The sequence below is a fragment of the Gorilla gorilla genome, chromosome 5, assembly GCF_029281585.2.
Source record: "Gorilla gorilla gorilla isolate KB3781 chromosome 5, NHGRI_mGorGor1-v2.1_pri, whole genome shotgun sequence".
NCBI classification, from domain to species: Eukaryota; Metazoa; Chordata; class Mammalia; order Primates; family Hominidae; genus Gorilla; species Gorilla gorilla.
The window spans coordinates 167,117,360-168,270,792 of record NC_073229.2 but is presented as its reverse complement, the minus strand read 5'-3'; the positions used below and the strand labels follow the sequence as shown (position 1 = coordinate 168,270,792).

Here is a 1,153,433-nt window from a genome sequence, read left to right as displayed (position 1 = left end):
TCTTGGGAGCTCTAAGAACAAGAACCCCCAGTAACTTTTTGGTGACCAGGAAGGGACCTCCAAAGCGATGGGAAACTTTCCCCCCAAGGCAAAAATGCCCCTAAGATGTGTTCTGGAGAATTGGGACCAATTTGACCCTCAGACGCTAAGAAAGAAAAAACTTATATTCTTCTGCAGTACTGCCTGGCCAAGATATTCTCTTCAAGGGGGAGAAATCTTGCCTCCTGAGGAAAGTACAAATTATAACACCATCTTACAGCTAGACCTCTTTTGTAGAAAAGAAGGCAAATGGAGTGAAGTGCCATATGTACAAACTTTCTTTTCGTTAAGAGACAACTCACAATTATGTAAAAAGTGTGATTTATGCCCTACAGGAAGCCTTCAGAGTCTACCTCCCTACCCTGGCGTCCCCCTGACTCCTTTCCCAACAAATAAGGACCCCCCTTCAACCCAAACGGTCCAAAAGAAGATAGACAAAGGGGTAAACAATGAACCAAAAAGTGCCAATATTCCCCAATTATGCCCCCTCCAAGCGGTGGGAGGAAGAGAATTCGGCCCAGCCAGAGTGCATGTACCTTTTTCTCTCTCAGATTTGAAGCAAATTAAAATAGACCTAGGTAAATTATCAGATAACCCTGATGGTTGTATTGATGTTTTACAAAGGTACGGCACTCCTTTGATCTGACATGGAGAGATATAATGTTACTGCTGGATCAGACACTAATCACAAATGAGAGAAGTGCCACCATAACTGCAGCCCGAGAGTTTGGTGATCTCTGATATCTCAGTCAGGTCAATGATAGGATGACAACAGAGGAAAGAACAATTCCCCACAGGCCAGCAGGCACTTCTCAGTGTAGACCCTGACTGGGACACAGAATCAGAACATGGAGATTGGTGCCACAGACATTTGCTAACTTGCATACTAGAAGGACTAAGGAAAACTAGGAAAAAGCCTATAAATTATTCAATAATGTCCACTATAACACAGGGAGAGGAAGAAAATCCTACCGCCTTTCTGGAGAAACTAAGGGAGGCATTGAGGAAGCATACCTCTCTGTCATCTGACTCTATTGAAGGCCAACTTATCTTAAAGGATAAGTTTATCACTCAGTCAGCTGCAAACATTAGGAAAAAACTTCAAAAGTCCACCTTAGGCCCAGAGCAAAACTTAGAAACCCTATTGAACTTGGCCACCTTGGTTTTTTATAATAGAGATCAGGAGGAGCAGGCAGAATGGGACAAACGGGATTTAAAAAAAGGCCACCGCTTTAGTCATGGCCCTCAGGCAAAAGGACTTTGGAGGCTCTAGAAAAGGGAAAAGCTGGGCAAATCAAATGCCTAATAGGGCTTGCTTCCAGTGTGGTCTACAAGGATGCTTTAAAAAAGATTGTCCAAATAAAAATAAGCCGCCCCCTCGTCCATGCCCCTTATGTCAAGGGAATCACTGGAAGGCCCACTGCCCCAGGGGACGAAGGTCCTCTGAGTCAGAAGCCACTAACCAGATGATCCAGCAGCATGACTAAGGGTGGCCGGGGCAAGCGCCAGCCCATGCCATCACCGTCACAGATCCCCAGGTATGCTTGACCATTGAGGGCCAGGAGGTTAACTGCCTCCTGGACACTGGCATGGACTTCTCAGTCTTATTCTCTTGTCCCAGACAACTGTCCTCCAGATCTGTCACCATCCGAGGTGTCCTAGGACAGCCAGTCACTAGATACTTCTCCCAGCCACTAAGTTGTGACTGGGGAACTTTACTCTTTTCACATGCTTTTCTAATTATGCCTGAAAGTCCCACTCCCTTGTTAGGGAGAGACATTCTAGCAAAAGCAGGGGCCAATATACACCTGAACATAGGAGAAGGAACACCCGTTTGTTGTCCCCTGCTTGAGGAAGGAATTAATCCTGAAGTCTGGGCAACAGAAGGACAATATGGACGAGCAAAGAACGCCCGTCCTGTTCAAGTTAAACTAAAGGATTCCACCTCCTTTCCCTACAAAAGGCAGTACCCCCTTAGACCCAAGGCCCAGCAAGGACTCCAAAAGATTGTTAAGGACCTAAAAGCCCAAGGCCTAGTAAAACCATGCAATAGCCCCTGCAATACTCCAATTTTAGGAGTACAGAAACCCAACAGACAGTGGAGGTTAGTGCAAGATCTCAGGATCATCAGTGAGGCTGTTGTCCCTCTATACCAAGCTGTACTTAACCCTTATACTCTGCTTTCCCAAATACCAGAGGAAACAGGGTGGTTTACAGTCCTGGACCTTAAGGATGCCCTTTTCTGCATCGCTGTACATCCTGACTCTCAATTCTTGCTTTGCCTTTGAGGATCCTTTGAACCCAACGTCTCAACGCACCTGGACTGTTTTACCCCAAGGGTTCAGGGATAGTCCCCATCTATTTGGCCAGGCATTAGCCCAAGACTTGAGCCAGTTCTCGTACCTGGACACTCTTGTCCTTCGGTACGTGGATGATTTACTTTTAGCCTCCCCTTCAGAAACCTTTTGCCATCAAGCCACCCAAACACTCTTAAATTTCCTCGCCATCTGTGGCTACAAGGTTTCCAAACTAAAGGCTCAGCTCTGCTCACAGCAGGTTAAATACTTGGGGCTAAAACTATCCAAAGGCACCAGGGCCCTCAGTGAGGAACGTATCCAGCCTATATTGGCTTATCCTCATCCTAAAACCCGAAAACAACTAAGAGGGCTCCTTGGCATCACAGGCTTCTGCAAAATATGGATTCCCAGGTACAGCGAAATAGCCAGGCCATTACATACACTAATTAAGAAAACTCAGAAAGCCAATACCCATTTAGTAAGATGGACACGTGAAGCAGAAGCAGCTTTTCAGGTCCTAAAGAAGGCCCTAACCCAAGCCCCAGTGTTAAGCTTGCCAACGGGGCAAGACTTTTTCCTTATATGTCACAGAAAAAACAGGAATAGCTCTAGGAGTCCTTACACAGGTCTGAGGGACCAGCTTGCAACCCGTGGCATACCTGAGAAAGGAAAGTGATGTGGTGGCAAAGGGTTGGCCTCATTGTTTACAGGTAGTGGCAGCAGTAGCAGTCTTAGTATCTGAAGCAGTTAAAATAATACAGGGAAGAGATCGTACTGTGTGGACATCTCATGATGTAAAATCACATACTCACTGCTAAAGGGGACTTGTGGCTGTCAGACAACAATTTGCTTAAATATCAGGCTCTATTACTTGAAGGGCCAGTGCTGTGACTGCACACTTGTGCAACTCTTAACCCAGCCACATTTCTTCCAGACAATGAAGAAGAGATAGAACATAACTGTCAACAGGTGATTGCTCAAACCTATGCCACTCGAGGGGACCATCTAGAGGTTCCTTGACTGATCCTGCCCTCAACTTGTATATTGATGGAAGTTCCTCTGTAGAAAAAGGACTTTGAAAAGTGGGGTATGCAGTGGTCAGTGATAATGGAATACTTGAAAGTAATCCCCTCACTCCAGGAACTAGCGCTCAGCTGGCAGAACTAATAGCCCTTATTTGGGCACTAGAATTAGGAGAAGGAAAAAGGGTAAATATATAAACAGACTGTAAGTATGCTTACCTAGTCCTTCATGCCCACACAGCACTATGGAGAGAAAAGGAATTCCTAACTTCCGAGGGAATACCTATCAAACATCAGGAAGCCATTAGGAGATTATTATTGGCTGTACAGAAACCTAAAGAGGTAGCAGTCTTACACTGCCAGGGTCATCAGAAAGGAAAGGAAAGGGAAATAGAAGGGAACCGCCAAGTGGATATTGAAGCCGAAAAAGCTGCAACGCAGGACCCTCCATTAGAACTGCTTATAGAAGGACCCCTAGTATGGGATAATCCCCTCTGGGAAACCAAACCCCAGTATGCAACAGGAGAAATAGAATGGGGAACCCCACGAGGACATAGTTTTCTCCCCTCAGGATGGCTAGCCACCAAAGAAGGAAAAATACTTTTGCCGTCAGCTAACCAATGGAAATTACTTAAAACCCCTCACCAAACCTTCCACTTAGGCATTGATAGCACCCATCAGATGGCCAAATTATTATTTACTAGACCAGGCCTTTTCAAAACTATCAAGCAGATAGTCAGGGCCTGTGAAGTGTGCCAAAGAAATAATCCCCTGCACTGCAGGCCATACATTTCTATCCCTGTGTCTTTAACCTCCTTGTTAAGTTTGTGTCTTCCAGAATCGAAGCTGTAAGACTACAAATCGTTCTTCAAATGGAGCCCCAGATGCAGTCCATGACTAAGATCTACCACGGACCCCTGGACTGGCCTGCTAGACCGTGCTCCGATGTTAATGACATGGAAGGCACCCCTCCTGAGGAAATCTCAACTGCACGACCCCTACTATGCCTCAATTCAGCAGGAAGCAGTTAAGAGCGGTCGTCGGCCAATCTCCCTAATAGCACTTGGGTTTTCCTGTTGAGAAGGGGGACTGAGAGACAGGACTAGCTGGATTTCCTAGGCTGACTAAGAATCCCTAAGCCTAGCTGGGAAGGTGACCACATCCACCTTTAAACACGGGGCTTGCAACTTAGCTCACACCTGACAAATCAGGTAGTAAAGAGAACTCACTAAAATGCTAATTAGGGTAAAACAGGAGGTAAAGAAATAACAAATCATCTATCACCTGAGAGCACAGGGGGAGGGACAATGATTGGGATATAAACCCAGACATTCGAGCAGGGAGCAGCAACCCCCTTTGGGTCCCCTCCCTTTGTATGAGAGCTCTGTTTTCACTCTATTAAATCTTGCAACTGCAAAAAAAAAAAAAAAAAAAAAAAAGATGAAAGATAAGTGTTGGTGAGGATATGAAAAAAAGGGAACCCTTTTACATTGTTTGTGGGAATGTAAATTAGTATAGCCATTATGAAAAACAGTAGAGAGGTTTCTCAAAAAATTAAAAATAGAGCTACCATATGATCCAGCAATCTCGCTACTGGGAATATATCCAAAGGCAATGAAATCAGTATGTCGAAGAGCTAATCTGCACTCCCATGTTGATTGTGGCACTAATAACAATAACCAAGATATGCAATCAAGCTAAGTGTCCACCAACTGATGAATAGATAAAGAAAATGTGGTGTATGCTTATGCACAGTGGAATACTATTCTGCCATAAAAAAAAATCCTGTCATTTGGGACAACATGGAAAAACCCAGAGGATTATGTTAGGTGAAATAAGCCAGGGACAGAGACAAATACTGCCTGACCTCACTCATGTAAAATCTAAAAAAGTTGATCTCATTGAAGTTGAATAATGGTTCCCAGAGGCCAGGAGGGTAGTGAGGAGGAGTGGGGATGGGGAATGTTGGTCAACAGGTATAATGTTACAGCTAGATAGGAGGAATAAGTTCTGGTGTTCTACTGCACAACAGAGTGACTATAGTTAACAATAATGTATTGTATATTTCAAAATAGCTAGAAGAGAGGATTGTGAATGTTCTCACAACAAAAAAAGATAGATATGTAAGGTGATGGATATGCTACTTACCCTGATTTGAACATTTCACAATGTATACATGTATCAAAACATATTATTGTACTCCATAAATAATACGTATAATTACATGTCAATTGAAAATGAAATAAAACTTTAAAAAGGAAAATATGGTATGTATACACCTGCACACACACATATGCACACAGACACACAAACTGGAATATTATTCAGCCTTGAAAAAGAAAGAAATCTGCCACAACATGGATCAACCTGGAAGACATTATGTTAAGTGATATAAGCCAGAAAGAAAGAAACACAAATATCACACGAAACACTTGTATGTGGAATTTTTAAAAGTTGAACTCACAGAAGCAAAGAGTAGAATGGTGATTATCAGGAACTAGCATGGAGAGGGCTGAGGATTGTGGAGATGTTGGGCAAAGAATATAAAATTTCAGCCAGTCAGGAAGAACAAGTTCAAGATATCTATTGTACAATAAGATAACTATAGTTAATAACAATGTATGATATATTTGAAAATTGCTAACAGAGTAGATGTTAAGTGTTCTCACCGCAAATAAATGGTATGTGAGGCAATGCATTTATTAATTAGCTTGATTTAGCCATTTTACAACCCATTCATATTTCAAAACATCATATTGTACACCATAAATATATGTAATTTTAATTTGCCAATTTAAAAATAAAAAAGAAGAAAGCTCATTTTGATCACCCCCAAAGGATGCCTTATGCCCCAGTAAGTCCCCAGCCACAGAGGCAATCATTGTTCTGATTTATTTTACCAATAATTAGTTTTGCCTAATCTAAAAATTCATATAAATTGAATAGCTCATTTTAAAAAATAGAATAAAATGTTCTAAGGGATAAGATAGATGTGTAGCCATCAAGGATATTGCTCAATATATATAAAATCGAAAGAAAAACCAAGAGTAGATGAGCGGAAGACTGTGGTCAGCTTCTCCAACAGAAAGTCAGGATTCCTTGCCCAGTTTCCAAACCTCAGGTAGTTTTCAAACCCACTACAGAACATTCCCCTTGACTGAAAGAGAGGCCAGGTCCACATGAAGAAGGACACTGCAACACCAGGACAAATGTATACAGTAGTGATTCCTCTAGCTATTCCCCAAAAGGTCTTTGGCTATACACTCGGGTATCATGCTCTGGAAATGGGAATACATAGCTTTTATGAGGACTGTTAGATATAGGGTCTGAATTGATGCAGATACCTAGAGAACAAAAGCATCTTCATGGACTTCTTGGTAGAGCAGAAGTATATGAGGGTCAAGTAATTAATGGAGTCCTAGCTGGACACATGTGTCCTCTGGTCTACAGATTCACACAGAGATCATTTTCCCAGTTTCTGAATGTATAATTGGAACAGACATATTAGGATTTTACAGAACCTTCATATTATTTCATTGACTTACAGAGTAAGAGCTATTGTAGTAGGAATGGCAAGTAGAAGCCCCTAAAACTACATTCTCACCCCATTGCCAAGACTATAAATCAAAGGCAACATTGCATCCCAGGAGTGACATGGCAGAGTTTAGCATCACCCTCAGAAATTTAAAGGATATAGGGGTGCTGGATTTCATTATAAACCCATATAATTCACCATTCGGCCCCCTAGAAAATCAGGTGAATCAGAGCGTATGACCTTGAACTACTACAAACTTCTCCAAGTAGTAACTTCAACAACATCTTCTGTATTCAATGTGACATCTTTACTATAGCAGATTAACACTACTGCTTGTGTGGTTAGTGGCTATTGATCTGCTTCCATTTTGCTCTCTATCATTCAGAAGGACAAGAAACACACACGGGATGGCTAACAGTTATACACTCATGGTCTTGTCCAAGCACTATGTCAATTCTCTAGATCTCTGCCGTGATAGTGCAAAGGGTTCTGGGCCATCTGAACATTCCACAGAACTTCACTTGGGGTCACTAAGTGGGTGACATCATGTTATTTGGACCTTAGGAGCAAGACATGGCAATTATTCTGGACGTCTTATTAAGACATGTAATCTAAACGGAGGGAGAAAAACACTACAAAGATTCAGCAGCCATACACTTCAATAAAGTTTTTAGGCATCAACCTGCTGGAATATGCTGAGACATCCCTTCCAAGGTAAAGGACAAGTTTCTATACATCACACCTTCCTTTACAGGCCATTTTGGAGGCAAAATATATAAAACACTTGGGAATACTCTTCAACAAACTGTTGGAATAATCTGGAAAACTGTTAATTTTGACTTGGGCCAAGAACGAAAAAGACTCTGAAGCAGGTTCCTGCTGTGTTCCAAGCAACCCTGAAGCTTGGGTCCAACAATATAAACTCTGTCTCACCATGGCTGATCTACCTACTGTTGCTGCTAGATGTCTAAACTTTTAGCAACAAAGATCACTCCCGAGTACTTGATATGGTACCATTCCTTCTTTTTCCCTTCACCCTTATAGAGGTATACCTGACACATAAAAATTTTATGTATCTAAGGTGTGCATGTGGAGATCTGATGGACATACACACTGTGTAATGATGATCACAACCAAGCTAATTAATACACCTATCATCTCTACCTTTTCATGGTAGAAAAACGCTTAAGTAGATCTTAGCAATCTTGAAAGCAAATTTCAAGTATAAAATACAGTATCAATTATAGTCACCATGCTGTATATCAGATCCCTAGAACTTACTTTTCTTATTGGTATTCTTCCTTCAGATGACCAACTAGTCACTCGGCGGCCTATTGTTTATATCAGTTCCATTCAACTCCGGAAAAAAAAATTTATCTTGAATGGGATTGACACATATTCCAGATATGTTTTTACTTTTCCTGCCTGTAGTGCCTCAGCTATCTCCATTGTGTGCAAGCTCATAAAGTGTATGACCTACTGACCTGGGATGGCGCCTAACATTGTCTTTGAACCACGAGACTGTCTTCATAGCAACTGAGGTATGGCATTGGGCATGTGGTTGTGGATCGTGCACCATCTAGAAACTGCCATCATGAAAGAGTAGTGAAATTGCCTCTTGAAGTTACAGCTAAAGTGCTGGCTGGGAGATGACACCCTGCAAAAGATAGGGCACTATCCTCAGGTTACAGAACAGACCTTCAAGCATCTGCCACTGTATATGGGCTATATTCCCAGTATATAGAATACATGGAGCTGGGAATGAAGTGAAAGTTGGAATGGTTCCACCATCACTCCCAGTGACCTATTTGGGGAATTATTTGTAAAGATCCTGATTCCCAGAGGGGTGATGCTTCCTCCAAGCAACACAGTAAAATAATCCCAAATTGTTTTCCAAAGTGACTGTACAGGTCAGGTGCGGTGGCTGTGTCTGTAATCCCAGCACTTTGGGAGGCCGAGGCTGGCAGATTGCTTGAGTCCAGGAATTCAAGACCAGCCTGGCCAACATGGTGAAACCCCATCCCTATTAAAAATACAAAAATTAGCCAGGCATGGTGGCATGCTCCTGTAGTCCCAGCTACTCGGGAGGCTGAGATGGGAGAATCGCTTGAACCTGAGAGGCAGAGATTAAAGTGAGCTGAGATTGTGCCACTGCACTCCAGCCTGGGTGACAGAGTGAGACCCTGTCTCAAAAAACAAAACAAAACAACAAAAAGAAACTGGCTGTACAAGTTACAGTACATTCCCACCAAAAATTAGAACTCTTCATCAACACTTGATATTATGAAACTTTAAAAAGTTTGCTAATACAGTAGGTATTCAGTGACATCTTATTTTAATTAGCATTTCTCTGTTTATTAATTATGTGAAGAACACTTTTCCATGTTTAGTAACCATTTGGATTTTCTCTATTGTGAAATGCATAATCAAGTCATTTGCCTAGTTTTAGTTAGGGTTTCTGCCTTTTTTCTTACCAAATTACCAAAAGAGGTCTTTATATGATTGGAAACAAGTTTTGTTGTTGATAGTTGGTTACCTAAGTTGCAAATATCTCCTGCCAGTCTATGGCTTGTATTTTTATTCTTTTAATGGTATTTTTGTGGAACAGAAGTGTTTTGTTTTCATGTAATTTATTGTACTAATCTATACTTTTATGGTTAGTGTTTTTGTGTCTCATTTAAGAAAACTTTCGCCACCCTCCCAGGTCACGAAGATATTCTTCTGTATTAATCATTGGATAACTTAACAATTTGTAACATATTAGATCTCATATTCACCTGGAATTGACTTTTGTGTGAATTAGGAGTTCAATTTCTTCTCTTTCCAGCATGGTATGCAATTGTCCTAGCGCCACTTATTGGAAAGACTTTTTTCTCCCGCTGCCCTGCAGTGCACCTTTGTTGTACATCAAGCATTCATTTATGTGTGGACCATTTTATTTTCTTGTTGTTGGAATATAGAAGAAGCATTACTTTCTAATATTGACTTTGTATACAGCAAACCCCCCTAAATATTTTAAACTGCATTAATGGGCTTAATATATTTGATTTATTTTCAGCATTTCAAATGCCTGAAAAAGCAAACCCCTGATCTTGTTTTTAAAACCTTCCACAGCACTTCAAAGGCTCTCGTAAATCTCAATTTAAGTAATAAATTTGATAAATCCATTTCTCTTAAATATTATGCCACTTACACTTTTGCTCATATTCTTTTTAAAATTTGAAATTATGTAAATTACATGTTTTAAATAAATGGAATCACAAGACATCTGTAAGGTAGTCTAACACGGCAAATTCTTTTAAATATTATGAACACTTCAAAGAAAATAATAAAAAGATTATTCCTAAGCCTAACATGAAAGTATTCATACTGGTGGCATGATATAATTTACCAGCTTTGCATTTAATTATAAATCTTCGATTTGAAAAGTCACTCGCTTAGTAAAGGAAGCAGCTTTAACATCACAAGTTAAAGAAGCTTTAATATCACAAGATCAGATGTTCTATTTCAAAAGAACTGAGGTTACCACCTGGAGCAAGTCATTGTTAATAAATATACAATTTATGACCATAAGGTTACTTACCAGTATGACATTTGAGACTGGAATGGCAACATGGGAGACATTTAGGTACAAGATCATCTTTTCTGAACCAAAGATGGACACCTGAGTCCTTTAAAAAATCATCTCTAGGTTACGAGGGAGCTCTAAGCCCAAACTCTTCAGATGGAATTTCTCAACCTGCCTCTCCGAGTTCACGAGTCGAACACCCCAGCCAAGAGCCATTCCCTAGGCACACTGCAGGCCCAGTGCTATGCACCTGAGCAGCAAAGTGAGCCTTTGGGAGGGCCGATGCAGGAAAGAAACCTGCGCAAAGCCCTGGATGTGGGCTTGGGACTATTCATACTTGGAATTTGTGTTTCAAAATTTAATCTGTGTGAGTCCAAGCCAGGGATTGAGGGAGTGGGGAGCATGGGGGTGTGGACCTAGGTGGGAATGTCCCCTTGACCCGTGGACTCTGCAGCTCATGGGAGGGTGAAGCTCACAGAGGAGTCCAAACAGGTCCCTCTAAAGTGAGGGGCGCGGGGAAAGCCCCACTCTTGCCTTGGTCTTAGGGCAGAACTGCACTAAAACTAGGACAAAATTCCATGTGTTTTCTTACTTTTTTAAGTAAAGTGATTAAGCAAATAGAAAGACCGTCTAGCAAATCAAGAGATCCAAAAATAGAGATGAAGGGTATGATGCCAAAGCAGAATTTCTCTATCTTGAGGACCCTGAAGACGGGGCTTTGACTGAAAGTATTTTTATGTTTCTGACAGAATAAATATTTTCCTCAGACAACTAAAGCAACTAACTCACTGAAGCTCACTATTTAGGCGGTCCTCAGCAGCCTGCTGGAATGTCTTTATGAGAGGGATTTAGAAGCAAACATCCACTTAGAAGGAGGGAGACTTGAAACTGCTTTGCATAGTGGCTTACATAAGCTGAAGAAAATGTCAAAAGAATGGGTGGGGAAATAGCACCATGGACACTGATAAAGATTTTTTTTTTTTTTTCTGAGACGGAGTTTCGCTCTTGTTGCCCAGGCTGGAGTGCAGTGTCATGATCTCAGCTCACTGCAACCTCTACCTCCCAGGTTCAAGCGATTCTCCTGCTTCAGCCTCCCGAGTGGCTGGGATTACAGGCACGTGCCACCATGCCAGGCTAATTTTGTATTTTTAGTAGAGATGGGGTTTCTCCATGTTGGCCAGGCTGGTCTCGAACTCCTGACCCAAGTGCCGGGATTACAGGCTTGAGCCACCATGCCTGGTTGACAAAGATTCTTTAATCAGGTTTCTGAACTTTCTCCTGGGCCCATCTGTGCACTTCCTTGTAAAATCCAGCTTTAGCAAAAGAACTCTGCTAAGTCAATTTCACCAGAACCCCCATCCTCAATAATCTGATCATCCTTGATATCTGATCAGGTTCCTCGTCTCCATCCTCCCCCAGGTGATGTCTGATCATCCTGGCCTGTCTTCAGCAAGAATCCTGTTGGGTTGATTTAGCCAGAATCCCCTTTACCCCTGATATTTCCTCCTAGTAATTTTCCATTCACTGACCCCCAGCCTGCTCCTTGGTTATAAATTCCCACTTGTCCAGGCTGTATTGGAAGTTAAGCCCAATCTCTCTCCCCTACTGCAACACACTGTTGCAGTCATCCCTGTACCTACCTTGATGGTTCTGAATAAATTCTTCCTTACTATGCTTCAACAAGTATCACTGAATAATTTTTTCTTTAATAGTAGTTAGCTGGCCAGGCGCAGTGGCTGATGCCTGCAATCCCAGCACTTTGGGAGGCAAAGGAGGGCAGATCAAGAGGTCAGGAGTTCGAGACCAGCCTGGCCAATATGGTGAAACCCTGTCTCTACTAAAAATACAAAAATTAGCCAGGCGTGGTGGCATGTACCTGTAGTCCCAGCTACTTGGGAGGCTGAGGCAGGAGAATTGCTTGAACCCAGGAGGCAGAGGTTGCAGTGAGCCGAGATTATGCCATTGTACTCCAGCCTGGGGGACAGAGAGCAAGACTCCGTCTCAAAAAAAAAAAAAAAAAAAAGTAGTTAGCTATGGCTGTGAGTGTCAATCTGCTCCACCCCCAAATTCTTTTTTGGTCTTAAGCTACCACAAACAAATGAACAGCAAAAAAAAAAAAAAAAAAAAAAAAAAAAAAAGTTAGGCTTGCTTCTGCGTCATGGTCTTTTTGGGTCACTGAAGACAATATATTAAACACAGATCCTTAGGGGCTTCTAAGTTAGGAAACACTCATAGGTGAATGTGAAGAAAATATGATAGAAATAAATAACATTGCAAAAATTTACATGGAGATTTTAAAATGTGGTTCTGTTTTATGAAAGTAAGTGCAATTTGTGAAAAATGAAAGAAACCATAGATTAATAAGGATGCACCTGTCATCACTTCTATACACATACCTGTTCTAAAAAGTGAAAATGTAACAACTACCCCATGTCGTTTGAGAAGTGGCATTAAACTTTCCCTAGGGACCAGACAATTCTTACACTTGCTCAAATTCGGATAAAAAGAAAAGTGTAAGCTCAGCTCCTTTCTTATGGGTTCACCTGCAACTTTTCCCCTGGGTAGACTGTAATGAATGACATCTTTAGTTAGAAACCTGAAGTGTTGAATATTTGCACAGAAGGTCAGTCCCATCCATTTCACCTCTTATTTTTAGACTCCAGATTCTAATTTGTAATTATTGCTGTTCAAGGACCTTAGCTGAACTGACTCAGCTAGGAAAGACTGTTCCATGTAATCCTCTTAGATAAGTCACTGAAGCAACTCAAAAACAATAAAAAATTAGTATATTCATAATTTTGTAAAGCCTTGTCATGGGTCTTTTTCTCTGATGTTAATTCTATAGAATAAAATTTCCCCCCAGATCCACATCTCTTAGGCTTAAGATAAAGGATGGTCGAGATGTTGAGGTGACTAGTTTTAATTCCTGGGGATCCTTTGAGATTTTGGTTATCTCCTGCCTACCCCATTATGAGAGCAATATTCTAATACTGTCAATATTTTACATTTTAATCCATGCTGGTAGGTTTGGAGTAGAATCACATTTTGGTTTTAAATAATGTTTGTTTGTTCTATTTTTCTCTTTTTATGTCAAAGGTAATGCATGATTCAAACCAAATCCCCCTTAATCACCCATCTCATTCCCCCAAGGCAAATGGTTAATATTTCCTTCAATACTTTTCCTATGCTGATACAAATGTGTGTGTGTGTGCACGCGTGTGTGGTGTGTGTTTGAAAGACAGGATCATATAACTTCTATAACTTCCTTTTCCCATTTAATATAAAATGGATGTCTTTTTATGCCTATTTATATCTACTAGGTATGGGCCTCTTAAAAGCTACATATTATGATTATACCATAATTGATGTAATTATTCCTTGTTAGCACTCAATTTGTTTCCAGTCCTTTGCTATCACTCAAAAGGCCATCATGAACATTTCTTCCTTCATTTATTCCATCAACATTAATTTAGTACTTAATCACTGAACTTCATGCTGGGGACAGAGCCATGAACCAAACACAAAAGTCCTTGTCTTCACGGAGCTTATATTCTATGTAAGGAGACAGACAATAAGCATGATAAATAAAACATTATTTATGTGTTTACATGTAGTTAAACATGTATGCTAGCAATAAGTGGTAAGGGGAAAAATAAAGGAAATAGGGGTAGGAAACATTGGTAATGGAGGGACAGGTTTACAATTTTAGATAATTTGGCCAGAAAAGGACTCATTTAAAAAGTGACATTGTGAGCAAAGGCCTAAAAGAACCAAGGTCCTTTGCCACATGGACATCTGGAGACAGTGCATTTCAGGCAGAGGAAATAAAAAGGAAAAATTCCTCTGAGATAGAAACATGCCTGGCCAGTGTGTTTGGAGCAATGGCGAGGCAAGAGATGGTTGAAGTGACAGGGCAGTCTTGTACATGCATCTTTACACAGATTGTGATTGTGGCTGTATTTAGCTCACTCTCTTCTTCCCTCCCAAAGCCCCCGTTCTGCACATGAGGGTTTCATAGTGCTCCCCTGGCTTCAAACTTTTTTTTGCTTCCCAATAGACTAAAAATTCAAACAAGACTGTAAATTACTTGGCCACTGCTTCCATGTCCAGCTTCATCTAATGTAACTATTTCTCTGTCACTAGGCTCCAACCATCTAGTGGTTCCTAGAGTCCTTCAACCTTCTCCCCACTTCAGGGCCTTTGTTCTATGCCTGGAATGCTCTTCCAGAGTTCTTGGCATAGCTGGCTTGTTGTCATTCCTCAGGACGCATGCAAGTGTTACCTCTCTAGAGTGGCCTCCCCTCAATCACCTTCTCCTCAGTGCCCCCCTCCTTCTTCCCCATTATTCTTTACCATAGCACCCTGTTTATTCCTTTTACTGAAGTTAGAAAAAATCTTCAGTTAAATCTTTTTTTTAGACCTCAAACCTCTTCTCACCATATATTTAAAGATGACTTCCCTCTCTTAGGTAAACTGTGAAAATGACAAATTGTGACTCTTAACTATTTCCTGTGGTTTAAATGCTTGTGTCTCCCCAAAATTCATTTGTTGACATTTCAACTCCAAGGTGGTGGTTTTAGAAGGTGCGGCCTTTGGGAGGTTAGCTCATGAAAGGAGAGCTGTCGTGAATGGGATTAGTGCCTTCATAAAAGAGGCCCAAGAGAGCTCCCATGCCCCTTCAGGCACATGAGGACACAGAGAAGGGACGTCTGTCTATTAACCAGGAAGCAGACCCTCACCAGACACCAAATCTTCTGGAACCTTAATCTTGGACTTCCCAGCCTCTAGAACTCTGATGAATAAATTTCTGTTAAGTTACCCAATTTATGGCATTTGTTATAGCAGCCTGAACTAAGACACTTGTTCTCATAAAAATACTATTATAAGAGTAAATTTCATATTACTGTAACAAATGGAACATGCATACAGTGCTTCAATGTTTCTTTGTAAAATTTCTCCAATGAGAAATTGTTTAAAAATTGCACTGGCCTGTGATTTAATGTTATCACTAAGGAACAGAAAGGAACCAGCCTATTAAATCTTATGAGTTGTAGAATGGAGGCCCATGGCAATCGTATCTGTCCCAAGAGAAGTTATATGAAAAGTACATAAAATTTAACCCTTGTAGTATATCCCCAATTAGGGGCAAAACCCTTAAAAAATGGAGAGTTCTAGATCTGCCCAGGTATATGAAACCCACAATGGCTGGAAAAAGAAAAGTAGAAGATAAAGACATTTTCAATCACAGAAAAATAAGATTATAACTAGCAAATTTACTTAAAAAATTCTCTAAATTCCATATCACCTAAATTACACATCACCACTTATTGTGTAATGCCCCCAAAGTATAAGGGAATGGTTGCTTCCTTTTCTCCTAAATTATCAAAGTCTTAGTTGCCTTTAAAAATACAGCACACCAAAGTATTATTTTTAGCATCTCATTCACAAGGCACCATTCCTGCTTACTGTGATTGAGAAGCTCAAGGGTGCCTCATTATGAAAATGTTCTCAACAGTTGTTCCATTTGTTGGCCTTAAATACTGTTCTGGCGACCCCTAGTGTGAAACATTATTTCAACATCTGGACATATTGAAAGTCCTCTTAATACTTGCTTACAGACAGAAATGATATCTAAAATAATTTTTCACCAAGGGAAATGCGACTTTAGTTAATTTCTACTTAAAGTTCATGTCTTTCTTAGATCATAATAAAATTTGAATATAATTTCTGGTGATCCAAGACATTTGAAAATCACTGAAAAGCACTATGGTTAGAAATTCATGATTGCGTTAAGTGTGTGCACAACAGTAGTTTCATTGTCTTAAATAATGCTCTAATTCCACTACTAGGAATTCACCTTATGAATATACTTGTACATGTGCAATATAACATATGTACAGTATTAGTCATTGCAGCAAGGTTATTCATTGCAGCAGTGGAAACAACATAAAGGGTAATCAATAAAAGGGTGGTTACTGGGAGTATGATACACTTATACAATGGAATATTATGTGGCAATAATACAAGGAAAAAAGAATGAGGAAACTCTTTATGTATTAATATGCGATGATCTCTATGATGTATCAAAGAACATAGAACAGAATTAAACAACCAACACAAAAAACCAAGGTAGAGAATTATGGTGAGTATTTTGCTGCCATATGAATTTTAAAAGGGGGTAAAATACTATGTATATTTGTGTTTGCTTATACGTCCATGAATGTAATCTCCCAAAGGATACACAAGAAACTAATACAGTGTGGTTACTCATTAAAGTTGGGGGTGACAAATGGTAGAAGTTAGATACTGCGTTCCTTGTTATAGTTCTGTATGTGTGGATTATGCCTTTACTAGTCAAAATGTTAAATGGCTTCTTAAAAAATTTAAAGCCTGCAGCACAAGGCCAAGAAAGACAAGGAAGACTTTGCTTGAAAAACAGATCCGACAAAATATAATTTTCTGTCTTAAAACATATGTAATTTTTCTTTATACATTTTAAATTCTATACACTTTTCCAATGGAATCTTTTATTGCATATTTTTCCTTACTCAAATGCTGAACTGTAAGACAGCATTTGTAAAATTTTATTTTTAAGATTTCTGTTTACTTTTTTTCCTTCCCCAAAGTCACCTAGTAAAGACAACATTTGAAAGTTACATAAAGTAACCTAACAGGTGAGATTGACTTGAGGTAATATCTTCGGTTAGGAAATGCTCACAGCTCTCCTGGCATGTCTTGCCAATAAGATCGCTGGTTCCAGACCAAAATTCTTTATTGTCAACAAGTGTAAGAAATTGTAATATTCCTTATTAGGTCATAATTTAAAATTCATGTGTAATCTAAGTATACATGGCAGATACCCAGGAATAAACTTAACAGAATATGGTAAAGATATGAATGGAGAAAATTATACCAGCTTTATTTTACATTAAGAAAAGTAGACTTAGGCAGGTTGCGGTGGCTGACGCCTGTAATCCCTGCACTTTGGGAGGCCGAGGTGGCCTTGAGGCCAGGAGTTCAAGACCGGCCTGGCCAATATGGTGACCCCTGTCTCTACTAAAAACACAAAAAAATTAGCCAGGCATGGGGGCACATGCCTGTAATCCCAGCCACTCGGGAGGCTGAGGCATGAGAAATTGCTTGAATCTGGGAGGTGGAGGTTGCAGCGAGCCGAGATCACACCACTACACTCCAGCCTGAGCAACAGAGCAAGACTCTGTCAGAGGAAAGGAAAGGAGAGGAGAGGAGAGGAGAGGAGAGGAGAGGAGAGGAGAGGAGAGGAGAGGAGAGGAGAGGAAAGGAAAGGAAAGGGAAGGAAAGGAAGAGAGGAAGACAAAGAAAGAAGTAAATAAATGAAAAAATATACTATGTGCATCAATGAGAAAATTCAAGATAGTTAAGATGACAACTCTCTCCAAGTTAAAAATTAAATATAATTACAATTAAAAATTGCAGCACGGTTTTCATGCTATTTGAAAGCTGACTTCATTAAATGTGAGGCTTTGTAGTGCCTTTAAGGATCATCTGGGGGAATGTAGAAAGTACTATTCAGGCATTTATTTAGGTTTTAAAAGCTGATGCTCAATCTGCTAAACTTATAAATTGAAAAACTACCTGTTCCCTTAAGCTTTTAACTTCAGCTAAAAATCCTAATCTATTTCTAAGTTTAGCAAATTTTAGCGATCGTTTTAAAGGGGACTTTGAATAAAATTTAGTTCTACTCCAAAGTTTAACTATTTTAAACACTTTAAATCATAGCTAATTTTTTTCCCCTTTTTTTTGAGACAGGGTCTCACTGTCACCCAGGCTGGAGGGCAGTGGTAAGATCTCAGCTCACCGCAGCCTCAACCTCCCAGGCTCAAGCAATCCTCCCATCTCAGCCTCCCGAGTAGCTTGGACTACAGGCACGTGCCACCAGCCCCGGCTAATTTTTGTATTTGTAGTAGAGACGGGGTTTCACCATGTTGCCCAGGCTTGTCTCCAACTCCTGGACTCAAGAGATCCTCCTGCCTTGGCCTCCCAAAGTGCTGGGATTACAGGCGTGAGCTGTCACGCCAGGCCTAAACCATAGTTATTAATATATTTTATGTTCCTTGTAAGTATTGCAATTATCTGATTTAATAAATAAAACCTTTTCAAGTATTTCAATTATTTTCATAAATCTAATTAAATTCACAAATATGTAAAAAGCAAGTTATTTTATGTATTTCATGTCACTGTATATAACTATTATGGCTGAATTGTGTCCCTCTAAAATTCACAGGTTAAAATCCTACAGCCTGGCCAACATAGTGAAACCCCAAGTCTACTAAAAATACAAAAATTAACCGGGCATGGTGGTGCATGTCTGTAATCCAGCTACTTGGGAGGCTGAGGCAGGAGAATTGCTTGAACCTAGGAGGTGGAGGTTGCAGTGAGCTGAGATCACGCCACTGCACTCCTGTCTGGGTGACAGAGCAAGACTCCGTCTCAAAAAAAAAAAAAAAAAAAAAAAAAAATCCTAACCCCCAGCACCTTGGAATGGGACTGTATTTGGAGACAGTACCTTTAAGAGGTAATTAAGTTAAAATGAGGTTATATGAGTGAGTCCTAATCCAATATGACTGGTGTCTTTATAAGAGATTAGAACTCAAACAGGCACGGAAGGAAAGCTTTGTGAAGACACAGAGAGCCAAGGAGAGATACCTCAGAATGAAACCAGCCACGCCAACACCTTGCTCTTGGATGTCTAGCTCTAGAACTGTGAGAAAATAAATTTCTGTTGTTTAAACGACCAGTGGTACTTCTGTTACGGCAGCATTAGCAAACTAATATATCTTGACTCTTAATTAATACACATAAGGGCATTTTCCATTTACCTCTAAAGGCTTTTGAATTTGAGGAATTCTCTCATATCTTAGAATCATTCCTAATGATATAGAAATAGTATTAAATTAATTTTCACGGCTTTGTTCTACTCTATCACAATTGCCATAAGGATTCTGCCAATTCTAAATTCATGTGGAAAAGCAAAAGATCAAGAATAGTCAATAAATTTATGAAAGAAAAAAATTGTACAGGCTTTCATCCAATCAGATATCAAGACCTATTATAAGGGTTCAGTAATTAAGACCCTGTGCTACTGTTGAAGGTATAGACAGATAGACTAAAGGAATAGAATGCCCAGCTCTATAAATAAGTAATAGAAGCACTAAATGAGTAGAAAAAAGAGGCACTATTTAATAAATGATTGGTTATCACTGGTAACTAGAAAGCCAAATAGGAAAATACTAAAAATTAGATCCATAAATCAAAACAAAATGAAACGAAAACTTCCAGGTGGATTAAAGTTGTAAATATGAAAAACAAAAATTCTAAAACTTTTAGAAGACAATAAAGGAAACTCTTTTTGTGGCCCTTTGGCAGGAAAGGGCTTTGATTGATTTCATTTTCTAAACCAAATACAAAAAGCACAAACCATAAAGAAGGGCTGATAAATCTGACTATTTTAAACTTAACTTCTCTACAACAAAAGATATCCTAAAGAAAGGGTAAAGAAAAGCTATAGACTGGGAAAAGATACTTTCATTGCTTATAACCGCAAGCCTAGTATCCTGAATATGTAAAGAGCTCCTAGGCCAGGCACAGTGGCTCACGCCTGTAATCCCAACACTTTGGGAGGCCGAGGTGGGTGGATCACTTGAGGCCAGGAGTTTGAGACCAGCCTGGTCCACATGGCAAAATCCGGTCTCTACTAAAAATACAAAAATTAGCCAAGAGTGGTGGTGGGTGCATGTAATCCCGGTTACTTGGGAGGCCAAGGCAGGAGAATTGCTTGAGAGATAGAAGTTGCAGTGAGCTGAGATCATGCCACGGCACGCCAGCCTGGATGACAGAGCTAGACTCTGTCTCAAAAAAGAGCTCCTGAAGATTAGTAAGAAAAATACAAACATCCAGTATGAAATGGGCAAAGTATATGAATATGCAATTCACAGCAGAAATATAATAGATCAATAAACAAAAAGATCTCCAGCCTCCCTAGTTAATCAGCGATATGCAAATTAAAGCCAAATTGAAATTCCATTCCATCCAACAGGTTTGAAAAATTAAAAAATATCTGACAGCGCCAAGTATTGAAAAGTATGTGGAGCCAAAGGAATTCTCATTCTGCTGGTGGAAGAACCAATTGGTACAATCACTTTGGAAAGCAATTTGGCAACATTTAGCAAAGCTGGAAGACACTCATCCCTAAGTCTCAACAATTTTATTCCTATGTATATGCCCTAGAGCAGGGGCCCACAACCCCTGGAACTGGGCCAAACAGCAGGAGGTGAGCAGTGAGCAAGCAAGCAAAGCTTCATCTGTATTTACAGACACTCCCCATCACTGGCACTACTGCCCGAGCTTCGCCTCCCGTCAGATCAGCAGTGGCATTAGATTCTCATAGGAGCTTGAACCCTATTGTGAACTATGAATGTGAGGGATCTAGGTGGTGCACTCCTTATAAGAATCTAATGCCTGATGATCTGAGGTGGAGCTGAGGTGTTTATTGCAGCTTGCACTGGGAAGCAGCTGCAAATATAGATTAACGTTAGCAGAGGTTTGACTGCACAGAGACCATAATAAATCAATTGCTTGCAGACTCATATCAAAACCCTGTCAGTGAGTGGTAAGTGGCAATTAAGCTGCATCTGGTGGCAGGCTTTATAGTGGCAAATGAATTGATGTACTTCAGTTATACAGCTGCATCTGGTGGCAGGCTTTAAGTCACAATTCAACACTTACTTTAGTCTGTGGATGGCCCACCCATTGTTTACCACTTCCATCCATGCTTCTTTCCAGCACTTGTCTCAGTCACAGTTTTGGTAAGCACACAAGCTAGCCCCAGCCAAAATAAGTAAAAAACAAACATCCCTAGAGAGCTTCTTTGAAAAAGGAGAAAGACCCAATGATGAAATAGAAGACTCTAAGACTGACAGTGAAAAGAAAGCTGCATTTAAAAGAAAACACCGAGGGTCCTACTTAAATTACTCTTTGCAACAAGTAATTCACATTCTCCAAGCTCATTTTGTAGAATACTTGGTAACTCTCTATCCACCGAAACTATGAAAGCTTCAAAACCACTTTACCACATGGAGACCAAGCAACTTGCATTAAAAGACGAGGTTTTGGAGTTTTTCAAAAGAAAAAAACATGAACACAAACAGAAGCAATTATTGAAGGCCACTACCACAACAAGTGTGTCTGTACTGAGAGCATCAGTCAATGGCTAACCACATTGCTAAAGCTAAGAAGCCCTTTACTGTTGGTGAAGAGTTGATCCTCCCTGCTGCTAAGGACATCTGTTGTGAACTTTTAGGAGAGGCTGCAGTTCAAAAGGAGGCACACATTCCTCTTTGGCTAGCACCACAACTAGACAAATTGATGTAATAGCAGAGGATATTGAGGCATAATTGTTAGAGAGGATTAATAAGTCACCATGGTACACAATCCAGGTTGACAAGTCTACCAATCTTGACAACAAGGCAACAACGCTTGTTTTTGTGAATATATTTTCAGGAGGATGTGCAAGAGGCTATGTTACGTGTACTTTTGTTGCCAGCCAACACCACAGCTGCAGAACTATTCAAGTCTTTAAATGATTACACATCAAGAAAACTGAACTGGCCATTTTGTGTTGGTATAAGCATGGATGGAGCAACTGCCATGACTGGACAGCTTTCTGGTTTCACTACTTGGGTCAAAGAGGTTGCTTCTGAATGTGTCTGTGCACTGTGTCGTCCATGGGGAAATGCTGGCTAGCTGAAAAATGTCACCTGAACTTCACAACGTTTTGCAGGATGTGATTAAAATTATCAGCTATATTGAAGTACATGCCCTTAACTCACGTCTGTTTGCACAGCTCTGTGAGGAGATGAACACAGAGCGCACTCATCTTCCTTATACACAGAGGTGAGATGGCTTTCTAAAGGTAGATCACTGGCCAGAGTTTTTGAGTTAGGAGAGCTGCTACAGAGATTTCTTTTAGAAAAATAGTCACCACTGGAAGCACATTTCAGTGACACAGGATAGGTGGCAAAACTTGCTTACTTGTGTGACATATTCAACCTGCTCAGCGAATTCAATCTGTCACTTTAGAGGAGAACAACTGTGTTCAAGTTGGCAGATAAAGTGGCTGCATTCAAATCCAACTGGAATTATGGGGGTGACAAGTCAACACCGGGATTTTTGACGTTTCAAACATTAGTAGAGATTTTGAAAGAGACTGAGCCAGGGCCTTCTTTCTCCCAGCCGGTGCATGATCACCTGTCTTACATTCAATAGAGTTTGGGCATTACTTCCCAATTACAAAAGACCTCTGAACTGGGAAGGAATGGATCTATGACGCATTTGTGAAAAAACCAGGTGAATCAACTTTGCCCGTGCTAGAAGATCAACTGCTTGAGACTGCAAATAATGGTGGCTTTAAAAGTATGTTTGAGACAACTTCAAATCTCCATATGTTCTGGATTAGAGTCAAGGTGGAATATCCTCAGATTGGCACCAAAGCACAGAAAAGTCTGCTTCCATTTCCAACATCCTATCTATGTGAATGAGGGTTTTCTGCAGTGACAGCAACCAAAACGAGATTACAGAGTAGACTGGACATAAGCAACATACTTTTGGTGTCACTATCCCCCATCACCCCCAGATGGGACTGTCTAGTTGCAAGAAAATAAGCTCAGGGCTCCCAATGATTCTACATTATGGTGAGTTGTACAATTATTTCATTATATGTTACAATGTAATAATAATAGAAATAAAGTGCACAATAAATGTAATGCACTTGAATCATCCCAAAACCATTGCCACCCCTAACCCCTGTCCGTGGAAAAATTGTCTTCCACGAAACCAGTCCCTGGTGCCAAAAAGGTTGAGGACCACTGCCCTGGAGAAACACCTTCACATGTATAAGAATATTTATTTCGGCATTGTTTCTAATAACAAAAATACGAAAATAAATGCCCATCATTGAGAGAGTGGACATGTTATGGTATACTAATTAAGTGACATACTATATAGCAGTAAACAATGAACTAAAGTTACATAACATGTAACATGAATACTGACAAGGGCAAAAAGCAACTTTTATAACAATATAGACGGAGCGTTATTTATATAGAGCTTTAAAACTTGCATAACAAAAACAACTATTGTGCATGGATACACACTTTCAGCAATCAAAAAAACAGGCTCCATAGAAAAATGGCAAAATGTTAAGGTTTGATACATCTCCCACAAGTATGCCTGACAAAATTCTTTACATTTTAGGAGTGAAACATTTGTTATAACGAAGTTTAAACAGCAGAATAAAATTATTTTCAAGTTATCTCCTTCCCAGTAAAGTTTTCCTTCTCTTCGGTTGTAATAGAGTTATTTATCCATTTATCAAATTTTTGTTTTGGACTTTTTTTTTAAAAAAAGGATCTTTTTTTCAAGTAGCTTCTACCCATGTAAGGAAGTTATTAAGCCAAACAGTAGGACATAAAGCAATAATAAGGAAGAGATGTATAACTTGCAAAGAGGAAGGAGAGTTTACATCTGTCTGGAGCAGCCAGTGAAAACTCTAAGGAGATGCATTTGAGCTGCCTTTAAAGGGAGATGCGTTCACCAAGGGAACAGACATTCCACGTAGATGGAATAGCTTGTACAAGGAAATGGGGATGGACACAACAGGTAACATGGAGAAATACAGTTGTCCCTCAGTATTCGTGAGTGATTTGTTCCAGGACCCCCATGGATACCAAAACTAGAGGATGCTCAAGTCCCTGATATAAAATGGCTTGTATTTGCATATACGCACATCCTCCTGTATAGTTTGTCTCTAGATTATTTAACATACCTAATACAATGTAAATGCTATGTAAATAGTTGTTATACTGTATTGTTTAGGGAATAATAACCTTAAAAAGTCTACATTTCCTCCCTCTCCCTCTCTTTCCACGGTCTCCCTCTCCCTCTCTTTCCACGGTCTCCCTCTCATGCCGAGCCGAAGCTGGACTCTACTACTGCCATCTCAGCTCACTGCAACCTCCCTGCCTGATTCTCCTGCCTCAGCCTGCCCAGTGCCTGCGATTGCAGGCACGCGCCGCCACGCCTGACTGGTTTTGGTGGAGACGGGGTTTCGCTGTGTTGGCCAGGCCGGTCTCCAGCCCCTAACCGCGAGTGATCCGCCAGCCTCAGCCTCCCGAGGTGCCAGGATTGCAGACGGAGTTTCGTTCACTCAGTGCTCAATGGTGCCCAGACTGGAGTGCAGTGGCGTGATCTCGGCTCGCTACAACCTCCACCTCCCAGCCGCCTGCCTTGGCCTCCCAAAGTGCCGAGATTGCAGCCTCTGCCCGGCCGCCACCCCGTCTGGGAAGTGAGGAGCGTCTCTGCCTGGCCGCCCATCGTCTGGGATGTGAGGAGCCCCTCTGCCTGGCTGCCCAGTCTGGAAAGTGAGGAGCGTCTCCGCCCGGCCGCCACCCCATCTAGGAAGTGAGGAGCACCTCTTCCCGGCCGCCATTACATCTAGGAAGTGAGGAGCGTCTCTGCCTGGGCGCCCATCGTCTGAGATGTGGGGAGCGCCTCTGCCCCGCCGCCCCGTCTGGGATGTGAGGAGCACCTCTGCCCGGCCGAGACCCCGTCTGGGAGGTGAGGAGCGTCTCTGCCCGGCCGCCCCGTCTGAGAAGTGAGGAGACCCTCTGCCCGACAACCGCCCCGTCTGAGAAGTGAGGAGCCTCTCCGCCCGGCAGCCGCCCGGTCTGAGAAGTGAGGAGCCTCTCCGCCCGGCAGCCACCCCGTCTGGGAAGTGAGGAGCCTCTCCGCCCGGCAGCCACCCTGTCCGGGAGGGAGGTGGGGGGGTCAGCCCCCCGCCAGGCCAGCCACCCCGTCCCGGAGGTGAGGGGCGCCTCTGCCCGGCCGCCCCTACTGGGAAGTGAGGAGCCCCTCTGCCCGGCCACCACCCCGTCTGGGAGGTGTGCCCAACAGCTCATTGAGAACGGGCCAGGATGACAATGGCGGCTTTGTGGAATAGAAAGGCGGGAAAGGTGGGGAAAGATTGAGAAATCGGATGGTTGCCGTGTCTGTGTAGAAAGAAGTAGACATGGGAGACTTTTCATTTTGTTCTGTACTAAGAAAACTTCTTCTGCCTTGGGATACTGTTGATCTGTGACCTTGCCCCCAACCCTGTGCTCTCTGAAACATGTGCTGTGTCCACTCAGGGTTAAATGGATTAAGGGCGGTGCAAGATGTGCTTTGTTAAACAGATGCTTGAAGGCAGCATGCTCGTTAAGAGTCATCACCACTCCCTAATCTCAAGTACCCAGGGACACAAACACTGCGGAAGGCCGCGGGGTCCTCTGCCTAGGAAAACCAGAGACCTTTGTTCACTTGTTTATCTGCTGACCTTCCCTCCACTATTGTCCTATGACCCAGCCAAATCCCCCTCTGTGAGAAACACCCAAGAATTATCAATAAAAAATAAATAAATAAATAAAAAGAAAAAGAAAAAAATAGCCAATCCAAAAAAAAAAAAGTCTACATTTCGGTACAGACTGATATTTTCCCCCAATATTTTCAATCAGGTTGGTTGAATCCACAAAACCCACTGAATGGAAGAGCCAAGTAGGGTGAGGTGAGGCCTTGGAGGGAGGATATCAAAATAAGTGGCTAGAGAGGAAGGAGGAGCTTGAGGTGGAAGCCGGAATGTGTGGGAACTGGTGCTGTACTTGCTCACCAAGCACCCTGGTTAGAGCTGAAATAACTCTTTTACGCCACAAACTCCTAAGAGACATAGTTGGGACCAGAACTGGCGCCTGCTGACTTCTGGGTAATCCATCCCCGGTTGTGAAGGGACGGCCGTGCCGCCACGACGGCTCCGAAATACACCAAGAGTTTATTTTCGGGGCTGCTCGTAGTCCAGTCATTCTTGGGTTTCCCATTTCCTATCAGCCCCAAGCCACCCACGGATGCTCCCCACCTCCAGACATCACCCTCCACTAGGTCCCCAGATCAATTTAAAACGCGACCAGGGGCCGGGGCGCGGTGGCTCACTCCTGTAATCCCAGCAGTTTGGGAGTCCGAGGCGGGCGGATCACGAGGTCAGGAGTTCGAGACCAGTGAAACCCCGTCTTTACTAAAAATACAAAAAAACTTGCCGGGCGTGGTGGTGTGCAACTGTCATCCCAGCTACTCGGGAGGCTGAAACAGGAGAATCGCGTGAACCCGGGAGGCGGAGGTTGCAGTGAGCCGAGATCGCGCCATTGCACTGCAGCCCGGGCAACAGTGCAAGACTCCGTCTTAAACAAACAACAGAACGCGACCAGGAGTCCCTGAAGCCTGCATGCACGAACTCCCAAGACCACAAGTCCCAGCATGCAACGCTCCCCGTTGGAAAATGGCCTCCCTTAGCCACTAAGTGGACCATCATGCAACATTCTCTGATGGGGCGGGGATCTCCATGGAGGGGGGAGGCACACTTGTTGCGTCGCCTCAGCAACTCCAATTGCGTGACAGAATGTGCTTCCGCTTCCGCCTCTGAGCCCTATGAGCGAGAGTTACGCTACTTAGTCGTTGTGACGCCATTCTTCTGCGACGGCGCGGACCTGGAGCTTCTGTGCGGTGGCTTCACTCTCCTGTAAAACGCTAGAGCGGCGGCTTGTTCCCTGCGTCCTCTGACCTGAGAGCGAAGGGGAAAGCGGCGAGATGACTGACCGCTACACCATCCATAGCCAGCTGGAGCACCTACAGTCCAAGTACATCGGCACGGGCCACGCCGACACCACCAAGTGGGAGTGGCTGGTGAACCAACACCGCGACTCGTACTGCTCCTACATGGGCCACTTCGACCTTCTCAACTACTTCGCCATTGCGGAGAATGAGAGCAAAGCGCGAGTCCGCTTCAACTTGATGGAAAAGATGCTTCAGCCTTGTGGACCGCCAGCCGACAAGCCCGAGGAGAACTGAGACTCTGCCTTACCACCGCAGTGCGGGGCACCTCTCCCAGCGTTTCTCCGGTTTGCCAATCCTCTTGAGTATTCATGTCTCCAAAGTACCGGCTCTCCATGGCTCCTGCGCCTCGTGCTTTCCGCGTACAGAAGTGCTTGCCCGGGGAGTCCCGCCTGACCTGCCTTCATGTGGACCCTTAGAACAGCATTGGGAGACCAGCAGGACTCCTGAGAACTGTGCTGGTGGAGAGGTCCTAGAGCCGGCGAGCGTTTGAGAAGAGGGCATGACGCTGGAGTGAGATGGGATTTGGCGTCTCGTTTTTGGCTAATTGATTGTCATTGGCTTTTTCCATAAAGTTTAGAAATCGTTCAGTCTCTTGGTGTGAACTTTCTGTGTTAGGGTGGAAGGCTCCGGAAAGAGCCGAGCGGGAAGTGGGTTTGGGTGAGGGAGCGCATGCCAGTGTCCATGGCCAGGCACTTAGATCCGCCGTGTCTACCTTTATAATTAATTCCCCGACTGCCACTTCTCCCAAGAGCGTTATTTTCAGGCCCACAATGCCTTCAGTATTGAAATTTGTGGCTATTGTATCCCATCTTCTTTTTCTCCTGTTTTAAAACTCTTTGCAGTCTTTGCTGTCATTGTCCTCCCTAGCCTCTTTAAAATGCATCCTTTCTTTTTCTTGGGAATTTGTGGCCATGTCTCCAGAAATGACAAGCTGGCAAGCGAGTTCATCCATTCTACATTCAACAAATATTTGTTGAGCTCTATGTGACAGGCATTTTCCCATGTTCTTGGGGCTTACATTATGCTGGTGGTGGAGAAAGGAGGTCAAACACTAGACGTAATAAGCAAATGTTAGAAGATGCTGCGAGGAGGGGAGAACAATGTATGTGGTGCGGGTGGGAGTAGCTGGTAGGGCTGTAATCTTAAATATGATGCACAAGTTATTGAGATGGTGACATTTGAGCAAAGACTTCAGGAAAATGAGGGAAATGGCCATGCGGAAAACTGGAGAAATTGCTTTCCATGAAGAGGGAACTGCCAGTGCAATGGTACTAACGCTGGGAGTATGTATGGTTTATTGGAGGAACTTCAAAGAGGCAAGCATGGCTGGAGGGAGTGAGCAAGGGGAAAAGTAGAGGGACAGGTAATGGAGGGGGAAACAGAGTAGAGTCTTGTAGGACAATATATGAACCTCTGAGGAGCCATTGGAAGGTTGTGGTTTTTTTTAATTTTAGTTTTTAAAAATACGAGATGGATCTTGATATGTTGGCCAGGTTGGTCTTGAACTCTTGGCCTCAAGCAGTCCTCCCACTTCAGCTTCCCAAAGTGCTACGATTACAGGTGTGAGCCACCACTCCAGAACATTGGAAGGTTTTTACGCAGAGAAGTCACGTGACCTGGCATAGCTTAGCTCAGTGGTGGCTTTGGAACTCCAGGCTGGAGTGCAGTGGCACGATCATGGCCCACTGCAGCCTCAACTTCCAGGGCTCAAGCAATCCTCCCACCTCAGCCTCCCAAGTAGTTGGTACTACAGGTACGTGCCACCATGCCCGGCTAATTTTTGCATTTCTTAGTTTTTTTGTAGAGATGGGGGTCTCATGTTTCCCGGGCTGCTCTTGAACTCCTGGCTCAAGCAATCCACCCACCTCAGCCTCCCAAAGTCCTGGGATTACAGGGGTGAGTCATTGCTCCTAACTTTTCATTACACTAGAAAATTGTAGAAGACACCAAAGAGCCTCTGTTTATATGGATTGTGGCTATTGATATTCACCACCATAGAAATGAAAACAAAAGTTTTAATTCATTGAAAAATAATGAAAATTCTCAGAAAGGTCAATGGTAAAAATAATGATAATAAAACCATTTCATGTTAACAAAAACTTTTTTTGTTTTATGAAAAATGGCAATTTACCAAGACATAATTTAGTGAGAAGAATGGCTTTTAAGAAAAACCGGTTTTTCAGAGGTCTTCTGTGTTTGGCTTAATAGAGGACAGCTTGATTCCCATATTTGCTTTTGCATTCAAACTGTTGGGATATGAAATTTTTGTCGAAGTATGAAAAAATCCACTTCTCATAAATATTTAGTATGGGAGGAATATTTAACTTTTTCAAATAGATGTACATATACTTCTTTGATATTCTACTAAAACCCAACAAGTGGTAGTTTCTTAAAGGTTAGTTACAACATGGAATCTGAAACTGGTTTAATGAACTTTTTATTCTGTTCCATTAAAATTCATTCATGTATCTTGAGCTTTGAATGGATCTTTTACCCATACCTGATTTGGAACATCATGCATCAGTCATCTGAAAAGTAATGGGTTACTGAGTTATACAGACCTTCCAAATGTTGTTACATTCATTATACATATCAAAAATCACATTGAGTAATATCATCCCTGTCTCAGGAAGGTTTTATAGTATTTGGAAACTGAAAAACCTACTGTGAAGGTATAAGTTTTCCACAAGTTTAAGTTTTTACTTGATAGCTTGAACTTGATCAAGCTATCAAGCATGAAGTTGATAGCAAATATTATTGTTTTCCTTTAAGTGAAAGGCCCACTTGATTCATTTTCAAGAAAATGTCTGCCAAATACATACCCAATACACACCCAAGTCTGAGTAACAAGATACAGTTTGTCATTTTTTCTTGTAAAAATGTGCCTTGAAAAAAAAAAGGCAGCCAATTCAGTTTGCAACTCAAATAATAAAAAGTGTTTTTCCTTGAGAAAATTATTGTCCTTTGGTAGGCAGCAGAAATGCTTTATGCATATTACCAATTTCATCACACAGAATATTAAAAGACATCTTAAGGGCTAAGATTTCATAAAGTTAGCAATTTTTACTGCTTCATCAAGCACATTCGTAAGTGAAACTGAGTTTTTTTGTTTTTGTTTTTACTGAGGGTGCATGGCAATGAAGTATACAATGACTAGCAATACATTTTTGTGCCCCTCCATTGATTCATGCTAAGTGCTGGTAGTTTTATCACTATTGCTTTTGCACCATCTGTGCAAATGTTAATGGTAAGAAAGGCAAGTAAAATCTTACTTTTATGAAAATAGTTTTAGCTTCAGTTTCCCTGGGATTTCTTTCTTACCATTTTTACTGGAAAGAATGACTATAGGAGATTAAACTATGGTTGTTTACACTTGGGTATTTGGCAGATATTTTATCAAAAATGGATGAAATTGCCGGGCGTGGTGGCTTACGCCTGTAATCCCAGCACTTTGGGAGGCCGAGGCGGGTAGATCACAAGGTCAGGATATTGAGACCATCCTGGCTAACACAGTGAAACCCCATCTCTACTAAAAATACAAAAATTACCTGGGTGTAGCGGCGTGCACCTGTAGCCCCAGCTGCTGGGGAGGCTAAGGCAGGAGAATGGTGTCAACCCGGGAGGCGGAGCTTGCAGTGAGCCGAGATCGTGCCACCGCATTCCAGCCTGGGCGACAGAACGAGACTCCATCTCAAAAAAAACAAAAACAAAAACAAAAGATGAAATGGGCCATCGCTTCAAGAAAAACAGTTGAACTGTGGTTTCAGATGATCCCTCTGGCTGCTGTGTTGAGAATAGACTGGGGTAATGTAAAAGAAAATAGATTGTAATAATTGGCAATTAAATAAAAATGTCAACACTAATTTTTTTTCCTCTTTAAAGAGTAGCAGAGTCAAACTAAGTCACCATCCTTACAAAACTTGATAAAGGTATACAAAGTGTCATTAGAGTGAGCTCCTGTCCCCAATTCAAGGCTGTAGCAGTAGAACAAGAGAGATGAGAGCCTGCATTGGAGATAGAGAGGAAAGGACTGGGTATATGGTATGGGATAGCATATGTAAAGAAATGAGTAACATGTACAGTAAGAATTTAGAAGGAAGTCAGTAACTTAAAGACCTCCATGAAGAGTGAGGTTTCACAAAGGCAAGGATTTTGGTCTTTTTTACAAACCAATATATCCTAAGTATCTAGAATGATGTCTAACACATCCCAGGTGTCCAATAAATCTTGAGTGTTGAATATCAAAGGACAGGGCTTAATCCAGGTGATATATTGGGCCCATGCTAATTCATGTTCTTAGGCAGTCTTTAACTTTACCATAATAGGTAATACCAAAGAAGAGCCATTTGAAAACATGTTTCCTATAGTATTAATAACAGCTAACATATTGAGCATTTTTATGGTGTGCTAAGTGTTTTGTGTGATCTTTGGGAGGAACTGTCTTCATTTTACAAATGAAACAGGTTCAGAAGAGTAATTTGCACAAGATCGCACAACTAGTAACCAGGTTTTTCTAGTTTCGAAGTACAAAGTCTTGTACTGTTGCCCAAGTAGGTCTAGTATACAAAAATAGTATTAGAATAATTTGAAATAAGTTGTCTCAGATTTTTTAAATGGAAATACTAAAAGTTTAGTAGATTATATTGAAAGAATATCAGACCAATATGAAAGATCTCATATAACCCTAAGTAAAAAATGTAATTTGAAATATATTGAATAAAGATTGAATAAAAATAATCTTAGTAGGGAGCACAATTGTTTTGTGTGGAAACACATTTCAAGTATCTGAAAGTAAAAGTGCAGTCCAAATAAATTTAATTGAGCCATTCTGTTTTTGTTGTTCTCATATGAGAGAATATTTGTGTCAAACACAGGAGGGCAGCAGATGATACTCAGATGGAAATTACTTTCAGAAAAAGATCTAAACTTGTAGATTCCTGATAACTTCGGAGAAAAATAAGCGGTTCCTATATTTATTTAGAGTGATGTAATTAGAAAGCCACTTTGTAAACTATAAAGAATTGGGCACGTTTTTCATTTGACAAATTTTAGTGATCATTTTACAGGTGACTGTATTATGCTTAAAAGTATGGGACAAGATGTGGGCATGCTTTGAAAGCATGCTAGTTGGAGAAATAAATATAGCAGCACATAAATAACTTTAATATGTAGTAGCAAGTGATAAATGCTAAAAAAAAATTTAGAAAAAAAAGGCTACGGGAGTGTACAGGAAGAAATTATTGCAAACCGCCAGTGAGGTACTATGTGAGGGCATTGAGAAAGGCATTTGGGCAGGGCCTTGACTAATGAAACTTACACTTTTTTTTTTTTTTTTTTTTTTGAGATTGAGTCTTGCACTGTTGCCCAGGCTGGAGTGCAGTGGCGCGATCTCGGCTCACTGCAATCTCCGCCTCCCAGGTTCAAGTGATTCTCCTTGCCTCAGCCTCCCAAGTAGCTGGGATTACAGGCACCCGCCACCCGGCCCGGCTAATTTTTTTGTATTTTTAGTAGAGACGGGGTTTCACTATGTTGGCCAAGCTGGTCTTGAACTCCTGACCTCATGACCCGCCTACCTCGGCCTCCCCAAGAGCTGGGATTACAGGTGTGAGCCACCACACCCAGCCAAAACTTATACATTTAAGACAAGGGCAAGGTTTCTTAGCTGCCCTTGAAGGGAAGGATAATTCAAATCCCTTTTCTCTATTAAAACCTTTTCCAGGCTGGGCATGGTGGTTCATGCCTGTAATCCCAGCACTTTGGGAGGCCGAGGCAGGTGGATCACGAGGTCAGGAGTTTGAGACCAGCCTGACCAACATGGTGAAACCCCGTCTCTACTAAAAATACAAAAATTAGCTGGGCGTGGTAGTGTGTGCCTGTAATCCCAGCTACTCATGAGGCTGAGGCAGGGGAATTGCTTGAACCAGGGAGGCGGAGGTTGCAGTGAGCTGGGATTACACCACTGTACTGAAGCCCGGGCAACAGAGTGAGACTCCGTCTCAAAAAAAAACCAAAAAAAACCCCACAAAAAGCAAAACCATCTCCATTACTTCCATTAACTTCTTATGGCTTACAAGACCTCCCACCCTTTGGCCCCTGCTTCCCTGCTTTCATAAAGCTGGAAAACCAGGATCTACATCCTAGGTTGATAACAATAACATTAACAATTACTGTTTACTATGTGCGCACCATGTGCCAAAGACTAACATCAACATCTCAGTTTTCATGACAAACTTGAGAAAGTTATTATCCCATTATACTAATAAGCAAAAATATTAGGAAAATTTAAGGGTTTTGCCCAATATCACTCAGCAAGTAAGAGCTAGAGCAGGGACTTAAACTAGCATCCAGTCTCTTCGTGGAGTCGATGAGGGTTTCCAGAAATGTGTTTTACAGAATTCTGATTTTCCTTGAAAAATTATCAATGGTTTTTTGGGGTTTTTTGGTTTTGTTTTGGTTTTGGTTTTTAGGGATAAGGTGGGGGGACTATCTTGGTGAAATAAGTTTCAGAAATGCCATATACCTTGGAGATTCATGCTTCAGATTATTTAAAGTTTTATAGTAAGAAATTTTGCTTGACCATCATTTCCTACATTTATTTAATCCTGGAATTTATTTTCTCAAGAAATACAAAGATAATTCTGAGAAAAATATTTGAGGGATACTGCTTTTGGTAATGAAAACAGTTTAGAATACAGAAGTGATGTATTCAACCCTGAACTCAAGGAAGATGAATTTGGCAGCAGTGTGTAGGTTGGAACTCATAGCCACGATAACCTTCCTTTCCTTGGGTTGTAATTCCATCGCTGAAAGCGAATACCTTTGTGAATGGAAATTCTTTGTTCTCAGCTCCGATTCTTTCCACCTCTCTTAGACTAGCAAATTAAAGATATTACAAAGAAAGGAGACATTAATTATATTGCACAAATTAATTATGAAGCTATGTACAGCTCATTCTTTTTCAGGACAAGAGCAAGAAGAAAACCAATACGTTTTGTTCCTTAATTTTATTAACGTCTGGAAGATGTGTACTGATGAGGCATCAGTACTGAATGATCTGGCAGCCAACAGTTGATCTGCTTTGGAGAGATGACAATTTGTTCTTAACTGGCTTTTCATTTCACGTCGCACATTTCTTCCAGCTCTCTCTGTCCTGCATCTTCTTTATGTGTGATACACACATGCGCTCCATCACGCCTGCCCACTCAACCCTGAAATACCGAAACCTGGAGCGGGGGAAGTGCTGGTAGGAAACCAAGACATTGAAGAGTCCATCTCATCTCTCACACTACACAAAGGGTCTGGTACAAATGGCTCTTTGAAGCGCTATCTGTGATCTGCGTTAGCTCAGAATCCTTCCTCGTCTCCACTTCCTTCATTTCCTAGCCACTGTTCTCAGTTGTTATCTTGTCCTCTAGGCGTCCCTCTTATCACTCTGTCCTCCTACTTCAGTGAACCTTATCCTTGCTTCCTCCATGTCTCCTCTAAAAACAGTGGCCTTTAAAGCAGAAGTGTCTTCGTAACATCACAAATGAAGGGAAAATACAGTAGGTGATTTGAGGCCCTGTGGTACAGCATCAAAGCGTTTAGGGTGTTCACCACCTCAGCCTCCCTCTCCTCACCTCCAAGCCCTGGACCAGCAGACTAGGGCACTCATCTCTGGTTCTGGCCCACTGCTGTCTGTTTCAGAATTCTGCCTTTAAAACGATATCATTGGTATTAATACTATCTCATTCATCAGTTTTGATATGAGAATTGAATGATGTGTACCTTGTAGAAAAGTTTTTCTCTTTCTAATTAAACAAAAAAAAGTACACAGAATAATATAACATGGAGATACTTCTACCTCAAATTTTGTCCAATTTCCTTCCCTTTTTTCTATTTTTAAAACAATTGGCAAATTATGTATCTATGCCCCTTTTTAAAACTGAAAGGAAGCGTTGCAGGTAAAACTATTGTCTCCTTTGACCATTTGTAGCCCAGTCTCTCCTGTGTCCTCATGTCCAACCCTACCCCCACCACCAAAGTAATCACTTCTATGAGTAAGTTCTTCCCTTATAGCCATTAGATCTTATAAACATATATTCGTATCCAGGAACCATATGTAGAAGTGTTATTGTGTTTTTAAAAATCTATGTGTATATGCATACATACACATACGTATAGATACATATATGTGCATATGTGTATATACATATGTATATGTATGCATACGTACATATGTATATGTATGCATACGTACATGTGTATATGTATGCATACGTACATGTGTATATGTATGCATACGTACATGTGTATATGTATGCATACGTACATGTGTATATGTATGCATACGTACATGTGTATATGTATGCATACGTACATGTGTATATACATATGTATATGTATGCATATGTACATATGTATATGTATGCATATGTGCATATGTATATGTATGCATATGTGCATATGTATATGTATGCATATGTGCATATGTATATACATATGTATATACACGCATATGTACATATGTATATACACGCATATGTATGCATATGTACATATGTATATACATATGTATATACACGCATATGTACATATGTATATACATATGTATATACACGCATATGTACATATGTATATACACGCATATGTATGCATATGCGTGTATATACATCTATATACACGCACACAAATGAAACTATCTGGCAGTTTCTCAAAAAGCTAGACATAGAATTATCATATGATTCAACAATTCCATTTCTAGGTATATAACCAAAGGGATTGAAAGCAAGGACTGGAATAGATATTTGTATGCCAGTGTCCAATGCAGCATTATCTACAATAGCCAAAAGGTGGAAGAAATCCACAGGTCCACTAACAGATGAATGGATAAACAAAATGTGGCATATACCCACAATGCAATATTATTCTGCCATAAAAAAGGAATGAAGTTCTGATACCTGCTATATAGATGAACTTGAAGATATTATGCTAAATGAAATAAGCAAAACACAAAAAGACAAATGTGGTATAATATCGTTTATATGATGTACCTAGAATAGCCAAATTCATCAGGACTGAAAGTAATAGAGGTTGTTAGAAGTTTGGGGTAGAAGCAATGACATATTATTGCTTAATGGTTACAGAATTTTTGTTTAGGGGTAATGGAAAATTGTTTCCAAAATAATCACAACATAATAGTGATGGTTGTACAATACTGTGAATTAATACAACTGAATTAATTGTACACTTAAATAATTAAAATGGCAAATTATATGTTATGTATTTTTACTGCAATTTTAAAAATTAATAATACATTTACCAAAACCTATTGAATTGTTCATTTTATTTTTAAATTTATTTCATTTTATTTTCCTAGAGACAGAGTTTTGCTATGTCGCCTAGGCCAGAATGCAGTGACTATTCACGGGCGCCGTCATGGCACACTGCAGCCTTGAACTTCTGGGATCAAGCAATCCTTCTGCTTCAGCCTCTGGAGTAGCTGGGACTACAGGTGTGTGCCACTGTGCCCGGCTGAACTGTTCACTTTAAATGGATGAATTGTACAGGATGTAAATTATATCTCAATAAAGCTGTTTAAAGTAGATATATATGGTATTATATACATCTGGGTTATATACGTATTATACATATACATATACGGTATTATGCATATAGTTAATATTATAATATACCAATGTATTATACATATAATTGTATTACAGTATATACAGATATGGTATTATACATATAATTGAATTATATATGATATTATATGTTTTGGTATTATATAGTATGGTATTGCACACATAATTTAATTAAATATATATAGTTTTTTGTTTTTTGTTTTAAGACAGGGTCTCACTCTGTCACCCAGGCTGGAGTGCAGTGGTGCGATCACAGCTCACTGCAGAGTCAGCCTCCTGGGTTCAAGCAATCCTCCTGACTTAGCCTCTCACTTAGCTGGGACCGCAGATGCATGCCACCACACCTGGCTAATTCTTTTTATTACTGGTAGAGCCAGGATCTCCACATGTCACGCAGGCTGATTCCAAACTCCTGGGCTCAGGCGATTCTCCCACCTTAGCCTCCCAAAGTGCTGGGATTACAGGCGTGAGCTACTGTGCCTGGCCCACATGTTATATTTTTGAGATCTATCCAAGTTGAGAGCTATAGTTATGTAGTTCATTCCTTTTTAACGCTATGTCATAGGCATATACTACACAATTTATACGTGCATTCTCTAATTAAGGGCACTTAGAATGCTTCCAGCATTTTATTATTTCAGACAGTGCTGCAACAAACATTCTCATATACATCTCCTCAGATGCGGGCAAAATGTCCTCAGTATATAGGTGTGTGTCATGTGTTTTCAAAGATTTAATGTATTATATGAATGTAGGCTTCTTATTTTTAGAACCTTTACTCTTAGCCATTTATTTAACACACATTTATTGAACCTGCACTGGGGCAAACGGGGTCACGGCCTCTGTGGATCTCACAGTCTGCAGCAAAGGAGGCATGTAATCAATTGGTTAGTATAAGAGGTGATGGACTCTTGAACACTTCAATCTCTACAAAGCAGCTCCTTCCACTCTGTTTTTCATCTGGACCCACCTCAGCTTCTCCCTCTTCCTTTCCTCTGCTTGACCCCTTTTCCTCCCACCATTTCCAGTTGTTATCTAAACTCCTCAACCAGTCTTCTAATTTTCTCAGCCTCTCTTTCAAGAGAGGTTCTTTAATCTTACTTCGTCCATCTCACCTTGCAAAAAAGTGTATCAGCCTTAGAATAAATTTTTCTAAAAATCAGTTTAAAAGAAAGAGCAAAATGTGTATTTTCCTATGCAATTTAGGAGCTGAACATCTCTCATTTCTTGTGTTTTTCTGCTAGGTTAACTTGGACTTTGTATCAACAGTCCCCAACCTTTTTGGCCCCAGGGACCAGTTTCATGGAAGACAATTTTTCCATGAACCAGGGTTGGGGAATTGGAGGATTGGAGGGTTGAGGGGGTGGGTGTGGGAGGTTCGGGATGAAACTATTCCGCCTCAGAGTCTCATAAGGAGCGTGCAACCTAGATCCCTCACATGTGCAGTTCACAATAGGGTTCAAGCTCCTATGAGAATCTAATGCTATCGCTGACCTGACAGGAGGCGGAGCTGAGGCAGTAATGCTCACTCACCCACCGCTCACCTCCTGCTGTGCTGCCCAGTTCCTAACAGGCCACAGACCAGTACGGGTCTGCAGCAAGGGTTAGGGACTCCTGCTTTAAATGATAAAATCTCATGAAGTAAGAACAACAATTTTAGCTGATGCTATTCATCATGTAGCTTAGCATTTAATGCACTATAGACACTTTAAAAATATTTGAAAAATATTTGTTGACTGACAATACTAGTCAGACCATGTAATTAATGCACAGTCCTAAGCACTAAAGAGTGATACAAAGATTATGAAAACAAGGTCCTGCACTCACAATTAATAAAGAAAATGAGGCTGGGCATGGTGGCTCCCACCTGTAATGCCAGCAGTATGGGAGGTCGAGGCAAGCAAATTGCTTCAGCTCTGGAGCTCAAGACCAGCCTGGGCAATATGTCGAAATGCCATCTCTACAAGAAAAAAAAAAAAATACAAAAATTAGCTGGGTGTGGTGGTGCGCACCTGTGGTCTCAGCTACTGAGGAGGCTGAGGTGGGAGGATCACTTGAGTCCAGGAAGTCAAGGCTGCAGTGAGCCATGATTGTGCCACCACTGCACTTTAGCCTGGGTGACAGAATGAGACCCTTCCTCAAACAAACAAAAAAAGTAGTAGGCCAAGCAGGGTGGCTCATACCTGTAATCCTGGCACTTTGGGAGGCGGACATGGGCAGATCATTTCAGGTCAGGAGTTCAAGACCAGCCTGGCCAACATGGTGAGACCCCATCTCTACTAAAAATAAAAAATTAGCCAGGCGTGATGGCGTGCACCTGTATTCCCAGCTACTCGGGAGGCTGAGGTGGGAGGACCACTTGAACTTGGGAGGTGGAGGTTGCACCCAGCTGAGAACATGCCACTGCACTCCAGCCTGGGCAACAGAGGGAGACTCTGTCTCAAAAAAAAAAAAAAATGTAGTGCACCAATGCATCTCCAGATTCTAGAGTGGTGCATGACACAGAGTGGACACAATAACTGTTTGTTGAATGATGAGTAAGTGAATAAATAAACGAACAAACAAATTCGTGAGGAACAATGAGGACTGGATACAGTTGAGATGGGACACAGAAAAATGCTAAACATAGATTGATTATGAATCTTTCTACCCTTTACGTTCAACGTGGAACTCTGATGTTTTCTGATGTGTTAACAACCTTACCTCAGTGATTTTAGTTTCATCAAGTCTGACAAGCACCATAGGTTTTGGGGTTTTTTCCTAACCTCAACATCTTTCAAAGAAATACACACTTGTTTCTATCATCAGCATACAAATAAGCATGTGTGAAAAATATCAAATGTTCAAATAACTTGATAATTTCACATAATAAAATGAAAGTCTCAAGCCAAGTACATCTCAAAATACATATTTGATTGAATAAAAAGTGACACAATACCCATTTTTATAGGATCACATGAAAATTCTTTTAGTTTCTTGAAGAAACAATATATTGCTAAAACCAAAATGTTTCCCATATGCAGAGGAAAACAATTATTGATTTATGGAAGGTGAAATCTGAGGTAAATACATGTCAGTAAGGACTTTGGAGGTGATGACTATAACATGGGAGCACAGGACTAAATATGCACGTTGTCTTTCAGTTCATTTAAATAGACTTAAAATTTGTAGAAGGCAAATTGTGGAAAGCCAGCATGTTCACACTCATGGGGATGAAAGCTGATTAGACATTCATTTTTTTCCTCTAGCCCTTCAGCATGTTCTCTGGCTTTTGTTCTATCTCCCTTCCCACTTATCTCTTTCTTTTTTTTTTCTTTTATTATTATACTTTAAGTTTTAGGGTACATGTGCACATTGTGCAGGTTAGCTACATATGTATACATGTGCCATGCTGGTGCGCTGCACCCACTAACTCATCATCTAGCATTAGGTATATCTCCCAATGCTATCCCTCCCCACCCCCCCACACCCACTTATCTCTTTCTTGCTGTTCTATGATAAGAAACAACACATGATTAGTACAGTGAAGCCAATACATCTTTAACCCTTTTCTCTCAGCCCTAGAACTTCTTTAAAATTCATATACTAAGACATGCAGTACTAATTACATTTCCCACACTCCAAAGATTGTGTCATGCAGATAGGAATTTTTAAGATGGTAAATAAGGCATATGTGCATGAAGGAGTTCTTCGTTTGATAACACAAGTTTATTTTGATAAAATGTACATTACTAATGGGAAACTGAATGCTAAATAATATGTATATACTGTTACGGGTACAGTAGAAAAAGATTGTAGAGGTTATTCGTTTGTCGTAGGAGCACCTGAGAATGCTTAATGTATGAACTGCATTTGAGCTGGTTATTCAGGCTTCTGTATCAAAAATCTGAAAAAAAAGTTTAAAGGTGGTGAATTTATTTAATGAAAAGTATTTTTAAGGCCAGGAGCGGTGGCTCATGCCTATAATCCCAGCATTTTGGGAGGCTGAGGAGGGCGGATCACCTAACGTCAGGAATTCGAGAGCAGCCTGACTAACATGGTGAAACCCTGTCGCTACTAAAACCATGAAAATTAGCTGGGCGTGGTGGCGCATGCCTGTAATCCCAGCTACTCTGGAGACTGAGGCAGGAGAATCACTTGAACCTGGGAGAGGGACCTTGTGGTGAGCCGAGATCGCACCACTGCACTCCAGCATGGGCAATAAGAGCAGAAACTCTGTCAAAAAAAAAAAAAGAGAGAGAGAGAGAGAGAGGTATTAAAAAAAAAAACCCAAAACCGAGACCATATTTGTGGGTTTATTCACTCTTTAAGCCAGCAACTTTTATCACTCCAAATTCTATTTTTTTTTTTTTTTTTAGACAGAGTCTTGTTCTGTTGCCCAGGCTGGAGTACAGTGGCATGATCTTGGCTCACTGCAACTCCACCTTCCAGGTTCAGGTGATTCTCCTGTCTCAGCCTCCTGAGTACCTGGAATTACAGGCACATGCCACCATGCCTGGCAATTTTTTTGTATTTTTAGTAGAAATGGGGTTTCGCCATGTTGGCTACACTGGCCTTGAGCTCCTGACCTCAAGTGATCTGCCCACCTCAGCCTCCCAAAGTGCTGGGATTACCTGTGTGAGCCACTGCGCCCGGCCTGCTCACTACAAATTCTATAATAAGATTCAAACAATATCCCTATCCAGGCCAGGACTCTTAGAATGTTTCTAGTGGGAAGTCAGATGGAACTCTCAGGATGCTATTCACAGAGAGCCAGTCAAAGGGCATGTCTTTCGGAGATGGAGTCTTGCTCTGTCTCCAAAAGAGTATAATGGCACAATCTCCACTCACTGCAACCTCCACCTCCAGGGTTCAAGTGATTCACTTGCTTCAGCTTCCTAAGTAGCTGATCACAGGCAAGCGCCACCACACCTGACTAAGTTTTGTATTTCTAGTAGAGACGGGGTTTCACCATGTTGGCCAGTCTGGTCTTGAACTCCTGGCCTTGAGCGATCTGCCTGCCTCAGCCTTCCAAAGTGTTGGGATTACAGGCATGAGCCACTGCACCCGACTGGGCACGTCTTTCTGTTAGCATTATGGGCACTGTAAGGCCAAAGTGACCTCCTAACAGTCATTCTGTACATAGTCAAAATTTGAGCGGTGATGCATGTCACTGTTGTATTTCTGGAAAAGCTCTTTCCGTTTTTCAAAAAAGAGCCAATAATATATGCATAGTTATCACCATACAGAAAGTTTCTTTGATAGTCAAAGCCTGTAAAATTGCCTCACATTTGTTCTTTGTGAGATTATGGCTACCTCCCGCCTTCATGAAAGCTATATTCGGATCTATTCAATTTAGCCCTCCTCTACAAATGAAGAGTTTTCCCTGCACCGACATGGTCTTTAAGTCTCTCTCAAGTCTAGTATATCATTTCTAATTTGTATAAGAGCCGGTTTTTGCCTCAGACACAAGGTCCTAGACAATTCGCATAATATAAATTGGCTTTCATATGCGCATATTTATTAGGTTTCAAATATTCAAATATATTACACATATATAAGACTCCTACTAAAATCCTGTGTTCCCACTTAGCATTTGATTTTTTAAATTCCCATTCATATTGATATTAACTAACTCATTTTTTCAAATATGCACTTGAGGATACTAATTTTTATGAGTTTTAAGTAGTATAATTTCTTCCAACCAGCTCTAAATTACTGAAATCTTTCAATGTCAGGCTGTTTATAGGAATGCGAAAATGCAATTTCAAATGCTCAGCATGTTAATAAGCAACATCATTTGGCTTATCTCTGCTATGTTAAGCAATGCAAGGAATATGGCATTTATTTGTACAGCAGGCATTATTTCCCAAGTGACACATCGTTTCTTATTCTTCAGCCTAAACTGCTGAATATTTTCTATTTTACCAAGTAACTAAAACTTGAATATTGGTAGTGCATGGTACATAGACCTAAAAAAGATTTAATTCTAACTACCTTCTACTGTCTCTGTGGATATCTTCAGTAACAACTTTCTTGGAACAGTGGTGCTTATTTTAAAAGATAATGTTAGGCTGGGTGAGGTAGCTCACGCCCGTAATCTCAGCACTTTGGGAGTCTGTGCATACCTTCAGTAACAGTTTCCTTGAAACAGCACTGCTTATTTTAAAAGATAGTATTAGGCCGGGCGAGCTGGCTCACATCTGTAATCCCAGCACTTTGGGAGGCTGAGGCGGGCAGATTGCTTGTGTCCAGAAGTTCAAGACCAGCCTGGGCAACATGGCAAAACCCTCGTCTCTACAAAAAATACAAAAATCGGGCCAGGCGCGGTGGCTCATGCCTGTAATCCCAGCACTTTGGGAGGCCAAGGTGGGTGGATCACAAGGTCAGGAGATGGAGACCATCCTGGCTAACACGGTGAAACCCCATCTCTACTAAAAATACAAAAAATTAGCCGGGCGTGGTGGTGGGCGCCTGTAGCCCCAGCTACTCAGGAGGCTGAGGCAGGAGAATGCCGTGAACCTGGGAGGCGGAGCTTGCAGTGAGCTGAGATCGCTCCACTGCACTCCAGCCTGGGTGACAGAGTGAGACTGTCTCAAAAAAAAAAAAAAAAAATTAGCTGGATGTGGTGATGTGTGCCTATAGTCCCAGCTACATTAGAGGCTGAGGTGGGAGGATCACTTGAGCCCAGGAGGTTGAGGCTGCAGTGAGCCATGATCACACCACTGCACATGATAAATTGGTATCATGTCTTAATTTTTTTGTTAAAAAAAAATTATGGCTATGGAAAAGATGGAGTTTCTCACAAATATGTGGTTAAGAAAAGTCCAAATTTTATCTGTTATATTGCAGACTTGTGGAAATTCCTCCTAATGAAGCCACTAATACAAAATTAGTATTTATCATTTTCAGGGAGTGCAAAAGAGTTCAAGGAAAATGCCAGACTAACCTGGTCAAGGCTGGTGGAAAGATTTTTCTCTTCCAACCTAGGAAGCGCTTCAATGGAGAGACTATTTTATTCATTTTTATAGCCCAGGATGTAACACAGTGCCAGTATGCAGTAGACAGGCAATAAATATTTCTTGAATGTGTTTCTCTGCCTAGCGATTCATCTTCCCTCTTCTGATTCAAGATAATTTAAGTTGCAAAAGAAGGACATTGAAATCCACAGGCTGAAGCAAAAAGAGCTTAAGGCTCATGTCACCACTGAGTCCAGGAGCTTCAGTCTTGGTGCTTTAAGATCCACGATTTGAATATGTGACTAGAACTTTGTTGCTCTCTGTTAATTTCTCATTTCTGATTCCTCAGTACTGTTTCCATTTCCTGAAGCTGACAGTAGCTCCAAGAGCTATATACTTCAGGTTCAAATCCCAGATGATCCCTGGACCAATCATTCTGGCCGGGGACATCAACATGATTAATTTAGCCATGGGCATATGTTCCACCCCTGGATCACAGGTGAAGTCAATGCCTGCAGAAGTACTCAAGCCCACAGTAGTAAGGGGTTGGACCCATTGATAGAAAGATGGGGACAGTTATCAGGAGAAGACTGAATGGATGCTGAACAAAACTAAGCCAGAGTTGTCCCCTAAAGATACTTAGAGTATTTGTTAAGCATTCAGTCAGTCAGCTACATGCTACATACTGCATTTGCTGTATTTTAAGATGTACATGTTTTTTCTTCACATCTTTATATCTCCAAAATCAGGCAGCATCATATAATCACTGTTGGCCCAATGGCAGTCATGACATGGCTTGACTGTGCTTACCCAAATATTAAAAACTCCAAAATCAAGACCTGTCCAAAGGGGTGTCAGCAGCTTGAGAAAAAATCTGGAGACAAATGTGGGATCATTTTCTTAGCTCTCAGAACCCAAATTGTAATGGGAAGAGGGGTAGGGACAAGTAGTGAATCTGATATGTTTAGCAACATTTCTGAAGCAAGGGTCAAAAAGCTCTTGCTCTATACTTGCACAGTCAGCTCAACAGCTCAGCACCAATGGCTTTTAGTTCTTTTATGAAGTCTTTTAAGAAATGCTGTGTCATCAACACTCTTGATATCACAAAGAATATAAGAAAGCATCGTGCCTTCAGTTAAGCAGTCACATTTTTTCCTCCTACTGGTATATAAAATAATGGTGCATCCTACATCTGATAGCATTTTAGACTTGATGAAATAAAGTACCAGTTTTTGTCAGGATGGTAAGGATACAAAAATAAAAAAGAACATAGAAGTAAATGACATAAACCTTGCCTTTAAGGAATTTATACTCTAATTGAAAAGTGAAGGCATCTGTATTAGTCTGTTTTCACACTGCTGATAAAGACATACCTGCGACTGGATAATTTATAAAGAAAAAGAGGTTTAATGAACTCACAGTTCCACATGGCTGGGGAGACCTCACAATCATGGTGGAAGGTGGAAGGTGAAAGGCGCATCTTACATGGCAGCAAGCAAGAGAGAAAGAGAGCCAAGCAAAAGGGGAAACCCCTTATAAAATCAACAGATCTCATGAGACTTATTCACTACCATGAAAACAGTATCGGGGAAACCGCTCATGTGATTTAATTATTTCCCACTGGATCCCTTCCACAAGATGTGAGAATTATGGGAGCTACAATTTAGGATGAGATTTGGGTGGGAGACACAGCCAAACCATATCAGCATCTATTTACTGTGTCTTATATACAGCATTTACTACAAGAGAGTAGATAAAAGAAGGCAAGTGAATGGTTCAAGGTTTCTGAAGAGGTAGTGATAACTGGCAGAGAGCAGACCCCTAGAAATGAATAGGGACTCTCTTCTGAAAGAAGTAGTTCTTGAACTTGGCATTTAAGTAAGGATATGGCTCAGGTCAACAAAGATAAATGAGAGAGCGTATTCTAGAAAAAAGAGAATAGAAGGTAAGAAAAAGTGGAAGTATAAATATGTATCTTAGAAGAAAGCCAGTCAAGAGCAGAGCATTCTTAAGGGAAGCTCTGTTGGAGGCCAGATTGTAAAAGAGCCCAAAATGCCAACCCAAGAAGCCGAGACTCAATTCTGGGGGCAATGGGAATTTTTGTGCAGAGATTTACTTGTTCAAAGTTGTGCCGCTACAAGTTTAACCCAGAATCAATGTGCAGAAAGAATTGGACAGACAGGAAAGGGCAAGGGCGGTGGAGGGGACAGGGGACAGAATGGAGGAGAAAATTCTGTCATTGAAAAATAAAAACACAGCCAATAATCTAAGAAATAAATAGAAATAAAAATAATAGAAGGAAATAGAAGAACAAAACATTAATTTCAACAACAAAAAATAGTGTTATGGGTTGAATTGTGCCCCCACCCCTAAAAATAGTGTGAAGTCCTAACCCAGAGTACCTCACTTGGAATGTGACCCTATTTGGAAATAGGGTCTTTGCATTAATCCATTTTCTGTTGCTAATAAGAGAATATCTCAAACTGGGTAACTTACAAAGAAAGAAATATTTCTTATAGTTATGGAGGCTGAGAAGTTCAAAGCCAAGGGGCTACATTTGGTAAGAACCTTCTTGCTTGTGGGGACTCTCTGCAGAGTCCTGAGGTGGTACAGGGCATCACATGATGAGGGGGCTGACTGTGCTACCTCAGGTCTCTCTTCCTCTTCTTATAAAGCCATCAGTTCTACTCTCATGATAACCCGTTAATCCATTAATCTATGAATGGATTAATCCGCTAACCTATGAATTGATTAATCCATTCATGAGAGCATGGCCCTTATGACCCAATCACCTCTTATAGGCCCCACTTCTCAATACAGTCACAATGGGGATTAAGTTTCAACATGAGTTTTGGAGGGGACAAATACTCTAAACATAATAGTCTTTAAGAAGCAATAAAGTTAAAATTGAGGTCATTAAGATGAATCTTAATACAATATGACTGATGCCTTTATAAAGAGGAAATATTTGGCCACAGAAACAGATGTGAGCATGAAGATAGAGATTAGGTGATGCGTCTACCAGCCAACGGACACCAAAGATTGCCAGCAAACCATCAGAAGCTAACAGGCAGCTGTGGAACAGATTCTTCCTCCCAGGCCTCAGACAGAACCAACCCTGGCAACACCTTTATCCCAGGCTTCTAGCCTCCAGAGCTGTGAGACAATAAGTGTTGGTTAATGTAAGCCACCAGGACTCTGTTCCGGCAGCCCTAGCAAACTAATACAAATAATCTCAGCAACAGTTTTCTGGGTGGTGTCGAGAGGTTTCAGATACAGAGAGGTGTTTTTGCAACAAAACAAAACCCAACCTATCCAATTGCAACTTTAATACAATGTCTTCTTAATCTAGAAGAGCTTTCTTTACAGAAGTCTTTGAAGATCTAAAATGAAATATTCAGCATGAAGGACAAAAAGGCCAAGTGTAACAAGCAACTTTTCACCTAAGTCATTTCACTCTAAGCTGATCTTCAAAATGCAAACTCCGCTCTCCTTAGTGTTTTTGAAAGGCATGGTGGACCAAGATAATGTGGCTAAGCTTACACAGAGCTGGTCTAGATTCCTCCAAGGGCACTTATACCCATTATTTTGTGACCTGCTGCAGTTGCTATAAACTAATGGACTAGTTCCATCTGAAGAGACAAAAGAGGAAAATGCTAGACTCTTTCAAATCTCTCGATGGCAGGGGATTTCCACCATTCTTCAACAGCTTTCTCAGGTCTATCCCACACTGCCCTATTTGGACGGGGATTCCCTAAAGCCCCTCTGTAACTGGAGAAGTTTCCTGGGGTCACTCTGGAAGTGGGCACTGGCCTACACAGGCTGAGACCTGATAAGTTGCTTCCGCCCACCTCCCCACTTAGCCTACTTTAATGCAAACTTTGCACAGCATGGAAATTAAGGGCAAAGACCAAGAGGGCTAAGCTACCTAGATTCAAATCCTGGACCTGAAAGCCCTTGGAAAAGGGACCTAACTGATTTTTGCCTCTGCTTCCTTATTAAACGAGAATAATTCTAAAGCCTATTTCATAGGATTTTTGTAAAGTCTAAAAGGCTTATTACATATAAAGAGTGTAAACATATAAATGGCATATTGTAGGTACTCAATAAATGTAATTATAATATCCTTTATGAAATTTTCATATTATTGAGTGTAGAGAAAATATTTAGAAACTGTATCTGTATGAAAAAGTTATATATATTTATGATAAAAATATGACTATAATATCTATATATACTTGGGAAATAAATCACCTTGTTGAGCTTCAGTTTAAAACACAAGATTGCCCACATACACTATTAAGTATAACATGTCTGCACAGACATAAGTTAAATCCCTCCAGTCACTCAAAAATAAGTGCTTCTTTACTTTTTTTTTTTTTTTTTTGAGACAGAGCCTTGGCCTGTCGCCCAGGCTGGAGTGCAGTGGCATGATCTTGGCTCACTGCAACCTCCACCTCCCAGGTTCAAGTGATTCTCTTGCCTCAGCCTCCTGAGTAGCTGGGATTATAGGCACCCGCTACCACACCCAGCTAATGTTTGTATTTTCAGTAGGGACAGGGGTTTCACCATGTTGCCCAGGCTGGTCTCGAACTCATGACCTTAGGTGATCCACCCGCCTCAGCCTTTCAAAGTGCTGGGATTACAGGCATGAGTCACTGTGCCCGGCCTAGTGCTTCTTTACTTCTATAAACTTCAAAACCCAGCTCTCATTATCAAAAATGATAATTGATATGTGAAGGTATTTTATTTATTTTAAATGAGTAAATTTTGAAAAAGAGAATGTAGTAGAGAAAACTCTCTCTAACCACATTTTTCCTCTGCTCTTACACAACAGTCAACACAGAAGACTCTGTGATCAAATGTGTGGGTTTTTTTTTTTTTTCCCACACACCAAGTAATAGACACAAGCTGGGTGTCCTCCAATCCAGTTCTGACACCATTTACCCTAAGACAGTGTCAGATCCCACAGGCTGAGGGCTAAGTCCCAAGATTGCCTCCCCTTACACACACATCAGTCCCAAGTTCCATGACCCTTTCTTTGGGTTCAATTAATTTGCTGGAGCCACTCACAGAACTCAGGAAAACACTTATTTACACTTACCAGTTTATTATAAAGGATACTGCAAAGAATATAGATGAAGAGGCATGTAGGGTGACGTATGGGGAAGGGACGTGGAGCTTCCATGCCCTCCCTGGAGGCCAACCTGCAGGCACCTCCATGTGTTCAGCTACCTGGAAGCTCTCTGAACCCGTCCTCTTGGGTTTTTTATGAAAGCTTCAAAATATCAGCTTTCCTTACCCCAGGGTGTAGGGTGAGACCCTCTCCTGGGAGCGTTTTAAGACCCACCCACTATCAGACAGGCGGGGAAACAGGAGAGTGAAAGGAAGGCAGGAGAAAGGCAGAGGCCTATCCCTGAGGCCAAATACACCCAACATTATAACAAAGACTGTAGCAAGGGCTTATGGGAGGTATGAACCAGGAACAGTGGACAAAAACCAATATATATATTTATATATATCTCATAATACCACAGAGAATGTTCTTACAGTACCGCATACTGAATCAAAGAACTTAGCTATATAAAACAATTATCATTTCCTGAATTTTTCTAAAATAATTTTCTTTTATTCAACTCATGTTTATGTGTTGTCAGATCCCTCATTAATGCATCAAGCTATTCTTAGGGAAATCATTAGAATATGACTAATTCATCATAATTGGTATCTATTGAAAGATTAAAACCCAACTGAGATGAATCCAGGAAAAAAGGCATCACTGAAAGATGTACTTTTTTGAGTGACTCACACGCAGTGGGAAAAATATACAAAATGCCAAAAACAAAACAGTGGCATCGGTTTACAGAAACTATGAGAATAGAGGAACAAGTTGTTAAACTATACCACAAGGAAGTAAACAGACAAATGCAGAATGTGGGACGTTTGAATATTATGGATCTGGTTTCTTCCACAAGTTAATGGCATGGAAAATAAAAAGACTAAAAAGGAATTATGAGCAATAACAACAAAATGCATTGGGTAGAACTTGTGTGGTCCCTGATTAAAATAAAACAAAACGATACCCCTCCCTCCCCCAAAAAAAACAGTTGTAAGAACACATTTTTGAGACAATAGAGAAAATTTGAATACAGTATGGGTTTTATACAACACCAAGCTATGACCATCAATTTTGCTAGTGTTATGATCACATTATAACACTATTATATGCTTTATGTGCTAGTATGGATATGCTTATATGCTTCTATTATATAACACTATTATAATAGCATAAGAAAGTAAACAGGAATGAAATAAGCTGATGTCTGGGTTTTGCTTTAAATACTTTAACAAAAGAAAAGAAAAAATATATTATGCACACATGGCAAAATATTGGTATTTATTGAATTGAGCAATGGTCATATGAGAGTTCATTTTACTACTTTCTGTTCTTTGTATGCTTAAACTTTTCACATGAAAATAAAATTACTTGGACAAATGACAGATATATAGTTTAAAAATGTTACTATTTTCTTCTAGTAGGCAAAAAGATAACTGCATGTAATTTTAGCCTGTAAAAATTAAATTATTAGAAGTAGAAGTTGCATTTTACATCTCATACTTGTCAAGAGGTTGTACAAAAGTACTTTTTTGTAGAATGAATAATATCATTGATACTAACTTAAGTATCTAAATACTACTATTTAAATTTCATTTCTTTTTATGGATTTTCCTTAAAACGGTCACATCTGTATAATTCCCAACAGAATAAGATAGGTATCATAAGAATATACATGCCAAGCTTACTGTAAGTGCACTTTTGATAGATTTGGGACGTACAATACGGGGAGGGAAGGACAGAGAAGAAACAGAGGCACAAAGTTAGTTTTCAAATGTAGGCATCTGGGAGAATGGCAGTGCTGCTAGAACTATGAAAATTGAAATAAGAAACTAGTTATAGTGATAAGATGCTGAGTTCAGTTTGGAATGTTGAGTGAGAAAGTCTGGTGGGCACTGCAGGGCAAGATGTTCAGCAGGCAGTAAAAAAAAAAAAAAAAAACAGGTATCTTATGACTGGGGATCTTTCAGGGCTAGCGATTTGGAATCTGTATGCCTAGAAGTGATTTATTATGTGCTTCCCAAGAACATAAGTGGAAAGGAGAATGAGCGAAGATAAAGGGAAATGTTTCAAGCTAAAATATTGGAAGACCACCACATTTAAGAAAAGAAAAGAGGAAAGAATGACGATAAAGAAATATTTTGAGTGTTAGGAGAGCCAGGAGATACAGAATCACTGAAGCAAACGGAGGAATTACTTTCTGCTAGGGCTGGCATAATTTCCTCAATGCAGAGATAACAGCTTTGAATGGACAGATAATTTCATGTAGGATTTCCTTTAATTTCTTGATAATTGCTTTGCCTCTGCTTAGGGTTATTAGCTATTTCCTTGGGGCTACTTAGAACCCTGTCCTCCTTCCCCAAGCAAATGTATAGACAGAAAAGATTGAGAGAATATATAAAATGTGTCTTACTCAGTTCAGGCTGCTGTAACAAAAATGCCATAGATGGCGTAGCTTATAGACAACGGAAATTTATTTCCCATAGTTTTGGAGGCTGGAATTCCAAAACCAGGGTGCCAGCATGAGTGGGTTCTGGTGAGGGCCCTCTTCCAGGTCCCAGACTGCAGGATTCTCATTGTATCCTCACATGGAGGAAAGAGAGCAAGAGAGATCTCTGAAGTCGCTTCTAGAAGGGCACTAAGCCCATTCATGAAGGTGGCATCCTCATGATCTAATTACCTCCCAAAGGACCCCACTTCCTAATACCATCACTTTGGGGATTAAGATTCAACATATAAATTTTTGGGGGATGCAAACATTCAGCCTGCAACGATTCTACCTAATTTTGGATTATTGATGTATGACGTGAGATGCTCAGGTGTCTGGCTTGTTTTGAAGTGTTCAAACTGGTAGACCGTCAAAGGAACTAAGACCACTAAATAAAAGTAATAACAGTAATTTAAATCACATAGCTAATTTTAAAATCCCCTGTTTCCTTTTTTAAAAAAGAGCCTTTGGGAAGAGAATGTGAAGGGAGAGGCACAGATCAACCTGGTAAATGGTTCAGAACCATTTTTATGGTAAATCATTTGGAAAAGTTAAGATGCTAAAGACTGAGCCCAGTGGCTTGGCAGTTAGAAGATGTCACTGTTGATTGCAAAGAACGGGTAAAGCAGAGTGGTGAGGAAGCCAGATTGCAAGGTGTGGATACTAAGGGGTTCCACAGTGAGTAGGGACAAGAACCAATGGTAATGGGCAGAGACATGCATTGACAAAGTTCAGTGGTGTATTAGTCAGGGTTCTCTAGAGTGACAGAACTAATAGGATAGATGTATATATAAAGAGGAATTTATTAAGGAGTGTTGACTCTCACAATCACAAGGTGAGATCCCACAACAGGCTGTCGGCAAGCTGAGGAGCAAGGAAGCCAGTCTGAGCCCCAAAGCTAAAGAACTCGGAGTCTAATATTCAAGTGCAGGAAGCATCCAGCACAGGAGAAAGATGTAGGCCAGAAGATTAAACCAGTCTAGTCTTTCCACGTTCTTCTGCCTGCTTTTATTCTGGCGGCACTGGCAGCTGATTAGATGGTACCCACCCAGATTGAGGGTGGGTCTGCCTCTCCCAGTCCATGGAATAAAATGTTAACCTCCTTTGGCAATGCCCTCACAGATACATCCAGAAACGATACTTTGCATCCTTCAATCCAATCAAGTTGACACTCAATATTAAACTTCAGAGGTAGTAAGGGAGCACTGAACTACAAGTCAATAGTTTCAGGAAGTGGCAAAGCTGCTGGAAAATTTTATATTAATATTAATGATTATTATTTAAAGAATAATGAAGACATAAGCTTGAAAGCAGAGGCCCAAGAGTCAATAAAGTGGAGGACTCTGAAAATGCAAGTAAAATGTGACAACCAATAGTCTAATCCTGGAGAAGTTTGGGGTTTTGAGCTGAAGTCACAGGGATTAGCTTTTGCAAGGAGAACCATTTTCTCAGAGAAGAAAGAAGAAAAATAAATAATGGAAAGATGCAAAAATATTTGTGAAAGCTCCAGTGGGAAGTATTTCTACTTGAAGAAGAAGGCAACTCACTCTGTTGAGAATGAGGAGGAGGAAAAGTTGAGATCTTGGATGCAAAAGGTTTAGAATTGCAGAGGTAGAAAATGTAATAAAGAGATGATATGGTTTGCTGTGTCCCACCCAAATTTCATCTTGAATTGTAGCTCCCATACTCCCCATGTGTCATGGGAGGGACCCAGTGGGAGGTAATTGAATCTTAGGGGCAGGTTTTTCCCAGCTGTTCTCATGATAGTGAATAAGTCTCACAAGATCAGATGGCTTTATAAAGGGCAGTTTCCCTGCACACTTTCTCTTGTCTGCCACCATGTAAGACATGACTTTTCTCCTCCTTTGCCTCCCACCATGATTGTGAGGCCTTTCCAGCCATGTGGAGCTGTGAGTCCATTAAACTTCTTTTTCTTTTTCTTTCTTTGTTTTTTTTTTTGAGACAGAGTCTCGCTTGGTCACCCAGGCTGGAGTGCAATGGCACAATCTTGGCTCACTGCAACCTCCATCTCCTGAGTTCAAGCAATCCTCCTACCTCAGCCTCCCGAGTGGCTGGGATTACAGGCACCCGCCACCACACCCAATTAATTTTTGTACTTTTAGTAGAGACGGGGTTTCACCATGTTGGCCAGGCTGGTCTCGAACCCCTGGCCTCAGGTGATCTGACGGCCTTGGCCTCCCAAAGTGCTGGGATTACAGGCGTGAGCCACCGCACCTGGCCTAAACCTCTGTTTCTTTAGTAATTACCCAGTCTTGGGTATTTCTGCATAGCAGTATGAAAATGGACTAACACAAGAGATGATGAAAAAGATGCTAAAAAGCTGTATGTGCTCTTCTGAAATTATATTCACAGTAGATCCAATCAACATACTCTTTTGATGTCCCAGTAGCATGTAACAATTTGAGAAAGTAACAAAACAAGTGAATGAGGGGAGATTTCTGACTGGAAATGGAGGGAAGTCAAGGAAATGAAGAGTCATGCTTATGGCGGTAAGGAAATAAGTGCACACACGTACACACAAAACCACAGCAACAAAAACTGACCTATAGTGAGTGGAGAGGTAAGGGAAGTCAGAATGGAGGTAATGAACTAAGAAAGTAGGAAGAGGTTCTAGGGATTAAAGGTCACAAAGACATTTTTTAAAATAGGAAACAAGACAAGGTGGGCAGAATAAGAGGCTGTGACAACAAAAGGGAATTCTATATCCTTGGAGTAATTTATTCATTAAGGTGGTCCCTTACATTGGTAACTAATGAGTTCCTGGAAATGTGTTTAAAGGCAAAAAACAAAACAAAAAAAAATAGAAAAAGAAAAAAACAACAAAACTCGTAGATGTTAGAAATGATTCTCATTACTAGAAAAAAATTTTGATTGGAAAATTTCTCATGATGGTCTCTGTAGGCCCTGGCTCCCTCAGGCTTGAGCGGCCAGGGGTGCCAGTGAGAGTTCTAGCCTGTCAGCCCTCACTCTGGAACCCAAGGCAGGGAGATGGCTGCTGGAGTCAGGCCACCCATGTCCCAGGCACCTGGGTCGATTAAACCTAACTACCAACATCATGCCGTTGTTTAGTTGGAACAGGGTAGGGGGTGAGGATCTTCATCTTCTGCACCTACAGAGGATTTGATTGTATTATTTCACCAAAGAATTGAGGCTGTGTCTGCTGGAACTAACCCCATTCCCCAACCCAGGAGAGCAGGTTCTAGGCACTGGGACATGACCCCTGAGCCTCCTTCATGAGTGCCGTCTGTGTGGAGGCAGAGGTCCAAGAACATGGTTCTTTGGCATGGGGTGGTGGGCGCTGGGACCACAAGACCCCGGCGTCTGTGCTTCTTTTGATGAGTGGCTAACAGCAACACCCATCACTCAATGGTTGGTGTCATCTCTCAGATGATGACCCAAAATGGAATTTGGTGTATGAAAGGTAGTTGCAGGTTATGGGGCAGGGGGTGCGGTGTGTATTAATAAACAGTGCACAGCTGTACTGATGGTATATAACCAAAGATCCTGTACTTGAAAGTTAAGGACTGCTGGATGTGCTAGTGACATCTGCAAATGAGGGATGTTGTGACTAGGTATACAACTAAGGAAGGCTGTACTCTCAGTCTGGGATTGGGGAATGACTGCTTTAATCTTCAAGCTCAAGGGCCTCACATCTTCTGTAGGTCTTTTAAGAAAGCACCCGGAGACCAAACGTGGTGGCTCACGCCTGTAATCCAAGCACTTTAGGTGGCTGAGGCGGGCAGATCACCTGAGGTTAGGTGTTCAAGACCAGCCTGGCCAACATGGTGAAACCCCGTCTCTACTAAAAATACAAAAATTAGCTGGGCATGGTGGCATGTGCCTGTAATCCCAGCTACTCAGGAGGCTGAGGCAGGAGAATCGCTTGAACCCAAGAGACAGAGGTTGCAGTGAGCTGAGATTGTGCCACCAAACTCCAGCCTGAGTGATGGAGCGAGACTCTGTCTCACAAAAAAAAAAAAAAAAAAAAAAAATTGTCGGGTGTGGTGTCAGGTGCCTGTAATCCCAGCTACTCAGGAGGCTGAGGCAGGAGAATCACTTGAACCTGGGAGGTGGAGGTTGCAGTGAGTCGAGATGGCACCATCGCACTCCAGCCTGGGTAACAAGAGTGAAACTCTTAAAAAAAGAAAAAAAAGTAATCTGAGTCCCTCCTCCCTCCTCGCTCTTACTTTCTGTTCTCTAGCCTGCCATTTCTAGATCAGTTGGTCTAAACCTGTTCTGCTGTGAAGTGCCCAATAGCATGGGCAAAAGAACATGGGCTCTGGGGTCAGCTTGCCTGAATAAGGACTAGAATGGTAGCTGTTATTCCTTTCATTAGAGCCATTATTTCCTTCCCTCCTCTAAACTTCGGAAAAACCATCTATTCCTTGAAAGTTGTATGTATCCTCCCTCTCTCACTTCCTTTATTGAATTTGTTTTTGAAAGTCTTCGAAAGTTCAATTCCTGCATGAAAGTTCACTACCTACCTGAAGGAGAGGTAGTGAACTTGCCTTCTTTATCTAAATGTGCAATCTCCCATCTGCCTACCCCATCCGAGCCACAGCTGGACTCACATGTTGTGGGGTGGGAGTGCGCATGGGTGCAAGGTTTATTTTCTGTCTTAACAAAATATTGTTGCTTTTACAATAATACAATAACAATCAAACTATTCCACAATTTAGTTAGAAAATTTAATGCACTTTTGTAGTTTTATTCATGTTTCTGACAGATATAAAATCTTTCTCTCTGAAGAGGCAACGGAAAGGATGTGTCTCATTCTCCTTCTCCTTATTCCTATGATCCTTTTATTCTTCTCTGTCCTTTCCTGCTTCCACTCTCCTTTTGCTCCCCCTAAAAATTTGATTTGTCCCTTTTATTACCCAAGAGGGAGAACAAAAGTAGAGGGGGGAAAATCTCTTCACGATACTGGCATTTTATAAGAACTACATATTGAAAGGCTGTGACTTAAGAGGCACTACCAACGAGCCAAAAGAATTTCACTAATTCTTTTATGAATTCATTGATTCATGCAACAAATGTCCTATTATGTGCCTGGCACTGTAGCAGGCACTCTGCCTTCCTCACCCTAAATAACTAAGTTGTGGATCTGAGCTTTCTGTTTAGTTCTCCTGCAATAGAAACTTAAAATAATGACTTGCATTTGATATACTCTTTTCTTCCACTTTGCAAAACATAAATGACTTCATGTATTTTATTTTATTTATTTTTTGTGAGATGGAGTCTCACTCTTGTTGCCCAGGCTGGAGTGCAATGGCCCTATCTCGGCTCATTGCAACCTCTGCCTCCCAGGTTCAAGCAATTCTCCTGCTTCAGCCTCCCGAGTAGCTGGAATTAGAGGTGCCCACCAGCATGCCCAGCTCATTTTTTTGTATTTTTAGTACAGAAGGGGTTTAACCATATTGGCCAGGCTGGTCTCAAACTTGCCAGCCTCAGCCTCCCAAAGTACTGGGATTACAGGCGTGAGCTACCGCGCCCAGCCTGACTTCATGTATTTAAAATAGTTTCTTCTCTTCTCCCCCAAAGTGTAGAAAAAAGAGCTAAGGTTTAGAATCCAGGCAAATCAGGTGGGTTCAAATCCTGACTATCTGTGTGAACTTAGACAACTTAATCTACTTTTGAGTTTTCATTAGTTAATTGAGGGTATTACAACTACAGCATAGAGATGTTGAAATTCAATGAGAAAAAGAATGAAGTGCCTTGAAAGGAAAGTTCCTTTCCTTATGTTGTTGTCTTCGTTTATACGCCCTTTGGGGACAGATTATAAACTCATTCATCTGAAGTGCAGTAGTATTAATAACCAATATAAAAACTAAACACATAGTGCTAACAGAGCAAGCAAATGTGTAACCTGAACACATTTCAGTAAATTTGTTGATTTTCCAGGTATTTCATATGCAGGGCAAGTCTTCTTTGCTGTTGCATGAGCTGGGGAAATTTTGCACTGAAAATTCATTAACAATTCACTCATGGGGGAATTTCTTCTTCTCTTGCCCAAACAACAAGTTATGGTAACATAGTTACATATTCATATTTGTGAGATGGAACTGTGGAAAAAGCGGGTCTTTGCAACGTGGCAGAATTGGGTTTTCGGTGAAACCATGAGCAAGTTACGTGACTCCCTGAGCCTCGGTGTTCTGAGCTATAAAACTGGCATATTGCTTACGCACGCGTTGGCATATGAATTGAGTTTAACACGTATTCTAACACCTGGCACATAACTGACAATCAGCATTATTTCCTCCTCTCCCAGGTCCACCTGGCCAGTTACAGGGAAATGATCCCTATAAACAACACCTGCTGAGTGCGCCCCGCACTATGCTAGGCCCCGTTCGCGGCTCACCTCATTTAATTCTCGCACTTAATTAATCTCATGAAGAACATTGCAGAGGCAGTTTGAGACGTGAAGCTAATGAAGCTTAAGCTTCGGGCACCCTCACGCGCACAGATGCTTGCTAATCCCAGAATCTCATTTTATACTTCCCTTGAAGATTTGCCACCTCTACTCACAGTTGTTTCAGTTTCAAGCCCCACAACACGTGGATTCGCCCCTGGATAGGAATTATTATTATTATTATTATTAATTTCCCTCCTTTTGCAGAGGGGTAGAGTAGGTTACCTCAGATCACACCCTCCTAAGTGGAGGAGCAAGATCTGAACTGAGGCAGCCCGACCCGGAGCCCCAACTCTTAACCGCGGGCGGCGATGACAAGAGTCTCGCGGAAGAGAGGCAAAGTCCCCAACGCGGGGGCGAATAATCATAGCGCAAAAGTTCCCAAGGCGGCTACCGCGGGCAGGCTGGGGTCGGAGGGGGATCGCCCCGCCGAGGCTCCCGCCCCTTCCTCCCCTTCCCCTTTTCCGCGCCGCCGAGTCGGAGCCGCGCCGCACGCCCAGCGGCCGCCCGGACCCGCCGGCCGGAGCTGACCCAGTGGGCCACGGGCTCCGGACTCCAGAACTTTCCAAGCGGGGGAAACTTGGCGGCGGGTAGGTAGGAAAGGCAGGTGAGGCAGGGGCGAGCGAGAGAACTGGCTGGCAGCGGGGCGGGGAGCCGGGGGCGCGGCGTTAAGGTGGGCGCGTGGGGCGGGGGCTCCAACCCGTGCCGCAGGTGCCCACGTGCCGCGCGGAGTCCGCGGGCCAGGCGAGGTAGCCTGGCCGAGGCTCCTGCCTGCGTCCTGCCGGGGATGGCGGTCGGTGCTTGGGACACCGGCGGCCACCTTTGTGCGCCTTGGGGCGCGCTTCCCTTTTCTCCGTCGCCTGCAGCTCTTCGCTTCTGCGCTGGGTGGAGGGCGGGCCGGGTGACGTGGGAGCTGAACAGCCGCCACCTAGCGCCCGCCCCGCCGGCCACTGTCCCCGCGCGGAGGCAGGTCGCCGCCTCCCGGGTCCTGTGCTCTCCGAGGCTGGGGGCGGGGCTGTCTGCGCAGACGGCGGGGTGATCATTGCTGAACCACCCCAACGGGAGAATCTCAAGTGCCAGCTTAGCCCGTCCCCCAGAGACTGAGTTAATGGGAAGAAAGTGACCGAGTTGCGGCGGGGAGGTCCCCGCAGACTCCGGGAGAAAAGAGACCTGGGCCGTGGCGTCACCCCAGATTACCGGCGGCGCGCGGGATAATTTCGAGAGCAGGACTCCCCTGATGGGGGCGGGCAGGACACGCCCCGCCACGGTGGGCGTGGGGACTTTGGCGGGTGCACAGCCGTGTTGGGTTTGTAGGGCCCCTGCTGTGTCGAGGACAGAGATACCCCTGGGGCTTCCCGAGTGTTCATGGGTCTGGGAGCGCGGGACCTGTTCATTTTATTGAAAAAGCCAAGTGAAGTGACAACTATGGCAGTTATTCAAGGGTCGTGACATTGAGCATCTGTGTGGCCACTGAAAGAACATAACTCCGATGTATTCAGGGAATAAATAATGATATGACAGGGTTTATGTTTTGTGCGTCGCTGCCTAACCCGAGGCGCCTCCCAGAAGCACCAGGAGAGCTTTTCAGAACACACCTATTGGGCCCACCCCAGAGGTCCTGAATCACGTGAGGGGATAAAGCCCTGGCGTGAGCCTTTTGGTAAAAGCTGCCCCGGGGATATGGCTGGGGACGCCTAGTTAGGCATCAGGAAGGAGAAGAACTGGGTTCCACTCATGTGACCTTAAACACATTTTCAGCCCAGTTTTATCATCTGTAAAGTGGCCCCAGAGAACTTGTAATAGAGGTGAAATAGGGTGTATGAAAGTGTGTGGAAAGGGGAGAAATTGGAATACTACAAAGTTCCGGTGCAGGTTGCAACAAATAAATTCATTCTTTGGTTCTGCAAGTGATCTTTGGGCTGAGTGAGAGGAGTGTGGCAGGATACCGTTGCCACGGGAAGGAAAGGAGGGCTGGTTTTCAGGTGATCAACTCTGTGACAGTGTTGGTGTAAACTGTAACTCACAAAATTGTCAGCAGGATGAAAAGTGAGCCAGCTCCAGCCTGTGGAGGATGGTTTGAAAAATGCACCATTTCTGCTTCCTCTTCTCAAGAACCAAAGGCTTTAGATTATTTTCCTGTAAGCAAGTTGAGAGCCAGTAATCGCCAATGTGTCCTGCCCTATGGTAACCCCGGTCTGTCTGAAGGCTGCATGTTTTTCTGCTAAATGTGAATTTCTGTTCCATCATTCAACAGACATGTGTTGGGGATCTTCATGTACCGGGCATTCTTGGAATATAAAGATGAATAAATGCTGTTTTTTGCCCTAGCCCTCTCTGTTAAGTTGGAGAGACTAATGTGAAAACAGGCTGCAATATAACCCGGCTACGATGATAACTAAGGTAGAAAATGAACAAAGTGCTGCGTGGCCCAGAGAGAGGAGCAGCTCTCTAGGTTTGGGGGGAAAAGCATCCAAGGGAGGCAAAAACAGGGATGGGTAAACAGTGGCCTTCTGTACTAGCCACACATATAATTGAGGATTCACTGTGTAGTCAAATCTGTGTTTTGTTTTTTTTTTTTTTTGGTCTGATAACATTCTAGTGTAATTATGTGCTGATAATCTAAAAATGGAAATGACTTTGTTTCATGATGTCTCTCTCTTTTTTTTTTTTTCTTTTTTGTTTGAGACGGAGTCTCACTCTGTCACCCAGGCTGGAGTGCAGTGGCGTGATCTTGGTTCACTGCAACCTCTGCCTCCTGGGTTCAAGTGATTCTCCTGCCTCAGCCTCCCAAGTAGCTGGGACTACAGGCGCGTGCCTCCTCACCTGGCTAAGTTTTTGTATTTTTAGTAGAGACAGGGTTTCACCGTGTTAGCCAGGATGGTCTCCATCTCATGACCTCGTGATCTGCCCGCCTTCATCTCCCATAGTTCTGGGATTATAGGCATGAGCCACCGTGCCCGGCCCATGATGTCTCTTTTTTAAGTTTGCTAAGCATTCTGTCATTTCATCTTCATAAAAGTCTCAGCTATGTCTAAAGTTAACCTAATAAAGGGGTGGTTAAAAAACAAAACAAACAAAAAAGAAAAAGCTCAAAATGTGTCCTACATTCATGGTAGATATAATTGATACATTGTTTTAATTGCATGCACTTTAAAGTTGTAGGGGTTTGTTCTCATTATGTTAATTACAGAAGGTTGGAATGACAACAGAGGACAGGTGCACAAAAGGAAAATCGTAAGAGGAATTAAAAAGAATAACTAGAAGAGGGAGATTGGGAGGAGGAAGGAACTTGATAAAATTGATGGTGGGAGGTGGGGAGTAGAAAAGGAATAAGTGAATCAAATCTGGCTGCCAACTTCTTCCTCAGGGACTTATTTTTTCATATACGTTTTAATAAAACTGTATAGATTTGTAGTTTTAAAGTTATTTCAAAATATAGAGGGAGGCAGTATAATGTGGAAGTTAAACATGGGCTAAACAAGTTTGAATAACTTACTGGCTGGTGACCTTGAACAAGGTCCTCAATTAGCTGTGTCTGCTCATTGTACAATGGGGATATAATAATATGATCTACAGGAGACTCATGAGGATTAACAGCTACGATGTTTCAGAGGCACCTGGCTGTGAAAAGGCCACATTCAGGAGTGGCTGCTCTCTTGTTCTTACCTCACTTTGTTTGATCCTGGTGGAACTTGGTAGGCTGCACAGATAGACTGTCCTTTTGAGTTGTAGAAAGAAATTGGAATTGGAAGAGACTGAATTGCTAACATCATATGGCTGATGGGTAACTGAACTGAAATGAGAGGCTGCCTTTTGGAATTTAGTCCTGCGTGTTTCTTCTGCTCCATGCTATGGTTGGCTCTCTTCTGGCTGTTGTGACTCTCCCTGGAGTGAAAAGGAGCAAAGGCTGTAATCATGCATGTCTGTTACAACTCTTCTACTCACACTGTCACCCAGTACCTTTCCACTTCCAATTGTAAATTTCTTTGAAAATTACATTTTTCTTTCTGAGGCTTATAAGTGGAGGTCTCGTTTTGGGGGCAGGGGAGAGAAATGGTGGAAAAGCTATAAGGAAGTCATATATGGGAGAGTTTTAGAAGGGGGAACCCCTCTAACTTCCAATAACATACTAAAATATCACTAGAAAAATAGCTTTATTGTTTAGTAACTTAACTGCTTTTTTTCTGCAGCTGGTAGTTCTGGTGTCAGAAATATTTTCTTGCATATCCTTTCACATAGGTCTGATCTCTGAAGAGGTCGGGGAGGGGACCATGGATCTATATGGAGATGAGGGATGTGGGTCAGATTTTAATTAGAATGGTAATGGGTAATTTGGAATGGAAAAGTGTGAATAAGAATCTCTTCGTTGAAAAATAAGGACACAGGAAAGTGTAAAGAATGCTTTTGAGAATACTTCCCAGTGTTGGTTCATTTTTTTCTTGGGAAGAGGCAGATTTAATCTCCATAGATCACCTCTCTAGTTTTAGATGCACATGGCCCCTACTTTCATGTCTTTCAATTCAGCATTTTAAACCTTCTCAATCAAGTAATCAAAAAATGTATAACATACCAGCCCTGTGTCTAGGATAATATTGGGTGCTATAGGTAATACATGAAGGTGGAAAGTCAACATTTAACCTGGGGAGCAATGAGGAAACCAACTAGGTGAAATAAATATAAATGCTAAATGCTGTGACACAGGCTGGCCCAGTGGCTCATGCCTGTAATCCCAGCACTTTGGGAGGCCAAGGTGGATAGATTGCTTGAGCCCAAGAGTTTGAGACCAGCCTTGGCAACATGGTGAAACCCCACCTCTATTAAAAAATACAAAACCTAGCTGGGCGTGGTGGACTACGCCTGTAGTCCCAGCTACTTGAGAGGCTGAGGTGGGAGTATTGCTTGAGTCTGGGAGGTCGAGGCTGCAGTGAGCTGTGATCACACCACTGCACTTCAGCCTGGGCAACAGAGTAAGACCCTATTTCAAAAAAAAATGGTGTGGCACAATTTCCTGAAAGGAAGGGATCAGAGGGTTCTCATAAAATTTGAGAAAGCTTCGTGGAGGAGTAAAGAGGACTTGCTCTTGCTAGAGGGGGGGAAATGACCTTTCAGACCCTTGGCCACCTGGGGACAGTGAAGTGGCATTAGGGATAGAGAAATAAACAGTAAAGGTACTAATAACCTTGAGGTTATCTCCCAAAATGGACCTCAAGGCTGATCTCTCAAAAAGGCCCTAGGTACCCCAAAAGACTAAGCAGGTTTACTTGCAGGGCAGCCTCAGGGATGGAAAATATTACTAATGGCAAGACAAAGCTTAATGCAGCCAGTGACAAGACTCCCTTAAATTCACAATAGGTGATTTAGTGAGTGGCTATGATGGGTGGTAGCTATTTGCTAAATAGTTTTGCTGAATACATTTCCTAAATATATTTAAAATATCTGGGAAAGTTACAATTAGGGTTAGGGCTGTGAGTAGTATTTATCAAAATATATGTGATTCTTCCCTATTATTGAGAAGGGAGGTTACAGAGCAGGAGGTCACAGGGTCCCCAGGAAAGGGAATTGAGAGGAGGTATCTGGAGAGGACTTTGAGGCTTTGTTAACAGACACAAAGGCCCCTGAATCCTGCCCAGTTGGTGGAGGAACCTTAGCAAGACCTGTAGGTCTGAGTCACATTGTAGGTCCAGAAGCCTAGGAGGAAAGAATGGCTTAAAGGGCCAGGCCTAGGGCCCTGATGCCCTGCACCACCCTGGGAAGCTGCTCCTCACATTCCACTGCTCCAGTTCCAGTCTTGGTTCAAAGGGTCCCCAGGTAGAGCTCCGGCTGTGGCTTTGGGGAGTGCAAGGTGCCATAAGCCTTAGCAGCTTCCTGTGGGTGCATGGAATGCAGGAATGAAGGAGGCTTGGCAGCTTCCACCTATATTTCCAATGACATATCAGAAAGCCTGAGTGTACAGGCAGAAGCCTGCTGTAGGGGTGGAGCCCCTGAAGAGAAACTCTAGTAGGGCAATGTGGAGGGAAAATGCGGGGCTGGAGCCACCACACAGAGTACCCCCAGGGCACTGCCTAGTGGAGTTGTGGGAAGGGGGCCACCACCCTCCAGACCCCAGAATGGTAGATCCACCAGCAGCTTGCACTCTTGCCTAGAAAAGATGCAGACACTCAACTCCAGCCTGTGAGAGCAGCTGCAGGGGCTGTACCATGCAAAGCCACAGGGGCAGAGCTTCCTAAGGCCTTGGGGGTCCACTCCTTGTACCCATGTGTCCTGGATGCAGGACATGGAGTCAAAAAAGATTATTTCAGAGCTTTAAGATTTAATAACTGCCCTGCTGGGTTTCAGACTTGCATGAAAATTACCCCTTTCTTTTGGCCAATATATCCCTTTAGAAATGGGAATGTTTACCCAGTGTCTGTACCACCATTGTATTTTGGAAGTAAATAATTTGTTTTGCTTTCATAGGCCCAAAAATGGAAGGTCATGAGTCTCAGATGAGACTTAGGGCTTTGGACTTGATGTTGGAATGAGTTAAGAATTTAATGGACTGTTGAGAAGAGATGATTGCACTTTGTAATGTGAGAAGGACATGAGATTTGGGGGGCTGGGGCAGAATGATGTGGTTTGAAAATTCGTCCCTCCAAATCTCATGTTGAAATGTCATCCTCAGTGTTGGATGTGGGGCCTGGTGAGAGATGATTGGATCATGGGGACGGATCCCTCAGGAATGCTTAGTGCCATCTTCCTGGCGATGAGTGAGCTCACCCAAGATCTGGTTGTTTAAAAAGTGTGTGATGCTGTGGCACCTCCCTCACCTTGCTCTTACTCTCATCATGTGACATGCTGGGTCCCTGTCACCTTCTGCCATGAATAAGAGCTCCTTGAGCCCTCACCAGAAGCTGAGCATATGTCAGCACCATGCTTCTTGTACAGCCTACAGAAACGTAAGCCAATTAAACCTCTTTTCTTTGTAAATTAACCAGTCTCAGTTATTCCTGTATAGTGATGCAAAGATGGCCTAGCACAAATGATATTTTGGAAATGACACCAATTTTAGCTTTAGTATAGGTGTATAAATTTGGAGTCAATCTTATTAGAGATGGTCAAGTATTCATTGGCTCAGCCTAATCTTGGTTTGAGATCTGGCTAAAGTTAAAACTGCAGTAGTAATAATAAGTTCCTTCAGACATTAATTTGCATGAGTCCATGAACCTGAGGGCTTTGGGCTGAAACAAGAGAGAGGAAGCATGTAGAGGTAAAAAAAAAAAAAAAAAAAAATGGTGAGGAGTGGTGGTGTGGAAGGCATGGGATGGCATTTGCCACTTTCTCCAACAACCTTTTCTCTTCGGGCACAGCTACTTAGACTGGGCTTTTGGGGAGAGGAGCTAGAGACATGAGCTGATGAAGCTAATGGGCGTGGCATTTTCAGAGAAAGATTGAAGGGAATGTAACATCTTTTATCAGCTTGTGGGTTTGGAATCTTTCAAGTACATTGGGAAATGGTACCGGTGCAGGGAAGGGTACGATTCTCTGGAGCACTGTATGCAGTATGCAGCATGCCACAGTGGCACGGGTGCTGGCACATGCTTCCTCCTGCCACTGATGGGCCAGCCCTTGGCCAGGTATACATGTAGGGTGCCTCTGGTCAGAAGAAAGGTGATTTTTAATATATTATTCAATACAGAGCAACATATTTATAAACAACTTGTTTAGGAGAAGTAAAAGCATTACATTTCTATCAAGCAAGGATAAATAGAATACTCCTGGTTATTAACGATTTGCAATGTGCAAAGTACCATGTGCCTTGTCTTTATATAGGTCTTCTCTTTAGTAAAAGTGAATGTGTCTTTGCAAGGAACTTTGGCAGTTTTTTATAAAACTATACATACTCTTACCATATAATCCAGTGATTGCACTACTTGGTATTTACCCAAAGGGGTTGAAAACTGAAGTCCACACAAAGACAAGTATGAGGATGTTAACAGCAGCTTTATTCATAATTTCCATAACTTGAAAGCAACCAATATATCCTTCAGTAGGTGAATGGATTAATAAACTGTGGTTCATCCAGCCAGTGGGACATTATTTAGCACTAAAAAGAAATGAGAGTCAGGCATAGTGGCTCAGCACTTTGGGAGGCTGAGGCAGGAGGATTGCTTGAGCCTGGGAGGTTGAGAGCAGCCTGGGCAACACCTGGGCAGCATAAATAAAATTTAAAAAAATCAGCTTAGCATGGTGGCACACACCTGTAATCCCACCTACTTGAGAGGCTAATGTGGGAGGATTACTTGAGCCCAAGAGTTCATGGCTACAGTGAGTAGTGATTGTGCCACTGCACTCTGGCCTGGGCAGCAGCGATACCCTGTCTAAATTTAAAAAAAAAAAAACAAAAACAAAAACAAAGAGCTATCAAGCCATGAAAGGACATGGAGGAACCTTAAATGCATATTACTAAGTGAAAGAAGCCAACCTGAAAGGGCTACCTACTGTATGACATTCTAGAGAAGGCAGAACTATGGAGGCAATAAAAAGATCAGTGGCTGTCAAGGGTTAGGGGTGAAAGAGGGTTAAATAGACGGAGCACAGAGGAGTTTTGTTTAGAGCAGTGACACTACTCTGTATGGCACTATATTAGTAGATATATGCTGTTATAAATTTGTCCAAACACATAGAATGTATAACGTCAAGGTGAGCCCTAATGTGAACCATGGACTCTGGGTGATAATGGTGTGTCAGTGTGGATTCAACAGTTGGAACAAATGCGCCATCCTGGTGGGGATGCTGGTAATACGGGAGGCTGTGCATGTGTGGGGGATGGGACATGTAAGAAGTCTCTTTCCTCCTCAATTTTGCTGTGAACATAAAACAGCTTTGAAAAATAGGCTTTTTTAAAACAGCGAATGTGTTAAAAGATATAAAGCAGCGGTTCTCAAACTGATCCCTTGGAGCTCTAGATTTCTTCAGAGGTGGGGGTGGGTTGGAGAAAGGGATGAGGGGAAAGAAAAGTGAGTAATCTTTCACCATGTTTAACTTGTCTGTGGTACTTCTGTCTTATATGTTGAACTTCTGATATATCATTATGAAAAGGGTGTATCTGCTTTTGAAAGTAAGAGCACTACTATTTTATGAGCTTTTGAAGGTTAAATTTTAGCCCAAATCACAGGGCTGTCATGTAGGTGGAACATGAATCTCTCTGTGTGTGTGAATGTAGTACCCAAAGAAAGACAGTGGCTGTGTATCGTTCATGGGGATGAGGTTCTTTCTTCCAGGACTTGTTATCGTTAATAATGTAAATGTAGCTTTCACTTTCCTAAAGGCACCTGTAGTTATGATTTATATCTCTGACAACTGTGGCTCCAGATCTGGAGATGAGCACATACATGTTTCCCTTTATTAAGCCCCAAAACTTTGCTAAGGATGAAAGTGAAGGTCAGGGTTGGGGCAGAGCAGAGATGGACCAGCACAAGGGCCATCAATGGAAGAGACTGTTGAGATGAGACTGGAGGGAGAAGAAAGAATCACAGGCTTGAGGGCAGTTGGGGGTCCTACGATAGAGGCACCCAGGGCACCAAGAAGCTAGATTTGGGGACAAAAGCAATTTAGTACAGATAAGAACCTCCATTTAAACCATAAGCCTCATCTGTATAATAAAATTCATCATGTTAAAGAATACCAGTGTGGTTTTGTATAACAAGCACAGCAAGTCATGGTGGGTTGTGGTTCTGGTGCTGCTTCTGTTCTTGGCTTTGTGACCTTTGAGTCTGCTTCCTTATATGTAAAATGAAAGTGTTGAACTAAGCACTCAGTAAGCTTTCTTCTCTGTCGAACACACTGTGTTTCTGGGTAAGTGTGTTTTCATGAATATCTGTGGATATGAATATCTGTGGATGTGCCTCTCCGTGCTCATTAGACGTTTCTTTTTCAAAATATATGGCACTACTATATGTAAAGGGTGTTTTTCAATAGAAAGTTCTATTTTTTTGAGCTTCAATAACACTTGGATGGAATCCTTTATTATGACAATTCATGTTGAAAAGGTGCTGGGTTAATGCATTTTCCTCGTGTTTTAATTTGTACATGTCCAAACACCGACCTGTGTTAAGTACAGAATAAAATGGCATTAAATTTCTATTATTTACATGTTGCATTTCTTTTACAAATTTAAAGTTTAGGAAAGAAATAATTTTGCTAGAAATACTTTTCTAAGGAAAATAGCTCTAGTACACCTTACACATGAACACACACACACAAACACACACACACACACACACACTCTCTTTTTTAGTTTTTCTTTTTCTTTTTCTTTTATGCTCCGGGATACATGGGTACAACGTGCAGGTTTGTTACGTAGGTATATGTGTGCCGTGGTTTGCTGCACCTATCAACCTGTCATCTAGGTTTTAAGCCCTGCATGCATTAGGTATTTGTCTTAATGCTCTCCCTCCCCTCGCCTCTGACCCCTGACAGGTCACAGTGTGTGTTGTTGCCGTCTCTCTGTCCATGTGTTCTTATTGTTCAGCTCCCACTTATGAGTGAGAACATGCAGTTTTTGGTTTTCTGTTCCTGTGTTAGTTTGCTGAGGATAATGGCTTCCAGCTTCATCCATGCCCCTGCAAGGGACATGATATCATTCCTTTTTATGGTTGCACAGTATTCTATGGTATATATGTACCACATTTTCTTTATCCAGTCCATCATTAATGGTCATTTGGGTTGGTTCTATGTCTTTGCTATTGTAAATTGTGCTGCAATAAACATATGACACACACATTGTTTTTCTTGCATAAGTAAAAAGTAAGTTTGGAAAGACGTATACTAAACTTAATCTTGGCTAACTCTGAAGAATGGACTGTTGTAGGGGCTGGTAAACTTTCAGTTTTTACTTTATATACTTTTGTATTGTTTGTTAAAGTGAGCATATATTTTATAATTTCATGCATGTGGTATGTTATAGAATGAGACTTTATAAAGCACTTTATTGGATTTATAGGTACAATTGTTATTTGACATAAGTAAGTTAAGACCTAGAGTTAAATAGTGTCATTTGTTAGACCATATAGAGAAATGAATATCCCTTTCCTGATGGATTCTGAAGTTGATGGTGTTCTTCTTGGTATGTACTTTGACAGGATTCATGTGATAATTAATATAATCAAAGACTTTCCTGCAGCTTCTTAAAGAGGCTGAGCCCAGAGATGACAAATAAGTTTCATCATATTTTATTGTAGCTGCCTAGAAGGATGTGCTGATAAGGATCTCGAGGTTATAACTATGTTCACTGGGCAAGAATACCGTGATCAGTAACTGGCCTGACATAGTTACTAGAGGATGAGGAAAACAGCTGATCATTTTCCATGTATTTGCCATCCCCGAAGCCTAAACTTTTAGGTGGTAAGTTTCTTTATGAAGGTAGTATTTTCCTTTTTATCCAAATAAGTCCCGTAGGGACTTATTGTCTGTACTGTCTATCATATTTAATCAAATAGTATTTTGCACAGTTATTGAATAGTTTCATGATAAATCATGTTAAGATGGCAAGCACTGGGACCTTTTGTATCCCTCATAGGTGGTAGCAAGATGTTATACTTAAATGAACTACTCAAGAATTAATGACTAATTAGGCCGGGTGTGGTGGCTCACGCCTGTAATACCAGCAATTTGGGAGGCCATCGTGGCTGATCGCCTGAGGTCAGGAGTTTCAGACCAGCCTGGCTAACATGGTGAAACCCTGTCTCCACTAAAAATACAAAAATTAGCTCGGCTTGATGGTGCATGCCTGTAATCCCAGCTACTCAGGAGACTGAGGCAGGAGAATTGCTTGAACCCAGGAGGCAGAGGTTGCAGTAATCCAAAATTGCACCACTGCACTCCAGCCTGGGCGACAGAGTGAGACCATTTCAAAAAAAACGATTGATTGATTGATTTTGGCAATGTGTGGTTGTAGCTGATAAGGATGACCCAATATGGTTGAGCATCAGTTAAAATAAATAGTTTCATCCTTGTTTATCAAAACATTTACAAGTATTGGTGCTAACCTGAAAAAATATAGTATTGTGATTATAATTTTTTTCTGTGACCCCCTTCAGTCTTCTCAGTTCATGATACCAAGAAAGAATTAAATGGCTTAAATGTTGAAACAAGGAGTAGTTCAATTTTTTACATTTTTGTTCTAAGAGGGCACCAATGTTGCATGTATCCTGGATGTGGAGAATTTAAACACATTGTTGATAGAATTTCTTTTCATAAGAACTAGTTGTTGGAAAAGGAAAAATACAGAAAATCAGTCCCTCCACAACCCCCTCCCCCACATTTTTTTTTTCTGTTTTTGGTTTAGTAGTTGTGGAAAGAGAAAAGTGCTTAATCAGCATAGTGTGAAGCTGCCAGCATATTGAGTCCCCAATTATTTCAGACTGAATTTTTAAAAATCAAGCATTTGTTTGACATCCTGTTTGCAACCATATGAACAAGATATATATTCATCCATTCATTTGTTTAACAACATCTATTAGATGTCAAGCACTGTTTAGGCTCTGGGAGTAGAGTGCTAGACAGGAGATAGAGTCCCTGCCCCATGTTCATTATGGATGAGAAAAATTAGATCTCTACAAAATGTCTTGCCCAAAGTGTAGAACTGGGGCTTGAACTAAGTATCCACATTTTAAATTCAGTGCTCTATTCTTTGTATCACACTGCCTCACATAATTCTAAAGGACCCTTATTGAATATCAGCAAAAATGTTCTATCTGCCTTGGTTGATTGATTGATTGATTGATTGATTGACTGATTGCTCCTTCTTTGGTGGTAGTCTTTTCCTTGCCATGTGCTCTTTTCCTTGCCATATTGAATGAAGGATATATATACTATCTGTCAGGATCACTTACATTCTTTTCTGATCTTAGGACAAATATTTATTTTTCTGAATAGCAACCTAGGATCATGTCATTAAAAATAGTACCTGAGTAAAGTAATTGGAGCAGTATTTTTCAAACTCTTAAGTTTTAATTTGGTAAAATGAAACCAGTAAAAATAAAAATAAATCTCACAGTGCATCATGAGTAGTAAGGTAAATATTGTTAGATTAAACTGTAATTCATGAATATATGTGATATGGTTTGGCTGTGTCCCCACCCAAATTTCATCTTGAATTGTAACTCCCACAATTCCCACATGTCGTGGGAGTAACCCAGTGGGAGGTGATTAAATTATGGGGGAGGGTCTTTCCTGCACTATTCTCATGATAGTGAATGAGTCTCATGAGATCTGTTGGTTTTAAAAATGAGAGATCCCCTGCACAAGCTCTCTCTTGCCTGCCGCCATTCATGTAAGACATGACTTGCTCCTCCTCACTTTCTACCATGATTGTGAGGCCTCTCCAGCAATGTGGAACTGTAAGTCCATTAAACCTCTCTTTCTTCCCAGTCTTATCTATCATAGTTATGATATGTCTTTATCAGCAGCATGAAAGAGGACTAATACAATATGTTTGAACTTGGTTGCAACTTGAAATGTTTTTCTTAGTGTTGGTTTGGTAAAAACATTTGAAACATATTGGTTTAAAGGGCATCCAATAAGATATCATTTGTGAAAAAAACAGGAGTAAATGATTGTCCTTAGTTATTATTTGATTATGTGTGTGTGCCTCATGCATGGTGGGTGTTGTTTACCAAAAGGATTCAAAGCAGTAAAGTAGAATTAGTGTGAGGAAAGTACTAGGAGAAGCTGTTTGGCATCTGAATATATGCCTGAATGGATCTTTTTTCATTAAGCACATACATGTTGCAGTTATTGGCTTCCCTGTGTCCTGCACTTTTGCTTATTGTGGTTTCCTGTATTGAGTGGATTCATTGTTTTCTGAAATTTATTGTAATTTAATTGTGTGATATATAGAAAACTTAGAGAAAGTACGTAATTGAGGTGATTTCCTAGACATTATCTGATAGTCTGTAGGTGTCTAGATTTTAAGTTGTTACATATTACAAACTGTTAAAGCTGATTTAGAGTTGTTACATATCATATACTGACTTATTTTAAAGCTGATTTAAGATTTTATTTTTACATTTAATTTATAAATGTTTGTCAGCAGATTTTGCCTGAAGATATTATTGGTAATAAAAGAGTAACAGATACAGTTCCCTAAGGTTTTTGGCTTTGTTTTGTTTTTGAGACAGGGTCTTGCTTTGTCACCTAGGTTGGAGTGTGGTGGCACAATTGTAGTTTACTACAGCCTGAAACTCACAGACTCAAGTGATCCTGCCATCTCAGCCTCTTGAGTAGCTGGGACAACAGGCATGTGCCACCACACCTGATTTACTTAAAAAAAAATTCTTTTTGTAAGAATTTTACAAAAACATAGTGAGGTTTTCCCAGGTTGGTCTCAAACTCCTGGCCTCAAGTGATCCTCCTGCCTTGGCCTCCCGAAGTGCTGAGATTATAGACATGAGCCACTGCACCTGACACAGAGATGTGTATAAATATCATGTGGTTATTCTTTGCAAGGCAGGAATAAGATATTTATTCCCTAGAATAAGCCTATAATGTAATAATAGAGACATAAACATAGAGAAGAGACAGCCTTAAAAGAGTGTAGAAGAATCTTTCTCTCCTCAGACAGAAGAAAAGAGAATAACATGTGAGAGATAGAAATGCCCTGAAAAGGGATTTGGGCAGGAAAGCCGAGCAAGCCCTGGTTGCTGGTATCAAAGACCTTCTGGCAGCATTGTGTTATGGACATATTTCACTTAGTTGAGTTCAGCAGTCGATTTCAAGGGGAAATAAAAGAACAATAATTAGCACAGGAGGTTGCCCCCAGCATGTCACACAGTGGGTGTATTGTCCTGGAATGAGTATGTTCTGGGCAATGTGAATCTCTTGTTCCCTTAGGTGGTCTCAATTTCCCTCAAAACTCACCAGACACATAAATATTTTGAGTTAAACTCAGCCGGCACCCTTACTTGCTTTCATGAAAAATACCTACTCTCCTACTTCATTCAAAAAGCCGAGGCTCTAAATTGTGAATGGCTTCCCTCCCATTCACCCTTTCCCCCTTCTGACATTTTTCGCATCTGCACCTTTCCTCCCCTCCACTTCTCCAGCTTCAAAGGATCTTAGTCCAGACATGTCTTGTGCCCTGTTGGACCCTGCTTACTCAATTTATCCTCTCCCTCATGATCAGAAGCTACGCAGCATGAAGGATAAAAACTTTGGCTTTGGAGCCACCTTCTAAGTATGTCACACAGTTATCAAACCTCCATGTGTCAGTTTTTTATTTGAAAAATGGGACTAGTAATAGAGTGACATAATTAGGCTTTGTGTTCCCACCCAAATCTCATCTTGAAATTGTAATCCCCATTATCCCTACATGTCTAGGGAGAGACCTGGTGGGAGGCAATTAGATCATGGGGCCAGTTTTCCCCATGCTGTTCTCATGATAGTGAGTGAGTTCTCACAAGATCTGATGGTTTTATAAGAGGCTCTTTCCCCTTCACTCCTCACTCTTCTCCTGCTTCCATGTGAGAAGGTCCAAGCTTGCTTCCTCTTTGCTTTCCACCATGATTGTAAGTTTCCTGATGCCTCCCTAGCCGTGCAGAACTGTGAGTCAATTAAAATCTCTTTCCTTTATAAATTACCCATCAGAGGTATTTCTTTATAGCAAAGTGAAAACTGACTAACACAGTTAATTGATACCAAGGTAGTGGGGTACTGCTATAAAGATACTTAAAAATGAGGAAGCAACTTTGGAACCGGGTAACAGGCAGAGGTTGGAACAGATTGGAGGGCCCAGAAGAGGACAGGAAGTTGTGGGAAAGTTTGGAACTTTCTAGAGACTTGTTGAATGGTTTTGACCAAAATGCAGATAATGATGTGGACAATGAAGTACAGGCTGAGGTGGTCTCAGATGAAGATAAGGAAAGTCTTGGGAACTGGAGCAAAGGTCACATTTGCTATGCTTTAGCAAAGAGACTGGTGGCATTTTGCCCCTGCCCTAGAGATCTGTGCAACTTTGAACTTGAGAGAGATTATTTAGGGTAACTGGCAAAAGAAATTTCTAAGCAGCAAAGCACTCAAGAGGTGACCTGGTTGATTTTGAAAGCATTCAATCTTATGCATTCACAAAGAGATGGTTTGAAATTGGAATTTGGATTTAAAAGGGAAGCAGAGCATAAAAGTTTGGAAAATATGTATCCCGAACTTGTAGTAGAAAAGAAAAACCTATTTTCTTGAGGAATTCAAGCCAGCTGCAGAAATTTGCATGAGTAATGAGGAGCCACATATTAATAGCCAAGATGATGGGGAAAACATTTCAGGGCATGTTAGAGACCTTCTTGGCAGCCCCTCCCATAACAGACCTGGAGGCCTAGTAGGAGAAAATGGTTTCATGGGCCTGGCTTACAGCCCTGATGCTGCTCTGTGTAGCCTCAGGACTTGGCACCCTGTGTCCCAGCCATAGCTAAAAGGGGCCAACATACAGCTCAAGCCATTGCTTCAGAGACTGCAAGCTGTAAGCCTTGGAGGCTTCCATATAGTGTTGGGTCTGAGGGTGCAGAGAAGTCAAGAATCAAGGTTTGGGAACCTCTGCCTAGATTTCAAAGCATGTATGGAAATGCCTGAATGTCCAGGCAGAAGTCTCCTGCAGGGGTGGAGCTCTCATGGAGAACCTCTGCTAGCATAGTACAGGAGGAAAATGTGGGGTTGGAGCCCCCACACAGAGTCCCCACTGGGGCACTGCCTAATGGAACTGTGAGAAGAGGGCCACTGTCCTCCAGATCCCAGAATGCTAGATCCACTGACAGCTTGCCCTGTGCACCTGGAAAAGCCACCAACACTCAATGCCAGCCCATGAAAGCAGCCAAGAGGGAGGCTGTACCCTGCAAAGCCGCAGGGGCAGAGCTGCCCAAGACCATAGGAGCCCACTTCTTGCATCAGCATACCCTGATGTGAGACATGGAATAAAAGGAGATTATGTTGGAGCTTTAAGATTTAATGACTGTCCCCTTGGATTTTGGACTTGCATGGAGCCTGTAGCCCTTTTGTTTTGACCAATTTCTCCCATTTGGAATGGGAGCATTTATCTAATGCTTGTACCCTCATTGTATCTGGGAAGTAGCTAACTTGGTTTTGATTTTACAGGCTCTTAGTAGCAAGGGAGTTGCCTGGTCTCAGAAGAGACTTTGGACTTGGACTTTTGAGTTAATGCTGAAATGAGAAGGCTTTGGGGAACTTTTGGGAAGGGCTGATTGGTTTTGAAGTGTGAGGACATGAGATCTGGGGGTGTCAGGGGCAGAATGATATGGTTAGACTTTGTGTTCCCACCCAAATCTCATCTTGAATTGTAATCTCCATAATCCTCACAATCCCCATGTGTTGAGGGAGAGACCTGGTGTGGGGTGATTGGATCATGGGGGTGGTTTTCCCCATGCTGTTCTTGTGATAGTGAGTGAGTTCCCACGATATCTGATGGTTTTATAAGGGAATTTTCCCTGCTCTTGCTCTCATTTTCTCATGCCACATAAGCCATGCCTCTTCCCCTTCTGCCATGATTGTAAGTTTCCTGAGGCCTCCCAGTCATGCGGAACTGTGAGTCAGTTAAACATCTTTACTTTAAAAATTACCCCATCTTGGGCAGATTTTTATAGCAATGTGAGAATGCACTAATAGATAGAGCTTACCTTATAATGTTGAGAGGATGCCATGAGTTAAGGTAGGTAAAGAGTTGGAATAATGGTCCGTTCCAAGATGGCCAAATAGGAACAGCTGCAGTCTGCAGCTCCCAGTGTGATCGATGCAGAAGACAGGTGATTTCTGCATTTCCAACCGAGGTACCTGGTTCATCTCATTGGGACTGGTTGGACAGTGGGTGCAGCCCATGGAGGGCAAGCTGAAGCAGGGCGGGGTGTTGCCTCACCCGGGAAGTGCAAGGGGTTGGGGGATTTGCCTTTCCTAGCCAAGGGAAGCTGTGGCAGACTGTACCTGGAAAATCGGGACATTGCCACCCAAATACTGTGCTTTTCCAATGGTCTTAGCAAACGGCACACCAGGAGATTATATCCTGCTCATGGCTCAGCGGGTCCCACGCCCACAGAGCCTTGCTCACTGCTAGTGCAGCAGTCTGAGATCGAACTGTGAGGTGGCAGCCTGGCTGGGGGAGGGGTGTCCGCTATTGCTGAGGCTTGAGTAGGTAAACAAAGTGTCCAGGAAGCTCCAACTGGGTGGAGCCCACCTGCAGCTCAATGAGGCCTGCCTGCCTGCCTCTGTAGACTCCACCTTTGGGGGCAGGGCATAGCTGAACAAAAGGCAGCAGAAACATCTGCAGACTTAAATGTCCCTGTCTGACAGCTCTGAAGAGAGCAGTGGTTCTCCCAGCACAGTGTTTGAGCTTCGAGAACAGACACACTGCCTCCTCAAGTGGGTCCCTGACCCCCCGTGTAGCCTAACTGGGAGACACCTCCCAGTAGGGGCCAACTAACACCTCATTTAGCCAGATGCCCCTCTGAGACGAAGCTTCCAGAGGAAGGATCAGCCAGCAATATTTGCTCTTCTGCAGCCTCTGCTGGTGACACCCAGGCAAACAGGGTCTGGAGTAGACCTCCAGCAAACTCCAGCAGACCTGCAGCTGAGAGACCTGACTGTTAGAAGGAAAACTAACAAACAGAAAGGAATAGCATCAACATTAACAAAAAGAACATCCACACCAAAACCCCATCTGTAGGTCACCATCATCAAAGGCCAAAGGTAGATAAAACCACAAAGATGGGGAGAAACCAGAGCAGAAAAGCTGAAAATTCTAAAAACTGGAGCACCTTTTCTCCTCCAAAGGATCACAGCTCCTTGCCAGCAACAGAACAAAGCTGGATGGAGAATGACTTTGACGAGCTGACAGAAGTAGGCTTCAGAAGATCGGCAATATCAAACTTCTCCGAGCTAAAGGAGGATGTTCGAACCCATTGCAAGAAGCCAGAAACCTTGAAAAAAGATGAGATGAATGGCTCACTAGAACAAACAGTGTACAGAAGAACTTAAATGACCTGATGGAGCTGAAAACCATGGCACAAGAACTATGTGACGCATGCACAAGCTTCAGTAGCCAATTCAATCAAGTGGAAGAAAGGGTATCAGTGATTGAAGATCAAATGAATGAAGTGAGAAGAGAAGTTTAGAGAAAAAAGAGTAAAAAGAAATGAACAAAGCCTCCAAGAAATATGGGACTATGTGAAAAGACCAAATCTACGTTTGATTGGTGTACCTGAAAGTGATGGGGAGAATGGAACCAAGCTGGAAAACACTCTTCAGGATATTATCCAAGAGAACTTCCCCAACCTAGCAAGGCAGGCCAACATTCAAATTCAGGAAATACAGAGAACACCACAAAGATACTCCTTGAGAAGAGCAACCCCAAGACACATAACTGTCAGATTCATCAAGGTTGAAATGAAGGAAAAAATGTTAAGGGCAGCCAGAGAGAAAGGTCGGGTTACCCACAAAGGGAAGCCCATCAGACAAACAGTGGGTCTCTCGCCAGAAACTACAAGCCAGAAGAGAGCGGGGGCCAATATTCAACATTCTCAAAGAAAAGAATTTTCAACCAAGAATTTCGTATCCAGCTAAATTAAGCTTCTTCATAAGTGAAGGAGAAATAAAATCCTTTACAGACAAGCAAATGCTGAGAGATTTTTGTCACCACCAGGCCTGCCTTACAGGAGCTCCTGAAGGAAGCACTAAACATGGAAAGGAACAACCAGTACCAGCCACTGCAAAAACATGCCCAATTGTAAAGACCATCGATACTAGGAAGAAGCTGCATCAATTAACAGGCAAAACAACCAGCTAACATCATAATGACAGGATCAAATTCACACATAAAAATATTAACCTTAAATGTAAATGGGCTAAATTCCCCAATTAAAGGACACAGACTGGCAAATTGGATAAAGAGTCAAGACCCATCAGAGTGCTGTATTCAGGAGACCCATCTCACATGCAGAGACACACATAGGCTCAAAATAAAGGAATGGAGGAAGATCTACCAAGCAAAAGGAAAGCAAAAAAAAAAAAAAAAAAAAAAAAAAAGCAGGGGTTGCAATCCTAGTCTCTGATAAAACACACTTTAAACCAAAAAAGATCAAAAGAGACAAAGAAGGCCATTACATAATGGTAAAGGGATCAATTCAACAAGAAGAGCTAACTGTCCTAAATATAGATATGAATCCAATACAGGAGCACCCAGATTCATAAAACAATCCTTAGAGACCTAAAAAGAGACTTAGACTCCCACACAATAATGATGGGAGACTTTAACACCCCACTGTCAATATTAGACAGATCAAGACAGAAGGTTAACAAAGATATCCAGGACTTGGACTCAGCTCTGCACCAAGCGGACCTAATAGACATCTACAGAACTCTCCACCACAAATCAACAGAATATACATTCTTCTCAGCACCACATTGCATTTATTCCAAAGTTGACCACATAGTTGGAAGTAAAACACTCCTCAGCAAATGTAAAAGGACAGAAATCACAACAAACTGTCTCTCAGACCACAGTGCAATCAAATTAGAACTCAGGGTTAAGAAACTCACTCAAAACCACACAACTACATGGAAACTGAACAGCCTGCTCCTGAATGACTACTGGGTGAATAACGAAATGGAAGCAGAAATAAAGATGTTCTTTGAAACCAATGAGAACAAAGACACAATGTACCAGCATCTCTGGGACACATTTAAAGCAGTGTGTAGAGGGAAATTTATAGGACTAAATGCCCACAAGACAAAGCAGGAAAGATCTAAAATTGACACCCTAACATCACACTTAAAAGAACTAGAGAAGCAAGAGCCAACAAATTCAATAGCTAGCAGAAAGCAAGAAATAACTAAGATCAGAGCAGAACTGAAGGAGATAGAGACACAAAAAACCCTTCAAAAAATCAGTGAATCCAGGAGCTGGTTTTTGAAAAGATCGACAAAATTGATAGACCACTAGCAAGGCTAATAAAGAAGAAAAGAGAGAAGAATCAAATAGACACAATAAAAAATGATAAAGGGGATATCACCACCGATCCCACAGAAATACAAACTTCTATGAGAGAATACTATAACCACCTCTACGCAAATAAACTAGAAAACCTAGAAGAAATGGATAAATTCCTGGACACATACACCCTGCCAAGGCTAAACCAGGAAGAAGTTGAATCCCTGAATAGATCAATAACAGGCCCTGAAATTGAGGCAATAATTAATAGCCTACCAACCAAAAAAAGTCCAGGACCAGACGGATTCACAGCCAAATTCTACCAGAGGTACAAAGAGGAGCTGGTACCATTCCTTCTGAAACAATTCCAATCAATAGAAAAAGAGGGAATCCTCCCTAACTCATTTTATGAGGCCAGCATCATCCTGATACCAAAGCCTAGCAGAGACACAACAAAAAAGAGAGAATTTTAGACCAATATCCCTGATGAACATCGATGCGAAAATTCTCAATAAAATACTGGCAAACCAAATCCAGCAGCACATCAAAAAGCTTATCCACCAAGATCAAATTGGTTTCATCCCTGGGATGCAAGGCTGATTCAACATATGCAAATCGATAAACGTAATCCATCACATAAGCAGAACCAAAGACAAAAACCACGTGATTATCTCAATAGATGCAGAAAAGGCCTTTGACAAAATTCAACAGCCCTTCATGCTAAAAACTCTCAGTAAACTAGGTATTGATGGGACATATCTCAAAATAGTAAGAGCTATTTATGACAAACCCACAGCCAATATCATACTGAATGGGCAAAAACTGGAAGCATCCCCTTTGAATACTGGCACAAGACAGGGATGCCCTCTCTCACCACTTCAATTCAACATAGTGTTGGAAGTTCTGGCCAGGGCAATCAGGCAAGAGAAAGAAATAAAGGGTATTCAATTAGGAAGAGAGGAAGTCAAATTGTCCCTGTTCGCAGATGATATGATTGTATATTTAGAAAACCCCATTGTCTCAGCCCCAAATCTCCTTCAGCTGATAAGCAACTTCAGCAAAGTCTTAGGATACAAAATCAATGTGGAAAAATCACAAGCATTCCTATACACCAATAACAGACAAACAGAGAGCCAAATCATGAGTGAACTCCCATTCACAATTGCTACAAAAAGAATAAAATACCTGGGAATCCGACTTACAAGGGATGTGAAGGACCTCTTCAAGGAGAACTATAAACCACTGCTCAACAAAATAAAAGAGAACACAAACAAATGGAAGAACATTCATTCCATGCTCATGGGTAGGAAGAATCAATATCATGAAAATGGCCCTACTGCCCAAGGTAATTTATAGATTCAATGCCATCCACATCAAGCTACCAATGACTTTCTTCACAGAATTGGAAAAAACCACTTTAAAGTTCATATGGAACCAAAAAAGAGCTTGCATTGCCAAGACAATCCTAAGCAAAAAGAACAAAGCTGGAGGCATCACACTACCTGACTTCAAACTATACTACAAGGCTACAGTAACCAAAACAGCATAGTACTGGTACCAAAACAGATATATAAACCAGTGGAACAGAACAGAGGCCTCAGAAATAACAGCACACATCTACAACCATCTGGTCTTTGACAAACCTGACAAAAACAAGAAATGGGGAAAGGATTCCCTATTTAATAAATGGTGCTGGGAAAACTGGCTAGCCATATGGAGAAAGCTGAAACTGGATCCCTTCCTTTCACCTTATGCAAAAATTAATTCAAGATGGATTAAAGACTTAAATGTTAGACCTAAAACCATAAAAACCCTAGAAGAAAACCCAGGCAGTACCATTCAGGACATAAGATGGGCAAGGACTTCATGACTAAAACACCAAAAGCAATGGCAACAAAAGCCAAAATAGACAAATGGGATCTAATTAAACGAAAGAGGTTCTGCACAGCAAAAGAAACTACCATCAGAGTGAACAGGCAACCTACAGAATGGGAGAAAAATTTTGCAATCTACCCATCTGACAAAGGGCTAACATCCAGAATCTACAAAGAACTCAAATTTACAAGAAAAAAACAACCCCATCAAAAAGTGGGCAAAGGATATGAACAGACACTTCTCAAAAGAAGACATTTATGCAGCCAACAGACACATGAAAAAATGCTCATCATCACTGGTCATCAGAGAAATGCAAATCAAAACCACAATGAGATACCATCTCACACCAGTTAGAATGGCGATCATTAAAAAGTCAGGAACAGGTGCTGGAGAGGATGTGGAGAAATAGGAATGCTTTTATGCCATTGTTGGGAGTGTAAACTCGTTCAACCATTGTGGAAGACAGTGTGGCAATTCCTCAAGGATCTAGAACTAGAAATACCATTTGACCCAGTGATCCCATTACTGGGTATATACCCAAAGGATTATAAATCATGCACTATGAAGACACATGCAGATGTATGTTTATTGCAGCACTATTCACAATAGCAAAGACTTGGAACCAACCCAAATGTCCAACAATGATAGACTGGATTAAGAAAATGTGGCACATATACACCATGGAATACTATGCAGCCATAAAAAAGGATGAGTTCATGTCCTTTTTAGGGACATGGGTGAAGCTGGAAGCCATCATTCTGAGCAAATTATCACAGGGACAAAAAACCAAACATCGCATGTTCTCACTCATAGGTGGGAATTGAACAATGAGAACACTTGGACACAGGGTGGGGAACATCATACACCGGGGCCTGGTGTGGGGTGGGGGCATGGGGGAGGGATAGCCTTAGGAGAAATACCTAATGTAAATGATGAGTTAATAGGTGCAGCAAACCAACATGGCACATGTATACATATGTAACAAACCTGCATGTTGTGCACATGTACCCTAGAACTTAAAGTATATATATATATATAAAGTTGGAATAGTATCTGCCACAAGCTCTCAATAAATATTAGCTTTTACTATTCCTATTACTAAGGCTACTACTACTGTTAACTTGCTACTCTCCATTGGTCTTCACCCCTCAGCTCATATGTCTGCAAAACATTTCCTGTTCTGGAAAAGAATAAAGCCAAACTGTCTCTTGACCACAGATCCCTTTCTGACTACTATATTCTCTCTTTTTCCCACCTAAGGGTTTTAAAGATTATTCAAAGTTGGCTATCTTTACTTCTTCATCTCCTATTAGTTTGTTTTTTTGTTTTGTTTTGTTTTGTTTTTGTTTTTGTTTTTGAGACAGAGTCTCAGTCTGTCACCTGAGCTGGAATGCAGTGGTCTGATCTCAGCTCACTGCAACCTCCACCTCCCAGGTTCAAGCAATTCTCCTGTCTCAGCCTCCCAAGTAGCTGGGATTACAGGCATGTGCCACCACACAAATTTTTTTGTATTTTTTAGTGGAGACAGGTTTTGCCATGTTGGCCAGACTGGTCTCGAACTCCTGGCCTCAAGTGATCTGACTGCCTTGGCCTCCCAAAGTGCTGGGATTACAGGTGTGAGCCACTGTGCCTGGCTACCTCCTAGTAGCTTTTATTATTTTTTAGATATTGTTTTCTTTATTTTTGTATTTATTTATTTTTTGAGACTGACTCTCCCTCTGTCACCCAGGCTAGAGTGTAGTGGTGTGATCTTGGCTCACCACAACCTCTGCCTCTCAGGTTCAAATGATTTGCCTGCCTCAGCCTCCTGAGTAGCTGGGATTACAAGCATGTGCCACCATGCCCAGCTAATTTTTGTTTTTTTAATAGAGCCAGGATTTCACTATGTTGCCCAGGCTAGTCTTGAACTCCCAGGTTTAAGCAATCCACCCGCCTCAGCCTCCCAAAGTGCTGGGATTACAGGTGTGAGCCACCATGCCTGGCCTAGACCTTGTTTTAAGTAAGATATTAACTAGCTGAAACATTACTAAAATATTTTCTATTTTGAGTACTTTGGTTATGTATTTAGTACTTACCATGAACTTCAGAGTTCCCTGTAGGTCCCTGCCTAAGCCCCTCCTTCTTTTTTTCTCATTAAATGTTATCACTGTGCAGTATTTTTATATTAATCATTTTCTAACCTTGTTCATCATTTTCCCTGACATTTGTATATGTTTAGTTTTGCTTGTTGTTGAATGTTGTACATGGAATTATATGATATAAATTATCTGGAGGCTTGCCTTTTGAACCTAACTATAATTTCATCCATTTTTATTGGCATAAGGATGCCATTATGTGCCACAATTTATTAATTTTCTTGTTGATAGACCTTTTGGCCTTTTGCTACTACAAAGAGATTTGCTGTGAACATTCTTGCACATATATCTTGGTGTACATATGCATAAATGTGTCTAGGATTTATACCCAGGAATGGAATTTCTGTAGCATTTAATCTATACCCCTTTGTATTCACTTATTACAAATTATTGATCAATGTGGTTGTGCTATTTAATACCCCTATCAGAAGTGTAAATCTCTCCTTGTCAACCTTTTCATTTTTGGGGTGTAAAACGGCATGTGATATTTTATTTGATTTTATTTTTGAGACACAGTCTCACTCTGTCACCCAGGCTGGAGTGAAGTGGCACAATCTTGGCTCACTGCAACCTCCACCTCCCAGGTTCAAGCAATTCTCGTGTCTCAGCCTCTTGAGTAGCTGGGATTACAAGTGTGTGCCAACATGCCCAGCTAATTTTTGTATTTTTTGGTAGAGATGGGGTTTTGCCATGTTGGCCAGACTGGTTTCAAACTTTGGGCCCTAATGATCCACCCACTTCTGCCTCCCAAAGTGTTAAGATTACAGGTGTGAGCCACTGCATCTGGCCAGCATGTGATATTTTAAAATTTCATTATCTGATGACTAATGAAGTCAACCATCTTTTCATTTGTTTCTGAGCCATTTCTGTTTATTCTTCAGTAAAACACCGGTTTATATGCCTTGCCCATTTTTCTTTTGGATTGTCTCTTCCTTATTTATTTGTAATCACTTTTTATAATTCTGGAATAGCAAACCTATCTCCCAAATTTGTGGCTTGTGTTTTTACTTTATGTCTTTCCCCTATCCCTGAGCTACTTCTGATATTTATTTTCTATATCACTGGCTCTCAGCAATTTTTATGATGTGTCTTGGCGTGGTTTTCTTTTCTTTTTGTGAAAAACAACTTACTGAGATATAGTTCACTTATCATACAATTCACCCATTTAAAATGGCTTTTAATATATTCACAGAGTTGTGCATTTTCCACCATAATCAAGTTTATGACTTTTTCATTTAGTCATCATCCCCACTCCTTTCATCACTTTTAGCCCTAGGCAGTCACTAATCTACTTTCTGTCTATCTAGATTTGGCTACTCTGGGCATTTCATATAAATGGGATCATATAATATGTGGTTCTTTGTGATTGATTTCTTCACACAGTATAATGTTTTCAAAGGCCACCCATGTTGTAGCATGTATCAGTACTTCATTTATTTTTATTTCCAAATATATTTCTTTGTATGGATGTGTCATTTTATTTATCCACTCACTGAAAAAAAACTATTCTTTCCCCATTGAATTGTCTTGGCATCCTTGTCAGAAATCTACTGGGTACAGACATACGGGTTTATTTATGGGTGCTTGATTCTATTCATTGATCTATAGCTAGCCTTAATGCCAGTACCTCATTGTCTTGATTACTGTAGCTTTGTAGTAAGTTTTGAAATTAGGGAGGGTGGCCCCTTAACTTTGTTCTACTCTTTCAAGATTTTTTGGTAATTCTGGTTCCCTTGAATTTTCATATGAATTTTAGGAACAGCTTGTCAGTTTCTACAATGAAATTAACCAAAATCTTGATAGGGCAACCTTATGTAGTGAAGAAGCCTCACAAGTTCAAACAAACAAACAATAAGTAGATAAGTTTCAGTCGTATTACCGTCTTAACACATGTAGCTTTCTTTTTTGTGCTTTGGGGTTTATTAAGATTCATAGATCTGCGGGCTTATCACTTTCATCAGATGTGTAGCATTTTCAGCCATTATTTTGTCAAATGCTATTACTATCCTCCATCTGAGACTCCAACTACTATCTGTTAGACAACTTGATATTGTTCCCACAGATCTCAGAGACTTTGCTCATTTTTTTCAATTATTTTTCTCTTTGCATAGGTGGGAGTTAGTTCATTTTAGTATTACCATTTATTGGCGACAAGCACTAACTTTTCTTACATTCTAAGGGGGGAAATTGTAGCCTGAACAATGAATCAAAGCAGTGCTAAGTCTCAAGAGTACTGTGCTTTTCATTGCAGAACCTTACTGTGTACATTTCTATGTACAATAGCACAACATCAAAAGCAGTAATTTGGGTTTGGGTTTTTTTGTGAAAGTGACTATTTTATAAACAAAGACAGTAAATATCTAAGAAAATATAGAAATAAAAAACATTACAGTTCATAATGTTGATATGCATTGTATTCCTTGAAAGAAATGAAACTGTCACCATCATGATCATTTTTCTTTAAAATATCTTCTAAAACTGCTTTGTTTTTGTTTTTTTTAGAAATGGAGTCTTGCTCTGTCACCCAGGCTCGAGTGCAGTGGCACAATCATATGATAGCTCACTGCAGTCTCGAACTTCTGGGCAAAAGCGATCCTCCCATCTCAGCCTCCTAAGTAGCTGGGACTACAGGTGCACACTGCCACACCCAGCTAATTTTTTTTTAATTTTTTTATTTTTTTGGTAGAGATGGGGCTTCGCCGTGTTGCCCAGGCTGGTCTGGAATTCCTGGGCTCAAGTTATTGTCCCATCTTGGCCTCCCAAAATGTTGGGATTACAGATGTGAGCCACTGTGCCTGGCCTAAAACTGCATTCTGATATGACTTGTCACATGGCTTCTCATCTTTTTAAAACTTCTCTTTTAGGTAGTGATTAGCTCTGTTTTAGAGAGTTGTCTGTCATGGTGTCTTTCTGTTTAAATGGTTCAGTGGTCCTCTGGTCACAGCATAAAGTTCAGTCTCAAAAATCAGTGTTGTATCAGGTGGAATCTTGCCTTTACATGTATCCTGAATTAAAGAACTAGAATATCACATGCTTTTAAAGACATGCAGGCGTGCTCTGTGACAAGAGGCAAGCAGACTGTGCAAAGGAAAGATTTAAGATACTACCTTTAGTTTTCCTTTCCATGTGCAAATGAAGGTGGTATAATCACTTTCTGCCTCTCTCCAGGGCATATAATTCATCACAGCAATGTCTGGTCCTTTTATGATTTGCCCAACACCAAGAACAAACCATTAGGGGATGGCCTTCATTTTATGCCAGAGTATTTCAAACCTGTTTAGTCAAATAGTGTCATAATGGGCATTTAGCAGGTCTCCCTTCTTGCTTGTCTTAGAGCAGTTTTCTGGAAGTTGCACAACTTCTGTTCTGTAGTTTCACTTTTTCCATTCTTTCCTCTTTCTTTTGTCCCTGAGTAGTGAAGAAGCCTCACAAGTTAAAACAAACAAACAAAACAAAAAGCTATTCTGAATAAGAAACACATGTTCCTAGAGTTGGCCCCTAGATGTCTACCACGCTCTTTCCAGCATGTCACTTGCACCCGGTAGCAGCTCCAGGACTGGAGTCCTGTCACGCGGCAGGAATTGTCCTATGTCACAAAGTGCTGAGGGTGTGGAGTTGTGTAGCGGGTCCCCTTGTCTGGGCAGGCTCGGCTGTGGAATTTTTGCCCATTTGGTGTGGAGCATGTGCCCCTTTGGTACTGGGCATGTGGGCTGGCTGTCCTCAGTCACTAAGACTGAAGCATTGCACACTTGTACCACTTCTCCGCACAAAGTCTGTGTATTTCACAGCTGATTTCCTCAGGATTTTGTTATAAGGCTTGTGTTTCCTAAAATGAAACTGGCAAAGATGAAATAGCCTAAATGGACTGTTCTTAGAGTCAGAGGAAGTGGTTGTCATTTCTGGGCATAAAAGACTTCTCCTCAGGCCCCTAAGCATTAGTGAGCATTGGAAGGAGTCATTCTGGAGGCAGAGCATAAAAGTCGGCTTGTAGCTGCCCTCTGGGTCCACCTGGGGTGTCCTTGAAGCACTTTCTTGGGGTTGGAGTTCTGCATTGAGGGTTTCCAGGCTAAGCCACATGTAATCAGATGGCCATCCAGGCACAATAAAACCCAGAAGTGCCCCTGCTCCTCCACCTCCTTAAAGAAGTTTCTCACCAGCCCACTCCAGTGATCCCTGAACTGCATTTCTTTGCCCCACCAGGTGGCTACCCTTGATTTGAGGGCCTCTAGTAGTGCCAGAAATGTTCTTGACATTGTCATTTTTCTCATCAACCATATGAGATCAGTAATGATCTACATTACACATATTAAAAAATGAGGTATCATATCTAGAGGCAAAAAGAAAAAACAAGAAAATGAGGTAATTTGAGTATTGGGCATTTTGTTCTAGTCTCACCACTCATAGCAACAGGGATTTGACACAAAGCCTCTTGCCCCCTGTGATGGTTAATATTGAATGTCAACTTGATTAGATTGAAGGATGCAAAGCATTGTTCCTGGGCATCTCTGTCAGAGTGTTGCCAAAGACGATTAACATTTGAGTCAGTGGACTGGGAGAGGAGACCCACCCTCAGTCTGGTTGGGCACCATCTAATCAGCTGCCAGCACGGCTAGAATAAAGCAGGCAGGAGAAGATGGGAGAGCAGATTTGCTGAGTCTTCCGGCCTTCATCTTTCTCCCGTGCTAGATGCTTGCTGCCCTTCAACATTAGACTCCAAGTACTTCAGCTTTTGGACTCTTGGACTTACACCAGTGGTTTTCCATGGGCTCTCGGGCCTTTGGCCATAGACTGAAGGCTGCACTGTGAGCTTCCCTATCTTTGAGTTTTTGGTGCTTGGATTGATCTACCACGGGCTTCCTTGCTCCTCAGCTTGCAGGAGGCCTATTGTATGACTTTACCTTGTGATTGTGTGAGTCAATTCTCCTTAATAAACTCCCTCTCATATATACATCTATCCTATTAGTTATGTGTCTCTAAATAACCCTAATATACCCCCAACCCCCTGAAACATTTTAGTATGAAAAACTTTGAAATGTACAGGAAAGTTGAATTTTACAGTGAATGCCCTTATACCCACCACTAGATTCTATCATTAACATTTAACTGTTCTCAATGTATTACATACCCATCCATCAATTTACCTTATTTCCAAGTTAATACTCAAAGATTTTTGTCCAAACCTGAAAGCCTTCAGCTGTAGTCCTAGATCAGGCTCTGGGAGGAGTATTAGTCTACTCGGTGATGTTAAACAAAGCTGATGCATTGGGCCTGGTTCATCTACTTTGCTTAAAGCTTGCAAAACTCCACAAATCTGAAAATTACTGTCAGCTATGTAAGATGACAGTCCCCTCCAAGGAGGATTTTTTTTCAATCTTAAAAGCTAGGGGGAAAACCTGATTTTTAGAATAAAATAAACTCCAAAGTTAAGTTCCATGTTTGATATTGTAGATGAAATTTTGGCTGTCCAAGGTTCATTATTGCATAATGACAATTCCTCGGGGCCTCCCACTTTTCTTTGCTGGAGGACTGAATTAGCTGCACACTTCCTTTCTGGCAGATAATTTATTGAACCCCCTGAATGAGAGGAGGATACAAAGGAAACAAATAAGTGTTTTATTTTCTCGAAGAGAAACAAACACTAAAAGGACTTGAGGCTTACTTAGTTAACAGGAAAACTGGAGAGGCTTAAGTCACTGCCCTTGGGATGAGTGTGCAGTGAGCCCCGTCTTCCGGTCAGCCTGGGGGCTGTGTGCCCAGCAGCCTGAGTCAGCAATCTGGGGCCTAGAGGCTTCAGTCCAGAGGGTGTGGTGTGGTTGGGAGGTTGTCAGCCTGGGCCTTGGCTGCTAGAGAAAGATGGAAGAGCCCTGGAATGAGGCACCCCAGGAGGGAGGCTGGGGTTCACTAAGCTGGGGCACCCCCTCCTCCAACAACATGGTTTTACATGTAAGCACAGGTCATTCTTTTCAGCCCTGCATGGAGATGTAATTAACCGTATAAAAGACTCCAGGAAAATTGAAGTCTGCAGTTTTATATGTACTACATGGAGACCATGTCTGTAGTGTAGTAAAAGCATCCATGTGTTTTTGATTTTGGATAGTGTGTCTTTCATCTCTAGCAATTCTATTTGGGTTCTTCTACATTCTTGAGTGTTTGGAGCATATTTATAATAGCTGCTTTTATGTTCAAGTCTCATTACCTCAGACTTAGAAATGACCATTTCTTTTGACAGATTTTTTTATCTAGTTATGGGTCACATCTTCCTGCTTTTTTGCATGCCTGATAATTTTTTGATGTGAAGGTAGACCTTGTGATTTTACATTGTTTTATGCTGGATTTTGTTTTATTCCTTTAAATAGTGTTGGACTTTGTTCTGGCATGCAGTTAGGTTACCTGATCAGTTCTAAACTTGGACATCTCTTTAGCTAAATATCCCAGTCCACCGTTTACACTTCTGGCTTTCCACATAACTACAGGACACATTTCACTAAGCTTTCTACTAGTATATAATGAAGATCATCCTTACTGCAGTTTCTAGTAATGTGTTCCTCATTTCCTTCTGAACTCTCACTGGTACCACCTTTCCTGTCTGTATTTCAGTCTGCTGAAGACAATCTAGGTTTTTCCATCATGTTTCTCAGAATTCTTCCAGCTTCTACCCACTCCCCAATTCCAAGGCTTTCCACATTTTTAGATATTTGTTACAACAGCACACCACTTCCAGGCAGCAAAGTTCATATTAGTTTTCTATTGCTACCCTGACAAATTACCACAAACTTAGTGGCTTAAACCTGGTATTTATTATGCCCTAGGTCTGTAGGTAAAAAGTCCAAGCTGACCCTGCAATAGCTCTGACATCGTCTCTCACCATTCTTTGTATATTCCAGGCTTTAGCAATTACAGGCAGTAGTCCTCATGTCACTCACATATCTGCACACTTCTTGTGGTATGACCTTTACCTAGCATGCTCTTCCCATTTTGTTTATTTGCTGATGTCCTGTTTTCTAAAATTCATCTAATGAATAATTTCTTCTAGAAACTTGGGCTCTACTACTGAGTTCAGCTAAGTGACCTAAATCTGTGTGTCCATAATAGCATGTGGTCCTTCATCGTCAGTTATCATGCCATATAGAATTATCTATCACATGTCTATTGCCCCGATATAGTGTCCCTCTGAATCTCTTACCTCTCAGGGTTTACTTAGTAATTGCCTGGAACATAGTAGCAACCAAAGAATGCTTAGAATTGAACTAGGTAGGCTGGGCATGGTGGTTCATGCCTGTAATCCCAGCACACTGGATCACTTCAGGTCAGGAGTTTCACCAGCCTGGCCAACATGGTGAAACCCTGTCTCTACTAAAAATACAAAAATTAGCCAGGCATGTTGGCATACGCCTGTAATCCCAGCTACTTGGAAGGCTGAAGCAGGAGAATTGCTAGAGCCCAGGAGGCGGAGGTTGCAGTGAGCCGAGACTGTGCCATTTGACTCCAGCCTGAGTGACAAACCAAGACTCCGTCCCAAAAAACAAACAAACAAAACCCCAAAAACACAACCAAAACTGAACTAGGGGGTAGAAGAAATTATGACACTATTTTACCACTTAGAACTTAAAACTTCTGCCAAGAAGCTAAAAATTAGAAGGCAGATAAAAACTGGCTTAAAAATTGCAATAAGTAGCTGGGCATGGTGGTTCACACCTGAAATCCCAGCACTTTGTGGGGCTGAGGTGGGAGGATCACTTGAGCCCAGGACTTTGAGACCAGCCTGGGCAACATAGTGAAACCTCATCTCCACCAAAAAAAAAAAAAAAAAAAAAGCCAGGTGTGGTGGCACATGCCTGGAGTCTCAGCTACTCAGGAGGCTGGGGCAGGAGGATCGCTTGAGCCCAGGAAGTTGAGGCTGCAGTGAGCTGTGATTGTGTCACTGCACTCCAGCCTGGGCAACAGAGAGATAGATACTCTGTCTCAAAAAAAAAAAAATGCAATAAGTTATAGGGAGAAGCTTGATGTACCATATATTTTATAAAAACCATTGTGCCCAATAGGTAAAGGGGAAAAGGTCATCATGACTATGAAAGAAATCATAGATGACACAAAGAAATGGAAACACATCCCATGCTCATGCATAGGTAGAATTAATATTGTGAAATTGATCATACTACCAAAAGCAGTCTACAAATTCAATGTAATTCCTGTCAAAATACCACCATCATTCTTCACAGAACTAGAAAAAACAATCCTAAAATTCATATGGAACCAAAAAAGAGCCTGCATAGCCAAAGCAAGACTAAGCAAAAAGAACAAATCTGGAGACATCACATTACCCAACGTCAAACTGTACTCTAAGGCCATAGTCACCAAAACAGCATGGTACTGGTATAAAAATAGGTACATAGACCAATGGAAAAGACTAGAGGACCCAGAAATAAAGCCAAATACTTACAGTCAACTGATCATTGACAAAGCAAACAAAAACATAAAGTGGGGAAAGGACACCCTATTCAACAAATGGTGCTGGGATAATTTGCAAGCCACACGTATGAGAATGAAATTGGATCCTCATCTCTCTTCTTATATAAAGATCAACTCAAGATGGATCAAAGACTTAAATCTAAGACCTGAAACTGTAAAAGTTCTAGAAGATAACATCAGAAAAATCCTTCTAGACCTTGGCTTAGACAAAGACTTCATGACCAAGAATCCAAGAGCAAAAGCAACAAAAACAAATATAAATAGATGGGACTTAATTAAACTAAAAAGCTTCTGCACAGCAAAAGAAACAATTAGCAGAGTTAACAGACAACCCACAGAGTGGGAGAAAATTTTCACAATCTATATATCTGACAAAAAAAATCCAGAATCTACAAAGAACTCAAACAAATCAGCAAGAATAAAACAAACAATTCCATCAAAAAGCGGGCTAAGGATATCCATAGACAATTCTCAAAAGAAGATATACAAATGGCCAACAAGCATATGGAAAAATGCTCAACATCACTATCAGGGAAATGCAAATCAAAACCACAATGCGATATCACCTCATTTCTGCAAGAATGGCCATAATAAAAAAAAAATACAGATGTTGGTGTGGATGCGGTGGAAAGGGAACACATATATTGTTGGCGGGAATGTAAACTAGTGCAACCACTTTGGAAAACACTGTGGAGATTCCTTAAAGAACTAAAAGTAGATCTACCATTTGAACTAAAAGTAGATCTACCATTTGATCCGCAATTCCACTACTGGGTATCTACCCAGAGGAAAAGAAGTCATCATACGATAAAGATACTTGCACACTCATGTTTATAGCAGCACAATTGCAAAAATATGGAACCAGCCCAAATGCCCATCAGTCAACAAGTGGATAAAGCAAATGTGGTGTATGTATACCATGGACTGCTACTCAGCCATAAAAAGGAATGAAGTAATGGCATTCACAGCAACCTGGATGGAATTGGAGACTATGATTCTAAGTGAAGTAACTCAGGAATGGAAAACCAAACATCGTATGTTCTCACTTATATGTGGAAGCTAAGCTATGAGGACAGAAAGGCTTAAGAATGATACATTGGACTTTCGGGACTTGGGGGAAAAGGTTGGGAGGTGGTGAGGGATAAAAGACTACACATTGGGTAAAGTGTACACTGCTCAGGTGATGGATGCACCAAAATCTCAGAAATCACCACTAAAGAATTTATTCATGCAACCAAACACCACCTGCTCCCCAAAAACCTATTGAAATAAAAAAATTTTTAAAAGCTGTACCTTATTCCATTATATGAACTTATATCCATTGTATTAAAATTTACGTCTTCTTCTTTTTTTCTTTTTCTTTGAGACGGAGTCTCGCTCTGTTGCCCAGGCTGGAGTGCAGTGGCGCAATCTCGGCTTACTGCAAGCTCCGCCTCCCAGGTTCCCGCCATTCTCCTGCCTCAGCCTGCCAAATAGCTGGGACTACAGGCGCCTGCCACCACGCCCGGCTAATTTTTTTGTATTTTTTAGTGGAGACAGGGTTTCACCATGTTAACCAGGATGGTCTCGATCTCCGGACCTCGTGATCCTCCCGCCTCAGCCTCCCAAAGTGCTGGGATTACAGGCGTGAGCCACTGCGCCCAGTCAAAATTTATGTCTTCTATTATTGAACTTTTGCTATTAGAAATATAGCTTTATTGCCTAACCTTGTTCTTCCATCATATTGAACATGTTAGTTTATCTACAGGACATATTCTTAAAAGTGGAAATGTGAGATCAAACAGTGCACGTGTTTATACTTTTTATAGATTTTACCTGGTTGCCTTCCATAAGGCTGTACCAGTTTCTACTCCCATCAGCAATATGTGAGAGATGAGAGTGCCTTTCTCCAAATGCTTGACAGCATAGTATGTGTTAAGATTTTTGAATCATTGCCAATCTGAGAAGTGGAAAATCTCAGCATAGTTTTAATTTGCATTTCTCTTATGATGAGGAGTATCTTTTAATAGACTTAAGAGCTAACTCTCTTATTCTTCACGAAATGAGCTGTGTCTTTTCCTATTCTTTGTTCATTATTCTATTGAGTTAATCTTTTCCTTACTTATCTGTAGAAGCTTTCTCTATATTAAGGAAATTAGCCCTTTATTGTGAATCACAGTTACCCCCGCTCCCACCCCATCAGGTTGTTGTTGTCTTTTGACTTTGTTTATGGTACGTCTTATCATACAGAGAATCTGATTTTGTTACATGGTTGAATTTATTAATTTTTTTGTGGCTGTTGGGGTTTGTGCAAACTTGGAAATGCCTTCCTTACCACAGGAGATAATTTTAAATATGTTGAAAGATTTATATGTAAAGATGTTCATTCCATTCTTTATAAATTAAAAACGATAATATAGAAGTTCAACAACTGAAGAATGGTGCTTTACTTGTGATATAGCTACATAATAGATTATTATGCAACTCGTATAAATAATATCTACAGGAAGTTCCTCAAAACATATAGTAATAAAATGTTTACAAATGAAGGTCATGGGATTATGTTTGTTCAAGTTGAGACCAGAATCAATACTGTAATTATTCCAGATCATCTGAATTACATAAAAAATGAGAAAAAATGGAAGGCAGATTAATTACTGTAATTTGGAAGTGATATTATTTTATTTAAAATGTTTCTATGGTCTCTGAAAACTTCTAAAACAAGCATGTATTTTTATAATAAGAAAAAAATACAGCATCATGGATGATATTGTAGTCCCAGCACGTAGATAACAAGCATTTGCTTTGGATCCACTTGCTTTGAGTATTTGACATTCTCTACACCCTCAGCAGCCAAAAGTAGAGCAAAGAAAACTGATCATTGTTTTGTCCTGAATAGAGCTAGTTTATCCAGATTTTCTTCTTTTATAGTTGGATATCAGGATTGCAGGGAATGTACTCTTTTACGTATTTCACTGGGAGAAGGTGCAGCTCACTTTACAGCCATACCCTAAAATTAGCACTTAACAGTAAATCTTTATTTCTCCCTTTAAAATTCTTAGTGATTTGACTTTCTTTTAAAATCAGGCCCCTTTCCCTGCTCCCCTCCCACCACATCTTCATCACACTTGACAGAGTCTTTTTTCCTCATCAGCTTTACTGAGTTACAGTTTACACACAGTAAAATGCAACCAGTCTCAATGCACAGCTTGAATTTTGACAAATGTGTTTACCCTTGGAGCTGTGACTGCAATTAAGATAGAACATTTTCATAGGAGACTACAGAGAACTGACTTAAAATATATAATTTAAAAGATATAATGTGTTTTATACTAATATACTTTGGAACACTTACAAGAGTAATAGTTAATTTTAGACAGAGTATTCTAAAGGAATAAATGTTTGAAAAGTTAATGGCTTATATAATAACTGCATACAGTTAAATAATTAACCTCACAAAGGAAGCCTTCTTTGGTTATAGCATAGAATTATAATAAGAGTGATAAAGAACCATATGAGCCATTATTTAAATTGTTTGAGGTGCTGAGACTTCAAAGAGACAATCCTGTGCATTTTTGGAGTTTTGAATTCTTTATATTTCCTTGTTCTCTCTCTTTTCAAAAACAAATGGTGCCAGGCATCTGTTTATTCTCATATCAAAATGAAAGACACTCTGAGAAAATTGGGGAGCATCAGCAAAATCCTTTCTTTAGGACCTTATATGTGAGTCTGTGCACATATTTGCAAGACTGGAGAAATGGAGATTATTAGAATGGATATATAATAGTAAGTTTAGCAAATATGATTAACATTTCCCTGACAGAGCAAAGTGTTTCCCAGTAAAGAGACTTTTAAATATATAACCTCATTTCAAAAAAAGAACACTTAAAGGAGCTTTCATCTGTTGGAGCAAGAGGTTATATTTGTGTAAATCAAAGCACTGTACAGTCTTAGAATTTGACTGTGGTGCTTTTAAGGTTCTTTTCCGTGGGTGCAGTTGGTGCTGGAGGATGGTGGGAGGTGGAGGTTAGTGTTGTTATATTGGCTGTTTTTGTTCTACTCCCTCACTCTTGAGTGGTATCTGCATTCTCCTATCTCTCCTATTAACTACTTCTCTATTTCTTCCTACTAGTTTGTCCTGTTTTCTCTTCTTCCCTAGCTGTTTCTCATGGGATTGTAGAAGAAACAAAAAGATCCTCACCTGCAATTTTGCTTCTTATTCTGAATACTTACAGATTTCACTTCTTAAAGACATTATACTTCAGATCAAATAAGTTTTTTTCTTTCTTTCTTTTTCTTTCTTTCTTTCTTTCTTTCTTTCTTTCTTTCTTTCTTTCTTTCTTTCTTCTTTCTTTCTCTTTCTTTCATTCTTTGAGTTGGGGTCTTTCTCTGTCACCCAAGCTGGAGTGCAGTGGCATGATCATGGCTCTCCACAGCCTCAAACTCGTGGGCTCAGGTGATCCTCCCACCTCAGCCTCCTGAGTAGCTGGGATCACAGATGCATGCCACCGCGGCTGACTAATTTTTTTAATTTTGTTTTTGTAGAGTCGGGGGGCGGGGTCTTACTTTTTTGCCCACACTGGTCTTGAACTCCTGGACTCAAGTGATCCTCCTGCCTCGGCCTCCCAAAGTGCTGTGATTACAGGTGTGAGCCACTGCACCTGGCCAAAATAATGCTAATACTAGATTTTATTGATGAGCTTAATTTGCACTGAGAAGTCTAAGCAAATTGACCCAACCTGAAATTGAAAAGCTACCATTTTTTGTCTTTAGAAAGAAATGTTCCTATCTGCTTTGCCAGTAGTTACAGTGGTTTGCAGGGCATCCAAAGGATTAAGCACTAACTGATCTTGAGCAGTACTGTGTTCTTGTGAATGTAATCTAGAGATTGAAAATACATATTTATTCTAACTTGAAACAATAAGCAAAGAAATTTGGACAAGTCGGGCTTGGGTATAGATGAATTATTGGAAAACATGGGTTTCTATAAGAATTTACCATCAGAAATTTTTTAGGCTATTTGTATAGAAGATTTATGTGGCAGTTGAACCCCAGGTCTCTAAATTTCATAGCCAGGGATGACTATCTTAACTAGACAGCTGCTATAAATTCTTTCTGGAGATATGGTGGAATAAATTATAAATGAATAAGTGTAAATATGCCATGATACTTCTTAGGCTAAGATTTTGTGAGTTGGTTAATGCAGTACTATTTTTTAGTATAAACCATAGAAAACAGTTCTATTTTGCTATTGTTAAAGCAAAATCTTTTCTCTAAGATTTACTCACCTTTTTTCCTCTGCTAAACAGAAGCTCCTTGAGGCCAGGGACATAATTTATTATGGTAGATTTCAAACTCTTTTGGCTTTAAATCTGTATTAAGAATTGCGTTTTATATCATAATCCAGGACACACACACATACACAAAACAACCCAGTAAATCTGTATTAAGAATTGCGTTTTATATCATAATCCAGCACACACACACACACACAAAACAACCCAGTCTTTTATTATATAAGTTGGATTCTAATACTTTTTATTCTTTCATTTCAGTAGGAATAAATGCTTATTGAATATATGAATGAATGGGTTGGGAAAGTAATAAGGAGCTGGGATAAACTGGAGAAATTCTTTAGAGGTAGATTTTGTCCATTATTAGTTGTTACTCAGTATTCGTGTTATATATGTGGCACTGTTCCCAGACTGACTGAATCCAAATCTCTTCAGGTAGAACTTGGGCAAGTAGGTGTTATTTATTCATGTATTTATTTGAGATGGAGTCTTGCTCTGTCACCCAGGCTGGAGTGCAATGGTATGATCTCGGCCCATTGCAACCTCCACCTCCCAGGTTCAAGCGATTGTCCTGCCTCAGCCTCCTGAGTAGCTGGGATTACAGGCGCGTGCCACCACACCCAGCTAATTTTTTTTGTATTTTTAGTAGAGACAAGGTTTCACCATATTGGCCAGGCTGGTCTCTAACTCCTGACTTCAAGTTATCTACCTGCCTCAGCCTCCCAAAGTGCTAGGATTACAGGTGTGAGCCACTGTGCCCGTCCAGTAGGTGTTTTTTAAAAATATACTTTTTACTTTAGAATAGTTTCAGATTTACAAAAAAGTTGCAAAGGCAGTACAGAGAGTTTCTAGATACCTAGCACCCAGTTTCCCCGAGCATTAACATCTTACATTTCTATGGTACATTTGTCACAATTAATGAACCAATAGTGATACATATTATTATTAAGTAAACCTCATACTTTGGATGGATTCCAGTCATTTTCCCCTAAGTCCTTTTTCTATTCCAGGATTCCTCATTACATTTAGTCACAGAGTCTCCTTAGGGACTTCTTGGCTGAGACAGTCTCTCACATTTTCCTTTTTTCTTTTGATGACCCTTATAGTTTTCAAGAGTGGTGATCAAATATTTTGTAGAAAGTCCCTCAATTTGGGTGTGTTTAATGTTTTTTCTTATGGTTAGACTGGGGTTTGAGGGAAGACTACAAAAGTAAAGGAAAAGGGTACAGCTGTGACTATGACTTGTCGCTGTTGACGTTGACCTTGATCACCTGGCTGAGGTGATGTTTGTCTGGTGTCTCCATGGCAAAGTCACCCCTCCCCCCTCTATAATGTACACTTTGGAAGGAGGGCTGTACATGCAGCCTATGCTTAAGGAATGGGGAGTTATGCCTCATCTCCTGGAGAGCGGAGTGTCTACATAAATTTGAAATTCCCCTGCACAGGATTTGTCTCTTCCCCCTCATTTATTTACTTATTCGTTCAATTATTTGTATCAGTATGGGATCATACTGATATACATGGATATTTATTTTATACTTTGGGCTATAATTCAATACTACATGAATTATTTGGTTGCTCAGATGGTTTCAGTTTTGGTCACTAGGAACTCTTTCAGGTTGGCTCGTGTCCCTTTGACATACCACCATTATTGTTTTTATTTTTGAGCACTTCCTTACTTTCTGGTATTCAGGATGCTCAAGTGTATTAGTCTGTTCTCATGCTGCTAATAAAGACATACCTAAGACTACTTAATTTATAAAGGAAAGAGATTTAATTGACTCACAGTTCCACATGGCTAAGGAGGCCTCACAATAATGGCAGAAGTGCATGGAACGTCTTACATAGCGGCAGGCAAGAGACCTTGTACAGAGAACTCCCATTTATAAAACCATCAGATCGCATGAGATTTATTCACTACCACAAGAACAGTATAGGGGAAACTGCCCCCATGACTCAATGATCTCCACCTGTCCCTGCTCTTGACACATGGGGATTATTACAATTCAAGGTGAGATTTGGGTGGGGACACAGCCAAACCATATCATCAAGGTACATCTTGTATATTCCCTGCCCACCCCTCACATGAATGCTTTCTCCAAGGGGCATGGTTCCTTTTATTGGAGAATAATATTAGACGTGAAAATCTGACCAGGTGTGTTCACCATCAGCAGAGTGTCACTGCATGTAGGCCTTCTCAGTAGACAGAGCTAGGAAATATATAGGTGGATGCTAACCTGTGCATACACACATAGCTACAATTATTTATATATCCCCATGTATCTTTCTAAAGCTGGTCAGGTGCAGTGGCTGAGGCCTGTAATCTCAGCACTTTGGGAGGGTGAGGCGGGCCGATTGCTTGAGGCCAGGGGTTCAAGACCAGTCTGGTCAACATGGTGAAACCCTGTGTCTACTAAAAATACAAAAATTAGCCAGGCGTGGTTGTGTGTGCCTGTAATCCCAGCTACTCTGGAGGCTGAGGCACAACAATCACTTGAGCCTGGGAGGCGGAGGTTGCAGTAAGCCAAAATTGCACCACTGCACTCCAGTCTGGGCAACAGAGCAAGACTCTGTCTCAAAAAAAAAAAAAAAAAAAAAAAAAGCTAAATATGAGTTCATAATGATGTCCAACTCTAATCCAGTCCTACATGGCTTATTCTAGCTTTCCCCTCTTGCTTATCTGTAATTTCCCTAACAGAGAAACCTAGCTTCCACCACCTACCATCTAATTACTTACTTGGCCATTCCCATTGTGCATGGACTGTGGTTTTGGAATTGTTAATTTGTACCCCCACGGGAAACAACTTTATCAATTAGAGTGTGGTGCTTATTTTTCGTGCAGTTCCTTTTTGTCTTTATTCATTTCCAAAGTTACTTAGATCAGCACCTTTTTTTCTCCAGCCCCCCTTCAATGAGTTTATGCCGTACATTAGTATTACAGTGAGATTCTTTTGTCGCTGTCTGCATTCCATCCTGGGATTTGCATATGGTAAGGTTTACCCTTTGTGCTATAAAATTCTGTAGGTTTTGTCAAATGCATACTGTTATGTATCCACCACTATGTTATCATACACAATAGCTTCACTATCCTAAAAAAAAATCCCCAAATCCTCTGTGTTCACCCAGTCAATCTACTTCCTTCCACAAACTCCTGGTGAGTTTGATTTGTTTTTCATGTTTATAGTGTTCTCTTTTTCAAAATATTATGTGAATGGAATCATACAGTATGTAGTCTTTTCAAACTTGCTCCTTTTTCTTAGCAGTATGCATTAAGTTTCTTCCATGGTGTTGCATGAATTAATAGCTCATTCCTTTAGATTGCTGAATAATATTCCACATTATGGATATATCATAGTTTGTCCATTCATCTATTGAGGGACATTGCGGTTGCTCCCAGTTTTTGGCAATTATGAGTAAAGCTGCTATAAATATTCATGTGCAGGTTTTTATGGACATGTTTTCAAATCAATTGGGTAAATACCAAGGAGTGTGATTGCTGGGTAGTATGGGAAGTCTGTGTGTATTAGTCTGTTCTCATGCTGCAATAAAGACATACCTGAGACTGTGTAATTTATAAAGGAAAGAGGTTTAATTGACTCACAGTTCCACATGGCTGGGGAGGCCTCACAATCATGGTGGAAGAGCAAGAGACATCTTACATGGTGGCAGGCAGGAGAGCTTGTGCAAGGGAACTCCCCTTCATAAAACCATCAGATCTGGTGAAACTTATTCACTATTGTGAGAACAGCATGGGAAAGACCTGTCCCCATGATTCAATTACCAGCACCAGATCCCTCCCACAACACATGGGAATTATGGGAGCTACAATTCAAGATGAGATTTGGGTAGGGACATAGCCAAACCATATCACTATGTTTAGCTTTGTAATAAATTGCCAAACTGTCTTCCAAAGTGGCTGTACCATTTTGCATTCGCATCACCAATGATGGATTGTTGCTCTGCATCCTTGTTAACAATTTTGTATTGTCAACTTTTAAAAACAAATTTAGCCATTCTAGTAAGTATGTACTAGTATCTTGTTTTAATTTGGATTTTCCTAAAGACAAATGATGCTGAACATCTTTTCATATGCTTACATGCCATCTACATATCTCCTCTGGTGAGCTGTCTGTTCAGATCTTTGCCCGTGTTTTAATTAGGTTGATTGTTTTTATTGGTTAGTTTTAAGTGTTCTTTGTATATTTAATATAAATTATTTCTCAGATATGTGATTTGCAAATAATTCTACCAATCTGTGGTTTGTCTTTGGAATGTTGGTTTTTAAAAAATTCTTTTGGTGATTCTCAGCCTCTGGTTCAAAGCCCTGCAACTGCCTGAGGTAGGAGAGTTGGATCACCTCTTTTGAAGCTATCTTCTCCTCTCCTTTTTTATTTCTTTCTAGTCAGCCTTTCTGGGTTGCCTCATCTATAAAATAGGAATATTAAGTTACTTCCCAGAGAGCCAGTATCTTTCAGTTTTCAATTCTATGATTCCATGACTACCTGACCATTTGAAACCTTTCTGGAATGCTACCAATATATAGTTAGACCTCCTTACCTTTCTAATTGCTTTCACAAAGGAAAAGAACTGTATGGTCCAGACAATGACAGTCTTTAATTTCTTTGTGAAATTTCATTACTCCCACTGCCTAAAAGCTCAACTGTAATGATGGCCTTCCAGAATGAAATAAATCTGTCAGTGACTTTAAAATCAAATGGATATCAGAAATGACCTCAATGTTTACCATGTGTTACAAACTTTTGCACATTTGTAGGTAGGTGAGGAAACTATTTGGCATGTAGAATTTCTCTATATCCTTCCTCCAAGTAGTTATTCCATCATTAAAAAGCAGGTCTCATTTCTATAAAAGTTGTTTTTCTCTGTGCAAAAATGTCCCCTAAAGGGCAGAACAGGAAAGCTGCCACATAATATTAGAAAGGTTCACAAAGTGTACAATACCTTAAAGATTATCTACAGATGGAATAATTTTGAAAAAGATGTTAATGTTAGCCCAATAACACAAAAATACAGTAATAATTGCTAAAATTTCCTGATGAAATAGGACTTGTAGAGACTCTTATCCTATTCTACAATGTTATCAAATAAATCCAGCATGTGAAGTCCTTTTTCAACTTCAGCGAGTATAATGTGTTATGAACTTGCTCAAACCGCATAGGTCTGACCTCTTACCCGTTTAGTTCTGTTTCTGTGCTCTACATTATGCCCAGTTGTCATGTCTCAATGATTTTGTGGGAGGAGCACAGTACAGGCTATGGAATCATAAAGAGAGTTTTAACTTTATTATCTACTAGCTGGAAGATTTTTGGCAAATTCCTTAACCTCCCTAAACACTGTGTCTTCATGTGTACCATGTATGTCTTAGCCAGCTCATATATACATATATTTGTTATATATATGTATTTTATATCTACAGTTTTATATTAAATATATTTATATTATAAATTATATTATGAAATTATATAAATTATATTATACTATATATTTTATATTACAGTAATTATATATAATATATTTTATATATTTATATTATATTATATATATAAATATATATAGTTATATGTTTGTTTTATATATATAAAACAAATATATTTATAAAACAAATATATTTATATATATTTATATATATAAAACAAATATATTTATATATATTTATATATATATAAAACAAATATATTTATATATATTTATATATATATAAAACAAATATATTTATATATATTTATATATATATAAAACAAATATATTTATATATATTTATATATATATAAAACAAATATACAGAGTGGGTGGTGGCCGGGTGCAGTGGCTCATACCTGTAATCCCAGCACCTCAGGAGGCTTAGGCAGGAGGATCACTTGAACTCAGGAGTTTGAATTCAGCCTGGGCAACATAGTAAGGCCTTGTCTCTAAAATAAATAAATGAATAAAATTAACATTAAAAACAAACAAGGGGCCGGGCATGGTGGCTCATGCCTGTAATCCCAGCACTTTGGAAGGCTGAGGTGGGTGGATACAAGGTCAGGAGTTCGAGACCAGCCTGGTCAACATGGTGAAACTCCATCTCTACTAAAGATACAAAAAATTAACTGGTTGTGGTGACCCGCACCTGTAATCCCAGCTACTCGGGAGGCTGAGGCAGGAGACTTGCTTGAACCTGAGAGGTGGAGGTTGCAGTGAGCCGAGATTGCACCATTGCACTGCAGCCTGGGTAACAGGGCGAGACTCCATCTAAACAAACAAACAAACAAGGAAGTGTCCATAGAGTAGGTGGCTAAAACAACATGAATTTATTTCCCACAGTCTGGGAGCTGGGAAGTGCAAGATTAGAGTGCTGTCAGATTCAGTGTGTGGTGAGGGCTCTCTTTCTAGTTCGTGGACAGCGGTCTTCTTGCTTCCTCACAGAGTGGAGAGAGGGAGAGAAGGAGGAAGTGAGCTCTCTGGTGTAAGGGTACTAATCCCATCATGAGGGCTCTATCTTCATGACCTAATTACCTCCCAAAGACCCCATCTTCAAATACAATCACATTGGGGATTATGATTTCAATATACTAATTTGCAGGGGGACACAAATATTCAGCTGGATTTCTGGTCAATATTAGGCATACCTTGGTTGGGAGCTATGCATTTCTACATTTGTGGGAGTTGTTCCAGCAGTTCCTACCAGCTTGAATAAAGGAACATCATAATCAGATGGCTGAATCTGAGCTGGAGGGTTTTCCTTTTTTTTTTTTTAAGTAACTTTTTTGTGGTTTTGAAATTTTTCAAAACAAAAAGCTGGAAGAACAGTACAATGTGCTCCCCTACCCCCCCCCACTTAGATTCAGTAATATAGAATGCCTACTTATTTTGCTGAACCGATTGAGGTTAAACTAGATTTATGATTGTTTAACTACATCAGCATTTGTCTCCTAGGAACAATGACATTCTCCTACATAACCACAGGACTATTACTACACTCAGGAAATTTAACATTAGCACAATATTATTATTCAATGTTGAGCCCGTGTTCAAGTTTATCCAATTGTTCAGTGTCTTTATAGCATTTTTTTTCCCTCAAGACAGAGTCTCCCTCTCTCACCCAGGCTGGAGTGCAGTGGCGCCATATCGGCTTATTGCAACCTCCGCCTCCCAGGTTTGAGCAACTCTCCTGCCTCAGCCTCCTGGGTAGCTGGGATTACAGGCGCCCACCACCATGCCTGGCCAATTTTTGTATTTTTAGTAGAGACGGTGTTTCACCATGTTGGCCAGGCTGATCTTGAACTCCTGACCTTGTGATCCACCCACTTGGCCTCCCAAAGTGCTGGGATTACAGGCATGAGCCACAGTGCCAGGCCTTTATAGCATTTTTTTAAAATCCAGGGATCATTTTAGAATGAAGTATTGCATTCAGTTTAGTGGTTGTAATCTCATTTAATCTGGAATCTCAGCCTTTGTCTTTATAACATTGATGTTTTTGCAACATAGTCTAGTTTGTTGTTGTTGTTGTTTTAAATATAGGGTCTTTCTCTGTACCCCAGGCTGGAGTGTAGTGGTGTGGTCATAACTCAGTGCAGCCTTGATCTCCTGGGCTCAAGTGATCCTCCCACCTTAGCTTCCCGAGTTGCTGGCATTACAGGCATGAGCCACTATGCCTGGCTCTTTATTAATGTCCCTCGACTTTGGTTCATCTAATTATTCCATCATTAAGATTTAATTTGTGCATCTTTGGCAGGAATACTACATATGTGATGTGTCTTGATCAGTATATCACATTAGGAGGTACATGTCAATTTGTGGCATTATTGGTGATATTAACTTTTTTTAAAGTTCTTGCAGAGAGAATTTAGATGTTAGAGTGAACATCACTTTTAAAAAAATTATTTTTCTTTAAATTGATGAATAAAAATGGTATATTTTATGGTGTCTAACATGTTTTTATATCTGTATGCCTTGCCAAATGGCTAGATCAAGCTAATTAACAAATCCCTGATGTCACATACTTATTTTTTGTGGTAAGAATACTTACTAAAATCTGCAATTTTCAAGTATACAATAAATTATATTAACTATAGTCACCATAGTGTACACTGGAAATCTTGAACTTATTCCTCCTTACTGAAACTTTGTGTCCTTTGACCAATACCCGCTACCCCATCCTCTCACCCCGGCCAGCCCCTGGTAACCAGCATTCTACTCTCTGTCTACTTCTATGAGTTTCACTTTTTTATACTCTACAGGTAAGAAAGATCATGCTGTATTTGTCTTTGTGTCTGACTTATTTCACTTAACATAATGTCCTCCAGGCTCATGCATGTTGTTGTAAATGATAGGATTTCTTTCTTTAACTTTTTTGAGACTATATAGACTATGTAAATATCCTATTCCTCTTCAATGTTCCCCGAAGTAGTTTTAGCATCCATTGATAATTCATGTATTCATTATTACTATGATGGCTACAAAATGTAACTTTTCTAAATTATTCCTTCTGTGCTCATTCATTAGTGGGGCTGGAGCTTTGGAGTTCGGTTTTGTGCAAGGACAGGATGTCAAGATCTGGACAGTGGTGAGAAAATGATTACAATCTTGAACCTTGTGGTGTAGGCTGGCTAGGGAAGGAGTGGAAACAAGGAGGGAATCCAGTGAAGGAGACTGGAGAGTCTTAACTGCATTCAGAGTAAACATCCTGTGAGTGAGAGAGTGAGAAACCAGGAAGAGCAGGAAGTTATGATCAGAGGTGGGAATTTTGGAGTTGAAGATTTCCAGGGGAGAGCAGATCCTGGTTGTTGAAGTCTAGGGGTTTGCCATGGATTCAGGGAACTGTTTGAATGGAGAGGAGGTTTTCCATTAGGAGGAAGTGAAGGAATTCTAAGACTAGGCTATTGAATAAATCACCCACATGGTTGTCTAATTGGCCCAGGATGATGGGGCAACTAGCAGAGGCATTTAACCACCCAGGTGCCAAAGTCCTCCCTTGAGCAGGCTCGATAATGAGTACATGGAAAAACTTTATCACGTAAAGTAGGACATTTTAGTAGAGGCGCCAAACTTCACCTTGTGAGTCTTCTATGTTGACTAAATGTCAGTCAGTTGAAGATAGAAATGGACATTAGTCAGTTTTGCTTGGGGAAAACTTTAAAGATGTTCTCATGGGAGCCCTTGTTGGGGAAGTGATACCTAGATGGAGAAGTCATTGCAAATAGTGGCAAGAGGAGGGAAGGGGGCAGGAATCCTCTGAGCCAAGATTACAGTTTCAAAAAAAGGAGAAGAGACTTGAAGTTTGAGGATGGCCAGCAATAAGACCAGCAAGAGGTAGTTTGGCCAGAAGCGATGCGCTTTAAAAAAAACTACATATGTATACAGGTTTTTAAGGGTTATTTATATTGTGATTAGAGAAAATTAAATCTAAGCATTTGTTGAATATCTGTTGAGTTGAACACACTAAAAGATTTTTTCAAGTTTTTATGGTGCACAATCTGTTTGAAAGACTGTAAATGCCATAATGAGGCTGTTCTCTGTGGCTGCTTACTATTATAAAAGAACACTGGATTAGGAGTCCAAGAGAAGGTTGTAGGTCAGGTTTCACCTCTGCCACTGACACCCTCACAGTTTAGAAAACAGACTGATAATGCACAAGACAGTGCTAATGAAAAAGCTCACAACAAAAAAAATAGCAGAAGGTCAATTCTAATTCAAATTGCTGGTAATAGAGATAAAACCAATCTCATGTGATTTCTCCTCATCCTATCCAAATAAGAAAGGAAATAATTTAATGACACTACTGAAGTATGATTTGCATGTATGGATGTATTTTAGGTGTATGATTCAGTGCAGTATGACAAATACATAGCCCCAATGCAATCTTCTTACTAACCAAGAGGTGTAGAACGTTTCTATCACCTTGTAAAATTCTCCAACACCTCCCCTCCTTCCACTGTAGAAAACTATTGATCTGCTTTAGAAAGACTATAATTTTGTGTTTCTAAAATTTCCTGTGAATGGGACCATGTGTCGTTTACATATTATGATGGTTAATACTGACTGTCAACTTGATTGGATTGAAAGATACAAAGTATTGATCCTAGGTGTGTCTGTGAGAGTGTTGCCAAAAGAGATTAATATTTGAGTCAGTGGTCTGGGGAAGGCAGATCCACCCTTAATCTGGTGGGCATAATCTAGTCAGCTGCCAGCGAATGTAAGGCAGGCAGAAAAATGTGAAAAGGAGAGACTGGCCTAGCCTCCCAGGCTACATCTTTCTCCCATGCTGGATGCTTCCTGCCCTCTAACATCAGACTCCAAGTTCTTCAGTTTTGGGACTCGGACTGGCTCTCCTTGCTCCTTAGCTTGCAGACAGCCTATTGTGGGACCTTGTGATCATGTAAGTTAATACTTAATAAACTCATATGTATATGTGTGTGTATATATATATACACACATATGTATATCTCTTATTAGTTCTGTCCCTCTAGAGAACCCTGACTAATACAATATGATTTCTTTGACTCCGCACAGTGTTGTTGTTTTTTTGATTCATCTGTGTTGACAGTATCAGCAGTTTGCCCGTTTTATTACTGATATTTGAGTTGTTTTCAGTTTGGAGAGAATAGGAATATTTGCGTTTAAGTCTTTCCACAGACATGTTACCATTTCTCTTGGATAAAATACCTAAGACTGAGATTGCTGGGTCATATAATAAGAGTATGTTTAACTTTATAAGAAACTTTCAAACTGTTTTCCAAAGTGGCTGTATCATTTTATATTTCTTCTAGCAATGTGCGAGAGTTCCAGTTTTTCCACATTGTCACCAACCCTTGGTATTGTCAGTCTTTTCAACTTTAGCCTTTCCAGTGGGTATGTAGCGGTATTTCACTGTAGTTTTGATTTGCATTAATCATTGGGGAAATGATGTTTAATGTCATTCTTGGGCTTCTTGGCCCTTCACATGTCTTATTTAGTGAAGTGTATTGTTTATTATATTATTGAGTTCTTCAAATATTTTAGTGCAAGTCCTATGTCAGATATATGCATTGTGAAGTCTTTTTCCCATGTGGCTTAGATTTTTTTCCTTAATGGTCTCTTTTAAAGATCAGGTTTTATTTTAGTAAAATCCAATTGCCAGTTTATTCTTTTAGGGTCATTGCTTCTTGTGTCCTGTCCAGCCAGTCTCTGCCTATCCCTAGGTTTTCTTCTAAAACAGTGTTGTCAAACAGAAATATCATGTAAGCTAGATAGGTAATTTAAAATGTTCCAGTAGCCACATTTTAAAAATAGTTTAAGTTACTTCGAATTATATCCAATATATCTAAAATATTATTTCAACATGTAATCAATATAAAAATTAATGGGATATTTTACATTTTTAAACAATCCCAAGTCTTTGAAAGCCAGAGTATATTTTACACTCGTAGCACATTTCAGTTTGAACTAGCTACGTAATAGCCATACATGGCTTATGGGTACTGTATTGAACAAGGTGAAGGTGATTCTAGAAGTTTTATAGTTCCTGCTTTTTATTTAGGTCTGAGATTTCACTTGATTCATTTTTTTGTGAATGGCGTGAAATGCATGTAGAAGTTTATTTTTTTCTCTATATAGATAACCAGTTCCCACACCATTTATCTCTTTCCAATGGAATTATGTTATACTTCTGTCAAAATACCAATAGATCTAGGCTGGGGACAGTGGCTCACACCTGTAATCTCAGCACCTTGGGAGGCCGAGGTGCTCAGATCACTTGAGTCTAGGAGTTTGAGACCAGCCTGGGCAACGTGGCAAAACCCTGTCTCTACTAAAAATACAAAAATTAGCTGGGTGCCGTGGCATCTCTCTGTAGTCCGAGCTATTCTGGAGGCTGAGGCAGTAGAATCGCTTGAAACTGGGAGGTGGAGGCTGCAGTGAGCCGAGATCATGTCACGGTACTCCAGCCTGGGCGACAGAGCCAGACTGTGTCTCCAAACAAACAAACAAACAAAACCCAATAGATCTTATGTGTGGGTCTATTTCTGGACTCAATACACCATTGTTTTTTCTTATGTCAGTACCCTGCTGTCTTTTCTCAGTACCCTACTGTCGGTACCCTTATGTCAGTACCCTACTGTCTTTTTTTTATTTTTATTTTTTTGAGACAGAGTCTTGCTCTGTCGCCTAGGCTGGAGTGCAGTGGTGCAATCTTGGCTCACTGCAACCTCCACCTTAAGGTTAAAGCAATTCTCCTGCCTTAGCCTCCTGAGTAGCTGGGATTACAGGTGTGCACCACTATGCCTGGCAAATTTTGCATTTTTAGTATTGATGGGGTTTTGCCATGTTGGCCAAGCTGGTCTTGAACTCCTGACCTCAAATGATCTGCCCGCCTCGGCCTCCCAAATTGCTGGGATACAGGCGTGAGCCACCACGCCCAGCCAGTACCCTATTGTATTGATTAGTCTAGCCTTATAGTAGGCATAAAAATCAGATAGCATAAGCCTTCCAACTTTGTTTTTCTTTTTAAGATTATTTTTTCTCTTCTAGGTTCTTTTCATTTCCATATAAAGTTTAGAATCAGCTTGTCAATTTCTATAGCAAAGCTGACATGGATTTTGCCCATGTCAACTTTGACATGAGGACTGACTGATGACCCTCGAAAATATTTGTGTCCTAATCTCTGGAATCTCAGAATGTAACCTGAGTTGAATAAAAGGGTCTTTGCAGATGTGACTTAAGTTACGGATCTTGAAATGAGGAGACCACCTTCAGTTATTTCAGTGAGTCCTAAGTACAGTGACATCTACCCCCATAAGAGAGATACACACAGGAGAAAGCACATGGCACGCACAGAGAAGGCGTTGTGAAGATGGAGGCAGAGATTGGCATGCTGTGGCCGCAAGCCAAGGAAGCCGAGGAAGCCAGGGAATGCCAGTGGTCACCAAAAGCTGGAAGACATGAGGAAGGAATCTCCACTAGAGCCACTAGATGGCGCCAGCGGCCTTTGCTGATATCTTGATTTCAGACTTCTGGCCTCTCGGACTCAGAAAATAAATTTCATGTTTTATGCCACCAGTTTGTGGTAATTTGTTATGGCAGCTATAGGATAAAATATAGCCACTATCTGGCTAAGGAAGTTCCATTCCATTCCTAGTTGTCGTTTTTTTCAGAATGGGGTGTAGTTGTCAAATGCTCTTTTTGCATCAATTGAAAATAACATTTTCCCCCTCCATTATTTTGTTAATGTGGGCATAATCTGTATGATTGTCTGCCCATGTGGTATTAATTTTAGCCCCATCATAGCTGTTACCCCTGGTAACACCTGTTCCTGAAAGTGTTGGGTCCTGACACATTGTATCAACCTATAGATGTGTCAGCATGAATTTTCTTGTTCTGCATTTGCTGAAGAAATGTTAAGAAGTCATTCAATAGTCTGCAGAATAAAATGGAATCTCCAAATACTTAGAGAAAAAGTGTGATTATGGAATTTGTCCCGAGGGGTTCTCTCTACAACAGTGATCACGCTGGCAACCCTTGGGTCCAGTTTGACCTGGAGAAATACTTCATGTGGCCTCTGCAGTGTTTCCAAAATTAGAAGATTTTATATTAAAATGTTAGATAGCATACTTCCCTTGAAAATTATGCAGATGTGGCAACCCTGCCCTGAGTTCAAACTGGCAGCCATTGGCCTGAGCTGAGCATCTGCCCCTTACACAAAGAATGTCCTTTTCACTTTACCACAGTCCCGTTGTTCCTCACTGTTTTAAACTTTGTAGAGATTTGAGTTTGCAACCCCTGCTCCAGAAGCTTTGCTAGGGCATGCTGTAATGCCAAAGCATGTGTCATTGAGGGAAAGCTCAGGGGAAAAAGAGTGTGTCACAGCTACCAGGTCAACATAGTCATGTTCAAAGAGACCACTGTGGAAATAACCTAAAGATAAAAAAGGATTTCATATAGTTCATTACCAGTGAGAAAGAAAGACTGCTTGACTGACTTCTGGATAAAGATGGCACAAGGAAGCACTAAAAAAATCAAAATTAAAACACTCAATCAGCCAGGCATGGTGGCTCACATCTGTAATCCCAGCACTCGGGGAGACTGAGACAGGCGGATCACCTGAGGTCAGGAGTTTGAGACCAGCCTGGCTAACATGGCGAACTTCCCCCCAACCCAGCACCCCCATACCAGCCTCTACTAAAAATACAAAAATTAGCCAGTTGTGATGGTGCACGCCTATAATCCCAGCTACTCAGGAGGCTGAGACAGGAGAATTGCTTGAACCCGGGAGGCAGGTTGCGGTGAGCCAAGATCATGCCACTGTACTCCAGCTTGGGTGACAGAGCGAGACTCTGTCTCAAAAACAAAACAAAACACTAAATCACCCAAAGGAAAGAAAGCAACAAAAAACTTACATGCTGCAACCAAAGAAGAAAAAAGTACAACCTTATAATGTAAAATTTGAGAATTGATAGCAAAAACAAAGAGAACAGAAGATTCTATGGAGGCGTGCTTTGTCTCCAGATGAACCTATGTCTGCCCAGCACTCCACCCACCGCTGCAAGACATGTTGAGGAAAAAGACGATCAGACCAAATCCTAAGAATTCTCACAAATGTCCCCCAATGTGGAAAGGCAGGGCACACCTGTGAGATGTTGAGGAACCTTTGCATACCACTGTTGGATCTTGCCAGAGGCAGGAAAGTTTCCCACTTTCTGGGATACTGTGCTGAACTGAGCAAATGAACTGAAACTCTGAGGCATGGGATATTCCCTTGGCTAGCTTGAAGTCCAGCTGCCAGAGGACTTAAAGGAATCTCAGATGTGAAGGTTGAGTTCCTCCAGCAAGCTTTATACTCTGTCTGAGCTGAATTCCACACATCCCCTTTTCCCCCACCTCTCCTTGTCCGAAAAACCTTGGATCACAGAACAAGTAGATAGAAACAACATTCAGCCCTGAAAAAGCAGCTTATTCAGATATATAATATACATGGGACATTAGAAAAGAACATAATCTATAAATTGGAAGATCATACTGTATGCTGGGGGGAAAAATTGATCTAGAATAACTGACACAGAGGCATAGCCCAGATAAGAATACTAAAGGGTATATTAATGTTAAAGAATTCTTCAGGTATCCAAGCAGAAAAATCAAGCCACCTCCAAGGGGAAAATTACATGGGATTAAGATCTTTCCACAGAAATCTTCTGTGTCAAAAATCAGTGAAGCATTTCTCTAATGACCAGTAATGATGAGCTTTTTTCATGTGTTTGTTGGACACATAAATGTCTTCTTTTGAGAAGTGTCTGTTCATATCCTTTGCCCACTTTTTGATGGAGTTGTTTTTTTCTTATAAATTTGTTTAAGTGCTTTGTAGATTCTGGATATTAGCCCTTTGTCAGATGGATAATTGCAAAATTTTTCTCCCATTCTGTAGGTTGCCTGTTCACTCTGATGATAGTTTCTTTTGGTGTGCAGAAGCTCTTTAGTTTAATTAGATCCCAATTGTCAATTTTGGCTTTTGTTGCCATTGTGTTTGGTGTTTTAGTTATGAACTCTTTGCCCATGCCTGTGTCCTGAATGGTATTGCCTAGGTTTTCTTCTAGGCTTTTTATGGTTTTAGGTCTGATGTTTAAGTCTTTAATCCATCTTGAGTTAATTTTTGTATAAGGTGTAACGAAGCGGTCCAGTTTCAGTTTTCTGCATATGGCTAACCAGTTTTTCCCAACACCATTTATTAACTAGGGAATCTTTTACCTATTGCTTGTTTTTGTCAGGTTTGTCAAACATCAGATGGTTGTAGATGTGTGGTGTTATTTCTGAGGACTCTGTTCTGTTCCATTGGTCTATATATCTGTTTTGGTACCAATACCATGCAGTTTTGGTTACTGTAGCCTTGTAGTGTAGTTTGAAGTCAGGTAGTGTAATGCCTCCAGCTTTCTTCTTTTTGCTTAGGATTGTCTTGGCTATATGGGCTCTTTTTTGGTTCCATATGAAATTTAAAGTAGTTTCTTCTAATTCTGTGAAGAAAGTCAATGGTAGCTTGATGGGGATAGCATTGAATCTATAAATTACTTTGGGCAGTATGGCCATTTTCATGATAATTGATTCTTCCTATCCATGAGCATGGAATGTTTTTCCATTTGTTTGTGTCCTCTCTGATTTCCTTGAGCAGTGGTTTGTAGTTCTCCTTGAAGAGGTCCTTCACATCACTTGTAAGTTGTATTCCTAGGTATTTTATTCTCTTTGTTGCCATTGTGAATCAGAGTTCACTCATGTGTTGGCTCTCTTATTTGTCTATTATTGGTGTATAGGAATGCTTGTGATTTTTGCACATTGATTTTGTATCCTGAGACTTTGCTGAAGTTGCTTATCAGGTAACATCTCATGCCAGTTAGAATGATAATCATTAAAAAGTCAGGAAACAACAGATGCTGGAGAGGATGTGGAGAAATAGGAACGCTTTTACGCTGTTGGTGGGAATGTAAATTAGTTCAACCATCGTGGAAGACAGTGTGGCAATTCCTCAAGGATCTAGAACCAGAAATACCATTTGACCCAGCAATCTCATTACTGGGTATATACCCAAAGAATTATAAATCATTCTACTGTAAAGACACATGCACACATATGTTTATCGCAGCACTATTCACAATAGCAAAGACTTGGAATCAACCCAAATGGCCATTGGAGATAGACTGGATTAAGAAAATGTGGCACATATACACCATGGAATACAATGCAGCCATAAAAAGGGATGAGTTCATGTCCTTTGTAGGGACATGGATGAAGCTGGAAACCATCATTCTCAGCAAACTAACACAGGAACAGAAAACACCGCATGTTCTCATTCATAAGTGGGAGTTGAACAATGAGAACACATGGACTCAGGGAGGGGAACATCACACACTGGGGCCTGTTGGGGGGTTGGGGGCTAGTGGGGTAGGGATAGCATTAGGAGAAATGCCTAATGTAGATATGACAGGTTGATGAGTGCAGCAAACCACCATGGCATGTGTATACCTATGTAACAAACCTGCCCGTTCTGCACATGTATCCCAAAACTTAAAGTATAATAAAAATAAATAAATAAAGCAATTGCCATCTTGTTCTGTTAGGTTTTGAAGGAAGGTGTGAATTGAAAATATTTACCCAACTCACTTTTTATTTATGTATAGAGAAAAACACCAGATCTTCTCAAACATGGCAGCACTCTATAAACCCTCCTTAGGAATATGACTTGAAAATGAAGGAAGTCCATCAAGAACTAAATAAAAATAAAAATTCAGGGATAGATAAGTTACAGTGAATATCAAATTCATTTAAAGATAGAATTAAGACAACATCTGGAAAAATAAAGTTGCAGAGCAATTGCAAATGTTCTCATTGCTAGGAAGCCGAAAGTAACAGAACTAATGGAAATTGAGAGGCAGGGTTACCCCCTAAAGGTAGGTGGAGGTGTATGATGCTAATTAACCTCATCTGTCAGAGCTATGAGACTTTCTAAACCCGAACATGTAGTGAGCTCCTTACACCTCTCTTAATCTTTTTACGTAATGCTTATAGGCCTTTTAAAAAGCACGTCTTTTAGGGAAGAAAGCAATAGAGATTCCCTTCAGTTTATTTTTCTTAAATTCCAGTAACATGAAAAATTTGAAATTATATGAAGCAGACATAGTGTGATACCGTAACTAGAAAATTACTTCTGTCTACCCTTTCTGCGTCTTCGTTTCTTCAGCTGTGAGACGGGTATTTCTCCCAGTGTTGCTGTGAGGATTACACGTATTTACCTGCAAAGTGCTTAGGACAGTGCCTGGCTCACGGTCAGTGCTCACGTTTGGGCAGCTGCACTTGGGCGCTGCTGGCACAGGAGGTAAGTTAGTTTGGCCTATTGCAGCGTCCCAGCATCTGTCGCGTTTCTCATGTGTGATTGGGCTCTGGCGGCCCATCCTGGTGGAGACTTCGGCTAGCAGGCCCCGCTGCAGACCCCAGGCTGGCTCGGGTCTACCTGCGCCAGCGCTGTACCTGGGCGACCTTGTCTTTGCCCCCACCGGTGACCCGGCCCGCAGGACGTATGGGTGCCGCTTAGCTCCCCCCGCCTCGGCCGCCGACCCCCAGCTCCCCGGCGGGGCCTCCTCTTGCCACGTGACGCCCCCGCCAGGGGCCCCAGCGCCCTCCTCGCGGCCGCGCCGTTCCGGCTCCCGAGCCCCGCCTGCGCGCGGCCTCCTCGGCGCAGCCATCCTCTTGGCTGCCGCGGGCGGCAAAGCCCACGGCATCTGCCATTTGTCATTCAGCCCGTCGGTACCGCCCCGAGCCTTGATTTAGACACGGCTGGGGCGTGCTCTGGCCTCACTCTCCGGGCGGGTGCTGGACGGACGGACGGGGCAGCCGTGCTCACAGCTCAGCAGCGCGGGGCCTTGGCGCGCGGGGCGCTTCCCCGGGTCGCCGTCATGGCCGCGGAGGTGGCACGCCCGAGCGGCCTCGCCTGAGCTCCGGGGGTCGTCGCCCCGCAGGGTAGGTGTTTGGGTGCTCGCGGCTGCGGCGGGCGGGCTGGGGGCAGCGGTGGCCGTGCATTGCCGCGCTGCGAGGACGGCGCTGGGTTCGCGGCCGCGAGGAGGGTGTGCCTTTGCCGCGCCGCCTACGTGCGGGTCCGGGCTCCGCTGGGCCGGGTGTGGGACCCCGCAGATCGTCACCCGCAACCCAGGCAGCCCCACCGCGAGTGCCGCCGGACCCCCTGGACGCCGCTGCCAGAGGCGTTCGCGCTTATCTGGTATGCGGTCCACAGACCCGATTCTTACAACCTGGCGCTCTAACCTCGCCAACGGGCCAGGAAAAAAACAGAACAAGGAAAAGAAGAAAAAGTCTGTTCCAAGTAATAATGGGACTAGACAGTAACTGCACTTTCGTCTCTTATGAAAAATATGATTATTTTGTTGCTTTAGTATTACAGACTGTATCAGACATACTCTTAAAAGTATTTAAAAACGTGGGGTCCTAAAAATTTCCTAGATCGGGACAGCTGATAATGCGACTTCTGTTAGTCTCCACATCCAACTTTCAGGGCGGAATGGGGATTTCTACCTTTTACTGAATATACTCCTGTAATTTTGAATATTTTTCCTCATCAAATGTGTTACTTTCATGTTTTAGGAAACCAATAAAAATCAAAAATAGAAACACCCAGCTTAGGTCCTCCTTCTTCCAGGAATCCTCCTCTAACCCCTCCCTCCCAGGCAGGATCGGAGGCCCCTCCCGGGTGCTTTCTGGGGCCTCACTGAGGTCCTGGTCCCCTGAGTCCTCCCCCGCAGCCCCTCCGCGTATTAACCCACCGGTCTCGCTGGGCCCAGAGATTGCTTACTTAGCACATGGTAAGTGATTAATACTGTTTAATGACCGAGGGAAAAGATAAAATGTTCTCTGATGTTTCACGCTTTTCGCTCTGAAGTTAAATAGTGGTAAATTTATATGCGCTTAGATAAGAACATTTAACAGTTAAGGATCTGGAAAAGTTGACGACGTCCGATGTCCGTGTTTCCTGATCCAGCAGTTGCACGCCTGGGTATTCATCCTTAAGAACAATGTTTTTCAGAATTTGAAGTCCATTTTAGTGGGTCGTAAAGTCATTTAAGTGGATGATCAGAATTTGTAAAACACAGACGGAGAATAGAACATCAGTGTCTCTCAGGTCATAGGGGTGTTCGCTTTATGAATCTCTCTCCCTCTCCTCAGTTTCATACATACACAAATGTGTGTCATGATGTAAAACGTCATTCCTTAGTATGAGTCATGGACAAAAAAGTTTGAAAGCCACTGCCCTAGATAAATTTTAATACATGTCCACAAGCAGACGTGTACAAGAAGGTTGACTGTAATAGCAGAAAACTGGATGCCGCCTTCATGCCCACCTGAAGGAGAAAGATAAATTATACACCACTCATAAAAAGGGCACACTGTACAGTGGCCAATGAAGTATTTTTGTGTTTCAACACAAATGCCTTTCAGTGTTGAACCAAAAAAAAAAAGTTGCCGGAGAATGCTGTGTGATATCTTCTATGTAAAATTCAGAACCTGGTGGAGCAAAGCTGTTGTTTAGGGATGCATATATAGGCATTAAAAGTAGTAAAGAAAAAAAGTCAAGCTAATGGTCATCTCCTAGTGGGTAGGAAAGGGTCAGGGGCTCAGAGATGCTGGAAATGCTTCATCGCCTGACCTGTGCAATGGTTACATGGGTGTTTGCTTTGTAACTCTTTGTTAAATGATACACACTGGGTTTGAATGTTACATTTCCCCCCAAATATGTTAAAATATGGGTGTTGCAAACTGAAGAAGCCTGAGTCTAGGGCTCTCCGTCTGTTTTTCTTATTTCCTGCCTTCTTTTTAGAAAAAAAAAATCTTGCTCAGGGAGGAGTACCTAGGGAATTTATCAGTAATGTTTTATTTCATAAATTCCATGGTGGACATACCAGTATTCATTAAATTATTCTTTATGTGTTCTTATAACTTAATTTATAATATTTCAAAAAGCATTTAGGAGAAAACATCATTTGGTGTGTTTGCTTTCCCAAAAGTCACATTTACATGTTTTGTACACAACTGGAATATTTTATATAGTAATTTTAGCTAAAATCAAATTTTGTTATGAAAAACGAAATACTAAAAAGTATATAAAAATCACAGAACTTTACAGACTTTCAGCGTTTTAAAATGCTAACATATTGTATTTACCTCAATAATTTCTGTTCCTCAGTTCTTTCAGGCCACATTTTTAGTGCTCAATAGCCACATATGACTTTTAAATTTTATTATATTTTATTATGTTATATATTTTACATTATAATACATTATAGAACAGAATATTTCCATCATTGCAGAAATTTATATTGGAAAACATTATGGATACAAATATTTGTTATATACTTGCAGATATTAAACTGTAGACATTAATCCTTATGCTTTTTGTCTTAAGATACTCTACTATTAATGAAATGTATTCTGAATATTTTTCTAAGAATTTTTAAGTTTATGTTTTGTCCACATTTTGTTCTTTAATTTACCTGAGACATGTATATGTTGAGATGTATATATTTTATGTTATGAGATCAAGCTTAATTCATTTTCAGATTCCCACATGAAAAGGTAATTGTCCCAATATCAGTGATTAGCAGTGCCACTTCTGTCACATACAGTACCCAGATATGTTTGGGCTTATTTCCAGGCTGTTAATCCTGGTTTATTTGTCATCTGAAAATACCGCAGATTTTCATTTACTGCTGCTTTCTATGTAGTATATTGTTCAGTTCTAAGAATTTAAGATTTTTTCATTGTGATATTTTTTCTTCCCCTAAGAGATTTGTAGAAAGTAGTCTAGTTCCAATGTGGAAGGTTTTGTGAGTTATCCTTTTGTTACTGATTTCTAATTTGCACTGTAGTTAGCATACGTGTCAAGGCCACCAATTCTTTGAAATTCGAGAATTGCTTTATGGTTTTAACTGCTCCTTGTATCATCAAGAATAATTTGTACTCACAGACTTTTGAGGCAAGGTATGTAGGTGTGTGTATATATATAATATATACACATACACTTTATATATAGATTATATATAATCTCACTGTAGAGTTTATATAAAAATTAAATATATTTATATAAATGTATATATATGAATAAAATCTCCTGTCTCTAAGGTTTATGTTTCATTAATTCAGGAAAGTTTTGTCTTTTATCTCTTTATTTTCACACATTTTTGTCCTATTCTTTAGGAGCTATGATTAGACTTCTGTTAGACTTCCTCACTCTATCACCCACATCTTTTAAGGTAGATTTAATGTATTTAATATATTTTTTATCCATGTTGAATTCTACATATGTTTTTTAGTTCTATAATTTATGTACAACAAAAAAAGTGTGTAGCTTGATGAAATTTACATATGTGTATACCTTTGTGATTACTACTCAGATAAACATATAAAACATTTTCATTCCTTCTGCCCCTTCCTATCAATGGAGCCACTCGCTTCCCCCAGTCAACTACTGTCCTGATTTCTATGACCACGTATTATTTTCAAATGTTTTTAAACTTCATATAAATGGAGTCATACAGTTTATTCTTTTGTTCACATTGTATTCATCCATGTTGCATGTATAAGAATTTTTGTTTGTTTTTTATTTTTGCTTTGTATCAAGGGTTGGCAAACTATGGCCTGTGGGCCAATTCCAACCCACTGCATGTTTCTGTTTATAAAATTTTATTGGGCTGTGTTCCATGGCTCCTGTCTATAATTCCAGCCAGTCAAGAGGCTGAGGCAGCAGAATCTCTTGAGCTCAGGAGTTTGAGCTTACAATGAACTATGATCATGCCACTGCACTGCAGCCTGGGTGACAGTGAGATGACCCCATCTTAAAAAAAAAAAAAATTACTGGAACATAGTTATCCCCATTTGGCAGAGTTGAGTAGTTGTTATAGAGGCCATATGGCCCACAAAGCCTAAACTATTTACCATGCGGCCGTTTACAGAAAAAAAATTATTGACCCCTCTTCTACGGTATTACATTATTTGGATATATGATATGAGCAATTTACTTATTCATTTTCTTGTCGATTAACATTTGAGTTGTTTTCATTGTTGGGCCATTAAGAATTGAATTGTGAAGAATGTTCTTCCAACTTCCGTTGGTAGACATGTATCTCTCAGCTATATACCAAGGAGTTGAATTGATGGTTTTTGGTAGGTTGGTTGCATTTCCATAAACACTAATAATGTCGAACATCTTAAAATATCTTAATCAGCTATTTAGATTTCCTTTATCACCTGCCTATTGAAATATTTTGCCCATTTTTTAAAAATTAGGTTACCTTTTTGTTCATGATTTTTAGTTCCTAATATAATCTGGATAGGGAATCTTTGTTGGGTATATGTTTGCAAGAATTTTCTACCCTGAAGTTTGCCTATTTATTCTCTTTTTTTTTTTTTTTTGAGATGGAGTCTCACTTTGTCACCCAGGCTGGAGTGCAGTGGCATGACCTCGGCTCACTGCAAGCTCCGCCTCCCAGGTTCATGCCATTCTCCTGCCTCAGCCTCCCAAGTAGCTGGGACTACAGGCACCCACCACTATGCCTGGCTAATTTTTTGTATTTTTAGTACAGACGGGGTTTCACCATGTTGGCCAGGATGGTCTTGATCTCCTGACCTCGTGATCCACCCGCCTTGGCCTCCCAAAGTGCTGGGATTACAGGTGTGAGCCACCGCGCCCAGCCCACTCTCAAGATTTTGAAGACTTTTGCCTTTGTTTTCCTCCAGAAACTTTATAGTTTTAGCTATTGGATCTGTGATTATCACCAGTTGATTTTTGTGTATGGTGTGAGGGGGGGATCAAGATTTATTTTGTATATGGACATCCATCTACTCTACACATTTATTGAAAAAAACAACACCTTTCTTTTCCCATTGAATTGCATGGGGACTTTGTTAATAAATGAATGGTCATATATTTGGGTCTGTTTCTGAGCTCTGTTCTTTCCACTTGGACTAATTATCCATTCTTGCATCAGTACCATACTTTTTTAATTACTGTAGATTATGGTAAGTCTTGACGTGGTATTGTAAACCCTCCAGTTTTGTTCTTTTAAACAAATGTTTTGACTATTTAAGTGCTTTACATTTCCATATAAATTTTCAAATGTGCTTGTCAATGTCCATTAAAAAAAAAAAAAAAGTCTACCAGACTTTTGATTGGGATTGCATTGACTCTACAGAGCAACTTTGGGAAAGTGAACATTTTAACAGAATTGAGTCTTTCCCTTCATTGCATAAGTTCTTCTACAGTTACTTTCAACATTGTTTTGTATATTCAGTGTAGAGGACTTACACATTGTTCAATTTATTTCTAGACATTTAATGTTTTTTTGATGCTGTTGTAAGTGGTGGAGTTTTTTTTCCCCCCAGTTTTATTTTCCAAACATCTTGCCTAGTGTATGGAAACAAAATTTATTTTTATATATTGATCTTGTATTTTGTGCCCTTGCTAAATTCACTTATAGTTTTGGCAGTATGCAGATTTGTTTTTGTTTTTGTTTTTAATGTGCTGTCATGCCATCTGGAAAAAAAATGGTTTAAATATGCCTTTACAATTCTATTCTCTTTTTCGCCTTTTCTTGACTTATTGCACTGGCTGGGACCTCTAGAACAATATTTAACAGAAGTATTAACAAAGGATATCCTTGCCTTTTCCTCATCTTAAGGGGAGAATACCTCAATATTTCACTATTAAGGGTGATGTTTACTGTACTTTTTTTGTAGATGTTCTTTACCAGATTGAGGAAATTTTCTTCTGTTTCTAGTTCACTGAGAATTGCTTTCACAAATGAGTATTGAATTCTCAAATTCATTTTATTCTGAAATAATTTTAAATTTACAAGAATTGCAAAGATAGTGCAGTGTTTTTGTATACCCTTCACCCAGCTTCCTCTCATGTTAACATCTTACATAACCCTTGTAAAGTACCAAAGTTAAGAAATTAACATTGGCACAATAGTATTAATGAAACTATACACTTTATTCAGATTACCACAGTTTTCCCTCTAATGTTCTTTTTTTTTAATTTCAGGATCCACCCCATATACCACATGGTGTTTAGTTTTCATGCCTCCCTCGTTTACTCCAATCTGTGACAGTTTCTCAGTCTTTCATATCTTGTCACTTTTGAAGAGTACTGGTTATGTGTTTTGTAAAATGCATCTCAATTTGGATTTATCTGATGTTTTCTCACAATTAGACTGAGATTATGGATTTTGAGAGAAGAATATCGCAGAGCTGTTGTGCCCTTCTCATTGTATCACATATGGCAGCATATGATAGCCACATCAACTGATGATAACTTTGATCACATGGCAAGATGGTGTCTGGCAAGGTTTCTTATTGTAATGTTACTTTTTCCCCCTTTCCATAGTCTATTTGTTAGGAGAAAGTCCACAGTCAAGGGAAGGGAAGGATATCAAATAATTTGTGGTCATATGTTAAAACCACCACAGTGATTAATAAATATTTTTGAGGTAGTACAAATATTCTATTTCTCTTTAAAGTTTTGTCCAATAATTTTAGGGTTCAATGGATCTTGCCTGCAGCAATTATTATTGTGGTATTCTAATGGTGATTTTCCATTTCCTTCCTTCTTTCTACATTTATTAATAGAAATTCTTCTCTAAGAAAGATTGGTCCCTTTTTTCCCATTGATTTATTATTGAGTCGGTTATTTATATCCGTGTATATTGATGGATATTTATTTAGTCTTTGAGCTATTATCTAATACCATTTTTATATTGCTTAAATTGTTCCAGCTTTGGCAATGGGATTTTTTCAGGTTGGTACTTTTGTCCTTTTGAAATGTCCCCATTAAAAATTTTTAATTTTTTTTATCATTTCCTTACTGTCTGGCACTATGAGATGCTCCAGGCTCATTTAGTATTTTCCCTTCCCCAACCTTAGAATCAGCCATTTCTCCAAAATGTCTTGATTCCTTTTATTGGAGGATGGTATTAGAAACCAAAATCTGTGTGCTAGATGTCCTTGCTTCTACTGAGATGATACTGTTTCTTGGCCCTCTGTGGACAGAGCTAGGAGTTATATGTACGTATACTCGATTTTTAATTTTGTCAAATGCTTTTTCTGCATCTATTGAGATTATGACTTTTCTTAGTTTGATGACATGAAGAATTACAAATATCTGACATTTTAAAGGATGTTTTTCCAGTATTTCTTAGAACTTTGCAAGTATTAAAAGGTTTGTTTTAGAATGTCTAGCTCTCCATATTTCCTGAACAAATCTTCCTAAGATAACTCTAATGATTTTGATATGTCATAGAGCAGAAGCCTTCTTTTGTTTTTCTGCTGAATTGTTTGGCAATTTTAGACCTTTCCCATTCCATATGAGTTTTAGTACCTGTTTATGAAGTTTCTTGAAAAGTCCTGTTGGGATTTTTATAGAAATGGCTTTGAATTTATAGATCAATATGAGAAGAATGGGTATATTTGCAATACTCAATTTTTTCATTTATCTCACATGTCCTTTTTGTGTCCTTCAATGATATGATATAAATAAAGGACTTGTACATATTTTGTTACATTTATTTCTAGATCCTGATGATTTTTGTTGCTACTGTGAATAGTTTCTCTTAGTTTCTTATTTTCTAACCAGCTAGTTATTACTTCATAAATAATATTATATTTCCATTTACATAAATACATAATTTGCAAGAAATGATTTTTTTCTTTTCTTTCTGATCTTCATATCTCTTATTATTTTGTTTATGTCTAATTTCACTGACTAGGACAACCAGTACAATGAAGAATAGTGGTACTGATCATGGGCATTCTTATTTTGTTTCTGACTTACATAAGAATGCTTTTGTAGCACTGAAGCTTAGTGTGATGTTGTTGCGGGATATTTAAAGTTCTTCTAGTTCTCTAAGAGTTTTTTATCATGAATTGTATTGGATTTTATTAAGTATTTTTTCTGAATCTATTGGACTGTGAAGCCAGATTGCTTGCATTCAATTCCTAGTTCTGCTCCTCTGCTGCCATGTAGTATAATCTTGGGCAGTTACTTCTCTGTATCTCAATTTTCTCATCTTTAAATTTAGGTACCACTGTCTACCATATTAGGTTGTTGAGAGGATTAAATGAGTTAATACATAAAAAGGGGTAAGAATTGTGCTTAGCCCTAGGAAGTACTCGTTTTTTTCTTCATTACTTAGTGTTAGGTTATTTTAATTTAAATTATCATAATAAGTAAATTAATTACTAAATCATCTTGCACTCTTAAGTAACCTTACACATATTTATTTACATGATTTGGATTTAATTTACTGTTTTAATTTTTTCATGTAATATTCATGAGTCATAAAGTGACTGTTCTTTTGCTATAGCAAAGAATGATGGATTCCTAGAACAACATTACACAAGAGCTTAGCAACTGAGGTGGCAACATTCCCAACTTTCTGGAGCAATTTATATCTGAGTCTTTTGATAAGCTGGAGATAGAGATAGCTCTTGCATGAGCAAATTCAGAACTTGGCATATTGTGGAAAATGGTCACTAAACAAAAAGGAAAAGTGATTTTAGCTTTTCTGCGTGTTTTACATTGCATCATTAATACATTGTATTATTTGTGTATGGAGATTTCCATATTTGGAATATTTGGAAAGATTCATTCACCAATGATGTACTGAGCACTTTCTATGTGCCAGGCAATGTGTTTTGTTGGCTTGGGGGCTTATCTTTGCTCTCGAGGAACTTAGGGGTCAATTAGGATCAATCCTGAAGTTGAAGGCAGGCCTATTTATATCATTCAGGGAAACTCAATGATCATTTTTTTTAAATTAATAAAATTGAACTTTCTCTTCCATTTGCATTCTGAAATACAGGAAAAAAATTTGAACTTTCTAATATCTTTCCTTCCTGCTTCTTTCACTCCCCTCAGCACCTTGGTTTAGGCCCTTGTCACCCTATGCTATTTTTCCCTGTATTGACTTTTCTTCCCTTCCTATCATGTGTAATGACCACTGGGGTCAGTTCCCTGAAAAAGTCCTTTAGTGGCATCCCAATACTTACAAGATTCTTGGCTTCTTAGCATGACAATGGTCCTTTTTTGTCTGGTCCTAACTTACTTTACTGGCCTTCTTCTCTGATTTCTCAAAACTAATCCAGTGGCACAAGTGGTCCTAACCACGCATCAGCCCCTAAAGGTTTCACTCTCCTGCTTTTGCAGCTGTGTTCTTATTTGTGCCGTTTCCCCTGCCTTAAATGTTTTCTCCCCAACTAATTTTCAACCATTTTTTTTCAAGCTCTGTTCAGAGAATACTCACTCTACAACCCTACTAGCTACATAGAAACCCTATAGTTTATAATCTATAGCCCTTGTTAAATTCTTACCTTTCATCACCAATCTTTATATCTAAATGTCTTTTCCAGATGGTCAGGTTCTTAGATAGGGTTCAAGTGGCTGACATGATACTTTGCATACAAAGAGCTATTGCCAAATAGCTACCACTACTAAGTACCTACTATAATTGTGCTACAATTTTGCAAAGTAAGTATTATTATCTCTTTTAAATTGTGAAGAAACTTAGTATCAAAGAGATTAGGAAACTTTCCTAACACCATATAGTTAGTAAGTGGCAAAACTGGTTTGTCTGAATCAAAGCTCTTGCTCTTTCTTCTATGCCATACTGCCCTTGTGCTAAAAATGAAGAAATAATTAAATAAAATCATGAACAGAAGCATTTATGGTAAAACACACACTGAAAATGACATACACAATGAAAGCTTTGCTTTCATTGCCAATATACTATAGAATCTTCACTTTGGTGACCATGATAGTTGCTATGGATTAACTGGTGTACTCCTATTTTCTTTGGACTTTCCTTCCAAGTTTTTGTTGATACTAATGAATAAGGTTTGAATATTCTAATTTTGGCTTATTTGGGGGTAAGAAAAACTGTAAAGTTTAGCCACACTTTGCTTGGTGTTTGTTTTATTTTAAGTAGAAAATTTTACATTTGCCTAATAACCTTTGCTGGGCAATGGATAAGATAAAAAGAGTCTAATTATCTTTCATAAAGTACTTTTTCTCTGCTTCTGTTGAGGCAGAGTTTTTCTTCTGGGGAAGAAAAACATATGAAGTCTGCCATTCTTAAGTATATAGCTTGATGAGTTTATACACACACACACATACACACACCTGTGTAACCACATTCAAGAGCAAGCTAGACAATATTACATCCATCGAGGATAAAATTCTCTCATTTACCTCCTGGTCAACACCTCCCCTATGGATCACACTCTTCTGATGTCCATCACTGTAGATTAGTTTTATCTATTCCTTCCCCCCACAGCCCCCTCCGCCCCAAGATGGTATCTCACTCTGCCACCCAGGCTGGACTGTGATTGCATGATGACAGGATGACAGTTCACAGCAGCCTCAACCTCCCAGGCTCAAGCGATCCTCCCACCTGAGCCTCCCTGTTTTGTCTATTCTTGAATTTTAAGTATAACCAAACAGGATGTACTCTTTTGTGTCTGGCTTTTATTCAGCGTAAATTTTTTAGAGTCATCTGTGTTGATGCATCTATCAATAGGTAGTTCTTTTTGTATTTTTTCTGAGTAGGACTCCATTACCACAATTTGTTTATCCATTCTGTTAATAGCTATGTGGGTGTGTTCTAGTTTGGGTTCTTACAAATAGACCTGCTGTGAATACTCATTCACAAGTCTTTTGGTGGACATTTGCAGTATTTCACCAAGGAACAAATCTGAGTCTAGAATTGTTAGGCCATAGGGGAGCCAAACAGTTTACAAAACAATGCATATGTGTACACTTTTGCTAGCAATAGAGTTGTAGTTGGAGTGCACATTTTCATCAGCACTTGATATTGTTAGTCTTTTTCACTTTAAGCCCTCTGGTGGGTTTGAGGTGATATCTCATGGCTTCATGGTCTCATGGTTTTCATGTGCATTTCCTTGATGATTTCATGACTTTTCTATGTATCTTTTAATGCTGTCTTTTGGTGTCTTAATGAAATCCAGTTTATCGGGTTTTTAATGGTTTGTCTTTTGTCCTGTTTAAGAAATCTTTGTCTATCCCTCAATCATGAAGACATCAATTTTTTTTTTTACATTTAGATCTGTGACCCATTCCATCATCTATCTCAAATTAATTTCTGTATGATGTGAGATAAGGGTCAAGGTTAATTTTTTTCAGGATCGGGATTTAATTGCTCTAGAATCTTTTGAGGAATTTTTCTTTCCCTCCATTGAATTGCATGGTGCCCTTGTTGAAAATCAAGTGCCTGAGTATGTGTGTCTGTTTTTGAACTCTAAGTTCTGTATCCTTGTTCTGTTCGTCTACCTCATGATCGAAGATGGCTAGCCAAGTTCTAGCTATGATGTCTGTATTTCAGTCAGAAAAAAAAAAAAATGGGAATAAATAAGACTCTGCTCCTGCTTCAAGGACAATTCACAGAATTTGCACATGACATTTCTGCCTACATCTTGTCAGTAACGTGACAACCTTTATCTTCAAGGGACATTGGAAAATGTTTTTATTCTGGGGAGTCATGTGCCCATTTAAAATTCAGAGATTATATTACAAAGAAAGAAGGGAAGAATGAATATCAGAGAAAATTGGCAGTCTTTGCCATACTTTCTGTTTACGAGCGCTTTGTAGGTGCTTAATAAACGTTCATTTGATTCAATTTCATCTACTTCTCATTGAAGCCTTCTTGGTCAACTTTTGCTTGTAATCATACATGCAGACATCGCAGCTCTGTGATAAGACTCTCCCAGATGCACCTAATAAGAAGCATGCCCTGTAGTAATGAGGTCAGCTACTTCCTAGTGAGAGAAATGTCCAGACCTTGTTAAAGTTCTCTCAAATCACCCCGTGTTTCTTCTTTATGTGACACCATTGTGATCATAACAGTTCGGAGAAAATGAGACCCTAAATCAAGAAAATTTAAAGGACGATGTGGCTCAGCAGGTCTCAAAATAGAGTGGACGATGGTGGGAGGCTGACCAGGTTAAACAGTTTTTGGTTTTGGTTGAGCTCCTGACCATCCTTTATCCTTGATATTTTTGGAAAAAAGATTAGAGGTCTAGATTTCAGTTCTTCTCTTTGCTTTAATTTTATGGCTGGCCACCATTAATATAGCCAGTAATGTAGGTATTTTATGGAAATACTTATTATTACTGGGCTTTGAAACAAAAACCTCTGTTTTATAATTAAGATTTGAGCCCATCAAGTGTTAAATTTTCTCTTTCATCCCTGGAAAATATATTATGAAACATGTAGAAAGGGTGATCTTTCTTCCTTTAGTCTTCAGGAAAAAAAAATCCTTATATTTCAGATTTGAAACATTTTATATAAGCATATGTATCATAATAGTGTTTGAATTTTAAGTGGTATGAGTATCTTATGACAGTATAGCTTTTAAAGCTATTTAACTTGGAAAACATTCATAAATTTATTCAACAAATATTTATAGGAGGTAAACATAATTTCAAACTTTGACTAAAATGGTTCGCACCTAAATACAAAGTATAGAAATCTGTTTAAATTATGTAGTTTAGAATCATGTTTCCTTGGCTTAACTTATTCCTCAAATTAGTTTAACATTTATCCCCTTTCCAAAGCAAAGCAAAAAAAACCCCAAAAAACCATGACAACAAAACAACAAAAGCCAAAAATTATGCATCATTTATTGAATGATATGAAAAGGGTAGCTTGATACGTGCATACAAATAATCTGCATAATACTGAAGTTTAAGTTTTTTATTAATTAACTTTAAGGATAAATTGAAAGGGACCTTGCTTTATTGTGAATATTTTCTGTGTTGACCACTTGCTGTGAATCATTTTATTTAATTGTTCCAACAACCTGAGAATAGATAGTTTTATCTCCTTTGTACAAATAAGAAAATTTTGGCTGAGAAAGAATGAAGCCTTTCCCAATATCAGACAGTTAATAAGTAATACAGCAAGCATTTGACCTCTGATTACTTGGATTCTGAGCACAGGGTGCCTGCTCTTTGTGATGGTTCTATCTTATTGTCTCTTAATTGTTCCCATTAGATGATGACAAGATAGAGGCATCACTGAGAGATGTGACATAGTCCAATTACCTCCATGAGTTCAGAAAATCTGAAATTAATGCAAATTTGCTATGAGCAAACACATCAGAAACTGACATGTATTATAATGAGAATTTATAATGAGAATTTTAATTGGATTAGAGCCCCACTCTTAAGACATCATTTAACCTTAATTACCTCCCTGATGGCCCTATCTCCAAATACAGTCACATTAGGGTTTGGGTTTTCAACATTTGAATTTTGAGGACACATTTGAATCTGTAACAGTGGATTTTCCAGAAATGCAAGCAGGAATAAAATGTTGGGACCGAATATGAGCTGCTCCAGTGGTCACACTGCTGTCTCTCATCATCTTCCATACATTTTTTTGTGAATAATAGTAGTAGTTATAATGCCATTAGTTTCATTTCATTCCTACTTGAGATTTCAAGAGCTACTGTGAAGTAGGGCTGCCTTGTTAAATCTGTCTGCACTTCTGCAGAGTGTAAAATCAGTGTCATACGCTTTAATGGTAATACCTTGTCACATTCAGAGATGTTTAAAATGGCAATCTAGAAAATTGCTTTTAAACAGCAGAGGAAAGATGTTCATATTCTCAGATGACACAGTGCAGAACATGTGGACATCCCATGCACTGTGAAGTCTTAAAATTTACAATATATAGGAAAATTCCTCATTTTTCTGACACCTTTCTGAGATTATTAAAATAATACAGATCCAAACCTAGTCTTTCCCACATTGTAAGTTATAAATTTCACCAGTATACTTTAGGGAGTCCCTGGTCCATAACAATTTTGAAATCCTTCAAAACCTGGAGAGTAAAATGATTCTTGATTAGGCCCTGATTCTACCTTCTTGTTCATCATTTTCAGAAGCACTGGCCTTGCCCCTAGGGAGTTCTTTTCTTTTTTTTTTTTTTCCTTAGCCATATATGAAGTGAACATTTGAGAATTTGCCCTAGTTGGGAACTGAGCAAACCTTTCTATCCTGCATATAGAGTACTGGGGGCCAAAGGATCGTTTTAAGACTTCAGCTGATAGTCTTATTCTTTTTGGCAGCACAGTGCTCTCCAAAATTTGGAAGCTTTCTTATCTGTTTGTCTCCAGTCAATTCTGTGTGCTAGTAAACACAGCCCTAGAATTTTCTTTTGTCATGCATGAGTCCTGGTTTTCAGATTTGCTACATTGATTTGCATTCTCACTCCCATAGCTGTCTTTCTGGTCCTAAAGGAAGTTATCTTGGGACTGGCTGGCTTCTATTGGAAAGCTTTACTTTTAATCTGATCTATTCTCTCAGTCATTTTATCCACATGAAAAGATTTAATGAATATATTATCTATCCTTGTCCTGAGACAATTTAGTTTTTTTTAAGAAAAGTTTTCCTCGGCTAATGATCTTCAAAGTCTTACCTTTAACTGTTAGTGTAGGGGTGGAGAAGAAGTTAGTTTTTGTAGTTGCAAAATCTGAAATGTCTGCCGTCTCCTCATTCCCTTTCACTTCCTGGAAACTGGATAGTTCTTTTCTAAGCTCAGCTCTTTCTTGAAATACTTTGTCAAATGAAGCCAATAATAACCAATACGCATGTCAATTGTGTGTGTGTGTGTGTGTGTGTGTGTGTGTGTGTGTGTGTGTTTTGTTTTGTTCTTTGTTTTTTTGTTTTGAGACAGAGTCTAGCTCTGTCACCTAGGCTGGAGTGCAGTGGCGCGATCTTGGCTCACTGCAAACTCTGCCTATCTGGTCCAAGCAATTCTCCTGCCCCAGCCTCCTGAGTAGCTGGGATTACAGGCACCCATGACACCCAGCTAATTTTTCTATTTTTAGTAGAGATAGGGTTTCACTGTCTTGGCCAGGCTGGTCTCGAACTCCTGACCTCATGATCCTCCCGCTTTGGCCTCCCAAAGTGCTGGGATTACAAGCGTGAGCCACTGCACCCGGCCGTTTTCTGTTTTTTTCTGTGTGTGTGTTTGTTTATTTGTTTTTTTGAGACGGAGTCTCACTCACTCTGTCACCCAGGCTGGAGTGCGGTGGCAGGATCTCGGCTCACTGCAACCTCCACCTCCCAGGTTCAAGTGATTCTTCTGCCTCAGCTTCCCGAGTAGCTGGGATTACAGGTGCGCACCACCACACCCAGCTAATTTTTGTGTTTTTAGTAGAGATGAGGTTTCACCATGTTGGCCAGGCTGGTCTTGAACTCCTGACCTCAAGTGATCCACCTGCCTTGGCCTCCCAAGGTGCTGTGAGCCACCTTGCCCAACCATATTTCAATTGTTTTTTCTTACCTCTTCTCCTAGAGCTACAAGTAAATTTGACAGGAGATCTGCCTCCTGAACTAGCAGACGCAAATGTTTTACCAGATATGTTGCCACTGTATAAAACACATCACTATCTTTCTGGCCCTTAAGATCACTTTCCTCACTACTTGCTGACCACTAAACCAAGGTCATATATTTTAGGTTTTTGCTAAAACATCCTACTTCTGGTGCCAATTTCTGTGTAGTCAGGATGGGCTAACATTATGTTGTGCTAACAAGCCATCCCCAAACCTCAGTGGCTTCATTCAAAAACAGTTTATTTTTTGCTTACAATAAACATCCACTGTGGACTTGCAGAAGACTATGCTTCACACAGAAAGACTCAAGCCTGTGATTGTACCACCTTTGTCATTGTACACTTTCTGGAACACTTGGCCTTCTCAGCCACTGTGGTTCAAAAAGAGAATATTCAGTGGTTTTTCCTCAGTAATCAACTTTTTATTAAAGTCTAGAACTAATCTCATGCCCCTCCTAACTATACGGGGGTAGAGTTCAAGCCAGGATATAAATAGAAACACTTTTACCATACATCTAAATATTTATAAGTTATAAGTTATGCAGACCAACTAAGTTCAAAGCTAACCAACGAAGTCCAAAATATATCTTTCCTTGACCACTTTACCTCATATTTCCTGGAAAACCATGTTTGAATGTGGACTTCTTGGAGCCTGTACATCTAGAACATGGCACTGGAGAGCGAGCTGGCTACTAGGCCCTGGCCTGTCTTCCCTTCTCTTAATGTTCTGGGATCACTCTGCCCCCTATGTCCACATCTCCTGCAAACAGACACCCCTTGGCCACCCCTTGGGTCTAGGGACTGCATATAACAGGGCACAGTCTGCCCTTAAAAACACAGATCTAGGAAAGAGCCTGTGCAGTTCCTGGTTAGGAGGCTTGAAGCTCTTTGGACAAGGAATGCCATGGTTCTGGGAACCAGGAGCATAGCCTAGGAGAGGGAGTGTAGGCCTGGGTGGGCACCTTCCCCTTAGGCCTTTGGACTCCTCATGATAAAGGAAATGGTGCAGCTAGAGAAAGGCCAGAATGGAACATGGATCCTAAGGCAGAGCTCCACTCACCTGGGTTAAGGGCAGTGCTGAGCGAGTGCAATGTCTGAATACCTAGAAAACCAGACAGGTTATGGGATAAGCACATAACTCTGTTCCACACCTCATGCTCACCAATTTGGCTTCCATGGTAGAACTAGGGAGGGAAGATGCCCTAACCACCAAAATTCAGTATCACGGCCCCCCAGTGCCATGTTCTAGAGGTACAGACTCCAAGAAGTCCACATTCAAACATGGTTTTCCAGGAAATATGAGGTAAATTGGTCAAGGAAAGATATATTTTGGACTTGGTTGGTTAGCTTTGAACTTAGTTGGTCTGCATAATTTATAACTTATAAATATTTAGATGCATGGTAAATTAAAATCCTCATCATAAAGTTCCATTATGATATATAAGTCAGTTTCTGAGGTGTTTCTTCATAGCAAATTTGCATCAGTTCTAGGTTTTCCAACCTTGTGGACATAATGGGACAATGTCACATCTGTCAGAGTGATGCCCCTATCTTGCCATCATCTAATGGAAACAACTAAGAAACAATGAAATGCTTATTATCTGTCTGATGTTGGGAAAGGTTTTATTCTTTCTCAGCCACAATTTTCTTATTTGTACAAAGGGGCCAAAGCCACCTATTCTCATGTGGTTGGAACAATTAAATAATTGACACCAAGTGGTCAACACAGAAAACATTCATAGGCAAAGCAAGGTCCTTTTTCTCAATTAAAAATAATGAAAAACAATGAGATATTCTAAGGAATGTGTCTGATATATAATGCAGCGGCATGACACAAGGGAGGAAAGAGGGGTTGGGTCCCGGGAAGATGAAGTCTTTAATATCCTGAAAAGAGTGCCTTGGGGCAGCTCTGGGCTCTTGCATATCTTGAAGGGAAGGTACATTTTTGCTATCTCAAACTAGTAATCTCTCTTGAGCCTCAGTGTCCTGGTTTTTAAAATGAGGATAATAAGAATTGCTTTGATGACCTTGATAAAGATCTTTTGATAGAGTGGTAGAGATAAGAGCCTGGGGAATGGGTTGGAAAGTGAGTGGGAGGTAAGGAAATGGGGATTATCTAAGTTTTCTGTTCTTTTCAGAAGTTTGTCTGAGAAAGGGTGGGAGTATAGTGGGACCTGGAGGTCAGTGAAGGTTTTGTTCTTTAAAAATTGAGGAATATCAGCCGGGCACGATGGCTCACACCTGTAATCCCCGCACTTTGGGAGGCCAAGGCGGGCGGATCCCGAGGTCAGGGGATGGAGACCATCCTGGCCAACATGTTGAAACCCCATCTCTAATAAAAATACAAAAATTAGCTGGGCATGATGGCACATGCCTGTAATCCCAGCTACTTGGGAAGCTGAAGCAAGAGAATCGCTTGAACCCGGTAGGCGGAGGTTGCAGTGAACTGAGATCATGCCACTGCACTCCAGTCTGGCAACAGAGCGAGACTCTATCTCAAAAAAAAAAAAAATGGGGAATATCAGAGCATAGTATGTGTCGATGACAAGTATCTTTAGTAAAAAGGGAGAAGATAATGTATAAGAAATTTTGAATAGAGAGATGGAGTTGGCCTCTGGTTCTAGGGAGGGTGCATCCTCCTGTGGATATGGGGAAGTTTCTGAGTTTAGAGATAGAAAGCAGAGATGCCCTATCCAACAGCTTTTGTTTTCTCACAGAAGCATGAAGTAGGGATGTTAACAGAGAGATGTTATGTGTTAAGTATTAGGAGTGGGGAAGGCAATTGGAAGATAGGAGAGAAGGTGTGAAATGAAATGACCAGAGATTAGGGAAATGTTGCATAATTGTTGGGCAGTCTCTAGAACCCAAGTGAATTTGAGTTGGCAGAGTTAGAGTGTATGTATGTTTACCCATGGATACATATATGGAGAGAGAAAGAGAGATTGATTACAAAGAATTGACCCTGATGATTATGAAGGCTGAGAAATCCCACAGTCAACTGTCTGCAAGCTGGAGGCTCGGGAAAGCTGGTGGTGTGATTCTGGTCCAAGGCTGAACGCCTGAGAAGCAGAGGAGCCAGGGGTATAAATCCCAGTCCAAGGACAGGAGGAGACTGATGTCCCAGCTCAGGCAGGCAGGAAGAAAAGGGGGTGAATTCCTCCTCCTTCCACCTTTTTGTTCTATTCGGGCCCTCAGTGGATTGGATGATGCCAGCCCATATTTGGGAGGGTGGTATCCTCCGAACTCCACCAACACAAGTGCTGATTTCATCCAGAAATACCTGCATGGACATAGCCAGAAATGATGTTTAACCTGGCACTTGTGGCACAGTCACGTTGACACAATTCACTGTCATATCACACTCTCCAGGGATGAGAACTCATCTCTGAGTCCTCCCTGCATTTCTACTGTAGTAGCCTTTCCACTCTATTGTTTCTGTGTGTTTTTAATGTCCCCTGGGGCACCCCCAGACACACTGAGCTGCCTATCTGGGCTTTCCAAGTTATCCCTGAGGTATGCATTATTATTTGGTTAGCGCTGTGATTACAAAAGTGCATAGGTTTTGAGTGGTCTACTCTGAATTTTTCTCCCTCTGTTATTTTTGGTGTGAGATTTTGCAGACCATGAGTTATTTCAAACATACGTGACCTGTCTTCATGTCTATGTAAGGGCATTGCAATGAACTGAATGTGTGTCCCCCCAAAAGCCATGTGTTGAAACCCTAATCCTAATGAAATGGTATTTGAAGGTGGGGCCTTAGGGAAGAAATTGGGCCATAAGGGTGGAGCCCTCAGGAATGGGATTAGTGCCTTTATAAGAAAAGGACAGAGAACTAGCTGGCTTTTCTTCCTACCTTGTGAGGATAGGAGAGCCAGCGGTAGACAGTTGGAGGAGGTTCCTCACCAAAACCTGCCCAAGCTGGCACCATGATCTCAGACTTCTCCCCTCCAGAACTGTGAAAAATAAATGTGTCAGCCATCCAGTCTATGGCACTTTGTTATTACAACCTGAACTGACCAAGGCAGGCATGGTCAGTTTTTAGAATTTTCAAATGCTTTCATGTAAAACAATAAAGGATATCATCTTCCTGGCAGATAAATGCAATTCAAAGGAAAGTGCCCACAGTAGCCCCTGATGCCAGGTCTTGCCTTTCAGGGAAGATCTTGGTTTCCTCCTCCAGAACCTCTGATGAAGTGGGGCCAACCTGCCATTAACTCTGCTGTGATTGTACTCATCACTGCGAAGGGCATTTATGGGATGTTCGTGCATGGCTATTATTTGTAAACTAAGTTATACAGATATAGTCTTTATCCTCTAAGAATTTAACAACTTAAAAACAGTGACATAAACATAAATGTTACAGCTGAGGTGATACACAAACTTGAAAAATTTAGTTAATCTTGTAGGATGTTCTAGAATGGTGAACCACTGAGGAACCATACAGGTCATACCGTACACCACCAGATGACTGTGTTTAGCCGCAGAGGAAGAGTGATGTTAGTTTAGGCATAATCGTTATTACTTACCAAGACTTACTGGACAAACATCACTGGGAATGGAAAAGTGTCTCTCAGTTTTTATCTTATATGTGTGGGAAAAGCTTGGCAGACAAGATAGAAAGGTTATTCTAAATAAACAATATGCTTTTAGAAAGATATGAGAAACAAGTCATGTTAAACTTCAAGGAGGCTTTGTATATGTGTTTCCCTGGGAGAAGAATTGGAGATAAATGAGGAATTCTGATTTTTCTTCATTCTTAGAACATTGACATCTATTTTGTCCCATGTTTTAGACAGAGTTTTCAGAGAAAATTAAGGTTACCATCTGCCTTGTATTTACTCAAGAAGACCAGGACACAGTGTTTTCTTGAAATAATAATGCTTATAAAAGTCTTAACTCTAGGAGCCATTGAAAAGAGAGCTGTATCCAATGTCCCCTGAGTCTGTCACGCTGGCCCAGCCACGGACAGCTGGCTTCTTGGTGAAGAAGGGCAAACAGGCATCGTAGGGTGGTGTCTGAAAAGGAGAGGGTTTCCTTCACCCTGATCTTTTGCTTACCCACCTTTAAGAAAATGTGAATTTTTACTTTGGGAGGCCAAGGTGGGAGAATCTCTTGGGCCCAGGAATTCAAGACTAGCCTGGGCAATATAGTGACACCTTGTCTCTACCAAAAAAAAAAAAAGCCGGTGTGGTGGCACATGCCAGGTCTTGCCTTTCAGGGAAGATCTTGGTTTCCTCCTCCAGAACCTCTGATGAAGTGGAGCCAACCTGCCATTAACTCCGCTGTGTTGGGAGGCTGAGGTGGGAGGATCAATTAAGCCCCCGAGATCAAGGTTGCAGTGAACCTTGATCACGTCAGCACACTTCAGTCTGGGTGACAGAGACCCTGTCTCTAAATAAATAAATAAATAAATAAATAAATAAATAAATAAAAGCCTCGAGTAACTGGGGGAGATTATAAAGCTAGTTAAAATCAATTAATAGTGATTTCTAGAAATCTCGTAAGATGTAAGCATTTTAATTTAAAGGTTTCTTTTTAGCTACCTTTTAACTGAAATTGTTTTTAATATATTTCAGCGTTAACGAAGTAATGAATTAACTTCCCTCCCAGAAAGTCAAGAATAATAGCATGTATCTTCCTGTGGAAGATGAACTTCAGAGCTCCATTTCCCTAGTTCCTATGTATAACTCGGTTATACGCACACCAAACCATGCTAATAATGCATTCTCCTCCCCTGGCTGCCTCTTGAACTTAGATCATCCAGGAGACGTCTGTAAAATTAGCACTGTAAAGAAAGCCTCGCCAGGGTATTTGGGGCAGCATATCAATGGCTTATTGAGCAGGCGCCTTTTAAGCACTGTTGAATGATAGGCAAAACTGTCACAGCTATGCATAAATGTGCTGTGTGGTTTCACAGAAGAGAATGTTAGTCCTCAGTAATAATGCTATATTATTAAGCTAATAAACCTACAGAAAGTTTGTCACAATAGGTGTCTGTCAAATTACTATAATCTGAACATTATCTTTGGAGTTTTAGATGTCTCTATTGGCTGAAGAGCCTAATTTTGAAGCTTTTATCTGTTCAAAAATTTCAGTTCTCCCATCATCATCTCTGCTCAATTGAATATGTCTTTTTCAAGAGTAATCTTGACTATGTATAAACTGCTGCCTGTCAATCCCCAACGAATGTTAAGACTATCTTTTTAGGGCTGGTGAACAGTTTGTTGCTATAATATAAAATCTTTTCTGCATGTCCCAACCTTTGTTTTTGGCAATTTCCTATGATTTCATGCTTGAATAAAATACTCCTTCCATTTTACACATCATTGCTTTGGACATTTTCCTTGTTGAATTCTGGTATGTTAAAATGAAGCTTACCAATAATTAGGTGATTTATTTGTCATAGCAATGAATGATGACATCAAAACATCTTGACTTTATCATGGGTTTCCTTGAGGGATGGTAGAGTCTGGGTGCCTAGAGTCTGGTCCCAGGTTCCAGGATTTGCCACTTGCTAGTTGTTTGACTTTAGGCAACTTGTAAACCTCTTGGTGCCTCAATTTTCTCCTGGGCCAAACAGGGTCAATGTGCATACATCAAAGGTTTGGTAAAAGGATTAAATGATATATATATATATATAATTTTATATATATATGTGTATATATATCTTTTATATATATGTGTGTGTATATACACACACACACACACACATAATAATATATAATATGTAGCTTGGCCCATGGTAAGCACTCAGAGGTTTCTTGTTAGTAATATATTGAAAATATGGAATCTGTGAGTGCAGACAACATTTCTGACTCCCTTACTTTTTGCATTTTGATTTTTGAAATGAGTGATCTATGCCATGCTAACAATGAGAAAAACTTCTCCCTGGAGAAGGTATTCCTTAAACTAAACCTTTAATGCAGAAAACTAAAAGTATTCATTCAAGATTTGACATATAACTAGGAAGCAGTAGTAGTAGTAGTAGTAGACATAGAACTATGGACAAGGAATGAAATACTTTTTGTAAATGGCTGTTATTATTTTAGTGTTAAAAATAGATGTGCAGTGGGTCAGGGGCAGAAAGAGATTGTGGCAAAGGAGGTGGTGTGTGTTTGTAAAAGGGCAACATGATGGATCCTTGTGATGGAACTGTTCAATATTTTGACTAGTGGTAGATATGTGAGCCTACACGTGATAAAACTGTATAAAACACACTAATACAATGAAATGGGAAATCGCGATAGACTAGTAGATGGTATTAATATAAACATATCGGTTGTGATATTGTTCTGTTGTTTTGTGAAATGTTACTATTGTGGGAGACTGAGTAAAGGCTCTTTTAAAATTGCATATGAACCTACAGTGATCTCAAAATTATAATTAACAAATGCATGTGCAAATATTATATAAAACTAGTAATTTTTATTTTTGTTTGCAGATTGTTCCTGCCTGATTCATAAGCATCGTGATTGGCTTTTGTAAGCTGATATTTCAGTTTCTTTTATCCTCTTCCCCCTATACCTTGTCTTCTCTAATAACTTGATAATGGTTTTTTAGAGCTCCTAGAGCAAAAATTGGAGCAAAACTTTTTGTTATTTGGTTCTTAAATTATTTTAAAGTCTGTCTCACTTTTTCTGGTACTCTTAGATAATAGTTATTTTGATAATGATTTTTGAAGTACATGTCTTGGCCTAGGGACATTTGTTTCCTTATAGTGACTTCTTATCAGAGTTATGGTTAGTGGGAGCAAAGGGCAGAGCTGAGGTTGTATATAGATGCAGACATCCTGATGGGCATTAGTCTTCCTCCAAAACATATTTATGTATCTTTGTTTTTAAATAGTCTACGAAGTGTCATTTTTACGGAGGAGAATTGAAATATACTAAACCAATTTTAAATACATCTTTGAGAAGTTATTTTCTGAGATGGTTTTGTTTTTCATCATGTTAGCAGGAGAGGAGAATATTGTTACAAAGTAACTTAACAAGGATTTGCATTCTCTGACAGATTCTAAGTCTGTATCTTGAATCTTGTTCTAGCAGGTTCTGTTTCACCTCTTTTGAAGCCACCAAGAAGACACGCACCTCTAGTACAGTCTTCCCGATAGCACCTAGCTTGGCATACTCATTCCTTAGGATGTTAACTGATATTATATGGAAAATGAGCATATGGTCATTTAAATTTGGGAAAAAAGCTGAGTTAAAATCAAATTAGACTTGTTTATTTCCAACAAGTGATTATCGATGGCCTTTAGTCTGTGGTGTTTCTCCAGCATATTTCACCATACAACCCCTACCTCACCAAATATACCATTGAACTGGTGCTCCACAGAAAAGTTTGAGAAATTTTGCTTTAGAATTTAGGAAACTGATATAAATGACAGAATTAATTGTACATTTTTCAGAATGATAGTGAAAGAGAAGAAGGACATTTGAGCAGAACGCAAGTTGGACCATAAAAGGACAGTTGGATTAGCTTAAAACAGCTGACTTGGAGTTAGGCCTACATCATTATTATAAATATAGTTATAAGACAACATAAAAATTTAAAATCTGGAAAGTAAAAATACATCATTGTTCCTTATTCCTTGAAGATTCAGGATCTGTCCTTCCCTGTAAGACTAATGTGTCCTAATTCTTGGTGATTTTCAGGCTTCGTAGAGTCTTAACAGCCTGGCTTCTCGGTTTCTTGATTTCCTCTCCTTCAATGACCTTGTCTTCCAAACCACATTAGCAACTTTCTCCCATAGTCATACTGTGGGCCTAGTCATTAATAAGAACTGCTCTCACTCCATGATCTTGAGTCCCAGCACCCCGTTCTCCATCTGTCCTCCCACTCCAACACATTTTTAACTCCACCTAGACATACAACTTTTACACTGCAGCACACTTCCTTCATATCTCACATCCTCCCTTACTCAACGTCAATAGCCTACCCTCTCATTAAAATCACTCATCCACTCATCTTCTCTGTCCCTCCCCTTTGCTTTGTTGTACTTAGCCATCTATATCCCAGTGCCTTGGTTTGCTGATTCCATGCCTGCAGCAGTGCAGCTGAACATAGCTGGAGAAAGATACCCAGCCATGCTCAATTTAAAGCTTACCCTTGTACTTATATTCTTAGTCCCATCTCCTCTCACCTGCTCAAGGATATAGCTACAGTAGTTGTCCCTTCTCTCTCCTGCATCATGCATTCCCACCTCCCTGCTTTACTTAAAAAAATTATTTAACTCCCATTCCTCTCTAATTACTACCCCATTTAATGTCCCTGCTTCCTTTTACACAATTTCTCAGTTCTGTCTAGGCATTCCACCAAAGTTCTCAAGTGTCACCAGCGACCTTCATATTGCAAACCCAACCATTAATTCTCAGTCCGTATCTTCCTTGACCTGTCAGAAGCACTGACCCCACTGATCATGCTGCTCTGTGAAGTATGTTCTTCCCTTGTCTTCTGAGTCTCCACACTTTCCCAACTGCCTTCCTATTGCATGTGACTATTCTTATCTTTCTTGCAGTTACATCTTCATTGTCCTGACCTCCAAACATTGGCTGTCCCTGGGCACAGTCTCTGTACTTGTCCTCTGTCGATTCTCACTCCCTAGCTGCTCCCATTCATTTTCATGGCTTTAAATACATATATGCTGGCAGCTACTAAATTGTCTCCAGCGTGAACCTCTTCTCTAAACTCCAGATTCAAATATCCAATTGCTGGATGTCTAATAGGCATATCAAACCTAACATGTCTGCACCTGAGCTCCTGAGTTCTTCTCTGTTCCCAACCAAACATCCTTCATCCTAAGTAGCCATTTACTGAGATGAGGAAGACTCTTCTTCCAGTTGCACAGGCCAGGTGCCTTTGCAGCATCCTCATTTCGTCTCTCTCACCCTCTACACATTCAGCTGTCAGGAGATACTGTCAGCCCCACCTTCCATAAATCCAGAAGGTGACCACTTCTCCCCAGCTCTTCTGCTACTGCACTGGTGCACGCCTTCATCATCTCTTTATAAGAGTAGCCTTCTAACTCGTCTCCCTGGTTTCATACTTTCTCCCCTAGAATTCACTCTCCACACAACAGCCCGATAAATTATTTAAAACTGTTAAGTCTGATCGTGTTACTTTTCTGCTCCAGTGTCTCCAGTCCTTCCCATCTTGCTTACGGAGGCTTATCAGCTCCTGTGTGCTATGGGTCCCATTACTTCTGGCCTAATCTTTTACCACTTCCCTTCACCGACTGCTTTAGCCATACCAGTTTTCTTGTTTCTGCATCGAGTTTTGCAATTATTGTACCCAGAAACAGCCACATGACTTACATCCTTACCTCCTTCAGATCCTCCCTAAATTGTCATCCTCTCACCCATGCCTTTTTCCCTGACCAGCCTGTTTTAAATTGACACTGTTTTCACTGCTAAATCTCTTAGCACTTCCTGTCTCTTCATTACTTTTATTTTTTTAAATCACCATCTGATACATATTTTACTTGAGCTTTGTTATGGGATACAGTTAAGCTACTAGAAACAATTAATTCAAAGATAAGCTTAATTCATTGGTGTGCTTCACAAGGGTAGGAATTTTTGCGTGTTTTGTTCACAGTGGTGAATCCCCAGCACCTAGAACAATGCCAGGAAAAACAACCACTCAATAAATGCTGGTTTAATGAAAAAGAAAAATCTTAAAAACCAAGTCCACCATATATATCCCAGAAAGATAGGAAAGTAGGATTGGGGAAAGGGATGCTATAGTAGTTTGACTTTGCTTATTACACCGTTCTCTAGTTGCTGACTGATCATAGAATTGGGTAAATGGCTTGAGCTGGGACAATTTATTGCAAATATAAAGCACTAAGGCAAATATAAAGGATTGGAACTTCGTACTGAGAGGACTTCTACTTCCAGCCATCTTGTAATAACAGGAACTGGAGTTATTCTCTCGCCTAAAATAGCCTAACAAACCGACACACACAAAAAGCCCATAAAACATATGAAACAAAGGCATTCCGACATTGGACAAGTGGCACGAGACAGTGAACCCTGAGAGAAGGAAAAAACAAATGATTTGCCCCAGGCTGCAGTGCAGGAAGGCAGAACCCAAACACAGCTTATCCTAGGTTGAGATGATGGAGTTAGGAATTCTGGGAGGCTGAGGCAGCTAGAATTTGAAGGACAGAGTACCAGAGAAGAGAGAGTTAGTTACACAGAGAGTGAGCTCCAGAGATCTTCAAAGGGCTCTCCTGGAGGCTTCAGCCGAGTGCTGATTAGTGCATATGCATAAGAGAACTACCCATGGATGAGGAAAGAGGCACTGGGAAGAAAAAAGTAGCTCATATAAGGCAGTGAAGAGTGTGTCCCCCCCACCCCACCCCCACCATTCAGAGTGGAAAAACCTTGTATATAAGTGGGATTAGATGGTGTACTCAGAAGACTAATGCTTCAGCGATGAGGCAAAATTAGCCCTAGACTAGTCTAATCTCATCCTGCCTAAAAAATCTTAAAAGTAAGCCATTCAAGACAGGTCATAAAACTGTTTTGTAAAGGGCCAGATGGAAAATATTTTAGGATATGTGGGCCATGTGGTCTCTGTTTTAACTACTCACTTCTGCCCTTCTAGTGTTAAAACAGCCATAAACAATTTGTAAGCAAATGTATTTACATGTATCAGAATGTATTCCAATAAAATTTTATTTATAGAAATAGGCAGTGGTCCAGATTTGGCCTGTGGGCCTAGTTTGCAGACACTTGGTTTGAAGGATCAAATTGTTTCAAGTAGCTTAACTGTATCCCAGAACAAAGCTCAAGGATATTTAAGGAAATACAAAATATCCAGCACCCATTAATAAAGTATGCAATATGTAGCATTCAATCAGAATTTACCAGATGTGCAGAGAAGCAGGAAAATTCAACAGTGAAGAGAAAACTCAATCAATAGAAATAGACCCAGAAGTGACACACATCTAATAAGTGGAGATACTAAAATAAATTAAATAGATTTAATAAGGACATTCAAATAGTTATTGTTACTATGTTCCATATACTCAAGATGGTAGTGGAAAGCATAAGGTGGTTAAGAAAAGATGGAAGCTATAAAAAAGACCTAAATTGAACTTCTAGACCTCTAGACATTTTATAAACACCTGAGTTGAAAAATACACTGGATAGGATTAAAATCCCAAAATACACTGGATAGCAATTATACAAAATGAGATACTGAATGGAAAAAAAAAACTAGAAAAAAGTGAATAGCACATCAGTGAGCTGTGGGACAACTTGAAATGACCAAATATGTATGTAATTGGAGTCCCCAAAGGAGGGAGAGGACAGAAAATAAAGATATAATGGCTGAAGACTTGCCAAATTTGATGAAAACAATAAATCCACAAATCTAAGTTAAATAAATATCAAGCAAGCACAAAAACATGAAGAAAACTACACCAAGGGACACCGTAATCAAATAGTTTAAAACCAGTAGTAAAGACAGATTTTAAAGCAGAGAAGAAAAAACTATACATTCAGAGGAACAAACATGACAGAAGGCTTCCTGTCAGAAGGAATGTAATCCAGAAGACAGTGGAAAGACACCTTCCAAGTAGTGAAAGCTAAAACTGTCAATCTAGAAATCTATAGTTGTGACAATATCTTTCAAAAAAGGTGAAACATGCAAGCACTTTCTTTGGTAGGAAAATAACAGGTGAAATAAAGACTTTTTCAGATGTGCTAAAGCTGAAAGAATTAATCACCAGTAGACCCACAGTGAAAGAAATACTAAAGGAAATCTTTTTTTTAAAACTCTCACATTTATTGTCAGTTGATTTAATAAAGAAGGAAAATAATGCCAGATAGCAGTAAAGAGCACCAGAAATGGCAACCACCTAGGTAAATAAATGCATACGATGATGATGATTATTAATATTTTTTAAAAGATGGTTTAAACAAAAATAGTAGCAAATGGGGTGTATAACATATAAAAGCAAAAGGTACAACAATAATTGCACAAAGGTCAGGTGAGGAAAAATATAACTATAAAGTTTTTATACTCTACATGAACTGGCATAATATCCCTTGGAAGTACACCATGGTAAGTTAAAGATATAACTATAAACTCTACAGCAACCACGAAGATATCAAAACATAGTTATAAGCCAAAGGAGATAAAACTAGAGAAAAATAATCAAAAGAAGAAAGAAAAGGAACAAAGAATAATTGAGGCAATTAGACAACAAATAACAAGATCATACATTTCAGCCTAATCATGTCAGTAAGCATGTTAAGCATAAATGGTCTAACTGTCATAATTAAAAGGCAAAGAATGTCAGGTTTAATACACATATTGGCCAGTCTGAGGGTAATGAGTTACCTCAATTGATTGTTCACAGTCAGATTTAATACATACAAAACGCTTTGAGAACTAACTATATGCTGCCTACAAATAATGCACTTCATGTGTAAAGACACAAATAGATTATAAGCTAACGGATGAAAAAAATATCATTTTTAGCACTGATTTTTTAAAACTGTGGTGACTGTATTCATATTAGACAAAGTAGAAATTAGAGCAAAGAATATTACCAGGGATAAATAGAGTTGTTTCATGATGATAAAGTGGTGAATTCATCAAGAATAAATGATCTTAAATGTTTATGCACCTAGTAAAATAATTTCAGTATACATGGGAAGAAATAGACAAATTCACAATTGTGGTCAGATTTCAGCACCCTTCCTTCAATAGATAATAGATCAAGTAGTTGGAAAACCAATAAGGCTATAGAAGACTTGAACAGTGCTATCAACCACATTGACTTAATTGGCGTTTATAGAACGCTACTCAACAGCAAACTGCACACTTTTTCCAAGCATAGCCAGAACATTTTTCAAGATAGACCATATTCTGGGTGGAAAAATAAGTCAATTAATTCTAAAGGATTTAAATCATACAAAGAGTGTTCACTGATCATAATGGAATTTAATTAGAAAGGAATCTGGAAAAATATCTTGTAACTGAACATCACACTTCCAAATAACCCAGGGGCACATCCTGAGACATTAAAAACATCTTAACAAATTTAAAAGAATAGAAACCATACAAAATACTTTCTGAGACTACAGAATTAAACTAAAAGTTAATACTGGAAAAAGTGCTGGAAATTTTCCAAATATTTGGAAATTAAACAGTATGCTTCTAAATAACCCATGGATCAAAGAAAAATCTCAAGAAAAATGTTTAAATATTTTTAATTTTAATGAAAATACAGTTTATGAAACCATGTGGGATACAGCTGAAACAGTGCTTCAAAATTTGTAGCATTAAATGATGTATTAGAAAAGAAAAAGAACCTAAAATCAATAACCTCAGTTTCCACCTGTGGAAACTAGAAAAAGAAGAACAAATTAAACCTGCAGTGAGCAGAAGAAAGTAAATACTGAAAATTAGAGCGGAAATCAACAAAGTTGAAAACAGGAAAACAATGGAGAAAATCAACAAAATAAAAAGCTGGTTCTTTGAAAAGATCAGTAAAATGATAAATCTCTAGCCAGGCAACCAAGGAAAAAAAGAGTACACCAATTACCAATATTAGGAATGAAAGAGGTGTTATTCTGCTAATCCCATGGATAAAATACAGGATTAGTAAGAGAATAGTATAAATAAGCTCTCACTCACATATTTGATAAATTAGATAAAATAGACTAGTTCCTTGAAATACACATATAAACTTAAAACAGCTTCTAGACAGCAGACCCAGATGGTTGTACTGGTGAATTCTACCAGCCAGCCAGTGTGACACAAACGAAATCAATCAGCACCAAAAAGAAATGAGCTGGCAGGGTGCAGTGGCTCACACCTATAACCCCAGCACGTCTGGAGGCCGAGATGGGTGGATCACTGAAAGTTGGGAGTTCGAGACCAGCCTGGCCAACATGGTGAAACTGTGTCTCTACTAAAAATACAAAAATTAGCCTGGCATGATGGTGGGCGCCTGTAATCTCAGATATACATACTATACCTGTAGTCCCAGCTACTCGGGAGGCTGAGGTGGAGAATTGCTTGAACCTGGGAGGTGGAGGTTACAGTGAGCCGAGATTGCCCCACTGCACCCCAGTCTGGGCGATTGAGCCAGACTCCGTCTCAAAAAAAAAAAAGAAGAAGAAAAGAAAAAAAAAAGAAGTGAGCTGTCAAGCCATGAAAAGGCATGGAAGAAAATTAAATGTGTATTACTAAAGTAAAAGAAGCCAATCTCAAAATGCTGCATACTATATAATTTCAACTATATGACATTTTAGAAAACTAGACAGTAAAAAGGTCAGCAAAACTTCTCTGTATGATGTTATAATGATGGAGAACTGTCATAAATTTTTTCAAACCCATAGAATGTACAACACCAAGAGTGAACTCTAAACCATGGATTCTGGGTGATAATGATGTGTCAATGGAGGTTTATCAGTTGTAACAAATGTACCACTCTAGTGGGGGATGTCGATAATGGAGAAGGCTAAGTGTGTTGGGGGGAAGGGAGTATATGGGAAATTCCTGTAACAGGCTCAATTTTGCTGTGAACATAAACTTCTCTAAAAAGTAGCCTATTTTAAAAAAATCGAAAAGGAAATTAGAAAATATTTTGAACTGAATGAAAATGAAACCATATTTTCAAGTGACTAAGATGCAACTTACAGCAATGCTTAGACAGGAATTTGTAGCACTACATGTCTATGTTAGAAGAGAAGAATGGTCTCAAATTAATAACTCATCAGAGATTGTCATAATCATCTTCAAAATGTCTGAACATCTTTCATTAAAAAATGTGTTTCTTTCATGTTGTGAGAGAAGATAGAATTAGGGGTGGTTACTTACAAAAAGGAACCCGGCTCTTAGGACAGAAACAATTGTCATACTTCACCAGCTCTAGGCTGAGTTTCTTTAGCAAGACATATTCCTTTAGATATTCATAAGAGTTCTTTTAAACTGTTTCTGATATAAATGGTAATGAAGAAAATATTTTAAAATATTAACAGGAAGTAAATTGCACATTTCAAGTGATGTGTTGTATAGTAGGTAATGCAATATAAGAATAAGCAGTAATTTTAAAAGTCACAGAACTGTAGAATGAGAAGGTGCCTTAGGTATTGATATTATTAAGTCAAACAAGAGTGGCTTCAGCTCCTGCCTCTTTAATATCAAGGCCTTGGATGGAATTTTTAAAAGGAGATGAGGACATCCATTTAGGTTTTCAAATGAACAAAAAGCAGTATAAGGAGAACTAAATCACTGAGTGAGATATTCAGAATTCACCAAAAAAAAAAAAAAAAAAAAAAAAAAAAGGAAATCTCAGGCTCAAGGGCGACCAGGAATATTCCAGAAGTACGTTTGTACTAGATAAAAGGTTGGATAAATGTCACTTTCTCTGCAAAGCCTTTTCTGGTTCTCTCAGTCTTAGTGGCCTCTGTCTTCCCACAGTATTCTGTACACTCTGTACTGTGGCATCTCTATGCCACCGCCCAGTAATAGGGTGTCATGAAAAAATGAGACAAGGAATAAAAAATAAGGTTTGCTGTTTACCACTGGCAGTCTTCTCTTGTCCTACATAATTAATCTGTTTTCTCTTAGTAATGTGAGGGTCAACGAAGTAAGATATGTGTTAGTTCTTTGAAAACATGAAAGCGCTATCTACAGACAACAAATATCCCTGTGTGTATTTTTCTCTTCAAGTGGTAACAGTCTGTGAATTTCTTCTTTTACCAATACATTTCTACTTGAAATGGCTAAGTGGCAAGAAGTAAAGCTGAATTGTGCAGAAAAACCACACTGCTGCTTTATAGTAGCAAGGATTTGCCTCAATTAGCCTTTTAAAACGACACTTCAATTAGTGTTTCTGTTTTGTAAAGTAGCTTCTTTCTCTTTTATAATAGTTTGATCTTGGTTCATTAGTTGTCCCCCATAAAATCCTAGATTTGAAGGCTAAACTTTTAATGCAAGGAATCATGCAATCTAGAGACTGAATGTTAAATTTTATGTCTTTTTCTTTAAAAGAAATTTTTCCTTTTAACAAGTTTACACTGTTTTGATTTTCAGCATTGATAATAGCTATAATTATTGATCTTTCGCTGTATGCCAACACTGTTTTAGGAGCTTTATATTAGTTATCTAATTTGATCCTCCACAAACCCTGTGAGGTTATTATTCCTCTTTTACAAATAGGGAAACTAAGGTTCCAAAAATATTGTTAATTGCTTAATTTATAAAATTATTACAAAGTGACACTAAAATTTAAATACAGATCTGACTCCAGAGTCCATACTCTTAAGCAACTACCTCATTGAATGGAAGTGGTACAATACATTGGCCTCAAAAACTAGGATGACTTATTTTAATACAACCTTGGTGAGAGAACTTCAGTGAATGATTATATCCCCAGTACATGGTAGCTGGTGTAATGGAAACAGCATGAGACTCAAAGATAGAATACTTGAATTTAAAGTTTTAACTGCTGATTATTAGTTCTATGACTTTGGCAAGTCAATTTACCTCTCTTGAGCCTATTATCTCCTCATTCAAAAATAGATTAATAAAACCATCTCTCTCAGGTGGTTGTGGCAGAGATCCAATGGATAATGTTTCTCAGTGTTTTGTAAATGCTTTTGAAAGATACATAAATGGATTGATAAGTGTTTTTGGTCATTTGCCAAAGACTTTCTTTCAGTAGTATTTTTCCTGAGTGCTTTTAAAAAACAATTTGATTTATAGAAATGTAGCAAGTTTCCAGAGAACCTCTACTGAGTTACAGGGTGATCATTATCTAAGGAAGTTCTACTCATAAGCCTAGGTTTCTTTGATGAGATACATAGTTTTTGAGGAATGGTTATTTCATAGTACTGCGTCAAGGAATTCTTCACAGATATTTCTGTCATGATTTTGGAAGAGTGGGAAGACAGAGGGGTTAAATGTGTCCCCTAGGCCCAAAGCAAGTCAATGCCAGAGTTAGCTTTAAGATTCCTAATTAATTGTCACACCATTTTTGTCACAAGCTACCTTTCCTGTGCAGTTGAGAGTTCTGTATATGCAAAGTCCATTTCTGTCCTAATTTGAATATAAGGGAATGTCTTTTCTCCTTGAGGGCTGTTCAGCTCTCTATACAAAATAGCATCTTTGACAGTCCAAGGTGAGTAATTGGTGAATAGATGGCCCTGGAGGTCACTGGTGACCTCCCCCCCAACCCCACCACCGAGGTCAGTACTGACGCCTGTGGGCACGTGGGAAGGTTGTGTTCCGCCTCACCGAGTGGGTTCATACCTTTCGTTCCAATATTATTTATTTTCTTTTTGGTTTCACAATTTTGAAACTTAACCCATCGATTCCCATGTGTACTCAGGATTAGTGACAAATGGAATGGAGCACAATGAAATGAAGGCATTTTGTTATAGGGTTCCATGAAGGTGTGAAATAAGCAATTCAGAATTCAATGGTGAATTTGGAAACCTCTTAGTTATATTTGTTCCGTGTAGGTAACCAGTCAGAGTAATTCATTTTCTTTCATAGTCCCTCTTGCTCTCTCCTCTCTCCTTGACTAACCGTCCTCATCCCAACAAACACACAACTCATTTATACACAGGAGCTTGGATTACCCAGTTTGGGTGATCACCTGGATCCAAAAAACCTGTTATATCTCTGTTCACACTTTTGTTGTACAAACAGAATTTATGCAAACTAACTCCATCTTTAAGTTGCGTTGCTTTCTCTGGAGATCACCCCTTAGGGTAACCCTAGAAACTGCAGCTCTGGAGATCACCCCTTACTAAGGTAACCCTAGAAACTGCAGCTCTGAATTCATCACGTTGTAGTAGCTTATTGGGTGTAGCCGACTGGCTTTAGCACAGCAGTGAACTAATAGAGGCTGCGTGTATAGCCATCTTCCTCTGGCTATTAGAACGAACTATTCGATTGAGAATAAAGTTTCCATATAGTTTGGGTACGGTGACATGAAAGAAGTTGCAGATTGTTCAGTGAGACCATCGCTTGTAGGGTTGTAGGATGGAGGAAGAAAGGGAGAGTGAGAGGGAGAAGTTTATTTATGGAATGTCAGGGGGCCATTGAAGCTCAGCAGGCCCTAGAAGCAGAGGACTTCCCCCCGTGCTTGTTTTCTCCCTCTGACCTTGGATGAACTAGCGAGCAGTATATTATGCTGGGTGATTGTGCTGGTTTGTCATGGTTAGCATTCTGAACTGTCACTGGAATGTAGGAAACGGATGAATTTGAATTGAACCATGAGGTGGTCTGCTGAGCCCTCTCCTTGTCTCAAGGAAACCTGTCGCTGTTTGTCTGGGCTGGGCCTAATGAAAGCAATGGAGGGAAAGAGAGGTGGGCCTTTGATCTCTTTGTTGCAGCTGCTCCCTGGGAACTCGCTGAAATCAATGCCCTGTTTTCCTGAAGGAATGAATGGCTCTGCCTAACTAGCTTTGTGAAGCCGTGGGGAATTCACTGCCTCTGTTTATTGACAGCTGAAAAGGAGCACATGGGGTGGAATGGACCTTCTTGTGAAAACCAGGCACAGGGAAAATTAGACCTCAATTTAACACAGAGGAATTGGGAAATTCACCCCAAAGGAGACGCGAGTTTCTCATGCTTACATTAGAATTACTCAAGTTTGGGGCTAGTGTGTAATGAACAATGGAGGTTTTGTCACAACTATGTTATAAGTAGGAATATGGTCTGCATAATAAATGATGTTAAGTAGAAGTTGATTCTCCACCCGCCCTCTTTTTTTAAACACAGAAGTAGAGAAAAACAAATATTAACCATGATACAATCAGGTGATTCTTTTATTTTTGCCTTGAGAGGAAAGAAAACAGTGATACAGTAAGCATTATTGATATTATATGGAAACTCTCTAAAATCCATCTTTCATTCATTATATTTTAAAACATCTTTGAACTTGGAAGCTATGTTCCATTCAAGCCAGCGATTCATGACATTCTGGATTGTGTGCATTGCATGGGAATATTACAATAATATATTTATTTTAAAATATTTATATTCTTGGGATATTGTAACTGGAAGTGTGTGTCAAACAGAAACTGGCTAGCAGACCAAGATTAGCGCCTGACATTATAATAGTTGATAAATCTTAAAATTACCACCTTTTTAGAACACACTAAAGAAAAAGTCTTGAGTTTATCACAAGGAAACATCTCTGAGATACCTTCTTTCACATCTCCCCTCACTTGCTTGATTTCCCAGGAAGAATTTATGGCTTCTTCCTTTGGCCCCCAGCCCTTTGTGTACACCTCTATTATGGCACTTAACACATGGCCCTGTAGCTCTTTATTTAGGTGTATTCTTTTAGCTGGAAGTAAAGCAGCTGTGTTGTATTCATTTTTATATCTCAAGCCTAGCAGAGCTCTTGGCTCAGTAAATGCGAGCTGAATGAATGGGGATTGATGGCTCTGTCTACATTCCTTTGAAAGTAATTACTTATCACAGTTTCAACTGCAAATACTAAATTTTGGGAGAACCTGATTGGTCTGCTGTTAACCTGATTGTTGCTATTGCTTTTTAAAATTCTTCCTCTACAGAGAACTATTATGCCCTTTTTTGCTTTAGCAAGTTTGTCAGGCAGTCCACAGTCTCTAGAAGGAAGCATCACCAGTGTGTGGCATTTTTCTTTTCAGATCCAAGCTCTCTTCTCTGTTATTCTTTCCTAAAAATAAACCACAACGTAATGTTTAGATATTTCCATTAAGCAGATGAAAAAGCTTTTCATTTAGAATTTTGTAGACTTTTACTTGACCGAATTTAGTGATTGAGATGGAAAAGGCTGCCATTTTACATGATTTAATTCTATGATGTAATGTTAAATAATAGCAAAACTCAAAACCTCCCTTGACAATTTCTTTAACCAGATTTACTACCATTGCATGTTTTGAATTCCTTATCAGAAAAGGCAAACAAACAGCTTTGCTTCTTAGTGAAAAGTCTAAGGGAAATTTTGATTCTGAAGCACTGACTAGTCTGATTTCACAGAACACTGGGACAAACCCAATTTCTTAGCTATTCTCAACTTATAACCTATTTCTTTTTAAAGCCAGAGCTGGAAGTGGGAAATTGTTGTCAACATTTATTGGGAAAATAACATCTTAAAATCATAATGGAAATATTTAGAAAGTGTTGTAGGAGGGAGTAAGTAAGCAGACAAGTACAGGAACGGGCTAATACTTTACTCTCCATGTTATTTTTGTTTTATGTTCACTACCAAGATTATTTTTAAAGAAACTTATTTGCACCTCTGTTTTGATTAATGGTAGAGGTAAAATTTAAAATAGAGGTTTACACATTTGTGAATTGCAGGAGGAATCTCGTAGAGGAAGGGGCATTTGTATGGGTTGTACAAATAACGTTGGGTCAGCGGGTTGTGATTCTGAGATTTTAGATTTCTCATGAAATAGAAAAATTACCATGACTTTGATCATTGGTAGACTCTCACCCTCATAAGTATTAACTTGAAGATAAAAAAAAAAGCATTAAGCATAGCACTTAGATTTCATAACTTGGCTGCTCAACCCTCCCAGTTTCTGGAAGTAATTTTGTGTGACATAATACCAAAGTAGGGAGAGGCAGAGAGTGGAGGGAAATGTAGGAAATCAAACTGCACTTTTCCATTTGATGTTTCAGCTTTCAGCAGTGAGGCATATCTTTGTCTACATTAATAAAAAAGAACTACAGAGAGGCCAGGGAAGTAACTGCAGTTAAAAATTGTGTTCTTGCTATGCTTATAGAATCAGATAACTTCAACTATGTGATTCTTCAGAAAAGAGCCTTTTTCTTCAGACTGAAGACTGCTGTAATATCCAAGAAGAATAATTTCAAGTAACTTAAGAGTCAAACCCTCAAAATAGGTTTGGGGATGGACATATGTTATGTCTCTGTGTTTACATGTGTGTTAATCTACGTAAGCTAACTTCCTAGTAGAAAAATACCAGATATTTCCCTCTTAGACAGTTTCCCGTCCACCCAGACTGACCAAATAAAGCAGCCCTAATAAACGTTTATCTAGCCGTTGAAAACAAGACATCCTCCTTACCCACTAGATTTAGTTGCAAGAAAGCTATTCTGAAATACAGAACTATCTAAAATTAAATAATGTGTCAGTTGTATAAGATCAGATATGACTATTATAAAGATCATCTGTAATAATTAGATACCTAATCATTTGTAGTTAATCATTTGTATATTAATGAGGTTGTTAAAATACTTAGTATATTTTCAGTAGTTTAAATGTTTACTTTGCAACATTACATATTGTCTTCTTTAGTGAGACATTTTTCTGCAAGGAAAAACCTCAATTCAGGAGGAAAAACCCAAACTCAGCTTATACCTAAAAGTTTATGCCTTTTGCATTAGTAAGATTCAAATTAATATGGTTTCGTTATTTTAAAAACACATACAACAGCAGCCTTTTTGGTCAAGGCACAAATGCGGGCTACTCAGAGAAGGAGGTTACTTAGGGTTGGTGCTCAAGTATTCATCCAATTGGATTGCACTGCTAATCAGTAATGAATTTGTATCTGTGGAGGTGAGGGTTGATGGGTTTAAGTTATTGATCTATTTCCTGTCTTCATTATTTTCACTGAAAGCTATATTTCCATCTCTTTTCAGTCTGTAAACATTTCGCTGCTGCCCTCTCATCATTTGCTGTCCAGTTTCTGTCCTTTTCCTTATCTCAAGGTGAATGATTGGGTCTGCACAGCAAATTCTTTTCTCCAGGCCTCTGCTGATAATAGTGGTCTTGCCTTTAAAAAAAAAATTGAAGTTAAGCCAAAGTGGGGTGTTTTTTCCCCCCATATTTTGCCTTTTAGTGGCCTTTTCTTCCTTCCCCCTCTTCACCCTCATCCCTGCTGAGGTTCTTATTTCCCTTACCCAAAGGAATAGTGTTCTTCTTAGTTGACACTCTTAAAAAGGTTAGTTGACACTCTTAAAAAGGTTCTGACTTAAAAATTTTTTTTGTTGTTATTGGTAGAGATTGAGTCCTGTTATGTTGCCCAGGCTGGTCTCGAACTCCTGCCCTCAAGCATTCCTCTTGCCTTGGCCTCTCAAAATGCTGGGATTACAAGTGTGAGCCACTGTGCCCAGCCATGATTATCTTGTAATTTCTGCTTGAGGCTGTATTTTTACTTGGGGTCTCTGAAAAATAAATACAAATACATGAATACTCCCTGCTTACCAGACAGTGTCACGCATTTATCTCAAATTAGCTTATTTAATTCTCAAAAGGGTCTTGTGATGTGGATGTAATCGTTATCTCCATTTTACAGGAGAGGAAGCTGAGGTAGAGAGAGAAAACCAATTGCATGAGGTCTCTAAGTGGCTCCAGGTGGCACCAAGATTAGAATCTAAGCTTTCTGGCACCATACTGTGGTCTTAACCACATCACTGTATAGCCTCTCTAAAACTAAAGATCCCTTAAGGACTCAAATGTGTGCCTCTGGAATGCTGGGATATGGCATTATAGCATAGCATGTTGATGGAGAGAGATTTTTGACCCCTGGTATCCTTGAACTCATATTCTGATTAGGTAAATGTCAGCATTCATAGTACCAATGTGTTTTTTCTTGATGCTTTTTTTTTTTAAACTTTTGATATTGTTTTTCCTTTAGGATTGCTGTCACGTCTAATGTGGCTGCTGCCTCGTATCACATCTGAAACTCATCTGTACCTCACTTAGAAAGGTAAATACGTCTATGCAGAACCCTCCAACTCCTGCCCCCCAGCGCTCCTGCCATCAGTCATGGCCCTGTATTCTTATTCTCTCCTCGCATTACAGCACAAACCAGAGCCTTCGCCTCCTCCACAGTAGAGGGGCTTATGTCCCAGAAAAGACTTTGTGAGAGAATTTACATTTGAGGAACTTCAGGCCTTGAGGGGGAAAATAAGGTTGGGGGATTAAGATGTGGACTTAATGAAAGCCTGTTTTTCACTCTAAAAATTCAAGAGGACACGCTAAGAACGATCATTGCTATTTATCTGTCTTAAATTAGAAATCATGGGCATTGTACAGTTGATTTTTACTTATCATGACTTGCTCACTAGAAACTTCGTGATCTCTTTCTGTTATATTTTAAAAAGATGTTTTTAAATGGTTTTATCTTAAAGAAATATTAGGAAAAAAAAAACTGAGGTAGGGTCCACCATTTAGAATCAGATATCCAGAATGTAACATGTGTTACAATTCAGAGTCTCTAAACCACTCTCCTAAAATCATAATATGAGATGATTCTCAGCTTGCCAAATTTTCTAGAGTTGTGAAATAGGTTATGTCACTCAACCAGTGTTTATTTGAGGGAATTCATGGTTAGCAGGGTCCCCATTATACATCAGAAGTTTTTATTTCTTATTTTCTACCACTCATGTAAAGATTAGGATTTGTTTGAACTGCCTATTTCAAGATAATGATTCCAAATCCCAGCCTTAAATTTCATATCTAACATGTTTGTTGTTTTTCCCTGTCCCATACATTAATTCTAGGTTCAAGGCCATGTCACCCTAAAGCAGCCCTCGCTTGTTTTGCAGCTGCAGTGCTGTTGCTTAACCATAACTCTTGGCCTCTCTCCAGACTGTTTTTTTTTTTTTTTTTTTTTTTTTTTTTTTTTTTTCAAAATGTCCTTGATGGTCATAATGGTGTATTTTTTAAAAATTCCAGTTGTTTTTGTAAGTTTTCTTATATCCCATCTTACATTCAATTCCCCCTGCAAACCTCCCACTAGATAAACCACTTCCCGCTCTATTCTTTATCTTGAGTCTGACTTCTAGGAAGGCTGTCCACAGCTGCCTCAGGCGGAAGGTTAACTAGGAGAATATTAGGTCGTGTGCTTGGATTCCTGTTCTCCAAACGATTCTAATTAAAACTAGTCCACTACCCCCACCAACACGTTCAGAAGGAAAAAAATGTAGCAGAATCCCCAAATGCCCTCATCACTTCATTATACCATTTGGGTAACTTTATGGCACCTGTAGGACTAGTTCATGCTAGGCCCATTTGTAACTGTTTTCTCTAGTTAAACATGATATTGCCATTAACAGCACATTAAATAGGATTACACTGCTTAAGAATCTAGGAATTTCTCAAATATATGAGAAAATGTGAAAGCACAGGGATAATAGAAATTTATTTTATAAACACATGCTAGGAGATGGAATTGTGTCATGATGATCCACATTAAAGAAACATGATTGAAGTGAATCCATTATTTATACTCTGACTTTCCATTATATATATATATATTACTCCAAAAGAAGTTATTCATGTTTCCTAATTGTGAGCTTACCCATCGTGTAAAATCGGCCCTAACACTTATTCACAGGCCACATCTACTTCGTACATGTACTTTGCCTCTATATGTACACGTGTAACGCATAACCGTATATCAGCTCTGCAAGATACATAGATATCCCCATTTTATGGTGACGGAGACTGAGGCTTTAGAGAAGTTATGCAACTTACCTAAAGTTACACACCTTCCAAGCAGCAGAGCCAGCATTCGAACTTAGACCCATCTGACTCCAAAGCCAGTGCCCTGTACACTAGACCACACTGTCTTTCTTAGGTTGGATCTAAAAAAATACTACCAGCTGGGTGGTTTTTTAACTAACTGTAGGAACACAACCTAGTATTAAGTAGAGTATGCATGCTGCATAGTGGACTGAGGTAGAGTAAAACCCATTATTGTACCACTTTTAGGTAAGAAAATGTATTATCTAAGGAATATCATTAAAATTTCCTTACTTCCCTCCATGAACAAACAAACAAAAAATTAAAATGGAAGCAGTGGGGGATGAAGGGAGTCGGGGATCATAACATAGGAGTGTTAAATATTAAAATTAGAAAAGAAAATACATTTCTCTATCAATGTTTAAAATGCTAGAAATTATGCATGCTTATACTATAACAAAGAATACTTTATTTGGGGAATAACTTAATTGATCCATGATGTGGCATTTACCAAGGTAATTTTTCCCTTTTTGTTCCAGCAGTAGGAATTAGAGATGGTTCATAAAACACACAATCACCATGTACATTGAAACCGCATTAAGATCATAGTCATCTTATGTTGTTTCCCTAAAATGGTTCTCATTTGCCCCACATATTCAAATCAGAGTGCAGGAAGATGCCGTTCTGAGTCAGGGAAGTTTTAGAATGCTCTGTGAACAGTTTTATACTGAACTTCAGAGTTCAGTTATTGTACTTATTTTTTGGTGTGTGTGTGTGCACATTTGGGTTTTTTGTTTGTTTTGCTATTTGAATTACTGTTTGGCCATTTTAATGTATATAACTGATAAATCCAGGAGGATAATCTGTATGTCTGCTCTCTCAGTTTCTTTCTATAACACAAGCCTGAATATATTGCTCTCCTGATTAAAAACTTTCAGTGGTTCTGATTAGACAAGACTTTTCGTTGCAGTCGACAGAAACCTAATGGGACCATTGAAGAATTCCAAACAGGCAAGTGACAGGAACATATTTTCATGTTAGAAGAATCAGCCTGGCAGCAGCATTGTGATTAGAATGAAGGGGAACCGTCCAAAAACAGACTGGGGAACCAATATGGATCTGCCTCTAGCATGCGGAAATATCTCTCTACACTGACCTAACTGACTCACTAAGCTTGTGGTTTGTTTAAAGGAAGCCACATGAAAATTGAGTTTGGGCCAATAGAGTGAACTTGTTCTCCATTCTCTAGCATCCCTCCCCATGCAACCCCCCTATCCCTGCCAAGTTTCTGGGCACCACAGATTGGAAAGTAGCCTCCTGTAGGTATTTGCCCATGTTAAGTGGTGGGGTCTCTTTCTGTCTTCCCTTCTTGGTCTCACCTGTCTGGTGTGACAAGGGAAGCATGTGCCAACCAAGGCTAGACCCTTGTGAGACCAGAGCAGCCCCACTTTCGGTAAAGCAAGCAACCTCTGCTTACTTGCCCAACACACCCTAGCTTCCATGTTCCTTGCCTTGTGAGTTATCTTCTTGGGTACAATTTAACACAGCATTCCCACCTCCTTATAACTAAAATAGATAGAGGGGGCTTTGTGCCTCAAACCCAAGGAGACCATCTTGGCAATCTCTGCCTCTGCAACAGGGCACTTGCTCCCCAGGCAACTCCTTTCCCAGGTCATCTTCCCCCTTGACATGCCCATCAGATTTAATAGTGTGCCTATTTGGCAAAAAAATGGGGTCCCTTGGTTGCTGATTCTTAGGAATGTGAGGTTCTCCCAGCCAGAGCTCTTAGCACTAAAAGTTCTAGTCTCTGCGTAATGGCCGGCATATCTTTGGCGTATCTAAAATCCTCTTCAGTTTCCAGCAGGGTCTTTATAAGCTTCTTCTGAAGGTCTCAGACATTCAGCCACGGAACTCAAGTGGAATTTGTTTGGATAACATGACTGATTTCAAAGCCCGGACCCCTTAGACGTGCCCATTTGGTGCTGCAAGTACTGACCATTACTACAACATCTTACAGTCAACAAATTTGACACATTAAAGATTTATATCCTTTCTTTTGGGTTAGGAATCTTCTCTCCTCTAAAGCATCTCAGTTTCCAGCATGCAATCATTTCCATCTTATGGAAATCAGCCATCCCGCTCCGTGCCAGCATGCTACCCTGGGAGGCACATCCAGGCTTGGGAAACGGGGGTGTCCTGGATCTCATGACTCCAGCAGCACCAGCTGCTCTCTTTCCTCTTCCAAGTAGACTTCCGTTCCCCCCCTACTTGGGTGTTTTTGTTTGTTTTAGCAATTCAGAGCTCAAGATAAAGACCTTAAAGATAACTTTGTGTGTCTCTCCCTTTCTAGGTATTTGCATAGGAATCAGAGGAGTTAATCTTGTGAGTATACTCTAACATCTGCCCTTGTTTCCTTCCTTCCTTCTCTATCTGCCTCAGGGGTTTAAAGCATAAGCCTGCTGCCCTCCCCGCCACCCTGCCCCTCCACCCTAGGTCACCAGAGCATATGCAGAGTCCGTGGTCCTCTCTCTAACGAAGCGGTGGCCTTTTTTGAAAACTAGATTGGCTCCAGTTCCAGCAGTTGTAGCTGGTCTATAGCACAGATGTGCACTGTTCTAAGATTCTGCACTTTATTGAGGTGCCCCACAAGTCCGCATTTCACCTCAGAGTGTCAACTATGCAAGAAGCATTACTGTTTTCATTCCCCATAATGAAAACGGACTCCAGTCCCCATTCTGCCAACCTAGAGGAAAATTCATGTCAGTAAGATTTAGGTGCTTCGCCTTCCCCCATGGAGTGTGTCCTAGGACCTGGAGATTTTCATGGCCTCTGGAAGATGAGGAACCCACCTCTGACCTTCAGTTTATCAAAGTAGTGATTTATTGAATCCTTGTAGCTGTCTGCCCCAGGGCCGCCAGTGAGGGCTGGAAACCTCCTGCCTCAGGTCTGGCCTCCCGAGGCACACTCTTCACGTAGCTGTCTTCTCAAGGATTCTACTCATTGCCTTAGGGAACAGAGGGGTGCCAGGGCCTCTCTTGCTGGGGACTGACATATCTCCTTATCAGGCCCTGGTTTGGGGGGTTGGCCATGGGGGGATGGAAGGGAGAGTGTCATTTTGGCAGCTTCTCCTCTGCTTCTCCTTCTCGCCTCCCAGAAGTCCAGCAGAATTTCTTCTCTGGGTTTAGATATTGTTAACAAAGACAGACTTCTTCAGAATGCTTCTGTCTTCAGCTGGATGAAAATACAAGGGATTACAAAGCCTGCCACCTGTTTTAAATGAGCTAGAAAGGAGAATCATTGGGAATTCAAACAAAGTAAAATTCTGGAGTTGTTGTGCTATGCTGATTTGGAGGCCCTAATAAAGGCAAAACATCACCCAAACAGCAGGTAGCTATGGGAATTAAGAGAAGGAAATAGATTTGAGAGACAATAAAGTTGTAAAGCTTAATCTCTGAGAACAATCTAGACTGCAGAGCTTCTAAGTTTGGAGAGGCTGGGAAGTGACATGGGAAGAGGTTGACTTTTGACACGCACCCTGGATTCTACAGCAAGCTTAACTGCTTGCTGGCTGTAGGATCATGGGCAAATCAGCATAACTTCTAAGCCTCACTTTCCCCATTAATCAAATAGGGTTAATGCTACCTACTCATGCGGTTGTTGAAGGTATTAGGTAAAGTTCTTAAAACAGTAGCCATCACCTGGTGAGGATCTGGGAGCTCTGATGGCTATTGCATAGCGGTGCCATTAGCTAGCACAGGCAGTGCTGGAGGAGGAGCAAGTCTGTGGGTTAACGTTTGAAGCCCCACCATGTGACCTTGAAGGGGCACTGCAAGGTATCCCGAGAGCTGCGGGAGGGAGGTAGATGTATTAGTCTGGAATTTGAAAGAAAGTTCAGGATTGAAGATAGAGATTTGGGAGGCTTCTGACTTCAAGGAGTAATTGTAACCTTGGATTGTGCATGGGGTCCCCCAGGGAGATCATGTATAATGTGAGAAGGTAGAAGACCAGCTGCCAGGCCCACAAATCTATTCCAACTTCCAGCAACCCCTTCATACCATGCCCCCCGGTGTCACCTTTAAAATGACATCATTGCCTGGAGGTGAATCTGAATATCCCACTCAGGCTTCATTTCAAAGAAATAATCTCATTGTTCACCATGATCCATCTTGCTGAAATAAGATTTAGTTGTCTGTAATCTACCAAATCAGGTGGGCTCCTTTCCATCTGGAAAATTAAATAAAACATATTCGAGAGGCTTTTCAAAAACAAACCTTGTACATCTTCAGCCTAGAGGATTCTTTCACTGAAAACCAGGGCAGACTTCCCAGTGTTTGAGGGCTGCCCAATTCTTTCCCACTCAAATCATTAGAAATAAAAAAGTCAGTTTGGAGAATTTGCTTAAGTAAAACCAGGAGTCGCTAGAAGTGAATGAGCTGAAACTGGAAGGAAATCCCTTTGTTCAATGTGGGTTTCAGTGAATGCCCAGCAGGCGGCTAAACCAGTTCATTAAGAGAGAAAAAGACGGGTTCTTAAATGCGTTCTCAGAAGCAAATGCCTAGAAAAACATATTGTGACAGCAAAAACACATCCTGGAACTCATACACTCTATGAAACTTTGGTTTTTGTCATCAACGAATAAACAAACTTTCCAAAAAATATTTCCCCCTTCATTTAAAACAATTAACTAATCTGTTTACCATCTGCCAGTCTTCACTCCCACAAAAATGTGATTCTTCTTGTTACTCTGGAACTCGGAAACATTTATCTTTAGGATTGTTTAATTTTATAGGGTCATTTTTAACCACATACTTAAAAAAGAATAATTGACGTATGAAAACCCTTTTTTCCCTCTGCTTTAGAAATCTAAATTCTGACCTGAAAAGCAATCTGCAAGTAGCATCCTGTCAAACTGAGATGTGTTATTTTTCCTGTCTCTTCTCTGCTTTATTAAATCGTCATATACTGCACATGATTTTCCCCCCAGACCAGGCCTGCCTTGGGCTCTCTGTTGCATTGTTAACTATTTAAGCATTAGACTGGCGCAGAGATGGCAGGTGGGAAAAGCTGAGGGATTTGATCTCCTCCCTGCCAGAGTTCTCCTCTTTCACGAGTGCTGCTTACATTGAACAGCTTAAGAATAAGCTCCTGTGTGAGCCCTTGGAGGCCAAGGAGTATTGTTGAATTCAGAAAGGAATCGCTTTCTTTTTGTGATAATTTGAATATTTTGACAATGAAGCTAAGCTACTTCACTGCCTGGTTTGCGTACCTCACGTTATGTGCACCCTTTCCTGGGAAGCAGAAGAACCCCTGCCTCTTTGAATACATAAATTGGTATTGTCCGTTTGTGAGATGGGTAGGTGCAAAGGAAGAATCATCCGGAAGAATTTTACCCTTTTGCTTTAGTGTCTTTTTAAAGCTCTTTCAAAAAAATTTTTATACAAGCCCTTGGAGACCACCCAATTAAACCAGCACAATAAATGTTGAGCATTTTGAGGAAAGAGATGGACCATAAAGATGATTTGTAAAGTGTTTATACAAGCAAAACAAGGAATATGTTGGAAACAATTTCCCTAAATGACTCAGACAAATAACCTGCTCACCTCCAGTATTTTCCTGTATTGTGATGCATTATCGTTAAAAACAGTTGTCCAAAAACGGCCTTGGTTTTTCCATTTTTAACTTAAAAGGATGTTCTCATACAAAATAAGTGTACATAGCCTTTTTGATCAAATTCACAGAAGAAAATAGGCAAGTGAATAAATCACTTAGGCGAGATATTAATTGGCTTTGTTCCATAGCAGATTTGCCTTTGTACTAGTTAAGAAAATCCTGAAAAGCTTTCCCTGTAAGAGGATCAGTTGGTTGGAATAGCCTTGGTAGGAAGAAGCCAAGTTTGATAATTACTTGGTGAACGGAAATGCTGGTTTCCAAATGCTCATCAGGGTTCAGTGGCACAAAGCTGGCTGTAGACTTGGCTTCTGTAGATTTGGTAAAAATGTAAATTCCTGGGGTCCCAGTGATGCTGTTTTAGTCTGTAGTGATTTGCCCTGTGGCCACCCAGGAATCTGTATTTTTAAAAGTTTTCCATGCTGATTCTAATGCATAGCCAGGTTTAGTAACCATTTAATTCAGTATTCAACTTGGAGACTTCAACCTTCTTGCACTGCAAATTTGATAAATCTTTGTTTATATGAATCTCCTTTGTTGAGTGCCAACTGGTTATTTGCTGACTTTCTTTCAATTCAGAATTTGTTTTAGGTTCTGTTATTGCATAGATTTGCATACCTGTTTTATGGTATTTTAATACTGTTGGTTTTAAAAAATACCATTTCCTCTGAGTGCTGTTTTGAATATATTATGTAAGCAATTTCATGTGTTCTTTTTTTTCCACTTGCATAAAGCAGGGGAAAAGTTGAGAGTTTTTCTTAATCCAGTTGCAAGTAGGACAAAGGATATGAGTGCTTAAAGATCATCTATTGAAATGCATGAAAAAACACTAGAAAATCTCCTGTGCACATCGCCAGTCGTGTGTGCGCTCTAGAAGTGAAGTTCAGGGGGTAACATAATGGAGGAATGTCTTCCTAGCTTCATTCCCTGACGATGTACAAGGTCTCTTCTCACAGGTTTGAATCTTCAGACAAACTTCTGGGAGGACTCGGTCCCTGCCTCGCAGCAGATGTTCCCTGTCACTCAGTAGGTGCGCATGTTTTAAGATTATTTCTAGTTGGGCATGTTTATTAACGATTGCTTGGAAACACATCATAGGCAAGAACATGCTGGAGGTTCAGGGTACTTCAAAAAGGTTCTAGTGGAAAATAAACACATTTCCTCCACAAACTGCAGAATACCCGAGAACAGGGTTCTTTTAGCCCTTTCATTTTTTAAAGCTCAGTGCACATGTGTTTCAGGGAATTGGATGATGCAGTTAGCAACTTTTCATGACCTCTGCTGTCCCACATCCACAGCCTAGTAATACACATAGATCTGTGGAATTTTCTGCTGACAACCCTGTCAGTTCAAAAGAAGAAAGCTGCCCCTGCCAACACTCCTAACTTGTGTACATAAGATGTGTAAGAGGTTGTCTTGTCTTTGTGGCAGATGTCGACTGAAAGATAAGCCTGGGAAAGATGCTGGTCGCATCCCAGCCACATGAGGCAATCCAGCCATACTTCCTGAGGCTTTATTTGAAAACACTGTTGTAAAGCAGTTGCTGAACTTCACTGCTCATGTAGACAGTGTGGCTAGAAGGGATGGCAGAGCGTAAGTTGAAAGAGCACTTGGCTTAGTTCAGAACACCTGGGAGCAACCTCTGTTCATCATCATTATCATCATCACCAATAATGATATTAATAGAAGCTAATGCCTTTGGGGCACTCACTCTGTGCTAGGCGTTTTGCTTAGGACAGTGTATTACTTGCAGTATGTCATTAGTCCATGCTGATGGGCAGTAAACTTAAATCCTCTGAGCCTCAGTTTCCTCATTTGTCAAATGGGGACAATGATGCCCTTCTACCTATCTCTTAGGGCTATAAGATGGAAATTATTGGAATAGCATGAGAGAGCTTTATGAGCTCAACTGAAATAGTTTATTAAATAGTATTCTGACTCCTACTGAAATACAGTATTGTCACTAAATATTTTGATTTATTGACCAAGAAATTGAAATTAATCCCAACGGGGCCAACATATCTACTAGGACGTGAGAGAGGCACTAGCAGTTCTAGTTAGGGCTGGGAGTTGGGGTGGGGTGGGGGAGCGTCTTGCCTGTATCTTCTGTTTACAGTGCGCCTGACATTAGAAGACTAGGAGTGCTAGCCAGGAAGATCCTGGAATGTGTCTGCCCAAGTATTCAGTGGCGAGTCCATGGGCTGCGAACAGGTGGGGGGTGGCTAACACAGCAGGCCTTGTCTGTCTCAGGAGCTGAAGGGGGCCAGCCAAAGCAGGGTTGACAGTATGATTGCAAGGCAAGCAGGGGAGGAAGAGCCACTTGAGACATTGCTCTCAGCTGCTGGGGAGGAGCTGCGAGCAGGCAGCGGTGGGAAATTGAGGCTTATTGTGAGCAAGGTGCCGGCCTCCGGGGCGACGGGGAGCGCAGAGCAGCACATGAAAGCTGCCTGCGGATGAGCTGGGGGATGGACCACACATGTGGATTGCAAGGACAGCTACTCAGAGAGTTCACATTCCTCCCCCATTGAACTGGGTATGATTGTAATGGTTTGTTAAATAAACAAAGGACCTAAAGCTGTGAATGGGAGAGAAAAAAGACTTAAGGTGAAAAGGAGAAGAGGCCCTGCTTGCTAGTGTTCCACTCTTTTTAAGCTTTCTCCCCCATTTCCTTAACATTCCTTTCCCCTTTCAGAAAAGCCAGTGTTGTCGCTTGGAAAACTTGCCTTGTCTCTTCAGTGCCATTTTCTTTTAAAATGGAAACCTGATGAAATGTTAATCAGTTTAAAAAGAAAAAATCAAGAATCAGGATAATCTTAAAGGACCAGTGATAAATATTTTTATTTCTCAAATTAACTATTCCTGGATGAACAATTTGCTTTGCATCCTTTGAATTTATTGGACATGACATGGGAAGGCAAAGAGAAAATTCTCAAGCTTCTTGAAATAATTGTGTCTAATAAAATACGGCCTGTGTCCCGAGAGGCAGACAGGCATGCTTCTGGAGGAAGTGGAGTGAGCTTGGGAACAGGTGCAGCAGCTTCACTTTTCTCACATAACCATGCATGTACACAGTTTACTGTAAGTTCTGGATATTTCTACATCGAGCTTGAAAAAAATACTGCACGTTACTTTAAAACTGCCCATCAAATTTGTGTCTAGGGTAATCCGATTTGGTCTTGGGTTCATCTCATGTAAAAAGAACCAGTTAGCATTTCAGAACGGTACCTTTCAATCTGCTGTTCTCTCCAGGTAACTGAGTTACCCATGGAGGAGGGATAAGTGATTATATGTAACTTTTTCCTCTCTGCAATTCATCTGTAGATGGGACATCCTCACTTTCACTGGCTCCCAGTGCCCTGTAGGATAAACCCAGTGTCCCCTGCCAGGTGCGCTATCCCTGTTATTGGTTTTCTGACACAGGCCCCTCTCCTGCCCATCCCAGCCAGGCTGCACCACGTGTTCCACAATGCCCTATGCTGCTTCATGACTCCGTGCTCTTCTCTGTTCTCCCCTCTGCCTCTGCAATATGCCTCCTCCATTTGTCAACCGGGTATACTCCTAGACTCAGCCTAAGTAGTCATTATCAAACTTTAGAAAGTGCAGATATTCAAAAAATAAACAATGAGGTCATCTATAAATCCAGTGTCAAGATACCCTGCTCCCATGTAGTTATCTGTACTTCAAGGCCTTTTTCTGTTTATTTAGTGACATGTTATTTTAGGATCAAACAGTCCACCCAAGTCTTGAGCATCCTTTCTAGATCTCAGATCCTTCAAGGTCATTCCGGTGATTTTCACTCACAAACCAGGCATCCCATGGTCAATGTAACTAATATGCTTTTCACATTTCTCTTCTCAATATGAGCCTGTATCCTCACACACTTCCTGAGAAAGAAACAGGCTTTTCTTTCCCTTGAATGTTAACCTTATTGGAAAAATAATAGGTCCTGCTGCTAATTAGAGTTCTGGTTCCTCCATGTCCTACACTTAAGAGTCCCAGGAGAAGAGATCACTGCCATCAGCTATAGAAGCAGACCCTAAAAGGGCCTAAAGGCGAGACTCAAGGGTTTCTAGGGAGTGAGGAGGGGGATGTATTTTCAGCTATCATAAAGGAATGATCCCCATTCGTGACTGTAACAATTAGAAAATCTTCCCCTAATACCAAAGGCTCTTGTCTGGATTTTGGGAGTTGCTCTCCACCCCTCACCCCCCACCAGACTCCTGAGAGTCTTCATTCATAAATAGTCCTCTTCAAACAAGGCAGTCCCATCTCAGCTTGAGAACCAGGCCTGGACTTAACCCTTGCCTTTCTCAATGCACACATCTATTTTACTTGTAGACATTTGTCTATTTTTTTGTGACTGTTTCTATTTAAAAATACAATGCGTATGGTGGGGAGAGGTGAGGAGGCGTGTCAAAGATCCAAGAGTCTGCAACAATATTTCTTTTCCTCCGTTCCCCCTGGTGGGTACTATACTGGATGACCCATCTGGAAGAAGGCCTTTGGCCCTTTCATGGGGATCCTGGCTGTCCCAGCCCCTTGCTTCCGTGCTGTATGGATGAGGAAGGCCAGTGGTGGAAGGGGCCCCAGACCTGTGAGAGATGAAGCACTTCTGTGGTGACAGATCCCAGCTCCCTGCTCATCAGAGTCATCCCTTCCCCCTTGGTAGTTCAGCATCTCTCAGTCCTCTGTGGCTCTCCAAGGCTCACATTCATTGGCTTTTGCCTTTTCCATAGCTTCTCTGGACTTCTTCCTGTTTCAGTTGAGAACGTTTTATTGGCATCCTCTACCTCTACCACCTCACTCCATCTCCATGTAGACGCAGTCAGGAGCTAGGCTTGACTCAATAGGTTAGATATCTTCAATCTGCTAAATATAGCAAAGAAAAGCTCCCATCTATAAAAAGCCTACCTTCTTCTAGTAGAAGAGATAACCAACAGATTTTTGTTTTGGGTTTGTTTGTTTGTTTGTTTATTAGGATCTTGTTTGTACTATCACCATCTAGAAGTTATTTACCAACATCTTATCAAGTTTTTGAACTCAGACTTAATTCTCATTTTGCTCATTTTTATCACCATAGGCCTGTCAGTAGACCATCTTATCCAAGAGGAGCTGGGGGGATTTTGAGGCAGAAGGCTGCTTCTGTCTTTGGAGCTCTGAGAATTCCATGCCCCCACAAGCCTGCTTCCATCCGGGCTACAGTGCAGAGTAGATGACCTAAGGGAGTCTCAGTCTAGCTGCAGCCTGCCATAAAGAAAACAAATTCCTCCTTACCCCCAGGGCTAGCCCACTTGACCAAACCACTCTAGGAGGAAAACATTGGTGATCAAGGTTGAACACGTGAGTCACTGACAGGATATCTGAGGCCACCCATGGAAAGCTCAGAGTAACTTATAAAATCGCCTGTATAAGTTAGGTTCAGAAAGGCATCCGCTTCCCTAGACTAGAAGAGCTCCTGAGCCACTCCACGCTTCACGTCTCCTTGCTGGCCCAAATGCCCATTAGGCACCATTAAGCTCAGCATGTCTAAAAATGAACTCCTAACACTTATTTTTTGCTGAGTTTTTCTTCTGGGATGCAGAAGAAAACCTCTCTCTGCCACCACCATTCCCTCTTTCCCCTAACCTCAGTCCTAATCCGGTTATTCTGTTTACAGAGTGTCACTGGAACCTGCCCTCTCTCCTTGTGCAGGCCTGTGTTCTCTCTTCTGAGATCTGGCAGAAGCCTAAATGATCTCATTATCCAGCCCACCACCCTCCAGCATGTCTTATACGTCCCTGCCAGAGTTACCATCAAAAAGTGAAATCTGGTGGCAAGTCCACTGCTTCTGATGGGTCCCCATTGCCCAGCTCCCTGGTGGTGAGCGCCTGGGTCGTCCTTTCCCCTTGGTAGTTTGATTTTGTCAGTTTTCTGTGGCCCTTTGAGGCTCACATTCACAGGCTGAGGCTTTCCCCACTGCCTCTTCCCATTCCTCACAGCATTTTATTGGCATTCTCTACCTATTTCTACCTCTTCTCTTCCCACCCTCCTCACTGCATCTCCACATAAATTCAAGAGTTTGTGGCTGGACTTGACTAAATAGATCAATCTGCTAAAAACAATTTATGACAAAAAAGCCCACCTTCCCCTTGTAGAATGGACCCTTCACGATTCTCCATCTCTCTAGCCTGTTTTCTCCTTTGCCCACATCTGCACCTGTATTCCAGTCTTACTGAACCACTTATTCTCCAAGTGGTTGGATTCATTCTCTTGGCCTGAAATAGACCACCTCCCTCTTGAACACGTTGTAAACTTCTACGCTAGCTCCAACTTTTACTTCTCTGTGACACCTTTCTTGATCTCCCAAGCAAGAGATGGTCACTGCCTAGACAACCACCACCTCAAGTTTTAGTAATGATTTTCACTTCTATTTATCTGTTCTCATGCATATGTCATTATAGAGCAATGTAATTGTATTCTGTCCATTCATTCCTGAGGAAACACATCTTTGAATATATCCTGTCCATGATTCCAGTCTTGCATATTGTCTCTTTCCCTTTGGCTGGGCAGTAGTTACCTGTCTTTATTTTCTGGCTAATATGATGGTATTTAAACTATATTTCTGTTTGTGGATATTTAGAAATGCAGCTGTTTGTGTAGTTTGATTTTTATAACCAAACACCTTGCCAGGCTTTCTAATCTTGTGTGTGGATTCTTTGGGATTTTCTATATCGACATTCCTCTGCAATAAAGAAATAATTATTCCATTCCAATTTTATGCCTTTCATTAGTTTATTGTCTTACTGTATCGTATTATCCATGACTTCTAATACATGAATGTTTCATGCAAGCAATGATAATAGGTAACTTTGTCATGTGATGAAGATAGTATACTCTGTTTTGTTAGTTTAAAAATCATCTCCTCTCCTTTCATGTTTCTTGGTGAAATGATACATATTTTAACCATTTAGTCAATGAATGTTAGTCTCTGGATTATATTAGCTGAGTTATAAGAGGTTGCCTCATGGTGTTGACTCTCAGATGCTCTCTGGGTTCTCAAGTGTTCCCCTTGCAAGTTTGACTCAAATGCCTGTCCCAGCCCCTGGGGTCTTGCACCGCCACTGCCTTTTTGTTGGTGTTGTCCTCTTTAAAAAATAATATCCTGCTCTTCTTTTAAGGACCTCTGTTCTCTCTAGGATATTAATGATTATTATTTTTGAAGTTTCCTTCCCCCCGTAGTCTTTTTTTCCCCATTAGTTTTTGTGTCAGTTTTCCCTATTAAGTGCCTTCCTCTGATTTCTGGTGATCCTTGGCCTACTAATTTGTGAGTCAAGCCAGTAAAGAGCTGATGGGAGCTTAGGTGGGGCTTGTCAGCTGGGGCCTTGTATAGGGTAAGGTGGCGACCCCTGGAGGAAACCCCCTTTGTCCTTATGGTTTGCTCTTTTCTCTTGGGCTGGTCAGCTTCCCAGGGAAGACTCCTCCATCCTCCTGCCCTGAGAGAGAGGACATTCACCCTGTGTCAGGCTACTCCCCCACTTTCATACAGTCTCCATAGTGAGCACTTGTGCTAGGGGAAGGAAGGGCAGGCACCCCACTGCAGGCATCAGGAGAGGTCAGGAGGGCTCAGTGCTTCACTAACAGACTTTCACCTGCTGCTTTCATACCTGTTTCCATCCTCACTTCCAGAATACCTACTGTACCAAATTGCAGAGACATATGGTAGATGCTTCAGGGTATAGCAGGTTGTTTTGTTGCCTCTTAATGCTGGCTTAAACTTTAGCTTTCTTAGGATGGCCAAGTTGATCACTGCTTGTTTACCTGCTTTTCAGCTTCCAAAATTTGTTGTTTTCTCCCTTTTATATTAGGCTGTGTTTTAGAAAAATCCCACTATGACTGTTTTAGTAGAATTTTCAGAGAGACTGGAGCTACATGCTTTTATTCAGTTGGCCATCTTTAACCAGATATTACACTATTTGTAAACAGAACACACCCTGTCCCTTTTCAGATGTTCTGGTTAGGATGTGGATTTGATGTTCCAAAGCTGTAGCATAATCATCTGGACAGCTTTCTCAATTTTCTCCCTGAATATTAGAGAAATAATTCACTTTGTCTTTCTTGTTTGTCTTAAGCCTCATTTCTTAGAAAGTAAGAGCTTAGTCACTGGGTTAACAAAATTCAGTCTTTCAAGGTGACAGCTGAAAAGAATCTATAGGCAACAAACCTGATGGCTCAGCAGGTGGCTGTCTCAGAGCAGAATAGAAGGGCAGGTAGTGCTTCCTACAATGAGGATAAACTAGAGTGAAAGCTCTTCAAACATATTAAGGTGGAGATCTCTACTGGGCCATTGAGTAAACACCTCACCGTGTGGAGGAGGAACTCGTGCCTCTGCCTGGGAGTGACAGAGAAAAGTAGAAGTTTGCCAGGTAGACAAGGGTTCCCAGGACATTTCAGGAGGGAGAAAGCCAGAAGCGTGAGAGAAAGTAGCACTTTAAGGAAACAGCAAGTGGAGTGATCCTTGGCCTTGCCTTCCGGCCATGATGGGAGTGAGGTCTGCAGTCACGGCAGCCATGACTACCTGGAGGTTCTGGATATCATCTTTCTCCTGATGACATTTCTAAATAGCTTTTTTAAATTTGATAGAGACTGCTACCAAAGTCCTTCAAAGAACTGATATTGAGAAAAACACCCGTGTTGGAAGACCAAAAGTGGAAATTCAGTTTCCTCTCAGAAATGGGCCTTGCATTGATTGTGTCACTGAGGACAATGGAAATAGATGCCAGAAGTCACAGTTTTTTAAGAATGTTGTAAAGCAGTTGTGCCCCATTAGATGATGTGTTACGTAGCATTGGAGAAGTCCTGGAACTACAGTTGTGTTCTGACTCCCCCCTCCACCCTCGTATACCCCTGTCCCCTGGGAACACAGTCTTTCCTGGCTGTTACCATATATATATGTTCTTCTTCCCGTCTGATCCTCTCTCATCCCCAAAATAATCAACATGAGCAGAACGAAGCAGATGGCACAAGCCTTCTTTGGCATACTGGCAGATCTGTATCACTCACTCAGTATTTTTAGAATCAAGGGGACTGAAAATTATGTCCTGAGATGTTTTGGGGTAAGACTTACTATCTTTCTAGGGTGACAGGTGTTGAGATAGCACCGTATTTAAGACTCAAATGCAATTTCTATGTCAAGTCACAGAACAGAATGACTCTCATCAGGACCATTGCTCTGTAAGTTCTGTTAGGATCGTTGGTGGCCTGCCAGATAATAGAAAGTTGTCATAAATTGTTTTAAGGATGTGGCCAGAAAGTGCATTGGGTTTCAGCCAAAGATTGGACTCATCAGTAAACAGCCTTTGAACTGATCAAGTGCATGGTGATGAGAGATGTTGTATATATCCACAGTTGTTGTTGTTGTTGTTGTGTTTTAATAGCTAAGCTTTGACCCTCAGCCACAAAGCATTTATAGTCTGTTGGGGTAGACAGTCTTGTTTTTACAGACGCTTATTATTATATCATGAAAACAAATATTTGTATTCTAAGGCCCATATTGAAGAAATACATAGTTACGGTGATTAAAAATTATGAATTTGAGTTCATTAAGGACTCTCTGAAGAAATTAAAGAATGTTCACTATTATATAACTAACTTAGTTCTGAGGACCAACTTTGCAATTAGTATTAGGCTAGGTATATTAAACACACAGACCTGGAACTCAAAGCCTTGGGAAAAGATATTCATGAAATAAGCATAAAAATGAGAGACTTTGTGTTTTAGTCTTTGAGGGAAACTTGAAGTTGGAGGAGGTGTGCCTCACCTTTAAACCATGGCCATGTCTAATGCTCGGATTGTCCCATTCATCTTTGAGGGCTCAGGGGAAGTGTAGGCATGGGTGATGTCCATGACTGCTGGCCTTTTGAATCTTGGGAAGAAGTGGCTGGAAAGAGATCTGGAAAACCTCATTCAGTGCCAAAGGGCAAGTTTTTCAATTGAATAAGCTTTATTTTTTTCTTTGTACTCCTAGTGTGTTTGGTAAGCAATGAGTCAAGGTTTACATCTGCTGAGAAAGAATGCAGGCGTTTTACTTGCCACCTCTTGTGTCCTTTCTACACGTGTGTTGTCCACACTGCCACTTCTTTCCAGTATAATTGATATGGTGTAGTATCCATAGGGAGAGAATATGTCTCTTTCCCGTTACATCCATAGCTAAATGGTTAGAACATGAGCTGTACATTGACACACGGTTCTATAGTACTTTTAATTCCAGTGTTTCATAAATACTGCCTATTTGTAGGGTGTTTATTTAGATTACAGTGTGCTTTCAGATCCATTTTGTCTCAGTCGATTGTCCCAGCAGCCTGTTTACATACATCAGGTAACTATCACAAATGAGGAAACTGAAACTCAGGACACAGATAACATGGGTAAGCTGGAATTTGAACTGGGGAATCTTTCCACTGGATTCACAGAACAAGTGGCTGGATTTATAGCTTCAGGGTAAACACCTGAGGCTGAATCAGTAGCACAGTTGTGTCCAAGGAAAGCACAGCCTTGCCTTCCTCTCCTTTGATGGGAATACCAAGAGTCTGCCTGTGCCGTCCAGTACAGCAGCCACTGGCACTATGTGGCAATTTAAATTAAAGTTAAATAAAGTAAAAGTTTCAGTTTCTCAGAGGCACATTTTGAGTGCTCAGTAGCCATCACATCTGTAACATTTCCATCATTGCAGAAAGTTCTGTTGGACATGCCAGTCATCTCATAAAGCAAGAATTGGGGAGAATCAACTTACTGAGATAAGTTGAGAAAAGTGTATATGCAGGGTGTTAAGTAGGTGAGAGAAATGCAAAACCTTCCCCAACAAAGCAGCTCCTTCTCTGAAGGGGCGAGTGGGACAAGTGCTATTTTGAGTTCAGCTATAAAGGGAATGAGAAAAAGATGCATTTTCAAACTTCATACTCTGTGTGTGTTAGTCTTTTTTAATAAAGCTAGAAAGAACACAGAGCAATTCTAAGTGAATGAGTGTGTTTTATAGCTGGGCCGGTATTATGGCCAAACTTAGGCTGGGTGAGAAGTAGAACAGATCATGATACCTAGCAGAGCAAACTCGGCAGGCGGAATAGAATTCCTAGAAGGAGTTATTTTGTTTGTGACCAGGGCTGTTGAGGATTCCTCAAGATAGGGCCTCAGGCATGAACTAGAATACTGGAAGGGAACCAGGGGTTGGGGGAAAGGGGTTTGGGCAGAGCCAGGACAGGTAATCAGTTAAAGTCACACATAATTGCAGAGGTTGTGTGTGCTGCTAGAATCACAGCCGTCAGAAAGAAGGTGTGGTGCCAAGGTGCTGGCCGAGGACTCCTGTGTGTCCCCTGGTTTGGATTAGTGCTGACCAAAAGTGCCTGAGTCAGCTTTCAAGTTTCCAAGTGGGTGAGGCAGGATGGTGAGGGGTATTTGCTTGGTACTGGGAACTCTGTCCAGACACTGAAAACATCTACAACAGAAGATGAGGAACTCTACAAGTTTCCTGGAATTTTTGCTGGTTAGAAAAGGAATATGTGTTTGGTTATGTCTGTGTGCTACATAATGCTGTATTTAAACATGTTTAAACTGTTATTACAATAAAGTTTCATCTAGTTAGACTCATACTTTCTGATCTGAAAGTAACCAAAAAGGTAAGTAAAAATTAACTTTTAACAATAAAGAGCAACTCTAGAGACATGGCAATAAATGACTGCAAGGAGCAGGGAGGGCTTTAAAGACTCACTGCAATTGGTCAGTTTGCCGTGAAGTGCCCTGCTTACTGGCAAAGTTCAGCAAATGCTGGCCTGTGGACAAAAGCTACTCAAGTGTACTTCACCTAAGCATACAGTACTCTTAATTTTTTTAAGTATTGGCACTTGAAAGGTGAGCATTTACCCACCTGAGAATCTCTCTCTAGAATAGCACAGGGTGGTAGTGATCCAGGGCTTTACCCTGGCAGGTAGTGGCAGGTAGAGGCTGATTTGAAACCTGCTGTCAGAGTCCAGGGATGAAATGTGGGGGGCTGGTCCAGGTCCTGAGAGTGAAGCTAGGAGGAGACATCTCCAAGTGTAAATTTTTGGAACACAGTTTCTCAGCTTGGGTGGAAAGCCACCCTAGTAAGTGGAGTATTGTTCATGATGCAGCCTCAGACACTTCAGGTTCCTCCAATGATGGCCAATTGGTAGAAAAAGAAGAACCTGGTTTTTGGTGACTCTGGCTGAGTCAGAAGGGTGATAATGATTTGGGTTTGAGACAAGTTGGGTTTGAGGAGGCAGTAGGTCCATCTCCTGGAAGTGGCCTACCAGCAGGTAGCTGGATGGGCCCTCCAGAGTAGGGCCAGGGAATGAAGAAAGGTCCATAAACAAAAAAGGAAGAGATTAGTAGAACTTACTAGAGGATGGTGCCTACAAATCTGAACGTGGCCTGGGCTGGTTCCTGAGCTATCAGCTTTGTGCCACCACATCAGTGCAACTAGACTAGACTAGCTTTACGCACATTCTGCTTATATCAGCCCTTCTGCAGAGTAATCTTACAAACAAATTGGCTTAGGTGTATACAAATTATTTCTTATCCTCTGGAAGTTTAAACAGGTGTGATAAGCAATTAATGTTATGCCAACAATGAGTGATGAGGAAGAGCCCATGGTTTCAATAAGTGTGGGTGATTTTTGTTTATGGACCAGTAAAAACAACACTTGAACACACTGAGGGAGGTTTTTGTTGTTGTTGTTGTTGTTGTTGTTGTTGTTTTTCTCTTTGGTCAACTGAGCTTCACACTGACCTGAAATAGATAATACTGGATCTGTGGAAAGAACTCTCCTTACCAGAGGGAAAGTGTGCTCCACTGGCCATCAGTGCTTGACTCCTCACCCTCTGAGAAGCCAAAAGTGTAGATTTATATGCAGATGGCCCTCTCACATGGAGAATTGTGTTCCATGAGCACCATTTAAAGGAACGTGTCGATTGTGGGTAGTTGATTCTGAAGCGGTCAGGGAGGAAAAGCATTGTTTTCAAATGGCTAATGCAAGAAAACTGTTCCTCTTCTCTCCACAGCAAATCCGGGGGACCCAGGACATGCCCCAGCTATAGTGATGCAGATTACCTTTCTGCTCCTGAATCGCACCTGTGCCTCAGACTTTCTCCCCTCAGCTTGAGACTGCATGTAAACTGGGATGTGTGAAAGCAGGAAGCAAAGCTAGTGACAGCTGAGAGGTCCATGTCTGGGTAGAACCAGGCCCACGATGCTGCCTCTCCCGTGGTCTGGAGTTCAGCTGCAGGGACTCTGCTGATGTGCCCAGCACCATCGTTCTGTTTGTGCTTAAATGGCACAGCATTTGGTCAGCACATCTGAAAAGGAAGGTGTGAGAAGCAAAGCCCATGGCCACGTTCCCCTGCCAGTTATGTGGCAAGACGTTCCTCACCCTGGAGAAGTTCACGATTCACAATTATTCCCACTCCAGGGAGCGGCCGTACAAGTGTGTGCAGCCTGACTGTGGCAAAGCCTTTGTTTCCAGATATAAATTGATGAGGTGAGAGGCTTTGGCAAAGGTATGCACTTTTAGAAGTACGTTTAAATGGCTTTTCTAGCCCTCAGACCACATGATGCAAGGGGAAAGGGACACAGGATATGGATGCCTTTGAGGGATTCTTTAAATCTGCATCCAGTGATTCCTGTGGTTTTATGTGACAGTCTTGTTGTGCAGTGTCAGTTCATTCTTTCAATAGAGATTTTTTATGCACCTACAATATACCAGGCCTCTCCCCATGGCTGGAGAAATAGGAAAAGACAATTAAAATGCAACCTCACTGCTTTGACAGAGCTATACAGGTGGTAGAAGTTGTTCTTCACTGCCTGATGAAACCTGGGATGGCTTCTCAGATGGGGACAATCTTTAAGCTGTGACACAATGAAAGAGGAGGAGGCAGAGAGGAGGTTCTGGGAAAGCCATAAGTCTTAGCCTTAAACCACCCATGTACAGAGGGTACTATCCGAGGAGGAGCAGATGAGGCTAAAAGTGCAGGCAGGAAGGAAGCCACGTATAGCAGGTCTCACCTCTGTCTGAGAGGGTTTGTCTCGTTCAGGTGTATAAGTAGTGAAGAAATGTGATTCGTTTAGTATCCTAGAAAGAGGACTCAGATAATAATTTGAAGAAGTGGCAGGAAGGCTGATTTGAAACCTGCTCTCAGAGTCCAGGGATGAAATGTGGGGGCTGGTCCAGGTCCTGAGAGTAAAGCTAGGAGGAGACATCTCCAAGTTTAAATGTTTGGAACACAGTTTCTCAACTTGGGTGGAAAGCCACCCTAGTAAGTGGAGTTCAGGTGGGTATGCAGATGAGGAGCATGTGCATTTGATCAGTTTTAAAGGCACCCATGACACACCAAAGGATAGAAACCACTGTTTTAGCAGATGAGTCTTTTTAAAAAATTACATTTAGTCTAAGTTATTTATTGAGTGCCTGTTAGGTACCTACTTCCATGAGGGAAATGAATACATTAGATATCGTTTCTGCCGCCAGTGGATCTTTTTAATATCACGGGAAAGACTCCATGTACATGCAGTGGCTGTGCTGCACAGTACTGGGACTGGTAATGAGCATGGTGTGTGTTGTGTCTGTGCACACTCAGAGCCACACACATAGCGCGTCCACTCACACGTGCTGCTTTTGATACTTGGTTAAGGGAAATGCACCATTTGCCCTTAATTTCATGAAATAAACTTTGAAGTTTCAACTTTGACTGTTCACATACAAACGCCTGGAGAGAGCCAGGCTTTAGCAAATGAGATTTTCCATCTGACTGGTATTACCATAGACCACATTATGAAATCTTGGAGTGACCCTGGAGGAAGGCACTTGAAAGAATTGAAAAGATGGAAATTATGCTCCTGGCCCTTAAGAATACCACTGTTATACATAATGTAATGTAATAAGTTGGTTTTAAAAATTAGCCTGCAAATGCTTACATATTTTAAAATTCAAGTGTCTTCTATACATGGGCCTCCCTCTAGCTGTCACGAGTAGAAGTATTGAATGCTGATCACGTGCATGAGTTTGTTGCAGAGGCTCCCTATTTTGCATGAAGCTTCTTGCGTGTGCGTAGGGTAAGCGTCCTTACCCAAACATGAGAGCAGCGCTGGCTGCAGCTGAGTCACAGTGAGGACACTAAAACTGTGGATAAAGACTGAGACACATAGAAGAGATCAATGTTTAGAAAAGAAGAATTAGTGGAGTAGAACTATTGGGATTACAGTTGACCCTTGAACAACATGAGTTTGAGCTGCGCGGGTCCGCTTATACACAAATATTTTTCAACCAAATGCAGATTGAAAGTACAGTATTTGCAGGGTGTGAAACCTGTGTATACTGAAGGCTGACTTTTCATACACACGTGGTCCACAGGGTGGACCGCAGGACCTGAGTATATGTATATTTGGGTATGACAGGGGTAGAATCAGTACCCGGCATGTTCCGAGAAATAATTTACTATGGTAAACTGCGCTGAAAAAGAAGTCTTAAGTCATGTTTAGAAGGTAGTTGTTCTTAGCAAGGAAAATGGCTTGTTCAGTTAAGGGTGTAAAGAGAGGCAAAAAGGGAAGCTGTCAGTGTACTTTATGCAAGAACCGCCTTCCCTGCTTCAGCCCCCAGCATTTCTTGCCTCTCGCCTCTCTTGCCTGAAGCAGTGATATAGTAAAGGACTGGAAGAGTGTGAGATGGCAGGATGCTTTCGGTTTTGCTTTTTAAAAAAAAGATGATGCCTGTAATCCCAGCACTTTGGGAGGCCGAGGTGGGTGGATCGCTTGAACCCGGGAGGCAGAGGTTGCAGTGAGCTGACATCGAGCCACTGCACTTCAGCCTGGTGACAGGGTGGGACTGCATCTCAAAAAAAGAATGATGAGGCAACAGAGGTTGAAGGAAAAAATAACTGACTTGCTTAACCAGAAAACAGAATGTGGGTCCCAGTACAGCATATAATGAAACCAGTTAGAGACAACAACAGGCAAGAAAAGATGATTTGGCAAGGTTGGAGGTCCTAATGTGAGCAATCAACCTCTAAATAATTCTAAAATCACTGACATGATCCAGATGATACCCAAAGACGGTGGCATTGGGTACTGACTCTAGGACATACTAAAGCTGTTTTCATGGGTTATAAGGTAAGATGAAAAACTGAGGGAAAGAAACAAGTCGTTGAAGTAATTTCAACTATAGGATGAGAATGTTCTAGATCAGGATTGTTGAGTAAGTAAGGGATAAATTAAAAGGGAAAGAAGTAGATGCCAGGCAAGGGAAAGAGTCAAGAAATTCAGAAGTGTGGGAGCTAGTGAAGTCTGGAAGGCAGTGGTCTTGCTCAAGTACTACTGGGGTGTCAGACTGTGCCCCACTTACAGGTAGTACAGGTGTAGGACAGGAAAGAGTGGGTAGGAAATAACCAGGTGCAGTCGTTAACCTGGTATTGATCTATCCATGGGTGATAAATGAAATCAAATCAGATGAAAGTCCTCTATAATGAAAGAAAAGAGAGAGGCACAAACTGACCCAAGAGCTATGGGATCCTGTTCACCAGTACTGGGCCAGGAAAAAAAAAAAAAAAGATTTAAATACTGAGTGTGTAAGCCAGCTCCCCCCTTCATATGTATTCCTGCGATATATACATATGGATGTCCTGCAGAACAACATGTCTATTTGCCCTCTAACATGCTCTAAAAACCCTTTCTCCAACCTGTGCATTTATTTAGCTAGACCTAGAATGTGGAAACACCAGCACAATCTGGTTTCTCAGATGCCCATCGTATTGGTTCCTGTCCCTGCCTTACGGTACCCACCATGTTATCATTTATGTGCAAACAAGCTGTGGTGTACTGGAGGGAAGGGAAGGGATGCACACAGCAGGCCTTTTTTGTGTTTGTTTGTTTGTTTTGTGACAGAGGAAGGAGGTATGAGGTTGTACTTTATTTTTAAGAAAATGACAGTTCGATTCAGATTAACTTTATATTTTTTGAACTGGCTTCCAGTTGGCCTCTAGGTGGGGGCCTCCACTCAACAGCTGCTATTGTAGACCCCTCACCAATTCTGGCTCCACAAAAGGGGCAGGAATAAACAGTATAGGGCAGATGTTGGCTGAAAGGTGTAATTAAGTACACTTTTGACTTAAACATACTGTCTTAAAGAGATCCTATCTCTTTTATGGAATGAGTTGTTAGAAAATCTTCTGTATCTAACGTGAAAGCTCACAGGGTACAACTGCACTTAAATTGTCAGTTAGGACAAGCTTTAACCTCTCATGACAAAACCCCTAAAGGAGGTATCTGCCCTGAGGGATATGAAGCTACAAGTTGTAATGAAGGATTCTGTTTCATAGGACATGCTAACATGTAATGCTCTGCATTTTAGTTATTAAAATGAACCTTTTTAAAGCTTAAGGATGACAAACTCAGGGTTTCCTTATACCACTGAGTTTTTAAAAGCCAGTGTTGAGTTTAGATGTTAGCAATTCAGTGGAACTATGAAAAAGATGGAATTGTGATGGCTTTCCATAACTAATTTCTGCTTCACAAATATAAAATAGCTATTTTGAAATTCCAAATTGACTAGACAGACTACGGCTTGTCCCTGAAGCCATTGCTGAAGACAAACTTACAACTCTTATTAGAAGTAGCAGCTTCATATTTAAAGAAGAAAGTCTTTTTGAATTTTGCCAATTAAATTACCAGTGACTTTTAAGAAGTAAGTAAGTCAAAGGTGTCTTAGAGGGAAAATTTGAAGTAACAGAGACAGGCAGCAGCATCAGAGATAAGAGCTGATGGGCAAGCATTGAATGAAGGAAATCAAGACAGTGGTGAGATCTCACGCCAGGCAGAAGCTGAGGCTGAAAGCAAGGCAGTAGGCTGATGTTCAGGGTCCTATTAGACACTTTTCTGAGGTTAAGGATGGACTTTTTAAGAAGCTCCTAAGAGTCACACGTCCATGGCTTGAACTTTTTGTCTCAAACAACAGAAACATAGGAACTAGGAACAATAACCTGAAACTGGGGCTTTATGTGGTTCTGGGTAGCAGACAAATTGAGTCACTTGAATTTCCAGAGTACAAAAGACCCCTTTAACCCCTTCCTGAAAAAGATTTGTCATGGTCAGGTATTTTTAAATACTTGCATGCTTTGTTCAGAAATCTGTATACATTAAAAAAACATGTTCTCTTTAAGAATATTCTGGCCAGGCATGGTGACTCTTGTCTGTAATCCCAACACTTTTGGAGGCCAAGGCGGGAGGATCACTTGAGCCCAGGAGTTTGAGACCAGCATGGGTATAGTGAGACCTTGTCTCTACAAAAAAAAAAAAAAAAAAAAAAAAAAAAAAAAAAAATTAGCCAGGCCTGGTGGTGTGTGCCTGTAGTTCAGCTATTTGAGAGGCTAAGGTGGGAAGATTGCTTGAGCCCAGGACGTTGAGGCTGCAGTGAGCCATGATCGTGCCACTGCACTCCAGCCTGGGCAAAAGAGTCAGATCCTGTCTCAAAAAACGTTTTATAGGTGTGAAAAATGTATTACGGCTTTAGTATTGCTTGCTTTTTTTAATTATAAAAGTTTATATATTTGGAAAATATATGAAAGAATTTTGAAAATTATACCAAGACCCAGAGAAAACTATTAACATTTTGATATAATATTGTTTCTACACCTTTCTTCAGCTCTTAAAACAAACAACTCCCTATTGTGAAATTTCTCCTTCTGCTCCTAGGCATATGGCTACCCATTCTCCCCAGAAATCTCACCAGTGTGCTCACTGTGAGAAGACGTTCAACCGGAAAGACCACCTGAAAAACCACCTCCAGACCCACGACCCCAACAAAATGGCCTTTGGGTGTGAGGAGTGTGGGAAGAAGTACAACACCATGCTGGGCTATAAGAGGCACTTGGCCCTCCATGCGGCCAGCAGTGGGGACCTCACCTGTGGGGTCTGTGCCCTGGAGCTAGGGAGCACCGAGGTGCTACTGGACCACCTCAAAGCCCATGCGGAAGAGAAGCCCCCTAGCGGAACCAAGGAAAAGAAGCACCAGTGCGACCACTGTGAAAGATGCTTCTACACCCGGAAGGATGTGCGACGCCACCTGGTGGTCCACACAGGATGCAAGGACTTCCTGTGCCAGTTCTGTGCCCAGAGATTTGGGCGCAAGGATCACCTCACCCGGCATACCAAGAAGACCCACTCACAGGAGCTGATGAAAGAGAGCTTGCAGACCGGAGACCTTCTGAGCACCTTCCACACCATCTCGCCTTCATTCCAACTGAAGGCTGCTGCCTTGCCTCCTTTCCCTTTAGGAGCTTCTGCCCAGAACGGGCTTGCAAGTAGCTTGCCAGCTGAGGTCCATAGCCTCACCCTCAGTCCCCCAGAACAAGCCGCCCAGCCTATGCAGCCGCTGCCAGAGTCCCTGGCCTCCCTCCACCCCTCGGTATCCCCTGGCTCTCCTCCGCCACCCCTTCCCAATCACAAGTACAACACCACTTCTACCTCATACTCCCCACTTGCAAGCCTGCCCCTCAAAGCAGATACTAAAGGTTTTTGCAATATCAGTTTGTTTGAGGACTTGCCTCTGCAAGAGCCTCAGTCACCTCAAAAGCTCAACCCAGGTTTTGATCTGGCTAAGGGAAATGCTGGTAAAGTAAACCTGCCCAAGGAGCTGCCTGCAGATGCTGTGAACCTAACAATACCTGCCTCTCTGGACCTGTCCCCCCTGTTGGGCTTCTGGCAGCTGCCCCCTCCTGCTACCCAAAATACCTTTGGGAATAGCACTCTTGCCCTGGGGCCTGGGGAATCTCTGCCCCACAGGTTAAGCTGTCTGGGGCAGCAGCAGCAAGAACCCCCACTTGCCATGGGCACTGTGAGCCTGGGCCAGCTCCCCCTGCCCCCCATCCCTCATGTGTTCTCAGCTGGCACTGGCTCTGCCATCCTGCCTCATTTCCATCATGCATTCAGATAATTGATTTTTAAAGTGTATTTTTCATATTCTGGAAGATGTTTTAAGAAGCATTTTAAATGTCAGTTACAATATGAGAAAGATTTGGAAAACGAGACTGGGACTATGGCTTATTCAGTGATGACTGGCTTGAGATAAGAGAATTCTCGAACTGCATGTATTGTGCCAATCTGTCCTGAGTGTTCATGCTTTGTACCAAATTTAATGAACGCGTGTTCTGTAATCAAACTGCAAATATTGTCATAACCAACATCCAAAATGACGGCTGCTATATATAAGTGTTTGTCATATGGAATTTAATCGTAAGCCATGATCATAATGTTAACTAAATAACTTTATGTGGCACTGCCTAGTAAGGGAACTATGGAAAGGTTTGGATTTCTCCAAATCTGGGAGAATTTTCAAAATAAGAAAATAACCTTTATATGATATATTATGACTAGGCTGTGTATTTCTTTTCAGGGATTTTTCTACCTTCAGGGTTGGATGTAGTTTAGTTACTATTACCATAGCCAACCTGTAGTTTTACATACACATTTTCTTGTGGAGCAATAGAGTTCTCCATTTTACAGAAGCATTTTAAATGTAGTTTGAATATTTTCCACAAGATGCTGCAATGTGAGTTATCACTTCATTTATCTTAAAGACTAAACTGGTTGTCAGTTACATCTGACAGAAAAAAAAAATCAATCACTGTGTAACCAGGTTAAGTGGTAAAATAATCCAGGCGTCAGTCAAAGGCATTTTGCTGACTTTAATATTGATTATATTTTTAACAGGAATTTAAGAAAATATTACTGGAATTAAAAATATATATATATATTAAACAAGAATTTTCTTTGCTCTGTCTAGCTTAAACTACTACTCAAGCTGCTTAAGTTCTTAAGTATTGTTTGTAATCACCAATAAATAAGTGCATTTGTAACTCATCAGTCATTATTAGCTTTTAATAAAAGAAGATTACGTCTTACAATGTAACTATAATCTCTTGAATTTGGTATCTTATTAATGAGTTTTAAAGATGTAAAACCTAACCTTTTTTAAAGCTCCATTGTCTTATGTTTTTAGAGGCTTTTCCGTAAACATATATCTTACATATAATAAACTTTTCAAATCTTGCAATTTGGCTTGATTAATTTTTCATACAGCTCCACCTGTGTCAACATGAACTAAATACACTCAGATCAAGACAGAAAACACTTCCGGCTCCACCTGGCTCCCTCATGCCCCCTCCTGGTCATTACTTCCCCCACAGAAACCACTGTTTTGACCTCTACTGAGCATCTATTTATTAGAAACTTCACTTTTTTTGAGTAAAATAATTATGACTTAAGATGGAAGCTTGTATGCTTCCATTAAATTCACAGCACTAAGATCTTATTATTTCTAAAAATGCAATATTTAAATCATTCTCTAATGTGACATAATTTATTTCTAATGTATAGATCAGAATACTATCCACCAGAGTTTAGTCTAACCTGGGCTACCATGATCCACGTTTACAATGGTGTTTACCATTAATTTCTAGCCAAATTAGAAATGTACTTATTTATTGGGATTTTCTCAACGTGTTATGCCCCTTAAATCTGACAGGCCTATTTCTGTTTGTTTTACTGCTAAATAGGGTGGGGGTAGGTAGAGAAAGGGAAGACGAGTTTGTCTGTCTATCCAAGAAGCCTATTGGTCAAATGTGAGAAAACCTGACCCACTCACAGTCCTTAACAATGATGCTGATGACCACTTAAGGGGCAAACAGCTACCCAGGATTGGAACTGAGAATGAAATTTAATCTATGAGACCCTGCTGCCAGACAGACCTGGGTCTTTAAACTACAATGAAACCCGTGGGGAGGAAATGAGACAAAGTGATGTAAGTTATTCCGTTACTAGGAGTCCACTGCCTGGGGACGTTTAAGTCAGTTCCCATATCCCCTCTTTGTTCTCAGAGGGAAAGCAATCTCCCAGAGCAAAAGGGGGAAGAGGAGTAACTCATCTCAGCTAAAACCTCCTGACATCCATTTATAGAAGCTTCCACAGATACTTTTACATGGCTTACTACTGTCTCCTGTGAGTTCCACAACACATACTTGATTTTCCTGAACACAGAACATAACATTTGGAGTTTAGTCCCCAAAATACAGATCATAAGAATTTCAGATATTCCACATTACAAGTCGGGGTAGGCTGGGATTCTCCTACTTAAATTTGGACAGAAAGAAATGGTTTAATTGTTCTAATTAAAATTTTACGAGGTTAAGAAAAAGTTCTTGGATTTAAAATTATGAATTAAGTATAACTGACTCTACAAAAAGAGGTCTATTGACCCTTAAGATTGCAAAGAGGCTGGGCACAGTGGCTCATGCCAGTAATCCCAGCACTTTGGGAGGCCAAGGCAGGCAGGTGGCTTGAGCTCAAGAGTTCAAGACTAGCCTGGCCAATAGTGAAACCCCATCGCCACAAAAAATATAAAAAATTAGCCGGTTGTGGTGGCGCAAGCCTGTGGTCCCAGCTACCCGGGAGGCTGAGGTGGGAGGTACCGCTTGAGCCAAGATCACACCACTGCAGCCTGGGTGACAGAGTGAGATCTTGTGTCCAAAAAAAAAAAAAAAAAAAAAAGACTGCAAAGAGAAGAGAGAGTCACTTCTCAACAGAGCTCTGTATAAATCAGTGCTAAAGAAATGATTAGATAGCTTCTGATTTGGCCATGATAAATAAATGGCTTGAGGCCACTGAGAACATTCTTCCCACAGGATGGAAGATTTTGGTAATCTTTTCTCTTCCACTTCAGTGTTTCCTCCCAGATATGGTCTGTGTGACTGGTATGTGTAAGACACTTCTACACAGTATATACATAAACATTTAAAATAAATATAATAGCTATAATTTAATACTTACTAGATACCAATATCAAAACTGAGATTTCACAGCTAGTATATAAAATGAAGCCAGTTAAAGAAAGATTTTCCTAGTAAGTAAATAATGTTAGTATTCCAATTACTAGTCTACTAAAAAGGTTCTAATATCAAAGCAACATTGTCTTTAAAAACCCATCAAACGTCCAATTAAACTTCAAGTGAATTTGAATCATGCATTATACAGGTTGATGTGTTTAATGCTTTCATTTTGAAAACTTCAAAGGGAGTAAATAAAAATTTGAAGCAAGTTTTACTTGTTCTAAGTGATGCTTCAAGAAGAATCAAGGGTGTAAAAACAGACATCACATCTACCGTTCCTTCCCCTTAGGTGGCATTCTCCGGTACGCAACCATCCAGGCTGATGGGTTTCAGGGAGGCAGTCTGAAAGCAGAAAGAAGAGGCATTTACTTTAGAATGTCATTGTTTCCACATCGAGAATGCTAAATAACATAGGCCTCTTCAGACTTTTAATTATTTTACAAACAATTCACACCCTCAGGGAACTATTCTTTGTGAGGGTAAGGTGCTTAGAAAAAGGGAAAAGGCAGTAACCTTTCAGGTCAAAAGTGAGGGATCATTCCCCTTTCCTATTAAGTCATGAATCAAAAACTGAATATCCTCTTTAAACTGTACGTTTAACAGCAGAGTCAGTTTCAAGAGCATACATTTTGTTAACCCAACTTGGAGTTTGTCCAGATGTCTCTTCAGTTTGCCTACTATGCATCCATTCTCTTAAAAGTCATTAACTGGTCAGCAACAGCTGGATTAGAGGTGATTTTTTTTTCTTACCTGGCTTCTAGGAGTTAATCTTTTTTAGAAGATTTACTAAATCCTTGTCTGAGTTTTGCTCCAGAAGCAGGGTCCATAGCTAATCCTTTGCAAACATAAACAGATTTGTTATTATGTCAAAGCAGAACATTACCAAGAAAAAAAGACATGATTGTGAAATCCCCACATGGGTTCAAAAATTTCTATTCTTCCTTTTTTTTTTGGTGGGAGGTGGGGGAGTGTTGTGGGGAGGGCAATGAGGGTGGGGTAGCTATAGACAAATAACCAAATAAGGAAAACAGGGGCTACCTCAGGTGCCTTCTTTCCTCTGCCCCTAACCTCTGTTTATTCATGGACTTTGGACTGCACCTCAGGTGACCCACCCTTTATACACTAGGACTTTCGACATCCCCTCCGCTATTGCCCCAGCTTTCAAAATGGACCCTGATATTTTGGATCTTCAAATTCTTTGCTAGCTCTCACATGAGAAGACTTTGCTAAGCCTTACGGAAGCATAAGCTGCCTTCCCTGCTTGGGGTTATCTACGTGACAATGGATTCATTCCACAAACAGTATTCTTTTCCCTTGAGCCCAGCAGCGTTGTTAGGGATGGAGATACACAAGTTTATGGATATAGCCACACCACACCATGGCTTAGTTTTGACCACATCGTAGGGGACAGGATTCTCAGAGGTTCTTTTTTTTGTTAAAAAATAAAAAAGGAACAAGTCCCCTCTGTCCTAAGAAGCCTCCTTTCTACTCAGTGTTTTATGAAGAAGCAATAACAAGGAAATTGTGAATCAAACTCTCAAAGGAAATAGGAATAGAAAGAGCTTTCAGTGTTAGTTTTACTGAAACATAAACTGGTTTTACTTCTGCCAAAGAATCCACAACTGACACTTTGATACTCAACAGGTTTGCTACACAACTAAATTAGGTAAAGAATGGAATGCTAGTGCAGGTAAAATGCTTAACTTGATAAAAATCCACTGGTTCCAGAAGTAAAGTAGAGCCCACACCAGCAAAGCTGTACAAATGCAATCCACTACTAAATATACAAAGCAATGCAGGTCTAGATCCCAGAACTACACGCTCATAGTGACATTAGTCTCTGTACGAAGATCTCAGAGAAGCAGCTTCTTGGCAGTACCTTCCAGTATATCCATCATTCATATAACAAAAGCCTCCAGAAAACAGCCACCAGTACATATTTGCTGACTAGGCTATACACTCATTCCCCATATGAACATTAGAATCTTTTAGGAATGCGAGAAGAGCCACTTCTTTTTCTAAAATAATTTCCAAATATGTATCAATAGCCTTAATATTTATATTTTTGGACCCATTTTTCCCAAAACGTACAAAGCTCTGCTCCTTCCTATTAAATAGCTTGCCCATGTTGCTTAACCTCTCTGTGCTTTCCTCATCTGTAAAATAGAGATATGAATAGTACATCAACCTCCTCACGCTATTGTGAGAATTAAATGAGTTCATACGCCAGTTGCTTAACTGGCATGGTAATTTCACTTAATACCAGGTGCTCTTTTTGTATTAGAAGTTTTCCTGTGCATGCTATGTCTTCTCATAAGACTCTGGGATCAATAAGGCTGTTGACTTGTACACACACGTATCTCCTCTGGTATGAATTTTAAAACTGTTATATGTGGGAGGTACAAGGTACTAAATGCTTATTTTACTCAAGAGAGTTGAAGGATGAAAGCTCGAGTTTTAGGAGGCTAACTGCTATCTAAATGAAAGACAACAACTAGATTTATAATATATGATACCATAAGTAGATATTATTTAAAAAAGAAGACAGGGGCAGTGGCTCACACCTGTAATGCCAATACTTTGAGAGGCCAAGGCAGGAGGATTGCTTGAGCCTAGGAGTTCAAGACCAGTCTGGGAAACATAATACTTCACCTCTACAAATAAAAAAAATTATCTGGGTATGGTGGTACATGCCTGTCATCCCATATACTCAGGAGGCTGAGGTGAGAGGGTCACTTGTACCCAGGAAGTCAAGGCTGAAGTCAAGGCTGAAGTCAAGGCACTACAGCCTGGGTGACAGAGAGATCCTGTCTCCAAAAAAAAAAAAAAAGAGTGATACCAAGTAGCCTAAACTACTGATTGTCAATCTGAATATATTAATAGCAATAACAAAAAAACCAACAACAACAATTTTTAAAGACCTTTATTTTTATATAGCATTGTATAATGAAAAGAAAAAAAAAAAGACCCTTATGAGCTGCCCTGACCCCTGCCACCAAAACCCATGCAAACCCTCATTGGGCCTGAGGACAGGGCCACCCACCCTGCTGGCACCAACAGACACTGACTGGGAGCCTGGAGATTGAGCAGCCCTGACCATCACAGCCTGTGCTTGTGCCCACCATTGGGAAGCTGATGACAGGCTTGACCCATGTGGTGTCATGCCCACCAGTGCTTCTGTGCATTGTTGGGGCCTGGGGATCAACTCACCCTGCCTGTGGTCAGCTCACCCTGCCTGTGGTCAGCTTCTACCCACTCCTACCAGATGCCTGAGGTGAGTCTGCTCAGCCTATTGGTACCTGCATACATCATCCGCGGACTTGGAGATTGACCCACCCTGCCCACCACCACCAGCATCTGCAGCGTCCACATACTCCTCCTAGGGGACTAAGGATGGGGCCGCTCAGCTCACTACTGCCACCACTAGTACCCTATGGATGCTGCCTAGGAGCCAGAGGGTTGGTCTACCACCATCAATGTTATTGGCAACCCCATGCATGCCACCCAGGAATCTGAAGAGCCACCCACCATCGCCACTGCTGGCACCTGAGCAAGCCATCTGGAGGTCCAAAGATTGGTCTGCCTGGACCTGCTAACACCAGTGCCCATGTATGCTACCTGGGGGCCCAAGGACAGGCAGGCTCAGTCTACTGCTGCCACCACTGAGGCCTGAAGACCAGCCCACCTTGTGTCCCCATCCCCAGCAAAGCCTCACCACAGCTTCCAATAACAACTGCAGTTTAAGTCACTAAGGAATTCACAGACACCACTGATAGTAATTACAGCCAAAAAATCATGGACACGCAATTACTGTATGCTCCAGTATCAAAGCTAAAGTGCCCTACCCAACTATCACTATAGATACATATATAGGAAGAAGTCTTTCCTATGAAGGCCAATTCAAAAATTGGAAGAAGTGACTGTTACACCAGATGCAGAGATATTGGCATAAGAACACAAGAAACATAAAAATGCAAGAAAATGTGACACCTCCAAAGGAACACAATTCTCCAGCAACAGATTGCAACAAAAAAATTGATGAAATGCCAGAAAAGGAATTCAAAATCATAATATTAAAAAAGCATATTGAAAGAGAGGGAAGATGGCAGATAGGGGACAGGGCTGATATGTAGCTCCCACTTGGATGGACAGAACAGCGCGTGGACACTCACTCTGTGGTCGTTTGCTCCAGGAACAACTGCAGGAGCATACCAGGAAAAACAAAAGAAATCACAGATCCTTTGAAAGAAGTAGCAGGCTATTGCAAATTCTGCAAGACAGGTGAAAATTCGTAAGTTCCCAAAGTCTGAGAGGGGAAACATCTGCTTCCAAGCACACGTCCCCACTGAGGAACCTGAAAAATCCAGATTACGGGAGAAGAATTTAGCCTTACCTAGAGCTGAAATTGATTTGCTGTGAAATGTAAAAGTAGAAGCAGCAGTGGGACAAGCCTTGTAGGCAGTCCCATTCTCCAGCTCAAGCCCGGGGAAGCCATCCCTGACTCTATCTCACAAGGGCCCTCGGGGAAGGCAACTGGCAGAATTTGAGAGGGGTGACAGGGTGAAAGAAACTTCCAACTGAACTTTGTAATAATTTTGACTGGCTGCAAACCCTCTTGAGAAGAATCTGGGGGCAAACAGGAACTGTTGCAGAAAGCACAGTGGAGATGCAGCTGACAGTGTGGCAGATTGGCAAAGGTGTGGCCTGAAAGCAGTGCTTGCTTCCTCAGTGGGGAAACTTAGAGCCTGGGACTAGATCTGAGTCCCAGGCTGCAGGTTGCCTAGAGATAAACTTGGCACTGTTAGCAGGGCACGGTGGGAGTGAGACTGGCCTTGCCAACTGTGTGGGAGCTGGGTGAGGCCTGTTGCTACCAGCTTTCCCCCACTTCCCTGGTGACAGAGGCAGCCATAATTCCCTCTGGAACATAACTCCATTGGCCCAAGAACCATCCCCTGATCTCCCCACAGTGGCCACAGCAACCCCCACCCAAGGAGAGTCTGAGCTCAAACCTACCTAATCCTGCCTGCACCTGATAGTATTTCTCTACCCAGTCCAACAGTGAATCACAAAAGACATAAACTCTTGGGAGCTTTATGATCCCATCCATCACCTGAGAAGCCTGAATACTTGTCCTGGCCAAATTAGAGCAAGCTTATATCCCCCTCTACTATTGCAGCTGGCACGCTCTCAAAAGCACCACCTCCTGGCTCAAGGTTAACCAACTCAGAACATTACAGCAACTCATAACAGAACAACCCTGCTCTAATGAAGGAAAAAACAACAGCTAATTCCACTGCCTGCAACATCCTGGCTAACCAGTGGTCCCGAGTCTGTCCACATGACAACTTCAGTGCTAGCATAACCAGCATTCAAGAAAGACAACACAGTAAACATATTTACAACCAAGGACTCTCACAGAGTCAACCTGACTCCCCTGCCACCTCCATCAGAACAGGTGCTGGTATCCACGGCTGGTAGACCCGAAGACAAATTGCATCACAGGACTCGGCAGACATTCCCCAGAACCAGCCAATAGCCTGGTAGCCCTGCTGGGTGGCTAGACCTAGAATAGCAAGAACAATCACCACAATCTGGCTCCTAGGGAAAGGGGGAGGGTACCACATCAAGGGTTCACCCTGTGGGACAAAAGAATCTGAACAGCTGCCCTTGAGTTCCAGATTTTTCCACTGAAATAGTGTATCCAAATGAGAAAAAAATCAGAAAAGCAATTCTGGCAATATGACAAAACAAGGTTCCATAACACCCCCAAAAGACCACACCAGCTCCCCAGCAATGGATCCAAACCAAGAAGAAATCTCTAAACTGCCAGATAAAGAATTCAGAAGGCTGATTATTAAGCTACTCAAGGAGGTACCAGAGAAAGGTAAAAGCCAACTTAAATAAATTTCAAAGACAATACAGGACATGGAGGAAAAATGCTTCAGAGAAACAGATATCATAAAGAAAAAACAATCACAACTTCTGGAAATGAAAGACACACTTAGAGAAATACAAAATGCACTGGAAAGTTTCCACAATAGAATCAAACAAGTAGAAGAAAGAACTTTACAGCTTAAAGAAAAGGCTTTCAAAGTAACCCAATGAGACAAAGACAAAGAAAAAACATTTCTTTTAAATGATCAAAGCCTCCAAGAAGTTTGAGATTATGTTAAACAGCCAAACCTAAAATAATTGGTGTTCCTGGTGAAGAAGAGAAATCTTCTTGGAAGACATATTTGTGATGATAATTGAGGAAAACTTCCCTGAGCTCACTAGAGATCTAGACATCTAAATATAAGAAGTTGAAAGAGGCTAGGTGCAGTAGCTCACATCTGTAATCCCAGCACTTTGGGAGGCCAAGGTGTGAGGATCACCTGAGGTCAGGAGTTCGAGACCAGCCTGGCTAACATGGTGAAACCCTGTTTCTACTAAAAATACTAAAAATTAGCTTGGTGTGGTGGTGCACACCTGTAGTGCCTGTAATCCTAGCTACTTGGGAGGCTGAAGCAGGAGAATCGCTTGAACCCGGGAGGTGGAGGTTGCAGTGAGCTGAGATCACGCCATTGCACTCCAGCCTTGGGCAACAAAAGTGAAACTCCGCTTAAAAAAAAAAAAAAAGAAGAAGAAGTTCAAAGAACACCTTGGAAATTCATCACAAAAAATAATCACCTAGGCAAACAGTCATCAGGTTATCAAAAGTCAAGACAAAGGAAAGAATCTTAAGAGCTCTGAGGCAAAAGCATCAGGTAACCTATAAAGGAAAAGATATCAGATTAACAACAGATTTTTCAGCAGAAACCCTATAAACCAGATGGGATTGGGGTATTATCTTTTGCCTCCTCAAACAAAATAATTGCCAGCCAAGACTTCTGTGTCCAGCAAAACTAAGCATCATAAATGAAGGAGAGATAAAGTCTTTTTCAGACAAACAAATGCTGAGAGAATTCACCACTACCATGCCAGCACTACAAGAACTGCTAAAAGGAGCTTTAAACCTTAAAACCTCCAAATACACCAAAATAGAACCTCTTTAAAGCATAAATCTCACAGGGCCTATAAAACAATAATGAAATGAAAAAAGCAAAACAAACAACAACAAAAAAACCCACAAGGTATTTGGGCAACATCTAGCATGAAGAATAAAACAGTACCTGACATCTCAATAATAATGCTGAATGTAAATGGCCTAAATGCTTCACTTAAAAGGTAAAGAATGGCAGAATGGACAAAAATCCACCGATGAAGTATCTGTTGTCTTCAAGAGACTCAGCTAATGCATAAAGACTCACATAGACTTAAGGTAAAGGAGTGGAAAAAGATATTCCATGCAAATGGAAACCAAAAGCGAGCAGGAGCAGCTATTCTCATATCAAACAAAACAGACTTTAAAACAACAACAGTTAAAAAAGACAAAGAGAGACATTATATAATTATACAAGGACCAGTCCAATGGAAAATACCACAATCCTAAGAAAAGAGATGCATTACACTAATAGTGGGGACTTCAGCACTCTACTGACAGCACCAAACAGATCATCAAGACAGAAAAATCAACAGAGAAGCACTGGACTTAATCACTGTAGACCAAATGGACCTTACAGACATTTACAGAATATTCTACCCAATAACTGCAGAATATACATTATTCTCATCACTGCATGGAACATTCTCCAAGATAGACAACATGTTATGCAACAAAATAAGCCTCAGTACATTTTAGAAATTGAAATCATATCAAGTATCTTCTGAGACCACAGTGGAATAAAACTATAAAGTGATTCCAAAAGAAACTCTCAAAACTCGCTGGGCGCGGTGGCTCACGCTTGTAATCCCAGCAGTTTGGGAGGCCGAGGCGGGCAGATCACAAGGTCAGGAGATCGAGACCACGGTGAAATCCCATCTCTACTAAAAATATTTAAAAAATTAGCCGGGCGTGGTGGCGGGCGCCTGTAGTCCCAGCTACTTGGAGAGGCTGAGGCAGGAGAATGGTGTGAACCCAGGAGGTGGAGCTTGCAGTGAGCTGAGATCGCGCCACTGCACTCCAGCCTGGGCGACAGAGCGAGACTCCGTCTCAGAAAAAAAAAAAAAAAAAAAAAAAAGAAACTCTCAAAACTATACAAATACATGAAAGTTAAACAACCTGCTCCTGAATGATTTTTGGGTCAATGACAAAAGACAAAAATTTACATTTTTGAAACAAAAGGAAACAGAGACACAACATATCAAAACCTTTGACAAACAGCAAAAGCAGTATTAGCATTAAACACCTACATTAAAAAAAGAAAGATCTTGAATTAACATCATAATGTTACACATCAAGAAACAAAAGAAACAAACCAAACCCAAAGCTAGCAGAAGAAAAGAAATGACAAAGCTCAGAGTAGAACTAAATGAACTTGAGACCAAAAACACAATACAAAAGATCAACAAAACAAAAAGTTGTTCATTTGAAGAAATAAACAAGATTGGTAGACCACTAGGTCAACTAACCTAGGAAGGAAGAAAGAAGATTCAAATAAGCACAATCAAAAAAGAAAAAGGAGACATTACAACTGATACTACAGAAATGCAAAAGATCATCAGAGACTACTATGACTATTTATATGCTCACAAACTGGAAAACTTAGAGGAAGGGGATAAATTTGTGGAATCTATACAACCTCCCAAGATTGAACCAGGAAGAAATAGAAATCCTGAGCAGAACAATAATAAGTAGTGAGATATGATTAGTAATTTAAAAATATCTCCCCCAAATAATAACAACAACAACAACAAAAGAGCCCAGGAGCAGACAGATTCACAGCCAAATTTTATCAGACATAAAAGAAGTGCTACCAATCCAACTGAAACTGTCCCAAAACACTGAAGAGGAGGGACTCTTCCCTAATTCTACAAAGTATCACTTTGCTACCAACATCAGTAGAGAACACAACAAAAAAAGAAAATTACAGACTAATACCTTTCATGAACATAGGTGCAAAAATCCTTAACAAAATACAAGCAAACAAAATCATACAGCACATCAAAAAGATAATACAATATGATCAAGTGGGTTTTGCAAGGGATGCAAGGTTGGTACAACATATGCATATCAATAAATGTGATTCATCACATCAAGTGAATGAAAAACAAAAACCATATTATCATCTCAATAGATTAGAAAAAGCATTTGATAAAATTGACCATCCTATCATGATGCCCTCAACAAACAAGGCATAGAAGGAACATACCTCAAAACAATAAAAGCCATGTATAACAAACCCACAGCCAATAACACACTGGGAAAAAGTTGAAAGAATTTCCCCTAAGAACTAGAACAAGACAAGTATGTCCATGTTCACCACTGCTATTCAGCACAGTACAGGAGGTCCTAGCCAGAGCAATCAGGCAAGAGAAAAAAATAAAAGCCATCAAAATGGGAAAAGAGGAAGTCAGATTATCTTTGTTTGCTGATGAAATGACCTTATACCTAGAAAACCCTAAAGACTCCTCTCCAAAAGACTGCTAGATTTGATAAATGAATTCAGTAAAGTTCCAGGATACAAAATTGACAAAAATCAGTAGCATTTCTATACAGCAATAATAATCATGCTAAGAACCAAATCAAAAGTCAATCCCGTTTCCAATAGTTAAAAAAAAAAGAAGAACAACAAAAAAATCCCTAGGAATACATTTAACCAAGGAGTGATAGATGTCTACAAGGAAAACTACAAAATACTGATGAAAGAGAGTTAAGAGGATACAAATAAATGGAAAAACATTCCATTCTCATAGATTAGAAGAATCAATGTTGTTAAAATGACCACATTGCCCAAAGCAATCTACAGACTTAACAGAATTCCTATCAAAATAACAATGACATTTTTCACAGAATTAGGAAAAAAAATCCTAAAATTCATATGGAACTGAAAAGAACCCAAATAGCAAAAGCAGGCATCACATTACCTAACTCCACATTATACTATAAGTCTATAGTAATCAAACATCATGGTACTGGTATAAACATAGACATATAGATCAACAGAACAGAATAGAAGACCCAGAAATAAAGCCACATACCTATAGCCAACTGATATTTGACAAAGTTGACAAAAACATACATCAGAGAAAGGACACCCTACTCAATAAACGGTGCTGGGAAAATTGTATAGCCACATGCAAAAGAATGAACTGGATTTATCTGTCATCATATACAAAAATTAAGATGAGTTAAAGACTGAAATGTATGACGTGAAACTAAAAATTCTAGAAGAAAACCTAGGAACAACTCTTCTGGACATTGGCCTACACAAAGAATTCAAGACTAAGATTTCAAAGCTAATGCACCAATTACAAATATAGACAAATGGGACTTAATTAAACAAATGCTTCTGTAGAGTAAAAGAAATAGACAAGAACAGACAACCTGCAGAATGGGAGAAAATATTTGCAAACTGTGTATCTGACAAGGGACTAATATCTGGAATCTACAAGGAATTCAAACAAGTCAACAACAACAAAAAGCATTAGGAAGTGAGCAAAGAACATAGACATTTTTCAAAAGTAAACATAAAAATGCCCAAAAAGCATATGAAAAAATATTCAACATCACTAATCATCAGAGAAATGCAAATTTAAACCATAATGAGGTGCCATCTTATACCAGTCAGAATGGCTACTGTTAAAAAGTAAAAAAATAACAGATGTTGGCAAAGATGCAGAGAAAAGGGAACACTTATATACTGTTGGTAGAAACGTAAATTAGACAACCTCTATGGAAAACAGTATAGAGATTTCTCAAAGAATTAAAAATAGAACTACCCTTTAATCCAGCAATCCAACTACTGGGCATATACTCAAAGGAAAAGAATCATTTTATCAAAAAGATACATGCACTCATGTTTATCACAGCACTAGTCACGATAGATACCGAATCAACCTAAATAACCATCAATGGATGATTGGATAAAGAAAATGTGGTAAATATATATATGGAATACTATGTATCCATGAAAAAAATAATATAATGTCTTTTGCAACTACATGTATGGATTTGGAGGCCATTATCTCAAGTAAAATAACAAAAACAGAAAGCAAAATACTGCATGTTCTCACTTGTAAATGAAAGATAAATAGTATGCACACATGGACATACAGATTGGAATAACAGGCATTAGAGACTTGGAAAGGTGGGAAGGTGGGAGGCGGGTAAGGGATGAAAAATTACCTAATGGGTACAATAAACACTATTCAGGTGATGGTTACACTAAAAGCCCAGACCTCAACACTACACAATATACCCATGTAACAAAGCTGTATTTGTACCCCCTAAATCTATTATAAACAAATAAACAAGGTCACCGTATAATGATAAACGGATTTGTTCGGCAAGAAGATACAATTCTAAATATATATGAACTTAACACCAGAACATCCAGTTATATATAGCAAATATTATTAGATCTGAAGGGAGAGATAGACTCCAATACAATAATAGTTGAAGACTTCAGCACCCTACTCTCCATATTAGACAGATCATCAAGACAGAAAATCATGAAAGGAACATTAGATTTAAACTGCACTTTAGATCAATGTACCCAAAAGACATGCATGGAATATTTTATCCAATAGCAACAGAATATACATTCTTCTCATCAACACATGGAACATTCTCCGGTATAGACCATATGCTAGGCCACGAAGCAAGTCTAAATTTAAAAAAAAATCAAAATCATATCAAGTACCTTTCAGATCACAATGGGATAAAACTAGAAATCAATAACAACAGGAACTTTGGAAACTATACAAATACATGGAAATTAAATAACATGCTTAACAGCCATTGGGTCAATGAAGAAGACAGAAGGAAATAAACGTCTTGAGACAAATGAGAATGGAAACACAACATATCAAAACCCATGGGATGTAGCAAAAGAAGTGCTAAGAGGGAATTTCATAGCAATAAATGCATATATCAAGAAGTAGAAACATTTCAAATAATCAAGCTAAGGATGCCCCCTCAATAACTAGAAAAGCAAGAGCAGACCAAATCCAAAATTAGCGGAAGGAAAGAAACAATAAAGATCAGAGCAGAACTAAATGTAATAGAGACTTTAAAAAAAAATACAAAGGTCAATGGAATGAAAAGTTAGTTTTTTGAAAAGATAAACAAAATTGATAAATCGCTAGCTAGACTAACCAAGAAAATAAGACAGAGGATGTGAATTAGCAAAATCACAAACAAAAAGGGAGACATTACAACTGATACCACAGAAATACAAGAAATCATCAGACGTATAAAGAACTATATGCTAACAAATTAGAAAAGCTAGAGGAAATGGATAAATTCCTGGACACATACAATCTACTAAGAATGAATCAGGGCCGGGCACCGTGGCTCATGCCTGTAATCCCAGCACTTTGGGAGGCCAAGGTGGGCCTCCTGAGGTCAGGAGTTCGAGACCAGCCTGACCAACATGGAGAAACCCCATCTCTACTAAAAACACAAAAAAATTAGCCTGGTGTGATGGCGCATGCCTATAATCCCAGCTACTCGGGAGACTGAGGCAGGAGAATTGCTTGAGCACGGGAGGCGGAGGTTGCGGTGAGACGAGATCGCGCCACTACACTCCAGCCTGGGCAACAAGAGCGAAACTCCGTCTCCAAAAAAAAAAAAAAAAGAAAAGAATGAATAAGGAAGAAAGAGAAAACCTGAATAGACCAATAACAAGTAATGGGCTGGGAGCAGTGGCTCACGCCTGTAATCTCAGCACTTTGGGAGGCCATAGGCAGGCGGATCACAAGGTCAGGAGATCGAGACCATGCTGGCTAACAAAGTGAAACCCCGTCTCTACTAAAAATACAAAAAATTAGCCGGGCGTGGTGGCGGGTGCCTATACTCCCAGCTGCTCGGGAGGCTGAGGCAGGAGAATGGCGTGAACCCGGGAGGCGGAGCTTGCAGTGAGGGGAGATTGCACCACTGCACTCCAGCCTGGGCGACAGAGTGAGACTCTGTCTCAAAAAAAAAAAAAAAAAAAAAAAAAAAAAAGGAATGAGATTGAATCAGTAATAAAAAGTCTCCCAACAAAGAAAAGCTCAGCACCTGATGTCTTTACTTCCAAATGCTATCAAACTTGTAAAGAAAAACTAACACCTATTCTTCTCAAACTATTTCAGAAAATTCAAAGGAGGAAATTCTTCCTTACTCATTCTGTGAGGCCAGTATTACCCTGATACCAAAACCAGACAAGGACATAATGGAAATAGAAAACTACAGGCCAATACCCCTGATGAACACAGACACAAAAAAGCTTCAACAAAATACTAGCAAAGTGAATCCAACAGCACCATAAAAGGATAATACATCAGATGAAAGGATGGTTCAACACATGCAAGTCAATAAATGTGATACCTCACAACAACAGAATGAAAGACAAAAACAATACGATCATTTCAATAGACAGAGAAAAGGAATTTTATAAAATTCAACTTCTTTTCATGATTAAAACTCTTAACAAATTAGGCATAGAAGAAACATGCCTCAGCATAATAAAGGTCATATCTGACAAATGCACAGCTAACATAATACTGAATGAGGAGAAGCTGAAAGACCTGTAACAAGACATTGGATACCCAGTTCTACCACTTCATTTTTATTATTTATTTAGAGATAGGGTCATCACTTTTATTCAACATAGTACTGGAAGTCCTTGCCAGAGCAATCAGGAAAGAGAAATAAATAAATGTCATCTAAATTGGAATAGAGGAAGTCAAACTGTCCCTCTTTGTAGATAACATGGATATATATGTGTGTGTGTATTATATATACATGGATATATATATGTAATACATATATATATATATAAAACCTAAAGACTCCACCAAAAACACTCCTAGAATAAATGAATTTAGTAAAATTGCAGGATACAAAATCAACATATAAAAATCAGCAGCATTTCTATGTGCCAATAATAAACTGGCTAAAAAAGAAAACAATCTCATTTACAATAGCTACAAAAAATAAAATACTTAGGAATAAATTAAACCAAGAAAGTGAAAGACCCTTACGAGGAAAACTTCAAAACACTGATGAAAGAATGTTAAGAGGACACAAACAAATGGAAAGATATCCCATGCTCATGACTCAGAAGAATTACTATTGTTAAAATGACCATACTACCCAAAGCAATCTACAGATTCAATGTAATCCCTATCAAAACACCAATGACATTCTTTATATAAATACAAAAAAATCCTAAAATTTGTATAGAACCATTAAAGAGCTCAAATAGCCATAGTGTTCCTGAGTAAAAAAAAACAAAGCTGGAGGCATCACATACCTGATTTCAAAATATATTAAAAAGCTGTAGTAACTAAAACAGCAAGGTATTGGTATAAAAACAGACACATAAACCAATGAAACAGAATAGACACTCCAGGAATACATGCATGTATTTACAGCTAACTGATTTTCAACAAAGCTTTCAACAAAGCCATTAAGAATATAAATTGGGGAAAGGCATCCTCTTCAATAATGGTACAGGGAAAACTGGATATCCAAGTACAGAAAAATGAAACTAGATCCCTATGTCTCACAATATACAAAAATCAACCCAAAATTGATGAAAGACTTAAACGTAAGACCCAAAACTATGAAACTACTAGAAGAAAATAGGGAAAATGCTCTCAGACATTGGTCTAGGCAAAAAATTTATGGCCATGACTTCAAAAGCACAGGCAACAAAAATAAAATAAACAAATGGGACTATATAAACTAAAAAGCTTCTATGCAGCAAAGGAAGCAATCAACAGAGTGAGAAGGACAACATGCTAAATAGGAGAAAATATTTGCAAACCATTCATCTCCCAAGGAACTAATATTCAGAATAAGCAAGGAACTCAAACAACTTTTTGTGTTTTTTATCTAACACAACACATATACCTGAGGAATTCAAACAACTTAACAGCAAAAAAACTAATAATCCCATGAAAAAGTGGGCAAAGGATCTGAGTAGGCATTTCTCAAAAGAAGACATACCTCTCTCACCCCTGGTTACAGGGAAAAAAAAAGGACTTAAAAATGGACAACAGGTATATGGAAAAAATGTTCAACATAATTAATTATCAGGGAAATGCCAATCCAAGATGCAATGAGACAAAATCTTACCCTTGTTAGAATGGCTCTTATGAAAAAGGCAAGAAATAACAGATGCTTGTGAGGATGCGGAGAAAAGGGAACTCTATATTATACACTGTTGGTTGGAAAGTAAATTAGTACAGCCCTTGCAGAAGACAGTATGAAGTTTCCTCAACAAACTAACAATACAACTAACACAAAATCTAGTAATCTCACTATTGGGTATTTATTCAAAGGAAAGGAAATCAGTATATCAAAGGGATACCCATATCCTCTTGTTTATGGCAGGACTATTCACAATAGCAACATATGAAATCAATCTAAATGTTCATTAATGGATGAATGAATAAAACATGTGAATAAAATTTGAAAAAAAGAAAATGTGGTATATATACTCAGCGGAATACTATTCATCCACAAAAAAAAGAATGACATCCTGTCATTTGCAGCAATGTGTATGGAACTAGAGGTCATTATTGTTAAATGAATTAAGCCAGACACTGAAAGACAAATATCACATGTTCTCATTCATATGTGGGAGCTAAAAAAGCTGATTTCAGTGATGTAGGGAATAGAATGATAGTTACCAGAGGACAGGAAGGGTATGTGTGAGGCAGGGTGCTGGTGGAGAGGTTGGTTAGTAGGTACGAAATACAGTTAGATAGAAAGAATAAGTTCTAGTGTTTGATAGCACAGTAGGGTGACTGCAGTTAACAACAATATATTCCATATTTCAGAATAACTGGAAAAGAAGATTTGAAATGTTCCCAAGTCAAATAAATAATAAATGTTTGAGGTGATAGATATCTTAAATACCCTGATTTGATCATTACACATTTTATTCATGTATCAAAACATGTATTCCATAAATATGTACAAATATTATATATCAACAAAAAGACCACATATTACAAGTAGACTAATATCAGAACGGAACAAAGGAAATCTCACTAAGTGAGATTCTAACTAATGCATGGGCTTGTTTGCATCAACGAAAGGCATTTGGTACTTTTCTCCAAGTCCTTAAACACTTTAGAGATTCACCTTCACCCAGTATGCTTCTAATTCCTCCCCAGAATGGCTCCAAATTATATGTGACTAATTGAAAGACATATTAACCCTAGCAACTTTATTTTTATTTTTATTTTTTTAAGAGAAAAGGACTTAGTTTGTCACCCAGACTGGTGTGCAGTGGCACGATCATAGTTCATTGCAGCCTTGAACACTTGTACTGGACTCAAGCAATCCTCCCACCTCAGTCTCCTGGGTAGCAAGAGCTACAAGTGGGTGCCACCACATGTAGCAAATTTTTAAATTTTTCTTGTAGAGACAGGGTCTTGCTATGTTGCCCAGGCTGGTCTTGAACTTCTGGCATCCAGCGATCCTCTGACTTTGGCCTCCCAAAGCACCGGGATTATAAATGTGAGCCACCACACCCAGCCAGCAATTATATTTTTTTACTTAAGCAAGTAGAGAGTAAGAAATTAAATTTAAAAAGCATCTTGAGCTTGAAATAAAACAAAGCTATCTCCTAAAGCTAATTAACATGATAATTCTATTCTATGATAATAATTTGAGTGTGAAATGATGGAATCAAGATTTCCACTTCTTCTCATACATTTCATTCAACAAGTATTTACTGAGTCCCTCTTGTGTGCCACAAACAACTCTAAAAAGTAGGGATATTCCAGTACAATAGAGAAAGGTACAGTAGAGAATTCCCCTTTCTTGAAACTTATATTCGATTTCTTTTTGGTACAGGAGAGACAAATGAGTTAAATATATATTGAATATTAGATGGTGATAAATGCTATGTGGAAATAATCACAAAGGAATTAGGGAAGGCTTGGTTAGTTTTAAATACAGAGGTTGGAGAAGTCTCACTGAGACGACACTTTAGCAAAGAACTGAAGGAAGTGAATGAGTGAGCAGTGCAGATTACTGGGAGAGTGTTTTTGTTTTCAGCAGAGGGGGCAGCCAGTACAAAGGTCATGAGACAGGAGTGTGTATGGCTGCTATGGTCAAGGAACAACCTGGGGCCACTTGTAGCTGGAGCAGGATTAAGAAGAAACAGCACTGTATTACATTTGGGATTCGGTTTTTTTTAAAAAAGGAGAAATAGGAGAAGGTGAGCTCAGATGGTATTATGGAACCTAGTGTCAACCTTTTATTTTTTTTGAGACGGAGTCTCTCGCTGTGTTGTCAGGCTGGAGTGCAGTGGCGATCTTGGCTCACTGTAACCTCCGACTCCTGGGTTCAAGCGATTCTCCTGCCTCAGCCTCCCGAGTAGCTGGGATTACAGGCACGTCCCACCACACCTGGCTAATTTTTGTATTTTTAGTAGAGACGGGGTTTCACCATGTTGGCCAGGATGGTCTCGATCTCCTGACTTGTGATCTGCCTGCCTAGGCCTCCCAAAGTACTGGGATTACAGGTGTGAGCCACCGCGCCCAGCCGTGTCAACCATTTTAAGAACTTTGCCTTTTACTTAGTGACATCACAGTACTTATAAATCCTCACTAACTAGTCAAGATCAAACATAATACCATTTTGCTTATATTTACTGATCTACTAGTCTATTTTCTTATGTATTAGAATGGTATCTTTATAATGTTCTGCTTAACATCACATACTAGGACACAGGACTTTTGATTCCTAATTTGGGACCTTTTCTCTTATGTCTTGTTGCTACTTTAAATAAATCAGTTCAAGGAAGAAAATTCTTTTCTGATTTTCAACACCATAACTGACATGCTGTCTTTTCCCATTCACGATCTCTTTCCAAGTTTACTAAACAAGAGCTCAATGGTTCTAGACCCTCGTGTTGATTTGTTATCTAATCCTTATAACTTAAGAAATATTCCTCCTTGAAAAATAAGATTTGACCTCAAACTTAAAGGAGTGTTTTTTGCTCCTTTAAGCATTCTCATATGTATTATCTCTGGAAAATAAAAAAAAGAAACCATAAATAAAGAAATTGTTTTTTTATTTTTCTGAAGGACACTAAGCATTGTACTTTAGAAAAAAGCTTATTAGTAAAAGTTTTACCAAATTAATACACATACAATTTAAATTTTTTTTTCTTACTGAAAACTAGTATCTACCTCACTGTTAAGTTTTTCCCAAATGAGGAAAAAACTAATTACTTGTCAGAATTCTGGAAAGATAGAAGAGTAGGAAGCACCAGGAATTTGTCTCCCCTCCTAGATAACAATTGCGCTGGCAGAATGTGTCCCATATAACTATTTTGGACTCTGGAGTCTATTGAAGACTGGCAACTTCCAGGGGAAGGCTTGAACAGTAAGATACAGTTAATTTCACCAATTTCAGATCTTGGCACAGCTACACATCCTCCACCCCTCAGCTGTGCTGTGTGGCAGAGCTCTGCACATATTCCTGGATCAATCTGGACATGGCCTGTGGGAGCCATGGTAGGCAAATAAGAACCCAAATAAGAATCTCTATCAGAGATTTATGCTCTGATCACTGATTGTTGTTTCTGATCAAAGAGGTACAAAGAGGCAGGTGGCCATTGTTGTACCTCCCATCATTGTTGTAAGCCCCTTCTCCTCTGGCTGAAGTAACTTCCAGGGGATTTAAAGAGACAGTGCCCTTCTCTCCTTTTATTTTTGTCTTTTCTCCCTTTTGGAAACTAGACGTTAAAAACTACAATTTTTTTTTAAAAAAACTACATATATGAGGAAATTACAAGGTGAACATGCCACACCCAGAGAAAGACACAAGCTCAAAAATACTGAGAAGACCTTAAGTTGACACCTAAGACTGATCCTTGGCACAGAGACAGTCACACACACACACACACACACACACACACACACACACACACACAGAGAGAGAGAGAGAGAGAGAATAGCAAACCCTGCAGAAGGGAGAATATCTAATTTCCACAGTTACATATTATTAGGTCCAAATGTCCAATTTACAACAAAGAAAATGACAAGCCAGACAAAGAAAAAGTATAGCACCTTCAAAGAAAAAAAATCAACACAACAGTTCCCAAAAAAAGACCTGATGACAGATCTGCTAAACAGATCTATTAGACAAATACTTTTAAACAACTGAAGATGCTCAGGGAACTGAAAAAAGATGTGAAGAGACTCAAGAAATATATGAACAAAATGGAAATATCCATGAAAATAAATCCTGAAAAGAAACCAAATAAAATTCTAGAACTGAAAAATAGAATAAATGAAATGAAAACTTTACTAGTAGGATTCAATAATACATTTGAACAAACAGAGGAAAGACTCAGCAAACTTAAAGACAGGACAATGGAAATTATCAAGTCTGAGGAACAGAAAGAGAAAAACTTAAGGAAAGGTGAACAGAGTCTTAGGGACCTGTGGGACACTGTCAAACTGACCAACATATGCATTGTGGGAATACCTGAAGGAGCAGAGAGAGAAAAGAGCAGAGAGAAATAATGGCTGAAAACTTGCCAGATTTAACAAAAGACATGACTATAAACATTTAAGAATCATTCAAAAACTAAAAGTAAGACGGACTCAAAGAGACCAACATTGAGACACATCATAATCAAACTTTCAAAAGAAAAAGAAAAAAATAATCAGAGTAGCAAGAAAAAAAATGACCTGTCACAAACCAGGAATGTTCAATAAGATCAGCAGACTTCTCATCAGAAACCATGGAGGACGAAACACAGTGGGCCAATATATTCAAAGTGGTAAAAGAAAAAAAATGTCAACCAAAAATCTCATATACAGAAAAACTGTCCTTCAAAAAGTAAGGGAAGAGATGGGTACAGAGGTGCATGCCTCTAGTCTCAGCTACTCAGGAGGCTGGGGTAGGAGGATTGCTTGAGCCCAGGAGCTTGAGTTCAGCCCGGGCAACATAGTAAGATCCTGTCTCTTACCAAAAAAAGGCGAAGAAGAAATTAAGACATTCCCAGATAAACAAAAGCTGAGGAAGTTCATTATCATGAGACCTGCCCTGCAAGAAATACTCAAGGGAGTCCTGCAAGGTGAAGTGGGAGGATCCTAGACAGAAACTTGAAGCTGTATGAAGAAATCAAAATCTCACTAAAGGTAAATGCATGGACAATTATAAAAGCTAGTACTATTGTAATAATGGTTTGCAACTCCACTTTTTTGTTTTCTACATGATTGAAGAGACTAACACATTTTAAAAAACAATTATTAGTCTAAAAACTAGTACTGTAACTGGTTTGTAACTCCACATTTTGTTTTATACATAATTTAAGAGACCAAATGTAGGAATTATTAGTTTACTATACAAAGCACAAATTAAGGATCCCTTATCTGAAATGCTTGGGACCAAAGTGTTGCAGATTTTTTTTTAAATCTTGGAATACTTGCATTATACTTACTGGTTGAACATCACTAATCCAAAAATCAGTTGCATGTCATGTCAGTGCTCAAAAAGTTTCAGATGTTGGAGCATTTTAGATTTCAGATTTTTAGATTAGGAGCATTCAACCTGCATAAAGATGTAATTTTGTGACATCAATAACAAAATGGGTGGAAAAGACGTTGCTGAAGGAGCAGTTATTGTATGTTATGAAGATAAGCTGGAATAAATTCAAATTAGAATGTGATAACATTAGGAAGTTAAATGTAGTCCCCATGGTAACCACTAAGAAAATAGTTATACATACAAAAGGCAATGAGGAAGGAATATAAATGTTTTGCTTCAAAAATCAACTAAAAACAAAAGAAGACAGTAGTATTAGTCTGTTTTCATGCTGCTGATAAAGACATACCCAAGACTGGGCAATTTACAAAAGAAAGAGGTTTATTGGACTTACAGTTCCACGTGGCTGGGAAGGCCTAACAATCACAGTGGAAGGTGAAAGGCACGTCTCACATGGCAGCAGACAAGAGAACAGAGAGCTTGTGCAGGGGAGCTCCTCTTTTTAAAGCCGTCAGATCTCATGAGACTTACTCACTATCATGAGAATAGCACAGGAAAGACTTGCCCCCATGATTCAGTTACCTCCCACTGGGTACCTCCAAAAACACATGGGAATTCAAGATGATATTTGGGTAGGGACACAGCCAAACTATATCATTTTGTCCCTGGCCCCTCCCAAATCTCATGTCTTCACATTTCAAAACCAATCATGCCTTCCCAACAGTCCCCCAAAGTCTTAACTCATTTCAGCATTAACTCAAAAGTCCACAATCCAAAGTCTCATCTGAGACAAGGCAAGACCCTTCCACCTATGAGCCTGTAAATCAAAAGCAAATTAGTTACTTCTTAGATACAATGGGCGTACATGTGCTGGGTAAATACAGCCATTCCAAATGGGAGACATTGGCCAAACAAAGGGGCTATAGGCCCCGCACAAATCTGAAACCCAGTGGGGCAGTCAAATCTTGAAGCTCCAAAATAATCTCCTTTGACTCCATATCTCACATCCAGGTCACTCTGATGCAAGAGGTGTACTCCCACAGCCTTGGGCAGCTCCACCCCTGGGGCTTTGTAGGATACAGCCCCTCCTGGCTGCTTTCGTGGGCTGGTGTTGAGTGTCTGCGGCTTTTCCAGGTGCACAGTGCACACTGTCAGTGGATCTACCATTGTGGGGTCTGGAGGATGGCAGCCAGCCCTCTTCTCACAGCTCCACTAGATGGTGCCCCAGTAGGGACTCTGTGTGGGGGCTCTGACCCCACATTTCCCTTCCACACTGCCCTAGCAGAGGTTCTCCATGAGGGCCCCACCCCTGCAGCAAACTTCAGCTTGGGCATCCAGGTATTTCCATACATCTTCTGAAATCTAGACAGAGGTTCCCAAACCTCAGTTCTTGACTTCTGTGCATCCACAGGCTCAACACCACGTGGAAGCTGCCAAGGCTTGGGGCTTCCACCCTCTGAAGCAACAGCCTGAGCTGTACCTTGGCCCCTTTTAGTCAGGGCTGGAGCAGCTGGGACACAGGGCACCAAGTCCCTAGACTGCATACATCAGATGGATGCTGGGCTTGGCCCACAAAACCATTTTTTCCCCTTAAACCTCGGGCCTATGATGGGAGGTGCTGCCACAAAGGGCTCTGACATGCTGTGGAGACATTTTCCTCATTGTCCTGGGGACTAACATTCAGCTCCTCATTACTTATACAAATCTCTGCAGCCAGTTTGAATTTCTCCCCAGAAAATGGGATTTTCTTTTCTATTGCATTATCAGGCTGCAACTTTTCCAAACTTTTATGCTCATTTTCCCTTTTAAAACTGAATGCCTTTAACAGTACCCAAGTCACATATTGAATGCTTTGCTGCTTAGAAATTTATTCTGCCAGATACCCTAAGTCATCTCCCTGAAGTCCAAAGTTCCACAAATCTCTATGGCAGGGGCAAAATGCCACCAGTCTCTTTGCTAAAACATAACAAGAGGAACCTTCACTCCAGTTCCCAACAAGTTCCTCATCTCCATCTGAGACCACTTCAGCCTGGATTTCATTGTCCATATCACTATCAACATTTTGGTCAAAGCCATTCAACAAGTCTCTAGGAAGTTCCAAACTTTCTCACATTTTCCTGCCTTTTTCTGAGGCCTCCAAACTGTTCCAACCTCTGCCTGTTACCCTGTTCCAAAGTCACTTCCACATTTTCAGATATCTTTTCAGCAGCGCCCCACTCTACTGGTATCAATTTACTGTATTAGTCTGTTTTCATGCTGCCGATAAAGACATATCCAAGGCTGGGCAATTTACAAAAGAAAGAAGTTTATTGGACTTACAGTTCCACATGGCTGGGAAGGCCACACAATCGTGGTGGAAGGTGAAAGGCATATCTCACATGGCAGCAAAGAGAACACAGAGATTGTGCAGGGGAACTCCTCTTTTTAAAACCATCAGATCTCGTGAGACTTACTCATTGTCATGAGAATAGCACAGGGAAGACTTGCCCCCATGATTCAATTACTTGCCACTGGGTCCCTCCCACAACACTTGGGAATTCAAGATGAAATTCGGGTTAGGACACAGCCAAATCATATCAACAGTGATGCAGGAAACGAGGAACAAAAAAGCTATAAGGCATATAGAAAACATATACCAGAATGACAAATGTCGTCCTTATCAGTAATTGCTTGAAATATAAATCGATTAAACTGTCTAATCAATAGACAGAGATTGGCAGAATGAATAAAACTACATGCTGCCTATAAGATACTCATTTTAGATCCAAAGACAAAAATAGATTGAAATTGAAAGGATGGAAAAAGATATAGCATGCAAATAATAACCAGAGAGAGCAGAGGCCACTAATATTAGTGGCCACACTAATATTAGACAAAATAAACTTTAAGTCAAAAAAGATTACAAGACACAAAGAGGAACCTACTGACAGATCATCAAAATATATGAAGCAAAAATCAACAGAACTAAAGGGAGAAATAGACAGTTCTACAACAATAGTTGGAGACTTCAATACTCCACTCTCAACACCAACCAGATAAAGATACATAAGAAAATAGAGGATTTAATACAATAAACCAACTAGATCTAACAGACATATACAGAACACTCTACTCAAAAACAGCAATATATGTTTCTCAAGGGCACATGCAACATTTTCCAGAATGAACCACATGTTAGGCCACAAATTAAGTCTCAGTAAATTTAAAAAGACATATATCATATGAAGTGTCTTCTCCAACCACGGTGAGATAAAGCAGAAATAAAACTATAAAATTCATAAATTTGTGGAAATTAAACAACACACTCTTAAGCAACCAATGTTATCAAGGAAGAAATCACAAGAGAAATTAGAAAATATTTGGAGATGAATGAATCTCAAGAAAAAACACACTGAAACTTATGGGACTTAGAAACAGCAGTGCTGAGGGGGAATTTACACCTATAAATGCTTACATTAAAAAAACAAAAAAGATCTCAAATCAACAATCCAACTTTGCAAATTAAGGAATGCGAGAAGAACAAATGAAATCAAAAGCTAGTGGAAGAAAGTAGATAATAAAGGTTAGACGGAGAGAAATGAAATCAAGAATAGAAAAATAGAGAAAAATCAATAAAACCAAAAGTTGGTTCTTTGAAAAGAATCAATAAATTGAAAAACCATTGGGAGAGGGGCCAAGATGGCCGATTAGAAGCAGCTGTGGTCCACAGCACTCACAGAAAGGAACAAAACAGGCAAGTGAATACAGCTTTCAACTGAAACATCCAGGTTCTCACACTGGGACTGATTAGGGAAACAACTCAATACACACAGAATGAAGAAAAGTAGGGTGGCACGATGGCCCACCAGGAGTGACATGGAGCCAAGGAAACCCCCACCCCCAGCCAAGGGAAGCAATTAGTGACTATGTGACCCAGGAACCATGCTTCTCCCATGAATCTTTGCAACCTGTGGATCAGGAGATCCCCTTGTGAGCCTATGCCACCAGAGCCTTGGATCTGTCACATAGAACTGGGTAGAGTCTTGGCAGAGCAACTGCTCAGGCACACACAGAAACCCAGGAGCTTTAAATACACCAGTCTTTCTGCAACACAGGCAAGGTAGGTGGTCTGCATATATCCCTAGGAAGGGGCAGAATCCAGGGAGCCAAGCAGCATCATTCTGTAGACCCCACTTCCACCACACCTGACAAGATAAGACCCACTGTCTTGGAATTCCAGTAAGCCATCAGCAACAGGGCGGAGCCTGCCTGAGACAGGATGGAGCCTCAAGGGGAGAGTGGTGGGCAACACCTCTGCTGTTTGGTCAATTCAGCTATTCCAGCCTGTGGACTCTGGAGAGTCGAAACCATCCAGACAAGGAAGGGTTTCCCTAGAAGTGCAACACAGCAGCTTTGCCAGTTCACGGCCAGACTGCTTCTTCCTCACTGGGTAGAACCTTCTAGCTGGACACTCCAGCCACACCTGCCTGCACATATTAGGGACAGAGCTCTGATCTCTCCCTGGGATGAAGTGCCCAGAGGAGGGGAGGGCTGTCACCTGGGTTGGTTGGATGACTTAGCCGTTCTGGACTGTGGGCTTTGGAGAGACCAAGTTGACGGGGCAGAGGCAGTTCATCACCACAGCACAGCTGTTTTGTTGAGGTATGGCCGGACTGCTTCTTTAAGCAAGACCCTGATCCACTCCTCCTTGGATCCTGGGGCAGGTACTCCCAGTCAGGTCCCACCCACAGGGGCCTCTGGTCACCCTGGCCTGTGTTGTCCCTGGGACAAAGTGCCTGAAGGGTGGGGCAGGCTGCCAACTTGGCCATTTGGCTTCTCAGCTTGTCCAGCCTGTGGGCCTTGGAGAGCCCAAACCGATCAGGGGCAGAAGGGATCTCCAATACAGCACAGCTGCTCTATCAAAAGCATCCAAACTGCTTCTTTAAGTGGGTTCCTGACCCTGACTGGGTAAGACCCCCCAACAGGAGTCTTCAGCCACCTCCTACAGGCAAATTTGGGCCAGCAATAGGTCAGTACCCCAGGATAGAGCTTCTAGAGGAAAAAAGTTGGCTGCCATCTTTGCTATTTCACAGCCTTCACAGGTGATACCTCAAGGTACAGAAAATAAACAAGAAAACTAAGGTTTAGAGTGGACCCCCAGCAAACCTTAGCAGCCCTATGGATGAGTTGCCAGGCTGTTAAAAGAAAAACAAACAAATAGAAAACAACAACAACAAAACCCATCCAAAAATCAGCAATGTAAAAAATCAAAGGTAGATAAGCCCACTAAGATGAGAAAGAAGCAATGCAAAAACACTGAAAACTCAAAAAGCCAGAGTGCCCCTTTTCCTTAAAATGACTGCAACACCTCTCCAGCAAGGGCTGAGAACTGGGCTGAGGCTGAGATGGTTGAAATGACAGAAGTAGGTTTCAGAAGGTGGGTAATAAACTTTGCTGAGATAAAAGAGCATGTTGTAAACCAATGCAAAGAAGCTAAGAATCACGATAAAACAATACAGGAGCCGAGAGCCCAAATAGCCAGTTTAAAGAGAAACATAACTAATTTGTTAGAGCTGAAAAGCACAGTACAGGACTTCACAATGCAATCACAAATATTAATAGCAGAATAGACTATGTGGAAGAAAGAATCTCAGAGCTTGAAGACTATCTTTCTGAAATAAGACGGGCTGACAAAAATAGAGAAAAAAGAATGAAAAAAAAGAACAAAACCTCTGAGAAATATGGGATTATGTAAAGAGACCAAATCTACAACTGATTGGGGTACCTGAAAGAGACAGAGAGAATGGAACCAAGTTGGAAAACACACTTTAGGATATAATCCAGAACTTCCCCAACCTAGCAAGACAGGCCAATATTCAAATTCAGGAAATGCAGAGAACCCCAGTAAAATACTCCCTGAGAAGATCATCCCCAAGACACATAATAATCAGATTCTCCAAGATTGAAATGAAAGAAAAAATGGTTAAGGGCAGCCAGAGAGAAAGGCCAGGTCACCTACAAAGGCAAGCCATCAGACTAACAGTAGACCTCTCAGTGGAAACCCTAGAAGCTAGAAGAGACTGGGGGCCAAAATTCAACATTCTTAAAGAAAAGAATTTCCAACCCAGAATTTCATATCCAGTCAAACTAAGCTTCATAAGCAAAGGAGAAACAACATCCTTTTCAGACAAGCAAATGATGAGGGAATTTGTTACCACCAGACCTGCCTTGCAAGAGCTCCTGAAGGAAGCACTAAGTATGGAAAGGAAAAGCCATTACAAAAACACACTGAAATACACAGACCAGTGACACTATGAAGCAAACACAGAAAGAAGTCTACAAAATAACTAACTAGCATCATGATGACAGGATCTAATTCACACATAACAATACTAACCTTAAATTTAAATGGGCTAAAAGCCCCAATTAAAAGATATAGAGCAGCAAACTGGATAAAGAACCAGGGCCCATCAGTATGCTGTCTTCAAGAGACCCATCTTACTTGCAAAGACATACGTAGGCTCAAAATAAAGGGATGAAGGAAAATTTACCAAGCAAATGGAAAATATTGAAAACAGCAGGGGTTGCAATCCTAGTTTCTGACAAAACAGGCTTTAAACCAACAAACGGCTGGGCGCAGTGGCTCATGCCTGTAATCCTAGCACTTTGGGAGGCCGAGGCAGGTGAATAACCTGAGATTAGGAGTTTGAGACCACCCTGGCCAACATGGTTAAACCCCATCTCCACAAAAAGTACAAAAACCAGCTGGGCATGGTGGTGGGTGCCTGTAATCTCAGCTACTCGGGAAGCTGAGGCAGGAGAATCACTTGAACCAGGAGGTGGAGGTTGCAATGAGCCAAAATCGTGCCACTGCACTCCAGCCTGGGAGACAGAGCAAGACTCCATCTCAAAAATAAACAAACAAACTAAAAAAGATCAAAAAAGACAAAAGAAGGGCATTACATAAAGGTAAAGGGTTCAATTCAACAAGAAGAGCTTACTATCCTAAATATATATGCACCCAATACAGGAGCATGTAGATTCATAAAGCAAGTTCTTAGAGGCTTTCAGAGACTTAGACTTGCAAATAGTAATAGTGGGAGATTTTAACACTACACCAACACTATTAGACAGATCATCAAGACAGAAAATTAACAAAGATATTCGGGACTTGAACTCAGCTCTGGATCAAGTGGACCTGATAGATATCTAAAGAACTCTCCACCCCAAAACAACAGAATATACATTCTTCTCATTGCCACATGGCACTTAACTCTAAAATTGATCACATAATCAGAAGTAAAACACGCCTCAACAAAAGCAAAAGAGCTGAAATCATAACAACCAGTCTGTCAGACCACAGCACAATCAAATTAGAACTCAAGAGTAAGAAATTCACTCAAAAACACACCACATCACATGGAAACTGAACAACTCAAGATTAAGAAATTCATTCAAAACCACACCACTACATGGAAACTGAACACTGCATGGAGCCTGCTCCTGAATGACTTGTGGGCAAATAATGAAATAAAGGCCGAAATCAAGTTCTTTGAAATTAATGAGAACAAAGATACAGTGTATCAGAATCTCTGGGATGCAGCTAAAGCAGTGTTAAGAGGAAAATTTACAGCACTAAATGCCCACATCGAAAAGCTAGAAAGAGCTCAAATTGACAACTTAACTACTAAAAGAGCTAGAGAACCAAGAGCAAATAAACCCAAAGCTAGTAGAAGACAAGAAATAATCAAGATCAGAGCTAAACTGAAGAAGGTAAAAACAAACAAAACAAAACCCTTCAAAAAATCCATGAATCCAATAACTGCTTTTTTAAGATTAATAAGATAGATAGACTGCTAGCTAGACTAGTAAAGAAGAAAAGAGAGAAGATTTATATAAACACAATCAAAAATGATAAGGGGGATATCACCACTGACCCCACAGAGATACAAACAACCATCAGAGAATACTATAAACAACCCTATGCACATACACTAGAAATTCTAGAAGAAATGGATAAATTCCTGGACACATACATCCTCCCAAGACTGAACAGGGAAGAAACAGAATGCCTGAATAGACCAATAACAAGTTCTGAAATTGAGGCAGAAATAAATAGCCTACCAGCTGGGGAAAAAAAAAAGCCCAGGACCAGATAGATTCACAGATGAATTCTACTAAAGGTACAAAGAAGAGCTGGTACTATTTCTACTGAAACTATTCCAAAAAATTGAAAAGGAGGGGGAATCTTCCCTAACTTATTTTTTTTTCTTTTTTGAGATGGAGTCTAGCTCTGTCACCCAGGCTGGAGTGCAGTGGGTCAATCTCAGCTCTCTGCAACCTCTGCCTCCCAGGTTCATGTGACTCTCATGCCTCAGCCTCCTGAGTAGGTGGGATTACAGGAGCCCACCACCAAAACCTGTCAGAGATACACAACCAACAACAAAAACTTCAGGCCAATATCCTTGATGAACATCAATGCAAAAATCCTCAACAAAATACTGGCAAACCAGATCCAGCAGCACATCAAAAAGCTTATCCACTACAATTCAGTAGGCTTCATCCCTGAGATGCAAGGTTGGTTCAATGTACACAAATCAATAAATGTGATACATTACATAAACAGATCTAAAGATATGAATTTCTCAATGGATACAGAAAGGACCTTCAATAAAATTCAACATCCCTTTATGTTAAAAACGCTCAATAAACTAGGTATTAAAGGAACACACTTCAAAATAATAAGTGTCACATATGACAAACCCACAGCCAATATCATACTGATTTGGCAAAAGCTGGAAGATTTCCCCTTGAAAACTGGCACAAGACAAAGAGGCCCTCTCTCACCACTCCTATTGAACATAGTACTGGAAGTTCTGTCCAGGGCAATCAGGCAAAAGAAAGAAAGAAAGAAGATTCCAACAGGAAAAGAGGAAGTCAAACCATCTTTGTTTGCAGATGACAGGATCCTATATCTAGAAAACCCCATTGTCTCAGGCCAAAAGCTTCTTAAGTTGGTAAGCAACTTCAGCAAAGTCTCAAAATACAAAATCAATATGCAAAAATTGCTAGCATTCCTATACACAAACAACAGGCAAGCTGAGAGCGAAATCATGAGTGAACCTCCATTCACAATTGTCACAGAAAGAATAAAATGCCCAGGAATACAGCTAACAAGGAAAGTGAAGAATCTCTTCAAAGAGAACTATAAACCACTGCTCAAAGAAATCAGAGATGACACAAACAAATGGAAAAATATACCATGCTCGTGAATAGGAAGAATCAATATCATGAAAATTGACATACTGCTCAAAGCAATTTACAGATTCAATGCAATTTCCATTAAACTACCATTGACATTCTTCACAGAATTAGAAAAAAACTATTTTAAAATTCATATGAAATCAAAACAGAGCCCAAATAGTCAAGACAATCCTAAGCAAAAAGAACAAAGCTGGAGCCATCACGCTACCCAACTTCAAACTACACTACAAGGCTACAGTAACAAAAACAGCATTACACTAGTACAAAAAGACTCAAAGACCAATGGAACAGAATAGAGAACCCAGAAATAAGATTGCAAACCTAAAACCATCTGATCTTCAACAAACCTGACAAAAACAAGCAATGGGGAAAGAATTCTTTATTTAATAAATGGTGCTGGGATAACTGGCCAGCCATATGCAGAGAATTGAAACTGGATCCCTTCCTCATACCATCTGCAAAAATCAACTCAAGATGGATTAAGGACTTAAATGTAAAGCCCAAAAACTATAAAAACCATAGAAGAAAATCTAGGCAATACCATTCAGAACATAGTCATGGGCAAAGATTTCATGATGAAGACACCAAAAGCAATTGCAACGAATGCAAAAATTGACAAACGGGATCTAGTTAAACTAAAGAGCTTCTGTACAGCAAAAGAAACCACCAATAGAGTGAACACACAACTTACAGAATGGGAGAAAATGTTTGCAATCTATCCATCTGACAAAGGTCTAATATGTAGCATCTACAAGGAACTTATACAAATTTAAAAGATAAAAACAACTTCATTAAAATGTAGGCAAAGGACATGAACAGACACTTCTCAAAAGAAGACATACATGCAGCCAACAAACATATGAAAAGAGCTCAACATCACTGAACATTAGAGAAATGCAAATCAAAACCACAATGAGATACCATCTTACACCAATCAGAATAGCTATTATTAAAAAGTTAAAAAAATAACAGATGCTGGCAAGGTTGTGGAGAAAAAGGAATATTGTACACTGTTGGTGGAACTATAAATTAGTTTAACCATTGTGGAAGACAGCGTGGTGATTCCTCAAAGATCTAGAGGCAGAAATACCATTTGACCCAGCAATCCCATTACTGGGTATACACCCAAAGGAATATAAATTATTCTATTATAAAGATACATGCACATGTATTTTCATTGCAGCACTATTCACAATAGCAAAGACATGGAATCAACCTAAATGTCCATCAGTGATAGACTGGATAAAGAAAATGTGGCACATATACACCATGGAATACCATACAGCCATAAAAAGGAATGAGATGGTGTCCTTTGCAGGGACGTGGATGGAGCTGGAGGCCATTATCTGCCACAAACTAATGCAGGAACAGAAAACCAAATCCCACATGTTCTCACTTATAAGTGGGAGCTGGATGATGAGAAAACATGGACACATAGTGGAGAACAACACACAATGGGGCCTGCTGGAGAATGGGGGGAAGGAGGGAGAGCATGAGGAAGAATAGCTCATGGATGCTCAGCTTAATACCTAGGATGATCTGGCAGCAAATCACCGTAGCACATGCTTACCTATGTAACAAACCTGCACATCCTGCACATGTACCCCTGAACTTAAAATGAAAAGAAAACCATTAGCTTGATAGACTAATAAGAAAAAAAAAGAGGGGCTGGGCACAGTGGCTAATGCCTGTAATCCCAGCACTTTGCAAGGCCAAGGCGGGCAGATCACTTGAGGCCATAATTTAGAGACCAGCCTAGCTAACATGGCAAAACTCTATCTCTATTAAAAATACAAAAATTAGCCAGGTGTGGTGGTGTGTGCCTGTGGTTCTAGCTACTGGAGAGGCTGAGACAGGAGAATCGCCTGAACCCAGGAGGTGGAGGTTGCAGTGAGCTAAGATTTTGCCACTGCAATCCAGCTTTGGCAACAGAGTGAGGCTCTCTCTCAAAACAAAACAAAAAAAAAATTAAAATTAAAATTAAAAAAGAGAAAACACTCAAATTACTCAAATCAGAAAAGAAAATGGAGATATGATTACCAATGCTATAGAAATAAAAAAGGATTTCATGAGAGTATTATGAAAAAATATATACCAAAAAATTGGAGAACCTAGATGAAATGGATGAATTCCTAAAAAACACAACACCTACCTAGAGTAAATCATGAACGAATAGAATATTTGAATAGACTGATAACTAGTAAGGAGATAGAATTAATAATAAAAGATCTCATGACATTAAAATGCTCCGGACCTGAGAGCTTCACTGGCGAGTTCCACCAAACATTTAAAGAAAAACTAACACCAACCCTTCTCAGACTTTTCCCAAATGTGTTGAAGAAGTAGGAACATTCCTAATTCATTCCATAAGGTGAAGGGTACCCTGACTTCAAAGATGCTATAAGAAAACTACATCCCTTATGAACATTAATGCAAAAATCCTCAATGAAATACTAACAAATCAAGTTCAGTAGCATGTTAAAAGGATTATACACCATGACCATGTGAGATTTGTTCCTGGGATACAGGGATGGTTCAACACATGAAAATCGATCAATGTACACTACATTTACAGAATAAAGGACAAAAATTACATCATCATCTCAATTGATGCAAAATAAAGCATTTGAGAAAATTCAACACCCTTTCATGATAAAAACACTCAACAAACTAAGAATAGAAGGAAACTACCTCAACATAATAAAAACCATACATGTAAAACCCACAGAGATCACCATACTCAAGGCTGAAAGACTGAAAACTTTCCCTCTGAGATCAAGAACAATGCAAGTGTGCTAATTTTCACCACTTCTATTTAATGAAGTACTAGAAGTTCCAACCAGAGCAATTAGGCAAGAAAAAAATTAAAAGGCATCCAAATTGGAAAGGAGGAAGTAAAATTATCTCTGTTCACAGACGCTATGATCTTATAAGCAGAAAATCCTAAAGATATCACCAAAAAACTTATTAGAAGCAATAAATTAATTCAGCAAAGTAGAACAGAAAGTCAACACATGAAAATTAGTTGTATTTCTATATACTGACAATGAACAATCAAAAAAATTATGAAGACAACTACATTTACAATAACATCAAAAAGAACACTTAGGAATGAACTTAAGCAATGAGGTGAAAGATTTGTACAATGAAAACTACAAAACATTGCTGAAAGAAATTAAAGAGGACATAAATAAACAGAAATATATTCCATGTTCATGGATTTGAAAACTTACTATTGTTAAGATGTCCATACTAACCAAAGCAATCTGCAGATTCAGTGCAATCACGGTTAAAATCTCAATGATGTTTCTTGCAGAAATAAAAAAGCCCAACCTAAAATTCACATGGAATCTCAAGGGATCCCAAATAGCCAAAACAATCTTGGCTGTACCTTGGAGGACTCACAGTTCCTGATGTCAAAACTTACTAAAAGCTATAGTAATCAAGGAAATATAATACTGGCATAAAGACAGACATATAAACCAATGAAATAGAATAGAGTCCAGAAATAAACCCTTGTATACATGGTCAAATGATTTTTGACAAGGGTGCAAGACCATTGGTTGAATGGGGAAACTGGACATCTACATTCAAAAGAATGAAGCTGGACTCTTACCTAACACCATATATTAAAAATTAACTCAAAATGGATCAAAGAACTAAAACGTAAGCTCTAAAGCTAGCCTTAGCTTAGACAAAAACATAGGAGTAAACCTCTCTGACCCTGGATTAGGCAAGGATTAATCCAATTTCTTGGATTCCTTGGTCACCAGAGGCAACCAAAGAAAAATAGACAAATTGGACTTCACGAAAATTTTAAAAATTTATGAATCAAGAGAATATCAGCATAGTGAGAACTCATCTCTACGAAAAATTTAAAAATTATCTGGGCATGGTGGCACATGCGTGTAGTCCTGGGTACTCGGGAGGCTGAGGTGGGAGGATCACTCGAGCCTGGCAGGTTGAAGCTGCAGTGAGCTATGATTGTGCCACTGCACTCCAGCCTGGGCAACAGAGACCCTGTCTCAAACAAACAAAAAACACACACAAAAAAGAATATCAACAGAGTAAAAAGGCAACCCATGGAATAGGAAAGAAAAGAATATTTATAAACCATATGGCTGATAAGGGATTAATATCCAGAATACATAGAGAATTCCTAAAAGTCAACAACAAAAACAACCAATCACACTGGTGATTAAGTTAGCAAAAACCAAAACAACAAAAACAATTCAAAAATGGGCAAAGGACTTGAGCAGACATTTTTTCAAAGAATATATACAAATGACCAATAAGCACTTGAAAAGAGGCTTAACCTCATAAGTCATTAGAGATATGCAAATTAAAACTAAAATGAGATACCACCTCATCCCCATTAGGATGGCTCCTATGGTTCTGCCTTGTTGCTACTTTGAAGAAATTACAGTCAGCCTCTGTTCCCATGGGTTCCACATCTGCAGATTTAACAACTACAGATGGAGAACATTTAAAAATAAATAAATAAATAAAACCCAACTGTACCAATAATAAAAAATAATACAACAATTTTAACATAGCATAACAACTACTTACATAGCATTTACATTGCCTTAGGTATTATAAGTAATCTGGAGATGATTTAGTGTATACAGGAGGATGTGCCTAGGTTATATACAAATTCTACGCCATTTTATATCAGGGACTTCAACATCTCAGGTTTTGGTACCCACTAGGGCCCTGGGACCAATCACCTGTGGATACTGAGGGATGACTGTACAGAAATTCTTGACTTATGTTAGTTTGACATAAGATTTTTCAACTTTACATGGGTTAATTGGGATGTTAAATGCATTTTTGACTTATAATATTTCTATTTACAATGGGCTTATCAGGACATAGCCCCATCATAAATTGAGGAGGATCTGTATTTATTTCTAGAAAAGAAACTTTCCCCTTATTTTCAACACAAACATATGACACGTGGTCTTCTCCTATTTTCAATCTCTTCAATTTTACTAGACTGGAGAACAATGGTTTAGACTCCCATTGCAGTAATCGAATTTGACTTGTACATTGTGAAAGTTGTGTAATCCTGATAAATTAAGAAATATTCCCTTTTGGCAAATAAGCTTTAACCTCTAACCCAAATATCTTTGCATCCAAAAGCAACAGTGAATGTCTTAGAGCTTTTGCAGACTACCAGTGAATCCCAAACCCAACAGTGATCTCCTCTGACCTCCATCATTTGAGAGCTGAAATGCATGCTTTGACTCACCTGACTTGGTTGGGACTTCATTCGTGGCCACCAGGGCCCTGTTCTGCAGCAAAGCTCCCACAGCACTGGTAACAGTTGGTTCTTTTTTTGGACCCATCTGAGCCCTACCCTACAGAGAGAGAAAGAAAGAGACAAAGAGAACACCTTCTGTATGTAACCTCAGGTGCCACATAGGAGGTACAGCTGTTCCCACTTAACCAGCAGCAGAATGGCCTCATCTGCAGGGACTCCCTGAATCCAGGGGAAGGGGACAGACACACACCCTGCACTTCAGTTAGCCTGGTTCTTGTCCTCCCAGCTGGTGCTCAAAGCCATATCTGGGTTTTGAAGCTTCCCTTCCATAATTAAGCCCTTGGGGTTGTTTATCCTATAAAATTAGTTGTATGGAGACATAAGAAATCACTTAATGTCAACAAAGGATATACTTAAAGAACATTTTATTTTTTTTCATTACACTTGAAGACTATTTTGTTTTTTTTAACATGAACAGAGAAGAAAAACAGATTGGCAGGCAGCAAATGTTTGAAGTATGAAATTCCAACATCCCTACACCATCCCCCTCCCTGCAGAGCAGCAGCAGCAGAATAGTTACATTAAAACGAAATAAGGACCAAAAGGTTTCTCACATGCTCCTTTTATCTTGACACTGATCCCACCTCCAGTTCCACAGAAACTGCAGGATAAAGATAACCTGTTACACCAAGTGAGAATTCTCACTTGGGCAAGAATGGCTGAGAGACTATAGCAGGCAGCTCATCCCCATTCACACAAATAAAGCTATTTTTAGAGGCCTATATTGGTCTCTTTTGGTTAAGAGTATGACATATTTTAAAAGTTGATTATGTTTAAAATAGAAACATATTTCGGCTGTGTTAACAGCCCTTCAAAACTGAAACAACCCCTCCTTTCTTGTTCCATTTTTGAATAAGCTTCACTATTAGACAAGGCCCCAAAGTGGTGAAGCTGGCACAAAGGAAACAAATACGGCTGTTCAGATATACTCTACAGTGAGTGAAGGAATTCACAAAGCAAGCAATTTTTCTTCTGTGTTCCCAATCACCACTCAGCTCTGGAAAACAAGGAGAGGAATGGGGCCAAGTCACTGGTTACACTGACAGCCAGCTGGCCTTCTTCAGGAATAAAAACACTTCCGTTTGCTGCTTTCCTGTGCTCTCTTTGGCCCCACTAAAGCAGACTAACTCTGGAGACCAGTAAGAAGAACCATCTGCAGAAATGTAACTCACCCTTTACTGCTTTACAGAATGTAGGTAGACTTATACATACAAACTTTTCCATAATTAGGCTGTGTTCAAGCCCAAAGTAGTCATATTCCTCCAAAAGTGTCGTGCCAATCGTATCAACTGGAAAAGGCTACTGGAGAAGGGGAGGGTGGGGTAATGTAGAGAGAGGAAAGGAGGAGCCCGTATGTGCAAGACACTGAACTGGGCCCTTCACTTATCTATAAGTCCCCCCAACAACTCAGCAAGGCACACATGATTAACCCCATTTTACAGATTAAAGTGAATCCCAAAGAATTTAAGTAACTCGGCCAAGTTTACCTAAATTATAGAATTAAAATTCAAACCCTGGCCAGGCACGAGGTCTCATGCCTGTAATCCCAGCACTTTGGGAGACCAAGGCAGGCAGATCACCTGAGGTCAGGAGTTCGAGACCAGCCTGGCCAACATGGTGAAACCTCGTCTCTACTAAAAATACAAAAGGTAGCCAGGCATGGTGGTGGGAGCCTGTAATCCAAGCTACTTGGAAGGCTGGGGCACAAGAATCGCTTGAACCCGGGAGGCGGAGGTTGCAGTGAGCCGAGATCACATCACTGCACTCCAGCCTGGGCAACAGAGTGAGACTCTGTCTCAAAAAAAAAAAAAAAAAGAGAAAAGAAAGAAAGAAATTCAAACCCTGACTACTGAATGTAGAATCCTGGCTTTTTCTACATTGCGCTTCTTTTCATGCTATCTCAGATGTCAAGACTGAATCTAGGCCGCGTGTGGTGGCTCATGCCTGTCATCCCAGCACTTTGGGAGGCTGAGGCAAGCGGATCACTTGAGGTCAGGGGTTTGTGACCAGCCTGGCCAACATGGTGAAACTCCATCTCTTCTGAACATACAAAAATTAGTCAGGCATGGTGGTGGGTGCCTGTAATCCCAGCTACTTGGGAGGCTGAGGCAGGAGAATCGCTTGAACCCAGGAGGCGGAGGTTGCAGTGAGCCGAGATTGTGCCACTGCACTCAAGCCTGGGAAACAGAGTGAGACTCCATCTCAAAAACAAAAACAAAACAATCTATAAAACTGTATTTATTGTAACCATTGCCTCTCACCACACATATGTCCTCCCTCCTGTGTTCTATTATCTACAGAGATTGTCTTCCTGTCTGTCCAGGCTCTGGAGCCGAAAACCTTATTGTCAACCCTGATTCCCTCTTTTATCCTATGTCTAATCATTTTCTCAGTCTCATCAATTATTTCTTAGATTCTCCCTCCCACACAACCCTATTAATCCTCCTATTCCAGGCCCTCATTCAAGGACCTGTTAATCAAGGACCTGTTAATCAAGGACCTGCCAATCAAGGACAGTCCTTGATTTTAGGGCATTTATTCAATCAATTCCTCTTTTCTTCCTCTCTCAACTGGCTTGAGTTAAAGCCCTTCTAGTTCTGGCTGCCTGTCTGCCTGTCTTGCCTGTCCCTGTACCTCTTTTTTCTTTTCTTTTTCTTTTTTTTTTTTTTTGAGACAGAGTTTTGCTCTTGTTGCCCAGGCTGGAGTGCAATGGCGTGATCTTGGCTCACCACAACCTCTGCCTCCCAGGTTCAAGCAATTCTCCTGCCTCAGCCTCACAAATAGCTGGGATTACAGGCATGTGACACCACACACGGCTAATTTTGTATTTTTAGTAGAGACGGGGTTTCTCCATGTTGGTCAGGCTGGTCTCAACCTCCCTACCTCAGGTGATCTGCCCACCTCAGCCTCCCAAATTGCTGGGATTACAGGTGTGAGCCACCACACCCAGCACCCTGTACCTCTTTCGTAGGTACTCTATGCTTTCGCTCCCCAGATGGGTGCCTCAGGCCACAAGCTGGATGTTTTGTGCATAAAGCCCTTCCCAACCCCAACTCTAGGCTGGTGAACCCATTTTGATATTTAAGGGCAAAAAGTTTGCTTGCCTTTGAAGACTTCCAGGAATTGCAGTGACTTCTTCTTCCATAGCTCTCCTATATATGCCAACTGTACCAGCTCCAAGTCCCCCTCCATCTTTCAATGACAAATTCTTGATCAAACCAGTACCTAGCACAGTTTCTGGTACATAGTTGATAGTCAATAACTTTCTAATGCTTAAGGGGATAGAGCTCAGGATCCACAGTCTGTGGGATCCGCTTTTGTTGGAAACGGTCCCACCCCATTACATACTGGATTTAACCAGAAGCTTTCTAAACAGGCTGTAGGGGCCAGGCACGATGCTCACACTTGTAGTTCTAGCACTTTGGGAGGCTGAAGAGGGCAGATTGCTTGGGCCCAGGAGTTTGAGACCAGCCTGAGCAACACAGTGAGACCCCATCTCTACTAAAAATACGAAAAATTAGCTGGGCATGGTGCTATGCACCTGTAGTTCCAGCTACTCAGGAGGCCGAGGTGGGAGTATCACCTGCACCTGGGAGGTCAAAGCTGCAATGAGCCATGATTACACCATTGCACTCCAGCCTGAGCAACAGAGTGAGCCCCTGTCTCAAAAATAAATAAACAGCCTGTATACACTTAAAGTATTCAGGCCAACTTTTCATGGCATCTAAGCCATGTCTATGAAACTAACAGTTTTTATGCTATATTGTAAGTATGTACCTGAGACCTTCGACTGTATGGTGCTGTTTGCTGGCTCCAGTTCTGTGGTTTGTAAATCTACTGTCTTCCACTTCAGGTTGTTATTTTACTGATTTGCACCTAATGTTAACAGCTGCTTCCATTCATCCACATATCCCTTTAACTTGCTGATTCTGTGACTTTAAATAAAAGGTGAAGATCCCTCCTCTATAGAGCAAAACACGTGACCTGTGGGGCAGTTGCCTTGGGACAGCCTTTCTTACTCAGGCAGTTTCACTTCAGATTCGCAATTCTTTTCTGGGTGATTAAGGTTGATACTGTTGGATAAAGAGTTTTGCCATAATGCTATAGAAACACTATGTATTCAAGTCTTCACCCAAAGAAGCTTCAAATACTTTAGAAATATTTTTTTCTACAACACCCAAAGGTGCCGTTAGCTGGAAAGCATTCTCCTGCAAAAGAAGTCAGCTCCCACAGGGGTGAGCAATCGTGATCAGTTCTCTTCACGCTTACACTTCTTAGGATGGGTAACTGAGGTTCTCTAGGGAATTCTACCGGCTCACCCCACCCCCCCCCCCCCAAGGCATTCAAGGGCACAAGAGCCAACACCTGAGGAGAGATAGTTACCTGAGCTCTGGATGCCAATTTGGCTGCTGTCTGAGCTGGATTAAAGACTCGGCGAGAAGACTGATCCTTGCAGAAATTAATATGTCGCTCAGCTGCGCTTTCATTAAACCTTCTCATACAATATGGGCATTGAATATAATCTGAATGTAAAGATAACAACGAATGGCAATTAGCACTTCAAAAACAACTATAGAATACTATAGAATTATAGAATGAACTACATGAAGTGAAATAAGGATATGATGGCTCATGCCAGTAATCCCAGCACTCTGTGAGGCTGAGGTGAGTGGACTGCTTGAGTCCAGGAGTTTGAGACCAGCCTGGGCAACACGGCAAAACCCCGTCCCTACAAAACATTAGCCAGGTGTGGTGGTGTGTGCCTGTGGTTCCAGCCACTCAAGAGGATAGCTTGAGCCCAGAAGGTCAAGGCTGCAGTCAGCTGTGATCATGCCACAGCACTCCAGCCTGGGCAACAGAACAAGACCCTATTTCAAATAAGTAAATAAATAAATATGTAAGTAATGATATGAACTCTGCTCCAACATGAAAGAACAAGGTCCCAAACTCTGGTTTGAGACTATTCCAAAGGGGGAGACATGCAGGGCTCAACTAAAGGACATGGCAGGGAAAAATGTCACAACCTGTGCATTCATTTCAATTGTCTGCCCTTGAAATGTTTAAGTGATGTACTTTTCCAGAAAAACAAAGAAAATTAATCTTAAGAACTTCTCAATGAAATGAATTATTTAGTAAATCCTGTGTAAAGAAAGTAGTTCTAGAATCACAGAATGTTAGTATTGATGGCACAGTAGGGCATAGAATATTCAAAAGCATAGGTTGTAGCGCTGGGTGGGTCTTAGAGAAGTTACGGAGTTACAGAGGGAGATGGGATGTTTCAAAATGTGGGTTTGGGAGATATGAATGGAAGTCAATGGGACTGTGTCACTGGCAGAAAGACATACTGCTTTTGCAGTGGCTAGATTTTTTTTTTCACTTAACTACTAAGTGAGCAGGCATTATATCCAGGAAGGAGATAGTAATAGGATAAAAGGTGAGGACTCAAAAAATAGAAAAGGGAAAGAAGGAGGGATGATAGGAAAGTTCACCGAAAACAGCTTCAGCTTCCAGAGATGCAATAGCCCAGGCAGCTCCTGTCGGCCTCAGGTTCTCTGTGGTTCTGTATAATATCTTTTTGTCTAAATTCTTCTTTCATTTGCAATTACCAGACATAATTGGTTACTGAGAGAAATGAGAAGTGGGAAACAGGCAAGATCTTCTTAGAATGTGGAGCTGCTCATAGCAAAACTAGGTTGGCAACTACCCCTCTAAATCAAGCAGGTATTGGTGTTTGCTTTGTTTCGTTTCAGGCACCTTAAAGGGATAGCACACTAGATATCAGCAACATAAAATAATCCCACCGCCCCGACCCCAGGAAGGGTGTGAAACTGCATCAACCTCAAACTCAGTGTAGAGCTTGTGTTAGTGTATAGTCAAAATTCCTACATGCGTGGATGGATATTTCATGTAGTGATGTTAAGAATTTTTTGTAAGCCACCTTTTTAAGCAGTTTGGGGAGTTTCCTATTTGAACAAATCATTTCCTAAAATGTATATTCATAAGATGTAACAATTGTTAAGCACTTAGGAATTATCTGGTAGCCTTATCCTTTATTTCTTACTCCATCCAGAAGGCAGTACCTCATCATTAATTTAACACTGACTGAGCATCTACTTGGTGCCAGGTGCTGTCTTACACCTGGGGATGCAATGTCTCTGACATCAAGGAGTAAGCATTCTAGCACAGAAACAAATAAATAAAAATTTCACATGGAGATAAATGCCTTGAAAAAAAAATAGAACAGGACAGCATTGGGAAATGATAAAAAGCCCAGTGCTAGAGCTCACCTGACTGGTTTTGAGCCTGAGTTCTTTACTTGCTATGTGTGTGAACTCGGGCAAGTTACCCAACCTCCTTAAGCTTCCATTTTCCCAGCACCTACGTATCACCTGTTTCATCGGGTTGTTGTGAAAGTTAACTATGATAATCCACATAAAGGCTTGGCACAGTGGGCGGGGTGGAACATACTAAATGTTTTGTAAATGCTAGCTATTGCTATAAGGAAACAGGTTCAGCAAGGTTGTGTTTCCAACTACCAAATAGAAGTGAAACTGCCTAGGAAAAAAGTACAATAGAAAGTGCCATTATCATTCAGAATTCATTTACAGTGGTTTAGAAGAACCATCTAGAACATGGCTCTTAGCTTGGTGGTTATTTCTTCAATTTTGCCAGCTGGAAAGTGAAGTCTTACATAAGAAATGCTGCAACCATAAACCCTACTCACATTAGGCAAAGACAATGATCATGGCAATACTGAGTTGCTTCCTTAATCCCACTTGCTCATTCACTCACTGCCACCCTTCTGTGTTTGGTACTACATATCACCATGGAGACAGCAAAGTTGAAGTCTATTTCCCTGCCAATGAAAATCTCAGAGATGATTAGGCAAACAGACAATTACTGCTTGGTGGGATAAACTGTAGAAAAAGAGGCACTAGGGCCTCTGGGACCCTACAGAAGGAACATAAGGCCCCACCAGAGGGGCAGAGAGCAGGCAGGAGAGAGTCCTGTGGCTGAGCATTCAAGGTTGCTGATTCTATTTATGTTGAACTTCACATATTTTGAGAATTGTTGTATTTTCTGCAACAATAATCTGAACCCAGCATAACTGAGCTACGTGTTCTACCCTCAGCTCAATTGGAGTCACCTCTCTTCCTCTATCAATAATGTTTTCATAAAATCACCATGTCCTATTTATTTCAATAGGTAATGATTTTAAAAGTCAGAGTCCAAATGAATTCTTTTGAGGAATATGGTGGCCAGATCTCAGAGAAAAGTGGAAAACCAAGCATTATTTTAAAATGCCAACATTGTGCTGTGTATCCATGTCTATGTAGCTATGCAAAATGGTAACTGAATGTCCCAGGCCTCACAGAAAAATAACAATTATAAATATTCTATATCACTGTCCCCATAAACTGTCACAGTATCCTAGAAATTTAAATCATTGACAGACTTAGCTAAGTCACTAAAAAGTAGAATATAGGCATGTCTCAAAAACTGAATCATGAAAATAGGGAATCATGCTGAGGAAAAAAGGGAAATTACTGGCACATTCATGCATGTTAGGCCATGTTATATATAACTCTAGTTATATGTATATGAATTCTTTAGTACTGGCCGGGTGCAGTGGCTCATGCCTGTAATCCCAGCACTTTGGGAGGCCAAGGCAGGTGCATCACCTGAGGTCAGGAGTTCAAGATCAGCCTGACCAATATGATGAAACCCCATCTCTACTAAAAATACAGAAATCAGCTGGGCGTGGTGGCGGGCGCCTGTAATCCCAGCTACTCAGGAGGCTGAAACAGGAGAATTGCTTGAACCTGGGAGGCGGAGTTTGCAGTGACCCGAGATCCTGCCATTGCACTCCAGTCTGGGCAACAAGAGCAAAACTCCGTCTCAAAAACAACAACAACAAAAAACAAATAAATTCTCTAGAACTTAAGCCTGAGAATTCTGGGCTAATATAAAATCCTTGCACAAACAAAATCATCAAACCGTGGTGAAAATGTTGGGAGTGCATATAATCATTTGGTTTGTTGCATAAAATTATGTTAAGGACACAAGAAAGAAGTTAATTATAAAATTATGTGTTAGCATAGAAATATAAAGAAAAATAAATTGAACATTTGGTGAGGCCTTACAAAAGGAATTTTTTTTAGAGAAACAATAATCCCCACATTTTAGATCCAAGTCACGGTTAGATCCAAGTTGGATCTAAAATGTGAGAGAAATTCACACAGCAGGACATCTGACATGGTTTCACTTATTCAATTAAAGAACCATAAGGTAGCCATCAACCCTGTAGTTTCTAATCTTAAAATGAATATATTTCTTATAAAAGATGTTTTTTGTTATATGAAACTTGTTGCCAAAGTACTTACATTATTACTAAAATCACAGCACAGATCTTTCTACTGAATATCTTAAGACAACACATTATTTCAAGATATATTTTCATTAGCACTCAATAAAAGGGAAGCAAATATGAGGATTATTTTCTGGTATAGAAGTTCATATGACATATTTTTCAGATGATTTTATAGTATGACTACACTGTGGCTTTTTGTTTTTGCACTTTCTTAAACAGTCTTTTTGAGGAATAATTTACACACAACTAAATGCACCTATTTTACATGTACAGTTCAATGAGTTTTGACGAATGTATCCATTTTAACCACCTCAATTAAAATACAGAACATTTTCTTCACCCCAAAAAGTTCCCTCATGCCCCCTTTCAGTCAATATTTTGCAAAACCCAGTCTCAGGCAACCAATTATCTATTTCCTATTACTATTCATAAGATTTCCCTGTCCTATAATTTCATATAATAGAACATCTATGTTGCTGCATGTATTTCCTCCTTATAGTTGAGTACTAGAACATTTTGTAAATATTCCACAATCTGTTTATCTATTCAATTGTTGATAGACATTTTGAGTTGTTTCCAGTTTACACTATATGAATAAAGCTATGGACAATCATGCAAATCTTTTTTATGGACATGTTTTCATTTTTTGTATAAATATCAAGAAATGGAATTGCTTTATAGGCTAAGTGTATGTTTAACTTATTAAGAAAATACCAGTGCAGGTCGGGCGCGGTGGCTCACACCTGTAATCCCAGCACTTTGGGAGGCTGAGGTGGGTGGATCACGAGGTCAGGAGATCAAGACCATCCTGGCTAACACAGTGAAATCCTGTCTCTACTAAAAATATAAAAAATTAGCTGGGTGTGGTGGTGGGTGCCTGTAGTCCCAGCTACTTGGGAGGCTGAAGCAGGAGAATGGTGTGAACCCGGGAGGCGGAGCTTGCAGTGAGCCGAGATCGTGCCACTGCACTCCAGCCTGGGTGACAGAGCAAGACTCTGTCTCAAAAAGAAAAGAAAGAAAAGAAAATACCAGTGCAAAATAGTTGTACTGTTTTATACTTCTATCAGCAGTGTATGAGACTTCCAGTTGGTCCACATCATAGCAAACACTCATAGCATCAGTCTTTTTCTTCTTTGTTTTTTGAGACAGAGTCTCACTCTGTCACCCAGGCTGGAGTGCATTAGCACAATCTCTGCTCACTGCAACCTCTGCCTCCAGGTTCAAATGATTTTCATGCCTCAGCCTCCCAAGTAGCTGGGATTACAGGAGTGAGCCACCATGCCTGGCTAATTTTCTTTGTATTTTTAGTAGAGACAGGGTTTTGCCATGTTGGCCAGGCTGGTCTCAAACTCCCGGCCTCAAGGGATCCGCCTACCTTGGCCTCCCAAAGTGCTGAGATTACAAGTGTTGTATTGTCAGAGTTCTTTAATTTTAGCCACTGAAGTGGATGTGTAGTGGTATCTCATTATGGTTTTTAATTTGCATTTTCCTAATGAAAATTATGTTGAGTATCTTTTCATGTGCTATTGGCTATTATTTTGTGATGTGTCTGTTCAAATAAATCTGTTGACCTTTTCTGATTGGGTTGTCTCCTTATTACTGAGTTTTAAGAGTTCTTTACATGTTCTTGATATGAATTCTTTGTCAGATATACAAATTATGAATATTTTCTCCCAGTCTGTAACTTGCCTTTCCATTTTTTTTTCTTTATTCATCATTTCTTCAGACCAGATCCATTTTCTTAAGTCTTAAACTGAAATGTTTAATTTTGGTAAGGCTCAATTTACTAATTTCCTTTTTTTAAAAAAAAAGTATTAGTGGATTTTGTTTCCTGCCTGGGAAATCTTTGTTGGCCTTTAGTTGTAACAATTATATTAGGTCAATGATCCTTTTTGAATGACTTTTTATATATGGTTGATATAGTTTAGATATTTGTCCTCTTCAAATCTCATGTTGAAATTTGATCTTCAGTGTCAGAGGCAGTCCTAGTGTGAGGTGTTTGGATCATGGGGGTGGATGTCTTATGAACAAGCTTGGTGCTGTCCTTTTGCTAAGGAGTAAGTTCTTGCTCTATTAGCTCCCATCAAAACTTATTGTTAAGAAGAGCCTGGGCTGGGCGCAGTGGCTCATGCCTGTAATCCCAACACTTTGAGAGGCCGAGGCAGGCGGATTGCTTGAGTTCAGGAATTCAAGACCAGCCTGGGCAACATGGAGAAACCCCACCTCTACCAAAAATACAAAAAAATTAGCCAGGCACGGTGGCATACATCTGTGGTCCCAGCTACTCAGGAGGCTGAGGTGGGAGGATAGCTTGAGTGTGGGAGGCAGAGGTTGCAGTGAGCTGAGATCATGCCACTGCACTCCAGCCTGGGTAACATAGTGAGACTCCCTCTGAAAAAAAAAAAAAAAAAAAAAAAAAGAGCCTGTCACTCCTCCTTCCCACCTCCTTCCCTTTCCTCTTGCTTTCTCTCTTGACATGTGATGCCTGCTCCCCTTCACCTTCCATCATGATTGGAGACTTCCTGAGATCCTCGAGAGAAGCAGATGCCAGTGCCATGCTTCTTGTACAACCTGCAGAACTGTGAGCCAAAAAAACCCCTTTTCTTTATAAATTACCCAGCCTCACGTATTTCTTTATAGCAACACAAACAGATTAAGACAATGATATAAGAATCAAGGTTCATTTTTCCATATGGATATCCAGTTGTTCTACCATCATTTGTTGATAAGACTAGCCTTTCACCCAGTGAATTACCTTGGCATCTTTTAAGAAAATCAATTACCCACAGATAGGGGGGTGTCTATATCTAGATTCTATTTTCTGTTAAATTGATACACCAATACCAAGTTGTCATGATCACTGTACTGTTATAATAAGTCTTGACATCAGGTAATGTAAATACTCCAATTTTGTGCTTTTTAAAAACTATATTGCCTATTCCAGATCCTTTCCAGTTCCATAAAATCTTTGAATCAGCTAGTCAATTTCTTTTTTTTCTTTTCTCTTTCTTTTTTTTTTTTTTTTTGAGACAGAGTTTCGCTCTTGTCACCCAGACTGGAGTGCAGTGGTGCCATCTCTGCTCACTGCAACCTCTGCCTCCCGGATTCTCCTCCCTCAGTCTCCCGAGTAGCAGGGATTACAAATGCCCACCACCAGATCCAGCTAATTTTTTGTGTTTTTAGTAGAGATGGGGTTTCACTGTGTTGACCAAGCTGGTCTCAAACTCTTGACCTCAAGTGATCCACCTGCCTCGGCCTCCCAAAGTGCTGGGATTATAGGTGTGAGCCACCACGCCCGGCCAGCTAGTCAATTTCTACTCAGCAAAAATAACTTCTAGGTGTTTCTAGTGGAATTACATTGAATCCATAGGTTAATTTGGGTAGAATTGACATCTTAACACAATCTTGAGTCTTCCAAACCAGAAAAATGGTAAATCTCATCATTTATTCTGGTCCTCTTTAATTTCTTGAAGGAATGCTATGAGATTTTCATTTTATAGGTTCTGCATATATTTTGTTAAATACACCCCTAAATATTTACTATTTTTATGTTATTATGAATTTATTAAATTTCTTTTTTTTTTTTTTGAGATGGAGTCTTGCTCTGTCACCTAGGATAGAGTGCAGTGGTGTGATCTCAGCTTACTGCAACCTCCGCCTCCTGGGTGCAAGTGATTCTCCTGCCTCAGCCTCCTGAGTAACTGGGATTACAGGTACCCACCACTGCACCCAGCTAATTTTTGTATTTTTTTTTAGTAGAGACGGGGTTTCACCATCTTGGCCAGTCTGGTCTCGAACACCTGACCTCGTGATCCATCTGCCTCGGCCTCCCAAAGTGCTGGAATTACAGGTATGAGCCACTGCGCCCAGCCTTAAATTTCATTTTTTAATTGTTTATGCCTAGTATATAGAACTACAACTCACTTGTTTATACCTTATATCCTGAAATGTTGTTAAATTCACTTTAATTCCAGTAGCTTTTTTGTAGTTCCCTAGAATTTTCTATATTTACTCATTCACAATTATGTTGTCTGTGAATAAAGATAGTTTTACATCTTCTTCCCCAATTTACATGCTTTTTACATGTAAATATAATATTTTAATTCATTTCTTGCCTTATTACACTGAGCATTATCAATAGTACAGTGTTGAATAGAAGTGGTCAGAATGAACATCCTTGTTTTTTTCCTGATCTCAGTGGGAAAGTGTTCAGTTTTTCACTATTAAGTGTGATGTTAGCTGTAGATTTCTCAAGGATGACCTTTATGGAGGAAGTTCCTTTCTAATTCTATCTTGCTGAGAAGTCTTTTTTTTTTTTTGTATTGTATTGTTTTTAACATGTAAGGAATTACACTTTGTGGAAGGCTTTTTCTCTATTGAGATGATCATATGCTTTTAAAAATATTTTGTTAATTTGATGGATTACATCATTTTCTTCTTTTGACCTAATTTAGGTCTCATTTGCTCTTTTCCTAATCTTTTAAAGAGAAAGTTTAAGATAATTGAACTAAAACTTTTCTCTTTTCTATTATAAACATTTAAAGCTATACAATTCCCTCTAAGAATGAATTAAGCTGCATCCCACAAAGTTAGATGTTTTCATTATCATTCAGTTAAAACTATTTTCTAATTTCTCTTGTGATTTCTTCTTAGATCCAAGGGTTATTTAGAAATGACTTGTTGATTTCCAAATATTCAGGAATTTTCCAGATATATTTTTGTCATACATTTCTAATTTAATTCTATTCTGATCAGAGAACATATTACGTATGATTTCAATTCTAAATTTGAGACCTACTTTGTGGTCCTGTATATGGTCTCTCTTAGGTGACTGTTCCACGTATACTTGAAAACACTGTCTTCTGCTGTGGCTATGTGTCATAGGATAAGTATAAATGTCAATTAGGTCAAATTGGTTACTGCTGCTCAACTCTTCTATATCTTTACTGATTTTCCTGCTGTGTATTCTATCAGTTACTAAGAGAGGAGTGATAAAATCTCCAAATATAATTGTGAATTTGTCTACTTCTCCTTCCAGTTTTGTCAGTTTTTGTTTCACATTCTTAGAAGCTCTGTTACTAGGTACATAAACATTTAAAACTGATAGGTCTTCTTGATGTATTTATCACTTGAATCATCATCTGTTAATACTTGCCCTGCAGTTAACTTTGCGCTATATTAATACAGTCATTCCAGCTTTATGATTATTGTCTGCATGTATATCTTTTCCCGTGCTCTTATTTGTGTCTTTATATCAATGTGTTTTTCTTATGGAATACTTATAGTTGGGTCTTGCTTTATTATTCAGTTTGACAATTTCTGTCTTTTATCTGGAATGTGTAGGCCATTAATATGCAATTATGCATATGGTTAGGTTTAAGTCTACCATCTTGTTATCTGTCTTTATCCCACCTGCTCTTTGTGCCTTTTTCCCCCTTTGGATTGATTTTTTTTGTATTTTTTATCTCTACTCCATGTATTGTCTTATTAGCTAAATAGCAATATTTTTTAGTGGTTACTCTAGAGTTTACAATAGGTATCTTTACCATATGATAGTCTACCTTTAAATGACACTATACCTATTCATGTATAATATAAGAACCTTACAATATATGTCCATTTTCCTCACTCAACCTTGTGCTATTGTTTTCATACATTTCACTTCCATGTTATAATACCCATTATATGCTATTATTTATGCTTTAAAAAGTAACTAGTAACCCATAGTTAATATTATCCTCAATGGAAAACACAAGACAAGGATGTTTACTTTTGCCACTCCTATTCGATATAGTACGAAAAGTTCTAGCCAGAGGATTTAGGTTCGAAAAAGACATAAAAGACATATCAATTGCGAAGGGAGAAGTAAATTATCTCTGTTTCAGGTGACATAATCTTATTGTATAAAATCCTATAGATTCCACAAAAACACTATCAGCAATAATATTATAAATGAATTCAGCACAAGTTACAGGATACAAAGTCAACATACAAAGATCCATTATATTTTTATACACTAAAAATGAACAATCTAAAAAGAAAGTTAACTCCATTTATAATAATGTCAAAACGAATAAAATACTTAGAAATAAATTTAACCAATGAGGTGAAAGACTTGTCCATTGAAAACTACAATATTTTGCTAAAAGAAATTAAAGAAGATGTAAATAATAGAAAGATATCCCATGTTCATGGATTGGAAAACTTAATATTGTTAAGATGACAATAGTACCCAAAACATTCTATATATTCAGTTCAATCCCTAAAAAAATCTCATTATAATATTTTTACAGAAATAGAACAAAAATCCTAAAATTCATATGGACTCTCAAAGGACCTTGAATAGCAAAAACAATCTTGAGTGTATTTTGCAGAACTCAAACTTCCTGATGTCAAAAATTACTAGAATACTACAGTATTCAAAACAGTTTGGTACTGCTGTAAAGACAGACATATAGACCAATGGAATAGAACAGAGAGCCCAGAAATAAATCCTCAAACATATGGTCAAGTGACTTTTGATAATGGTGCCAAGATTATTCAATGGGGAAGAAAAGTCTTTTTAACAAATGGTGCTGAGATAACTGGATATCCACATGCAAAAAAACGATGTTGGAAACTTATATTACACACAAAAATCGACTTAAAATAGATTTTAAAAAATCTAAACATAAGAGCTAAAACTAAAAGAAGAAAGCATGGGCAAGTTTCATGATGTAGGTTTGGTGATTAATTTCTGGATATGACATCAAAAGCACAGACAACAAAAGAAAAAACAGATACACTGGACATCATCAAAATGAAAAACTTTTGTGTATTAAAGGCTATTATCAAGAGAGAGAGAAAAAGACAGTCCACAGAACTGGAGACAATATTTGCAAATCATATATTGTATCTGATACAATTAATATTGATATATTAATAATCTTATATTAATATTTATGCTAATCTCATTGAGATTCTAGCCCTAACTTTCAGTTTACATAAAGATGAGATAGAGGAAAAAATTTAACAATATGACTAAATAAGTGGAGAAATACAGAACATGAGACATTCTAAAAGGTGAATAGCCTGGTAGGGGTATTGTTCAAGATTTAATAAAGACCGAAGAGATAACAAAAGGTAATATGTAAACTGTGATTGGATCCTGGGTTGTGGCTGAACATGGGTGAGAAGAGAGCTTTAAAAAACATTCTTAAGCAAACTGGGAAAACATATTAATATATATCAAGTGTGATAAAAGTATTGTGATTATGCAGGAAAATGAACTCAAGAGATGCATACTAAAATAGCTAAAGTATTAATGATGCTTGGAACTTACTTTTAAATGGTTCTGTCAAAGAAAAAAAAGAGAAAGGAGAAATTATGGCAACAGCGTCAACAATTGCCAAATTTCAGTGGAGGGCATGTGTACTATTCCTTCCTCTTTTCTGTAGATTTTTAAATTTTCAAATAAAATGTTTCCAGTAAAAAAAGCTGTGGGTACTAAATTGTACAGCTTCAAATGGTTAAAATGCTAAATTTCATGTTTTGGGAATTTTACCCAGAAAAAAAAAAAAAAGAGCTGTGGGTATCTGACACGATGGGGCTGTTGCAGAGTTGGTTAGCTTGCTCTGCATAGCTCCATACCTATCGGCTAAGAGGTGTCTGGTGTTTCTTGGAGTCATGTAATACTACAGCACAGCTACAGTGGTGTTCCCACGTTGAGACAGAGTTAGAAGGAAACACAGAATCTTTATGCAGAATTGAAAAAAATAGGATGTTTACTTTTATATAATTAATAAAATTACTTCTATGTAATTGTTATTGTCAATTTCAGAGTGCATAGAGGGCATGATGATTTGGTCAAAAGTCAAGCATAGCCTCAAAAGCAACCCAAAATGTCCACACACCTGGGTTCAAGGATGGAGGGGGTGGAGGTGGGAGGGGTCGGCCTTCTTTAATGGCTAGCATACACTGCTTTGCTGATCGGATTGCGTTAATAAAGTCTTCATGTTGTTGTCTCCAGTTAGACTTCTTCACAGGTGGAGACTGTAAAAAATAAAACCAACAAATAATACCCTAGACTATATACCTCTCCATTACAATTTTGTTTAAAGCTGGAATTTGAATTCACAGGAAACAGAACTGTGAAAATTGGGGAAAAGGAGAGTTTGTTTTTCAAAAGTACTCCTTAAAGAGGTTTGGAAAATACAGTAATATAATTTGCAGGCCACAAGAGTGAGGGAAAACACAAAAGAAAAATCAGAAAAATAAAGAAACTATAAAACTTTAAAGAAAAGCAAATGTAGATTAAAAGTGACTTTCTTCTCAGGTTAATTGCTAGATTTAAAGCCACTGTAATGAAAACATAAACAAGATTATTTTTTGCTACATCTGGAAAATATCTGAAGTGTATCTGGAAATCTAAGTAAGCAAGATTATAAAGAAAAAAGTAAAGGTGGATTACAGTTACATTACATTACTGCATTATCAAGCAAAAATGAAACCAGAAATCCCAGAAATAGGCCTTACAGTACCGCAGAATGTAATAACAAACACTAAAGAAGACATCAGGAGTACCTTGGATTGTGGAGTCTTCTTCACAGTAGGAATGTCAGTGCCCTGTAATCTTTGCTTCAAAGAACTGAAAGGTTTACGCTTTCTGTTGAAGAGTTTCTTACATATTGGTCCATGCCTTTCCTAGAAAACGAAGAGTAAGGATTGGAATTTCTAAAGTGCACAATCAGTTTTTAATGCCTAGGTGTACCTAGACAGCCCCCACTCCAGGGACTATGTTTGCTCCTCAGAGCCTAGTTCATTCTCTAACAGGTCACAGCAGAGCAAATCCATCTGGCTCTTCTCATCCATGTTACATATAACTAGATATTGTGCTTAAGCAAATACAATAAAATGCCTTTATAGCTAAAAGACTTACTTCAAATTTGGGTTTATATATTTAACTCAAATGTGGGCAGTATGTTCTTTACTCCAATCAGTAGTCCTTCAAGTATTCAACATTTCTGATACAAAAACTGAAGAGCTAACATGCAGAGCTTTCTCTGTGTACCACCTGTATAAAATGTGCTACTGTACCACTATGGGACCTTGGCCCTCTCCCTTCGTGGATGTGTGACACATAATAACCGTCACTGACACAGTAGCTTTGTCAGATCCCACAAAATACAAGCTCTATAAAAATCACTGCACTGGCTAAGAACAAGCCATCCATTTTAAGCTAAAGGAGAGAGAAAGATCAAATCATTTGATCAATGCCCTCCATAGCCTAGAAATAGGCTTAGGAAATGAAACTCAAAAGTATCCAAGATGCACCTGACATTTAGAGATCCCTCTGCAAATGGAACATCCCGGGTCTCAAACTAATTCTCAGGGGGTGTGGCTCCAGGCTGGCAAAGGCAGTGACACACACTGGTGGACTACAGGGCCACAACCAGCCCCGCAAGCTCTCCCTCTAGTTTCAGGAGGCTCTAACCACAGTTAACTAAAAGACAGCTATTTCATTTTTTAAATTCTCCAGAAAAATAAAACCTACAACCTCATTTTATAGTCTTTTGTCCCAAACGTAGTCAGGCTTACAGTCCACATCCTTTAAGTTCCAGATAAGTCTCCTTTATCTAAAATGTCCCAACTGACAGCTGTATTATCATCTTAGATTTTCTTTTTGAAAAAAATCATCTTTCTTGGGAACCCCTTTATAATATTGGGGCATACCATCTATTTGATTCCCTAATTTTGAAATAAATCAAGCTTTTATTCAACTTTATAGCCATCAATCGGGGACTTGACATGCCGTTAGCTTGAATCTGTACAACAATTAGATCTTGGAACAGGACTTACATCCATGTATCATTTTGTTCAAATGGTATAAAAACCCTCAAATTTGAAGGTTCTGTATACGTGGCAAAGCAGAAAACAGGAAGGTTAAAGGACTTGTCAGGATTAGTGACAAATTTGAGGCTAAAAGCCAGGTTTCCAGATGTCTAAAATTCAATGCTCATTCCTCTTGACTAGCTAATTTCCCTGGTGCTTTGGCCTTGAAATTTGAATTTTCGATGCTTAAAGAAAAGGCGGAAGAGCCAAAACCTCTTGAGGGATCATTGACGATGCCAAGAGACTTCCATCTGGCATCATTTCAGGAGGACCATGTTTAATAGGGTCGCTTTTGAATGAGGCAGCATCGATCTGCCTCAGTGTTCTCTGGGCCCACCAGCCATAGGTTATGTACTTTTCCTCTTCCCTTGCTTCCCCTCCACATCTGTCTTTAATCTTTGCACTGCTGCCTCCTCACTGACTTGACAGTTCATTTAAGTCCAATGAAACACATCTACAAAATGTCTTTATGTTTACCAGAACATCTGCTGCAAAACGTCTTCCACAGACTTCACAGGGAAACAATTCCTGATTGCCATCTGTGTAAAATTCAAGAGCACATTATGTTAGTTTCATGGAATTGCCTGGCTGAGAAGAAACGACTGACTGGAGGTGACCTCAATAGCTTGATATCCTCACTCTCTTTTCCCTCCCCACCAACTGCTTCTTCCCTTTGGGAAGACCCTGTGTAAACTAAACTCACCTGTGTTTTCCTTGCCTGATATAAACTCCTCACTTCACTAAACAAGTAAATTCCATATCCTTCAGGCAACCAGAGTATAATTATTAGATTTAATATTTAATATATTCTTACATGAAGTGCCTGATAACTTTGCTTGAGATATAAGCAAAAAATACCTTAGTATAAGGTGGTATTTTTACCACCAGTGGTAACATCTTTGGGACTCCTACTAGAATGTAAGTTCTGTGAAAGCTGAGACTGTGCCTATTTTATGCCCAATGCACGTACTTGACCCATAGTAAGATACTCAAGGTATTGGTTGAATGCATGGGCCAAGCAAGAATTGAATTTCTAACATAGAAACATTCATTCGATAAATAGATATTGGCTATATGCAATTCTGTGGAAATATTGGGGAAAATCATACATGGGACCAGCACAGAAAAAAAGTATGCAGATAAATTAATGACATTGGAAAAGTATCATAAGAAAAGCAAAATATTATGAAATTCTGAAAAAAAGGTTTTTTGTATTACTTCCTTTTGGTTCATCAGGAGTCAAATATGTAAAGATTTAAAAAGCACTTCGATCAAAGCTATGATGTCTTAGGTTAATAAAAAAAGCAGTTTGAGGTCTGAGCATAGACTTTATATTAGACCAGTCATCTGGGCTTTACTCTACATGCAAGGAAAGCAACAAGGGACATTAAGTTGGAAGAACTAAACAGAGCTGTGGAAGATAGATGTGAGAAAGGCAAGAAGGGGCAAATGGATTGCGAGTATAGTGGGAGAAGAGCGGAGTTTAGTGAAAAAGCTGCAGGTGGGTCAGGTGTGGTGGCTCACGCCTATAATCCCAACACTATGGGAGGCTGAATCAGGAGGATTGCTTGAGCCTAGGGATTCGAGACCAGCTTGGGCAACATAGGGAGATTGTGTCTCTACACAAAATAAAAAATTAGTTGGGCTTGGTGGCTCACGCCTGTGGTCCCAGCTACTCAGGAGGCTGAGGTGAGAGGATCACTTGAGCCCAGCAGGCAGAAGTTGCAGTGAGCCATGATCATAACACTGCACTCCAGCCTGGGAGACAGAGCAAGATCCTGTCTCCCCCACATACACACAAAAAAGCTGAAGGTGGAGGCCTGAAATGGAAAGGAAATAGGAGATGAGTGATTCTGTATCAAGGAGTCAACAGCCTGATTAGATTTGTGGGAGTTAGGAGGTGGAAAAGAGAAAAGAATGCTTGAGGACTATTCTACGTTTAGAGGCAGAAGGACTGAGAAGATGCTGGGAGTGTGGGATAGAAACAGGAAACTTGAAAAGAAGGGCCATCTTAGGAAGAAAAATGACTTCAGCTTTGGAAACACTGAGTTGAAATAGAGTTGTCCAGCCAGCAGGATGGAAATGAGGGAGGTCAGGGTTAGAGACACAGATGTAGGCTTTGAGAAATGAAGTAAAGGCATGATATTGCCAGGGAAGAAGTCATGGAAAGAGAAGTGCAGAGATGATCCTTAGGGAAACTTATATTTAAGGCCAAGAAAATGATGATGATAAGCCAGGAGGAGAAACAGGAGAGAACAGGGTCATGGAAATTGAAGGAAGACAGTTTGAAAAAGGAAGCCCTAGTTAACAGGAAGCAGATGGGTAGCCTGCTACAGACGTTGTTGATTTAAATGATTTCTTGTCACATCTGCTAATTGGTATTGTATTTTCAACACAGGCCATCCATCACAGCACGCAGAAATACCTCTTGCCCTCCCTGTTCTTTTGGTGCAGTTCGTAAAACTTCATCTAAATATATATATATATATATAATATATAAAATATGTATACATATTTTAAGCAAGGGTACCACAACCTGAAACTACTCATCTTGGTTATAAAACTACTGCTGCTCTTTCTAAAACACTAGTGAAGGATAATCTATTTTTATGAATATTACAGTAACATTTGTGTGGTGTTTTCCTATGTTATCTCATGTGATCCTCACAGTGACCCTATGAGACAGGGTTAGTACTATTTTTATTTTACAAATGAGAAAACGGAGGCCCAAGTAGGCAACTTCTCTAAGTCTGCAGGTAGTAAGTGGTAATACTGAGACTTGAATTTGAGTCTCTTTCCAAGTATTAAGACTGTTAATTCAACCATCACTACAACTAGAGAGATGTTAGTACTCACCTGAAAACAACTAGAAGTCCCTAGAGGATCAATGACCTCTGGTTGAAATCAGTGAGTCAATGAATTTAAAATACTGACAGATACAAATGATATGATTCAATTCCAATACTTGGATACAGATGGACCACCACATTCTGAACCACATTCAACTCAGAAGCTTGAGTATAAGGAAGGAAGGGAACACTTACCTAGCCAGCTGAATCAAACAGGGAGATCAATGTGGTCTGCAGTGTTTGTTTCTGTGTATTGAATCACATGGAATATGTGATTGCTAGAACATTAAAAGAACCTTTTGAGACTTCTAAAATGCCTTTCAGTAGGTGAATGGTTAAACAAACTGTGGTGCATCTATAGCCTGGAATACTGCTCAGCAATAAAAAGACCACTATTTCTTTTTTCTTTTTTTTTTTTTTTTTTGAGACAGGGTCTCGGTCTTTCACCCAGGCTAGGGTACAGTGGGATGATCACGGCTCATTACAACCTCTACCTTCTGGACTCAAGCAATCCTCCCACCTCAGCTTCTTGAGTAGCTAGGACAACAGGCATGTGCCACCACACCCAGCTAGCTTTTTTATTTTTTGTGGAGACGGGGTCTCACTATATTGCTCAGACTGGTCTCGAACTCTTGGGCTCAAGCAGTCCCCCCACCTTGGCCTCCCAAAGTATTGGGATTGCGGGTGTAAGCCACCGTGCCCAGCCGAAAAAGAACACCACTGATACATGCAATAATCTGGATGGATTTCAATGCTGGGTGAAACGAGCCCATCTTCAAAGGTCACATACTGTGTGATTTCACCTGCACAACTTATTAAAAAATGACAAAAATTACAGAGATAGGACACAGATTAGAGACTGTAAAAGGATAAAGATGAGTGGGAGTGGGGTGGAAGGTGGTTGTGATTCTTTGGGGTTAGAATGAGGGAGATCTCTGTGTGATGGAATAGTTGTGTATCTTCACTGTGAGGTGGTTTTGTGTGTTATCAAATGGTACAGACTGTGAACACACCTTGTACTAATGTCAGTTTCCTGGTTTTGATATTGTACTATAGTTATTTAAGATGTAACTTAGGGAAAACTGGGTAAATGGCATCCAGCATCTCTCTGTGCTATTTTGTAACATTTTGTAAAACTATAATTATGGCAAAATAAAAAGTTTAAAAATAATATCTAGGGGCCAGCAAACTGTAGCCAGTGGGCCAAATCTGACGCCTTTTTTTTTTGTAAATAAAGTTTTATAGGAACACAGCCATGCTCATTTGTATACATAGCATTTATTGCTGCTTTCCTTCTCCAACAGCAGAGTTTAATACTTTCGATGAAGGCCATATGACCTGCAAAGCCAAAAATTATGCTACTTGGCCTCTGACAGAAATAGGTTGCCAAAAATTGCTGAACCATTTTTATATTAATTTAAAGGAATTTGTGGGAGAATAACATGGAAAAATATTAATGAAACATTTTGTTCATATATTTACTAATAAAGACTGGAAGGGCACACACAGAGTAATTACTTTGGGTATGAATAAAGATGAATATTACTTTTAGTTTTCTGTATTTCCAAACTTTTAATGAAAATTATGCATCACTATTTTAAAAATCAGAACAAATGAGTGCCTTTCAAAAAATAAAAAGAAACCCTTTGGAAGAAAATGTTCTAAAACAATGAGTATCACCTCAGCGATTTCTTTTTCCTCTCTATCTGGAATCATACTTGGTAAACTATTATAGTGGCTATTATTTTTGAACATTGGTTTATAATCTTTGAAAATGTTAAAAATGAGTAACAGAAAGTAATCTGGGAGTGATAAAGCTTTGTTTAACACATCAAAAATAAAACATAGGCCAGGAATGGTGGCTCACAACTGTAATCCCAGCATATTTGGGAGGCTAAGGCGAGAGGATTGCTTGAGCCCAGGAGTTCAATACCAGCCTGGGAAACACAGTGAGACTCTCATCTCTACAAAAAATTTTAAAAATTAGCCAGGCATGGTAGCATGCACTTGTGGTCCCAGTTACTCAGGAGGCTGAGGCCAAAGAATCAGTTGAGTCCAGGAGGCTGAGGTTGCAGTGAGCCATGATTGATTGTGCCTGCTGGGCAACAGAGCTAGACCCTGTCTCAAAAAAAAAAAAAAAAAAAATCAGGGACAACTTGAGAAGGAAAACAAACAAACAAACAAACAAACAAACAAACATTACAAAGAAGCATGGAGAGAATTAGGGTTAAATTAAAATTGAAAAAGTTTTACTTTACTTTTGACCAGATATTCTCTTTCTTGAGCTGGAAGTTAAGAATGCTTTGTAGAGAACTAAGCTATCCACATTTTCTTAAAGGAGCATGGTAGAGAAGAAAAAAGGAAGACACTTTCTCATTCAGATGCCTGCAAATCACAGAACTCTTCAGTTCTTTGCAGTCCAGAACATGCAAATATTTAGCAATATCAACATCTTCCTAGGCCCTATGGCAAGGGGGTGGAATAATGGCCTCAACTTACCAATAAAATTTATCTCAGGAACATAAGTCATAAGATAAGAAAAAGAATTAAAACTCAGGATAGCAGATCCTATCTAATTTAGAGCTTCCCGTCTAATTTTGCTTTCTCCCTAAACCCCAATAAAGCTATAGTAAAGTGACAAAGAGACATAGAAACATAGGACAGGGAGGAAAGAAAACAAGAAACCTAAAATTTGGAAAGCTAATAGACATTGTAACTGACTTGGAGGACTTAAAGCAACACCAAACTCTACTTCCCAAACTAACAGTAAGGGAGAACTGAGAACCATCCAGATTCACACTACAGACTCTTAAAAGTCACAGGAACTCCTGGACAGCATGTACCTCTAAAACTGGGGCAGGCGAATGAGGAGGAAGAGACTGTCAAAATATGGAGGACCAAGGGGAAAGCTGTTTGAAAGAAGTAAAGATTCCTAGATCGCGCCCTGCCCCCAACCCCTGCCCCACACCGCAAGTCTCCTACTCCTTGGATAAATGCCCTTCCCTGTCTCTAGGTGATTCTACTTTCTGGAAAGGAAAAAATATGCAGTCTGTGCATTAGTCAATATAAGGCATGTCTGAAGGCATGAGTACTATAGCAAACACAGATAGGTAGGTATAGATACAGACATACAGTCAATTCTCATTATTTTTGGTAGTTAAGTTCTATAAAGTCACTGTGAGCACTGAATTAGCAAATACTGAACTGTGGCTCCTAGGGGAAATATAGGGTTAGGTTCCTGTGAGTCTCTGGTCACAACGTTTTTGTTAATGGATCAATACAAAACCTTGTTTTATGCATGTTTCTGTTTAAAGACACCTTCTTTATAGTGTTGATTCAGTAATGTTGAACTCATGCCAGTAGTGCTGTAACTCATGACTGAATGTTTACCTAATGCACATATTTTCTCCTTAGGGCAGATCACAGCCTCGAGCTTAGGAACACTAGACAGCACTTCAGCACTGTTCTAGGCAGCCTTTCCCCTCCCCTTCCACCTTTGAGACAAGGTCTTGCTCTGTCACCCAGGCTGGAGTACAGTGGTGCAATCTTGGCACACTGCAACCTCTGCCTCCTGGATTCAAGCGATCCTCCCACCTCAGCCTCCCGAGTAGCTGGGAGCACAGGCCCACACCACCACACCTGGCTAACATGGCCATTTTAAACACTGAAATCACCAAAGAAAAAGCATAAAAATGTGGAAAATGTGGCACTAAATAGCCCATGGAAGGAACTTGAGTACATTATGAGCACTAAAACAAGAAAGTAGAGTACTACCTTGTTCAACCTCAACTGGGAAAATGTGCTGAGTGACTCAACTTTTTTATCACTATGTGCATGTCTGCAAATGACTGTAAAAGTGCCACAAGTACTGATGTTAGGGTTACAAGTAAGTTTTAGCAAGTAGGTAAATTTGCAAACAGGGAATCCATGAATAACGAGAATCAGCTATATATGTATGCATGTCTATATATACATGTATACAGGTACATATATACAATCTAGTGATTAATTTCATGAATAGTGATACTGAAAGCAGAGAATATCCACATGCCCATCTTCTTCTACTTGGCTTAGAGGACTCTGCTTGCCAAACCCTTACCCTCAGGGCAAAATGTAACTTCTCTGGGAATCAAATTATTCCACTAGCAAATATGTAAAGATACTGATATTGGGAGATTCTCAAACAGCTCACTCAGACCACCCTACAATACAGCTCAGTCATGAAATACTGCTCACTTGTTCATTATTTCCATTTTTTTCCTCTTCTAGTCTTAATGATGAGCAAACAGACAGGAATTTCCAAAGATCTGAAGAACGTCTCTAGCAGGTAAGTCCAAAACAGACAAAAAAAAAATTAAAGGAATATTATAACTCTTAGAAATTAAAAAAGTCTTGCTGGGCACAGTGGCTCATGCCTGTAATCCCAGCACTTTGGGAGGCAGAGGCGGGCGGATCACCCAAGGTCGGTAGTTTGAGACCAGCCTGAACAACATGGAGAAACCCTGTCTCTACTAAAAATACAAAAATTAGCCAGGCGTGGTGGTACATGCCTGTAATTCCAGCTGCTCAGGAAGCTGAGGCAGGAGAATAGCTTGAACCCAGGAGGCGGAGGTTGTGGGGAGCCGAGATGGCGCCATTGCACTCCAGGCTGGGCAAAAAGAGCAAAACTCTGTCTCAAAAAAAAAAAAAAAGAAAGAAAGAAATTAAAAAAGCCTTTAGGAGAAAAACTCAACAGAGAGTTGAAAGATAAAATTAGGAAAATCTCCCAGAAAATAAAGTAAAATGGCATAGAAATGGGAAAGAAACAAGCAAATTAGAATACCATTCCAGACGGGTCTACTCCAAATAATACTTCAAGAGAGAAAAAGGAGAAAATACAAGGAAGAGAATAAAAATAATTTTTAATTATTTCCAAAAAAGAAGGACATAAACCTCCTGTGGTGGTTAATATTGAGTGTCAACTTGATTGAATTGAAGGATGCAAAGTATTCATCGTGGGTGTGTCTGTGAGGGTGTTGCCAGAGGAGATTAACACTTGAGTCAGTGGACTGGGAAAGGGAGACCCACCCTCAATCTCGGTGGGCACCATCTAATCAGCTGCCAGCAAGGCTAGAATATAAAGCAGGCAGAAAAATACGAAAAAAACTAGACTGGCCTAACCTCCTAGCCTACATCTTTCTCCCGTGCTGGATGCTTCTAGCCCTTGAGCATCAGACTCCAAGTTCTTCAGTTTTGGGACTCAGACTGGCTCTCCTTGCTCCTCAGCTTGCAGACGGCCTATTGTGGGACCTTGTATCATGTGAGTTAATACTTAATACATTTCCCTTTATATATATATTCCCCTTATATATATTTCCTATTAGTTCTGTCTCTCTAGAGAACCCTGACTAATACGGATTTTTGTACCAGGAGTTCTAGAAGAACAGAATATTAAGAATGGAGTTCTTTCATTGGTTTTGGGGTTTCTGGAGTTGGCTGCTTAATATAATTAGACCCAAAAATGCTAAGGACTCTACTTCTAATAGTATGGAGAACACTGATAGACCTTGGCATGAACTGTTTAGAGAGTTACACAAAATAAATGCATTTGACACTCCTGATTCATTGCTCATGAGAGGCAAGGAGTTTAGTTACTCTATACATAATACCTTTGACCACATGTGGAGAACCAAGGAACATAATGAAGCTGGTTGGTTGCTCCTAAGTTCAGGGGACAGAGTAATGAAAGAAAATGATGAATTCAGGGATTTTAACTCCCAGCTTCAGAAGCAGATACTGAGCCTCAAATCTCCTAAGATTGCCCTGAGTGAGAGTCTTACCTCCTATAGAGAAAGAGCTGAAATTGTGGAAAAACAGATACAAGCTCTTATCATGCAAGTGGCTGACCTGCAATGAAAGGTGCATGCACAGCCTTGCCAAGTGTCTACTGTTAAAGTGAGGGAATTGATTAGAAAAGAATGGGACCCTGCAACTTTGAATGGGGACATATGGGAGGACCCTGATGAAGCTGGGGACACTGAGTTTGTAAACTCTGATGAACCTTTTTTGCCAGAAGAAACAGCTTCCCCCTCCCCAGTAGTGGCAACATCCCTTCTCCGACCCATGCTGCTGTCAGCCTTTCCACCTTTGTCTGAGGAGATAAACCCTGCGCTGCCTGAGGCAACAGTGATGGCCTCCCCTGAGACAGTTGCCAGGCAAGATAATGTTGATTCTCCTCAGAAACCACCCCCAACACCTATGTTTGCTTCTAGAACTATAGACAAAATTCCCACGGGGCCCTAGAGGTGAGGTTGAGAATGTGACCCATGAGGAGGTGTGATACACTCGAAAAGAATTGTTTTTCTAACTTATATAAACAGAAATCTGGAGAACAGGCATGGGAATGGATATTAAGGGTGTGGTATAATGGTGGAAGGAACATAGAGTTGGATCGGGCTGAATTTATAGATTTGGGGACACTAGTAGAGACTCTGCATTTAATGTTGCAGCTCAGGGAGTTAAAAAAAATTCTAATAGTTTATTTGCTTGGTTAGCTGAAATATGGATTAAAAGATGGCCCACTGGGAGCAAGCTGGAAATGCCTGATCTCTCTTGGTTTAATGTAGAAGAAGGGATCCAAAGGCATAATGATGGTGGAGTGGATTAGTCACTTTAGACCTACTCATCCCATCAGGGAGGGTCCAGAAAATATAACCTTGACCAATGCCTTGTAAAACAGATTTGTGAGGGCAGCACCTGCATCTCTGAAGAGCCCTGTAATTGCCTTTCTCTGTATGTCACATCTAACAGTGGGATACACAGTCACTCAACTACAAAATTTAAAAACAATGGGAATAGGCCAGGTGCAGTGGTGGCTCATGCCTGTAATCTGAACACTCTGGAATGCTGAGGTGGGCAGATCACTTGAGGTCAGGAGTTCGAGACCACCCTGGCCAATATGATGAAACCCTGTCTCTACTAAAAATACAAAAATTAGCTGGATGTGGTGGTGAGCACCTGCAGTCCCACATACCTGGGAGGCTGAGGTGGGAGAATCCTTTGAACCTGGGAGGTGGTGGTTGCAGTGAGCTGAGATTTTGCCACTGCACTGCAGTCTGGGTAACAGAAAGAGACTTCATCTCAAAAACAAAAAAATAAATAAAAGAATAAATAAATAAATTGATATGATTTGGCTCTGTCCCCACCAAACTCTCAACTTGAATTGTATCTCTCAGAATTACCACATGTTGTGGGAGGGACCCAGGGGAAGGTAATTGAATCATGGGGGCTGGTCTTTCCCATGCTGTTCTTGTGATAGTAAATGAGTCTCATGAGATCTGATGGGTTTTTCAGGGGTTTCCACTTTTGCTTCTTCCTCATTTTCTCTTGCTGCCACCATGTAAGAAGTGCCTTTCACCTCCTGCCATGATTCTGAGTCCTCCCCAGCCATGTGGTACTGTAAGTCCAATTATACCTCTTTTTCTTCCCAGTCTCAGGTATGTCTTTATCAGCAATGTGAAAACAGACTAATACAGTAAATTGGTACCAGTAGAGTGGGGTGTTGCTGAAAAGATACCTGAAAATGTGGAAGTGACTTTGGAACTCGGTAACAGGCAGAGTTTGGAACAGTTTGGAGGGCTCAGAAGAAGACAGGAAAATGTGGGAAAGCTTGGAACCTCCTAGAGACTTGTTGAATGGCTTTGACAAAATGCTGATGGTGATATGAACAATAAGGTCCAGGTTGAGGTGATCTCAGATGGAGATGAGGAACTTGTTGGGAACTGAAGCAAGGGTGACTCTTGTTATTTTTTATCAAAGAGACTGATGGCATTTTGCCCCACCCTAGAGATTTGTGGAAATTTGAACTTGAGAGACATGATGTAGGGTATCTGGTGGAAGAAATTTCTAAGCAGCAAAGCATCAAAAGGTGACTTGGGTGCTGTTAAAAGCATTCCATTTGAAAAGGGAAATAGACGATAAAAGTTCAGAAAATTTGCAACTTGATGATGCAGTAGAAAAGAAAAACCCATTTTTTGAGAAGAAATTAAAGCCAGCTGCAGAAATTTGCATAAGTAGCAAGGAGTCTAATGTTAATCCCCAAGACCATGGAAAAAATGTCTCCAGGCCATTTCAGAGACCTTCACAGCAGCCCCTCCCATCGAACGCCCAGAGGTCTAGGAGGAAAAAGTAGTTTCATGGGGCAGGGCCCAGGGTACCCATGTACAGCCTAGGGACTTGGTGCCCTGTGTCCCAGCCACTTCAGCTGTGGCTGATTGGGGCCAATGTACAGCTCAGGCTATGCCTTCAGAGGGTGGAAGCCCCAAGCCTTGGCAGCTTCCATATGGTGTTGAGCTTGCGGGTGCACAGAAGTGAAGAATTGAGGTTTGGGAACTTCCCCCTAGATTTCAGAAGATGTATGGAAACGCCTGGATCCCCAGGCAAAAGTTTGCTGCAGGGGTGGGGCCCTCATGGAGAACCTCTGCTAGGGCAGTGAGGAAGGGAAATCTGGGGGTGGAGCCCCCACACAGAGTCCCTAGTGGAGCTGTGAGAAGAGGGCCGCTGTCCTCCAGACCCCAGAATGGTAGATCCACTGACAACTTGAACTGTGTGGCTCGAAAAGCCATGGACACTCAACACCAACCCATGAAAGCAGGCAGGAAGGAGGCTCTACCCTGCAAAGCCACAGAGGCAGAGCTGTCAAGACCTTGGGAACCCACCTCTTGCATCAGCATGACCTGGATGTGAGACACGGAGTCAAAGGAGATCATTTTGGAACTGTAAAATTTGACTGCCCTGCTGGATTTCACATTTGCATGGGCCCTGTAACCCCTTTGTTTTGGCCAGTTTCTCCCATTTGAAATGGCTGTATTTACCCAATACCTGCACCCTCATTTTATCTAGGAAGTAACTAGCTTGCTTTTGATTTTACAGTTCATAGGTGGAAGGGACTTGCCTTGTTTCAGATGAGACTTTGGACTGTGGAGTTTTGGACTAATGCTGAAATGAGTTAAGACTTTGGGAGACTGTTGGGGAGGCATGATTGGTTTTGAAATGTGAGGACATGAGATTTTGAGGGGCCAGGGGCAGAATGATATGGTTTGGTTGAGTCCCTACCCAAATCTCCACTTGAATTTTATCTCCCAGAATTCTTGTGTGTTGTGGGAGGGACCCAGAGGAAGATAATTAAATGGGGGCCGGTCTTTCCCATGCTATTCTCATGATAGTGATTGAGTCTCATGAGATCTGATGGATTTATGAGGGATTTCCACTTTTGCTTTTTCCTCATTTTCTCTTGCTGCCACCATGTAAGTAGTGCCTTTTGCCTTCTGCCATGATTCTGAGGCCTCCCCAGCCATGTGGAACTGCAAGTCTGATTAAACCTCTTTTTCTTCCCAGTCTCAGGTATGTCTTTATCAGCAGCATGAAAATAGACTAATACATAAATTTAAAAAATAAAAAATAAATATAGTGGGAATATTTGGATCCCGAGGTGGCAGGGGCCAAGTGGCAGCACTCAGCCATCAAAGGCAAGGTGGATGTAGCTACTGTAATGGACTGCAGAGGCAAAGTGGCAACAATCAGAATAGTCTGACACATATAGAGCTCTGGCACTGACTAATCACAGTGTTTCTAGAAGTGAAATTGAAAGGAAGCCTACTGCATTTTTACTTAATTTATATAAGCAGAAAACTTCCAGGTCGAATGGACAAAAGACTAATCTGAATTATAAAAACAGAGAATCACGGCCCCTTAATTTCCAGACTTGAGCCAGTTTACGAACCCAGAGCTGCTTGAATGAAGGGGAGGCTGGGTCCCCTTGAAAAAGGACTCCATTACACTACTGACAATTTATGCTGTTAATCTTTCTCCCATCCTTCCCCAAGAAGACCTCTGGCCTTGTACCAGGGTAACTATGCATTGGGGAAAAGGGAAATGATCAGACATTTCGGAAACTACTGGACACTGGCTCTGAGCTGATGTTGATTCCAGGGGACCCAAAACATCATTATGGTCCTCCAGTTAACGTATGGGCTTATGGAGGTCAGGTAATAGTGGAGTTTCAGCTCAGGTCCGACTTACAGTGGGTCCAGTGGATCCCTGGACTCATCCTGTGGTCATTTCCCCAGTGCCAGAATGCAAAATTGGCATAGACATACTTAGCAGCTGGCAGAACCCCCACATTGGCTCCCTGATTGGTCGGGTGAGTATTATTATGGTGAGAAAGGCCAAATGGAAGCCATAAGCACTGTCTTTACCTAGAAAAATAGTAAATCAAAAACAGTATCACATCCCTGGAGAGACTGTGGCAATTAGTACCACCATCAAGGACTTGAAAGACTCAGGGTGGTGATTCCTACCACATCCCTGTTCAACTCTCCCATTTGGCCTGTGCAGAAGACAGATGGATCTGGAAGAATGACAGTGGATTATCATAAGCTTAACCAAGTGGTGACTCCAACTGCAGCTGCTGTACCAGATGTGGTTTCACTGTTTGAGCCAATTAACACATTTCTTGGTACCTGGTATGCAGCCATTGACTTGGCAAATGGCCTTTTCTCCATTCCTATCCGTAAGGCCCACCAGAAGCAATTTGCCTTCAGCTGGCAAGGCCAGCAATATACCTTTACTATTCTACCTCAGAGGTATATTAACTCTTTGGCTTTGTGTCATAATCTTATTCAGAGAGATCTTGATCACTTTTTGCTTCCACAAGGTATCACACTGGTCCATTACATTGATGACATTATGCTGACTGGATCCAGTGAGCAAGAAGTAGTAAACACACTGGACTTATTGGTGAGATATTTGCATGCCAGAGGATGGGAAATCTGATGAAAATTTAGGGAACTTCTTCCACAATAAAATTTCTAGGGGTCCAGTGGTATGGGTCCTGTTGAGATATTCCTTCTAAGATGAAGGATAAGTTGCTGCATTTGGCCCCTCCTACCACCAAGAAAGAGGCACAATGTCTAGTGGATCTACTTGGATTTTGGAGGCAACACATTTCTCATTTGGGTGTGTTAATCCGGCCCATTTATCAAGTGACCTGAAAGGCTGCCAGTTTTGAGTAGGGTCCAGAACAGGAGAAGGCTCTACAACAGGTCCAGGCTGCTGTGCAAGCTGCTCTGTCAATTGGGCCATATGACCCAGCAGATCCAATGGTACTTGAGGTGTCAGTGGCAGATAGCCATGCTGTTTGGAGCCTTTGGCAGGCCCCCAAAGGTGAATCACAGTGGAGGCCTCTAGGATTTTGGAGCAAGGCTCTGCCATCTTCTACAGACAATTACTCTTCTTTTGAGAGACAGCTCTTGGCCTGTTACTGGGCTTTGGTGGAAACTGAAAGTTTGACTGTGGGTCATCAAGTCACCATGCAACCTGACCTGCCTATCATGAACTGAGTGCTTTCTGACCCATCTAGCCATAAAGTGGGTCATGCACAGCAGCATCCATCATCAAATGGAAGTGTATATACGTGACTGGACTCAAGCAGGTCCTAAAGGCACAAGTAAGTTACATGAGGAAGTGGCTCAAATGCCCAAGGTGGAGACTCCTGCCACCTTGCCTTCTCTCCCCTAGCCTGCACCAATGGCCTCATGGGGAGTTCTCTATGATCAATTGACAGAAAAAGAGAAGACTAGAGCCCGGTTCACAGATGGTTCTGCACAATATGGAGGCACCACCCAAAAGTGGACAGCTGCCTTTCTAGGACATCCCTGAGGGACAGCCCCTTCCTAGGACATCCCTGAAAGTGGTGAGGGAAAATTTTGCCAGTGGGCAGAACTTTGAACAGTGCACTTGCTTGTGCACTTTGCATGAAAGGAGAAATGGTCAGATGTGCGATTATATACTGATTCATGGGCTGTTGCCAGTGGTTTGGCTGGATAGTCAGGGACTTGGAAGAAGCATGATTGGAAAATTGATGACAAAGAAATTTGGGGAAGAGGTATGTGGATGGACCTCTCTGAGTGGTCAAAAACTGGAAAGATATTCGTATCCCATGTGAATGCTCACCAACTGGTGACCTCAGCAGAGGAGGATTTTAATAATCAAGTGGATAGGATGACCCGTTCTGTGGACACCACTCAGCCTGTTTCCCCAGCCACCCCTGTCATCGCCCAGTGGGCCCATGAACAAAGTGGCCATGGTGGCAGGAATGAAGGTTATGCATGGACTCAGCAACATGGACTTCCACTCACCAAAGCTGACCTGACTACAGCCACTGCTGAGTGCCCAATTTGCCAGCAGCAGAGACCAACACTGAGACCTCGATATGGCACCACTTCTCAGGGTGATCAGCCAGCTACCTGCTGGCAGGTTGATTACGCTGAACCTCTTCCATCATGGAAAAGGCAGAGGTTTCTCCTCACCTCCAGTGAGGTTTCTCCTCACTGGAATAAACACTCACTCTGGATATGGGTTTGCCTATCCTCCATGCAATGCTTCTGCCAAGACTACCATCCATGGACTCATAGCATGCCTTATCCACTGTCATGGTATTCCACACAGCATTGCCTCTGACCAAGGCACTCACTTTACAGATAAAGAAGTGCAGCAGTGGGCGCATGCTCATGGAATTCACTGGTCTCACCATGTTCTTCATCATCCTGAAGCAGTTGGATTGATATAATGGTGGGATGGCCTTTTGAAGTCACAGTTACAACAACTAGGTGACAATACGTTGAAGGGCTGGGGTAAAGTTCTCCAGAAGATCGTGTATGCTCTACTACTCCACAACAGAGGTAAGGAAGAGTAGGCATGGAATACAGGAGATCTATTAGGGTGTCTCTTAGTATTACCATGTCCTGTGATTCAGGTCAATGGGAAACTACAACAGCCCAATCTAGGCAGGACTACAAATGGCCCATACCCTTCAGGAATGAAGGTTTGGGTCACTCCACCAGGAAAAAACCATGACCTACTGAGGTGCTTGCTGAAGAAAAAGGGAATACAGAATGGGTAGTAGAAGAATGTAGTCATCAATACCAGCTATGACCACGTGACCAGCTGCAGAAATGAGGACTGTAATTGTCATTAGTATTTCCTCCTTCTTTTGTTAAAAACATGTTTGTGCATGTACACACTTGTACTAAGAAGATATCTTCATTTTATTTACTTTTTCCTTCATCATATGACATAAGATTTATTGACTTCGCATCAGCATTTAAGTATTGTTAACTTTATGTAATAGTATTTGGGTTGGGGATTGGTGCATTTCTGGTTGTATGAAGGATAATTGTATTATGTTAGGCATAATTATGACCTTATTATTGTCTTTATTTGAAGATTATGTATGATCTCAGGAGATGGGTATGGGTTGAAGTTGACAAGAGGTAGACTTGTGATGGTTAATACTGAGTGTCAACTTGATTGGAATGAAGGATGCAAAGTTATTGATCCTGGGTGTGTCTGAGAGGGTGTTGCCAGAGGAGATTAACATTTGAGTTAGTGGGCTGGGGAAGGCAGACTCATCCTTAATCTGGGTGGGCACCATCTAGTCACCTGCCAGCGCAGATCAAATCTAAAGCAGGCAGAAAAAAAAAAATGTGAAAAGACTAGACTGGCCTAGCCTCCCAGCCTACATCTTTCTCCCATGCTGGATGCTTCCTGCCCTCAAACATTGAACTCCAAGTTCTTCAGTTTGGGCACTGTACTGGTTGTCCTTGCTCTTCAGCTTGCAGACGGCCTACTGTGGGACCTTGTGATTGTGAGTTAATACTTAATAAATTCCCCTTTATATACAGATCTAGCCTATTAGTTCCGTCCCTCTAGAGAACCCTAATACACCTTCTGATTTAAAAGACTCAGTAAAATGGAAGTTTCAGAACAGTGAAGACAGATTCTACAGACTTCCAAAGAAAAATCAGATACAAACGATTAGCAATCAGGATGGCTTCAGATTCCCAAAAAGCAAAATTGGAAATGGAAACAAATGGAAGAAACCCTTTAAACTTCTGAGGTAAAATAATCTACAACCAAGAATTCTATATTCAGTCAAGCTCTCAATCCAACATAAGAGCAGAATACATTTCCAGATATATTCTGGAATCCAACATAAGAGCAGAATATAATCCAAGTTCCCAAAAAGTCTACATCCCCTGTACCCCATTTCATGAATTACTGGAGGACGTGATCCACAAGCATGTGAATGAGATACAGCTATGAAAAGGCAATTATACACTGGATAGAGAAAAGGGAATTCCCAGTATGATAGCTGGGCACAACAACAAAAGAGCAACCAGTCGAGGTTTGAGGTGTGTGATTAGAGACAGACGTGTTGACGGCTATCATGACTAAGATATTCACTGTCTTCATACTCTCAAGATAATATATTCAAGGAAGTCTGGCTCCCATTTTGTTCTACACTTGTCATGTTTGGCCATATTCTAATAAAGTGCCTGCTCTCCCTTTTGTATCCTGATCTCTAGATCAGTTGGAGACACTCATTTCACCCCATAGGAAGGTTCTGCATTGATCTTGAGAGGTCAGGGTGAGTTTAGAAGCAGAAAATATAGAACAAGAATGCAATCCTCTAAGCATATTTCTGCAGATCCTGGATGCCTAAACTGTGACTTGTTCCCTAAAACTCACTCATCACCTTGCTCACTGACATCTAAACATGGGTTCTTGTAAACTCTAGAAATGGAAGTTAGACCCAGGGACTGTTCACAGTTCATCTTCCCTAGGATGCTTTCATCTAATTGGTAGCAAACACTGACCTCAAAAAGCTAAGTTTGTTTATTTCAGTTGTTCAAAATGAAACAAGATGTTGTGTTTAAGGATACTATACAAGTGGCTTTAAAAAAGAAGGAAATACTTAATGCAGGATAAGTATCCCTTATCCAAAATGCTTGGGACCAGAAGTGTTTCAGATTTTTTTTCAGACTTTGGAACAAGATATCATGGGGATGGGACCCAAGTCTAAACACTTTATTTTGTATGTCACCTTACACACACAGCCTGAAAGTAACTTTTTGCAATATTTTAAATACTTTTGTGCATGAAACAAAGCTTGTATTAAGTACTTATGCATGGTATTTTCTATTTGTTGTCTCACATTGGCACCCAACATTTTTGGATTTTGGATTAGAGATGTTCAACTTCTATGACAGCTGGATACTATGCAAGAATTACCTGAGGGGAAAGAGTGAAATGAAATCAAGGATGGATTCACAGGGGACTTCTATGTTCTATTTCTTAACTTGAACAGTGGCCTTGTGTTTGCTTTAAATATTCTCCTGTAAGTTTCACAATTAAAATGCAAGGCCATTAGAATTTCTACCTTCTCTGCCCTTTAACTGGAACAAGACTGATAAAGCATACCAATGTCAACCCACATGAAGAAGTAACATAAAAGTATTGAAAATATAACGGTAAAGTTACAAGAGGTTAGAGTTCTTTCAACTGAGGTGACTTGATGACATCAAAATGGAGATGTAGATACAGGGCATCACAGGTAATACACACAAGCAGTAACTGCACTTCAGACACTTAGACTTGTAAAGTAACAGTACAGACAGTCCTCAACTTATGATGGTTCAAGTTAACAATTTTTCCATGATGGTGAGAAAGCAATATGTATTCAGTAGACAGTGGTACAATCCTCTCGTGATGCTGGGCAGCAGTGGTGAGCCACCGCTCCCAGGCAGCCATGTGATCACGAGGGCAAACTGATAACTCTACAGCGTGCTGTATCGCCAGATGATTTTGCACAACTGTGGGCTAATGGAAAGTATTCTGAACAAGTTTAAGGTAGGCTAGGCTGAGCTATGATGTTCAGTAGGTTAGGTGTAGTAAATGCATTTTTGGCTTACCATGTTTGCAGTTTATGGTGGGCTTATCAGGGCATAATCCCACCACGAGTCAAGGAGCATCTGTGGTACTATGATATCCAAGTGGTTTTACACCAGTCACGGGCAGTGCTTAAACAAAATAGGTGGGCCGGGTGTTGGTGGCTCATGCCTGTAATCCCAGCACTTTGGGAGGCCGAGGTGGGCGGATCATAAGGTCAAGAGTTCAAGACCAGCCTGGCCAACATGGCGAAACCGTCTCTACTAAGAATACAAAAATTAACTGGGCATGGTGGTGCACACCTGTAATCCCAGCTACTCGGGAGGCTGAGGCAGGGGAATCGCTTGAACCCAGGAGTTGGAGGTTGCAGTGAACTGAGATTGTGCCACTGCACTCCAGCCTGGGCGACAGAGCAAGACTCCATCTGAACCCGGGAGTTGGAGGTTGCAGTGAGATGAGATCGCGCTACTGCACTCCAGCCTGGGCGACAGAGCAAGACCTGTCTTGGCAAAAAAAAAAAAAAGTTTAAGATATAAATTCTTCAAGATTTTGCCCCCTGCCTGGGATCTCTTAGGCCTTTCTCTCCTCCCTAACCCCAGTGAGTCTAGGCCCTGCTATGGTTCTTTCTACGTTTAATTCTTTTCTGAAATCTTTCCCATCTATCCATTCATTCATACATTACTTTGTGACTGTATACTGAATGCCAGGCACCCTTCCAGACCTAAGGATAAAGCAATAAATAAAACACCGTGCCTTCAGGGTTTGTCCTGCGAGAGGAGACTGAAAAACAGTCCTCTGCGTCAACAGATGTTGTGGAGAACATAAACCAGGGAGGGAGGGTCAAGGATGCAGGGGAGGGATGCGTGCAGGATTTTTAAATACAAGCTCAGGGAATAGCCTATAGTGAAGGTTACAGCTGAGCACCGACCATGAGGAAGGTCTGTCTGCAGTGAAAGCACTTCTGGGGGAACAGCAAGTACCAAGATTCTACTTACAAGTGGTACTTACCACAGTGATAGTATTGCCAGTTACATTTCGCTGCACCTATCCTGCCTCCTCAGACCATGTGGCTCCTGAAGGCAAAAAAAACCCTCTGATCTCTTGGGCTCCCAACATTTAGCATGGAGCTTTTATGTTCAGTTCCCAATCATCATTTATAGATTTTTAGAGAACCAAGATATCAGAAAATTCATTTAAAGTATCATGAATTTGTTCTTCAGAATAAAATTAAAAGATTTAAGTTTGGAGTATAACCTGCCTAAATCACAATATGCTTCATCAAGACTCATGGCCTAGTCTTTTCCTCTTAATTGCAAAATATATAACATATGGATTTAAACACAGTGAAGTTAGCACCTCATAACAGAATTTGAGTAACACGACAAAGAAACATCCAATGCCTATTAAGACTCTTGCTGTTTTTGAGAATCTTCAGTTGAGACAGCTATCAAAATAAATGGCCAATCCTTTTAGTACTTACATTCTCAATATTGACATAAACCATCATCTGACCCTTTACTTCACAGGCTGGCATTTAAATACATTCTCTCCAGTATCCTGCTTCTGCAATGACAAGCTCTTCAGTCAAGATTTTTTTCTAGCCAATGTTGGTAGAATACCTAATGCCATCAGTTTTGACAACTCTTTAAAAATCCTACAATACTTAGATTTAAACGGATCACACATGGTAGAACAAGCTAATACCTACCAGCTTTGGAAAAGCCATAAATGAATGATTACAGATGAAGGCATTTTCTAATAATTTAGATATCAAGTGCAGCTCACCTGCCAAAAATGGTTCTGCCCCAGCCATTCTGTTCCTAACTCAGAGCAACAGTGTTCACAGATTTTTACAGCCCAGTCCAGATAACAACATACTAGTCAAGAACATAAACCAGGGCCACTAATCTGTTCCAAGAAGTCACAGTTTACCAAATAATCAACAATTGTGATGATGTCATTGCCTAAACCTTGAAGAAGTTTAAATCAGTTAAAACAAAAATCAACTCATCAAAAACAGGGAAAGTTTTCAACGATGTATTTTAACCAAGTATGAATGGTTCCAAGCATTAACTAATGTTGAAAAGACAAACTCTCCAGTTTAAACTGAAATAAATATTTCTGATTTTGAACCAGGGACTCACTGAAGCCAAATAAGTTTTCTTATTTCCTTGACTATTCTGTTTCCTGCCTTCACTGTTCCTAAATCCCAAAAGCAAGTCATCCAGTAGTATAACAGGAAATATGAATCTTAAGAACCTTAATATTCAGTTTTGCCACACTTTTGAAATAGTCCTTTGTATACAGCAAGGGAAAACTTAGCTTCCTAACAGTGGAACCTTCTCAGAAAAACTCATCTTACACTAAACAGAATAAAGTCAGCATTTCAAAATTGAGTTTAACCAGGCCACTTTTCTATTTACAGTAAATTAAACCATGTAATTCCTGAAAAGGCGTGGAGAGGATTCAAAGAAACATTTGAAAACATCTGCAAAAAACAACTATGACAACCATACAAATAAATGAATACACCAATTCCATTCACGTTATGAAGATATTTTCCTTTAATTTATCCAAACATTTCACATTCATGAAGTCATTTATTTCAGAGCAAATGTAAGCTTATAATATTAAAAATTAAAATATTACAATATTTACAAGATGGTTGGCAGGGAACACTTACTAGTATAAAAATAATACAAATATTGTATTTTCCTCTTATCTGCCAGTAAAAATGGCAAACAGTTTTGTCTTTCTGAAGTTTCTAGTCGATGACTAAAGACGAGGAGCCCCTAATAAAGTGCCTTGCCCTGTATGCTCCACTGTCTATAGCTTTAGACCCTCAACATTCTTCTTCAAGTTCAGCAGCTCTTTTTCTTGCCTTCTTTTCTCCAGTTTAAATGCTAATTTGTTAGCTTTCTTCTCCACTCTTCGTTCCTGTTATAAGTACAAGAATATACTTGTATTATTCACATCTTTAAACTGATACAGACTGCTTTTACAAAATTCCCCTAATTTCCCCTCCACCAGCTCTTTGTAAATCCCACATTTTAAAAATATATTTTACCTTGCGCTCTTCTTTTATAGCTTGCTTTCTTGCTCTTTTATCTTCTTTGCTTTCATTTTTAGAACGTAGCTGAGTTGATACTTTAGGAAGATCACTGCCATTAATCATCTGTATTCTTTCAGTTTGCTTTGCTGTGAGTCCTTTCTTTGGTAAGACATTGAGAGGTATTCCTGTTTTAGAAGATATTCGAATTTGTTTGGGCTGAAATACAGATAAAATGGTACTAGAGTTACTTCTCATTCCTATTAAAAAATAGCTCATTAATGACATACTGTTGATGCTTTTTCTAATATCACTCTAGCCACAAAGGTAAAAAGTTACTGTGCGAAAATGTGCACTCTATTTTTTATGCACCGCATCCTTCAAATAGCTCAGCACACTAGGACTTACCTTTGGTTGATACTTGATAAGCTGTGGATGGTTATATAAATTTGAGTATGTACCTAAACAAATAAAAGTCATGTATCAGTAAGCATGTTTTCAGTTCCACAAAGCATTACTGAATTCCTACTATATTTCTGACCTTGTGTTTTCATAGTGCAAAATAACACTGGAGTCTCTGATCAATGTTTTATAAATTGCTTACAACTCAGTATTGGAATATTACTCTTTCCAAATAATTTTTCACAAATTTCCTAAAAGCCTCTTATTAAAATACATGTATTTTTTCAAAGTTGATATATGTTTTTTTTAGACAGAGTTTTGCTCTTGTTGCCCAGGTTGGAGTGCAATGGCGTGATCTCGGCTCATTGCAACCTCTGCCTCCCAGGTTCAAGCTATTCTCCTGCCTCAGCCTCTCGAGCAGCTGGGAGTACAGTTGCCTGCCACCATGCCTGGCTAATTTCTGTATTTTTAGTAGAGACGGGGTTTCACCATGTTGGCCAGGCTGGTCTTGAACTCCTGACATCAGGTGATCCACCCGCCTCGGCCTCCCAAAGTGCTGGGATTACTACAGGCGTGAGGCACCGCACCCAGCCTAAAGTTGATATACTTTAATACTTAAAAATTACTATCATAAAGTGAATATACTTACTACAAATAGATTCACAATCCCACTTCTCTTTGGCTTCTTCAAGGACTACAGTAATCATTTCTTCCTCCTCAGACTCATCAAGCTCATTCATTGGCAGGTCTTGATCCTCCAAGGGTTCAAGGGTATTCAATTTTACACAACTTTTAGACGAGTTTTTAAAAGTGAAGACCAAGAGGGGGAAAAATGACCTATTATTATACTATGTCACTAGAACTGCAATTTTTAGCTGTGGAAAAACCAATGTTTTAAATGCACATATTCCAGTGACCCATCCGTTATCTTCTGGTCAAACTCTGTTCTACCCAGCCCTGCCTCTTCCCTCCAGTGAGTTTTGGACATTCACTCGGCTGATAGGAAGGTAACATCTAGCTGTGTCTTTCCAAGGCAGCTTCCTAAGAAAACAGGTTTTTAAAGCCTAAAAAAGCATAACTCATCTGTCTCTGCAAAGTATTCAAATATTTCACTCAAACTATATAGCTTCTTTTTCTGCTATGGGATCTATATATTATAGTGATCATGGAACATCAGACCTTTCTAGCTGATTTGAACACTTCATCAGTTTCTCTCAGAGAAGAGTCAGCTTGATGTGGATGCTGATTTGCCAAAATAACTGGCTGGTCAGTTCCGCTAATCCAGCTGGAGAGACAAATTCTTGTCTTTCCACGAGACGTAAATACCTACTTCTCAGAACACCTGGCATTTCAGAAAGATGAAAAGAGCGTATACTTGGAATAATTCTTCAGCCCAAAAGACTAGAAACATGATCTTATTTTCCAAGGGGAATGTGTCCATTTCTTTTTTTTTTTTTTGAGACAGAGTCTCACCCTGTCACCCGGGCTGGAAGCAGTGGTGCTATCTCAGCTCACTGCAACCTCTGCCTTCCAGGTTCAAGTGATCCTGTCTCAGCCTCCCAAATAGCTGGGATTACAGGTGTACACCACCACGCCCAGCCTGTCCTTATATTTCACACCCTAATAATATTCATGCTTCTATCAAAACAAAACTTTTAAGCAAAATAAAGTAAAAAAAAATTAAAAATTGGCTGGGCGCAGTGGCTCAGACCTATAATCCCAGCACTTTGGGAAATCGAGGCAGGCATATTACATGAGGTCAAGAGTTTGAGACCAGCCTGGCCAACATGGTGGAACCCCGTCTCTACTAAAAATACAAAAATTAGCTGGGCATAGCGGCGTGCACCTGTAATCACATCTGCTCAGGAGGCTGAGGCAGGAGAATCACCTGAACCTGGGAGGTGGAGGTTGCAGGTGAGCTGGGCAACAGAGCAAGACTCCGTCTCAAAAAAAAAAAAAAATTTAATAAACAAATACACATTCTACCATGACTCTTCTCCAGTCAAAGATACGGAGAAAGTGGCTCCTCGTATATTCCCATTACATTCTACTTCAGAACATTTAACACCAAAATGTAGGCAAAACAATGAGCTATACATGAGCCAAAGTTTATGGAAAATGTACCACTTTCTTTTCTCCCCCCTATCTTTTTTTTTCCCTTTTCTTTTTTCCTTTTTCATTTTCTTAATATGGATTTTGACTAGGTTAATTTTTTCCTCAATTCAGTTATACTATAGACCTTTCATTGGAATTTTTTCTTTTTTAAAAAAAAGAACAGCTAAACAAGGAAAGAAAAGTCACTATACTTCTCTGCCTTCTCTTTATAGTAGTCATTCAAAACTTCCTGTAAGCGATTGCTGTCCACTTGAATAGAACCTTCCAATTCTGCATTATCCAGAGCTCCAATTTCATCATCATCATATTGCTCATAAAACTTGAATATAAACAGAGAAAAGATACCATGAAAAGCAAATGTACTCAGTAAGACTACACACTTAAAAATTTTTTTACATTAACTTTATTCTTACACAATAGTTATTCAGGTACTATCAAAATTACCATTAAAATATCAGTAGGGATTTAACGCAACAATAGGATGTGGAAGATATTTCTGCTCAGTACTTTAAGACTTACATTTAGACTAAAAATAGGCTTCCATTTAACATGTAAATGAAAGGCATTATTCCACTCAGCTTGGAGAACAAAATGCTAGGCAGCACAGATTACGTCAGAACATTTTTGAAGATACTTTTTCTTTTTTTTAAGTATCTCACTGTCTCCCAGCCTGGAGTACAGTGGCGTGATCATAGTTCACTGCAGCCTCAAACTCTCAGGCTCAAGCAATCTTCCCACCTCAGCCTCTCAAGCAGCTGGGACCACAGGCACGTGCCACCATACCAGGCCATTTTATTTATTTTTTTAAATAGAAACAGGGTCTGCACTGCCCAAGACAGTCTCAAACTCCTAGGCTCAAGTGATCCATCTGCTTCGGCCTCCCACAGTTCTGAGATTATAGGCACGAGACACTATGCCTAGACTGAAGATATTTTCATATTCCTTAGTTATGCAAACTAAAAGATTGTGCAACTGAAAATTCTCCTACTAATGTATATATTTGTTCTTGTTTAGACAATAATTACTATATTATGCAAATGGTGTTGACACTGTTAAGCTTTGACAAAGAGTAAATGGGGGGGATATATCTCCTGAAGAGTGAGATTTGTAGCAACAGTTTGTTTCTCCCTCAAGAGAAGAGGGAAAATAGTATTAGGTGAGAAGGTAGCAAGGTAAGAGCCTTTATTTTAGATTCACCTTGAAGGCAACTATTCCTTCATTCATTTATCATTTATGGAACACTTTAAACTTCTATTACATGCCAAGACACCATTTTAGGCTTTTGGATGTATCCGTCAGCAAAATACAAAGAACTCTCTGCCCTTGGGGAATTCACATTCTAATCCGAGACAAATCTATATATAACATACATAATAAAGCACAACATTAGAGATGATGTTAGGAGGTGTTATGTGCTACAGAACAAACAACAGGATAGGTGGGATTAAAAACCTGTATAAACAGTCTATAGGTTGGGATTATAAACCCTGGAGCTAATCTGTTACAACAGAACCAAATACAGTATATGAAAATACAAGCTTTCAAAAGTGTCTTATACTCTACTTCCATTCTGTTCCTCAGTGTTAGTTATGTCTGAAAACACCAGATGAGAAATGGAAAGAAATGGAATTTTGATGTGCTCAATCAGGCCAATACTTCAGAAATATAGCATCTTATGGATTACTGTTGAAGAAATTCAGAATCAGGATGTCAGAATTCAAGGGGGAAAATAAGAACGTTTGATCAGCCAACTCCTTTTGACCTACACACGTTCTTTCCAGAATCAAAACTAGGGTGACTGGCCTCATAGAATACGTAAAGGGAAAACGACAATAACTAAGGTGCTTTTATGCTCTGTTTTAATAAAGAGATACACTCTTTTCAACACTCAAAAGTTTTAGCTTTGGGTCCCAATCTCTCTTTTTAAAAAATAAAAAAATAAAAATAACAAAAAAAACAAGGCACACAGCAAGGCGCCTAACATCTACTTAGCTCGCGGGTGGATCAGCTGACTTGGCCAGAGGATGGTCCAGTTTCCAGATCAACCTCAACCCGCTCGGCTTCGTCAAGGTCCTCGAGTGGACTGCTTCTATCTTTAGACTCACCTTGAAGCAAACTATTCCTTCATTCATTTATCATTTATGGAACACTTTAAACTTCTACTACATGCCAAGACACCATTTTAGGCTTTCAGATGTATCGTGAGCAAAATATAAAAAACTCTCTGCCCTTGGGGGATTCACATTCTAATCTGAGACAAATCTATATATGACATACATAATAAAGAAGCACAACATTAGAGATGATGAGAGTTTAAGGGCCACTTCTGGGGGTTTTAAGGGCCAAACAGAAACTCAAGTGAGTTGTCCTACCACAGTTACTGAGAATAAAACTATTACAGCTACTTTTGGTTATCCATTCAGGTTGAATGAGGCATCATTTGAGCCACCTCCTGGTGTAAGCGTGTGATGTAAATTGGAAAAGTCACATCCTCCTAAGCAATTACTCTTCTTCTGAACAGTTCTATGCTCCCTTTGCAGTCTTTGTGCTCCTGTACTGCACTGATACCCTTCTGCTTTATGCTGGCTACACGAACCTATAGCTGGATAGTTGTAAACTTCCTATGATTGACTTTGTGGTTGGTGAGCACTTCAACCTGGGCTAAAGCTGACAGGTATTTAAAAAAAAAAATTTATCATAAGATAGTACTAAAGCATCCCTTATGTGGGGACCTTACCTTCTCAAACCTCTCATCATGTAGGGTCAGCTGTTCATTTCTCCTCATGACTGAGGAAGTCATCGAATACTCCGTGAAGCGACTTTTTGTTTCCTCACTCCAGAATAAGTGATCTGCTATAGCTCCGTGAGTTTTTCCGGGCACAGACATATGATCTTCATCTGACAATAGGCCTGCAGAGTCATAGTCATCATTGCTATCTCCCTTCTCATCATCCACATCTTCCCACTCGCTGTCATCTTCATTCTCAGATTTCCTAAAGTAAAGGTCATAAATTACCTACCAAAACAACTTAAAAAGTAACAGAACAAAACCACTTTACACAAGTAAAATTGGAAGGTATTTCAGGAAGGGTTCTTGTCTAGGCAGGAAGAGTGAGGGTGTTTGATCAATCTGGTTTGGTAGGAAAAGCAATGAATCTCACATTTTCTGCTCTAAAATACAGAAGTCTCAGATTAAATGCTCTTGAAGGTCTCTTCCAACTGTAACGTTCTATGGTTACCATCCCACTGAAGCAGTAACACTTAGGTCATCATCTCTGCTTTGAAACAAACCACACATACTGTATATCCATTCCCTCTTCCTCTCCTGTTGCCTTATTGGCCTGAAGAATAAAGTCATCCTCAAGCAGATTATCTGGATCATCAAAGTCAAAATCATCATCAAGAGCTGCAACAATGTCAGGATCAAAATCCAGTCGAGGTCCTAGAAGGAAAACAAAAATTGAGCAATAATTCCCAAGACAGCAACAATTCATTCACTTAACTCACAATATAAGGACCTATGATAGCAAGAGTCTATTAATATATTGAGGATAAAAGAATGATTAAGAACTAAGTTCAGTCTAGTGAAGAATAAAGAATGACCACTCCAAGACAAAAAAAGGAAACAAAATGCTGCCTCAGCCCTAGTCAGGGGCTTATAAATAAAACTCCCATCTTCCTGGGACAGAGCACCTGGGGGAAGCGGCGGCTGTGGGCACAGCTTCAGCAGACTCAAACGTTCCTGCCTGCCGGCTCTGAAGAGAGCAGCGGATCTCCCGGCACAGTGCTCGAGCTCTGCTAAGGGACAGACTGCCTCCTCAAGTGGGTCCCTGACCCCTGTGCCTCCTGCTTGGGAGACACCTCCCATCAGGGGTCAACAGACACCTCATAGAGGAGAGCTCTGGTTGGCATCTGGCGGGTAACCCTCTGGGACAAAGCTTCCAGAGGAAGGAACAAGCAGCAATCTTTGCTGTTCTGCAGCCTCTGCTGGTGATACCCAGGCAAACAGGGACTGGAGTGGACCTCCAGCAAACTCCAGCAGACCTACAGCAGAGGGGTCTGACTGTTAGAAGTAAACCTAACAGAAAGGAATAGCATCAACATCAACAAATAGGACGTCCACACAGAAACCCCATCCAAAGGTCACCAACAACAATGACCAAAGGTAGATAAATCCAAGAAGATGAGGAAAAACCAGCACAAAAAGGCTGAAATTTCCAAAAACCAGAATGCCTCTTCTCTTCAAAGGATCACAACTCCTCGCCGGCAAGGGAACAAAACTGGACGGAGAATGAGTTTGATGAACTGACAGAAGTATGCTTCAGAAGGTGGGTAGTAACAAACTCCTTGGAGCTAAAGGAGCATGTTCTAACCCAACGCAAGGAAGCTAAAAACCTTGAAAAAAGGTTACAGGAATTGCTAACTAGAATTACCAGTTTAGAGAAGAACATAAATGACCTGATGGAGCTGAAAAACACAGCAAGGGAACTTTGTGAAGCATACACAAGTATCAATAGCCGAATTGATCAAGTGGAAGAAAGGATATCAGCGAATGAAGATCAACTTAATGAAATAAAGCGTGAAGACAAGATTAGAGAAAAAAGAATGAAAAGGAACAAACAAAGCCTCCAAGAAATATGGGACTATGTGAAAAGACCAAATCTCTACGTTTGATTGGTGTACCTGAAAGTGATAGGGAGAATGGAACCAAGTTGAAAAACACTCTTCAGGATATTATCCAGGAGAACTTACCCAACCTAGCAAGAGAGGCCAACATTCAAATTCAGGAAACACAGAGAACACCACAAAGATACTCCTCGAGAAGAGCAACCCCAAGACACATAATCGTCAGATTCACGAAGGTTGAAATGAAGAAAAAAATGTTAAGGGCAGCCAGAGAGAAAGGTCGGGTTACCCACAAAGAGAAGCCCATCAGACTAACAGTGGATCTTTTGGCAGAAACCGTACAAGCCAGAACAAAGTGGGGGCCAATACTCAACATTCTTAAAGTAAAGAATTTTCAACTTAGAATCTCATATCCAGCCAAATTAAGTTTTATAAGTGAAGGAGAAATAAAATCCTTTCCAGATAAGCAAATGCTGAGAGATTTTGTCACCACCAGGCCTGCCTTACAAGAGCTCCTGAAGGAAGCACTAAATATGGAAAGGAAAAACTGGTACCAGCCACTGCAAAACATACCAAACAGTAATACTATGAAGAAATTGCATAAACTAATGGGCAAAATAACCAGCTAGCATCATAATGACAGAATCAAACTAACACATTACAATATTAACCTTAAATGTAAATGGGCTAAATGCCCCAATTAAAAGACACAGACTGGCAAATTGGATAAAGAGTCAAGACCCATCAGTGTGCTGTATTCAGGAGACCTATCTCACGTGCAAAGACGCACACAGACTCAAAATAAAGGAATGGAGGATATTTACCAAGCAAATGGAAAGCAAAAACAGCAAGGGTTGCAATCCTAGTCTCTGGTAAAACAGACTTTAAACCAACAAAGATCAAAAAACACAAAGAAGGGCATTACATAATAGTAAAGGGAACAATGCAACAAGAAGAGCTAACTACCCTAAATATATATGCACCTAATACAGGAGCACCCAGATTCATAAAGCAAGTTCTAAGAGACCTACAAAGAGACTTAGACTCCCACACAATAATAATGGGAGACTTTAACACCCCACTGTCAATATTAGACAGATCAACGAGACAGAAAATTCACAAGGATCTTCAGGACTTGAACTCAGCCCTGGACCAAGCAGACCTAATAGACAGTGACATAACTCTCCACCCCAAAACAACAGAATATACATTCTTCTCAGCACCACATTGCACTTATCCTAAAATTGACCACATAATTGGAAGTAAAACACTCCTCAGCAAATGCAAAAGAATGGCAATCATAACAAACAGTCTCTCAGACCACACTGCAATCAAATTAGAACTCAGGATTAAGAAATCCACTCAAAAATGCACAACTACTTGGAAACTGAACAACCTGCTCCTGAATGACTACTGGCTAAATAACAAAAATAAGGTAGAAATAAATAAGTTCTTTGAAACCAATGAGAAAAAAGACACAACATACCAGAATCTCTGGGACACAGCTAAAGCAGTGTTTAAGGGGAAATTTATAGCACTAAATTCCCACAGGAGAAAAGCAGGAAAGATCTAAAATCGACACCCTAACATCACAATTAAAAGAAGTAGAGAAACAAGAGCAAACAAATTCAAAACCAAGTAGAAGACAAGACATAACTAAAACACAGCAGAACTGAAGGAGATAGAGACACGAAAACCCTTCAAAAAAACCAATGAATCCAGGAGCTGGTTTTTTGAAAAGATTAACAAAATAGATAGACTGCTAGCCAGACTAATAAAGAAGAAAAGAGAGAAGAATCAAATAGACACAATAAAAAATGATAAAGGGGATATCACCACCGATCCCACAGAAATACAAATTACCATCAGAGAATACTATAAACACCTCTATGCAAATAAACTAGAAAATCTAGAAGAAATGGATAAATTCCTGGACACATACACCCTCCCAAGGCTAAATCAGGAAGAAGTGGAATCCCTGAACAGACCAATAACATGTTCTGAAATAGAGGCAGCAATAGCCTAACAACCAAAAGAGAAGCCCAGGACCAGACAGATTCACAGCCAAATTCTACCAGAGGTACAGAGAGGAGCTGATACCATTCCTTCTGAAACTATTCCAAACAATAGAAAAAGAGGGACTCCTCTCTAACTCATTTTATGAGGCCAGCATCATCCTGATACCAAAACCTGGCAGAGACACAACAAAAAAAGAAAATTTCAGGCCAATATCCCTGATGAACATCAATGCGAAAATCGTCAATAAAAAACTGGCAAAACGAATCCAAAAGCACATCAAAAAGCTTATTCACCACAATCAAGTCAGCTTCATCCCTGGGATGCAAGGCTGGTTCAACGTAATCCATTACATAAACAGAACCAATGACAAAAACCACATGATTATCTCAATAGATGCAGAAAAGGCCTTTGATAAAATTCAACACCCCTTCATGCTAAAAACTCTCAATAAACTAGGTATTGATGGAACATATCTCAAAATAATAAGAGCTATTTATGACAAACCCTCAGCAAATATCATACTGAATGGGCAAAAGCTGGAAGCATTCCCTTTGAAAACTGGCACAAGACAAGGATGCCCTCTCTCACCAATCCTATTCAACACAGTATTGGAAGTTCTGGCCAGGGCAATCAGGAAAGAGAAAGAAATAAAGGGTATTCCAATAGGAAGAGAGGAAGTCAAATTGTTTCTGTTTGCGGATAACATGACTGTCTATTTAGAAAATCCCATCATTTCAGCCCAAAATCTCCTTAAGCTGGTAAGCAACTTCAGCAAAGTCTCAGGATACAAAATCAATGTGCAAAAATCACAAGCATTCCTATATACCAATAATAGACAAACAGAGAGCCAAATCGTGAGTGAACTCCCATTCACAATTGCTACAAAGAGAATAAAATACCTAGGAATCCAACTTACAAGGGATGTGAAGGACCTCTTCAAGGAGAACTACAAACCACTGCTCAAAGAAATCAGAGGGGACACAAACAAATGGAAAAACATTCCATGCTCATGGATAGGAAGAATCAATATCATAAAAATGGCCATACTGCCCAAAGTAATTTACAAGATAATCCTAAGCAGAAAGAACAAAGCTGGAGGCATCACACTACCTGACTTCAAACTATACTACACAGCTACAGTAATCAAAACAGCATGGTACTGGTACCAAAACAGATATATAGACCAATGGAACAGAACAGAGGCCTCAGAAATAACACCACACATCTACAGCCATCTGATCTTTGACAATCCTAACAAAAACAAGCAATGGGGAAAGGATTCCGTATTTAATAAATGGCATTGGGAAAACTGGCTAGCCACATGCAGAAAACTGACACTGGACCCCTTCTTTACACCTTATACAAAAATTAACTCAAGATGGATTAAAGACTTCAACGTAAGACCTAAAACCATAAAAACTCTAGAAGAAAACCTAAGCAATACCATTCAGGATATAGGCATGGGCAAAGACTTCTTGACTAAAACATCAAAAGCAATGGCAACAAAAGCCAAAATTAACAAATGGGATCTAATTAAATTAAAGAGCTTCTGCACAGCAAAAGAAACTACCATCAGAGTCAACAGGCAACCCACACAATGGGAGAAAATTTTTGCAATCAATCCATCTGACAAAGGGCTAATATCCAGAATCTACAAAGAACTTAAATTTACAAGAAAAAAACAAACAACCCCATTGAAAAGTGGGCAAAAGATAGGAACAGATATTTCTCAAATGAAGACATTTATGCAGCCAACAAACATGAAAAAAAGCTCATCATCACTGGTCATTAGAGAAATGCAAATCAAAACCACAATGATACCATCTCACGCCAGTTAGAATGGCAATCATTAAAAAGTCAGGAAACAACAGATTCTGGAGAGGATGTGGAGAAACAGGAATGCTTTTATGTTGTTGTTGGGAGTGTAAATTAGTTCAACCATTGTGGAAGACAGTGTGGCGATTCCTCAAGGATCTAGAACCAGAAATACCATTTGACCCAGCAATCCCATTACTGGGTATATACCCAAAGGATAATAAATCATTCCACTATAAAGACACATGCACGCATAGGTTTATTGTAGCACTGTTCACAATAGCAAAGACTTGGAACCAACTTAAATGCCCATCAATGATAGACTGGATAAAGAAAATGTGGCACATATACACCATGGAATACTATGCAGCCATAAAAAAGGACACGTTCATGTCCTCTGCAGGGACATGGATGAAGCTGGAAACCATCATTCTCAACAAACCAACACAAGAACAGAAAACCAAACACTGCATGTTCTCACTCATAAGTGGGAGTTGAACAATGAGAACACATGGACACAGGGAGGGGAACATCACACACTGGGGCCTGTTGGGTGATGGGGGCCTAGGGGAGGGATAGCATTAGGAGAAATGCCTAATGTAGATGATGGGTTGATGGGTGCAGCAAACCACCATGACGTGTATACCTACGTAACAAACCTGCACATTCTGCACATATATCCCAGGACTTAAAGTATAATTTAAAAAAAAAAATGAAAAAAGAAATGATGCTTCTCCTTTTAATATCCACTGGTAAAAATAATGTTCCATTATACATCTATAATGTTTAACTTCGTCTAGCATAATTCAAAGCTTTTGTCTGCAAGAAGAAACTGGGCTTTAAATTCACCTGTTAAAAATAACTCAAATGAACAATTTTTAGACTGTTATACTTTCAGTATTTTCTGACTTTGAGATTTTAATACCTACCTACCTGTTTCTTCAGATATGTTCTTCCATCTATAAATATACTAGGCTGACTCTGGGCACACTGCTTAGGACTTAGCCCTGCTCCACAAGGAGCAGAAAATGAAAACAAAAAACTCAAGTTCAAGAAAAACTTTCAACTCCAAATTTATCATCTGACATGGCCTCCAACACCCTCTGCTACATGGCCATTACTTAACCCTCCGGCCTCATTTCTTTTTAATCCATACCCTTCCTTCTGGGCAGGCTAAAATGTGTATAGTTACCTATATTCACGTTCTCTTGCCTTAGGACATACAGTCCTCTGTCTGGAACATCCTCTAGTCCCCACCCCTCCCCCTCCTTCTTCCACCTACCTAACTTTTACTTAAGAAACAAACTAGATATCACCTTCTTTAGAAAGCCTTGCCCAACCCTGTGAGGCTGGGTTTGGTGCTACTCACCCCACTAGTAATATCCTTCTATACTGTAATTTATCATTTATTGTTTATTTTTCCAAAATGAGGTAAATTCTTGGGTCAGAGACTATGCTTTATTCTGTTTTAACCCAAGGCCCTGCCACACAGACAGTGGCAACTCAAAAATCTGTAGAATAAATTAATTAATGAATGCCACAGGACAGGTGTTAGTTAATAATTAAGGCAACTTAGGAGAAAATACCAACACCACTTCTGTGGACTTTTGTGTTTGTTCTGAAATACAGTGTTGGTACTACAAATTAAAAATAAAAAATTTCCCCCAATATATGTGTAGATGGCAAAATGAACTTCCATAAAAATACCTGTATGCTCTGGGGAGAAATTCTGAAAAACAGATTATTTTTCAAAATTACACTACAAGTAACGAATAATGAATACCACTATCTTCGCAAGAGGTTATGTGAAGGTTACAATTCCCCTAACTAGATTACCAAGAATAGTCTCCCCACTTTCCTCTCCAAACAGGAACTCAAAAGATATAAGGATTTGATGGTAGGAATACAAAAACACAAAGATCGCATTCATCCCTTCCTAATAATCCCTGATCTGAATTCCAGACATATCTCAATTGTTTCAATACTTTACTGGGGATAGAAAAATCCCACATCATTTCTTTATGTTTTGCAAAATACATCTATCCATATGAAAAGATAAAGCAATTAAAAATACCTGAAACTGGAGCTGCTTTATTTAACAATCCAACATCTTCCTCAAACTCTGAAGCAAACACTGATGAAGGCAACTTAATTCCAGTGCTCTTGAAAAAGAAATTGCACAATGGTTAGGTTTATTTGGAAATTCTTCTTAACTAGTGTACTGGGTTGAAGTCCCCCCCAAATCAATGTCCATCCAGAACCTTAGACTGACCATATTTGAAATAGGTTCCTCTCAACTATAATAAGATGAGGTCTTACTGGACCATGGTCCTATAACGAGACCACATGAAGACAGAGACTCACAGGGGAGAATGCCATGTGCAGATGACAGCAGACTGGAGTGAGGCCTCTATAAGGCAAGGAATTCCAAGGAATGATCACCAGTAAACTTCGGAAGTTAGGAATGAGCCATTCAACAGCCTCTCCCTCTAAGCCCCCAAGAAAAAAACCAAACCTGCTGATACCTTCATTTCAAACTTCTGACCTCCAGAACCATGAAGGAAGAAATTTCTGTTGTTTTAAGTCACCTAGTTTGTGGTAATTTGTTACTGCAGTCCTAGGAAACTATTACAACTACATTCTGTGTTCTCTCACCTGTGCTCCAGGTTGTATATACGTTAAACAGGTATATTCCATTATAAACCCAAAAGTAACTCTCTATAACACATCACAATGCTTTCTCTAGCAAATTATTCCATTTATCCCTCAGATCCCATAAGGTATCACCATGTTTTACCAAAAGAACGAAAACTAGGAAAGTTTAAATGGCCCACCTGCCTGAGAATGATCAGTAAGTGAGATTCTGGGATTCAAATCCCAGAGTTTCTTAACTCCACTTGCCTGAAATTTCAAAACAAAATTAAACTTTTTCCTCTTAAACTAGAGATAATGTCCTAATCTCTAGTAATGGCACAGCCCTTGTATGAATTGGCTATCTTAAATCCTCGGGTGGTTATAAATCATTTTGCTCTGTCCTATGTCCCCTTGAAATCTCTTACATACAGTGACTTCACTCTATTCTTTGGGGCATCACCTTATTTATAGTTAACCAAAACATAAATGACTGCAACCGCTCATATGGCTAGTCTATATCTAGTACAACCTTCATACCCACGGCGAGATTAAGCTCCTTTAATAGTTTTTCATGTGACCTTCTTGAGTTTCTGACAGGTCTCAATTTTTCACTCTGTATTTAAGGCCCTGGTTCTCAAGGACCTATAAAATCAAGGCCTACCCTGCGTATCCAAATTTCTCAGTTATTCTATATGACCATGCAAATCAAGTTCATTCCTCAGTCATGTAATAATGCAAAACACTTTACTTGGCACGCATGTGCCTGACACGGAACCACAGTGCTCACTGTCTCGGCAGCCTGACTGAAAATGTTCCTTCTCCTGTCAACAGTACCCACCGCTTGGTGGCCAGCTCGGTTCCTACCCTCTGAAGCCCTTTCTGATCACTGTCCTAGAACTTCCCTTTGTGTGAACTTCCCGCCTTCTTCACACACTGCAATCTACTTAAACATGTGCTTGCTAGCCTACATTCTCTGACTGGTTCTTATGCTTGTTTCCTCTCCCTGACCAAACAGTTGATAACGTGAGGACAACCACCATGTGTTATTTATCTCTGTGCACCTCACCACCTACCCTATCCTCAGCCCAGGAGGAGGCACAAAGCTGGAATGTGCATCCTCATTGGCTCACTGAGAAAGCTCTCTGAATTGGAAGCCTCTGAGGAGCATGAGTAAAGGCTACATATGGCAGTGTACACACAGCAAGATGTTATGGCTTCCAAAATGAGTTTCTCAGTAGCACAAACATGGGCAAAGATGTTATTTTGCTGTAGAGTATATTTTTAAGAAAACAGCTTTACTAAGACATCATTCACATACAATTCACTTAAAGTGTACAATTTAATGTTTTTTAAGGATATTACATTATTAATTACTTAAAATTGTAGTAAAATCTACATAGTCTTTTAGGTTTTTAAAAAGGTACCTTTGTGATATTTATCCTTAGAAGTTTGGGGTTAAACACAAGGTCAGTTTGTGTTAAATGAATTTACCTTTGTGAGATATTTTTCAAATCTTGAAAAGTAGTCAAAGAATCACACACACGATTAAGAGTTTAAAGAGAAATTACTGTTTTTAGAGGAGTGCTGTGTTTTCATTGGTTGCAGTAGTTCTCAACTACATGACATTTGCCCAGCTACTTTCCACAACAGCACCACCCTCTTTCTTTCATGTCAAAATCAGGGCCTGCTCAAGCATCAATCATTTCTATACTGCCTTTTTACACTGTCTTACACTGTTTCTAGGGGTTATTCATTATTTCTAATCTACTCGAATTTGGTGGTGTGTTATAAATTAAAGTAAAAAAAGTATATGGGACTAATCCATATTTTTTCATAGCTCTTCAGAAAACCAACCACACTTCTGTTTTTAAATACAATTCAGCTGTCCCTGCAAAGGTCACTGAAGTGTCCATTTAAGAGCCTTATCCTGTTAAAAAGCCAATTAGTGATTGCTTTTACTCAAAATGAATTAAGGATTAAAAGTTAGTCTTGTACGACCGGGCGCGGTGGCTCACGCCTGTAATCCCAGCACTTTGGGAGGCCGAGGCAGGCGGATCACCTGAGGTCGGGAGTTCGAGACCAGCCTGACCAACACGGAGAAACCCCGGCTCTACTAAAAATACAAAATTAGCCAGGCACAGTGCCACATGCCTGCAATCCCAGCTACTAGGGAGGCTGAGGCAGGAGAATCGCTTGAACCCGGGAGGCGGAGGTTGCAGTGAGCCGAGATCGTACCATTGCACTCCAGCCTGGGCAACAGGAGCAAAACTCCGTCTCAACAACAACAACAACAACAACGACAACAACAACAACGACAACAACAGTTAGTCTTGTACCAGTCAATACAAGCCAGGCAAGACTTTACTAAGAATTTTCTCCCTTAGATAAACAAGTTGAGCCACTAAGGAACCCCTTCTCTCCCTCAATAGGTTATAGAAGCAAGTGAGCCAATAAGTCCCTACTACCAATAAAGCCTTGAGGAAGAAGGAATAAAGAAGTTGGTTCTCTATGACAGAGATGTGGTGGGATTTGGGGCGTTACAAAAGAGCCACAACCTAGTTAGTGAACGAGCAGCTGCAGTTATTACCTTTCTTTGGGATGGTATCCTGAAACCTAACCTTTCTGAGTCTCCTTAAGCAACAAGCTATTACCTGTAAGAACTACAATCACATCTTCCCCAAGGAAAGGAATGCCTAGACCATGACAGAATTGGGGAATGAGGAGCAGGGTAAACTGGTGCCCTTTCTATCTCTTACCTTTTGCTTATAAACCTAATGAATGTCTCCTTTTTTTAAAGTGCTAGGTGATATAAAAGTTTCCCACAGGAAAATTTACTCTACATCAAATTAAAAATAAGGTCACGAAGGCATACAACATGGGCATTCTTAACATAAACAGGGGAGAAAACAGAACTTAGACTAACAGCACTAATTTCATATAAACACATACTATCATTTGTCCTGAAAGAGAAGGTATTAAAGTGGACCGAACATTTGTTTACAAGACAGGAACGTTATTATCATCCACTCATTCTGTTCGCTTATGAGTAGCCTGCAGCTTTTACAAAAGTGTTAAAGATCTGAATATTCCACAAAAGTTAAGTCCTATCTTAGAACAAGAGTTTATGATCCTGAAAACAGTTATGTTGTTAACGTGTAGAATGTCAGCTGCTTTTCTCCTATTGAAAAGTGCTGTCTAACATGGCCATGTCTATCTATCAAAAGTTCTGAACCTATAAAAAGGCTGTTACTGTTGACACCTGCCACCAGAGAAGACGTGACCTATTCTCTCCTGATGGTATACACATGCATACACATATATAATTTTAAGTGGAGGCGTGGTCTATCTTTGTGCTCTTCATACGGACACCATTTCTTGCCCCAAACAGATATCTTGATTCAAAAATGATTTCTTCACCTCACTCCCACAATTAAATTGCTGAAAAGCCTTACTGGAATTACTAGCGTTTCTTCTTTCTCCTCTCTCCTGTTGTGTGCACTGAAGGTACTTGAGGGAATAAGCTCTGAAGGCCCAGATGGTTCCTTCAGGTGCTGCAGGTAGTCATAGTCGTCATCAAAGAACACTCCATACTTCCTCTGTTCTGCTCGCCTTTCTTCATTGTCTATCTATAAACGAAATGGAATTAGTACTTTCTTCACTATCTATAAACAAAATGGAATCAGTAAGCCTTCCAAGGATAAGGCATGGGAATATTACAATGAGTACAGCTTTCCAAGTAGGAGGCAGATGGCACATGAACATTTTGGCTGATGGGAAAAAAGACAAAGAATTCTTGACAAACAGGAAACGTACAGCTTCAAAACCAGAGTGCTACATAACATTAAAATGGAATGAAAACATTCATGCTTTTAAAAGGGCAATAAAAATAAATAACAATTGCTCCTTCCACTAGACATTTCTGTGCAACATTTTGAGTCAAGAAACAAACATACAATTTATTTTATCATCTATTTGGAGGGTTATAAGAAAAGACCTGGGGGGCCAGGTGCAGTGGCTCATGCCTATAATCCCAGCACTTTGGGATGCTGAGGTAGGAGGATCACTTGAGCCTAGGAGTTCAAGACCAGCCTGGGCAAAATAGTGAGACCTCGTTTCTACAAAATAATTTTAAAAATTAGCCAGGCCAGGTGGCGTGTGCCTGTAGTACCAGCTACTCCGGAGGCTAAGGTGGGAGGATTGCTTGAGCCCAAGAGGCAGAAGTTGCAGTGAGCTGAGATAGAGCCACTTTGCATGCCAGCCTGGGCAACAGAGATTCGGGCACCTTGAAAGGTAAGTACAATTTCTTGTATTTATATGCAAAAAAACCCTTCTCAACATACAACAAAACTGGCTTTACTGAAAAGCTAAACATGGCCCATGTCCCCCAGTACTCTGTTTCCCAACACTCTGTTTCATAATATCTACACTTAGTAAGTGTCGTGTAACATTAAGAGTCTTAATAAGTAGAGTCTAACATTAAGTCAATCTTTCCCAGGCTCCCTTGCAAAGTTCCCTGAGCTAACCAAGGAGCTCAGAAATTTTACATTTCCTAAGATGAGCAACCAGGAGGCAAAATGCAGTTTGCGGTTACGAAACGGCAGGATCTTAGAGAAAGCACAGTTTGAGCATATATCGGTGCCCTACATAACATCATGCCGCATTGTAGCTGGTGCTTTGGTAAATATTTACCATTATTCTACAAGATTTGCTCATTTAAACATCTCAAATAAAGATCTTTGTCTTCCCAATCAAAATAATGTGAATGATGTAAAAATCACCAACTGTACTGATAATTAACTTATAGATTATTTCCCAGAATATCAGTTATCTGAGAATAACAGCTGGCTAACAATTTATTAAAAACTATTAACATAGCCAGGCGCGGTGGCTCATGCCTGTAATCCCAGCACTTTTGGAGGCCAAACTGGGAGGACTGCTTAAGTCCAGGAGTTCAAGACCAGCCTGGGCAACATGCTAAGACTCTATTTATTTAAAAAAAAAAAAAAAAAAAAAAAAAAAAACCCATTGTCTACCTACAAACTGACTGGCTAAAGAACAGGACCTACTTTTTGTGTGGGCAATAGAACCCTCTGGGGTGCAGTCTCATCTGCTGCTAAAGGATCTCGTTGGCTCCGGTGGACCAAGTGAAAAGACACAGCTTTCTTCTTCTCTATAAAGGGCTTTTTCTTCCTGTGAGGCTTCAAAGGAACAAAATCACAACAATTAATTAAAACAGAACAAAAAGACGGAGAATAATTCCATAGTCCACACATGCATCTTTAGTAGTCATGTTAAAGATACTTTTTAAAAATCTACACTTCTAGGGCAGGCAACATCAGCTGTGTTCTGCAGAATCCATACTTAACCTTCCTTCAACAAACATTCCTTGAGCATCTACTTTGTGCCAGACCTTGTTATGGGAACTGAGAATACAGAAGTGGGAAAGTCAGATAAAAGTCCCTGTTCTTAGCAAGAAAATCAAGATAATTTCCGGTGAAGAAAATATAAGACAGTGACGTGAAAATGCCTTAAAAGCTACTTTACACTGGCTGCTCAGGGAAGGCCCCTGGCCGACTGAACCAGAATGACAAGAAGCCTGCCACAACATAATCTGGAGTAGACAGCTCCACACAGAGCATCTACCAACCAGTAAATAAAATCACGACACAAAAAGCTAAAGTTTAATAAGATCCATCACCTCTTTCTACATTCTTACTTCGCTATTCAATTTTGATTCTCTAAACTGGAAAACCAATTAAGTGGCTTTACTTTGGGCCCAACCTTATGCTCTCCCACAAGTTCCCTTTCTCAGAGAAAACAGACAGGCAGACACCTGCCACTCCAACGCTGAGGGAGACCAGCAGCTCCCTCTGCTCGACCCCAAGAAGCACAAGGTTGCGCGTTTGTGTCGGCAGTCACCAGCTTTTAGTTAACCGAAAGCGCGCAGGGCTGCAGGCTCCCAGGGGTAAAACAAAAAGGCCATTCTCCTCTCCGGGCCACATCCCAGGGAGGCTCGGCGGTGGGAGACTGTAACTTACAAAGAATGCCCAGGGTGGTGAGGGTGGCCCATTTCGGGGTACTGTGCCGCAAGCAGCCTCTGGCATGACCCAGACCAAGGCCGCAGTAGCCAAGGTATTACCGAAAGCAGCCTGGCCTCTGCAAAACCACAGCGCTCGGCCGCCGAAACAAGCAAGGCTTGCTCACCATGCTGCAGCCGCGCGGCGCTCACCCCCAAAAGGGGCGGCGATGACACCCTCGAAGTCCGGCGGGGAGACCAAGGTCCAGCTGAAGGCCGCTTCTGTAGGCCTCACCACACGTGCAGCCCCAGGACCCGGCGATAACGTCACCCAGGCGGCCGTGGAAACGGACCAATCGCCGAGGAGCTGATGGGTCGCGACCGGAAGTTACATAGGCTTGCTGCGTCTCGACGATCGCGAGAAGCCACCGGGAGGTGGGGCTAGCTCGGCTCCCACCCCTGGGCGGGCTGTACTTTTCCGGCCTTTAGTCTCCCGCCGGCGAAAGGGACTCGTAGGGGTCCTTAACGTTGAGGCGCCACAGAGGGGTTTCTGCTTGTGGACGAACCTCCTTTTATAGCTCCCTCTACGGAGACCAGAGGGGACGAATCTAGCATCCCCGTTGACTTGTGTCCCTTACCTATTCCCAACCATAAAAAACAAAGCCGCGGACACGGAAGGGAGGCGACCACCCCGCTGGGGTGCTGGGGTCGCCAAGTTTCAGGTTCCCTCTCCGGGTGGGGGCGGAGTCGGTTGCCGTAGCAACGGAGGCTGGGGCCTTGCCTTTATAGACTGCATCAGACTTGATCAGGTTATATTTTCCACTGTTTCATGAACTGCTTTCATCTGCCCTGTTAACCAAACCCCCGAGACTGTTAACTGTAGAGGCATTTGAACTAATAAAATATATTCAGAATCTCTGGTGTTTGAATGTTAACTTTCTCCCCTTGTTTAAACAAATAGGCTATAAGCACGCATTCTTAGGAAGATTTTAGGCCGGTGTTGGCGTACTCACATAGCTTTTCTTGGACGAAAGTGTGTGGTAAATGCAATCACTTTCATCAGCAGACCTTCTTTTCAAATTTGTTTCCCCCACTTCCCAGTTTCTGGTGACCTCTCAATGAAACTTGAGTTACCTTGGATTGTGTCTTTATGCCGTAGGCATTATCACTGTAAGTATTTGTGGAGTATTATTCTTTTATTACAATAAAAATTACAGAAATAGGCCAGGCGCGGTGGCTCATGCCTGTCATCCCAGCACTTTGGGAGGCCGAAGCGGGTGGATCACCTGAGGTCAGGAGTTCAAGACCAGACTAGCCAACGTGGTGAAACCCCGTCTCTACTAAAAGTACAAAACTTAGCCAGGTGTGATGGCAGGCGCCTGTAATCCCAACTACTTGGGAGGTTGAGGCAGGAGAATAGCTTGAACCCGGGAGGTAGAGGTTGCAGTGAGCTGAGATCATGCCATTGCACTCCAGCCTGGGCGACAAGAGCAAAACTCTGTCTCAAAAATATATATATATATAGAAATAATTTAGGTTAGGACCATAAAACTTGTCTTAGGATATTGCTTTGTAACAGAGATAATACATAGCACTCCTATGTGCCAGAGATTCGTTGTTATTATTTGTTATATAGAATTAAAAGATCCAAGGGGGCAGTTTTCATTTCCTTTCAATCAGTTGTACTTACTGCTGTATCATCAGGGGCCTGACGCATGGGGCATATATGCTCAGTAAGTATTTATTTAAATAAATTAATGTTCTGGCACTTTATCTGAATCACCTAATTTCATCCTCACTGCAACACTATGAAAGAGACGCAATTATCTTCAGCATCTTACACATCCTAAAAATGAGGCAAGAGAAATACAAATTAAGTACTAAGCCCCCCAGCTGACTGAACGGACTCCCTTTTGGCCAAGGGGACCCAGAGTAACCTTGAAAACTGAGTTCTTGCTTTGCCTTGTTATATCCCCTCCCTTACTAACCAGGATCAGGCTTTCTTCCCTAAGGGATAAATAGAAACCATCCCTTTCAAAAGACTCCACCACTGATATCAGCCTGTTGCTGCCCTCCCTTTTTTGCCTAGCAGACTACCCACTATGGAGTGGTTCTGGCCAATCTACGGAGCAGGCACAGTAAGGGTTTTATTGGCCTCTACTTCACCTTTTGACATCAGAGGCTGAAAACTCTTCAGATCATGCTGATGCCCCATTTTTTGTACCTAGGACCCATGAAGGGGCAATGAAGCTCAATTGCACATGTACATGTTTCTCCTTTCATAAATATTCATGATTCCTCCTATAGCTTATTAAATATGTATATTCTGCCACCCTGCTCCCTTTCACTTTGTCCCTCCCTCAGAATGTATGTTTTTGGCTTCAGGCTGGAGGCTACGCTTCCCAGCCTGTCAGGCCACTCTGCAGGCTGAAACCCTTATGCGCCTCATCGTTCTTTAGGTCAAAAGCATAAGAAAGTTACCTTCTGATATGGTTTGGCTGTGTCCCCACCCTGGTTTGGTTGTGTCGCCACCCAAATCTCATCTTGAATCATAGCTCTCATAATTCCCATGTGTTGTGAGACGGACCCAGTGGGAGATAATTGAATCATGGGGGCAGTTTTCCCCATACTGTTCTCATGGTAGTGAATAAGTCTCATGAGGTCTGATGGTTTTGTAAGAGGTTTCCCCTTTCACTTGGCTCTCATTCTCTTTTGCCTGCTGCCATGTAAGACATGCCTTTCGCCTTCCGCCATGATTGTGAGGCCTCGTTACCACTTGGAACTCTGAGTCCATTAAGCCTCTTTTTCTTTGTAAATTACCCAGCCTCCGGTATGTCTTTATCAGCAGTGTGGGAACGGACTGATACCCTTTCTTAAGGTCATATCACTAGTAAATGGCAGAGCAGAGATTTAAACCTAAGGAGCCTGACTAGAGCCTGGCCACCTAATCATGTTGCTTGTTTGTTTTTTCCTTCTGAGTAATATTCTGCTTTTTTTTTTTTCTGAGACAGGATCTTGCTCTGTCAACCAGGCTGGAGTGCAGCAGTGTAAACATGGCTCACTGCAGCTTGACCTCCTGGGCTCAAGCAATCCTCTAACCTCAGCCTGCTGAGTAGCCGGGACCACAGGTGTGTGCCACTATGCCCGGCTAATGTTTTTATTTTTTGTAGAGATAGGGGTCTCACTGTGTTGCCCAGACTAGTCTTGAATGCCTGGACTCAAGTGAGCCTCTCACCACAGCCTTCCAAAGTGTTGGGATTACAGGCCACTGTGGCCAGCCTGCTTACTTTATATATTTGTCATTCTGAACACTAAACACACAGTGCTAAGCACTTTTTATTCATGATGTCTAATTCCCTCAGCAAGCCAGTGAAGTACAATTAAATGACACTAAACCAATCTTGCAGATGTGAAATCTGAGGTTCAGAGAATTGAAGTTATTTACTTAAGGTCACACAGTAAGTAGAAAAGCCTAGAAGTGTAGTCCATCAGGCTTGTTTAGGAAGGCCATTTATACCTCCCTGAGGCAGCCAACCAGCAAATTTTGTTCATCCTGCTTTCTAAATATCCACATGTATCACTTCGTTATTCATTTTATCAAATTTATCATTTTAAACTCAAGTCACTTTCCTTTATAAAATCCTTCAGTGGGCCAGGCGTGGTGGCACACACCTGTAATCCCAGCACTTTGGGAGGCCAAGACAGGCGGATCACCTAAGGCCAGGAGTTCGAGATCAGCCTGGCCAACATAGCAAAACCCTGTCTCTACTAAAAAATACAAAAATTAGCCAGGCATGGTGGCACACACCTGTAGTTCCAACTACTTGGGAGTTTGAGGCAGGAAAATTGCTTGTACCCAGGAGGCAGAGGGTGCACTGAGTCAAGACCACGCCACTGCACTCCAGCTTGGGCAACAGAGCGAGACCCCATCTCAAAAAAAAAAAAAAAAATCCCCTTATGTCTACCCTTGGGCTTCGGGATAAACTATTTTGCAGAGCAACCAAGATTTTATATCTTCTGGTCTCCAGCCATCAGTTTAACACCACGTCTCCTTATTCCCCCACATTCCACTCATGATCCAGCCCTATGAAACTGTGCAGTTCCCAAATGTACCTGAAAGACATTGGCTCTCTCCTGCCCATCTAAAAGGCTCTTTCTTTCTCTCCTCTCCTTGTTTGCCAAGTCCTAGTTTAGCCATCTGTTTCTTCTGGCTGAACCCAAGTCTAGCTGAAGCTAAGTTGACCCAAAAGGGGTAGGAGGGGAATTCCTGTGAAGGACTGCCCCAAACCATCCCGAGATGGGGCTGGACAGAATTCCAAAGAAAGAAGCAATAAACGCTGGGGTGATCAGTCCAAAGCATTTATTAGAGAAGTTACATACAGAGTGCTTAAGTGGACAGGGCGAAAAGAGATGTTTCTACGTAGGCATGCCAGCAGTGAGAAGTCAGGTTATGGAGTTTGTGAGGGTTTAGCGAATTTGGCTTAGGGCTGGGGCTAGTTTCTACGTGTTTAGTAACATATTTTGATCTTTCAGTGTTTGAAGCAATAACCTACACAACTTTATCAGTGCCTGGGAATGTTCAAGGCCCAGGCTTAACTTTAAGCCTACAGGGGGAAAAAAAACCCATGCAGCTGGCCAGGTCACAGAGTGGTCGAGGCACTCTATGTTACTCAGGACACAGAAAGAAAGTGGAGGGCTCTGAGGGACCCTACACCATCTCTGCCTCTAGGAAACATTTTCATACTCTTCAAAACTGGAGATCATCCCGAATGTTCTCACTGTATCCTGTACACACTACTCTACTCAGTTATGCTGAATTGTGAATTCTTATTTTCATCTATCTCTAGAACCAGACTGCAGTCACCTACTCAAAAGCAAGGATCCTTGTCTTGCTGACTTGAACGTCTTTAGGGCCTAGCATAGTAAAGGCTCAATAATAATTGCACTGTTCCAAGTATTTTACCTACATTTACTCATTAAATCCTTATAGCCGATTTAAGTAGACGTACAATTACCCTTTTCTACTCAGTAGAGATTACAGAACAGAAAGTTAAGTGACTTTTGCCCCAGGGTACAAAGTCCATAAGTGATGAAGCCAGAATGTGAACTCAGTTGTAGCTTGAGAGTCACACCCTACCATTACAGTACTGTATACCCCATTTCAGTAAACCACCTTGTTACAAAATACTCCAACATATAAGATGAGCTTATATGTGTCAGAGACTGTTCCGAGTGCTGTCTTAATGCAGAAAAATGTTATTTGCCACCAGTGAAAGCAAAAATAATTGAAATATTATAGTAATGATAATAAATTCAAGCAATACTTCTACTCTTTTAGTATGCTCTAATTACTGGTGTCCATGTTAAAGTGATTAAACAGAATTTCTGGCTTAGGCTAGGCTTTGAATAAGTTTTTAAAAATTTTTTATATGGAACTAAGCCATTGAAATTATGGTTTTATTCGCATTCATATCACATTCACTGGTTCTCCTTCTTCCATCAACATCACTCAAGTAGTCCCAAGCACCAGGAAGCCAATGTACACAGAAGTGCAGAGAAAACTAATTAGAACCTGAAGCAGTAACTTCTAGGAGTTATAAATTACATGTTTGAAAATCCTAATAAAGCTTATGGAGGTACTTATTTTATTTTTATGTTTTGAGATGGAATCTCGCTCTGTTGCCCAGGGTGGAGTGCAGTTACATGATCTCGGCTCACTGCAACCTCCGCCTCCCTGGCTCAAGCGATTTTTGTGCCTCAGCCCCCCAAGTAGCTGGGACTACAAGTGTCCACCACCACACCTGGCTAATTTTTGTATTTTTAGTAAAGATGGGATGTCACCATATTGGCCAGGCTGGTCTCAGACTCCTGATCTCAAGTGATCTGCCCACCTCAGCTTCCCAAAGTGCTGTGATTACAGGTGTGAGCCACCGCACCCAGCTGGTACTTAGTTTATAAAAAGGAAAAGTGCGGCAAAATGGATGTACCAGGATGTTCATTGTAACACTGCTGGTAAAAATAAAACAATTAAAATTTCATTAGCGAGCCCGTTGTGGTGCCCAGGAGTTTGAGTCCAGCCTAGGCAACATAGCAAGACTCTATATCTTAAAAAAAGAAAAATTTCGTTAGTAAAGGATTAATTAAAACAAACAAACAAACAAACAAACCATTCGTACAACGAGCTACTGTGATGCTGGTTTAATTTAGATCAAGTTCTGTTTTTTTGAGATGGGGTCTTGCTATGTTGCCCAAGCTGGTTTCAAACTCTTGGCCTCAATTGATCCTCTTGCCTCAGCCTCCCAAGTAGCTGGGACTATAAGCACATGTCACCGTGCCTGGCTTCTTTCTGTTAAAAATGTATGAAAAAAGAAAAATATGTTACAAAGAAATATCATAGTGCGGCCGGGCACGGTGGCTTCCGCCTGTAATCCCAGCACTTTGGGAGGCCGAGGCGGGTGGATCACGAGGTCAGGAGATCGAGACCATCCTGGCTAACACGGTGAAACCCCGTCTCTGCTGAAAATACAAAAAAATTAGCCAGGCGTGGTGGTGGGCGCCTGTAATCTCAGCTACTCGGGAGGCTGAGGCAGAAGAATGGCGTGAACCTGGGAGGCGGAGCTTGCAGTGAGCCGAGACTGCGCCAACGTGCTCCAGCCTGGGCAGCAGAGCAAGACTCCGTCTCAAAAAAAAAAAAAAAAAGAAATATCATAGTGCAAGTGTAAAAAAAATCTGGGAGACTATGCACCGAATTGTCAACAACGATTATTCACAAAGAGCTGGGATGGGATTGCAGGGAACTTTCAGTGTCTATATTAGATATTTCTTCAATGTTTATGTGATTAGAGTGAAGATTTAAAGTATTACATTTGGTTTTTATATATATATAAAGTAACAATACTTAAAAATAAAAGGAAAGAGGCACTAATATAATTTGGTTCAATCAATATTGTTGAACGATAACGCTCTTCATAACTGGGGCTCATCCCGAATGTTCTCACTGTATCCTGTGATCACACTACTCTGCTCAGTTATGCTAAGTTGTAAATTCTTATTTTCATCTATCTCTAGAACTAGACTTCAGTCACCTACTCAAAAGCAAGGATCTTTGTCTTGCTGACTTGACTTCTTCAGGGCCTAGCATATTGAAGGCTCAATAATAATCGCACTGTTCGAAGTGCTTTACATACATTTACCCATTAAATCCTTATAGCAGGATTTAATGTCATGGCTCTCATATATAAAGTGAGCACATGTTAAAGATCTTATTTTACACATGATTAATGAAGGAACCAGTAAGATGTTACAATTAGTTCAAAGGACAATCCAAAGAACAGAAACATTTATAGAGCAGGAATATTGTGAAGAATGTGCAAATGGAGACACAACTTACTTCTTCCACGATGAGGGACGGAAGTGAGTTGAAATCTCTACTGGACAGAATTTATGTAGATGTTTAGAGACAAGAATTGTTTTGCATGACTGTCAGCTTTCTGAAATTTACAATGTTGTAAAATAGCTCAAAGATAAGGAGAGGCACAGAACCCTCATAAAATCAGAATCAAAAAGGTGTGCTTGTCTCTACAATGCATCATTTCTCACGAAGCACAAATTTTCACCTACAATATTAACTGAAGACAGTAGTATGCATTGTATACTAGCTGGAAGTAGTCTCTGGCATTTGTTTCATTCATATTATGCAACTTGGGCTAAGTGGACCTCAGTTTACTTACCTGAATGTAAAATGGGAATGATATTATTAATACGTACCTTCCAGAGTTGTTGTTGGATTAAATGAGAGGATGGGTATGAAGTACTTGGACCTGTGCTTGGCTTCTAGTAAGCATTTGATGAACGTGAGCTACTGTCGTTTTCTCAGCTGAATGTAGTTATTCACCTCACTGCATTGTACTTCAGGATGATCGTCTCCTGAAACAGGACCTTCAGTATCCAGGATGCGTCAGGGGGCATGAGCTTTGCTTCAAATCAGGTTCACTTCATGAGAATCTGTTTGCTTGCACATTGCACCAATGTGCAAGCAATATAAGGCATTTTTAAATATAATTTTTGCTTTACAACTTACCCCCCTACATAATGTAGTATTCCATTTTATTTAAAGTTAAGCTATCCCATGAAACTCATGAAAATTAAGACAAACATCCTAAGCACTTAGATGATGAATAAATGATTTGATTTTGCAGCCTTGGAGACAAAACCCGGCAATGAGAGAATAGTTTATTAGATTTTTATTGTAGTGATTTCTTCATGGTCTTAAGCTACATTGTCTGTTGAAGAGGTTTATCCACTTCCACAGCTTCCATTACACATGCTGCTGATTCTCAGCTTCCTATCTGTAGCCCAGACTTTTTTCCTGACTTTCAGACTCATATATCCAACTGACTACTGTACATCTATCCACATGTGGATGTCCTAACAGAAGGCAATTCAAACAAATTGAATTGCATTTCCAAATTTGAATGCCTCCCCTTTCTATACCTCCTATGCTCTCTTGCTCTTCTCTGCCCTCCAATCTAGCCTCACATCAGCCTCAGTGCTGCTGTTTTCTATTTCAGCAAGTGGCATCACCATCCGCTCAAGCCAGCCACATGATAGGTATAATCTTAACTTTTCCATCTCCTCCATTTACCATATGGAACAATCATTTCCACTTCATAACTGTCCTTTGAGTCTGTTTATGTCTCTTCATTCCAATAGTTAATACCTTGTTTGGGGCCACCATCACCTCCCAACAAGATTATGGTGGTAGTAATGGCCACCATTCTTCCAATATTGCTTCCTCCGATCTAATCCATTCCTTCAATCCAATCCACTGTGGCCAGGATGATTAGGGCAAATCTGATGATGTTATCCCTGAGCTTAAAATACTTTGGTGAATCTCTATTGTCTCAAGGATAAATTTTAAATTCTTTGACAAGGTTTCAAAGGACCCTCAAGATTTAGTCTTCGTTTACCTCTTTAGTCTCATTACAGCTTCTATCTTTGGCTCAGCTTTAATACTTAATTGTGCCATTCTGAGCACAACTATAGAGTTCTGGTCACAGGAAAAAATCTAGATTAGACATTGGTATGGGATAAATGTGCAATCTAATTAGATGCCATGGCTGAGTGTGGTGGCTCATGCTTGTAATCCCAACATTTTGGAAGGCCGAAGAGGAAGGATTGCTTGAGGCTAGTTGTTTGAGACCAGCCTGGGTAACCTAGTGAGACCTCTGTCTCTGTAAGAAAGCTTTTTAAAAATTAAATTTCATTTAAATAAATTATGTCTAGTTGGAGAGAGAGAATACGGAAAAAATGCAAAGTCTCAAGTAGGCCAGTAAAAGATTGTTGAAGGAAATTAACTGCAACTTGAGAGTTCCTTCTACTTTTCTACATCTTGTTTTCTTTTTTCTTTTAGAGAAAGGGTCTCACTCTGTCATCCAGGCGAGAGTGCAGTGTTGTGACCATAGCTCACTGCAGCCTTGACCGCCTAGGTTCAAGCAATCTCCCTGCCTCAGCCTACCAAGTGGCTGGGACTATAGGTACGCCACCAGGCTTGGCTAACTTTTTAAATTATTTGTAGAGTGAGGGTCTTGGTATGTTGCCCAGGCTGGTCTCAAACTTCTGGACTCAGGCAATCTTCCTGCTTTGGCCTCACAAAGCACTGGGGTTATAGGCAGGAACCACTGTGCCAGCAAAACTTCCTTCCACCTATCAAAGAACTTTTTAGGATGCAGTTTGAATCAGGTATAACAAAACCAATTCTTTCTGAAGGCTGTGAATTTGGAGACCCTCTAACGATATAAGGATTGAAAACTGGTTCTGAGTATGTCCCTGTGGTTGAAGTAGAGTCTTCCCAGAAGTATGTAACGCTTAGGACACATTTATCAGTCGTGGATTTTTTTCCCCATTAAGCAAATAGTGAATTGTCAATCTAGTAATCAGTTTGCCTGAGGTTTTAAAATCTGTTTTCTTAGTATCTGTTTCTACAAGCCCGGGAATTAAATATGGATATTAAATCAAAGTCAAAATAATACTTTTGTGATACATTTAATTATATTTTATAATTATTAAGATAATCTATATGTACTTGGTATTAAAGCACTTACAATTTAAAAAAAACTGGAATATTGTAGAATCTGACTTATTAGCCATGCAATTCCAATTTAAACTATGTAACTAATTTTAGAGTTGTAAAATTAAAGAGTATAAGAACATTTCTACATTTGTAAATAATACTGAAATGTCTAAGAAAAGTAGATTTACTGCATATATAATGCATTAGATTTAAAAGTGTTGTTAAATGCTTGTTATAGTCACATTTGGGCATTTGAAATGATTATACAGAAAATAAAATCTGCCAAATTTATATATGCTATTTCAAGAAAAACTTTAAAGAAACTATAATGGAATAGCTGGAGAAGACATTTGCATTGTTCCCAGAAGGATGAGTTGGATATTAACACACAAAGAGCTCCAGTTGGAGGGAATGGCTTAATCAAAGTTGTGATTTGCAAAGAGTGCATCACATACTTGGGGAACAATGAGTTTCATTTGATTTGGTCCAAGTGTGAAATAAAGGGAGTATAATCTGGAACTGTGGCATGTGGTTAGACTATAGATGTTTTTTTTTTGAGACAGGGTCTCGCTTTGCAGTGGGGAGGTCTCAGCTTACTGTAACCTCCGCCTCCTGGGTTCAAGCAATTCTCGAGCCTCAGCCTCCTAAGTAGTTGGGACTACAGGTGCACACCACCACACCTGGCTAATTTTTGTATTTTTGGTAGAGACAGGGTTTCACCATGTTGGCCAGGCTGGTCTTGAACTCCTTGGCACAAGGGATCCACCGGCCTTGGCCTCCCAAAGTGCTGGTATTACAGGCTCGAGCCACTGTGCCTGGCTGTAACTACAGCTCTTGAGGGCTAGATTAAAGCACCTGGGAGTTATTCAGCAGGTACTGGACAATTCTAAGCAGGAATTATATAAGAGTGTGCTTTAGGAAGACTAATGCCATTTGGGCACGGTGGCTCATGCCAGTGATCCCAGTACTTTGGGAGGTTGAGGTGGGAGGATTGCTTGAGTCCAGGAGTTCAAAACTAGCTGGGACAACAAAGAGAGCCCCATCTCTACAAAAAATACAAAAAACAAAAAAAAAAGAATTAGCCAGGCATGGTGGAGCATGCCTGTAGTCCCAGCTATTTTGGAGGCTGAGGCAGGAGGACGGCTTGAGCCCCGGAGTTCCAGGATGCCGTGAGCCATGACTGTGCCACTGTACTCCAGCCTGTGTGACAGAGCAAGACTCTGTCTCCAAAAAAAAAAACAAAAAAACAAAAAAAACCCAAAAAAACCACACACAAAAAAACAAGCACTGACTGTGGGAAAAGATTTTGCAGCTCAGTTTGCTGCATACTGCTACCTGAAAAATTAGAGGCAAATTCTTGCCTTATGTTAAATACCCCCTTCTCTAGTTTGTCTGACATGGGACAACCAAGGTCAAAAAGTCCATCCAAAATCAAATCATTGAGTAGACAAGCACTGAAAATGCTACTTCTCTCTTCCCTATGATATTCATCTAATTTCAAAAAGCTAACATCTGCAGCTTTTTTTAAAATTCAAATCCTTAGAAATGGTGTCTCTTTTTAACAAAAGAGCAAAAAAATCTTCACACGAACTTTAGGTTCTTAGCCTTTCTCTAGATTTTACGTGTTCCACTATTAGCGACCACCCTTTAAAGATCAAAGAGTTTAAAATTCACAAACTAAGTGAGGACGTGGGTGTCTGTGGGCAGCAGTGCTCATAGCAGCAACTCCATGCAGAAGTTTGAATTGAGGCTCATGACTAGTTCCTTTGTTTTTCTATTTTTATTTTTTATAGAGATGGGGTTTCACTGTGTTGCCCAGGCTGGTCTCAAACTCTTGGGCTCAAGCAGCCTTCCCGCCTTGGCCTCCCAAAGTGCTGGAATTACAGTCATGAGCCACTGCACCTGGCCTTTTAAAATTTGTTTCAATTTTTTAATTTTTATTTTTTCATTGAATAGTTAAATCACAATAAATCAGAGGTCACCATAGCATTGTGTAAAATGAAAAATTGCCCATTTCTTACCTCCATTGGGTTTTAGACAGTAATGTTTCTATGTAGAACTTGGTTTTGTCTGAGAAAGAAATAGAATTGCAACAACTACTACGCCTGCCTTGAAGATGTACCTCTCGTTTTCAATAGCATACTTCGGAAAATTTTTCAAATCTACTTTTAAATTTTTTGGTTCCAATCTTCTGGTCTTCTGTCTAGGATACCAGCAAGCACATTGCTTTCAAGTTTCCCCTTACATCTTTGACCTTGTCCTGGAGTGCGGGGAGGTAAAGTTACTATTTGTAACTGATGCTGAAAATCACAAAAAGTATATTCCAATTCTTTTCATGGTCAAAATATGCTCCCAACCTCACTCCTTGCTTGTAATACATTAAATAGCAAGCATAATGAGGAAGTCTGTTTATTTTCTATGTTATAAACTCTAAATGGACTATCTTTTATGTTTACATATAATAATGGCAATAAAAACATCAATATCAAATACCTCAGACATAAAGATAGCAAGTTAAAAAAATACTGGAAGTTTCTATTAAGAGCAGTAATTCTTTAGACAGACATTTTAAATAAAAAGTACAAGGCCTTACATGTCTCAAGACCTTACATACAAAGAGGTGTTAAAAACTTAGGTGAAGCTGAAATAACAGGCAATTAGGGAAGTTGTCTTACTCTTTTTTCTTTTTTCATTTAAAAAGGCTGAGCACTATCCAAATATAATAGAAACTGGAACAAACTAAAACTGGGGATTTCCCAATGATTTTATTGAGGTAACTTTTCCCAATTTTATACATATATGCATTTATATATACTTAGGAAAGCTAAACAATGTTCTAAGGCACTTGGAATTGTGCACAGCAAAGTATCCTCTAATATTATACAACTAAATAGAGCAGAATTTTGCTTTTTAAATAACACAAACACCAGTACGGAATTAAAAAAGGGAATACATAGTCTTTCTTTCAGGTTACAATAGTGGAATACAAGTACATATGTGTGTATACTTGTAGATATTTATACCCACATACTATAATACAGTACAGATAAGAACAACAACAAAAGAGAAACTGTCATGTTAATCAGTGTACAGTTCCAGTTATTTACACTCACAGATATTACACCTGTGTAATACGTAGAACTAGATCACTCACTGGAAATCAGAAAGCATTCAGTCAGTCTGATAATGATCACAGTTTACCGTTGTTATCACTTTAACTGAAGTGTGAAATAACAAAAGAATCCATATAGTCCATTATTTAAAAATCCCTGTTACACAGAAAAAAAAAAAAAAAAAGAAACTCATTTGAATTTTTAATAGGTCCTAAATCTGGTGAAATTGGTGTAAATGTTTTGAACACACTGGCACATTTCTAAGCCACAGAAGAAATGTTTTTTTTAAAAAAAAGAAAAAGAAATATTAGTCCCTATATTTTAAGGGATGAAAGTGGTTTGACCCTTGAATCATTCTGATTATTTCTGAAGGCGAGTTAGCCCTGCAGTGGCAACTTCTCATTGTGGAGGCTCTCTAAACAACATAATGACATAGTCAAACTATAACAAAAGTATCCAGTAAGGGAAAAGCCCCTCCTCCCCCGAGTTGGCAAGTGGCACAAATATTATTGGCATTTTCATATACCATAAAACTGACCTGAGGGTAGAGTGGCATTCTGCCTTATTTGCTCTTTTTAATTTATTCTTAAAAAAAAAATACTGCTATTTAAAAAGATAAGAATTCTTAAGCACCATCTAAAAGCTTACAATATAACCACCTTTATTGACTCTGCATTACTCGGCCTCAAAAACAATTTAGAAACTTTAATGTTTTAAAAAATTATAGTGGCTAAGTTAATTCCATTCTGCTAGCCACAATTCATCCAAGTAATGTCAAGACATATTTGCCATTCAGTTTTGGTGATAAAAAGCGACAAAGGGAATATGTTTCTGTATTGTTAGTACAGTTTAATAATGTTTCACCTGAGTAAAACTCATCTTGTTTTGTGTGTGACCATCACTGAAGTATGAACAATAGGCATGCAATCCACAGTTAATCCACATTTTCATCATGATGCAGCATTCACAAATCTTATTAGAAAACTTGAATCGCATGACTACATTTATACAGGGGAAATTCAAGCATTTGTGTGTGAATTAAATGCTTCGTTGATAGGATAAGCAGGTGATTCATTTGGAACTTATGGGATGCAGCATAACCAGGTGAAATCTAATGGTGATTTATTTCCAAAGATCACCAGGTTTGTTCAAGTGCATTGTTAGTCTGTGTTTGTGTTTAACCCATGCAACAATCCTCATGACAGTAACAAGGATTATGACCAATAATGTGGTTCTAAAGAAAAGTTGTAAGGCAAAAAAAAAAAAAAAAATCTTTCTTCATGTATGATCTCTCCTTTAAGTATATATATATAGGGACTAGGCCAAGTCCCCATGCCCGCTGAATGGCCAAGGCTGCCCAGTAACCTCCTCCCTGAAGAACAGCTGCACTGAGACAAAGGCTCGAAAAATGAAGGGAGAAAAACCATTCAGGGCCCAAAGAAATGCAAGGCAGCAGAGACAATGTTTGAGGATAGGCACTTTTTCTCCCTGTGTCCTCAAATAGCAGTAGACAGTGGCATTCAGGGGAGGTGATACCAACCTCCCAGGGACGGCATTTGAACCTGGGGGAATGCTTTTTATTCTTGGTGTTTACAATGACTGAGAATGCTACTGACATTTAGTCAGCAGGGGCCTGGGATATTAAACATCTGGCAATGCATGGGATGATTCTACACAGCAAAGACCTACCCAGCTCCAAATGCCAAGAGTATCCCCACTGAGAAACACAGACCAACAGTGCTTCGCTCATATGTGCAGCTGTGCTAGCAATGCGACAAGCTAAATGACATTTTTTGTGTGTGCAGTAAATCCTAGCATGGCTAAAAAATGACCCATCCTTATAGGGTTGGCTTTAGGTGGGAATAGCTGCCACAGGATCCTCCATTTCTTTGCCAGAAATTTTACAACATATACAATAGGATTTTAAAATTTGGGATGATACTGTCTTCAAAAAAGCCTTGGTGGGTAGGTTCCAGCTGCTTTCTAGAAATGCTAATGGTGCTTTGCATTTCCATACATAGCTTAAGCTTAATGATTACAAAAAGGAAATTGGAAGTGAAAATGGGAATGATTTGAGGGTACTCTACCTCTCTCCCCACCACCTCTTGGTCACTGCCTGCCTTTACAGTAGAGCCCAGTGCTACTTCTTTGAAACCTGGGTTTGAACTAACTGGGCATGTACTTTCTCTAGAAAGATGTTCCTATTAATTTGGTGATTACTCTGTCATTGCTTTTCCCTGGAGGACATACTTTATTTTATTTTATTCATTATTACTATTATTATTATTTTGAGATGGAGTCTTGCTCTGTCTCCCAGGCTGGAGTGGAGTGGCACCATCTGGGCCCACTGCAACCTCCACCTCCCGGGTTTAAGCGATTTCCCTGCCTCAGCCTCCCAAGTAGCTGGGATTACAGGCACAAGCCACCATGCCCAGATACTTTTTTTTTTTGTATTTTCAGTAGAGACAGGGTTTCACCATGTTGGCCAGGCTGGTCTCGAACTCCTGACCTCAACTGATCCACCCGCCTTGGCCTCCCAAAGTGCTGGTATTACAGGTGTGAGCCACCGCACCCAGCCAATATAGGACATATTTTAGTTATATAAGTTCATTCTGCTTTGTCCAGTAAAGCAATGTAATCTATCCTACCAGTAAGTAGAGACTACCTACACAGTAGTGAAAGATCTAGCCATTTCAAGAGGCCAAGGGACAATTCTGTAAATAAATTGCATCTAAGTAGTTCCTTACTACTCACAACATGCTCTAATAGTGTGAAGAAATTAATTCTTATCCCAAAGAGTATACTTTTCCTAGTAATGATAGGCTTCATATAATTGGAATTTAAGAATGCTTTAACAATTCTACCATACTCAGGGGTAAATGACATGAATTCATATATATTGTACTAGTTTAATTTCATACCACCTACTCTGAGGAAGATTTCTTGCTCTGTTTGAAATTTGCAGCAAGGGGCACTTAAAAATAATAACAGACTGAAGAAATTTTTGGGCAGGAAAGGAAGAAAGTTTTCATTATTAAGTGTGGACATACTCCTCTGTGGTAGACAAGACTACTCTTTTCTATTGTGAATACAGTATGATTTTTGAAAGTTGTGTCTGTCTGATTCTATGAAGCATAAATAAAATGCCTGTTTTGTGTTAATATGGTACATATCAGAATATGCAATGTTAATGCAAATTTTTCCTCTTTTAAGTGTAAGCTACTGTATATATAATATACATATATATATATATATTTTTTTTTAATGCCAACGCAGCCCTGAATTAATTGCAGGCTGTAAAACTGGACCTTTTTTGACTCAGGTTTTAAGGACTCATCTCTTATTTTCAGTAGTTGGTGACTTTTGAAGGGTGTATTGAATTCCTTTATTTCCTTAAATATATTTTCCCTTCAATTTCAGAACTTCCTACTAACAGAATATATTTACTAATATTAGAGAAAGATAAAGGGCTACTCTCATTATGCTACTAAACAATATGAAGATGAAACCAGAAAGTCAGTTTTTCTGGGTAAAGCAGAGACAGATGTGTTTGCTTTTTCTCCATGTAAAATAGCTGTTCAAATGCCAAAATGGTTCTCTATTACAGATTTCAGTTAAGTAATTTAAGGAATTATAGCTAACATGTGAAAGTGCAAGACACTTCACATAACACAGGAAATTATCAGGCAAGCTGCCTTAAATGAATGCTGACTACCAGAGAACTATTTTGTCAGACTGATTGGTAATGACCATGAAGATTCTGATCAAGCTTGCTGAGCATCTTCTTAATACCCTAATATTAATGTTTTATTCTCCAATAAAAAAAACTAAAATGGTCACTTTGGTTTCTACATCTGTCTAGTTCTTTCCTGCCTGGGATCTTCCTGGAGATGGGTTTGTTTTCTTCCTTAATCATATCTTGGGAACTCAGGAAAACCCACTTACTTCCTCCATGTCAGCCTAATGTCAAACTTTAAATAGCCAAAAACCTGGAATTGTGTTACAACAAAAGAAATCCAATTCCCACACACTTTTATTTTTCCTATACAGCATATGCTTACTGGTTGGATTGCTGAAACGCTGGTGGTGGACAGAGGTGCCTATGCATGGAGGGTGGGCCAGACCTCTGCATCCCTTTAGGGCCCCCCGGTAGGAGACCTCTGGCTGGGTGGCCGGTGGGGATATGTCTCGTCTCTGCTCTACTAAAATAGAACCATATTCTGCAAAATACAGCTTAGCTCATATCCTTTAATTCTTTACACAGCTTTTTACTCAAGCCATCATTCTAATAAAATAATTGGTGATTCTGATTACCTAAACAGTAGACTAGCAGTGGCTAATTTTTTTTTTTTTTTACTTTTAAACTTGTCTCTAACTTAAAAAATTTTTTCTAAATGTATCGATTAGTGTAAAGAAAAAGTATGAGTAGTTAATAAATCTGACCTATTATACAAGAAAAGCAATTTTGAAATACCGGATTTTCATTTTTTGTACTAAGTGTATCTCATTGTAGGCAATAAAAAATTGCATCACAGGCATCAAAAGTGGGAAAAAATTGTTCCTTTTATCAACCAAATAGAAACTTTCAATAACGTACTTTGAGTGATAAAATGGTGATGTCTTACATTTACCATTATAGAGAGGTCTTGTAGTTAGAAATTTAAAAAGTGTTTAAAGATGATTAAGCATAGACAATTAAAAGAGACATTATATCTCTTGGTATTTTTCTCAAGACACTAAAATAATAAAATAAAAATATAATTAAGGAAAAGCATGACTTTGGGAAAAAAAAAATCACAAGTTAATTTTTATGGCTGGATTGAAACACTATAAAACAGACAAAACCTCAGCCAGAGACAGACACCTGGGCATGCAGAAACATTTTTTCAAAGCAAAAAATTTGTCTTATCCTATTAGTGAAATGACAACAGACTCTAGGTGTATTTTATTAATGCACAGAGTCTAACAAGAGGTGCAGTAATGCTGGTTACTTTTCCTAATTCTAACATGGTCCTGGCTTTTTATAATAGGCCAACTGGCATTAACATTTTTTATTTTTAAATAAAATGATCTGATTTCAAGTGGTTCTTTAAAACACCAATGAATGGCAGGATCTACATTTATTCACCAGGTTAAATGCTTACTTTTCGGTTGAAATAGAAAATTACAGTCTTGAACCAGAAACATCTTAGAAAATTGTAGTCCGAACTCTGAGAATAAAATAAACTCTATTTGGTTCTTGTTTTGTTATTCATTTCATGTGTTTTTAATTAAAGGGGCACAAAGCAATTGTGAAGAACAATGAAATGCAAGGTGGTATTTACATATGGTCATATGTATTTGGGAGCAGAAGTCATAGTGTGCCTGTGACTCCATGGAAAATAGCAACACAATAATAGAGAGTTTCTTAATGTAAACAATACAGACTGTAGGCTCATAGGGAAAACTTCCACTACTTTAACCTCACTGATTCTTTTGCATTGACAGCAAATACTGTACTGTATTTATGGGTGCCATCTGCAGATTCTTAAAATACAAGATGAGGATTTCCTCACACACAACTTAGTGGGAACTTTCCATGTTCTGTTAAGCCTTTGGGTGTTTTTTTGATCTGTGTGCTTTTTTTTTTTAAATAGCAGCAATCCAACTTTAAAAAAATGCAGCACTAAAAAAATAACTAGTCCTTATTCCCATGCAGGACTAACTGCAGGCAGCACATTTGTATCTTGCTTAAGTTTCAACTTTGGAGTCAAGTTTTTATTACAGGTGTCATGATTGTCAATACTGTCTTCTCTAGGTGAAGTATGGTTGCTTTGACTTTGGATCTAATCAAGATAGGGAAAGATCAAAAGATTTATTTCTGAAGCTTGCTACAGTTTTCTAGGGTCACATTACATCTGACTTTATTCCCAGTCCTCTTATCCTGTGAAGGCTGGTACACTAGGAAAGGAATATTTAAAAATGTCAAGTGTGCATAGCTAATGCTACTTAAAAGCATGCAACAAAATTTGGGTAAGCATGCTTGTTAAGAGTCAGTAGAAGCTCTTGCATTTAAGAAAAAGATGCATGAAAACATTCAGACTTATTTCTGGCAACTGGATTCACTGGCACAACATAAAATAATGGTACTATACTGTACCAACATAATGGTGAAACAAGAGTATTCTCCGATCAAGTCTTTGAGGAATCCACATCGGGAGGTTAAATTCCTAAATCCCTTAATAAGTTCTCAGCTACCGAATAACTACTTCAAAAATACATTTATGCTTCAATTTTCTCTTTTCTTCATTAACATAATGAAATATTTCTCTTTCTTTCTGATTTCCAACTCCCACCCCTTTTCAGTGCCCAGCAATTTTAATCTACATTTTTCTTTCACCCGCATTATAAAATTTGGCTTTCTGGTAACAGGGAGCCAGCGATTGTCTTCTGCTCATCTTCTTTGATTAAAGCTTCTGATGAAGAATATCCACGGTGTCTCTTACCATCGCTGTGCATTCTGGGCAGCAAGAGTCACTGCATCCTTCCTTTTGCTTGTTGGAGCCATCTGGGCCACACAGGTGAGGAGCACTTCCCAGCCAAGCTGAGTCACACACTTCCTTCACCACAAGTTAAATGGAAACACACACATTCAAATCCCAGTGCAATATCAGGTTTTCAGGAAGCAGGGCTTCCCCCAAAGATGATCAGTCTCTGTTTCCAAAGAGTCTCACTCTTCGTTATGGACGATGAAACCTGGAGTAAGAAATAGAAACTATGAGCCTGTGGCCTAGGAGCACATTCTGCATGCAGTGAGCTGAATAAGGCGTGGTCATGTTTACAATGAAAAGGTACCCCAGATATCCCCCAACTGAATTACTGTTTACAGATTGCTGTCATAACAAAATACTGTTACAAATATTATTAAGGAAAGCATATATAAACGCTTTCCTTATATATATGTTTATATATAAGCATATAAGGAAACCTTATATAAAAGATGCTGGTTATAGTATTCAGGTTACACAGCAACCAAGACAGAAAACATCACTATTCTTGAGCATCGTGCTCTAACCTTTATCAAGCAGAGGGAGATGTTTCACAAAGGGATTTCGGTACACCTGGTCTGTATTATAAAAGCACAGCAACAAATAGACACTTTTTCATTAGCTTCAGCCTCTTATCATCTCCTGCTGACGACTCCAAATCTACTTTCTACACTTGAATTTCCAAAAGCCCACAGGGCGCTTCCCCCAAGATGTTCCACAGGTATATACTAAGCATGTCCACAACTATACAAAGCTTTCCTTGTTAACCTGCCTTTGCACTTTGTCTTATTTAATATTCTATCTTTAAAAATATTTTTTGTCTAGAAACCTCAGATTAGCAATTCATTTTCTCCCTCATCCAGCATTTCCTATTTGTCACCAAGTCCTGCCTCAACTGCCTGTCTTGGAATCATTAAAGTGCCATCTTTTGCTGGCACTACTTTTACGGTATGCTTGTTAGCCAGCCAGCTGGCTTCCTTTCCCTCCTTGTGAGTTCCTGAACATTCCTCGCATTTTTGTAGCCCGGTGCTTTTGAACATGCTGTTCACTAATACTGCAATTCCTTCCCTTCATTTCCTATCTATGTTTTCATTTTCAAGATCAAGGTCAAAAGTTATCTTCTCCATAAAGCCTTAAGTGATCAAGCTCTTCAGCCTACTTCTGCAATTCCACATTTATGCAACTCTGCCTAGCATTTCACTCTGTCTTCTACAGTCGAATGCTCATCTGCTCTGGTCAGCCAGTCTCCTAATTGGTTTCCCTGTCCCAGGCTCTCTCCATCAAATCTATGCTCCTCACTGTTGCTCGCACTATCCTTAAAAATACTGGTTCCATCATTTCAGTTCTTGGGGTTTTTTAAATCTTTTTTATTTTTAATTAGATATGGGGGTCTCGCTATGTTACCTAGGCTGGTCTTGAACTCCTGGTCTCAAGCGATTTGCCCACCTTTGCCTTCCACAGTGCTGTGATTGCAGGTACGAGCCACTGCGCCCAACCCAGTTCTTTCTCAAAAGGATCGTATTGTTCCCCATTACCTACAAAATAAAATTTAAGCTGGGCATGGTAGCATACACCTGTAATCCCAGCTGCTTGGGAGGTTGAGGTGGGAGGACAGCCTTGAGTCCAGGAGTTCAAGACAAGTCTGGGCACATAGTAAGACCCTGTCCCTTAAAAAAATTAAAATAAGAAAGCCAACAAAATAAAATTTAAACTTCCTGGAGTAGCAAGTAAGGCTTTTCAGAAAGTGGCCCAACTCATGGTTCTACCTGTATCTCTATCACTGCTTCCAAATACTCTCCATTTCAATCACTTGCCCCAAAAAGGCTTTTGCGCTAATGCCCTTTCCTCTACCTACTTTTTGCGGGGTGGGTTGGGGGGAGCTCCAGAGGGGGACAGGGTTTCACTCCTATTGCCCAGACTGGAGTGCAGTGGTGCGATCTCAGCTCACTGCAGCTTCAACCTCCTGGGCTCAGGTGATTCTCCCATCTCAGCATCCAAGTAGCTGAAACTACAAGCATGCACCACCATGCCCAGCTAATATTTGTATTTTTAGTAGAAATGGGGTTTTGCTATGTTGCCCAGGCTGTTCTCAAACTCCTGCACTCAAGCAATCTGTCCTCGGCCTCCCAGAGTGCTGCGATTACAGATTTGATCCACCACACCTGGCCTACTCTTTCTTCTACCTTTATCTCTCTTACCATCTGCGCTTTATGCAGTCTCACTCTGTGAGTTCTCCAGACTCTTTTCTCCACTGCTCAGGGAAGCACTAATTGCTCTCTTTCCTGTGTTCCCATAACCTTTGGCTTATGCCAGTTATTGCTTACATTATATAATCTTTGGATACATGTGCCTTTGCAATTGGATCATGAGAAGCTGAGGAAGGAAATGTTCTTATCCATTTTTACGTACTCATTGAATACAATCTCTGGCACGTGATAGTACTTACTAAACGTCACTGTGTTGAATACAAGCATTACAAAATGAAAAACTGAAAAATAAGAGCAGGTGAAATGAGATGGGCCACGAATTGATAACTGAAGAGCTGCTAGTTGGATACAAGGGACTTATGTTACTTCTGTGTTTGACAAAAGTCAAAAGAAAAATAAGATATACCAAGCTTTACAAAACTGGTAGGCAATTTATTACTAAAGCAGGAATGTGTCCACTTTGAGTTCTGTTCTTAGTCTATCCCTGACTGTAACCTTGGGCAGATGTGAGGACCGCCATGCCTGCATTTGATACACAGAGGCAACATCACTCTTTCACTTTTTCGAGGGCCAGGTCAAGGGCCCTGTTGCCTCGTGCAGCCTCAGGACATTGTTCCCTGCATCCCAGCCACTTTGGCTCCAGCCTTGGCGCAAAGGGCCCCAGATACAGCTCAGGCTTCTGCTTCAGAGGGTGCAAGCTGAAAGCCTTGACAGCTTCTACATGATGTTAAGCCTGCAGATGCACAGAATGCAAAAGTGATGGAAGCTTCAGACACTCCACCTAGATTTCAGGGGATACATGGAAAAGCCTGGGTGTCCAGGCAGAAGCCTACTGGAAGGGCACAGCCCCCACAGAGAACCTCTACTAGGGCAGTGTGGAAGGGAAATGAGGAGTTGGGGATTCCACAAAGGGTCTCTGCTGGGGCATTGCCTAGTGGAACTGTGAAAAGGAAGTCACTGTCCTCCAGACCCCAGAATGGTAGATCCACTGGCAGCTTGCACCCTGTGCCTGGAAAAGCCACAGACATTCAACACCAGCCTGTGAGATCAGCCTGGGGGCTGCACCTTGCAAATCCACAGGGGTAAAGCTGCCCACTTACACCAGAGTGCCCAGGACATGGGACATGGAGTCAGAGGAGATTATTTTGGAGCTTTATGATTTAACAACTGCCTTGTTGGGTTTTGAACTTGCATGGGGCCTGTAGCCACCTTCTTTTGTCTGATTTCTCCCTTTGGGAACGGGAATGTTTACCCAGTGTAGATCCCCACCATATCTTGGAAATAACTTACTTGTTTTTTATTTTACAGGATCATAGGTGGAAAGGATTTGCCTTTTTTCAGATGAGATTTTGAACTTTTGAGTTAATGCTGGAATGAATTAAGACATTGGGGGACTGTTGGGAAAGCATTTTGAAATGTGAGAAGGACATGAGATTTGGGAGCAGCCAGGGTCAAAATGATATAGTTTGGATATTTGTCCCTGCCAAATCTCATGTTGGAATATAATCCCCAATGCTGGAGGTGGGGCCGGGAGGTGTTTGGGTCCTGGGGGTGGATCCCTATGGCTTGGTACTGTCTTTGTGATGGTGAGTGACTTCTCACGAGGTCTGGTTTAAAAGTGTGGGGCACTTCTCCTCCACTCTTGCTCCCATTCTTGCCATGTGATGTGCCTGCTCCCGCTTCGCTTTCTGCCGTGATTGGAGGCTTTCTGAGGCCTCCCCAGAAGCAGATGCTGCTATGCTTCCTGTACAGCCTGCAGAACTGTGAGCCAATTAAACCTGTTTTCTTATAAATTACCCAGTCTCAGGTATTTCTTTATAGCAGTCAAGAATGGCCTAATACAGTCTGTGAGGGTGTTTTCAGGGACTGGCTTGTGAGTCTGAGTGGACTAGGTAGGGAAGATCTTCCCTCAGTGTCGGTGGCCACAGCCAATCTGCCAGAGAGCCAGAGAGGACAAAAACAGAGAAAAGGAGACTATGTCAATCTATCTACTGGAGCTGGGATACATGCTCTTCCTCTCTTGTCCTTGAACAACAACTCCAGGCTCCCCACCCTTTGTACTCCAGAACTTACACCAGTACTCCCCACTGCCTCGAGCTCTCAGGCCTCCAGCCTTGGACTGAGCCAGGCTACCAGCATCCCAGGGTCTCCAGGTTGCCGACAGCCTGTTCTGGGACTTCTCAGCATCCATTATCATGTGAGCCAACTGCCCTAATAAATCCCCTCTCATATATCTATATACATATATCTTATTGGTTTTGTTTCTCTGGAGAACTCAGACAGATACAGACCCCTTTCTTGGCCATCGGATCTATACCCACCCCTGTCCTACTACCTTTTCTTCATAGTCCTTAGCACTATCTGAAATGCTCATGTGTATTTATTGTTGACTTGGTAATAGTTTGCTTCTCTACTGGAACATAACCACCTGAGGACCTTATGAGACAGGTCCTAAACTCTCAGGGTCCAGAACACAATCTGGCTCACTAGGGATGTGCTCAATAACTATTTGTTGAATGCATAAGTCACTGAACACATATACACAGGGGTATCTAGGAAGTTATTTGTTAGCTCTATAAATAATTCTATATGACTGAGGAGTCCAGTCAGAAGCCCCTAAACTTAATTACAAGTAAATGTATACTAATATACAATAACCCACCTGACAGGACATTCCAAAATGTTTTCTAGGAAGAGTCAACCACAACCTGAAGCAAAATATGGAAGTTCTATAAAAATATTTCAGAGTAACTGAAAACCTCTTAAATCAAATATTTTATATACAATGTGAAAGGCAAATTGATATGGTTTGGCTGTGTCCCCACCCAAACCTCACCTTGAATTGTAATCTCATAATCCCCACATGTTGTGGGAGGTAATTGAATCAGGCAAGTGGTTTCCCCCATGCTGTTCTCGTGACAGTGAGTACTCACGAGATCTGATGGGGCTTCTCCCTGCACTCGGCACTCATTCTCTCTCCTGCTGCCCTGTGAAGAGGTGCCTTCTGCCAAGATTGCAGGTTTCCTGAGACCTCCCCAGCCACATGGAACTGTGAGTCAATTAAATCTCTTTCCTTTATAAATTACCCAGTCTTGGGTATGTCCTTATAACAGCATGAGAATGGACTAATACACAGATAATAATAACAATCCTAATATAATACTTACCGGAGCTTACAAGTCCAAGTGCTATGCATCTATTTCCTGATTTAATCCCAAAAACAATCTTATGATGAAAGTACTCCTATATCATCTTTGTACAGATGTGGAAACTGAGGCATGGGGATGCTAACTCATTTGCCCAAGGCAGAGAGAGACAGCTGGTAAGTGGATGCGCTATGCTCCAGACTCTGTCTTCCTAACCTACATTTCAGTATGAGATCAAAACATGTCTTCATCTGTACTTCCATTCGAAGGGGTGATTTTCTGGTGTTCTCTGGGTAGCATGGAATAGAAAAGGTGATCATCTGAATTTCTACCTCTGTCCATTTTAATCAAATTTTATTTAAAATTTTTATTGATTATTTTATTATATTTTTTAATTGACACATAATAATTGTTCATATTTATGGGGTACAGAGTGATATTTTGATGGCATAAAATGTGTAATGATCAAACTAGCAAATCAATCATCCTACACATTTATCATTTCTTTGTGTCAGAAACATTCAAAATTCTCTTCTAGCTTTTTGAACATATGCAATAAATTATTAACTATAGTCCCCCTACAGTGCTATAGAACACTAGAACTTATTCCACCCATCTAGCTGTATCTGTTAACCAACTGCACCCTATCTCCTTTCCCTACCCTCTTTATCTTCTGATAACCACTAGTCTACTCTCTACTTCAATGAGATCAACTTTTTAGCTTCTACGTGTAAGTGAGAATGTGTGGTGTTTATCTTTCTGTGCCTGCCTTATTTCACATAACATAATATCCTCCAGGTTCATCCATGCTGGTGTAAATGACAGAATTTCATTCTTTCTTGTGGCTGAGTAGTATTCCATTGTGTATGTATACCACAATTTCATTATCCATTCAAGTTCTGATCAATTTTGACCAGAGAAAAATCCTGTTCCACCTTCTCAGGTCACACTTTGATTGCTACAGTCTATTCTCAAACTTTTCACAATGACTTGAAGAGCCCATCCAGTGATATCCCAAACTAGCAGCCGCATCTCCCTCTGAGCAGGGCACACCAGCATTGTCCATACTCCAGAAAGGGAGCAGCAACCCAGGGAGCCCTGACAACACAGTGCATTGTACCTCCAGGACCCTCACACCATGAGCTACCAAAGGCCTATCTTTCTTAGGTTCAGCTTTTCTAAAAATTAGTTAAAAGCTCATCTAACTTAGCAATTATTTAGCCCTCGCCAAATCTGCTGGGCTTTGCGTACCAAACATTCCACAGTGTCCTAATCTTCAGATGTTCATCTAATCTTGAATTCAAGGGGCAAGGATAAGGAAACCTGATGTTTTCTCTCTCCATTGGTAATGTCTATGGGATGAAGAAGGTAAATGAAATTTTGGGTTGGATAACAAAGGGAGTAGTCAATGGACCAGAAGAGATAATCTTCTTTTTTGGGGGGTGGGGGGGACACCGTCTCACTCTGTCACACAGTCTGGAGTGCAGTGGCATGATCTCGGCTCACTGCAACCCCTGCCTCCTGGATTCAAGAGATTCTCCTGCCTCAGCCTCCCAAGTAGCTGGGAATACAGGCACTCGCCACCACACTTGGCTAATTTTTGTATTTTTTGTAGAGACAGCATTGTGCCATGTTGACCAGGCTGGTCTTGAACTCCTGGCCTCAAGCGATCCTCCCGCCTCAGCCTCCCAAAGTGCTGGGATTACAGGCATGAGCCACCGCACCCGGCCAGAAGAGATAATCTTTGAAAGCCCAATATTGTCCTGGAAAGTATTCTGTATTTAATTTTCAAAAATAACTGAGGACAGTGTAAGATTTTTTTTTTTTTTCCTGCACACACCATTTGCCCATGGATCCCAGTACACAGTGAATTCCACAGTCTAGATTGCATTGGAAGGTCACAGGCCACCAACACAGCTTCAAGGGCTGGCTAGGAAAAGAAGGTGACCAATTGATACCTTGCGTGCAATAATGTGCTCACAAAGCCAGAGGTCAGAACTATGACCTCTCTTTAGATAGATTGCCCAGATTCGGTAAAAAGTAACAACCAGAAGGAAAACAAAAGCCATATATTTTTCTGCTCTATCCAATCTGAAAATGACACTTTTATCCTGTTTAAATTACTCAGCTTATCTTCAAATTCAGCTCTAAAACGCTGTGGTTAGAGGTACTGAAAATGCAAAATAGTCTTCAGTTTGTTATTTCTCGGTAGTTTGCTATTTCTCGGTAGTTTGCATTCATTTTAAGGTAGGAGAAGTTCAGCTTTACGTCTTGAGAAGTTTGTCTATGTGACAGCATGATAGTTTTGGCTTTAGGCTTCAAGTTGGTGGAGCAATAAATAGATTTACTGTGCCGTAAGGATACTGAAGCCTTTTGTCCACCCTCTTTTCAGAACTTTCCTGAGACTCCAATCTAAAGTCATACATATTTTCTTCTTTCTTTTAAAACTGCAATACATTTTTTCTTATTTTCATACTGTTGAGAGGGAGGGAATGGGGGAAAAGCTATTTTTAAGTTATGGAATTCAGATAAAGAAAATGATTTCAATAAAGGCGGTTCCTTTATAATTTAATTTTAAAAAATTATTCATCTTCCTATAAATTGTTTTTTTTTTTTTTTTGAGACAGAGTCTTGCTCTTTTGCCTAGGCTAGTGTGCAGTGGTGCAATCTTGGTTCACTGCAGCCTCCACCTCCCGGGTTCAAGTGATTCTCCTGCCTTAGCCTCCAGAGTAGCTGGGAATACAGGCATGCACCACCATGCCCGGCTAATTTTTGTATTTTTAGTAGAGACAGGGTTCACCATGTTGGCCAGGCTGGTCTTGAACCCCTGACCTCAGGTGATCCACCTACCTCGGCCTCCCAAAGTGTTGGGATTACAGGCATGAGCCACTGCGCCCAGCCCTTCCTGTAAATTTATTCACATAACATAAAATATATAATTACTCACAAAGGTAAAATATTACTTTCCTGTACTTCCCTACTTGATAGATATAAAACTCCTAAATAATTCATTCCCCTTTTCTTTAAAAGAGTTTCATTGTCATGCCACCTATACTTATTATTTTTAAATTTTATTTATTTATTTATTTATTTTAAAGAGACAGGGTTTGGCTTTGTCATACGGCTGGAGTGCAGTGGCCGGATCATAGCTCACTGCTGCCTGGAACTCTGGGGCTCAGGGGATCCTCCTGTACATACGCTTATGTTAAACAAAGGAAGAGGCTCTCTTAAATTACAGCTCCTTGTTCTACCTGAGAGGCTAGACCACACACTGGCTGGGCTCTTATCATTCCCAATACTGAGCCTTGCTTTCAACTCTGGTAGTAGTTAAAGCAGCATTTTGCAACTCTTTTAATTTCTGTCCAGGTAGCAAGTAAATGGAGTATCCATGAAAGGCAGTGCCACTACAAAAGCAGCCTTTCCATTCCTCGGTGGAGGACCCCTTATTAATTTTCATTGCAGTTTCAAGTATAGTTCCTGTGATGTCATATTTTGATAAGCATATCTAGAAGCTGAAAGAGTGGTTTACTTTAACCGTAAACCCACATAGGATAGTAACACCTCAAAAAAGTATAGAATGAGATCATTGCTTTAAAAAATACTTATATGGGCCGGCGGCGGTGGCTCACGCCTGTAATCCCAGCACTTTGGGAGGCCGAGGCGGGCGGATCACGAGGTCAGGAGATTGGGACCATCCTGGCTAACACGGTGAAATCCCGTCTCTACTAAAAATACAAAAAATCAGCCAGGCGTAGTGGCGGGCGCCTGTAGTCCCAGCTATTTGGGAGGCTGAGGCAGGAGAATGGCGTGAACCGAGGAGGCGGAGCTTGCAGTGAGCCGAGATGGCGCCACTGCACTCCAGCCTGGGCGACAGAGCGAGACTCCGTCTCAAAAAAAAAAAAAAAAAAAAAAAAAAAGTGTGTATGTCTATGTGTCATACCTGACACATAGACCCCTGAATAACATGGGTTTGAACTGCATGAGTCCACTTATAATTGGATGTTCTTCCACCTCTGCCACCCCTGAAACAGCAAGACCAACCCCCTCCTTCTCCTCAGCCTATTCAACATGAAGACGATGAGGATGAAGACCTTTATGATTATCCAATTCCACTTAATGAATAGTAAATATGTTTTCTCTTCCTTATGATTTATTATTATTATTATTATTATTATTATTATTATTATTATTTTCGAGACAGATTCTCACTCTGTTGCCCAGGCGATCTCAGCTTACTTCAACCTCCACCTTCCAGGTTCAAGCAATTCTTGTGCCTCGGCCTACCAAGTAGCTGGGATTACGGATGTGTACCACCACAACCAGCTAATTTTTGTATTGTTAGGAGAGACAGGGATTCTCCATGTTGGCCAAGCTCGTCTCGAACTCCTGACCTCATGTGATCCTCTGGCCACGGCCTCCCAAAGTACTGGGATTACAGGCGTGAGCCACTGTGCCTGGACTCCTTATGATTTTTAAAGTAACATTTTCTTTCCTGTAGCCTACTTTACTGGTAAGAACATAGTAGATAACACATGTAACATACAAAATATGTGTTGATTGACTATGTTATCAGTAAGGATTCCAGTCACCAGTAGGTTTTAGTAGTTAAGTTTTGGAAGAATCAAAAGTTATACGTGTATTTTTGACTGTGAGTGGGGATCAGTGCCCCTAACACCCAGGTTGTTCAAGGGTCATTGTATGTGAATATCTCAGTCTCAACATGAGAAAACTTCTCAACATTAAGAAACTTCTCAACATGAAGAAAAACTTCTTACCATTAAGAAAATTTGAAAAGTAGAGAAAAGAAAAAAAGATTACTATAACCCCACTCTAGAATTAAGCACTAAGAATTTTTGAAGTTATTTCCTAATCTTTATTTCCAGGCATCTGAATTTTTTTTTTTTTTTTTTTTTTTAGGCGGAGTCTCGCTCTGTTGCCCATGCTGGAGTGCAGTGGTGCCATCTCGGCTCACTGCAAGCTCCGCCTCCCGGGTTCACGCCATTCTCCCGCCTCAGCCTCTGGAGTAGCTGGCACTACAGGTGCCCACCACCACGCCAGCTATTTTTTTGTATTTTTAGTAGAGATGGGGTTTCACCGTGTTAGCCAGGATGATCTCAATCTCCTGACCTCGTGATCCACCGACCTCAGCCTCCCAAAGTGCTGGGATTACAGGCGTGAGCCACCGCACCCGGCTGCATCTGAATTTTAAATAAAATATACTGCTGCTACAGTTAGTCAATATCCTGACTTTCCCACTTGACATTATGCCAATGATCTCTTGAGGCTCATTTTAACTCTAAGAGCCTCAATTCAATGATTCTATGAGTCTTCAGTAAGACTCCTTAATATAAGAAGTAAATAATTTACAAGCTGATACAAATATGAAACTACTTTGTATACTCCAAAAATGTCATCATTTACAAAATGAGAAGTTTATTTTTAAAAAGCGATATTCTCTCTTGATAACAAATCTGATACATGTTAACACTTTCTCTGTTGGGAAAACAGATAATAAATATCCAGAGGAAAATTAAAATTACTCAAAATCTTACTGCTCAGCTGTAACTACTTTACAGTTTAGAACTTAAGTAAAATTTGACCTTTCATGCAATTTATCTTTAGAATTTAGAGAGTTATTTTATATTGTAGAAATTCCATTTACTATGGAAAAGGAAGTGGCTTTTGTTTGCCATGTTGGTCTCCTTCGAGAATGCAACGATCCTATCTAATGATCTATCACCCTCAAATGGACTTTTTGGTTTTGAACAGTGGGCTGACTGGGCACTGTTGAGGGGTAGAAAATGCAGAATGTGGCCAGACAAGCAGCAAGGTCTAAGCAACTGAGGTTAGGGCTTGGTACCTATAGGGCCACAGGATGACTTCTTGTGGGGACCATTTGTCCCTACCTTTCTTGCCCTAGAATCCATTCCAATTCCAGGGCACCATCTGGAAAATACTGGGAGAAACTGGGAGAATTAGATGAAAGAGTAGAGCACCACAGTTCTTCATCACTACAGACCAAATATGTCATGGAATGTATTCCATGACAGAAGTATCAGAGGTACCCCCTCAGTGCACAAGACGTGGAAGTGTCACAATTAATATTAGTGCCAACACATTAGTCAAGAAAAGCCACCACGACGTAATCTTCATTTACAGAAACAAGGACTTAGAGAATGGATCCTTTATTTTTTCTTTTAAATGTTTGTTTTTGACTAGGTAATACATTCATAATGTTTCAAAAATTCAAAAGGTTCAAAAGGGTGAGTTGTGAGAAGTCTCCCTCCCATACCTGCCCTTGGCCACCAGCTTGTGTCTCTCTCTCTGGAGATAGAGAAGCAAAGGAAGCTATATACAGAAGTGGGTCTTTCCATTGTACACCAGTACATCACTGTGTTGGAAATGGCCTCTAGATAAAGAGGTGCCCGAGAAGAGGAGTCAGCCCATTTATTAACCACCCCAAATCTGCAAGGAGTTCACAGACTGAGGTTTTGAAGGGAAGCCTTATTTGGTATAAGGAGACAATGTCTCATGCTAATAAGAGGAAAGGAGAGCTGCTGTGTATCTAGGTTGCATTGAAAGGGCAAGGTAATGATTCATAAGGTGTTTATTTTCCCCAAGAGAGGCTGGTACTAAGAGTACCACCACCTTTTTTATGGAACAATTTGCTAAATGTAAAACTGGATCATGTTTTTGTATTATTTTTATTAGAAAGAGTAGTGATTACCAGAACTTTTTCCCCTTAAAAGAATTACTGAAAACAGCTTGAAAATCATAAGCATTATTTTTATGTCTTGGAGCCAAACTATATCCCTACTGGAATATATCTCGAATGATGTCATAAGTTAATGGAAAAATAGCAGTAACATTTGCTTTACTGCCAAGGTTTAAGAATACTTAAGCAAGGCATATTTATTTTGGTGATATGAATATTTAATTTTTCCTTATCTGGAAAGGTATTAAAGAGTGTTAATCAATTTATGTTTTGGAGAACTTTTAAAATTTACCCTTGATATCAGCTGTTACTCTTCCCTGAAAGCTTATATATTTGCATCTGTTTATATTTACATAAGCAATAAAAATATCAATAGACTTTTATGAAATACAAGAAGCATATACTAAATTTCTCTAGATGAGTAAATAAAAAAAATAGCCAATAGAATTTTGAGGGTGAAAAAATGCCCCATCAAATATAAAAGTACACTACAAATCTATCCAAATTAAACAGTAGGATATAGACAGGGATAGACAAACAGCTCATTAGAACATAGTAAGCAATCCAGAAATTGACCGATGTGTATATTAAAAGAGAATTTCACATCCACAGGGAAAAAAGTGGCATTGAGAGAATCGACTACTGACTTAGAAAAAAGTAAAGTTAGTTTACTTTCTGAATCATACACACAAATAAATGCACCTCTCCGAAGCATAGATAACAGGTAAAAATAATAGTTTTATACTCTTGGCCTCCATCCATAAGACACAAAACAATGAAGTAAAACATAACAATACAGATAGATTTGAATATACAAAAATTTAAACAAAATGCCATTAAAAAGTTTAAAAGTTAACAACAAATTGGAAAAAATATTGCAACATATGCAATAAAGGGCTGATATCCATGATATCTAAGAAGATGTTACCAATCCATATAAAAGACAAACAACTACCCAAAAAACTGATCACATAATTTTTTTTTTTTTGAGACAGGGTCTCACTTTGTCACCCAGGCTGGAGTGCAGTGGTGTAGCCATGCCTCACTGCAGCCTCAATTTCCTGGGCTCAGGTGATTCTCTCACCTCAGCCACCCAAGTAGCTGAGACTACATGCAAGTGCCACCACGCTAAGCTAATTTTTAAAATTTTTTCTAGAGATGGGGTCTCACTATGTTGACCAGGCTGGTAGAGAACTCCTGGGCTAAGCAATCCTCCTGCCTCAGCTGGTCAGAAGTTTTGGATAGTCAAATCAAATAATAAAAAATAAGTGATCCATAAAGGTATGTTAAGATGCCCAATCTAATAGAAATCAATGAAATGGGGTATTATTGTTCATCCTTTAGAATATAAACCTCTCAACCACATGAGTAGTGAGTAGACTAGGCATGCTCTTAAACTGTAGATCTGTAAACTAAGTGCTCTTTTTGGAGGATAATGGAATAGTTTATTCCAAAATGCAAAATGTATATGCCCAGAAACCTAGCAAATCCACTTATGGGACTACCACAGAAATACTGGCATGTGTGAACAAAGATATATGCATAAAGAAAGTCAAGGCAACATTGTTTTAATAATGAAAAACTGAAAACTCCATAAACATCCATCAACAGTGTAATTGTTCAATAACTTTTTGGCATATTATCTATGAAATGTCAGTCATTCAAATGAAATATATATATACACAAATATATACATAATTTTTTTTTTCGAGACAGGATCTCTCTCTGTTGCCTAGGCTGGAGTGCAGTGGTGTGATCTGGGCTCACTGCCACCTCTGCCTCCTGGGATCAAGTGATCCTCCCACCTCAGCCTACCAAGTAGCTGGGACTACAGCTGTGAGCCACTATGCCCAGCTAATTTTTGTATTTTTAGTAGAGACAGGGTTTGCTATGTTGTCCAGGCTGGTCTCGAACTCCTGAGCTCAATAGATCTGCCCACCTCGGCCTCCCCAAGTGCTGGGATTACAGGCCTGAGCCACTGCATCCAGCTGAATGAGATATATATTATTATAGAAAGATTTCTTAGATGCTGTGTTTATGTGTGAGAGAGGGTACATATAAATGCATACATGTACATACACATATTTTATATATATATATACACACATACACACATTTATAAATGCATGGAAAAACATCTAAAAGGATCTATATCAAGCTTTTACTAGTGGATACCTGTGAGAACAGAAATGAGGTTGGGAAAGGAGTGAAGGGTTTTCATTTATACTTAATAGAATTTTGTATTGCTTGAATGCTTAATTAGAATATATTATTTTTGTACATACAAATACATATATAAAAAAGAAGCCAGGTGCAGTGGCTCATGCCTGTAATTACAACACTTTGGTAGACTGAGCTGGGAGGATCGCTTGAGCTCAGGACTTCAAGACCAGCCTGGGCAACATAGCAAGACCTCATCTCTACTAAACAAACAAACAAACAAACAAACAAAAAAACAAAAAATACCGCCACAAAAACAAAATGACCCTTACTTCTCCCTGTACTCCAATTTTATTGTGCTTCTTCATATAGAGTACAACAGAACAGAAAGAACCTCTTTTAGTATAAATATTTATTTTTCATAAAATGAGAACTTCCATAAAAATGTACTTTTAAAATTTGATTCCTTTTGACTGTAATTTATTCTTTATATCATGCTATCAAATGAAGATAAGGCTATCAGATACTCCAACTTCTAGGAAAACTATGCAGAAGCAAAACAATCCCGAATGATAATGTATGGGTTGAGTGCAGTCACTGCAGCTCAGGGGTCAGGACTCAACTGCACCAAGCACTCTATCTTCCCCGTTGCCTGGAGGCCCCAGCCAGCATGATGTCACTCAAAATATTCCACCTTTTAATAATCAACTCTACTTCAGAAGAGCAACTACAGGTGTCACATTTTAGCATACATTTTTCCCGACCCTAGAAGTGGAAGGGAGAAAAGAGGGGGACAAAAATGTCTGGCTTGACAGGGACATGTTGTTGGTCTCAGAGTAGATTATGATAGAATAAAGCCCTCAAATAGATAAAAATCCATTCAGGATGTTGGAACGTTCTACATGTATATAAAAACAAATGATATAGGAGGAAATATAAAAATAAAGAAGAAGTACATTCAGCTCTTGGTGTCTGCAGGGGATTCATTCCAGGACCCCTTCAGATACCAAAATCCATGGATTCCTCAAGTCCCTGATATAAAATGGTGTAGAATTTACATACAACCTACACCCATCCTCCTGTATACTTTAAATAATCTTTAGATTACTTATACTACCTAATACAATGTAAATGCTGTATAAATAGCTATTATACAGTATCGTTTTATGATCTGTGTTATTTTTATTGTTGTGGTGTTATTTTATATTTGTTTTAAAAAATATTTTGGGCTGGGTGTGGTGGCTTATGCCTGTAATCCTAGCATTCTGGGAGGCTGAGGTGGGCAGATCACTCTAGGTTAGGAGTTTGAGACCAGCTGGACCAACATGGTGAAACCCTGTCTCTGCTATTAATACAAAAATTAGCCAGGTATGGTGGCACATGCCTGTAATCCCAGCTACTTGGGAGGCTGACACAGGAGAATCGCTTGAACCCGGGAGGTGGAGGTTGCAGTAAGCTGAGATTGCATCACTGCACCCCAGCCTGGGTGACAGAGCGAGACTCTGTCTCAAAAAAAAAAAAAAAAAAAAAAAATTTTGGATTGTGGTCAGTTGACTCCACAGATGGGGAACCCATAGATATGGAAGGCCAACTGTAACCCTGAAAGAAAGGGGAGTTTCTCTGGCACACAAGACAGTAAGATAGGAAGAAAAGCGCACACAAGACAGTAAGATAGGAAGAAAAGCTGTGGAGCAAGTCTATGATAACAAACCTCACTCCTCCCCCATCAATTTCAGGGAAGTTTGCTGTTAAAGTTGGAGGTTATACAGTAACTTCCTGTATATTGTGACATGCTCCCAGCACACAGTACCATCATCACCGGGACTGCAGGAACAGTGGCACCAGGATGTATGGCTGTAGCTTAGGGGATCAATATTTGTTACCGGGTTAGGTAACCTGTGAAAGAAACCGAAAGGGACTGAGGGAAAAATGGTAAGATGATAGCGATCTCCTTCGGCACCAGTAAAATCAGGATTCCCATCCTAAAGTTACATCTTCTGAAAAGTCAGCTTCAATCCTATGTTATGTCTATTGTGAAACCAAAGTGTTATGTATGTGCCCACACTGACTCTCGCCAGCATCTATTCTGGGCATACAACTTCAACTAAGTCTGTTCAAGAGCAGAATAAATGATGTCTTCAGGCCCAGAAAAAAACGAAGAAAGGAACCAAAATGTAGCCCCATGGAATGATTCAGACTTCCTTGAAAGAAAAGATTTAATTTTAGAAATTCTTATTCAGCATGATTAGTTTTAGTGTTCTTGAAGGAGATAGCTGAGTTTATTATGAAATTCTAGAAATTTACAATCTTATCTAGTCATATCTTTAAAACTGTCACATTGACTATTAGGTTCTTAAAAGCCGACAAGGATGAATGTGAGAGAAGCGGAAATGTTCATAAGATGGTTTTAAGCTAAACTGTTTAAAAACATTTTTTAATTGTGATAAAATATACCTTTCATAAAATTTACCATTGTAAGCAATTTCTTTTTTTAACCAACTCAACATGGGATCACATCTTAAGCATTTTCAATTTCTAAGCTGCATTTTGTCACCTACCTTGTAAACTGTCGACTCTCTTCATGAACTTCCATTTCTGTGCTTTTAAATTCATTTAGTTCTTTCCTTATTGCTGCCTAAACAGGAAAAAAAATAGATAAACAGAACTGTTATTTAGGTCATATATTGCCCCAGTATATACAGCATCAATGAAGCAGACCTTTTTTTTTTTTTAAGAGATAGAGTCTCGCTCTGTCACCCAAGCTGGAGTGGAGTGGCGAGATCATGGCTCATTGCAGCCTCAAACTCCTGGGCTCAAGTGATCCTCCCAAATCAGCATTCCCAGTAGCTCGGATTACAGGTGTGCGCCACCATGCTCAGCTAATTTTTAAATTTTTTTTGGTAGAGACACAGTCTCAAGATGTTGCCCAGGCTGATCTCGAACTTCTAGGCTCAAGTGATCCTCTCACCTCAGTTTCTCAAAGTGCTGAGATTACAGGCATGAGCCACCATACTGAGCTTAGACATTCTTTTAAGGTGTAATAAATATAATATCATACTATAGCCAAACTAAAACCATGATAGACTTCCTTCAAGTGCCCTTGGCAAGGGGGAGTGGGAGCGGGCCTTTGCTAAACTCATCCTTGAGTCTGGTCTATGAGTCACACGCAACATCCCTCACCCACGATGACCACAAGGAAAGTGCAGGTCATGACATTTTCTGAGAAGCAATACCATTTTCCTATGGAAAGTTCTACATAGAATATTGCCCACAACAACATGGCTTTGACTAGCTGCCAGAGAGCTACAGAGAAAGCAGTTGCTTATATATTCTTTAATATTGGAAGTTTATAGAAATATAACTTATAATTTCAGCATAATCCTTAAAGCTACCCAAAGAAAATATCAAATAGAATGCATTGCTATTTAAAGAACACATAATCCGTGTCACGTAATTTTTGGTATTTGAGGGGATGCTTACGCCATTCAGACTGAAATGTTAACATTAGTTATCTGTTAACAAATAGTCGCAGGATTACAGATGGTTCGTGGTTTCAAATTTTTGCTTATTTTTATTTCCTAACTTCTCTACAAAGAATGTTTTACTCATGTTTTTAAAAAGGTGCTAATAAAAACACCCCTGTAACCTCTAGGCAAAATGGACTCTTCAGCCAAAACTAAGAATGATAAGTCACAGGGAGTGACTTCACTGGGAGATAAAAAGTCTTCTTTGTGGTTGGAAAATAATAAATTTTAGGAAAGGGAACAGACAGAAAAAAAGCCCTGAGGCCTGTCTCTGGCTCTCTCTCATAACTAACCATCATTCTGCAATACACGAGCCTTTCCCTCAACACTCCTTTCAATGCTATATTTAAGTCCGTGTCACAGATTGTCTCTTCTCCCCAGATATATTCCTCAGCCCCTGTAGTTTCTATGGAGAACCTGTGACTAGGAACTGTGACAATAATGCTTGCTACTGACTTTTGGAAATGAAGAAGCAAGCAGAGAAATATGTGTGAGCCTGAGTCCTCTGTGACATGGCTGTCCAGTTTGTCTCACTAGTCCGATCAACAGTGAGGATACTTTTGCTTACTGCAAAAAGTGATGCCTAGAACCAGAAGGAGAAAGAGTGAGGCTGCTCTATACCACTCGCCAATTAACATCTATAAAACGTTCTTCCTTGAAAGGAGGTTTTTTTTTTTTTGAGACGGAGTTTCACTCTTGTCACCCAGGCTGGAGTGCAGTGGTACGATCTTGGCTCACTGCAACCTCCGCCTCCCGGGTTCAAGTGATTCTCCTGCCTCAGCCTCCCGAGCAGCTGGGATTACATGCACGCACCACCGTGCCCGGCTAATTTTTTGTATTTTTAGTAGAGACGAGGTTTCACCGTGTTGGCCAGGCTGGTCTCAAACTCCTGACTTTGTGATCCGCCCGCCTCGGCCTCCCAAAGTGCCGGGATTACAGGCATGAGCCACCGTGCCCGGCCGAAAGGAGGTATTTTAATTTGAATAGTGGCAGAGAATCCTGTCTTGATGTTCATTTTAAATTTCTTCTCCAAATGTAAGGTTTCAGCAGAGGAAGTGACAAGCGGTCCACTTGGAGTCAGAAGACAGGGATTCTAGTCTTGGCTATGCCCTCATTAGCAGTGTGACCCTTAGTGAGTCACTTCACTCCAAATCTCAATTTTCTTATCTGGAAAACCAGGAGGAAATTCTTCACAATATCATGAGAATTAATCAAGAGCATATTTGAAAGTGCTTTGTACACTGTAGGGTCAATAAAATGTCATTATTATGAGCCTCTTGAAAAACAAATTATTCTAGTTTGTGATTGGGATTAACAATTCTTTCATTTTTATTTATGAAGAGTCCACTGGAATGGAAGAAGATAATGCCACCGAAGTTGACTTAATCATGAATAAGATAAAGTCCTTATTTGCAATAGTAGGTTGGCTACTACTGATCTAAGAGTATGGCAAAAATCAATGAAAGCATTCTGTGAGCATCAACTGAGATATGGAATTTACAAAACATTACAATTGTAAATTGTGTGCTATAGATCCATCATATTGATACAATTTATAATTCACTGATGACCATATACATATGCATAAGTGAGACAGTTTACTATTTACAGGCACATCCTACAGGCTCATCTGCAATGTGACTTTGCTATTCCCCCATCAAGAGGTGAAGTCTATCTCTCCAGCCTTGACTCTGGGTGAGTCCTGTAACCACTTTCAACAAATGCACACAGTAGAGGTGATACGTGCCAGTCTGATGTAGCCCTTAACTGGCCTGGCACCTTTTGCTTCTTGCTACTTTAAAGCCAGCTGCCATGTAAAAAAAAAGTGACTACTCTCAGAAAACCATGCTGTGAGAAACCCAAGATATAGGGAAAGCCCCTGGAGGTTAAGATGCTGGGTAGATAGAGAGAGAGAGGCCAAGGAGCAAAAGGCACCGACGGTTAGTGAAGAAGCTATCTTGGAAGTGAATTATCTAACCCAGCATCTCACCTGATGCCACAGGGATCCCAAACAAACTGCTGGGCTGAGCTCTTCCCAAATTCATAACTCAGAATTCAGAGCAAAATAAATAGCTGTTTTAAAAGCCACTAAATTCTGGGGTGGTTTGTTAAAAAGCAGTTGATAACCTGAAAACTATTCCAAGGCTTTTACCTTACAGCTGATGCAATGGATGCCTAGAGAGGTCACATGACTTGCTAGAGAGAGATGCGCATTAACCCTTTTCCTGTTTGCCCTGAGAATATTTGCCCGGCAGCACTAACGGCTGCAGTTGTTTACCTCAGGATAAGTTTGTCATGAAATATCTTGCTTTTATTTTCACAACGCTCTAGTATATCGACTTTGGAAACAAAAGACATCATTCTATTTATAGCATTATGGTTTTAGTAGCGGTATTCCCATTTACAAAATACAGTATTTCTCAATTGCTGAAAACGTTAAATCCTAGAAAACACAGCATTTCTATGTGTGATGTTAACATCATTCTCAAACAGTTGTTGGCCAAAAAATCGTTCGATGAATCTGATTTTTCCAAAATAGATGATTTTGATGTTCTATTTAGAAACAACTCCAAGAACAGTTTTTATATTTATTTATTTATTTATTTATTTATTTATTTATTTTTATTTATTTGAGACAGGGTCTCACTCTGTCATTCAGGTTGGAGTGCAGAGGCGCGATCTCAGCTCACTGCAACCTCTGCCTCCTGGGTTCAAACAATTCTCCCACCTCAGCCTCCTGAGTGGCTGGGCCTACAGGTGTGCGCCATCATGCCTGGCTAATTTTTTGTATCTTTTGTGGAGATGGATTTCGCAATGTTGGCCAGGCTGGTCTCAAACTCCTAGGCTCAAGCAATCCACCCACTTCGGCCTCCCAAAGTGCTGGAACTACAGGCGTGAGCCACTGCAATCGGCCTCTATTTTATTTTCACATTGAAAATCTGTCAGATTTGCTTCAGCCTCAAAGAGCATGTTTATGTAAAATTAAATCAGCACTGGCAGCGAGGTGCACTTTCTTTCTCTAAACAGGATGAGGGTTAAATGACAAACATGGGGCTCGTACACAAGCCTTTTAACCTCACATCCTACAGTCTTTCCATTAATATGAGCTTCTGGGCCCCTGTCATCAGGAAAATTGCTTCAGATCTGCATGTTGTGTGTGCTGGCTTACAATTAGAAATGATGAGTCAGTTATGTGAATGATGTGGCAATGGAAGTGATGTGAAATTATAAGGACTAGTTGTTTGAAAAAAATATACCAGAAAGATGTGACTACAGGCAATTAAAGAAATAGAATGCGTATTTTTAAAATTCACTGAAGATTGATCATAGTTTTATTACAAGAGCTACTTCCTCTTGGAATAAAGAGAAAGATTTCCTGAGAGAGTTTAAAACAGGAAAAAAAGTAAATCAGACACTTTAGACAAATACATGTATAATAAACTTAACTCTCTTCTTTGCAAACGAGATCAGGTTTTAGGCCTAATAATTCTTCACATATATGTAATTAGGACTGATTTTTTTTTTTTTTGAGACAGGGTCTTGTTCTGTCACCCAGGCTGGAGTGCAGGTGGTGTGATCACAGCTCATTGTAGCCTCAAATTCCAAGGCTGAAGACACCCTCCCACCTCAGCCTCCCAAGTAGCTGGGACCATAGGTGTGTGGCCACCACATCTGGCTAATTAAAAAAAAAAAATTTGTGGAGATGAGGTTTTGCTGTGTTGCCCAGGCTGGTCTTGAACTCCTGGGCTTAAGCAATCCTCCTGCCTTGGCCTACCCAAATTGTTGGGATTACAGCCATGAGCCACCACACCCAGTCTGGGACTGATTTTGTTGAAAGACATGAGATACAAAGAGCTGGGCTGAGGTTATGGGGGATCAGAGCTCCAGTGGTGCTGGGTTGTACCACCAATGGGAAGCCATTGAGCCAAAACTAGGTATTTCTAGAGTAGAAACAACAACAACAACAAAGCTCTATGAGATAGCAACTGAGACCAAATATGTAGTCATTTTGGCATCATGAGAATTATAGAGAGGAAAAAGGAAACAAAAATGTCTGAAACTAAGTTTAAAATTGGCCAGTGGTGAGTGGTAACAGGTCTGCTTCATCAGTCCCAGTCAGCTCAGGGGTTATGCCAGGAAGAAGCAACAGGTGATTTGTTGAAAATGCAGACCCTGGAGTGGACCTCCAGTAAACTCCAACAGACCTGCAGCTGAGGGGCCTATCTGTCAGAAGGAAAATGAGCAAACAGAAAGGAATAGTATCAACATCAACAAAAAGGACATCCACACCCAAACCCCATCTGTAGGTCACCAACATCAAAGACCAAAGGTAAATAAAACCACAAAGATGGGGAGAAACCAAGGCAGAAAGGCTGAAAATTTCAAAAACCAGAATGCCTCTTCTCCTCCAAAGGATCACAACTCCTTGCCAGCAAGGGAACAAAACTGGACGGAGAATGAGTTTGATGAGTTGACAGAGTAGGCTTCAGAAGGTCAGTAATAACAAACTTCTCCGAGCTAAAGGAGCATGATCTAACCCATTTCAAGGCAGCTAAAAACGTTGAAAAAAGGTTAGACGAATGGCTAACTAGAATAACCAGTGTAGAGAAGAGCTTAAATGACCTGATGGAGCTGAAAACTACAGTACGAGAACTCTGTGAAGCATACACAAGCCTCAATAGCCACTTTGATCAAGCAGAAGAAAGTATATCAGTGATTGAAGATCAAATTAATGAAATAAAGTGAGAAGACAAGATTAGAGAATAAAGAGTGAAAAGAAACGAACAAACCCTCCAATAAATATGAGACTATGTGAAAAGACCAAATCTACGTTTGATTGGTGTACCTGAAAGTGATGGGGAGAATAGAACCAAGCTGAAAAACATTCTTCAGGATATTATCCAGGAGAACTTCCCCAACCTAGCAAGAGAGGCCAACATTCAAATTCAGGAAATACAGAGAATACACTACAGAGATACTCCCCGAGAAGAGCAACCCCAAGACACATAACTGTCAGATTCACGAAGGTTGAAATGAAGGAAAAAATGTTAAGGGCAGCCAGAGAGAAAGGTTGGGTTACCCACAAAGGGAAGCCATCAGACTAACAGTGGATCTCTCTGCAGATACCCTACCAGCCAGAAGAGAGTGGGGGTCAATATTCAACATTCTTAAAGAAAAGAATTTTCAACCCAAAATTTCATATCCAGCTGAACTAAGCTTCATAAATGAAGGAGAAATAAAATCCTTTCCACACAAGCAAATGCTGAGAGATTTTGTCATCACCAGGCCTGCCTTACAAGAGCTCCTGAAGGAAGCACTAAACATGGAAAGGAACAACCAGTACCAGCCACTGCAAAAACATGCCAAATTGTAAAGACCACCGATGCTAGGAAGAAACTGCATCAACTAACGGGCAAAATAACCAGCTAACATCATAATGACAGGATCAAATTCAAACATAACAATATTAACCTTAAATGTAAATGGGCTAAATGACCCCATTAAAAGACACAGACTGGCAAATTGGATAAAGAGTCTAGACCCATCAGTGTGCTGTATCCAGGAGACCCATCTCACATGCAAAGACACACATAGGCTCAAAATAAAGGGATGGGCCGGGTGCAGTGGCTCACACCTGTAATCCCAGCACTTTGGGAGGCCGAGGCGGGCAGATCACGAAGTCAGGAGATCGAGACCATCCTGGCTAACACAGTGAAACCCCGTCTCTACTAAAAATACAAAAAATTAACTGGGCATGGTGGCGGGCACCTGTAGTCCCAGCTACTCAGGAGGCTGAGGCAGGAGAATGGGGTGAACCTGGGAGGTGGAGCTTGCTGTGAGTGGAGATTGCACCACTGCACTCCAGCCTGGGCAACAGAGCCAGACTCGGTCTCAAAAAAATAAAAAATAAAAAAAATAAAGGGATGGAGGAAGACCTACCAAGCAAATAGAAAGTAACAAAATAGCAGGGGTTGCAATCCTGGTCTCTGATAAAACAGACTTTAAACCAACAAAGATAAAAAGAGACAAAGAAGGCCATTACATAATGGTGAAGGGATCAATTCAACAAAAAGAGTTAACTATCCTAAATATATATGCATCCAGTACAGGAGCACCAGACTCATAAAGCAAGTTCTTAGAGACTTACAAAGAAACTTAGACTCCCACACAATAATAATGGGAGACTTTAACACCCCACTGTCAATATTGGACAGATCAATAAGACAGAAAGTTAACAATGATATCCAGGACTTGAACTCAGCTCTGGACTAAATGGAACTAATAGACATCTACAGTATTCTCCACCCCAAATCAACAGAATATACATTCTCCTTAGCACCACATTGCACTTATTCTAAAATTGACAACATAATTGGAAGTAAAACACTCCTCAGCAAATGTAAACGAACAGAAATCAAACTGTCTCTCAGACCACAGTGCAATAAAATTAGAACTCAGGATTAAGAATCTCACTCAAAACCGCACAGCTACATGGAAACTGAACAACCTGCTCCTGAATGACTACTCGATAAATAATGAAATGAAGGCAGAAATAAAGATGTTCTTTGAAACCAATGAGAACAGAGACACAATGTACCAGAATCTCTGGGACACAGCTAAAGCAGTGTGTAGAGGGAAACTTATAGCATTAAATGCCCACAAGAGAAAGCAAGAGAGATCTAAAATCGACACCCTAACATCATAATTAAAAGAACTGGAGAAGCAAGAACAAACACATTCAAAAGCTAGCAGAAGGCAAGAAATAACTAAGATCAGAGCAGAACTGAAGGAGATAGAGACACAAAAAACCCTTCAAAAAATCAATGAATCCAGGAACTGGCTTTTTGAAAAGATTAACAAAATAGATAGACTGCCAGCAAGACTAATAAAGAAGAAAAGAGAGAAGAATCAAATAGACACAATAAAAAATGATAAAGGGGATATCACTACTGATCCCACAGAAACACAAACTACCATCAGAGGATACTATAAAAACCTCTACACAAATAAACTAGAAAATCTAGAAGAAATGGATAAATTCCTGGACACATACACCCTCCCAAGACTAAACCAGGAAGAAGTTGAATCTCTGAATAGACCAAAACAAGTTCTGAAATTGAGGCAATAATTAATAGCCTACCAACCAAAAAGAGTCCAGGACCAGACGGATTCACAGCCAAATTCTACCAGAAGTACAAAGAGGAGCTGGTACCATTCCTTCTGAAACTATCCCAATCAACAGAAAAAGAGGGAATCCTCCCTAACTCATTTTATGAGGCCAGCATCATCCTGATACCAAAGCCTGGCAGAGACACAACAAAAAGAGAGAATTTTAGGCCAATATCCTTAATGAACATCAGTGCAAAAATCCTCAGTAAAATACTGGCAAACCCAATCCAGCAGAACATCAAAAAGCTGATCCACCATGATCAAGTCGGCTTCATCCCTGCAATGCAAGGCTGGTTCAACATACACAAATCAATAAACGTAATCCATCACATAAACAGAACCAATGACAAAAACCACATGATTATCTCAATAGATGCAGAAAAGGCCTTCGACAAAATTCAACAGCCTTTCATGCTAAACTAGGTATCGATGGAACGTATCTCAAAATAATAAGAGCTGTTTATGACAAACCCACAGACAATATCATACTGAATGGACAAACACTGGAAGCATTCCCTTTGAAAACTGGCACAAGACAAGGATGACCTCTCTCACCACTCCTATTCAACATAGTGTTGGAAGTTCTGGCCAGGGCAATCAGGCAAGAGAAAGCAATAAAAGGTATTCAAATAGGAAGAGGGGAAGTCAAATTATCTTTGTTTGCAGATGACATGACTGTATATTTGGAAAACCCCATCGTCTCAGCCCAAAATCTCCTTAAGCTGATAAGCAACTTCAGCAAAGTCTCAGGATACAAAATCGATGTGCAAAAATCACAAGCATTCCTATACATCAATAACAGACAAACAGAGAGCCAAATCATGAGTGAACTCCCATTCACAATTGCTACAAAGAGAATAAAATATGTAGGAACACAACTTACAAGGGATATGAAGGACCTCTTCAAGGAGAACTACAAACCACTGCTGAAGGAAATAAGAGAGGACACAAACAAATGGAAAAACATTCCATGCTCATGGATAGGAAGAATCAATGTCGTGAAAATGGCCTTACTGCCCAAAGTAATTTACAGATTCAATGCTATCCCCATCCAGCTACCACTGACTTTCTTCACAGAATTGGAAAAAACTACTTTAAACCTCATATGGAACCAAAAAAGAGCTCGCATATCCAAGACAATCCTGGGCAAGAAGGACAAAGCTGGAGGCATCTTGCTACCTGACTACAAACTTTACAAGGCTACAGTAACCAAAACAGCATGGTACTGGTGCCAAAACAGATACACAGACTGATGGAACAGAACGGAGAAATAACACCACACATCTACCACCTGATCTTTGACAAACCTGACACATACAAGCGATGGGGAAGATTCCCTATTTAATAAACGGTGTTGGGAAAACTGGCTGGCCATATGCAGAAAACTGGAACTGGACCCCTTCCTTACACCTTATACAAAAATCAACTCAAGATGGATCAAAGACTTAAACGTAAGACCTAGGACCATAAAAATCCTAGAAGAAAACCTGGGCAATACCATTCAGGACATAGGCATGGGCAAAGACTTCATGTCTAAAACGCCAAAAGCAAACGGCAACAAAAGCCAAAATTGACAAACGGGGATCTAATTAAACTGAAGAGTTTCTGCACAGCAAAAGAAATTATCATCAGAGTGAAGAGGCAACCTACAGAATGGGAGAAAATTTTTGCAATCTATTCATCTGACAAAGGGCTAATATCCAGAATCTACAAAGAACTTAAACAAATTTACAAGAAAAAAGCAAACAACCCCATCAAAAAATGGGCTAAGGATATGAACAGAAACTTCTCAAATGAAGACATTTATGCAGCCAACAGACATATGAAAAGATGCTCATCATCACTGGTCATGAGAGAAATGCAAATCAAAACCAGAATGAGATACCATCTCATGCCAGTTAGAATGGCGATCATTTAAAAGTCAGGAAACAACAGATGCTGGAGAGGTTGTGGAAAAATAGGAATGCTTTTACACTGTTAGCGGGAGTGTAAATTAGTTCAACCATTTGGAAGACAGTGTGGCGATTCCTCAAGGATCTAGAACTAGAAATACCATTTGACCCAGCAATTCCATTACTGGATGTATACCCAAAGGATTAGAAATCATTCTACAGTAAAGACACATGCACATGTATGTTTACTGAGGCACTATTCACAATAGCAAAGACATGGAACCAACCCATATGTCCATCAGTGATAGACTGGATTAAGAAAATGTGGCACATATACACCATGGAACACTATGCAGCCATAAAAAAGGATGAGTTGATGTCCTTTGCAGGGACACGGATGAAGCTGGAAACCATCATTCTCAGCAAACTATCACAAGATCAGAAAACCAAACACCGCATGTTCTCGCTCATAAGTGGGAGTTGAACAATAAGAACACATGGACACAGGGAGGGGAACATCACACACTGGGGCCTGTAGGAGGTGGGGGACTAGGGGAGGGATAATATTAGGAGAAATACCTAATGTAGGTGATGGGTTGATGGGTGCAGCAAACCACCATGGCACGTGTATACCTATGTAACAAACCTACACGTTCTGCACATGTAACCCAGAACTTAAAGTATAATTAAAAGAAAGAAAGAAAGAAAGAAAGAAAATGCAGACCTTGCTGCCTTCTCAAATAGCATGAGCTGTGGGGCCAGAATTAACTAGAATTGCCATTTTGATATCCTTTATTTCTTGGATAAAATTATGATGGGATGTGGAGAGGATTTCTGGACTACTCATCAATCAAGTTCAATGCCACAGGGAGGCAAGTGTACTCCCTTCTGCTGCTAGGGCATCAACGAACAGGGCAAAGAATAGCTTAGGGAGAACAAAAATCTCAGGCTTTCTTAGGACCTGTTTAGACACTGTGTTCCCGGAAAGACAGTTTGTCTTATTCAACTTTATATCCCCAGTATCTAGGACGATACCTAATATATTGTAAGGGTTTTAATAAGTGATTACTGAGTGACCTGTTGGACAAAAGCACATCTCATCTGAAAAAATTCTACACTCTCTTTCACTGGATAATTTTAGACTAGATCGTAAACTCAGGAATCAATGGTGAAAATATCACCAATGGGGAACAAAGCTTGGCTTCTCATCCCTGACCATGAGTATAATATTGGTAATAGCTACCATTTATTGACAAGCAGGAATTCTAGAGATATTCTACCTAATTCTCAAGATAGATATAATTGGCTTTATTTTACTAGTTAAGTAAACCTAGGTTAAATGACTCGGCCAAGGTCAAACAACTACTAAGTGGCCAAGTCAAGGATCAATCCATCCTAGAAGTGCCCAGTTCTAAAGCCTGCCCCTCTCTCCTCCATGGAGCTTCCAAGTTCTACTCTAAGGAGATGGTTACTGGCAGGCAAGCGTAGGTCTTCAGGCCAATTCAATGGCCTTCTCTGACCTCACCTGTCTGCCACTGAAGGGCCAGCTCGTCTATCTACCTCAGTGCAGGAAACCAGGCCATCTCTATTTTACTGTATATATATCTGTTTCTAGTGCTCTAAGTACATATATTCTAAAACTGAAAATTTTATTTTGTTTATTTTTGTTTTAGAGACAGGGTCTCATTCTGTTGCCCAGGCTGCAGTGCAGTGGCACAATCACAGCTCACTGCAGTCTTGAACTCCCAGACTCAAGGGATCCTCCTGCCTCAGCCTCCCAAGTAGCTAGGAATACATGGGTGTGCCACCACACCTGGCTAATTTTTTTAGTTTTTGTAGAGAGAGAGTCTTGCTATGTTGCTCAGGCTGGTCTTTAACTCCTGGCCTCAAGTGACCCTCCCACCTTGGCCTCCCAAAGTGCTGACATTACAAGTGTGAGTCATTGTGCCCCGACCTGAAAATTTTATTTTAAAGGTGAATAAAGCTCAATCAAGTTCACAATTAATAAGGCATTTCTCCCACCACTTCTCTTTTCCAACATGAGCCGTTTAACCAGACTACCAGATTCCGGAGTTTCCCCACCACAACCAGCAAGGGCCTTCCTCCTTCACAGAAAGGAGAGGCATTGATTAATTATTGACTGATTGGCTACTACTCTTTAAAATGCAAGGTGGTAGCTTAATGGGGCTAAGAAAATGGCACTAAGATAAGAGAAAGAAAAAAGATGTCTCCTTTAGGCTGAAAGGAAGCTCATTTTTTGTTTGTTTGTTTGTTTGTTTGTTTGTTTGGTTTGGTTCAGTTTTTGAGATGGAGTCTCGCTTTGTCACCCAGGCTGGAGTGCAGTGGCATAATCTTAGCTCACTGCAACTTCTGCCTCCTGGGTTCAAGTGATTCTCCTGCTTCAGTCTCCCAAGCAGCTGGGACTACAGGCAGGAGCCACCATGCACAGCTAATTTTTGTATTTTTGGTAGAGATGGGGTTTCACCATGTTGGTCAGGCTGGTCTTGAACTCCGGACCTCAAGTGATCCACCCAACTCACCCTCTCAAAGCGCTTGGATTACAGGTATGAGCCACTGCACCTGGCCTCATTGTTTATTTTTAAAAGCAGAGGTGGAAATATTTACTTTGAATAGTTTTTAAAAATGGGATATAGAGTTCAAAAGTTAAAAATAAAACTCATTTTTAAACATAATAGTTAAATTATAATTTTTACATGAATAAACTTAATACAATATTTTAAATCTGATCTAAATATATATATAATAAATAATATATTATAAAATGTTTTAACGTAAAAAGCAACAAAAACCAGAAATGCTTGTTAATAATGGTGACTAGCATGTGTCATTTTCATTCTAAAATAAAATATACACTAAGACCATTGATAGTCTTAGGATCTCTGGGCAATAATATTGTACTATTTCATCACACTTATCTTTTAACAACTAGAGGGAACAATTTTTTTCAGTGTTAGGTAGTAAATGGTATTTTTAGAAATTATTAAAAGTACCGTGCATTAAAGTGGTTCTTTTTTTATTTTTGCATTTTTGAATATTCAGATATGGCCCAATGAATATTCATCACTTGTGTATATACAATATACTACACATAAACATCTTAAATTGCTGCATTTTTCTATTTTTTATCTTTAAAAAGTGTACCATATTATTTATTTATTTATTTATTTTGAGATAAGGTCTGGCTCTGTTGCCCAGGCTGGAGTGCAGTGGCATGGCTCACTGCAGCCTCCTGCTCCTGGGCTTAAGCAATTCTCCCACCTCAGCCTCCCGAGTAGCTGGGACTACAGGTATGCGCCACCACACCTGGCTAATTTTTTGTATTTTTTAGTAGAGGCAGAGTTTCACCACATTGCTCAGGCTGGTCTCAAACTCCTGAGCTCAAGAAATCTTGAGCTCAAGAAACCTTGAGCTCAAGAAACCTCGGCCTCCCAAAGTGCTAGGATTACAGGCATGAGCCACCACGCCTGGCCAATATTTTTTCTATTTAAAAGAAATTCTACCTGTTAATTTTCTTCCAGAGAAACACACACATACACAATAAAAATCCACTTCTAAAAATGCTGCTTTTTAGACTTTAAAAAGCCTCAGGAGAAATGTGAGAGATACTGTCAGAGGGAGAAAATGAGGCCCATGTGTGAGGAGAGAGGGGCGGTGGCTGTGCTCTGGGGCTCAGATCTGCAAGGGAGATGTCAAAGTCATATGCCTTCAAAGCACTCATGAACAGAAACAAAGCCTGTGGCAGAAAACCTGGTCATGTACCTTTCCCCTGCAACCTAGAAGTCCAGAACAAAATCCCATTTTTGTTTCAACATAAAATTAAAAAAAAAAAAAATCCTCTCTGTTACAGCTAGAGATGAATGAGCTTTACCTTCCAACAAAAGAACAAGAGTTAAAAAGAACTGTTTCTAGGGTTTGGACAATTTAGTTTCCACATGAGGGTGGTTAGTCATTTAGACTCTCCCTGCTTGCATACTTGGCAACTGCAGTGATCTTTACTTATTTATCTGGCCCTACCTGCCTTTCTGAAGTTTTGCATTTGAATAATAAGATAGCTGGGAATGGTGGGTGTGGAAAATTGTATTTTCCAAATTTGGCCACAATTGTGATCTTGCCACTCCCCTGTCAAGAAGTGGAGCTAATTAACTCCCCATTCCTTGAAGCTTGAGCTGGTCTTATGATTTGCCTGTTACTAATAGAACATAGTGGAAGTGAGGCTGGATGCCTTCCAAAGCCAGATCAGGAAAGGCCATATAGCTTTTACCTGGTTCTCTTGGGACATTTGCTGGGCCACCAAGTAAGAAGACTGATGACTCGGGCCACCATGCTGAAGAGGCCATGTATAGGTAGTTTGGCAGACTAGGAGCCAGAATTGAGCCCAGTCTCTAAGCCTTCCCTACCAAGACACCAGACATGTTAGAGAGGTTATCTTGGAGCCTCCAAAGTAGCCTATTTGTCAGCTGAATAACACTGAGTGACCTTAGTCAACCTCATGAAGAGCAGAAGAATCACCTAGCTGAGCCTCCAAAGTAGCCTATTTGTCAGCTGAATAACACTGAGTGACCTTAGTCAACCTCATGAAGAGCAGAAGAATCACCTAGCTGAGCCCTGACTAAATCCCCAACCTACAAAATCTGTAAGATATAAAATAGTTGCTGTTTTCAATCACTAAGTTTTGGGGAAGGTCACTGCACAGAAACAGTGACTAGAGCAGGGTCAACTAGGAGCCACTAAAATGAGAGGTGAATGACCACAACTGAAAGGAAAGGAGGATGGAAGAAACCTTGCACCAAGTTCATAATGCAGTACTATTTCTGGCAAAATGGCATACCAGATGCCTTGACTAACTCTTCTATTGAAAAACAATTAAAATGCTAAACATTGCATCTAAAAACTGCTTTAAATGTACTAAACAGCTGGGAAAAGAATAAAAAATACTTTGACGAGAATGAGTAAAAGAAGATCATGGCCAGAGAAATAAGGTAAGTGAGAAATGAAACTGGCTTTGACCTTGAGGGCACTTGTGTTAAATCTAGTGAATTTGAGCAGGCATCTTTATGATTTGGTGAAATACAGAAGACACACAAAACCCACTCAGGTCTAATAAATAATTCTCTCTCCATAAATTGGGGACCAAATGGCATACCCTCAGTGTAAGGCTAAGCTAGAATATCTGACCCTCAAAGGGCAAACAAAAAATTGCAAGCTGGTGCTTAGTAAGTAAGGGGATAGGCAGGGAGGGATGAAATGTACCCTGAAAATTTGAAGCCATGAGCTAAACATCACAGAGGTTTGCCGCTTCAATTCATAGTACTAAGGTAGTATAAAATAACTCATTTTGACAATCCAGTTTAAAAATTATATCTTTAAATATAACAAAGTTTCATCAAGAAAATGTATGCATTCTAAACATATATATCTAATGACACACCTCACAATAAATGAAGCAAAATTAACAGAATTATAAGGAGAAGTAAAAAAAAAATCCACATAGTGGGAGATTTAACATGTCTTGTTTGTTACCTGATGGATCAAACTGACAAAAAAGTAACTAAGGCTACAGAAATCTGAATAGAACTAGCAAGACTGATCTTACAGGAAAATTTGCACACCCTCAAACCATAGAACACATATTGTTTTCAAGGACACGTGAGACATTTATAATTACTAAAAATCCCAATATGAAGGCCACATCCCAGACCAATGAGATCAGCATCTCTGGAGATGGGACCCAGACATCCACATTCTTAAAGATCTATAGGTGATTCCAATTTGTAGCCAAGGTTGCAAATCACTGACACACAGAGTCATTTCTAACCTTCAGTGCTTGTATCAGAAAGTAAGGAAGGATGAAAATTAATGATCTGGAGAGTCTATCTTAGGTTAGAACAGAATAGCCAATAAAGCCCAAAAAATGAGGAGGAAGAAGAGAAAAGAACAAATAATGACATAGAAAACAAACATATAATACAGATGACCAAGCAAACTGAAAGCATATCTTATACCTTCCCCCAAAAAACAACTCCAGGTAAACAAAAAAGTTAAATGTGAAAAGCAAAATTATAAACAATTTAGAAGACAGTATATGAGAATATATCTATCATTTTGGCATGCAAAGAATTTTTAAAACCAGGAACAAAATCACAAGCCATAAAGAAAAAGGTTGATAAATTCAACTGTATTAAGTTTAAGAATCTTGTTGGCCGGGCGCCATGGCTCACGCCTGTAATCCCAGCACTTTGGGAGGCCGAGGCGGGCAGATCACAATGTCAGGAGATCGAGACCATCCTGGCTAACACGCTGAAACCCCGTCTCTACTAAAAATATTTTTTAAAAAATAGCTGGGCGTGGTGGCGGGCGCCTGTAGTCCCAGCCACTTGGGAGGCTGAAGCAGGAGAATGGCGTGAACACAGGAGGTGGAGCGTGCAGTGAGCTGAGATCGAGCCACAGCACTCCAGCCTGGGCGACAGAGCGAGACTCCGTCTCAAAAAAAAAAAAAAAAGAATCTTATTAAATCAATATTTGCAACATACATAACTGGAATATATGAAGAACTCCTATGAATCAGAAAGAATTGACAACCCAAAAGAAAATGGGCAAAAGGCACTTCGGTGCAGTGGTATCCAAATGCCCAATAGGCATATGAAAATATGTTCAATCTCATTCATAATGAACGAGAGGCAAAGTAAAAGCACAATGAGATACGACTTCTTAGCTTCCTCAGCCTGTGCTCTCCCTCCGTCCTCAAGGGTCTGCTCCTTGCCTCTTTCACATAAGTACTGACCTGCTACTCCAGTGATTTTTCCCACGCTATCAGTTACTGACTTTTCCGCCTGTATGTTCAACCTCTCCCTTTCTTTTGACCCCTTCACCACATAAAAAATTGTTCAAGTATTTCCCATAAATTAAAAAAAAATCACTCCCTTGATACTGTATCTCATTTTCCAAATTTACGCACCCAAGCTTATTAACAACCTTCACAATCACCAGCCATACGTTGAACAACTGCCTCATCATACTTCAGAGCCCAAATTCTCAGGATTGTGTTTATCCTCGTTGTCTCCACCACAGGCTTCCACCCATCAGGCCACCAGAATGCTCCCTCTCACCATGTCACTGCACACATGTGGCCGTCCGTCCTCCCTGACACAGTCCTTCCAAGCTGCTGTGCTACCAGCTTCTCCTCTTTCCCCACTTCACAGACATCTCTTCTCAATATTCTTCTGCTGCTTCTTCCTAAAACATCCCTGGAGTGCTTTTCTCAGCCTCCTTCTCTTCTATTCTTGTTCTGAACATTCTTCCTTTGTGATCTTATTCCTTCTTACTTTTCATTTCTACTTATGAGCTAAGGATTTCTGAATCTGTATCTCCAGTATGTGCTTGATGCATAGCAGGTATTTTAAATAACGAAGCTTCCTATTAAAAAGGGTCAGCACAGAGCATGATTAAATGCCTAGTTTTAGCATTAAGATGTGGCATGTTTAAGCAAAAGTACTTATGATTAAAACAAAAAGTGGGTATAGCACGAGTTTATTCAATACCAGATTTTGCTAAGAGATAAAAATTAGAACAATTTAAAAACAAATGGTTGGCACGAATCTTTGCCTATGGAACAAGGGTACTAATAAGATAAAAGTCTTTCTACATTGATAGAACCCACTGTATATTTCATTTTTCAGGAATTGTGTGCAATGATTTAGATTAGGGGTTGGTAAGCCTGACCTGCAGGCCAAATTTGGCCCACCATCTGTTTCGGTAGATAAAGTTTTATTGGAGCATATACATATCCATTCAATTACACATTGTCTGTGGCTGTTTTCATGCTACAATGGCAGAACTGGGCAGTTGCAACAAAGATTGTATGGCCCACATAGCCTAAACTATTTGCTGTCTTGTCATTTCTATTAAAAGTGTGCCAGTCTCGACGAAGATTAAACCTTTCTATTAACATATCCCTTTAAAATGATAAGTTGTATAAGTTATATTTTCTAAGAGTAAGGATAAATCCTGGATGTGAGAAAGCCCTCCTCATCCAGGTATGAAAGCAGGTAGGTTATATGGTAAATAACTACTTTTCTCTGAGACTTAGTTGAAAGAACTACATTGATATCACTAAATGTATCACTTAAGTGGCTTAAATAATCAGAGGCAGAAAACCGTTGTAATATTTGGTAAGATCTCGTCCCCTGGGATGACTTAAGTCGGGGGGATGTGGATATTGGAGCTTCCAGAAAAGCAATACAATCAACACAAAATCCACTGGGATTCTTGCCTTGTCTGCAGGTGTTAACCTGGCCCAGGGCTTGTCTGCTCGGCGGTCATAGTCAGGAGAATCCGTGACTTCTACATACTCGTTAAATCGCAGGATCCTTCGAGCTTGTAGCTCTGCCACTGTGGGTCTCAGGCTGAGCTGCAGGAGGACAAGGAAAAAGGCAGAGTTCAGTAAACCACTTACAGCCTCATGGTGGCAAGTTTTCTATAGAGAACACTTCAAAGTTATGGTTAAATAAGGTCACTTTCAGGCATCAAAAAAAAAAAAAAAAAAAGGCAACAGCATCTTGGGAATTTCTAATGAGAGCTAGAAAGCCATGTGCCCTAATTTTTGAGACTATAAAAAAATCATCGTTTTAGATAGGTCACAGTCTTTGGCAACCACCTGCATTATGCTATTTTCCCCAACTTGCCTGGCACTGTGATAAAGGTCTATCATCCCTGACGCAAGGAACATGCAATGCGCAGACACAATAGTAACCCAGATACAGAATGGCTGGTTTGGTGATTGAATTATCAAGGCAAAAGCCATGGAATTTTTAGAAATGGGAATAAAAACCTGTTCCTATAATATTAAGCCCATACACTCAGAAATGTACAAAGTTATGACATAGAAAGGGTCCAATAAAGGGTGCGCCTACAGCACAGCTGTCCTTAAGATATTCATAATAAGGACAAGACCCCAATCGGACACATGCCCTTGGCCAGAAAAACCAATGTACAGGAATGGGGAGGGGAGAGTTGATGGAGAACTGTACTTCCTTGAGGCCATCACTGCTTAAAATCAACTCCAACCTTTAAGATACTTCTAACAACTTCGGTTCCTCCTTGTGGTGTTTGTCAAATTCACATTTGTAATTATATTGATTTTCTTTCTGGGTCCTTTCTCAAACCAAAGAATAAGACTCTGACAGGTGAAAGAAAGCTGGCCCCCTGGTACAGGCATTATCTACTCTCTGCTACGGAGGTTCACTCCCATTTTGGTCTTTCTTAGTTGGGTGGTATCACAGTTATTTCCAGAGAGGTAGACTTAGACCTCTATTGTAGCCATAGGGCCCATTTTCATATATTTCCTCTCTTATATATACTCTGTATACAGCCAGACTACCCATCATCTAAGTGGTCCTCTCCAGAGATATCGCTTATTTTTTTTTTTATTTAAACAGAGTAGGGGGGGGGGGTCTCTCTATGTTGCTCAGGCTGGTCTTGAACTCTTGGGCTCAAGCGATTCTCCCATCTCAGCCTCCCAAAGTGCTGGGGTTACAGGCATAAGCCACAACACCTGTCCAGAGATATTCCTTATTTTGCACTGGGTCTACATTCTGTAGTCATTAACAGCCCTTTCCTGGGCCTCAGTTTCCTTCTGAACTAAGCCAATACTGTAATATTCAAAGCACTTGAGGACTTTTAGAAGGCCTAGGCCCATACCCTGAGCCCACTGGAGCAGGGATGTGCCAACTATGGCTCCCTCTATCTTCATAGAGCCCTGGTAGGCAATGGACAAGAGAGAGAATAATCTAAGTGATCTGCTATAGTCTAGTTGCTGTCCAATCTATATTGCTAGCTTCTTGCTGCCACTTTGGGGCAGGTGGAAATAAGGAGGTAGAGAAGCCCTTGCTCCTAAGAACTGGCTAGAAGGAAAGTGACCAATGGCAATATAGGTTAGAAATTCTCCATCCAGTCTTGTCCTCAGGACTGTCCCAGTCATGGGGTAGCTACCAGTGCTACGGGCTGACCTGCACCTACGGCATGGAGCTATGTATGGTGGAGGCAAGTGGGTGCAGAGGGTAAGGGCTGGCACTGCTGCCTCATGGAGGGGCCCAGCTGGATTGAGAAAGATGATTTGTATCACAAGACTGTGCCCAGGGCAATAAGGAGGGGTGATTGATTGTCTACAGATGGTAACTTAAGGGCCATTGAAAACTAGAGTCATCCCTAGAAATTGAGTCAATAAAGTCTTTCAGTTTGATCATTATTTGACATTTATGAGCTTTGAGAAAAAAAAATGATATGGTTTGGCGGTGTCCTCACCCAAATCTCAGCTTGAATTGTATCTCCAGAATTCCCACATGTTGTGGGAGGGACCCAGGGGGAGGTAACTGAATCATGGGGGCTGGTCTTTCCCATGCTATTCTCGTGATAGTGAATGAGTCTCATGAGATCTGATGGGTTATCAAGGGTTTCTGCTTTTGCTTTCTCCTCATTTTATCTTGCTGCCACAATGTAAGAAATGCCTTTTGCCTCCTGTCAGGATTCTGAGGCCTCCCCAGCCATGTGGAACTGTAAGTCCAATTAAACCTCTTTTTCTTCCCAGTCTAGGGTATGCCTTTATCAGCAGCATGGAAACAGACTAATACAGTAAGTTGGTACCAGGAGTGGGGTGTTCCTGAAAAGATACCCAAAAATGTGGAATCAACTTTGGAACTGGGTAACAGGCAGATGTTGGAACAGTTTGGAAGGCTCAGAAGAAGATAGGAAAAGGTGGGAAAGTTTGGAACTTCCTAGAGACTTGTTAAATGGCTTTGACAAAAATGCTGATAGCAATATGGACAACAAGGTCCAGGCTGAGGTGGTCTCAGAAGGAGATAAGGAACTTGTTGGGAACTGGAGCAAAGGTGACTCTTATTATGTTTTAGCAAAAAGAATGGTGGCATTTTGCCCCTGCCCTAGAGATTTGTGGAACTTTGAACTTGAGAGAGATGATTTAGGGTATCTGGCAGAAGAAATTTCTAAGCAGCAAAGCATTCAAAAGGTGACTTGGGTGCTGTTAAAAGCATCCCATTTTAAAAGGGAAACAGAGCATAAAAGTTCAGAAAATTTGCAGCCTGAGGATGCAGCAGAAAAGAACCCATTTTTTGAGGAGAAATTCAAGCTGGCTGCAGAAATTTGCCTAAGTAGCAAGGAGGCTAATGTTAATCCTCAAGACCATGGGGAAAATGTCTCCAGGCCATGTCAGAGACCTTCATGACAGCTCCTCCCATCACAGCCCTGAAGGCCCAGGAGGGAAAAGTGGTTTTGTGGGCAGGGCCCAGGGTCCCTGTGCTGTGTGCAGCCTAGGGACTTGGTGCCCTGTGCCCCAGCCACTCCAGCTGTAGCTGAAAGGGGCAAATGTAGAACTTGGGCTGTGGCTTCAGACTGTGGAAGCCCCAAGCCTTGGCAGCTTCCATATGGTGTTGAGCTTGTGGGTGAACAGAAGTCAGAAACTGAGGTTTGGGAACCTCTGTCTAGATGCCCAGGCCAAAGTATGCCATGGGCAGGGTTGGGTGGTGGGGTGGGGCTCATGGAGAACCTCTGCTAGGGCAGTGCAGAAGGGAAATGTGGGGTTGGAACCCCCACACAGAGTCCCTACTGGGGCACTGCCTAGTGGAGCTGTGCAAAGAGGGTCACTGTCCTCCAGAACCCAGAATGGTAGATCCACCAACAGCATGCACCATGTGTCTAGAAAAGCTGCAGACACTCAACACTAGCCTGTGAAAGCAGCCAAGAGGGAGGCTGTACCCTGCAAAGCCACAGAGGTGGAGCTGCCCAAGACCATGGGAACCCACCTCTTGCATCAGTGTGACCTGGATGTGAGACCTGGATTCAAAGGAGATAATTTTGGACCTTTAAAATTTGGCTGCCCCACTGGATTTCAGACTTGCCATGGGCCCTGCAACCCCTTTGTTTTGGCCAATATCTCCCATTTGGAACAGCTAGCTGTATTTACCCAATGCCTGTACCCCCATTTTATCTAGGAAGTAACTAGCTTGCTTTTGATTTTACAGGCTCATGGGTGGAAGGGATTTGCCTTGTCTCAGATGAGACTTTGGACTGTGGACTTTTGGGTTAATGCCGAAATGAGTTAAGACTTTGGGGGACTGTTGGGAAGGCATGATTGGTTTTGAAATGTGAGGACGTGAGATTTGGAGGGGCCAGGGGCAGAATGATATGGTTTGGCTGTGTCCCCACCCAAATCTCAACTTGAATTGTATCTCCCAGAATTCCCATGTGTTGTGGGAGGGACCCAGGAGGAGGTAATTGAATCATGGGGCTCGGTCTTTCCCATTCTATTCTTGTGATAGTCAAAAAGTCTCACAAGATCTGATGTGTTTATCAGGGGTTTCCAGTTTTGCTTCCTCCTCATTTTCTTTTGCCGCCACCATGTTAGAAGAGCCTTTTGCCTCCCACCATGATTCTGAGGCCTCCCCAACCATGTGGAACTATAAGTCCAATTAAATCTCTTTTTCTTCCCAGTCTCAGGTGTGTCTTTATCAGCAGTGTGAAAATGTTTTCCTTGAAAAACAGAACCAGACACTTTCAACATAGTCCCATAGCTTTTCTGTGGGAATGAAGCATTGCCTCCATCTGCCTTGGAATGCTTTTGTTGAACACTCCCCGGCCAGCCCACAAAAATGTGGGTCAGGTCACACTTCATGTAGATGTCACATTTTAGTCACTTTATCCATTTTTAGGTGCATAAGGTATGCCTGAAGAATGATTAGAAGGATTTATAATGAAATATAAACTCTGATGGTGCTTGATTTTTCCAAAGGCTATTACTTTTTTTAACACAGAAAAAAGTGATGGCCCTAACATCAGATTTATATATTCATAAATAAGTGGCAACAATTGTCTGAGTTTGGGAGGTAAGACATTTGTCAATCTGGGTAGCACTGTAGCAGGCAGGCTGGATGATCAAGTTCACTTAATAAATTACTTACCCAGCTGTGATGTGGAGTAGTGGGAAATCCTCAGGAGTAACAAATTACTTACTTGTTTAATATTTCCAACACTAAATGGAAAGTGTGAGCATTTTAAGAAATAATTTTTATCATAATTAAAAACTTTTTTCACTTCTTTTTTTCTTTTTTCTTTTTTCATTGTTCTAATCAAGTGAGATTAATTTTCAATTAATTCTTTTTTTTTGAAACAAGGTCTCACTATGTTGTCCAGGCTGGTCTTGACCTCCTGGGCTCAAGCAATCCTCTTGCCTCAGCTTCCAAGTAGCTGGGACTACAGGTGCGTGCCATTGCACCTGACTCAAAACAATTTTTTAAAATGGAAATACATGCATTGAAATGTTAATAATGGCTGTCTCTGAATGAAAGACATGATTTTATTTTTTTCTTTTTTTGTGTCTTTAAAAATTTTCACACAGAGTACATATTTTCATAGAGTAAATGCAATTTAAAACCCTTGTTAATTATTCAAAATTAGCACAACATGCAATTAGAAACATCATTCATAGCATGTGCATTATATTGATTTGTTTTATTTTATTTTATTTCATTTTTTTGAGACAGGGTCTCATTCTGTCTCCCAGCCTGGAGTGCAGTGGCACGATATCAGGTCACAGCAACCTCTGCCTCCCGGGCTGAAGCAATCTTCCCACCTCAGCCTCCTGAGTAGCTGGAACTACAGGCATGTGCCACCATGCCGGCTAATTTTTTTATTTTTTGTAGAGATAGGGTTTCACCATGTTGCCCAGGCTTGTGATTTTGATGTCTATGATTATAGACTAATAGGAATAATTATTTCTAAACATCTGATTTACACATACAGAGAGGATTAGTATTTTTTTAAAAAAGTATATCTCAAAACACATATGCTCATTAATAGTCATGATTTCATTACCTTTCTGCTGAGTCTGCGTTTAAGTTCCATTTTTGCTTCTTGTTCCTCTTCTTCATTCTTTTCTGTTTATTAAAGGAGGAAAGTCATGATGACAGTTACTACAGATGATTTCATATTCAGAAAAGTGTATCAGGCCACAATCATGTGACTCTAACAAATAATGATCAAACACACCACCAACATTGTTAAAAAGTTGTCAAAATATTTTGTAGGAAGGTTGATCATCTTATACACACACACACATACACACACACACACACACATGCTTTTTTTGTAGGACTGGTTTGCTTTACTAATTTTAAACGTTTTTGCTTCCTGATGTCTTGTTGTATTCTTAAAAAAACCACAGGAGTGCCCATATTCTAATGAAAGCCCTCTATTGCTGATCATTTCATGGGCTTATAAGCAGAATTTACCAGAATTCAGATAAAAATTTACTTCTGGATCTGGCCTTCATGTGAAAATCTGAGACATATTAAAAGAGCAAATTAGAACCATCCGATGCATGTCTGAGCTGCTGATTTCCACTCAAATCCAACCAAAATATTTGATTTGTCTTCCTTGGTTTCCATAGAAGCAGAATGTAAGCATTTCCTTGGACTTTGCTTTCAAACCAGAATGTTCTAAATGAGGTTATGATGTACTCTGGGTGGAAATTATTTATTTTCTTGTGACTTTGCCTTTCCAAAGTCTTCTCGTTCTCTAGTGATTCACCAAGTAGTACGATTTTATGCTGCCCAACAGATGGGATTTAAAGAAACATGTCCAAAATTTTTAAAGAAATAAACACCCCTTCAGGTTTTGCTGGTTGTTGCTTACTTGAGGAACTTCTCTCTGTTGCTTCCTTTAGCTGATCATCTGTTTGATCAGTGAGCATACATTTTGCTTCTTGGATACTGATGCTTATGAAAGATTATGTTTTAGAAAGTGCTATTATGAACTCTTTTGAAGGAAAATAACACCGTATAAAGGCTTGACCAAAAGGTTGAAAAAGGAAAACTTCTTCTATTTGTTTATTTATTTTTATTTTTATTTTATTTTTTGAAACGGAGTCTCGCTCTGTCACCCAGGCTAGAGTGCAGTGGCGCGATCTTGGCTCACCGCAACCTCCGCTTCCCGGGTTCAATTAAAAAAAATTTTCTTAATCCATGACAGGTATGAAATATATTTATTGTATAATTCAAATAGACTTCTTACAACTAAGACTATTTTTACTGTGAATAACATATCAGTATTCAATATTTACAACACCTGTATTTGTTAGTTGAACAGGCTAAATTCTCTATCAGTTTTCCTTCTCTGAACAGGGAAGTTTCTATGTTCTTCTGAAATAATAACTTTAATGCATAAGAAAGAAGGTGATTAGACAAAGAGTGGACATAAACTGTAATCATCCACAAGATAAGAAACAATCAGTTAATATCCTTTCATTTTGTGCCAGTCAAACAAATTTGGTTATAATTTAAATTTCTTCCTATGAAAGTACTCTAGGGTTTTAATTGCTTCACAAAATACATATCCTTTCATATCCTTAAAAATGCATACTTAGGTTCAAAGAATTACCTCATATGAGTTGGATAAAGCTTGTGGATTGTCAAAATACATAATAAACAAATGCCACACTGTGGTTCTTGTGATTTAAACCAGAGCTTTACAAGGTGACACAATAGTGAAAATAACATTGTTGATATTGTTGATAAAAAGTGATGATATTGTTAGTGATACTGATGACATTATTAATAAAAAGAAAAATATAATTCTGAGAACATTTTTGTCAATTCTTCCTATATAGTATTTATGCTATATTTTTAAGGTACTTTTCAAAGATTAAAAAATTGGATATAATACATCCCAAAGCTAACAAATGCTCCAGTCTTCATTAAATACGCAAAAATGACATTTCCTTGAAGGGAATATTTGAAAGTTTTGCCTTATTAAGCATATTGTTCAGCTAGTGCTACCAGGTAACAGTGATGTCTAAAAAGAGAAGGGCCAAATGCAGTTAGGGAATTGAATTCATTTTTGACATCAGAAACTGATTTCTTTAAGTTTTCCACGTTCAAAATTGTACTTTTAGTGAAGTTAGAGGACAAGGGTGAGAGGTAGAGGGAAGCCAACATGACTGTTCCTCTGAATCTTTACTTTCATCTTGTAGAGATGGGCTGTCCCTATGTTGCCCAAGCTTGTCTTGATCTCCAGGAATCAAGTGATCCTCCCGCCTCAGCATCCCAAGTAGCTGGGATTACCAGCATGAGCTACCATGACAGCTTCTCTGAATCTTATTAAACAGTCATTGTAAAATCTCTCATAGACTCAAGTTTAAACCTTAAACTCAGTATTTGAAAATACACCAAGTTTTTTGTATGCTTCCTTCATTTTTTGATTCACTAGAGGACTAATTATAAAGTAGGATGCAAATCTTTCTGGTCAATTTAAACAGGCTGGTGGGATATGCATGAAGGAAGTGACGTGGTTCATTGACAAATCTTGCTCTCAGTGACTCTCATCAGAGCAGAGAGGGGTGAACATTTCGGACGACCCGCAAGAAGCATTTCCGATAAATAAACAAATAATACATGTGCTTAAACAGCAGCAAGCACCACAGGAAACCCGCCTAGCGAGCAATGTTACCCAGAGAATTTTGTGGATGAGCTAAAAGAAGAAAGAAAAGTATAAAAATACCAGCAATTGGAGTATTATCTTCTTGAGTTGTTAATTCAGATAAAATGGGTTCAAAAAGCCAAATTTTTTTGTGGATTTGTTTTTCTTTCTGCTTTTTACATGTTTCCATGTTTTTTCAATTTTTGGTGGAGATGAGATCTCACTATATTGCCCAGGCTGGTCTCAAACTCCTGCCATCAAGCAATTCTCCTGCCTTGGCCTCACAAGGCTTTGGGATTACAGGCATAAGCCACCTTACCTGGCCTCATATGGGTGTTTTTAGCAAATGAAAAAACACGCATAAACTTAAAGTGCATTAAAAAAAGCTGGATCAACAGATGCATAGATGTGTCATAAAGCAAGATGTTAATGACAGACTATAGATGGTAGATATATGCGGATTTACTGTAAAATTCCTTCAACTTTTCTTCATGTTTAAAAATTTTCATAATAAAATGTTGGGGAAAAATATATGCAGAACTCAATGGCCTAATTCATTTTTCTCTATAGAAGACATGGCTAGAATTACATTCTCAGCTAAATACATCACCTTTCTTGATTAGCAAAAGTTGACCTTTTAAGTATCAAAAGTTGCTTTCTATTTTATCGGTTTTTAGGAACTGGTTCTAAAATGAATAACTAAATATAATATAATATAAACACATATATGTAATATGTCTTTTTAAAAAGCTCTAGTATCACCAAAATAATTAGGAAAGACTTCAAGTAAGGACTGGCATGGTGAACTGACACTAAGAAATATAATTTGTCCTGTGGTCACCAATGAAAACTAATGACATTTATTGGCATCTGACTCATGTTTATTGAACTAGTGATGGGCTCTAAAAATTGTTGAATGTTTTATTCTGTGAATTAGTTTTCTAGTTTGCCAGAAAAGATGCCCTAGTTAGCGCCGGGCACGGTGGCTTACACCCGTAATCCCAGCACTTTGGGAGGCCAAGGCGGGCGAATCACGAAGTCAGGAGTTCGAGACCAGCCTGGCCAACATAGCAAAACTCCGCCTCTACTAAAAATACAAAAATTAGCCAGGCATGGTGATGCGCACCTGTAGTCCCAGCTACTCGGGGCGACTGAGGCAGGAAAATCACTTGAACCCAGGAGGCGGAGGTTGCAGTGAGCCGAGATAGTGCCACTGCCCTCCAGCCTGGGCAACGGAGCAAGGCTCCGTCTCAGAAAAAAAAAAAAAAAAATGACCTAGTTAAAGTAAACGTCCTTAAAAACCACACTGTATCACATACTTTTCTACTGTTCTTGAACAAAAGCTGGAGATGAAACATACAAACAAACGAACAAGAGCAATCTATGTGGAAGAACCAAGAGACAAATGGGCTGAGTAGAGTGTTTGTAAGTTAGGCCATTCAGTTTTCTGTGACTGCTCAGGGAAAGATGACCTCTCCCAGTTTTCTTCTGCCTCCCTTGGCTGTACAATAGTGGGTCAGGAAATCATAAGCCAGTTATCAGCCTCTCCAGGCTGGAAATATGCCTCTGTTTCCAGAAATAAATATGCTTAGGTGAACTTAGAAGGAAGGAAAAAAAGGGCTGGAGTCAAATCTGAAGTGTCTCACTCTTTCCCAAACCTCCAGGAAAATGGGATATAAAGGCCAATGCAGCACTTAAGATCAACGCGCGATAAGTTTCTAGATCTATGAAACAGTTCCTCAGATAACCAAACTCCATTGTGGTTTGGCACTATTTATCTCACAGGATCAAGAAAGAATTACCCAAAATGTGCTCTTCCCTTTTTCTTCTAGGTATTGGATCAGACATCCAGTAAGACATAATCTCTGTGTTTTTTAGGAGCGTAGGGTCTGCATTTGAGCTTGCTTAAAACTTAATTCAACAAGCATTTCCCAGGAACCTATCATGAAAAGCAATGAACCTTTTTGGTTTGTTTTGTGTCAAAATGAGATGCTGCTTCTACTCTTCCTCAGCAAAGCAAAAAATTTTCCTTCTTTTCTAGCCGTGAATTTTTCCTCCTCCAAATTGGCTCTTCTATACATTAGTAGCCACTTAAGTCCTTCCTGGAGCTGTATTCTAGTTATGTTAAAAAAAAAAAAAAAGCCAGAAAAAAGCATTCCAAAGAAAGTGATCCCATAGACTGGGTGGATGGTAGTTCCTCTCACTGGATGGTAGTTCATTTTCATTGTTGAATTGATTTCGTACTAACAACTGTAATACAATATGCTACTAAAATCTTTCTTCCCTAAAGGAAAGAAAGTATCTTAGATTGGAGAAGAGGGTTCTTCTAGCAGGCCAAGATAACTCGAAAAGCCTGGCTGGCAAGGATTTCCCCCACACCATGGGTCACTACCATTGCAGTACTATCCAGAGTTTTACCCATCCCTGTTCTTTGATATTTCATACAATAAAAAGATCTTTTGAAACTGGGTTAACAATATATAAAACTACAGCTAGGCTCAATTTAAAAATATCCGTTTCTTAACTCACTGCAGTGCCTGACCACATTGACACACAATAGCATGACAAACTGTATTTCTATTAGCTTTATAGCTTTAACATACTAACTCCAATAAATACTACTGCAGGGATGAGTAAAAACTAAAGTCAAAGAGAATAGAGGGAAAAACAGAATGGGAAAATAAAGTAGGAAAATGAATGGAGAACGTTTTAGTGCTGAGAAATTATAAACAACTCAAGAAGGAAGCCGAGTTATCATAACATAGGAAAATGCAATGGATTGAACATTTTGTTTTGAATTGAGCCATTTGTTATACTAGCAACAAACTGTATTATTAATAATAATATAGGAATGTTTGATTTGTTTCCTTGTGGATTCTTTTGGCCTTTTCTTTGACATTTACTTGCGAGAAGACTAGAGCATTCTTTTTCTATTTAATATTTGGGTGAAAGAATACATGGAATATATTTCATCTTTCTTAAACACAATTGTCATGACCATGACTCTGGTCTAGGGGCGGTTATAAGGCTCAAAGCCATAAAATCAAATATCAAATTCAAGAAATTTAAAAAATATATAAACAATTACATATAAATGTGACATAAATGGACTATTTCAGTCCATCTTGAGTAAATGAATATATGACGGTTTCTTACTGATAAATCGATCATCTGTAGAGGCAGCTTGTTAATGATTACACAAGGAATCATTCTATAGTATAGAATACTCACGTTTTAGGATGTTTCTTTGCTCTAATTCTTCAGTTGTGGGCCTCTGGCTCAGCCTCCTATGATGACAAGAAGGATATATTACAGGTTAAAAACAAGGTACCCTAGTAGGAGACTCAGAACAAAACAACAAAGCTCTATTTTTCATGTTTTGAGAAATAAAAATCCATTTTTAAAGCTGCAAAATAAAAGTCTCCTTCCCATTAGTTTGGAGACTACAGATCATGGCTGAGGCTGCTCACCGACCCCCATTACACAGTCTCCTTTCCTTTTAGCAACAGAGCGGCCTGGATGTTAGCTAGGTACCTGACTACAGACTTCTGCCTCCCTAGAAGCCAGGTATCGTGCTGTGACTGAGTTTCTGCAATGGGATGTGAGCAGAATGATGTTTGTTACTTCCCCTTCTCATCCTTAAAATGCCTGGGTGCATGTTCCCTTCTTTCTCTTTCCTTTTTCCACAGGCTAGAACTTCAGCATGATGGTGTGAGCCAGCTTTGATCATGCAGCTGAGACCATCTAGGGGATGGGAGAGCAGCAAGACAGAAGGAATGGGGCTGCCAGGCAGACTTCAAGGAGCCATGCTCCCACCATACTGGATCGCTCACCTACCTGGGGAGTGTCATGTGACAGTAATATTAAGATTACCCGGCCAGGCACAGCATCCTATTTTAGACCCTAATGAGCTATGTATTAATTAGACTATAAGCTAAGCTGTAACAGAGACCAAAAACTGCAGTGGTTCAAACCAGGTATGTGTGGGCCTACAGATCATGGCTGAGGCTGCTCATTGACCCCCATTACACAGTCTCCTTTCCTTCTAGCAACAGATCGGCCTGGATGTTAGCTAGGTACCTGACTACGGACTTCTGCCTGTGAATAGTTAAGTATTTAAAATGTGGTTGTTGCTATGCCGTGAATGCAATCTCCCTTTCTCATTGTATTTTCTTCTATGTATCAATGTTATATAAACATAATGTTGATTTTTATAGGTTAATCTTACATCAAGCAAACCTGCTGAAATTATTATATATAGCAATTTTGGGTCAGTTTTTAGAGCTTTCTAGGTATACAACCATGTATAATAACAGTATATCTTTCCTACAATTTATACCTTTTCTTCACCACAAATAATTGTGACCAGACTTTTAGCACAGTAAGATTAAGGAATTTTTCTTTGCTTCTATTTTTAAAGAAAATGACTTCAGGGTTTCTCCCTATAGTAAGATATTTAGTATATATTTTTTAAATTTATTTTTAAATTTTTTTTGAGATGGAGTCTCACTCTGTTGCCCAGGCTGGTGTGCAGTGGTACAATCTCGGCTCACTGCAACCTCCGCCTCCCAAATTACTGCCTCAGCCTCCTGAGTAGCTGGGATTACAGGTTCCAGTCATCATGGCTGGCTAATATTTGTATTTTTAGTAGAAACGGTATTGCACCATGTTGGCCAGGCCGGTCTTGAACTCCTGACCTCAGGTGATCTGCCTGCCTTGGCCTCCCAAAGTGCTGGGATTACAACTCCTCGTTTGTTTAGGATTTTAACAAAAACTTACAAAATTTTCTTTACTGCTATTTTGACATTTATTGAGGTGGGTATATGATACTTCACACTTTTTTACTCCTTACTATGATAACACTATTATTATTTTATGCAAATATTATTCAGTGATTTACATTCTTCTTCATGGTAAAACATAAACAAGAGTAATAAAACAATCAGAAAACCTAGAAGCATATACTCTCTCACATAGAGTAGAAAGTACAAAACAGGAGACAGTATACAAAAGAAAATTGGGCAGAGAGCCCAGGAGTGAAATTCTAATTCTGGTTCTGCTACTCAGTAACTGCATGTCCTTGAGACATTTCCTTAATCTCTCTGGGCCTCAGAGAGGCCCCTTGTTTTTCCTTGGTAAGATGGCAAGTTTAGAATTGTAGGTTTTTCCAGCTCGATACCATTAATCACGTTAGTCCCTCTTGCTTCTGCTGGCTTTTTCCTGAAGCCAGAAATGGTCACAGGTTAGGGCTGAATTAAGAAGACGAGAGCGAGAGAGACCACTGGTAAACATTCCCAAATTTCTTCCAGAGTCGCAAGAGGGTTTACAGAACAGAGAGACCCTCTAAGCCTCCCCCGAGGTTCCCTGGTAGGCTGTGCTTTTCCTTCAGATAGATGCCACAGCTGCTGTCTCTGACACCTTTCTGCACAACTCAGCTGTAAGAAGGTGCCTTAGGGGTTACTCTTCCTCTGGAGAAATAGTCAGCAGCCTCCATGCCAATCCTGCCTCCAGTTATACCACTTCCAAGCAAGGACAGCAATTTTCCCCCCACCTCCAAATCCTGCTCTGGGATTCTAGACAGTTCCTTTCTCCCAGTTATGCACCCTGTTGTGTATGCAGAGTAAAGTCAGCAGAACAACTAATTCTTACATGTGCTTAAACTGATCATCAAAAATAAGACCTCTGGCATGAATGCTCACTTCTATTAAAACTGCCAGTTAAAGGGACTTGTAAAGTCACCAGTAGCGAAAGCAAAAATCCTATACAATGGTTGGAGGCAGGAAGAGATGTCAGATGATCCATTTACTTGAAGTTGGAAGAGGGATGTTCAGATATGAGGGTTAAGGCTACCTGACTTGGATGGAGGCAGACCACTGAAGGCAAATAATATTTCTGCAGTCTCACAGTCCACAGGGCAGAACCTCATGGCATTCCCAGGAATGCTAGTGAGTCCATAAATTAGGCCAGGATTGTTGAGCAAACTGTGATCTGCAGGCCAAATCCAGCTTTATGAATAAATAAAGTTTTATTGGAACATGGCCACACTCATTTGTTTATCTATTATTTACAGCTGCTTTTATGCTACAGCAGCGCAGTTGAGTAGCTGCAACAGAGACTGTCTGGCCAGCAAAGCCTGAAATGTTTGCCAACTGGTCTTTAAAAAAAAGTTTTTGACTCCTGGAATAGGCTTTGGTGACCTCAAAGCCACAGGCTAGCTGGGCCAAAGGACAGGTTCTTCGAGTGGTTCATCATGCAAGACCAACTTTAAAAGACCCAGTAGGCCAGATGTATCTGTACATAAGGAATTCACAATGACCCCAGTTAGGTAGGAAGCTTTGGGAAGGAGAAAAATACAAATTAGTCAGTACTGTCCTAAAATGTTAGCAATTACCTGACTAACTTGGTTCCAATTTGTTGTCGGATTTCCTGCCTCTCTTCTTCAGATGTACGCTGCAAGATGTTTTTGTCCTCTAGTTCTTTCTTAGATGGTCTGTTGCCAAGTTTGATAGCAAGAGTATCCCTCCGGCGTATTTTACTTGCCAAAGCACCTGAGGATTGAAAAAGAGCAGAAATGCAGAGAGAGAGGCTTTTAGCCAGTGGCACTCAGGTTACACACGGCATGGACTTTAAATAGAGCCCAGACCAAATTCTTTCTCCTCATGCAGGAGGAGAATCTTAATTAACCTAAGGAAAAAAAGACTTTGAGTTGGATGCAGTGCATTTTGAGAAGACTGAAGTGCTATTTCTTTTTAATGTTCTGAAAAATATTGGGACACCATGAAAAAACTTAGAAGTATCACTTCATCGTTTGGAAAGTGATAGCTGCAGTTTATTTTGCTGAGAGGGTGGATCATAGAAATGAATGATTGCACAATTCTGCTTCTTTTTCAAGTTTAAAAAACTTAGTTCTTTTGCTTTTATTCTGTACAGTTAATCCTTGTCTCCTCCTTTCCTCTACTCAGACGCCATCCTGGCAGAGTCTACCAATGTTTAACCCTTAATTACCCCAGAATCCTGAAAATTTCAACAAATGATAAGTAACACCACATGGATGATAATGGTTTCTTTTTTTTTTTTTTTTTTGCTCCATGCAAATTAAAAGGGATTTGAAAAAGTGCCATTTAATCGCTAATATAGTAATAACTTGCCATAATCTACAAATTCAGTCCCACAGTGAATCCCTCCCATGTTATCCAGCACAAAGTTAAAAAAAAATAAAAGCACTTTCCATATCTCTAAGTTATATTAGGTTGATGCAAAAGTAATTGTGGTTTTTGCCATTATTTTTAATACATAAATGATATTATTATTTCCTAGAAGGCCTACTATCTTACTTATTGTGGAAGTATGATTTTTTTTAATGCTAGCAAGGTATTTAGCATTCTTTTTATTATTATTTTTTGAGATGGAGTCTCGCTCTGTCTCCCAGGCTGGAGTGCAGTGGCGCGATCTCAGCTCAGTGCAACTTCTGCCTCCTGGGTTCAAGCGATTCTCCTGCCTCAGCCTCCCGAGCAGCCGGAATTACAGGCGTGCGCTAGCATGCCCATCTGGTTTTTGTATTTTTAGTAAAGATAGGGCTTCGCCATGTTGGCTAGGCTAGTCTCGAACTCCTGACCTCAAGGGATTCACCCACGTTAGCCTCCCAAAATTAGACATGAGCCACCGTGCCCAGCCTCTTAATGCTAATGAGGTATTTGGCATTCTTGACTCATTCCTCCTTCCCCTTTCTATAAACCCCAGTACAAAAGCGGTGAAAATTTCAAACACCTCCAATGAGTAAGCCTATGAATCTGCACTGACTTTCTTTCTTCAACAACAGGCCCAGAGTGGAAGGGCTCTCTTTGGTCATAGTGAGAAAGGTCTCTCTTATTAGAAAGCTTTGATTCTCAGCACAAATACTAATATGCACATCTAGCACATCTAGCTCATCTAGCTCATCGACAAAGGCCAGATCCAGCCATGTGACATCATCTTCTGGAAAGGCCTCCCATCAAAAGCTAAACTTTAGGATATACACATTTCTAATTTGAGAAAGGAGGATGAGGGGAAAGAAAACATCAGATGTCTGGTTCCTAATGAGGCTTTTATTCTTTATAAACTGCAGCTGCTTCTGCTTATCACCCACGCTCCTCCCTGCCTCTTGAAAACAGTCTTACTTTCTCCACTGCCATCCTCATCTTCGTCTTCGTCCTCATCATCGGTGTACAAGATAGGCCCGTCCGAGTCAGAGTCATTGGCTTGGTATTCCCTGTGGCCTTCATCTTCTGAGGCACTAAAGGATTCTGAAGATTCGCCCATCAGCCCAGGAGTCAGTAGCTGAGGCACTGTCTTCCCCAGCTCCTCTTTGGTTGTGAAACTGTTAAAGGCAGAAAAGCATGGGAGTGATGTGAAGCTCAGAGCAACCCTCGGCGGCACCGACACTAAGAAAAAGAGCTCTAGTTTCATGGGCTTCCTTCAGGCTGGGGAAAGCAGACACTTGACATAGGCCAGGCTAAAGTCACTGAAATGAAAGCTTAATTCTCAAGGTTTTACATTTTTCATCTGTAAAATGCAAAGGCTTGGTATCTGATACATTTAGCAAACAAATAGGGTAAAACTACATTTTGCAAATTATTTTTTCCTTCAAGTGTCAGCTACAGCCTCAGCTCCTTCAGGAAGCTTTCATGGACCTTCAGTTTAATTCCTTGCCCCCACATCTGTCCCATGGGGACCTGAAGACAATCCTGCTAGAGTGCTTAGCATACTACATCTTGACCACCCATTGCTTCTCTGCCTTCTCAATCCCACAAGTTCCTGGAAAAGTGAGACTCATTGTTTCGCATCACAGCACCCAGAAGGTAATGACATAGAAAAGTACATCTTCTTTCATTAATATATGGCTGGGTTCGGTGGCTCATACCTGTAACCCCAGCACTTTGGAAGGCTGAAGTGGGAGAATCACTTGAGCCTAGGAGTTCAAGACCAGCCTGGGCAACATAGGGGACCTTGTCTCTACTAAAAATACAAAATATTAGCCAGGAGTGGTGGCCGGCACCTGTAATCCCAACTACTCGGGAGGCTGAGGCAGGAGAATCACTTGAACCCGGAAGGTGGAGGTTGCAGTGAGCCAAGATCGCGCCATTGCACTCCAGCCTGGGCAACAAGAGCAAAACTCCGTCTCAAAAATAAATGAATTAAATAAATACATAAATAAGATAAAATAAAATAAAATAATAAAAAATTAGCTGGGCATGGTGGCGCTTGCCTGTAGTCCCAGCTTGAGCCTGGGAAGGATTGCCTGAGCCTGGGAAATCGAGACTGCAGTGAGCCATGCTAGCACCACTGTACTCCAGCCTGGGTAACAGAGTGAGACCCTGTCTCAAAAAAAAAAAAAAGGAAAACATATATATATACATATATGAATTAATCCTGCTTTTATCCCGATATGTAAATAGTAAAAACTCATTTATCCTATGTGTGTTTTCATTTTTAAAACTGCCTCTTGTAACATAACAGACAATGTGCAAGTTAAATACACTTTTTAGAAAAAAGGTAATATGACTCTAGCCTGGGTGACAGAGCGAGACTCCATCTCAAAAAAAAAAAAAAAAAAAAGAAAGAAAGAAAGAAAAAAGGTGATATGCAAGGATGCAATAATTTTCTATTATTTAGCCTAGTAAAAGTCTGTGATTTAAAGAGTTACTATTAATGTACAAAGATTGCCAATTTTCAAAGACTAGACTAAAAAATACATAGTAATTTACATAAAAACATCACATCAAAAATAATGTAATCTTCATTTTAAGACACAAAGATCCCCCAAATTGCTTTCTGGTAAAAAGTTCTTCCAGCAATAAACACAGATAAACTTTATCAGAATATGAGGTATTTAAAACCCTACTTTGTAGTTATAAACCTGAGTGATCACTGTCAAAATTTTGTTTCTCACTTATCAGAAAAACCCAACAGACTATATTCTCGCTCTCAAACAGGGAAATAGGAAATCTCATTTTTATTGTGTAAAATATACATAACATAAAATTTGCCATTTTAACCATTTTTAACTGTACAGTTCACTGGCATTAGACACATTCACATTACTGTGTAACTACCACCACCAACCATCTTCAGAACTTTTTCGTCTTCCCAAATTGAAACTCTACCCATTAAACAACTCCCCATAACCATTATCTCCCAGCCATTGGCAACTACCATTCTACTTTTTGTCTCTATAATTTGACTATTCTAAGCACCTTCTCTAAGAGAAATTATACAATGTTTGTCTTTTTGTATGTAACATACTTCACTTAGCATAATGTCTTCAAGGTTCCTTCATTCATGTTGTAGCATGTGTGAGAATCTGCTTCCTTTTTAAGGCTGAATGATATTCCACTCTATGTATATAATACATTTTGTTTATCCATTCACCAGTCAATGCACATTTGTGTGTTTTCACCTTTTGGCTATTGTGAATAATACTGCTTTGAGCACTGGTGTACAAATTCAAGTGCCTGCTTGCAATTATTTTGGCTACATACATGGAAGTAGAATTGCTGGATCACATGGTAATTCTATGTTTAATTTTTTGAAGAACCACCATACTGTTTTCCACAGTGTGAAATCTCATCTTAAATAAGAGAAGATCTATTTTTATAGGAAAAATTTTCCACAGTCTGGGTTTTTAGTTGATTGCCACTGGAAGCCATTCTTGTTTGAATTGGCTGCCATTATGGGTGATCACAGCACGTTTAAAATACATGCCAATTAATAATATGTTCTGAATAACAGAACAAATTTGAGAGATGAGTCCTTTATTTGTTGGTGTCATTGTTCACTAATTAATTATCATATTGATTATTATTCTAATCTTACTATTTGTATTTTGCTTCATGGTTTTCAAAGAGTCCAGCATACATCTACAATTTACAAGTATTCTATTGTATAAGGAGGGCAGATAACTTACAGTTCATGGAATCAAAGAAGACCATGAGTGAGTTGCCTAACCAAGGTAGCAAGTCTTGTCTAGAATCCAGACTGAAGACTCTTGGTCTACCTATTAAATTTTACATTTATTATACTATTATATTTTACACTTAATGAGTTATGTTATAAATTATATCTGATGTTAAATATATTCCAAATTTGTATTAATCAACTCATGACTTACCCCTCATTTTTCCCCCTCGGGTTCCTGGGCACACTGGACAATATAGTGCATTCTATACATGTTTGTGAAAATGAACTGTACAAAGTAGCCTTTTGGATATGGCCTCCAAATGGGCTTATTAGTTTTCACCTTATATTGTATCACACATATGTGTTACTGATGAAGCTGCCCATGAATGGAAGCCTACCAAATAATTAGTACCCTGCCATATGGGAAGAGAGGTAGGTATTTTTATACATAGCCACTTGTCTTCTTGAAAGTTTTGATATTTGTATTCCAAACAGAAGTCTCTTCATAAAATGACAAGATTTTCACACATTAGTTGATGAAACATAACTCAGAAGGAAAGTTCTAAGTAAAGCAAGTGACTAAGAGCCAGATATTCTAATCCAAATATCCACTTGAAAAAGGCAGAAGGAATTTGGAAGGAAATTTGAGAGACTACTTACTCCAGGTTCATTAATTCAAGAGCAAACACAAACCATCCCTGTAGGATGAACTGAAATTTAAATTTTGAAGAATATACAGAGAAGAAAATCCCTATGGCGTCTTCTAGGAAAGCATTATAACTACCTTGATGGACAGGAATATCTATTATAAATAGCCTCAATGGCTAATGATGTACTAAGCTCACTCCCTCTGATTATAGTCCCAGTAGGAATGAAGAACAGATGCTTACCTCTTTGGTCTGACAGTTCTTCATATACTTGAGATGAAGACTGATATTAAGCCCTTAGTATGTTGTGTGTTGCTTAGCACGATAAAATGCACTCCTTAAATATTTGTGGAAATGAACGGGATAGAGTCAGGCCACCTTTGGATATGAGCTCTCTGAGTGTTTAAGAATATATCAGGAAGCACTTTACATGTTGCACCTTATTCTTTAGTATATTGAACAATAATCCCATATACCCAATCTAGTTCCCAAAATTCAGATGTTACCTTAAACATTATACTTCCTGGGTACATCAGACAATATTTTGGTATAAGCTAGTCTTAACTATATTGCCTTGCTCACTTTTGTATCCTTGGTGCTTAGTACATTGCCCAGCACAGAAAAGGCAATCAAAAAATATATGCTGTAAGAATGAATGTTCAGTTCTAATGGTTGGAAGTGATCGCAATGTTGGAAAATACTCACTATAGTTAAATGAAGACATTTGCTGTGTGCTGGAAGTATTAAGAATGCTGCTAGGGTTTGAATGTGACTCTCAGAATTCATGGGTTACAATTTAATCCCAGCTGGGTATGGTGGCTCACGCCTGTAGTCCCAGCACTTTGGAAGGCTGAGGCAGGCAGATCACAAGGTCAAGAGTTCAAGACCAGCTTGGCCTATATGGTGAAACCCCATCTCTACTAAAAATACAAAAATTAGCCAGGCGTGGTGGCAGGCACCCATAATCCCAGCTACTGGGGAGGCTGAGGCAGGAGAACTGCTTGAACCTGGGAGGCAGAGGTTGAGGTGAGCTGAGATCATGCCACTGTACTCCAGCCTGGGTGACAGAGCAAGATTCTGTCTCAAAAAAACAAAACAAAAACCTTCATCCTCAGTGTGAAAGTGTTGAGAGGTAGGGCCTAGTGGGAGGTGTTTAAGTCATGAAGGCTCTGCCCTCGTGAATAGATTAATGCCATTTTCAAAAGGGCTCACAGGGGTAGGTTCACTCTGTTGTGCTCTCTGCCCTTCCACCTTCCACCATGTGATGACATGGAAAGAAGATCCTTGCCAAATGCTGCTGCCTTGATCTTGCACTTCTCAGCCCCTAGGACTGTAAGCCAATATTCTAATCATTATAAATTACCCAGTCTCAGGTACTCTATTACAGCAGCACAAAATGTCCTAAGAAAGACACCATAACCATTAATTTCAATAAATCTTCTTTTCCCATATCTTTTATTAAAATGTCAAACAAAGAAAATAATTTGTAATTTGACATTTATTTTTTCTTGGCTGTCCTTCAAATATTGGTGCTCAAAATGACTTAAAAAAAACCCAAAGAAACTAACAGAAGAGAAATGGCAGTAGAAGTAGAAGCCACTGCTTTGGAAAACATGAAATTATTCATTCAGAGCATGGAATTGGGTATGCATTCTGGCTTCACCACCACCAACTGGGCAGTCTGGTGCAAACTATTTTAGCTCTCTCAATGCCAGTTTTCTTATCTATAAAACAGGGATACTTTTGGGAAGACTTGTGTAAATAAAATGATAATACATTTACAGTGCTTAGTTCCTGACATTAAATGAGTATTCAATAAATAAAGGTTATTATCATTAGCAATTAAATAATTAAAGTTGATATTTTAGTTTCTTGACCAAAACCAACCTAATTAATGTAATAATTTTTTTTAAGTCTAACATGACAGATTGTTTTGAAAGAGAACCTTTTACATGATTCAAACAATGAATACAGGTTTTGTTCTTAGACTCAGGAGAAAAAAGCCAGGATGCAAGAGCTCTAAGCCTTTGCTAGACAGAATTTATCATTGTGTCTACTATTCTCTGACAGCCATCCATCCCTTCATACCCGTGGGACAGGGCTAATATGTTTTATTTACCTGTAAGTAGAATATTTATAGGACTTTGTGAGTGATGAAATGCAAAGAACGAAAGAGAATGAGGACCCTCGGATGAACCCCAGGTTTCCAGCTTGGGCAACTGGGTGATGGTAAAGCAACTAACCCACCAACTGGATGAGGGTGAGGTAACATTGAGTTCCTTGGCCCATTTTGTTCAGGTACCTTCTTAAATGAAACTAAGACTACTTGAGCACTATCTTTTATCTTCCATTGTACTCTACAAAATCTAGCAATAGGGTCATCTTATCTTCAATGCTGCTTCCGCAATGTTAAAGTAGGCTGACTTTGTCTATAACCATCTTAAATCCCTTTTTTATTTTCTTTCAACAATTCAATGAGCATCCTTTGTGTGCCTATGGCATATCAGACTCTGGAGTGGTTGCTGGGCACACAGAGGTATATAAGACACGTTGGCTAATTCTGTCCCACAGGGTTAAGTATAGTAGACACAATAAACAATTCTGTCTAGAAGTACTGAATGGCTTCACAGAGGACATAACATTTAAGCTGGGTGGGAATTTAAAGGAACAAGAAAGGGGACAACTCTACTGATGGAGAAAAAAGAGTTCAAATTTGAGAGTTCTCTTCTGATCTTCTTTATGTTCTTGGAGAAGGGGAAGGCTCAGTAACTTGCTGACATGAGTGGGTAAGCACAATGGTAAAGTAAAGATTTAAAATAAGCACTGAAAGGAAAGAGAAGGGAACTGTGGACTGCTGAGCAGTGCTGAAGCAGGTTCTAAGTGTGCTTGAAAACATCGATCTCAAGTGGTATTTGTCAGCTCTACCAGTGTAATTTTCTCCAGCAGCCCTAGGCATTCCCAGGGCAGGGCTCTGACAAAGCAATGGTTGGATCACATGTATGCCTACCTAACACTCAGTAGATTAAATTATATAAGAAAGCAAACCCGGTGCTTCATTTCCAACAGAATATATTAGTGATCTTTAGTTCTCAGATAAAATAGGGGGTTTGTTCCCCAACTCACCATTTTGCATTTTCTCTGTTAACACTTAAGCCAGTGCCTGAGTAGAGAGTGGTTCTGTTCGTCGGCTCTTCAGCCCAAAGAAGCTGACTTGGGTCTAAGGCAGAGACGGGCAGGTCAGCTCCAACGCTGACGAGGACAACCGGAGTGTCTGAGGCAGTAATGCACTGATCCTCAAGAGGGAGAGGGGGGGCCGGAGGAGAAGGTGCTGGAGCTACAGGGGGTGGAGGGACCATGGACTTGGATTTGCCTGTGTTCTGCTCCTCAGCTCCAGGGACAGTCTGTTCGAGTTTGAAACTCTCCACTCTGGTCTCTGAAGGCTCTCCTTTAAGGTCGGATGTGCCAGAAGTGGTTGTGTCTGAGGACAGGCGAGAAGTCATTGGCTGCTTGCCAGTTTTTTTCTTGCCCTTGGTGGTCCCCACTGTCCCTGCTTTGCTAGAAACTGTCTCCTTTGAAGCTTTGGGACGAGATGAGGTGGATGAAGTGGATGGTGAAGCTGATGCTTTAGAGCCAGTTGTTTTTTTTGAATGAGAGGAGCCAGCTACAATAGAGAGACCTTGCATTAAAAAATCAAAGAATACAATGCTTTTTAAAATAAAGTAACCAAGGTGTAACTGTCAACAACATTTAAAATGTTCCCTTTAAAGTTTGTTGAATAAATGTAGAAGAGAAAATAGGCTAATCATGATAATAGTCTTGTCTTCTGCCCCTCCCTTCCTCCAATCCAGCAAGGAGCAAGTGATGTTTACGGCAAAACTCAGAGGAACAAGAGTCCTCTGTCTTCTCTCACTTTAGTCTTTAGCTGAGCCAGCCAAAGGGAGAATCTTCTGCCCCTTGTCTATGGGTCACTTGAAAAAAGCCCAGTATGCTCTCAAGAAGGAATGTTATGGTGCGTAAAGGACAGACATCAGCAGCTAGCTGGGTGTAGCACACAATTGGGCTCATCATAAATTATACATGTTCTATGCTGTCTTTCTAGGAATAGAGTGGTGGCCTGTATTCAGAAGAGACTGGGGTATATATCCAGCTTCTTTCTGGGTCAAAAACAAAATCACTCATCTTACTGCTAAAAGAGAAAATCCACACCAGCTTTCCAGTAGCTCCAGAGAAGAAAGCTCGCCATGCTGGACTCTACTTCCATCTGCAGTAGAGATGGGGTAAAGGGAAAACCCATGGCCACACAGGAAAGGTACACTCCCTTCAAAACATCAAAAGGCCAGAAAAAAACTTGTTGTTTACAAAACGTATTTACATGGGTTGCTCCTAACTTTTTTTTTTTTTTTGAGACAAGGTCTTGTTCTGTCGCCCAGGCTGGAATGCAGTGGTGCAATATCGGCTCACTATAACTTCTGCCTCCTGGGCTCAAGTGATCCTCCTGCCTTAGCCTCCTGAGTAGCTGGGACTACAGGTGTGTACCACCATGCCTGGCTAACTTTAATGTATTTTTGTTGAGACAGGGTTTTGTCATGTTGCCCAGGCTGGTCTTGAACTCCTGGGCTCAAGGGATTCACCCATCTCGGCCTCCCAAAGTGAGAGGGTTTGGTGGCTCCAAAGAATTACAGGTGTGAGCCACCGTGTCTGGTTCTAAATAATGTGAATGGAAAGGATATCATTCTCAGGTCTTCTGACTCCACCTTCGCAAATGTGATCTTCCTTAATGCTTAAGTTCCAAGAAGGTCTTCATCGAAGGATAGCTACGGTATATTTGCCTACTTCTGGATAGGGCACCCTCAATCAAAACAGTTTCAAAACAAAAAGATTAACTACTTTTTTCTTTATGTCATCTTAGTAAATATATGATGATAAAATAAACTCCTATGAGAATACTCTTTTCTTTCATGACCTATAAATTTATCCTAATGGCTTCTTCTGTTATAATGTTGTTATGCTCCTTCTCTTCATGAAGGGTTCAACTACCTTTCACAGAACGATTAGAAAACATCTTGTTAGCATTGTGAAGCCAATCCACACTGTATACAGATGTTATTATAACTTACCTCCAGTTATGACTTTATTGAAGTCAATTGGGAGGGTGAAGAGATGAAGAATAAATGAAAGAATAGACAATGAGATGTAAGACTTCATTTATTCTGATTAGACTGATACTAAAGAAGCCAGTCTTATTTAGTGACAGGTTCCAGGCTTAAAAGGAATCCCTATGGTTTTGGGGTCTTTATCGTTTAAGATATACATAACTAGAATTCTTCTTCCCCAAATCTAGACCTGTTACTTTATAGAAAACAACCTTCCCTAGCCTAGAAGTCAAACTCATTAAGCACACTCCTTCAATCTAAGTCCAGTCTACATTTACTTTTCACAACAAAGACGCTAAGGATTCGGTGCCTAACCATGTTCAATTATTTTCTTAGCTAAGTTAAACAGAATCCTTTCCACATAACAATTCTAATAATTTGTTAAAGAAAATTCTTTTTTTTGTTTTTTTTGAGACAGAGTCTCCCTCTGTCACCCAGACTGGAGTGCAGTGGCACAATCTTGGCTCACTGCAACCTCTGCTTCCCGGGTTCAAGTGATTCTCCTGCCTCAGTCTCCCAAATAGCTGGGATTACAGGTGCCCGCCACCACGCCTGGGTAATTTTTGTATTTTTAGTAGAGATGGGGTTTCACCATGTTGTACAGGCTGTTCTCGAACTCTTGACCTCAGGTGATCCACCTGCCTCGGCCTCCCACAGTGCTGGGATTACAGGTGTGAGCCACAATGCCTGGCCAATAAAATTCTTTCATCATTAACAGAAAAGTTAATTTTAGTTTGGCTTGAGGAAAAAGATATATTTTTTTTCACTGCCCAGAGTGCAAATTCAAGCCACATTATAGTTTTTCTTAAAGAATCTTCTTAAATAACAGGTCTTTGTTAAAATCAAACATGTTGCTTAAGTTACCTTCAATTAAGGGCATGATAAAAAAAAGTTGCCTCTCCTCAGTTAAGTACTTTTGTTGTTAATAATGTGTAACAATGAGAAACAAAAATCAAGGAGATTTAACCTGATTTCTCTGGCAAAGAAGCTGAATGTTCTTAAACCAATATCTAGGTAGCTACAGGTCTATACTAACTTAGTAATAGAGAAAGAATCTTAACTTATGGTTGTTTTAACAACTTAAATCACTGGGCTGAACATCAAGAGTAGCATTTGAACAAACTTTTCTAGAAGGTCCATATTATTCAAATAAAACAAAGTTACTATGCAGAAAGTTCTAAACGGTTATAAATGGATTATCAGTAGGATCATAAAGGGATATTATCAATATTTGATAAAACGATTCTTACATGATGGGCTTGTTGGTGTACTTAAATGCAACCCCTGTTTTCTCTGTGATAGCCTCTGGAAAAGTCAGGCCTTTTACAATACAATGAATAAAATGACTGTACTATTCTCTTAGGAACATCATGAGTGCCTAAATAAATCTTCAAGCAAAATATCTGGAAAAACCTCAAAATCGTTTATGAAAGCTATCCCCTGTCCTGGTGTTAATCATCGGCTTTCTTCTGAGGGAAGTAAAGAGAGTCCAAGCTGAGTTCAGAGTGAGCCACTACCACGTGGAGAATGGGAAAGTGGAGAAGTTAGTGCAAGACAGGAGCTTAATTCCCAATGACAGAGTGATCGTTTGGGGATGTTCTTTAAGAAGAAGATCAGTGCCTCCCTCACTTTAAGCAGTGCTTCTAGGGTTTTCTAGGAAGTCTGGAAAACACACACAGATCCCAACAAGAATGGACACTGATGGGTGAGGACAGCTGCTCCCTGAGGAGATGGCCACTGGGCACTGTTGGCACATCATTCTGGGAAATTTCAGTTTAGAGCTTATTAGAAGAGACCCAGACACTAAAGGTCAAAGGCGGGACATGAGGAGCACAGGGAGAGGGATGTCTATTGGCATTCAGAGATCTGTTATACTGTCAACTAAACCGCTCTCTGAATTTGAGCATTATGGTCATACATTATGAGAGGAAAAAGATCAACACCAAGGCAAATCCCGACAGTCAATTGCTAGAAAGTTGCTGTTGATTTTAAGGAAAATAGATTTTTTTTTTTGAGATGGAGTCTCATTCTGTTGCCCAGGCTGGAGTGCAGTGGCGCGATCTCAGCTCACTGCAACTTCTGCCTCCTGGGTTCAAGCGATTTTCCTGCCTCAGCCTCCTGAGTAGCTGGGATTAGAGGTGCACGCCACCACGCCTGGCTAATTTTTGTATTTTTAGCAGAGACAGGGTTTCACCACGTTGACCAGGTTGGTCTCGAACTCCTGACCTCAAGTGATCAATCCGCATCAGCCTCCCAAAGTGCTGGTATTACGGGTGTGAGCCACTGGGCCTGGCCTGATTAATGTCCTTTTAAAAGATAAGTGAAATGGTACGCATCTTTCTTCCTCTTCACTAAAAAAATGGGAGTTTCCACTTTGCATCAAGCATATCTGATTGTAAAGCAAAGCTGGATACATATTGCATGAAGTTATTGCAGGTCACTCAAACATCCACTGGTGATTTATAATAGTAACTTATAACCACATGACACCAGGATGTTTTGCCTTAGAACACACAAGTCTACAGGGGAGGTGTGGAACACTGAGAGTGTAACTTTCCACTCCACTGAAATAGTTTTCACTGCAGTAGAAAGTGGTGGGGTGGAGCTGAAACAAGTGACATGAACCCTTTGTCATTTATCAGAAGGGAGATGACTATGGATGCTGAGGATTTAACACATCAACATCCAGCAAATACATCAAAGTTATAATTGTCACATTTTTATATGCAAACCTTAGATATTTTGAAAGAAAATCCAAGCCAAAAAGCCACCCATAGGCTCATATAGGTAGAAGGTCAGTCAATGTCTAAATAATGTTATATCAGATCATTGTCATTCATCAGGCATACTACTCCCAGTATCCTTCAACTGGTGCTGATAGTGGATACTCAAGATGAAACCAGTATATTCACTCAAAAACTAATGAGGTGAACTATTCAATGGGTTGAATTTCCTTTGGTAGAGAGCAACAAAGGAATCTCCCGGGCATTCTTTGTGTCAAAGCTGAACCTGCTGGTGTAATGTCCTAAGACACCAAAAGCCCATCACACCTAGAAGAAACAATTAGCCCCATCCAAGAGCCAAGCACCCTAGAAGTGACCCCACAGGGCACTGGGGGCATACTCACCAGCCTCTCGGGTCGTGTTTCGGCTTGTTGGCTTGGGTGGAGGGACGGGGGCCTGCTTACCAGGAGCCTTGGTATTTTTTTTAATGGGAGGCACTTCATCACCTTTGTGGCTGGCCCCAGCAGTGGCCCCTTTCAGAGGCACAGGTGATTTTTTGGGTTTAGGTTTGGGTCTAGGCTTAGGAGGAGCAGAAGGAGGTAGAGCAGGAGCTGCCGGTGTTTCAGAGTGGTTTTCAGTGTTCTCTATAAACGAGAAAGTGAACAGAAGCAGACTGATACAGACACACACCATATAAACACAAGGAGCAAGACATGACGATAGTGACACAAAGCGTGGCTGCTTGGTACTTGAGAATCAGCACGGAGTTCTGCACCAGACAGAGCACAGTTTAGGGTGAAAACAAAGGCTGAAAGACAAACTGAGAAGTGTTCTCAGGGTACACGAATCACGCTTTAATAAAACCGGGTTGTACAAACTACCTTGACGAAATTAGGTTGAGGATGTGTGTAAATGTTTGCAGTCAGGGGCCTCAGTTCCAGCCTTGGATCTGGGGTTGCTGGATGATGATGTGGGCGTGAAGTGCTACATTTAAATTGAACAAACAATGATTTAACAAAGTTGAATCTGCCACTCCTGGAGAGTGGCAGATGAACTCGTTACAGTCACTGCTGTGGGGTGAGGAATGACAGCTACAGCAACTGCTGGACTCATGGTTACCCTTGAGAACTCAAGCCTGATCCATCTGAAAGGGATCTGTGTTCAGCCTCGCTGTGATCAAAACCCAATTATTTTGTAAGCTAAGAGAGACTCTGGAGAATCTTTTACATGAGGCAACAATGCGCTTTAGAATGAATCATCTTCTACTAGCAAAAGTTTCTAAAGCTTTCCCAGTACATTGGCAGCTTCCTGTTCTAAAATAACTTCCTCTGCCCTTTCCTTCCTTTCTTTTCTTTTCTTTTTTTTTTTGTGTGTGTGTGTGTGCATGAAAGAAAATCTTAAAAAAAAAAATTTTTTTTTTTTCAGATAGGGTCTCGCTCTGTCACTCAGGCTAGAGTGCAGTGGTATGATCACGGCTCACTGCAGCCTCTAACCTCAGCCTCCTGTGTAGCTGAGACCACAGGTGTTTGCCACCACGCCCAGCTAATTTTTGAATTTTTTGTAGAGATGGGGTTTTGCCACATTGCCCAGGCTGGTCTTGAACTCCTGGGCTCAAGCAATTTGCCTGCCTTGGCCTCCCAAAGTGCCGGGATTACAGGCATGAGCCACCATGCCTGGCCTTTTCAAACACTGTCACAACTGTAGGTACATCTAGATGGTGCCGAATCGAAGAAATACTTAGGTCTATTTTGTCATGTAAACCAAATAATTATTTTGGAAAGACAAAGGCTAAAATTCATCCAAAACTCATACCTAAGAATAGCAGCTTCTCACAAGGTTTTGTGTAACCGGAGGAGAAAGAGTATTAGTCTCTTGTTACTGAAAGACAGATGAGATGCTGAAAGTTCATTCATATATTCACATCTGTATTCTTCCTAATAGTGGCTGATGAGAATTAAACTAAAATACCATTCTAGTCCAAAGAGCTAGGCAGCATTTCTTTAAAAATGGGGCACAATAAAAACCTTGAGACAGTGTTAAGACAAGATCGAGCCTTAACCAAGGCTCCTATAATTGAATGCTCTAGAAAGGGTTTTAATATTGGAATATATTGCATTTTATTATTATTTATATTATTTTGTTTCTTATCCTAATGAGTGTGAAGTATAGAATTCTCTTTTAACCACATTCCCCATCAATCCACATATATAATTAGCATAGATGACTTCAGTTACAATAGGTAATCAACAAAGTTTTACTTTTAAAGTTCACCTTTGATCCTGCCTCAGCCACAAAATTCTCTTCGGTCACTGTGGCCCAAGTTGACCCCTTCTACCTCTGAACTTACTTGGGCTTATTGTGTGAGCCACTTACTCAACATTTATCAGAAGCTATTTTGTATTTTTGCCTTTCTGTTTATATATCTTGTCTCCTCAACTAAGCTGAGTATCATGTATACTAATAGTAATGGCCCTCTTAACTCAGCCAGTCTTAACCAGGCAAGTAAATCACAAAAGTCAGTTAGGTTTGAGAATGATACAAGTTGATACACACCTATAACATTTAATTTTAACTTAAAATATATAAATATACGTTAATTTCCCAGTCTTCTGACATATGGTTGAAGTCTATTCTTTAAATACATCTTTGTAACTTTAGCTCCCAGTATAATACCATGAAGTATGGAGACTAAGCCCAATAGTGTCATCCATAGTGAAAGTCAAACTGATCTGTAACACATGTCACCTTAATTCTCTTATATACCACAAACTCTACACGTTTTATCCTCTCCCTTAATAGCATGTCACTGAGGGGTATTTTTCATTTCTGCCTAAGGCTTAAAATTCTAAAGGTATACTGGAAAGAATCCAGCTTCTGGGTTTGGGAAGGAGGAGATAGTTCACCAGATTGGTTGGCAATGACAAGACCTACTAGGGAGAAAATGAACACACTGCAAACAGACTTTCTCCTAGCTCCTTAGAGAACACGTCTGCTCCTCTTGACTCTTCGAACGCTACCAACTATGTGTGAACATTTGTCATCCTGGTAATTCTTAAGTTATGTGTCTGTGTGTGTGTGTGTGTGCACATGTGCATGCACGCACACGCAGGGACATATGAGTATGCAAATAGTATAATTTTTTGACTGAATTATAAACTCCTTTTGTCTGAAATTTAAAATTCCATCGAACACAATGCTGTAAACACTATGTCTATTCAATGAATGGGACTGACTGTCTAATAGTTATTGACACACATCAGTAGAAAACAGAGCTTTAGTTGGAGCTGGGAGGTAATGAATTAAGTCAAGTTGTATATTTTACACTTACCATGTGATCTGAAGACATGATATAAACTGATGGCGTATAGGAGTATTATCACTTCAAGAGAAGGTTAAGAAAGGGCTGCCTAGTCATTCTGGCTTGATAAGGATGCTAGCCTTTCCAGCAATGCGGTCTGGAAAACAAGCTGTTTCCCATACTTCCAGGCTTGGCTCCTTTGAGCACTGGAAGGTTTGAGGTCAACGATACTTAGAACAAGCCTGGGGCTGCATGTGGTCCTCACCCTGCCTAGAATGCAATTCTTACCCAATTCCTCTGCTTCACTTGATGACCTCCTTGTTTCCTTCATGTCTTAGTTCATAAATATCTTCCTCTGAGAACCAATGTTGGTCCTCACTGTGAGCTCCCTTGGGTTGCTGTGCTCAGGCCTTCTATGGTACTTCGCATCTTGCACTACAATTGCCCGTTTGCACTCTGGTCTCCTCACAGGTCATGCTCTTAAGGCAAAGGCCATTTTTCATTTACTAGTCTTTTCCTGGCCCCTAGTAGAGTCTCACCTATGGTAGACCTTCATTATTTGTGGAACAAATAAGTGTTCACCACTTGTTATTTCATTGAAGATTTTAAAATAATAACTTGATAAAAATAATGTCAAGCAAGATTTCTTAGAATTCTTATAAAATCTTATTATTTAAAATTATTATTATTTTCTTTTTTTGAGACTGGCTGTCACCCAGGCTGGAGTGCAATGGTGCCTGAACTCAGCTCACTACAACCTCCACCTCCCAGGTTCAAGCAATTCTCCCTGCCTCAGCTTCCCAGTAGCTGGGATTACAGGTGTCCACCACCACACCCAGCTATTTTTGTATTTTTAGTAGAGATGGGGCTTTGCCATGTTGGCCAGGCTGGTATCGAACTCCTGACCTCAGCTGATCTGCCCGCCTTGGCCTCTCAAAGTGCTGAGATTACAGGCGTGAGCCATAAGATTTCTTATATTTAATACTAAGCTTTGTTTAACAGGGAGCAAGTGAGTTTTTCTGCTCTTATATATATAAAGGCACTTACTGAGAAAGAATAATGGGAGACCAAGAGCCCCAAAGACCTTAAGGAAGAAGTCTCTAGTATTAGGCAGAGGAGGCCCAAGACCACTGTACCAACTACAGTATCAGGTGCCTTCAGGAGCCCCAGAAATGCCCAGGGGGCCTGGGTGGAATCTACTCACAGAGCAAGTGTGAAGGACACCACGTGCCATTTGTTTTGCTTTCTTTGACGGTGATGTTTCAAATATTAAAGTATTGAGATATTGTCTTATGAAGAGATATAATACACATCTAGGGCTCTAAAGGCAGATGATATGGTTTGGCAAATATAACCAAATAGATGACAGAATGCTCTTGAATAAGTTGGCTTCATGCAGGAGGAAAGGGAGCACCGTATCCCAAAATAAAGGGTGAATTAAGATCATGGGATGGTGGGGTTTGCATGGTAGTGAGCTCACACAAGCAGTGAGATCAGAAGAGGAGCAGAGGCAAAAGTGAAGCTTGAGTTGGTCTTCAGAATGAAAAATGTGTTTTTCTAGAGAAATAAATTGTTACCTTTGTCATAAGGCATTTTCTAATTAACATAATACACTGTAATATTAGTTATGCGTGACATTCTTTTCAGTCTCACGAAGTGGCTTCTATACCTAGTGCTTCTCCTTGTGGCTCTGGTGTGTGCACTTTCCACACAGGAGAGAGCCGCACTGCCTCTTTAGTGGTATGTCAGCAGCCAGCACTCCCAGCTCCTTCCTCATGTACCTACTAGCCAAGCAACAGGCTCTCTTGGACCTTATCAGATAAGGAAGAATTGAATGTACTAATTCTAAGCAAAGAAAAACATCTCTCAACTATTCATAGACCCATAAGGTCTGCTATCTTCTTTCAAGAACATCAAGGTCTGTTGGTTAATTCATATAAAACTGTCAGGAACTTTTTATTATGTTGATAAGGGAAACACTTCCTTTGATGTCTGGCCAGTCCAGTGACGAATACCCTGCATAGACCAGGCACCAGAGATGGCACTGTTACGTAATGCAGGATGCGATTCTTGGATGTGAGAAGGCTGCCAGGGACAAACCACAGATGGATTTGAAATTCAACAGTCTGGCGAGACAGGACAGAAAGACTTAAACAAAAAACATCACTACTTGCGTTAATACTTTCAACTGAATCCCACTAAAATTTATGTAAGTCTACTTTCTTTTTATGTTCCAGGAATATTATCATTGAAAGTATTAGTTAATTTCATATTTTGTGTACATAAGCTTAACCAGAGTCCTTCAATGGAACAAGGCTAGATAAAGCCCTTGAAATAAAGCAAAATAATACATTTCCAACAGATTATTTACACAGGCTTCTAAAACTTTTAAAGGCTAATATATATGCAAATAATGAACAGTTATGAACTTCCAGAGAGGATGATTTTAAGTTACAATGGTGTGTTTAATAGGGCCATCAAATAATCTTTTTTCCCTTTCTCTCTCAAGGATCTGGGTCAAGAACAGAGGAAGAGAATTCACTTTCATCAGTTTCTAAGAGTTCAAAATGCCCACAGAACACACACTAGGTTTGACAAAATTTTACCATTCAACTTAGAGACAGACATTATAAAACAGGAAATAGTATATTTCCTAAAGACTCCTTTCTATGCTGCATGGAGGCATCTAGAATCTCCCCACAAAACCTTTCCTTACAGAAGTTTCATTTCATGTTTGGAGGTTCCTACGCATCACAGCAGTGGTATCGAGATGTCATCAATCCATAACTAGGAATTTGTGAATGTTCTGGGAGTCCCTGATAGACATGTATCTTGCAGGTATCTCAATCTACTGTAGCATATTCACTCTAGGAACCAAGGTCTCTAAAGAAGTCTTCTGGGAATAGCATAATCGCCTCTGGCACATTTTGAAGTTTCCAATTGCACAGAGGCTGTGGGAATCAGCCAGCAGAGCAACCACAGTCCGTGGCATCTCTGGGAGCTATTCCTGGGTCTCTCTCAGCAACGTCTGGAACCTATGATGCTGGATATGTGGATGCCACCAGCCAAGTTCCCACTGCTGAAGACAGTGCTGGGCTGAACAAGCCATGTGGGTTTTGATATTCCTCCATGCTGAACTGCTCACGGGGCCAATTGTAACCAGCAGAGAAAGATGTTCAGACTTCTCACTTTCATTATGATCCTGAGACAAAGCTCCTACGAAAGGATAATCTTCCCAGACATCTCTAATGATTAAAGAGGCCACCCCTTCTGATTATTACTTTTAATTAACATTTTTAATAATTGAAAAAACAAATACTGTGCTTATAAAATGGATGCATCTACCTGAGAAAATCATCCGATTTCACTTTACTAGCTATCATTTCTTTCTTTTTTCTATTTGTAAACCTCTCCTCTGCAGACTGCTGGTTTTAGAGTCACTAGTTGGAGCCTAAGTGCTGGTTCTAGACATTGAGCTATATACTAAAGTAAATAATATGGGTTTGTCTTTATTTTACCTTTCTTATCTTCTGCCTGTTCCTCCAGAGGTGGTGTTTTTTCAGATACAGAGCCATTACCTTCTTCAGACTTTACTACATTTTCCTCTCGGGTAGATTCCTCTCCGATGGGTATCATGTGCCCGTTTGAATTTTCAAAGTTAACTGTTACATCTCCATCTAAAATGGGAAAGAAACACCTAGATGTCTAACTTGCTGGCTTTCTTAAAAACAAGTTTTCCAGTTACTAGGATTGTAAAATTTGGATTCATGTTTCAGTCCCTGGGAACCAAATACACCCTGCACTGTTTCACCAGTTTATTCAAAACAAAAGAGCTAGAAAATCCTCCGTCTTGGGGAAAAGCTGCTATGGAGGGAATATCTATGCGCCATTTCAAGACAACAGGAATGATCATCCTAATTATCCAATATCCCAGGGCAGCAGAGTCCCTTGTTCATGTGCTTAGGTTTGTCTGAAGTCAATACTTATGTGTTTCTTTGTCATTCAGAAACAGAATGGCGAGAGGAATAATCTGGAAAATGGAATAAACATTTTACAAGCACCAAAAACACAAGGTGAATGCAAATACACAAATAACATGAAATGTAATTACACATACAAACAATAAGTGGGAGAATATGAAAATTTCCAAGTACTACTGGTTCCAGAATATATTAAGTATATGATGTGCTAACTTCACACAGTAATATAACTGCTACTCTATGTTCAGGGAAAACATGATAGCAAGGCTATTTTTATTTTTATTTGTTTATGGAAAGATTAAAGTATACTCAGGTAATTATTATATATAACTAGCCAAAAAGTCCCTAAGTTGTCCTAAAAATAATTTGAAAACATTCCAGAAAAAAAAAACACACATAAAAAAGTAATCACAAAGGAATTTTAAAAAACCATAATGGATACAATGTTGAGAGATCTAAATCATAAATTACTAATTTTAACTCCTGTATTTCCATAATTCCTGGGGGTTTCTAAAGTGAAAGAGACTTTGCAGAAACATTTAATTCAGTGATTCTTGAAAAGATTAACCCTACTTTATATCTGGAAAATTTTAAGAGGCTTTGCTACCATTGTAAAAGAAAAATGAACGAATGGAAGGTTTGAGCAAACTTAAAAATCTGCTTGATTACAGCTCTTTCGATTTTTTACTACTCTTATCTTGGCAATCATTATAAAACAGAAACCATTTCCCAAATTGTCATTAAATATGATTGAATTGCTTTGGCTTAACAATAAAATCCATTTGCCTTCTGAACAAACAGACATGACATTTTAATAAATCAACTACATATCATGAAATTATGTCATTTTTAGAATGAAAAAGCAATCGTTGCTTAGTCATGTAACTCCCAATAACCTATAACTAAGTCCCGTGTAAAACTAAAATAAACAATAATTGAAGGCAATGCCATTACAAGTAAATCTCAACTATTTTAATAAAATTAAAGTAAGAATTTTTAAAAGACTATACGTCAAACCAAAGAAAACCCAAATGATTCTTAATTCCTATTATTAAATCCCAAGAAATTAGCTATAAAAAGGAGGAGAACACAATATATCCAGATAAAATAAAAATGAAGAATGGAAAATTCCAAACAAAACAGAAAACCACTTGCTTATGTATAAAAATCTTCAGTTTTTAGGTAACTCAAATATAAATTTATCTTTGTTTTCTTTGACTTTAGTTGATAATAAAAGTATATTGAAGTCATGTCAATGACAATTTAATTCTATTTTACGCATTATTATATTAAAATTTTTAGTTAAATAACTGATTTCTTAAATTTAGAAAAACCTGGAAATTTTAATAGCTGTGACACAAGAAGAAAGTGGCTTATCCTATGATAGAGAGAAATAGTCAACAATGTGGAAAATACTTACTTTGAGGCATGAAATAAAGCTAGTTAGTATGAAAATAATTGTAGGAAAAAGAGACACATTTGTGATAAATACGGAATTCAAGAACAAAACAGAGGGGAAGTAAAGTTATTAATTAGCTGATGTGTATATTGAAAAGGCTTTCTAGTATTGAGTGTTAAGGAAGTTGTTTTAGAATTAAAATAAGTTAAATCCTTGACATAGTGTGTGTGTGTGTGTGTAAGTAAAATACAAGCAGAGCAAAGGAAGGCAAGAAGGTGCTGAGCTGGATGGCAGGTGACAATAAGCGGCCCAAGTCAACACATCTCATGACAGCAAAGGCAAGAGAAAACTCAAAACGTAGTTGTCAGCTTAAAGAAAACTGAGAGATAAAGCACAAACAGGAACAAGTGGTTAAATAAGGAACACGAGGGTGTTTGAAGGGGGTCACCTCCTTCTAGTAAACAGGTGTATTGGGGATATATTATAGTTAAAGGAGGGACAGATAGAAAGAGAAAATCATGTATGACCAAAAGGCAAGTGACAAAAGTCCACAGTGGGAGAAAAGGAAAGGATGGCACACAGGCAAAACCACCTCCACAACCTCATGTCAAAAGCTAAGGGAAAAGATGGAGGGAAAAAAGCAGAGGTAAGCAGCAAACTTGGACTAGATCATAGACTTCCCAGGAGAGAAGACGAATCACTGAACTTTTAGGTTGAAGATATGTCTGGATGTAAATAAGAGAACCTAAAAGGAAAAATAACAATAGCCGGGAGAGTATGGGATATGATGGGATGGGGTCAGACTCAGGGTAGCTAGAGGGATTTTTAAAGTCTATCTGGCTCACTGAATAAAGGGCTTGATGTACAGGCACTGTCAAGAGCAGACGCAAGGTCAAGAAGATCAAGGCAAACAATGAATCTTCACTGGCAGCAGAAAGGAGGTTGTTACCAAGAACAGCAGCTTCTAGTCTCTCAGACTGAAATTCTCCAGATAATCGCTTTTGGGAAAATCACAGAAAACTATTTTCTCCAGCCCTCAGCTGAAAAGGTGAAGGACTCCATTTACTACTGACATCCTCAGGAACCTTCAACCATTAGATAATTTCTACGGTTCTAGATAGGGACCATGGAAAAGCTGGAAAGTAAAATCTAGTATTTTATGACTTCTGAAACATTAAGCCTATTATTATATTATGCTTAGGTTAAAACATTGTTTTGTTCTTTTATGCTTTAAAACTTTTAGTTTCCACAGGAAAAGTTAAATAAAAAGATCAGAGAGTTAGATTTCTGAGAAGTATATGTTGGCCCAAGAAATTATAATCTATGAGGCAAATAGTTTCACAGATTCGGCAGAATAAAAATCATTTCTTTAAATTGACTATTGCTACTTGGTTTTTAGACAGAGCAAATTCTTTTTCTACCTACAAATTTTAATTAGGAAAAAAAGATGGGCTTTTAATCTTCACATTTAAACCCATTAACAGTTTCAATCATAAAATTTTCCATTTTGTGCTTTCTTTAAAATATTTCTAAATAAACGATGTCTAATAAATGCATTGGCCCATCCCATAAAGCTGATGGCCCAGTGTTAAGCTTTCAATGGGTATATTATTTCTCTATTGCCTTCAGAGACATTGGACAGGGGATTAATTTTGATATTGCAAGTCTACCTTTAAGTTTAAAAAGTTAGAAATGTGCATTTTTAACTCTTAAAAGTCTCAAACAGGAAATAAATAGCTTCAAAATAATAGAAAAACAGGGAAAACATAAAATTCATTCATAAAGTAGAGTAAGAAAAGTTTGACAGGTCAGAAATTGAAGTAAAATACCTAAAATTGCGAGGGCTTAAGAAAATGTTACTATTCACTCCAGAGTTCCCTACTTTCTTTGAATCAGGAGAAAAACAGGAAAGCATTTCTCAGCTCCACTCTGGAATTATTCAGATGTTGGAAAAAAGCATGTCATTTTGATTTACAAATAGTGAATGCCAAAAAATGTTAAGTCCTTTGCAAGGAACATATATCAGGAAAACAGCTGTATTATTATTTCAATTTCAATTTCAATTCTAAATTAATAGCATTTTATTTGTTCCCATAAAAGTACAATAATAATACTTCATTATGACAGTAAATGTGAGGGGAAGGGAGGCATGAGATAAATCAACAAAATTGCAACAAAATGTCCTTTAATTTTAAATTTAATAGTGGAAGCGATGAAAATCATTAGGTATTATTTATTTGGAGAAATAACCAATGTTAGTGTCTTCTTTTGAGGGTCAGTACCAGTTTCTATCTGATCCTTGTCTTTTCTGAACAAAGTTCCTCCTCGGGAGGATAGAGAAAAAAAGAGAAGATCAGAGATAGGGGAAAAAATTAGAAATAATCATTGCTAGGGAAAGATTCAGAGAAATGAAAAGAGAACAGTACTGCAAAATTACATGAGAGAACACAGAAAGCAGGTTAGTTTAGTTTGCCTATTCATGCTTTATTGATTGTACATTTCAGTGTTATTATAGAGTGCAAAGGACAAGAGGTATGTGTGCCTTCTCTCTTCTCTTTTATTGGTAGTCTTAAGAAACGAAATAGCATGAACCAAGCTAAAACTTTGCATTTACTCAAACACATGAGTTTCATGTGAATAGAAAGACTGAAACTCAAGAATAGAGAAGAGAAGGAGCCATAAGCATTTGTATCTCATCTGTATTGGCCTCGGATGTACCTTTGCAGAGTTTTAGGTTTAGAATGACACATGGTGATGGATTCACCAGGAAAGTCACTAGAATTATATAATACTTCAGATTCTCTGCGGCTCACAAAGGCATTACCAATGGAAGCAAGGCTCTTGGAATGCAGTAATCACCGCTTTACCTTACAAAGACCATGATCACTTTAAATTTCAAAAGAAAACAAAAGAAAGACCAAAGAATGAAGGACCAAAATATTTAAAATGTATGATTAATTTCCTCACCTTGATCAGGCAATTCCTTAAGCACTCCCCTTCTTATCAGCTCCTCTCTACTTTGTCGTGTGGATATCTTCCTTTCTAATACTTTTAAAAAGAACAAGCACAAGTAAGAATCAAGTCATTCCTTAAGATAATTATGAAAAACATTCCAAGTAGAATTGAGCACATTTATTCTCCTCACATGAGGGCTCAAACTCGTTTTCTTAGTTGCTTAAAAAAACACATGATCTGAGTCGAATCAACACAGCTATGACAAGAGCAAATGGCTGCAGCCCATGATCTGAAGTCCAGCCGCCATCCGTGGTCTTTCAAATGGCCACCTTTGTCCTGGCATCCAGGCATATTATTACACAGCAACTAGAGAGCATAAAGGCTGCTTCTCACGCTGAAGCTAGAAATGTTGCATTCTAAAACATATAATTCTATGGATATGCAGTGTATGAAGAAGATATGTATGCTTACATTAAAGAAAAAAACACATAAACATCAGTAAATATTCTGGGTAACCCATTTGCATTCCAGGAAAATGAACTATTTTCTAGTGTTTTCTCTGTCACTCCATCTATTACAAAAGCCCAACACATCTTATTTCTATAACTCTTTCCCCTGCATTCTCACTAATTCTAGAGAGTTTTCATATATTAGCTGACAATCCCCAGGTCTTAGGAGGATGGAGAAGGCAGTTAAGAATAATCAGCTTTCAGCCAGGAACGGTGGCTCATGCCTGTAATCCTAGCACTTTGGCGGGGGCCGAGGTGGGTGGATCACCTGAGGTCAGGAGTTCGAGACCAGCCTGGCCAACATGGCAAAACCCCATCTCCGAAAAATACAAAAATTAGCTGGGCATGGTGGTGGGCACCTGTAACCCCAGCTATTTGGGAGGCTGAGGCAGGAAAATCGCCTGAACCCAGGAGGCTGAAGTTGCAGTGAGCCAAGATCGTGCCACTGCACTCCAGCCTGGGCGACAAGAGCGAAACTCTATCTTAGAAAATAATAATAATAATAATCAGTTTTCACAGACATGTAAATCCATGGGGATCTTAACATTGATTCTTCCTTCTTCTGGAACAAATGTAAATGCCTGGCAGAACTTTGGAATGGGGCTTGGGAGCTCCGGAGCAGGATCTCAATAGTGTTCCCCTTGAGTGTGTATAGTATTAAATCCTGTGCTCTATATGTCCATGCAACTGCAAAGTCCATTCCTCACTTTCAGGGGCCAAGAAGGTGCGTAAAATTAACATGTGGTCATGTCATCTATTAATCCTGAGTCAACATTTCCCAAAGCGTGTTCTGCAGAACTCTATTTCCTCCAGACCCTCTGTTCAAAAATGCACTTTGATACAGCAGCGAAGGGCCAGATAAGGAGTCTAGGGCACTTTGAAGAGCAGGAAAGCTACACTGGTAGACAACAGGCAGCTGCAGTAGCACGAGATTTCTGACGCTCCCCGATTCCTACTCCTGGGCTCATTATCTGCAAATCCTGGAACTGCTCTAGACAACATCGTTTCAACTAAACTAAAGCCATTACCCCAAACCAGGTTCTTACACATCCAAAGGGAGCATGTGATAACACTAAGAAGACATTTGTGATAACACTAAGAACATGTTTGCTCAGGGGCTCCAGGGCCTCAAGCAAGGACACTGATAGGAGACAGGGTGGGAGGATGCGCCCTGGGCAGCCAGCTTTGTAGTAAGTGCATGAAAGTCTTCCTTAAGTGTTTGCTAATTGCGTGTACCACAGAATAGCAACACTTAGTCTCTTGAAGAACCTGGATTTTTTTTTCCTTTCTGATAATAGAAATTGTGTATTCCTTTTTAAATCCTGGTTGCTAGAAAGATCAGAGTAAAACTGGATATTTGACACAGATTTCATATGACAATTCGTGGATGGAATCTCTGTTTCCTCCTTCTCTAAAACCTGACTTGACTTACAATATATAAGCTCTTTACTGTACATTTTGTCAAACTTTTTTTGGATAGAATCAGAATAGAAACAAACAGGAAAATGAGTGAATGAATGAATAAATGGTCAAAAGAATGACAATGAACAGCTTTGGGTTAAAAAGGAGACATACACAGAAGGCTTCCCTCCCTTCCTTTAGATTCCTCACTGACCCCATTCTTCCCGTCCCTTCCAGAAGCAAGTAACAACAGCTCACTTAAAGGTTAGTAATTTCAATGAAAAAAGTTAACCGGGCAAGGAGTCTTTTTTTTTTTTTTTAAACTGGGTGTTCTATTATGTAAAAAGAGTGTTGTTATTTAAATACAGTTTCAATTTGTTCAGCCTCTTGTCAAAAAGGAGAGAACTCTTATCAATGCAGGAAGCCAAAGAACACCCACAATGACAGGTGGGACACTGCTGGGATTTTGCAGGTGCTTTAGAAGGACCTTGACCACTGCAGCCTCCTACGGATTGTAAAAGCCCATTCATGCTTGACTGGGCTCTGAGGGGTGGCGGGACTCTGTAGACCTCCAACAGTTGTCTTGGCCTCCATTCCTGGGGACAGGCCCAGAGATTCACGGCTGTTCTGCCCTAAACTTAAGGATGAAGGTGGCAACTGCAAGAGCAAGTGCCGCTGGCCTAGGGATCGGGCCACATTCTCGCAAACCAAATGCACTGCCAATTCAGCATTCAATCACGGTGGCTGTCTTCCTAACCGGCCCTTTGCTCATAAGAAACAAAACTTTTACTTGTTTGCTGCTTCTTTAAAATTGCCCAAAACACAAAATGGCTGCCAGGAGTCCTGGATTCTAGTCCTTGAATTCCTACAACTTGTTGAGTGACGCTGGGCAGTCATTTTGAGTTCCTGGGCCTCTAATCCATTATCTGTAAAATAAGGGACACAATTCAAGGATCACTAAGGACAATTCATCCAGCTCAAATGCTAAGTGATCCTGTATCATTAATCGAGGCTGTCTGTAATCTCTGCTCGGGCACCTTTTAAAACGTTCGTTCTTGCACTAAAAAATCATCCGATAGCCTGAAACATACCAGGTTTCTTATTCTGCCTTTCCATTATGGATCCCGGAGGATTCTTTAGTTTTAGTTTTGAGTTTTGCTTAAATTCTAACTTAGTCTCAGCTAAAAATTCCCCCTTTCTTCCTTGTAAACTAAAAATTCCCCCTCTTTCTTCCTTATAAACTCTGGAGCTTTGAAGCAGCAGCCTTGGCTTCCTGCCAAGAATCAAAACCAACAGCTTTGTTCTTTTGCTCTACCTCCTATAAACAGGCTCTGATAGGAAAATGCCGTTGGCTATTTGTTTGGTCTTTCGCTGAGAGCGTATTTAACACACAATGCGGATACCTATGTACAGGGCCAATGAGAACAAACTGCAGGCGACTGAGCACGGAAAGTATGTTGCTGGGGCACAGCATTCCAACCACCGCTCTCACAGCAGTACAAGTATCTCATTCTTCACCTTTTAAAATATTTGCCTCTTGTTTATATAGTGCCTGCATGTTTGCAGAGCACATTCACTGGACACTTTTTCATGGGCTCAGAGGGGGTTTGCATTGCAATGAATCTGAGAGGTCATTCTAGTCCAACACACCGCACAAAGCAGGGGCTGTGTCAGAATATTCCTGAGATGTGCTCACCTGCTTAAAATCATTCAGAGGGAAGATGCTCACTTTAAGGCGCAACCCACTTCAGTATCGATCACCCTCATTTTGAGGAAGGTATTCCAGAGAAGGAGTCAAATCGCACTCCCTGTAACTTCTGCGCATCAATCTAACCCAAGCTCTCTGTAGCTCTGGACCAAAGTCAGTTGTTTGTGAGCAGAAAACGGCAGCAGTCGGCTCCAGGTCATCACTGAGAGCCTGCTGTTATTGCAGCCTGCTCGAATCTGATCCCAAGTATCCCACCAGCTGCTCTTTGACTTTGAAGCTCACACCAATCTATGCACAGAAATCTATGCACCACAGCTACAGCACAACCAAGATACTGCCAGGGAAGACGCTAGTGGGGCACAGGTCGCTGAATGTCGCACAGGTCGCTGAATACAGTAGCTAAGGTGTCTCCATGAAAAGTATTATCGCCAGTTGAGTAAATAAATGACTCATGGCCTCTCACTTTTATCCCAACTGGAAAAGCATAAGAGCTTTTTTTATACCAAGATCAAACAAAGCCATGATTTCTGTTTCACTCTGCATTGGGCTAATCGATGTTTTGACAGTTCAATTCTGATAACAGCAGCGCACACTCTAATTCTCTCTGGGAAGTGAAGGAAACACTGCCCTGTATTTTCCTGACTTCAGGCTTATACTCTGGTAATCTTCCAAGAACTTCCCATGGCTGCCCATCTTACTTCCAACAATCCCTGAACTCACCGCAGCCCCTTAGGCTGTCCCGCCTCCCACGTGCCTGGCTCCTAACCACTTCTTTCTGGCTCTTGGCTTCAATTTCTTGGGGCCCTTCATGGTGCTGTCCTTCCCAGGAGGCCATATCCCCAGACACCTGCTAGACTCACTCCATCCTGTCCCACAAGTCTCTGCTCAAAGGTCACCTTAGTGGAAGTCCCTTCCCTGAACTCCTGATGTAGAATGGCTATTCCCCTTCCCAACTTTATCTCTTCTTTCCCTGCAAAACCCATCATCACCTCCTAACATGTGTAAGTATAATCTCATTGAGAACCAAAATTCTGTTTTGCTTACTGCTGTGTCCCCAACGTTGACTTGCAGGCTGTTGGCTTTGAAAAAATATGTGTATTTGTTGAATAAAATAAAAGAAAATAGCTAATCATGAGAATGGTATTGTTTCTGCCCCTTCCCAGTCCTCAATTTGGGAGAAAGCAAGTGAGGCTTGTGGCAAAACCCTGAGGGACAAGAATCTTCTGTCTTCCCCCTCCTTAATTCTTGGCTGGGCCAGTCCTAGGGAAAAAAAATCTCAACCTTCTGTCCTATGGATGATCTGAAAAAGTCTCTGTATGCACTGAAGAAGGGAGCTCACAGTCTGTAGACGACAAACACCAGCACCTACCAGGGTGTAGTACACGACTGGGCTCCTCATAAATTAGAAATGATTTATGATGTCCTTCTGGGCATGGAGAGGTAGCTGTGGAGCTGCACTCAGGAAAAGAGGCTGGAGCATATGCCGCTGGCTTTTTTCTGCGGATACTTGGCCGGGATTTCATATTACTCTGGAAATATCTGTGAGAGTAAATCTTGTAGTCAACAAGTCACTTGTGTTTTTCTTTGGCAAGGAAAGAGAGTCCTAATTCTCAATTCTAACACCATTTAATGACTGGACAAAATAGAAGAGCAAATAGAAGACTATTAAATAAGCGTGCCATGTTATCTTCTCAGTTCTGAGTACTGAATGGCCTCACTGTAAAACTGTGACAGAAACACACAAAACCACTTGTCTTGTGTTGAAAGTGTTCTACAAGAGCCTGGCTCGGCTTTGCCCCTCTTCAATAGCAGTTGCAGAAAACAGAATGTCAGAAAATGGTCTGCTTTTAAAAAGATCTTCACTAAGGCAGAGCTAAGTCATTTAAAGAAACAACCACCTCAATGCCACCCAACAGGACATTTGCAAAAACCTTCCAAAACATCCCAAGAATGTACAGCAGAGATACAAAGCCAACATCCCCACCTAAAAACACTCAGGGGTCTGGTGATTTTTTTGTTTATCTGCTCCAGCCACTCCCCTACTAAAGAATGCTACAGTCTGTGGAACAAGTTGGACTTGGAACGGCAGCCAAGCTTTACAACCGGTCCCAGCGAACCATTTTTCCCATCACTTTCCTTCCATCTCTTTTTTGCAAGCCTGGCGTTAAAGTCAAACTTTACTTCTTGCCATTTCCTAAACATCTGCGGTTCTTCAGCTCCATTCCTTCATGTATTGTTCCTTCTTCCTAGAATTTAGACTGTTTCCCTATCCCTCTCGGGTGAAATCTACCCTAAAATGTTAAGTTCTCTTCACACAGTAGCTCTGCATGGAGATCTCACTATCCTGATGGGCTAGAACTTTGTGTTCCAAAACCACTTTCAACCAACTTCTCTGTGCCTCAGCGTCCTCATCTGCAAAATGGAGAGATAGCAACTACTTTCCTGGTTCTTTTGGACACTAAATAGGTTAAACCAAGTAAAATACCTAGACCAGTACCTAGGATCTAGAAAGCATTCAATACATATTAGCTATTAACTATTATTTCTGTTATAGCACTTACTAAGTTGTTCATTACTAAATTCATGTGTATGCGATTGCATAATCACATGATTCTAGTCTAAGCCTTCTGAGGGATGTCGTGTTTATCATGTCATTCCCATAATGCCCAAAATAATATATCGCACAGAGTAGATATTGGGGACCTAAGTGTCTTTTTGGGGGGAAGGAGGAAAGGCATGTCTAGCCTCCTCTTCTACTTCTTTTAGAAATGGCCTTCCTGACATTTTTCCTTTGGGAAACCACATTCCCCCTCTCTTAGTCCGTGTCATTTGTAGAAGGCTAACCTCATCCCTGGGCACAAGGCTCTTGGGCTCCTGGGCTTATCCAATCAGAGCCCAGTTTCTCCCTGGCACTGGTGACTGGTTCAGAGAGGGACACATGCTCAAGTTGCAGAAATAAGATCCAGGCCCAAAAATTTTGCTGGAACAATAGGAAAGCAAGGCTTTCTCTCTTCTGGAGCTGTTAAAACCAGACAAATATGAGCAAGAGTGGCTAGCGGCCACCTTGCCTCCGCAAGAGGAGAATTGAAGTTAACAATGACAACAACAACAAAAGCCAATAGAGAGGAAATACAGACTCAAAAGAGGGAGCGAGTCAGGTTCTTAATGAGATAGCTTGTAAGCACCTGGATCCAACCACGCCTGAAGGTTTTCTGCCCCTGGATTTTTCAGTTACATGAGCCAATGAGTTCTCTCTTTCATTAAGTTTGTCATGATTCATCAGCAGTGAAGAGCCCTGACTAATCCAAAAAGTATCAAATAAATGTTGTTTTTTTTTTTTTGAGATGGAGTTTCACTCTTGTCACCCAGGCTGCAGTGCAGTGGCGCGATCCCAGCTCACTGCAACCTCCACCTCCCGCATTCAGGCAATTCTCCTGCCTCAGCCTCCCAAGTAGCTGGGATTACAGGCGCCCACCACCATGCCCAGCTAATTTTTTTTGTATTTTTGGTAGAGACGGGGTTTCACCATGTTGGCCAGGCTGGTCTCGAACTCCTGACCTCAGGTGATCCACCTGCCTGAGCCTCCCAAAGTACTTGGATTACAGGCATGAGCCACTGCGCCCAGCCTCAAATAAATGTTTTTAAATTGAATTTTCTTCCAGTAGTGACCACAGATTCTCTAGGTTTTTGAGGGCAGAAATATGAAAGGAGAACTAATATAGCCCCTCTTTACCCACTCAAGAGTTTGAAACTTGGCCAGGACTTAAGAAAGAGGAAGATGAAGAGATCTGTGTTCCTTCCTCCTCTTGGGAAATTACTGTCGCAACTTCACCCAGAAATCTGATAGTAATCATCTATTTCTTATGTGCTTGGAGAACATTTTCCTATTTATCTTCTACCCACTATCCCTAAAAGATAAGCTAAGCAATTCTTCTTATTATTATTATTGTTATTTTTGTTTTCAGATGGAATCTCACTTTGTCACTCAAGCTGGAGTACAGTGGGGCCATCTTGGCTCACTGTAATCTCTGCCTCCCGGGTTCAAGCGATTCTCCTGCCTCAGCCTCCTGAGTAGCTGGGATTACAGGCGTGCGCCACCATGCCTGGCTAATTTTTATATTTTTAGTAGAGATGGGGTTTGGCCATGTTGGCCAGGCTGGTATTGAACTCCTGACTCATTCTCCTGCCTCAGCCTTCTGAATAGCTGGGATTAAAGGCGTGCGCCACCATGCCTGGCTAATTTTTGTATTTTTAGTAGAGATGGGGTTTCCCCATGTTGGCCAGGCTGGTCTTCAACTTCTGACTCATTCTCCTGCCTCAGCCTCCTGAGTAGCTGGGATTACAGGCATGCGCCACCATGCCCGGCTAATTTTTGCATTTTTAGTAGAGATGGGTTTTCGCCATGTTGGCCAGGCTGGTCTCGAACTCCTGACCTCAAGTGATCCGCCTGCCTCAGCCTCCAAAGTGCTGGGATTACAGGCGTGAGCCACTGCGCTCAGCTAAGCAATTATTTTTATTTTCCTCCTCAGATAAGGGTATTAAGACTTACAGAGACTAAATACATTTTCCAGTCACACAGTAGGAACCTGGTTGAACCCAGGTGTGTCTAACCAAAAGACTCCTGCTTTGTATTCTCCAATCTGAGTTGATAATTGTAAAGATTCCAACTTTCCCACCAGAGGTACGCTGCTTTCTGATTTTTCTTAAGAAAGCAGACAGCAGAACACTTTTTAAAGTTAATTTTAAATGGGTATTTTTAAAATGGTAGTACATTATCACAGAGTTCAAATTATAAAAGGATACAGTGTAAATTCTCACTCTCACCTCCCCCTCCCAACTATTAGACTTGAACCTCAGCCTTACTCCACAAGCAATTCTCCACTTTTATTAGTGTCTCGTGTACCCTTCCAGACATACTTGAACAAATATTCATTTTATTTTTTCCTTTTTTTTTTTAACATAAAAGGTAGGATGTTTTGTAATAGTTGTTTTGTTTTTGTAAAAGTGTCAGAGGCATGTGAGCCAGAGCAACTCCATCTTGAATAGAGGCTGGATAAAAGGAGGCTAAGACCTACTGGGCTGCATTCCAGATGGTTAGGGCATTCCAAATCACAGGATGAGCTAGGAGGTCAACACAAGACACAGGTCTTAAAGATCTTGATGACAAAACAGGTTGCAATAAAGAAGCCAGCTAAAACCCACCAAAACCAAGATGGCCACAAGAGTGATCTCTGTTCATCCTCACTGCTACACTCCCACCAGCGCTATGACAGTTTACAAATGGCATGGCAATGTTAGGAAGTTACCCTATACGGTCTAAAAAGGGGAGGCATGAACAATCCACCCCTTGTTTAGCATGTAATCATGACACAACCATAAAAACGGCAACCAGCACCCTCAGGGCTGCTCCGTCTATGGAGTAACCATTCTCTTATTCGTTTACTTTCTTAATAAACTTGCTTTCACTTCACTTTATGGACTCCCCCTGAATTCTTTCTTGTGCGAGATCCAAGAACCCTCTCTTGGGGTCTTGATCAGGACCCAGTTCCTGTAACAAAAGTATATAATAGTTTACAAATTTCAGGTAGTAGGACGTCACAGATAAGACCGAGGTGGGAGGAGGGAAGAGGTGATTGTCTTTGACCTGTGCAAACAGCAGAAGGGAATGGACATGGGAGATCAGCCCATGGGGACCTATGGTTCTAATTCCGAAGGAATAAAGGTCCAAGATTCAAACAATGAGCAAGTCCTCAATCCCAGAAGGGCCAGGAAGTACAAGCAATCTCAGGAGAGTATTAGAAGCGAAGATTTGAGTGCTACGTGTAACACAGCCTGTCCTTCCCCTTCACTCGGACTCTCGCAAACTCATAAGAAACACAAATGCCTAAGACAGGTGTTTTTGAATTCATCTAGTTCAAAGAAAAGCTTGCGTGTTTCCATTTCCTGTTTCTTTACAGTAAAAGATGGTAAACCTAAGACACAGTGACATCACAGAGGGGACCAATGTTTGAAATACGAATAATGATAATCATCCCTAGAGAAATTACATTCTAATCTCGTACCAAAAAGAACAGGCTAGAGAACTGATTTTAAAGTGAATCTCGCAGCCGGGTGCGGTGGCTCACACCTGTAATCCCAGCACTTTGGGATGCCGAGGCGGGTGGATCATGAGGTCATGAGATCGAGACCATCCTGGCTAATATGGTGAAACCCTGTCTCTACTAAAAATACAAAAATTAGATGGGCGTGGTGGTGCACGCCTGTAGTCCCAGCTACTTGGGAGGCTGAGGCAGGAGAACGGCGTGAACCCGGGAGGCGGAGCTTGCAGTGAGCCAAAACCGTGCCTCTGCACTGCAGCCTGGGGACAGAGAGAGACTCCATCTCAAAAAAAAAATAAATTAATTAATTAATAATAAATAAAGTGAATCTCAGCTGTAAATGGTAATGAAGCTTTTCAAACTAAGAGATCATAAACAATAGCCATTGGAAGAGAAGCTCCAGAGAGCCTGAACTTCTAACACCCTTCTCCATGATCTGCTTTCAATCTACACATTTCAGGGACTCAACACCTTTGATCAAGATGGGATAATATTTCATTTCATCAGTCAACAGCAAGCAAGATTAGATATAAAAGAAATCTTAGTGACACTAAAGCATCCTAAATGAAGACATTTCCATTCATTTAATTTTTTTTTCTTTCTTTCTTTTTTTTTAGACAAGGTCCTGCTCTATCACCCACGCTGGAGTTCAGTTGCACGATCTTGGCTCACTGCAGCCTCCGCCTCCCGGGCTCAAGCCATCCTCTCACCTTAGCCTCCTGAGTAGCTGGGACTACAGGCAGGCACCACCATGCCCAGCTAATTTTTGTTTTGTATTTTTTTTAAGAGATGGGGTTTTGTCATGTTGCCCAGGCTGGTTGTGAGCTCAAGTGATCCATTTGCCTTGGCCTCCCAAAGTGCTAGGATTACAGGCATGAGTCACTGTGCTGGTCCCAACTCATTTAAAGATCTAATTCTATTGCCTTGGGGTAAAGGTAGCTGAAATTCTTCATATTTTAGGTTGATCTTTTCAGGGGGGTCATGAAAAAAATGTATAATCTTTTGTTTTGTTTTGTTTTGAGATGGAGTCTCCCTCTGTCACCCAGGCTGGAGTGCAGTGCCACAATCTGGGCTCACTGCAACCTCTGCCTCCTGGGTCAAGCGATTCTCCTGCCTCAGCCTCCTGAGTAGCTGGGATTACAGGCGCCCACCACTGGTTTCGAACTCCTGACCTTGTGATCCGCCTGCCTAGGACTCCCAAAGTGCTGGGATTACAGGCGTGGGCCACCGCGCCTGGCCAAAAATGTATAATCTTTAAAAGCCTATTTTTTATTGAGTTGAGCCATGAACAATACATATTAAAACAACACCAACTCAGGTAGGTGGGGATAACCAGTCTAAGTTGTAAGAAGATTTGAGTAGGAATTTCCCCAAATCCATGTTTATTACTTTCATTATACATATCCAATCAGACCAGGTTTCTTAAGATGATTAAAAAGTTTATTTTCTGGAGCATTCTTCACATTCTGTCCACTACCTACCATCTTGCCTACACAACAGAGAGCGCAGGATTTGTAAAGAACAGTATTCCTTTGGCAAAACTGGTCCAGGCCTAAACTAAAGCAGGAAAGATAAACTACACCTGATTCCTGCCCAACCCTGCAGTGATAGGAAAATGGGTAATTTCAACTAAAGTTTTTATTTTCTAAGATAAACTCAAAAATGCAGTTTGGGGAAATGTAACTTTTCACTGTAGCTGAAACTGTAACACTTAAGGTTTGATAGCAAAGCTAAGTTTGTACTTAGACATTATGCTCTCTTTCAATAATCCCCCCTTGCCACTCTGTGTTTCAAATATTGTGATTATTAGGGTAATATCAGGGTCTCATCCTTCTTGAAGACTGAAAGGCTATGAAATGTAGAAGGAAGAATATATTTCTCTTAATATATACTCTATATAATAGAATATTTTATACAATAGGTTAGAATAGACTGGGCTGGGTGTGGCAGCTCATGCCTGTAATCCCAAAGCTTTGAGAGGCCGAGACAGGAGGATCACTTGAGCCCAGAGTTCGAGACCACCCTGGGCAATACAGTGAGACACCATCACTCTAAAAAATAATAATAAATAAAATTTAATTTAATTTAAAAAGAATAGACTGCTATATACTATATAGACATATATATAATTCTTAAGAGGTCTAGAATATGTTATGTGTAGAAGTATTCTTGTCCTATATTGTTTCCTGTATAATATTTACAGAAAGGTATAAAATAAATATCATTCCTATATAATATTTATATAGAAGTTCACGATGTTATATTACATTATATATAATAGACTCTATATAATAGAATACTTTTATATAGGATGTATTCCAGTCCTCTTAAGAATATACCTTTGTGTTCAAATCCAGACCCTGCAAGTTATTGGTAGGTGATCACAGGCAAACTCCCCAACTTGTCTGAGCCTTTGTTTCCACATGTGAAAACACAGGCACTAAAACCTAGCATGAATAGACACTAGGATGATTAAAATACCTTGTAGGCCGGACGTGTTGGCTCACGCCTGTAATCCCAGCACTTTGGGAGGCCGAGGCGGGCGGATCACGAGGTCAGGAGATCGAGACCATCCTGGCTAACACAGTAAAACCCCATCTCTATTAAAATACAAAAAAATTAGCCGGGCGTGGAGGCGGGTGCCTGTAGTCCCAGCTACTCTGAGGCTCAGGCAGGAGAACGGCTTGAACCTGGGAGGCGGGGCTTGCAGTGAGCTGAAATCGTGCCACTGCACTCCAGCCTGGGTGACAGAGCAAGGCTCCGTCTCAAAAAAAAAAAAAAAAAAATATTGTAAAGGGTTTGGCATAAATTACAGACCAAAGAAATAGGAGTTTTTTTCTCCTCTACTTTCCGTTCCTCCTGTATACATTTGCATATTCCTTGATAATAATCCACCAATATTTTCACTTTGACATGCTTATTGACCTAGAAGGCAGCATAGTATAGGGATTAAGAATGAAAACTCAAGGCAGGGTTCTGAGGATTAAATACTGGCTATGCTTTGCATAAGGCCTGGAACTTAGGGTGAGTTACCTAACTTTTCTGTGCCTCGCTAGTTTACTCAGGAGTAAAAGTGAGATTATAATAGTAACCTGCATCATAGGGTAACTGGGAAGATTGCAGGCATTTAAAATAGTATCACAGGCTGAGCAACATAGTGAGACTCCATTTCGACAAAAAATTAAAAAATTATCTGGACGAGGCAGGAGGATCACTTGTACCCAGGAGTTAGAGGTTACAGTGAGTTATGATTGTGCCATTGCACTCCCGCCTGGGTGACAGAGAGAGAAAATGTCTATAAAGATTTATTAATAATTAATTAAAAGAGTGCCTGACACATAGTAAATACTCAATGAGTTAGTTATCATTATTATTAATACCCACATATCTTTTTCCTATATTAAGTTTAATCCTAAATGAAACTTCAAATGAGTAACAGAAATACATTGTTTAAACTTTAATTTTTTTAGGAAAAACTACTTTACTTCACAATGCTACACATATAGAAATTACCCAAATTATCCAAAGGGAACATTTTCAAGCCTCATGGGGTAGTAACTAATTTGAACTTTTTAGCATTGAATTGAAATGAAAAACTCAGCAAACAGAAAAGATGACAGAATGCCAGCAATATGTCACTGTCTTACTTAACACAGGTGATTAAACTTTCACTGGTGTCAATAATGTTTTGCATTTGATTCATCTGAAGTTTTTTTAAAAAAACATTACAGAGGGTAAGTGGTGGGGTGGGGGGATGGGAAGTTGTTGAATGGGCACAGAGTTTTCATTTTGCAAGATGAAAAAGTTCTGGAGGTCTGTTGCACAACGATGTGAATATACTTAACACTACTGAACTGTAAACCTAAAATGGCTAAGATGGTAAATTTACATTATGGATTTTAAAATAAAATCAAATTGTAAAATATTTTTGGACTATAGATTTCTATAAATGCTGAAATGAAAAACAGACAAGAAAGAATTTTCATCATGATAATGCATAATCAGTTTTCTAATAATTTTCTAATATCTAGTCTTCTTTCCAATCATGTTTTTTTATTATCTTGTATTTTTGTATATAGCCTCTTACGCCCTGTCTTATGGGTACTAAGTAAACACTTATACTTTGGAATAAAGGAAACTTCATGAGTACCAATTTCAAAACTTAGAGTCTAGGCTTGGGAATCAGTTGGAGAAACCTTCGGACAAAAAGTGTTATAAGCCTAGGTGAGCAAACACCTAACACAAAAGAAGTAAAAATTAAGATTGCATCTTATATTCTAAGTGAGAAATAAATCAGGAAAATATGTAAGCCAAAAAACAGTCACTTTCCAGGACTTAGCCCTCAGTGATAAGGACCAGATTCATATCACAGGATGAAAAAGACAAAACAAAACCACAAAGGGAAATAATATGCAAAGGAAATAAAATAATGGACTTTCCTGACATGAATTCTCTGACCCAGGCCAGAAGGGCTTCTGTAGTACCTTTAAAAGTGTTTAAAGTGGCACCACTCCAGAGGAAAATGAAATTAGGAAATTATCCACCCAAGCAAGGGATATAAACAATCGGATCTTCTCTTAAAGCAATACAAACCCACTTTGTCTCAACCCAATGGAGGCCTTATTTAATTAAGATGTGGGTGGGAACAGTGCTCCTTTTCTCCACATCTCCCTTAGCAATCAAATGTGATGGGAAAAAAAGGGAAAGCAAGTTAACAGTTCTGCAATTCATTCTATGTGTGTGATTTTTAAAATGTGTCATTTGTAATCAGAAATCAGCAAAATCAGTAGCATCCATGTCTCATTTGAGAATGCTTTCACAGAATGCTCAGTGAAAATGCCTTGCTTATCTGAATTCACTAGAAAAACCTAACTCCCCCTGGAAAAGACAGGAGACTTGAGATACTAGTCAGGTCTACGGTGCAACCCATTTAAATCCAGAGCTCGGCTTGGATTAAACACAATATCCCACTTTTTCCAGAATGTACAGGAAGCAAGGGAGACTCCTCAACTCCATTTAGAAAAAAGATTTCATGGTTTTATTGATCTGTAAGAGGTAGGACCTGATGGTTAGGCCATTTATTGTGCAGCTGGGCTATTCTAAACCCATGGTGGAAGGATCCCATATTTATAAAACCACTAACTTCAATTATGACAAATGCACAAAAAGTTAGCACTCATATTCTATTACTCTTTCCCATAAATGGGTTTTACCACTAGAATAGACCTATAATGAATAATAAATGCTCCATAAATAAAAAGATGGGCCATAATGAGTCTTTCCATCCACCTATGTATAAAAAGATTGAACCAAGAAAAAAAATCCATTCTACTGGGAGAAAAAAAGGAGAGAAATAATTAGTCTCCTTTATATTTAGAGCACATAGAGGAAATCTGTTTTAACACAATTATATACCTTTAGGAAAATAATAGACGATATTTTTTAAAAGCATACGTAATAAAATTATTATATAATATCTCTTGCCCACAGAATTTCTAGCACTCATTTGGTCTCATTAGGTTTTGTTGTGAAACACACAAGAACACAAATGGTTGAATTAAAATACAACCCCCACCCCACTTCCTTTTTTGAGAAAGATGTTCCCACATTGACCTTTGCAATGCTGCCATACAGAGCAGTCACAGTTACTTAAGGTCATTATCCATTCATGAGAGAATAGCTCCCCACCCTACCCACTAAATTGGTAAAATATTCATTTAGTCTGTTATGGCTTTTCAGGGTTTCTTGAGGCTGTTTTAAGCAACTCTCAGTGGTATGAACACTAAAGAAGGATTGAAAACAAGCACAGTCATTCCCTACCCCTCGCCCCAAATCCAGCACTTTCCAAATCAAAAAGATTCACTTGCAAATGCTCCATATATAGGATGGGATAAGGTCCATCAAGAGCCATTCATTCATTCATTCGTTCATTCAATATACATTTACTGAATGTTTAACATAAGCCAGGCACTATACAAGTTCCTTTGAGATCTCACCAAAGAAGAAAACAAAAATCCCTGTTCTCATGGAATTTATAATCTACTAGGAAGTGGGGTCAGATAACAAACAATAGAAATAATATATAGATGTTAGACGGTAAAATGTGCTATGGAAAATGAAAAAAGTAAGGTAGAAAAAGAGGAGGAATCAGGCTAGGCATGGTGGCTCACATCTATAATCCCAGCACTTTGGGAGGTCAAGGTAGGACAATCACTTGAAGCCAGTTGGACACCCAGCCTGGGCAGCTGAGCAAGCCTCCATCTCTATGAAAATTTTTTTTTTTTTTTAAATTAAGTTGGGTGTTGTGGTGCATGCCTTTGGTCCTAGCAACTGGGGAGGCTGAGGCAGGAGGATTGCTTTGAGCCCAGGGGTTAGAGGCTGCAGTAGAAATGATCACACCACTGCACTCCAGCATGGGTGAATGAGCAAGACCCTGTCTCAAATAAATAAATAAATCAGAAAAGAAAAGACAAGGAGGAATCAAAAGTGCTGGGTGGAGCTACTTTATACCCACCAGGATAGCAATAATAAAAAAAGACAGGTAGTAATAAATGTTGGCTGGAGTGTAGAGAAATTAGAATGCTCATACACTGCTAGTAGGAATATAAAATGGTGTGGCTGCATTGAAAAACAGTTTGGCAGGTCCTCAAAATGTTAAACATTGAATTAACACATGACTAAGCAATTCCATTTCTAGGTATATAACCAAGAGAAATGAAACCAAGAGAAGTGAAAACATATATGTACACAAAAACTTATATACAAATGCACACAGCAACATTATTCATAATAGCCACCAATAGAAAGAAACCCAACGTCCAGCAACTGATGAATAAATAAAATGTGGTATATTCATACAATGGAATGTTTGGTATTTGATAATGAAATGATGTACTGATACACACTACAACATAGATGACCAATGAAAGCTTGCTAAGTGAAAGATACCAGTCATAAAAGACCACATATGTATTGTATGATTCCACTTATATGAGATATCAAGAATAGGCAAACCCGCAGAGATAGAAAGTAGAGCTGGGAGATTGGTGAAATGGGGAATGACTGCTAATGAGCATGGGATTTCTTTCTAGAGTGATGGAAATGTTTAAAATTGATTGTGGTGATGGTTTCACAGCTCATGAATATTACTAAAACCTATTGAGTTGCACGTGTTAAATGGGTGAACTGTTTGGTATATCAATTATATGTCAACAAGGCCATTTAATTTAAAGAATTCTGGGGGAGAGAAGAGATTTGAAATAGAACAATCCAGATAGATCTCACTGAGAAAGTAGCATTTGCACATAGACTTTATTGAAGGAGATAAGGCAGTTGGTTAACCATAAAGAAATCTAGAGGAAAAGTTTCACTTTCTTTTCCATTTCAAAGCACCAGAGGGCCTGCTTAAACTTACCCAAGTTAAAAGAGATCACCTGAATGGTCCTATAACTATAAAAGAAATTGAATATGCTATTTAAATCTTTCAAAAGAGAAATCTTCAGGTCCATAATGCTTTACTGTTTATTCTACCAAACATTTCAAGAAGCAAATAACAACAATTCTACACAGTCTCTTCCAGGAACAGAAGAGGAGGGAACAGTTGCCAACTGATTGTATAAAGTTGGTGTTGCCCTGATATCAAACCTAGACAAAGATAGTGCAAGAACACTACAGATCAATACCATGACTCCTCAACAAAATATTATTCAATAAAATCCAGCAACATATAAAAAGAATACTACACCACAAGACAGTGGGGCTGGCTGGGCGCGGTAGTTCATGCCTGTAATCCCAGCACTTTGGGAGGCCGAGGCGGGCAGATCACCTGAGGTCCAGAGTTCGAGACCAGCCTGACCAACATGGAGAAACCCAATCTCTACTAAAAATACAGAATTAGCCGGGTGTGGTGGCACATGCCTATAATCCCAGCTACTCCGGAGGCTGAGGCAGGAGAATCGCTTGAACCTGGGAGGCGGAGGTTGCTGTGAGCCAAGACCGTGCCATTGCACTCCAGCCTGGGCAACAAGAGTGAAACTCCATCTCAAAAAACAAAACAAAATAAAACAAAACAACACAGTGGAACTTATCCTAAGGATGCAAAAACTGGTTCAAAATTCAAAAATCTGCCAATGTAATCAACCATAATAGTGGTCTAAAGAAAAAAACCGAAATGACCATATCAATTGATCCAGAAAAATGCGTTTGAGAAATCCAATATCTATTCATAATAAATACTCTTAGAAAGTCAGGAACAAAAAGGAACTTCCTCAGCCTAATAAAGGGCATGTATTCAACTGGGCCGGACGTGGTGGCTCACGCCTGTAATCTCAGCACTTTTGAAGGCTGAGGCAGGCGGATCACGTTGTCAGGAGTTCAAGACCAGCCTGGCCAACATAGTGAAACCCCGTCTCTACTAAAAATACAAAAATTAGCCAGGTGCAGTGGCACGTGCCTGTAGTCCCAGCTACTCAGGAGGCTGAAGCAGGAGAATCGCTTGAACCCAAGAGGCGGAGGTTACAGTGAGCCGAGATCGCGCCACTGCACTCCAGCCTGGGCCACAGAGCAAGACTCCGTCTCAAACAAACAAACAAACAAACACACACAAAAAATCTTACACCAACATCATACTTAATGAATGCTTTCCCCCTAAGAATAGGAACAAAGCATGGATATCTCCTTCAACACTCCTGTTTACTATTGTAGTAGAAGTCCTAGCTGGTGAAAAAAGGGAAGAAAAAATAAAAAGCATGCAGGTTAGAATAGAAGAAATAAAATGATTCCTATTCACAGATGACATAATTGTCCATGTAGAAAATCCTAAGGTATTTTCACTAGAACTACCAGAACTGATAAGTGAGTTTAATAAGGTAGCATGATACAAGGAACAATTGGAAATTGACATTTAAAAATATATATAATTTACAGTAGCTAAAAAATAAAGAAAACAAATACTGAAGTATAAACTTATTACTGTTTTCTAAAAACTTCAAAATGCTAATAAAAAAATGGAAAAGCTAATCAAATGGAGAGGCATACCAGTTCATAAATTAGAAAGTTCAACATGGTATAGATATCAGTTCTACCCAAACTGCAGCATAGATTTAATGCAGTTTAAATAAAAATCCTAGCCAAAAGAAAGTACCCCAGCAGTAATTTTTCAACAATAAAAACAAGTTGGTTCTAAAATTTAAATGAAAGCCAAACAAACTAGATTAGTTAAAACAATTTTAAATGAAGAATAAGGTTGGAAAATCACACTACCTAATTTTCAGACTTATAAAGCTATAATAATCAAGATAGTGTGATATTGGTGAAAGAATAGACACAGATTAAGATAATAAAGTAGTGAGTCCAGAAATAGACCACATATATGTTGCCAATTAATTTTTCAACAAAGGTGCAAAGGTAATTCAATGGGGAAATGATAGTCGTTTCAACAAATGCTGTTGTAATTTCTTACACATGACACCAAAAGCATGATCTGAAAAGAGAAAAAAAAATGGTATTTCATCAAAATTAAGAGCCTTTGCTCTTAAAAGACACTGTTAAAGAATGGAAAGACAAGCTACTAGAGCCTGGCAGAAAATATCACCAAGTAACATATCTGACAAAGGCATTGAACCTAGAAGATATAATACTCTCAAACTGAACATTAAGAAAACAAACTACTCAGTAAAAGTTGGCCAAAAGACTTTTACCAAAGAGAATATGTGGAAGAACAATATATGCTTATTGATTTTTAAAACAGTACAAAGGCAACTTAATAGAAAAAGGATGATCTTTTCAACAAATGATATTGAAATAACTACACATTTACATGCAAAAAACCAGCCTTGACCCAAACCTCACCCCTTGCATAAAAATGATCCTAAAACTGATCATAGATCTAAATGTAAAACATAAAACTATAAAAACATTTAGAAGAAAACATAGGATAAAAATCTTTGTGACCTGAGATCAGGCATGACAAGAGACCAAAAGCATGATCTATTTTAAAAGAAGCTGATATGGTGGATTTCATTAAAATTAAAAATTTTTCCTCTGCAAAAGGTACTGTTATAAGAACGAAAAGACAATCTACAGAGTGGGAGAAAATATTTGCAAATCACATATACAACAAAGAGCTTGTATCTAGAATACATAAAGAAATCTCAAAATTCAATAGTAAGAAAACAAATAACCCAATTAAAAAATAGGCAAAAGACCTGAATAGAAACTTCATCAAAGAGGATATATGGATGGCAGATACGTACATGAAAAGAAGTTCATTGTTGGATGAATATTTTGCAAATATTTTCTCCCATTCCACAGATTGTGTCTTCACTCTGTTGATTGCTTCCTTTGCTGAGCAGAAACTTTTTATTAATAGTTTAATATAGTCAAATTTGTGCTTTTTTGTTTTGTTGCCTATACTTTTGAGGTCTTAGACATAAAATCTTTGCCTAGACTGATGTTCTAGAGTGTTTCTCCTATGTTTTCTTCTAGTAGTTTCATACTTTTAGGTCTTCTGTTTAAGTCTTTAATCCATTTTGCATTGATTTTTATATACCGTGAGACATAGGTGTCTATTTTCATTCTTTTGTGTTTAGATATTCACTTTTTCCAGCACCATTTATTGAAGAGGATGTTCTTTCCCTAATCTATATTATTGGCACCTTTATCAAAAATCAGTTGGCTGTAAATGTGTAGTTTTATTTCTGGGTTCTCTATTCTCTTCCATTGGTCTATGTGTCTGTTTTTATACAAATACCATGCTGTTTTGGTTACTATAGCCTTGTAATATATTTTGAAGTCAGGTACTACGATGCTTCCAGCTTTCTTCTTTTTGCTCAGGATTGCTTTGGCTGTTTGGGCTCTTTTTTAGTTCCATACAAATTTTTCTATGTCTGTGAAAAATCTCATGAGGCTGGTGGATCACTTGAGCCCAGGAGTTTGAAACCAGCCTGGGCAACATGGTGAAACCCTGTCTCCACAAAAAAATATAAAAAACTAGCCAGGTGTGGTGGTGTGCGCCTGTAGTCCCAGCTACTCGGGAGGCTGAGGTGGGAGGATCACCTAAGCCCTGTAGGTAGATGCTGCAGTAAGCATCTATGCAGCACTCCAGCCTAAGTGACAGAGTAAGACCCTGTCTCAAAAAAAAAAAAAAAAAAAAAGAAAGAAAAAAAAGGAAAGAAAGAAGAAAGAACAAAAGAACGAAAGAAAGAATGAAAGAAAGAGTCACCACTGATTTTTATGTTGATTTTGTATCTTGTAACTTTACTGAATTTGTTTACCAGATCTAAGAGTTTCTAGATATAAAATCATGTCATCTGCAAAGTTTGTCTTTCTCTTTTCCAATCTGGATGCCTTTTATTTCTTTCTCTTGCCTAATTGCTCTGGCTAGGACTTCCAGTTCAATAGGAGAGGTAAAAGTGGGCATCCTTGTCTTGTTCCAGTTCTTAGAGGAAAGGCTTTTAACTTTTCCCCATTCAGCATTATGTTAGCTGTTGGTTTGTCATATAAGGGCTTTAATATGTTGAGGTATGTACAGGGAACTCAAATAACTCAACAACAAAACACCAAATAATCCCATTAAAATATGGGCAAAAGATATGAATAGACATTTCTCAAAAACACATACAAATGGCAAACAGGTATATGAAAAAACCACTAATCATCAGGGAAATGCAAATCAAAACCACAATGACATATTATCTTATTTCAGTTAGCATGGCTATTATCAAAAAGACATCATCAGGGAAATGCAAATCAAAACCACAATGACATATCTTACTTCAGTTAGCATGGCTATTATCAAAAAGACAAAAAATGACAGATGTTGGTGAGGATTCAAAGAAATGGGAACTCTTACACAGTGTTGGTAAGAATGTACATTAGTACAGCCATTACAGAAAACAGTATGGAGGTTTCTCAAAAAAACTAAAAATAGAGCCATGATATGATCAAGCAATCCCGCTACCAGGTACTCACCCCCACAAAAATGGAACTCAATATATCAAAAGGATACCTGCATGACCATGTTTATTGTAGCACTGTTAACAATAGCCAAGATATGGAATCAACCTAAGTGTCCATCAAAGATGAATGGATAAAGAAAATATGATTATGTACACACAATGGAATGCTGTTTGGCCATAAAAAAAGAATAAAATCCTGTCATTTGCAGCAACATAGATATAACTGGAGGAAATTATGTTAAGTAAAATAATCCAGGCACAGGAAGACAAATACATGTTCTTACTCATAGGTGGGAGTTTAAAACAGTTGATCTTATAGAGGTAGAGAGTAGAATGACAGTTACGAGAGGCTGGGAAGGGTGTGTGGGTGTCAGTGGGGGAAGGGATAAAGAGAGGCAGATTAACAGGTACAAACATACAGTTACATCAAAGAAATAAGTTCTAATGTTTAATAGCACCGTAGGGTGACTGCAATTGCAACAATGTATTGTATATTATAAAACAGCTAGAAAAGATGATTTGAAATGTCCCCAATGGTAGAAATGATACATGTTTGAGGTGATGGATATCCTAAATACCCTGACTTGATCATGACACAGTATATGAAGGGAACAAAATATCACATGTATCCTATAAATATACACAAATATTATGTATCAATAAAAAAGTTCAACATCATTAGCCCATTAGGGAAATTAAAACCATGACAAAATACCACTACATACCTACTAGAATGGTTAACATAAAACTAATTACAGCACACCTATGTTCAGAGCAGCAATATCCACAATAGCCAAGAGATGGATGCAGCCCAAATGTCCACTGACCAATGAATGGATTTAAACAATGTAGTATACTACACAGTCTTTGAAAAAAGGAAATCTTGTCACATGCTACAGCATGGAGGAAACTTGAGGACATTATGCTAGGTGAAATAAACTAGTCACAAAAAAATACTATCTGAGTCCACTTATATGAGGGATCTAAAGTAGTCAAATTCATAGTCATAGAAAGTAGAATGGTGGGTTACTGGGGGGGCAAAAAGGAAGTTGGCTAATAGGTGTAGAGTTTCAGTTCTGCAAGATGAAAAAGTTCCGGAGATCTATTTACAGAACAATGTAAATATATTGAACACTACTGAGCTGCACATTTAAAAATGGTTAAGATAGTGAATTTTATGATAAATGTTTTTACCTTAACAACAAAAAATAATGACAATACCAAGTGTTGACAAGGATGTGGAGCAACTGAAACTTTTCTCTGCTACTTGCAGGAATGCAAAACTCTGGAAAACTGTTTGGCATTTGCTTATAAAGTTAAACACACATTTAACATATGACCCCAAAATCCCATTCCTACACATTTTCCCTAAAGAAATGAAAACTTTTGCTCACACAAGAACGTACACAAGAATGTTTATAGCAACTTTATTTATAATTACCCCAAACTAGAAACAACCCATGTGTCTTTCATGTATGGATAAACAAACTGTGGTACATCTATTCCATGAAATACTATTCAACAAAAAATGGAATGACGAATACATGCAACAACCTGGAGGAAGCTCTCGTGAGTCACTCTGCAAAGTGGAAGAAACCAGTCTCCAAAGATTTCACACTGAATGATTCCATTTATATGACATTCTTTTTTTTTTTTTTTTTTTTTTTTGAGACAGAGTCTCTATCGCCAGGCTGGTGTGCAGTGGTGCAGTCTCGGCTCACTGCAAGCTCCGCCTCCTGGGTTCAAGTGATTGTCCTGCCTCAGCCTCCCAGTAGCTGGGATTACAGGCACCCGCCATGATGCCTGGCTAATTTTTTGTATTTTTCGTAGAGACGGGGTTTCACCATATTGGCCAGGATGGTCTTGATCTCTTGACCTTGTGATCCACATGCCCAGCCTATGACATTCTTGAAACAACAAAACTATGGTGAAGAAGAACAGACCAGTAGTTGCCAGAAGTTAGGGGTTGGGAAGGTGTGACTATAAAAAGACAGCACAGGGCTGGGTGTGGTGGCTCATGCCTGTAATCCCAGCACTTTAGGAGGCTGAGGCGGGTGGATCACGAGTTTGGGAGATCGAGACCATCCTGGCTAACACAGTGAAACCCCGTCTCTACTAAAAATACAAAAAAATTAGCCAGGCATGGTGGCGGGAACCTGTGGTCCCAGCTACTCGGGAGGCTGAGGCAAGAGAATGGCATGAAGAAGGCGGAGCTTGCAGTGAGCCGAGATCGTGCCACTACAGTCCAGCCTGGGCGACAGAGTGAGACTCCATCTCAAAACAACAACAAACAAACAAACAAACAAAAATTAGCCAAGTGGGGTCTCACACACGTGTAATCCCAGGTACTCGGGAGGCTAAGGCAGGACAATCGCTTGAACCTGGGAGGCAGAGGCTGCAGTGAGCTGAGATCATGTCACTGCACTCCAGTCTGGGAGACACAGCAAGACTCTGTCTCAAAAAAAAAAAAAGAAAAAAAGAAAAAAGAAAAAAATGGAAGAATTATACAGTTAAGAAAGCCACACAAAAAGAAATGTTTTGAGGAAGAAAATAGGAACCAAGAGATCAACCTCTTGACAAAACCAAGATGTCCTGTCAAGAGTTAATAGGAGAAAAAAGATAACACACAGGAGAGGGAGAATTGATGTGCTGTGTAGATCTGGCATGGAGCAGTAGGTAAGATAGAGAAGGGTGGTGTACCAGAGACTCCGACCCAGTGTCTTGCTTCTCTCACTGACCGCTATTCTCGATCTCCACGTATACTCTGATTTTCCCCACAACACCCTTCCCTGGTATTTCTTCACTGGAATAGCAGCTTCATGAGCTTGTTTCTCTAGAACAGAATCTGGGCATAGGGTAGAAGCTCAGTGAATATTTGCTGTATGAATGGATGACAAGGAGGATTCATGAGACCCAGCAGGAAAAGTCAAAAGTGGTCACTGAGGAGCTCTTGATGAGGTGCCAGTGCTAGAGATGACAGCCTTGCACAGACCTGCCTGGCTAATCAGAAGGAATGCTGTCTTCTTGCAATGAGTTTCTTAGGACATGAAAGAGGGCACATCAAAACTCCTCAAACCCTCCTCTACTGATTTTTAAAAATAAGAATAATTGTCTTCCTCAGAAGCCATCTGGATGGTCTAGCTAGTCAGGAGTCCTGAGTGGAAAACAGGAAGGCATGGAAGGTGAGATGTGGTTCTCTTCTCTTCTGGCTAGAGATCATGACATATGAAAAGAGTGGATAAAGAAATGGGAAAAGCCATTTCAACTGATGGTGTCGAAGACAAGATCTGACTTTCTGGACCGTAACAGTCCTACAATAGCCTGACAAGACATGTGGTTCATTACATGAAAATAGGAATGAGATGCCAGACTGTTCACAATAGCCAAGACATAGAATCAACCTAAGTGTCCATCAACAGATGAATAGGTAAAGAAAATGTAGTACATATACACAATGGAATATTATTCCACCATAATGGAATACTATTCAGCCATAAAAAAGAATAAAATTCTGTCATTTGTAGCAACACAGATGGAACTGAAGGACATTATGTTAAGTAAAATAAGCCAGGTACAGAAAGACAAATGTTGCATGTTCTCACTCATATGTGGGAGCTAAAACAAAAAAACTGAACTCATGGAGATAGAGTAGAATGACAGTTACCAGAAGCTGGGAAGGGTAGTGGGGAGGAGGGATGGTTAAGGGGTACAAATGTACAGTTAGATAGAAAGAATAGATCTAGTGTTCAGTAGCACAATGGGGCGACTATAGCTAACAATATTGTATATCTCAAAATAACTAAAAGAGTGGAACTGGACTATTTCTAACAAAAAGAAATGATAAATGTTTGAGGTGATGTATATCTCAATTACCTTGATTTAAACATTACACATTGTATGCTTATATAAAAATATCACATATACCCCAAAATATGTACAACAATTATGCATTCATTAAAAATAAAAAAATTTAAGAAAAAAATGACATGCCAAGAAGATGCTCACCAAATTGGCCTATTGAAGAGAACCTTAAAGTTGAATTCAAGAGAGAAGAAAACACCCACATAATGGTATAAAACCAGATATCATGGAGGACAGTGGCCAGAATAGAAAAAAAATCCAATGCCAGAGACTTCTAGTGCTTTCGGGGAAACTAGCATCCAAGAAATGTGGATATGATATGTACATATATCCACATGAGGGTACAGAGAAAGAACAGAAAATATATTGTTATAAAAAAGTAAAACAGATCACCCCGTTAGGAGGCTCTGGGTGATATTTTCCACAAAGAGAACATTAAATAAGCAGAAAAGTGATAGAGAGTTTTCATGGGAACTTCCAGCTCCCTAGACATTTACAAGATGCTTAATTCTTACTGATAAATTCCTCTTTAAGTAAGATGAAATTCTATTCTAGACTTAATTCTAAATACTGAAAATGTGGTTGGTGAAGTAGAAATAATAAGAACTTTTGGAAAAGTCACCATGTTAGCTTAGGATTAAAAATAGCTAAGAAAGAACACATGAGGTACCGCCAGATGCACAGGCACCCTGTGGACTCCATGAGCACAGGGAACTGGTCAGGCTTGTTTATGACCATGTCCCTAGTACACACTGCATTGGGCCAGGAACTCCATAAAAACTGAGTGACCTAGACAATCTAGTACGCTCCTGTGGTGAGAAACTCTGAAACTGACAATAGATAAAGGGATGAACAAACTTAAAGAAAAGATGGAAGGATGATCATGTAACAATGTAATTAGGAGATACACACACACACACACACACACACACACACACACACACACACACACACACATCAGAAGATAGTTAGAAAGACTGGAGATAATTTGTTTCAGGCCAACACAAGAGGAAACCTCCTCAACAATTAGAGCTGGGAATAAGGAATTCAGGGAGAAGCTCAATGACTGTATGTTATCAGGGCTGCTGGAGACAGGGTTGATTCCTGCCCTAGAGACAGAACTAGATGGCTAAGATCCTTCACAACTCAAAAATTCTTAATTTCAATTGAAAATTATGGAAGTGTTTTACTATAGTAACAATAAATAGTGTTTGGCTGTATTTGAATAAATATTAATAGTCCCAGGCTTCAGGCGTATTATGGGTTAAACTCAATTTTATAAATTAGTTTGGGAGCATACCCATAATTCCAAATAATCTAAAAATGCAGTACAGAGACACCACCAGTCTGTAAGTTAAGGATTGCTTAAGACAGAGGCAATAATGCATTATTATTTCAACTTAGAAAGGCAGTCTCAATAGGACTTGATACTGTGTCCACCAGAAAACACCAACATATGCGCCATTCTAAACTGGAACTCCATGAGGTTGGCTTTCTGACTTTTGGTTTGATGGTGGGTCAGAATCTGCCTTGCGAATTTGAGTTGAAGAAAGAAAGCCATAACAAAATGCTTATATTATAGAGTTAAACCCTGCTCCTCTTCTGGTAGAATTGTATAGAATGAAGTTCCATAATTTGTTAGGAGCCATGGAGCTGCAGTAGATATCAAGATTGACAACCAAGCCAGGTGCAGTGGCTCACGCCTGTAATCCCAATACTTTGGGAGGCCAGGGTGGGAGAATCACTTGAGATCAGGAGTTTGAGACCAGCCTGGGCAACATAGCGAGATCTCGTCTCCACAAATAACACAAAAATTAGCTAGGCATGGTGGTCCATGCCTGTGGTCCCAATGACTCAGGGGACTTGAGGCGGGAGGATTGCTTGAGCCCAGGCGGTCAAGCCTTCAGTGAGCCATGATCACTCCATTGCACTCCACTCCAGCTTGGGTAACACAGTGAGATCCTGTCTCAACAACAACAAAAAGATTAACAACCATGAGGTTCGTGAATGTGAGGCATTTTAATGGTTAAATTATCAGACAAAATTTGTAAAGGCCTAGAATCACAATGTGTCCACACCATTACTGAAAGTGCATGCTATTGCTAACTCTGTGATGACTTCCCAGGATTCTCTCAGTGCTTTCCCTTCCCTCCTTCCTGCCTTTCCTTCAATGTTACCTTCCCAGGAACATTTCCCAATTTGAAACTGTAACCTCCCTCCCATATTCTCTACTCCAATTCCTTGCTTTAATTTTCTCTTCTCACTTTCTAGTACAGTATCTAACTTATTTGGGTTTATTTTCTGCTTCCTTCTCCTACTAGAATGCAAGTTTTTGCAAGAAGGAAGATTGTCTCTTTTATGTCACTAAAATCTATGAGAGTATCCCTAGAGCCTGTAACAGTTCCTGACATATTGTATGTATCACATACAATAGATGAAGATGCTCAGTAAACACTTGCTGAGGACAAAGAAGTGTCGAACACTTGGCTGGGCACAGTGGCGCACGCCTATAATCCCAGGACTTTGGGAGGCTTAGGTGGGTGAATCACCTGAGGTCAGGAGTTTGAGACCAGCCTGGCCAACATGTTGAAACCCCGTCTCTACTAAAAATATAAAAATTAGCTGGGTGTGGTGGTGCATGCCTATAATCCCAGCTACTCAGGAGGCTGAGGCAGGAGAATTGCTTGAACCTGGGAGGTGGAGGTTGCAGTGAGTGAGATTACGCCATTGCACTCCAGCCCGGGCGAGAGTGAGACTCTGCCTCAAAAAAAAAAAAAAAAAAAGAAGTGTCGAACACAAAGCAAGAAGCCCTCTGTGGATCTAGATGTGCTGTGGGGCCTTTGGCTGGTTACGTAACTTCTCCCTGACACAGTAAATTGGGAAAAAGGAAAGATTCCTTCCTCTTCCTCCAATATGATGTGAGGGTGAATGATAAATAAAAGCACTTCTAGGCCAGGCACGGTGGCTCACGCCTGTAATCCCAGGACTTTAGGAGGCCGAGGCAGGTGGATCACCTGAAGTCAGGAGTTCAAGACCAGCCTGGCTAACATGGTGAAACCCTGTCTCTACTAAAAATACAAAAATTAGCTGGGCGTAATGGCACAAGCCTGTAGTCCCTGCTACTCAGGAGGCTGAGGCAGGAGAATCACTTGAACTCAGGAGGCAGAGGTTGCAGTGAGCCGAGATCATACCACTGCACTCCAGCTTGGATGACAGAGCGAGACTCCGTCTCCAAAAAAAAAAAAAAAAAAAAAAAAAAAAAACACTTCCAACTTTCCAACTTCTTAGTGGAATAAGATAAGCAAAATCAAAATGCTGTCATTTATTAATGCAACCAGAGCAATCCTTAACAAATATCACCTTAAGCAAATCCTTTAACTTCGCCCTACTTTCTAGATGTGGAAAATAATCCTAAATAGCAACATTAGGTCTCTATGGTTACAAGAGAATACTATCCTTTAATAGGACCAAACATAACTTTGATCCTTGCCAACCATTTTTCTACATGTGCACTGTGGAAAGCAGGCCAGTCAAGTAGAAATAAAGTAATTCTTCAGACAAAATCCTTCTTACAGCAAAAACTAGTGTGTGAGGCAAAACCATATATTAGAGCCACCTTTCAATGATCAGTCCTTTCTGATATGGGTAGGAAGACACCTTTCAGAGATGCAGCTAGTGAATGGTCGAAAGTACTGGCTATGGGACCTCATTGCTTAGGTTCAAATATTGCCTTTGCCTACTGCCAGGTGTGTTTTCTTGGGCAAGTCATCTAAATGTTCTAGCCCCAGTCTCCTCATCAGTAGAACTGGGATAATAGTAGCCCTTAAAGATTGCAGTTCATGAGGTTGTAATGATGATTCAGTGAGTTCATATGAATCAAGTCCTTGGAGCAGAACCTGGTACCTAACAGCATTCAATAAAAATTAGCCATTATTATTACTATTAGGGAGTACACAGTACCTTCAGAAAATCAAAGATCTGATTCCTAGAATGCTACCTAAAAATCTAGACAGGCATTATTTTTCTATTACTACCAACACAAATAAAAGTCTCCATTTTATTGAAGATAAGTTGCCTTGATTTTCTTTATACAGGAGTATAACTTACTTTTAAATAAGGACAAAAGATAGGAAAATATTTTTTTCTAATTTTATTGCTTCTTAACAGTGGTACATGGCTGTAATTGTGAAGTACATGTTTTGTTAGTATTTTAATTTGTTATAATTTTTAAAATCTTCAATTTCTTTTATAAAGTCCTAAAGCATAGGCAGGGTATGATGGTTCATGCCTGTAATCCCAGCACTTTGAGAAGCCAAGGAGGATGAATTGTTTGAGCCCAGGAGTTTGAGAACAGCCTGGCAACACAGTGAAACCCTGTCTCTACAAAAAACACAAAAATTAGCCGAGTGTGGTGGTGTGTGCCTGTAGTCTCGGCTATTTGGGAGGCTCAGGTGGGAGGATCATCTGAGCCTAGGGAGGTTGAGGATGCAGTGAGTTGTGATTGTGCCACTGCACTCCAGCCTGGGGGAACAGAATGAGACCCCCTTCCCCCACCAAAAAAAAAAAAGTCCTAAAGCACCCAGTACTGCATTTTTGGTTACAGTGGGTATTTAATAAAGAAGCAATTCAAGGCGTGTTTTTTTTATTACATCCCATGTATAAGTTATTACATAAAGAACCTATGTGAAGTGCAGCAAAAGTGAATGTGATAGTCTCTGCCCTTAAATACTTTACATAGTAAATTAGGAGCATAAGACAGACACTTAAACAAGAAAACAAGTTAAAATAAACATGTCCTAACAGGAGTACAGGCAAACGAGGATCAGCTGGTGCTGAATCAAAGTCAAGAATATCTGCAGGAGGAAGAGACATGTTACTGACCCTTGAATGATTGGTAGTATTTCAATAGGTATAGCTGGAGGAAGGAGGTGCTCATAGGAACAGGAGAGAGCAAGAAGAAAAGCCAGGGGACCAAGAAGGCTTGGGGCATGCTGAGCCAGTGACCCAGCATGACTGAAGTCCAAGGGCTATGGACGAATAGAAAAGATAAGGTCAGTTTGGGTTAAACTGAGAAGAGCTGAGGAGTCTGGATTTCACTGAAGAAACAATGCAGACCCAGTCACACTTTTTGAGCAAGAAGTGACAGGAGCAAAGTCCCATCTGAGGAATGTTTCCTGATGGTGGTATCCAAGAGGATATGGAGGGGCAAGAGGGGAGACGGGTGCTCTGCCCACCTATGTCCCCAGATCCACACATGTTGGGCCACTGCTGCTGACCAGAGCAAGCCCTCCTCTCCCTGCTCACCCAGCTCTTGGGCTATGTCATTTCTAGCAACAGTAGCTCCAGCACCACAGGCTTAGGATCTTAGGAGACTCCTCTTCCAAATCCATTCCCTGTGTTCCACTTTATATAGCAAGTTTCTGTCCTGAGTCCTTTGGTAAGTTCCTGTCCTACTTATCAGCTCTATTCCCTTGTTCTTTAAAAAAGGATAGGGCCATAGGCTGAGTGAGGTGGCTCACGCCTGTACTCTCAGCACTTTAGTAAGCTAGGTGGGCAGATTGCTTGAGCCCGGGAGTTTGAGACCAACCCGGGCAACATGGTGAAACCCCATCTCTACTAAAAGTACAGCAGAAAAGTACAAAAATTAACTGGGCATCGTGGCGTGTGCCTGTGGTTCCAGCTGCTTGGGAGGCTGAGGCGGGAGGATTGCTTGAAGCCAGGAGATTGAGGCTGCAGTGAGCTGTGATAGCACCACTGCACACCAGCCTGGGTGACCAGGGCCCTGTTCAAGTCTTTCTGATTCCCATAACAGACACCATCTGCCCCACCTAAATACTCCTACCTGAGAAAAGAACACCCTGGTTACTGAGGACTGCCTGAATTTTCTAATACTGCTCACCTGGATGCTCTGAGATTTACCCTACCTGTTGGAACTTGTGCCATTTTGTAGTGAAGTACTCATTGCTCTATTTGCCAGGCTTGATACTTGTAAAGTCATTATCTTGGTCACTCGGCTTCCTGACAGCCTGTGACATCCCAAACCTCCCCTGTCAGCCTCACCAGCTAGGTCAGATTCCCCTCGTAGGTAGGCTTGCTGCTAGAACCCTACCTCTCCCTGTCTTCTCTAGTGGCCTACAGATTTCTATAGCTTGCTACAAATAAGCATAGCAAAAAAGCTACGTTGCACTAATTGAGACATTAGATGATAGGACTAGACGACAGGAATTGACAGGATAGGCTGATGTTAAAGACTCTGCATGAGGAGAAAATAAATCAAACGTTTTAGGAACTGATAGAATGTAGAAGATGGTGAGAGAAAGAAGAGTCAAAGAACGCCACGGTTCAAAGTCTGGATGCCAAAAGAAGCCATGTTAACAGTAACAAGGATAGCTGGGGTTGGCAGGGGATCTGTTTTGGTTGGAATGCATTTATACACAGTACTTTTCCACTCCCTCTTCCTTCACTCCCTGTGTCCATCATAGCATTTATTAGTACCTTTCCTGTCTAGAATGAAAGCTCCATGAGGGCAGGAACCTCACTTGCTTATTGGCTGCAGAACACCAGCTTCCAGAACAGTGCCTAGCAACTAGCATGTTTTCCACAGAAATACATTTAGACCATATGAATGGATTTTGAGTTAACATGCTGTCCTCAAATAGTGCTACCCATCAGGTGCTTGGGAGGATGTGCATGGGCATCAGCTGGAGCCTGGGCCAGTTTGAGGGATGTGGGTGTGGGAAAGAAGGGCATATTCAAAGCAACAGAAGGGCTAAGGCACATAGCAACCTTCCTGCTGGGGGTTAGGGGTGATGAGAAGAAGAAGAGAAAAGGCAAAAGAGAGAAAGAGAAGTCAAAGACAAACAAGACAATGGTAGCTTTTGTAAATTAAAGAAGAGGTATTTTGGACATTAAGGCAGGACTGACTGTTCAGTAATGGAAAATGTTGTAGAGGTTGAAATGAATGAAAATAAGAGAATGACACTAAATTTAATGGTTAGGAGGCTTGGAGTAACCTCGGTGAATACAGGACACAGAGATAGATTGCATGGGAAAAGGAATGAGAATGTGGGAAGAAAGTAGAGGCAGCAGAGATAGGTTACATTTTCAGTAAGTTTGGTTTTGATGGTAATACACTGTGATAAGTTAGAGAAACAACTGTGTTTATTTAGGCAGGGCATTTGTACTCTTAGCTTTGGGGAGATACAAGCATATATAAAAATCCAAAGGAAGGATGTTTATATCCTCACCTCCCACCAAATCAAATCAAATCAAAGCAAAATGGGAAAAAAATGATTATGTAGGGGAAAAAAAGATGTAAATGCCATTTTGAGTTCTAACGATAGGGAAGGGATAGAAGAACCTAGAGCTTAGGTGGGACCTCTCATGCAGGAGAAGAAAAGAAATGAAGAGGGGCATCTGAGAGAAGTGGACGGAAAAGAGATCTATTCTCCTGCCCTAGAATCTAACAGCCAGACACTGAACAGCCTAAATCAGAGTTGAAGATATTGGAAACTTTCTGCTTTAAAACAAGGCCAGAGAACCGGAAGCTGGGGCATAAGCCCAGCCTGCCTTATAGGGCAAGATATCCTTTAGACGTAGAATGAGCATTCCAAAATATAACTGATTCAAGGACCACCAAAACTGGCCACGAATGGGACCCTTCTTACCTCCCACTACAATAATAAACATGTTATTACAATGCATTAATAAATTAGTGTTACATCCTATCTACTACCAATTAAGAATTCCTATAACAGAAACCCATACTAGGAAAAGTGGTATTTATCGCTGTGCGGCAGAACACAATAAGGTTCATATCCATGTGAGTACCAACGCAGGAGTTTAAGAGAAGGACAAACGTAGAAGAGTTACTTTTCTTGGAAGAAATGAACTTTCTTTTATACCTCAAGATATTGTGGGTCTGGCCTAAGGTGTACTTCATTGATTATCAGACAGCAAATGGCCCTGATCATATCCAAACAGCTTGATTCCACTGCTTGAGATAATTTTTTAAAGAAGAAAATAACTTTCTCTTGGTTATATCCAAATATTAGTTTTGTGCAAAAGTAATTGCGGTTTTTTGCCACTAAAAGTAATGGCAAAAATCGCAACTACTTTTGCACCAACTGAATATATCAGTTTTCCTCTAGATATGACATCTTTCTCCAATGTGAAAAAAACTAATGTATGATACACCATTTTGTATCTTATGTTCGTTTTCGTACGTTACGTCTGGAGCCCTGCTCCCATCTTGGGTAGTCTTGGTAACGTGAAGAGCCAGATTCTCCCAATGCTTAAGCACATGTGAGAGGGAGGCACTTGAAGAAGGCCAGTGAGGTTCCTTCCACAACCAAAAAACAGAGGAGAACAAGATGCCCAGCCAGGGACTGGAAGGAGTCAAGGGTGTAAGGGTGTCTCTGGGGATCAACAACAGAATCAGGAACTGAAGCACCTCCGAGTTTAGCACATTCAACTCCCCGATTTTGCAGGCGAGAAAACTGAGGCTGATCTGACCTGTTCAAAGTCACCCAGCCGGGTGTCCTCACACAGCACAGCACCCTGTCCCTCACCTGTCACTGCCTCCTAACCCAGAAAGCCACTTAGGTACTGAAGAGGACCCAATAACCAAACTAGCATTATTTTCTCTTAAGCCAAGTTTCTCTTCTTTCTCTATCTTTTTATTACAGAAATTTTCCAATATCTATAAGCAGAAAAATGAGAATAATAACCACCATGGACCCATTGCCCAGCTTAAACAACCCATTGCCAGTCTTCCTTTATCTATAATCTTACCTACCTCACCCTCCTCCAGGATTATTTTGAAACAAATTCCAGGTGGCCTATCATTATTTCTTGTTAAACATAAAATGCTCAAATAAACTATATAGCTGCAAATGCATCCGAGACCATTTTCTTTGGGGAGCTTTGATGCTCCTATTCCATATCCTTGCATTGTGTGTAGTATTTTTAATTTCATTTCACAGCTCTAGAACAAAACTCTAGTTCTTATCTTAGTACAGACCAATAAGATATGCTCTGTGACCCTGTACATCCACTAACAATATTAGACTGTGGTGCAATGAGGAATTTTGATGAAGGGATTGCCTTGGACAGTAAGCATGGGGAACGTTGAACTTACTAAACACTTTTCTATCTTAGACACAATACACTCACACTGACACTTGTTTAAATTGGGCTGAATTCTGGCCTGAGATTTAAAGCCAACTTTGTCCACGAGTTGATATGAAAGGCACTAAGCAATGTAACTTTTAAGGTTTAACAAATCTACAAACTAAATTAACAATCAAACATTTTCACACCAATAGGGTTGTGCCTCTACTCTCTTAAGACAGAGACCATTTATTTGTCCTAAGGTTATCATAGAAATCTAAAATCAAATATAACAAAACTTTTCTTTCATATAGCCACTAAAATCTTTCCTAAAGAATAAATACATCAAAAAATACATTTTTAAAAAAGTTTTAATTAATGAACAAGACCGTTAACATTACGTTATGTGTATAGCAGTATAGTCTACTAGTTAAATCGTTAAATATTTATATATTAATATAAATAGTATAGTCTAAATATATATCTAACATCATGTGTATATAAAAATGGATACCTGTCATCACAATGTTGATGAACAGCATTTCCACTTATCATTTTCTACTATTTCACTCCCTCGCCTCACCCATCCATTTTTTATATAAATTTACAAATATATATTTTTAAATAAGAATATATTAGAAAGTCAAGGTCAGTACAGAAAGAAGGCAAATCAGAACTCTTAAGTTGTTTCATCCTTATTTTATTCTTAAAATAAAGAATTTCATTTCAAATATGGATTAATTTTTTTCTGGGAAAAAACACACTGTAAAACATAATTTTCTACCTTTTAAAACATTTTACAATTTATCCCATCTTCTAACAAGTTATGATACTCATACCTGCTGAGGTTTCTCTAAATTTGTCGCTGGTCTTCTTTTTCCTCCATTTCCAAGGCTTAAAGATTTTACCAATGGTGGATAGTTTCCCCTTTCTTTTGAAGGGAGGTGTTTGGGAACCTGCTGTGGGGCCATCTGAGTTTGCTATAGAAGCTTTGTCCAGTCCGTCAACTGTATAAAGAAAGATATAGACAGAGAAAGGTTGTAAAAAAGGTTGTAATAAAACAACATCATCAATTGGTCCCTGGGCTGTTAACGTTAAGCACGTCCACTCTAATTGGAATCTCACATAAAGTTTATTTGTCCCATTTCACAGCTGGTAGGACTTCCCTCATATCAATCAGTCAATCAGAAATTACAGCCCACTTAGAAAATCATTCTGGGGAAACAGACTAGAAGCAAGAGACTTACATTATAGATGGGGCCAGACAAATGAGTGTCTGTGCAACACAGCTGAATCCATCTGCAACAACCCCATCAATATTTTGTACAGGAATAGAGTATTCTAAGTATTTGTGAAATAGGCTGTTCCTCCAGAGACTAGTCTGACATTCTCAGTAATGAATATTACAGTTATGGTGTAGTTAAAATCATGGTTTCTCGTTCACAAAATAAAATTTGGTGCCAGGAAGCTAAATTCTATTTTTACAAGGCTAAAACTATCTTTTGCTTCTATTACAAAAAAGGTTTTGAGCTTCAAAGAAACTGATAACCACACTAACAACAAGAAATATGAGGAAAATTTGGGTACTGCGTGTGATAAAAACATGTCTTTGTATGTCTTCACTATTTTATTAATCAGAAGAAATGCACAAAATCTTAAGTTGCCTTGCTTGCACTGTGTTCCAGGCTGACGGAAGATAGCAATGACTTATGTTACATCAACTATCAAATTTTAATGGCAAAGAACTGGAAGCAGGCCAGAAGGGATGAACTATAACATTATTCCATCAATAAAATAGCACTTGAAATTATGGCAAAAAAGAAAAAATCAAAACAGTAGTTTCTTCTTGGAGGCAGAAATGACCTGAGAAGAAACTTGAGGGAACGTATAGGGGTGATGGAAATTATCTCAACGATGGTTGGATTACCCAAAACTCATCAAATGGTATTTACAATTTTTTGCATTTCACTTTTGTAAAATTTACCTTTAAAAAACCGTAAACAGACAGTGAAGTCTAATTAATGACACATATGCTGAAGTGTTTAGAGGTGAAGTGTACTGATGTCCGTCAAAAATAATAAATGGATAGATAGATGGAAAAGGCAGATGGATAGAAGTGCAATAAAGTAAAATATAGCAAAATGTTAAGTGTTGAATCCAGCTGGTAGATATGCATATGGGGCGTGATACCAATTCTTTCATCTTCTCTGTATTTTTAACAACTTTCTTAATATAATATTGGTAATAGTAAAACAAATAAAAACAAAAATTGAATAGCAAGGACTTCTGCTTCCAAGAAGATAAAACAGACTTACTTTTTCTTTTTGAGACAGAGTCTTGCTCTGTCGCCCAGGCTGGAGTGCAGTGGCGTGATCTCAGCTCACTGCAACCACCGCCTCCTGGGTTCAAGCAATTCTCCTGCCTCAGCCTCCCAAGCAGCTGGGACTGACTACAGGCACATGCCACCAGGCCTGGCTAATTTTTGTATTTTTAGTAGAGACGGGGTTTCACCATGTTGTCCAGGCTGGTCTTGAACTCCTGACCTCAAGTGATCCACCCGCCTCAGCCTCCCAAACTGCTGGGATTACAAGCGTGAGCCACCACACGCAGCCCAAACTTAACTTTTTCTTATTCCTCTGGCTAAATACAACTAAAAAAAAAACCATGGATGTTACATAAAAATGTAAGAAAATTCTGTAAGGCCAAGGGAAGGTAGACAAGCCTGGGACCTCAGAACCCAAGAAACAACACGGTGGTGAGATTCCCGGGTTTTCTTTTTGCCTCAAATATCCCAGACTCGTAGCTGAAGAAGTAAGAAACCTCGAAAGGCCAACAAGCATGGAAACCAGCAACCCAGAAACACCAATGGGCACAGACCACAAACGTCTGCACTCTCTAGCCACATAACCAGGAAAGGGGCAGAGTAGCAACATAAGAAACTTTTAGACAATAACTGCTCTACTACAGCCGAGCACCATAGAAGAACCTGTGACCATGCATGCCAGCAAAGGCTGAATGGAGTTACTAGATTTCCACTCTCATGAGGCTCTGAAAAGGACCCCTAATACCCCTACTAGAGTGGTGTCAGAGAAGACCAAGCAGGAAACTAGCAACTTTATGCCTGGTGGCTGATAATGAAGCATCTTCCACAGTGTCAGTGGAGACCATGTAGGAAGCCCTGACATCCATCCCTACCCAGCAATAACTGGGTATCTCTCCCCTTCCCCCTAATACAGAGGTGGCCAAATCATTGCACACTGGGAACAAGACCACCCCAACTGTGGTATCAAGGGAGACCACATGGCGATCTGGAAATTCTACCTGTGCCCAACAGTAACAAGGACACCCCCCACACATACACTGCATGTCAACAGAGGACAGGTGGAGAACTGGGATTTTTACCTCCATGTAGGGGTGACAAGGCGGCACCCACTGCTTCCCCTGCTATAGAGGTGTCAGACAAAGCCAGTTAAAACCAAAGGTTTCAAACAAGATCTAGAGTCACATAACATAATACAAAAATGTCCAAGTTTCCATCGAAAATCACTTGACACACTAAGAACCAGGAAAATCTCAAACTGAATGAAGACAGACAATCAATAGATGCCACTTCCTAAATCCTTATGAGTTCTCCTTCCACACAAATAGGAATAAATCCTATTCCTCCCATTAGTGAAGTCTACTCTAATTTCAGGTACTATCTGGACAGAGATGGGCAGACACTGTGCATTGCTAGGGAAAACTGGAGATTCAAGTCCTACGCTAACTGATTCTTCTGAAAGTGGTTCCTAACCCTACTTTCAGCCATAGCACAACAGATAGAGATACAGGGGACAGACTGATTTTGAAGCTAATTCAGAGTAAAGGAGCAAAATATTTATTACTTCAATTTAACTCCTGTCCAACTTCCCTCTTTGAACCAGAGGGCAAATCCAGGGGGAACGAAGAGTATGGTTTTACTTCTTCATGAAGACTTTGTGCTGAACTCTCATGGAAGGGCTTAACTTTGAACAACTTAAATGTTGTAAAATATAAAAGGGCTAATTATTATGAACATAGAAACAAAAGTTTCCATCTCAAATTCATCTCTGTGGGTACATGTCCAGTTTTCATTTTCTTACAATATATGGGATCTTTCTCTCCCAATCCACATATCCAGTTCCCTGATGCTCCATAAAAATTCTACTTTCCCTCTGAAGCAATTAAGAACAGCCTATTTTTCCCCTATCATAGACCATATTTGCAATTAGAAACCATATGTTGGCACAGTTGGCCGATGTGCCATTGTACTTCTCTTAAATCATGAATGTGAGGACCACTGTCATCTGCTTTTGAGTAGTATGGGCAGAATATTAACTCTCCTCTTTAGATAACCAGGACACTGGGCATTGCTATTGATATTTCTATAATTTTTCTTGTGGGTCAGTTTTCCATTAAAATCCATTTGAAACTTTCCATAAATTCTTTCACAGTAAGTCTGGTGAATTTTGCATTTACATGCAGATAAGAACAAACTGCCAGGTAAATCCCAGACGAAAGGTAAAATTTCCTGATTGTTTTCAATGTTAATTTTGATCCATTTTTACGTTACTAAGAGTAACTTGTCATTCATCAGAACTTACCTTTTCACACTTGAGTTCTACATTTTAAAACACAGCATATTTTGAAATACAGTCATTAGCTAATCAAATGTAGAGACTTTAAATGACACAGCTCAGTCTATCTTCCCACTGAAACAAGCCCACCCCTAACAGAATTTCCCCACAACACCAATTGCTAAGAAATCAGAAAATATATACAGGTTTTATTTTTTATTTAAACAGAAATGTATCAGTTAGGCAGTCCCAGTGCAAGTGTGACCATATAAGCCAAAAATAAATAAGGCTAGATAATTATCATATTGATAAGGTTTAGAAATGTATCCCCACCCAAATCTCATGTCAAATTATAAACCTCAGTGTTGGAGGTGGAGCCTGGTGGGAGGTATGGATCATGGTGGCAGAGTTTTCATGAATTGCTTAGCACCGTCCCCTCTTGATACTGTATAGTGAGTGAAATCATATGAATTCCAGTTGTTTAAAAGTGTGTAGCACCTCCCTCTCTCCCTTCCTCCTGCTCCAGCCATGTAAGACATGCTTGCTTCCCCTTCACTCACGTGCCATGATTATAAGTTTCCTGAGACCTTCCCAGAAGCTAAGCAGAAGCTGGCCTGCAGAACTATGAGCCAATTAAACCTCTTTTCTACATAAATTACCCAGTCTCTGGTATTTCTTTACAGCAGTGCGAGAACAGACTAATATACATATGAAATAAACTGTAGGTTTCAATAGTCTTCCCTTTGAAATTTGATAAATAAATTATAGAGATTCTTAGAAAAATTGATTCTACCTAATAGAGTTTGTTGTATGTTTATATTATTTAATAGATATGACATTTTAGATATTAATGTTTCACCACACATAATTATTTCAGGCACTGAGAAACTGAGACTAATGTGGCATAGTATTCCAGCTCACAAATGTTGTAACTGAAGGACCATTTAGAAAAGAATCTCCATAAAAGAACTCCTGGTACTAATTTCGTACAAACTGACAGCCGCCCTGCGGAAAAAAAGTAGGTGGCAAAAAACATGGTCTCAACTTTTCTCCAAATATCCTTAAATATCTGAAGGTCGATGAGAATGCATTTTTGAAGCCCAATCATAGAAAAAATAACTAGGAGAAATCGTGTGTGGTAAATAATGCTTTGATAACACTCTGCTGTGTATGCTTTAAGAAAGTTAAAACACTAAGGATATCAAACTTTATTTCCTTAAAATATGGTTTCCAGGCTTTGTTATTTTTTGTGCCTTATTATGTTTTTACAATATTAAGATTACCTGTGTATATTTTTATTTCTATTACAGTTTTTGTATTTGCATTATAATTCTGTCACTTTCCCCTTTAAAAGCCACAGAACATATGGCAAAGAAAAATTAGAACAGTGCTTAGGGAAGATTTAACTTTATTACCTACATTTACATGAGGTCTCTTTCTCTCTTTCAATTGAAACAATAACTTAAGATACATGCTATCATTAAACAAGGGCGGATGTACAACATCTGGGCACAGAAGCAACCCACTACTGGTTAGGGTGAACTGATGGTATAAGCCAGTGATGAGGTCAGGGTGAACTGATGGTATAAGCCATCACAGATGAGCTTGGATCATGGTTTCTAAGGCAGCCAAGTGGCTATCCTTGCCTTCCGTTGTCTAAAGGAGTTCCTTACTCTCTTGCTAATCAGAGTTTACAGCAGATTGGGTCAAATATCTTCCTTTTAAGGGTAAGATAAATGGCAAATGGAGAAGAGAAAATGAACAGAAGAATCAAAATGTGTGGCATCACACAGGGTGCAGGTTAAACATTCTGAAACTGCTGAACATGTATATTGGGATCAAACAAGGAAGTACGGGAGTGGCAGATGGTGGAAGCCAGGTTTCTCACTATTGGAGAGAGAAGTTACAGATAAGCGAGAGAGTAAAGCTAGAATGATCCATGCAGCCCTGATGAGAGTTGGAGACATCTGCATGAACCCATGTTTGCCCAGGTAGACAGATAGATAAGTAAATGAATTATAGACATGTATATATGCATGGGTTTGCTTACACACATGTATTTGCTAGCTCTGTCCTCTCAGAAGGCCTAGAAGCAGTAACACCCCAGTAGCAATGAGCACGCCCAGCGCGCAGATCTTGGTTTCTAATAGCATTCTCCAATAGGCAAACACCACCTCCTTACAGAAAAGGCTGCTTCAAGAGCTGGGGCATGGAAAACACTAGATGAGCCCTGCAACATCTTGTAGTCCCAGAAAGTGCTCAAAAAGCAAACTGATGGGAGGAGGTAGGTTAAAGGGATAGAGGAGCCCACTCAAGAGTTTCCGAAGGCCAAAGCTGGAATAATCTCAGCAACAAAGTAAAAATACAGTATTAGATTATAACCCAAAGTATAAAATAAACATCCACAAATCCATACTCATATAGATAAATATTGAATGAATAAATGAATGTGGGAGAAGAGGTAAGTCCTTACAGAACTCCAAATAATTTATATACATCACCCTCTCTCAAGAAAGTGGAGCTTAACTCCTGACTGCTTAAATGTGGGCTATCCACAGTGACTTCCTTCCAAAGAGTGCAGTATGGAAAGAGAGGAGAAAGGAGTGGCTTTACGGTGAAGATGCTGACAAACAGGACCTTAGCCAGGGATCGAGGTTCACATCACCAGTGATAAGCTGCGCTGACAGTATGTACTCTTGATATGATATAAGGAGAATGGTACTTCAAAACCCACAACCCTGTAGTAACTACAAGGGAAACATCAGGCAAAACTAAATTGAGAAACATTTCTAAAATACCTGACCAGTATACATCTCAAAATTTTCAAGGTCTGGCCAGGCATGGTGGCTCATGCCTGTAATCCCAGCACTTTGGAAGGCTGAGGTGGGCAGATCACGCGAGGTCAGGAGATCGAGACCATCTTGGCTAACACGGTGAAACCCCGTCTCTACTAAAAATACAAAAAATTGGCTGGGCGCAGTGGCGGGCGCCTGTAGTCCCAGCTACTCGGGAGGCTGAGGCAGGAGAATGGCGTGAACCCCAGGGGGCGGAGCTTGCAGTAAGCCGAGATCGAGCCACTGCACTCCAGCATGGGCTACAGAGCAAGACTCCGTCTCAAAAAAAAAAAAAAAAAAAATGCAAAAATTAGCCAGGCTTTGTAACAGGCGCTTGTAATCTCAGCTACTTGGGAGGCTGAGGCAAGAGAATCACTTGAACTCAGCAAGTGGAGGCTGCAGTGAGCCAAGATTGCGCCACTTTACTCCAGCCTGGGCTACCGGGCGAGACTTGTCTCAAAAACAAAACAAGGCCGGGCGCGGTGGCTCACGCCTGTAATCCCAGCAATTTGGGCGGCCGAGGCGGGCAGATCACAAGGTCGGGAGATGGAGACCATCTGGCTAACACAGTGAAACCCCGTCTCTACTAAAAATACAAAACATTATCCGGGCATGGTGGAGCGTGTGTGTAGTCCCGCTACTCGGGAGGCTGAGGCAGGAGGATCCTTGAACCCAGGAGGTAGAGGTTGCAGTGAGCCGAGATCGCGCCACTGCACTCCAGCCTGGGCAACTGAGCGAGATCCCATCTCAAAGACAAAAACAAAAACAAAACTGCCAAGGTCATTCAAAACAAGGAAGGTCTGAGAAACTGTCAGACCATAGAAGCCTAAGGAGACACCACTGCTACATGTAACATGGCATCCTAAATGCATCCTGGAACAAAAAAAGACGACATTAGGGAAAAACTACTGAAATCCTAATAAACTGTAGAGTTTAGTTAACAGGAATAACATCAGTGTTTGTTCCTTGGTTGTAACAAATGTATCATGCTGATATAAGATCTCTCTGTACCATTTTTTCAGCTTTTCTGCGAATCTAAAACTATTCTAAAATCAAGTTTATATTTTAAAATGTGGCATTCGCTATCATGGAGGTAAATGAGGATAAAGATTTTTTTCTTAGGAGTGAGGAAGTCAGCTCGAAGGGGCCTCGGTGCCTACTGTTTTTTACCAACAGTAAAGATTTCAGCTGAAAGGAGTTTTGGAAAGTAATATGCTTCAGACTTGGCCATCTTTCTCTCCAAAATTCTCCCTTTACTAACACTTCCATTCCCAGTAAGAGAACATTTAAATGGCTGTTTCAACACTTTTTAGCACATGATGGATCCAGATAAGGTAAGTAGTATTCAACACCTTGCAAAATGGTAGACAATGGGCCCAGCTCCAGCATGCATCAGGAGGTATACATCCACAGTTACTGTGTAAACAATACACAAAGAAGAGATTCCAAACATCCCTCCACCACACACACACACACACACACACACCCATGATGGACTTACCATGAAGTGAATAAATCAAGGCTGGCTGACCTTTTAAAGTAATGCCAAGAAAAATTTTCTCATTATCAGTACTGTGTTCATCAGAGACATATGATACATATTTATGGGAAAAAATTAAAGCAAATTTATAGTCATGTCCTTGAACATGTGAAATGGTTAAATGTAAAAATTTTTAAAGAAACGATCTAAATATCTAAATAATCTAAAATTTTAGATTATTTTTGAACTTTCTATATATAAATGTATTCCCTCACTTAAAAATCTGAAAATAATAGAATTTTAGAGTTAGAAAAGATCTTGGCTCAGAAGAAAATTGCTTTTTATCAGCTGATGGTTCCTTTAAAAATAATCAGCATTAAGGTAATAATCATGGCAAAAGTATTTTAAAAATTATTTTGCCATCATCTTTTTAAATCCCTAAGAGTAAAAGAACAGAATGTAAGCAAGAAATTAAATTTAAAGAAGAAGAATAGAATGTGAAAACATTACTATATTAGAGTGTATTGAAAGGATTTTAGTCGCTCTGGAGGAAGATTGCTCATAACCCTGCTATTCATACTTGCCTCCCAATTTGCCAATTTCCATTCCCCCATCACTTGAAAGAAACTACAAAGTTATCTAAAGGCAGTTGGGATAAGATCAGTAGTTCCCACGGTCATTAAAATTAATTCTATGGAGATTTTCCAAAAAGAGTTTTTCGAGGCATACAGACAGAATGTAAATGATATTGCACTCACATTCACATTCAGACCAAAGTATCAATCATTCCAAAGCCCCAGAAATCCTCCTTATGCTTCTTCCAAATCAATACCACCCTCTCACCTCTATTCCCCCAGATAACCACTATTTTGACTTCCAGCAGTATTGATTTGTGTTACCTGTTTTTTTTTTTTTTTTTTTTTTAGTAATTTTTTGTAGAGACAGGGTTTTGCCATGTTGTCCAGGCTGGTCTCAAACTCCTGGACTCAAGTGATCCACCTGCCTGGGCCTCCCAAAGTGCTGGGATTACAGGTGTTAGCCACTGTGCCTGGCCTGTTATATCACTTCTTGAACTTTAACTTAGTGGAATTACACAATATAATCTTTTGTATTTCTTTCACTGAATGTCTGTGAGATTCATCTATAAACTTTTTTCCCTTACTTGGTTTCTGGGAAAGCTAATCTACTTCTCTACCATCTTTTGATGTTGCCCTGAAGCCATGATAAATTAGAATTTCACCGAAGCAAGATTAAAGGTAGAGCAGTAGTTTATTTTCTGTAAAAAAAAAAAAAAAAAAAAAAAAAAAGTTGTATATATATTCTTACAATGCATATTAGAGCACTCAGTAGTTCTGAGCAATGTAATTTATAAAAGCACTGGGTTACAGTGTTATCCACCATGGGACAACTATCATGTTTAGTACTTTCACATTATGCTATATATTAAAGCCCTATATATAAGGAAACTGGGAGCCAGGAAGGCTATCTGGCTTCCCAAATTGTTAACTAGTGAAAGAGATAAGAGTCTAGGTCACCTGATTCCTGATCCAGGCTTATTTCCCACTATACCAGGCTGTCTCCATTGGCATATGATAGCTAAACTCATGGTGAACCAGCAACACTCCTAGTAGCTCTAAGATAGCAGTAAGACTATTTGTAAAAAACAAAAAAGCAGGCTGGGTGCCGTGGCTCACGCCTGTAATCCCAGCACTTTGGGAGGACGAGGCAGGCAGATCACGAGGTCAAGAGATCGAGACCATCCTGGCCAACATGGTGAAACCCCATCTCTACTAAAAATACAAAAAATTAGCTAGCTGTGGTGGTGCGCACCTGTAGTCCCAGCTACTCTGGAGGCTGAGGCAGGAGGATCGCTTGAACCGGGAAGGCGGAGGTTGCAGTGAGCCAAGATCATGCCACTGCACTCCCGTCTCAAAAAAAAAAAAAAAAAAGCAAAGAAGACGTTGCACAATCAGGACAAGCAATAAATCTGTGTTATTGTTCTGGGTTTTGACCACCCAACTGGGATGGTAAACTGTAAGCCAAGAAGAGAGTTGGAGCCTAGTTCCAACTCTGCTACTTAATCAGCCCTGTGACCTTCTGCTGGGACCCCAATTTTTCATTGCTGAAATTAGGAGACTAGGTTAAATGATCTCTAGGCTCCTTTCCAACTTTAAAAATTCTATGACTTCATATTGCTTTGTGCTGAGTGTATCAGTCTTGTAGGTCACATTAAGACCTATTCTATTACTTGATATTTTATTATGCTAAACAAAGGACCTGTTCTAAGTGCTTTATCAATACTGCCTCTTTCATCATTACTACAACCCTGCAAAGTAGTTGCTACTAGTATTCCCATTTTATAGATGAGGAAGTTGAGGCTGAGAGACCAAGCAAGTAGCAAGATCCCACAGCTGGTAAGCAGGATTTAAACTCAGGTAGTTTACCTCCCAAGTATTCCCTGTACAAAAATGGGGAGGAGGGTAGTGGGTGGGAGTGGATTTCTATTTTAAGAGAAGGCAAGAGATAAACCCTAGTGAGTAGTAACTCAATTCAACTCCCAGCCACTTATTGGGCTAATCCAAGGAGTTAGGGTAGGTACTGTTTTGCTGTCTAAGACAATGCCCAGTGTCATCACGGTTAATTTCATGCTGGCGGCAGGCAGTGTACTCTATACTTTATACTGACTAAAGTAATTTGATTGTACAGAATCCTTATTTATCATAATATTAATTTTAGAAGTTTGATACTATCAATTTTTAAACTTGTTTTTTTAACAGAGGCAGACATTATTTTTAAACTCCCAGAGGGAAAAGCTACTAAAGACTTCCATCTGCCTGCAAGCACTGACAGAGAATTCCAGAGTTTAAACTTGTGGCCAACAGGCCTGCAGAACGAATATGTTTGTGCAGCTGCATGACATCCTGATTCACTGACATGAACAACATCCCCTAGACTTGCTACAGGATATTTAACAGATTAAATAAAGTCGCTCTTATTTGGGGTTTACAGAAATTCTGATTGAGTAGGCAAAGGGCCACTTTGCTAATGGAAAAATCAATTTTAATGTAAATAAAAGCATTTTACATTTTGAATGCCACTGTTATTGCTACAAGGGAAGGGTTGTCTCTATGAACAGATAGGATGACTGCTTAGGAATAGCAAGATGTTTGCTACAGGAGGAAAAACGTGACAGGAATCAACCAACAACCTATCTTGTTCCCCGTAGATGTTAGTCATATACAACAACTCCCGGAGTCTGAAGTGGAGCAGGTCATGGTGTGTAGAGTGTGTGCTGTGTTTGTGAAAAAGAAGAAAAAGCTGATATATCCCCAATGGACAATCTGCCAAGTGAAAGAATTTCAACTCATCCATGATAGGATAATGATCACCCTGTTCATGCTGGGAATTCGCGTCGGCACAGAACTTTAGGGGAGAAGCTGGTAGACCTTATATATAATTTGTAAAATAAAATATACTGAGATATCACAGTTCTCCTCTCGCCCCCCCTCCCCACTGCCCCCAATCAATGGAGTCTCGTTCTGTCACCCAGATGGAGTGCAGTGGTGAGATCTCAGCTCACTGCAACCTCCGGCTCCTGGGTCCAAGTGATTCTCTTGCCTCAGCCTCCCAAGTAGCTGGGATTACAGGTGCATGCCACCATGCCTTGCTAATTTCTGTATTTTTAGTAGAGACGCGGTTTCACCATGTTGGCCAGGCCAGTCTCAAACTCCTAAGCTCAAGTGATCCGCCCACCTCAGCCTCCCAAAGTGTTTGGTTTACAGGCATGAGCCACCGCGCCTGGCTGAAATATCACAGTTTTTAAGTAAGGGGCTAAATTTTGTTTCAGACAAAATTATGAAAAAATTCCCATTGAGGATGAATGTAACACAAATATTATTAAAATAACACATTAAATCTAGACCAATATCTTTAGGTCGAAAGGCTGGTGGATAAATAAAAGCCCAGAGAATATATATAATGTGACTAACGTTCTCTCTATGTCCAAGAGCCTCCTGGCAGTCATACAGAGTCCCCAAGGCTGGTATCTGTGGAGAGACCGTGGCCACATGTAGTATCCCAGACAATCTCCCCAAGGCAGACATGAAACCTGCAGGCATGTACTATGGAAAACAGGATGCTGGGAGATCCATCCCATGGAGAAGAATTTATGTCAATTAGTCATACGGAGTCCCCAAGGCTCCCAGATTTATGTCCTTATAGCTCAGTTAAGAGATGACTGCAGCAACCCAGGCATCTGAACTTGGAGAGAAGGAGCGAAAAGGGACTGGAAATGATGGATGATCTGAGGGACATTGAGGAGAAAGAAGAGAGGAGTCTGAGGAACTGCCTGAGAACTCCATGGCCTGAACCTCTACAAGGGTATGGCTGGATGTCAAGAAGAGAGAAGATTTGGAGGAGAGACCTTTAGCTTGTGTTCAGGCACCATGAACTTCAGGTGCTGGCAGAACATTCAAGGGAAGATGTCCAACGGACAGTCAGAAATGCATTACTGGCACTCTAGCAAGAAGCTGGAGTTGAAGTTATTTGGTGGAGTCTTCTAAACAAAAGCAGCTGTTGAGGACCAGGGGTAAACTCCTAGAGAATGATTACATTTAGGAGCAAGTGGGCTTTGCACAATAAAGAACGTTGAACTTCTTTGGCATTGAGAATGAACAAGTAAAGAAAAAGGTTTTGTTTGCTGTTTGTTTTAAATTCATAAAGTGTGAAGGACACTCAAGCAGGTTCATGGGCTGAGGAGAAGGACCCCTGGGTGTTGGGGTGTTGAAGATGCAAGAAAGAAGAAGGGCTGCAGAGCTGCACCAGCCAGGATGTCAGACCAGCCACACGGGGACTGCATGGGGACTGAATTCCTTCAGGTCATAGCAAGATTTGGGGTGGAGAGGAAGAGTCTGAACTTCATCCAGTGAATATGAGGAAATGACCAGGAAGTCAGGAGATGACAGCACCAAAGAAATGTGAAGGAAAACTCAGCAGACGGCACCTACCTCAGATGAGGGCATGCACAAGACTGGACGCAAAACGAGCAGGAAATAGCACTGGGGAGTTGATGCAATGTCAGCGCCCCCTGTGATAGGAGAGGTAAAGGACAACAGAGCCTCCATTGAAGAGAATTACCAGGGCAACAGTGTTGCCAAGGAGACCCAGGGTTCGGACAATCCAAGGGAGAGGAGGAAGGAGATATCTGCAAAAATAATGAGGCTGTAGAAAAGTGTGTTCACTGTGGAACGGAAACATTCATTCACAATTAACTGAGCAGCTATTATAGAGGAAGGGCTACAATGGTAAGCAAAAACAGATCAGATCTCTGCCCTTAGGAGGCTTGCAGGCTATGAGAGAGGCTGACATTAGTCAAACAACCATCCACCCAAATGTAGACCTGCAGTGTGTAGTGAGTAGGAAATGTGGGGGACCCCAGAGGCTCACACGGTTGTACTGTGGCATTAGTTCCCACGGCAGACATAGCACAAAATGGCCTCCAAATTATGAGTTAAAATTCAGGGTAAAATTGTTTGAGGGCTACAGAGGTTTAGTCTAGTTTCATAGCATTGCCTAAAAGGTAGAAATATCCTATGCAAATTAAACAGGAAACCATTTAAAAGCCACTGAAAAGCAAAAGATTAACATTCCTTGGTTTGTACACCTAATTCTCTTGAGAGAAACAATTCCACTAGTTGCTTTTTAAAAAAAAAATTTTATAATAATGATGTCTTTAGCATTGATTTTATATTTTTTCTAACATAGTTATTGAGGATGCCCCACTTGCGAGATGTTCTATTTTGGTTTCTTTCTTTAAAATCACAGGTGTGTTAAGCAAGCATTCCAGAGAATGAGTTGCTCCAGCAGGATTTGGATAAAACCATACAGAAAGCCTCTGAATCCAATTAGAGCACCATCAAACCAACCAGCTTATTCCAAAATCCTTTTCTAATATAATTTTTATTTAGATTTTCAATACTGGTCTGAAGAAACATTGAACATGTTCTAGAATGATGGGAAAAAGCCCGTAACAGAACCTCAGAAGTAGCCAGTTGCAATTCACCAATGTTTTCAGCAACCATAAAAATGATTTTTAATTGTTGTCGTTATTAAGTGAGTAGGTTGAAAAAAAGACTACCTCTCTGAGAAGCAAGAAAAAATAATACTTCTCACCACTAGATTAGGAGTCCCATGAGGACAGGGAGCAAGTTGATTTTATTCCTGGTGGTGCCCCTGTACTGTACTTAGGCCACAAAAAGGTCCCTAAAAATATTTACAAAAAGAGTAAGTCATGGGTAAATGTGGGGCAATAATTTACAAGGCCTAGGCTATGATTTATTTTAGCAGGTCTTTAGATTTTTCACAGAGGAAATTGTTTCCAACAGTGCCTTCCTGTAGAATTCCAAATATTTTGAAAGATAATATAACAAACACTAATGTTTGAAATTGGGAAAATATCAGAGCCAGCAGGAAGGATGATTAACACTCATAAGAATGGTACAGACATTGCTGACACAGTTTTCAGGTAAGCAAACACTTAATTGCTCTTTACAAGGTAATTGAAAGACAATTCATCAAAGACAAATAATTGAAAAACAGCTGGAATAATTTATATGTGAAATTGTCTTTTCAGAAGTTTCTATTTTCACCCAGTGATGAGTGGTGAAAATTAATTTCTTCAAGAGCACTCTCTTTGTTAACATTTCCTTCTTTCTCATCTCAGATTTTTCTTCAGTCTTAACCTTCTTTCTCCTAATTGGGGAAGCCAGAAAAGCAATTTTGTTCCATGGCAAAGAAACAAGAAAATAAGTTACCTAACTAAATTGGAACTAAATCCAAACTGCTTTTGTTTTTTCCATTCTCTTTAGGCATCACACACGAGAATGTGAATCTCTTAGAAAACAGTGGAACAATATAGAAAACTATAAAACCATTTTAATGTGAAATTAAATTCTTTGATAATATAGCATTATGACAGATGTTCAGTTATGTGGCAATATTTTAGGCTTTCAATTAACTAAATATATCGGAACTACAAGGTAGAACTACCTTGCATAATAGCCCAGTGTTGTGGTGGCAAACATCTGACTCTACAATGTAACATGTTCAATGACGAGGAATCATTCTTTAAGACTGGCAGCCAGCAACAAGTTTTTATTCCAGTTTAAACAGAACACACCACCTCTCCTATCTCACCTTTCCACTGTGAAGCAAATATCTCCTGTTAGAACAGTACCCTAAGGGGAGCAAACACAAGTGGAGAGAGGGCTGACACTTAGGTATTTCCACACTAAAGCTTCCAGAGAAGAAAATGGTTTGTTTTGTTTAATTCTTTAGCTATTTGTCACCCTGATATGACTTTGCGTATGCTTAAAAAATAGGAAATAGCCATTTTAAATATAAACACAGACCTGTGAATACTGCAAAGGAAAAACTTGGGCTTCCAGTGCCAGAAAGATCTGAATGTAATAATCTGTTCCTCCCCATCCTAGCTGGTAACCTTAGGTCTGTAATTCAACCTTTCAGAGTCCCTTCCTCATCTGTAGAATGGGGTAATACAATTCACGATTTGGGTTGTGGCTACTGTTAATAGAGATAATACATGTAAGCAAGTGGAAAAAGGCTGATAAGAGGTTTTGTGGGGAATAAAAATGGAGAGTGGGTTATTTATGACTTGGAGCAATTAGGGCAGCAAAATTTCCTGGAAAAATATTTTCCTGGTCTTCTAGAGGTCTCCAGGAAAACAAAAATGCCCCCTGAAATAAATAAACTCCTGTATACCCACCCAAAACAGTTACCTGCATTCTCCGTTGGTCTCAAAATAATTGCTGGGAGCTGCTAAAACCAACTAAGACTCGAGGGAAATCCCCACTACTCTATAGCAGAAATGCCCTGGATTAAGGAAAGAAACTAAGCAAGAAGGTTGACATCATATACAAGAATGAGAGAGGAGCTAAGAGTTGGACTTGGCTCTATTTCCTACCAGCTGGGAAATTGCTGAATTTTTTATTTTTATGCTTGCACCTGCAAAAAATAAAAAATTTTAAAAATCAAACCAACAAACATAAAACTATTTTATAGAAAAGGCCAGTTGCTTACTTGATTAATACAACGCTTAGTAAATCAAGGTGAAACTGATTAGGCGCTATTTAGTCAGATACAAATTGTTGTTCCTTTTGGTTTTTAAAAGTCCTGCACCATATAAGATGTGTTGCTATGGCTGCTAAACACAGGAAGTTGCATTTTACTGTTGTTTCCAAATATGCCTAATGTCACAATCTAAAGAGAAAAGAAAGATCTGTTTTATGATTCCATTAACTTCAGATATTTTAAGTAAAGACCACCTATAAATTCAATGTAGATGACAAAGTCCCAGAGGATTCTTGATTATGAGACTCATGTTATCCACTGGACTGGCTAAGAAATCATTATCAAAGGGCCCTCTGTTTATTCTGCCCTTCCCTTTTTAAGATCTAGCAGGAACCTTATGCTCTGCTCATTCCCTTTGCCTCTAGGACTGCAGTGCCCAGCAATGAAAATAAACTTGGACTGGCACTGCAAAACCACAAGCAATTAATTAAATCCTTATCAGTTATTTCCACTGTCTATAGTAAGACACCATTTTTATGCCTTAGGGTATTGAATGTTGAATCTGAAATAGGGTCTTGCATCCAAGTGTACTGTTCTCAACTTGGAAGAACACCAATATTCTATGACTTTTAACCTTCCTCAGATTGAGTGCTCAGCATATTCTAATCTGCAAGATGCCTTAAAAGTCTACAATGACAGAGTCACAACTAAAGGGTGTAGAGGTTTGGCTAAGAGCTTCTGCATGCCCTGATCCCCATGCCCAATCCATCATAATCTGGATTCGGATCAGGGCCTAAGAGAAGTGAGTCTTGTTTGCAGCCTTTGTAGAATGCTTGTATCTCGCCATCTCAAGGCAATTCCTGGTCCAAGAGATGCCTATAAAATTAAATAATTTCTGAGGTTTAAGGAGAGTTTTAATCATTTTACAAAAGGACCTAGGGTCACTAGATTCTGATGCACCCAATTCTTATTTGTGTGCTTAACCAGCTTGAGGGACCTTTTTCAATAAAATAAGGAATTTTGAACCTAGAGGAGGTGGGTGTGCTGTTGAAGCATTATCTTCACGTTGACAAGATAAGCAGTCCACCAAAACTGACTGCACCAGTTAAAAGTTTCCTGTGAGATTTACGAATTGATAGGAAGACATCATTGGAAGCCTGCTAGGTGGTTTACAATGCGTATGGGCTAGAATACAAATGCAGTTAGTCGTAATGAATCATCTTCGAATTACCAACCTGTCTCAATGGGGCTCTGCGTTTTCTGGCAAGAACATTCTTGTTCTGGCTTTACTTTGACAGGTGTTTAAACACCATCTTTCTTTAACACGCTAATTCATTTTCTTTCTTATTTTAGCAGCTCTTTGAAAAGAGACATGTCACCCTGCGGATTTCAAACACACCTAAGACAATGAAAGCATACAGAGCCAGCAAAACCAAACACAGAAAAGGAAGACTATATATGTAGTGACATTTGAGAACAAAACATTTCTCCAAATACAGTGCTTCACATTCAGGGCCCTCAAAGAAGATTATAAAACCAGTCAGGTGGCCACATTAGTACTGACCACACTGGGATTAGGATCTTGATAAGTAGTTTGGGGGTTTCTTCCCTGAACATTACTCGATCAATTTGGTGCTCCAATCACAAGATACTGGTATTGATTTCTTACACAATGGCAGAAACATAATGTCACATATTCCATTTCTTTCTTTCTTTATTTCTTTTCTTCCTTCCTTTCCTTTCCCTCCCTTCCTTCCTTTTTTCCTTCCTCCTTCTTCTTCTTCCTCCTTCCTTTCCTCCCTCCCTCCCTCCTTCCTTCCCTCCCCACTCCCTATCGCCGGCAGGCCTGCCTTCCTTCCTTCCTTCTTCCCTCCCTTCCTTCTTTCCCTCCTTCCTTCTTTTTCTTTAAGATAGGGTCTCACTCTGTCTGTCACCCAGGCTGGAGTGCAGTGGTGTGATCAAGGATCACCTCAGGCTTGATCTCCTGGGTTCAGGTGATCCTCCCATCTTGGACTCTTGGGTATCTGGGACTAGAGGTGCACACCACCACACCCACATAATTTTTTCTATTCTTTGTATAGACGGGTTTCGCCACATTGCCCAGGCTGGTCATGAACACATATTCCACTTTCTAAATTTACCCCATATACTCTACAGCCTATGCTTTACTTCCTAAGAGTACTGCCTAGTCACACTGGTTAATTTCCATTGCTGAAAATCATCTTCAATGCCTCCTCTTACTCAAGTAATATGAATATGGCACTGTTGAGGTGAGTGGGGAAGAGGCCTTAATCGGTTAAGAAATGAAACTCAAAAATCAGAAAAAAGACAATGGATGCAGTGTGCTTTGGGACATTGCTAATAAGTCCTGGTTTGTACATTGGTTTTAGGGACATTGCTTAAAGTCCTTAAATGGCCTATTTAAAAAATACAGAAAAAAGGGGCTGGGTACGGTGGCTCATGCCTGTAATCCCAGCACTTTGGGAGGCCAAGGCAGGTGGATCACCTGAGGTCAGGATTTCGAGACCAGCCTGGCCAACATGGCAAAACCCCGTCTCTACTAAAAATACAAAAATTAGCCAGGTGTGGTGGTGCATGCCTGTAGTCCCAGCCACTTGGGAGGCTGAGGCAGGAGAACCTCTGGAACCTGGGGGGTGGAGGTTGCAGTGAGCCAAGATCACACCACTGCACTCCAGCCTGGGTGATGGAGCAAGACTTCGTCTCAAAAAAGTAAAAACAAAACAAAAACAAAAAAAGGGACACTGCTATGGGCTAAATTGTGTCCCTCAAAATTCATACGTTAAAGTCTTAACTCCCAGTACCTCAACATGGGACCATATTTGAATACAGGTCCTTTAAAAAAGTAAAATTAAGGTAAAATGAGGTCATATGGGTGGGCCCTACTCCAATGGGGTTCTTATAAGAGGAAAATATTTGAGCACAGATGTGTGTGGGCACAGAGGATGGACCATATGAGGACACAGAGGGAAGGCAGACATCTACAAGTTAAAGACAGAGGCTCTGAGCAGAAGCTAACCCTGCTGACACCTTGATCTCAGACCTCTAGCCTCCAGAACAGTGAGGAAATACATTTCTGTTGTTGCAGCCACTCAGTCTGTGGTATGGTGTTATGACAGCCTTAGCAGACGAATACTGTACAGACATTTACTATTATCTGCAAAGTTATTTATTAACATGTCGAAGGTAAAGTGAAAATGTCACACAGCTTTCAACCTCACCTCCACCTCAGCCCACTTGAAAGAAGGAAAAAGGAAAGTTCTTTGAAGGATTTTGCTATGATTACTTTATAATGGCTTCCTAAATTAAAACATTCTTGTTTGGAAAATGAGGTATACGTGTGTTCTGACATTCTGTGGTTGGATGACTGAAGGGGATTCAGTTTTTTAAAAGTGTACAGTTCTAAATTCTTCTAAAAATCTCATGTTTGATTTTATTCTTTTCATGTTTTCTTTAAAAAATTGGCAGTCAAGTACTTTCCAAGCAACAGAACATTAGATGTATACAATTCTGCTTTAGAGGCCTTTAGGAAAATGAAACAGCACAGTCAGGCCAACAGGAACCCACAGCATGAGCTCAGTTAACTTGTTCTGGTTTATTCCAAGTTTCCATTCTCACCCGGCTCTTTCATAAACAGGTTGGCAGGTCAACACAAGCTAACTTTACAGATGCAGAAGAAATTTTGAAAAACACAAAATCCCTTTATAATAGATGAAATTGATCAGTGCAATCCTGAATCATCCTTTTAGACTGCCCTTCCCAGTCCTGTGAGCCACCCAGCTGTTGTCAGAAACATCTTTATACAAGAAGGAAGGTCAGAGGGAATGTTCAGCACACCCTGAAACACCTTAGGCAACAAACAGTGGCCTTCCACAGGGAGGCTGAAAAATTCTTTAGAAAAAGCTTTTAAGAGACCCCAATTAAGATTGAATGGAATTTACTTCACAGTGGGCAATGGGCTGCAAATAGGGACACAACTGAAAGGAAAGGATGCCTGAAGTACAAACAGAGGCGAAAATAAAAAGCCAAACATTATCCAAAACAGAATGCATGAACAGAAGTCTTAAATAAATGATTGCTTCCTTTGGGAATTTTCAGAATTTGTCGCCTACAGTTCTAAAAGGGAAAAGGGCTCAGCCTCCTTTTCAGAAATGTATTTTACAAAAATCTTTCTTATAGTTCTTCCTTCTCATTATTAAACAGCTATTTTCATCTAGTGCCCTGTTCTTTGACTTTGGTTTTGGGTTAAGTAATTAGCATGCAGCAACCCCAGACGAAGTTCACAGGAATCTTCTTGAAAAGGCAACGAGTTGAAATTCTGTGGCCTTTTCCTAAACAGTAACTGGCATTCTGCTGATAACTTCCTTGCCTTCGAATGTAACTATATATTTACTTCAAACCTAGTTGTTGTGGGAAATGCACTATTTTGCTGCTTATAATATTAACAAAATGTACATAAAAGCAAACAGGTTTCTGGCAATAATATTCCATCAGAATCTCAACATTCTACTTGACAATAGGAATATTTGCTCATGAACAGTAAATATGAATGACCCAATTCATCCCGGCATTTGTGTACAGAACATCTGAGTCTCTGAACTGGATATTTTGTAACTTTTGCCTCAAGTAAAGAGAAAGACACACATAAAGATTCAAATGAGAATTTTTTTTTTATTTAAATACAGAAGGTCCCTGACTTACCATGGTTTGACTTACTATTTTTGTTTACTTTATGATGGGCTTATCAAGATGTAATCCCATCATAAGCTGAGGAGCATCTGTACAGTACCACTAACCTATAATTTGCTTTCCAGAAGCTGTTTCTCACCTTAGGAATCCTCTGGAATGTTTGTTGAAAACAGACTCTGAGACCCCTCTCCAAAAGACTTTTGATTTTGCTGACCTATAATATGGGACCCAGCAATCAGTATTTTGCACACTAGGTGAGTTTCACAATTGGGCACTTTTGTGAAATATCAATGGTAGTTTGTAATACCCCCAGGATCCTATCAGAACGAGCATCCCATAAAGATGACGCATCCCTAAAATAAAAACACAGAAAAATACAGGAATACCACAATTATTCAATGTAGATCTTAAATGTGAGTCTTCTTAAAAAATGCCAGCACATTATTATCACAGTAAACACATTTTTAAATTAGTCTATGTACCACAAAACTTTTAAACATCCATAAAATATTTTTTAGACCATTGCAACAAGCCAGATCAAAGTTGAGATCTTGTGTGACCATCACCCAAGAAAGTCTTTTGAAATCAGTTAAAAGCTATCTGCTAAAGAGAAAAACTAAGTCTTCCAGATAAAAGGAAAATGTTCATCCTGATTAATTGGGAGGGATGGCGGTGTTTGTGCATACTGCAGCAAGTCTGCTTTGCTACCTTATGTCCCAGCCAAGCTCTCGACCAAGCATGAAGCCAGAATAAAGCCATGTTCTAATACAAAGACTCAAAAACCATACACCCCGTGAGCTTTTCTCAAGAAGCACCCTGTGTGCTCTGCCAAAATAAGGAAATAGACCCAGAAAAAAAAAAAAAAAGGGCATGGGATCCAGCAATCTGGAGATTCAACGCAAGAGGAAAGTGGAAGGAATCCCCCTGGTGTGATGAAGAGAGATCCCAAGACAACAGCTGGACAGTGGGCTCAGAGAAAATCCAGTCCACATGGGAAGAGGACAAAGGCTATGTATGAAGCTCTTAAAGATGAACCTGTAAGAATAACTCGAGTGTTTGAACATATTGAGAAGCGATTCGTTAAATACATAACAAGAGAAAGTGTGGGGATGGTATGTAGGACACTTAGCAAGCTAACAAAAACACCAGTAGGAAAAACAAAAGGTATGTAGGAGAGAAAAAGAAATCGTGGTTTACCACAAGCCTTAGCTATCATTGGCATTTCTGCTATTATATGGATGACTGATAAAATCAAAAACACAATATAAGAATGTTGGGGCTGGGCACAGTGGCTCACACGGGTAATCCCAGCATTTTGGGAGCTGAGGTGGGTGTATCACCTGAGGTCAGAAGTTCAAGACCAGATTGCAAGACCAGCCTGGCGAAACCCTGTCGCTACTAAAAATACAAAAATTAGCCGGGCGTGGTGGCAGGTGCCTGTAATCCCAGCTAATCGGGAGGCTGAGGCAGGAGAATCACTTGAACCCAGGAGCCGGAGGTTGCAGTGAGCTGAAATCAGGCCACTGCACTCCAGCCTGGGCAACAGAGCAACACTCCATCTCAAAAAAAAAAAAAAAAAAAAAAAAAAAAAAGACTGTTGAGAAGATGAGAAAATGGGAAAATGGGAAATAATAGGAAATGTATGATTCTGAAATGGGGAGAGGCAGGGGTTGGGGCAGGGTAAAAAAGAGAACTACGTGTTCGGTTTCCATACTGTGAGCTCAGTAGATAATGTGTCATGCTGAAAAATCAATCAATAGGTAGCAAAGAGCATGCTATTTAGAGACTGGAGAATTAAAGAATCAGTTTAAACAACTCCACATTTCTTAGACGCCCCTGAACTTTCTACTCAGTTCCTACTACTCTACTAACATATGACCTGGCCAAACAGAGCTATTCATTTATTTGACAAATAGTTTTGGTGTCAGGCATATACCTAGGAATAAGAAGAGACATTGGTGAACAAGACAGATAATGTCTTTTAGATCATGGAGCTTATGTTCTAGAAAAGAGAGACAATGAATAAAACAAACAAACAAGATCATCTGAGTGCTAAGTGCAGTGAAGGCACAGAGAGCTGTGGGTGGGACCTGGGTGGGTTATTCTCGAGAGGGGTAGGCAGGGAAGGTCTCTATGAAGCACAAGGATGCAGCCGAAACAAGGAGTCAGCTTGGCGAAGAGCGAAGGGAAGAGTGTCTCAAACAGGGAGCAGCAACGGCCAAGGTCCATGGGTGGGACTGATCCAGGCTTGTTTGAGGACTGAAAAAGGCAGTGAGGGGACCAGAGAAAGTGATGGAAGATGAGGTCAGAGAGGTGGGCAGGGATCATATAGGCTCATGTAGAGCCTCGAGGGCCATACTATGCAATCTGGATTTCATTCCAAGTGCAGTGGGAGGACAGGAAGGTTTTGAGTGAGTGAGTGACATGATTTATGCTTTAAGAAATTACTTTAGCTGTTCTGTGGAAAATGAATTGCAGAAGGGTGGGAACAGAAGCAGGAGAGCAGCTGGAACCTACTGCAGTTGTCCATGTAATGGATGGCCCCAGAGCTTGGACGGTGGCAGTAGGGACAGACGGAAGAGCATAGACTTGAGATATATTTGGGAAGAGAAAAGGACAAGACCTGCTGATGGATCCATATGGAGGGGGAAAGGAAAACCTAAGAATAACTCCTAGATCTTGGGCTAGAATAAGTGAGTGGTTGGGGTATCATTTGGTGAAATGTAGAAAGTCAAGGAAAGAACTGGCTTGGAGGACAAAATCAAACCTTCTGTATAGACCTATGCTACCTCTGGGATGCCCAGCAAGTTTTCAAGCAGACCTGTCAAATAGGGAGTTGCACATTTGAGCCTGCAGTGCAGAGAAAGGTCAGAGTTGCAGACACAAACTGAGTAACTCTGGGAGTTGAGAGTTGGGTGAGACCCTACTCCCATTTCTCTACCCACCCCTCACCCCAGATCAGGCATCCACTTCACCTTGCTGGATTATTCCAGCCTACTTCTTGGTCCCACTTTCAGTCTCTCCCCATGAAATCTATACTGCATGCGGCAGGCCAACTCATCTCCGAAGGCAAAGCAATAATCATTTCTCTGGTTTGATTTAAAAAAAAAAAAGCGTCAGTGGTTCCCATTGCCTGTGGCTTTCAGTATTGCCTTCCACCCCTTTCCTTTTCAGAGCCTGAATTCTTGTCCCCATTATGTGTTTTGCCTCCTGATCTAGTCCTACAATTCTCTACGTATCCCTTCCCTTCCACTCTCATTTCTGCACATTTTCACTAAGCATCTTCTAGACTGGACGCTTTGTGGGCAGGGTCTGTGTAGGATTTATCTTTGAAACTTCCCACCTTGCTTAGCATAACACCTTACACATAATAACTTTAATTTAGGAACTGTTTGCTGCATGAAGGTGCCACTCTTCTCCTTCTTAATATCCCCTCATAAAACAGGCTGATTTGTAGGACTATACCTGCCAAGCACATACCAGCACAGCTTTCCAGGATATTCTTAAGCAAAATAGCACTTCAGTCCTTCCTTGGCAGCCAAATTTCCTTAGTGGTAAGGGCTACAGTGTTTTACTTGCCAGAAGGTTGATGTGAATAAAAACATCCAGCCCCTTGAAATGAAAATAAATGGAGGGATGGTTTATAAATATAAATGATAATGGTTAGACCGACCTTTTAGCAAGTAATGTGATTTGCCCATTCCTTTCCGCATTTCTGTAGTTTTGGTTTTTGTTCCCCTGCTTTTGTGGGGAGGAAACAAGAAGTGTTTATTTTCTTAAGACTATTTCTATCCTTAATATCACTTTTGCATCAGTTGAGTCTTCACTAAATATTAATATTTTCTCCCAAGAATAGAGACTAGCAGTTAACCTGCTACAGTAAAGTCCCCAAAGAAAAGATGTTGGAATTTTCCCTCTATTCAAATTAAATAGGCTTAACTGTAAGACCAATTCTTACAATTCTTGTTTCCTTCCCCACTGCATTAAGAAGGTAAGAGGTGATGTGTGACTTGCTCATTAGTCATTATGTTTTCAGACTGCTAAAAATAAAATAAATTTATTATTTTCTATTTCAGACTGCTAAAAATAAAATTAAAATATTTGGGATATTAGTCACTGACCAAATCTGATGAGCTATGGACCAAAGAGAAGTAGGTGATGTTGAAATTTTGCTCACATTCTTTCTCGCAAAGTAAGTGACATTCACATTATTATCGAACAGACTAAAAAAACAATTAAACCTAAAAAGAAGGTGGCTATATTGGGACCAATGTTTTCATTTTCATCACTGACAAAGGAAAAAAAAGTAGCTGAAAATCAGCCACTGAGCTTAAAGCTCAGAATCCACGCAGCTGGAGAAAAGCTAGTACAGTTGCAGGTGAGCTCATGACTTTAATTACGGTCGAGGTCCAGGTGGACAGTGGATATGGAAACCTTGGGTTTGATCATGTCCAAAGCAGGGGAAAGCCATGACTGTCACACTAACTCTTCAACAATGAAGTTCCTGGGTGGGCGCAGTGGCTCACGCCGGTAATCCCAGCACTTTGGGAGGCCGAGGCAGGTGGATCACGAGGTCAGGAGTTCGAGACGAGCCTGGCCAACATGATGAAATCTCATCTCTATTGAAATACAAAAATTAGCTGGGCATGGTGGCTCACGCCTGTAATTCCAGCTACCCGGGAGGCTGAGGCAGGAGAATCGCTTGAAACCGGAAACTGGAGGTTGCAGTGAGCCGAAATCGTGCCACTGCACTCCAGTCTAGGTAAAAGAGCGAGACTCTGTCTCAAAAAAAAAAAAAAAAAAAAAAGAATGAAGTTCCTCTCCTCTATGTGTGTGTACATATAAATTTTTCTTTACATATTTTAAAAATGGAATCATATTACTTCATAACCTGCCTTTTCACATGTTGATGTTATTTATCATAAAAATCGCCTTTTAAAAATATTTTTACTTCATTTTTAAATGGCTTATTCTATCACATGTCTGTATCTCAATCAATTCAACAAGTCTCTTGATGCTTGACTACTAAGTTAATTCCAATTTTTGGCTTTTGTAAAAATTGTTTTTATGAGCAATTAATTATTTCTTTTACAATATACTTCTATAAGCAGAACTACTGGGTCTAAGTGCAGTCTAAGTGCACTTTTTTTTTTTTTTTTTTTTTTTTGAGACAGAATCTCACTCTGTCGTCCAGGCTGGAGTACAATGGTGCAATCTTGGCTCACTACAACCTCCACCTCCCGAGTTCTAGCAATTCTCCTGTCTCAGCCTCTCAAGTAGCTGAGATTACAGGCGCCCGCCACCACACCTGGCTAATTTCTATATTTTGAATAGAGACGGGGTTTCACCATTTTGTTCAGACTAGTCTCAAACTCCTGACCCCAGGTGATCCACCTGCCTTGGCTTCCCAAAGTGCTGGGATTACAGGTGTGAGCCACCACGCCCGGCCTAAGTGCACATTTTATGACTTAATATATATTGCCAAACTGCTTTTCTGATAAGTTGTACCAATTTAAATTACCACAAAACAATTGTCTTTTGGGAATTACTCATTTTAATCTTTGCTAAACTCACAGGTGATCAGTTGCATCCCTTTTTTTTTTTTTTTTTCATTTAATTGCTTAAACCTTATTTCATTTACCAAGTGATCACTTATGTTCTTCTTTGGTCAAGTAACATAGGCAAGTTTCTTAGCTCTCGTACTTTGGTTTTCCTCATTTATAAAATGGGGATATTAATATTAGTTACCCTGGATGAACGTCATAAGTTTTAAAAAGTTAATTCAAGTAAAGCACTTAGAGTAGTTCCTGGCCCATAGTGAGTTCACAATTGTAACCATTAGGTATTTTGGAAAATGCCTGTTCATGTTGTTTACTTGTTTTCCTATGTGGTTGCTTATCTTTTTGTTACTGACTTTTAAGAGGTCTTACTACATTAATGATATTAACTATTATTTTCCATATATAATTAACTATTTCTTTCAACTTTATGATTTTCCTTTTCAACTTTCTGATGTTAATTTTTTTTGGCCATGTAAAAGTTTAAAAATTTTATATTATTAAATCTATTCATCTTAAGCCAGAATAAATTACAGAGATCAAATATTCAAAACATGAGAAAAATAGCAGAGGAAAGCATTTTTGAAATAGCCCTAGTCTGTAAGAAAGAAAACGACTAATCAATTTGACTTAAAAATTTAAAGTTTTCTATAAAAAAGTACTATAAACAAACTTAAGGTACAAGAAAAAAATTTTTAATGTTGAAATATATGATAGACATTAGGTTAATCTCCTGAATATACAAATTTGTAAGAAACCATAAAAATAAGGAAAGTCTATAAATAGGCAATTCAAAGAAAAAGAAATATAAATGTCCTACATCACTCATAATCAAAATAAGATGCCATTTTTTACATATAGATTTACAAAGAGTCTAAAAAATTATTTATGCACAGCATTGTGGTCATGTACAGTTGTGTAGAGTGTTGACTGCAGAAGGACACATAGGTAAGAGAATGAGTGGGAATTAAATACATGCTAAAGTTCCACTTGTTAAGTCTGTGCTGTGGAGCTAGCTGCCTCACCCAGAGGAAGTGACTTCTAATTCTCACAAGGCTATGGGCTAAGAGTGACCCTGATATGCAGTGGTGGTGACAGAGTACAGAAACAGAAATTCTCATATAATAAGCAGATAACACTGAGAAAGCCTCTTTGAGAATAATGTAGCAAAGTCTATCAAAATAAAACACACAAATCTTTTGACCTAGCAACTCTACTGCTAATATGACATTAGGACATATAGTTTACAGTTGTCCATGTAATGGATGGCCTCAGAGCTTGGACAGTGGCAGTAGGGACAGACGGAAGAGCATGGACTTGAGATATATTTGGGAAGAAAAAAGGACAAGAGCTGCTGATGGATCCATGTGGAGGGGGAAAGGAAAACCTAAGAATAACTCCTAGATTTTGGGCTAGAATAAGTGAGTGGTTGGGGTGTCATTTGGTGAAATGTAGAAAGTCAAGGAAAGAACTGGCTTGGAGGACAAAACCAAACCTTCCATTAGATCCACGTTACCTCTGGGATGCCCAGCAAGTTTTCAAGCAGACCTGTCAAATAGGGAGTTGCATATTTGAGCCTGGAGTGCAGAGAGAGGTCATAGATACGGATGTTCATTTCAGTATTGTTCATAAGAGCATATACATATGCAAAGAACCCAGGAACAATATTAAAATACAACAGGATTCTTTTAAAGGAAGTTTTCATATATCCACATACTATAATAGTGTTCATTTATAGAATTAAAGAGAACAAGTTGGAAGTATTTTCAAGTTATATTACACGAAAAATTCAAAGTATAGAGCACTAAGTATAGTATGTCTTGTTTGACTACTGATAAAGATATATCTATGAATGAAAACTGTGTGGAATGAAAAAAAATGTTCATGCTGGGTTATAGATGAAGAGTGGGACTGGAGGATTCCGGGAGGGAGTAAATTCATTTTTATCCCAAACCATCTTGTAATGTTTGACTTCCTACCATGTATATATTACGGAATAAAGAAAACAAACTCCATCAGCTTTTGCCTTTAGGACCTCTTCCTGTGCCTGGTTTACAAGGAAATGGATAAATATTCCGGACAAGACAAATACAGGGCCCTGAACAAAACTTGGAAACCCAGAGACGCAGATGAATACAGGTTCTATCACAACATAGGTGTGATCCTGCACACTTTATTTACTTGTTCTCTTGTCTCTTAAAAATGGGGACAGTGGCATTGTCTGCCCTTTCAACCCAAGGATTGAGGAGAAGCAGCCAAGTGCTGGTCTGTGGCACCGTGAAAATGGGGTGGGGTTGGAAAAAACTAGAAGAAATAATTACTAGATTCATATACCACCCTTCAGACAATAGAGCCAGAGTAATGTAATTCTTGGACTAAAAAAAGAATATAAATAATACATACCTCTCATTCATATAATCATTGGTTTAAAGCAGTCAGGTTGCTTACTGAGACTATTTGTTGACTCATTCATATATTCATCAAAAATGTATTGTATCCAATCTACCATGCTCTACACTTCACAATGAAATACTAGAAGTCTCAATCCTCCTAGGGCATGATGCCAGAGGGTACCGAAACCATCCTATTTGAGGGCATATCGTTTTAGCCTGTACTTAGAAATAATGGATCCAATTCTCAGTAAAATACTTGTAAACCTAACCCAGCAACATACAAAAGGGATTATACACATTACCCAAGTGGGATTTATCCTAGGAATGCAAGGTTGGTTTAACAACCAAAAATCAATTAACGTAACATGACAAATGAATAGGATAAAGGACAAAAACCATATGATCACCTCAATAGAGGCAGGAAAAACCTTTGACAAAATTGAACAATCTTTCATGATAAAAACACTGACAAAGTAGGAATAGCAGATAACTTTTTGACAAAGTGAACCTATGAAGAAACCCATAGCTAATAGCACAGTTAATGGTAAAAAAAAAAAACAAAAAAAAACCAAACTTTTTTTTGTTAGATCAGGAACAAGACAAAAATGCTCATAACTGCCACTTCTACTTAACATTGGACTAAAGGTTCTAGCCAGAACTATTAAATAAGAAAAAAATAAAATAAAAGGCATTCAACTCTAAAAGGAGGAATTAAAATGTTTTTTCTTTGCACATGTAAATAGATCTTGTATATAGTATGATCATGTATATAGAAAATCATAAGGAATCCATTGAAAAACTACTAGGACTAAAAAATGAGTTCAGGCCAGGCACGGTGGCTCATGCCTATAATCCCTGCAATATTGGAAGGCCCAGGTGGGTGGATCTCTTGAGATCTGGAATTTGAGACCAGCCTGGGCAACACAGAAAACCCCATCTCTACCAACAATACAAAGTAGCTGGACATGGTGGTGGGCACCAGTGGTCCCAGCGGTTCAGGAGGCTGAGGTTGGAGAATCGCTTGAGCCCAGAAGGTTGAGGCTGCAGTGAATAAGCCATGATCGCACCACTGCACTACACTGAAAACTACAAAACATGGTGAAAAGAAAGAAGATATAAAGAAATGGAAAGGCATCTATATTCATGGATTAGAAGACTTCATATTGTTAAGATAGCAATACTACCCAAATTGATCTACAAGTTCAATATCATTGCTATCAAAACTCTGATTGGCTTTTTTGCAGAAATTGACAGGTTGATTGCAAAATTCATATGAAAATGTAAGGGAACCAGAATAACCAGTAGAAACTTTTAAAGGAACAAAATTGGAAAACTCATACTTCTAGGTTTCAAAATTTGCTACAAAGCTACAGTAATCTAGACATTGTGGTAACTGGCATAAGAAGAGACAATGGAGTAGAATTGAGAATCCAGAAGTAAACCCTTACGTATACAGTCAATCAATTTTTGACAACAGTGGAACACCATTCAATGGGGAAAGAAAGGTCATTTCAACAAATGGTGCTGGAACAATTGGATATTCACATGTAAAAGAATGAAACCCTATATGACGCCATACATAAAAATTAACTCAAAATGTATTACTGACCTAAATGTAACAGCCAAAATTATAAAACGCTTGGAAGAAAACACAGGTGTAAGTCTTCTTGCCTTGGTTAGGCTGTAGTTCTCAGATGTGATACCAAAAACACAAACAACAAAAGAAAAAATTGATAAACTGCTCATCATCAAAACTTTAAAAATCTGAGCTGCAAATCACTCTATCAAGATGAAAAGACAACCCAGAGAATGGCAGAAAATATTTGCAAATCATGTACCTGACAAGGGATTTGGATCTAGTATACAAAGAACTAAAACTCCAACAGAAGTCAAATTATCCAACTAAAATTAGGCAAAGGATCTGAAGACATTTTTTCCAAAGAAGATATGCAAATGGCCAATAGCACATGAAAAGATGCTCAAGGTCATTAGTAATTAGGGAAAAGGAAATCAAAACCATGAGATATAACTTCACACCTACTAAGATGGCTATAATCAAAAAGACAGTAACAAATGTTGGTAAGGATGTGGAGAAACTGTAACTTTCATACACTGCTGGTGGGAATATAAAATGGTCTAACTTCTTTGGAAACTGTTTGGCAACACCATAAAAGGTTAAACATAGAACTACCTACCATATAATCTAGCAATTCCACTACTAAATATATACCTGAGAAATGAAAACATATCTTCACAACAACTTGTACATTAAGTTCAGAGCAGCATTATTCATAAATAGCCCAAAGCAGAAATAACCCAAATGTCCATCAACTGATAAATGGATAAATAAAATGTGGCATATTCATACAGTAGAATATTATTTGGCAATAAAAAGAAATGAACAACTGATACATGCTACAACATGGATGACCCTTGAAAACATTATGCTAACTGAAAGAAGCCAGTCACAAAATGACACATTATGATTCCATTGACATGAAATGTTCTCAATAAGCAAATCTATAGAGACAGAAAAGTTGATTAGTGTTTCATTAAGGTAGAGCCCACTGGTTGAATAGGGTGGAAATAGAGATTGAGGGTCACACAACACTGTGAACACACTGAAAAACAATGAACTGTACACTTTCCATGGGTGAATTTTATAGTATGTGAATTATACATCAATACAGCTGTTTTTTTAAAATAATGGATCTAACTGCATATTTTCAGAAAAAATTATTAATGGTCTTCCTAGAACCCAGAGAATTAGGTGCAACCTAAACTGAAAGGCTCTAGAGAGCCTAAAGTCAAAACGGGGAAAGCAAGCTAACTTCTAGCCTATAATGAAGATTTTTACAAAAGGCCAAATTGAGCGATAAGTATGAATAATTAAACTCTGTGCTATTGATTCCTTTGACTTAAACAGATTTTCGCCCACTAAGCATTTAAGATGAGAATCATCTTTAATACTGTAATCCTAAGCAGCTGCTCCAGACTTAAACAACTAGTCAATGGCTAAGATCAAACAGAACAAGGATCTTCACACCATCTGTAAAGCCAGAGTTAAACAGTTAACAAGGAGTGAACAAAATACCTGGAATAGGAGAGAGTTTGACAGTCTCAGACTCAGAAAAATACAGACATGAATATAAAACTCAGCAAACGTTATTTAATTTGAATTTTTTTTTTTTGGTTTTCATTTGGAATCTGATGGCAAACCTTCAGGGAAACAGGGTAGCTCTAATGGATTTAGAGACACTGGATGCCACGGGAAAACTGTTCTTTTACAATACCACAACTTAAGTCATAACCACTGTCATTCCTTAACTGAAAAATAAAAAACCCTGTATTTATGATGTATGGATTGGTCATTTCAATTCATACAAACTTTTAATCCACAAAACTGAGGACCTGCAATTTAAGTATAACACCGTTCCGTGAGATATTTCTCTGAATTATCTTTTATCATCAAGCATAAATTTTTGTTTAAAACACTTTTTACTTAAGTAGATTACAGTTTCTCATTATAATCAGTCATTTTATTTGGAATTATAGCAATCCGGGTTTTTTTTGCTGTACTAAGACGTAGGGAGTCTCACTTTAGGATTTTATTTGCTTCTTAGACATCATTTATATAATATTCCTTGATTTTTATTAAGGCAAAATTTGCTTTTCTAATATTCACTCGAATAATATTTTGTGATAAAATCACTAAATTCAGGACAATACTTTCTGTATACTCTTGTATTGGAGTACCGATTTAATTCTATCTTCGCCGGTGCACAAATTTAAAAATATAACCCTTCCTTGAAATAAAAAGAAGTCTCACACCACTTTAAGGTAAGACAAAGGAAACCAAGTCTTATTTGCACAAAATAGTTTACTAAATTTAAAATCCTACTCAACCCCTCCCCGCAAAAATCTCTCAAAAAGCTGTCAACATGAAGTCTTTGATTTCAGAGCTGTAGCCATGTCATTAATGGTAAAGAAGGTATATTCTGATTCTGATGTCTCTTCTTTGCAGAAGGGTCTTCTGTGGTATTAACAGAAACCTCAGCAAAGCTTGTGGTATCTCAGCGAGTGAAGCTGTGCTACCTAAAGAAACCCACTGGGTATAAAGTGGGGTGGGGGGTTGGAATGACAGAATGCTATCTAGCTAGACATCCTGAGGCAGATTAAAAAACCTTCCTCTGTACCCTGTCATTTCCTTTCAGCAAGATCCTGTTGATGTTTGCACAATTTAAAAAGTGTATCAAATATCTCAATGAGTAACATAAACGGTCCCTTCGAGTTTTATTTATTTTTAATCGTTGATGGAAAAATATCAAAATAGTACCTTTTAAATTTATTTCCTTATCCAATCACAAGTAACACCACCAGTTTGTTTTTTTTTCATCCCTACACTGTCGGGGAAATGCCAGACGTACCTTCCTTCCCTCTTTTTGTTTAAGAAAATGCAAAAAAAGAAACTTTTAAAACAGAGCATTAGAACTCAGACACGTTACACACGTCTCCATAAAACTAACTTTAGTCCTGGAGAACTAGGTTCATGAGATATGTTTCCCTAAATGTTATAGCTGCTGTATCTACTATAAACAAAACAAGTCTCATTTGAAACAATTACGCATTTCGGGGCTAGTTATTAAGTATTCAGCGTCTGCCAGGATAAGGCGATCAGCGCTTCTACTCCGAATAACAAACCATAAATCAGTTGACAAGCTTGAAAGCATTCAGTCCTAGTCTGTTCGGAAGCCAAGCGTAAATACAGAAAAACCTGTTGGCATGTTTCTCTTGCTCTCTAAGTTTCGCGTTTTTAAAAACACTGTAATACGCAAATGGCGTTTCCCGTAAGTTTCTGGCTCCTAAATAATTTGGATAAAAAACCACAGCGAGGCATCGCGCACAGAAAAATGGAGCCTGTGCCTTTAAGGTAAAATCGGCTGGATCCCAAAAGGCATTCCTCTTTCACGACAAAGAGTTTGGCGAGCGCTACCTCTGGGGTTTCTCCGAGGGACTTGGCGGGTCCGAGCGGAACCCGACCAGACGACTAGCCCTGCCTGCCCCGGGGCCCCGCCGCCGGCCCCGCCGCCAGCCCCGCGCCCGCGCGGCGGGAGCGCATCGCGTGCGCCCCGGACTCACCGCTGCCGGGCTGCGGGGACAGCGTGGACACCGAGGTCTGGCCCATGACTGGGGTCGCAGGGCCAGGTCCAGCGATCACGCGGCTCCTTTGGTCCTTCGATCATGGGTCCGCTCCCAGCCAGACTTCCAAGCGTTCATGTCCCGGCCTGTGCCGAGCGGCCCGCCGGGTCCCCTCACCTTCTACCCCGCGCGGGTCTCCCAGCCCGGCCGGCCGCAGCCGGCGCGGCGGATCCTGCCCAGCGGATGCCTGTCATTCCTCTATGCAGATTAGCTGGGGTCAGGGGTCACGGGGGAAGAAGGGGGGTGAGGGCGATAGGGAGGGGAGGAGGGGGAAGCGGGGGGAGGGCGCAGGAGCAGGGGGTGGGGGAAGCCCCCAGCCGGCCCCGCCGCACCCGCACCCCCTCAGGGTGGTAGGGAGTTCAGGCTTTCAGACTACTCCTCTTTGACTTAAAAGGTTCAAAGTCAAATGATCCTTACGGGCTACAAGAAAAGGAATTAAAGTATTTAGTCACGGTACTTAATTTAACAAAATTTGTTTCTTAAAAGTTATTTCCTTCCTTACATTCTATTTGCAGTATTGTGGCACTCTCATGTCTTGTGCCCATTTTTTTCTCGTTTTAAAAATTATCTTCCTTTTAACAAATATAATTTTTTAAAAACAGCACTAATGGCCTCAATCAGGCTTGACAACAAATCTAAATGATAGGTCTACGTGTGAGATCAACAAAATATACTCTTTGCTGTCCCCCACCTAAAACTCTGGAGTGCTGACCTCTCCTTTATTTCAAAAGAATTACTGTGAAATAAAGTGATTAAAATACGCAAAAGGGGAAAAAAAACTATAACAAACTTGAAAGGTGAATTAAACCCTTCTATCATATCCTGTTAAATCTCAATCTTCTTAAAAATATGAATACAAATAAATATTCTTCATATTTACAGTTAATGATTAATTAGTATAAGTAATCTTCATGCTATATATATATAATGTGTGTATATATATATACAGTATATGGAACATCTATATATGGTGCATTAGATTGGATGGTGGTTACTGGATGTGTTCATTTTATGAAAATTCATTGAGATGTCTGTAATGATGTGTGCACTTTGCTGAAGGCAGATATTTCATTAAAATGTAAAAAATATCAGAAAGTGCAATATATTTAGGTCATTTACCACAGCTTTCATTTTTTAATTTATCCTAGACAATCAACTCTGAACTAACATGAAGATCATTTTTTTCTAAAATTTTTATTATTAAGATCGTGCAGGGCCTTGTTTGATTTTTTTTGAAAGGCACTTACTTGTCTGTTTTGTCATGGTTAATTAAGTTGCCCTATTTTTTTTCACACCCAAATAGCCCACCCACCACTGTGAGGAAGATCTTTTCCCTAGAAAAGTGTGATCCATTGTCTTCTTCCCTTTGCCTAATTCACTCTTAAGAAACACTGATTTTTTTTTTGTAATGAAATTGAGGATTTAACCAAAATGTGAGTTCTAATTAGGACAATAAAATTAATCCTAACTACATTTCCTTATAAATACAAAAATGTGTTTTGGAAACACATCCCACCTGGGGCGCTAAGCGATGAGAGTAAGCAATTATAATGGCTGGCTCCTCCAGCTCTTTGCTTTGAGTTGCTGTAAGAAAAAAACAAACAAACAAAAGTGGTTAAAGGTAAGTTAAGAGGGAGAATGTTTCACTCTTCCTTTTGACAGTCTTTCTGATAAAGGGAGGTCACTGATCAGAGGAAATATACAGTAAATTTTGCACATTCAAAATATGTAACTGTAATAATTTCTAAATACTGATAAAAGTTAAACTTTAAGGTTGCTATCATTTCTTCTTTTCGTTGAGAAACAATAGCATATTTCTATTACTTCTATAAATTCTTATTTCAAAGATCAAGGAGGTGCACTACAGTTCCAGATTTTCAGGAATTGCTTAATACAGCTATATTTACCTTATTCAAGACCTTTCATGATTTGCTAGTTAATATAATCTTCGGCCTCATCTGGGATTCCTATAATACCCCAACCAGGTTATGCAATTTTCTCTGAAACTCTTCCAGTTCCATTACATTATCCTTGAAGCATGTCAACCAAAACTGCAGGAAGTGTGCACTAAGTTTTCTTTCTAAGAGTGGGACAGTCTTGGTTTCTAGAGCTTCTGATGGAACTTGGCATTTAAGTGGCCTTTTTATCACAGCTAACAAGTTATACTAATGAACATAGAAAACGTCTACAGAAATCTGTAAATTTCATTTCTAGGTTGTAACGCAAAGGTTAGATATTATCACTTAACAAGAGAATTTTAAGATAATTTTCCCCCAAATTGCCTTACTCTTGCCTTATTAGAACTCACACAGTTTTACTAAGAGTTCTGGTTGTTAATCCCATGGGTTTATAGTTTAACTCTGGAAACATTTAATGTCATCTGAAAGGCATGGACATTTCTCTGTATACTACCTCTCTCTAGGGAATTTCTTAAAATGCTAAACAAGATTAGTCCCAACACCTAACTCTGAGGAAGCAATCTATTTATAATTCTTCAGCATTTATCCCATTGGTCCCACCCTTTGTTCTCTCTTTCTAAACCAATCTCTTATCCAGTGATATCCTGGTAAATGCTTAACTGGTTTGGGCTGGGGGTGAGGAGGCAGGAGGGGGCCTCAGACTGCTTTGTTTACTGTGATGTAAATACTCCTACAATAACCTATTCTACAGGCCTTCAACCAGCTAGCAAAACTGATATCAAACAGCTTGCAAAATTCCTTGAAATGTAACAATTTGGCCCACCAGCCTGTGTGAACTGTCTTCAGCACACCGCTACTTTTCTCTGTTATAATAACGCCGCATCATATCATACCATGGCTGAGTTTGAGGAATAGCTTCTATTTAGCCTTCCTAAAAATATAGACTAATGGCATCTACTGATTTTTTCCATGGAACACTCTAAATATTTTTCAAGCTCTGAAAGAACTACTGTGATTTATTCATTTATTTCCAGAAAGAAATTAAAGTAAGTGAATTAGTGAGATAGAATTTCCCCTTCTGAAAGCAAGTGTGCCTTTATGACACAAAGTTGTACTTATCAGGTTTTCAAGCATTCTACCCTGTAACACAGACTTCACTGGCTTGTCTGATGTGGGAAGTCTTAGACTCACCCATCTGGGGTACCCAAAGTGACACTTGCACTCCTCCTGAATGGAAGCCACTATATCTATTAGGTAAAAGGTAAAGCGGACATAAGCCTAAACATTGGCAATCTGGACCATTTGTGAGAAAGTTCTTTTCTAGGTCAAAGTCCAAATGGCAGCCATACAACTTGGTGCCTTTAGAGAAGATGGTTTACAATTACTACAGTCACCACTACCAAATCCTATAACTTAGGTTACTGCCAGATTTTTCTAGGCAGCCAAATCTAGCCTGGAGCAGGAAGAAGAGGGAACCTTCCTCAGAACACAAATGCCATGAGTACTAATCCTGGAGGTCTCTGCCTTGTCCAGATGCTGCCAGCTGTGTGAGGATTCATTTTGAGACACCAGATGTTAGGGGTGGAGGAATTATCATGGAAGGGAAGGGTTAGGCAGAGTCCCAAGAGATGAGATGGTTGATCAGAACAGCAGTGACCTGGGAGGCAACAGTGGTTGATAGTGGCCATATACAAGCAGATGAAGATTACATTAATTTACACCCTTATTTCTAGATTTGACCATAGACATCCTGTGAATTAGTGACATTTCCTTGGCTAATGGGAATTGTAGCCATAGAAAAATTCTTTCTTAATGGGAAGGAAATGAATGAAAACTTAGCATTTTCCTAATAGTATACTAAAAACGATATGCAAAAGTTGTTTTAACTATTTGGGTAGTTTTTACTAGAAGATCTTCTGGTTTTTAAAAACTTTGTATGTCTTCAAAACTTGGCTACATTTTGTAGGAGTCAGCTTACTTAGAAAAATATAAAAAGCAAATGGGAGCTTTACTAGATATTATAAACTCAGTGAAAACTCTGTATATGTAACTAATGTTTACTTTGTAAAATGTTACTCTATGGTAAAGTTGCAACTAAATGGCTACTATATCTTAGATTTTAACAATTCTGAGAGATGCTGGTTTGAACAGGATAATGCTAACAGACAAAGGAAAGCTTTTGTTAAGGAAAGAATTACAACTTTGCATATTCTAGTTATATTAAGCATCAGTAGAAGACCACATTCCACAAGTATTAGAACAGGAAACAAACCTGAAAGACAGGCTTTTCTTTCCTATTGTTCTCATATTTTCGTGTGATTTATTTCCTGAGTTTTCCTTCTTCTGCTTGCTCAAGCTAAAAGGATTAACAAAATACCTTGCCTCTGCCTCACCCTGCGTGAGTCTCTGCAGAGGCGGGGTGTGGCTCACGTGTGCTTGCTTAGTGAGTGAGCCCCACAGTTGGAAGATTTATACTGGAAAATAAAGACCTCAAGGGGTGGTGCTGGAATTTCCTTTTCCAAAGACATTCTCCCTACCCTGGGAGGAAAAGCGTCTGTAATTTTGCTCTACTTCATTTCATAAGCAAAACAAAGTACTCATCCATAGTATTAAAACTCTAAAAACTGCTATAAAATGAATAATCTTTAATTTATTGACCAAAATCTAAAGAGAACAGTCCTTAAAGACATCTTTTATATGACTGCCCAATTTACACAAAATAATTGCTTCCAGTAAGGCCCAAATCTTTGTTTTGTTAACCATCACATCCATCCCTAGAAACTAACAAAATTTGCCTGGCAAATAGAGGGTACTCAATACATAGATGATAAATTAAAAATAAGCATTTATGTTATCTCCTTAATGATAACTTCCAAGTATGGACAAAAAAAAATCTGGGAATACATGTAAAATTTTGGTAATAATATAGAATGTTGACTCCATAGCAAGAGAATATCAAGTCTGTCTGTGACTGTAAATTCTCTTTTGTATGCCTCTCTGAAATAATCATCTACTCATTCAACTAGAATTGACTGAGGACTTCCCATGGGCGTGGTACCTCTAGCACATGGGCATAAGGATAAGTGAGGTATGGACTCTCCTGTGGCGGAGGTCATAGTATGGGTACGGTGGAGGGTGGGTGTTGCAGCCTACAAATACATGATCCTAACAGTGGAGGAAGAGAAGTTTGTTCCTCCAGCTGGGAGTGGTGACTCACGCCTGTAATCCCAGCACTTTGGGAGGCCGAGGTGGGCGGATCACCTGAGGTCAGGAGCTCGAGACCAGCCTGGCCAACATGGTGAAACCCTGTCTGTACTAAAAATACAAAAATTAGCCAGGCGTGGTGGTGCGCTCCTGTAATCTCAGCTACTTGGGAGGCTGAGGCAGGAGAATCGCTTGAACCCAGGAGGCGGAGGTTGCAATGAGCTGAGGTTGAGCCATTGCATTCCAGCCTGGGCAACAGAGTGAGACTCTGTCTCAAAAAGAAATAAATAAATAAAAATAAAAATAAAAAAGAAGTTTGTTCCTCCAAGTGCTAGGGATGCCTAGTAGGTTAGTACAGAGAAGGCTCTGAACTTTGGCAAATTACTAAATCCACATTTTTGCCATACAGAGGTGCTCATTCATTCTGAAGGTACCCCAAGATTGTGAAGTGCTTCCTGAATTAAAGAAAGATTAAATTCTAATAGTATGTGGTCAGAATTAACTGTATTTGTTTGTTTATTGCTTGCAGCTTTTTTTGTTTGTTTTTTGTTTTTGAGACAGGGTCTTGCTCTGTGGCCCAGGCTGGAGTGCAGTGGTATAATCATTGCTCACTGTAGCCTTGAACTCCTGGGCTCAAGCAATCCTCCCACCTCAGCCTCCCGAGTAGCTGGGACTATGGGTGCCTGCCACCATGCCCAGCTAATTATTTGTATTTTTTTTTTTGTAGAGATAGAGTCTCACTATATTGCCCAGGCTTGCTTGCAGCTTTTTGAAGAATAAGTTATGGACCCTAAAATGTACCCATTTAAAGCAAACAGTTCAATAAGTTTTAATAAACATGTAGTCCAACCAACAGCACACTCAAGTGTCAGAAAACTTTCAGAACCCTAAGGTACTCCATCGTGTCCTTTTGCAGTTAATTCCTGTTTCACATCCCTGTACCACCCCTGGCATTAGGGAACTGCCAACCTGCTTTCCATGTCCATACTTTTGATTTATCTAAAATTTCTTACAAATGGAATAATATTATGTACAGTTTTTTTTAATCTGGCTTGTTTCATATGTTTTTGATATTCATCCATGTTGCTCTGTGTATCTGTATTTTGTTCCTTTTTGTTCTAGGTTGCCTTCCATTGTATGGCTATACAAAAGTTTGTTTATGTATTTACCAGTTAATGGGCATTTGGGATGTAACTGTATTTCACTGTATTCCTGCTCCATGAAAAGACTTTGGGTCTATATTGTGTTAATATATGCTAGTTCTATATTAATAATAACTCATTGATTGGTTCACCACTCAACAAATATTTATTATGCATCTCCTTTTTACCAGTCTTTGTTCTAGGTACTTAGGAGACAGAATTATACAAAATACAAAAACACCTGCACTCATAGAGCTTCCATTCTAATGGAATGACAGAAAATAAGCAGTAAACATAATAAATCAGTAAACTTTATAACAATATAGAAGATGAAAAGTGCTATGAAATTCAGAAGAGTAAGAGAGATTGGACTGGCATGTGGTGTTCACAGTAGTCCTCACTGAGAAGATAATGTTTAAGCAAAAACACAAAGGAGGTAATGGAGTTAACCATATGGCTATCTGGGGGAGAGGTGTTCCAAGAAGAAAGACCAGTTAATATAAAGACAGGAGCATGGCATATGTTTGAGGAATCCAGGGGAAATGGTGTGGTTGGAGTACATAGAATAAGAGAGGTAAAGATGAGGAGAAGGAGATTATAACCACACAGGACCTTGCAGTTAACTATAAAGACTTTGGGCCAGGTGTGGTGGCTCAGACCTGTAATCTCAGCACTTTGGGAGGCTGAGGCAGGCAGATCACGATGTCAGGAGTTCAAGACCAGCCTGACCAACGTGGTGGAACCCCATCTCTACTAAAAATACAAAAATTAGCTGGGCATGGTGGCGCATTCCTGTAATCCCAGCTACTCGGGAGGCTGAGGCAGGAGAATTGCTTGAACCTGGAACCGGGAGGTGGAGGTTGCAGTGAGTCGAGATCGTGCCACTGTACTCCAGCCTGGGCTACAGAGTGAGACTCCATTTCCAAAAAAAAAAAGGCCTTGGCCTTCTTCTCCTCCAAAGAATTACAACTCCTCGCCAGCAAGGGAACAAAAATGGATGGAGAATGAGTTTGATGAATTGATAGAAGTAGGCTTCAAAAGGTGGGTAATAAACTCCTCTGAGCTAAAGGAGCATGTTCTAACCCAATGCAAGGAAGCTAAGAACCTGGAAAAAAGGTTAGAGGAATTGCTAACTAGAATCACCAGTTTAGAGAAGAACATAAATGACCTGATGGAGCTGAAAAACACAGCATAAGAACTTCATGAAGATACACAAGTATCAATAGTCAAATTGATCAGGCATAAGAAAGGATATCAGAGATTGAGGATCAACATAATGAAACAAAGCGTGAAGACCAAGATTAGAAAAAAAAGAATAAAAGGGAATGAACAAAGCCTCCAAGAAATATGGGACTATGTGAAAAGACCAAACCTACGTTTGAATGGTCTACCTGAAAGTGACAGGGAGAGTGAAACCAAGTTGGAAAACACTCTTCAGGATATTATCCAGGGGAACTCTCCCAACCTAACAAGATACGCCAACATTCAAATTCGGGAAATACAGAGAACACCACAAAGACACTCCTCGAGAAGAGCAACCCCAAGACACATAATTGTCAGATTCACTAGGATTGAAATGAAGGGAAAATGTTAAGGGCAGCCAGAGAGAAAGGTCGGGTTACCCACAAAAAGAAGCCCATTAGACTAACAGCGGATCTCTCTGCATAAACCCTACAAGCCAGAGGAGAGTGGGGGCCAATATTCAACATTCTTAAAAGAATTTTCAACCCAGAATTTCATATCCAACCAAACTAAGCTTCATAAGCAAAGGAGAAATAAAATCCTTTACAGACAAGCAAATGCTGAGAAATATCACTACCAGGCTGCCTTACAAGAGTTCCTGAAGGAAGTACTAAATATGGAAAGGAAAAACTGGTACCAGCCACTGCAAAAACATACCAAATTGTAAAGTCCATCAACACTATGAACAAACTGCATCAACTAACAGGCTATATAACTAGCTAGCATCATAATGACAGGATCAAATTCACACATAACAATATTAACCTTAAATGTAAACAGACTAAATGCCCCAATTAAAAGACACAGATTGGCAAATTGGATAAAGAGCCAAGACTCATCAGTGTGCAAAGATACACATAGGCTCAAAATAAAGGGATGGAGGAATATTTACCAAGCAAATGGAAAGAAAGAAAAAAAAAAAGCAGGGGTTGCAATCCTAGTCTCTGATAAAACAGACTTTAAACCAACAAAGATAAAAAGAGACAAAGAAGGCCATTACATAATGGTAAAGGGATTGATGCAACAAGAAGAATTAACTATCCTAAATATATATGCACAAAATACAGGAGCACCCTGATTTATAAAGCAAGTTCTTAGAGACCTACAAAGAGACTTAGACTCCCATGCAATAATAGTGGGAGACTTTAACACCCCACTGTCAATATTGGACAGATCAACGAGACAGAATATTAACAAGGATATTCAGGACTTGAACTCAGCTCTGGACAAGGCAGACCTAATAGATATCTGCAGAACTCTACACCCCAAATCAGCAGAATATACATTCTTCTCAGCACCACATTGCACCTATTCTAAAATTGACCACATAATTGGAAGTAAAACACTCCTCAGCAAATGTAAAAGAACAGAAATCACAACAAACTGTCTCTCAGAACACAGTGCAATCAAATTAGAACTCAGGATTAAGAAACTTACTCAAAACTGCACAACTACGTGGAAACTGAACAACCTGCTCCTGAATGACTACTGGGTACATAACGAAATTAAGGCAGAAATAAATAAGTTATTTGAAACCAATGAGAAAAAAATACACAACACACCAGAATCTCTGGGACACAGCTAAAGCAGTGTGTAGAGGGAAATTTATAGCACTAAATGCCTACAGGAGAAAGCAGGAAAGATCTAAAATCGACACCCTAACATCACAATTAAAAGAACTAGAGAAGCAAGAGCAAACATATTCAAAAGCTAGCAGAAAACAAGAAATAACTAAGATCAGAGCAGAACTGAAGGAGAAAGAGAAATGAAAAACCCTTCGAAAAATAAATGAATCCAGGAGCTGGTTTTTTGAAAAGATTAACAAAATAGACCACTACCAGACTAATAAAGAAGAGAAGAGAGAAGAATCAAATAGACACGATAAAAAATGATAAAGGGGATATTACCACTGATCCTACAGAAATACGAACTACTATCAGAGAATACTATAAACACCTCTATCCAAATAAACTAGAAAATCTGGAAGAAATAAATTCCTATACACATACATCCTCCCAAGACTAAACCAGGAAGAAGTCGAATCCCTGAATAGACCAATAACAAGTTCTGAAATTGAGGCAGTAATTAATAGCCTACCAACCAAAAAACAGCCCAGGACCAGACAGATTCAGAGCCAAATTCTACCAGAGGTACAGAGAGGAGCTGGTACCATTCCTTATGAAATTATTCCAAACAATAGAAAAAGAGGGACTCCTCCCTAACTCATTTTATGAGGCCAACATCATCCTGATACCAAAACCTGGCAGAGACACACACAAAAAAGAAAATTTCAGGCCAATAGACCTGATGAAATAGATGCAAAAATCCTCAATAAATACTGGCAAACCGAATCCAGCAGCACATCAAAAATCTTATCCACCACGATCAAGTAGGCTGCATCCGTGGGATGCAAGGCTGGTCCAACATACGCAAATCAATAAATGTAATCCATCACATAAACAGAGCGAATGACAAAAAACATATGATTATCTCAATAGATGCAGAAAAGGCCTTTGACAAAACATCCCTTCATGCTAAAAATGCTAAATAAACTAGGTATTGATAAAACGTATCTCAAAATAATAAGAGCTATTTATGATAAACCCACAGCCAATAGCATACTGAATAGAAAAATCTGGAAGCATTCCCTTTGAAAACCGGCACAAGACAAGGATGCCCTCTCTCACCACTCCTATTCAACATTGTATTGGAAGTTCTGGCCAGGGCAATAAGGCAAGAGAAAGAAATAAAGCGTATTCAAATAGGAAGACAGGAAGTCAAATTGTCTCTGTTTGCAGATGACATGATTTGACTGTATATTTAGAAAACTCCATCGTCTCAGCCCAAAATCTCCTTAAGCTGATAAGCAACTTCAGCAAAGTCTCAGGATATAAAATCAATGTGCAAAAATCATAAGCATTCCTATATATCAGTAACAGACAAACAGAGAGCCAAATCATGAGTGAACTCCCATTCACAATTGCTACAAAGAGAATAAAATACCTAGGAATCCAACTTACAAGGGATGTGAAGGACCTCTTCAAGGAGAACTGCAAATCACTGCTCAAGAAAATAAGAGAGGACACAAACAAATGGAAAAGCATTCCATGCTTACGGATAGGAAGAATCAATATTATAAAAATGGCCATATTGTCCAAAGTAATTTATAGATTCAATGCTATCCCCATCAAGCTACCACTGACTTCCTTCAAAGAATTTTTTAAAAAATACTTTAAATTTCATATGGAACCAAAAAAGAACTTGTATAGCCAAGACAATCCTAAGCAAAAAGAACAAAGCTAGAGGCATCACACTACCTGACTTCAAACTATACTACAAGGCTACAGTAACCAAAACAGCATGGTACTGGTACCAAAACAGATATATAGACCAATGGAACAGAACAGAGGCCTCAGAAATAATACCACACATCTACAACTATCTGATCTCTGACATATCTTACAAAAACAAGCAATGGAGAAAGGATTCCCTACTTAATAAATGGTGTTGGGAAAACTGGCTAGCCATAATGAGAAAACTTAAACTGGGCCCCTTCCTTACACTTCATACAAAAATTAACTCAAGATGGATTAAAGACTTAAATGTAAGACCTAACACCATAAAAACCCTAGAAGAAAACCTAGGCAATACCATTCAGGACATAGGCATGGGCAAAGACTTCATGACTAAAACACCAAAAGCAATGGCAACAAAAGCCAAAATTGACAAACGGGATCTAATTAAACTAAAGAGTTTCTGCACAGCGAAAGAAACTCTCAGCAGAGTGAACAGGCAACCTACAGAAGGGGAGAAAACTTTTGCAATCTATCCATCTGACAAAGGGCTAACATCCAGAATCTACAAAGATCTTAAACAAATTTACAAGAAAAAACAAATGATCCCATCAAAAAGTGGGCAAAGGATATGAACAGACATTTCTCAAAAGAAGACATTTATGCGGCCAACAAACATATGAAAGAAAACTCATCATCACTGGTCATTAAAGAAATGCAAATCAAAACCACAATGAGAAACTATCTCACGCCAGTTAGAATGGCGATCATTAAAAAGTCAGGAAACAACCAGTGCTGGAGAGGATGTGGAGAAATGGGAATGCTGTTACACTGTTGTTGGGCATGTAAATTAGTTCAAACATTGTGGAAGACACTGTGGTGATTCCTCAAGGATCTAGAACCAGAAATACCAACTGACCCAGTAATCCCATTACTGGATATATACCCAAAGGACTAGAAATCATGCTGCTATAAAGACACATGCACACTTATGTTTACTGCAGCACTCTTCGCAATAGCAAAGACTTGGAACCAAGCCAAATGTACATCAATGATAGACTGGATAAAGAAGATGTGGCACATATACACCATGGAATACTATGCAGCCATAAAAAAGGATTAGTTCATGTCCTTTCCAGGGACATGGATGAAGCTGGAAACCATCATCCTCAGCAAATTCACACAGGAACGGAAAACCAAACACCACATGTTCTCACTCATAAGTGGGAGTTGAACAATGAGAATACATGGACATAGAGAGAGGAACATCACACACTGGGGCCTGTTGGGGGGTGGGTTGGGGGCCTAGGGGAGGGATAGCATTAGGATAAATACCTAATGTAGATGACGGGTTTATGGGTGCAGCAAACCACCATGGCATGTATATACCTATGTAACAAACCTGCACATTCTGCACATGTATCCCAGAACTTAAAGTATAATAAAATAAAAAATAAAAAAAATAAAAAATACTTTAGCTTTTACTACGAGTGTGATAAGGTTGCAATGACAGTTTCGAACAAAGTAATAATATGATCTGGCTTTTGTTTTAAAAATCACTGTGGCTTCTGAGTAGAGAACAGAGGAGACAACATTAGAAGCAAAGAGACCAGGAGAGACTACAGGAATAATCCAGACTAGAAATGACAGTGGCTTTGACCAGGTTGGTAGCAGTGGGTGTAATGAAATGCATCTGGATTCTGGGTTCATTTTGAAAACAGAACCAATATTCCCTATGGATTGAATGTGGGGTGTGGGAGACAAAAGATGATGGAAGGAAGACTTCAAAATTTTTTTCTGAGCAACTGAAAAGATCAAATTGCCATTACTTAAAACTAGCACAACAGTGAGTGGAGTGGATTTGGAATAGAAAATTAGAAGTTCAGTTTTGAGATGTCTGCTAGACTTCCAAATACAGAATAAAAACAATCCCATGTGTCGCCAAGCGAAAGAACAAATCAATGTATACCTAAACACATCCTAGTGAAACTGAGCAGCAGAAATGTAGAGAAAATTTAGAAAGCAGTAGACAGAAAAGGCAAATCCCACTTTAAGGAATCATAATAAATCCAAGTCAATGAAAAACTATTTTTTCTTACTGTTTTGAAGAAGCAACTGTCAACTTAGAATTCTATATCCAGGTAAACACTCATTCACTAAATCAATCATTCACTAAAAGTAATTAATCACTGAAAACATCTACAGGATATTCCTCAGCAAGAAAGAAAATGAACCCAGGCCGGGTGCGGTGGCTCATGCCTGTAATCCCAGCACTTTGGGAGGCCAAGGCTGGCAGATCACTTGAGGTCAGGAGTTCAGACCAGCTTGGCCAACATGGTGAAACCCCATCTCTACCAAAAATACAAGAAAATAGCCGGGTGTGGTGGCGGGTGCCTGTAATCCCAGCTACTTGGGAGGCTGAGTCAGGGGAATCACTTGAACCAGGGAGGCAGAGGTTGCAGTGAACCGAGATTGCACCACTGCACTCCAGCCTGGGTGACAGAGCAAGACAGTGTCTCAAAATAATAATAATAAAATAAAATAAAAAGAAAGAAAGAAAATGAACCTAGAGGTAAGGGTGGTATGCGTGAAACAACAGTGAGCACAGAAAGTGAGGACATGATGGTGAATTTAATAAACTATCGGCTCTGCAAATGAGGAAGTAGTGAAGTTTTAACATGTATGTTAAAGTCCTGATTTTGATCAGGGGAAAGATATATGTACTAAATAATTTTAAATTTTGTTAGAAAAAGTAACTGTTTCAAATAGTAAGAAAGATATAACTATAAGCTTCCAAATCACTAAACAAAAGAAGGGGATTAAAGAAAGCTTCACTAATCCAAATAATGAGAAAATGAAAGAAAATTGAAGAAGAGCATGCTTAAAAAGATGACACAAATTAAGATGGCAATGTAAGTCCAAATTAGTAATCTCAATAAATATGAAAGGAATAAGCTTTCTTATCTAATGACAAAGACTAAAAAATTGTGAGCAGCAGAAACATAGTACATCTCTTTCTTTATCTGTCATTTTTAGAAGACACACCCCAAACAGCAAAAGCTGAAAATAAAAGTATGAAAAATATTTACTAAGCAAATTCTTACCAAAAGAAAACTTGTAATCTCAATATTAATAATAGATAAATTAAAACTGAAGGTAAAATAACAAATAGCATAGAGGGACGTATTATATAGTGTAATGACAAAAATTATAATCTAACAGGATGTTCAAATTATTATCTCATATATCCCTGACATCAGAACCATATATATATCTAAAGCAAAAACTAACAGAATTACAATGATAAATGGACAGATCCACAATAATAAGGAGAGATTTTTAACATACCATCAAAAACTAATAGATCATGAAAACAAAATATTTTTAAGGTCATGAATTTAAACAATCCCATTGACAAGCTTGATGTAATAGACAAACGTGTAGAGACTTGTACTCAAGAAAATGGCAACTGTACATTGATTTAACACTAGATCATAACAGAAATCTCAATAAATTTTAAGTAATTCATATTAAGTAATCCCTGATCTCTGACCAAAATGTAATTAAATTAAAAATCAACAAGAAAACCTAGTTAAAAACAGAAATAAAAACCCCTCCCACACATTTTTAGAAACTGAAAGAAACATACTCCTAAGTAACACAAGAAAATCCAATTGTAACATAAAATATTTAGAACTAAACAATAATGAAAGCACTATAAAACATGTAGAATTAAGCTAATGTGGTAATTAGAGCTATATTTAAAGCTTTAATCGCATTTATTTAAAAAAACAAAGAAAAGATCTATTCAGGGAAAGATAATCACACAAACGAATTAGGTCAATATTAAATGTTAAAGCTAAAAAGGGAAGGAAAAGAAAAAAGAACAGAGTAAAAAACAAAATGATAAAAACAAGGGCACCAATGAAACAGGATCTTAAAATCAAGAGAAGTGATTCAACGCTTTGGGATACTCAGTACTTCATTCATCCACGGGAAGGGCAAGGGTTCACTCAGCATGTTGAGAGAGTGCTCTGCATCTTTGAATGAAAAATGTAATTGGAAGAACTTAAAACAGAGTTACCATGTGACCCAAAAATATCATTACTGGGTATATACTCAAAGGGAAATAGATCACTATAGCAAAAAGACACATGCACTCGTATGTTCATCACTGCGCTATTCACAAGAGCAGAGACATGGAATCAACCTAGGTGCTCATTAGTGGTGGGCTGGCTAGAGAAAACGTGGTACAAATACACCAGGGAATACTATACAGCCATAAAAAAGAATGAAATAATGTCCTTTGCAGCAACATGGATGCAGCTGGAGATCATATCCTAAGCAAATTAATACAGGAACAGAAAACCAAATATCACATGTTCTCACTTATAAGTGGGAGCTAAACATTGAGCACACATGGACATAAACATGAGAACAATAGACACTGTGTACTATAGGGGGAAAGGAGAAGAATGTGGGTTGAAAAACTACCTATTGGGTACTCTGCTCACTGTCTGGGTGCAATATACACCCATATAACAGTCCTCCATACATACCCCCTGTATCAAAAATAAAAGCCAAAATTAAAGAAAAAAAGAAAAAACTAATTGTAATATAGGTGAAGACAATTCACAATTCAAGATGAAAAACAAAACTGCCTGGTAGTCATAAGAACTGAAACATCCCTAGTAGGAAGGTGAATTTAAATATTACTGTTTTGCATTCAGGGAAAAATACAGATGCATTTTTAGTGTTGTTTAAAACACTTTCATTATTCAATAGGTCAGCATTTTATAACTAAAAACAGATGAAGAACTCCTACCCACTACTTATTTTTACTTTCTGAAGAGTAAATAGATATCTGTAATATTTTTTATTTGTAGTACAATGATATCTTTAAAACTCCAAACGACATCTTAAGGGAATAACAAACAAAATAAGTAGTTTCTTATATTTAACAGGCTTAACTTCAACTCTTCTTTACTTTTACTTTACTTTTCCTTGTATTTTAAAATAGGGGAAAAAAAGCTATAAAGTTATTTCCTAAAACACACTTAGTTTTATTAGAACTTAAATCTAAGAAATGCCTCCAAGTAAAACAGCTCTCTAGGGTAAGTTGTGCATATTGAAGAGGCTTTTTAATATAAAATGGATTTCAGTAACTGCAAATTACTTCTCAATTAGGGAACGTTGACACATTCTCCAAACAGGTGATAAAGATGGGAGCTGAGAAAGGGGGAGGAGCAATGAAGCCTGCAGGTGCTCTGACTTAATCTTTCATCAAAACAAGATTTATTCAGGGAGAAATCATGTAATCACACAATTAAGAAGTAGATATACAAAATGTGCTTGGAATATTGCCATTTTAAATCCACACACCACCCTCCGATGCAATGAGGGTCTTTTGCTGAAGGGTTTTCATTCCTCCAAATTTTCCAGGTAGAGAACTTGCAATTTTGAGAATGCACAAGGGAAAATTTTAGGTCAGGTGCAATGGCTCATGCTTGTAATCCCAGCACTTTTGGAGGCTGAGGCAAGCGAATCACATGAGGCCAGGAGTTCGACATCAGCCTGGTCAACCTGGTGAAACCCCTTCTCTACCAAAAATACAAAAAATTAGCCGGGTGTGGTGGTGCATGCCTGTAGTCCCAGCTACCTGGGAGGTTGAGTAGCTTCCCTTTGAACCTGGGAATAGGAGGTTGTAGTGAGCCGAGATTGTGCCACATTTCAGCTTGGGTGACAGAGCGAGACTGTCTCAAAAAGAAAAAAAAGAAAGAAAATTTTAGAAAAGTGCCCAATATACGATAAGAAACAATCTTTACCTAAAAGTTTTTTTATTTTATTTGCAAAATTATTGTTATACTTTGATATATTTATTTCTTTACTTTATAGGATAAAGTGCTCTAGATTTTGTTTTGCTCTAAATATTCTAAAACCCACATGAAGCCCCAGATTCCACTGCATTTTAGATTATTTGATTTCTTCTTTATAGATGTGTTACAGTGTTTTCTTGTGAACCAGTAACACATGCAGTGATTTGTTTCTACAAACCAACACTGAATACTATTATATTTAACTACATTCATTAATAAAACAGTCAACATTAATATGCATTTCTCACCTGGGTCTGTGACTTTAGGTGATAATTTTTACTTTGTTCCCACCTTAAATATTATCTTACTTCATCTAGAGTTTTTCATTGTATGCAAATTTTACTATGAATTTTTTATGAATATTTTACTTGTATTCCATTATTTATGTCAGTATAGAAATAGCTAGTATCTGAAAACTGATATTGCCATTTGAAGAGTGAGACTTTACTTCACAGCTTGCCAACACTGCAGCTGCTTAAAATTTATGGGTTATTTTTCTTCCCATCTTCTATTTAGATTTTTCTAAAGCCTCAGTTCTCAAGCCTCTGTTTGTCTCTGTATTCTATTACCATCTAAGGGACACATCCTTCCTTGAGGTTTTATTTTCTGTCTACTTGGGTTGATTAACTCTCAATATCTGGCCTGTACTTCTCCTATAATTTGTTTTCTAAGGAGCGTGCCACTTGGATATCAAGTTCTCTGGGCCCTTAATTTATGTATTTCCATAGCAAATTCCTCAGTGGAGTTTATTGTGCAGCGTTTCCTCATCTGTCTGGACTGAGTGTTATTTGGAGGCCATGTTTCATTTACTACTGAAACACCAGCACAGTCAGTGCACAGGTAAGTGCTCAGTAGGTATTTGTTTTATACATGAATGAATGAATAAATGAACCTGATCCATATCAATACACTGTTTATGTCTGATATGGTTTGGCTGTGTCCCCACCCAAATCTCATCTCCAATTCCCGCATGTTGTGGGAGGGACCTGGTGGGAGGCAATTGAATCATGGGGGAGTCTCTTTCCTGTGCTGTTCTTGTGATAGTGAATATGTCTCATGGATCTGATGGTTTTAAAAACAGGAGTTTCCCTGCACAAGCTCTCTCTTTGCCTGCTGCCATCCATGTAAGATGTGACTTGCTCCTCCTTGCCTTCTGCCATGATTGTGAGGCCTCCCTAGCCATGTAGAACTCTAAGTCCAACACACTTTTTTTTTTTTTTGTAAATTGCTCGGTCTCGGGTATGTCTTTATCAGCAGCATGAAAATGGACTAATACAAGGTCTGTGGGTACCAGGAGAAATAGGAAAAGGAGATTGAGGATTTATTGAAAGTATGGAGAGCAGCTTTACTGCTAGACCTACCAGTAGTAAGTATTGTCGATAGAACACCATTTACAAATGAGCACTTAAGTTTTTTAATGTGGTAACTGAGAAAACACCAGATCTGAATATTACCATAATGACATTTAATATGTACCTACTAAATACATACATTTAAGTTTTTAGTGTTCCCAGTTAAAGTTCTGTTCAACTTCTCTTTTGATGTTACTGGCCTTTGTCTTTTGTTTAAAAATTGATTTGGTTGAAATACACCAGTGCTAAAGCTAATCAGGAACATTCATTACCTGACAAATCACTGTGTATGGATAAACAAACTGGAAGGGAGTTCTAGTTTCCTCTGCTTTTGGAGGAAGGAAATATTTGACTAACTGAGGTACTACAATAAATGCCTCTTACCATTGGGAGCATGGTGGACAGATGCGAAGGCAGACCCCAAGTAATCCACCTTTGTGTGATCCCCTCCCCTTGAGGGCACGTCTGTCTTGCTAGAGGACACTGGCTCTTCACCTGGCTTTAAAGAAGCAAGCTGCCATGTTGTGAGCTGCCACATGGAAAGGACAAGGAACAGAGGGCAAACTCCCCCTCACAGCCAGCAAGAAACTGAGCCCTCAGTCTGGCATTCTGCAAGGAATGGTGTGCTGCCCAGTGACCACATGCACTTCCAGGTGTATCCTTCCTCAGTCAAGCCTTGGATGAGATGACATCCCTACTGACACCTTGACTGCAGCTTCATGAGACCCTGACACCCTCAGCAGAGGGTTTTTATACAGCTGTACAGTGAGTTTGTGTCTTAAGCTAAGTGTTACTACAAAACAGTAAAAAAGTTTAAAAAATTTTTAAAGTTTATAAAGTAAAAAAGTTACAATAAGCTAAGGTTAATTTATTATTAGGAAAAGAAATTTTAAATATAAATTTAGTGTAGGCTAAGTGTATAGTGTTTATAAAGTCTATAGTGGTGTAGAATAATATCCGAGGCTTTCACATTCACCCATCACTCACTCACAGACTTACCTACAGCAACCTCCAGTCCTGCAAGCTCCATTCATGGTAACTGTCCTATACAAGTGTGCCATTTTTTATCTTTTTTTTTTTTTTTGAGACAGAATCTTGCTTTGTCGCTCAGGCTGGAGTGCAGTGGCATGATCTCAGCTCACTTCAGCCTCCACCTCCTGGGTTCAAGCGATTCTCCTGCCTCAGCCTCAGAGTAGCTGAGATTATAGGCGCATGCCACCCTGACCGGCTAAGTTTTGTATTTTTAGTAGAGATGAGGTTTCACCATGTTGGTTAGGCTGGTCTCGAACTCTTGACCTCAAGTGATCCTGCCACCTTGGCCTCCCAAAGTGCTGAGATTACAGGCAGAGCCACTGTGCCCAACCCCATTTTGTGTTTGTTTGTTTTTTAATCTTTACACTATAGTTTTGCTGTACCTTTTCTATGTTTAGATATATGTTTAGATACACAAATGCTTACCATTGTGTTATAATTGTCTGTAGTATTCAGTGCGGTAACATGCTGCATAGATTTGTAGCTTGGGAGAAATAAGCTATACCATACAGCCTAGGTTGTATAGTAGGCTATTCCATTCAGGTTTGTGTAGGTACACTCTATCATGTTTACACAATGACAAAATCACTTAACAACACACCTCAGATTGTATCCCTGTCTTTAAGCAATGCATGGTTGTACTTTATTGAAAAAAATCTGTTGGGAAAAAGAGCCTGAGTGCTGTAATTCATTTTCAAATACTGCACAGGAGAACCTTATCATTAAGGAGGTCAACTTCAGGTTAAGTTTTAAGTTCATATTTAAGTTTTCACCTGAATTTCCTTTGTTATTTTGAAGGTGTATTTCTATATTTGTACCCAAATTTATTTTAAAATCACATTTGTTGTTGAAGCTCAGGTTAGTCTGGCAGTTTCTGTAATGTTAAACATACACCTACCCTATGACTCAGAAATTCTACTTGTCATTTATTCAGCAGAAATAAAAACATATATCCATAAAAAGACCAGTTTAGGAATGTTCATAGCAGCTTTGTTCATAATAGCCCCAAACTGGACAGGCCAAATGTCCCTCAACAGAAGAGTGGGTAAATAAATTGTGGTATGTCCATTAATGGAATACTACTCAGCAATAAAACACTGTGATGTGCTGCCTGGACCCCCCCTCAGAAATAAAGGGATTATTTCCCCTGGCTGCTAGGAGTGCTGCTGGAAGACAGCCCTCAGCTGTCAGCTTTCTATAAGGAGAACTTCCCTGCCTGAAAGCTGCAGCCTTGCCCGAGATACCACCTTCCTGTAGAAGGAGCCCACATCCAATGCCTGATCAACATGGGGCAAGCATCAAGGTCCCCACACCACACCTTGAGATAACTGACAGACAATCTCACGCCAGTACCCCCACTGGGATGCACTGAGGCTGGGGCTGGAGCTGCCTCACAGCTCTATTCCCCAATCTGCTCAATCTGACTTCTTTCCCTGCCTTTCAAAAGATGTGGCTTCTAAGAGAACTCCTTTATCAATGCCCTGCGTGTTCATCTCCGTCTCTTCCCAGGGAATACAACCTGCAAGAAACTACTCATAAAACCAAGAAAATGGATGACCTTCAAAACCATTTTCCTGAGTGTAAGAAACCAGACACAAAAGAGTACATATTCTATGACTGATGAAGTTCCAGGATTGGAAAAACATGTACTGGGGAGAAATCAGATCAGTGTTTGCCTCGGTGGGGACTGACTGGGAAGGGCATGAAGGATATTTTTTCAGGGGTTAGAAATATTCTACATCTTGATAGGGGTGTGGAGTGCATGGCTGTATGAAATTGACAAAACTCTGAATTGTTCACTGTATGTACATTGTACCACAATTTTTTTTTTTTTACTTAAATTCTGGGATACATGTGCAGAATGTGCAAGTTTGTTACATAGGTATACATGTGCCATGGTGATTTGCTGCACCTATCAACCCATCATCTAGGTTTTAAGCCCCGCATGCATTAGGTATTTGTCTTAATGCTCTCCCTCCCCTTGCCCCCGACCCCCAAACAGGCCCCAGGGTGTGGTGTTCCCCTCCCTGCATCCATGTGTTCTCATTGTTCAACTCCCACTTATGAGTGAGAAGATGCAGTGTGTACCACAATTTTTGAAAAGTAAAAAATAAAAAGTAGCCACATCAAACTTAGTTCAAGTTGAACTTACGGTCGGCCATTCACCATTCAGAATATTTAAATTTTCGTGTGGCCAATCAAGCCTATGTTCATTTGAAACCTGGCAGATAGTTTTTTGAAACTAAGTTTGGGAATTAACATGTCTATTGTGTTCATCTTTTTGTGGATTGCAAAACTAACAGACATGCTTTTTCTGTTTGAGTTATTAATTAAAATGCTTGGCTAATCAGTGATAACTCCAGAGGCCGGGGAAAAATCTTGATATTGCTTCTTCTATGATCACATCTATTCATTAATCAACACACTGGGTGTAATATTTACTCAACTACAATATTCATTCATCTACCTGTATCCTCATCTAGCATTGATGTCTCAGAGAATACTAGATCAGATTATAAAATCATAGACCAAACTTGCCCAACCTGCAGCCTGTGGGACGCACACAGCCCAGGATGGCTTTGAATGCAGCCCAAAACAAATACGTAAACTTTCTTAAAACACTATGAGATGTTCTTGCAATTAAAAAAAAAAATCTCATCCACTATCATTAGTGTTAGTGTATTTTATGTGTGGCCCAAGACAATTCTACTTCCAATGTGGCCCAGGGAAGCCAAAAGATTGGATGCCCCTGTAACTGTTACAGCCAGGAAAGACTTGAGAGATCTCTCAGTTTGCAGACAAGAAAGCTTAGGCTCACAGGACGTAACTGAGTTGCCAAGGTCAGAGGAAGTCCCTGGTCTGGACAGGAATGGACTGACCCCATATCCCAGGGCATGTCCCACCAGACAACCCTGCTAGAAGTCTCTGTGCCTGTTATTTCCTCTGCAGTTTGGCTTGGAGAAGAAAGTCAATGAGTGTATTTTATCCCACGATTTACCCTTCCCTCCACTGATGCTTCTTTTAAATATTTCCCCCGGTAATCACCTTAGGATAAGAAAATTAGTTCATGGAATAAAGGGCTCTTTTTTGATCTTGATAGAGATCTAATTTTTGCCATCAACTAGGAGAAAATAGTGTATCTGCTGCCCGTCTGTTTTCTTCTTTTTCTCACATGGCAATTCGTAGGAAGCAACTTTAGTGAAAACTATATTTGATTCTCAGTAGACAGGTTTGACTCAGAAACTGAGGACATTTTACTAAAAATTCCAAAGAACTTTCATGTGTATGGAGAGATAATAGCAAGTATGTGGTAATAGGTGCAAAGTAAATAACTAAGTCTGAAACGTGAATAGAAAGTAAATCATAAATGCAAACACTACATTGCAGTAATCTTTTTCTCTTTAGCCTTTTCTTACAAAATCTGTGGCTTCCGTACAGAGTTGTAAATCTTTGCTTTGGATGTTTTCTCTCTAAGAAACATCTGAGAAAGCAAGTGAAATCAAAGAAAGAATTAAAAATACAGAAAAAATCTATAATTAATGATATATTCCATATTCTCTAATCATCTATATTTTGTGATTTTTAAATATCTTCTTTATTGAAATATAATCCACATAGCATACAATTCACCAATTTAAAGTATACAGTGGAATGGTTTTTAGTATATTCATAGAGTTGTGTGACCATCACTACAATCAATTTTATGGTATTGTCATCAACCCAGTAAGAAACCCTATGCCCATTAGCATCACTCCCTGTTTCCCACAATTCCCCCAACCCTAGACAACCACTAATGTACTTTCTTTCTCTAGGAATTTGCCTATTCTGGACATTTCATATAAATAGAATCATACAACATTCATCCTGGTTTCTTTCACTTAGCATGATGTTTTCTTTTTTTTCTTTTTTTTTTTTTTTTTGAGACGGAGTTTCACTCTTGTTGCTCAGGCTGGAGTGCAGTGGCATGATCTCGGCTCACCGCAACCTCCGCCTCCCAGGTTCAAGCAATTCTCCTACCTCATCCTCCCAAGTAGCTGGGATTACAGGCATGTGCCATCACACCCGGCTAATTTTTTATTTTTAGTAGAGATGGGGTTTCTCCATGTTGGCCAGGCTGGTCTTGAACTCCTAACCTCAGGTGATCCACCCACCTTGGCCCCCCAAAGTGCTGGGATTACAGGCGTGAGCCACCGTGCCCGGCTAGCATGATGTTTTCAAGAGTCGTCCATGTTGTGGCATATATCAATACTTCATTTAGTTTTTGTTTATTTGTGAGACAAGGTCTTGCTCTGCAACCTAGGCGGGAGTGTGGTGGCATGATCATTGCTCACTGCAGCCTTGAACTCCTGGGTTTAAGCCGTCCTCCAACCTCAGCCTCCCAAGTCACTAGGACTACAGGCGTGCACCACCATGCTTGGCTAATTTTTTACTTTTTGTAGAGATGGAGTCTTGCTATGTTGCTCAGGCTGGTCTTGAACTCCAGGCCTCGAGTGATCCTCCCACCTCAGTCTCCCAAAGTGCCAAGATTACAGGTGTCAGCCACAGTATCCAGCCTTTTTTTTTTAATTGGCAAATAATATTCTATTGAGTGGATATAGTATATTTTATTTATGAATTCATCAGTTTGATGAACATTTGGGTTGTTTCCACTTTTAGGCTGTTAAGAATAATGCTGCTCTGCACTTCATAGACAAGTTTTTGGTGAATATATGTTTTCATTTCTTTTGGGTATATACCTAGGAGTAGAATTGCTGTTCATATGGTAACTCTATGATTGATTGTTTGAGGAACTGCCAGAGTGTTTTCTAAAGTGACTACATTATTTTAAATTTCCACCATCAATTTCTCCAAATCCTTGCAAACACTTGTTATTACCTGTCTTTCTGATTATAGACATTCCCATGGGTATAAAGTGGTCTCTTGTGGTTTTGATTTGTATTTCCCTGATGGTTAATGATGCTGAGCATCTTTTCATGTGTTTATTAGATATCTGAATATCTTCTTTGGAGAAATGTCTTTTCAAATCCTTTGCCCATTTGAACATTGGAGTATTTGTCTTTTTATTATTGCATTGTAATTGTTCTCTATATAGATACTTCCCTTTTCAGATACAACATTACAAAACTTTCCTCCCATTCTCTGGGTAGTGTTTTTACTTTATAGATGGTGTCCTTTGAGCCACAACATTTTCAGTTTGAGGATGTCCAAATTATTATTGTTTCTTTTGTTTTTCGTGCTTTTAGTGTCATATTTTAAAGAAATAATTGCCTAATTCAAGGTCATGAAAATTTACACCTATGTTTTCTTCTAAGCCTGTTATAGTTTTAGCTCTTACATCTAGGTCTTTGATCAATCTTGAGTTAATTTTTTAATATGATATAAGGTAGAGTTCTCACTTTATTCTTCTTCACATAGATATCTAGTTGCCCTAGCACTGTTTGCTGATAAGACATTTCTTTCCCCATTGAATTGTCTTGGCATCCTTGTTGACAACCAATTTTCTAAAAATGTGAGAGTTTATTTCTGGACTCAATTCTATTCCATTTATCCCATATATAAACTACTCTCCGAAAATAAACTTTGCATGTGGGAAGCTGCAATGAATTCTTTCAGGCCATTAGTAAACTGTGTCTTCAAAGCACCATATCAAAAAGCTTGGAGATTTTTCTCCTTTGCCCATCTCCACAGTCTGTATAAGGTAAGGGGTTTAGCAATAGCAATGGGGAAGTATTAAAGGCAATAAACTGGAGATTGCAGGCAGGAGTCAGAGCAGCCTTCGTTTTACAAGAGTGGAAAAACCAAGTCATGAACTTTGTGACAGCTTGACTAAAATCCAGAGGAAAACTCCAAAGCAGCTCGAGTCTCGATGCACAAATTGCTTCCTGACGTGTCTTGCGACTGGCCTTGTTTCCAGAGGGCCAAAGTTCAATGATTAGGGTTACTTCTGAGACACCTGGGGACAGAGGCATCCAGAACAAATGCTCTGGCAGTGAGGCAACCATCACACCGTGTGCCATCAAGTACAATTCTCTTGCTTCGGGAAACTTGCCAGTCGCAGCTTGCAAGGGTGAAGGAGAGTGCTGCTGGGAACACCTGGTGCTTTTCTATTGCTTGCCGGGGAGCTTCCAGCCTCAATCCAGCTGGAAATAATGTGAATGTTCCTGAGAAGGTGCTGGGTGCAGTGCCTGCACAGGGACCATGAATCATCCTTCTTAGAGTGGCTGCTGCAAAGTGACTGAATTTCATAAAGCTGTGACCCTATTATAGATCACACACACGCGTGACCAGAGCAGGCGGTCCAGGTGTGACAGCCAAGACTTATCTCCAGGTGGGCATTCCACCTTATTTCAGCCCCTGGGTGTGAATGTCACTGTTTCTGGTGAAATCTCAGCTCTTCTTACCTACTCAAGGATGGTGCAGGCCACTTAACAACAGCAGCAGGCATTTGCAGAACAGTCGGATTCCCGAAACCCTGAGCTTTTTAATAAGATCTGAAAACTGACCTAGCATAGTGGAAAACAAAAACACTTAAGTGTACTCACAAATATCCACAAGGCATTCACACGTCTCACAGGGAAAAACACAGCATGCATCACTTCGAAGAGATTCTCATTTAAGTAATGCCAGCTCAAATGTCCATCAGCTAAAATATTCCAGCAGATACAGGGAAAAACAAAAAAACAAACAAACAAAAAAACAGCAGCGCAGGTACCTTTGTCTAGCTGATGCAGCCAGGCAGAGTTTCTTTTCTTTGGAAAAACTTCAAAATATTTTATTGGGGATTGTACACTTAATCACTAAACAAAAACCAAAACAACACTCATGTGTGCTTAATAAATGTATTTCAAGAAATGGTATGTATTTAAAGAAATGTATTTCAAGAAATGAAAGCAAGTAGTGGCTTTCAATCCTTTTTGACCAAATATCTTGTGGTTGTACCTAGTAAACTGTTCCCCCATCACCACCATCATTTTCAGTATAAAGCAGAATCACCAATGTTTACCGGCCTTTTTTTTTTTTTTTTTTTGCTTAAACAACAGAACTTTAATTTCTCAGGCTGGAGACTAGAAATCCAAGACGAAGGCATCAGTTGATTTGGTTTCTTCTGAGGCCTTTCTTCTGGGTTTGTAGGTGGCTGCCTTTTCTCTATGCCCTCACATGGCCTTTTCTCTGTGAGTGCCTATGTCTGGTGTCTCTGTGTATCCACATTTTCTTTTATATATCTATTATATATATATTTTTTATTTTAAATTTGGGGGTACATGTGCAGGATATGCAGGTTTGTTACATAGGTAAGTGTATGCCATGGTGGTTTGCTGTACAGATCAACCCCATCACCTAGGTATTAAGCCCAGCATCTATTAGCTATTCTTCCTGATGCTCTCCCTCCCCGCACCCTCCCACCCCCTAACAGGCCCCAGTGTGTGTTGTTTCGCTGCCATGTGTCCATGTGTTCTCATCATTCAGCTCCCACTTACGAGTGAGAACATGTGGTGTTTGATTTTTGTTCCTGCGTTAGTTTGCTGAGGATGATGGCTTCTAGCTCCATCCATGTCTCTGCAAAGGACTTTAGCTCATTCCTTTTTATGGCTGCATAGTATTCCATGGTGTATATGTACCACATTTTCTTTATCCAGTCTATCATTGATGGGCATTTAGGTTGATTCCATGTCTTTGCTTTTGTGGATAGTGTTGCAATGAACATACGCATGCATGTATCTTTATAACAGAATGGTTTACATTTCTTTGGGTATACACCCAGTAATGAGATTGTTGGGTCGAATGGTATTTCTGCTTCTAGGTCTTTGAGCAATCACCACACTGTCTTCCACAAAGGTTGAACTAATTCACACTCCCACCAAGAGTGTAAGAGTGTTCCTTTTTCTCCACAACATTGCCAGCATCTGTTGCTTTTTGACTTTTTAATAATAGCTATCCTGACTGGCATGAGATGGCATCTCAATGTGGTTTCGGTTTGCATTTTTCTAATGATCAGTGATGTTGAGCTTTTTTTTCATATGTTTGTTGGCTGCATGTTTATCTTTTTTTAAAAAAGTGTCTGTTCATGTCCTTTGCCCACTTTTTAATGGGGTTGTTTTTTTTGGTAAATTTGTTTAAGTTCCTTGTATTAATAGATGCTGGATATTAGACCTTTGTCAGATGGATAGATTGCAAACATTTTCTCCCATTCTGTAGGTTGTCTGTTCATTCTGATGACAGGTTTTTTTTGTTGTTCAGAAGCTCTTTAGTTTGATTAGATTCCATTTGTCAATTTTTGCATTTGTTGCAATTGATTTTGGCGTTTTCATCATGAAATCTTTGCCCATGCCTATGTTCTAAATGGTATTGCCTAGACTTTCTTCTAGGATTTTTATAGTTTTGGGTTTTACATTTAAGTCTTTAATCCATCTTGAGTTGATTTTTCTATAAGATGTAAAGAAGGGCTCCAGTTTCAATTTTCTGTGTATGGCTAGCCTGTTCTCCCAGCACCATTTATTAAATAGGGAATCCTTTCCCCATTGTTTGTTTTTGTCAGGTTTGTTGAAGATCAGATGATTATAGGTGTGTGGTCTTAGTTCTAGCTTCTCTATTCTGTTCCATTGGTTTATGTGTCTGTTCTTGCACCAGTACCATGCTGTTTTTGTTACTGTAGTTTTGTTTGAAGTTGGGTAGGGTGATGCCTCCAGCTTTGTTCTTTTTGCTTAGGATTGCCTTGGCTATTTGGGCTCTTTTTTGGTTCCACATGAATTTTAACATAGATTTTTCTAATTCTGTGAAGATTGTTGATGGTAGTTTAATGGGAATAGCATTGAATCTATAAATCCCTCTGAGCAGTATGGCCACTTCCATGATATTGATCCTTTCTATCCATGAGCATGGAATGTTCTTCCATTTTTTGGTGTCATCTCTGATTTCTCTGAGCAGTGGTTTGTAGTTCTCCTTGAAGAGGTCCTTCACTTCCCTTGTTAGCTGTATTCCTAGGTATTTTATTTTTTTGTGGCCATTGTGAATGGTAGTTCATTCATGATTTGGCTCTCAGCTTGCCTGTTGTTGATGTAAAGGAATGCTAATAATTTTTGTACATTGATTGTGTATCCTGAGACTTTGCTGAAGTTGCTTATCAGCTTAAGAAGTTTTTGGGCTGAGACAATGGGGTTTTCTAGATATGGGATCATGTCATCTGCAAACAAAGATATTTGACTTCCTCTTCCTGTTTGAATACCCTTTATTTCTTTCTCTTGCCTGATTGCCCTGGCCAGAACTTCCAATACTGTGTTGAATAGGAGTGGTGAGAGAGGACATCCTTGTCTTGTGCTGGTTTTCAGGGGAATGCTTCCAGCTTTTCCCATTCAGTATGATATTGGCTGTGGGTTTGTCATATATGGTGCTTATTATTTTGAGTTATGTTCCTTCAATACCTAGTTTATTGAGAGTTTCTAACATGAAGCGATGTTGAATTTTATTGAAGGCCTTTTCTGCATCTATTGAGATAATCATGTGGTTTTTTTGTCTTTAGTTCTGTTTATGTGATGAATCACATTTATTGATTTGTATATGTTGAACCAACCTTGCATCCTGGGGATGAAGCCTACTGAATCATGGTGAATAAGCTTTTTGATGTGCTGCTGGATTTGGTTTGCCAGTATTTTGTTGAGGATTTTTGCATTGGTGTTTAATTAAGGATATTGGCATGAAGTTTTCTCTTTTTGTTGTATCTCTGCCAGGTTTTGGTATCAGGATGATGCTGGCCTCATAGAATTAGTTAGTGTTTACCAGCATTTTAAAGCCAAGGCAAAAAAACCTTCTTGTACCTCTTAAATTTTCTCTGATTTGTGCTGTTTCACACCCTCCTTATCCACTCCATCCCTAACCCTTGTGCTTGAATGTCACTGTTTACAAACAGACACACACAAAAATGTGGCATCCCTTTCAGAGGAAAAGCCATGGGCTTTGGTTGATGGTTGGTCAAGCACAGGTCATACAGAAGCCATGCGGAAAGGCAAAATCTAATTGACTTCATTCCACAGAAGCATTTTGAGTGTATGCAGACACACACAGTCATGCACATAGACACACAGACACACACAGAGACACACACAGACATACATAGAAACAGTCATACACATAGACACACAGACACACACAGAGACACACACGGACATACATAGACACAGTCATACACATAGACACACACAGACATACACACGGATACACACACAGACACATCCACAGACACACACAGACATACACATAGACATACAGACACCCATACACAAACATACATAGTCACAGACATACATATAGACACAAAGACACACACACACAAACATACATAGACAGAGACATACACATAGACCCAGACACACACACACTCATAGACATAGACATACACATAGACCCAGACAGACACACACACACACACACACACACACAAACATACATAGACACATATGCATAGACACACACATGGACACATACACAAAGACACACACTTGTCTACACACAGATATACAAATAGACATACATAGACACACACAGAGACACATGCCCACACACACACACACAGACACACACACGCGCACATCCTGGGGAGGAGAAGCAGCTGTAGGAATGCAGAGAGAGTAGTCTGCCTGTCTGAATTACACTTTCCCCTATGCTAGCATGCCGCATTTAGAGTATCAGTGCTTCAGAGCACTTTAAACCCCCCGGGCTTTTCATTCCTTCCTACCTCAGAGGGCAGCCACAGTAATGATGGGATTTCCTTCCACTCCACCTTAGCAAGCCTCTCTGTCTTACCTGACTCAACCCACCCATCGCAGGCTTCCCTTTCTATCAGCCATGCTTTGTTTGGTCTGTTTCTCCTCGTCCTCCCCTCCCAGGGACTCCCAGTGCAGAGACAGTCAGATCCATTTTCTACCCCTTTGTCCTTTGAATTTAATTCTTTTGAGGAATCTATTTAGAACTATGATGAACGCTTAGTAATTAATAAGGCAAAGTGATGACTAATTGAGCTCCCAGGGAAATGCAGATGGGCTACAATATTTTTATCTCAAAACTTCCACCATGTTTCCTAGGCCCTGCCCTTCTCAGACAATTTGCAGTAGACACATGGAAGAAGTTGCAGAAAACACTGCGGTCCTTAACAGGATGCTGTCTGTATTCTTCCACTATGCTGCTATGAGTTTTGTTCCTGCCACCAACGAGATGATAAATCCCCTGAATTCTCAAAACAGACCCCAAATGTCATCACCCACCAGTTCCCAACTGTTGTGGCTCTGTCGCAGCCATACATCTCTCTCGGGTCATGGCAGGATCCTACCTGCTTCCCTTATTTCCACTGCAGCCACACAGCCAGGGGCAACTTCCCCAAGCCCAACCCTTCACTGGTTTCTTATCACAGAAGTCAAAAGAAAGTCCTAAATCCTTACCAGGGCCTACAACGCCTCCCTGAGTTGGCTGTGGCTAGCTCTGTGCCCATTTCCCCTTATGCTCTCCCTTACCTGCCCTTTCCAGCCACACTGGCTTTTTTTGTGGTTCTCAGACACAAGCCTATTCCCAGCACAGGGGGCTGTGCACTTGCTGTTCTTTCTGTACAGGTGCTCTTCTCCCAAGATATCTGCAAGGTTTCCTCCTCCCTCACTTCAACCAAGGTTTCCTTTCAGCTAACGAATCCTCACGGAGGCCTTCCCTGACTCCCACGTAAAGTCAAAACCCCATGATTCTCTGTCTCTCTATTTTCTCTTCTTTCCCACCCCCATCTCACTTAACTAAATTAAGCACTGAGAAATGTATCTGTCTCAACGGAATGCAAGCCCATGAGGGCAACGACCTAGGCTGTCCTCTTCACCATGGATAGTATCCCTAGACTACACTGGGAGCTGGCACACTGTAGGTGTGAATGAATAAACACATGTGAAATGGTTTCCATTTACTGCAGAATTTTGAGAGGAGAAAAGGTCACTGGTTAACAGGAGGGTTTCAGAGTCAGGTTGTTTTGATTTTGAATCTTGCTATTACTCATTAGCCACGTGACTTTAGCAAGCTTTTTAGCTTTCGGAGTCTTGGTTTCCTCATCTGCAAAATAGGACTAATATTATCTACATCACAGAAAGGGATGCAAAACACATATTATAATAGATAATACTTAGTACCTTTGCAATAAGTTGTAATATTTCCAATTATCAATGTAGGTCAACAGCAACCCGGCACCATAAAATGTTTTATATCTTAATGGAGATCTAGCATAATTCTGGTTTGTGCTTTTTACCCCTTAGAAAAAAATGTAACTGCTGACAGCAAGGTGAAGACTTAATCTTTAGAGCCTTGCTAAAAATACATTTTAAAATTCTTTAGAAGCAAGGCTTACCTCACTGGGCACTTAAGAAATGTTGATTATAGAGAATCATCGTGATCAGAAGACTGTTATGTTAGAACAACAAACATAACTAAGGATGAGAAAACGTTCTCTGCTATTCAGACACTAAGCTCTAGCATAATAAGCAGGCTGAGCATAACTTCATGTCAAGAGAGAACAAGGCTTTTCTTACATACTTTTTCAGGCTCTTCAGAGAGTAGTGCTTGGGGGAAATTCCATGAGAAACATGTGGAGCAGTCTCAAATCCCCCTATATATTTGGTTAAACTTAAAGCTGAGGTCAGAGTACACCTGCCCTTCTTGACATTTCAAGAAAAGTGGAATTCTAATTATCTTCTCTATTTGCTCCATGTACCTAGGAAAGGGAACTCTAGTTCAATAATAAATCATGCAAAATGGAGCACCTTTTTTTCAGTTATATTTGAAGGATCAGGTTATGTCTAAGTAGTCATCATATTATGTTAAAATACATGTATGTGTTTGCCTGTGTCTGCCAAATAAAGTCAATTAGATTTTACAGGTCTGTCACTCATTATACTATGGATATTTGAGAGCTACTGAATTTAGTTATTTTAAAGTCAATAAACTTTAAGGAGTTATGCTATGATATTAAGGTTAGATAAATGCTTGTTCTATTTAGGATTTTTAAAGTGGGATAGAGTTTTTCAGTTTAAAAATAATCCCGATTACTGACATAGACATAGACACTGTAACAATGAAAATAAAACCCTAGATTTGGGGCTCTTTGTGGGCCCCATTTGAGTCTAATTTATACCTCTCTTGTACCCAGCCTATGACCTCAGACGTAAGAGATGCTCATTGAATGCCTGTTTAAGGACTGGAGAATATACATTTTGATGTAAAATATTTAAAAAAGTATTCTATTGTTTCTGACACGTTTATCTCTGCATAATTATTCTTCTCCAGTTTTTTTAAATCTATGCTTCATCTTTTCTGATAGACTATTGTTATATATTTTGAGGTAATCAATCCTTTCAATCATTTCTTTATAAATTTTGATATTAGTGTCATATTATGGAATGACTTCCACACTCTAATGATACGAATACACACTTTAAAAAATATTTTCTTCTGGTACTTTTAAGTGCTTTTAGATGTAAATCTTTAATTCAGCTGCAATTTAGTTTTGTGTATTGTATGAGGAAGGGACATACAGTCTCTTTCAATTTTTTAAGGAATAATGTCAACATGACTTATTAAACTATTTATTTATTCTCCATTGCTTTAAAGAGGAACACAAAGAACATTACATTCTCAAGAATGGAAAAGACAGAGAACTATAAATACCAGAACATTCTTAATATAGTCACTTAAATTTTTCCCTTCCTACGAGCAATTCACCTATCAATAATACAACCTTGCCAAACATTTTACCGCCACACAACTTTCTTTTAGCTTGGGAATGCTGGACCTACAGAATAAGAAACAGCATTTTCCAACACTGAGTGTGGCTTGAAATAAACAAGCTATATCTCCTGTTATAAAAACCAAATAACATATGATGTTTCATTTCATTCCTGAGTTACTTCACTTAGAATAATAGTCTCCAAACTCAACCAGGTCACTGCGAATGCCATTAACTCACTCCTTTTCATGGCTGAGTAGTATTCCATCATCTATATATATATTCACATTTTGCATTTGCATCTTCATAAGTTAGTTCCCACTTATGAGTGAGAACATACAACTATGGAAAACAGTGTGGAGATTCCTTAAAGAACTAAAAGTAGATCTACCATTTGATCCAGCAACCCACTACTGGGCATCTACCCAGAGGAAAGTCGTTATACAAAAAAGATACTTGCACACAGATGTTTATAACAACACAATTCACAATTCCAAAAATATGGAGCCAGCCCAAATGCCCATCAATCAACGAGTGGAAAAGAAACTGTAATATATATATTACAACTTGTTGTATATATATTACAACAAGTTGATATTAAAAATATCAAAAAACAGAAAAAACAAGCAAACGAAAAATAAACATTACTTAAAAGGCAAAAAAAAAAAAAAAAACCCTAAGATGCCATGATTGATTTTAAGATACACCATTGTTTTACATACCACTAAGAAAAACAAAACATGGTTGCCAATTATATTTGTAAGACACCATTGATTATAATACATATCCTGACTTTAAAGCTGTTAAAATGTGAAAAGTATTACATCTTAGAGCCAATGAATTATGCTAAAAAAAAAGCCTAAAATATATATGAGTCCAAATAAATGTCATTAAGAGTCGTTTGAGTCTAACTGTGATATAATAATACAGGTTCATAACTGTACTTTTTTTTTTTTTTTTTTTTTTGAGATGGAGTCCCACTCTGTCACCCAGGCTGGAGTGCAGTGGTGCGATCTCGGCTCACTGCAAGCTCCGCCTCCCGGGTTCTTCCCATTCTCCTGCCTCAGCCTCCTGAGTAGCTGGGACTACAAGCGCCTGCCACCATGCCCGGCTCATTCTTTTGTATTTTTAGTAGAGATGGGGTTTCACCGTGTTAGCCAGGATGGTCTTGATCTCCTGACCTTGTGTTCCACCCGCCTTAGCCTGTACTATTATGTAAAATTTCAGTGTATTTGAAGCATTCTTTGGCAAATAAGCTGAATTTAACTTTCAATACAATGGAAAAAGTGTGATTATATAATAGCTTGCCTTTCACCTCGCTTCTGGTGGTTTGCTGGCAATAGCTTAAAATGACTATACATTGGTTCCTTAAAATTGTATTTTATTTAGAGTTCTGTTGAGTTACTTTTTTAATGAGAAAAATATTTAAATATTTAAAAACCCTGGGGGTAGGCAGATGCTTCTTCTTTGATCTGAAATCACCCTGCTTCTAATCTTTTTTGACATCCAGTAAGCAACATCACATGAGGTGCAAAGAGGGGCTTGTACAAAGGAGAAAAAAGTTAGATTACTTCTTTCTAGTGTTTTATTTAATATCAATGTCTCATGGAAACAGGACACTAAATTGCTGCTTATAAACTAAATGTGCATTTCACATAAAACATTTTAACAATCTAAAGAGCTAGATTAAAAGATACCTAGAGGTTTGATCTTAAATGGTAAGCAAAAGCAGAAATTAAACATAATTATCTAGATCTGAACATTTATGAGCTGTATACTCAGTTATGATTTTGTTTTACTTCTGTTCACTTCTAGTAATAGCCCTCCTTTGAGGAACTAAATTTCAAAGTTCACTGAAGGTACATTTTCCTTCCTCAACGCCCATGACTTATATATAGATGAAACAATGCATTATAAACAACTGATGGTTAAAACATTGTTATAACCAGTGACTTGACTTCACAAAGGAATGTTACTAAAATTTACTGAATTCCAAACTGAATTAAATGCAAATATTAATTACTTTTGGACTATAAACTAACCAGTTTTCAGAAGTAACTTGTGCATAGTATGACCTCATCTGTGGATTTTTAAGAAAATATTTCTAAATTGAACCACTAAAAATTCTCCAACTAGAAGGGACGTTAAATTTGGTTTGAGACGATGTCTATATCAAAACACTTCTGAAGCCAATCAAGGAGTCAGGGGATAGATTATTTATGAAATATTTTTTGCAAAAAGAAGACCCATTTAAACAATAATTTGGATAAATAGCCTCACCAATGATGTCTCTGTAAAATAATGATGTACTCAATTCATTATTATATATGCACTATAAAATCTTTTTAGTATAGTTAATTCCAAAATAATTTACAATGAAACTACCTGAAATATAATTTAAATACAGTCTTTTGCTTTGTATTTTCATGAGCTATCTAAGTACTCATGAACAACTTCCAAGCAAATTAATAGGGAATAGCCAAACTATTAGTTTGCTAGGGTTACTGTAACAAAGTACCATAAACTGGGTGGATTAAAGAACATAAATGTATTGTCTCCCAGTGCCATAGACTAGAAGCCCCAAGACAAGAGCATTGGCGGAATGGGCTGTGAGGGAGAATCTGTTCCATGCCCCTCTCCTAGTTTCTGATGGTTTGCTGGCAAACTTTGACATTCCTAGGTTTGTAGAAGCATCACCCAATCTCTGTCTTCATCTTCACATAGTGTTCTCCCTGTGTGGGTATCTCTGTGTCCAAATTCCCTCTTTTTATAAGAACACCAGTCATACTGGATTAGAGCCTACCCTAATGACCTCATCCAAACTAAACCAATTACATCTGCAACAACCCTATTCCATATAAGGTCATGTTCTGAGGTACTACGGGTTAGGACTTCAACATGCAAGGTTGTAGGGACACAGCTCAATCCACAACACAATCAAACAAGCCATGCCCAAACCACATCTGACTGCAGTTCTTCTAAGAGCTCTGAAGATAAGAAGGTGCAAATCTTTGACACAATGAAGTGTTTATTTGTGAATTTTGCTTACTTATGTTACCATAGTTGTTCAATGTTCTGGTCAACAGATCACATTTTTTAGGTTCGCGAAGTGCTTCCAAAGCAAGCCTGCTTGCGATGCAGACAATAAATAATTTCTCCCTAATAACAATGTGGTACAGAAGCTGGATCTTCAAAAACTGTAGGACATTCCAAGACCAAGAGGAAATTACAAATAATAATAATAGGACATTTATTAAATTCCTATGCATTGTACAACAGTGTCAGTATAAGGCCAGTGTATCCTGACCTCATCTAGGGTTTGGGACAATAGTATGTGGAATGGAAAGGACATTCTGAATCAAGGATCTGGTATGATTAAAGAGGCGCTACAGTGTACTTAACTGCAGAGGAGCTATATATAATTCACCTCTATGTAGCTGTTGGCCATGCATGAGTGGGACAAACACGATTACCTAGTTAGATGCATAAATATCTAGGCATTCTTTAGTGTCACAAGAGAAAAAATGTATATAGAACTCCATTTCATCTCAGCTGCTTGTATTTGCTTCTTGTGGCTGTCATGACAAATTACCACAAGCTTGGTGACTTAAAACAACAGAAATTTGGCTGGGTGCAGTGGCTCATGCCTGTAATCCCAGCACTTTGGGAGGCTGAGGCCGGTGGATCACCTGAGGTTGGGAGTTCAAGACCAGCCTGACCAACATGGAGAAACCCCATCTCTATTCAAAATACAAAATTAGCTGGGCAGGGTGGTGCATGCCTGTAATCCCAGCTACTAAGGAGGCTGAGGCAGGAGAATCGCTTGAACCTGGGAGGCGGAGGTTGTGGTTAGCGGAGATCATGCCATTGTACTCCAGCCTGGGTAACAAGAGCGAAACTCTGTCTCAAAAACAACAACAACAAACAAACAAACAAAAAAACAAATCAACAACAGAAATGTATTATTTCACAGATTTGAAGGTAAGAAGTCAGGAATTGGCAGGGCAGTGCTCCTTCTGAAGGCACTGGAGGAGAATCCTTCCTTTCCTCCTCCAGCTTCTGGAAGCTCCAGGCATTCCTTGACTTATGGCTATACCATTCCAATCTCTGCCTCCCTCTTCACATGCTGCTATGGTGTGAATGTTTGTCCTCTAAAAAATTCATGTTGAAACTTCATTGCCATTATCACAGTATTAAGAGGTGGGACCTTTAAATCGTGATTAAGCCATGAGGTCTCCACTGCAAAGGGTGGGATTAATGTTGCGATAAAACGGCAAGTTTGAAGCCCCTCTTGCTCTCTCTTTGCCCTTCTGCCATGTGACACCTGCCTCCCTGAGTCATGAAGAATGCCCTCACTAGATGCCAGCACCTTGATCGTGGACCACCAACCTCCAGAGCTATGAGAAATACATTCTCATTCATTATAATTTACCCTGTCTCAGATATTCTGTTACAGAAGCACAAAACAGACTAAGACACATGCCTTCTCTTCTGTGTGTCTCTATTTTCTCCTCTTCTGTCTCTCATAAGGAAACTTACTGGATTTAGGGCCCACCTGGGTCATCCAGGAGTATCTCATCTTAAGATCTTTAACTTAATTACACCTGTAAAGATCTTTTTTTCAAATAAAGTCACGTTCACAGGTTCTGGAAGTTAGGACATAGACATATCTTTTGAGGAGCCACTATGCAGTCCACTACACAATTGCTTGAGAATGTCCCTTGTATTTGAAAAAATACTTTTAGCATTTTTCAGATTAAGTAGTAGTTTATTAATGTATTAATAGCACTAAATTAGTTGACAGAAAACAGAAATGGAAAATGTTTGTTTTGAGGCTCAATCAAGAGGAATACAAAACCCATTGACCTTTTGTAGGCATTGACTGGTTCTGTGAGGTCTGCTTCACCTTCCAGCCTCGTCTCCTGGCTCACTTCTTCTCCATCTCTGCACTTCCATAAACGCATCTAGCTAGATAGCAAGTTGCTCTCCTTATGTCTCTCTGTAAGTCTTTTTTTTGAGAACGTTATTCTATTCTATTTGACTGAGTGACCTGGTTAACTTTGCTCATCTATCCATCTTTTGTGTCTTCTTCTGGAATACCTCCTGGAGGAACTGACTGAGGCTGTTTTACAGTGACCTTTTAAAAAACAGTAGGTAGAAGCAGTACACTCTAAAATGGTGATTAAAAGTATAGTAAATCCACAAACCGGTAACATAGACATTTGTTGTCATTATCAAGCATTATGTACTGTACATAATTATATGTGCTACACTTATATACAACTGGCAGTGCAGTAGGTTTGTTTACACCAGCATCAGCACAAACATGTGAGTAAAGCATTTGCACTATGACAGCACAACAACTGTGACATCACTAGGTTATAGGAATTCTTCAACTCTATTACAGTTACACAGAATTACCATCATATATGTGGCCCACTGTTGGCAGAAACATCATTATGTAGCACATGACTCTATTAATAACAAGTTGTTATTCCTTGCTTCCTCCAGCTTCTGGAGGCTAGGAACCAGAACACATTATCTTTAGAGTAGTTATGTTGACTTCTAATTTCATTGCACTACAGTGAGAAAATGTAATGCAAATCAAATCACCCTTCAGTGGTTCTTAAAACTTCTTTTGTGACTGTGTAAATAGTCAGTATTTGTGTATGTTTCATATTTGCCTAAGAGGAATGAATATCTACTTGTTGTGTGCAGAGTTCTTGATCAATTACATCAAGCTTGTCAACTGTCTTGCTCAAACCATCACTATCCTTATTCATGTTGGGGTATGCTAATCCATCATCAAAGGGAGAGTTAGTAATCCCTCCCGCTATAATCAGGCTTTCTCACTCCCAAACCTAAAGACTTTTCCCCAGCACAATTAATTCTTTTTGAATGGGCCAAATGTCATCTAGATGCCAAAAGTAAAAATAGGTGATCTACATAAGCATAAAACAAAAGTGTGAATTAAAAATAAGAATTATTTTGCTTGTGTCACTTATAAAATGGCTCTGAATATGCTTTCACTTAGTAATTTTTGAAATGTTTTGAGCAATGATAGCCTTGATGGCATAAACACTAACTCCCAACATGATTTAAAGATTAAATCACTATATAAAGTTCTGTTACGTTTGTTTTACAACATTACATTGCTATAGGTATATCTTATCATTAATTTGTTTTGGAAAGACAGACAGTACTTCAGGTACTTTGCAGCAATTGTCATTTTATGAAGCATGTCATTGGTGGCTCATGAAAGCAGAAAGATGTAATGATTCAAAAATAATTCAGAAGAATATTGGACACTGTTAAAAAATTATGCATAAGTATGTAGATTCATCTGACTTTATCAGCCCTTGGCTGAGGCTTTTGATGCTACACTGAATAATTTTATTGCCTGACAACTGGGCAAAAAGAAAATGATCATTAAGGAGATAATGTCATTCATAGTTTTGGGGAAGCTACGAACACTCTAAATTACAATTTTTAGACAGAATAAATTTTGTAAACTACTGATTATTAAGGACAAATATGCAACTGGGCAGGAAAATTGACAGAGTAGAACAAAGGAATTTATCTATATTGCTAGAAAGAGCAATGGACAAGACACATGTACTTCCCTATATGCAAGAAGCATTGTCTGTGGATTTACTATTCTTAAAATATTTGAAGGAAAAGTATGATGAATCTGCCTGCTAACATTCATCTTCTAACTTCACTGCCCTTTTTTAAAAGTATGTATTTAGCATTTTTTCTTAAGCAAATATACATTTGGGGTGTTTAATGCTTAATATAAAACGAAAAATTAACTCAAAACTTGGATAGCTGGGTGTGTGTGTGTGTGTGTGTGTGTGTGTGTGTGTGTGTGTGTAATACTTTTTTTTTTTTTTGAGACAAGGTCTTGCTCTGTGGCCCAGGCTGGAGTGCAGTGGTATGATCATAGTCACTGCAGCCTTGAACTCCTGGCCTCAAGCAATCCTCCCATCTCAGCCTCCTGAGTAGCTGGGACTATGGGCATGCACCACCATGCCCAGCTAATCTTTTAATTATTATTTTTGTATAGACGGGGTCTTACTATGTTGCCCAGGCTGATTTCAAACTCCTGGCCTAAAGTGATCCTCCCACCTTGGCTTCCCAAAGTGCTGGGATGTTAGGCATGAGCCACTGCACCTGGCATTCCTCTGCTTCTTTTTAAGCCATAGCGATCACTGAATTTGTAACTGCCAGTCAAGCTCTCAGCAATACTATAACTTAAGTCTCTATTTGCTACAAGGAAGACCTTAGTATTTGTGGTTTCTGTCTATATTTACTGAAATAATTCATCAACTACACACTAAAAATATTATTGTAACCTTGTTCTGGAATCATTAGATGGTTTTTACCAGAAATGCTATTGCTTTTGTTTGAAATTGACATGAAAGCTTTGTGGTGGACTGACACTTAGATGATCCCCCCATGATCACTGCCTCCTGGTGTTCAAGCCTTTGTGTAATCCTCTCCCTTTAAGTATGGGTGGGACCTGTGTCTTGTTTCTAACAACTAGAACATAGCAAAGGTGATGGGATGTCACTCCCATGACTATGTTATCACGTTTGCCAAAGGCGAAGGGATGTTTCTCCTGTGATTGTATTATGTTATAAAAGACTCCCATTGCTACAGCAGATTTGCATTAGAGCCTTGCTCTCCTTGCTGGCTTTGAAGAAGCAAGCTGCCATGAGTGCTACAGCTGCAAAGAACTGTAGCTAACATGGGACCAGTCCCTTTTCCCCAGTCAAGCCTCCACATGAGAACTGTGTCCTGCCCAACACCTAAAGTGTAGCCTTGCAGAAGACCCAGCTAAGTTATGCCTGAACTCCTGACCCATACAAGCTGTGACATAGTTAATATGTGTTAAGTTGCTAAATTTGTGATAATTTTTTATGCAGCATAGAAAATGAATATACTTCAATTTCGCAAAGTCTTACTGAGAACATATTGAGGACTAGGAGTAGATAAGCTACCAGTCCAAGAAAAACTAAATATCATTGTTACGTTTCCTGTGCTCTTTACTTTCCTTCATCTTCATCCTTTTTTCCTTCCTTCCTTCCTTTTCTTTTTTCTTTTCTTTCTTTTTTTTTTTTCAAACAACAAAAGAATGGTTAACTTAGAAAAACAAAAGAATGGTTAACTTAGAAAAAAAATTATTTGGAAGGATACTGAGTGGCTCATGGAATTGAGGTTAGAGCAAAAACAAGGGAACAAGGCACAGCAAGGATCCCTCAGAAGAACCACATGCTTAGCACACCACCATTTGCACCACCCCCGGTTAGTCACGCTGCCAAACTATGCAACCCCTGGACACTCCATCCCTACCACTCAAGGCCACCATGGCAAATCTCTTCAGGCCTGTACCTTTATGGCAACCCTCGTGTTGAGAATCTGGATTGAGAGCATCTAATGGTGACACCTAGGGCCATGTGGCCATGTGCCCAAGGGCTGATGGCCAAGGGATGGCAGAGGGAAGATCTATTCCACTTTCAGCTAGAATTATATTCATCTACATGAGAAAGGTACTAAGATATGAGACAACCAAAAGGACTCGACATTTATGCTTTGATGAATGACTTTGAAGCCATTTATCTTGTTTGGTGAGTTGGGTATGTATCATAGCCCAACAGAAATAAGAAGCAAATTTCATAATGAAAATAATAATATACAAATGACCTGAAAATTCATTGTTCATGGCAAAATCTATCCTGTTAAATATATGCTACCCAAGATGAGCTAATACATGGGCAATGTATAAAGGCATGAAAATAATTAAGAAAGCATGGAATTTCTGTGAAAGTAATAATTTATCTTCTATTTTAAATTTGTGAATCAAATAGTTTAATAACATTTTTCTTGGAATCCAACTGCCTATAGACTGCCTGATAGACTGCAGACAACCTTAAGTGATTTATTGGCTACTCTTTGAAAAACACTGACATAAAGCATTCAGAAATAGGTCTCAACATGTATGGAAAATAATATGTAACAAAGGTGATACTTCAAATGAATCAGAAAATTAATGAATGATGTGTAGAAGCGCATTGGCAAAGAAAATAAATGGGGATCCCAACCTCACCCCTTATGTAAAAATACATTTCATGTATAATAAAATATATATAACCTTTCATGCATATAACAAAAAGAAACCATAAAGGCAGCAGAGGAAAGCATGGTTTAATTTTTTTTTTTTTTTTCTGAGACAGGTCTGACTCTGTCACCCAGGCTGGAGTGCAGTGGCACAATCTCAGCTCACTGCAACCTCTGCCTCTTGGGTTCAAAGGATTCTCCTGCCTCAGCCTCCTGAGTAGCTGGGACTACAGGTGTGTACCACCACGCCTGGCTAATTTTTTATTTTTTCACTTTTAGTAGAGACAAGGTTTTGCCATGTTGGCCAGGCTGGCCTCGAACTCCTGGCCTCAAGTGATCTGCCCACCTCGGCCTCTCAAAGTGCTGGGATTACAGGCATGAGCCACCACACCTGGTCCAGTTTTGAAAAAATAAATTAGGAAGGGGAGAGCTTTTCTAAATGGGATACAAAATCCAGAAGCCTTAAATAAAAAGCTTATAAAGATGAAAAGCTTTCTTATTTACATACAAATAAAAAAGGCCTGCATTTGTGTCATTCATGATAAAGGCATAACATCCCTAATATAAAGAGCCATTATAAATCAACAAGACGACCTTAAAGTAAAATGGGGAAAAGCTAAGAATGAAGAGTTGGTCACAGAAAAGAAGTACATATGACTGGCACTAAACAAAACAAATTAAAACAATAATTAGAAATGATTTTTCACCTATTGGGTTGCCAAAGATTTATAGGCCTGCTAATATTAATTGTTGCTGAGGTTGGTGGGAAACAGAGGCACTCTCATACACTGACTGTGGGAGTATAAGTAGTTAGAAACATTTAGAAGGACAACTCGGCAGTATCTATCAAGATTTTAAAGCTACGTACTTTTGATCCCACAATTCCACTTTGAAGAGTTTGTCCTACATTTGTTTAAGTAACTGAAGATTTCTGAAATGTGTGCTCTATGTGGCATTTTTGTAACAGAAAACACACACACACACACACACACACACACACATCCTAAATGCTCCATCAATATGAACTAGTTAAATGCATTTGAGTACATACAAATAATGGAATAGTATTTAAAATATCCATGTATATCAATATGGATAGATATCCAATGGATACTGTTAAGTGAAAAATTATTGTTATGTAACAATATGTATAATCTAATTTGGGTTTTAAAAAGAAAAGATATACTAATGGAGATAAAGTAACACATGCCATCTGCAGAGAACAAGAATGTGGAGAGAATAAATGTCATGCTTTTGAATATATTTGTGCACCATCTTAATGATAACAGTGACCCTAAGAAAGTTCATTTTTCTTAGAGTAGATACACGTTCTGTGCATAGAAATTACTTCAGTTCCTCAGGCTATCTAAATTAGTCTTTCCTTTCTAAAAAAAAAAATGAGAAAATGATTTAAAATATTGGTGCTGATTTTTAAATTTGTGATGCCCCACTAATTTGTGGCTATGAGATCCCATGAAGGCAAGGCCAGGTTTTATATTTGCTGTGGTATTTGTTTCATTTGCTAGCCATAGACAGTGAGCAAATATTTGTGGTATGCAAATTACCCAAGATCTGCCTGAAGCTATCTGCATATGCCCAACTACAAAGTCATCAGCCTGACACCTTATAACACAGATACTATTGTCTTTTATCACCTTGGCATGAATCCAAGCCTCATTCTCCAATGGAATAAACCAGAGATAAATCATGTAACTGGCTCATCCTCGCTATCAGACTGCTTTGTTGTAAACACTTATGGTACAATGAACACAAACTGATCAGTAGCATAAGGCACAGCTGGCACCAAGACCTCTGTTTAAAATCAGATGACCTCTTCTTCAACAACCTCCTGAGGATATAAATACCATCTTCAAATATATACAATGGCACATATCAAAATTTTTAAAATTAAGTTTCATTTTTAGCAAAACTGCTCTCTTATTAAATGAAAAGGACTAAGTGTTCCTATTCTGGCAAGATCAGGCAGCAGGAAAACATATTGTTTAATTATAGCCTTTGAAAGGAACGGTACATTCTTAAGATGTAACTTTCCAGAAGAGAACTTAGAACATATATTAGGACCTTCTCCCAAAGAGGCTGCAATTCCATAATTATATTTTTATTGTTGGATTGTCTGCAAAAGGAAAAAGAAATCTTGTTCTGAAAGTTATCACACTGCAAAAGGCCAACATGGGACTCAGAGCTTAACATTTTCTAGGCCATTTTCTACATGAGATTATTTTACTTCCCTGTTGGAAGACCTGCCGTAGTACAGTAAAAATGATGTCAGTAGGCATACCTGCACTGACTAGTATTTTGTAAAAGTAGGATGAAATATAATTATCATAGTCATTTTATGATACTGCCTTGTTAAGTAAAATATTGGCTTCTAAATGAGGACCGTTTTTACTTTCATCTTAAATCTGTAGTTCATCTTACAAAGTTCATCTTCAAAAGGTAACTGGACATCTAAATGCAAAAAAATGAATCTAGACAGAGACCTTTATAAAATATCAAAATCGATTATGGATCTAAATATAAAGTACAAAACTACAGAATTCCCAGAAGATAACATAGGAGAAAATCTAGGTGACCTTCAGTATGGCAATGACTTTTTAGATACAACACCAAAGGCATGATCCATGAAATAAATAATTAATATGCTTGACTTCATTAAAATTAACAACTTCTACTCTCTGAAAGACAATGTCAAGATAATGAGAAGACAAGCCATAGACTGGGAAAAACTACTTGCAGAAGACATATCTGATAAATGATGGTTACCCAAAATATAAACTCTTCAAGCACAACAATAGGGGAATGAAGAATCCAATTTACAAACGGACAAAAGACCTGAACAGAAGGTCTCTCTAAAGAGGTCCTCACTAAAAAGGAAGACCTCACCAAAGAAGATATACAGGTGGAAAAGGCAAGTGAGCATATGAAAAGATGTTCAGCATCATATTCCGATAGGGAATTGCAAATTGAAGCAACAAGATGCCACTACTCATCTTTGAGAATGGTCAAAATCCAGAACATTGACAACACCAAATCCTGGTAGAGACGTAGAGCAACAGGAACTCTCATTCTTTGCTGACGGGAATGCAAAATGATACAGCCACTTTGGAAGACAGTTTAGCAGATTCTTATAAAACTAAATATACTCTCACCCTATGATTCAGCAATTGCACGCCTTGGTATTTAACCAAATCGGTTGAAAGATTATGTCAGCAAAAAGCCCTGCACACAGATGTTTATAGCAGCTTCATTCATAATTGACAAAACTTGAAAGTAACCAAGACGTCCTTCAGTGGGTGAATGGATAAATAAAATGTGGTATGTCCAGACAGTGGAATATTATTCTGTGCTAAAAAGAAATGAGCTATCAAGCTGTGAAAAGACATGGAGGAACCTTAAGTGCATACTACTAAGTGAAAGGAGTCAATCTGAAAAGGTTATATACCATATGATTCCAACTATATGACATTCTGAAAAAGGCAAAACTATGGAGACAGTAAAAAGGTCAGTGGTTGCCAGGATTTAGGGGGGAAAAGGGATGAATAGGTGGGGCACAGAGGATTTTTTAGATCAGAAAAACTACTGTATATAACTACTGCTGTATATAACACTGTATCAGTGAATGTATGTCATTATACATTGTCAAAATCCATAAACTGTACACCACCAAGAGTGAACCCTAATGTTGGGCTTTAGATGATAATGATGAGTCAATGTAGTTTCATTGATTGTAACAAATCATCCACCATTCTAGTGGTGGAAGTCCATAGTCGGGGGGAGACACCCCCTGACACCTGTGAGAATTCACTGTACTTTGTTCTTTATGTTGCTGTAAACCTAAAACTCCTCTAAAAAACAAAGTTCATTAACTTTTAAAAAGTCAAACACATTTATTTGCCTTTATTTGCAAATTCTAGCCTATTTTAATAAATTGGTGGCGGGGGTATCTAAATAGTTTCTTTAAAATAACATACATACTTAGGTAAAATACAAGATAGAATATTAAAAATATTCTCATTCTTCCCCAAATAGAAGCAGTCTATAGAACAATATCATGTGGACCTCAAAGCAGCAGCCTTCCCTAGGTGAGTTTGAGCCAGTGCTCGAGATAGGGAAAACAAAAAAGGCAGCTTGAGGCTCTCCTTGTAGTTGATGTACTCCTGCTTCTCTACTTCTGGAACGATGCAAATTGACCATCTGCTTAGAGTCAGGGCCAGGGAGGGGCAGGGGGCCAGGTTGGGAGGTGAACCATCTTTGTTCTTTTCCCTGTTCCAAGGGCTGATCCATAACAGTGCATTTCTGGCTTAGCCCCATCACTACTTACTTTCATGTATTAGTTTCAATTTTCCAGCATAAATGGCATTGTACTATAACAGATATAGTCATAGCCCTAGAAATGGAACAAATTTGATAAAAAAAGGGACTGCTGAATAAAGACAGAATCTTAGGGTTTCCATCATTTTTGTCTCTTTCTACTCTGCTTGTCTCTTAATGATGTTTTCTAGAGTGTGTCCACTTTACGAGAAGCTCAACATTTCTAAGATTGTCTCACTCCTAGAATGTGCACAGGGTTCCCAGGACCAGACTGCAGACTGAACTTTGTCAATGAGACCCCGTTTGTGGGGTTTGAAAATGAAGCTGGACATTATCGGTTAAGAATTCAGCTGAATTTATGGCCTTGTCTTTTCCCTATTAGTGTGAGAAAGTCTTCCATTCAATTTAATACAAAGTAACTGGGTGTACCACAGGCACGGAAGTACACAAGCTCTGCAGATGGAGCCAGGAAGCAGGCTAAAAAAAACTTGCCTGGCCAGGCTCAGTGGCTCAGGTGTCTAATCCCAATGCTTTAGGAGGCCGAGGAAGGAGGATTGTCTGAGGCCATGAGTTTAAGACCAGACTGGGCAGCACAGTGAGACCCCATCTCTAAAAAAAAATTTTTTTTAATTAGCCAGGGGTGGTGGTCTGCACCTGTGGTCCTAGCTACTAGGGAGGCTGAGGCAGGAGGATCGCTTGAGCCCAGGAGGTTGAGGCTGCAGTGAGCTATGATTATACCACTGCACTCCAGCCTGGGCAACCGAGTGAGACCCTGTCTCTAAAAAACAAATGAATAAATAAAAATAAAAAAGAATGCTTTCTACTAGAAGGTTAAATCTTCTTGAAATGATGTAACATATGGCATGTTAGATACTACATAAAACTCCTCTTATAAAATGCTGCTGTGGGCATTCAGTGTTTGTGTTAAGTATTTAATTCCTTGCTTTGTACCTTCCAACAAGGAAGGCTGGTATTGAAGAAGGGAGAGAAGAAAGGATTTGTGGCATAACTTGTTGCTACAGTTTGTGTTGCTTCGAGCAGCCATTAAATAGATGACTTGCATGAAGCACTGGTTATTAAGAAGACCTAGGAATGACTTTTTGTGAGAAAGACTTGGAGTTCAAGAGTTCTCTCCAATGTGAACCATCTCAGTTCTTTCCCTGCTCCAAAGGCTGATCCATACCAGTGTATTTCTGGCTTAGTTCCATCACTACTTATTTTCACTTATTAGTTTCAATTTTCCAGTATAAATGGCATTGTACCATAACATGTAAATTACGTATGATATAGACCTGCTCTGTTCAGTTTCAATTAAACAAAGGAATTTACTTTGCCTTGCCAAGCGTGTTGGATGAGTGAATCCATTACCATGATTTTTATTCATTTTATAAATAATGTGTCAGGAATGGGGCTTTGAAAGGTTAACTCATTTAATCCTGCAACGACCCTATGAAGGATTAATGATAGTTGTTTACTGAGTCAATAACAGTTATCACAACACTTTTAATTTGTTTTTGAGCTATAATTAAGGCATGGAGGTTTCAGATTAACAATACAATTTGGATAAAACTGGTAGGTAGTTATAGAGATTCTACAATTGTATTTAATTTAAACATGTCATCAAGTCAAACATTTGGTATATGAACATTATTTCTTAAATTTCCTCTAAAGGTAGCCAGAAGGAATATGCCTTACTATAGCTTTCTAGACATACTTTGTTTCCTCAATGTTTGCATTCATACAAAACAAGAAAATATTTTAAACGATAGTAAATAAAGTCTTTTAATTTTTTGATCTTCATTCAAATAATATTTATAAACATTTATCTTAATATTATGAATTATAATTATGAAATATAATGACTTATAATATTAAGAATAACTCAAATCCCACTATTAAAGTTATTTTGGTCATGTATCCAAGATTTTCATCTTCCTCTTGTCACAGAGATTACCTTAATAGAACTATGAACCACAAGAAGATGAGAACAGAAGAGCTGTAATACTGTTGTTTGCTTTTCAGAGGGCAGCTTGGATCACATCGTCTGCTCACTCACAAAGGCTATGATGCCACATGTTGCAGATGGCACATTTTACAGGTTGTTCCCAGCAATGAATAACACATGACACAGAACACTCCAAACAAAGCTGAGCAGCACCCTGACCTCTCCTTTCATTTGAATTTCATTATCTCAGGGCTTGACATTCTCATCATGGAAGAGCGCACTGCTCTGTTTTGGGCTCCCTCTCAACACGCATCTCCTTGGAATTTTTTCCTCCTCTTGGCAGCACACTCAACATGTAAACAACTCCACAGTACTTATGTACCGTGACACAATATTTCAAGCTAAAGGCCACCTACACAGTGGAGCATACTCATGCTCCATAAAGTGGCTAGTAAAATCTTCAACCTACTCACACCCACAGTTCTCACTAATTTGTATGAGCTTCCATCGCAATACTCAAGGACATTTTGTAGAGGTACCATTAGGATGCCAAACTGTATTTCTCCATCACCGTGAGGTACTGGTTAGTTTGGAATAAAGCCCAAATTACCTAATTTAATATTTAGCTAATTCCTTGTCCAATGTGGAGCTTGATAATAATTCAAATGCTGAAACTTCACTTGGTTTTAAAAATACCACTGAAAGGAAAAATTTAGACTGAGTGCCAAAAATATGTTCTGCTATTTCTCAGATGGTAAAATTCTGTCCCCCTCAGCAGACGTGGTTAGATGTCTATCTCTTTCCCGCTCCAGAAGATGCTTAGGGAGAGGGCATATGACCAATATGATTTTCATATAATAGATCTGTATTTGTACTTGGAGTTACAGAATCTTATTATTTCTATGGACATCTTTAAGAAAACTAAAAAATGATAACCTCCCTCATTTCAGGATATAACTCACCACCATTATCTTCTGTACTTACTGAACATGTGACTTGAACGCTATTAGGTACTAGAGATCAAGAGTTGAATAAGGCCATCTCTGCCCTCAAGGATTTGCAGTATATATATATATATATATCTCCTGCATTTAAACATTCATCTTCTTTCCCATTGGCCAGAAAGTAAACTGAATAATGAAAATATTAGCCTAGTGAGGATTGTGACCAGCACTGCTAAAGAAATCAGACTTTGCTCAAGGGAGAAAGACCATGGGTAGGGTAAACAATGATCTCCCTCTTCCCCCACCTTCAGCCCCTCCCTGCCCTGAGATATCTACCTCCTAATCCCTAGAGCCTACAAATGGTACCTTATATGGCAAAAGGGACTTTGCAGATATGATTAAATTAAGGATTCTGAGATGAGGCTATTACCCTGGATTATCTGGATGGGCCTAATGTAATCACAAGGGTCCTTATAAGAGGGAGGCGAAGGGCCAGAGTCAGAGGGAGAAGGTGCAAAGACAGGAGCAGAGGTCTGAGATGAGAAGATGCTACATTGATGGCTTAGAACCTAGGAGAAGGGACCACAGGCTAGGGAATGCCAGCAGCCTCTAACAAGTCGGTAAAGGCAAGGAAACAGATTCTCCCCCAGTGCCTCCAGAAGGAATGCAGCCCTGCTGACACTAGACTGCTAGACTTCTGACTTCCAGAACTGTCAGGTAATAAATATATGCTGCCTTCAGTCACAAAGTTTGTGGCAATTTGCTACAGCAACAATAGGAAACTAATGCAGACAAATGTATGTACACAAACATTCATAGCAGCACTATTCATGATAGCTAAATGGTGGGGAAAACCCAATGTACTTTAGCAAATGAATAGAGAAACAAAACGTGGTATATCCATAGAATGGAATATTATTCAGCCATACAAAGGAATGAAGTATTGATAACCTGCTACAACCTGGATGAACCTTGAAAACATTATGTTCAATTTAAGAAGCCAGACACAAAAGGTAACATATTTTATGATTCCATTTATAAGAAATATCCCAAATAGGTAAATCAATAGAGATAGAAAGCAGACTGGTGTTTGCAAGAGTCTGGGGGAGGGGGACAATAGTCATGACTGCACAATGGGTATAGGATTTTCTTGAGGTAGATGAAAAGGCTTTGGAACCAGATAGAAGTGGTGGTTGTACTTTGGGAGGCCGAGGTGGGCGGATCACAAGGTCAGGAGATCGAGACCAACCTGGCTAACATAGTGAAACTCCATCTCTACTAAAAATACAAAAAATTAGCTGGGAGTGGCGGTACGAGCCTGTAGTCCCAGCTACTAGAGAGGCTGAGGCAGGAGAATCGCTTGAACCTGGGAGGCGGAGGTTGCAGTGAGCCGAGATCGTGCCACTGCACTCCAGCCTGGGCGACAGAGCGAGACTTCTTCTCAAAAAAAAAAAAAAAAAGAAGTGGTGGTTGTACAACATTGTGAATGTACTGAATGCCACTGAATTGGACACTTCAAAGTAGTTAATTTTATGTCATGCGAATCTCACCTTAATACAAAAATTAAAAGATGGGGAAAGACTCTTGAATTCTGCAAGGCTACCTAACGTAGTAGCTGAGTATATTACCCATAATTAGGAACTCAATAAATATTTATGAAATTAAATGGCATAAAATATCTGTGTTCCACAAATTTTTTTAAATTAGTCAAGATCATTCTAGTCTAAGTCTGATGAATAAGGCAAGTTATCGAACTGAGTAAAGCTATCTTAGTTTTGAAAATAATAATGTGTAGCTACAAAGTTAGAGACTCACATTTCCCTCTGCCTAGCAAACTTGAACCTGTTCTTCAAACATCCCAGCCCAAATATCATCACCCTTGGAGCCTCCCCTACATCACCAAGTGGCACTTCCCTCCTGGACCTTCTAACTTGTTTGGTTCATAGATACCTAAGCACTTCCAGTTCTATGTCTCATCGGTCTCCTCACAACAGTGTTGGCGTCTCAAGGGTAAGAAATAGTTCTAATCTATTGACGTACACTGAGCAGGAAGCGCCAAGTTGGCAAAGGAAAGCACTAATAATCAACCTAACGTTTTAGTTTGTCTTGTAAAGTAGCTCCAAAGACAATTCTAAAAGAGGAATTCCAAACTTGTTTTGAGTAATATCAATATATTAAATTGAATATATACCTGCTCAATGTGATAGCTGAAAGAAACTCTCCTTGGTTGTTTCAACTCTAATGTCTTTGCTAAAACCCTTCCCTGTCTTTCTTTAATTGACACGCTTCACATCATGCCCCTGGCGTACATAGCACAGGCAGGCAGAAGCTCTTAAGAGCAACGTTTTCCAGAAATAAACGTGTTAATTTGGTCTCTATAAGGATAAACAACAGGTCTTTGTTATTAAGGAAGACATGATTTATTATTTGTGTAATCAAGCTGCCATCTTAATACTGCCAGGTTTTTCTTAAGACATGGGAACATCCTCTGATAACAATGCAGTTTTGTGCTAATTTTTTTTTTTTTTTTTTTTTGGAGACGGAGTCTCGCTCTGTTGCCCAGGCTGGAGTGCAGTGGCGCAATCTCGGCTCACTGCAAGCTCCGCCTCCCAGGTTCACGCCATTCTCCTGCCTCAGCCTCCGGAGTACCTGGGACTAAAGACGCCCACCACCACGCCTGGCTAATTTTTTTTTTATTTTCAGTAGAGACGGGGTTTCACCGTGTTAGCCAGGATGGTCTTAATCTCCTGACCTCGTGATCCACCCGTCTCGGCCTCCCAAAGTGCTGGGATTAGGGGCTTGAGCCACCGCGCCCGGCCGGTTTTGTGCTAAATTTTAAACCAATTTGGGCCACTAAAGGTTTGGCAGGGGTAAGGGATAGTCGGTGTAATTATGTGCCTTCATTCTGTTGTCACACAAAACAAGGTAAAATTCTTAGCATCTTTCTTTGAACTGGACCACTTCCTGAAGCTTGAAACAGCACAAAACTTAAAAGCATTCAAGCAAATTGAAATAAAAAATAGCGTTCACCTGAAACTGCACCAAACTGATCAAAGAAGGTTTTACAAATCTATGCTTGCAAATCTCCCAAATTTTGTAACCCAGTCACATTTAGATGGCCAGTCTCTGGAAAGAAACTCACCTTACCTAAAAGAGCTCTTCAGTTGTCCCTGCCCCACCACTCTGCTTTACCTTTCTTCATGGTTCTTATCACTTCCTGGCATTTTATCATACATTTACTTGCTGATCTGGTCACTGTCTGTTGGCTTCAATAGAATGTAAGCTCCATGGGAGCAGGGACTCCATGTGTCTCATCACTGCCCCATTCACTGCACCTGGAAGAAGAGTGCCTGACCCAGTAGGCACTCAATTCATATTTGCTAAATATGTCTTTCAACTAAGTTATATTCTAAAATTATGATAAACAAAGAAAATAAGAACTAATAAGCTTCACCTAGTTATTTTTAGCAAATTGCAAAGTTCCCACAGTCACTGGTGATATTACATCTATTGGAGACACACCGCACAAGGGGAAATGGAAATCAATATGCAGCAATTACCTATTCGTTAAGTTATCAATAATATTTATTATCCTTTTTGATGTTGTGAGTAGTTTATTTTCACAGTATGTCGCTTAAGTTATAAATAATATTTGCTTATAAAGATTAAGTTATAAATAACTAATAAATTTATAACAAATAATATTTATTTTTTGAATAAACTGTACAGGTAGTGATATAGTTTAAATTCTGAATCACCAAGTAAAAATTTGATATATCTCACAATAAATAAGAATTCTGGCACAGAAACTATCTAATTCTATTGTACGCATACATGACTGTATTTTAATAGTCACATGATGCCCTCAGCAAATATTCATAACACCATATTCCTTGACTATACTTTTTTTTTTTGAGATGAAGTCTCACTCTGTCTCTACACTCCATGTTGGAGTGTAGTGGTGCAATCTTGGCTTACTGCAACCTCCATCTCCCGGGTTCAAGCAATTCTCCTGCCTCAGCCTCCCCAGTAGCTAGGATTACAGGCATGTACCACCACGCTCAGCTAATTTTTGTATTTTCAGTAGATACGGGTTTTCACCATGTTGACCAGGCTGGTCTCGTACTCCTGACCTCAAATGATCCGCCCGCCTCGGCCTCCCAAAGTGCTGGGATTACAGGTGTGAGGCACCGTTCCCGGCCTCCTTGACTATACTTTATCAGCTCTTTGTTGTGGTCTCCATCTCTGATATCTGACACTGTACTCAGCTTGTAGGCACAATGACAAATGCAGCTTCACCATCCTGGCCAAGCCTTTACACACTCAGCCTCTCTAGTAACCACCTCAGCTGATCCAGGGCAACCCTGGGGTTCCAGCTTCAGGCCTGGAGCTCCTCAAGGGCAGTTTGAACACATGTCCCACCCAAGCAGACACAGGCTGGAATTTAGCCATGTGAAAAAAGCCGCATACCATGAAAATAAACTGCTTCCCACAACATTAAAAAAGAGTGGTGATATAATCCCAAATTGCTGATTTTGGCCTCAAGTCTGTCCTCAATTTAGGAAGGTGGAAGAAAATCTAGTTGAAATGTCCATGTTGTGGTGATATTGTGTGAATATGAATTAGTAACTATGACTGCATCTTGGTCATAAGAATTAACAAGATTTTGGCCAGGCACGGTGGCTCATGCCTGTAATCCTAGCACTTTAGGAGGCCAAGGCGGGTGGATCACCTGAGGTTGGGAGTTCAAGACCAGCCTGCCCAACAGGGGGAATCCCTGTCTCTACTAAAAATACAAAAATTAGTCTGGTGTGGTGGCAGGCACCTGTAATCCCAGCTACTCGGGAAGCTGAGGCAGGAGAATTGCTTCAACCCAGGGGGCAGAGGGTGTAATGAGCTGAGATTGGGCCACTGCACTCCAGCCTGGGCAAAAGAGCAACACTGTCTAAAAACAAACAAACAAACAAAAAAACAACAAAAAAAATTAAAAAGATTTCAGAGCTAGTTCTAATTAACAAAGAAACAAGTTCAATAATAGCTTACATTGGGGCAGGGTGGGGAGTGGGTGGGGAGGCAGGGGCTTCATATCACTCACCCCAAGTTACTCTGGGGTAGGGACCCATGTCATTAGCAACTTATTATGGGGGTGCTCTGAGTGTACCCAGAATATTGTGCATCATACATGGTCAGACAATATAATTATGTGCTGCTATCCAGTTAACTGATTAAAACATAATTTATTGGCTTTTAAAGCAGGACACAATGACTGTACAAACAAAACCAAAAATAGAAAAGTCTAGAGTAAAATATAAAAATTCCCCTTTTATTCTTCCTTTTATTAATACTTCAGGGATTGAGCATTGATCTATGCACACACAAAATGTTTTTATAAAAATAAAACCAACTTTGTATGCTGTACTCCCATGAACTGATTTTCAACAATAGTTCAGAATTATTTCTCTTTCATTTAGGTATTATTATTATTATTACTATTATCATTATTTCGAGTCAGAGTCTCACTCTGTTGCCCATGCTGGAGTGCAGTGGCATGACCTTGGCTCACTGCAACGTTCTCCTTCCGAGCTCAAGTGATTCTCCTGCCTCAGCCTCCCACGTAGCTGGGACTACAGGCATGCACCACCATGCCCGGCTAATTTTTGTATATTTAGTAGAGACGGGGTTTCACCATGTTGGCCAGGCTGGTCTTGAACTCCTGACTTCAAGTGATCTGCTCACCTGGGCCTTCATTTGGGTATTATGATGACATTTTTTTCTCTCTCCATATATTAAGAGCAAGGGACAATTTAAATATACTAATACATTTTAGGAGTTTGAAAATAATTTCTTTTTCTAGGGAAGGTAATTTGGCTTTTTTCTTATAATAATATTTAATTTATTAATTTAGTTTAAAATACATATACTAAATCATGTCTAAAAATATGCTATTTTTAAAAATTGCTTTTTTCCACTCTCATATTTCCTAAAAACATTTTATTCAAACTCTTCACTGGCATATTTGACATCAGTGTTAGGGAAGGTAATCTGAAAAGTTCAAAGCAAATGGATAAACAATGTCACTAGACTGAGCCTTCTTTAGGTGAAGGCTGGCTTCTTTCTACTCCTCAACTTAGGGCCAAATTTCACAGGTCTTATGCCTTTGATATAATCAAATCTTCCTTGAGAACATTTTTTTAAAGTATATGGTACATCTTCCTTCATGAGATAATCAAATTCAATACACTTGTTACTGTAATTATTACATGTTCTATCTTCTCCTGCAAGGAATCTCTACAAAATATATATTTTTAAATTCTAAATTTGGTTTAATGTCAAACACACACACAAAAAAATCAAGGTTCACAAGGACTTTTCTGGGTTGATAAGGATTTTTACTAACCTCATTAAGCTGCATTTTGCATCGTTTGCATTTGGCTACATTTCTCTAAACTGTCCTTTTCTCCTTAAATATTTTTAAAATCTATGTAATGAGATGGTCTATATACATCATTGTGCTCTATAGAACATTCTGTAGCTTGGTAACAATGGCAGAAGAAGTGAGTCAGCCAGCATGCATTAAATACTTACTGTGTGCCACATCTGGGGTAGGACTAAGGAAACCAATGGTAAGGTAACATTGCCCTTGAGCAGTTTCCTGGCCAGTGGGGACACCAGATGTAGGCGAGGAGAACAGCACATTGCCAAGCAAAGCAGCAGGAACACACAGTACCTGGGATGAGAGGAAGAGTCTGGGGAGCTGGGACCTAGGACTACATGACCAGAGGTGGTGACAGTGCTGGTGACACAGGGGCCTTGTGTGACGTTTTGGGCTTGAATTTTATCCTGAGGTTTGGGCAGGATCTCTGGAGATTTCTAAATTGGATGATGAGGAAACATTAAAAGATGTAACCTAGCTGTCCACCTCCATTATGTCAAGAACCAGGAAATCAACCGAACTGCAACTCAGCCCGAATAAATGTAAAAAATTCACAAACTCCAGCCCACACAAGTGAATCATACACTGCCCAAGGCCTCAGTGGGGTCTGTGTACTATCATTTTGAACAAAAGGATAACACTCTTGATTATTTGGTTTCCCAGACCACACACACAAAAAGAAGAAAACAGCAGATTAGAAGGAGGGAGATGGGAGCTGCCAGAAGCAAGTGCACAACAGCAAAATGTGAGAGGTGAGCAAGGCAGGAACTCCGGGAGCCAGAGCGGGGGGACCTGGGGCCAAGTGATCACCTTGGGAGGTAGCTGAGAGGAAGAAATGAGCTACTGTTCGCAAAGATTTAAAGTCCACATAGGTGCGAAATGAATCTATGTTACATAATACCTACTACTCAAGCCAAGTACAATCAACCCTAAACTACAGATGCGTAAAGTGAGGCTCATGGATATGCCCAAGGCCCCATACCAGCAGGTAGAACAGGCTCAGCCAGGAGCTGCATTCTTCTTTTCCAACTCTAATTCCATTCCTTTGCACAATCCCACACTATTCAAGGGTTGGGGTATGTTCAGTTTGAGAAAGCCAGTAAATGTGATTAAATATAAGAAAGAGTTGCAATTTAATGATTCTCATGCAAAATACAAATTAAAATAAAGCGTTGGTGCTTGACAGGTGAGCTTCCTTGTAGCTGCTGGCTTCCCAAGTCCTGTGCTACTCTAGAGAGAGAGGCAGGAACTATGGGAAGGATTTGCCCTTCTGCACCGAGGAGGCCTGAGAAGGCTCGGGATCCACAGGAACTCATTCGCGCCCTCCTGAGTTTTCTTTGTTGTCAATTCACACCAAATTGAAGAAGCCAGAATGAAACCTGTGGGGGCCTCCTGATGTTTTCTGTAGACCCGTTTCATAAGCCAGGTGTCTACCTTGGTCTCTCCCTATAATCTGTCCACATTCCCTACCCAATCCTCCAATCCCTTCTCTGAAACTGGATTTCCAAGCTCAGTCTCTGTGTGAAAATGCTAAGGCTTCTTTAATGATCCTGCTCTTGTTCTTTTCCTGGAGGTTTGCACTGTCCCCCATCTGCTGCCCACCTGCCATATAAGTATATGCCCTGCATATGTGGGCTCCACTAATTAATGAGCCTCTGTTGGAATTTCCAGCTGATTTCCAGTCCCTGATCACCTGGTTGCATATCCTAGTACAGAGAGCTTCAACATAGCTGATGGGGACAGTTGTGTTTTCTGACCAAAACTGTGACCAAAGCCTGTCCTCCAGTGAGACAGCCTTTGAGGCCAGGGCAAATACAACCACATTTCCCTAAAAACAATATTGCATGCGTCCCAAAGGGTAAACTGTGCCTGGCTTTCCCCCTGCATAAAAGTCAATGGAAATCACATTTGGCATGGCCTATGCCTTGTGGGTTGGCCGATGGCCAAGCATATACTCAAGCAGACATGGATTTTATATGTCAGGGCAACATTTTTTATGTGCAGTTAAGCTGTGCATGAGGCTGCTGTCTGAAAAAATAAATAAATAAACTTCTCTGCCTTAGTTTCATATCTATAAAAGCAGAACTGATGATTTGAAGTGTTTACATAATTCACCGGAGAACTGTGAGAAACAAGCTATATTTGTAAGCATTTTTGAAGATGACAGGAATTTGGTGAAGTATGTACAGCATTTTTTTTCAAAAAAAAAAAAACTTCATTTCTTACTAGCCCTGCATTTAAAACATAATTTTCTGGGACATGATTTTGTTTTACAGTAACCCAGGTGCTCAAGGGTACTTTGGGAGTTTTTGTAGTTTCGAGGTTCCATGAAAACCTTCCCTGGGACGGCTAAAGACAAAGCCCACATCTGTTAGTATAAGAGACACCTTTGTTTATGGAGCATTAGGGCTGTGACAAAAAGACTGACATAAGCCAGGATATTTAGAAGTTAAAGCTGGAGCTTTATTCTAAATGTATGCTACAGAGCTCCTGGTTTTCCACGAAGTCTGGATTTTAAAAACAAAGTTGGCTTTAATTTTCAACTATCTGGCTTTTTTCAACTATCGTCACAGTCATACAGTTATTTAAACAAATGTCTTTGAACTTCCTTAACTTAAAAAAGTGACCCTAAGGTTAATGAATGTTGTGAAATGCTTATTGTTTGAACAAATGAACTGGCCCCCCCAACCGAGTGACATGTTCTGTAAGTACCACAAGCAAGCATGATCGGCACTGTGAAGACTATAGAATCTCGCACAGGGAACCTAAGATATTTTCACTCTTTATACCATACTGACCGCTGTCAAAGTTTGGGACTGGCTATATTTCCTTTTATCCCCTTATTAAAAATGCCCCAACTCAAGCTGCTTTAAAAATGGAGGGTTACCAAATTTCCCTTACTAAGAAAATAAGACCCAGGATGTGAAGTGCGGAGGCATGCAGCAGGTGGTAAATTAAAGACAAGTTGGGTGTACAGTTTTAAGCAAGTCTCAGTTAATGATACAAAAGCTACCGAGTCCCTTTCCACAGTAAGTGGAGGAAGAGAAAACAGAATGTACCACCATTCCCATGCAACAGTCTGAAAGAAAGATGCTTCTTTGTGTACCCTTCAATAGGGTATTTCAGAGCATTTTTGTGCAAGGCACAAGATCTTTAGCATTCTAATAATAATGTGCTTTCACACTGGCAATAAGCAAGTATCTTAATAGCACACGAAACAGTAGAAACCCATTTTGTCTGAGTGGATTCATTATATGTTTCTTAGACCGATAATGGGTCTCACCAGGGGAGTACAGAGGAATCATCTGTGAAACATTTCTTAAAAGTACCCCTTTCTTCCCATGGGAGATTCTGAATTACTAGATCTGGAGTGGGGCTGGTAGGGCTCTTGATCAATGATAGGTAGACAGAAAAATAGATGACAGGTAGGTAAGCAGGTAGGTAGATGGATGGATGGATGGACAGACAGACAGGCAGGAAGATTTTAATTGCACAAGTGATTCTAATGGGCTCCTCAGTTGAAGAACTGCTGCTTATATTAAATTGCATATGGCCACAGCATTCAATTCTAGTAAGAATTAATTCAGAGTTTCTATATAAGTAGTAGCACACAATAAAAGACACAGCTTAGGCTTGATTTCAGCTAGTGTATTCATTTGCCTGCTTATGGAACACACCTCCTCTGCCAGGTACAGTACTCAGTATAAGGCTCAAGAAGGAGACGTGGCCCTGTTCTTGAGGAGCACGTGAAGCAGCATGATGGTATATCTGCTACGTGTTCCAACAGGGGTAGAAGAGAGTTTTCGGGGAGGAGAGGAGAGGAGTGAGAACACTCATTCTATCCAGAGGAGTTGAGGATGGTTTGGAGCAAGCGGGGACACTTGAGCTGAGGCTAAGACAAGGAGGAGGTTTTGCAATATGGCAATAGGGGACATGCAAGTGAGAGGGTCTGGGGAGAAATGGTGGGGGCTGGAGCAGGAGGGGCAGTTAGGGAAACATTCAACCCCTATCCCCCCACCAGCCTCCCCTGCCAGTCCCTGGTGGTTCCTCCCAATACTAGATGCTTCACTTGTATAAACATTTGGAGTTTAAAACCCTCTGACACTGACACCTTCTCAAGTGATGCTCATGACCATGTGAGGTAGTTAAGTCAAACATTATAAAAGATGGTTTTACTAAATTGCGCTGTTTCTATTAGAAAGCATGTATTAACCGTGTTGTAAAAAACACCATTTATTAACCAAAACACCAGAAAAGCAAGTTATCAAAGCATCCCTAGGCTTTAATATTTAAGGTCACTATCAATTTAAAATGATCTGAAACTCATTCTGGAGTGTGCGTGTGTGTGTGTGTGTGTGTTTGGAGCAGGAAGTACAAGGTGGAACAGGACCTATTTATCACTAAAAAGCAGGGCGCCTGTGGTAAGTCACATGGATACAGCAAATATAGCATCGATGTCTAATCGTGGCTCTGACCCAGCCTCTTGGTACAGATACAGTTAGTGATGATTAAATCATAGCAGTGCTATTTGGGGGTCTAATAATGTACCTCTTCTATTATATAGAATTTGACAAGAGATGTTTAACATCTCTTTTTAGTTAAATTTCACATGTAGTCTCTTTAGAAATAGTTTTTGCCACTGTGGTGAATCTTCACTTTTAGTATTTAATTTGCTTGTAAGATGTTGGAAAAGAAACCAACCTTCCTGATTAGGAAGTAGGTGACTAAGTCTCTCTGTAACCACCTTCTTTGATCCAGTCTACAGACTCCACAGGGGTGGATTATAGAAAGTCTGGCTTCAGTTTCCTTTGTTGCTATCCTGATACATTGCCTGGAAGCAGTATTTCACCTCTGCTCTTTTCTTTCAGCCATTTCCTTGGAGGTCTCATTAATCTCACAGCCTCAATCTCACCTGGAAGCAGGTAATTCCCAAGCACAGAATCTCAGCTAGACTGGCCTGCTAGACTGGAGGGAGGAAGGAGGGAGAGAAAGGGGAAAGAAAAGAGAGAAAGAGAGAGGACTCTAACAGTGGTTGTCACCCTCATGGCTCATTAGAATATAGTGGGGAGCTTTTAAACAAACACCAATGTCCTGACCCCACTCCAAAGTCCCTGACTGAATTTGTCTAGGGTGGGGCACAGAGATGGGTATTTAAAAGATTTCCGGGTGATTCTAATGAGTAGCTAGAGTTGAGAATGACCACTCTAACTCTTTGGAAGACATAAAAGATGTCTATGATGTGGCATCTGCCCTCAAGACTTTTAAATCTGGTTGGGAAGGGAAGACTCAACTGGAGAGTAATCTCAGATGAACTTCCAGTAAGTACAAAACTGGGTGTTGAATTCCATCAGCGCCATGAGAAAATTCAGGGCTTGGAGACCAGTTGGGAAGACGTTGTAAGATGGGATATGTGCTGGGCCTTGACACAGGGCTGGGATTGAAGTAAGTTTCCTCTCCCCTTCCCCACTGCCACCACCTCCATCAAGAGCCTTCTAAGTGGATTTCATTCTTAGGAGCTTCCACTCTTGCTTCTTTCCATCCATTCTTCCCAGTCTCGTAAAACCCTTCAAAGGCTCCTGAAAGCTGGTAGGATAGAGGCCAAGCCTCAAGGCCCTCCCTGATTGGTCTGAGGCCCCTACCTCTCATCAGGCCCCAGACACACTGGTCTTGTTGCTCAGACATCCCAGTCAACGTCCTGTCTGGGGGCGTGTGTGTTTGCCGGCCACTCAGCTTGACACATTTTTACCCTGGCTCTCACGTGGCTGATTCCTTTTCATTCCTTAGGCCTCAGCCTGCATGCCACCTCCTTAGGAAGCTTTCTCTGACTACCGAGTCTGGCGTAGCCTCCACCCCAACCTCATTCCTTATCAAAATACCAGTTGATTAACTTAGCAGCACTGATCACAACCCCAAGCATTTTGTCTATTCATTACTAATTTTGCTTTCTCTACTAGAAGGAAGGAGCATGCTGACAGAAGCTCCGTTTCATTCTCTCATATCCACACTAACTAGGACATTGCGTGGCACAGAGTGGGTGACCAGGAAACATCACTAGGATGTATGGATGAATTAATGACTGAATGGCAAGGAGGAGAAGGTGTTCTAGGTGGAAAGAACAGCAAGAATGAAGGTACAAATGCTTTTGTGGATACAGAACAGACAGTGGAACAGACTGGTAGATGTAGAGGATACATGGAAAATAACAGAAGATACAGGTTAATAAGTCAAATATAATCATTACTAATAACAATAAATATAAGGATTTGAACTTGACACCTGTAAAGGTATAAATGCTGTGCCGGGACTGAATGATTCAGGTCTAAGAAAGGAAATCATGATTCTTTAGAATAGTGAATAGTGAGGCACAATTTCAATCACTATTCCTAATTAGAAGATTAAATATTTGGAAAAAATTGGTTTATGTGAAAAAATTCAAAATAATTTTGGGGAGATAGCTGAATGTTTGGAATTATCTATAAAAATAATAAAAGAGCTACCTATAAAAACAATTAGGCAGATACTTTATACCAAATGGTAGGAAACCCTGAAACTTTGAAACCATAGCTCTGAAACCTGAAACTGAAACTTTGAAACTATGGCTTCTCTTGACATAGATATCAAAATTTAAATGAGATTATTGTTTCACTGTGTGTTTGTCAAATCTTGTACTGGTTCACAGAGTAATACAGAGTTTGGAAAGACTCATGTGGAATGTAACGTGTTAGCATTACTAGTGAAAGAAAAAGGACTATTCAGGCACAGGTGTGGTCAGATGAGACAAAGGCACAGGTACTCTGTGGTCCTCCCTCTAATCATGATCTCTCTGGAAGAAGAAGAGAGAAAAAGTAAAATTCTTTCATATTCCAGAAAGGTGTGTCTGCATTTCATTTAAATATCATTAAAAACATATGGGGAAGGCTCTTTCCATAATTTTTGTTAATGACTCTAATATTATCACATCTTTCAAATGAAAATTTTGAATAATTTTTTTTACAATGGTAACAGATTTCATAGGTGGGCTCTATCAAAAAGCATTCTATTTTATAAATTGTCATAAATTTATGAATGTTTATGAAAGAAACACTTCACAACTATATTTTGTCTTATCCATATACTAACTTCTATCCAAGAGGGTATTCAGATGTATAATAAGATCATATGACACTGATATTTACAAATTAATTTGCTTTTTAAAAAAATTGCTCCAACTTAATTAAACGTCATTAAATGTTTGTTGACTTAATTCAGCAAACATTTACTACACACTTACTACAGCCCAAGCACGGTGCTCAATGCTATGGAAAACACAAAGACCAAGAATCCCCACTCTTAAAGCAGTAAAACAACATGAAAAATGATGAGTTGAATTTTGCTATTGTTACAAAAGGCTAGATTCAAGTTTATAAATTACTGGCTTATTTATTGGGTGAGCTCTTAGCCTCAGCTACTTATGTGTAACTTGGGGGAGATAATATTTACTTACAGAGTGACTGCAAGTATTAATGATGTAACATGTGTAAAATACCTAACTTGATGCCTAGGACATAATGGACACTCAAGAAAGTAAGGTTTCTTCCTTTTAAGACATTTGACATTTAGCTAAATATGATTTGCCTTTGTTATATATGTTCTTGGTACCTGATTTACAAAAATAGAACTTTGAAGTTGACTTTTTACATATAACATCTTACATCATCTATTTTTAACATTTCATGTGAATTGTTACATTTGGATAGATAAAATCTGGGCATGACCCCCAATCTCATAGATGTCATTGAATTCCACTGCTTTCCAAAGCAGGTTCAAGGCCTAGCTCCCTTTCCTTCTTTACTTCATCTAATGGTGATGTTTATGAGCAGTGAAAGGTTAGAGGCAAGGAAAGAGAAGAGAAATCCTGGACGTAGGTGACACAGATATTTAATTTCTAAACAATCAAGCACTGATACTTATGGAAGTTAAGTATCATGAAATGTACATATTCATGTACATGTGCAATGGAATTTCATGTACATGAAATGTACATACTTATGGAAGTATGAATGCTTGATTGTTTAGAAATTAAATATCTATGTTAAAAGTTACTTACCAAAAGTAACTTTTTGGTAACTTTGCTAGTTACCAAAAATGGCTTCCTATATTTGGAAACAGGAAGTTGAGAAGAACTCCCGAGAGGAAGAATAAGGTAAAAATGGAAAGTGAAACTGTGAATGAAGGGATCTTAACAGTGCATTCCAAATTGGAGTTATCTACCTTGTAACTTGGTATCCCCTGGAGAACCTGAGGTTAATATGATTTGGAAATGCTGCATTCTATATTCCATCTTAGGAATTCACAACAAATATTAGCACCCGCAGGAAATTATATGCCAATTCTATCAGCATCTTTCTTTTTTGAGACGGAGTCTCACTCTGTCACCCAGGCTGGAGTGCAATGGCATGGTCTCGGCTCACTGCAACCTCTGCCTCCCGGGTTCAAGCAATTCTCCCGCCTCAGGCATCCAAGTAGCTGGAACTACAGGCATGTGCCAGCACACCTGGCTAATTTTTGTATTTTTAGTAGAGATGGGGGTTTCACTATGTTGGTCAGGCTGGTCTCGAACTCCTGACCTTGTGATCTGCCCGCCTTGGCCTCCCCAAGTGCTGAGATCACAGATGTGAGCCACCACGCCCGGCCTCAGCATGTTTCTTAACATGCTAAGAAACCTGTTGAATGCTGTTAAACTCAACAATTCTTAAAATTGCCTGAATGCTAAATTCTTTGTGTGTGGAGGTGGGTTGGGGAGTTTATTTAATAACCTGTGGAATTAATATGGAATGGCATATAATTTAGAAAATGTTGATTACTGATTCCTCTATCACCAAAATGCATTTTTGCTTGTGCTTTATATCTTTTCTAACAGTTGTTCTCGACAGAAGCCATTTGACAAGCATTTCTATTTCATCTTGGTGATACAGAAAAATCACAATTCATTCTGCCTTTGGAAAGATGAGTGTTTGCAAAGAAAGAAACACTCAGAACAAATTCCAGTGATCCTGAAACAAAAGTAAAAACTTCATTTCAGAAACAAAGACTTCGTCCTGCTTCTGCACACTCTTGGGCCATGACTGTCAGTTTACTCGCAGGAGGTCACAGTCACTACACTATTAGAGTAAAACTAGGAAGAAAATTTAGTCCCACTTTCACAGTACTTTTATGTTTATATATGAACTGATTTCTCCTTTTGGCATTTTTATTTTAAAACAGTTATTTTGGTAATACTAGCATTTTGAAAACAGATGCTCCAAAAAACAGATTATTTATCAAATTTTAACTTTTTGCTTAGAAAAATATCTTTACATGGGCCGGGCGCGGTGGCTCACGCCTGTAATCCCAGCACTTCGGGAGGCCGAGGCGGGTGGATCACGAGGTCAGGAGATCGAGACCATCCTGGCTAACACGGTGAAACCCCGTCTCTACTGAAAATGTAAAAATTAGCCGGGCATGGGGGCAGGCGCCTGTAGTCCCAGCTACCCGGGAGGCTGAGGCCAGAGAATGGCGTGAACCTGGGAGGCGGAGCTTATAGTGAGCCGAGATTGCGCCACTGCACTCCTGGGCGACAGAGCAAGACTCCGTCTCAAAAAAAAAAAACAAAAAACAAAAATATATTTACATGAATCCTGGATGCTTCTAAGAATATTTATTTTGTGAAACATAAAATGCTAAAATAGCACAATGGGTTTCACAATAAATTCAAAGGAAAATACTGTCATTTGCTTGGTAGTTAATAAAATGTTAAATAATAATCTTTACAACATAAAGGGCATTTCAGAGGATAAGAACGAGTTTCTTTTTTAATTTAAAAGAAAATCTGTTCTAATTTTTTATCAAGTTTTTTAGAAGAGCTAGCAACATTACATTCCCCTACATCAAGGCTGACAATCCCCTAACTAAAGAATCCACACATACGTACATATATTAACAATACACATGCAAATGCATGTGTACATATTATGTACGTGTGTGTGTATATATAACATTAATAAATTTCTAAAAAGTATCATGGTTAACAAAATTATAGATAGTAAGACCAAGAGATCATGAAAGTGGAGGATTAGAGGAAACAAAATTTTAATTGCAAAAAATAGAGTTTGCAAACATAGTCAAATATTCTAGAAAGCATCCTCTTTCAAAACATATGCATTCTTATTGGATCTCTGCCCCATTAGGTAACCCTTCTCCTGAGTCACCATCTTTAGCTGTTCAGGAACTTTGGCATGACAACCTGGGCTGCTAAGGTTTTGAACCAGCTTGAAATGAAATGTCTTCGTGCTTACATTTTCTTATGTAACAGCCTGGCCTTTACCCTAATTATTTCAATGCTTAGGAGCATGTTTCTCTTTGCCTGGTCTTATTTCCATCTATAAAAAAAGATGAAGCATTTGAAAGTTTCCTTTCTCTGTACCATCCCATAGGATCTCCCACAGACTGGAGGGAGAGGGGGCAGGAATCCTTTTTAATCCTTTAAGTGGATTAAATAGTCATCAGTGAACCAACTACTATGGCTAGTGCGCAACACACAAGGTATTTCAAACCCAACAATGTCAAAATGGAACTCACTGTCTTTCTCTGAAAACTCATCTTGTGTTCAGTAGTGCAGGACTACTGTCTTAAATTCTCTAACGGGAAACCTCCAGGGTCTCCTTTGACTGCTGCAGTTCTCCCTGCCTCCATATCCACTCGTCGTGCTCTGCTGATGCATATCCAATGCATCCCCCAACCCCAGGCCCATTGCACCACCCACATAAATTTCCAATTCTACTTCTGAGACAGCCACTTGACTAGTCTCTTTGCTCAGAATTGCTCACTTTCCCACACTGTCATCCACGCCACTTTCAGAGCCACGCTGCTGGAGCATATATTTATTTGTTCATAAAGCAACCTGCTTCAATCTTTTGATGACTCTCTAAAACGCCAACATGCATTGTATGCTGCCATATGCCAGCCATTGTACCAAAAGCTTTACAGGAGTTATCTTATTTTCTCCTCATAGCAATCCTATGAGATGGGTACCATTATTGTCACCCCTTACCAATGAGAAAATTAAATGCATAGAGTTTCTATTACTTGTTCACAGTCACTGGGATGACAGGTAGCAGAGCCAACGTTCAGCTAAAATTATCTGATGCTCTCGACTACTCCACTCCAAACCCTTCCTCAGTCTGGCTCCAAATAACTCTCGAGTCTCTTTTGCAGGGAGCTGGCAGACTGTGACCTTCTCAAACTCAATGAATGTACATCAATGGTCAAAAGGCTTTGAACCACTGAGCTAGAATGCACGGTGAAGGCACAGGGGCTCTCAGCAGCTGCCACCTCCCCTCCAAATGAGTGTGGCTCTTTCAACCCACATGTGGTAACTGAAATATCTTGATATCAAGTAGGGAAAACCCAACACAATAAATTCTGCAGAACTTTTTTTTTTTTTTAACAGACTCTGCACTGTAGAATATGGGATTACATTTCAAAAATTGTGTTTCAGATAAAAATCACACACCAATCAACTTTGCCTCTGAATGTCTTATCACAGTTCATTCACGAGAACCACTTGATGGAGGTAAGGAGGATAGTGGCACTGGCAGAACGCTGATGGTGCTTGTAGTCACAGGTGTGCCATTCTAAAGCACCATCTATTCGACTTGTTATATAACTTCTAAGAAGAAATAGCCATTTGAAAAAAAAAGAAGAAAATGTTAGATATTGCTAAAATTGCCCTGACATATTCCACACACACAGTTTGATAAATATTTTATTGTTATTCCAGGAAAAGCTTTTAAAGGAATACAGAAGCCAGCAATTATGGGGAAGGGATGTCTCCTTCTCCGAGATAGTAGGAATGTCAGCTCTTTGCTGCTAAGGAGAGAAAGGACAGATTCACAATGCCATGATAGCTGAAATATACACACACCCACCAAAAGGGCCGGAGTCCCAAGCAGCTCATCTTTCTTTACTTGTTAACAGCAGAAACCATGCACAAATATCCTGATGCGGCGTTCTATGTGACTTGAATAAATGAGGGACATTCAACCTGTGTGGACCCATTGCTGTGCTTCTGCCTGTCAATTATCCAAACTCCCACACAGAAAGCCTTGCTGGAAGAAGGTCTGGCTCCTTGAAACTAATGATCCAGTTGTCAGTACGAGTGCCCAGCTCTAAACTACTAGCTCTGAAATCCAGGGCCTCAATTCATTTCTGATTAGAAAAATTTAGGCAAATACTCAACATCATTATCTTCTTTAAATTAAATTGGAGAAACTGTAGTGCTCCAAGTTATTTCAGATTTTTCAGATTTTTTTTTTTTGCCACTTACCAGTTCTATCTTAAATGCTTCCCTTACAGTCAATATGATGTATTGAAATGTGTGTATGTAATGGATGTTTACATTTTCCTCCTGTAAGAGAGGCTGCTTACCTCATCAAAAAATTACCACGAAAAGTGATCACTGACAGCCAATTATAAGCCATTATAAGAAACATGCTATTTCTGAAGCATTCAAATTATGTGATTTAAAACCCGTTATTCTATTCAAAGGTATGTATGGCTATATTTGAGATTACACCTAAAATTTGAAATGATATAGAAATTGCTACTTTACAAGCCACTCTCCACAGTGTTTAAATAATCTTAAATTCATCAAGAGCAGAGGTATTTTATTAATTGCATTTAATAACATAACTAGAGATTGTGAAAACATCCCCCAAAGCTCTAGTTACCCAAAAAAGAAAAATAACCCTTAGCATTTTTAAGCCTACGTGAAGTCTGCCACAGGAGTTTCTTTCCTTTTTTTAAATGGCCTTTAAATAAATATGTGAGTCAGTTTAAAAAGACATTTACTTGAATTAAAGTGATCGTTCTGCCAGAATGTCAGTATAATAAATTGTGGGTGGCAGAAGTTTTAAATGAGGCTAAATTAGAGATTCTAAGTTTATTTATTTAATTTTTACTCACTCTACTGCTGTAATTAGAGAAGCTTTTGGTTGATCTTCAAATTGTGCCTTGTCATGGAATACCATACCTACCTGCTTTTATGACAAGCCCTATAGTATATTTTTTTTAATGACCAGAATGGGGGTATAATCCATATACATGCATCCAGCTTCACTCCTGCTACTACTACACACACATCCTTACACTTGTTTCATTTCTTCCACCACCCTAACATTTTCATCCCTGATATTATACTGTTCCACTTTATTTCAATATCTTCAATGGCAATGACCAAATAATGTTAGTCACAGAGTTTTGTTCCTGGTAAGCTATTTCATAAAAGAACCTAACACACGCTGACTTTAAAATCTCTGCTAGCCTATGCTACCTGCGCCGAGGACTGAACTAGCTCAATTTCATAAACAAATTTATCTCACCACCAATGGGTGGTCTTGTAGTGTAGAATGTGTTTTAAATGATGTAACCTCTTAGAAGAGCTGACCGTGTCTCAAGGCGTGGGAAGCATCACCTTCAAGCTGATACCAGCTGCGTAACTGAACTAATGAGCTTCAGGAGACAGATAATCCATAACACAGCTGGGAGAATTCTGCTTGAGTGCCGACAACACTGAAATGGGGCATGATCTCACAGTATATCTCCTCTAAAAGTTCAATACAGCAAAGTAAAAAGAAAAAAGTTCCACCTGATAATTTTATGCTAATTATTTAATTGACATTAACATACTTCAATCTTCTGTTTGTCTAGTTATCAAGTAAAGATACTAAAAATAAGTACATTTTTAAAGGTTCACAATTGACCACTAATGTCTCTATTCTGAAATTAAAATATCAGAGGCTATCGAAACATTTTCGACATTGCATCCTAACGTGAAGATGAAAGCATCAGACCAAAGAGCTCTCATGCTGTTACACTGTGCATATTGTAATATTTATACAGAATTTTTGCTCAGCTCATTAACTTAATTCCATCTACCTTGTGCCATCCCTTAGTAATAGTTTTTTCACTAACTGTATGCATTTTCCACCCACCGCTCTGAGCACAAAAGAATCAAACACCACACTTGCTTCAGCCTAAATAAAATAGCAGTAGTCTTCACAAAAGGTGAATTTGGAATACAGTCTGCATTCCCAGTTCCTAAACTTCAAAGTAAACACTAATTGTCTTGTGGACAATGCATCGGGGTTCACATATTACACGCGTCTCAGTCTTGAACATTTAAGTGCAAAACGAGAGCAACAAATAGGCAAACCTTCCGCAGTAAAGGATGCGGGCTGCAAAGGAAGCCAGCAGCTATGAAGAATTCATGCTTGATTTACCCACCGGCGTTGTCCATGTCTCAGGAGTGGCGAGGCGAGTTCTGTAGCCTGGCAGCCGGGAAGCCCTGGCTCTTCTGACTAACGAAGCACCCTGTCCTTCTGCTGATTATCAGCCCTTGCTGGCACACTGAGCATACTTCATGCACTGTCTGCAGGAGACACCGCCAGGAAATTTATATCTCCAAGGATGACAAACAGCCATTAGCTCCATTACAGGCTGATTAAGAGAGACTGAGCCTATCAAGTGGGTACTTGAATCCCCTGGGGTTTCCACCTCTGCTCTAAGCTAAGGAGGGAGAAAAAATCACTGCAATGTTGAATGTGTTGCACATTTCAGGAAAAAAAGTGCACATGCTATGCAAAACACAGAGCTTTCCAAAAGGTGCCAGGGCAAACAGGAGCAGGAAGAGGCACTGATCATGAAAAGGTAAAAAGGAATATTTAAAAATATAATACATTATCCTTTCCTTGGGGTTAGTCTAAATATGGTTCAGCCTTTATCATTGACATCACTGAATGACTGGGCAACTTTTCAATTTAAAATTTTAAAGTGTTTTGGTTGTTGTTGGGGGAGGAGGCAGGGAGTAGCAGATAAAACATTGAAAAATAAAGCCTATCTTTAATATCTCTGTTCCAAATAAATATTAGGAAGTTGAGTATTGCCATTCCATTTTAGTTATGTTCATCATGACTAGTTCTTCTACTTCTGATCAGAATTTCTGCTCACCTATCCTAACAGAGAAATTCAAAGTATTTTCACTGAATGTCACTAATAATACAAGAAAGAACTGTCAAAAGAGGTTAGGGGATTCTACAGTCCGTTATCATCTGTGGCTAACGAAATGTGAAGATCAGGAAAGACTGACTAACACAGGAAGGCCCTACTTCACTTCTTTCATTTAATTTGGCTGTGTAAAGATGACTCTCAAAGACACCAAAAATTGCTTATGCTGTCAGGACACAAGGGTGAGCACAGTGCTGGAGAAATCAGGTGCCAGGCCTCGTGGCTGTCATGACATTAGATGCTGGGGACAGCGCAACTGTTTTCTCAAATATAGTACAAAGATTTGCAATGACCCCATAGGACCTACGATGAAATGAATCCACAGTATAGTTAGGCTCTCCAGGTCTTTCATACAGACAGAATTTTAAAAAACAGTTCATAGTGTTATATCCCCAGAGTTGCTAAATTTGAAAGGCAATTTGTTTATTAAGCATTTCTTTATGCCATTGGAATTCCTAGTGACACACCGGTCACAAATTATTTATAGTCTAGTTTCCCATTGTAACAGCTTCTAGGTTTAAGTATTTTTGTTTTTAATGTAACTTCAGGATTTCCTATAGATATGAGGTTCTTTCATTGTTTAAACAAAACACTTCGTTTACGTCAGTGATAGTTCAGAAATGTTTTCCTCAAATAAAAGCTGAATTTCTCAGTGATTTTTAACCTGAGATTTTTAACCCTGTCATTTCAATTCTGTCACACAATTTTAAAGGTATATCACTCTATGAATTTAAAAAATCATCTTTATATATTTTTTAAAAATTTGCTTGGATCCCATGAGACTGAAATCACTGTGGTTTCTATACCTCAACTACTTGCCCTGATTAAGACCTGCCAACTATCCAGAGTGAGTGTTATAAGCTCCAAATCTAGGACAAACTAACTATTTTTAAGAAAAAAAAAGAGGAGATAACAGGGAAATAAAGGTAACAGAGAGAGAAGATACATCATCAAAGCTGAGATGTGGGTAACGAGTAGCTAAGAAGTCTCATCTATTGGCAGTGCCTATTGCCTAATATGAATATATTTATATTAGCTTTGTCCACAGTTCAAAATGTGACTCTCAGTCATTTTTATTAATACTGTTAGTCCTTAAATGACAAATGGATTATGTTCCAAAAGTTCATTTTATTGGTCGTTCGAAACACACTTTTTTTTCATAAATACTGACTGGCTTCCAAGGCCAGCCCATTAAGCACTCCCTAACTCGCAATGCAATTTATATAAAATCTAATCTTTACTCACAAGTCTAAAATCCAGAAAGTTTTAAAAATATTGTTGTTTTTTGTAAGTTTCGCTCCAAAATGCATTTAGTGTCATAACTTGAAGTGACGTGATGCTATTAAAAATCTTTACTTATTCCACTTACAGCAAATAATCATGTTTGCTACAGAAATGTTTAATATTATAGGTTCTAAGAATCTTCCCAGATCCTGCTAGGAGTGATTCATAATAAGTAGCATATGTTTTCTATTACCTTTCTAAAATAAAATTCTGAATTCTGAAACACAACTGACTCCAAGGGTTTCAGTTGAAGGACTGTGGTCCTTCAGTCCATTTTTGCAATTTAAAATGGTAGATGACAAGTATTTGTGGTGATGGATGTGTTAATTAGCTGGATTTAATCATCCCACATTGTACACATATGTCATTATATCACATCATACCCCATAAATATATACAGTTAAAATTTGTCAATTTACAATAAAATAAAAATAAAATGGCAGAAAATAATTCTTCATACTATTTTGTCACAGGATTCCCCTAGGTATTTAGGAACTTACCATCTCCCTCCCTTGCCTGTAAATACTTAAACATCTCCACTAAGAGATAAACAAGAAATGGGCAACATGGAAAAATGTCTAGAAATCAGAAAATTAATGTTGAGTGTCCATTATAAATTAAGCCCTGTTCAAAAACTGCATTCATTGCCGAGGACATAACTGCTTCCCAATTCTCTGTATTGGTAACTGGCTCCACCACTGCCCCGCCTCTGTCCCTCCCCAGCATCACAGGAAGGGCAATGCAACCGTGAAAAAGCACAGTAAGTGGACCATTTTCCTCAAGCTCCAGGGAGAATCCACTCCCTCCCTTGATTTAATTCACACCCACAATTAATATGCTGTAGCTGGGGAATGCCTGGTTATAAAATGTTCACCATGCCCTTTCCTATGGCCCCAGAGATGCTGTGGGCATGGTAGAGGCATCGATAAGCCTAATGTTCTCCATTATGTTTCTAAATATGGGGTTCGTTCCCATTTTTATTAAACTTCCCATGAGTATATACTCAGCTTGCCTAGAGTTCGACAAACTTGTTTGAGGCTGGGGTAATTTGGAGCACCTGCATCCAAGTACCCTCAGTGTGATCCCACCTTCGAAAGAAGGACACAACCCCTCACTGTCTGGGTTTTTTAAGAGAGTGTTTGCCTGGGGTTGGTTGTGTGATGTTTGGGACGCCGGGCCTGTCTGGCTGAGGTGGCAACAGCAAGGCTGCTGTGGGGCCCTGAGTCTTCAAATGCATCACCAAGCACATCTTTCTACAAAAAAAAAAAAAACCCTATTAGCAACTGTCTCTCTCAGTTTTAACAAAGAAGATAATGTCTTGGCTCCCTATAAAAGTTCTGCTTGCTTTTCTTTTTTTTCTCTTTTTTTTTTTTTTTGAGACGGAGTCTTGCTCTGTTGCCTAGGCTGGAGTGCAATGGCGCAATCTTGGTTCACTGCAACCTCCACCTCCTGGGTTCAAGCAATTCTCATGCCTCAGCCTCGCGAGTAGCTGGGATTACAGGTGCTCACCACCTGTAATCACCACCGCCCGGCTAATTTTTGTATTTTCAGTAGAGATGGGTTTTACCATGTTGATCAGGCTGGTCTTGAACTCCTGACCGCAGGTGATCCACCCGCCTCTGCCTCCCTAAGTGCTGGGATTACAGGCATGAGCCAGTGCACTGGGTCACATTACTTCTTAACTTTCCTACGAGAAGCTCTCACTTATTGGAAGTACAGAGAAGAACTGATGGCAATAGGTGGCAATAATACTCTGCCTTTCCTAACTGAAATTCGAGCCCAGGGGGATAAAGGCCAGTTCAGATGGATTCTATGGAGAAAAAGAGCAGAAACACCACTCCGAGGGGCAGAGACACTCCAAAATCACAGGCTAAAAAGAACATAGTTTTACTTTTAGAGGATGAATTGGAATCCTTTCTTACAAGATCAGGCTCTGTTTCTCAGGATGGAGAAGTAAAAGAGTAAACTGTCCACGTAATTAGATTGCCTGGTCCAGTAGATCTCTTGGATACTCAAATGGGCCTATCTGACTATTTCAACCTTTTGAGTTTCTGATTCATCCAAAGAATCAGAATATTGACTACCAGCGAGAAAGCTTGCTCCCTATTCATTTTGGAACATATTCTACTGAAAGTGTCTTCTTTTCTTTTCTTTTCTATTTTTTTTTTTTTTTTTTTTTGAATCAGAGTCTTGCTCTGTCACCAGGCTGGAGTGCAGTGGCATGATCTCGGCTCACTGCAACCTCTGCCTGCCGGGTTCAAGTGATTCTCGAGCCTCAGTTCCTGGATAGCTGGGGTTACAGGCACCTGTCACCATGCCCAGCTAACTTTTTGTATTTTTAGTAGAGGCAGTGTTTCACCATGTTGGCCAGGTTGTCTTGAACTCCTGACCTCAAGTGATCCACCCACCTCGGTCTCCCAAAGTGCTGGGATTACAGGCATGAGCCACCCCACCCAGCTGAAAATCTCTTCTAAAAACATTTGAGCCACTGCTTTTACAAATACAGCTATCAAATAGTTTTGACAAACAAAATGCTTGGATATATAACTCTCCAAGGTACTAAACCAAATCCCTGAACTATTAACCAAAAACAGTTGATAGGAGAAAGTTTTGCAACAGATAGTATTTCCAGGAAGATCTGGGCAAGAAAGATTATACATTTATCCAATGTTCTACTATGTGGATTTTAGGCCAATGCTAGTTGACATGACTGTTTTCTATTCTGCCTAACTATTCTCCTTTTGGGGTTTCTCTTCTGATGTAAGGTGTGGGGAGGGGTCTCCTGAATTTCTGGATAACATTTGCTTCTTTTCCCTTATTCATGGTCCTTGGAGCGTGCCTGATACCTCTTTTTTTTTTTTTTTTTTAAGGCAGAGCAACATACACTGCTCCTTGGCTATAATTTTTTTTCTCTGTTATATTCAAAGTTGAGTCCAATCCCTCTCCCCGACTGCAAAATCCCATGGCAGTTGTCCCTATACCTATTGCAATGGTCCCAAATAAAACCTGCCTTACTGTGCTTTAACAAGTGTCATCGAATAATTTTTTAACAGCAAATTGTTGGAGGTAAAGACATTTTTAAATGTCTTCAATTAGTTTAGCTACTTCCAAGTATTTTTTTTTTTTTTTTTGAGACAGAGTCTTGCTCTTGTCACCCAGGCTAGAGTGCAGTGGTGCAATCTTGGCTCACCGCAGCCTCCGTCTCATGGATTCTAGCAGTTCTTCTGTCTCAGCCTCCTGAGTAGCTGGGATTACAGGCATGCGCCACCATGCCTGGCTAGTTTTTGTATTTTTAGTAGAGACAGGGTTTTGCCATGTTGGCCAGGCTGGTCTCAAACTCCTGACCACGGGTGATCTGCCCACCTCAGCCTCCCAAAGTGCTGGGGTTACAGGCATGAGCCACTGCGCCCGGCCCACACTTACCCTCTTTAACATCTTAATGCAGAGGCTGTGAAACTTTTCTGCACACCCAGATTGCCTGGTGTCTGGACCTTACATAAGGCAACATCCATCAGACACAGTCTTCTGACAAGTTTGGACTTTTGGCCAAGGTGGTTTGGTGAATCCACACTTGGACAACACCCCACTGCTCCAAACACATAGCAATGATAGATAAAATATTAAATAGGTAAATCACAGCTAGGCACAAGAAGCTAGCTGACCATTTCGATGAATGAGAAGGGAGCCAAAAGCTGAAGGCTGTGGGTGAGGTTTCTGCAGTGTCCTGCTGTACCCAAGGGACAAAAGCAGAGGTCAAGGCCAGATGTGCAGCTTCTATGTAGTAATGGCTCTAAAAGAGCTCCACATGAGAAAGGAGCAATCAGAGCTAGGCTCTGCTTGAATGGAGAGTCCTGGCTCAAGAAATGAGGTTGGAAAAACAAATGGCTGATGCCTTAGTTCCAGGAGACATGGCTTTATAAAGCCTTGAGGGGCAGGGAGAGGATAAGTCATCATAATCAATAATTAACTAAGCTTCACGTGGGTCCCTAAATACTAGATCGGCAATATGCCCTCAAAATTGAGCAGAAACTTCCTCAAGATGTCATTAGAAAACCTGACTAGATAGGAAGGTTAGAGGGACAAGGTGGAGATGACTCCAAAACCATAAAACTATTAGGGAGGGGGAGAGCGAGAGTGAAAACAAAACTAAAGGAACTAATGTTAGGTAGCACAATGAGGTGACTATAGTTAACAATCATATTTTATATTTCAAAATAACTAAAAGAGTGGAATTGGAATGTTCCTAACATAAAAAATGATAAATGCTTGAGGCAATGAATATCTCCATTACCTTGATTTGGTCATTACAAGTTGTATGATTGCATCAAAATATCAGATGTAACCCATATGTATAACTATTATGTATCAATAATAATTAAAAATTTTTAAAAAATTAAAACAACAAACAAGCAAACAAACAAAAAAGACCTTCCACTGAAAATGAAGGCATGAGTTGAATTCCAAAATATTTTAAGATTGCTAATACATAAAAAGCCCGGGAATGTATTTCTCTTACAGTAACAATGCAGAAGAATGAGCAAAAACAAAGGACCATATGGGACCCAGGAGTCCACACAGATGGCACTTATTCAGCAATGAATCTCAAAGTGAATGCCCTGGTGGCTGGAAAACTAAAAAGCCTATCTCCGTGAAAGGCACAAAAGGAACTCTGCCAAAGTCATAGAGAGAGGGTTCCTCAATATGTGAAATATGTTTAGCTTTTCTAATAAAACCAGTTAACTCAAGAGTGCTTAGGAAGCAAATTCTGACATCTAAATGAGATTTCTTAGGTGTCAGTCTAGTGTGCCTTAGCCCAGCATTGTACTCCTAAAAAAACCTGCAAGCAGCCATCTGAGAAGGAGGCTCAACATTGGCCTGGCCCTGCAAAAACATGTTGGGGAAGCTCTGGCCATTGCAGTGAAAATCAATTCATCAGACACTTTGACCAGCAACCTGTACAGATCTAAAGGCCATCCCAAGACAGCCTTTTTTTCCAGAAGATTCTGATTTTCTCAAAGAAGATTCTGGGCTTTCTTCCTTCTCCTCCAGAATTGGAACCCAGAACTGACACCTGTATCTGAGTCTCAGGCCAGAGACCACAGCGTTCATTTTTTGAACATTGACTATTTACCAGGCACAGTGCCTAATACTTTCTTTATGCATTTATTTCATTAAAACGTAACAGCAAGAATGAGTTTGGTACTATTATTATTCCCATTTTATAGATGAAGAAACTAAGGCTTGGAGAGGTTAAGAAATGTGCCTCAAGATGCACAAATGATAGATCTGGATTCAAACTCAGGTCTTTCGTATTGTAGCATGTTCATGTGTCATCTCTTCATTCTACAATATTTACCAGGAATGGCCAGGCTCAATGTATAGGCCCAACTTCTTTTTATAGAATCTTATTTTATTGAACTTCTGCTTTCAATGCAAAAGCATAATTTCTTTTAAAGCTTCAGGCTTCTGTCTCAATTTGACTAATGAAATGTTTAAAGCTATTCTTTTGCCTTGGCAAAACAAAACAAAACTAAACAAAACAATCACTTCGCCCTCAATAGCACTCAATAGTCTTGGTATGAAAATAAACATGGTAGAATTTCTGCCTGTAAAAGGCATTGAGATACAGGCCTCTTTCTAAATTCCAGGAGATGGCTGCATTTAAAAATTATTCCTGAAGGAAGACTAAATTATAAATCTGTAAATCAAAGCAGAAGGATATATGCTTACCATTATTTAGCTCAATCTATTTATCACTTCAAGGATTTTTAAAAATAGTTTTTAAGAACTGTACATATACTTTATTATGGCCAATGCTCAAAAAATTATTGAGTTGGCAGCAATGCCACCAGGTCACTGGAATGCAGAGGAAGGCATCTGTTTGACATGGTGCTGACTATTGGCAAAAAAGGGCTTCTGAACATATCGATCAGCCAAAGGGGTAGCCTGTTGCTTAAAGGGCAGTTACAGCTGCTTATGGATGAATCTATTGTTACAAAACCAGCAAACAAAGGAAAAAACTGGTTCAGAGAAGCTGCTTCAGGAATATACAGCTTGCACAAGTTCTCTCCACAAGCCACCAGTTAGTTGGAAGTATGATGGGTACCCATCCTAATAACATAGCAAGTTCCCCTCCAATGATGTGGCTGGCAGGCTCATGCCGGCTGGACGGGGGGCAGCCTGCTATCCATACTCAAAAAGGTGATTCTCTCTAGTAGACTTTAAGAAAGGGTCAGACTACTGTTTTCTCAGATTAGAATCATGAGCTGCCAACTCGTAGTCTAATCAAATCCAGCTCACTGACATGATCATTTGGTCAGGCCAAACCTTGAAAGCTTTAGACAAGGCATCTGCTCTGAGTTTGCCAAAGTTTCCACCACTCCCAATTGTCTCACATTGAGCTACACACACTTACATGGCCTGCCTGGCTCCTGAAAGCATTTGGGCCCAAGTCAGCAGAATGGACTGCTGACCTCTCAAATCCCTTGCAGACTCATGACTCTATAAAGAAAGGGTGGTATGTCTTAATACAGCATAGAAAGGGGGAAAGGTATAGGTTGGATCTTAATGAGCTGTTCTTATAGGCTAGCAAGGGAAGCACCCTTTGCAACTCAAAAAATTTCCTCCATAGGCTGTTTGGGATTCATCAAACAAGTATTCTAGGCTCTGCTTGACTTAAATTTAAATTAATAAGCATTTCTTTAGTAATAAGACATTTGTTAAGTTGGGTTACTTCTTATCAAACATGTATTGATTGCTTCCATGAAAGACGTAGAAATCTTGTCAAGGTCTTCCTCATAGCTCCCAGAACACTACTGAGTGCTCAACAATTGTTTCTAGAATAAATACATGACCAGATAAGTGATGGATGAATCAATAAACAGTGTGGTCCAGGCAGAGCCAAAATTCCTAAAAATGCCTAAAAAGCATGTGTTACTTTTTTCTCTCATGAATCAATTTCTGCCTGATCTCCTTAAATAGCCTAATGAAAGTTTAGTTTTCTCCTACGAAAGTACACTTGCCATCTAGCAGTTTTATTTTTTTAAAGGGTATTAACACATAGGCTTTAGATTAATTGAGAGAATGATTCTTTTTCACCATTCTGCTTTTGTCTCCTTATCCAGGACTTCCTTGAAAAAAGAATTGGAGGTGACCCCAATTTTTCAGATCAGCTTAGGACACCTAGAGCAAAGCACTGAGTACCCAGAGGGTCATCAATAAATGCCTGACTGATTTAACTGGGGACTGACCTCTCTGACTCCTCCCACTGCCATCATTGTTCTAAAAGAGTCAGGGGTGAGATGCTATCTAAGTTTAATTACAAAGGACTAATCTACTGTGTTTACTATTCACGCCACTAAACCTGGAACAGATAACAGAAAGCATCAATGCCAGCCATTTAAATGGCTCTAGATGGACTTGTTAGGACCACAGCAAACATTTAGCTAGTCTTTGAGACATGAGGTCTAGTGATTCCTCCAAGGGGGTTATAGAAAGTTCCTGGGAGCCATAAAAAAAGGAGATAAAACATCTGCATCTGATATGAAGGACAAAGCCAGGAAAGGCACTGGATAACAGTCAAGGTTAACCAGGTTCTAACATATCCACAGGGACATGGGCCAGGAAGGGGAAGCCATGTGGCTGTTCTTAGAGAAGTGCTTTGCCATCAGATGACTGCGATCCCTCCCTGGCCCACACTTCTGCTTTTACTTTCCTTTCCTATTATCTTTTCATCAGTATTAGTTTCCTGTTGCTACTGTAAAAAATTACCACCAATTTAGTGGCTTAAAACAGCCAAAATTTACTCTGATGGTTCTGGGTCAGAAATCCAAAATTAGTCTTATCTTGTAGGGCTCAAATCAAGGTGTTCTGAAGGGCTGCATTCCTCTGGAGGCTCTGGCTTGGTCTCTTCCACCTCCTAGGCTCAGTTGCATTCTTTGGTTACAGCCTCATTGCTCCAAAATTTGTCTTCATTGTCACATTGCCTTCTCCTCTTTTAACCTTCTTGTCCCTCTTATAAGGAATCCTGTGATTACACTGAGCCCAGCCAAATAATGTAGGATCATTTCGCCCAGGATCATTAAGTCAACATCCTTAACGTCTTCACATCTGCAAAGTCCCTTTTGCCATGTAAAGTAACATATTCACAGATTTAAGGGGTTAAGATGTGGTCCTTTTTTTGGGGGGCGGGGGGCATTCTTCGACCTACTATATCATCACTGTCTTAACAAACTACATGTCATCAAGTCACCTTAATCAAAGTTCCCTCTCCCCAGGAACAGGCTCAGAAACAGCCAAAGCCCCCACCGCTACTTCCATAGGTGCACCTGAAGTCTTGCGTGCTGAGTAACAGGTAGAAAATACGGCAGGTGGTAGGAGGAGCATCAGGAAGGGCACCAGTGATGGGTTTTGAGCAGGTAATGAAAGAGAATTTCTCAGGATAAAATGGTAGAGAAATTATAAAAAAGAATGTCAATATAATGGACCTGGAGGATTTCCAATAATCTAGCTCTGTATGGCATTCCAAAGCCTGGGTTCAGCATGTTTAGTGGCTTAAAGGAAAAAGTGTTTAGGTCAATGCTGAATAAAGACTTTAAAAATCTCTATGCTAGAACACAAATGGAACCATGTATTGTTTGAAGGGGGAATCAGATCTCCTTAATCCTTTTATCACTGGCTCCCATCAGGAAAAACAGATAGCAGAAGAGGAATCCAAGAGTCCAGGACAAATTACAACTGAACTCTGCAAAGATGACATACGTAATACACCTTATTCCAAACATGTTTGCTCATATTTGGCACGTGGGTTGTAGAGAGTAGGGATTTCACTTTATTTTTAGGATGGTCTGTGGGTAGAGGATGATATTCACCTTGAATAAAAGAAATCACATTTAATGAAAATGCATGAAGTCTTTACTACTTACCTGGAAGCCAGTATTATGTTTCCGTACAACTGCTCAAGGCAAAAAAGCAAAACCACTGAGATACTCTAGACCACCTCAATATTCCTTCAAGGGAGGGACAGCAAGCAGCTCACGAATGGTATGTCTTTCATTTCTTGGAGGCTAGGTTGAGCAACTATCTTCCTGGAAGTCATTCCTGTCCCTCCCTACAATGGGTTTTCCCAAGAGAATGTGTTCTTCCACAGTGTGGAGCGTGAGAACACAGAGGGGAAAATACATGCCAAGTGTAGAAAGATCCAGAGTATAGAGCAGAAGAATGTGACCTTGATATGCATACTGGGAGCAGAAACGCAGGAGGGAAGGAGGCAGGAGGGCTGTGCTGGCAGCAATAGGGCTGTTGCAAGACACAGGCAGAAGGCAGATGGGGCTGCTGGCCAGCAAGTAAGTTCACAGGACTTTCAGCAAGGGCTGCAGAGCCCTAGCAACAGCCCCAGAGTTGGATGCCATGATTCTTTTTATTTTTATTTTTATTTTTTTGAGATGAGGTCTCACTCTGTCACTCAAGCTGGAATGCTGTGACACGATCACAGTTCACTGCAACCTCAAACTCCTGGGCTTAAGCGATCCTCCTGCCTTAGCCTCCTAAGTAGCTGGGACTACTGTCACATACCACCACAGCCAGCTAACTTTTTTATTTTTAGTAAAATGGGGTCTCACTATGTTGCCCAGGCTGATCTCAAACTACTAGGCTCACATGATCCTCCTACCTTGGCATCCCATAATGCTGGGATTACAGGCATGAGCCACAGTGCCCGGCCTGATGGCTGTGATTCTTACACAGAGTTTTGGTGTTTTCAAAAACATTCACTTGTTGAAAACCTACTATATTATCCACTCAAAAACACTGGCTGTTAAGCATTTATTACTGATACTCTGCTAACAATCTGGGGATACAAATATAAGTAAGGGTGTCTCTCTCCTAATGCAGTTCAGGTAAATGTGAGCCTCAATAACAAGATCACCACCAAGAAATAAACCTTCTGAGAAAGGACGACCCGCTTAGTTAGCCGCTCCCAACTTGGAAAACAGAACATACGCTAAAAAGACACCAAATGAAGACCTGGAGGAATAAAGGGACTCACAGATCTGGCTTGCTGGGGACAACAAAAGTATTTTTCATGGCCAGTTTTGCAGGCCTGAGGATCAAGATTCAATTAACATGTGGATAGTGCTATAAAATATCTGTAATTCATTTGAGATAGTTAAATTACTTAATAAGCATAATGATTAGTAAATTATCTAAATTTATAGAATCTCCACCAACTGAATCATTCTCAAGTATTCTTCTATTCTTTAAAGTACTATTTTAAGAGTCTCCAGTAGATAGTGCTTATACGAGAAATAGTTTGAACCATAGAAAAACTAAAAAGGAACAAACTTTTCCCTAAGTGACGCTACCTATAACCCACCCAACTCAGTAGACAGGAAGGGAGAAGGAAAAGGTTAAAGGATTAATGTTAAAATAGCACCATCAGCATGTAATGATTCACCAGGGTGTTTATCTTTGGAAAGCTAAATTAAGTAGAACATTCTGGTAACATTCTTTATTTTTATTCTAACAGCATTTTTTTCTCTCTTTAAAAACAACAACAAAACCACCTCTAGTCCTCTTCACGAAAGAGGGCTGGGTACTGGAACTAATATAGGACTCTGTTCCCTTGAAATTTGGATACAATTTTAAATTTGTCATCTAAAATGTGGCTATTGAAATAAAATACATGGCATGGAACTTCAAGTGAGCATCAGTTTATCAAGACACACCTTATAGCTTGCTCTGTGAAAATCTGAATTAAAAATATGTTAGCTCATCAGTCATTTGAGTCTGGAAACATTTAAATAATTAAGCTCCAAATGCAGTCAGCACCATAGAATTCTCATGACCCAGGCCTTGCCTGCTGTGCTTCAACAGAATTGAAAAACTCCCCCGGAGCCAAGTAAATGTGGCCCAAATCCCTGCATTTTGGTCGAATGCTGGAAATAAAGTTACCTTTACTGTTAAAAAGCTAGAAAATCAGAAACCTGTCATGTACACTTCTCCCTTTACCTAATTAGCCTTTAGTGTGTCATTTGACATACTTAACTTAGTTCATATATATTTTAGTGCCCATCCTCTAATTGAACTTGTTAATAAGCAACATCGTTCCTTGTCCATCTATATTTTGCATCAAATGCGTCACACCTTATGAAGGTGTCTAAATTTGTTCTTACTATGAGAATCTAAAATTGTCTTGCTTCTAAAACCTGGTTTGAAGATCTAACAGAAAAAGACTGATTTTAGGAAGCTGTATGTTATTCATAAAATCATTATGTAACAGTCTTCATTTCAGAGCTTCCTTCAGCTGATGTGTTTATACAAAGGAGCTCTGCTAAAACAAGCTGATTAGAATAAGAGGGCCCCTATGATGTCAAACATCCCCACAGACCTGACTCACCCCACCTGACAGCAACGGCAGCCAGCAATTCTGACCTGGTTAATGAGAGCAAAACAGGGCCAAGCACTTGGTAGCAGCTCCAGCCCAGTCTCTGTAGCTCAGGCTGTTGGTTCCAGATCCATGGATGGCAAACTCTAGAGGAAGCCCATGTGCGGCTGGCTAGGTATAGGCCAAGGCCAGCACTGAGGCAGAAGCCTGGGCTTGCTCCCTGGACCATAATCAAATCAGGGGCATTCCTTACTTCACTTCCCCTCCAGTAGCAGCAATACCCAGTTTTCATTCAGTAGAGAAGGAGTGGTGCTCAATCTCCACCAATCATCGTGGATTGTTTCCATATTCCACCAGGATACTTACATTGGTTCTCAACACAAATAATTAGCCTTTAATGGTTTTTCAGGTGAACAGCTCTCAAACACACTATTTTCTTGAACAAATTCATTCCACTGACACTCACTGAGCGCTGGCATAAGCCAGGCATTGGGCAGAGTGGTAGGGACTCAACAGTCAACAAGACCCTGCTCTGAGACATCATAGTGTGGTGGGGGGATAATACACATGCAATGTCAATGGTTTTCATTCATAGTACAGGTCGACTGTCCCTTATTCAAAATGTTTGGGACCAGACATAATGAGATCTTTTGGGGATGGGACCCAAGTCTAAACAGAAAATTCATTTATGTTTCATAGACACCTTATACATGTAGCCTGATGGTAATTTTATTCAACATCTTTTAATAGTTTTGTGCAAGAAACAAAGTTTGTATATATTGAACCATCAGAAAACAATGGTATCACTATTTCATATTGGTTCTCAAAAAGTTTCAGATTTTGGAGCATTTCACATTTCAGATTTTCAGATTAGGGATGCTCGATCTGTAACATGGATAAAAACAGACAAGTGGAATATTCTTTTAAAAAACTAGGGCTACTTTAGAGCCTTACATCCACAGTAGGGACAGCAGAGAAAAAGTATGCATTAGAATATTGTCAAATACAAGAGCATGGAGAAATGGCTGCTATTATCATAGAACTTGAATGTCACGTTTGTGTTTTTGAAATGAGATAACATAGAGGAAGGTGTCCAGTACAGGGCCTAACACATTCACTATTTCCCTATAAGCTCCTCGTGGGCATTCAATATTTAAATGAATCAGTACTTTAATCAGATAATGTAGGAATCATCTTATAAACATTTCAGTGATCTACATTTACAGATCTTCTAGCTCTGAATATAAACAAAATTATGAAGAACTTCTATAGGACTTCTATAGATAAAATTAGGTTTTACTTAAATTGCTTAAGCAAAGTTTCTATCATTTGGCTTTTGAATGAATTAATACCCATTCAAGATATGAAAAGAATATGTATCTTTAACCCCAAAATAAACTTGCTGTGCTGTTACTGCTGAACTAAGAGTCTCTTCTGTAACTATTTGAAGGAGAAATGAAGATATGCCAATAATCTCCAATAAACATCCTTCCAGTTTCGACTGAGATACCTTTTTTTCTAGAAAGTATTCTCTGGCCTACCGAGACCAGTTAGACACCCCCTGTGTTTCCTCCTTGAGATCCTGACCTTCCATCACCCTAACACTTACCCACTTACCATATGGCATAGCAACTGTCTGGCCACCGCTCTGCAGCCCCCACAAGACTTCCTATGAGGACAGGGCCATAATTTGCTTTGAATTCCCAGCATCTAATACACAACCACACAACCTGATGCCTAGTGGATGTTCAATAAATACCTGTTCAATGAGTTTAGATGTGAAATGGAATTTTTCCTCTCAAATAGATAATCTCATGGCGGTTCCTTTTTTTTTTTTTTTTTTTTTTTTTGAGGCAGGGTCTTGCTCTGTCACCCAGGCCGGAGTGCAGGTGCAGTGGCATGATCTCAGCTTACAATAGTATCGACTTCCCAGGCTCAAGCGATCCTCCCACCTCACCCTCACAAGTAGCTGGGATGTGTGTCACCATGCCCGGCTATTTTTTTTTTTTTATTTTTTGTAGAGACAGGGTTTCGCCATTTTGCAGCCTGGGTCTCAAACTCCTAAGCTCAAGTAATCTGCTCGCCTTGGCCTCCCAAAGTGCTGGGATTACAGGCTTGAGCCACCGTGCCCAGCCCAAGGTTGGGATTCTTAACAATAGCTAATTTGTGTAATGTAGACAATGAATATGGAATGAACTGGGGATGGAACCCAAGTCTAAGTAGGAAATTCATTTATGCTTCATATACGCATGGCTTTATCGATGAGATGGACAGACAGAGGGAAGGACATTACTAGGTGAATGGAAAGAGCATAAACAAACAACCGGAAAGAGGATGAGTGACCAAATCAAGGGAATGGCCCCTGTAGAGTATTAGTCGATGTGAATAGCGCCCCCTGGAGTACAAGTCCTAGTGTGACTGGGACATCTTGGAATTAGGATTTCCATCCAAGGCTTTGGATGGAAAAATCTCAGTTAATTGGGGTTCCCTACCTCTTCTTATGCTTACCTTTTCCTGAAATTGGGTAAAGCTCTAGAAAACTTACTAAACAATAGTAAACATGCAGGGGATCTGAATGGAGAGGATGGTTCATCTTACCATTGGTGTTATCCAAGCCTGCCCATTACATTTGTAGGGACTGGGGCAAGTGCACAAATGGAAGCCCCCATCCCATATGCCTAAATATTTAAAAGCTGTAAATCAAGCTAACAAACTATTAGTTACCATATGTTCTATCCTCCAACCTTAACCAATACACCTTCATAATGATCTGGAACATGGTGGCACTGAGAGAGTTGGCTCCTGGCCTGAAGCCCCCACTCCTCAGAGCACCCCCAGGTCTGTCCCATTGTGTCAGAGTCTGCATGCACCTCTCATATCCACAAATGCACTTCTGTCAACACAACCCACAAACAGCCATGCCCAGGCTAACCCTCGGCTTCTGATTGTACCAGAAGTACAATCTGTCTTCAATCTCCTAAAAATAGATCTAGGGAAGTGGCCCAGGAAAACCTGGAAGTGGACAAATTCCCTGTTTGGGCCAGGAATTCAGGGCTCAAAGTAACCAAAACATGGCATAGGAAAGGATGTCTGGGTTCCAGGTGGCTCCACATTCCCTACCCTGGGAGAGATGGATAATTGGAGGAGGCCAAGGTGGCGCCCAGAGCAGAGAGGCCCCTTATGCCCACATGTCAGTGCAGCATTGGGATCGTCATCTATCGCCACTGGAATTCTCTGAGATGTCCTCAATTCCATTTGGCCTTCACAGCCCTAGGCAAGAGGTTCACGGAGGTCACTGTTGTGTCATGCCTCCTTCCTGAACTCACAGCAGCCTCAGGTCTGCAGCCTCTCTGGGCTGTGTTCATGCTGCTCTTGGAAGCATTCTGCTGCTCTCACATAACCCCTGGCTGGGAAAGGACCACCTTAGTGCCCTCCTGGTCTCATATGCTCTTTCTCTGCTCCTGTGCCAAGCTGTGGAACAGGGAACTTGATGACACTCTCCTTGGCCACCTACCTGGAACACCTAGAAAAAAACAGGAAGTTTCTCTTTCTTTCTCAACATGCTTGATGCAGGGTCGTTCCAGAGTGTCCTAAATGTACCCTGGAATGGCCCACCTCCATGCTTATCTCTAAAGAATTCTTCCCACCTTTTATCTTATGCCTGGCCTACACTTTTGAAATTCAAAAGTCAGGAGCTGACTTCATTGTTCTCTGCCTTCAGCTCTGTCACGTATTCCCAAGCAAATGAACATGGAATGTCTTGGCTGATGGGGCAAAAGGAAGCATCACAAGGCACAAAGAATTACAGAAAAAAAACCTGTTAATATTTCAAAATATTGTCTCAAATACTCACATAAAATTATCATAAGAAATGCTGTATTTTTATACAAGTACAATTCTACTTGGCCGACTGTTGGTAGGATATACACGTCGAGTTTTCATGGTAGTGGGTATGGATTTGTTCTGCTTCATTTGTGGTCTCGGCCAGTCCATCTAGTGACACGCAGCAGGTGCTGGCAAGATTGTCATTGGGATAGGGAATGGGCTGAGGCCACACAACAGGGCAAAATTAACCATCCACAGGAAGGTATCATAATAGACCCTTCAAGGGAAGGGTCTAGAGGCCTGAACTTCCTTAGCACAGAAATTCAGCTATTAAGACATAAGGCTTTTTCTTTCTTAGATCTTCAGATATAACATCTAAGACAGTGTGTTCCTGTACATAGAGAGATAGAAAGAAAGCCATTGAACTCCTGGAGTGATATTTAAACCTAAAAATTGCACTGAATGGTGTTCGTTTGGTGTTTTCTTCCTTTCTCTTTTTCAATAGCACCCACTTGTGATTGCAAATGCCTAATTACTGTTCAATCTAGGATGCTGTAATTAGCTTTCTAACACTGATCTTACATTAAGTCATGTAAACAGCATGGAGGAGGTGAAATGCTATGTTCCTCTTGATGAGTGTCTTAAAATAACAGACTTAAGCAACCACAGGCTGACAGACATTTTCTGCAAAAGCACATTTGAAGTCACAGACTGGCATTCTCTTCTGAACAATTCCAGAAGCTCATTAGGCCTTGCATGAAACACTGTGATGTTTTTATGAATGTGGGTCCTCCATCTTCACGGTGGTGAGTTCCTAAAAGTCATCTGCAGCACATGAAAAGTTTTACTGACTGGAAGACCAAATACGGGGAAAATACCAAACTAAAAATCCATTTTATAAAAAGACAGATTTTAATGAACATAAGGCTACCTAAAATTCCAATCTTATGTAAATCAAATTTATTTTTAAGTAAGTAAAATTTTCTTTTATCACTAAGAACCAGTAAACTAACGAATTTTAAACTCTGCTACCATGAGTTTTAATTGCTGAGCACAGAGTTTTCGTGACTATAATATTCTGTAATAAATTCAACCTAGGCATGATCATTATATTTTTAGACACATTGCTGGGTTAGGTTACGTTTTGTTTAGGAATTTGCCATCTACTTTGATAATTGAGATTAGTCTGCCATTTTCCCTTCTCCTATTATCCTTGCCTGGTTCTAGAATGAGCTGGGATGTGTGTCGTCATCTTCTGTAACACGAAATAGTTTGCATAAGATTAGTGCAATGGACTGAATTGTGTTCCCTCTCCTAAATTTATATGTTGAAGCCCTGGCTTCCAGGACCTTGAAATGTGACTGTATTTGGAGATAGGGCCTTTAAAAGAGATGATGGTATTAAAATGAAGCTGTTAGAGTGAGCCCCACTCCAATCTGGCTGGTGTTTGTATAAGAAGAGGAAATTTGGACACAGAGACACCGGAAGTGAACACACAGAGAAAAGACCACCTGAGGATACAAGACGGCAGTTGTATTAGTCTGTTCTCGCATTGCAAGAACTACCTGAGACTGAGTAATTAATAAAGAAAAAAGGTTTCCTTGGCTCATGGTTCCACAGGCTGTACAGGAAGCATGACTGGGGAGGCCTCAGGAAACTTGCAATCATGGCAAAAGGCAAAGAGGAAGCAGGCACGTCTTACATGGCTGGAGCAGGAGGAAGAGAGCAAAGGGTGAGGTGCCCCACACTTTTAAACAACCAGATATCGTGAGAAGTCATTCACTATCATGACAACAGCAAGGGGGAAATCCACCCCCATGATCCAATCACCTCCCACCAGACCCCTCCTCCAACACTGGAGATTACAACTGGACATGAGATTTGGGTGGGACACAAATCGAAACCATGTCAGCAGCCATCTGCAAGCCAAGGAGAGATACCTAGGAAGAGACCATACCTGCTAACACCTTGATCTTGGACTTCCAGCCTCCAGAGCTGTGAGAAAATAAATTTCTGTTATTTAAGCCACCCAATCTGTGACATTTTGTTATGGCAGCTCTAGCAAACTCATACGATGAGAGTGATTTGTTCCTTGAAGGTAGAATTGAACTCATAAAATCTTCAGAGTCTTATGAAGCATTTTGATCATTGATTCAAATTAGCTAATAGTTATAGGTCTTTTTAATTTTTTATTTTGTCATAAGCCAGTTTCAGTAAGCTATATTTTTTAGGAACATATACATTTCATCTGTTTCCAAATTCATAGATATCAAATTGTTTATATCTTCTTGCTACCTTTTAATTTCTACAACTTCTACAGGCATGTTCCTTTTTATTTCTAATACTGTTTTTTGTGCTTTCTTCTCTCTCATGGATATTCCCAGGTGTGTCATTTTCATCAGTCTTTTCATAGAACTGACTTTTAGTTTCGTTGATCCTCATATATTTGTTTTCTATTTCATGAAGTCTTACATTTATCTTTATTACATTCTTCCTGCTTTCTTTGGGTAGATTCTGAGAAAGCCTTACTCTGAGGACTGACATTTGGGACATCTGGTTTTCAAACTCTGCTCTGCAAGACCCTAGTGACACTCTGGTGGTGTCTCAGAGGTTACTGTGGAGAGTCACTCATACGCTTTGAGAATGTTCAGATCTTTTCATCAAAGCGGCTCTACTTTGATCAGTTGGGCTTCTGTAAAATTTGGGGAAAAAAGGGTTCCATTTTCTAAAAATAAAATGTTCTCAAAAATTTGAAGATTATTGAATGACCAGGCCAATGAGGTTTGTTTCTCCAACATCATAATGTTTAGTACTCATAGACACTTATATTTCTATTGACAACATACTGGAGTTACTAAGTACCACCTTATAGCTAGGGAAAATCTTTCCATATTTATCAATGCCAGAACCCTTTTAAATTGGGATCCTGTAATTCTATCTACTTGTATAAGATCAATGATCTTAAGTATAAAAAGGCTTTAGAAGATCTTTCACTGCCAGTAATATTTAGAATTTGTGCTGAGCATTAGACTAGTATTTTATTTTATTTTATTTTATTTTATTTTATTTTATTTTAGAGACAGAGTTTCGCTCTTGTTGCCAGGCTGGAGGGCAATGGCACGATCTCGGCTCACTGCAACCACTGCTTCCCGAGTTCAAGCGATTCTTTTGCCTCAGCCTCCTGAGTACCTGGGATTACAGGCATGTGCCACCACGCCTGGCTAATTTTGTATTTTTAGTAGAGACGGGGTTTCTCCATGTTGGTCAGGCTGGTCTCTAACTCCTGACCACAGGTGATCCGCCCGCCTCAGCCTCCCAAAGTGCTGGGATTACAGGTATGAGCCACTGCGCCCGGCCAATATTTTACTTTTAATAACCCTTCAGGTAGCGTTCCCATGGGATGGATGAAAGAATAGTGAGTCTCAATTTCAAAATAGAAAACTCTTACCTTTAAATATCTCATTCATTTTTTTAATATGACCACAAAAAAGTATCTCACCTTTTTTCTCAACAAACTCTGGACTTAATCATTCCATTTGCCCCAAGAATACTCACTGGCAGTGCTTGCGGCTGCAGTGTTTGCTCCAAGATAACTTTGCCACTAAATATCTTGCTTTTATTATTATTATTGCATCGCTCTAGTATGTTGACTTTGGAAATAAAAGACATTATTCTATTTATAACATTCTGTTTTTAGTAGTGGTATTTTCATTTACAAAATATAGTAATTCTTGATCACTGAAAATGTCAAATCCTAGAAAACGTAGCATTCCTATGTCTATGCCTGATGTTAACATCGTTCTTGAACAGTTGTTGGCCGAAGATTCATTTGATGAATCTAATTTTTCCAAAATAGATTATTCTGATGATTCAGATGATTCTGATGTTAGTTCTGTTTAGAAATAAATCCAAGAAGTTTTTATGTTCTATTTTCACATTGAAAATCAGGAGACTTGCTTCAGCCTCAAAGAGCATGTTTATGTAAAATTAAATGAACACTGGTAGTGAGCTGTACCTTTTTTTTCTAAACAGGAAAAGGGTTAATCTAATCTTACATGAGGCGCTAACAGGCTTTCGACACAATTATTCCATTATAGTTCACTGCCACAAACCATTTATGTTACTGAGAGGTAAGTTAGAAACAACATCAGATTGTCTTTATTAATATAAAACTTTGGACAACATAATGAGGTAGGAGGCGGGACTCGACTCCAAAGGCTGGGGCTCGAACACTGGACCAGATTGAGGACTAGTTAAAATAGGGCAGGGCAGAAGCAGTTTTCAATTAGACACTCCCACCAGGGTGCCATGTCAGTTTAGCAGTACCATGGCAACACCTGGGAGTTACCGCCCCTTTTCATGGTAGTGACCCAATGACCCTGGAGTTCTTATCTCTTCCCTAGAAATTTCTTCATAAACCACCTTTTAATCTGCATGCAATTAAAACTGGGTATAAATATGACTGCAAAACCCCCTGGGCTGCCCCTTTGCCTACTGGGTAGCCTGCTCTGCAGCAGCAGTCACGGAGCTGAAACACTGCCTCTTCAATAACACTGTTCTCTTCTGCCTTGGGGTTGCCTTTAAATTCTTTCCTGGGCAAAGCCAAGAACACTCGTGGGCTAAGCTCCACTTTGGGACTTGCCTGCCCTGCATCAATAATTTATCTCATATCAGCCTTTGATTCCATGGACAAAAATAATTTGTGGATTTATCTATATGATTTCACATAGATACTCTGTAAATGTTACTTGAATGTTGGTATCATCTTTCATTGCCAAAAAGTAAAGTGTGATGGTTTCTTAGAAAAATAAAATAAACAGTCAAATGCTGTACAGCAGGACTATTAGTTACAACCCTCTCTCTCCTTCTCTCTCTCTTTTTCTACACTTGCAGCCAAGTAATTTGATTTAACATTTAGAATAATTATCATGTCTTTCCACGATGGCAAATAGATGATCGTCTGTCTTCATGCAGTTGATGTGGACCAGGAGTGGTAATTAGCTGAACTTGCTAGCTAATTACCACCAGAAAAAAACAACAATAACAAAAATCTCAATTGCTAAGATAAAAACTTCTCTTCCATTTAATATGATGCATAAGGCCAGGGTCTCATCCAAGCACATGATAATGTGTTTCCAAAGTTTATGGATTGTTTCAAAGAAGAAAAATAATGTGTCCCTGCCATGAAGTGCTAGCGGCCCCAGCTTAAAATCCCCTGCTGCTGGGCTCATCCACTTCCCGTTTAAACATTCAGCGCTGCATTAATTCCCTAGCCAAATCTAATTTGAAACAGAAATTACCTAAGAAGTCTTATTCTTCCACATCATTTTGAGGAGCTGGGGGACAAAACTGCTCACAGAGTTCATTCGCACGCAGGTATTTTTTGAGCACCTATCAGGTGCCACGCCTGGTGATAAGCAGGGAGGGTCTCTGCCTTCATGGAGCTTGCTTTCTGGTCCCAATTAGTCTTTTTCAGAACACAGTGTTCCCAAGATGACACCGTCAGACTCCAGTATGTTCCCTGAGCTACAGGGCCACAGTATGGCCTCCTGCTTGGTATGCGGCACTGGCAGCTCTTGTTTCTGAATCCAGTTCCTTACTCCTGAAGCCCTAGGTTAACTGCAAACCTGGTTTCCTAGTTCCAATGTGTTGTTCTTGTGCTGCCTGGAATCTCAGCTTCTACTTTAACTGAGATTTGGCCCTGGCCAAGTCATTCTTTCCCTGAAGACTGGAATTCTGCTTCCAGCCTCTTCCTAGTAGCTGGAATCTTGCTCCAATGGACAGACCTGCTTCCTGACAGTGACTTCTTAGCTGGGTTTCCAGCACCTTCTCTACCTCAAATTCCCTTCCTCCATGTTCTTGCTGCCTCATGGTGCAGATGCGGTCTCTACCCCACTGAGCCCCCACTCTCTGTCCCTGTAGCCTGCTAGACTCTTCCACTGGTTCCCTTTGGTGTACGGGTCTACTGCCAGGCCTTGGTCCTGCCCGTCAACAACTCCATAATTGCTGCTTAAATAGTCATGTGTCCTCCAACAACTTGAGTTATGACAGCCAAGCCTATAGAAGGTATGACAGCCAAGCCTATAGATTTTTTTTTTTTTTTTTTTTAATCTGGGTAGGACCAGCCAGGGTCTTGGGGTTTAGAGGAGAATGCCAGCATCAGGGAAACTCTTCTCTCCCTCCCCTGGTTCCTAGCCTTATGTTCTTCTCCTCCCTGGTGCCCGAGTCCTAATCTTTATTACCTGCCCATTACTTGGGTCCCAAAGAAGGAAACTTCTGACCCCAACTCAGCCACTCCTTCTAACCCTATACTTGTCCCTCCTCATGACAGCAGTGGCTAAAATGATTACCCAGAGCCTGACACTCACTGGGCCAAGTTTTGTGTGTGAAGAGGTCACTGCACTGATAGACAATACACATTTGCTCATTTCCTACAAACAAGTAGTAGAACTTGACCAACATTTGTTGAATAGTTATATCAAATCCTATACATCAGGCTTGAGTTTGGACCTTCTGAGATCTTCTAGGCTGAATGACAATGTACCTTAGGCTCTCCAGGGAATGCCATCAGTAAAGGCAGCCTGTTCTGATGCCATGACTATAGGGAATGCGATGCCTTATTTGAATTAGGCGCTGTTTGTTCCACTCTTTATCTTTTTTCCTCCAGAACTGAGGCTACTTGATCTCCCCTTGAAAGTTCAGTCCCCCTGAGTAGCTAAGCCCAATCCTGTCTGTACAGTGGAGGGACTCAGGATGCCTCATCCAGCACTCGGAGATGCAAAATGAAGTCTCTAGTCCATTGATCTCTGTTCATATGCAAGTCTCCAGTTTTCTGGTCCCAGTCCATGACGGGCCTCCCAAAGTACAACCACAGCCCCAAGAAGTGGTTCTAGTCAAGAGTTAACATCTTTAGCATGATGCAGGGTAAAAAGAATGTATCTCACAGGAGGTGGTGATGGGTTACAGCTGTTTGGCACAGCACAGTAGTGGAACATCCTGGCTTAGGAGGTATTAACAGCTAACAGGCAGACAGGGATATAGGCAACTTCAGGAAGATAGCCTGCCAGTGGGTAAAAGAGCCTCAACCACCATTTGTAAATCCATTGTTTTATCAAACTTGTATTATGAATATCCTGAGTGCTAGACACAGTGCTAGGAAGAAAAAGTGTAGAGATAAGTAAGACACCGTCCCAGCACTCTAGAACTCTCAGAATTCTGGAAGTCCTCCTTTGAATGAATTCTGGTTAAGCTAGGTCCCTCTCTGGGTATGATGCCTGGCACCTATTACAGTAGTCCAGGTATTTTCCAAACAATGAATCAACCAATCAACAAATGATAGTCTGGCATCTAGCATGTAGTGAGCAAATATATTTCCACACCAATGTCCAAAGTCTTTGGGTGTATAACTGGCAAAATCAAGCTATCAGTTCTGGGAAAATTACAGTATTAGGCACATAATATCTACAGTCTCTACTTTAGCCCTCGCTCTCTCCATACTAACACACTGCCTTCCAGGCAAGACAAAGGTGTTGTACAGCTTGGTTGCTGCACCATTCAACAGTATTTGTATTCTATACACCTTTTTTCAAATTCTTGTCAGACTCTCTGCTTTTGTGACTAAGTACAAAAATATCATTGTGTCACTCAGCAACTTTAGGATAAACTTTGAGAGAGGATAAACCAATTTTTTGCCAATCATAAAAGTGAGAAAGGGATCATATTGTCATTGTAGATGGTTCTGGGCAACAACCTGAGGACTGCCGCTAGCATGTGTTTCTGTAACCCATTCTCACATGGTATAAGTGCTTTCATTCACTAAATCATGGTTTAGTAAAAGGGACTCAATCTTCTGGATTCGCAGAAATGGACGGATTGTGGAGGAATGCTCTTTATCCCTACCGTGGTCATGGTGAATTCACAGATACCAAATCCTGGCTATTATGGCAAGAATGGTCGCCCCATCATTATATTCAAAGACAAGAATAGAAATTTAACTAAATTCTGAATTCTCTGAGAAGTCTTCATATCCAAAATAGAAAGACTCATTATGATGTTTCTAATTAAAGTATGTGAATGGTGATTGCATGTTTTAAGTGCTTCAGAGTTTGAAATTAAATTCTATTTGTGAAAGCTATTATTTATATATTTTTATACCTAAAATCTCTGTAGCCTTTTTTCTTTCAATACAACTGAATCCCTCAATAAAATCTTGGCAGAGCCATCAATTTTCTTATGCCCTTTTTCCGCTGCCAAATACATCACGTACCTACTTAAACAGAATGCTAGAAGAATGAAATAGTTTTGTTTAGCTAAATAATTTGCAGAGCTAAATACAGCCACATTTAGAAAGCATTTTCTTATCTTGCTCTTATTCTTTAATATTATATTGTAAACAAATTCCCATGTCATTAAAACTGTTTACAAATATGAATAATACCCTGTAATTTCTATCGTTTGTTTATTCATTTCCCTTTTCTTAGATATGAAGGTTGTTCCCAAGTTTTTTTTAATGTTATAAATGACACTATTTGAATATCATTATAAATCCATACCTGATCATTCCTCAGGAAAAAAGTTGCAGGAATAAAATTGCTAAATAAAAATGAATGACAGTTTTTAAGCTTTATAACTAAACAACCAAACTGTTTCCAGGTACCTGTCACTGGGTCAAATCACCTGCTTCCTGTCTTCCTGGTATCCTGCTTGTCTCTGGTAATTTAGAATCTAATTTTTCTACTATCTTATTTTCCTTCTGACTCACTCTCCTAGTGGCTTGTTTCCTAGGGTATTTTGTAATTTTGACTTCTGAACTCATGTTTAGTTGAGCAATGTATGGGAATTGCAGGAAACCCGGGCTGAGATTCTATTTCCAAAACGATTTGCTCTGAATTGTGCTGGGTGCCCCACAGTTCTCCAACTAGAACCACTTTCAATTATTAGTTTGGCTTGGCATTTACAGACCTAAACAGGTGGTATAAATTCTAGTGCCAAATCTATGTGAGGGTGTGGACTACGGTTATGAATTTTTATGAGAGTGATAGGTTTTTTTTTTTCTAGCTTTTCCTCATATTGATGGTACAGCCTTTTGTCCAGGGTTTATGTGACTCACTTAGGCATTAAGACCCAAGGCCTTCATGCCAATGCCCAGGATTCTGCCTTTTGCCATCCCCATGTATAACTGCAAAAAATAGACTGGGTTCATCAAAGTCATAGGCAAGGGCAGGATAACTTTCTTTCCTTTTTGAGGGGTGGGGAAGGGAACAGGGTTCTCACTCTGTCACCCAGGCTGGAGTGCAGTGGCGTGATCATGGCTCACTGCAGCCTCGACTTTCCCAGGCTCAGGTGATCCTCCTGCCTCACCCTCCTGACTAGCTGGGATTACAGGCACCCACCACCATGTCCAGCTAATGTTCGTATTTTTTGGTAGAGAAGGGGTTTCATCATGTTGCCCAGGCTGGTCTCAAACTCCTGGACTTGAGTGATCCGTATTTGTCATACGGCAATAGATAATTAATACACATATCCATTCATCCTTCCCACCATTCCTCCTGTTTCAGTGGAAAAAGAGCTTCTTCTCCAGGCCACTGTCTGCAGAAAAGGTCCCTTCTCTCCTTCCCAGGTCTCACTGAGTAACCCCCAAACAAGCACCCTCTCCGAGATCATGCCTGACTGGTGGGTTCCTTGTGCTCTTCCAGCACATCTGTCAGCTCACCTCCTTCCTTGTCTTGACCTCCCAAAGTGCTGGGATTACAGGCATGAACCACTGCGCCCGGCCAGGAGGATAACTTGATACAGTCATCTACATACCTCCCGGTCAATTACAGACATCTACAGAGTCTATGCCATAGTCAAAGGAGCAGAAACCAGGTAACCCTCATCCCCTGTCCACACGGAGACTTGAGAACAAGGGTAAAGTTCTAGAATATTGAGCCAAGCCCTGAGGTTGGCCTTGCCTTCAGTGTCTGCTTATCACTCTGGTGTCCAACTCCCTCTGGTTTTGGCCCTGAGGGATTTCCCACACTTTTCCAAAATGTTGGCTAGACATTTAAAGAATATATCTGTTTTTGAGCTCCTGATTTTTAGGTGTTCTGTAATGGAAGACTTTTATAGGATATCTGGTCTGCTGTGTTGCCAGAAATGGTCCCTTCTGTAATTTCAACACCTGGTGTCACTCTCTCTCCCACCCTAGAAGTTTTAGCACCCAGCTCCCAGTTTACCTCCACCCTGGTTCCCTCAGCATTCTGGGTCACTTCATTTGTGTAGGTGACCCATCCAAAACCTAAGTCTCTTAATTATTTCACCTTCTTGTCTTCAGAGACATTTATCTTCACGTTCCTTCAGCCACCCACACTATGGAGGCCAGGACTAAGTGACTCCCTTCTTTTATTTTTTATTGTTTTATTTTATTTTATTTTTTGAGACGGAGTCTTGCTCTGTCACCCAGGCTGGAGTACAGTGGCATGCTCTCAGTTCACTGCAACCTCTGCCTCCCAGGTTCAAGCAATTCTCCTGCCTCAGCCTCCCAAGTAGCTGGGATTACAGGTGTGTGCCACCACGCCCAGCTAATTTTTTGTATTTTTTGTTTTGTTTTGTTTGAGATGGAGTCTCGCTCTGTCGCCCAGGCTGGAGTGCAGTGGCGCGATCTCGGCTCACTGCAAGCCCCGCCTCCTGGGTTCACGCCATTCTCCTGCCTCAGCCTCCCGAGTAGCTGGGACTACAGGCGCCCGCCACCAAGCCGGGCTAATTTTTTGTATTTTTAGTAGAAACGGGGTTTCGCCGTGTTGGCCAAGATGGTCTCGATTTCCTGACCTCGTGATCTGCCTGCCTTGGCCTCCCAAAGTGCTGGGATTACAGGAGTGAGCCACTGCGCCCGGCCCCAAGTTGACTCCCTTCTAAAGGGATGGGATATCACTTTTGAGACGAAGCTATAGAAAGATCATGACTCCCATCTTGCTATCCCTCTCTTGATTTTCTTTCTGGCTCATGCTGAGAGAAGACAGTGGTCATGTTGTGAGCTGCCCTATGGAGAGGCCCACGTGGCAAGAAACTGAGGGTGGCCTGCAAAACAACAGCCCATGGGGAACTAAGGTCCCCAGTCCCACAGCTCACAGAAAACAGAACCCTGCCAACAACTACGTGAGTCAGCTTGGACGCAGCTCCTCCCGGCAGAGCCAGGAGATGACTGCAGCCCTGGCGCATACCTTGATTGCAATCTGGGAGAGATCCTGAGCCAGAGGGCCCAGCTAAATGTGCCTGGATTCCTGACCCACAGAAACAATAAATGTATTTCCTAAGCAGCTACACTGTAGGGTAGTTTTTCATACAGCAATAGATAATGAATACACACCCACTCATTCTTCCCGCTGATCATCTCGGTGCAGTGGAAAAGGGTCTTCTCCTCCAGGCCACCGTCTGCAGAAGAGGCCCCTTCCCCTCACCATCCCAGGTCTCACTGAGTGACCCCCAAAGAAGTGCCTTCTCTGAGATGGTGCCTTATTGGGGGGGTTCCTTGGGCTCTTTCATCACAGCTGTCCGCTCGCCTCTTTCCTTGTCTCTCTTATATATGAAAATCTACTTAAAAATTACACACATAATAGGGCAATTTGCTAAAATGGGCATTTATGCTGGTTTGGGGGATGTTTTGTTGTTGTTGTTGTTTTGTTTTCTACTAAAGACTCATCCTCCCTGCAAAGCAAAATGTTTTCCTTCCTTCAACCAGGACCTTCCTTGGCCCGTAAGTCTCCTTTACGCAAATTTTTTGACAATAAAAATAGTATTTTATTTCCCCCACACCTTCCCTCCTCCAACAACCCCCAGTACACCTTTCCCTTCTTGTTCACACAGCTATGTTACAATAAGAAAAAAATAGGTTTTGGAGCAGGTCGCAGTGGCTCATGCCTGTAATCCCAGCACTTTGGGAGGCCAAGTGGGGAGATCACTTGAGCCCAGGAGTTCAAGACCGTCCTGGGCAACATGGCAAAACCCCATCTCTACAAAAAACACAAAAATTAGCCAGGTGTGGTGGCATGCGCCTGTAGTCCCAGCTACTCAAGAGGCTGAGGCAGGAGGATGGCTTGAACCCGGGAGACGGAGGTTGCAGTGAGCCGTGATCACGCCACTGCACTCCAGCCTGGGTGCCAGAACAAGACCCTGTCTCAACAACAACAACAAAAAGTTTTGGGGGCAGGATTATGAGGGTAGAGGGGATATGGGTAAAAACACAAATCACAATAGGCATTTCTGAAAATACGTTATTCCACTTGGTCATCGTCTTCTCCCTCATCTTTGAGCTGCTTTCACTTCTGACTCCTTTCTTCTTCACCAAGGTCTTCTTCATCTTCTTCATCATCTACCTCTCCATTGTTATAACCGTCTTCATCCTCCTCTTCTGCACTCATGTCCTCCTCTTCTCCTTCCTCCTCCTCCTCCTCCTCCTCATCCTCTCCTCATTGTCCAGGCCCTCCATGTAGCCCTCAGCATCCAAGTCAAGAGCAAATTTTTTTTAAAAGGTCCTTTTCCTCCTTTTGTTGTTGGCAGGAGTGATTTTGTACCCAGCTTGACAAGCAGGGTATAGGCTGCATTTCGGCCCCATTCTTCCCCACAGTCAATGCTCTTGAGCAGTGAACAACCTACACATCCTTCCATGGCTACCATGCTCAACCTTTCTTATGGGGAAAGCCTAATGCCACGTATCTATTCTCTTGACTTCTGGCCTCCCCTGCCTCCCTGAGGAAAGTTAAGGGTCAAGAAGAGTTGAATCAAACTAGATCATCCTAGAAGGGGAAACATGGAGGATGAGGCATTGCACCGACAAAAGGGAACTGCTAAATCTGGCTATGACTTCCCCATCCTGGACCGTGAGGATGGAGGTCTGGGGACCCCTCTCCAGCTCTCATGGAGCCCTGCACTTGACTGCAATGGTTCCTTTGTGAAGGAACAACAGTAAATGAAGCTCCTTCCCTCTTTGCATTTGGACTATGGCTGATTTAATCCATGAGAGGGAAAGGGAGGGGCCTAGTAAGCAAGTTGACTGTGGAATTCTCACAGGTGTTGGCAAACGAATGGGGGATAGAGTGTCTTGGACCAGATTTAGACAAATCTAGAAAAATAAATAATGAGAACTTACCTGCACAGTACATGCTACTATAACATTATATTGATAGTCGTATTTCTCTTACCATACCTCTTGCTTTCCCTTGGTTTTGGTTGCACTTCTTGAACCTTTGCTGAAGCTCTTATTTCATATGTAAGCTACCTAAACAGGTGCTTCTAGGCTCTCCTTGCATCTCTCCTCTCTCACTTTTTTTTTCCCATCGATGATATGGTTACCAGGTTAATCTCTTTAAATGGTTTTCAGGATCTCACACTGGTACCCAAACATTTTCAACTGTTATCTACTGTTTAGAGGCTGTAGTTCAAATGTCTGAGTTTTGTGATTCAAAGCCTTGCACAACAGGGTTCCGATATATCAATTTGGTCTCATCTCCTCTTCTAGCTTGTAATTCCAGCAAAACTGAAAACTCACATGGGGCATTCTCATCTCGATGCCTCTGCTCATCACATTTCTCCTGGTTGGAGTTTTTTTCACACCTTTTTTTGCTAAGTCAAAATCTTACATAATCTTTAATACTATTTAATGTTTCCCTTCTCACAAAGCCTCTCCTGACCCTTTTAACCCCTGGGGTCCTTCTCTCATCTTCTCTATTGTTATCTGGGATCATAATTTTATTTCCCTATGTTAGGTGATATTTTATTTTAAAATACTGATGACCTTGACTGTGAGTGCCCAAGGGCAGGGACCAAGTTGGCTACTTTTATGTGTCTTTTTTGTTGCCTGGCACAGGGTTTTGGACACAGAGCATGCTAAAATAAAATTTTAAAAGACTGAATCTTCCCTCTACCAGAAGATCCACTGCAGCAAAATTCTTGGTGTTCTTAAAATATAACTTAAAATTGAAAAATGTTTTTTACATTTCATTCAACTTCTCAAAAGAAGTTCATCTAATTGTAAGGGTAAATCACAACCCCCAAAATATATTTTATACAAATTAAAGCACATAAATATATAATCTGATATAGTAGTTTGTTGCTTTTTGTGTATGTTAGCATAGAGTTTTAAGTAGTATATACCTATAATACAAGCTGTGTCAGAAAATTTAGTCTTCTTCAAATAATTTTTTTTTTTTTTTTTTGAGACAGAGTCTCACTCTGTCACCCAGGCTGGAGTGTAGTGGTACGAGCTCGGCTCACTGCAACCTCGGCCTCCTGGGTTCAAGTGATTCTCATGCTTCAACCTACCGAGTAGCTGGGACTACAAGTGTGTGCCACCACGTCCGGTTAATTTTGTATTTTTAGTAGAGACGGGGTTTTGCCATGTTGGCCAGGCTGGTCTCGAACTCCTGACCTCAAGTGATCCACCCACCTCTGCCTCCCAAAGTGCCAGGATTACAGGCCTGAGCCACCGCTCCCAGCCCCTCTTCAAATAATTTTTAAGTTAACTTCAAAAACCACAAATATTCCCTTTTTCAACTTCTGTTTTAAAACTGAAAAGCTAAATGTTAGAAATAAACTTTTCCCTTGAAGCCATTTAGGTAGTCGTGAACACTATGCTTAAAGTAAATAAATGTAAAATCTGTTAAACTTTTTGTTTTCTTGTATTTTAAGCACAGCTTCTTTTTGAATTAATGCAATTCAGCAAACTTGCTTTTTCAGGAACAGAAAATCACCCCACGACTTGTAAAATACGTAATCTAGAAAATGCGTGAGAAGCGAGACCTTCCAAAGCTATGTCATGAGAGCGGAGTGTTATACAGCAGCATCTCTTCCAGTTTGTCCCCTGGGTGTTATATAACTCAAAGGTAATTAAAGGATTCAGGCTTGGATCGCAAATTCTAGCACACAAAGAGTAATCTAATGTGAAGACACCAAGCTTGCAGATGCTCCAAGTTTCCAGCCAAGATAAAGAAAAACCCTTTGGATATGCAGATTATAACATCTACGTTAGTTCTGTTGGACATCAATTTAGAAAAGATTCAATTTAGTCAAGGACATTGGCTTTGTCTGATATATCTCATTCCAGAAATGTGATTATGCTCTATTGGCTGAAAACAGCAACTCTTAAAAAGTTTCTAAAAAACTTCAAAAATATTTGTTCGAAGAACTGGAACATAGACTTTTTTTTCTAAATTGAAAACAAATGTCCACTTAGAAAGACTTAATGTGCTTAAGAATCAATTGTATTCTGCAAACAATTTACCCCAAGAGGGTCTGGATTTTTACTTAACAAAACGGTTCAATAAAGGTTTTAAAATGATTGGAAGATAAATAAACATTAAATAGTTAAAAACAAAAAGTAATTTATCTCACATTGCTTCTCAAGGACTTTAGTACTTTACAAGAGAGAACTATTCAAACAATACATTTATAGGTACATCTGTCTTTTCAATGGAAGCTGTTAAGCACAAACATCAAGTCTCTGGTGTCTCACCAGTATTACATTGGCTGATCAGTATGACCACTGCACCATCTAGTGTCCATACTGTAAAACAGCAGCTAGGGAGCGCTTTTTCTCCAATTCCATCTTTCTGAAAGCCATCCTCTAAACTGGCGTCTTGATAGTTCATCATCAAGAATATAAAGGACAGATGATTCATATAAAGACTAAGTCACATTATAACATTTCCAGGTGTGCTAGAAAATTAAGACATGGTGTTTATAAAAAAGTACACAAATTATGTAAAACGATGTTTAAAACCTAAAGATAGGAATATGATAAGTTATTTTTAAAAGACTTTTTGTAAAAGAGAACGCTATCTCATTGAACTATGAACCATGGATACAAATCATGATGTTCAAAGACTATGTATAAACAATATGGAGAAATTAATTAGCAGATGTAAAGTAAAACATTAAAAACATGAAAATATATGCAAGAAAATAATTAACTGGCTGAAAATGTTTTTGGAGCGTTGATGATTATTTATTTGCCTATTTTTTGTTTATTATCTCTTAATTATGTTCCAAATGGATTATGTGTTACAATTAACTAGCCAAGTAAATATTGAGAAATCTAATCTGCCAGTCAACATCTAGGCATTCTGTATAGATAAAGGAAAATCTGGCCAAATTTCACAAGTCTATTAATGTGTTAATTTTTACTTTGGGTAAAGGAGTGTAGGAGGTTGTTGTTGTTGTTGTTGTTGTTTTACACCATGCCTTTAGTTTTTAAAAAACTGGGGGAGAGGAGGAGAAGGCCAGCTGTTAGATTTAGAACAGAAATGAAATATTTATAGGAGACAGTGCTTAGTCCTTTGGGCTCTTGGAAAATATTCACATCAAATTTCCAACATAACTGACTCAGAGCCACTGCTTTTTTTTTTTAATGCCATCAAAAGAATATAAAAGTATTTTGAAAAGTTAAACACATTCTGGGGAATCATTTTACCAGTATTTGCAAAACCATTCAACCTAAATAAAATACAGGTGATCATAAGAAGAAATTTCAAGCAAACTTAATGCCACTCCTGAGTAGAAATAAAAGTAGTTATAACTTTAAAAATCTAATTGCCTACTATGAGAGGTATCAATGTTGAGAGACATTGAACCCACTTTTATGTTTAAAGAAAACTCTTTGAACAGGAACTTTTAAGGTAGCATGGAGGACAGACCTCCAATGGCCATGCCTTTGTACAATCCCTTAGCCTTGAGTGTAAATGAAACTTGTGACTTGTTTTTATCGATAGAATGTGGCAAAGGGAACAGGACACCACTCTGTGATTATGTTACATTATCTAAGACTCTGCCTTAGTGAACTAGAGACCGGGATTCTCCTTCCTACCTTGAGGAACTGAGCAGCCACGCTGAGGAAGCCCACAGTGAGAGCCTCTAGCAGCTTCCAGTGAACAGCCAGCAAACCAGGGGCACTCAGCCACACAGCTGCACGAACTGAATCCTGCCTGCAGGTGTAATGAGCTTAAAACAAATTCTTCCCCAGTCAGGCTCCAGATGAGAACACAGCCCAGCTGACACCTTGAGTGTGACCTGGCAAGACCCTAAGCACAGAACCCAGCTGAGCTGCTCACAGGCTCCTGACCCATAGAAACTGTAACTTGTTTCAGCCACTAGGATTGTGGTAATTTGCTATGCAATAATAGAAAACGAAAACAGGTAGTATATTAAATAAAATTCATGATTCCATAAACAGTTATGGAGAACCAGACCCAGTTCTGGGCCTGGTGGAAATTAGGCCCTCAGAGTGCAGCTAAATGGAAGGACTAAGCTCCATACAAATATAAGAAAGGCAGGTAAGTGATTTAGTCCACAGTTTCAAGGACATCATAATTTAGCTGAAGAAAAACAGCCACATAATTAACTAAGATAAGTGCCAACACAGGCACAAATAACATGATAGAATGCACAGAAAAAGATCTGTTATCAACAGAAACTTTTCCAAGCTACAGAAAACCAAAATCAAAAATACTTAGGAAAAAAAAAAAAGGAGGGAAGGAAAATTCATGGGTTCACAAAACTGGTTTGGAGGTAGGGCTGGCCTCAGGCTTAATTGCATCCATTCTCAAAGCTCAGAAATTCTCTAGGCTCTTCTCTCTTAACTTTCACAGTTGGGCTGGCTCCCATGGATGACAAACATAATAATGTAGCATCCAGGGACCTCCATGGAATAGAGAAGAAACTTCCATAAGACCTAGTGAAAGTCTCCATGCATCTCGATGGCCTGAACTGGATCAAGGACACACCCTTAAACCAAGCATACAGCCACTGATGATTGGCCAAAGCCAAGTAAAGCCCAGGAACAAAGAATGGGTCAATCTCTCCAAATCACATGGCTGATAATGTGGGTTAGAGGTGGTTTCCCTACAGGAATATAACACTAAGGCATTTCCAACAGATGTTTACCACATGACCCTACTAGTTCTGAGTGGGAAGATCACGAATGTAATATACAATGAAATGCAATATATAAGAAAATTATACATATACCCAGTGAAGGGTCTATGAGAACATTAGGTACTAGTCTTGCCAGTTTTGTAAGGACAGAATTATTTCAAATTAGAAAGTAAAAAACATTTCATTTTCTATTTTGGATTCTTATCTGATGATGAGCAAACTTCCACAGATAAAAGACATTGTGCTTTTAGAATTTGATGATAATAGATTCATAGCAGTAAGATTTGCGAATTTCAAAAGAAAATAAACCACCATTGGCTGGGCACGGTGGCTCATGCCTGTAATCCCAGCACTTTGGGAGGCAGAGGCAGGTGGATTGCTTGAGGTCAGGAGTTTGAGGCCAGCCTGGCCAACGTGGCGAAACCCTGTCTCTACCAAAAATACAAAAATTAGCTGGGTGTGGTGGCATGTGCCTGTAATCCCAGCTACTTAGGAGGCTGAGGCATGACGATTGCTTGAGCCCGGGAGGTGGAGGTTGCAATGAGCCTAGATCGTGCCACTGCACTCCAACCTGGGTCAATGGAGAGATTCTCCATTTCCAAAACAACAACAACCACAATGACCAAAACAAAACAAAACAAAAAATAAACAAAAAAAAAACACTGTTAGTGTTTGAGTATGAATCAATCTATAATAAACACATAGTCACAAACACACACATTCTATTTAGAAAAAATATATAGTTGGGATATATTTGATGGAGGCATTAGACTCTAGTTTTGGTCAAGAAACTTTCAGGTTCACTTCAGAGTTGAGGCTGTATATATTGATCAGATTGACTGGAAAATTGGCATGAGATCCAGAGAAACAGAGATGCTATTATCAAAAATTCAGCAAAGAGGGAAGGTGTCAGGACAAAATGTGATGAGGGGAGAATTCAAGCCAGTGAGGAGCTAAACTGCAGAAGATATTTACACGGGGCAAAAAGAATTTCTTAGCAAAAAGCAAAGTCTACAACAACAAAAAGTCTAAAAGATACTGGACCTGTAGTTACCTACTAAAAAGAAATATAGAAGCAAGAAAGAGTAAAACAGATTTTTTGGTGAAAATCCTAGTTGTGTGGCTTCCCATTTTTTAGCATATGTATCAAAATAGGCTATGCTCCTCATAATCTGACATGTTGTTGGGACCAGTGTTTCATAAGAAATCAGTTCTGTAGATGGTAGAAGAATATCTAATATCTCCTACATAGAGATCTCCCATATGGTAAATATTAATTTTCCAAGAACATGAATAGAACGTTATAAACCTAACATTAAAATAATACTGAAAGCAGGGCTCATAGGAGAAAAGACTGATTCTAAAGCAGGGACAGAGAAAACACAAGATGAGTCTGGAATGTCTTGTGGTCCCAGAAAGTAAGTAAATGATTTTTTTAAATGATGGGAGCATGGCAAATGGACACAGGAGTAAACTTGTACCAAACTCTCAATAGCCAATTGAACAACAATGTGGGCAACAAAATGAGTGATGATTGACCGGCCTGGGAAACATAGCAAGACCTCATCTCTACAAAAAAATTTTTTTAAAAATTAACCAGGTGTGGCAGTGCACACCTGTAGTCCCAGCTGCTCAGGAGGCTGAGGTGGGAGGATTGTTTGAGCTCAGTCAAGACTTTGAGGCCGCAGTGAGCTATGATTGCACCACTGCACCAGCCTGGGTGACAGAGCTGGAGGGTCTCTAAAAAAAGAAATAAAGTAGATAGTAATGGATTATAGGATAAAGGAAATATCCATGAGACCACACTAATACAAATAAATAACTGAATGAATAAATAGCTCAGAAGAGGTAGCTCTTCATTGTAGTAGAATTCCAATTGATAAATGCAGAAGGAATGATAACTAGAAAGTCACCATCTGACAAACACCGCAATGATAATTGTTACTAACAATGATAATTGTTAGTGGGATAATTGGCTAAATTTGAATGACAGCTGCAGATTAGTTAGAAGTACTGTACTGTACTGCTCTTTACCTACATTCCCTTCTTGATTTCCATCGTTGTACTACAGTTTTGTAAGATATTACCATTTGGGGAGTCCAGGTGAAGAGTATACGAGAACTCCATGTACTAGTTTTGCAGCAGCTAAAAGTTACATGATCTTAAATTAGAAAGTTTTTTAAATTTCATGAAAAATAGGAATATAATTTGCGTCTTCGAGTCTCAGGGGCATTTGATAAACATCGATCACCACTTACAGAGCCATCCCTTAGGTTAGGGAATCAGGGCAATTGTCTTCAGCCTGAATTTTGGAGGAAGAGGAGGAGTCCGGGGAGGGATTTGCAATAAAGCAGCGTCTCCACCGTCAAAGGTGTGCTCAATAAGATAGAGGCCCCCTACCAGAACGAGTCGATGAACCTGCTACTTCTCCACTTGCACATGCACCTCACGCTGGCCATGGCTGCTGTGCAAAGGACTGATCTTCATAAAAAGGTGTGGGGATTAGGGAAGGAGAGCAAGGGGGGAGAGGGAGAGCCCCAGGAGAGTGGGGAGGGGCCTGCCACACCTGGGGTGAGTTGCCAGTCACCTCATCAGGACCAGCTCTGGGAGCTGAACTGAAAAGGCACAAAACTGCCAATCGATAGAAAGCTATTGATAGAACATTTTCATGGCTGTATTTGAAATGCAGTCGATGTCACCCCCCAAAAACAATAATATTTACTTCCATGTCACTGGCAAGTGTGTTACTCCTCATCTCACATTTTAATCTCCAGCACAGTGAGAGAAGCCGAAGTACAAACCCTGCATAAGATGACTGTGAGTACAAAGACATTTGTGATTAGGGCCAGCGGGTGGCTGAATGGAAAAACAAATGGGGCTTCACCTGTGACTCAGACCAACAGCAACCTCGTTTCTGAATATCAGCAAAGCAAATCATTATTTCTAAAAATGTCATGCACACAACATTTTAAATTCTTAAATGTTATGATGCCACGAATGCTGATCTTTGGTTAAATCTGATTTGAGCCTAACACACTTAAGGGAAACAGAATCTCTTAAGAGCAGAGAATAAGGAGAAAAACGATGAAATTGACCTCAAATGATTGGACTGGGACTTTTATTATTTAGGTTCCTAGATTTAAACATTTTTTATAGTAATGTTTACTCATTCAAAAACATCTACTGAATCGAATGCTGTGAACTGGTTGTCAAAAATGAAAATCTCCTGGTCTGGTGGAGATTTCTTTAAGACATTCCACCATATAACTTATCACACACAGCACTTCCCAAATCTTCAGTCATTTGAATAGCATTTCTCAGACTTTTGCCATATCTGCACATCAATTATACTTTTATCTGCTGGATATTTCTCCTTAAGTCACTTCATTTTCTCCAACGTTATTGTAAAAGAAGCATTTATGCAACCACTAAGAATGGGAAAGACACATCACTTGCCATAAGTGGAAAAGAATTATACATGTAAATATTTAAAAAACAGGTATGTCTATCTATATTCCACATAAAAATATCCCACATACCACCAGTGGTATGTAGGCCACAGTTTGGAAAATATGGCAATATAATCTAAATAATATAAATACATCAAAATTTTCAGGATGTACTCCTCACATACAAGAAAGGTTTAAAATCAGAGAACAGACTGAGGCCATTTTAGAGATGGAATGTGTAGTCAGAATAAACACAATTGTGCCACTGTCACAAATAAGCCCCAGATATCATTGGCTTGACATCACAAAAATGGATTTCTCAATTACATAAAGTCCATTGTGGGCCACATGATTCTCCAAGGAGACTGTTGCCATGGTGACTCAGAGTTGATGCCAATGGCGGCTCCACCATCCTGTGGCTATGATTCCTGAACTTGTGGTCTCCTCAGTTGATGAGGTGAAGAAAGAAAGCCTGGAGAATTATGCCCGAGCTTCTCACTGTCTCAGCCCACACGTAACACACCTCTTTCCCTCACAGCCCACACTGGCTGGAACCAATCACATAGCCCTGCCTAACTGCAAGGGAGGCCAGAAAGTGCAACACTTTCTCATGGTCACGGGTGAGCACGAAACATCTCTCCAAATATGCGTTGGGAAGATTAAGAGACTAGTCCAGAAGAAAACAGTCTCCAGGGAGAAATATATCTGGCAATAGGAATCGAGAAAGCAACCAAGAGAGCAGAACGGAGTGGATGAGAGGAATTGTCAGACCACATCTGCAGCTCTGATTAATCAAATCCGAAATGTGCCCGTTGATCTATTATTCCATGGAAATACTGGAATCACTAGCTCAATAATAAGAGGAAAGTAAATAATACCATACTTGCGTGGATAATTCCCCTCTGCTCATACCTTCATTCAGGTCAACATAGATCTATCATACTCCTACAGTGTATAAGGGACGTGCTAAGCTTGAAGTACATTCATTCTAAAAATCAAAATACAAAGGCATGGGAAGACTAAGAAAATTTCATAAACCTTCATTAAATTATCAGAAATACCTGGGATTCTCAGCTCCATTTATAAAGAAACCAGAGTTACAATTCTTCCATTACTGATTGCTTTCTGGATTGAATATTTGAACTCTGCTTTAGTGATTCCTCTTGCTTATACGTGGGAGGAAGACCCCCTACCCTGAGCCAGCAGCTGGAGCGCAGCCTGAACACACAGGTTCTCCCTCCTTAAGTGTTGGGCTCTAGATTCAAGGTTTGAGTACCATAGCCTTGATCAGCAGAGAGAACTAACTACCTAGTTTCTACAGCTTTGCTTACTGCCTCTAAAGATAGACATTAACACCTTATTTTTGAATATTAATTTAGAGTTTACAAGGGCCCTATAACCTTAATTCATCTCATCTCTGTAACAGTCCTGTGAAGTAAGAATTATGGTACCCATTTCATGGAGGAGAAAACTCGGGGAACTCAGGGGACAATCCTTTGGTGGTATCTCTAGTTGGTGGCAAAACCAGGTCTGGGATTCTGTTCCCTTAACTCTTGAGTGTCACTACTCAGTGGTTTTGTTTTCCAAGGAAGAAGGCCTGGATATTATGGATTTTTTTTAAAAAATCAAGGTAAAGGAAAATATGTAACAACAGAAAATAAGTGTTCATAATATCATGGTGAATTTAGAAAGGGTAAAATTGTGTATGTGATTATAATTATGTGAAAAGATGCATAGCGACTATACCAAAATTCTCTCCAGGGCATGACAGAGTCGTGGGAATCGCTGGAACGTTTCTAGAGGTAAAGTTTGACGCTCAATGCTTCGATTGTTTCTGTTTTTAAAACCCCTTCTCTTCTCTCCCAAATCTCAGAGCATACTTTAAACCTCGATACATCTAAGGATTACACAGACAGGTCAAAAGTTTCACAGAGCAAACAGCACAGAGGGAAGTTCATTCCTCAACTCAGTACCCCAGTGTAGGGAAGGTTCTAGCTGATGCAGACTGGCATTTCAAAATCAAAGATGGGGGGCGGTGGCTCACGCCTGTAATCCCAGCACTTTGAGAGGCAGAGGTGGGTGGATCACCTGAGGTCTGGAGTTCGAGACCAGCCTGACCAATATGGTGAAACCCTGTCTCTACTAAAAATACAAAAATTCGCCAGGCGTGGTGGTGTGTGCCTGTAGTTCCAGCTACTCAGGAGGCTGAGACAGAAGAATCACTTGAACCCAGGAGGTGGAGGTTGCAGTGAGCTGAGATCATGCCACTGCACTCCAGCCTGGACGACAGAGCAAGACTCTGTCTCAAAATAAGTAAATAAGTAAATAAATAAATAAATAAAAATCAATAAATAATAAAAATCAAAGACCAAAGCCTGTATGGAGAAAACTATAGGAGAAAGTGTCTCTTCTCTCTAAATGAGAGAACGAGAGAGGGAGGTAACCATGAATTTTGCTGCATATCTAAACTTTTGGGGGTTTTCAAAAGCCAAACACAGTTAAACCACATCTGCAGCTTTCACAATGACTCCAGAATACTTGGGGTGCTAAAGTCACTTGGTTCTTCGAGGTAGTGAATTAAAGAAGTGAAAGTGTTACAGCGACAAGAGAGGCCACTGCTCTGAGAAAGACACAGAAAGGAGCGTGACGTGTAGATGATGAGGAACACGGAACTGAGTGTGTGGCTGCTAATGGCTTTAGATAAATCATCTACCGAGATGCTTCAAAAGGAAATTCTGAACCAAATGGAATGGGTCAAACTTATTCGGATCCTGATCCAAACATTCATTGATGGGACAATGCGGGAAATTTGAATGCTGACTGACTAGCTAATGTTATTAATGTTAAATTTTTTTTAGTATGATAATGGCATTGTGGGTTTTTTTTTTTTGAAAAGTCCTTATTCTTTAGTATTACATGCTGAAATATTTATGGGAAAAATAATATGATGTCTGGAATTCATTTAAAAATATTCTGAGGTTAGGGAAGGCAAGCAGATAGGCATGAGGAAGAAACAATTTTGACTATGAGTTAGTAACAGGGACAGGGACCATGTGCGTGAGGGATCATTAGACTATTCTACCTACTTTTGGTTTATATTTAAGTTTTACTAAAAAATGGCTGGACACAGTGGCTCACATGTGTAATTCAAGCACTTTGGAAAGCCAAGGTAGGAGGATTGCTTGAGGCCAGGAGTTCAACATCAGCCTGGGCAACATAGTAAGACCCCTGTCTCTACAAAACAACAACAACAACAAAAGAATAGCTGGGCATGGTGGCATGTGCCTGTAGTCCCAGCTACTTGTGAGGCTGAGGTGGGAGGATGGCTTGAGCCCAGGAGTTGGAGGCTGCAGTGAGCTATGATTGCACCACTGAACTCCAGCCTGGCAACAGAGTGAGACCCTGTCTCTAAAAAAAAATACAAAATAAGTAAATAAATGATAATAATAAAATAAACTGGCAAGATGCAGTGGTTCATGCCTGTAATCCCAGCACTTTGGGAGGCTGAGGCAGGAGGATTGCTTGAGGCCTGGAGTTCAAGGCCAGCTTGGGCAACATAGCGAGATGCCATCTCTACAAAAAAATAGAAAAATTAGCAGGGCATGATGTTGTGCACCAGAAGGCCTAGCTACTCAGAAAGCTAAGGCAGGAGGATTGCTTGAGCCCAGAAATTGGAGGCTGGTGATCAGCCCTTCATTGTGTCTCATTGGGACCTAAGGATAACCCCCCACAAGCCTCCTGACTTCCACCCTGCCCATGCCCCTACCCTCTATTTCCAACACAGCAGCAAAGTGAATGCTTTTTAAAAATTATCTGTAGGTCAGTTCACTCCTCTGCTCAGGACCCTGCGCAGACTCCCCTTCCCGCCCAAAGTGAAAGCCCGCAAGACCCTGCCCTCACTCCACCCTGCAGCAACCATAGGCCCAGATCCAGCTTGGCAGGCTCCATTCTGGGGCCCTCCTACCTCCTTTACCCGGAATGCTCTTCCCCCATCATCCACTGGTTTTCTGCTCCAGGACTCTGTTCACTTATCACCATCTCAGCAGAGCTGCCTCTGCCCACCTAATGCCCCTGCTCCATGCCCACCATTTTTTGGCACTCTTTTTTTTTTTTTTTTTTTTTTTTGAGACAGAGTCTCGCTCTGTCGCCCAGGCTGGAGTGCAGTGGTGCGATCTTGGCTCACTGCAAGCTCCGCCTCCCGGCTTCACGCCATTCTCCTGCCTCAGCCTCCCGTGTAGCGCCCACCACCACGCCCGGCTAATTTTTTGTATTTTTAGTAGAGACAGGGTTTCACCGTGTTAGCCAGGATGGTCTCGATCTCCTGACCTCGTGATCCGCCCACCTTGGACTCCCAAAGTGCTGGGATTACAGGCGTGAGCCACCGCGCCCGGCCTGGCACTCTTGAATTTCCCCTGCTGCTGTACTTTTTCTTTTTTCTACTTACTTTTTCCACTTTCTAACATATTATATATTTATGTATGATGTGTATCCCTTATTTTCTGTATCTGAGCAGAGAGAATTTAATCTTGGCTAAGCTCGCTGATATCCTACACATACCTAGAACAATGCCTAGCATGCAGTAGGTGCTCATTAAAATGAGAAGAATGAGAGAATGGATTCGTGAAAGCTGATTTTCATTCCATTCCAGCCACTTGCAACCACAAAATTCATCAAACATATCTATTGACTTGAACTGCCATTCTTGCTAGAAGAATCTGCTGATGGTGATCAATGTTTTATACCACCATTTTATTGGTTTTACCACATTGTAAAACCAATGTTTTACACCTTTTCCTTTGTAGAAAAGGGGAGCATCTCTACTTGTGATCACTATTCATGTATCTGAAGAAAAATACCAATCAATACATTTCCCATTATACTTCCCACATAGAAGGTTTTCATTTTGCTGAGGTTGCAGTTGTTATTTTAGGGCCTGTTACTGTTTGTGACTTTGCCATTGAGATTCTGCCAAAGGCTCTGTTTCTGATCAGCAGGCCTTCCGAGAACTGCCGTCCGATCAGCCAGCGGCATTTACCAGGCACCTTCTCAGGGTGCTGAGCCCTTACATGATGCAAAGCACAGCCGAGGCCTCGTCAGCAGCTCAGCCATGACATGCTTCATGTCCCACACGATTCACCTCTTGATCTTTAACTGTTTCATGGAGGGAAATTTTAAATCCAGGCTTCCCCCTCTAATGAATTCCCATAAATGTGCATGAGTGTTAAAAATACAAAATCCTAGCAAATGTTTTATATGATATAACAGCAGACTCCAATCCAGCAAAATAAAATAAATAAAATGACTAATCATGTTATAACTGTTTACTTAATTTTTACTCTTGGGCATTATTATGTGTCTCAGCCTTGCAAAGTGCTGTGATTACAGGCATGAGCCACTGCACCTGGCCAACTTATTTTATTATAACTTATTTTTTTATTATTTTTTAGAGGCAGGTTCTCACTCTGTTGCCAAGGTTAGAGTGCAGTGGTATATATATATATATATATATATATATATATATATATATATATATGCACACACACACACATATATGTACACACACATATAACTAAGACAGACTAAAAACTTAAAAAAGTAAACAGTTTAACCATTTTCTAAAGCATTTCAATAACCCAAGTTTGAGTTCTCTCAGCTCATGTGAAGTAAAATTCCATAGACAGAAGTATAATTAACTTTCAATTATTTATTTATTTGAGACAGGATCTCACTCTGTCACCCAGACTAGAGTGCAGTGACGCGATCTCAGCTCAATGCAGCCTCGACCTCAAGGGTTCCAGCAACCCTCCCACCTCAACCTCCCAAATAGCTGGGACCACAGGTGTGCGCCACCACACCCTGCTAATTTTTTGTATTTTTTTTTTTTGTAGAGACAGGGTTTCACCATGTTGCCCAGGCTGGTCTTGAACTCTCAAGCTCAAGTGATCCACCTGCCTTGTCCTCCCAAAGTGCTGGGATTACAGGCATGAGCCACCGTGCGCAGCCAGAATAAATATATTTTAATGTTAGGAAAAAGCACTTGCTGCTGATGATTTTGCAGAAAAATAAGAGAATATGATGCTTATGTTGATGGAATCTTACTGATTCCCTAAATACTATGTCAAGAGAAAGAACGCAGGGTTTCTTCTTTTTTTTGTTGTTGTTTTTTTTTTTGAGACGGAGTTTGTATCGCCCAGGCTGGAGTGCAGTGGCACAGTCTTGGCTCACTGCAATCTCCGCCTCCCGGGTTCAAATAATTCTCCTGCCTCAGCCTCCTGAGTACCTGGAACTACAGGTGTGTGCCACCATGCCCGGCTTAATTTTTCGTATTTTTAGTAGAGATGCGGTTTTACCATGTTCGCAAGGATGGTCTCGATCTGCTGACCTCGTGATCCACCCACCTCGGCCTCTCAAAGTGCTGGGAGTACAGGCTTGAGCCCCCGGGTTTCTTCTCTTGATAAAAAGCCTGTAGTGCCCTGTCTCCCACGTAACTGGTTTACATACTTTTGAACTACTCTCTGCATTTGGGTCATTGGAACACTTTACTGCTAATTTTTTCAGTTGTTTCTTCCCTTCTTGTTGCTTTTTTTAAAAAAAGAATTGTGGTAAAAAATACTTAAAATAAAATTTACTACATCAACCATTTTTATGTGTACAATTTAGTGGCATTATGTACATTCACCACTGTTTCCAGAACTTTTCATCAACCCAAACAGAAACTCCAAACTTGTTAAACAATAACTCCTTTTCTCCCCTTTCCTCCAGCCCCTAGAAGCTTATACTCTATTTTCTATCTGTAGGAATTTGCCTATTCTAGGTAAATCCTCTACGTGGAATCATACAATATTTATCCATCTGTGTCTGGCTTATTTCATTGAGCAGAATGTTTTCAAGCCATGTTGCAGCATATGTTCCTCTTTATGGCTGGATAATACTCATGTACATAAATACCATATTTTGTTAATTCAACTACTCATTACCTTTTAGGAATAACTGTGGATGATCTATTTCCAATGCCTTAGATACGTTCTTTAATTTGCTTTTTTCTTTCACAATGAGAGTCTGTGGCATGAATTGTATATACATAAATTTTAAGACAGGATTATTACCCTTGAAACTCAGAGTCACACTGGAGAGGCAGTCAAGTGATATAGTTTGGATATTTGTCCCCACCCAAATCTTATGTTAAATTGTAATCCCCAGTGCTGGAGGTGGGGCCTGGTGGGAGGTGTTTGCGTCATGGGAGCAGATTCCTCATGGCTTGGTGCTGTCTTTGCAATAGTGAGTAAGTTCTCATGAGACCTGGTCACTTAAAAGTAAGTGGCACCTCCAACCCAGTCTCTGGCTGTCTTGCTCCTGCTCTGGCCATGTGACGGGCCTGCTTCCCCTTTGCTTTCCAGCCTCATTGTAAGCTTCCTGAGGCCTGGGCAGGCCAAGCAGATGCCAGCACCATGCTTCCTGTACAGCCTGCAGAACTGTGAGCTAATTAAACCTCTTCTCTTTCTAAATTACCCAGTCTCAGGTATTTATTTACAGCAGTGCAAGAATGGCCTAATACATCAAGTAAACAGATTATTCCAACACAACAGAGAGCACTGTGACAAGGCTACGAGGTCACAAAGGGAAGAACAAGGAACTCTGGCTGGCAGCGAGAGTTTTCAGTGAAGCAACAATATCTGACTAGGGTTTTGAAGAATGAGCAGAAGCTGTGCGTCAGATGAAGAAGAGACAGGAAGCCCTCCAAGCAAAGGAACCACTCATGTCAAGACATGGGGCAAAAAGAGAGGACGTATTTGGAGAACAGAGAGTAACTGAAGGCTATCATTCAATCAGTGATAGTCTTCATGGAGGTTAATATCAAAGGCAACCTGAATTTCCTCAGACTTCATGAGCTGGCAGTGAAGGGTGAGATCACACAAGCAGTAATAACCCAGCTCTCCCTGGCTCACTGCCTTACTTACTGGCCTTCTGGTACTCAGCAAAGCTGTCCCCATGAGTTTGGGAGTCTCCATTCCTGTCCTTCCACTCTCCTCAAACGTCCTTTCATTCAAGGTCACGTGGTAACTCGACTCCTCTCACCACTACTTCTGTGGGAATGCAGAGGCCAGGCCAGAGCCTGTGGGTGCTGCCCTCCCCAGAGACTTCACTATGCCGAGCTCCAGGGAGGACTGACTGGAGGAGGGGACCAGGCATCTCCCCTGCACTCTGGGCCCACAGCAACCCTGTATACCAGCCCGTATTAACCTTGCAACGCCTTCCTCCAAAAGGCTGAGACTTCAACCACAGGACCTGGGTGGTGATCACCACAAAATTTCTTCCTGAAAGTTCTTCTCCAACAACTTCTCACATTCAGTTATTCATTCAACAAACATTGAGCAACAACCTAATCTTCTGGGCTCTGGAGACCGAGTTAAAAAGGACACAGCAGGCCCCTGCCCCCGCTTCCCGACAGGTCACTGCATCTTGAGTGCTAAGACTATCATCACAGGGTGAGGAGGGGAACTGAGCTCAGAGGGGTAGAACCTCCTGAAAGGGCAGAACGGTTCAAGCATCCCGCCAAGGTCAGAAGGTCAGTGCCTACTGCATCTTCCTCTCCTTCAATCCCTGCTTGTGTTTGAGGTGTGTGGGGCCTGACCCAGGCTGGCAGCCAGTGAAGCCTATCTGGTCCTAAGACTAATCAGCCTAGCCCAGCAGCCAGCTTCAGGAGTCTGGCCAGTTTATTACTTAAAGCCCCCCAGAGTCCTTGCTGGTTCTAAGCCTAGAACTCCTGTCAACTCTTGACATTACCCTCCTCCAACTCTCCTACCTAACACACACACACACACACACACACACACACACACACCCCTCTGCTTTGCATTTTATATCCCAATCCCCCAGAGTTCCTCACTATTTCCCAAAATAAAGTCCTTATATGCCCTCTCATCTGTGCACCCAAGCTGCTACCCTTGGCTGGAACAAGTTCCTCTCCCTCCCCAGCGAGCATCTACTTGATCCTTCATGACAGCTTAGGTATCCAATACCTCCTCTGGGTGACCTCTCTTGGCAATCCCAGTCTAGGTCAGGTCTCCCTCCTACTATAGCCCATATTACATTATGTTGAAATGTAACCTAAATGAACTAGTCAAAGGTCTGTTTACACCAAAATAAGCACCCAGACACAGCAACTAATGGTATCTTACTCACTGCTGTCCACATAGTAGAGTCTCATTCAGAGCTGATTAAATGAATGAGTGGGTAAATGGTAGAATCAAAGTGGAAGAGCTCAAGACAGTTGCCACAAACTAGGCTGGGTTTCTTGTCATTTTTAACTTGCTACCAGTAAATCACATGGATTATGGATGAATTAGACTAATTTAAAGATACAGAATCAAATACTTGGTTCAGTTTCTAATCAATGAATTGACTGATTAGATCAATCCATTGCAACTGCAGGGCTCTGTTTGTAAAGACAGAAATTCTACAAGACACTTTTCTTCAAAATCCTTTCTGTGAGTACTGAGTTATTTAATTAAGGACAGATTTTAATTTTTAAAACCTAGTGAATTATATTTTCATAAATAATACCATACAATTATTACTAAAAATGTTTAAAAAACACCAAGTATCTGTTTTCCCAAAACAACTCCCAAATGTGCAAGAAATTTACAACTTATGTTTTCATAACAATCCTCATAACCCCTACTCTCAATTTTTGTTTTAGTATTGAAAAATAACAGCTGGGCACAGTGGCTCACACCTGTAATCCCAGCCCTTTGGGAGGCCCAGGCAGGTGGATTACCTGAGGTTGGGATTTCAAGACCAGCCTGATCAACATGGAGAAACCCCATCTCTACTAAAAATACAAAAATTAGCTAGGTGTGATGGTGCATGCCTGTAACCCCAGCTATTCGGGAGGCTGAGGCAGGAGAATCGATTGAACCTGGGAGGCAGAGGTTGCAGTGAGCCAAGATCACACCATTGCACTCCAGCCTGGACAACAAGAGCAAAACTCTGTCTCAAAAAAAAAAAAAAAAGAAAAAAAAAGAAAAGAAAAATCACTGGTATTTTTATTGATATTTCTAGTATTAGAAAATAACTGGTATACTTAACAATATTTGTTACATGGCAGAATAAGAGAGGGAAGAGGAGAAGGGGTTATCTTACATGCTCATGAATGAATTATATTCAGTTCCTTTCTTCATTGTCTCTTTCCACTTCAGATCCAGAAAGAATTAGGAGTGGAGGTAGGAGGGAGAGATGTCAGGATAGGGTTACCATTGATATATGTAGCATCACAAACTAATAAATAACTCATGAATCCTCTGCTTCTTCCTCTCCTTCCTTTCTCCTGATATTTCCTCAGTAGGATCAGTGACGATTTTGAAACAGCCTGGTCTCACATCACATTCAGGGGATTCTGCCTCTGAATTCTTAATAGCCTGAGAGATGCAGTTGGGGCTGACCTGCTTGATCATATGCAAATTAAAAGCAGATGTCAGTAATGAGAACATTCCAGCCAAAATCCAAAGCTACCCCAAAGGAGCAGAGCATGAAGGCACTTGCTCTCTTGGAAGAGTCATCTATATATTATAGCAGGGGAAAGCCTTGATCTCATTCCAGGAAATCTTCACGACCATTGAAGATGAGTTGGTTTCTTACTGGGTACAGCCCAACCACATGGGTAGCAGAAGTCAAAGATGGGCCGAGGGGGCTAAAAGCTACCATATCTGCTTCTGATTGTCAAGTGTCTGGAGAGACCCTTTCAGTGCACTTGTAACAGATCTCCCCTCCTCCCAGGGAGTGGGGATGGGAGAGGCCTAAGCCATACACATGCATTCCAGCTGGTCAATCATCAGGGAGGTGTTTAGGGGCCCTCGAGCTACCTAATCACCATTACTGGTCCACTGTTTGCAGCAAGGTCCTGAAATCCTCTTCAGAGGTCTACAAATCCTAACGTACATGTACTCAAAGGCCAGTTGGGAAACAAAGAGCATGAGCTCGACTTTGTAAAACGATCTCTACGTCCTCGCACTGGAAAAACGCATGAATGTATCTTAGCACTACAGAGGTCATTGGTACACACTCCTTACCTTTCTCTACCCAGAATATTACTAAAGAAAATGACAAAGGAGACAGGAATAAGTGAAATAGTGAGCTTTCTGGTCTCCCCACCATGTAGCCTAAAAAATGAAAATGGACATGGAAACAGTTAATTTCATCCTCATAACAGATCTGACACTCAATTTTTTTTAAAACCTAGTAGTTTTACTACATATGAATTTAGAAATGTAATATTTCTAATGCAAATGGGACATGTTTACATAGTAAAGGGAAAGAGATAGGTGAAAGGGAGAGTTGAAGATTTTGAAGCAAAAAAGTACGACATCTTTTTTCTCCTATCATATTTTTACATGTAAATAGGGGAAAACTCTTTCTTAAAACACGACCACAATATTATTTCACACCTAAGAAGGAACATTAATTCCTTAATATCATCAAATGTACCCAGGATAACTTTTTTTCTTACACTTTGAATAAGAATTCAAACAAAGTCCATATATTTTGATTGTGCAGTGTTTCTTATAAATCTCTTTCCATCTATAGGCGCTGGATCCAGGGCAAAAACGAAGACATATGGGACCTTAGGTGACAAGGAAGAAGCTCCCAGGCAGCATGTGGGATGGACCCAAGGAGAACGTCAGAGAGAAAGAGTTCAGTCTAGTGTCTCCTGAAGCAGGTGAGGTACACCTGGACATGAAGGATCCCATCCATCCTTCAAGGGTATTGCTGAGGCAGGAATGAGAAAACAAAACAAAGCGAAAGGGGAAAAAAAGCACAATTCTCATGGAAGATGGTTCCAGCTTATTCCATAGAACCCTGGCCTAACTTTACCTTCAAGAACATGACCTGACTTCGCTTCCCACTGACAAGGTGTCACCTTTTACATTTCTATTGGGGTTCAGGCAAAAGAAACAACACGCCTGTGTTTCAAAGGTGGCAGCATGCTGACGAAGGAGGGTGGAGTACGCAAGGAACTGGTTGCCTCTAGGACTCGCGACAAGACCTTACGGAGAAAGAAGTCAGCCAAGGGAAAACGACTGGAGTGTGGAAGAGTCTGGAAGAGCTGGACCAGGTCCACATGGTCCGGTCAGTTCTCCAAACATCAAGACCCTGTGCGGTGAGGGTGAGCCATCTTAGCAGGAAGGTATACCTCCGTGCCCATGCCACCTTCAACACTTCCAGACCTTCTCTTCCCTCCTTCCCCAATCCCACCCAAAGCTCCAGTTCCAGCAAATGTGGGAGCGCAACGAGTGGGGTTATGGCAGCAGCCCTGAACTTGGACTCAGAAGACTTGGCTTTAAATTCTGCCTCTGCACTTACTGGCTGTATGACCCAAGATGATTTACCTCCCTCTCCACTTTCCCCATCTGTGAAATGGGGCAAATAAGAGTCCCACTGGATTCAAAAGGTTATGAGGATGAAATATGGTTGAGAGATGAGAATCCTTTTAAACTTCTCTGCAATACTAGTGATGATGATGATTAAAGTAACTTACTTGCAAAATAATGTGAATGGCCATTACCTGGCCTTTAACCCTTCAGAAAGTGTTTACTCTTTAAAGGGAAAATTTTGTCAAACCAAGTGAATCCTCTTGCTGAACCACATGGAGAACATATTTTGGAGACAGATGGTAGGCGAGCTCCTGTGGCCCTCTCTAACTGAGGCTGGGGTTAGGGAGGGAGGCCCTTTCATTCTGGCCTCATTTTTGTTTCAAAAGGAAATGTGGTCTCTCTGAGGGAGGAGGACAGACAGGCAGTATATCTTCTCATGTCTTTGTGCATCATTTTTATTAGTTCCTGGCCCATATTTTAAAAAAAGAATATTTACTCTTAAATGACACACTTTAAAAGCATGCTTTTCTAAATGGCAGCAATTGGACCCCATGGTGTGGCCAGTGCGTTGAGTCTGAAAATTCTATGGTGATGCGTCGCTGTGGTCCTGTGGTGACGTACGTCTTCCTTCTCCTCTCGTTAGCACCCTGTGAGCTGAGAGGTTCAAATCTGATAGCAGCTGAAAGCTTCAAACCTAGAGTCCTCCAAGCTGGGAAGCTGAATTGCTGCTCTAGGGCTGCGTTTAGATTGATTTTTTGAATGCTGTCACTGCAGAGGAGCTAGTCAACTTTTCTCAAAACATTTTTTCTCATCTTTTTCACTTTCCTCTCTCTAGTTTGACATACGGAGTTATAAATGTACTTTCTGGTTTTGTTATATGCCTCGATTTTTATTTTTGATGATTCTATCAAGCTGGCTGCCTTCAATGTTTTCTCCATTTAGTAAAATGCACTACTTCCTGTATTCCTCGCCTCCCTCCACCAGATATTCACTCTCCTGGCCCACGCTTTGTGCCTGGCAAGCAGGAGCATTGGAGATGCCCCACACCTAAAGTCCATACTTTAATGTCCTGAAATAAATAAATGAATTTAAGGAAGAAAGTCTGAAATAAACTGGGGCCGAATTATACAGTAGCTGGTATCACAAAATTCTAATCAAAGCTAGGGACTTCACTAATGATCCCTGCCTGAAGTCCTAAAAGCATGTTCCTTTGTTAATTTCTTAACCATCATGAGTTTTCACTGTCCCTTCTGCTACTACCTTCAATGTAACACTACAAATAGATTAATTACTAAGAGTAAAAGGTTTGGTCTCTCTTCTTTTTGTTTTTTTCTGTTTCTTTTTAAAAAAAATTAATTGCGAAATAGCAAATTTAAAAGGATCATTTTTTTGAACAACAGTCTTCAAAAAAAAAAAAAAAGCTAAATGTCATAGTGCCCTAAATTCTTTTGTGTCGGTGGTGATTATATTGTATGTCAAGAAACCATCCTGAGGTGATAATTAGATTTTATCTGCAAATGGAGGTGGGAGGATGAGAGTAGGTGGTAGCGTCAACATTTCACCAAAACAATAAGACAATTCACACGATGAGGTAGGAAAAATATTACTCAAACAGGTGGCTGGGGCTACTGTGTGATTAAGGGAATTTTGACACCATAATCATCTAGGGTGGGAGTATATTTTATTTGCCTATGGCCAGACATTTAGGAAGGCAAACTGGAGCAAGAGGAAAAGCAGGAAAAAATAGACTGATGAACAAAATGTAAAATATCTCTGTGTTGATCATCAGGGAATTGAATAACACAGGCCACAAAGACCCCTTTTTTTCCCACAGAACTTTTCAACAGATGGTTATACTAGTTGTTTCAGAATTAATACCAAGGATTGAGGGTTGGAGGCATGCAACTTAGAAGCAGTGCTGGTGTGAAAGTGATAAGGTTTTTGGCTCCAAGTAACACCTCCCAATTTGTACAGCAACCACAATAGAAACGTGCTTCAGGCAAGGTGGCGTCCTACATTTTAACTTACCCCCAAGAAAATATCCTGAATTTCACAGGTGTTCTCAGTAATATGACCTGACTGAAAATAGCTTCTCTTCTGTATTTTTCCCCAGGTTAAAATTAAGCTCGGCAGGCTCGATGTAAATGTGCAGACAAAGCAAAGCAGGAAGCCTCCCACACCAAAAAGGGAAGATAAGAATCACAGAAGCTGGGATGGTTTTTATTGAAGGGCATTTCAAAGCAAATACAGACATCTACAGCATATTTGTAAATCCTCCGTATGTGTATGGAAACACACACCTTCACACATCAAAACTGGATTTGTTCCTGAGTAACAAAACGTCCTAAGAACAAAACGAAAGAAAACCAAATAGCAGAAAAATACTTCCAATGTATACCACAAAGGATTATTTATCAACTGAACACACCAACAGTTAAGAAAATAATGCAACACGAACAAAGGGCAAAGGATATGTACTGGGAAGACCACAGAGAAAGAAAATGCAAATGGCTAATAATATAAAATATTTCCTAGGTTCAATAGTAACCAGGGAAAGACAAAATTACACTTTTGACCTCTTAGACTGGCAGTGACAAAGATTATTTGAGTGACCAAGCTTTAGTCAGGCTCCTGGATTTTCTAGGCCCATCTGGGCACTTCCTCATAAAATACAGTTTTAACAAAAGCCCTGCTAAATTGGTTTACCAAGAACTCCCACCCTCAATCGAGTTCCTTAGCCCTTCACCTTTCCTCAGGTGAGGGCTGATCATCCTGTCCTGTCTTCAGCAAGAGTGCTCTAACGCCGACGTTTCCTTTTAGTAATTTTCCATCCACTGACACCCACTTGTAATTTATAGCCAAGGAGCAAGATACACTGCTCCTTGGCTATAAGTTATTTTCCCTGTTACATTCAGAGTTGAGCCCAATCCCTCTCCCCGACTACAAAATCGATAGCAGTGGTCCCTATACCTATTGCAATGGTCCTAAATAAAACCTGCCTTACTATGCTTTAACAAGTGTCATTGAATAATTTTTTAACAGCAAATTGTTGGAGGTAAAGACATTTTTAAATGTCTTCAATTAGTTTAGCTACTTCCACGTAATGTTAAAATCTCCATCAATTGGCTAGTTACTGTCCCTTCCTGAGAAGAAGCAGACACCATAGCCCTGCATACTGTGGATTCACTCCTAAGTTGATATTGATATGAATGAAATAGTTATCTCCCAAACTTTGCTTTCTACGTTTATATCAAAAAACATGATGCCCCTCTGCCCAGCGCCCCCGCCACTGGATCCCCAGTCTCACTCAGAGAAAATGTCAACGTCATTGCGGTGGTCTACAGGGGCCCAACCCGGGATTCTTTTCTGTTCCTTGGGGCCTTTGCCCTTGCTCTTCTCTCTGCCTGGAAGGATCACCCCTTAACTTCTCTCAGGCCTTTCTTCAAATGCCACCTTCTCAGTGGGGCCTGCCTTGGTTGCCATACTTAAGGTTGCAATCTGCACACCTTCACCCCGGCACGACCTATACCCTTCCTCTGCTTTGTAATCACCATCTAATATTGTTTATTTAGTTTGTGTATTGTCTCTGTCTCCCAGCAAGACTCTTTTCTTGATCAAACTCCAGTCAGCTCCCCTGAGCCCTCTTCTCGACTAGGCCTCAACCTCAGCCTATAGAGACTCGAATAAAACGTGAATACAGTTTCTAACAGCTCAAGGCCCGCATCTCTAGAATGACCTTAACTCCCCTTAAAGTGCCTGTCTGAGAAAACTCAAAACTGTCAAAATAATTTACTGTTTGTTCATCTAACATCTGAAGATGGGGCTCCTGTCTCCAGCCTGTGTGGGAGGGTGGGAGCCTGACTTCCATAAGCACCAGTTAACAAACCCAACTGGGTTTACATGCACCAACTCCCCTCTTCCTGGTTTGTATGATATTTTCACTTCCGTGAATTTACTGAACCTCTGCTCACCTCCCTCTATACTCCTTCATTCTCTCTTTAAAATGCACAGTCACTTCTGTACAAATTGAAGTTGTTCAGTTCACACTGAATAGTTCTCTATAGCAATAGTCTATCACTCATTAAAATGTCTCCTTGCCACTTTAGTTTCCAGCTTTATCTTTGACACCCTCACTATACTGCAGTCTCTATGAGCTGGATTTTTGTTTTCTCACTGGCACATAATAGAGACTCAGTAAATACTTGCTGAACCTTGTTGATGGGTCAAGAGTGGTGCATGGGTTTTAGCCCCTCAGCCACACTTCTGGGCTGGGATAAGCATGTTTAAGCATCTGGATGAAACATAATTGCTCATTTCACTCCTTAAATACCTGGCAAGTGACAGGCAGCTGGACATCAGAGACCATGCCGGTTTTCCTAAAGGTTTCTTCAATGTGTTTTTTGGTTTGTTCAGTTGGTTGGTTAGTTTTTTGCTTTTTTTTTTTTTTTTTCTTTTTGAGATGGAGTCTCGCTCAGTTGCCAAGGCTGGAGTGCAGTGGCACGATCTTGGCTCACTGCAACCTCTGCAATTCTCTGGCCTCAACCTCCTGAGTACCTGGGACTACCCACCACCATGCCCGGCTCATTTTTGTATTTTTAGTAGAGACAGGGTTTCACCATGTTGGCCAGGCTGGTCTCAAACTCCTGACCTCAAGTGATCCACCTGCCTTGGCCTTCCAAAGTGCTGGGATTATAGGTATGAGCCACCGCATCCAGCCTTCAATTTTTTTTTAATTCTGATAGAGCACCATCTACTACATGCTTAATATTATCCATAAACAGACATGTCTGAGCACAGAAGATCATGTTGATGAAAGATTATTGAAAGGTACTGGGTGAAGAGTACTTGCTTCACAGGAACTTTTCTTGTTGGTTGTTGTTATTTCCCTGCTTCCCTGCCCTTTATTTCCATTTGTGGTTTTGCTCCTTAAACTTCCCTTCAACTCCTACTCCCTCAGTGACTCTCTGGGTTTCCATTCTTAGAACTTCATCAAAAATGCTTTGGCTGTGAATTCCAGTGACTTCCTTCAGATGCAATCTGAAGATGTCCTTTCAGTTTTTATTCTTTAGGTTCTCTTAGGTGAGCTGGGGGCCATTAACCTCCCTCACTACACTCTTTCTTCCCTAGTCTTCTAATTTTTTTTTTCCAGCTGTGGCTTCTCACTATTTTCAGGTGACTACAAATACTCCCAAGTATAATCAGTCGCTTTCCAACAAATGCCTTATAAACAACTACTATGGATGAGGCACCATTGAGATTACAAAAGTCTACTACTCAAAGTGAACTCGAAGAGAGGGAGACAGTCTATACTCACATGAAAAGTTAAAGTTTATTGCACAGTGCTTGCTGAACAAATTATTAAGCAAGCACTATGCAGTAAATTTTAACTTTTCATGTGAACAAAGCTGTGTAGGAAAATTCCAGTGATACCCAAGGCAATAATAAATGGTCACATTATTAATCCAACCAGCAAGTCAAAGTTCTCCATTTAGAGCTTAGCTCCCCCATTATTATATTTCTCTCTTCTACAGGGCATTTTCAATGGGTATTATAATATCAACCACAGATAACAAAATTAGCATATCTTCTTATTGCAGCCTCAACCCTATTTTCCAACAACTTCATAATTATCATTGCCACCACCGACACTCTGATACTAAGGTGTATCTCATCATCTTTAGTCTCCCTAGAAGGAGGTCGCTATGTTCAACCCATAGAAGCAATAGTTCCCAAGGTCTCCCTTCCTTCCTGTTCCTATCATCACAGCCCTGGTCTGGGTGTTGAGAAACCCAGCTCATCTTGTTCAGCCTTACCTTTTTCTAGTCTACAAAAGGCACAACAGACACTGAGAAATGAAGAATTAAAAATGCTTCACAATTGTAAAACTTTTCAAAAGTCCACAGTAATCCACACTTATCTGAGGTTTTACTTTCCACAGTGAAGTAAGGTATTTTGAGAGTGAGAGAACACATTCACATACTTCTTACATTATAATTATTAGTTATTGTTGTCCTTACTGTACCTAATTTTAAAATTAAACTCTATCATAGGTATGTATGAATGGAAAAAAATACAGTGTATACACAGGGTTCAGCAGGTGCTATCTGCAGGTTTCGGGCATCCACTAGGGGTCTTGGAATGAATCCCCCATAGATAAGGGGGGACTGCTGTATATCCATCTTCTACTCTTGTCTTTTCATGTTTTGGGTAATGTCACCTTAAAGAATGGATTTGAGTTTTCTGTGAATAAAATGTGTTAGTCTTTGGGTTCTTTTTTTTGTTGTCTTTTCGTTTGTTGTTGGAGACAGGATTTCACTTTGTCACCCAGGCTGGAGCGCAGTGGTGCGATCATGGTTCATGTAGTCTCAACCTCCCAGGCTCAAGTGATCCTCCTGCCTCAGTTCCCAAGTAGCTGGGACTACAGACACATGCCACCACACTCAGCTAATTTTTGTATTTTTTCTAGAGATGGGGTTTCACCATGTTGCCCAGGCTGATCTTGAACTCCTGGGCTCAAATGATCTGCCCTCCTAGGCCTCCTAAAGTGCTAGGATTACAGGCGTGAGCCACCACACTCGCCCCTAATCTTTGTTTGTTTGTTTGTTTTTGTTGTTGTTTGTTTTTTTAAATCTATTCCCGCCTCTTAATTGTACAGTTCTCTAGACACTGGACACTAGAGGTTTTTCAGAGAAAGTCCCAGAAGCCAATTCATATGGACACTCTTGAAGCAAAATATTTTGTGTAGGTAAAAGTTCTAAAGCCATGCTCTCTCTCTAGATCCTTCAAAGCATGGATTAGTTTAGATACTTCATCAAAAAACTTCATGAAAAAGCATGACACCCTCCGCCCATTATTTACTATATAGATAATGTATAGTAAGGTTTGCCAAACAGGAAAGCAAGAGTAGACTTTTAAGTAGCATGGAAGTTTCCATGGATGGGATGTTGAGGTACATCAGTGCTATAAGGAATCAGTCCTTAAAATAGTTGACAGGCCCATTAAAAGCTCTCCATACAGACTTGCTTCCCTTAAAGTGTGGTCCAAGGACCAGCAGCGTCGGCAAAACTTAGAAGCCTGTTAGAAAGTGCACAAGCTCAATTCCCACTCAAAACCTACTGCATTTCAACAAGATCCCCGGGTGATTCCTATGTTAGAATGTGTATGAGAAAGTCTACCTTAGATATGAGAAATGCTACATTAGATAATACGACTCTGTCATCTACTCATATGTGAACTCAGAGTGGGAGCTCTGGTCAGCAGGCCATTACGTTTGATTTGAGTAGTCCACTGATGCATTGGGATATCACTCCAACTCCCGCCTAGCAAAAAATGGTAGCCTTGGCGCTTTCTGGTGTGGCTGACCGGGACTCTCAGTTTTCATCCTTTGTGGTGTGCCTTTGTTGCCTATTGTCTATTAACAGTGCAGCAAAGTGATCATGGCTGAAAACCACAACCTAGGATTAAGAGCTTGCTTGTTGAGGCCGGGGACCGGCTGAATCATACCGAGACACCCCACTCCCACTCCTAAGCATGACTTTAACACAGGTGAAGGCCTGCAAACATGAACATCAAGGGAAGCCTTAGAAGAAGGCTCAATGAGCAACTGTTAAAGTAGGCGCGTGCAGAAGAAGGAAGGAGTGGCAGCCAGGCAGCTCAGGAAGGGGAGGTGGAACAGGGACATTTGCTTACAGATTTTAATGTACAAGGCAGGTTTTTCAGCACCAGAAATTTCAAAACACCTTTCTCCCTCCATAGCTGCTTAGCAGCTGCTGAGTACCCCCCAGCAGGTTCCTGGGCTTGGGCAAACATTCTCATCTTGCCATTGCCTGTGGCCGGCCTTCTGAGAATGTGTCAGCTGCCTAAGGAGCAGTCACCCCCATAAAAAAACAATAAATCCAGATCTGGATAATCACATGTGACCTCATGCAAACTCTAAACCCTTGCTGAGAAATGTTTCATCAGATTAGGCCAAAGGAATGCCATCCCGCACCCCGAGCAGGCCTCTGAATCCAGGGTCACCCTTGGGGATGTAATCTCCAGAAAGCAAGGGTTTGAACTGGCCTCACTACCATATTGTTCCATTTGGGAAGAGACCTAGGCCTGATCTGCCATGTGAGGCCCACTATTAATCTTCCTGAAGGAATGAGGAGATCTGGTTAAATGACCACTGAGGGCTGCCTTGAATGGAAACCAAAGGGGCCCAGACAGCTCTGTGGAAATGTGCACCCTACAGACTGGCATGTTCGCTGGGGAGGAGATCAGGCACCATGTCAATCTGGGTCGGGGGGAGAGAATGCCTGTCTTCATGGCCAAGCCTTCTTCCCTGTACTCTTTATACTCCTCAAGCCACAGGTGTCCCCACCTCACCCCAGCCAATGATTTCCATCATCCTTCCTATTCTTACCTTGTTGTTCCCTAGGAACATGCCTCATTCTTGCTTGTTTCCCCCACAACTCTAAAACACCTATGGTGCGATGAAACATCCACTTTGTTATTTTAAAAAAATGCTTCCTTATTTCACATAGTTTTCTTACTCTACTCTTTCCCTTCTTTCTTACCTAAAAGACATTAGGCTTTTCTCTGTGACACGTATGCTTCCCAGAAGCCCTGGAATTCCTTACGTCCCCGGGCCCCAGGTACAAGGAGGTAATGAATGCTTTTGTTGTGTTTTCCCAGTCCCCCACCTCTCATCGAGGAACTGTGCTCTCCACACCTGCAAGAATACACCCCAGTGGTCTCTGTCCAACAAAACAGATATAGCTGGTGTCAGGAATGGCTACCTGGCCCAGGCTGGTGTGTGGAATTGGATTCCAAGGGCAGCCCTCTCTGCTAGCTTTAACAGAAGACATGTAAATTGGGGAAATCTGAGGAGAATATATGCTCACAGCATCAGAGAAGTCTGGGAGGGAGGGAAAGACAGAAGGATGGACGGTTGAATGGATGGAAAGACAGATTAGTTAGGTAGTGTTACGGACTGAATGGTTATATCCCTTCAAAATCCAAACATTAGAACCCTATCCCCTAACATGATGGTATTATGAGGTGGAGTCTTTGGGAGGTAATAAGGATTAGATGAGGTATTGAGGGTGGAACCTTCATGAATGAAATTAGTGTCATTATAGGAGCTCACAGAGAGCTTTCTTCCTCCCTCTGCCATGTGAGGACACAGCAAGAAGATGGCCATCTATGAACCAGGAAGCAGGCCCTCGCCAAACACTGAATCTGCCAGTGTCTTGATCTTGAACTTCCAGCCTCCAGAACTGTGAGACATAATAAGAGAAATAAACTTCTCTTATTTATAAGCCAACCAGTCTATGACAGTTTGTTATAGTAGGCCAAAATAAGATAGATAGATGATACACATGATGATGATGATGAAGATAGATAGATTAATAGATGATGGATGATGAATGGATAGATGGATAGATAGATGATAGATAGATAGATAGATAGATAGATAGATAGATAGATACATACATACATACATACATACATACATACATACATACAGCGGGCAAGAGAGAGTTAGATCAATCCCTGGAAACAAAAAGAGAGTGCCCTCCTTGATCACAACCAATGTATCAATGTATCAGTTGCTGGCCGCAAGGTATCATGAAGCCACACTCTCCTTCCTGGTTAATGGCTGCTCTTGTTAACAAATAGACAAACAAACCTCTTTTCCTTCATTCGAAGAAGGGAGTCTCTATTGCTAACTATAGAAATTTGTTCATTTTGTTCAAACCCTTGCTATTACTTAGTAATCCTCTCATTCATATCTGATTGGGTCCCTTCTACAAATGTCACAGTGGCTGTTTCAAAGCTCCTTTACTTTCTAGATCTCACAGTCACTGTGTTAACAGTTCCAACTGATCTGCTTGGTTAGCACATACGACCTTGTGTGGTTATGTATTTTGGAGGTACGCAGTGTTACTATAAAGTAATGTGAATGACTTAGCTGTCCAAATGATTGTTATTCCCACCAAAATAATCATGCTGGGAGACAATAAATGTATTCCTACTATGTGGCCACTGTTACTGCCATTTATGGAATGCTTTTTCAAATCTTCCTCAGTGACAGTACATCTATGTCACTCAAATGTAGACATGATTTTTAGAAAGAGCTACAATTGAGGTATAGTTAGGGCAAGAGGATAAAAATATGGGTCACATATTTTAGTCACAAAACTTTTGTTGAATACTGTATTGCCTAATAAGATTATAATGGGAATAAGTATATACTCTTCCAATATGACAACTCTAAAAGATAACACTCATTTGAAGACATAAATTCTATAACACTTACTAACCATAAGCCATATTCTTTTTTTTTTAGATGGGGTCACACTTTGTTACCCAGGCTGGAGTGCAGTGCCACAATCACAGCTCACTGCAGCATCGAACTCCTGGATTCAAGCAATCTTTCCACTTCAGCCTCCTGAGTAGCAAGGACTACAGGTGCGCACCAGTTCACCTGGCTAATTTTTTATTTTTATTTTTATTTTTTGAGATGGGGTCTCACTATGTTGCCCAGGCTTGTCTCAAGCTCCTGGCCTCAAGCAATCCTTCTGCCTCCACCTCCCAAAATGTTGGGATTACATGTGTGAGCCATTGCGCCCAGGCTAAATCACATTCTTTATCATTATCACACCTTTCTGTCTTGTTCTCCAAACAACTGGAGCAAAAATCAAAGATTTATAATGACCAGTAGTTTGGAGAAAAGGGGTTTAATATGTTTGTTCTTGATATTTAGGCTACTTGAAGATTATTTAATAGAAATTATACCTCCAAAGAAGATATGCCAAACATTCAGGTAGGTGAAAATATACATAAAACAAAAAAGATCATAAATCAACATTGATGACCTGACTAATGACCATCAATTATTATGTCACATGCTTACAGTATGTGAGTTATGGACCCAAAATCAAAGCATTGTACCTCTGACATTCTTGCCCTAGCCACAGTCCAAAGTTCTAGAGAGAGATAACATGTTTTGTTTTGTTTTTTTTAAGTCACAAGTTTCTTCCTGTTACGAGGGATAAGCAATAGCTACTCTTTCTCAAGACTTCACAGAGGTATCAAGAAACTGCAAAGTAAGGCATATAAATGTCAAATTTTAGCCAATAGGTCACAAAATAAGTTAGAGCTCAGAAATCTTTCTAAGGCAAGCTGCTGCAACCTACTTCTCTGTGCAAATTTCAGCAAGTGTGATCAAAGATAATGAGTCACTCAGCATGGTATTTTAAAAACACTAAAGCTGCTTCAATGTTTTTTCCTGAGTTTCACTGTAACCGAAACTACACTTGTACCTTGAGACAAGATATGGTTCTTGGGCATGAATTAAACACAGGATTCCAAAACTGAGTTGTTTTAGATTAAAAGAATCCACCTAAGAAATGATCACCGAAATGTGCTAGCCTGAAAACACGGCAGAACACTCCATCACGAGTAAGTCAAATTTGTTCTTTATGCTAGAAATGTGGTGTTGAATGCACCTTAAAGTAGACAGACCATTGACTGGGGCCTTAAAAATACTTTTTGATAGAAAGTGATATTTATTCTGATGATCTCTTTCATAATTCAGAGTAAAACATAACGCGATTTTCCCTCTGTTGGTGGAGATAAACATGAGTTGTTTCTATGAGGGGTGATAGATATGTACTAGGGTGGGGTAGGGTAAGAAAAGAGTATGCGTTTTGAAGTCATGAAGATTTGAGTCTTGGTTCTATTCCTTCCCTGCTGCCTGAGGGACTTGGGTGGGTTACTCCACTCTTCTGAAACCAGGTTCCTTACCTGAAAAAAGGAGCTGATACACTGTTCTCTCACAGGGTTGCTATAGAGTGTGATCATGTGGGGAAATAACGCAGGATTGGGCTAGCATGAGTGCACTTCCTTCTGCCTTCGTTTGCCTACACTCTTGCATCCAATACCCAGCACCAACATTCCCAGGAGGCTGCAGAGTCCCCGTGGCTGGGGTTCCATCACCACTAGCCTCAGGCTGAACTGACACTTATGACTTCCTTTTCACTCTTCACTTCCATAGGTGTTGCCAAGTGAGGTTTACACACTAACCCCAAGGAAGTTCTAAATCTCATGGGTAGCTGTATAAAAAACAAAAACAGGCCAGGAGCAGTGGCTTTTGCTTGCAATCCCAGCACTTTGGGAGGCCTAGGTGGGCGGCTCACTTGAGGTCAGGAGTTCAAGACCATCCTGGCCAACATAGTGAAACACCATCTCTACCCAAAAATACAACAATTAGCCAGGGATGATGGCACATGCCTGTAGTCCCAGCTATTCAGGAGGCTGAGGTGGGAGAATCGCTTGAACATGGGAGGCAGAGGTTGTAGTGAGCTGAGATGGCACCACTGCATTCCAGCCTGGGTGACAGAGTGAGACCTGTCTCAAAGAAAAAAAAAACAAAAATCTCTCATTATTTTTAAATTTTGGAAATCCCCATTTTTACCCAATCTTCTATTTACACATTTTTAAACAATCATTTTAGGCTAGTTTTTGATTTATAGATACTTAATGTCAAAAGAACTATTTTTAAGGTAATTCATGCATTAATTCTACAAGTATCTACTGAGCACCTAGTGTGTACCAGGCTCTGTAGTAAGTACTGAGAATGCAAAAATAAATAAAATACGCTTTCCATCTTCAATGATTTTATGGTGCAGGGAAGGAGAAAAATCCATGCATCATTTGAATGCAGCACAGTAAGTCTTATAATGGAAGCACGCAAAGGTGCCACCACTTACACAGTACTTTAAAGTTCAAAAGCACTTTTCACACATTTCAGCCTCACAATAATCCTATGAGCTACGTGTTACTGTTACTAATTATTTTCAGGTCAGATATAAGGAAACCTAGCATAGGGAGGTGACTTAAACCTAGCATAGGGAGGTGACAGGTGTCAATCTGTCCTAAGATTACACAGATAATAACCAGATTCTGTGTATGGGGGAGAAAGGTGTGATACCTTTTCTCACCTATCATAAGGGTCATGGCAACACTCCTGTAACACAAGACAGGTTAACAAGACGAAAGCCTAACAAACTTCTTGAATCAAAGTTTTATTTGATATGGGAGCCTGCCTGCCTTCCTTCCTTCCTTCCCCCTCCCTGCCTCCCTTCCTTCCCACTCCCTCCCTCCCTCCCTCCTGGAATGAAGGTCTTATGACCTACTATCACACAAGGCAGGTCAAAGAATTTCTTTACGGCTAGTTCCTACACAAAAAGGCAGGGCAAGGTTAGAGTAACATTCCTAGTTTCTACAACCCACCAAAGGAAGAGGAATTCTAGTCTCTGTGGCCTGCATTTTGGGAGAAAGGGGAACAGAAGACAGGAGGTCAAGAGAAGGGCAAGAGAAGGTCAGAGAGAGGCTTTACTTCTGAGGCCCTTCCAATGTGCTTCAGTTAGAAATACTCAGCACATCAAAGCACCACCCTTTGGGGTATTGTTTTCTGAGCCCTGACAGTCCCAATCTCAGTTGTCTGTGCTCTTTCTACCATTGTCTCTGTCTTTCAGTGTTCATGTCAGAATATACTCAGAATATATCCATATCAAACTTGCAAATGCCTAAATTGTGTCTCCCAGGAAAAAGGCAAACACAGCAACCTCCCATACTCAGTCTCTGCCCAGCTCTCTACTCTCCCTTCTCTCCCTTCTCTCCCAAAAGAACCCTGCTCAGAGCCAAAAGCAACTGCTGAGTGTTTTCTGATTATGCCAGTTTGTTTCAGGCCTTTTGCATGTACTGTTTCCCATCCCCAAACACTCTTCCTCCCCAACCCAACTCCATCTTTCAGTTCCTCCTTTTGCATAGAGATAGCCCAGGTTTCACCTCTTGCCAGAGGCCTTTTTTCCCCACAGCCATTCCCTATAGCCGACCATCCTAGGTTCTCCCCCAGGCCCAGGACAGGGCACTAATCATAGCTTATACTTTATTGCACTGTGGTCTTTGGCTTATTGGCCTGTCTTTCCCCACTAAACTGTGAGTTCCTGAGGGATGTCTTTGCAACCTTTGTGTTAGCTCACTAGCCATTTGTTGATTGAACGAAGAAATGAAAAATCAAGATATGCCCTTGCCTACAGCATCTTCAGCAGTACGTAGGGGCCAGAATAAATCCACGGCTTTAATATCCGTCTCAGAGCTGCCACTGAGGTACTGACACAAACTAGAGCTTAACTAGTTTAAGTAAATTAGCTCTTCATGCATCCTCTGAAAACAAGAACAGTCATCATCATCATCATGTTATTTACTGAGCATGATGCACGGCCTATAGCTTAGATCACCAGAGACACTGCTGTGTCTGGCCTGCCACACCCTTTCTGAGTATCCTCTCTGCTTTCAGTCTAACTCCAGAATCACAGAATCACATCTGCTCACCTTTGTATGCCCAGTGCCTGGAACAGTACCTGGCACATAGCAGTAATCAATAAAGACTAATTGAATGAATGGACGAATGGAAACTGGCCAGGCTCAGTCCCTTCTACATGGCCATGTTGGCACTGTGACTTCATGCTCCACAACTGGTTTCGGCTCCAATGGGTATCTGATCAAAGGCAACAAATCCAGAGGCACCTCTGGGGCATATGATCTCTGTCTTGCTGTATAAAGGTGGCTTCACACAATAGGTCTTTTCTAGAGAATTTGAACTATGAAATATGAAGAAATTTTCCCCAGGTAAACACAAGGCAAGAGCTAAAAGGAAACAGAGGAAGATTGCTGTCAGGTAGGTAGGACCCCTGATGTGCCATTTTAAGCAGATGGATGAGGAAACACCTATGAAGGAGAGATAATCGGTTTTGATTAGAGAATAAGAAAGCTGGTCAACAGAGAGACAAACAGAAGCTCAAGCCTGCTGAAACCATGCCAGCCTAGGAAAGGGCTAGAGAAAGAGGAATTGGTTGCCTCAATTCCTGACAACTCTCTGGTGTCAGCCCCAGGTCAGGTGCAATCTGACCTAATAAGGACCTCCTGACTTAACAGGTGAAGCCAATTTTTCAAATGTGCCAAGCTCTGATACAGGACTGTCATCAGCTGCTATGGTAACTTGGTAAGAATCAGATAGGAGGTGCCCCTTCTGGAATGAAGCCTGACCGGTGGTCAGGCTCCTGGGTAGATGAGAAGCCCATGGCTTTTGTGCAAAGAAAAGGGTGCTCTCCCTGGGGGAGAAGGAAGGCACACATGTCCACACCAGGTGCACAGCTTGACCTGGGCAAAGCACAGGCTGGACCTGAGCCCACCAGCACCTGCTCCATCCAGCACCCGCTCCATCCAGCACCCTCTTGTACTGTCCGAGCTGGCCTGGGCAGGGTGGCCTTGCTATTCCCTGACCAGGGAGAGACAGAAAGTAAACTTAGAACCAGATGGTCTTTGGAAAAAAAACCCACTCTGAGTTACACAAATGTAAAGTGAGCAGGTGTTCATTGTTCCTGGCCTAGGGCACCTCCAGCTTAGCTCGTGGCTGGGGCTCAGAAGCCTCTTGGGACCCAGCCACCCTTTCAGAGCACAAAGCATCAACTCAAAGAGTTACAACCTTGGAGGTCAGTAAGAAACATAGTAGAAGCACCAGCAAGGGATAAGCAAGCACAAGCTTCCCCCAACAGCACAGGTGACCCAACAGCAGAACTGGTCTTGGACAGCAGTATCTCATGGAAGTGGCCAGGAAGCAGTGCATATGAACTGATAGTACATTGAGGTATGCGAGATTTCTCACTTCCACTCAGCACTGAACACACCAGGAATTAAAGATTCGAGAAAAAGATCCTGGATTTGCTGTTACCCCTATGCCTATATATACCAGGGCATAGGGATACTGAAGAAATGAATCAGAGTAATAAAAAGATGAGATTGTACTTGCACACTAAGCTAATGAAGTGGTTCATACACCTATACTGCTTTTTTTGGAGGTGGCTTGAATGGTTCTCTGATCTATGCAGCCCAATGTGCAATGTGCAAGACTAAGCATCATCACATGAAAATAAAAACACCTTTTGGTCCTCCCTATAGCCCACACAGGTCCAGAACAGCACCTGGCACCCAGTAGGCCAACAGTCGGTACTTGCTGAATCTTTACATGGTCTATGCCCCTGGCTGTGTGTCTTCAGGTTCTTTACTTACTAAACACTGTGCTTATCAGAACAGCACATCAGAAACCACTAAAAAGTTATCAAAGCTCCTTAATACCGAACAGGATCTGTCTAAAACTTAAGAGAATACATGACCATATACTATGAGAACCTCGTTTCAAGATTTTACTTAAAAAATTGAGTTAAACATCACTTTATTTACAAAGAAATACTGGATTTTAAAAATCCAAGGCTGGGAGCAGTGGCATGCGCCTATAACACCAGCTACTCAGGAGGCTGAGGCAGCAGGATCCCTTGAGCCTCAGGGTTTGAGGCTGCAGTGCACTATGGTTGTACTGGTGAACAGCCATTGTACTCCAGCTTGGACAACACAGCAAGACTCCATCTCAAAAAAAGAAAAATAAATTCAGAACTTTTGTTGAATTCCAGAAGTGTGAGTTCAAAAACCATATGGCAAAATGAATCCACGTTTTTATAAACATAATAAAAGAGTTTATTCATAAATTCCACTGTTACTTCAATTCTATCTTTAAAAACTACTTATTTGAAAATATTTTATTTTCTTAACTTTTTTGTATAGATTTTGAAATATAAAACTGGCTTGGGTTTTTTTTTTTTCTGATAAAGCAATGCATTCTTATGTGAAAAATTCCTCAAGCCACAAATTAAAAAAAATCCCTTAAAGTCTAAGACGCTTGTATTGACAAAAATCTAGTAATAATCTAGCATAGTCAGGGGAAGCCGATTCTCTTGGGGTACCCTCACAGTATTTATCAACACAGTGCTGGCACAGAACAGGTCTTTAAAAATGTATATTTAGTATTAGACTGACTGTTTGCAGCAGTGGGCAAGATTTTAGAGGCTGAGTTCCAAGTTTTTATTATTCTTTCCTGGAAAGAAGGATGGAGGTGGAGCTGTGGGGGAGGCTGGGGTAATGATTGCAGGTAGCAAGGATGGTCTGTCGTTCTGGAGGGAGGCTGTTCTCTGACAACTCTTGGCAAGCACCCTTTCTTCCCCTTCCTCTTCTCCATTTCAGGTCACTGTCACTGCAAAAGGTGATTTCCTTTTCCCCTCAACACTCTTCTAAGGACTCACAGCAGGGAGTTAACTCATGATTAGAAATTATCCCTTAGGAAGAACATTTGACAACTAGCTGGAATCAAAAATGGGAGCGAGGAAGGCTGCTTGGGAGACTGCAGTAGTAGAAGAGAGGATGTAGCAACAGGGATGTGAGAAGGTACTAAAACAAATTCTTTAAACTTACACTTGTATCACGGTATCACAAGACATACGGCAGCAAGCCAGGGTGACATAATATGGCACAGGACAGCAGTCCTCAAACTTTGCTACTCATTAGCATCAGCTAATGGCCAGGACGCACCTGATGCCAATTAAATCAGAATCCCTAGGTGTGCGACCCAGCCACAAGTTGTTTCGTTGTTAACTCCCCAAGCAATTCCTATGTGTAGCCAAGTTTGAAAACCAGTGTGGGAGAGCAGCACTTTTCAAACTGCAAGGTGACTAAGAACAACCTGGGGATCTTATTAAAATACAGATTCAGTTAAGCAGGCCTGGGGTGGGGCCTGAGATTCTGAGATGAGGCCACAGATGCTGGTCCAGGGCTGTTTTGGCAAGCCACACATGACCTTGCTCTAGGTGCTGCCTCTGTGTGTGCCCAGAGCTTCTGGAGAAGGGCTGGAAATTGGGCTACTATAGTGTTAGGCCAAGGAATGTTTTTACAAGGCGTGTAACCCTCTTATTGTGCCTCTGATATAATTCAGAGATCCCAGCACAGTCATCTTTCTGATTCTCAGATCCATCCTGCATGGCTTACAGAGGCTATGGGGCATTCTGGAGAAATACTCTGTGTGTCAGTGAAGGACCTGCTCATTCTTTTTCTCTCTGACTCTAAGAGCAGGGAGCTCCTGATCACATTTAGTCTGCTCTTAAAGGGATCCGAGGCTCAGTTCTGAAAATGAAATCAGGTACATGAAAGATGTTCACTCTTCTACATGTGTGCCAGCATCCTGCGGCACAGGGGACAACTGAGCTGAAAGGTTTCACTTCTTAGCATCCGTTAAGAGGACACAGAAAAGACAAAGAGTCCTCGGAAGTAAAATAATTTTATAAACTGGAGCCCATGGTTCACATGATGTACACTTTGCACACCCACATTTTAAATGTCTTTGCTGTCCTTTTTCGGCATACAGGTCATAATTTCCATCCATGAAAATGAAAAATGGCGATGCAAGCTATACTTTGTCTACAATCACCAACTAGGTGAATTCTCAGTGGTCTCTTTAGAGTCTCTGAACAGTTAATCTTTGTAGAAATCAATCAAAATAATCCATGGCTTGAGTTCAGTTTGGCCAGCACACCAAGAGCAGGTGGTTAAAAACATTCGGACTCAATGCTTTTCACAATACAAATTCAGAGGAAGAATCTTTACACAAATCCCACTACCTCTATTCTAACAGTTCTGACTTGTTTCATCCAATGCGATCTACAAAGTCACAACGGCAATGCTTTTGAGGTTTTTCAAGTACACATGTTGGGCGGCAAAAACAATATGACAAGAATAAGAAGACAGAAGGCTATGGTGAGAGAGTTAGCCAGCTGAAGTGGAGTTAGAGGCATGGAAATGTGCTTTTTTGAACAGGAAGCTCAGCTTTAGGTGAGGTTGAGTTAGAACCCAAAGAAGGCCTGATCCTGGAGCACAGAGCCTGAAAACCAGGGCTGTGGTAGCGGGTACAGTGCACATTCACGCCCCGGCAGGGCTTTTGCTGCTATGGGTAGTTTTGGATGCTAGCTAGCTTCATTTCTAATTTCCCAGCTCCCATGCATCCTACAAAGATTGCACATCAGACAACTGGTGGAAACTTGACACATCTGGTGGACTTTTAAAAAACAGTCCTACAGTTCTTAGGCTAATGCTTTGTTCAAAAGCAGTTTAAAATGATTACTTAATCCACATAACCTCCCAATGTGGTAGTACCATACTATGATTCCCACTCTGAATACTGAGATAGGAGAGACAAGGTTAAGTGATTTGCCCAACGTCACACAACTCGGCCGGCAGCATCGGCCTTAGCTGAGTTCTTGATTTCGTCGGTCCCGGTGCACGGGGCACAGGGCAGCCTCTGAGGACACATGGGCCGGTGCTACCGCAGAGGGGCTAGCTTGAGGCTTTTGTGTGTGTTTGTGTGTGTGTGTGTGTGTGTGTGTAAGACGGAGTCTCACTTTTTCATTCAGGCTGGAGTGCAGTGGTGTAACCTCTACCTCCCAGGTTCAAGCGATTCTCCTGCCTCAGCCTCCTGAGTAGCTAGGACTACAGGCATGCGCCGCCTCGGCGGCTAATTTTTTGTATTTTTAGTAGGGACGAAGTTTCCTGACCATGTTGGCCAGGCCGGTCTCGAACTTTTGACCTCAAGTGATCGGCCGGCCTTGGGCCTCCCAAAGCGCTGGAATTACAGGCGTGAGCCACCGCGCCTGGCCGAGGCTTTTTCAAAACATGTTAAAGGATGAGAGGCACAAACAGCCCGCCAAACTCTCCCCTGCTCTCCCCCATTAACCTCATGGGTTTTTGCAAGGAGGAAAAACTCATATCCCGGGTCCTCTTACCAGCAACCCGCAAAAGGCGTCTTTATTTCAGAACCATAAGCATTTAGTTGGGAAACCTCCCAAGACCTGCCCTGGTCCCAGCCCACAAAGTGAGGGAACCGCACCCTTCCGAGGGACCAAAGTCGCGCCGAAGACCGAGAATGTTCCTCTTTCTGATGGAAAAGCCTCGGAAGCCAAGCTGCGGTGCTGCCTGGCGCCGTGCAGCCGAGAGGGAGCGCTCCCTACCCCAACCCAGGCTGCACACTCGCCCCGCAAGGCGCACCAAGCCGTCGCCTACTTTTAGCATCTTCCGCCTAGGGTCGCCAAGCCCCGGCGGCCGAGGAGGCGGCAGTGTGGGGAGTTCAGCCTCCGCCCTCCCCTGTCCCCCACCCCCACCCCGCCGCCAGCCTGCCGGGCCAGTGCCCGCGGGCGCCCCGGGTTGGCCGCGTCACCCTCGCGGCCACCTGCCCGCGGCCGGCCCTCCCCGGCCCGCGCCCCGAGCCGCTCTTACCTGAGCCGGAGATGTGGACCCGGAGCGGGCGGCCCCTGCTCGAGGACGACGAGAGGTCGCTCTGTGAGCGGCCGCGGGGGCTCGGGTCCCCGGGAAGCCAGCGCAGGGCAGGCGCCGCCGGCGGGGCGGGCGCCTCGGGCTCGGGGACTGGGACCGCCGCCGCCTGCCCGGCCGGATCGACCGGGGACCCCGCGGGGCGCCAGCCCGCCTCGGCCATCGGCTCCCGCCGGCGGGGCCGGAGCAACGGGTGGGGCCGGCGCCGAGGGCTGCGCTGCCCGCTGCTGCCCGGCTCTGCCCCGCGCGCCGCGACCCGGAGGCAGCGAGAAGGGCGGGGAGGTGGACGCCGGGCGCCGAGGAGCCGGTGCGGAGGGTGGGAGGAGGAAGAGGACAGAAAAGTTTGCACAGGAAGGAGCCGCCTACAGCCGGCTCTCGCTCCAGCGGGCGAAAAGCTGCAGGGCTCGGAGCTGGGCCGCCCTCGGTGCCCGCGAACCTGCCCGGCTGCTCCTCCCCCAAGCCCCGGGCACTGGCCCCCGGCAGGATGGCAGCAGGGGGTCCCCTCCGCGAAGCTCTGTTCACCCAGCAATCCGGCCACAGAAAAGCCGAGTTTGGGCTTCTGGAGCTGGGATGCAAGGTCAGAGCTAACGATATCATTTCCATTGTGGTGGGTGGGGGTGCCATGTACACATACGTGAGCTGCCCTGTGATGGAGCAAGAATGATCATACCCAGTTAACAGATAGGAAACTCCGGCGCGAAAATGCATTGCACTTGCCGGGTGAGTTAGGGGCAGATTCTGGAGTCCCTTGTGAAGTGAAGCCTAATGCCCTTCCCCACCCGCACCCACACCCCTTGCCCTCAAAGCCCATCTCTACCTCTCACGGTTGCCCACATCCCTGGGTATCTGCTGGGTGTAGGGAGCAAAAAATAGCTTCCCTCCACCCTTCTAGGTTCTTTGGCTGGTCTATGAATTAAACTGCCATAAGGCAGATTAACAGGACAAAGAAAACCCATTTTAATTACCAACGTTCACATGGGAGTTTCACAAAATATGAGGCTCAAAGGGTCAGATGATTGAAGCCTGTATAGCATCCTGAGTTACAGAAAAGAACAGGATCTTGGAATTTGGGGGGCGGGCAGGTGACACAAGTTATGGGAGGGTCGGGGAGGAAGTGTATAAAGAATAAAGGTTGTCTCGTGCAAATTTTAAAAAGCTGATCAGGTAATAAGGAGTTGTTTTCTAGCGGAAGCATAGGTGATAATCTGTCTGGGCCTGCTGTGATCCCAGATTTTCCCATTCCTGAAAGATGAACTCCTATTAGAGGATCTGCCTTTTTTTTGGGGGGGGGGACGGAGTTTCACTCTTGTGGCCCAGTCTGGAGTGCAAGGGCTTGATCTCGGCTCACTGCAACCTCTGCCTCCTGGGTTCAAGTGATTCTCCTGCCTCACCCTATTGAGTAGCTGGGATTACAGATGCCCGCCACCACACCCAGCTAATTTTTGTTTTTTGTTTGTTTGATTGGTTGGTTTTTGTTTTTTAGTAGAGACAGGGTTTCACCATGTTGGCCAGGCTGGTCTCGAACTCCTGACCTCAGGGTGATCCACCTGCCTCCGCCTCCCAAAGTGCTGGGATTACAGGCTGAAGGATCTGTCTTTAGGCAGATAAAAGGAAGTTCAGAGAAAGCTCCTTCTTGCAATTGCTCTTCCCCAAGCACCCTCAGTTTGAAGTAACCAGCCTGCCAAAGCAGCGGATTTTGGGGCAGCATTTTCTGAACTCCTTCATAAGTAAATACTCAAAGGTCATGTTTAAAAAGCCAGTCTTCCGAGAACTAAATAAATATCACAGATTTGATGTCTCAGTCAATGCTTTCTAAAGGAAAGGCAGCTGCATTGATTAGAAATATCTTAGTTAATGCCACACCTTGTAGGATTTTGCAAAATGGGCAGCGGAGATTATGCTGATTCCGCTGGTGATTTCAAAGCCTAAGCTTTATCAATTTCACGATTAGGCCCCCCAAGTTGTGACTCGCCCAGAATTAAAAGACTGTAAGTCAGGCTCAGGAGTCATCAGTCCTCTGAAAGTTCATGGCAAAGGAGGAATGTCCGTTGGTTCACCCACAGACCATACATAGCCAGTGAGAAGAGATGGAGATACGGGGGGAAAGAAGGGACAGCGCTGGCAATTACTCCTGTTAACACACACACCCCGATTCTAGGTGCTATGTCAGGCATTTTGCACGTATTATATCATTTAATAAGAGAACAAACCTAATCAAGAAGGTAAGAGAAAAGAGGAACAAAAACCAGGAGTACATGCTGCAGAAGCACACCGATATGCACAAAGGCCTTAGTAGCAACTAGGTCATGATACACACACACACACACACACACACACACACACACACACACACAGCTCACCCTTGATCATTTAAAAGGGCTTTCACTTATAATTCTCACAGGAACTCTGTAGGGAAGATATGATTATTCCATCTTTGCTGCAAAAACTGTCCAAATATAGGCTAAGCACGGTGCTGCAACAACTGTCCAAATACAGGCCGGGCATGGTGGCTCACACCTGCAGTCCCAGTATTTTGAGAGGCTGAGATGGGAGGATCCTTTGAGGCAAAGAGTTCACGTCCAGCCTGGGCAGTATAGCAAGTCCCCATCTCTGCAGAAATTAAAAATAAAAAAATTTTAGTCCAGCTGGTGAGGCAAGCCTCTAGTCCTAGCTACTTGGGAGGCTGAGGAAGGAGGATCGCCTGAACCCAGGAGTTCAAGTTTACAGTGAGCTATGGTCATGCCACGGCACACTAGCCTGGGCAGCAGTGCAAGAGCCTGTCTCAAAATAAAATAAAATAAAATAAAATAAAATAACAAAACTAATAAATCAAATCTGTCCAAATACAGGCCCCTTTTCACAAAGTCAGCCAATGTTGTCTGGTCTTTCTCTAAATATTTTCTACTAACAGTCTGTTTAAATTTATACTACTCCAAATGTTACCTTACTTTCTTGATATCTTGTGTAGTTTATGATAGGAAAAAAAGGTATCTCTGCCTTTAGAATTAACTATGCATTTCTTTAGACAATAGGTCATCGATAAGATTGACAGTGCACTGAGATGGATTTTACAGTTACCCCGAATAACCAGCATTAGATTACAATGGCATTTCTCAGCACCATTTGCTATCTAGTGTATTGTATTACCTGATGATGCTGTCTGTATTCCCTCAGTGCACTTCCTCAGCAAGAAGCTCCCCCTTCACAAGCTGCCTTCTCTCTGGGGCACACATTCCAGTTGCCTATGCCTGGGTCTCACCCCAATTTTCTCTCCCCATTGCTTACAACATGAATGTTCATACATTCTTCTGGACTGCATGCTTTTTCCTTCTCTGGTTAATCTTTTGTGTCCTCTCTTGTGAAGAGAGGAATTAAATGAGGAATTAAATGCTTTCAAATACAAGAAGTCTTCTCTGACTCATTTTTCAGTTATTTAGCAATTCATCATTTCAACTTTTATTAGATAATTACATATTTGAGTGCCTTTTTGGGCCAGGCACTGTGCTAGGCTCTCCATATCGTCAAGGAACCTCTCAGCCCAATATTCCTCCATTCATTTTCCCATGACAGTCAGTCTTCTACAGAGAGTAGCGTATACTCCAGAAGCTATTCCCAAGTTCTTACAGTCCCCCTTCCCCATTCATTCTTCCACCATCTGCAGTATGACTACTGCTCACCCTACTGCATAGAGCTGCTTTGGCAAAGATCACATCTGAGCAGCTCATTGTCAAATGTACTGGGAACCTCTCAGGTCTTACTTAATCTGATGTCTTCTGTCGCTTTTAACACTCTCAACCACTCACTCGTTTTGTGGGCTCTGCTTCCCTGGTTTCTAGGACACTCATCTCCCCAGGTGTTCCTTCAGCCCCTCTGCTTCCTTGTTACCCTCTTGTCAGGGTCTCTTTTTTCCATCTGCCCTTAGGTACTGTTCCCCAGATGTCCAGCGTCAGCCCTCTTCTCTTCCCACTTGACTTGTTTCTCCTGGGAGATCCCAGCTTCGGCTTTGACTTACACACAAATGACTCTCTCCACCCCAGACCTCTCTCCTGGGCTTCAGATCCCAGCATCTAATTGCTTCCTGGGCTTCCCTTCTTGATGTTTCATTGACATTTGGCAGTCAACACTCCCTGAGCTGAACTCCTCCTCCTCCTCCTCCTCATGAACATGCTCTGTCTATTCTCTTAGATAAATAAATATCTTAATACCTTAAATAAATATCCTCAGAATCGGTTTCCTCCCTGCTATTCCATTGCCACCTCTTTAGTTTGAGCCTCCATCTTCTATTTTCTCCTAAAGGAACTCTCTATCTCCGTACTCACTTTCTTCTACTCTGCCCCCATCCCATTTCTGGAATGATCTTTCCAAAGTACTCACAAGACTTCGCTACCCCTCCATTTTAATTCCCTCAAAACAAGTGTCTATGAATATACACAGAATAAAGTGTATATTCCTCAGCATGGCATATCAGGGTTCTGTACCCTACCCCAAACTCTTTCCTTGCTGCTATTATACATACTGTGGCGGCTCAGGACACAACACCTCAAAATATGACTGTAGGAGGCCAAAATATGCCACTCTGGGATATACTTCTTTGGCATATTTTGAGCGGGTTATTCTGAGAAACTGCAGACACAGGAGTAGCTCTGAAAAGCTGTCCTTTGGTAAAAGAAATTTACTTCTGTAAAGGAAAACAACTTTTTAGGATTCTCATCAACCAGGGAAGATCTTATCATAGAAGATGAGAATGAAGGTTGACACCTTGCCCAGATGGACTTTGTCACAGGCTGATACAGATTCTTCTGATAGGCTACTCTGAAACAACTTTTATTACCCGAGAGAATTTTTATCTGCATAATAAGACAACCTTTGTTTGCCACACATTTCCTCCCCTCACCCTCCCATGATGTGTGTCACCACCACTCCCAGAAGCACCAAGCCCCTCTTGCTTTCTGTAGCTCAGGGATACTATATGAGCTTCAATCATCTGACTTTTCTTCCAGTCTCAGATTTTGTGGGACTCCTGTGCATATATACATAATTAAATATGGTTTTTTCATGTTAATCTGCCTACTGTCCATTTTTCATAGACTCAATTATCACACCCTCAGAGGGCAGAAAATCTTCCCTCTGTGCACAATACTCCACTCTCTAGCCATGCAGACCAATTCATCATTCTCTGAATGGCACCTCCTCTTCCTCTCGGGGTGCCTTTGAACTCCCGTTTCCTTTGTCTGCAGCATCATCCCCCGCCTTCTCTAGCATGACCTAATTGACCAACTGTCACTCATCCTTCAAGCCTCAGGTCAAGCGTCTCCTCATCTGTCTTAGTTTGTTTTCTGTTGCTTCTAATAGAATACCTGAAAGTTAGTAATTTATAGAGAAAATGAATTTTCCTTATAGTTGTGGAGGCGAAGTCCAAGGTCAAATGGTCACATCTTGGTGAGGGCCTTCTTGCTGGTGGGGACTCCCTGCAGGGTCCAGAGGTGGTGCAGGGCATCACATGGCGAGAGGGCTGAGCGTATTAGCTCACGTCTCTCTTCCCCCTCTTATAAAGCCACCAATCCCATTCCCATGATAAACCCATTAATCCATGAATGGATTATTCCATTCATTAGGGCAGAGCCCTCATGATCCAATCACTTCCTAAAGGTCCCACCTCTCAATACTGCCAGGTGGGGGATTAAATTTCAACAAGAGTTTGGAGGGGACAAATGTTCTTTTTTCTTTTTTAATGTGTATTTTTTATTTCAATAGCTTTTGGAGTACAGGTGGTTTTTGGTTAAATGGATGAATTATATGGTGATGCATTCTGAGATTTTAACGCACCTGTCACTTGAGTAGTGTGTGTTGTACCCAATATGTAGTTTTTATTCCGTGCTCTCCTCTCACCCTCCCCTTTCTGAGCCTCCAAAGTCTATTATATCACTGTCTCTGCCTCTGCATCCTCATAACTTAGTTCCTACTTATAAGTAACAACATACAGTATTTGGTTTTCCATTCTTGAGTGACTTCACTTAGAATAATGGCTTCCAGCTCCATCCAAGTTGCTGCAAAATACACTATTTTGTTCTTTTTTATGTCTGATTAGTATTCCGTGTTGTATATATACCACATTTTATTCATCTACTCATTGGTCAGTGGGCATTTAGGTTGGTTCCATATCTTTGGAATTGTGAATTGGGCTGCAATAAACATATACGTGAATGGGTTGTTTTCATGTAGTGACTCCTTTTCCTCTGGGTAGAAACCCAGTAGTAGGATTGCTGGATCAAATGGTAGATCTACTTTTAGTTCTTTAAGGAATCTCCACACTGTTTTCCAAAGAGGTTGTGCTAATTTACATTCCCACCAGCAATGTATAGGCATTCTGGAGGGGACAAATATTCAAACCACAGCACCATCCAGGAAGCTTTCCTGACACTTCCCCAACCTCCAAGCCAGGTGAAGTGCCCCTCCCAAACAGTACCATCAGGCTTTTATGTCACTTTTTACACAGGATTGTAATGGCTGGGGTGCTAATCTGTCACCCCTACTCCCTTTGAGCTACCTTAAGACAGTAAGTACTGATTCTTGCCTTTATTTTCCCAGCACCACTGCATATTGAATGAATGAATCAATGAAGTCTATTTGGGGAGTAGACATTAACAAATAATTACTTGGCAGTCCATGGCAATTGACAAAACTGAGATTTATGTAGAAGGGCTGAGGAAACTCAGAGGAGCAGTCACCTTACCCGCTTGGGGTGGAGAACCAAGGAAGGCTTCCCAGAGGATGTGGTGTCTGCAATGCAAAGGCACCCCAGGATGAGGAAGGTCATCTGCAAGGACAGAGCCTTGAGGACCTGGGGCTCCTCTGGATGCTGTAATGTAGCACTGCAGAATAGGAGCCCTGTGGGGAGTAGTTCAGTTTTGAACCTGACGAGGTGGACAAAAGTGGGCTGGGATTCACTTTTCAAATACCACTAAGTCTATGCAATCCTAAAATGATTAGGCATCCTGCTTATTTGAGGTTTTGTTTATTTCCAGTTTTGCTTATCCTGTCCCACCTATGCTATAAGATTTCTTTGTCCTTAGACTTGTCCCTTGGTACCACGGACATGTTGGCCAGCACGTAGGAAATGTGCCTGTTTGACAGTGATTTTAAAAAAAGAGGCATCCAATACAGCTTTTCAAAGCAAAATGTTTCTAAACTCTATTAGTTTATTTAGCTATTTTCATCGAATACCATTTCCAAAAGGTTAGGGATAAAAACTGAAGATGAAATAAGCATAGTTTTAATCATATAAGAGTGTTTAATACCAAAAATAAAATTAAAAAAAAAACAGAAACAAAAAAACTGTACCTCACTGCTTTACCACTCTCTTTAAAGTGATGACTTATGTAAGATTATAAAAGAAATAAATGAAAATTTATCAACTAGCTTGTTCCGCCCATCAGTGCTAGGAACACTGCCTTCAGCAGGAGCCCAAATGTGGGCTGGGATCTGTCTCATCTCTGGCCAGTGTCTTCCTCCTCCTTGCTGTGCCAGGAGCCCCTCTTAAAGCCACAGTGCCACTTGGAGGGCTCTTTATACATTGCAGATTCACTTACAGAAGGAGGAATTTTTATTCAAAGGCTTTAATACATAATGAAAGGTATCCACATTTCATAAATTAGACAAGCTAGGGAGCTAAAGGACCTTTGTAACTGAATTTGTCCCTATTTCATCACTAGTAGTCTTTAGATGCATGAATGTGGATTTTTCATGGTAATGGAAACAGTTGTGACACTCTGGTTAAAATCAAAACTTCCTGAAGGCATTCCTTGAGACAATACCCCTCCCCTTCTAACTAATTATTTTTATAATTGCAGTTTTCTTTTGCTATCTTCCCCATCCCCCAAATATATTAAAAAGTTTTATTTCTCAGAGTTTATATGCAAAACATGCACATAAAAAATGGTATGTTTTCTTATGAAATATTTTCCCAAAATACTTGGCATTAGAACTAAGCGTCTTTCACTGACAATAGCATTTCCTTAATATAGGCAGATAAAAATGACTGCAAGTGAGAGAAAGATCAAAATATTATCTGAAAAGAAATGGCAGAGATCAAAATTGACGATACACGATGAAAATGAAATAAGAGAAAGGCAAGGAATCCAGGTAATAAGCAGAGTGAGGATAAATCACCATCTGATAGTGAAAGTAGGCCTGCTTTTAAAGTCACTTAAAAAAAAGAGAGAGAAACAAAAAACAGGAAGTTAGTTTTGATGGTCTCTAAGGCCTCTTCTGGTGTGGAATGTGATGGTTCTGTGAAATTTTTTCTTTGTTTTCATTTAAAAATCGAAGATGAATTCATTTTATGAGAGAGGCCAAAGCTGGCTCATAGTTTTGAGCCCATCCCACCATTTCCCTCTAGAGTACCAGGCTGCAAAAGTAAACACCTCCTTTACCATGCTCTCTTCCTCCCACTCTTCCTTTCTTCTTCTTACTCTAAAACAAACTCATAGAAGTGGAGTGTAGGATGGTGGTTATCAGAGACTGGGGTGCGATGGGGTGGATGGAGAAAGAGGAGATGTTGCTCAACAGGTCCAGGGTTTCAGTCAGTCAGACGGGAGGAGGAGTAAGGTCTGGTGCTGTATCGCAACAGCATGGTGACTATACATATTTTGGAATATATACATATTTTGGAATAATGAAAAGAGAGCATTTTAGGTGTTCTCACAACAAAGAAATGATAAATATTTGGGCCGGATGCAGTGGCTCACGCCCGTAATCCTAGTTTTGGGAGGTTGAGACAGGCAGATTGCTTAAGCCCACGAGTTCAAGACCAGCCTGGGCAATATGGCAAAACCCCATCACTACAAAAAACTACAAAAATTAGCCAGGTGTGGTGATGTGCACCTGTACTCCCAGAGACTCTGGTGTCTGAGGTGGGAGGATCACCTGAGCCCAGGGAGGTTGAGGCTGCAGTAAGCCATGATTGAGCCACTATACTCCAGCCTGGGCAACACGGTGAGACCCCATCTCAAAAAAAGATAAATATTTGCAATAATAGATAGGCTAATTGTCTTGATTTGATCATTCCACAACCTATACATGCCTTGAAACTTCATGTATGCTATAAATATATACAATTATTACTTGTCAATTAAAAACACAATAAAACATAAATAAATTAAAACAGCTACTATGTCCTAACAGGCTCAGGCTCTGTGCTGGGCACACAGAAGTGAATAGGAATCTCTCTAATCTTGGACTAGCAGCATAGGAGACAGGGGTGTACAAACTACAGTGGAGAGATAAAGGAGGGAATAATTGACCCTTTTGGGGTGAGTCAGGAAAAGTTTCAGGACACAAGAAGTGGCTTATACAAGTGAGTAGGGATAAAAAAGAGGAAGAGGCAGGGAAGGCATCCCAGGCAGGGAAAATACCATGCATGCGGGCCCAAGGCAGGAAAATGGAAGCGAAGGGGAGGGAGGTGAGTATGGCTGGAGCCTTGGAGGAGAGCGGGTACGTGCTGGAATGTGAAACAGAGGGCTGTAAAAAGATTTAGGCACAGAAGAAATGTGATCAGCATCACTGTCTTTTGCTTCAATTTTGATACCTCAATTTGATCCCTAAGTAATGCATACGTTTAATTTGTGGTGTTGTTTTCAGGATAGAAATTCGTGTATATAAAGCACTGGGTGTAATGAATGGCATGTAGTAGGAGCACAATACAGTGCTCTAAGACATTCAGGATACACATTCTATTTCTTTGTTTCTATAAATCACACCTAGCTCAGCTCCTTCTACAAACATTGCCTAAAAGACATTTTCCAGGATGCCTTCCTTGTCTTGAACCAAACAAGAACTTTTGGGCTTATGAGTGTAGGAAGACAGGAGGGGACTATCTTGAGTGTTAGCCTCAGCAATTGCTGCTTCTGCGACTCTAACTCTCTCACTGAAGGCAAGTGATTCACTAGGGACTCCTTCCATCCCTGCTACACTCAGCCACGGGTTTTTTTTTCTTTTATATTTTTATTTTTAATTGACACACAATAATTGTGCATATTCGTGGGGTACATAGCGATGTTTCAATACATATAATGTATATGATCACATCAGGGTAATTAGCATATCCCTTATCCCAAACATTTATCATTTCTTTGTGTTGGGAACATTCAATATCTTCCTTCTAGCCATTTGAAACTATATAATATGTTATTGTTAACTATAGTCATCCTATAATGGTATAGGACACTAGAACTTATTTCTTCTGTCTAGCTATAATTTTGTACCCTTTAACAAATCTGTTCCTATTCCTTCCTTCCCTCTACTCTTCCCAGCCTCTAGTATCTTCTGCTCTACTTTTTACTTCTGTGAGATAAACTTTTTTTAGCTTCCATATATGAGTGAGAACATGCGGTGTTTAACTCTCTGTGCCTGGCTTTATTTCACTTAACATAAGGGACTCCAGTTCCATCCATGTTGCCTCGAATGACAGGATTTCATTTTTATGGCTGAATAGTATTCCATAGTATATATACACCGCATTTTCTTTATCTATTTATTTGTTGTTGAACACCTAGGTTTCACAATGTCCTTTGAGTAGATCTCCAAGACAACCCAGAAATCACTCCTTCCATGTCCTCACTCCTCAGAGATTGCTGGGGAGTGCTAAGGTGCCCGTCACTAAGATGCCAGAGGTCTTGACCCCATTCACAGTTGGGAGGTAGGGATGTCAACACACCTGGGGATTGAGTCCTCCTTAGTCCCACCCTCAAAAACTAAAGTCAATTGCTGGTGGGAATGCAAAAGGGCCCCTTTGGAAACTAGTCTGGCAATTTCTTAGAAAGTGAAAAGTAGACGTATCAAATGATCCAATAAACCCACTCATAGGTATTTACCCAAAGTAAATGAAAACTTATATTCATGTAAAACTCTGAAAGCAAGTGTTTATAGTGGTTTATTCATCACCTCCCCAAGCTGAAAACAACCCGAATAAGTACATCCAACAATGGAATACTAGCCAGCAATACAAAGATAGGAACTACTGCTACACACAACATGGAAGACTCTCAGATACTTATACTAAATGAAAGGAGCCAGGCTCAAGAGGCTTCATACTATATTGTTCCATGTAAATGACATTCTGGAAAAGGCAAAACTATAGGGACAGAAAAACAGACCAGTAGTTGCCAGTTATTGGGAGTGGAGGAGGGGATGACTATTTAGGATAATGGAACTGTTGTAAATCTTGATTGTGGTGGTGATTACGCAACTGTATTCTTCAAAAGTCAGAATTTCGCGCCGAAAAGACAGAAATTATGAAGAGAAGTTGTGTAACTTCCTTTTGCACATCACAGGTCCCTATAACTCATGTGGAAAGGGTAGCCCCAGAGTGAGATATCTGCTGAGAACGTGGGTGGGTGCTTCAGATAGAATTAATGAAAAAAAATAAACATGATGAACAAAATATCAAAACTTTAAATAGAAAGGATCTGACACTGAACTTGTACAACTGGCCTCATTTGCTCAAGCCTCATCCCAGCCTTGGTAAAGCTTTATGTTTAAAAATAGCTAGGCATACAGCTATAGTTTGAGGACTTGATTTTTTAAAACACTGTATTGTATTAAAGTTATTATTTATCTTGATTACTGAGTTTTTTTGTGCTCCCTTCTATTTTCTTCCTGGGATGAGAGTCTCACTTGCCTGACTCTAGTCCCTATCTTATTTGAGTGATTATGTAGAAAGGAGAAAATAGAGACCTATTCATTTGGACCCTGTGCAGAGCAAGCCATGCTTGTTTCAATGATCACAGGTTTCAGATTAAGCCTGGTCCTCCTGCCTTCAGAGCAGCTGTCTTCATTTACACTAGAAGACAATGGACAGACCTGGGCCAGCAGAGACCTCTGAGTGAGCTGGATCTGAATTCTCCCACTTAGAATACCCCGAACCTTGGGCATGTTCCCACATTTCTGAAATGGGAACAATGCTATCCAACCTGCAAGGTTGTTGTAAAGACTAAGACATCATCTGCAGTGCCTAGCATATGGATTGCACAGTGGGAGGTGCTTAATAAATAGGAAGTATTTGAATGTCTGAGGTGTATTTTGCCAAAATCACTCATATGATGAAAGGTTCGCATTTTACAAAGTAAAGACAAGCAACATCAACAATAACAATGACAAAAACAAAACCGTATATTATCCACTTGGAGTTACAGGAGCTCCAAAGTAGAGAGGGAGGCAGGGCAGGAACCATGACCAGAAACTTTGTGGTTGCTTGCTCAGACAGTCTTCCCAGAAAAACACCTCTCTCTGTCTTGCCTAATTCTCTGCACAGGTGGACATTTGCATCCATAACAATGTCCACATTCACAATGGGGTTCTAGAGCTCCTGGTTAAGAGAGATCAGAGAGAGCTCAAGTAAGGGGCATCACTGAAGCCCCTCAGACCCCCTGACCTCCTTGCTATGCTTCTCACCTTCTCAGGAATGAGGATTGAATCCCAACCCTCAAGGCCTCCATGCGACCCAGGGGTGACAGTTCTGGATCTAGCAGAAGTTCTTCTATTTTGTGGCATGAGGATGGTCACTTGCTTGCTTCAGAACTGAGGCAGATGTTTCTCTATTTGCAAGATCTGCTGTTACTTCCACTGGAGTTTGCTAGGAAAGAACAAAGTGGCTGGGGCCAAGCTGCCATCTCACCTAGAAGTGCTCGATTCATATTCTCTGAGCAAGAGTGTATTACTCCATTCTTATGATTCTAATAAAGACATACCCAAGCTGGATAATTTATAAAGGAAAGAGGTTTATTTGACTCACAGTTCCACGGTGCTGGGGAGCCTCAGGAAACTTACAATCATGGCAGAAGGGGAAGCAAACACGTACTTCTTCACATGGCAGCAGGAAAGAGAAGTGCAGAGCAAAAGGGGGGGAAGCCCTTTATAAAACCGTCAGATCTTGTAAGAACTCACTCACTATTATGAGAACAGCAGCATGGGGGTAACCTCTCTCATGATTCATTACCTCCCACCGGCTCTGTCCCTTGACATATGGGGATTATGGGAACTACGATTCAAGATAAGATTTGGATGGGAATACAGCCAAACCATATCAAAGAGTATATTATGATCCATGCTGATATGAAGGAAAATTATTCTGCCTTGGTATGAGGTGGATTGTGAAAGAGAAGGACAAGATTTGCTGATTTATTCAAAACATATTTACTGCATGCTTACAATATACTGGCCCTCTTCTAATCAATGGCTGTACTGTAGAGAGCAAAGTAGACAAAGTTTTGCTCTCAAGAGACTTAAATTCTAGAAGAGGCAGATTGTGCTAAGCAGGAAATGGCCCCTCAAAGACATCCATATCCTGGGCCAGGTGCGGTGGCTCATGCCTGTAATCCCAGCACTTTGGGGGGCCGAGGCGGGTGGATCACAAGGTCAGGAGTTCAAGATCAGCCTGCCAACATGGTGAAACCCTGTCTCTACTAAAAATACAAAAATTGGCTGGGTGTGGTGGCGCATGCCTGTAATCCCAGCTACTTGGGAGACTGAGGCAGGAGAATTGCTTGAACTCGGGAGGTGGAGGTTTCAGTGAGCCGAGATTGTGCCACTGCACTCCAACCTGGGTGATAGAGCAAGACACCGTCTCAAAAAAAAAAAAAAAAAAAAAGACATCCACATCCTAATCCTTGTAATCTATAAATATGTTGTTACATGGCAAGGGGGAATTAAAATTGCAGCTAGAATTAAAGTTGCTAATCAGCTGACCTTAAAATAAGATTATCCTGCTTTATCTAGGCAAGCCCAATATAATCGCAAGAGTCCTTGAATGGGGAAGTGGAAGGCAGAAGAGTGAGACCAGAGAGACAGCATCATGAGAAAGACTCAAGCTGCCTTTGCTGGCTTTAAAGATCAAAGGGGTCCACAAAATAAGAAATGAGGGCAGCCTCTAAAAGCTGAAAGAGGTAAGGAAACAGATTGTCCCCTGGAGCTTCCAGAAATAATGCAGCCCTGGCCACAGTGACTTTATCTCAGTGAGGCCCATTTCAGATTTCTGTCCTCAAGAACTGCAAGATAAATCTGTTTTCAGCCACTAAGTTTATAGTAATTTGCTACTGCAGCAATAGGAAACTAACAGAGAGATAGAACCAAATAAAATGAATGAATGAATGAATGAATGACATAATGTCAGGAAACAGTAAGTGCTCAGATGAAAACTAAAGCAGGGCAAAGAGATGTGTAGTGAAGGGAGTGAGTGATGGGTGATATAACAGAAGTGATGTTTTTGAAAGATGAATGTGAGCTCCAGAGAGGTTAGAGGTGGGGAACTTGGAAACAGAGCCAAGCGATGTAGTCACATGACATGACCGAGACCCCCCCAGAGGCAGGCAGGGCTGGGCAGGCTCTTTCATGGGTCTCCCAATAGCTAAATCGTGGAGCTAAGTTGGTTGCTTTATGTTCCACACACAATACTCATAAGAAAGGCCTGGACACAAAATGTATTGCATAAGAAAAGAGAAATTGACTTAATCTTTTCGGCAAGTCATTTGAGAGTCCATTAACTTCTTCTCTTATGCACTTGGTCTAATCCAATACTGAGTCATTTCTTTGATTCATTTTTTTTTAATTTACTTGTTGGTTTATTCACTTATTCATTAACTCATTCAATCAATAAGCATTTCCTGAGCACATTACCAAGTCTTGGGAGTACAACGGCGAGAAAAACAAATCTGGGCTCTGCCTCCATGAAGCACACTGTTGATTCTGTTGAAGGTTTCGTGTAAAAATACTAAACGACCACTAAGTTTGACATCCACTAATCAAAACCGGCACTGGCCTAGTCTTCCTTAAAATAGCTCTGGTCCATTCTTCTCTCTCCAACTCCACTGCTACAGCCTTTTCTTACCTGGGAGAAGTCGTCTCTAAAGGGGGTTTCCCCACCTGCATCCAGACCCTCTGCAGCACATCCTCCCTCTGCAACACATCCTCCTGCAACACATCCTCCCTTCCCCACCTGCATCCAGATCCTCTGCAGCACATCCTCCCTAACACAGTCAAAATAATATTTTTAAGAAACAGATCTGCCCCATCACTCCTCTGACTAAAATCCTTCAATGTCCTCTCGTTGTCTACCAAAACTGATCCAAGCCTCCCTACGATGTGGCATATTCCTCAGCCTTCTGGTATCCTATCTGCTTGACTCCACAAGGTGCTTGTGTCTTTCCTGCACTAGTGCCCTTGCCCAAGCTGCCCTCTCTGCTTAAAGTGCTTTGCATTTCTTCCTAGACAGTCTGCTGGACAGTCTGGACAGCAAATGTGTAGAGGTTGAGAGCACAGAGTTCATATTATTTAAATCCTGGTTCTGCCACTCAGTATAGCTGAGTGACTTTGGGCAAGCTAGGCAACCACTCTTTGTCTCAGTCCCTCATCTGTAAAATGAGTGTAACAATATGATAATGGAAACGATCACAGGTTGGCGATGAGCTAATATATGTAAGTAAAGCACTTAGAACACTACCTGGCATACATACAGAAGCAGCTAATAGGCATTAGTTATTCTGTATCTTCCCACTGCTCAGCACCTCTACCCTGCACATATTTTGATAATTGTGCTTTTGGTCCATATTGCATTTATTTATTTTCATGTAGGCTTGGCTCTTCTAGACTGTCAGCTTTTTAAAGTCAAGGATGTCCTCTGATTCAGCCTTGAATCTTCTGGACTTGGCACGTTTGTTAGTATATGTTAGGTGTTCAAAATGAATGAATGAATAAATTCAGTAAAATGTGATTTTTAAAAGAGCATAAGAAATAATTGAAAAAAATCATGTTATTTTGAGCATGTCACAAGCTATTATGAAGTACATAAACCAAATGGAGAAATCTTAGTGTTTTATATGTATCCATAAATTTAAGATCACTTTTTAACATTTTCAACAAAAGAAGGGCAATCTGGAAAATCCTCATGTTTTATGTTGCTCAGTCACTGATTTAAAAAATTCAGATATGGATCTTATCTTCAAAAACAAACAAGGCTGGGTGTGGTGGTACACCCCTGTAGTCCCAACTCTTCAGGAGACTGAGGCAGGAGGATCACTTGAGGCCAGGAGTTTGAGATGCAGCGTGCCATGATCACATCTGTGAACAGCCAGTGCACTCCAGCCTGAGCAACACAGCGAGGCTTAGTCTCAAAAACAAAACAAAACAAATAGCAGTTTCCAAAAAATTGTAATGAATGTTTCATTTTTATGATTCCATTTTGCTTCATATGTTAATGAATAATCTACATGGCTTACTTTTTTTTAACTAATAAAAAATAGAAATTTATTTCTGGCAGTTCTGGTGGCTGGGAAGTCCGAGGTCAAGACACTAGACACAGACAGCTGATTCAGTGTCTGGTGAGGGCCCACTTTCTGGTTCATAGATTGCACCTTCCTGCTGTGTAGTATTTGGGCTGTCTCCTGGGTCCTGCAGGAGCAATCCACTTCCTTCAGAGGGTCTGTGGATTCTCTTGGCTTTCCTGGTATAATCCTGCAGTAGTAGTTCTGGAGCAAAAATTCACAACGTGAGTCTCCACATGCTGCTCTGTCCCTCTGAGTGTCAGCTGCAATTTAGTCCTGCCTCCTATCTGCCATTTTCCTTCCCTGATTCCATGGTTTACATTTTTAATATTTTATTAACAAAAGTAACACATCTTCTTTGAAGAAAATTAGGAAAATAAAACACAGAAAATGAATCTTATGCAGATATTTAAGGGAGTCTTACTTTTTTGGGATGAACATTGAGCAGTTCTGTAGTCAGATAATAGTATGAGCTTCACTGATCTTCACAGAGGGAATGAAGTTCTTTCTGTTAAGTTCTCAAGTATCAACATCCATGGATAAAGAGGATGTTTTGTAAAGGCAATGGGATGTGGCCTCCATCTAGAGACTTCAAGAGATTGGAGTCATGCGTATTACACAGCCTGCCAAAGGGATTCTTCAGACAATTAGAGAAAGGGGTCTCCAGCTTGGGACCAGTCTGCAGGGCATGGCTTTTCTTTAAATGAGCCATCACCTCACCACTGCTCACACTTGCTTCTTTATTTTGACCACTGTGTCAGGATATGATCTTGGATAGCTCCACAGGTCTCATCTATGATGCCTCACATGGAGCTCATAGCAATTCCTTCCTTTTCAGCCTGTGTCCACGGTGCTATCTTCAGCTACTCCAGTAAATAGCCCCCAGGGCTCTAAAATGGATAAGATCCTCTGCATGCCTCTTGGCTTATCTAGTCTTCCTTACAGATCTCATCCTACATTGCTTTCTTTGAATTGAACACCACCTCTCTCCTACCAGCACTTTCCCATTGTTCAAATGCTCCACACATCTGTCTCATGGCAGCACTTCATTGCTTGTCTCTGTGGGTTTGTTCTCTTTTCACATTGGAAGCTTCTTGATGGCTCGGTTTATGTCCTGTGCACCTGACCCATGTAGTTGGCCTCTGCCTGGAACATCCTTGCTCCCACTGTTTGCCTAATTCATTAACTAATTGTTGAGACCTCATCCAAATTTTAATTCCTCAGGGAAGCTTTCTCTGATGCCCAGATTAGATTGGGATCCCAGTGCTTTGATAGCATTCCATGGTTCATGCCATGAACTCCAGTTTGCAGTGTTATATTTAGGTGGTCGTTTGTTTAATGTCCATATTTCCCACTAGAGAGTCAGCCATATAAGGAATAGGGCTGGGTCTGTGTTCCTGCCATTGCAACTGCTGAGCTCAGCTCAGTACTTGACACAGAGCAGAGGCTATATAAATATACTTCAACCTACTGAGATAAAGACGCAATTAACAGGTGGGGTGTAGTGGCTCATGCCTGCAATCCCACCACCTTGAGAGGCTGCAGTGAGAGGATAGGTTGAGTTCAGGAGTTGGAGACCAGCCTGGCCAACATGGCGTAACCTCGTCTCTACAAAAAATACAAAAATTAGCTGGGCATGGTGGTGCACATCTGTAGTCCCAGCTACTTCAGAGGCTGAGGTGGCAGAATCGCTTGAGCCCGGGAGGTGGAGGTTACAGTGAGCCGGAATTGCACCACTGCACTCCAGCCTGGGTGACAGAGCAAGACCCGTCTCTCACACACACAAAGTAAATTGGTAATTAATAACTGAAATAATGACCAATGAATGAATGAATATAGTGTTTTCATTCACATAATAAACCGAGTCTAGGCAGCTTTCCTCAGTTTAGCAGGATGGTTAAAAACCTGGGCCCTACACTATTTAGCAAGTTACTTAACTCTCTCTGCCTCTTGTCCTTATCTGTAGATTGAGGATAATAAAAGTACATTTGGAGGTACTTTATATACTTGAATGTACCTTATGAGGACTTAATAAAAGCCTAAATATATTATTCAGAACAGCCTAGCTTATAGTAAGCACTAAACTCAGTAAGTATATGCCAGCACCCTAAAGAAACCACCTTTGTCTTGAATCATGAAATTTCCATGATCACTACACCAAATCATTGCTATTTTAACGTACCTACCTTGGCTCACATTGATATAAATATTTAATCAAATCTCTTTGTATATTTTTAGTGGTTGTTACTCTGTATCTCTAAGTTCTCCAGAGCTGACTTACCTATCAGGGTGGCAGGTGCAGTGCTGGCAATACTTGTCGAGACCCACAAAAATGTTTTAATTCCATCTAAAATCTGAAGGAGAAAAAAAAAAAACCTTGTAAGTCAAAGAAAATGTTTTAATATGTAATATTCATACATTCACCTGTTTACCAACATTGTTGTAGAATATACCTCTATGACTTTTTTTTTAAATGGAGGAATAAGAGGTCCATGAAGGCAAAGGTGCCCAGGGCCCAGGAAAGTCACAGCACAGCCTGGCAGTTCTTAACCTGCTCCTCTGCATCAGAGGCTTCACTCGACAGTGAAACGAAAGAATCAAAACACCAGTGTGGCTTTACAACATTCATACACCATCAGAATACATCATACATCATCAGAATACATCATACATCATCAGAATACATCATACATCATCAGAATACATCATACATCATCAGAATACCCACATATACATACAGAATACATACATATATATACAGAATACTTACCCATAAATACAGAATACATCATACACCATCAGAATAGTGTATGGCAAGGACAGACTGCTGATTGAGAAAGGACATCTCAGCACTAGGTAACCTTTCTATGTGGGTTCTAACCTCCAAAAGTGTGTGCACCCATGAATAACTTGCTAAGTAGTGTAGGGCCCATGTTTTTAATCATCCTGCTAAACTGAGGAAAGCTGCCTAGACTCTGGTTATTATGTGAATGAAAACACTGCATTCATTCATTCATTGGTCTTTATTTCGGTTCCTTATTTCAGGAGGACTCCTCTTCACTCTCTTTTTCATCCATGTCTTCTTCCCCACTTGTTCTTCAGCCCTTGCCCATTGCCTCCCCAACAGATTTCCTGCACCTGCTTGTGCTCACCTTTGCCAGTCCCTCTTTGGTTCCTCCCTTGCTGTCTCCTCCCCTGTGCCCCTGCTGGCATGCCTGCTGTAATGAGCTCAGCCTAAGGCTTCTCATATTGCTTTGGTTTTGGGGTTTATTTTAGCATCTCCTTTTGATACCTCCACCTCTCCCCTCTTCTCTTGTCTTTATTCATTATTCTCGCTTATTGTTTGTCTTTGTGTTTTAGTTTCTTTTTTATTCTAATTTTGGGACACTCTTGGTTTTGAATTTCTTTGTGTTTGAATCTTTTTTTTTCCCCCAGCTCCATTCTCTGATGTCCTTTCTCTCTCTCTCTTTCTTTTTCTCTCCCTCCCTTCCTCTTTCTTTCTTTTTCTTCCTTCCTTCCTTTCTTCCTCTCTCTTCTCCCTTCCTTCCCTCCCTTCTTTCCTCTTTCTTTCTTTCCTTTCTTTCTTCTTTCTTTCTTTCCTTTCTTCCTTCTCCTTCCTTCCTTCCTTCTCTCTCTTTCTTTTCCTTCCTTCCTTCTTTTCTTTTCTTTTTTTCTTTCATCTCCTTTCTCCCTCTTGCCCAGCCCTATCTCAGTTCTTTCAGTTACTTCTTTTTTTGCTTCCTCTTCCTCTTGAGGACCTGACCTCTTCCCTCCCACTTCTAACCAGGGCTGTGAAAACTCCGCCTTCTCTTCCAACTGGTGCAGCCCAGGGGACACTGTCTCCCTCAGCCATAAGGGCCACTGGAAAGGAGACTCAGCATGTGACTGAGACCTCATCTCCCTGAATTGGGCCTCCGTGCACAGCCACTCATTAGATCATTCATTTTTCCCTGAAGACATTGGGAAGGACAGAAGTAGAAGGCAAATGTGTCATGTGTTCTGATGCTTAGCTGCATACTAGGATCATTAAATTACCTGCCACTGACAACCCTGGTGCAGAGAAAAAGTGGCCATTTGTTCTTGTTTCTAGTCACCCTGCTTGCCTCAGCAGGCAGCATGCTCCTGTCCCCCATGCACACACTGGGTGGTTGGTGATCAAATTTAATTACTCTACCTGCATTAAACATAGTCAAATCTTGTCAATTAAACAGCATCTTCAGCAAATATGTAGGCTGTTCTTTGGGTAACAACGCTCAATATTGCAGATGCCTCCCCCTCCCCTGCTTCTCTCTAAGGTGGCATGGAGTAGGGGCGGGGTTCTCCAGCTTCTGGGAAGGAACACGCCGTCCCTGCCTTCTCCGGTCCTGGAGTGCTGACACCCGTTCTTTCACTGTTCCCAGATGAAGCCTGAAGCTGCTCTAATTCAAGATCTGGTCTGTATCGGGTTCCTGCCCACCCCACTCAGTTTCCACAGACAGGCAAGCGTCCTCTGAGGAATGGCTGTGAACCCCAGGTCCTTGGCACAGGAGGCCCTGCCACAGAGAACCACTCAGGACAGATTTCCAGTTAGGTTCTTGGCTACTTCTGGGTCCTGTTTTGTCACTCGAATATCAAGGTCACCCCAGGAAAGGTAAAAAGCAGCCTCTCCATCTGTCTAACATGGCTGTACCTTGCTACACTTGCCAGTTAGCCTGAGTCCTAATCAGGACATTTCTGTCCTGATACTCAATTAGGACTTCAGGTTAAATGGGAATCAGGACAAAATCTCCGCTTCCTGTAGGCTCCCCTGAATTGATCTAACACACACACGGTAATACTGGTCCACACGTAGACGAGGCTTAACATGTACTTTGCATGATTTAATTCTCACAACACCCCTAGGAGGGAGATGCACAATTATCACTCACATTTAATAGGTGAAGAAACTGAGGCACAGAGAGGTTGAATGCCTTCCCCAGGATTACACAGCCCTATGGCAGAGGCTGGCGTGGGGCCACAGCCTGGCAGCTCTCCCCTCTCTGCTGACACCCCGGGGCCTCCTCCCTTTATTCCTCTCTGCTTCTCTTCCCTGCCCCCTGGCCTGAAAAAGGCGGGTTTTCTTTTATTTCCCCCATGCCTGCTCTTCTACCGTGAAGCTGGGATATTTACCAAATAAAGACTGGATTGGGTTCAGTTCCTTTTGAACCTTTTCTTCTGCATGTCCAGAGAGAGACTGCATTGATGCCAGCTGCCAGGCAAATGTTTCACTTCTTCCACTGTCCACTTCAGAAGAATTCTGGGGACTGCCAAGACTGGCTGGTGGCAGTCATCCAACTCCCATATGGAGATCTATCCAGAATGTGTCCTCGAGAGCCTCGCTCAGATATCAGCTCCACCTCGGCAGCTAATCATATCCCTGTGGACACACATGGCAAGACTGCTTCCTCTGGCAGCAGCAAGGAATTTGGCTAGGGCTGGCCTCTCACCATCTCCCGCCTGGGCACCCTGAATATCAGCAGCTGCCCAACATGCGGCTGCTGGCTGTGATGGTTCCAGAAGGGAGGCACGCCCTTCTGTCTTCATCTTGTACCCCAAGTAACCTCAGACAAACAGGATCAGAGTTGACAGTGTTCCCCATCAAGGCCACAAGCCCTTCAAATGCCTTATACATAAGCCATGTGCACCTGCAGAACCCAGGGTTTCACTCAGATTTCTGGATCCCCTATCAAAACCTTTAAATACACAGTTTAAGCCTTATGAGGTGTGATTCTATTGCTCAGTGAGCAGTAGCTTTAAGTGCAAAGACTAGCTTTGTAAGGCATTACAAACGTATAAAATGTGAATGGAATCTACAGCAGGCAGGTCTTTCCCTAAAGGACCATGTTCTAAATGACTTCATAGATTTATTTCTTTCAGTCATTTAACAAATATTTTTAAGTAGAATCTCTTCTTCCTCTTCACTTTCTGATAATACTATTTACTATTCCTTTCAAATCCTATAGCAATGGTTCCCAACCTGGTATATTAGGATTCTTATGTGTCCTGAAGGGCCCTAAGGGAGGTCTTTAATATATTTTCAGTATTTCTTACAGAAAATAGACTTTTATGATAAGGTTGTACTTACCAGTTAAAAACATTTCTTTGCCTTCAAGTGAAATGACAAATGACCCAAGTGGCATCCATACAGATCTGATTACCACTCTTTAACTGAAATATATGGAAGTGTAAATAATTAATAACATGATAAAAGGACTTTGGAAGATGGGCGTTTCTGCTATGTGGTGTTCACATGGGGAAAGGATGCCCACTTATGAGAGGACAGGGTCCTGCTGCCGCTGCATTGTCACCACAGTCATGTCTACTCTCCCTTTGGCAGTTCACAGTATCATTGTCATTGTGAATATTGTCTTTTGCACTTATTACACAAACTTCTGATTAGAGAGGATGTCAAGGCATAGTGGCTGAGAAGCCCATATTTTTGTTCAAGTGTGCCCCAGGGTTCAGTGGCCACCGAGGCCCTAGATCATTCTGGGTCCCACAAACTCAGTAATAAAAATTGTCAGGCCAGGCACCGTGGCTCATGCCTGTAATCCCAGCACTTTGAGAGGCTGAGGCAGGAGGATGACTTGAGATCAGGGGTTCAAAACCAGCCTTGCCAACATGGTGAAAATACAAAAGTTAGCTGGAGGTTGGGGTCTGTAATCCCAGCTACTCGGGAGGCTGAGACACGAGAATTGCTTGAATCCCCGGGGGTGGAGGTGGCAGTGAGTCAACACCGTGCCACTGCACTCCAGCCTGGGCAACAGAACCAGACTCTGTCTCAAATAAAAAAAAAAAATTGTCATCTTTATCACAAACTGGAGCTATTGCAATTGGATTCGTTGAGCTCTTTCCTCTAGAACACCCTCATTGTAAAAAAACAAAACAAAACTGGGGACTCTTACGGTGGAGCTGTGGCCCCGGGGGGCCATCTGGCGTGTCATGGAGAGGAAAAATGCCCCTACACCTGCAGTGACAGCGCCCTCTGCTGCTCCCATCTCTCTGCAGAGATGGGTTAGGATAATGCAGGCAATAGCCACTTAGTGTCAAGTTCTTCACTCAATAATTAGAACCCCAGTTCACTGGAGAGCTTCAACAAACATTTTGAGTGCCGCTTTTCTGCTGTAAATGTAGGCACTACAGAAAAGAAGGTCATTATGAATGCCCTCAAAAAGCTCACAGTCTGATGGGAAATCAGACCTGTACCACGTAGCTACTAGAGGATGCGTGAAATCCTATGTGTGCTTGGAAGGAGGTGTTATGAAGCAGATCAGGGAAAGTACAACATTCTGGGAGGGAAGGGTGGTGGCAGAAAGCTTCACAAAAGCAGCAGCATTTGAATTGGCTCATTGAAGGGTAATGATTTCATGGGGGCAGAAGCAGTTGAGGATTCTGGCTTTACTTTGAAAACACTTACGAGGTGGAGGAGAGGCTGGGCTTGGTGGCTCATGCCTGTAATTCTAGCACTTTGGGAGGCCAAGGCGGGCAGATCACCTGAGGTCAAGAGTTTGAGACCAGCTTGTCCAACATGGTGAAACCCTGTCTCTACTAAAAAAGAAAAGAAAAATACAAAAATTAGTCTGGCACAGAGGCATGTGCCTGTAGTCCCAGCTACACTGGAGGCTGAGGCAGGAGAATCCTTGAACCTGGGAGGCAGAGGCTGCAGTGAGCCTAGATCATGTTACTGTACTCAAGCCTGGGCGAGAGAGCGAGACTCTGTCTCAAAAACAAACAAACAAACCAAGAAACCAAACAAGAGGTGGAGGTGATAAGCTTCCCAAATATCCTTTTGATTAATCTTTCCAAGTTGCTGGCCTTTTTTCCCAAGCTTGCAGGTTTCTTAAACATTCATTCCACTGGTTTCACCTGTCTCAGATCATCTCCTTGTTCAATGCAGTGGTTCTCAGGAAAGTTTGGCCCACCAATCAGAAACATCACAATTTTCTTTTCTTTTTTTTTTTTTTTGAGACGGAGTCTCACTCTGTAGCCCAGGCTGGAGTGCAGTGGCACCATCTCTGCTCACTGTAACTGCCTCCCGGGTTCAAGCGATTCTCCTGCCTCAGCCTCCCAAGTAACTGGGACTACAGGCGCCCGCCACCATGCCCGGCTAATTTTCTGTATTTTTAGTAGAGACGGGGTTTCACCATGTTAGCCAGGATGGTCTCGATCTCCTGACCTTGTGATCCGCCCGCCTCGGCCTCCCAAAGTGTTGGGATTACAGGAGTGAGCCACCGCGCCCGGCCCAACATCAGAACATCCTAGAAGTAGGAACTGGGTAGAAACGCAAATTCTTGGGCCCCAACCTAACTGCTGAATCTGAAGCTCTTGGAATTTCATCTGATACAAATTCAAGGTTGACAACCACGGTTCTAACATGCAGGATCTTGGGAGCTGATACAGAGGCCGAGAAGGATCTAGGTTGCTTTCCATGTTCCATCATGGCGAGACCCGGCTGAAGTTCCTGCCTTGACCTTCTCGTCCACGCTTCGGACGTGTGGAGCAGCCACCAGGGTGGGCTGGTGGCGTTGTCCTCTTGGGCAGTTTCTTGGTCAGGGTCGTGTCTGCTTGAGGGCAGAGGCGCTGGCCACAGGGCCCTGACTCAGACTCATATTTTCCCCTCTAGAGGACAGAGCCTTAGCAAAGCCGTCGCAGCTGGCTTTGGGGTAATGCTGGCCTCCTTAGTTATGCTGAGCGATGCAGCCCTCCTGAGGTCATTCGGAACGCCCGGGAGAGTGGCCACTCCCGCCCCAGAGGGGGAAGGGTGGCCGGTTTCCAAGTCCGGCTTGGTCAGGTGACCGCGGCGCGGCATACTCAGCGGCAGAAACGGAAGAACAGCGCTCCGGAGGCCGCGGGAGCCCGCAGAGAGGACAGCCGGCCTGCGCCGGGACATGCGGCCCCAGGAGCTCCCCAGGCTCGCGTTCCCGCTGCTGCTGTTGCTGCTGCTGCTGCTGCTGCCACCGCCGCCGTGCCCTGCCCACAGCGCCACGCGCTTCGACCCCACCTGGGAGTCCCTGGACGCCCGCCAGCTGCCCGCGTGGTTTGACCAGGCCAAGTTCGGCATCTTCATCCACTGGGGAGTGTTTTCCGTGCCCAGCTTCGGTAGCGAGTGGTTCTGGTGAGTGCGCTCCCTTTTGTCTCGTCTGCCGCGCTTTTGTCCCCACCTGCAGCCTCCAGCCACCACCCAGCGGGCCTGGTTCGCCGCCTGGTGCTGCCTGCACCCTCGTCGGTTTCACCTCCCACTGCGTTACCCGCGTTTCGCACTTCCGGGTGTCGAATATGTGGTTTCCTGCCTAAGTGCTTCTGCTGGATGAACAGGGAATTTTTCTTCCGTGTGACTGTAAGAATTTTCAGATACTCCTGACTCCTCAGCTTCTTCATAGTTGCGCATATTAAGCTGTAGTTATGACACTACAACATCGAGCTACTACAGACATTCATCAGTTTGTGCAGGGGCATCACACGAGCGGTGACTCAGGCATAATGGCCTATGGTTGCTCTGCTGCTACCTGCCAATTTACAGTCGTTCTGCCATGAAGTTATGGTTAAAACATAGTCATGAGTATGTGAAACGACTGTTCATTGAACACCATTGGCTACTTAATGTTAACATGTTACCCATGTGTGGCTCTAGGAACTTTTTAAAGAGGTTCTAGAATGGTACTCTTAACACAACCCAGTTATCATACTGCCGTATGAAAGGTGCTACACAAAAATCTGTGCGTTAGATTTTACCTTGAGATCTATGTGAAAATGTGCATGTAATTTCTTAAACTGTTGCACATGTCTTTTCTGACTAAATGCTACAAGTATTAAGTCCTTCAAAACAGAAATATTTTGTGTGCATATATAGAAACATACACATAATATATTCTTTTTTTTTTTGAGACATAGTCTCACTCTGTCACCCAGGCTGGAGTGCAGTGGCACCATCTCGGCTCACTGCAACCTTCGCCGCCGGGGTTCAAACGATTCTCGCGCCTTAGCCTCCTGAGTAGCTGGGACTACAGGCGCACGCCACCATGCCTGGCCAATTTTTTTGTATTTTTTAGTAGAAACGGGGTTTTGCCATGTTAGCCAGGCTGGTCTTGAACTCCTGACCTCAGGTGATCCGTGGTGGCTCATACCTGTAATTCCAGGACTTTGGGACACATAATATATTCTTAAGAAAAAGAAGGGAATCATTAAACAGTATTTATTTGAATCAACTATATACTACATAAATAGTATACATCCAAATTAACATACTATATTTAGTAGACACAATACAGAGTATGAACTATATATTATATTAACATTACATAATATACATGGTACCATGCTCTACTCTAGGGGTAGAAAAATTACACCTCCATTCTGTTAGGGTCTCTGCTGGGTCCAAGAATTAAATTGACATTGTGTGACTAAATTATGCGGGGAGACTTAAATAATAAATTTTAGCAAGGTCTGTACAGTATTCTACTTCTTGTCTTTGAAGCTTAGGATGTTGCCTTTCCTTCTAGTACAGAGTGCCTTTCATACTGGAATTTCATCTTCTCTCCTAAGAAACAGCACAAAGGGCAAAGTGCTCTTCATGCACCTGCTATTTTTCGAGTTTCTTTACCTTTAAAAATATGCCAAAATAGCATATTTTAACCCTTTCATTACAAAGAAATTGACTACCTGCAACCAGTAACCTTTCTTATTGGTAGGTCAATTGATGTAAAAAATAAAACTGGGTAAGCTATGGAGAATTATTCATATTTTAAATAATTCACCTTCTAAAACAGAGACTCTTTATTCTTATGCCAAAACATAGCTACTTCAAAAAGATGTTACAAATCTTTATTTGCATGTTTTGGGCTGTAAGGAATCTTGAGCTTGTTTTGGAAATATTTTAGATTAGTGAGGTACATAATTAACAACTTTCTTCCCCCTAAATTGTATCTTATATTATCATTTTGTTCAACCATGAAGATTAGGTAAAGATATATTGGTGCCAAAGAGGATTTGACATTTTTGACTGAGACTAGTACTATGCCAAAATAAAACAGTTAGTTTTGAGTCATTTTATTCTTTGCTGTGAATAACTTCATTTTCTACAGATAAACCCATGTTTGTTTTGACCTAGAATAATAAAGATACTTCTCATACTAAACAAAATAGAGAACAGATTCCTGATGATCTGAAAATGCATTAACCCTGTGTAAGATTCTTTAATTACCTGTGATTTCCCTTTGTATCCTCTGCTCCTCACTCTCAATTTGACTTTCGGGGAATCAACAGTATAGATGAGTATATATGACTGTTTTAAATGTCTATTAAAAACCAAATATAAATGATAGACCTTTACCATAAATGCCTCTTTTCATCTCTCAGCATGAAATTCAAGTCTAGACTGTAGGGGACAGTGCAGGTTCAAATTAGATGATGCTAGGAGAAATTCCTTATTCTTGCTCAACTTTCTGAATGTCCCAGTTTCTCTTTTGCAGTTCAATTTAAAACGTAATGCCCGTAGTCCCAGCTACTCAGGAGGGTGAGGTGGGACGATCGCTTGAGCCCAGGAGTTCAAGGCTGTGGTGTGGTATGATCATGACACTGCACTCCAAACTGGGTAATGGAGCAAGACCCTGTCTCAACCAATCAATTAATCAATAATCAATAAATAAATAATAAAAATGCTTCAAGCATTTTAAACCCAACTAAAAGGTATAATGATAGGGGCTTGTTATCTCACATAACAGGAAATTTAGAGGTAGTCGGTTCATTGATGAAATCAAAGACACGGGCTCTTTCTTTCATCCTCAGCCTGGGGACTTGTCCCTTCATGGTCACAGGATGGCAGCCAGGCACCATAACTTCACACAACCCTGCCCAAAGGCAGGAAGGCCAGTGTCTCTTTTCATTAGGAGGGAAACCATTTCCACAGTCCCCAAAGTTGGCTTTCCCTCAAGTTCCCTTGGCCAGCATGGATCTCACATCCCTGTCGTAGCTGTAGTGGAAGCTGGGAAATTACGTAAATACGACTTTTGGGCAGGCAAACAGCATGTCTGCCGCATAGTATGCACTTCAATTATTTCTTCTTAGCAGAGTCTCCTGATCGTCTTGGGAAATATAGTGCGATTATGGATTTGCTTATCCTGTAGAAATACTCATATGAAAGGAATGGTGATAGAAAAAGCAGGAGGTGGGTCAGAAATGGGGGTTGCATCTATTTCATGAGGATAGTTATTGCTGTGTTTATCTAAAATGTGTAGATGTGCTTTTCCTCATGAAGTCTTGCTTACGCAGTTTAGGGTCAATATACCATTGCTTAGAATGAATGCGTATAGCAAGTAATTGTTGAAGGTTGAGTCCATTTATTAAAATAACAGCATCTTTTTAATTTTACTTTTGCCTCCCTTTCTGTCCTGTGCCTCCAAAGTGTTCTCTACTACTGAATATAATAGATGCATATTATGTTTTAGGCATGTAGTCTTCCTTTTAGAAGCCCTAATCACTTATGTTACAAGGGACAATGTGTAAAGACATATACTACATGTTGTGATTTAAAAGTGAAGAATTAAAAGAGAATGGGGCTGGACAAGGTGACTCATGCCTGTAATCCTAACACTTCGGGAGACTGAAGCAGGAAGATCGCTTGAGCCCAGGAGTTTAAGACCAGCCTGGGCAACATATGGAAACCACATCTCTACAAAGAAAAAAAAAATAGCCAAGTGTGGTGGCACGTGCCTGTGGTCCCAGCTACTCAGGAGGCTAAGGCGAGAGGATCGCTTGAGCACAGGAGGTCGAGGTTGCAGTGAGCCATGATTCCATTACTGCATTCCAACCTGAGTGACGGAGTGAGACCCTGTCTTAAAAAAAAGAGAGAATGGGTAGCTGAGTTGCCTAGAATGCTCTAGTTTATGAGCTGAGTGGATATCACAGGGGGATAGGTGGAAAATGAGAGGGGGTTTAGTTTGCATAAGCTATCTTTAAAGCCAAATCAAACTAATGGGGAAGTGAGAAAGAGAATCTGGGTCCTATCTGTGTGAGGGGTAAATGGTAAGGGGAGCTGGAGCAGTTCTTTTAAATGTGTGTGTATGTGCTGTTTATGCACTCTTTCCTTTCCTCCCCTTAGGTGGTATTGGCAAAAGGAAAAGATACCGAAGTATGTGGAATTTATGAAAGATAATTACCCTCCTAGTTTCAAATATGAAGATTTTGGACCACTATTTACAGCAAAATTTTTTAATGCCAACCAGTGGGCAGATATTTTTCAGGCCTCTGGTGCCAAATACATTGTCTTAACTTCCAAACATCACGAAGGTAAGTCAATCCAGCCTATGGAAATTGCTGACAATGGTTAAGAAATGAAAAGTTGTTCTTTTGGAAGAAAAAACTAAAGCAAGGTCTAATTTTCTCTTCGGAGCAACCATAAGTGGTGACTGGCACTTGCTTATGACTTAGGGACTGCACATTCAACCCAAATTGAGAGATGTTAGGAATACAGAAAGGATCATACCTGCCACATAACAGAGGAAAGATGGTCACGTTTTGTCACATGTATTTTGAACAATATTTCCAAGATTTACTTAAAGCTGTTTGTTGAACGGAGTGTGGGTTGCAAGTCAAAGTTCATCTTGGAATTGCACTCTTTCCTTCCCCTTCTCTGTAATGCATCCTGTGAATGCATCATGGGGATTATACTGCTATAGTCTTGCATCATTACGACACACCTGGCTGCACTTTTAGCCAACTCTTAGCTGGCCAAATGGTGCAAATAGTGGATGAACTGATAGTGATGAAAGTGACCCAGATCACCTGGAGGGAAAAGGATTGTGGAACTGTAATGGTTTCCAGAAAAATCAGAGGTGGTAGAAGAATATCTAAACCCCCACACATTTAAAATCCATTCTACTTTAATAGAATGGATTCCACCCATTACCACTCCAGTATTTGTAAGGCCAGGGAAGCATTAACAAATTGTTTTTGTTCCAACGGCTTGTTCATTCATTAGTTTCTTTTGCATGATCATCTTTGCCTTGGTATAAAAAAATTTGCACTGGATGTGGTCGCTCATGCCTGTAATCCCAAAATTTTGGGGGGCCGAGGAAGGAGGATCATTTGAGCCCAGGGGTTCAAGACCAGCCTGGGCAACATAGTGAGACCCTGTCTCTACAAAAACAAACAAACAAACAAAAACTAAAAAATTAGCGTAGTGGTATGTCTCTGTAGTCCCAGCTACTTGGGAGGCTTAGGTTGGAGGACTGCTTGAGGCTGCAGTGAGCAGAGATAGGGCTACTACACTCCAGTCTAGGTGGCGGAGGGAGATCCTGTCTCAAAAAAAAAAAAAAAAAAAAAAAAAGAGAAACTTTGCCTTATTGTTTTCTCCAGGGATGGGATGGGAATAGGAGAGGAGAACCAACACAAAAAATCTGGAATGATCATAGGATATTTTTCCCTTTGGCCACATTCTGGTAGCTTCATGATTTTCTCCTGTAGATATTTATCCTGCTGAGATGAATGTCTATCAAGTGTATTTGCTTGAGAACATGCTGATTTCCTGATGTCTAGGAACTTTCCCAAGCTGTATGGCACAAAACATTACATAGTGAGTTTATTTAATAAAAATTGTTAATCAAACTGTGAGGAGAGATGATGTAGCCCACATGTATACATTTTCTGGGACCCATGTTGTCAGATGTTTTCACTGCTCATGGAAAATGCATACTAAGCTCAGGAAGGAACGTCGCAGTGTGAGCTTATGGTGGTGATATTCAAATGAAGACTCAAGTGGTTTTAGTACTGTCTGACATTAGGGCCTGTCAAGTTGAGTAACTTTGAATATGACTTTAGATATCAACACTGCTCTGAAGCTTACCACAGAAATGATAGGAACAAGAGTGAGCTGTTTTAAAAAGCTTATTAAAATGAATCTAAGGCTAGGTGCAGTGGCTCACATCTATAATTCCAACACTTTGGGAGGCCAAGGAAGGAGGATTGCTTGAGGCCAGGAGTTTGAGACCGGCCTAGGCAGCAAAGTGAGACCCTGTCTCTGAAAAAATAGACAAAATTAGCTAGGCATGGTGGAGTACACACCTGTAGTCCTAGCTACTTGGTAGGCTGAGGTGGGAGGATCACTTGAGCCCAGGAGGTCGAGGATGCAGTGAGCGAAGTTCGCACCACTGAACTCCAGCCTGGGTGACAGGGCCAGAACCTGTCTCAAAAAAAAAAAAAAAAAAAAAAAAAAAAATCGAAAGTATGAGTCATTCTTAGACTTGTTCTAATTTACCAACAGTAAAATGTTTCACCAAATGTACCTTATAAATGTCTATTCTCAAAGATTCTTCTAGATTTTAGTGGAATAGTAACAATGTATTTAAGTCTCTAGGCACTGATGAAGTTTTTGAGGCTTTCATATTTATTATGTTTTAAGTATTTCAGTTTATATATCTCTTCTAACATTTTTATATGGAACAATCAGTAATCTAAATGCAAATTCCTGTTAAAAATGAACCACTTCTAAGTGTTTGTATAAAGGTATACATTGTTTTTCTTATCTATGTAGTTGGTAGACTATTCACTTTTGGGTAATTTTATTAAAGAGGAACATCCAAGCTTATGATTTTATAGTAGGATGAGATTACACATGGTGAGTATATTTTAAAGTATAGAACTATTGGGAAATAGTAGGGTTTTTTTTTTTGCCCCTCTGGTTAAATAAATAATCAGGCTAAAAGAGATTTGCTATACATGGATCACCAGTGTTCTAAGAATCACACTATAATAAAATAAACAATCCTAAAACTAAGCAGTAGACTTCAAGCTTTGGTTTAGAAGACACTAAGAATCTTGCAGGAGTGCATCTCAGAATCTTCATAATAAATAGTGGTAGTCATGATTTAGCATGGTACATGTATATGTTCCCATCTTAGTTGTGAGCTGCTGTTGTTGATTGTTTATACCTTGTGCTAGCAGTTGGCTGAAGACATAGCAGGGAGCACTGCAGACATGATGCAATCCCTCAAGGACCTTAAAATCTAAGAGGGAAAATACTGGAGATAGATCAGACCATACAGTGATATACCCCGAAAGTTGCTTTTAAAAACCTCAGTCTCACCTTGTTTAAATTCTCACTTCTCATATAAAAGCATGATATATGCCATGAAAAAATGGCCATAAAACAGTCATTTGTAGGAGCAGGTATTTATATATCGCATGTACTATGTGATTTGTTTGGGCATTTGTGTGGGTTGAAATTTACTAAAATAAAGTTGACATGCTTACAAGTGTTTTCACTATAATTTTCTAGGCTTTACCTTGTGGGGGTCAGAATATTCGTGGAACTGGAATGCCATAGATGAGGGGCCCAAGAGGGACATTGTCAAGGAACTTGAGGTAGCCATTAGGAACAGAACTGACCTGCGTTTTGGACTGTACTATTCCCTTTTTGAATGGTTTCATCCGCTCTTCCTTGAGGATGAATCCAGTTCATTCCATAAGCGGCAATTTCCAGTTTCTAAGACATTGCCAGAGCTCTATGAGTTAGTGAACAACTATCAGCCTGAGGTTCTGTGGTCGGATGGTGATGGAGGAGCGCCGGATCAATACTGGAACAGCACAGGCTTCTTGGCCTGGTTATATAATGAAAGGTGTGTATGCTATGAGATTGCTGCAGTTACCCTCCATATTCCTAATATATTTCTAACATTTTAATTCCTTCACCTCTTGAAATATTTCATTTTAAGTCATTGGTGGTATGAGGGGAGAAAATCATTGTAAATAATACTTATTAGATATATCACTATTTACTCAACATAATCAAGGGTAAATAAATCAGGAGTAAAATCCAACTCAGTGGTCTGATTTTGAGATCAGACTAAAAATCACAGGATCAAGAACTTTGAAGGTGTTAATTTTGTGGGTCCCCCCTTTTTCTCTCCTACCCTGGTCCTTTATGGCCTCTATTCTGGGACAACTCTGTTCTTCATCACTATTTCTGATTATGTGCTTCTGAATCCCGCAGACTGCTTCTTTTTATCCTCTTACCTTTTGGTCATCTTTGCTGCCCAGCCAATGTCACCCTTGTTTGTCTCCTCTTTTCCTTCATCGCAGCATTTTCACTTTCTCCAGTTTTTTCCTGTTGCTTCCTGGTATGTTCAAGGCTGCCCTATTAGAACAGGGAGTTCTGATTAAACTCCTCCATTAGGCTTAAACTATATGGACCAAATCTGCATGTACACTAGAAAGCACTGGGTATTGTGCTATGAAGTCAGGCAACCTTCTGCTTGCACTTCCTGGGCCCACAAAGGGCACAAATACAAATATTCTGAAGAACTCTTGATACTTAAAACAGCAATGTGTCCAGGTACTCCTTCCAAGGGAAAAAACTGGGAGCCATCACTTCAATTTGTGACTCAAAACTGTTCCCTCTTTGTGGCGTGGATTTCCCTCTTAAATATGCCACCTGCTATGATAAGTAATGTTGTGGGGATATTTCACATGATATCAACAGTCAAATTTTCTGAGATTTTTCAATATTAGGCACAATGGTAAGAGAAAAAGAAAGGCTAGACTACATGTATGAGATCATTGAATCATTGAAAAGAAAAGTGTCTTGGGTATAAATTCAGTTTTGGCTACCATTTACAATATGGAAGGGAGCTTAAAATATTCATATAATACTCTTATGAGTGCTATATGTGCTGGGTACCGGGCTAATGTTTTACATAACTTATTTTTGTTCTAATCATAGATGAGGAAATTCATTATTCAGAGGAGTCAGGTAACTTGCTGTAGGTCTGGGAGCTAGAAAGTGACAAAGCCAGAACTCCAATCAACTCAGGTCTGTTTGACTTCAAAACCATGGGCTTTCCACTGTACTATGCCATGGTCCCTTTTCAGAATTGTATTTCAATTACATGTCTTTTCAGTGACATTTCCTTTTGTATAAAAAGATTATACCTTTTGTTTTAAAAAATTGTATGTTTCATTTCAGCCCAGTTCGGGTCACAGTAGTCACCAATGATCGTTGGGGAGCTGGTAGCATCTGTAAGCATGGTGGCTTCTATACCTGCAGTGATCGTTATAACCCAGGACATCTTTTGCCACATAAATGGGAAAACTGCATGACAATAGACAAACTGTCCTGGGGCTATAGGAGGGAAGCTGGAATCTCTGACTATCTTACAATTGAAGAATTGGTGAAGGTACAGTGAAATGTCTGGTGGCTATTAACATAATATTCTTAATAGTGTGGTCATGTAGGAATTATTTCTTCTATGGCTCAATGGCCTATAAATATAGGACATTGTTCTATCCTGTGTTCTTCTAGGCAGTGACTATATATACATGTATAAATATATAAATGCAATATATTAGCACATTAAAGATGGAATTATTTTATTTATCTAAAAACATTATTCTTAATTTTTTAGCAACTTGTAGAGACAGTTTCATGTGGAGGAAATCTTTTGATGAATATTGGGCCCACACTAGATGGCACCATTTCTGTAGTTTTTGAGGAGCGACTGAGGCAAATGGGGTCCTGGCTAAAAGTCAATGGAGAAGCTATTTATGAAACCCATACCTGGCGATCCCAGAATGACACTGTCACCCCAGATGTGTGGTAAGTCATTCTTGTTACCAAGTACTCTTTTATAAAGGAAGAGATTTAAAATTTATCAGACATATAAAGAAGAGTAGGATAAAAAGAGAAATTGGATGAATTCCTACATATACAAAGCACTTTCCAAACTTTGCTTACTCTAATATAAAGAGAAGGGGAAGAATTTGCATGTTTTGAAACATTTATTGTTTATCAGATTGAGCTTACATCATTTCTAGGTATCTCCCAGTAGTGGACAAATTTTGGCTGAAAGTACTCAGCTCTTAGAAAAATTGTAAGCTGTTCAGACCAATGAAAAATGCTGAATGGTTAGTCTAAAACGGAGATTACTGTTTAACCAGTTCGGTAAATTCTGACTTTTGCAGATGTTGCATCCCATGAAATTAGCAAACAAGAGGTACCCAATGGCAGAGAAAATGTTAGATTAAAAATGAATCAAAATAGGAAGGGTTCAGGGAAGATGCTTCTCTCTGAGCTTGAGGAGGTTCTATGTGGCAATGAGTACCTGAATCAGACTCCACAAATATGACAGTTTCTGATATGGTTTCTTAACATATATAAAATAAGATGAGTATTGGTGAAGTTCTAAAAATTCGCTTTCAGTTGCCACCTGAGTACTGCTTGATCAAATAGGAACCGAAAGATTAGACTAATTGTTCTTCAATCTACTTGACTTATGACTTAAAACATTAACAACCCATTGAATAAAATGGAGTAAGGCAATCTGGACAGAGCAAATAATTGTGGAATTTTAAAATGTTGATCTGGGAGAAGCCATAATGAGAACTCAATACCAATCTCTCATGTGACAGAGAATAGTAGAAATCTGGTTTTGGAATTTGCTTCTTACTTTTGAATACTTAGATTTGAATATGAGGGTATCTGATCTGGGACTTCACAATCATTAACCATTATTCTATTGTGTTTATTTCAAGAAATAAACATAAAAGCTAAATATTTAATGTGGCTTATAAAGCTGTGAGTCTGTCTCCTACCAACTTCCCTGCCACTGAGTGGTCCTGCTCTCCCTCCTCACCATAGGAGCCTTCTTCCCCCCAGGTTCATCATGCCCACCTTCTTGCAGTCACCTACAGACTCCCAGGTCAACCCTTAAAATCCTTTGAGAGAGCCCTGGCTTGCTGTCCCTGTCCCCAGAACTACTCTTCACATAATTCTTAGAGATTTAAATTTTTATTCACAGTTCTAATTACCTGCACCTCCTGTCTTCTAGGGGTCTTGTCCGCTTGACCTTTGTTACCTGTTCCTTTGCATTATCAATATACAAGGTCATATTGGTAATGCAAAGTCGAACTTCTTACTCAACACTTCCACTTGGATGCATAGCATCTTAGACCTGTACGTCCACAACTGAAGCCCTGAGTTTTAAATTTTTGCTGTAGACTAGCTCCACCCACGGTCTTCTCCATCTCAGTTAATGGCAGCTTTATCCTTTAGGTGGTTGTCAGGCCAAAAACCTTGGTGTCCTTAACTTCCCTTTCTTTTATAAACATACTTTAGACTTTGCATTACCAATAACTGAACCCCTTCCATGGCTCCAGTTTGAAGGATTCTGCCATCTATCTACCACTTCTTATATTTTGGCTTACTCTGCATGGCACTTTGGCTTCCAAAGGGATCTATAATCCAGTGATCATACTATCTTCTAATCCTATCATCTTTTCTCTGTCTTTTTCCTTATCCGGGACAGATTCTGTGGCCCATCACTGTAACTAATCTATTGCATACACCCAACTCCTGAACCCTTGCTCCCTCTGCCATACTCACTTGACGGAACATCCACTTTAAATTCAGATCTACTTATTCCATGCCTGCTCCTGGACAGCTAACTGTTAACTATGGAAACACACACACACACATGCACCCAGACACATACAATGTAAAATTATCTCACTTTTGGCTTTAAGGTCAACCCTTGTGTCCTGATCCCATTGCAAATCATCCACCCAAGGATTGTTATAGCAATTCTCCCCTTTAACTCCATTTCACTTGCATTTCTAGCGATCTTCCCATTTCTCTCCTTTCCTTTGTAGTAAAACGTCTTGAAAGGATTGTTTTCACTTGCTATCTCTAATTCCTTGCTACAGTTTTTCTCTTGAACCCCCTCTGGTCAAGCTTCCACCCCCACACTCCAGAATTGCTCTTCTCAAGGCCCACAATAACATCTGCCTTGCCAGTTCTAGTGATGAGTCCCCAGTGCTCATTTTCTTAACTTACTGGCAGTGTCTGCCTCAGTTTATCACTGTCTCTCCTGGTGTTCGTCGTACCTGTTGGCTCTTCCTTCTTAGTTAGTTCCTTTGCTGATTTCATCTCATTTTTCCAACCTCTAAATCTTGAAGTGCCCTGAGGTTTAGTCTTTGGACTTCCATTCTTCTCTATCTTTTTTTTTTGAGGGCACTGGTGCGATCTCGGCTCACTGCAACCTCCACCTCCCAGGTTCAAGCGATTCTCCTGCCTCAGCCTCCTGAGTAGCTGGGATTACAGGTGTCTGCCACCACGCCTGGCTAATTTTTTTGTATTTTTAGTAGAGACGGGGTTTCACCATGTTTGGCCAGGCTGGTCTCGAACTCCTGACCTCAGGTGACCCGCTTGCCTTGGCCTCCCAAAATGCTGGGATTACAGGCGTGAGCCACTGCGTTTATCTTAATGTCCCAGGTGATCTTATCCATTTTCATGGCTTTAAATGCCATATTGATGATCTCCACATTTCTATTTCCAGTGCAGACCTCTTTCCGAACTCCAGCCTCAATAACTTCCTACTCAGCATTTCCGCTTAGATGCATAGCATCTTAGACCTGTACATCCAAAACTGAAATCCTGAGTTTTAAAATTTTGCTATCAACTAGCTCCACCCATGGTCTTTCCCATCTCAGTTAACGGCAGCTTCATCCTTTAGGTGGTTGTCAAGCCCAAAACCTTGAAGCCCTTAGTTTCCCCTTCTTTTATAGTCACAGCCAACCCATTAGCAGATATGAAATCTGCTCTGCATCTTTGAAATATATTCAAAAAAAGATCCTCTGCATCTTTGAAATATATTCAGAATCTGACCACTTCTTATCCTCTCTGTGGCAACCCTCATCCTTTTAGTTTCCATTGTCTCGCCCCTGCCTGGATTATTTCAGTAGCTTCTTAATAGGTCTCTATTTCTACCCTTTAACCTCTTCACCACAAAGCAATCAGAGTATACTTTTAAATAATAATGCCACTCCCATGGTCACATTTCTCCAATGGCTTCCAGTCTCAGAGAGAAGGCCAGGTCCCATAGATGCTTACAAGGGCCTATAAAATCTGGTTCCTATCGCCTCTCTGATCTTATCTGCCATCACCCTCCCCCACTTCCTCTCCTTCAGGCACTCTGCCTTCCTTGCTGTTGCATCAACAGGCAGAGCACACTCTTGCACTGGGGCTCCTGCACTTGTCATTCTGTCTGGAAGGCTTTCCCCAGACGCTCCCGTGGTGCTCCTGTGGCGCTCCCATGGTTCTCTTCCATGCCACCTCTAAGAAGTCTTCCCTGACTATTCTGTTTAAAATAACACTCCCAGGCCCCTCCTTTCCTACCTAGCATGCCCTGTCCTTCTAACCTGGCTTGTTTTCTCCATAGCATTTAATGAATACCTGACATATTTGTTGATTCTAATTTCTCCCACTAGAATGTAAGCCCCATGAGGACAAGGACTTTGTTCAATGTTGTATATAGCTCTAAAACAGTGTCTAGCATTTTAAGATTTCAATAAGTATTTCTTGAGTAATTGAATGAATAAATGAATGAAATCCATTTTTTTTTTTTTGTCTACAGCATACTTCCCTTACCTTCTTCTTTGCTCCCATTCATCCTTTAAGTCTCAGATTAAATGTTATGTTCTTGGAGAGGCTTCCTTCTGATGTTCTAATCTAAAGAGATCCTTTTGTTATAATCTCTCAATTTCCTTTTCTTTCATGGTGCTTATCAGAACTCACACTTTCATATTATTTGTGTGACTGTTTAGTGTCTGCTTTCCCCACTCTAGTCTAAGCTCCATAAGAAGAAGGACTATGTGTGTTTTGTTTTTTATTGTAACCCTAACACTGAGCACAGTACTAGGCACAGAATTGACACATGCATATCTTGTCTTGTTGAATGAATGAATGAATATAAAAATTTGAATAATACATGAAAAGCCATGAAGCTCTTGCATCCTGTCCCCTTAGATCATCTCCCTCCCCTTTTCAGCTCCACGAGAGCAGTCTGATGAAGAGGAATGCTAACTCAGGAAAATCTTTGTCTTCCAAGAACTTCCTTTTGGTCTTGGGGGAGGAAGGTGTTTTTTTTATACCACCATGGGGCTATTTTTCCTTCCCTTCTATTAGTGGTGACATTGTGGAAGTATCTGTAAAATAATTCCAGATTGTTCCTGATCCATAAATAGTGAGAAACATGGGATGTAACTTGTTACTATGCTCTTTATTTTTTTCTTTTAACCAGGTACACATCCAAGCCTAAAGAAAAATTAGTCTATGCCATTTTTCTTAAATGGCCCACATCAGGACAGCTGTTCCTTGGCCATCCCAAAGCTATTCTGGGGGCAACAGAGGTAAGAGGGAATTTTACCTTGTTCCTTTAAATTGCTGATTAGAACATCTTGATGCAAACATTAACTTTTAAGGGGAACCTTATAACTGTTTCACTTATACTTCATAAAAGGAATTGTAAATGAGCTCCAGCCAAGCATTGTGGCTCACACTGTAATTCCAGCACTTTGGGAGGCTAAGGCAGGAGGATGTCTTGAGGCCAGAAGTTTGAGACTAGCCTGGGCAACATAGCAAGACCCCTGTCTACAAAATTTTTTTTTAAAGTTAGCTGAGCATGGTGGCACGCACCTGTAGTCCTAGTTACTCAGGAGGCTGAGGCAGGAGGATTGCTTGAGCCCAGTAGGTCAAGACTACAGTAAGCTATGACTGCACCACTTCAGCCTGTCTCTGAAAAAATAAAATAAAATATAATAAAATAAAATGAATTTCACCAATGACAGTGTTTGGTCAAAATCTTTGAAACTTTTTGTTTCCCAGAAAACTAAGCTGATAAAACAGCTACAGTATCTCTATGCATATCACTGTAAAATAGACATTATTCTTCACAGTCATTTTACGTTGTTCAAGTTCACTGCATGCATCCAAAATGATTCTTCTCATAAAACTAGAATTCGGATGCTTTCCCTGACACCCCACCCCAGAACATATCTGAATACAAGATGTCATGACTCTACTATTTTATGTTTATAAAACATTTTGGAGAAAGTTAGAGATTAATCTAACTGTTGTAACCACCAGATCTGGCATTGAGTTCATTCTGATATATTTTATAACTTTTTTTTTAAATAAATTATCCCTTTGGAGGTGAATTGTCCATATGGGGGTTCTCCTTGCATCACTTTTCTGCATTTCATTTCTAATACATGTGGTTGATGAGGCAGAAAGAAGATGAGTTCAAATCTAATGTTTAATTACAGCTTAGTAGCCCAGGTATGATACTGATTATATTTTTATTTTATCTATGTTCTTTTTGGTGCCAGTTAACATCATTATTTAAAAGCTCGTGGGCTTTGTTTTCGTATTGATCCACCTGAGAAGCAAAGTTTTTGGTTCAAAATAACCCTAGAATATGTAGAGAACTTATTTGAATTTGCTTAGTATAGTAAGACTAAGAATATAAAACAATTACAGTAATAATTGATCAAATTTATATATTATTGATTAGTGGAGGTTATTAGAAAATCTGGGGGAGGAACGCTGAGTAGATACTTGGGCAGACTCTGGTTTCAGAGCCATTTTCTGCTCCTGATCCTCTCTTTAGCTTTTTCTCCACTCTGACACTCCATTCAGTCTTGAAAATTCTCCTTCCCCAACCCCTGCACACTTCTATTTCCCTCTTGAGAGTAAAATAGAAGCAAGAATATAGAGGCAAGATACATACACTCAATTGGATGAAGAGTGATTGTGAATCACTAAATAAAGGTAAAAATGAACCTCTTATCTACAATTTTTTTTGAACTACTAATCACTCCTTCCCCATAGAAAGTGGGTGAGATAAAGAGATAAATTTGGAGACATTTGCATGTATGTTTTTAATTTCAGGTGAAACTACTGGGCCATGGACAGCCACTTAACTGGATTTCTTTGGAGCAAAATGGCATTATGGTAGAACTGCCACAGCTAACCATTCATCAGATGCCGTGTAAATGGGGCTGGGCTCTAGCCCTAACTAATGTGATCTAAAGTGCAGCAGAGTGGCTGATGCTGCAAGTTATGTCTAAGGCTAGGAACTCTCAGGTGTCTATAATTGTAGCACATGGAGAAAGCAAATGTAAAACTGGATAAGAAAATTATTTTGGCAGTTCAGCCCTTTCCCTTTTTCCCACTAAATTTTTTCTTAAATTACCCATGTAACCATTTTAACTCGTCAGTGCACTTTGCCATTAAAGTCTCTTCACATTGATTTGTTTCCATGTGTGACTCAGAGGTGAGAATTTTTTCACATTAGAGTAGCAAGGAATTGGTGGTACTATGGACCGAACTGAAAATTTTATGTTGAAGCCATGTCCCCCATGATTATATAGTTATGCGTCACTTAATATGGGGATATTTTCTGGGAAATGCATTGCTAGTCAATTTTTTTTTGTGCCAACATCATAGAGTATATTTACAAAATCCTAGATGGCATAGCGTACTACACACCTAATGTGTATGGTATAGACCGTTGCTCCTAGGCTACAGACATATACAGCATGTTACTGAATACTGTAGGCAATAGTAACACAGTGGTATTTGTATATTGAAACATATGGAAACACAGAGAAGGTACAGTAAAAATACTGTAAAATAAGTGGTGCACCTGTATAGGGCACTTACCACGAATGGAGCTTACAGGACTGGAAGTTGCTCTGGGTGAGTCAGTGAGTGAATGTGAAGGCCTAGGACATTATTGAACACTACCAGACTTTATAAATACTGTATGCTTAGGCTACACTACATTTATAAAAAAAAGTTTTTCTTTCTTCAATTATAAATTAACATAAGCGTACTGTAACTTTACAAACTTTTTAATTTTTAAAACCTTTTTGGCTCTTTTGTAATAACACTTAGCTTAAAACATAAACTCATTGTGCAAATGTACAAAAATATTTTCTTTCTTCATATTCTTATTCTGTAAGCTTTTTTCTATTTTTAAAATTTTTAACTTTTTACTTTTACAGAAACACACACATTAGCCTAGGCCTACATGGGGTCAGGATCATCAGTGTCACTGTCTTCCATCTCCACATCTTGTCCTGCTTAGAAGGTTTTCAGGGGCAATAATACCCACGGAGCTGTCATCTCCTGTAACAATGCCTTCTTCTCACAGACCTCCTGAAGGGCCTGCCTTATGCTGTTTCACAGTTAACTTTTTTTTTAAGTAGAAGTACACTCTAAAATAATGAAAAAACATATAGCACAGTAATGCATAAACCAGTAACCTAGCCGTTTATTAAGTACTATATACCTTACATCATTTTATGTGCTAGATTTTTATATGACTGGCAGCACAGGTTTGTTTATACCAGCATCACCACGTGTTGTGCTACCTTATGATGGCTATGATGTCACTAGGTGATATGAATTTTTAGCTCCATTGTAATCATATGGCACCACCAACATATATGCAGTCCATTATTGACTGAAAAGCTGTTATGTGGTACATGGCTATATTTCGAAACAGGGCCTTTAAAGAGGTAACTAAGGTTAAGTGAGGTCATAAAGGCGGGGCCCTAAAGCCAATAGGATTGATGTCCTTATAAGAAGGAGAAGACACACCAGGGATACAAGTGCACAGAGGAAAGGCCGTATAAAGACAGTGAGAAGGTGCCATCTGCAAGTCAAGGAGAGAAGTCTTTGAAGAAACCAAATCTGCTGATACCTTGATCTTGGATTTTCAGCCTCCAGCACTGTGAGAAAATAAATTTCTGTTGTTTAACCTGAGTCGGGGTTGTGTTTTCTATTCCCATTTGCTGCAAGGTATGTTTACCAAAGGCTGTTTGAGTTTGTGATTGTAGTGGGTCAAATAGTGTTCCCCAGTAATTTATGTCCACCTGCAACCTCAGAATGTATTCTCACTTGGAAATCATGTCTTTGCAGATGTAATAGGTAAGTATTGAGATAAGCTGATATTGGATATGAGTAGGTTCTAAATCCAATGACAGTATCCTTATAAATGACAGAAAAGGACACAGAGACAGAAGGCCATGTGACGACTAGGCAGAGACTGGAGAGGGAGCATGGCCCTGCTGACACCTTGATTTTGGATTTCTAGCCACTGGAAGTGTGAGAGAATAAATTTCTCGTTTTAAGCCACTTGTGGAGTGGTAATTTGTTACAGCTGCTCTAGGAAACAAATACAGTTACCAAACAAATTGATTATGCCAGGTGAACTTTTTATGATGATTATATGAGCCAAGGACGCAAGCGTGAAGAGTTGTAGTTTCTGTGAAAGCCAAGTTAACTACTTTGGAAAGACTAGATAAAAGTTTGTTGACTTTAAAAATTAAAAAAAAAAAAGCTATTGGTTAACTGTGGGCAAAACTGCTCTAAAAGATTGGGGGAAAATATAGTAAAAATCTTCAAGAATTCTGCATCTCTGGTTCACACCTATGTAATGTAATGCATGTAATTTGTACAAGAAAGATAATTATATTACAAGCTCCAGCTTGTAATCCCAGCTACTTGAGAGGCTGAGGTGGGAGGATCCTTGAGGCCAGGAATTCAAGAAAGACAATTAGAGAACATCTATCAGCAGACCTATATGAGAAGGCAGCTATGCTGTTCCACTGTATCACCAACAGCCCAACTGAGTAGATGTACACTAAAGTTAGAAAAAACCTGGATCCTATAGTAAATAAGTGGTAAATATAGAATATTTAAGTTAAAATGTCTATATATGTGCTTTTTATGACACCCTGATTTAAATAACTTTTTAGATTAACCAAACAACTAAAGGTTTCTGATGAGAGGGCTCCTGCTATACTATTAGAAGGCAGATTTGTACTATCTAAGACCAATTAACTTTATTTTTGTATTTATTCATTTTTTTGAGACAGAGTCTCACTCTGTTGCCCAGGCTGGAGTGCAGTGGCATGATCTCAGCTCACTGCAACCTCCGCCTCCCAGGTTCAAGCGATTCTCCGGCCTCGGCCTCCCAAGTAGCTTTAAATACATGTGGTTTTTACCTTGTCATCTCTTCCACTGCCACAATTATACAGACGCATATGATTCCAGGAGATAATTTTCAGCTGATCAAATTTGTATCCTTACAAGGCTACACCTGTTTAGTCTCAAATTTTCCCTGGATGAAATCCTGGGTTAATTTTGTTGGAAGAGATGTGTGCCCATTACACACTCATTCCCAAATTTACCAAAATGCTATTTTTCATTTGCCCCATTAAAAATGAGAATATCATATTTTGTCAAATTTTGAAAAGAAGCATATTCCCTCCTCTCCACTTTTTTTTTTCCCAGACAGGGTCTTACTCTGTCACCCAGGCTAGTGTGCAGTGGTGCAATCATAGCTCACTGCATGCAGCCTTGACTTACTCGGCTCAAGTGATTCTCTCACCTCATCCCTACAAGTAGCTGGGACTACGGGCACATGCCACCATGCGTGGCTAATTTTTTTGTAGAGACAAGATTTCACCATGTTGCCCAGGCTGGACCATTACCTTTTTTTTTTTTTTAAGTTAATTACAGCATTTGAGGAAGAGGATCTAATTCCACACAAAATGGAAGACTCTAAAATGTACCCATTAAACTGCTAAAAAATAAATTGAGTGGTGAGAATACCACATAAGCCCAGTTTAGATTCTGAGTGCTGTCACCCTGTGATTACAATTATACAGACTCTTCCAAGCTTATAGCTAGAGCTCCTGGAAGCTATTTTATACTCTGATGCAAGGACAAAAAAACCACAACTCAGGAAGGAATTAAGTCCTGAATTATTGGCTTCATCACATCCACCCTCTCCACCCCAAAACAGCACAAAAGAAAGTGACCACACCCTGTAGATCTTTTTGTGTAAAAGAGGTAATGAAGACCTGGGATGGGAACAAGTCATGAAAGTCTGTCTTTAAAAGGTCCCTTTCAGGTAAGTTTGTACACACCATCAAGCAACGAGCCTCTCATCAGTTAGGGTTAGGAAACCAAGGTTCAATTCTCAGGAAATCACAATTTCATTCATTTACTCAATATGAATTTACAAGGTGCCTATATATTATCAGCTTCCACTTGCAGCCATTTCTAGATAAAAAAGAAACCTGGCATCTCTACAGGGGCCACCAAGTTCCCCAAATCTACCACTGAAGGGACCTTTTTGGAACTGGGTTTCTTCTGTACCCGAAAGGGTAACACCTTAAAGCTGAATCATCTTTAACCTGGAGGTCCAATATAACATTTAGCAATACTTGCATCCCAGCCATACAACATTAAAAGATACACTAAATTGTGAAGGTAGCTATGCTGCAAAATAATTTAAACAATTCTATAGCATTCATTTATGCTTGAAATTCCAGTCCTAGACCAAGCTTGTGGCCACTAGCATAGATGTTCTTGCCACCCAGGAGAGCTGATAGTGTCAGTATGAAACCTGGCTTTAGGGTTTAAGTGTATCCTAAACCTATCAGGCTGGAGTTGTTCACTTTAGTGGAGAAGTGGGCTTTAGGGTCGATCTGATACTTGGCTGCTATTCTGAAGCGAGTGTTACTGTTTCTTGCTGTCCCAGCAAGACTGACAGCAGTCTCCAACTTCTTGCTCACCTTCTGCTAATTGGAGCTGCCAAACTCTGTCCCGTCATTCACATTAGTGTGAAGCTGGAATTCATCAGTCTTGTGGCCAACCGCAAAGTTGCTCTGGGTCACTCAGGACTTCGTGGTCTCAAAATTCACCTGGTAGCTGGCCAGCCAATCCTCATAACCCAGCACTTAAGAGTGCCTTGGACTGAAGGCTCAGCAATGTCCAAATCCACGTCGCAGCCAAGGTTAATGTGCTCCCGCTTGTATCCTGTCTTGATTTTAGCACTTTTCCCCCAGTGTTAGGGGAGAAGGATGAATGGAGGGTCAGCTTCAGTCCACATGCTAACTGATCTTCCATAGTAATCTCGGTGCCTAGTGTGTTGTCAGTGTTCCATTTCTTTGCAAATGTCAGGCCATATTCGGTCTATCTGCTGTACTTGGTTTCCAGACTGCCTGTCACTTTGGTGGTCTCAGTGTTGGCTGAGCCTGAGCTTGTAAATTCCAATCCATTCTCAGATTTTGTTTTCAAATCAGGTTTTATTAAGCCAAATCCATATCCCTTGGTGAAGACATGCTTGGCAGATTTGCCAAGATTAGCATATGTGAGTGGCACAGCCATCTTCTGCTCAGAGACAATGCCAGTGGGCTCAGAGGTGTCTATGGTGAGGGCTATGGCTCCACTACCTATTTTTAAAAACATTCTAGACAAACTCCCTAGCAGTGAGCTTCAGGCCTAGCCAGGCCTTAGAAGAGATGTCATAATTTATTTTCTACCTTCTACTGTTCAGCTACATGTTACGTTGGAGGAACATAAAACAATGTTACTGAAAATATATGTCAACATACTAATGATATATAATGATTTATTTACTTTTGCCCTAATTACCCTTCTAAATGAAGAATTACAGATGTATTACTAGAGATAATGAATTATTTCATTTTCAGAAAGTAAAGCTATTTGCTTTTTACTAAATGAACAAGTTAACAACAACAAAAAAGCACCAAGTACATGACCAATTAAAATGAAACTTAAACTAGCATGCTCTCTCTTCCGAAATAATAACAAAAATGCTATGGGATAAGTAAATTAATAGCTGAAAAATATTACTCAACAAAATAATATTTTACTAAAATAGTTTATTGCAATAAGATTTTCACTGTATTCAAAATCAATACAAAGTAAGTTTTTAAAATTATGTACATACAAATGATTAAAACTATGTAATTAGGTGAGTAAACAGCATCAACACAATTTTAGCCTCTAAACCAATATGTAACTTTCTAAGGCTTTTTAATAAAACCTTAAAAAATATAGTGAAGAAATAGCAAAGAACAATAGTTCATCACAGTTGTTGGAATTCACTATTTCCATAAGAATAAAAAAGTCCTCCATCAAGGTATATTTGAGACAAATAATTTATTATTTTGAAAGGTAGCTGGAGAAAAGTCTGATTCACTTCTGTTTACAGCAGTCTAGGGAACATTATAATTAAATGGCATATTTTTCCAAACTTCACACATCCTAGACCTATGTCTCCAACAGATTTTTCCTCAGTATTAGTATGGTAAAGTACACTGAATTTTGTATTTATATATATATGTATATAAAATATCTATATTGATTTTTAGTCAGTTTGGAACAAATGTCCATGTGTAACAAATTATTAACAATTCTGATATTTGCACATGTGTATATATATATATGCCCACAAAAACTGGTCTGTTGATGAATCTAAAAAAATATATTAAGATGCCAAATAAATTGATTTCATTATGAAATGAAGACTTTTATTAAGAATATATTTTATCAGGCATTTTGATAACAAACTGTTACTCTAAGTATAGGTGATTTACCCAGTGTATTTTAAAAAGTAAATGAATCCCACTGTAGTTTTTCTTGAAGGAAAAATCATTTCTCCAGTTGCTGAGGGGTACTAAAAGCTTCATACACATTAGCAGCAAAGTCTTTCACTTGCTCCATTGTCAACAGATCCTAGCAAAGATGATAATATAACATTATAGTTTGCAAAACATGTAGCTAATTTGAATTAATTTCTGCAATCAAGCGATGAATTCAGCTCTAAGTTTTGTGGTAAAGGCCAAGAGGCAAACCATTTAAGAAAATGAGTAGTTTTTCTTGTAATAAATTCTAGGAGATAGTTATTATTTAGGTTCTTATATGAGGGATGATGGTATCATAAGCGTTCAAGTGTGACTTTGAGGGACAAAAACCCCAAATAGTCTTCAAATGAATTTTGGTGTATGTCAAGTGCTAGATAGGTATCTGTTGAATAAATAATTGTAGGAGTAAAGGTACTTTTGCTGGAAGCTGACATAACACAGTTAAGGGTGTATTACTTTCTAGAAGATCTAACATACGGTATGAATATGTGTAGTAAGTGCATATTTTACATATACACACATACATGAACCACACATATACACTATAGTGTAAGGGTTATTAACACCCCAAGGGATTTGCGAATGTAAAGATAAGAAAAAAATTACACCTTCATTTTCTTTAACTTCTAACCAAAATCTGGTATCTCTTTCAATTATGAATGTAGGCAACAAACTGTGATAATATTAGCACGTTGTATGACTTTGTCTTCAATAGAAATCATAGGCATTTTCATGTCATATGACAGTTGTGGAAGTTATCAGAACTCTCATTATATCTTGGTATTTAATGCATGAATAAAGAAGCAATACTGCTATATCATACACTTAATTTTACAAGAAATTTTGAAAACTATATATGATTGGTTTCCTTTATAATATTATGTATTTTATTGTATGCACTTATAAATATTGTTCTGAGAAGGGGTCCATAGGCTTCACCAGCCTGTGAAAGGGTCCATGACAGAAAAGGTTGACAGCCTCTGAGAGTGTCAAAGAAATGGGAAGTAAACCTGTCCCTAGTGATCTCTGTTTCTTAAGTATCGGAAAATCCAAGTGAGGTTTAGACATGTCCTAATCTCAATCAATTCATGGTTAAATTATCTCATCAGATAATCTGATGTTATTTAGTTTCAAGTATTCAGTCTAGGTGTTCAATGAAACATAGGTTTAGATCAATGTTTCTCAAACCAGAATTTACAGACATGCTTTCAGGGGCCCAAGAATTTGAGGGGAAATTTTGTGTTTTGATTTCTATGAAAATGTAAAGAAAACTCAAACATGCTCTTGATTATTGAGAAGATAAAACATATAACCTACTATTGTTCCTGATTTTAGGGCATTTGTTTATATTTATGTTCTTATTGGCTTTAAGTAACATTACTTTAACTGTCTTGTGCTAATGAGAGAAGAACAGAGGCAGAAAATCTTTCAAATGAAGGCCAAATCATGTAAAACACATGATACAAATGAAGCTTTCAGAATAGTTACAGTAGATAAAAAAAAAAAATACTAGCAAGTCAGCTTCAGAAAATGCAGGCTGAATGCTCAACAGCATGAACAGTAGCAGACAGGTCCACATTCACTTTGGCACAACAAATTATTAATAGTAGACGTCAGCCATATTATAGAACAATCTGTTTTTTTGTAATTTAGATTCTACTTGACAATAAAAGTGCTTTGGTTTTGAGTTACGAAAAAGCTCTAATCTTAAGGATCTTATTGAGTTTTTAATTTATACACTAAAAATGATTTAAACACTGGAGGACTGTGGTATATGTGTGTACATATGTATGTGAGGTGTATGGACAAATCTGAGAAATACTACCATTGTAGTGCAAAAGCAGCCATAAACAACACATAAACCAACGGGCATGCTGTCACCCAATAAAACTTACAAAAGCTGGTGCTTGGCTGGATTTGGCTCATAGGTCATAGCTAACTTATATCAGCTTTATAATAAAGACTTTAATCTGTTCAAATACTGTATCCTGATGCAGCTTCTAGGATGTTTCAGTAGTCTGAGATAAAAATTATGTATCATAGGGTTGGTTCACACTATAAAAGCTCTTTCCTTATGTTATCTGAAAGCAATCTGAAATAATTTATCTCCTGCTGATGTTATTTGAAAGCTATTTGAAAATAATTTGAAAAACCACCTTTCTCGATTGTTTTCTGATTCTCCCATTTCCTACCTTTACCAACTACCATCCTAATATCTTCTACCAAAGGGGTCAGCAAAGTATGGCCTGCAGGCCAAATCCACTGCTGCCTGTTTTTGTATATAAAGTTTTGTTGAAACAGCCATACTCTTTTGTTCATGTACGTTTCTGACTGCTTTCACACTGCCAGAGCAGAGTTGAATAGTTTCTGTAGAGAATGTATGTTGCATTAAGCCTAAAGTATGTACTATCTGGCCCTGTACAGTTTGCCAAACCCCTGTTCTACAGCATTCCCACCATAGGCTCTCCTACACACCACTGTAGTTGAAGTAGTAGCAGTAATTCGAAAGGACTAATTTTACGTAAATTAACATTCTAATCAAGGCAAAGGCTTTATAAAAAGATAAGTGGAAATAGTAAAGCATATGACAATTTATTAAGAAGACCACTTGGTATTTTAACTCATAGAAATTATAGTTTAAAAAATTAAACTATAATTGTAATAGCCTTGTCAATCAATGGTCTAGTATATACATTTAATATACATCCAGTTACACTAAAAAACTTTACTAAACATTAGTATCAATGGTGTTTTTACTATATTGAAACATTTGTTTTTATTATCAAATATATCGATTTTAATTAAAGTGTAGTGCATAAAATTATTTAAGCATTAAGGCTGATGATGCTTTATGCTTGGTTGTAATTTCCACTCATCTGTCAAAATGAACAGCCTACTGGCCAAGCCAGGGACTTCTACAGAAGAGGACAAAGGTAAAGGTAAGGTTTAAATGCCCCAAGTTATGACCTTTTTCTCACATTGATATAGATGTGAAGCTTAACATTCAGTAAAATGAGATCAGTCTTATTCACTATGCCTTCTGCAATGAGTGCCAAGCTCTTATGGGTGAGAAAGAGCACAGAAGACTGAAGAGTCCAGTGTGGGAAAATGTGCATGTGAAGGACAGGCTGATGACACCACAGTGAAAGGAGGAAACGAACTCTTAGTCTCAGTGCTCTCCACATTCCCAAGAGTAAAAAGTCTACAGAGAGGATACACTAAACTGTCTGAGACAAGTTACACTAAGAAGATGTCAGCTTTATGCTTAGGCCATAGGGTCTCTTCTCATTGTACATTATTGAAGCAGTTTGCAACTGGCATTGCAAACAATTTTTTAACTTATAACACAGTTTCCAAGTTTGCACATGACTCAGAAATTCAAAGTTATTTTGTTTATAATATTTGTCTTACTCAATGAATTACTGAATTACTCAATGAATTACTGAATTACTCCATGCATTCCAAATGGAAACGAAGAAATAAGATGGAGTTATAGGTAGTCTGATAAAACATTTAAATGACCCACTGTTTATGTGGCTTTTAGTGAGCATATTATTGGTGCACTATTAACAGTTACATTTTATTAATCACTAAAATGCTTTACTTCTCCACAAATTTTTTTAGTTTTCCTCAAAATGTGTAGAACAGGATCCTTGATCTGCCTCAAGGATCAATCTTCTTACTAGCACAGCTTAATGCAAAACATTCATGCTATATAAATTCAACTGACCACTATAACACACCTGGACTAAAATGTAGTCCCACGGTGTTGGACTACAACACGGAGAAAGGTACTCCAAACTTACACATTTGCTATGGTCCATTATTACTCTCATGGGACACTCCACCACACTCTACATGTAGTTCCAAGTTCTGTGATTTTTTGAAAAAATCTCTCAGCAGAGAATGTAACTTTATGTTAGACAAACATGACCACCACCACAAATATAATTTGCTTTTAATAACACTCCCAAGCTTTCTTCTTACCTGAACAAAATGACTAGGTGTTTCACTGCAAACTGAATGGATCTGTCCGTTTACTATTGGAATTATCTTAGCTAAAGGCAGGCTGACACTGGAAAGACTGAAAAATCATCACAGTAATGATTATTTTCTGAAATGACCTCACAGGACTTTAACATTTTAATTATAAAAGTAATACATAGCCATTGTAGAATATTTTTGGAAATCTATTAAAAAGGAAAAAAAAACCCCACAATTCTATCGCTTAGAAATAACAACTCTAATTGACATCATGACCAATTTCTTTTGGCGTTTTTTTACACATATCTTTGTTTTTTTGTGTCTACCAAAAACCTCTAACCTCCTAAGCACACTGTTTTTGCATTTTTATTGTTATGAGTATTTTCCATCTTATTAAAAGTTCTAAAGTGTTTGTCTGATTGTTTTTTAATGACTATACAGTAATCTGTCCTCTAGCTGTGACAATTTATATCATGAGCTCCCTAGACTTGGGCATTTCAGTTTTTGCCTAAATTTTCTTAATCTAAGTAAGATTTTGTATAAACATGAAATCACTGGGTCAAAGGGTATGAATGTATCTGCTCCATTATGCCTTCTTTCAACATCCAACATTATCCTTTTCTTTAATCTTTCACATCTGATAGGTGAAAATAGTATCTTACAGGTTAAATCTGCATTTCTCTTAATTACTAACAATGTTGGGTATTTCCCCCTACTCCAGTGAACCACACCATTATCTATCAGGCTCTAGAAGCAGCAAATATGGGCATTATCCCTGGCACTTCTTTCTCTTGCCTATACCCAATCAGATATTCTAAAGATTTCTCAAAAGAAATCTTTTAATAATCTTAAAATCTTTTGAAAATCCTTGGCACTTCTTTCCCTTGCCTATATTCAAATAAAGAAGTGCCAAGAATTCTCCCCATTGCCCAACAGATTCCAAGCTGAGCATTATCTCTTGCCTGGACTACAGCAATAACTTTTTAACTTGTTAGAGCACAATAAACATTTGTTGGATGCATAAATGAATACATGTATGTATCACTGTATGTATGTGATGCAATGACTTAAACAACAAGACTCATTTTTGTGTTGGGGTTGTAGATTTAGTCTTATTACATTAAATATGACATCTCATACATTTCAACCTAGGGCTGCACTAAAAATTTCCTTTTAAATATCATGCAAGTGCTGAAGCTAGGGTGTACAACCAGTGTGCTATGCTGAGATTTGAGGCAATGCTTAAAAAAGAATAAAGGAAGTGGGAAGATTTATGTATTCCTGAGGGAAGCAGGCATTTTTTTTTTCATGGTACCTTTGCGGCATTTTTCAAAATCTATCATGATTTTGATTACTTGATTGCTCTGTCTCCCCTCACTATCATGCAAGCTCCATGAGGTTATACACCATGTCTATCTTATGCACTGTATTGTCCCAGCACATAGTAAAAGGTCTTGTGTACAGCGGACATCCAATACATACTTGTTGAATTGATTAATAAGTCTTCATTCATCCATTGCTCTGTCCTGCCCCAGTCCCTGTTTCCCCAATTCCTTTTCCACAAACCAGTCAAAGAAATCATACAATGTAAATTCCATTACATCACTCTCCTGCTCAAAACTCTCCAGCAGCCTTCCAGTGTTCTCAGATGACAGCCATATCTGTATGTGCTGCATTCTCCAGCTTTGTCTGACACCACTCTTGTTCTATGTATTCAGCTACCACACCAGCCTCTTTATAAGTCTTAAAAGGTACTTAGGTGGCTTCAAAACCTTTGCCCTGTGGCTTCTGCCCAGAATGTCAACTGTCCCACTGTAGTCTAGGGTCATATTTAATAGCTTCCAATCTTAGTTCTCAGTTCAAATTATTTCCTCAGGAAAACTGCTCGACTGTCTACTTTTGTTTAAATTTTTCTATTATACGTTCAGTGTTCTTCTCCTTTATAACACTTCTCATAGTTTATACAATTATATTTACTATTTCCCCAATTAGATTGTAAGATCTATGGGAACAGAAACCTAATACAGTGCCTGATTCATAGCACATGTTCAATAAATCTTAGATTAACAAACTGGCCATTTCCATCTGCTCTTTTGTGAATTATCTGTGTCTTTGGTGCACATTTTCTAAGAAAGTTTTTCTTTCCTTAGGTGTTTGCTTCCTTAACTGATGTGCAAAAGTTCTGTATATAATGTCATTACACTCATGGATGATATGTATACATAGAGAGAGCAAACATTTCCTCCTATATATTATTTGCATTTAATATTGATGAAAAGCTTATAAAAGCTTGTTTGATCTTGAAGTTTTAAAAATTACACAGTCAAACCTAGCCTTCTTTTATATAAAGTTCTTTACTTTCATTCTTAGAAATACCTTCTCCATCTTGAGGTCACATAGTCACCTGTTTTCGATCAGTATATTTGTTTTTACTTAGTATATTTAAATGCTTAAACCTCCTGAATTTTATTAGTCATTGTAAAATGACTAATTGTTATTCGTCTTACCAACATATATTTTGCCCACAATCATTACTAACATCCTACATTTTTTAGGGCTACTTCTGGATTTTACATTCAATTTCACTGACTTACCTATTATTTTATGAGTAACAATAATTATACCTTATACTATATATTATACAGGAAAAGCATATTCATTGCTCTTCTTTTCCAATAACTGCTTAAACATTCTCACTCCATTATTCCTCCATATTACCTTTATTATCATTTGTCAGGTTTAAGATGAAAAAAATCAACCATCCTCCAATCTCCAATAGAATTTTGATAATATTTTGATTATATTTTAGATTAATTTTGGAAGGCTAATTTTACACTTTTTAGTTGATTCTCTTGGGTTTCTAAGTATAAGGTCTGTCCCCTTCATATAACAATAGCTTTTTCTTCTCCCTTTTCAAAATTGATATCATTTTTAAAGATAGCATGAGTTTAACTTAGAAAACCAACGGTCAACTAACAGTTTATTAAAATGGTAAGAACACTCAGTAAATTGTCTATTTTCCTTCTTTTTTTGCTATCCAACAGTAAAAGTTACCTATTTTCAAGATATAAGTATAGAAAAAAATCAACAGCTTTCCTTAATTGGATCTCAAAATTGGTCTTCTCCTAGCCTTACTCCATTAGATAGAATAATAGAATGATGCTGAATAATCTGTCAATAGTGACCATCTTTATACTGTTTTTGAACTTAATGGAAATCATTCCAGTTTTACTATTAAGTATATTTGCTTTTGATTTCAAATACTCTTTTTTTATTTTTTATTATTTTTTTTAAGAGACAGGGTCTTATTCTGTCACTCAGACTGGAGTACAGTGGCATGATCATAGCTCACTGTGGCCTTGAACTCTGGGGCTCAAGCAATCCTCTTGGTGGTTTTAAAAATTTTTGTAGAGACGGGAGTCTTGCTATATTCCCCAGGCTGGTCTTGAACTCCTGCCTCAAGCAATCTTCCTGCCTTGGCCTCCAAAAGCATCGGGATTACAGATGTGAGCTATCATACCTGACTCAAATATTATTTTATTATATAAAAATGTATTTTTTATTTCTAGTAAGAGGTTTTATCCATAATAAATGTTTTATTGAATGTCTTTTCAGCAACACTGAAGATAATGTTTTTTATCTTATTAGCTTATTAATGTTATGGATTACCAAAATAGCTTTTCTAGTTTTAACCCTCCTTACATTCTGAAACCTTAATTAATCACAGTGTTGGAGAATAATTAAAAATTTGGAGAAAAATTTCTATCTCAGATAGACATTATTGAACACCTGGCTTTACCACTTGACCTGAAGTTATTTAATTTTTCTGTGTCTTAGTCTCCTCACCTGGAAAATGAAGAATACTAGTACGTATTTCCTAGGATTATTTTAAGAATTCAATGAGATACATTCTGAAAAATACCTATCATCAAACTAGCACATGGAAAAAGTATTAGCTGCTATTATTATTGTAATATACTTCTGGATTTCATTTTGCACTTTTGACTTAAATATCCATTATACATTATATTACATGCATATGTAATACATATAATACATTAATACATATATGTTGCATATATATATTTTATATATATATATATAAATTAAAGCCTTTATTAGTTTACCTCATTTTTCAGTTGATTCTCTTCAGAGGTCTGGCTTATTAATTATAATACACGTAAATAATATACTTTGTGTCTTTGCCAATAGTTAAAAACCTTGCTTCTTTTTTTGGAGGGGGCAGGGGGGTCTCACTCCCTCGCCCAGGATGAAGTGCAGTAGCACAATCACAGCTCATTGCAGCCTTGACTTCCCGGGCTCAGGTGATTTTCTCACCTCAGCCTTCCAATTAGCTGGGACTACAGGCATGTGCCGCATGCCCAGCTGATTTTTGTATTTTTTGTAGAGATAGGGTCTCTCACTATGTTTCCCAGGCTGGTCTTGAACTCCTGGGCTCGTGCAATCCACCCACCTCAGCCTCCCAAGGTGCTGGGATTACAGGCCTTAGCCATTTGTTTTTTCTTGACTTACTATGATGGCTAGACTTTCACAACATATTAAACAATGATGACAATAGGCTTGATGGAAATGTTTCTAGGGTTCAATCACGGAGCATGAAGTTGGTTATTGAGATGAAACAGAAAAACTTATATAGAAAATATCTACTGAGTGCCTTGTATGAGTAAAGAGACATGAAAGGGCACAAGATAGTTTTTGACTTTTGAGAGGAGGCTTAAAATGTAACTGAGGAATAAAACTCCAATTCAAGGTAGCACATGTAGGTTGTATATGAAAGTGCAGATAATGATTACTATAGTTCAGAAAAGAAACACTATCATGGCTGTTGTGGCTGTAGTATAATTTTTACAATTCTTCAGTGTACAAAATCAAGTATTTATGTTAAAATAACCATTACAATTATGTATCACCACTTGCAAAATAACAAATATCTTGCTATATACAGATTATGGTGAAATTTTACTAATTGGAGCACCTTGATTTATACAGTATATAGGACTGGTCTTGAGCTGAAATTTATTTTTGTATAACTTAAAAATTTTTTTAAGATTTTATGTTGATATTTAAATTACTTCAGAGAATAAACTTTATGGCTGTAAGCATTCCAAATGCTTAATGCCAATGTCAAATTAATCTTTTCTCTACAATAAAGAAGGGTCTCAGAGAATCTGGTAAGTAACTTCTGGCTCTATGTATTTAAGAATTAAATTGGATATTGCACATACATATTGCCTATCAATTACTGTGTCCCCAATTAAAAAAAAATTTTAAAGCTACTTCAAAGGATGTGTCTCAAATTTTAATGAATGAGTTTACAGTCAGTCAACATTAATTTAGCACCCATTATTTTCCGAGTTTGACATAAAAAACTGCAAAATAGAAATCCTTAAAGAGTGTAAATTCTAATATGAGACCAAAGATATTCGTGTTGGGATAATAAAGATATAAAAAACCGTAAGATACCTTATGGCATACATAAGTCCATGATTTAGTAATAGTTATGATTAAAATCACTAACAATTGCACTAATACATGTTCCTAATTCTATAATAAGGACTGGAATGAATACATTTAAGTATTTGTAGAACTATAAGGAGCTAATTCATCAAATGAGAATCTATACCAACAATGCCCGGGTATTATAAGGACCAAAATATTGAAATATGCAGACCAAAATGGCCTGCAGTAATGGAATAACATTAGAGAATGCATTAAAATTAAAACACATTGTGAGTTTTGTATTCTAAAGAGTTAAAAAAAAACAATTGGAATTCAACTTATAGAAAGGTAATTACAACTAAAGTACTTCAATATAGTGGCAAAGTTTCTGGAAGACTGCAAGTTTTAATACTGAAACCAAGAAGGAGCTTCTGCTAGTGAAGAAGTTGTTGGTTTAACAGAGTTTAATTTGTTAAAAAATGAGGCACTCAAATTTACTAGGTTTGTTGTTGTTATCTGGAACAAAAAGACAAGCAAAGCACCATTTTTTTAGAGCATTCATTAGTATAACATTTTTATATGTCATCTTACCTATTCATAGAGTTACCATGTTGCAGGTCCTGTTCAGTAGGTCGAAAGAACTCAGCCATATTGTCTAGAAGTCTACTAAAACCTCGGTTTAAACAGGTATTCAAAACTGTACTAAAATCTGGGCTATATAAAGTAAGAAGTATAAGTTACTTTTTAGATTCTGAATGGAAGAGAAAACAAATTCAGTAATAACGTGGTTACCTTTGAAAGCCACCAACATTTCTAGTCATAATCTAATACTGTAAAAATATATCAAGGAATCAATCTTTAAAAAGTATTAAAAAATGAGCTTATTTAGCACAACATAATGAGAATATTCATCCACTTCAGATTTTTTATACTAGTCAGCACTTTGTACAACGAATTTTTAAAAAAGTATCAGTACTACTACTACTAATTTTGAGGAAACTCTTAAATTTCCTTATAGTCATAGATTGGTTGGCTTTACATCCTCTAGCATGATATTTCAGTGAGACAGAAAATATTATTGTGTACAGATGAGGAAACGATACTTGAGGGATGAAGAAGCTTGACTAAAGGCATGTGATTAGTAAATTGGGGAGCTCAAATATGAGACCAGGGTTTTTTGATCTTAATTATACTCTCTTAGTTCCTCACAAAACTCTTTAATATAAAGAATAATATATAAAGATGCCAAGAAAGCTAGAAAATATCTAGTTATGTTCAAATTTCTTGACTACAGTGTGCATGTGTATGTGTGTATCTTTCTATCTACCTACCTTTTCTCCTTAGTCGTCTCTATTTTAAAAGCATTTTAACGGCTTTATTGAAGTAGGACTTAGAGGGCATAAAATTCACCCATTTTAAATGCACAAGTCAATGATTTTGAGTAAATTTGCATAGTTGTGCAACTATCGCTACAATCCAATTTTAGAACATTTTCATCACCCACTAGGCCCATTTCCAGCCAATTCTCATCTCACTCTTAGCCCCAGGTAACCATTAATCTACTTTTGGTCTATATAGTTTTCTGGACATTTCATAGAAACAGTCATACATATGTGGTCTTTTGTGTCTGGCTTCTTTCACTTAGCATAATGTTTTGAAGGTTCTTCTATGCTGTAGCATGTATCAATGGTTTGCTCCCCTTTTTTGCTACATAGGGCTCCATTATATGAATACATCAGATTTTATCCTTTTGTTAGTTAATAGAAATCTGGACTGTTTCCACTTTTTGGCTATTGTGAATAATGCTGTTATGAAAAATCTGAACAAGTTTTTGTCTAGAGATGTTTTCATTCTTTTTGGTAGATACCTAGGAGTGGAATTGCTGGGTTGCACGGTAATTTGGGCTGAACTTTGTTCTTTTAAAGGTAATATGGTAAGGTTCCAAGAAGAAAAATGATTAAGGGGATGAAAGTTGAAGAAATGGAATCTGAAGAAAAGATCATCATAGTACCTACCTCCTAGGGTTACTGTAAGGTTTAAGTGAGTTAAGATAGATAAAGCAGTATAGAACAGTGCTTGCTGCATAAGCACTCAAAAATGTTAATTTTTATTCCTATTATTGAATTGAATTCATTTAGGCCAATGAAAGAAATGAGAAATAGGTGAGCTTGCTTCCTATTTCACACACATAAAAATAGAAGCAAAGAGAACTTCCACATACTTGTCCCACCCATCTACCCACTTACATGCATCTGACCTATCCTCAGCCATCCCTACCTGACTCCTAAACTATTTTACTGTGTATTGAATCTCATTCCTTTCTCCTATTCAAAGTACTTTGTTCTTAAAATTAATGATGCTTTTCTACATCAATTTTTCCCTCTATCAATTCAGTAAATACTTATTGAGCATCTACTACATGCAAGGCACTGTTCTAAGAGCTGAAGATACATTGGTGAACTAAACAGACAAAAATTACTCGTCTCATGGAGTTTAGTAGAAAGGTGTATATAAAAAAATGTTAAAGTCAAAATCTCCTGGCTCCCATATTCCCCTTAAATACTGTCTATTTCTCAGAATCTCTCAAAGCAAAATGTTGCAACAGTTGTCTGTGCTTGGTCTCTGCTAAACTCTAATTCTTTTGAATTAGCTTATCTCCACTGCTCCTCTGAAACTTCTCAACAAGATCAATCAACAACTCCATCTAATGTTATTTCTCTGTCTTTATCTCCTTTGGCCTTTCAGGAGCATTAGACCCAATCAATCACAGTCTCCTTGAAACATTTTTTCAATTGTCTTCCAAAATACCTCATTCTTTTGGTGTTTCTTTTCTTTCGCTGGCAGCTCCTACTCAGTCTCCTTTGCTGGCTCTTCCCCCGATCCCAAACTCTAAATGTTGGAGTGCTCTATGACTCAGTTGTCTTCTAGTCTCTATCTGTTCCTATTCCCATGTCTTTAAATACCATATACAAAGTGATGACTCCCAACATTATATTTGTAAACTAACTTAAATTCCAGACTTGCATATTCAATTGCCAATAGGCATATCCACTTGGATATGCTTAACACTGCCAAAATGTAAATGGCAGTTCCTATTTCCTCAAATGCTCAGCCCCAATACCTAGGAGTCATCCTTGCCTCCTCTTTCATAACCCACACTAAATAATTCCACAAGTACTACTGGTTCAACCTTAAAAATAAATCTATTATTTAGCCACTTGTTATTGCCACCACTGCTACCGCCCAGTTCAAACTGCAACTGTCTCTTGATTAGACTACTTCAACTCTTGAAATTGGTTCCCTCCTTCTATTCTTATCTCTTTATAGTCAGCTTACCATAGAGCAATGAGATCTTTTATAAACACAGATGATGTCACTGCCCTGCTTAAAATTCTCCAATGGCTTCCCATACATTAAGAATAAAAAACAAATTTCTTATCATGGACTACAAGGTTCAACATACTCTGGAGTTTCCATCTATCTCTCCAATCTCACTTCCCTATTACTTTTCTCATTCACTGTGCTCCAGCCAACAATGGCCTCCTTGCTATTCCTTGAACAGGCCAAGCATTAGGATCACTGCAACTGTTCTTCTGCCTTGAACTGTATTCTTCTGGGTTATAAGGTTCACTTCCACAGTATATTCAGGTCTCTGCTCAAATGACATCTCCTCAAAGAGGCCTTTTCTGACCAACCTATTACAAACAGCATCCCTGGTCACTCTCTAACCCCTTACCCTGCTTTGTGTTTCATCAACAAAGTTATACATACTTGACATTACATCAAATTTATTAGTTGATTATTTTTCTCTCCCACTAACATACACATTCCAGTAGGGATGAAGACCTAGCATTTAGAACAGTACCTAATATACCACAGACAGCCAATACATAGTTGATGAATAATTCAATGAGATAAATGAATTAAGTGAATGAACAAATTATTTCTATCTATGAAGTGTAGAAATTTCAATCCAGACAAGCTCCTGAGGGTGGAGGACTAGGGCTATACATTTGGCTTTAACTACTAGCATAGTAAAGTAATGGGAGTATAAAACATTGCCTGGGAGGCAGTTGCCAATGAAGAAAGAACAAATACCTAGGAAACACTGATGGCTTTTTTTGTTTTGTTTTGTTTGTTTGAGACAGGATCTTACTCTGTTGCCCAGGCTGGAGTACAGTGGTGCAATCACGGCTCACCATAGCCTCAACCTGCCAGGGCTCAGGTGATCCTTCCACCTCAGCCTCCCGAGTAATTGGGACCACAGATGTGCACCACCATGCCTGGCTAATTTTTTTTCTTTTGTTTAAGATGGGGTTTTTGCCATGTTACCCAGGCTGGTCTTGAACTCCTAGGCTCAAGCAATCTACCCGCCTCGGCCACTCAAAGTGCTAGGATTACAAGCATGAGCCACTGCACCAGGTTGGAAACACTGATGTTTAAAGGAAAGACAGAGATAGAAAAATCTAAGAAATGATTTGAGAGGTGGGAGAAAAATATAGATTATACTGTCATGAAAGTCATGTGAGCAAAGAATTTCAAGAAAGGCAGTGTCAAATATCAGAGAAAGGTCAAGTAAGATGAACATCAGGTTCATTGGATATGGCAAAAGATCACTGATGACCTTCTCCAGAGCTTCATGAAATGATGGGGTGGAAATCTGAATAAGAAAAAAGTGGACAATCCTACTGAGGAAAAACAAAAGACTGGAACTCGATGAATTCAGATAGTAGAGTTAGTAGCTGAGTTACCCTAAGAAATCCCTGCTTCCCTCCAGTTTGAGTAGGAAATCTTATCTAAAGGCTGGGGAACAGAGTCAAAAATTTAATTTTAATATAATATTATACCGACCATGTTGTTCAAGAAAAACTAAAAAATAGTCTCAAGTACATTCAACATACACACATATTTTTCCTGTTACATGAAGTATACCTACCTTTCCAACATGTCTCTAGTTTCATTGAGAAGTTTAATAGTGGTAATGTCTCGAGGAGAAAGTCCACAGGCCTATAGAATTAAAATGTCACACTTAAGGTTTTCAGACATTAGCACAGGGTTATGATGAAACTAATCACATTCATAAATAAAGAGTTTAGGAAATCTAAGTCTATGTTCTATCAACAATAAAAAAAGTTAGACCCTCCCCCACCAAAGTAAAAACCTGTAATGGTTTATGTGTGCAAATAAGTAGAATTTAAGACATGAGTAAAAGTAAAATTATACTTAGTAAGAGCTCTGTTTATCTGGCCCTTCTTGGATAGATTTCTAGTATAGTCAGACAAAGAAGAAATAGGTTTTGAGTTTGCAGAGGTCTGGGTTTTTTTTTTTTTTTTTTTTTTTTTTGAGACGGAGTCTCGCTCTGTCGCCCAGGCTGGAGTGCAATGGCATGATCTTGGCTCCCTGAAACCTCTGCCTCCGAGGTTCAAGTGATTCTCCTGCCTCAACCTCCTGAGTAGCTGGGATTACAAGCGTGTGCCACCACACCCGGCTAATTTTGTATTTTTATTTGTATTTTTAGTAGAGACAGGGTTTCACCATATTGGTCAGACTGGTCTCGAACTCCTGACCTCGTGATCTGCCTGCCTCGGCCTCCCAAAGTGCTGGGATTACAGGCGTGCACCACCGCACCCGGCCTTTTTTTTAAATTTAATTTTATTATTATTATTTTTTTGAGAAAGGGTCTCACTCTGTCATCCAGACTGGAGTGCAGTGGCATGATCATAGCTTAGGCAACCTCGAACTCCTGGGCTCAAGTGATCCTCCTGCCTCAGCTTCCTAAGTAGTAGTTAGGACTACAGGCATGGGCCACCATACTAATTTTTCATTTTTTTTTTTTGTAGGGGTAGGGTCTTGTTATGTTTCCCAGGCTGGTCTCGAATTCCTGGCCTCAAGCCATCCTCTTGCCTTGGCCTCCCAAAGCATTTTTTTTTTAAGAGACAGACCGGTGTTGCCCAGTCTGGAGTGCAATGGTGCAACCATAGCACACCACAGACTCGAACTGCTGAGCTTAAAAAATCCTTCCTCCTCAGCCTCCTGAGTAGCTGGGACTATAGCCATGCACCACTATGCCCATCTGACTGATTTTTTTAATTTTAATTTTTAGAGACAGGATCTCGCTATGTTGCCCAGGCTGGTCCTGAACTCCTGGACTCAAGTGATCCTCCCCGTCAATCTCCTATGCTTTTTTCTTTTATCAGTAAGAGATTTTATCAGGATACGTGTGTGTCTTTTTTCATCAATCTAGTCTGAGACTCTATGTGTCCTTTCAATCTTAAATTTCAGGTTTTAATTCAGTTCAGTAAGATCTGGTCCATCATTTCGCTCTTCATCTGTTCTTTTGTTTTCTTTTTGGTCCTGTTTTGAATTTTGAAAACTGTAAATTACTTTAGAGTCCTAAAAAGATTTCTTAATACTCTTATTGCGTCTCCTTGAGATTCTATTTTGTAAGTTGTCTCCTGTTTCATTAATTCTGTTCCATCTGTTCTGTTTGATCAGTTTAGTCTCTATCTTTCAAGTTACAGGGTTTCCTTAAACGGGATGCAACTTTTTTTTTGGCCTACTCATGAATGTAGGATCTCTCAGCACCCAAACAGGTTCATCTTTGTCTCTGGCAATGGGAAATCCTGCAGGCAATGAAAACAAGGCATTCTGTTCTAACAGGGCCTCTCTGCTGAGGTATGGCATAGGGGGCCTCTCTGTTCTAAGGCTTTTCCAGTTGTCAAGTAAGAGCTGTTCTCCCAATTACAAAGAATGAGTGCAAACCAGCAGACAAACGAAAAACTACTAATTTAGGAAATGAGCCATAACCTGCAATCTGGCATTTTTATTATTTTTAATCAATGAATAACTTATGTAACAACTACCCAGGACACACCAGTGTTTAGCAACACTATAGTTGATAATTTTGGATTAGACATTGTTTCTCAAGTGGATGACTATAACCTCCTCAGTACATTTTTGTACTTTCATCATTAACTTTTTTAAAAAGCAAAGGTGATTGTGTTATTGGACTGGTTAAAATCTACCTTTCTTTGTCTACAAATTGAAGTTCAGACTCCTTATCTTGGCATATAAAGCTCTTTATAATCTTGCCCTGACCTTCAGCTCTATGTTCTGCTACTTGATCTGATGCAAAAATATGCTGCAGCCCACCAGTTGAATTTGTATCTTCAGTTCCCCAGGTGTAATGAACATGTCTTACACATTTTACATCTCCAGAATACATCACAGTATCTACTGTCACATACCTGATAATAAAAATGTACTGAATATCTAAAATTGTTAAGTGCTTCTTACTAGAAATCACTCATAATGGCTGTTTTTCTAAATTAATCGGTTTTACTTCAATTATTGAAATATATGCTTTTCAATCACTTACCTTTCAAGAGACTCAGAAATCAAAATTTCAAGAGAGTAAAATTTTAAAAGAATAGAGTAACTGGTTTGGTTAAATGGTTATGAATTAAGCACCTGCACTGCTAATGGAGTTTCTTCATCTGGCATCATATAATGGCATAATAAAGGTTTGGATCCATCTTTATTAATCCAAGAAGAAGACTTATGCTGCTCAACGAGATTTCTGATTTCTTTTAGTTTTTGCTCCAAGTCCAAAAGGGACAAAGAATGTTTAAGAGAAACACTAGAAACAGAGAAAAGGGAATTGGGATAAATAGAAACTATACAACACATCCTATATACACTCTTTTCTTAACAGGCTACTATCTAAAATCCTGTTTCTTCTGCTTACACCTGTAACTGCTGACTGGAATAGAATGGATTACGAAATCAGCCACTAGTTAAGGGCCACTACTACAGAGCCAAGAAAAGTATTTCTCTGGATTCCATAAGAGAATTCCTACTGTAATTATAGATATTACTAGTATAAATGGGAGGTAAAAGCCTCAGAGGCAGATTTTAAAGTAGGTCTTTTATCTCATGACCCAGATATTTCTGATTTGTATGAAATCAATCAATTAACAATGAAACATTAAAACTTCCCCCTCTGTATAAAAAAAAAGATAAAGAAAATGGATCCCACAATGCAATATCCTAGGATGGTATCTGATTATATTACAAAGAGTTTCACAAATCACCGTTTGTCAAGTCACTGGTTTCACTAGAACAATTCTAATTTTCTTTCACTCATTAGAATCAAGAAGTCAGAAAAGTCAAAGAAAAATGCCTTACCTTCCTAAAATCTTCTGCACAGCTTGTTTAATGACAGTGATCAATTCTGTCAGGCCTATTAAAGAAAAAACAAACCTAAAAGCTTTGCTTAGTTTAAAAATTCCTCAATAATAAAAATAAATGAATTAAAATTAGTATAAAAGTCACAAATAAGAATCTTACCATCTCCAAGTAGGTGCTGAATACTTGATAAATACTGCTGTTGGACATCTGGGGGAGCAAGAATTGTCTGTATAAAACAGAAATACAGTTCAATTATCCAAGTTTTAAACTGGTAAATAAGAAATGTTTTCAATATAACTTTGGCTGAGATTTTTCAAGATCTGAAATGACGGGAAAAATAGTAATTTTTAACATACCAAAAATTCTAGTTTCAACATATAAAAATTATTCATAATACTAAAAGTTCACAATCACATGAAATATAAAAATATTTATTTCATAGAAATTGTTATCAGGATAAATAAGTTAAACTTTGAACCTCCTGAGGGAAAGAACAATGTCTATTTAAGTCTATTAAACTTACAGTGCCATTTTTGCCAACTGCTGCATTATCCAGGTAAATATATCCACCAATTATGTTTAACTGGACCCGCAAAAGAACAACCAGCATACAGGTACTGTATACAGCCACAATACTTCTTGTGAAACCTTCACAGAGAAAAGAAAACCATTTGGTACTGTGATTAATACAAATGTGTAAAATCACGAACCATCCTAAGGTTATTTTTTCATAAGATGACTTTTAAAAACATATTTACAACTGTTTCTAGTATAAAAATATATCAATTCAAAATATTTCAGTCTCTCCTCACAATTGTTTAATAAAAATTAGGTATGATCCCTTAATTGAAACAATAACCAATGAAATATATTAGGTGAAAGAGGTATATACTATTAGCTTAGAAAGGAAAACAAGGAAAAGTCTGGGAAGCACAAAGAATTGTAGCTTCAGAACTCTCAGTTTTCAATGGAGCTATTTTCAAGTAAGAGAAGAAGGCTGAGTGTGGAAGAACTCTAGCCTTCAACGGCAGCCCGAGGAGGATGAGCCTGTTTAAGGACTACAGGAAAGTACAGAAAGACTGGGGAAGCTTGGTAAGACAGGCCTCCCAGTAGCTTAGGACAGGGTGTTCAAAACAGAGGAGAGAGTGAAGGTGTTGACTGCTGCCGAGAGTCCTAGCAGAAGGAAAATGTCCAGCAGATCTGGTAACACAGAAGTTGTTACTGACGCTTGAGAGACCTGCTTAGGTGAAGACACAGGTGTGGAAGCCAGGCTGCAGGGCTGTAGTGCATCAAAGCATGAGGGAGTGAAGAGAAGAAAGGGAATGTAGAAATCTTGGTCATAAGGATTATAAGAAAGCATAGGCTAGGCACGGTGGCTCATGCCTGTAATCCCAGCACTTTGGGAGGCCGAGGCGGGCGGATCACAAGGTCAAGAGATTGAGACCATCCTGGCCAACATGGTAAAACCCTGTCTCTACCAAAAATACAAAAATTAGCTGGGCATGGCAGCACGCACCTGTAGAGCCAGCTACTCAGGAGGCTAAGGCAAGAGAATCGCTTGAACCCAGGAGGCGGAGGTTGCAGAGAGCCAAGATTGCACCACTGCACTCCACCCTGGCAACAGAGCAAGACTCCATCTCCCCTCACCCCCCAGAAAAGGAAGTATAAAAGCTGAAAGGAACTACAGGGAACTAGAGAGGTTTGTTTTCAAATAGGCAAGGCTTAGCTGAAACTGGATCCCTTTCTTACACCTTACACAAAAAGTAATTCAAGATGGATTAAAGACTTAAATGTTAGACCTAAAACCATAAAAACCCCAGAAGAAAACCTAGGCAATACCATTCAGGACATTGGCATGGGCAAGGACTTCATGACTAAAACACCAAAAGCAATGGCAACAAAAGCCAAAATGGACAAATGGCATCTAATTAAACTAAAGAGCTTCTGCACAGCAAAAGAAACTACCATGAGAGTGAACAGGCAACCTACAGAATGGGAGAAAATTTTTACAATCTACCCATCTGACAAAGAGCTATCGTCCAGAATCTACAAAGAACTTAAACAAATTTACAAGAAAAAATCAAACAACCCTATCAAAAAGTGGGCAAAGGATATGAACAGACACTTCTCAAAAGCAGACATTTATGCAGCCAACAGACACATGAAAAAATGCTCATCATCACTGCCCATCAGAGAAACACAAATCAAAACCACAATGAGATATCATCTCACACCAGTTAGAATGGCGATCATTAAAAAGTCAGGAAACAACAGGTGCTGGAGAAGATGTGGAGAAATAGGAACACTTTTACACTGTTGGTGGGACTGTAAACTAGTTCAACCATTGTGGAAGACAGTGTGGTGATACCTCAAGGATCTAGAACTAGAAATACCATTTGACCCAGCCATCCCATTACTGGGTATATACCTAAAGGATTATAAATCATGCTGCTATAAAGACACATGCACACATATGTTTATTGCAGCACTATTCACAATAGCAAAGACTTGGAACTCAACCCAAATGTCCATCAATGATAGACTGGATTAAGAAAATGTGGCACATATACACCAAGGAATACTATGCAGCCCCAAAAAAGGACGAGTTCATGTCCTTTTGTAGGGACATGGATGAAGCTGGAAACCATCATTCTGAGCAAACTATTGCAAGGACAGAAAACCAAACACCACATGTTCTCACTCATAGGTGGGAATTGAACAATGAGAACACTTGAACACAGGGTGGGGAACATCACACACTGGGGCCTGTCGACACCGGGGCCTGTCGTGGGGTTGGGGGAGAGGGGAGGGATAGCATTAGGAGATATACCTAATGTAAATGATGAGTTAATGGGTGCAGCACACCAACATGGCACATGTATACATATGTAACAAACCTGCAGGTTGTGCACATGTACCCTAGAACTTAAAGTATAATAAAAATGAAAACAACAACAACAACAACAAAAAACAAATAGGCAAGGCTTAAGCATCATTCTGTTGACAAGGATTAGCTGAATGGATGGGAAAACAGGATAACAGTTCTGAGACAAGCAGATATGTAGGCCCTAGTTTAGCTTTTTGTTTCAATTTTTTATCACTAACAAAAATTTACAATACAATATCAAAGTAAATCTATGATCTGGATTGGAATAAAAACTTCTTTTAAAGTACATTAGAGATATCAGTACCTAATAAAGGCATATGTAGTCTAGGACAATTTTACCTACCATCATCATCATAATAACAATAGCATTACCACTAACATTTACTGAATGCCTTCTATGACCAGACATTGATCTATTTGCTTTACCTGTACTATATTATTTAATACTAACAACAATTCTAAAAGGCAGGTAAAGAAGAGTCATCCTAATAGAATGCAAACATTTCCCTTTATAAATATTTTAAGGACGTGCTGTCACACAGAATATGCAGGCTTACTTATTATCTTCAGATCCTCCCATATTTCTAGCTTGTTTGAAGGCCTAAAGAACAAAATTAAAAAATATGAAAATAATAATCTAGATAATCTAATAGAAAACTCTGAATTTTATAGATCTATATTTACTTTTTAAAAAAATTAAAAGCAACACAGCATAACTGCAGAAAAGCAAGCCCACAAAATACGGTAAAAAAAAATTTTAATTCCAGTAATCAATAACAACCACTTTAACTGGTATATATTCCTACAATCTTTTTCTCCTTGAGTGTTATGTATAGATAGATTACAAAATCATATAGGAAATGCAGAGGAAATATTTCTTTCTTTTCCCTAACTTGCTGTTTTAGAAATAATGAAGTAGGTCCTATAATCCTTCAAAGGTAAATATGAAGTGTTTTTTTTGTTTTACGATCATAAACACATGAATTTACACATATATTTCATGTGTATCAATCCACTGTAGTTATTATCTCTATCGATGTTCAAACTGCCCATCTTTCACTTCTGGAAGACTATTCACATTGCCTCCTGAATCCTTTTGATTTGTATGATCTTTTATTAGTCTTTTATAGTATCTACAGTTTCTGACATGAAAACTTATTCTGGGTTCATCTCATTTAATTCTTGCTGCAGACTTGATATCACCAATTTCACTGGGTCCTGTTTTCTCATAGCAGGAAATGGTAGAGACCAAAACCTTCGATGCAGAATGTTCATTGCTACTGGGTAGGTCATTATTTCTAAGATTTTTTCAGTGAACTAAGCTAATAAATGTTTATTTATTTATTTATTTATTAATTTATTTATTTATATGTGCATGTGATCAAAAAGGTAATATCATGAATTCATACTGATATTTCTAAATTAGTCAAAATTTAGAAAATTAGTCTAAAATTAGTCAAAAGGTTTTTAACTTAATCTCATTGATCTTACATCTGTGTTTCTTTTTGTCCACATAAAAAATAGGTGAAAGCAACATAATTACTAATTTGCTTCATCCCTCACTCTATACACAACAGTCTCAGTGTAAAAGAGTTTAAGGTTTCTGTTTTTCCAATTCTTTGTGTGTGAAGAGTATATATCCTACTAAGGATATACATGAAATTTCTGTTTCAAAGTAATTTAGCACAGTTTCTGTCTTTGTAGTTACACTACCAACAAGAATCATATTTAGGTTAATTTGATTTATGGTACTATATATTTTTGGACATTATTTTTTAAACACTATAGTTTTATAATATTAAATATTTATATGGTTCCCAAGTCAAATTTATATAATACGGTATATTCAAAAAAGTCTGTTCCTAACCCCCTTCATTTTCTCCCTTCTTCATAGGTGACGACTTAAAAAATGCTTAAACTTTCCATTGTTTTGCTTTATATAAGCGAATATGTATATATACATTTATATCTGCCCCCTTAGATAAGTGAAAAATATTATACACATTTTTCTTTACCTTTTTAAAAATATAGCAATATATCTTGTGGAAATCATTCCATAGTACTACAGTAGTCCCTTCTTATCCTTGGGGGATGCGTTTGAAGACCCTCGGTAGATGCCTGAAACTGAAGATAGTACCAACCCCTACATATACTATGTTTTATCCTATACATATATACCTATGATAAAGTTTAATTTATAAACTAGGCAGTGTAAAAAACTAACAACAATAACTCACAATAAAATAGCACAACCGTAATATGCCAGCATCATTACTCTGGCACTTTGGGGCCATTATTAAGTAAAATAAAGGTTCCTTAAACACAAAGCACTGCAATGCCTCAACATCCAATCTGATGGCCAAGATGGCTACTAAGTGACTAACAGGTAGATAGCATCTACAGCATGGATCCGCTGGACAAAGGGAGATTTCTTCATGTTATTCACAATGGCACACAACTGAAAGCTTAGGAATTGTTTATTTCTGGAATTTTCCATTTAATATTTTTAGACCATGGTTGTCATGGCTAACTGAAACCTTGGAAAGTGAAACCATGGATAAGGTGGATGGGACTATTGTATACAGATGGTAGCCACTTTTCTCTTCTAACCAACGTATAGTACACCATTGTATGGATGTACTATGTGGAGGTAGTTTAGTGCTTTTCAAACCGCTAGTGGAAGGATCCATTTTTTTTCCTTTTCCTTTCCAATCTGTCACAGAGCAGCACTTTTGTTAAATACAATAAAAATAAATTACTAGAAAACATGAAATAAAAAAAACCACAGATATAGAAAATACAAGTCCATATTTATTATTACTTTCAGACATAAATTTGCATTCCAACAAGAAATTGAGTTACTATTACAATTTTAAAGATACTACTAGCTTCTTGTCTTTCTTTGCAAATGAGCAGACTCTATAGTTTCAGTTACCTCTTTCCTAGATGGCACAGGTTCAGAAAATGTGTTGAGTAACTCATGCAAGACACTGCTGCAACCTTAATCTAATCTAGTGTTCAAGACTCATGGCAGAATGTCATATGTATTCAGATTAAACTGGGAATCAACCACAATTCAAAGGTGAGGTATTTAATGTATCATAAGTGACTCATATCTCTTTTTGAATGCTCCCTCAGAAAAATTTCTAAGTACTTCTTATAAAAATTCTAAAAGAAAAAAGATAAGAAAACAGTGGTTCCGAAAATTTCAATATAGAAAGTGCTTAGTAGTGAGCCATGATTGTGCCACTACTCCAGCTTGGGCAACAGAGTAAGACTCTATCTAAAAAAAAACCAAAACCAAACGAACAAAAAACTGTATTTTATTTGGGATGATTTTGGTGGGAGAAGACAGTAATAGTTACCCAGGACATTTCTTCATGTTTACACTTAACATTATTAGACCTTAAAAGTAGATTTTTAAATACTGATGCTATTTTTTTTTAAAAAACTCCAAAATCTACATAAAAGATTCCAAATCTATGTAGAACAGAGAAAAGTACCTTCAACGCAAATATTCCTTTCAAATGATTTGTTTGATGGAAATCAACTGCAAGTTAAATACAACCAGACTCTTTAATGTCACTAAAATACCTTCATGGAGAAATAAAAAGTAAAGAGAATTAAACGAATCTTCTCAAAGTGTTCTACTTGTCTTATGATGGAGGATGTTTAAGATTTTTTTGTTTTTGCCACTGAAACTTCATTGCCATTATCAGTCTTCAAGAAGAGTGCCAAATATCAAAAACAGTGATAACTGTTTATTTGCTGTTATGAAGTTGGCAAAATAAGACTATCAAATCATCTACTTATTTCTCATTAGTTATTATCTTAGTTATTATCACAAATAGTTTAAAGAAAAAAAAACTTCCTTAACAGGCTTATATGAGACCAGAGTCTCATATAAAATTAATATAAAAGCAGTCATAAGATTGGAGGCCTTATTTAATGACACTTTGTAAGGGATCAAGCCCTTATTTATGCAAATATTTTTCAAATGGATATTACCCTTCTCCCCCCACCAAATTACAAATAGTAATTTCAAATCAAAAGAAAGCCAAGAAGAAGTAACATTGAGATATTTAAAGAGGAAACTGAATAAGGAGAACTGTGGCCCACCTTAAATTCTCCAGAATTTAAGAAATTCTCCTCCCTGTGTACCGATTAAGAAAAAAAGAATCACATCTTTTCTTTAAAGCTGTCCAGGATAATCTATCAAAATTAATCCCTTGGTTTTTTTGATACTCCTAAATTTTCCTTTTACTTTCTGTCATTGCACTAAATATGTCCAGAATTACGATAATTTATTTAGTCTACTTCCTCCTTTGGATGAAAAGGTCTTAAAGAGACTTGATCTTAACTATTAAATCCCCTAAAGCACATGGAACATAGGGCCTTGCAGGAAACAGATTCACCAAGAAGGAAGAATGCCACCACGATTATTTTATCTGTATTATGTTGCTTGTATAAAAATACTATTCACTTATTTAATTTGTCTTGCCTTCTCATCATGACAAAAAGGAAATTAAAATCTACTTCTTTTCAATTCCTACCTATGTACACACAAATGGTAATTATTTATTTGATCAAAAGCAATCTGCTTATATGTTTCTTCTTCATAAAACTGTATGAACTAATTTATAAGCTAAACCTTCTATCTGTAAGAAGGAAGGAAGGTCTGTCTACCTCTAAGAATGAAGAAATTTAAAATGGAAAACCCCTCATCACTAGCATTCTGTTTTAACCAGATAAAAGAAATCTCAAGTACACAAATCCACTGTTATTTTGGGAAGTATTCTCTGAATATAGTAAGTGTTTTTAAAAAAAATTCCCCACTTGTTATGTAGCCTGTCTGAGCACTCAATTCCTACTGCAAAATGAGTAATAGTAACTGCCTCACAGGGATATTGTGTAAATTAAGTGGGAGCATATATGGAAGGTACCTAGCACCAGGGCTAGCACAGTGAGACAGTTTAGAAATAGAACTACTTTTCCCCTGGCTATTTGAAGGGTGATTAAAGGCAAGTGATTATTTTAGGAAGGCCACAATGATTAACATTTATTTAGTGAAACCATTTCCCTGCCCACCCTCCCATCATTGTCATCAAAATAAGAAGCCATTTCCTGCTGGTAGTCTTCTCAAACTAATACAGTATCATACCAAATTACAATACCCCAACACATGCTACATGCAATATACAACGTTACATATGTGAAAGTGCTTTTGGAAACAGCAAACTGCCATGGCAATGTAAATTATTAGTATTGCATGCTCATGTTATGTTTGTATTTCATTTTGTTAGTAATTTAAGATATAAGTCCTGTATATCTTATTTATTTAAAACGTATGTTCACATGCTGTATTACACCGTAAGCTCTTTCAGAAAGAAGCACAATATTTAACGTAACTTTGTTAGCTTCACAGCATCTGGTTCAGGAACACATTTCACAAGCACTGCATAATTAAATTTGTGAACAATTTCAAAGTGCTATAAGGTCTATTTATATGAAAAACAATACATACAAATATCATTGCCTTGAATGCTTTATGCAAAAAAGTAGAGCATAGACAAAATTAAATGTGGGTTAAATGATATAGTTAGTATTTTTCTTACTGAGCCTATATAAACTTTCATTAGATAGAAAAATAACAAAGATTTTTGAAAAGTGTATCAGTTCATTCTATAAACTTTAAGTGTAGTGCTTAAACAGAAAATGCTGTAACTTGCATTTACCTGTTTTTTAGCAGAGCTGTGAGGCTCTCGGAATTCAGTTGCTGCATTAAGGCCTCTCTCAGTGTTGGAAGCATGGACAGCACTGTAATACAAACAAAAAAATATAAAAGGTCACAAGTGATATGACTGCCCTCACTAAGAAATGCGCATTGTTTTAGGCTATATGATAGGGCTAGCAACTAGCAAGAGTCAGAAGGGAAAGTCAGGGCTACACGATTCAAATTATTATTATTATTATAAAACGATTATATCCTAACAAATCATTTATCTGCTTATGTAATTTAACTAAATTATATAAACATTATGATCACAGCAACACAAGTACACACAGAAGAAACAATAGAAAGAATTATTCTCAGATTTTAACAGTGGTGGTCTTTGAGCTATGGATTATGAACAATTCCTTTTTTCTCTTTTCCATACTCTCCAAATTTTTTACAAAAGTGTTTACTTCTGATTTAATGACAATGATCAAAAGCATTTTTATATTCAGCTATACTTTTTCCTTCATTTTTCATTCTAATTTTTAAAAAGTTTATTAAATACTACAAAGTAATAAACATTTATTATAACCTAGACAAAAGTGTACTGGGTTAGGAACTAAGAGTTGCTGAGTTTTAGTTTTGTCAGTGGGTATTATTTGTTACTGTTTATTGTACATGTTTACTGTTTGTAATACTACAAAGCAATAAACATTTATTATAACATAAATAAAAGTGCACTGGGTTAGAAACTAAAAGTTGCTGAGTTTTAGTTTTAGTTTTGTCAGTGGCTGTTGTTTGTTACTGTTTCTTACTCCCAGGAATAATGTGAAGATGAAATGAGACTAGCAATCTATGGGAAAAAAACTTCACGTGATTTTTAGGAGTTTATTTATGGCTCTACATGTGGAATAAGAAACGCCGGAGAATAAGAATCTGTCATGGGATTAGAGAAAAAAAGAAATGGAGGAATACACATATAAAAATGTAAAATGAGTCTCTAAACCCTAAAACAGTAACGATAACAAAATGAAAAAATATGAAGACCACCACATTCCTTTTCGAGACAGAATCTCACACTGTCACCCAGGCTGGAGTGCAGTGGTGCAATCACGGCTCACTGCAGCCTTGACCTCCTGGGCTCAAGCGATCCTCCTGCCTCAGATTCCCAAGTAGCTAGGACTAGAGGCGTGGGCCTCCATGACCAGCTAATGTTTTAAATTTTTTGTACAGATGAGGTCTCACTATGTTGCTCAAGCTTGTCTTGAACTCCTGGGCTCTAGCAATCCTCCCACCTTTGCCTCCCAAAGTGCTGGGATTACAGGTGTGAGCCACCACACCTGGCTATGAACACCACATTCTAAAAGGGAAAACTTCTTGGGTAAGAAAACTACTTATATTTACCCCAAAGCACTCTTTTTTTTTCTAGTATATCAATTACATCTTATCCAAAGGAATAGAAATTTGATATTATTTGTAACACCATTATCATTGCTCATGTTATGAATTGTACAAAAAACACAGAATGTGCAGAAAGCTAATTTGGAAAGTTTCACTGAACCTATATTTTGGCTCTTAGAGATTAAATATTTTACTTTTAATTGCCTATAGTCAGCTATTTGTTCATCTTAGGGTTGCATCATGGAAACGTGTGACCCCTATCTTTTGCTGGAGGAGCATACATAATTGACAACCCCATCTGCCACTGCTCTGGATCCATCACCATGTTTGCACTGCTCCCAGCCAATGACACTGCTTGGATGGGCACAGTAAAGCAGGCCCATTTCTGCAGGTCTCCTCTACCAGAAACTTTGGCTTGCAGACTCTTCATGGTCTCCCAATGCTTTCTTAGAACTGTGCTGTAGTCTGAGACTCTTCTTGCCTAATCTTTCTTCCTTCCTTGTCTTTTTCCCTTCACAAATGTCAGACCTGCACTGTGGCCTAAACGCTTCGCTTGCCTTCTCCTGCCTCCCTTCCCCTTTATCCTTTACAGGCATTTCTACTAGTAGATCTCTTGTACATCTAATCCCATCCTAGCATCTGCTTCCCAGGGGACCCAAACTGACACAAGGGTCCATGTCAAACTGAGATGTATTTTAAGACCCCAGCAGCTACATTTTACTTTTTTTTTTTTTTTTTTTTGAGACAGAGTTTCACTCTTGTTGCCCAGGCTGGAGTGCAATGGTGTGATGTCGGCTCACCGCAACCTCCACCTAACAGGTTCAAGTGATTCTCCTGCCTCAGCCTCCCAAGTAGTTGGGATTACAGGCATGCAACACCACGCCCGGCTAATTTTGTATTTTTAGTGGAGATGGGGTTTCTCCATGTTGGTCAGGCTGGTCTCAAATTCCTAACCTCAGGTGATCCACCAGCCTCGGCCTCCCAAAGTGCTGGGATTACAGGCGTGAGCCACCACGCCTGGCCCATTTTATTATTTTTTGAAAATTCAAATAATAACCAGAAATGGACCATTCTCTAAAAATTCATTAAAATGTCCTAGGCAGTGCCAATATATTGCATGCTAAATGTCAATTTAAAAAGTTATCATTTACCAAGTATTTATCACACATCAAGCACTTTATAGGCATTATCTCATCACGGCCTCACAAAACATTTATGAAGTGGCTTTTATAATGTTCATTTTACTCTCAGAATTGTCATTATGTATAGTATTTATGATTACTATTCGCTTTGCAGAATGAAGGTATTTTTCTGAGTATTACTACTTCAAATATTAAAAATCATACTCCAATTGTAATTTTGGATGTGCCTCTTACCCTTCTTAATCTCAGCCTCAAGTAAAATGAGGTAAGTAAACTAATAATAAAGGCCTTTAACTCTAAAAAATTTCTAATTTTAAAATTAAATAAGGAGAATGTACCTTTATAAATTCTTTCTAAATTAATTGTTCTTGAAAGAATGTTAGAGAGATGAGTAAGCTTTAAACAATAGAAAAGAAAAACAGGCTTTGCATGGATTTGAGAACTAATTCTTCAGTTATGCCAGTTAGGACACACTGTTCTCTTCAAATATGGGCAGGTTGATTTTGTGATGGCATTCTCCCAGGACTATGTTTCTAGCTCTGGAGGTTAAATTATTGCCATTAATTAACATTGCCTGAGTGTATACTATTGTGGATGACTCACAGGTCTATAGTTGCCTACTGTAAATTTAATAAACTTAATGACTCTTTCCTATGGCCCATAGGCCCGATGGGATCAAGCCTACTTCTGCAGCCTTGTTTCCTATCACTGCCATTGTTCATTCTGCTCTAGCTACATGGCCTTTTTGCTGTGTCCTGAGAGTACCAAGCTTGTTCCCGCCTCAGGCATTTCACATGGCTCCCTCCATTGTAACATTTGGTTTCTGCTCAAATGTTACCTCAAAGAAACCTGACTCTACTGATCCCCTGTCTTAAAGAACGTTCCAGCCCTCACATGGCTTTATGTTCCATATGGCAGCCATCACTGCCTAAAGTTACTTATTTGTTGTTTATCATCTTTTCCTCTCCCTAGAATATAAACTCCAAAGGTCAGGGGCTTTTTGTTGTTGTTGTTCACTTCCTGCTTCCCCAGGCCTGGATACAAGTATTTGCTGAATGAATAAATAAAATGAATGAACTGATTTTTAAAATTCACATTAAAATGATGTAATTCAGTTAAATCATTCAAACACTTGCTAGATTTACCATCTTTTCTTTGCCTTTTCCTCTAAATTTGATCCCGGTGATATGCAAATTAATACAACCGTCAAACAACTTTACACATGTATAAATATTTCTCTGTCTTACCTGTCATATTGCAAGTCCTCTGGTTACTTTCAAAATGATATTGTCGTCGTGCTTGGGCAATGTATTCTGCAGCCTCCCTTTCCTGTATTTCTCTGATTTTCTTCTGTCCATATTTCCCCAGAATATATACTCCTACAATCATTAAAAAAGTACTATATTCATTAGAGTACCAAAAATTCTACACAGTATTTTTAACCTACTTTATGTAATTATAAGTTTTATATTAGTGGATAGCTAAAATTACATTTTTAAAACCTAAATAAAGAATTTTGTAAGACTGGCCCAAAGAAAAGGAAATTAGCATTTTTACAGCCAATGACAGAGGAAGTGATGGGCACATAAGGACCAGGTTTGAATAAGGGAAAGGAATTAAATCTAAAAAGTCTGGCAGTGCCTTTACTAGTAGACTAGAGATATTCTACATGTCCAGCAATGGAGAATTGTTTAAATAAATGATAGTCTAGCCATACAATGAAATCTTATGTAGTTATTAAAAACCACATTGCTAAATAATGACTCAAGGAAATATCCACGTTATACTGTTAGGTGATAAAATAAGATCCCAGAAATTTTACTTTTTTTAATGGAAACAGATACAAAAAATAGGTGAGTTTTAATTTCTAAAATATAATAAACAATGATCATTGCTGAATGGTGGGATGACAGGTCATTTTATCCTCTATATTTTCTTCAATGAACACAAAATACTTTTTAAAAATATAAGATAAAAATTTTAAAAGGAACAATGAAAGAAAGGTAGTTAGTCAGGCAGAAGTCTATTTATCCATCCATGTGTTAGAAAAATCTCTTTGAGATAAGGAGAGAAAATACAACTCTCTCATCTAAAAATTAGTAACTTAACTGGAAAAGAAAGAGGGAAGAGGGTACAGAAACTCCTAAATTCTAACACCACAGGATAAGAGTATAGATGGTGTCATGTGGCCTGTGATTTAACAGATTTCAGCATAGGCAGTATGATATATATGTGTACATTTTAGTCTATATCTGAGGGGCAGTCAGTTTTCCTAGCTGGGAATGTGAACATTCCAGAGTGGTTAGTTAGCCACACTTGATCAAAAGCCACATTCCAAAGCTTAAGCTCTTCAACTAGCTTTTATCACTGATCAGCACCAAATATTTTTAATTAGCATAATGATTATCAGGAATGATTTTCATAGATTAAATTAATGGTTTTCAAGATACTGGACTAGCTAAAACATTTTAGTAATATTCGTATGAACTAGAATATACGAATCAAGCAAGTCCTTCACCTTTGCCTGGGATCCTTAGCCGCTAGTTCAAAGGATTCTTAGTCAACTGAGTTAACCAGGTAGCCAACCAAATCCTACAGCTAGAATATTGTTGCATTTTCTTCAGGTAAATCTTTTATAAGCAGTTCTGCGGTAGCATGAAACACGGACAGAACACGGGGACTTCAATAAGCTTACAGAACAGGTTGTGTTACTTTTAATCTCTGTTTGCCAGTAGATGTTTTTAAGCGTGCCAGAACTTGGTTTCATTATAACCTGAGAGCAAGGCTGTAAGGAATTAACTAATGCTCACCTACCTCCCACTGTCTGTGACCCCCAGTATCTACTAAACATAACCTAAGAATTGTGCATGACCTAAGTAATTAGATTTGGTCTGTCACAGGTAGAAAGTGGGTAGCCCTCTAGCAACTGCAAAACAAATACATATCCTGAATTATTTTCACTAATACAGGTGCTATAGGTGAACTGATAAGATATTACATATTCTTAAAAATAGTAGTTCAGTAAAAGGGTATGTGCTAAAAACAATTAGAACTCCAGTATGATTGCTGTTGCTATGTTTATATGCAATTAATGTATTATAACCAAGCTTAAAGAAGAAATGAGAGTTCATACAAGTGGCTACATGGCTACCTTTCCTGTACTCCATTCTAAAGAAACTGATGATAGTGCTACAATACCAACAAAGGAAACTGACTTACATTTCACAAAGTTACTCTATGACAGGCAATTCTGACATAATAGATCTGAAGGAATTGTTTGTATCTTATTTGCACAACAGCTTACTGAAAGTTACATGCAAAATGATTATTTCTCAAATTATATTGTAAAATCAACACTAAGATGACACTTTTTGCACAGCTAAGAACTTTTTTCTTTAACAATAGTAAATTTGATTGGTGTGTTTCTCTGGGGAGAAGGTCCACTGCTTTAATCAGAGTCTCAACAAATCTGATGATTTTTTTTAGGAACTGCTGTTTAACACATTTCAGCATAGGCAGTATGATATAAGTGTGTACATTTGGTCTATATCTGAGGGGAAGTCAGTTTTCCTGAGTGTGAAATTTTCCTGAACGTGAAATGAGAATGTGAACATTACAGAGTAGTTAGTTAGCCACACTTTGATATTCTAACTAAACTAAAAAAGAAAATGAATTGCCATGGGAGCCCCAACACCTCAGAATGTGACCTTATTTGGAAATAGAATCTTTACAGTGGTAATCAAGTTAAAATGAGGTCATTAGGGTGGGTCCTAATTCAATAAGACTTGTCCTTATAAAAGGAAACTTGGACATCGACAATTGCAGAGGGAAGACAAAGCAAAAACAGAGGAGATGCCTATCTATGAGCCATGGTGAGAGGGCTGGAATAGATCTTTCCCTTACACTCTGCAGAAGGAACCAATCCTGATCTTAGACTTCTAAATTTCAGGATTGTAAGATAATACATTTCTGTTGCTTAAGCCGCCCATTTTGTGGTACTTGGAAATCAGGCTAAAATCACACAATCCATTATTTTTCTTGATTTTAGCACTGAACTAAGTTCTTATACAAGGTCTAATTCATCCAGGCTCATAAATTCTGATTTTGTCAGATTTGTTCCCTTAGAAAAATAAGAATGAGGACAGGTAATTCATTAGCTAAAACATGGAGCTCATGACTATCTATATACTCGACTGGCAGCCTAGCCTGGAAAACAGGAGATATTGACGTCTCTGGTATCAAGTAGTTATGTGACTTTTGAGAAAGTCCCTTCCTCCCTCTGTGTCTAAATTTCTTCATCCATAATATGAAAGACTGGGATTATATGAGCTTTAATGTTTCTTTTGTAGCTATGACTTTATGTATTAACAATGAAAATATTTACTAAATACCTTAAAAAATAAATGTCAAATGCTTTGAGTTTTCCATTAATAACATTACTAGTAAAATAAGACTTCTAGTCTTTCCACAATTCAGTTGTTTTAAAACCATCTCTTAGTCTTCTCTTTCTGGATGAAAATCCCTACAATGAAACTATTTCACAAGGTTAATAATTTCAAAAAAAGTTTGAAAATAACCTATTGTTCCCAATCCAACAGATCACAAAATCCTACTACAGTATTCTGATTCTATTTCAGACACATTTTCTAAATCTTGCCAATTATCTACAACTTCTTTATCACTGTCACCACTTAGACCCTAAAAATTAATGCTCTTGAACTGGTTCAATAGGTCCCTAACTCTTCAGTTTCTGGTCACACACCTGTTTAACCCATCTCATATATGCAAAGTGATTTTCTAAAACATAAATCGCATATCACTCATGTTTTTGGAATCCTTCAACATCTTGCCATCATTTCTTAATGTGGTTTCCCTGTTCCACTTACATTAGAATCACTTGGGACAATTAAAAATGTAGCCTTTAAAGACACTCCTTGAAAATACCCCTAAATGGGCCGGGCGCGGTGGCTCATGTCTGTAATCCCAGCACTTTGGGAGGCCGAGGTGGGCGGATCACGAGGTCAGGAGATCGAGACCATCCTAGCTAACATGGTGAAACCCCGTCTCTACTAAAAATACAAAAAAAAAAAAAAAAAAAAAAAAATTAGCCGGGCGTGGTGGCGGGTGCCTGCAGTCCCAGCTACTCAAGAGGCTGAGGCAGGAGAATGGCGTGAACCCGGGAGGCGGAGCTTGCCGTGAGCCGAGATCGAGCCACTGCACTCGAGCCTGGGCGACAGAGCAAGACTCCGTCTCAAAAAGAAAAGAAAAGAAAAGAAAAGAAAAGAAAATACCCCCAAATGTCTTATCTTGCATGATGCTGCATCCCCAGTACATAAACTCTGACTGGGACTCAGTTAGAACGCAATAAATATTTGCTGAATTAAGGAATTCTTGAACTGCACTCTAAACCTAAAGAATCAGAATCTGGAATAAAGGATCCTATGTTTTATTAAGCTCCCTAAGTGATTTTTTTATCCATAGTACACTCTAGCAAGCACCAATACAAAGGATAATGTCCAAATTATGTAGAATGGCTTCATAAGGCCCTTCACAATCTGTACTCTAGCTACTTTTCCAAGTTAATCTTTTGCCACTTCTCATTTGCATAGCCATAGTGAAATACAGTTTCATTCATAAAAAGCAATGTTGCTGAACCTCTTGAATTGCTCTTTTTCCTTCTGTGTCCTTTCTCCTTTGCTAGCTCTACAACTTAAGTAGAAATTCTTCCTTATGGAGCTTTGCCTGACATCTTCACACTTTCTTCTCATCAATGCTCCCACAACACCCTGCTCTATTTTTGTACTATACTATCATACTACTTTTATTTCCATTTCTGTACCATGAGTTCAAAGTCAGGATCTGTCTTATTCCTTTGTATTTCTAGAGTAAAGTACAGTGAGATCAGTCACTTACTCTCATTCAAATGTTTGTTCAATGACAGAATGAATGAATGAATGAATAAAAAATGCGAAGAAGCCAGAGATTACAGGATATAAGGTATAAATCCAAGTCAATGTTCTGAGGTTTTCAGAAACCAGTAAGTCAATAAATATCAATCTGGTTGCTCTCTGTTCTCCAAAACTTTTTCCAGTGCAATGGTTCTCAAAGTGTGGCGTGGGCACCCCGGGGTCTTTAAGACCATTTCAGGGAGTCTATAAAATCAAAACTGTTTTTGTAATAATACTAAATTGTTATTTGCCTTTTTCGTTCTCATTCTCTCATGAGTATACAGTGGAGTAATTGAGAGGTTACATGATGTGTGATACCACAACTGACAGAATATAGAAAGAGATGAGAATCCAGCTTTCTTCAATTAAGCCAAACATTAAAAAGATTTGCAAAATGTAAAACAATGACACTCATTAATTTTTTGAAAATGTTATGTATGTTAATATGTAATAGGTTTATTATTTTAAAATGAATTAATATTTTTAAAAATTTCATTTTAATTTTGAATATCATAACTATTAATAGATATAAAATTTAGAAAGCTTTTGAGGGTCCTTAATTTTTCAGAGTGTAAAGGAGACCTTACATCACAAAGTTTGGGAGTCAATTCTCTAGTCTTTTCACAAACTGGTCAAATTATGCCAGGCTCAGTGGCTCATGCCTGTAATTCCAGCACTTTAGGAGGCTGAGGCAGGACGATTGCTTGAGGCCAGGAGTTCAAGACCAGTCTGAGCAATGTAGTGAGACCCGTCTCTACAAAATAATTAAAAATTAGCCAAACATGATGGTGCACACCTGTGGTCCTAGCTACTTGGGAGGCTGAGGTGAGAGGATCGCATGAGTGAGGAAAGTGTGAAGATGTCAGGCAAATCTTCATAAGGAAGCCTTTCTACTTGCCTTACATTGTAAAGCTAGCAAAGGAGAAAACAAGGCTGCAGTGAGCTATGATCACACCATTGTATTCTAGCGTGGGTAACAGAGCAAGATCCTGTCTGAAAAACAAAAAAACAAAAAAACACAAAACCCGAACACACCCAAACCCCCCAAACTGGTCAAATTATACAAACGCGTAAACCAATTAGTTACCCACCCAAAATTCGAGGAAACAGAAATTGTTACTTAAGAAGGCCTGCTACTCAAGGTTTTACTTACTTACTTCCCCCACTATTGAATGACCAAACTTCTCTGAGCATGCCTGTTGATATACTACCCAGCTTTCAAGCCTGTCAAAATGTGTCTCTTCTTCCATGAAATTCTTCCTGATTTTTCACAACTGCATATGCTACTTGCCAGTGTGATCTGTACAGCATTTTTTCACCTCTCTTGTTTTTCTGTATCTTAATTACATGTATACTTGCTTTTCCTTCCTATCAGACTATAAAGGCCATGAAAGCACAGTGATATAATATGGAAAGAGAATGTGCTTTGCGGTCCAACCCACCTGGGTTTGAATTCCAGTTCCCCTTCACTAATTCTGAGACCTGAGGCAAGTTTCTTAAATTCTTAGGGTTCTTGCTGCCACATTTTTGAATGGGGATAATAATAATTGTCTTCTTGTCATTCTGCCTAAATAGGAAGTGCTTAGCACAATGCCCAGGGTAAAGTGGGCACCCAATAAATAGTAGCTGTTACTATTAAAAATATATAAATCTTGTATTTCCATTCATATTACCTTCAGCATTACAGGCACTTGATAAGTATTTCTTAAGTTAGACTAATTAAAATCTAATACACTGTAGAACTTTCTCCCTGAAGCAGAAAGAATATGAGACTCAAACAAATGCCAACCACGGTCATCTACTCTTCCTTTCTTTTCAGACTGACTCCTTTTTTGATATAAAACGCTAGGATTATTTTCTCTTTCTGGCCGTCTGAACTTTTCTATTTTTTGCATTCCTCTTATTCTGTAACTATAAAGCTCTTGTTAGTTTTTTTAAAAAAATTATAAGTTTCTTTTAAGTATACTCTTTTGCTTCCCCTGTGATTATTTCTAATCTACTACAAAGTTGTTCCATAAGCTGAAGGAGTATTCCTTCTGAGATCGCTAAAGAGATAATTTTCCTTCCTTCAGTAAACGCAAAAATACTTTATTTGTATTTCTTCAATCACACATATATTTTTAGCTTTTATAAATAAAATGGACTCTGTAGTCTTAGGATAATTTAAATATACATTAGATACTAGAGACTGAAGATATCAGAAAATACCTTTTATACATAAAGGATTTCTCGAAGGTGTTCAAAATTTACATATGCTTATTATTGATTTGTGATAGACCTCAGAGACATGCAAAACACCATCCTTGGCTCAGCAACAAGAACTCTGTTTCAAACTTTCAAGCATCACCAAAATCTGAACTATTAATGCTAAAGGTATTAATTGCAAATTGTTTGGGGAGAACAGAATACAATCTAATACGTACTGTTAATTTCAAATTGTTTGGGGAGAACAGAATACAATCTAATACTAAGAGAAAAGCCAACCAAATTCTTTGGGAAACTCTGTTCTTGATTTTAAGTACTTTTGTAAACATAGCATGTAATAAGTGATAAGACTATTTCTCAAAAACTCAAGTTCTAACAAATTCCCTCTTTTACAGTTCCTAGATGTCCTTTTCATATAATTCACAAAGCTTTTATTCCCTCCTTCAAATCCCTGAATATTATCACATGAGCATTGTATGAGGGAAAAGCGTCTCAAGATTTTTATCTTATCTGTTTCTAAATCTCCTCTGGGCCTGTGCAACTCAGTTATGTCAGCTAGATTACAATGATCCCAACCTTGAAGATCCTGAGGAAGATTGCACAACATCCCTCAAGCATTTTTCTTACTGCCATAGTTTGTATTCTAAAATGGCAGAAACAGAGCTAAAATATTGATTTGTTTTTCTTTATCTAATCCATATCTTTCAGTCCTTTAGGACAACTGCGCTGTTTTCAAAAATTTAAATCGACTTTAACCACCACCCGAAGTGCAGCCTATAGGTAACTTCCCTAGATTATTATTAAACTCCTGAGAAGGGTGAGAGCCAAAGTATCAAGAGTGCCAAGGAGAAATGAAGAATCTCACAGGAAAGCAGAATTTTTTTAAAAAAGTTCCTGTAAGAGAATGGTGCCTTGAAACAGAAACTTAAACTGTGATGAGTTCTCCAAAGGTCCGTGAGAAAAAAGGATAGGTGAGAAACAGAGTTAAGAGTCGGTGACAGGGCAAAGGGCGCAGAGGCATTTCTCAACTGCAGAGAAGGGAGAACCCTGGAGGTTGGCCACCTCCCTTTTCATCCCACGGTTGATCGAATCCCCTCTACATATCCCAGACTAGGATCGCCCGGCCTGTCCTTATTTTAGAAAAAGTCACCTCTCCCACCCCCTTCTCCCAATGCCCCCTTTCAAGCACGTTGTCACCCACCTCCAAGGACCGTGCCCAGGAAGATGCATTTCTTTTTGTGGCGTTTCAGAAAATTCCATACAGACCTCAGCATCTTTAGGCCCTAGGGGTGTGGGCTGACTAGGGGTGAGGGGCTGCTTCACCAGGAAACTGTTTCTTCGTCACCTGGCCCAGATGACCCAGCAAGAGCGCCGTCGTCCCGCTCTGTGCTCTCCCGAAATCACAAACGTGACTTTCCGCAGAGACTGTCACCGGAGCGGCAAGGGGGCGTGGACTACAGCAAAGCAGCTACGCTTTCTGCCGCTGCCGCCGCGCAGCCGCCGCCGCTCACTGGTCCGACAAGCCCAGGTCCGTTCAGAAATAGCTCCGGAGTGCCTTTTCATTAGACTACCCCCGGAAACGGGGTCCCGGGCCCGCCGCGTTCCGCTGCCCGCGCTCCTCCTCTGCCGCGGCCTCTGTAGCTGAGTGGTGGCCGGGTATGGAGGCGAAGGCGGCACCCAAGCCAGCTGCAGGCGGCGCGTGCTCGGTGTCGGCAGAGGAGACCGAAAAGTGGATGGAGGAGGCGATGCACATGGTGAGGAGCCCGGGAGGTAGATGCTGCGGGGTGGGACCTTTCTCCAGCCCTCAACCCGACCCCGGCATTTGGGCAAACGTTCTTTCTCGTCACCGTAATTTTTATGGCAGTCAGATGTTCTGGGTGAACAACTGGCTTTACTGCCTCGAAACTTTCTGTAGCCCATTCTCACAGTGGCTCTGGGCGAAGGAAGGGGAGGAAATACAGAAATTATTTGTTTCATTGCGGTGGAGTATGCTGCAGACTTAACATTCTGTCGCCGGCTGGCACGTGCTGCCTCCCTTTCCTTTCTGTGGTCACACACTCTCCAATCTACAAAGTCACATTATTTGAGGTTTTGGCCCTTGGAACATGTCCAGCAGAAGGAAGGAAACTGAGAACGTTTCTGGTAGAGAGCAGTATGGAAACAAGTCCATGTACAATCGGCGTCTCGCATTCATTCATTATTTCCTCTGCCCTTTTACTTCCTTCCCTCACTCCCTTCAGGACTGCGAAATAAAGGGGGCTTTCAACAGAATGCTGTGTGCTAGCGAGCTTCTTAACTGGGAAAAAAGTTTGTTTGTAAATATATGTATTTACATTTTAATAACTGTACATACAGCCACGTGCCACACAATGACCTGTCGGTAAAGGTCGTTATCCTGGAGCATTAAATCTACTCACCTTAGCCCTATTGTCCCATCCAAGTACTAACAGGCCTGACCCTGCTTAGCTTCCGAGATCGGGGGACATTCAGGATGGTATGGAGGTAGACAACACTAGTTTCTGTGTAGACTTCTGGGCTAAACACTTTGGCTACCTTTTAGGTTGACCCTGGGCTAGCGCATGTAAATACATTTACATACGTTTACAAACAAACTTTTATCCCAGTTAAGAAGCTCGCTAGCACTTTTCAGCTCCATTAAAATCTTATAGGACCACATATACAGCGGTGGTCCTATAGGATTATAATGAAGCCGAAAAGTTCCTGTTGCCCAGTGACATGTAGCCCTCCTAACAAGTACTTTTTTTCCTTTAAGACCTTGAAGAAACTTGTATATGCCAAAATCCAAGAAGCAGCTGCTTCCTTAATCCTATGTAGGAGGACGTAAACTATGGAATCACATCCCTAGGTGTTTATAATACAATTAAGAGACAAAAAATGTCAAAGCCAGAGAGATCTAGAAATTCTTTGAAAACATCTACATGTTTAAAAAGATACAAAGTAGCATGGCCAGATGCAGTGGCTCATGCCTGTAATCCCAAAACTTTGGAAGGCAGAAGCAAGAGGATCTCTTGATCTCAAAAGTTGAAGAACAGCCTGGGCAACATAGCCAGACCCCGTCACTAATAAATAAAAATTTAAAAATTAGTAGGGCATGGTGGCATGTGCCTGTAGTCCCAACTACTCAGGAGGCTGAGGCAGGTGGATTGCTTGAGCCCTGGGAGATTGAGGTCGCAGTGAGCCGTGTCTGTGCCACTGTACTCCAACCTGGGAGACAGAGCCAGACCCTGTCTCAAAAAAGAAAAAAAAAAGATACAAAGTAAAGGAAATACAAAGAAGGAAAATATTTGCGACATATATAAAAGGACAGGTTTAATAACCGTAGCATATAATTTATATAAAATCTAAGTACTTTCCAATGTAAAAGGAAAGATGTATACCCTAATACTGAAAAGGTCAAAGGCTATGAATATATTTCTTTTTAAAATTTCTTTTTATTTTTAGAAGATTTTTTTTTGGTTTAGACAGGGTCTCTCTGTGTTGCCCAAGCTGGTCTTGAACTCCTGGGCCCGGGCAGTTGTCCCACCTCAGCCTCCCAAAGTGCTGGGATTACAGGTGTGAGTCACCACACCTCACCTGAACATGATATTTCTAAAAGAAGTGACGAGTAGCCAGCAAATAAATGAATACACAATTTCACTATTAATGAAATTCAAATTAAAATGATACACAATTTTTCACCTGTTAAACTGGCAAAAGTGAAAGCAATTTTAATGCTTGGTGATAATAAGGGTGTGCATGTTTGAGGTGTTTGTTGGTTGGGAGGAGCTGAATTTAGAACACCCTTTTTTTTTAGTATGTAACATGTATATTACAGTTTTTATTTAATACGCTGATAAAGTTAACTCTACTTAAGCCAAAGTTGAAAGTTTTAAGTTTAATTTACTTTTTTTAAATTATTATACTTTAAGTTCTAGGGTACATGTGCACAATGTGCAGGTTTGTTACATATGTATACATGTGCCATGTTGGTGTGCTGCACCCATTAACTCGTCATTTACATTAGGTATATCTCCTAATGCTATCCCTCCCCTCTCCCCCAACCCCATGACAGGCCCCGGTGTGTGATGTTAACCACCCTGTGTCCAAGTGTTCTCATTGTTCAATTCCCATCTATGAGTGAGAACATGCAGTGTTTGGTTTTCTGTCCTTGGGATAGTTTGCTCAGAATGATGGTTAACAGCTTCATCCATGTCCCTACAAATGAAAAGGATGAACTCATCCTTTTTTATGGCTGTATAGTATTCCATGGTGTATATGAGCCACATTTTCTTAATCCAGTCTATCATTGATGGACATTTGGGTTGGTTCCAAGTCTTTGCTATTGTGAATAGTGCCTCAGTAAACATACTTGTGCATGTGTCTTTATAGCAGCATGATTTATAATCCTTTGGGTATATGCTCAGTAATGGGATGGCTGGGTCAAATGGCATTTCTAGTTCTAGATCCTTGAGGAATCGCCACACTGTCTTCCACAATGGTTGAACTAGTTTACAGTCCCACCAACAGTGTAAAAGCGTAGAACACCCTTTTATTAGGACAATTCGGCTAGGCAGATATAAAAGGCCTTAAAAGTGAGCTTATCCTTTGATCCAGTAATGCCCTTTTTTTTTTTTTTTCCAAAGTGAAAATATTTTAATGTTTTCTTTTTCTGGTTATGTAAATAATTCATGGTCATAAAAAATTCAAACTATAAAAAAGGGTTAACAAATTATGTAAACATTACCTAAAAGTCCTACTATTAGAGATAATACTATTAGTATTTTGGGAGCATCCTTCCATATCTCTCTGTCCATGTGTAAACAGCCATATGTACTTTTGCATAAATGGAATTATATGTTCTCTTTTTGATTATCAGCAGTTTTTTTTGGTAGTCTTAATATATTAGTCACTCCTCCCTACCTCACGGTATTTCTGTTGCTATGGAGTGACTACCTAAAATGGGACAAAGGATGTATATGCTTTGAAATTATATAGATATTCCTGTATTGCCTTCTAAAACCATAATGCCTAATATCGTAGCCACTAACCACATGTGTCTATTTAAGTTTAAATAAATTAAGGTGAAATAAAATAAAATCCAGCTCCTCAGTTGTATTAGCCACATTTCAAGTAGTCAGCATCCACATATAACCACTGGCTACCGTATTGGACAGTACATATCAAAGGACATTTCCATCACTACAAAAGGATCTGTTGGATAGCATATAAGGTTATCAGTTTTACTGCTTTTTAATAAAACCATTATTTTTCATGGCAGGTTTCTTTCTGAGAGCTAAGCATAGCATCAGCATAGGTTATCGTTTTAATCATCATAGCATGTTCAGCATAGCATTCTAAATACAGGCTTGGAAAAAAAATATATGACTAAGTAATAGTGTTGCACTCTTGGTGTGTTCCAGATACTATGCTATGCACAGTGTTTTCATGTGGGCCATGTCATAAGCCCCACAGCAGCCCTATCAGGTGAGTATTATTATGGTCCTCATTTTCAGATGGGATATTGAAGCTGACAAAGTTCAGTAACTTCCCCAAAGTTAGAGAGCTGGGAAGGATGGGGCTGTGAATTGAGCCCTGTCATCTGCTGTTAAATACTGGCCTGGCCTGCCTCTCGGTGTTAGGTAGCTCACTGCTTGCCAACATATCCTCTGCTCTCTTTCTTCCTTTTCAGTTTCTTTACCTGAATACTGTGTATCTACTGTGTAATTTAATTGAACATTTAGATTTTTTTCTTCTGTGAATTGCCGAGGCATATACTTTGCCCAATTTTGTAATAGTTTGATTTAAAAAATCGCACTGTAGGAGCTCTTTGTATTTTACAGCTGTTTCTAGGAATAAATCACAAGGAAGCAATATAAATATTTATATAGAGAAGTTCTACCCTTGTTTATAATAGTGAAGAATTTGAATCACTTAAATGTCAAATAATAGGAGACTAGTTGGTTGAATCAGATATGTTCATAAGGAGAAATACTGTACAACCTTTACAAAATCATGTGATGAAAAAAATATTACCCAATATAGGGAAAGGTTAACAATACATTTCTAAATGAAAAAGCCGACTGCTGAACTGTATATATAGTGTAAATCTATTTGACTTTTTAAAAACTGTAAATATGTGTATGCAGGGCATAGGAAAAAACAGAAAAAACCTCCGTTGCTTCAGAATAACAGGGATTATGTTTTGGGGTATTGGGATTCTTAGTGGGTTTTTTTTTTTTTGATACATGAGGTTATTTTTTTTTTAATCCCTAAGTTCTCCACCTTGAACACATCTTACTTTATAATTAGGAAAAAAGAAAGATTGACTAACTATCTATATATATGTGTGTATAGAAAAAATGTTGCAAGTTTTCTAGAAAAAAGTCAATTGTATTTTTTTGTAGTGTGCATTTTTGGGGCAGTTGATATTAATATAACATTGTGCTAGGCTCTGAGGGAAATTCGAAAAGAAAGCAAACACCACAGACACCATTTCAACAAATGTGGTATGATTAAGTTTTTGCTATGTGTTAGACCTTGTGCTGGGTGCATAGGTTGCAGAGGTGAGCAAGAGAAGCTTCATAGTGCCTGGATCTAGTGCTTGCCTTCCAGGAACATACTGTTTAATTGATGAAATTAAGCCAGGCACAGATGAAAAGGTTGGTAAGTAACATGTCCAAAGACCACAAGAGACAGATATAAAGTGCTGTCAGATAACAGCTGGCAAGGTCCTTCAACACGTCCGTTGAGATAAATGATAGAATTCCTTCTAAATTTTAAGGGACCAAAAGGATGTGGGCTGGTGGAAAGGAAAGGTTGATCCAAGCAAAGATACTATCATGTCCAAAGAAATCAAGAACTTTGTTTTGGGTTAGAAGGAGATCTAGCTATCTATCTAGAACAGGGCTCGCTGACCTCAGGCTCAGGTTTAGGGGGATCTATGAACCCTGAAGCTATATATAAAATATTATGTGCGTGTGCCTTTTTCAAGTGAGACAGTCCATAACTTTCATCAGTGTCTAAAAGGGGATTTCTGCTCTGAAAAGGTTAATAACCTAAATGAATAATGAAAAGTTAGGTTGCTTCGGTTGGCCAATGGGAGGATGGGTGATAGTTGGGAGACCTTCAGTGCCATATTGAAGAATTTAAAGTTGATGGAATAAAAACATCATCACTTTTTAAACCCCCAAAGTTAAACTATATAACTGTTTCTGCTAATTACTCAGAGAGTAATCACTCAGAAGAGAGTAATTAGCAGAAACAGTTATATAGTTTAACCTTTTGGACAGGATGATGTTCTACCTGAGAGTTTTTCTGGCTAACTTGTTTGTTCCCCCTAATTTTTTGTCTTTATAGGAAATATTTCTTTAAGGACTCATCAAACTGTATGTAAACAAGGTCTGTTTCCATCTCTCCCCCTTTTATCATGACATCACTAGAAAGCAGTTTATAGTAGTAATGTCTTTGGAGAAAATAATAAACTACGAAGTCTCTTCCATCTAGGTGCTTTCATTATCTGTAACTGGGCAGGCCCTGACTAGAGAAAAAAAAAGAAATTATATTCAAAGACAAAATAGAGACCAGTGTTTGGGCTGGGAAGAACAGAGATTTTATTCTTTAATTTTGAAGGTTGATCATTTGTTACTTTACACAAAACCTAGTAGCCATTTTTAAATAGTATCTGACCTTGGTCTTTCCCCCTCAAAAAGGCAAGAAAGGTTAAATTCAAAGCTACCTGCACAAATTTCAGACCCATTTTGCCTGAGCTTTTTTGCATTTGTGAAGAAGTGATCAGACTTGACAGTAGAGGTGTTGGGAGAGTTTGAAAGTATGATATGGGTATGAGGTGAAATTGATTTCCAGCTTAATTAAATCTATTGTGAACTTGTTAGTGAAGCAAATCTACATGTTAATTGTTGTAAAGGAGTTCCCCTCAACTCACTTCCATGGGGCTTTGTGTTATTCTCACCGCCCCCTCCCCTGCCTACCATTCCAGTTGCTTACCCACTCATCCTCAGCATGGCAGGCTCGGCCATTCCTCAACAATGACGTTATTTGTCCTTTTAAAATATTCCGATCACTCATATTTGCTCTCTGTTTTGGACAGCAGTGGAAGGCATTTCAGGAAAAAAAAGTGTGTTACTCAAAATAAACATGAAGATAATATTGAGAGGAGTAAAATGAAATAAATTTGCTAGAAGGAAAAAGAGAAAAATCCAAAGGAAGGAATGGAAGGCACAAACCCAGTAACATGGTGGCATGGGTGCTGTCTCCAGGTGAACAAGACAGAACTTGCAGGCAACATGGAATCTCATCTCCCATCCCACTCACGTCCTTTCCACTTGGCCCTGCATTCTCTTCTGCAGGTTTGAGATGGCCCACATAGCCAATGTAGAGCTCTTCAGGAGATATTTTTACAGAAAATGCTGATCACATGGCCTCCATTTGTTTATTCTCTTGCCGTTTTTTTTTTTTTTTTAACTTTTTTTTTTTTTAAGACAGAGTTTCACTTTGTCGCCCAAGCTGGAATGCAATGGCACAATCTGGGCTCACTGCAACCTCCGCCTCCTGGGTTCAAGCGATTCTCATGCCTCATCCTCCCGAGTAGCTAGGATTACAGGCACCCATCACCATGCCCGGCTAATTTTTGTATTTTTAGTAGAGATGGGGTTTCACAATATTGGCCAGGCTGGTCTCAAACTCCTGACCAAAGATGATCCACCTGCCTTGGCCTCCTAAAGTGCTGGGATTACAGGCATGGGCCACTGTGCTCAGCCTATTTTTTACTTTTTTTAGAGATGGGGTCTTGCTGTGTTACCCAGGCTGGAGTGTAGTGGCATGATCATAGCTCACTACAGCCTTGAACTCCTCTTGCCATTTTTTTATCCTTAAAATTTCCATGTCTCACTCTCTTGCCAACTGTTCTCTCTCATTTGTTCCCTTGATTCACTCTAAACTCAAACTCTGATAAAGCAGCTGCTCGGTGAAGTGTCTGTGGTTACTAAAGTAGAAGTTAGAGGCAGAACAGTGGCAGAGAGCCCTGGAATCTGGCCCTTGGTAGGTGCTCCACAAATGTTTGTTGAACAAATGAATAAGTGGAGCCAGGTTGTCTATGCCCTAGTCCCAGCTCTCTCACATGCGCTAGTGAGAGAGAGATATATATAAAAATCTCCCTATGCCTCAGTTTCCTCATCTGTAAAATGGGGAAGATCATTATAGGCTTGTAAATGAAATGAATTAATACTTATACAATGCTTAAATTAGTCCTGGATCAAAGTAAGCTTTCAATAAATTGTAAGCTCTTATGTTCAAGCTCTCAGAACCAGAATACTTGAGATGCAGACAAAACATTACCTCTCTTAAGAGGTTGGTTGGGGAAAGTATAGCTGGAGTTAAAAATTTAACCTCTTAGATAAGTCACTGTTCAAGCTACTGGTTTTCATCTCCACCATTCCACCTAAATTGCCACCACCTTGCTGAATTAGACACACTTGACCACCCTTCCTTCTTGGCCTAGTGTTTTTCTGGGATTGTCCGTAACACCAAATATTTCTCTAAACTCACTAAACATCTCTTTTTAATCTCCATTGCAAAATCCTTTTTGTTTACCCGTACTTATTTCTTAACTTTCATTTTGAAATAATTATAAGTTCACGAGAAATTACAATAATAATACACTGGGAGGACCCAAGTGTCTAGTGTCCTTCAGTGGTAACATCTTGCATAGCTATAGTTCAGTATCAAAACCAGGAAAAATGCATTGGGAAAACTGCAGAGCTTATTAAGATGTCATCAGTTTTATTTGTACGTGTGTGTGTGTGTGTGTGTGTGTGTATGCGTGCCTATGCAATTTTGTCATGTTTAGCTTTGTATAACCACCACTGGAACTGTTTCACTACCACATGGCTCCCTTGTGCTACCTCTTTATAGCTGCAGCTTCTAATCTGTTCTCTGTCTCTATAATTTTATAATTCAAAAATCCTATGTACATGAATCTGTAACCATTTGGCTTGGCGTTCTCCATTCAGCATGATTCCCATGAGATCCATCCAAGTTGTTGAGATTATCGATAGTTCATTCCTTGTTATTGCTGCATTGTGTCCCATGGTACAGGTGTACCATAGTTTGTTTAGCAGTTCACCCACTGAAGGGCATTTGAGTTGTTTCCAGTTTTTGGCTATTACGAATAAAGCTGTTATGAATATTTGTGCACACAGACATACATTGTGTGAGCATAGGTTTTCATTTCTCTGGGATAAATGCCCAAGAGTGGAATTGTTGGGTTATAAGTTAAATGCATGTTTAGCTTTTTAAGAAACTGCCAAACTATTTTCCAGTGTGGCTGTACCATTTTATATTCTGACCAGCAGTATATGAGTAATATCACTTCTCCACAGCCTTGCCAGCATTTGGTGTTGTTTTTACGTTTCACTTTAGTCATGCTGATGGGTGTGTAGTGATACCTCATTGTGGTTTTAGTTGACATTTCTCCACCGGCTAAGGATGTGAAAACATCTTTTCGTGTACTTATTTGTTATCTGTGTTATCTTCTTTGGTGAAATGTCTGTCTTTTGCCTTCTCATATAGTTTGGATATTTGTCGCCTCCAAATTTCATGTTGAAATTGAATCCCTGGTATTAGTAGCAGGGCCTGGTGGGAAGTTTGGATCATGGGGAGGATGCCTCATAAATCATTTTTATAGTAGCAAGTTCTCACTATATTATTATCATGAGAATATACCATCCCCTCCTTTCTTTCTTCTTCTCTTACCATGTGATGCCTGCTCCCATTGCCTTCTGCCATGAGTGGAAGCTTCCTGAGGCCCTCACTGGAAGCAGATGCTGATACCATACTTCTTGTACAGTCTGGAGAACTGTGAGCCAAATCAACTTCTTCTCTTTATAAACTACCCAGCCTCAGGTATTCCTTTATCGCAGCACAAATAGATGAAAACAGTCTTTTTCTAATGGGATTATTATTTTACTGTGGAGTTTTAAGAGTCCTTTATATAGTCTAGATACTAGAGTGTTGCCAGAGATGTGCTTTGTAAGTTTTTTCCTATTTTAGCATGTTTTTCTTCCTCTTTGCTGCGTGTATTAGTTTCCTATGGCTGCTGTAACAAATTATCACAAACATGGTGGCTAAAAACAACACAAGTTTATTCTCTTATAGTTCTGGAGGCCAGAAGTCTGAAATTTTAGTGAGCCCCAATCAAAGTTTTGGCAGGGCCGAATAACTTCTGGAAGCCTGCCTTTTCCAGGTACTGAAGTGACATTTATGACCCATCCCTCCATCTTCAAAGCCAGCAGTGTAGCATTTTCAAATCTCTCTCTCTCTCCTTCCGTTATCACTTCGCCTCTTGCCTTCTGTGTCAGACATCTCTCTTAGAAGGACATCTGTGATTACATTTAGGGCCCACCTGGATTTGGGATAATCTCTCCATCTCAAGATCCTCAACAAATATTTTTTGCATGAATAAATGATTTGTCTCTTCTGTGTACCTGGATCTCTGTGTAATTCTACACTTACCTTAAATAAAATTCTTAGTATAATAATTGCCATAGCTACACTGGTAGTTAGCATTTCCATTCTCCTTAACTGTCCGTCTTCTTCCTGGCTTTCTTCTCTATAGTAGCCTATGATGCATTTGTCTATATTAACCAAACCTCGGGACTCTTCAAGCCTTTTGAACTTGCATAAACTGGACATGCTTTAACCACTATCACAGAACTGGGACACAACCGGCCTGTGGATAGTTCATAAAACAGTCCTGAATGCAGTCTTACTGCATCAGATACTGTCTTCTCACATCTCTCCATGCCCCATCTCTGACCCACCAACCAGATGGAGAAAAGAGAGGCCCAGTTTGCTCCTGCTGTGGGCGTCTCCTTTCTCCTGTAATGGCCAAATGAAGAATAAGTGTCCATTGAGCATGGTGGGAATAACTGAGGAAATCCTGTATGCCTTATAATAGGAAGTTGTCACTAGTTAAATAAAGTAGAACTGGGAGTAAGAGACTAGTGCAGGAGACAGAAGACACTGTTTTAACAATGCCTTCAACTTTGCAGTTTATATGCCCTATGATGTGTGTAAGTACCTGCACTTAAGTGAGAATCAAGTCTTCCAAAGTCTCTTCAGGGCTGCCACACTAAGGAATACCTTGCCTTTCCGGAAACAGCTGTACTGCAGTTATATTCTTTTGACTGCATTGAGATGGGAATGAATGTACACTAGTCCAAGGGTTGTACTCTTCCCTTATTCTGACTCTCAGAGGCAGTATCAGGTTATACTGAGGCATAACCTGCCTGCTTAAGCTCTCCGCCTGAAGGTAGAGTTAATTTTCCTAGGGCCCAGAGCTGCTATCATGGGGCAAGAAGAAAAACGAATGGCCTGTGATAAAGGGAACTTTGAGAATGTAATAATTGGTTTGCCATTCCTGGGATGGTAGTCATGGAAGTGTTCCTAAACTTGTTTTTCTCATTGATTTTTTTCAGTTGAGGTATACTTTATATACAGTGAGATGCACAGGTTGTAAATGTATCCTTCAATCTGTTTTGAATAATGCAAACATCTCTGTAATCCATGTCTTTATCAAGATCCAGAAAGTTTTCACCACCTCAGAAAATTTTTTTGTGTACCTCCCCAATCAATCTGCACATCCTCCTCCATGAAGCAACCACTGTTCCAGTTTCTGTCATTGTAGTTTAGTTTTATTTATTCTGGTACTTTGTGCAAAAGGAATCATATAGTATGTGTGCTTTTGTGTGTGACTTCCTTTACTTAGCATGTCTATGAGGCTCATCCATGTTGTCACAGTATCAGTAGTTCCTTTTTATTGCCGACTAGTATTCCATTATATGAATAGGACACAGTTTGTTTATCCATTTTCTTGTTGACGGCCACCTGTGCAGTTTCAGGTTTTGGCTATTAACATTCTTTTTCAAGGTTTTGGTTCTTTTTCAAGCTTTCTTTCTTCTTCTTCTTCTTTTTTTTTTTTTTGTAGACACATATTCCCTTCTTTTAAATACTTAGGAGTGGAGTTTTGTTATAGACTGTGTGTGTGTTTACTTTTTAAAGAAATTTCCAAAACGTTTTTCATAATGATTGTGCCATTTTACATAGAGTACTTCTAAACTCTTATTGTCTCACATAGAGTAGAAATTGTGGGACAGGGTGACATCCAGTCTGGTTACCTTTAGCTATTGGGACTCTAGAGGATAATTTCTATAATTTTTAGAGAAGCAAAGGAATTTCAGTGAGGAAAGGATTGTAATAAAGGATCTATAAGTGTTATTTAGTCCCCTACCTTTTTGCAAATATGTGTTCTATCTCTGAAAAGACACATAGACCCTGGCACTTCAAGAACAGTGGTCAGTCACAGTCTCCTTTGATCGCATCTATTTCCAATGAGAAGACATCAGGGGCTCTGGACCTATCAAGGGGACTTTTTTTGAGTCTCCCTTAACATGGACACAACACAGAACATGGGCACTAAATACCATAATGGAACTATATTCCAGAAAAGGGAAAGCTGCACTTCTTTGTTTCAGTCTTTGTACATGTGTATCTTGTTCATGCTGCATCTCTTTCTCTCCTATACTCTCTTCAAGTATGGAGTATTACGTCTTACATTTTCCACTTTGTGTTTCAGGCCAAAGAAGCCCTCGAAAATACTGAAGTTCCTGTTGGCTGTCTTATGGTCTACAACAATGAAGTTGTAGGGAAGGGGAGAAATGAAGTTAACCAAACCAAAAATGTATGTGAGTTGAGCAGTATAATTGCAAACATACAGTAGTGATGGGTGGACTGGAGAGAATTTACCACAGTTGGTGTGAAGGTGAGACTGAATATAGTCCCGTAGCTGCCAGTGGTGGGTAGCTTTTCTTAACATCTCTCTTTTTCAGTATCATTTTCTTCCTGATTTTGAAAGTGATACATGTTGATTTTTTTTATTGTGGAAAATTCAGAACAATTTAATGAAGCCATAAAATCTTAGTGAATAATTTTCTGTTTCATAGAGTTTTACTCTAATGCTTGAGTGAAACCCAAGAGGGGATTTTATTTCATCAGAATGTCAGCGTGGAAGAAACAAGTCTGTCTCTACTTTAAGCCAATCTAATATATGAAATTTTCATTTTATAAAATAGGTCAATTTAACTCATAATGCATTCCTTTTTTAGTACCTTTAAAGAATATTTTCATCCTAGTAAATTAAAAAAGTATCCTCAATGTATAGCTTTGGAGGGAGGTATGAGGATTATATAAAGGAAGCTATTTCTTTATCAGATAATTCAACAAAATAGGGTCTTCAGCACCAGCTGCCTCTGTAGCTACATGTAGCATGTACATTTTAATAGCTTGTATGACTTTTATTGTGGTTAGGTTGGGAAGTTCATGGTTCAAGGCAATGCTTCTTAAACGTGGTATCACAATAGTGTGTCATGATAAGTGTACTTGGGAAGTATAAGTAAACTACCAAATTTTATGATTACAAAAATTCCTAGGTGGACTCAAAGATCACTTATACCTGTAATGCCATTCACACAGACTTTTATCTTGTCATGTGATTTTGGGAGCCAGAGAATAAGCTGGTGTTGATACCAGGGCTGTGGGAACTAGTTCATCTATCAATCACATCTATTGAAAAGAAAACTGATATTTAGCAAAACACATGTAAAATAGGAATCCAGATTCACAAATCATTTATTTACTTATTTATTTTTAGCCATAAAATAGAACAGGATTATATTTTAATACATAACTTCTGTACAACCAAAAAAAAAAAAAACACCACAGTAAAATAAACTGGAATAAACATGGTATTTCATTTGCAATGCTTGACAAAATGTTCACATCCTTAATCAGAAATGAGTTCTTAGAAATCAGTAACAAAGAGACTAATATTACAAGGGAAGTGAAAATAAAAGGAACAGAGGAGAATGAAATAACAACCAATAAGGCTACATGAAGATGATCTAATTTAACTTTAACAGAAGAAAAAAGCAATTTCTTTGTAACATTACGTTATCAGTGATTAAAAATACTGATATCTAACGTTTGAACAGTTTTAGGGAATGGGAAACATTCAAACACTGGGAAAGCTTACATTGATTATAGGAAATTTACTCAAAATGTAGATTTTGCATATACTTTGCCCCAGCAGTTCCAATCAATAGGAACTGTTCCGACAAAGTCGTTGGACAATTCAGATTTATATATAACCATGTTCACTGCATAGAAAATCTGTAGTTAATATGTCAGCCCCCCAAAAAAACTTTTTTATCAATTTGCTTATGAAAAATAGTAGATCAAAGTATAGAATTAGAAAGAAAAAAGGCACTTAAATAAAAATATAGTATTTCACAAAATTCTTTGTCCTTTGTATTCTTGAAAAAGACAACTTTTTAATGAATCAGTTTTAAATTTACCCTGTAATAAGTGAGAAGCATGAATATATGTAAGTCATACTTTTAATTTTTATTTATTTATTTATTTTTTTACTATGGAAATGCTTTAATAGAGGTGAACACACAGCAAGAACAGCAAGTGCCCACACAGACATGACTATCACAGAACACATTGTGGGCAAATGAAGAATTCATACCGCCCCCGCCCTTAACCCAGTAACAGAAGGCTCTACGCCCCCATTTCCTCAGTCCACTCCTCAAACTCTCCCTCCTCCTCAACAGTGGCATCCTGATACTGTTGGTACTCTGATACCAGGTCATTCATGTTGCTCTCGGCCCCAGTGAATTCCATCTCATTCTTGCCCTCGCCCGTGTACCAGTGCAGGAAGGCCTTGCACCTGAACATGGCTGTGAACTGCTCTGAGACGTGTCTGAGCAGCTCCTGGATGGCCGTGTTGTTACTGATGAAAGTGGTGGACATTTTTAGCCCTGGGGATGGGATGTCCCAGAAAGCTGTTTTCCCGTTGTAGGGGATCCAGTCAGCAAAGTAGCTGCTGTTCTTGGTTTGGACATTAAGCATTTTCTCCTCTACCTCCCTCATGGAGATCCAGCCCCTGAAAATGGCAGCCTCTGTTAGGTAGAGGCCATACTGGGGGTCATAGGCAGCCATCATGTTCTTGGCATCAGACATCTGCTGGGGGAGTTCAGCCACTGTCAGGGCCTTCTTTGTTGTTTAAATGCTCATTTTGAATTACCTTTTTAAAATTTCAAATACAGAAAGTAGAAGCAGTTCTATCTCATTTCTCTATGCAGAACTATTAAAATTTTGCCATATTCTTCCAGACAGTTTTCTTTCATATAAATCATGTAACAATATACAAATATATACAGTCTTTTAATTTTAACTCACATGTGCAATAATTTCAAACAATGTTAAAATAATTACCATTATAACACTGAGAAGTATTATTTAACTGCCAGGGTAGTCATTCCCATATAGAATTAACATTTTTAAATTAGCCGTTACCTTTTCAGTTAGAAAAAACAGAAGCATGTACACATACCTCTGCAAACAATTAGCTGATGTTTGTTGAAAAATGACATAATTTTAAATATCAATTTAAAATACTGTAAAACATACAAAAATTTTTTTTGAAAAAGATGTTTTGAAGAATTTTTAAAAATGTTTTAATTACATTCATGTTGAATCACAAAGCAGTTATTAAGAGGATATTAAAACATGAGATAAGTAATAAACATAATACAGCAATTAATGAATGTATAGATACTTATTTAGGAGTAGAATTCTGTATTTTAAATTGTGGTCAAATTTTCCAATTTGCATTCTGTGTATGATGTCTTAAGATGAGAACTTTGAATGTCCTAACAATACCCATCTAACCCCATCCAGTCACCGGGGTTTCTTCTATATGCTGAAATTAACCTGGGTTTATTTTGTTATGCTGTGTCATAAAGAAGATTACTCTATAACTATAGCATAGAAAGACTCTTGACCCCAAATGAGAAGACCTGAGTTCTACTTTTGGATCTGATACCACCACCACCACCCAGTCGCCACCACCACCTCCTCTCCCAGTTGTATGTGATTAACACATGCCAGCTTTGCTTAGCTTCTTTTTCTTTAGTAGTAAGAGAGTTGACTGAGATGATTGAGTTCAGCAATTGTTTATTGAGAGCTATAGGGAGATTTGATTCCATAATTCTAAATCTGATTTTTTGAAAGCACCTAAGTTGGGGAAACCTTTTTTTTTTTTTTTTTTTTTGAACTCTCCACTTAGCTTTGGTGTGCAGCCAGGTTTGGGAACCTCTTCTCTAAAGTACCTTCCATCTCTGGTAATTAGTTCTGTGATTCACCCATGTAGCCCCTTGGGCAGCTCCGCTCCCATCTGCCTCTAGCTTCCATGGCATCTGGGGCCACTGTGCTAGCATTTTTCATACCCTGCCCTATCTCACAGGTAAATGAGCCGCACCAGATTTTATGCTTGTTGAGGACAGAGACTTTTTATCCTACACAGAATTTATTTAGCCCAGTGGCTTGTGCATAGTTAATACTCAGTGTAAATTATTGATAAATACTATTGTCATGAATATTATAAATAATTATTCCATATAGAATCTATGATTCACTTTAAGCTATTTTAGTAAGGGAGAAAGAAAAGGAGACAAGAGCTAGCAGAGTACATGTGTAGTATTATGTGGCACCATGCTTCATGTAATTCAGATTTATAAGGTTTCTAAGTGTAGATACCAGTGTATACCATTTTACATATGGGGAATCCTAGACTTACAGAAGTTAAGTTACTTGCCTAAGTCCACATAGTTAGTAATGTCACTGTCAAATTTCAAATTTAAATGGAGTCAGTTCCACATGCTATGTGATTTCTCCTATCCTCTACTGCTTCCCATGAAGTGTCTGAAACCAATACCAAATCTCTACTTCTCTAGAGTCTTCCGGTATATAAAACCTCATTCACCAAAAGTGTAAGAGATGACATTCCAGTGAACTTAATGTAGATTTGCTTGGAGTGAGGTCAGTGACAGCCTTGAACATATATTTGAAACTAGAGCACAAGCTTATGAAAATTTTGCTTCCCCTGAAATATTCAGAAACCATAGACTTTATCTTTTTTTCTTTGTTTTTTAGACTTACCTTCTCCATGGCATTTTAATTGAAAGAGTTTTCCCTAAGGTACTTAGGTACTTAACTAAAAATAGAGCATGATTCCTGTGGCATCTCTGATTAGATATCTTTCGCAAGTGAGGTTATGGTACTTGAATTGGGGAATACGTTGTCCACTGCTAAGGGTGTCTTGAAACTGTATTCATTAAAATATTGGCAGAAAGGATAGGCGCATATTTTGTACTTAGTTTTTGTATATTTGTAAAATAGTAGTCACATGAAGAAAACAGCATCAGTGCAAGCCCCTTTCTCTTTTCAGGCTACTCGACATGCAGAAATGGTGGCCATCGATCAGGTCCTCGATTGGTGTCGTCAAAGTGGCAAGAGTCCCTCTGAAGTATTTGAACACACTGTGTTATATGTCACTGTGGAGCCGTGCATTATGTGTGCAGCTGCTCTCCGCCTGATGAGTATCCTTTGACTTCATGAGTTAATGTATTGTACCATTCGTGTGAACAAGAGAGTGGCCAAACACGTAGCCTGTTTTCCAAAATTTGAAAACACAGACTTAGGAAACACCTTGTGAAATACAGTGTGTCTTAGCCAAAAAAAAGGAAAGCTTTTTAAATAGTAAAATGACCTATTTCTTTTCATATCAATAAACATAGAATGATTAAACAAATAATCTAGAGAAAGAAAATATTAGAACTGTCTTAAACAGTTATATAAAGATAAATCATAAATTAAGTTGAAGTGGATTGTAAAACAGTTTGCAAAGGAAAAGTCCTAAAGAATATGCCGCTAAGTTTTGCCTTTGGATAATGGATTATGAGTGGTTTAAATTTTTTTTTCTCTGTTTATCTGGTTGGTTTGTTTGCCATGAATACTAATGTATCAAACATTATCAGTAAAAAGTAAACAAGAAGTAAGAAATCCTTTATGATATTCTAATTGTAAATGGAAAATGAGTAAAGTTACAGCTCTTTGGATTGTCTTGCACGGATTAAGCAACTTAAATAGTGCAGAGACTCTGTAGGGACTTCTAAAGATCTTTTTAAAAAATTATTTGAAAATTGAAAAACTCAGTTTTTTAGTTCCTTATTTTTTATGTACTTATTTTACTATGTACGGGTGGATAATTTTAACACTTTAAAAATAATACAGAGGTTTTTGGGTATGATAAAATGTACAGTCTCTATAAAAGGGTTGTTATAGGCAACTTAGAATTCTCTCCTCATCCTGCCTTACAGAGTGGCTAAGCTTTAGTCTATTTTGTATTAGGGCACAGGTTATATTTTATTTGGGGCAAGAACAGGGAAGAATCTGTTATTTCTAAAAGGTGAAAATCCCTGGATTAAATTTCTGCATCCTTTCTGGCTCTGACTCCCTAATGATTCTGAAAAAGTGATTTAGGAAAGAGCAGAGAGAGCCCTGAACTGTGAACTTTAAGTGAACACATACTCAGTTTTCATTATGTTTGCAGTTGTTAAATGTAAATTTCTCAATACTTTAACCCCTTTTCTTCTGTGTAGCTGGATTGTATGGTTTATAAGATGAATCCTAAGCTTCACTGTTTTGAAGAGTAGCATGAGCTTTCCTCTCCAGGATGGCTAGTATAAACCTACTCTGATTTTGTCACGATACATACTTGAAATGTACATTCTATGCAGGACCTTAATTCTGTCTTATAAATCCCGCTGGTTGTATATGGCTGTCAGAATGAACGATTTGGTGGTTGTGGCTCTGTTCTAAATATTGCCTCTGCTGACCTACCAAACACTGGGAGACCATTTCAGGTAATACAAACTGCTTATGCTTTTTCTTTCTTGCTAATTATTTTCATCTCTTTATGGGCTTGTGAATAACTAGTGTGTGGCCAGTATACGAAGAAACGATGATAGAATCAGACATCTTTGATCTCAGGGCCTCTGGTGGAGTTCATTTATGCCTCAGTATAAGATGACAGGGAAGAGTTTCTAGATGAGTGCCTACCTCTCTTTATTAACAGACTCCCTCCTGAAGGAGAGTCCACCCTTCCCAGCTGACTCCGAACACTCTTCACCAACACTGTTAGGTATGCCTGAAGACACTCTCACTGTTGGAGTTTTTATTCAATGAACGTTAGCAGCTCTATGCTCTACCAAGTTTGGTGATGCTTGGCCTGTGTCAGTGACGCTAGAGACTATTTACAGCACACACAATATTTTTGCACAAATTTAATCATTTTGCTTGATTGCCACATCCTTATTTTAGTATCTAGCAATCACTGTATTTTCATGTCTTTTTTTGTGTGTCTTTTTAATGTTGAAATTTCCCCCAGACTTAAGAATCCATGTCTTTAGTCTCCTAGAAATTCTCCTTTCCCTTTAATCTTGCCACTTCTCCCAAAGTTTTTATGGGTCAGACCATGAACAAAAGGAATTTGTATTTCAGAGTTTGGCCTGTGACTATACCCCTACTTTCATTAATTGGTTTGATTGTTTTTCTCTCCAAGATGTAAGGTTAATGTAAAAGTATTGTGCTTTAAAAAGAAAGAGCTTTAACAGATGCTGGATATGGCTGGGCAGTTCACTTCAAAAACCTCAGGGGTTCCTAGAATACTTTAAGGACCTATGAAGGACTAAATTTGGCTGAGTCTCACTGAGAACGAGTTTTTAAAACGTTCTTGAGTTTTCTAGCTCAACATTAGCTTTCCTATCAACTTCTGTGCATTTGAGAATAGATGCTGTTTAATATTACATCAGAAAAGAAATTGTAATGCAGTGATGGAGAGTAAAGGATACAATTGGTTTGATCATTAAAGACATTTAGAAAGTGATTTGATTTTTCCAATCACTTCTATTAGTAGCTCAAATTTTGCTTACGTAACTCTTTGCAAATGAATTGCTGACTCCATATTTCCTTTATGAGAATGATCTAAATAATTTTTCAGTTTCTGGGCAGAACAAAGATGAGTCTTTTGATGTCATACATGGGTGGAATATTTCTCTCCAACATGTCAGTGACATGAGGGCACAAACACAGCCCTTTCTCACACATCTTTGTAGTCGATGCAGCAGAACCAAAACAAGTTCATTTGCAGTGTATATACCTAGCCACATCGGCTCAGCTGCAAATCAATGCCTGTGGCTTGCAGCCATATCTCCAGGCTGAATGCCAAATTATGGTTTTTTTAAAGGTGCTTTTAGATTCTAAGGAAAACAGTGGTGGCCCAGGCTCTGAATGCTGGGTATTCTTTTTTTTTTATTCTTCTGGGCTTAGGAGGCAGCAGGTCATTGGGAGGTGGGATACTGTTTCTTACTGCAGAATTACAGATTCTTTTCATGCTATATTATAAGCAGCATTAAAATTTCTAGAGGCCTACAGAACTATTCTTTTCAAAGAAGATGGTGATTAATTATAACACCTGCTCTGTTTTTTAAAATTTTTGTTTTATGGCCGGGTGCAGTGGCTCATGCCTGTAATCCCAGCACTTTGGGAGGCCAAGGCGGGCAGATCATGAGGTCAGGAGATCAAGACCATCCTGGCTAACACGGTGAAACCCCGTCTCTACTAAAAATACAAAAAATTAGCCGGGCATGGTGGCGGGCACCTGTGATCCCAGCTACTTGGGAGGCCGAGGCAGGAGAATGGCCTGAACCCGGGAGGCAGAGCTCGCAGTGAGTGAGCCGAGATTGCACCACTGCACTCCAGCCTGGGCGACAGAGTGAGACTGTCTCAAAAAAAAAAAAATTATTATGAATGTTTGCTTTTTATTAACACCACAAATTTGTTGCTATAATGGATACTTGAAAATGTAAATAATAAATTATCTCGGTGTGTTAGAGCGGTGCAGTTTCCTTCGAGGCCTGTAACTCAGCAGTTCTCATCCCGGACTGCCCGTTAGAATCACCTGGAGGCTTCTGTGCCTGACTCTGCTCAGTCCCTGCCCCAGACCATCTGAATCAGAAGGCAGGGGGCCAACAGTGCTGTGTTTCCGGAGAGTTCCAGCTGGTTCTCCTGAGCAGCAATGGTTGAGAACCACTGCTCTCATCCCACGTAAGAGGAGAGGGCTCTGAGTGTGCAAGTGGAGTGGAGGGGGACCTCTGGGGAGCTCCAGCACTTAACACAGCAGGAAGCAGGGGGCAGCTGTGACGGGACTGGCTGGCAGTGGTTAGGATGGTAAAACGCTGAGAAGCCAAGGGAGGCAAGAGCGGTCTGACAGAGCAGGTGTGGCCAGTTGCCTCCAGGACTGCAGAGTTGAGGAATCTGAAAGGAGGCCAGTGTTTTGGTCAGTAGGGACCTGGGGATTTCTGAGAGGGCAGACTCAGTGAAGTGCTGGGAACTCAAGCCAGTGAAGATGAGGCCACTGAGGAGTGAAGGCAGGAGCAGGGTGTCAGCCTTTGACGGGACAGGGTGGATGGAAGGTTATTTGTTATGGCGAAGGTTTATGCAGGTGTCGGAGGCCCAGGCAAGGGCAGACTGAAGACCCAGGAGAATGGGAGGTTCGTTCTGAACAGCATCTCACAGTAGCTGGTCCTCCTGTCCTCTGTGCCTGTGCTTTCTGGCTCCTTCCTTCCAGATGCTCATTGTGTCATTTCATGCACTTCAGAAGGGTGCTTGGTTTTAAGTCCAAACTCTTCTGAGAAGCTTTCAAAGCCGTACATATTTTTTACCCCAATTTTTTGTCTTTCTTTCCTTATGCTTCCTTAATAGTCTCCTCCTCTGTCAGCTGATTTCCTCACACACAACCCAGGCTTCTTCTTGCCCTTTCCCTGAAATGCTCTGCTTAGCCTCTTTAAATATTCTCTATCTCTAAGGCAAGTTCAAGTTTCATGTTCTTCAGGTAATATTTTATATGATAACACTCCTTACTGATATCACAATTTCTTATTTATTCTTTCACATGTTATGATTTCTTTTCCCCAGTTAGATGCTAAAGATAGAACAAGCTGAATTTTATTTTTTAAAATCCTCTGTAGCAAGAGTTGATAAACTTTTTCTGCAAAGGGTTAACTAGTAAATATTTCACCCTTTGTGAGCTGCTTATGTCTCTGTCACCTAGTCTTTTCTTTTCTTTAACAAAGCTTTTAAGATATAAAAACCATTCTTAGCTCACAGTTCTCAGCTATGGAACGGATTTGGTCCACCAAGTATAATTTGCCAACCCTAGCTCTATAGCATGGAATGCTTAATGGACCACTAGTAAATAGGAGCAGATAAAAATAACTAATGCTTAATGAGCACTTACGATGTGCCTGGTATTTAACAGGTATTATCTCACTTAATCCTCACAAAATCCCTCTGAAGTAAGTGCTATTATTGCCAGCATTGTATAAATAAGGCATGGAGAGTTTAAGTGCCTAACCCAAGATCACAAAGCTGGTAACTTCTATAATAGTTGATGGATGAATAACAGTTGATTGGGAGTGATGCCTAATAACAGTTGATGGGGAGTAATGAAAAAGATGATATATCAAACATCTTTTGGAAGTGTACCTCCTTACCCATGTTACTAATATCCCCAAAGTTTATTAACATCTGAAATCTGTTTACATAATCATGTATATATATGTTGTTTTTATGGGATACAGCACACATTTTCATAGGCCTATGTTTATTCTCAACTTTCTCATTCCACCAGTGTATCCCTGGATATCGGGCTGAGGAAGCAGTGGAAATGTTAAAGACCTTCTACAAACAAGAAAATCCAAATGGTCAGTTTTCTGTTGTAGATAATGTCCTTCCCTTAAATCCATACAAAGAGAATCTGCTATGAGCTTACCTCTTCATTTTCTTTTTCTTTTCTATTCTTTTCACAGCACCAAAATCGAAAGTTCGGAAAAAGGAATGTCAGAAATCTTGAACATGTTCTGATGAAAGAACCAAGTGACCCAAAGTGACCTGGACAAGATTCATAGACTGAAAGCTGTTGACATCGTTGAATCATATGTTTATATATTGTTTTTAATCTGCGGGAAAATGGTGTCTCTCATCATTTGCTCTGTTAAGGGAACAAATTAGCACTTTTTAGAAGTCTGACAATTGTAAACAGTTATTAGCTTTTCCAGAAGCTGATTCCCATTTTAAGATGGGGGAAAATTAAGGTTTGAGATTTTAGAAATTAGCAAGTAGTGCATACTCTTCTAGCCACAAGTGCCCAGTCCAGGCAAGTGCTGACTTCTTAGAGAATGTGTGGCCAGACCCAGGGACCTGGAGTGTGTTTGGACTGCAGTTTGCCACCCTGAGAACACCTTCTCCAGGACTGGCATTTCAGAATCAGATTCTTCATTTTTTGCAGCTACGATGTTCTTCCAGGGCACTGGGGGCTGTGACTTCTCTCTAAATTGTATATAAGTTGTGTATATAGAGACCATAATTATATGGTCCTTAGAAAAGACTTTGCTTTTATAAAGCATTTAGAAAAAATGCATACTTTTAAAACAAGTGCTTGAGTTGTCACTTAAAAATTATAGCATATTGCTATAATAAAACCTTATTTATGTCTTATTTGAAGATGAATAGTCTTAAAAGATAAAGACATAAATGGGACAATTGTTATTGAGCAAAAAAACAAATTATCCCACCCTCGTGGAGCTTATATTCTAGCAAGGGGAGATGGATATGATAGATTACACAGTTTATTGGAGGACAATAAGAGTTACGGCAAAAAGCAAAAGGAACACAGGGTAAAGGGGATAGGTGCCATTTGGTGGTGAGAATGCTGACTGAAAAATAGAATGGTCAATTTAATCTGAAACAAATGGTTATTTCTTTTAAAATCCATATAATAAATTTAAAATCTAAAATGTAAAATTTTGAACACAACACTGGAAAGGGTATCCACAGCAGGAAGTCCCCAGTTCACCTCCATGACTACAGGGCAGTTTTCCACAGCCCTCTGGGCGCACTGTGTGCCTCTGCCCAGAAGGGGGCCTCGCCGTTCCACCAGAAGCTCAGCTCCAGGCCCTGGAGGGGCTGCTGCTCCTCAGTTGCATTTCTTCAGTAGATTCATTTCCTTGATGCAAAGCATCTGTATTTGTTGGTTCTGTCATTTGAGCGATGTCTCTGACTTGTTTGTTTTGAATTACATTACAGGCTGGAATGTAATTGTGGTGAAAGTATTTTTATATTGCTGAGAGTAGCAGCTAATCACAGTTACATGCTTCAGAGGACTTATAATTGCTTGGTTTTGTGTGTGTGTGTGTGTTTAACTGCATTTGAAAAGTTTTATGGAGAATATGCATGATTTTAAATCTGTGATAATGTTACATGCACCTTCAATTTCATCCACTTTAAACATTATCTTCTCATTGAATTTTAGTGCTTCTACTAGTTTATTCCTTTTTGCAGTTGGTTGTAATTCATTTCTGGCTTCTTATGCTTTCCTGCAAGCAGATTTCATTGCATTTATTGTGTTCATATCATTTTCTTGGGGATTATTTACAGGACAACCAACCTGGAGTTTTGCCTCTGTAGAGTACCACCCAGTAAGTCTGGCTGAGCATCTTATGTCCAGTAGGTTCTTGGCAAACATTTGCTAAATGAAATTACTGATTGAAATTTGGGGAAAAGTGAATAAGAAGACTATCTAGGACAAAAAGCCAAAGCCGAAAATAGTGTATGAGCATTCTAGCCCAGAGACTGTCGCTACTAAAAGAATGAAGGAAATAATAAAGTGATAGACAGGGAAGGATAGAAAAGACTTAACAATATACATATGTTCCGTCTTTGTTGTTTTGGAGAATGGTGGATAAGTAGTGTTTCCTGATTCTGAAGCATAGCTGAACAATTTAATTGTGGTTTACCATCTTTTTGGTTCCCTCTTCAGTAATTAACCTATCGAAAATCTGTCCTAAATGCTTGGACTGGGGCACAGTTCCCTCCATCGCTTTGGGGGAAAATCATTAATATGGCATACTGCAGATTGGAGGGCAGGACCACTGAGGGTGTCATAGACATTAGCTCTGTGGAATTCTGCTAGCAATTTCCAAGTGACGATGAGGAATTATGGATATATGTTGAGGTCATTCAGCTTCCTGAGTACCACATTCCCCAGCTACTTAGACACGGGTTAAAATATTAAGATGTCCTAGTTCAACAGCTTGAATTCCATTGGTTGATACTGATAGTGCCTGTCCAAGACACCAGCTGAAAGACTTGTTTTGTGTACGAAATAGTTCTGAAAGTGGTGAGATACAAAAAGGTTTTAGAATCACTGCCCTGTTGAGAGAAATTAGGGGGAAATGATTACATTTAGAAGCTGCTAGAGTTATCCAGTGTTTGCTGGTCTTTGCAACAAGCTGTGGAGAATGGGTGGTATGTAATGCTTTGGTAGGCTTCAATCACTGATAAAAGATCATGTTAAAATATCTTTGTGCTTTCTTGTTACTTGGCACAACCATCTCTTCCTGTGTTGTATTTGGAGTATCATGGAGAGAAAATAGATGGCCAAGAGCTTCAGTGTAGGCAAGAACTCTTAATTTTTCTTTAAACTTTTTACTGGGAAAAGTATATATATATAATACACACACACACACACACACACACACACACACGCACACACACACCATGGCCCTTTACCCCGAAATGCTTCAGTATAGTTATTGATTTACGTAAATTTAACATTGATATACTTGAATCTATCATTTGTATTCCAGTTTTGTCAGCTGACCCAATAATGTCCTGTAAAGAAGTTCTCCCACTACCCTATAATCCCAGGTCCAGTCTAGGGTCCAGCATTACATTTACTTGTCTTGAATCCAGCTTTTTTTTTTTTTTTTTTTTTTTGAGATAGGTCTCACTCTGTTGTCCAGTGGCATGATCACAGCTCACTGCAGCCTCAACCTGGCTCAAGCAATCCTGCCTCCTCAGCCTCCTGAGTAGCTGGGACCACAGACTCATGTCACCACACCTAATTTTTTTTTTTTTTTTTTTTTTTGTAGAGACAAGGTCTCACTATGTTGCCCAGGCTGGTCTTGAACTCCTAGGCTGAAGCAATCCTCCTTCCTTGGCCTCCCAAAGCACTGGGATTATAGGCGTGAGCCACTGCACCGGTCTGCCTTTAGCTTCTTTTAGTCTGGAACATTTTCACTGGCTTTCTTTGTCTTTTATGACATTGACATTTTTAAATAATACAGTCATTTTGCCTCCTCTCTGTTTTCTTCTTCTTTTTTTAAATAATAGAATGGTCCTTGTTTTAAATTTATTTGATGTTTTCTTGTGATTAGATTCAGGTGCTGGGTGATGTTAAGTTCCTCACAGGATATCACATCTGGAGGCACACAAAGGCCGTCACACCAAGGTGATGTCAATTTTGGTCATCTGGTCAAGGTGTTGTCCTATTCCTTCACTATATAATTACTTTTTTTCTCTGTTGCAATGAATAAGGAGTCTGTGGGAAGAGGAGCTGTTACATTTTAAACAGAAAATGTATTTGACACTGATGGAAAGGAGAGGAGGAAAATTAATGACATAAATTTCAAAGCAACTATTAAATTATTTGATTGCATTCCTCCTCTTTTACTGTCTGCCAAAATTGATAAAAAATTTTTTCTAATAAGAATGTTTTAAATAGTGATATCTTAATAAGCATCAAAATTAAGCCTGAGAAATAAATTCTTTCCTTCCTAATTTCCTCCTCAGCAAAAGTAATAATTATATAAATTTCATTATGCCTGATAAGATAGCGTTTTGGAAAATAGACCTAAGATGTTTCTGATACTGCAGATGACCTATGGTGATCCAATGGGATAAACACTCTAGGTAGGTTGTCATTTGGTCATAAAATATGAGTTATCTTGGGTTTCCATAGAGACATCTAGACTTAAAATGTTGTAAGCACTGCTACTTTCAAAACGTCAGTAAAAATAGCAAAAGCCAAAGCTCTTGAAAAAATTACTTAAATCTTTTTTAAAAGTAGTATAGCGCCTTGTTAAAAATCTGTGGTGATGCCAAAGCTTGTCTTTCCCAGTGGTCCTACGTGAACTGGCCTTGAATAGCCCCAGGGAAAACAGACACCAGGAACTGGTTTCTCTGCCTTTTGGCAAAGGAATAAGACTACATTGACTTCATCTATGAAGACAACCGCCAACTATTTCCTTTGTAAATTGCTAATTTTGTGTAGTGAGGAAGGGAGCGATGGGCGACGTGATTTTTATGGGTTAGACTGGTGTAAGTTCTGCTGAAAGTTTAACTCTTTAGGATCTTACATTTTCTTCAAGTTGAGCTAATGAAAACAGGCTCGTGACTATTTATCACCTGATTTCTAAGTGGATATTGGGTTGAACACCACATATCCGTGACTATTAAGGAGGCTTCATGGTGTAGTTTGACAAAGGCTCTCTCCTTGACCAAACTTCAGTCAGGCCCTAACTCCTCTTTTTAACCAGGCCTCCACCTTGGCCCCCATTCTTGATGGGCCTATACAGCCCAGCTTTAGCAAGAATCCTGCTAAGCTAGTTTAGAGAGAATCCCACATCCCCAATATCTATGAAATTTCTCATCCCCTACTTTTGATGTGTAAGTCCTTGGCCTCCCTTCAACGAGAAGCCTGTTAAGTTCATTTTGCAAGAACTCCTCTACTCGATATCTCCTCTTAGTGATTTCCTAATCACTGACCCCCTCACTCTGCCCATTAGTTATAAACCCCCACATGTTCTGGTTGTATTCAGAGTTGAGCCTGATCTCTTCCTCTTGTTGCGATAGTTTTAAAACCTGCGATAGTTTTAAAACCTATCACTGTAGTCCTGACTTAAGTCTTCCTTACCTTAACAAGTGTCAAAATAAATTTTTCTTTAACATGTTGAAGCATGAACTTGAGAATCTAGAGCAGGAGTCCACAAAGTATGGCCCATGGGCCATATCCAGCCCGCTGCCGGTTTCGGTACCACTCATGACTTAAAAATGGGTCTTACAATTCTGAGTGATTGAAAAAAAATCAAAAGAAGGATAATACTTATTGACCCATGAACCTTATATGGCAATCAAATTTCAGTGTCCATAAATAAAGTTACATTGGATGACAGCCATGCCCATTTGTTTCTGTGTTGTCTGTGGCTGCTAGTGTGCTACAATGGCAGAGTTGAGCAGTGGTGACAAACCATGTGACTCACAAAGCCTAAAATATTTAGCGTCTGGCCCTTCGAGAAAATGTTAGCTGCCCCTGGTCTAGAGTAGGTAAAAGGCTGAGATTGGAAGCTACTTGTTCAAATTCTGTGATTGGAACCGAATAATGTGGCTCATTGTACAGCTCATTGTGAATTGCTTCAGTACCACGGTTTTGTTTTTTCCTTTTGAAAAGTTGGTCTATAAATGTAAAGGAAAAATCTAAGACACCAAAATATGTTTTCTGGCTTAGAATGTTTTATTTCCTTATATACATTTTAAGAGAGTGGCAAGGAGAAAAGATAATGTATCATTTTATTTGGGTTTAGAATAAATAATACATTTTATTTATGATCATCATGTTTAAAATATTATTTTCTGTTACTGTCTCTGTTTTACATCAAGTAAGCTGAGGCACAGGGAGATTATGTAACTTGCCCAAGGTCACAGAGTGCTAAGTGATCACATCACTCAGAAGGAGCTAGTTAAACCAATGTAACAGCCTTCAAGTTTTAGTGGCTTAGAACAAAAGCTTATTTTTCTCATGCCTTGCTTCTTGTCCATCTCAGGTCAGGCCAGGAGCCTAGGCTAAAGGAAACTTCACCACCGGGGACATCAGCTGCTGTGGCCAGAGAAGAGAACATGGTGAATAATGCTTCATACCTTAGGGCAGGGCTTCTCAAACTTAAACGTGCATAGTCATCTCCTGGGGAGCTTATTAAATTCACATTCTGATTCAGGAGGTCCTGGAGGGCCTGAGATACCATGTTTCTATCAACCTTCTAGGTGATGCCCATAGTGCTGGACCATGGGCCACACTTTGAGTAAGGAGGGCTTCCTGGCTTTTGCCCAGAAGTGACACATCACTTTTGCTCTCAAAAGAATTAAAGCAAGTCACATGGCCATGCCCAACTTCAAGGCAGCAGATAATATAATCCATTATCTACATCACGGAGAAGAGAATTGGAATTTTTGTGAACAGCTCCAATGAAGAGCAAACAATGTGAAGCTAGGATCTGAATTCAGGCAGGCTGGCCCCAGAGTCTGTGCTCTTAATTATAACTATATACAGTCATGGGTGTTGGTCCATTCTCTATAAAGAGAATGCCTGCCAGGCAGACAGCTAGTCAGGGAGTTAGAGTTGACTTGTGTGACTTGACACCGGGTGACTTAGGCAGCTTTAGAGTTCAGTGCAGCAGTTCTCAGCATGGTGCTGCAACTCTGAAGTGTTTCAATTCATTTTTTTTTATCTTAAAGTGCCAACATTTATGAATTATTCTTAAAAACAGCTGGGAGCAGTGGCTCACACCTGTAATCCCAGCACTTTGGGAGGCCGAGGCAGGTGGATTGCTTGAGCCCCTGAGTTCAAGACCAACCGAAGCAACATGGCGAGGACCTTGTCTTTACAAAAGATACAAAAAATTAGCCAGGGTGGTAGAGCGCTCCTGTAGTCCCAGCTACTTGGGAGGCTGAGGTGGGAGGATTGCTTGACCCAGGAAACAGATGTTGCAATGAGTACCTCTGCGCTCCAGTCTGGGTGACACAGCAAGGCCATGTCTCAAAAGAAAAAATTAATTTTTTTGAGACAGAGTCTCGCTCTGTCACCCAGGCTGGAGTGCAGTGGCGCGATCTCGGCTCACTGCAAGCTCCGCCTCCCGGGTTCACGCCATTCTCCTGCCTCAGCCTCCCGAGTAGCTGAGACTACAGGCACCCGCCACCATGCCCGGCTAATTTTTTTGTGTTTTTAGTAGAGACGGGGTTACAGTGTTCGCCAGGATGGTTTCGATTTCCTGACCTCGTGGTCCACCCGCCTCGGCCTCCCAAAGTGCTGGGATTACAGGTGTGAGCCACCCCGCCCAACCTTTTAATTAATTATTTTTAAAAACATACCTTTTAGTAGAATCAAGCCTCTATACTCTCTCATCTAACATTCTGCTATGCTTTCTTGTTTTGGAGAAGGGGAAGGGTTAAAGGCTGGAGCTGCTGGTCTGGAAGAGTCCTAGGCTTGTAGTCAGCACAACAAACTCAGTTCCCAGATGGTGTTGGCTGAGAATATGCAGATATGAGCCTGCTGCCTGTACCCATAACTGGGAACTTCTAATATGGTCATAAACTACTGAGTATTGTGTGTGGGAGTGGTGGGTCTCAGGCCCACATTCAAGTCTTAAATAGAGAAAAATGGACTGGATTACCGTCAGCAGAGTGCTGAGAGAATATTACATCTCCTTTGATTGACCTTTTGATGTCCCCAGAAAGCCCACATCCCGTGCCTGCAGCCACCCACTTTGCTGTCACTTCCCAGCTGAAGTGAGGAGGGACTGTTCAGAAACATGGAACTGAGCAAGGTCTCTGTCTACCTCATGGAAAACCTGATCTGGAGATGACACTTGGAATAAAATAAGATTACTCTTCCATTAAAAGGAAATCCACCCAAAAGAGAGAAATAGTGGTATATTTCAGTTTTACATAATAATTTCTTGAGATAAGATAACCCATTGCATTAGTTGATTCAGTTACCAATTTAGCTAAGTGTAAGGGAGAACATGGGCCTTGACTTTTTTTCTTTCGGAAAATCAAGTTTGCCATATTGAAAAATGCTGTCAGCTCTGCCCACTGGTTCTGTCATTAATCATGGGAAGAGCTGATCAGGTTTTGATTGTTTCTCCAGAGGCACTTTTGTCATATAATGCATATATTTCAATTAAAATATGCAGGAGAATGCAAAGTTAATAATCAAGGGAAAATAATAAAGTGTTGCCATTGCTATTAATTACTAAACTAAAACCTACCGTGTGATTTTTAAAAATTAATGGAACAGATAGAATTCTACTGTTTGCTAGTTTTAATCCTAATCTCAGAAGGTATTACCAGTTATCTCTCTTGGATGTTTGTGCCCTTTGGAAATGACCTATTACTAACTCCACCAGTAATCCTGACTTCATATGCAAGTGCTGTCAGCTCTTAATCTAGCTTGGGCTGGCATTGGTAGAAAGTCATTTCTTTCAATGACATTTCTATATTGGCAGCCTGAGTAAATGAAGGATGTCTGATTTTTATGTCAGCAATGTCACCATCATGATTCAAATGCTAAAGAATTTCAGGAAAGATTAAATTTCCTCTTGACCTGAGAGGAGTCCCATCCTCTTAGTGATGAGTTCCACACGTAAGCCTGATACACTGCTTGGGGTTCTCTTATCCTAAGCACATTTATCAGCTTCATAGACCTCAAGGATTATGTTACTTTTCCCCCTCAACGTTCCACAATCTCTATGAAATCTTTCCCAATTACTCCAGCCCACAATAATCGTTTTCTTCAAACTCCTTCCTACTTAGTGTCACATAGTTTAATACTCAATTGGTCTCTAATTACAGTACTTAGATTGTAAGCTCCTCAAAAGCAAGGATTTAGCCCAATGATAGGCCCAGAGGTGGTTTCTGTAAATGCTGAGTGATGGATTTGCAGTTCTGGACGGTTTCCAGTAAGCAGGACAAATGGGTGAATTGGCACCACCGAGAGGACGCTGTCGCGGATTACTGAGCAGGCCCTCTGTTTACCGGGGGCTTTGCAAAGGTCATAGCTGCCAGACAGTTGGCCAGCCACAGTGGCTCAGCTTAGGCCCCCAGATGTTTTCCTCCAGCCCATTGGAAACGAACATTTTGGACTAGGGCTTGTAATTATTCAAATTTGGTATTGAGAAGTCAGAAAGAACAAGCAGTAGAGGGGCAGGAAGGTAAAATATTTTAATTTTTTTTTGAGACAGAGTCTTGCTCTGTCACCCAGGCTGGAGTGCACTGGCATGATCTTGGCTCACTACAAGCCCCACCTCCCAGGTTCACGCCATTCTCCTACCGCAGCCTCCTGAGTAGCTGGGACTACAGGCAGCTGCCACCATGCCTGGCTAATTTTTTGTATTTTTAGTAGCGACGGGGTTTCACTGTGTTAGCCAGGATGGTCTCGATCTCCTGACCTCATGATACGCCTGCCTCGGCCTCCCAAAGTTCTGGGATTATAGGCGTGAGCCACCGCGCCCGGCCAGGAAGGTAAAATTTTTATATCTGCTTTGCTAGGAGCTAACTTAACTGTGGAGGCATAAAAATGAAAGAGAGGACATGTTACATATTTAACAGCAAGTGCTGTGCTGTGTAGACATTTATATAACTCTCTTGCTAGGTTAGTCCAGAAGCTGGATTAATATTTTAATCATATTCTCTTGAGAGGAAAAGGCAGCTGGTGAAATTGTTGGAGGTGACATGCCAATCTACATAGAAACCAAGTGTGGCTTGGAGACCACCATGGAAATAATAACTTCAGTCATTAAGTGGAGAATGAAAGGAAGAAAGAAACCAGATAAGTTTTCCAGGATCAAGAAGTTATTTTTATTATAAACTAACCTTAGGGAGACCATAGGCTTTATTATTATTTCAACATTTAAATTCAAATACTGATGGTTCTGTCTCTTCACTGGTGATTGCTCTTGGCAATCGCAGAGTTAGCAATGAGTGCAATAGAACATCCTTCATCTTTATTTTTAAGTTGTCATTTTAATTGTGGATATAAACTTGTTATGTAGGCAAAGTATGGCAAGGAGTACACAACACGATTCATACAGGCTTTCTCCTGTGAACTTGACTACCCACGGCCTGAATTCTAACAGTTGGCATAAGTTCGCTGGCATCCTGAAATCTAAAGGAAAAGGCCCTTCTCCTTTTTTGTTTCCCTGCAGACATAGATAACACCAAATCTTTACAATGGTCTGTAACTGGCACTAGCAACAAGCGTCTGGAGTATAACATGGGTTAGGCTCTGGGAAAGTTATCTTTTGCTTGGGAACGCCCATCCAATGGAAATTGATGTTTATATTATTAACTGGGAATTTGTTTGTGCTTCTGAATTTTGTGGGATTAAGACTGGTGCTATGATATTCTCATGTGTTCTGTTGACCCTTAGATATTTTAGAAAAGAGGAAACTGAGAGTCTTAGGGTTGAAATAATCAAACTTTGGAGGTGCTAAGGCGCTACTCCAGTTATATTGGCAGATGGCCCAGGGTGCAGCTGCTAAAGAAGGATCCCAGAGTCCACCCAGATCCCCAAATACCATCTCTTCTGCCTGTAACTGAGCCAGTAAAAGGAAAAAGGGTAGAGCAGAACTTTGGACTGAGATTTCTCTGTGGGAGCAACAGATTGAATTGATAATGGGAAAATGTTCGTATTGTTAACGTTTATAAGGTGGCAGTAAATTTCAAGAATTTTATAGTGCTGGCATATTATTTGGGCCATATTTTCATCTGGTGCTCTTTGTTCACCCTGCTTGGTCAGGTAACATACTGAGCAGGATTTGAGATGAGCAAGATAATCGGGGCTCATCGTGGCATTGTAGCTGATGTAATCAATGTCCTGATCTGTTTCAGCAGCTTCTGGGGGCCACAACAAAGACACATTGATGAAGGCCCTCTCTTTAACATTGGGAGGATATGGAGGAAGAGAGGTAAGGACTGAGGAAGTGGTTCCATGAAGGAAGGACAGGATATTCTTGAATTCTCTCCTGATCTCGTTACCTGAGGAGGACAGCAGCACTGAGGGTAGACTATGGCTCCAGTGGTTAATTTCACCAGATTAAGAAGAGACATAGCCAAAAAAGGAAGAACATTGGTGTGTAAGGGAGGGACAGTCACTTCTTTGTTCATGCTATTAGTTGATTAGGTAAAGATCATTTGATTTGTCTCTGTGCTAGTGGGCAGAACTACAGTGTACAGTTGAAAGTCACTTTGGACTCTTTTCTCATAAAAGGAAGGGTGAGATGGCTTGCAAGTAGGCTGAGAAACATTATTCTTGACATTTGTCCAAACTCTCTGCCTCCTGTCCTTCTCTCTCATGGGTGTGGTTTTTCTTCACATTTGGGTATGAAATCTGAGATTCCATTTCTGATCTCTACTTAGGATGACCATAGGTAGTTCAGTGCTAGTGACCTGTTTTGAATCAAGGCCTATTAGGCTCACCTAGCTTAGATAGAGCATGGTCCACAGAATCTAGGCTCGCTAGAAATGGAGCTGACAGAAGGCAGACTCATCTGTTAGAATAACTAGTAATAGCCAATGTTTATTGACTATTGTGTGCCAGGCATGGCTCTAAGGACTTTGCAGCTATAATTTCATATAATCCTTGCAGTAACCTTGGGAGGTTACTGTTCTTATCCCCACTTAAGGAGTGACGAAAGAGAGCTTTATGGAATTTAATGCTCACATCACAAAACCAGTGAGTAGCAGAACCAGAATTTTAACTCCAGAGCTCACATTTCCTAACCATCATACTAAACTATTTCAAAAAGTTTATCCAAATAGGAAAAGAACAAAAAGGACGGTGATGAGTGTCATTTTCTGTCCAGTCCTCCAGGGGAACAAAACCTCATAACTTGGGTTTTTGTTTTTAAGGTAGAGTCTTACTCTGTCGCCCAAGCTGGAATACAGTGGTGCGATCTCAGCTCACTGCAACCTCCGCCTCCTGGGTTCAAGCAATTCTCCTGCTTCAGCCTCCCAAGTAGCTGGGATTACAAGCATCCACCACCATGCCCAACTAATTTTTTTGTATTTTTAGTAGAGACAGAGTTTTGCCATGTTGACCAGGATGGTCTGAAACTCCTGGCCTCAAGTGATCCGCCCGCCTTGCCCTCCCAAAGTGATGGGATTACAGGCGCAAGGCACCGTTCCTGGCCATAGCTTGGGTTTATTCATGAGGCTAGCCTTTGGCTTCTCTCAGCAGGCTGTAAGTTTGAATGTCTTTGTCTACTCTGTGTTAGGGGTGTGGGGGTGGATTTTTTTTTTTTTAATTTTAATAAAGTAAGTCTTCTAGAGAGAAAAGAACACTTTTACTCATGAGAACAGGTCCCAGGATACTTAAACTTATAGCTTAAAAAAACACAGTTGGGCCAATATCTTGGTCCTTTACAAAAACTGGAAGTAAAATTTCATGATTTTGTAAACATTTTCAATGAGACAGGTCTTGTTCAGAATCCACAGATGAATTTCTAATACTTTTGCGTATTCTATAAGTGTTTCTCCAAAAGAACAGAACATATTATCATTGTTTTTGCTGTTGTGGTTAGCATTAGGTATTGTTCTAAGTGATTTACATATATTTTCCCACTTAAATTGAAATGCGTATAAGAGGTACTACCATCATGTATTACTTATCTATTGTTACAGCAATGCTGTGTAACAAAAAATGCATAAAACCTGAGTGGCATACAAGCTGTCATGATTGGCTAAAGAGATCTTGGCCTGTCTTGATGGTGCTGGCTCATGACATGTAGAGTTTGGCTCACTGAAGACTGATCTAGCCTGGTCTTGGTTGGGATGAATGGAGCAATTCAGCTCCCCCATGTGTCTCTCATCCTCCAATAGGCTGGGCTGATTATGTTCTGTTGGCGATTGCAGAGCTACAAGCTCTGATCACAAGCTCCAGAGAAGCCTAATCGCATAAATCCATTTCAACCTCTGCTTGCAACCTGTCTGTTTGGCTAAGCCTAAAGATGTGGCTTTCATCCTTAATGGACTCCATCCATCCCTTGGGAGAGCACTGGAAAATGGCATGGCAGAAGGTCTGGATATAGAGAATGGTGAACAGTTGGGCCCACTGCTGCAATCTATGACATATCCTCATTTTACATATAGAGAAACTAAGGCCTAGATAATAAGTGGCTTCCCTAGGGTCACATGATAGTAAGTGGCAGAGCTGGAATTTCAACCTGGGTTTGTCTTTCCTCAAAGCTGAAGCTCTTAAAGATGTAGTATAAAGGCAAGATTTAGAAACTAGCTGTGTCTCAAATTCCTTTCCAGATATGAACAAACTTTTAACTCCCTTTTTATGCATTTTCACCAATGAAGACAAAATGCAGCTGTTGATATTAGGTAATGTGAATGCTGTGAAGAGGAATTAATGTTAGTAAATTCTCTGAAAAAGTGTTGGTGTTATGATCAAAGAAATATATACTTTAAAATCACTGACCTCCTTTTACACTTTGTATTCTTTTAGAGCTCTCATTTGCCATAGTTTAGAAATGTAATGACTGTAAAATCTCTTTGTAAAAACATTTTTAATAACTTTTTTTAGAGATGGGGGTGTCGCTGTGTTGCCCAGGCTGGAATGCAGTGGTTATTCACAGGTATGATCATAATGCACTGCAGTCTCCTACTCCTGGCTTCAAGTGGTCCTCTTGAAATTGACTACTCAGCTTCCCAAGTAGCTGGGACTACAGGCAAGTACCACCGTGCCCAGCTTAAAATCTCTTAATATTCTTCACTCCCCTCCCTCTCAAATCAACATGGCAGTGTCCTAGTTTGCCTATATTAGCAGTAATTATAAGTGAAAATGATACCCTGTACAAACTGCTTTTTTTAAAAATAATAGTAACTCCAATCAATGGTGTCCAGCTTTTAAAAATGATAGTAACATCTTTAAGACTATACAAAAAGCTGTACATTTTAACAATTGACAAATGTGGATTTATATCAACTGCCCCTTTAACAGATGTGTCCCAGCCTAATTTTGCTTTGTAACTTGCTTGCTACTGTTGTTATTCCTATTTCCTATTAAGTCAATTTCATGGCACATGTTTTGAAGAAAGTTCACTTTATATACTTCTATTGACCCTAGAAGCAAAATAGCATAAGGGCACATTCAGACACACTGCTTGCCAAAACTGCATGCCTAAAGGATAAATTCTTTGGGGTACCCTTTTGGCTCTTGGCCCTCTGGTCCTGTCCTGGACCACTGACAATATAACAGAGACAGCTTTCTGCTTCTCAAGAAAGGATTTTTTTTACATCATCAGAAAACATCAAGTGAATCAAGAAAGAATAGAGCTCTGAGGACCACTGAAGATTCATAAGGATCTTTGTGAATGCTCTGCAGATGAAAAAGGTATTGGGGATCACTTTGAAATATGGAGTTAGGGAGGGAGACTATGAAGAAAAAAGAAAAAACTTGGAGAGAAGGAACACCTTGAAGATGAAGACACTGCATCTAGAATGAAGGGTGAAAAAAAAGCTGATACATTTCAATCAATGTACAAGTGATTGGAGCAGACTGAGAAATTCAATTCAGATTCTTTGTGAACCTAAAAGTTTTTGGAACCTGAGTATATGTTGTATCTTCTCATCCTGGTTTCCAACATTAGGTGGCTCTGACCTGCTCTCCCACAAGAGTGTAAATTCAGCAAGGGTAGGGGCTATATACATGTCTTGACTGGGGTTATTGTCAAGGGTAGCCCAATGTGTTATGTTTGGCATGCACTAAATAAATATTTGTTAGCCAAATGTACCAGTAACCAACTAATACTTCTGGTGTTTTCCTCTGGTAAGAACTCAGAAACTGCCTTTACCTTGTACAACAAGAGAAAAATCCGTGAGTTGGATGTAAAGCAGAAATTAAATAAAATATAATTCCAGTATTTAATTGTGTCCCAAAGGAAATGTATCTTATTATAGTGGAGAGGGAAGGAAGGAACATCACTGTAAATCAAAGGACCTGTCTTCTTTTAGCTCTGGTTTTGATCTTAGTCATGTGATCTAACAGCAGTTTTCCCCTGTATGCAACAGGAATAATAAATGATGTGTCATATATGAAAACGCTTCAGGAAAAAAAGTGCTAAATTCATCCCGGGTACTACCATTATAAAAGGCATAAGTTAAACTGGTAAGAGTAATACCAGATAACTCAAATCAGTTGTGCTAAAGCCAGAGCCAGTATCATGTCTTTTTCATCTTATCCACAACTTCAGTGCCTAACACAGTGCATGGTCAATAGCTGACACTCAGAATGTCTTTACAGAATTAATGACTCATCCTTAACTACAATATAGAATCAAAGATAGTCTCAGATAATTATTCTAGTTCCTTTGTTTTAGAGATGAAGATTTTCGTATATACTTATTATCATGCAGTTACAGAAGATACATAAAATAAATACTCAAATTTTAAAGAAGTTTTTTTGCTGAAACAATAATGGAAGTAGTGGTATTTGTTGATTCAGTGAAAATTTTCAGTCTGATTACAGTGTACATAAGTGGTCTAAGACATATAGGGTCATAAGACACAGTTTCTGCCCTTAAAAACTTCCTATCTCTTTGTTTTACAAGACATCATCAGCCCCCTGCCTCAAATTAAACAGTAATAAAAGGCAACAGGAGAGCCCTAGTTGAGTTTTTTTTGGATGAAAGGGACAGACATTTACTCTGGCTAACTTTAGGGGGGGAAAATGTGTGACTCACAGAAATGAAGGAAATCTGGGGGGCCAAGTGCAGGAAAGACAAGGTTCTGTACCTACCAGGATCGAGGGGTAGGGCCTTCAAGACAGGTTTACCAGGACCTTGCACCCAGAATGGGTATCTATCGATTTCCTTCTTTGTTTACTTCATTCAAGATTCACATTTCTGGGAGAGAAAGTCCAGTTGGCATGGCTAGGGATACATGGCTCACTCCTTGGCCAGGGAAGAATAGCTAGGCAAGATTGATGAAATGGGGATTGTGTAGTTCCCCAAAGCGCAACTGGAGTACAACTAGGAGATGCAGTGGATCCTCCCAACAGTTGGTATTCTTAAAGTACAGAGAAGGGAGATTCTGGTGAGACTTTACAGAGAAGGGAGATTCTGGTGAGACTTTAAAGGGGCTTAAGCTGGACTTTTAAGGATGAGTAAGAATGAAATAAATGAGGAGGAGGGAACATTTCAGGTGGTGTTAAATGAGGAGAAAAGGCTTGTAGTTAAGATAGAGTCAGATGTCCCCAGCAGAGTCAGAAGTGGCAAAGATGGAGAAGAAGATGATTATTCCTTGGAATTGTGTCAATAGGAAAGTAAGGATAATGCTAAGTTTAAAGGGACAGATAATTCTGGCAGAGAAACAGCAAGTATAGAGATAACTAAATAGCAAATATTTGGGAAAAGCTTAAAGGAGACATATGTACTTTTGAAAGAAAATCCAAAATAAAGGATATGCTGGAAGAACCTTCTAGACATGAGATTGAGAACCCAAGTGAGGGGGTGAATCTTGAGGAAGGATAGAGTCCCTGCTTGTTCAGAGGCTGGAGCATAGGGTGGATGAATGTTGAGATATCAGTACAATGATTTGGATGACACTTATTCTAGATATACCAGATCTTACCAATATAAGGTAGAAGTCACTGCCAAGGGAAGGAGTACAGTGTTGGATGAGGACTCAGAGGTGAAGGTGCTTTGGGATCTCTACTGTGGTCAGAGTACATAGGGATCAACAGGGAGTCAGTAAAAGATGACAAAACAGGCCAGGCGTGGTGGCTCACACCTGTAATCTCAGCACTTAGGGAGGTCGAGGCGGCCAGATGACTTGAGGTCAGGGATTCAGGACAAGCCTGGCCAACATGCCTGGCCAATTTTTAGGAGAGATAAAACCCCGTCTCTACTAAAAATGCAAAAATTAGCTGGGCATGGTTGCACACACTTGGGAGGCTGAAACACAAGAATCGCTTGAACCCAGGAGGCAGAGGTTGCAGTGAGCTGAGATCTGCCACTGCACTCCAGCCTGGGCAACAGAGTGAAACTCCATCTCAAAAAAAAAAAAAAAAAAAAGATGGCAAAACAACATCTCTAAGTTAAAATTAGCATGAATTTCAGTTGCTTTTCCAAATGACTGGATGGAAACACTTTTTGGTTAATATTCAAAAGCTAGGGTTTCCAAAACTTTGGAGCAGATTATAAAGATAAGATAATTTATTCAGGAATTTAGCCTTTGTTCCTAGACTTAAAGGATTATCCGAAATATTTGGAAGACAGCAGAGTGGCATATTTTATTTGTGATATTTTGTATCCCTTATATAAATGGAGAAGTTGCCACAGAAGTGTCTTGATTTTATATCCTTTTCATAAAATAAATGCATTACTAGAAACACCAGACATTGCAGTGTTTTACTGAAATAGGATCCTGTTTAACTATACTCACCCTTTTTCTATGCTTGCCCATTATTTTTCCTGGAGTTACCTCAAAAAATGGATTAAAGGAAAAAGCATGAACCTACAAGCAATCCTTAACCTCAAATATTTGATCTATGTCATCACATTTAAGTAGTTCAGAATCTGTTTGGAAAAGATAAATGCGAGACTTTGGCTTCTCTTTGCCCCTTTGAAAGAGTCAACATTGTTAAGGCTTATTATTACGCCAGATTTTTCCCATGCCTAAGTCACCCAGCAGTGGCCCTTTCTCAGTCTGCCTAAGGCAATATACAAACAATTGTTTTGTTTTATGTCATAGTTCTGTTTCTGCAAAATTAAAAGGAAACCAAATGCTACTTGCTCCAAAAGAGGCCATGAATCACGTTTTAATAAAAATAATCACTCACTATTTATCTGTTTTGTAAGTTTAAAATTTCATGTCCTGGCTTTACTTACAATGAGCTATATCAAACCTTTAGAAACATAACCTATGGGGTATCTGCCTGTCGTTAAATAGGGCCTTCAATGCATAGTATATAATTTGTTCAAGGAGAAGTGAACTAGTCATTGATGTGGCTCATTACAACAATCACAATAACAACTATTCATTAGTCTGTTTTCACACTGCTATAATGAAACACCGGAGACTGGATAATTTATAAACAAAGGAGGTTTAATTGACTCATGGTTCTGCATGGCTGGGGAGGCCTCAGGAAACTTACAATCATGGTGGAAGGGGAAGCAGGCACCCTCTTCACAAGGTAGCAGGAGAGAGTGAGTGCTTGTGAAGGACGAACTATCAAACAGTTATAAAACCATCAGATCTCATGAGAAGTCATGCACTATCATGAGAACAGCATGGGGAAACCACCCCCATGATCCAATCATCTCCCACCAGGTCCCTCCTTCAACACGTGGGGATTATGGGGATTTCAATTCAAGATGAGATTTGGGTGGGGACACAGCCAAACCATATCAAACTATTATGAATTCTGCTGGTTGAGTTTGTAGTAAGTTCTTTACAAATATCATCCATTGAATATAGATAATCATAATATAAATATAGAGATAATTGCAATAAATAACGTAAAGTAGATATTATGATGACCCATTTTTCAGGTGAGGAAACTGAGGCTTAGGGAAATTAGGTAACTAGCCTGGCATCGCACAATTAGTTAAGTTACAAGGTCAGAGTCGAATCCACATCTGGATGGTTCCAAAGCCCGCAGATTCACCATGCATTGCTTTTTTTTTTTATTTTTATTTTTTTATTTTTTTTATTTTTTGAGACGGAGTCTTGCTCTGTCGCCCAGGCTGGAGCACAGTGGCTCGGTCTAGGCTCACTGCAAGCTCCGCCTCCCTGGTTCACGCCATTCCCCTGCCTCAGCCTCCGGGGTAGGTGGGACTACAGGCGCCACCATGTCCGGCTAATTTTTTGTATTTTTAGTAGAGACGGGGTTTCACCGTGTTAGCCAGGATGGTCTCGATCTCCTGACCTCGTGATCCGCACGCCTCGGCCTCCCAAAGTGCTGGGATTACAGGCGTGAGCCACTGCACCCGGCGCTGATGTGCTGCCGTTTTATCTCTTCACTCCTACCGCACGGTGGCCAGCAGTGTGCGGGAAAAAATTTAGTGCTGCTTTGTCCCAGCTGCTTGTTCAGACCACATGGTGCCTTAGTGAGCTCACAGCTCTGGCCTTGGCCTGGTGACCACCGCGATGTGACCCTCCTAAAGTAGACACTGCACACCTCAGGTCTCATGCTGCCGTGCTGATGAGTGGGCTCCTAATGTGCTGAGTCATTCTCTATGCCCTTCTGCCAGTCTTAACTGCTTGCACTCCAGAGGGTTGCTTTTGGCTTGCTGGCCCTGGCTGCGATTTCTTCCTGCCAGCTTTGGCATGCCTACCAAAGGGTGTATTTCTTACTTGCCTGATGGCTGTGGTACAGCTCTGGGCCCAGAAAACCCATTAATTTTTAGTATTTATTGAGTATCTCCATCATCTCCCATGAGATCTCAGTCGCATCCTTGGAGAGGGGCCACTTCCAAATTTGTTTATTCTTTTTGTACTCTCAGCTCTAGAATATTCTTTAGGGCTGTCTTTACACCTTCATAGTTATTTCCCTGTTCATAATGAACTTCTCTATTCAAATTACTGCATGACTTGTGCCTCCTGGCTTGGATTCTTGACTGATACAAATTCCATTTTGGATTTATTTCATCATCCCTGTTGATTTTGTCTATCTATATATCTTGAGCACATAAATCACTACTATGGTTGCCAAAAGTCAGAATTTTATAAGAGGGGTTACTCAGAAAAGAGTCACTCCTCTGCCCCCCACTATCCATTCTATCCTGCTCTCATTTTCCCATCCTTTCCAACCCAATTCTACCTATTTCTTGTATGTGACTAGGAGTCATTCCCTTCTCCTTGTATGTGACTAGGAGTCATTCCCTTCTCCTTATGTGTAACTAGTCATTAGTTTCTGGTTTATTTTTTCTCTATTTATTTTTGCACTACTGAGCAGATATGTGTATAATTTCTCATTTCCTTTTTTTCTTACACAAAAGATAGCAGGCTTTTTTATTTTTTCACATTTTGCTTCTTTCAATTAACAGTATACCCTAGTAAGCACAGCATATCAGTTCATAGGCATCCCTTATCACTCGTTTTTTATGGCTGCATAGTACTCCACTGAGTGTACTATAGTTTATTCACCTACTCTCTTAAGTATTCAAGCTCTTTCCAACCAATATAATAAATAACCTGTGTATATGTATTTTTGTACTTTTAGAGATGTATATTTAGGGTGGATTTCTAGAAGTAGGACTGCTTAGTTGAAAAGTAAGTGGATGAATCATTTTGTTAGTCATCACCAAATCCCCCTCTAAAAGGGTTGTGCCAATCTGTATTCCCACCAGCAATGCATGAGAGTACCTGTTTCCCTCTATTCTTGCCAACAGAATGTGTTGTCATACTTTTAAACTTTTCCTTATCTGATAGGTGAGAAATGCAATAGTTTTAACTTGCATGTCTTTAATTATGGGTTGTTTGAATATCTTCTCATAAGTTCAAATGCCATATATATGCTTTTAAATGAGTTGTCTGTTCATGTCTTTTTTCTGTTTTTCAGGTAGCTTTAATCATTTCCCTCGCTAAGAATTATTTGAATATTGAGGATATTAACCCCTTATCCATGTTATAAATTATACATATTTTTCCCTTTTGACTTTGTGTATGGTTCTCCTGCAGTAAAAATGTTTTAATTATTTTATGTAGACACATTTATCAATATTTAATTTTTCTGGATTTTAAGTCCCTATATCAAGTTTAAACAAAAATTCACCCATATTTGCTTCTTATATTTGTACAGTTTAAATGTTTACATTTAGATCCCTGATCCATTTGGAGTTTATTCTTGTATATGGTATGCAATACAGATTTTATCTTTTTCCAATGGCTACCGCATTGGAAATTTTCCCCACCTCTGCCCTAGCAATACCTGTGTAGGATACACCTACATTTCCACGTCTTGGGTCTCCTCGGGGACTTTTTATTCTATCCCACTGGCCTATTTTTCTATTCCTGTGGTCAGGCCCAGACTGTGTTAATAGAGGCTTTCTAGTATGTTTCAGTGTCTACCAGAGCATTTCTCTTCACGGTTGTTATTTTAATTGCTTTCCTGGCTATTCTTGCATGTTTACCTTTCCATATTCATGTTAATAACAACTCGTCCTTGATAGTTAATTTTATGTGATACCAAATTGAGGAAGCAATTCAGGGACCCAGAGATACAGTCCCATTAACAATTAATAATTCAGCCAATGGGAGGTCATGCAGAGACCTGGGCCCCAGAAGAAGATTGAGGACAAAGCACCAGTAGCGCAGATTAGGGTGAAGAAAATTATAGAGGTAGGAGGCAAACCCCAGGTAAGTACCGTAACTGGAGTCACAGTTGGCTAGAACATCAAGATAAGAAGGTGAGAAGTGGTGGCCGTGCCCAGAAGAGATGAAGGAACCACAGCCTTACACCATGGTGGGAAAGGGCCAGTAAAGATGATGTAGGAGCCCATTTGTACTAAGTCCTCAGGTGAAGTGAATTTACTTATTCATTAAGAAGAAAATATTCCCAGCCCTCTTTTCAAATAGTCAACAATATAGCTTTCAAGAGTGTTAAGTGTATTTACGCTTTACACATATCTGAAGTAAGGTTTGCTTTATTTTATCCCTAAAAAAATCTAAGTTTTTTTCTTGGAGGGTTCAATAATTTGAAACTAAAAATTTTAAAAGCATTTCAAACAGCTCCTTTACCTCCCCTGCCCACGCATTTACCAAAATAAATAAGGCCACCCTGCAAGCCACTCTCTGATTTGCATGGCAGTGAGATCTGATGCAAATTCTCACATTTTAGTCTATTTCGGGGTTTGTGGAAACGGCAAAGGGTTCCTTTCTTTAAACAGTCCTGGGCATGATACCCTTGTCCAGGATATTTTGACATTACTGTTACTGCAAAGTAAACACATTTGAGGAAATAAAATGCTAATGATAAAATAAAAATTTGGGGTGGTATCAGGTTTGGTTTTTGCTGTAAGAAAACATCCCAGTCTTGAGTGGAGAGTTAGAACTTGTGGCCTGGCTGTCGGCTGTGGCTTCCACCTCACTCCCATCCTGCTCCCTGCCGTAGAGGGCTGCATTGTTCCTAACCCCCCAATATCCCCTACACACATTTCACTTCTTCCTCCTTCCAACCCCCACTGCCCCACAAAGAAAGCAGGATTGGATGTCCCTTTGCACCCCTCCAAATTCTTCAAAAGCATATAAAAAGTACATGTCATGCTCAAGGGCTTTGTATGTTTAGTCTAGCACTTATACAGAATCCAGCACTGCATCTGTTCATAAACAGGTAGTGTATGATAACCCCTGGTTCATCCCACCTGGTGAGAAGATTGTGCAGGTACCACCGTTTGTCATGTCCTCACCCTTTGCTCATCCCCATGCACCATCTCATCCTGCCCCACTGTCATGGACACCGTTTAGTTAATGAGGATTGATAAAGACACATTAACTATTAGAGGGAATTGGAGGAAAGGGAGAGGGAATTCATAGTTACAGAGCACCAACTTTGTCCAAGGCAAAAGTGCTTTAAATACCGTGTTTCATGTAATTATCATAGCTCTCTATGAACTGGGCATTCTTATCCTCATTTTTCACAGAGTCATTTGTGAGTCAGGAATTTTCTCACCTCTCCCTGACCCAGACGCTGTGGTGAATTATGGTACATTTGATTTACTGGCCAGTGCATAGTAAGTGCTCAAGAATCTTTGGTTATTTGTAGCTTAATCATGGACTTTCGAAAATTCAAAGCCTGACCCCCATATAATTATTTTCAAAGTTTCAGGCACTGGCAGGGATATTTTGGTGGATTATCCCTGTCATGCAGGGTAGAAAGAAGACTGCCTTGTCTGAACCTGAGGAAGGTTTCTCTGACTTCTCTGATTTTGTTTCTTCTCTTTTCCGTGCCTTTGGCTGACCCCAGATTTAGAAAACCTCATAACATAATTTGGCTCTCTAGATTTTCTGAAAAGTAAGTCTGTCCCTCATGACCGAGCTTACTCTACATGCCAAAATGCCAGCTAAGTCTGACCTCAAAAGTACGGAGTGTGCTTCTCCCCATTTGAAAATGTTATTCACATTCCCTTTAAGGATTATTCCCAGCACAAGGGGCTGCTTCTGAATGCAGCCAAACGCAAATGATCAGTCAATATATGTAAATCTGCTTGACCTCACTAATCATCAGAGAAATGCTAATTAAAAGTAAGAGAAGCCATTTTAAAAAATCCAACAGACTACTCCAGATTCAAAAGATGGATACTATCCCCAAGTCAGCATGGATGTAAAAAAACTCTCATATATTTTGACGGAAAAGAATATTGACGGACATCTTTAGATACCCAATTATCAGTGTTGATCAAAATTTGAAATGTGCATATTTGTTAGTTCACTTTTAGTTGTTTTCTGTCATTCTATAATTGCTTTTCCTTTTGTCTAATTTTTTCTTCTTTCTTTTCCTTCTTTTTTTTTTTGCTTGAACTCTTACTGGCTGAAGTGTCTTTCCTTGTGATGCACGTCCTTCACCTGCTTTCACTTATGCTCAGTTTATTCCTGCTTGCTTAATTTGAGAGAGGGAAGCACATATAACCAGGTTGTTTTTTATTTAAGGGAATTTCCTGAGAGACGCCCTCATTCTTCAGGCCCAAAAATAAATGGGAGCTGTGTCTTCAAGAAAAGGAATGAGCAGCTGTGGTGAGAGGCCTCCAGCAGAGGCTGACTCTATGCCATTCTGGGGGTGCGGAACTGGGTCGCCACATGGATAGTTCACTTCTTCATCCATGGCCTGCCCAGCTCCTGGATCTCCTCTCCCTAAGTGAAGACCCAGGGCTGCCATTAGCCCACTTGGGGCCTAGTGTGAATTACAAGGCCTCCTCTTTGGGTGAAAGCACCCCTCTGGCTAGTGCTTATGAGCAGATGGGTGTCTCTGTGTGGTTTGTCTTAGCTTTGTTTAGAAACCATGGCAGGGGCTCTATCCCAGCCTCTTTTATTCACCCTCTGGGCCAGGCATGCTTTAGTGGGGCACCACCTGTGCAACCTTACCTGGGGGCCCTGAAAGGATGCTGGTTTGTCTTGCAGAGCCAATGGGAAATTGACACGTTGCCTGAGCTGTAATGTGGGCTTCAGCCTCCTTGCCCACCTGAGACCAGGCGTTAGCATTTTTGGTAGAAATGTTCAGTAGTTTTGTTCGGGGCATGGCCATTTCTTTGTTTCATTAAAGACAAAGTTTTCTTCCATGAGTTTTAAGAGACAGGAGTAGAGTAAAATCCCTGTTTCCTCAAACATGTTTAGCCAGAAGCTTAATTTCAGAAACATAACATTGTAACTTATTTGAAATTGTCTTTCATTTTACACTTTTTTTGGATGCCTGCATACTCATAACTGGCTTCTGTCAGTCACATGCATTTATTGCAGAGAAAACGTACTTAGATTTCTAGTTACATAGTATTGTTCAAAAACACTATTTTTTCTTGACTTTCATGCCAGTCAAATACCACCTCATCATCTTTGGTTCCTATACTGTCTTCAATATTCTTTTGCAGTTTTCCCAAGAATGCTGCTGTCTGGGGAGGTATACAAAAGGGTTCAACATTTTGATTATGGCACATTTCACTTATTTTCAGTACACGAACCCCACGTTACTTAGTTTCAGAATTCCAGTGGACTGTGATGACAATTTTAGCTAAACTATCAGTCTGTTGCAGGCTTGGTGGAGTGGTTTGAGTTAGGCTATGGCTATTTGTTTGTCTACCTTACAGGAGAAGAAAGAGAAACAACAGCTATTTGATAAGGAAAGGCCAATTCTGTTGAGCATCTTTTTTTTTTTCTGGTTCTTTTTACTTTCTGTTTTGTTGGGTTGTTCAATCCAGCAAGAAAAAGACCAGCTTATATTTGGCCTCATAGGTAAAAAGTGGAATATGGAATCCACATTAATTGGTGCCATTTTTTTCCTTATTCATTCTGTTCTCTTACAGATTGCCACCCTGGGCAGCTGGTTTCGTTCATGGGCGGCCACTAGTGAGGAGAGCTCTTCAGCTCCTTCTTCCCTAAGGTCTATGATTTTGACATTAGAAAAGACTGGATTTCTATGTTCATGACTCTCCTGTAAGACCACTCCAACAGGCCAGGATGGAGGCTCCTTCTCTTGTAGGAGGCAGCTTCTCCTGCATACTTAGATTTTGTGACCCAGGTTTCTGGATTTGAACAACCACCCTATTTGTAAATAGCTTCAAAAGAACACCCGAGTGTCCCCAGGATCATACTGAGCCATTATTTCCTGTTTTGTAACTTTGGTGGGTGGAGTAACTTTTTCCTCAGGAGAGAGTCTTTTATTTTCTTTTTCTTTTTTTTAATAATATTCTCCGGGTTCCAAGTAAATTTTTATGAGGAGGGGCCACAAAAATATATTGGGAGGAGAGGGGTAAAGACAGCATAAAAGTAATGCATGCTTTAATATAGCTGAGTTGACTGAAAATCAAAAATAAAATTCTAAGCCCCTCAACCATCTGAATGGATGCCTCATCTCAGCCAAGGACATTCCAAAGTTAACCTGAAAAACTAGTTCAGGCCATGATGGGAAGTGGGATTTGGACATGTGTCATTATGCACTTCTCCCTTTTTTAATTCGGGCACAGCTGACCAGCATTAACATCAACACAGAGACCTAAGACCAATAGAACAAACTCTAAGTCTGATAAGAAATATTTACAAGCTGGCCAGGCGTGGTGGCTCATGCCTGTATTCCCAGCGCTTTGGGAGGCCGAGGCGGGTGGATCATCTGAGTTCAGACATTGGAGACCAGCCTGGTCAACATGGTGAAACCCAGTCTCTACTAAAAATACAAAAATTAGCCGTGCATAGTGGCGGGCAGCTGTATTGCCAGCTACTCAGGAGGCTAAGGTAGCATAATCATTTGAACCTGGGAGGTGGAGGTTGCAGTGACCCAAGATCATGCCACTGCACTCCAGCCTGAGTAAGCAGCAAGAGCAAAACACCGTCTCAAAAAAAAAAAAAAAAAAAAAAAAAGAAAAGAAAGAAAGAAAGAGAGAGAGAGAAAGAAAGAAAAATATTTACAATCTATTCTCTCTGAAACCTGCTATTTGGAGGTTTCATCTGCATTATAAAACCTTGTTCTCCACAACCCCTTATTATAACCCAGACATTCCTTTCTGTTGATTCCAGGTCTTTAGATAATAACTCTTTCAACCAGTTGTCAATCAGAAAATCTTTGAATCTGCCTATGAGCAGGAAGTCCCCTCTTCCCCCCACTTTCCCGTTGTCCTGCCTTTTCGGACCATGCCAGTGAACATCTCACATGTATTGATTGATGTCTTATGTCTCCCTAAAGTGGTATAAAACCAAACTATAGCCTGGCCACCTTGAACATATGTTCTCAGGACCTCCTGGGGCTGTGTCATAGGCTATTAGTCACTTAAATTTGGAGCAGAATAAATCTCTTCAAATATTTTAGAGTCAACATGACAATGGCTTAGTCTAACCAGCATGTTGTAGGACACCATAAAATTAAAAAAAAAAAAATCCAAGTACCAAATAAATCACTCTTCAAGGGGAACAAGCTGAGAGTAATGGGTACAGAAGGTGGCTGTTTTAGGTGGAAAAGTAAAAGAATCAGCCACCCCCTTTAGGGTTTTGCTGAGTGTTGTAGATAGGGCCAAGATTGCAGTGAGCAACACCTCAAAAATGTGTAAGGCCCACGTGGTTGGGAATTTGCATTCAGGTGTAATTGAAGCTAAGATGTTTTCCAAAACTATTAACATTTCTTGGCTTAAAAATTGGGGAGCTAGCACACTGGGCTGCCTGGGGCTGGTTGTACAGGGAAGGCTGAAGAGAAGAGCCTCAGAAACACCAGAATCGTTTGAAGCCCCTGGGGGTTTTACATAGCTGAGGAGTTTTACTTGTTCATTTGTGTGTTTACACCCTTGAGACAATACAATCTCAACAGTAATCGCCATGTTAAGTGGTAGTCATGCCAGTCTTGCTAAGATATATCACAGTTCTCTGTTTCTTCAAAGCATGATGACCAAAAGAAAACCTTTTCTGGATATTTAAGTCAGGGATAGCTTTAAAAACCTCCACGGCTGCCACGCGCTATTGATGGAGTTTGCTCCTGGGCCTGTGGAGGTTTGTAAGCCAGCCTGAAAATGCTCCTTTTAAAACTCTGCCTGCTTTTCATGCTTTGTTTGTGTTGTTTCTTTCCTGGCTGTGTGCGGTGCCTTGTTGGTGCTCTGAGGGTCTGGCCTATGGTTCTTGGCCCATAGAAACTTCTCTTCTTTTTATGTCGTGGCAGCTCTCAGGCTCCTGGAAGATTGCAACCCCTGCAAACAAGCTTGTTAAGGTTTTAAACATGAATCAGAGACATCAGCAAAGGCCAAATGGGACATCCTGCAATCTTTAGTGTGGACCACAAGAAGCTATTTTTTCACTATAGGTGCCTTTCTTGCTTACTTCCTGATTTCTGGCTTTGTTTTATGTGGATAAGGGTTTGGGCTAGTGTAATTTAAGATAAACTAGGAATCACCATAATTTCAAAGAAGAAGAAAAAAGTATGGTAAAAGCAACATTGTATTCTTTATTCAGAGCTTGTGTTATATTATGTTCACAATAAGGGAGAGTTCCCTTTACTGCTATGATGCCAAGGGGTTGGGCATTAGGAGAACTGTGGCCAAGTCTTGTGGGTGGGGAAATCTAAAACAGCCACTTCAGATAGCTTTGGATTGGGAGAACTCGGTAGACGGAAGTGTGACTTCCTGTCCTGGTTTTGTTGCTGCCTCAAAAAAATTACCCATTTACTCTAGATCTGTTTCCTAAATTGTAAGTTGAAAGATTTAGAAGAGAAAATAGGATACTTGTAGCTTAACATTTTGAGTTATGTGTGTTTCTACTTAAGGATCTTTAAAATACAGGACTCCTGGCACATGGCCAAATGGTAAATACCAGCTCGAATGCCATCCTGAGATCAGATATCAGGACAAGAGCAAGAGAACAAGTTACCTGGGTCTCTCTCATCAACTCTGACTTGACAGAACAAGGCAGGCAAGATTAGAGATGAGCACCACCTTCCTGGCACTGTAACCTTTTCATCAGCATCCATTAGACAATGGAGGATGAAGTGACTTCTCTGCTGGGGCCCAGAATCCATCAGAATTGATGACTAGGAATAATTATGACACACTCCTGGCCAGTTAGGCTTCGGCTGGTATTTGTTGTGCTGCCTGAATTTTATAATCCTCTTTCTGGTCCTAAAAACATTAAATCTCTTTCTGTGTGTCCCACGTTTAATAATTTTCTGTCCCTTGAGACTTTGCCGTCTGCATGCTGAGTGTAAAGGGCTATCTTACTCTGAAAATTTCTAGCAGCTTTTGTGTTTAGCAAAACTGCAAAATTCATAAATTGTAAAAGGAAGTTAGGAGGGGCGAGGAAGCACATTTCACTTTCAACATATTGTCAGAAATGAGTGAGCTACAGTCTGGGACAAAATCTTGGCCATGAAATGATGACTTGATACCCATCATTCGATCTGTCACAGTGATAAGACCAGGCAGATTGGTTCTTCCTGAGGGTGTGGGGGCCTCCTGAGGATGGCGGCTGGTTTGGAAGAAGAGCTGAGATTTTCCTCTCTCCCTTTCAGACTGTATTCGCACATGCTCACCAGAAACGGTGTCTTAGAAGAGCCACTGAGAAAACCGTATGCAATATGCAGAATGCATTGTATTTTAAATTTGGATGTCATTCACGACCACACACATGCTTGGGAAATGTTATTTAGATATTCATGGCACAGTATGTATACTTGGGAAAATATATATGTGGAAGGTTTTAGAGTCTGGTAAGATTCTAAATTCCTGTATGGAACTGTCTGCCTTATAAATCTCAGGCACCTATCTGGTTTCTAGTCAGTTGTCATCCATTCACTAATATCGCCGGTATTCTGAGAGATTCTAGGATTATTCACTAGGGTCTAATTCATTACTGTGTCTCCATGTTGAATTATAATAAGCCTATTCAACCTACATTCCTACCTTGCTTTCCTATTACAGATAAAGATAAAGTCCAATTCCTTGCTATCAGTTACAAGGGCCCCTATGATCTGGTCCCTGCCTATCCCTCCAGTGTCCACCCCTATACCTCTCCCTTCCTATCACTCTCCTTCTCAGCCACACTGGCCTTCCCTCTGTTCTTAGAACACACTGATGTCATTTCCTCAGGACCTCTGCTGTCGCCATTCCTTCTGCCTGGAATGCATATCTTACTTGGCAAAGTTGGCTGCTTTTGCGATTTAGGTCTCTGCTCACGTGTCACAACTTCGGAAAGGTCTTTTCGAACTCCTCTGTTGAATGTTACTCCCTCCCCACCACTTCATCACACACACGTTTTATTTTTCTCTAAGCACTCATCACTCTCAGAACTGATCTTTGTTTCACTGATTTCCTATTTGTCTGTTTCCCAGGCAGGAATGCAAGCTCCATGGCAGTAGGGACATTGCCAGTGTTTTCCAGGTACCTGGCCCAGGGTGGTGGCTGAGTCCACATTTGTGAACTCAGTGGCTGCACATGTGCTTTCTGCAAAGCCAGCGTTATGTCGTGAGAGTCAGAATAACAACAACAAACTAAACTACAAAAAAGTTATACCGAACAGTGGTCCCTACCAAGTTATAAATCTGTGCTTCCTAGGGGATTCACAGCACTGGCTCTTGGAGAGATGAAAAAGTAAAACTCTATTACCCCATGGAATTTTCCACATCCGCTTGCTTGCTCCCATCCTTGTCCCGTTGTGACCCACTCTCTCCCTCCGGATGGCGAATGCTACTGGTATCTCCTAAAGCCTGACTCAGGAGCCGCCTGCCTGAGGAAGCCCTTCCCAGAAGCCTCGTCTCCTGCCTCCCTTCACACCTCTCCCCTGCATGTCTTCTACACTCTGATAGCATCCTGACTTATATTTGGCTGACATTCTTTTCTAGGGAAGCTACGTTTTCTTTTGGTGCATAGGTAGGGAGGAGGGGGATAGGCAAGAATACTTTTTTTTTTTTTTTTTTTGACAGTGTCTTGCTCAGTCGCCCAGGCTAGATGTAGTGGTGCGGTCTTGACTCACTGCAACCTCTGCCTCCCTGATTCAGGTGATTCTCCCGCCTCAGCCTCTCAAGTAGCTGGGAGTACAGGTGCATGCCATCACGCTTGGCTAATTTTTGTATTTTGAGTAGAGATGGGGTTTCACCATATTGACCAGGCTGGTCTTGAACTCCTGACTTCAGGTGATCCGCCCACCTTGGCCCCCCGAAGTGTTGGGATTACAGGCGTGAGCCACTGTTCCTGGCCTTTTTTTTCTTTCTTAGCTGAAGCTACCTGTGTGTCTTCTATTAAATGTGCCTGCCATCGTCTTCAGAAAGTAATTTCTTTCCTGAGAAAAGCAACAAAGGAATGTTTGTCTACTGCCTACATTTAAAAATGCCCAATAAGAGTGTTTCCATTCAGAATGGCCTGCCCTCTCCAGTGATGACAGCATGCAATTCCATGGTTTTCAATGAAGTCACTGACTATTGTGAATCTCAGAGTTGGAAGGGCTGTGGAGGTCTTCTCTGCCAAACTCCCACCACAGGCAAGACGCTGCGAAGCCTTTCAGCACAGTAGCAGAATTACAGAGTAGAATAATAGGGTTAGTCATTTCATCTTTTTTCCTGCCTTGGGCGGGAACAAAGCTAAAGCATCCTAAGCAAATAGAGAGCTTTCACACCATTCCCGCAGATTTGCTCTTTGCAGGACCCTCTCTTTGGTGTTTCCAAAGGCAAAACTGTGGTGTCGAGGTGTAAACTGACAACACAGGAAGTCGGTGGTGGGGCCAAGCCAATCTAGATGCTCAGGCCCCAGTTCCAGGCTTCTAGACCAGACCGCATTCCTGCCGTTTCCATGGGACCCAAATGTTTGTGTGGGTGTAGTAATTTCCAGGAGGAGCTGATTACAAGGCAGCTGCCTCACCTCTACTGGTGCCAGGAAAATGAACCCAGTGACCTCAGGCAGCAGGCATTTCCCCACATCCTCTACCTGATGTTCCGAACATTGAGGTTTCACAACTCAGCTTGACTCAGTGTAGGGTGTTATTTAATTACACAATAAAACAGGGCTACATAGTTTGCTGTGTTCACACCTGTGGGATGTTGAGCTACAAAAAGCAGAAAAGGCGAGAGTGGAGGCCAACGAAACTCTATAAATCATTTTCATTTCCCACCACCCCTGTGTCTGATGCTCAGGCGGTTTCTTTCTTCTGTCAATTTCTCTTGCGTCCCTGCCGCTCAAGTAGAAAACAAACAAGGAAAGAAACCAAAGAGCATGATCCAGGAGAAACATTTTCTGGGAGGTTGGGAGACCTCAGACCCAACTTAGGCCTCCTGTGTTGGTCCCACTGGGTTCCCTCTGCCTCTGTCCTGTGGGAAAATACACTGTGCATAGGCCAGCAGCTTGCATCTAGGCTAAGCGAGTCCGCCCCCAGGGTTGGTGCTTCTATGTACGTGTGTGCATGAGTGTATGTGCAGAGAGGAGGCTGTGGGATAGAGAAGCTGTGAAAAGGCTTAAAATTTAACCTCCAAAGAGGATGTTTTAGTTCCAGAGAGTCCCCACTAAAGAATTCTAGCACAAAACTAGGGATATATGCATCCTTTTGTCAAAAGGTGTTGCCAAGAAACACGTCAAATACTTGTACTTTTCGTTCAAACTCAGAGTTAAGTCACAGTTAATGCACTCATCAAGACTGTTAAATAAAGACTCCAGTCAGAACAGAAATATCTAGAGCTCCACAAGAAATCTGCCGGTGCAGACTGTCACCGGCTTTGAGATGCCTGGCTCTGCTGATGTCACTGTGTCCTGAGTTTCTCTCTGCGCTCGTTATTACCCATGTTTACACTGCCTCTCCGTTCCCCACCCCAAACAGTCATTTTATTTGAACAACTTCTCCTATATCTCTTTCTTCCAAACAACAAAAAAAGGGGAGGTGTTGCCAGTGGCCTCTGATGGAGAGTCAGGGGTTCATGGCTGTGACATCTAAATAGCTACACAACAGAGCCAAGGTTGTTCCTGCTTTGCTAAGTGACAAGAAGGGCACACAAATGACTTTCCCTGAACTTCCAGCTGTTCTGCACTTTCATGCATTTTGGGCCAGATTACTCAGAATTATTAAGATTTTATAGCACATTGGAAAAGTGATTGCCAGGTCGTTTTCTAAAGCCTGAGTTTTCTTGTGTTTTATCCCTGGCTCAGCTTTCACCTGGTAGCATAGAATTTTTTTGGTTTTCCCACTTAAGAGGAGGAATAAAAGAAATGGGCCTTCAGAACCATTTTTAACAATTTAGAAATGAACACAACTCCTTTTTCTGTCTCTTGGCTGGTTTGACAGAGAACGGGGTTTCTCATTCTAAGATGGGGAGTTCCAGAGGGATCAGGACCCCTACAGCTCTGGATGTCCTCAGCCGGGTTTTACAGGCAACCCAGGTCTGGGTGGGATGGACTACTAATCTCAGCTTAAATTACATGTGGTGGTGGCAGGTGGCGTGGGAACTCAAAGTGTGCTTAGAACAACCTCTGGAACGGAACACGTGGGGTTCCAGTTCCAGCTCCTCCATTTACTGGTGGTGTGACCTTGGTCAAGTAACCTAATGTCATTATGTATCATAATGATAAATGACATCATTCCATGATCAAAAGTGGCTACCTCATAGGATTATTGGAAGGGTTAAAGGAGCTTATTTACTTGGGTTATTATTCTGGTGTATAGTAATTGTAGGGCGAAGAGAAGAGATTTGTTAATCACTGAGAGATCGGGAGGTGAAAAGGTTAAAGAAATCTGAAAACTATTGGAAGAGGGCAATCAATTTGTGGAATTGACATTTCATTTTTATTTTACAAAGGTTATTTGGGGTTCTTGTAAACGTAGGTGTGTCTCACCTTCTCTGCCACCCTGACACTTATGCTACATTCATACAGCTTCCCCAAGGACCGTATTTTTGTCGTCTCAAAGTTGGTTAGATTGAGATCACATTTATTATATTTAAAAAGAACATGGCCCATTTTTGAGCTCTTGGATTATACTTAACTATTTTAAAAGATTAGAGGAAGTTCTTATAGAAACTACCTTGGTGAATTCTGGAATTACAGACATTTTTTCCCAAAATGCATCCCAAGAACCAATTACTGATTTTACTACAAATCATTGGAACAAATGGTTGCACGTCATCTCAAATGGAGAAAGGTCTCTTTTTTGACCAAGAGGAAGGAATTTCTTTTTCTCACTTTTCTTCTACTCTCAATGGAACTCCAGATCAAAATTGTTTACATTCTCAAATATCCTTAACAGAGTGATCCCCTAATGCTATAATCAGCCATGTTGCCATGTTCGAACACAGTACAATGCTTTTTGTTCATCTGTTATCAAGCTTCTTTCTCTTTAATTCTTTTCAAGAAAATGGAAATTCAGTGGGGAGAAATCTACCTGCGTATTAGTTCTCCCTATATCTGAGGTCTGCGGGGATGCAAACTTGAAAGACGCTTCGACTCCATGGGGCAAATGTGCCTCATCTTCATCAGCTTCTAGGAGGGAGTCTCAGACCAGCGGAGCCAGTGCCTGGGGTGGGCAAGTGTTGCCTGGCTCTAGGATCAGAGGAGTGGCCTTGGGGGCCAGCACTTCATGGCTACATCACCATACGCCATGTGGCAGGCCTGGGTCAGGGGACCATAGCCCCTGCCCCAACGTTCTTTTCCCAAATCCTCCTCCTCTTCTTTTCCCTCACCTGTCCTGCCTTCCACCTCCCTGGCCTGGCTCTTTCTGCCCAGTGGGGACCTTTCTCTCCACACTTAATTGAGCAGCACCAGGCATAGTGTTGGGGGTGAACTCAGGACAGACTTATTACCATAATTCTGAATTTCCTAGGTTTTGTCAGTGGAAGCCAGATGCTTAATGCTATTTTAATGCAGTTGTTTTGCGTGTGAATAATATGCTCATTTTGCCAAACCTCAAGCCCTGGAACTAAGATCTCATAAAAATGCCTAGAGTCCAAAGCTAATAGCTGTTATTCAGCTGTTACAGGGTAAGGCCTAAAATGTTTCAGATGGATGTTCTCACCAGGGCAGCGAGTGACATGCACCTTCGAGGGGTGGCTGAGGCTCTAGATGCTTGAGGAGTAGGAAGAGCTGTGCTCCATCAGGCCGTTCCAGTTTGCCCCTCCACATGGAGGTCTCTGGTATAGAGATTTAAAGTTTATTCTTTCCTCATTCCCTAGAGACAGCTTTCTCTTTTGTGGTCCTCTACTCAGCAAATACCCTCACCTCCAACCCAAGCTGAAAGTCTTGGAAGTCATCTTTGACACTGGTCCCCATCCCCCAGTCTGCATCCCCCCACCATTTTCATCATATATATCCAACCACCAGCAACATTCATTCAACAAGTATTTATCAAGGCCCTATTATGTGCCAGGTCCTCTTGTGGGTGTGATGATAAAATGACCACCTACTCATAAGAGGCAGTGTAGGGTCATGGTTAAGAGTATGAACTGTGCCCCAGAGCAGTGGCTCATGCCTATAACCCCAACACTTCGGGAGGCAGAGGTTGGGGGATGGCTTGAGCCCAGGAGCTCAAGATCACCCTGGGCAACATAGGGAGACTCAGTCTCTACAAAAATTTTCTTAAAAATTTGCTGGGCATGATGGCATGGGCCTATGTCCCAGCTACTAGAGAAGCTGAGGTGGGAGGACCACTTGGGCCCAGGAGGTGGAGGCTGCAGTGAGCCAAGATCATGCCACTGCACTCCAGCACTCCAGTATAGGCAACAGAGTGAGACTCTGTCTCCAAAAAAAAAGTAAAAAGAGTATTAACTGTGAAGCAAGACAACCAGATTCACATCCTGGCACTGTCATCTGTTAACTCTGTGACCTTGTCCTCCCATTGTACAATGGATTAATAACAGTGCCTCCCAGTACCTCCTTCATAGTTACTTTCTGGCACATAATGAATTAGCATTTCTAATGCACTCAGTGCCTGGCATATGGTAAATACCATGCAAGTATTTGAAAAATAAAAAATAGGAGGGAGGACATGAGTGTCAAACTGGCACACAGACATGGAGAAGCCCTGGGAGCTCTGAGATGCCTGGACTGGGATCTGCAGGACCAGTAGGCAGCAAAGTCCCGTGAACTCCATCTCCTGCTACTATCCTAGTTCAGGCCACTGCCATCTCTCATCTGGAGCACAGAGGTGCCCCTCTAAGTGGTCTTCCTTCTCCTCCTCTCCAGGCTCAGCCAGTTGGGCTTCTCTAAAATGTAATCTGATCATGTCATTTCCTAAACGACATTCTTCAGTGGCTCCCGAGTGCCCTCGGGTTTCTGCCATACTCCTCGGTGGGCTTACTGGGTCTGCATCATTCTTCTTCCAGTGTCTCTCCATTACTCTTTTCCTCCTCTCCTTAATGTCTGGGACACACTTGCACGTGCTATTACTTCAACCCCGCAGAATTGCTGTTGTCTCTGTCCCCACTGGCCTTGGTACTTTGAGTTGCCTCCACCTGGAAGATCCGTCTGCTCCACCCCACCTTTTCCCTGGCAAACTCCTATCTTCCTTCAGACTTCAGGCTTTTGACCTGACTTGCTCAGGGCAACCTCCCCTGGTCTCCACTGTGAGGTTCTTTGCTTCTCCTCTGTTCTCCCACGGTCCCTCTCAGGGCCCTATCACAGCATATTGGTTACTTTTTTATTGTGTCATTTTTCTCTTTACTCTCAAATAACATGAAGGAGAGTAGCAACTGTCTTTCTTGTTCAAAAGTGTATCCCCGGAGCTTGGCACAGTGCCTAGCATGCAGTAGGCTTATAGTACATATGTTGTGTGTTGAATTGTGTCCCCCCGGCAAATTTATATGTTGAAGTCTCAATCCCCAGTACCCCACAATGTGGTCTGATTTGGAAATAGGGGTGTTGCAGATAGAGTTAGTTAAGATGAGGTCATATGGAATAGGGTAGGCCCCTGATTGAATACGACTGGTGTTTATAAGAACACCATGGCCAGGCGTGGTGGCTCACACCTGTAATCTCAGCACTTTGGGAGGCCGAAGCAGGTGGATCATGAGGTCAAGAGATCGAGACTGTCCTGGCCAACATGGTGAAACCCTGTCTCTAATAAAAACACAAAAATTAGCCAGGCATGGTGGCATGAGCCTGTAGTCTCAGATACTCAGGAGGCTGAGGCAGGAGAATCACTTGAATCCAGGAGGCGGAGGTTGCAGTGAGCCCAGATTGCACCACCGCACCCCAGCCTGGCGACAGAGCAAGACTCTGCCTAAAAAAAAAAAACAAAACAAAACAAAACAAAAACAAAACACCATGTGAAAATATAAAGACACACGCATACATGGAAGGTGATGTGAAGATATACTGGGAGAAGATAGCTGTGTTAGGCTGTTCTTGCATTGCAATGAAGGAATACCTGAGGCTGGGTAATTTATAAAGAAAAGAGGTTTAATTAGCTTATGTTTTGCAGGCTGTACAGGAAGCATAGCACTAGCATCAGCTCAGCTTCTGAGAAGGCTTCAGGAAGCTTCCAATCATGGCAGAAGGTGATGTAGGAGCAGAAATCTCACGTGGCAAAAACGGGAGCAAGGGGGTGAGAAGTGCCACACACTTTTAAACAACCAGATCTTGTGAGACCTTACTATGGTGAGAACAGCACTAAGCTATGAGGGATCTACCCCTGTGACCCAAACAGCTCCCGCTAGGCCCACCTCCAATACTGGGGATTACATTTCAATGTGAGATTTGGGTGGGGACAGATATCCAAAGTATATCAATAGCCATCTACAAGCCAAGGAGAGAGTCCTGGAATAGACCCTTCCCTCACAGCCCTCAGAAGAAACTATCCCTGCTGACACCTTGATCTTGGACTGCTTACCTCTAGAACTGTGAAACAAATTTGTATTGTTTAAGCCATCCAATGTATGGAACTTTGTTATGGCAGCCCTAGCAAACTAATATTACATGTTTCTTCAAAGACTGGATTTCCGACTCTTTTAAATGTGCTCCTATAATTAAAGACTTAGCACATGCACAAATATACCTCAAACAGCTCCATATTCCACAAATAGATGGACTCACAAGAATGGCAAGCGCAGGTGGCTGTTAGTCATCGCGGCAAGCCACCAGTTTTGGCTTCCAACGACCCCCTCTCCCTGGGTATTCCAGGAACTTCACCCGAGTGGGCAGGGGAGGTGCACCTCTCTGCGAGCCCCCATAGCAGGGGGAATGTGAGCTGGTGGGCCAGCAGGTGCTTGTTTTTCCCTCCCAGTCAGGAGAAGCAACTGAGAAAAAGCCAGAAGAGATGGGGGTGGGACAGAGCAAAGATCAAGGAAGAAGAGAAATAAGAGCAGGAATGCGGAGCCAGTGTGTGTTCTTTCAGCCTCCAGAACCACACCATAGGATGTCAGGTTAGGTTGTACAGAAGCCAAGATGTCAGGCGGGAATTTCCACTCTTCTTAAAAAAAGTTCTCCTCCTCCATTTGATTGCAGCCTCTAATAAGCAATTCTTCCAAATTTCTTCTGACTTCAGAAGTTCAGAGTATGTTGAGCTGAAGAAACACCAGGATCATAATTATGGTTATTATAGGGAGCTGTGTGCCCATCACCACAGCATCTGGCTGTAATCACATACTTAATGGAAGGCGAGATGATCTGTTGCTCATAATGGGCAGTTTCTGAGCCAGGCAGCCACCAAGTGCCCACCCTCCCACTTGGAGGCCCAACAGAACAGATGTTTGTGGAAAGAAGAGATGCTTATGTCTGTCTGGAGGGCCAGTGACTTCAGAAACAGTGTCAGGGAAAGCAAGTTCCGTAACTGGGTCATGGCGCATGTATGGCTCAGACCAGCCAGTAAGGATGAGAAGCGGGCTTTCCCTCCACTCTGGGTGGCAGGGAAGGGGTAGAGTGGGGCAGATCTCATTGTCCTCTCACAGATGGTGAAGTAGAAAGCTGTGACTGTGGGGCGTGAACCATCATTTATTCCCATCAGTATCAAGTACCTTGCCTCATTCTTCAGCAACTGAGATGCCCAACGCACTGAAAGGGCAGAGGGAAAATCCCTCTAGCCAAACAAATCATTTGAAGCGTGATTATCTTAGTCTGCTCAAGCTGCCATTACAAAATACCACACACTGGGTGGTTTAAGGAGCAGAAATTGATTTATCACAGTTCTGGAGGCTGAGGAGTCCAAGGTCAAGGTGCCAGCAGATGCAGTGAAGACCCCTTTCCTGTCTTGCAGATGATCACCTTCAGCATCTTCTGCTGTGTTCTCATATAGCAGAAAGAGGAGGCTCTGGTGTCCCTTCCTCTTACAGGAGCACTAATATCATCATGGGGGCTCCACCCTCTTGACACATCCTAACCTAATCACTCCCACAGGCCCCACCTCCTAGTATCATCGTACTGGGGATTAGGACTTTGACATATGAATTTTATGGGGATGCAAATGTGCAGTGCACAATAATTAAACTTTTTCTGTAAATTTTGTGTGTGTATGTGTGCATGCCCATGCCATCCACTTCTTTTTTCAGACTTCAGGTTGGAGAGCTGAGAAACCTTGTGCCTGAGCAGGCCTCATTCCCTACAGAGAGGGCCTCTGACCCCCTCAGGCCTCACCCTGTCTGAATCTACAGACCACAGTGCTTACCTTGTGCCCTGCACTTGCTGCACGAGGTCTTGACTATAGTAGAGTCAGCTCATTCATCAGTGAAGCCCTTAAGATTGGCACTATTAGAAATCCTGAAGCCGTGTGATTCTACTGTGCCACATATTCCGGGTACTTTAGTCAACATCCTTAAACATAAAACCCTACAGTCATCTAACCTCTCTTGGATGACCATGCCCACAGTTTCTATACTTCTCCATTATTCCGGTCTTCTGCTGTTACTTGCCTTCTATAGTTCCAATGAAAATAAGCTTCCTTATTTCCTTAGGCAGTTTTATATCCAAAAATCTTCTGTGTGTCCCCAAAGTCATCTCAAACTCAACATGGCCAACAGGGAATTTAAAATTTCCTTTTCATAAGAATTTATTTTTGCACATTTAAAAAATTATAATTTTCAGGGCATGTAAGAAAAATATTTTTTGAAATAAGCATACCTTTGATATAGAAATCATACTATATGTGTGATCTCTAACTAAAAAAATTAATCAAGAACTATGACCTCATATGCTGAACAAGACTATTTGCCTGTCCATCTGTCCTTTTTCATAGCCCCGTTGTGGGGCTTTAGGATATACTTCTGTACACATCTCCATATCTACAAAGAATTAAGATGCTATAGCAAAGATATCCAGAAGTTATATTTGGTAGAGAATTAATTGGCTTAATTGTTGATGCATAACACAGACCACTAAAAAGCAACATAAGATATAGGACAAGCAAAATAGAACATTGTCACTAAGGTCAGATAATGGAAAGACAATCACATCCTTTAAATTTGATGCATTGAAAACAAAGTCACTTCCTCAGAATTATTACATAAACAACTTGCAAAACTCCAAAAGTAATAGCACAGAGCCATGATTTTAATAAGGCACTTTAAAGACAGCAATCAAACATACAAAAATATCAAATATAAAAAATATTAAAAGCGGTAACCATAGAACTAAACAGGGAAAAATATTGTATTAACCTGTTCTCATATTGCTATAAAGAAATATCTGAGACTGGGTAACTTTTAAAGAAAAGAGGTTTCATTGGCTCATGGTTCTGCAGGCAGTACAGGAAGCATGAGGCTGCTTGGCTTCGGTGGGGGGGCCTCAGGAAAGTTTCAATCATGGTGGAAAGCAAAGGGGAAGCAAGCTTCTTCACATGACCAGAGTAGAAGGAAGAGAGAGATAGGAGAGGTGCCACAAACTTTTAAACAACCAGATCTTGTGAGAACCCACTCACTATAGAGTACCATGGGGGCATGGTGCTAAACCATTCATGAAAACTCCACCCCCATGATCCAATCACCTCCTACTAGGCCCCACTTCCAACATTGGGGGTTACAATTAACCATGCTATTTGGGTGGGACGCAGATCCAAACCATATCAAATACGCATTCCTGGCCTGATGCGGTGGCTTATGCCTGTAATCCCAGCACTTTGGGAGGCTGAGGCAGGTGGATCGCCAGGTCAAGAGATCAGGATCATCCTGGCCAACATGGTGAAACCTCGTCTCTACTACAAATACAAAAATTAGCTGGCCATGGTGGCACGCACCTGTAGTCCCAGCTACTTGGGAGGCTGAGGCAGGAGAATCGCTTGAACCCAAGAGGCAGAGGTTGCAGTGAGCCGAGATCATGCCATTGCACTCCAGCCTGGTGAGACAGAGTGAGGCTCCGTCTCAAAAAAAAAAAAAAAAAAAGCATTCCTTCTAGACAGTCTTTTATTTTCTGAAGTAAAGACTTTAAAAAAAATTATATAAGGGCAAAAAATATTTATCATATATTTTTTAAAGCTACCATCAAAGTTCAAGTTTCCATAAAAAAGAGAATGTTTTCCTTCAAGTCAATGAAGTTCTGATTTATACATTTTTTAGAGAAACAATTATAGTCTTCATGCTAAGTATAGGAAGAAAAAATAGCATTTAATTATGTTTGTCAACTTTTTTATTCAACATACATTTAGTGAGTGTTGTGTGACACTGTTTCAGATGCTGAGGACAGAGAAGTAAATAAGACACAGTCATTGGTTCTAGAGAACTTAGCCTAATAGAGGTAGATCTACCATTGGCAATCTTAAAGTTATCTCCCTTGGTCCATAAGATTAAACTCTACTTCAAACTCTGGCATGCTTGGCATCTTGTTGCAAAACAAATAATAGTGTACCTAGTTTGTTACTTATAGCACCATGGCACTATTAATATTAACTATCTACTGATTAAATTAACTCTCATAAAGGGTTCTATAAAAGCTTAGAGGGCAGAACATATTTAAGGATAAACAAGTACTAGTCAGCTTCAAAAATAGCATCAGAATTCTGCTTTCTCAAAAGTCAAGAAAACCAAGAAAAAATTCATTCTGAGTATACATAAAAATGCTGGAAAGAGATCATCCTATACATTTTGCACATGTGCAAATATCATATATGAGGAAGTATGAATTATTGCACCGTCATTATTAAACAATGAAGCATGCCAAATCAGCTGTCAGGTTTTGAGGAAGAATCATAGCCCTCTTTCAAGAGTTCCCACCACGTTTTCAGGAAACGTGCATTTTCTGTAGACAAGCTGAAGGCAAACTCTTCCACTTGAGCTGATACTGCAAATGGGGCTTCAAGAAGTTTCGTTCACAGTGCTCTTCTCAATAGGAAAGACACGTAATCAACTTAGATGCCTATCAATGGTGGACTCGATAAAGAGAATGTGGTACATATATACCATGGAATACCACACAGCCATAAAAAGGAATGAAATCATGGCCTTTGCAGAAACATGGATGCAGCTGGCTGCCATTATCCTAAGTCTATAATCCTAAGTGAATTAAAGCAGAAACAGAAAACCACATACCACTTGTTCTTACTTAGAAGTGGGAACAAAATATTGAGTACACATGGACATAAAGAAGGGAACAATAGATCTGGGGCCTATTTAAGGGTGAAGGTGGGTGAGAGGAGAGTGAGGACTGAAAAACCACCTATCAGGTATTAGGCTGATTACCTGGGTGACAAAATTATCTGAGTGACTCAAATGCCCACAACATGCAATTTATCAAACAAACCTGAACATGGACCCCTTGAACCTAAAACGAAAGTTGAAAACAAAAAAGTGTAGTTAATGAGAATGCATCTCCAATCTGCAGCTGCTGTTCCTCCAGTGGATCCACCATTTGGCTGCTGTCCCTGCTTGGAACTGGCCAGCTCAAATTCACGGGAGCGCTCAGGGAAGACGCCGAAGAGAAGTCTGAAGTTGAGGGAGAAAAGGGAGGCAGCAGGGGTGGTAAAGAAACTTGCAACTCCTCAGGGTCAGCCATGGGGAAGGGTTGGGATGGCAGAGCCAACCAGAGCAGCCAAACCAACACTAACTCTCTTTCAACTACTTGCCAGCAGTGAGTTTTTAATATCCCTTTGCCCACTCTACCACCTGTGAAACTATGTCTCTACCATTGGCTAGTTCAGTTGGTAACACCACCACCTACTTACCTGACTTATCCTCCTCCCTCACTCAACATCCTACCTACCTATCAAGTCCTGCAGGGTTTACTCTCAAAATACTGCATATGTCGAAATATAAGGGAACCTGGCATTCAGAGTAGAGCCCCGTGGTGTTTTTTTTTTTTTTTTCCGGTTAGAAGATCCTCTCCATAAATCTCAACATTTTTTGAGGGGAGCTAATTTAATTGATAGATAGTCAAATGTCTACCTAGCTATATTTAAATTATTAATTTAGCTATACACGCATGCTTAAAATATAAGATACTAATCTAGAATTTAATGTCATCACTCACATTTCATCAAACAGTTCCATTTAAATTCCTTATGTGCAATTTTGACGGCAGGGGCTTTGTCATCTCTGGAACCTCCTGTAGAATTAATACTGTTTTCTAGAGCAAATCGTGGTCAGTTCTGTGGTGTTTAAGACACTGTATTTTTGGAGTCCAGATGTGATTGTGTCTCTGGAAATATTTTCAAAAGTCACAAGAACCCATAGAACAGCTGTTTTTTCAGCTGTAAACTGTAAGCCTCACTATGTAATTACTTATATCTTCATTTTAAAGTCATCTTTCAAACATTTGTTTATAACACCATCCAGTACTTGCATTGGTGAGGTCATAATCTTAGGGAAAATATTTCTTAAAGTCCTACTTTTTTTCTTGTCAGTTTCCAAATGATTTCAGTAAGAACCTCCTATGTTCAGCATTCTTTTATGTATCAAGCTAGGAAAATAGTAATTTGCCACTAATTGAAGAGATCCTAAGAATCAGTATTGAAGAGTTCAGGTCTCCCTTCGTTCCCCTTAGAGCAGGCTTTCTAGAACCCTGGCCCAGGGATGTTTAAGTATCAGAGGGAGCTCTCCCTTCAGATGAGCTGATTCACTGGGGTCCAGGGCCCAGGCTCTAAGCTGGACTTCAGTTGAAATCACTATGTGCCAGAAATGTCTCACCCCAGCTCTAGCCTGGCTGGACTGTGCTTCTCTTCAAACAGGGCTTCCTGTCTCGAGACCTTGGCATGATCCTCTTCCTCCTGCTAGATGCTGTTCTCTCTCACTCCCCGTGTTTCCATATTTCAACCTACTTGTCCATTGCAGTTCAGCTTCTAAAACGATCCCAAATCCTGGTTAGCCATTTCACACTTTGGATGAGAAGATATGAATAATTCAGCCCAGTCCATCACTATCGTAAAAGCAGCTGAAGATCAAGTTCCATCAAGGTGGAGCCAACAACATCTTTCCTTACATTTTCGGAGGAAAGCAAGCATATCTTTAGAATAGTGATGAAACCTGCCATGCAGGCCTCTGAACATTCTCTTGTGTATTTTCTGTGGCCCATTATGGTAATTTCATCTCCTCTTTACCTTTTTTTGTAACTGGGTGATTATACTGCCAGTCCCTGGGTACTATAATTTGCATTGCAATATGAGGCTTCCATTTAATGCTTGCAAATTATGGGACCAGGGCTGAAACTCCAACGTGGGAGTTGCTTCCACATAAGTCAGAAGAAGTTACATATACATGAGTGTGGCTCTGGGAATAAAGAACTTCTTTTCGTAATCACAATTTAATATTTAAAAATAAAATCTCAGTTAACAGAAAAATAATAGGAGCGGGATTACCATAAAAGGCAGAGGAGAACTGAAGTGAAGTACTCTCATGAAAGTTTCATAAAATACCACCACACACATATTACACACTTGGGAGAAATCCCATAAAAGTTCTACACAGGAAGAGGCAATGTTCTTTCTGCCGCCCTTCCATTTCAGCAAGGATTTGTTCTGAATTCTGAAGTCCCTACAGGTGAGTGCTCACAGGCATTGCAGCATTTCAAAGGAAAGAAGTTACTATCACTGGCCTGGGAAGATGGGGAAGAGGAATGAGCTCTATCTCGGGAAATCACAGGTGACTGCTGTCAGAGGACAAGGATTTTCATATAGATGTGTTCTAATTCTGGTATTTCTAGAAGACATAGTTTTTTTTTAAGTTTTTTTTTTTTTTTTTTTTTTTGTGATCTCAAATTCAGGGGAAAGCATGATGTTTTGAAGGAAGACAATTTTCCTAGAGGTAAGAAGACCTGGGTTCTAGTCTCATTTCACCTCCTAACTATCAAGTAACCCCTTAGTAAGACCTTGGCTTTGTTATCTATTTATTATGGAGATTGAATGACAATATCTTGAACATTTAATGCTCTAGTCCGGCTACTTAGTGCTTATTGGTGTGTGAAGACTAGTGTAGCAGATTCATAGTCTATAGCCACCAGGGCAAAATCTTTATCTGAAGTGTGTTACTCCAGCATTGAGCTACATAAAGGAGTTAGTGGGACACCAGATCTAGGGCCTGAGAGTTGGCTCGTCTCTGATTTGTTGGTCTGGCAAAATGTATTCTATTCTGCACAACCATCTCCCATGGAGTTAATTTTTCTGTGGAAGATGTGCACACAGGTGTGTGTGTGTGTGTGAGAGAGAGAGAGACAGAGAAAGACAGAGAGAGAGAGAGAGAGAGCCAGCTATGCTCCAAGAAGTGCAAAGTTAAAATACATGGAATTAACAAAACCAAGGACAGAGAGGTGAAAATGAAAATGAGACAGTCCTGAGCCAGATTCTGTTAGAAAAATAGCAACAGAAAAGTAGCAGTACTTATAAATAATGCTGAAATAATGCTTTGTTCTCTGCAGTTTAGCTATATGTCTGTATTTAAATAAGATTTTTTTAACTTCCCACAGTACACTGATGTATAAATAAGATTTATACAGAGTAAAGCAATTTCAGGTTCTAGGAAATTCCTTAAGTAAAATTATTTATTTAAAAATACTCAGATATGATAAACATTTTCCACTTTTCAATTAAGGTCTGCTTATTTCAAGAAATATCTAATACAATAAACCAAGATACAAATTTCAAGGCTGCTACCCTACAACAAAAAGATACAGATGTTCTTTTGCGCTTTATTGTTATAAAATTAGACACATATGGAATTGTTCATAATTGTTCCCATAGTAGGAAAAATGCATAGTGACAATTATGAACCTAAATCTCTTTTTCTAGTCATTTGACCTATTTGGAGGCAGCATGGTAGAATGCAAAGAATAAAAGCTTTGTCAATCGTGGGCTCAAATCCCGGCATTGCCACTTCTTGTATGATCTCGAGCGAGTTCCATAATCTATCTAAGCTTCAGGTTCCTCTCCTATAAAAAAAAAAGATGGTATTTTAGGAGATGGTTTTGAAAATTAGAGATGACGTATTTAAGTACACAGCAAATGGCACTTGATAGGAACTCTATGATAGCAGCTATTTGCAATGGACTGAACGTTTGTGTCTCCTCAAAATTTTATGTTGAAACCCTAATCCCAATGTGATAGTATTTGAAGATCGAGCCATTGGAAGGTGATTAGGTCATGAGGGTGGAGCCCTCATGAATGGGATTAGTGCCCTTATAAGAAAAGGCCAGAGAGCTAGCTAGCTTTCTTTCCACCATGTGAAGACACAGCAAGAAGTCAATAGTCTGCCACTCAGAAGAGGACCCTCACCAGAACCTGACCATGCTAGCAGCTTGATCTTGGACTTCCAGCCTCCAGAACTGTAAGAAATGTTTCTGTTGTTCATAGTCCACCCAGCCTATGGCACTTTATTATAGCAGCCTGAGCTGACTAAGACACTACTGTTATTCCATTCCATTGACCTGGCCTGTTGTAACACTCCCAGCTACATGTCTACGTGTAGGATGAGGAAGAACTAGTATATCCACAATGTGGACATGAAAATAAGTTCTCTCTTCATTAAGATGGAGGGTCATGGAGGAAGTCCTGCTAATATGGATATACATGAAAACTACTCTCTGGCAGTCACCCCCGATTTTCCATGCTCACAGTGATGCGCATAGAATGGGCTCTCTCATTCTCATCCTAGACGCACCATCATTGTAAACATTTGTGCTCCCATTGGAAGTTCCAATTTTTTGTACTCTCATTGGAAGGTCTAATGACCACTTCTGAACGAGATTCTTACCTGCATGAGTTGGGAAGCTGAGCCAGAGGTGTCTAGGATCACTTGCAGCCGCAAACAGAATTTAAGGAGAACCTAATCTGGAAGAAGCGTTAAGGAAAAGTGCAAACACAAAAAGCTTGGCAGCTGAAAAGAAGTCCTGTCACTCCAACAGCTTCTCATCATTTAAAAAGAAGTAAACACACACACACACACACACACACACACACACACACACACACACACACACACACAGAAATGCAAATGTCTGAGGGTGGTGTGTGTGCAGATCTAGCCCCTGACTGCGACATTTCCCACAATTTTCTCCTCACTCTGCCTTGGCTGCTCTGGTCTAGCTTCAGGCCTGCACTCCTGTTCTCTCTGCCTGGAAAGCTCTTCTCCCTGATCTTTGCATGGCTCAGACCCTCATTATACACAGGTATCTGCTCGAAGAGAAGGCCTTCCTGACCCTCTCTGGATAAGAGAGTGCCCGCCCCATCTTTCTCTTCCTCCATCCCGCATTTTTTTCTTTCTTTCCCTTCCTTCCTACCTTTCCCTAACCACTACCCTGCTTTCTTATTTTTTTTCTTCATTGTACTTAACGCGACTGGAAAATTATTTATTCACTTTTTCTTGTTTTCTTATGTCTGTCTTTAACACTAGAATTTAAGTATCATTAGAGAGAGGGATTTGTACTTACATCGCCGGTATGCAGTAGGCACTCACTCAGGATTTGCAACATGAATGAATAAATAAACAGAGAAGCAGGAGACTGGATTGTCTCTTTGAGTAGGTAATGACTTTCCAACTCCATGATTCTGCAAGTATTTTCCAAATGCAATTAGATTGGGAGTATTAATGACTTTCTGTTTTCAGTTTACACAAGGTCATGACTATTTAAACCAGTTCCTATTTAGTAGCTATTCAAGTAACTAATTCAAGTAACAGTAAGTAATTCAAGTGACAGTACTCAAAGTTAAGCCAGTGAATCTTTAGGTTGAAGGTGAAATCTGCCGTACAGGCCTCTGAGTATTCTCTTCTGTGTGATCTGTGGCCCATTACATAATTGGACAAGTCTTAAAACTACAGAAGTGTTTGGGTTCTCCACTACCACAAAACCAACAGTACTGTTTATAAGCAATATTTAGACCCAACACTGTTAGCTCAAGGAGGACAGGAAGCACATTTTTTTCTCTCACCATTTCATATTCAGAATCTAGCACAATACTGGGCACATCATTTGATGAGGAGCTTAACAAATGCCATTAAATAAACAGACATTCAACTTTTATTTCTCCTGGTGACTTTAGCATTGTAAACAGCTAATGAGACTATTGATCATGCTCTGGCCTTTGCATCTTAATACCCACCCAGTACAGTTACTGGGGTGCTGACACCCCAATCCTTTCTCCTTCCTTCTGATGAAATGGCACCTCATTCTTCTTGGTAATCATTTTCCTGCTGCCTTGGTGCTTGTTGGCCTCATTCAGTGGATGTTGCTTTTATAGCTACCTCTGTTTGTGTCTTTGTCCCCACCTGTTGCTCCTCTGGGCTTGCTGTTTGGCTGTAGCCACCATGACGGCTTCTGAAGATGAAGCATAGTTACATCACAACTCATGGACAAGGCTTTCTCAGCTCGACCCTGAGTGGGTGACAGTGTCATCCTCAGAGTAATCAGAGGTCTTTTTCAGTGTCTAACATGCAGTCTGCTCCTTCAATGTGACAACACTGCCTTGAAGACCTCAGAGCACCTTACCCAAGACTGTACTAGAAGATGAAGGAAAGGCATGTGACTCTCCCTGACCCCACTTGAATATCCCCAATAGCTTACATCTTTTGATTTTCTTATCAAAAGAGAATCAAATTCTCTTGATTCTCTTATCAAAAGGTGTTAAGGTAAAAACACCTTAGGATGTTTTCAAAATATTCCCCACCTGGGACAACCTTATCTTACCCATGGATGCTGGGCAGCCCTTTTCTCCCCTTCTGGTCTGAAAAAGTCTTCTTTAGCATCCACTCCTAGTGCCTCAGGAGCACTCCTGCAAATGAGACCCTAGAGATCTGGAGTTACCAGCAGAGGCAAATTAAATCCCTACTTGAATTTTTGTTACGTAATTAATTTAGTTGACCAACATCCAAAAACAGAAAAAGATAAAAGAAAAGTAGAGAGCTTTATTATAATTTTAACAACTATTTTCCAAACCTTTCTAACTTGATATTTACTTATTTAAAAAATATTTTCAGGCTCTCCTCTCCTTAAAGGAGTAAATTTTGCTCTGTTGCCATTAGCTTTACACATCATCGAAACCCTGAAATTCCATAAAGCGTCCTTAATTTTAACTTTATTTAATGTCTTTATTTTTTAGAATAACAGTTCAATGACTGACCCCCACTGCCCTCTGAGGGTAGAGATTACCACTCCCGAATTCACAAAGTCTGTCTCAGTGAAGAACGTCTCTGTCCATCAGCAGAAGACCCAAATTCCTTATAGAAAATGGGCTTTTAACTTATTTTTTTTTTATGATCCAGGACCAAATATAAGATTTTATTAACATGTGGGCTAAGTTTTTCATGTTCAATATAAGCAGTGGACCTCAGGGAAAAAAAATAGAGCATATAAGCCCTAAAATGTTTTAATGAGAAAGTTTTTTTATTGATGCCTAGTATGCATCTGAGAAGTGTTAAATATTGTTGATGCAAAGAAGAATGAGCCATGTTCTACACCCTTAAGGAGCACAGTCTGGTAGAACAGAAAGGCTTACTTATGTTAGGTTTAAAAAATAATCACCCTGCTGGACCTAATTGATATATTTCAGACCTCTGAAGGAATGGAGAAGGTGGAGCCACTTCCTTGCCTGCTTTAGTCTGTGGTTTGGATGAGGGAGGTGGATGAGACATTGAGAACCAAGAGAGGGCATTTCTCTATCCACCCTCCCTCTCTCCCTTCTTTCTTCTTCTTCACTTTTTCTCCTCCTTGTCCTCCTCCTTTTTCCTCTCTCTCTCTCTCTTTCTCTCTTTACCTCCTGACTTCATAAAACCCCTCCACTTGCTAACATTTCCTTCTGTCTCCCCACCAATGTCTGTTCTTCATTTCCTCTCACAACTCAGTGATACGTATAGGTGAGGAAAGATGCTTCTTTGGACCTTCTGTCACCAGATGGAAATGATAATGTCCAAGTCTTTGAGTTCTTTAAAGGCATTTGCTCTCTAAAGCATTTTTACAACAGCCTTGTTCACTGAAGGCAAGTGATGCTCGGGAGTCAAGAGTATTTTCTTTTGCCGCTAGGAGCAGAGGAGGTTGTTTATTACACACTTGGAGAGGTGCCAGTATATTTGTTGAATTTATTGCAAACCTGCTTTAGGGTACTATTGCCTCATTAAACTCTGTTTTTTAATGCACAAGAAACCCAATAAGACCTGATAAGACCATCTGGACCATACTAGGGGCAATGCTAGCTATTAATACCTGCGAATTACTTACACTTTAAAATAATCCGTTTCAGTCTGACTAATTAAGTCATATTTTCTCCAGGAAATAGCAGCAAAACAATGTTTTAATAGTTCCTTAACCTCCTTTTGCATCATTTGGCTTGATGCATGATAGTTTAAAAAATTTTTAGAGGATATATTTATACAAAATAATTTTAAATTATAACTGATGTTTATGTTAATAATATCAACCGTATACTGACTATCTGGTAAGAGCCATTAATACACATGATGGATATTATTGTCATTTTATACACATTTCCATTTCAAACTGTATCCATGCAAGATAGGTAGTGTTCTTGCTATTTATCAAATGAAAAAAATTGAACACCAGGAAAGTTAAGTATCTTTCTGTAATTCACACAGCTAGTAAATGGCAAAGCCAAGATTTAAGTGTAGTTGTGTATATTAACACTATCGTATGTATATTTATGTCATGTAAATTATATGATAAATCATTCTCATTTTATTTTATTTTCAAAGAATTGTTGAAATTGAAATATAACCATTTTCTTTTCTATATAAAAGTAATTGTATTAATCTGTTCTCATGCTGCTAATAAAGACACACTTGAGACTGGGTAATTTATAAAGGCAAGGGGTTTAAGTGACTCACAGTTTAGCGTGGCTGGGGAGGCCTCAGGAAACTTACAATCATGGTAGAAGGGGAAGCAAACATGTCCTTCTTCACATGGCAGCGGGAAGAAGAATGAGAGCTGAGTGAAGGGGGAAGCCACCTATAAAACCATCAGATCTCATGAGAACTCACTATCACGAGAACAGCATGGGAGAAACCACCCCATGGCTCAATTATCTCCACCTTGTCCTGCCCTTGACAGGTGGGGATTATTGCAATTCAAGGTGAGATTTGGGTTGGGACACAGAGCTAAACCATATCAGTAATATAGGCTGATTGGTGGGAGAGGAGATGACAATTGGTGATAGATTCAAGTCTTTCTAGGATCAAGAAAGAAGATTAATTGGTGACTGACAGCAGAATATGGACAACTGACATCGAACAATCTGCATAAAGAGAATATGAAAGAAACAGTTGATGTGTGCTACAGAGCTTTGGGAAGGCTCAGAAGTAAGGACTTCCCGCAGTGGTGTGCTGGTTAAGAAACTCTCTAGCAAAACAAGAAAATCTTTGATTTGTAGTGTTTGTTGATTTCTGTGTTGCACACCCTCCCCCTATAAGCAATTTCAAGCAACCAACAGCTCCAGTGCAACAATGAGCCAGGTATCTCAGAAGGTAGGGAAAGAAATGAAACTGACAACAGCAGGCTTAATCAGAAGTCTTTAAATTCTAAAACATTTTTAGATTCAGAGGGTACATGTGCAGTTTTTTTACGTGGATATATCGCATAATGGTGAGGTTTGGGCTTTTAGTGTACCCACCACCGAAACAGTGAACATTGTACCCAATAGGTAATTTTTCAACCCTCTTATCCTCCCCTCTTTTGGAGCCTCCAGTGTCTATTTTTTCCATCTTTATGTCTATGTGTGCCATTGTTTAGCTTCTACTTATAAGTGAGAACATGTGGTATTTGATTATCTGTTACTGAGTTATTTCACTTATGATAATGGCCTCCAGCTCCATCTGAGTTGCTGCAAAGGACATTATTTATTCTTTTTCTATGGTTGCATAGTATTCCATGATGTATAAATGCTGCATTTCCTTTACCCGATCAACTGCTGATGGACACTTAGGTGATTTTGTGACTTTGCTCTTGTGAATAGTGTTACAATAAACATAGAAGTACAGGTGTCTTTTTGATATAATGATTCCTTTTCCTTTGGGTAGATACCCAGTAGTGGGATTGCTGGGTTGAATGGTAGTTCTATTTTTAGTTCTTTGAAAAATCTCTGTACTGTTTTCCATAGGGGTTGAACGAATTTACATTCCCATCAACAGTGTGTAAGAGTTCCCTTTTCTCTGCATCCTTGCCAACATCTATTGTTTTTTTGACATTATAATACTAGGCATTCTGACTGGTGTGAGGTGGTATCTTACTGTGGTTTTAATTTGCATTTCTCTGATGCTTAGTGATGTTCAGCATTTTTTCATGTTTATTGGCAAGTTGTATGTCTGGTTAGAAGTTCTTTTAAATAGGAGTTAAACTCACTCTACAGAGAACTTCCATGACCTCAGTCAGAGACAAGAATTTATTCTTGGAGATAAAGAACCAGGGCCATTTAGCCCTCAGGCATAGCAGAGGAAGAGTGAGTGCAGTACTGAAACTTTAAAAGATGAGTGTATTAGTCTGTTCTCACACTGGTAATAAAGACATACCTGAGACTGTATAATTTACAAAGGAAAGCAGCTTAATGGACTCACAGTTCCGCATGGGTGGGAAGGCATCACAATTATGGCAGAAGGTGAATGAGGAGCAAAGTCACGTCTTACATGGCAGCAGACAAGAGTGTGTGCAGGGAAACTGCCCTTTTATAAAACCATCAGTTCTCATGAGACTTATTCACTATCCCAAGAACAGCACGGGAAAAGCCTGCCCCCGTGATTCCATGACCTCTCACTGGGTCCCTTCCACAACATGGGATTATGGAGAGCTGCAATTCAAGATGATATTTGGGTGGGGACAGAGCCAAATCATATCAATTAGCATAGGAATTTTAATGTCTAATGGCTTTCCAGAGAGCAAGGGGAGAGGATGCAGAGAGAGAGAGAGAGAATGAGAGAAAGAGTAAGAGAGAGAGAGCAGAGGAAGTCGGAAAAATATTATAGAAATAATGTAAGGAAACTTCTGAGAACTGGCAGACATACATTTTCAGATTGTAAACGCCTAACAAAACTCAGTACATTGAATTTAAAAGACTCACACCAGGGCACATTGTGAAATTTAATAACACTGGGAATAAAGAGACAGGCCAAAAAGTTTTGAGAGAGAGAGACAGAGAGAGAGAGAGACAGAAAGAGAATGGCAAATAAAGAAATGGGGATTATAATAAGTATTAGGCTTCTCAGCATCAACTCAAGAAGCTCAAAAACAGTGAAGCACAGTTTTAAATATGAGTGGAAATTATTTCTAACCTAGAATTGTGTCCTCGTTCATGAACCATGAAGATAGAATAAAGACCCATCCAGACATGTAACAAGTAAAGAAACCAAAAAAAAAAACCCAACTTCCCATGTATTCTCTCTTGGGAAATCTTTGGAGGCACCTACCTACCTACCTTCCTTCCTTCCTTCCTTCCTTCCTTCCTTCCTTCCTTCCTTCCTTCCTTCCTTCCTTCTTCCCTTCCTTCTTTCCTTCTGTTTTCTCTTTCTTTCTTTTATTGAGACAGGGCTTTGTGCTGTTGCCTAGGTTGGTGTGCAGTGGTGTCATCATAGCTCACCGAAACCACCAGCTCCTGGGCTCAAGTGATCCTCCCAGCTCAGTCTCCCAGGTGGCTGGGACTACAGGTGTGTGCCACCAACCTGGCTAATTTTTAAGATTTTTGTAGAGATAGGATCTCATTTTGTTGCCTAGGTGGGTCTCAAACTCCTGGCATCAAGCGTTCCTCCTGCCTCTGGCCTTCCAAGCTGTTGGGATTATAGCTGTGAACCACCACTCCCAGCTCTGAGGCTTTTCTTATGTAAATAAAGAATAAACCAAGAAAGATGAAGACATGGAGTCCCCAAAACAACGGCTCAAACTTGGGAGAGAAGAAAAGGGAGTTTCCAGGTGGATGGAGACAGCAAGTTTCAGGGTGTCACCCGTGGAGCAGGCCAAGCAGCCTGGTCACATGGAGCAAAAGGAAGGAAAGCCCCCAGAGAGAACCTTTCAAGTAAAATGATGAGATGGATAGATGGCCTGATGTGTTTGATCCTATCGAGAGGGACTTCATGCTTCTGATGAAAAGTTTGGGTAAGGATTAGTAATAGCGAAATTAAAAAATTAAGCAAGCAAGCAAACACATGAGGCTATTATTATAATAGCTTCAGAAAGTAAAAGTTGTGTGAGAAAGTATTTCTAATCATAGACACCACCTGGCTCTATGGTACAGATGTTAGAGCATCAAACTCCACAGCATGATGTAATTTGCTATATGAATTGAGATTTGATGTGATCAAGGAAAACCAGAGATATGGCAGTTGCCTGGGAACATTTTGATTTGTAACTATCATAGCTTTTCAGTAGTTTCCCCTTGTCATTCTCTTGGGGTGTTATTTTTCCCCCCAACAAAATTCTGCCTTCTCTAGGATCCTATGATCAATGAAAATAAGTAACACTCTGGAGCAATTCCTGTCTTTATTTAAGCAGGTGCTAAATAATTATAGACATCGTTAACATTTAAAGGGTGTATTTCCTTTTAAGTCCTTGAAGTACATGTTCACATTCATGTTTCCTATGAAAAGTAAATTTCAATGAGGAGAAGAAACGAAATGGCAAAGCAGTTTAAAAAGCCCAAATCTTGACTTGTTCTGGTAAATAGAAATGTGACAGGTGGTTTCACCTTCCTGAAATCACTATTTTATTCTGAAAAGAATGGAAGTGACTCTGGCTTAGCATCCCTTTAGTAACGATAGGGACTTTGAACTCTTCTTTTGTAAGGTGCAAGTTGTGAGTTACATATACTTTCTAGGGAGTCATATGCAATTAACTGATGTGTTGACATCCAGAGATCAGTTGTGCCATGTATCTATTTTCCAGGCTTATTAATTTAAAATAGCTCCACAATGAAAATAAGGGTTGACACTGAGGGTTACTAGACACTGAGGGTTTTTTTTTTCCTGGAGTTATTGTTCTTATGTCCTGGAATTTACTTTCTTGACAGTCTTTTAAAACTACGATAGTATCTCATATTTCCCCAGTGGTTCTGCCTGAAGGCAGAGAAATAGATTTCAACGACCTCTCAAGACCCCCTTTGAGTCCCAATGTGTCTGAGTTTGCCACCTGTCCTGCAGGCCACCAGAAGGTGTCAACCATTAACCACAGGAAGTTCTATGGCCCCATGAAAATAGTGATTAATAAGAGAGGCATACCCGAAGTTGACCTGCCATCCATGCACCTGATTTTCTCCTTGGATACCTTAAAGGTGTTAGAGTTAAGATGAGAGATCTCCATAACATCCAGAGAATGGATCTACAAAAGAATTTCAAAAGATATTATTTTCTCTCATCTTCTTAGTGATACAATTTGTAATGAAGGTAAACCTGTGAAGATTCATTGCTGTGTTTTTAAAAGCTGTAATTGCAGAAACTTAAACCTCCTTAATCTGGAATTTGGGCTAAAAACTACCACTAAATTAGGAGACTGCCAATACTCCTTCTTTTAACCATACAGACGAAATATAATCTCACTAGAACTTTTCTTAGAACCCAACTGGATGCCTGGGAAAAGTAATATGAAGAATTCGAAATTTTCCTAGGCATGTAAAATAATGAGCATGTTTTAATGTGTTTCAACTCAGTGAAAAATTTTTACTCTGTGAATGTGAAAGTAAGATTTGATCTGGAAAAGATTTCTGTATTATATTAGGACAACTTATTTTTTTTTTCAGATAAAGCTGTATCATTTTACAAAGTGCGACTGTATGAAGATATAGAGAACTGAAACTTACTTTACAGCAAAATCTGAGCAATTTTATGATTAAACAGTTTCCTTCTTCCCTGGACACATAAGAATAATAAAAACTGTCCCAGAATTAAGTAATTAAATCTTTGTTCATTCAGACATTCACTCAACACTTCTTTCTTGTGGTCGTGTTTATTGTGTTAATGGATTATTTATATTTTCCTAATTTTTCTTTTCTCTTCTGTCTCCCTCTTTCACTTATAAGAGTGCTGGTGGTTACACTGGGCCCAGCAGGATAATACAGGATAATCTCCCTATCTCTCCAAATCTGATTAGCAACCTTAATTCCATCTGCAATCTTAACTCTCCTTTGCCATGAGATATAACACATTCAGAGGTGCCAGGGATGAAGACATAGACATTATTCTGCCTACAACATCATGTCAATTCCTACCACAGTAGTCTCAGGCTGATCCATTAAAAAACATATGTTAGCTGGGTGTGGTGGCTCACACCTGTAATCCCAACACTTTCAGAAACCAAGGTGAGAGGATGGCTTAAGCTGAGGAGTTGGAGGCTGCAGGGAACTATGATCACACCACTGCATGCCAGCCTGGGCGACAGAGAGAAACCAAGTCTCTAAAAAAACAACAAATAACGTATGCTGGATAACATCACAACTCTATTTGAAACCTTCCAATAACTTTTGATGTCTGTTAGGGTAAAAACCAAAGTCCTTGTAATAATACTTCCCATGCCTTTTATGTTCTGACTCCCTGCTCCATCCCTGACTTCCAGCTTGCTCAGCCCCAGCCGGTCCCAAATACACCCCACCCCTCCAAAAAAACCTTGCCTCAGGGTGTTTTCCTTAAATATTCACATGGCTCATTCCATTAGCTGCAAAAATATAATCAAATGTCACCTTATCAGTGACTTTCTTGATGAAATAACTTCTCTCATTCCTCTGGCAATTCTTATCACCCTTATTTGATTTTATTTTCACTGTAGCACTTATCTTTATATGACCTGCTATATATTTACTGTTGTTATTTTAATGTTCTGTCTTACCCATGTCCGCTAGCAAGGCTGTGTGTAGGATGAGAGTAGGACTTTTGTTCTTATTGTTCACTGTTGTATCTCCAGTTCTGAGAAAAGTGCCTGGCACATAGAATACTTTAGTGAATGCAATAAATGGATGGATGGATGGATGGTTGGATGGATGGATGGATAGATGAATGGATTGGATGGATGGACGGATGGATGGACAGATGGACGGATGGATGGATGGACGGATGGATGGATGGAGTGCTGTTGTTTTACACAGGGCAGGGTTTATGAGGTGAGGGAAAATGACCCGTGTTAAGTAGAGTGCTTGGATGTATCACAAATATGTTTTTGAATAAAAGGAATTTTCTCAGCTTTATCACTAAGTGAAGAGGTACAGAGATTTCCTTTGTCAACATGAGTAATTTTTCCTAGAATTATAAGAATTTGCTCTAAAAACTCTTTGGGAGAGGGCAGAATGCCCAGGAGCACACCCAGCTTGTGGCAGATGCCATGTGGATCCTGTGCCCAGGAAACTGCACCCAGGTCCAGGGAGCCTCACAGCCTCAGATGAAAAGAGAAGCTCGGCTTAAAGTCTACATGTGTTTAAATTTGTTTTTAAATTCTTCATTTAGAAAGGTGAAAATGGGGCCGGGCACAGTGGCTCAGGCCTGTAATCCCAGCACTTTGGAAGGCCAAGGCGGGTGAATCACTTGAGGTCAGGAGTTCGAGACCAGTCTGGCCCACATGGTAAAACCCCATCTTTACTGAAATACAAAGTTAGCCGGGTGGATTACAGCGCATGCCTGTAATCCCAGCTGCTTGGGAGGCTGAGACAGGAGAATTGCTTGAACCCTGGAGGTGGAGGTTGCAGTGATCTGAGATCGTGGCACTGCACTCCAGTCTGGGTGACAAGAGCAAGACTCCATCTTAAAAAAAAAAAAAAGAAAGAAAAGAGAGGTGAAAATAGACCAGGCATGGCGGTGCCCACCTGTAATTGCAGTGCTCTGGAAGGCTGAGGTGGGAGGAATACTTGAGCCCAGAATTTCAAGACCAGCCTGGGCAATATATGAAGACCCCATTTCTGCAAAAAATAAAAACAAATTAGCCAGATGTGGTGGCATGCGCCTGTAGTCCCAGCTACTTCAGAGGCTGAGGTGGGAGGATTGCTGGGTCCCAGGAGTTCAAGACTGCAGTGAGATGTGATGGTGCCACTGCCCTCCAGCTTGGGCCACTAAAGGAGACCCTGTTTCTTAAAAAAAATGTTGTGTGTTGGGGGTGGGGGAGGGGCAGTGTGCGAGAGAGAAAATTCTTCTCCATTAAATTTCTGCCAAATTGTTGTCTATTTCTCAGAAATATTGAAAATAGTTAACTTACCCGTGTTAGCACATATGTGTTTCAGACAGAAATCTGCTGATACACCAATTTTAAGTGGTAAAATGTGTAAACTGAAAACAAAACACAAAAAAGCAGTACATGCAGAAAATTTTTAATCTCAGGGTGAAATTTTCAAGGACAATGGAACCTAATGGTAATTTATTGGAAGTAACCCAAATTTCATGCAAAAAATGCTTCAGGAAGAGTTGACAGCGCTTCCCTTGAGGCAAAAGAAGAACCATGGTACAGAAACTGCTTCATTCTTTTCTGTGCCCTGAATCATTTTCTGAATTTCTTACTTCCCATTCCCATTCTAAAACTTTTGCTTTAGCTGTGTGGTTCTTTACATAATGTTGAAATTGCAAAAAATAAACAAAAATGGCATAAGGATTTATGGAGTTTTATTGCTGCATTTTTATCCTTAAAGCAGACAAAGAAATAGCTGATAAAATTCAGAGTCCTTCCATATTTATCCAGAATCTGCTTTTCAGGTGCATTAATTTTATATACACCTTTGGGAGTGATGGATATACTCACTATCTTGACTGTGGCCATGACTTCATGGTATATACATACATCAAAACATCAAAATATGTGTTTTAAGTATGAGCAATTTATGCCAACTCTACCTCAGTGAAGATATTTTTAAAATTTTAAAAATGCACACACACACACCTTCTAAAGCTACACCGTCTAATAAACTCCCATGGTTATTTAACTTAATTAAAATAAAATAAAGTTAGAAATTAAATTCCTTCATTGTACTAGACACACCTCAAATGCTCAATAGTTTCATATGGCTAGTGGCTACCCTATTAGACAGTGCAGACACAGGACATTCCCAGCACTGCAGGAAGTTCTATTGGACAGCATTGCTGTAAATAATTCTCCTACTTAGCCCTCGTTTTCATTTCTATGCCTTTACTTTATGATCTTATCAAAGCTGAGGTCTCCTGCTTTTAGCCTCCACGTAGAAACTGGGGCAATCTTTCTAAAATGCAAATCTGCCCTGGTTACTTCCTGATCAAAATCCCTCAAATTTCCCCACAAGATGAAATCCAAACTCTTGCAAATGTAAGCTAAGGGAAGGACCTTTCCGTCCTCATTTTCTGCCGTGTCTCTTTACTCATTTATCTAGGCTCCTGTTGTCTAGAAACATTAGCGAATTTGCTCCTCATCTTTGCCAAGGAAGCTCACTGTTTGCATCTCTACTGGGTGCATTTATGCTTACACTTTTAAATTTTGAAAATGATCATACCTATGAAGTCTTCCAGCTCTCCTTGGATTTTTTGTTTTTTAAGAGATGGGGTCTAACTCTTGTCACCTAGGCTGGAGTGTAATGGCACAATCATAGCTTGCTGCAGTCTCAAACTCCTGGGCTCAAGTGATCCTCCCGCCTAAGCCTCCTGTGTAGATAGGACTACATGGGTGTACCACTATACCTGGCTAAGTTTAAATATTTTTTTAGAGATGGGGGGGGTCTCACTAAGTTGCCCAGGTTTGTCTCAAAACCTGGACCTCAAAAGTGATCCTCTCTCCTGGGCCTCCCAAAGTGCTGGGGTTCCACGTGCAAGCTACCATGCCTGGCTCTTTAGACAAGTGGCAAAGTTTGCCCCATGACATCTGCACGTGAGTCTATTTATTTTAGGAATCTATTGAGACTTTCTTTGTGGGTTAATGTATGTCTATTTTTATGAGTGTTCTATGTGGACTTGTAAAAGAAGGTACAATTTCTGTTTATAGAGTAGGAGGTTTGATGTGTGTATTTTACATCATCCTATGGATGACATTTTGATACCTGAACTGTATTTTCCATGCTTATACATACTCTAGAATATTATATATATTTTATTAAACATAAAATTGTATTTTAAATATGTTTTTCTAAAGGATTTAAGCCTAATTTTCTTGGTCATAATAAATTGTGTACGTTCATGCATCATTCAACGATGGGGGTACATTCAGATAAATGTACCATTAGGTGATTTTGTCATCGTTTGAACATCATAAAGTGCATTTCCGCAAACATAGATGCTTCAGCCTACTACACACCTAGGTTATATGTTATAGCTTATTGCTCCTAGGCTAGAAAACTACAGCATGTTATTGTACTGAATAATTTAGGCAATTGTAACACAATGGGAAGTATTTGTGTATCTAAACCTACTAAATGTAGAAAAGGTACAGCAAAAATATAGTATAATCTTATGGGACCACTGTCATATATGCGGTTCGTCGTTTACAGAAATGTTGTTATGCAGTGCATGACTGTACTTGAATTATCTTCGTTGGAGACAAATAATTTCATACAATTTTAGTCTCCCCCCATCCTCCTTCAAATATTTCACCATTTTTAAACTCTGAGGTTTCATGCTAGGCAATAATAATTGTGGAGAGGGTTATGAGGTTGCTTGTCCCTGTTTCATGATCTTAGACATGTTGTAGGGATAGTCAACCACTGATCATACCAGTTCCTATCACCCATCTCTTTTACGCGTCATCGTTTGAAAATCAGAAAGTGCATGAGGTAATTATGTGACTTATTCTCTCTCTACCATCTCTATGACTATGCAGAGTATATACACACATCACACAAACCTATGAAACTAAATCTGCAGTGCTGACACATTCCCTCCCCTGAGGCCTCTTCCCTATTTGACTGCTGGAACACTGATAACTGGGCCTCAGACCACCCAATCCTCCAGGCAGGAGTTTGAAAGACCCTTCTCAGGGCATCTAATAAACCCAACAAGAAAGACATACAGATAATAAAATTTGATGCCATCAAACTCTCCAGATAAATCCTCTAATGTGAAGTGTTCAGTGGACAATTCCTCCCACCTACTTAGAGCTACATATTGATTTTTTAGTGTTCCTCTCTTAAATATGAAGAGACAGCCAAGAACTCTCTCACTTCTGAGGAAAGTCCTTAAAATGAAAAAGAGACAAGAAAGGAAACCAGCAGCAAAAGTAACTTGCAGAAAAAAAGCTATACCAAAAGAAAGAATGTATTTAAAACTTTACTGATATCCTCAAGAAACAAAAGAAGACATTTTATGCAGAAAGCAAGAACAGGATGCTATATGATAGGAACATCCAGGAAACTAAAAAAGAGCTTTTGGAAATTAAAAAGCTGTTAGCAGTTGAAGAACTCAATTGAAGAATTAGAAGATAAAATCAAGAAATTTCCAAGAAAGTAGAGCAAAAAGGCAAAGAGATTTTAAAAAGATTAGAGGAACAATGACTACTCTTTATTAATCAAATTTTACATTTATTAATACGTGAAATAATGAATAACAATAAATTTATTTGAGGACAAAATTTTTTTTTAATCACCTGATCTGGATTGGTCCTTGCAGGCAACACAAGAGTTGAGGACATGGTGGTATGGAATGTCTGAAAGGTGACCTTGACTTGTGGTTGATTAGTTTGAAGAACACCTAAAAGAGATGTGTAATAGGAGCTGGTATTATCAGTGGTTGACCATCCCTACAAGTTGTCTAAGATCATGGAATGGGGCGAGCAACCTCATAACCCCCTTAAAAATAATCTTTTTAACAGTTTATTCCAGTTTTCCCTTTTGATATGACTCCTATAGCTATTAGGGCAAAAGACTAAGACTCAGGCCAATTTTTATATGTGTAGTCACAGATTTAATCCTTCTAAATCTTATGCAATTTTCCACTGCCTCCAAACTTTAAGGATGACGAACACTGCATAGGAATTGTTTACATTAAAAATTACTACTTTTTTAAAATAAAAAAATTATTTGCCCTTAATAGCATCTTGACTTCCTCCCTCAGTGTTCACAAATTTCTCTTGTCTCAGAGCCCTGACCATGACTATCATTTATAACACTAATCTTTTCTTTTTGTTGTTGTAATTACCAAGATTTACATTCAGGTTTTATTTTTCATTAATTAGAGCCAAGTGGACAATTTCTCTTTGGGGTAATTTATAGATGTGGCATGTTCTAAAAACACTGATCTGTCCTTGAATTACATTGTTGTTTATCTTTCCTTTGTGTTCTGTTTCTTCAGTTGGATTGTGAACTCATGAAAGTCAGCAAATTACCTTACACTTTGAATTTGGCCTTTAGTTCCAACCACATTGCATTGAAAAAGTAGCACTGGCTTCTATCTCTTGAATTCTTATTAGAAGTGAGGCCATCTTCACAGCCAGCTCATTGAATGTTTACAATAGCTCTGCGAGGAAGGAGACATTATTATCTCCACTTTTTGGATGAGAAAACTGAGGTTTACAGAGGTTAGTAACAGGGTCCCCCAGCCAGTGAATGGCAGAACTGGGAATCAGAGCCATGCCTGTCTGGATCTACAGCTGGAGCTCCTCCTAAGAACTACGCTATTTGAACTGACTATTCATTTCCTTTTGTTTCAGACAGAATAGTTTTCTTTCAGCTTCAGGAAGGTCAGCTTGGGAATATGTCACAAAAGGCAATGAAAGGTGTTATTCTGTTCATTTCTCTCTTTTCTTATCTCTCTGCTGTTTCTTATGATTGCCCCTTTCCACTGTCCCATGGCTGGGACAGTGACAGAAATAAGAGAATGTTGGAGGATGCTGGGGACAGAGTTTTCGGGTCTCTGGCAATTACCAATATGCTAATCACTTAACAATCTTCAAACAATTTAACAGTAAAATGTCCAATGTCCAGAAACAAATTCTTTCCATTGCTATCCCATATGGTGGGGAGCACAAAAGAATACTGTTCAAGGTTAGCAGGGGGCCTGGCAGAATCCCAGGTTCACTCTGAACCCACACCCACACCCTTGTCTCAGGCCGCCTCGCCTGTCATTCCTCTAGAGAAAAGCAGTCAAGCTTCTCAGTGGTGGGGAATGACCACCACTCCCAGTGCAGGCTGTGAAACCCACGGTCTCAAAGAAGGAGAAAGAATGCAAGTTGTGGGGAAGGGAGTGTTGTGGACAAGAATAAAGAGAGGGGACTGAAGCCTAATAAATAGGCAAAAATAATGAGTTGAGAAACAGGCTTGCTAGAAAATGGCCAGAAATCTGTGAGAAGAAGGAGGAGAGTCCCTGAGGAGAAGGGGAGGGGACAGGAGAAGGAGAAGGGGTCCCACTGAGAAGAGCAAATTGTGTACAGCCACCATTAGCTTGGGATCGATTCCAGAGTCATCCTCAAGTTATTTTTCTAGTACTATCTTTCAAAATGTAGAATTTTATACATGTAAAAGAATATATACATATAAAGTATGTTACAGACACACACACACACACATATGTTAATTTTTACATCGTTACAATCTCATGCTTAAAGTGTGAGAAAGCACATAGTAGGTAAAACAGGTCCTTTTCCTGGGTGACCATGCAAGAAAGGAGATATATTTTTACCGGGAGTATGGGATGATAATTTTTTCTCCTTTACTATTTAAAAGGGTGTATTGCAGGTAAAAAAAAAATTAACTTTTGGGGATGTAAATAGCTTTTCCCAGTGCCCAGGGCTTACACCCTTTTCTCCTACATAGCTGAATTGGAAAGGTGCTTTAAGTTCAGGCCCTCCAGTGGGGAAACAGTCTTTTCTCCTGGCCATAGTCTCAATTGATATTAAAATTACAGAGCACTTTGTGCCTCCAAATAACTTTTTATTAGATTGTGTGGCAAGAAGTTAACTTCATGAATGTTATTTGCAAAAATTAAATAACTCCAAAATTTTGAAGGACACCTATCAAGAGAGATCTGCCTCAAAAAACAAACCTGACTGGGAATTTAGTTCCACTGGGTTGTGGCACTTCGTGGGTGACTTAACCCAGATATTTCCCACTCCTGTTTATTGAATTTCTTCCCTTGTTCTCTGGGACTCTGCCCCAGCCCAGATAACAAGGTTGGAGGCACACAGAACTTGAGGACAAGAATGTCAAAAGTCCTCAGCCCAAATGTGAGGCAGGAGTGATTTGGGGGAAGATGCAGTAGGCTATCACTAGTCCCTGTCACAACCAGAAGAAGAGCCTCTAAGCTGGAAGGGAAGAGAGTTGGCATAGGTCTAAAAGAGTTAGACACCGGAACAGGGGGCCTTGCAGCCTACTCTGGGTTGAGTCAATTTCTTGGTAGGATATAGCAGGAAGAGAGAAATACCACACAATTTGGAGGTTGCTCACATAGAGGCACTCCATAACTTGCTTTTGATATGGAATCTTCTCTTGCAGAGATATAATTGATAACGTGGTATATTCAAATATAAATGCACCATTTATTTTTCTTTTGGTGGGAATTGTGGAAATAGAGTTTATACAGATCTCTATGTTTATAGGGCACAAACCATACAGATGGTCCATTTGTGTGTGAATTTGCATGTTTTATGAATCCTGACTATCAATAAAAAAGCATTTGACTATGCTAGAAAAAAATTAAATTATCTTTCTATTTTCTCTATTGAAAATCATAATATAAAGCCAATAAAATATATACAATCCCAAATCCAACAAAAAAGAAAGGCAAGGAAAAAGTAGCATAGAGGTGTGGCAGGCACTCAGTGAATGAGAATATTTGTTACTGTTCTGGATTTTTTTTTTTGAAACAGAGCCTCACTCTGTCACCCAGGCTGGAGGTCAGTGGCACCATCTCGGCTCACTGTAACTTCCACCTCTCACGTTCATGCAATTCTCATGCCTCAGCCTCCTGAGTAGCTGGGACTACAGGCGCACACCACCATGCCTGGCTAATTTTTTGTATTTTTAGTAGAGATGGGGTTTCACCATGTTGGCCAGGCTAGTCTCAAACTCTTGACCTCTGGTGATCCGCCCACCTTGGCCTCCCAAAGTGCTGGGATTACAGGCATGAGCCACCACACCCTGCCCCTGTTCTGGATTTTTGTGTGTGGCATTTGTCAGCTTTGTAAAACTAATAATTTTTTGAAGAAATGTTCATGTTACTAATTTCATATTACATTTTTTCTTAAATAGGGCCTCCAACATAGTTAAATCTGCTGTCCTACCACACTGTATCTGCTCCTGATTCAGTTATAGAAAAAAAAATTAGTAATCTTGGCACATTTACTTCATCTCTCAAAAATATACCCATGAATATCTCAATATAGGAAATAAATATCATTTTATTCTTAGTGGAAATAGCATTTCAATGTTTTCTTTTTTTCCTAATAGTACTAAATGCAGTTTCACTCTATGAAGTCAGTCATTCTTTATATGGAGACACTGTGGTATAGGGAAAGAGATGCTCTGGGGACAGACAGGAAAACACTGAATCTTAGCACTGCCACTGACTGCAGTGGGCTCTTCAGAATGTCACTGGTCCTACAATCTCAGTCCCCTCAGTTTCTGGAAGATATGTGATAGACATACCATTATGAATCCGTCTCACCCCAGGATCAGGCCTGTCTCTATTTCAGAAGGCCCCTGTGTCTGCCAGACATAAAACAACTCTTTCATGAATAGATACTTAATTTTGTCAAGTGCTTTTTCTGCATCTGTTGAGATTATCATATGGTTTTCTTTTTTATTCAACTAATATAGCAAATTGATTTATTTTATGACAGCAAACAAATCATGTATTACTGGGATAAACGCTACTTGTTTGTGGCGTATTATCTTTTTTTTTTATATTGCTGGAGTCAACTTGCTAATGTTTTGTTAAGAATTTTTGTGTTTATGATCTTGAGGGATGCCGCTCTGTAGGTTTCTTTTTTGTGTGGTTTGTTTGGTTTTGATATTAGCAGGAATGTCTAAAATATGTAGAGCTCCAGACAAATATTTTTTGCCAGGCCTTTGTCTACATAAACAATTTGATTTAAAACATATTACAAAATTCATCAGCCTATGTGAGGTCTAGTAAAGATTTAGAAAAATGGGTGGAGAAGAAGTACTTATACATTTGTTTATTGTCTAATTATTGTTCATAAAAGCTTATTTTGGTAGCATCTCTTCCTGTTTAGGTCCAGAAACCATCTCCTCCAGTTGTTTATTATCAAAGGCATAGCTTCTGGCTTATGTTCTGTCTCCCATTTTGAGAAAATGTAGCAATGCTGTTATTACTCACAATGCTGGAACCTGTTTGCATTGAAACAGCGTAGATCTTCTTACCTTTCCAATGCCCCAATATCACTTCTTTAATGTTCGTTACATCATTACTCATGATGCCACATCAACCATCGGCTGCCCATGAATATTAGCTTTCAAAGACTCACAGTAAAAGTTGTTACTGTGCTTTGTTGGTGATGGCCACAAACGCAGGTCTTACCCACAGTGTGCAGAAAAAATGTGGGTGATATTTTGTGTTCTGGTCATGTTAAATTTACTGTTTAGGATTTTATAGCATAAATGTTGGACTCTTTAGACTGTAGCCAGTGCATTTCTAGAATGTGATCTCTTTCAATGTTGACTATGCTGTTGCCATCTACACACTGCCACGAGGGGCCCGTGGGTAGGGTAAGCAGGCAGTCCCATGTGTGCAAGAAATGTCCATTCCTCATCTGGTGTGACTTAAAAACATCCTGGGAGAGCACAACCACAACAATCAGAGGCAAGAGAGAACATCAATCAGAAGGCCAATTGATGCTGCAGGGCAATGTTCTCAAAGGCCCCCCAGCAGGCTAATTCTTTAAATATTGACATGACCAGAACACAAAATATCACTCACATTTTTTCTGCACACTGTGGGTAAGACCTGCATTTGTGGCCATCACCAACAAAGCACAGTAACAACTTTTACTGTGAGTCTTTGAAAGCTAATATTCATGGGTAGCAGATGGTTGATGTGGCATCATGAGTAATGATGTAACGAACATTAAAGAAGTGGTATTGGGGAATTGCAAAGGTAAGATGATCTATGCTGTTTCAATGCAAACAGGTTCCAGCATTGTGAGTAATAACAGCACTGCTACATTTTCTCAAAGTGAGAGACAGAACAAAGCTAGAAGCTATGCCTTTAGTAATAAACAACTGGAGGAGATGGTTTCTGGACCTAGCTTCCAGGGGACTGCCTGGCATATCATATGAAGCTGATGGAAAGGGCCAAGTGACCAACCTGGGTGTTAAAGGTGGGAGTGTACAGGGCAAAGGATTCTTGCTACCATGGGCAAAAGACACCTGCTGCCTTTAGGTGCTGTGATCATGGGCAGCATTGCAGTCAGGATGTAGATGGGTGAGAGTCCAGGCAAGGGTCCAAACATGTGGCTCAAACCCAAGGCTTGGCAGTGACTTCTTGGTAGGTCAGAGTCCTGAACTTGCTCTGTGTCCGACATAAGTGAGAATCGCTCAACATCAGCATGTTTTCAGCATCATTCTGGGAGACCAATCTTGCATGATCCTACAAGAGCAATATTGTGTTGCCCGGAGGGAGCAATCTGCTTGCCAAGCCTCCCTCCTGGAGCTGGATCTTTGCCATGGGATCCTGGGATAACCCCAGAGATGTGAGTCCCCGAGTTCCTTGGGCTTCTGGTTGATACCATGAGCAGTGTAGAGGGTCAGAAAAGGGAGAATCTGGGCGCAGGGCCCATGAGAGTCCCAGTCCAAGCTCAAGGCACCCTGCCCAGATGACATTGCCAACCCCAACAGATTCCAGGCAGCAGAGCATGACTTAGAACATCTTGAGGAGGGCATGCCAAGTGGGGTTTCTGAAGCATAAGGGCACGAAGCAGAGGCCGGTTTTTTTTGAGTCTAAGGGCAGTACTGGATATCAGGATGATGTAGGCCTTACTGAATGAGTTGGGGAGTTTCCCCCTCTCATCTGTAGTCTGTGTTTGTATGGGATTGGTGCTATTTCTTTAAATATTTGATAGAATTCACCAGTGAAGACATCCGGGCCTGGAGTTAACTTTGTGAAAATCAAATTAGGAATTAAATTTCTTCAGTTTTTATAGGGCTATTCAAGTTTTCTTTCTTCTTCAGTTCATTTTGGTAATTTTTGCTTTTCAAGGAATTTGTCTATTTTATCTAAATTAAAATTATTGGCATAAAATAATTCATAATATTCCCTTATTACATTGTTAATGCCTATAGGATTTATTATGCAGTTTAGTATTTCCCCTCTTTTATTTCTGATATTGGCAAATATTTGTCTTCTTACTTTCTTGACCAGTCTAGCTACAAGTTTATCAATTATTTTCAAAGAAACTGCTTTTGGTTTCATTGGTTTTCTCTATGGTTTGGCTGTTTTCTATTTTATTAATTCTTGCTCTTATCCATATTATCTTCTTTCTTCTTCTACTTCAAGTTTATTTTTATTCCTTCTTCTACCTTCTTAAGGGGAAAGATTATTTTAGTCCTACTTTTCTAAAATAAGCATCTACAACTATACATTTCCTTCTAAGCACCCGTTTAGCTACAGCACACAAATTTTGATATGTTGAATTTTCATTTTTACTTAGTCGGATTTAATTCCATTGTAGTTGAATAATATATTTAGTATGATTACAGTATATTACAGTATATCTGTGGAACAATATATATGTAATTGGACACCCACAAAAAGAGGAGAAAAAGAGGAGAGTCAGAAAAAATATTTTTAAATATTTTGAGACTTGTTTTATGGTTCAGTGTCTTTTTAAGTATTTTGAGGCTTGTTTTATGGCTCAGTGTAGGGTCTATCCTGATGTATATCCCATGTGCATTTGAAAAGCATGTGTATTCTGTAGTAGTTAGATGGAGTGTTCTATAAATGATAATTAGGTCAAGTTGGTGGATGGTGTTATTTAAATTTTCTATATCTTTATTGATTTCTTCTAATTACTCTATCAATTACTGAGAGAGAAGTTTGAAATATCCAATTATAATTATGGATTTGCCTATTTCTCTTTCAAAACTATTTTTTGCTTCGTACATCTTGAAACTCATTCGTTAGGTGCACGCACATTTAAAATTGTCATGTCTTCTTGAAGAATTAAGTCTTTTGTCATTATAACATGTTCATCTTTATTCCTGGTAATATTCTTTGTTGTAAAGTTTACTTTGCCTATAATTAATATAGCTATTCCACCTTTCTTGTGACTAGTGGTATATTGTCTATATTTTTAATTCTTTTACTTTTAACCTGTGTCTTTATTTTTAAAATAAATATCTTACAGGTAGAATATACTTTTGTCTTGCCTTTGTGCTCTTTCATAAAGTTTCTGTCTCTTGTTGAATAGTTTAGATTATTTACATTTAATGTAATTATCAAGTGATTGGGTTTAAATATAAAATCTTCTGATTTATTTTCTTTGTCCCATTTGTTTTATGTTTCCCTTTTTCCTTGCTTTCCATTAGATTGTTTTTATTAACTTTGTTGAGAAATTACTTATTTACAATAAACCGTGTCTTCTTAAAGTGTATACTTTGTTGAGTTTTGACAGTTGTAAACTCACATGGAATCACCAACATAATCAAGATACAGAACACCTCAATAATAGGATAGTTTTAGTATTCCATCTTATCTCCACTATTAGTTTTTTAGCTATACCTCCGTTTTTTAGTGGTTGCCTTGGAGTTTACAAATTGTATCCTTAATTTATAATAGTTTACTTTCAAACAGTATCATACCAATGAAGAATTAATGAAGAAACTTACAGTTATACACGTTCATTTTCTCCCTCCTATCCTTTGTGCTTTATATGTTTTCAGATATTTTACTTCTAAATATATTTTAAATCCCACAACACACTGTTTTATTTTTTGTTTTAAACATTCACTATCTTTTAGAGAGTTTATAAGATGAAAAAAATGACTTATATGTAACTGCAGATTTGCCATTTTTAATGTTCTTCATTCTGTGTAGAGATCCAAGTTTCCATCTGGTTGCATTTACCTTCTGCCTATAGCACAAGTTTGTTGACAAAGAGTCAACTTCTGTTTGTCTGTAAAAATCTTTTGTCTTAATTTTTGAAAAATATTTCTCTGGGTATGTAATTCTAGGTTGACAGGTTTTTTCAGCACTTTAAAGATATTGTTCCATTTCTTTGGGCTTGCATCATTTCTGATGAGAAATCTATAATAATTTTTATCTTTGTTCCTCTCTAAGTGTACCTTTTTTTCTGTGGATGCGTTTAAGATTTTTCTCTTTATCACTTGTTTTCAGCAATATGATTATTATTTCTCTTGAAGTTTTCTTGGTTTTTTATTCTGCATGGGGTTTGTTGAGCTTTTTGGATTTGGGGGTTTATAGTTTCTAACCAATGTGAAACATTTTCTGCCATTATTTCTTCACATATTTTTCCTTCCTCTCCCCTTTTTCTCTGCTTTTTGTGGGTGCCCAATTACATACGTATTATTCCACCGATCACTAAGGCTATGTTGAATTTGTTTCCTCTTTTTATTCTCTGTGCATCAGTTTGGATAGCTCCTATTGCAATGTCTTCATGCTCACTGATTTTTTTGCCCCTGCAGTTTCTAATCTGTTCATCCAGTTCAGTGTAGTTTTCATATGTAAAAGTTCTATTCACAGTTTTATATCTTCTATTTGTCTTCAAGACATGTTAATTTCTCCCTCTGCCTTCTTGTCATATGAAATATATTTATAATAGCTGCTTTAATGTCTTTGTCTGCTAATTTCATCTCCTCTATCAATTCTGTGTCTATTTCTATTGATTAATTTTCTCCCTGTTTTTGGGTCAAGTTCTCCTGCATCTTGGCATGTCTAGAAATTTGATTGGATGCCAGGCATAAATTTTATGTCTTGAGTGTTGGACTTTTTTTTTTGTCTTCCTTAAAGAGAATTGTGATTTATTCTGGCAGGTGGTTAACTTGCTAAAAATTAGTTTAATAATTTTGAGGCTTCTTTTGAAGCTTTTTAAGAGTGGGTCTAGAGTATCCTTTACTCAAGATTTGTAACAAACATCTGACTCTTCCAGGGTCTTTACTGAATGCCCTGTATGTTCAATGAGGCCTCTTCACTCTGGCTAGTGGTAACTTGAATGGTTTCTGGCCTTATGGGAACTCTTCTATTTATTCAGCTTATGAAGCCTCAGCAACGGTTCTTTCCCCAAAATTGTAGAGTTTTACCTAATTCATGTGCAGACTGAGTGAGCCAAAGACTAGAGGGGATGCCAGACAGATTTCTGGAGCTCTTTCCCTTCTCCACAAATTCTAGTCACTTCAGTCTCCCTGAACTTTGGTCTCCTTAACCCAGTGAGACCACCAGGCTTTGTTTGGGATTCTCCTCTTAGTGCTATAATCTGGGAATTGCCTCTAGGCAAAAAGCCAGTGCTCACAGAGGGCTCACATCGTTTATTTCCCTTTCTTCAGAGATCACAGGCCTAAACAGTTCTGATTAATGTCTGAAAATTGTTTTTTATTATATTTTACCATTTTTCTAGTTATTTATAGGCATGTATGTGTGCATGTGTGTGTGTGTGTGTGTGTGTGTCTGTGTGTGTGTGTGTGTGGTGATCCAGACCCAAGTATTTGGCAGGAATTACATGGAAGCAGAAATTCCCCAGATACGATATACTTTGAACTTTGCCTCAATATTCTTTGAGTGAGAAAAAAATGCTGAAGATTGCTAGGATCTCTCATAAATGAAAAGCTGTTTAGTCTTAGACATCCTCCCCTTATCTATATTACTTCTAGTTCTCAGAAAACTTTTTATCCCAGAGCTTTAGTTGGAGTTTTGAAATCAATATAGTGATCTCCCAAGTTATAACTTAATTAGTGCCAAGATTACAGTCTCAAGTTGAATTAGTTTAAATGGAAAATTTAGTTCTTAGAGGCAAAATATTATAAATTGGGAATCTGTCTTAGAAAACCATTTTACAATATAAAAATTCAAAAATTAATGACTACTATAGTATGAAATTAATATTTTTAAAAAGTTATAAAGTGGTCATAAGGGGCATTTGTGCTTTCCTGGAACAGCCTGCTAGAGTCCATAGTTCAGGATAAAAGTTGCCAATTATCTCACCTTTCAAGGGCAGAAAAATGGGTTCTTAATGCCAGTCCTCCACTGTGGGATTTGCTAGCAGAAGGCATTCAGCAGAACCAGTTTCTTAAGCCCCACTCTTTTGGGTTTTATAAAATAAAGGACACAGAGAGGGCAAGGATACGGGAGCACTGAAGGAAGTAGAGTCCATAAAGCATGAACAGTGCCTTTTCCCTCCTCTTCCCTTGGTGGAGAGACTGGGAGGCAGGGAGCAAGGAAGTTTCAATGTGTTCCACCTTGTTCTGATGAAATCTGTGTTCTCCAATTTCCCTATACCCCCAGGAAGAACTGTCAGGGTTGGGGCCTGGGGGATGCCACTTAGCTGGCAGAGCAGTTGATGCTATTGTTGCTGAAACTGTGAGCATGCCCGATGGCAGCCTGTGATCCTCCCTTGGCTCGGCAAGGAGGGATGAGTAAATGCCATGGAAGATGGTCTGGGTTTATCAGAAGCAGAGACTTTTGGGCGGACTGCTTGTTGCAGTGGCGTTAAGGGAGAAGAGGACAGGACAGTGCAAGGGTGGGCCCCCATGGCACTCCCTAAAGAGCTAACAATTTCATCATCCCCACTCGAAAGACAATGCTAGCACTTGATGTTGGTCCCTTTGTATTGGACCGAGAGGCAGAGAAGGAACTCACCACCTCTGATGTCATTTGCTATGAAAGTGTAAGTCATTCTCCTTCTCCAGGGACCAAGGGGAAAGAGAAGGGAGAGGGAGTTTTGAAGTTTGATTTCAAAAAACCCAAGATTAAATATTAAACCTGAGTGGGATAAAGAAATAAGATGTCTGGCCTAGTCAGAATGCAGGGCTGTGGGCCCAGAATATTTTGTGCTGTTTGAAAATGAATAAATTTCATTCTTACATACATCTATGTTGAGACAATTTCATTAAATATTAATATGCTTATGCAAGTATGTGAAACCAAACATAGCATTCAGACAGCTTTTTTGTTGTGTTTGGTTTTACATGCTTGTGAAATTCCTTTGAGAGGATTTTAATGCATGGACTGTTTTGACTGAGCTTTTAAAAATATATATTTTTCATAAAGCTTGGACATAAGATAACTCTCTCTCTTTCTGGCAAATCTCCCTATAGTAAGCATAGACATTTGTCATTACTTTAAAATTCTTTGAACTGTACTCAAAATTATGATTATCTGTCCCCAAAATTTTCATTACTTCATTGATGAGTAGTCATGAAAGCATCTAAATATCTTGGAATGGCAAATGCTGTTTCCATGGTACTTCTTCAATGATCCTCAGTGCTTCCATTTCAATCAATCACATACATGAATTTGAATGATTTTGACTGGCTTGTCAGCACCGGATAATTGCTTTGGCTTAATGAGGGACAACGCTATTGGCCACCCAATTATTAGAAAATCACAATTATGAGTTTTAGATATTACCATATGGTTATTAGTATATGTACTATTCAGCATAGTACAAGAGTAGCCTACATAAATAAGTAAAAATTCTTATACATTAGTTCCATTACTGCTATTAAAACATTATCACAAACTTAATGTCTTAAAATACACATTTATTACTTAACATTTCTGTAGGTCAGAAGTCTTCAAATCAAAGTGTCAATAGCGTAGTACTCCTTTGGGGGCTCTAAGGGAGAATCCATTTTCCTTCCTTTGCAAGCTCCTAGAGGCTACTTGCATTCTTTGGCTTGTGGCCCCTTCCTTGCATCACTCTGATTTCTGCTACTATCATCACATTTCTTTCTCTCATTCTGACTCTCCTGCCTCCCTCTTATAAGGACCTTTGTAATTACACTGGAACCACTGGGTAATTCAGGATAACCTCTCCATCTTAAGATCTTTAATTAATTAATTATTAATTTTCTTTTTCCAGAAGTGAGGCTAGAAGCACATTTCTCCCTATGATGGCAGACTGCAGATCAGTCTTTACATACAGGCACAGAGAGAGAGAGAAAGAGAGAGAGAGTGAGAGAGAGAGAGAGAGTAAAGCACAAACATTCTCCTGAGAACTAGTGGGGGGAACAGGAGGTTTCAAGGCAGAGTTTCTTTTTTTTTTTCTCACCACACAGTGATTATAGAGCAGTAGGTAGAGTCATCCAGATGGGCTATGCTGCTGGGCAAGCCAAGTTGCTATGATGGGTCAGTTGGTGAGTTAGCCCACCTGGACTGGGTGGGTGTGTCTTAGTGCCTTCCTAGCACCTGGAGAGACAGTGCTGGGTGTGCTGCCAGAAGCATGGCTGAGGTTTAGGTCTGGGGTTCCCAAAGCAAACTAACCCACCACGAGAAAAAAAAACTAGACAAAGCAAAGGAAAGTCTTAAGTCTAATGACATATTATTTTCAATATAGCAGTGATGCATACATTTAAATTGTTGCACTGTAAGTTGAATGAATTTTATGTCTAAAACTTACAGGTGTCAACTTCTGTAGATGTCAATGTAGTGGTTAAATTAAAAAGTTATTTCCTGGGGGAGGGGTAGTCACAGGACCTCAGAGGAACTGTACCAGAAACTTCTTAAAAATAATCTACTCCTTGAGATTTCCTCTTCTGTGAGTCATCTGGAGAGATGATTGCCTCCTAAATATTGGTCTTGCTTCCTTCTTGCTTTTTCTTACATTTAATTTTCTATTCCATTAATAATTTCAATTCTACAGTTACATATGACTATTTAAAAACAAATAAAAATTTTTACAGAACACTGAAATTCAGCAGGGAAGTGGCAGTGAACCTTTGAGGCACAGAAGGAGAGAAAAGCAAAGAAGAAGCTGGCCCAGAATCAGCTCAAAGCCAGAAGGAACTCCACATTGGAGGGCAAAGCTGAATAAATCGTATGGTGACTACAGTACTATGGCCACCCAGAATCAAAGCCAAAACATCTTACTAAAGCAACGCTATAGCTACTCCCACAAGAAAAAGTCTTACCCTACCAAAGCCAATCCATAATATTGGAAGAAGAGACTGTAAAGTGACTTTTACATCAGATGTGCAGATATTAATGTAAGGACACAAGAAACATGAAAAAGAAAGGAAACATGATACCTCCAAAAGGACATAATAATTCATCAGTGACAGACCCCTAAGAAAAAGAAATTATTAAATGCCTGAAAAAAAATTTAAAATATTGATCCTAAGAAAACTCAGGTAGATGAAAGAGAACACAGAAAAATGATACAAAGAAATCAGGGAAACAATTTATGTTTGGAATGAGAAATTGAACAATGAGATAAATATCATGCATAAGAACCAAACAGAAATCCTGGAACTGAAAGATTCCATGAATGAAAAAAATATAATCAAGATCTTCAACAATGAACTAGATCAAGTCGAAGAAAGAATTTTTGAACTTGAAGACAGGTCTTTTGAAATAACCCATTCAGACAAAAAGAGGAAAGAACAAGAATAAAAAATTAAAAAGAATGAAGAAAGCCTGTGTGACATACGGGACACTATAACGTGAACAAATATCTCATGTTTGGGAGTTAAGAAGGAGAATAAATGGGCCAAGGCAAAGAAAACCTATTAAATAAAATAATAGCTGAAAACTTCCCAAGTCTTGCAAGCAATACAGACATTTAGATACAGGAAGCTCAAAGTTCCCAACTAGATTAAATCCAAAAAGGTTTTCTCATATATATTATAGTCCAGAGGCCAAAAGTCAAAGACAAAAAGAAAATTCTAAAAACACCAAGAGAAAAGTGTCCCCATCAGACTAATGGTGAATTTCTCAGCAGAAACTTTATAGCCCAGGAGAGAATGGGATGACATAGTAAAAGTACTTAAAGAAAAAAATTTCCAGGCAAAATACTATATCCAGCAAAGCTATCCCTCAGAAATAAAAGAAAAATAAATTATTTCCTAGACAAATAAAAATGGAGGGAATTCATGATCAGTAAACTAGTTCTACAAGAAATGGTAAGGGATTCCTACATGCGAAAGCAAAAGGACAATATCTACTTTTGTGAAAAAATATGAGGATATAAAACTCACTGATAGAGAAGATAACAAAGAGAAAGATAAAAGAATCACATATTAACTCTGCAAATCCCCACCAAATTGTAAAGGTAAACAATAAAAGAGGAAAAAAAGAATCAAAGTCTATATAAAACAACCAGAAAACAATTAACAAAAGGACTGGAGTAACAACCTTGAATGTAAACGGTTTATAATGCCCAATTAAAAGATACAGGATAGATGAATGGATTTTTTAAAAAGACCCAACTATAAGCTACCTGCAAGAAATTCATATCACCTGAAAACACATAGACTGACAGTGAAGAAGTGGTAAAAATTTTCCTTGCAATTAGAAAACAAAAGCATGTAGTCATAGCTATACTTATATCAGAAAAAACAGACTTTGGGTCAAAAAACATAAAAAGAGATGAAGAAGGCCATTCTATAATAATCAAGTAATGAATTCAGCAAGAGGATATTACAATTATAAATATATGTGAACTCAATATCAGAGAACCCAGATATAGACAGTGCATACTATTAGAGCTAAAGAGAGAAAGAGAGAGACACAATACCATAATGGTTGGGGACTTCAACAACCCAACTCTTAGCACTGGACAGATTAATCTTGTCAGAAAATCAACAAAGACACAGATTTAATCTGCACTTTAGACCAAATGGACCTAACAGACATTTACAGAACATTTTATCCAACAGCTGCAGAATACACATTATTCTCATCAGCACATGGAACATTATTCAGGATAGACCACACGTTAGGCCACAAAACAACTCTCAACAAATTGAAAAGAAGTGAAATTATATCAAGTATTTCTCAGCCCACAATGGGCTGAGAAAAAAAAAAGTGGGCAAAGGATATGAACAGACACTTCTCAAAAGAAGTCATTTATGTGGTCAACAAACATGAAATAAAGCTCATCATCACTGGTCATTAGAGAAATGCAAATCAAAACCACAGTGAGATACTATCTCACACCAGTTAGAATGGCAATCATTAAAGTCTGGAAACAAAAGATGCTGGTGAGGATGCGGAGAAATAGGAATGCTTTTACACTGTTGGTGGGAGTGTAAATTAGTTCAACCATTGTGGAAGTCTGTGTGGTGATTCCTCAAGGATCTAGAACCAGAAATCCATTTGACCCAACAATCTCATTACTGGGTATACACCCAAAGGATTATAAATCATTGGCCACCCAGAATCAAAGCCAAAATATCCTACCAAAGCAACACTATAGCTACACCCACAAGAAAGAGTCTTACCATACCAAAGCCAATCCAAAGGATTATAAATCATTCTACTAGAAAGACACATGCACACATATGTTTACTGCAGCTCTATTTACAATAGCAAAGACTTGGAACCACCCCAAATGCCTATCAATGATAGACTGGATAAAGAAAATGTGGCACATATACACCATGGAATACTATGCAGCCATTAAAAATAATGAGTTCATGTCCTTTTCAGGGACATGGATGAAGCTGGAAACCATCATCCTCAGCAAACTAACACAGGAACAGAAAACCAAACACCACATGTTCTCACTCATAATTGGGAGCTGAACAAATGATAACACATGGACACAGGGAGGGGAACTTCACACATTGGGGCCTGTCAGAGGGTGGAGGGAAAGGGGAGGGAGAGCATGAGGACAAATACCTAATGCATGTGAGGCTTAAAACCTAGGTGATGGGTTGATAGGTGCAGCAAACCACTATGGCACATATTTACCTATGTAACAAACCTGCACGTTCAGCTCATGTATCCCAGAACTTAAAGTAAAAAAAAAAAATCTCAGCAAAGAGGCCTAGAAGGAACATACCTCAACATAACACAGGCCATATATTACCATCCCACAGCTAGCATCATACTGAATGGGAAAAAGCTGAAAGCCTTTCCTCTGAGAACTGGAACAAGACAACGATGCCCATTTTAACCGCTCTTATTCAATATGCTACTGAAAATCCTAGCCAGAGAAATTAGGCAAGAGAAAGAAAGAAAATGCAGCCAAATTGGAAAAGAGGAAATAAAATCGTCCCCATTTTTAGATGACCTAATCTTATTTATAGAAAAGCATAGAGACTCTACCAAAGAACTCTTCGAGCTGATAAACAAATTCTGTAAAGTTGTGTGATACAAAATCAACATGAAAAATCAATAGCATTTCTATAGACCAATAACAAACTAACTGAAAAAGATATCAAGAAAGCAATCCCATTTATAATGACTACAAAAAATAAAATACATAAGAATAAATTTAACCAAGGAAGTAAGAAAACTCCACAACAAAAACTACAAAACACTTGAAAGAAATTAAAAAGGATATAAACAAATGGAAATTTTATACTTATGAATTAGAAAAATTAATATTGTTAAAATGATCATACTACCCAAAGCAATGTATACAATCAATGCAACCTTTATCAAAATACCAGTGATATTCTTCACTGAAATAGATTTTTTAAAAAACCTCCTAAAATTCATATGGAACCACAAGAGACCCTAAATAGCCAAAGCAATAGTGAACGTAAAGAACAAAGCTGGAGCCATCATGCTACCTGAGTTCAAAATATATTACAAAGCTATAATAACCAAAAGAGCATTGTATTGGTACAAAACCAGACATGCAGACCAATGGAACAGACTAGAGAACCCAGAAACATACATACTAGAGAACCCAGAAACATACATAGAACCCAGAAACATACAACTGATTTTCAATAGAGGCACCAAGAACATACACTGGGGAAAGGACACCCTCTTAAATAAACAGTGCTAGGAAAACTGGACATTCATATGCAGAAGAATGATACTAGACTCTTATTTCTTACCTATACAAAAATCAATTAAAATTAAAGACATAGGTGAAATGCTTCAGGAGAGTGATTTAGGTAAAGATTTTATGGTTGAGGCTTCATAAGCACATGCAACAAAAGCAGAAATAGGCAAATGAGATTATAGTAAACTAAAAAACTCTTCACAACAAAGAAAACAACAGAGTGAAGAGACAACTCGTAGAATGTGAGAAAATGTTTGCGAACTGTTTTCCTGACTATGGGCTAATATCTAGATTATACAGTGAACTCATAAACTCAAACAACTCAACACCAGAAACAAATAATCTGATTAAAAAGTGGGCGAAGGAACTGAATAAACATTTCTCTAAAGAAGATATACAAATGGGCAACAAACATATAAATAATGCTCAACATCACTAATCATTAGGAAAATGCAAATCAAAACCACAATGAAATATCATCTCACCCTAGTTAAAAATGACTACTATCAAACAAACAAAACATAAGTGCTGGAAAGGATGTGGAGTAAAGGTAACCCTTACACACGGTTGGTGAGAATGTAAATTAGTACAGACATTATGGAAAATAGTATGGAGCTATCTCAAAAAACTAAGAATAGAACTAGCATATGAGCCAGCAATCCCAGTATTGGGTACTTAGCTGAAGGAAAGGAAATCAGTATATTGAAGGGATACCTGCATCCCTATATCTATTGCAGCACTATTTACAATAGCTAAGATATGAAAGCAACCTAAATGTCCATCAACAGATGAGTGGATAAAGAAAATATGGTGTATACACACACATACACACACTCGCACACACACACACACATGCACACACAAGGGAATACTATTCAGCCACAAAAAATGAAATCCTGCCATCTGTGCAGCATAAATGAGCCTATAGGACATTATGTGAAATAGGCATAGAAAGAGAAATACTGCGTGTTCTCACTCATGTGTAGGAGCTACAAAAAAATTCAGCTCATGGAAGAAAAGAGAATTATGGATACTAGAGGCTGGGAAGGGTAGAGGGAGGGGAGCGTGGGGAGAGGTTAGTTAACAGATACAAAATTACAGCTAGATAGGGCAAATGAATTCTGGTGTTCTGAAGCTCTGCAGCATGAATACAGTTAACTATAATTTATTGGATATTTTTAAAAAGCCAGAAGAGGGGATTTTGAATGTTCACAACACAGAGAAATGATAAATGTTTGAGGTGATGAATATGCCAGTTTCCCTGATTTGATCATTATACATCGTATACATGTATCAAAATGTCACACTGTATCCCATAAATATACACAATTATTACATGTCAACTAAAAACGGAAAAATGTTGCTTCATTGAAGGTAAAAATATAACTCATTTGAAGCTAGATCTGACATCCCCAACTCCTCAGAAAAACAAGAACAATAACAGTGTTGTGGATATTTTTGTCTCATTTCTGACTTTAAATGGGAAAGCCTTTGGTGTTTTAGATGGCTATTTCTTATAATGATATGGGATATTTTTATATTTTTCTTTCACTAATATTATCATAAATCAATGTTAAATTTTCTCAAATGTCCTAGAACAACTATAGAGAATATCATGATTTTTTCTTTTGTGCATTATTGAGGTAGTAGTGTTAATGAAAATTCTATTAAGCCATCCTTGAATTTTTAGAATAGAACTATTTAGTCATGAAAACGTATTTAGTGTTGAATTTATGTTGCCAATATTTTAGTTAAAGCAAGTACATTTTTTTCTTTGTTGGCTTTTATAAGGATTATATTAACTTTGAAAAGTAATTTGGGAAGTGTTTCATCATTCTGCAATCTTGGAACATTTAAAATAACACAAGAATTGTTGTTTGAAAGATTTTTTAAGGACTTGCTCATCAAATGCTCTGGACCCAATTCATTTTTTGGAGATAGTTAATGAAAAATTAAAATGTCTTCCCTAAATGCAAGCTTATTAAAGCTTTCTAATTCTTACTGAATCAATTTTCCCTGAAAATTGTACATTTTATTGAGTTCTAATAATTTGTGTCCATGAAGCTAAAAAACGTTCTGTAATTAAACATTTTCTTCCTATCTGTGTTTATATTGTCAAGTATTCGTGTTTCTCTCTCTCTTTCTTTCCAGTTAACATGTCATTAGTTTGCATATTTATTGATACTTTTATAGGTGAGATACTGTATTTATTAATCAATTTATCAATTTTGCTGTTTTTCTGCTTATTTAACTTCTGCTTTTATTTTTATTATTTCCTTATATTTCTCTATGATTTGTTTTTGTTTTCTACTTCTTCTGCTGAATATGTAGTTTGTTTTCTTCATTTAGTTTTGTATAAAAATAAAATCTAAGGCTACATTTTTGGTGTGTACAGCTTTGGCCACATTCATTAAGTTTAATTATGAGGTATTGTGTCATTAGTTCCTGAATAAATTGCAATCCCTTTTAAATTTTCCCTTTAACATACTTTTCCTTCCTCAAAGAATTAGTTTCAAGATTATTAACAACCTTTTTTAGGACAGGTAATATTATTAGGTTTTTCAAAAATAAAAAAATAACATGTACAATGAACAATCTCCCACCAATTCTTATTTCCATTTTATCAGTCCCGTTTCCCCCTCTACCATTTAAACGGACAACTTTTTACACTTTTATGTATCCTTCTAAAGTTTTCTTATGTGTATACAAGCAAAAATCCATTCTTTTATCTCCCCCCATCCTTTTTGAAAATCGGCATGCTATACACACTATTCAACATATTTCTTTTTAGAATTTAAAATAGATTTTTAGAAAATTTTCAATATCAGTACACAGAATGTCATCATTTCTTTTCTCTCTTCTTCCTTCTTTTTACAGCTCCTCATTTTTATCGTAGTCATTAAATGGAGGCATCATAATTTCTAAAAGCAGTTTCCTATTATTAACATTTCAATTGTTTCCATTTTTTCCTATTACAAACTTTGCTGCAATTAATAAGCTTAACATATGTGGAAATATGAGTTAGCATAAGTTCTGAGTAACAGAACTGCTAGGTCAAATGATTTGTGCATTTGCAATTTTAAAAGATATAGACAAATTCCTTTCTATAAGGATTGTGCCTGTTTGTACTTCCACAAGCAACTATGAAAGTGTCTATACTCTTATTCAATAGAACGCGTGGTCAAAGGCTAGAAGTTATGACAATCCAATAGATATAAATGATATTCAGTGTGGCTTTAATTTGTATTTTTTCTTATTATGATTGAAGTTGCATTCTTTTCATTTGTTTAAGAGATACTTTGTTTTTCTCTGAATTATTCACATTTTCTTGCCATTATTTTCCTATTAGGTTATTGTTTTCTTTCTTTTTTAAGGATCTCTATATATATTAGGAAGATAAGCCATTTGTAAAAATATGTCAGGGTAAAAGATGCAAGATATAGACCCAACTTTTTTTATCCAGATCACCTTCCAGTTGTCCTAATGATATTTATTGAATAACCTATCTCCTTCCTTGCTGATTTGAGGTACTACTTTTATTATATTCTAAATTTCCACATGTATTTATTTCTATTATTGTTCTTCCTATTTTATTGTATTAGTTGGTGTATTCATAGTCAATTTCATACTGCTTTTTTAAATGAGGCATTTATATTTTAATATTTGGTTGGGCTAGACTTCTAGTTCTTTCTCATTGCTTTTTTAACTCAGAGCTTTCCTAACAATTCTTGTTTGTTAATTTTTACATATGATCTTAAAGATTAACTTGTCTAGTTTCAAAAATAAACAAAGCATATAAATAAAAAACAAAGGTTTGTATTTTTGAATTATAAATTAACTTGGAACTTGGTATCTATGATATAGTCTTGCTTTCTAAGCACATGGTACATGTTTCCATTTCTTCAAACCTTCTTTTGCATCATTTAATAGTTTCAAAAATTTTTTCATAAAGTTGTTGCTATTGCAAAGGGTCCTTTCCTTTCATTATATCCCATTACATCTTATGGATATAAAACTATGGATTTGCATATATTTGTACTCTATAACCTTATTATCTTAATTTCAAAGTCAGCTTTCAGTTTATTGTTTTGGATGTGTGTGACAGATTGTAGTTTCCAAATCTAGCCACCAATATTTCATAATCACATATATTCTTTTTACAATGTAACATTGATAGTTTCTCATCAAGACATGGGGATCTACATTCCCTTTCTTTGAATTTAGGTCAGACTATGACTGCAGCAGAAGTGATACTATGTGACTTCTGACTCTAAGTTATATTAAATAAAAACTTTTCATCTGGGCCTGCTGAGATCCAGGCACCACATTGTGATAAAGCCAAGCAACCACATGGAAAAGGCACACAGTCACATGGAGTGAAGCCAAGAGGCAATGTGGAGAGGCCACATATAGTTGTTCCAGTCACAGCCTTAGCTGAGGCCTCAGTCAACCACCAGCAGCAATCACTGGGCATATAAGTGAGCAAAACTTCAGAGGATTCTTGCCACCAGCCTTCAAGTCACCCCAGCAGATAACCAGTGGCACATAGACAAGCTCAGGCTGCCAAGTCCTGCCCAAGTTGCAGATTCATTTGCAAATAAATATTCTAAACAACTAAGTTTTGAGTTGATTTTTGGCAGTAATAGATGCAGATCACAAGGTCAGGAGTTTGAGACCAGCCTTGCCAACATAGTGAAACCCCGTCTCTACTAAAAATACAAAAAATTAGCTGAATGTGGTGGTGGGCGCCTGTAATCCCAGCTACTTGGCAGGCTGAGGCAGGAGAATGGCTTGAACCTGGGAGGCGGAGGTTGCAGTGAGCCAAGATGGCGCCGCTGCACTCCAGCCTGGGCAACAGTGCGAGACTCTGTCTCAAAAAAAAAAAAAAAAAAAAAAAATCATTCATCAGCAAATTGTAATGATTTTAGATTTTTTGTTATAATTTTTATAACTCAATTTTTCTCTGGTTGTGATCTAGGGATAAGAACAGCACGCTCAATGCAACATATGCTTCCTTCAAAATCTAATAAGACATACCAAGCAATGTGCTTCTTTCATAGTAGTAATGCATGCAAAATAAAATAATTTGATTTTACTTTAGAGGGCATATATTGATATGTCTCATTCAGATCACTGCAGCCCTAGAAACTTCACAAAGGTAGATGGCCCAATTTTTTTAAAGGGGGCCGTTTATCTATTACCCTCTGGCATGCCTGTGTCTTCTCAAGTTATCTAGGTTACTTGCTGAATTCTTCAAGCAGTGTGATATAATCAATGTAATAGAAACTTGATTTCCCATGGGACAGTTAGACAAACAAGGTCACTGTGGACTAAATCATGATATAAAGCCATGATTGAAATAACCTTGAGAAGGCAATCCTAAACAAAAAGAATAAAGCCAGAAGCATCATGCTACCTGACTTCAAACTATACCACAGGGCTGCAGTAACCAAAATAGCACAGTACTGAACAAAAACAGGCACATAGACCAATGGAACAGAATAGAGAATGCAGAAGTAAGACCACATGCCTGCAACTATCTGAGCTTCGACAAACCTGACAAAAAAACAAGCAATGGGGAAAGGATTTTCTATTCAATAAATGGTGCTGCGATTACTGGCAAGCCATATGCAGAAGACGAAACCAGACCTCTTCCTTACACTATATACAAAAATTAACTCAAGATGGACTAAAGACTTAAATGAAAAACCCAAAACTATAAAAACCCTGGAAGACAACTGACGCAATACCATCCTGGGAATAGGACTAGGCAAAGATTTCATGATGAATACACCAAAAGCAATTGCAACAAAAGTAAAAACTGACAAACGGGATCAAATTAAACTAAAGAGCTTCTGCACAGCAAAGGAAACTATCAACAGACTGGGCAGACAACCTAGAGAATTGGAGAAAACATTTGCAAACTCTACATCTGACAAAGGTCTATATCCAGCATCTATAAGGAACTTAAATAAATTTATCAGAAGCAAACAACCCCATTAAAAAGTGGCCAAAGTACATGAACAGACATTTTTCAAAAGAAGACATACATTTGGTCAACAATCATGAAAAAAAGCTCAACATCACAGATCATTAGAGAAATGCAAATCAAAGCCACAGTGAGATAGATACCATTTCACACCAGTCAGAATGGGTATTATTAAAAAGTCAAAAAACAACAGATGCTGATGAGGTTGTGGAGAAACAGGAACGCTTCTACACTGTTGGTGGGAATGTAAATTAGTTCAAGTATTGCGGAAGACAGTGCGGCGATTCCTGAAAGGCCTAAAAACAGAAATACTATTTGACCCAGCAATTCCACTACTGGGTATATAACCAAAGGAATAGAAATCATTCTATTATAAAGACACATGCATGCATATGTTCACTGCAGCCCTATTCACAATAGCAGAGACATGGACTCAACATAAATGCCCATCAATAGTAGACTAGATAAAGAAAATGTGGTACATATACACCATGAAATACTATGCGGCCATAAAAAAAGAATGAGATCATGTCTTTTGCAGGAAAAGGGATGAAGCCGAAGGCCATTATCCTTAGCAAACTAATAAAGGAACAGAAAATCAAATAGTGCATGTTCTCACTTATAAATGGGAGCTAAATGATGAGAACACATGGACACATAGAGGGGAACAACATATACCGGAGCCTTTCAGAAGGTGGAGAGTGGAAGGAGGGAGAGGATCATTTTATATTTGTTGTTTATTTATTAAAAACAACTAATAAGTACTAGTCTTAATACCTGGGTGACAAAATAATCCATAGAACAAGCCCCCATGACACAAGTTTACCTATATAACAAACCTGTACATGTATTTCTGAACTTAAAAGTTAAATTAAAAATATTTATAACACATGCACACACACACACACACACACACACAAAGAAATAGCCTTGAGAAAATATAGTGAGGGCATTCTGCTATCCTTGCAAGGTAAAAGGAATGTCTTTTTATTTTTTATTTTTATTTTTTACAAACTAGATGTAAACCTTTACTTCACAACTATGTCATTTTCACTTTCTGAAAAGACACGGACCCGGGGACACAGCTGAAAACAGTGGGAGGCCAGATGCTGGCGTCTTCCAGGCGGGAACATAGCCATGATCACTCTAGGGCCGATGTCTCCTGGGGCTCTCAGGCAGCACAAGACAGGTGCACCGGTACTGTGCAATCCCAGTTTTACTTAGAGCCACCTCTTTTTTGGGGGGGCATTAGTCCTCATTTCATGCCAGATTTTCACTAGAGGCTCCCTGTTCTTCCAAATCAGTTCATGAGTGTAAGTAACATACCATATTCCAAAGAGAGCTCCCCCAAGATGTGCTGCATAATCAAAAAATTTCCGTCCCAGGATCATTCCTGCCATATCCGTGGCGTTAATGGATTGTAGGGCATTTCCTGCTGTGAATGTGAACATTGGAAGTAAATAATGGTAAGCCTCCCTTCCCGGATCTTAGTGCGGACAGCTGCGAGGATCATCATGATGGCGCGAGATGCACCAAGTGATGGTCCATATCTTCGTGTGGCAACTTTACACACATAACTAACAAAATTGGAAATAACACCTGCAGATAGGTACACTGCCATGAACTGCTCTTGACCCAGAATGTTCACTATACTGAAGGAGAAGCTCCACAAAACATACATATTTGCTGCCATGTGAAATAAGGAGAAATGATTGAATGTTGACAGCAACATTGGAGAACAACGGACTTTTGAGGCTAGATTAGATTTGAAATATCAGATCACTGTCCACTGCAGAGAAGGTACTCTCCACAAACAGAATACAAGGACGTTTGCAGCTATGATACCTGAGTCCGCTGGCCATCACTTAGGTTATTCCACCGCTTGTTAATCTCCTTTCTGAAGTCTCCTTCTTTTTGTGGTCTTATGCTATCCAACCAATCAGCTTTTATGCCATCAAAATAACTCTGGACCCTGGATTTCAGTGATTCATATTGCCAAATAGCAGCTGATCCAAATGCACAGCCTGTAAACCCAACAGTAAAAAAATAAAGGTTTTATGAGAGTCCTTATAGGATAGGGAGAAAGATAAAAGACTGTTTCTTCCACCAGAGGAATCAAAGCACTTCTCTTGTATGCTTCACCACTTGTTGCCGTGTCTGATCTTCGAGGTTCAACCTTACTGGGTTCTTTTCTGAACCACATTTTTTCTGAATAAAGAAGTTAAACCTGTGTCTGAGCAGCTGCGGCGGGGCTAGAACCGCAGTGAGCTCCTCGCAGCTGCTGCTGTGCACCAGGGGAGCCCACGCTGAGCCGCAGCCCCAGCCTCTCTGCGCCCAGCCTCGCCACCCCATTTTCCCGCTAAAAGAAAATTTTAGGACGGGCGCAATGGCTCACGCCTGTAATCCCAGTACTTTGAGAGGCCAAGGCGGGTGATCACCTAAGGTCGGGAGTTTGAGACCAGCCTGACCAACATGGAGAAACCCGTCTCTACGAAAAATACAAAACTAGCAGGGCTTGGTGGTGCATGCCTGCAATCCCAGCTACTTGGGAGGCTGAGGCAGGAGAATCGTTTGAACCAGGGAGGCGGAGATTGCAGTGAGCTGAGATGGTGCCATTGCACTCCAGCCTGGGAAACAAGAGCAAAACTCCGTTTCCAAAAAAAAAAAAAAAAAATTTTAGTACCTTCATTCGATATCCCAAGGATTATATTGTTTTACTCCAGCAAAAAGACTTCTGGAAACACTGCTATCAGTGGAGCCACCGGCTAAGTAAGCTTACAATAATTTATCATCCTCCAAAATTCCTCCATCTTTTTGTACACAGTTCGTATTAATTTGCTGTTACTGACATAGCAAAATGTCAGTCCACTGACTGGTGGCTTAAACAATATTAATTTATTTTCTCAAAGTTCTGGTGGCTAGAAGTCCAAGATCAAGGTGTCAGCAGGTTTGGTTCCTCTGAGTCCTCTCTCCTTGGCTTGCAGTTGGCAACCTTCTTCCCATGCCCTCACACGGTTTTTCCTGTGTGTATGTACATTCCTGGTGTCCCTTTGTGTGTCCAAATTCCCCCTTTTTACAAAGATACTACTCAGATTGGATTAGGGCCCATTTTAATGGCCTCATTTTAACTTAATCCCCTCTTTAAAGGCCCTGTCTCCAAAAACAGTCATATTCTAAGGCACTAGGGGTTACGGGTTCAACATATAAATTTTAGGGGACACAGTGCCACAATGTAACCCATAATAGAGGTCAGACAGGTAAGATACATGTAGTTGTGATGGAAACCAACTCTGGATCTTTCAAGTCTTTGATCCTGTACTAACTGCAGCAGTCATTCCAAGGACGTGGTATTGCTGTGCTTTTCTGTTTTGGTGGATTTCTGCTTGACTTTCCTACTTAAAAGTCCCAGCTCCATGAGTTAGGAAACTAATATGGTAATGCTGCCAGATGCATTCTATATTTCTATCGATTTTGCTTTCAGAAATGGGGGGCATATAGAGTGAATGTGTGTGGGAGAAAGAGAGAGACAGAGAGACAGAAGGAAGGAAGAGAGATTTTTAGCATTTAATTACATTTAAATGTAACTAATTTTAAATTAAATTTTTTGAGTTTAAATTTTTTTCAAATTAAAAAGTTTAATGTTTTTCATTTTTTAATTTTAAAATGTAATTATAATTTTGGAGTGAATGGTTTTATATCATTTGTTGATCTCTCTCAACATTGGGCAATCAATACTTATATTTGTGTTAAGTAACATTTTATAATTTATATAACATATTTTTCATCTTAAAAATAATTACGGTCAAAGATTTTGTAAAATAGTTTTCTTAAAACAATTTTGTGGCTGGGCGCGGTGGTTCATGCCTGTAATCCCAGCACTTTGGGAGGCCAAGGCGTGTGGATCACAAGGTCAGGAGATCGAGACCATCCTGGCTAACAAGGTGAAACCCCGTCGCTACTAAAAATACAAAAAATAAGCCGGGCGTGTGGCAGGCGCCTGTAGTCCCAGCTACTCGGGAGGCTGAGAAGGCAGGAGAATGGCGTGAACCTGGGAAGCGGAGCTTGCCGTGAGCCGAGATCACGCCACTGTACTCCAGCCTGGGCGACAGAGTGAGACTCCATCTGGAAAAAAAGAAAAAAAAAAATTTGTTTTGGAGTTATCAAAAAGATTCACATTTTTTAAAATCCAAAAATTATAGGAAAGAACCAGGTTCAGAAAACCCATTTTCAACAGGTAATAAAAATGAAAAGGAGACACTAATGCTGTTAGGATTTTGAGATGCACAATGCAGACGTCAGGTTCAGGGTGGCTTTGTCTTTATTAGTCAGCATTTGCATCTAGGAAAAGTTTCACATGATTAAATCAAGAGATGCAATACACTCAGGCTTTTCATGAAATTGACATCATTATTACAAATGGTGCTCATTTGAGGCAACTGTGACATTATGCAATGACAAACATCTGTCCCCTTCCCTCTCAGGTTCCCATGGTGGCCTAGGTTCATGATTACAGCCACCTTTAGGATTAAATACACAAAAGCCTTACTCTATATCTGCCCCTTTGACTTTAACATAGTTCTCAAAAAGAAGTGCAATAAACTTTTATTCTTTCTTGATTAGATGGAGTTACAATTGCCAAAATAAAAATCCAAGGTCCAATTCTGGTTTTAAAACTAGAAAAGGAAAAAATGTTATTATCAATAATGACTTTGGGAAGAATTCTTTAACACACAGTGAGGGTGAGTTCTTTTGGAAACAACTGTATTCTATGTTTATACATATTTATATATAAAAGGTGTCCTCATTGGGGGAGGGGGGTGCTGATGCCACCAAGTTCCTTTGAAGCCTTTTCTCCCCCACTGCCAATGCCCGAGGGGAAGGAGTCTTCAATGGCGGCTCAATCTAGCTCTTGCGTTTAGACTTGGATCTCATTCCAATTTAGGCTTTTCTTTCTCTTCTTCCATACCTAGAAATACAGGCAAAGTGTTTTATTTGAGCATCAGATTAAACCACAAGCAGTTTGTTTAATCTGGTTTGCTAACACTACTCACACATCCACTCATCTGCCCTCACTTCTCCCATTCACCCTCCTGACACACCCCCTATTCCCTCCTAGCTAAGAAGGAAAGCCATGCACAACTTTCTCCAGAAACATCCTCAGTGACCTCTCTTCCCCACCCTTTCCACAGAATCAGGACACAGCATCTCTGGGACACACCCAGCTCCTATGGCCTCTGGGAGACAAGGCTTCAAGTTGATTCATGACTTGCTGAGTTTGCATGGAAATCCCAGCTAGACTGCTTTTTAAACCAGCTTCTGGCAACATGAGGTGTGCAACTCATGAGTTTCAAACAGACTTCATTTATTTTTACTTTAGTCCTGTCTCTTCCTAAGGCAAGGACTTTGGATTTTAAAAAGCCATGCTTTTTTTTTTTCTTGTTTTCTTTTTAAAGTTCATAGAGAGTTTATTAGCCATAAGAGCTGTTTATTTCCATACTCATGAATCTTAAACTGCAATTCTCTCTCTATTCAACCCAATCCTGGTAGAATCATGTTTTTCTTCCTGAAGGACTTGTATGTACTGGACCAGTAAGAACCTCTGCCTATTGTCTGTAGAGAATAGTCGATGATGTTTCATGTTCCTGAAGATGCAAATGTTCATCATTTTTAGGAATTATAGTTAAATCTGGCAAGTGCTTCTTGCTTTTTTCTTTTTCTTGTACCTAAACATTTTTTGAATCATACCAAATTCTCAGTTTCTTTGTTTCAATAGCAAAAATGAAACAAAATAACTTAAAATACCACTTTGCAGGTTTTGTTAGTATTCTTTCATAAATTGCAAGCTTTCTGAGGGTAGGGCCCTTCCCTATTTTGTTCCCCAGCACCTAACATAGTGTGTGTGTCTCATTGCAGGAGCTCAATTAATCTTTGTTGAATAAAATTAATAAGCAATGAACACAGAGAAGACCTCAGAAGCCTGGACTAGTGGAAAGCAGTAGAACAAAATATGGGACTCCACAATATGAAAATTACAAAATTTAACCCCAGAGGGTCATAATATTAGGGCTTACAATAGAAAGGACTCCCCCACCACATAACCCCAGCTCCTGGTATATGTTTTGTGCTGTCAGAGTAGTGGTGGTGGAATGTGGGTAACGTGCTCTGAACGAATGTCCCCAGATGATCTTTTATGTTTGGTTTTCATGGCTAAGGAACCGGCAGAGATCTGGAGCACTTTTTCCAAAGTCCTCAGAAATCCTATGAAGGAAAACTTCAAATTGAGGAGTAGGGACATCTGACGGGAGGAGGAACAGGTTTGAAGGCAAGAAGGTACAACACGCCTTCGTTGTTGGGTAACCACGGAAAGAAGAAAACAGCACAGATTCAGCTCAAACAGCACATGTGTCTTGAACCTCAGCTCTGTCCATATTCCCTCTCCTGTGGAGAAGCTATCAGGGGCTAAGAGCAGTTTGCTTTTCTTTTTAAAGTCTGTTTTTTCCAAAGCGTTCTCCTGCAGATGGGTTGACTTGGCAGCAGTGCTGGAATCTTCAAAAGCGCGGGTGGAGAACGGGGGGGTATTCATTGACCTAGAGAGGGAAAATGGCTTCCCACCTACTTTAGTTTGGCAGCTGTGAGGTAGAGAGAAAAAATTAGACAGCTGTAAATAATGTTTGGAAGAACCAGAGATAAAATTTCCAGGCAAAGGGCAGGAAGAAACCTATCGCAAAGCGGAGGCAGGATACACTTTTGGGACCAGAGGGGACAAGACTGCAGGGCGCTGAGGGAGTCAGTCACATGCCCTTCCTGCAGGCCGGTGGAGGGCTCCACCAGGGGGCAGTGCTGGGACATCGCTAGACCTGGATGGGCTTGGGCGGAAATGACCTGCACGGGTAGCTGGAGGAGAAGAGGTGCAGGTTTCTGCACACATAGACGCCTCCTGTCTCCCCGCTTGCCTACTTTCTCTGTCCTCACACCAACCTTTTGGTTTTGAAAAGACTCATTTCTGGTCTTACAAAATGTAGCTTTAGTAAGACTGGTCAGATATACCAATATTGGGATAAAGTCTTAGCTTAAGTAAAGAAATATTTCAGCTGTGAATTGTGTCCCCTCCCCCACCCCCGCTCCACCCCGCCAAACTGCTACATCGAAGTGCTTAACTCTCAGTACCTCAGATTGGGAGAGAATGCCAAGGGTGTGGCTGGACAGCCATGTGCTAACGAAATTAGGTACGTGACTCACGGATCCAATCAACCTCCACAGTAGATGCCAGAAATAGAGAGGTGGTTATCTGAAAAAGATCCGCGGAGTGCCCTCTTGTCTGACTGCTTGGACCCCCATGACTTGCATGGGAGGCCAATAAGGTTTTTGAGAATTTTATACCAGCAGAAACATTGACAGCATGGACTGAAAGGGACAGAGACAGGATGAAATGAAGGACCAATGGCTTCAAAGATGGTTCAGCGACTGGCTCCTCCTTGGTTGTAGAGGGTGGAACTATTGCCCAGGGCTGTGGGGGTGGGGCTCCTGTGACCCTGTGCCTGGAAGGCAGGGCTATGCATCCCCTCCCCTGTGAGCCCTGAGGACAGAGCATCTAGCCAAAGAGGATTATTTTCAAGCCTTAAAATGGAATGGAATTTCCCCCGCTAGCTTCAGACTTGCTTGGGAACCATGATTCTTTTTTTTTTTTTTTTCCCCTGCAACTTCTCCCTTACAGAATGGGAATGTATATTCTATGCCTGTCCCACCATTCTGTTTTGGAAGCAGATAACTTTTTGTCTGGTTTCCCAGGTTCACACACAGCTAGAGAACAATTTTGCTTCAGGATGACTCATACCCTGAGTGTCACGCATACCCAATTTTACGATATTTAAGATGAGATTTTGGACTTGAGAGTTGATGTTTGAAAGACGTTTGGGGTTGTTGGGATGGAATATTTTCATTGGGTGAAGGACATGTATTCTGGTGGGGAGAGAGCGAAGTATTATGAGCTGAACTCTGTCCCCCACTTCCAAATTCATATGCTGAAATCCTAACCCCCAGGATGTGGTTTTAAAGTCAGAATGTGACTTTACTTGGAGATAAGTATTTACAAATGAGGTCTTCAGGGTGGGCCCTAATCAAATACAACTGGTATCCTTATACAAAGGGGACATTTGGAGACTGGACTGAACATCAGTTAGAAGGCACTGGCTCTGCCATCACCTGTTCTGGAGGGTCACTTAAGATTTTGGGGCCTCAGTTACTTTTGGTGAAAGGAAAGGGTCGGTTTCGATGATTTCCAATCTCTCTTTCAGCAGTAAGATTCTGCGATAATGTGATTTTTATCTTGAAGTTGTAGCTAACATAAGTTACCCAAGTAGACAGAGTTGAGCTATTAAAAACCATTATGGAAAAAGGAGGGTGGCTCCAATGCAATCTTCCTTCTTCTTGGGGGATTGTATAGTAACTGATGTGAAATAATCAGGATTGTAGTACTGTACTCCCATGTCCTCAATTCATCCTAACACACTGCTTTTAGTGAGTAGTTTTTGACTCAGCAGCTAATAGAATCAGGCAGCTAATGTGACTGAGTAAAGTGGCCAGGTGAGAACGAGGGAAAGTTAGTCATCTAAAGCGGATAACTGATACTCAAATCTTTTTTCTTTTCTGTTTTTTTTTTTTTTTTTTTTTCTGAGAGTTTCACTCTGTGGCTCAGGATGGAGTGTGGTGGCACGATCTTGGCTCACTGCAACCTCTGCCTCCAGGTTGAAGCGATTCTCGTGCCTTAGCCTCCCAAGTAGCTGAGATTACAGGCGTGTATGCCCGGCTCATTTTTGTATGTTTAGTAGAGATGGAGTTTCGCAATGTTGGCCAGACTGGTCTTGAACTCCTGGGCTCAAGTGATCCGCCCACCTTAGCCTCCCAAAGTTCTGAGATTACAGGTGTAAGCCACCGTGCCCAGCCAAGGGATAACTGATACTCTATTCTAAACCATTGTTACCAGAAGAGAACAGTGGGCTCTGTGTTTCCAGATCTTAAAATATTTCCTAAGAAGCTGAAAATCTGGCCTTCATGCGAAATCTCCTTTTTTTTTTTTTTTTTTTTTGAGATGGAGTCTTGTTCTGTTGCCAGGCTGGGGTGCAGTGGCACGATCTCAGCTCACTGCAACCTCTGCCTCCTGGGTTCAAGCAGTTCTCCTGCCTCAGCCTCCCGAGTACCTGGGACTACAGGCACACGCCACCATGCCTGGCTAATTTTTGTATTTTTAGTAGAGATGGGATTTCACCATGTTGGCCAGGATGGTCTCCATCTCTTGACCTCGTGACCCACCTGCCTGAGTCTCCCAAAGTGCCGGGATTACAGGCATGAGCCACTGCGCCCAGCCGAAATCACCCAATTTTAAAATACTGATTCAAAAACAAAAATTCCACGATGTAGGCCTAACAGAACTTGATAGGTAGAAGTTGGGGGAGGCCATCAGTTTGTGACCCCTCTTGTAAATGAGGATGATACTTACTTGGCACAAAACATCTGTCTTTGTGGAACTAACTAGATGGTCCTAGGTACATAAACTTAATTTTCATATCTAAAATGAATTTTTAAAAAAAGTTAGTCAATCTTATGTTACTTAAGAGAATGGCATAAATTAAACAAATCATTCAAAAAACCTTAATTTCATTATTCATTTTTAACTCATTCAAAGCTGCTAAAAAGCAGTATTCTATTAATGTAGAGTGGATATTTCTCTCTAGTGGTTTTCAGGTCATCCTCTCATAGAAGTAGTAGAACTGTGACCAAATGACTGTCAAATCAATCAAGTCAACTGTAAGCAGGTACTTAAGTACTTCCTGAATAACATATATCGGACACATTCGTTTAAGTTTAAATACAGTTTTTCTCCCAAGAAGCTGAGAAAGGTTTATATTTTGTTCTCAAAATATTTTTGTCAAGTAACTAAATACTTCTGTAAATTAATGGAGAAAGATCACTATTTCCATTGAACAGGTGGAACATTATTAAAAGATTAGTGTCTTGTTCCCCAAGCTGTGGCCTGAACAGAATTAAAAATGTTGATACTTTTTCTAATAGAACATTGATTAAAATCAGAAGCTGATGAGAAAAGAAACCCTCAAATTCCTCTGCACCGTTTAACATTGGCTAATACCCTGACACATACAATCTTAGAGGATCCACACACACAAAAGTCTGATTCAGTAACCATGCACAGTAACCATGCACTCACTGTGCTTTATTTGTCTGATTCCACTGAGCTCCTGGCAGGGTGTCTGGCACAAAGCAGGGTGCTCAATGTCTGTGTCACAGAGTCCATTTACTGGGGATGTCTAGAATGCTGTGATTGTGTCAGAGGAAAGAGCCAGGGCTTTCTAAAATCTCCAAACCATCTTGCCTTTGGATGTATTTTCATGCAGGACTCAATCACTACATGTCTGTGCTGGCGCTTTTTCCACCTTTCAATTTTTATGTTATTGTACATACACTTTGGACAGGTTTTGCACAGCTTGGATAAGATTACGTGCCTTGCCAAGATGGAGGCTCTGCCATAAATGGAAACAAAAGAGAAATCAAATCGCAGGTTAAAAGAGTTTTTCCAGCCATGAAATATTATCTTTTACTGCTTGTAGCTCTTTGCCACTTTCAGACTTTCCATGACAGCCACTGGTGAGTCAAGGTGGCCGGAGTATCGCACACTGCTTAGATAGAGCTCTAGCAGAATGGTAGTGAGACCTCTCCCAGGTGACTGCACCCACATAGAAAGTGGAGATCTGGGTGACTTTAAAGGAGATTGGTTACATTTAATAATGTATCTATTTAATTTGAGGTCCCTTTAGCTAACTAAGGCAGCATTGTGTTGTTAATGAGGACAAATTTCCCTAATATATATTTTTTGCTAACACTACATTTTTCCCTATAAAATTTTATAGACATGCCTCTTTCCTCTTTAGATTTGGAGGTTTTACTAGCTAACAAGACCAAGTGACTAGTAAACCTTTCAGGTAACTGTCAGCAGCTCTTAAATTCATATTGTAGTTTTAAAAATGGAGCTCTTTATAGGAGATCCTGTGTGAAGGCTAAAAGAAGAGGCTACAGTGGAATTTTCCCTCAGTCTCTGCATAGACTGTTGCCGGCAGTAATTCTCTTGTTTTATGTTCCCTCAGACAATACTTACTTTTCTGTGTATCCCAGATATAGTTGTTCAGAACTTCTCCCAGCAGGTACAGGAAGTTCATTAAGATGGTTGTAGACCCAAAGAAGACGATTCTGGCTCCTGGGCCAATGTGTTCCAGGAAAGGGTACACCCACATGCCAGTTACATGATGCACCCAGCACACCCTGCAAAAGAATCGGAAAGGAGACAAGGACAGGAGTCACTCTTATGGCAGGCATCAAAGCTGCTATGATGCAAATATACACTCCCTCACTCTCCCCATGCTTCAGCATTTGCCAGTCTCAAGTTCCCTTCTGATACTCAGGAGCTACTGGAAACTTGGTTGTTGTTTATTTTCATTTACTTTTTATTCTGAAATAATTTTAGACTCACAGAAGAAGCACAACACACTCAGCTTCCCCTCATGTTAACATCTTGTATAATCCTGGGACAACTGACTAAAATTAAAAAATTAACATTGATATGACAGTACTAAATTATAGGCTTTATTCAGAATTTCCCAGTATTCCTGTGAATGTCCTTTCTCTGTTCCAGGATCCAATCCAGGACCCCATGTGGTCTTCAGTCTTCACATCTCCGCAGTCTCATACTCTGGCAGTTTCTCAGTCTCTCCTTGTCTTTGATGATATTTGAAGGGTATTTGAAATGGTTGAGTTTATTAACACTGTTAAACAATCTGGTCATGTATTTGAAATGGTTGACTTTATTAACACTGTTCAACAATTTAAATCTCTTCTTTACAGAATGAGACAATATGGCATTGGGCAACCACAGGAGAATAAGACCTAGGTGAGTATATGCCAGATACCTTGCCATATGGCCTTCCAACTAGACACCAACACTCATGCCATATGCTGGCACAACCATGCATACCCTAGCAGGTACCAGCTTCCCACTCCTCTGATCTTCAGATGTGACATTGATTTCATTTTTTTCCTATTTTACATTCTTACTTAATCATTCTCTTTGTGTTCCAGAAATATTTTTGACTCAGTGGGAATAGTAACATCATGAATTGCCACTGCTTTCAAAAGTTTAGTTAGAATATCGGCTCCATTGGCTTGGTCCTGACATGACTGCTTACAGCTGTTTTCCAAACATTCTTGAGTTCATTCCTTTATAAACTGTTGGTAATTGTGAAGACTAAATAAAATAGAGATAACTCTATTGCATTGGGAATAAAGATGACTTTTCATACTTATGTGTTCTGAGGTCATTTTCCTTATCCTTGGCTTCACTCTAAGTGGTTTATCTACATATAAATATTACTGGCAGGGTGCAGTGGCTCACACCTGTAATATCAGCACTTTCGGAGGCTGAGGAGGGTGGGTCACCTGAGGTCAGGAGTTCAAGACCAGCCTGGCCAACATGGCGAAACCCCATCTCTATTAAAAATACAAAAATTAGCCGGGTGTGGTGGTGCGCGCCTGTAATCCCAGCTACTCGGGAGGCTGAGGCACAAGCATCACTTGACCCTGGGAGGCAGAGGTTGCAGTGAGCTGAGATCACGCCACTGCACTCCAGCCTGGGTGACAAAGTGAGACTTGGTCTCAAAATAATAATAATAATAATAATAATAATAATAATAATAAACATTACCTACACATGTACCTCATTTTTGGCAGGAAACCTGGAGATCTATACCTGAGAACCGGCATTATCAATGAGGGTGAGATCCCCCCTCCTCTTGCAGGTGAAAATTCATTCTGGGGTTGGTGGTAAAACAATTTTGCACTTTTTATGTAGAAAGCACAGATACACACATACATACACATATACACACACACACATATATACACACACACAGATGTACATATATGTATATAGAAACACATTAGTAGGTGAACAATCAAATGTGGCATATGCATGCAATGGAATATTACTCAGCCATAAAGAGGAGTAAAATGTTGATACATGCTACAACATGGATGGACCTTGAAAACATTATGCTAAGCAAAATAAGCCAGACACAGGTCACATATTGGATGTGATTCCACTTATATGAGGTACCTAGAATAGGCAATTTCACAGAGACAGAAAGCATGGTATCTATCAGTTACCAGGGACTCGGGGGAGTGGAGAATAGGGAGTTATTGTTTAATGGGAACAGAGTTTATGTGGGGGGATGATGAGAAAATTTTGGGTATAGATACTGGTGATGGTTACACAATGTTGTAAATACATTTAAGGACATTAAATAGTATACTTGCAAATAGCTAAAATGACAAATATTATGTTATGTATATTTTAGCACAATAAAAAATGTTCCTGTGGTGGAAATTAGGAAAAAAAAACATGTCTACAAAGGTTCCTTGGTAGAGGGAAGCAGTAATGAAAGAAAGATTGAGGAACAATCTTACAGCAAAGAGGCATTCTCTAGGTCCGTCCAGGTCAGTCTGAATCACTGTCCAAACAAAAATATTTGTATCAAAAAAAGAGGCCATGTTAGTCCAAAGATTCTGTTAGAAAAGCTGAAGCAGTTGTGAGAATTAGCAGAAATTAAATGGTTAGAACTACCCTGTGGGATTCTGAGATATCATATTGTTTGTCCATAAATTAGAAGCAGTTTCATCATTCTGACATTGTCTTAAATAACGTAAGGAAGGTGCTGTGTACCCATCAAATGGTTTATTAATTTCCATGGAGAGAATATGCAATATTCCCCCAATTTAATACCATTAAGCTGTAATTGATGTTGCAAATCAACTTATAAAATTGTAATCAGTCTGTGCTACAGGGTGTTCGCACTGGAGCAGTCGGATGGATCTGGATTAAATGTGAGTCAGGCCATGCCACTATTCTGCTCAAAACTTGCTTCCTCTCCCACTCAGAGTAAAAGCCAGAGTCCCTAGATGGTTCTTCAAGGCCCTACCCAGCACTTTTCTGATTTAATCTCGTTATTCTCCCCATCATTCCCCGCCACTCCAGCCCATCAACTCCTGGTGTTCCTCGAACACTCTAAGCTCTCTCTGTCTCCGGGCTTTTGTATTATTCCCCTGCCCGGAACAATACTCCTCACCACCCCCACAGCACCCCCTTGGGCTCCCTTGTGTCCTTCGGGTTTTCACTCAAATGTCACCTTTCCAGTGATGTCTTCCCTGGCCACTGTATCTAAAAATTGCAACCTCTACCCTCAAACTCTATTCTTTCATCCTTTATTTTTTCTCCCAGCCATATAATATACTCTACTTATTTTTATTTGTCTGTTTATTGTCTATTCAATGAGCAAATGAATTTTGTCCAATTATGTTCATTGCTGTATTCTGTGGTTCTTGGAGCAGTATCTGGCAGAGTATGCACTCAATAACTATTTGTTGAATTAATAATCTAATGAAGGAATACAAACAGAAACATCTGTTTATTGAGCCATTACTATATGGCAGACACTTCGCCAATAACTTATGAATTTTTTTTAATCTCAAAAAAAATCTCTAAAATCTTTATGCTTTTTGTCACTATATTTAATTTAAGTCAGGAGTAGGGAAACCTTTTCTGTAAAGAACCAGATAGTAAATATTCCCATATGGTCTCGATCACAACTACTCAACTCCGCCATTGTAGTGCAAAAGCAGCCATAGACAATATGTAAACGAGTGTGGATGTGTTCCAATAAAACTTTATTTATAGACACTGAAATTTGAATTAGATGTAATTTTCACATCATGAAATATTCATCTTTTGATTTTTTCAACTATTTAAAAATGTGAAAACCATTCTTAGCTTTTGAGTCATAAAACAAACAAACAAACAAAAATCCAGGTGGTGGGATGGATTTGGCACACCGGCTGTCATCTGCTGACTACTTGTTTAAGTAGTTCTTTGTATTTCACAAAGTTCCTTCAGCACACAATGTCATCTAGTCTTCTCAGCAATTCTAGATATAGCATGGCATTCTCATTGTACTATTGTATGAATCAGAGCTTATAGGGTATAAATGAGACTATGTCAGAGCTGCCAATGTAATGTGAAATTCTCAGGTTTGCAACCTACGAGGCAGAGAAGCAGACAGCTCTTCTGAGTGTGGTGCTTATAAACATGAGATGTAATCTCCTTTACTTTGTACAACCACCCTATTAGGTATGATTATTCTCTTTAAACAGGTAAAGAAACTGAGATCAGAATAAAGAACTTATCATAAAACTGGCAAAGCTGGGAAAGAAGTGCACATCTGATTTCTTTTTTGCTGCATGGACTTGCTTCCCTAAATGAGGCATTCAATATTGTCTCCAAAATGGAATTGAGCGTTTCTTGTTTGGTTTGGTTTGGTTTTCTTAACTTGTTAGGTCATCAAACCATCTCAGATAAAGAAATCCTGTTATTTGGGGTTTCACCTGGATCAGTGTGAATGATGCATCCACTTGTCTTAACAAGTTGTGCTTTTACCATTTGTTTCCTTGATTTTTATCAGGGCTCAATTCTCTGCACAAAGATGACTCATGGCCTTGCCCATCTATCTGGAGAGTGCTTAGTTCTTGGCTGACTTTTAATTTCTCTCCTTCTAAGGTCTTCTTGTCTTAGTGATCAAATAACATATGCTTATGGTCATGGTACCAATTTTAATTTTAGCTTAAATCAATAACCATGATATGTGTGCATACATATATATGCACATATTAGTATAATAAGATTTTTGGATGGTCTATTTTATTAAATGTACCTCCGATTGAATTCACGTTTATGTACAATTAAAAAAATAACATTTATTCATGCCTCCTATCTGAGTGCTTTGTTACTCACAAATGATACAAAGTAAATGGCTTATATGAATGAATTAAATTACACATGTACCTTGAAACTGTGTACATCTATAATGCATCGATGAAAAAAAGTAAATGAGGCAGAGCTAATTCCTGTCCTCATGGAGTACAGTGTAATGAGAAATACAGATAATTAAGAATTACAAGTGTAGTCAGAATTAAGAAAGGGTAAGAGTAGGCGTGCCATGGGTACACAGGGATTATTCCCCAACTTTTTTAAAACCTCCCACTTGCCTTTAGTCTTTCTTTCTCTTGTGTATTTAACTTTCTTTCAAACCAATGTTTTTCATAGCTGATGAATATGTTCAGATGCCTTTCATTAAAGCACAACCAAAAGTTTCCAAATATTTCACAAGTGCTACTCAAGTCTCTCCTCTTCAAAAGCAAACTTCTCCAATAAGTGGTCCAGATTCACTGACGCCATATCTGTACATTGTACTCACTTTCACCCACAGCAGTCTGGCATCTCTTCTTGCTATTCGACCAAAAGATACTGGTTTCTTTGACATCAATTTCTCCTGGTTTTCCTCCTACCACTTGGCTGTTCCTCTTCCCTTTGTCAGTGCACCCTTCACTACCCTACCACTAATTTTTGGATTTGCGTAAATCTTGGTTTCCAAACTGTTTTCTCTTTTGCATTCTCAGTTGATGAGTTCATTCACGGCTATGGCATCATGTTCACTACTTATACACAGGTATTTTACAAACTTATATCCTAACCCAGATCTCTCCTCTATTCTAGGCAGTTTATCAAACTGTTCTTAAGACATCTCATTTTGCCCATCTTAAAGATACCTCAAACTCAATATACCTAAAGACAAAATCATGTTCTTTCTCCCCAAACCTCCAGTATTTCTTATTTCTGCAAATAGTACTATCATTCATTCAGTTTTGTAACTCAAACATTGCAAGTCATCTTTGATACTTCCCTCTTTCATCACATTTAGTTAATCCATTATCTTTTTTTTTTTTTTTACAATTTTATAACTTTATTTGATGTATTTGACAATCAGCAGTTAGTTCTCATCCACATTGACTATCTGCAGATTTTTGAAAGTGGTAACAGGTACATAGGTAACTGAAGTATAGAGCTTATTTGGTGAATCTTCATCCTCAGAATATTTTCTGGACAACCACACATGGTTACAGTATGGGACATTCCTTATTCCTTTGGCCCAGACAGTTTTGTTGGGCCTGGTATCAATGCGCACATCTGGAGTTCCCATCTCCTTCATGGCAAATTTCCAGATCTCTTTGAGTGCCCGAGGGGCAGACTTCTTGAAGCCCACTCCATGGATGCGCTTGTGAATGTTGATGGTGTATCATCAACGAGGTCACCACCTTGTTGATGGCAGAATGGCCCTTTTTGTCTCGCCATCCTTCTTTGTGAGAACCATTCTGCCAGGCCCAAGTTGGAAAGGAAGAGCGTAGCGATTGTCCAATCCATTATCTTGTCTTATCAAGGTTACCCCTTACATCTCTCTAATATGTTGATTTTTCTCATGTGCATCACCAGCATCTTAATTGGTGTTAGAAGCATTTCTGTTTAGAGGACTGTGATAGTTTCTAATTTGTCTCTGCATCTATTTTTTCCTCCTTCCATGTCATCCTCACTGCTGCCAGAGTGATCTTTCCAAACCAGAAGTATGAACACACCATATCCCTGCTTTCAACATGTCAAAGGCCTCCCACTGATTTTTTGTTAGAGACCCAAAGTTTCAACAAAGTCTAGAGTGCTCTTCATAGAGTGGCTTCTATCTGTCTCTTTGGCCCCATCCCATATCTCGCTCCTGTTCCTCTTTGCATTCCTGTCACACTGGCTTTCATTTGGTTCCTTGATCTTGTCATGTTCCCTCCTGCAATGTGGGTTTTCACATATTCTTCTTTCTGCCTGTACTGTTAGTTAGCCACCACTTAGAATAATTAGGTTATATGTATCCTTTCTATATTTGCTCAACTGGTACAATTGATCAATTATCACTTACTCCGGGAAAGTCTCCCCTGATCCATCAGATTAAGACAGATTTTTATAAGTTCTTACAGAACTAGGGCTCTCGTTCATTTTTAAAGCTCTTTTATTCATACTTAAATTTGAGTATCTTTATTTAAATAATATGTTTCTCCCCCTCTACAGTGTAAGTTCGGTGGGGTGAGGGACTGTTTATTTTTACCTCTCCTTGGATCCTCAGCACTTATCAGAATGCCTGTCACACACTAGAAGAATGAATGAATGAATAAAGTAGCATTTAAGCTGTGATAGAAAGGATAAGAATTCATTGAGTAAAGATGGGAGGGAAGAACTTTCTAGCCAAAAAAAGGCATGTCTAAAGAACTGAGAACAAAAGAACGCTCCCAGAAGTTCAAGAAGAGAACACTTTTGTTGTGATCAAGGAAGAGAGGGCAGAAGGAGCAGGCAGGTGCCAAACCATGGGTTGATTTTTAAGCCATGGTAAGAATTGTAGACTCCATCCTAGTGTGCAAATAGAAAGTCTTTGAAAATAAATAAATCTGAAATAGATCAGATTGAGCTGAACCAATTGTATCAGAAACGGTAGTGGCTAGGAGAGGAACAATAGCACTGGCAATGAAAATTAGCTGAAAGATTTAAGAACACTTAGACCAGTGTCTATCAAACTGTTGAGTCATGAGTGTGGCGTGCTGGAGATTGTCATGAGAGCTGGTTGTTAAATCTTTAGGTGGTTTGCAAGCTGGTTGGTCGGTAGATTGAATTCAGCCATGGTGGGAATATTCACACCAAGGATATGGGCAAATGCTACACATCAGGTATTCCCTCCCTTGCCTCCAGAAGACCTAGCTGGTTGTTAAACATTTGTCAGTAACTCACTGTTACTAGCATTTTAAAACAGTAACAGATGTGAACAGAAGAGAAAATATTACAGGGCCTTGCATATAATGATGATAAGAATTATTTTGTGAAACTTCTATTTCAGTTATGTGTGTATACCTGTAAAAGAAATTTGACAGGCATTGATTTAACAAACATAGTTAAGACAACATGGTGATTGATTAGATTTAGGCAATGAGGAAACTGAGATGAGTTAAGGATTAATCACAGATTCCTGGCTTGATTAGCAGGGTGGAAACAGCTGCCATTTCCTGAGAGAGGGAATGCTGTAAGGGAGCCTGTTTGAAGGGATGATGAGTTCAGTCTGGACATGTTGAGTTTGAGGTACCTGTAAAATATCCAAGTGGAGATGTTCTGAAGGCAGTCAGTTCTATGGATTTGGACTTTGAAGAAAGGAATGATTTGGCAACACAGGTATCAAGTTCATTGGCAAAAGAAGATTGTGGTTGAAACTATCAGGACAGACTGAGACCCAGGAAGAGTACAGGGTCTGAAGGAAGTGGGCCCATGAGAGGGCCTTGGAAAAGGTTAAGATTTAAGGGATAAGGTCAAGGAGGATGAGCCTAAAAAGGAGATCAAGAAAGATGGGCTAGTAACAGGGAAGCAAAATAGAAAAGTGTGATGTTGTAAAGCCAAGGGACAAGTGGTTCAAAGACAGACAGCATTTATTAGCACAGGGTCTTCATAGAGAATTATTAGAAAACTGGTTTGCCACCAATAAAGTGGAAGGGAAAACATTTTCAGATTCCAAGTGGTATGTACAACATTCAAATCTACTTTGGATGTTGACTGGGTATAAATGATATATAGTCAGTTGAAAAAATGACATTGTCAAGCTCAGTAGCTCTTTTTGCTACATGGCCAAATTTCATCCTATTCTGTCATGAGTTGGGGTGGTCACTGGAGCCCTTGAGAGCACAGTGAGGTCGATATATCATCCTTTATTCTTCTAGCTATGTCACCTTTCTATTTTTGAGATTACTTTAAAGAGGATTTAAAAACTTGCTCTATTATTCACATTTAGATAAGAAATTAGGTTGCTTGAGATCTAGGCTATTAGCACTGAAGACACAGACTCATATGCAATAAGAGCTAATTAGCTAACCACACTGAATGCACATGTGCTAAAGGCTTTATATGAGCAGCTCTTTGGAGAAGGTATTGTATTAGTACCATTTTACAGATAAGGACACTGAGGCCTAGACAGATTAAGTAAGTGGAGAATCTGAGATACACATTTCAGCAGTTTAGTGTTCAGCCTGGATGCCAGGCTCCTGTACTGCTCTGAAGGCTAGATGGTGATGGATGGGGACAGGGCTCTGGAAAGCTTTTCTTTTAATGTTTTGCTCAGAACCAAAAAATGATCTAAGTATAAAATCTCCCTGTAAAGTTTTTTTCCCACTGACTATAAAAGTAATTCATGCTCATTATAGAAAATGTGTGAGATACAGAAATGTTGCAAGATGCGAGATAAATCACTTTGGGTGAAGTTTTAACGCAAGACTAAGTGTCTTATAAAACGCAGAGCTCAGAATTTTACAACTTCCCCTGAGAAGGGGGAAGAAACGCTGCAGACATAAAGTAATAAACACTTCCTTCAGAGAAGGCACTGACTTACCTCTTAAGAAACAGTTACATCACATGTGCATTTAACCTACTGGAATTTACTGCATGGCTTGGCAGGCAATGAGCATGTGCCCCTGGGTGGGATAAGATATGGGATGTGCATCAGCTTCTCACCCAGTAGGTTTCTGTGAGCCTCTCATGGTACCTCCAACCTGAAGCTCCTGAAGGACTTTTCAAGGACAGATTTGACTTCTGGCTCAAATGCTGATTTTAGACGCCCTCTCTTGAGACCTAATGGTCTAATTTTAGAACCATTCTAAAGGTCCCTTGGACCATTGCCTGAGTACTGATTGCATGGAGACTGCTTCTTGCTCCATTTTTGAAAATCTGAAATTCTGCTGCAGTTTCCTAGAGTTCATGCACTCATTCATTTATTCAATGAATGTTTCTTGAGTCTTCACTCCGTGTCAGGTGGGGTGAGCAGCAGTGGGGATTGCGTGGCTGTGAGGGGGTCACAGTGTGTGTGGGGGTCTGCCAAGATTCCTGATGAACAGCCTGTAGGTCCCAGGAATAGGACAAAGGACATCAGCTTAGATGGAAACACGGCTCAAAATGGTCTCCTTAGTAAAGTGTATGGTAAAGCCAAAAAATTAATGCATCAATTTCAAATAGAAGGAGCCAATCTGAAATAATATTGAAATCAGCTCTAACTCAGGTACAAATATCATTGTAGAAGTCCATTTTTGATATACAGTGGGTTTACAGTATTTTTCAAGACAATATTTTAAGGCATAATCATAGTTTAATATTCATCAAAGCTGTCCCAATTTTTTTTCAGTGGAGCTAGCCCAAATGTACAGAATCTGGGAGGTATCTATACATGGGGCAGGCTTATGCATTTGTATCCTGTGCAGTCACACAGGGTGTTGTGCTCAGAAGGGGATCACACTTGGTTTAAGGATATGCTGTCACCATCTTGAAAGTCTTATACCATTTTTGAACAAGGGGCTCCACATTTTTATTTTGCACTGGGCATCACAAATTTAACTGGTCCCGCCTACGTAGTTATGAGATCAACGATTAACTGGTCCTGCCTACGTATATTTGGGATCAACTCTGAGCTCATCCACAAATTTGTTAGTTCACCTTGGATACTATTTAACTTCATTGAGCCTCAGTTTTCCTTTTGGTAAAGTGCTATAAACCATACTGCCTACCTTAGAGACGTGGTCATCAGATAATGTAGTTTTTGGCATAGTCAACTTATGTTAGATTAAAAAAAAAAGCAAACAGAACAAACAAAAACTTTCTACTGCTTCTCCTTATGCAGAAATATATAATATTTTTCTGTACTTCTCACACGCAAGAATGTTTTCAAGGTTACAAGTCCCTCCGCCCATCCCTGGGGAAAGAGGCAAATTGTGAATGCCTCCCAGAATGAATTCCTGTAATGAGGTAATGTGCTTTCTTCCTGATTCTAAATCACAAATATCAGAGTGATTAATCCATAAAGGAGGCCAATAATCTCCTTCAGAACATTTTCCTCCAACACATCTCCTGGCACACGTCTACAGTGATTTTAAGTGATGTGCTTCCATGCAGTCCCACTTTCTAAAGTCTACCTGGTTTTATGGTGATGTTTCCCTGGAGAGAATTCAATTTGAATTCCCCTGAATAACATTCATGACCTGTTTTGCTTAACTGGAATCATTTGGAGCTTCTCAAGGCACATAGATGCCAAATATTAAGTAGAGACATCGAACATTGTAGGGAACATGTGTTCTTTCAGAAGGGAGGTAGGGAGTGTGGTTAGCAAGGCACTGTAACGGCCCAAGCAATCATCAAAACACGGCAGAACTGCTGGCTCTGGAGGGGGAGGAGGAAGAACATCTGAAATTCCACAACAGAAAATCATAATTTTCCATATTTTGCAGAAATTATCTTCAGTGTCTCTCTCTGGCATCAATTATATCCCTCCCTCCACTAGATGCTTATTTTTGGTACTACAAACAATGTCCTGATATCCCAGCCATGGTAATGTCTTCCTTGATCTCGCTACCTCCTTGGACTACCAACCTCTCTCTCTCTCATCACCAACCTCTTTTAATAAAGAGCAAATTTCCAGACCTTTCTGAGCTCCTGCTCTATGCCAGTGCCTGATGTCAAACTGTAGTAAGGCTATCTCTGTATCATTTGTCACATCTGTCCTCTGGGTGCTGCTTCTACCACTGTGAAATGTTTCTTATATATTTTTTTCATTCAACAAATACGTATTGGCGCCTAGAAGGTGTCAGACCTGTGAATACAGCAGTCTATGAAGTAGATGTGGTCCCTGCCCTGTGACAGAGCTCCCAGTCTATCAGCAACACAGACATTAGATGACACCACAGTATCACGCCCTCACTAAGCAAGGGAGGGGTGGTGGTGTCAGGTTTTTTTCCCAGTTGTGTTGTAGTGTTCCTTTTTAAAGTTCATTTCAATGTTTATCAGAATGAAACCATCAAAAGTTCTAAAATGTTTATATTAAAAAAGCAGAAACTCCCTGCTCCACCAACTGCCCTTTAGTTTCCTCTTCATGCCCTGTTCTGCCCCAGAGGAAGCCACATTCAACCCTTTCAGCGGTTCCTTCTAGATTTCATTTCATTTCATTTTAATTTTTTTTTTTTATACAGTCTTCCTCTTGTAGCCCAGGCTGGACAAGTGACCTTGGCTCACTGCAACCTTTGCCTCCCGGGTTCAAGAGATTCTCTGCCTCAGCCTCCTGAGTAGCTGGGATTACAGGTGCGTGCCACCACCTGGCTAATTTTTGTATTTTTAGTAGCGATGGGGTTTCGCCATGTTTGCCAGGCTGGTCTTGAACTCCTGGCCTCAAGTGATCACCTGCCTTGGCCTCCCAAAGTGCTGGGATTACAGGTGTGAGCCACTGTGCCTGGCCTAATTCATTTTTTAAAAATTGAAGTATGATTTATATACAAGAAGGTATACATAATTAATGTATACATGATGAGTTTTCAGGTAAGTATAAGTCCATTGAAACCATCACCATAAACAGTGCCATAAACATAACCATCACCTGTAAAACCTTCCTCTCTGTTTTTTGGTGATACAAACATTTAACATAAGATCTACTCATGGCCGGGTGCAGTGGCTCACGCCTGTAATCCCAGCACTTTGGGAGGCCGAGGTGGGTGGATCACCTGAGGTCGGGAGTTCAAGACCAGCCTGGCCAACATGGGGAAACCCCATCTCTACTAAAAATACAAAATTAGCCAGGGTGGTGGCACATGCCTGTAATCCCAGCTACTTGGGAGGCTGAGGCAGGAGAATCGCTTGAACCCGGGAGACAGAGGTTGTGGTGAGCCAAGATTGCGCCATTGCACTCCAGCCTGGGCAACAAGAGCGAAACTCCTTCTCAAAAAAAAAAAAAAAAAAAAAAAAATCTACTTGCTTAACAAGTTTTAAGTACACAGTAGAATATTGTTAATTACGGCTTTTATGTTGTACAGTAGATCTCCAGGACTTAGCTTGTATAACTGAAATGTACCCTTTGACCAACACCTCCTTGATTCCCTTCCCAGCCCCAGGTAACCACCATTCTACTCTCTGCTTCTATGACTTTGGCTATTTTATATTCTTGATATAAGTGGGATCATATAGTCTGGTTTATTTCACTCAGAATAATGTCATTTCGGCTTAATCCACATTTTAGCAAATGGAAGGATTTATTCCTTTTTAAGGGCTGAATAACATTCCATTCTATGTCTATACACCTTTTATTTATCATTCATCTCTCATTGGACATTTAGGTTGTTTCCATGTCCTTACCACAGTGAATAATGCTGCAAAAACATGGGAATGCTGATGCTTCTTTGAGACCCTGATTTCAACTCTTTTGGGTATATAACTAGAATCCTGGATCATATGGTAGTTCTGTTTCTACTTTTGAGGATCTTCCATACTGTTTTCCATAGTGGCTGCACCAATTAACATTCCCATCAACAGTGTACAAGGGTTCCCTTTTGTCCATATCCTTGCAACAACTCATCCTTTTTTTTTTTTCATAATAGCCATTTTAACTGGTGTGAGGTGATATCTTATTGTAGCTTTAATTCGCATTTCCCTCATGATTAGTGAAGGGGAGCTTTTGTATATTTGCTGGCTGTGTGTGTCTTTTTTGAAGAAATGTCTATTCAAGTCTTTTGTCCATTTTTTTGATCAGGTTATTTTTTATTTATTTTTTTGCTATTGCATTGGATGATGTCCTTATAGATTTTGGATATTAATTCTTTATCAGATATAATTTACAAATACTTTCTCCCATGCCATAAGTTGCCTGTTCACTTTGTTGATTGTTTTGCTATGCAGAAGCTTTTTAATTTGATGCAGTCTCATTTGTCTATTATTGCTTTTGTTGCCTGTTTTTTGGCATATAATCGTTCATAATAATCCCTTAAAATCTTTTCATTTTATTGCTTCAGTTGTAATGTTTCCTCTTTGATGTCTGATTTTATTTATTTGAGTCTTCTCTTTTTAAAAAGGTAATCTAGCTAGGGGCTTGTTGATATTGTTTATCTTTTCAAAAAAAACCCAACTCTTAGCTTTGTTGTTATCTTCTTTTAAAAATTATTATGTTTCATTTCAATAGTTTTTGAGGAACAGGTGGTGTTTGATTACATGGATAAGTTCTTTTGTGGTGATTTCTAAGATTTTGTTGCATCCATCACCAGAACTGTGTACATTGTACCCAATGTGTAGTTTTTTATTCCTTACTCCCCTACCACTCTCCCTGGAGTCCCCATAGTCCACTGTATCATTCTTATGCCTTCGTGTCGTCATAGCTTAGCTCCCACTTATCAGTGAGAACATATGATGTTTGGTTTTCCATTCCTGAGTTAATTCACTTAGAATAATGGTCTACCATTCCATCCAAGTTGCTGCGAATGCCATTATTTCATTCCTTTTTATGGCTGAGTAGTATTCCGTGGTGTATACATACCAAATTTTCTTTATCCACTTGCTGATTGATGGGCATTTGGGCTTGTTCCATATTTTTGCAGTTGTGAATTGTGCTGCTATGAACATGTATGTGCAAGTGTCTTTTTCATATAATGACTTATTTTCCTCTGGGTAGATACCCAGTAGTGGGACTGCTGGATCAAATGGTAGATCTACTTTTAGTTCTTTAAAGAATCTCCACACTGTTTTCCATAGTGGTTGTACTAGTTTACATTCCCATCAGCAGTGTGAAAATGTTCCCTTTTCCCCACATCCAGGCCAACATCTATTATTTTTTATTTTTCGATTAAGGCCATTCTTGCAGGAGTAAGGTGGTATCACATTTGGTTTTGATTTTCATTTCCCTGATCATTAGTGATGTTGAGCATTTTTTCATGTATTTGTCGGCCATTTGTATATCTTCATTTGAGCATTGTCTATTTATGTCCTTAGCCCACTTTTTAATGGGGTTGTTTTTTTGTTTTCCTTGCTGATTTCTTTGAGTTTCTTGTAGATTCCGGATATTAGTCCTTTGTTGGATGTATAGATTGTGAAGATTTTCTCCCACTCTGTGGGCTGTCTGTCTACTCTGTTGATTGTTTATTTTCCTGTACAGAAGCTTTTCAGTTTAAGTTTCATCTATTTATCTTTGTTTTCATTGCATTTGCTTTTGGGTTCTTGGTGATGAAGTCTTTGCCTAAGCTAATATCTAGAAGGATTTTTTTGATGTTATCTTCTAAAATTTTTATGGTTTCAGGTCTTGGATTTAAGTCTTTGATCCATCTTGAGTTGATTTCTGTATAAGGTGAAAGATGAGGATCCAGTTTCATTCTTCTACATGTGGCTTGCCAATTATCCCAGCACCATTTGTGGAATAGAGTGTTCTTTCCCCACTTTGTGTTTTTGTTTGCTTTATCGAAGATCAGTGGCTGTAAGTATTTGGCTTTATTTCTGGGATCTCCATTCTGTTCCATTGGTCTATGTGCCTATTTTTATACCAGTACCATGATGTTTTGGTGACTATGGCCTTACAGTATAGTTTGAAGTCTGGTAATGTGATGCCTCCAGATTTGTTCTTTTTGCTTAGTCTCGCATTTTTTTGGGTTCATATGAATTTTAGGATCGTTTTTTCTAATTCTGTGAATAATGATGGTGGTATTTTGATGGAAATTGCCTTGAATTTGTAGATTGCTTTTGGCAGTATGGTCATTTTCACGATATTGATTCTACCTATCCATGAGCATGGGATGTGTTTCCATTTGTTTGTGTAGTCTATAATTTCTTTCAGCAGTGTTTTGGAGTTTTCCTTGTAGATGTCTTTCACCTCCTTGATTAGTTATATTTCTAAGTATTTTATTTTATTTTTTGCAGCTACTGTAAAATGGGTTGAGTTCTTGATTTGATTCTCAGCTTGGTCACTGTTGGTGTATAGAAAAGCTACTGATTTGTGTAGATTGATTTTGTATCCTGAAACTTTGCTGAATTCATTTATTAGTTCTAGGAGCTTTCTGGAGGAGTCTTTAGGGTTTTCTAGGTATACGATCATATCATCAGCAAACAGTGACAGTTTGACTTCCTCTATACCAATTTGGGTGCCCTTTATTTCTGATTGCTCCTGCTAGGACTTCCAGTATTATGTTGACTAAAAGTGGTGAGAGTGGGCATCCTTGTCTTGTTCCAGTTCTCAGAGGGAATGCTTTCAACTTTTCCCTGTTTGGTATTATGTTGGCTGTGGGTTTGTCGTAGATGGCTTTATTACATTAAGGTATGTCCCTTCAATGCCGATTTTGCTGAGGGTTTTAATAATAAAGGGATGCTGGATTTTGTCAACTGCTTTTTCTTCATCTATTGAGATGATCATGTGATTTTTGTTTTTAATTCTGTTTATGTGGGGTACCACATTTACTGATGTGTGTATATTAAACCATCCCTGCATCTCTGGTATAAAACACACTTGATCATGGTGGATTATCTTCTTCATATGGTGTTGGATTCGGTTAGCTAGTATCTGGTTGAGGATTTTTGCTTCTACGTTCATCAGGGATATTGGTCTGTAGTTTTCTTTTTTTGTTGTTATGTCCTTTCCTCGTTTTGGTATTAGGGTGATACTGGCTTCATAGAATGACTTAGGGAGGACTCCCTCTTTCTCTACTTTTTTGAATAGTGTCAATAGGAATGGTACCAATTCTTCTTTGAATGTCTGATAGAATTCAGCTGTGAATCCATCTGGTCCTGGATTTTTTTTTTTTTGTTGGCAATTGAAAAATTACCATTTCAGTCTCACTGCTTGTTACTGGTCTGTTCAGCATTTATATTTCTTCCTGGTATAATCTAGGAGGGTTGTATATTTCCAGAAATTTATCCATCTCCTCTAGGTTTTCTAGTTTGTGTGCATAATGGTATTCATAGTGGCCTTGAATGAACTCTTGTATTTCTGTGGTATCAGTTGTAATATCTCCCATTTCTTTTCTAATTGAGCTTATTTGGATCTTCCCTATTCTTTTCTTGGTTAATCTCGCTAATGGTATATCAATTTTATCTATCTTTTCAAGGAAACAGCTTTTTGTTTCATTTATCTTTTGTATTTTTTTTCTTTGTTTGTTTCAATTTCATTTAGTTCAGCTCTGATCTTGGTTACTTCTTTTCTTGTGCCGGGTTTGGGTTGGTTTGTTCTTCTTTCTCTAGTTCTTTGAGGTGTGGTCTTAGATTGTCTCTTTGTGCTCATTCAGAGCTTTTGATGTAGGCATTTAATACTATGAACTTTCCTCTTAGCACTGCTTTTGCTGTATCCCCTTTTGCTGTAACAGATTAACAGCAGATTTCTCAGCAGAAACCTTACAAGCTAGAAGGGATTGGTGTCCTATCTTTAGCCTCATTAAACAAAACAATTATCAGCCAAAAATTTTGTTTCCAGTGAAACTAAGTTTCATAAGTGAAACTCCCTATGGGAGAAATTGTGGGCAAAGGGGATCTTTCTTGGTACTGTGCTGTGGTAGCTTAGGGGAAGTGTAAATCTGATAGAGGGAAACTACTCATTTTATCCTTTTAAATGCAGCTTTTCTCAGACATTTGGCACCATTGGTGTGCTGCAACCTTTTTCTTGGGTTCCCTAAATCTCACAAAGGCATTCTTCTTCATGAATAATTGCTTAATCAGTGTTTTTTTGGGGGTAATGGCCAAGGCTGGAGACCTCCTATTCTGCCATGCTGCTGATGTCAACCTCTTTCTGGGTTTTATACCCCTATGTCTTAACAATATTTATATACTGCTATTTCTCGATTTATCAGTTTTATGTATTATCATCTGATTTCCTAAATAAAAGATATGGCTTCAGTCCTCTTACAATCTCTCCCCTCTTTTTTTCCCCTATCTGTTATCAACTAAGTTTACTTTTATCATATTTTGAGAAACTAAATCAGTACTCAGTATTTATGATGATTATGATTATGTAACCTTTGCTCATGGCTGAGTCAAGTGGATTATTATTGTTTTCTCATGCCTTTGGTGTTGTATCTAAAAATTCTGTCAAATTCAAATTTCTTATATTTTCTTCTAGAATTTTTCTAAGTGTCAACTTCTACATTTAAGTCTATGATCCATTTTGGGTTAAATTTTGTGAAAGGTGTAAGATTTATGACTTGATTCAGCTTTTTACCATATGGACTTCCAATTGCTGCAGTGCCATTTGTTAAAAAGATGTCCTTTCTCTCTTGAATTGCCTTTGCTCCTCTGTCAAATATCAGTTGCCTACATTTGTGAGAGTCTATTTCTAGCTCTTTATTTTGTTCCATTGGTCTATGTGTCTATTCTTTTTCCAACTCCACAATGTCTTGATTACTGTAGCTTTATAGTAGGTTTTGAAGTCAGGTAGTGCCGGTCCTCCTACTTTGTTCTTCTTCAACACTGCACTGGCTGTTCTGGGCCTTTTGACTTTCAATATAAACTTTAGAATCAGTTTTTGCTATCTAAAAAATAACTTACTGGGATTTTTGGTTAGGCTTACATTAAACCCTTTTCCCATTTGCCCTGAGAATACTTGCCGGCAGTGCTTGCAGCTGTCGCATTTACCCCGAGATACTTTTGCCACGAAATATCTCCCTTTTATTATTATTTTCGCATTGCTTTAGTATATCAACTTTGGAAACAAAATACATCATTCTATTTATAGCATTCTGGTTTTGGTAGTGGTATTTCCACTTAGAAAATATAGTAATTCTCGGTCACTGAAAATGTAAAATTCTAGAAAATGTAGCATTCCTACATGTGATATTAACATCATTCTCCAACAGTTGTTGGCCAAAGATTCATTTGACGAATCCAGTTTTTCCAAAATAGATGATTCTGATGATTCAGACAATTCTGATGTTAGTTTTGTTTAGAAATAACTCCAAGAACAGTTTTTATATTTTCACATTGAAAATCAATCAGATTTGCTTCATCCTCAAAGAGTGTGTTTATGTAAAATTAAACGAGTGCTGGTAGTGAGCTGTACTTTTTTATTTTCTAAATGGAAAAGGGTTAAATCTATAGATTAAGCTGGAGAAGAAATGATATCTTAACAATATTGGGTATTGCCATGCATGAACACAGAATATCGTTCTACTTACTCACATCTACTTTCTTTTGTGAGAGTTTTATAGTTTATTGCATATAGATCCTATGCATATTTTATTAGATATTATCTAAGTATTTATTTTTTGGTGCTATTGTAAATGGTATTGTTCAAATTTCAAATTCTGACTCTTTACTGTAGTTATAGGAAAGCAATTGATTTCTGCATATTAACCTTGTATTCTTCAATATTTTTATAATTACTTACAAGTTCCAGAAATTAATTATTTGGGATTGTCTGTATAGATAATCATGTCATCTATATAAATAAAGACAGTTCTTTCTCCCTTTTCTCTCTCTCTCTCTCTCTCTTTCTTACAGGATCTCACTCTGTCACCCAGGCTGGAGTGTAGTAGTAGGATCATAGCTCAACTCCTGGGCTCAAGTGATCCTCCTGCCTCAGTCTCCTGAGTAGCTGGGACTATAGGCATGGGCTACCTCACTCAGCTACTTTAACTTTTTTTTTTTTTTTTTTTTTTTTTTAGAGATGGGTTCCAGCTTTGTTGCCCAGGCTGATCTTGAACTCCTGGCCTCAAGCAATCCTGCAGTTTTGGCCTTCTAAAGTGCGAGGATTATAGTTGTGAACCACTGTGCCCAGCCCAGGATTTTTTCTTTCTTCCCAGTTTGTATTTACATTTTATTTCCTCTTCTTGTCTTATTGCAATAAGTAGGATTTCCTATATGATGCTGAATAGGAGTTGTGAGAGGGAATATCCTTGCCTTGTTCCCAATCTTAGGAGATAAGTATCAAGCTTCTTAGTTTAAACATGTTAGCTGCAGGGCTTTTTAATTTTAATTTTTAATTTAAATTTTAAAAAAATTTTTGATTGTTGTGGGTTCATAGCAGGTGTATATATTTATGGGGTACATGAGATATTTGGATACAGGCATACAATGCATAATAATATCAGGGTAAATGGGGTATCCATCACCTCAAGCATTTATCATTTGTGTTGCAAACATTCCAGTTATACTCTTTTAGTTATCTTTAAATGTTATTCACTATAGTTACCCTTTTATTGATATCAAATACTAGATCTTATTCATTCTTTTTATTGTTGTACCCTTTAATCATCCCCACTTACCCTCATTGCCACCATTAACTTTTCACGCCTCTGATAACCATCCTTCCACTATCTATCTCCATAAGTTCAACTGTTTTCCTATTCAGCATCCACAAATAAGTGAGAACATGTGAATTTTGTCTCTCTGTGCCTGGCTTATTTCACTTAACATAATGACCTAAGGTTCCATCCATGTTGTTGCAAATGGCAGAACCTCCTTCTTTTCATGGCTGAGTAGTACTTCATTGTGTATATGTACCACATTTTTCTTTATCCATTCATCTGTTTTTGGACACTTAGGTTGTTTCCAAATCTTGGCTATTGTGAACAGTGTTGCAATAAACACGGGAGTGCAGATGTCTCTTCAATATACTAATTTCCTCTCTTTTGGGGTCCCTAGCAGTGGGATTCCTGGATCATATGGTAGCTCTATTTTCAGTTTTTTGAAGAGCCTCCAAACTGTTTTCCATAGTGGTTGTACTAATTTACATTCCGACCAACAGTGGACAAGGGTTCCCTTTTCTCCACATCCTCCCCGACATTTGTTATTGGCTGTCTTTGGATAAAAGCCATTTTTACTGGGGTTAGATGGTATCTCACTGTAGTTTTGATTTGCACTTCTCTAATGATCAGTGATGTTGAGCACCTTTTCCTATACCAGTTAGCCATTTGTATGTCTTCTTTTGAGGTCTATTCAGATTTTTTGCCAATTTTTGAATCAGATTATTTTTTTCCCTATGGAATTGTTTGAGCTCCTTGTATATTCTAGTTATTAATCCGCTGTTAGACAGGTAGTTTTCAAGTATTTTTTTTCCCAATCTGTGGGTTATCTCTTCACTTTATTGATTGTTTCCTTTGTTGTGCAGAAGCTTTTTAACTTGATGTGACCATATGTGTCAATTTTTTGCTTTGGTTGCTTGTGCTTGTAGGGTATCTCAAGGAATCTTTGGCCAGTCCAATGTCCTAGAGAATTTCCCCAATGTTTTCTTATAGTGGTTTCATAGTTTGAGGTATTAGATTTAAGTCTTTAATCCATTTTGATTTGATTTTTCTATATAGCAAGAGATAGGGGTCTAGATTCATTCTTGTACATATGGATATCCAGTTTTCCCAGCAACATTTATTGAAGAGACTGTCCTTTCCGTAATGTATGTTTTTGGCACCTTTGTCAAAAATGGGTTTATTGCAGTTCTTTGGATTTGTTTCTGGGTTCTCTATTCTGTTTCATTGATCTGTGTCAGCTTTTATGCCAGTACTATACTGTTTTCATTAATATATCTCTGTAGTATAATTTGAAGTCATGTAATGTGTTTCAGTTCTGCTCTTTTTGCTCAGGATAGCTTTAGCTATTCTGGGTCTTTTGTAGTTTCACATAAATTTTAGCATTGCTTTTTTCTATTTCTGTAAAGAATGCCATTGGTATTTTGATAGGGATTGAATTGAATCTGTAAATTGCTTTGGGTAGTATGAACATTTTAATAATATTTATTCTTCTAATCCATGACCATGGAATATCCTTCTGCTTTTTGTGTGCCCTCTTTGATTTCTTTCACCATGTTTTATAGTTTTCATTGTAGAGCTCTTTCACATCTTTGTTAAGTTGATTACTAGTTATTTAATTTTACTCATAGCTATTGTAAAGGGGGTTACTTTTTGATTTCTTTTTCAGATTCTTCAATGTTGGCATATTGAAATGCTACTGATTTTTGTATGTTGATTTTGTATCCTGCAACTTTACTGAATTTGTTTATCACTTCTAACAGTTTTTTTGTTGGAGTCTTTAGGTTTTTTCCAAACATAAGATCATACAAACAAGGATAATTTGACTTCCTTTCCAATTTGTATGCTCTCTATCTCTTTCTCTTGTCTGATTGCTCTAGCTAGGACTTCCAGCTATAAATTTTTAATAGACGTTCTTTATCAACTTGAGGGAGTTCTCTTCTATTTATAGTCTTCTGAGAGGTTTTTTTCCTTTAAATCACAAGTGGATGTTGGATTTTATCAAATTCTTCTTGTGCATCTTTTAATACGATCATATGATTCTTCTTTAGTTTATTGATGTTGTGTATTACATCAATTGGTATTTGAATGTTGACCATCCTTGCATGCCTAGAATACATTCCACTTGGTTTTGGTGAATAATTATTTTAAATTTATTTTATTTTTAAATTGATACACAATATTTGTACATATATTTATGGAGTACATGCAATATTTTGTTATATGCATAGACTGTGTGCATATACTTGATGCATGATCAAGTCAGGGTATTCGGGGGTCTCCATCATCTTGAGTATTCATCATTTCCATATGTTGAGAAAATTTCAAGTCCTCTCATCCAGCTATTTTGGAATAATTGTTTTTATACATTGTTCAATTGGATTTGCAAACATTTTGGAGGATTTTTTGCATCTATGTTCATGAGAGATATGTGTCTGTAAGTTTTCTTTCTTGTAATGTATTTCTCTAGTTGTTTTGGTATTAAGGCAATGCTGGCCTCAGAGAATGAGTTAGGAGGTATTCCCTCTGCTTCTATTTTCTGAAAGAAAATGTGAAAAATTGGTATCATTTCTTCCTTAAATGTTTGGTAGGATTTGCTAGTGAAGCCATCCGAATCTAATGTTTTCTGTTTTAAAAGGTTACTAATTATTGATTCAATTTCTGTAATAGAGACAGGTCTATTAAGATATTATTTTTCTCTTTGCATGAGTTTTGGTGATTGTTTCTTTCCAGGACTTGATCCATTTTATCTAGATTATCAAATTTGTGGGCATAGAGTTGTTCATAATATTCCTTTATTATTCTTTTAATGTCCATAGGATCAGTAGTGGGATTCCTCTTTCATTTATTATATTAATAATTTGTATATTCTTTCTTTTTTTCTTGTTGAGCCTGGCTAGAGTTTTATAATTTTATCAATCTGTTACAATAATCAGCTTTGGCTTTTATTGTTTTTTTTTTTTAAATTTTATTTATTTCTTCTTTAATTTTTATTATTTCATTTCTTCTTCTTACTTTTGACTTAAATTGTTCCTTCTCTAGTCTTACATCAGATTAGAAACTTCTAATATATGCATTTAATGTTAAATTAACCTCTAAGCACTACTTTCCTTGCATCTCAAAAATTTTGGTGAGTTATATTTTCATTTTCTTTTAGTACAAAGTATTTGTAAATTTCTCTTGCCACTTCTTATTTGAACCATGGGTTATTTATTAGTGTGCTATTTAATTTCCAAATACTTTGGACTTTTCTAGCCATTTTTCTTTTATTGATTTCTAGTTTGAACTCCCATGTTGACTGTGAACATACTTTGTATGATTTCTATTTTTTTAACTCTGTTAAGATATGTTTTATGGCCCAGAATAGGGTTGATATTGGTGAATGTCCTACATAAGCTTGAGTGGAATGTGTAGTCTGCTTTTGATGAATAAGATATTCTATAGATGTCAATTAGATCAAGTTGATTGATGGTTGTTCAGGTCAACTATATCTGTATGAATTTTTTGCCTGCTTTATCTAATAATTGCTAAAAGAGGGGTGTTGAAGTCCCCAATTATAATAGTGGATATGCCTATGTTTCCTGGCAGTTCTATCAGTTTTGTCTCATGTATTTTTATGCTCTGTTGTTATGTGCATATACATTAAAGATTATGTCCCCTTGGTGAATTAATCCCTTCATTATTACGTAGTACTCCTGTTTATCTCTGATAATTTTCCTTGTTCAAAGTATGCTTTGTCTGAAATTAATATAGCTAACATCAGATTTATTTTGATTAGTGTTAGCATATCTTTCTTCATCATTTTACTCTTAGCCCAGCTGTGTCTTTATGTTTAAAGTGAGTTTCTTGTAGGAAACATGTATAATATTTTAGTCTTGTTATTTTATCTAATGTAATAATCTCTGTCTTTTAATTGGTGTATTAGGCTATTCACATTTAAAGTGATTATTGATATAGTTGGATTAATAACTACCATATTTTAACTGCTTTCTATTCATTGCACTGGGCATTTCTTTCTTTTTTTATGCCCTTCCCCCTTTCTGTTTTCTTTGGTTTGAGTATTTTATATGATTCTGCTTTTTCTTCTCTCTTAGAATACTTCTGATTCTTAAAAGTATTTCTTTTTATAATTTTTCTATACTATAATCAGCTAATAAGTTGTTGCCTTTGTAACATTAAAAAGCACTTCTCTAATACCTCACTTAAAAAGAAAAATCATATGTTTTATTTGAGGATTATTTATTCCTTATTCTATGCTCTTCTTTTAGTGTAGATCCATGTTTCTGAATTATATTTTTCTTCTCCTTGAAGAACATCTTTTAATATTTATTCTAGGGTAGGTCTGTGCATGATGAATTCTCTCCATTTTTGGTTGTCTGAGAAAATAGTTCTTCTTTACTTTTGAAAGATAATTTTCCTAGATATAGAATTCTAGGTTGACGGCTTTTTGTCTTTCAATACTCAATACTTTTAATATTTTACTCCATTCCCCTCTTGCTTGCATGATTTCTGATGAGAAGTATATTATAATTCTTACCCTCTTTCTCTATAAGCAAAAGGAAGCCCCCCACTCTCCCACCCCCCACCACCAGCTTCTTTCAAGATTTTCTCTTTGGCTTTGGTATTTGTAGTTTTTCTTTTAAATATATTTTTTAAATATATTTTATATATGGCAGAAACTTTACACACCCCTATGGATGTTACACTCAGACTGTTTATGATAAAGGCTAAAACTACACAGGAAAGCCATACAATGCTTTGTGGAAATTTCACAGATTAAAGTAACTAAAATGGAGGCACTAAAGGCTTACTCATTCATAAATGTTTTCAGGTATTGTATAGGAAGGAGAAAGGTAAATTAAATTAAGAGTTAGAGCTTTTACTCTTTCCTGAGTAAGTGGCAGAAATGATGTTTTGGTAGGACTGAATACCAGAACAATGTTAAGTCTGAGTACATTATTCTCTTTATTTGAATGACTGAGTACTAGTTGACTTCCCTGTTGACCTCAGAACAAGCCAGGCAGCATAATAAAGCCCCCACATGCTGCTATGAACTCAAATAATCAATTCACAATCAAAGAGAAGTGACACTTATCAGAATGCATTTATTTTAGACAATAGAGACAATGAGCAAGCCCAGGTGTTGAGTCACTGGAAAAAATGAGGACACATAAACTAACAAAAATCCAAAGCTGTTTTCATTCCTCAATGTTATCCTTATACCTTAAAAAGTAGAATTCTCATGGAAGCAGCCAAGATGGCCGAATAGGAACAGCTCCGGTCTCAGCTCCCAGCGTGAGCGACGCAGAAGATGGGTGATTTCTGCATTTCCATCTGAGGTACCGGGTTCATCTCACTATGGAGTGCCAGACAGTGGGCGCAGGACAGTGGGTGCAGCGCACCGTGCGCGAGCCGAAGCAGTGCAAGGCATTGCCTCACTCGGGAAGCGCAAGGGGTCAGGGAATTCCCTTTCCTAGTCAAAGAAATGGGTGACAGACGGCACCTGGAAAATCGGGTCACTCCCACCCCAATACTGTGCTTTTCCGACGGGCTTAAAAAATGGCGCACCAGGAGATTATATCCCGCACATGGCTCGGAGGGTCCTATGCCCACGGATTCTCGCTCATTGCTAGCACAGCAGTCTGAGATCAAACTGCAAGGCGGCAGTGAGGCTGGGGGAGGGGTGCCCGCCATTGCCCAGGCTTGGTTAGGTAAACAAAGCAGCCAGGAAGCTTGAACTGGGTGGAGCCCACCACAGCTCAAGGAGGCCTGCCTGCCTGCCTCTGTAGGCTCCACCTCTGGGGGCAGGGCACAGACAAACAAAAAGACAGCAGTAACCTCTGCAGACTTAAATGTCCCTGTCTGACAGCTTTGAAGAGAGCAGTGGTTCTCCCAGCACACAGCTGGAGATCTGAGAACGGGCAGACTGCCTCCTCAAGTGGGTCCCTGACCCCTGACCCCCAAGCAGCCTAACTGGGAGGCACCCCCCAGTAGGGGCAGACTGACACCTCACACTGCCGGGTACTCCTCTGAGACAAAACTTCCAGAGGAACGATCAGACAGCAGCATTCGCGGTTCACGAAAATCCACTGTTCTGCAGCCACCGCTGCTGTTACCCAGGCAAACAGGGTCTGGAGTGGACCTCTAGCAAACTCCAACAGACCTGCAGCTGAGGGTCCTGTCTGTTAGGAGGAAAACTAACAAACAGAAAGGACATCCACATCAAAAACCCATCTGTACATCACCATTATCAAAGACCAAAAGTAGATAAAACCACAAAGATGCGGAAAAAACAGAGCAGAAAAACTGGCAACTCTAAAAAGCAGAGCGCCTCTCCTCCTCCAAAGGAACACAGTTCCTCACAGTTCCTCCAAAGGAACACAGAACAAAGCTGGACGGAGAATGACTTTGATGAGTTGAGAGAAGAAGGCTTCAGACGATCAAACTACTCCGAGCTACAGGAAGAAATTCAAACCAAAGGCAAAGAAGTTAAAAACTTTGAAAAAAATTTAGACGAATGTATAACTAGAATAACCAATACAGAGAAGTGCTTAAAGGAGCTGATGGAGCTGAAAGCCAAGGCTCGAGAACTACATGAAGAATGCAGAAGCCTCAGGAGCTGATGCGATCAACTGGAAGAAAGGGTATCAGTGATGGAAGATGAAATGAATGAAATGAAGCGAGAAGGGAAGTTTGGAGAAAAAAGAATAAAAAGAAACAAACAAAGCCTCCAAGAAATATGGGACTATGTGAAAACACCAAATCTATGTCTGATTGGTGTACCTGAAAGTGACGGGGAGAATGGAACCAAGTTGGAAAACACTCTGCAGGATATTATCCAGGAGAACTTCCCCAATCTAGCAAGGCAGGCCAACATTCAGATTCAGGAAATACAGAGAACGCCACAAAAATACACCTCGAGAAGAGCAACTCCAAGACACATAATTGTCAGATTCACCAAAGTTGAAATGAAGGAAAAAATGTTAAGGGCAGCCAGAGAGAAAGGTTGGGTTACCCACAAAGGGAAGCCCATCAGACTAACAGTGGATCTCTCAGCAGAAACTCTACAAGCCAGAAGAGAGTGGGGGCCAATATTCAACATTCTTAAAGAAAAGAATTTTCAACCCAGAACTTCATATCCAGCCAAACTAAGCTTCATAAGTGAAGGCAAAATAAAATACTTTACAGACAAGCAAATGCTGAGAGATTTTGTCACCACCAGGCCTGCCCTAAAAGAGCTCCTGAAGGAAGCGCTAAACATGGAAAGGAACAACCAGTACCAGCCACTGCAAAATCATGACAAATTGTAAAGACCATCGAGGCTAGGAAGAAACTGCATCAACTAATGAGCAAAATAACCAGCTAACATCAAAATGACAGGATCAAATTCACACATAACAATATTAACTTTAAATGTAAATGGACTAAATGCTCCAATTAAAAGACACAGACTGGCAAATTGGATAAGAGTCAAGACCCATCAGTGTGCTGTATTCAGGAAACCCATCTCACGTGCAGAGACACACATAGGCTCAAAATAAAAGGATGGAGGAAGATCTACCAAGCAAATGGAAAACAAAAAAAGGCAGGGGTTGCAATCCTAGTCTCTGATAAAACAGACTTTAAACCAACAAAGATCAAAAGAGACAAAGAAGGCCATTACATAATGGTAAAGGGATCAATTCAACAAGAAGAGTTAACTATCCTAAATATATATGCACCCAATACAGGAGCACCCAGTTTCATAAAGCAAGTCCTGAGTGACCTACAAAGAGACTTAGACTCCCACACAATAATAATGGGAGACTTTAACACCCCACTGTCAATATTAGACAGATCAACGAGACAGAAAATTAACAAGGATACCCAGGAATTGAACTCAGCTCTGCACCAAGTGGACCTGACATCTACAGAACTCTCCACCCCAAATCAACAGAATATACATTTTTTTCAGCACCACACCACACCTATTCCAAAATTGACCACATAGTTGGAAGTAAAGCTCTCCTCAGCAAATGTAAAAGAACAGAAATTATAAAAAACTGTCTCTCAGACCACAGTGCAATCAAACTAGAACTCAGGATTAAGAAACTCACTCAAAACCACTCAACTGCATGGAAACTGAACAACCTGCTCCTGAATGACTACTGGGTACATAACAAAATGAAGGCAGAAATAAAGATGTTCTTGGAAACCAACGAGAACAAAGACACAACATACCAGAATCTCTGGGACACATTCAAAGCAGTGTGTAGAGGGAAATTTATAGCACTAAATGCCCACAAAAGAAAGCAGGAAAGTTCCGAAATTGACACCCTAACATCACAATTAAAAGAACTAGAAAAGCAAGAGCAAACACATTCAAAAGCTAGCAGAAGGCAAGATAACTAAAATCATAGCAAAACTGAAGGAAATAGAGACATAAAAAACCCTTCAAAAAATTAAGGAATCCAGGAGCTGGTTTTTTGAAAGGATCAACAAAATTGATAGACCACTAGCAAGACTAATAAAGAAGAAAAGAGAGAAGAATCAGATAGACACAATAAAAAATGATAAAGGGGATATCACCACCGATCCCACAGAAATACAAACTACCATCAGAGAATACTACAAACACCTCTACGCAAATAAACTAGAAAATCTAGAAGAAATGGATAAATTCCTGGACACATACACCCTTCCAGGACTAAACCAGGAAGAAGTTGAATGTCTGAATAGACCAATAACAGGCTCTGAAATTGTGGCAATAATCAATAGCTTACCAACCAAAAAGAGTCCAGGACCAGAAGGATTCACAGCCGAATTCTACCAGAGGTACAAGGAGGAATTGGTACCATTCCTTCTGAAACTATTCCAATCAATAGAAAAAGAGGGAATCCTCCCTAACTCATTTTATGAGGCCAGCATCATCCTGATACCAAAGCCTGGCAGAGACACAACCCAAAAAGAGAATTTTAGACCAATATCCTTGATGAACATTGATGCAAAAATCCTCAATAAAATACTGGCAAACCGAATCCAGCAGCCCATCAAAAAGCTTATCCACCATGATCAAGTGGGCTTCATCCCTGGGATGCAAGGCTGGTTCAACATACGCAAATCAATAAATGTAATCCAGCATATAAATAGAACCAAAGACAAAAACCACATGATTATCTCAATAGATGCACAAAAGGCCTTTGACAAAATTCAACAACACTTCATGCTAAAAACTCTCAATAAATTAGGTGTTGATGGGATGTATCTCAAAATAATAAGAGCTATCTATGACCAACCCACAGCCAATATCATACTGAATGGGCAAAAACTGGAAGCATTCCCTTTGAAAACTGGCACAAGATAGGGATGCCCTCTCTCACCACTCCTATTCAACATAGTGTTGGAAGTTCTGGCCAGGGCAATTAGGCAGGAGAAGGAAATAAAGGGTATTCGATTAGGAAAAGAGGAAGTCAAATTGTCCCTGTTTGCAGATGACATGATTGTAAATTTAGAAAACCCCATTGTCTCAGCCCAAAATCTCCTTAAGCTGATAAGCAACTTCAGCAAAGTCTCAGGATACAAAATCAATGCACAAAAACACAAGCATTCTTATACACCAACAACAGACAAACAGAGAGCCAAATCATGAGTGAAATCCCATTCACAATTGCTTCAAAGAGAATAAAATCCCTACGAATCCAACTTACAACGGATGTGAAGGACCTCTTCAAGGAGAACTACAAACCACTGCTCAAGGAAATAAAAGAGGATACAAACAAATGGAAGAACATTCCATGCTCATGAGTAGGAAGAATCAATATCGTGAAAATGGCCGTACTTCCCAAGGTAATTTATAGATTCAATGCCATCCCCATCAAGCTACCAATGACTTTCTTCACAGAATTGGAAAAAACTACTTTAAAATTCATATGGAACCAAAAAAGAGCCCGCATTGCCAAGTCAATCCTAAGCCAAAAGAGCAAAGCTGGAGGCATCACGCTACCTGACTTCAAACTATACTACAAGGCTACAGTAACCAAAACAGCATGGTACTGGTACCAAAACAGAGATATAGATCAATGGAACAGAACAGAGCCCTCAGAAATAATGCCACATATCTACAACTATCTAATCTTTGACAAACCTGAGAAAAATAAGCAATGGGGAAAGGATTCCCTATTTAATAAATGGTGCTGGGAAAACTGGCTAGCCATATGTGGAAAGCTGAAACTGGATCCCTTCCTTACACCTTATACAAAAGTTAATTCAAGATAGATTAAAGACTTAAATGTTAGACTTAAAACCATAAAAACCCTAGAAGAAAACCTAGGCATTACCATTCAGGACATAGGCATGGGCAAGGACTTCATGTCTAAAACACCAAAAGCAATGGCAACAAAAGCCAAAATTGACAAATGGGATCTAATTAAACTCAAGGGCTTCTGCACAGCAAAAGAAACTACCATCAGAGTGAACAGGCAACTTACAAAATGGGAGAAAATTTTCGCAACCTACTCATCTGACAAAGGGCTAATATCCAGAATCTACAATGAACTCAAACAAATTTACAAGAAAAAAACAAACAATCCCATCAAAAAGTGGGCGAAGGACATGAACAGACACTTCTCAAAAGAAGACATTTATGCAGCCAAAAAACACATGAAAAAATGCTCACCATCACTGGCCATCAGGGAAATGCAAATCAAAACCACAATGAGATACCATCTCACACCAGTTAGAATGGCAATCATTAAAAAGTCAGGAAACAACAGGTGCTGGAGAGGATGTGGAGAAATAGGAACACTTTTACACTGTTGGTGGGACTGTAAACTAGTTCAACCATTGTGGAAGTCAGTGTGGCGATTCCTCAGGGATCTAGAACTAGAAATACCATTTGACCCAGCCATCCCGTTACTGGATATATACCCAAAGGACTACAAATCATGCTGCTATAAAGACACACGCACACGTATGTTTATTGCGGCACTATTCACAATAGCAAAGACTTGGAACCAACCCAAATGTCCAACAATGATAGATTGGATTAAGAAAATGTGGCACATATACACCGTGGAATACTAAGCAGCCATAAAAAATGATGAGTTCATGTCCTTTGTAGGGACATGGATGAAATTGGAAATCATCATTCTCAGTAAACTATCGCAAGAACAAAAAACCAAACACCGCATATTCTCACTCATAGGTGGGAATTGAACAATGGGAACACATGGACACAGGAAGGGGAACGTCACACTCTGGGGACTGTTGTGGGGTGGGGGGAGTGGGGAGGGATAGCATTAGGAGATATACCTAATGCTAAATGAGGAGTTAATGGGTGCAGCACACCAGCATGGCACATGTATACATATGTAACTAACCTGCATATTGTGCACATGTACCCTAAAACTTAAAGTATAATAATAATAAAATAAAATTAAAAAAAAGAAAGAAAAAAATAAAAAATAAAAAAATAAAAGTGTTAGTTTCTCTGAAAAAAAAAAGTAGAATTCTCTTTTCTTCCATAGTTTTTATATTGTACTTTTATTACTGTGCAATCACAAACTTGTCTTTCATAAGATTCAGCATTAATGAAACTATTCTAGTCACCATTGAGTTCTATTTGTCTCCAGGGCAATAATATAAGACAACGGAGGGTTATTAACATGGAATAAGATCAAAAGGACACTAGTCCAGCTTAGCAGACAGCTGCTTAAAAGAAAACCTTGGTAGACATCATGCCTTGCCTTGTTGTCACACCCAGAGACCAGGTTCTTGACTCTACTGGCATTATCAATATTCTATTTATTTTCATTAAGCAGTGACATGGTGAGTATTTGGATACTGTCTGATATGGTTTGGCTCTGTGTTCCCACCCAAATCTCACCTTGAATTATAATAATCCCCACTTGTCAAGGGAGGGACCATGTAAAGATAATTGAATCATGGGGGCAGTTTCCCCCATGCTGTTCTTTTGATAGTGAGTTCTCATGAGATCTGACACTTTTATAAAGGGCCTTCTCCCCACCTTTGCTCTGTACTTCTTGCTGCCGCCATGTGAAGAAGGACGTGTTTGCTTCCCCTTCCACCATGATTGTAAGTTTCCTGAGGCCTCCGCAGTGCTGCAGAACTGTGAGTCAATTAAATCTCTTTCCTTTATAAATGACTCCGTCTTGAATATATCTTCATAGCAGGGTGAGGATGGCCCAACACCACGTGTAAGCTGCCAAGGCTTGGGGCTTGCACCCAGTCTGTGTTACCAAGGTGAATAACAAAAGAAAGACTGCTACCATGGAAACCTACCTGATGGCCTTTGTGGTGAGCTCCTTGCTGCTTGAATACTAGCAAATGCCACACAATAAAGGGCTGATCAATGTTAGGCATAAAGCTTCTATACAAGAGCACTGATTATTAACTTTAATGACTGCCTTGAACATTGCAATCCAAGGCAGCATTATTCTTGTCCAAACTCATTATTAGATAAGCACAGGGGAACTTGTTTTAAGATACACTTTGGTTTGCAAAGCAAGAGTCAACTTATGGCCATCTCCCAATATTTGTCTTTTATAAAAACAAGCTACACAGTTAGTTTAAAGATACATGAACTTAAACTATTAACTTGCAGTGAGCTGAGATTGTACCACTGCACTCTAGCCTGGGTGACAGAGCGAGACTCCGTCTCAAAAAAAAGAAATAAATAAAATAAAAATAAAAATAAAAAATAAACTATTAAAAGTGAACTAAGAAGCTGGATCATTGCCAGCTACATCTCAGTAGTTTATCATCACCTCATTTGTATGTGTCAGACATTTCTTCTTCTCCATGATGCCTTCTTCATGGAAAATTCATTCAAAGGCTTACAGTATACAATTTTAAAAATATAGCTCTATTTTCTGTGTGTGCCTATTTTAAAGAATTTATTCAGTCAAGTCAAGCAATATCCCTATTAACTCAATATGCTATAAAAATCAAGACTTTCCTTAATTTAGTAATTTTTAGAAGTATACATGGTCAAAATTTTAATTAACAAAAATAATTTAAAAGGTCTTTGAAAGCAATGGTTAGGGAAGGCATATCACTAGTAGTTTTTAATTTTTTCTTTTGAAAAGGGACCTACACCCTCTTCTGATGTCTATCAGGGGTTATCTCTAATGCTAGATTACACTGGAAATCCTGGCTGGTAACTTATTCTTTTCTACCTGTGTGCAACTGGGTAAATAGCCTCTTGTGTCTTTCCAGTTGTGTTCTAGAAACCATCATTCAAGAGTGGAGCGCCAAATGTGGACAAAGAAAACGGGAGAATTGCAAAGCTAATATTTCTGAAAGATTTATGTTTAACTTTGATAAAAACTTGTCCAGAAATACAAACAAGTATGTTTTGACAAACATTAATTACTCTAGTTCTCAATTATTTTTAAAAGTGCAGAAATTCATCTCTGAAGAATTTCCACTGCCAATGTGTTGGAGAGACATGCTCATTGGTACCCAGTCCTAGTTCTCAGCATCTTCAACCCTCATAGATCCATGTTTCTGAAAGTATGCACCACTCATTCACTGATTTATTCCTTTAAAATTTATTGAGCCTCTCTTAGGCAGCAGGCATCATGCCAGACATGGGGGCTCATCTGGTGAATGTCACAGTGCTTGCCCATAAGAGTCTAGCCCGGTGGTGGTGCAGGGTGGATGTTTCACAGCAGTGTCAGAAATGCTATGATGGGGTGAATGGAGGGTGCCACTTGAAAGGGGCACCTGACACTGACTCAGAATGTCAGGGAAAGCTTCTGGAGGATGTGACATCTGATCTCAGACTCAAGGTTAGATTGGGAATGGCAGTGAGACCTGGAAGGAAATTATCTAGGCAAAGAGAAGAACACTGCAAATCCCAGAGGTGAGTTCGTGGAACTACAAGCAGTTTAGCAGAGCTGATGTGTGGCGTTCTGGGAAGAGGCAGAGCTTACTGTTGAAGAGTTTTGTGTGTCATACATTACATGACTGTGCAGCATCATACTGTGGTTTTCGAATTCAACCAGACCCTCTCAGTGGCTTGAAATCCCTCTGCTATTCATTTCTCTCTTTAAGCATATGGGTATTTCATAACTTCAAACTTCCATCTTTAGCCAAAAAGTAGAAACAAACCAAATGTCCATCAATTGATGACACCTGTAACAGGCTCTGTTTGACACCTTCAGTAGCCCAGCTATGTGTGCTGCTATTCCAGCCATGCTGTTCCTGTAATGCTTCTGGTCATATACTGCTGGTAGACTTAGATGATTGTGGCACCCACACAATGCCCTTCTATGACAGTTACACCTGCCCTATGTCATGCTATTTCTCGACTCTGCTAGCTGAGACTTGGAAGAGTATTCCTAAGGACTGTGAGAAGAAGAGATTACAGCGTCATTATCACAGCAGAGAAGAAATTGTACATGATGCCAAGGAGAAGTGGTACTGCTCTGTCCTGGATGTCAAACAGGAGCTACAATTGCTTACCATCTACCCTGGAGAAGACCACTAAGCTCCCTCACAGTCAGTTGATCACCTCTGTCAAGGAGAGAGTCATAGACCCAGAAGTTCTTTTCAGCCATCCTCCTCAGGCATGAAAGCAGTGGCACTCAAGATAGCACTTCCACGTCACCCATGAAATGTGATGCTTATATTAGAAAAGATCTATATGCCAACACAACACATCCCATCTGGTCTGGTAGTACTACCATGTGTCCTGCTATTACTGGCTTTAGAACACAGACAGATGTCACAGCCTTGGGAAAAAAAAACACAATAAAAATTAAGATTGCCCTTCTTCTGAGTGCACATACTGTGGCTAGCGACTGTCTTGACCTTCCAGCAGATGTGGAATAGCAAGCAAGAGTCTGATGAGTTTGACCTGCCCATTGCCCACTGCAATTTTACAGACAGTCTTGCTCTGTTGCCCAGGGTGGAGTGCAGTGGCACAAGCATAGTATACTACAGCCTCAAATTCCTGGGCTCAAGCAATCCTCCCACCTCAGCCCCCTGATTAGCTGGGACTATTAGCTTGCTATGTTGTCCAGGCTGGGTTTTGAACTCCTGGGCCCAGGTGAGCCTCCTGACTAGGGTTACAGACATGAGCCTCCACACCTGGCTACTTTTAAATGGATAGCATCTTATATTAGACTTATCTACTTGAAAGATGCCTTTTTAAAAAGATACCTGTGTTTGTCTGATAGGCAAATAGCACTATTTCACCTTGTATTCATATTAACTATTTCTTTATAATACATTTTCTAAAATTCTTTACATATCTTTGGTTTAAGTTTAGCATGTGTGGCTAGACACTTTGTGTGGCAAAGGGAGAATAAGGGGAACATGTTTATAGAGGCACTTGGCCTGATGTGATGGGTCTTTGGCTGACTGACAATTTCTTTCAAGCTGTTCACTCCTCTAGGGCCTGATCAGATCTCCACAGAGTAAAAATGACAATTCCTGGATTTCTCCAGAGGCTGGCAAGAATTTATGAATGAATTGTCACTTCTTTGTTGCAGTCTTCCAGCAGAGGTAGAAAATGTATGTAACCCAGGCTCTAGGACTCCATTTTCTTTCTTATCCAGTGTTTTTTTTTTTTGCAGCAGAATGTCACAGGGCTAAATTACTCATTCTAGTTGCAAAATGATTTGTATTTTTACCTGTAAATTTATGCATCATTTTAATTTATGTAAGAGTTTTGTACGTAATTCTCAGCTTTATGGGTGATTTACACATCTTGTTTTTCTACTGTTGTGTGAGAATATCACAGCCCAAGGATACGTCATTGTGCAAGGAAGAATAAAAGTGCTACCAGAAAGAAAAAAAAATACCCAAACTGGAAAAAATAAACTATTGAAGACTTTTAAGTAGGAGGATTGACAGGATAAAATTTGCATTTTAAAAAAACTATCTGGCTGAGACATGAAAATTGGAGGAGAGGCAGTGTATGAAAGCTTGCCAGGAGGGCTAGAGCATCAGAGAGTGTGAAGAATGGGGCCTCCCAAGGAGGCTGAGTAGGAGCAGTGTTACAGGAAATGGGCCAACCACTCTACCAATCAACCAATCACCCAACTAAGCAACCACCCACCCAACCAACCACCCAACCATCCAACCACCCAACCATCCATCCAACCACCCAAGAAACCATCCAACCAACCAACCAACCAACCAACCAACCAACCAACCAACCAACCAACCAATCATCTAAATAACCACCCACCCAATCATGAAATAACCAGTCAAAGAAGGATGCTGTAGAAAGGAAAAATGAAAACAGTTTTGGTGGGGAGAGTTGAGGTGGAATATATACAGCAATGACAGGAGGAGGGCAAAATGTCAATGGCTCCAGGTGCACTGAACTGCTTTGGCTCCCTGACTATGGTTTCCTCTCCGTTGCTTCTAGGCCATCCGCTTTTTCTGCCTGGGACACTTTTATCCTGGACCTTCATAAAGCTAACTCTTATTCACCCTCCAAGAGGCAGCTTACATGTCATTTCCTCCGGGAAGCCTTTCAGAACTCTCTAAGTCTGGGTTAGAGAACCTTCCGTAGACTCTATTTTTCCTCTTGCAAATAGCAGTTATCAACTGGATGACTATTGCTTTTTAGTTCCCTGTATCCTTCAATAGACTGTAAGCTCCTTGAGGACAGAGCTGAAGCTTCTTCCATAGTCTACCTCCTGCACCTGGCATAATGCCTGACACCTGGTAGGCACTCAGTAAGTGCTTGTTTGAGAGAGTTAATGAACTTTGTCACCAGTCAAGATGTACCCAGATCTTTCAGAATATTGGAGAATTAAAATATTACAATAATAATAAGCCAGTTGCTTCCCTTACTTTGAAAATTATTAGGGAAATGGGTCTACTTACATGTACAAAGTCAACGTTTTATATGGCTATTTTAGATCAAGTTTCTCTTGCCATTTCCATCCCATAACAAGCAAATGGTCTTTTAGGCTATAAATTTCTGTTGACTCTTGGGGTATAAGCTCATCTCTGGCACAGATAACTCTTCATCTGAATTGTTTACTTTTAACCAGATTTTAATGTGTGCCTCTGTTGGGTGCTGTGGAAGATACAAATGCCTGGGGACTGGTTTCCTCTCAGTTACTGTCAGCTGTGGGAACCATCTGCTAAAGGTGGGACTGGGCAGGATAGGGGTCCCTGTGAAGATGCTCACATACATGTACCCTCCCATGCAGCCCACAAGAGAATATGTTCTGAGTCTTCAAAATGCTCTCATACTCTCAAAGACACCAAGAAGGCATCCCTCGGGGAAATGAAGAGGTTATGATTTTGCTAATTAATGAATCTTTCCTCTATGTGGAATGTTTTTATTGCCTGAACTAGGTCATCTCTCCTATAGGATGTGAGTCACTCTGGCAAGGAGCGCAGTCTGTGAGGTTTCTGCTACAACTTTATCAGCTTCAGTTGGCAATTTAAATGAATCAGGCAGGTGGGAGAAGAGACAATAAAGCTGAAATTCAATATTGGAGACATGGATGGCAGGGGTGTCGTAAACCCTTTATATGGTTACCATTGAACTAAGTGTAAGAGAGGTAGGGGTGTGTGTGTATGTGTGTGCGTGTGTGTGTGTGTGTGTGTATGTGTAATATATATTCATTTTCTCTATTTGCTTGCATCTAAAACCCACTGTTGCAATTTCTCTTATTAAAGTCTATCTTAGAAATATTTTCTGTGGCATTTTATTGATGTAATGCCTAAAGAAAATGTGCTTGGATTAACTCTTAGAATACTGGAGACAAGGAAGCCCTCTTTATTTTCTTTAAGATAATTTGAAGTGCTAATTCTCTTTCTTGCTCTAGATAGTGAAGGGAGGGGACTTTGGGGGCAGACTTTGGAGAAAGAGTTAATCAAATAACCACAAAACTTCAACTATTTTTTAAATCCCCTGGCAGAAATCAACAGATTATAGTAGTGTAGCACAGAGAAGCTGAACCAAGTCTAGAGAATCAGAGAGGGCTTCCCCGAGAAAAAGAGTTAAGTTGAGGCCTGAAAGAGGAGCAGGATTTGAAACTAACACTGGTGCGAGACATGACTGGGGGAGAGGTGGGATTTGTTGGTGGCCCAAAGAAAGTGAAAGCTTTGAAGGTGGACGAAGCTTATTGCTTTTGACAATCAGAGAAGATCACTGTGTCTGGAGCTAGCAAGCAAAAGGGAAGGAGGAATATGATGAGGCCAGAGGTCAGCAGGGGTCAGGTAATGCAGGGCCCCCTAAAACATGTAAAGGAATTTTGGTTCTTATCTTGAGGAGCAATGAGAAGTCATCCACAGTCTTGGAGCAAGGGAGTAGCATGATGACATTTGTTTATAAAAGATTACTCAGGGATCCTTTGGATAGACAGTTCTAGCAGTGGTTGAGAGGAGAGATAACTGAGGCTTGGACCATAGTGTTGGCAGTGGAGATGGAGCAAAGCATAAAGATTCTACAAGTACACTGGAGGTACAGAACTCAGAAACTGGTGAACAACTGCCTGGAGTGGGCCCAAGAGAGATGGGTTGAGGATGTCTCACAGATTTCCAGCATGAACAACTAGTTTTGGGATGATGACAAGGGGATGCAGGTTTGGGGTGGGATGCAGACATCTGGCATGGCATGAGGTTGGTTTGCAATTGCTAAGTGAGTAGATATGGAGTAGGTTCAAGAGAGAGGTATGGGATGGAGTTCCGAAATGGAGGCATTGCAAACACATGTGGACGGGTTTACCTAGGGAGAGTGGGTAGTAAAACAAGAGGACCTGGAAGTGAGCTCTGAAGAATTCCAACACTGAGGTTTGGGGGGAGTTGAAAGAGCCAGCAAATGAGGCTGACAGGGATCATCTTCAGAATGGAGGGAAAATAAATGGTTACAACACCTAAATCAGAGGAACAGAGGGTATCAGGAAGGGGGGGGGGGGTTTGTTTTAGTATCAAATTGCTGAAATGTCAATTGAGAAGAGGTCTACAGAGCATTCCATAAATTCAGCAAAGGAGAAGTCACTGGTGATATCAGCCAAAGTTTTGCTAAAGTAATGACAGCTGAAGCCACAGTACATTCTCTGTGTGAGTTACTGTCCTATGCATTTTACATATACTAAAGAGTAGTATTAGTTTAATGGTAATGCCAATCTGATGAGAGACTTATTATTATTATCCCATTCTACAGATGAGAAAACCAAGGCACAGAGAGGTTAAGTGACTTGGCCCAGTTCATATGGCAGAAGCAGAATACAGGCTTAGGCAGTCTGGCTCATGAATCCACTATCTCAACCATTATACCACCTTGTCTCTTAAGCCTTTGCAGTGTGAGAGTAGAGACAATGCAGACAACTCTTGGAAGGCACTCAGCTGTGAGTAGGGAAATAGGGAAGCAGCTAGATGTACAGGGGCTGGTCCAAGAAGAGCAATGTTGTAAGGTGGAGACTAGGACTACAGTGTGTTCAGATGCTGATTGAAAGGATCCAGCAGTGAGACTGAACTTACAGGAGAATGAAGTGATGGGCATGAATGGGGTCCCAGGAGAGGTGGAAGGGTATGAGGCCAGAGTCCAGAAGGAAGGATTGCTTGCTGAAAGACATAGAGGCCCTTTTCCTATTGTCTCAGGAGGTGAAGAGAGGATGGGTGCAGAAATGATGTTTGTAGGGGGAGATCGAAGGAGTCCCTGTTTAGAGTCTTTTATCTTCTCTGTGAAATAAAAGGCCAGGCCATCTGCTGGGAGGACTGGGAGAGTGAGGTGGAGGTGGAGGGGAGTGGATAGAGATGGCTGGAGAAATCCACAGGAAAATTGCCAAGTAGCATCAAGAGCACAAGCAGCATCACACTGGTGATTTGGGCAGACTATGGGGAAAAGAAGCAGTGGTGTAGGCATGGCTGTAGGGAAGCTGGGGAGTGTGGGAAGGATCATAACCACATAAAACATGACTTCAGGGTGGGGCAAGGTTAATAGCACATGGGGAATTCTAGTTCTTCATGTACTCCCCAGAATGTCTGAGAACCAGCTGCTGGGGGTAGGAGAGCAAAAAACTCAGAATAATAAATACTGCGGATTGAGACAGATTATATACATAAGCCTTTTCTGTCCAGATGCAGGTCTAAGAAGCTGATTTGACCAACACCCAAGTGGACATTCTCAGGCACCAAGGGCAAGACATACTCTTTGTTGTCAGGCTTTCAACTGCCCAGATAGACTTTTCCTTAGAAGATGAGAAAATAGTGCATTCTCAGCACAGTGCTTGTAAAAATACGCAGATTGGAATAATGGGAAAGCAATGACATTCTCGAATCTCATGGGAAAAGCAGAGCTCCGGAAATAACTTAATATATGAACCATAAGAAAATTTCAGAAAACTCTTTAACTTTCTGAATAGGTTATGAAGAGCCACACATGCTGTAAAGTAGGACCAAAGCCCGTATGAAGAACAGAGGATAAAATGAAAATAAAATAAGGGTGGCGGGGAAGAGAGAGAGAGAAAAAAAGAAAATGAGCCTTTCTCCTAGGGTCTCTGCAGGCATTCAGGAATTTTGTCGCCTAAGAGGAAGGGAAGATGCTCTCATTTCCTGAGCATCCCTATGGGCTCATTAACCCTCACAACTCTGTGAGGCAGGCATTCTTTCCCATTTTAAAGGTGGTAACAATGAGGCTAAGAGAGGATAAGTAATTTGCTCAAAGACCCGAGGAAGACGGGAACTAAACAAGGAGCATCTAACTTCAAAGATCTAGACTTCTGCCTTCCAGGGTAAGGTTCGTGAGGGAAGAAAGTTGCAGAAAGAACTAAGCTGAGGCTCTCTTAGGATGGAGTATTCCTAGCGTATAAACAGAACAACAATGGCCACTGGAACTGAGTGCCAGTTAGGTGCTGGACATTGTATACCCATTTTTCTGATTCTCACAGCAATCCTGCCTGATCACTATCATCATGCTTTTTTTTGTTTTTTGTTTCGGATAAGGAAATTGAGGCCCATAGAGATTAAGTGATTTGTTCAAGTATTCGTTTTTTTCTTGCTACTATGACACATTGCCATAGACTTGTGGCTTAAAACAACACATATTCATCGGAGAATTCTACAGGTTAGAAGTATAACATAGGTGTCACTGAGCTAAAATTAAGGTGTCAGCAGGGCTGAGTTCCTTTCTGGAAGCCCTAGGGGAGAATCCCTTTCCTTGCCTTTTTCGGCTTCTAGAGGGGGCCCTTGTTCCGTGCTCACAGCCCCTTCCTCTGTCTTCAAAGCCAGTGACGGCAGTTCAAGTCCTTTCTCCACTGCATCTCTCTAACTGTCCTTCTGCAGTCATGTCTCTCTCTGACCACAGTTGTGAATGACTCTCCACTCTTAAGGATTCATGGGATTAGACTGGGTCCACCTGCACAAAGCAGGCTAACCTGTCCATCACAAGGTCCTTACCTTAATCACACCTGCAAAGTCCCTTTTGCCACATGCCATGTCAGGGAACATATCCACAAGTTCTGGGGATTTTAGGATGTGGATATCTTTGGGGGTTTGTGGTGAGCATTATTTTGCCTTCCATACCAAGGTTAAACATTATTAAAGGGGCTGAGTCCAGAGTTTAATTTAAATTTGGCCAGGAAATCCTATTGACTCTACCTTCAAAATATATCCAGAATCCTATTAATGCCATTTCTACCACCAGGGTCCAGGCCACTTCATCTCTTATCAGGATTTCTTCTATAGCCTTCTCTTCCTTTCTCCTTGTTCTACCCTTGCCTTCAACCCACTCTGAACACATTGGCCAAAGTGATTCCTTAGAAATGTCTCAGTTCATGTCAAGTCTCTGTCCAAACCTTCCAATGACTGTGAATTTGAATTAAGGACAGTCTTTCCCGTGGCCTCTAATGCTCTCCTTCCCTCACCCTAAGAGCTCTGTGCACTCTCCCTCACTCTGCTTCAACACACAGTGGTCTTCTGCTTTCCTTGAACACACCAGGCTTATTGCTGGAACCCTGAATGGGAGGGTCGTTTACTTATTTATTCCACGCACTCCAAGACCCTGAAGTAGAAGAGGAGGACATGGACTGGTTCTGAGATGCCTCTTTCCTTTCTGGCGGGGGAAATGGAAGAAGGATGAATATCTTCTGACTTCACTGCCTGTGCTTATGCAAGGGGCTTTCCCTGTCATTGGCAAATCCCTGCTTCCCACTGATTAGTGCCGTGAGGCTGAGTCCAGGTGCTCACCTCTGCGTCGGGTGCATACGTGTGAGGTTTGCAGGGGTCTCTGAAGGGTTTCTGAAATGAAGAGCTTCCTTATGCGGGGGATCTGGCTGGCTCCAGCTAGACCTCTTTAACACCCCCTGGCTCCTGTCCAGGGCAGCACACCCCATGGTTTCCTGCTGCTGGAAAATCCTTGCCCAGGAGCCATTCTTTCTTGGGTGGGCCACCATCAAGACAGCTCAACTCCAGCAACCTTCCTCTATGTCAAACCAGATCTACAAGAAACTTTGACATGTACAATGATGGGATCACAGGCGGCTTTACAGCTTCCCCTCCCTCTGCCCTGCCATATCCTTCCAAGACTCTTTTCCTTGCTTAAATAGGAGATATAAGGAAGGCTAACGAGTCAGCTTCCTAAATTCCTGCCTCATCGCTATTATTTACCAGGGATTCTCTTAGAGCCTCACACTTGGCTTTGGTCAGTGTGGAGAGGCCCTTCCTTCCCCCAACAGCTCCCCTAGATCCAAAACTCAAGACTGCAAAGACCCTGTCCCTCTTCCCCATCTTGGGAAGAGGGTGGGGAAGATGGGCATAGTGAAGCATGGATGGCCTTGGTGATAGTAAGTGAGCAGAGTCCTTCGGCTGTCTCTTGTAAGCCCCAAGAAAGGTAGCTCTCTTCAGAATGTGAGATACTTATTGTTACAGTACGTAGCTAGTCAGACGTGAAAGGGCAGGAGAGCATCCCCCTGCCACCCCCCAACAAACAAGAATGTCAGGCAACCATCAGCTGATGGTCAGTCGGTTGTTGTTAAAACTGCCTCTCTAAAATAATAATTGGTTGCAGCTGGCACCAGGGAAAGGCAGTCTCCCAATAGAGAAAGACACCTAAAGCTCATGATCAACAGCTTCCTGATAAGATCTCAGGAGTTGGGTGAGTGGGCTCAATCATGCACACTAAGAGGAAAAATGGTGGAGTTTAACTGGTATATGACTTTCCAGGAGCATTCAACTGGTAAGGGAAGAATGCCTCAAGTGAGCATGTGCACAACTCCGGTAAACACGCTGTGCATGCGGCCCCTGCCAAGTGCTGGCAGACCACTGTGCATGTGGGCAGCCCACTCCAAGGAAAGAATCAGGGAGAAAGGAACACAAGACCCCGGAAGCATGCCAACACATAAAACACCAGGTCAAAGGGTCAAACTGCACACTTGATCTCCCAAGTTGCCCACTTGACCCTCTTCCAAGTGTTCTTTACTTCCTTTCATTCCTGCTCTAAAGCTTTTAAATAAACTTTTACTCCTGTTCTAAAACTTGCTTCAGTCTCACTCTGCCTTATGCCCCTTGGTCAAATTATTTCTTCTGAGGAGGCAAGAACTGAGGTTGCTGCAGACCCATACATATATGCCGCCAGTAACATTATCACCTTCATTCATCTTGGACTCGGTTCTCCAATGCCAGAAAATCAGAAAAACGTACACAAACCATTACAGATGTAAAAGTCAACAGCTATGGTGGAGTGAAAGATTCAAGTTGAATAGAGAAAAATGTCATCTGCTGCTCAAAGAACACGTGTCGGCCAGATTTGTTTAACTGGTGAAGAAACATCTGATTAAATGGAAGGAATTGAATGTGGTCTAAAATTTCATTTCCTTAGTAAAGAGGGTACACATTTTTTCCTAAAAATTTTACTCATTCATGGCTAAAAATTCTAAGACTTTAAAATTTGAGTACACTCTTATTTTTATTTTTGAGAATTTTTTCTCTGGCTTACAAATACTGTATGTAAATAAAAAATAATGTATGTTTCCAGCAGAAACTTGAGGTACAAAAACATTTCAACAAGAAGCCAAAAAAATCATCCAAAATTGCCCAGTTAGGAGATAATCAAATTTTGTGGGAGATAGAATTTTGACATGAAATAATTTAGGAATGATCATAAAAGAATGAACATACTTCATTCTGTAAACCAAAAATAAAATTCTAAGCCTCTCAACCAACTGAATGGACCCCCTCTGGACCAAGGGGACCCTAGAGAAACCTGAAAAATGGAATTCGCAGCCATTAGGGGAAGGCAGGTTACACATGCCTAATTGTACCCTCTCCTTTTTGGAGTTTAGGCATAACTGACCAGGATTAACATTAAAATAGAGATCATAAGACTGACAAAACAAACTCTTCGTGGCAATAAGATTCCAAATTTCAACCTGATTTTGATGTAGCATCACATAACAGATAGGAGGTCCTGAAGGAAATCAAACATATTTTAGCCCAAAATATATTTCTTTGACATATTTTGAAATGGCTCTGCAGAGCCATCTTTTGTGGGGGATCTTTGCATTTGTAGAGAGTCTCCATTAATACAGCCAGGACCCTCCTGGATCTAGGAGAGATTAACAAAGAGCCTGATGCCATTTAGGGTCTGAAAAGAGACATTTACCATCCATTCTCTCTGAAGGCTGCCACGTATGAGGCTTCATCTACATAACAAGAACCTTGGTCTCCACAACCTCCCTTATCTTAACTCAAGCATTTCTTTCTACTGACTTAAAGTCTTTAGACAAAGCTTAACTCTTTCAAACAACTCCCAACCAGAAAAATCTTTGAATTCACCTATGACTTGTAACCACCCACTACTTCTTTGAGACATCCTACCTTTTCAGGTCAAACCAATGCATACCTTACAGGTATAGATTTATGTCTTTGCTTGTAACTTCTGTCTCTTTAAAATGTATAAAACCAAACTGTAACCCAACCATCTTGGGCACACTTTCTCAGGACCTCTTGAGACTGTTCCCTGGGCCATGGTCACTCGTATTGCCTCAGAATAAACCTCTTTAAATATTTTACAGAGTTTGCTTTTTCCATTAACAATTCTGACTTGACTTTGTTTTATTTTCTGTGTTGGAAAGTTATTCAATGAACACATTTGGGGAAATGAGATTTGGAATATGGAATTTGTTTAAAACCACTAGGGCGCAGAGACAACAGACGTCTCTATTTTGCTTTAAATACACTCACAGCAGTTGACAAGGAATATTTATCCATAAGTGGAAACACCCAGGATCCATTTTGTCCCCTTCACTAAGGCCTACTTGCTCTTGATGTGTCCTGGGTTGAGAGATCAGCACGTATTATACATGGCTTCTGAGATCTCACATGGGCTCTGATTGAATGAGAAACCCCTGAAGGAGGGGAGAATAGCCAGGGGCTGGAAGAAGACTCCTTAGGAGACAGACCATTCTTGAAGCTTTGAGGGTGTACATTTCCTAGGGTCTGAGTTGGTTTCCTCTTTCTGTACCTTGCAGACTGAAAGGCAGAGCAATGAGAAGCAGCAGAACTGCAGAGACAAGGATTCCAGGTGCTTGGAAGTGAGGGTGGAGCCAGCCCGGGAAAAGATTCAGCCCCAGACGGCTGCACCAGGTGGAGCAAAGATGTCTTCTCTTTTATACATGTCAACTAGAAGGTGACAAGAGTCAGGAGCCCATGATCTTAAAGCTCCCTGTGTTACCCAGCACCCCTGTAAGATTTCCTAATCATTCTTTTATAATTAAAAAAAAGATATTTTCATATCCCTTAGAGTTGTTTATGACTATTAAAATTGTTTTTGATTTTGTGCAAGTGACCCAGAATGAGTAAAAAGAAGAGAAAACAGTTATGGTAACTAAAATTCTCAAGCCTTGAAAAGAAAACATTACTGTTTATACTACTATTTGTTGAGAAGCATCTCAGGACTGATAAATAGCAAATATAGATTTTTTTTTTTTTTTTACTGTAGTCAGGCATTGTTCTATGGGCTTTATATACAATAACAGTGTCTTTCCAACTATGGGGTACATTCTGTCCTCCTCTCTGTTTTACTTCTGAGTAAGCTAAAGCCTAGAAATGTTTCCAACCCAGAAAGTGGCCTCAGCTACGAGGCTTGGCTGGTTCTTATGTATTTCTTCTAAACAAAATAAAAACTCACTATGTTCATTCATAGAGTTACTCTTCACACAGCAAGGGCAGTGGAGGGTCCGGTTAACAGACTGCAATCTGGAGCCACACGCTGGGGCTTGCAACGTAGTTCTGGCAAGAGTCCAGTGGCTCATCCTGGGCAAGTCATGTACTCTTTCTAAACTTCAGCATACTTCCCTGTAAAATGGGCAAGATCATCCCTATCTCTGAGGACTGTTTGGGGAACTAAATAAGATAATATTTGAACTGAACTTGGCACAGTGTCTGGCTCAAAGGAATGGTGCCCATTATGATTCCTGATACTTAAACTCTTATATCAGACACCAAGGAGACCTCTGTATGTATCCGGAATGCTAAGGGTCCTCTCATTGATTAGGGAAAATCTCACAAACGGGGTGCAGAGAAATGTGTGTGTGGGAGGGTTGATGATGGAGGGGGGTGTCCAGGAAAGGAGTTAAGAGCTTCCCACAAATGGACAGGTGATGTTTGGGCTGGGGGAAAGAGAAACATGGCAGGGAGGCAGAAGTCATCATGGAAGGAGACTGGGATGGCCTTTAGATGCTAAGCTTGGGGAGGACTGCAACGGGGCTGGGAAACAGAACCACCAAGAATGGGAGCTCAATGGGAACCAGTCAGTGGGGAAAGTCCAGGTATCCCTTACTTTCTCTACTCTTACTACCCAAACCTGGGAAGAGAATAGATTCAGATGAGGAGGGCCACTGGATAGCAAGTTAGAGTCCCAGCAAAACAGCCAGCCAGCCTGGTCAGCCCCTGAGGTATAGATTTAGCTCAACCTTACTCAGTATTGCACAGGCCATCTATTTCTTTTATAATTTACATGTGATGAGAGGAATGCTTTCTTTCATCTTGGCATGGGGCTCTGGAATGTCCAGTTACAACCCTGGTATGCTATCAAAAGATTTCATATCCCGAACCTTTGGCTGTTGTGTCACTGGTATGTCAGCCCTAACATAGTCTGAAAGGAAGCAAAAGCCAGTACCTTTTTGATAACAATTAAAATCTTGGATTTACATAATGGGACATGACGTGAGGGCCATTGTTTAGCATTTGGCACAGTTATGAATGCCCAGGGCAGAACACCAAAGGAAAAAGTCTACTTTGAATGCTTTCTCAGAACAAATCTGAGAGAATTCACTGGTTAATGTAAATACATGTCCAAACAAGTACTGGTTTGCTTAGGGAGTGCGCAGAGCTGGCAAGCCTCACTTGGCATGCAGAGCATGAGTAATGCTTCATTTTAATGAGGGATCTTGGGGGTCTATAATGAGGACTATGTGGTATTTCCCATGTGTCTCTTTGGAACGTGGACTGATTCTACCCACAATGGAAGACAGGCCATCAGAAAGTACATAGTTCCTGAAATCTCTGGGGCTGTACAAGATGCAGATAATTTAATAGCATATAAACAAATTTGCAGAAATATACCTAGAGTTCCCAGAGTAAAGAACTTGCCTTTTCCACAGGTAAGCAAATATGAGTGCAAAGTAACAAGACCGTATTTGGGGTGGGGGTGGGATGAGAGACTGATTTTTAAACTATGGCTATAGGCAGTTCCAGGTATGTTTTAAACATCTGTGGCATCCCTGGAATAATTGTGCAGCCTCCCTACTTGACTCTTCTGAAAGACAACACTCATTTGAATATAAGTTCATATGTATAAAGCACATAAATCCATTTTTAAGACACAACTTTAGTCATATTGCAGGTGTGAGTTCTGATCATTTGGACATTTTTTATCAGAGAAAGTCAACACTTAAGGTTTTGGATGAGGCAAAAAACTTAGAAAGTAATTAGGAAAACAAATACTTCCCTAGTCCTTGCAAGTGGTCTTTACTAGTTGATGGAGGGGCCAATGGGAGGAGCTTATTTATTTATTTATTTATTTATTTATTTATTTATTTTTGAGACAGGGTGGAGTGCAGTTGCGTGATCTTGGCTCGCTGCAACTTCTGTCTCCCGGGTTCAAGAGATTCTTAACACCTCAGCCTTCCGAGTAGGTGGGATTACAGGCGCCCACCACCACACCTGGTTAATTTTTTGTATTTTTAGTAGAGATGGGGTTTCACCATGTTGACAAGACTGGCCTCGAACTCCTGGTCTCAAGTGATCTGCCTGCCTGGGCGTCCCAAAGTGCTGGGATTACAAGCGTGAGCCACAGCACCCAGCTGGGAGGAGCTTTACCACATGGTCGTAAAGCTCCTCCCAGCTGGATGCGGTGGCTCACGCTTGTCCACATGGACATCCTCTGGATGTCCCCTTATATCCAGCCACAGGGTGTGACTTCCTGAAGCAAATCTCCTTTCTGCTCAGATTTGGGGCATCATGTGATTGTTTATGCAAAGTGTGTCATGTACTGTAGTGACCTTTATTTTTCAACTCCAGATGGAGCAAGATGCTCCATGGAGATAGGGCCTCCCAAAGAGCTCTAGGATTTGGGGGGATTAAGTACAATTGAGGGGTTTTTGGAAGAACACTATCCAGTCCTTTGGGCTTAAAGGAGGGGATGGTGATCCAGAACTCAGGACAAAAGAGTCCCAAGAGGCAGAAATGCTGGCAGGAGGGACCTCCTCTGTGCGTGTTAATATGTCAAAGAGGACTTGGAATTATAAAGAGAAATAAGAAATTCTCTATGTTAACATAAATAATTTTTGAAGTGTTAAAAACCTGATAAGAACTGAAATTAATGTGAAGTAGACTCGCCAGGCAAAAATTCTTTTATCAGATAAATTTGGCACCTCACACTTGGATCTGAATTGTGCACAATAGATCAAATGAAGATTTCTTGTGGTTTATTTATCCCAATATTTAAAAACAGAACAGTTTAATGCATTCTCCATGTAACAGTTAATTCTGGAGTAGGTTTTAAATGGACCAGGGAAAATGTACATTTTCACTTGTTTCCTAGTAAGTTTAAAGTCATTGCTCTAAGAGGTCACTTCTGTTCTCATTTGTGTTTGCTGCAACTCCCCTGCCCCCCAACAAAAGCAACAACAACAAAATCCCAAGCAAAAAAGCCCTTAAGCAATAAAACCGGTGTCCAACAAAAACATTTAGTTTGAAAAAGAGTTGAAAAATGTAGCCTTGGAAGAACCACTGCTTACATGGGATTGTTCAACAAATTCCTGTTGTGTGAGGTTTGGCATATACTTTCTAAAAATATAAGCATCTGGGGAAACGAGACAAAGCCCAGGTCTTGGACCAAATGAGGCACACAGCGTGAATCTGTTAGTGATTATATCCATAATGAAATATGTGCCCAAATTTAGCAGTGCAAAATCTAATACAATAAGAAAGCCCAGCAGGCATGGTCCTTACCATAATATATAGCCAACAGAGAAGGTACATATGGCGGTGAGTCCGCTGCTCCTGCTGGGATACTGATGGTGCGATGTCCTCATCTCGATTAATATAAAGGGCAGAACCGTCGTGTGCTGGAAAATAACAGAGACTAGGTGACACAGATTGCTATCATTGTCTCTCTCTAGTTGTTTTTTCGCCAGTAGGAGAATGCACACTATAAATTCCTAGGAAAGTGTCAGGCAGAAAGAAGTCTATGGCTCGCCAAAGAAGTAGAATGGACGTAAAACCACATAGTGCGTTGATTGCTCCATTAATATTTTTCTTCTGTATCTTAATTTTTGAAATTTTATTGTATTTTATGCCCATTACAGAGAATTTTGATAACCTAGAAAAATGTCTAAGAAAAAACTGGAACCAAAGAAAGGAATAACAATCACTACTGTTAACATTTTGGTGTACGTCCCATTTTTTCCCTCCCTGTTCATATTACTTAAACACAGTTAATATCATACTGTGTGTGCAATTCTGTTTTGGATTTTTATCATAATATTGCAGCATGAGAATTTTTGATATGGTAGTTTAGAAGTTCTTCCAGAACATCGGTCCTGACCATAGCTTTGGAGAACTCCATTATATGGATATACTAAGATTTATTTAACCAATTCTTGTTCTTGGATATCAAGATGCAAAAGATTTTCAACCTTTCATTTATTAAAAACATCATGATGGACATCTTTCGTAGAACTCTTTGTCCGAATGTTAAATTATGTTTTTATTGTCAAAGGCTATATGATTTTAAGGCTGTTGATAAATAATGCCAAATTATGTGTGCACGAGCAGCAGGTTAGCAAACAACGCCAAATTAGCTTCCAGAAATGGTGTGCCAGTTTGGACCAGTAGTGCATGAATTTAGACATGATGTCTGAAGGCAGAATCCCAAGAAGCTGAGTAGAATATCTTTTTTGTTTTTCTGATTCAGTGATTACTCTAGACACTAAGTTTATTGGAACAGGATGGAGATGAAATTTATCCCATCTATAGGTAAGAAGAAAGGAAACTAAAATTCTTAAACCTTTCAGATATTCAAATGACCTTGGTTTTGAAATTTAGTGGACAGATAAAAGGAACAAAGAGTTTCTAAGATAAAACTGGGCCAGGATATATATTTACCTTCCAATACTGGAGACTTTCTCAAGAGTATAAAGATGGCAGAACTGAAAACTGACCCATCAGCAGGTTTAAATTCTATTTAGTACTTCCTAAACAGCCGTGAAAGAATCGTTGCCTTGCTCTTCCTATATTATTTGTGTATTCAAGGAAAAGGCAGGAAATTGAATATTATGATCTTCAAAGTCTAATAAGTATTCTAGCAAAACAGAACCAGGTGGCAAGTAGGCCTTGGCAGGCAAAAGGCATGTTGGGGATATCTAAATGAACATCTTTGGAGCAACCTATTGTTTATATTCCTAGAAAAAAATAGAAAGACATGATTTTGTAAGAAATATTAAGACAGTGCATGATCTTTACCTTAAACATTCTCCTCCAGATAACTGTGCTGACTGCCAATACATTAGTAATTAGAGTGTGGCATTCTGAGAAAATCAGGTGAGTGATTCCACAGTTGGGTAGCTTTATATTTCTTTATCTTTTATCTTCTTTATTACTATTTTTTTAAAACAGTATAATTAGCTCTGAAGAAAGTCATGCAAGCCAATGTACATGTGTGCTAGTACAGAGACAATATGCATTTTAAAGATCTATTGGTTTTTCATTATAATCTAGTTACCTCAGATGACATCGGACTGGAATGTCGCCAACAGTTTGAGATGGCAACAACAGTTTTACAATGGTGCATTCACGCAAAATTCAAATATACAGCTAGCGATAAGGCTATGTCTTATCAAATCTTACATAAAAGAAAAATACCTGCAGATCAAACCTTTACACTGATGATAATGCTGACCCTGAGGGCCTGTGTGGATCATAAATGACAATGACATTACTTTTGGATCACTGATATTAATAAATTTCTTAAGTTCTACCCTTCATTCATTGCTCCAAATGAAGTAGAAAATCCTCCATTTTTAAATAAATATATATTGGTTGTATAAATAACCAATCAGAATATGCTTATTCAGTTGTCATTATTTTATCAAGAAAAGTGATAAAATGTATGCATATCTTCCAGATAGGACATCTGATACTTGCTGATGATCAGATGTATCTGGGAGAATCAGGATGTACTTTAAACCATTCCAGGAAGAAAATCAATTTGAAAAAGGAATATCTTTCTAGATCACTTCATCATTGGTGTCATCACCACTAAACAGGAGCAACTTGTCCCATCAGTGACATAACCACAGACAAAAGATCTTTCTGTGGCTAGCTGTGCATGTGCAGGTTTGTCCAGTGGCAAATCTTAGTAGAAGGTTTTTCTATCTCATAACAGCTTATCATTTGGAATTTTCATGCACTAAAGACTGTGTATCTCCCTCTCTAGAAATTTATAATGCAAATTATGTTTATTTATACATAGTACGTATTAACAAACATAAATTAGCAGAAAATATCTACTGCAAATATAAATGTTGCCTTACAGATAACTAAAGTTTTGTGAACTAAAAGAATGGTAAAAAACTATGAATGGTCCTGCTGAATAAGTAACCTTTAGCAGTTGAGTTATAACTTAAAATCTATAGCAGCAAGAGAGATAATTATTTTAGAACTACAGCTACATGAAATCCAGTTCCAACCCATTCTCAGGCAATACTCTGCTTCAATGACTTCAGAACCAGGAGGGAAATATTTAACTCCAGTTAAAATCATCACTGCATAAGAACAGCACTCTTAGTGTTTTGCTCACTGTGGTATCTGCAGCACTTAGAAAAGAACCTGGCACAAGAGAGGTACTCAGTCAACATTTTTCCAGATAATTTAATCTTCAAAACAACATCTTATATGGATATTATTAACTCCATTCTGCAGATGGGGCAAAAAAGGCTCAGAAAGGTTAATTATCTTGCCTAAGATCACAGAGCTAGTAGGTCTGGAGGTAGGATACAAAACTAGTTCTGTATACCTCCAAATCTCATGCTCTTTTTTCTGCATTAGTATTACATTTTTAAAAGATATCACAGTTGAATAATGTTTGAATCAATAAACCTGTAGAAGTGCATAATTGCAGATCACTTACATTATCTCCCAACAGATTGGAATTATTTTTTGGTTGGGCCTCAAAACAAATAAAAAGGTCTTCACTGTAAAAAATGATTTTTGCTAAATATGTTTTTCCCGCGGTATATTATCCAATCAATAATAATAAACAATAACATTAGCTAGCATAAAGTCAGAACATTTTTTTTAACTTTTATTTTAGATTTGGGGATACATGTGAAGGTTTGTTACATAGATAAACACACGTCATGGGGGTTCATTGTACGTATTATCTCATCACCCAGGTATTAAGCCCAGTACCCAATAGTTATCTTTTCTGCTACTCTCCCTCCTCCCAACCTCCCCCTCAAGTAGACCCCAGTGTCTGTTATTTCCTTCTTTGTGTGCATAAGTTCTTATCATTTAGCTCCCACTTATAAGTGAGAACATGCGGTGTTTGGTTTTCTGTTCCTGCATTAGTTTGCTAAGGATTACAGCCTCCATCTCCATCCATGCTCCTGCAAAAGACGTGATCTCACTCTCTTTTATGGCTGCATAGTATTCTGTGGTGTACAGGTACCACATTTTCCTTATCCAATCTGTCACTGATGGGCATTTAGGTTGATTCCATGTTTTCGCTATTGTGAGTGGTGCTGCAATGAACATTTGTGCACATATATCTTTATGGTAGAATGATTTCTATTCTTCTGGGCACGTACCCAGTGATGGGATTGCTGGGTCTAATGGTAGTTCTACTTTTAGCTCTTTGAGGAATCGTCATACTGCCTTCAACAATGGGTTGAATTACACTCCCACCAACAGTGTATAAGTGTTCCCTTTTCTTCGCAACCTCACCAGCATCTGTTACTTTTTGAAAGTCAGAGCTTTCTAGTGGTATGATGACAGTTACAGATGGCTGGAAGCGAGCTGAAGAATGATCTGTTGCTGTTTCCCCAAACACAAATACCATTTACAACTTATAGTATTTTCAGGTAGATGTAGATCCACCTTGGATAAATGAGAAGGTTACAAAGTCTAGTCACCAAAGGTGGCTCTTAGCTCTTAAGAATTGTTTGGACTGTTTTCTGCAGTACGTTGTCAACAGAACAATTCCCCAGGAGCTGAGTTAAAAACAAGGCTTGACTTGTGTGAAGGGCTAAGTAAAATGAAGGTTGACAGCCCAAGGAGTAAACCTTTGGTCTTCCATATAAACTCCATCCTAGAAAGTACTGGTCTAGGATACAAGTGGTGAACCTATCCCAAGCTCTATCATCCATTTTAGCTAGTTTTAATGAGGAGCTATCATTTGGAAGATTGTGTCCAAAAAACGAAGCCTAAATCTATCCTGATTTGTTGCATCATTTGTGCTTTTCTTAATGGGGTCTTGGTGGGTCCCCCGTGATGGAGCGGAGTGAACTGACTCCACTGCCATGGAGGCTGTGAACTGACCAGCCTCCCGTGACAAAGGTCTATTTGCAGAAGAGATCCACAAGGGGGTGTCACCTCCACACAGAGCAGTCCTCACACCTGAGGTGGGGCTGGATTCACGGAAGGACCCATGATTAATTCTGATGTGAAGACCCGGAAGCAGACGGGACAAGAAAAAGGGCTTTTGCAGAAGAGGCTCAAAGGAAGACAGCAGTGTAATGAAGTGGAAAGATTAGGAGGCTGGCATCTGAGATCTAGTTCTGATTTTGTCCTTCCTCACTCTCAGACTCGCAGGTTCTCACACATGTGTGAAGCTTAGTATTATTCTTTGTAAAGTGAGGCAGTTGGATTAAATTAGTGCTTCTCCTGAAGAGCTAATGAGTTTTGCTATAACACATGCCAGGGCTGACCCACCTATGCTTTAGGGACAGTAGCCACAGTGCCAGGGCCCATGAAAATGTCTTAGTTTCTTTTAGAATCAGAAGAAAAAAATGAACTTTCAGAGTTGAAGATTATATTCATCTGTATACCAATGCTGTCATAAAACATCATATACGTATACACACATACACACTAATGTAAGAAGGGACTCACTAACACAAAGTGCTTACAATCTACAAAAGCCATACTGTGGCTCCGTTCATGCTACTTGATTTTTTTTTTTAAGTTCTCACCCAATTCACTCACACTTTTCTTAAATAAATGTACTTAAAGGAAAACTGTATGTAAACTCTCATAAATGGAATATCATTTGTCATAAATAGAAGATAACCACAAAAACAAAATACAATAAAAATGAATTAATCTTATTAGATTATTTTGAGGCCTCCCCTATCTGTGTTAAATAAGGACATTAGTAAGTATAGAGGGGCAATAAAGATATACTGGCATGAAGCTGGACACAATGGCTCATGCCTGTAATCGCAGCACTTTGGGAGGCTGAGGCGGGCGGATCACCTGAGGTCAGGAGTTCGAGACCAGCCTGGTCAACTTGGCGAAACCCCGTCTCTACTAAAAAAACAAAAATTAGCCGGGCTTGGTGGCAGGCGCCTGTAATCCTAGCTAGTTGGGAGGCTGAGGCAGGAGAATCACTTGAACCTGGGAGGTGGAGGTTGCAGTGAGCTGAGATCACGCTACTGCACTGCAGCCTGGGTGACAGAGCGAGACTCGGTCTCAAAAAGAAAAAAAAAAAAAGAAAAGAAAAAAGATACACTGGCATGAAAGAGAGACTCTCCTAAACAGAATGAGAAGGACTGAAAGATAATTCAGCGGGAATAAACTTTTGACTATGCAATTTAATATTATTTAATGTCACGTCCCCGTGCTACATAAATTCTCTTGCAAAACACAAGAGCTATACAGCCTACATACTGGGGTATACTGGAATAGATTATTCATAAGTTGTAGTTGTACCTTCTAACTACTAGATTATTTGATTTATGAATGGATGTTCTTTCACCAGGAAACTGGAAAGATGGATGAGTTGGAGGTTTAGATTCTGACAGACGAATGTAATGGTATTAAAGGAACAATGTTCACACTACACAAGAAGGATCTGGACTGGCTCCGGGGGAAGATTTTGGACTATTTGTGATGGCAATGAATGACCTATAAACTACAGAGAAGTTTTGGAATAATCTTCGCTGTGGATTAATAGAAGGACAAAAATTATGCTGCATGATGGCATAAATCCAGGCAAGTCAGATGGATGAATTAGGGGAGCTCTCAAGACTATTTTAGATCTCTAGAATTGAGAGTTATAATCAGAGTGTACAACACAAAAATTAATAGGCAATATTTGAAGACTATGTTCAACTGCTATTTCTCTGGTCTTTCTCCTTCTCTCCAAAATATTTTTTAATAGGAGGGTACTACTCCCATATCATATGAACACCAGGCAAAAATCGTTTCTTCCTCAGAAGTAAAACCAGCTTTTGTATGTGAGGTGTGGCCAACCTCATTGGGTCATAAGAGACCTGGCAATCCCCTGTCCGCTACTGGCACCTGTAGGATACAGGCAGGCCTCTGGAAGTGTTTGCACAGTTCTGTGTGCATCAAATCACTAGATGAGCTTGTTCTTGCCTTCATGTTTTCTAATAACCCAACGACAACTTTGGATCATAAATAAAAAGATGGCAGTGTGCATGTGTGTGTGTGTTGCACACTTAATAAAGACATGCATATCTTTGCAACGTGCATATCTTTGTGTTACTGTGCACCTGTATTCTTATAAGCACCTGGACTGCAGGCAGGGCCAGCGATATGACTGGACTTGCCTACGAAGATGGGATAAGGAAGGGTTCCTAGGAGGTCCAATAAGTTTATAGCTATATTGTAAATAAGAATAGTATGAAAAGCTATCCTAAGATACAAAAATTGTGCACTCTAGATTGTAACTCGAATATTTTGTTTACTTTTTCCTGTTTCCTCTCACCCCCCCATAGAACAAAAGGGTATTAAAAATGAGAATATTTTTATCCTGAAATAAAGCAAGAAGAAATTTCCAGGTTTGGAAATAAAGCCCATTGCATTAGCAAAACATGATCTAAAACAATAGAAAGGGGACATGAGAAAAACTGAGAAAAATCACCAAACTCTGGCTGATCCTAATCTTTGGCAAAGCTTCTAGGCTTCCCAAGTAAGTCAAATGTTCGAAGAATACAGGAAAACGCAGCATTAGTGAGGGCATGAAGAGAATCAAGGTGGATCTGCCCTTGGGGCCACTGAACAGTGTTAGATGGATGAGATGTTTCTCCTCTTCAAGGGAGATAGAAATGACATCCGAAGTAGCTTGGAAAGAAAACTGATGCAGGCTCCAAAAAAATCCCCTGAATTTTTACCTCGGGAAATCTGACAAAATGTTTTATCTTGAAACTATCATTATTAATTTTGCTAATTGGTCAGCTCAAAATCTGCCACCCTCCCTCCCTCCCTTCCTAGTAGAGACATTGTAGTGTTTTGAATGATGAGGAACTGCCAGTCTCAGCCACTAAAGTTTCTGTTTCTCCAGAAGTCAAACAGAACTTCCTCTTGTCATGGGTCTCCCTCTCCCCAGCACCCGTACTGGCTTTAGTTTGGTGCTACCTATCAGTATGGCATAGAATCTCTCTCCAGAAACTGCCAGGGCATTTTTTAACTGTGCCTTTTTGGCATATGTTGGATACCTGTTCCTGCCGGCTGTCAAACCAGGCTGAGATGCTCTTACACCAGAACAACCTCGTGTTCAAAATGAGGTTAGAAACAGTGACCCAAGGTGAAAAACTCAGGTTCAGACAGAACAATACTTACTGAGTGCCAGTATGTTCTGGGCACTTCCAAAACTCTTTATAGGCTAAGGACTAAATTGGGAATTTACTCACTTCTAACATTAGCCCCAACAACTCTTAGGATATGGTTTTAATAATTACGCCAAATACAACAGTGTTGCACACTTAATAAAGACATGCATATCGTTGCAATTAAGAGCAACTATATGTCATAGGAACCATTACACTAGGACAGTGACACGTTTTACTGGGCTATTACTTTTGCATTTAAAGATTTTAAATATGACTTGAGGCAGTAACTATCTCTTGCTGAATCCTCCTAATGAGGACACCCAGGAGGTGCTAAGGGGCCATGGCATTACCAGGAGGCTGCAGTGTGGTGAGTATTTTCTCTTTCCTTTTCAGCTCCGCAGCCTGTGGGCCACCAATTAAGGAATTCTTTTTGTGACTGGGATGCTAGAGATGACCCATGTTGTACCATAAAATATAACATCCATTTTTAAGTGACTTAGTGTTTGCTTTCTTCCACGAAGATTTCCCAATTAGTATGTGTAGTTCTCACAGAATAGCACCTCTAATGAATGCCCTCAGACAGGCAAACCACTATACTATGATGAGCTGTATGCAGACTTGCAGACCAACAATGGCACAAAGGCCAGAGTGATTTGCTCTGCTTGGTTATGTCAAGGAAAGATCTCATATCATGGTGGACATTAGAACTGGGTTTTTAAATGTGACTAGGGGTTGATAAGTAGAAGGGTAAAGGACAGCATTCATTCACATGGCCAAGGAGAAGAAAAAGTAAAGGTACAGCACAGTCCACTAAGGGCGCTGTTACCACTGCAAGACGTGAAAGAGGATGAAGAGCTGGGTTTGCACGGGTGAGGGTGAGGGAGGTGTCTGCCAAACCCTAGAGGGCTTTGAGCTGGAGTCTGCCCTGCAGGAAGCAGAGGTTCCTCTATAGGTTCAGACATCTTCCATGGAGTTTAAGATCTAGAGAAGTAGGAGAAACAAATTTGGATATTAATAGTAGAAAGATTAAGCTGGAGAAGGAGTGGAGAAGGGAGTGAAGAGAGGAGAGACTTATCTGCCAAGTCGCTCCCCTCTCCTGCCTGGTTTCTATCCTGCTGGCTTTTCAAGGAAGGGACTTTCCATGACTTTCTTCTAGGCCACTTCCTCAGCCTCACACCTCTTCCTCACCTCTCTGCAGCCTTGTCACCTACAATTTCCCCCTTTCTACTCTTCTTTTTCTCCTTTACTTTAATAAGCTCCACAATACAGACAACAACATAAGATAAAGAACAAAAAGAAAGCTAGTCTAACTTTGTAAATGCCAATTTGACAGGTAAACAAAGAAAATATTTATTTCATCCCTCTGTGTTTATGCTGCTTCCTCTATCATTAACTGGATGTGCAGAAATATGGAATAACAATAATAATAGCTACCATTTACTGAGCTCCTAATATATGCTGAGTTTATACTAGACATTTCCCACTGTTATCATATTTAATTCTCACAGCAATCCTAATGTAGTAGTTATCTTCTTCATTTTATACATGACGAAATGAAGGAACAGAGGGGTTCACTTGTCAAAGGTAGTGTAGAACTCATAAATGGTGTAGCCAACATTTGATTCCATATCTACCTGACTCTAAAACATGCTCTTTTACTGACACACACTGCTTCCCATGCTCGTTTGTTCATTCATTCATTCATTCACCCAATAAATACTATATTCCTACTACACACCAGTCATCCTTGCCTCCAACGGACTGCTGTTCTGGGAAACGTGTCTCAATTAGGTGAATAAAAATTTAAAGTCTCTCACCTTGGAAAAGATCTCATTCACTGGGGTTGCATGTATAGGATCTTGGAGTAGAAGTGGCTCACACAACACATGCAAATAATTGAAGTTATTCTATGAGATCTATTTATTGCATGCCAGGAACTGTACTGATCGCTTTACATGGAATAAAACTCATTTAATTCTCAAGATAATGACTCAAGGTATATTTTATTATCATCATCAATTCCATTTTACAGAGACTGAGGCACAAGAAGTTAAGAAAGTTGCACAAGTTTATCCAACTGGAAGGTGGTGAGTTTGTGCTCAGACTTGGGCAGTTTGACTCCCAGTGCTCTGCTGCCTATGGAGCACCAGGACAACCGAAGGATAAAAGAATGGCCAGGGGTAGATCTCCTATGAGGGAAGGGGAGCTGACTGTGTCATGGCTATGCCTGGGAGAAGGAACCTGAAATCGTCTCTCATCGCCCCACCATTCAGCTTCTTAAGAGTCCAGGGTCTGAGGGACAACAGGTCAGTCTTTATGCCCATGTCAGAGGGTAAATCCCATAGGTAGCAAGGGCCTCATGGAGGTAGAGGGGAAGAAGGGAGAGTAACTCCAAGCTGCTGTCATGGACAGGCATTCTCTTTCTGAGATTTGTGCTACCTTTCTTGTGTTTTTGGTGGCCCACTCTCCTTAATAGTATTTTGGAAACTGATACGGTTTGGCTGCGTCCTCACCCAATTCTCATCTTAAATTGTAGCTCCCATAATCCCCATGTGTTTGGGAGGGTCCTGGTGGGAGAAAATTGAATCATGGGGGCAGTTTCCCCCATACTGTTCTCATGGTAGTGAATAAGTCTCACAAGATCTGATGGTTTTATAAGGGGTTTCCGCTTTTGCTTGGCTCTCATGCTCTCTTGCCTGCCACCATGTAAGACACGCCTTTCGCCTTCCACCATGATTGTGAGGCCTCCGCAGTCACGTGGAACTATGAGTCCACTAAACCTCTCATTCTTTATAAATTACCCAGTCTCAGGTATGTCTTTATCAGCAGCGTGAAAATGGACTAATAAAGAAACATTCTGGGGAGTGAGGTGAAGAATGCAAGAAGAGAGAGCAATGGCGGACACAGCAGAGGTGAATGGCAAGGGAAAAGTGAAACTCAAGTAGGTGTTCCTGCAGTCAGTAAAATTTAAAGCATTGAAGTATTAAAGAGCACAAAAAAGTGACAAGTTTGGGGAGCAACTATAGAAAAATGAAACATCATTCACAGCACTCTGAAATTTAACAAAAGGAAGCTTGAAAAATAATAACCTAGGATTTTAATGTTATTCACCTGCTTTGCAGATATTTTCTCAGTAGAATCCACTTATTCATAGATATCAGCATCCTCCAATGTCAGAGTATGGCTTTAAAAACATAATTCTGACTATGTGGTTCTCTTCTTTAAAATCTTCCCACAATTTTTTTTTTTTTGAGATGGAGTCTCACTCTGTCGCCCAGACTAGAGTTCAATGGCATGATCTCAGCTCACTTCAACCTCCGCCTCCCGGGTTCAAGCAATTCTCCTGCCTCAGCCTCCCAAGTAGCTGGGATAACAGGTGCCGATCACGACGCCCAGCTAATTTTTGTATTTTTAGTAGAAACGGGGTTTCACCATGTTGGCCAGGCTGGTCCTGAACTCCTGACCTTGTGATTCGCCCACCTTGGCCTCCCAAAGTGCTGGGATTACAGGCATGAGCCACCGCGCCTGGCCAAAATCCTCCCATTATTTTCAGGCGAAGTCCAAGTTTCTTGGCATTGCCTTCAAAGGCCCTTACTATGTGATTCAACCTACTTTTCTAGATTAATCTTATACTACTCTGGACTGGCAACGGTTATTGTTCCACTAAAAGACCTCAAACTTTCACGTCTTTGTTCATCTTCTTTCTGACTGCAATCCCTTAATATTTGGGATATTATCCTTGGTATATACATATTGCAGAGTCATTTTCCTCCCATCAAAGAATCAGCCTCACATTTCTATGCATCCTCAGTTAGGTGGGGCCACAGAAAGCTCCAGTCCTGGCCAATGGGCCTATTATTAACAGAAGCGATGTGGACACTCTTAGGTCAGTGCATTTAAAAGCTGGTGTGTGCTCACTCTCTCTCTTCTCTACCATAGTGACCTGAGAGCCACATGTTAAGATCATTGATGGAAGGGTTCTGGATCCCTGCGTTACCACCTGGAAGAAAGCTGCTCTGGAGGGTCAACTGGATAACAACATACTTTGTGTGAATGAGAAACTTTGTGGGGTTAATCTACAGAGAATTCAGAATGAAGTTACTATCTTCGGGTAAGTTAGCCTATTCTGACTAATACACTATTCCATAAGGTCAGCTCTCTCTGGGGCGGAGTTAATCCCTCTTTTTCGTGTTCCCACTGCATACCTACATGATGGTACTCAATGACTATACTGAGATCTATCTCAGTATAATCAAATAGAAATAGTATACACGTACAGTATAGAAATAGCATAGTAATATACCACATAATGCTATAATTACCATAAGGGAAGGTGACCCTGATGCATTGGAAGTACTTTAGGGAGAAGGTACAAACCAGTTGACCATTGCATGCTAAGCTTTTGTTGAAGGAACCTATTAGTACGACTTCCCCTTAAGCAAATCTTCTTTTTCCATTAACTTTTCTTAGAGAAAAAAACACTTGCAATTTAAGAGGAATAAGAAATAAGTTCCTGAATGCAATTTATAAGTAAACTGAAAGATATATTCATCTTTAAGGGACAAAAATGATAATTTCCTATTATGTAAAGAAAGGGAGCTATTTTGCCCCAAATCATAATCATATGGGAATAAGCCACCAAATTTAAGCCGCGTATTCACAAAATATGTAGAGGCATTAATTTTTCAAGGTGAAAATAGTAACACATTTCCATCGACTTTTATAATTTCATCACGCTCCCATATATCACAGTGAGGAAGCAAATTTCAATGATACTAAAGATGCTTCTTCACTAAGTTTTCAAATACAATGATTTCAAATGGTTTTAATTTACCCTTGTTTATGATGAAAATAAATGTTATTTTGATTGATTGGCAAACGTCTACTAGCAGCAATAAGAGCAATTATGTTTGACATGGAGACATTATAAAATCTATAACCCAAACCTTTAAAGCCTGATTTAAAATGTCAAATTTGACTTATGAGAACCAGTTATAATCCTGCTTCATGCAAAAAGCATTAGGTTAATGCTGGAGCAAAGTACTCTTGCCAAGCATGGACTGGCATAATTAATCAGGGATATTTCAGAAACGAATCATCTCCAAGGGGTTATTGATTTACTGTCATGACACGTTTTTCTTATGGGCTGAGATGGTGCTCTGGAGCTGGGATGCACTGGCATGTATTTTTCAGTGACTAAGCCTTGATCTGTCCTCCTGGATTCCTGCCATCTCTGCACTGACATCTGCAAACACTCACATTTGACGGCCTCATGCCTGAGTGTGGTGGGTTCCAAGTTGATTAGAATTAGTTCAGAGGGGTTTTGGACTAGTCTGAGTGTGATCGAAAGCAGAGAACCATGAGTCTCAAGAGAGTGGCAAGCACCCTGCAAATGGCATTATATTAATAGAGAATGTGCCTGTGCATATGCACACACACATGCAAACATACGCAAGCACATGACATGCAAGCATATATACTAGTACAGATTCATGCATTTGCACACATGCAAACACACACACTCATCCATGCACACACACACAAGCACACATACCCATGTGCACACACACAAATGTGCACACACACATATTAACATACTTAAAGAACGAAGAATATTTCAGCTTTAATCTTCAAGATCATCTCTATCACCTATTAAATGAAATTAAAGCTCTTAGAGAAATGCTAACTTATTTAAACACATATAAAATAGTTATAACTTAGCTGTTTTTCACAATGATTCCATGACATAAGGTAATGCTCTCAAAAGGGGCCTTTAGAGCCCAGTATAGTCTAGAGTTCTCCCAAAGATTATAGGAAAAAGCCAAGGGAGAAAAAGGCAATTTAGCTCACAGCTCAAAACCTTTTCTCCGTAGTCTTTGGCTTTGCAAAAAGAAAATGACACACTTTCAACACAAAGCATTGTGGATAGTTATAGAAGCGTAGGTGGGAAGACAGTAGGTAATAGGTGGAGAAAGGCCTCTAAGAAATGGATAACATTTCTGTTACATCAAATTCCTATGCCTTTTTCAGGTCTTTGCTCATGTTTTATTTCCCTGTACATTGCATATCTTGCTTAGGCTGCCTGGATGATTCTGTGGTCAATGCTGAGCTCAGATGAATGGAGACTCTAGTGACCACATCGGCCCTGCTAAGTGTGGGAAGAGGGGGAAAGGATGGGGCCAGGAAGTCTTTCACCATTAGCTGGCTATGTAACTTTGAGCCAACTGGAGCCCTTCTGGACCTCAGACTTGTCATCTACAGGAGTCTGCAGTACTGGACAGTAGGGGTCCTGCTTGAATCTTGGGAATTTTTGTCTACATCCGTGATGTCACATTTTTTGCATCCAGTGTTTACATCTGCCCTTCCTTCTTCTTCCTTCACTATATAAACTCTGAGTTTAAATACTATACCATATCACAGAAAAGTGCACAAATAGTGAGTGTCCAGAAAAATCAACAAATGTTCCTAAAGTGAACTCACTCCAGTAACCAGCAATTGGATCAAAAACAGCTTTGAAAGCCTCCCAGAATATCCCCTTCAGACTTCTTCTTGTCACAATGAATCTCCATAAAGGCAACCATCACTCTGACTTCAAACACCATACATCAGTTTTGCCGATGTTTACATTTGTATAAATGGAATCATACGTTATGTCTTCTTTTGTGTCTGGCTGCTTTTGCTCAATATTATATTTGTGATATTCATCTGTATTGCCTTGTGGAGCTGTAGTTTTCCTTCTCATTGCTGCATAGTACTCCATTGTGTGAATATAATATGATGTATTTATTCATTCTGTTATTGATGACACTGTGGTTCTCTCCAGTTTGGTGCATTTGGGAAGAGTGCTGCTATGCCCATTTGTGTGTATTCTTCTTTCGGTGGGCATGCTTGCATTTTTCTTAGGCATATATACTGAGGAGAGAAACTGCTAGCTCATAGGACATGATCACAGATATTCAACTTTAACAGACAGAGTCAAAGAGTTTTCCAAATGATTGTACCAATAGACCCTCCCGTCAGCAGTGTATGAGAGTTCCACTTATTCTGAATCCTTGTCAGCACTTGATATTGTCTTTTTCATTTGAGTCATTCTCATGCTTACCCTTTAAATTTCAGTGCTTTATTTCTAACTTATCACCTTCTGACTCAAGCCATCCAGATTGTCGTACTGTTGCTGGTCAGGTTCCCTGTGTGGCAGATTCTGAGATGGAAATCAGCATGCAGAAGTTTATTAGGGAAGTGTTCTAGGACCAACACCTGTCCAGGGAAAATAAGAAAGTGTGATCTAGGCAAGGAAGGTATGGCCTTGCAATGCAGTCTGAACAAGGGCCTGAGCCCACCCTACTAGGAGCCGCAAAGCTGTGAAGGCCCTGCCCTTCAGAGTTGCCCCTAATAGAGGAAGTGGGTCAGGTCTTTATACCCCAGCATGGATCAGTTATGGGATGAGGGCTGCCACAGGAAGGGGGTCTGAACTTAGTAAGGCTGCTGTCTTCACATAAGGGCAGTTCTGGAGAGGGCTTAGAGCAGAGGGCTGAAACTGACGGCACTCCCACCTGCTGGGGAAGTAAGTCCAATCTCCAAAGGGGACCTGTGTGGCACATCCCGGCATCCACCAAACATGGTTAACACTACACCAAGTAATACAGCTAGTCTGAACCTCTGATTTTAAAATCCATAGATGGCATACCTACAATTAACAGATTCTGACAATCCACAATTGCGCTGCAGGGTTATGAATCTGCTGACATTGGCACTTACAGGGACTTAGTGTTCTTATGAAACAAGAAATTGGTCAGTACATGATTAAATTCCTTACCACCACCTAATTTTGGTGCTATAGTCAGCCCCTGTAATTTTATATATGGTCATGCACAGCTAATAAGCCTCCTTGACATATAACTGGCTTTCTTACTAGCCAGGGCATAGTTGGCACTTCATTCTCTTTAAAACTTGTTATCAATTTGTAGCTATTCAACACCTTATTCAGCTGAATAAGGCACACGTTAGACCATCTAGTTGTGGTCCCCGTAGACTCGAGGCTCAGGGAACAATGCCAGTCGTACAGACAATATCAAGTGCTAATTCCCTCATGAGGCAGAGCAACGGGGAAGGGGGCTGGAGGAAGAAACATGCTCTGAGTTCCACATGTAGATCACACCACCAACCTTTGGTTTTATTCCTCCTTATGGCCCTATGTTTTGTCATTTTCACCCACAGACCAATATTTTAAATGGCTTTATTTCCCAAACTGTATATATCAAGTCATAATCCTCCCTATTTTTATTATAATTCATCATGGATATATATTTTGGCCAGCTTCAGATCAGCATGAGATCAACAGTATTACAACATTGTGCTCACAGAGTTCAGCCAAATCAAAGAAACCTGACATTTTCATCAGCCTCTGCAGCCTAATCCTGGGTAGAGGCACATTTTTAAAGCTTAAACCAGCTGCAGATCCTTCCTCATACCTATTTTGGTTGACCCCTAGGAGTCAGGTCTCCATTCTGTGACTATCTCAGGTAAACGGAAAAGTCCCCAGTGTACACAGTGATGAGTGGCATTTCTATCTCTTCACCAGGAGCCTCCCTCATGAACAGAGACTGGACCTTCAAAAACTGCTCACCAACTTTTGTCTTCAGGCCCACCCCTTGCTCCAGCCAATATATCTCCCTGACTCCATATTCCTCTTGCTTTGATAGTCATAAGTCTATGATATCTGGTAGCCACTGAAGAAGGAACCAAGATGAGGGCAGGGCTAACTTGGAGCCTTGAGAATCTTTTCAGCTTCAAGAATCAGAAAGGATGAAACGGAAAAAGATGAGAGAAAGACTATTCAAAAGGTACAGAATGTGCAACTTTATGGGTTGCATGAACTAGATATAATGGCCAGTTCCTGGATTACTGGGGCTAGGAATCAAATGAGTAGAGGATTATAAAAATAGCTGTGTGCTGTGCTATACGAGGATAGGCAGCTTATGGATTATGAAAGTAGAACACACTAAAAGTAAAAATCAATCCAGTAAGTGTTTTGGTAAGTGGGTGAATATGATCAAGGAATAAAGAATGACTAGGAAAAGCTAGGATGCATGAAGAACAGCAGGCGTTCTTGTAGTAAAGGGAAGTCCAACAAGCCCTTCTCCAACGTGGCTTCAGAGGACCCTTTCCTCTGCCCTCAACTCACCTGGGATCTGATCCTCAGTGGCAATCACCTCAGTCTGGGGGAAGCACCATGACTTCCAGAATTTGAACAAAGATGTTTGAATCCTTTAAGTCCATGAGCAGGAGATGTTTTACAAACAGAGATGAGGATTAGGAAAGGGAAAAGAAAGAGAGAGAAGCAGGACGTTGACAAGGACTGGGTCCCTTTTCTGATTCATGTGCATATTCTTTGAGGTCAGGTCCTTATTTGGCTCTGCTTAAATTGGTTCTAGATCATATTATTGTCCTTAATGAATTCTTAACCAGGCTGGAGTGCCATGGTGTGATCATAGCTCACAGCAGCCTTGAAATCCTGGTCTCAAGCAATCCTTCCACTTCAGCCTCCTGCGTAGGGCTAAACTACAGGTGTGTTCCACCACGCCCAGCTAATTTATTTTTTGTAGAGATGAGGTCTCATCATGTTGCCCAAGCTGATCTCAAACTCCTGCCCTCAAGTGATCCTCTTGCCTTGGCCTCCCAAAGCACTGGGATTGTAGGTGTGAGCCACCATGCCCAGCCCTTTTTGACCATTTTTTTTTTCAGTACTGGGGTATAATTGACAAACAGAAATTGTATATATTTAAAGTGTACAACTTGGGGTTCTGATATATGGATATTGTTAAATGATTACCACAATCAAGCTAATTAATATATCCAACACCCCACATAGTTGTGTGTGTGTGTGTTAACACTTAGGGTCTACCCTCTTAGTTTCAAGTACATAATACAGTAAGTATCCCTGACTAATTCTTGACAGCTGATCTCAGGTGATTTCCATTTAACACCTGCAATGAATGGGCCATATTCTTCTTCTTTTTTTTTTTTTTTTTTTTTTTTGAGATGGAGTCTTACTCTATTGCCCAGGCCAGAGTGCAATGGCACGATCTCAACTCACTGCAACCTCTGCCTCCTGGGTTCAAGCGATTCTCTTGCCTCAGCCTCCCGAGTAGCTGGGATTACAGGCGCTCGCCACCATGCTCGGCTAATTTTTGTATTTTAGTAGAGATGGGGTTTCACCATGTTGGCTAGGCTGGTCTTGAACTCCTGACCTCGTGATCCACCTGCCTCGGCCTCCCACAGTGCTGGGATTACAGGCATGAGCCATGACACCCAGCTTATGGGCCATATTATTCTTATTGCCCTTCAAATCATCGCCTGTGAAACACTACAGATAAGCAGGATTCTAAATCAGAGTAATGAAGAGAAATGCCACTGAATGACATTTGAATGCCTGTGGCATGGTAGGGGCTAGAGATTGAGCAAATGAAACGCACCTTGAAGGAACAGCTGGGAAGGAATGTGCACACAGCGTTTTCAGTTAGTAGGTGCTTAATGCATGTTTATGGAATGAGGGAATGAGTGAGGATTTTGCAGAAACACTGTGAATACCGAAGGCATTACCAGGTTACTTTTTGTCACTTTAAGTTCACAGGAAGGATGAGGGGGTGTTTAGTTCTTTCTATCAGGGTCTCAGAAATCTTTCTCCTCCTAGTGAGGTATATTGTGTTCAGCTCTTGCCAAACTTAAATTGTATCCGTGTTAAGGAGGAAAAAGGCTTTAGCACATTCCTTTGGGGAATGGAAACAATTTATTTTGTTTGTTTCTAATGGAGCGGGTTAGCTCCAAAATCTCACTGTGAGGTCTGAGAATCTGAGTTGAGGACCGCCAGGCAGCTAGAGGGGCAGAGAGAGGGGAAGAGGGAAGAGAATGAGAGAAAGACTGAGACATTATCAGGTGACTGAGATAGCAGCAGCAGCCAGAGATCAAGGCAATGTATAAAACAGAGTTCCTGGATTCACATCAGGAATACATATTTAGCCAAGTATAATATGAATGTAAATGCTTCCATGACGATTATTTAACAAAGAAATGCTAGTTTTTGTTTTTAAATTACAATCTTCCCCTGTGGCTCAGCACAACCAACTTCAGTATCTTTGAGGGTGGGGCAGAATGGAGTGGCTTTTGTTTGTCGGTTTTTCCTCCTCGTTATCCAGAACAATGAAACTGCCAGGCTTGTAGTTCATCTTCCTTTGCAGGAGGAAAGGAGAAGGACATAAATGCAAATGACCTGGATGATAACAAGTAATGAGATTTTGGAAAGACTCCGATTTCTCAACACAAACTAGATGATGAGAAACATAAGCATGATTTCTCATCTGCTGGTATCCCTTGAAAGCTTATTTTATAATATAATTTATTTCCAAAGGGTGGACTTGGTCTCCTAACAAGAGTGGAGTGTTGTCATTGCGAAGCTGCAAATGTCAGTACACAGCCTCAGGGTTAACATGGGTGGCATAAATAAAAAGGAAAACGCATCCTTCTCAGAGTTCTCAAGCCTATAATAAGACTTGCTGGCGTGTTCAGTGATATATGGTCTTTTTATTTTCAGCAGAGAGCAGTATGCTTTGGGTCTTCAAAATATTGTTTCATTGCTTTACAGAAACCAATCAATAACACGCAGGTAAAGTTTTTGGTAAGGCACATAAATCCTAGCATGGGGAGACCAGCTGTTGTGAGATTCTGGCTCGGTGCCAATTTCCAACTGGGGAGTCTCAAGGAAATGATCCTGAATCTGGGGCTTTGTTTGGATTTCAATGGAACATAATCGGGCGACATCTGGTCCCCCACCTTGTGCTGGCTTGGCCACACTTCATCCACCATGGCTCTGTGCACCTCCTGCGGGGCTTCCTGCAAGCGCCAGGCACCCGTGCCCTGCCCATCACCAGATGCCAATCAGTTTTTCACAGTGGGGGACAAAAAGAGAATTTGGGGCCTTGAAGATGCCTGCTGAGAACATCTCATAAAAAAGATCTTAAAATGCAATTTGGGTCCCACTGCCCCACAAGTTACTGGACACCAGACAAAAGAGAATGCAAAAATAACTTTGAGGGAGGAAAAGTGAGCAGGAGCGAATAAGGATAAGCACTGGAAATCCGCAGTGTGGGCACAAGATAAAGGAAAGATGAAAGGGGCGAAAAAATTAATGAATAAAGGCTAACAAATACCCAAGCATATACGCACTCATACGAATAAAATAAACAGTTATAATCAAGTTAAAAACCATTTACACATACTAAATTAGCAAACTTTTCTTATAAGAGTCTGTCATGTTGCAAGAATAAAGTGAAAAGCACCTCTCATGAATACTGGACAGAAAATACAACTCAACCACTGTTTTGGAAGCAAACTGTCCCTACTAACAAGGACTATAATTCGATTCCTGGGAATCTATGCTAAAGAAATAATAACCAGCCTAAATAAAAGAAATAAACACAAGATAAAACAGATTCTCCTTCAGCTTGGTAAACAAAGATATTTTCCCTAGCCCTACTTACAGTAGCAAAATAATTTAAAATAATCTTAATAATCTACCATTGGGGAATGGTTTTTCAACTAAGATATATCCACTCGGTGGAATATTACACAACCATTAAAAACATCTAGAATACTTATATATCATATTTAGACATCAAAGAACATCAAAACATATTTATATTATCATATTTAGTTTCATAAATATTACATGGAAAAATCTAAAAGGAGCACATCATAATGTTAACACCGATTTCTTTGTCTGAAGAACCATGAGTGATCTTTCTTGTTTCTACATTTTTATATTTTTTAGAATGTTCTTTAATTTGTGGGTATTACCTTGTTATTAAAGTTACATTCATAAAATTTTTTTAAAGCATACATTAAAGAAAATGTGGTGTATGTACAGGAAAATATTTGAATAAAGTGTTTCCAAGAAAACACAGAAATATGAAGAACCAGGGCAGGGCTTATAATAAGCTGAGCAGATGAGCAGGAGAAAGGGCAAATCGGCATGTTCCTGACATCAGAAATAAGAGAGTGAGAAGGAAGTAGAAGCTTAAGTAAGTTATAAGAAAGAAAGAAAAAAAAAAAAACAAATAAATGACTAGGATATAGAAAACAAAGAGGGGAAGCTATCAAATAAAAGTGGTATTGCTGAATAGTGATGACTTTTGCTTTGCTAGGGAACCATTTAAAAATGCTTGGTCACCATAAGCAATACTGGGGAAAGGCCATATGAATTTACAATGCAGAAAAGTCAAAGACAACTGGGGGGGGTAAAGGTGATGTACTAATCGGATCTTCCTTATACATAATCATGACCGAAAGAGTCATTTCAAGCTTTCAAGTCAGTCCTCTGGGACATCAGTGCCCTAACAAATACTACTTGTGGCTCTCTTCTGACAATCTGCTCATCTGTGGTGTTAATTTTATGAATAATATTTCAGGATGGCTACGCAGATTTATTTGAGGAGGAATGTAAAGGAGAGAAAATTAGAAAGCATTGCAATAACAACGCATTTGAGAACTTTTGAAAAACTGACCACCATTTTGGCAAAAAAGTGTAAAATGCATGATTCATCTGTGGTCCCCTTAATGATTTTCTATCCCTGGATTGGCCCTTTGGGAAACTCTACTAGATAACATAAGTCTTTTTAAGATCTTCCCTTGCTAGACTATAAACCTTTATTTTTTTCTAATGAGTCTTCAATTTTTAGTTCTGTTTTGATGCATATTGCCTCCTTCTACCTTTTTCTGATCCTGCGTAAAATCCCTTTCATCATTGTAGGAATCTGTAAGAATCCCTATTTCTTAAATTTGTATTTATCAAGTAGTAAGTTAATGTGATTCTTGGCAGCACCTTCCATCATTTGAAGAGCATGGCTTCTCAGAATTTCCTTAGTTTCTTTACCTCTGTTCCCCTATTTGCTTTGCAGCTTGAAAAAATGAAATAATATAGGGGAGTTCTCGTTTTCCAGCTGCAGAGTCAGTGTAAGGCAGAGCTGTATGTTAGAGTTTCTCCCACAGCAAATAATTCTTCCTACTTCTTACTTGCGGATGGAGCCTTCAATTTTCTAGAAAAAAGTACCTTGGAAATGACGTCACCCTGTTTTAACAACATGAAGTATTTAATATTTCCTATGCTACTTGGATTATGTAAGCCCATTTACCTTCCCTCCCCTGGCACAGTTTAAATTTACAAGTGGTTTTAATATAGAGATGATTTTGCTAAGCAATATAAAAACACTTCCTCTTGCAAATTCTTAGACTGCTTTCTGTTATTTATTTCACTGAACATCCATGGGCTGAGCTGCAGCAATTGCTGAAAGTGTCTTTGCAGCAGCACCTTGAATATGTCTTCCAATTCTATTTATCAACAGCAGGATAAGTTAGATACTCTCTCTCATAACTCAAATGCTTTCTGAAAGATAATCATTAAGAGAAATTGCTGTAAACTAACCATTAGCTTTTCCAAGAGTGCAAGGATTATCAGCCAACTTAAATTTAATGCACCAAAATCAATGAGGAAAAAGACATCAAGATGTTCCCTAAATCACTGCAAAGCTAGAGTTGTTTGTTTAGAGTATCTTTAACTAGAATTCTTTTTATCTTGTGAAGCAATGGTAACTCTTTAAGTTTATGACGTTTCCTCTAACTTTCCATCTTTGTGAACTTAACCCATTGGTGGAGGATAGGCTGGTGTTGATTCAGTTTCTCCAGGTGTGTTTGAAAAGCTTTAGACTCAAACATTAAAAAAAATTGCATAGAGGAAAGGTAAGGGCTATACTTTATATATGCTTTTTAATAGATTTTTTGCCACATAAATTCTGACATTTAACCAAAGCTACTTTTCAGGGTGAAGCTTTTGCCTGCTTAGGCCAAGGCTACCAGTATTCACACACCTCCCCCAAATTCAGCCTTGCAGGGGCTGGAAAATGCCAACACCTAACAGTTACCAGTGGCCAGGGGTGTTGGCTCACATCTGTAATCCCAGCACTTTGAGAGGCCGAGGCGGGTGGATCACCTGAGGTCAGGAGTTCGAGACCAGCTTGGTCAACATGGAGAAACCTCGTCTCTATTAAAAATAGAAAAATAACCCGTGCATGGTGGTGTGTGCCTGGAATCCCAGCTAGTTGGGAGAATGAGACAGGAGAATCGCTTCAACCCGGGAGGCGGAGATTGCAGTGAGCTGAGATCGCGCCGCTGCACTCCAGCCTGAGTGACAGAGGGAGACTCTGTCTCAAAAGAAAAAAAAAAAAAAGAGCTACTCATGCTTTCCTTCTTCCTTCCCCATTCCTCTGCAACATCAGATGTTTGTGGAAGATGACTCAAGTCATCTCCAGGCTGTTTGCTTGTGGGTTTGAAACTCTGGGAGTCTCCTTACTTTTAATTTCTCCTCCTCTTCCCACCAGCTAAAGAGCTGAAACCAAAGAGAAAGACATTCTTTTTGTTTGTTAATTTTAATGAGCAAAGGGATGGCAGGGGGTGAAGGGGAATTAGGACTTCTTTAAGCAAAATATACTGTTCAATGAATTGCAGGCTTTTGCAGTTGTGGGATGGGAAGCCCAGTGGTTACTGAAGTTACACCTGGGTTGGAATTCTAGCTTTGCACTCACTAGCTTTGTGACCTTGGGGAAGACATTTAACTTATTTAAGCCTCAATTCTCACAGCTATAAAATGGGCTTAAAAAGGAATAAATACCTAATGGTGTGGTGCTGAAGTAAACCAGGCAATGTATGTAAAACAGTCACTACAGTACCTGGCACAAGGTAAGTGCTCAGTCAATGTTTGTGTTATCATTTTATTGCTCGAGCTACAGTCTTTTCCTGATTCTTTCTTGCGACCACAGCACCCCAAAGGTTTTTGAGTTATCTTGGAACTAAGTGGACCCAACAGGGAATCTATTATCATGGATAAATGAAAAACTGAAGGAATAAAATTTACTGGTTTCCAAAGGAAAGCAGAGAATAGATTCAAATTTCAATTATTTAATAAACACCAAACACAACAATATATACTGAACTGAAGAAGTTGGATGGGATAGGGGGAGGTGTCTTTAAGAAGCAGAAGACCCGCCAGATGCGGTGGCTCATGCCTGTAATCCCAGCCCTTTACAGTCGGCAGGAGGCCAACGCAGGTGGATCACGAGGTCAAGAGATCAAGACCATGGTGAAACTCCATCTCTACTAAAAATACAAAAAATTAACCAGGCGTGGTGGTGGGCGCCTGTAGTCCCAGCTACTTGGGAGGCTGAAGGAGGAGAATGCCGTGAATCCAGGAGGCGGAGCTTGCAGTGAGCCGAGATCGCACCACTGCACTTCAGCCTGGGTGACAGAGTGAGACTCTGTCTCAAAAAAAAAAAAAAAAAAAAAAAAAAAAGAAGCACAAGATCCTCACTGTCTTCATTACTCCCTTCTCCAATGCAGCTTTGGCCACATACGCTACAGAATTTTTCCCTTGGCTTCCAGGTCACTACATTCAAATCTTATGATACTAAAACTTTTAGGCAACTCAAATGCAGTAAGTCCAAAACTAAATTTATGATCAGCTATTGTGCCCCGCTACTGCTCTCCTAGCGCTCCCTATCCACTGCCCAACTAATTGCTCATATGAAACATTGAGAGTCATTCCTGACTTCCCTTTGGGTTTCTGGCTGGTAAAACTGAACAGGGAACACTAGCAGTGAACTAAGTTTGGGGGTACGTTCCCAATTTTGGTTATGAGCACGCAAGGAATGAGAAAACTTTTTGATGTTCAACTTAATGAGAGTCTGGAGCTTGTAAAAGAATTCTTAGCTAGGTGATAAATGCAGCTATAATTGTGAATACGCTCATTTAAAAGAAAGGCATACATATATATTAAGACCAAAACAGGGCCCAAGAATAAACCTTGAAGGACTCCATGTTTAATGGCTAGATGGCAGAAGAGATGAGCCCGCAATGCATAGTAGAGAAAGTAGCCAAAGAGATGAAAGGAAAACCAGAAAGTGTAGTATCAGAGAAGGCAAGGGGAAGAAAATAAAAGGAGAGAGTGGTCTATGGCATGTAATGCTGCTGAAAAGGCAAAATTAGGACTAAAAAATGTCTATTGATGTTCTGGCAAATGCAGGTTGTCTTAGTCTGTTTTGTGTTGCTATAACATAATACCCAAGGCTGAGTAATTTATAAAGAAAAGAGGTTTATTTGGCTCACAATTCTGGTGGCTGGAAAGTCCAAAATTGGGCAGCTGCATCTGATAAGGGCCTCATGCTGCCTTCACTCATGGCAGAAAGCAGAAGTGGAAGTGGATGTGTGCAAAGAGATCACATGAAGAGAGAGGAAGTCTTAAATTCTAGACCCAAGAGTTTAGATTGGATATATGGGCTAAGAGGATCCACTGCACTTTTGTCTTCTGCCCCCATCATCTACTGGAAATGGTTTTGCCAAGGTCTCTGTTGACCTCTGCTATGGTTTGGATGTGGTTCCCATGAGAGCAGATTGTTAAAAAGAGTCTGACTGCTCTCATGGTAACTAATCCATTCCTGCACGAGGGCATCCATCTATTCATGAGGGATCCATCCCCATAACCCAAACACCTCCCATTAGACCACATCTTCCAACACCAACACACAGGGGACCAAATTTCAACCTCAGTTTTGACAGGGGGTGGGTTTAGAATATAAGACTTTTTCACAATTGTTCCTGAAATTATTTTCAAGTTAAGCTTTCATTTACACTCTTCAAAATGTCTCTTTGCCTCAACTGTGCTAGTTCCTTCCTTGGCTTCTTTCTCTATTCTACTTCATACCCCTCCTTGATTCTCTCTCTGCCAATAAAGCCCATAAAATACCTCCATTAGGTGGCAGAGGCTGCAGTCAGAAGCATTTGCAAGAAGAAAAATCTTTAAACAAAAATTTTGTGAGTTTTGCAAAAGGATATGGGTAAGAATGGAAGATATTGCTCTCTTTAGTGTTAGCAGTGGCTAAGAAGAAATTTTTGCATTGGAATCACATACAATCAGCATTGCTGAATCAGTACAAACAATTCTATTGATGATTTGAATCATAATATGCTGGTGATTGTTCACAAAATTCATGAAGAGGCTGAATGAACACGAGCTCATTTGAATTTGTTCAGCCACAATCAATAGTCTCCCATTTAGTGACAGATGAGACAGGGTGGAAGGCTTTTGTCTTCATTTTACAGGTGAGGAAACTGGGGACTGCCCTTCTTTAGCATTTTATAGAAGTGGTTAATTCTAGTGAGAAATGTCCGGCCTTTGTCAGTAGGGATACCTAGATTCAAATACTGTTGATACCATGGATTCAATTGGAGGACTCTGGGCATCAGGTTGGCTTATAACAGGCATTCAGTAGTTATTAGTTTCTGTTCCTTTCCCTTCCTCCTCTTTAACTTTTGAAATCCCAGTTAGAAAAAGAACTGGCCACTGTGCAGGGATATGCTGAGCCTGAGGGTGGCAGGAAGTGACAGACTTTAGGGGGGTCTCAGCGTCTCACTCAAGTGCATACTTTTAGAACTGTCTCCATCCTCCACATATAGTATTGAAAAAAGTGAGAATTAGAACTCATGACTTATATTTCTGTCTCCAAGGCCCTTAGCACAGCACCTAGAACTTGACAAATGACCCAAGACCCAACAATGATGTGCTGACAGGTTAAAACAACAGATTAAAAACACCCTGGCTAAAAACCTCTGCATGACCTGAGGCAAATAACATAAAACATGGCAACTTTATTTGTTGAGCCATTTAGGGTTGGAAATGTTGTGAGAACTAAAATAAAACAAAACAAAGAACCAAAACCAAACCAAACAAACAAGAAACCAGAAAAAGCAGGCATAAAGCCTTCTGTAAAAATATAAATGCTTAACTATAACCGTTCAAACACATATACACATACAAAAATTCACTGTGTATTTCCACTGAAAATCCTAAAGATTCACAAGCGTTTATTTGTACTAATTTCAGAAGTTTAATTTGATTTTTAAAGATTTCCTCATTTGTTTGAGAAGGTCCCTGAATAACAATTTTTGTTTTTTTTTGTTTTTGTTTTTTTACAAAGTTATGCTACTTGTAAATATTTAAGATCACTCTAAATAGTAAACACCACATTTCAAACCTCATTTTATTTTAGTGATTCAGGTGTTCTTGACTCCAGGAACGGATGAGACCACAGGATCTTGGAGCGCTCCATGAAAGCCATCGGGCATGGACGGAGGCAGTGGGAGCGCCAGCTGCCTTTGCAATTGACACAGTGACTTCAGCAAAAATGACATGGGAGCTTTGACGTGATTCCTTCAGAAATAGCCATTCACTGGAAAGCCATAAGATATCTTAAATGTTTAGATTCTGAGACTGTAGCTGCATGCTTTACGGACAAATGAGACTAAAGCTTAAAAATGCTTCCAAAGCCAATTATATCATTTAAGATTTCTAGCCTCCTCCTCACCATTCTCATAAAATGAAGAAAAGGACATGTATGTTGTCTTAATTTTTGCATCCCCTATTGACATTTTTACCCTACTGACATTTTTACAAGAGTCAGAGAAAATAAGTATCTTCCAGCTAATTTGGACTGTTTTTAAAAGAATATAACTTTATTTTTTCTTAAAGAATATAACTTTATTTTTTCTTCTAATATGTCAAAATCTAGAGAGTGCCAAACAAAGAAAATAAGAATTTGCTACAAACTGCCAATGAAGTGGGGAATCATATATATAAAGTATACACTGGATTAGGCAAATGCCATATTGATAGTATATGTTTATTTCAGTAAGATCCTTTTCCACCCTATTTCAGCTGTAACGGTTCCATTTTTATCTGCTCGATGTCCATGGAAGATTTTGTTTGGATTTAGGGTTCAATAACTAAAGAAACATTTGAAAATCACTGTGCAAGAAAAATGTCTAAACCTGACAAAATAAAATTTACTGATGGCAAATGAACAGCCAACGTTCGAATTTAAGAAGTCAGTAGCAGTACAGTAAAAGTTGTAGCCCCAGAAACCAGCCTATGATATGACATAAATAAAACTATAGACTTAGAAGGGAAGGAGAGAAAACAAGAGGTTGGGGGAACTTTTAAAGTATCATTGATTTTCTTTTTCCACTTAAGAAATCCTAATTTTCCTTAGATTTTAATCATAGTGTCCATTTCCCAGCCAGTTGTTTTCACTACTTTCCTCTACACATTACATAGACTTAAACAACACTGCCTATGTTGGCAAGTTTACTTCTGTTTATTCTAATTTATTTTTGCCCTAAAATTTATCTCAGTTACTTTTGAATTTGGATTCTGTTTATCTAGCTCAGAAATTTGATTTATAAAGTTTTATATATTTGCTCAAGCACCTAAGCCACCATTTGTAAAGGAAGACTCCAAAACTGTACAATAATGAAAATAACTATGTCATAATTTTAGACAACTCAGGATAGGAAAACATGTTCTTCAACTACTTCTTAATCTTTTGAAAGATTAATGATTTGTAAAACAGATATTCTGCAAAACAGAGTATCTCAAAATTGAGAGGGAAAAGAGCAACAAGGTTATAGGATGACAGACTCTTTGTGAAAGGATTAGCATATAACATCACACCTAGAAAAATAATTAAATTAATATAAATTTATATTTCCTATCTTTTAGAATCCCCTCAAATTTCCATAGAGTGTGATCCCTCTCTCCAGAAAAATCCATATAGGCGCATACTCTCATATACACATTTTCAGAAAATATTTATGACCTCCAATCCACCCATGGATAATGTGGGTGACCCCATATTATGAACTGAACTGTGTTCCCCAAAATTCATATGGTGAAGCATTAACCCCCACAGTGACTATATTTGGAGCTAGAACCTTTAAAAAAGCAATTAAGCTTAGGCAAGGTCATAAGAGTGGGGCCCTAATGCAATAGGGCTGGTAACTTTATAGGACGAGACAGAGACACCAGGGGCATGCTTACACAAAGAAGAGGCCACATGAGGACAGGAGGAGAAAACACCATCTGCCAGCCAAGAATCGAGGCCTCAGGAGAAACCAAACCTGCCAAAACCTTGATCTTGGGCTTCCAGCCTCCAGATGCGTGGGAAAACAAATTTCTGTTGTTTAAGCCACCTAGTCTGTGGTCTTTTGTTATGGCAGCCTTAGCAGAACAATATACCTCATAACTGAAAGAACCATTTTCAGTTACAGAGAAGAGGGTGGCTCAATTATTGTTGCTAACTGCAGGCCCCTGCTGTTCCATACCTGAACTGTTGTGTATTACGAGGCAAAGTAAGGGGCTCTTCTATGCAGTCATGCTGGATGATGTTCTTATGTGAGAGTTTACCTAAGATTACAGAATCAGAAACTTCTAGAGTGAGGAGAATCTTTTGAGACAGGTTCTCACTGTCACTCAGGCTGGAGTGCAGCAGAACGATCATGGCTCACTGCAGCCTTAACCTCCTGGGGCTTAGGTGATCCTCCCACCTCAGCCTCCCGATAGCTGGGACTATAGCTGTAGTAGTCCCACCACCACACACCACCATGACTGGCTAATTATTACTACTATTATTATTTGTAGAGACGGGGTTTTGCCACGTTGCCCAGGCTGGTCTCAAACTCCTGGGCTGAAGCAATCTGCCTGTCTTGGCCACCACGCTTGCTAGGAATACAAGCGTGAACCACTGTGCCTGGCCAAGAAGAGCCTATTTTTAAGTGCCTCACAAAGCATCACAACTCTAGTAATATCTTCCTTAGGAAACAAAATAATAAACACTTCATTAGAGCTACAATTGTATATTATCTAAGTCAGTGACTTGCGGGGGTAGGGGGGAACAGAATCAACTCAATAGTCCATGAGTCAATATCTAAAAACAAAACAAAACAAAAGATGGAAAAGAAGAAAAAGAAGTTCATGCTTCGGGTTGTGTTTGCAGATAAAACAAAGCAGAGACACCCCCAGGATGTCTAGGACTTTGCCTCGCAGTGGGATTTAACTGTTCAAGTGCCCAGGGAAGAGTCTCATTTAAATAACTTAAGTTGTTTTAAATTTGTCATGATGCCTCCAGGATGCCCACCTGGGCCAAAATGTCCACCTGAGGAGGAACCACTTTAGATGCCCCTCCCTGCTTCTTGCAGGTTACAGAAAGCTTCAGTACAACTGAGAATCAAGCATGTTTAACACCCTTTCCTCTAAGTCATGTTGCAAAGTGGCTTTCTTTGCTTTCCACATTTTCCCCAGATCTCTCTGTAATTACCAAGAACTGCTACTGCTGCTTATTATTATTTTTGTTTATTGCTGTGTACTCCAACAGACCCACAAAAGGCAGGAACCCACCACTTTGAAAAGGCGCTTTCTCCCTGCACAGAAGGGAGCAAGCCTTTGAAGAGGAAACGGTCCGTGGGAGCTGAGTTCAAAGCACTCCCTGATAGCTAGGAAGCGAGAGAAGACTTCAAAAAGAGAAAGGGTCAGTCTTTGATGAATCTAAAAATTCAAAAGAATTTCTACTGCCAGCCTAATAGGGAGATTCTTTCATATTGTGCTGTAGGGAAAGGAGGTGGCATTTTTACTAACCCCTGAGATTCAATGTAAACAAACCAAGACCAGTAACTTCGTGATAGGGGATTAAGTGTTGTTGGGGTGGAAGTTTCTGTTTAGTTTTAAGAATTTAAAGACGGTTTGAAATGCTTCCTTGAATTACACATTCTGAAAAACTGAAAATGATTTACTCTCCTTGTTTAAACATTTAGATTTTCAGTGCAAAAACCGAGGACTTCATAGAATAACTACACAGTAAATACATCCTTGGTGACCATCAGCTCATGATACATATTTTGTTTAGGAATAATCTATTTATATGCACTGTGGGAAACAGTTAATGAGTTACTGATGGCGGAGGTATAAAGCTCCTAACTTCCCTGCATGGCTATGCTGAAGACAAATTAACTGAAACATTTGTGCCAGGACTCCAACTTGAAATTTGGAAACCATTTTTCACAGAATAACAATGGAATAAATAAATGTTGGTTAGAGAGATTTGGTTAGCATGATATTTGATATATTTTAGGTAAAATGGGTCTTATTTAGGTGGTAAGGTCAGAAACCTAACTTCATTGTTTGTATAAAGAAAATCATACTGAGTTCTTAGTTCCAACTGAGCAAGAAATGTTTAGAACATCACCCATTCAATACTTAGGAAATGCCTATGGTTGTTACCAGGTGTGACAGACCAGATTGTAAGATGTTTTTCAATGATTCCAAGTACTCGGTATTCATGCCCTCGAGTGCGGGCTGGCCTAGTGACTTGCTTCTAACCTACAGAACATGGTGAAAGTGATAGGATGTCGCTTCTACATTTAGGCTAGAAATGATTGTGGCTTCTGTTTTGCTAGCAAGTGTCCTCCCTTGGCTTTGATGAAGCAAACAGCCATGTGGGGAGGCCGACATAGCAAGAACTGAAGGGGCATCCTCTGGCCAAAAGCCAGCTAGAAACTGAGGCCCTCAATCCAACAGCCTTTGAAGAGCTGAAACCTGCCAACAGCCATGTGCACTTGGAAGCAGATCTTTCCCCGGTCAATCCCTCAGATAAGAAGCCAATCCTGGCTGGTATTTTGATTGTACTTTGAGAGGCTCTAAAACAGAAGACCTAGCTAGGCCTGTCTGAAATCCTGATCTACAGAAATCGTGAAATGATAAATGTGCGTTGTTTTAAGCTGCTAAATTTGTGGTGATTTGTTATGGGGCAAAACAGAAAACGATCTAACCAAACGTAGACATCTAACCATTCTGACCTTACTCATACATGTTTGGGTTAGCCCACAACCAGTTCAACAGGGCCCCTAATGTTGTTTCAGAGGAATTTTATGTACCTTCTTAACTTCATAGCATATTAAGGAATTTATGAAAAATTTCCCCACTCTTGGCCTCCCCCATATCCTCATTTTCCATTTATTCAATTACCCAGTATTTTGGATTCCTATACTGCTGCCTGTTTCTGTACTGTGCGTTAAGAGAAATATGGACCCTCACGTCTGTAATCCCAGCACTTTGGGAGGCCAAGGTGGGTGGATCACCTGAGGTCAGGAGTTTGAGACCAGCCTGGCCAACATGGTGAAACCCCATATCTACTAAAAATTCAAAAAATTTGCTGGGTGTGGTGGCACACACCTGTAATCCCAGCTACTCGGGAGACTGAGGCGGGAGAATCGCTTGAACGCGGGAGGTGGAGGTTGCAGTGAGCTGAGATCGTGCCATTGCACTCCAGCCTGGGCAACAAGAGTGAAACACTGCCTCAAAATAAAAACAAAACAAAACAAAATGAAAAAACAAGAGAAAAATGGACCCAATGGTAAGACCACCCTCAAGTCTGGCAGAATGGATGGTACTCACATAAATATCTGCTTTCCAAGAGACAAATAAGTGATACACGAAAGGGACAAAGCGGCATGAAAATTCCAAAAGAAGACTTACTATCTGGGGGATGGAGATTGATTAAGCTTTGGAGATGAAGAAATGGAGCATATCAATGGAGAGAAGATGTAATGGAATTTATCTGGGAAACAACAGTTTGCTTCATTTAAAGCAAACAAAAGGGAGGGCAGATTGTCTTTCTTATCCAGCGTGTAGATGTAGATGGTGGGAGGAAGAACAGTGGAAAGAATGGTAAAAGGCCAAGGACCAGGATGGGACTCAAAAATGGCCAGAAAAGTTGCAGCTTGAAAGTGCAGTACCATCTGGGGCCAGAGAAATCTAGGTAAACAGAACCTGAAAAAAACAGCAGGCCAGTGAATTTATTTATTCATTCAGCAAATAGGTATTATGCACCCATAATAGGCAACACAGTGCTGTTCTCCCAGAGCTTACAGCCCAGTGACCTCAGAAGGCTCGGTCAAGGTGTTACCCCAAATCTACCCCAGGCCAAAATTTGAAGAGTCCAATCTAGTTTGCAAACAGTGTCAGGTGTGCTTGTTTTCAAGATAAGAGCTCTGGAAACTTCCATGGGTCAGTTAAGAAAGTATGTGAATTAATTTCTTAGGGCTGTTCTAAAGATGACTACAGCTTGGGTCATTTAAAACAACAATCGGCTGGGCGCAGTGGCTCACTCCTGTAATCCCAGCACCTTGGGAGGCTGAGGCAGGTGGACCACCTGAGGCCGGGAGTTCGAGACCAGCCTGGCCAACATGGAGAAACCTCATCTCTACTAAAAATACAAAATTAGCCGGGCGTGGTGGCACACGCCTGTAATCCCAGCTTCTCAGGAGGCTGAGGCAAAAGAATTGCTTACACCCAGGAGGCACAGGTCACAGTGAGCCAAGATTGCGCCATTGCACTCCAGCCTGGGTGACAGAGCAAGACTCCATCTCAAAAACAACAACAACAATCAATGTATTCTGTCACAGTTCTGGAAGATAAAAACATGAAATTAAGGTAGTGGCAGGGCTGCAGTCCCTCCGAAGTCTCCAGGGGGAGAATTCTTGATTGCCTCTTCCAGCATCTAGAGCACAGGTGTCTAATCCTTTGGCTTCCTTGGGCCACACTGGAAATATGACTGTCTTAGGCCACACATAAAATACACTAATGATTGCTGATGATAAAAAATAAATCGCAAAAAAACAACCCGTCATAATATTTTAAGAAAGCATACAAATTTGTGTTGGGGTGCATTCAAAGCTGTCCTGGGCCGCACGTGGCCCATGGGCTGTGGGTTGGACAAGCTTGATCTAGAGGCTGCTGGAAGTCCTTGGCTTGTAGCGGTGTCACTCCAATCTCTGTCTCTGTGGTCATCCTGCCTCTGCCCCTGCTCAATGTGTGTCTAACTTCTCTCTGCCTTTCTTATACAAGGACACCTGTGATGGCATTTGGGGCCTACCCAGGTAATCCAGAATAAACTTCTCTCAAGATCCTGAACTTAATTGTGCCTTTTTGCCACATATGTTAATAATCACTCTTTTGCCATAATAGGTTATTTTCATAGGTTCTGGAGATTTACATGTGGATATATTTTTTATTAAAAATGTTTAGATTTCAATATAAACTACTTATAGGAAATCTTTGAAATTTATAACTTGCCCATTGGCATTTTAGTTATCACATGCTCAGATCAGAGTAAGTGGCATGAAAACATTTAAAACGTAAAAATCATGTAATTCTTCCAGGAGATTCCACAGAAGAAAGGTGTGGAATAACATAAAGAGCTGCTTCCTATTCCAGGGCCAGCCTTGAGAAGGAAAGAAGACACAGGTGATCACAATCATGGAGAAGAGCGACTGAGCCCTAGGGCCCATGCACCTGCTAGGCCAAGACAGGGGACCACGCCCGGGCTCAACCAGCAGGGATGTCGATGTGGTCTGCCTTGCTCCAGGCAGGCCACCATGCTTAGAGGCCCCATGGTGCCTGTCACACATGCAGTTTCCTTTTTCTAGATTTCTTATGCATTGCTTGCCACGGCTGTACATCTCAGTATTCCACTTTCCTGGTCAAAGCCAGCTGGACAAGGAGCCAGGGCTTACTCCAAAGACAGCCTTCTGCAGGCAGATAGTGGCCCCTAGGGTGACCTCCTTGATTCACTACATGCCCAATGGAGGTGCATAATATGGAATTATGACTGGTGACCCCAATCACATTCTTTCTTTTAGAGGCTTTACATATGAAACACACATAGGGCATCAGCAAACATAGGTGGGTTGAAGCAAAAGACACAAGAAGGAAGTAGGCAGAAGCCAGAAGACAGTAGAGGCTCTGAGTAATGCAAACTATCAGGAGAGGGGTCGTCTGTAACAGTGGAGAAACCATGTACTGGTAGTGCAGTAGGAAGTCCATTCTGGAAGAAAAACGAGCAGAGATTGGAGAGCTAAGTGTTGAACTTGGGAGGCTATCCGAGTTGTTATTGGCTTTCCAGAACTACTTTCAGATGAAAGGAGCTACTGTCCTGTCCTGGCTGTGACAATGAACAATGTTCACCCCTCCACGAGGCCTGGCTGTGAGGTGCCTGGCTGGTTTTATGTCCATGCATCCCCCTACTAGGTTCATAATAACTTCAGTAACCCAAGCTTGTTTCTTTCCTACAACATGAAAGGACTTAAAACCCAGCCTGGATATCCAATATCGTCGTCGTCGAGGAATACTTAATAACTGATCATTCCGTCACTACGTTACTGACAGTGTATTGAGGAAAGAGCTTCAAACCAACCTTTTGTCCCCACAGAAGATGTACAAGTCAAAGGACAACTCTATACCTGGATGTAGCTTTAGGATTTTCTTCTGCTGTGGTCATTAACATCTCAGGTGAAAACACTGTAAAAACTGCAATGTATTTACAAGTGACAATCAAATTACTTTGTGGTAAACTTACCCTAATTTTTAACATATTCATCCTACATAATTATATACTTTACTTTTAATTAACACAAACGGCCCCTCTTACAAACCAAAATTAAATATAAGTGGGGGTTGGTCATTTCATTTCCCTCTAAAGAATGAACCTGCCCACGATGCTGAAAACTAGTATTAGGTGACAGCGTTGTTTTGTTTCAATTTTTTTGAAAAATGTTTAAAATGGCATAATTTCTGATCTATTATATTCTTGACATTTGCTGTGCTTCAGGATCTCCTGTGGGACTTTTAAAAATATGGTTGCTCATGCCTTACTCTGAGATTCTGATGAAGGAGAAATTCACCTAACTGACGGGGTTGGATAGGAAGTGGCGGACGAAGCACACCTATTTTTTGCCTTGATTCAACAAGTATTCAGGTAACCAAACTCATAGAGCTTGACTCCTGGCTCAGGATGAGCTGGACTTTTACATCAGCAAAGCTGATCTGTGGGTGGGAGATGCCCGCCCCTTTGGGTTTCATCAGTGATCCCTCTCTGTTTGCAGTGGTTACCCAGAAAAGCTGTTCTCTGAGGGTGCTGGTGATGGAGGTGTTGATCTCCTCCCACTACTGGCAAAACCAACGAGCCCTGATGAGCAACTGAGACATGGTCTTTAAAGCAACAAGCTATAGCTTGGTGTCTCTAATTACACCCTATATTTGAGGGTACTGGAGACAGCCTCCTGAAACATAAAACTGTGCCTTCAAAAATATGGGAGGAAGCAAGGCCCTTATGTGTTCCATTGTGACGTACTCTATGCAAACAGCGGCAAACCCTAGCTCTATTTCCATACTTAGGGCACATGACTATCAATATCCTCCCTTGTCTTTAAGTTTACTTGCAGATATTGGTATGTACTGGTAGGAGTTTTCTGTTTTTTCCCTGCAGAAATAATGCAGAATTATTAGCCCCATGGATAATATTATTTTCGAGGCTCATAAAAACTCCATTGACTCTCAATAGTCATAAGACACTCCCAGGAGACCACAAACGAGTACTTTTGAGATAGATACTGATGCTCAGCATGGCTCAGTTTGCCAGAGGCAGAACCCAATATGGGTTATTAGTACTTCATCCATGAGACGCAAGAGCCTTTTAGACAGTGTTCAGTGAGGCTCTCATGTTTTTGTAAGGAAAAACCAGAGGAAAATGGAAAGATGAAGACCTCCTGAATCAGATCCACCCAGATTCAAACCAGGTCCTAACATTTACCAGCAGTCAGTCTGATTTCAGCAGAGTCAATCAACCTATTTTTAGGCAGCAAGGAGAAATGTTTAGAAATCCCAGAGGAAGGCTGCCTGGTTTAGAATCCTGGCTCTCTCACGTACCAGCAAGGAGTTCTTAGGCAAGTTTCTTAACCTTTCTGTGCTTCAGTTTCTTCCTCTATCAAATGGGAATAATATTAACAGTGAAGAATAAACTTACCCAAAGAGATGTCTGGCCATTTCCCTTGGCTACTGGAAGGTACCCACTAGGCCCTTAGAAAGTCCTGGCTGGTAGAAGTGTCTTTGTTTATTAGGGCTTTAGCCACCAGACAGTCTAACAGTGATTTATGACGGGGTCTTTAAACCAAGAGGTATTAGTTCTGCCTCCAGAAATAACTGGAAACTAAAAGTCAGCAATATGGGAAGTATGTGATCAAGTCCCCCTAAAAATCTTGGATACGCTTTGGGAGGCCGAGGCGGGTGGATTACGAGGTTAGGAGATCAAGACCATCCTGGCTAACACGGGGAAACCCCGTCTCTACTAAAATACAAAAAATTAGCTGGGCATGGTGGCGTGCACTTGTAGTCCCAGTTACTTGGGAGGCTGAAGCAGGGGAATCGCCTGAACCCAGGAGGCGGAGGTTGTGGTGAGCCAAGATTGTGCCATTGCACTCCAGCCTGGCGACAGAGTGAGATGCTGTCTAAAAAAAAAAAAAAACTTGGACACCAAAGCCCAGGTGAGCTTCCCTGGTTGACAATATTTCATCCATATTATCACACAGCATCACAGAGAGGAGTTAATGCCCTATAACTCCATGGGGACAGAACAACTGGAAGCACATCTGAGCCCCTTCCAGGCTCTGCTGTATGAGCCTCTTCCCTTGGCTGACATTATTCTGTATCCTTTTCCTGTCATAAACCATAGCCATGAATATAACAGCTTCCAGTGGGTTCTGTGAGTCCTTTTCTTCTGTTCTATTTTTGAAGCCGAGAGTGTTTTGGGAACCCCTGAACTAGCAATTGGTGTGAAATGAGGACATTATTCCTTCTAATTTCACAGTTAGTTCTTTTGTTCATAGTTGGCTAAACCTTTTGCATTCTCTCACTGGCTGTCAAGAGGATTACATGAGTTTTTATATGTAAAACACACAGAACATTACACAGTATGTAAGTGCTCAGTAAATGTTGGCTATTATTTTATGAACTCCACACACAAACATTTACTTATCATTCAATGCAAATTTCTGTGGTGAATGGCTCAAGCAGATTGTCTCATTTAATTCCTGATGTGGTTTGGCTGTGTCTCCACCTAAATCTCATCTTAAATTGCCATGTGTTGTGGGAGGGACCCAGTGGGAGGTGATTGAATCATGGGGGCAGGTCTTTCCTGTGCTGTTCTTGTGATAGTGAATGGGTCTCATGAGATCTGATGGGTTTATAAGGGGGAGTTTCCCTGCACAGGCTCTCTTTTTGCCTGCTGCCACCCATGTAAGATGTGACTTGCTCCTCCTTGCCTTCCACGATGATTGTGAGGCCTTCCTAGCCACATGGAACTGTAAGTCCATTAAACCTCTTTTTTTTTTTGTAAATTGCCCAGTCTCAGGTATGTCTTTATCAGCAGTGTGAAAACAAATGAATACAATTCCTAATTAACTGTAAGAGGAAACTGAATGAAACTTAGAGGGCTTCAGTAGTTTATCTAAGTTGAGTCAATTAGGAGCAGAAGTGAGGCCCTAAACCAAGCTTGTCCCACCTACAGCCCAGGATGGCTTTGAATGTGACCCAAAGCGAATTTGTAAACTTTCTTAAAACGTGAGGAGATTTGTTTTGCAACTTTTTTTTAAGCTCAACAGCTATTGTTAGTGTTAGTGTATTTTATGTGCGGCCCAAGACAATTCTTCTTCCAATGTGGCCCAGGGAAGCCAAAAGATGGGACAACCGTGCCCTAAACCCTGATCTTTGTGACCTGAACACACACCCATATGTCTTGAAAGCCTCTGCTTTTAGCTGATAAGCTATATCGCCTCATAAAATACCTCTGCTGAAGGAATTCACCAACTATGCATTGCTGTAAGGATTACAGATGATGTTTGCAGGCTCCCAAGGAAAGTGTTCAATAAATGAGAGCAAAAAACATCAAGTTTCCAGTGTTTTTCCTTACAGGATAGAAACACTGAAATGATTCTGTAGGAAAAAGCTGGATGAAGAGCCCCACTTTCGGGACTGCTTCAGCACCCTCATCCCAAACTTGTTTATTTCTTTTCAAAGCAATTATCATTCTGTATGACTGTAGCTTTGGGAGGGGCAATATTTATTCTTGATTGGATTTTTGTACTGACATATGAAATGAATAAACATTTCAGTTTCTGAATTAGAGTGTATCAAATTCCATTATGGTATCAATAAAATGAAAGAAGCAGTAAATTTAGTGCAGAGCCTCAGGGGAAAAAATCAAATCACTATGAAACTCTACACACTCAAAATCTTCTCTGGAAGCTGTGTTGCTTTTTCTTTTTGTATACTTCTGTATTTGTTAAAAAAGAAATTCAGACTTTGGATAGTGGTAGGACTTTCCACTGAAATAAACTGAATAATACCTTCCATCTACCTTGAATGGTTATTGTAAGCATCAAATGATATAATGTATGTGAGAGAAAGTGTTTTGCCAACTATACTCTACTAATATAAGAGATTATTATAATATTAACTTGGGTAATGTTCAATGTTTTACTGAATAAACCCTTGTTCATTAACTGGGCTTTGAGATGGGTGACCCACTGTTCTCCAACTAAAAGAGACAATGGCTGCTGATCCTTAATGATGCTAATTTAGTGACAGGGATATTACAGATTTGTTTTTCTTCTTTGAAGGTTAAACTGTTGTTCAAATGAAGGACTGAGCATATTTCCTTCTTAGAGTAGCTATTTAAATATAATGACCTCTCAGAGAGTGAAGGTAAGTTCAAGTGCTTTGGGTTGTGAGAAAGGCTTTAGTGGTAACATAGCTTGGAGCTTGTGAACCCCAAGCTGAATTTATACATTTTTCAAAAAGAGAGGAATTAACTTGATATTGTAACATATCACAAAACACCTGATAAGACACTGAGATCCCAAGATTTCTCTAAAGAGCCTGCACAGACAGCACCTCTTTGCAGTTAAATCAGCTCTCCAGCCTATACCTTGATGCTCACAGTGTTTTGTTTATGAAACTTCAGAGCAAACCATTGAAGGTGAAAGCCTTCTCTTTGCTATATCTTCTGCTACAAGATATAGTGCATTCTCAGCAGTGACATTATTAAAGCCCATACCCATGTGATCCATTTAGTACGTTATCAGAGCCTACTCAGTGTGCTGTGAATTCATGCAGCCCTTGGAATAATCTCATGGCCCCCAAGGGGTTTACATACCTTAGACTGGGATTTTTTCTGCAAGAAAAACCCTTAACATCTTACCTAGCAATCAAAGAGGTCAAGGTCTTGACCTGAGGCTGCCCCCCAACCTCTTGCTATTCCTCCACTCAGCCCCTAGGCTGGGGAAGCACCTGCAAAGTCCGTGCCATTTACCTCCACCCCTTGTCCACCTTGATTGATAAGGGAACTACCACATCCTTCCAATATCGTCTGTGTTCATTTCCTCCGGGAAACACTCCTTACCTCCTTCAGGAATAGTTATTCCTCCTTCTGTCTTCCAGTACCATTTAACATATACATTCTATCATTTTATCTCACAATATTATAACTGCTGCTGGGTATGATTCCCTCAATAATCTGCCAGCTATTTGAGGGCAGGTGTCATGTGTACTCATCTTTGCGTTACTAGTGCTGACCACAGAAAGTAAACAGGTTTCAACTCATGACCCAGCTGTCATGGCTTGAGAGGACCTGCCTGACGCACTGAGGTGAGAAAGATTTTGATGGCAAATCTAGGCCTGGCAGGAAAGAGTGTTGTGATGGATTAGCTATGTCTGTATAGGCAGCAGGAGGGGAGATGAGGTATGAGTGCCACATATGCAGTCTTCCCATAGAGGTGTGTGCTTGATAATGTTGGGATATGTTTTCCTATTTCACCCTCAGTGGTAGTATGGCAGTTCAGGGCAATACTTCTGAACCATAGCCAGGTGGCAACACAGAGTTCTTTTTCTTCTTGATCAATTCATCGAAAGTCTTCTTCCTCCACTGTCCTATATCAATACTTTAACAATACCTATGTTACCACTGTCTACTGCCAGATAAAATGTACAAGTTAATTTGGGGTGACTTAAGATCAGATATCTTGAAAGATGAGATGTCACCTGGTAAAAAGATTCCGGGCATTTTGTAGTCTATGATACTTTATCGGGTTATTTTTAACTGGGAGGCTATTCAATGAAAAAAATAAAAGGCTAGGGTTTCAAGCAAGTGTATAATTATGGGAAGCACCTTGCTAATTCCAAGAATGTACAGGCTTCCTTTTTTTGAAACTTCTATTAGTGTTATTTTCATAATCTCATTTGGCATAGAAAGAATATCACTCTTGATGATGCATCCTAGAATTATTTATCTTTTATTGTCCTCTTGAATTGTTTTAGATAAGTGGTGAATGTCTTAGTATAATTCCAACTCTGCATGTAATAAGGCTTTAGCACCTACATACCCAGCTGCAAATGTTCCCACATCATCAACTGATTATTTATCAAGTACTGAAAAGAAGCTGGACCAACGATTTTTTTCTAAAAGGAAGATAGTGAATTTATATAAGCCTTGTGGAGTATGAAAAACACCTTCTAGCCTGATCTCAGGAACCAGCTCTATCTGCCCACAAACATTTTGTAGATCTAGGATGGAAATAATGTTGGCAGAACCCAATAACTCTAGTGGGTCATTCATATAGGCCATCAGATAGGCACTAGTCTCAGTAACAGCACTTCACCTTCTACAACCACATGCAACCTGGGATAAGAGAGACAAATACCCCAGGACCAGCAAGGGCTCTCCATGGGGGCATATCCGCATGCACTTCCTGCAGAGATGCATGAAACATTACTATTTGTAAAAAAATGGAAGTGTTTTGTGTCAGGCTAATGGGTGCTAAGTTTATCTTTCTTGGATTTTCCAAGCTTAAAAAAACTAATTTAGGTTTATCTGTAGGTGCCATCTTTCTGAGACTTCTTGGGCATGTGGTGACTCAGCATATGGATTTAGGATTCTCCTAAGCACCCCTATAATGGCATTGGGTCACTAACTCTAACAACGTGGCTGCATCAAAACAACCCATGGTTTAGAGTTAGACAGAAATGGATGTCGATACTGGCTCTGCCAATAACTAGCTGTGAGATTACGGTCATGTGATTTTACCTCTTTGTACTTTGATTAACTTTTTCATCTGAAAAATGGGGATAATGCCCCCTTCCCCATATAGTTGTGGGGATTAAACAAAGTTACACATAAAAACTGCCATACAGTAGAGTTTCAAAAAGCATAGCTATTTTATTATTATGGTTGTTATTATAGAAGGGTTATCACGTCCGCTAATTTGAGCTTGGTCATGAAATACAGTGGCTTGGGTTCTATTTTCCTCATATTACACAGCAACCGTGCCACTCAGTCTTCAGTTCGTTTTCTCTTGCCAGTGACTAGAATCCCTTGTTGTTTCTGAAATTTGGCTGCGTTCTTGCTTCTCCTGGCCTGAGGATAACTTCTCCTTACACTGCTATTGCTCGTGCTCATTCTAAGCCGTTCTCCCTACTGCTTTTCCTCTTTATCCTGGAGGAGGAGACGCGTCGACAGAGATCAAAACACAGTTGTGTGACTTAGGGATACACAGGTTGAGTATCCCTTATCCAAAATGCTTGGGACCATAAGCAGTTTGAATTTTGGAATATTTACATACACCTAATATCTTGGCGATGGGACCCAAATCTAAACATGAAATTCATTTATTTTTTACATATGCCTTATACACACAGCCTGAAGGTAACTTTACATGATATTTTAAACAATTTTGTGCATAAAACAAAGTTTGTGTTAAGTACCTCCATGTGAAATTTTCCACTTGGGGTGTCTTATCAGTTCTCAAAAAGTTTTGGGTTTGGGAGCGAGCATTTCAGATTTTAGGTTTTCAGATTAGGGATGCTCGACTTGCATTGCTTAAATGCTCTGTGCTTCAGTTTCCTCACCTATAAAATAGGGAGAAAAACAGAACCTACCCACAGGGTTGTCCTGAGTATTATAATGAGTCGATGTTTGCAGATTCCTTAGAACAGTGCCTGACACACAGTGAGCACAGTGGAAGTATTTGTTAAATAAAATGAAATACAAAGTGAAGCTTTTGATAGGAAGTTTAACAGTAGGGCTGCATGGAAATGAACTCTTTCCCTAGCTACTTTCTTTCTGTCTCTTAATGCTTCATCCCAGAAGTGGTAAGATGATGACAGCCAAGTCTGAGTTTGGACCTGAGGGAAAAGTTGTCAGGAAAGTCTGGTTTGAGTCAGGGATACAGGCCAAGGGGCAAAAGGGCTCCACACAAGTCTAAAATGGTTCAGTCTTGCTCACCAGGGTCAGGGTTTTCACATAGGGGTTTGGGATAGTTGTTCACTGAAACAGCGTTTCTCAAGGACTCCCAGGGCTTGTTTCTTTCCTTGTCAAGGACTTCCAGGGCTGTCTTGAGCCTTTGTTAAAAGTGACTAACATTTACCTTGTGCCCAGCACAGGATTAACTGTAAAGGCTGTGTTTTATGGTTTTATTTGTTGTTGTTGATTTTTTTTTTTCAGACCACTTTTCTAATACCCTCTGCTGATGGATAGAGATTCTCCAGGTAGCCTCACAAACATCAGGTCAATGTTTGTAAAGGAAAATCTATAGAAATCTGAGAGCTTCTCCACAAGCTAAGAGCAAACAGGAATGTGTATCATTTCCATCTGAGGAGTAACTAACTCTTCATGGAAGTCCTTTAAGTCAGATACTCATAGAGTATGGTCTGCAGACTGGTGGCCGGCCATTGGTATAGATTCACAGAAAGGTAAGTACGGGAATTGAGAGTAAGCACTTGAAGGATTTTTAAAGCCACTTTCCCATTGAATCCAATAAAAAATGTTGGCCCTGAATATTGTCTGGTTTTTTAAAAAATTTATTTTTCTAGTAATTTTTTATTATATTTGGTACAGATTTTGGTTCATGACAGATTAGAAATTTTTTAAAAATCAAAAACCCCAAACCCAAACAAATGCTCCTTTACCAGTGATAGCTTTAATTGTTGGGAAAATTCCACTAGCCATTGGTCCAGAGGGAAGGAGCAAAGATTGGATGATGTGCTCGGTCTATGATGTCATAACTTCATGATCCTAGGCAGAACAGGGTGGCTGTGGTTTATATGTTTTATGTAGAAATTAAGAAAATCCTTATAGAAAATCCCATCTATTATCTTGCCATGTTAAGATCAATAGACTTGCCACATGTAACTTCTCCAAGCTAAACTTTCATCATATGTAACATATAAAAGTTATACTTAATTTCTAGGGTTGTTCTGAAACTCAAGTAGTCAGCACTTGTACAGTATTCTGTATTTGCCAGGGCCTATTGTAATATGAAACTACACCACCTATACTCATTTCACCCTTACAACAATCCTTAGAGGCATTCACTATTTTCATTCCTATTCTGTAGATGAGGAAACTGAGGCATAGAGGGGTTAAGTGACTTGCCCAAAGTAAAACAGCCAGGAAGCAATGCAACTGAGATTTAAACCCAGGAGGTCTGGCTGAAGAGTCTGTTCCTTCATCGTGTATGTCATACTCTCTTTCATAATTGGTTTCAATAAATGTTTGCTCTTGGTTCATTTATTCTCTTTGTCCATTTTAGATGGGCTTTAGGTAATAGTGAAATTCTACCTGGAACCTCTAGTGTTAAATATATCTAATTACAGGGAGATATTTGGCCTCTGCTTTTCTGCCTGTTGCCACATTTCACAAGTTCCAGTCAGGTAAACATCCTGAGCCAGATATGGTTAATATAATGAAGCCAGGAGAATATGAGATGAGTTCTAATTGTCTATGTGGCCAACACATAGGCCACCCTCTGCCCAACTTCTCACTTCATTTATTTGATCATCCAATTGTCCAAAATCCACATTTTGAACACGGGCCATGGGTCAGGTCTTGTGATATGGCACAGGAAAGACCAAGATGCAATAACACATGTCTTAATGTGAAGGGGGAGAAGTTTACTGAGTAAGGTAGACTTATAAACATGGATGTGGAAGCAGGAAGATCAGAGGGAAACAAGATCGTGTAGTGAAAGAGGTGGGAGATAGAACACATGGTCCTTCCTACATTCTTCAGGGGCTGCTGTTCCAGCCAGTGGTGGCGCCTCAGCTCATCAACAAGCAGCCAGATACAAGCATCCACCATCTCCTCATTCTGAAGCCACAGCCACAGTCTCACCCAACAAAGGAAGTGAGCACAAGATTTCTGAGTGGCAGTGTTAGCATGGGTTCTGTGGGTCGTGAAGGTTTTCCCATTAATATCTGCTCAAAAATATTCAGAGGACTTTCACTTCTGTTACGAGATTCCACTGGACTTGATTGCCCTTTTCTTACATTTCAATTCTGAATGCCTCTTTTATTCCTTCAGGGGCCACACCAAATGTCATTTCCGCTATACATCCTACCCTCATCACCACCTGCCCCACTCCAAGCAGTGTTGCCAGTCTCTCCCCAGTGCTCCAACTGTACTCTGTGCACACCCTTGGCAAAGCACGTATTATGCTGCAATTACAGCTGGAAATTCATTCTGCCATGAGTGGACTGTGTCTTAGTCATCTTTGTTTCATGGTGGCCAGTTCAATAAAGACTTTTGGATGCCTGAGGTTCTTTTAGGCTGCCCCAGTGTCAATCTATCCTGGTAATTATGTCTACAGTGTCTGGATTCAAGATGAAAGGGAAGTTGTAACTGGTTCTCTTCCATTTCAAATACAAGCTAGTCATACAGATTTTATAGGAGTCTCTTAGTGGCAATCTTGTCCCCTACTTTTCCTTTTTAGGGACAAAATCTTTTTAGATAATAAAGGTTTTGCTCCAGGATCTATCTTTTCTAGCACTTACATGTTAGGCATTCCCACTCATTACAGTTCCTTCAAACATTCCAGCTTTTCTAGGGCCAAATGGCCATTGCTAGCGTGTCTGCTTCCAACCAACTCTATGACAGACACTGTTAATTGTCTATTCACTTTCTTCCTTTCAAATGAAACATATATATTTTTTAAGCTGGTAGAGATCCCATGACCTCAGAGAACGCAGAACCCCTCCCCAAGACCCAAAGGACAAGTTATGATTGGCTTAGGGCTCAACATATGACCCAGTTGTAGCCAATGAGATAAAAGGAAAAGTTGGCTGGGGAAGGGCTCCCTTTCTAGAGTGAAAACTAAAACAAAAACAAATGCCATAGTATGAAGAAAGTCTTTTTCTATAATGGATTCCTTTCTGCCTGGGTTGTTGTTATGAGAAAATAATTCTGGGCACAACAGGAGTCATTTTGTGGACAGGAGACCATAACTTTGAGGATAAAAGGCCAACACTAAGGGTGGTGATAGGAAGCCTGAAAACAAAATGGGGCCGGGTGCAGTGGCTCACGCCTGTAATCCCAGGACTTTGGGAGCCCGAGATGGGCAGATGACCTGAGGTCAGGAGTTCGAGACCAGCCTGGCCAACATGGTGAAACCCCATCTCTACTAAAAATACAAAAATTAGCCAGGCATGGTGGTAGGCGCCTGTAGTCCTAGTTACTCGGGAGGCTGATGCAGGAGAATGGCTTGAAACCAGGAGGCAAAGGTTGCAGTGAGCTGAGATCGTGCCACTGCACTCCAGCCTAGGTGACAGAGTAAGATTCCATCTCAAAAACATAATAAATAAATAAATAAATAAAATGGGTCTTTGGTGACACTGTTGAGCAATGGAAGTAACACCAGAAACACTTACCCTTTGACTTCTTTTTATGGGAGAAAACAGACTTCTACGTTTTCAAGCTTTTGGTCATGTTTTCTCTCACTTGTAGCCAAAAGCTTCCTGGCTGATATACTTCATAATTTCTTTTTCCTGCTTCTCTCATGAACCCAGACTCAGCTCTTTTCTCTTCTCCTACATTTCTAATAGAAAAGTTACTTCAAAGCTAGGTTCGGTTAGAGTAGAAATTGTTTTTCCAGAGCTGGTGGTAACCTTACATGTTATCTACTGAATAGGTGAAGAAACTAGGGGAGAGAGAAGTTCAATGATTCGGCCAGGACATGCATACTAAATATTGGTAATACATACTAAATATCCTGCTTTTCTGATTTCAAGTTTAATCGTGAGTTTATCAGACATTAGTTGAGAGAGATGGTATCTTTCTTGACTTCATAGCCCCAGTCCCTAGCATAATGCCTGCATACCATATGTTCCTTATAAAGGTTTATTAAATGAATAAATTGTAGCCTCAACTACATTATAAGCTTCAAGAGACAAGGGTCCAGCATGGTACATGGCACACAGTAGATGCTCAAAAACATCTGTTGGATAGATAGATGGGGATTGCTAATGGATGTGTGACACTATGTTTAAGGGCTGAAAAATTAATTAAAGGCATTGAACTTCAATGCATTAGATTATTAATATCAAGGGGTAGGTGCAGTATACAAAACAGTTAAACTCTTACGCTGTAGAGCCAGGCAGTGGGGTTTAGATTTAGATGCCTTGCTTACCAGTAGCATACTCATTGTAAGTTATTTAACTTGTCTGAGCCCCAATTTCCTTACATGCAAAAAAACCAAGATAGTGATAATACCTCCTTCACTGGGTTTCTGTGAGAATAAAATGGAATCATGAACATAAAATATGTAGCACAGTGCCTGGTGTGTAGAAAAAATATAATTGCTACTATGATTGTCTATTTTTTTGGTGAAAAAAATTTCTTAAGGAAGTATGGAAATTCTTTTATACATGTGGTTTAGAGCAAACAAAGCAGTGTCATTTAGGTTGACTTGATGCAAATGTGTTTTAGCTGGGGGGTGGCGTTTTTTGGTTTAGGTAGCTCATTTTGCTTACAGTTTGAAGAGGAAAAAAGCTAAGCAGATGGCACGGTGACACAAAGGACTGGAGCCTACTGTTGCTAGAGGTTGTAAAAGTGGAACCCCACGGTTGCCAGCTTGGCTGGACTTCAAACAAGTCCCATAAAGAGTGTGACTCGCTCAAAAGGGGGCAGGAACTTGGTGTGAAGCTCTCTAAAGTGCAAAGAACAACATCATTATATCCACAGTAGCTTGACTCAGTGCTGGGCTCTGGCCATAGGCCGGATGGCAAGAGGGTGTCAGAAAATCACAGGCAGTGCACCTGTGAAGGGACTCCAAAGACTGAATCCTTTGAAAACTCCTGACTCCAGAACAACGACAAATTACCAACAGATGGCGTGAGTCACAGACTCGGAGTCCGAATGAGGCATCTGCAAACTCACGGCAGAGGCCCTGCCCCGCTGGGCTGAGCCGGACAGACACAGGCCCCAGCCCAGATGGCTGCGAAGGTCACCAGGAGGGACACCAGCCGTATGCGCTCAACTCATGAGAACTGGCACAACTCTTAAGGCCCAAGAAGGCTTCCCAGGATTAAAGGAAACAGAAACCAGATATCCTGGTCAAATAAAACCTCACATTTTTGGGGCTTATTAAATACAAGAAAATAAAAATGTGATGGGGTTCAGTATATATACCCGAAAATATTTTAAGCTGAAGGAATTTGGGAAAATGGCAGAAGTAGGAAGGTCTTCTCACCTCCTCCCTTCCCTGCCCTACCTTCTTTGAAGCAAACCTTGGGAGACCCTCATTGGAGAGGTGCCCTCCCTAGATCCAGAGGAAAGAAGCATCTTTATCTTTGAAGAGAAGAATTGGAAAAAACAGGATTTCCTCCAGTTTATTATCAGTAGATCACACTTTTTAGTCCAATTATACTTCATAACTATCAATTTCTGTGTTAAACCTAGCATAAAAAATACATGGTTTCCCTGTTTCTTCAGGTCTTCCTTTACCTTAGGAAGGCATCCATGTCACGTAAAACCTAAATACATCTGTATCCTTTTCTGTTGTTTATCTATCTTTGTTATGGGGGCCTCGGCCAGGAACCTAGACTACAAATGAATCAGGGGAGAAGAGAGTGAGATGGGGAGCCTGGGAACATGGCATGCCAGGGAGGCATTTAGCACAAAAAGGCCACCATTTTCCATTCCAGAAGCTTCTTTGATGTACTCCCCTTCTCATGCACAGGTTTAGCTTCAGGTCAGAAAAGTCCTGTAGATATGTACATTTCCCACATACCTTCCCTGCCATTATTCTATAAAATATGACCACATGCCACAAAGCGAAAAGGTATCTATACAAATTTCAGATGTTTTTCCTTCTTCCAGTGTTACAGAAACATGTATGTCCTCACAGAGACCAGCAATGATGAAAGGAAATACTAAATTCTATTTAGGAAAACAAAACTTGCATGGAATAAAGTCCTCAAAGCATCTCATTTGATGAAAAATCCTGTCTTCTGAGTTTCCACAGCACCCGGGGCATAGCCTACCACCTTAGGTTGTATGTCACCATTTTCCACTCTGCCACTAGAATTTCAGCTTGTCATCTGTTGTTCATCTTTAAATCCCTACCTCCTACCACATCATCTAACTTTCAGTGGGCCTTCAATGAATGACAGATGAATGAATGAATAAATACATACATGCATGCAGGGCTATGTAGTAATGATTAGGCCTCTCCACCCCCACCCCAGGAAGGGAAGTGCATTTAACTCAGAGGCAATAATCCCTTTGCCACATTCCAAGACAATCTGATTGGAGTTCATTTCATCCTCATCTCCCAAGTAGCGTTTGCTCATGTTATGTATCATGGGATATCCACCATGAGTCATGAAAGGCCACTTTCTAAATTAAAGGTCCAAGCATTTTTGTTCCATCTTATTATCAATGGTGTTGGTTTAGGTTCCTGAGTCTAATTCTGATCCATTCTTTTCTGACAGAAATATCCTAATCAGCATCTGTGTGAGGAATCCTCACTCACCCGATTCCAGAAAGAACACTTGAAAATCTCAGTTAAAAAAAAAGAAGCCCCAGCGAGACAACACTGGATGGATGGGTACTTTTTTCCCCTTCCTACTTATTTCTCCAATAACTAAACTATTTTTTTTCCCAAAGAAAGACAATTCCTAGTCAGCTCTCAATCAATGTTTTCTTCTGTTTTGAAGCAAAGCTCCTGAAAGACATTTGATGCTCCCAACCAGGTGGGGGAACTCTGAAGGATTTTCTCTTTTCTTTGGGGAACTCCCTTAGGATATTCATGGCATTCTCACTCATCACTCTAATCTATTTCTGAAAGAAGGCAATTGACAAAAGCAACAGGAGTCAATCTCATTGTTGCAATTTTTCTGAGCAACATTACTTTTTCTTCTTTTATGAGTGTGTGTGTGTTTGTGTGACAAGAGATTATAAAAAGAAACCTTTTACCTTTGAAAAGGCTAATTGCCTAAGGTTTTACTTAACAGTGGGAAAAACCGTCAAAGTCCAAGTCTTCCTCTCCTCACAGCAACATAGTCCCCCCGCCGACCACCAACCCCCGACCAAGATGGGCAGAGGTGTGTTTAGGGGGGTCTTTGTAGTTTTCAGAGTATCATTGCCTGCCGTTCAAGCACCACGGACAGATGCCAGAGAGGCAACGGAGCAGGCTTCCCAGCGACATCTCACCCAAAGTACAGGTTCTTTTTTTAAAAGAAAGAAAAAAAGACTTTCTAATAATTTACTAACTTGGCAAACTATGTACACGCTAGAGAAAAAAATAACAATTATTTACATGTGGCACAGCAAAGTGAAGGCAGTTCCCCATTCATACTGTTAAATTAAGTTTAGCCTGAAGCTACTGCTTACATACTTGAAATTCAGCCTAAAGAGTTTTCTGCACATAGTCAACTGTAACCTAACTGAATGTGTAAACAGATTGTAACCTACTCTTCTACCAATCACTGAGTTTAGGCCAATCAAACGTGGCCAACTATTCAAACCACATTCAAATAAGATGAATGCTAAAGTGTAACCAATCTGGCTATTTCTATACCTCACTTCTGTTTTCTACACATCAGCTTTCTTTTTCTTTTCTTTTCTTTTCTTTTTTTTTTTGGTCCATAAATCTTCTTTGACCACGTGGCAGGGCCAGAGTCTCTCTGAACCTACTCTGGTTTGGGGGCTCTCTGGTTAACAAATCATTCTTTACTCAATCAAAGTCTGTTAAATTTAACTTGTCTATGGTTTGCCTTTTAACAATACATAAGCAGGGTTCATTTTCCCCCTTCTTCTTTATCTTGTCAAACCACCAAATACTTCCAAATTTCCTGGGTTCTAATTTGAGCAAAATAATCACCCAAGGTCATATAATCTCAGGACTTGGTTTTAAAATGTAAAAAATTTTAGATTAAAAAATTTGGGTTTTAAATTTCAGATTTAAAAAATGTCTGCAGTGCGAGGCAGAGCCACCCTGATGGTCCGTGCCCCCAAGGTGATGGCCATAAGAATCCCCTCATGCTTCAACCCCTTTCTGGACATCTGGGACAAGAGGGTTGGGTGGTGCCTGGAGTGGGGGCAGACCCCAGGGGTCCAGAAGTGAGACTCATGGATATCAACTCCACCAGAGAGGGCAATACCTCCCTCTGGTGGTGGCCTCCAAGCTTGCTGACTGCTTCATGCACATGCCAGTTGTCATTATTTGGCTCAGGGGGACTAGCATAGGCCTGGGAGCTCCCAGAACAGAAGAAACAGGAGGCATGGCCAGTGTGACTCTGAAAGGACATCGCTTTAAGTGTCTATGTCCATTTGCACCACCTTCCACACATAAACATGTACTGATAGGCAGAATTTTGGATTATAGGCCAATGGAGCTAATATGGTGCCATGGAGCAAAACTGGCAGAAAGGCAAAATAAAAGGAAGAAGAAAGGACCCTGTGAAGTAGGCAATTTTGGGGAGAAAAATGAATTTGGGAAGCTTGTATTCTGCCATAAAGGGAAAGGGAAGCAAATAGCTCAGTTATTAGCAGGTTATGGTGATAAAAACATGTAACCTACTCAAGACATTTGCCTCTTTAGAAAAGATGGGCTAGAAAAATCAATTTTTACCTCAAAGGAAGGATTATTATCTAGAGTTTAGGGGTAAGAAGCATCTTGGCAAAGAAGGTGTTTGGGGGATGGTGGATAGTTCCCTTTGATGTATACCTTACAATCAGGGACAGCTGGCCTGCACACATGCATTTGGTGATGGTGTACTGCCTGTGCACCATGGTTTGGTGGAGGGCAGAGTCTATTTGACTAAGAACCGCACTTCACGGGCTGCTCCGCCTGAGCCTCAGGGTGTCCACATGCCAGACTTTCTCTCTTAACACCTGATATTCTTAGCTCCGCTTCCACCATACCCTTAATTCTCATGAAGTTCTGGAGTAGAATAAAAACTCAGGAAACACTGCTAATTCAGAAGGGCTGCCTGTCTACTAATTGCTGGGGTTTATATGAAAATTCCATTAAACACAGAGAAACAGAACAGATTGAGAAATACCTCCAACTTTCTTTGCACTGTGGCCCCCACAATTGATCCTTCACACATTTGCCAGAGGAATCTTTCAAAACCTCAAATCTGATCTATATAAAATCTTTCAAAGGTGGCAAAGGCTCCACAATGCCTTTATGATTAAATGGAGAGACCCCCTGACTTGGTATCTAAGGCCTTCATGCTCTGATATCTGACTACATTTCCCTTTCATCTTCCACCAGTCTCCACCTAGAATCTGTGCCAGAGGCATATCAAAGAACTCATGGTTTATTTAGTATTCTGGGCTTTTCCTCCATCATCTATACGTATGCTGTCAAACACAGTAGCTACAACATGCATGTAGCTATTAAGCCCTTGAAATATGATTAGCCTAAACTGACATGTGCTGTAAGTGTAAATGCCAGATTTTGAAGATTTATTTGAGCACAAAATAAAGCATGTAAAATATCTTTATAATTTTAAAATACTGGCTATCTGTTAGATGGTAACATTTAGTATTTGTTGAATTAAATAAGATATACTATTACAGCTAACTTCACACTTTCTTTGAACTTCTGTTTAATCTGGTTTGCATTGCATTTGTGGCTTGCATTATATTTCTGCTGGACGTTACTGGTCTATAGCTATGCCCATGCTCCCTCAGCCAAGAGAGCCCTTTTTCACTCTGTTCATGAGATAGCTCCTCCCCATCTTGTAAGATGCAGCTTCAGTATCATCTCTTCTGGGAAGCTTTCCCAGCTAAGTCAATGCGCCTCATCTTATGTCTATTTTAAAAATTAGCATAATACCTTATTTGTAATTACCTCTTTAGGTGTTAGTCTCCTTCACTATCTTGAAGGAAAAAATCCTTCCTCCACTATTTTGGCATTAGGTATTTCCATTCTGTGAATGCTTGCTTAATGAAATAAATGCCATTTCAAACCTGAACATCAGTGGTATGCATTCATTTATTCTCTAACACCTATGTAATGAACACTTGCTATGCACTATGAGAGATGTTAAGATAAAGTATTATAATCTCTTGTATCTGTATAATTTACTACAGTTTACACAATACTATATGATATCCAGTAACTTTAAGAAAGTTTTGCTGGGTGGCGGTTCATTTATTTTTATGCCTATTTGTTAGATGAGGAAACTAAAGCCAAAGAGTGTAACTGACTTTCCCAAGGTCATCCATATGTGATGTGATTAAGCCAACATTTTAATTCAAGAATGGGAGGTGTGAAAGTTAATTGTACATTTAAGGAGCAACAAATGGTTCTGAAAGGCTGAAATAAAGAGGGGCAAGGTGTAAAACTGGAGACAAGTTGAGGAGTCAGACTTTCCTCTGTCGATTAATATTTCTCAAATTTTAGTTATTCTCTTACTGTCTTCGTGAGCTTTCCTATATCTAAGAACAACTTATGCTATTATTTGCTTAGTATTTTGAAAATGAATTCTAGCTTGACTCACTAATTTTACTGACCATCTAAGTAATAATATCCACGGTTTGATACATATATATTATTATTAAAATGCAAAAATATAATGATATATTTGTCTTATTAATGCATAGGATATTCTTAATACATAACAGTTAATATTATACTAATATTAATCATTATAGTTGTAATATGATTATACTAATATGATTATTATAAAAGAAAAAAGAGTGTAAAAAAGAAAAGTGTGAAGTTAACTTTAATAGTATATCTTGTTTAATTCAACAAACACTAAATATTATCATTTAACAGGTAATCAGTATTTTTAAATTATAATATATTATACTAATATGATAATATATAAGCTATAATAATATAAACTATAACATATAAGATAGTATGTTATAACTTAACTATCTTACATGTTATAGTTTTACTTTAATATGTATTTAAATTTTTACTAACACATAGTAAAATAAGTATAAGTTTGTATAAGTAGTAAAATCATTCCCCACTATGCCCCTAAAATCATTTCATGTATCAATAGCAATATCATACCTTCCATTGGGAAACTGCTAGGGACATTAGCAAACCATTAAAGGATCTTAAACTTTCACAGGTTAGAATTTAATTAGATTTTAAACCTAATCAGGTTGCTATTTTAGACTTATAGAAGCCAATCTCCACGTTTGAGGGTAAATGGAAAGAAGATGAGATATTAGCGCTAGTCAATTATAAGTTAGGAAAGTTCTATGAGCTCAGGATCACATTTTTAATTACTTTTAAAATAAGACACTAAGACCATGAAATGTCCCATCGAATCTGATGTAATGTCATTTTCTCTCACTGAATGATGAAGCCTTGTAAATGGGACAGGTTGCATATGAAATAGTACCACAGAAACCCACAGATTTCCTCCTTGACTCTGGTCAAAGATCCTTTTTTTTTTTTTTTTTTTTCTGAGAGTCCAGAAACGAGAGGCATTAAGAATGAAATTATTACAAAAGGATTAAGAAAAAAACAACTAAAGGGCATTGCCTTGGTCATCTTTTTCTGTGGAGTGTGGTCTGTGGGGATGGTATTATCTGCTGAAAGAAGAATGATGAGTTGTCACTGTCATGGTGGTTTAACTCATTTGAGACACAAGCAATGACATCATAGCAGTCTCCTGGTAAATGAGGGTGTGGTAGCATTAATGATGGTCTACATGTTCTGGTGAGTTGGAAAGCATTAAATTGCAAATGTGAAAATGTCCAATACATGATAAAATATATACTTTTCCCAACAAGCTGCACCTATCTGTTTGTGATAGAACTCCAGAGAGGGTAGAAGGGAACGGACAACAGGTTGTAGGAATGCTTTGCTGGGATTCCCAATTTGGGATATATTAGAAGTGAATATGTCTTTCACCAAAAAAGAAACTAAAAGGTTAAAAAAGTGGAATACAATTACACACTAAGGTAGTGTCAAAGCCAGAATTATAACTTAAGTCTCCAAACTAATTCCATTTTGGAGGCAAAGGTCTTCATATATGAGTAGTAAGTACAAATTGTTTCATGTGCTTTGTTCAAATTGCAAGAAACAGAGCTGCTGTCTTCACATTGCCTTAAGGCCAAGTCCAAGGGTACTCCTGGAGTCAGGCCTTGCCCCTACTGAAGTACAGGGCCCACTTAGGGCCATATTCTGCCTCCTTTGGCTTGGAGAGTCACAGTTCCTCCCACTGGCCCCAAATCTGGGTTTCTATCATGGCAATGGCATGATCCGGCACTGCCAAAAAGATCTTAGCCAGGCATCCTTCAAAGCAGTGTCTCATGTGGCCACAAAAGCAACCTTTGCCTTTTAAGAGAATAAGAATTGAACTCTTAAATTTAAAGTGAGTTGGCGTTTTATACTTGACATCTTGGAAATGAAAAGAACACATTTTTTAAAAGCGAGCTCCACACCTACACAAAGGAGCAGATGAAGGTTACTTTTATTTTCCCTGTTCCCCAGACCACACCCATCTTGGGGCCAATTCATCACTTTTGTGACAATCTTTTCTTCATTTGGTTTTGAGCTTTCAATAGTCCCAGAGTCGAAGCCCTCTGAGTCCCTCTCGTTTGTCCAAGTAAATGTGGTCCCACCCTCTAATGGCGACTCAAATCCTCTTTCCTGCTCCTCAGCTGTTCTCTCCCTTATGTGGGTCTGCGGCTGTTTGATGCTGTTGCCTGCCTGTAGACTCTCCTAGTTTTGGTGTTGGGACACTTGCTCCACCCACACATGGCAGTCATGGTGCCTGTCCCACACACAGTCCTGCAGAGGGCCACCGTCTTTCTCAGTCCCGGCTGTAGAGGTAGCCTTACCTAGCCACATTTTGTATAACTTAACTCCATCCTCGCCTTGGCCACAACTGACTGGTCAGAGGTGGGCGCTTCATTCAAGAATAGTCCAGTCTGTATGTAAAGAGGCCTGATGCGAAAAAACCAAAATACAGCCCCTTGGGGGCCTAAAGTGGTCATTGTAGGTCACGGAGAACAGTAAACTATGAGAGAACCAAATCTAAGAGGGCAGGGCAGAGATTTTTCAAAGCATATTCCAAGCTGCTTTTGGGGTTCTTTTGGAGGTAACACAGGGACTGGTGCAGGGATGAGGGGAGGTCCGAGTGGGAGGGGCTGAGCCTACTGCCACTTTGCAGTTCAGTTTTTATCAGCTTTAAATATAAGATGTTACTTGAAGAAAGAGTTTCAGGCTTTAAAGTGTTTGAACTCACTACAGAGAAAGATAAAATAGAAAGAGAGGAGGTTAAGGGAGGTAGATAATAGATACCTAACAGATAAAGAGGAATGCAGCAAGCTCTGGGGGAACTGCTGAGTCACATTAAGGACCATGAGGTGACAACCCATGCTCTTCCATTCTTCCTGCAGCTCGGCCCTTCGGTGGCCCCAGCTCCTCCTGGCCTGTCCTGGGTCCCTGTGCATGTGCACCCTGATAGTAGATGCTGCCAGCCCACCCCTAGGTCCTCCAAGACCCAACCCCTATGGCCACTAAATCTTCATTTTTGCATCAAAAGAACCCTGTTGAAAGAACCCTAAAATATCAGTCAGGGCTTTCCATGTTGAAAAAAAAATTACCCCAAAGAGATCAAGCTCTTTTGGCCTACATTTGGAGGATAAGACTCTGCAAGGTTATTGGAATATTTTAGGCCCTAAAAGCCTGTTTTTGTGCTTTTGTTTTTTCAATTTTACAATCTCTTAGATCCAAGAATTTAGAATTTTCCAGGCCCCAGGCTGGAGGACACTTAAAGATTATCTCTCATTAGTGCTTTCTGAAGTCTTCCTCTGATGCCAATAGGGCCAAATGGGGATGAAGGAGGGGCATGGGGCAGGGGCACGGGGCAGCTGTAATGGCTCCTCTCCACCAGACAGCATACTCCACGCAGGACCCTGCTGGGCTGTTTCCAACCCTATTCTCAACACTTTGTCCAGGGCCCAGGACATAACTAAGCATTTGTTGACAGGGTGACTGACTGGCTACAGGTAAAATTCTTGCTTTCTGGGACAACCTTCTGACTTCCAAGAAGTCTTTTACCTTTGTTCAAGAGACTTAATTTGATGATAGAAGTTCAGACAGTGAATTATCTTCTTTAGGACATGGGTGTCCAATCTTTTGGCTTCTCTGGGCCACATTGGAAGAAGAAGAATTGTCTTGGGTCACACATAAACTATACTAAACACTAACGATAGCTGATGAACTAAAAAAAAAAAAAAAAAAAATGACAAAAACTCAATGTTTTAAGAAAGTTTATAAATTTGTGTTGGGCAGCATTCAAAGCTGTCCTGGGCTGCATGTCGGCTGCGGGCCACAGGTTGGACAAGCTTGCTTTAGGGCACTAGGTTCTTTATAAAAATAAGATATTTGGTGGCCTGCCTTGATATCCCAGAGTTCCCTGAGAGAGGATGGGAATTAGCTACCCCTTGCTAACTCCATTCATTTTTAATGGCCACCTAAGTAGATTCTACACAATTTTCACAAAATTATGCTAATTCTGAGGCCTACCTATTTTAAATTCAATAAAAATTAACTGCCTATATTTTCACTTCCAAAAACACACACTGAGATGAAAGTCTGGTAAAAATATATGCAGCAGCTAACAGAATTATTTGGGGAATTACATAATGCAAAGAAAAAGATCTCTTGAATTAAAAAGTTAAGAAGAGGACGGGTGTGGTGGCTCAGGCCTGTAATCCCAGCACTTTGGGAGGCCAAGGAGGGTGGATCACGAGGTCAAGAGATCAAGACCATCCTGGCCAACATGGTGAAACCCCATCTCTACTAAAAAAAAAAAAAATACAAAAATTAGCTGGGCATGGTGGGGCACGCCTGTAGTCGCAGCTACTTGGAGGCTGACACAGGACAATTGCTTGAACCCTGGAGGCAGAAGTTGCAGTGAGCCGAGATCATCCCACTGCACTCCAGCCTGGTGACAGAGTGAGACTCCATCTCAAAAAAAAATATATATATATATATAGTTAAGAAGAATGGAATGTGTAACTGCCATTTTAAGGCAAGCCTGAACAGTTGTGACTCTTGTCATTATACCTGAGCACTTTTGTAAGACAAACAAGTGGATAAATGTTGAAACAGAAGTCAGAGAACAACGATGACTGGTTTTCTCTATCATCATTACACAAGATTCACCGGCAATTACAAATGATCTCTTTGCAAATGAGCAGCTTTCTCTTAAAGAAATCTGGAGCAATTTTTTTTTTAAATTTGCTAAAACCTATTCCCTTAGTCACAGATGTGCTATTTAAAAAAAAATGTATGTGTTATTGACTATAAAACAATTATAAAAACAAATATGCCAAAAGAGAGAGTAGAGCCATATTACATTAAAATATATACAAATTTGCCTCTGAAATTGAAACAGAAACAAGGGAAAAGCAAGACAAAGTTGCCCCATACAGTTTGGAGTTTGGGGACAGGCAGTCAATGAGACAAATTGTGTTTTCCAATACCTGAGTTGTAAGCAGGTTCTGACTTTTACTTTATGATATGTAAAATTCGCTTCTTGGAGCTACAGGGTTTTTTTTCTAATTATTAAATAAGCTGCTTCTTTTAGGCAAATAAAGCTAATAACATCAACATGAAGATGCAGGAAAAAGTCATCTGTAGTTTTAGAATCTTTACTGTCTATAATAGTAAAGACTTCAATCTCCTAGTTCTTAAAAGAAGCAAAATAAATAAGAATACCTGCCTTATGTTTTACGAAGTTTTGCTTACTTAAAGAGAAAGCAATGGCAGTATTTAATTATTGAAGGCAAAAATGACTTTCAGTCAGTCATTTATTCATTGTTCAACAAGCATTTTCTGAATTCCTCTCATGTGTGAATTATCTGAGGCAAAGAGGCTTGAACTGCCTCCCATTCCCCTTCCTTGTGGGACGTCTAAGACATGAACCTGATTAACTACAATATAAAAAAGAGAGGGATATTAATAAAACATTGTTAAGATAATTTAGGGTGGGGGAGAGCTTCTCACTGGGCAGACAAGGGAAGCCTTTCTGGAAGAGGCCACACTTCAGCAGAAAGGACAGTGGATTTGAACAGGCAGAGACAGGAGGGAAGACTCCAGCAATCAGGGAAGGCAAGGCTGTTGGGAAATGGTAGAGTTTGCCAAGAACCTGGTATAGACAAAGGACAGTGCTTGGAATTAAGTCTGAGGAAAGCTACTAGACTCCAAGCAGGAAGACTTTTAAATACCATGCTGTAGAGTTTTAACTTTATTAAGTGGGCAATGGACACTCATTAAGGGGTCTTGAGGCAGAGAATGGTTTAAGAGATGTGGTTTCAGAAGATTAATCTGGCAAATGTACATGGAATCTATTAGAGGGGAAAAATGGAAGGCAAGGAACCTGGTTGGGAGAACATTACAATGGTCTTAATGTCAGGGACTGAGGACAGCTGTAGGGGTAGGAGGGATGGAAACCACAGGCAGATTCAGAAAATACTGAAGACAAACATTGTTATAACAGGAAGGAAGGGAAAGGGAACATGTATTTATTGAGGACCTACTACATTACTCATAGCACTAAACATGTAGAATGAACACACATCCTGTTTTGCTTGGTGCAGCTTAAGATTTTGTCTTTTTTGGAGGGTCATGGAATAATTATTAACAATAGCCACATTCACTGTCAATATGCTCTGGTTTGCATAATACATTACACAACCAAATTTTAATATACTTTTCTTCTCTTATTTCTCCAAACAATTCTCTGTTTACACATGAAGAAGCTGAAGATCTGAGAAGTGAGTTGCCTAATGGCACTTGACCAAGAGGTGGCCAACCTGGATTTGAATCCAGACCTACATAGTTCCAAACCCCAGAACCTCCTACTATTCCTGGTTTCCTGCCCTCAACTTAATGGCAGGTCATGGGTGGGAAATGCCCATTAAAGGAAATAGGGATGTTAGGAAAAGGAAAGGGAGGGTAAAAGATGAGGAGTTCCGGTTTGGATGTGTGGTCTTAAGGCGCTGGAAAGACATTGAAGCAGTTGGTGACATTGGCTACAACTTAAGAGCGAAATCACCCTCTAGTTACAGATTTGTGTGCCTTCCAAATCAACAGATGCAGGAGTTGAAACCCTGGGACCAGATGACATCACCAAGCATGAGACTGCAGGACAAAGGTCACAGCTCAGATTCCTGCAGTGGCCAGGCAGGTAACATAGAGGAGGCAGGGCAGGCAGGAGACGTTCGGGAGGAGGAGGAGGTCTTATGAGGGCTATCATAATTTCCCCTAAAAATTATTTGCAATTTTAATGGCAACACTACAGCCCTTATGATGGTAGTCTATTTCTTAATTAAAGCTGGTGACTAGACTGATTTCCAGTAATTTAATTTAAAATAAATCACAATTTATTTATAAAAAATAGTTATTCTGTTAAAAAGAAGGCTCATTGATAGAACAGAACATTATAAATTGTAGTTATTCAATTTTTGTCCACCTTTTCATCATAAGAGGAACTTCAAGTGAGAGTCTTTTTAAAAAAATGCAATTAAATTTTTATCAAAATTACTAGCTACATTCAAGTACATTAAACCAAATTGCAGTGCATTTTCACTGTCTTAAAAACAGACAAATATAATTCAGAGCCTGTTGCCTAAGCATGAAGTGGGGCTGGGGAGGGAGATGCGAAGAGAGGGACAAAGACTTAGAGGGGACAGCATTTCAAAAAGCAACACCCCCAAATTTCAAATTATTTACATTTGAAAAAAAATTAATTCATTAACAAAAACTTGAGTTACTAGTCTTGTCCTTGTTTCAAACTTCCAATTGCAAGGTAATAAACACCTGTAGCCTTCACAGGCCTAAACCAATGGTTTGCAAACTTTCCTCAGTACCAGGAAACAAGGAAACAAACTTTCCTTGTTTACGTGGAGGACTCGTTACAGCACAGATTGGGAGGCCACATTTTGGAACGTTCTGATTTTGTAGGTCTGGGATGGATTGTGAGAATCTGCATCTCTAACCAGTTGCCAGTAGATGCTGATGCTGCTGGCACAGGGACTACACTTTGAGAATCACTGCTCAGCACACCAGTGGGTCTGCTAGACAGAGGCTGGCTGGCTTCTGCCTTTTTCAGAATTACTGTGGAGCACAAACATCCACCAAGGCTGTTTCTCATGGCACTGGAAAATGATTCAATGACACTGCTTCGAACAGAGGTCCAGCTTTTTGCCTCATTGTCTGTGTTCTGAATCCAACCTAGTTTAATATTTTGGAAAATGTTACCCTTTTCTGTACTGAGCAAAGTAAATATTTTGTCAGTTGTTAAGGATGAGCTGCAGAGTAAGACTTAAAGATGTATCCAAATTCAGCAGGAAGGCTTGGAGCTGCTTTGGAACTTTTTCCAGATTGTGATTTGTAATGTATTTCAGAAGCCAGCCGAAATACCAACCACTTGATCTATTAAGAAAAGGCTGAATGAACCTTTTCACAGGAGAATATATTTTTCCACACCAACTCTCATTACACTTGGCAAAAAAAGGAGAAAGGGGAGACAAAATGCTTTTCTGTCAATAGGATTTCATATGAGTATTGTCCTTATATAAAGAAATTGGTAGCAGAGAGTTTTTAAACTGCAAGAAATTTTTAGCAATCCTCTAGTTTGTCAACTGCGAAAACTAAGGCCCAGGGAAGGTCAGTGTCATTTGCTAGAAAACCAGACAGTGGCAGAGCTGAAATGAAATTCACAGGCTCTGGACTCTGGGGCCAGCACTTTTCTTATCACGCCACACTACTTCCCTTGCAATAAGAATCAGAACGAACTGACATAAAACAACAACAACAACAACAACAACAACAAAAAACAGATACTACCAATGGTGCATTTCACACTGCCATTCCTGATAATTCCTAACCCCATTAGTTACTGATGGCTTCACCTACTAGTGAGTGCTATGGGGGAACAGACAGAAGGGAGTCCTGGAGGGTCCTTTCCTGATGTTCCTTACTAACCAAGCATTTCCTGAAGAATCTTCCACTATGGTGCTTTGGGGTCTCTTTAACGTACTACGTGAGCTGAGACTACAGAAAGATAATCCTCATTATGGTGAAATTCACATTCTGTCAAGGAAGGTTCACATGAGGTAAGGGATCTCAGAGATCACCAGGTTCATATATCTCATGTATAAATGAGGAATCAAAGCTCTCAGGAGTCGAGGAACTGCTGGGGTGTTCACAGCCTATTAAAGTGCAGAGCTAAAGCCTGACCCCAGATCTCTTGCCCTGCAGCATGTCGCTATTTCTACCTTATCATCCTGTCGACTGTAGTACAGTGTGTTGATTTAAGCCAGAAAACTGCATGCTCCACTGTGAATCTAGATCCAAAAATACTGATCTGTTCAGCATCAAGAAAGAAATACGGTAATCACAACAGCTAGGATTTCTTGAGTGCTAAGTCTCTCCGAGGCACTGCTGTAAGCACGTTACATGAATTATTGCATTGAATCAGTCATATCACTGAGGAAGATAGAATATCATAAAGTAGGAAATTGAAATTAAGGATGAAATGAAGAAAATGCATGAAATGCATTACAAGAAAAGAGGGCCTATGCTATTTTCCCAGAATATAATATAGCTATTAAATGCAATAATCCAAGTAAAAGATTTAGAACAATTCTTGGCTCACAGTACATACTAAATATTAGCTGCTGTTATCATATTTTTCTCTATTTCTTTGTGTGGAACAGAACAGAAAATCTGGACCTAGATAAAAGTTATGAGCCATAAAAGATCCCCAGTTGCCACCAGCAAAGACCACAGAGACCACAGTGTAGTTTGGACTAAAATGCTCTCAAAAGCCAAAAGTTGAAGCCAGAGACCACAAAATTGAACACGTTTGTATTGGGCCTTGGTTTTAAGGAGCTCAGAGGTTTTACCTGGTTCCTCCTCATCAATCCTTATCACATTCAAGTTGGAGGGGGGAATGGATATAGTATGAAAACCTTTTTCGTATGAAGACAGCTTGCATAGACAAAATGAATTACTCAAAGCAAGTGGTGACAACCCAATTTCCTTAATAAGAGTGTGCTTATCTACTAGCTAAGAAAAAGAATATCACTATTAATTAAGATGAAACTACAATAATAATACTCATTAAAGCACCCATGGCAGGTAAATTGTCTTGTAAATTACCCACCTGGGAATGCTTGACTTACTAGGTATTTGCAAATTGGTTAAACAACAACAACAACAACAACAACAACAACAACTAGTGATATCCAGACCCCAAGTCCATTCTTTGGCCACCTACTTTCTCTACTTGGCAGCTAGAAGAGATTCACTGTGTTTGTTATAGAGGGATAAACTGAGATCAGTGGGTGAAAGATGCATAGTGGTAGATTTTGGCTCAAGATAAGAAAGAACTTTTAAAAAATTAGAGGTAACCAGTAATAAATGTGCTGCCAGCTGAGGTGGTGTGTGCTCTGCATGTGATCAAGGAGAGGCCCAATAAACACTCGAAGTGTAAGCAGTTATTGGTATCACAATTTTCACTGTCATTGTAATCATTATCTTATTAGCATCCTCTCAGGTAGATGTAAACATTGATGACAGTTGAAAATGGTTCCACTTAGAGAGGCCAAATAGCAGAGTCAAGATTTGCTCTTAGGTCAAACTTGAGTTTGAATCTAGAATCAGTTGCTTACCAGTGATGAAGCTTCAGAGTTGGCAATTAAACCACTCTGAGTCTCGGTTTCTGCATCTGTATGATAGAGATTATAATAACAATGTCTCGTGTTCATTCTTTCATTCACAAGTTACTCACAAAGCATCTACTCTGGACCAGGCACTTTTCTGGATGCTGGGGGAGGGACAAGGCAGATAAGATCTCTCTTCTCTATGGGTTCACATTTCAGTGCGTGTAGAGGGATTCAAGTAAACATAAATATAACAAACTGACTAAATACATATGTACATAGTAATAAATGTTATGAATTCAATAAAACAGGACGTCCAGGGTATCTTTAGTTAGAATGGTCAAAGAAGACTTCTCTCAGAAGGTGACATAAAAGCTGGAACCTGAAATAAGAGAAGGGGCCAGCTTTGACAAGCTCCAGCAGAGGAAGCAGCAAAGGTCCTGTGACCTGCCCCCTGCCCCCTAAGCTAGATTGGTGTGTCCCAAGTGGGCTGGCATGAGCAGCTCAAGATGAGGTTGGTGGTGAGAATTCGAGGTAAGGTGGGAGGATCTGCAGCACAGTTCACAGGACAAAGGAAGCACCTGGCAAAAAGAACAGCTGGGTCATTACTCACATTCTGAAAACTCCATGACATAGCAATGCCGTTGTGTAGTGAAGGCAGACAGAGGTCACGGCTTCCCTGTCTGGTGACACCCCAAAATGCCCAGGCCTGGGCACAGGGACAAGTTTTCCATGCTACTCTGCTAATCTAACCTACTCAATCTAAAAGCATAATCTATATTTTAACCATGGGAGAGTAGAGAATTTTAGAACAGGAAAAAAAGTGGGCCTGTTCATGTGTCAACAGTCGTGATAATGAATAATCTGAGGCTTTCTTGAAGCCCTGAGTAGTGGAAGAGAGAGTTAAGAGGGTGGGATTCTAGGCCACTGGCCCTTATTCCAATCAGAGGAGTTCTACAGGCATCTGTTCTTTTGTTATATTTTTCACTTGAAAACTGAGTTGCATTGCTAAAAACAACTCCAAGGCTTGAAAATCACCAATTGACTCCAGTTTTGTTTTGTTTTGTTTTTAGAGATAGGAGCTCAATCTGTCACCCGGGCAAGAGTGCAATGGCACAATCATAGATCACGGCAGCCTCGACCTCTTGGGCTCAAGTGATCCTCCCACCTCAGCCTCCCAAGTAGCTGGGACCACAGGCATGCACCACCACACCTGGCCTGACTGCAGTTTTATAGATAAGGAACCTGAGCCTCAAACTGAGCCTGAAGGTCATTAGCTAATTAGCAGCAACCTGGGGCTAGGGTCCATCTCTTGACTTCTGATTTAATGTTTCCCATCTGCTTTATTACATTAGAACACTTATTCTGATCTTTACTGATACGGCATTTGCTTCTCTTCAGCTCTATGTCAACCAGTATGTGTTCCCTTTCATATAAGTGTGTATTTGAGTTCTGATGCTCTAATGAGTTCTGCTATTTTGGAAAGTAACTCTTCTAGTTAATTAATTTTGAACAACGAATACAGGACCAGTTTTCAGTATATTTTCAGTTCACAGAGGTTTCCTCAGAACCAAAAGATGTTTCAGCTAGGGTCTAGGAGTGAGGTTTGAGGGAAGAGGATTAAAGCAACAGTTTCTGAAAGGATTATAAAAATGTTGAATTGCTCTGTGTTACCTGAGGGAAAACTAAAGCTGAAAATTGGTTAAAGAGAAAACTATGGAATCAGGGGTCAGAAAGTAGCAGAGGTTCAGGAAGATAATAAAAGACACAATTTTCAAAATGTTAAGAATGAATGAAGGGTCCTTCATTTTTACCTTTTTGCCAAGGGCTTCCTTTGTGCTGTGACGCCCATTTTTAAGAATCGCCATCTTAGATCATAAGAATGGTTTATGTTCTATCTACACTCAAGTTTTTGTGGTGGAGGATACCACCTGGATACTTTAAACCATTAGAAGCTGGTTTAGTGGAAGCAAGAAATCTGTAAAGATTTGTAAAGGGATATGTCAAACCCTTGCTTCAGGGACAGCAAGTTGGGCTGGAGATTTGGCTTAAATAGCAACGAATTTCCTATTTGGAAAAGAACAGCAACGATGGGAAACATATGATATTTTATTCTATTTTTGACCACGGAAAGCGATCCTGGCATGTAGGGAAAGGTATCTAAAGTGTTTCCCAGATTAGCTGACAGTAGTGGGTAAGATGCCTTCCTTTGGTTAATTAATGCTGGCAGCTAGGGCAGGTGACCCAAGCATTTTCACAAGGTTGGAAATTTTCAGAGTTCAAGGTTTTGGAAGAAGTTAAACAGGATTCTCTTCAAAGGAGAGTAAAGATGTTCCCCAAATATCCCACAACTAAATAGAAGAACAAACCCCAAGTGAGGACAATATTAACAGTCAGTATAAGTTAATATCTTCATTCTTTATGGAGTTCATTTAGGTTGCAAAAGACAAGTAAGTGAATTCACAAATGAGACGATGCAATTAGCAACACGCAAATGAGAAAACATTCACACTAAAATAACAATGAGCTGTTGTACTTCCTTCTATTGCATGAGTGCTGACAGGGTTATAGGGAAACTGGTGATCTCAAGCATGGCATGGGGCATTGTAAATCAATATAGCCCTTCTGGAAAGCAGGTTGGTAATACATATTGAGCCATAAACATTATCCTACCATGTGATCAGTAATCTCACCCTTGAGAATTTATCCTAAGTAATCAAAACTATGTGGAAAGTGGTCAGGTGTGGTGGCTCACGCCTGTAATCCCCGCACTTTGGGAGGCCAAGGTGGGCAGATCACTTGAGATGAGAAGTTCCAGATGAGCCTGGCCAACATGGTGAGACCCTGTCTCTACTAAAAATACAAAACTTAGCCACATGTGGTGGCAGGTGCCTGTAATCCCAGCTACCTGGGAGGCTAAGGGAAGAGAATTGATTGGACCTGGGAGGTGGAGGCTGCAGGGAGCAGAGATCACACCACTCCACTCCAGCCTGGGCGATAGAGCGAGACTCTGTCTCAAAAAAAACAATGTGGAAAGATATAACCATAAAGACGTTTGTTAAATAGTGTTTAAAAGAACACATATTTAGAATAGGTGAGAAATTTCAATTCAATTCAACAAATGATAATTGAATATCTTACCATGAGTGGGGTGTACTAAGGCAGACTTCCATCCCTCAATAATTTATAATCACAATTTAATGACTGTACTCTTTGGAATATTATGCAACCATCATATCAATCCAAGTTTTTGATTGTAGGCTATAGAAACTGACCCTGAACATCATTAACACAACAACAAAAAAACACAATGATTGGAAGGCGACTGGGGCTCACAAAATTAAATGGAGTCTGAAGGATCAGGCTGGTAAAATGCCAGCAACAAGAGCTCTAGAAGTTTGGTTGTTGGAACACCAACAAGCTGGTTCTATTCTATGTTAGAAATAAATTATGAAAAATTAATGAAAAGTATAAAAACTTCTCAATTGATATGTCAAGTATTGTGTAATGAAGAATACTACTGTTGACTTCTAACAGTGGTTTTGCTGCTAACTAGTCATAGAACCCTGTGTGACTTATTTTACATTTCCCAGCCTTAATATTACAGCCATGTGTAAAATGAAGAACCAGATTAGAGATTATTTAAATGATGGTGCCCTAATAGCTTCCTTGTCGCTTGAGTCTATATCAAGAGAGGCAACTTGTTTGAGATTCCTCCTCTCCCCTCATTGTCCTCACGCAGCTGGGGAAGACACTGTAGGGAAGCGTAGACCACTTTGGTTAAAACCTGGACGCAGCCACATAATCTCTCTCAATACAAAGTTCCAGCTACGTACTAACCATCAGTTGGAGTTTGCATGGAAGGAGAAATCAATTTGCCATTCCTGATCTGTACTATGTTGTTCTGCATTCACAGGATAAGTTAAACCAGAAAAGCCAAGACATCCTAGCAGCAACAAGTCAAGTCTCTGCTGAAAAGAATCTCCAAGAGTAGCTCTTGTCCTGCTGCTAAACATCAATTCAGCTTGTACAATCTCCCCGGTAACAGAGTACAGTAAGCTATCATCCAGGCAGCCTGAAAGTTTTGTCATATAATTCAAACACATTTTAGGAGCTCTCAGCATGGTGTTCTTCATTCAGTTCCTACAGGCCTTGCCTTTTGTCCTCCATCCTCCCTGTCCATATACCTGATGACTGTCCCATTTATATTCTGCTGGAATCCTCCAGTCTGAACATAATGGAACTGAGAAACCTAGAAAAGCCCTCGATCATCCGGTCTTAATAATCAAGAGTCTGGAAACAGAAATGTCAGAACTTTGTATAATAAAATAAGGATCAATTAAGGGAGAAAGAGTCTACTGAAGGAAACCCTTTTTAAAATGAAACAAGAGTCTTGACAGTTTCTCTCCTTCAAATCAAAAGTTTCATCTCACCAATAAGATGTGTCCATTAGGGTGAGATTTAGCTATATATATCACAAGGACTCAAAATCACAGTGCCTCAGAGCAGGGATCAATAGGCTACAGTCTATGAATCAAATCCAGCCAGCCACCTGTTTTTGTAATTAAAATTTTATTCTAACATAGTCACTCATTCGTTTATGTATTGTCTGTGGCTGCTTTTGAATTATGACAGCAGAGCTGAGGAGTTGTGTCTGAGACTGTATGGACTAAAAAGCCTAAAATGTTTACTTTCTGGCCTTTTACAAAAAAAGGTTTACTAACCACTGCCTTAGAGTGTTCATTCATTACTCTCTTATGTAAACAAGTCTAGAGGCTGGGACTATAGGATTAATAGTGCCATCAAAGAACCAACCCATTGCATCTTTTTGCTTTGATATCCTAGCACATGGGTGCTAGGATCTTCTAGGTCATCTCATGGTCCAAAGTGCTGCTGGGACTCAGCAGCCATATCTAAATATCTCAAATTCAGGCCCGAAGAAAGAGGAAAAGTAGACACTGGTGAAGGAGGGCTCCTTCTTGATGAGTCAGCTCTCATTAAACAGTCCTCTTGATAGTTCCACAAAACACTTCCACTTCTATTTTATTTGCCAGAACTTAGTGGTTTGCAATATCTATCTGCAAGGTGCACTGGAAAATACTGTTTTTTGTTTGTTTGTTTTATTGTTGGTGGCCACATACCCAGATAAAAATAAGAGTCTATTGTTCTGGAGAAAGGAGAAAGTGGATGCTGAGTTAGGCTAGCACCAGTCTTTGCCAAAAAACACTATTATTTAGTGACCTCATGAGTATCAGGATTCACAGCTCATCCATACCTTTTTCCACTTTTGCAGTGGAAATGTTTAAAGAATGAAGAATTTGCATTCTGACATCATAAATACAATTTATTTTGTCTTATGTTTAATCAGTTGGTGTGCATATTAGCCAATTATGAATCAGTCAGTGATTGATCAATTCATTAATTCAACAAGACCTACTGAGCACCTACAATGTTCCAGGCTGAGAGTGAAGCAAAGGGATATGAAGTGCAATGAACCCAATCTCTGCCCCCAAGAAGTCCCAGGTCAATGAAGGAGAAAGACAAGTAAATGGACAACGGCCATTGAGGGTGGGAAATTTCCCACACCACGGTATATTTGTACACCATGGAAAGCACATAGGAAAGGCTTACAATTTGAGGTGCATGCTGAAGAATCAGTTGGGAGGAGTTTGTGGGGAGAAACAGGAGCACAGCTATTCCAATATGAGGGAGCAGCAGGTGCCAAGACATGGAGGGGAAAGGGAGAGAACAGGCATGGAGAGGCTGGTGCAGCATAGGTGTGCAGGGGGAGGAAGGTGAGTAAAAATCACACCCAGAACAGAAGGGACCATGGCACCAAGCTGTTGGGTTTCATCCAGATAGTGATGAGTAGGCACTGAAGAGTTCCCTGAGAAGTGATAGGACTAATCTGTGTTTCATAAGGATCAAATTCTGGGCACAATGAGGAGGATTTGGATGGCATGGGAAGGCAGGAAGACAGGGGAGAAAACCTCTATTTACCTCATCACATATTCTGCAATGGTGCTTAGGTTAAAGTATGACCTTGTATTGTTGCACAAGATCCACTCACCCAACAGCTAATTAGCAAAGAGGCCTAATAATAATAACCTAGATTTCATTTAATCCTCATAGCCATCCTGGGAAGCTCCATCTTACAGAAGAGGTAACTGAGGTTCAGAAAGGTTAAATGACTTGTGTAAAATGTCACAGTGAGTGAATGACAGAGTGTGACTTGCATTAAGGTTTTCTGATCTCAAGTCCAGTTCTCTTTCTGCTGCACGTTGAGAGCAATGAGCATTCCAGACTCGACCAGTCACCCTAAATTCAGTCCAGGCAGGACTATCTGCATGTTTTGGCAGTAACATATCTTGATGGCATTAAATGTAGGAAAACACGGAGGCATTTCCCTTCTGTTACTTTATGAGGCAAGTTATCAAGAGTATTTTACTAGGCTTTGGCAAAGTCTCTTAATAGGAAAAATCAAGCATATGTTTTATTATACTTTTGTTCAGTGTTGTGGCAATTATTCAGAAACTCATGAAAGATCTGTTTCTCTAGCATTCCAGCTTTCTATTTGATTATAGTCCATCTTGCATTATTTATATGGAGAGCCATAAGAATTATCAAAATAGACATATTAAAGTCTCAAGTCAACTATATTTAATAAATTTTAATTTTTTAACTTGTTCTCACAGATTGTTGTCTTCTCAGAAAGAACTTCCCAGGCCAGGCATAGTGGCTCACCCCTGTAATCCCAGCACTTTGGGAGCCTGAGGCAGGTGGGTCACCTGAGGTCAGGAGTTTGGGACCAGCCTGGACAACAAGGTGAAACCCTGTCTCTACTAAAAATGTAAAAATTAGTTAGGCTTGGTGGTGGGTGCCTGTAATCCCAGCTACTTGGGAGCCTGAGGGAGGACGATCACTTGAACCCAGGAGGCAGAGGTTGCAGTGAGCTGAGATTGTGCCACTGCACTCCAGCCTGGGTGACAGAGCAAGACTCCAGCTCAAAAAAAAAAAGAAGAAGAAAGAAAAAGAAAGAACTTTCCAGACACTTGTGCTCCTCTCCCAACCTTCATGTTTGAGTTAGATGCTGCCCCTCATTTATTATACTATCCAATGTGCAGTCAAAGCACTTAGAAACCTGCTTCATGATTGTCAGCTTCCTTGCCTGTTTCTCACTTCAAGGATGGTAAGATCCTTGAGGTCAGCAACAGGATATTTATTTATCTTTATATATCCAGCATCTGGCACAGTGATTGCCATTTAATAGCTAACAATAATTATTTGTAGATTAATAAAATGAAGCAACAATGTAACTAAACACATACAATTATATTTTAAATGATACTGCATCAAAATCCTTAGCACATTAAAACAATTTTCACTTTCTCTGTAATTTTACTGCCAAAAAGAAAACACAAGCGCTAAGAACAACTTCAGAGTATTCAAGGGGCTATTTAGGGGTCCATTTTGATATTTGTTAAGATTGAGGATCACAATGCTTTTTCAGAAGTTGATCCAGAGATGTCTGCATTGTGGTTCCATTTTTTTCTCCCTCTGTCATATCTCTCACAATAAGCACAGGCTTTGCAGATTAACTCTGCCTTGGTTTAAAGTCAGAAATCTTATGTTGCTGTCTTAGAAGACAAGATGTTATGCTGGGCATATATGCCTTTCAAATTCACTCTGCTTTCTGTTTGTCAGCCCACCATGCTGCTACTTGATAGGAGGAAAAGGCTCCTATGTTTTGGTCTGAATAGGAGCCAAACTCAAGGGACTCACTGCCCACAGACACCCACACTCGAAGCTCTTCTACACTCATACGTTTTACCTCTCTCCTGAAGAGTGTGGCACCCTGAGGCACCGAGTTTTCATTTTATGATTCAGTTTGAAGGCCTGAATGAAGTGCTACTATAAATTAATGGACATTTTCACCAACAGGAATTCCTATTCAGGAATTCATGGTCTGGTCAGTCACTTGCTTAAAATGTGTCTGGAAGTCATTGCCTTAGACCCTGTTCTAAGAGTGAGGTAGAAAACCCCAAACAAATCTTGTACTACCACAGGTGATGCAGAGGGAGCTTGAAGTCCTGATTAATTTCCTCACATTGTGTGCTCCTTCCCATCCTGCAGGGAGGCTGGGGTAAAGAAGGGTTGGCTGATTTCAGAAAATGCTATCTGCTGAGCTTTAAACACTGTCTATATAGTGTGGTTGTGGGTTTTTGAGAAGGTGGAGAGAAGAATGGGCTCGAAGCATGAGGCAATTAAAACTGGTCTTCAAGAATAGGTGGAATTTGAATTGTTGGTGGGTTGCAAGCATTTTTCAACCTACGGCAATTTTGCTCTCTGGGGGACATTCAGCAATGTCTTGAGACATTTTTGCCTGTCACAAATTGTAGGAAGAGGGGTTGTTACTGGTGAGAAGAGGCCAGGGATGTTGCTAAACATTCTACAATGCACAGAACAGCCCCCAGGCCCCACCCAACAAGAATTATCCTGTCCCAAATAGTCAATAATGCTGAGGCTGAGAAACCCTGGGTTACACAAAGGACATTCAGAACAAGTAGGATACCACAGGAAAGGAAAAATTTAGAAATAAACTTACATTGGAATTTTTTTTTTTTGAGACAGGGTCTCGCTCTGTTGCCCACACAGGAGTGCAGTGGCGTGATCTCAGTGCACTGCAACCTCCACATCCTGGGTTCAAGCAATTCCCCTGCCTCAGCCTCCCGAATAACTGGGCTTACAAGCGTGTGCCACCACATCCAGCTAATTTTTGCATTTTTAGTAGAGACAGGATTTCACCAGGTTGGCCAGACTGGTCTCGAACTCCTGACCTCGAGTGATCTACCCGTCTCAGCCTCCCAAAGTGCTGGGATTACAGGCATGAGCCACCACACCTGGCCAATTGTTGGAACTTTTAAAAATTGTTTAGACTCCTTCTCATCAATCTCCACTTAACCTAATGTTCACATATGAAGGACTTTTGGGATATTTTCACATTAAATATTCATTTGCTCTTGGTACAGAGTATAAAGTAGGAAATATGCAATGTGGTGGGGCTCTGTGGTTCCTGCAAATGGGTTAAGCCCACACTAGAATTCACTCTCAGTATCCTGTGGTCCATGTCTCTTTCATAGCACAAGCCGCAATACACATCAATGCAATTCTTATTTATTATATGCCTCCTCTACTAGAATATAAATCTCCCACAGCAAAGGACTGGATCTGGTGTGCTTCTGGTTTATCTCAGAGCCCACCAGTGTCTGGTGGTGGAAGGGATGCTAAGAGAGTAAACTCTTGAGTCAAACTGCCTGGGTTTCAATCCATACTTCACCACTCACTCACTCTGTCACCTTAGGTAAGTCACTTAGCTTTAACAAAGGCTCAGTTTCCCCATCAATATAGAGAGGGATATCTGGTGCCTACCTCACAGATAAAACTAAATAAGTTAATATGTGCAAAATGCTTACTAAATTTTGTTGATGAGGGAAGCATCCAAAAGCAAGCAAAGATAGGGTTAAAAATCTGTCTGCCCCCTAAAAAATTAGGAGGAAAAAACTTCATAAAACACATTGGCTTCTATCTTTTTGGTGTTCAAAAAATTTAAGACTTTTCTTCTTTGTTATCTATGTGGAAGGCTGTATGTTAATATTTTTAGTCAAAAGGCCTTGAAAGTCATAGCAGAAGACACAATTTTGCCATATTGATTTGACTTAATAAATGTTCCACCCAGTTTCTCTGCCATGTTGGTTTCTCTCTACGTATTTTTTCTCTAGGTTAATTTCATTTTTTATTGTCTCCTGACAAAAACTGATTTACGGCACTTTAGTAAGTCTACCTAAGAAAGGAACTGACTATTCTGTGGTTGACCCCACTAGTCTCCTTCCTGTATACGAGCAGCCTTTCTACAATGTTACCTTCTTCAGCATCACAGGGCTCTTTCAAGTACACAGAGGGTTTACACTTTGTTTTCTAATTCAAATTTTCTGAAACTTTACTGTGTTCTGTACATCTACTACTCCTTCAGGTTCCGGACCTCTTGCTACTTTTCATCTTTCCTTTGCTATTTCCTATGTTTCCACCTTGTGGAAGCTCTGGGGAGAGAATCATGATTTCTGGTCATTCACTTAGGTATACAATTATTCACTTGACACTCAAGAAGCATTTACTGAGCACCAGTGTATTAGTCCATTCTCATGCTGCTAATAAAGACATACTCAAGACTGGGTAATTTATAAAGGAAAAAGGCTTGACTCATAGTTTAGCATGGCTGGGTTGGCCTAAAGAAACTTACAATCATGGCAGAAGTGGAAGCAAACATGTCCTCCTTCACATGGTGGCAGGAGGAGAAGAATGAGCAGAAGGGGGAAAAGCCCCTTATAAACTCGTCAGATCTCATAAGAACTCACTCACTATCACAAGAACAGCATGAGGGTAACTGCCCCCATGATTAAATTACCTCCCACCAGGTCCCTCCCATGACATGTGGGGATTATGGGAACTACAATTCAAGGTGAGATTTGGGTGGGGACACAGCCAAACTGTATCAGCTAGTGTATTTGATGCTCTGCTCCTGGCTTGTGGGATACAGCAGTGAACACAACAGGCAAGGAAGGCCTTGCCCTCCTAGAAGAGACGTTCTTGAGTGTGAAGGGAGATGGTAAGAAATAAGCAAGCTAATGAACAAGGCAATTTCTGACATTCTTACAAAAGAAATCAACAGTATGATTGTACTAGTTTTCTATGGCTGCTATTACCAATTACCATGAACTTGGGGGCCTACAACAATCCATATTTATTATCTCACAATTCCAAGGTCAGGAGTCTGACACGGGTCTCACTGGGCTAAAACGAGGGAGCCGTCAGGGCTCTGCTCCTTCTGGAAGCTCTAAGGGAGAATCCATTTTCTTGCACTTCCCAGTTCTAGAGTGGGTCCGCATTCCTTGGTTCATTGCCCCCTCCTCCATCTTCAGAACCAGCAATGGCCAGTGAAGTTTTTTACATCATATTACTCTGACATTGACTCTTCTGCCTCCCTTTTACACATTTAAAGGACCCTCGTGATTACAATAGGCCCCCTGAGATAATCCAGGATAATCTCCTTATCTTAAAGTTAGCTCATTAGCAATTTGCATCTCATCTACAACCTTAATTCCCCTTTGCCATGTAACATAACGTATTCACAAGTTCCGGGGATTAGGACTCCTTTGGGGGACATGAGTCTGCCTACCACAATGATATAATGGGTGACCATGATTTTAGTATCCTGTTCAATACCTACATAGAATAGATGTTTGGTAAATTCAGTACGTGGTAAATGGATCACAACGATATACATTTGCTTCTTGTTAAAGGATCAGAGCAAGGGCTGTGTTTTCTTTATTGCAGGAACTGCAGGGGTGAGGTGGCTTCAGCCAACCTTCTAGGTTAACTAACAGTTTTCCCAGTGCAGAGAGACACTCAGGGGTCCCTGCTAGTAATACATCAGGCTCCAGAGGCAAAACCCCTCAGCCTTTCTCCTGCTTGTCCTCTATGTCTAGATGCTGCCATTTGGCTACTGCAGGACCCAGGGTGGTGATCTTTCTCCATCTCCTCTCAGCAATCGCTTCTCTCTGCAGCTTCCCTGAGCACTCCACCACCTTCATTTCTGTCGGCTGTGGCAATTTTCCTGAATTATAAATGGAGATTTTTTTTAAGGATCCTAGGAGATCATTTTCCAGATAAGGAAAGTGAATTTTAGAATAGCTGGGGGGAAAATATCTAAAATGGTTTAGAAAGGCTTTTGATGGATGAAGTGTGAGATTAGACAGTTTTATGGGGTTGCTTTTATGCAGTATGAATATGGTAAGTTTAATTTTTAATTTCTGCAGCGTTGCTTGATTTTATGATGCCACTATTTTGCTGGATGTATCTGACAAATGCTATTCTTCCTCCTCACTAAATTACAGCCTTCCGTTCCTTAAAATGTCTCATAAGAATTAAGCCTTGACAGTCTAACAAGACCTAGCATCACTGACCCTTCCTGCCCCTGATTATATAACAGAGTTGGCTGCATATGTGTCATTTTCCTTCTTTTATTTGTATATATTTATTTTATTCTGAATTCATGGCTGTGTTCTCCATGCAAATGTAAGCTCTCAGCAGGAAGGGAGAAAGTGGCCCATGGCTCTTATTTTGCTTGTACTTCTACCCAATGGCTACAGAGTTCTGTGGCCACAAGTTGCTAAGTTAGATTATTTAATAGAGAGTGTTGCTTGAAAATACTATAGAAAGATAATTTTATTTCCTATTTACCTTTTACCCGTGCAATAGGACATGGGCAGTGTTCATCAGAAAGATTTCAGAATTCATTTTTTTCAGAGAAAATTAGTAACACCAAGGCACACTGGAACATTCAAGAAGGCCAGTCTTACTCACATGAAGAAAAAGCCTCTACAGTGCATTCCTTAGCATGCTTTAGATGGCATTCTGGTCTCATTTCATACTGAGTTACAGCCAATTAGAAATTACCCTTTATCTCTTTTCATCTCTTCATAGAATGGCCACTAAAATCTCTCACCTAGAAGATGGTAAAGCAACTCTGAAATATCCTAAATTAAAGACATGACTCTACTGACTGAAATTCTGAGGGCAACAAACCTTTTAGGCAAAATGAATTATGTCTGTCAATGTTACATTTTATGCTTGGCAAAATGTACTGTGAAAAAAACCCGACAATTTATTTTCTTCATTTCCTTTCTAATTTTTCCTTAAATCTACCCTAAGGACCAGCACAAACTCATTGATTTTATATTCTACTACCATTTGGATTCTGAGATCAGGAAAGAACTCACCTTCTATGACCAAGAATATGAGTTGCCTGAGTTTTCATTCTGCTATGGAAGCCCAAAGAACTAGTTCCACCTTGCTCCTGGACATGAGGATATAGCTGATGACACTGTATTTATGACACAAATGGGAAGGAGTAGGGGTGTGTGTGTGTGTGTGTGTGTATGTGTGTGTGTGTGTGTGTGTGTATTGTAATGGTTACGGGAAATCTAAATTGAAAGTTTGCTGCATGTAGCTATAATGTTCACTTAGATAATTGCTTTTTGTAAACACAGTTTCTTACAAAGTCTTAGCTTGCTGCTATGGAAGCAATGACATTAACAGAAATAACAGTGGTGCCACAAATCTTCAGGGATTTTTTTTTTAATGGAAAGGAAAATTCTAAAACTAAAAATATACTTTTTATTTGCAACTATGGGAATACAAACACCAGAAAAACACAAGAGGACTGTATAGTTGGGACATGGAAGGTATTCTATCTGGTGGTTTTAGCTAGACACTCATGTAATGGAATCTAAGTCTTAAGTCATTGCAACTGGGGCAAAGGAGGGGAAAAAAACTGCATTCACAAAAAGAAGATATCTGGAGGGTGTGATACAACTCCCCTTACTTGTTCCTCAACATGCTCCATGTACCACTCTTATGGATACAGGGACAGCACCTTAATATCTCTTGAATTTATATTACTTATGACATCTTAATTGACATTTACTTTGCAGGGCCCATTAAAAAATGTCCAGATCTAAAGGCACTGAAATATAAGAGAAATGCCTTCTATTTTATCTCCACTCTAAACATCAACACTAGTTGGACTTCTGAAGGCACATTATTATAATCACTGGCCTAGCTCATTTAAGTTGGCCTCTATCAGCCCTATTACCAAAGACCATGAAATGGTTTTCTGCATGCTTGAACTTAATGATCTCATAATTATTGTCGTAAATTATTTATATAAAAATGCTGACTCATAGAATTTGGTTACAGAAAAACTTTCTTTAAATTAAAGACCTCTATGCTTTTTTGTTTTGTTTTTGTATCTTTTTACTTTCTTTCTGATCTCACAAGTTGTAGAGGGTTAAAAGAACTATTACTTTCTGTATTTTAAATCCACTGTAAGGCTATGGTAGACATATGCCAAAAAAGCAAAGATCTGCCTCTGTTTCTCTTATCAAATGGATATTTGAAAATACTACCACCGACCTCTGAAATCTGAAAATGAGTGGAGTTGGATTTATGCCTTTCTGTTAGCAGGCTGGCAGTGGCACCTATATTTACAAAGTTGAGTATATTATACCAAGGATATTTTTATTCACGTAAATTTTACATCAGTTAATTGATTTAGAAAAACATTATTCCAGATTTTTGTGATAGAGAAAATGTAATGGTTAAAGATTAAGAACTACCTTGAGAAGGAAACAAGTAGTTGTTACCTAAAATAGATCCAGAATGACTCCATGCCAGAATTACATCAACACTGCATTGTAGAAAGTTGCCTGCCAGCTATTACAATGGACAGTGACGGATTCAATTTTAATTTTTGCAGTTTATGCCATGTCACACATGTGGTTGTGTCAGCCTTCACTGACCTTTTGGATCTGACAGTGTGTCTATACAAGCACTGGAGCAAGTGGAAACTTAATAAGAAAAGAGAAGTCATAGATCAACACAGTCATAATACCTTGGTCATTTAAAAACACAGATTCAACAAATGAATAGATATATAGACGATCTTTAATGATTTGGAGGGAAATGAAATAATATAACAATTACACGGTATTTCCATTGGCAAGGCCATCAAAAGTTGATTCCTCAAGCACTTCTGCTATGCATAAATTCTCACGGTTGATACTTTTCTTTGCCCTGCAATCTGTATTTTATTAAAAGCTTTTGTTTGGGGAATTCTTTGCTGCTGGCTGAAAGACCTCATGAATGCCCTAGAGTGTTGTAATAGCACATTAATACAATATTACAGTAATCAATAGCACCACAGACATATACAATTTTAAAAACAAAACAACTGCAAAATTCACATCTGTGTTGTATGGGCAAGTGTGATGTTGACTTGGCAAAATGTCATATTCCAAATTCAGCTATCCTGAAACAAATCCAATTCGTGTACTTTACATCAACAACAGAAAACACTGATTGAGCAAAGGTAATGTATTTATGGATCCATCATTTATCACCGGAATATATAATGTGAAAAGAATGAGACATGAAGCCAAAGAGAAACATTCCTTTAAAATGAATTAGAAGCTTCTAAAGATACTTATCAAAAGGATTCATACAGGAAAAACTGTATAAATTAACCCAATCAAACAGCTCTGTGGATACAACAGGAGCCAAGCCATGGTCACTGCAGCTTTGAATACCTGCCAGACTGTCACCCCCATACAGCTCTGTTTTTCCTCCAGAAGGGGATTGGAAGAGATTATCGGGATAATTTGTAGAAAGCAGATTTCATGTTTTGCTACTCCAGCCTTAGTTCATGGCTGGTGTGCTCCATCCCTTAAAAGCACGAACTGGGAATAAGGCACATAGATGGACATATTTTCCAGGGAAGCCAATTTACCTGCCCCACTGCCCTGGACTACACCAGAGTTTGGCGTGCTACATGTGTTTGGTACACAAAGAGCATTGAACAAGTCAGCCAAAAATCTTGCAGACAGTGTCTTCAGACAGAAGTCTGTGGAAGACATGTCTGGTAAAATCAGTGACAACAAAATTGTCAGAATGAGGAAACAACCCAGAGGTAAAAGACATGGATGGTGGGTAGCATAATTTTTATTTTGTGAAACTCCTCTTCTACTAGATAGGCTTGGATTACTTAACTGTAGAAATGACTCCTTCTCCTTTCCCTCATCTTCATCTCAAAATTTCTGTTTCCACCTTCTGGAACTCCTTTTCTTTGTCCTTATCTCTGAGGTGGACATGTCCCTCCCCCATTCTAAAGATAATCACTCTACCTTTGCTCTCAATTTGGACTCCGCACATTGTTCAGGATCTCGTTCTATCAGTTGTCTGTATGGGTGATGAAAGATGGCTATACATTCTTTGCTACTCCTTCCACTGAGAGGTGCATCTAGTTCTTATGCTTGAATCTGAGCTGGCCTTAGGGACTTGACTGATGACCAATAAGAAGCAGCAGAAGTGATGCTCTGGCCTTCTGAGGCTAGGGCTTATGAAGCCTGGTAGTTTCACCTGGAATACTGCTCTGGGAACTATAAGCTGCCAATAAAAAGTCAGACTACCCTAAGAGGCTGGTGGAATTCACCTCCTGGAGTACTGCTCTGGGAACTATAAGCCACCAAAAAAAGTCAGAGTACCCTAAGAGGCTGTGGAGGCCACATGTAGGCACTCTGGTCAACAGTTCTAGCTGAGCACAGCCTTCCAGCCATTCCCACCAAGGGCACAAGACAATGTCAGCCAAAGACCACAGAGTCACCTCTGTCATCCACATGTGGAACAGAAGAATCATCCTGCTGAGCATTGCCTCAATTCCAGACCATCACAATCCTAAGCTATAACAAAGTGATTATTGTTTAAAGCCAGTAAGTTTTGAGGAAGTACATTACACAACAGTGGATACTGGAACAGGGCCCTCTCTAACCTTTAGTTTTGCATTTTTTTAACTAATTCCCTTCCTTCTTCTATCTACCAATCTGTTCAATTCTTCCCAGTGTTAAAATTTTCCCTCAGTCCCACCATGCTATACAATAAAACTCTGCTTCCTTCAGTGGTAGCCATCTCTAAAAGAGTACTTTATACCTACTGTTTTTATTTTCTCACTTCCCACTCTGTAAACACAAGGCAATTTGGTTTTCACAACCTCCATTCTAAAGTGGCAGAATTTCAAAATTGGAAGAGACGTAAAAGGCCAAAATCATCCAGCCATGTCTTCTGTCGAATTCTTCTTCATAAGGTCCCTTCTTTGTTGTAGGTGTCTCATCCCTGATACAGCATCTCAAGGGATATGGCTCATGGATCCAACCAAGGATATTCATTTTATCTCTGGATATCTGAGACTGTGAGAAACTCTCTCTGATTCTATACAGAATTCTGTTTTTAAAGCTTCCATCCATTGGTCCTAGTTTTCTTGCTCCTAAGTACATAGAGAAGCCTAATCTCCCCAGTTTAGAGGGCACAGTCTAGGTAAGACATAGATTAGGCACCGGCAGTAGAGATGGAGAGAGGAGAATATATCTTTAACTTCTTCCAGTCTAAAACATTTTACTGAAATTTACATGCATCTTTAAATTAATGTGGAAATTCAAAAGGTGAATTTTGTAATCACCCTTTATCTTTCTTGAATGTAATTTAACTTAAGGTCTCGAGCCACCATTCCATTTGGCTGTGGGAAACATGGAGATAGTAGAGTACGGAACAGTACAAAACAGTGTGGAGGTTTAGAGAATGGACTGTGAAGTTAGACTGCCTGGACTAGAATCCTGGCCACAGGACTGTCTAGCTATGTGACCTTCAGTAATTTAGCTGCTGAAACTACAGCCATTTCCAAGAGATTAAATCTTGTTCAGTTATTTTGCAGTCATATTCAGAATTTAAACATGCTCAAATTAGAGTTCTAACTTTCCTTATCTTTTCCTGGGATAGTAATTCTAAGAAGGCCCATATGTATCATGGCATCATAGGGGAGGTATCTGGTTCATTACCTTCTCATCTTTGATGGAGACTTCTACCCACACTGCTTTTGCTGCAGACATTGTTTCTGTTTCCACAGCCTCCAGCACAGAGAATGCACATCAAATTTACTGATGATGTTCCCTCATCAGGTTATCAAGGCCCTTCTGACCCTCTCAGGGCAGCCTCTTGGGACATGAATCTTAAAATGTTTTCCATGTTGCTGGGACACCTCCACTAGTGATTGCGGCCTTCCACTCCTCTGTGATGCTGCTTGCTTCCTCTCCTGGGAAGTGATGCTCTAGAAATCAAATCCAGGTTCCCTGTATGCTGGGATTTCTCAAAACACTTCTGGGGTTCCAGTTTCAGCTTTCTACATATGGCTAGCCAGTTTTCCCAGCACCATTTATTAAATAGGGAATCCTTTCCCCATTGCTTGTTTTTCTCAGGTTTGTCAAAGATCAGATAGGTGTAGGTATGCGGCGTTATTTCTGAGGGCTCTGTTCTGTTCCATTGATCTGTATCTCTGTTTTGGTACCAGTACCATGCTGTTTTGGTTACTGTAGCCTTGTAGTATAGTTTGAAGTCAGGTAGTGTGATGCCTCCAGCTTTGTTCTTTTGGATTAGGATTGACTTAGCGATGCAGGCTCTTTTTTGGTTCCATATGAACTTTAAAGTAGTTTTTTCCAATTCTGTGAAGAAAGTCATTGGTAGCTTGATGGGGATGGCATTGAATCTGTAAATGACCTTGGGCAGTATGGCCATTTTCACGATATTGATTCTTCCTACCCATGAGCATGGAATGTTCTTCCATTTGTTTGTATCCTCTTTTATTTCCTTGAGCAGTGGTTTGTAGTTCTCCTTGAAGAGGTCCTTCACATCCCTTGTAAGTTGGATTCGTAGGGATTTTATTCTCTTTGAAGCAATTGTGAATGGGAGTTCACTCATGATTTGGCTCTCTGTTTGTCTGTTGTTGGTGTATAAGAATGCTTGTGATTTTTGTACATTGATTTTGTATCCTGAGACTTTGCTGAAGTTGCTTATCAGCTTAAGGAGATTTTGGGCTGAGACAATGGGGTTTTCTAGATAAACAATCATGTCGTCTGCAAACAGGGACAATTTGACTTCCTCTTTTCCTAATTGAATACCCTTTATTTCCTTCTCCTGCCTGATTGCCCTGGCCAGAACTTCCAACACTATGTTGAATAGGAGCGGTGAGAGAGGGCATCCCTGTCTTATGCCAGTTTTCAAAGGGAATGCTTCCAGTTTTTGCCCATTCAGTATGATACTGGCTATGGGTTTGTCATAGATAGCTCTTATTATTTTGAAATACGTCCCATCAATACCTAATTTATTGAGAGTTTTTAACATGAAGGGTTGTTGAATTTTGTCAAAGGCTTTTTCTGCATCTATTGAGATAATCATGTGGTTTTTGTCTTTGGCTCTGTTTATATGCTGGATTACATTTATTGATTTGCGTATATTGAACCAGCCTTGCATCCCAGGGATGAAGCCCACTTGATCATGGTGGATAAGCTTTTTGATGTGCTGCTGGATTCGCTGAAACTGGATCCCTTCCTTACACCTTATACAAAAATCAATTCAAGATGGATTAAAGATTTAAATGTTAGACCTAAAACCATAAAAACCCTAGAAGAAAACCTAGGCATTACCATTCAGGACATAGGCATGGGCAAGGACTTCATGTCCAAAACACCAAAAGCAATGGCAACAAAAGACAAAATTGACAAATGGGATCTAATTAAACTAAAGAGCTTCAGCACAGCAAAAGAAACTACCATCAGAGTGAACAGGCAACCTACAACATGGGAGAAAATTTTCGCAACCTACTCATCTGACAAAGGGCTAATATCCAGAATCTACAATGAACTCAAAGAAATTTACAAGAAAAAAACAAACAACCCCATCAAAAAGTGGGCGAAGGACATGAACAGACACTTCTCAAAAGAAGACATTTATGCAGCCAAAAAACACATGAAAAAATGCTCATCATCACTGGCCATCAGAGAAATGCAAATCAAAACCACTATGAGATATCATCTCACACCAGTTAGAATGGCAATCATTAAAAAGTCAGGAAACAACAGGTGCTGGAGAGGATGTGGAGAAATAGGAACACTTTTACACTGTTGGTGGGACTGTAAACTAGTTCAACCATTGTGGAAGTCAGTGTGGCGATTCCTCAGGGATCTAGAACTAGAAATACCATTTGACCCAGCCATCCCATTACTGGGTATATACCCAAAGGACTATAAATCATGCTGCTATAAAGACACATGCACACGTATGTTTATTGCTGCATTATTCACAATAGCAAAGACTTGGAACCAACCCAAATGTCCAACAATGATAGACTGGATTAAGAAAATGTGGCACATATACACCATGGAATACTATGCAGCCATAAAAAATGATGAGTTCATGTCCTTTGTAGGGACATGGATGAAATTGGAAACCATCATTCTCAGTAAACTATCGCAAGAACAAAAAACCAAACACCGCATATTGTCACTCATAGGTGGGAATTGAACAATGAGATCACATGGACACAGGAAGGGGAATATCACACTCTGGGGACTGTTGTGGGGTGGGGGGAGGGGGGAGGGATAGCATTGGGAGATATACCTAATGCTAGATGACGAGTTAGTGGGTGCAGCACACCAGCATGGCACATGTATACATATGTAACTAACCTGCACAATGTGCACATGTACCCTAAAACTTAAAGTATAATAAAAAAAAAACAAAACACTTCTGGGGTTTCAGTGATCTCCCATTCCAGGGGCACGAGGGAATGCAGAACCTTCTCAGGGTCCTTCAGCATCTAAACTGCAGATTCTCCTCCCACCAGCAGCTAAAACATAATCTCTTTTGGGACAAGAAGCTTCTCTGACATCATCCTTAATTCTCCCCAAACTCTACTGTTGATGTGAGAATTGTCAGGCTTTAGTCCTTGATATGCAAAGAAAACATTAAAGAATTTTTTTAAGTTTATCTTTAACAAATTCTGTCTTATAATTCAAACCAAACCAAATCAAAAACCAACCCTGGCTCCTGGCTATCTTTTATGAGTTGCATGACCCAATTTTAGAAGTCAATAGCCAAGAATCTGCCTGTTTTTTTGTGATTAGCTGTCTCTGAGGATTTTAGCTTCAGGGACATGAAGTAAAAAAGGAATTACCAAGAAGGAAAAAAACGTTGGCTAGAATTTTAAAAGGCAGGCCCACTATAACTACACTTGATTTGGTAGTGCTTACTTTATTTCCTGAAAACTGTTATTAAATTAAATTGATGGTACCTCTTACATCAATGGCACAGTAGGAATGAGAGGAAGAAGAAATCCAGAAGTCGTTTCTTGGCAACACGATATAAGAGAGTTGGTAAGAGTAGACTTGAATAGCCTGGATTTAAATTGTGGGTTTGCATTAACTGGGTATCTTTGTGCCATTTACTAACTTTCTAAGCCTCAGCTCCCTCATCTATTATTTAGGGTAGTGTCTGGCACAAAGCAAATACTCAAGCAGAGTTCGTTGTTCTGATGTGTTTGATGTGGAAGAAGGTACAGAAAAAAGGTAAGGATGGCTCTATTCATCAGGTTTACAACTAACTTGCTAGTTCCTGAGGTGGAACTAGAAGCAGGCTATCTTTCCACCAAATCATTGTGCCTTTCCAGATTGAATAAAATGCAAGCCTACTTTAATTTCATTCTCTCAAGACCTAGTAGGATAGGAAGGAAAGGATCCCCAGGTCCATAACAAAGAGGAGAATTAAGCGTTAGTAAAGGTTGGGCATAGTAAAGGTTTTGGGGATGTCCACACCTGCGGATTTCTAATCTGATGGATAGAAGAGCAACATCTGCATCTCTCAGATTATTCGTAGGGTCCCTTCTACTTGTGGGACCCACGGAGGATAGTCCTGTCTGTAACCAAGTGTGGTCAGACTCAAAGAGCTTAACTTCTTAGTATAAGTAGCCCACAATATCCTTTAAAAATATATAGCGCAAAGGCAACCACAGATTTAAATTTAAAGCTAGCACTGGTGCCTAAATCAAACAGCTATGTAGCAATGAAGTTACATCAGAAAGATTTACCTTTTTAATTTTTAAGATTTTTTTTTTTGAAACAGTCTCACTTTGTCACCTAGGCTGGAGTGCAGTGGTATGATCATAGCTCACTACAGTCTCGAACTCCAGGGCTCAAGCGATCCTCCCACCTCAGCCTCCCAAATAGCTGGGACTACAGGCACAAGCCACTGTACTCAGTTTGGGAACTTTTCTTTTTAAGGACTACAAACTTCAGCCACTTTGGGAACAGTCTGGGGTTCAAAGAATATTTCATAATAAAGTGGTATCTGCTTGGGCTTCCTGATAGAATTGTCCCATGGACTCTTTGCAAACTAAATGATTTACTTTACTGTCTTGAGCAGCAAGGTAGATGGCGATGACTGATATTTACTGAGATGGGAAATAGGTTTGGGAGGGATGTGGGAGCCCAAATTTCAGTATGGATGTATTACATAGGAAATGTCTATGGGAAATCCACGTGAGATACTCGGTAGGTTTAGAACTCAAGTGAGATATAAATGTGGCTGCTTTGTTGACTTTTGTTGGGTGAAACTGTGGAGTAGGAAGAAATCCCTCCAGAAGAGATTGTAGGAAGAGAGGCAGAGTCCAGCAATGGTCCTGAGGCAACACAATACGTAAATGTCCAGGAGAGGAGGAGCCTACAAAGAAACAGAAAAGCAAAACCAGAGGCCAGGAAGAGAGAGTTCCAAGAAAGTGGGACTTGCCTGATAGGTCAAGCATTGCTCAGAGAGTCAAGGGAACTGAGGAGTAAAAAGTGTTCATGGAATTGGTCAACACAGCGGTCACTGATAACTAACAGTTACAGTGGTGTGGTAAAGGAATTCTGATTCAGAGTCGGTTGAAAGATGAATGGAAGTCAAGCAGTGGAAACATTCTGGGTTGACAACTCTTTGGAGAAGCTTAGAGTGAAGGAGAAAGGAGAAATAAAGTAGAGATATGGGGGCACTGCGTGGATAAGGAAGTACTGAGAATTCAGTAGTGGGGGTGGGCAGGGAATACAGCTCTTGTTACACCAGTGACTCGTAGTATCTTTAATGTGAACTGAAATCATTATGTCATTTTCACAATGATGTTGTCAAAATTTCCACTCTCTACTCCAATAAAACTGGCTTAAAAATATTTTCTCTATTCTCTTCAGCAGTAAACTCATGCTCTACCTACAGCTTCAACTTTCAAATTCAGCAGCTGACTATCCACGCTAACCTTTCTCTGTGCTCCAATACTGTATTTTGAGATGAACATCTCATCTTGAGATGCACCAGTGTCTCAAAACTATACATCCTTATAAAAAGTATCAATTTTCTCAGTCAGATCCTCTTTACTTCCTGATTTACTCTAATGAGACATCCAGATACCCACACTCAAAACCATATCATTCTTTCCTGTCACCAGGAAACTATCACATGTTCTTTGGCTTGGAGCCTTTCTCCTGGTGGTCCTACTCTCCCCACCACTTCCATCTGTCAAAAGCCTACCCTTCCTTTAAAGCTTATAATATCTAATCCAGGAAACTCTTCCTGATCCTTCTAATTTGATGTGATCTCCTAACATTTAAGCCTTCTTGTATACTTCTCTTAAATTAGATTTATCTAAGGCACTGTCTTATTTGCCTGAGTCGACTTTAAACTTGTTGAGAGGGGCCTTATCTTACTTGCTTTTTACATCCCTTCTATCACTGGATGAAGTGGCCACTCACCAAAATCTTGCTTAGTTGACTCAAAAGCAAATTGTTAATGAATTCTTTAGATGAAAATAAGTTTTCTGGGTATATGCATGCAGAATAAATAATACACTGGAAACTTCAGAAAGCACTTAACTGGAGTACAGAAATGAGCTCATATGAAAATCAGGGCACAGCCAAAAATTATTTTTGTTTCTTGGAACAAGTATTTATTTAACTTTTTATTATGGAATATTTCAAATACACATAAAAGTAGAAAGAATAGCATAATAAACCCCCATGAACCCATCATCCAGCTTCAACAACTAACATTTTTCCCAATTTAATTTCAACTATTCATCACCCCCCCATCTTTTGCTGGAGTATTTTAAAGCAAATTCAGACATCATATCATTTCACTTATGTATATCTCAGTAAATGTCTCTACCAGATGAGGTTTTGTTTTGTAATTTAATCACATGTCAAACCTAACAAAATTAATTCTAATCATTTAATATGATTTAACATCTAGTCTTTGTTCAAATATTCTCAATCCATTGCAATCATTTTATTCAACGAATACTGATTTAATAGTTATAGCTTATTTTAAAGCAATTTAATGCAAGAAACGAACTGTTGATTCTTTTAGCATATGCACTGGAAGAGGTTAAGGAGAAAGGAGACCTTCAATTTCTGAATTACCTAGTTTCCATGATTCATTTCCTTCCCCTTTCTGCTACTGCAGTTTTGGATCTTTCTTATTTGTAGGTTTATCAAAGATTGGGACAGGAAAGAAGGTACGGCAAAGGCTGCTATTTGTCCCACAATCTCTCTTGTCTCCTTTTTCCACAAGAATAGACATACTGGCACTTACAGACGACGTTTCTTAGACTCACCTGCAGTTAGATGTCCGTGCAACCCTGCAACTTTTGGGAGCAAAAGTGATGTGTGCAATTTTTGGGTCATGCCCTTAACTGGAAAGAAATGTGCCCTTTCCTCTTATCCCCTCTTTCCTACTGGCTTAAATGCAGACGTGGTGTGGTAGGCCATCTACCACTATGCAGATGAGGAACAACCTCAGAAGATCCACAAGCAACCAGATGAAAGAGCCTCAGTCCCTAGATGACCTCATGAGGAAGAACTGGCCTGCCAACCTCCAGACCATCGATTTTAAACGACTGTTACTTTGGTATCTGTTAAAACAGCTGTTCTGATATCTTAAGATAGAATGTAAAACTCAACAATGTCAGTTTTATAATTTTTCTAACAACTGATGAGAGCATCTATTCCCAACACCACAGATAATCAAACGTTGTCTGCATATGTTTCCAATTATTACTAGCTGTCAGATTCTGTCCTGGAGCATGGTGATCAGCAGACATTAACTGGGCATACAGCATGGAAAACAGCAAAGTAGAAAGGCTGGCTGGGTTTGGTTCTAGGCAAACTTTTGTTTGCATTTTCCCTCGCCACCTCCTAGCTATGAAGAAGTTATTTAAAGTATATGACACCTTAAAACTCTGTAAAATGGAATGATAGCTGTTCATAGAAGATCAATTATAGAGAGTAAATAGAGGACTGAACATAGTACTTGGTACACAGAAGTATCCAGAAAAGATTAATTTCCTTTCCTTTGGCTCTCTGTGCACATAGGTCACAGGGTCTGATAATTTTCAAAATATCCACTATTGCTGTAGCCATCCAAGTCTCCAGGACTCTTCCAAAACAGCAACATTATCACAGGACATTGATAGGAAAGTCCTGGGGTATACAACACCAACTTCTTTTTTAAAGGCTATGAAAGAAGTTATGGGAGATACTCGTGGATGAAAAATATGATCTATCTCCCAAAGATTATATGGCCCACTTAGAAGAAATGTTGACAAGCAATGCATCAGTTAGGGCAACACCAGCTGATGTAATACACAACCCTCACATCTCAGAGGGTTTGTCTCCTTTCTGTAACAAAGATGTTCCTGACCTACGGTGAGGCTCTGTTCTACCCAATTATTCAAGGATCTACGCTGGCAGACTTACCAACCAACCTGGAAATAAGGGACTAGAGGACCTGTGGGAGGTGTTTATGGGACAGATCTGCAAATTATTACATAATGTCCACTCACATTCCATTGTCTCATGATTTTCATGGCCAGAACCAACTGCAGGGGATGCTGAAAAATATATTCTGGTTGAGTGCCCAAGAAAAAGAGAAATGAGTATAAGGATCAGTATGCCCTAAGCAGTTGGCCTGAGAGATAAGTTAATGAACTATTTTATTTAGCTTCTTCTTGAGTAGTGGGAGAATACACTTAGAAAAACTTGCTCAAAACCTCTACTAACAGTGTCTCCCAAAAGCCCTTCTATGATACAAGAAACAAATTTAATAAAGATCATTTTAAAAAGAATTGATCAGAAAAAGTTTCCTGAGCACTTCAAAGTGACTTTAGTAAGTAAAAATAATTGCTTTAAAAAGTTTTGATGTACAAAAACATAAATTATTTTAGTTAGAAAAAGAGTAAAGCCTTGGATTACTGTCCTACAGGAAAAAAAAAAAAAGCACTTTTGTGTCGAGAAACATTTGAACTTTCAAGGGATTCTCAAGAGTCATTAGCTTCAAGTTGTCTTTTCCTAAACAATGATGTCCCAGTTGCTGGATCATCAGCATGCAAGTGACCCGGAAACCACACACACATTCATCACAGCCATTGTCAGGATCTCTGAGATACACAGAGAAACTTGCTAAGAGGCTGCAGACTATTATGTTTCACTATAATGATATTTCCAGAAATAAGAGGAATTACACATTAATAAAGCAATGAAACTATGCAGGTAACCATGACGACTGCTGCAAATTCAATAACATTTTATGCTCCTGAAGAGTTTTTTTCTTTTTTTTATTGCCAGTAAGATCAGAGAAATTATGAGAAGGAACTGAGAAGCATTTATGTCTGATTTGTATGCTCAGACCTCCAAAGACGTCAGGGGTGTGCTTAGCACATTATAATACCAACTCACAGCAATCCTTGAAAATGCCCTTCTTGGTTCCTAGATGCATATTTATCTTGAGAAACAGTCAACGCCTGGAGCCCAAAGTCCAATGCCTTTAAATGACATCTGGTCAGAGAACCATTTCTCCAAGTTGAGTCCAATTTCATCTCTTTAGATAAAGTACATTTCCCTTTTTGAATCCCCTCAAAATCAAATGGCTTATCTCTAATGGCATGCCTATGGAAATTTCTGAAGGCTCTTAAATATCCACATCAGATTTCAGAAAATTTTAAAGAAAGACATATACTCTAAGTCGTGCAGCCAGTTTTCCAATTTATCAAATCATGGGTTTGGGGGTGTGTGTGTGTGTGTGTGTGTGTGTTTGTGTGTGTGTTTCTGTGTTGCTTTTGTTGCTTTTGATGTGCTGACAAATGAGAAGGCACAAATGGGAGATTATTTTAAAGATTCTCTCTCCTCCCCTCCAGAAATGTGCGAAACAAGTAACTACTTTTTCCCATTTTTCTGCAAGTTCTCCTATGATTTCTCCTTTTTATTTACAGATTACCATTCAGATCAATATAGAAAAGAATTATTCTGGATGACAGTACATTAAGCAGTAGAAAGAGCACCAAAGGCCATTATCATGAAGCTGGGAAAAAGTTCTGAGCCTGCTAAATAAGGCCACAGGCCAGAAACAGCACCTCTTTCACTGGTAGAAAATAGAAGGTCAGAAGGAGCCAAGGCCAGAGGGGAAAATCATCTGTCCCTCAGACTCTGCTTCTCAATCTGCCCTTGCTTCGGGATCAAGTAAAAGATGAAGCCATCCATCATCTTTCCCCTAAAAATATGCCACATGACAAGATGTTTAATTGCTTTTTGTTTTCCAGGCAAGGCTCCTCTTTTCTTCTGGCAGCTTTTCTTGTGGTCACTTTGGCACTCGGGAGCACCTGTGCCAGCCACTGTCCCTGTCTGGTCAGACCTCTGTGTGCCCAGGACGTTGCCAGCCCTGCCTCCTTCCGGAAGTGCTCTCCTCAGCTACCCCGCACTCCTCCTCCCTAAGATATTCTCCCTCCCTGGCGAGGGCTCCCTCCCAGCTTCCCTGTGTTGTGTCCTCCCCCGTGCTCCCTCAGGGTGGCCAGTCGCCAAGGTTCCACTCTCAGCCTTCTTCTATTCCTTCCTAAATCCAGCCTGTGCTTGTCAACGTTTCCCCACAGCCCTGGAGAAGGAAGCCTTCTAAAATGTTCATCTGACCCCATCTTCCCCTTGTTTAAAACTCTTCAACAACTCCCCAAAGCTATCAGGATAACACTGAGTCACGTTTCCTTTCTTTCCCATTTCTCCAGTGTGTAAACTAATCATTGTACTCACACAACTTAGCCTTGCTTCTTATTTCCTAGAGGGCAAAACCTAAACTAGTTTTTGGTATGGAGGAGTCTCCAGGATCTGAACTCCTGCTTATTTCTCTAACCACACCTCCAGCTATACTCCACCTTTACCTCCTCTTCCAGCTATATGTAAATATTCCAAGTTCCCTAGACTCAGCATGAAACGGAAATTGCTCCCTAAATCACCATAGCCACCCTAAACTCCCACCTTCAGCCTTTAGAGTGGTCCCAGAGTTCTTCACTTCTCCACCCTTCCAAGGAGCTTTAATTTCCCCTCTTTCATTGGCTGTTCTTTCTCAAGAGGAACACAGTCAGTATCCAGAACAATCCCACAAACAAGGGGTTAAATAAATATGTGCTGGGCCAATCTCCATGAATGGGTTAATCTCTTACTATGACTCCTCTTCATTCTTTGGGTGAGGCCCACTTTCTAGGGACTCCCCCGTAGTACTGATCACAACGGGGCTTCTCCCTCTTTCCAGTGGGACTAGACAGAGAGAACCTTGTTTCTTTACGGTTCTGGTCTAGAGAGCTGCAGATGTGCCCAGAGAGCCTTGGGGTGCTGCTGTGGGACAGCATCGGGGACAGTGATGACAGGCAGCATGCTGGGGGCCACCTGCCGTGACGTGGAGAGATCAAGCACACGTTCAGGTTCTCCAGGGGTCCTGGGGTTACAGCATCTTGGGGGACTCCCAAAAACACAAGCCAGGCCAGAGGAACCATAGAGAAGACCTTTAGGTTTTTATCCACACATAAATTACTCAACTTGAAATTATCCAAATAAATAGATGGATTCGAGAAATGTATAAGTCAACCCAAGTTATGATCACCTGACAACAGAATGTCTCATATTTAAAAACAGCAGTTTGCACAGGACTTTTCCGTGCTCATCAACATAATAGGGCGATTTGGTTTGGCTCTGTGTCCCCACCCAAATCTCATCTGGAATTGTAATCCCCATAACCCCTACGTGTCGAGGGAGGGAACTCGTGGGTGGTGATGGGATCATGGGGGCAGTTTGCCCCATGCTATTCTCGTGATAGTGAGTGAGTTCTCATGAGATCTAATGGTTTTGTGAGTGTTTGACAGTTCTTCCTTCACATGCTTGCTCTTTCTCACCTACCGCCACGTAAGACACGCCTGCTTCCCTTTCTGCCATGATTGTAAGTTTCCTGAGACCTACCCAGCCATACAGAACTGTAAGTCAATTAAATCTCTTTCCTTTATAAATTATCCAGTCTCCAGTAGTATTTTTATAGCAGTGTGAGAGTGGACTAATATACAGGGGATAAGCAGGAAGAATCATGCCCTCATAAATCATTTGTGACTTTCTCCAGCCTCTCCTACATTTTACTGATTATACTTAAAGCAATTTATATCTCTCATCTATACTGAAATATATATCCTTTTTCTTCCCCTATTTTTTTCCTATTTCTTGCTGAATCATCAGGAGAAAGCTTATTTCCTCACTTTCCTCCTAAACCCCTGAAATTCTCTAACCTTCAGTATGCCCTTCCATGAAATGGGATAATAATCAGGTTGTGAGGATTCAATAAATACTATCTAAAAGGGCTTAGCACAGCAAGAGGGAGGAATGTGATGCAAGTGAGCTGTGATCATTGTCCTTCACATTCCATTTATGAGTGGTAAACAGAAGAAAATACAAGAGACAAATCTCTATTAAGGAATAGGAAAGCAATAAGTACATTTTAAGATGAAGTTCACATATAAAGCCAGAGCCATCAACTTCTTGGTTGTCCTTAAAATAAGCAGAACTGTCCTTCAGAATTGCTATTGCTATGATCATTTAACAACCAATAGTTATTGTTCACTTCTAAGTGCAAGGCCCTGTTCTAGGTCATGTGGAGGATATAAAAAGAGAGCTTTGTGGAATTTACACCACAGAAGTCTATTTCTTTTCTATATATTCTCACTACTTCTCAAAAGGTCAAGGTAACTTGCAATAAAAGGCTCAGGGTGGTGAAAATCAAGACAAAATGAAGAATCAGACAAAATATATGGTAGGAATGAAAGACAGAAAACTGTATTGGAAGCCACAGATAGGCTGGCTATGGCTTAAGGGCACTAACCGTGTCAGAGGAGAAGTGGAAACAGCTCTTATTAACAGAAAGGAACGTATCAGTATCAGGTGAGGCAACATGGCTTCTATCACTAAATTTTAGAAAGAGATGATTGCATGGATACACTCATATTGAGTAAAATAATAGAAAATCTCTTCAGAGTGGTTTTGCAGAGCAGGCAGTTTAGATGGGCAGAAAGTGCCTGGAGCTGGACACACCTGATTTGAACTCAGGCTCTTGGTTGGACCATCATGGACAGATTCCTCAACTCCTTTGAGTCTCAGCTCCTCACCTGTGGAATGATGGTGATGATCCCTCCCCCTCAGGGCTACTTAGGAAACAAACGTGACAGCATATGGAAGTGGCTGGCCCCTAGCAGTTACTTAAAGATTTATGTACTCCACTCTCCAGATCCACCCTCTGTGTGTCATCATTATTCCTTGTAAATTTGTTTGGACTTGAATGTTCATACAACAACTTTTTATAAAAATGGATGGATCATAGGTCATCTACTTGTGCAGTTATTTGGATATTTGTCTCCTTCACTAGATTATAAACTCACAAGGACAGGAGTTCTTTCTGTTTTGCCTGCTAGCATAAATAGTGAGGAGCACTAGCCATAATATGTGCTCCATTGATACTGGTTACAGGAAAAAAATAAGGCTTTTTTTTTTTTTTTCTTGAGATGGAGTCTTGCTCTGTTGCCCAGGCTGGAGTGCAAGTAGTACGATCTTGGCTCATTGCAACCTCCACCTCCCGGGTTCAAGCGATTCCCCTGCATCAGCCTCCTGAGAAGCTGGGACTACAGGCATGTGCCACCACACCCGGCTAATTTTTGTATTCTTAGTAGAGATGGGGTTTCACCATGTTGGCCAGGCTGGTCTTGAACTCCTGACCTTAAGTGATGCACCTGTCTTGGCCTCCCAAAGTGCTGGGATTGCAGGCATGAGCCACCATGCCTGGCCTAGGAAGAAAAGAAGGCATTTTTGTTGAGGACTTATTCCTTCAGTCTAAGGATGTGGCTTTTTAGTGACCAGATTGAAGCACATGCATGGCGGCAGAGGCCCTCCCGAGAGAATGGCTGCTGCTTCTCTGACGGATGCTCTCAAATATCAACCTTAGATGTCTTGAACATCCTCAGACTCCTCAAATTAAATCTGTTTTCCCTCCAGCACCAGCACTGAAGTTAAAAGTTTAAAGCAATTAAACAATTGATTTTATCACTTTTATGTTTTTTACATCTACAAGTTTTCAACTGTATAATCTACTGTTTATCATTGTAAATGCATGATAATTCAGCTTCAAAACAGAATGAGGAGAGTTTGGGAACTAGCCTCAAAAATGAACTACCACTTATATAACAAAACTTTCATGGGGAAACATGTTTTCAGTTCCAAATAACTGGCTCATGAATGAACTTTTGAAACCCAAATTCATTTGCACCTCAGGGTTGTCTGAAACATGCAAATGAGATACCAGGAAAGTTTTACCTTTATAAATGTCATTAAAATTTTTTAAATGTAATCTAAAGTAAAATGTTTTGTGTCCTTCCTTCCTCTCCCTTTCCCTTTCTTTTCCTTCTTCCTCCTTTCCTCCTAGACTCCCACCCTTCCTTTCTTTCCCATACCTTCCCATGTTCCCCAAACACAGTTTTTGAAAATCCTCTATATTTCAAGCTGCTTTGGCAGAAGAAGCTCCAAAAAAGTGTTAAGACTATGACTCACCTCATTGTAATTCTGCTTATAGGATTTATGGAAAAGTAATGAGATCCAAGAAAATAAAATAAAACTTTAAAATCCCACTGACAAGTAATTTTTTTTCTGTAGGAAATTGAGTTATATAAAAGATTTATATTTTGTTTCACATAACCCAGAAAAAACTCATGTCCCCTGTTAACTGCAGTCTTTAATTAGTTATGGATCATTTAACTCCATATTTTAAAGGATTAATGCTAATTGAAACTTGTAGTATGCTTTTAATCTTATATTAAATATTAATATTAATTAAATTTTCTGAGAATCTTGAGATGGTGCCAGTATTTTATTGCAATAGAAACTGAGGCAGAGATACCACTCTATAACTAACCCATTAGAGTTAAGTGTGCGTGATTATGCAGATTAACTCAGGTTTGTCTCTTTGCCATAAGCTCCATTCAGCTCAGATCTAGATATCACCAAGACAGCTTCCCTCACTTTGTGTTCTTCCAATACCCACATTTTTTGAACCCCAGGGATGCTTGTGAGACCAACAAATTCAAAGATCTTCAAACGTGGCTCAGAACTATGTAAGGGAGCATTAAAAAAAAATAGTGTCTCGGTCTTATCCCAGACTGAATCCATCAGAACCTCTGAGTATGAGACCCGAGCCATCCAGGGTTGACCAACATTAATGCAACTTCAATGGCATGGAAAGAAGAAAGCATCATCAAGACCTCTAGAAATGGGATTGACTTTTAAAGGAAAAGAGTTTTCAATGGGGATCATATCGCTTTCAAACATGTGTGCTAGTATAAATATAAATGATGATAATATAGAAAATATTTGAGAGTTTGCAATGATAAGATAGGAAAGCAAAAAAGACAACATCCCATCATGTTAGAATACAGATTGAGAAAGTCCTTACCTGGGGCTTTGGAAAGAAGGCCCCTGTTCAACTGGAGGAGCTGTGCCAGGACACTGAATGAAGTTTTTTGCTTCATAGTTTTGCTTCATAGTTTATTCACATACACAAAAATAATCTCATATGATTCTTAAAAAGAACAGGACAATGAAATTCTGAGCATAACTTAACAGTGAAGATATTGTCTGATCAGACTAAATAATGATAAGCTCCCTACTTCTCTCATCTCTAAAATGTTTACACTAGAAGATAAATGGAAAATATCACCAGGAGAAGAAAGCCAGTGCTGAGCACTGAGGTCAGTGGGAGAGCAAGGGCATGAGGAGCCTCAAGCGTCAAAAGCTCACTGGGCCTGGGCCTTGTCTTTTTATTCTGTTTCTCGACTCCTACGATCTGTGATCCATGATATTAAATATCAGAAGTCATGGTGTTCCTTATGGTTGATGTTCTTTGTTGTACTTTCCTTTCTTTTTCTCATCCTGCTATGGGCTGAATGTTTCTGTCCCCTCAAAATTCATATGTTGAAACCCTAACCTCTAAGGTTATGGCATTAGGAGATGGCCCTTTGGGAAGTGATTAGGTCACTGGGGTGGAATCCTCAATGAATGGGATTGCTGGGCTTTTAAAAGAGGCTCCAGAGAGATTCCTTGTTCCTTCCACCATGTGAGGACACAGCAAGAAGCTGGAAGTCTGTAATCTGGAAGAGGATCCTCATCAGAACCCAACCATGCTGGCACCCAGCTCTTGGACTTCCCAGGCTCTAGAACTATGGTAAATAAATTTATGTTGTTTATAAGCCACCCAATTGTGCTATTTTGTTATAGTGGCCTGAATGGACTAAGATATATCTCTTTTTTATTTACGAAGTTGAGAAGTGTTTCAGGAAATACATTTAAAATGACTCATATTAATATAAGAGGGCTCTAAATTAGGGATGAGGGTTTTGAGGGAAATTGTGTTCTTCAGTTAAAAACATTTAGGTACAGAAAAAAAGGATGATACTGCAATTTAAAGCAAATCACCTTTAAGACATATCAAAAAAGATAGTAGGGTAAAACAATGAAATATTTCTGAGTTTCCTGTCAGAACTTTCCATGCAAACTTACCAAATACAGGCAATTGGAGAAAAATTCATAAGCAAATAATTTAGCATATGACACTTAGCAAAACCTAATGAAATATCATCAAGCTTGATTTCAATATATAATAAATTACTGTATTAAAAAACTATTTTGAAAATACATTACTGTTCTTAAAATAAGTTACTATATAAAATGTGAGCAGGGGCTGGGTGTGGTAGCTCATGCATGTAATCCTAGGACTTCAGGAAGGCTGAGGCAGGAGGATCGCTTGAGGCCAGGAGTTCGAGACCAGCCTGGGAAACATAATGAGGCCATTGTCTCTAGCTTGGGAAACACAGTGAGCCCATTGTCTCTACAAAAAAATTTTTAAAAAAGTAGCCAGGGGTGGTGGTCCACATCTGTGGTCCCAGCTACTTGGGGGGCTGAGACAGGAGGATTGCTTGAGCCCTGCAGTTTAAGGGTGCAGTGAGCCATGATAGTGCCACTGTGTATTCCAGCCTGGATGACACAGTGAGACTCTTAAAAAGTCTCCAAAAAATAAAAAAATTAAAAATGTGAACAGTTGTGCAAACAATTATAATCTATAACTTTGACTTTTATCTCAGTTGCATGGCTTACTTTTGTAACTCTACAAAATGATGAGTCTGGAAGGCTTGAGCTTTTAAGAAAAAAATGCATTAATTTTACTGAATACACTTTAAATTTACAGAAATGCCAAATTTCTTATTGAAAAATCCCAGGCGGTGTAAAAAGGAATGTTCTGGGAAGTTGCTATTGCCAGTATGTTTCCCTGGTCTTACAGATGTATGTTTCCCAGGATTACTTTGTGGAGATTATTAGAATTTTTAAAATGAGAGTGGCCACAAGTCTTCTACAGTCTCCTTAGAGAGCTCTAGAGGGGTTGGATGGTCCTATTTATTTATTTATTTATTTATTTATTTAAGAAGTGTAGAATCAGATTTTATATAAAAATCTGAGAGCTGGCATAAGAGAATAGATGACTTGTACCCTGAAATCTTCTGCTGTCCCACCTTGACTGCCCCAAACTTGGACTGTCTCAGCCTTGCCAGGGTTATAGTAGGCAGGTCACAGGAAGGGAAGCTGAAGGAGACCTTCCAGTGCCACTCTAACCCTGACTTCCAAATAAGGTTAAAGCACAGTTTCATGTTATCCAGAGCCTGAAATGTCAGCCAACTTCACCAGCATGAGAAGTGCAATCAGGTGACATTATGCAGCGACATAAATACATCGCTCAGTAAAATGGAAAACTGTATAGCAACAACTGGTGTCAACATCAATTAACATGTTTAAACAGCAGCAACAGTTTACTCTATGAGTGTGCCTACTGAGGAAAGAAATGCCCCCCTCCTAGAGTCTAAATCACATCGATGGGCAGCTTACAAGTAAAGAGAGATACCTCTTCCTCCCATCTTTTCACTATCCATTAGCTTCGTCCTCATTTGCGGCTTATCCTTCCTTTTAAACTCCCGTCTCTCCATTTATCATTGTACCCTTTGAGCATCAACCTCTCCTTCAGCAAATGTTTTTTAAAAATCACCTAAAAGAAACAACAGTGGTATGCCAAAGTTCTCCACTACCTAATTTTTCCAACCTGTTACAAAATGCAACTAATAAAATCCAGAGCGAGTATCATTCCTTATGGAGGTTAAAAATTCATGTTCATCCAACACCAAATTAAGGGGCAATTTTTGACAATGCTGTGGATACCCTTCTGTACATCGCTTGAGAAATGGCACTTCTTGAAGGCCCGTATTTCATCAACTTGGCAAAACTTCGCTTCAAGGTCATTTCCAAATGCCCTTCTTGTGCAGAGCAGCATGCATGGCACCAGGTCAATCCTTTAGTCATTGCTGGAGCAAGCTTTCTGTGGAGAGGCAGCCTGCTTCAAAGTCAGATGGGCGTTTGAAAAGCGTGCCAAGAAAACTTTATGCTTTGAAATGCCGCAGAAAAAAAGGTCGCAACATCTTTTAATTGCCTTCTCTCCCTGCAGGTTGCTTTTCATATTTTTATGCAAATATTACAGACCTACCCAGTGTGAAAAACAGGTTAAAAAATGTGGTAAGTGATTTTGTGCATATGTCTTCAATTGAGCATAGTGTCGAGTGCCAAACTTCAACCAAGCTGATCATACTGTAGTTCTGTGTAAAAGCCCAAAGTGGTGGAATCTAGTTGCTATAGCTGCAAATTAAACAAATAAATGAGACACCATGGAATGCAGCAAAATATCTGTGGTCTGATTAGTTCATATTTGCCATATGTGTGAATATTAGCAGTCAAATTCTGAGTTTAAGCCAAGATCTTTCAAATAGGTATGATGAAGGGGGAATTCTTAACAATAAATAAGGAAGATCTGAATTCTTTGTCCAAGGATAAGTAACTTACATTTTATATCAGCTTTTAAGGAATTTCATTAATTTTTTTGTTAGGAGTACAAATTCAGTGCTATTAAAAATACAATATTTCTACTGGTGCAGTTTTCCTTGAAAATTTAGATTGAGATTGACACTAACTTGCTAGTTATTATATGTTAATAAGTTAAAATCATTAGCTCTAGGGAGGCTTTAATTTTGTTTAAATTAACTTTGTTTAATTTTGTTTTATTTATTGGACCTACTGTGTGGCAGGCACGGTATTCTGTACTTGCAAGGGCAACCTTGTGAATCCCACAACAAGCTCCACGTTTCCTATGACTAGAGCTCAGTACAGAAATTTAAGAAGATCATTTGAACAGAGAATTCCATTCTGACTAACCTCTTAAATCATTTACACCAAACTGTCTTCACAGAATAATAAAACTGGAAAAAACTCGAAAGGTTATCCGGTTCAGGACCCTTTCAAATGTCTGCATTCATTAGAAGTGCAGCCTAAGGAAATGAAGTGGCCCTTTTTGGGTTAAACTGGTGTGGGAAAAAGAACAGAGCAAAAAAGACATATTAGTACGTGCGTAGTGATGGCAGAGGGTAGGTATCAGAAGGAATGTTTACTAACAACAGTCTGTTTATCCCAGCACATGGAGATAGCAGCAATATCAGCAGCAGCACCTGAATATACAGGGTAATTAGCTATATTACCAGAGCCAATGAATTAATGTACTTGATAAGGATGAAATGGGTTGCGTAAAGGGGAAACGTTTCCACCAATCTGGGCTAGTTATTATACCCAGGTTTACACATATCTGAATTAGATCATTAGCTGTAAGCTCAGTTCCTGGATACAGACATAGAGATGGTAAAAACAATAGGAGAAAAACATCCTTGCTTGAATGAAAAGGAAAATAATCAAAAATGCCAGGAATGTTTATCAGTGACTTAATGAAATATGTTTGGTGAAATATAATGACAATTTAAATTTAGCAGCATCTCTAACTAGATGTTTACAAGGCTCCATGGAGACAGGTACACAGAGGGCAGGTACCACGGCACACAGGTACAGATAGGGCAGCCCCTGAATGGTCCACTCCCAGCCTGGCTGCTCATGGGCTGTGAGCGCTTGGGCAAGTTATTAGGCTGGGCACTTGGAGGCCATCAGATATAGCTGTGCTGTTTGTTTGAAAGAAGAATATGGATCCTGAAAATTATAAATCAATCAGCTTGACAAGGGTCCTATAAGGTTCTATGATGAATCACTGAAAGACTAGAATGGCTCACTGAAGCATGTAGAAAATTAAATGATCATAGGTACCGGCTTAGGTTCACTTAGAGAAAGTAATTTTATTTCCTTTCCAGAAAGTGTTACTAGACTTGGAGAATAAGGAAATGTGATAGAAGTTCATTCCCTCAACCATTCATTCATGCATTCTTTCAAAGAACATTTCTGAGACCTATTATGCGCCACCGAGCCAGATAATGGAATATGCAGAGGATGCTAAGACCATGTGCCTGCCCCCAAAGGACAACCACTTCCAAAAAATGTAGCAACAAACTACAAATACAGCACAACAGATGCTACAGGAGAGGTACCTGCTGGATAAAGAGGCTCATAAATAAGGGATAGGCAGGGGAGAAGCAATGCATGCATGAGCAAGTGATGTCATTGGAGAGGTGATGCATGCATGAGCACACTCGGAGTTGATAAGCAGAGTTCTGAATGGGAGACAAGGGCTCTGCAACCACTCAGCTCAGGAGCGCAGTGTGCAGGGGCTGTACAGTGTGGCTGGAGTGCTGTGTTAGCCACAGCTTAAAGGGGGCAGGGAGGATGCTGAGGACCTCCTGGACAAGCTGCACCTTAAGAAGAGGCATAAATGGGCTCAGGGAAGTCAGCCAGCACCTCAGTATCCCTCAAGGACCAGGTAGTTTGGGGACAAATTCAGTAGATCAGATTCAGAATCAAAGGGTCATGAAAAATATATGAGATTGAATTTTTTTTTTTTTTTGAGATGGAGTCTCGCTCTGTCGCCAGGCTGGAGTGCAGTGGCACAATCTCAGCTCACTGCAACCTCCACCTCCCAGATTCAAGTTAGCATCCTGCCTCAGCCTCCCAAGTAGCTGGGACTACAGGCGTGCACCACCACACCCAGCGAATTTTTGTATTTTTAGTAGAGACCGGGTTTCACCATGTCGGCCAGAATGGTCTCCATCTCTTGACCTTGTGATCCGCCCACCTCGGCCTCCCAAAGTGCTGGGACTACAGGCGTGAGCCATTGCACTCGGCCGAGATTGAATATTTTCTATTGGGGGTTGCCACACTCTTGTCCTAGCTTCTCTTTAGCTGACCATCTTTCCACAAGACCCGGATAAAGAAGCATAAAGATAAGATGAGGATGGGAGGCCATCAACACATTCTTGCTATCTCCATGATCTGGAGAAAGGTAAACTTGGAAGCAACATGGAAAAGGGACTGGTGAAGAAAGAGGGCAGAGGCCAGGAGATGAGAGACGAGGCTGCTGCCTCAGTTCAGCTGAGAGACGACCAAATCTTAAACTAAAGCAGACATGGTGGACATGAGGAAGCTGGGGCCGATCCGGGAGCTATTTTGGAGGTGCAGCTGATAGGACCTGTCACCTAACTGTGGGGGATGTGATAGGAAGAGGAGCTTTGAGATGCATCTTGCCATTTTTGAAATGGCAACACAAGACAAATAACAAGATTTAAAGGAGGGGTTAGCTTAAGCAGTCAGTTTGGTTTATCTCAAGGTCCTTGTATCAGAGGCAGAATGTGATGCCCACGGGGTAGCTGGATCAGGAAGCACAGACCAGGGAAGGAAACACGTAGCGCAGAACCTGAAATCATGGGAGAGAGTGAAATCTTCATGGAAAGAGAACATGAGGGGAACACAGGGGACTGGTTTTAAATCTTGCTGAATGGATGAAGGGACTGGAGAAATTTGGGCTGCAGAAAACAAGACTCAGTTCCTTCTGAGAGTCTTTCCTAAAGCTATTGGCTATTGAAGCTCCATCACTGGAGATGCTTAATCAGAGGGTGAAAGGTAATTAGCCAGGATACTGTCGAGGTGATTTAAGGTTCACACGGTAGATGAACCAGATGATCTTTAGAATCACAAGTTTAGGATTCTAGGATTCTGTGGTTCCATGATAGAAAATGCAGCCTCTTCCCACTTTACTTTCTTTGGCAGCAACAATGATGTGTGCTGAGGTTGGAGCTTCAATTAACAGGGAACTGGAAAGGATACAGGTATGGACTTCTGCCAAGAAACCAGGTCTGTGGCTAATGAATGATCTGTCTGTGGCAGTGAAGAAGGAAGCCAGTTCCCAGAACAGTACCTTCCTGCCTTCCACCACCCCCTCCCCTAAACATAAAGACCTAAGGGCAAATGAATGGAAAACATATGAATTAAGTTTACTTTGAAATATCTATGGATTTAAGGATTAGGGGAGAAAGCACTTGTGTAAACCACACTCTGGGTTTTGCTGACCTCAAACTATCTGAATATAACTTATAGACTTTTTGATGAACTAATACTATTGCTGGGCCTACTCATCATTTAAACAAAGCAACAACAAGGGCAGAGTACAAGCCAAATAATAGCATTAGCCTTGAATTCTACCCTAGCATGGCAAATTAGTTCTCCAAAGGGATTTGTGATGGCATGAAATTGCCTTAAAAAGCCATTGTCTGACCGGGCGTGGTGTCTCATGCCTGTAACCCCAGCACTTTGGGAGGCCAAGTAAGGCGGATCATGAGGTCAGGAGATCGAGACCATCCTGGCCAACATGGTGAAACCCCCTCTCTACTAAAAATACAAAAATTAGCTGTGTGTGGTGGCGCATGCCTGTAATCCCAGCTACTTGGGAGGCTGAGGCAGGGGAATCACTTGAACCAGGGAGCCGGAGGTTTCAGTGAGCCAAGATTGCGCCATTGCACTCCAGCCTGGCGACAGAGCGAGACTCCGTCTCAAAAAAAAAAAAAAAAAAAAAAAAGCCATTGTCCGATCATTTCCTTAGAGAGAGAATAACTAATACCCAGATAAAACAATTAATATGTAGAAGAGCTTTTCAACAAATTTGAGCCAGGCTGACCTGTAGCTCTGCAGTGTTCTGGAATGTTCTTTGGACATCAGTCCAGGCCTTCTCAGGCAAAAATGGCAATATAATATGCACAAAAAGACCCTTTCTGGGAACAGCAGGTCATGTGTGCAGGATTTTGCTGCAGTGCAGCTGAAATTGAAGAGTGAGGTTAAATACAAGTTAGAAAATAAGTAAATGCTTTGAGGTTGTATTCTCTGTCAACTATTATGAAGGGGAGGAGAGAATGAATGAGAGAAAAAGAGAACAAGAGAAAACATGGACATATATTGATAAGGATGATTCACTCATGCAACAAATATTCATTGTCCATTTTGTACAGGCATTGTTCTAGGTATTTGGGATAAATCTGCAACTGAAATAAAGACCCCTACCCTATGGAAATTCCATTCTAGCAAGGGAAGATAGACAATAAACCGTAAATATAACATATAAGCAAAACCACATTATATATCAAGGATGATTAGTGCCATGGGAAGGGGGAGCAGGGTTAGGGGATTTCAGTGAGTGGGCAGTATGGGGTTAGCTGCAATTCCTAATTGGCTGCTCGGGGTAGGTATTACTGAAAAGGTGAGGAGGAGGTAGAGAAGTGAGCTAAGCAAATCTCTGGGGACACAGTCCAAGAAGAGAAGTGTACCTGGGGTGCTCAAGGAACCAGAAGGAGGCTAGCTTGATCCATTAATATCTATTGATTCATCAAATGGTTATTGAGTACCTATAATATACCAGGCACTATACCAGGCACTAAAGAGAAAAAAGGCCAGGTGCAGTGGCTTATGCCTGTAATCTCAGCACTTTGGGAGGCTGAGGCAGGAGGATCGCTTGAGTCCAGAAAGTTGAGATCAGCCTAGGCAACATAGTGAGAACCTGGCTCTACAAAAAATTTTAAACATTAAAAATTAGCCATGCATGGTGGGGTGTGCCTGTAGTTTGAGCTTCTCAGGAGGCTGGGGTAGGAGGATCCCTTAAGACTAAGAGTTTGAGGTTAAAGTGAGCTACGACTGCACCAATGCACTTTGGCCTGGGCTGTGCAACAAAGTGAGACTCTGTCTTTAAAAAGAAAAAAAAGAAAAAAAAGAGAGAGAGAGAGAGAGAGTGAGAGAAAGAGAGAAAAAATTAATCCCTAAACCTTAAGTAGCCATGGAGAAGCGTATGATTTGACTCTGCCATTCTGCTTTCTTTATGCTAGAACATTTTTAACCCTCTTTCTCCTCTGGTCTCCCCCTTTTCCAACTTCTTATCCTGTCTTCCTCTTTTCTATGGCCGTCTCACATCTTCTCATTCATGATACTATCCTTCTTTCTTTTCTCTTTTCCTCTATCTTTCTTCCTTCTGCATCCTGGTCTCTCCCTGTCTCCCCTTTCTCCCTCCAGTTTTCCTTGTCTTTCTATCTCACAAAGTAGTTCACAATTTATTCAGACATCATCTTAAAAATAATACATTTTTTCCAGTTTATAATATTCTGGTTAAAATAACAAATAAAAAATATCATTGGCAATAGCTAAAAGTAAATGCCTTGAAATTTATTACTGATCTGAATAAACAAAATAATCAAATCTTCATATTAAAATTTAAATCTGCAAAATCTAACATGGGAGGACTGGACTTGTTAGAACTAATGATCACAGATGAAAATTTACAATGGAAGAAGCTATCATCATCCATAAAATTTAATAAGAAAAAAGCTTATGTACAGGAATAGCATGAAGCAGTTCTGAAAGCATCTGACTCATTGTTGATGTAACTCTCCTTGTTCCTGGTTTTTGGGGGTCTTATTTGTTTTCTTTGGGAGGTCCATTTGAGAGTCCTAGAGAGAGGTTCCTAAGAAATTTCTGATCTCTGTTCCAGTTTCTTACTTTCATTTTTGAAAATTTCCAGATAACTTAGTTACTTTAGAATACGTGTGGAAAATTGGAAAAGGCCAGTTTTTTTTCATATGAAATATTTAAGATATTCTTCTTTCAACCAATAGCTTATTTTTATGAAATATCTAATATCAGTGTGGCACAGACTCCATGAGTAATGAAATGCACAATCTGTGTATCTGAGAGCTGGAAACTTACCATAAGTCATGCTATCTACCAAAAGAATAACATCAAATCTGAGTTCCTGCAAAACCAATGATCATCCAAGTGGCATTTAATGCCTTCTCTTCTGGGAAAGACAGATGCACAAAATCTGTAGTAATTACCAAATGTCAAAATAATATTGAAGAGAATAAATTGTTGCCTAAATTAAGGTTCCCTTGAGGATCAGTTACATATAACAAGAACAACTGACAAATCAAGTGTGAAGAGGGGTGGGGTTTATTATTTTTTTCTCCTCATAAATTACATGGGAAATGAACAACTCCTGCTGTGATTATAAGAATACCAAGATCTTGTCTGCTTAAAGATCTTTGGTAATAATAATAATATCCTAACCTTCTTCAGTGCTTTGGATTCTGAAAGCACTTTATAAACATGAATTAGTTCTTCAGTAAGCCGAGGCACTATCTGATTGTTGTTATTTCCTGTTATAGCATCACTGAAGCTCAGCAATCTTTCTGGAGTTTAAATATTTATTTATTTATTGCTTTCAGGATATATTTACTTCACTGACAATGCTTTAAAATTATTATCAGCAGAAGAGAAAGGTTCATGGTTCTATTTTTGCAATGAGGAAACAGGCCAGAATAACGACAGTGCTTCTCCTTGTCAAACTGAAAATGGCCCTTTGGGGACTATGCTGTTGGCTTGCAGAGCTGTTTTCCTACTTGCCTTCTTCCATCTCAAATATGCCATTTCCAACCTTTAAAACTGCATCTGTTTTGTGTTTTTCTCATCCTGCAGCCTCACAATATCTATCAGGGTGATTTGCAGATCATAGATTTACAATACATGTTTGTTAGATTGAATTATATCAAAGTCCAGGTCCACATGTTGCAGGCCATGGAGAACTCTGTCTCCTACAACTGTCCATGGCCACCTGCATTACAGTTTGGAAATTCTGATTCATTTGCTAACACCACCTGTGCTTTTCTTTCATCTGATCATCAGGGGACTGAGGACAGAAAGATGGTGGAAGGATAGAAATGTAAATGTGACATTCTTCCAAGTTTCAAAAGCACATGCATAAACATTCTTTCAATCACCAACATTTATTGAATGCCTAATGTTTGTCATGTGCTGCAAGTTGCTGAGAATATAAAGTTAAATAGGCTACAAGGAGAGAACGATTTTTGATTTTAGATATTGAGCCAGCTCCATTTAAATGTGCTATATTGTATATGCTTATATTTTTAATTATAATAAATTAAAACAATAATTCTCTCTTTTGATATTTTCATAGAGCCTGGAGATAACTTAGTATTTATACAACAAGATTGCGTTACTTTTCTAATTCATCGATTTACTCATTTCTTCTCCTCTTCAAATAAATTCTAGGATTGGTTGCTGAGAAAAAAAAAAGTAGACAATAGAAAGGAAGGGATATGACATTCTCCTTTCATGATAATCATGTCTAACTTCTAAAACTTTAGTGTAAATCAAAAACGAAAGCCCTGTGGATTTCAGATCCTGTAAGCTTTCTTATGCCTGTTTTCTCACTAATTTTGTGCTGGGCAGTTGAATGCTGCAAATTCAAGACCGAGTTGATGACGTGTTCTGAAATGGTGTCATGATACACTTAACTATATCTCAGTTCTGTGGTCCTGGGCTGTAGATTCCTAGAAACTATGTAGAGACTCTTCAAATAATGAATGTGATTCTGCACACAAGAAAAGTGTGCATTCTTTCTTGGAATTCTTTTAATTATACAGATCTCAACAGGCAATGACTGTATACTGTAAATGTTTAAAAATTCATATTTTCCCAATCCCTCAACATCCCCCACCAGCAGGTTACAAGCACTCCAACCAGGTGACCAGGTGCACCAGTGTGATAATGCTGGTACTTGTCACAAGTTCCCGTTAGCCCTCTCCTGACAGTGATCTAGTGACATTCAAACACATCAGTGAAATCCCCTCACACCTTTTGTTTGTGTACTCTACTCAAGCCCCCAATAAAGGCACTTATCCATGGGTTTTCTCTCTCTCTCCCCTCCCCATCTACCTGGTTGAGCCCACTCCCCCGAGCTCCTATATGGGACCTATGTGGTGGGGATTGCCATGCCTCTTGTCTCTAAGTCCTGTGAGTATATATAACAGATCCCTTAATTTCTTGTGTCTCTCCCAGTGTGATTTCTGGGGCCATAACGGAGTGATCCTTACAAACTCCAACAAAGAGACCTACTCCCCCATTTATAGCACAGGCAGCCAGGCCTACAGTATCATAACCATTTGCAGAAATAGTGAAAAGTTACAGAAGACATCATCAAGATGGCTGACTAGAGGTACTCAGCATTCACCTCCTCCAGTCACATGTTGAACAGAGAGTCTAGGGGAGAACACTGGAATTCAGCAAAGAAGTGACAAAGCCCCTCTGGGGATGGAGACTTGGGACAGCAGCATAGACATGGAAGCAAAGCATCTGGCTAGGATCGGCTCAGAGCCCAGAGAGACCTCAAGCACAGGAAAAAGGTAAGGTGAAGATCCCCAGCAGTCCACATTTCCATGCTGGATGCCTGTAGTCCTAATAAGAGGAGAGCCCCCAGCCCTGACAGGCCCTGAGCTCAGTATAGGGAGCTACCTGGAAACCATGTGATTGCATTGTTCCATAGAGGAAATCAAGCTGGGTCCCATGCCCGCAGGACACAGGCTGCCACAGCACATCACCATGTTGAGAGCAGAGCCACCACCAGTGTGCATCCTGCCCTGGGGCCCAAAAACCCCTAAATCTCCACATCCTTGGGGTCCCTGGGACATCCCACCACATCCACCCAGAGGGATGCAGAGTCATGATAGCAGCTGTGCAGCCAAGACCCCAGAATCTGAGCACACACGGTATTTCCACACCCTAGAAAACAGGCAGTCTAATACAGTGGGAAGGCTGCCCACGGAAAAGAGGGAGGCAACGCACGCACTCCTCAGAATCCAAGAGCTACCTGCCTGAAGCCTGCTGCTGCTGCCACCAGCAACCCCAACATTTGCAGTAGCAGAGCAGACGCCCCTCCCATAGGACTGTGGATCCGCCTGACCAGGCCCACCACTGATGGCAACCTGCTCCCTCCAGAGCAAAACTGCTGCACACCCACACATGCCCTCCAGGTGCCAAAGAACCAGCCTGGCCAAGATATGCCACTACTGGCGACCCCAGCCCCTCCAGCAGCAGATCGGTTTCATGCTCAAGTGCATCCCTCAGGGACCCAAGGACCAGCTGTCCAGGGCTGCTGCCATCACCAGTGACCCTGACCCCTCCAGTGATGAAGCCACCCAGGCCCACTGTTGTCAGAGAACCTGCCCACTCCAGTGGTAGACCTGCCATACACCCATGCTCCCTACTGCCGGAGCCCCCAAACTGATCTGCCTGGTGTCCCTGCTCTCAGCAAAGCCGTGCAATAGCCTCTACAAGCAACCACAGCACAGGCCACTGAGGTACTCACAGACACCAATGATGCTGATTATAGCTGAAGAAATCAGAGACTACATTACTGCCCCCATACTGAACCAAAGCCAAAGCACCCTATCCAACTGTATATTTATGATACATATACATACACATATACAGAAAAACATTTTTCCCTATGAAAGCTACTCCATAAAATCAGAAGAGGCAATGTCCCACCAGACGCATGGACATCAACATACGGAAACAAGAAATATGGAAAAGTAAGGAAACGTGATACCTTCAAAGGAACACAATAATTCTCTAAGTAACAGGCCCCAAAGGAAAACCAATCTAAAATCACCTGAAAAAATGCAAAATAACAATCTTAAGGAAACCTGGGAAGATACGAGAGAACACAAATAGATTCAATGAAATCAGAAAAACAATTCATAATCTGAATGAGAAATTTTTAAAAATAGATATCATTAAAAAGAACGAAACAGAAATGTTAGAACTGAATAACTCAGTGACTGAAATAAAAATAAAATTGAGAACTTCAATAATAGACTAGATCAGGCAGAAGAGTTTCTGAACTTGAAGGCAGTTCTTTTAAAATAATCCATTTAGGGAGAATGCGGGGGAAAAAATGGCAGATAAGAGGCAGGACTAACCTGCAGCTCCCACTCAGACAAAGCCATGTGTGGAGACTCACATCATGAACTTGCTCCAAGAACTACTGCAGGAACATACCAGGAAAGCCAAGAGAAACCACAGACCCTTTGAAGGAGGCGGATTGCCGCTGCAGGCCCTGTGGGACAGCTGAGGAACTTTGAGTTGGCTTGCTTTCTCAGTTGGGAGGCTTGTAGCCTGGGGCAAGTTCTCAGCACTGCTCACCAGCTGCCTGGAAATAAACTGTGTGCTGTTGGGGGTGGCATGGTGGGAGGTGGGAGCGAGACCGGCTTTTCATGCAGCAGGCTGCATGGGAGCTAAGTGAGGCCTGTGGCTGACGGCTTTCCCTCACTTCCCTGGTGACCTGTGTCACACAGCAGAGACAGCTATAACCCCCCCGGGAACATAACCCCCTTGGCCTGGGAACTACACCCCCAATCTCCCACAGCAGCTGCAGCAAGCCCTGCCCAAGAAGAGTCTGAGCTCAGACATGCTGAACTCTGTCCCAGCCTGATAGTCTTTCTCTACCCGTCCTGGAAGCCCAAGACAAAAAACAATCTCTTGAGAGATCTATAGTCCAGCCCCACCACCTGAGAAACTTGAATACTTACCCAAAGGCGACCCTAGGGTAAGTTTGTATCCTCCCTATACTCCCGCAGCTGATGCACTCTTCATAGCGCCACCTCCTGGCTGGAGGCCAACCAACACAAAACCAGTGCACAAAAATACAGCCAAGAACCCTCATGGAGTCCACTTCTCTTCCCTGCTACCTCCACCAGAGCAGGTGCTGGGATCCACGGCTGAGGGACCTGGAGACAGATCATATCACAGGACTCTGCAGACACTTCCCAGTACCAAGCCAGAGCCTGGTAGCTCCACTGGGTGGCTAGATCCAGAAGATAAATAACAATCACTGCAGTTTGATTCTCAGGAAGCCCCCTCCTTAGGGGAAGGGGTACAGCACCACATCACGGGAGCACCCCGAGGGACCAAAGAATCTGAACAGCAGTCTTGAATCCCAGATCTTCTGTCTGACATAGTTTACTCAAATGAGAAGGAACCAGAAAAACAATTCTGGTAACATTACAAAACAAGGTTATTTAGCGCCACCAAAAGATCACAGTAGCTCACCAGCAATGGATCCAAGCCAAGATGAAATCCCCGAATTGCCAGAAAAAGAATTCAGAAGGTCAATTATTAAGCTAATCAAGGACACACCAGAGAAAGGTGGAATCCAACTTAAAAGAAATCAAAAATTGATACAGGATATGAATGGAAAAATCTCCAGTGAAATAGCATAAATAAAAAATAATCACAACTTCTAGAAATGAAGAAATCACACTTAGAGAAATGCAAAATGCACTGGAAAGTCTCACTAATAGAATTGAACAAGTAGAAGAAACAACTTCAGAGCTCAAAGACAAGGCATTCGAATAAACCCAACTCAACAAAGACAAATAAAAAAAGAATTTAAAAAAATGAATAAAGGCTCCAAGAAGTTTGGGATTGTGTTAAATGACCAGACCTAAGAATAATTGGTGTTCCTGAAGAAGAAGGGAAATCCAAATGTCTGGAAAACATGTTTGAGGAAATAATTGAGCAAAACTTCCCTGGCCTTGCTAGAGATCTGGACATCCAAATACAAGTAGCTCAAAGAACATCTGGGAAATTCATCACAAAAAGATCACAGCCTAGGCATATAGTCATCAGGTTATCTAAAATCAACACAAAGGAAAGAATCTTAAGAGCTGTGAGGCAAAAGCATCAGGTAACCTACAAAGGAAAACTTATCAGATTAACAGCAGATTTCTCAGCAGAAACCCTGCAAGCTAGAAGGTAGTGGGGTCCTATCTTTAGCTTCCTTAACACAATTATCAGCCAAGAATTTTGTATCCAGCAAAACTAAGCTTCATAAATGAAGGAAATATAGTCTTTTTCAGACAAACAAATGCTGAGAGAATCTGCCAATACCAAGCCAGCACTACAAGAACTGCTAAAAGGAGCTCTAAATCTTGAAATAAATCCTTGAAATACACTAAATTAGAATTTCATTAAAGCATAAATCTTACAGTACCTATAAAACAATAACACAATGAAAAAAACAAGGTATTCAGGCAACAAATAGCACGATGAATAGCATAATAGCTCATATCTCAATAATAACATTGAAGGTAAATGACCTAAATCCTCTACTTAAAAGACACAAAATGGCAGAATGGATAAGAATTAACCAACCAAGTGAATAGTACCTCACATCTCAATAATAACATTGAATGTAAATGGCCTAAATCCTCTACTTAAAAGACAGACACAAAATGTCAGAATGGATAAGAATTAACCAACCAAGTATCTGGTGTCTTCAAGAGACTCATCTGACACACAAAGACTCACATAAACTTAAGGTAAAGGGGTAGGAAAAGACATTCCATGCAAATGGACACTAAAAGTGAGCAGGAGTAGCTTTCCTTTTTTTTTTTTTTTTTTTTGAGACGGAGTCTCACTCTGTCACCCAGGCTGGAGTGCAATGGTATGGTCTCTGCTCACTGCAACTTCCACCTCCTGGGTTCAAGTGATTCTCCTGCCTCAGCCTCCCAAGTAGCTGGGATTACAGGTGCCTGCCACCACGCCTGGCTAATTTTTGCATTTTTAATAGAGATGGGGTTTCACTATCTTGGCCAGGCTGGTCTCAAACTCCTGACCACGTGATCCACCCGCCTTGGCCTCCCAAAGTGCTGGGATTACAGGCGTGAGCCACCATGCCTGGCCAGGAGTAGCTTTTCTTATATCAGACAAAACAGACTTTAAAGCAACAGCAGTTGCTTTAAAGAGGGACATTATATAATGATAAAAGGACTAGTTCAACAGGGAAATATCAAAATCCTAAATATATATGCATCTAACACTGGAGTTCCCAAATTTATAAAACAATTACTACTAGACCTAAGAAGTGAGATAGACAACAACACAATAATAGTGCGGGACTTCAATACTCCACTGACAGCACTAGACTGGTCATCAACACAAAAGTCAACAGAGAAACAATGGACTTAACCTATACCCTAGAACAAATGGACTTAACAGATATTTACAGAACATTCTACCCAACAATTGCAGAATATTCATTTTATTCATCAGTACATGAAACATTCTCCAAGACAGACCATGTGATAGGCCACAAAACAAGTCTCAACAAATTTAAGAAAATCTAAATTATATCAAGTACTCTCTCAGGCCACAGTGGAATAAAATTGGAAATCAACTCCAAAAGGAACCCTCAAAACCATGCAAATATATGAAAATTAAAGAAGTTGCTCCTGAATGATCATTGGCTCAACAATGAAATCAAGGTGGAAATCAAAAAATTCTTTGAACTGAACAATAATAGTGACACAGCATATCCAAACCTCTGGGATACAGCAAAAGCAGTGCTAAGAGGAAAGTTCATAGCATTAAATGCCTACATCAAAAAGTCTGAAAGAGTGCAAATAGACAATCTAAGGTCACACTTCTAGGAACTAGAGAAACAAGAGCAAACCAAATCCAAACCCAACCGAAGAAAAGAAATAACCAAGATCTCAGCAGAATTAAATGAGGTAGGCAATGGTGGCTGTCTAGGCGCAGCAGCTCACGTCTTTAATCCTAGCACTTTGGGAGGCCAAGGTGGGTGGATCACTTGAGGTCAGGAGTTCAAGACCAGTCTGGCCAACATGGCAAAACACTATCTCTACTAAAAATACACAATACACAAATTAGACAGGTGTGGTGGTGCATGCCTGTAATCCTAGCTACTCAGGAGGCTGAGGCATGAGAACTGCTTGAACCCAGGAGGCGGAGATTGCAGTGAACCAAGATTGTACCACTGCACTCTAGCCTGGGCAACAGGGTGAAACTCTGTCAAAAAAAAACTAAATGAAGTTGAAGTAAAAAAAAATACAAAAGATAAATGAAACAAAAAGTTGACTCTTTATAAAGATAAAAAAATTGATAGACCATTAGCGAGATTAACCAAGAAAGAAGAGAGAAGATCCAAATAAGCTCAATTAGAAATGAAATGGGAGACATTACAACTGATACCACAGAAACACAAACGATCATTCAAGGCTACGGTGAACACCTTTATGCACATAAACTAGAAAACCTAGAGGAGATGGATAAATTCCTGGAAATATACAACCTCCCTAGATTAAACCAGGAAGAAATAGAAACTCTAAATGGACCAATAACAAGAAGCGAGATTGAAATGGTAATAAAAAAGCTACCAACAAAAAAAGTCCAGGGCCAGACAGACTTACAGCTAAATTCTATCAGCCATTCAAAGAAGAATTGGTACCAATTCTATTATACACTATTCCAAAAGATAAAGAAAGAGGGAATCCTCCCTAAATCATTCTATGAAGCCAGTATCACCCTAATACCAAAACCAGGAAAGGGCATAACAACAAAAGAAAACTACAGACCAATATTCCTGATGAACATAGATGCAAAAATCCTCAATAAAATACTAGCTAACTGAATCCAACAACATGTGAAAAAGATAATCCACCATGATCAAGTGGGATTTATACCAGGGATGAAGGGATGGTTTAACATTTGCAAGTCAATAAATGTGATGCACCATGTGAACAGAATTAAAAACAAATAATTACATGATCATCTCATTGGAGCCATTCTAGAGGTTGGCTCATCAGCAAAACCCTTCTAGACATTGGCTTAGGCAAAGACTTCATGACCAAGAACCCAAAAGCAAATGCAACAAAAACAAAGATAAATAGATGGGACTTAATCAAACTAAAAAGCTTCTGCACAGCAAAAGAAACAATCAACAGAGTAAACAGACAACGCACAGAATGGGAGAAAATCTTCACAATCTATACTTCTGACAAAGGACCAATATCCAGAATGTACAAGGATCTCAAACAAATCAGCAAGAAAAAAAAATCAAACAATCCCATCAAAAAGTGGGCTAAGGATATGAATGGACAATTCTCAAAGGAGGATATACAAATGGCCAACAAACATAGGAAAAAATGCTCAACATTACTAATAATCCGGGAAATGCAAATCAAAACCACAATGCAATACCATCTGACTCCTGTGAAGGTGGCTATAATCGAAAAATCAAATAATAATAGATGTTGGCAGGGATGTGGTGAAAAGGGAACACTTTTACACTGTTGGTGGTAATGTAAACTAGTACAACCACTATGGAAAACAGTGTGGAGTTTCCTAAAATAACAAAAAGCAGATCTACCATTTGATACAGAAATCCCACTCCTGGGTATCTACTCAGAGGAAAAGAAGTTGTTATATGAAAAAGATACTTGCACATGCATGTTTACAGCAGCAAAATTTGCAATTTCAAAAATATAGAACCTTTCCAAATGCCCATCAGTCAACGAGTGGATAAAGAAAATGTGATTTTATATATATATATAAAATATATATATTAAATATTAAATATATATTATATATATTAAATATATATAATATATATTAAATATATTATATATATACACACACACTATTGAATACTACTCAGCCATAAAAAGGAATAAAATACTGGCATTTGCAGCAACCTGGATGGAACTGGAAATCATCATTCTAAGTGAAGTAACTCGAGAATGGAAAATCAAACATCATTATGTTCTCACTCATGAGTGGGAGCTAAGCTATGAGGATGCAAAGGCGTAAGAATGATACAATGGACTTTGGGGACTCAAGGGAAAGGGTGGGAGGTGGATGAGGGATAAAAGACTACAATTTGACTATAATTTGCTTCAGAGAGAACCTTTTTTGGTTTATCTACTTGTTGATTTTTCAGCTTTCTGTATCTGGACATTCATATCTCTCCCAACACTTGGAAAGTTTTCAGCTATTATTTCATTGAATAGGTTTCCTATGCCTTTTCCCATCTCTTATTCATCTGAAATTTCTATAATGGGAATATTTGTTTCCTTAATGTTGTCCCATTTGTCCTGCAGGCTTCCTTCATTGTTTTTTTGTTCTTTATTTCTTTTTCTTCCTTTTTCATCTGAATGGATTTTTTTTTTATTTCAATAGGTTTTTGGGGAACAGGTGGTGTTTGGTTACATGAATAAATTCTTTAGTGGTGATTTCTGAGAAATCAGATTTCAAATAAACAAAGAAAATTTACAATTAAAGCTAATGAAGTACTAAAAAGAAAAGATGGCAAATAGACAACCTAAAGATGCACCTCAAGGAACTAGAAAAGCAAGAACAAACAAAACCTAAAATTAATAGAAGGAAAGAAATAATAAATACCAGAACAGAATTGAAATAGAGACAAAAAATTTCAAAAGACCAACAAAAAAAAACTTGTTTTTTTGGAAAAGATAAGCAAAACTATTAGGTAGACTAAGAAAAAAGAGAGAAGACTCAAATAAATAAAATCAGAAAAGGAGACATTACAACTGATACCATAGAAATACAAAGGATCAGGAGGGGTACAGCTCCAGGGTACAGCACTTGACTGCAGATCAAGAAATACAAAGGATCATAACAGATTATTATGAACAACTGTGTACCAACAAATTGAAAAACCTAGAGGAAGTGGATAAATTCCTGGACACATATAACCTATCAACATTGAGCCAGGAGAAAACAGAAAACCTGAATAGACCAATAACAAGCAATGAGATTGAATGAGTAATAAAAAGTCTCCGAACAATGTAAAGCCCAGGACAGAACAGTTTACTGCTAGATTGTACCAAACTTACAAAGAAGAACTAACACAAATACTTCTGAAAACATTCCAAAAAATTAAAGGGGAGGGCATTATTCCTAACTCATTCTATGATGCCAGCATTACCATGATGCCAAAATCAGACAAGGACAGAACCAAAAAATTTAAACTATAGGCCAATATCTCTGATGAGCATAGATGCAAAAATCCTCAACAAAATACTACCAAACCAAATCCAACAGCACATCCAAAAGTTTATATTTATCCCAGAGATGAAAGGATGATTCAACATACACAAATGAATAAATTTGATACATCTCATAAACAAAATGAAGAACAAAACCCAAATGATTATCTCGATAGACACAGAAAAAGTATTTGATAAAATTAAATATCATTTACAATAACAACTCTCAACAAATTAGGTATAGATGGAATATACCTTAATACAATAAAGGCCATATATGACAAACCCACAGCTAACATACTAAAGAGACAAAAGCTGAAAGCTTTTCCTCTAAGATCTGGAATAAGATGGAGCTAAAAATGATGAGCTCATAGAAGTAGTGAGTAGAACTGTGGTTATTAGAAGTTGGGAGGGGAGAGTATGGAGAGGCTGGTTAGCAGAGACACAATTATAGCTAGATAGGAGGAATAAATTCCAGTGTTCTATAGCAGTACAGAATGAATATAGGTTAACAATAATTTACTGTTATTTTCGAAAAGCTAGAAGAGAGGATTTTGAATGTTCTCAACATAGAGAAATAATAAATGTTTGAGAAAATATATATGCTAATTACCCTGATTTGGCCATTACACATTATATACATATTTTGAAATATCACTCAGTACCCTGTAACTATGTTAATTACATGTATGTTAAAATTAATTTTCAAAGGTACAAGTAAAGGAAAAAAGAATTAAGTAGCTGGTATACAAAGGAGGCAGGGAAACATTTAAATTTCATGCATATGTATGTGTTACCCACTGAAAATTAAAATAAGTATATACATTTTTTTAAAAAGCTACAAATAAAGCTAATGAAGTGCTAAATAAAATGTTTTATCCTCCTACATTGTCACATATAGTTTTATAAAACAAAACAGAAAATATGTGACTGGATAAGTAGTAAAACATATATATTTTAAGCTATAAATATAAATATTAAAATATTTAATATATGAATATAAATATTCTAAAACTATATTTTTCTTGCCTTCATGTCAGCAAAATTACTAAATATGCTATTATAATGGAAAGTTTCACAAAATGTTCCCTCTACTGATAGTAATAATCTAAAAGATCAATTGAAAATAAAATTATAATCAAAATTTATGCAATTTGAATTTTCAATAAAATACATACATTAAAATACATGTGAGAATTTTTTTGTTCTTGAGACAGGGTCTCACTCCTATCACTCAGGCTGGAGTGCAGTAGCTTGATCATGGTTCACTATAGCCTTGATCTCATGGGCTCAAGCAATCCCCCCACCTCAGCCGCCTGAGTAGCTAGGACTACATGTTCATACCACCACATCCAGCTAATTTTTTTTTTTTTTTTAAGAGACAGGGTTTCACCAAGCTATCCAGGCTGGTAAGAAATTTGGAATGGATTGAGTTCATGTCCTTTGTAGGAATATGGATGAAGCTGGAAACTATCATTCTCAGCAAACTATCGCAAGGACAAAAAACCAAACACCGCATGTTCTCACTCATAGGTGGGAATTGAACGATGAGAACACATGGACACAGGAAGGAGAACATCACACACTGGGGCCTGTTGTGGGGTGCGGGGAGGGGAGAGGGATAGCATTAGGAGATATACCTAATGTTAAATGAAGAGTTAATGGGTGCAGCACACCAACATGGCACATGTATACATATGTAACAAACCTGCACGTTGTGCACATATACCCTAAAACTTAAAATATAATTAAAAAAATTTAAAAAAAAAGAAATTTGGAATGGACTTATTTCCATATATTTAAAAATGCTATTTTTAAATTAAATATTAAAAACCAATTAGAATTAAAAGAAAGTACAAATTAATAGTTATTAAAACTTTAAATATTATTTAAACAAGAAAATGCTCATTTATTTGAAATGTCATTTTATTATACATTTTATGAAAATTATTCATAATTCCAGCATTAATGTTCATATTTTAATTGCTAGTCTAAAGGATCAGCATCATGGTTTATCCATTTTGTATCTATAGTTGCACAGATACAGAATTCAAGTAATGTAAATTGTTTAATATTGCAAAATACACCTCAGCCACCATGCGCAACTTCTTTTTTCTCAGTAATTCTGGAACTATCAATTGGAACATGAGGAAAACCAAAGAACTGGTCATTTATCACTATTAGGACACAAAATTCATTGTGAAAGAATCTATTGAACTCATATTATCTCTCAGAGGATTTGACATATTAACTAATTTATCTTTTCTCTTTCCTAAATATTTGTGTCATTCAATTCCTCCTTGTGTTTCTAAGTAGTATCTGCCTCCAGGAGTAAGAATTTTAAGACATCAAAGTGAATCAAGGTAAAATTAAGAGAGGCAAGTCAAAGTTCTAATGGCTGGATACATGCTTAATAAGCCATTTGTTCAAAACATTAAAAATTTAGAACCAGGATCCACAAAGGCTGTGATTCATTCTCTGGCATGAAGGTAATATTGTGTAGTTCAGGCCTGTTAACAATAAGCCAAAGTGGCCGAGACTTTAATTCTATAGCACATGATGCAATTATTTGTTGTCAGCAAAGTCTCTCGTAATGTCAGAACAAGGTAACTGACATCATTTCACATTCAACTGGAGGCAGCAACTTCAAGAGTCTCCCTTTAATACTCACAATTTGGACACTCTAATTAGAGTTATCTAGGTGATATTACTCTTCCTTATATTTGGAGATATCACAAAGGATACTATTTGTACAAGAATATGCTTGCCTTTTGGTCAGAGCCTGCTCCTGATTGAGTACATGACAATGTTTTTTGGTGTAAAGTTTGAAGTGATGATTTACAAAGCCTATCTCCATTTACAACTCAGCTCTTGGGGATCAGGAATTTCATAATGTCTTTTTCTTAAAAATACGTACCTAATTATTGACTGGTTTATCTTAGACAGCTGAAATACGCTAAACAGTTTGAAACTAAGCTTCAAAATACCCTGAAGATGTTTCTCTTACATTTTGTTAACTTACTGTTATAAAAGCTATACAATGTAACTGTTTTTATCAAGAATTAATTAATGTTTTGCTTGTTCAGATAAAATGTGGCCAAGCGTTTGAGGCCAGATAGGCCTGGGTTCAAATCCCACTTCTACCATCCTGAGCTACGTCATTTGGGCAAATTATATAAGGTTTCTGAGATACAGTTTCTTCATTTGTAATTGAGATCATTCCTTATTTGTAGCGCCACTGTGAAAATTTAATGATACAATCACTGTAGAGTGCCTGGCACAAAAAAAATAATAGTAGCTATGTAACTGGCAAAGAATTATGGAAATTGGCTATAGTGAATTCATTCATCAATTTAATAAATATGTATTGATCCTACTGTATGCCAGACAACTGGGCGAAGTGCTTGGAATTCAAAGGCTGTTTTGCACTAGGAGCTTAACATTTTTGTGGGGATACAGACATGCATAATAGAGATATGAAAGTGCTGTGCAAGCACAAGTAACGGAATAGCTAACTTTGCTTGGAGAGTTAGGAATGGCTTCTTAAAGAAGATAGGAACTAAGCTAGCAGGAATTTGTCAGGAAAGACTGAGAAGGGCATTTGGGGCAGGAGATTGCAAAGCCATGGAGTTACGACATGCTTTTCACATTCAAGAAAAGGAAAAAGTTGGAGAAGGCCATAGTAACCATGCCAGGCCCCGTGGATGGCTAAATTGAACTGAGAAGACCCAGCTGATGTGTTTGGAAATAGACCAGAGGTGCCATGTTAATCCTTCAAGAGTGTGGCTCTAATTGAACTAAAAAAAATCCAATTCTCTGAGATGTGCCACTTTTGATGAATTGGCTTAAGAAAGAATTGATCAAAACCCTTCAGTACAGTGATGTTTGTTTGTTAGACACACCACTTTTCTTCAAATATACCAAAATTGGGGGCAGAAGGGAAACTGTTATTTTGTACTCAAGACTCATGATTTCCAGCTCTTCCTTCCCCTATAATTTCTTGTGATGGGCTGCCCTTTTCACCAGGAACACCCTGGGACATATTCTAAAAACTGCTGTAACCAAAATGCATGCTTCTTAGTTAATAACAAAGTAGTGCTCAATTCCAAAAACTGAAAGGGAAGATGAGACAAAATTTCACTGCAGAAAATATATCCTCAAATGTTGTAAAATGATGTGAAAACCATCCAAAGCACTGGATTTGAAACTAGTGAGGGCAACATGATGGCTAAAGCATCAGAAAGAATTAGACTGAGAAGAAGGAAAAGGCCTCAAAGCCACAGGCGAACACCCTAACTTGGGAAGAACCCTACAAGGCAAACAATTCCATTGCAAAAGACACTTCCAAATGCCTGCAACAGATCTCTGAGAGAAAGTCACAGCCTTGCTGCCCATCTGAGGGAAACTGTCCAGCTGCAATAGTTACTTCAAACAAAATCCCGTCGATGTGAGGCGCAGGTGGAGTGGAGGGCTGGTGGCTGTGTAGATGGGAATCCATCCTTGGGCTCTGAGGACAAGCCTTCTAATGGCAGAGAAATTAAATTCATCCCAGAATTGGCTAGTTATATTATTTAACACCACTGACACACCAACCTTAATAATCTGTGGATTCATCTACTACATCGTTTGAATAATGACTCCATTCCATGGGAAGAAGTTTCTATTTATATTCAGTAAATATTACAGTATTCTCTAATTTTAATCTCCCATTATAACCTTCCAAGATTTCATGACTTTTTAGGCAAATTCTATGGAAGGTCTAAATAGCAGATAATAGCTATTTAATAGATTTTTTAAAATAAAAGAAAACCGTTTGTTTTAATCCACTCACCATTCCGTGATTCAGCCACCCTGGGATAAAATTATCCAGCAGCTTCGGGTATATCATCTCTCTGTCATAGGCATAAATGATCCAGAACACTGCTACAACAAACTGGAAGGAAAAAGAAATCTTTTATTTCAAGTTCATCTACTATCCACAACATACAATTTATTGGTTAACAATAGTTGAAAGAATCCAACAGAATTTGGAATCTATGATGAAAGACAGCTCAGTAAACCGGCTAATGATTGGAAACACAGGTCTAGCTTCATCCCATTAGTAGTAAAAGTTAAGGTGCCTCCTCTCTCTCTGATCTCCCAATTGTGTTCTTTCAGGCAAAGGGATTGGTTTCTGAGGGAGAGAGAAGAGGCCTGTTTTCGTGTACAGCTCTGTTTCAGGGCTAATTGTGCTGGTTTGATTCCTCTCAAGAGGGTTTAAAAGTTCACTGGTGGTTTTTTCGGATCCCATTACCCACTATCTAGAGTTAGCACACATTCAGGAAACTGCCAGCTATGTCCCTTTTCCTTGAACCCATCATGTGGTTTAAATTAATCTTCACATTCTCAAATTTCCACTTCACCACTAGCAGCATTGAAACCACTGCTATAAAATCTCCTAAAGTCACATTTCCAGCAAATGTATTCATTTATACAGACTAAGCAAGGGCTTTAGCTGCACTGAGAAGCTGGGTCCATGGAGGGTAAAGGAAGATTCCTAATTCTCTTGGAATAACTTAGAAGTTCATCTAAGTTCCAAAGGTTTGTTTTGGCCCAAGAGCAACATAATCATCAAAAGAGAGTAGAGTACTCAATGTATTATTTTACCCTTCTTCCAAATAATGGTGAGAAAAGAAGTTCATATAAAATAATGAATGGCCCAAGGTCTTAACCTTCAGCACTGAATTTAAAAGAAAAAGTGTGTGTTTTTGTACATGTCAAAAAATGTGGCATAGAAAGGGAACCATCCCACAGGAAGAGATAAAAGTCTCTGTAGAGTGATGCCTCAAAATAAAAAATGCTACAAAATGGAAAAATACAGCATAAATATTAGAAACAATTTTGACTTCATTTTATATCTCATTCATGCTCCCATATTTTATTAATAAAAATAATAAATAGTTTAATGCCACTTCAAATTGGTGGTTTCGTAGGTCGGTGGAAGAAAAGGCCAGAATGCAAGAGATTAAAGTGGTTGTAGGTGGCAGGTAGAGGCAGTAAAAGGTGACTCCTGTTTCATGGCAGTGGGCAGTGAGGGAAGGCAAAGGAGGCTGGCTGCCTGAGACATGTAACAGGGATTAGGAGGGTGTGTATGATCTTACAAAACAGGAGATCCAGGCAGTATTTTGATTGGCTAAAAGTCAGAGTAAAAGGAGATAGAAAGACAGGGAACAACTGATAAGCAAAGCCAAGGAAAAGAAAGGGATTAGGATTATAAACACAGATTAAGCATTCTTCCCTTTAAAGTGAAATGCAAGCACTTTTGCTGACAGTTGGTAATAGAGCTGAGCACAAAGAGTGGATTTGGGGCACTGCTGTGGATAACGTACTAGGAAGTCCATAAAATATTTAAAAGGAAGACTGCCATGAATCAGGAGGACCCCACAGAGATCTAATAACAAGATTTTGTAGTAGAACCAACCAGGATGTTTTCCCAGGCTGTCTTGAGGTCCGTGAAAACGAGGATTTAGGAAAAAGAGGGTTTAGAAAAACTTGAGGATCCTAGGAATTTTGTAGCACAATGGCTTGGGTAACTGGGACAGATAAAAGGTTGAAAATAAGGGATGCTATGAGATCAGAAGAACGTCTTTAAGCAACTGGCTAGCGTTTCTAAGCTGGTACTTGGCAAGGAGTGGTTACCAATGAATTACATGACTTATCACACCTAAAGATATTAGTGACAGATAGTAAACACTTAATTAAAGATAGCCATTCTGTTTTCACTTCTTTTGCTGGATAGATTTCACAAGTGACACCAAACCAATTAGGGCTGATCATGTGGTCCAATGCCAGGGATGCACTGCCAGGCATCACAGCAGTACTACCCCGCCCTATGATTCCAGCCTTGCTATTCAAAGTGGGTCGGCAGCACTCATGTCACCTGAAAGCTTTTAAATGTGCAGGATCCCAGGTCTCAATCTGATCTGCTCTGATCCTGCATTTCAATAAGATCTTATGCACATATAAGTTTGAGATGTTCTGCTTGGGGAGGCTCTACTTCAGCCACCTTGAGCCTCCTCCCTTCCCATGGAGTGAAGACATCCCGTGGCCAAGTGCCTTGCCTATGCGAAGCATGCACCTCTTCCTTTCGAGATCACACCTGGAGTAACTGTGAGCCTGGAATTCCCTGCCCACATAGTCATGAGTATGCCTCAGGGCATTTGTGGACCTCCTCCCCCAGTCTGACCCTGAAGGTAGACTGTGCGATAAATGTGTGTTTGCCTTAACCTGAGGGGTGGTAAAGGCACATCTGTTTCTGGAGGGTGAGGACCAAAGGTTTACATTTGGTCTGGGTGTCCAAACACAGGCACCAAGCCACTTCAGTCTTGGATGGAGCCACTGATGCAAATCTCTTCACCTTTGCCACATAACATAACCTAATCAAGAGAGTGACATCCCATCATATTCACAGGTCTCTCTCATACTCTACAGAAGGGGATTGTACAGGCTGGTGCAGCAGGGGATGGAATCTTGGCATCATGTTGGAATTCTGCTTATCATAGGCTCCCACTGTGTTCTTCCTTTCCAAATTGTTTTGACTGCTTTAAGTCCTTTGCATTTCCATTTAAATGTTAGAATCTCCAATTATTAATTTATACAAATATCCTGCTAGAATTCTCATGGTGACTGTTTGGGGAGAGCTAACATTTTAACAATATTGAATTTTCCAATCCATGAAGATCATTTGTATCCCCTAACTTGGGTCTTCTTTAATTTCTCTCAGCAATGTTTGTGGTTTTCAATGCACAGATACTGCACATATTTTGTTGAACCTATCCATAAATATTTCATGTTTTGTGATGCTATTGTGGAGAGTATTACATTTTTTACATTCTTTTTTGTTAGTTTATAAGAATGAACTGATTTTTGAATATTGACAACGTATTTTATACCTTTGCTAAATTCATGTAGTAGTTCTAGTAGCTATTTTAGAAATAGTTTTGCATTTTATACTTACACGATCTGCAAATAAAGACAGTGTTTTTCCCTTACAATTTTATGCATTTTACTTCTTTTTTTTTATTGCACTGCCTGTGACCTGCAGCAATATGTTGAATAGAAGTGATGGAGAGTGAGCATCCTTGCCTTCATCTCTATCTTAGGGAAAGTGTTCAGTCTTTCCACACTTAAGTCTGATATTAGCTGCAGGCTTCTTTTAGTTGTCTTTTATCAAGTTGAGAAAAATCTCTTCTATTCTTACTTTATTTGGGAGTTATATACATACACAAAGAATAAGTGCTGAATTTTTCCATTTTTTCAGATGGTTTTGTTTCATATCTTGAGACAATCATACAGTTTTCCCTCTTTATTCTGTTAATATAGTGAATTACATCAGTTGATTTTGAAAGTCAAACCAACCTTACATTCCTGGTCATCATATATGATAATTTATATATATATATACACACACACACACATACACACACACACACACACACACATATATATGTTTTTACTGGATTCAGTCTGCTGATACTTTGCAAAGAATTTTCTTTTCATCTCTATTCATGAAGTATACTGATTTCTGATCTATAATTTTCTTTTCTCATAATGTCTTCATCTAATTCTGGTAACAGTATAAATTCTGGAATCAAAAGGTGAGTTGGGAAGTGTTTCCTCTCTATTTTCTGAAGGGTTTTGTACAAGATTATTGTAATTTATTCCTTATGCAATTGATATACTTCCCTAGTAAAGCCATCTGGACTTGCAATTTTTCTGGTGGGCAGATTTGTGAATTCATTTTCTTTAATAAATATAGGGCTATTTGGGCTTCCTACTTTGCTTGAGTTGATTTTGGTCATTATTGTCTTTTGAGGAATTTCTATATTTCATCTACGTTTTTGAATTTATAAAACTGTCCTTACTATTCCATCATGGAAACTGGCAAATGCTATGAATCAGTTATTTTTTCCCTAGAGAGCCCATTGTTAAATATTTACTAACATATCACTGTTAGGAGTCACTACCTGTTAACCACAAGTGATCATTCATAGCATCCACAACACATGAGACTCAGTGTGAAGCTTTGGTCAATACTTTGATCCCTATCTTATACTGAGGGAATTATATGGGTTATTAAAAGTGAAGTGACTTTCAAGAAAGTGTTAGTTACCTTTCTAAGTGTAATAGTAGAAGGTCAGGAGGCCCAGCTAACTGAGTAATCAGTCTTCTAAATAATTCTTTAGATATAAACACAGCACAGATGGTAGCTTCTTGGCTTCCTGCACTGATATCCTCCTGATAGTATAGCCATCAGCAAACCCAAAATAAATTTGAACTCTCCTACCGGGGCATGGATATGGAACAAAAATAGTTTCTCTTGGACAGGCTAAGCGATACTGAAACCTTCCACTGTTGTGAAGAAGCGCCTTCTCTGGCCAGGAGCAATGGCCAGCTATTCCTCATCCTACACCTGCTGCTTCTTGGCTGCCAGGAACAGAATACTGTACTTGAACTGAGAGTGGAAGGAGCACAGTCACTTTCCAGTCCTTTAAGCTTTGAGATAAAATACTTGAGTGACAGCTAGTCATTGATGTCTCATTTGAACCCCCAGAACTACTAGGAAATTAATGCCAAAAGAAAACTTGATTTACAGTTTGCCTCTTTTTGAAAGGAGTCTCTCACATGGAGTCTGACAGAGGCTGAAACTTCAGCTTTAGTCCACTTCTAAGAAGAAGCTTTATTGATTAATGGGAAATTCTTTGGAATTGAGTAAGACCAATTAGAATGCAAAGAATGTTGGAGAGAAATTCGCCATGAAGAAGGCTGAAAAGAAGAGTCACTTATCTATAGATTGGTCTATAAAGGCTGGATAGCATCATCTCAAACATTCACTGTTGAGGGAGGGAAGGACGGAGGGAAGAGGGGAGGAAATGGATACATCCTTAAAGTCTGCAGCTTCAACTGGATAAAATCCTATATATATTCTGATAAGTCAGTACTCAGACTCTACCAAATACTGATAGGAAAAGGTTTAAATTCTGTTTGGGGCTCTATTACCTTGCTTCCAGATTTCTTTTTCATAACTTACTTTCCAGTCAATTCTTTCTGTTGCAGAAGGGTAATCTTTAGAAATATTTCCAATGTGATTTCTCTTTGCAAACAGAGAAAGCATGGGTGTGAGAATAAGCTGGGTGTTGTGCATGCTATCTGGCTTTGTCTCTGATGGCCCCCATGCAAAGAGTGAATGTCTCCTTCAGCACGGCCCTTGCCTTCCCACTTTCCAGATCTATGGAATCCTGAGTGTCCAAGTCCTTTCCTTCTGACTAATTTTCCTCAACTATATCCTCAAATTCAGAAATGCATAGTGAATCTTAGGGCTCTCTAAAATGCCACAGTCTCCTTTGTTCCAGAGGACAATCAGTTTCTAGGATTCATTCCTAAAAGCATGACATGGAATTCCTCTCCTTAGAATGTAAGTCTGTGAGTAATGTTAATTTTTTATGCTATGAATTCTGCCCAAATTATCTTAAAACCAGAATCTCCATATAGAGAATTGCCAAAGCACTTGTTGATGTTATGCTCTTTTTTTCATGGGTTTTAACTATCATCATTTTGGTACATTTATAATTTATCCATATTTGCCTAGATTTCTGTTCTTCATTATCTCTACTGACTGAGGAAGTAATGATAGAATACAAACCCAGCTCCTACAAATGCCTACATGATTTGGTTCCTTCTTTTCTCTCCAACCTCGGCCTGTGCCATGTTCTGTCTTGCTCCTTCAAGTCCAACCAGTAATTTGTTTGTTCCTGAAAATTATTAAGCTCTTTCCTGATTCAGGGCCACAGCATTTTCTACTCTGTGCCAGGAATGCTCTTCCCCTCCTTTCACATGGCTGGATTCTCTGTTCTTTCACATCTAGCTTAAATAGCACCTCCACATGGAAGCCACCACTAGACCCTCCAGTGCTCTGTTGTCTATTATAGAACCTGGCAGAAAACAGGCTCTTGCTATTGTTGCTGCTGCTCAGTTCTTCCTTGTTCTGCGGCTCTTCTATGAGAAAGTGAAGTATCAGAGAACAGGAATTGGTTTGTCCTGTTCATTACTGGTTCCCCACTGCCTGGCATATAGCATGGATGTGATAAAAATTTGCTGAATAAATGAATAAAGTCTATTGCTGTTCCTTGTACATGCCAGACTCCACATCTCCCACAGGAGCAAGTACCTTTTTACTCCTTTTCTTCCTATCGACCTAAAATTCCTCCTGTATGTTCCCTGTGGATTTTTGTCCTTCTGTGTGTAAGGAAGAAATCTCCTTCTTTCCAGGCTACTCTTACGGCCCAGCCCTTCTCAGATCATCTATGAGATAGCTCGTCCCTCACCTGCTTAAGTCTTCTATCATCCTATAATAATCCTCTGGACTTCAAGATCAAGCGCAAGACTGAAAGCTCTCTTTCCTTAAGTCAACCAAAAATTAAGAGAACGAGAAACAGAAGTGAAACTGATGAAACAGTAGGAAACACCCATAATCCAAACATCACTCTTTAAAAGGCTGCCAAGTGTTAGGAAAATTAAACAAGGACATGGGGAGACTGATGGAAGAAACAAGATCCTGCAGCTCTCTGGTTGAGTGAGCAGAACAGAGATGTCTTTACAGGTGGCAAACCCTGAAGGACATTAAATGACCCTTGCTGGGAACATGAGGTCTCAATGCATGGGAGCACTGGGGAAATGCTCTGACCCCTGTTTGGCATTAGGGGTCAGAGGTGATGATGCTAAACGTGGAAACAGGCTAGTGTGTCATCTCTGCCAGAGCAGGATGTGGGTGTACTAAGGTCAACAAGAAAAGAGTGGTGGTACCAAGCCTGAATATATGGCTCATGCTCAGCTGATGGAGACCAAGCTTTATGTCACCATCCAAAAGAGCTGTGATAAAAATGAGCTGAGGAGAGAGAAACGAGTTGAGCCCACACAGAGGCCGTTCTCCAGGAAAGGCAGTAGTGGAAAATAGATGGAAATTCAAGCTGCCCTAGCTCCCTTCCCTAGTCTGTCTCCATTTCTATCCTTTCACAAATAGCTGGCTCGGTAAGAACAAACCAATCTAAGAATGCATAATCACAAGAAATGAAACAGTATGGAATGTAGTCATAGATACCACAAAAAAACATAGAGAGGAATATGATTTTAAAAAGTCAGCTGAATGATACAAACCAGAAAAGTTTGCCCCAATAGGTATAATTCATGATCAAATAATTCTCCATTAAAGAAAAGAGGTCAAAGAAGAAAAACTGAGATTCAATAGAAGATAGAGCAAGAGGAGAAGAGGATAAAGGTGAATGAACTTATGAAATAAATAAAATATAAAAAATAAAACTGAAAGTCACATTAGAGGCAGCAAAAGGAAAAATTGCCTTTGGTGAAGACAGTCGGGGTTTAGCTTTCTGCAGAACTATGGACCAGATACACTGAAAAACCTTCCTGCTGTGAAACACCAGGTGCTAAATAAATTACAACAAATATACTTTTAAATGTATTGCTGAGCACAGAAGAAAGGAAGGGAAATCACTAGGAGCCACAAAAAAAAAAAAAGGAAAAAAAAAAAGAAGAGAGGAAAAATGAAAACAGAAGGAAATTCAGAAACTGGGACTGCCTGGAGGCAAATATCAATATGAGAATCAGAGCACTCTACGGACTGTGGTCAAGGAGAAGGAAGGCAAGGCCTGAGGCCACACAGTGTGGTGGAGGAAATTAAGCCAGAGGAGCCTGGCCCGCAGAGGGCCTACACCTTCAGAGAAAGGGGAGCCTGGAGAAAGTACTCTTTATCAGGGCAAATAAATTGCTTTTTACTCCTAATTGCCAAGACTTTTTTAATCAAAAAGGTTTTTTAATTTCATTTAATTTTTTTCACATTGAGATAATCATTTTTTCCTCTTTTACCTTTGTATTAGTGAAAGCAAAGTTAAGATAATTAAGCAAGGTCTGCAAGGTCTAAAAATAAATTTTAAACTTACACCAAATAACTGTAATGGATACTGTAGTGCTTTCCCAGATTCCCTCTTCAGAGTCAGGGCATCCATTGGCCAGTGCATAGGACTATCAGTTGCTGGCCATTCTTAGCTGCATCCTTCAACAGGAGTTGCCCTCAGCTACAGGGAATGGACTAGCCCAAGGTCATGCTCCCTCCTCAAGGCAGTCCAAACCCAATGACTGGCTAACGCAAGGATATAAAGACCCTGCCCCAATTTAGGATGACTCTGAAGGGCCATCCGAGCTCAAAAGCTCCTAGTATGTCTCAGTTACAACTGCAATATGGGTGAGCTTCCCTCTCTGCCCAATGCTGTCTTCCTTACTTCCTAACAGGGGAACCTCCCAAGGGCTGCCTCCTTCTGCATGTGGTCTCCATCTCAAAGCCTGGTCACAGGAGTCCAATCTAAGACAACACCATTCACGTAGAAGTGCAACAGACAGATATACTGAAGCATGAACATATTTGTAATAAATAAATCACTATAAGGAAATGTATAAAAAGTGAACATTCTTTACAATCTCCACCTGCAAAGATCTTTATTGCCAAAGGAAGAGGTATTATCTTTCAAGATCTTTTTCTATGCATGTAAAATGCACTCTACACATTATTCTATGAACTTAGGTCATACTATACCTAGTCTTCTGCAATTCTTCTGACTTAATATTTTAAGAAGATACTCCATGGTTCTTAAGTGCTCCATAGAACCCCACTGTAGGATTATGTACCATAGTTTACTCAAGTACTCACTAATGGATACATGCATTCTTTCCAATTTCCCAATTTCTAACAAGGCCACAGTAGATGTGTTACATGTATGTTTTTATATACCTACAAGAGACCTCAGAGGGATAAATTGCAAAAAGCACAATTACGTTTGCACCAACCTAAATAGTAGGAGAGATGCTCCAGGATCTGAGGTCCCTATTGTTGGCTGGGCCTGCTGACATGAGGCTCCTTTGTCACTCCCTGTCCCAGTACCACTCCCTTCACCCCAGCTTCAGGCTCTAATGTCCCTATCCTGGACTCCTGCAGTAGCCTCTTGGCCAGGCTCACTGGTTTCATTTCTCTTTAACTCCATCTATGCTTTATCTTGGCCTCTGAATAAACTTTGAAGAACTTGCCAGCTCAAAAGTCCCAATGGCTCCTCCATGCCTGCAGGACAAAAAATCAAACTTCCTTTGTGGTCAAGCCCCAAATGCTCTTCCCAGTCCCTTTCCAGTTTCTTCCAGGGACCCTCTTCACCAGACTATGTGTGGCTTCCCAAACTCATCACACACTTGAAGTATCCATTCCTTTGTGCATTTTATAATTGCAGCTTTAAATTCATTAAAAAACAACCCATTTCAAAATCTAAGCTTTATCCATTGCTACCATCACGGTGCACTTGTTTTCTCCCCCCAGTTTCTTGTCAGATGTAATTACTTCTCTCCTTGACCCCCACAACACTGTGCTTGTAACACTGGCCTACTTAATTCTGATTCCTGCACGGCGGCCAGTTCCTCTAAGCTGCCAAAGGCTCTTTCACCCTCCAGGTCCCCATCAATGTTGCTCCCTTCCCTAGAACGCCTCCCACCATCCCACCCAGCTCACCCGACCATAGAAATGGGAGCTTAGATATCCCCCCACAAGAAGAAGCCTCTCCTGAGCTGCCCCAGCTTTGGGCCCCCTTGTCTTTGCACATGCTGTCATAGCACATTACATTTTTCCTTCGTAACACTGAGCACAGTTACCATGAAATAACTGACTGTGTAATTACTGGTTTCTCTTCCCAGTAGAATGTAAACTCCGTAAGTGCAGAGACAAGTCTATCTCTTCTCTGTTACACTGTCACATCTCTTTTCGTGCCTTATATTTTTAAACTATTTTGAGTGGCTCCCGCCTGTAATCCCAGCACTTTGGGAGGCTGAGGCGGGTGGATCATTTGAGGCCAGAAGTTCGAGACCAGCTCGGCCAACATGGCGAAACCACATCACTACTAAAAATACAAAAAAAAAAAAAAAATAGCCAGATGTGGTGGTGTATGCCTGAAATCTCAGCTATTCAGGAGGCTGAGGCAGGAGAATCACTTGAATCTGGAAGGTAGAGGCTGCAGTGCACCGAGATCACACCACTGCACTCCAGCCTGGGCTACAGAGTGAGACACTGTCTCAAAAACAAAACAGAACAACAACAAAACAAAACAAAAAAACCCTCAATTTTGAAATAATCTAAGACTCATAAATTGAAAGATGACACAGTGTTCCTGTGTATCCTTCCCCCAGCTTTCCCCAGTGATATCATCTTACATAGCCATGGTACATCCTCAAAACCAGAAAATTAACATTGACACGATACTATAAACTATAGACCAAATTCGGGTTTCACCGCTTTGACATGCACTCATTTTTGGTGGAGGTGGGAGCGGTATCACACATATATATTTGTATCACGACTGCCTGCTCAAGATACAGAAGTATTCTGTTATTACAAAGAAACTCCCTGGTACTAACTTTTTTTTCTTTCTTTCTTTCGTTTTACACAGAGTCTCACTCTATCGCCCAGGCAGGCCTGGTACTAACTCTTGATAGTCACACCCTCCCCACAACCTTAACTAGCTCCTGGCAACTGTTGATTTGTTCTTCATCACTACAGTTTCGTCATTTTGAGACTATTATATGCATGCAATCTTTCTCAGTGCTTTATTAAGGCTGGCTTGACTTTGTTAAGTCTTAACAATGTATGGGCCAGAGATTTCACAAGCAACATGTTCTTTAAGAATCATAACTACTTTAAGGTAGCTACTATTATTTTATCCAGCCTTATAGATGAAAAAAACATATCTTTAGAAAATTTTAATTTTAGTAAGTTTCCCAGAGTCAAAAAGTTAATAATGTCCAAACCAGAATGTGAGGTCAGGCAGTGAGACCCCTATGCTTTTAACTTTTCTGCTAGGGGAGTAGAGACAGAGTTTCACTTTGTTTCCAATCTGGTCACGAACTCCTGGTTTCAAGTGATCCTCCAGCCTTGGCCTCCCAAAGTGCTGGGATTATAGGCATGAACCACCACATCTGGCCACTTTCAACCTCTCTAAACATGTTTTGTACATACTAGATACTTTTGAATCTATTAATAATTGGTTGAATAAATAAATTAAATGCCAGAGACTATTATTTCATAGCTAGTTCTGGGTCCCCTAGAAGAACCTGCATATAGTCAGAACTCAAGTTTTGGCGAGTAAATGTGGTTAATCATTCTAGAAAAAACTAAAGGCAAAGGAAAATGGTCATGAATGGTGAAAAATCATCAAGCTGGTCCTCTGGATTGAACATGCCTCACAAGGCCACAGGGTAGCAGCATTCTTGTCTTTTATAGTAATAAATGCATTTAAAAAATCTCAGCTGGGCACGGTGGCTCACGCCTGTAATCCCAGCACTTTGGGAGGCCGAGGCAGGTGGATCACGAGGTAAGGAGTTCGAGACCAGCCTGGCCAATATGGTGAAATCCCGTCTGTACTAAAATACAAACAAATTAGCCAGGCATGCTGACAGGCACCTGTAGTCCCAGCTACTCGGGAGGCTGAGGCAGGAGAATCACTTGAACCCGGGAGGTGGAGCTTGCAGTGAGCTGAGATCACACCACTGCACTCCAGCCTGGGTGACAGAGCGAGACACCATCTCAAAAATAAAAATAAAAAGCATTAATAAAATCTCAAGCATTTCAACCAGGATTATTTGACCATGTACATCTTCCCTCTAGGAAATTCATATCCATAAGAAAGAGAAGTAGCAGTGACTTAGAATACTTGCTGGTCCTAACTGATACCTGGGTCTTGCCTTGTACCTCGCACATTTCCTTCCCTACTCAAATTTTACTTAATAGGCTCCTATCATATGCTCACTTCATCTTTGAGGTGGAAATCTTTCCCCAGAATGCCAGCTTGCATGGATGGATCCCTGTGACCAGTTGTCTCTCTGGATTTGCAGATGGGGTCTCTGAGGTTGTACCCTGTGTCATCCCTGTGACTTTAGGCTGAAACCACACCAATCTTGCCATACGCTTGCAGTTCTGTCTCTTCTCACAGCCTCAGCATCTCTATCTGGCCAGTTTTGCCACTGACCAAAACATGAGAATGATGGCTATTAGGTTTGATTTTCTTTCCCACCTACAGAACCCAAATTGCCTGGGCTTGGCTTCTAGTGGTGGCAGTCCTATTTTGTGAAGAGTGATGTCTGAAGGGTCTGGTTGGCAAGGTGGTGTGCACTGTGAGAGGGTAGGGTGTGGCGAAAATAAGGCCTGGAGGGAGGAAACTTTTGTATATCTGGTGGTCTTATGCCTCACACAGATGAGATCATCCCATAAGGTGAACATTTTACCATTCTAATAACTAACCCTCCTGTTATGGGCTCAGAGTTAGATCCATTTAGAATTGAACTCCACTCCAAATAAACAAAGCAAGGCTTCTTTCACGCTCTGTCAAGTGACAATAAATAAAATAATTAAACAGATATCCATAAACCTCACATAAGACCTTTTAATATGTTAGGGAACCACTATCAATTAGGATTGATTTAAGTTTCTTTTAGAAAAAAAAACTATTTGGGCCTTTTCTCCACCATAAAATCACTGAATAATCAACTCTTGCTGTCTTTCTTTCTCATTTTTTAAATAAAAGGGGACTATAGTTATTCAATAAACTTACATTAATATGAATATTCAAAGGGTAGCTGTAAGTACACAGGAGAGACATCCAGCTAAACACATCTCAGTTACCTGAGGATAAAAGTAAGAAAAATCTAATTTAATCCAATCTAGTAAAAGTTAATTAATAAATCAACCATCCTTTTTTTAGAAGCATCCTATGTTAGATGACTATGTGTCAATGCCTATATTTGATGCCTTGGGTGTAGTAGCAGAGTAACAGAATACTATGACCAGAATACTACTGTAACAGTGGAAACTGAAGGCTAATCAAATGAAATACAGCCTACCCAAGAAAGATATGTTAACAGAAGAAAAATGATCTTAATAGTGAGTAGGTGTATGGGCATTAAAGAGCAACAATGCATCACCAGCTTTGTAGACAGGACAGGGTTCTCTGGCCACCCAAGAAAGCATTCTGGTCTACCAAGCCAGTCAATCCCTACTGTGCGACCAAATTCATCAGATTATAGTAATTTGACTACTAGCCACTAGTATCATCCAATTCAAGTTCACCCAGAATTCGGCTTCCCTTTTGGCTTCTTCAGTTATTGCCTCTAGGGAGAGTTTGGACAATCTGACAATTTTTTAGTCCACCTGATAATTTTTTCACAACATAAATTACTTATCTTTCTGATTTAATCTTTAGTCTATAATCATTTAGTTAGCATAAGTTCATTTACTGAGAGAAGGATTATCTCAAAATAGACTAACAAAACAGAGTGTCCTGGGCTACAAGAATATTTCGGGACTTCCTAGCACACTAGGACACCCACAAATGACTATCTCACTGCTCTGGAATTGCTATGGGGCTAGGAGAGGACGAAGGCTATGGTTTTCTGTGTTTTGTTTATTTTAGATTATATACATTAAAAACTAGGAAAATATACAGCAAGTTATACACATAATTTGCAATGGGAAAAGAACTTTTGGAGAGGCTGGCATATTTGTTTCTTGGTATTGTATCAATAACATATCAATATTTTTTGTTTTTCTCTATGAACCATTTGCCATTTACATTTACAACATGAATGTCTCTAAATGGGAGCACACTTAACAAACACAATCGTGATTTATTTCCCAAACATGAGTAGTTGTATGAGGGCTTTTCTAATACCTTTCTGTAGGGCTTTCTGATTATAAGGGTAATAAGTGCTTATTGTGGAAATTGGTGTGGATTTTTGTATTTTGCCTTTAAAATTTTCCTATGATGATCTATGCTGTATAAATAAAGTGGGAGGAGTTAGCAAAAAAAATTGGTCATCTTTGGAACCAATATGACTCAAAGATAGATATATACTGTCCACGAGTCTGCAATCTTTCTGTTTGAGAGCACTTCAGAGCGTTTTTTCTTGGCATTTGGTCTACCTGAATTCCCTGTCAACTGCCTAGGCCCCATCTAGAATTGTGGACCAATTATAGATATTTTTGTTGTTGAAAAACACTTTTCATCAATTAACAGACACAAAGTTATACTAAACTAACTAACTTTGAGTATCAGCAGTTGAGGAAGGTGCCAAGACTGGGGAGAAACATCTGCTTTGACGCTGATCTGTGAAGGGAACCTGGGGATCCAGTGTAAATCTACTTCATGTGGGTGATTTTTTTCCCCCATGAGCTTTTCTTTCTTTCTCCTCTCTTACTACCCTTTTTTTGCTTGAGACTCTTCAAGCACAAATGTGGTTCATCAAACGTTACTGACCAGATCTAATAGGGCAGGCATTTTCTTGAGATAGAACAGAGGCAGAGAAAGAACCAGCTGCCACAGCCAGAATGGCAGTAGTTTTCCCACCCTAATGGGCCCCAGTCTTCTTCCTGACATCACAATCTGTAGGGATGAGTGGCTTCCTGTTGCTCAGTGTCTCTTATTTATTAGGTAAGATCCTCTTCCAGAGTCAGTGAAATCATATGATAGTGGTTAGCTTAGTGACTGGCACTTAGCACTCAATATATAACAGACCTTGCCAGAAGGTCTATTGAAGGCTTCTTTCCATTTTCCTTACTTTCATCCCTTTTTAAGATAAAAGGCATAAGAAAGTTGCTCTGCCTTTCTTACACCAAAATATAGAAGGCACTTACCCAAACAGCCAAGATTAATTACAGAAGGACTTTGATGAACAATAGGGCTCAGGATGCTAGAGTGTTTGCCTGAGTGACAGAGTTGACTTACACCACCTCAAATCCTTGTTTAAAATGGGTGGAGGAATCAATTATAAATTTAAAAAGAAAAGCAGATTTGACTGAAAATTCACTCTTGATGAAGCAGAGTTTTGGGAATTCTTTTAAAATATTTCACGGTGTAGGTGTCATTCAGTTTTTAGGATGCTGCTACTTCTATGGAATGCATTGGATCACTTCTTGCCAAAAACAGTTTTTTGCAGTTGTGTAGCTACAAACCGTGCCTTCTTGGAAGCCCAGGGATGATTCACAGATGATATACTGGATACATTTTGCAACCAGTTTTTTAAAGGTAGCTAATTCTACTGATACAACCTTATTTTCACATATTAGAAACAAGCACTTTGGGTAAACATGTGGTAGCTTAAATCTGCATGCAATATTTGAAATGAGAAGACAAAGCAGGAAAGATTTTCTTTTCTTGTCAAAACTTGCACTTTGCAAGCTGTCCTGTAAAACTGTATAAAACCATTGGCTCTACAGTGTGAAACAGTGTATCAAAGGGAAACAACAGAAGCTCAAATGAATATAGTCTTTTGTTAAGCCACCTCAAGGAAAAAGATAAAGCAGTTATTTTTGATCCAGATTCTACACAACTCCTATTTTCTTTCTTTCTTTTTTTTTTTTTTTTTTTTTGAGACAGAGTCTCACTCTCTCTCCCAGCCTGGAGTGCAGTGGCGCGATCTCGGCTCACTGCAAGCCCCGCCTTCAGGGTTCACACCATTCTCCTGCCTCAGCCTCCCTAGTAGCTGGGACTACAGGCACCCGCCACCACGCCTGGCTAATTTTTTGTATTTTTTAGTAGGGATGGGGTTTCACCATGTTAGCCAGGATGGTCTCGATCTCCTGACCTTGTGATCCACCCGCCTCAGCCTCCCAAAGTGCTGGGATTACAGGTGTAAGCCACCGGGCCCAGCCTCCTATTCTTATTCTGATACATTCTCCAAAGGTAGAAATTTTGGTCAGCTCAGGCCTTATGTACATAGATAAAAATGTCAGGCATATAATGAAGAGCAAAATTAGGTTAGGTTTGTCAAAAAGTTTGGAGTACAGTAACGCATCATTCAACAACAGAGACAGGTTCTGAGAAATGTGTCATTAGGCTATTTTACCATCCTGTAAACATCATAGAGTGTACTTACACAAACCTAGGTGCTATAGCCTACTGCATACCTAGGCTCTATAGATGGTGTAGCCTATTGCTCCTAAGCTACAGACTACTGAATACCACAGGCAACTGCAACACAATTGTTAAGTATTTGTATATTTAAACACACCTAAACATAGTAAAGGCAGGTTGTTGGTGGTTTTCTCTTTTCTCTCTCTCTCTTTTTTTTTTTGGAGACATAGTCATGCTCTTGTTGCCCAGGCTGGAATGCAGTGATCACAGCTCACTGCAGCTCGAATCTCTAGGCTCAAGCAATCGGTCTTATTGCAGTCTCCCATGTGGCAGGGACTACACGAGCATGCTACCAAGCAGGTTACTTTTTAAATGTTTTGTAAAAACAGGGTTTGGTTGTTCCCCAGGCTGGTCTTGAACTCCTGGCTTCAAGCAATCCTCCCATCTCAGCCTCCCAAAGCACTGAGATTACAAGCATGAGCCACCACTTCTGGCCCCTAATACAGTTGTTTTGCTTTTCGTTTTGTTTTTGAGACAAGGTCTCACTCCATTGCCCAGCCTGGAGTGCAGTGGCACCGTCTCAGCTCACTAAAACCTCCACCTCCTGGGCTCAAGGGATCCTCCCAGCTCAGCCTCCCAAGTAGCTGGGACTACAGGCGTGTGCCACCACACTTAGCTAATTTTTTTTTTTTTTTTTTTTTTGTAGAGATGGGATCTCACTATGCTCCCCAGGCTGGTGTCAAACTCCTGGGCTCTAGTGATCTGCCTGCTTCGGCCTCTCAAAGTGCTGGGATTACAGGTGTGAGCCGCCATGTCCAGTCCATAATATAGGTTTATAATCTTATGGGACCACTGCTGTATATGTCATCTGTCACTGATGAAAATGTCATTATACAGCACATAACTGTGGTTGCTAAGAGCAAGCACTCCGTTAGTTGGAGTGTTAGGGTTCCAAGCCTGGTTGATTTACCAGCATCATTTACTTGCTGTGTGACCTCAAGCAGGCAAGCTATAAAATGGGAATCCCATCTGTAAAACTGCAAAACAGAAGAGTCTTCTGCGAAGTGAAAATGATGGAAATTCCCACCTTCTGGGGATGTGAAGATTAAATAAATCGTTCCAGTATAGCCCTTAGCACAGTGCCTGGCTCACAGCAAGCATGTAAGTGAAAGTCAACTCTCATTATTCCATTTTTCAGGCTCTTGGGTTGTTTGTAGGTTTTGCCACCTTGGGAAGGGCTATGGTGAGAAGCCTCAGAAAGTGCAAGTGGAACTGCTCACTCACAGGCAGGAACTAAAACAGAGGTGACAGCAGAGGCTTCCGTATGTGGTGTCTTCTTCAGAACTCTGAGCTAATGGGGTGGGTGCAGGTAGCATTTCTGAATATTCAGACCAAAACGTTGCTTTATTAATGAATCTGGGGGCCATTTTCCTTTGTTGACTCAGTGCTAATTTTATTGTCTAGTGTAATAGCCGCCCCCTGGGCCAGGGCATACTCACAGTACCCTCTGGCCAAGGGAGTGCGGAGTCTTCTTTCTTTTGAGTTATGTGTCGTGTATCAATGCAGTCTTCTTATTTCATAGTTGATTTTTAAGTGAAACAAAGGGGAGGGGAGATGTCCTTAGGAACAAGTGGCAAGGTGATAAAATTCCTCTCCCATCATGCCTGTAAACTTGGGCATGCCACTCCTTTGTGTCTAGGACTTTTTCTTATTTCACATTCCTCTCCAATCTTTTCTGGTCAAAACTGAACAAAGTCGCAGAGAATCCAGAAAAGCGCAAAAGCAGACCAAGGCTTAAGGGCTCCTTTCACTCCCTCTGCGGCATAGCTTTCTTCAATTTCCTCACGTGCCAACAGCTTCACCAACACAGTTCAAACTCCTAGTATACATTTGTTGCTATGGGTAAATCAAGTACCAACGTAGCCTACCTATGTACAGACCTAACCTAAAAGGACATTCTCTGGTGGGAAACTTCTGGAAAATGTGCTCTTCAGGGGTGCTTAGGAGACTGTGAGCTGGCTGGCAGGGCTACACTCTCTCTCCTCACCATCTGCCCTCTCCTCATCTTCCCACCTTCCCACCTGATTTTCTGTGTCACCTTCCCAATAGCCAGAATTATGCCTTAACTTTTGTTCCCTAAGAAGATTAGAAAAAGGTACAATGAATGAAAGTCCTATCCCAGACTGGCTATTTGTGGTAAAATAAGCAAATCATTAGAATGGTAATCACATGGGCACGATTAAGTTAGTAAATTTTGTGTAGGTGGAAGGTCCACTAGTTCCTTCCTTAAAGGGAAATTACTTTTTTATCAGCTGATGTAACAGTAAACTTTGGTCCAGCTAAAGGAGTTAAGAGTTACCTCAAAACACCCACAGGGACAGTAGTAATTTCAGGATCACCCACACAGCCAATAAATTACTGTTTCCTTTTCTACATAGAAAGCAATGGTTAGGGCGGAGGGATGAGGTGAAAGGAGAAAGGTAGAGAGAGAAAGAGAGAAGAGGGTGAGGGAGACAGAGAGAGAGAGAGAGAAAGATGGGGGTGTTGGGGAGATAGAGGGAAAGAGGCAGGGAGTGAGATATGCAGGGAAGGAAGAAGTGTGAATCCTTTTTTTCTTTTCTTTTAAAATCAAGAATATTGCATCTTGTCCCTGGTCCCCAAAACAAGGGCATATATAAGATCCTGGTTTTGCGGGTCACATTGTTGAGGACAGGAATCACATGTCTAGTGTTACTGAAAATCAATTCTACCTTTTCTTGATCTCAAATTTCAAATACATATTTTACTTATGACTATGATTATGGGAAGAAAATATCTTCATTTTGTGAGATATTTCTGTGATTTTTTTTCCCCAGAGAGAGTAGGAACTCTGTGAAATGATCTATAGGACATGATAATTTCTAGGGGGAAGGGTGTTCAAGGAAGATTTTACTTATTGAACCCGTTGTCTGAATCTCTTGAGTTTGTGGTCTAAAGCAAGGGACACCTCTGACAAATTTTATATGGAGCTTTAGAAATTAAACCATTTCATCAAATGTGTAAGAAATCTTTCTTTGAGAAGGACTTCTTCAAATATCAGATTTCAGTTGTTGTTTATGATACTACTGGTAAGAATGTACTAAAAATGATATTGGTAGAGAATGAATGGGAAAAATATATCTTTTTGGCTACAACAGAAAGTGTCCATGATTAGTCTTATCAACTTTACTGTATATATTTTTCATACTGACATAAAAAATAAATTACCTAGAATCCTACTAGTTTTTACTTATTTTACATATTGTTATTCCCTAAATTTGTTACTTATTACATATTTTAAAACTCCTGATTTTGTTTGGGTAGCAATATGCCCAGCCCCTAAGGATAAACCATAATTAGTTTAAGCCCTCATGGTAACTTCATTTCCTTCTGCCTCCTCTTGCTTTCCCAGGCTCCCACACTGCTGGTTCTAGCTATGTGATGATTCTGACCAATGAGACCTATGGTGAAATCTGCAGGTGGAGCTTCTGGGAAAAATCTCTTCACCTGCTGAAGAGACATACACTTGGGGAGGGCTCCCTAGCGTTTCTTCCTTTTCTGTCCTTGAACATGGTTGTGAAGGATGTGATGCTTGGTGCTTTATTAACCCTCTTTAGGATTTAGGTGGCAACTCCAAGTACAAAAAGGTAATACTCTGAAGACAGATGTGGAAAATAGAAAATGTACAAGTCTCAAATGAAAATACTGGCTGGGCATGGTGGTTGATGCTTAGAATCCCAGCACTTTGGGATGCCAAGGTGGTGGATCGCTTGAGCTCAGGAGTTTGAGACCAGTCTGGGCAACATGGTGAAACCCCATGTCTACAAAAAATACAAAAATTAGCCATGCATGGTGGCACACACCTGTGGTCCCAGCTACTCGGGATGCTGAGGTGCGAGGATCACTTGAACCTGAGAGGTGGAGTTTGCAGTGAGCTGAGATCATGCCACTGCACTCCAGTCTAGGCGACACAGTGAGACCCTATCTCAATAAAAACTACAAAATATGAAAATACTGAGCAATACCACCCTGAAACTGCCCATCAACAAGCTCCACGTCTTGTGAGATATTAAATATCTTTATTACTTAAACCATAGTTGGCTGGATTACACTCAACTAATATTGAATTATTTAGACACTGCTCCTAATGCTTTGGATAAAGCAGTAAATGAAACACACAACTTCCCTGGTCTCACAGAGTATGAACCAAGTCAGAGAAGACAGACACTACACAAATAAAAGACTAAACATAATATGCCAGGTAGTGGTAATCATCATGGATAAAATAAAGCAAGGTAAGGGAACAGAGAATAATGAGAGGCTAATTCATATAGATCATTCAAAGCAGCTTTGCTGAGCTTATTTGAGCAGACTTGAATGAAGTGAAAGAGTGAGCCAGGTGGATTTCTGAGGGTATTCTCTACTTGCAACTGAATACATCATTAACTTATACATCCAATAAGTTCTTAGTCATTCTTCAAACAGAGCTTAGATGTCATTATTTCTGAGAAGTCTTTCAGGACCTCCCGCCCACTTAAATTAACCCCTCCCTCTTTGGGGATACTTCTCTGCACCTTAAACACATGTATTATTATACTCATGACACCCTATTTTAATTTACTTGTTGATATAGCTTATAAAGCCACCCTCCCTAGGCTGTGAAACCTTTGAAGGACAGATCGATTCTCAGCCAACACTATCCTGACTCTTAGCACTCAGTACTTGCTACACAGTAGGTTCCATGGGCCCACAAATAATCACTGATTTGACAAGAACTTCTGTCCTTTGAACAGTCTACATTTAAATGCACGGTTTTCCCTGTCATATATTTTAAAGTGGGCATCTATGTGAAATTTTGTTAAAGTGTGACTATTGTGTTCAAGAAATTTGTCTTGGAAGCATCAAAAAAGCTGACCACTCTGAGCTAGCACAAACGTGTGCAAATTAAATAGGTCACCTAAGCAAAAAATCTTTGGTTCTCATTTAGGAGAAAAGAATATATGAGATGATTGAGAAGCAACCTGGTTTCTTATCAGGTACATACATTTAAACATATGATGTCCTTGGTCTTTTGAAAAGCTATTAAAAAATAATTGTAAGACCACTCACCTAGTTTTGGTAATTACAGTTTTCTGAGTCTTTCTCCTGGTATTGGGAAAACATGGCTCATTTTCCTTATTGATCTTGAATAAATCCTCATCTATAAACCTTCCTTCTTAGGTAACTCAATTCACATTTCTTATTTCAGTGCAGGGGGCAAGCATTTGATTAACTCCACCTGCAGTGTACTGGGTTCTACCATAAAACATGACCTAGCCGATGTACTTTTAACTTCAGAGGTGAAAAGAAAGGAAAAGGACATTTAAAGAAACTTAAAACATCAGTTAAGGCTTAAAGAAAATAGAAAAGTCTTGACTTTAGGTACCTGTGTGAAAATTTAATAAAGAGAGGATCAGAAGATATTAAGTATACATATATATATATATATATATATATATATTTTTTTTTTTTTTTTTGAGATGGAGTCTCGCTCTGTCACCCAGGCTGGAGTGTGGTGGCACGATCTCGGCTCACAGCAAGCTCCGCCTCCTGGGTTCACACCATTCTCCTGCCTCAGCTTCCCAAGTAGGTGGGACCACAGGCACCTGCCACCACGCCCGGCTAATTTTTTGTATTTTTTTTTTAGTAGAGATGGGGTTTCACTGTGTTAGCCAGGATGGTCTCGATCTCCTGACCTCATGATCATTTTTAAAACGTGTATTTTTAAGTTGAATCCAGAGTTTGTGGAATAAGGTAAACAATTTATTTTTTTAAATTTCCCCCTTAATATCAAAACAGAAGGAAAGACATTTGCTTTTATTTATAATCTCAAATAGAATCAAATTCTCTTCCTTTATGTGTTATGTTAACAGACCTTAATATTAGTCATCAATATTAATTTTCTGGTTTCCCATTTAAGCCAATCTCTTTCATTTAAAAATCAGTAATGAAACTGCAATTTTTAAGTTGTAGGTTTATGACTATCTAAATTTATATGCATCTCAAAACCTCTTAAAGATAGCTTAGAATTAGCTACTATGTCAACAAACGAAGACTTTTGGGAATTACTTGTTTAAAACAACAGCAATATACTTTTTCTTTGAGTTTGCATTTGAGATTTTAAATCCATTTTCCATGTTTCCTAAGGAAGCAGATACCATACAGTCCCATTACAAGTAAAATCAAGTTTTAAAGGATTCTAGAATAGGTTGATACCTATAAAATCTTCACTAAGTCTTTACAAGACATGATTATAACACTAAAAATAGTTATTTAACAAACAGCTTTGAGTCTAAACTCAGATAAGAAGGTCAAATTTCCGAAAAGTTAATACAGGCACATGCCAGTTTGCTCCTAATAACCTGGACACCCATCCCAGGTTAGAACTGATCAAAACCTCCAAGATCTCCTCAGACCCACTCAGAAAGGGCTATCATCTTCATACCGGGATGCAGCAGACCAGCACTGGGGCTAGAGCAACCAAAGCAACACCAGGGCAAAAGTGTACTGGTGAGGTTATGAGGTTAGATTACATGCATTATTCAAGTTAAGCAGCTACAAATGAATAGGATGCACAATCTAGAATGAATAAAAAATGTATAATTAGCTGGGTATGGTAACTTGTCCCTGTAATCTGGATACTCAGGAGGCTGAGGCAGGAGAATCATTTGAGGCCAGGAGTTCAAGACCAGCCTGGGAAATTTAGTGGGACCCCTGTCTCCAAAATAATTTTTTTAACTTAGCAGGGCATAGTGGTGCATGCCTGTAGTCCTAGCTACTTGGGAGACTGAGGTGAGAGGACCCCTTAAACCCAGGGGGTTTAGGCTGCAGTGAAATATCATTGCACTACATTCCAGCCTGGGCAAGAGGGCGAAACCCCGCCTCTATAAAACAAAGACAGAAAGTTTAAAATGTATAAAATATATAAATAATTGTTCTTTTTCATTAAACGGCTGCTTTGATAGGCAGTTGGAGACACATTTAAGATTCCTGAGAGGGGCACTTTCATAGTCATTAAACTCATATATATATATTTTATTTATTTATTTATTTGCTGTTTCTGCTCTTCTCTCATGCCCCCCCCCTCCCCTTTTTGGTTAAAAGCCTAAGCCTAGTCTCTTAGCCATAATGGTATCTGCCAACACAAAAGTCAACAAACTCACAGGAGACAAAAGACATTCTTGGTCTGATTGCTGCTAATAAACTTCAGTGCTTCCAGACCACATAATGTCATAGAATTATTTGTAATGCTTCTTTAAAAGGGTGACAGGGTTCAGAAATAAACTGCACATGGTAAGAAGAGCCTCCCATGGGTTATCCCTGCAAAATTAGTTGCAAGGCTTTGGGAGTGGTGGTGGTTTCCGGCCATTAGCATTACTAATCAAGGCCAGCTTCGTATTTATGGGAATCTACACAAATCAGGATGATACATGCCATGTTCATCCAAGCAACCCTGCCTGATTTCTTCAAGGTTATGCTGAAATAAAACTTTCCTCCAATTATCTTTGATTGGAATGTTTCATGATTTTTATGTATCCTTGAGATGAACAGAGACCATGAAGTGGATGCACTAGGTGCATGGGTCACAAAATCATATTTAGGGCTTCATGCTCACATACAGCAATTACTGTCAACTCTCAATTAACCTCGTTACTGGAGGAAGCATTAATGTAGAAAATACAAATCCCAGATAAACCACCCATGTCTTTCTTGCTGCCATGGTTTCAGCTGAGGTGAGAGAGAAAGAAAGAGAGAGATAATGGGAGCATCAGGAAAAGCTCAGGGGCCAATAAGTCTCTTCAGGAAAACTTGTGCAAAGTTGATAAATTCAGCTGTACAGAGGTAATGCATTCACTCTTTACTCTCTTTTTATGCCCGATGCCATTTGCCTGCACCATGAAGCAAAAATAACTTTGCTTTCCCTTTCAACTTCTGACTGACAAAAAGTAGAAAGGCAGTAGGCAAAGAAAGACAGTAGACAGTAGCCAGGGAAGCACTCTGCAAGGTTGGCAGTGCCCCAGCAGTCAGGGTGGTAGAGCAGGGGAGGCCTCTGGGGACTGCAGGAGGACTCAAAGCTGAGGCTCTGCACCTGCAGCTATAGGATGTCTGGTGCTCCCCTGGCACAGAGAGGGTGCTTAAGAATTCTGCCCCTTAGGATTTTGACTGTGTCCACCAAAGTGATGAAGATGTTTACTTCTAAATGTTATCACTAATCATCTGCACACATGATAAGCATTTTTATGCTACAGATTTCTACAGGCATAATTCTGCTTCCATCAGTTCCTGGCCATTAATGCTCTTCCATCCTTTGGCTGTAATGAGCCGTCCAGGTTGGCACTTCCATTCCAGGCCAGGAGGCACAGAAAAAGTAAAAATGATGCTTCTTCACGTGATTCCTTGTGGCATTGCTCCAGGGAGAGTTTGCATTTTAATAAGGAAGAAAGTCCTAAGTCATAAGAATGAAACTACAGCAGGATTCTAGACCCTTTTGAGCAGTTGCGGGAACAGGGAAAAAGGTACAGAAAGGACAGGGGAAGCTCTGAAGCCACAGTGAAGACATAGCACCTTGGAAAGGAAAGGTGGGAAATAACCTTAGAGACAGAAAGACGAAAAATCACAAAATTAAATGTTTTAGTGAAAAAAAAATTTTGTGTTAAAATACTGAGATAGTTTGGCTGTGTCCCCACGCAAATCCCATCTTGAATTGTAGCTCCCATAATCTCTATGTGTCGTGGGAGGGACCCAGTGGGAGGTAACTGAATCATGGGGGCGAGTTTTTCCCATGCTGTTCTCGTGATAGTGAACAAGTCTCACAAGATCTGATGGCTTTATAAAGGGGAGTTCCCCTGAACACACTCTCTTGCCACCATGTAAGATGTGACTTTGCTCCCCCTTTGGCTTCCCCCATGATTGTGAGGCCTCCACAGCCATGTGAAACTGTGAGTCAATTAAACCTCTTTCCTTTATAAATTACTCAAATCTCGGGTATGTCTTCATTAGCAGTCTGAGAACAGACAAATACAAATACTTGTAAAGAGGCACATTCATATATTGTATAAATATGACTTTGCAATAAAATTAATGGGATTTGGGAAGGAACAATTTATCAGGCTTTTTTTGGCCTCAAAATGAATTTCTGTGTATTAGAGTGAGAAGTCTGGTGGAAATTGCATAAATAGATACAAAACATCAAATAGCATAGCAAGACAGAAACAGTAGAAAACATATGATGATTTCTAGAGAATACTGACCTAGATTCTTCTTAAAACAGGGGAGAGGAGAGAGAGAAAGGAGGGGGGAAAAGAGAGAAAGAAATGTCACTTTCTTTGAAAGGAACATTTAAAAGTTTAGGAAAATAATAGACTAGTAACTATGAAGGGAACAGTGACTCACAGTAACAGGGATGATTATGAAAGACGGAAATAGTGACTACAAAATATCAATGGGCAAAAAAAAATGAGTTAAAAACATCAGTGAGTTACACATCTCTGATTCCTTATCTATTCTTTGATTTCTTTTGTGATTCTCAAGAGCACTGATCCCCTCCATGTGCTGGGTGACACGGGAGGCCCTGGTCGCAGTGATGAGGACTGGCTGGGCTGTCAGAGAGCCACTAGGACAGCCGCACCCACACGCCATGAAAGTGTGATGCTGGGACTTCTGGTTTAAGAGGGATGGGGTGGGTGGGGATGAAAGGCACTTTTATTCCTCTTTTTTCTAAAACATAGGCAAAACAACAAAGACAGTGATAGATGGAGGAAAATATCAGATGTACTAAAACAAATAACTAAACAAAAAGGCCACCACTTGTTTTATAAACCATGAAACATACATGGGATAACTTTAGGAAAGACACCAAGAGTTGGCATATACTTCAAGCTTCAGGCAGGTGCAAAAGTTTCCCCCAAAGGAAGGTCAAAAATGTCTAAAGGGCATATGCCATGAGCTTTTGAGGAGAGTAGCAAAATTTACAACATAAGTCGAAATTTTCCCTGTAGAGACATAATTTGATATCACATACAGAAGGGAGCTAAGAGAAAACATGTTAACACTGTACTCATGTTTACTTTTTTTTTGAGACAGAGTCTTGCTCTGTTGCCCAGGCTGGAGTGCAGTGGTGAGATCTCAGCTCACTGCAACCTCCACCTCCCAGGTTCAAGCTATTCTCCTGCATCAGCCTCCTGAGTAGCTGGGACTAAAGGAGCCCACCGCCACGCCCGGCTCATTTTTTGTATTTTTAGTAGAGACGGGGTTTCACTGTGTTAGCCAGGATGGTCTTGATCTCCTGGCCTCATGATCTGCCCGCCTCGGCCTCCCAAAGTGCTGGGATTACAGGCGTGAGCCACTGCGCCTGGCCTACTTTTTTATTGTATTACTATTGTAATCCTTCTAGCCAACGAAGGCTTCCACAGGCAATGACATGGCTATAGAAATTCCAAGGGAGTAGACGTTAAACAAGAAAAAATGTATACATGATATATATAATGTACATGCATATATTATATATTAGATATAGATGCATATACATGTACACACAGAGAGACTGAGATTTTCTAGATAATTCTTTTATTCAGAAAGTATGTATCTTTGTGCTTTATGCTAATGGAAATTTTCTCTTAGATGACTATTCTGATAGAAAGTATTTGAATTTTATATGGAAAGTCCAAAGAAGGAAATATTAAGTAATATGGAAAGCATTAAACTCTGCTATGCTAAACAATAGAATTTGAGAGATTTGCTGGTTAGCTTCAATCTGAGTACTCATTTATTTAAGTTTTCAGAGGACAAGGATGAGGGAATGAGGAGTGTGAACAAATTATAATGCTCTCTGGCCATTGTGTTTTTCTCAGGGTTAAGGGCTATTTATTTCATCCAGGAAAATATAATTTGGCACACAGAAAAAGCAATTCAGTGACCATCTGAGTGTCTACTAATTGGTCTTACAGCAAGCATGTAGGGCCTTCTACCAGCTACAAACCTGACAAATATGAGTAATCCACTGGAAGGACTTATGATCAACTTTCTGATTCTTCCTACAATGGACTTGGTGCATGTGCTAGACCACATCACTGAGACTTCTGTTTTTCCCCAAAATCAGCTGGCAAATGAAAGGTCTGAATTTGAATTAAATAACAACTTCTTACTCATCTTTACAGTTTGTGATATATATGAGTTCTCTTCTCCTGGCTACGCAGAGGTTAAAATCTGTAGGGTCTCTGAGGGCCTTTAAAAAAACATGGTTTATGTGCAGACAATGGAAAATTAACAGACTTGTGAAGGAAGTTGAGTTATGAAGAGAATCTAACTGAAAACAATGAAAATCAATGAAGTCAAAACAGACCCAAACATTAAGAGGTATTTACTTCAGTGATAGTAGCTAATGGCACAGCTGGGTAACTGAAGAAGTATGAGCTAATACTGATCTCCTCTCCCAAGTTCAAAAGCCTGGTTGACCCAAGGATCCTACCTTTCAAGTTTGGGCTGCTTAAGAAACTGATAGACTGAATTGTGTCCTCTGCAAAATTCATATGTGGAAGCCCTAACCCCCAGAATCTCGCAATGTGACTGTATTTGGAGACTGGGTTTCTCAAGAGGTGATTATATATGGTTGAATGAGGTCATTAGGGGGCCCTAATCTAATATGACTGCTATACCTTATAAAAATAGGAAGTCTAGGCAAAGACAGGCACAGAGGGATGAGCGTGTGAAGACACAGTCAGAAGGCGCTGCCTGCAAGCCAAGGGAAGAGAGGCCTCAGAAGAAACGAACCCTGTGGACACCTGCATCTCAGACTTCAGCCTCCATAACTACGAGAAAATAAATGTTTGTTGTTTAAGCCACCGCATCTGTGGTACTGACAGCTCCAGCAAACTAATAATACAGAAACCTCTTATAATGAACTCTTTTTTTCTCTCTTAGAAGTCTGAAATAAGAGCCAAGTTTCTTTTGTGGCTAAATGCATCCTCCATCATACTCACAACCCCAACAGGAAAGGCCAACACAGCTAACATCCAGTCCCGGAGAGAGATGAGCTTCTTGAGCTGCCTCTCTTGCTCCTGGTTCCCACTTCCTCGAGTCAGAAGACTGGAAAGATCAGTCAGCACACAGATGCCAAAAAAGACAGCCTGGATAACCTGTAGGGGGACAACAGCCGGTATGAGTCATTAAGATCTGGAGACCCAAGCTGTGGAACAGCAAATGAGCTGCTGGTGTACAACATGACATCTGATAAGAAAGGATCAGAAGCATATTTTAAAGAGCTGCTCCTAGAAATAGAGAACAGACATTTACAACTTGCTTTTATACAGAAAGTTCATCTTTAAAACACCACTTCCATTTTCACTCACCTCGGGACAAGTGCAAAACATGCATGCACACACACATCTAAATAGGGCCCATCAGAAAGAAGTATCAATGATCAAACCGGCAGGGCCATTATTTTAAAGCATCATGTCTATGGTTTGTCATGGTTTCTACTATGTCATGTCTAAATCACATCTATGGTTTCTACTAGTCAATATAACTAGTGAGTTATAACAAATATCTAAGAAGCGAAAACAAAAGGGTGAGGACTGTCTGAATAACAAGACAATTCAGTCTAAATGTGAAAAACTTTCCTATGCTTTCATCTCTTACATTTAGATATTTTTTCTATCAAAGGAAGTGGTAGGAAGTGGGTCCTTGAGTCATAAAAAAATCGACTGAATGTAATAATTAAGGCTGATATGAAACAAGTTTCTGTTGTCAAACTTGAACTAAATGACCTTCTACTCAGGTTTTTAGTATTTATGAAATAAAATATTTCCAAAGTAATATAAACAGAGATACCCATACAATTTCTCTAACCGCCACCCCCCCCAAAAAAACTACAGGTTATACATTCCCCAAATCAATTATGAATGGAAGCATTTAGATCAGCTATGTTTTATTTACTTGGACTATTGCAAAGGAGAACACTGCAGGCAGCATACTGTAATGCAGCTAGACAGATGATCATTCAAATTATGGAAAGGGCAGAAAATGTATCCCCTGCACACAAAGTCATACCCAATTAGCACCAAGGATAGATTCAGGAAAATTTTTCTGGCTTTTTTTCTACTGAAAATAGTTTACACATGATATCTTTGTAAAAGACACAATTTTACTCACTGCCTCTTTAGAAAAGATAGCAAGGACCTTTTTTGGTAAATTTCCTCATTGGCAGTAGAAAGAGTCTGTGAAAGCTCTGTGGATAGGGTCCTCACAAGGGAAGAAGGATCCTAAAAAGTATTTAGTTCCATCACTTAGCATAGCACTAGAACACAGAAATTGTTAACCTAGGCTTTTTGGAGTTCATCAAATCTTACTATTATTAGTCAGTCTTAGGCAGAGTAATGTTCTGTTTCCTCATAACGTAGCCTGTCTTTAGCTTCAGTGACTTAAGGTTTACTGTCATTCTTTCTGCAGCCAGAAAAGCCAGAGTAAAAGAAGCTAAGACTGCCACAATTGAGAACGACACAATAGAAGTGTTGGCAAGAGTCATGTTTTGATAACTAGAAATAACTTAAATGACTCAGGGAATAATTTCATACTTAGAAAAATGTTCTATTTTCTATTTTTCATATATTCCTATTCATATCTTTCTATTTTTCATATCCTAGGACTTTAGATGTTTGAATCTCTATGTTGGCCCTAATGGAGTTTGATTAAACTGGAGTGACCCTACCAGAGAAGAATAATCTTCATTATTCTTCATTACTAGCTAATCTGGCTAGTAAACATAAAAAGGTAACTAACAACCAGGGAAATGCAAACTAAGACCACAATGAGGTAGCACTTCTCACCAGTGTAATTATTTACAATTTAATTCTGACAATACCAAGTGTTACAAAGATGTAGAACAACCAGAAAGCTTATGGTAGGAATGCAAATCTGGACAACCGCTTTGAAAAACAACTGACAATATCTACAGATGCTCCTCAACTTATGATGCAGCTACCTCCCTATAAACTCATAGTAAACTGAAAATATCTTAAGTTGGAAATGCATTTAATACACCCGACCTATAGAATAGCATAGCTTAGCTTAGCCTATCTAAAATGTGCTCAGAACACACACATTAGCCTGCAGTTGGGCAAAATCATCTAACACAAAGCCTGTTTTATGATAAAATGTTGAAAATATCATGTAACTTATTAAATATTGTGCTGAACATGAAAAACAGAATGGCTTCATGAGTACTCAAAGTATGGTTTCTATTGAATGCGATCACTTTCACACCAGCATAAAGTCGAAATATAATAAGTCAAAAATTCTGAGTTGTGGACCATCTATAGTAACTTAAAGATGCATATACTCTATTTATTTCGTGATATAATTATAAAGGGCATTCCCTGCAGAAACTCTCATACATGTGTACTAGTCATATCTACCAAAGGTTAATTTGAGTGTTCATTGCTTCAAAAAAGTTGAAATAACTATGTTTCTTAATAGTTGACTGGATAAATAATGGTGTTATATTCATACAATGGAAATCTAAACAAATATAAACATTTTATTTTCACAACAAAATGTTAAACCAAAAAAAAAAAAAGGAAACCAGGAAAGAATTCTGACAATTAAAATCAATTCCAAAAAAAAATGCAAAGATAAATTTAAGGATGCAGGGATATGAAGTAATACATGAAGAAATGCACGGGAATTAATAATATTGCATTAAGGTACCTCTAGAGAGAGAAGGATAAGATTGGAGGAAATATTATCTGCACAGGGCCTCAACTGTACAAATAATATTTTATTTCTTAAGTTGGTTATTTGGCATACTGAAATTGATTGTATTATTCTCTCTATATTTCACTGGTGTAAAATATTTTCAAATAACTTAAAAGTTTAAAGAGAGTGGTTTTTATTCTTTTGAAATATAGTTGGCTAGCCTCTTTCAAATCCTTCCCTTCTAATTCAATATCCCTTAGTTTTAAAGATTGACTAAAAAATAGGGTTTGGTAAGCTCAAAAAGCCTAGTTACTGCATTACATGTAAAATTTCTGTGGGATTTTTGTTTATAGGCAGAGGAAATAGAATATTGCCTTGGTACTGATAAAGCGTAAATACCTGGAGACCACTTAATTGTTTTATGCAGCCTGGAAAGCAAGGAAACATGATGGAGGATAAGTCCAAGAAAGAAAGTTCTGGTTAAAGCTATTGCGATACCCTCCAAGGACAAGTTAATTCACTACAACTGTTCACCTAAAAACTCCATGATATAGTAGCTGGACCAGGTTTGGCTTCACACCATAAACAACTAGACATTTGGACTAAATATATGAACCAGGCTTTTCAGATAATGGACTTTTTACTCAGTAATCAGTCAGATAAATCTCTTTTTAAAGGGCTTACCAGATGAAATCAAGCCCATCTTAGAAAATTTTCCTTTTTCCACATAAAGTAATGTAGTTACAAGAATAATCATATTCACATCCTGCCCAAACTCAATTGGAGGGGAATACACAAAGGTGAATGTCTTTGGGGGTCATTTTAGAAGTCTACCTACTACAAGCAATAGGCTAAACAATTCTCAAAGCTCATTCAGGATAGAGATGTATTCCAGTTCTGACTAATCACACAGAAGAGGCCTTACTGGCTACAACAGGCATTCAGTAGAGACCCAAGAAGTCTCATGCCTAAATAGTGGCACTAACATAGCCCTGGAATAAAGGCTAACATAGATCCACCCAAACAATACTTAAAAATAGCCCTCAAACAAACAAAAAAAAGCTGATCTACAAGTAGTTTAAATGCCTATTAAAAACAAAATTCTACTTTATTTAAAGGAAGACAACAAATTCCAGACATTCAACAACATAGCACACACAATGTCCATCATCCAATAAAAATTACTGAACATGTCAAGCAGTAGAAAAATATCCTTAACCAAAATAAAAGCCATTCAATAAAAACAGATGTAGAAATAACAGAAATATTGGAATTGGTAGACAAGTGCATTAAATAACTAAATTAAATCAGTTCAAAAAGTTAAAGGAAGACATAAAAATAGCGAGAGAAATAAGACATTAAAAAGAATCAAAGTTAATATTCAAAAGTTAAAAAAAATCTGAAATCAAAAAGTCACTGTATGGAAATAATAGCAGATTAGACACCGAAAAAGAAAAGATTAAAAACTGAATACACAGAAAACATGAATACATGAAAAGAAACTTTCCAAAATTAATCACTGAAAGAAGAAAGACTTTAAATATTAACAATCTAAGTGAACTGTGAGAAAATATCAAGCAGTCTAATATATGTGTATTGGAGACCCAAAGGTCAGGTAGAAAAAAAAAAACTGAAGAAATAATGGCTGAAGTTTTTCGAAGTTTTCGGAAAACTATAAACCCACAGATCCAAGAAGCTCAACAGTGGAGTATACACAAAGAAAACCATATCAATCCCCAGTGTAATCAAATTTCATAAAATTTTGACAAAGATGGAAATTTTAAAGCCACTGGAGGGAAAAAAACATGTCACCATACAGAACAAAAAGAATTAACACATATTTCTTGTGTAAAATGATCCAAGCCAAGAAACAATATCGTTTAAGTATTATAATGGAGAAAAAACTCTCAAAGGTGAAAGACTTTTTCAGATAAACAGAAACTGAGAGAATTAAATATCATTAGACTTTCACTAAAGGATATATTAGAGGAATGAAGAAATGATATTATATATGGAAATCTATACAGATCAATGACAATTGCTGAAAAATAGATGTGGATAATATAGATATGAAAATAAATATGAAAGACTTTTACTTTTCTAATTTCTACATTTATTAACTATTATTAACTAAAGCAAAAATACAACTATTTTGTGAGGTTTTAAGAATATTTAGAAGTAAAATTTATAATAACAACAGCACCAAGGACAAGAAAGAATGGAAGGTATATAGTTGTAAGGTTCTTACATTACACATAAAGTTGTATAATATTAGTTGGCAGCAGACTGTGATAAGTTAAATATGCATATTGTAAACCACAGAGCAACCATTAAAAGAATAGAGGGGATCAGCTAATGTATTAGTTGTCCATTGCTGCATAACAAGTTACCACAAACTTAGCAGCTAAAACACCACCAATATATTACTTCTCAGCTTGTAGGTCAGGTGCCCAGGAAGGTTACTCTAGGTTTTATGGTTAGGGTACCACAACACCAAAATTAACGTGTTGGCCAAGCTAGGCCCTTACGTGGAGGCCAAAAGAAAAGATCTACTTCCAAGCTCATTCAGGTTGGTAGAATCCAGTCCCTTGACATTGTGAGACTAAGATTCGTGTTTCTTTATTGGCTGTTGGCTAGGGTCACTCCGGCTCCTTGTGTCTGTTCTCCAGTCCTTGTACATGGTCCCTTCCATCTTCAAACCCAGCAAGAGAATGTTGAATCCTTCTTATGCTTCAGATCTCTGACTTTCCTTTCTGCTTTCCTCATCTCTCATTGGCTTGAAAAAGCTCTCTGCCTTTAAGACACATGTGATATAATCAAGCCCACCTGGATAGTGTTCATTTCTTAAGGCCATATATCATAACACAATGAAAGGAATTATATCTCATCATATTCACAGGTTCCTGACATTAGTGTGAAACATCTCTGGGGGCCATTTAAAAAATTTTGTCTCCCATAGCTAGTAAGCCAATAGTGGAAATAAAATGAAATATTAGCAATATTAAATTAATTCAGGAAAAAGTCAAAAATTGGGGGAAAGGAAGAAAGAATAAATGGAACAAAAAGAAAACTAAAATAAGATATCAGACTTAACCCAACAATGTCTGTAATTACACTAAATATAAATGATTTAAGCTCTCCAATGCAAAGGCAGGGATTATCAGATTGGATTTTAAAAACCAAACCAAAACAAAAAAAAAGCATGTAAGTATAAATGTAAAGTTGGTTAAAAGCAAATGAATGCAAACGCTAACCATAAGAAGGCTGAAGTAACTACACTAACATTAAAGTAGGTTTCCAGCATGTTCTCACTTATAACTGACAGCTAAATGATGAGAACACATGGACACAGAGAGGGGAACAACACACAGTGGGGTCTATTGAGGGGTGGAGGTGGGAAGAGGGAGAGGATCAGGAATAATAACTAATGGGTACCAAGCTAATACCTGGGTGATGAAATAATCTGTACAACAAACCCCAATGATGCACATTTACCTGTGTAACAAATTTGCACATGTACCCCTGAATTTAAAAGTTCTTTTTTTTCCTTGAGACAGAGTCTCGCTCTGTCACCCAAGCTGGAGTGCAGTTGCGAGATCTCAGTTCACGGCAACTTCTGCCCCCTGGGTTAAATCGATTCTCCTGTCTCAGCCTCCCCAGTAGCTAGGATTACAGGCACGCACCACCACACCCAGCTAATTTTTGTATTTTTAGTACAGATGGGGTCTCACCACGTTGACCAGACTGGCAGGTTTCGAACTCCTGACCTCGTGATCTACCCGCCTCAGCCTCCCAAAGTGCTGGGATTACAGGTGTGAGCCACCACACCCGGCCCCAAAAGTTCTTTTTATTAAATAGGTTTCCAGAGCAAGCTAAGCATACAGTAGGGAACACTTTTTTCTCTTTTGAGCCTTCATAGTCAGCAACACTGTAGAGATATATTTTTCTTTGTGAGACCTTAGATTTTCCTACTTCACAAACTTCAGGATAGCCAGCATCTCAATAAAAAGATAACTTTAATTTTTTTTAAAGTATCTATCAGCAGGGCACGGTGGCTCACACCTATAATCCCAGCACTTTGGGAGGCTGAGATGGGTGGATCACGAGGTCAAGAGATCAAGACCATCCTGGCCAACATGGTGAACCCCCATCTCTATTAAAAGTGCAAAAATTAGCTGGGCATGGTGGTGCACGCCTGTGGTCCCAGCTACTCAGGAGGCTGAGGCAGGAGAATCACTTGAACCCAGGAGGCAGAGGTTGCAGTGAGCCAGGATCATGCCACTGCACTCCAGCCTGGTGACCAAGGGAGACATCGTCCAAAAAAAAAAAAAAGTGTCTATTTACATAAGGAATATTACCAAAAATAATGAGGAACATTTCATAATGATAAAAAAATCAATTAATCAGGAAGACATAATGATCTTAAATATAGATGTACCTAATATCAGACCTTCAAAATAGAGGAAAAAGAAACTAATTTAACTAAATTACTCAACAATTTTTTGTATAAATAAGTAATTTACTAATTCTTGGGAAACAGTTGCTTTTATAAAGACTTAAAAGAAAAGAAATAGGAATAGGAGGGAAGCTTAACATGAAAAAAAGGGAAAAACAGAATCTCAAATTCTAGGAGAGTGAAAAAACAAAATAATTTCTGCAAATCTAAATGTAGTAGTCTAAGCAACACTTTCTCAGATTTATATAATTAACAGTATGTACAAATGAAGTCTTATACTTTTCTACAGTTGATTCATCTTCTTACCCAATGGTGTCATCTAACACAGCAGTCCCCTCACTATTACCTGTCACTCTTTGTAGACCTCCCTACTCGTTCTCCCCTACTTGGGACTATAGTACGGCCCCCACCTCACCTGAACTGCTAAGAAGACTTCCCCAAAGAGTGTACGTGGAGGTCAGGGTAAGGAGGTACTACAAAATGATTTTTTCCTATTTTCTTTTTTTATTTTTTTTGAGACAGAGTCTCACTATGTTGCCCAGGCTGGAGTGCAGTGGCGCGATCTCAGCTCACTGCAAGCTCCGCCTCCCAGGTTCATGCCATTCTCCTGCCTCAGCCTCCCAAGTAGCTGGGACTACAGGTGCCTGCCCCCACACCCGCCTAATTTTTTGTATTTTTAGTAGAAATGGGGTTTCACCATGTTAGCCAGGATGGTCTCAATCTCTTGACCTCGTGATCCACCTGCCTCGGCCTCCCAAAGTGCTGGGATTACAGGCATGAGCCACCGCACCCAGCCATTTTTTCCTATTTTCAAAACACAAGGAGACAAAGAGGACATGTTTGGGTTATGCTACTATTTCTTTGACTCACACTGGTTAGTCCTCAAAAGATAATCTCTAAAAATGATGAAACAGTCTATCCTTCTCAGGAAAGAAGCATAAACTCACTTTTGGCTATTTGCTTATTTAAGAAGCAGTTTGCCAATACTATTAAAACACTTGAGGTTTCTGTCACTTTATAAGAGTTTGATTTGAACTGACAGTTAACAAATCCCATTACAGACATTTTATGTGTGTTTTTCTGTTGCCTGCATGAATCCTGCTGACCACTGCAACTTAAAATTCATTAACTTAACTGTTAAAAATGTAAAAGTTATATGGAGATGCACAAGTGGATCTTCAGCAGGATTACCTTGAAGTATTACTCGACTCCAGCCATTCTGCAGAGCTGGCACTTCCAAACCATCAACTCAGCATGACACACATATACACCATCTGGCTTTCGGTTCTTAGCAGGCTAGTTGCTCTTATTATTTTACATTGCATGCTGAAATGAAGTGGTCAAATGTATCATGTCTCTCCAAGAAATATAAATAGGAATAGATCAGAACAACAACAACAACAAAAATCCCAGGATTACTTTGGAGTCACTCAGTATTCGTTTCTCTAAAATCTTCTCTACTGTTTAATTCCTTCTCCATCTTTTTTCTACACCTCCCCAACTCTCCCTGTCAGGAAATCATAGCTGATTTACTGAGTCATGTTAGATTTTAAATTCATTTTTGCAAGTATGGAAGTATACTCAAATTCCATTCATGTCTTTATCTTTTTTGAAATGCACAATTGGTTTTGATTAAATTAATGTAATAGTCTATTATTTTTCTTCTCTGGAATGCACTAAACTATTACACTCCTGTTTGTAATATAGGACAAATTCATTAGACTTCTACCATTTATTCCTAAAACATATATAATTTATCCAGAATTGCTTTTATTTCATCCCATTACATCATCTTCAATATCCTCAACTAAATTTAATTATGGCTGGATGTGGTGGCTCATGCCTGTAATCCCAGCATTTTTGGAGGCCAAGGCAGGTGGATCACTTGAGGTCAGGAGTTCCAGACCAGCCTGGCCAACATGGTAAAACTCCATCTCTACTAAAAATACAAAAGGTAGCTGGGCATGGTGGTGCACGCCTGTAATCTCAGCTACTTGGGAGGCTGAGGCATAAGAATCACTTGAACATGGGAGGTGAAGGCTGTAGTGAGCCAAGATTGTACCACTGCACTCCAGCCTTGATGATACAGCAAGACTCTGTCTCAAAAAAAAAAAAAAAAAGAAAGGTCAGCACCAAAACAGAATACCAAGTTATGTCCTTAATTAGTTGCTAATTTGTACATTTCTACATAATTGACTAAACTCAGGCAAAACACAAGAATTAATCAAATAAGAAAAGCAGCATTTTAAATAAAAATGGAATCATTATTTGTATGAATTTTAAAAGGCCAGAGTATATTTGTCTTGACCTTTGGCCATATCCCCAGTGACTGGTAGTCAAGGTGTTCCACATTTTGATTATGGTGTACTTTTATAAAATTAATGTAAAGAACACCATAGATTTGTCTTGAAGATGGTTCATGTTTTCAAGTTAATTTTAGGCACAGCAGACAGAAGAAACAAGAAGACGGAATGCTGAGAAGGGCAGCAATGGAAACTGGAATGACATGGATCATGGAATGAAGGAAAACTGTGGAGAGAACAGATGGGAAAGAGGCAGTGAGATTTATTGGTGTCATAAAGAAAGGCCTGGAAGAGTCCCCATATGAGGATAAAACCATTAATTAAAGGGGAAATGATAAGAAAGAAATGAAAAATCGACCTGGTCTCTTTTCTAACTAGAGAACATAAAGTATTATGTGACATTTAATAAATTTATATGTAATCCAGAGAGGAATAGTCTATCTACATATAAAATCTCTCTGTAAAAGTCACATATGTCTAGATAGATAGATATTACTCTGTAGATCTCCCTACTTCTTCTCCCCTACTTGGGACTATAGTATCTATATAGTACCGAATATATAGTACCAACTATATAGGTACTATAGTCCCGAGTAGAGGAGCACAAGTAGGGACTATATATATCTATCTAGATATATATGATATATATGATATGTACATATAAAACATACATAGTTATATACATGTAAAAGAGAGAGTAGTTTGTCATATGCAGAAACGAAAGTAGCACATTCAGAGAAATGGTGTGAGCTTGAGACCTTCCTGTATTTCACCTACAGTCACATATCATGAGGTACTTTATAGCATAAAAAGTTATTTTGTTTTCAGTTCACCAACTTTCAATGCAGTTCTTGCTGGAAACCAACCTAGGCAGTATCCATGTTCAGCAAAGACTAAAAGAAGTTAAATAATGCATGGAAAGGATATAAGAGCCATAAAATAGCAGTTCTATAAAACACCATCTTCAAGGGATCCCCCGCTTTCCACAGATATCTTTCTTTTTAACAGCGCATAATTCTTTCTCCCTGTTATCAAGATCAAGAGTGAACTCCAACGGTACTTCATCCCCGTGAGACAGTGACTCAGTATGAAACCAGATGAGTGAATCCCACAAGGATTTCCTTTGCCTCTGTTTTCACTGCTTTCCTTGCCTGAGACATCTGAACACCCGGTAGCAATTCTACAACCAGGGGAGTCCATCATCACTTACCTGGAGTCCATGATCAGTTACATATTTGAATGCTACTCCGCAGAGAAATCAATGCATTTAAAAGAACCACAGGCTCTCTCTATCTCCCTCATCCACTGAGATGATGTCCATTAGACGCACCACCTGGTGAATTATCCTCTCCTACCCTTGGAGCGGGTTAGCCTGACTGAGCCAAAGTGGACTTCTCACTGTAATGACCGAAATTCTTTCTAAATCTGTCATCTAAGTGACATGCTTTAAGCCCAAGCTTTTTCAAGGAAACTTCACCACAAACATTTTTGAGGAGATGGGCTAACTGCACCATCAAATGTGTGGTTTGCAGAATGCGATTTAGAATCCCTGCTTTTGTGCATAGATATTTACCTCATACTGCTCCATCTAATTACTGAAAATCGATGAAACAGGCCATAAGTCACCAGTGGCGAGCAATTCATTCAGACAGGCAGGAAAAAAAATAAGTTTTCCAGTCAGAAATAATGTACATAGATAAGCAGCTTTGCGAATGAAAGCTTGTCAACATAATTCATTACAATATCACATAATTGCTTTTAATATATAAGTAGCAAGAAGAACAACCGTCTAAAGAAGGCATTTGGATATTCTTCACACAGTAATGGGTACAATCACGCCATGTTCCCTCAATTGCTGGATAAACACACAGCAGGGACCTCCCCAGAGACTCCATTCTAATCTGCAAATAATGATAGAAAATTCCCCCCCCAGGGTGACTGACTGAGCTTCCTCAGCTACCCAGGTGGAGCAGATGCTGACACTATAAGCTACTCAAAAATCTTACAAGCTTAAAGATTTTTACATAGTTAATATTAGCATGAACTTTTTGAACACTGAATTAAATATACCATTGATTTTTTTAACAAATAATTATTGATTGCTATGTACAAAGCACTTAGTAAACTACTAATGCAGAAAGGCACACTATGAAACCAGTATGTACTCTGCTACAAAGGTGAATATGCTTTTAAGTGCCTAACCTCTAACTTAGCAGTATCTCCTTTTGCTAAGTATATGACATTTAGATTTAAGCACAATAATAGTGATAAGCAATTACTGGGGGAAAAAAGATGTTGCATCTTTGATCATGTTCTGAAGTGCAGTAAATTTTCTAACTTTGTAAAATATTTTGTCCCACTAAATTTTTATTTATGGTGACAATTTTCTTCAACAGAAGATAATTTAACTGCTAAAAATATCATTAAAGAGTTAGATAACTCTGAAACCTAAATGAAATATAAAGAAAACTATAAAAGGTACCCTGGAGCTCAGGAAGAGTACCCCAAAAAAACAAAACTTGGAAAAGGACATCCTCCCCAAAGATGGGCTTCAGACCTGATATGGTTTGGCTGTGTCCCCACCCAAAATCTCACCTTGAATTGTAATCCCCATAATCCCCATATTTCAAGGGCAGGACCAGGTGGAGGTAATTGGATCATGGGGGTGGTTTCTACATGCTGTTCTTGTGATAGTGAGTGAGTCTCATGAGATCTGATGGTTTTATAAGTATCTGGCATTCCCCCACTCCTGTCCTGCCACCCCATAAAGAAGGTACCTGCTTCTCCTTTGCCTTCCGCCATGATTGTAAGTTTCCTGAGACCTCCCCAGCAACATGGAACTGTGAGTCAATTAAACCTCTATCCTTTGTAAATTACCCTCGGGTATTTCTTCATAGCAGTGTGAGAACAGACTAATACAAGACCTCACTGGAAAAGGTGTGTTTGCAGCCTGCTGGAAGAGCCATAGCAGCTGGGCAAGCAGGAAGCAGCCTTCCCAGGGGCAAGTGAGCCACCACCGATGAGCAGGTGCACAGAAGGAGTTCACGGTCCACCGTGGGCAGGAGACCTGGAGCACATAGTGTCCTCATTGGGAGGGCTGCAGGAAAGTGGTCACCGGAACAGGCTGGGGCTGTGAAGTCACTGAGGGACTGCACTTTCCCTTGCCTGTGGCTGGGGCAGAGCAACACTGGATGTCCTTACACCTACACCACTGATGAGTGGGGCAGCAGCTGAAAACAGTAAGAGAGGCCCTTCCTCCTGCAATGGCCCTTCAGCGCTCTTTACTGAGAAAGCTCAACATCAGCCTTTCTGTGAAGGAGAAATGCTCATAAAATCCAGTCTGCTAAGGAACAGAAGGTGTTGAAGGGTGATTTGGAACTGAAAGATATGATAGCATGTAATTCACCATGACTTTGTTGATTTTTAGTAGCATTGCTGACACTATTTCAGTTCTTCTTATGAACAGCAGAAGAATCATTTTAAAACATTTGCTTTCAAATTATTCAGACTGGCAGTCTGAGTTCTATCTTTCTGACTTTGGACATTTAATTATTTTCAATCCTCTTCCAAAGAAAGTAGATCAGGAAAACCTATGAAGACATTATCTTATTGTTTCAAATATGGTAGAACATTCAAAATGGGCTAATTTATTAGTAATATGTGATGCTTATGTTAGATAAAGAAGGCTACAGTGAATGGCTGAAGGTAACTTTAACCTGTATATTGAAAATTAACCAATCTTTATCACATCTTTCCTGCTCATATCAGAATTCTATAAAGAATAACAAAAAATAGAAAGTAGCCCAAATATGTACAGACTCAACCATAGATAAATAAATAGAAATATTAAAAAATATATATACAGCAGGGAAAACAAACTGCCTAAAGAAACATGTATCAACATGGATGAACTGCATGGGCATAATGTTGAAAAATAAAAGCAAGATATAAATGACTGAAAAAGTATAATGTCATTTAAATAAATTTTGAAAAGAAATGAAAGAAACAACAATATTAACCCAGGAATCCACATATAGTAAACAATAAGGAAAAGTAAGGCAATAATAGTAAGAAAAGCCTGCACATAGCCAAGTTAGAGTCTGCCTGACTCTATCTCAATCTATTCTCAGGCAACATTTTGTTTTTCACTGCTTGATTCAAGTGTAATGAAATCATCATTAGTGTTGCTACTTTATAAGTGTCTGACTCTCTTGCAGACTACGTGGGTAGAGTTTTTAGTTCAACCTCATATCCCTAGAGCTTAGCACACATCTGGGATGTAGTATTAATGCATATTTACCAATTACAGAATTAATATAGCAGTGAAGACAGCTGAGTGGAGTGGGAGGGGACCTGACTTGGGACTGGTAGAAGGACAGCCAGGAAATGCGGAGGGCCCCATAAGGAAGGATGCCATAATAGTATATTTCCACCTGTTACAGGATTGTTTTTTCAACAGTGCCCAGTGCCATAGTTATAGGACATGCCAATGGGAATTAATGGGTCTGAGGGTTTGTAAGGAAGCTCAACAAGACACTGGGGCACTGAGGGTATCAGGAGATGAATAATTAGAGATAGATCATAGGGCTTAGAATGATTAAAGAAAAACATGGAGTCAGGAGGGAGAGAAAACAAGAGTGCTTGGGTAGATCACAGGTATGGTGGGAGGGAACAAACTAAAAGATGGGAATCTGTGGTGCCAGTAGGTGGTTTTAAAGGTCAAGCTGTTCTCAATGACAGTGAAATCCAGGGGTGGCCATGGTAGTAAGCTCCCAGGTGGATGAGATAAAACTCAGTGGATTTGAGGAGATAAAAAAACACTATGAAGAACTAATCTCATGTACCCATTATGTTACTGTAAATTGTAGGGCAAGAAAATAGTTAAGAGAAATTAGAATTGAATATAAAGAAACATATGTTTTAAAAATTAGAGATTTTATAAATCTATCAACTAAGTACACAATTATTAATATAAACTGTATGTTTATAAAACAATGAATAGTAATGGAGTATCTTGCATCAATAGAAATATAAACAATGGCATTTTTTCTGTTGAGTTACATTAAATTGATGCATATCCTTTTGATTTTTTTCTACATTTCTATTCTCACAAACATATAAAGTATATGTTTAAATTCTAATAAACAGAACCACCAATAGTCAAAGTTGTACATGGACAGAACAACAAAAATTTTTTTGATAAATGCACTCCATGAAAGGATAAGGCTGGTCTCATCACTTCTGTAGTGGACAGAAGAAAGAAAACAAATCCAAAACCTTCCAGAGAAGTTCCAACAGGTATTAATAAAAATATATGTTTCTTTTTCTAAAAGCAGTACTCATCTGGAAACTTCTCCTAAGAGAAACTAATTCAATGCCCACACATCAAAAAGTCAAACAAAATTTACAAATCTAAAATCAGGAAGAAATAGCACTAAGAGCTCTAAGAACTCAGAAAAAAGAAAATACATAATTTATGCTGCTTTATAAGGTACACTAATTTTAAAACTATCAATAATTTTTTCACCAGAATACCATAAACAAAAATAAACTGTGGTTTGTTAGAAATCAGAAAGTATATTAAATTTTACATTAGGAAGCTTACTAAATTTATACTAACTTTTAAAGATAGCTAGGAAAAACAAGTTGACATAAAACTTGGTATGACATATTACATTTAGTGAAAAGATGTTTATAAATTTCTAAGTGAAACCAAGTAATATTTTCCTGAGAAGTGTTTTAAAAATCAGAGTCATTAACAATAACATTATTTGAAATAATTATCACACAGTTTTACTAGTGAAAATAAAATACCTATGGTTTATGAATGGTTAAGACATGCACAACTGCACCCTTCTACCAGTTGTCAGAGAAAGCCCTGGTTGCTAACCAGACACACACTGGAATTGCTCCTAGCAAATGGTTTTAATAGCTTCTCCAAATAGCTAACAGTGACATCTTTGTGGCAATTCTGTCTGTAGATAAACAAGAAAGGATAGATGGAAGGAAAGGAGGAAGGGAAGTAAGGGAAAGGAAGATAAATGATCTTTGGGAAAAAAGGATTATGTAATGTAAAGTTGTGGTATGCTCAGGCACTTTGAAAAATATATGTATATTACATGATATGTTCAACTTGATCAGAGAGCAGCACCTGAGAGATGATGATTCAAACTGGTAAATGCTGGAAGAAATCACATACTTGAAGACATGCTGGGCAAACAAGAGCAACTCTGCTGAGACCAGCTCGGTCGGGAAGACCCTAACCCAGCAGCGCTACAGGAATTAAAGACACACACACAGAAATACAGAGGTGTGGAATGGGAAATCAGGGGTCTCACAGCCTTCAAAGCGGAGAGCCTCAAACAGATTTACCCATGTATTTATTGACAGCAAGCCAGTGATAAGCATTGTTTTAATCAATTATAGATTAACTAAAAGTATTCCTTATGGGAAACAAAGGGATGGGCCGAAATAAAAGGATGGGTTGGGCTAGTTATCTGCAGCAGGAGCATGTCCTTAAGGCACAGATTGCTCATGCTATTGTTTGTGGATTAAGAATGCCTTTAAGCGGTTTTCCGCCCTGGGTGGGCCAGGTGTTCCTTGCCCTCATTCCAGTAAACCCACAACCTTCCAGCATGGGCATCACGGCCATCACGAACATGTCACAGTGCAGCAGAGATTTTGTTTATGGCCAGTTTTGGGGCCAGTTTAATGGAGGGCCTGCTCCCAACACAACTCTATCATCTTTTCTGCCATAATTGACAGTGAATCCCAGAGCTGAACTGAAAATATTATCTAATATGGTTTGGCTGTGTGTCCCCACCCAAACCTCATCTTGAATTTTAGTTCCCATAATCCCCACGTGTTATGACAGGGACCTGGTGAGATGTAACTGAATCATGAAGGCAGGTTTTCCCGTGCTGTTCTCGTGATAGTGAATAAGTCTCATGAGATCGGATGGTTTTATAAAGGGGAGTTCCCCTGCACACACTCTCTTCCCTGCCTCTATGTAAGACATGCCTTTGCTCCTCCTTCACCTTCCATCATGAACGTGAGGCCTCCCCAGCCATGTGAATCTGTGAGTCCATTAAACCTCTTTTTCTTTATAAATTACCCAGTCTCAGGTATGTCTTTATTAGCAGCGTGAGAATGGATTAATACATTATCCAAAGGTGTTCATCAAATTCTGCCAACTTACAGATTGTCTATGAGGAAGTTTATATGTAATACCCACAACATCTGCCTCAGTTATTTTAAAAAAGGAAATATTGGGCTGGGTGTGGTGGCTCACACCTGTAATCCCAGCACTCTGGGAGGCCAAGGCAGGCAGATCACCTGAGATCAGGAGTTCGAGATCAGCCTGACCAATATGGAGAGACCCCATCTCTGCTAAAAATACAAAAAAAAATTAGCCAGGCATTGCTGGCACATGCCTGTAATCCCAGCTACTCGGGAGGCTGAGGCAGGAGAATTGCTTGAACCCAGGAGGCAGAGGTTGTGGTGAGCCAAGATCACGCCATTGCACTCCAGCCTGGGCAACAACAGCGAAACTCCATCTCAAAAATAAAAATAAAAAATAAAAATAAAAAAGGACATATTAATATTACCGACACTGAGCCCAGGACAAATTGTTTTGATAAATATACAAAGTCCAACTTCTCTTCTGTGACTTCAAAATATCTTGAATGAAATTTTCTCAAATATTGAATCAGAACAATCTTTCTTTTTAGTGGCATTATTTCCCTTTGTTATGTGTGATTGTGCTAAGCACCCCAATCAGTGCACTAAATAGGGGTTACAGACAGGAACAAAGGCTTCTTCCCAAGGTCCTTACTCCAGGAAGAAGTCCAGAAACACTGGATGGAGAAGGGATAAGCCCCTTAGAAACTAAGTCCAAAGTGTCCATGAGTTACTGCAAACACAAGTGTTATCTTTGTCTTAGGTGAAGGCCCTACAGTTTTGTAAGGCCCACCCTGCCACTGGAGTATAGAAAGCCCTAATGCTTCAATGCTGTTCACTTCCAAAGTATGCATCTATTAAGGTAAGTACAAGCTGCCTGCCTGTGCACTTTTGGACTTGTGTTTGTTACCCACAATTCAGAAGTGGACTTTATTCCCCCTACCCAAGTATCACCCCATAGATGGACACCTCTTGAGAATGTGGCATACTTCGAAAATTATTACAATACTTTTGAATTGTAGAGCCTTTAAAAATCTCTAAAGAGATGCACTGCAAGGTTTATGGAGTGTTTGATACTTAAATTGAGCATATATAGGCAAAAATCTACAATCCCCATGTAGCCAGCGTGCTCCCAGACATGATCTGAGAAATCTGCCAGTAGGTGACAAACACGCTATGTACTTTGAAAATTCTTTTGCTCTTTGGCAGGCCAAGGAGGGTGGATCCCTTGGGCCTAGGAGTTCGAGACCAGCCTGGGCAACATGATGAAATTCTGTCTCTACAAAAAAAAGAAAAACTAGTTGGATGCAATGTTGCACACTTGTAGTACCAGCTACTCAGGAGCCTGAAGCAGGAGGATCAATTGAGCCCAGGAGGTCGAGGTTGCAGTGAGCCATGATCATACCACTGTACTCCAGCCTGGGTGACAGAATAAGACCCTGTCTCAAAAAGAAAAAAAAAAAAAAGAAAATTCTTTCTTTGGGACACTCTCCAGAAGTTCCATATAGGAATTTTTTGGCACTGATTTTTATTTAGGTCACTCAAGCCCCTCTTTGTTGTAAAATTCTTAATAGGATCATAGGACTTAGTTACTTATTAGCACTATCAGTCATAAGGCAACATAAATGATAAGTCTTTGGGTTATGCTGCTAAGCTAATTCCTGTTGATTGAATAAATACAGGAGACGTGGAAAAGTTCTCTACACATAAGTGATTGCTAAAAGCATGGCTGAACAAACATTTTTCTGGAAGGCATCTTTAACCTAGAAAAACTGGCCCATCTTAAGTCCAATCTTTCGGTATTTTTTTTTTACCTTAATGTTGAAAGCATGCTGTACATAATGTACACATCCATTTTAGTGATTTTTTTTTTTTTGAGATGGAGTCTCGCTCTGTTGCCAGGCTGGAGTGCAGTGGCACGATCTCAGCTCACTGCAACCTCCGCCTCCTGGGTTCAAGCAATACACCTGCCTCAGCCTCTCGAGTAGCTGGACTACAGGCACCTGCCACCAGACTCGGCTAATTTTTTGTATTTTAGCAGAGACAGGTTTTCACCGTGTTGGCCAGGATGCTCTCGATCTCCTGACCTCATGATCTGACCGCCTTGGCCTCCCAAAGTGCTGGGATTACATCACCGGGCATGATGTGCTCACCGGGCATGAGCCACTGCACCCGGCCTAGTGATGTTTTAATCGCTGTGGACCTACATTGCTTTTGTCCTTTTCTGAATCAATGTGTTTTTATGTAACAAAATCAGAAGCCGAGATCACTATGTCTGTTGAAATACTATTGTGAAGCATCCTGCACAGAACTGCCTATGCCCAACTCCAGTGGTGCCCAAATTATCTTTGTGCCTAAATCAATCCAATCCCTGATAGGAAAAAACCTTCAATTTTTCATGTCATGAAGACAGCATTTAGTAAACAAACACAATGTTTTTGGAGGCGGCCACAGTGGACAGAGTGAAGGTACCTCATGAGGTACCACATTTTCCCAGAAGTGCATAATACTTATAACTACTATCTACATGATAGTTTACCACAATGCTCAGTCGTTGGAGCTCTTCTCTTTTGCAGCTGCAGTCACTACCTTAGAGATCTGATCGACTCTTGACTTTAGATACTGCCTCTATGTTAATGATCCTGGTATTTTTGTCCTTAGCCAGGACCTCTCCCTTGAACTCCAGTTAGCCAGACTTCTGCATTTGAAAGTCAGACAGGCATCTCAAACTTAACTGGTGCAAATCTGAATTCCTTGAGCTCTCCCCCACAATCTGCTTCTCCCACCGTCATCCTCATCTCAATGGATGGCCACTCAGGCTTCATAGTAACTCAGCTCTAAACCCTGCTGATGCCATTCTTTAGCAAACCCTATTGGCTCTATCTTTAAAAATAACCTCCAGAATCTGACCCTGTGCACCACATCTACTGCTATCTCATTGGTCCACATCATTACCATGTCTCCCTGGGTTGTGGGAACATCCTCCCATCACTCTGTTCACACTCCTTCAAAGGCTTCCTATCTTATGCCCAGTAAAAGCCAAAGTCCTTAGCAACATGTCCCACAGGCCCTTCCCTGCCTCCTGCCACTGCCACTTCCCCCTAACTGCACCCCATACACACTCTGCTCCAGTGCCACTGGTCTCCTGGGTTTGGGGCTGTCTCCTTGAACTGCACCCTCACTTCCTCCAGCTCTTCATTCAAATGTTAGTTTGTAATGAGGCCCTGTATGTTAAAGGCAGCTGACAGCAATAACTTAAGCATACCCTGAGAAAGACCCTGTATGGCAGACACACTGAATGTGTGTTCTGAGCTAGGGAATCCAGGAATGGCGAAACAGAGATTCGTTCCTTGTCGATGAGGAACATCTGAGCCCCCATACTGTCCTATGCAACACAGGCTGCACATGGAATCAAAGCCCCGATTTGGGATTGCATGAAGGTTGCCAGGTGGAGGTCGTTATGGGGAGGGTGTTAAGTGAAAATGCTATATAAACTGGATGCCTTTCACAAGCCATTGTGGTTTTCCTGTCCAGCCCACTTGCTGCCCCTGGACTGTATGTAAGGTGGCTCTCCTGTCCATCCCACCACTACTAGACTCTCTCCCCGGTATGAAAGTTCCCCAGTAAAACCCCATCTCGTGTGCTGGCTCTGGGTCTCTTCTGCCTCTTGAACCTGGTGCCATCCCCATTGGCTTAAAAAGGGATTTGGCAAAATAGGCCTCTCCTGCCACTCTCTGTAAACGTGTCACCCCTCCTCCCCAATTCTCCATAGCTTCCTTCACTGCCTTTTAAAAATTTCATGGCAGCAGTTTTTACATCCTTCGTCACCCCCACTGAATCTATGCTCCATGAGGGCAGGGATTTTTGTATATTTTATTCCCTGCTGAATCCCAGGTACTCAATAAATACTTGCCAAATGGATGAATGAATAACTGGATTTTAACTCTTCATTTTCTTGCTTAGAACACAAGGGCCTTCCTTGCCCAACCCATCATTCCACAAGTACGTTTTGAGGCCTGAATACGAACTAAGGTCTTCTGACTGAAAGCCCATTATTTTCCTACCACAGCATGCCAATTAACTGAACTACACACCACATTCTAAACATCTTAGGGGCACAGTCCGGCTTTATCATTACTTACTTTCACCTCCAAATACCTACCAGTGTATGTCTTATGGGAACAGCACAAATGAATGTTCAATAAGTATAAACAGAAGAAGAATTTCACCCAGAATAGATGGTAAACACTTCCTGTCTAGATTATGAGCTCTTCGAGGACAAAGATTACCTTTTATTCATTCCTGTATCACCAATTCTTGATTCAGTGTCTGACACAAAGCAGGGGCTAGATGTGCACTAAGTCAAGTCATAAAACCATGTCATGTTAATGCTAACCAGGACCATCAAGTGTGTTGACATTACAGCTGAAAAATGTCATGGATTTCTGCCCTCTCCTCATTCAAGACACAGCCAGCACACCTGTCGGGAACTCTACTACTTTATGAATCTACAGATGCAATAAAGCGAGGAAAGCTGAAGGCTGGCTCTGCAGCAAAAATGATACTCATGGTCAATAAGCCTGTGATCAACTACAGGTGCTTACTGTGTGCCAAGACCTTTGCTTGGTCCTTCTCATGCAGAATATTATTTAACTGCCACAAAAGTCCTACAGTATACGTATGATATCACCATTTTGCAAATTGTGAGTCTGTAACTATGAGAGGTAGAGTGACTTCCTCAAGCTGGTGTTTAATCCTGTATCAGTCAATATAAGAAACAGGCTGCTTAAAGTCAATGCAGTGCTTTTACTTTATCACACAAAAGCTCCTTTTAAATATGAGAAATTATAGGAATTTATTTATCTTCCCTCCCTGGTATAAATAAATACCATGGTATAAGTAATAAATAAATGCAAATATTCTGGCTCTAAAACTTCCAGCCTTCTATTATTTTCGCCACATTCTTTTACATTTCCTTAGTTCTTCTTTAAACATGGCAAGAGAAAGGGGTACCTTCAAATGGCTACAATCTTTCAGCGATGGAATTTGGACATATGAATGAAAATGAAAGCCTTTAAAATATGTATACATTTTGACCAATCATTCTATTTTAGAAATGTATTTTACTTGGTCACAAAGACTTCTGCATAAGAATGTTTAGTTCAGTGGAATTTATGTTATTGCCAATCTGGAAATTGCAAAACTGACCAAAATGACATTATTTAAATCTTAAGAGAAAAGTGGGATGTTACATATCCATGAGACATCATGGTTTCGAATAATGGTTAGCAACTTGAGAAAATGCTCACGATGTATAATAAAGTATAAAAAACAAGTAAGGCAACAACAAACCCTACTTGAATGCTGACTGGGCACCAGGCTCTGTGCTGGGCACTTTAGTCACCCCTCTCATCTACTCTTCGTAACAACTCCACAAGCCAGGACTCCAGCTATCTCTGTCTCACAAATGAAGAAGTAGAGGCACAGAAAAGCATATTACATATAACATAACCTCAAATTTATTAAAACACATAAGAAGAAATAATGATTTAGAAATAAAGCATTTAGCCAGAATACTCCAAATAACTGACGATCATGATACTATAATGGTAGACAGTATGCCATGATACTATGTTCTATTGATCCAGAACCTGCAAGCTGACACCCATTGAACAGTTTCTAAGTTTAACTGACTTATTCAAGTGGAAAAATACATACTTACAACCTGAACGTTTTATTCCAATTGTAATGCACTATGTCTAACCCTTAATAAAATAAAAATAGTGCTGCCCTCATATTGTTCATATTCTTCTTCTTTGCCTGCCAACCACTTCCACCTTCGTGCATTTTTTTCCCATCTATTTTAAAGTGGAATCAGAGATGTTCTTCCATTCATATGTCTGAGAACTTCTTGAAAACATGTAACTAAAACAGCAAGCTAAGGCAGTAAACTCATAAGGTGAAAGGTTCTTGCAGCATTTTCCCTTAGGAATTATTTAGCATTGTTTTAAACTAGTCACACTGGTTTTTTAGGAGAAAAACAAAACCAAAACAAAACAAGCATTAAATATTTTACCTGTACAAGATTTTTGAAAACAGATATGTGTTTTGAAAGCTCAGCTTGAAGATATACTTTTCTACTAACTTTCCAGCCATTCAGGGCCATGAAATGAAAGCAGTTACCTATGTATTTGGGTTATTTGTTAGGTTTGAAATTCTGTTTGTTTAACAGGTTAAGAAAACATTTCCGGCCAGGCGCGGTGGCTCACACCTGTAATCCCAGCACTTTGGGAGGTCGAGGCAGGCGGATCACGAGGTCAGGAGATCAAGACCATCCTGCCTAACACGGTGAAACCCCATCTCTACTAAAAATACAAAAAGTTAGCCAGGCGTGGTGGTGGGTGCCTGTAGTCCCAGCTACTCCAGAAGCTGAGGCAAGAGAATGCCATGAACCCGGGAGGCGGAGCTTGCAGTGACCCGAGATCACGCCACTGCACTCTAGCCTGGGTGACAGAGGGAGACTCCGTCTCAAAAAAAAAAGAAAACATTTACATAAGATAAACATAGACTAGGTTAAGAAAACATTTACAGTGTTTGTCTGCCCTAAGAAAACTCATCAAACCTAAAAGTCATTCCCGTAAGTTTCATAGCGTAAGGGACAGCTTATGAATCTGCTTTGGAAAAAAGAAATCTGTAACTTTTTTTTTGTTTTTTTTTTGAGATGGAGTCTCTCTCTGTTGCCTAGGCTGGAGTGCAGTGGCGTGATCTCGGCTGACCATACCCTCCGCCTCCTGAGTTCAAGCGATTCACCTGCCTCAGCCTACCAAGTAGCTGGGACTACAGGCGCGTGCCACCATGCCCAGCTAATTTTTGTATTTTTAGTAGAGATGGGGTTTCACTATGTTGGCCAGGCTGGTCTCGAACTCCTGACCTCGTGATCCGCCCACCTCAGCCTCCCAAAGTGCCAGGATTTCAGGTGTGAGCCCCCACGCCCCGCCAGAAATCTTTAATAATTTTTTAACATTGTATCTGAAAAAGTAGAATGAATCTTTCAAGGCTTTAGGCTGTTCTTATTACCATAAAGGCAAACGCCTTTTCTCTCTTTTTTTTTTCTTTTTTGAGACAGGGTCTTTCAGGGTCTTGCTCTTTCGCCCAGGCTGGAGTGCAGTAGTGGCGTGATCCCAGCTCACTGCAGCCTCAACCTCCTAGGCTCAAGCCATCTTCCCACCTCAGTCTCCCAAAGTGCTAGGATTTCAGACGTGAGCCACCATGCCCAGTCAGCAACATTTTTAGACAAAGTCAGGGTGGACTATGATCTCAGTCAGGCTTAGGATTTTGTCAGACAGCTCCTGAGCACACAAAATAAGATGCTTATTTTTTCAAGTCTCAACTAAGTCCTAAAATATGGCTTAATACGTTTACCTCTCCCACCAAGCCATATCATGTTTATTTACATGTTTGGGTCCTATTTGTTAATATTTTATCTCCCATGCAGTTCTCTACATGTGAAGATCAAAAATGCACAGTCTCTGGAGATCAACTGGTGAAATGGGTGATGGGGTTGCCAGGAGTTTTCCTGGAGAGGATATTTACTCTGAGGATTATTTGTCCATCCATATTTCTCAAACAATCCTTGTATACACTTAAATAGAACTCACTCAGACCCAGAATCAGCTGCTCTATCTTCCATGTTTTAAAAATACCTGTCATCTGGTATTTGTCAAACTGCACGGTAACTATCTTTTGATGTTTCTGTTTTACTTTCTATACTATGAGAGCCTCATAGGCAGGGATAATGTCTTATTCATCTTTGCATCCCTAGAGCCTAACATAGTGCCTATTTCTAAAAGTACCTGCAGAGGAAGGATACAAACGTGAAAAATGTGTTTTTCGCCTTTGAAAAGTTCAGAGTGGGATAAAGAAACACATATAATGCAATATAATATATTCCAGACTGGTGTGTGCAGGGGAATGAGAAGCGGTTCCCCCTAGAGCATGACATAACCAAGGTGAGTTTTGGAGAATGAGTAAGAAACCATCCACAGAAGAAGTTGTGGATAGAGATGTGACTGTTCTGGGCAGAAGCAGAGTATTTATGAAGGGAAGGCACAGAGTGATGGAAGGAACTGCAGGGGCTCTGGAAAACAGGTCAGGCAGGTGAAAAGGGGTAGTGTCAAGAGGAGACTAGAGAAGCAGAAGGAGCTCCCTTATGGCTAGGTTTGTAAAGCCATATTGAAGGTCTTGGCTTTTGTGCTGAAGGAAAAATAGAACCACTGTAGAGTTTTAAATAGAGAAGTAGTACATTTTGGAAAGATCATCTTGAAAGCAGATATGAGATTGGAGGGTGACCATATTGAATGGGCAGAGAGGCCAGTTAGGAGCCTGTTTTAAAAAGCCAGGTGTAAGGCTATTTGGGAACAGAGAAAAGAGAGAGATATAGAGAAGAGGGTCAAGACCGCAGAGGTGTCAAGGCTATTAAGGAGGAAGATGAGTTGGATGTTTTCACTAGACATGGGGAAACAAAAAAGAGAGAATAGTCAATAACCACTTCCAGGCTGCTGGCCCAGGAGAAAGGGTGGCATTCACCAAGGTGCAGAACATGTTAAGATGTTTCCTGTACTGACATGTTAAGTTTTAAGTGTCTCTGGGGCACTCAAATGGAGAGGTCCAACAGGTAGTTGGATATACGTGTTTGTAGTATAGGATATTTCAGGATAAGCCTTCAAAAACGTCAGAAGACTGATTGTCAGGGAAGCCACAGAGTGAACGAGTTCCACCAGATTGAGAATTCACAATGAAGAAGCAATGAGTCTGAAGCAGGCCATGTGCAATACCAACATTTGTGGAATGAAGACAGCCTGAGAAAGAGTCAGAGAGGTAGGAAGGAGACCAGGAAAGGAGAATAAATATCAAGAAAGCCACAAAAGAAGAGTTTTAAGGAGAAGGAATAGTTCAATAATCTCAAATGTCAAAAGAACTTGAAGAAAACTTCTTTACTGAATCTGGCAATTATGAGGTCTTTGGGTCTTAAGGATGAAAACAGTTTTGATGGATGTCAGGAGTCAGGGGCTGGTATGAGAAGTGAATTGGAGCTGAGACACTGGTGTCAGCAAGAAGGAATATTCTTTCCCAAAGCATGATTGGGAAAGAAAAGAAAAACAGAGTAGTAACCAGCAGGAACTCCAAGAGACTTTAACTCTAAAACAGTATGCTGTCACTGACTCACACATGAGTTATTAAATTTCAAAATGTTTCTTATTTAATGGGAAATATAATTGGTGGTAAATCTAAACCATGTATCCCTTACTCAATTACCTTGATAATATTTTAATAATTTAATTTATAACTTCATCTCTGGCAACTGGGGATGGTAAATCAAAGATTTAAGAAGGTAAATCCAGGATATAACCTATGTTTAGAATGGTCATTTGCTTTGCATCAATGAATGTACTTCAGATACTTAAAATATGCATTGGTTTATTCATTCAACTATGCAATTACTCAAGGCATTAAGTCTGCTTCTCAATATACTCTGTCATTCTTCCCACACACATCTGCTGCTTTAAGGATATTCCAAAGATTCCATCTGGACAAGACATACTGCATCTCACCTACCTCAAACCAACAACCAAAAAAAACCCCGCACCTCCTCCTCAAGGTTCAAGGGCACTTCCTCTCTTCAGCTTCAAAATAGTTCCTCTATAATGTTTTGTTTAAGGGTGTGACTGTAAAGGAAGATTTTGCTTTTATACAAACTGGAAGTAGCTCTCTACTGAAAAGAGGACACATAACTAGGAATAAAGCCAGTGAAAGATGTGCAGTCCTCCACAAAGAAAACTCAAAACTTTACTGACAAGGTGAAAGAAGACTTAAGAAATGGAGGCATCTACTAGGTTCCTGGAAGGTACAATATTGAAAAATGTCAATTCTACTTAAATTGATTCATTGTTATCCCAATTAATAATCTAAATCTTTGTGTGTGAAATTTGGCAAGCTGATTCTAAAATTACATGGAAATGCAAAAGCTCAAGAATAAAAAAAATTATATTGAAGAACAAAGTTGGAGAACTTATATTACCAGATATCAAGATTTAATTTACAGTTATAGTCATCGAAATGGTATGGTATCAGCGCAAGGATAGGTAAATAGACCAGTGGGGCAGCACAGAGTCCAGACACAGACCCACACATAAACGGTCAACTGCTATAGGGCAAAGCTGCCACTGGGAAAAAGAATGGATACCCACGTGAGAAAAAATGATCCTTGCCTCCTACCTCACATTATACAAAAAAATTACTCCCAGAGAGACCAGAAATGTGAAAGGCAAAATGACAAAGCTTCTAGAAGATAGCAAAGGAGAATATCTTCATGACCTTGGATTGGGTAAATATTTCTGAAAAGGACAAAAAACAACAATGCAATAATAGAATGGATTAATAAGTTAAACTTCATTGAAAGTAAGAACTTCAGTTGATCAAAAGATGTCATAAAGAGGGAAGACAAGCCATAAAGAAAGAAAATATATTTGTCATGTATATAACTGAAAATGAACAAATTTTTTTTTTAAACTTGCCTTCTACAAGCCAGAGTAAAAGAAAGACTACCCAGTATTTTTAAACGGCAAAGGACTTTAACACACACGTCATTAAAAAGACCAATTTCAAATGGCAGGTAAGGAAATAAAAATGATTAACAATACTAGTGATCAGAGAAATCCAAATTAAAATCACAACAAAAGATTACCGCATAGCCAATAGAATAGCTAAAATTAAAAAAAAAATAAATCGGAAAAAAACGTTGACACTACAAAGCATTGGTGAGGACACAGGATAACTGGAACTTTTAAACACTGCTGCAGGGAATGTAAATTGTTAAAACCATTTTGGAAAACTGGCAGTCTCCACGAAGCCGAACATATGTGGACTCTATAACCCAGTAATTCTCTTCCTCAGCAGAAATGCATATCCCTGTGTACCAATGTTACATGTATAAGCACGTTCATAGAAGCATTATTCTTGATAGCTGCAAGTTGGAAACACAAAAATGCATCAGCAATAGAATGGAGTATAAATTTTAAAACATACAAAATGGAATCCTGTATAGTAATGAAAAAGAACAAATGCAGTCCTGTATAGTAATGAAAAAGAACACACAACCACAAGAATGAACCTCACAGACACACACTGAACAAAAGAATCTAGGGAAAAAAAAAACAGCAACGTAAGCTGCATGATTCCTACAGAATACCATAGGAATTTCTATGGAAATCTGTAGAACTGAAGAATGAGCAGCTATAATCTACAGTGACAGAGGTCAGAATGGTGGTTACCTTTAAGAGGCTAATGACACGGAAGGGATAGAGTAGCTTCTGGGGTATTGGTGATGTTTGATATGTTGATGTGGGTGGTGGTTACACAGATGTGTTTCCTAAAAACTCATTGAGCTGTTCATATAAGACTTCTCCGTATACCTGGTTTGCTTTGAAAGTAAAAATATATAAATAAACAGAACAATGTAAGCTGTAGTCAATTCATATAAGATGTGTGCACTGCTTTGAATATAAACAAATAAGCAGGACAATGGCATTCCACAGGAAAACACCCATAGTCCAGGGGTTTCAAAGGCATTTCTAACTATAAACATCTTAGAAAGTTAAATACCTACATGCATCCCACATATATGTGTCTGCTGAAAACTGGCGAAGGCAAGTGTTAATATCCTCACATACAGTTAAAAGTGTAATTTTATACACCAGAGCCAGATTCTGGGCCCCATCCCAGCTGAAGCTGTTAAGTGAGAAATTTCTGAGCTGCAAACTGCCCTTCTGTTTTTTATTCCTAGAAACAGAGGTTAGATCAGGGAAAAGGAAAAGTTAAGGCATTCTATTTTGCTTGTTGTGCTATCAAATAGACACCACAAACATTTGACCATCGTGGTCAGGAGATGTTTTCCAAGTCTTTTCACTTGGTTTTAGGTTTCTCAAGAGTCTTACATTGAGTAATTCTTCTTAAATGCTATGTTGCAAGTAAGAAATCTTAAAGAAAAATTTTCTCTTAGTATTTTTAGTAGAGTAAATCTGGAATGATTTTTAAACAGATTTGAGTCTAGTGCTTCTAAATCACACCCGTTACAATGTGCTTATGCAGTAAACAAACAGTAGAGAAAAGTGTCTGCAGAGTCACTTCTGTTACATAGGGTAAGACCTTGCCTATATTCTAAAACTATTTTTTACTTAACTGTCAGTTGAGAGATGCAATCTGGCATCAAAGCTTTGGGTGGCCATTTTGACAGGTCTAAACGTTTAAGCAAAACATATAAGCCAACTTAAAACAACAGTAAATCAAGCAAATCAGTTTCCAGAGAAAGTCTTATGTAAAATCATGCTGTCTGTCATATCACATATTTAACTACATCAGGAATTTAATAAAGAATTCTTTTTTTCCCTCTGTTAGAAGAAACACAAGAAACCACAGAAAATGGAACACACAAAAGATAAATGAAGTTAAAAATGTTTCCACCTTATCACAGTGGTAGGATATTTTAGTTGATCTCTAAGCTTTCAGAAATGAGTTATAACTCGAGGGCTCAGAAAACTATTACAGAATATGTCCCTTCCACCTCTGACCTAGAATTCTTCCCCTCTTTCCTGTCCTGTGTCATCTCATTCCAGTCAGCCTCTTTTGCCTCTGCTTCCCAGCCCTTTAGCACAAAGGTTAAAACTCAAGTAAATAGATACTGAGGTTTCCAGATATAGGAGTTGGCATATTTTTTTTTGCTTGCAGTTATGAAGGAAGCTTTATTCTAGTTTACTTTTAAGGACCTACATTTTCACTTATAGTTTAAAAATATCTCAGTTCACTCATATATCACCATAATTTTATACAGCTAGCTTCTACAATCTAGAAGACAGATGTCTGCATCCATGGTAATATGTTTTGGAGACTTTTATCTGTCTAAATAAATTGTCCACTTATATTCCATATTTATTCAGGACATGTCTTCACAATGAGTAGGTACCTTTATATTAAAATATCCTTCATTTGTGTGAAAATTAAATAATTTATTTTCTTCTCAAGAAAATCTTAATCAAATTCTTGATACTGCCTATACACATTTTTTTAACGAAGGCTTTCCTAAAACAGTGCTATGGTATAAAAACTTCACTTACCTGTGGATACTATGAAAGTTGTTAGGCTTACTTTTTAAATACAGTATAATGAGGGTCATTGATGGGACTTAGGGAGACGAAGAACTGATCAAGGTGCTATGGTTTGAATGTGTGTGTCTCTCTAAATTTCATATGTTGCAACTCAACACCCAGTGTGAGGGTATTTGAAGATGGAGCTTTGGGAAGTGATTAGTCATGAGGGTAGAGCTCTCATAAATGGTATTAGTGTCCTTATAAAAGAGGCCCGAGAGAGAGCCTTCCTCCCTTCCACTGTCTATGAACTAGGAAGCCATCATTCCTTGCCCTCATCAGACAAGGAATCTGTAAGTGCCTTTATCTTGGACTTCCCACCTGAGGGAACTATGAGAAATAAATCTGTTGCTGATAAGCCGTCTAGTCTATGATATTTCCTTATAGCAGCCCAAATAGACTAAGACGCAGGGAAGTCACCCCAAACCTAACCCAAGGTCAAGGTTGCTAAACTGAAATGAGTTTGAGAATTGGGAAAACAGTATATATGCTTTCCTACTTGAGAGATAGCTAAATGTTTATTGGCAGAAATCAACATATCTACTTTTTGTATTCGGTAAATATTTTGGGGAGGCCTCCTAAGTGTACCAGGACTGCTGTATGTGATGAGGATTTGGAAATGATCAGGACATAGTCCCTGACCTCAATGAATGTAGAGTGCCCTAGAAGAGACAGCCAAGTAACAGATAACCATGCATTTGTCTGCTAGGGCCGCCATAACAAAGCATCATACACTGGATGATTTAAACAACAGAAATTATTGTCTCACAGTTTTGGGGGCCAGAAGTCTGAAATCAAGATGTCGGCAGGATGGGCTGTGAGGGAGAATCTGTTCCATATCTTTTCTCTGGTGGTTTGCTGGCAACCTTCCGTGTTCCTTGGCTTGTAGAAGCATCACTCCCATCTCTGCCTTCATGCTCACATGGTGTTCTCCCTGTGTGCATGCCTGTTTCCATATTTCCCCTTTTTATAAGAATACCAGTCACATCAGATTCAGGGCCTGCCCTACTCCAGGATGACCTCACCTAAACTTCACTAATTACATCAAAATGAGCTGATTTCCAAATAAGGTTGCATTCCAAAGTACTGAGGTTAGGAACTCAACATGAATTTTAGAGGGACACAATTCAATCTTTAACAATTCAGAAAGGCAATGAGAACAGAGGGGAAAAGCACACGAGCTCACTAGAACCATTCACCAGACCTTTTGGCATCCTCGTGGAAAAGCCACCATTTCCATAATGGCCTCCATTCCTACCATCCATTTCCAAAAGTCAGTCCCCTGATTCTGCCATCTGCCCATTGTGGAAGTTGGCTGCCTGCACAGCTAAAACCTCAAGGAACATGTACTACTACCACTGAATGCATATGACAGCTGTGTGAGGGGCCTGACTTTGTTCTTAACTTTCAAAGCAAAGCCCCATGGCAGAACCCAGACTACTCAAAAGTGTCCAAAAGACAAGTTAGAGAACTCAGCAATACATCCCCTAACCTAAAATGATCCTTCGCTTATATTGCCAATTCAAGGATAGGACTGTGCTTGTGGACACATTTTTTCTGGAGCTGTGGGAGAAATATTGGTATCATTCGGCAGTTTTTTCTCAGTAAAACCCACTCTCCATAGTGTTTATAGTCAGCTTGAGAAAAGCATTCCAGCTATGATACTCCTAGACAAATATTTTGGACTTAAGGATGTGAGCGATATTATCATTACAATGCACAACAGATTGCTGCGCTTCCTGGTGTGTGAAGGCCTGTGCCCTACTGGCTCACTCTCATGGGTTCCTCAGCAACCTCATCTTGAACACTACTCACACCCGCTTCTGAGTGCCATGCAGGGTCTTCCTTTTGCTCTCACAAGGCTGTTTCAGTGTATCTAGCTGTGGTGGTGTAATGTACGTTCTCTCAGTCTTTGATTTATCTGGCTCTTGTGGCATGGGATGCTCCATTAACCATCTGTCTTACCCTGGCTTGACCACACCCTCACTACTATGCTATGATCTCACTGGTCTGTGCCATGTTGCCCTTATTTTTATTCAAAATTTTATCGAAATGTAGAAATGCAGCAATGAGCTGGGAGGAATCATAAGATCTTACCTTAGCTGAGCTTAACTGTTAATATGCCATTTTATGCCCAGCATAGACAAGCCTCACCTTTGGAGTTCAATTCGAGGCCTACTAGCTATATCTCTTGCACACATTCAGAATGTTCTTTTTTTTTTTTTCTTTTTTTGAGACACAGTCTTGCTCTGTAACCCAGGCTGGAGTGCAGTGGCAGCATCACATCAAAGTCTTGAACTCCTAGGCTCAAGCAATCCTCCTGCCTCAGCCTCCCAAGTAGCTAGGATATCAGGTGCACATCACCATGCCCAGCTAATTTTTTATTTTTTATTTTTGTAGAGATGAAGCTTTCTGTGTTGCTCAGGCAGGTCTTGAACTCCTGGCCTCAAGCAGTCCTCCCTGCCTCGGCCTCCCAAAGTACTGGGATTATAGCCATAAGCCCTACACTCAGGGTATTCTATAGTTTCCATGTTTTCTCTGATCCAGCACTAAAACATAAAAACACAAACAGAAGAGCTCACACCTGGGAAAGGCTAAGAGGTCTTTGGTGAATAAATGTCACATACTCAAAGGTCTTTGGAACTACAAAATGCCCACTTGGGACAAACAACCACTATATTTCTGCACAGATGGCATCTTTAGCCTGGAATGAGGGAGAAAGGAATCCCTTCACTATAGCAAGGTCAGAAGGAAGCTTCACCCTCATAATTAAAAGAGAGGCAGAGTCTTTCATTTACTTCTGTGAAGGGATGAGAGGAATATTAGGTAAAGACTTTTATGTAATAGGCTCTAAGCATGGTAACTTTTCAATGTTTCTATTTTTAATTGTAGCATCATTCTATTTCCACAGAATGGTTGGCTGCAAGATTCACTCTTAAATTAAAAAGGTCCCAAAGCAGGACTAGTAAGGCAACAAAGGGGCCTTTCTCAGAAACCAGTATAGACCAACCCTCACCTCTAAATTTGCTGATCACATGGCTTCTGGGGAACAAGTCTGTGGTTGATTAAAATAAAAACAGAAATCTCTTCCCATCATCCCCACCACTATTGTCACCACCAGCAGCAATAGCAATCAGAAACATTGTCAATTCCTTCCATTTAGGGCAGAAAATGAAGGCAAATCATTTTGAGTAGAGTACTTTTCATTCACTTACTAATACGAATCCTGGCCAGTGACTAAACCTCTTCAAAGGCCCAGGTAATGCTCCTTTAAGTGAACAATTTTGTGTTAGAACTTATCAGGAAGAAGGATGTTCAGTAGCTCATTTTAGAAAACTTCTGTATTTATCAAATCTACTTTGTCAATGCTATAAATGACCTCAAAGTGCTAAAACTGTGTACTTCTAAATACAGCCATTGACTTCCCCAGGGCAAAGGCAGAATGTATATATACATTTCACAAAGCAGTGTGGCTCCTAATGTGGGTGGACTTAATTTAGCTAATCAATGTTACCTTAGAATCCAACAATAATTGGAAGGGGTAGAGTTTTTAATCATTTGTAATATCCTGTACATGCCTCTTTCACTATACTTCTATGCTGTTGATTGGGCCTGACGCCCCCATTACATCACAATATTTTTGAAGGCAGGAGCTGTGTGTTACTTGTCATTGTATTACTAAAACTAGCAGAGTGGCACACTGGTATCCAGAAAGTGTTTATCAAATAAATAAGTCAACTAATAAAAATGACTGTTCCTTCATTGCCTTTGTTCTGGTTTTAAATGTGTAATTTAGTGGTACTTTCTGGAAGAACAGATTCTCTAGTAATGATTGTACTCTAATATCCATTTCCTAAGATATATATGTACACTAGATTTTCACCTAATGTAAATCTTCAGGATTCTGGCATAAAACAAAAAAATAAAATAAAGTAAAAATCCATTGTATGGAGTTTTATTTGCTTCTTTTAGTTTGCCTTTGGCTTGGCATGGAAATACATGACTATTTGGCTTGACATGGAAATGCATGACTATTTTGACATGTCTACATGTGTCTCTGCTCATAACTAACTTTTTAATTTTATTAAGTCAGTTATCTGTTAACCAAAACAAAATGTAAAGGAGTAGAGAGGGGATGAAAAAACAATATCAACCACTATTATTTTATCTAGAATACTGTTACATGTTAAATGCAATGATAGACAATTAACATAATCTCCCCTGGGATATGTCCTATGACCCTATATATATTATATTATATATATTTATATAACATTATATTTTATATATTATATTATATATTTTACATACTATATTATATATTATGTATTATATTATATATTTTTATATATATTATATTATATATATATATATATCCTAAGAGGCCCTGAACAATGCATTTCCATTTAATATCTCATGAAATGTTTTAAGTCCTTCCCTTCCGGCTGAAAATATTTTCTCGGACATTAATTGAGGAGTCACAATAGGTGTTTTTTTTGTTTGTTTTTTAAGAATAAAAACCTTCAGTCTTATAAACTTAATTGTGAGAAAACATGGAACTAATTAGATGTGCCAAAAGAGGAAAATATTAGCACCACATATCCACAAGATTGTGTTCAAATGTAAACAAAGAACAATAAAGTCATATAAAATATTATCAATATAGTGAATAATACATCATAAAGCAAGCTATAAAATATTTATATTTTAAGTTCTCTAGGGATGAACATATTCTACAACAGCAAAAAACATCACTTTACTCTTACACATTTTCAGGAATATATTAATACTGTAGGAGACTGAATAGCATAGGCTAGGTCTGTTTCCCAAACTTTGCTAACACATTGGAATAACCTGGGAAATCTTTGAAAAATACTGATGCCAATGTCTACCACTAGAGATTCTTATTTAATTGATATAAAGGGAAACTTGGGCATTAGAAATTGTAAAAACTCCCCAAGTGATTGTTTTTGTTTGTTTTCTTGTTTTTTAGAGTAGAAGTTTTTATTATTATTATTAATTTCTTATTTCCATTGGTTTTGGGGGAACAGGTGGCATTTCGTTACATGAGTAAGTTCTTTAATGGTGATTTGTGAGATTTTGGTGCACCCATAACCTGAGCAGTATATACTGAACCCAATTTCTAGTCTTTTATCCCTCACCCACTTCCTACCCTTTCCCCCTAAGTCTCCAAAGTCCAACACAATAGGCAGTTTCTACGGTGTCACACCTGACAAACCACTCTGGATTCCGTCTCCCCAGTTTTCAGAGCTCTATCCCTCATACAGTCCTCTAAGAGTCTCCAGTCTCCTCCGCTTCATCTCTACCTGCTCAGAGCCACCATTCACTGAAGGAATCTAGACCCTTAATCCTATCTTCCTCTCCTTGTCTATTCCAACTTATCCCTCTTTCCCCCAACCAATAATTCCTTGGAAATTCTTCTAAAATGGTGGAAGAAAAACAAAGTGATTACTTAATTAGTGTAATTTACACAATGTTGTGAATGTTGATGTGGATCATCCTTGCAGGCTACTCATACTGGAACTGATGGACTGTGCACTCCAGGATATTTTCCTGCACTGGTCTCAGTGGTCTCCGAGATGCTACTATATGCGCCACCTCATTATCTCATTTTCTCTCCTTATTCACCTAAAACAGACTCTTCAACAATGAAAGCCAGCAACCTGACATCTCACTTTAATAAACATTACCTACACTGGTTATTTAAAGCATCAGTAAGCAAAAAGAATTATATGAAAAATAACCTCTCAGGCATGCATAAAAAGATGACATGAAATAAAACTTGAAAATTTTATAAGAGTGAGCTTAAATTAATTATATAAGAGAATAGGCTGGGTGCGGTGGCTCAGGCCTGTAATCCCAGCACTTTGGGAGGCCGAGGCGGGTGGATCACTTGAGGTCAGGAGTTCGAGACCAGCCTGGCCAACATGGTGAAACCCCATCTCTCCTAAAAATACAAAAATTAGCCAGTGTAGTGGTGAGTGGCTGTAATCCCAGCTCCTCAGGAGGCTGAGGCAGGAGAATCGCTTGAACCTGGAGGCATAGGTTGCAGTGAGTGGAGATAGCACCACTGCACTCTAGCCTGGGAAACAGAGCAAGACTTCATCTCAAAAAAAAAAAGAGAGAATAAACTTTAAGTATGACTATATTATTATCTTCTCTCCATTAGCATCTTACGCAATCTTTACAGAGGGTTGCAATGTATATATTGCTTGCTTTTTAAAATAAAGAGAATAAAGACATCAGAAGATTAAACTTAGTAAGCTCTAACACATTTTCATAAAAATGACTCCTATTATTTCTTAAAATAAGTGAATGCTTTTTAATTTTGTGGATTAAAGCTATGGACAAATATCAGTTCCTTCTTTTTTTCTGCTTTCTTTGTAAGAGTATTATTTTTAGCATTTTTCTATCCAAATCACATTAAGACAAAATAGTGAAATCAAAAGAATATTTTTAATGAGAACAAAACCTCTCCCATCTCTGAAATCAAAGGAAACAACCTAGGTCAATGAGCCACACAGAGTTTTCCAAGAGCAAAGGGAAGCCCTCTTCATGTAAATCTTACGGTTCAGAGGATCCATTTGGCAGTAAGAATAGAGTAGAAACACTGACATTGGAAGAATAGAAAGTACCAGCACAAGCAGGGCCAAAAACCAAGCCAGTGCTGTCACTGGGTGGCATCAGGACCTACGGGTTATATCCATACATGCTGAAATCAACAATGCTGATGGAAACTATAAAAAAGGTAAATATATTCTAAAGCCAGCATGGCACCACTGGCAAGCAAACAAAACCGTACTTGAATGAAATTCAACTGTGGCTGAATTTTCTTATAAATCGCTGGCCACAGGTCTGCCATTGACTCTTGTGTTTAGGTTTGGCACTGAGCCTCCCGAACAACAAAGCAGGTGAAATTCTACAAATACACACTTGTAATAAATCATTCTGTCAGTTAGACAGTAACATTTACATATCATCCTTCCAATTCCTAATTGGCTAATCAGTGACAAGACCAAATTACATAGTACTGAAGGCAATAAAAAACATAAGCATGTAAATGATATCACAATGGTCCATTGTTCTGCCAAGCTTACCCCACTTAAACACACTATTTCTGTTTGGATAAAGAAAGCTTTCATAATGAAACCACTTTTATGAAGCCCCTAATCAAGCAAAACTAACCAACACAATATTTTGTTTAGGGGTATATACTACTAAAAAAGGAGGAGGAGATAAACACAAAATTCAGGATGGCAGCTACTTCAGGGCAGGAGGCAAAATTACAATCTGGGAAAATAACATGATATGGAAAACAGCAGTAGAGGTAAAATTATCTTTATAATTAGCTTTAAAAACTTATGCACATATCATGCATACTATTTTATGCTGATTATTTATTCCACGGTTAACTTTTTAATAATCCCTGTCTTGCTTAGAATATGGTGTGCTCTAGGGAACAGAGCATAGCAAGTTTGGCTAATGCAGACAGAGTATCTACATTGTTAGTTAGAAACTCATTTGAAAGCTCTTTGATCTTTACAATATTTCTGGCTGAAAAGTTTATGAAGCTTTCTGCAGTAGTAGCAGCAAATAAAAAGAGCTGCTGATATTTACTACTTTTTAGTCAAAGAGAAATGTGGCCATTTTTGGTGGAATCGAAAAATATTATATGGTTATTATCCTAAATGGTAAGTGAAAACTGATGGTCTTTTTAAATCAAAAACTCTTCACTGAAATGTTTCCAAGATCTGAAGTTAAAGTTAAAATTATTATTTTTTGAGTTATGCACTTTATTCAATATGAAGATGGTTCTCTGATCTTTGGCAATTTCTCAAACAAAAGAATATTAGCTGATCATTTTCATCATGTAATTAGTATAGCAGCTACCCAGATAGACTGAAACTTTCAAGAGCTAAATACAGCTACCAAACGGTTTACATTTTTTAGTCCAATTCAAATAAATGAGATACCCATGGGAAAAAAATGCACAGAAGATGCTAACAAAGGTCCAATTAATCCATAAGAACAACATACCCTGGAGTTGTACAACACAAAAGTCTTGGATGATGGGGTGCCATTTATTTAGATAGAGAATAATGGAGTAGAAGCAGGTTTGGGAGGTAAAATCAAGAAAAGTTTTTTAATATAAGTTTGAAAAGCAGGTGGTTAGATACAAGAATATGGAGCTCAAGAGAGACTGGGGCTCAAAATATAAATTTGGGGGACCAACATCAGATAGAATGTATTTAAAGCCACCATAATGCTAGTTGAGTTCCCCAAGGTAGTGAATGTAGACTATAAGGGGAAGACGGTCTAGAACTGATTTCTCAGGAATTCAACATTGAGAGGTTAAGAAGAGGAAGAGGAACCAGTAAGGGAGGCTAAGAAGAAACAGAAAATAGCCAGAATGGTCAGAAGAAAGGTAAGAGTGTCACTTCCCAGAATCCAAGTTTTAAGAAAATCCTTCAAGAAAAAGAAGGTTATTTACTAGGCTAGTCATTCCTGTGAGTTATGTAAGTAAAAAATCAGAATTAGCCACTGTATGTGTTGACGCAGTGGTTACTGATGACCTTGATTAGACTTCCTTCACTGGGGCAGAGTGTGTTTCAGAGAGAATGGAGGAAGAGGAAGTGGAAACCAGAAGTGTAGACTTCTTCCAAGGAGTTTTGCTGAAAATAGAAACAGCAAAATAGAGTGACACTAGGAGATTTAAGACAAAGACAAATTTTATTTTGTCTTGTTTCGTGTAAGATGAGAGATGATAGCACACTATGTTTGTGGACTGATGGAAATGAAGCAATTGAAATGGAAAACTGTAACACAGGAGGGAGGAGAGATACTCTGAGTAATAAAATGCTCGAGTAGGTATGAGGTTATAGATTCCAAGGTATACATGGAAGAGTTGTCCTTAGAAGCACAGACACTTCTTCTACTGCAATAGGACAGAAAGTATAGTAGAGTTTCAAGTGGAGGTGGTTTGAGAAATTTGATGATGGGAGAATGTAGAAGCTTCTTCCGATTGCTTTTGTTGTCTTATACTGAAACAAGCAGCAAGGTCATCATGCCCTTTGGCTAATATGAAGATTGTTCTCTGAGTGAAAGAGACAGCTGAGTGAGAGGATTAGAGAGGGATGCCCAAGATTTGAGGATAGAGGAAAACAGGTGAAAGAGGCACTGTGAGAATCGAAGATGAAACTGCCTAGGTAAGTGTAGTAGCTGGTTGGTCAGCACAGTACCGAGCGCTCATTGGATATTTGTGGTTATAAACATCAAGCAAGATCACACAGGAGGCTTCTGTGATTTTCTTCAACCATTCTTAGCTGCTAGGGTACAGGCATGAGTAGACAAGTAGTTGAGTTTAATCCGGATTATAGATTTTTCAAATGAGTAAGATTGAAGGTAAACAGGATATGATGAGGGTATGCTGGGGGTGTGCTTATAAGGTTGGGCCATGCACTCTAAGCCACTAAGAAAAATAATGAGGAAATGAGGGGATGTAGGAATGGGAAAGGTGATAAGGTCTAAATTTTTTGCTACAGCAGAACGTCTGAGAAATTCTCCCACTACAAAGTAACAGAGCAAGCCCCACTTCATCAAAAAGCAAGGGAGATTCTATCTGATAGGCATTCTCTTAGGAAAAAAAAAAACACAAAAAACTTCACTTTTCCTTTACAATTTAAGTCTGCTGGTACAGGGCTATTCCCTTTCTATTTGTGCCTAAGGTCACTAATGGCAATTTTTTAAATATCAAATTAGGTCATATAATAATGGTTTTCTGTGGTAACCAGATATTGGTTCATATATGTTGATTACAGTCAAGCTATGAGTTTAATTTGTGCTAATATATAGAAAAATTAAATGTATAAGATGGAAAAAATCATTTTAAAATTATATGCTAGGTTGACTTTCAATAACAATGTAAAGTAGGAATAAGGCAATTGCAATTGTATTACAGTATCAATGACACAGTCTTATTAACCTCTGATTTATATTTGATAGAGATCCATAACTGGATTGAAAGATATTCCTTCTTTTAAAATCATTTTTTCAAAGACAGAAGCGTCATTAAGAAATTATCAATTATTAATATATACTTATCTATTGGCCATCCATATCAGCATGACATTCTGATACTGTACCCATAAATGAAATCTCAGGGGAATTCCCACAGTGAGCTATTAAGCATAAGTCTATTTACAGTGACAATAATACAACACTCTTCATCTTCTCTTTTTGATTCTGCTATTTAAAACCGCAATTTAAGAGCAAGAAGAGAAGCCATCTGATTGGGTGCGGTCTTTAAAATAACTTAGTCACTCTCATGCTAGTTAGGCCTAAATTAGACTGCACTTTACCTTTGAAACTGACCAATGATAAAGCATATTAAAATTTCAGAAGAGATACCTTAGCCAGCTTATCAATTTATATTCATTCATGTAAACAGCAATGAAGGCAGGAAAAGCCCATATTCAGATCAGTACTTTCAGGTGCTAATTAACAAATAATTCTTAAGTACTCATTAAAGTAGCATTTCTGTAGGAAATATCTGGCCAGATTATTTCTCTGTAACTTTAACCAGGAAAACAGCATTAAAAAGTATCTAGGGCCGGGCGTGGTGGCTCACGCCTGTAATGCCAGCACTTTGGCAGGCCAAAGCAGGCAAATTCCAAGGTCAGGAGATCGAGACCATCCTGGTTAATATGGTGAAACTCCATCTCTACTAAATATACAAAAAATTACCCGGGCATGGTGGCACACGCCTGTAGTCCCAGCTACTCGGGAGGCTGAGGCAGGAGAATAGCTTGAACACAGGAGGCAGAGGTTGCAGTGAGCCGAGATCGTGCCACTGCACTCCAGCCTGGTGACAGAGTGAGACTCCATCTCAAAAAAAAAAAAAAAAAAAAAAGAAGAAAAAGTAGCTGTAATTAAAACCACACTAACTCAGCTCAATTTGTGACCAATAGTCTGCAAATTAGTGACATTTTAGTTTTATATCATTTCTACTTCATTGTTGAATTTTTTATTTTAATTCCTCTCTTGGCTTGTTCAATTAAAATGCAGTAACAAATGGATGAAAAAACAAGATGAGGTATATGCATAGTATGTTCTGAAAACTTACATAACTGATAATATATTTTAATTATCTTAACTCAGGAAGATAACTTGGTCAGGTATAAAATTTTTAGAAGACATAATTTTTGCCTCAAAATTCTTTAGGTGTTGCTCTGTTACTTTGACTCAGAGTCTAAATAATACATAATAAATTTAGATGATTCAAAAAATTGTAATTTTTGCTCCTTACTAGGTAATTTTCTGGAGTGCTCTTTGTGTATGTTTTATTTGGTTTTTCATGCATGGCTACTTATATGATAGGTGATCATTATTTTAAACCTCAAACTTTGCCAGGATGAGTCCAGCTAAATGTCATTTTTTATGTGTTTTGCCTGAAAGACAATTAACCTTTCAATTCATATGCTAGTCTTTTAATTTTTTTTGCTTCCTACACTAGGAATTTTCATCAATTTTGTTTTATTATTTTTTTCTAATTACTATAGTTTATTATTCAGGAGCAATCAATAATTGTTACTGAAGTTCCATTCTCTTTACCTCACGGTTTCTCTTTCATTATTTTCTTTTTCCTTTTCTTCTAAATTCTGAAAACATTTCTTTAGCTTATTCTCCATCACACTGATCTGGTTTCCCACAGTATCAGTTTTACCTTTTACTGCCCCCATTGTGGATGTTAATTTTGCTATTGCGTTTCCTTTTTTGTTTTTGCCATTGCATTTTTAGAGTCTTGCAACTAACCTCATTTCATCCACTCCCCTTTTCAACTCATCCTGTTGCCTTTTCATTTCTCAATTCTCAACTCATGGCATTGTGCTCTGTTTCACCGAGACTACACCTTTTTCAATATAGTGAGGATTCTGAACAGTTTTCTAAACTTTTTTGTTTCCTATTGTAAATAATTTTCACTGGTGTTCTTTTGAGTTTTCAGGATGATATATATTTCCTTTGTTCTACAATAATTTTCAATGGTTGCATAAAGTTGTTATTTTTTTCTATTTGATCAACCTGGAAGCAAGGAAATATTTGTCTAATGCTAGTATTAATATTTTTCAATAGATAGGATACAGAGACTTATCTAGGGGTCACTTTTTTACTTGGGTGCTATTCTAGTCCCAGATCTATGGTTGAAAATGTTTGTATGTACAATTCTAGCTCAATTTAGTAAAATAGTGCTTTGTAGGCCTCCATGCAACAAACCTCAGCTCTATTGAGAAGGTATTTTCCCCTACTCACCGGCTGGTTCTCTCACTCTGAAGCAATGGAGTACATAAAATAGAAACTACAGGCCTCAGTGTACACTGCTGCTAACTCTTCCCATTAGCAACAACCTACAACACTTTATTTGTGTATATTACATCTCCCAGGATGTAACGTACTTCTGTTAGTGCTTTTACTACTTCTTCCTACCCATTTTCTAGGTTTCTGCCACCAATTTGGCAACACATTGGCTGCCTCCCAGATCTGCCACCCTGAAATGAAAAGAAGCCTTTCGAGATGCTTATTATCTCTGAGTCAAACGGAAAAGAATCTTATGGACGCCACCTCAGATTTTAGACCAGCAGATATGGGGGGACATCAGTCACATAGAGGCACACCTCATTTTACCGCACTCAACTCACAGATGGGTAGTTTTGTTTTGTTTTTAACAAATTAAAGGGTTTGTGGCAACCCTGCATCAAGCAAGGGTATCAGTGCCATTTTTCCAACAGCATGTGCTTACTTCCTGTCTCTCTGTCCCATTTTGGTAATCCTTGCAATATTTCAAATTTTTCATTATTATTATATCTGTTATGGTGATCTATGATCAGCAATCCTTGATCTTACTATTATAATTGTTTTGGGCCACCTCAAACCTCACCCATAGAAGATGGCAAGTGCAATCCATACATGTTGTGTGTGTTTTGACTGCTTCACCAACCGGCTATTCCCCCATTTTTCTCCTTCTCTTCAGGCCTCCCTATTTCCCAAGATTAAATAATATTGAAATTGGGCCTATTAATATCCCTACAATGGCCTCTAAGTGATCAAGGGAAAAGAAGAGTTGCACATCTCTCACTTGAAAGCAAAAGCTAGAAATGATTAAGCCTGGTGAGGAAACCAGACATGTCAGAAACCTAGACAGGCCAAAAACTAGGCCTCTTGTGCTAAACAGTTACCCAAGTTGTGAATGCAAAGGAAAAGTTATTGAAAGAAATTAAAAGTACTACTCCAGTAAACACTGAAATGATAAAAAAGAAAATAGCCATATTGCTGACATGGAGAAAGTCTGAGTGATCTGGAGAGAAGATCAAACCAGACACAATATTCCCTTAAGCCAAAACCTAATCCAGAGCAAGGTCCTAACTCTCTTCAATTCTATGAGGGCTGAGAGGGATGAGGAAGCTGAAGAAGAAAAGTTGGAAGCTAGCAGAGGTCTATTCATGAGGTTTAAGGAAAAAAGCTGTCTTCATAACATAAACTACAAGGTGAAGCAGCAAGTGCTGAAGTAGAAGTTGCAGCAAGTTATACTGAAGATCCAACTAAGATCATTGCTGACGATGACTGCACTAAACAACAGATTTTCAATGTAGACAAAACAACCTTCTATTAGAAGAAGATGCCATCTAGGACTCTCACAGCTAGAAATGAGAAGTCAATGCCTGGCTTCAAAGTGATTTTTTTGTGAGGGGAGGGATGATTGTTTTGTTTTTTTCAGAGACAAGAGTCTCACTGTGTCACCCAGGCTAGAGTGCAGTGGCACAATCACAGCTCACTGCAGCCTTGAATTCCTGGGCTCAAGCAATGCTCCCACCTCAGCCTCCTGAGTACCTGAGACTATAGCCATATGACACCATACGTAGCTAATTTTTAAATTTTAAGTAGAGATAGACTCATACTATGTTGCCCAGGCTAGTCTCAATCTCCTGGCCTCAAGCAATCCTCCTGCCTCAGACTCTCAAAATGCTGGGATTACAGCCACAAGCCACTGCACCTGGCCTGACCTCAAAGCTTTGATGGACATGCTTACTCTCTTGTTAGGGGCTAATGAGACTGGTGACTTGAAGTTGAGGTCAATGCTCATTTACCATTTCGAAAATCTAAGGGTTCTGTTTACAGCATGGTTTATGAATATTTTAAGCCCACCACTGAGATCTACTGCTCAGAAAACAAAAAGACTTCTTTCAAAATGTAACTGCTCATTGACAATGCACCTAGTCACCCAAGAGCTTTGATGCAGATGTAAAGGAAAATTAATGTTTTCATGCCTTCTGACACAACACCCATTCTGCAGCCCATGGATCAAGAGGGAATTTTGACTTTCAAGTCTTATTATTTAAGAAATATAGGTTGGGGATGGTAGCTGATCCCTGTAACACCAACACTTTGAGAGGCTGAGGCAGGAGGACTGCCTGAGCCCAGGAGTTTGAGATCAGTCTGGGCAACAAAGTGAGACCCTGTCTCTACAAAAAAAAAAAAAAAAAAAAAAAAAATCAAAAAATTAGCCCAGCATGGTGATGCACACCTGTAGTCCCAGCTACATGAGAGGCTGAGGCAGGAGGATCTCTTGAGCCCAGGAGGTCAAGGCTGCAGTGAGCCACGTTCATGCCACTGCATTCCAGCATGGGTGAGAGAGATATATCCTATCTCAAAAAATAAATAAATAAATGTATTTCATAAGGCTGTAGCTGCCACAGGTAGTGATTCCTCTGATGGATCTGGGCAAAATAAATGGAAAACTTTCTGGAAAGGATTCACCATTTTTTTGAGGTAAAATATTATTTTATTAATATTACTAATACACCTAAAAAGCACCAGATGTTGCTTACAGGTGGTGTTTACTCTCACCTAATTTTATGACTATCTTGGAATTTACTATTTTATAGAGGAAAAAAGTAACAAAATTAAACAAAGAGAAGCAATAGTACATTTCATCTTATGCATGTGTATAGCTTTCCTTCCTGGAATGAATTAGGGATTAATTAATTGATAATATTTGGAACCTTTAACTTTAGTACTGTCATACTAAAATATGTTTCTCTCCAGTTTTATATTGTTTTGTTAATTACAGTCTTGCAGAGCCATTTCTATAGCTATGGCTATTAAGATGCCAACTTATTGTCTTTCATTGATGTGCATCTATGAGACTAACAATATTTTGTTTTACCATCGTAACTGTGCCTTGGAATAGACTAGTGCTTTCAAAGATAGAGACACAGCTTTTTTTCTCTTCGTTATCAGCAAGGATTGTGATTTTTAGCATTTATTAATACAGTCATTATTCATTTATTTTAAAACATATATTAAAAGATTTCTCTGGTGTTAAGCTCATTATAATCTGCAGTTGCACTGTCAGATCAAAACTTCTTTGAAAGCAGAGCAGAGACCCTGGTTAATGTGAGCCATTCTATACATAGCTTAACACCAGAGGATTCACCATTCTACAAGCTATTAAGAATATTTGTAATTTATGGGAGGAAGTCAAAATGTCAACATTAACAGGAGTTTGGAAGAAGTCAATTCCAACCCTCATGGATGATTTTGAGGAGTTCAAGACATCAGAGGAGAAAGTTAACTGCAGATGTGGTAGAAATTACAAGAGAACTGGAATTAAAAGTGGAGTCTGAAGATATGATTGAATTGCTGCAACGTCATGACACACTTGAACAGATCAGGTATTGCTTCTTATAGACGAGCAAAGAAAATGCTTTCTTGAAATGGAATCTACCCCTGTTGAAGATACTGTGAACACTGTTGAAATGACAACAAAGGATTTAGAACATTACATACACTTAGTTGATAAAGCAGCAGCAGGATTTGAGAGGATTGACAACAATTGTGAAAGAAGTTCTATTGTGGGTAAAATGCTACCAAGTATTGCATGGTACAGAACAATCTTTCATGAAAGGACAAGTCAATCAATGCAGCAAACTTCACAGGTGTCCTATTTTAGGAAATTGCCAGTCACCCCAACCTTCAGCAACCACCACCCAGATCAATCAGCAGCCATCAACATCAAGGCAAGAGCCTCCATTAGTAAAAGACAATTACTCAATGAGGGCTCAGATGATCATTAAGATATTTTAGCAATAAAGTATTTTTAAATTAAGGCATGTACATTTTTTAGACATAATGGCATTGCACACTTGGTAGATTACAGTAAAGTGTAAACATAACTTTTATATGTACTGGGAAACCAAAAAATTCATGTGTGTCACTTTATTGCAATATTCACTTTACTGCTGTGGTCTGAACCCAAACCCACAATCTCACCAAGGTATGCCTATATTGGAAAACAATTTCACCAGATCTGGCTTCTGTGGGACTATGTTCTCACATCCTGAAAACAGATTGACTATAAATTCTAAGTTTTTGATATTATAATGAATTTTCATACTTATCTTTTTATATATACAGTATATAAACTTTTAAAAATATAACTATATCTATGGATGGATGGATAGATAGATAGATAGATGATAAATAGAGATATCAAACCCAATTTTCAGATGAAAAAATTAAAGCACTGAGAAGATGAGCAGATAAGTATTTGTCAAAGAAACAGCTAGAGGCAGAACTAGGCTGCAAACTCAAAAGATTTTACTCCAGAACCTGTGCCCTTAATTACTGAACTCTCTATCCTTTCTAAACACTAAGTTAAGCAATTAGTTTCATCCTAAAATGAGGAGAGGATGAACCAACTCAATTCTTCGTTCTTGTCCCTGGTCACACATGTGTAACAATTAGAATAATAGACATTTATTAAGTACAATACTTAATATGTGCCAGACATTGGCTTATGCAATTTCCATACTACTGTAGTTTGAAAGTTTGATCCTTCCAAAACTCATGTTGAAATTTAATTCCCAGTGCTGGAGGTGGGGCCCAATGGGAATTGATTGAGTTATGGGAGTGGATCACTCAGGAATAGGTAAATCTCCTCTCTGGGCGGCAGTAAATGGGTTATATCTCTATCAGTTCCCACAAAAGCTGGTTGCTAAAAAGAGTGTGGCACCTCTCCTCTCTCTCTTGCTTCCTCCCTTGCCACGTGATCTCTTCATACTCAGGCTCCCCGTTACATTTCACCATGAGTTTATGTAGCCTGAGACTTTCACCAGATGCCCAGTCTTCCAGCCAGCAGAATCATGAGCCAAATAAATCTTTTTCCTCTATAAATTACCCCATCTCAGGTATTCCTTTATAGCAACACAAATGGACTAAGAAAAATACATTATCTCATTTAATCCTCACAACAATCCTATATGGTAGGTACTATTATATTCCTGTGTAACATATGAAACAAACAAAATAGAAGCTTTATGACTTACAGAAGGTAATAAACTCACCCCAAGTCAGAGAGCTCATAGATGGAAAAGAGGGGATTCAAACTAAGTGTAACTCCCAAGCCCAAGTGCTTATCCCTTATATTATAAAGTCTAATATATTCATCATATCATAGGTATTAACAGATGTATAATATGCTATACATAATTCTCCAATAAATTGGTAGTATATTTTGCTAAGCAGTCTTTTTTTTTTCTTTTTTTGAGACATAGTCTCACTCTGTTGCCCAGGCTGGAGTGCAATGGCATGATCTTGGCTCACTGCACCTCTGCCACCCAGGTTCAAGCGATTCTCCTGCCTCTGTCTCTTGAGTAGCTGGGATTACAGGCACCCACCACCACCTGTGGCTAATTTTGTATTTTTAGTAGAGACGGGGTTTCACCATGTTGGCCAGGCTAGTTTCAAACTCCTGACCTCCAGTGATCCACCTGTCTCAGCCTCCCAAAGTGCTGGGATTACAGGCATGAGGCACCATGCCTGGCACTGCTAAGAAGTCTTATGTTACGAATTATCATTTTATATTCTACTATAAATACCTGGTGAAATAGAAATGTTCTTCCATCATATACAATTAGTTGCAAATTAGCCAGCAACATTTGTGGAACACATTTGTGGAAGGAGATTTCAATCCAATGTTTCCTGTATTCACTTTGGTAGATCTGTGTTCATTGCATTGAAAGGCATGCTGACCCTCTGACTTCTGATAGGTTTAATCAATGAGTACTGTCCAATGAGCATTGGACAAAGAAAGAACAGGAAACATGAGGTCTTTGTTCGTTCACACACCCTCTGAAGGCACCCTGCACACTGGATGAGCACCAAAGGTCAAAGCTCCAGGCCTGGAAGTGATACTCTCCAGTCCCCAGTTACTAACCTACACGTTTCGTGCTATATTTTGTGATCTCTACATCCTGCCCACAATTGTAAATGGTTCTTTCACTAAACTCATTCAAATTACCGACTTTGAGTGCACCAGGTCTCTTCTCTGCCAGGGCTTGGGCTGATACAGAAGTAATCTTCTCTGGCATAGAATATGCCATAATAGTTTAGAAGAGTATATTTTCCCATTCTATAGGGATTTTTAATGTTCATATGTCTATTTCAAAACAGCAAAGGTATACATATGTAATTACAAAAAAAAAAAGATGTGTAGTGTTATAGAAAATACCCTTTCCTCAGACTCCTAAAGTTGAGAAGCCAACTCTTCAAATTGGACCTAATAAATCACTCATGACTAAAGCACAATTTTAATGCAAGATGAATGGAATGCATAAGGCAGACCCCAAGATTACTGCACACAGAAAGCCATTCCTGCTCTCTTCAGCCATGCTGATTCTATCCTAATTAGGATGCTCTATGAAACTGAAGATTTATGTCTGGCTCAAGGTTTTATGAGCCCAAACCAAATGTGCCCGATATCACTGAATTTTATAAACATCAAGCCAAAGACAGCTAGTCACTTATATTTATGAGATATGTGGCGAAAGATCTGCAGTTAATCTACTGAACAGGAAATTGTCAGGTTTACGCACCCTGAGTGATCATTGCCATTACGTTTCTATCTATTCTATCCCATTCTATAGCAAGAATATAGAGAAATCAGTACTCCAAGTATTGGACGGTGTCTAAATTGATTTAAAGTTAAGATATTCTCTTAAAGATATCAGTACAGCAATTCTGCCTTTAAGAATTTATCCTAAGGGCAACCCCTTTTGGGTCCCCTCCCATTGTATGGGAGCTCTGTTTTCACTCTATTAAATCTTGCAACTGCACACTCTTCTGGTCTGTGCTTTTCACAGCTCGAGCTGAGCTTTCACTCGCTGTCCACCACTGTTGTTTGCCACCATCGCAGACCCGCCGCTGACTTCCATCCCTCTGGTTCTGGCAAGGTGTCCGCTGCACTCCTGATCCAGTGAGGCGTCCATTGCTGCTCTGATCAGACTAAAGGCTCACCAATGTTTGGGCACGGCTAAGCACCTGGGTTCATCCTAATTGAGCTGAACACTAGTCGCTGGGTTCCATGGTTCTCTTCCATGACCCACAGCTTCTAATAGAGCTATAACAGTCACCACACGGCCCAAGGTTCCATTCCTTGGAATGTGTGAGGCCAAGAACCCCAGGTGAGAGGACAAAAGGCTTGCCACCACCTTGGGAGCAGCCCGCCACCATCTTGGGAGCTCTACGAACAAAGACCCGCCGGTAACATTTGGTAGCCCGTACTGGGATTCTCCAAAGTGGTGAGTAATACGAGACCACTTTCACTTGCTATTCTGTCCTATCCTTCCTTAGAATTGAAGGAAAATACTAGGCACCTGTTGGCCGGTTAAAAACAATGAGCATGGCTGCCTGACTTAAGACTCAGGTGTGAGGCTTCCTGGGAAAACGCTTTCTAACAACCCCCAACCCTCTGGGTTGGGAGCGTTGGTCTGCCTGGAACCAGCTTCCACTTTCACAATTTTTCTGGGGGAAGCCGAGGGCCAACTAGAGGCAGACAGTTGTCGTCCTGAACTCCCGGCATAAGCCAGTTGAGATCATGGCACAGCCAGAAGTCTCTCTTCAACAGTTGCCCATGCGTGCGCCCCTATCTTTCCTTCTGACCTATACCTCCTAGGTCCCGACCACAACTTTCTTGAAAGTATAGCCCCAAAATTCTCCTTACCTTTGAATCTACTTCCTCTGATCCCTGCCTCCTAGGTACTAATGCTTCAGACTTTCACTTCCTCTCCCAAGTATTAGAGCAAGTTGTATCTCCAAAGGGATCTAAGGAAGCCCTACACTGTGTCCTTAGGGCCCTAGGCTATGAACCCAGGGTGTCTTGTCCCTCGTGTCCCTCCCAATTTAGGCATACAGCTCTCAACATGGGCAGTTATGTGGGACCTGTTCCCCACCATCCTTGCCAGGGCCTTAGAACTGATGACCCAGTACTTTAACAACTGGAACTGGGTCTATAACAACATAACAGATCAGGATGAAAGCGAATTGAGTAAGTCAAGGCAGAGAGAGAGAGGGGAAAGAGAGGCAGGGGGTGGGGAAAGAGAGGCAGAGAGAGAGAAAAAGAGAGATAGAAGTAGTAAAGAAAAAAAGTGTGCCCTATTCCTTTAAAAGCCAGGGTAAATTTAAAACCTATAATTGATAATTTAAGGTCTTCTCCATAACCCTATAACACTCCAATACTACCTTGTTGTCAGTGTAAACAAGGGTGTAGCCTGAAAACAGTGAAACCACTGACAACCCGTAGCCTTCCTATCAAAAATCCTTATCTCAGCCACGGATGGCCCAAATGCATTCAATCTGTAGCAGCAACTGCTTTGCTAACAGAATAAAATAGAAAAATAACCTTTAGAGGAAACCTCATTGTGAGCACACCTCACCAGTTCAGAACTATTCTAAGTCAAAAAAGCAAAAAGGTAGTTTACTAACTCAAAAATCTTAAAGTATGGGGCTATTCTGTTAGAAAAAGTTGATTTAACATTAACCACTGAAAATTCACTTAACCCAGCAGATTTCCTAACAGGGGATTTAAATCTTAATTACCATACAAAGGTCCGACCAGACCTAGGAGGAACTCCTTTCAGGACAGGACGATAGATGGCGCCTCCATGGTGCCTCCCAGGTGATTGAGAGAAAAACCACAATGGGTATTCAGTAATTGATAGGGAGACTCTTGTGGAAGCAGAGTTGGGAGAATTGCCTAATAATTGGTCTGCTCAAATGTCTGAGCTGTTTGCACTTAGCCAAGTCTCAAAGTACTTACGGAATCAAAAAAACTCTATCTCAATCCTGACTCAAAAAGTTACCTACACCCTCTCTGAAATGAATTTGCATAAGGACTGTTGTTTATGTGAATGCATCTTGATGGAGCAGCTGGGTTGCTATGAAATACTCAGGAACCCAGCCCAGCTCTAGGACTCACCCCTGAGCACAAAGGCAATGTTGGGCACGCTGGAAAAGGACCACTAGAATCCAGCAGCCTGGACCCCTTTCTTTGTGGTCAAGAAAGGTGGGAAAAGGGGTGCAGGACTGCTACATCGGTGAGCGTAACGAATCCAATAAGGAGAGGTCCATGGGTTGTTATACGTCCTGGAAAGGAATAAGCATTAGGACCATAGAGGACACCTATGACTAATGCTCATCAGAAAATGACTAGGGGTGCTGGCATCCTTATGTTCTATTTTCAGATGGGAAACGTTCTCCACAAGGCAAAAACACCCCTAAGATGTATTCTGGATAATTCAGCCCAGTCAGAGTGCATGTACCTTTTTCCCTCTCAGACTTGAAGCAAATTAAAATAGACCTAGGTAAATTATCAGATGACCCTGATGGCTATATTGATGTTTTACAAGGGTTAGGACAATACTTTGATCTGACATGGAGAGATGTAATGTTACTGCTAGATCAGACACTAACCCCAAACGAGAGAAGTGCCACCATAACTGCAGCCTGAGAGTATGGCGATCTCTGATATCTCAGTTACAGTTAAGTCAATGATAGGATGACAACAGAGAAAAGAACAATTCCCCACAGGCCAGCAAGCACTTCCCAGTGTAGACCCTCATTAGGATGCAGAATCACAACATGGAGATTGGTGCTGCAGACATTTACTAACTTGTGTGCTAGAAGGACTAAGGGAAACTAGGAAGAAGCCTATAAATTATTCAATGATGTCCACTATAACACAGGGAAAGGAAGAAAATCCTACTGCCTTTCTGGAGAGACTAAGGAAGGCATTGAGGAAGCAAACCTCCCTGTCACCTGACTCTATTGAAGGCCAACTAATCTTAAAGGATAAGTTTATCACTCAGTCAGCTGCAGACATTAGAAAAAAACTTCAAAAGTCCACCTTAGGCCTGGAGCAAAGCTTAGAAATGCTACTGAACTTGGCAACCTCGGTTTTTTATAATAGAGATCAGGAGGAGCAGGTGGAATGGGACAAACGGGATAAGAAAAAGGCCACCGTTTTAGTCATGGCCCTCAGGCAAGCAGACTTTGGAGGCTCTGGAACAGGGAAAGTCTGGGCAAATCAAATGCCTAATAGGGCTTGCTTCCAGTGCAGTCTACAAGGACACTTTAAAAAAGATTGTCCGAATAGAAATAAGCCACCCCCTCGTCCATGCCCCTTATGTCAAGGGAGTCACTGGAAGGCCCACTGTCCCAGGGGATGAAGGTCCTCTGAGTCAGAAGCCACTAACCACGTGAGCTGGCAGCAGGACTGAGGGTGCCCGGGGCAAGCACCAGCCCATGCCATCACCGTCACAGAGCCTCGGGTATGCTTGACCATTGAGGGCCAGAAGGTTAACTGTCTCCTGGACACTGGTGCAGCCTTCTCAGTCTTACTCTCCTGTCCCAGACAACTGTCCTCCAGATCTGTCACTATCTGAGGGGTCCTATGACAGCCAGTCACTAGATACTTTTCCCAGCCAATAAGTTGTAACTGGGGAACTTTACTCTTTTCACATGCCTTTCTAATTATGCCTGAAAGCCCCACTCCTTTGTTAGAGAGGACATTCTAGCAAAAGCAGGGGCCATTAGACACCTGAACATAGGAGAAGGAACACACATTTGTTGTCCCCTACTTGAGGAAGGAATTAATCCTGAAGTCTGGGCAACAGAAGGAAAATGTGGATGAGCAAAGAATGCTCATCCCATTCAAGTTTAAACTAAAGGATTCCGCCTCCTTTCCCTACCAAAGGCAGTACCCACTTAGACCTGGGGCCCAGCAAGGACTCCAAAAGATTGTTAAGGACCTAAAAGCCCAAGGCCTAGTAAAACCATGCAATAGCCCCTGCAATACTCCAATTTTAGGAGTACAGAAACCCAATGGACAATGGAGGTTAGTGCAAGATCTCAGGATTATCAATGAGGCCGTTGTCCCTCTATACCCAGCTGTACCTAACCCTTATACTCCACTTTCCCAAATACTAGAGGAAGCAGAGTGGTTTACAGTCCTGGACCTTAAGGATGCTTTTTTCTGCATCCCTGTACATCCTGACTCTCAATTCTTATCTTCCTTTGAACCCAATGTCTCAACTCACCTGGACTGTTTTACCCCAAGGGTTCAGGGATAGCCCCCATCTGTTTGGCCAGGCATTAGCCCAAGACTTGAGCCAGTTCTCATACTTGGACACTCGTGTCCTTTGGTACATGGATGATTTACTTCTAGCTGCCCGTTCAGAAACCTTGTGCCATCAAGCCACCCAAGCACTTTTAATCTTCCTCGCCACTTGTGGCTACAAGGTTTCCAAACCAAACGCTCAGCTCTGCTTACAGCAGGTTAAACACTTATGGCTAAAATTATCCAAAGGCACCAGGGCCCTCAGTGAGGAACGTATCCAGCCTATATCGGCTTATCCTCATCCCAAAACCCTGAAGCAATTAAGAAGGTTCCTTGGCATAACAGGCTTCTGCCAAATATGAATTAATAGGTATGGCAAAATAGCCAGGCCATTATACACACTAATTAAGGAAACTCAGAAGCCAATACCCATTTAGTAAGATAGACACCTGAAGCAGAAGTGGCTTTTCAGGTCCTAAAGTAGGGCCTAACCCAAGCCCCAGTGTTAAGCTTACCAACGAGGCAAGACTTTTCTTTATATGTCACAGAAAAAACATGAATAGCTCTAAGAGTCCTTACACAGGTCCGAAGGGCCAGCTTGCAACCCGTGGCATACCTGAGTAAGGAAATTGGGACCAGCTTGCAACCCGTGGCATACCTGAGTAAGGAAATTGATGTAGTGGCAAAGCGTTGGCCTCATTGTTTATGGGTAGTGGCAGCAATAGCAGTCTTAGTATCTAAAGCAGTTAAAATGATACAAGGAAGAGCTCTTACTGTGTGGACATCTCATGATGTGAACAGCATACTCCCTGTTAAAGGGGACTTGTGGCTGTCAGACAACCGTTTGCTTAAATATCAGGCTCTATTACTTGAAGGACCAGTGCTGTGACTGCACACTTGCGCAACTCTTAATCCAGCCACATTTCTTCCAGACAATGAAGAAAAAATAGAACATAACTGGCAACAAGTAATTGCTCAAACCTATGCCGCTCAAGGGGACCTTTTAGAGGTTCCCTTGACTGATCCCGACCTCAACTTGTATACTGATGGAAGCTCCTTTGTAGAAAAAGGACTTCGAAAGGCGGCTTATGCAGTGTTCAGTGATAATGGAGTACTTGAAAGTAATCCCCTCACTCCAGGAACTAGCACTCAGCTGGCAGAACTAATAGCCGTCACTCAGGCACTAGAATTAGAAGGAAAAAGGGTAAATATATACAGACTAAGTATGCTTACCTAGTCCTCCATGCCCATGCAGCAATATGGAGAGAAAGGGAATTCCTAACTTCCGAGGGAACACCTATCAAACATCAGGAAACCATTAGGACATTATTATTGGCTGTACAGAAACCTGAAGAGATGGCAGTCTTACACTGCTGGGGTCATCAGAAAGGAAAGGAAAGGGAAATATAGGGAATCGCCAAGCAGATATTGAAGCCAAAAGAGCCACAAGGCAGGATTCTCCATTAGAAATGCTTATAGAAGGACCCCTAGTATGGGGTAATCCCCTCTGGGAAACCAAGCTCCAGTACTCAGCAGAAGAAATGGAATGGGGAAACTCACGAGGACATAGTTTCCTCTCCTCAGGATGGCCAGCCACCAAAGAAAAAATACTTTTGCCTGCAGCTAACCAATGGAAATTACTTAAAACCCTTCACCAGACCTTTCACTTAGGCATTGACAGCACCCATCAGATGGCCAAATCATTATTTACTGTACCAGGCCTTTTCAAAACTGTCAAGCAGATAGTCAGGGCCTGTGAAGTGTGCCAAAGAAATAATCCCCTGCCTTATTGCCAAGCTCCTTCAGGAGAACAAAGAACAGGCCATTACCCAGGAGAAGACTAGCAACTAGATTTTACCCACATGCCCAAATCTCAGAGATTTCAGTATCTACTAATCTGGGTACTTTCACTGGTTGGGTGGAGGCCTTCCCTTGTACGACAGAAAAGGCCCAAGAGGTAATAAAAGTACTAATTCATGAAATAATTCCCAGATTCGGACTTCCCTGAGGTTTACAGAGTGACAATGGCCCCAATTTCAAGGCTGCAGTAACCCAGGGAGTATCCCGGGCGTTAGGTATACAATATCACTTACACTGCGCCTGGAGGCCACGATCCTCATGAAAAGTTGAGAAAATGAATGAAACACTCAAACGACATCTAAAAAAGCTAACCCAAGAAACCCACCTTGCATGGCCTGCTCTGTTGCCTATAGCCTTACTAAGAATCCAAAACTGTCCCCAAAAAGCAGGACTTAGTCCATATGAGATGCTGTATGGACAGCCCTTCCTAACCAATGACCTTGTGCTTGACTGAGAGACGGCCAACTTAGTTGCAGACATCACCTCCTTAGCCAAATATCAACGAGTTCTTAAAACATTACAGGGAACCTGTCCCTGAGAGGAGGGAAAGGAATTATTCCACCCTGGTGACATGGTATTAGTCAAGTCCCTTCCCTCTTAATTCCCCATCCCTACACACATCCTGGGAAGGACCCTACCTAGTCATTTTATCTACCCCAACCACAGTTAAGTGGCTGGAGTGGAGTCTTGGATAAGTCACACTCGAGCCAAACCCTGGATACTGCCAAAGGAACCCGAAAATCCAGCAGACAATGCTAGCTATTCCTGTGAACCTCTAGAGGATCTGCGCCTGCTCTTCAGGCGACAACCGTGAGGAAAGTAACTAGAATCGTAGATCCTCTTGGCCCTCCCTTGTCATATTTTTCTTTTTACTGTTCTCTTACCCGCTTTCACTCTTACTGCACCCGCTGTATGCTGCTGTACTACCAGTAGCTCCCCTTACCGAGAGCTTCTATGGAGAATGTGGCTTCCTAGAAATATTGATGCCCTATTGTATTGGAGTTTTTCTAAAGGAAACCCCACTTGCACCGCCCACACTCATATGCCCCTGCACTTCAGGCCATACATTTCAATCCTTGTATCTTTAACCTCCTTGTTACGTTTGTCTCTTCCAGAATCGAAGCTGTAAAACTACAAATCGTTCTTCAAATGGAGCCCCAGATGCAGTCCATGACTAAGATCTACCGCGGACCCCTGGACTGGCCTGCTAGCCCATGCTCCAATGTTGATGACATTGAAGGCACTCCTCCCAAGGAAATCTCAACTGCACGACCCCTACTATGCCCCAATTCAGCATGAAGCAGTTAAGAGCGGTTGTCAGCCAACCTCCCCAACAGCACTTGGGTTTTCCTGTTGAGAGGTGGGACTGAGAGACAGGACTAGCTGGATTTCCTAGGCTGACTAAGAATTCCTAGGCCTAGCTGGGAAAGGTGACCGCACCTACCTTTAAACACAGGGCTTGTAACTCAGCTCACACTCAGCCAATCAGGTATAAAGAGGGCTCACTAAAATACAAATTAGGCTAAAAAGAGGAGGTAAAGAAATAGTCAAATCATATATCGCCTGAGAGCATGGGGCAGGGATAATGATCGGGATATAAACACAGGCATTTGAGCAGGCAGTGGCAACCTCCTTTGGGTCCCCTCCCATTGTATAGGAGCTCTGTTTTCACTCTATTAAATCTTGCAACTGCAAAAAAAAAAAAAAAAAAAAAAGGAATCTATCCTAAGAAAATAATCACAGATGTGTGTAAAGATTTATTTATTCATATATTCACTAAGACAATCAATATAAACACTCGAATGAATATGCAGTCTTAAAAATTATGTTATGGGAGAATGTATAATGGCACGGAAAAATGTTTATAAAATATTTTAAGTGTAAAAAAGTAGATATTGAAAACATATGTAGGCTTCTGGTGCCAGCCCAAATGGAGTAAGCTGACTACAGCCTATCAATCCCACTGATTACAACTAAGAACTCTGAACAGAGTACAAAAATCAACTGCCTGAGGACTTTGAAAAGTACACAATGACAGGTGCATTGGGAACTAAAGCAAAAATAAATAAGGACCCATAAGGGTACAGTTTGTGGATTTTTACTCTCCTTTTTTCCCCTTATTTGACCTGAGTGCAGACTGCATTCTAGAACTGGGAAGCAAACACTGACAGCAAAAACTCCAGGAGAAGCCCCTTCTTTCCAGTCTGAGGATAGAGGAAAAGTCCTCTATCATAATCTCTGCTAGAGATTATGATTCCCTCTTTTTTTTTCCTTTAGCATGAGTACCTAAAACCCAAAGAAAAATCCAACTCAATGACCAGAGGAACCAAGCAAGAGGAAGTCCTGCTGTGTAAATAGTGGAGAGAAAATACGTTTTGTTTTGTTTTGTTTGGTTTGTTTTTTCCTCTCTCTCTCTCTCTTTTCTCCTGCTGCCTCACTGTGAAGGCATCGCCAATTGTGTGAACTGCATGACATCGTAAGAGGCTAAAATTTTGAGAAGACTCTTTCTGGCTGCAGAAACCATAGAAAGGGACATCTTGAGAGCTGGAGAGTATAAAAGAAATCACAAAAAGAAGAGCTGGAAAAAGGAAACTTGGTTGGTTGCCTGCTTAAACAGATAAACAAAATCAACATTTCTCCACAGAATTTTAACAGGACCTTGAGCCTCACCACATAATGTTTGATATGGCTTGGCTGTGTCCCCACCCAAATCTCATCTTGAATGGTAGCTCTCATAATTCCCACATGTTGTGGGAGGGACCCAGTGGGAGATAATTGAATCATGGGGGTGGTTTCCTCCATACTGTTCTCAAGGTAGTGAATAAGTGTCATGAGGTCTGATGGTTTTATAAGGGGTTTTCCCTTTTGCTTGGCTCTCATTCTGTCTTTCCTGCCACCATGTAAGACATGCCTTTTGCCTTCCACCACGATTGTGAGGCCTCCCCAGCCATGTAGAACTGTGAGTCCATTAAACCTCTTTTTCTTTATAAATTACCGAGTCTCGAATATGTCTTTATCAGCAGTGTGAAAACAGACTAATACAATATTCAAAATGTTCACGGTATAATCCAAAATAATTTGACATACAAAGAGCCAGAAAAAATGGATCAATATTAAGGGAAACCCACAATCAACAGATGTCAACCCCAAAAGGACACCAATGGTGGAATTATCAGGCAAGGACTTTAGGGCAGCTCTTCAATAATCCTCCATGAGGTAAAGATGAACACTGTTAAAATGAATGAAAGACAGAAATTAATTGCTGAGAAACAGTAACCATAAAATGGAACCAGGTGGACATTTTAGAACTGAAATACACAATATTGGAAATTTAAAAATCCACTAGATGGATGCAATAGCAATATGTAGATGACAGTGGAAAGAGTCAGTGAATTTGAAGATTGGTCAATAGAAATTAAACAATCTAAAGAACAGAGAAAAAGAGAGACAGAAAAAAATGAACAAGTCCTCAGCAACCTATGGAATGATAATAAAAAGATCTGACATGCATAGCAATGGAGTCCTGGAAGAGCAGGATCTAAAAAGAGTACTCTTCAGTAGTATTAAAGGAGTAGGATCCTCATCAGTAGATAGAGACATATAAGAATAGTCATACTACATCTACCAAGTGTTAATATTAAGTGGCGGCTTCAAAGCCAAAGTGATGGTTGGATGTAAAGTGGAATTTTAATTGGCAGAAGAAGAAATGAAAGAAAGAGGTAATCACAGAAAAAATATTTGAAGAAATAATGGCTGAAAACTTCTCAAACTGAGTGAAAGACATAACTGGAGATTCAAGAAGCTCAGCACACTCCTACCAAAGTAAACTTATAAAACCATACCCAGAAACATTATACGCAGACTGCTGAAAACCAATGAGGAAGAAAATATAAAGGCAACCAGAGGAAAACAACATATGCCTTTAAGAGCACAATGGCTTAAATAATTGCAAATTTCTCTTCAGAAATCACACAGGCTAGATGACAGTGACACATCTTTTAAGTGATGAAAGAAAAGAACTGCTAACCAGAACTTTATATCCAGCAAAAATATCCTTCAGGAATGAAGGCAAAACAAAGCATACTCGATGAAGGAAAACCAAGAGACTTCTTGCCAGCAGATTTCTTAATGAAATGCTAAAATAAATTCTAAAGCTGAAGGGAAATGATATCAGAGGGAAATATCAACATAAGAACCAAAGAGAGCAACAGAAATGGTAAATATCTGGGTAACATAATATTTTACTATACTAAGTTCTTTAACATATTTATTGTTAATAGCAAAAATTATAACCTTATCTATAGGGTTCTCAAGTCATGTAGATATAATGAAAATGACAACTATGACACAAATCGAGGAGGGTAAAGTGACAAGGTTTATATATTTCACTTGAAGTGATAAACTATTCCCTCTAAGTAGATTGTGTAAAGCTAAGTTTGTATATGGTAATCACTAGAAAAACAACTAAAATAATTCAAAGAGATATATACGAACAGCCGACAGATAAAATTAAATACTAAAAAATATTCAAGGCTGGGCACGGTGGCTCACACCTGTAATCCCAGCACTTTGGGAGGCTGAGGCAGGTGGATCACGAGGTCAGGAGATCAAGACCATCCTGGCTAACATGGTGAAACCCTGTCTCTACCAAAAATACAAGAAATTAGCCGGGTGTGGTGGTAGGTGCCTGCAGTCCCAGCTACTCGGGAGGCTGAGGCAGGAGAATCGCTTGAACCAGGAAGCGGAGCTTGCAGTGAGCTGAGATCGCGCCACTGCACTACACCCTGGGCAACAAAGCAAGACTCTGTCTCAAAAAAAAAAAAAAAAAATTCAAATAACCCAGAAGAAGGCAGGAAATGGAGGTGGAGGAACAAAAAAAGGATAATAAATAAAAACCTAATAATAAAATGGTAGCCCTAAGTCCAACTATTTTAATAATTACATTAAATGTAAACTGTACCTATTAAAGAATAGAGATTATCAAATTAAACTTTAAAAATAAGATGCAACTATATGTTATCTACAAAAAAATTCACGTTAAATGTGTTTATAAAGATAAGTTAAAAGTAAAAATATGGAAAAAGACATACCATGCAAACACTAATATAAAGAAAGCTGGAGAAGCTATACTAATATCAGACAAAGCAGACTTTGGAGCAAGGAAAATAATTACCTAGGAAAAAGAACATTTTACAGTGATAAAGGGTCAATCCACCAAGCTACATAGCATTTCCAAATGTGTATGTACTTTTAACAAGGTGTATGTTCCAAAATATATGATGCAAGAACTAATAAAACTGAATTAGGAAATAGACAAACCCACAATTATACTTAGAGACTTCGATTCTCCTTTCTCAGTTAATGAGAGACCCAGAAAACAAGCAAGAATATTCAAGACCAGAATAACACCATCAACAAACTTCTCCTAGTTGACATTTAAGAAACACTCCACTTACTAAAAGCAAAATACATATTTCAAGTGCATACTGAATATGTAACATGATGGCCCATATTCTGAGCCATAAAACCAAACTTAACAAATTTAAAAGAACTGAAATCTTACAAAGAATGATCTCTGATTGTAATGTAATTAAATTAGAAGTAAACCATGAAAAGCTATCTGTAAAAAAATATAAACAGTGTACAATTCACTGTAAAATAGAATCAAAGGAAATTTTAAAAAATATTTTTAATTGAATGAAAATAAGATGTATTAAAGCATGAAATACAGTTAAAGTGGTGCCTAGGGTAAAATTTTTAGCATCAAATGCTTATATAGGAAAGAATAAAGGGTTCATATTAATCATGTAAGCTTCCCCATTAAGAAATTAGTTAAAGAAGAACAAAACAAACCCAAAACAAACAAAAGGAAGAAAATAATAAAGGTTAAAAACAGAAATCAGCCTGGCACAGTGGCTTATGCCTGTGGTCTTAGCACTTTAGGAGGCTGAGTGGGGTGGATTGCTTGAGCCTAGGAGTTCAAGACCAACCTGGGCAACATGGCAAAACCCTGTCCCTACCAAAAAGTACAAAAAATTGTCTGGGCATGGTGGTGTGTGCCAGTAGTCCCTGCTACTTGGGGGGCTGAGGTGGGAAGATCACCTAAACCTGGGAGGTTGAGGCTGCAGTGAGCTGCACTCCAGCCTGGGTGACAGAGTGAGACCTTTTCTCAAAAAACAAAACAAAAAAAACAACAACAACAAAAAGAGAGAAATCAATGAAATTGAGAACAATAAAAATAGACGAAAAAAATCAAAAGCTGATCTTTGAAACAAATCAATAAAAATTTGTTTAACTCCTACCCAGACTGATAAAGAAAAAGGAGATAAGGCACAAATTACCCATATCAGCAATGAAGTATGATTATCACTACAGACCCTACAGACAATAAGAGAAAGATAAAAAGGAAATGCTGAAAGATGAAATTGACCAATTATTTGAAAGATACCAAATCTGTTTTAAAAATTGACATTAATAGTCCTACATTTTGAAATCAAATAGAATTTGTGAATAAAATTTTCCAATAAAGAAAAGCACAGGCCCAGTGGTTTTCACTGGTAAATTCTACCAAACATTCTGGACAGAAGTAACACTAATTTTGCTTAATCTCTTCCAGAACACTTAAGAGGAATGAGGCCAACATATCCTAATATCAAAGCCAAAAACAATAAAAGAAAAACACACTATTGACAAATGTTCCTCATGAACTGAGAGGCAAAAAAACTCAACAAAATATTAGCAAATTAAATCCAGCTATATCTAAAATGAGCAATACCTCATAACCAAGTAGCATTCACCCCACAAATGCAAGCTTGGTTTGAGTCAAAAATCATCGCACATCATTATTTTAAATTACACTACAAAGCTATGGTAATCAAAACAGTAAGTTGCTGATATAAACATGGAGCAGTGCAACAGAATCAAGAGCTCAGAAATGAATTCGAAGATATATAGTCAACTAATTTTTGACAAAGCCACCAAAAGAACACAATGGGGAAAGGATAATCTCTTCAATAAATGGTGCTGGAAAAACTAGATTTTCACAGGCAGAAGAATAAAATTAGACCATTCTCTTGCACCATATACAAAATTCAACATGAAATGCATAATCGACATCAATGTAAGGCCAGAAACTATAAAACTCCTAGAAGAGAATACACGGGAATAGTTCCCAGAAAATGGTCTTGGCAATGATTTATTTATTTATTTGGATATCATACCAAAAGCTCAGGCCACAAATCAAAAGTAAATAAATGAGACTACCTCAAACTAAAAGTCTTTTGCACAGCAAAGGAAACAATGAAATCAAATGGCAACTTACAAATTGGGAAAAATATTTGCAAACCAACATTTGATAAGGGTTTAACATCTAAAATTCATAAAGAACTGATGCAACTCAATCATAGAAAAACAAATGACCCAATCAAAAACAGGCAAAAGACTTGAATAGACATTTGTCCAAATAAGACATAAAAATCACCAACAGGTCTATGAAAAGGTGCTCAATATCACTGATATAGTTCGAATGTGTGTTCCTGCCTAAATCTCATATTGAAATGTAATCCCCAATGTTGGAGGTGAGGCCTGGTGCGAAGTTATGGGATCATGGGGATTTCTCATGAATGGTTTAGCACCATCCCCATTGCTGTCCTTGTGATAGTGAGTGACCTCTTGTGAGATCTGGCTATTTACAAGTGTTTAGCACTTAATTCTCTCACTCCTGCTTTTGCCATATAACATGCAAGCTTCCACTTCACTTTCTGCCATGACTGTAAACTTCCAGAGGCCTCCCCAGAAGTAGATGCTAGTGTTATGTTTCCTACACAGCCTGCAGAACCATGAGCCAATTAAACCTCTTTTCTTATAAATTACCCAGTCTCAGGTATGGAAAAGAAAACCAAAACCACTATGAGATACCACCTCACACCCATTAGAATGGCTATTATCAAAAAGTCAAAAAAGAAGAAATGTTGGCAAAGGTGTGGATAAAAGAGAACTCTTGTACACTGTTGGTAGGGATGTAGATTGGTAGAGCCATACGAAAAACAGTATGGAGGTTTCTAAAAAATAAAATTAAAAAAAAAATAGAACCACCATATGACCCAGCAACCCCTCTTCTGGGCATATAATCAAAGGAAATGAAATCACCATCTCACAAAGATATCTGCACTCCCATGTTCATTGCAGCATCATTCACAATAGCCAAGATATGGAAACAACCTAACTCTCTGTTGATAGACAAATGGACAATGAAACTGCAGTGTATATATACATACAATTCAGCCCTAAAGAAGAATGAGATTCATTTGTCACAACATGAATGAGCCTAGAGGACATGATGCTAAGTAAAATAAGCCAGACAGAGACAGAAAAATATTGCATGGTCTCATTTATATGTGAAATCCAAAAAAAATTCAAATATACAGAGATAGAAAACAAAACAGTGGTTACCAGGCACAGGAGTGGGAAGTGGGGAGGAAATGGGGAGAAGTAGGTCAGAGGACATAAAGTAGCAGATATGTAGGATGACCAAGTCCAGACATCTAATGTACAAAATGAGGACTCTATGTAATAAAATTGTACTGTATCTGGGATTCATGCTAAACAAGTGGCTTTTAGTGGCTCTTGCCACAAAATCAAAAAATGGGCAAATCTGTGAAATAACGGATATGCTAATTTGCCTCAATACAGTAATCTTTTTACCATCTAAATATATCCCATAACATCATGTTGTATACCTTAAATACACACAATGAAATTTATTTTTTAAAAATTTGGAAAAAAGTCAAGAAAAACCATATGAACAAATCAAAGCATAAGATGAAATTCAACATCCATTTGTAGTTTTTTTAAACCTCTCGGCAAACTTGAAATAGAAAGAAAATTACTCAACTGATCAACTGATAAGGGGCATATACAAAAAAAAATCTATATCTAACATCATACTTAATTGCAAAAGACTACATGTTTTCCTCCTAAGAAAGGAACAAGAAACAAGAAAGGATCCTTCTAAGGATATCTGCTCTGTCCTCGTCTACCTAAAACCTACTAGAAGTCTTAACCAAGGCAATAAACCATAAAAAGGAAATAAAAGCTATCCATATTGAAAAGGAAGAAATAAAATGTCTCTATTAACAGGTGACATGATAGTCTAAATAAAAAAAAGAAACTCCCATAGAATCTAAAGCAAAGTTCCTTGAATTAATAAATAAGTTTAGTTAAATCACCAGGACATAAGGTCAAAATATACACATTAAATATGTCTATACACTAACAATAAACAACCAGAAAATAAAATTTAACAAAACAGTACTATTTGTTTCACTAAAGAGGATATACAGATGGCAAGTAAGCACATGAAAATATATTCAACGTCGTTAGCCATTTGAAAAATGAAAATTAAAACCACAATGAGCCAGGCATAGTGGCTCACACCTGTAATCCTAGCACTTTGGGTGACTGAAATGGGAGGATCGCTTGAGGCCAAGAGTTTGAGACCAGCCTGGGTAATACAGCAAAGCCCTGTCTGTACAAAAAAAAAATTAAAAAAAAAGATCTGGGCACGGTGGCACATGCCTATAGTCCCAGCTACTCGGGAGGCTGAGGTAGGAGGATCAACTGAGCCCAGAAGTTTGAGATGACAGTGAGCTATGATCATGCCACTGCACTCCAGCCTGGGTGACAGAGCGAGACTCAGTCACACACACACACACACACACACACACACACACACACACACACACACACGAAAAGAAAAAAAAAGAGAAGAAGGAGGAAGAGGGGGAGGAGAAAGAGGGAGAAGGAGGAAGAAGAAGAAGAAGAACAACAACAACAACAAAAAGAACCACCACTACCACCACCACCACGATGAGATATCACTATACACCAATTAAAATGGCTAAAATTAAAAATATTGACAACATCAAATAACTGGCAAGAATGGGGCTAAATTTTATCTGTCACATATTTCTGGTGGAGATATAAAATGGTACAGCCACTCTGGACAACCATTTGGTAGCTTCCGGTAAAACTAAAAATTGCAACTATCATAGAATACAGCATTTTTCTTCTTGGATGTTTATATCAGAGAAATAAAAACTTATGGTCACACAAAAACCTCTGCATGAATGTCCACAGCAGCTTTATTTATAATAGCCAAAACTGGAAACAATCCAGATATCCCTTAACAGATAAATGGCTAAACTGTGGTGTATGCATACTATGTAATACTACTAGCAATTAAAAAGGAACAAACTACTGATACATGTAACACCTTGAGTGACTTTCTAGGTAATTATTCTGATTTTTTAAAAAAGCAATCCCCAGAAGTCACATATGTATGGTTATGGATACACAATATTCTTGAAATGACAAAAATCATAGAAAGAACAAATTAATGGCTGTCAAAGGTTAGGGATGGGTCAAAGGGAGAAGGTAGTTGTGGCCATAAAAGGGCTACATGAGGTATCTTCGTGATAATGGAAAGGTTCTATAACTTTACTGTTTCAATATCAATATCTTGGTTGTGATATTATAATACAGTTTTGCAAGGTGTAACCACTGGGAGAAAGTGGGTGAAGCCTACACAGTATCTCTCTGTATTTCTTACAACTGAAGTGAATCTACAATTACCTCAATTAAAATGTCAATTAAATATAAAAGGGTCACTGCCGTTGAATGTTTTTGTCTCTAAAATTCATGTGGAAGCTTAATCCCCAATCTAACAGTATTAAGAAGTAAGGCCTTTTAAGAGGTGATTGAGTCATGAGGGTTCTGCCATTAATGGATTAATGTGTTAACAGATTATCACAGGAGAGTTAGTTATCACAAGAGTGGGTCTGTCATAAATGCCTCTCTTGTCCTGTGATGCCTTCCACCATGCTATGGTGCATCAAGAAGGCTCTCACCAGATGCCAGCACCATGCTTTTGTACTTTTGAGCCTCCAGAACTGTAAGACATAAGTTTCTTTTCTTTATAAATTACCCAGTCTGTGGTATTCTGTGATAGCAACACAAAATGGACTAAGAAAATAAAAATTTCTAAAAAAAAATTAAAAATACCATTCACAATAGCACTAATCAAAAATAAAATAGGTATAAACCTAACAAAATACATGCACAAACTATATGCTGAAAACTACAAAACATCAATGAAAGAAATTTAAAAATCTAAATAAATGAAGAGATATGTCACGTTCATGGGTTGGAAAAGTAAATATTGTTAAGATGTCCAACTTTCCCCAAATCGTTTTATAGATTCAATTAAATTCTACTAAAAAATCCAAGTACAATTATCTGTAGATATTACCAAGATTATTCTAAATTTAAACAAAAAGGAAAAGTAATTAGAATAGCATAAACAAATTTTGAAAAAGAACAAAGTTAGATGATTCTCACTACCTGTTTCAAAGATTTACTACAAAGCTGCAATCAACAATGTGTGGCACCTGTGAAGGGACACACACATCAGTGGAGCAGAACAGAATCCAGAATCCAGAAACAGACACACAAATGTAGTCAATTGATTTTTGACAAAGGTGCAAAGGTAATTCAACGGCAAAATGACAATCTTTTCAAGACACGGTGCAGGGAAAATTGCACAACATATACCAGAAAAAAAGGATTATAGATAAAAATGTAAAACCTAAAACTTTAAAACTTCTAGGAGGTTCCATAAAAAGAAGAAAAATGGTAAATTTTGTATCATCAAAATGAACTTTTGCTCTGTTTAAGACACTATCAATAAAATAAACTACAGACAGGAAGAAAACATTTGCAAATCACATATTTGCCAAAGAGCTTTTATTTGGCAAACATAAAACCTCTCAAAGCTTAATAATAATAAAACAACCCAGTATTTTTTAAATGGGCAAACTTTACAAAGAACGTGAATATATTATTAAAAGGCACAGGAAAAGATAATTAACAACTTCAGTCATGAGGGGAACTCAAAACCACAATGAGATAGTGTACGCACCTATTAGAATGGCTGAAATAAAAGAAAAATTGACAACGCCACACTCTGAAGATACAATATGAGTTCCCATCTGTGGAGCTCTCACACATTGCTGGTGGTAATGCAACATGGCACATCCACTCTGGAAAACTGTGCATCTATCAAAACTGTGCATCTATCAAAACTATGCATCTGTCAAAACTTACAGTATTGTATACTAAAAAGAATAAATTGACCGGGCGCGGTGGCTCATGCCTGTAATCCCAACACTTCGGGAGGCCAAGGCAGGTGGGTCACTTGAGCCCAGGAGTTCGAGTCCATCCTGGGCAAAATGGCGAAACCCCGTCTCTACTAAAAATACAAAAAAATTAGCCAGGAGTGGCGGCATGCACCTGTAATCCCAGCTACTCGGGAGGCTGAGGCGGGAGAGTCGCTTGAACCTAGGAGGTGGAGGTTGCAGTGAGCCGAGATCACGCCAGTGCACTCTATCCTGGGTGACAGAGTGAGACTCCATTTCAAGAAAAAAAAAAAAGAAAAAGGAATAAATTTTAGTGTATGTGGATGAAGAATTTATAAAAACCATATGTTCATATTGAATTTTTTGTTTTTTTAACAGAAGTATATATATGACTGAAAAGTCAAATATCAAAATACTAACATTGGTATCTCTAAGTGATATCCGTAATTTTAAAATAAGTTTTAAAGAATATGATTTTTTCTGATATCTGACTACATACGTATGAGCACACATATACATATACACTGTAGTCTCTCTAAGTATGTTCCTGTATGTACATAAAGTTCCAAAATAAATACCATCTTGAAGCACTAAAACGCTAAGATGCAAGGAAAATTAGGGAGAATTAAGATGGACTATATTTTCTTCCCTGTATTTCTATTGTTTCCTGTATTTGCACAAATTTTCTATAATAAGTATGTATCGCTTTTGAAATTAATTTTTAAAATTATAACACAGCCTGACAGACCTAAATATAAGACAATGTGAGTGCGCTAGTGCACTGTCTGACTTTTCAGAATTCCATGCTTCTGTCTTATATCTTGTTCAATTCCACAATGGATCTGATCAAGTGGTGTCTCACTTTCCAAGAAAGCTCTGCTTCCACCGCACTCAGAAGGGCTACCCTGCAGGTGAGGCATGGGCCCTTTAACTGTCTAACTACAGACTGCACAAGAGAGCTATGTCGTATAGAATCCTAAGCAGTAAGATTTTTCCAAGCACGCTTGGATCACATGAACATCTGATTCAATGTGGAAAATTGTACTGTTGTTCATGCTTCCCCCAGAAACATATGACATTTCAGAGGAACACAGAGAAACAAATGAAAACCCTCAAGAGCAGTTACCAATTTTGCTAAATGTTATACCAGACATGGGGGAATGGCAGGAATGGGAAAAGAAGTGACCTCAACTAGTGGTCAGATGACTTTCTGTAATTTCAATACCGTTTGCAACTAAGAGGGAATGGGTGATTATATCATCAACTATTTCCCCCACTCTAACAAAACCAGGCCCCTATTTTATGCCTGATCCAAAAGAAACATGCAAAGAAGGTGAAGAGGATTCTATGCAAAGCATTATTCTCACAATTCTTCCTCCAGGTTAGGAAAAAACATTATTTGAGCCTTCAAGTTTATGTGCATATTTTAGGGTCAAGTCTGAGTCTCCTGAAGAAAAAATGTGCAATTTTACACTCTCTGTATAATATCCAAAACCAAAAAACAAAAAACAGAAAAAAATCCACCTAATTTTGTTCCCTGAGTACTCAATAAACTACTGGCCTTCATGTGGCAATGTGTGGTTTTGACTGGCAAAACTAAGTACCATAGTTACATAATGACATGCAGAATCTCTTCTCAAGATATTTTATTTCCTATTTAAAATTAAGTCATGAACTAGAGCCAAGAATATGTTTTATGATAAGTATGTAAATAAATATAAGACTAACTCAAATGCAAAATGTAGTATACTTAAGCAGCTTATTTTCCCTCTTTAACATTTTTTAAATGTCAAAAATTCTCAGCATGTCTAAAAGGAAAAACGGTATCGTCCAGGTACACTTGACCATTTCCTATTCTTTGAGCATCGCAAGCTTTTCCACATCTGAGACTTTATTTATCCTCGTCTCTCTCTGGTTTTCTGAAATTCTTTTGCAATACAGATTTAGATAACAAAAAAAGTACCTAGATTATATTACCTTAAACTTCTACAAAAATGCCTTCACCTAGCCAAAATATAAGACCATGCCTTTGGCTTTCATAAAACCATCAAATAAGAAACATTAACCATAAAAATTTTTCTATATATTACACTAAAAACCAATCAAAGACATTATCTACTATGCTAACCAATGTTCTTTTTTTTTATTTTTATTTACAGACAGGATTTGGCTCTGTCACTCAGGCTGGAGTGCAGTGGCACTATCATAGCTCATTGCAAACTCGAACTCCTGGGCTCAAGTCATCCTCCTGCCCCAGCCCCCACATAGCTGGGACTACAGGCACATGCAAGCACCCCCAAATAATGTTTAATTTTTTGTAGTGGGAGCCTTGCTGTGATGCCCAGGCTGGTCTCGAACTCCTGGGTTTAAGCAAGCCTCCTACCATGGCCTCCCACAGTGCTGGGATTACAGGTGTGAGCCACCGTACCCACCCTTAATGTTCTTTAAATAAATATCTGAGTGATAAATTACCTTGAAAAGTCAGTGCCTGGAAAGAACTGTATTTTTCCCAATAAATTGTTATACCTCCTTTCTTTCAACATAAGGACAATACAATCAAATGTGTATTGTTTTTCACCTTAGTTGCCCTGAAGATTATTTAAATTTGTTTCTCAATAGCAATAACTAACCCATCTCTCGTATCTGAAACATATCTTTCTTTTATTTTCAAATTGTAATTTCTTACATTTTTTTGTTATATCACAGTGAAAGTCAATCTGTAATATGTTTTGAAAATAGGCAGAATTCAGGCCAGGCGCGGTGGCTCACACCTGTAATCCCAGCACTTTGGGAGGCCGATGCAGGCAGATCACTTGAGGTCAAGAGTTTGAGACCAGTGTGGCCAACATAGTAAAACCCTGTCTCTACTACAAATACAAAAATTAGCCAGGTGTGGTGGCAGGTGCCTGTAATCCCAGCTACTTGGGAGGCTGAGACAGGAGAATTTCTTGAACCTGGGAGGTGGAGGTTGAAGTGAGCCAAGATCACCACTGCACTCGCCTGGGTGACAGAGTGAAATTCTGTCTCAAAAAAAAAAGCAAAGAAAATAGGCAGAATTCGTATATTGAGACTGCTCTACAGGGTCCTACAATTAATCCATGTAAATGAAAAAACAATGCAGCTTAGAGCAGCATTTATCAACTTTGAATGTGCATAGAAATCACCTGATGATCTTATTAAAATGCAGACTCTGATTCAGAAGCTCTGGGGTGGAGCTGGAGATGCCACATTTCTTACAGGCTCCCAGACAAAGTTGATCCTGCTGGTCCTCAGCCCGCACTTTGAGTAGGCAGGGCCTGAACAATATTCTGCCATGACATGAATGAAAAGCCAGTCCAGGAGGAATAATGGGTATGATACGGCCCTGAGAGAGGATGACTCTCAAAATGGCCAGTACTACAAACTAGAGCCAATGGGATTCCCAGATATGTTTCAATCTTTAAAAATCAAGATGTCTTACATCCATCATCAATATTTTAAGTTTTCTAAAAAATCCAGTTCATGGTTTTCAAAGAAGTTGATTCTGACTCATCTGTTAGACTCTACCATATACACATGAATAATGTTCTGGTTGACACATTTTAAAATTCCTATCATTTTGAATGTTTTTGGGAGGAGACAGGACAAGAAAAGAATGCTCAATGAAAATTTGGGAAGAGAAAGCTTCCATTTACTTAAACATTTACTAAACACCTATTATACCCCAAATACTACTTTAAGGCCTCAAAATACATTTGCCTTTTTCTTTTCATTTATTTATGTTGGTTTTATCCTAATTCTTCTTTATTATCTTTTGGGGGCAATTATCATGTAACACGCAGCATAATCATTTTGCTAGTGAATGAGTGAATGAATCCACGTCACTTGAAGAAAATTCATCAGCTGTGATATTGACTAAGAAAATGTTAATATTTGAGCAACAGCTAGTTTAAATTTTCTTTCTTTCCAGCTTATTTCCAATTAAGTGTATTTCTTCTCCTGGCCTGACATGTTACATAATGATAGTCTCTGAAATACTTCATAGTAAAGACCTAGTTTTTCCAAAGTTGTCCGTGTCAGGCCTCTAAGCCGAAGCTCAGCCATTGTAACCCCTGTGAACTACACATATACATCCAGATGGCCTGCAGGAGCCAAGAAGTCTGGGGCAACCGAAAAACCACAAAAGAAGTAAAACAGCCAATTCCTGCCTTAACTGATTAACCAACATTACAACATTCCACCATTGTGACTTGTCCCTGCCCTACCTTAACTGATCAACCGACCTTGTGACATTCTTCTTCTGGACAATAAGTCTTATGATCTCCCCACCATGCACCTTGTGACCCCCTTCTCTGCTAACAATAAATAACCACCTTTTACTGTAATTTTCCATTACCTACCCAACTTCTATAAAGCAACCCCTTCCCCATCTCCCTTCGCTGACTCCTTTCTCAGACTCAGTCCGCCTGCACCCAGGTGAATTAAAAGCTTTATTGCTCACACAAAGCCTGTTTGGTGATCTCTTCACACAGACGCGCTTGACAGTCCAGTCTTTACAAATTCTCATATTGCCCACTGTTACACGTATGTATGTCTCCTCCACATAATTTCATGGATGAAGTAGGAAAAAACTTGCATTTTTGTTAAAGCTAAAATTAACCAGTTATCTACTATACATAAAGGGCTAGCCGAGTCACTGCATTTATTTCATATAAGTACAAAAAGAGTTAAGTTTTTTTTCTAAGTCAGAGGCTTTAAGGCCAAGTATACTAGTTTTCTATTACTGTGGTAACCAATTACTATCAATCGAATGGCTTAAACGACACAAATTTATTATTTTACAATTCTGGAGGTCAGAAGTCCAAAATACACTACAATTAAGCTGTCAGCAGGTATGTGTTCCTGGAAACTCTAGGAGGAAAACCATTTTTTTGTCCTCTCCAGCTTCTAGACACCTCTCACACCCCTTGTCTCCTGGCTCCATCCTCCATCTTCAAACCCAGCATTGTCGTATCTCTCTCTGACTTTCTTCCAGTCACATCTTCCTCCAACAAGCTCTTGTCTTCTGTTTCCCTATTCCTTTTAAGGACCCTTGTAATTACATTGGGCCCAATGGGATAACTCAGGGTAATTACCCTATTTTAAGGTCAATTGATTTGCAATCTTAATTCCATCTGCAACTTTTATTTCCCTTTGCCATGTAACCTAATGTATTCACAGGTTCCTGGCATGAGAATGTAAACATCTTTGGAGGCCCATTATTCTGCCTACCACACCAAGACAGTGTTCTTTTTCCATTTACTAACTTCAATTTTCCAAAAACACCTTAGTTCTCTTACAGTTTCTCAATACTAGGAAAAGAAACCATTGGAGAATAACAGTATAAGATTACTGGTAGCAACAATGTGTATTTCAGTTTTTGACCATAAGCTCCGAATCTATTGGAATGACCCTCATACCCAAGGAGAGAAATGAATACAGCCAGAATGGCCACTGCCACATAATCATCTGCTGCTGGATGCATGCAGCCTGAGATTCCTGACTCAGATCCTGGTAAACTGAAGCCATGGAATATGGAATCCAACTGTGGCTATCAGGATAAATGATTCCTGCAATCCAAGTTGGCTAGAAAAAAGGGCCTTCACATTACAATTTTAAAAAGTTAAACTCTTGCAAAATTACTCCAATAAACTTAGACTCATTAATATTGTACAAGGCACTAGGTAATAAAGTTTACGGTCTTTTTAACATTAAAAGTGAAAAGTAAAATGGCTAAATTATAGTAGCCTAATCATTTCATGCCATTACTGAGGATTGACAGGTTGGTTGTTTTAACAGCTGTACAATGCTTAAGCTCTAAGGATTCTAAAACTCAAATAATAAAAAGAATAACACTTTGCATGAATGTTTTTATGAATATATCTCAGACATACTTTCTCACAGGCACTCTTGGTTAAAGATAATTATTATATTTCAATCAGGAGCCACAGAGTAAAAAATTACAACGCTGGCTAAAGGTCCTATACAATCTGAAGCTAAATATGAAGCAAAGTAAATGTTTCACATTTGAATCTACTGTCTGACTTCTGGGATAGAAAAAGTCCTGTATGGTGATTAGTATTTAAAACAGGCAAGTCCAGTCATTGAATGCTAAAAGATAAATTATATGACAGCATATCAAGCTGACTCTACTATGGTTTCATGTCACACAAAGGTTATGAGAGGTATATCGTTTCTTCTGAGCCTTGTTTTTTAATGCACAGTAAGCAATGCCAATTATGAAAAGCAGGCATCTCTTGGGTTAACCAACACCCTCAATTTCTACCTCTGTTCACCTGCTGACCCCTCCCCTTGCTCCCACAACACAGCATCTACTGCAAGAGTGACGCTGAGGGCTGTTTCTAGAACCTATGGCTCCCACAGTATCTCTGTATTCTTGCCCAGCACTGCTCTTTAGCAACATTCAAATAGGCCAGCTCTAAGTAAGATCTGACTTAGGAATGGGATAAGGCAGTGTCCCAAAAGGAGTTTTGCTCACATAGCCCCTCAAAGAATTCTGAAAATCTATGCACATATTTTTAAATAACATCTCAACATCCTTAACATAGTTAAGTGTAAACACTTGAAAAAGGGACATCTTTCTGGCGCTCTATGGGTGGTATGCTTGCTTCATATACATATGCATCAGAACCTCAGGGTTGCAGATTTAGCTCATTCAATATACGGAAAATGTCTGCTACACAACATAATTGGCAAAGCCAATCCTCATTGACAAGCCAATCAACCCAATAAGACTTTCTGTCAAGGCAACTCCGACATTGTTGTTCAATCAAATATAAAGATAGCCCTGGTGACAGCCATCTATCTTCTGGAAGCTAAAAGGAACAGACAGAAAAACACACCTCAGAGTCTTGTCACGGGCTCCTCACTTGGATGAATGGGGAGAATGAAAGGAGAACTGGCAGGCATCACGCATGTTCAGAGGGAAATTAGTTTCAAGCAGAGTTGGAAGACGAGGATCTGAAAATTAAAACCCTTGCAACATTCTATACCCTGTGAAGTCTTGTGGGCCTAAGGGTATGTGCACAGTTTGGAGACTGCTGGGCAAAAGAATTGAAATTCCACTCTGAAAGTATCTAATATAATGCAAATATAAGGTGTTATTTTTAAACCAAAAGCCTCTCTGCATTTCTTTGAGGCATCCTAAGCCTTTGGAAATTTTTAAAACAGGTATCACGTTCTATTCATCAGAATGGAGGGTCAACAAGAGATTATAATCTTGCTGGTGTAGCCAACCTACTGTATAGTCTTGGATAAACAGTTCAGGGAGTCCCAGGAATTGGTTCTACAATTTCTCTGAGTGCTTTAGAACTTCATTGCTTTTGTTTTAAGCCTCTTCCTAATAATCTTTTAGCGTGTGTCTTAGTCACCTTTACCCTGAAATTCCTAGGTCCATCCATGAGTTCATTATTGGGCCTTATGCCCATGTTCTGTTCTCCAGGGGGGTTGAAGAGGGCCTTTTAGTGCCAGAAACAGAAAAACTTTCAAAATGATATACTAATAACCTGCACCTGTCAAGATTATCATATTGTGCCAACAGAGGAGCTGCTTATGCAAACTACTGTAAATTTGTACATGGGAAGACAGAGAAGTGTGTACAGTCACCTTGGAAATGCACTTTGAAAATCTCTGTCTCCTAATATGTACGGGGTAAAGGTTGAAAGTAAATTATTGACAATGGGAAAAAAAAACAGATGCAAAGAAGACAACTTTATTAGGTGCTTTCTCTCCCTTATGAGAAGGATTTGGTTCTTTCAGGTGAAGTTCCAAATCACTAGACAATACCCAGTTTCCTTCAGTTGCAACAAGTTCATCCCACGGTGGGTGCTCTGAAAAGCACCTTGAGGGCGAATGGGTCTCAGGCCATTCATGATCAGGTCCGATGCTTTTGTTAGTTGAAGATTCTTCCCGTGTCACCTCTTAGAAGCAGTTCGGTGTTCCCCTCCAAAGAGCCCACCACCTGGCTGTGCCCCACCTCCATTTATCCCCCAGTTGCCAGGTAAGGGTACCCAGCTACCAGGTAACGGTGAGTGGTTCAGAAGGTGCCGCTGCGGGGGCAGCCAGGCCTTCACACGCAATCACTGGGGAAGAGGCGAGGACATGGGTGGATGCTGGAGGCGCGCACGTGCGCAGGTGCTCGTGCATACACACACACACACACACACACACACACACACAGGCACGGGGTGCAGGGCGAGCAGGGGGAGGGGACGGCCTTACCAGATCAATGAACGTCAGGAATTTCCAGCTGCCTCCGTAGGTCTGGTGTGAGGGCATTTCGATGGCTTTGTAGTTACACAGGATAGAGCAGTAGGACAGCAGGATTGCCATCCGCAGCACCTGGCAGGGGACAAGCGCCATGTTCGCCAGAGGCCTGGACCGGCTGGGCGGCGAGGAGGGCGGGCGTGAGGGAGGCGCCGGGCGCGCGGGGGCGGGCGCCGTGGGAACCCGGGCGCGGGCGCGGGGGCGGGGGCGGGGACGGGGCGGGGCGGGGCGGGCGCGGGGGCGGGGGCGGAGGCGGGGCGCGCGCCCCCGGGGACTGGCGCGGCCGCGAGCGCCCGGGTGACCTGTACTGGTCGGGCGCGGTTTGCGTACGCTCTCCACTGCCGGCCGCGGCCTGGCAGGCGGCGTGTCGTCATCTCTTTCGTCACCTTCGTCATTCTGCTCCTGCGTTCGCAGGGTCCCGGGACACCCGGCCAGGAGGCGCCCCCTAGGCATCCCAGGAGTGGGTGCGACCTCTGAGTGCTACGAGGGCTCGGGAAGTGCGCGCTGATCTCCAGGGGGAAGCGGGGCCTGTGGCTAGTGGGCGCCGGGCCGGGCGAGGGGGCGGGGAACCTGGACTGAAGGAGTGGACCCCACTGTCCACAAATGTTCCCGCCCCGGAATCGCGGTGACGCCTCCTGGGGTAGTTGCAGTTGGCCGAGAGCTGGTGCCCCGTGCGGAGGTATCCGGTGGGGGTGTGAACGTGGGGTGTAAACCCGAGCACAGGCAGCCGCGAGTGACTTTCAGTATTTTGGGCAATAAGGTTTTCAGTGTTGACAAACGACTGTCAATCACTAGGAAACTCTCTAAATTCTGCTTTCAATGGGTAGGCTACGCAGCACTTTTCCATGACAGATTGATTAATGTCATATCAATATATAACATCAGCTAGAATATGAACTTTGGACAAGTGGTTTATAGATAAAAAGCTATAAAGAAAGGATTTTCAGATAACTTTCTGCCACAAGATTGCATTCAGCTTTAAAAAATTCCAATTTTGGATGTAAAACCCCTGCGTGTAATTTAATACTAATCATCTGGTTGTTAAACTGGTTTTGCCCTTATTTTTTTCTTACACTACACTACCAGGGCTTAATGGAAGGAAAATAAATATAAACTGGAGTCCCTCCTGCCTTCCAGTAAATGTTTTCACACTGAAGTTGCATCAGTCTGTGGGCAACATTTTCATTTCAGCCAACCAGTTGCAGGGTCGGATTATGAAAAGGCAACATAGGTATTTCCTGTGGCTCCATTTAAAACAGGTGTCCTCTTCAAATAGTCTCTGAGTCAGAGGATGTGGAGGGAGGGCTGGTGGGGAGAAGCATAGTGCTAGAGGTAAAGAGAAAGTAGCAAGCCATGGATGTTTTCCTGAATGTTTCCAATCAAGCTCTAAACTAAAATGAAGAGACCCACTAGATTTTTTTAATTGGCATTATAATTATGCTAATAGAACTGATGTCAGAAGAAGATTCTACTAGCATTAAAACGATGTATTATTGATGATTTTTGGTCAAATCTTAATGTAAAAGTTGGCTTTATTTTTTTAATTGTGCATCCTTGGTACATGGTTATAAACTGCCAAAAAAAATAAAAAAGAGTAGATCTATTGAAGATCTACCTACCTTAATAATGTGTCTAGAATTGGTTCCTGCTGGTAGATTAGTGGTCTCACTGACTTCAAGAATGAAGCGGCAGACCTTGGTGGTAAGTGTTACAGCTCTTAAAGATGGCACAGACCCAGAGTGAGCGATAGCAAGGTTTATTGTGAAGAGTGAAAGGACAAAGCTTCCACAGCATGAAAGGGGACTGGAGCGGTTTGCTGCTGCTGGCTGGGGTGGCCAGCTTTTATTCCCTTATTGTCCTCTCCAGTGCTCTGTTTCTGTCCTATGAGAGTGCCCTTTTTTCAGTCCTCCCTGCGATTGGCTACTTTTAAAATCCTGCTGATTGGTGCGTTTTACAGAGTGCTGATTAGTGTGTTTTACAGAGTGCTGATTGGTGCTTTTTACAGAGCGCTGATTGGTGCGTTTTACACTCCTCTTGTAAGACAGCCAAGTTCCCCAAGTCCCCACTTGTCTCAGGAAGTCCAGCTGGCCTCACCTCTCAATAGAGCCTTAATAAAGTTTTATGAGTTAATGTGATATTTGCAAAGTTTGATATACCCTTCCTACTTTACATGTTAGACAATTATTAAGACTCCCCAACCCCATTGTTACAAAATGAAATAATATTTTCATAAAGCCATTTCTAATGGTCAGGTTTTTTGTTTTGTTTTGTTTTTCTTTTTGTTTTTTTGTGAGACAGAGTCTAGCTCTGTCACCCAGGCGGGAGTGCAGTGGCGTGATCTCAGCTCACTGCAACCTCTGCCTCCTGGGTTCAACTCTTCTCCTGCCTCAGCCTCCCAAGTAGCTGGGACTACAGGCGCATGCCACCACACCTGGCTAATTTTTTTTGTATTTTTAGTAGAGATGGGGTTTCACCATGTTGGCCAGGTTGGTCTTGAACTCCTGACTTCAAATGATCCACCTGCCTCGGCCTCCGAAAGTGCTGGGATTACAGGTGTGAGTCACTGGGCCTGACCAGTTTCTTTTAAATAAATAACTATAACTCTTAATTAAGTATTTAGAACCTATTCTGCTGGGTTTCCTTTTGTTTTTTCATGATTTGCCAACCATGATGAGATAGTTTTGTGCTTTAAAAAATGAAGTGTTTGTATAAAACTTGACTCAAATACTATTTTATGAGAATGTCAGTTCACAATTTTTGGAACTTCTTGATAACTATTAACATGTCCAGACTTGCTTTCTCTGCTTTTCAGACCATATCTAACAATCTTTGTCATGTTTTACAGATAACTTTTGTGGAAAATATTAATCTACACACATTGTGTTTTTACAGCGTAAACAATTGCTTTTAAAACTTCATTAGGTAAGTTATTACTTTTTATGAACTATAATACATTATTCACTTCTAAGTATTCTTATGGTGATTCCATATTTGATTTAGATAATACTGTTTTCTATGTATAGAATAAATATTTGCATGTCCTTTTTTTTTTATCTTTTTCATTCTACTACACAATTAGTGAGACTAGAGGAGAAAAGCCTCATCCAGTTGAATTTCATCAATAGCAGTAAACATAGGAAACACCAAGGGAAGATTTCAAGAACCCGTTTTAGCTTCAAGCTATATTCTTTGATTGTTGTAATATTTCTTAGACTATATATGGGGCTGAAGATACCCTTTCTTAAATACTTCTAATAATTGAGACAGACTGTTCATTCCTTTTTTTTTCTTTTGGAGGGGGGGTGTATTAGTCCATTTTCATACTGCTATGAAGAAATACCTGTGATTGGATAATTCATAGAGAAAAAGAGTCTTAATGGACTCACAGTTCCACATGGCTGGGGAGGCTTCACCCTCATGGCAGAAGGTAAAGGAAGAGCAAAGTCACATCTTACATGGTGGCAGGCAAAAGAGTGTGTGCAGGAAACTGCCCTTTATAAAACCATCAGATCTCCTGAGACTTATTCACTATCACAAGAACAGCACAGGAAAACCTGCCCCCATGATTCAATTACCTCCCACCAGGTCCCCCCTACAATGTGTGGAGATTAAGGGAGCTACAGTTCAAGATGAAATTTGGGTGGGGACACAGCCAAACCATATCAGGGAGGATGTCTGTCTGACATACTGATGATAATACCTGTTAATTTGGGAAATGACTGGGACTCCTATGTCACCCTTTAATTGTATTCCAAGAAGCCAACTTTATATAACTATTGGTCGTTGCTTAAAAGTTCAGGAGGAAGAATTGTGTTTATACATATCCTTGCGGTATTCGATATTTACACATTTCCTTTGGTTCTGCATTTACACGAGATAAGCATTTTCTAACAATATCAATATATTTGGAACAAATTTTTTCTCCCCATTTATCTGTACTTCAAGGGTGAAAGTTAGGACATGTCCCCCTCAGAGGCCTGGGCATGGAAAAAGTCTTCAGTATTACAGAAAAGATACCTCTGAATTATTTTTATTCATTATAAATGTAGCGTATTTATGATACTAAAATGGAAACGCTTTTTTTAAAAAAACATTTTCCCCACTCTCTCCACCCAGAGAAAACAATGAACATTTTAGCATATTCCTGCAAGTCTTTTACAATATAGATTTAGCTGATTGTGACGTACTATATAACAACTTGCATCACAGAGATTTCTTCTGCCTCAAGTTTAATAGCAATTTTCTCCTATTTAAAACATTGTAAAACTCATGTTTAATGATTGCATAGCACAACATCATATGGACATATATTTTGCTTAAACTTTTTTTCTTTTTGGATATTTATGTTCTTTTAAAGTTTTCACCACTAAATACACAGTGATGTCTATATTTTGAATTGAGAAAGCTACTTTTTAGGATTATATGGAACTCAAAACCAATTAAGAAACTACACTTCTAGAACCTACTGTGTGTTGTTCATGTGTGTTTATATGAACTGAGGTGACAAGGAGAGTTCTTTTACCCTGGAGGGCAGTTGGGAAAGATTAAGAGAAAGAAGTAGGTAAAAATTACTCTTTTTTTTCCTTACAATTGATGCTTATTACAGCTTTTTCAAATTGCCATAGACACAAAATGCAGTACCAATGCATTTAATTAGCCAGGTGTTTTTTGTGTTTGTTTTGGGGGTTGTTGTTTTTTTGTTTTGGATTTGGTTTGTTTGTTTGTCTTGTTTTTGCTGTTAACCAGTAAAAGTTGTTCTTTACAGGCCAAATGAGCAGCAGCTACTAGTGGTTGTGTTGATGCTGCAAGTTTTCACTGATTTTAAAATGGACTGTATTTGCTACAGAGAACTCTGTAAGATTTCTAAACACCGAGGATTCTATGGAGGGTCATTGAAAAGTGTTAGAAAAATTAGGGTCTAGATGAGTCGTGAGTCATTGCATGATCTCATACAGATGCGAAACATCTCCGTCACTCTCTAGTACTAGAAGTGCATTTACCAGTGCTCCTCATCAAGCTTGGAATGCTCTCTCTTCGTGTGCATGTATCCAAACCCAACACATCCAGCAAGACTCAATTAAGTCCACTTCATCTGACAGTCCCTCTTTGGGACATATGTTGTAGCCACCCTGCTCTGAATGGTCTACCTGGATGGCTTACTGGTGACGCAAATCCTACATGCATTCATTATACTCGTTATTTCCTCCTCAAAAACTGACCCACTGCAATTAGAAAAGTCAGGACAGAGCCAGATGGCCTGGAGATGCCAGTCTCTTAATGGTGCTAAAATGTCCCTGGAAGCTAGCAAGTTGAAAGTAATATACTCACCCAAATTCTTCTCAGGAAGACTACTGTATGATGTTAAAAGAAATGTTATCACAAGCTACTTGGTTGGATGGATGGTGGTGACTGGTGAGAGAGACTTTCTAAAGCATTCTAGAGTGACAGTAAATGATTATAAAATCTCCACCCCCGATGGGTATACATTGCAGATGTAATTAGTCAAGATGACATAATGCTAGAGTAGGATGGGTCCCTTATGCAATTTGACTGGCGTCCTTATTAGAAGACAGAGATACACAGGGAAAATGAGATGTGAAGGCAGAGACAGAGATTGGAATGATGAGGATCCCAGGAATCCCAAGGTCTGCTGCTGTCATTCGAGTAATTGCACAGGCTTTGTTTTGCTGAATGAAGTATTTAGGAGTTGGAGCAGAGCTAAATTGCTCTGAGTAGTAGAGAAGAGGTGGACATCCTACCAGAGGAACTTCCTTCTCCAATCCTTCTAGATCATTCTAGAATAGAAGCCTTCAGCCTCTATTCTAAATAAGTGTTGAATATTTAAAGGATATAATAGTCAAATTCTTTAAAGATCAGGCATGTATCATAAGTAAATCTAGATGTAAGGTAATAGGGCACGATTGAGTCTCTGAAAAAGTGGAGCAAATGCCATTTACTCTTTAGTAAAGACATTTCCATTCAAATATTTAAAAATTGTGTCAGCCAAAAATTAAAATTAAAAAATGCCCACCTTTGTGCTAGAGTCAGCTCATGGTGGACTGCAGTTGGGATTTCTGGATTTTTTTTTTGAAAGAGTGCCCTTTGAATGTCTTACCCACAGTGTCTGCAGGACCCTGGCAGGCCCAGTTTGGAATCCTACTCAAGCCTTCCTCCTCATCTGTAAGAGTTAAGGCTACTTTGGCTGGAATTTACAACTCTATTTCTTAAAGCAGGGTGGAGGAAAACATGAAGATGAGTCAAAAGGGGCATGTACACTGACCCTTAAGAAAGGTTTGCAGAAGATACTGTCACACAACACTTCCACCTTCACTTCTTTGGCCTACATTTATCCATGTGGCCACAGCTGGGAAAAGTAGCCTCCTTTCTGGGTAGAAATGTGCCAGCCGGAAATCAGAACTCCATTAGCATGGAAATGAGATGTTGTGGATTGAATTGTGTCCCCTAACAAGATATGTTGAAGTTCTAATTCCCAGTACCTCAGAATGTGGCATTATTTGGAAACAGGGATATTGCAGATATAATTAGTCAAGATGACATCATACTGGAGTAAGGTGAGTCCCTTATCTAATATGACTGGTGTCCTTATAAAGAAACAGAAAAGGCCAGGTGCGATAGTTCACACCTGTAATCCCAGCACTTTGTGGGGCTGAGATAGGTGGGGATTGCCTGATCTCAGGAGTTGGAGACCAGCCTGGGCAACATGACAAAACCTATCTCTGCAAAAAATACCAAAATTAAGTGAGTGTGGTGGCACCTGCCTGCAGTCCCAGCTACTTGGGACTGAAGTAGGAGTCCTGAAGTCAGAGGATTGTTTGAGCCCAGAAGGTGGAAGCTGCAGTGAGTTGGTTTTGCACTACTGCACTCCAGACTGGGTGACAAAGTGAGACTCTGTTGAAAGAAGAAGAAAGAGACAGAGAGAGAGAGAGAAAAGAAGAAGAAGAGGAAGAGGAAGAAGAAGAAGAATGAAGACAGGAGAGGAGGAACAGAAAAGAAAAGAAAGAAAAGAAAAGAAAAAAGAAAAAGAGAAGAAAAGAAGAAAAGACAGAAACACACGGGAGAAACATCAAGGACTTCCTGCTGTCACTAGGAACAAGGAGAGAGGCGTGCAACAGATTCTCCCGCACAGCCCCCACAAGTAACTAACCCCACTGAAACTTTGATTTCAGAGGTATATCCTCCAGAACTGAGAGACAATATGTTTCTGTCACTTCAGCCACCCAGTTTGTGTTACTTTGTTGTGGCAGCCCAAGCAGACTAATGCAAGAGAGAAAGTAGGTATTAGGAGACCACTAACAGTTGTTACCACAATTTCCCATCAATAGTATAATTCCAGTAATTTGTTCTGTGCAACATTTCTCCAATTTGAACCTTCATGTCTATTTTTCCTGCTGTTGCCTTACTGAGTAAGCTCTGTAAGTGGTCTTACTGCCTCCACGTTTGCATTTCCATGTCATCCTTATCACTACCACTAGGATCATCTTCCTGAAAATATAGATCAGATTAGATTACTTCTCTCCTAAAAAATTGTCAGTGATTTCTCATGACCTGCAGGAAATCTCACTCCCTTAGCATGGCATTCAACATCTTCTGTGGTTTGGCTGACCTTAACCCCGTTTTTGAACTTCTGTAACTGCATCTTTCTAAATAATTATGTATTCCGTTATTATAGGAATACATATTTTCTCCCAAAACTCAGCATTTACTTTTACTTTTCCACACCCCTCAAGCACTAATGATTCATATTACCTTCTCCATCTGCTGAAATTCTACTCATCTTCCAAGGGCCAGCTCTGGTTGAAATTCTATAATAATGCCTGTATTTGCATAGTACTCTGCCATCTAGAAAGCACTTTCACATTATACTAAATGCAATCATGGCATCTTCTCAAGATGTCTATGGCATCTCAACCCTTGGGCATTCCTGCACAGTGACCATCCCCCATATAATAGGAATTGCCCTGGGATGCTCTTCACATCCAAGTAGCCAATCCATAGGTGAGGCAGTTATCAGCAGGCATTCCCTCTCTTATGTAAGATGGAAAGCTGATTTCCCAATAGTTTGAGATATGTGAAGCAGCTAATTAAACTATCCTCTTTGTACCCAGACTCTGTCCATAGAAGGCAAGGCTTTGGGGAAATTGATAGCCTCTGCACAAAGCAGTATTACAGAAATGTGGAATGCAGGGATGATAGGATGGGTTGATACTTCTTACCATATTAAGTAACTTTTTCCCTTGAATTAAAGGCAGCTAAAATGCCTGCAGTCCATTTATTGGGCCCCTGTGTTAGTCATCCACAGAGCTAGTTGAAAGTCAGTTTTAGAAACTAGCATAATAAACATCCAGCACAAAAGAGGAGTGCAACAAAATTAAACTAAGCACCATTATTTTGTTTTCAAGAGACATGGGATTTGCCATGAGAGATGTTAGCACCAAGCTGCCCTGCCAAGTGCCAAAAGCCAGTTTAAATTATCTGTGACGCTAGCCAACTGAGAGCCCAGAGGACTCCAGCTTCCCTCGCCTGAGGGAAGACCTTAGCAGGCCTGTCAGAACCAAAGCTTGTTCTGACACCTTGTTCCCCCAGGAGCTCAGCATCCAGTTTCCATTCCCCTCAAAACTTCACCTGTCAAAAAAAGCAGATGAATGGCTCACATCACTGATGTCTAGGCTGTGGCTGTAGAAGATGATCAGACCCACAAGGACGTTTAGAAGATTACCTGGAATACAATGAGGTGGCTGGGCCAAGCCATGATTCTGAGTCAAGTCAGAATCTGCTGGAAGGACTGCTGAGAAATATTTTATTAGTGTAGTCCTTTTATTTCCCTGTTTTTTGAATTCACTATGCGTATCATGGCTGGAGGTGCAGTTGCCATCTTGTAAGCGTGAGAGAAAGAACAGAGAATTTCATAGATATTTGCCCTGATATCAATAACCTGCTGAACCAAGTGGGCAGTTACCACCTTCCAGACTTCTTGTGATTTAAGAAAAACAACCCCCTATTTGTTTAAGCCAATGGAGTACAGTGTTCTCTTATGTGCAGCAAAATGGTGGTACAAAGAGATATGTGGGGTTATTTCCTGGTATTCAATTTTTTTTTTTTTTTTTTTTTTTTTAATGAGACAGAGTCTCGCTCTGTTGCCAGACTGGAGTGAGTGCAGTGGCGTGATCTCGGCTCACTGCAACCTCCACCTTACGGGTTCAAACAATTCTTCTGCATCAGCCTCCTGAATAGCTGGGACTACAGGTGCCCGCCACCATGCCCAGCTGATTTTTGTACTTTCAGTAGTGACAGGGTTTCACCATGTTGGCCAGGATGGTCTCAATCTCTTGACCTTGTGATCTGCCCGCCTTGGCCTCCCAAAGTGCTGGGATTACAGGCATGAGCCACTGAACCCCGGCCTTTTTTTTTTTTTTTTTTTTTTTTTTATGAGATGGATTCTGGCTCTCTTGCCCAGGCTGGAGTACAATGGTGCAATCTCAGCTCACTGCAACCTCTGCCTCCTGGGCTTAAGCAATTCTCCTGCCTCACCCTCTTGAGTAGCTGGGATTACAGGCATGCACCACCGCACCAAGCTAATTTTTGTATTTTTAGTAAAGATGGGGGTTTCTCCATGTTGCCCAGGCTGGTCTTGAACTCCTGACCTCAGGTGATCCACCTGCTTCGGCCTCCCAAAGTGCTGGGATTACAGGCGTGAGATACCGTGCCCCGCCTTTATGATTATCCTTTTAAAAAGTGCTGAACTGACTGGGTGTGGTGACTCACGCCTGTAATCCCAGCACTTTGGGAGGCCAAGGTGGGTGGATCACTTGAGGTCAGGAGTTCAAGACCAGTCTGGCCAACATGGTGAAACCTCATCCCTACTAAAAATACAAAAAATTAGCCGGGCGTGCTGACACATACCTATAATCCCAGATCCCAGCTACTTGGGAGGCTGAGACAGGAAAATTGCTTGAACCTGAGAGGCAGATGTTGCAGTGAGCTGAGATCACACCACTGCACTCCAGTCTGGGTGACAGAGCCAATCTCTGTCTCAAAAAATAAATAAGTAAAATAAAATAAAAAGTGCTGGATTATAAGGTAGTGGGCTAGTCTTAAGGAGACCAGGATTCAAATTTTATGCATTTTTAAAAAAATAACAAACACGCATCTAATACTATGGGTCAGGCTCTGAGCTTTACACTTCACAAATTTTAACTCATTTTATCCTCTTTGAGGATGGTTACTATTATCTCCATTTTACAAAAGAGGAAATGGAAAAACAGAGTAAATTAGATAAACTGCCCAAAGTCACACAACCTATCAATGGCAGAGCTAAGATAGGAAACCCATGCATTTTGGTTCTTAAACATTACACTGAGCTGCTTGATAGGTAGTCAGTGCATATCCTATCCTAGGTTCTGATTCACATTCATATCGGGCAGAAACAATGCCTATATTTCAGCATCTCCGTAGACATAATTGTTTGATTCATAAGGATGAGAAAATTCTAGATAATAATTCCAAGAGTCACACATCATTTCATAATTTTTGTAGACTTTCCATGTATTGACAAGCTTTTTGTTATCATTTGGCAATGCCATTTTATTTTATGATATCTGAGCCATCTGGTGTTACCTTTCTTCTTGAAATGAATGCTTCATCAAATTCCTGTGTATGCTCCATTTCCCCATTATTTCTTTCATGTAAATTACATTCCATCATTAGATTCATCCAAGAATTATATTCATTTTCATTTATTTGCTGGAATTTTAAGCAAATTTTAATTTGCCGGATGTCCCTTTAAGTTTTACTTAAATTGACAAATTATTTTTGTTCAAAATCCTCTTTCTTTCTACCTTAATATATGTCAGAGGCCAGACATCTTTATATTGATAGATGCAGAACGACAGAATCTTCTATGGAGAAAAACTTAGAGATCATCTAGCTCAGGTCTTTCATTTTATAAATGATGAAACTGAGGCTCAGAAGAGTTAAATTACTTTCCTAATGTCACAGTCAGTTGGTAGTGATGACAGCAGGGGAGCCAGAAGCAGGCAGGGTCTGCCCTCCTGGGTGCCGCTGCAGCTGCCTGACCTGCAGCTGCAGACCTGGTTGTCCCACTCCATCCACAGAGCAGGCAGGAGCCGGGGACAAGTTGGAGACCTGCCCCTTCCGAGTTGGTGGAGCAGGAGCTTGCTGGGTGCAGCTGTGACTGCCCTCCCAGGTGCAGGACCTAGGCGTTTCTGTAGCCTGCATCCCCAGGGGCCTGGAAAAGCCCCACCCATTCAATTTCTGCTGGCTCGGGGATGTCCACTCCCACTGCCTGGCCTCTCTCCTCTCCTTGTGCTCACTCTAATCTCAGAGCGGGGTTGGGACTGAGCCCCAGGACCATGAATGGCAGGGGAGACAGACAGATTCCTGGTCGGAAGGGGATGGGTCCCCAGTAAGGCCCCACCTTCAAGCCAAGGAGGGCCTGAAGGCTGAGGGCCAGGCTGCCAGTCCTGCAGACTGGAGTAGGGACTTGTGATGCCTCCTCCAGGCCCACCCATGGCCACCCATGGACCAATCAGTACACACTTACTCCCCTCTGAGGTCCATAAAAGCCCCAGCTCAGCAAGAGCAGGGCAGAGGATGAAGAGAGGATGGGAGGACCAGCAGCATAGAGGAGCTACCCTCTCAGGGCCTCCTCTCTGCTGAGAGCTGAACATTCCGCAAGATGACCTGTCTACGGAGAGGAACTACCCACTGTGGGTTTCCTCCGAGCTGTTGTAACACTCAGTAAAGCTTCTCTTCATCTTGTTCACCTTCCACTTATCTGGTACCTCATTCTTCCCAGATGCAGGACAAGAACTCAGGCAAAGGCTCCACTGGCCACAGAGGTTTCTGGCCAGAAAAACAACACCCCAAAGATCCTGCAACAGTAGCAGAGCTGGGTCTAAAACTTTTATTAGGGTAGCTTTTCTTTTCTTTTTTTTGAAATAATAAACTATTTTTATTATTTTATCCTGTATTCCCGTATATTCCATCCCCACCAACTGCCCCACCTTGTATAGTTTACCCTAATATCAATTTGTTGCATTAGTGTGGTACATTTATTATAACCAATGAACCATATTGAATTATCATCACTAACTAAAGTCCGTAGTTTACATTAGAGTTCACTGTTTGTGTTGTATAGTTCTAAGGGTTTGGACAAATATATAATGTCATATATTTACTATTAGTGTATGATACAGAATGCCCTAAAAGTCCCCTATGCTCTGCATCCCTCCCTCCCTTTCCCTGGGACCCTGGAAACCACTGATCTTATTACTGTCCTATTGTGTTGTCTTTTCCAGATGTCATATAGTTGGAATCATATTGTATATAGCCTTTTCCTACTAGCTTCTTTCACTTAGCAACATTTAATAGGTTCCTGCATTTAAGGTTCCTGCATGTCTCTTTATGGCTTGATAATTAACTAATTAGTTTTCATAGTTGAGTTAAATTCCATTCTATGGATGTATCACAGTGTCTTTATACCTTCACTTAAGAGCATCTTGGTTGTTTCCAAGTCTTGGTGCTTATTAATAAATATTTATTTGCAGGTTTTTGTGTGAACATAAACTTTCGATTCATTTGGATAAACACCAGGGAACACAATTGCAAGATCATGTGGTAAGATTATTTTCAGCTTTGTAAGAGACTGCCAAACTATCTTCCAAAGTGGCTGTACTATTTTGGATTCCCATGAGAAAAAAAAATGAGAGTTCCTATTGCTCCACATCTTTATCAGCATTTGGTGTTGTCAATGTTGAATTTTAGCTGCCGTAATTAGTATATAGTAGTATCTCATTGTTATTTTAATTTGAAATTCCGTGCTGAGATACAATGTAGAGTACCTTGTATGCTTATTTGCCATCTGAATGCCTTTTTTGGTGAGGTGTCTGTTCAGATCTTTTGCCTATTTTAAACTTAGGTTCGCTTTCTTACTGTTATTTTAAGAGTTTGTTGTATATTTTCTATATGAATTCTTCAACAGATATGTTTTGCCAATATTTTCTCCCAGTCTATGGCTTGCTTATCATTTTCTTAACAGTGTCTTTTGCAGAGCAGAAGTGTTAAGTTTATGGAAGTCTCACTTAAAATTTTTTTTTCATGGATCATGCATTTGGTGTCTTTTCTAAAAACTCATTTTCAAACCAAAGGTCACCTTGATTTTCTCACTTTGATATTGTTATCTTCTAGAAGCTTTATAGTTTTTCATTTTAAATTTATGTCTATGATCCATTTTGAGTTAATTTTTATGAAGGTGTAAGGTCTGTGTCCAGATTAATTTTCGTTACCACACGGATGTCCAACTGTTCCAGCATCATTTGTTCAAAAGACTATTTTTGCTCCATTATATTGCCTCTGCTTCTTTGTCAAAAGTCAGTTGACTATATTTATGTCAATTTATGGGCTCTCTGTTCTGTGATATTGATGTATTTATTTTTTTCTCTAATACTACAGCTGTTTTAAGGGCTATATAGTACATTTTGAAATCAAGTAGTATCAGTCCTCCAAATTTTGTTTGTGTTAGCTTTCTGGTTCTTTTGCCTTTTCATATCAACTTTTGAAATAGCTTTCCAAAATAACTTGCTGATATTTAACTGGGATTGCATTGAATCTATATGCACAATAGAAAGAACTGACATTTTAACAATACCGAGTCTTCTTACCCATAAGCAGGAATATCTCACAATTTATTTAGATCTCTGATTTCTTTCATCAAAATTTTGTAGTTTTCCTCATGTAGATTTTATGCATATTTTATTAGACTTGTACCTAAATAGCTCATTTCTTTGGTGCTAATGTAAATGGTGTTTTGTTTTTGCTTTCTAATTCCAATCGTTTATTGATGTTTTATAGAAAAAAGTAGACTTTTGTCTATTAATCTTTTATCCTGTAGTTTTTTTAATCATTCATAATTTCCAGAAGATTTTTGGTTTATTCTTTGGGATTTTCTGTTTACACAATCATGATATCTGTGAACAAAAACAGCTTTATTTCTTCCTTCCTGATCTGTATACCTTTTATTTCCTTTCTTACTTTATTGAATTAGCTAGGACTTCCAGTACAATGTAGAATAGGAGTGGTGGGAGGGGACATTATTGTCATATTCTTGATCTTAGGGAGAGAGTATTTAGTTTCTCACCATTAAGTATGATGTTAGCTATATGTTTTTTAAAGCTATTCTTTGTCAAACTGAAGACATTCCCCTCTATTCCCAGTTTGCTAAGTCTTTATTATGAATGAGTGTTGGATTTTGTGAAATGCTTTTTCTGCATCTATTTATATAATTATATGATTTCTCTTCTTTTACCTGTTGATGTGGTAGATTACATTAATTGATTTTTTTAATGTTGAAGAAGCATGGCACACCTCAAATAAATCACACTTGATCATGTTGTATAATTCTTTTTCTACATTGTTGGGTTCAATTTGCTAATAATTTGTTGAGGAATGTTGCTTGTATTCATGAGAGATATTGCTCTGTACTTTTTTTTTTTTTCCTTGTAATGTCTTTTTCTGGTTTTGGTATCAGAGTAATATTGCCCTGATAGAATGACTTAAGAAGTAGTCTCTCTGCATCTATTTTATGGAAGAGATTGTATGGAATTTATGTCATTAATTCCTTAAATGTTTCATAGGATGTACTAGTGATTCCTCCTGGCCTGGTTCCCTCTGTTTTAGAAGACATGAATTATTTATTCAGTTTCTTTAATATATATAGGTCTCTTTAAATTGTCTATTTCTGGTTCTGTGAATTTTGATACTGTGTCCTTCAAGGAGTTTGTTTATTTCCTCTGGGTTATCAAATCTGTGGGCATAGAGTTGTTAATAATATTCCTTTATTATTATTTTAATGTCTATGGGATCAGTAGTGATGACTTCTCTCTCATTTGTGATATTAGGAACTTGTGTCTTCTCTCTTTTTTCTTGACTAGTGGGACTGCAGACTTACCAAATCTATTGTCTTGTGAAAGAACTAGCTTTTGGTTTGCTGATTTTCTTTATTGTGTTCCATTTCATTGATTTCTACTCTAATTTTTATTATTTCTTCTGCTTACTTAGTATTTAATTTGCTCTTCTTTTTCTAATTTTCTAATTTGAGAGCTTAGATTACTGACTGATTTTAAGTGTCTCTTCTTCCCTAAATATGCATTTAATGCCATAAATGTCCCCCTAAGCACTGCTTTCCCTACATTCCATAAATTTGGATAAGTTGTACTTTCATTTTTTATTTAGTTCAAAATATTTTTCAATTTCTCTTATGACTTCTTCTTTGACTCATTTGTTGTTTAGAATTGTGTTGTTTACAAAAACTATAAAAACTCTAGAAGAAAATCTAGGCAATACTATTCAGGACATAGGCACAGACAAAGATTTCATGACAAAAACACCAAAAGCCTTTGCAACAAAAGCAAAAATTGTCAAATGGGATCTAATTAAACTAAAGAACTTCTGCACAGCAAAAGAAATTATCATCAGAGTGAACAGACAACCTACAGAATGGGAGAAAAATTTTGCAATCTATCCATCTGACAAAGGTCTAATTTCCAGAGTCTACAAGGAACTTACACAAATTTACAAAAAAAAAAAACAACATTAAAAAGTGGGCAAAGGACATAAACAGACACTTCTCAAAAGACGACATTCATGCAGCCAGCAAACATATGAAGAAAAGCTCAACATCACTGATGATTAGGAAAATGCACACTGGGTGCAGTGTCTCTCGCCTGTAATCCCAGAACTTTGGAAGGCCAAGGCAGGCGGATCACTTGAGATCAGGAGTTCAAGACTAGCCTGGTAAACATGGCAAAACCCTGTGTCTACTGAAAATTAGCTGGGCATGGTGGCATATGCTTATAATCCTAGCTACTTGGGAGGCTGAAGCAGGAGGATCGCTTGAACCCGGGAGGCAGAGGTTACAGTGAACTGAGATCACACCAATGCTCTCCAGCCTGGGTGACAGAATGAGACTTGGTCTTAAAAAAAAATAGAGAGAGAGAGAGAAATGCAAATCAAAACCACAATGAGACACCATCTCATGCCAGTCAGAATGGTGATTATTTAAAAAATCAAGAAACAACAGATGCCAGCAAGGTTGTGGAAGAAAAGGAACACTTTTACACTGTTGGTGGGAATGTGAATGTTCAATCATTGTGGAAGTGTGACGATTCCTCAAAGATCTAGAAGCAGAAATATCATTTGACCCAGCAATCCCATTATTGGGTATATACCCAAAAGATTATAAATCATTCTAATATAAAGATACTTGCATGCATATGTTCATTGCAGCACTATTCACAATGGCAAAGACACAAAATCAACCCACATGTCCATCAGTGATAGACTAGATAAAGAAAATGTGGTAAATATACATTATGGAATACTATGCAGCCATAAAAAGGAATGAGATCACGTCCTTTGCAGGGACACGGATGAAGTTGGGAGCCGTTATCCTCAACAAACTAACACAGGAACAGAAAACCAAACACCGTATGTTCTCACTTATAAGTGGGAGCAGAACGATGAGAATACATGGACACATGGGGAGGAACAACACACACAAGAGCTTGTTGAGGGGGCAGGGAGAGGGAAAGCATCAGGAAGAATAGCTAATGGATGCTGGGCTTAATACCTAGGTGAGGGGTTGATCTGCGCGGCAAATCACAATGGCACATGTTTACCTGTGTAACAAACCTGCACATCCTGCACATGTACCCTGGAACTTAAACACTGAAGAAAAAGATTACAAAAATAAAAAGAAAGAAGTATGTTGTTTAATCTTCAAATATTTTGTGATTTTCCTAGCTATTTTTCTGTTATCGATTTCTAGTTTAATTCCATTGTGGTCTCAGAGCATACTTCATATGAGTTCTATTCTTTTAAATTTGTTAAGGGGTGTTTGATAATCCGGAATTTGTTCTAGCTTGGTGACTATTCTGTATGAGCTTAAGAAGAATATATATTCTGCTGTTGTTGGAGGAAGTATTCTATAAATGTCAATAAGATCTAGGTGATTGATGGTGCTGTTTGGTTCAATTATGTCATTACTTATTTCCTGCCTGCTGGATCTGTCAATTAGTGATAGAAGGTTGTTGACTTCCCCAACTAAAATAGTGGATTTAATTATTTCTCCTAGAAATTCTGTAAATTTTTGCCTCATGTATTTTAGGTGCTTTTTTGTTAGGTGCCTGTACATTAAGGGCTGTTATGTCTTCTTGGAGAATTGACCCCTTTACCATTATGTAGTACACCTCCTTATTCCTGATCATTTTTATGGTTCTGAAGTCTGCTTTGTCGAGATTAATATAGCTACTTCAGCTTCCTCTTGATTAGTGTTAGCATGGTATGTCTTTCTCTATTCCTTCATATTAATTTATCTGTATCATTATGTCTAAAGTGGGTTTCTTGTATACAATATATTGTTGGTTCTTGTTTTTTATCTACTTTGACAGTCTCTGTCTTTTAATTAGTATATTTAGACTATGTTTAAAGTTATTATTTATATAGTTGGATTTATATCTGTCTTATTTGTGAATAGTATCTATTCATTGCCCTTGTGCTTTGTTCCTTTTATTTTTGTTTTCCACTGTTTTTCTGACTTTCTGATTTTGATTGAGCATTTTATATTATGCCATTTTTTCTCATCTCTTACCATATCAACTATACTTCTTTTTAAAATTTTTGCCAGAGGTTGTCCTAGAGTTTAAAATACTCACTTACAAATAATCCAATTCTACTTTTAAGTAACACTATATCACTTCAAGGGTAGTGGAAGTACCTTATCCTTGAGTATTTCAATTTTTTAGTTTCATCCCTTGTAACATTTCTGTCAGCCAGGCACGGTGGCTTATGCCTGTAATCCCAGCACTTTGGGAGGCCAAGGCAGGTGGATCAAGAGGCCAAGAGATCGAGACCATCCTGGCCAACATGGTGAAACCCCATCTCTACTAAAAATACAAAAATTAGCTGGGCGTGGTAGCACGTGCCTGTAATCCAGCTATTTGGGAGGCTGGGGCAGGAGAATCGCTTGAACCCAGGAGGCAGAGGTTGCAGTGAGCCAAGATTGGGCCACTGCACTCCAGCCTGGCAATAGAGTGAGACTCTGTCTCAAAAACAAACCGACAAAAAACATTTCTGTCATTCATTTCACTTGTCCCTAAACTATAATCACCAAATGCAATGTTGCTATCATTATTTTGAACAAACCGTTATCTGTTAGATCAATTAACTTCAGTGGCTTATGCCTGTAATCTCAGCACTTTGGGAGGCCAAGGCAGGTGGATCACTTGAGGTCAAGAGTTCGAGACCAGCCTGGCCAACATGATGAAACCCCATCTCTATAAAAAATACAAAAATCAGCCAGGCATGGTGGCACATGCCTGTAATCCAAGCTATTTGGGAGGCTGAGGCTGGAGAATCGCTTGAACCTGGGAGGCAGAGGTTGCAGTGAGCCAAGATTGTGCCACTCCACTCCACCACTCCAGCCCGGGGCAACAGAGTGAGACTCTGTCTAAAAAAATAAAAAAAATAAAAAAAAGAAAGAAAGAAAGAAAGAAAGAAAAAAGAAAAGAAAAAAATGTTTTATTTTACCCTTATTTATTCTTTCTATAACATTCTCCCTTTCCTGAGTTATATCCTAGCCTATATGTTTTTCTTCTCTTTGAAGGACTTTTTTTTTTTAACATTTCTTGCAAAGCAAGTCTACTGATAACAAATTTCCATGATTTTTACTTGTCTAAAACTATTACTTCTAACTTCTGAAGGATGACCCAGGACAGAATCCTAGGTTGGTGGTTTTTTCTTTCAACACCTTAAATATTTCACTCTGTGTTCATCTTGCTTGTATGGATTGTGACTTCAGGGTAATTTTGATTCCACTAAGTCCTAATTTTCATGAACAACTTTCAGTGCAATGATTTAGTATTTTTTAAATTTCATTTCCTTTCAAAAGGTCTTATTATAGTAATGTATAACCTCTTTGAAGTCAGAAAATACTATTTCTTTGTAGTCATTTTTCCTTCTCCCTTTATCATACAGGAGAAAGGAAAGAATAGAAAAGGTACTGAACTCCAGGTCCAAGTCAATCATCTCTGCTTCTCTCACATTATCATTGACATTTACCCCAGCATTATCCTCATCGCTTCATCACTACTGCCACCCCAACCAATCTGCCTCCTCTGTATAAGTATAACCTTCTTATTCTATTTATCTTTTATGAGCTTTTGCCTCCTAAAACGTACACACTATGGGTCTTCAAGAGAAAGGGCGATGCTTAAATAATACAAATAGCAGAAATTTGGGGGAAGATGTGGCCCTTAGGAGTTCTGGACTAACTCAAAAAATTCATTGAGTGTCTTGGAGAGACCAATTGCTCCTTTTGTCTATAGGTTCTTAATCAGTGGAGAAGGGAGCCAGCTTGGAACCCAATATCAGTTCTGTTGTTGGTTAAGATGATTTAGAGAGTGTGACTTGGACCTCTGGCAAAAATGAATATATGTATGTAAAGCTATTGACTCTCTTATAAGGGCAGAGCTTGACCCAGTAAGTTTACCCTGGGCAGAAGAGAAAAATGTATTTTGTGAGAATGTCATCTGAAAGAGAATTTTAAAATAGGCTTTTTTTCCCCCATTTTCACCACTTAATCACTCTTCACCAAGAGTAGTGAGCATAGGAAGAAGGGTGTAAGTCTCCTTTTAATATTTTCAGAAGGTAAGAAGAAGTTCCTATTTCATGGATCAGCAAGAAATCTGAAAATTCTGGAAACAAAAACAAAGACTGATCTAACCAGTAGAAACTGGGGAGATGTTAAAACATTTGTATGGGATAGACTCATAGGAGAGGGGAAAATGGCACCTGAAACTTAACTCCAGGGCATACATTTTTTAAACCAAGATATACAGACTGTAAGAAATCATTTTCCTTATTCCTGTACATCACAACATTTTCAACCTTCCCAATTTAAAACAATAACAATCTAAGTTTTATAATGTATGGAGAAAGAACTTTATCAGTAGAAATAGAAGAGCTGAATACTACACCTTCATTAATTGTTACAGGTAGTCCCCACCTATCCTATCCTTGAAGAATCTTGGGGTCTTGTCCAAGTCCCCTGCAGACTGTAGGGTTTGGATTTTATTACATTTTATTTCTGTCTTGAGTGTCTCTCCTGTATTTAAGACTAATAGGTACACATGCTTGGAATTATATGTCTACTATGAAGCGTGTTATTGCTCTTGTTTATTGTTTGTCTCTTCCTACTACAATGTAATCTCCATAAAGATGAGGAGTTTGATACTTTTTTCACTGACAAATCTCCTATGCTTAACACATAGCTGATATGAAGTGACTGAATGAAAGTGAAAGAAGAAAAAATTGTAAAGCAATGAGAAAGTGTGTGTTGCATCTTGTGGCCCTGTTTAATATAAGAAAAGAGAGGGCTGATAATATGTGTCAATGCACACAGGGAGTGAGCTGAAATATTGCAGGATCTTAGCAGAGGTATGATTTCAAATACTCAGTGCTAGAATGGGGAACCTGTACCACTTCTCTAATTGCAACAATGATGAACTTAACTATTTATCCTTTATTCACATAAATCTAATTTACATTAATCAAATTCACCTTAATTCATTTTTACGGGATCTGAAAATATATAGAAACCAATTCCAGAACTTCTGCTTCCAACAATGGTAGAAAACATGTTTTGGACTAAGAATAAACGATAAAGTGGTATAAAATATTTTTTTGAATTCATTAAGGGCAACAGAGAGAATTTCTATTTCCAGAAAGGATATAGTCAGTGTGGCAGGCCAACACTTGGACTAGCAACAATGAGAAAAACCTAGGTAAATTATATATTTATAAAGGAATCAGAGGGTTTTAAAAACAAGAACTAAATGGATTAAAATTCCAGAGAAGTGAGAACTTTCCAGTAATAACTTGATTATTTCCACAATTTTTTCCTCTTGGCAAAATTGCCAGGTTGGAGTGCGGGCTAAGGATGAGGCTGAGTCCAGGCAGAAAGATGCAGCTGCAGAAAAAAGTTAAACTAACAAAACTTTTAGCAGTTATATGGGGCTTTGGTGACTCACTGAAGGTGTGAGAAACCCTAAATACATGATTAAGACATTAACTGAATTCTGAGACTGTATGGAGGCTAAAACAGTAGTCCCCAAACTTCTGAAATGCAAAGTGAAGTCCCCCACAGTGTCATGGTGCTAGAGAATCAATGAACTGCTATGGAAAAGAGGAGCCCCAAAACAAAAGAAGTAAAATATAAAAACATAAGAGGGAGTAGGGAATTGACATTGATAATTTACAGGTGTTTTTTTGATGGGAATATTTACAGATTCTGAGCAAAGCTACAGGCTGTCCCTCTAAGAAAACAACAAAAGAGATCTCTAGTCTTCACAGATGACTATAGAGTGTCCCAAACACATTGCCAGTCTTCCTTTCAAGAGAGTTGCTGAATTTTGAAGCTTTATGGAGCAGGAGGTTAAAGAGCTAAACTGAAAACTTGCTGTTATCTTTTAGGGCTGGAAGACAGAGATCCACCAGGCTCTCAGTTAAAAGCCCTTGAGGGCTACACCCTAAGAACAGAAGTGAATCGGAGGTACACTTAGCAAAACTGAAACCAGCTTCTGATTCAGAATAATCTCTGACTCGATTGAGGTGATCAAAGGCTATTCTACCTGCCCAACAGAAGAAAAAGGGAACACTTTTGGTGGAAGGCAATATCATCTGGACCCTTTATGGTTTTATTATACATAATGTCTAACATTTTTTAAATTACTAGACATGGAAGATCAAGTTCATTTACCCAATAATCAAGAGGAAAAAAACACACACAATAGAAACACAATTATAGATGATCAAGATATTGTAATCAGCAAATGAGAATTTACAAATAATTTTTATGAATATGTCTAAGAAAATAAAGTGCAAAGTTGATGAGGAAATGGACAATTTTCAGTAAAACTGACCTATAAAAAAGATTTCTTTAGGCATTCTAAATTTGAAAAAATATAGTATCGTCAGTTAAGAAATCAATATATGGAGAAAACTGCAGTGGAAAGGATCAATAGAGATAGCAGTGTGTCCAACAGCCAAGAAAGTAGGGTGGTGGGCATACAGATAGTGATGTGCATAGGGGCAAAAGAAGTCATAATGGGAAAGCCATGTGGAGGCAGCAGAGTGCCTGGTGTCCAAGGAAGCATGTATAGGGGGTACATATGGTGGCAGTTGTATGCCCAGCAGAAGAAGCACCAGGGAGGTGAAGGTAAGAGTAAGTTGGGGTGCACAGTTAACAATGTGTCTAACAGCCAGAAGGTGGAGGCAGGGGCATGGAGGCAGTGGCATATCAAACAGACCAGGGTTTGGTGGGGAGAAGAGTTCAGAAGTGACAACTTGCCTGGAGATGAAATCAGGAGTGATGAGTTGGCCATGGCAGTACCTAGCATTTTTAGGAAATTAATTATGTAAAGGAGGATTGATCAAGAAAGTATCTATATTGAAGCTAATGGAAGCTGGATTTCTCTCTGTGGGAAAACAAATTTACAAATATGAAAAGGGGAAGCGAAAAAAATAACTCATTGCTATTGTTATGGTAAGAAGGAAGAAGGAAGGAAGGAAAGGGCAAAAGGAAGGAAAGAAGGAAAGAGTGAAAGGGAAGGGAGGAAAGAAACAAAAAAAATTATCAATGCAAGTGAATATGTCTGTGTACATATACATGAATACGTACATATATTTCAAAATTCTGACCATGGAGAGGACTTAGGTGCAATGACACCCCAGTAGCAATTAATAACAAGTATGTAGGTTCCAATTTCCATAACAAACAACAAGGACTCCTTGTAAAAGTGGCTGATTCAAGAATGGAGGTAGAGAAATTTCAAGATAAGCCTGGAACATTGGATAATAATGAACTGTGGTTTGAATGCTGGTATTTATCGCTGTCCATTTTCTGATTTGAAAGGCTTGGCAATTACTCTGTAGGAGAGTGTCTTTGGGAGAAGTAGTAATAGGAATATTTACAGATGATAGGACATAAAGGTTTCAACTTGCTTAACTTGCTCTCAAAATATTCAAAAAAGGTATCATATCCTTGAAAATACACATCTATCTATCTATCTATCTATCTATCTATCTATCTATCTATCATCTTTACAAAAAGAGATGGAGCAAATATGAAACTATTGACTGAGGAATCTGGATGAAGAAAATGTGGGAGTTCATTCTACTCTTCTTGCAACTTTTCTGATAAAAATATTTCAAAGTAAATTATTTCAAAATTAAATTTAAAAACTCAATATATGAGTTTAACAATAGGTTGGACACTATTGAATACAAGACTTATGAACTGGAAACATATCAATGAAAAATATACAAAGTGAAGCATGGAAGAAAAAAGAAAGAGAAAAAATAAGAAACAAATGTAAGAGACATACAGGACAAGTATGAAAGGTCTACCATGTAAAACTGAAGTTTCAGAGGGCAAGGAGAAAGAAATAGAGCAGAAGCAATATTCAAAGGGATAATGGTTGGGAATTTTCTAAAGCAGATAAAATACATTTAATTCACTGGTTAAGAAGCTCAGCAAACCCTCAAGCAGGATAAGTATAGAGAAAACCACAATTATGCAACTCAGAATAAAACTGCTGAACCAAAGACAGAGAAGATGGAAAAACCAGCCAGAAGAAAAAAGACACATTATCTACAAAAGAGCAACAATGAGACTGGCAGCTGTCTCTAATAGCAACAATAGAAGCCAGAAGATAATGGAATGCTATCTCTAGAGTACTGAAAGAAACTAAAGGCCAACGTGTGAAAAACAATCTTCAAAAATGAACGTTAAATGATGACATTTTCAAACAAACAAACAAGCAACAAAAAGAAGCAAAAAGTAAACAAAAAACCAAAATTCACGTAATTTATTGCTAGGAATTTTACACTGAAATGCTGAAGGTATTTCTACTAGCAAAAGTAAAAATGATCTCATTTGAAAAGATGGAAATTCAAGGAGGGAACGAAGAATACTGGATGGGTAAATATGTTGGTAACTATAAATGAATACTGACTACACAAAATTATGTTGAATAACTGAAAGATGAAAACACAATCACTTGAAGGAGAAATGTATGGGCAAACTGCATGCAGGAAAATCTTCTATAAAAGAGTTACTTCATGCTCTGGGTTGGCAGATACAATGAGCAGGGGTGCATCAGAAGTAATCAAGAAGGTGATTAGTTGGTGTACTTCAGCAGGAGCAACCAGATGAATTGACTTCTCTATATCCCCGTATTAGCCACAAGCTAGGCAGCAGCCTGCAGGTGGGAGCAATGCCCGTGCATGCATGGATCAGTGTGCTACATACAGTAAGTACAGGATGGTACCAGTTCCTGGTGAGAGGACACAGATGAATAGAAAAGAGACTGAAATGATATACAATAAGCCAGTAACTAATGTTGCCACTAGAGATGGGGTTAGAGGAAATAGTTTTGTCTACATTATATGAATCTTTCACAATAAAAATATATTCATGTGCTACTTGTATAATTAGAAATATATTTGAAAATGAATAATTTTGTATAGGAAATATATGTTTGACTCCATGCAATAAATACTGACATCAGCATCAAAATAAAGCATTTCTAAAAATCACCTGGAAATAAAAATACTCTTCTAGATAACTCCTGTATCAAAGAGGAAAAAAGAATCCTGATAACATAATATAATCTTGTGAATTGTAACCAAATCTTACCTTATGAAAAATTTTGTTTAAAATAACATAAATGTATAACTCAGGAAATTAAAAAGAAGAAAATAAATCAAAAGAAAGTAAAAGAATGTAAAAGCAATGACTTAAACATGAGAAAGCCAAACATTACAATTTATTGATAAAAACAGTGATCTTGTATTTGAAAAGTTATAAAAACAAAACAAACCAATCAATCCCTCACAAGTCTAGCCAAAGGAAACCTAAGAGAACACAAATACAATATTAGAAAACAGAAAAGGTATAACCAAAGGAAATTATAATGTTTAAATAAAATTTTTGTACTTTTCTGAGTATAAAATTTTAAAATAGGTATTTTTAAGGAAACTACAAACAACCAATTTGCCTGAATAAAATATAGGAAGCCAAAATAGATCAATATCCATAGAAAAGTTGAAAATTTTGTAAAAAAAATACTGTAAAATGGCTCTGGGCCATGTTGGTTTTCTCAGAAATTTTTACCAAATACTGATGAATAGTTAAGTTCTGTAGTACTTAATTGTTACAAAGCTATAGAAATCATAACTTTGATACAATAAACCTGATAAATATGTCACAAAACCATGGGCCAATCTATCTAATAAGCACAAATAAAAAGTCTGTTATGAAATATCAAATCCATCAGTATACTAAAAGAGCAATACACTTTACCTGATCAAATTTATTCAAGAGTACAAAAAGTGTTCAAATTTAGGAAATATGCTGATGTAATCTTGGTAGATGCTAAAGGACATTTTATAAATGTTAACGTTACTTTTGATTAAAATTCCTGGTGTGCCAAGGGAAAAGCAGACTTTCTTAACTTGGTAACAAGTATTTTTTAGAAATCCAAAGCCAATATAATACTTAATAATGAAATACCAAAAATAATCACATTAAAGTGATAAATAAGAGGACACGGGAGCACAAGAAGAAAAACCAGGGACTCTTCCAAGATGGCCTAATAGGAACTCCGGTCTGCAGCTCCCAGTGAGATCCATGCAGAAGACGGGTGATTTCTGCATTTCCAACTGAGGTATCTGGTTCATCTCATTGAGACTGGTTGGACAGTGGTTGCATCCCACAGAGGGCTAGCCGAAGGAGGGTGGGGCATCGCCTCACCTGGGAAGCACAAGGTGTCCGGGGATTTCCCTTCCCTAGCCAAGGGAAGCCATGAGAGACTGCGCCAGGAGGAACAGTACGCTTCTGCCCAAATACTGCGCTTTTCTCATGGTCTTCACAACTGGCAGACCAGGAGATTCCCTCCAGTGGCTGGCTCAGTGGGTCCCATGCCCATGGAGTCCAGCAAGCTAAGATCCATTGGCTTGAAATTCTCACTGCAAGGGCAGCAGTCTGAAATTGATCTGGGACGCTGGAGTTTGGCAGGGGGAGGGGCATCCACCATTGCTGAGGCTTGAGTAGGCGGTTTTACGCTCATAGAGTAAACAAAGCTGTCGGGAAGCTGGGACTGGGCGGAGCCCACTGAAGCTCAGCAAGGCTGCCTCTCTAGATTTCACCTCTGTGGGCGCGGCATATCTGAACAAAAGGCAGCAGCCCCAGTCAGGGACTTACAGATAAAACCCTCGTCCCCCTGGGACAGAGCACGTGGGGGAAGGGGCAACTGTGGGCACAGCTTCTCCAGACTTAAATGTCCCTGCCTGACAGCTCTGAAAAGAGCAGTGGCTCACCCAGCATGGTGGTCGAGCTCTGATAATGGATGGACTGCCTCCTTAAGTGGGTCCCTGACACTCATGTAGCCTGCCTGGGAGACACCTCCCAGTAGGGGCCGAGAGACACCTCATTAAGGAGAACTCTTGCTGGCATCTGGTGGGTGCCCCTCTGGGACAAAGCTTCCAGAGGAAGGATCAGGCAGCAATATTTGCTGTTCCGCAGCCTCCACTGGTGATACCCAGGCGAACAGGGTCTGGAGTGGACCTCCAGCAAACTCCAACAGATCTGAAACTGAGGGACCTGACTGTTAGAAGGAAAACCAAGAAAAAGAAAGGAATAGCATCAACATCAACAAAAAGGACATCCACACCAAAACCAACATCAAGACCAAAGGTAGATAAAAGACCAAAGGTAGATAAAACCACAAAGATGGGGAGAAACCAGAGCAGAAAGGCTAAAAATTCCAAGAACCAGAAAGCCTCTTCTCCTCCAAAGGATCACAACTCCTCGCCAGTAAGGGAACAAAACTGGACGGAGAATGAGTTTGATGCATTGACAGAAATACGGTTCAGAAGGTGGGTAATAACAAACTTCTCCAAGCAAAAGGAGCATGTTCTGACCCATTGCAAGGAAGCTAAGAACCTTGAAAAAAGGTTAGAGGAATGGCTAACTAGAATAAGAATAACTAGTGTAGAGAAAAGCGTAAATTACCTGAGGGAGCTGAAAAAAACAGCACGAGAACTTCATGAAGCATACACAAGCTTCAATAGCTGATTAGATCAGATGGAAGAAAGGATATCAGTGATTGAAGATCAAATTAATGAAATAAAGTGAGAAGACAAGATTAGAGAAAAAAGAATGAAAAGAAATGAATAAAGCCCCCAAGAAATACGGGACTATGTGAAAAGACCAAATCTACATTTGATTGGTGTACCGGAAAGTGACGGGGAGAATGGAACCAAGTTAGAAAACACTCTTCAGGATATTATCTAGGAAAACTTTCCCAACCTAGCAAGACAGGCCAAGATTCAAATTCAGGAAATACAGAGAATACCACAAAGATACTCCTTGAGAAAAGCAACCCCAAGTCATATAATCATCAGATTCACCAAGGTTGAAATGAAGGAAAAAATGTTAAGGGCAGCCAAAGAGAAAGGTTAGATTACCCACAAAGGGAAGCCCATCAGACTAACAGTGAATCTCTTGGCAGACGCCCTACAAGCCAGAAGAGACTGGGGGCCAATATTCAACATTCTTAAAGAAAAGAATTTTCAATGCAGAATTTCATATCCAGCCAAACTAAGCTTCACAAGGGAAGGAGAAATAAAATCCTTTATAGACAAGCAAATGCTGAGAGATTTTGTCACCACCAGGCCTGCCTTACAAGAGCTCCTGAAGGAAGCACTAAATGTGGAAAGGTACCAGCCACTGCAAAAACATGCCAAATAGTGAAGTCCACTGATGCTATGAAGAAACTGCATCAACTAATGGGCAAAATAACCAGCTAGCATCATAATGACAGGATCAAATTCACACATAATAATATTGACCTTAAATGTAAATGTGCTAAATGCCCCAATTAAAAGACACAGACTGGCAAATTGGATAAAGAGTCAAGACCCATCAGTGTGCTGTATTCAGGAGACCCATCTCATGTGCAAAGACACAAATAGGCTCAAAATAAAGGGATGGAGGAAGATCTACCAAGTAAATGGAAAGCAAAAAAAAGCAGGGGTTGCAATCCTTGTCTGTGATAAAACAGACTTTTTTGTATTATTATACTTTAAGTTCTAGGGTACATGTGCACAAAACGCAGGTTTGATATATAAGTATACATGTGCCATGTTGGTTTGCTGCACACATCAACTTGTGGCACTATTCACAATAGCAAAGATAAAACAGACTTTAAACCAACAAAGATCAAAAGAGACAAAGAAGGCCATTACATAACGGTAAAGGGATCAATTCAACAAGAAGAGCTAACTATCCTAAATATATATGCACCCAATACAGGAGCACCCAGATTCATAAAGCAAGTACTTAGAGACCTACAAAGAGACTGTGACTCCCACACAATAATAGTGGGAGACTTTAACATCCCATTGTTAATATTAGACAGATCAACAAGACAGAAAATTAACAAGGATATCCAGGACTTGAACTCAGCTCTGGACCAAGCAGACCTAATAGACTTCTACAGAACACTCCACTCCAAATCAACAAAATATACATTCTTATCAGCACCACATCGCACTTATTCTAAAATGGACCAGGAGGAGTGTTTGGAAGTAAAACACTCCTCAGCAAATGGAAATAACAGAAATCACAACAAACTGTCTTTCAGACCACAGTGCAATCAAATTAGAATTCAGGATTAAGAAAGTCACTCAAAACCACTCAACTACATGGAAACTGAACAACTTGCTCCTGAATGACTACTGGGTAACTAATGAAATGATGGCAGAAATAAAGATGTTCTTTGAAACCATTGAGAATGAAGACACAACGTACCAGATTCTCTGGGACACATTTAAAGCAGTGGTTAGAGGGAAATTTATAGCACTAAATGCCAACAAGAGAAAGTAGGAAAGATCTAAAATCAACACTCTAACATCACAATTAAAAGAACTAGAGAAGCAAGAGCAAACAAATTGAAAAGCTAGCAGAAGACAAGAAATAACTAAGATCAGAGCAGAACCGAAGGAGACAGAGACACACGAAAAAAAACCTTCAAAAAAATCAATGAATCCAGGATCTGGTTTTTTGAAAAGATCAACAAAATTCATGGACTGCTAGCAAGACTAATAAGGAAGAAAGAGAAGAATCAAATAGATGCAATAAAAAATGATAAAGGGGATATCACCACCAATCCCACAGAAATACAAACCACTATCAGAAAATACTATAAACACCTCTATGCAAATAAACTAGAAAATCTAGAAGAAATGGATACATTCCTGGACACACACACCCTCCCAAGACTAAACCAGGAAGAAGTCGTATCTCTGAATAGACCAATAACAAGTTCTGAAATGAGGCAATAATTAATAGCCTACCAACCAAAAAAAGTCCAGGACCAGACGGATTCATAGCCGAATTCTACCAGAGGTACAAAGAGGAGCTGGTACCATTCCTTCTGAAACTATCCCAATCAATAGAAAAAGAGGGAATCCTCCCTAACTCATTTTAGGAGGCCAGCATTATCCTGATACCAAAGCCTGGCAGAGACACAACAAAAAAAGAATTTTAGTCAGTATCCCTGATAAATATCGATGCAAAAATCCTCAATAAAATAGTGGCAAGCCGAATCCAGCAGCACATCAAAAACTTATCCACCATGATCAAGTTGGCTTCATCCCTGGGATGCAAGGCTGGTTCAACACATGCAAATCAATAAACGTAATCCATCACATAAACAGAACCAACGACAAAACCCACATGCTTATCTTAATAGATGCAGAAAAGACCTTCAACAAAATTCAACAGCCCTACATGATAAAAACTCTCAATAAACTAGATATTGATGGGACATACCTCAAAATAATAAGAGCTATTTATGACAAACCCACAGCCAATATCATACTGAATGGGCAAAAGCTGGAAGCATTCCCTTTGAAAGCTGGCGCAAGACAAGGATACCCTCTCTCACCACTCCTATTCAGCATAGTATTGGAAGTTCTGGCCAGGGCAATCAGACAAGGGAAAGAAATAAAGGGTATTCAATTACGAAAAGAGGAAGTCAAATTGTCTCTGTTTGCAGATGACATGATTATATATTTAGAAAACCCCATCATCTCAGCCCAAATTTCCTTAAGCTGATAAGCAACTTCAGCAAAGTCTCAGGATACAAAATCAGTGTGCAAAAATCACAAGCATATCTATACACCAATTACAAGCAAATAGAGAGTGAAATAATGAGTGAACTCCCATTCACAATTGCTACAAAGAGAATAAAATACCTAGGAATGCAACTTACAAGGGATGTGAAGGAGAACTACAAACCACTGCTCAATGAAATAAAAGAGGACACAAACAAATAGAAGAACATTTCATGCTTATGGATAGGAAGAATCAATATTGTGAAAATGGCCATATTGCCCAAGGTAATTTATACCTTCAATGCTATCCCCATCAAGCTACCACTGACTTCCTTCACAGAATTGGAAAAAACTACTTTAACTTTCATATGGAACAAAAAAAGGGCCCGCATAGCCAAGACAATTCTAAGCAAAAAGAACAAAGCTGGAGGCATCACACTACCTGACTTCAAACTGTACTACAAGTCTACAGTAACCAAAACAGCATGTTACTGGTACCAAAACAGTTATATAGACCAATGGAACAGATCAGAGGCCTCAGAAATAATGCCACACATCTACAACCATCTGATCTTTGACAAACCTGACAAAAACAAGCAATGGGGAAAGGATTCCCTATTTAATAAATGGTGCTGGGAAAACTGGCTAGCCATATGTAGAAAGCTGAAACTGGATTCCTTCCTTACACTGTATATAAAAATTAACTCAAGATGGATTAAAGACTTAAATGTAAGACCTAAAACCATAAAAACCCTAGAAGAAAACCTAGGCATTACCATTCAGGACATAGGCATGGGCAAAGATTTCATGACTAAAACACCAAAAGCAATGGCAACAAAAGCCAAAATTGACAAATGGGATCTAATTATACTAAAGAGCTTCTGCACAGCAAAAGAAACTCTCAGCAGAGTGAACAGACAACCTACAGAATTGGAGAAAACTTTTGCAATCTATCCATCTGACAAAGGGCTAATATCCAGAATCTACAAAGAACTTCAACAAATTTATAAGAAAAAAACAACCCCGTCAAAAAGTGGGCAAAGGATATGAACAGACACTTCTCAAAAGAAGACATTTATGCAGCCAACAGACATATGAAAAAATGCTCATCCTCACTAGTCATTAGAGAAATGCAAATCAAAACTACAATGAGATACCATCTCTCACCAGTTAGAATAGGGATCATTAAAAAGTCAGGAAAAAACAGGTGCTGGAGAGGATGTGGAGAAATAGGAATGCTTTTACACTGTTGGTGGGAGTGTAAATTAGTTCAACCGTTGTGGAAGACAGTGTGGTGATTCCTCAAGGATCTAGAACTAGAAATACCATTTGACCCAGCCATCCCATTACTGGGTATATACCCAAAGGATTATAAATTATGCTGCTATAGAGACACAAGCACATGTATGTTTATTGTGACACTATTCACAATAGCAAAGACTTGGAACCAACCCAAATGCCCATCAGTAATAGACTGGATAAAGAAAATGTGGCACATATACACCATGGAATACTATGCAGCCATAAAAAATGATGAGTTCATGTTCTTTACAGGGACATGGATGAAAGTGGAAACCATCATTCTCAGCAAACTATCACAAGGACAGAAAACCAAGCACCACACGTTCTCACTCATAAGTGGGAATTGAACAATGAGAACACATGGACACAGGGAGGGGCTCATCACACACTGGGGCCTGTAGGTGGGTGGGGGACTTGGGGAGGGATAGCATTAGGAAAAATACCTAATATAAATGACGAGTTGATGGATGCAGCACACCAACGTGGCACATGTATACCTACGTAACAAACCTGCACTTGGTGCACATGTACCCCAGAACTTAAAGTATAATATAAAAAAAATAGAGAATGCTTTCTATTAATACTTCTATTATACAACAAGATTCTGGAACTTATGGACAATAAAAGAATATAAGGAAAGGAAAAAAGTATATATTGGTTGTAAAATGTATGATTATTTACGAAAAATTATATAACTACCTTGGAGTAAAATCAAGAAAACTGTCTGCTACAGCAACAGAAAGTACGAGAAAGCAGTTAATACAAGATTAATATACCAAAAATCAATAAAAGTTAGAAAATGAAATGGGAAACAAGACTCATTAATAATGCTAATAAACATACCTAGAAATAAATCCAATAAGAAAGATGCAAGATTTTCAGTTAAACACAAAAGAAAGACTAAAATAAATGAGGAAACATAACTATATTGAGGGAAGAGTATAAAGTAGTAAGTTATAATAAAATTATTGCAATTACAATTAAAAACTAAATTAAGCATTTTCAGAACCTTGAAAAATAAGTTTAAAATTTCATTTGGAATGTAATAAATAAGTTATAATGCTATGAGCAATGTGAAAATGATTAATGAAGTCTTGATCTGTAATTTATTAAAACATATTATAAAATACAGCAATTAAAATACTCTGACACTAATAGAGATAAAAATCAATAGGTCAAGGAGTTATTCATAATAAAAAATAGACCTTGATATATATGAGATTTACTATATAATAAAAGTGATATTTCATATTAGTGGAGAAAAGACATATTGTTCAATAAATGGACTACAAAATTTTCCTACCCAATTGGGAAGAAATGAATCTGTATTCCTACTTCAGAACCATATCCTAAAAGGTCTCTAGATTGGTTAATGTTTTAAAAATAACAAAAATAATAAGTGTACCAGTGGAAAATAATTTTTATGTAAGGAACACCTTGCTAAACACATCAGATAGGTAGAAACCATAAAGAAAAAATGAATGAAATGACTATATAAACAAGATAAAAGACAGACGACAAAATGAGGGAAATTGCAATGATACCCAATGTGTTAAAATTATCTTTCACAAATCTGTAAGATAAAGGAAAACACCACTACAGAAAATAAACAACAAATATGAACACAGAATTCACAAAGAACACAGATGATCATTAAAGATAGCTCTTAAAAAATATACAAACTCACTTATAATTAAGTAAAAACAATTAGACTAACAAAGACCAAAATGTATTAAAAATTTACATTGTTAGGTATGATAATAGGAAAAAATATGGACTTGCATCATTCTTGATGGAAGCATACATTGATATATTTTGTCTTTCTCTTCTAGAAATTTATTATGCAAAAATATTTCTCCAAGTAATCACAGATATATGTATAATGATGCCACTTTTATTACAAGAGTGAAACTAATCCAAATGCCTATCATTGGGGGACTGGTTAAATAGATTATAATAACTCTGTATAATAGAGTGGAATACTATGTGGCTATTAAAAGAATGAAATGACTCTGTGTGTATTGATATGGAAAGATACCCAGTGTGTATTGTTCAGTAAAAAGGCAAGTGCAAGTTACACATACACACACAGTATGATATATTTTTTGTAGTATATTTGTGTACATATTTGCATAAACATAGTCCAAAAACTGGAAGGATATAGACCAATTGCGATCAGTGGTTTTCTCTCAGGCATGGTGTAAGGATGGGGTGGAGATTTCATTATTCCTTTTGAATAAATTTGTTCAATGATGCCTATGTTGTTTGTATATAGAAAAAAATGAAAATGAAGAAGTATATGGTACAACTGGGGAACACAAAGCCAAACTTGTGCCTAACTCTGACTTTAAATACCTGAAGAAAACAAATTTTGAAAGAAAATTCCTCAAGTTAGTCCTATATCTCTGGAATATGATAAATTTCACAGAGATTTTTACGTTGTTTTCTCCACGCATTTCTCTGTGATGATCTGCGCTGCACTGCTTGATGGAGTCCAAAGGGTTTTGCTGATGATGAGGATGCCAGAGTGTGGCGCCAGAGAGTCACCAAGCCCCAAATTAAACTTAGGAGCTATGGCAAGGTAGGGCCCCCAACCAACAAATCCAGGAACCCAGGCCTATCATAACTGTAATCTGACCTGTCAAGCCCTATTTTCTTTCACTTCTAAATGCCCTTCCATTGTTCCTTGAACCACCCCTGGAGGCCACGTAAGATGACAGCAGCTGTCAGGGAAACCGCCCCTGGTAGCTGTAGTTTGGGGATGGGATGGGTACAGAAGAGATGCTCTGAAGACATGAAAACACCTCTTTAATGTGGCAAGACATTGACTTGTAGGGAGTGGAAAGAACATTAGCAATAAACTTTGGTAGCTGTTTTGGAACACAGACCACTTGGAATGGAAACAGAAATTCCCTCAGGGAAAATCATAGCAAGTAGACTGCAGCCACAAAATAAAGAACAGCCCAGAATATACAAATGAACATGTTTCTTCCTACACGTAACTGTATATCTTTATAGCATCACCTTCAAGGCTAACATATTTCATTTCCTTTACTGCTTTATAATTCTTTGGAGAGCTAATTTTAAAAACAACTTTGCTGTTTACACTCTTAAAATTTTAGCACATATATGCAACTCAGAAAATTGGACTAGATGGGGGAAAATCCATATAGTAGTAAAATTCTTTTATAAATTATTAACTGGCTGGCATTTTTATCTAAGTATGAGAATCATGAATTTTTTTCAGCATTTCCTTTTAAAGAGGTTATAAAGTTAAGCTGTAAAAGGATTCACATCAGTCCTGCTGAAACAATGGATGATAAAGTCCAAGCAAATAGCCATTGACACAAACTTGTCTTTGTCTTTATAGGAAGGGAAATTTCAAGAATAACTCTAGAAACAAAGTAATTTTTATAGAGTGAAGGCAAGACTGTGCATTAAAATGTGCTTTTTTTAGGAGGTAGTCATGTGGATTGGCTCTGTGTCCCCACCCAAATCTCATCTTGTAGCTCCCATAATTCCCATGTGTTGTGTGAGGGACCCAGTGGAAGATGATGGAATCATGGGGGCTGGTCTTTCCCGTGCTGTTCTTGTGATAGTGAATGGGTCTCACGAGATCTGATGGTTTTAAAACTGGAAGTTTCCCTGCACAAGTTCTCTTTGTCTGCTGCCATCCACATAAAATGTGACTTACTCCTCCTTGCTTTCCACCATGATGTGAGACCTCCCCAGCCACATGGAACTGTTAAGTCCAATAAACCTCTTTCTTTAGTAAATTGCCCAGTCTTGGGTATGTCTTTATCAGCAGCATGAAAACCGACTAATACTGGTAGACTACTGGATCTAGGCCCAGTTTTGTTATTTATTAATAAATGGAATTGCATAGCTCATTTTGGGTAGCTTATCAAAACCCTGAACCTCCATTTCCTTATCAAAAGATAGAATTGAAGTAGATGGTGTCAAAGGTATGACAACTCTAAGCTTTTTATAACTATCAAATATAATTGTAGATTTTTAACAAAATGCAACAGGTAGAGAGAGAGAGATGAAAGAAGGAAGTAAGGGGATAAATTAAATTTAAAATGATGTCAAGCATTAATTTAAAAAGTAACCTTTATCGACTTGAAAGTAAATTTATTCTGTTTTTAAACACTATTTTAAAAATATGCTTTATTCACATTTATGAAATCATTTCTTCAATTAATATTATATCTGAAGTCATAGTACATGTTATTTTTTGTTATTGAACAATTTTTGTTATGCTATGATCTGAGTGTTTGTGCCTTGAAATTCAGTAGTTGAAAACTTCTCTTATGTGACAGTATTAGGAGGTGAGACCTTTGGGAAATGATTAGATCATGAAGATGGAACCCTCATGAATAGGTTGTGCGTTTTACAAGAGGTCCAAGAAAGACCCCTTACCCCTTCCACCAAGTGAGGGTGGAAAAGATGCCTTCTGTGAACCAGAGTGGGCCCTCACCTGGTAGCAAATCTGCTGGCACCTTGTTCTTGAGCTTCCTGGCCTTCTGAACTATGAGAAATAAATTCCTATTGCATAGAAATCACTCAGTTCATGGCATTTTTGTTATAGCAGCCTGACTAGACTAAGACATTGTAGTATGTAAGCAAAATGGGCTCATTTTTATATATGACAGAGACAAAAAAACATAAAACATATTACTGGAAAGATACTAAAGCACTCAGATAAAATGAAATGGAAATGCTATTTTCTCCATGAGAAAACAAAAGAGAAGAGGAAGATAATGAGGTGCCTGATTTAAAAAAAATAAACTTTTACTTTTGAATAGTTTCAGATTTACAAAAAAAAGTCGTGATGATAGTACAGAAGGTGGCTATATAACCTGTACCCAGTTTCTGTTATTGTTAACATATCACATCTCTATGATTCATTTTTAACAACTAGTGAATGGTTATTGACATATTTTAATTAACTAAAGACCAAACTTTATTCAAATATTTTTACTTTTTACCTAATAACCTCTTTCTGCCCCAGGATCCAGTTCAGGGTGTGTGACATTACATCTAGTCATCATGTCTTCTGATTTCAGTCTCTATAATTCCCAGTTCCTCACAGCTGAGACTCCTGACATCCCATATACAAGAGCAACTCCACCCGTGTCAGGCCATATTTAAACTGTGCTAATCCCCCAGGCAGAAGCCTCAGTATCAAGTCCCACTCTTAATATCAAGTCCCATTAGGTTTGACCCCATACTAAAAGCTACCAAGTTAGCCAATCAGTCCCAAATTACAGGCCTTCCATGTACTCTGTTCCAGCAGCTACTTTTCTGAGGCTAAGACCCCTTTGCTTTTAATCTGATCTAGGATCAATGTCTCCTGCTGAATTTGACTCTTATGCTCACACCCTAGTCACGCATCCTTCAGTGTCAGGCTCTTAAAAGAAGGTGGTCTTGTCCATAAGCTCAACCTTGCTATGTGCCACTGATTCTAAAGTTGAGCTTCTGCAGTAATCTAATTTAAGATCTTTGTTAAATAACCTATCTGGTTTTCCTCTCAGAAACCTAGGAGCTTGTTTTTCTTCCAGACAGATTTCCTGGTGGGTATTAGGATCCTGTCCCTGAAATCCAGTCTACCAGCTAAGGCCTTGTTTCGCCATGGACACCTGCACCACCTGTCCTTAGGACCCACATGATCACTGGTGTCATGTCATGGATCTCCACTCTCAGCCCAGTCCTCTGAAACACATGCCAAGTAGTTCCTATATGAAATGAATGACTGGTCAGGGGCCATCATGATTATACTCAACAACTGTGATTGTACTCTACAAATTTTCTCTGAGTAAATGCCCATGGGCCAAAGCCCAGGTCATAAGCCTTGGAACCTGAGTCAGCTTCCTAGGGGACAGAGTGGCTCCCTCTCCGGTCAGGCCTGGCTCTGCCCTGCCCATTCTCACGGGGAGCCATCAGTCACACTCTCCAAATGAAACAGTCTTTTAACTGAACAACTCAGCAAAAGGGGGAAACTCAGTTTTTGTCTAAATGAAAGAAAATTGAGGACCATTTACAGGCCATTTCCTGACTTTATCTAAATATAAGTTAAATTCTACACTGCATTTGGTAATGGATAAGCTTTGTTTGCAGCTATAGAAGTCATGATTGTTAAATTTGGTCAAGATAAACCATTTACTTTAGCTCTTTTTATTTGACATGACACTGATAAGATACAAATTTGAAAACCACATAAAAAATTTGGAAATACTTAAACATTGATTATGTAAAGTTAAAATTTTATTCATATAGGGATCCTTTTTCCAGCAAAAAAAATTTAATTTTAAAAATCTGAGTTTTTTTGTTTACCCAATTGTCAAAATCAGATTTATCAGCTAGCATAAATCATAATCCCTATAACAGTTTCACAAAATAGGCTAGGTTTATAAACACAATCTATAGGGTGCTTTTTCTTATATTCTATTCATTTTAATTTTTAATTGATGCTTATTATTTAATAATGTTATTCTTTGTTATTATTGACACCTTTGAGTTTAAGTACTCTGTAGTCTAGACAGGATACACTTACTGATACTGTAAATAATAGATAAAGGATTAGTGTGCTATTTACTGTTAATGTGATTGATGGATTCGATTCTCCACTGTAATACTTCTCCGTTCTTATTTTAGCTCCAATGCCAACGGTCTTGATCATTGGACAATGCCTATAATGACTGCATGAAAATGAACGTGGTTCTTCATATTTCTTAAATTTGTTCTTTTGGTCTTGTCGTTTCATAAAAATGGTGTTACAAATGGAATGGTACAAAATGGAGCTTCAAATCAGGATGTGTTTTGCTGTTGTACTGCCTTGCTATATACAATTTATTTTTCAGAGGTGGAATCTTGGGTTTGTTTAATGGAAGGTGTGAAGTCAGAGAAATGAGAATAGAAGTAGCTTTTCATGGCTGTGTTTACTGAGGTGAGGCAGAATGACAGAGTGGACCTTGTTCCTCCTTCTGTGCAATTCACAGAGCTTATAGGAGGTGACCCTAAGGCCGAGGCTGAGATTTCAGGTGAACCTCTGAAAGGGTGAAAAGGCATTCTGCCCAGCAGGCAACTATCCATGTATCACCCTTAGTCATATTAATATTAAAAGAAATCCAGCATATGCCTGAGAACATCCTTGCTTTATTTCTGTCGAGAACAAGACACAAAGAATAGGCTTAATTGCAGATATTTTACATGTCTGTATATGAATTTTTAATTGCAATGAGAATGGGATTAAAATTAGAAAAAATATATCGCTGATGGTTATAAAGTATTAAGCATACTCAGTTTCTAGATCTTGGTTTGTAATACTATTCCCAATAAAAAGCATCAGGCTCTGTGGAGAAATGGCCAATTCTAGGAATGGGGCAGAAAGTATACAAGACAAGTCTGCAGCATCGTGTAGTGTCATAAAATAAGGAAATGCTAAAAACAAAACAAAAATGGAGTATGTTAAAGGAATATAGAAGCCAACAGAAAGAGATTCCAATGGCCCCAGCTGGGATAATTGGAGCAAGAAAATAAATAGTGCAGTATTACATTGTATCCCAATGTATAAAACAAATATTCATGAGTTATTGAATAAATAACACGTACAAAAGAATTCCAAATAATTTGTATAGCTATCCCCTCAAAGATATGGAGAATAACTCCCCCTGCAACAACCCCCATAAGTATGGGCTGCACATAGTGACTTCCTTCTAAAGAACACAGCATGGAGGGAAGGGAAAGAGTAACTCTTATTGGAAAAGAACTCTGCTTCAGCCACATAATCGCATTTGACATCATCCATGACAGGTCACGTTGACAGCATGAACCTTCGATGTGATGTGAGGAAAATGGCATTCTACCTCTGTGTTCTTCCTCCCCAAAATTTGTAACCACCATCTGATCATGAGGAAAACATCATACAAGTCCAAATTGAGGAAGATTCTACAAAATGCCTGATTAATATTCATCGAAACTGTCAAGCTCATCAAAAGCAAGGAAAGTCTGAGAAACTGCCACAGCCTAAAGACAGTCCAGGGAAACATGATGACTCAGTGGTATTCTGGGTGGGTTTCTGGAACAGTAAAAGGACAACAGGTAAAATCTAAGAACATACGAATAAAGTGTGAACTTTAATTAATAATGATGTATCAATATTGATTCATTAGTTTTGACAAATGTACCATAGTAACAGAAGATGTTAACAATTAGAGAAACTGGGTGCAGGGTTGTGGGAACCCTCTGTACTATCTTTGCAACTTCCCTATAAATCTAAGACCATTCTAGAATGCAAAGTTCATTTTAAAATAAATTTTTAAAATATTTAGAATACTAGACCACGATATCAAAATAGGTAGAAATCCTCAGTCATAGGACTCTTATAATCCAAGATGTAAACTAAAAATTATACATAAAGCTGTTCAAAACAGGATTAATTAAAATAAAAAGGAAAATTAGGGAATGATTAGAATAAAATTATTGTATAATTATAACCATTTGATGATGTCAAGTTTTAAAAAGCATGGTGTGATGTGTATGGTTTGGCTATGTCCTTACCCAAATCTCATATTGAGTTGTAGTTTCCATAATCCCCATGTGTCATGGGAGGGACCTAGTGGGAGGTAATTGAATCATGGGGGTGGTTACCCCCATGCTGCTCTTCTCATGATAGTGAGTTCTCATGATATCTGATGGTTTTATAAGGGGCTTTCCCCGATTTGCTAGGCACTTCTCCTTCCTGCCATCATGTGAAGAAGGGTGTGTTTGCTTTCCTTTCCATCATGATTGTAAGTTTCCTGAAGCCTCCCCTGCCATGTGGAACTGTGAGTCAATTAAACCTCTTTATAAATTACCCAGTCTCTGACAGTTCTTTATAGCAGTGTGAGAATGGGCTAATACAGGTGGTGTATAGGCAAATGCATGTGAAACACTACTGAATGAAAAATATGAAAAGATTGATAACCTCTGGCCTTCTTGTGGTCTGAGAGAAACAGACTTCTTACTTTTACTGCTGTGGTCAGGTTTTCTGTTCTCTGTGGCCAATGCACTCCTCATAGTCACAACAAAGAAGTAAACAGACTGTGCTTGAAGATTGTAAATTGGGGTAAATCTTTCTAGAGGAAATACAGAAATATGTTACAAAAATCTCCTGATTTTGGTAGCTTATTAGTAAATAAGTTTAAACTTTAATTTGTACATATTTTACCTATTGTGAATGTACCTAAAGATTCAAATATTTGAATATTAATTTAATCATTGTGGGTTTGGGGTTTTATTTGAGTCTCACTCTGTCATTCAGGCTGGAGTGCAGTGATATGATCACGGCTCACTGTAGCCTTCATCTCCCAGGCTCAACTGATCCTTCCACCTCAGCCTAGTGGGTAGCTGGGACTGCAGGTACATGCTACCATGCCTGGCTAATTTTTTAAAATGTTTTTGTGGAAATGGGGTTTTGCCATGTTGCCCAAGCTGGTCATGGTCATTGTTAATAGCATTAAAAAAAACTATTTTATGTCCCAACAATATATTATTTACATAAATATTATATAATATTTACATAAATTATGGTTCAACCATCCAACAGAATACTTTACACTCATTAAAACTCAGGTTGTATAACTTCACAGGAAAAGCTTCATAATAAGTGTAAAAAGGAGCTTTCTCAAAGAAGTAGGAATAATCTCATATTTTAATATAATGATAATTACATATTTATAATGATTACTTACATATAATTACATAATATATGATTATAAATTATCAATATACTTATATAATTAAATATAGAAAATAATATAAAATATAGAAATATTTTTATATTACATAGGCAGAAAAGTTGGAGGATTTTACTAACCAAAACTATAGTAGTGATTATCTTTAACAGTGCTTTTTATTTTTTTACATTACATCTTATATTTTGTATAATACATTTTTTCTACAATTTCAAATTTTACATTGTTCTTTTATTGCTTTTTGAACCAAAAAAGAATAAATATTATTTTTTTAAATTAAAACCATGGTTAGAACTCAGCTGATATGAGTGTAAAGTCAATGGCTATAAAATTATTTTTTAAATTGTTACACATGGACTTACTCCTAAGCAAATGCATTTCCCCATGAGAAGAATTATTTCTGTCTTTACTTTAGTGTCTAGAATACTGCAATTTTGTGTAAATATGAAATTGGGTCTTGCTCATCTTCATACAACTTTCTTAGGTGCTCATGGCATCTGAGAGCCAGTAGTGTTTTAAACAGAGTCCTTACAATCTGGAAATTTGAGTTCTAAGTTTGGATTATTTACATCTTCAATTGTGTTTTCACTAAGTCCCTTCACTCTTCGGGAATTATAGTTTCCTACATGTAAAAGGATATCTCCTATGATTAAATCATGAGGTATCCTGGGCAGATGATGACTTCAGTGATGTTGTGCCCCCGAAAAAGAGTGTGGCTCAGAGCGGGACATGTTTTCCTTTCCTTTGAACGCATATTACCTTGCTCATCTCCACTGCCTCCTACAAGGCAGATAAGCAACAGATGTGACCATTACAAACACTTGTCAGATGAAGCAGTGACATAAACAGGCAGAGTAGGATGAGGGTGTGTTGTTTTGCAGACCACGTGGGAGGAGCAGCTTTCAGAGCCAAGAATGAATATTGGATGAAGTTATTAGGTAAAAATGGACTTGCTCAACATCCCAGAAAGGAAACTCCTCCTGTGCCCGAGTTCAAGAACTACTTCCTAGGGTGGAATGAGAGACTTCAGCTGATGGAGGGGAAAATGACATGCCACCTGGAGAAAAACCCAAGGAGAGACCAATATTCCTCTTGTTCCCCTTATAGGTCTTACACTTTCCCACTGAAACAGGAGTTAACATCAGCACAATTCAGGTGCCCGAGGAGTTCCTTTATTTCAGAGGCAGGGTCTCTCTCTCTCTCTCTCTCTCTCTGTTGCCCAGGGTGGAGTGCCATGGAGCAATCATAGCTCACAGGAGCCTCGAACTCCTGGTCTCAAGGGATTCTCTTGCCTTGGCTCCCCAAAACTCTGGAATTATAGGCATAACCCACCACACCCAGCTCCTGCCTGGTTCTTTATCTTTGGCAAGTCTTAAGTTAGCTCCAACTTGATTGGGATGAGGATAGAGTAGATTCCTTCTATCTCTTTTTTTAAATTAAAGTAGTTTAAGAAAAGATATGGAAATGCAGAAATGGATACAATGTACTCTAAAAAGATGTCAGGAATACACTCCCTCTCACGTTCTCTCTCTCCCCTCTCTTTCTCTCTCTCTCTCCACCCCCCTTCCTCCCTCCCTCTCTCTGTTTATGCCAAACTGAATGGGAAAACGTGACAGGGTACACTTTCTGAGGGTTTCAAAAAGAAAAATAGTAACTTTAAGTCAAAGAAGCCTGGAAGACACCACCTTAACCTACTAATCAAAGTTAACATCATCAGTAAGAGACAAATCAACGGCCTATGTCTCCCGATATGCTGCACTCAAAAAGACATGGCATAATTCCTGTGATTTTTTTACTCAAAATAATTAATGTATATTTAATTGTGGAATCTATCAGATAGCCCTAAATTTGGCCAGGCACAATGGCTCACGCCTGTAATCCCAGCACTTTGGGAGGCCAAGGTGGGGGGGTATCACTTGAGGTCAGGAGTTCGAGACCAGCCTGGTCAACATGGTGAAACACCCTCTCCACTAAAAATTCAAAACTTAGTCTGACAAGGTGGCACAAGCCTCTAATCCCAGGTACTCAGGAGGCTGAGGCAGGGAAATCTTTTGAACCTGGGAGGAGGAGGTTTCAGTGAGTCGAGATTGTGCCACTGCACTCCAGCCTGGGTGACAGAGTGAGACTGTCTCAAATAAAAAAAAAATAATAACCCTAAATTTAGAAATATTTCTAAACATAACTGACCAGTGCCCTTCAAAAGTGACAAGAACATGAAAGACGAAGAAGCACTGAGAATCAGTTCTAGAATAAAGGAGAGTAGATACACATGGCAGCCAAAACCAGCATGTGATCATGGATTGGATCCTGGACAATAAAAGTGACATTACAGAGACAATTGGTAAAACTTTAAAGAAGGTTTAATAATTGTACTGAATCAATGTTTAATCTCCTGATTTTGATAATTTAGTTACATAAGATGTTAACTTCTGGGAAATTTTGGTGAAAATGTACAAAGATTTTTTGTAGCTGCTTTATAAACCTGAAATGATTTAAAAATGAAGAGTTAAAAAATTAAAAATAAACATATGAAAATGGGCAGAGAAATAATTTCACATTTCACATAGAACTCAGAGTACTTTTAGTAGCAACGGTCCTGTCAAGCAGTAACCCCATTTTATAAAATTAAGGAACTTAGACTAAGAATGCTGAAGTCACATGCTTTAAGATCACAGAATTAGTGAATGTTGACTTCAGGTCTGTTATGGCTGATAACAGGTACGATATTTTGATAAATTGAACACTTTAGTCTCATGAAACGCCCTCTTTATCCCTGGTGATATTTCTTGTTTTGAATTCCCATGTAATCTTAAAAGACACAGTTCAGCTTTATTATGATCAGTGTTTGCATGTTACATCTTTTATCATCCTTTTACTTTTATCCTTTTTTGATATTTAAAGTGAATTTCTTGTAGACAGTATGTAAGTAGCAGGTCATATTTTTTTATTCGGTCTTACAGTCTCTGTCTTTTAATTAGACTGTTTATACCGTTTGGGTTTAATGTAATTATCAATACAGTTATGTTGAAATTCGTCGTCCTACTATTTGTGTTCTCTTTGACCCACTTGTTCTGAGTTCTTTTTTCTCTTTTCCTGCCTTCTATTATATAAATCAAGTATTTTATATTAGTCTGTTTCATTGGCACTATGACTTACTCTCTTCATTTTTAAAAATGTTTGCTTTAAGATTTACAATATGCATCATTAACTTTTCACAGTCTACCTTCAATTAATATTATGCCTCTTCCCATGAAAAGTAAGAACTGTACAACAGGATACATCTTCTTCATCTTTTCTGTCTGAAATTTGAAATGCTCCAAAATTCAAAACATTTTGAGCACCGAATTGATGCTTCAAGTGGAAAATTCCATACCTGACATCTTTGCCTTCTACAACTCAATGCATACAAACTTTGTTTCATGCACGAAAATATTAAATATTTTGCATAAAATTACCTTCAGGATATGTGTATAAGGTGTATATAAAACATGGATTAATTTTGTGTTTAGACTTGGGTCCCGTTCCCAAGATACCTCATTATGTGTATTCAAATATTCCAGTATTCAAAAAAATCCAAAATTCAAAACCCTTCTGGTCCCCAGCATTTTGTCCAATGGATACTCAACCTGTATTTTTGCATAGACTTTACTTCTACATGTATTACAAAACATATAATATATTGATTATTTTTTTTACTGACAATTATCTCTTAAGGAATCAAAAAATGAGAAAAATATTTGTTTATTTACATTTACTATTTCTGTACTTTTCAATTTCAATACTTTGCCAAGATTTAAGTTTATTACATAAATTTCCTGAAGAACAACCTTTAACATTTCTGTAGTACAGATTTGCTAGTGACAAATATTTTTCAACTTTTGCTTGTCTAAAAAAACTTTGTATTTTTTCTTTATTTTTAAAGGATCTAGTAAAGGATATTTCTGCTGGATATGTCTAGGTCATGAGTGTTTTTCATTTAGTACTTTATAGATGTCTTTTGACTCACAGAATTTCTGAGCTGAGATCACGCCACTGCACTCCAGCCTGGGCGACAGAGTGAGACCCTGTCTCAAAACAAAAAACAAAAAAACAAAACAAAACAAAAACAACAACAAGAAAAGTTTTTTTCTCATCGTCACTTATTATCAGCCTTTTAATTATGATGGGCTTTGGCATGTTTGTGTCTTCTTGTGTATATGTTTATCTGTCTTGGGATTTGTTGCATTTCTTGAACCTTTGCATTTACAGTTTTCACCAAATTTACAAAAAAGTTCCATTATTCAAGTATTTCCCCATAACTAAAATTACACATGATATGGTTTGGCTGTGTCCCCACCCGAATCTCATCTTGAATTGTAGTTTTCACAATCCTCATGTGTCACGGGAGGGAGCCAGAGAGAGATGATTGAATCATGGGAGTGATTTCCCTCATACTGTTCTCATGGCAGTGAATAAGTCTCACAAGATCTGATGATTTTATAACGGGAAACCCCTTTCATTTGGTTCTCATTCTGTCTTGCTTGATGCTATGTAAGAAGTGCCTTTCGCCTTCCACCATGATTGTGAGGCCCCCCCAGCCATGTGGAACTGTGAGTCCATTAAACCACTTTTTCTTTATGAATCACCCAGTCTCAGGTATGGTTTTATCAGCAGCATAAAAATAGACTAATACAACACATATGTTAGATTAGCTTGCTACAGGTCGCTAATACACCATTCTTTTTATTTTGTACTGTTTTATTAGGGATCACAAACATGCAGAGTTCATTGCCAAACATCTAAAGACAGTTGTTCATATATTTTGTCCAATGCTTCAGTTGTTTGTGGTGGGAAGGTAAATCTGTGTCCTGTTACCCCATCAAGGCTGAATGCAAAAGTCTATTTTTCTTTTGATTTGCTAAGTTATGTCTCAGAAAGCCACTGTTCCCTACACCTATTTTCCCAAAGATTGACCTATGTTTCATAGCCTGTGCAGGGCTTTCTCCTTCACTTTTATGATTCAATTCCTTAGAGCAGAAACCTAAACAAGAACTGAGACCACATCAGGCTAGTGAAATGAATAATAAGTAAAATATTGAGGCATGCTTACGGTCAAAGAAGTATTAAATAAACATAAAGATGTGCTATATCTTGATTGTCCAATAACCAAACTCTTTACAGAAGAGAGTGCTTTCCTATAGTCGTGTAGTATTTTATGAGTACGCACTAGGCACTTGGAGAGAATAATTAATTAAACAAACAAGAAATGGTTCTGGACCATTTTTGGCTGTGTAAAAGTTGGAACATCAATAAAGTCATATCTAAAGATAACAGTCACATTAAACAACCTATTAATATTATGTGCCAGAAAAAAGGATAATAATATACATTGCATACAGATAGTTATGACCTTAAATGTGTTTATTTCAATCGGTATTTGAAAACCTGTTATGAATCCTCCATGTCCTCAAGGTAGTTGGTATATAGACCCTTTAGTGTCTGGCAACATCCTATTTTTCCTTGACTCTTCTTTTGACCTGCCTGCCCTATCATTTATCTCCTGCCACTTAGAAGGCCCATCCTCTTCCTTTTCATCTGATGAGCACCTACACAATTTTTATGACCCAACACTTCTGGGAGGCTTTTCTTGGTTCGTTCAAATATCATCTCTTTCTTTCTCCTTAGTGCTTCTTCATCAGTTAGCACTTTATCATATTGCATTCTGATGATTCTAAACCTGTATCACCATTAGTTTATGAAGGTGGGAAACTTTCTTATTCATATTTTTATCTTCAGATTACAATATTGTAGTTGATGCATTTTAGTCAGATAATAAAAATTTGTTAGGAAAATCAATGAATGAGGGAATTCACATAAAACAACTTATTAAAGAGACCTGGAATTTCATTTTTGGCATAAAACTAGAAGGAATTTTAGACCTGTAAATTTGTACTAGAAATAACAGAATCAAGTATTGTCCTGGAAACCCTGCATATTTTTAGAAAGAGGTTTTGGAACCAAAAAAAAAAAAAAGTATGTGAAGAAAGGACTAGGGTAGGGAGCATTTACTTCTGTCTTTTGACTTCATGGGAATTTACTTGGCTGACTTATTGAAGGTATCTGCTTTTCAAGAGTCAATTGTGTGAAAGGACTCTTTGTGAATGACACGTAATTTAAAAAACTTCTCCCTTGTCATAACAGAAACAAAAGATCAAGCAGAGGAGTGCATGTGTAGGCAAATTATGAAAGAAGTTATAGTGAAGCAATTCTTTTGAAATTATAATATTTCAGGACACCAATTATGTGTGTCATGATTCAATAGAAGACATTCATAAATTTTAAAATATTAGCTTTATTAATTATTACACATTGTACTCGTAAATCATGATATCACTTTATTCTCCATAAATATATATATAGCTATAATCCATCAACTTACAATTAAATAAATATGTAAATAAAAAATAAAAATACTGGCTTTTAAAATATAATGGTTTTTAAATATTTTAGTCATATTCCTAGGCATTTTTTCTGTAAGCTGCCCACAGCTCAAAGGATAAGATTTTTATGCAGAAGACTAATAAAAGATATTATCCTCAGGAAACAAAGAATGACTCAAAATTCAAGAAAAATCTTTATGTACCCATCCACCCTAATGTCTACATGAGGACCCAGCAGGTCAAACAAAAAGGCATGGTACCTGACAAATGGAGAATTAACAAGCATAAAACAAACATTTGTAATAAATACATTGGCAGAGAGTAATTTTTCAGGAAGAAAGAGGAGGATGTAAACAGATTTACCTTGGTCAAATGGAAGAACTTGGCCGAGCACGTTGGCTCATGCCTGTAATCCCAGCACTTTGGGAGGCCGAAGCGGGTGGATCACCTGAGGTCAGTTCAAGACCAGCCTGGCCAACATGGTGAAACCCCGTCTCTACTAAAAATATAAAAACTAGCCGGGCATGGTGGTGGACGCCTGTAATCCCAGCTACTTGGGAGGCTGAGGCAGGAGAATTGCTTGAACCCAGGAGACGGAGGTTGCAGTGAGCCGAAACAGTGCCACTGCACTCCAGCCTCAGCAACAGAATGAGACTCTGTCTCAAAAACAAAAACAAAAACAAAAAACAAAAAACAAATGGAAGAACTTAGGCGTGTATCAGTGCTTTGCTTACATAGGAATGAGATTTGCATTCTACATCTTTTACACCAAGCCATTCATATGTTTCTTAAATATATATAAAAAGGGAATCCATAATAATGAAATTACTATGTATTAATAGTTAATTTGACAAATGCTACATGCCCTAAAGTCTATAAAACTTTATTAGAAATAATTTTTAAAATATCTTAATATAGCTTTCCACCATATTCAGGTTTTTACTCTGTTTCAACTCTAAGGGCTATTTCATATTAAGTCTAAAGAGCAACATAGGTTGCTATGAAATATTATTAATTTAAAAATATGATAGAAAAATTAAGGCATTCATTCCAACCACCTCAATATTGTGACTAACATGTCAAGTTTTGTTTACATTTTCTAGTGTTTACAAATAAGAAAATCAGTTACGTTAAGCTTGCATATGTATAATCACAGAAATGGAACACAGCAGCACACAATTTTGCATTAAAAGCACTAGGGAATGTTGATGTTCCTTTACCATGAACTGTTATGCTTTTCACATATTGTGACATCACATCTTCTTAGAACTAGGTACAATTTTCACAGAGTGAAGAAGCAGATGTGTTTTGTCCTTAATGAAAGCATTAGACAGTGTTACTTCTATTCAGCAAATGTGACTGGCGTTTTCTTATGGTGAGTTTGTTGGTCATAGGGCAACAGAGAAAACAGATATGAGTGAAGGAAAAAGCTATGCTAAGAACGGGAGGCTGACCTGTTATGAAATAGGAAGTAGCTCATAGGAGTAATATGCCCAATAACTAGCTTGCATACCCTTGAGCAAATGACCCCCTTGGATTTTCAGTTTCTTTGTGCAAAACGTATACAATGAGAGCCCTTTAATGATAATATAGCTACAATACAAAACATTATAATTTCTGTACATGAAAGACAAGAAATACAGTACAATTCTCAAGTATGATTGAAAGGTATCTCTAAGGGTTGTTTATCTTTTCATAAGAGAATGCAGCATAATAGGCATAAGGCACTGGGTTATGGGGGATTCCGAGACGAATAAGACAGACTCTTTCTTCCTAAGAAGAAACTTCTTGAGAATAGCAAGCATTTATTAAGTACTTATTTTATTCCAGGCTCTGGACTTCATTACTTCCTTACTGCAACCTGGCGCTTAAAGTGCTATCATCACAAGGATGAAGAAACAATTCAGAAAGGCCGATTGAGATGGCTATGGTCATGCCTTATACCACTGGCAGGTATAAGCAGTAACTCCAGACCCTGAGTGCTTCTCCGTTGCAGCCCTGTGTCTTTTTTTCAGGCATTGGTAACACTTCAAGGCAAAAAGTGATGAGTACTAAGACTCCTCCAGCAAAATGCTCAGGAATCCATGAGAAAAGAAGGGAGACTTTCTCGTTTAAATGTCATGTGAATTAGAATTGTAACATGGGCAACGGTATGCCAAAATACTCCCATGTCAAAATGGCAAGGTCAAAGTAGCTGTATCAATGTGTGATGTGTCTGCCGTCATGGGTCAAGGAAGAAAATTTGATCCACTAGACAGGGAGAGATAGTCCCTGGGAGAACAGGGTTGAGTGTATAATTGACAAGAAGTTTGGGGACTTGATACAAAATCCTAGCTGTGGTGATTGGCCACTAAATCTTAGACCTCACAGAGGAATGCTTCTAAACCTCACTTAATGAAGGAGTGAAAGCTGTTTGACATTTTCTGGTTAGCCAGGACTGTACCTCTTTGTACTTTTCAATGTTTTTACCTCTCCTTAGAATGCCCTTCCTCTTTAGGGCAATTAATGAGTAACTATTACACATTAATTTTTATATTAATTCTGCCCATCCAATACAAACAGGGCTTGCTCCATGGAGCTCTCCCTAAGCTCTTTTCCTCTCCCAGATTTCCTTCTCTAAATAACCATAATCCTTACATTAAAAACAATTATTTTAGATTTTCAGAGAAGTTGCAAGGACATTTACAGATAATCCCTGTATGTCCACTTTTCTCAAACCCACTCCCTGGTAATCCCCTGTAAAAGTTAACAGTTAAATCTATTAATGCTTAAGTACTAACCTGTGCATGTCAGAGATTTGAATGCTGAAGAAAAGAAACCTAGAAGGCAAGTCTTTGCCTTGAAAGTAGCACAATAATTTTGCCGTCACTTTAAAAATTCTGCTTTAAATTATTCAGATTTCAATATTCTAGTTTCTTTTCAGTTTGTAATTATCATTAGGATTCTATCAACAACAATATTTTAGCCAATTATACTACTGAATGCTGTGGTTTTAAAAAAACAATTACAGATGGCAACCCACTTTGCAAATCTCCTTTGTAAAAATAAAATAATTTTTAATGTTGGTTTGCTGGTCAATCAGACGAATAATTAAAGCAATGGAGTTTTGGGTTCGTTTCTTATTTAGCAGTGGTCAGTTACACACAAGAAAACTGGCAGGAGAGACTGCAGCACTTTCCATTTTGTGAAGATTGCCAAGTAGAGTCAATTTGTTTCCAGAATAACCTTGAAAATGTTTCTCTGATTTTTAGCAGATATGGTTTTGCTGAGAAATTTTTTGCTTTTAATTAGGATCTTTTAATGTCTTGCCTAATTATTTTCTTTTTAGAGATTACAGTCTTTTTAATAGAGTGATATAAATCTCAGTTCCTATCATAAATCAGCATATTCTGAGCGGAGTCACTCAATTCTATAAAGGATCTGACTCAGCAGGAAGAATAAAAATATGATCCACTTGTCATCTGGAATGCCCGTTGAAAACTTTATCATCCACATCTCTACAAGTTTTCTTCTAGAAGCTCATTGTTCCTTTAGATCCAAAAATGTTATTCAAAAGAATAAAAAAGGGGAAGTAAACAAAACAAACTGCATGAGAGAGAAGTATGTAGTAGGCATGGATCATCTGGGTCATGTAGGAGTTGGCAAAGCTCATACATGACCATATTTAATCATGTCTTGTTGAAAGTTGTGTGTGTGCATGTGTGTGCATGCACATTGGGCATAAAGTCATGCAAATGCTTCCATTTCATGCATTTATGACTAATTTATTATAAATGATTTATCATCACTTATCTCAGTCATAAGGTATAGTGGACCTCTATGAGAATACCTTTCATTGTTTACCAAAATATAGCCTAAACAGGGGTGTCCAATCTTTTAGATTCTCTGAGCCACATTGGAAGAAGAATTGTCTTGGGCCACACGTAAAATACACTAAGACTAACAATAGCTTATGAGCAAAAAAAAAAAAAAAAAAAATTGCAAAAAAACCTCAAAATGTTTTAAGAAAGTTTATGAAATGTTTGTGTTGGGCTGCATTTAAAGCTGTCTTGGGCCACATGAGGCCCGTGGACTGTGGGTTAGACAAGCTTCGTAGAACCATCCTTGAGGCAATATGGGTATTGTTTTAGCAAACCCATTACTGACAAATTGAACATTTGGGATTTTAACAGTAACCTTCTCTCCTGAAACTTATTTATTTATTTATTTGAGTCAGCATCTTGCTCTGTCCCCCAGGCTGGAGTGCAGGGGCTCCATTTCTGCTCACTGAAACCTCCGCCTCCCATGTTCAACCAATTCTCGAGCCTCAGCCTCCCGAATAGCTGGGATTACAGGCGCCTGCCACCATGCCTGGCTAATTTTTGTATTTTTTGTAGAGACAGGATTTTACCATGTTGGCCAGGCTGGTCTCGAACTCCTGACCTCAAGTGATCCACCCACCTAGGCCTCCCAAAGTATTAGGATTACAGGTGTGAGCCACCATGCCCGGCCCATGAAACATTTAAATATTACTTATGTACCACTCTACGCATCCAGTTTAATAATCTGAGTGATCATAGGTAATTGAATGCTCCCTTGAACAATAAGCATCATTTTTTATGTGCTGCGATAGTTATCATAGATGCTTCCAGCCACTTAATCCCTGCGGTGTGAAGGTTACATTTCAGATTGAGGTTTCCAGTAAAGGTATAAGAAAATCTTAAATGAATACCCAAAGCATTATTTATTTTTTTTTAGAAGCCAAACTGAATTTGTGGAAGAAAAATAAGTCAGCGTTTAATGGATGGAACAGAGAGTGGAAACATCTGACAGAACAGTAGGAAACTTTGTTCTGTTTTGAACGCCTCACCACTACTCATACCATCTGTCATGCATTTCTCATGAAATAAACAATTTTCAGAATTTTTTTGTCCAGGGAAGAGACATTTTGTGTTTTATTGATTTATTTATCCTATGTAGACTTAAGGTAATGACATTTAAGAAAATAACTTTTGAAGGAGATACTTTTATCAAAACAGGTAGTACTTGTTTTATTTGAAAGCCTTTCTTGAGGACATGAGATGGGGATACACATTATAATTCATAGATTGAATGGGAAATGTGGGGGGTAGCTTGGAAAGAGAGGAAGTGATGCCAAGAGCAAATACTGAATTTCCTGCCGTTTTTATTTCCCAAAATCAGAGTGGCTGAGAAAGGGCTGGCTGAGAGAAGGAGCTGGGGGAAGGAAAAGGAAGGATGACTTTTCTCCGGGGCTGGCTGGGGGGGGTTTCCTTCATAAAATTTTTGAACTGTTGCCACAATCTGGCAATATTTTTATGCCAGAGGAAAGAGGACATTCTCCTCGTTATTTACGGTTTTCATCAGATGTCTCAGTTGATTGTACAAGTTTCTTCCGATCATTCCATGTGTGAAAATTAGCTTTTCTTAAATAGTTATCTTAATAGTCCAGGGTGTTTCCATAACAGTCCAATAACACCCTTGACGTTGAACACTAGTGGCTTAGTATGTTTTCAACATTCTGTTTCTATGATTTTTTTTTCTGTGTAATAACTTTCATCTTCAGTTTTCAAATTCTTGTTTCTTCTATCCTACAAGTGCTATTTTTCCCATCTCGAGGAGAGGAATGTTGTGTTATTAGGTTCTGAATGGAGTCTCAGCTTCAATGCAGTTCTGTGTTCTTGGGCAAGTTCCTCAACCTCCTGTTTCTTCAATCATCTATCTGCTCCTCATGGCTGTGGTGAAGGTTGAATGAGATAACATATTTAGAGCATCTGGTTTGTATTAGGAAATAGATGTTTATTCCCTCCCTACACTGTTTCCTCATTGTTCCTATTACTGAGTTCATCTTTCCTGTCCTGGCTTTCATCCCTGGGTCTCTCCTCTTCCCCTGTGTTCATGGCACCGCTTTGTCCTTCTCATGGATGGGACAACAACAACTAACAAGACAGAGGGGCTGTGGGCCGAGGTGACTCCCCCTACATTATGCTATGCGCAAAACAATTTTAAGGCTTCACAATTTGTATTTCATAAAGCAATAAAAAGCACTGGGCGTTAAACCACCAGAGCTATTCTGGCCTTTGCTCATGGTTTTGAAATCAGATTTATCCTTCATCTACATACCTCGCTATCTTCTGAGGTCCAGCCATATTTTGTTGCTTTCTTCCTTCAAATCCCACGCCTTCGTCATATCTTTATTTGTAATCTCATTATCCTTTTGCTTTCTATTAACATTTCCCCCCACCCCCCCTTTAGACTCTCCTCAAATTGGCTATCCATTTGAAAGTAACAGTGATTTCTTCTGGTTAAATACGGTGGCCTTTCATCTCTAAATTTTATCTACCTGTACTGGTGTGGATGAGAATTACCAGGATTAACACTACTCTGTTCTGTGGTAGTTCCTGTGTCTTCACACCTCTCATCCCAGCCCTGCATTCCCATACATGGCCCAGCTTCAACTAATGGTGTCTCTTTACCTAAAACACCTTTTGTAACCATTTCTTTTCTCTTTTTCTAGTCGCCAAAAAAACCTCAAACTCCACTCATTTTCTATTTTATTCACAATGACATCTTCCTCTTAGAACCTCCTGTAAATCCTTCTGGTCTTTCCCTCACCTCATTTACCTTATATTAGCAACTATACTGAAATATTAAAATGTGATTTTCATTATTACTACCTTGTTCAGAAACTTGCCTCTCAACTGACTGTTTCTTAAGGTTAGCATGGAAACTAAGTTTCAAGGCTTCCCAGCCAGTAATGCCCTATGATTTGCTTCGTCCTTATTTTTCTCTGAATACTCTTTTCCAGAAAGGCTTCTAGGTATGTAGAAGAGAATCCTGTAACAGACACATTACTTTGGCTTTTCCTTGGCCAGTGGTAACAGGTAGGGAAGCACGTGCAGAATTATTAGAAACCACAGAGGAGAAAGTGGAGAAAACAACTTTGTCTGTGGCTCCATGTGCTAATTTACATCAAGACAACAATGTACTCACTAGCTTTTCTCAAAATCAGAGAATTGTTCAGGGCTATTTAAAACCATTAAGATTGTTTGCTATTACTTCATACAAACAAGCCCCTGGCCAAATAACAATAACTTAGCTTTCTAGCTCTGCTTTTTTTTTTTTTTTTTTTTTTTTCTTGAGATGGAGTCTCACTCTGTCTCCTATCTCCTAGGCTGGAGTGCAGTGGTACGATCTCAGCTCACTGCAACCTCCGCCTCCTGGGTTCAAGTGACTCTCCTGTCTCAGCCTCCCAAGTAGCTAGGATTACAGACGCATGCCACCACACCTGGCTAATTTTTGTATTTTTAGTAGAGATGGGGTCTCACCATGTTGGCCAGACTGGTCTTGAACTCCTGACCTCAAGTGATCTGCCTGCCTTGGCCTCCCAAAGTGCTAGGATTACAGGCATGAGCCACCACACCCGGCTCTCACTCTGCTTTTTAACAGCACTAAAGCCAAGTATTCAAAGCAAATGTTTCTCATGAGCCCTTTTCCAAGAACCAGTCTAATGGCTTCCATGCTGTTAATTGTGTTTATTACAAGGGCTGGTAACTTAGTACTCACATTCCTAGTAGACGCAAATACTTATGCTGACATTTGCGTTGGTTTGGCATGATCCCCATAGTTTCTGCATGAGAACGAGGCTGACTGGCCCATTTTCAACTAGCATTCCCAAGTATTCAGAAGGGCTTCTCTCTCACCCTCCTTGTAGTTTCCCTCACTTCACATTCTCTCTAAATCCTTTCCTTCCAATATTCATTGAGCCACCAAGTTGATGCCTTTTTCACATTGTGTTTGCACAGTTAAAGCTAGGTTGGTCTCCCTGCCACTAGTCCTCAAGACTTTAATCTATGCCACCTGTCACAGCGAGCTTAGATTTCCTAGGGCAGAGTTGGAAGTCCTTCCTGCTTCAAAACTTGATTGTTCTCCATTCCGGAGGCCATGAGTTGTGGCAGTCAGGGTCCTGCACTTGTCCAACATCGTGACCCCAGATGCAAAGAAAACTTACACTTTGTATGTATAGTGTCTTCTCCTGACCCTTTTTCAAGAAGATCCTTCCACCCTACTTCCCATTCTCAGTTTCTTAAACTTACTTATCCTTTAAAAACAACCCAGACAAAAATTCTACCTCCTTCGTGAGGCCTTCCCAGGATTCCTTTAAAAATGGGCTCTTATGAATTACAATTTTTGTTACCCATATTATAGATACAAGATTATTTAAGGCTCTAGCTCTATCAGGTGAGCTGACACTTTATCTTGGATTTATAATTATTTTCTGATTGCTTCAAGAGCCTCCATCAATTAAAATCTTGCCTTATTATCTATAGTTCTTGTTTCATTCTTTCCTAATATGTTAATCAGGAAATACTGGCATATCTTTTAAAAATGCTTATGAGAGAGTGATATGTTGGGTTCACCTTGGCCAGTTAAGACATAGAATTTAGAAAATAGGAAAAGGCAGGTGAGCAACATATAATGATTGAATAGATACATTACTATACAAACAATATATATGTTTTCTTTCTTTTAATTCGTTCTCCACACTGTAGCCAGAATGATGTTCCACCTGCTTACATTGCTTCCCTGCTCAGGCCCTTTAAAATCTCGCCATTGCTTTTAGGATGCACAAACCCTTAAGATACCTCATTATGATCTGGTTCCTATTTACCTCAGTAGCTTCCACTCCACTCCACGCCACTGATCTTGTCACATTGAACTTGTCTCTCTGATGAGTCCTTACCCTCTCCGGGCCTTTCTAAATGTTGTTACCTCTATGGGACATAATCTTCCTGCCCCTCTGCCACCCTCATTCCTCAGCAAATTCCAACTCATCCTTTGGATCTCTGCTTAGACATCATTTCCTCTGGGAATCTCCCTCTGACTATCCAGGACTCAAACAAGTGCCCTTCCAAGATTCTCTGACAGCTCATGCACTGCTCCAGCATGGGTCTGTGTTATTATTGCCCATTTAGCAGCCTGACTCCCTGACTTGGCTATCTTTGTGAGGGCAGGGCTGTGCCTGTCCTGTACACCAGTTACACCCCAACATAGCCTAGGTTGGAAAGATTTAATTTTATTTATTTATTTAAAAAAAATAACATGTAGCAAGATTTACTTTTATAAGTGAATATATCTCTTTTCTACCTTTATCTATATCTATCATTATGAATATGTATATATGAATACATAATATAGATAAATATAATGTTACATATATTATATTAAAAGTAATGGCAAAACAGCAATTACTTTTGCACGAACCGCATATAATATAATTCTTAAGATGATAGGTCTGGTGAGTGACAAGGTGGGTACTCCTGATGTAGGAGGTTGTCCAAATGTGTCTTAGACTAAATATTTTAGAACACTTATACGCTGTCTTAGAACTTCTATCTTTGATAACCCTTCACTTCTGATCTGTGTAAAATGTCTTTCTGATTCCTTTCTGACTTCCTCCTTTAGGGTTATTTTTAACACTACTCTTTTCCAAATATAGTTCCTCACTCTAATAGAATAGTGCTTTATTCTTTGGATACAGTGCATCCATTTTGCACATTATCCTAAGCAAATCTTGCTTTCAATTTTGTTTGGATTTAAAATAAACTAGACTATGGACGTAATGTTTTCAAATTATCCACTCTGTCTTTTATTTTTGCTGCTGTTGTTGTCATTTTACTTCTGCAAACTCTCTGTAGTCTGGAGCCTATTAGGAGGTCTTGGCAATCATTCACTTCCTCATAATTTGGAAAACTGTGGAAACTAGACCACCGTTACCATAGCTCATTCTGCGTTGATGTTCTCTGTGAATCTTGAAAACAGATTTTCCATCACCAGTAGATATAAACTAAAAGAAAAGTAACATGAAGTATTCCAAAATACAAATAATGATTTATTCGTTGGCAATTTTCAATATTTTTTATCCACCTTTTGGCCCACTAGCAAAGAAACCTGAGGAAATCAGATGCCTTCATTCCTTATTTTTCAGATGCTGGATGGCACCTTTAAGAAATCATGCAACAAATATTCAGTGTTTGGTAGAAGGACACAGATCTAGGAGTCCCAACCCACATATTAAAATGATGCTGAGACTAAACCTGTTCCGCATTCTTTACCTTACCCCTTGTCCAACTAACTACTTTGTTAACCACCAGCAACAATTGTCCCCACCCCTGCCCCTCCTCAGTGGACTTGCCTCTCTGGCTTCTTGACCTTCGCTTCTTCTACAGGCTCATGATATATCTTCTGCCTTCTGGTCTGGCAAACTAGAAAGGACAAACTAATTACTTGATCTCTCCTTCTGAGCTAAGGACCTTTTCTCATAAGATTCATTCTGGGCCCTGTTGCCTCCTTGGTTCTGGCTCCAGATGGACAGATGTTGGCTGTTATCTTGAACCTAGGATCCGGAAATGCTGGAATTTTTGCCGATGTCAGTATTCTACAATTGAAAACATGCAATTGTTGAACCCACCCTACTTCACAGGAGAAATGATTCTTGATATGGTTTGGCTGTGTCACCACCAAATCTTGACTTGAATTGTATCTCCCAGAATTCTCAAGTGTTGTGGGAGGGACCCAGGGGGAGGTAATTGATTCATGGGGGCCGGTCTTTCCTGTGCTATTATCGTGATAGTGAATAAGTCTCACGGGATCTGAAGGATTTCTGCTTCTGCTTCTCTCATTCTTCACTTGCCGCCATCGTAGAAAAAGTGCCTTTGGCCTCCTGCCATGATTCTGAGGCCTCGCCAGCCATGTGGAACTGTAAGTCCAATGAAACCTCTTTTTGTTCCCAATTTTGGGTACGTCTTTATCAGCAGCATGAAAACGAACTAATACATTCCCCTCTAGGGTTTTTGCTGCAATTGAAAAACTTTATGATCTTCTAGACCAGTCCTTGATCTTATCATGTTCTCTTTTGGTAATAAATAGTTTGTAATACTTCTTTTATGATTCTGAAATAAAAATGATGGATAATATGATCTACCTACACGTCACTTCAAAAAAATCAATATAATGCACAAACTAGTATAAAGAGAAATAAGAGAAAAGTAATTTATAATAGATTAGTATGGATTTCATTATATAAATGTTTAAGAATGAGTATTCCAGAGGAATAAGAATATTGTCAGGTGATTGCACCTATGCACCAAACCAACTTGTGACAGCTGCAGAGGCAGATGGTTAGAGGTGGAAATTTTTTAATTTTTATTTTTAATTGACACATAATAATTGTACATATTTATGGGATACAATGGGATGTTTTGATACAAGAAGTGTGTTTTATTTCGAGGCAAAAATTGCATAAGTAGTGTTGCTATCAGAATATGATTTTCGGGGTGGGGGGAGGGGGGAGAGATAGCATTAGGAGATATACCTAATGTTAAATGACAAGTTAATGGGTGCAGCACACCAACATGGCACATGTATACATATGTAACAAACCTGCATGTTGTGCACGTGTACCCTAAAACTCAAAGTATAATAATAAAAAAAAGAATATGATTTTCAAAAAATGTGGTAAAATCAAAACAAAACAAATACAATATTCTCCTTGGGAAATGCAATGTTGTTATATAAAATGAAATTAGCTTCCAGGTTCAAATCACATAAACAGGTTTTTTTTTTTTTTTTTTTTCTTGATACAGAGTCTCGCTCTATCGCCAGGCTGGAGTGCAGTGGCACCATCTCAGCTCACTGCAGCTTCCACCTCCCAGGTTGAAGCGATTCTTCTGCCTCAGCCTCTCCAGTAGCTGGGATTACAGGTGCCTGCCACCACGCCCAGCTAATTTTTGTGTTTTTAGAAGAGATGGGGTTTCACCATGTTGGCCAGGATGGTCTCGATCTCTTGACCTCGTGATCCACTCACCTCGGCCTACCAAAGTGCTGGCATTACAGGCATGAGCCGTTGCGCATGGCCCCATATAAACAGGTTTTTAACTTATACAGATATCTTGTGGGTCAGTGAAAAGTTATGTGGGATACAAAGCAATTCTTTATTCTCTGGAACTGTCTCATGTATTGTAGGACATGTGGCATTCCTGGAACCTGCCAAAGATCTAGACAAAGCCAGTAGCTTCTTTATGATGGCGACAACCAAAACATGTGCTCTTCTCCATTTTAAAACTGCCACCTAGGGGATGGTAGAGCTCTCATTGAGAACCACTGTTGAAAATTACCCATTACCTGCCCAGGAATGTGGACAAGAAAGAAGTGGTAGAAGAGGTGGTGGGTGTGAATTGACATTTATGTGTACCTACTATGTTGCGATGTCCATGAAATAATTTTATGTATTTTTTAAATTTCATCTCCAAAATCAACCCTTGAGGTAGGCAGGCTAGGGCAGTTAAATAACTTACTCAAAGTCGTACAGCGGAGAAGTATGAGCTGATTGGAGCTTGAAGTCCTCCATAGCTAATAGCATTCTTGGCTCTCTGGCTTTACAGAAAATGAAGAAATGGTCAACACTGTACAAAAGGTGGAGAGGCCCCTTGGTGGAAATTTCGAGGGAGTTCCCAGCTGACCCAGGCCAGATGCATGAAAGCCCAGGCCAGGCAGAAAGTGTCAATCATGCTATTCACAAGCCCCGCTGAGGGAGGTCCTGTCCACTGCTTTGCAGCGGAGTCTAAAGCTTGGCCCGAGACCCAGCCCTGGAACAATGCCACTCTCTGTAGAATTTGTCTTTCTTTTTTTTTTTTTTTAAAAAAATCTTCATTGTTTTCTCACTTATAATAGAAATGATAGATGCTCATTGTGAAATGTTCCTACTCAATCTAGAAATGTATAAAGCAAGAATGAAAGTTCTGTAGTCCCATCACTCAAAGATAATTGCTGCGTACATCCTTTTGGGTTTTTTTCCTCAGTGTATAAAAATACTGATTGTAAAATGAGATCACACTATAAATAATGTTTTTTAACTTGCTATTTTTATTTAGCAGCATATTATGGCTTTTTATCCTTGTCAATATACAAAAAGCTTTCTCTCTCCTAATTTTTAATGACCACATAATTTAGAATTGTATGTCTACTTTTGCATCAGGTCCATAAGGAAACTTCTCCTAGGAGAAAAAGACACAAAAAATACTTTTTTAAAAAATATTTTTGCTATCACAAACAATGCTATAATGAGCATGATTAGGCATATATCTTTGGGTAAAGATGCACATACTTCTGTAGTATAAATTCCTAGAAACGGAACTGCCAAATTGCTATCTGAAAGGCCCTACCAATCTACAGTTCTATCAATGGCACTTAAAAATGCCAATTCTTTACACCTCAGCAAACTAACAAGTCTATTTTTCTGATTGGTTTTGGGGAAATAATGCATGCTAATTTATTTTATTTTATTTTATTTTATTTTATTTTGTGTCATTTTTTTGAGATGGAGTCTCACTCTGTCACCCAGGCTGGAGTGCAGTGGCATGATCTGGGCTCACTGCAAGCTCCGCCTCCTGAGTTCACACCATTCTCCTGCCTCAGCCTCCTGAGTAGCTGGGACTACAGGTGCCTGCCACCATGCCCGGCTAATTTTTTTGTATTTTTAGTAGAGACGGGATTTCACCGTGTTATTCAGGATGGTCTCAATCTCCTGACCTCGTGAACAGCCCGCCTCGGCCTCTCAGAGTGCTGGGATTATAGGCATGAGCCACAGCACCTGGCCGCTAATTTATTTTTAAAGTACATCAAAAAAATTATCTTCCAAAATAACATCCTTCAAATATTTTTCCATTGGAATATTTGACTACACATCTGTCCCATGATGAGTGGTGCCCTACAAAAGATATGCCCACTGGGAACCTGTGAATGTGACTTACTTGCAAAAAGTGTCTTTGCACATGTAAAGTTAAAGATCTCTAGATGAGATCATACTCGATTATAATGGGCCCTAAATCCAATGACAAATGTCATTATAAGAGAAAAGGAAAGAGGACACAAAGAGGTGACATGATGACAAAGCAGAGATTGGAGAGATGCATCCACAAGCCAAGGAATGCTGAGATTGACCAGCAGCTGTCAGAAGCTAGGAGAGGTGCCTGATCACGCAGGCAACCTACAGAATGGGAGAAAATTTTTGCAATCTATCCATTTGACAAAGGGCTAATATCCAGAAGCTAAAAAGAACTTAAACAAATTTATGAGAAAAAAAAAACCACATCAAAAAGCGGGCGAAGGATATGAACAGACACTTTTCAAAAGAAAACATGTATGCAGCCAACAAACATGTGAAAAAAAGCTCATCATCCCTGGTCATTAGAGACATGCAAATCGAAACCACAATGAGATACCATTTCTCACCACTTAGAATGCTGATCATTAAAAAGTCAGGAAACAACAGATGCTGGAGAGGATGTGGAAAAATAGGAACACTTTTACACTGTTGGTGGGAGTGTAAATTAGTTCAACCATTGTGGAAGACAGTGTGGTGTTTCCTCAAGGATCTAGAACTAGAAATACCATTTGACCCAGCCATCCCATTACTGGGTATATACCTAAAGGATTATAAATCATGCTGCTATAAAGACACATGCACACGTATGTTTATTGCAGCACTATTCACAATAGCAGAGACTTGGAACCAACCCAAATGTCCATCAGTGATAGACTGGATTAAGAAAATGTGGCACATATACACCACGGAATACTATGCAGCCATAAAAAAGGATGAGTTCATGTCTTTTGTAGGGACGTGGATCGAGCTGGAAACCATCATTCTGAGCAAACTATCACGAGGGCAGAAAACCAAACACTGCATGTTCTCACTCGTAGGTTTGAGTTGAACAATGAGAACACTTGGACAGAGGGTGGGGAACATCACACACCGGGGCCTGTAGTGGTGTGGGGGGAGGGAGGAGGGATAGCATTAGGAGATATACCTAATGTAAATGATGAGTTAATGGGTGCAGCACACCAACATGGCACATGTATACATATGTAACAAACCTGCACGTTGTGTACATGTACCCTAGAACTTAAAGTATAATAAATAAATAAATTAATTAAAATAAAATAAATTTTATTTATTATACGTTAATTTCTGGGATTTATATGCAGAAAGTGCAGGTTTGTAACATAGGTATACATATGCCATGGTGGTTTGCTGTACCCGTCAACCCATCATCTACGTTTTAAGCCCTGCATGCATTAGGTATTTGTCCTAATACTCTCCCTACACACCCCAACAGGCCCTGGTGTGTCATGTTCCCCTCCCTGTGTCCATGTGTTCTCATTGTTCAGCTGCCACTTATGAATGAGAACATGTGGTGTTTGGTTTTCTGTTCCTGTGTGTGTTTGCTGAGAATGATGGTTTTCAGCTTCACCCATGTCCCTGCAAAGGACATGAACTCATTCTTTTTTATAGCTGCACAGTATTCTATGGTGTATATGTGCCACATTTTCTTTATCCAGTCTATCATTGATGGGCATTTGGGTTGGTTCCAAGTCTTTGCTATTGTGAATAGTGTTGCAATAACCATATGTGTGCATGTGTCTTTATAGTAGAATGATTTAAAATCCTATGGGTATATACCCAGTAATAGAATTGCTGGGCCAAATGGTATTTCTCGTTCTAGATCCTTGAGGAATCACCACACTATCTTCCACAACGGTTGAACTAATTTACACTCCCACCAACAGTGTAAAAGCTTTCCTACTTCTCCACATCCTCTCCAGCACCTGTTGTTTCCTGACTTTTTAATGATCGCCATTCTAACTGGCGAGAGATGGTATCTCATTGTGGTTTTGATTTGCATTTCTGTGTTGAATAGGAGTGGTGAGAGTGGGCATCCTTGTGCTGGTTTTCAAAGGGAATGCTTCCAATTTTTGCCCATTCAGTATGATATTGGCTGTGGGTTTGTCATAAATAGCTCTTATTATTTTGAGATACATTCTATCAATACCTAGCGTATTGAGGGTTTTTAGCATGAAGTGCTGTTTAATTTTGTCAAAGGCCTTTTCTGCATCTATTGAGATAATCATGTGGGTTTTGTTGTTGGTTCTGTGTATGTGATGGATTACGTTTATTGGTTTGTGTATGTTGAACCAGCATGAAGCCAACTTGATCCTGGTGGATAAGGTTTTTGATGTGCTGCTGGATTTGGTTTGCCAGTATTTTATTGAGGATTTTTGCATCGATGTTCATCAAGGATATTGGCCTAAAATTCTCTTTTTTTGTTGTGTCTCTACCAGGCTTTGATATCAGGATGATGCTAGCCTCCTAAAATGAGTTAGGGAGGATTCCCTCTTTTTCTATTGATTGGGATAGTTTCAGAAGGAGTGGTACCAGCTCCGCTTTTTACCTCTGGTAGATTTTGGCTGTGAATCCATCTGGTCCTGGACTTTTTTTGGTTGGTAGGCTCTTAATTATTGCCTCAACTTCAGAGCCTGTTATTGGTCTATTCAGAGATTCAACCTCTTCCTAGTTTAGTCTTGGGAGGGTGTATGTGCCCAGGAATTTATCCATTTCTTCTAGATTTTCTAGTTTATTTGCATAGAGGTGTTTATAGTATTCTCTGATGGTAGTTTGTATTTCTGTGGGATCAGTGGTGATATCCCCTTTATCATTTTTTGTTGTGTCTATTTGATTCTTCTCCCTTTTCTTCTTTATTAGTCTTGCTAGTGGTCCATTTTGTTTATCTTTTCAAAAAACCAGCTCCTTGATTCATCTATTTTTTGAAGGTTTTTTTGTGGTTCTATCTCCTTCAGTTCTGCTCTGATCTTGGTTATTTCTTGCCTTCTGCTAGCTTTTGAATTTGTTTGCTTTGCTTCTCTAGTTCTTTTAATTGTGATGTTAGGGTGTCGATTTTAGATCTTTCCTGCTTTCTCTTATGGGCATTGAGTGCTATAAATTTCCCTCTACACACTGCTTTAAATGTGTCCCAGATATTCTGGTACATTGTGTCTTTGTTCTCATTGGTTTCAAAGAACATCTTTATTTCTGCCTTCATTTTGTTATTTACCCAGTAGTCATTCAGGAGCAGGTAGTTCAGTTTCCAAGTAGTTGTGCAGTTTTGAGTGAGTTTCTTAATCCTGGGTTCTGTCGTGATTGCACTTTGTTGTGAGGGACAGTTTGTTGTGATTTCTGTTCTTTTACATTTGCTGAGGAGTGTTTTACTAGCAATTATGTGGTCAATTTTAGAATAAGTGGAATGTGCTGCTGAGAAGAATGTATATTCTATTGATTTGGGTTGTAGAGTTCTGTAGATGTCTATTAGTTCCACTTGGGCCAGAGCTGAGTTCAAGTCCTGGATATTCTTGTTATCCTTCTGTCTCGCTGATCTGTCTAATATTGACAGTGGGGTGTTAAAGTCTCCCATTATTATTATGTGCGAGAATAAGTCTCTTTGTAGGTCTCTAAGGACTTGCTTTATGAATCTGGATGCTCCTGTATTGGGTGCATATATATTTAGGATAGTTAGCTCTTCTTGTTGGATTGATCCCTTTACCATTATGTAGTGGCCTTCTTTGTCTCTTCTGGTCTTTGTTGGTTTAAAGTCTGTTTTATCAGAGACGAGGACTGCAACTCCTGCATTTTTTGCTTTCCATTTGCTTGGTAAATATTTCTGCATCCCTTTATTTTGAACCCATATGCATCTTTGCACCTGAGATGTGTCTCCTGAATACAGCACACCGATGGGTCTTGACTCTTTATCCAATTTGCCATTCTGTGTCTTTTAATTGGGACATTTAGCCCGTTTACATTTAAGGTTAATATTGTTATGTGTGAATTTGATCCTGTCATTATGATGCTAGCTGGTTATTTTGCCCGTTCATTCATGCAGTTTCTTCATAGCATTGATGGTCTTTACAGTTTGGCATGTTTTTGCAGTGGCTGGTACCCGTTGTTCCTTTCCATGTTTAGTACAGGCCTGGTGGTGACAAAATCTCTCAGCATTTGCTTGTCTGTAAAGGATTTTATTTCTCCTTCACTTCTGAAGCTTAGTTTGGCTGGATATGAAATTCTGCTTTGAAAATTCTTTTCTTTAAGAATGTTGAATATTGGCCCCCACTCTCTTCTGGCTTGTAGGGTTTCTGCTGAGAGATCTGCTGTTAGTCTGATGAGCTTCCCTTTGTGGGCAACCCGACCTTTCTCTTTGGCTGCCCTTAACACTTTTTCCTTCCTTTCAACCTTGTTGAATCTGACAATTATGTGTCTTGGAGCTGCTCTTCTCAAGGAGTATCTTTGCAGTGTTCTCTGTATTTCCTGAATTTGAATGTTGGCCTGCCTTGCTAGGTTAGGGAAATTCTCCTGGATAATATCTTGAAGAGATGTTTTCTAACTTGGTTTCATTCTCCCCGTCACTTTCCAGTACACCATTCAAATGTAGATTTGGTCTTTTCACATAGTCCCATATTTCTTGGAGGCTTTGTTCATTTCTTGTCACTCTTTTTTCTCTAATCTTGTCTTCTCACTTTATTTCATTAATTTGATCTTGAATCACTGATAGCCTTTCTTCCACTTGATTGAATTGGCTATTGAAGCTTGTGCATGTGTCATGAAGTTCTCATGCCATGGTTTTCAGCTCCATCAGGCCATTTAAGATCTTCTCTACACTGTTTATTCTAGTTACCCATTCATCTAACAGTTTTTCAAGGTTTTTAGCTTCCTTGTGATGGGTTAGAACATGCTTGTTTCGTTCAGAGAAGTTCGTTGTTACCAACCCTCTGAAGCCTACTTCTGTCAACTCATCAAACTCATTCTCTGTCCAGTTTTGTTCCCTTGCTGACAAGGAGCTGCAATCCTTTAGAGGAGAAGAGGCACTCTGGTTTTTGGAATTTTCAGCTTTTCTGCTCTGGTTTCTCCCTATCTTTGTGGTTTTATCTACCTTTGTTCTTTAATGTTGGTGACCTACAGATGGGGTTTTAGTGTGGATGTCATTTTTGTTGATGTTGATGCTACTCTTTCTGTTTGTTAGTTTTCCTTCTAACAGGCCTCTCAGCTGCAGGTGTGTTGGAGTTTGCTGGAAGTTCACTCCAGACCCTCTTTGCCTGGGTATCACCAGTAGAGGCTGCAGAACAGCAAATATTGCTGCCTGATCCTTCCTCTGGAAGCTTCTTCCCAGAGGGGCATCTGTGGTGTCTGTCAGCTGCTACTGGGAGGTGTTTCCCAGTCAGGGTACACAGGGGTCAGGGACCTGCTTGAGGAGGCAGTCTGTCTATTCTTGGAGCTCAAACACTGTGCTGAGAGAACCACTGCTCTCTTCAGAGATGTCAGACAGGGACATTTAAGTCGGCAGAAGCTGTCTGCTGCCCTTTGTTCTACTATGCCCTGCCCCCAGAGGTGGAATCTATAGATGCAGTAGGCCTTGCTGAGCTGTGGTGGGCTCTGCCCAGTTCATGCTTCCCAGCCTCTTTTTTTGCACTGTGAGCTACTCAAGCCTCAGCAATGGCGGACGCCCCTCCCCCCGTCAAGCTGCTTAGCATTGCAGGTCAATCTCAAACTGCTGCGCTAGCAGTGAGCAAAGCTCTGTTGGCGTGGGACCCACTGAGCGAGGTGTGGGACCCACTGAACCAGTCATGGGAGGGTATCTCCTGGTCTACTGGTTGCTAAGACTGTGGGAAAAGCACAGTATTTGGTCAAGAGTGTAGCATTTCTCCAGGTACAGTCTCTCATGGCTTCCCTTGGCTAGGAAAGGGAAATCCCCTGACCCCTTGCCCTTCCCAGGTAAGGCGACACCCCACCCTGCTTCAGCTCACCCTCTGTGGGGCTGCACCCACTGTCCATCCAGTCCCAGTGAGATGAACCATGTACCTCAGTTGGAAATGCAGAAATCACCCATCTTCTGCGTCGATCTCGCTGAGATCTGCAGACCAGAGCTGTTCCTATTAGGCCATCTTGGAAGAGACTCTTGATTTGCATTTCTCTAATGAGCAGTGATGGTGAGATTTTTTTCATATGTTTGCTGGCCACATAAATATCTTCTTTTGAGGAATGTCTGTTCATATTCTTCACCCACGTTTTGATGAGGTTGTTTGTATTTTTTTTTGTAAATTTGTTTAAGTTCTTTGTAGATTCTGGATATTAGCCCTTTATCAGATGGATAGATTGTAAACATTTTCTCCATTTCTGTAGGCTGCCTGTTCACTCTGATGATAGTTTCTTTTGCTGTGCAGAAGCTCTTTAGTATAATTAGATCCTGTTTGTCAATTTTGGCTTTTGTTGCAATTGGTTTTGCTGTTTTAGTCATGAAGTCTTTGCCCATGTCTATGTCCTGAGTGGTATTGCCTAGGTTTTCTCGTAGGGTTTTTATGGTTTCAGGTTTTACATTCAAGTCTTTAATCCATCTTGTGTTAATTTTTGTATAAGGTGTAAAGAAGGGTTTCAGTTTCAGTTTTCTGCATATGGCTAGCCTGTTTTCCCAGCACCATTTATTAAATAGGGAATCCTTTCCCCATTGCTTGTTTTTGTCAGGTTTGTCAAAGATCAGATGGTTGTAGATGTGTGGTGTGATTTCTGAGGCCTCTGTTCTGTTCCACTGGTCTATATATCTGTTTTGGTACCAGCACCATACTGTTTTGGTTACTGTAGACTTGTAGTATATTTTGAAGTCAGGCAGCATGATGCCTCCAGCTTTGTTCTTTTTGCTTAGGATTGTCTGGACTATACAGGTTCTTTTTTGATTCCATATGAAATTTAAAGTAGTTTTTTTCTAGTTCTGTGAAGAAAGTCAATGGTAGCTTGATGGGGATAGCATTAAATCTGTAAATTACTCTGGGCACTATGGCCATTTTCACGATATTGATTCTTCCTATCCATGAGCATAGAATGTTTTTCCATTTGTTTGTGTCTTCTTTTATTTCCTTGAGCAGTGGTTTGTGGTTCTCCTTGAAGTGGGAGTCCTTCATATCCCTTGTAAGTTATATTCCTAGGTATCTTATTTTCTTTGTAGCAATTGCAAATGGGAGTTCACTCAAGATTTGGCTGTCTGTTGTGCTGTCTTTTTAAGCCATCCAGTTTGTGGTAATTTGTTATGGCATCCTAGGAAACATCTCTCTAAGCATTTTTCTGTTCCTATGTACCTGAGTTGTGTGTATATACTTTAACACCAATAGGATAATTGTGCACATGCTACTTTGCATATTGCTTTTTAAATTTAACAATATATCCATGTTAATTAGGACAGCACATAATCCTTTTATTCACAGATGTAGATGAAAATGTTTTTAATGAGATAGAATTTGCATGCCATAAAATTCACCACTTTAAGTATATAATTCAGTGGATTTTAGTATATTCCCAAGGTTGTGCAACCATCATCTATCTAATTCCAGAATATTTTCATCAACCCCAAAAGAAACTCTGTACCTATTAAGTCACTCTCCATTTCTCTTTTCCAGCAGCCTCTGGCTTCCACCAGTCTTAGTGTCTGTCTCTATGGATTTGCCTATTCTGGACATTTCATATAAATTTCATCATATAACATGTGGTCTTTTATGTCTGGCTTCTTTCACTTAGCATAATATTTCCATGGTCCAAATAAGTTTTCACTTGTATAAGTGCTTCATTCCTTTCCATTATTGAATAATGTTACATTGTATGGATATACCAGGTTTGTTCATACATTCGTCAATTGATGAATAGTTTGATTGTTTCCCACTTTGTGGCTATAATGAATAATGCTGCTATGAACACACACGGGCAAGTTTTTGAGTGGACTTAACATTTTTAATTCTTTGGGGGTGTATATCTAAAAATGGAATTGCTGGGTCATATAGCTATTCTAGGTTTATATTTATTCTGCTCTCCACAGCAGCTGCACCATTTTACCATCCCACCAGCAGTGGATGAGGATTCCAATTTCTCCACATCCTTGCTAACACTTGTTATTTTCCTGGTTTTAAAGAAATTTTAGGCATCCTAGTGGATATGAATGGGCATTTCATTGTGGCTTTGATTTGCTTTTCACTAATGATTAATGATTTTGAGCACATAGTAACTTTTGATGCTTCCGAATATTCCATTGTTTGTATGTACCATGATTTATTCCATAATTTATTTAAGCAGTTCCCCACTGATAGGCCTGTAGGATGTTCTAAAGTCTTTTGTCATTAAGCAGTTTTGCAGTGCATCTATTTCATTTTCTCAATAAAGAAATTTCCTTAGGGTAAACTCATGAGATTAAGATTGCTAGTGCAAAAGCATGCTCACTTTACCTTTTGACACATACTGCCAACAAATCCTCCTGAATAGTAAGGTTTATTTTCTGGTGGTGCCTGAATCTCAATGCTGGTTAACGATGTCACAACTAAGCAACTTTGAATATGGGTGTTCAAGAAATGTCATATTTCCGTATTTACTTAAAACCAACTTAAATTAGACTTAGTGGTCTATTCTGTTGATGTGGGGAAGGGGATTACATTATAGCCCTAAATGGGGATCTCCTTAAAGCCTGTCCCCCCACCTCACGCTACAATGTCTCTCCAAGTCCCTGGAGTTCTTAAAACTGTGCCAATGGAGCAGAGAGCTCCCTCTCACCTTCTGTCCACAAGGCTACCACAGAGATGTTTATTCTCCAAGGGCTCATGGTCCTTTGGATTCTGACAGTTCTGCTGCTGTTTCCATGCTACACTTGAGGATCTTTTAAAAACTGAACCTAGGGCTGGGGTCTTTAGTTCCTAGGGTGCTGCCCCAGAGGGGCTTAAATCCCTGCTGCCCTCATGACACTTTGAACCTCAGCTTTCTTCATTTTCTCAGTAAATCAGTTCTGTCTCCTTCTCTTCCTCTGTTTCCATCTGCCTCTATTTCTCTTTCCATCATCTCTCTACCTCTTTATGAAGCCAGACATAATCTCCTCAATAAGCTTAGTTGCATACAAATGACAGGAAAAGTTAGGCAGATTTTGCTTAGCAAACCTAGTAAAATCCATGAGGTAACAAAACAGGAAGGCTGGAATTGGGGTAGAACATACTTACAGGGAGAACAAACACACACTAATTGTTCTAATTATTTTGCCTCATTATGTTTGTCAATCTTTGTCAACTTTGCTAATCTGACATACACACACAACATGTTACTTTTTCTTTACTCATTTTCCATCGAATTGTTTATTTTCTCTGTATTGATTATAAATATTTTTAATCTTTGTGAATCATAAATATTGCATTGTATTTTGTTTTGTTTCAGTTTCTATGTATTCTATTTAGTGATATTGGTCAACTTTTCCCATGTTTATTATTCATTTATGAACCTATTGTTAGTGGCCTTTTCCTATTCTTTGCCCATTTTCTAACGAGTATTTCACTTTTTCTTATTATGTAGGTGCCCTTTATAACAAAGATATTCAACTCCTCAAAGGCATCACAAATATTTTCTCCTAGTTTGTTATTTGCTGGCCAAGTTTTCTATGGTCTCTAAGTTTCTGATTTTATGTAATCAATTGTCAATATTTTCCTTTTTGGTTTTGGACTTTTACGGAGGGTCACAGTATACCTTTTTTACCCCTAGAAATCATCTCCCAAGTTTTGTTTCAGTGCTATCCTACTTTATTCTTTGTATTCTTATTTGCATATTCAAACCATCTGGATTGTTTGTGTGTGTGCATATGTGTGCTGTGTAAGGAAAGACTGTTAATTTTTTTTTTCTATTTTGGTTATCAAATTTCCCAAAACTATTTATTGATCAATTCATCAGTTTTCTGCCAATTTGAATTTTTGCCTTTTTCCTCCATTATGTTTTCAAATTATTGTTACTGGTGTATTAATTCTACCTACATATTAATCCTATGTATTTCCTTTATTTCTAGCCATCTTACTGAACTCTGATGTTAATAAATCAACTATTTCTCTTGGTTTTCTGAATATGAGAATAATAGATAGCATCATCTAAGAAAGACAGTTTTAGCCCTCAAGTAAATATCAGAGAAAATTTACTGTTTTCTATATTGGTTTTACATATTTCTTGTTAAGTATATAATAAATGCTTCTTAATTCTTGTTATGTTGGGAATAGAGTAGACACGTGAGTGTGAGTCAGTCTGTCATAATGCATAACTACAACCTTGTTAACTGTATTAAATAATGAAGACACATGTTTTCAGTGTTTCTGCTGAGCTTCTTCTTCACCTTTTAGAACATCTTTGGTTCCTAGTGAATACACAGTTAAAATATTTACGAGAAGTGTCAAGTTGGCCTCCCCCAATTTTTAGCAATTTATACTCCTATAAGAGTTTGCACTTACTTACACTCATGTTGGGAAAGGTCGTAATGTGTCCATTTATCTGTCATGAAAATGATTTTTGAAAGAGTAAATCAAATCACTCCAGCAATAATTTGACATATTTCTCTCCCATTGCTTAGTTTTACTGTCCTTGTGCACCAACTATGGGCTCAAATTCTTTGCTATGTGTTGCCATTTTCTCCACTCAGCTCACAGCCTCCTATCTAGCCTCCATCTTGGCTCTAACCTGGCCATTCCTCTTCTTTGTTTGCTTCACTAACTCACCCTCTCTTGTAGGAGATGGAATTGGCCTAGTCAGTCAGATTCTGGCCAAGTGGAGAAGACCATGTCAAGGATTGGGTTCTTGAGGGACTGGAGGTGGAACTAAGTCAAAGTCTCCAGGTTGAACCACAGAAGATAACCTGTACAAACAACAGAAGACCATATGCAAACATAGGATCCAAGCTGAAAAACCCAAACATAGCCAGCTCACTCCTGAGGCTGTCAGCTCCCCTCTCACTTGGACCCATAACAAGTCTAGAGCTGGTATAGGTTTTTGCTCTCCCAAGTCCCCTGGGACCGAGGTTCCCTGTGGCTTTCCATTTGACCATGCTAAGAGCAAACTTGTCCTCAAGAACAAAGATGGAATTTCAGTCATACCTTCATGTTCTGAACAGCAGGCTAGAAGAAGGAAAAAAGAAGAGGCAAAGAGCCTGTGACAATTGCCTCTGATGGAAGGTCATTGGATGTTGGTACAGGACACTTTCACTTAAATTTCATTGGTTGGAACTTAGTGACATGGCCATACCAAGTTGTAAGGGAGGTTGAAAGTGTAGGTTTTGCTCTGGGTGGCTGTGTGCTTAGCTAGAAATTCTATTAATTTGCAAGAAGGGGAGAATAGATATTGAGAGGTAATTAACAATTATTGCCACAAGGGTCTAGTAAATTAGGAAATGAATTAGGCTTCACAGTTTAACAGAGAAAGACAGGTATATGGATGAACAAATGAAACAAATTTCTATTTTGTGACTGTGCTTGAGTGAAGTATACAATAGGGGGCTGGAGTACAAAGGAAGAATTGATCAGTTCTACGGGGAAAGAAAAAGATCTGGAAGTTTCCTAGAAGAAAAGACATTTCAACTAAGTCTTGAACATTGAGTATATTTTTGCCAGGTGCTCTGTAAGGAAAAATATTTGAGGCTGTAGGAGAAGCATAAGCATAGAGGAATAAAATATGATGGTGCCTTCAAAAATATGGAAGCATCTCCCTCTGGGTGATAAGTGCAAGGGAAGTGAGTAGTACAGCAGTAAATGGACCAGTAAGCAGAGACCAGAAATGAGCAACCATGTGTGCCCTACTTAAGAGTCTGGACTTTGATCTCTAGGTAATAGACATCAGACTTGAATGCTAGAATTACAAGATTAGATCTGATATTTATTTTGAAGAATAATTTGAAAGGTCTACAACTGTATAAAAGCCAGCGGCAGGAGGAAGTGTTCAGGTAGTCTCTTAGATTTTTAGTATGGAGGTCTACATTAATGAGATATCAGTCAGGGTTTTCCACAGAAACAGAACTTGCAGGACTGTGGGTCCTGGCAAGTTGGAAGAATGCAGGATAGGCCCGCAGGCTGGAATTCTCAGGCAGGAGCTGATGCTGCTGTCTTGAAACTGAATTTCTTCTTCTTCAAGGAAGACTGTTTTGCTCTTATGGCTTTGCAACTGATTGGATGAAGCCCATTCAGATTATCCAAGATAATTACTTAAAGTCAACTGATTGTAGATGTTAACCACATCTGTAAAATACTTTCACAGCAAAACTTTGATTAGTGTTTATGTGAATAACTGGGTATTACAGACTATCCAAACTGACACATGAAACTGATCATCACAGATGGTGACACTACTAACTCTATAGAGAATACTGGAAACACAAACTTAGTAGCTAATGAGAGAAAATAATGTGCTTGGCCGGGCACGGTGGCCCATTGCCTATAATCCCAGCACTTTGAGAGGCCGAGGCAGGCGGACCACTTGAGGCCAGGAGTTCGAAACCAGTCTGGTCAACATGGGAAAACCCCATTTCTACTGAAAACATGCAAAATATTAGCTGGATGTGGTGGCGTACATTTGTAATCCCAGCTACTCTGGAGGCTGAGGTATGAGAATCATTTGATCCTGAGAGGCAGAGGCTGCAGTGAGCTGAGATCACGCCACTACACTCCAGCCTGGATGACAGAAAGAGACCCTGTCTCAAAAAAAAAAAAAAAAAAAAAGAAAAGAAAAGAAAAGAAAAACGAAAATAATATGTATAGTGTTTAAGAACATGCTCTGGATTAGAATTTTACAGTGAGGTAGATCAAATCACAGCAAGGATGAAATTACATGGGGTGAATATGCAAGGAGTATTACAAATGCTCATTGTGGGAATGATAAAGTGAATGGGCCAGGGATTTAATGTGACAGGCGGTGGTGAGGACTAGAGCAAATGGAGAGGGATGTCCAATCTCTAAAGAACAATCTCTATTTAGTTCCAATTAATGATTCCTATGCATAAGTATTGGTGTAGTGTTGTCAGATCTTTCCATTTTTGAACGTCTTTTCCCTTGTTTAAAAGAACTTGGGAAATCTAAATGAATAAATGAACATCTCTGGTTTTAAATTTGTCTGAAATATTGTCTAACCAAAATTGAATTCGTTTATGGGCTCTATCCAGTTTTTGTGGGCCTCCATGTTAAGAACTTTGTAGCCTGGTGTGGTAGCTCACTCCTGTAATCCCAGCACTTTGGGAGGCCAAGATGGGGGGATCATTTGAGGCCAGGTGTTTGAGACCAGCCTGGCCAACATAGTGAAATCTCGTCTCTACTAAAAATACAAAAATTAGCTGGGCGTAGTGGCAGGTGCCAAAACTAAACCAGCTGGGCGTAGTGGCGGGTGCTACTCGGGAGGCTGAGGCAGGAGAATTGCTTATACCAGAGAGGTGGAGGTTGCGGTGAGCCGAGATTTTGCCACTGCACTCCAGCCTGGGCAACAGAGGGGGACTATGCCTCAAAAAACAAACAAACAAACAAACAAAACTTTGAAAAAGAGTGAGAATAAAAAAGAGGCATGGAATCCTGGAACCCCAATCTTTAAGGGCCAATGAAAGAATGCATCAACAGCATAATATAAGGACTAAAATGATGCTTTAAAATATGACAATTGGGAATTAATTGGTAATCAGTCTGTGAATTATTTTAGTAAGTATGGTGGAGGTAGAAAATAGATTCTACATGTGAAGAAAGTTGAGACAATTTTTTCAAGATCTGTCACACAGGTAATTTTTTTCCACCTAAGCAGGTTGGTAGCCCTATCTTTATTTTTGCTTCTTAGAATACAATGTACATTTTTCATTCCATTCATGGGTATGTGCTCAGATTAAGGGAATATGTGATTCTGTGCTCCTAGAACATTCTGATCTTCCTGGTTCTTGGGGCTTAAAGGATACAAATGAAAAATAGCAAATAAGCCATAAATGCAATTTATTTCTACCAACAAATTGTAAGTAAGCTTATATAAAACAATTAAAAAGAAGACATCATAATAATTTGTGAATATTGCCCTGGAAAGAATCACTGCAACTTCACATATTCAGCAAAAATAATAAAATTTAAACACAATACTCATTCTTCTCAATACTCTGAGTCCTCTAAAGAGCAACAATTAATCAAAGACCAAGGAACTTGACCTGTAGATATTTTTGGCATCTGCACTTGTTAATCGACACTTCGGGATTTAATCAGGTCCCAGTAACACCTATATTCTTTCTATGTTCCAAAACTAGAAGGATGACAAGTGCCTAATGCAGTTTAAATTGTGTTTGTCTGTGAATGAGGAAGAAGTAGTGCCTCATAAAGGGTGTGTGCATGCACACATGAATGACAAACTTTATTTCCTCATGAGTTCATGCCAATCAGCAGGACTCTGCAAGCCATTTGCATACTCCATAAACAAAGCTGCATCCTTGGTGTCAAATCCAAGATGGCAGCCAGAAGTGATTGCTAATTCCTAAGCAATGATTCTTCTCAAGAAATAATTGTAGAACCTCTAGAGAGTGGCCCTAACCAAAGGGGAGAAAACTTATGAGTTGAAACAAAGAAAAGTCTGTTGCCCGTAGGTATTACCACTCAGTAGCCTAGGACTCCTTTTACAGTCCATGGGGTTTCACTAATTGTAGATGAATATTGACTTACATGCTTAAAATGCAAAATCCCAGAAAGAAAAAAAAAAAGCAGTTATTCACACGTTAGGATTGCTTAGTTGGTTTGTCTGTTTATACTGTGCTGAGACCAGCAAGCTTAAACGAATGTGAGTTTGATTGAAAGAGAAGCTGGGGGAGAAAAATGGTAATCATTCGGAAACTGGAGACCCTTTAGAGAAGGCAGACAAAAGTAGTCAGCTGAGCTGGAAGACATCAGATTCCTAGGGAGTGGAGCTGTGGGGTGGGAGTGGGATCTCCATCAGCATAAGGAAAGAGTTAGGAGAAAGAAGACAGTGAGAGCCAAGAAACTGAGGTGAAATGGTGGATAGCAAAGACAAATTTTATTTCCATCCTATTGCCACTTGATTCTCCTTGTAGATGGCTGATGAAAGGCTTTTCCTAGCGGCAATTTGGCTGGCAGCTGCCAGGGCTGGGCTGGAGCGCACTGAGGGTGGGGCAGGGGAGGGATTAATCCCACCCAAAGATGCTGGGAGGAAGTGAAAATGAAAAAAATGAGAAAGGGTCTAATTATAATGTCTCAACTTAATTAAGAAACCATGGTAGTAGAGAGATGAATTATCATGCTACTGCCATGGAAATCACATCCAATGTCTTCAGCTACTAAGGAGGACTTTTTCTCAGACCCAATTTCTCCATTTGGCCAAACTTAAATTAAAACTCTGTGTGTGTGAGTGTGTGTGTATGTGTCTGCAGACATATATAATAACATATATATAATTGTAGTCTAATTGACCCCAATTAGCATGACTTGGATGTTGTGTTTATCACTGAATCACTCTTTGTAATCAGGCAGACATGAGATTTGATTGGTCAGGTCTAAACTTGAAATTCTGTGTGTGTGTGTATGTGTCTGTAGACATATATATAACTGTAGTCAGTAATACAATTTAATTGTACAATTACTTTTACTTCATGGCAACTAGATTTTAATTTGTTACAGGTTTTTTTGTAACTGTAGTTGTGTAATTCTTGGATTTTGACTATACTTTTCATAATTTGCATGAAGGGGAGGGCTAAAATTGATGCTCAATTGTCTATAATATCTTACATCCACAAGAATTTACAGTGCTTTTTTTAAAAAGAATAAGTAAACAATAAAAGAACATTTAACCTTTCAATCTTCACACATCCTCATGAGGGAAGCATTAGTATTTCCATTTACAGCTGAAGAAACTGAGGCTCAGAGATAAATGATTGTGTTTTGTAATCCTCACAACAGTGTTAACATCTGGGCCAAACATCTGGGCAGCAACATCAGAAAGCCCCTCTGCTGTGCTTCAGGATCACTCTTATCACTGCATAAAGGTGAGAACGGCTTCCTTCTACACCCAGTCTGTTACTCTGGTTAGGCTCTTTATTCATATGAGCTGTTGTCAACGGTGCATCAAGAGGAGGCAGGCAATTACTGTTGTACCAACTATTAATAGTAGATAATCTTATTAAGAATGATACAGAGTTTCATTAAAATGATAACCACTTACTTTTAAAAGAATAAAGTAGAACATCAGATTCCTAACGACTTAGCTGTTTACATGTCTTTGTGGTACCTAAGTCTGAGTCTAAGCAACTTTGTCTTCATATTTGATTTAAAGGAGGAAATCCTTCTCACTCCGTTACAGCTCTCTGTTTTACTCTAAAGACAAAAGTCAAATGAAGTAGAGATTATGACTAAAGAGGATAGATAAAAATGGAAAAACTGTATGTCAGATGTGAATTTTTAAGAAGAGCTATGATATTCTTACATTGTTATTCCTCTTATGCTTCCCAGGGTATGCTACATTTTTGCAGAAAGTCAGGAGGTTTAGAAACCACACAGAGAAACATTGCTTGGAAAGGGGAACTCTTCAATCGTCTAAGATTACAGATCTTGGAATTGGAATGGTATGCAGTTGAGTTTTCCATTCACAGTTCCAGGAAAAAATGGGATTTTTTTCCCATTAAGAATACTGTTATTTAGTTATTTTGAAGTATACAGTACATACATGCTTTTTTATAAAACCACTGGATTTCATAAGTAGCACACATTTGAGTATTTCAAAATCTCTCTACTGCTTTTAAATCAGATCTGGGGCTTGACTATAGAAAAAAATTTCATTTCAAGTACAGAACAGAAGCTGAATTATCTATCATATGGCTCATAAAGTACTTAAATTTTGCTATTTATTTCTTGAGAATGACTCAGCCATTCATATTTATTATACTAAAATGCTACACAACTACTGCCAATAAATATTGGAAAAGCTGAACAATCCAGACACAATGTGGTAATTATTCTATCCTGACAAAACTTTTCATAAGTCTTGAGAAAAAAGGAGCATTGCTTTGAAACTGAAAAATAATCTTAACTAAAATATAATTAAAGCATTGCAGTTTAAGTCAATTTTCCTTTCTGTTTTGCCCAACTACATTTGAAGTAAACTACATATATAATAAGGTACTTAAACTATCTAAACCCCAGTTTATTTTCCTATAAAATACAGAAAATAGAAACAACCCAACCAACCAAAAGCATAGGACTCTTTCAGCTGCTAATGAAAGATACCCAAATCAAAATGGCAAAAGGAAAGAAAAAGAATGCGTTGACTCCTGTAGATGAAAGTCCAGGAGTAGCTTGGCATCACTGTGGTTGGATCCTGGCTCAAACAATGTCATTAGAACTGAGTCACTCTCTGTGCCTTGGCCCTGCTTTTCTCTGTTAGACTCAAGTCTCTGGTAGGCTCTCCTCATGGGGCAAGATGGCCTCCAATAACTCCAGGCTTATATCCAACTGGCTTCAGAAAGAGGTCTGTTTCTCAACTGTTACAATGGTAGTCCAATAATTGATTGGCAATGACCCCAATTAGCATGACTTGGATGTTGTGTTTATCTCTGAATCACTCTTTGTAATCAGGCAGACTTGAGAGTTGATTGGTCAGGTCTAGGTCATATGCCTATCCCATAATTTGGGTGGAGAGCCAGCCCCAGCCAAACAGTGGGAATTTGAGAGTAGGTGAGGAATAGTAGCTCCCCATAGAAAATCTAGGTGCCATTATGACAAAGAGAATATATTAGGTATAAAATATTATACATATAATATGTAGTCATGATAATCAAATAAGATAAAATATGTAAGATATCATGACTATAAGGGATTATTTTGTGTTATGCCAGATGTTAATTAAAATATATCTAAAAAGTTTATGTTTTCAATAATGCCATTAGGCATTTTATAACTTGAAACATCTGAGTTAAACATCTCTTAGGGATCTCCATTTCATTTTGCCAAGTTCTCCTCTGTAGTCATGGTGGCTAACTCTCATGGTGCTGACTGCAGAAGAAAAGAACACAAAGTATTATCTTCAGCAAAAGAGTTCAAATTCTTCTAAAAGAATTAAGCAAACTTGTGACAAGCAAATAATAAAGCACTTTAAATGAGTTGAAGATAGTGGTGTGATCTTATTTTGCAATTATGCAATATGTCATTCTTAGAACAAATCTGCATGGAAGCAGGCATTTTGACATTTGAATTGCACATTTGTTATTTGAGCACTTACCTGAAAACTGGCTTTCTTGATTTTCAAGTGTTCTAGATACTGGTTAAATGGTCACCAGCCCTAGTTTCTATTCCTGGGCACACATAAGGTCTGGATGAATCAGCCCCTTTGCATTGGATTGAGACCAGGTGACTCTGTTGGGTAGATGGAGTATGGCAGAGGTGATGTAAGCCACTTGTAGATCTGGCAGTTCTTCAGTCCTATTGTCCAATGTGACACCCTTGCAAACCACACCTCAAAGATTCATAAGATTGTAGGAACTGGAGGCTCCAAGATGGCTTAATAGGAATAGCTCCAGTCTACAGCTCCCAGTGTGAGCGATGCAGAAGATGGGTGATTTCTGCATTTCCAACTGAGGTAACGGGTTCATCTCACTGGGGCTTGTCAGACGTGGGTGCAGGACAGTGGGTGCAGCCCATGGACTGTGAGCCGAAGCAGGGCGAGGCATCACTTCACCTGGGAAGTGCAAGGGGTCAAGGAATTCCCTTTGCTAGCCAAGGGAAGCCGTCAGAGAAGGCTCCTAGAAAATTGGTTCACTCCAACCATAATACTGTGCTTTTCCAATGGTCTAGCAAATAGCACACCAGGAGATTATATCCCATGCCTGGCTCAGAGGGTCCCACGCCCACGGAGCCTTGCTCACAGCTAGCACAGCAGTCTGAGATCCATTTACAAGGTGGCAGCGAGGCTGGGGAAGGGGCACCTGCCATTGCTGAGGCTTGAATAGGTAAACAAAGCAGCCAGGAAGCTTGAACTGGGTGGAGCCCACCACCTCAGCACAAGGAGGCCTGCCTGCATCTGTAGACTCCATCTCTGGGGGCAGGGCATAGCTGAACAAAAGGCAGCAGAAAGTTCTGCAGACTTAAATGTCCCTGTCTGACAGCTTTGAAGAGAGTAGTGGGTGTCCCAGCATGGAGTTTGAGATCTGAGAACGGACAGACTGTCTCCTCAAATGGGTCCCTGACCCCTGAGTAGTCTAACTGGGAGGCACCTCCCAGTAGGGGCCAACTGACACCTCATACAGCCTGGTGCCCCTCTGAGACGAAGCTTCCAGAGGAATGATCAGGCAGCAACATTTGCCGTTCTGCAATATTTGTGGTCCTGCAGCCTCCGCTGGTGATACCAAGGCAAACAGGGTCTGGAGTGGACCTCCAGCAAACTCCAACAGACCTGCAGCTGAGGGTCTTGACTGTTAGAAGGAAAACTAACAAACAGAAATGGCATCCACACCAAAACTCCATCTGTACGTCACCATCATCAAAGACCAAAGGTACATAAAACCACAAAGATGGGGAGAAACCAGAGCAGAAAAGCTGAAAATTCTAAAACTCAGAGCTCCTCTTCTTCTTTAAAGGAAAGCAGCTCCTCACCAGCAACGGAACAAAGCTGGACAGAGAATGACTTTGATGAGTTGAGAGAAGAAGGCTTCAGACAATCAGTAATAACAAACTTCTCTGAGCTAAAGGAAGATGTTCAAACCCATCACAAAGAAGGTAAAAACCTTGAAAACAGATTAGACGAATGGCTAACTAGAATAACCAGCATAGAGAAGACCTTAAATGACCTGATGAAGCTGAAAACTATGGCATGAGAACTGCGTGACGCATGCACAAGCTTCAGTAGCTGATTCGATCAACTGGAAGAAAGGGTATCAGTGATGGAAGATCAAATAAATGAAATGAAGTGAGAAGAGAAGTTTAGAGAAAAAAGAGTAAAAAGAAATGAACAAAGCCTCCAAGAAATATGGGACTATGTGAAAAGACCAAATCTACATCTCACTGTTGTACCTGAAAGTGACGGGGATAATGGAACCAAGCTGGAAAGCACTCTTCAGGATATTATCCAGGAGAACTTCCCCAACCTAGCAAGAGAGGCCAACATTCAAATTCAGGAAATACAGAGAATGCCGCAAAGATACTCCTGGAGAAGAGCAACTCCAAGACACATAATTGTCAAATTTGCCAAAGTTGAAATGAAGGAAAAAATGTTAAGGGCAGCCAGAGAGAAAGGTCAGATTACCTACAAAGGGAAACCCATCAGACTAACAGCAGATCTCTCAGCAGAAACTCTACAAGCCAGTAGAGAGTGAGGGCCAATATTCAACATTCTTAAAGAAAAGAATTTTTCAACCCAGAATTTCATACCCAGCCAAACTAAGCTTCATAAGTGAAGGAGAAATAAAATCCTTTACAGACAAGCAAATGCTGAGAGATTTTGTCACCACCAGGCCTGCCTTACAAGAGCTCCTGAAGGAAGGACTAAACATGGAAAGGGTACCAGCCACTGCAAAAACATGCCAAATTGTAAAGACCATCGATGCTAGGAAGAAACTGCATTGACTAATGAGCAAAATAACCAGCTAACATCATAATGACAGGATCAAATTCACACATAACAATATTAACTTAAATGTACATGGGCTAAATGCTCCAATTAAAAGACACAGACTGGCAAATTGGATAAAGAGTCAAGACCCATCAGTGTGCTGTATTCAGGAGACCCATCTCACGTGCAGAGACACACATAGTCTCAAAATAAAGGGATAGAGGAAGACCTACCAAGCAAATGGAAAACAACAAAAAAAAGGCAGGGGTTGCAATCCTACTCGCTGATAAAACAGACTTTAAACCAACAAAGATGAAATGAGACAAAGAAGGCCATGACATAATAGTAAAGGGATCAATTCAACAAGAAGAGCTAACTATCCTAAATATATATGCACCCAATACAGGAGCATCCAGATTCATAAAGCAAGTCCTTAGAGACCTACAAAGAGACTTAGACTCCCACACAATAATAATGGGAGACTTTAACACCCCACTGTCAACATTAGACAGATCCACGAGACAGAAAGTTAACAAGGATATCCAGGAATTGAACTCAGCTCTGCACTAAGCAATCCTAATAGACATCTACAGAACTCTCCACCCCAAATCAACAGAATATACATTCTTCTCAGCACCACATCGCACTTATTCCAAAATTGACCACATAGTTGGAAGTAAAGCACTCCTCAGCAAATGTAAAAGAACAGAAATTATAACAAACTATAATTTTATAAATTTATATATATAAATTTATAATTATAATAAACTATAACAGACCACAGTGCAATCCAACTAGGACTCAGGTTAAGAAACTCACTCAAAACCACTCAACTATATGGAAACTGAACAAGCTGCTCCTGAATGACTACTGGGTACATAACAAAATGAAGGCAGAAAGAAAGATGTTCTTTCAAACCAATGAGAACAAAGACACAATATACCAGAATCTCTGGGACACATTTAAAGCAGTGTGTACAGGGAAATTTATAGCATTAAATGCCCACAAGAGAAAGCAGGAAAGATCTAAAATTGACACCCTAACATCATAATTAAAAGAACTAGAGAAGCAAGAGCAAACACATTGAAAAGCTAGCAGAAGGCAAGAAATAACTAAGATCAGAGCAGAACTGAAGGAGATAGAGACAAAAAAGCCCTTCAAAAAATCAATGAATCCAGGAGCTGGTTTTTTGAAAAGATCAACAAAATTGATAGACCACTAGCAAGACTTATAAAGAAGAAAAGAGAGAATCAAATATGCTCAATAAAAAATGATACAGAGGATATCACCACCAATCCCACGGAGATACAAACTACCATCAGAGAATATTATAAACACCTCTATGCAAATAAACTAGAAAATCTAGAAGAAATGGATAAATTCCTGGACACATACACCCTCCCAAGACTAAACCAGGAAGAAATTGAATCCCTGAATAGACCAATAACAGGCTCTGAAGTTGAGGCAATAATTAAGAGCCTACCAACCAAAAAAAGTCCAGGATCAGATGGATTCACAGTCGAAATCTACCAGAGGTAAAAAGCGGAGCTGGTACCATTCCTTCTGAAACTAACCCAATCAATAGAAAAAGAGGGAATCCTCCCTAACTCATTTTAGGAGGCTAGCATCATCCTGATATCAAAGCCTGGTAGAGACACAACAAAAAAAGAGAATTTTAGGCCAATATCCTTGATGAACATCGACGCAAAAATCCTCAATAAAATACTGGCAAACCAAATCCAGCAGCACATCAAAAACCTTATCCACCAGGATAAAGTTGGCCTCATCCCTGGGATGCAAGGCTGGTTCAACATATGCAAATCAATAAACGTAATCCATCACATAAACAGAACCAACAACAAAACCCACATGATTATCTCAATAGAAGCAGAAAAGGCCTTCGACAAAATTAAACAGCACTTCATGCTAAAAACTCTCAATACACTAGGTATTGATAGAATGTATCTCAAAATAATAAGAGCTATTTATGACAAACCCACAGCCAATATCATACTGAATGGGCAAAAATTGGAAGCATTCCCTTTGAAAACCAGCACAAGGATGCCCTCTCTCACCACTCCTATTCAACATAGAAATGCAAATCAAAACCACAATGAGATACCATCTCTCATCAGTTAGAATGGCGATCATTAAAAAGTCAGGAAACAACAGGTGCTGGAGAGGATGTGGAGAAATAGGAACGCTTGATCACTATTCTAACTGGCTTGAGATGGTATCTCATTGTGGTTTTGATTTGCATTTCTTTAATGACCATTGATGATGAGCTTTTTTTCATACGTTTGTTGGCCACATAAATGTCTTCTTTTGACAAGTGTCTGTTCATATCCTTCACCCAGTTTTTGATGGGGTTGTTTTTTTTTTTTTATTGTAAAATGGTGAAGTTCCTTGTAGATTCTGGATATTAGCACTTTGTCAGATGGATAGATAGCAAAAAATTTCTCCCATTCTGTAGGTTGCCTGTTCACTCTGATGATAGTTTCTTTTGCTATGCAGAAGCTCTTTAGTTTAATTAGATCCCATTTGTCAATTTTGGCTTTTGTTGCCATTGCTTTTGGTGTTTTAATTATGAAGTTTTTACCCATGACTATGTCCTGAATGGTGTTGCCTAGGTTTTCTTCTAGGGTTTTTATGGTTTCAGGTTTTACATTTAAGTCTTTAATCTATCTCATGTTAATTTTTGTGTAAGGTGTAAGGAAGGGTTCCAGTTTCAGTTTTCTGCATATGGCTAGCCAGTTTTCCCAACACCATTTATTAAATAGGGAATCCTTTCCCCATTGCTTGTTTTTGTCAGGTTTGTATCTTTGTAGCAATTGTGAATGGAAGTTCACTCAAGATTTGGCTCTCTATTTGTCTGTTACTGGTATGTAGGAATGCTTGTGATTTTTGCATATTGATTTTGTTTCCTGAGACTTTGCTGAAGTTGCTTATCAGCTTAAGGAGATTCTGGGCTGAGACGATGGGGTTTTCTAAATAAACGATCATGTCATCAGCAAACAGAGACAATTTGACTTCCTCTCTTTCTATTTGAATATGCTTTCTTTCTTTCCTTTGCCTGGTTGCCCTGGCCAGAACTTCCAATACTATGTTAAATAGGAGTGGTGAGAGAGGGTATCCTTGTCTTGTGGCGATTTTCAAAGGGAATGTTTACAGTTTTTGCATTCATTATGATATTGGCTATGGGTTTGTCATAACTAGCTCCTATTACTTTGAGATACATTCCATCAATATCTAGTTTATTGAGAGTTTTTAGTATCAAGGGGTGTTGAATTTTATTGGATGCCTTTTCTGCATCTATTGAGATAATCATGTGGTTTTTGTCATTGGTTCTCTTTATGCGATGGATTACGTTTATTGATTTGTGCATGTTGAACAAGCCTTGCATCCCAGGGATGTGGCCGACTTGATCTTGGTGGATAAGCTTTTTGATGTACTGCTGGATTCAGTTTGCCAGTATTTTATTGAGGATTTTCCCGTTTATGTTCTTCAGGGATATTGGCCTGAAATTTTCTTTTTTTGTTGCGTCTCTGCCAGGTTTTGGTATCAGGAGGATGCTGGCCTCATAAAATGAGTTAGGAAGGAATGCCTCTTTTTCTATTGTTTGGAAGAGTTACAGAAGGAATGGTACCAGCTCCTCTTTGTACCTCTGGTAGCTTTCGGCTGTGAATCCATCTGGTCCTGGGCTTTTTTAGGTTGGTAGGCTATTAATCACTGCCTCAATTTCAGAACTTGTTATTGGTCTATTCAGGGATTAGACTTCTTCCTGGTTTAGTCTTGGGAGGGTGTATGTCTCCAGGAATTTATCCATTTCTTCTAGATTTTCTAGTTTATTTGCATAGAGATGTTTATAGTATTCTCTGATGGTAGTTTGTATCTCTGTAGGATCAGTGGTGATATCCCCTTTATCACTTTTTATTGTGTCTATTTGATTCTTCTCTTTCCTTCTTTGTTAGTCTTGCTAGCGGTCTATCAATTTTGTTAATCCTTTCACAAAACCAGCTCCTGGATTCGTTGACTTTTTGAAGGGTTTTTCGTGCCACTATCTCCTTCAGTTCTGCTCTGATCTTAGTTATTTCTTGTCTTCTGCTAGCTTTTGAATTTGTTTGCTCTTGCTTCTCTAGTTCTTTTAATTGTGATGTTAGGTGTTCATTTTGGATCTTTCCCGCTTTCTCTTATGGGCATTTAGTGCTATAAATTTCCCTCTAAACACTACTTTATCTGTGTCCCAGAGATTCTGGTATGTGTGTCTTTGTTCTCACTGGTTTTAAGGAACTTATTTATTTCTGCCTTGATTTCTTTATTTACCCACTAGTCATTCAGGAGCAGGTTGTTCAGTTTCCATGTACTTGTGCAATTTTGAGTGAGTTTCTTCATCCTCAGTTCTAATTTGATTTCGCTGTGGTCTGAGAGACTGTTTGTTATTATTTCCATTCTTTTGCATTTGCTAAGGAGTGTTTTACTTCCAATTATGTGATCAGTTTTAGAATAGGTCTCTAATTTTGGAGTTATAAACTGTTGAATACAATGAGCAAGTCTAGAACAAAATAAAATTTCTCTAATAATAGCATTGCTTCATATCTTGACACATCTACATAGAGTATGCTAATTGACAAGAGCAGCAATTGATTCAATGTCCCTTAGACCTTCAAGGAAGCTCTTCTCATCTTTTCCAACCTCAGGGAAAAAATAATAAAAAAAAATTAACAAGTTTTACTTCGTTTTTTCATTTTTACTTACATTGCACAATTACTATGTGCCTAGTTTTTGCCAAAAGCTTACTAGCTGCCTACAGGCCCTTAAGCACAATATATCCAAATTAAATCCAATATCTTTCCCTATACATTTCACAAACTTCCACTTCAATTCTATATCCCATTGAAAGACAACACTCACCCAACTTCACCAGCCGAAAACCTAGGAATCAGCCTTAATTTCTATTTCTCTGTAAGTTGATCCTGTAGACTTTACTCTTATTACCTTCATTCTACTCCAAATCATCTGCATCTCCTACCCAATTATTACTGAAATAGACTCATTACTTGTTCTCCTTCTTCCAGTCCTGTCCCTTAACCAACATTCACTTTGGAGCTACATTAATCTTTCTAAAATGCAAGCCTGATTATGTCAGCCTCACTCTTAATCATCCAGTATCTCCTTGTTACTCTTAGGATAGTCCAAGCTCTACAGTATAACTTACAAGACCTTGTATGATCTGGGCCTTGCTTCCCTCTCTAGCTTATCTTTTGCTGTTGCTCCCAACACATACACTCAAACCAATCATTACCATGAAAAATCCATATGTGTCTGATCCAGTCAAGATGCCATTTTGCTAAATTCATAGGTACTAGAACTTTGAAAGCAAGTTATATCTGCCCATTTGGTGCTCCCCAGTTCTATCCCTCTGCTAGGCTTTTAAACATTTATGGAGCCTGGAGAAAAAGGCCCACGTACTATATATTTAAATATTTAAAAGTTATCAATCTAGCTAAGACTGTTAAATAAAATGTATTCTATCCTTCCATCTCACTAAATATATTCATACCAACATGTAAGGCCAGGCTGGAATTTTGAATTCTTAGGTTTCTAGCTACATTGGAGCGTGGCAGTAGTGTGAGGAGAGATGGTCTTAGGCAGCCTGTCCTTTGAGCACACGCATGGATACTCGGCCCAAAGATCAGTCCACATACTGGCAAATAGCACCCCTTGGCCACTCCATAGGCCTCAGAGCACATAGACATCATGATCTGCACTTGGAAGAATAGACTCAGGCCAGAGGTCCACAGAGTCACTGAGAGAGGCCCTCACTGTAGGGACAGGGAAGTCCTGGCTTCCGGGTATTCAGAGCATGATCTATAAGAGGGCGCTGTAGGCTTTGAGTGTGAACATCCCTTTCGTGCTACAGACTCCTTGCCTTAAGGGGAGAGGCATAGTTAGATGACCAGATTTGGGCCTGTAGAGAAGAGTCCAGAGGTCCTCTTGCCTGGATCTAAGGGCAATGTTTCTTCCTGTTTGTCTCCACCTGAGGTAACCACTACCCTGAATCATGCTGATCATTTCCTTCCTTTTTTATTTACATAGTTCTATTTCATATCTATATAGTCTAGAAGTATTGCTTTTAGTTTTAGTGTTTCAAAGTTTATAAAAATGTTTTCTGTATGTATCTTTGGGAATTTATTTTATATATCTGTCTATCTAGCTATCATCAATTTATTTATTTATTTTTTACACTCAATATTGTTAATATTCATTCATATTGTGATGTGAAGCTGAAGGTCATTCATTTTGAATGCTATATAATATTTCATCATTTGATGGTCACCAGTTATTTTATACATTCTGCTGACAACAGGCATGTAGGTTGTTCCTAGGTCTTTGCTGTTTTTAAAATAGTATTGCTATAAAGATCTTCATCTGATCCCTGGTGCACACGTGCAAGAGTTCCTCTTTGGTGCTTATGTAGGAGTGAATTGCTGGGTCTTAGCTCTGGTTGGATCTCACAAGTTCTGATGTGTAATGTTGTCATTATCATTCACTTTAAAATTTCCATTATGATTTCTTTACCTCATGAGTCATTTAAAGAGCATGTTCCATATGAACTTTAAAGTAGTTTTTTCCAATTCTGTGAAGAAAGTCATTGGTAGCTTGATAGGGATGGCATTGAATCTATAAATTACCTTGGGCAGTACGGCCATTTTCACGACATTGAGATGCGTTCATGTCCTTTGTACGGACATGGATGAAGCTAGAAACCATCATTCTCAGCAAACTATCGCAAGGATAAAAAACCAAACACTGCATATTCTCACTCATAGGTGGGAATTGAACAATGAGAAGACATGGACACAGGAAGGGGAACATCACACACCGGGGCCTGTTGTGGGGTGGGGGAAGGGGGGAGGGATAGCATTAGGAGATATACCTAATGTTAAATGACGAGTTAATGGGTGCAGAACACCAACATGGCACATGTATACATATGTAACAAACCTGCACGTTGTGCACATGTACCCTAAAACTTAAAGTATAATAAAAAAGAGCATGTTTTTAAGTTTTAAATAAGTGGGGAATTCATATTTTTCTTATTTTTTCTTATTATCTATTAACTTAATTGAGTTGATGTCAGAAAATGTGGTCTATATTATACATATTTTAAGATATTTTTGATACTTATATTTTGCCTAAATACATGATCAATATTTGTAAGTGTTCTATGTGTGCTTGAGAATAATGCAGTTTACATTATCTAATTGTTGGGTGCAGAATTCCATCTATGTTCGTTAGGTCAAGTTTTTAAATTGTGTTGTTGAGATCTTCTATGTTCTTGCTTAGAATCAATGGATTAACACTTCAAACGAGGGAAATTTAATGAAATTTCTCACTATTTGGTGGAGCTTTGTTTACTCCCTTTATATATTTTGAGGCTATTAGGTGCATGGTGTTTAGAATATTTATACTTTATTGATGTGTATAGATAGATAGAGATCTTCTCTGACTCTAATCGTGTTTTTGTCTTAAAATCCATTTGATCCGACATTAATACAGCCACAGAAGCTTTCTTTTGGCTACCATTTTTCTAATTTTTGCCATTCTATTATTTTTAACACAGATTGCATTGTTATTCCCAGTTTGTTGTCTCTTCTCGGTACCTTATGAACCCTTGTTATGTGACTTGCCTTAGCCAACAGAATATTGGTGGGATGATACAGTTAGTGGCTTTAAACATGCTTGAAAGGTTGGACAAATTCTCTTGTATTCCTGACTTTTGCCATGATAAGACCCTGCCTTGGGTAGCCACTGGTCCAAGGAAGATAAGAAATATTTGGAACAGACTAAGGCTGAACCTGTGTTTTAGAGCAAACCCCAGGTGGGCAAAATCAGCTGTACCCAAGCTGATCCACAGATGCATGAGTAAGACACTATTATTGCATGAGACTGAGATTATGCGGCTGCTACACAGCCAAAGCTGGCTGACATAACATATCCTATGCTTTAGTATGCCTCTTATAAAAGCCACATATCTGGAATTTTTTTTATTTCAATAGTTTTTGGGGTACAGGTGGTTTTGGTTACTCAAATAAGTTCTATAGTAGTATATTCTGAGATTTTAGTGCACCCATCACCCTAACGGTGTACACTGTATCCAATATGCAGTCTCTTATCTCTCACCTTCCTCCCAACCTCCCCACCCCAAGTTCCCATAGTCCTTTATATCACTCTATATGTTTTTGCATTCTCATAGCTTAGCTCCCACTTATAAGTGAGAACATAGGGTATTTGGTTTTCTATTTCTGAGTTACTTCACTTAGAATAATGGCCTCCAGCTCCATCCGAGTTGTTGCAAAAGACATTATTTCATTCCTTTTTATGGCTGAGTAGTATTCCAAGGTGTAAATATACCACATTTTCTTTATCCACTCATTGGTCGATGAGCACTTAGGTGGGTTAGTTCCGTATCTTTGCAATTGCGAATTGTGCTGCCATAAACGTGTGTGCATATATCGTTTACATATAATAACTTTTTTCCTTTGGGTAGATACCCACTAGTGGGATTGCTGGATTGAATGGTAGATTGACTTTTAGTTCTTCAAGGAATCCCCATACTGTTTTCCGTAGTAGTTGTACTAATTTACATTCCACCTGCAGTGTGAAAGTGTTCCCTTTTTACCACACTCATGCCAATATCTATTGTTTCTTGACTTTTTAATTATGGCCATTCTTGCAGGAGTAAAGTGGCCTCTCACTGTGGTTTTGATTTGCATTTCCCTGATGATTAGTGATGTTGAGCATTTTTTCATATGTTTGTTGGCTGTTTGTATATCTTCTTTAAAATTTAATCAGAAAGTTTGATGAGTTTAATTCATTTAGATTTATTGAAATTGTTGATATTTTTATATATTTATATTCACCAAAAGATTTCACTAAGGTAATTAATTACTATTTTAGTTTGGATTCCCCCTTAAGCAAACTCTGAAATAAGGATTTGGTTACAAGTTATGCATTTCGGAGGTGATCACAGGAGTAGAGGAACTGAGAAAATGAAACTAGAAAAAAAAAGGAAACCTAAAAAATCAAATAATAAAATAAAATAAGTATTCGGGCCACCACTCCAGGTGAATGCAACTTGCTATGGATCATCCTTTCTAATGGGGATACGAAAGGCATTGGTCAGATCAATATCTGCATATTAAGTGTCAGAGCCTGTATTAATCTGTTTTAGGAAGATGTCACATATATATAGCATGGCAGTTGTGGCTGAGGCCTCCCTTGGTTACATTCACAGTAGTCCACTATAATCCACCATGTTCCACCTCCATTCTCTTTTTTTTTAATAGAAGCCATAATGATGAGTTAAATAGGGACATGATGGAAAACATTACCTGTGTATCCTGTAAGTCTCTGAGAGTATTGTTAATGACTGCCTGCTGCCTAATTTGTGGTATTC

The 1,153,433-nt window shown here is 39.7% G+C and overlaps 9 protein-coding genes, 6 long non-coding RNA genes and 1 pseudogene across 75 annotated transcripts; 7 read left to right on the top strand and 9 right to left on the bottom strand.

The window, feature by feature from the left end:
- The first annotated feature begins 26,858 nt into the window (after positions 1–26,858).
- Positions 26,859–27,779, top strand: SF3B5 (splicing factor 3b subunit 5). The gene has a single exon (XM_004044790.4). It carries the CDS (start codon positions 27,166–27,168, stop codon positions 27,424–27,426), a length of 261 nt encoding a protein of 86 aa, XP_004044838.1. The 5' UTR covers positions 26,859–27,165; the 3' UTR covers positions 27,427–27,779.
- Positions 27,780–114,605: 86,826 nt separating this feature from the next.
- PLAGL1 (PLAG1 like zinc finger 1) lies at positions 114,606–182,641 on the top strand. Of its 39 annotated transcripts, none has more exons than XM_055391384.2 (8): positions 114,681–114,969; positions 137,866–137,905; positions 154,058–154,129; positions 156,860–156,900; positions 158,240–158,271; positions 162,499–162,586; positions 174,606–175,081; positions 180,283–182,641. In XM_055391384.2, exons 7-8 carry the CDS (start codon positions 174,930–174,932, stop codon positions 181,520–181,522), a joined length of 1,392 nt encoding a protein of 463 aa, XP_055247359.1. In that variant the 5' UTR covers positions 114,681–114,969; positions 137,866–137,905; positions 154,058–154,129; positions 156,860–156,900; positions 158,240–158,271; positions 162,499–162,586; positions 174,606–174,929; the 3' UTR covers positions 181,523–182,641. The 39 variants fall into 39 exon arrangements, with proteins under 39 accessions (XP_063563991.1, XP_030868134.1, XP_018885484.1 ...); XM_055391377.2 differs by having other exon boundaries at positions 114,685–114,969; positions 162,513–162,586; XM_063707906.1 differs by having other exon boundaries at positions 114,685–114,969; positions 156,846–156,900; positions 162,513–162,586.
- Positions 182,642–184,596: 1,955 nt separating this feature from the next.
- On the bottom strand, positions 184,597–258,467 carry ZC2HC1B (zinc finger C2HC-type containing 1B). 2 transcript variants are annotated; one of them, XM_004044777.5, is made up of 8 exons: positions 258,212–258,464; positions 238,287–238,348; positions 236,502–236,621; positions 235,832–235,970; positions 223,952–224,091; positions 219,497–219,605; positions 185,223–185,307; positions 184,597–184,814 (listed from the first exon to the last, which is right to left on the bottom strand). In XM_004044777.5, exons 1-7 carry the CDS (start codon positions 258,237–258,239, stop codon positions 185,237–185,239), a joined length of 669 nt encoding a protein of 222 aa, XP_004044825.3. In that variant the 5' UTR covers positions 258,240–258,464; the 3' UTR covers positions 184,597–184,814; positions 185,223–185,236. The 2 variants fall into 2 exon arrangements, with proteins under 2 accessions (XP_004044825.3, XP_055247372.1); XM_055391397.2 differs by lacking the exon at positions 185,223–185,307 and having other exon boundaries at positions 258,212–258,467.
- A 499-nt stretch (positions 258,468–258,966) lies between these two features.
- Positions 258,967–279,860, bottom strand: LTV1 (LTV1 ribosome biogenesis factor). 3 transcript variants are annotated; one of them, XM_004044780.5, is made up of 11 exons: positions 279,291–279,860; positions 278,153–278,284; positions 276,539–276,712; positions 272,527–272,614; positions 265,293–265,434; positions 264,730–264,985; positions 262,184–262,311; positions 260,527–260,666; positions 259,884–259,936; positions 259,494–259,694; positions 258,967–259,363 (listed from the first exon to the last, which is right to left on the bottom strand). In XM_004044780.5, the coding sequence occupies exons 1-11, from the start codon at positions 279,291–279,293 to the stop codon at positions 259,253–259,255; spliced, it is 1,428 nt and encodes a 475-aa protein (XP_004044828.3). In that variant the 5' UTR covers positions 279,294–279,860; the 3' UTR covers positions 258,967–259,252. The 3 variants fall into 3 exon arrangements, with proteins under 3 accessions (XP_004044828.3, XP_055247348.1, XP_018885653.1); XM_055391373.2 differs by having other exon boundaries at positions 279,125–279,447; XM_019030108.4 differs by lacking the exons at positions 272,527–272,614; positions 276,539–276,712; positions 278,153–278,284; positions 279,291–279,860 and having other exon boundaries at positions 265,154–265,434.
- A 12,060-nt stretch (positions 279,861–291,920) lies between these two features.
- PHACTR2 (phosphatase and actin regulator 2) lies at positions 291,921–584,320 on the bottom strand. 6 transcript variants are annotated; one of them, XM_055391371.2, is made up of 13 exons: positions 583,795–584,062; positions 408,706–408,873; positions 373,234–373,314; positions 368,406–368,564; positions 361,994–362,233; positions 356,837–357,374; positions 350,288–350,487; positions 348,523–348,679; positions 345,363–345,418; positions 339,531–339,592; positions 333,919–334,056; positions 315,601–315,677; positions 291,921–299,022 (listed from the first exon to the last, which is right to left on the bottom strand). In XM_055391371.2, the coding sequence occupies exons 1-13, from the start codon at positions 584,009–584,011 to the stop codon at positions 299,007–299,009; spliced, it is 2,109 nt and encodes a 702-aa protein (XP_055247346.1). In that variant the 5' UTR covers positions 584,012–584,062; the 3' UTR covers positions 291,921–299,006. The 6 variants fall into 6 exon arrangements, with proteins under 6 accessions (XP_055247346.1, XP_018885348.3, XP_004044827.4 ...); XM_019029803.4 differs by lacking the exon at positions 583,795–584,062 and adding an exon at positions 512,597–512,776; XM_004044779.5 differs by lacking the exon at positions 583,795–584,062 and adding an exon at positions 442,661–442,919.
- A 1,492-nt stretch (positions 584,321–585,812) lies between these two features.
- On the bottom strand, positions 585,813–609,430 carry LOC129534416 (uncharacterized). 2 transcript variants are annotated; one of them, XR_010134384.1, is made up of 6 exons: positions 608,483–609,430; positions 607,597–607,724; positions 606,265–606,347; positions 605,310–605,556; positions 602,443–602,515; positions 585,813–586,458 (listed from the first exon to the last, which is right to left on the bottom strand). It is a non-coding gene; the product is annotated as an uncharacterized lncRNA (long non-coding RNA). The 2 variants fall into 2 exon arrangements; XR_008681016.2 differs by lacking the exon at positions 608,483–609,430 and having other exon boundaries at positions 607,597–608,466.
- Positions 608,963–625,255, top strand: FUCA2 (alpha-L-fucosidase 2). The gene is made up of 7 exons (XM_019029738.4): positions 608,963–609,294; positions 613,276–613,463; positions 616,450–616,789; positions 618,136–618,346; positions 618,575–618,765; positions 623,246–623,354; positions 624,895–625,255. Exons 1-7 carry the CDS (start codon positions 609,068–609,070, stop codon positions 625,033–625,035), a joined length of 1,407 nt encoding a protein of 468 aa, XP_018885283.1. The 5' UTR covers positions 608,963–609,067; the 3' UTR covers positions 625,036–625,255.
- On the bottom strand, positions 609,867–616,177 carry LOC129534417 (uncharacterized). The gene is made up of 3 exons (XR_008681017.1): positions 616,103–616,177; positions 615,237–615,354; positions 609,867–613,005 (listed from the first exon to the last, which is right to left on the bottom strand). It is a non-coding gene; the product is annotated as an uncharacterized lncRNA (long non-coding RNA).
- Positions 625,256–628,575: 3,320 nt separating the features above from the next.
- Positions 628,576–630,619, bottom strand: LOC109027342 (voltage-dependent anion-selective channel protein 1-like; annotated as a pseudogene).
- A 74-nt stretch (positions 630,620–630,693) lies between these two features.
- On the bottom strand, positions 630,694–670,043 carry PEX3 (peroxisomal biogenesis factor 3). Its single transcript, XM_004044774.4, has 12 exons — positions 669,610–670,043; positions 661,503–661,634; positions 657,732–657,813; positions 652,554–652,597; positions 649,633–649,757; positions 649,269–649,335; positions 649,107–649,161; positions 648,390–648,558; positions 645,856–645,926; positions 641,511–641,633; positions 635,463–635,559; positions 630,694–631,566 (listed from the first exon to the last, which is right to left on the bottom strand). The coding sequence occupies exons 1-12, from the start codon at positions 669,680–669,682 to the stop codon at positions 631,483–631,485; spliced, it is 1,122 nt and encodes a 373-aa protein (XP_004044822.1). The 5' UTR covers positions 669,683–670,043; the 3' UTR covers positions 630,694–631,482.
- Positions 670,010–694,807, top strand: ADAT2 (adenosine deaminase tRNA specific 2). 4 transcript variants are annotated; one of them, XM_055391369.2, is made up of 8 exons: positions 670,080–670,162; positions 673,829–673,892; positions 675,765–679,283; positions 682,060–682,164; positions 686,776–686,926; positions 688,146–688,252; positions 692,080–692,152; positions 692,258–694,807. In XM_055391369.2, exons 4-8 carry the CDS (start codon positions 682,105–682,107, stop codon positions 692,299–692,301), a joined length of 435 nt encoding a protein of 144 aa, XP_055247344.1. In that variant the 5' UTR covers positions 670,080–670,162; positions 673,829–673,892; positions 675,765–679,283; positions 682,060–682,104; the 3' UTR covers positions 692,302–694,807. The 4 variants fall into 4 exon arrangements, with proteins under 4 accessions (XP_004044821.1, XP_063563974.1, XP_055247344.1 ...); XM_055391370.2 differs by having other exon boundaries at positions 675,765–679,328; XM_063707904.1 differs by lacking the exon at positions 673,829–673,892 and having other exon boundaries at positions 670,073–670,162.
- A 42,275-nt stretch (positions 694,808–737,082) lies between these two features.
- LOC134758778 (uncharacterized) lies at positions 737,083–753,206 on the bottom strand. 2 transcript variants are annotated; one of them, XR_010134388.1, is made up of 7 exons: positions 753,044–753,206; positions 746,755–746,854; positions 740,237–742,507; positions 739,653–739,867; positions 738,983–739,100; positions 738,307–738,383; positions 737,083–737,485 (listed from the first exon to the last, which is right to left on the bottom strand). It is a non-coding gene; the product is annotated as an uncharacterized lncRNA (long non-coding RNA). The 2 variants fall into 2 exon arrangements; XR_010134387.1 differs by having other exon boundaries at positions 737,138–737,485; positions 738,307–739,100; positions 739,653–742,507.
- A 24,090-nt stretch (positions 753,207–777,296) lies between these two features.
- AIG1 (androgen induced 1) lies at positions 777,297–1,062,373 on the bottom strand. Of its 9 annotated transcripts, none has more exons than XM_055392059.2 (7): positions 1,061,934–1,062,184; positions 986,304–986,459; positions 958,116–958,217; positions 836,769–836,884; positions 787,480–787,643; positions 778,158–778,336; positions 777,297–777,747 (listed from the first exon to the last, which is right to left on the bottom strand). In XM_055392059.2, the coding sequence occupies exons 1-7, from the start codon at positions 1,062,072–1,062,074 to the stop codon at positions 777,700–777,702; spliced, it is 906 nt and encodes a 301-aa protein (XP_055248034.1). In that variant the 5' UTR covers positions 1,062,075–1,062,184; the 3' UTR covers positions 777,297–777,699. The 9 variants fall into 9 exon arrangements, with proteins under 9 accessions (XP_055248034.1, XP_063563975.1, XP_030868079.1 ...); XM_031012219.2 differs by lacking the exons at positions 777,297–777,747; positions 778,158–778,336 and adding exons at positions 780,613–781,278; positions 1,062,281–1,062,373 and having other exon boundaries at positions 1,061,934–1,062,053; XM_019029906.4 differs by lacking the exons at positions 777,297–777,747; positions 778,158–778,336 and adding exons at positions 780,613–781,278; positions 785,809–785,877 and having other exon boundaries at positions 1,061,934–1,062,179.
- On the top strand, positions 1,023,282–1,028,922 carry LOC129534564 (uncharacterized). Its single transcript, XR_008681199.2, has 2 exons — positions 1,023,282–1,023,501; positions 1,028,666–1,028,922. It is a non-coding gene; the product is annotated as an uncharacterized lncRNA (long non-coding RNA).
- Positions 1,062,253–1,071,027, top strand: LOC134758777 (uncharacterized). Of its 2 annotated transcripts, none has more exons than XR_010134386.1 (3): positions 1,062,253–1,062,657; positions 1,064,824–1,064,900; positions 1,068,100–1,071,027. It is a non-coding gene; the product is annotated as an uncharacterized lncRNA (long non-coding RNA). The 2 variants fall into 2 exon arrangements; XR_010134385.1 differs by having other exon boundaries at positions 1,066,744–1,071,027.
- Positions 1,071,028–1,110,976: 39,949 nt separating this feature from the next.
- Positions 1,110,977–1,139,989, top strand: LOC129534562 (uncharacterized). The gene is made up of 4 exons (XR_008681197.1): positions 1,110,977–1,111,087; positions 1,111,543–1,111,665; positions 1,139,335–1,139,420; positions 1,139,884–1,139,989. It is a non-coding gene; the product is annotated as an uncharacterized lncRNA (long non-coding RNA).
- The last annotated feature ends 13,444 nt before the right edge of the window (positions 1,139,990–1,153,433 follow it).

Excerpts from the sequence above, each read along its gene's own strand:
- ADAT2 (XM_004044773.5), top strand. The coding sequence starts at position 670,067 with ATGGAGGCGAAGGCGGCACCCAAGCCAGCTGCAGGCGGCGCGTGCTCG. Across the intron at positions 670,163-682,059 it reads TGGAGGAGGCGATGCACATG|GCCAAAGAAGCCCTCGAAAA; the intron begins GTGAGGAGCCCG and ends TTTGTGTTTCAG. Across the intron at positions 692,153-692,257 it reads CAAACAAGAAAATCCAAATG|CACCAAAATCGAAAGTTCGG; the intron begins GTCAGTTTTCTG and ends TTCTTTTCACAG.
- PHACTR2 (XM_055391371.2), bottom strand. The coding sequence starts at position 584,011 with ATGGCCGAGGCGGGCTGGCGCCCCGCGGGGTCCCCGGTCGATCCGGCC. Across the intron at positions 348,680-350,287 it reads TGAGGATGGCAGTGGAGAAA|GTGCTTTGGCAAGTAAAATA; the intron begins GTAAGACTGTTT and ends TTCAATCCTCAG. Across the intron at positions 315,678-333,918 it reads GGTTAACACCTGCAGACAAG|GCAGCAATAAGGAAAGAACT; the intron begins GCAAGAATCCCA and ends TTTCCTGTTTAG.
- SF3B5 (XM_004044790.4), top strand. The coding sequence starts at position 27,166 with ATGACTGACCGCTACACCATCCATAGCCAGCTGGAGCACCTACAGTCC.
- AIG1 (XM_055392059.2), bottom strand. The coding sequence starts at position 1,062,074 with ATGGCGCTTGTCCCCTGCCAGGTGCTGCGGATGGCAATCCTGCTGTCC. Across the intron at positions 836,885-958,115 it reads GGTGGCTGAATCACGGAATG|CACACGACGGTTCTGCCCTT; the intron begins GTGAGTGGATTA and ends GTTATTTTCCAG. Across the intron at positions 778,337-787,479 it reads TATCTGGGATACACAGAAAA|GCTGTGCATTTGGATCAGCT; the intron begins GTAAGTATTGTC and ends TTGGGTTTACAG.
- LTV1 (XM_055391373.2), bottom strand. The coding sequence starts at position 279,190 with ATGCCAGAGGCTGCTTGCGGCACAGTACCCCGAAATGGGCCACCCTCA. Across the intron at positions 276,713-278,152 it reads TTCTATTGCCCACACAAAAA|ATAGACAATGAAGAAAGGCG; the intron begins GTAGGTCCTGTT and ends TTTCGTTTATAG. Across the intron at positions 260,667-262,183 it reads TATAAAGAGAAGGCAGAGAA|TTGTGTAAAATTGAATACCC; the intron begins GTATAGTGACTT and ends CTCGTCTAAAAG.
- PLAGL1 (XM_031012274.3), top strand. The coding sequence starts at position 174,930 with ATGGCCACGTTCCCCTGCCAGTTATGTGGCAAGACGTTCCTCACCCTG. Across the intron at positions 175,082-180,282 it reads TCCAGATATAAATTGATGAG|GCATATGGCTACCCATTCTC; the intron begins GTGAGAGGCTTT and ends TTCTGCTCCTAG.
- PEX3 (XM_004044774.4), bottom strand. The coding sequence starts at position 669,682 with ATGCTGAGGTCTGTATGGAATTTTCTGAAACGCCACAAAAAGAAATGC. Across the intron at positions 652,598-657,731 it reads ACAGCTCTGCTAAAAAACAG|GCCTTCAAACAAGCTAGAAA; the intron begins GTAAATGCAAGT and ends TTTGTTCTTTAG. Across the intron at positions 648,559-649,106 it reads GTGCAGAAGATTTTAGGAAG|TGTTTCTCTTAAACATTCTT; the intron begins GTAAGGCATTTT and ends CTCTGTTTCTAG.
- FUCA2 (XM_019029738.4), top strand. The coding sequence starts at position 609,068 with ATGCGGCCCCAGGAGCTCCCCAGGCTCGCGTTCCCGCTGCTGCTGTTG. Across the intron at positions 618,347-618,574 it reads CAATTGAAGAATTGGTGAAG|CAACTTGTAGAGACAGTTTC; the intron begins GTACAGTGAAAT and ends TTAATTTTTTAG. Across the intron at positions 618,766-623,245 it reads ACTGTCACCCCAGATGTGTG|GTACACATCCAAGCCTAAAG; the intron begins GTAAGTCATTCT and ends TCTTTTAACCAG.
- ZC2HC1B (XM_055391397.2), bottom strand. The coding sequence starts at position 258,239 with ATGGCTGGGGCAGAACCATTTTTGGCAG. Across the intron at positions 235,971-236,501 it reads AGAAGACTCCACAATCCAAG|TCTCCACCTGTGAAGAAGTC; the intron begins GTACTCCTGATG and ends TATTTTTTACAG. Across the intron at positions 224,092-235,831 it reads CCCTCCATCCTTGAACCCAG|ATTATATTCAATGCCCATAT; the intron begins GTGTGTGGACAT and ends CTTTACATTCAG.